The sequence below is a fragment of the Staurois parvus genome, unplaced genomic scaffold, assembly GCF_062004578.1.
Source record: "Staurois parvus isolate SC_StPar_1 unplaced genomic scaffold, SC_StPar_1.0 ptg000025l, whole genome shotgun sequence".
Classification (NCBI taxonomy): domain Eukaryota; kingdom Metazoa; phylum Chordata; class Amphibia; order Anura; family Ranidae; genus Staurois; species Staurois parvus.
This window is the reverse complement of record NW_028317821.1, coordinates 15,541,925-16,695,357: the sequence shown is the minus strand read 5'-3', so window position 1 is coordinate 16,695,357 and position 1,153,433 is coordinate 15,541,925. Positions and strand designations below refer to the sequence as shown.

Sequence of the window (1,153,433 nt, the reverse complement as noted above, 5' to 3'; positions counted from 1 at the left end):
CAGGCAGCAAGGAGGCGTTGTATCACCTGCTCACCACCTCTTTAAACCCCCTAAATGTCTCACTACTGCGACTGTGTGTTGTTGTTGGGCAGTTGCAGCATGGCAACATTCACTTGAATGCACCAGGGGATATACGGTAATTCCTGCCACAAAATGTCTACTCCCCTGGCCAATGCTTTCCAGCTAAAGGGGTGTAGTTGATGGATGGTAAAAATGTGGCTCAACCACATGGTTTTACTGCTTCCCAATTGCTAGTGTAAACAAGCCCATTTAACAACGACAGGGGTGCTTACAATTGTCAACTTTTATTCATTTATGAAAAACCTTTATCTCAAAAGAAAAAAAAACTGTTGCTGTTTCTGCTTATATAAGGTTAGCTGGAGTTCAGCTTAAATTTGTTACTCAAGTTAGGCCTGGTGGTCCAAATATCCTCTGCCTTTCTCTACTGTTACTTTGTTGTATTCTATATCTGTAATAATAATACTTTTCAATCCCTTGTTATGATTGGCTATTGCCTTTAAGTCCAATGATCAAAGCTGTATATCTCTTTCCTTACTAGATGCACCTAATTATCTCCTGAGGAAGTGACTTATTGTTTTGAAACATGTCGAGCAATCAATCTTCTGGAATCTGGTTATCCCACAACTGGACTAATATTCATCCTAAACTGGTAGCCCATGTGGCATATATAATCTAATTTATAATAACATATGGGGGTAACCTTTTTCATTGTTACTTTTTGATTGAATTATGATTTGGTGATTTGTAATGTGGAGCCATCTCATGTTTTTAACTATAAAGATTGTAAGAAAGTATTTGTAACAAATATTGGTCGTGAGGTTAAGTGCCTGTAAAGTCCATACTCTATATTTTTCTGTTACTCAAGTTCATCTAAATCTGCTAGTGCATCTAAGATTGCCTTCTTCGTAGATTGACATTGCTGCTGTCCAAAGGTGTCGCCTTTGCTAGTTAAATAAGCTGTTTGGTATAGCATTCCTTGACCACAGTGAGATTATCTACAAGGCAACCTAACTAGGAGTCTAGGGCTTGATGGATGCCAATGGGGTTTAGCTGCAACCTTCATGTTGCTGCAGAAAACCAGGAGGATAGTGCTACTGGTCATAGCTGTGCATCTTCCTTTCACTTGACAGGAGGCAATGCACTTGTAGGCAGTTGGTGTCCGACAGGAGGGGACCACACCAGTACAAGCATTGTATATGGTGAGGTTTCTTTTTCCTATTGCATTCCTTACCAATGTTCCAATGTCAGTCAACAGTGAAAGGGGGGGGGGGTTGTGGTAAAGCTACTATCTTGCTAATAACCCCATTTCACCTTAATACATCTCCGTCACTGACTAACCTATAGTGGTAACCACTGAACATTATTGGAAAGTATAGCTGTGATGAATATGAAATGTTTACCAATACATTTTGTTTACCAGGAAATTTGTCATAAGAATTTACCAGAATAAAATGATTTTCTGTAACAGATCTCAGCTGGAAACAATACTGAGTTACCAGAATCAAACATGGCATCCCTCTTGTTTGTATATTTACATTACTTTTTTGGACATATAACAGACTCATATTTTTTTCTTAATCACATCATTTGATATGTATGGGAGCCAAGAAACTGGCTTTATTTGATTCTAGTATAAACATGCTGTAAGTGACATAACACTGTCTAGTCAATAACTTTCAAATGACTGTAGAAATATGAAAATTTGAATATGCTAATCTTTGGCTTTATTACCTCTCCAGCCTGCTGTCTTGTTATGCGTTACTTGAATATTTGAGGAGAAAAATGAACAATTGTTTTGTTTTCCCAAATGATATAACCTTAATTGTTCCAAACTTGGACTATAGAGTAAGCACACATTACCTCCAATAGCCCCCAATACCTTAATCCATCAGCCAGTCAGGATTTATATTTACATGTCCCCTCTCTGCTGAGATCCTCACTGCGTGGCACTATACAACTTCTTATTTAACCCCTTGGCGTCGGAGCCTCCCGGCCCTTTAAGGGTTTCAGAAGCCAGGAGGCGGGTGGCGTTTTAGAGTCATGTGACCGCAGTGATTCACTGTCACGGCGGTCAGATGATCAGGAAAGGTCCCGATCACAAGAGGAGATTGGGACCTTTCCGTGAGTACCGGACATGTGTGCAGGGCGTGAGATCTCAGCACAAATGTTTTTTTTTAATTGCACGCAAATGTGCAGCTGCTCAGCGTCAAGGCCCAGACATCGAGAGGCCGCACATTTGATTGCGCTCAGCATAAAGAGGTTAAAATTCCTGCAGGTAGGCCCTGTCACAGTTAGGAATGGCGGCAAGGCAGGGTAATGTTATTATAATGGGGGGATTTTAACTACCCAGATATTGACTGGGCAGAAGGCACTACTCGCTCATTTCATAGATTTCTTGCAGGACAATTTTATGTGTCAATTGGTGAATGCCCCGACTAGAAAGAACACATTGCTATATCTACTTATTACAAATAACACAGATCTGGCTGCAGAGGTGGAAATGGGAGACAGCTTAGATAGCAGCAGGGTAATCACATTCAAAGTAAACCGTAGTAAAAGAAGCAAATGAGCGTAGTGCAAAAACACTGAATTTCAAGTGAGGCACCTTTTCTAAATTGCACTCAATATTACAAGACATTAACTGGGATTGAACCCTAGAGACAGTGAATACTTAGGAAAAATGGGAGTGCTTTAGGAACATATTAAATAAATGTATTATGCAGTGTATTCCAATGGGCAACAAATGTAAAAGAGTTAAGGTTAAGCCTGGATGGCTAAGCTCTACTTTAAAAAGGTTTGTAAAAGAAAAAAAAAGCCTTTAACCAGTTCAGGAATGCCCTATAGCAGATTTACTGTGACAGAGAGGCCATTTTGTGCAAAAACATGTATATAAACGTGATTTTGCACTTCTGGGTGTAGGGGGGAAACGGCTCTTATTGTTTGAACACTGTTTGTGTGCAGAAAATTATGGTGTTGAGTAAATTGATGTTTTGACTGACTTTCTGCGGTTTAGCCACAAGATGTCATTGTTTTTCTAACAGGGGCTCAGACTGCATAGATATTTGTATAATCATGAAGAGGTGGGGTTTTCACACAGAGTTGGGGTTTTTAGTGAACAGGAAGAGGAGACTGCAGCCATGTTTTGGACGATGCTGAATGCAGGAGCCATGTTTTGGACGATGCTGAATGCAGGGGCCGTGTGAGCTGAGAATCCGTTGACATCCAGGTGTGAAAGCGTCACTCACTAACCAGAGTTTGCTGTCAGGAAGGCTGATGAGAGCAGAGGAACTAAGCAACATTTGTTCTGTTCAGAGTCACCAGCGGATGCAAAGCAGACCCGGGTCGGTAAGACCGTGCACGCACCTCATTTCAGTGTTGGCGCCCAGAGACTGAGTTCAGGCCAATAGTTAGGGTCTCTGTTTGTGTCAGGCCGCAAGTGTTGTTACTGATTATTGGAAGGACTCCACCACTTAAAGTGACATTTCACATTGGAGAACTGATAAAATCCTACAAACTCAAGCCAGACTGGCATTTTGCTCAGAAGGAATACCCAGGCACGTGCTACAGGACCAGTTATGGGAGAGGGAATACTGTAGATGTGTGTAAGCTGTTGTGCTGCACCGCAGGCTAGCCCATACCATACACCCATACACTGATTCTTGCTCTTTTAGGGTAATAACAGGTAAGGTGTGGCAGCTTAGTTGTGCCCGCCAGTAGGTAAATTACTTCACTTTCTACCTTCATCCATCAGGAGGCGCTGTGCTGTGCAGCACAAGGGTCTCAACCTTTGGGCTGGGTGTATGTAAATTTATTGTATGTTCCCAGCATTTGTGGTTGTGTTTACTTGCCACATCTAAGTAAAATTCTGTTGTGGCAAAAGCTGGTGTTGGGGTTGCTTTCCTCGTTCGTGACTTCACTGTATCCTGGGGAGCCCACCTTGGTACACGGCTTACACACGCACCCTCGGTGTGCCGCTTCTGTTATGACTAGTCAAAGCAGGAGCCGATCAACAGGTGCCGGCCAAAGGATAAGCACCGGCACCGTGTATTGGCGAGGGTGACAGGACACAGCTCTGCAGAGAAGGCAGAGATTTGTCCTTTCAGTGGCCATATGCTGGATTATATTTCCCTGCAAAGCAGTGAATAAAATCAAGCAGATTGCCTAGTAAAAGCACCAGCTGTGTACACAAAACACATAGCTAGGCACACAATTGCCCTAGATGTTTAACCCCTAACCAGCCAGTGCCATTAACACAGTGAGAGTATATAATTTAGCACTGATCATGGTATTAGTGTTACTGGTTCCCACAAATTGTCAGTTAGTGTCAGATTGTCTGCTGCAATATCACAGTCCTGCTATATATCACTGATCCCTGCTATTACCAGTATTTAAGAATAAATAAATAAAAATTTCAGTATATATATTATAGTTTGTAGATGCTATAACTTTTGTGCAAACCAATCAATGTACAGTCTCCGAATCACCCGCCTACTGAACGACATATCAGATTGGATACAAATGAAAATAAATCTCCTGCGCCACTATATAGATACTTTAAGCAGCCAGTATTAGAGGTGCCACAGCCACAGCACCAAAGTAATCAACTAAAATATAGACCAATTAATACGGCGCTATAATAGAAAGCATGCGGCTCAATATTAGAGGTGCCACAGCCACAGCACCAAGGTAATCAACTAAAACATAAACCAATTAGTACGGCGCTATAATAGAAAGCAAGCGGTTCAATGATAATTAAACACATATGACTGACATCAGTGTGGGGTGAAGCAGACAACTATGAGAATAACATGCATTGAAGTGACAAGAATAAATGGTGAATAGTGTCCTTGTGTATCACACAAACTTCATGCAGGTGTGAACTGCAGTGTGCCAATCCTCTATAGCTGGGGTGCCCCCTCACCTTCCTGCCCAGGCCCCTAGGGACCAAAGAGCCTTGGGTAATAAATGGAATATTCCTCCAGATAGCAGGTGGATCCCTCTGGCAGTAATGGTGCAACTCCCTCCTCTTGGCTATAGCATTAGCAGTAGATGGTATCCGTGGTGTCCCTCCGGTAGTGGCTCTCCAATACGGTCACCAGTGAGGCAAGAAAGACTCATATAGTGTAAAACCTTTTATTTAATGTCAAAAGAAAACTAAAACCTACTTACACAGAATTTCAGACAAGCAAGCCTTTACACCACTCCAGGGGTGTACTGTATTCGGAAACCGGAGCACCAAGATGGCGCCCACGCCGGATATGACGTCAAGCCGTCGATCGTCAAAAGCTCCTCCCACTGGCGTATCTACGCGTTACGTCACTCAAGCACGTGACTTTGTCAGGATATACGCCTACTACTGGTGGAGCTTAATTTATTTAGTCAATTGGCCAATCAGCATTCCTGCTCGGCGGTACCCGCCGCCATTAAAGTGAAGTACAATCCCGAGGACGATCTTCTGTAAGTGCTTGCGGCGATCTGTACATACAGTGTCGGAATTCATACGAATTAAAATATTTAAAATGCATATTAATAGATGATCTACTAAAAGATGATAAAAATGAAAGTAAGTGGTCCTAATAGGTGAATGGAGTAAAGTGCAAACTCCTGTCACAGAGATGAGCACCCTATGGCGGCACTCTACACATGCAGACCGCAATACACTACCACAAAAAGGATAATACCAAGTGGATGTGTGGGATCTATTATATTATATAGAAGGTGAAATAAACACTGTTGTACAATGGTACACAACAGGTTTATATACATAAAAATAAATAAATATAAATGTTGTATAAAGTATATTAAAACCGAAAAATGCCACAAAGGCCCATTTATACAGTACACCATAGAGATGGTTACTATAGATGACATGTTGATATGTGTACATACAAACAATAAAAAAGGCCTAATAAAGGATGTAAAACAGTAGGATATACCTAATAAAGGATATTAAGATAATAGAGACCTGATTAAAAATTGCTAATGAAGCAATTCAGGTCGAATTCAACATTAAGGCCCCTAGGGGCTTGAGACCTCAAAAGAAAAATCCATTTGGATTCCATTTGACTAATTGATCTAACTTTATTACTCCCCCTCCAGTGCCTTTTGTACTTCTCTATGCCCCAGAATTTGAGTTTAGAAGGATCGCTATGATGGTGGGTAGCAAAGTGTCTGGGAACACTATGTTTGGAATGGCCCTTTTTAATATTTTGTATATGTTCCCTGATCCTCTTCCACATGGGCCTCTTTGTTCTTCCTATATACTGCAACCCACACTCACACTGTAGGCAGTACACTACTCCCTCAGTATGACATGTTATAAAATTCTTAATAGTATGTGTCATTCCTGTGGTGGTTGCTTGGAATTGTTTCGTTCTCCTATTGACCCCCTTTGTAGCCTTACACGCATAGCATGTATTGCACGGGTAGAAGCCCTTTAGATCAAAAAGTGTAGTACTACGATTAATCTGAGGGGGGTCGATCACATTTTTAACTATACTGGTTCTAATACTAGGAGCCTTCCTGTATATAAATTGTGGTTTAGCGGGTATGACCTTTTCTAAGTGAGGATCCGATTGGAGGATGGGCCAGTACTTCTTAAATAGTTTCTCAATTTTCTTATAATGCATATTGTAATCCAGAATAATAGATACGTGGTCATCTAGATGTACCTCCCTATTCTTATCTATCAGTAATTGGGTTCTATCCATTTTCTCCACTTCTTCAATCTTTTTAGAGATAAAGTGTTTACTGTAGCCTTTTTGTTCGAATCTATCTCCTAACTTTTGTGTTAGGAATGGACTGGCCAGCAATGGTGGGACTCACCTGCCTTTTGATCTGCAGTACCAGGGCTGGCCAGCGGGTGCTCCCAGCAATCAGAGACTCAACCTTTCAGCCAGCTAACACCTGGAACAGATGATACTGGTGTATTTAAGGGATGGCCAGACTTGCAGACTCTGCCTTGGTGTTGTGTTTGTCCTGGGCCCTGTATCTGTCCTGCATCCTGTTTCTGTTCCTTTGCTGACTTCTCCTGCTCTGATCCTGGCTTGTGACCCTGACCATCCCTCTGTCTGACCCTCTGTACTACGCTGCTTGCTACCTGTTCTGATCCCTGGCTTGTGACCCGGACCATCCCTCTGCCTGACCCTCTGTACTATGCTGCTTGCTACCTGCTGAACCTGGCCTGTGACCCCGACCATTCTCCGCTTGCTCCCCCTGTACCTACCTGCCCAATTGATATTGACCCGGCCTGCCTGACGACGCTTGCTTGTATATACTGTTATCTGTGGGTGGTTTGGTTTGGTTTGTTTGCACCGTATTATGTTTTAGTATTGCACTGCGTTTATGTTTGTACTGTTAGTGTTAATAAATTATATTGTTTATAACATATCTGAGGTCTGCGTTTCCCTGCTTCAGTCACACACCTCTGGTCATACCTCGGAGCCCTGACATTACACCAAGGCCAATCCTGACCAGAAGTGGCTGCACAGGGAAGCCATCTTGGCTTGTTGATGGGAAGGATGGATCTTGATGAGGTTGAATATTTATATCTGCTAGTGTTTGATGACAGGGAGTATGCTTATCAAACTCTGAAGGAGTATACCCGGGATGAATTGCTAGAATGTATACGGCTCGCTCATGTTCTAGTAGATCAGGGCACAGTATTCTCTGAGGTGCAGCCATTGATTGAGGTTTGTGCAGAGTTGGTTTCATCTGGTTCCCCCGAATGCAGGGATGAATTTTTGCCACCATTTAGTGCAGACCAGGTAGAGTCCCTGGTGTGGTTATTAGAGGATGATGTGGGTTACTTTCTGGAGCGTTATTCCACATGTTCACCACAGACACTGAGAGATTGTATAAACGCAGTGCAGTCATTGACCAGACAGACTTTGTGTAAGCTCAGCTTTGTTCAACCCCTACTGCAGACATGGACAGATTTGTTGCACCCAGCCTCAGTCAGCTTACAAAAACCCAGTCCTGCTTCTAACTCTACTCCTGTATTCCCACCAGCTCCTCCAGTTACAGCCCAGTATACTTGGCTATCTACCGCATGTCAGTACCCTGTTCCCACTCGCTGCACCTATCCTGCCTTTAACCCTGTAAAAAAGCCCTCTGTAGCAACTGCTCCCTCTCCTGTTCCATCCTCCAGTTCTTCTCTGTCTCCAGCTGCTCCATTCGTTTGCAGACCTGCGTTTACTTGCAGTGCTCCAGTAGTTAAAACCAGAAAAAAGCGAAAATTCTTTCCAACCAATACCATCCTGCCAGTATCCAAACCGGTGAGCCTGCCTTCCGTGGTTCAGACTGATGCCTGTACGCAGCCTGAAGCCTCTACTCGGCCTGAAGCCTCTACGCGGCCTGAAGCCTCTACGCGGCCTGAAGCCTCTACGCGGCCTGAAGCCTCTACTCGGCCTGATGCCTCTACTCGGCCTGATGCCTCTACTCGGCCTGAAGCCTCTACGCGGCCTGAAGCCTCTCCTCAGCCTGAAGCCTCTACTCGGCCTGAAGCCTCTACTCGGCCTGATGCCTGTACTCGGCCTGAAGCCTCTACTCGGCCTGAAGCCTCTACTCGGCCTGATGCCTCTCCTCGGCCTGAAGCCTCTCCTCGGCCTGAAGCCTCTCCTCGGCCTGAAGCCTCTACTCGGCCTGAAGCCTCTACTCGGCCTGATGCCTGTACTCGGCCTGATGCCTCTCTTCAGCCTGAAGCCTCTACTCGGCCTGATGCCTCTACTCGGCCTGATGCCTCTACTCGGCCTGATGCCTCTACTCGGCCTGAAGCCTCTACTCGGCCTAATGCCTCTACCCAGCATGATGAACTGATCCAGCCTGACGATCCTATTAGGCCAGTTGACTCGATGCCCGCTGTTGATCCAGATGATCCGGTACCTGATCCGGTGCCCGCTGTCGTGCCAATTGACTCAGAGCCCGCTGTCGTACCTGGTGACTCGGTGCCCACTGCCTTGCCAGATGACGCGGTGCCCGCTGGCAAGCCAAATGACCTGATGCCTGGTGACCTAGTGTCCGCTGTCATACCTGATGACCCGATGCCCGCTGTCGAGCCAGACAATCCGGTACCTGATGACCCGGTGCCCACTGTCGTGCCTGTTGACTCGGAGCCCACTGCCTTGCCAGATGACGCGGTGCCCGCGGTCGAGCCAAATGACCTGATGCCTGGTGACCCGATGCCCGCTGTCCAGCCAGACGATTCAATGTCTGCCCCGGTGCCCGCGGTCATGCCAGTTGACTCGGAGCCCACTGCCTTGCCAGATGACGCGGTGCCCGCTGTCGAGCCAAATGACCTGATGCCTGGTGACCCGATGCCCGCTGTCCAGCCAGACCATCCAATGCCTGACCCAGTGCCTGCGGTCATACCAGTTGACTCGGAGCCCACTGTCGTGCCTGGTGTCTCGGTGCCCGCCGCTCCGCCTGGGGGCCCGAGACCTGTTGCTCCGCTTGGGGGTCCAGCGCCCGCCGCTCTGCCTGGGGATCCGGCGCCCGCCGCTCCGCCTGAGGGCCCGAGACCTGTCGCTCCTCCTGGGGGTCCGGCGCCCGCCGCTCCGCCTGAGGGCCCGAGACCTGTCGCTCCACCTGGGGGTCCGGCGCCCGCCGCTCCGCCTGAGGGTCCGAGACCTGTCGCTCCATCTGGGGGTCCGGCGCCCGCCGCTCCGCCTGAGGGCCCGAGACCTGTCGCTCCTCCTGGGGGTCCGGCGCCCGCCGCTCCGCCTGAGGGCCCGAGACCTGTCGCTCCGCCTGGGGGTCCGGCGCCCGCCGCTCCGCCTGAGGGCCCGAGACCTGTCGCTCCGCCTGGGGGTCCGGCGCCCGCCGCTCCGCCTGAGGGCCCGAGACCTGTCGCTCCATCTGGGGGTCCGGCGCCCGCCGCTCCGCCTGAGGGCCCGAGACCTGTCGCTCCTCCTGGGGGTCCGGCGCCCGCCGCTCCGCCTGAGGGCCCGAGACCTGTCGCTCCGCCTGGGGGTCCGGCGCCCGCCGCTCCGCCTGAGGGCCCGAGACCTGTCGCTCCATCTGGGGGTCCGGCGCCCGCCGCTACGCCTGGGGGCCCGAGACCTGTCGCTCCATCTGGGGGTCCGGCGCCCGCCGCTCCGCCTGGGGGCACGATGCCTGTCGCCCCGCCTGGGGGCACGATGCCTGTCGCCCCGCCTGGGGGCCCGGTGCCTGTCGCCCCGCCTGGGGGCCCGGTGCCTGTCGCCCCACCTGGGGGCCCGGTGCCTGTCGCCCCGCCCGGGGGCCCGGTGCCTGCTGCTCCGCCCGGGGACCCGGTGCCTGCTGCTCCGCCCGGGGGCCCGGTGCCTGCTGCTCCGCCCGGGGGCCCGGTGCCTGCTGCTCCGCCCGGGGGCCCGGTGCCTGCTGCCCCGCCCAGGGGCCCGGAGCCTGTAGCCCCGCCCGGGGGCCCAGTGCCTGTAGCCCCGCCCGGGGGCCCGGTGCCTGCTGCTCCGCCCGGGGGCCCGGTGCCTGCTGCTCCGCCCGGGGGCCCGGTGCCTGCTGCTCCGCCTGGTGGCCCGCTGCCTGCTGCTTCGCCTGGTAATCCGATGTGCCTCTGCCCGGAGTCCTGCCCGATGTGCCTCTGCCCGGAATCCTGCCCGATGTGCCTCTGCCCGGAATCCTGCCCGATGTGCCTCTGCCCGGAGTCCTGCCCGATGTGCCTCTGCCCGGAGTCCTGCCCGATGTGCCTCTGCCCGGAGTCCTGCCCGATGTGCCTCTGCCCGGAGTCCTGCCCGATGTGCCTCTGCCCGGAGTCCTGCCCGATGTGCCTCTGCCCGGAGTCCTGCCCGATGTGCCTCTGCCCGGAGTCCTGCCCGATGTGCCTCTGCCCGGTGTGCCTCTGCCCGGAGTCCTGCCTGATGTGCCTCTGCCCGGTGTGCCTCTGCCCGGAGTCCTGCCCGATGTGCCTCTGCCCGGAGTCCTGCCCGATGTGCCTCTGCTCGATGTGCCTCTGCCCGGAGTCCAGCCCGGTGTGCCGCTGCCCGGAGTCCTGCCCGGTGTGCCAGTCTTTGATATCCCGCCAGTTGCCAGACCCGGGCGGTGGAACATTTTGCCCAGCTAGGACTGTTTGGAGCGTCCTGAGGCCGCTCCTTGAGGGGGGGGGTACTGTTAGGAATGGACTGGCCAGCAATGGTGGGACTCACCTGCCTTTTGATCTGCAGTACCAGGGCTGGCCAGCGGGTGCTCCCAGCAATCAGAGACTCAACCTTTCAGCCAGCTAACACCTGGAACAGATGATACTGGTGTATTTAAGGGATGGCCAGACTTGCAGACTCTGCCTTGGTGTTGTGTTTGTCCTGGGCCCTGTATCTGTCCTGCATCCTGTTTCTGTTCCTTTGCTGACTTCTCCTGCTCTGATCCTGGCTTGTGACCCTGACCATCCCTCTGTCTGACCCTCTGTACTACGCTGCTTGCTACCTGTTCTGATCCCTGGCTTGTGACCCGGACCATCCCTCTGCCTGACCCTCTGTACTATGCTGCTTGCTACCTGCTGAACCTGGCCTGTGACCCCGACCATTCTCCGCTTGCTCCCCCTGTACCTACCTGCCCAATTGATATTGACCCGGCCTGCCTGACGACGCTTGCTTGTATATACTGTTATCTGTGGGTGGTTTGGTTTGGTTTGTTTGCACCGTATTATGTTTTAGTATTGCACTGCGTTTATGTTTGTACTGTTAGTGTTAATAAATTATATTGTTTATAACATATCTGAGGTCTGCGTTTCCCTGCTTCAGTCACACACCTCTGGTCATACCTCGGAGCCCTGACATTTTGGACCTGGTTGTTGTAATCCTCTATAGTAGTACAATTTCTCCTTAAACGGATAAATTGTCCCTTGGGAATATTCAAGAGCCACTTAGGATAGTGGCAACTGTCCAGCGCAATGTAGCCATTACGGTCTACGCTTTTAAAATAAGTTGTAGTAATCAATCTGTTTCTTTTAATTGAAATATTCAGATCTAAGAAATGAATGGACTCTTCACTAGTTTCCCATGAAAGCGAAATGCTTTTGTCATTAGAGTTAAGTGATTGTAAGAATGACTGTAGGGAGATCTCATCACCCCGCCAGAGTATTATCACGTCATCGATATAACGTTTATATAACGCTAATTCCTTAGGTGTTTGGAGATAGATGGAATATTGTTCCCAGTGGGCCATAAACAGGTTGGCCACACTTGGGGCGAAACGAGCGCCCATGGCAACTCCTTTTATTTGTTTAAAGTATTGATGTCCATGCCAGAAGTAATTGTGAGTGAGGCAAAAATCTAGACAATCGATAATGTACTTTTGTTGTTTCGTTAGCAGGTTGCTATATTTACTCAGGCCCCAACTTGTAGACGCAATTGCATTTTCATGGTCAATTATAGTATACAAAGAGGAGACATCCGCAGTGGCTATTCTTAAGTTGTCCGTATTCTGGATAGTATCAAGTAATTGAATCAAATGCTTAGTATCCCTGAGATAAGCTTGTGTCTCTTTAACTAGAGGTTGTAGAAAGATGTCTACATATTGTCCCAATCTGGATAGGATGGAATCAATGCCGTTCACTATAGGCCTCCCTGGGGGATTGTGGAGATCCTTATGGATTTTAGGGACTAAGTAGATGACCGGTATCCTACATGTATCAGGTATCAAAAATCTTGCTTCTTTTTTATTTAGGATCTTATCCTGTATTCCCTTATTTACCAGGGTCTCCAATTCTTGTTTATATTTAGTAGTTGGATCCTTTTGTAAAATTTTATATGTGGTGGTATCCGCCAATTGTGAGTTCAGTTCCTTCAAATACTGGTCTTTTGATAGAACTACTATCCCACCTCCTTTGTCAGCTGGTCTGACCACTATGTCTTCCCGCTGAGATAGTTTCTTTGTACCCATTTGGATCATGTTATTACCAGGTATACGTGGCAATTTGAGTTTCTCTATGTCTTGTTGTATCATCTTTTTAAAAACTTCAATTTGATTATTTCTACCAATCTGAGGATTAAACAATGATCTATTCCTCAGGTCGGTATGTGTAAATTGGCTAACCCCTCTATTAGTGCTGTGTGTATTAACTGATGTGCCTGAGAAGTATTTTTTAATGTTGAGTTTCCTAGCAAACTTCAACATATCTACATAAATATTACATTTATTGGCAGGTTTAGGTGGAGCAAACTTCAGACCTTTGTCCAATACCTCTAGTTCTTCTCTAGAGAGGTTTGCCCCACTGAGATTGAAGACTGCAACCCCTAATGGTCTCTTTTTCTTTTTTTCTTTTGCTCCTGCTCTGCAGCCTCTGTATTTCTTGGGGGGCTCCTCCTTCTCTCCCTTTCTGGGCTTCCTGCTACTCTGCTTCTCTCTAAAAAATTGTTATTGTCTTGGGGGTAATCATATCTGATTGGTTCATAGCGATTATACATCGGAAGTGGACTCCTTACATTATAAGACTGATAAAAATTCCTATCATTATTATAGTAACCTAGGTCTCTATTGGGTGGTCTGTATTGGCGATCATTTGGATATTGGTTATGTCTCGGAGGGTATTGAGGTCTGTATTGTACCCACAATACCCACAATACAGACCTCAATACCCTCCGAGACATAACCAATATCCAAATGATCGCCAATACAGACCACCCAATAGAGACCTAGGTTACTATAATAATGATAGGAATTTTTATCAGTCTTATAATGTAAGGAGTCCACTTCCGATGTATAATCGCTATGAACCAATCAGATATGATTACCCCCAAGACAATAACAATTTTTTAGAGAGAAGCAGAGTAGCAGGAAGCCCAGAAAGGGAGAGAAGGAGGAGCCCCCCAAGAAATACAGAGGCTGCAGAGCAGGAGCAAAAGAAAAAAAGAAAAAGAGACCATTAGGGGTTGCAGTCTTCAATCTCAGTGGGGCAAACCTCTCTAGAGAAGAACTAGAGGTATTGGACAAAGGTCTGAAGTTTGCTCCACCTAAACCTGCCAATAAATGTAATATTTATGTAGATATGTTGAAGTTTGCTAGGAAACTCAACATTAAAAAATACTTCTCAGGCACATCAGTTAATACACACAGCACTAATAGAGGGGTTAGCCAATTTACACATACCGACCTGAGGAATAGATCATTGTTTAATCCTCAGATTGGTAGAAATAATCAAATTGAAGTTTTTAAAAAGATGATACAACAAGACATAGAGAAACTCAAATTGCCACGTATACCTGGTAATAACATGATCCAAATGGGTACAAAGAAACTATCTCAGCGGGAAGACATAGTGGTCAGACCAGCTGACAAAGGAGGTGGGATAGTAGTTCTATCAAAAGACCAGTATTTGAAGGAACTGAACTCACAATTGGCGGATACCACCACATATAAAATTTTACAAAAGGATCCAACTACTAAATATAAACAAGAATTGGAGACCCTGGTAAATAAGGGAATACAGGATAAGATCCTAAATAAAAAAGAAGCAAGATTTTTGATACCTGATACATGTAGGATACCGGTCATCTACTTAGTCTCTAAAATCCATAAGGATCTCCACAATCCCCCAGGGAGGCCTATAGTGAACGGCATTGATTCCATCCTATCCAGATTGGGACAATATGTAGACATCTTTCTACAACCTCTAGTTAAAGAGACACAAGCTTATCTCAGGGATACTAAGCATTTGATTCAATTACTTGATACTATCCAGAATACGGACAACTTAAGAATAGCCCCTGCGGATGTCTCCTCTTTGTATACTATAATTGACCATGAAAATGCAATTGCGTCTACAAGTTGGGGCCTGAGTAAATATAGCAACCTGCTAGCGAAACAACAAAAGTACATTATCGATTGTCTAGATTTTTGCCTCACTCACAATTACTTCTGGCATGGACATCAATACTTTAAACAAATAAAAGGAGTTGCCATGGGCGCTCGTTTCGCCCCAAGTGTGGCCAACCTGTTTATGGCCCACTGGGAACAATATTCCATCTATCTCCAAACACCTAAGGAATTAGCGTTATATAAACGTTATATCGATGACGTGATAATACTCTGGCGGGGTGATGAGATCTCCCTACAGTCATTCTTACAATCACTTAACTCTAATGACAAAAGCATTTCGCTTTCATGGGAAACTAGTGAAGAGTCCATTCATTTCTTAGATCTGAATATTTCAATTAAAAGACAGATTGATTACTACAACTTATTTTAAAAACGTAGACCGTAATGGCTACATTGCGCTGGACAGTTGCCACTATCCTAAGTGGCTCTTGAATATTCCCAAGGGACAATTTATCCGTTTAAGGAGAAATTGTACTACTATAGAGGATTACAACAACCAGGTCCAAAAGTTAGGAGATAGATTCGAACAAAAAGGCTACAGTAAACACTTTATCTCTAAAAAGATTGAAGAAGTGGAGAAAATGGATAGAACCCAATTACTGATAGATAAGAATAGGGAGGTACATCTAGATGACCACGTATCTATTATTCTGGATTACAATATGCATTATAAGAAAATTGAGAAACTATTTAAGAAGTACTGGCCCATCCTCCAATCGGATCCTCACTTAGAAAAGGTCATACCCGCTAAACCACAATTTATATACAGGAAGGCTCCTAGTATTAGAACCAGTATAGTTAAAAATGTGATCGACCCCCCTCAGATTAATCGTAGTACTACACTTTTTGATCTAAAGGGCTTCTACCCGTGCAATACATGCTATGCGTGTAAGGCTACAAAGGGGGTCAATAGGAGAACGAAACAATTCCAAGCAACCACCACAGGAATGACACATACTATTAAGAATTTTATAACATGTCATACTGAGGGAGTAGTGTACTGCCTACAGTGTGAGTGTGGGTTGCAGTATATAGGAAGAACAAAGAGGCCCATGTGGAAGAGGATCAGGGAACATATACAAAATATTAAAAAGGGCCATTCCAAACATAGTGTTCCCAGACACTTTGCTACCCACCATCATAGCGATCCTTCTAAACTCAAATTCTGGGGCATAGAGAAGTACAAAAGGCACTGGAGGGGGAGTAATAAAGTTAGATCAATTAGTCAAATGGAATCCAAATGGATTTTTCTTTTGAGGTCTCAAGCCCCTAGGGGCCTTAATGTTGAATTCGACCTGAATTGCTTCATTAGCAATTTTTAATCAGGTCTCTATTATCTTAATATCCTTTATTAGGTATATCCTACTGTTTTACATCCTTTATTAGGCCTTTTTTATTGTTTGTATGTACATATATCAACATGTCATCTATAGTAACCATCTCTATGGTGTACTGTATAAATGGGCCTTTGTGGCATTTTTCGGTTTTAATATACTTTATACAACATTTATATTTATTTATTTTTATGTATATAAACCTGTTGTGTACCATTGTACAACAGTGTTTATTTCACCTTCTATATAATATAATAGATCCCACACATCCACTTGGTATTATCCTTTTTGTGGTAGTGTATTGCGGTCTGCATGTGTAGAGTGCCGCCATAGGGTGCTCATCTCTGTGACCGGAGTTTGCACTTTACTCCATTCACCTATTAGGACCACTTACTTTCATTTTTATCATCTTTTAGTAGATCATCTATTAATATGCATTTTAAATATTTTAATTCGTATGAATTCCGGCACTGTATGTACAGATCGCCGCAAGCACTTACAGAAGATCGTCCTCGGGATTGTACTTCACTTTAATGGCGGCGGGTACCGCCTAGCAGGAATGCTGATTGGCCAATTGACTAAATAAATTAAGCTCCACCAGTAGTAGGCGTATATCCTGACGAAGTCTTGTGCTTGAGTGACGTAACGCGTAGATACGCCAGTGGGAGGAGCTTTTGACGATCGACGGCTTGACGTCATATCCGGCGTGGGCGCCATATTGGTGCTCCGGTAATACAGTACACCCCTGGAGTGGTGTAAAGGCTTGCTTGTCTGAAATTCTGTGTAAGTAGGTTTTAGTTTTCTCTTGACATTAAATAAAAGGTTTTACACTATATGAGTCTCTCTTGCCTCACTGGTGACCGTATTGGAGAGCCACTACCGGAGGGACACCACGGATACCATCTACTGCTAATGCTATAGCCAAGAGGAGGGAGTTGCACCATTACTGCCAGAGGGATCCACCTGCTATCTGGAGGAATATTCCATTTATTACCCAAGGCTCTTTGGTCCCTAGGGGCCTGGGAAGCTGGGGTGAGATTGCACCCCAGCTATAGAGGATTGGCACACTGCAGTTCACACCTGCATGAAGTTTGTGTGATACACAAGGACACTATTCACCATTTATTCTTGTCACTTCAATGCATCATAGTTGTCTGCTTCACCCCACACTGATGTCAGTCATATGTGTTTAATTATCATTGAACCGCTTGCTTTCTATTATAGCGCCGTACTAATTGGTTTATATTTTAGTTGATTACCTTGGTACTGTGGCTGTGGCACCTCTAATATTGAACCGCATGCTTTCTATTATAGCGCCGTATTAATTGGTCTATATTTTAGTTGATATCAGATTGGATGTCACTCCACTTCCTCAAACTAAACCTTTCCAAAACCGAGCTCCTAGTTTTCCCCCCAGCCCGCGACCCCCCCCCATCCTCTCCATCACGACCAATATTGCCACCATCAGTCTCACCCCGCAAGCCAAAGTTCTAGTTGTCACTCTAGACTTCAATCTGTCCTTCCAGCCCCATGTCCAATCACTGGCAAATTCATGCAGACTCCACCTCCGCAACATCTCCAAATTACGTTCGTTCCTAACCCCAGCCACTACTAAACAACTCATTCACTCCCTTATTATCTCCCGACTCGACTACTGCAACTCCATCCTCACCAGCCTACCTCATCACAGACTCTCCCCGCTTCAGTCTATCCTGAACTCTGCGGCCAGACTCATCCACCTTACCAACCGCTCCGTTTCCGCCACCCCTCTCTGTCATTCCCTCCATTGGCTTCCGATTGCAAAACGCATAAAATTCAAACTTCTAACATTATAAACCAGCGCGAAACACAAATATTACAATAATGAGTGAATATAAAATTATATAAATTTTTTTTTAAAAATTGATGTCTATAAATAAATGCTGGTTTTTATCCTATGAAATGTGAGTGGCTTGGCTTAAATTAAATAATAAGGGGTATAACAGTATTACACTATTAGTCTTTTTCTCCCTTTTGGAACTTGGTGATTTGGCGAGGGGATGAGTGGAGAAATACCCATAGATCTGAGGTGGAGTCCTCAAAGGGGGTCTAGGAGCCCTAAATAATCCTGAACGGTGTTTTACTCACCAATATCTGGTGAGTGCGGTTTATGTTGGTTTTGGCACTGGTGGATGGTGGAAGAATTATTTGAAGCGCTGAAGATTAATTTTTAGAAAGTTTTTTTTGGGGATCACTGGACTTTTGATTTATGAAATAATTTTTATATTTTTTTTATTTTTATATGTCACGGGTTTGTGGTCACTTATATTTATCACTGGACTTTAAAGATTATTTAAAAAAAATTTTTATATAATTTTATATTCACTCATTATTGTAATATTTGTGTTTTGCGCTGGTTTATATTGAGAAAATTTGTTTCGGTTTATATACCTATGCACAGCAGCATTTCACTTAAAATTGGTTGTTAGTAGATTGGTCCTGGGCGCTGTGTTTTTTCTATTTAAACTTCTAACATTGACGTACAAAACTATTCATAATACTGCCCCAAACTACCTCACTGATCTGATATGCAAATACCACCCTACACGTACTCTTCGCTCCTCACAAGACCTCCTACTCTCTAGCTCCCTGGTCTCTTCCACCCATGCCCGACTCCAGGACTTCTCCAGGTCTTCCCCCATCCTCTGGAACTCACTACCCCAATCCATCAGACTGTCACCTACCCTCCTCACCTTTAGGCGCACCCTGAAAACCCATCTCTTCAGGGAAGCCTACCCCGCCCTCACCTAACTGCCAATCTCCTCCACTCCTCCTACCACTCCATCCCCCGTAGCCATTTCCTCCTGTACCACTATCCCCTCTCTCCTAGATTGTAAGCTTCAAGAAGCAGGGCCCTCGAACCCCTTGTGTATTGTATTGTTACTGTAATGTCTTATGTACTGTCTCCCACTATAATGTACAGCACTGAGCAAACTTTTTGGCGCTATATAAACAATGTATAATAATAATACGCTTATTGGTATTTTTTTTACCAACAATATGTAGCAGAATACATATTTGCCTAAATTTTTATATAGAAATTAGATTTTTTTTTTTAACTTTTATTAATTTGCTATGTTTTATAGCAGAAATTAATAAAAATATATTTTAATTGTCTTTCTTTTTTTCGTTTATAGCGCAAAAAATTAAAAACACAGTGGTGATCAAATATTACCAAAAGTAAGCTCTATTTGTGACAAATTACATAAATTTATTTGGGTACTGCATTTCATGACCACGCAAATGTCAGCTAAAGTAACACAGTGCCATATCGCAAAAAATGGCCCGGTCATGATGGAGGGTTAATCTTCCGGAAGGCAAGTGGTTGAGAAATGTAAGGCTAAGGGGTCATTGTCGGCATTCCAGCACTACAAGGAATGCAATAAGAGGTGTAAGAATGCAATCAGGGTGGCTAAACATAGACACAGACACATAGCTGAGTAGAGAAAAAGAAATCCCAAGAAATGTTTTAAATATATTACCATTCAGAAAGTGAAGTCAGAGTATATTGGCCCCATAAAAGATGAACAAGGGAAGCTGGTTATAAATGACAAAGAAAAGGCAACTGTACTTAATGCTTTCTGCTCCTCAAGGCTAGTTGGTAACAAATCACAGAATATGCCCTTGTGGCTAACAGAAGCCATTGTCCGTAATAGACTTGAAAAACGTAATATAAATAAATCACCAGGACCAGATGGCTTACACCTAAGAGTCCTTAGAGAACTCAACCAGGTTATTGTCAGACCTTTATTCCTAATTTTTACAGACAGCTTAAGGACTGGGATGGTACCAGATGACTGAAGAAAGGCAAATGCGATACCAATATTTAAAAAAGGGCAAAGATGTATTCCTGGAAACTACAGGCCATTCTAACATCAATAATATGTAAACTATTGGAGGGGATGATAAGGGACTATATTCAAGAGATTGCACATGACAATAGTGGCATTAGTGGTAATCAATTCGGATTTATGAAGGACCGTTCCTGCCAGACAAATCTGCTAACATTTTATGAGGAAGTGAGATGTCATCATGAAAAATGAAGGCCTGTGGACGTGGTATATCTTTTTTTTTTTATCGATATCTTATCAATTTTGGAAAAGCATTTGATATAGCGCCTTATAAATGCTTAATTTACAAATTGAGGTCTGTTGACTTAGACCATTGTATATGTACCTGGATAGAAAACTGGTTACAGGGGTGCATAAAAAGGGTAGTTATAAATAGTGAGTATCCAGACTAGAATGGTATGGTAAGTGGGGTGCCCAAGGTATCTTTCCTGGGACCTATTCTGTTTAATGCATTCATAAATGATATTGAGATTGGTATAAACAGCTCAAACTCTGTGTTTGCTGATGATACAGAGCTAAGTAGGGCAATAACTTCACAGCAGGATATAGAAACCTTACAGGCAGACCACAATAAAATCAAGGTGTGGGCAAATACATGGCAAATGAGGTTTAATGTTGAAAAATGTAAAGTAATGCATTTCGGGGACAAATATATGAAATCACTCGTTAGGAGGAGAGCCATTGGGGGATTCAGACAAAAAGATCTGTTGGTCTTAGTAGATCACAGGCTCAGCAATGGCATGCAAAGCCCAGCTGCAGCAAGCAAAGCCAGCAGAATATTTGCATGCATAAAAAAGGGAATTTACTCCAGAGATAAATATATAATCCTGCCACTTTACAAAACTATGGTTTCGACTACATCTGGAGTATGCCGACCAGTTCTGGTCACCAATCCTTAGATAGGGATGTGCTGGAACTGAGGTGAGTCCAGAGAAGGGCAACAAAGCTAATAAATGGGACTGGAGGACTTTGGTTACGAGGAAATACTACAAACATCAAACATATTCACCCTGGAGAAGAGATACTTGAGAGGAGATATGATAGTGACATACAAGTATCCCAATGGTGATCCCAGCGTAGGAAGGAAACTATTCAGCTTTATGGAGCCTAAGATGATGTGTGGCCACTCCAAGAAGTGGTTTACCCTCAAACTGTGCAGGGGATTCTTTACTATTAGAGCAACAAGGATGTGGAACACCCTACCACAAGCAGTGGTGTCTGCGCGAAGTATCAATAGTTTGAAAAGACTCTTAGATGGGCATCTTAGTGAATGCAACATACAGGGATATGAGAAATTATATTGACTAAACACACACAAGCACACACACACTCTCACACACACACACACAGGTTGAACTGGATGGAGTGGTGTCTTTATTCAACCTTACCAACTATGTATATGGAGGATTATCAGGTGAAAATCATGCAAAAGAAGCTTAATAAAAAAGAATATGAATACAGTCACTACACCAAGAGCTAGTAACCCATAATATTTTAAATTTTTGGGTTTAGTTACACTTTAATACAGGGGAAGGCAATATTAGATTGGTGAGGTCTAACCAAACATCATGGGAGAAATCAAAGATCACCAGGCAGAGTTCAGAGATCAGTAGTAAGTAATGAAGAGAGGTCCATAGTAAGTAATATAGAGTTGATGGGTCAGTAGTAAGTAGGGTTGCACTGATACCATTTTTTTTTTATCGCCGAGTATGAATACCAATACTTTCAGGAGAGTATGAGTACCAATACTTTCGGTCAAGTACTCGCTGATACTGTGTACCAATACCTTTGCAGTGCTATTTAATGTGCTACAAAATAAATAGGCTCAAATGGCACTGCAAAGAATCAAATGTGATTTGAACAGGAATGCAGTGCAATTCCTGTCCAATTTGCATGCAATTTCCATCAGCGCTCCTGTGTGATCCCACTATAGAAAGACAGGGAAGCAACATGAAGTTCAGCAATGGGCAAATGTTATCACAACTCGTATGTTAAAAGTGCTTGATATCTTGCATATCAAATCCAAAACCGCCCACTTGCAGTGCTCACAGGGATAAAGGAGATGTAGGAAGTTCGGGAACCCCTGTGGGTATAGGGCGGAAGTGATGTCAGCATGGCGGTGGACTGCTTATACCTTTCCTCCAGCCCTGTAAGCACCGCAAGATATGCAAGATATTAAGCAATTTTACCATGTGAGCTGTGATAACATTTTTAACCTGTTTGTTTGCCCATTACTGCACTTCATGTCACTTCCCTGTCTTTCTATAGTGGGATGGATCACACAGGAGCTGTGGGGGAAATCACATGCAATTTGGACAGCAATTGCACCACATTTGCATTGCAATTCTTTGCAGTCTGATTTGAACCCATCCATTTTGTATGGGCTCAAATCACATCACAAAGGTATCGGTTTCAGGTATTGGGAGCATTTACACAAGTACGAGTACTCATGCAACTACTCGGTATTGGCACCGATACCGGTGCAACCCTAGCAGTAAGTAATGTAGAGTTCACGGGTCAGTAGTACGTAAAGCACATTTCACAGGTCAGGAGTGCAGAGTTTGGAGGTCAAGAGTAACTCAGAGTTTAGGAGTATGTTACAGAGTTCAAAGGGCAGGTGTAAGTAATGGAGAGTCCAGAAGTAAGATATGCAGGGATCAGAGCTCAGACATAAGTAACACAGAGTTCACAAGTCAGAAGTAAGTAATGCAGAGTTCACAGTGTAGCAATCGTGCGCACAAATATGGATGCGGACATCCATGTTGCTAAAGATCCTCCATCTTGTGTCATTCTCACTCCAAAATCAGCCCCCTCCCTTTCTGTTGAGTGGCAGGTGGTCTGGTGTGGCTGAGTTTAGGAGTGCACAGGGCACAGCTGGATACCCTTCATGGTTGTAAACCTAATTAGCTGATGCCATAGTGTCTGTCCCACTCTTGATCTGAGCTGCTCGTAAAGCTATAAACCCACCAGTCACTGGACTTGAAAGCATTCCGAAATAGCAGTAAAACATATTTCTCATTTGGGAAACCACTTTTTTTATACATTTTTATAACTTCTCGTAAGAAATACGTACAATAAACCGAGACATATATTCAGAGAGGTAATTTTAATACAAGTCACCTGATACCTTACACCCCTAGATTACGTCTACCCAAGAACAGAAAGCGATATCTCTTTAACTGTCACAGCTAGATATGTCATATGTGATGTCTGGGTGTTCAGAATATCATTCTGCATACTATCCTACCAGTGGATAGGATGCTACATGTACCTATGAAAGGTTAGTGACCATGGTATAACTTGTGAGGGATTTTGGTCCTAGCTTTGGTCTCTGACTAAAACCCCCTCCCCAAATGAGGCAATTGGCCCTTGGCTTCACAGACACCCCCTGCTGGGGAACTACAAAATAGGCTGTCAGGCCTGGAGAAGTAAGATGAAGAGGCTCTCCCTTTTAACATCAGGAACCAACTTTGGGAGAAAAGCACCCTTTTGTTCAGGACCCTTGAATCTGCTTAAACCAAGGCTGACAGCAAGTATTCTACCTCCCTAAACTTCTTTGTGTTATCTCTCTGCTGTGCTATTGCTCTCTGTATATATATGTATATATATATATATATATATATATATATATATATATTGGCTACATCTTTTTCTGTAAATATTTTATTTGCACCATTTTGACCTTTTTAGTAATAAATCCTATAATTTGAAAAGTGTTGAACTGTTTCTAAAGCTCTTTAATGCAAACTAAGAATCCCTGTCTCTGAAGAGCGCTACTGTGTGTTTTTAAACTTCTGCATACATCTGCCTGCGGTGAGAGTGTGTATACAGACGCTTGTTCAAACATCATAGTGTTACTGCTAAGATTGGCGAGTTTCCTCCTACTCTGTACAAAAAGGTGGTGGTGGCAGTGTGAAGGGTTAATTGCATAATTAACCTGACCCAGTAACAATCGCTCTCAGGCTGCGGCACATAGCTTGTTTTCCAGTGAGCTGGAAAATTTTCGTGCGGGGTGCAGCTGAGCGTGGCATTGTTATGCACGTGACAGCGTGGTTTTAGATTGGCTAGTCCTTCGGGGGGTCTGACGCCACGTCCGTCACACACAGGTCAGGCATAAGTAATGTAGAGTTCAGAGGTCAGTAGTAAAACAGAATTCAGGAGTAAGTATAGCAGAGTTCACAAGTCAGGAGAAAGTAACGCAGAGTTCACAGGCCAGGAGTAAGTAACGCAGAGTTCAGAGGTCTGAAGCAATGCAGAACCCCAGGTCAGGAGTAAGTAGCAGAGAGTTTAGAGGTCAGGTGTAAGTATGGTAATTCAAAGTTCAAGAGTAAATTATCTGGGGTTCAGAGGTCAGTCGTTAGAAATGCAGAGTTCACAGTAGGGATGCACCGGTATTTTTTTTTGATCGGCGAGTACGAATACTGATGCTTTCAGTCAAGTGCTCATGGATACCGTGTACCGATTCTTTGCGGTGCAATTTGCGCCAATACAAAATGTATGGATGCAAATTGCATCACAAAAATAGCATGCAATTTGAACAGTAATGTGATTCCTGTCCAAATCGCATGCGGTTTCTTCTGTTCCTGTGTGAACCCAGGCTTGTTAACACAGGAGTGGTGCGGGAAACTTCCCTGCACCAAACCCATGCTGTCACAGAAGGAAAAGCTGGGGATCTGAAATCCCTGAGGCTTTCAGTGCAGGGATGACAGCACAGGCTAGACGGCTTTTGATTGGTAAGCACCATCATGGTGCTGACCAATAAGAAGCCATCTAGCCCATACTGTCATCCCTGCAAGGAGAGGAGAGAAAGCAGCTTTATGGGTTTGGGGATTTTAAATCCCCGTGGCTTTCTCTCCACAGGTCAGGTGTAAATAATGCAGAGTTCAGAGGTCAAGAAGTAAGGAAGAGTTCAGAAGTCAGGAGTAAGTAATGCAGATTTCAGGTGTAAATAATAGAGACTTCAAAGATCGTGGGAAAGTAACACAGAATTCAAAGGTCACGAGTAAGTAACACAGATTTTAGAAGTCAAGTGTAAGCAACGCAGAGTTCACAAGTCTAGAAGAAGTAATGCAGAGTTCACAGGTCAGTAGAAGGTAACGCAGAGTTCACAGGTCAGGTATAAGTAATCCAAAGTTCAGAGGTCAGGAGTAAGAAATGCAAAGTTCACAGATCAGGAGTAACATAGAGGTCAGCAGTAGGTAATGCAGACTTCACAGGTCAGGTGTAAGTCATGCAGAGTTTAAAGTTCTGAAGGAACACAGAGTTAACAGGTCAGGTGTAAGTAGCACAGAGGTCAGGAGTAAGAAACAGAGCTTAGGAGTAAGCAATGCAGAGTTCAAGAGTAGGTTTTGCAGGGTTAAGAGTCAGGCCTAAGTAATACAGAGTTCAGAGGTCAGGACTAAGCAATGCAAAATTCACAGGTCAGGAGTAAGTAATGAAGAGTTTAGAGGTGAGGTGTAAGTAAAACAGTGTTCAGAAGTCTGGAGTCAGTAACCCAGAGTTCACAAGTCAGGAGCAATAAAGCAGAGATCAGGTGTAAACAATGCATTTCAAAGGTCAGGAGTAATAGAGTTCACAGGTCAGGAGTAATAAAGCAGAGATCAGGTGTAAACAATGCATTTTAAAGATATATAAAAAACAAACATGCAGCGCTCCCAAACGTGATATTAAGCAAATATAAATGCAGAAATATGTATAGTACTCCAAAAATTATATTACGCATATATAAATGCAAGATTGTGTATAGTACACACAATTATGAGTCACTGTACATAGATAAGTTCATAAATTCAATTCCAAATGAAAACGTGATGATAGGTGACAGTCTATATATAGCGAACGGACGATATTCGTGACATCAGTGGTGAAAAATGAGAGTAGGTTGCACTAACCAGATAGCGCTTTATTAAGCGCATATAGATGATGAGGTCATCTGGATATGCACATCTGGACCCGGGTGTTCTGACTAGCAGCAGCATATATCACAGCATGTCAGCAAGGCAGAGTTCTGATTGGGGACCACCAGAGGGAGCCAGCAACCAGGATCTCTTCAGACCAAGTATCCCGAAATGTATGATGTGTTCACAGACCACCAGAGGGAGATAGGGCTCTGGAGAGTGTTCAACGATTCCCTTGGGGAAAATTGGCTCAAAAGAAAAAGAGCCAAAAAACAAAAATATCTAAGTGCAACATTGCTTTATTTAGGTGCAGAGAAATGATAAAAATGCAACTCACATGATATGCAAAAAGATTTATGTCCAGACAGGAAAAGTCCACGTGGATAGAAAGTCACTGAGGGCAGCTTTCTGACATGTTTCGTGCAACGCACGTTCTCAAAGAAATGCATTTCAAAGGTCAGGAGTAATAGAGTTCACAGGTCAGGAGTAAGTAACACACAATTAACAAGTCAGGCAGAAGTAATACAGAGATTCGCAGGTCAGTAGTAACATAGAGTTCACAGGTCAGGTATAAGTAGCCCAGAGTTTAGAGGTCAGGAGTAAGAAATGCAAAGTTCACAGGTCAGGAGTAAGTAGTGCAGTGTTCAAAAGTCTGAAGTGACAGAGTTCACAGGTCAGGTGTAAGTAGCACAGAGTTCAAGAGTAAGTAACGTAGAGTTTAGAGGTCAGGAATAAACAATGTCAAGTCGGCATGGATGTCACTCCACTTCCTCAAACTCAATCTTTCCAAAACTGAGCTCTTAGTATTCCCCCCAGCCCGTGCCCCCTCCCCTGACTTCTCCATTAAGATCAATAACACAATCATCAGTCCCCCCCCTTATGCCAGGGTACTAGGTGTAATCCTAGACTCCCACCTGTCCTTTCAGCCCCAAATCCATTCACTGTCCAAATCTTGTAGACTTCACCTCTGTAACATCTCCAAGATACGACAGTGCCTAACCTCGGAAACCGCTAAGCAACTTATCCACTCATTTGTTATATCTCGCCTTGACTATTGTAACTCCCTCCTCATTGGCCTACCTAATCGCAGGCTATCCCCTCTTCAGTCTATCATGAATGCTGCTGCCAGACTCATCCACCTTACTAACCTTTCTGTATCAGCCACCCCTCTCTGCCAATCCCTCCACTGGCTTCCCATTGCCCAACGGATAAAATTCAAAACATTAACAATAACGTATAAAGCCAATTATAACTCTGCCCCAAATTACATCACTGATCTTGTCTCTAAATATCACCCAAAACGTACTCTCCGCTCCTCGCAAGACCTCCTACTCTCTAGCTCCCTTGTCTCCTCCTCCCATGCTCATCTCCAGGACTTCTCCAGAGCTTCCCCCATTCTCTGGAACTCTCTACCCCAATTTATCAGACCATCGCCTACTCTGCTCACTTTTAGGCGAACTCTGAAAACCTATCTCTTCAGGGAAGCCTATCCTGCCCTCAGCTAATACTGGAATCTTCTACTCTTCCAACCAGTCCATCCCCCACAGTTACTACCTTTTGTACCACTAGCCCCTCCCTCCTAGATTGTAAGCTCCAAGGAGCAGGGCCCTCAAATCCCTCTTGTATTGAACTGTATTGTTGCTGTATTGTCTCCCGTTATATTGTAAAGCGCTGAGCAAACTGTTGGCGCTATATAAATACTGTAGTTGAGGAGTATGTTAAGCAGAGTTTGGAGGACAGGTGTAAGTAATGCAGAGTTCAGAAGTATGTTAAGCAGAGTTCATAGTCAGGCATAAGTGATGCAGAGTTCAAAGGTCAGGACTAAGCAACACAAAGTTCACAGGTCAGGAGTAAGTACTGCAGAGTTTTGAGGTGAGGCGTAGGTAATGCAGAGTTCAGAGGGCAGCAGTAATGCAGAGTTCATAAGTCAGGGGTAACTAATGCAAAGTTCACAGGTCAGGAGTAACTCAGAGTTCAGAAGTCCGGAGTAAGTAATTCAGGGTTCACGGGCCAGGAGTAACTCACAGTTCAGAAGTCGGGTAACTAACGCAGAGTTCACAGGTTAGGAATAACTCACAGTTCAGAAGTCGGGTAACTAACGCAGAGTTCACAGGCCAGGAGTAACTCACAGTTCAGAAGTCAGGGGTAACTAACGCAGAGTTCACAGGCCAGGAATAACTCACAATTCAGAAGCCGGGTAACTAACGCAGAGTTCACAGGCCAGGAATAACTCACAGTTCAGAAGTCGGATAACTAACGCAGAGTTCACAGGCCAGGAATAACTCACAGTTCAGAAGTCAGGGGTAACTAACGCAGAGTTCACAGGCCAAGAGTAACTCACAGTTCAGAAGCCGGATAACTAACGCAGAGTTCACAGGCCAGGAATAACTCACAGTTCAGAAGTCAGGGGTAACTAACGCAGAGTTCACAGGCCAGGAGTAACTCACAGTTCAGAAGTCAGGGGTAACTAACGCAGAGTTCACAGGCCAGGAGTAACTCACAGTTCAGAAGTCAGGGGTAACTAACGCAGAGTTCACAGGCCAGGAGTAACTCACAGTTCAGAAGTCAGGGGTAACTAACGCAGAGTTCACACGCCAGGAGTAACTCACAGTTCAGAAGTCGGATAACTAACGCAGAGTTCACAGGCCAGGAGTAACTCACAGTTCAGAAGCCGGATAACTAACGCAGAGTTCACAGGCCAGGAATAACTCACAGTTCAGAAGTCAGGGGTAACTAACGCAGAGTTCACAGGCCAGGAGTAACTCACAGTTCAGAAGTCAGGGGTAACTAACGCAGAGTTCACAGGCCAGGAGTAACTCACAGTTCAGAAGTCAGGGGTAACTAATGCAGAGTTCACAGGTCAGGAATAACTCACAGTTCAGAAGTCAGGGGTAACTAACGCAGAGTTCACAGGCCAGGAGTAACTCACAGTTCAGAAGTCAGGGGTAACTAACGCAGAGTTCACACGCCAGGAGTAACTCACAGTTCAGAAGTCAGGGGTAACTAACGCAGAGTTCACACGCCAGGAGTAACTCAGAGTTCAGAAGTCAGGGGTAACTAACGCAGAGTTCACAGGTCAGGAATAACTCACAGTTCAGAAGTCAGGGGTAACTAACGCAGAGTTCACAGGCCAGGAGTAACTCACAGTTCAGAAGTCAGGGGTAACTAACGCAGAGTTCACAGGCCAGGAGTAACTCACAGTTCAGAAGTCAGGGGTAACTAACGCAGAGTTCACAGGCCAGGAGTAACTCACAGTTCAGAAGTCAGGGGTAACTAACGCAGAGTTCACACGCCAGGAGTAACTCAGAGTTCAGAAGTCAGGGGTAACTAACGCAGAGTTCACAGGCCAGGAATAACTCACAGTTCAAAAGTAAGTGGTAACTAACGCAGAGTTCACAGACCAGGAGTAAGTTCCACAGAGTTTAGAGGACAGTAGCAAGTAACACAAGGTTAGGAGGTCACGTGGAAGCAACACAGAGTTCACAGGTCAGGCATAGGTAATACAGATTTCACAGGTCAGGCATAAGTAAAGCAGAATTCACAGGTCAAGAGTAAGTGACAAAGAGTACACAGGACAGGCATAAGAGTTCAGTGGCTGTTAATGTATATGACCCTGTGAAGAACTTGACATGTCCCCTGTGCCCAGCTGTCAGTGTTCCCCTTTAAACAGAATGCTTCATCTGCTGCTACAGTATAATGCATCTTTTAACTCCTTGGGCCAGCTGCAGGCATATATGTGGTCTCTCGGTGGGTGGGCCTTAACACCAAGAGGCTGCATATATGCGTATCTAAAGGTAAACAGACCTGTGTTGAGAGCACGAGCCATGTGCGCTCCCGACACAGTTACCGGTGACTAACGGAAAGCTCCCAATCTCTACTTGTGATTGGGAGCTTTCTGATCATTATTTATTTATTTCAGGTGCTTATATAGCGTTGGCAATTTACGCAGCACTTTACATATATATTGTACATTCACATCAGTCCCTAATCCTCAAGGGGTGTACAATCTAAGGTCCCTAACTTACATTCATACATACACATACTAGGGCCAATTTAGACAGGAACCAATTAACCTACCAGCATGTCTTTGGAGTGTGGGAGGAAACCCAAGCAGGCACAGGGAGAACATGCAAGCTCCATGCAGGAGGTGCCATGGCTGGGATTTGAACCAATGATCCCAGTACTGCCAGGTGGAAGTGCTAGCCATTTAGCCACTGTGCTGCCCCGTCATGTAACTGCTGTGACAGCCATGATCAGAATCCCCACCTGCCGGCATTTAAAACCCCTTAAAGGGCTGGGAGGCTCTGGCGCCAATTGATTAAATGTTTTTATCTTGGCCCTTGCAGTAACTACCTGTCTGTTCCTGCATGTTGCTTTCCTACTAATCTATCCTGAGCACCTGTATGTGACATACAAAATGGGCAGGATGGATGTGAAGGGTGGATTGCAGGAGCCAATGTAGCTAGTATAGCCGATACTTCTACATACGGGAAAGTTATTTTGACAGTGGGTCAACACATGATCTACCTGTCACTTGGGCACAATCAATGAGTAGATCTGATCAACAGGTTGCCGCCAACATTTACTTTAATATATGAAATGCTGTGTATGATTTTGATGCTTCCACAAGGATAAACGTTTTATTGACCTGCACATAGCCCACAGGACTTAAAGGCGTGGAGCCGCATATATCTGTCAGTATAGGTAATAAATTCTTAGTGTCACCAGGAATTTGGATGTAGTCATTTAAAAAATGGTCTTATCTAGACAAACCACCCTGAGTGTGATTGATGGAATATAACAGTCAATCAAACGGAATTCTCTTTAGAGTATACTCAAACAGTGTTTTTGTGAATCTGACAGGTAAACACAGTTATAGAAAGCTGACTACCAATCGTGGACCTAGCGAATACTGAACAATAATATAAGGGTATCCATGTTAGTATGCAGTGCAACACACTATAAAGGATCATGTATAAAGTCCACACTTCCTCATGGATCTGTATAAATATGCCCACTCTGGATGATTAATACTAAGCAAAATCTTGAACCAAGATGGCCGGGAAGGCCATCAAGTGTCCTCCCGCTCTAAAAGTGTGGGCACCCCCTCATTGCAAGAAAGGCTTGTTTCCTCACTTGGTGGGCTTAGATGTCCAAGTCTTGCAGTTGAACGGTGAGTTGGCCTAGGGCTGTTTGTGAAAGAGAAACAAAGGAGCTCTTCATCACAGGAGCTGAAGACTTTCCTCTAGCTGGGGGCTTTTGACCTCTAACCCTCCCCCTCAATAATTTATTGTTGCACTAAGAATTTGACAGGCACAAAGATTTTCTCTGGATAAGGCCAGTCATTGTACAAGACAGTCTCCAAGAGTAAGTGTACAGGGAATGTTTTGGCTGGCTGAGGCATTTTTAAGTACCTGAGACCAGTGACTGGGTTAACATTGGCTGCTCTAGGGCAAGGCAGGAGTGTACTGTGTCAGTAATGACAGAGATTGTAGTCTTTCTCTTGGTTGAGATAATAAAGATTGTTTCCTTTAAGCCTCCTACACACGATGAGAATATTGGACAAATGATTGTCCGTTTTTTGGGGGTTTTTTTGTTTTTGGTTTTTTTGCATGCTACTCTCCATATCGAGGTTACTCACTGATTGGTTGCTAGAGGTTATAGCACATCATTACCACTCAATGATTGGTTGCTAGAGGTTACAGCACATCATTACCACTCACTGATTGGTTGCTAGAGATTACTGCACATCATTACTACTCACTGATGGAGAAGTGATTTCATGTAATGAGAAACAAATACAGAAATAATAATAATAATAATAATAAAACATTGGGGGGTGCCAGTGTAAAGTTTTGGGAATCATAATTATACTTCTATATATACCCCACTGTAATGGGAGACCCCCAATACATGACCAGCCCTCATACTCCCATCTTGGACTACCAAGATGTCAGTTACATAGCAGTTATTGTCACTGATAGTTGTGAAGTAGGTCAGTATTGCTGTGTGTGATGCCGTAGGTACAGTTGATTGGATGTCAGGATGCAGTTTGGGGTGATGGTGGCAGCTTTGGGGTGAGAGGCTGAGATCATATCTCCCCTATAATGATAGGGGAGTAGGGTGACAGGATGCCGGCAGTGGGGTACAGGAGGGATGAGGATGATAATGACAGGAGATAGGGTGGTAGGATGCCACAGGTGGGGTACTGGAGGATAATGGAAATGCTGATGACAGGGGGGCAGGGTGGTAGGATGTCAGCAGTGGGGTACAGGGGGGATGATGATGAAAAGGGGTGTGGAGGTAGGAAGCTGGCATTGGGGAATCAGGAGTGGTGAAGATGAGGATGATGATGACAGGGGTAGGGTGGTAGGAAGCTGGCAGTGGGGTAAGGGGGATGAAGATGATGATGATGACAAGGGATAGGATGCCAGGTAGAGGGGGTGAAGATGAGGATGATGACGACAAGGGGTAGGATGCCAAGTACATGGGGATGAAGATACGAATGAGGATAAGAGGTAGGATGCCAGGTACAGGGGGATGAAGATGAGAATGATGGTAAGGGGTAGTATACCAGGTAGAGGAGGGATGAAAATGAGAATGATGATAAGGGGTAGGATTCCAGGTATAGGGGGATAAAGATGACAATGATGATAAAGGTTAGGATGCCACATACAAGGGGATGAAGATGAGAATGATGATAAGGGAAAGGATGCCAGGTACAGGGGGATAAAGATGAAAATGATGGTAAGGGGTAGAATGCGTAGAGGGGGGATGAAGATAAGGATGATGATAAGGGGTAGGATGCAGTGGGATTAGGATAATGATGATGACACAGGATCAGTAGGTGGCATCATCTGTTGGTGGAATGGCATACATATCTTTAGAGCTGTGTGTGTGACGTCACGAGTGGCCTGAAGCCGTGTTTTTTGGGGCGCCGTTGGTCAGGGGTTGACGTCACAGGGTGCTGTCAGTGTCAGGTGGATGATGCCATGCAATACCTTGAGGCTCTGGCAGACTGGCCTCTTGGTGATCACCAGCTCATGCAGGTTTTCCATGTATCTGAACAGACCGACCTGACTAAAGCCCATTCTGGAGAGCAGATCAGGGAGCCACAGCAGGTATCAGCCAGGTGGGCTCTTCACATGGCAGGCAGGAGATCTGAGGAGAGGGGGAGGAGCCAGGGAAGGGGAGGACATGGAGCCACCTACTGTTCAGGCACTTGGGCAGTGCCCAAGTGCCTGAACGGTCATTCTGCCCCTATATATTTTGTGGGCCAGACAGAGCGGGCTCAAGTGCCAGCTGCATGGGGCCCCCCCAACAATGACTGGGTCCGGGGCAGCTGTCCCTTTTTCTCCATGTTAAAGACCTGGTGCTATATAAGTACCTGTAATAAATAAATAAATAATCCCTAGGATTCTCCAGTGGTTGCTAGGCAGTGTCCTCATAGATAGTTTACCTACCTGACAATCCCTTTATAGTACCAGAGTTAATATCACTCAGCAGAGCCAGTGGTTTGGGGCCAATTTGGCTGCTTCTCTTGTTTATCAGGTAAGTAATCATGTCACCAATGATCTCCAATATACGGAGGCACTTCTACACTGACCATCAATAAAGGGGTGCACTTTTCACTGTCAAGCAATGTAAGGAAGCACATTTTGACTTACCACTAATGTCAGCATTATTACAATACACTGACCACAAATAAATAAGGGTATTCTTCTACTGACCACCAATGTAAGGGGAAACATTTCAACTGACCTCCAATATATGGGAAGTTGAGGACACATTTTAGCCTGTAAATATAATGTTTTAGCAAGGGATATCCGAGACCTAAACATCATTTCAAGGGGTTTCTCTGTGGTTAAGAAAAGCTGACCTACTCAGTACTTTTTTTTAATCAGCTTTTTCTCTGAAGGAGTTCTTTTGTGAATTATGGTAATCTTCCAGACCTGTATCTACACTTCCAGTGTGCAAGTGAAATGACAGGACAGTTACTTCCATCTTGTGGCCGTGATAAAAAGTGCATTTAATCCTGATTTTATTCTAGCATTTTTCTTACAAATTACAACAGTCTTTCAAATACATTAGCAGTGACTGTGAAATATATTGACACAGACAGTAATTGAATAGTATGGTTTGCATTTGACCTTTTCTGGCATTTTACTGTTGCTGTTATCCTGCAGCCTCTTTGCAGGCACGTCTATCTCCATGCATCAACCCCAGTGTCAATTGCATAGTATTTTTCAGGGTAGGCTTCCTAATCGTGATAACTATGGACCATTCCTGTCTAATGTAGATTAAAACAGTCACTTGCAGTCTTGATTGGAAGCCCAAATGACAGGCTGAAACAGCCAGAAGCACACATGGAAAACGGGGACAGAAATGTTATCATCCCGACATGAAAAAGCCTTTAACATGGACTTTCATGGCAGGATCCCCAAGTATTACTTTACTGAAAGTCGTAGATTTAAAAAATATTGGAAATGCTCCTGGAAATGACATTATGTTAAAGCTTATAAGACATTTAGTGACAGAAATTTTCAGTTCCAGTCTTAATACTGGCTGTTATTCCAAAAACTGGTGAACAAGGAGTCAATCAGGCTTTGCTACATACACATGTGCTGACAAGGACACTAGTGAGAGGAGGAAGTAGAGTTAATGACTAACAGGTATGTTGATGCTTCTTCCATGTTCAAGCCGTAGGCACCAGTAAACTCCTTGTTGCTCCTACTAAACAAGACTAGATCTCTGAATTTGGTAAATTACTAGTGTTTGAGCAAAAATCACATATAAACAGAGGAGTTCCCTTAAAAAATATGATCTAGATTGGAACCGCTGACATGAGGCTGGAGGTGGCCTAGGATAGTCATCTGTGGCCATGAATGTGTCTTGAGTTTTGGGGCTAGATGTGAAGGTATGCACTTTGGTAACCTCTAATATTTCACTACCAACGTATGATTGCATATACTGTCCACACCTGCTCTCTCTGAGTCATCCATCCATGAGTCATTCAAAGGTATCAATTCTTTCATCCTCCAGGAACTGCCTGCATACTCTCGCCACATGAGGCCAGGCATTGTCGTGCACCAGGAGGCACCCAGGACCTACTGCACCAGTGTAGGGTCTGACAATGGGTCCAATGATTTCATCAGAAATACCTAATGGCAGTCAGGGTGCCATTGTCTAGCCTGTAGAGGTCTGTGCGTCCCTCCATGAATATGCCTCACCAGACCATCACTGACCCATCACCAAAATGGTCAAGCTGAACGATGTTACAGGCAGCATAACATTCTCCATGGCTTCTCCAGACCCTTTCATGTCTCTCACATGTGCTCAGGGTGAACCTGCTGTCATGTGTGAAAAGCATAGGGTGCCAGTGGAGGACCTGCCATTTGAGCTCTATGGTGCTGGGCAGTGAGCACAGGGCCTACTAAAGGATGGTGAGCCCATAAGGATGTTTCTGATTGTTTGGTCATTGACATTCACAACAGTGGCCTGCTGGAGGTAATTTTGTAGGGCTCTTGCAGTGCTCATCCTGTTCCTCCTTGCACAAAGGAGCAGATACCAGTCTTGCTGATGGGGTAAGGACCTTCTAGGGCCCTGTCCAGCTCCCTTAGAGTAACTGCCTGTCTCCTAGAATCTCCTCCGTGTTTTTAAAACACAGCAAACTTTCTGGCAATGACTCATATTGATGTGCCATCCTGCAGGAGTTGGACTGCCTGTGCAACCTCTGTAGGGTCCAGGTATCGCCTCATGCTACCAGTAGTGACACTGACCCTAGCCAAATGCCAAAGTAGTGAAATACAGTCAGAAAAGATGAGTAGGGAAACAAATGCCAGTGACCTCCACCTATAAAACCATTCCTGTTTTGGGGGTCGTATCATTATTGCCCATCTAGTGCACCTGTTGTTAATTTCATTAACACCAAAGCAGCTGAAACTGATTAACAATCCCTTCTGCTACTTAACTGACCAAATCAATATCCCAGGAGCTTAATTGACTTGATGTTATACTCTGATTAAAAAGTATTCCTTTAATTTTTTTGAGCAGCGTATATTCCATATACAGAGGCAATCACTGCTCCTAGCCCAGGGCTAGAGACTCAATCTAAACCTCTCATGGTGGATGCACCCAGCAGGGCCTCAACTCCCCAAGACCTGTAAAGCACCCTGCTTGTGGTCACCTGTATACTACATACTCCGGGAATTGCTGCCTGCAAGATCCAGTGATGAACAGCAATCTTACAAGCCATCTCTGCTCTTGCATGTGGGGTCCACGTACCATTCCTTCTGACCCGAGGGCTGTAGGCAACTGATCCTGGTTAAGCCTTTCCCTTCCCCAGTGGGAGTGTGTAAAGGACATGAAAGCAGAGGACCAACACCCACTGAAAAGGCTCTTCAGACTCACATCCATCATCTAAGAACACTAGAGAAAAACCAGGCTTAGCTGAACAGGAAGGAGTTATGCCTAGGCAGAAATCCCTGTCTTATTTGGCCAGTGCTGAAGGTGGCAGCATAACCCAAGTAGTCATGAATATGAAGAGACCCTGTTTCCTGTGTTGTATATCTTTTCTGCTGGTGAGTTTAACATACCAATCAAAGGATAAGTGTTTCACCTGAGAAGATACACAAAAAGATTGCTTTGAAAGTCTTGTGCAGGCCATAGATGGGTCGAAAATCGGCCGATTTTTCGGCCGAAAATAAAATCGGCCGATTTTCGGATCGTTAGTGGGCGATTTGGTCGGCCGATTTTGCCGATCGGCCGATTTTCGCGGCAATTAGTGGGCAAATCGGCCGATTTTTTACCGATAAAAAATCTGCGCATGAGCAGTGACCTGCAAGAGGAAGACAAAAAGAAGAAAAAGAAGAAGAGGAAGACGATGAAGAAGAGGATGAAGAAGAAGAAGAGGAAGAAGAAGAGGATGAAGAAGAAGAGGATGAGGATGAAGAAGAAGAAGAGGATGAGGATGAAAAAGAAGAAGAGGATGATGATGATGAAGAAGAGGATGAGGATGATGAAGAAGAGGATGAGGATAAGGAAGAAGAAGAGGATGAGGAAGAAGAAGAGGATGAGGATGAAGAAGAAGAAGAAGATGAAGAAGAGGATGAGGATGAAGAAGAAGAAGAAGAAGAAGGAGAAGAAGAGGATGAGGATGATGATGATGAAGAAGAAGAGGATGAGGATGAAGAAGAGGATGAAGAAGAAGAAGAAGAAGAGGAGGATGAGGATGAAGAAGAAGAGGATGAGGATGATGATGAAGAAGAAGAGGATGAGGATGATGATGAAGAAGAAGAATAGGATGAGGATGCAGAAGAAGAAGAGGATGAGGATGATGAAGAAAAAGAGGATGAGGATGAAGAAGAAGAAGAAGAGGATGAGGATGATGAAGAAGAAGAGGGTGAGGATGAAGAAGAGGATGAGGATGAGGATGAAGAAGAGGATGAGGATGAAGAAGAGGATGAGGATGAAGAAGAAGAGGATGAGGATGAGGATGAAGAAGAAGAAGAAGAAGAAGAGGATGAGGATGAGGATGAAGAAGAAGTGGAAGAAGAAGAAGAAGAAGAAGTAGGATGAAAATAAGAAGAATTCCAGTCCAGCAAAAAGTGTCTCTGCAGAGAGCTCCGCTATTTCTGACAGTTCTCTGACAGTTCCTTGACATTTACAGCGGTTGAAACATTGTATCTATTTGCTTCCGAATAAAAACATCTGTATCCTAAATGGAAACAAATAGATACATTGTTGCAACTTCTATAAATGTCAAGGAACTGTCAGAGAACTGTCAAAGAAATAGCAGAGCTCTCTGCAGGGACACGTTTTGCCGGCTCTAGACGGGTAGAAAATCGGCCGATTTTTTTTACCATTGATGGTAACGTCGGCCACTTGAACAACCGATTTTTCGTTTTTTAAAAGAAAAATCTGCAGTTTTTCTCCCCATCTATGGCCTGCATTGCAGATGATAGAAGAAAACATTCTGAACGTTTTTGCCCTCACATCCATTTGTATGGGACTTTTGGTAGTCTTTTGCTGTTTTACACTTATTTATATACACTTATGCAGGCCATAGATGGATCGTAATTCGGCCGATTTTCGGTCGATTAACGAACTATCGGTCGGTCTAAAAAACCTACCTGACCACCAATTATTACGAAAATCGGCCGATTAATGAGTAACCTATAACGGGAAATGATGTCATTTTTATTTTTAATTTGTACCGGAAACGAAACTTCGTACGCTGCAAACTTCTCTTTCCAGGTCACTGCACATGCGCATAAAATTTTCGGAAAACGATCGTCCGTTTTTGACCATCAATGAGGATAAAGTCGGGCGTTTTCCAAAAATTTTCCAACATCACCGATAATTAGAGATGAGCGAAGTATTCAAAAATTCGATTCGACTGATTCGGCGAATTCGTAGAAAAATTTCGATTCGAGTCGAATATATTCGCTGTGAATTTAACTTAAAAAAGGGTGTTTCTAGGCTTCAGAGAGACTTAATATTAGTGCTGAACACTGTACCTTTAATTTAAATGCCCTTGGAGTCTGCTGGGGAAGAGAAATAATACTGTCAGGCAGTATGACATGCAGATGAGTGCCGTCGATCTTAGAATCACCGCACACTTCACTCATTTGGGCAGTCACGGGGCCAAAACCAGAGTGTGGAGCCACAGTGTGGCGGTGGAGGCAGCAGCAATGGGAGGCCATACAGCACCCTATGACAAAAATGGAAACCACCAGCAGTGTGAGGAGACCTGAAAGTGGCACATGGCAGAGTGTGGCGATAGAGACAGCAGCAATGGGAGGCCGTACAGGGACCCATGACACACTCTGGACCTGGCAGCAGCATGAGGAGGCGGTACAGGGGCCCATGGCAGATTACGGGCCTGGCAGCAGCATGAGGAGTCGGTACGGGGGCCCATGGCAGATTACAGGCCTGGCAGCAGCAAAGGGAGGCCGTACAGGGACCCATGACACAATCTGGACGTGGCAGCAGCATGGGGAGGCGGTACAGGGGCCCATGACAGATTACGGGCCTGGCAGCAGCATTTGGAGTCGGTACGGGGGCCCATGACACACTCTGGACCTGGCAGCAGCATGAGGAGGCGGTACAGGGGCGCATGACAGATTACGAGCCTGGCAGCAGCAACTTGGACAGGAGGACGTTCAGTTTCTGCACTGTCTGGTGCGTGCTCGCAAACTGTTGTCTCTTGGAAACGGATTCCAAGAAAGACTGCTGACGGAATCCGTGAAGAGGAGTAGCAGGAGAAGGAGCATCTGAACGAGCGGAATATGCCAACAAGCGACAACAGGGGCCCATGGCAGATTAGGGGCCTGGCAGCAGCTATAGGAGGCCCATAATCTGCCAGCACCCTATGTCAAAAAATTCAACACACCAGCAGTGTGAGGAGACCTGAAAGTGGCACATGGCATGAGACACTGTGGACCTGGCAGCAGCATGAGGAGGCGGTATATAGGGGCCCATGGCAGATTAGGGGCCTGGCAGCAGCTATGGGAGGCCCATAATCTGCCAGCACCCTATGTCAAAAAATTCTACACACCAGCAGTGTGTGAGGAGACCTGAAAGTGGCACATGGCAGAGTGTGGCGATGGAGACAGCAGCAATGGGAGGCCGTACAGGGACCCATGACAGACTCTGGACCTGGCAGCAGCATGAGGAAGCGGTATATAGGGGCCTATGGCAGATTAGGGGCCTGGCAGCAGCTATAGGAGGCCCATAATCTGCCAGCACCCTATGTCAAAAAATTCTACACACCAGCAGTGTGTGAGGAGACCTGAAAGTGGCACATGGCAGAGTGTGGCGATGGAGACAGCAGCAATGGGAGGCCGTACAGGGACCCATGAGAGACTCTGGACCTGGCAGCAGCATGAGGAAGCGGTATATAGGGGCCTATGGCAGATTAGGGGCCTGGCAGCAGCTATAGGAGGCCCATAATCTGCCAGCACCCTATGTCAAAAAATTCTACACACCAGCAGTGTGTGAGGAGACCTGAAAGTGGCACATGGCAGAGTGTGGCGATGGAGACAGCAGCAATGGGAGGCCGTACAGGGACCCATGAGAGACTCTGGACCTGGCAGCAGCATGAGGAAGCGGTATATAGGGGCCTATGGCAGATTAGGGGCCTGGCAGCAGCTATAGGAGGCCCATAATCTGCCAGCACCCTATGTCAAAAAATTCAACACACGAGCAGTGTGAGGAGACCTGAAAGTGGCACATGGCATGAGACACTGTGGACCTGGCAGCAGCATGAGGAGGCGGTATATAGGGGCCCATGGCAGATTAGGGGCCTGGCAGCAGCTATGGGAGGCCCATAATCTGCCAGCACCCTATGTCAAAAAATTCTACACACCAGCAGTGTGTGAGGAGACCTGAAAGTGGCACATGGCAGAGTGTGGCGATGGAGACAGCAGCAATGGGAGGCCGTACAGGGACCCATAAGAGACTCTGGACCTGGCAGCAGCATGAGGAAGCGGTATATAGGGGCCTATGGCAGATTAGGGGCCTGGCAGCAGCTATAGGAGGCCCATAATCTGCCAGCACCCTATGTCAAAAAATTCTACACACCAGCAGTGTGTGAGGAGACCTGAAAGTGGCACATGGCAGAGTGTGGCGATGGAGACAGCAGCAATGGGAGGCCGTACAGGGACCCATGAGAGACTCTGGACCTGGCAGCAGCATGAGGAAGCGGTATATAGGGGCCTATGGCAGATTAGGGGCCTGGCAGCAGCTATAGGAGGCCCATAATCTGCCAGCACCCTATGTCAAAAAATTCAACACACCAGCAGTGTGAGGAGACCTGAAAGTGGCACATGGCATGAGACACTGTGGACCTGGCAGCAGCATGAGGAGGCGGTATATAGGGGCCCATGGCAGATTAGGGGCCTGGCAGCAGCTATGGGAGGCCCATAATCTGCCAGCACCCTATGTCAAAAAATTCTACACACCAGCAGTGTGTGAGGAGACCTGAAAGTGGCACATGGCAGAGTGTGGCGATGGAGACAGCAGCAATGGGAGGCCGTACAGGGACCCATGAGAGACTCTGGACCTGGCAGCAGCATGAGGAAGCGGTATATAGGGGCCTATGGCAGATTAGGGGCCTGGCAGCAGCTATAGGAGGCCCATAATCTGCCAGCACCCTATGTCAAAAAATTCTACACACCAGCAGTGTGTGAGGAGACCTGAAAGTGGCACATGGCAGAGTGTGGCGATGGAGACAGCAGCAATGGGAGGCCGTACAGGGACCCATGAGAGACTCTGGACCTGGCAGCAGCATGAGGAAGCGGTATATAGGGGCCTATGGCAGATTAGGGGCCTGGCAGCAGCTATGGGAGGCCCATAATCTGCCAGCACCCTATGTCAAAAAATTCAACACACCAGCAGTGTGAGGAGACCTGAAAGTGGCACATGGCATGAGACACTGTGGACCTGGCAGCAGCATGAGGAGGCGGTATATAGGGGCCCATGGCAGATTAGGAGCCTGGCAGCAGCTATGGGAGGCCCATAATCTGCCAGCACCCTATGTCAAAAAATTCTACACACCAGCAGTGTGTGAGGAGACCTGAAAGTGGCACATGGCAGAGTGTGGCGATGGAGACAGCAGCAATGGGAGGCCGTACAGGGACCCATGAGAGACTCTGGACCTGGCAGCAGCATGAGGAAGCGGTATATAGGGGCCTATGGCAGATTAGGGGCCTGGCAGCAGCAATGGGAGGCCCGTAATCTGCCAACACCCTATGTCAAAAAATTCTACACACCAGCAGTGTGTGAGGAGACCTGAAAGTGGCACATGGCAGAGTGTGGCTATGGAGACAGCAGCAATAGGAGGCCGTACAGGGACCCATGACACACTCTGGACTTGGCAGCAGCATGAGGAGGCGGTATAGGGGCCCATGGCAGATTAGGGGCCTGGCAGCAGCAATGGGAGGCCCGTAATCTGCCAGCACCCTATGTCAAAAAATTCTACACACCAGCAGTGTGAGGAGACCTGAAAGTGGCACATGGCAGAGTGTGGCGATGGAGACAGCAGCAATGGGAGGCCGTACAGGGACCCATGAGAGACTCTGGACCTGGCAGCAGCATGAGGAAGCGGTATATAGGGGCCTATGGCAGATTAGGGGCCTGGCAGCAGCTATAGGAGGCCCATAATCTGCCAGCACCCTATGTCAAAAAATTCTACACACCAGCAGTGTGTGAGGAGACCTGAAAGTGGCACATGGCAGAGTGTGGCGATGGAGACAGCAGCAATGGGAGGCCGTACAGGGACCCATGAGAGACTCTGGACCTGGCAGCAGCATGAGGAAGCGGTATATAGGGGCCTATGGCAGATTAGGGGCCTGGCAGCAGCTATGGGAGGCCCATAATCTGCCAGCACCCTATGTCAAAAAATTCAACACACCAGCAGTGTGAGGAGACCTGAAAGTGGCACATGGCATGAGACACTGTGGACCTGGCAGCAGCATGAGGAGGCGGTATATAGGGGCCCATGGCAGATTAGGGGCCTGGCAGCAGCTATGGGAGGCCCATAATCTGCCAGCACCCTATGTCAAAAAATTCTACACACCAGCAGTGTGTGAGGAGACCTGAAAGTGGCACATGGCAGAGTGTGGCGATGGAGACAGCAGCAATGGGAGGCCGTACAGGGACCCATGAGAGACTCTGGACCTGGCAGCAGCATGAGGAAGCGGTATATAGGGGCCTATGGCAGATTAGGGGCCTGGCAGCAGCTATGGGAGGCCCATAATCTGCCAGCACCCTATGTCAAAAAATTCAACACACCAGCAGTGTGAGGAGACCTGAAAGTGGCACATGGCATGAGACACTGTGGACCTGGCAGCAGCATGAGGAGGCGGTATATAGGGGCCCATGGCAGATTAGGGGCCTGGCAGCAGCTATGGGAGGCCCATAATCTGCCAGCACCCTATGTCAAAAAATTCTACACACCAGCAGTGTGTGAGGAGACCTGAAAGTGGCACATGGCAGAGTGTGGCGATGGAGACAGCAGCAATGGGAGGCCGTACAGGGACCCATGAGAGACTCTGGACCTGGCAGCAGCATGAGGAAGCGGTATATAGGGGCCTATGGCAGATTAGGGGCCTGGCAGCAGCAATGGGAGGCCCGTAATCTGCCAACACCCTATGTCAAAAAATTCTACACACCAGCAGTGTGTGAGGAGACCTGAAAGTGGCACATGGCAGAGTGTGGCTATGGAGACAGCAGCAATAGGAGGCCGTACAGGGACCCATGACACACTCTGGACTTGGCAGCAGCATGAGGAGGCGGTATAGGGGCCCATGGCAGATTAGGGGCCTGGCAGCAGCAATGGGAGGCCCGTAATCTGCCAGCACCCTATGTCAAAAAATTCTACACACCAGCAGTGTGAGGAGACCTGAAAGTGGCACATGGCAGAGTGTGGCGATGGAGACAGCAGCAATGGGAGGCCGTACAGGGACCCATGAGAGACTCTGGACCTGGCAGCAGCATGAGGAAGCGGTATATAGGGGCCTATGGCAGATTAGGGGCCTGGCAGCAACTATAGGAGGCCCATAATCTGCCAGCACCCTATGTCAAAAAATTCTACACACCAGCAGTGTGTGAGGAGACCTGAAAGTGGCACATGGCAGAGTGTGGCGATGGAGACAGCAGCAATGGGAGGCCGTACAGGGACCCATGAGAGACTCTGGACCTGGCAGCAGCATGAGGAAGCGGTATATAGGGGCTTATGGCAGATTAGGGGCCTGGCAGCAGCTATGGGAGGCCCATAATCTGCCAGCACCCTATGTCAAAAAATTCAACACACCAGCAGTGTGAGGAGACCTGAAAGTGGCACATGGCATGAGACACTGTGGACCTGGCAGCAGCATGAGGAGGCGGTATATAGGGGCCCATGGCAGATTAGGGGCCTGGCAGCAGCTATGGGAGGCCCATAATCTGCCAGCACCCTATGTCAAAAAATTCTACACACCAGCAGTGTGTGAGGAGACCTGAAAGTGGCACATGGCAGAGTGTGGCGATGGAGACAGCAGCAATGGGAGGCCGTACAGGGACCCATGAGAGACTCTGGACCTGGCAGCAGCATGAGGAAGCGGTATATAGGGGCCTATGGCAGATTAGGGGCCTGGCAGCAGCTATGGGAGGCCCATAATCTGCCAGCACCCTATGTCAAAAAATTCAACACACCAGCAGTGTGAGGAGACCTGAAAGTGGCACATGGCATGAGACACTGTGGACCTGGCAGCAGCATGAGGAGGCGGTATATAGGGGCCCATGGCAGATTAGGGGCCTGGCAGCAGCTATGGGAGGCCCATAATCTGCCAGCACCCTATGTCAAAAAATTCTACACACCAGCAGTGTGTGAGGAGACCTGAAAGTGGCACATGGCAGAGTGTGGTGATGGAGACAGCAGCAATGGGAGGCCGTACAGGGACCCATGAGAGACTCTGGACCTGGCAGCAGCATGAGGAAGCGGTATATAGGGGCCTATGGCAGATTAGGGGCCTGGCAGCAGCAATGGGAGGCCCGTAATCTGCCAACACCCTATGTCAAAAAATTCTACACACCAGCAGTGTGTGAGGAGACCTGAAAGTGGCACATGGCAGAGTGTGGCTATGGAGACAGCAGCAATAGGAGGCCGTACAGGGACCCATGACACACTCTGGACTTGGCAGCAGCATGAGGAGGCGGTATAGGGGTCCATGGCAGATTAGGGGCCTGGCAGCAGCTATGGGAGGCCCGTAATCTGCCAGCACCCTATGTCAAAAAATTCTACACACCAGCAGTGTGAGGAGACCTGAAAGTGGCACATGGCAGAGTGTGGCGATGGAGACAGCAGCAATGGGAGGCCGTACAGGGACCCATGAGAGACTCTGGACCTGGCAGCAGCATGAGGAAGCGGTATATAGGGGCCTATGGCAGATTAGGGGCCTGGCAGCAGCTATAGGAGGCCCATAATCTGCCAGCACCCTATGTCAAAAAATTCTACACACCAGCAGTGTGTGAGGAGACCTGAAAGTGGCACATGGCAGAGTGTGGCGATGGAGACAGCAGCAATGGGAGGCCGTACAGGGACCCATGAGAGACTCTGGACCTGGCAGCAGCATGAGGAAGCGGTATATAGGGGCCTATGGCAGATTAGGGGCATGGCAGCAGCTATGGGAGGCCCATAATCTGCCAGCACCCTATGTCAAAAAATTCAACACACCAGCAGTGTGAGGAGACCTGAAAGTGGCACATGGCATGAGACACTGTGGACCTGGCAGCAGCATGAGGAGGCGGTATATAGGGGCCCATGGCAGATTAGGGGCCTGGCAGCAGCTATGGGAGGCCCATAATCTGCCAGCACCCTATGTCAAAAAATTCTACACACCAGCAGTGTGTGAGGAGACCTGAAAGTGGCACATGGCAGAGTGTGGCGATGGAGACAGCAGCAATGGGAGGCCGTACAGGGACCCATGAGAGACTCTGGACCTGGCAGCAGCATGAGGAAGCGGTATATAGGGGCCTATGGCAGATTAGGGGCCTGGCAGCAGCAATGGGAGGCCCGTAATCTGCCAACACCCTATGTCAAAAAATTCTACACACCAGCAGTGTGTGAGGAGACCTGAAAGTGGCACATGGCAGAGTGTGGCTATGGAGACAGCAGCAATAGGAGGCCGTACAGGGACCCATGACACACTCTGGACTTGGCAGCAGCATGAGGAGGCGGTATAGGGGCCCATGGCAGATTAGGGGCCTGGCAGCAGCAATGGGAGGCCCGTAATCTGCCAGCACCCTATGTCAAAAAATTCTACACACCAGCAGTGTGAGGAGACCTGAAAGTGGCACATGGCAGAGTGTGGCGATGGAGACAGCAGCAATGGGAGGCCGTACAGGGACCCATGAGAGACTCTGGACCTGGCAGCAGCATGATGAAGCGGTATATAGGGGCCTATGGCAGATTAGGGGCCTGGCAGCAGCTATAGGAGGCCCATAATCTGCCAGCACCCTATGTCAAAAAATTCTACACACCAGCAGTGTGTGAGGAGACCTGAAAGTGGCACATGGCAGAGTGTGGCGATGGAGACAGCAGCAATGGGAGGCCGTACAGGGACCCATGAGAGACTCTGGACCTGGCAGCAGCATGAGGAAGCGGTATATAGGGGCCTATGGCAGATTAGGGGCCTGGCAGCAGCTATGGGAGGCCCATAATCTGCCAGCACCCTATGTCAAAAAATTCAACACACCAGCAGTGTGAGGAGACCTGAAAGTGGCACATGGCATGAGACACTGTGGACCTGGCAGCAGCATGAGGAGGCGGTATATAGGGGCCCATGGCAGATTAGGGGCCTGGCAGCAGCTATGGGAGGCCCATAATCTGCCAGCACCCTATGTCAAAAAATTTTACACACCAGCAGTGTGTGAGGAGACCTGAAAGTGGCACATGGCAGAGTGTGGCGATGGAGACAGCAGCAATGGGAGGCCGTACAGGGACCCATGAGAGACTCTGGACCTGGCAGCAGCATGAGGAAGCGGTATATAGGGGCCTATGGCAGATTAGGGGCCTGGCAGCAGCAATGGGAGGCCCGTAATCTGCCAACACCCTATGTCAAAAAATTCTACACACCAGCAGTGTGTGAGGAGACCTGAAAGTGGCACATGGCAGAGTGTGGCTATGGAGACAGCAGCAATAGGAGGCCGTACAGGGACCCATGACACACTCTGGACTTGGCAGCAGCATGAGGAGGCGGTATAGGGGCCCATGGCAGATTAGGGGCCTGGCAGCAGCAATGGGAGGCCCGTAATCTGCCAGCACCCTATGTCAAAAAATTCTACACACCAGCAGTGTGAGGAGACCTGAAAGTGGCACATGGCAGAGTGTGGCGATGGAGACAGCAGCAATGGGAGGCCGTACAGGGACCCATGACAGACTCTGGACCTGGCAGCAGCATGAGGAGGCGGTATATAGGGGCCTATGGCAGATTAGGGGCCTGGCAGCAGCAATGGGAGGCCCGTAATCTGCCAACACCCTATGTCAAAAAATTCTACACACCAGCAGTGTGTGAGGAGACCTGAAAGTGGCACATGGCAGAGTGTGGCGATGGAGACAGCAGCAATGGGAGGCCGTACAGGGACCCATGACAGACTCTGGACCTGGCAGCAGCATGAGGAAGCGGTATATAGGGGCCTATGGCAGATTAGGGGCCTGGCAGCAGCTATAGGAGGCCCATAATCTGCCAGCACCCTATGTCAAAAAATTCAACACACCAGCAGTGTGAGGAGACCTGAAAGTGGCACATGGCAGAGTGTGGCTATGGAGACAGCAGCAATAGGAGGCCGTACAGGGACCCATGACACACTCTGGACTTGGCAGCAGCATGAGGAGGCGGTATAGGGGCCCATGGCAGATTAGGGGCCTGGCAGCAGCAATGGGAGGCCCGTAATCTGCCAGCACCCTATGTCAAAAAATTCTACACACCAGCAGTGTGAGGAGACCTGAAAGTGGCACATGGCAGAGTGTGGCGATGGAGACAGCAGCAATGGGAGGCCGTACAGGGACCCATGAGAGACTCTGGACCTGGCAGCAGCATGAGGAGGCGGTATATAGGGGCCTATGGCAGATTAGGGGCCTGGCAGCAGCTATGGGAGGCCCATAATCTGCCAGCACCCTATGTCAAAAAATTCTACACACCAGCAGTGTGTGAGGAGACCTGAAAGTGGCACATGGCAGAGTGTGGCGATGGAGACAGCAGCAATGGGAGGCCGTACAGGGACCCATGAGAGACTCTGGACCTGGCAGCAGCATGAGGAAGCGGTATATAGGGGCCTATGGCAGATTAGGGGCCTGGCAGCAGCTATAGGAGGCCCATAATCTGCCAGCACCCTATGTCAAAAAATTCTACACACCAGCAGTGTGTGAGGAGACCTCAAAGTGGCACATGTTTGAGGCATGATTCATGGCGGATTTAGTCAGTTGTGTCAGGAACTGGTGGTTTGAAATCCAGACTAATCCACGCCTGATTCATTTTCACAAACGTGAGTCTCTCCACACTTTGGGTGGACAGTCGTGTCCTCCGCGGAGTTACAATACCTCCTGCCGCACTAAACACGCGCTCCGATGCCACGCTACTGGCCGGGCATGACAGCCTTTCAAGGGCAAATTCAGCTAGTTGGGGCCAAAGGTCAAGTTTCGTTGCCCAGTAGTCAAGGGGATTGTCTACCTCGGTTGGCAGGGTGCTGTCCAAGTAGGCCCAAGCCTGTTGTTTGAGGTCCTGCTCCAGGTCCACCTGATGCTGCTGCTGCGGCTGGTTAGTAGTTTCCTCACTGCGCTGGTGAAGAAAGCTACTCATCATCGACTGCAGACTGAGGCAGCTGCTGCTGGTGGAGCTGCCACTGCTCCTACCACCCCACCCCTCCCCTGCTGCCATGGCAGCGGAACGCGAGCGCACAGGGCCCACAGTGTCTGAGGATGGACGTTGGCGCACAAAGGCAGAGACCAACTGACTACATAGGTGGTTTTTATAGTACGTTATTTTGGCCTCCCTCTCAGCAGGTGTGAAAAAGGCCACCATTTTGGAACGGTAGCGAGGGTCCAACAAGGTGGACAGCCAAAAGTCATCCCTCTGTCTGATGGTTATTATTCGGCTGTCGCTACGCAAGCAACCGAGCATGCTATGGGCCATTTGTGCCAAGGAATGCGAGGGACTCCCTGCCTCCATCTCCACAGCATACTGCCACGGTGCGTCTGGGTCCTCTGTCTCCTCCTCCTCCTCCTCTACCAGATGCTCCTGCTCCTCCACTCCTGTCCGCTGAGTGGAAAAACCACCCATTTCACTCAATAATTCCTGAGCACAAATGTCCTCCTCTACCTCCTCCTCTTCTTCCTGTCCTGCCCCCACAGGGGTCATGTGGCGTTGAGATCTGTGCGCCACGTCTACCGCACCCTGACCAGCCATTGTTAACAGCATTTGTTCAAGGACGTGCAACAGAGGAATGACGTCGTTCATCCCATAGTCCTGCCGACTCACGAATAGCGTGGCCTCCTCAAAGGGCCTGAGCAAGCGGCAGGTGTCACGCATGAGCTGCCAATGGCTGACATCGAAGTTACACAGGGGAGTACCTTTATCCGCTTGTAACATCAGGAAATCGGTGATGGCCTTTCGCTGTTCGTAAAGGCGGTCTAACATGTGTAGGGTTGAATTCCACCTTGTTGCAACGTCGCAGATCAGGCGATGCTGTGGAATTCCGTTCTGCCGCTGCAGCTCAAGGAGGGTGTGCTTTGCGGTGTAGGAATGGCTGAAATGCATGCAAAGTTTACGTGACATTTTAAGGATGTCTTGCAGTGGGATGGTGGATTTTAAGAACCGCTTGACAACCAGATTGAACACGTGAGCCATGCATGGCGCATGGCACAACCTTCCTTGACGCAGAGCAGACACCATGTTCTTTCCGTTGTCGGTCAACATGGTTCCGATTTTCAGTTTGCGCGGAGACAGCCATCTGTCGATTTCTCTGTTCATTACACTCAGAAGTTCCTCCCCTGTGTGACTACGTTCGCCAAGGCATACCAGGTGCAGAACAGCGTGACACCGTTGCGCCCTGCACATGTGATATGCCGGTCGGGTAATGGGACTTGGCACGGGGGTGGCGGCTGAGGACACGGCGGAAGAAGAGGTGGTAGAGGCGGACATCTTTGCCGGACCAAGGACGTGCAAACGTGGAGGCAAAAGCGGCGTGACCTGTCCAAGTTGCTGGTGCGGCTGTGACGGCACCACGTTCACCCAGTGGGCCGTAAATGACATGTACTGTCCCTGACCATAGTTACAGCTCCACACGTCGGCGCTGCCGTGCACTTTGGCAGAGACCGACATGCTCAAAGACTGGCCCACCATGTCTTCTACATGTGAATGCAGGGCTGGCACTGCCTTTTTGGCGAAGAAATGACGGCTTGGCACTCTCCACCGCGGCGCGGCACAAGCCATCATTTCTCTGAAAGGTGCTGAGTCCACCACTTGGAAAGGGAGGGACTGCAGCACCAGCAACTTGGACAGGAGGACGTTCAGCTTTTGCACCGTCGGGTGCGTGCTCGCAAACTGTTGTCTCTTGGAAACGGATTCCAAGAAAGACTGCTGACGGAATCCGTGAAGAGGAGTAGCAGGAGAAGGAGCATCTGAACGAGCGGAAGATGCCAACGAGCGACAACTCCCCTCAGCAGAGGTGTTGGAGCCTTGACTGGCTGATGGAGGGCGATTGACGTCGGGTGACGGAGCAAGTAACGGAGCGGGTGATGGAGCGGGGGCTGGGGCGGGCAGAACCGCCGTATCTTTATCACGGTTTTCCCAGGCCACCAAATGGCGACGCTGCATATGCTGCCGCAACGCTGTAGTCCCAACATGGGCCCCCTGGCCACGCTTGACTTTCTGGCCACATAGTCGACATACGGCTACGTTTACTTCCTCGGGCGGCTTGACGAATAATTGCCACACCGCCGAGTAGGAAACTTTGCCCCCGATACTCCTCACTGGCTGACTGCTGCTTCCTCCGTGCACACCGGCACCACTACTGGCCGTGGTGGTAGGCTGCAGTGGAGCTGGTGCTCTACTCCGTGGACGTTTGGCTCCACTGACACTGCTGCGACCCTGCTGCTGTCTCCTGGGCAACCCACCGACTGTTTTGCTCGCTGCCAAGCTGCCACCCTCTTCTCCTGATGATGCGGAAGAAATTGCCTGATGACGACAAGGCTGCCAAGTGCAATCAACCTCCTCATCATCAAGTAGGGTCTCCGCCTCACTACTAGCCCCCTCGGCTGCGTCTGGGTCAGGAGACAGACCTGTCTCTAGACCAGCTACCGAGCCACTCTCCTCGCCACTACTTCTTCGCCTGGCTGCTGAAAAGGCGGATGTCTCCCCCCGTTCCTGACCGCCCTCTGTTAGCTCTTCCTCACTGTACAGTGGGGCTGAGCCCACAGCATGCGATACTTCGCTTGGTGAGGGAACACCAAAGGACAGGGGCAGGTAGAGGACACGTGATTTCAGTGGGCTTGGTCCCGGGCCATGCCAACTAACGGTTGTGTCTGACGTACCCACCGACCGTTGGCTGTAGGTGTCAGAGGTGACCTGGGAAGAGGAAGACGACCGAGCCAACCAATCGACGACGGCAGGGTTGTCGGTGGAGACACGACCGCTGGATGACACCGGGAGCACTGGCCTCTGGCTGCGAATAGTGCTGCCTCGACCCCTTCCTCTGCTGCCACGTCTGCTCGCTCCTAAAACATTGCCTCCTCTGCCACTCCTCTGCATGTTGTCTGACATACTCTTTAATTAAACGATTATGTGTCCCTGAGTAACAATTCTGTGTCCCTGAGTAACAATTCTGTGTCTGTGCGAGTAACAATTCTGTGGCCCTAAGTAACAGTTCTGTGGCCCTCAGTAACAATTCTGTGTCCCTGATTAACGTTTCTGTGGCCCCAAGTAACAGTTCTGTGGCCCTCAGTAACAATTCTGTGTCTGTGCGAGTAACAATTCTGTGTCTGTGCGAGTAACAATTCTGTGGCCCTAAGTAAAGTTTCTGTGGCCCTAAGTAACAATTCTCTGGCACTCAGTAACAATTCTGTCTGTCCCTGAGTAACAATTCTCTGGCACTCAGTAACAATTCTGTCTGTCCCTGAGTAAAAATTCTGTGGCCCTAAGTAAAGTTTCTGGGGCCCTGAGTAACAATTATCTGGCACTCAGTAACAATTCTGTCTGTCCCTGAGTAACAATTCTCTGGCACTCAGTAACAATTCTGTCTGTCCCTGAGTAAAAATTCTCTGGCCCTAAGTAAAGTTTCTGTGGCCCTGAGTAACAATTCTCTGGCACTCCGTAACAATTCTGTCTGTCCCTGAGTAACAATTCTCTGGCACTCAGTAACAATTCTGTCTGTCCCTGAGTAAAAATTCTGTGGCCCTAATTAAAGTTTCTGTGGCCCTAAGTAACAATTCTCTGGCACTCAGTAACAATTCTGTCTGTCCCTGAGTAACAATTCTCTGGCACTCGGTAACAATTCTGTCTGTCCCTGAGTAACAATTCTCTGGCACTCAGTAACAATTCTGTCTGTCCCTGAGTAAAAATTCTGTGGCCCTAATTAAAGTTTCTGTGGCCCTAAGTAACAATTCTCTGGCACTCAGTAACAATTCTGTCTGTCCCTGAGTAACAATTCTCTGGCACTCCGTAACAATTCTGTCTGTCCCTGAGTAACAATTCTCTGGCACTCAGTAACAATTCTGTCTGTCCCTGAGTAAAAATTCTGTGGCCCTAAGTAAAGTTTCTGGGGCCCTGAGTAACAATTATCTGGCACTCAGTAACAATTCTGTCTGTCCCTGAGTAACAATTCTCTGGCACTCAGTAACAATTCTGTCTGTCCCTGAGTAAAAATTCTGTGGCCCTAATTAAAGTTTCTGTGGCCCTAAGTAACAATTCTCTGGCACTCAGTAACAATTCTGTCTGTCCCTGAGTAACAATTCTCTGGCACTCGGTAACAATTCTGTCTGTCCCTGAGTAACAATTCTCTGGCACTCAGTAACAATTCTGTCTGTCCCTGAGTAAAAATTCTGTGGCCCTAATTAAAGTTTCTGTGGCCCTAAGTAACAATTCTCTGGCACTCCGTAACAATTCTGTCTGTCCCTGAGTAACAATTCTCTGGCACTCCGTAACAATTCTGTCTGTCCCTGAGTAACAATTCTCTGGCACTCAGTAACAATTCTGTCTGTCCCTGAGTAAAAATTCTGTGGCCCTAAGTAAAGTTTCTGGGGCCCTGAGTAACAATTCTCTGGCACTCCGTAACAATTCTGTCTGTCCCTGAGTAACAATTCTCTGGCACTCAGTAACAATTCTGTCTGTCCCTGAGTAAAAATTCTGTGGCCCTAATTAAAGTTTCTGTGGCCCTAAGTAACAATTCTCTGGCACTCAGTAACAATTCTGTCTGTCCCTGAGTAACAATTCTCTGGCACTCGGTAACAATTCTGTCTGTCCCTGAGTAACAATTCTCTGGCACTCAGTAACAATTCTGTCTGTCCCTGAGTAAAAATTCTGTGGCCCTAATTAAAGTTTCTGTGGCCCTAAGTAACAATTCTCTGGCACTCAGTAACAATTCTGTCTGTCCCTGAGTAACAATTCTCTGGCACTCCGTAACAATTCTGTCTGTCCCTGAGTAACAATTCTCTGGCACTCAGTAACAATTCTGTCTGTCCCTGAGTAAAAATTCTGTGGCCCTAAGTAAAGTTTCTGTGGCCCTGAGTAACAATTCTCTGGCACTCCGTAACAATTCTGTCTGTCCCTGAGTATGAATTCCGTGGCCCTAACTAGCGTTTCTTTGTCCCTAAGTAAAGTTTCTGTGGCCCTCAGTAACAGTTCTGTGTCTGTGCGAGTAACAATTCTGTGTCTGTGCGAGTAACAATTCTGTGGCCCTAAGTAAAGTTTCTGTGGCCCTAAGTAACAATTCTCTGGCACTCCGTAACAATTCTGTCTGTCCCTGAGTAACAATTCTCTGGCACTCAGTAACAATTCTGTCTGTCCCTGAGTAAAAATTCTGTGGCCCTAAGTAAAGTTTCTGTGGCCCTGAGTAACAATTCTCTGGCACTCCGTAACAATTCTGTCTGTCCCTGAGTAACAATTCTCTGGCACTCAGTAACAATTCTGTCTGTCCCTGAGTAAAAATTCTGTGGCCCTAAGTAAAGTTTCTGTGGCCCAGAGTAACAATTCTCTGGCACTCCGTAACAATTCTGTCTGTCCCTGAGTATGAATTCTGTGGCCCTAACTAGCGTTTCTTTGTCCCTAAGTAACAGTTCTGTGGCCCTGAGTAACAATTCTGTGTCTGTGCGAGTAACAATTCTGTGGCCCTAAGTAACAGTTCTGTGGCCCTCAGTAACAGTTCTGTGTCTGTGCGAGTAACAATTCTGTGTCTGTGCGAGTAACAATTCTGTGGCCCTAAGTAACAGTTCTGTGGCCTTCAGTAACAATTCTGTGTCTGTGCGAGTAACAATTCTGTGTCTGTGCGAGTAACAATTCTGTGGCCCTAAGTAAAGTTTCTGTGGCCCTAAGTAACAATTCTCTGGCACTCAGTAACAATTCTGTCTGTCCCTGAGTAACAATTCTCTGGCACTCAGTAACAATTCTGTCTGTCCCTGAGTAAAAATTCTGTGGCCCTAAGTAAAGTTTCTGTGGCCCTGAGTAACAATTCTCTGGCACTCCGTAACAATTCTGTCTGTCCCTGAGTATGAATTCCGTGGCCCTAACTAGCGTTTCTTTGTCCCTAAGTAAAGTTTCTGTGGCCCTCAGTAACAGTTCTGTGTCTGTGCGAGTAACAATTCTGTGTCTGTGCGAGTAACAATTCTGTGGCCCTAAGTAAAGTTTCTGTGGCCCTAAGTAACAATTCTCTGGCACTCCGTAACAATTCTGTCTGTCCCTGAGTAACAATTCTCTGGCACTCAGTAACAATTCTGTCTGTCCCTGAGTAAAAATTCTGTGGCCCTAAGTAAAGTTTCTGTGGCCCTGAGTAACAATTCTCTGGCACTCCGTAACAATTCTGTCTGTCCCTGAGTAACAATTCTCTGGCACTCAGTAACAATTCTGTCTGTCCCTGAGTAAAAATTCTGTGGCCCTAAGTAAAGTTTCTGTGGCCCAGAGTAACAATTCTCTGGCACTCCGTAACAATTCTGTCTGTCCCTGAGTATGAATTCTGTGGCCCTAACTAGCGTTTCTTTGTCCCTAAGTAACAGTTCTGTGGCCCTGAGTAACAATTCTGTGTCTGTGCGAGTAACAATTCTGTGGCCCTAAGTAACAGTTCTGTGGCCCTCAGTAACAGTTCTGTGTCTGTGCGAGTAACAATTCTGTGTCTGTGCGAGTAACAATTCTGTGGCCCTAAGTAACAGTTCTGTGGCCTTCAGTAACAATTCTGTGTCTGTGCGAGTAACAATTCTGTGTCTGTGCGAGTAACAATTCTGTGGCCCTAAGTAAAGTTTCTGTGGCCCTAAGTAACAATTCTCTGGCACTCAGTAACAATTCTGTCTGTCCCTGAGTAACAATTCTCTGGCACTCAGTAACAATTCTGTCTGTCCCTGAGTAAAAATTCTGTGGCCCTAAGTAAAGTTTCTGTGGCCCTGAGTAACAATTCTCTGGCACTCAGTAACAATTCTGTCTGTCCCTGAGTAACAATTCTCTGGCACTGAGTAACAATTCTGTCTGTCCCTGAGTAAAAATTCTGTGGCCCTAATTAAAGTTTCTGTGGCCCTAAGTAACAATTCTCTGGCACTCAGTAACAATTCTGTCTGTCCCTGAGTAACAATTCTCTGGCACTCAGTAACAATTCTGTCTGTCCCTGAGTAACAATTCTGTGGCCCTAATAACGTTTCTGTGGCCCTAAGTAACAATTCTCTGGCACTGAGTAACAATTCTGTCTGTCCCTGATTATGAATTCTGTGGCCCTAACTAGCGTTTCTTTGTCCCTAAATAACGATTCTGTGGCCCTCATTAACAAGTCTGTGTCCCTGAGTAATGGTTCTCTGTCCCTAAGTAACTTTTCTCTGTCCCCAATTATCGTTTCTGTGGCCCTAACTCTGTCCCTGTCCCTAGTACAGAGCGGTCTGCCTCTGTTCAATAACTGCAGGCAAATGAAGAATTCCAAAATCGCCGCTATTTATAGCTCGACCATTACACAGTGCTGGCTGGCTGGCTGCTGATAGGCTGATGCGATCACATGTAGTTGAGGAATGCATTATGGGTCAGCGAGCCTTGTCTGCGCGCCTTCCCAGACATCCCCGCTCCGTCGCCGCACATGTCAGCCGCCATTTTCTGAAAAATTTCGATTCGCGCGTCCGAATTAGGCTATTTTTCGGATTCGGCACGAATCGAAATTTTTCCGATATTCGACTCGAATTCCACTTCGGATACTTCGATTCGCTCATCTCTACCGATAATCTGAAAGTCCAAAATACACGAAAAACGGCCGACGAAATCGTCCACTAACGATAAGATAATTGGTAGATTTATCTTCCGGACGAAAAATCGGCCGAATTACGATCCATCTATGGCCTGCATAATGTACAAGGTAGTAAACATTGTTTTAAAGTCAAATTCTTATCTTAATAAGCTGGCATTACAGCAAAGACATAAAAAAAAGTCATGAAGGATAGCAGGCGGAAAACAGATGCATGTTTGTGTACCCACATATCATGGAAGAGTGCTTCAATAGTTTCACAGACTTTATTGTATCCCCCACTCCATGCCAATAGTTGTCTCCTCATAAAAGAATATATATGTAAAATAACACAAAAATGTAATAATTATGCTTAATAAATATGAACCAGCAGCCGCATTAGAGATGATTCACATATGTGTGGTGCGGATTGACGCACAGGTGTCGCAGCTAATTGATACAGTAGTTGTTCAGCGGTCCATGTCAGGTTTACACCAGCTTCAGGACAGGATTAGCTCAGGATGTTATCCTGTTCACACATATGCAATTTAGAAACGGTTCTCATAGAAGTCAATAATCTGTAATTCACACCTGAACCAGACCACACTGCTCAGAAATTGGACATGACTCGTTCAAACCACACTGAATCCGAACCGCCATTGCAGCGGACATACACTATATTGTCAAAAGTATTGGGGCTCCTGCCTTTACACATACATGAACTTTAATAGCATCCCAGTCTTAGTATGTAGGGTTCAATATTGAGTTGGCCCACCCTTTGCAGCTAAAACAGCTTCAACTCCTCTGGGAAGGCTGTCCACAATGCTTAGGAGTGTGTCTATAGGAATGTTTGACCATTCTTCTAGAAGCACATTTGTGAGGTCAGGCACTGATGTTGAACGAGAAGGCCTGGCTCGCAGTCTCCACTCGAATTCATCCCAAAGGTGTTCTGTCGGGTTTAAGTCAGGACTCTGTGTAGGCCAGTCAAGTTCCTCCACCACAAACCATGTCTTTATGGACCTTGCTTTGTGCATTGGTATGCAGTCATGTTGAAACAGGAAGGGGCCATCCCCAAACTGTTCCCACAAAGTTGGGAGCATGTAATTGTCCAAAATGTCTTGGTATGCTGACGCCTTAAGAGTTCCCTTCACTATACCTAAGGGGCCAAGCCCAACCCCTGAAAAACAACCCCACACCATAATCCCCCTTCCACCAAACATTACACTTGGCACAATACAGTCAGGCAGGTGCTGTTCTCCTGGCAACCGCCAAACCTAGACACATCCATTGGATTACCAGACAGGGAAGCGTGAGTGGTCACTCCAGAGAAAAAGTCTCCACTACGCTACAGTCCAGTGGCGGCGTGCTTTACACCACTGCATCCAACACTTTCCATTGCACTTGGGGAAGTAAGGCTTGGATGCAGCTGCTCAGCCATGAAAACCCATTACATGAAGCTCTCTACACACTGTTGTGCTAATCTGAAGGCTACACAGAGTTTGGAGATCTTTAGCTATTGACTCTGCAGACAGTTGGTGACTTCTGCGCACTGTGTGCTTCAGCATGCGATGACTCCGTTGTTGTTGCTGTTGTTCCTAGTTGCTTCCACTTTGTTATAATACCACTAACAGTTGACTGTGGAATATTTAGTGGCAAGGAAATTTCATGGATGGGCTTATTGCACAGGTGGCAACCTATCACGGTACCACGCTTGAATTCACTGATCTCCTGAGAGCGACCCATTCTTTCACAAATGTTTGTAGAAGCAGTCTGCATGCCTAGGTGCTTTATTTTATACACCTGTGGTCATGGAGGTGATTGGAACACCTGAATCCAATGATTTGGAGGGATGTCCCAATACTTTTGACAATATAGTGTATGTGAACAGGCACAATAGGAAGCAATGTTCTGTGATATACCGGCCTCCTGGATCCATACCCCGCTTCCTGGAAGACTTCTCCTCCTGGCTACCCTTCTTCCTCTCCTCTGAGCTACCCACTATCATCCTTGGGGATTTCAACATCCCTGTCAACCTCGACAACCCGGACACAGCCCGTCTCCTCCACTTAACCTCCTCCTTTGCACTTGCACAGTGCATACAATCCACCACCCACTCCGACGGTAATATCCTTGATCTTGTCTTCTCCAACCGCTGCGCTCCCCACAACCTCACTAACACCCCCTTCCCTCTCTCTGACCACAACCTGATCACCTTCTCTATCTCCTCATCCTCCAACGCCTACCCCTCCAAATGTCACACTACTACCAGCCGTAACCTCCGCAACCTTAACCCTGCCTCCCTCCACTCCGCAGTTGATCAACTCCATGACAGCATCCTCCCCCTGTCCTGCCCCGACTTGGCTATGACCGCCTACAACAATGCGCTGTCAACAGCCCTTGACTCACTAGCGCCTTTAACCACACGCAACATCAGACCCCGACCGCTCCAGCCCTGGCAGACTGATCACACCAAAACCCTCAAACGACACAGTCGTGCCCTGGAGCGACTATGGCGCAAAACCAAATCCCAACAAGCCTTCACCCGATACAAATCTGCCTTCCACACCTACACCTCCTTCCTCCATACTGCCAAACAAGCCTACTTCCTGACCCTCATCAAGGCCCTCTCCTCCAATCCTCGCCGACTCTTCTCCACCTTCAACTCTCTACTCTCGCCACCCCCACCTCCACCCAGCACCTCACTCACTGCCCTTGAGATTGCCAATCACTTCAAAAACAAGATTGACACAATTCGCAAGGACATTGCCGCAACTCACACGCCTTCTCAACCCGTCCCCTCTCACACAGCTACCCCCTCATCCCCCCTCCCCCTCGACATAACCCACAGGGACTTCGTCGCTGCTCAAACTCCCTCCAACCCCCTTCCCCCTCACTCAGCTACCCCCTCTACACCCCTCTCCCACGGCCCCACCACTGCTCTGACCTCCTCTCCCACCCCACCCTACATTCCTCATACTGAAGCTCCCCCAACACTCCGCACCTTTGACCTTACTACCATCGAAGAAGTCTCCAAGATCCTCTCTGATGCCCGCCTCACCACCTGCCCCCTTGACCCTATCCCCACACAACTCCTACAACCTCCCTCCCCCTCCATCCTACGCTCCCTCACCCACATCTTCAATCTCTCCCTCTCCTCCGGCACTTTCCCTTCCCCTCTGAAACATGCACACATCACCCCCATACTTAAAAAGCCCTCCCTGGACCCCAATGACCCCAACAACCTCAGACCCATCTCCCTGCTCCCATTTACATCTAAACTCCTCGAGCGCCTAGTCTACGCCCGCCTATGCTCTCACCTCAACGACAACAACCTCCTCGATCCCCTACAGTCCGGCTTCCGTCCCCTACACTCCACCGAAACTGCCTTACTCAAACTCTCCAACGACCTGCTAACCGCCAAAGCTAATGGCCACTATTCAGTGCTCCTACTCCTTGACCTCTCTGCGGCCTTTGACACAGTCGACCACCCCCTCCTCCTCAAAAAACTACACTCCCTCGGCCTCAGAGATTCTGCTCTCTCCTGGCTCTCATCCTACCTGTCACAACGCTCTTTCAGCGTTACCTATAATGCCACCACCTCCCTCTCACTCCCCCTCTCTGTTGGGGTCCCCCAAGGCTCTGTCCTCGGGCCCCTTCTCTTCTCCATCTACACCTCCTCCCTTGGCCAACTCATACACTCTCACGGCTTCAACTACCACCTCTATGCCGACGACACACAAATCTATCTCTCAACCCCCCACCTCACCCCCTCGGTCTCCGCCCGAATCACACACCTGTTGAGCGACATATCAGACTGGATGTCGCTCCACTTCCTTAAACTGAACCTCTCCAAAACCGAGTTTCTTGTCTTCCCTCCAGCCCGGACACCACCCCCCATTGACTTCTCCATCATGTCCAACAACGCCACCATCAAACCCGCCCCGCAGGCCAGAGTACTTGGTGTCATTTTGGACTCCAACCTATCCTTCCAGCCCCAAGTCCACTCTTTAACAAACTCATGCAGACTCCACCTCCGCAACATCGCCAAAATCCGCACGTTCCTAACTCCAGAAACCACTAAACAGCTCATCCACTCCCTCATCATATCGCGACTCGACTACTGCAACTCCCTCCTCACTGGCCTGCCTCGCCGCTGGCTATCCCCGCTTCAGTCCATCCTGAATACGGCTGCCAGACTCATTCACCTTTCCAACCGCTCCGTTTCCGCCACCCCCCTCTGCCAATCCCTCCACTGGCTTCCGATTGCGCAACGGATCAAATTCAAAATCCTAACACTGACGTACAAAGCTGTCCACCATACTGCCCCGAACTACATCACTGACCTAATATCCAAGTACCGCCCAGCACGCACACTCCGCTCCTCACAAGACCTCCTTCTCTCTAGTTCCCTGGTCTCCTCCTCCCATGCCCGCCTCCAGGACTTCTCCAGGGTGTCACCCATCCTCTGGAACTCCCTGCCCCAACCCATCAGATTATCACCTACTCTCCTCTCCTTTAGGCGCACCCTGAAAACCCATCTCTTCAGGGAAGCCTACCCCGCCCCCTGCTAACTTGCCGACCTCCTCCACTCTTCCTACCACTCCATCCCCCACAGCTATCTCCTCCTGTGCCACCATCCCCTCCCTCCTAGATTGTAAGCTTGAAAGAGCAGGGCCCTCGATCCCCTCATGTTTTGCATTGTATTGGTATTGTTCTGTCACATGTTCTGTCCCCCTTTGTAATGTACAGCGCTGAGCGAACTATTGGCGCTTTATAAATACTGAATAATAAATAATGTCAGCAGATTAGATGCGGTTCAAACCGCATCCAATCTGCATATATGTGAACCAGTCCTTAAAATTCCCTAAAAATCAATAATATCACTTAAGCTAATCCTAGTTATATAGGGGTGTATTTACTAAAGCTTGAGAGTGCAAAATCAGGCTCACTTCTGCATAGAGACCAATCAGCTTCTAACCTCAGCTTGTTCAATTAAGCTTTGGCAATAAACACTGGAAGCCGATTGGTTTCTATGCAGAAGTGAGCCTGATTTTGCACTCTGTAGCTTTAGTAAATACACCCCAGTGCTAGTAAAAAGTGTACAAAGTAACCAATTTAAGCATCCACACTCAGCCCAAACTGTATATGCATTACATCAAAACAAACTCCAAAAAGATCTAAAAAAATCTACTTAGTTCACTCATGCTGAAGCCGTGTTTACACACCCTCTGGAAGTATTAGGAATAAAGTATGACACAGGCAGCAGCACTGTGTGTATCCTCTGCCACCGGCTCCCCGCTACCAGAACTTGTTACACATGCCGTTTGTGCATGAAAATAAAAAGCCTTGTGTGTGCAGCTCCCCACACGCTTACCTGAGCCCCCTCTCAATCCAGTGATGTACATGGGAGCTTCAGGATTCCCTCTCCTCATTGACTGAGGCACAGCAGCAGGAGCCATTAGCTTCCACTGCTGTCAATCACAGTCAGTGAGGAGAGAGTGGCTGGTGGGGCCCAGTCAAGGTTCTGTGCCTTATGGATGCACAGAGCAGTGCTCGGGAATGAGCATGTAGCAATGCCCCCATAGCATGCATGTCTTGCTTTTGGGGGAACCAGCAGTAGACCTGAGAGGAGGAGAAGAGGAGGATCGGGGCTGCTCTGTGCAAAACCATTAAAGAGCAGTTAAGTATAACATGTTTTTGATTTAACCACTTCCTGTCCACATGCAATGTACTGCGGCCGGGTGGCAGCTACAGGCAAAGCGACGTACCCGTACATCGCTCTGGCTGTGCTAACACAAGGGGGCGCTATGTACCTCCCCCCATGACTGAATGAAGATCCCAGTGAATGGGACCCGGTGATCATGTGATCGCTATATGATCATATGATCACTATGTAAGCAAAGCTGTTATGAATCAATGTCATTCATAATAGCTCTGCTTCTCTTCCTAGTGAGCTGTGATTGGCATACAGCTGTCACATGATACATGGGGCCAATCACAGATCACTATCTTGAGCTGTCAAAACTTAACTCATTCATGACAGTTCATGAATGAGTTTGGTTCTGACAGCAAGCTTTGCATTTCAGGAGAAAATGATCTTTATTTCTCCTGCAAAGCAAAGTGTAAAAAAACAAAACAAAAAAAAACCCTGATCACCCCCTACACACAGTAGTACAATATTACTATGGTAATGTTGTACTATTCTGATAAAAGTATTTTAAAAAATAGTAATAATAAAAATGCAAAAAAAAAAATAATTTTTTAAAAGCATTTTTAAGTTTTTTTTAACTAATAACATCTTGCGGGTGAGCAGAAGCTCTTGGCAAAGCGACGTAATCATGCGTCACTTCCTATTTTGGAGTATGAACGCACCTACACCCCCCACTGCCCCCCACCCTTTTGGCCCAGGGAGTGAAGAGAGAACACGGCACTGAATAAAAGCACCACTACATTTTACACACGTGTTAGATTAGCACATTTAACCCTTTGGTCACCCAGCCAGTGCCATTAGTACATTGTCAGTATATAGAATTTTTCACTGATCACTGCATTCCTGCCACTAGCGACATCAGATAGCGACAGAGTCAGTAAGCGTCCCTCCCAGCCAGAGTCAGCTAGCATTGCCCGCACACTATTGCACTCACGCTATAGGTCGCTGATCATCGCCATTACTAGTTTAGTGTTTGTACGAATCAATATATTGATCATGAACAGAACTATACTAGTTCCTCCTTTGTATAATGTCCACAAAAACACAGAGTTAGCAGGATCAGCCCCGTTTGCTGCCAGCACTAGCGTTTAGCCCCTCCGCTATTTTATACGCACAATACATGGCCGCCCACCCAAATTCAGCTCTTGCCAGACAATTTGCATGGAAACCTATCATGGTTTCTGAATTTAAAACTCTTTTGGGTCTAACCCTCAACATGGGCATTACAGAAAATAATGAATTGCGGTCATGTTGATCCACAGAGCCAATTCATCGTATGCCTGTGTTCTCTGCTGTTACATATATGCCCAACATGGACCAGCAATGTACTGGAACGACTTTGAGTGGTTATACCAGGACGATGCCTGCAGCTACAGGCATCATCCTGGTATAGTTTTTCTCAGTAGCCAATTAGCTGCTGAACTGTTTTTACGAGTAGTGGGAAGGGGCATGTTCTCCCCCCTCCTGCTGCCTTCTAGTTTCAGGGCTCTCCTTTCCCACAGTGGAATCCGAGAATGCAGCCGGCAGTTCCACTGGCTGACCATAGAGCTGCTCAGAGACCAGAATGGCTCCAATCATCGCTATACACCCTGTTCCAAATTACAATGCAAATTCTATTTAAGTGTCACAAAGATTAAATATTTTGTTTTTCAGTTTAACTCATAGATGGCATTGTGTGTCAGGGCTCTTTTGATCACTGAAAACAATCTCGGACACCTGTGATAATTAGATTGGCCGGTGAGCCCAATTTAAGGAAAAACTACTAAAGGAGGGTGTTCCACATTATTAAGCAGAGCACCATTTTCAAGCAATATGGGGAAGAAAAAGGATCTCTCTGCTGCCGAAAAGAGTGAAATAGTTCAATGCCTTGGACGAGGTATGAAAACATTAGATATTTCACGAAAACTTAAGCGTGATCATCGCACTATTAAGAGATTTGTGGCTGATTCAGAGCACAGACGGGTTTGTGCAGATAAAGGCACATTGAGGAAGATTTCTGCCAGATCCATGCATCGGATCAAGAGAGCAGCTGCTAAAATACCATTACATAGCAGCAAACAGATATTTGAAGCTGCTGGTGCCTCTGGAGTCCCACGGACATCAAGATGTAGAGTCCTCCATAGTCTTGCAACTGTGCATAAACCTTCTATTCGGCCACCACTAACCAATGCTCACAAGCAGAAACGGCTGCATTGGGCAGAAAAATACATGAAGACTAATTTTCAAACAGTCCTGTTCACTGATGAGTGCCATGCAACCCTGGATGGTCCAGATGGATAGAGTAGTGGATGGTTGGTGGACGGTCACCCTGTTCCAACAAGGCTGCGACGTCTGCAAAGCGGTGATGGAGTCATGTTTTGGGCCGGAATCATGGGAACAGAGCTGGTCAGCCCCTTTAGGGTCCCCGAAAGTGTAAAGATGACCTCTGCAAAGTATGTGGAGTTTATGACTGACCAATTTCTTCCCTGGTACAGAAGGAAGAACTATGCTTTCCGTAAAAAAATCATCTTCATGCATGACAATGCACCATCTCATGCTGCAAAGAATACCTCTGCATCCATGGCTGCTATGGGGATAAAAGGAGAGAAAGTCATGGTGTGGCCTCCATCCTCCCCTGACCTCAATCCTATTGAGAATCTTTGGAGCATCCTCAAGCAAAAGATCTATGAGGGTGGGAAGCAGTTTACATGGAAACAGCAGCTATGGGAGGCTATTCTGACATCTTGCAAACAAATTCAAGCAGAAAATGTCCAAAAACTCACAAGTTCAATGGATGCAAGACTTGTGAAGCTGCTATCAAATAAGGGGTCCTGTGTTAAAATGTAACGTGACTTGGTAAAATGTTTAAAAAGTTAAAATGTTGTTAAAAGTTTGATGGAAATAGCTTTTGATTTCAATACAAGAGGGATTTGAGGGCCCTGCTCCTTGGAGCTTACAATCTAGTAGAAGCAACCCCTCCAAATGACCCCTTTTTGGAAAGTAGACACTCCAAGGTATTTGCTAAGAGGCATGGTGAGTGTTTTGCAGATCCAATTTGTTGCCACGTTTTTGGAAAATGAAGAAAATAAAACCCCGTGACAAAAAATGTTATCTGTAAAATACTCACCATACCTCTTATCAAATTCCTTGGGGTGTCTACTTTCCAAAAAGGGGTCATTTGGGGGGGGGAGGTGTTTGTACTATCCTGGCCTCCAAAACTGTGATAGGAAGTGATGAAGTGATATGAGGAAATCTGCCCTTTGAAAGCCTGGAGGTGGTCACTGGATTTGGGGGCTTGTATGTAGCTAGGCTGCCAAAGTCTCTCACATGTGGTATCCCCATACTCGGGAGAAGTAGGATAAAGTGTTTTGGGGTGTTATTCCACATATACCCATGGCATGCATGAGCAATATATCATTAAAGTGGCAACTTTGTGTAAAAAAAAACAAAATAAATAAAAAATTGTCATGGCAGTAGTTGAAGAGAGGCACATTCCCTTTGATACTTGCCCACAAGTCTCATCATGCGTACCTCCATGTATCAAAGGGTCTGTGCCTCTCTTCAACTGATGCCATTTCTTTAATTGAGAAGTTATTGCATACTCTAAGTGTCTACTAGCTATACTAATTACCTTCAATTTGAGGCAAATCCCGATGCTAGTTCATCTATGGCCGCTACATATTACATCCCCTCAAGGGAGTGCACTTTCCGTCTAAAACCACCTCTAGAGCATACCTACTCTTGACCTGATCATGTATGAGGGAGGTTACAGTGGCCTGTTAGGATCTTCCCAGGATGGTGGCCAACAGCTTGGCACCTGAGGGGGTCACAGGCTATTCATATACCATTATTCACATCCTCCTCTGGACTACATGTGGTCTTACGTTTAGGATCAGTTGCTGGTGTGATCTTTTGTTTAGTGTATGAGGGGGGTTTTGCTACCTTTACTGCATCCCTCCCTGTATTACACTAATATTTACACCAGTCTTACTGTATGATTGGTCTGGTGCTGTGTTTATCCTGGCGCTTATGGCTGGTCAATGCCGAGTATAGTTTTTTTGTTATTATGCATTTGCACTTTTTCCTGCATGGAACATGTTATAGCTTACAAATGAGTTATCCATACAATTATCTTTCTACTACTGAGTTTTCCCGACTGGGATTTACCTACTTGGGACCTGTGAAGTGTGGTACGAATTTTTGTTTTATACTTTTGATTTTGCCTGTAATAAAGAAGTTTTCGTGTGCCACTGATCACCTTCTCCTTTGTTTGAATTATTTTTCTTGAGTATTTACAAATTCCCTATTCCGGTTGAGTCAATAACTAGTTCTTTTTATGTTAGATTCTCAAAATAGTGAGTGTACAGCTTGTATAAGTGTAAATTTGCTGTCCCCTCAAAATAACTCAACACACAGCCATTAATGTTTAACCCGCTGGCAACAAAAGTGAGTGCGCTCCTAAGTGACAATGTCCAAATTGGGCCCAATTAGCCATTTTCCCTCCCCAGTGTCATGTGACTCCTTAGTGTTACAAGGTCTCAGGTGTGAATGGGGAGCAGATGTGTTAAATTTGGTGTAATCGCTCTCACTCTCTCATACTGGTCACTGGAAGTTCAACATGGCACCTCATGGCAAAGAAGTCTCTGAGGATTTGAAAAAAAATAGTTGCTCTACATCAGGGGTGTCAAACTGGCGGCCCTACAGCTGTTGCGAAACTACAAGTCCCATCATGCCTCTGCCTTTGGGAGTCATGCTTTTAACTGTCAATCTTGCAATGCCTCATGGGACTTGTAGTTTGGCAACAGCTGGAGGGCCACCAGTTTGACACCTGTGCTCTACATAATGATGGCCTAGGCTATAAGAAGATTGACAAGACCTGAAAATGAGCTGCAGCACAATGGCCAAGACCATACAGCGGTTTAACAGGACAGGTTCCACTCAGAACAGGCCTCGCCATGGTTGACCAAAGGTGAGTGCACATGCTCAGCATCATTTCCAGATGTTGTCTTTGGGAAATAGATGTATGATTGCTGCAGGGGTTGAAGGTGTGAGGGGTCAGCCTGTCAGTGCTCAGACCATACACCGCATCAAATTGGTCTGCATGGCTGTTGTCCCAGAAGGCAGCCTCTTCTAAAGATGATGCACAAGAAAGCCCCCACTTTGCTGAAGACAAGTAGAGCAAGGACATGGATTACTGGAACCATGTCCTGTGGTCTGATGAGACTAAGATACATTTATTTGGTTCAGATGGTGTTAAGTGTGTGGCCGCAACCAGGTGACAAATACAAAGACAAGTGTGTCTTGCGTAGTCGAGCATGGTGGTGGGAGTGTCATGGTCTGGAGCTGCATGAGTGATGCCGGCACTGGGGAGCTACAGTTCATTGAGGGAACCATGAATGTCAACATGTACTGTGACATACTGAGGCAGAGCATGATCCCCTGCCTTTGGAGACTGGGCTGCAGGGCAGTATTCCAACATAACGACCCCAAACACACCTACAAGACAACCATTGACTTGCTAAAAAAAAAAAAGCAAGGGGAAAGGTGATGGACTGACCAAGCATGTCTCCAGACCTAAACCCTATTGAGCATCTGTGGGGCATCCTCAAACAGAAGGTGGAGAAGCGCAAGGTCTCTAACATCCACCAGCTCCATGATGTCGTTATGGAGGAGTGGAAAAGGACTCCAGTGGAAACCTGTGAAGCTCTGGTGAACTCCATGCCCAAGAGGGTTAAGGCAGTTCTGGAAAATAATGTTGACCACACAAAATATTAATACTTTGGGCCCAATTTGGACATTTTCACTTAGGGGTGTACTCACTTTTGTTACCAGCAGTTTAGACATTAATGGCTGTGTGTTGAGTTATTTTGAGGGGGCAGCAAATTTATATTGTTCTACAAACTGTGCACTCACTACTTTACATTGTAGCAAAGTGTCATTTCTTCAGTGTTGTCACATAAAAAGATATAAAACATTTACAAAAATGTGAGGGATGTACTGGACTTCTGTGAGATACTAGTACGTAAATTCCAATATATACCATAGTTTGTAGATGCTATAAGTTTCACACAAACCAATTAATATACACCTATTGATTTGATTTTTTTTTTTTTTTTTTTACCAAAGACATGTAGCAGAATACATTTTAGGCTAAATTTATCATTAACTTTGTTTATTGGACATATTTTATAGCCAAAAGTTAAAACTCTTTTTTCAAAATTAGTTTTTTTTTTTTTTTTGTTTATAGCGCAAAAAATAAAAACCGCAGGAGGTGATCAAATACCACCATAAGAAATCTTTGTGTGGGGGGAAAAAAAAAAAAAAAAAAGTCTGGGTACAGAATTGCACAACTACCAGTTGAAATAGTGCAGTGCCGAACAGCAAAACATGATGGCCTGGTCAGTAAAGGGGCGGGGGGAAATGTGTAATATACACATTAAAAAAAAAAAAAAAAAACATCACTAGTAAATGTGCAAAATGGTTTATGGGATTGCACTATGTGGCACTCTCTTTTATTGACTGTCAATTGTCTGGCACCAACAGGGCAGTCATGGAGAGGAACGAGCAGGCAAGTAGCTGCAATCTACTTGTGAAACAAGGTATACCCAATTGCCTTGCTTGAGAGAGTTTGGCAAATTTAGTCAATCATAGAGTAAGTCCATTCAGCACCAGTGGCCTAAACAAGGTGCTTTAAAAGTCTGTTCAAGAACACTCTTTTTGGAACAGATCAGCACGAGTGAATTATGAAGATTTTTTTTAGGTTCTTCTGGACTTTGTTTTGATGTAATTGATACAGTTTGGGCTGGATGTGGATACGTTTGGCTACTTTGTACACTTTTTACTAGCGCTGTATAACTAGGATTAACCTAAGTAATATTAATTTCAAGGACTAGGTGATCTGATTGGACAAACTGAGACCTTTGGTCTTAGCCCTGGTACACAGAAGTGCAACTTGTCATGCAATTTGGACAGTTTCAAATCGTATGAAAAGTTGCACCCTATTGTCAGCAACCGTTAAAATCGGTCCGGTTCCAACCACACGGATTTTGAACGTAGCTCCTGCAATATTTTTGTAATTTCAGGTGAGCCTTGCATTGACATCTGTGCAAGAAGTCGCACAGATATCCAAGTCACACCTGAAATCACACTGATATGCAGCTTTGAAATTGTGACTTCACTTGAAGTCACATGGTTTCAAAGTAAGATCCAGTGTGAACAAGGGCTTAGAGATAAAAACTGTAAGTTTTTAAAGTTATTACATATTAAAAATTGCCAAGTTTTGGGGCACCTGGAAGAGCAAAATATATGCCAGCACATATCCAGGCACTTCTAGGTACCTGCTATCACTGATGTAATAAAATATATATTGGCAGAGGGGGGTGGCAGATGTGGAGCGGTTGGTGAGGTAGACTCATCCACCTCTCCAACCGCTCCACATCTGCCACCCCCCTCTGCCAACTCCTTCACTGGCTCCCAATTGCCCAGCGCATCAAATTCAAACTAACTCTGACCTACAAAGCCATTCACAACGCTGCCCCAAACTACCTAACTGACCTGATACCCAAATACCACCCTACCCGTGCCCTTCGCTCCTCACAGGACCTCCTACTCTCTAGCTCCCTGGTCTCCTCTTCCCACGCCAGACTCCAGGACTTCCCCCATCCTCTGGAACTCCCTGCCCCAATCCATCAGACTGTCACCTACCCTCCTCACCTTCAGGCGCACCCTGAAAACACATCTCTTCAGGGAAGCCTACCCCACCCTCACCTAACAACTGATCTCCACTCCTCCCACCACTCCATCCCCCACAGCCACTTCCTCCTGTACTACTATCCCCTCCCTCCTAGATTGTAAGCTCGAAAGAGCAGGGCCCTCAAACCCCTCGTGTATTGTTACTGTATTGTCTCATGTTCTGTCCCCCTCGCTATTGTACAGCACTGAGCAAACCCTTTGGCGCTATATAAAATAATGTATAATAAAATTATATATATATATATATATATATATATATATATATATATATATATATATATATATATATATATATATATATATATATATTTAAAAAAAAAAGTAGGTTCACACCCCTTTGCATGTTGCGATTGATGTGTTTTTCCAGCACGTTGCAAATAGGAGAGTATTGACTTTCTGCTCTCTGGCACTCAAATAGTATCCAAGTAGCATCAAAGTCACTCGACATGAACTTTCATACGTTCCTATTACCAAAAAAATAAAAAAGTCACATCTATCCAAAGTCACATCAAAATTGCATCAGTCAATACTATTTGCATATTAAAAAAGGAAAAAAAAAAACACAAAAAACGCACGTGTTTCTGCCACATGAGCATTGAAGTGTATTGAACCAAATACAAACTGTTAAGTAAAAAAAGCCTGCCCCTTTCCAAAAACAGTGGCTGTTAAATGGACATTTCTGCAAAATGCACTAAAAATGAATGTGTGAACCAGGACTAAGGAGTTGATTTACTAAAACCGGAACGTGCAAAAACTGGTGCAGGTTTGCACAGAAACCAATCAGCTTCCAGGTTTTTTTTTTGTCAAAGCTTAATTGAACAAGCTGAAGTCAAAAGCTGAATGGCCACCATGCACAGCTGTACAAGTTTAAGTAAATCTACCCCCCGCAAACACTTTAATGAAGGGAGGTCACCATCATTAAATAACATATATGCTTGTAATTAGAATTGTATTTTTTGCTAGTGTGCAGGTTGTCTTGTGGATCATATTAAAAGTGTAATATTAAAGTTTTCTGTTATCGTTATTAATGAGACTTGACTACACCTGCAGCTAGTGGGGAATACAAAAAAAGGCAAGATAGATACTGCAAAGTGGAATGGAAATGGTTTCAGATCACCTGCAGCAGTGGAAGTTGAACAAGGAACACTCACCTAATTATCTCAAAACCAAACCACCTGTAGCTACCCTTCCAAAATTTGTTAATGAAATACGAATCCCAGTAGAACAAAGAATTAGCATTTTGTGTAGAGTTCATTTTCAGAGATCAGCAGCACCAATTATGTGTATTGGGATCATTTGTAAACACCTCGGCACTCAACATGTTTCGCTGTAAGGCTTGGCTAGAAAGGGAAGGGGGGTGGGGTGTCACACGTACATCACAGATCTTCTGATTCTACGCTGGAAGTTTGCTATGTATGTGGGATGTTGCCATTATTGGTACGAAAAGTCTCAAATGACAGGACATTTCAACATGAAACAAATAAAAATGATATCTAGTGCTTTAACTCTAGTACAAATGTAGACACGTGATAAACAAAACTTTTTAAAAAAGGTACAAGGCTTCACTTATGTCACCTTTGTTCCAATAAGTGTCTGACTCGAGACATGAACATAGGTAGAGAGTTCTTCACCCACAACACATTTGTTTTAGCTCAGTGAACCATTAAATAGTGAAGCCAGGATAAGAATGACAGTCCTAATATTGCACTCTAGAAAATTCCACTGAGACAGTCCCCCATAGCTACTCTCAGTTTTGCATCATTATTTTAGTTAGTCAAGACTTCAGTATTCTCTAATCCTTCACTCTTTTTCTTCAAATATTTTTCTTTCCTTCAAATATGAAAGTAGGGAAAAGAAACAAAAAAAAAAAAAACGGACATATCTGTCTAGGAAATGTGACAAAATCCTCAATATTTCATCCGCCTGGGTCCTCTGTTTATTTACACAGACAGGTACAGTGGTAAAACCAAGTTACAGTTGTGGGTTACCAGAGTGAATACAACACATCGGAGATAATGGCAAGTCCTAAATGATTGCATTTATAAAAACTTCTCAGTTTGAAGTGTCATTGGAACTTTCAGTATTTAAGTCCATGTGTTTACTGGGTCAAGCCAAGCTTCTTCTTCAGAGACTCTGGCATCTCAGGGGGAGGAGGACGAGGAAGTCTAAAGTAGACCTTCACAGAGTCATAGATAAACCACTGCAGTGCGGTCAAGGTACCAATCATGATGATACGGGCAGTCAGCCCCTTCCAGACACCTATGCATGGACAAAAAAAAAATATATTTATATATTAGAGTATATATATGACAAATGTAAAATGTATTTAGTGAAGAGAACAAAAAAAAAACATTTATTACGTACACACTTATGCGTCACACATACCTTTTGGTCCAAGCCTTTTAAGGACTTCCAGAGCAGTGCTTCCCTTTTCTTTGTTCAACACAGACACCACTGAATCAGCAGGATGGGAGACGATGGCGCAGAACACACCAGCTATAAAAGAAATGTTATGTTTACAACCTTTGTAAAACACATCAATCGTCAAAAAGCACAAGTAACAAACATTCATTACTACAACAAACTGCAGCTACTCAACAGCAGGAAATTCTGAATAAAAAAAGGTTACTGTTCTTTGTCTTATATAGTCTTTATGGTTCAAAATGAGCTGTCCTCATACTAGCCAAGTCCTGTTGGTGAGAAATGGTACAGCACAACACTGCAACCACTGCCAATAGAACATAATGACCAACATGAAGGTATATTACTCTCACATGCCAATGACTCAAGCACCTTTGACGGTACAACAACAAGTTGTTGGGTGTTACCGAACTGGAACTGCTGGATAGATCCAGCTGAACTCAGAACAAGTTAAAACACCCACAAAGGTGGATCTAAGGGAGCATGTTTAAGGATAAACTATGAAGATTGCCTAAACATCCACCTTTCCTGAAGGCACATAAATGTTGTCAAATCAAAATGTTTAAAACTGGAAATTGAAAAACCCTACACCACAATTCTGGACTGTACCTACCGTATTTTTCGCTCCATAAGACATACTCTCCCCCCCCCCCCCCCCCCAAAAAGGGAAAATGTCTGAGTATTATGGAGCGGCCAGCCTGGTATTCTCCCAGTTGTCCTGTTAGAATACCGGGCCGGCCACTTGGCTATTCTGTGCAGCAGAACCAGCTCCTCGATCCTACCTGTTCCTCAGTCTAGCGATGTCCTCATCACCGCTGGTTTCACCAGCCGTCTTCTATCCCTGGCGCCGGCATCTTTAGTGTGGGCACCCAGCTGTGACAGAGCATGAGATGCTCTGCGCTTTGTGAATGGCCCCGTAGTCTTCTGGGACCGGTCACGAGGACAACTTCCACTTCCGATCGCCTAGGCGATCGCAGTGGAAGTGGGAGCAGGTACCTGTCAAATTCGGGTACCCACTCCCCAAAAGGTCCGCAGTCTCTGGTCATCTCCTGCACTACGTCCACAATCTCTGGTCATCTCCTGCACTACGTCCACAATCTCTGGTCATCTCCTGCACTACGTCCACAATCTCTGGTCATCTCCTGCACTACGTCCACAATCTCTGGTCATCTCCTGCACTACGTCCACAATCTCTGGTCATCTCCTGCACTACGTCCACAATCTCTGGTCATCTCCTGCACTACGTCCACAATCTCTGGTCATCTCCTGCACTACGTCCACAATCTCTGGTCATCTCCTGCACTACGTCCACAATCTCTGGTCATCTCCTGCACTACGTCCACAATCTCTGGTCATCTCCTGCACTACGTCCACAATCTCTGGTCATCTCCTACACTACGTCCACAATCTCTGGTCATCTCCTACACTACGTCCACAATCTCTGGTCATCTCCTGCACTACGTCCACAATCTCTGGTCATCTCCTGCACTACGTCCACAATCTCTGGTCATCTCCTGCACTACGTCCACAATCTCTGGTCATCTCCTGCACTACGTCCACAATCTCTGGTCATCTCCTGCACTACGTCCACAATCTCTGGTCATCTCCTGCACTACGTCCACAATCTCTGGTCATCTCCTGCACTACGTCCACAATCTCTGGTCATCTCCTACACTACGTCCACAATCTCTGGTCATCTCCTACACTACGTCCACAATCTCTGGTCATCTCCTACACTACGTCCACAATCTCTGGTCATCTCCTACACTACGTCCACAATCTCTGGTCATCTCCTGCACTACGTCCACAATCTCTGGTCATCTCCTGCACTACGTCCACAATCTCTGGTCATCTCCTGCACTACGTCCACAATCTCTGGTCATCTCCTGCACTACGTCCACAATCTCTGGTCATCTCCTGTAGTACGTCCAGTCTCTGGTCATCTCCTGTAGTACGTCCACAGTCTCTGGTCATCTCCTGTACTACGTCCACAGTCTCTGGTCATCTCCTGTACTACGTCCACAGTCTCTGGTCATCTCCTGTACTACGTCTGCAGTCCATTGGTTCAGAATATTTTTTTTTCTTGTTTTTCTCCTCTAAAACCTAGGTGCGTCTTATGGAGTGGAAAATACTTATGGTACTACTGGTCAACAGCTTTTAGTGTACTTTTTATGTAGAGGGCAAACAGCTTCTTAAAATTCATGAATTTCTCAACCACCTGGAGTGATCTAAAGCAGACAGAGTAAATTTTGTGCACGGGTGGTGAAGTAGTAACACATAGCAAAACTTGTGGACTTACCAATATAGCCAGCAACAAATGTCACAACCAACTGTTCGGACTTTGAACATTCACTTCTTGGCTTGGGTACAACATATTTGTACAGTGCTTCAACTGTACGTTCAAAGCAAGCAAACTTCATCATGGTGTATGGAATCTGCCTCATCCAGAGAGGAGCAACTCCTTTGTAGAACCTACAAATACAGCACATTTACATAAGCTTAAAAAAGGTACAGGTGGAGTAGAAAATTAAGGGAAATAAATGACACTCCCTGTCGTACAATCACAATACATGTGTGCATGAAGTTTTCTAACACTGGTAGTTTTAAGAACAGGATTTAAAAAAACAAAAAGAACAAAAACAACACAGTAAGTCACATCACTGGTGGTGATGGGTTGCTTTTTTCCTTCTGGAATAAGCTTTATGGTAATACAGCATAAAAGGACAATATATTCTTCTAATTATTTGTCCGCATATTAGCCAAGTCCTATTGGTGATAAACGGCACAGCATTAATGTTGCAACCGCTGTCAACAGAACATCAATAGCCAATATGCAGGTATATTATTCTTACATGCCAATGACTCAAGCACCTTCGACTGTACAACCAAATAAGTTGATGGGTGCACCTGAACTGGATCCAGCTGAACTCAGAACAAGGTAACACCCACAAAGGTGGATCTAAGGGAGCATGTTTCATTTAGGAAGCCAAAACGTCGGAGGGGGGGGGGGGGGTATGTACTCACGCCCAGATTCCTTCTTCAGCATACATCTTGGGTGCCGCTTGTCGCAAGGTATTTGCATATCCCGGCTGTGTTTGAATACGGACTTTTGCAGCTTCCATTGGAGCCAGTGCAATATCTGCAAAGAACTCAGCACTAGCAGAAGCAGCTAGGTACACAGATGTACGCCACATATAGGAATTTTCCTAAAATATATAAAAAATAAAATACATTTCAAAACAAACCCTCAATTTTTTTTTTTTTTTTTTTTTAAGAAACAGATGAATTACGTATTGTTCCTTAAAAAAAGCAAAGAAAACGTCAATTACTTCTCAAGAGGGTCCTATTCGGCAATGGTTTTCATTCCTGAATTAGGAAACTGCACTCTAGGCAGATCCGAATAGAAATATGGGACTGCAGAGAGTATTATGAAAAATAAACAAACACGCATGAATTTGATAATTGGCCGTAGCTTTTACTATTGGTTTTTAAAAACATACTTTTAATAATTAAATCCATTTACACACTTAATACCAACTTAAGTCAGTAGGACTCAAGTTGCAACTATGTCAAAATTTCCAATAATTTATAACTGTCCCCCTTTTTTGTAACATAAAAAAGGTGACCTCACCACATAACTAGGCAACAACAACTGGGAAGTGTGCGTGTGTCCATTGATGGTTCCTTCTTCAAAGGCTGGCAAAGGACTCTCTGACTGCCATGACCCTTTTATATAGGGGCCCCAGCACCTTCTAGAATGTTCCGAGGTCACCTGACCTGTCACTGACCTATCCTAGTACGACCTCAAAAAACCTCTACAAAAAGGTTCTTAGGCACATGGCCTTGACTGACCTATCAAGGATACCCTATTCAATTAAGACCGGGGAGCCTTGAAACTTCTACTGTCGCAGTCCCATGTGAAAAATGGGGGTCTTAAAACCAGCTAAACCCCCTTTTCCCTTTATTCTGGAAATATTGCAAATAAAAAGGAGGAGATGTATTAAATTGTGACTCCAGGTCACCAATGGAAACAACTACATATTGAACCAGCCAGTAGAACAAAGTTATGAGCTACCTCCCTATATATGTAAAAAAATTAAACTACACTCAATACAAAGAAACTGTTAGGGGGCGCTATACCACGAATAACAAAACGGAACAAGTGTTCAAATTACTATACATACACATCAATAAATAAACACTTATGACAAAATACAAGCGATTCAAAATGTTTGTAAATTACATCCAAAAACCTTTCCACGTGTAAAAGGTCTGATAATCATTTTATATTCCACCTCCACCAGATGTGAGGAAAAATAGACCACCAAACTGTGCTCATGAGAATAAATCACTCACCAGACCAACATGACCCCTTTAATCTAAAAGAAGGTCATCATGTGCTTTAAGATACTACACTGCTCACACCAAGGTAGGGAATCCGGATCCTATTAAGGCTCCGCCACTTGTAGGCGTATAGGAATTGGCACATTTTGGATTTTTGTTGCCAGTCTCCATTTCCATCCCAGTTTGCATTTTTCACATAACACATGAGTAACACCTTAGGGTGTCACTGTGGGTATGGTGTTCTTTTGGTGATGTGCAGTGTTTCTGCACCAAACATATCTTCTGGAATTATGTCCAAAGAGTTTAACCTTGGTTTCATCAGACCATAACACATTTTCCCACATGCTTTTGGGAGACTTCAGATGTGTTTTTGCTACATTTTGCTGGGCTTGGATGTTTTTTTCATAAGAAAAGGCTTCTGTCTTGCCACTCGACCCCATAGCCCGGACATATGAAGAATACGGGAGATTGTTGTCACATGTACCACACAGCCAGTACTTGCCAGATATTCCTGCAGCTCCTTTAATGTTGCTGTAGGCCTCTTGGCAGCCTCCTAGACCATTTTCTTCTCGTCTTTTCATCAATTTTGGAGGGACATAAAGTTCTTGGTAATGTCACTGTTGCGCCATATTTCCTCCACTTGATGATGACTGTCTTCACGGTGTCCCATGGTATATCTAATGCCTTGGAAATTCTTTTGTACCCTTCTCCTGACTGATACCTTTTAGCAATGAGATCCCACTGATGCTTTGGAATTTCTCTGCGGACCATGGCTTTTGCTGTAGGATGCAACTAAGACAAATGTCAGGAAAGACCTACTAGAACAGCTAAACTGTATTTGGGGTTAACCAGAAGCACTTTATATTAAAAAAAAAAAAAAAAAAAATATGACAGGTGTGTATTGACTCCTATTTAACATAATTTTGAATGTGATTGCCTAATTCTGAACACAGCTACATCCCCAGTTATAAGAGGGTGTGCACACTTATGCAACCACATTTTAGTTTATGTTTACCTCCCCCCTAAAAGATTGCAGTTTGTTTTTCCATTGAGTTGTACAGTTTATAGGTCACATTAAAAAAGGTGAAAAAAAGTTCTGAAATGATTCATCTTTGTCTAATTTTTTTACATCGCAAAAACCTGACATTTTAACAGGGATGTGTAGACTTTTTATATCCACTGTACGTCACACATATAGTACAATCACCATTTGCATGAAGGACGTGCACGTTTGCATTTGTGTGCAAGCCTGGGGAGGGGTGGCGGTGAGATTGACTGTGCTTTAAGTTTATTATTTATAAAACACTTTTAAATGTTTTAATTGAACTTAAATACTATCACAAGGGGTGAACATCACCTCCTGTGATTGGGCAGCAATAGGTATTTTTGGAGAGATAAGGGATCGCTTAGACTCCTGATCCCTCTTCTGCCCTCCAAGGGCAGCTGCTTCCCTGGCTGTAAAAGGCAGAGATACAGCACTGAAACTGAAGTGCTGAAATCCTCATCGCTTCCAGCTTCATTGGTCACAGAGAACGGGGAACAGATTTCTGCATCTCCTCTGTTGGCAGCCAACCTGACCACATACAGCAATCCAGGACTCCCCAGTGGAATAGGAGAGCCCAGAAACCGCAGCCCCTTCAAAGCCCTGTGAAAATTATTGGGTGGCTGAAATGCCACTTGGATCACTTTTGTATAAAAGCTGCATCGACCACTGTAAAAATAATTTCGGGATTATGGCTGCAGCCATTATCCTGACACACACGTAAATGCTATACACATTTGAAAATTGGAAACCTACAAAAGGCTTACCTCTCCTAGAAGGTTAGAATACAAGATCTTGAAGACTTCATAAAATCCAAATTTACACAAGCCTTGCATGGAATACCCAATAAATGTTGGGGCCCATCCCTTTGCAAGTCCACGGACACCATCTTCCTTAAGAGTTACAGAAAACCCATTGAAAATGCTCTTGTACTTTTGGGGATCCACCTAGGAGAGGAAAATAAAAGATCTTCAATTGTGGAACTATAAACATTTGCATACCATCTCCTAACAGTAGGGAACTGGCTTGTAACTATATTCAGTATTAAAAGCCACTACCACATTAACCATTCTTCTTAGCAACCAAGTTTAGTATAATCAAAGTATTTACAGCATGCTGAGTGGTTATCTCAAGGACTCTCTTTCCTGTCAATTGCTGAGATCTTCTCTTTATTCAAGCCATTCCCATTTTGAAATAGCTTACTATGGCTTCATTATAGTTACGTTATTTATCAAAACGGGGGGGGGGGGTATAAATGCCTTGTAATGAAATAATTCTATTTGCTATTTACTATAAAAGAACATCGATAAAATGCAGTCATTTCAGAGGCTAAAAACCCCAGAAGAAATTAAATAAGAAGCTTTGCTACCCTAAGGTTAGCCTTGTACATGGGGTTGGGTTAGGAAGGAGGACTTCTGAATTTCTTGAGTTACATCAACAACTTTCAAAACAGTAAAGAAGCGGAGATAGGAAGTTTGTCATTATTGCCCATTTAAGTATAGTACATCAGGTGAACATTTTAGACTTCTCTTGAAGCAGATACCCAAAACACTGCAAAAGTCCTGTATTTATGTGCTATCTTGATATGGGATTTCAAGCCCATATACACGTTACTGGAACTGGAGGGGAAAAAAAAAAAAAAAAAAAAAATTTGACCCTGATCTTACACTGCATATCAATTTCCCCGATCTCCTAATGTCAGCTTATATAGGCCTAATAAAGAAGGAATTGATCAAACCTGGAGCAAATGGAATCTGGATACGTTTTCTAGCTACATCTAGATAATTTGAGCTTTGAATCAGAAAGATAGAGATTGACTAGTTGCCAAGCATAGTTGCTCCAGTTTTGACAACTTCCCCTCTCTTAACACTATTAACCACTTCCAGTCCAGACACTTTCACCCCTTTCCTGTCCAGGCCAATTTTCAGCTTTCAGTGCTATCACACTTTGAATGACAATTGTGCGGACATGCAACACTGTACCCATATGAATTTTTTAGTATTTTTTGAGACAGATAAAGCTTTAAATTTTGGTGGTATTTATTCACCACTGGGATTTTTATTTTTTTTGCTATGTAAATAAAGTCTAAAAATTTTGGGGAAAAAGAAAAAAAAAAAAAAAAAAGTGTTTTTCTTATAACATTTTGCAAATAAATATTTTATCATAAATCTTGGCCAAAATTTATTCCGTTATCTTTAGTATAAAAAAAAAAAAAAAAAAAAAAAAAAAAAAATTTAACCCAAATATTTTCATTTTTAAACCTTTTATTTTACATTAATGGGTTTTTTTTTTTTTTTACATACTGTCACCCTAGCAGTACAGTGCCACTACTACTTGTGGGGGGGGGGGGGGGGTATTTTTTTTTTTTTTTTACACTAATTGCTTTTACACCCATAGAGGCTGTAAAAGCAATCATTTCTCCTCTCTGGCTGCATTCTTGCAGCCATTGAGAACTATTGTGTGAGCTGTGATTGATCACAGCTTGTCACATGGTACAAGGCTGTTGTGAATAGCCTTGTACCATGTGACCTCTGATCATTCACAGATGTCACACGTGGTAAGCAATGATGTTAGAAGTGACATCTTGCTTACTACTCTGCATGTGATCACTGATTGGCCAATCAGTGATCACATGATCAGGACCTCGCACAGAGGTCCCATACGACGATCGATGTTCCGAGGACATAGCGGGCACCGGATTGCGGTGCTGCGCACTCCCAGGGAGTGCACACAAGCAGGGGGCGGGGGAAGGCCATTTATACACGGCCACCCGACCCTGCACTGCCACCGTCCGGCCATTTGTATACACAACGGCCAGACGGGAGGTGGTTAAACATTATAAACAGTATGCAAACTGGAAACACACATATCATGTACAATGCATATAAACAAAACTTGTCATGTTTAGCATGCTTGGTAAATTGTGCTTCTGACAAATATCAACTGGAAACATTGTTAGCATACCCACCTGAATACGACATTTCACCAAATCCAAAGGTACAACTGCAGTGTGAGTTAGACCACAACTGAGGATGCCACCAAAGCCACAAAAAGCATAGAACTTTGCAGAGCCATATTCGCAACTGTAATCGCCTATATGAACCGAAAAAAAACCATGCTTTTTTAAAAAACACACACATGCATGAGTAGTATAATATTTAGTACCCAGACAAGTTAATTTAGTCACCAGTTAGTTTGCACTCAAACTTCACTCTAACATGCATGTAGACACAAACCTGAATTCTGCATTTAACCAGATCTAATGGGACCACAGCAGTATGAGTTGTACCACAGCTTATGATTCCACCAAAGCCACAAAGAGCAAAGAATTTTGCAGATCCATAAGCACAGCTATATTCCTCTGTTTAATTAAAAGTGACACATTGTTTTACTCAGACTTTGATAGAATATAAACTGTAAAATGTGTTACATGCAGACCGTTTTACGAATAAAGTGTACTTTAAAACAAAGTGCATTTATCCTTTTTGCCTCCTCCTGACCTAAACCTCCCCACTACCCTCCTACAGATGCACATTTGCGGCTCTGGATGCAGTTGTCAGATCAAGGCAAGTCTCATCCTTGTTCTGCCTGCACATTACATCCCCAGACTTCCACGGGGCTGTGTCCCAAGGCCAAAAACAGCCCATGGATGTCTAGGGGGATGAGCACTTATCCTTTAAGATAAGATGGGACATGTATTTTTTTTCTGTATTGGAGTTACTAATTATATATTTCCAAGTACATGTCTATTATAAGCTAGAAATTAAAGAAGGAAAGGGACATAATGAATACTTCACAGCAGCATCCCCTTAAGCCGAGTACACACTAGACTTTTTTTTTTTTTTTTTTAACCAGTTTAGCCCAGTGGGCTGAACGAAAAAAAAAAAATTGAGAGATTGCCATAATTATACAAGCCCTGTTAGTGTGGCCATCTTTCCCACTGTGCCTTTGTGTTCTGACAACAGGACATGCCACCCCCACACCAGCTATTGGCACACTGTTGAACAGTTCCTGCCAAAACAACGGTTTTTGGCCCCTGTGTAACCAGCTATATTGTCATTGCTCCTACTGAATGTACTGCAGATAGGAACCCCATTTATGATTTACTGAAACTGGTGAGTGCAAAATCTGGAGCAGCGGTCCATGGCAGCCAATCAGCTTCTAACTTTAGCTTGTTCAAATACGCTTTGACAAAAAAAAAAAAAAAGGAAGAGGCTATATAAAAACCTGAAAGCGGATTACAAAATCTGGTGCAGCTCTGCATAGAAACCACTCTCCAGTTTCAGTGAATCAACCCCAGTGTGGATACAGAAATTTCCTCAACAATGGCAACCATGATTAACTTTTCAGGTTGCAGTACAAATGGCATTTATAATTGTTAAAAGTGGACCCAAATACACAGTTCACAAAAGTAGTATTTTACTGCCCATTTATTGTATTCTGAGCCTACAAACCATCAACAAGATATCATACTAAAGAGTTCAATAAGTGAAAGCGGAATATTAAAAATGTTAATTAGAGCATAACCAATTTTATTCTTTAGGTAGCATCATTTAAAAGTTAACATACTGCTAGGGCATTTTAGTAACTACAGCATGAATCAAGAAGTAAAATATTCCTTGCAACAAAATCAATATTCAGATATCCAAAAAGGTTCTAGACCAGGTGTCTCCAAACTATGTCCCTCCAGGTGTTGAGAAACCATGAGGCCTTGCAAGCCTCTGACAGCCACAGGCAAGATTCCCAGAGACAGAGGCATGATGGGACTTTTAGTACTTCAACAGCTGGGAGGGCCACAGCTTGGAGACCCCTGTTCTAGACCACACAACATGTATCATGTGATTTTTTTGCAATCTTTGGGAAAATTCCATTCACTTCCATTATGATGAGACCTCAAAATGTTTGATTTTTTTTTTTCTTTACTTTCAGTCCTGGCAACAGGGGTCACTAGGATAAAAAGGGTGAATCTTCCTAGTGGGGACACAGACAGTAACAAAAACATGACACCAACACTTCACACTACTGTATTAAAAAATAATACAAAAGGATTTTGGTTTTTAATACACTTTAAATGTAGCTATAAAAAGTGCACTCTCAAGTAGAAGATTTGAGGCTTTAGCCAAAGTCAGATAAATTGTATAGAATGGTGCTTTTCCAGATAGCTGCAATACTGTGCATTTCTAATGCTTCAGCACAGACAGGTTAAAGATAGCTAGAAACTGCCAAGCACCTTTATCTGAACCTTATTGAATGGCAATGACAGGTGACAGCATGTCACCAGCACACCAACCTAGATGCTTCTAAGTTTAGTAAAACACTACATCGTATTAAAGTGGAATGAACCGCACTGCAACAACTTTTTATTTCATCCCTCCCCTTCTTACATAATTCTATCTTTAACCATTTAGTTCTGCAAAGCAGCACTTCCAGGTTTCCGGCCTAGGCCAGGCCCAGTTCGCTTCTGGGATTGCTACATCACAGCTATCCAAAGAGGCAACATGTTACTAAGCAGCAACTATGCACACAAATATACACACAAAGGGTGGTATAACTGCAATCTGCTAGAAGCTAGAGTTACTGTACTAGTGCAGAAATCCTGCCATGTCTGTGCATATGCACCGCAGGTCTCTACCAGGTCCTAGATACCGTACATGCCAGAGTTCTTGAAATGGCAACATGGAAGAGGGGCAGGGGAGGCCATTTATTCAATGGTTTAGTTCCACTTTAGGTTTTATATTTAACCAGAAAAGTATTTTTGCGCAGAGTGAATCCCTGGATGCTGCACACTGACAGTTGGAATATGCAACCGTAAAGCAATACCTACATATACACAGGTGCACTTCCTTCAAATTTCATAAATTACTGTGTACAGTGACCTCACATGCATCTCTTTCATGCATTGTGTGACATGCATTTGTTTGCACATATGTATGATATTATGGCTGGAGTATTTTAATTGCTTTACATTTTTTTCTTTTTTTTTTTAAAGTTCATTCAAAAATCAGTGTATTGTGGTCACTATACAGTTATTTATTTATATGACATTTGAAGGAAGCACATCTGTGTTTATATTTCCTTCTAAGAACACTAAGGTAAAGTGCGCACACATACAAATACCTTATTTATCTAAACACATACAAATAATAAGACAGTAGACTAGTGTCCTAAAGTACACATTAAATGTGCAGATAACAGAAAGTAAAATCTCCTAACATTTAATACTGCTCATTAACAAAAGGCAGCTATGTACCACACAGTTTATCCCAATCCAGACGATTGCTAAAGCTCACCATCAACAGTAGCTGCAGCAGCAAGGTGTCGGACAGGTTGGATCTCTGGAGTGTTTTTCTTCCTTAAAGTCACACATTCCTGTCCCAACTGGAAATGTGGTGCATTGAACGGGTTCGTCCGGGCTAGCTGTGCAACGGTGGAGTACATTTTGGCAGCTGTGGGTTTAACAGAAAACAAAAAGAACACTTTACAAAGGTGAAGCACAAAAATCGAAATTGAACTGCTGCAAAATAAAAGGTTCAATTAAAGTATGGCTTTGATAAGTTTACCTTAAAACTTCTTCCATACACATGGAAACATAGCCATCGTAAGAATCCCAAAACCATGGATAATATAAAACTCAATCACAAAATTTCACAAGCAAAATGTTTGGGGGGGGAGTAAGAGACCTTGCAGTGTAATGGGCTGCTCGTCCGGAAAGGGGAGTGTCAGGCTTATCCTTTAGCCCAGCGTTTTTCAACCACTGTGCCGCGGCACACTAGTGTGCCGTGAGATATTGTCTGGTGTGCCGTGGGAAAAATTCCAATTTCATCTGTAACATGTGGCTTCGGCTCACAAATAGACCAATCATTAGAATCTAATGATTCAGTGGTCGGCAAGCCGCGGCTCGCGAGCCACATGCGGCTCTTTACCCAGTCTAATGCGGCTCTTCTGTGTGCCGGGCGCCTGCTCCCCTCCCTCCTCTCGGTTGGCAGCCCCAAAAGTCCGCGCGGACCTTTTAATCCGGCTTGCGGATGTGGCTGTCAGGATGTGTGTAGGCGGGGCAGCGTGCCGAACGTGAGGGGAGGGGAGCTAGGCTCCTCTCACAGTCCGCCCTGAAGACCCGAACGGCGCGGGAAGACAGCGAGAGGAACGCAAAAGGTAAGTGAATTGACACGGGGGACTTGGCTTACTAGAAGGGGGGGGGGGGAATAGTACTGTGGGGGATGAAATACTATATGAGGGATGAATTACTTTATGAGGGATGAAATACTATATGGGGGGATGAAATACTATATGGGGGATGAATTACTATATGAGGGATGAAATACTATATGGGGGGATGAAATACTATATGGGGGGATGAAATACTATATGGGGGGATGAATTACTATATGAGGGATGAAATACTATATGGGGGGATGAAATACTATATGAGGGATGAAATACTATATGGGGGATGAATTACTATATGAGGGATGAATTACTGTATGAGGGATGAAATACTATATGGGGGGATGAAATAATTATAAAATAATTTCTTTGTGTTTGATTACTATTCAAGAGAATTACTTTATATATAGTCAATATAGGCACAGAGGTAATTTTTTTTAACATTTTCTAATGGTGGTGTGCCTCGTGATTTTTTTCATGAAAAAAGTGTGCCTTTGCACAAAAAAGGTTGAAAAACACTGCTTTAGCCCTTTCACTGCCAGAGCTGTTTTTGCACAAGATTAAAAAAATAATTTTAGGCCAGAAGATTACATAAAACCCCCAAACATGATATATTTTCTGAAATCAGAGACCCTAGAGAATATATTAGTGGTCATGATTTTACCGCAAAATTTCAGTAAAAATACAAGTTGGTTAATTTTAGGGCACAAAAAAAAGCAATAGATTAGTCTATTTTTTGTAAAATATAAGAGGAGGTTGCAGCGAGTAAATAGATATCCAACATGTCAAACCTTAAATTTGCATGTGCTTGTGAAATGGTGACGAATTTCAGTACCCTGTATTTTCTATAGGTGACACTTTTAAAGCCCCTTATAGGTCATCAGTATAGTGTTACAGAGGAGGTCTGGTGCTAGAACTACTGCTCTCATCCTAGCATGAGCGATATGTAACATGTATAGCAATCAACGTTTACATGCTTAGGCGCACCAGCGTGTGCTTTTACGTTTGTACGTGCACACATGCAAGGGTGGGGAGATGTTATGTGCTTGGGTGTAACTTTAATTTATTACAATGAAAAAAAATGTTTTTTTTTAACTTTTTCTTTCATCACATAGGGGACAATGTCCCCTGTGACGATTTTTGGTGACAGGTTCTCTTTATGGAGACATCCAAAGTCTAGAAGACCCTCCCCTGTACTACATTGAATGTAATGTAGTGCACATCGGGGAGAGGCTGACACCATGTTATTATTATTATGATACAGGATTTATATAGTGCCAACAGTTGCTCAGCGCTATACACTATAGTGGGAGACAATACAGTTCAATACAAGAGGGATTTGCGGGCCCTGTTCCTTGGAGCTTACAATCTAGGAGGCATGTGAAAGCAAATCGGCGCCAGCACTGCCGCCTGAATGCTTCCACCTGACAGGTGAGCAGGGCTGAAGGTTTAAGAAAAATACCTGCCCGGAATTACATGTCCCGGGCATCGGGTGATATAAATTCAACATCCCTGCTATCTCACATATACATGCACACACATACTAGGGCCAGTTTGGAAAGGAACCTTTGAAGTGTGGTAGGAGAACTCCATGGTGATAGTGTACGGCTGGGTCACCAAGGATTTTTTTAAATAAAAAGTTTGGCCCAAACATTTTATTTCTATATACAAGTTACTTGGATATTCCTTAAGGAGAAGTTCATCTTTGGGAACAAGTTACATGGTCCTCCCATTTTTAGGGTAGAACATGCAACATGTTTCCAATGCTGCAGCTGCTGCCTGAACCCCCCCCCCCCCCACCCCTCCTTGTGACAACAGTACAGGGAGAGGTTCCCCATACAAACTGTCACTTTTTAAAACAGCGTGGCCATGTGGGGCTCTGCCCACATGGACGCGTCATTCATTAATAGAGTTCTGTGAATGAACTACAAGTCCCGACAGCCTTGATTCTGTCAGTATATCTGCTTGCCTATACATCCTGTATGGGCAAGCAGATATACTGAGGCAAACTGCTGATCACTGGTGCAATGCTTTTTCCAGGCTCCAGTAACAAAAAATAATAAATGCATTTTTTTTACCTGCAAAAAAAGTGCATTATTTTTTGTCAAACGGTGAACTTATTCTTTAAACCAAGATTTGAGCTCTTACTGCACAAAGTAAGAGAAGGTTTGAGTTGTTCATACTCCGTATGGAGGTCATTAATGCATCTTAGTAATATGTCAAGCTAACAACTTTGTGGTAGTGGTCTAAAGAAATTACACACCTGTTGTCTGGCTGGATTTGCAGATGCTGCAAAATTTCTGCTGAAGCAGATTACACTACTTCTTTATGAGTGGAGCTATAAACTGCTGGTTTTCAGAGCTTATCAGAGGCTGTTTTTGGATGATAGAAGTAGCTATGCCACTGGCAAATTATGGCTAGATTTAAATGCTACAAAGAAGTCAAATCATTCAGGAAATGAGCTACAAATTTCCACAACCAGTCTATAGTAAATCAATAGCCAAAACCAATTTTTCTTCACGATTTGGATAGAAGAGGGAATAGTTAGAAATCCTGGCAGTTTTTGTGCATGTTCAGTAGGGAGAGTCAACCTCTCTTTAAACTGCTTACCCTTGTTCATGATCACTGGTCACCTCTGGGAAGTGTAACCTTTTTGTCCTTGTGGAAAAAGGCCTAATTCACATAGGCGGTTTGGCCTGCACAGTGTAAAAGACAAGCAAGGAGCAATATTGGCAGCAAGGAAAAACCAGAAAAAGAGCAGGGAAATTTTTAGATGGGGACACTTGTGCTGGTAGCAGTTTAGAGAGGACAGCCCTACTTGAGAGATTTCCTCTCACTTCCTCCTGTGTCTATGGAAATGGAAGTAAAGGCAATTCTACTAATGGGGGCAAAAAAAATTGCTCCTTTTTCTGCTGCAAGCATTACATCGGTGGCAACATTGGCATTTAAAGAGGCTCAATTACTACTGCTGCAGGAACTCTCTACTCTCAGCTACGTGACAGAATTGATTTCGGCAGCTTTAAAGCCATCCAATAACTTCTATATGCTGTGAAAGATGGTTCTGACAATAAAAGGGTGTCTATTTTTTTCAACCTTCAAAAACACTGTTGCTACTACAAAATCATTTGTGTGACAAGGAATCAGCACACGGTTTTGCCTTTACATAATATTGCATCTTAGAATAACCAGGGACCACATCCCACCCTCCAATAATCAGGGACAAATATTGCATGGATTTGGCCAAAAACTTCAGTGGACTGACTCCCAGGTTCTAACAAAGAAGATCAGATAGGCCAAGGTTTAATGTGTAACTAAACCCAAGTACAAACCATATTAAATTACAACTTACTAGTCCTTAGATATGAGGCTGCATTCGTTTTTCCCTTTATCAGATGGTAATCTTCCCAGTAACACTTCCTGTCCTAGGGTGACAACATGCATCTATGGAGGCAGCCTTGACACCTTAGGACAGAGCTAAAGAATGCTTCCCCTTTCCTTAAGGGCCGACTCACACCACAATCTCTGCATTCCGGATGAGTTTCTGCATGCGCATTTTTTTGAGCCGGCCCTAACATAACAGTTCTGTAGACTGCAGGCAGAACTGGAAATAGTATTAAGTGACAACAGACTATACTTTCTGCTGACTTATGACAAGGATCTGGAAAGACCAACAACTATTTTCTGCACTCATTGACCAGATATACAACACTTTTGGTTATAGATTTACCAGACCAAAGGAAGAAAAATGAGAAAAGTCCATTGCCAGGATGTGCATACACTTGAGAGCCAGTCCACACCACATGCAGTCCAGTGTGTTTTTCTCTGCATGTGGTTCCATTGGCATACTTTCTCACCGGAGCAGTCAGTTCCAGTGCGGTCCATTTCCAGGAAAAAAAAAAAAGTAGAACATGCTGCATTTTTTCTGCACTGAACCATACAGGAACGTGGTAAAATGCATCAAAACAGGTGTCCTTATTTAAAGCGGAAGTCCACCCAAAGTTAAAAGCATATAAAAATCAGCAGCTCCAAAAAAAACTGTGGTTGTTGACTTAAATAGACACTCAGCTGTCTCTCTGTCCCGTGGTGCCCTCACACTGGCTGTCCTGCAGCAGCTACAAAAATTGTATCTGCTGACTTTTAAAATACAGACACTTACCTGTCCCTCGGTCCAGAGGTGTCCTCACCACCGCTGGTTTCACGGGCCATCTTCTCTCCCTGGTGCTGGCATCCTCAGTGTGGGCACCCAGCTGTGACAGCTTGCTGCTTCACATCCGGGTGCTCACTGCGCTTTGTGAATGATCCCGTAGTCTTCTGGAACCTGTCACTTGTCCCAGAAGACTACGGGGAGGGAGGACAACTTCCAATTGCCAAAGTGATTGCAGCAGAAGTGGGAACAGATAACGGTCAAATTCGGGTACCCACACCCCGTTCCCCAAAGGTGCCTATCCTTAACTGGGAACAGGGGACTAAGCCTTACAGAGAAACTTGCCCTTTTGGGTGGTGCTCTGCATTAAGGTGAAGAAAAAAAGAGAGGAAATGCACTGGAACATACATTTGGGAAAGCATCTGGACTGTGTTTCTATGGCGTGAACTGGTCCTAAAGCTAAAACAACACCAACCTTATCCCCCCGTTTTGGACGGAGCAAAGAAGGTTTAAGACCTCTGTCTACTTTTGGGATCCCACTGGGGGGGGGGGGGGGGGGGGCGCCTTCACTTCCTGTCTCATAGCCACAACAGTAAGTGAGAGAAAATCCCTCTGTAAGAGAATCCCTCACCGTCACCAGAAATAGTGTCCCTTTTGGAATATTTACCCTCTAGGCCTGTTCTGGTGATAATTCAGATTTTTGAATTTCTATTTCATCTCTCTAGGTGATGAGATAAACAGAGTGGGTGAATCTCCCTAATGGGGGCCCAGGCACCAATAAAAGCTGACAGGCGTTCTAACCCCTTCTCTGTCCAAAACAAAAACACTGTTTGCCCTCAGTTATACTTTAACTACTTCCCCTCCACCCTATAGCAGAAATAATGCTACAGGGCAGCAGGGGTGCGCTACTTCCCCTCACCCCATAACAGAAATACTGCTACAGGGTGGCAGAGGTGTGCAACATCACATATATATATTATACACATGTGATTTTGCAGTTCCGGGTAGGGGGCGCATGTGAGCCACGCATGCCACCTACCTGTGCCACCATTTGCGGCCTTGGCTGTCAATCACCGGGTCCCAGCTGGTGATTACTCGCCGACACCTGGTAATCGCCAAGTTCACCAACGGGGGAGAGACCTGTATGCAAACGATGCAAATCTGTCCGTCAGCTCCTGCACACTGCTTTGTACGGCTCTGCATAGCAGAGCCGTATAAAGCCGTGTGCTTGCAGTGAATCACACACAGCCCAGGTAGTAAAACAGCACACAGTTAACCCTTTGATCACCCCACAAGTTAACCCCTTCCTGTCCAGTGTCAGTGCTTTTTGTTAGCACTGATCACTGTATTGGTGTCACTGACACCAAATCAGCTCCCCCCCAGTGTCAGAATGCCCACCGCAGTTCTACTATAAGTCGCTGATCACCACCATTGTAAAAAAAATTTTTAATTTTTAAATTCCAGTTTATATACCGCCATTTGTAAATGCCATAACTTTCACGTAAACCAATTTACACGTATTTGGATTTTTTTTTTTTTTTAAGCAAAGACATGTAGCAGAATACATTTTAACCTAAATATGGCAAAACTTGTTTTAAATTTTTATACTGGACATGCTTAATAGCAAAAAGTAAAAAATATTTTCTCAAAATACTTTTTTTTTGGTTTTTAGCACAAATACACAGGCGATCAAATACCACTGAAAGCTCTATTCGTGGGGAAAAAAAAAAAAAAAAGGACGTAAATTTAATTTGGCTTCAGCGTTGCATGACCACACAATTGTCAGTTAAAGTAATGCAGCACCGTATCGCAAACAAATGGCCTGGTTAGGTGGGGAGGGGGGGTTTAAATCCTCTGGAGGACAAGTGGTTAACTTGATTAGGATAGGGATTAGGTGTGTCCATTGGGATTTTCCCCCATCCTGTGGCAACCTTGTACACATCAGACTCCCATAGGCTGATATCCCGGACATAAGAGTGGCGATCAGATGGGTGCAGATATGAGAACACAAAGCCTGGAGTAGGGAGGCTGAGCACAGACCGCACTAGTTTGACACGAAGCCGGCTCTATGACATACTGCAGTGCTGGCAATCCGATGAGGAGCCGTGCAGGGAGTAGAGTCCTCAACACTCCCTTCTATGGCCAGTCTAATGGGTGACCCTGAACACAGCCCACGGCCGCTCCTCCTGTAACCCTCCACCCGCCTCTCAAGGACACAGCACTCGAATGAGAAAAGCCGGCAACGCTCATAGGAGGCCCCGTCTACCGATGACACGCATTGTCCGGTTACCCCTAAACACGTGAAGGGCGTCCCGGCATTGAGCAACACTACCACAAGCATACAAAGCCCGGAGCCAATCGGCTACCGCCATAACCCACCACAGCGCTGCGCGGCCTACTCACATTCGCCTAGAAGATGGCGCTCACTCGGCCCTCGCCGGTTAACAGAGACCGAACGTCCTCCAGACCTAATGAATTTGTCCTTCCGTGACGTAACGGCAACACCCCCTCCACCTCTTCGTCGACATCATTGGCTCTGGTAGGTAGAGCCGCTAATAGTCCGGCGTTCCCATTGGCCCTTACGTAGGAAGGGCGGCTTTGGCCGTGTGACGCACGGCAGCACGACGTTTACGTACATTACGTGCGGGTCAGCTGGTCTCCCTGACTTGGTGTTTAGTGTATACATAGCTGTGGTTGTCTCCAATGTCACAGAGCGAGGTCATCTCTGCTGGGTGACCTTTATCCGTAGTGAGTGCATTGTTCCAGATATTTCAAGTTTTCCCTGATGAATGGTTTAGAGAGACCTCGTATAGCCAGGGGCAGACTGACCATTTGGAAACTCAGTGCCGGGATCAGTAAGGGGCCCCATGAGATGCCCCTGGTACCTTTTTCATAGGCTTTTTTGAGTTTGGGCAAGGACACAGGGGCCCCATGATCCCCTATTGCCCGGGGGCCCCATGAGTTGTCAGTCCGCCCCTGTGTATAGCAGTAATTATTATTATTCAAGACAAAAAACGCTAAGGGAAAATTCACAGCAGCTCCGCCGAGCAACACTGTCCCAGCATGTAGACAAGGCAATTTGACTTAGGTTGCTTTCACACTGATCCATTTTTCTCACTTTTTTTTTTTTTTTAATGCAAAAGCAGAAGAAAAATGGATCAGTGTGAAAGCAACCTAAGTCAAATTGCCTTGTCTACACGCTGGGACTGTGTTGCTCGGCGGAGCTGCTGTGAATTTGCCCTTATTTTTTTTTTCCCCAAGACAAAAAACACTGAGACAATATATTCATATGGAACTCTTCACACTGGTCCATTGCAGGTCAGATGCATTTGTAAAAATGTGGCTTGCATTTTTTGGTGCAGGTTTAGTGTACAAAAAAAAAAAAAAAAGCACAAAAAATGCATCTCATTGAAATCAAAAGAAACCGTGGCAAATACTTTTAGGTGATCCCTGAAAACCTATCTCTTCAGGGAAGCCTATCCCGCCTTCAGCTCATAACTGAATCTTCTATTTCTCCTATCGGTCCATCCCCCACAGTGATTACCTTTTGTACCACTAGCCCCTCCCTCTTAGATTGTAAGCTCCAAGGAGCAGGGCCCTCAAATCCCTCTTGTACTGTTGCTGTGTTGTCTCCCTTTATATTGTAAAGCTCTGAGCAGGGCTGCTGTTAGAAACCACGGGGCCCCATACAGCAAATCTGACAGCCCTCCCCCCCAAAAAAACTGTTTAAAATGCTTCAGTTATGAACACAGTGATCGGTACTGATCACTCATTGTGTTTGTTCAGAAAAGAAAGGGTCTGGACATATTTATCGATCCCTTCCCTTACTTTCCATTCTGAAGGATTCTATTGTGTGCTTGCTGCTGCTGGTGGAAAGGAAAGGAGGGAAGCCAGCAGCACGGTGGGGGCACACTGGGGGCCTGGGCAGCAGAGGGAAATGTATGGTTCACAGGGAGGGAGGGTGATGGGTGTGGCGGGGGGGCAATTACTGGAACCGATCCCCTGTATAGTTCTCTCTGTAGCAGCTAAAAACCAGCTAGAGGAAGAGGAGAAGAAGCCAGCTTGCAGATGCTGCAGAGAGAGCCATACAGGGCATCCGTTCCAGTAATTCCCCCCCGTTGGACCAATCACCCTTGCTGTCCACTTCCACTTCACCCAGCATCCTGGTCCCCCCTGCTGGCCTGGGCCCCATACAGGGGGACTGGTGGTACCCCCTTATCCACAACCCTGGTGCTGAGGAAACTGTTGGCGCTATATGAATCCTGTGCAATAATAAAAATACGTATCCAAAATGCACCCGTGTTGTGTTTTTCGTGCAGTTTTTGAGTCACATGTCCCGTAAAAGATGCAAGCAAATGCAGCAAAAACACATGAGTTTTTGCAGCTTTCTGCGATGATCAGTGTGAAAGTACCCTAAGTCACAGTTCACATTTGTACGTCATAGCGATGGGTGTTTTTATTGTACGTGCGCAGCCATTCATTCTTAAAGCGGAACTAAACTCATCAATTTAACAGTTTAAAAAAAAATTGATTTCTGGAATGCTGTCACATTTGCTTGTGTACTCAACCAAACTGTCAAACCAAAAATGTCTGTCAAAACTGATCACATGCAGCACCATGGCAGTTGCTGATCAAATAGAAGCTAAGATGGCATCTTTCTTGGCTGAAAACTATAGAAGGGTTTAATTTCGCTTTAGGGACCCAGTCACACTATCAGCAGCATTGTGCTTTAACAAGTACTTTTCTCCTCACTTCCTGGAACACTCAAAGGTATGAAAGGGAGGATTCCTCTCTGAGATCCTGAAAGACTTGAGATTAGGACCTACATATAACTGAGAGTTTTGTAACACCTCAAGCCTTCCAAGAGTTACATAGTTGGTAGGGTTGAATAAAAACACTGGTCCATCCAGTTCAACCTGAGTGTGTTTTCTTGTCACTACTGTTCTCAATATAGGGTTTTTTTTGTAATTTATGCAAACTACTCGCTGAAACCACCAACTGTGCAAGAGAGTTCCACAGCCTTACCACTCTAACAGTAAAGAACCCCTTACAAAGTTTAAAGTGGAATTTCAGTCTCTCAGACAACATTGACTATTTTCAATCCTTAGGCTGCTAGCATTGGGAAATATATAGGAACGTAGATCATATTTACTTGTTTCATCTTTTTTTTTTTTTTTTTTTACATTTCTTCAGTTACTTCCTCATCTCCATGCCTAGGCAAGTGATGCCATACATCCAAGGAGTCTTCAGGAGGGGAGGGAGGGTTCTCAGCTCAGACTATGCCTGAGCTAATGGCAGATGGATTCCAGGAAATAAATGATATATGAATCATCTGCCCTTACTCAAGATGGTCACAGCCAGAAATGCAGGGGGGGGGGTGGGTTTCAAAGTGATTTCTCAGCAAAATAAAGCATGGAGACATGGATGGATGGGGGAGTCTGCTTTGAATATTATGAATGAACTAAATAGCATTCTTGGTTTGTGGTGCTCCGATGCAATGCAGTTGCACTTTAAGATTGAAACATTTCTCATCCAACTTCATTGTGAGTTTGCCTGTCCTCTGTAGAGACCTAAGATTAAATAGTTTTCCCCCCACTGATAAAGTCATCATTTAAAGATTTGTATATTGCAATCATAAATAAAGAATAAATCCTCTTGCGTTGCCAAGCCAAATATGATAAACTAATGGCTGCAAACACCAAATTGGGTTACCACAACACTTAAAAATAAATGAATAAATAATAAGTGCAGCGCTACTCACTAAACCTAACCATAAAGCAAAAAAAAAACAGAGACCCTATCTAAGGTAATATAAGGTAATAAGTGCATACCTTGAAAATAATAGTGAATGAAAATATCCAAAAAGAATAGTTGCTCTGCTAGGCAATGCCAAATATGAAAAAATCAATATAAATCAAATATGAGTAATATTATCAAGGCATAAATTATAATAATAATATATACAGGTGTATCTCGGTTTACAAATGCCTCTCAACATAATTTTCAGTTGAATGAAAATAAAGCCTCAGTTTACAAATTTTTTTCGTAATACGAAGTGTATGTCGGTGCCGATTTTTAAATGCAATTGCTGGATTTTTATTTTCTTCACTATAGCTCACAGGGCTGTCACCAGAGTTAAAGGAAGCTTTGTTTCTTTTAACTTGGGGAAATAAATTAAAAAGAAAGGTTCTCTTTTAGCTGGGGGGAAAGTGACAGCTGAATCTCTGAGCTATAGTGAAGAAAAAAAAGAGGTAATTACATTTAACCATTTGCCGCCCGGCCTATGGCCGAATGGTGGCCGGCAAATGTCATCAGCGTTCCGGGTGGACGCCATATGGCGTCCTCCTGCACATGCGCAGATTGCGCTCCTGCTGTGCCGCGCAGCTGCGCGATCTGTCACCGGCCGTGTACCTCGGACACGGCCAATGACAGATCTGAGTATCGGCCCCCGTTGCCGGTACCATGTGACCTGCTGTGACCAATCACAGCAGGTCACATGACAGTTGTATACAATGGATGGCTTCATTCATGCCATCCATTGTATACTAGTGTCTACCTGTGAATGGTCACAGTTAATCACATGCACATGTCATGTGATTAGCTGTGGCCAAATCACAGCTAAGCACAAAAAAAAAAAAAAAAAACCCTAAATGAATCGATGTCATTCAAGTAAATGCTTGCTTATAGCAAAGTAATTCTTTGCTATAAGCAAATTGTGTAAAAAAAAAAAAATACTGATCACTTCCCCCAAAGTAGTACAATGTTACTATGGTAACATTGTACTACTTTGGTCATAGTGAAATATGAAAAAAAATCTTAAAAAAAAGAAAAAAATGTAATAAAAAAGAATTAAAAAAATATATATATATATATTTTTTTTTTTCATACTGTCACGAGTCAGTGTCCCTGATCACTGCCATGCCAGGTATATGATGACTCTGTACTGCACTGGTGACAATATGTAAAAAAAAAATAGTGAAACTAATTTTTTCAATTTTCCAAAAAATTATGACAAAAAAAATACAACTTCAAAAAACTCGCCACGCCTCTTATGAAGTACGTCGAACTGTCTACTTTGCAAAAAGGGGTAATTTGGGAGATATCTGTACTGTTCTGACATTCTTGGACCTCAAGAAATTAGATTGGCTGTCAGTACTTCAGGATTGATCAATATTCAGATATATACCATAGTTTGTGAACTCTATAACTTTCCTACAATCTAAAAAATACATCGTAATATGGGTTATTTTCGCCAAAGACATGTAGCAGAATACATTTTGGCCTAAATTTATGAAGAACAATTATTTATTTGCAAACTTTTATAACAGAAACAAAGAAAAACGTGTGTTTTTTTTCAAAATTTTTGGTCTTTTTTTGTTAATTTAGCAAAAAATAAAAACCCCAGCGGTGATTAAATACCACCAAAAGAAAGCTCTAGTTGGTGTAAAGGTGTAAGGTGTAAAATTGCCCGGTATTGAATTGGTTAACCACCGGCACCATAATAAATAAAAAAAACGGTGTGTGGTCCCCCCTCCCATCCATACCAAGCCCTTTGGGTCTGGTATGGATTTTGACAGGGAACTCCTATGCCAAAATTTAAAAAAAAATGGCGTGGGGGTCCCCCCAAAATCCATACCAGACCCTTATCCAAGCATGCAGCCCAGCAGGTCAGGAAAGGGGGGGGGAACAAGCGAGCACCCTCAACATGGGGGCTTGCTTTGGGGCAGGGGGGGCTCCCCCTACAGCACCTTGTCCCCATGTTGATGGGGACAAGGGCCTCTTCCCCACAACCCCCCATTGGATCTACTACGGGGGACATTCTTTTAGTTTTTTCTTTTAATAAAGGACTTATCAAAGACCGTGTCCTGTCTTTTTTCACACTACTCTTTTTGCGAATGAGTATCGGGACCATGTACCCCATACTTATTCACATGGGGGGCCGGGATCCCCCTTGTTAAAGGGGGCTTCCAGATTCCGATAAGCCCCCTACCCGCAGACCCCCACAACCACTGGCCAGGGTTGTGGGGAAGAGGTCCTTGTCCCCAACAACATGGGGAGAAGGTGCTTTGGAGTTGGAGCCCCCCCCGCCCCAAAGCGCCCTCCATGTTGAGGGCATGTGGCCTGGTATGGTTCAGGAGGTTCAGCTGATCACGTGATGTGTCGCGTGTGGCCTTTTACCACATGATCAGCTGTGTCCAATGACACAGAAGATCACCGGGTAAATGCAATTGCAGGTTATCACAAAGAGCCACTCGTTTTAGTGTGCATTAAAAGCCTTAGAGACAATTTCAACACTTTTCAAAATAGGGTTTAATAATGGAAAAGGTCAAAATGGTACAAATAAAATATTTACAGAAAAAACAGGAACAAAGAGACAATAAGGCAACAGAGAAATAAAAAGGAGTTGAAAATGAAGAATATTTAACAATGTCCTAGATTGCAGAGTCCAATGAATAAGCAAAAACGGTACAGTGGCTCTCTCAAGTCCAGTAATGTGTTCCTTGGTTTGATGTTAAAACGAGACCTGTCAACTTTTGGAGCAGTCTCTTCTCTGATATCGAGGGGGTATTTTCGGAGACCATCTGACCAATTAAAAGTCTGAGGGGTGGCCATGGAAAGTTCACTGTGTTTATGACAGTATCATGGCCCTCCCTTACAGTTTTATTTTAATATTACCGGATACCTTCTGGAAACTGGTAGATTATTGTTAAGCATTATATTTTGTGTCCAAGGATACTAAACAGAGAGTATATAGGATGGGCCTGTCACCCAGGAGGTATCTAACTGCTATCTAACCTGTATACTATAGCTTAGCCATGTATGATCTCAATTTGTTCGGTATGATATTCCCCATTCAGATATATACTTAATATTGTTGTATATTGGTCCCGTCTGATTTTATGAAATGTGTGTAATTTTTTAAATTTTGGGCAGGGCAGGGGGTTTCCGAAAGGTCACTGCAAGCCTGAGAGCTTTACAACCACCATTTTATGGCACGATATGTGCTCCTAGTGCTTTAATTGCCTTACAAACCATGGGTGAGAGAACTGAAGTATTTTTTCATAGTTTTATGATAGGTCAGAGGGAAGTGTTAATCTGTACATTTGTTTTGGTCAGATGAAATTAACAGACATCCTGCCCAAACTCAGTTAGCTATTTACAGCTCTGGCAAAGGCTTGTGTATTGGTGTCTGATGTCCCTAGGTTGAGATAACAGGCTCTTTGAAGTGTGTTAAAAGTTAAGGCTATGGATTCCATGAATTAAAGGAGTAGGGAGGGGGCGAATTCACTGTGCTATGCGTCTTCTCATAACAAAATTGCTGAGATGTGAACAAAATGATGTGGCTTACGGCTTTCATGTGCCTAATGCACACAACCATTACACCATTAATTTAACAGTTACATTCCCAGCATGACAGGAATTCTAACTGTCACATTTGCTTTTATTCTCAACCAAACTGTCAAACCATCAAATGAATGGTGTTTTAACTGATCATATGTGCAGCACCATGGTAGTTGCAGATCAAACAGAGGGCAGCTTGCTTGGCTGAAAAGGATGGGAGGGTTCAGTTCTGCTTTAACTGCTGTTCAGGGCTCTGGGCTTCAACAAAATGGCAGCCTCCAGCAAGAAGAAACATGAACAATGCTGGAAGCAATTTATAGCACACATTAATTCTGATAGCATAATTATTAATGCGGAATGTATGTTCCTTGCTAAAGAACATTATTTTTTTCACATTGTTATGAGTAAAGTTCCATTTTAACTGAGGTCTTCCAGACCCCTTATTAGCTTTGTTGCCCTTCTCCAGACTCTCTGGACTGTCTCCAGTTCCAGCACATCCTTTGTAAAGTGGTAGAAATAGACCTTATGCACACCAGACATTATAAAAACATTAGCATTAGCTGAGTTTTGTTACGGTTTTTAGAATTTTTGCATTTGCAAGCGTTTTTCAGCTGTTTTTAGCATTTTTCAGCATTTGCGTTTCTTAGCATTTTTTAGCAAACCTATACTCCCACAAAAGGTTGAGGCTCAAAAACATTCAAACGCTGGATAGCGGCGTTTTTTAGCGTGTTTCAGCTTTTATCAGTGAGCATTTTTACAGCTAAAAAACTCCTCTTGAAACCCACTTGTTCAGGTTTTTTTTTGTTTGTTTTCAAGCCAGAAAACTCCCCTGCCAAAAAATGATGATTAAAGCCTATGTGTGCATGGACACATACAGTAGATAGCATGCTGGGGAGTTTGCGGGCTGTAGAAAAAAACGCCAGAAGCCAAAAACAGCAGCTGTAAAAAATCTCAGTGTGCGTGAGGCCTTAAAGTTTTGCCTTGAATAAATTCTCAAGGCCTGCTAATTCAACCAAAAATTTGTAAAAATCAGCCCTCAAGTTAAAAAAATAAGAGGAAAACTGCCTGCACAGTACTCTGATGCTGAATACTTCAAAGCATAACAAAATAGTGCAGCGCTAATCACTTAGAAAAAGACCCTAATAAAGAAATGTGCAAATATAAACTTGAATATGTATTGATTGCATATACAATTAGTGAAGTGTATACACTCAGAGCCAAAATGGAACTTCTAAATTGAACGCGTGATCCCGCTATTAAAACATAGATAATCTTTGACATTCAAAAGAGTCCATCCAAATATCTTCAGAGTGCTGCTGCAATAAAACGAAGAGAATGTGGGTGCAGCTAACACCATACACAAAGGGTCTAATTTACTAAAACTGGAGAGTGCAAAATCTAGTGCAGCTCTGCAGAGAAACCAATCAGCTTCCAAGGTTTTTTTTTTCTTCTTTTTTTGTCAAAGCTTAATTAAACAAGCTGAAGTTAGAGGCTTATTGGCTACCATGCACAGCTGCACCAGATTTTGTACATTCCAGTTAAAGTAAATCAACCCCAAAGAGTCTGCTTGCCAAATTTTAATGACCCTCATACTCTGAGCAGTCAGATGCAGTCAGATGGACAGCTTAGGACATGGCTAAGTTCTTTGAGGACTCTTGAGTGTAAGCCATTTGGTCCTGGTGATTTAATCACATTAGGTTTATCCAGTCTTTTTTTCAACACTGGTTTCTGTAAGCCACAACGGTACATTCAATATAATGGCATTACTGTCTTGTTTATTATATCCCTCCTTTTCATTTGTATAAACTGAGGAGAAGAATGTATTTAATACAGTTGCCTTCTCCCTGTCAACTTTGCCCGATCATCTTTTATGGGACCAATATGTTCTAAAGTTAGATTTTTTTATTATTAATATATTTTTTAAAATATGTTTTTTTCTCTCCTCAGCAATGTGTCTCTCCTAATCTATTTTATCTTCCCTAATTGCCCTCTTGCATTAAAACGTGTTAAGCTTTGGCAAGTTATATTTGTTTCAAATTGGAGTAAAAAATAGAGAGCACAATGTTGTCCAAAGTTTGGACACAAGGAGTAGAGTTGGACATCTAGGGTTAGATAACAAATACTTTGCCTATAGACCCTAAATTAGAGTAGCATGGAGGTCAACAGAATGAACTTAATGTGGCACAACTTATTAGATGTTGCATCTTTGCAAACCACATGTGTCTATGGGGAGTTATAATGTTTTGAGACAGATCCTGTCCTGGCCCTTCTTCCAAATCAGGTCCCTATAAAAGGGGTCTTTTCTTTGAAACCACGAACCACATATGGGGATTATGGAGTATACATAAAAGCTTTGGCATATAGACTATTTTAATTAGGTTGTAGTGGCTAAAAACACAGAGAGGAAATTGACAGCATACTTTACAGTTTTTAATTTTTCTTTGAATTTGGAATATATGACTAAATGAGGAGTGATATACCGCGAGTGCCCAAGGCTTTTTTTCTTTGGATTGCTGAATTTGGCTACTTACTTACTAGGAGCACAGAGACCTGATGCTGTGATTTCACAAAGATTACACGTGTGCGATCTCCAATTTATTCAATTTGCACTAGTCTAAGTTCCCTACAGAATTCCTAATGACAAATGTCTGGTTGAGTGTACAAATGATGACTTGTCTAATCCACCTAGCAACAGTGGGATAAGTAGGGAGCCCCTGTGGGAACCTTCAGGAAGCACAGGTAGGGAATCAAATTGCCAAAGAGACTGTGGAGTTTATTTACTAAAGCTGGAGACTGCAAAATCAGGCTCACCTCTGCATAGAAACCAACCAGCTTCCAGGTATTCTTGCCAAAGCTTAACTGAACAAGGTGAACTTAAATGCTGATTGGCTACCATGCACAGCTGCACCAGATTCTGAGTGCATCAGTTTTAGTAAATCAACACCTATAGTCAAGAGGTAAACTTTCACAGTGCATACCTCGTAAAGACAATGGAGAGAAATTTCTTTAAGATGTGTTTGAGCAGGACCCAAAAAGGGAAAAACAATGTGCTGGTTTGGGAGAAAAGAGGCTACAGGCCTTGGGACAGCCCTGTCTTTGTGTAATGCTAAGAAAGGCTCTTTACAGGTTAAGACTGGTATGTCAGAGACCCTTCAAGTAGAGGTGATAGCAACTAGAAAAACCACTTGCAAGTGAAACTATATAAGGGAATATTCCTAGGTAAAAAGATGGGGGGGGGGGATGTGTGCAAACGCCTGCTGTCCAACAGTCTCTGGAACAAAATATCCAGGCCAAAATGTGTCCCTTGATGGTTCCTAAGGCCAGATGCTAATCCAGACTGGACTGGAGGTAGGACACGATTTGTTCCATGGAGAAAATTCTAGTTTTGAAATTCCTGATCCCGCACCATGCAAAATAGACTTTTAGAGTGCGACGGTAGACTTTACAATAAGTTTACTCTCTAGTCTTCAAGAAGGTAGGGATTACCAAATCCAACAGGCTCCTATCCCTTAGATCATGGCTTTTAAAAGCATGCCATTAAAGCCAGCAACCGAGAAGTAGGCTGGTGTACTGGCCCCTGGGACAGAAGGTCTAGATGATTCAGCTGGGCCAATGGAGAGTCTGGCAGGAGTCTACGTATATCAGAATACCACATCTTCCTGGGTCAAGTGGGATAAGAATCACTGGAATGCTCCTATTTTAATCTCATGGAGGAAACAGAGAAGCAGAAAGGTGTAGATCTGGTGGAACTGATTCAACAGAGTCACAGGGTGTCCAATGTGAAGGGCCAAGGGTCCCTGACAGATAAACCTGTCTAGTTTGTTTTGAATGTGGATGTCAGATAATCCACGTTTGATGTTCTCTCATATGTGGCAAAGGGCTTGGAACGCCTCCAGATAGGGATTCCATTCCCTCCACATCCAGATACTGTCAATTGTGAAAGTCCACCTGCCAATTTGGAACATGCAGTTTACTTCCCTTTGAGCAAGTGTGACTTCTGGTGTCTCTTTGATGGTTGATGTAGAGAATGGCCATAGCATTGTTCACCTGAATCTTGATTGGAAGTCCTTCTAGTTTAGAGTCCAGCGTTGGAGAAAAACCATGTTACTCAATGCTACAGAATGATGATCAGGAGTCAGGATGACTCCGCAATTGAGGGGTCCATAAGTGAAGAAATAATTGAATTGCCCTGAGTACCAGTATGTTGATGGGAAGAAAGGCTTTCTTTGATGATCAAGTCCCCTGCACTGCAAGGCCATCCAGAAAGTTGGAGATCTGCCACCCCAGGGAAATTCTGGCTTTTTGAGGTCAGATGCATGGAGCAGTCCATGAACTGGATCTGTTGTCCCACACTGCCAGACTATTGAGTTGCAAAAGTCTGGAGCACTGCCTCCTAAGAGGATACTATTAGACCAAAGACCCTCATGCAGGCGCAAATCGAGGGTCGACCCTGAGATCGAAGGGCCTGGGCCCAAGTGTCTTTCTTGAGGCAGGAAGATTCTGGACAGGGCCATAGTTAATGTCAGGTCTAGGTACTCAAACTGGTGAGTTGGATCCAGCAATGCCTTTCAAAGATCCAGTTGAACCTCAGTATAAACTGTACTGTCTGCTGGCCATTGGCTGACAGGGAGAAAGGGACAGGAAGTACTGATTCTTTAGCAAGAGGTCATCCAGTTAACCCACAACATGTATCCCCTAAGGACACAGCAGATCTAGGACCAAGGCAGACACTTTGGTGAAAAGCCAGGGGTCTTTTCAAAGGCTCAGGGTAAGGATGACAAACTGGTAATGCTGATCGCCCACTGTAAAATACAAGGAGCATTGATGAGGAGGAAAGATGGAAATGTGCAAGTAGGCATCTCATAGAATTGAAACCAGAAAATCACCCAGAAGAAGGGAGGAAATGACTGACCTGACAGTTTTTATGCTGAGAATTTAAACCCATTAGAACAAGTTGAGAGTTTTTAGATCCAGAATGGGCCAGATTTCAGTTTGGGAGCCATAAAATGTTTACAGTAGAAATCTTAAAATTATTCTTTCTTTGGTATCGGAACAATGAACTCTTAAGACAAGAACTGCAGGACAGCAGGAAGGAGGTTAGTCTGCTAAAACATGCAGAAGGGCAAGTTTGAAAGCTTGAAGCAGGGAGGAAGCAGAGTGCGAAACTCCAGTTTGTAACCATTGGAAAGACTTTCTGGACCCAGATGCCTGAAATTTTGTGGGCACAGAAGGCCAACAGACATCCCCTCATTCTGGCAAGTATGGTGGTCCATCACTGGGAAAAGGTCATGGAACCAGCCTTGGATGGATGGGATGGCCATGTCTACTTACATAAGTATGTTCCTTACTTAGGAAGCCTTCACAGGAGTTGTAGAGGTCCTACTGGTGGAGGTGCAAATCTCCTTTCTCTGGGGGAGGAGAGTACTCTTTCCCCTGTGATATCCTTGATTTACTTATCCAAGGAGGTACCAAACAGACATTCACCTTAAAATATTTCTTGCATGGAAGTTCAGCTGATCACATTTTAGCCAAAGGATCTTGCCCATATTCAGTATATTTGAAATTAGTGAACCCGAATGTTCTGATTGCCTTCTCATTTTATGAGGCCCTAAAATGCAGAACTGTACCCCCAAACTGATCCCTTTTTGGAAAGTAGATATTCCAAGGTATTTAATAAGAGAAATGGTGAGGAGCTTCCCCCCCTAATGACATCCTTTAGTGATAAAACACGTAGGGAATAGCTTAGCAGGCTGACAGCATTCTGCAGGACAGCGTGTGACTTTCTCGGAGTCCTGTATACTGTTTTTACTTTTCTTATTGTGAATACCTATTGTTTTATGTTCAGTAAATTGTATTTATGAGGGTTACACCATGGGGTTTATTTACTAAAGATGGAGAGTGAAAAATCACTTCTGCATAGAAACCAATCAGCTTCTAACCTCAGCTTGTTCAATTAAGCTTTGGCAATAAAACCTGGACGCTGATTGGTTTCTGTGCAGAAGTGAGCCTGATTTTACACTCTCCAACTTCAGTAAATAAACCCATATGAGTCTCGTCCTCTCCTTCTTTATGGTTTGTACACCACACTATTGAAGAGACATCATCTGCAATGCATGGTGGTTTTGGCCCCAGTGATTATCCTTATGGTGGCTGTCACATTTGATCCTTAGGATGCCGTGTGCACTTTTGGTCTTAGCTTATGAGATCTTAAAGTGGTTGTAAAGGCTGAAGGTTTTTCATCTTCATGCATTCTATACATGAAGGTAAAAAACCTTCTGTGTGCAGTAGTGCCCCCAGCCCCCTCAATACTTACCTGAGCCTCATCGAGATCCAGTGATGTGAATGTCCCGGGTCTCTGCCTCCTCATTAGCTGAGACAGCAAGCGGGAGCCATTGTCTCCCACTGTTGTCAATCACAGCCAGTCAGCCAATGAGGAGGGGGGGCAAGACACGGCTCCGTGTGTAAATGGATACATGGAGCAGCAGGTGCCCCCATAGCAAGTTGTTTGTCGTGAGGACACCCGACAGACAGGAGAAGCCAGGAGAGACTGCGGGGGACCTGAGAAAAGGAGGATCCAGGCTGCTCTGTGCCTATCCACTGCACACAGCAGGTAAGTATAACATGTTTGTTATTTTACAAAAAAAAACCAAAAAAAAAACCTATAGAATCGCTTTAAGCTTCCGATAAGAGGCTTGTATTTTTGTGGTGGTGGAAACACTGAAATGACCATGTGTGATCATACTCTTCACTTAGCACTTTTATAGTGGACTTTTTCATGCCATATAATATTTTCACGTATTGTGTAATATTTTGAGCTTGTTTTTTTATGTTATTTCTTTTCACTGTGTTATGTTTATTGTTTTTTCACTGGTTTTGGACTGCTAGCACTTTTTGGTGATGATGATGATAAATATGTTAACAGGAAGTTCAACACTACTAGTTAGATGGTGAGTTCTTTTAAATTGTAATTTTTGCCAAAATTATTTGGAAAATTAAGAGAGTAAATAAAAAATGTGAATAAAAAATTTTGTTTTTTTTACAAAGTTGTCATTAAAACATTTTATTTCTCACACAAGGAGGCAATGCAAAGAGAACAGGATAATTTTTACATAAACGTACATGGTAAAAGTACACCTGTGAACACTTCAACCACTGCCCGCCCAGATTATTGTAATATGATGAGGACTTTCCTTGTTTCAAGTGGATGTCATATGACGTTCTCCCAAAACATGCCTTGCAAGCGATTGTGTGGCCGCACTTTGGGCACAATCTGTCACCCGCTGTGACCACTGGACACAGCCGATGACAGATCACTGTACCGACCTGCTGTTGGTACCATGTGATTGCTGTGACCAATCACAGCAGATCCCATGACAATTCTGGGGTGTGGGTGTAGAGAACTCCACACCCCAGAATGAATCCTCTGTTCTCTCTCCTTAGGTCACTTTCATATTGAAGAGTTTTTGGAGCGTTTTTGCGTTAAAAAAAGTGCCTGAAAAGCTCAAGAAAACTACATCCCTGTTACTGGAGGGAGGAGACAAGGAAGGAGTAGACCCCTGGAGAAGAAAGGGAGAAATCCATCCACATCCAACATAGGGATCACCTTACCTGAGAAACCCCATGTGGAATAATAATAATATTACAACGTTCAACCCATAATCTGGGAAGGATATCTGCCACAGGAAAATGTCTCATCTGTCCTTGTAGGACAATAAGCTGTTTTAGCCTAATAACTAGTTAGGCTAAAATTAAGGTGAGCGCATAGGAAAATTATATCCAATCCATTTATTGATACTGGATTTTCAGAAAAATAACACAGAGTGGACACTTTATATATATATATATATACACTTTCAGTTTTATTTTTATTTTATGCGGATTTCTTAAATTATTTCATATATCATTTGGACTATTTTTGAAGATATATCACATATTTATTCACGTTTATATATATATTTTTTTATATTCATTTAATGTTGGATCACATGGTTAGTTTCTGAATAGTAACCATTGGAGTGCGGCACATTTTTTGTATTTTAAGTTCAGAAATTAAGTTAAGTTTAATACCATGGAATGAAACAGGAAAAAAGTATTGAACACACTAACTGAAATGTATTTAATACTTTGCACAAAATCCTTTGTTGGTAATGACAGCTTCAAGACGCCTCCAGTATGGAGATGCTAGTCGCATGCATTTATCAGGTGTGATTTTGGCCCATTCTTCCACACAAACCATCTTCAAATCTTGAAGGTTCCATGGGCCTCTTCTCGGAATTATGATCTTTCTTGCCACGGATTTTTTATTGGATTCAAGTCAGGTGATTGGCTGGGCCATTCTAGCAGCTTTACTTTCTTTCTTTGAAACCAGTTGAGAGTTTCCTTGGCTTTTTATTTGGGATCATTGTCCTGCTGAAATGTCCACCCTCGTTTCATCTTCATCATCCTGGTAGATGGCAGCAGATTTTTATCAAGAATGTCTTGGTACATATTTCCATTCATCCTTCCTTCAAAGCCATGACGTTTGCCATTATCCTATGCTGAAAAACAGCCCACACCATGATGTTTCCACCTCCAAACGTCACTGTTGCTATGGTGTTTTTGGAGTGATGTGCAGTGTAATTTGACCTCCAAACATGGTTTGTATTAGGGCATCCAAAGAGTTCAATTCTGGTCTCATCTGACTCCACTATATTCTCCCAGAATTTCACAGGCTTGTCTAAATCTTGTGCAGCAAACTTTAAATGAGCTTCAACATGCTTTTTCTTCAGCAATGAAGTCTTGCGTGGCGAGCATGCATACAGGCCATGGCGGTTGAGTGCATTACTTATTGTTTTCTTTTAAACAATTGTACCTGCTAATTCCAGGTCTTTCTGAAGCTCTCCACAAGTGGTCCTTGGTTCTTGAACAACTCTTCTGATAATTTGTTTCACTCTTCTGTCAGAAATCTTGCAAGGAGCACCTGGCCGTGGCCAATTTATGGTGAAATGATGGTCTTTCCACTTTGGGAATATGGCCCCAACAGTGCTCACTGGAACATTCAGAAGTTTAAAAATCCTTCTGTAACCAATGCCATCAGTATGTTTTGCAACAAAAAGGTTGTGAATGTCTTGGGAGAGTTCTTTGCTTTTACCCATCATGAGATGTTTCTTGTGACACCTTGGTAATGAGACACCTTTTTATAGGTCATCAGCTGAAACTAAACCAGCTATTAATTTGCACTGACAAAGGGCAGGATTGCTTTCTAACTACTGATAGATTTCAGCTGGTGTCTTGGCTTTTCATGCCTTTTTCCACCTCCCTTGCTTCATGTGTTCAATACTTTTTCCCTGTGTAATTCCATTGTATTACACATAACATAATTTCTGAACTTATTTGTTTTGGTTTCTTTGTATGTATGGATTGCATGGGTTGTTGCTGACATGTGGTGAAAATGTCATGTCAATAGCACCTTTGGAAATATATTTACCGACAAAAATGGTAATCTTGTCAATAATTATTTTACCTGCTGTATACCATAGATGGTGGACGCTATAACCTTAATAATAAACACTGGTTGGGTTATTTGTACCAAAGAAATGTAGCAGAATACACTTAAAATTCTATTAAAATACACCTAAATTCATGAAGAACATTTATTTATTTGCAAAACTGTATAACAGAAACGAAGAAAAACATTTTTCTTCAAAATTTTCAGTCTTTTTTTGTGTAACAAAAAATCGAAAAACCCACTGGTGATTAAATACCACCAAAAGAAAGCTCTATTTGTATGAAAAAAATTAAATTTGGGTACATTGTTACATAACCGCACAATTGAAAATTGGCCTGGACAGGAAGGGGTGAAAGTGCTCAGTATTGAACTGGTAATAGACACTAGCAAAAGACTTAGGCTAGCTGGGAGTGAGAGGAGTTATATAAGGAGATGTGCTTGCAGCCTTCTCTTTTTGCCAGTCTCCAACCACACAGCTAATTTTATTGCCTGGTACACACAGGCCAAATATCAGTCAGTATTGGCCAGTTCAATAGAAACCTGCCAGCATTCGGTCCGTGTGTACAGCAGCCTGTCCAACCTCTATTGAATGTGCATGCTAGAAAAACAGCAGATGGATGTGAGCACTCACAAGTGTGTTCTGGCGGGGGGCAGTCCCCGTTAGAACACAAAAGCTCAGTGGGAAGTTTGCTGTACTAACATGGAATAGATGGAAAAGATCCTGCCAGAACATAGAAGCATATAGTATGCACATACAGTATATAACTTATTCACCATCCTCCCCAGGTCATGGGTACAGTATCATATGTTACATATAGGAACTGTAAAGGATATAGAGTCAGGCAAATATGAAAACATTGAGGTCCATCACTCAAATGAAGCTCACAAGATCCATCAACCTCAGGGGATACAAAGAAGAGGGTATACACAGAGACACCCCATATCAAGGCTGAAAAATAATGTAAAAATCTATAAAGATGCTAAATAGTTACCTAATGAATATGTATAACCATGTGGAATCAATATTTAAAGAAATCATCTAAGGGAAAAGCATAGATCTACCTCTATGAATCAGGGTGTCTGCTAATGAAACTGCACAGGGGGTCCATAGTCCTACCGGTAACCATCCCACCAAGAGAGCATGATATTGGATTAGGTATAATTACCCAATAGTAGGAGGGTTTAAAAATCTATGTGACTCTAATGGACCACTATCATAGTGAAAAATAAAGTGTCTACCCTCACCTTGTGGTGCCAAAATAGCCCTAAGGGAGCACACACAAGCTCCCCTCCCCCCATCATTTGCAGTACTGTGCAGATGGAGAGATCAAAGATATGGCCAGAGTGAAGGAAGAGGGAGATGCCGCCCCATCAAACACCTCCTCCCCAGAATGGCAAAAAAGGCCATGTTATTAGGGAAAAGTAAGGCCCTACCATAGTGACAATGTCACTGAGGCGGGGCTGTGCATACCAGGTGTAGCCCTCTAGTGCACCCACCAAGCATAACTTGACCAGGAGTGATGGATGGACCTTGACAAACTTGCCCAGATACAGTAAATATCACAATGTGCAATGAATCAATACTATCAATAATATTGCAAAATAATAGCCAATTACAAACAATAATACAAAAAAATAATAGTAGAGATCATAACAATATATCAAGAAAAAGCACAACATAATATAAATCTAAAAAAAAAAAAAAAAAAACCAGCTCATGGGAATCCTGAATTAAGAGGGTAAACATGAAAAGAGAGCAAGGGAATACATATGTTGTTAAGGACTAGAAATTTGCATGTGAAGCATTCTGGAAATGTTGAGAGCTTTGTTAATGCCCGGGGCAGTGGGGGTTGGTTTGGAGGGCAAATATCCATTTGAGCTCAGACTCATGTTGCAACAAGATTTTATTTCAATTGCCTCCCCATGGATTTTGGTGAACTCTGTCAAGAGCCACAAATGTATCAATATGATCTTTGCAATTATGAACCTTTGCAAAACGTTTATCAGTGAGTATAAGTTCTCTACCTTCATGGCATGGGTGTGATCATATACGGTATATATTTTCATAACTATCTCTTGGTTTTTCCTACAAAGTAGGCCACACAGTGGAAGGTAAACACCTAGGAATGTTGCAATTAACAAAAGTCTAGGGCTGTAATGTTCTCCTTTAGATAAAACAAGAGCCATACCAGTAAAGATATATTTACAATAGGTGCAATAACCTCATCTATAAGTGCCCTTGCTTTTACATGGGTCCCCTCTCTGTTCACCCTTGTAAGTGATTTGTACCAATTTGTCCTGTAATGATGGGGCACACCTATATGTGATTTATGGTGTATCTGCCACTAACCTGGACACTTGTGGGTCTGAGGTAAGTAGGTGCCAATATTACTAATGATATTCTCCACCTTAATATGCTGATTAGTGTACCTATTGATGATTCATTTAGTGACCTCCTTAGTTTTATACAAGAGATCAAGGAGTGGTTATTGAAAGATCCTTTGGTAAGTTTTTTTAAACAGATTCTGCCATAACCTCAATCCAAGAGTTGTAACTTTAAGGCTTACTCTTCTCCTTTAAAGTCATCCTCACTGGAACGATTCCATTTTAAACACAAATGTTGACTTTACGGTATAGATGCAATGAGCAGCCTAAAGTGAAAACTGTTTACGTGTAAAATTGTGTTCCCAGCAGTAGCTTTCCGAAATAGGCCACTGTGGAGACATCCGGAGGGCAAAACTTTTATTTCAACATCTAGAAACATGATTTTCTTTGGATGGTATGAAATCATGAAACTTAGAAGAGTTAAAATTCCTTGTAGGAGCATCTTGGAACCAATTCCAAAATGATGTGGCATGTATACATTGAAATATCATCACACGTGTCCTTCTTTTTCTAACATCCCACCTTATATCTACCCCTAACCTCCTTTGGACTCTAGACAAGTTTGGCCAAACTTCAGGTTTGATAGTCAATCTCCAAAAATCCATGGCCCTTAATACTTCCTTATCAGATGATCATTGTACGCAACTACACAAGGTTCTGTCATTTTCCTGGTCCCCACATCATGTCTCCTATCTAGGTATCAAACTCGCAGCAAATTCATCAAACCTCTTTATTGCTAATTACCCCCTCATACTCTTCCACCTCACAGCATTAATATCCTCCTGGTCCTCCTTACCCCTATCCTGGTTAGGACAAATCACAGCAATTAAAATGTCAGTACTTTCAACGTTGTATCAGTGCTTTCATCTGGGACAAACGCATACCTTGTCTACCTAAATCAACGCTCTACGCCCCAAAACTTAGGGATGGCTTGGGCTTATCCAACATCTCCAAATACTACCAAGCAACACAGCTCGCCCACCTCCTCAAATACCATTCCACCAGAAGTACCTCTCTGGGTCGCCCTGGAATCGGTCAACTGCGACCCCCTATTGGTGGCTAATCTTTTGTGGCTTACCCACTGCCGCCATCTCACTAACCCTATCACACGTCATGGCCTTGCTCTTTGGGACAGCAAGAGACGGCACATTTCTGGAGCGAGTGTGGAATAACAGCACAGTATTGAACAGATCACGGGAGCGCAAGCTGTCATAACATTTCTGGATCGGATGCGGGAAGCACAACACAGCATTGAAAAAAGCGCGGGAGCTACTGGGGTTAACTTTGTAAGTTAACCAGTGGCTGATTGGAAGCAGTCCTAGCAGCCAATCACCTGCTGAGTAATACATAAAATTAACCCCTACAGCTCCCGTGCTTTATTCAATGCTGTGCTGTGTGCATGTGGTGGTGGTGGTGTGGGGGTAGCGGTGATGTAAAGGTTGGAGGGTGATGTAAAGGGGGCAGTGCTGTGAAGGGGTGATGTAAAGAAAAAATTCCACTACATGTATATTAATTGGTTTGTGTAAAAGTTATAGCATCTACAAACTATGGTATATATATTGGAATTTACGAAGCGTTTACTTTCTGACTGCCTATCACATTTCTTGAGGTGCTAAAATACCAGGGCAGTAAACCCCCCCAAATGACCCCTTTTTGGAAAGTAGACACCTCAAGGATTTTGCAGAGAGGCCTGTTGAGTTCCTGGAACATTTTATTTTTCTACACAAATTTTTCAAAAATTAAATTTTTTTTTTCTTACACAAAGTTGTTACTTTAATGATATATTGCTCATGCATGCCATGGGTATATGTGGAATAACACCCAAAAACACATTCTCCTGCTTCTCCCAAGTATGGAATACCACATGTGAGAGGCTTTTTAGCAGCCTAGCTACATACAGGCCCCCAAAATCCAATGACCACCTCCAGGCTTTCAAAGGGCATATTTCCTCATATCACTTCACCACTACCTATCACAGTTTCGGAGGCCCGAAATGCCAGAATAGTACAAACACCCCCCCCCCATTACCCCTTTTTGAAAAGTAGATACCCCAATGAATTTGATAAGAGGTATGGGGAGTATTTTACAGATAACATTTTTTGTCACAGGGTTTTGAACAAGAAAATACACTTTTTAGAACTGTAATGCACAAAAACACAATATATTGCCCAATTGTTTGATAAAATATAAAAGATGATGTTACACCAAGTAAATAGATACCAAACATGACATGCTTTAAAATTGTGCATGCCCCGTTGCAATGGCGACAAAGTACATACAATTTTAATGTTAATTTAGGCGATGTTTTAAAAGCCTTTACAGGTCACCAATTTATATTTACACAGGAGGTGTAGTGCTAGAATTACTGCCCTCGATCTGATGTTCGCAGCAATACCTCACATGCATGGTGCAACCACTGTTTACATACTGGCACAAGGTCAATGCTTGCGCACGCAGGTGCGCGCAAAGGTCCTTTTTTTATTTTGATTTTTTTTTCTTATTTTTTACTGTCCCTTTCATTTTTTTTTTTATCACTTTTATTGCCATCACAGGGAATGTAACTATCCCGTGACTGCAATAGGCATTGACAGGTATTTTTTGAGAAATCTGGGTTCTACTAGACTCTAGATATCTCCTCTGCCCTTACATCATCTAATCTCACCAAGATCAGTGTGATCAGATGCTTTCCCTATTTACAAATGGCAATGTTAAAGTCTGGCGAAATGGAAATGATGAAATGCTCGTAGCTTCCGGTCTCTTAGACCATAGAGATGTTTGGAGTCATTCTGGTCTCTGATCAGCTCTATAATCAGCCAGAACTGCCAGCTGCATTCTCGGATTCCCCTGTGGGACAGGAGAGCCCAAGAAACCTGTGGAAGGTGGCAGGAGGGGGATGTCCCTTCCCGCTGCTTGTAAAAATGATTCAGCAGCTAATTGGCCACTAGGATTCCTTTTACATGAAAGCCGACCGCCAGCTGAAAAAAATTATACCAGGATACCTGTAGCTGCAGGCATCATCTCGGTATGATTGCTCAAAGTGCAGCAATGTACTAAGTACATTGCTGACCCATGTTGGGCATATGCGTAAGAGCAGAGAACATGGGCATATGATGAATCGGGTCTAAGGACCAATATGACTGCAATTTTTTCTTTTTTGTAATGCCCATGCTTAGACCCAAAAATGTTTTACATTCAGAAACCGTGATAAGTTTCCATGTGAATTGTCTGGCAAAAGCTGCATTTGGATGGGCGCCATGTATTGTGCGTATAAATTGCTTTGGCACACAATCAATTGGTACAAATCTTCCATGAAAAACAGCGGAGGGGCTAAACTCTAGTGCTAGCAGCGAACGGGGCTGATTCTGCTAACACTGCGTTTTTGAGCACATTGTACAAAGCAGACACTAGTATAGTTCTGTTCATGATCAATATATTGATCTGTACAAACACTATACTAGTAATGGCGGTGATCAGACCTATAGCGTGAGTGCGATAGTGTGCAGGCAATGCTAGCTGACCCTGGCTGGGAGGGGTGCTAACTGACCCTGACACTATCTGATGTCACTAGTGGCAGGAATATAGTGATCAGTGAAAAATTCTATATACTGACACTGTACTAATGGCACTGGCTGGGTGACAGGATAATTAAAGGGTTAATAGGGGTGATCAGAGTATTAAATGTGCTAATCTAACGTGTGCGTGTAAAATGTAGTGCTTTTACTCAGTGCCGTGTTCTCTCTTCTCTCCCTGGACCGATTACCGTTTTGCCCAGAGTATATGTTCGCCAGCAAAGGGCAGGTAAGCAGTCGGCAAGTAGTTAAAAAAGAACTCTTTTTTAAATCTCAGTATGGTATTTTTTAACGGTTTAATATTTTTATCAGAATAGTACAATGTTACCATAGTAACATTGTACTACTCTGGTACTCTGGGGGGTGATTTAGGGATTTTTTTTTTTCACTTTGCTTGGCAGGAGAAATAAAGATCATTTCTCCTGCTATGCAAAGCTTGCTGTCATGAACCTAACTCATTCATGAACTGTTTTTGACATCTCAAGATAGTGATCTGTGATTGGCTGGAGTTGGTCACATGGCACAGGTTGCTGTGATTGGCCCCATGTATCATGTGACAGCTGTGGGCCAATCACAACTCACTAGGAAGAGAAGCAGAAGCTGTAATGAATGAAATTAATTCATAACAGCTTTGCTTTCATTCTGATCATGTGATGGCATAGCGATCACAAGATCTCCGGGATCTTCATTCAACTGTTGGGGGGGGGGGGGGGGAAGCATCCCCCTGTGCTAGTACAGGCAGAGAGATGTATGGGTACGTCGCTTTTCCTGTAGCTGCTGCCTGGCCGCAATACATTGCGTGTGGGAAGTGGTTAATCACTTACTTGCATACATTTTAAGCAAATGCACCAAAAATGCATGAACGCCAAAACACACATGCACCTTTTCAAAAATCGCACTACACCATGTTGCATTGTTGTGAATGGGCACCATAGAGAACAACGTAGTTTCTATTGTTGTGCATTTTAGAACTCTGGCAGATGCAAGACAAATCATACTAGTGCAAACAGGGGTTAAGAGAAAAAATTTCTAGCGACAAACATTGCAGCCCACACTATGTAACTTTATTGATACAATTACTTTGATACATTGATATAAATGGTACACAAAAGATGAAGTCAAACAATTATGTTAAGACTGTAAATTAAGAAAAAAAAAAAAAATACAAATTACAAAAATATTTCTGGAACAAAAATATATATTACTAATATGATGCATGTTCTCTAGGGTTACAATATCCTGGGCTTTACAAAGAATAAATACATAAAAAGCAATAGTATGTTTACATTTATGTAAAACCTATGTCACATTATTGTATACATTCCAAATACATTATTTTAATACTTGTGAATTGTAAGAAGCTTGTCTGACAAATACAGCTCTTTATGAATGTGTTGTGATTTTGTAAAAACAATGTATACAATTTGTATTTTAGTCACTTTTTCAGGTGTCAAAATGTTTAGTAATTTGTTGCATATTACTTCAACTACTACATGTAAGCTGAATTTTTTATAACTTTTTAAGAAATTCTTGTATGAAGTATGGTTCACGTCATATGAACCCCGTTTCATGCAGTAAAAAACACAAACTTGAGTCTATCATAAATAGAAAAATATTATAATTCAAATAATAGGTAATGACTGCACAAATACTATATAAAAAACAATGCACATTTCTGCACAAAATCATGTTGAACTGTTGTTGTTGCTCCAATTGACCCTGTGTGCACACCACCACCAAACCTACTGACCTTCATTAAATTTAATTTTAGTAGACAGGATGAACTGAATCATTTACTAGCTCCTTATACCTCTTGCTTGTGAGTAAACAGACTGGGACTCACTGCTGCTTAATTTCCTCAGCTGTTCGTGCAGGCATGGTGCCCACTAGTGGCTTCTGCACATCATCCACCAGATATGGATGAATATTCGTGGCAGACTTTTTCAGAGTAATAGATAACCTTTGTCTCACTTAAAAAACTCCATAGTTAGGCCCAACGCTTACGCATTTCTGCCTAGTATGGGCCTTACTCATAGCATTTGCTATGACTAAGGCCCATTACTGGGCAGCAATGTGTAAGCCTTGGAACCAATTATGAAATTTACAAATTGTGACAAATAAAGGTCATCTTTTATCCTGAAGACATGTGCCAAAAATATACTTCAGTTCCCTACGCTACTCTTTCTTTGGGTTGAGAGGTATCCAGTCATTAGCTGATTATCACTCAGTCGCACAGATTTTGGCCCAACTTGTTAACTCTCCTATGGATGCCAGAAGATTATCACAAACATCCGTGTCTGTCTAGTTTTTGGAGTAATAGCACTGTCACACTGAATTTATGGAACATATTGCTTTCTTCGTCACAGGTAAAGCTGGAACTGGGAATATCTTCATATTCTCTACCCTCTCCATCCTCCAAATCCACAACTATGCATAACCAGGCAAACACTTTTTTTTGGGTGGTTGGACCATATCCACAAATCCAACCATCTTTGATGTAGATGACTTTATTGTTCAAAGGACAGTCACACCTCCTGATGCTACAGTCTCTGTAAAACACAGGGAGAGTGGCACAACCCTATAATGGCTGCAAGAGGTGGGTGGAGAAGCAATTAAAATAGAAGGAACTTTTCACTGGTGTCTCTTCTAAATGATGTTGTAACAAAGGCAGGGGCAGACTTACAACTCATGGGGCCCACGGGCAATATGAGGATCATGGGCCCCTGTGTCCTTGCCCAAACGCAAAATATGAAAAAAATCTCATGGGGCCCCCTACTGACCCCGGGCCCTCGGGCAGTGCCCGAGTTTCCAAACGGTCAGTCCGCCCCTGAAGGTCTGATGGATCATTGCACACTAACATTTATTTAACTAACATGAACACACTACCAAATTGTAATTTAACCTTAGACTTCATTAAAAAGACATATGTAAACATTTAACCTCTTGCTAACCACGTAATGCATTTATGCTGTGCCAGGAAAAGTGAGTTTTAGGTCCCAGCCACCACACACATGCGTCTATGCTGATCTGAGGTTGTGAGTAGAGAGTGAGTTCACAGCACAGACCAGTCACAGCTTCCAATTGGGAGCCAGTAGGGCAGTGATGTGAAAGCCAAGCACTGCCATTATGTGAAAGAGCCCAGGCCGCCTCCTGCCATTAAAGTCCACTTTAAAAGGGTCATTGGGAGGCAGCATGAAGGAATAAAATATAAAAACCCTGTTAAATATTAGTATTCCTTGATGGCATGATTGTTTATGCACTTGATGGCACAATTTCTTGGAGAATAACATCTTAACATAAAATCTGAAGGAAAAGTATAGGCAGGGACAGAAATGCTTGTGACAGCTTATGGCTGAACTCTGGGCATTATCTTTTTTTTTTTGTAATGTACATTTGTCAATTTTGGTTATACCAACATCTGCTATATAGCCTTCATCCAATGGGGATGCAGAAATTCACTGGTAGCCTGTGCTACATACAGTCAGCATTGGCCTTTTCTGGGTGCTACTTGTGCTCCTTACCCTTTGTATATTAAACAGAGTTACTCACTTGGCACCTCCACCACTGAGTGCATATTTGTGTTCACACAAGCACTGGCATACACCCAAGTACAGCCATTCAGATGTGTACATAGCACTTGGGCTTTCGGGGCAGTGTAAATACACAGGAATTAAAATTGCATGGGCTAAGGTGCCCATGTGCCTAACATTTTCAATTTACAATGTATTCAAGTACAAAATTGCTTACCCTAGTGGTCCTAATTTTAAAAAATAATGCCCTTCAAAATCTGAGGTTAAAAACACATTTGATTAAAAAAGAAAACACAGCTGAAATTGGGAAAAAATAGCCTCCCATTCCCAGTTTATCCATCATGTCCCAGGCACTAATGGGCACAAGTATTTCAAGATAACTTCATCCAAAACCTGTATTTCAGTTTTATTTGTGCAAATACCTCACTGGTTCAGTACCCAAAACTTATAAAAAAAACAAGCAGAGGATTCACCTTGCCAGCACTTGCACAAAACTGGAAAATGAGTTTGGGTGGAAGTGATCTTCAACATAATGTAAGTTATTACTTTAATACAGTATTTATAATGCATTAAAAAGTGTATTTTGATACAATATATACAGACATAGCAAAGTTAAAATGTGCAGCTTATGAACTCTATTCACATTTTTGACAAATATGTAAGGTGACACAGTGAGTGTATCAACTTTAAAAAGATGATTTGATGTGTGCCTTTATGTACAGGCAAGTATTTGAAGTGTATAAAATATTTAGCTTTGATGTGTTGTCCAATACATTACAAATAGACAATTGGACTGATGATTTTCACTGCTATGAAATTGTTACACCGACAAATTCTTTCCGGTTGGAACTTTCTTTTCAGCTGTACCTGGCACCTAAGAGGTGATACATCAATCTGTTTCCTAATATACATGAATGTGAAATATTTATAGCCCCATAACCTGATAGGACACTTGAGGCACAACTCACTAAGCCAGACCCATCAAACAGCCATATTAATCTTCAAGGGTCACATTATGTAAAGTGAGATCCATATTTTACTCCAAATTATGGCAATTTGATACTGAACATTTTTGTAAAAAGTGCAACTTAGTTTTTGTTCCCAAGAAAATGGGCAATAAAACAATTTCTGAAGACCTAAAAATGATGTATGACTGCAATTAAAATAAAAAAACTCCCTATAGAAAAGCACTAAGCTACAGCAAGTGTCATTTATTTAGACACGCTAATATACTGAATTCAAACTCCAGCTCACACCGCAGTTAGAGTTTTTTTTTCTTTTGGGATAGAAGTTTTACATGAATAAAAACCTGATCGCTGTAAGCGCAGTCAGTGGTAAACGGTTTTTTTCTACCACTCTAAGGCCCCTTGCAGATGGGTATCATAATTACTGATGTTTACTCAGGAGCTTGTTGACAGACAGTCCCTGAGTAAAAAAAAAAAAAAAAAAATTAAACTGTGTAAAGACCTGAGTAATGTTGAGTATAAGCGAGTACAGGTGCATACGCATACAGATGAGTAAAATTCTTCATTGCTAGTGTTGTATTATACTCACGTAAACATGCTTATAGACAAACATGCATATGAGAGTAAATGACTGCACTCAAATGAAACATTTTTATTTTTTGGCTCTGAAGTCAACATTCTATTAACAATAAATCTCATTTCAGATCAGTAAAAAAAAAAAAACTTCCTGCCTGATACATTTGCAGGAGAGCTTGCTCTTTTGAAAAATAACAGACTTACTTGCAAGACTACCAGATGAAAATAAAAGGCAAGAGACTAAAAAACAAATAAAAAAACGAATCCAGCCACCACATCTAAGAATTGGGAAGCTGCAATATAATAAAATATTTGCTTTTGGGTTTAATACTGCTTTTAATTCAACACTTTATCCTAAATAGGCAAAACCATGGTTGCTTTAACCATTTCAATACCGTGCAATTTTACACCTTCCTGCCCAGGCCAGTTTTCGGGTTTCAGCGCTCTCACACTTTGAATGACAATTGCGCGGTCATACAACATTGTACCCAAACTAAAATTTGATCATTTTCTTCACACAACTAGAGCTTTCTTTTGGTGGTATTTAATCACCGCTGGGGTTTTTATTTTTTGCTAAATTAACAAAAAAAACCAAAAATTTTGAAAAAAAAACACATTTTTCTTTGTTTCTGTTATAAAAGTTTACAACTAAATAATTGTTCTTCATAAATTTAGGCCGAGATGTGTTCTGCTACATGTCTTTGGTGAAAATAACCCAAATTAGGATGTATTATTTAGTTTGTAGGAAAGTTATAGAGTTCACAAACTATGGTATAGATCTGAATATTGATCAATCCTGAAGTACTGACAGCCAATCTAATATCTTGAGGTCCAAGAATGTCAGAACAGTACAGATATCCCCCAAATGACCCCTTTTTGCAGAGTAGACAGTCCGACGTACTTCATAAGAGGCATGGCGAGTTTTTTGAAGTTGTATTTTTTTGTCATAATTTTTCGGAAAATGAAAAAATTAAAAAAATTATTTTCACTATTTTTTTTTTACATACTGTCACCAGTGCAGTACAGCGTCATCATATAACTGGCATGGCGGTGAACAGCGACACTGACTGGTGACAGTATGAAAAAAATATATATATATATTTTTTTATTATATTTAATTTTTTATTACATTTTTTTATTTTTTTTAAGATTTTTTTTCATATTTTACTATGACCAAAATAGTACAATGTTACCATAGTAACACTGTACTACTTTGAGGAAGTGATCAGTATTTTTTTTTTTTTTTTTTTACACAATTTGCTTATAGCAAAGAATTACTTTGCTATAAGCAAGCATTTACCTGAATGAAATCGATTCATTCAGTTTTTTTTTTTTTTTTTTTGTGCTTAGCTGTGATTTGGTCACAGCTAATCACATGACATGTGCATGTGATTAGCTGTGACCATTCACAGCTAGGCACTAGTATACCATGGATGGCATCATGAATGAAGCCATCCATTGTATACAACTGTCATGTGACCTGCTGTGATTGGTCACAGCAGGTCACATGGTACCGGCAACGGGAGCCGGTACTCGGATCTGTCATCGGCCGTGTCCGAGGTGCACGGGCGGTGACAGATCGCACTGCTGCGTCGCTCTGCAACCGCGCATGTGCGGGAGCACGCCAAATGGCGTGCACCCGGAAAGCTGCAGCGCTTTTCAAGCTGCCGGGCGGCTAATGGTTAAAGTGGATGAAGAGCCTAAATAGATCTAATCTTCAAAATGTTGCCCTTTCCCCTCCTCCTACCTATCCTGCATTTAAAAAGGGACCTTTATATTTAGATGTTTTTAATCCACGCCTGTGATCCTGCAACACCTTTCTGCCTAGCCTATAGCAGATTGACGGCCGGGTGGGACACTCTGCCTTCTGAGTAATATGATGTCCTGTCAGAAGGTGCTGCTCACGCAGCCCTCGAGCTCTGTCTCCTGCTGTGTCCACGGGACACCGCCAATGAGAGATCACGTCTCTGGCCCGCTGTCAGTGTCATGTGACCAATTACAGATCACTTGACAATTGTATACAATGGATAGCTTCCTTTCATGCCATCTATTGTATACAATTGTGTTATTAGCTGTGATTGGTCAAAGCAGTCACATGGTACAGACAGGGCCACTCATAGCCCATCTGTATCATGTGATGAGCTTTGCCCAATCACAACAAAAGACTGAATTAATCAGTTTTATTCAGTAACAATGGCTGCTAATATCAATTAAATACATTGGTATTAGCAATCATAATGTGTACACAAAAAAAAAAAATAAATATATACCCTGATCACTTGCCCAGAGTAGTACAACGTTACTATGGTAACATTGTAGTGCGCTGGTCACAGTGTGTTGAAAAAAAAAAAATAGTAAAAAAGAAAAAAAAATTGAAAAACAAGTTTTTGTTTTTTTACATACTGTCACCAGTGTCCCTGATCACTGCCACACCAGTTGTATAAGAATGCTGTATTGGACTGGTGACAATGTGATAAGTTTTTTTTTTTGTTAATTTTGTTTTCCAAACATTTGTAACTAAAAATTACAACTTCAAAAAAAATCACCATGTCTCTTACAAAATACCTTGGGCTGTCTATTTTCCAAAAATGGGTAATTTCAGGGGTATTTGTACTATGCTGGAGTTTTCAGGCCACAGTTAGATTGGCCGATAGTACATCAGGATTGATCGATTGTCAGATATATATCTCATAGTTTGTAGACTCTAACTTTCCTATAGACTAAGTATTATACACTAATTTGGGGTATTTTCACCAAAGAAATGTAGAATACATTTTGACCTAAATTTATGAAGAAAGGTTATTTGTTTGCAAAATTTTATAACAAACGAAGAAAAACTTTTTTTCAAAAGTTTTTTTTTTTTTTTTTTAATTTAGCAAAAAATAAAATACTCAGTGGTGATTACATACCACCGAAAGAAAGTTCTATTTGTGTAAAAAAAAAAAAAAGATAAAAATGTTTTATGGGTACAGTGTTGCATGACTGCGCAATTGTCATTTAAAATGCGACAACACTGAAAACTGAAAATTGGCCTGGGCAGGAAGGGGGTAAAAGTGCCCGCTATTGAAATAGTTAAGGGAACACTGGGGAGAGCTGCAGAATCGATAACTGAACCAGATTAAAAATAGGTACTTATACAAATCTCTTTAATACATGTTAACCACTTGCCCTCCAGAGGATTTACCTGACCAGGCCTTTTTTTGCGATACGGCACTGCATTACTTTAACTGACAATTGTGCGGTCATGCAACGCTATAAATAAATGAAATTTGTAATTTTTTCCAACCAATACAGCTTTCTTTCGGTGGTATTTGATCTCTGCATTTTTTTATTTTTTGAAAAGAATCCCAAAACAATATTTTGACTGTTTGCTATAAAACTTATCCAATTAAAAAAAGTTAATTTCTTTATAAATTTAGGCTAAAATTTATTCTGCTACATCTTTGCTAAAAATAAAAAAGAAATCCCAATATGCGTAAATTAATTGGAACGTTATAGCGACTACAAATGGCCATATATATATATACTGGAATTTTTATTTATTTTTTTATACTAGTAACGGTGGTGATCAGCAACTTACAGCGGGACTTCAGCAGGCATTCTGACACTTGGTGGGAACTGACTAATGGCCGCTGACCTCTCCAATGACACGAATAGTGATCAGCGTGAATAAAAAGCCCTGACACTGTACTAATCATACACACACAGTATATATATATATATATATATATATATATATATATATATATATATATATATACACACACACACACACATATATACATACATACATACGATTTTGCGTAGTTCTGCTATAGGGTGGCAGGGAACCGATTAAGCAACAAAGGGCAGATGAGGAGGGAGGGAACATTTTTAAGGATATACTTTGGCTTTTCCTGCAAATGCACATCTGTCAGTTATTTTCCTTGTCAAAACACAACACTAAAAGTACATTAAAACACTTAAGACCAATTCTATTTTGTGTATGCATGTTTAATTATGACCCTTGTGCACTTATGCCCAGTTCATCAGGAGGAAGGCTTTCTCCCCGGTAAGGGTTGTTTCATTGACAACCAGCTCAACTGCAGAAGGCATAATTGTAAATGTTAGACACGGGTGGGGAATTGCTATAGAATCTGTTATCTGGCTTACTCCGATAATATGACCGATAATACATGCATAGACAATGCTAGAAAAAGTGAACACTTCTAGAGCTAGTTGGGGAAATTGGCTTTTTTTTGCGCTCAACCCACTGGCCAGCTTTTTTTTTGTGTGTGAATGGAAGCTCAAACAATGGAATTTTCCTAAATTTGAGCACAAAAGCAATCACATTTAAAAGTTTTTGTGGTATTTTACATGTCACAATACAAAAAGCAAAATATAAAACATTGTTTGCAAACATTTTTGAAAAGAACTCTAGAAAGAATTTAAGGGAGAGTTGTGAGTAGTGATTTAGGTCTATACAATTACTTTGGTTTTGAGGGTCACCATTTGCTGGTGACACTGGGCATCATAACATATTATTATTATTATACAGTATTTATAAAGCGCCAATAGTTCGCTCAGCGCTGTACATTACAAAGGGAGACAGAACATGTGACAGAACAATACCAATACAATGCAAAACATGAGGGGATCGAGGGCCCTGCTCTTTCGAGCTTACAATCTAGGAGGGAGGGGGTGGTGGCACAGGAGGAGATAGCTGTGGGGGATGGAGTGGTAGGAAGAGTGGAGGAGGTCGGCAAGTTAGCAGGGGGTGGGGTAGGCTTCCCTGAAGAGATGGGTTTTCAGGGTGCGCCTAAAGGAGAGGAGAGTAGGTGATAATCTGATGGGTTGGGGCAGGGAGTTCCAGAGGATGGGTGACACCCTGGAGAAGTCCTGGAGGCGGGCATGGGAGGAGGAGACCAGGGAACTAGAGAGAAGGAGGTCTTGTGAGGAGCGGAGTGTGCGTGTTGGGCGGTACTTGGATATTAGGTCAGAGATGTAGTACGGGGCAGTATGGTGGACAGCTTTGTACGTCAGCGTTAGGATTTTGAATTGGACATAAGGACAACATATGGACCGGACAGCACAGGCTTTTATACACAATCCAGTGACTGCAGTCACTGGGATTGTGTATAAAATTGAAAGGGAGCAGTCAGGCAGCAATAGCTTCCACATCCCCCGGCAATGGTGCCCTCCGCAGGTACGCTCCTGCCATGTAACTGGGCTCCACTTGCCCATCTGCAGGCCCGAGGAGAGGGCCGCTCCCCTCGCCTTCTCTGTGTGACCTGGAAGGCGATGTCCACGACATCATGGCTGTCACTTTCCCAGATAAAAAAGGTAGGAAAAGATGTATTGCAATGCAGTTCGCATTGCAGTACATCTAATGGATCACAGATAGTCTTTTAGACCCTGCATGTCTCAAACAGAACCTGTTGGCAAAAAAAAATCTACACATAGGGCTTTGTGTCCCCTATGTGATGAAAAACAATATATGCATGTAAAAAACACACACATCAGGGTATCTACGGAGTGAGACCATAGTTTACGTTATACATTACATATCGCCACGCATGCCGGAGTGAGAACAATAATTTTAGCACCAGACCTCCTCTGTAACACTAAACTGATGACCTAATAGGGGCTTTTGAAGCATCATCTGTAGAAAATATAGGGTACTGAAGTTTGACACAATTTCATAGGCGCACAAATTTAAGGTTTGGCAATTCACTTTAGTGTGATTTTTACTGAAATTTTGGATCCTGGGTTAAGGCACTTTGGGGAAAAAAAAATTGCAGTGAGGGTGCTTTCAAAAACTCACATTAGCACAAGAAATGCTAAAACACTTACCTTAATGCAAGGAATGGATTAAGGTAAAACAAATTTAACTTTAGACCCACTTTAAATGTGGTGGCTGTGTTTGCTTTTTAGGTTCTTTTCCTGGTAATCCAGCCAGTAATACTGTTTGTGTTTGGGTGGCTCCACACTTTGGAGGAGCAACAGAGCACCCACTGGACAGCAGCATTGTCAATTTTTGGATGGAAGTAGTGTTGGATGTGTTAGCAAATTCAGATGGACTTGACTAAACACATTCAAGCCAAAATCCAGCACCACTTTTAATTTTGGGATAAAGGTTTTGCGTTTGGTTTTAGTAATGGAAAAATAAAAATTTATATAGAGATAGATAGCAATTAACATTTAAATCCAATGCGGACATAAAAAAAAGAAACCTCTCTGTCAATGCTGGCTTCACTTCTCAATATGGCTGTTCCCGTGGGGGAGTGGAGTTACAGGTAGCACAGAGCCCTGCTCCCTGTCCATTCTGCAGTTGCTATCCCTGCTTTAGTTTACATATAGTCTGGAACTGCAGCCTGCTCTCCAGGCACAGGGTGAAAACTGTGAGCTTAATTGTAGCTCAAGAAGAGCACTTTCATTTATAAAAACACAACCTGATCTAGTACCTGGCTTGTACTGTTGTTAGCTTATGTTAACCACTGTACAGTGACATGTCACTTTTGTGGTCTTTGAATTAAATTGGTACACAAAAAAAAAAAAAAAAAGGGGTGAAGCACTAAAATGCACATCACACCTCCACATATTGCCAGAATGTACTGCTGCAGTTGTTCAGGACAGTGGGAAGGGGGCCAAAGAGAAAGATGCAACCCAAATAGCCACAGAACTGTGAAATCACACACCTGTCAAGTTACTTAAAACTGTGTGCAGTACACTTAGGAGAACTGATGTTTTAAAAGGCAAATGGTAAACACACCAATTAATGATTTGGTCCCTCCTGTTAACCGATACATAAAAACAGTGAGCAGGCAGCGTTTTTTTGCAGAAGAGACATGCAATGTCACTCCTGCAACACTTACCTGCCCTGTGAACACACATACGCAGCTAATTGTGCATTTCCAGCTATCCTGTGCCAGAATGAGCGACTCTTGCATGCATGCAAGTGATGACGTTATTTCACCACCAGCCAATCAAGCGGCCAAAAAACCCACTACCCGGAAGTAGCCGGGAAGAAGAAGAGAAAAGGCAGCAAGAGACACAACTGTACATCCCTGGAAGACAGAGGTAAAGTATTTCTGGGGATTTAGTTTTGCTCTAAATTGCATTAATTGTTTAAAGAATCCTCACTTTGCAGCATTTTTTGACAAGTGTCACAGTGCAGGCTTACCAGTCCTTTGATGTGGGGGCTGTATGAATCCCCCCCAACTATTTTCCTTTAATTTACCCGGTAACCTTGCAAACAAAACAATTCCTTAGATGACTATGCATTCTCCTCCACTGGATTTATGAGGCAGCCATGGTTGCCACACAGGTTAGACTGCAAACATGCCTACCTTGATCATCATCATTACACAGGACTGTCCAGCTCACAGAAAGTGATAAGCTCTCAAAAGGTATTTCTCTGTACTTTAAAATACCAATCACTAAACTACAGCAAAGGACTGTAAACCTACAATTATATTTCTGTACTTCGGTTTAATTATACTCTAAAAGCAGTATTAAACCCAAAAGCAAGCCTTAATTATATTTCAGCTTAACAATTCTTAGATGTGATCTGAATTAGTCTTTGTTTTAGGCTTGCTTTATCGATTTCCATCTGGTGATCCAGCTAGTAGGCACTTTTCAGAAGAACAAGCTCTCTTGCAGATTGCAGCTGTTTCAAGAGAGGAGACAAAACCATTTACACCTGACAGGGATGATTACAAATGATTGACCTTTATCCCAGAAGGAAAAACCTGTTGCTTTACAGCAGTTGTAAAGGCTCAAGGTTTTTTACCTTCATACATTCTATGCATGAATATAAAAAAAAAAAAAACCTTGAGTGCAGCAGTGCCCCCTCAATACTTTCCTGAGCCCCATCACGGTCCAGCAATATGCACAACATCCTCGGCTGTCCCGGGTCTCTGCCCCTCATTGGCTGAGACAGTGAGTGGGAGTAATTGGCTCCCACTGCTGTCAGTCACAGCCAGTCAATGAGGAGAGAGAGAGAGGTATCGGGGCCAAGCCACAGCTCCATGTGTGAATGGACACACAGCACAGCGGGTGCACCCATAGCAAGCTGCTTACTATGGAGGCACCCGACAGAAAGGAAGAGCCAGGAGTGCCGGCAGGGGTCTCAAGAAGAGGATCTGGGCTGCTCAGTGCAAAACCACTGCAGGTAAGCATAGGCATGTTTGTTATTTTACAAGAAAAAAAAAATTTTGTATAGCTTTAACTGCTTCTAATGTATTGACCTAAAACCTAAAAAGAAAAAAAAAAAACAGCCACCACATCTAATGATTTGTAAGTTGCAATATAATTACACTTTTGGTTTTGGGTTAAAATATCACTTTAAAGCCTCATGCACACAGCCACACAACATTAAAGTTTGTCTTTCCTCTGTAACCGGGAGCCCAGAGGCTGAATAAAACCATCAATCTACACAGATAGCTGTGCATAGTTATACACCAATACACATGCACACCTGCATAAAGTTTACAAACCTTATGTTTGAGGAATATGTCCATATAATATAGGCAGTTTTACACAAGTACTGGTGTGTAACCCACAAGTACAGCCTATCATGTTTATGGCTAGCTGTATGAAGCATCAGGGTTTACTGGGCACAGAAATAAGTCAGAAATTTTACACTATACACCCCCAATGCGCCCATGTGCATGAAGCCTACATGACCAATGCTTTGTAACACATACGGAAAGGGGTGGGACAGGGAGAACCGGAGGAAGAAAATTGAAATAGTCTGATGATTTGTTTTGGCAGCATATACAATAGTCCACAGAACAAAAATTGTTAAGCTAATGCTTTTTATCACATTGTCTTTAAAACAAAATCACAAATAGAAAAATCAGCATATTAGGGACATACGTACAGTAAGTAGGACGTGTCCCTTGTGCTGATTCCTCTTCTATTCATTAAAATCTTAGTCTACCGGCACTGTGGGGGTTAATACAACAAAGGGGGCTGTCACAAGCTCCAATCAAGGAGAACTCAGCTGTTCCATTCCTAGAAGCCATACTACTGAGATTCTATGAATGGAACACAAGGCAAATGGGAGAACAACAGTTACATGATTGATAGCTCTGCCCCCCCAATACTTTCTGCCTTTCATCCTTGGGCTCTCTTGATGAGACGATTACAACAGCAGGGGTGCATGTTGGGGGGGTGGCCGGTGGGTGGAATGAAGCAGGTCGGAGATTTTCAACTAACAGAAAAGGAAACACAAGAGAGAAGTCTCAATGTTTTGTCCCTTGTGCTAACTTTTTGGGGGATTGTAGCTGCACTTAAGCTTTAAAATCAGGGATGGCATGTTAAAAGTACTAAATTACCCCCTGTGAAGATGCTTATTTAACATTTACATCATGGCAATGTCACAGTTAAACAGTTGGTTATCGAAAACAAAAAAACAAAAAAAACAAAAACAAAAAAAAAGTCAGCTATATTTGCTCACATCATGATTTAATAACCTGCATGATTTCTAAAGTACATTATAAGTAGGATTTCTTGAAAATATTTTGCTTTAGTGTACAGCTGCCTTCAGGTTATGAAACAAAGTGATTCACCTTCCACATTTTAGAAACTTTAGATCTACAGTGCCACTACACTAAGCGTGGCCTGCAACACTCCCCCCTGATAAATTTTCCATAATATAAAAATGTGTTACAGGAAAGCAAGTCCAGTCCTTTAAATGCTTCAGCTGATGTGTTAGAGAACTATTTGCTCATCACTACTGTCCTTCAGAGATCTGAGAAAATCATTTATGCTTTCATCAAAACAGGACCCAATATAGCATTACATGTATGTGAAGTTAGACATTTTCAAAGTCAATGGTAGGTGCTAGAGGCAAAAACAGTAATCCACATTTGCAAGCTGCAGGTTTTTACCTTTTGAAATGTTGGCTACCCAATATGGTTGAATATCTGTAACAAAGCATTTTACATAATAACATATCACCTTTTTTCCAGGGATAATTTACAAATAATCAGACAGATGCGATGTACCAAGTTACAGATAAAACTACAGGTAGTCTAGAAGCATCTTTAGACAAGCTATGCTACACAAGTATAGCAAAAATATTCCCCTTTATAGGTTTATAATACATTAGACAAATGTCTACCGTCTCACAAAAACTGTCCAAAAAGCATGATCGCATTGTACGTTCAGTCATCCAGTATATGTATGGAAATATTTCACATTGAATTACAATTTCTGCATCCAGATTCAAAAATGTATTCCATCAAAACTAACTAAAGCATTACTGTTAAAAAATAACTGCTACAAAATGCTCCGGAGATCTAATAAAATAATGTCATTTGTTATGGCACAGTCCTCCTGGTGGTGTCCACAGTAAATAATGAATTGCGCATGTCCATATGTACCATCTTTATTATTGTACAGAAGAGTCTGAAGTGCAGTCATAATCTGAAGGTTGAGACAAAAAAAAAAAAAACCACGCCAGTTTCTGTAATCCTAGGACCGCTATTTAAAAAAAAAAAAAATCCCTGAAAATCAGTTTTCAACTTTATTCGAACTCTGACTGACCTGTAGGAAAACAGAAAAAGGATTCCCTTCATTTGTTTCCATAACTTGGTAAACCAAGAACAAGAACACAGCCAAAACAACAAAGATAAGGATCTTTATCCACATGGGGATCGATCGTCCAGTTTTCGGTTTTGTGACCTTCTGTTCAAGCATTGGTTGGTACTTTGAGACATACTTGGAAGTGTAACCCTCTTCAATTTTATAATCTTTCACACTGAAAGGACGCCCAGCAGCTCCTTTTATTGGCCTGCGGCATGTGGCGCTGTAAGTAAAAACAAACAAGCCGTGAGAATACAGTTATTGCAGTGTAAAACTGTGCATAGGGAGGATTTCCTTGTGCCTTGTAGCTTTACCCTGGCACAAGTCTGATGAAAAGGAAAAAAAAAAAAAAAAAACAAAACACACAGGCAAAAAGTTCTATTAACTGCTTCCCATCTGCCCTATAGCAGAAAATACTGCTACAGGGCAGCACAGGTACACAAAATCACATACACACACATATATATATATATATATATATATATATATATATATATATATATATATATATATAAATACATATACACACACACACACACACACACACACATATACACACACACACACACACACACACGATTTTGCAATCCTGGGTAGGAGGCGCAAGTGCCCTACCCGCACAGCCAATCACCGGGTCCCGCCCGGTGATTTCTGGTGATGTCAGACAGGGAGGAGAACGTTTTGATTACTAACACAGGGGTTGGAAATTTTTGAAAAAACTACTTGTCTAGGGACTAAATTGGGGCCCCAATCTACTTGTACCTCATGACAATCTACTTGTCCAGATGAAAAAACAAAATCGTATTTAAAAATCGGAGGTGATTTTAGGAAAGTCTGGGGCTTTTAAAAACAAGAGGCTTTATGGCGACTGAAACATTTTATATTTTTAACATTGCGCTGTTTATCCTCCTCCCCACCCTGCTTGTCTGTGTCCAGCACCGCACCTACAGACTAGCAGAATCAAATACCACCAAAAGAAAGCTCAATTCGTGGGGGGGGGGAGGAAAACCAAAAAAACATAAATTTCATTTGGGTGCAGCATTGCATGACTGTGCAACGGTCATTTAAAGTAACAGCGCCGTAACGCAAAAAATGGCCTGGTCAGGTAGGGGGAGAAATCCTCAGGAGGGCAAGTGGTTAAAAAAAAAAAAAAAAAAAAACTGTAGGATCAGACAAAGTCTTTACAGTAACTGCTGTATGTAGTGTTACAAGTTGCTTGAGAAAATGCAAATGAAAAAGGACAAAATGGAATGACGACCGCAGTATATGGAAAATGCAGTAAAACATGGTAGCCAGGTTTAACTTTTGGCATCTAAATATCTGAAGACTGGCTGCTATGGGTCACTACATTTTGTACAGGCATCTTTTCTTGCAAGGTATTACATGAGCTCTGTATGCAATATATGTACCAAGTATGCAGCAACATCTTCATAGGGGGATCTCAAAAGCATGCAGCAAAACCATGTCAGTCATGTTTTTAAACCCACAATTTAAATTTCAATAAAATGTAATCAACACTCCATAGGAGAATGAAACTCTTATGTAAAGATTTTTTCATTTAATTTTAGGGTATTACTGGGAGGATAACTGGTAAAATACATTGGATCAGAGTTATTCTTGCTTAAAGAACCAAAATCACAATTTAGCTTATTCAACAATCTGAACTTACTCCTATATTATAATTTTTCAAGCTTCGATATGAACTGTTAATATTTATCCTTTTCTAACTTTGTCATGTGGATGACCCTTGTATCTTAGTCAGATAGCACGCAGCATCTTCCAGATCCTAAGCTCAAACACTGGGCCCTGAAGTAGTTTACGCTTCTCTTAGGCTCTGGTATGCACACTTGAGACAGGGACTTGGTATCAGCATGAAACCAGGCACTTGGCAGAGAAAGAGGATGCAGTAGAAACTGTTCCAACAGACTAACTTAGAAAGTCCCAGTCTGGGAAGTTGAGGATAAGCTTTATCAGAGTACACAGAATTTCCCTGAGAAGGATAGGGCATACCCTTGTAAGAAATAACTCCCAAGGGCAAGTTCTTGCACCCTGGGATAGGTCATCTCAAAATACTGGGAATGCAGGGAAGTACAAGTAAAGGAACAGTAGTGGCAAAGAAAATATGCAATAAGGCAACCAAAATACCTTTCTGGTAGAAACTTTAATGTGTTTTGCTGGAGTATCCCCACTGGGCATGGACCACCTATTAATGAATCTTTTCTCAAAAAGAGAAATGCTCTGGCACAGTATGAGGTGGGACCCAGGACCTTCAGGTGTTTCCAGCTCACAAAGAGGAAGCCCCCAAACAGCATGTGTGTGGAAAGGTCTTTGCAGCACAGGCGCTCTAGTAGACCCAAGACCCAACAGCAGGTCGATCCTTCCAAATGAAAAGTGATATTCACGGCATCAATATGGTTGAAACAACCCCTTGTATTTCAAGAGACCAATGATAGAGACTGGTGAGCCAAAACAACATCTCCCTACTGTTGGAATTCTGAACCAGGAATTAAAACAGGAGCTGCAGACCCAGTTAATAAAGGGTCAGAGACAGACTAGCAGGGATAGCACTGAAGCCCACTTGGAATCCCTATAAAAACAGAATGATTCAAGCTATACAAACACTGAGCACAAATGTTGCGCCTTGGAAGGCGACCCACTTTAGTGATGCTGTAAATGGGTTAACGAAGTGTAAACAGGTTAATAGAAGCCTAATAGGTTAATACAGAACAGGTTGCTAGAGAATGGGTATGGGGGCCACAAAATGTTTGGAGTTTTCCAGTAAGATAACATCTGCATATGGTGTGTACATGACAAAAGTTTTAGTTATATGGCTTATCAGGGATCCTAGACTGGTGGCAACACTAGTATAGAGTCTACAGACTGCACCTCCATTTTTAGGTTGGCATACACATCAAGAAGGCCTGCAATAGTCCAAGCCTGGGAGTTATGGCGACTGCCTGCGACACCTCAAAAACAACCTCAACTAGTAAGGATTTTTGAGATTCTTCATCAGATAGAGCCCCTGCAACCAATGGCTAAGAGTCCACTAAGGCTGCTGGCAGATCAAATATGGATTCTGAATGGGAAGGCATTGGGCCACACTTATGCCATCTGCAGTCAAATCAAAACCACAATTGGGCACATGAAACCCTGATTACATGCAGAGAAACCCTCCCAGGTTAAAAATGAGGAGGCAGCCACACATAAGGACTCGGAAAAATATAGACTCAAGCAGGGGACAACGCTCCTTGCTGTCCGTATCAGGCACTTGAGGTGCAACACTGAAGGCTGCCTAGGAACCGAAAACAGATCATGAACCAGAGAGAGACTTCATTCAACAGAAGTGTTTGAAGTTTTTCCAACTTGAGATGCAATATGTCGGATCCCAAAGTAAAAACATATAGCTCTTATAAACAGACTGCTGGAAGCAGGAGAGGTTCCAAACAAAATAGAAAAACAACTTTCCTGATTTTACAGTACAGGACAGGTTTTTTAAAAGCTTTTTGGAAAAAACAGTCCAATTGAAGGGTGGGCAAGACTGAAAACAATGCCAACAGGCCCACAAATGGGCGATGAAGCATTAAGGCGGTAGCAAATTGCAAAAAAAAAAAAAAAAAAAAATTGGACCCCTGTAGGATGTCATAATGTGCATAATGCATTGCATACTAGCACATTATGAAAAACTTACTTTAAAACAAAGCCCTCCAGCGGCTGACAGTGCTTCTATCTTCACTTTGTCTTCCTCCTGGGTTCGTGGGCTCTGGCAGCGATTCCTGCATGCATGCAGGAGTCACGGCCATGGCACAGCTCTCTCAATGGACGACATGCCTTTCACTAAGAGCACAGGACGCATGCGCAGGTGATATCACTGGCTGCTTCTAAAATAAATACAGTCAGGTCCATAAATATTGGGACATCAACACAATTCTAACATTTTTGTCTCTATACACCACCACAATGGATTTGAAATGAAACGAACAAGATGTGCTTTAACTGCAGCCTTTCAGCTTTAATTTGAGGGTATTTACATCCAAATCAGGTGAACGGTGTAGGAATTACAACAGTTTGCATATGTGCCTCCCACTTGTTAAGGGACCAAAAGTAATGGGACAGAATAATAATCATAAATCAAACTTTCACTTTTTAATACTTGGTTGCAAATCCTTTGCAGTCAATTACAGCCTAAAGTCTGGAACGCATAGACATCACCAGACGCTGGGTTGCATCCCTGGTGATGCTCTGCCAGGCCTCTACTGCAACTGTCTTCAGTTCCTGCTTGTTCTTGGGGCATTTTCCCTTCTGTTTTGTCTTCAGCAAGTGAAATGCATGCTCAATCGGATTCAGGTCAGGTGATTGACTTGGCCATTGCATAACATTCCACTTCTTTCCCTTAAACTCTTTGGTTGCTTTTGCAGTATGCTTTGGGTCATTGTCCATCTGCACTGTGAAGCGGCGTCCAATGAGTTCTGAAGCATTTGGCTGAATATGAGCAGATAATATTGCCTGAAACACTTCAGAATTCATCCTGCTGCTTTTGTCAGCAGTCACATCATCAATAAATACAAGAGAACCAGTTCCATTGGCAGCCATACATGCCCACGCCATGACACTACCACCACCATGCTTCACTGATGAGGTGGTATGCTTAGGATCATGAGCAGTTCCTTTCCTTCTCCATACTCTTCTCTTCCCATCACTCTGGTACAAGTTGATCTTGGTCTCATTTGTCCATAGGATGTTGTTCCAGAACTGTGAAGGCTTTTTTAGATGTGAAGGCTTTTTTAGATGTCGTTTGGCAAACTCTAATCTGGCTTTCCTGTTTTTGAGGCTCACCAATGGTTTACATCTTGTGGTGAACCCTCTGTATTCACTCTGGTGAAGTCGTCTCTTGATTGTTGACTTTGACACACATACACCTACCTCCTGGAGAGTGTTCTTGATCTGGCCAACTGTTGTGAAGGTTGTTTTCTTCACCAGGGAAAGAATTCTTCGGTCATCCACCACAGTTGTTTTCCGTGGTCTTCCGGGTCTTTTGGTGTTGCTGAGCTCACCGATGCGTTCCTTCTTTTTAAGAATGTTCTTGCTATCTCTCTGATGGGTTTGTTTTGTTTTTGCAGCCTAATGATGGCTTGCTTCACTGATAGCAACAGCTCTTTGGATCTCATCTTGAGAGTTGACAGCAACAGATTCCAAATTCAAATAGCACACTTGAAATGAACTCTGGACCTTTTATCTGCTCATTGTAATTTGGATAATGAGAGAATAACACACACCTGGCTATAGAACAGCTGAGAAGCCAATTGTCCCATTACTTTTGGTCCCTTAACAAGTGGGAGGCACATATGCAAACTGTTGCAATTCCTACACCGCTCACCTGATTTGGATGTAAATACCCTCAAATTAAAGCTGACAGTCTGCAGTTAAAACACATCTTGTTCGTTTCATTTCAAATCCATTGTGGTGGTGTATAGAGACAAAAATGTTAGAATTTTGTCGATGTCCCAATATTTATGGACCTGACTATCTCCTAAATGGTGCCTGCTTAGGAAATATTTACTGTACTTGCAGGTAAGCTTTATTATAGGCTTCCCTGTATGTATAAATAAACAAATAAACTACTAAAATTATGCTTTAACAGCTCTGGTAGAGTTTACCTCATCAAGGAACTGAGTAACCCAAATCTTTATTGACTGTAGGGTCCAACAATAACTTGTCTAATCCACCTAGAAATGGCAGAGCGAAAAGGCTAGGAAACAGTTGTGGGTACCTTCAGGAAGCACAAAGTAGTACATTGATTTACTAAAAGCTGCATTTTCTGACAGGTATACTCTCACTGCCTGCACCATGTGCAGACAGCAGAGACGAATTTACTTAGGAAGGATGTTTTAGAGCAGGACATTAGTAAGGAAGAACAAACACCTTGTTTAACTGGAAGGCAATGAACACCTTCATTAGGAAAGACACCTTTGTCTTTGTACAACACTAAGAAAGGCTCCTTACAAGATTAGGCCTCCAACTCAAAGACTGTCCTTACAGAGGTAATAGCCACACAAGAAAGGCCTCCTTATGAGTAAGATCAGACAAGGGAAATTTCCCTTATAGCTTTAATAGCGGCTTCTGGATAACCAGACTAAGATTGCAAAAGCCACATTGGAATGAACAGGGGGAGAGAGGTGAACTACTCTCCCTGATCTCTGAAACACAATGGCCATGTTCGAGATTTGTTGATTGATACTTGAGGCCAAACACTGACCCAGATCAGACTAAAAGGAAGGACAGGGCATGTCTTATTAATCACAGCTTCAAAAAGGAGGACACCATGGGAACTAACACCCTCATGTAAGCATGAATTAAGGGCTTACTCTTGGAATGGAGGGCAGTGATGTGAGAATGAGGGGACAAAAGTTTGGCCTGAGGCAAAAAGGATCTGGATAAGGATGTGTCAGACCTAGATATGCATCTTTAACCACTTGCTCTCCAGAGGATTTTACCCCCCTTCCTTTTGCAATACGGTGCTGCATTAGTTTGACAATTGCACGGTCATGAATGAAATATGTCTATTTTTTCTCCACAAATAGGGCTCTCTTTTGGTGGTATTTGATTACCTCTGCGTTTTTTATTTCTTGTGCTATAAACAAAAAAAGACTGACAATTTTGAAAAACGCAATGACAGCAGAGTTAAAGATATAAAAACATAAAAACCTTATTCCTGTGGGAGTTAAAGTTTCATAAGGGAACATCTCCTTCAGAACATCCCTGTCTTCTCTTTTTTCGTCAGTAAATGTCTTTTCTACAATCTACAGGAAAAAAAACACAAGTATTTTACATACAAAAAAAAAAAAAAAAAAACACACATAAAAAAAAAAAAAGTCTAGAACCACCAATAAACCCAGATAAGAGTGTGACAGAAGAAATGCATTACAAGTATCACCCAGTGCTTTAAAGAAAATATCTTCCCTGTCTCTTGGGAGTTACAAACTTTGTTATTTTCAACTGTTTTGTCTTTTTTGGAGTCTCAAGATGTTGTTGACCAAAGTCACCGGTTTCCTTCAAAATGAACAATAATTGTTTATTTGTATGGCAAGGATCCGGACGAAAACAAACGCTAAGAGTATTTTAATATCACCTCTATCAGAGCTGTGTTTAGAAGATCACTGGAATCTGCACGACCAATATTATTAATGCCATCGACCTTATTAATAAGGGATTCTGCATCCGTTTGCTGTAGCAAATTCAAATGCTGCGAATAGCACAATAAAACCAAAATGTTACTGTGATCTATAAAATTATTAAAAAATAATATATAAACCAGCACACAACACATGGTCTGTGTAGGCATGTCACAATAGAAACCCAGTGCTCTGACAAAAATATGTAGTATTTGTGCCAAGAAGAAAACTAGCAAGCTCATATTTTCTGAGCTCTTAAGACTGCAATGAAGGTTAGGAAATACCCTAAACAGTGAACGTTCTGCACAAGATCTGTAAAAGTAAGAAGTGTGAAAAAGATCTGGTCTGGTAAAGTTTGTAGCAGACAAATTTCCCATCACTTAGAAATATTTACTTTTTCACTGATCAGCTGTTTCTTTGGAGTCCTCCTTGACAACTCTGATAACTCACTGAATGATCGTAAAGCGTTTGTGTGCTTGAAAGTCTCAGTCACCTGATTATCAACCTGATGAAATTCAAAATAAGAATATACTGCATTAGCCTAGAAAAGTAGGGAACATAATTATGTGTCCAATTTAACTAACATCAAAAACCCATAGGGTATTTTAAATCTATTTAAAAAGACAAAAATTAAAAATGTATATGGATATTTACTGGAGCCTGGTTGCTTGAAGGCAATATAGTTTCTGTTACTGGAGAGGTCTCTGATACATCTGCATCATCATCTGGCAGTGGGTCTGCAGCTACCACCTATTATTTGGGAAAAAAGGTAACAAAAAAATAAATAAAAACATGAAGTACTGGGAATAGCTATTACCCTTCCCCAAGGCACGGAAGTAAAATAACGCTGCCATCACCCTTTTCCTTGGTGTTCTTCTCACTACTCTTGAGGACTCTCTAGAAATAGCCTGTACACGTCCAGCCTTTTCAGACTCCACTGTCTTCTCAGTTTCAGAATTTCCATCTCCAGAAATGCTCTATTTAAGTGTCAAATATATGTGAAATGAGTTGCTTTCCTATGCAAAATTAACCATGACCACACACTTGTTGCATATACAAAGTAACTGAGGACAGGACATCAGTTATGTGTAGAATATAAACCAGAAACAGCAAGTCAGTGAAATTGTCAGAGGATAGCTTTAAAAGCAAGCAAGGTGTGAAAACATAGCAACCCCTTGGTTATAATGAAAGAAATACCATTTCCAACGTGAATACTAAAAAGGATTAAAATAATTTTGTTTTACGCATAAAACGGTGGTTAATTCTTCAATCTCAGTAACAAAATCCTCTGGAGGGAGCCTGGTTTTTCTTTTAACATTTATTTGTGACACCACTTCAGTATCTTCCGCTGTCTGAATGCAAGACAACAAAGCTGACCAATAAAATTGAGGAAAATGTATATTTTTACATAACTATAAGCCATTAAAATACTTCAAGGGTGCAATAGACTAGCACACAACCTGACTAGCTGTCAATAGGCACAAACATGCCTGCACTGATTGTGACCATATAGGTGGTGCCCTTGGGATGTGTTTGCCAAGTAAATAGCCTTCTTTTTGCACCACCACACACAAAATAGTAAAACTGCTGCTACAGGGCTGCGCAAAATCACGTATATATAAGTTATTTGCATTTCCGGGTAGGGGGCGTGAACGCCCCCATTGGTAGCTACAGATGCCAATCACCGGGTTCTGGGCGGTGATTCGCCGCCTGCACCCGGTGATTGCCGAGTAACATTGACAGGAGAGAGACCTGTGTGTAAAACACAGGTGTCTCTCCTGCCAGCAAGAACATAATTGCTGTGTATTTCTCTGGACAGCAGAGAAATACACATCAGCAGGTTTCCCTAGTAAAAAAAACACAGCACATTATGATAAACAGCACACAGTGAATCCTTTGATTGCCCCAGATGTTAACCCCTTCCTGTCCAGTGTCAGTGCTTTTTATTAGCACTGACCACTGTATTAGTGTCATTGGGACGTCAGTGGCAGTTCCCACCCAGTGTCAGAATGCCCACCGCAGTCCCACTGTAAGTCGCTGATCGCCGCCATTACTAGTATAAAAAAAAAAAAATAAAATTCCAGTATATATAGGCCATTTGTAGAAGCGTTAACTTTCATGTAAACCAATTAATTTACATGTATTGGGATACTTTTTTTTTTTTTTTTTTTTTTTTTAGCAAAGACATGTAGCAGAATGTATTTTGGCCTACATTTATGACAAAATTGGTTTTAAATTTTTTTTACTGGATAGATTTATAGCAAAAAAAAGTAAAAAATAGTTTTCAAAATTGTCTTTGTTTATAGTGAAAAAAAAAAAAAAAAGTACAGGTGATCAAATACCACCGAAACAAAGCTCTATTTGTGGGACAAAAATTTCATTTACGTACAGCATTGCATGACTGCAATTGTCAGTTAAAGTAACGCAGCGCCGTACCGCAAAAAATCAAGCCGTGTGCTTTTCAGCCAGAAGACTTATATTTTTTATTACAGAAATACTGCTACAGGGCGGCAGGGGTTCGCACAATCACATATATACATATTATATACACACACGATTTTGAATTTCCGGGTGCAACCCATCACCAGTTCCTGGCCGGTGATTACTTGCCGGCACCTGGTGATCGCCGAGTATTACCGAAGGGGAAAGAACTGTATGTAAACAATACAGTTCTCTCCCCTGTCAGCTCCTGCACATAGAGCCATACAAAGCAGTGTGCTTACAGTTGAAAGCACAAACACAGCTGTTAACCCCTTCCTGCCCAGCGCCATTAGTACAGTGTAAGTACTTAGTTATTGTGTGTCAGTTCCCCCCAGTGTCCGAATGCCCGCCGCAGTCCCGCTTTAAGTCGCTGATTGCCGCCATTACTAGTAAAATAAAAAAATTCCAGTATATATACACACCAGGACATAAATTTAAATTGGGTGCAGAGCTGCATGACCGCGCAATTGTCAGTTAAAGTAACGCAGCGCAAAATATGGCATGGGAAAAGGGGGGCAAATCCTCTGGAGAGCAAGTGGTTAATGAATACAAGGCTTCCACTGATTGGCTGAGGTGGAGAGGCAAGTGGTGGATGACCTCATAATCTCCACCTCAGCCAATCAGTGGAAGCCTTGTATTTACTGATAAAAATGCAAAGCTTCCTCTGGATGGCTGAGAAGACACTCAGCCCATCTTGATTTTGTTTTGGCTCAGTCTCGGGGAGAACTTCCGTCTGCTGTCCAAAGTGCTGTAAGCAGTCAATGCTACATACAGTATGAAGCAGCACTCACAGCAGCCAAATCACTTAAGGAAAGGGTTGGTTTGGGCCAGAAAACTTAGGCTTTAGGATTAGACCATTAGAATATTTATCTAGTACAAACTATTACTACTATTTAGATATTGTGATGGAATATGTGATTTGCTGCAAATTTATTGGTATATAGGACTAGTTTCCACAACCAATGTTAGGCTCAGGTTAATTTCCCCTGAAATAAGTGGGGAAATCTATAGCTATACAATATATCTATAAACAAATATAATGCCAGAAGCCTCATCTATGCTACAGGAAAAATATTTTGAATACAGTAGTTCAGGGCTTGACAAATTCCAGGTGCCAGGTCGCCATGACGACTAGAAATTGCATCCTGGCGCTTGGGCTTTTGTCAGCCCATTCACGGTTCCTTCCCAAGTGTAGAAAAAGATCCTTGACACAGTCCTGCTTCTCCTACACCGATTGTGTTCCCTGGTGACCCCTGGGTAGTGTGCCGCGCCACGTCACCAGCAGGTGTTGCACTGTCCAATGTCAGCTCCCATGTGCCAGTCTGCACGTTATTCAGGGAAGCAGGGAGCCATGTGACGGGGCATTTAGTTTACAGTATGCTGGGAGATGGAGCAGGGGGGAGACAAATCCTCCCAGCCAGGTCTGAGCTCTTCTGGCTTCATGTGTGTTACTACTTGAACACCAGACTCCCCCCCCGGTGGCACCCATATGGAGAAATCATTATGGAACAAAGTCCTAAGTCCCCTGCTAAAGCCCTCTGTACCATCAACAATTCCCGCTCTTTATTTAGAGCTGGGCTCCAGCATTTCATGGTGACCGGAAATCCACCAGAGGAATGAGTGGAGTCACCATGGGGGACACACATGTAGACAGGAAGTGGCTGCAAAGAGGCAGCAGAAGATCAGTAGCACTGGGATACTTCTATCTTCCTTTTTTGTATGGGAGGTGGTGGTAAAAATGTGCAGAAGAGCCACGTTTTTGCCACCCACCACCCAATAGGCAGCAGATGAGGGCGTTTTACATGCCACCGTTGCGATTCAATCGGCTTAATAAGGAGTTTCTCTTATAACAGAATTTTATTGTCATTCTTTGTAGCCAGTCTATAACCCTGACTTAACAGCATTACATCAGGGTTATTGGCTGGCCGCTCTGCTGTAAGTTAGGGTTAAGGGCGCAAATTACCTGCCTTGCCCTGTTGCTGACAACCCATGAAAATAAATGTCTTAACTTTTTTTAGCTGGCTCCTAGATTCAAAAGCAAAATCAAAGTCAAGCCCTGCAGTAGGTGCACTAATAATAGTAGCATACAAGCCTGCGATCTTGTGTGTATTCTATCACTTTTGTTATCAAGGAGTTGCACCTTACTGTTTAAGTCAGCCCTCTTTTTGCTCACTATGTTAGCTGCATCAATCTGTGTGTCAACAATACAGCTATATTATTTAAATTAACTGCTTGAAAATCTGGAAAAACGCATGGAAGGATTTGTATAATAAAAAAAAAAAAAAAAAACCCAAAAAAACAAAAACCACACATTTAGACCAAGGAGCACACAGACCATGGTAACAGCACAGAAAACATGCATCTGCTACCACATAAAATCTTAATATTTCAGATTGTGTAGTAGCCAGAGACTTTGAGAAATAGTGAGAAAGCGTAAACAAAATACAATAGTATGGACAAATAAAGTTATCTTAATGTTATTGGCATCTTAAAAAGTACTAACGTTCATTTAAGTAATCTGGATCCCAGGCAAGCATGCTTTATACTACAAGCAAAGAAACAAAAATCCAAAAAAAGTACCCAAAAGCATTTCAAGGCTGCCAGACCAGCTGCTGACAAGGCCTGGGCTTGTAAAAACACAAGAAACACCATTAAAAAGTATAAAAAATACATCATGAGTGCAAAGGCCAAACAGTTTTGGACCACTGTATTAAACTGAAAGACAATATAGGAAAAGCAGTGGTCCATAGCAACCAGATTCCCCATTTGAGCCATTTTGCACGTGGATGAGTAACTTCTTAGTCAGTTGGACAGATTAGACAAAAACTTCCCTCATCCGCCGACACTCTGATAAAATTAGTGAAAGAGAGAATTCACTAATCCTTTTCTATCCATCCAAGCTTCAACAATTATATTCCTATTTACAATACTGTCGGCAGATTTGTTTAGCGTGAGTAGCTCAGCACAATCTGACTGAATTTTGCAAACCTCCCTCAAGCTCTACTGGCATATGTAAACTCATAACTTCACTTCAATGGAAAGTTGGTCAACAGTGTGAAAGCCTGACAGTCAAACTTCCAAATGAAAAGGGAGGTTGCAGCATGCATGTTCTAGTACAGCACAGAGAATTTCTGAAGACAGTGCTGTAGGTAAGCATTTGCTATGCACATTGTTCCTGTGGATCAGAGAAAGATAAAAGCACTAAAAATGCAAATATTCTTTAACGGCTAAGTTTACCTTTTACAGAAAATCACCTATGCAGTTAAGGAACCCCAGTAGATATTAAAAATCTGGGCAGCTTCAATAATTTAATTGTTTTACTTGGAGACCATTTGTGTCTGCTCAGAAGCTTGGCTAAACAACTCCTAGTTAGCAACTCTCATGTCCTGGACTTGCTGCTATGAATATGAAAACTGTTGGTTTTTAATCCAGCAAAGATAAGCATCCAGCAGTTTTCATGTTCTAGCAACAAATCAGGACATGGGGATTGCCAACTAGGAGTTTCTGAAGGTAATATAGTTAGTTAGTCTGGCTGAAAGAATAAAAATCCATCCAGTTAAAAAAAAAACAAAAAAAAAAACACACAACACAAACACCAAAAAAAAAACATACAAGTTATACTCCTATACCCACAGTTGATCCAGAGGAAGGCAAACACAAAACAGCAAAGCATGATCCAATTTGCTCCTGCAGGGGAAAAAAGTCCTTCCTGATCTCCTGAAAGGCAATCGGATATTCCCAGAATCAACTTTACCTATAAATGTTAGTAACCAATTATATTCTGTGTATCTAGGAAAGAATACAGGCATTTTTTAAAGCAATCCACTGAGCTGGCCAGAACCAAACTCTTGAGGGAGTCTATTCCACATTTTCACAGCTGTTACTGTGAAGAAACCGTTCTGTATTTGGTGATTAAATCTCTTTTCCTCCAGACGTAAAGAGTGTCCCCTTGTCCTCTGTGATGACCTCAGAGTGAATAGATCTACACCGAGTTCACTATATGAACCACTGATGTATTTATACATGTTGATCGTACCCCCCCTTAATCTCCTCTTCTCAAAAGGGAATTCAGTTCCTCTAATCTTTCCTCATAGCTGAGCTCCTCCATGCCTCTTATTACTTTGGTTGCCCTTCTCTGCACTTTCTCCAGTTCTCCAAATGTTTTTTGTGAATTGATGCCCTGGCGGTAATCCCGAGTGTGGCTTGTCGGTTAATTTTAAGTACCAAACGCGGTAACCCCGAGCCACACTTGGGATTACACTGTAGTTAGGGGTGGACTGACAACCCATGGGGCCCCTGGGGATTAAGGGATCATGGGGCCCGTGTCCTTGCCAACACTCAAACTGCACCAAAAAAGCCTATAAAAAGATACCAGGGGCATCTCATGGGGCCCCCTACTGACCCCGGGCCCTCGGGCAGTGCCAGAGTGCTCGAATGGTCAGTCCGCCCCTGACTGTAGTATAACTTACCTTGTCCCTGCAATCCCCCCGATGTCCTCACACGGTGTCCTCCGGTCGATGGCGGCATCAGTCTTCCCTTCCCTACGAGAGCTGCGATGCAGGGGGGGTGGAACCGGCGGAAGATTAAAAAAAAAACATGACATACACACAATACATTGTAATCTGTTAGGATTACATTACTGTATGAAACCATTTCACTTCAGTTTTGTCCCTAGTGCTTTGTCCAGTGCCCTGCCTGCATTTTTATAGTTTTCTGCCTGAAAACTTGAGAACGTCCATGGCATCCAGACCAGCTAGAAAACAGCAATAGTGAATTTGAATCACTTGCAGAATTGAGCGATAAGTGATTCGTGGGGAAATTCGTCAGACACTGAAAGTGACGACAGCAACGATTCTGCGACTGAGCTCCGTGATGTGCGAACTTTGTGCTCTATTTCAAATTTCAGTGTTTTTGGTTTGATTACATTGAATTAAATATTTTTTATAATTATATTATAATTTATGATTGTGTTTCAAACGTTATCATACCCGGGATGTTTACTAGACTCTTATTTGGTCAGATTTAAGGGAGTTATTCCTAAGAATTACAGGCCTACAATATAAAAACAACAAAATTTCCATGCAAAACAATGTACCGCTTTTACATTCAAAAATATTGACATAATCAGACTGCCAGGGAGGTTAATAGAGAAGAGGATTTTGCTTGCTTTAGAAACCACAGCTTGGCATTGCATGCCATTATTAATCTTATGATCTACCAGAACCCCCAGATCCTTAATCATTGATTCCCCCAGTTGTACCCCCCCTAGTATGTATGATACATACATAGTCCTAGCTCCCAAGTGCATAACCTTACATTTATCAACATTAAACCTCATTTGCCACATAGTTGCACAATTAACCGTTTCAATACCGTGCAATTTTACACCTTCCTGCCCAGGCCAGTTTTCACGTTTCAGCGCTCTCACACTTTGAATGACAATTGCGCGGTCATACAACACTGTACCCAAACTAAAATTTGATCATTTTCTTCACACAACTAGAGCTTTCTTTTGGTGGTATTTAATCACCGCTGGGGTTTTTATTTTTTGCTAAATTAACAAAAAAAGACCAAAAATTTCGAAAAAAAACCACATTTTTCTTTGTTTGTTATAAAACTTAACAAATAAATAATTGTTCTTCATAAATTTAGGCCGAGATGTATTCTGCTACATGTCTTTGGGGAAAATAACCCAAATTAGGATGTATTTTTTAGTTTGTAGGAAAGTTATAGAGTTCACAAACTATGGTATAGATCTGAATATTGATCAATCCTGAAGTACTGACAGCCAATTTAATATCTTGAGGTCCAAGAATGTCAGAACAGTACAGATATCCCCCAAATGACCCCTTTTTGCAGAGTAGACAGTCCGACGTACTTCATAAGAGGCATGGCGAGTTTTTTGAAGTTGTATTTTTTTGTCATAATTTTTCGGAAAATGAAAAAATTAAAAAAATTATTTTCACTATTTTTTTTTTTTACATACTGTCACCAGTGCAGTACAGCGTCATCATATAACTGGCATGGCGGTGAACAGCGACACTGACTGGTGACAGTATGAAAAAAAAAAATATATATATATATTTTTTTATTATATTTAATTTTTTATTACTTTTTTTTAAGATTTTTTTTCATATTTTACTATGACCAAAATAGTACAATGTTACCATAGTAACATTGTACTACTTTGGGGAAGTGATCAGTATTTTTTTTTTTTTTTTTTTTTTTTTTTTACACAATTTGCTTATAGCAAAGAATTACTTTGCTATAAGCAAGCATTTACCTGAATGAAATCGATTCATTCAGCTTTTCTTTTTTGTGCTTAACTGTGATTTGGTCACAGCTAATCACATGACATGTGCATGTGATTAGCTGTGACCATTCACAGCTAGGCACTAGTATACAATGGATGGCATCATGAATGAAGCCATCCATTGTATACAACTGTCATGTGACCTGCTGTGATTGGTCAGGGCAGGTCACATGGTACCGGCAACGGGAGCCGGTACTCGGATCTGTCATCGGCCGTGTCCGAGGTGCACGGGCGGTGACAGATCGCACTGCTGCGTCGCTCTGCAACCGCACATGTGCGGGAGCACGCCAAATGGCGTGCACCCGGAAAGCTGCAGCGCTTTTCAAGCCGCCAAACGGCCATTGGCCGGGCGGCTAATGGTTAAACAGTGCATGGAGGATGGCCTGTAAGTTGCAGACATCCTGCAAGGACGTTATTCCACTGCACAGCTTGGTGTCATCTGCAAAGACAAATGGTTTTTAATCCCAGACCCTATATCGTTTATAAATATACAAAAAAGTAAGGGTCCCAACACTGAACCTTGGGGTACACCACTGACAACCCTAGACCATTCAGAGTATGAATCATTAACCACTACTCTCTGAACACTAGATTTTAGCCAGTTTTCTATCCATTATACATACAGATTTTTCCAAGCCTGTAGACTATCTTACACATTAGCCGTGTAAGGGGAATTGTGTCAAACACTTTTGCAAAATCCAAATATACACCGCCACCCCTCTGTCCAAGGTTTTGCTCACCTCCTTAAAAAGAAATCAGATTTGTTTGACAACTTCTGTCTTTTCATGAATCCATGCGGTCTGTTGCTTAACCTCTTGCCGTCCGCCTGTTTATAAACGGCAGGGCGGTAGCAGTCCAGGGGCGGGTTGCCGTTCCTAAACGGCACCCGCCTTTTCTAGCTGTGCGCGCTCCCTGGGAGCGCGCACCACCACGATGCGGTGCCCGCTGTGTCCTCCGGACACAGTGAAACACAGATCGTCGGACGAGACCTCTGTACGAGGTCCCGATCATGTGATCACCGATTGGCGAATCAGTGATCACATGCAAAGTAGTAAGCAAGATGTCACTTGTGACATCATTGCTTACTATGTGTGAAATCTGTGAATGATCACAGAGGTCACATGGTACAAGGCTATTCACAACAGCCTTGTACCATGTGACAAGCTGTGACCAATCACAGCTCACTCAGTATTTCTCAATGACTGCAAGAATGCAGACAGAGAGAAAGAGAAATGATTGCTTTTACATCCTATATGGGTGTAAAAGCAATCAGTGTAAAAAAAAAAAAATCTTCATCACCCCCCACAAGTAGTACAGTGTCACCATGGTGACACTGTACTGCTAGGGTGACAGTACGTAAAAAAAATAAATAAATAAAAAATAATATAAAAAAAATAAAATAAAAAAATAAATAAATAAATGGAATACATTTTGGCCAAGATTTATGATGAAATATTATTTATTTGCAAAATTTTATTAAAAAAAAACTTTTTTTCAAAATTTTTAGACTTTTTCATTTACATTGTAAAAAAAATAAATATCCCAGCGGTGAATAAATACCACCAAAATAAGGCTTTATCGGTCTCAAAAAAATGGTAAAAAATTCATATGGGTACAGTATTGCATGACCGCGCAATTGTCATTCAAAGTGTGATAGCGCTGAAAGCTGAAAATTGCCCTGGACAGGAAGGGGGTAAAATATTTTTCTTTTCCCCAGCAAGAACTCATCTATGTTGTCTTTTATTAAACTCTCCAGTATCTTCCCAACTATAGAAGTTAAATAGGTCTATAATTACTTGGTAAAGATTGTGACCCCCTTTTTAAATATAGACATCACATTGGCATTTATGCCAGTCCAGTGGTACTATGCCAGTCATTAAAAAGTCCCTAAAAATTAGAAACAAATGACCGAGGTGAATTCTTTCAGGACTCGTGGGTGTATGCAATCCGGTCCAAGTGCTTTATTTTAAATATTTCTGGATCATATCAGTTTTGAGCCAATGTGAATCATCTGGGGCTGTGTCAATACATGCCCATTATGGCCAAGAGCTCCCCCATGCTCCTTTGTATACACAGTGCTGAAGAAGCGAATACAATTGCCTTCTCTTTGTCCCCAGTCACCCACTCTAGAGTATTTTGTAAAGGGCCTACATGCTCGGACCGAACCTTTTTACTATTAATGAAGAATTTTTGGGGGTTTGCCCTGCTATCTTTTGCAATCTATCGTTAACTTTTGGGGCCTTGATTTCCTTTTTACATATTCTGTTATATTCTCTGTAATATTTAAATGATGATAGCATTCCTTCATTTTTATATTTAATAAAGGCTCTTATTATTTATAGCTTTTTTTTAAACTTTGGCCATAAGCCACACAAGTTTGATTTTTAGCCTTTTAAAACTTGTTGCCCATGGGAATATATTTTTCAGTGTGTTCACAGTTTTTTTTTTTTTTTTTTTTAAGAACTCCCATTTCTGTGCTGTGTTCATTGAGGTCAATATTCCCTCCCAGTCTATCTTGGAGAGCAGCTCTCAGCCTTGGAAAATTAGCTCTCTTAGAGTTGAGAATTTTTATTTTTCCCGTATGTGCTTGTTTACAGCTAACAAATGAAATGTTATGGTCACTTTTCTTGTTCTTTTATATGAGCATTAGTAATAAGCTCTGCATGGTTTGAGATTACCAGGTTCAGCAGAGCATCATTTCTAGTTGGGGCCTCTTTGAATTTTACCTATAAAATTGTCCTGTAGTAGGTTTATAACATTTTGCCCTTTAACTGGCCCTGCAGTGCCATTACTCCAGTCAATTTCAGGGTAGTTAAAAACCCCAATTCCTATTACTGTTCCAGCCCTTGTAGCCCTTTTGATCTGTGCAAGGAGCTGAGTTGCCACTTCCTCATTAACACTGGGTGGCCTATAACAAACTCCAATGATTACCTTTGTAGTACACACCCCCATGTGCACTAATGCTTCAGCCTCATCACAATCTCCATCAACTAGGTCCTCTTTCACACTCGCTCTGAGATCACTTCTCACATAGACACCACCACCTTTCCTTTTTACCTTGTCTCTCTGAAAGAGTACATAGCCAGGAATATTAATGGGCCAGTCATGTGAAGATTGAAGCCAAGATTCAACAATACCAATTAAATCATAGTTTTCTTCATGCACCAAAGCTTCCACCTCACCTATTTTGCTTGGCAGACTTCTGGAATTGGTGAACAAACATTTTAATTCATTAAGGTGCCCTAATGGCCTACAGGTAAAACAATAAAATTAATGATCATTATACAAAGCTGCATATATTTTTAATATCTTCTGTGGGCCCCTTGACTGCATAGGCTATTTTCTGTAAAAGGTGAACTTAGCCTTTAAAGAGCACCACTGACTAGAAGGAATGTTATGCCCCACAAACTTGCCATAAATGACCAGCCACAGGTGTGTGGCACTTACTAAAGCCCAAAATAAAGACAAATGTGATGTAAAAGGATTCTGTGAGGTGCCAATCTACATGTGATTTTTTTTTTTTTTTAAATAGATAGGGTAATTACTTTAAAAAGGCCACAGGCAATTATATTTTGGGTATCATGTACAATTACCATCCTGAAAAATCACTGGTGCTACAAAAAGGTTACATTTTCATATTACCAAATCCTATTCACAAGACAGTTTTCTAGTACTCCTAAGTTCATTGTGAACATACCTCATTTTGCTCCAACCTTCTGGACCGGGATGTGATCTGAGCCTTTGATTTTCCTCTTATTGGTTCTCTTGTCTCAAAACTAAAGTCAATCTTGGGTTCTGCAATGAAAATATAACAATCTTTGTAGTTTGAATAGAACTATACTGCAGATATTGCTGTGCATAAATACTGCATTCTTACAACAAAAACTAGCCAAAAAGTTTTAATGTGAAATCTAGTGAATCTCAGAGTCTATAAACTAGTTCCTAAAAAAAGACTGTTACATGTTTCAGCTTTATCTACAATTTATATTTACATTTTTTTTTTTTTAAAGTGACACATTATAGCCTTAATCTCCCAAAAATCCACACACATCCACTAACATTATCCTGTAATGTTTTTCATGAAATCGTTTACCATTTATATGGTTCCTTGTAAGGTCCTTAAAGGCGAAGATCACGTTTAGGAGCAGGCTACATATTAAATCCATATTTATGGTGCAATATGTTCCGATGCAGCTACCTCCAGCCACCAGCTCTCCCCACTTTGTAACCGCAGGTCAGGGGATCTTCTCCCTGTACATGCTGTCACAATTTGAAAACAGCATGCCTATGCAGGGCTCTACCAACTTTGCATGTCAATCATTCATAGTCTCCTGTGAATGAAGACTACAAGTATCGTCAACCATTGTGCCTGAAGGCTTGCAGTTCTCAATGAACTGTGAAGGTGTTGGTAGGAAGAATCAATGAACTACGAGAGCGCTCACCATTCATTAACTGCCTGCCCATATTGGAAGTATGGGCAGACAGCTTACGGAGTCTTCAGATCTTGGCATTGCACCTGCGATCTGCTGATCATGGGTGCAATGCTTTAAAAGCTGCAATGTAAAAATAATAAAAATAAATGCACATATTTTTGCAGAAAAAAAATTCATTTTTTACAAAAAGGTGAACATCCTTTAATTTGCTTCTAAACCTCTCCTTTCCCCTGGCTTTCATTTGTCTGGAAGAAGCAGTGCATGTTTGCTTCAGTCATGGACACGGTTCCATGCACTCTGCAAATCTTCAGTGGCGGTTCACATATATGCAGTTTTCAGTCTGAACCGCTTCAAATTCACATGACATGTGAAAAAACATTGCCTCCTTTGGTGCCTGTTCACATATGTCTGCTGCACTGGCGGTGTGGATTGAAAGAGTCAGATATGATTTATAAGCAGTGCGGTCCAATTCAGGTGCGGATTACAGGCTACTAACTCCTATGGTTCTGAACCTGACAGGAACCGGTGAACAAATACGGTATCAATTAGCTGTGAAACCAAAGCTTCAATCCACACCGCATATGTATGAATCAACTCTTTGTTTATCTTGGGTGCAAGCAAGAGGGTGGCTGCATTCCTTCTCTATAGCCCCATTGTATAGGAATGTAGCTATCTTTTAACATGAATGTAAAACAAAATTCCAAAAGTGAATTTAAAAAAAAATAATTGAAAAATGAATGTACTTTCAGATATACCAAAAACATCAAAAATGTAAAAAGGAAATATTTTATTACAGCCACTACTCAGCTACCTCTAACAGTTTATGAAACCAGCACTTAAAGTCACCATGTGAAGACAATAAAGTGAATTTAAAAAACAACCAAGGCTCAGTCACAGTTCACACTGCTGCGACATGGGATCTGACATGTGAGACCCCAAGTCAAGTGATGTGAAATTAAATGTTTCCCTAAGAAAGCCATCTTATCTGATACTACACAAGTCGCTCCGACTTTTGAAAAGATTCCTGCACTACTGTGGTCCAGCTTGGGTACAATTTCAGCCAGTAGACTTGAATGTCTAAAGTCGCAACAAAGTCTGATCAAAGTTGGAAAGAAGTCGCAGGCAAAGTCGTATGACTTGACCATTGCAGTTGTGTGAACCGAGCCTTAGGCAGTGGGTAGGATATGGTTATCACATAATTATCAAAATCTGCCTTGAGATAAAACCCAATTAACTGGGGATTCTTTAGCCCCACATCAATCTCATGCTAGCAGATTTGAAGAAACTATAGCCCCCAGATAAGGTAGGTTCAACCCCTTAGATTGGGGAAAATAAAAAAAACTGCTCTGATGCAGTTTCCCAAAACCCATCCTGCATTACAATGTAGGGAAAACACATTCCCAAGGACATTACTATTTTTAAAGCTCCCCTAATACCCATGGAGAAAGGGATTACTGATATAACACGAATGTAAAAACCTCATGCAGTTTTCTTAAATTGAATTGGTCTGCACTGATCAATTACGAACTGATCCATCCAACTTCATCAGCAAATTATATTGTTTATCCACTTGCCTAACGGGCACTTATACCCCCTTCCTGCCCAGGCCAATTTGCAGCTTTCAGCGCTGTCGCACTTTGAATGACAATTGCGCAGTCATGCAACGCTGTACCCATATGAAATTTTTATCATTTTCTTCACACAAAATAGAGCTTTCTTTTGGTGGTATTTACTTGCTGTGTTTTATTTTTTGCGCTATAAACAAAAAAAAAAATTTTTTTTAAAGTTTCTTTGTTACCATTATAAAATTTTGCAAATGGGTAATTTTTCCCCTTCACTGATGTGCGTTGATGAGGCTACACTGATAGGAGGCACAGATATGCAGCACTGACAGGCGGTACTGCTGGGCACTGATGGGCAGCACTGACTGGCGACACTACTAGGCACTGATGAGTGCCCCGATGACCAGTGCCAATCCCTCCTCTGACAATTGCCAGTTATCGGCAGTACTATCCTTATGCTGTGGCAGCATGAGGAAAGTGCAGCCAATAACCGGAAACCGCATTTACCGGTGATCGGCTGTGTCATTGGACACAGCTGATCACGTGGTAAAACACCATTGTGATCCGCAGAACACAACGATCACAGAGATCGCCGGGGGCGCGCGGTTGGACGTCATATGATGCCCTCCCAGAACTGGACATTCAGCTATAGCGAGGTTGGCAAGTGGTTAACAAGCATCTAACCTGAATATACAGTATAGGGTATTCTGGTCTACAATCATGCAAGACCTATTAAACTGTTCAGGCAATAGTCAAAAGATGTAAAAACAGGTATGTCATGTGTCCAAACCAAATGATCTCTACATGAATTAGAGATAGCTGCCCATACAAAAATGCACGAGGAATGATCCATTTGTCCATAAATCAGCTCCACCTGAAATTGGTTTGAGTCATCCCCTTGCGCATCCATTCAACTCAATATCCATTGTCAATCTATTCTTAAGTTCCCATCTTTCCAACTTCATACCATCTGCATAAACACACCCTTGATGGCTCCATCGCAAGTTGAAAAATTGCCAATATCAGTTTGTGGAGATCCAGACCATCAAGAGTGAAGTGCCCTAACTGCCAACTTGCACAAGTCACTTTAATCCCTATAACTGCCTAGCATGTACAGTATGTAAACCTGGTTAATGGCACAGTCCCAGATAGAAGTTATATCATATAATCCTTCCAGAAATGAACTTGCACGATTTACAGGATTTTAAAATGCCTTTTACATGACATTGGATTGGTTATCTGCATAGGAAAGAATAAGGTTCGGCCATATTTAGCACATTCTGTTTTAGGTGAGGGCTAACGAAAGCATACCTTCATTGTCACTGTACTGTTCAGGATCAGTGTTTCCATTTTGCTTGTTACTGTCTGTGTTTGAGGTATCTGCTACAGATGTTATGGATGTGACCTGTTGCTCCTTTGCCTTTATCATCTTTTTTTCATAAACCTTCCTAGTATTGGCTAAAATGAAAGAAAGAAAAAAAAAAAAACAACATGTTAAAATCAGTATAATGAAAAAAAGGCATAACCAGTTTGTTAAACAAAAAAAAAAAAAAAAAAAAAAAATACATCCTTTCTTCTTTGCAATAAAAAAAAAAAAAAAATTATATATAGGATATATTCTTAGTCAGTGCATAACACCTTGTGGATCCAGCTGCCTCATGACATGGAACATACTTCATTACAGTAAATTAGCCCACTAAAGCGAAATTGTCGTGGCTAAACTTTATCTTTAATAAAATTTTAAACACTAGTATGTCCAGGAATAGCAATTTTAGCAACTCAATGGCAGTACTCTGTATCCAACTTAATATCAATTTCTAGTACTGGGGACACATTACATTATTATTTTAAAACAGAGGAAAGCTACCACAGAAAATGTCAAATGAAACTAGCAAATCATACCCAAAATAGGACCAGGTGTTATTCCATATTTCAATAGCTCCTCTCTCAAAGCCTCATTGCTGAGTTCGGTTACATTTTGTTCGGTTTTCTCTTCTACGTTAGGCTTATCAGTTTTCTTTGTCGCTTTCTTTAAGAAAATAAACACATAGCATGTTAAATAAATAATACACTGATGCATGTCTCACCTTGAACACTGCAGACTTTTTTTTCAATTTCTTCCGTGTTTTCTAGCTAAACCCCCAATATCAAGACAATACACACAGTTTAAAGAGTAGGAGGGGACTTAGCACTTTGTGTATTTCAACTATTCAGATCAATACCTGCACTATAGGATATTTCAGTCTATGTACATTATAAAGGGAACACACAGTAAACAAGCTTTCCAATGGCAGAAATACAGGTTTGTGAAGAGATGAACCTATCAAATATTTAAACACTACACAGTGTTAGGACCATTTACCTTTTTCCCCCAGTCGGAATACAGCTTGGAAAAATTATTGAAAGAAGCAGTGTTGTCCAAGGCTGTATTTAATTCTCTATACATGTAAAATGTTTGAATTAAAGTAGCCTATTGGCTGCCGTTTGACATGTGAAGCCAGCCATAGATGGTTCAAATCTTGGCTGGTTCAGCAGGAATCGGTCGAGATTTGAACTATGTATGGGAAGGCCAAATGTACCCAAGTCGATCAATTCTACATGCCGTTATAGCCGCTAGCAATAATCTCTGTTCTCCCAGCGGGGACAGCTCCCCCTGGCCCTCCGCTGGAAGAACACAATGGCTCAGAGGGAGGGATTCCCGTCAACACGGTCTGTGTTGATTGGGGAATCAAGAAAATGTATTTCCTGCAACCATAAAATTCGCTCCAACTATGGTCAGCCTTAATCTTAAAAGAAAAAAATATATATAAATATTGTAGGCAGTGTCTGTGCTGATAACACATTTCATGTTTACATTTCAGCTCCTAAAACAAAAACTACCTATTATTTACAGCCACCGTAGAGGCTGTCTGAAAGCGGTAGTAAACCATGGTATTAAAAAAGAAAAATCCCCTGTAAGGCAATGGCATAATGTACTAGCATGCATCGCATACTAGTAGATTGCGGAGACGCAGTTGAACACAGCAGTTTAACTAAAGCAGGATAACTCAAGCAGCAGGAAGATACAACAAAGAACTCTAATGCGTGCTGGATAGACTGCAAGCAAACACCCTGGGAAACATCTCCTACAAGTCTGAGTCCCACTCTGTGTACCTTGGTAATATGTCCCCTCTACTCCTCCTTTTCATATTACTATCCTGCGTTCCCAAAATCTCACTTTTTTACCCCTCTGCTCCACCTCAAAGTTTATACATCTCAGCCTCACTGCTACCATCTCTCTACTATGGCTCTCATCACCTCCTGCTGATACTTCACTCTCCTGCTGACCCAAACACCAGGACTGGAAGGCATGTGCACTCGTATACATCCCACTCCCACCTTACTTTCCTCACCCTTCTTCTAACCTCTGGGGATATCTCCCCAAACCCTGGTCCTCCACTATTTCACCCCCACACCAGGCACCCTCCTTCCTCCAGGAATAGCCGCAATCCCCTCAATTTATTATCAGTCCCCGTGCTCCCAAAAACCACCCTCCCTTTTTCATGTGCACTCTGGAATGCCCGCTCTGTCTGTAATAAGCTCACCTCTGTCCATGACCTTTTTGTCTCTGCTTCCCCTGCAACGCTTTCCTATGGAGGCCTCCTCTGGACCCACTCACCCAGACCCAGTGGTCGGAAAGGAGGTGGAGTCGGTTTGCTTCTATCCCCACTGAGAACCTTTCAAGTCCTTCCTAACCCTCCCTCTCTATGCTTCTCTTCTTTCGAGACTCACTGCATTTGGCTGTTTTCTCCCATTTCTCTGAGGATTGCAGTGATCTATCAGCCTCCTGGACCGGTGTCACGCTTTGATGATTTTTCTACCTGGCTACCCTACTTTCTCTCATCTGAACTACCCACTATGATTCTCGAAGATTTTAACATCCCCATTAATGTCAACAACCCGGCTACATCCCAACTCTTAAACATACCCTCATCTTTTGCATTAGCACAATGTATACAGTCCTCCACTCACTCTGATGGGAATACATTAGACCTTGTTTTCTCCCATCTTTGCACTTCCTACAACCTCACAAACACCACCTTTCCTCTCTCTGATCACAATCTCATCACATTCACAGTGTCCTCGTCTTCAAACACCTATCCCTCCAAGCAGCAAACAATTACCCACAGAAACCTTCACAACTTGAACCCTTTCAACTCTGCAGATGACCAACTCTATGACAGAATCTCTCCCTTGTCCTGCCCTGGCCACTGCTGTCTACAACAGTTCACTTTCATCCGCATTAGACTCGCTTGCTCCTCTAACACAAAGCATCAGGCCCCGACCATTACAACCGTGGCAGACTGACGACACCAGAAATCTTAAGTGACATAGTCGTGCGCTGGAGCGATTGTGGCGTAAAACCAAATCTCACCAAGCATTCACCTTATATAAATCTACTTTCTTAACATACAATTCCTCCCTCCATGCTGCCAAACAAGCCTACTTTGTCACTCTTATTAATACCTTGTCTTCCAGTCCTTGTCTCTTTTCTACTTTTAACACTCTACTTTCTCCACCTCCACCCAGTACCTCACTCACTGCTTATGAGATTGCAAATCATTTCAAAAACAAGATTGATGCAATTCGTAGGGGCATAACCACTGCACAGACATCCATCCCTCTTAGCATACCTTATACTAAACCTCCCTCAACACTTTCCTCTTTTGACCTTGCTACTACCGTCACTAAGGTTTTCTCAGAAGCCCGTCTCATTACTTGCCCCCTAGATCCTGTCCTCTCACAACTACTTCGGTCATCCTCTTCTTCCATCCTATGCTCCCTCACATCTTCAATCTCTCCCTCTCTAACAGTGCCTTCCCCTCCCCTCTAAAGCATGCACACATCACTCCCATACTTAAAACACAAGCCAGCCTGTTGCACAACAAAGGTTAACAATTGTAAATGTAGCTCTTAATTAGTAGGAAATGCAACAAAGCGGTTCAACTTGCAAGGCAGAGTGTGGAATTGACAAAATAAATTTTAAATTGGACATAACCATGCTCATTTATGTTTTTATTGGCCCCGTAGAGGTTAAGGACAGACAACAGATAACGAGTGATTAGACCATCAAATATGACCTGACAGGCATGCACTAACATTGTTGCAGACTCATTCATAAAGTCTGAGCATGGGGCAAACCCACTTGGTCTTCTTCATCCACAACGCTACATTTCTACAGGTTTCTATTCTGATATATGAAGAATGATGCTGAACTAAGCTCCTTCCAAGCTAAGGGTTCAATCAAGTCTTCCTGTCAGTTTCTCAGGTGGACCTGACTGGTCCCTCCATTCTCCTCATGGGACGAAAAAAAAAAAAAAAAAAAATACCCGACGGGGATCCATGCCCTGCGTCTAGGCATATTGGATCCAGGACAGTGGAGTCCGTTTACACATGACCACCCGTATAGCAAAGTGGACTCTGTCCGTGTCCGCTCTGCAAAAACTGAGGGGAAACAGACCTGTTATCCACTTACTTAGCGCTGATCAGCAGACAGCTCCCTTGTGGATCTAATCTCAGTCTGCCCCGTGAGAGCTTTCACCTCAATTAATTGTATTTTCATGCAGCAGATAATCTACAGGATTGTCGTCATTTGTACCTCTTACACTGCATAAATATTACTTTATGCATCAGATTGTGGCCTAGCATTTGTAAACATTTTACTGTATGTACATAGAAGCAATCATTAACCGCTTCCCCGCCGCCCTATAGTAGAACTACTGCTACGGGGCGGCAGGGCTGTGCAAAATCACACGCTAATATATATTTTATATATATATATATTTTTTAATATCTCTGGGTAGGGGGCGCATGCCACCCCACCCACACTGCCATTGGCAGCTACAGATGTCAATCACCGGGTCCCAGCCAAAGATTCCCCGGTGATCACCAAGTAACACAGATAGGGGAGAGACCAGTGTATAAATAGTCTCTCTCCTGCCAGAAAGAACATGCTAGTAAAATAGACAGCACATGAAGTAAAATAGCACACAGTTAACTCTGATTGTCCCAAATGTTAACCCCTTCCTGCCCAGTGTCATTGTTTTATTAGCACTGATCACTGTATTAGACTCCATGTACACGAGACTACCCTGACCGCCGGCCGTGTGGAAACGCAAATTACGGCAAAAGCGGTACCGCAGTTTTGCATTTCCCCTCGGTCGGCGGTCAAAAGATTCCTTTCCTGAACGCAATTCTTCCATGTTCAAGAGAGAGAGGTTTAACTTCACCTAAACACAGCAGCTCCTAAACTCTGCTAAAAGCCTATATGTACATGGACACATAAGCCTTTAGGGAGTTGAGTTTAGGAGCTTTGGCAAAAAAAAATGCCAAAAGCTCCTAAACTCGAGTTTAGCTGCTGCTCATGTACATGAAGCCATAGTGTCATTGGAATGTCAGTGGCAGTTTAATCAGTTCTCACCCAGTGTCAGAAGAAAAAAAAAAAAAAAAAGTAAAACCACAAGTCATTTTAAATTTTTTGTTTTCAGTAGTAAACACTAGAACATTTTTCTTCAAGCCTAAGGGTAGAGAAAAAAATTCTATATTATACACACACACACACACACACACACACACACACAAAGATCAGCTAGGGACAGGACTATTAATGTGCTCTCACTTGCGCTTCTGGTTTCTTTGAAATTTTCCTACCTTTTCACAAATGAAATATGGGGCAGCCATTGCTTAGCATCTAAAAATGCTAGCTGTCTGGCTGCCATGCCAATCCATAGCTCTTGAACAAGTTTGCAGATCAAGAAAGTAAAAACTCCAAAAGCTTGTATACTTGTTCATTATTAAGCTGGATGGACACACATTCCTGAATTCACACAAGCAATGTGGATGCAGGGATCTCCCCCATCTGCGCTATTCTATTCTGACAGCAGAGAGCCCCCCCGAATACACTGATGGAATCCTATTTCAAAAGACTGAAAGCAGTCATAAAACCAAAAGGTGCTTCAACAAATTATTAGTTTAAAGTGTTAGTAAATCTAGGGCCCCGCATCCACTATATCTGGTCTCCCGCAGTACACAGAACATGGAAATGCAATTATTTTAGTAAATATAAACTGCTAAAAACCTTTTCTCAGCAGCAGTTAGAGCAGTCTTGTGACTTCAGCAGAGCACTGGTTAAAGCTTGTAGGAGGAGTTTTCTTTCCGCTCTAGGAGGATGTGAAATCCTGATCCTCTGTCTGGACAGTGCTGATTGCCCTGTGCTGATTACATGCACTCTCCGAACAAGAAAAACAAACAAACCCCTCTCTAGCAATACACAAACTGAGTATATGACTACAGATCCAGTCTGTCAGGTGGCCATTTCAACAAGAGGAGGGGCAGAGATGACAGGATCAAACAGCCTTTTTACACAATGCAGAGGATTAACCCCTTAGGTTCCACAGTGAGTATAACAAGCATGCTATACTGCATATACAGGCTGATTTTACGGTTGGGGGTTTAGTAACACTTTAAGGGTATGTATTACTGTGTTTATTTTTCCTTCTATAAAGATTTTAGTTTCTTTTTCATTGAATTGTACACATTAAGCCCTGGTTCACACTGATGTGGTGCGGAATTCACAGCGTTTTCAGTGTGAATTCCACACCACATCATAATCGCATCCCGTTCGCACGGACCGATGTGGGTGTGTGTGTTAACGACACCCCCACATCGGTCTGCAAAATGCAGTGCGATGTGCAGAATCGGATCACATAGGTGTGAATACCTATGTGATCTGATTCTAGCGCAGACCAAAAAAGGGTCCTGCGCATTTTTGGTGCAGGTGCGGTGTGAATAGAGCCATACAAAATGTATGGCTCCAATCGCACCGCATACAAATCGCATGCGATTTGCACAGGAATGCGGTGCAGTTCCTGTGCGAATCACATGGGATTTACCGCTCTGGACTGATGTGAACCCTGGCTAAAGGTGGAAAAAATTCAAAAATTATTAATCTTGGTCTGATTATTTTTACATCTCAAAAACCCAGCATTTTTACAGGAGTGTGTAGACTTTTAATATCCACTGAAATACCTTCAGTGTACAGCTCACCCCAATACTTACCTGAGCATCTCTATCCAGCGATGTGCATGAAAGCAGCAGCTCTCATACGTCTCTCCCTCCTCACTGGCTCAGGTACAGCAACAGGAGCCAAGATTGCTGGTGTGGGACCAGGGAAGAGGATGATCAGTGCTGCTTTTAGAAAAATCATTGCACAGGGCAGGTGAGCATATGTATCTTATTTTTAAAAAATAAAATCTGAGTCTTTAATATCACTTTAAAGGACAACTGTACTTTTTAAAAAAAAAACTTCACTAATTCACTTCCCACACCTCATGAACTTACCTGCACTAAACTAAACAGAACCACATCCTGTGCAAATTTTACAAACATTCTCTCTGGTGATGGCTGCATCTGCACAGAGCCCTCATGAGACCATGCTGACAGCAGTTCCAATGTCAGAATAGTCCATACAAGTCTATCAAGTCTTCGGCATCAACCAGTGCCAAATAGATTTCTGATGGAGAGGTGGTGTTCATATTGCGCAGGATGCAGCACTGGGGTAAGGGTGTTCCATCTGCAAGTTAGTTCTGGAGGGGTGGATTCAAGGAATTTAAAAAAAAAAAAAAAAAAAAAAAAAAAAAAAAGGTACAGTTGCCCTTCAAAGTTAACTAGAGGCAAAGCTTTTTTTAGATTTAAGGTTGAATAGTTAAAGTGGTTGTAAAGACTCAAGGTTTTTTTCTCATCAAGCATGAGGGTAAAAAACCTCTGTGCAGCATCCCGCCCCCCCACCCAAATACTCCCTTAAGCTCCCTCTTGATCCAGCGATGTGCACTGGAGTCTCTGCTATACTGGGACTCCCCATACTCATTGGCTGAGACAGCAGCAGGAGCCATTAGCTCTCACTGCTGTCAATCATAGCCTGTGAGCCAAGGAGACATAGGGGATGGGGCCCAGCCGCTTCTCAGTGTGTGAATAGACACACGAAGCAGCGGGTGCCCCCATAGCAAGCTGCATGCTGTGGGGGCACCAGACAGAAGGGAGGGGCCAAAGGCGCTGACAGGAGACCCAAGAAGAGGAGGATCTGGGCTGCTCTGTGCAAAACCCCTACACACACCAGGTAAGTAGAACACATTTGGTATTTTTAGGGGAAAAAAAAAATTGTAAGCCTTTAGTATAACTTTGAAACCTCTGTCAAGTTTTTCTAGCTGTCTGTTTCCCCATTACAGAGACTCACTGTCTGTAATTACCCTACATGTTTAGATTTAATTAAACTCTGGGGACTAAACAAGAGAAATGGATTCTTCCATGCTAAACAACCTGGATGACGGAAAATCTTATCCCAGCTATTGTATTCAGATATCAGCAGCACCCATGGCTGTCTAAACACCCCAACAGTGACTGCAACTGATTAGAAGCAGTCATTTTCCTGTTTGGACAACAATTTTTCAATAGACTTTTGGAGGAGCCCATAAGGCCACCCGCAATTCTAATTTCAGAGTCAGCAGGAAATGACTGAAATTAAAGTATCATATGGCTACCTTAATTGTCCTGATCTCCAATGTCAGTGTCAAAGAAAGTGAAGTTGCGTATGAAATTTGCCACTAGAACAGAAAAGGGTTATTCTCCCAATGGGTAACAGTCCATATTCCCATCGCACACGTTCCTGGAATGGGCTCTGCAGCAACCACCAGCTGCATACTAGAGGCTGAGGCAGCAGGATATAGGCAGTGATTGGATGACATGATTGGGGGGGTAGCAAATATTACAAGCTCAGTTTTGGAAAGATTGAGTTTAAGGTAGTGGTGTGACATCCATGCCGATATGTCGCTTAGTAGATTTGTGATACGCAAGGAGATTGAGGGGGTGTGCTGGGGAGTGGAGAGATGGATCTGGGTGTCATCAGCATAGAGGTGGTATTGGAAGCCATGGGAGGTTATCAATTGGCCCAGGGAGGAGGTGTAGAGAGAAAATAAGAGGCCCAAGGACAGAACCTTGGGGTACCCCAATGGAAAGAGGGAGAGAAGTGGAGGAGTTGTATGTGACACTGAATGTGTGCACTGAGAAAAGGTAAGAAGAACCAGGAGAGAGCAGAGTCACAGAGGCCGATGGAGTCGAGTTTACTAAGGAGGAGCGGGTGGTCGACTGTGTCAAAGGCAGAGGAAAGGTCAAGGAGTATGAGTATACAGTAAAGGCTATTGGTGTTAGTAGGACAGTTTCTGCGGAATGTAGTGGGCGGAAGCCAGACTGTCGGGGATCAAGAAGGTTGGTGTCGGTGAGGTAGCATTTGATACGGTTGTGAACAAGGCGCTCGAGAAGTTTGGAGTCAAACGGGAGCAGGAAGAAGAGTGTTAGGTTATTCAAACAGGTGGGGTTCATCGAGGGTTTTTGAGTATGGGGGTAACCAGTGCATGTTTGAGCGGGGAGGGAAAGGTGCCCATGGAGAGAGGTTGAAGATGTGGGCTAGAGACTATAGGATAAAGGAAGGAAGGAAGGAGGCTGCAACAGTCATGAGGGGACAGGTGGTGAAGTGGGCCTTGGAAAGGAGTTAATTATCTTCCTTGGTGGTAGGAGGGTCAAAGGAGGAGAGTGTTAAGTGTGGTGTTGGGCCTGGTATGTTGGTTGGAGAAGGAAGCTTGACACTGGAGATCTCATCAAGAATTGTGTCGATCTTTTTCTTGAAATGACTGGCAAACTCCTGTGCAGTAAGTAAGTTGGTGGGTGGAGGCAGTGGGGGGTGGAGTAAGGAATTAAAAGGTAAAAAAGAGTTGACAAGGATTGGATGAGAGGGTCTTGATGAGAGTGTTGTAGTAGGTTTGCTTAGCAGCGTGGAGGCTGGAGTTGTATTTGAGAAATGCAGATTTGTAGAGGGTAAAGTCTTTCAGGGATTTTGTGTCAACTGTTCTCTATCTGCCCAGGCATTCAGCAGTGACCTATGCAGGCCACAGCATTTCAATTTACAGCATATCAACAAGCCCTTTTGAAGTCTATTCACACCAGGTGTGGTAGGGCTTAGGGTTTTTGAGCACAGTCCAAACACAAGACCAGTCAAAAGGCCTCCTCTCACACCTGGTTGGTTCACACCAACACACTGCAGTGGTGTGTGCCATAAAAAAAAAAAAAAAAAAAAAAAAAAAAAAAAGAGAAGAGTATGGTAGGCTGGATCTTTTTTTTTCAGAAAAGGTGAACAGTACGATGTGCTGCAATTTGAGCGTCAGCAATGTAGTGATCTTACAGCATAGCACACCAGCGGCTTTGTAATACAGCAGCTGATGTGGATAGACCCGAATGATATGTTCACACTAGACCAGTTTCCCTGCAGGCACTTTTGCATGGGCAAAGCAGCTAATTCATTTCAGTTTTCCAAGATTGCAGCTGCAATGAAACCGCACAGCGATACATGGTTCCCATCATGCCAAAATGTGCTGTGGTTTCTAGTTCTCCTCCCCTATTTTCTGTGACCCAGAAGGCGACATGTATGATGTCACTTGTGGGTCACGGCTGTCACTTTCCCCAGCTAGAATAGTCAGGGATACTTGTATTGCAATGCGATCTGCATTGCAATACATCTAGTGGAGCCCAGAGGAGACATGCAGGGTCTTTAAGACTAGGATCACATATGTGCAGGTGGTGCCACTGCAGATCTGCCCAAAAATCTGTGCAGCCGCACCACCCACACAAGAAAGTGGACACGCATGCGGGTGCCATTAATTCTAATAGCACGCCGCCCACACTGGAAATCGCAACCGTACTGGGAACCGAGGTTCCCGTGCGGGCTGCGTTTTTAGAAGACGTGCAGGGACTTCTTCCCTGCGTGTCCTGGGCCATGGAAGGCCATTCAAATGAATGGGCTCTCGTCGTGCCCATGCAAAATGTGGACAGCAGGAACACAGCTATGTGAACTAGGGGTTAGACCCTGCATGTCTCAATAAAGAGAGCCCGTCACCTAAAAATTGTTACTCAGGGGACTTTGTGTACCCTATGCGATTGTAAAAAAAAAAAAAAAAAAAAAAAACCCAAAACTTTCTTTTTTGCTTGCAAAAAAATAAAGTCACACCCAAACACATAACATGCCCCCCCCCCAAAAAAAAAAGTGGAATCCCCCCCCAAACGCACGAACATAAACGCGCATGAAGGGGCACCTACAAGCGAAACCGTCAATTGTGATACACCTTACATATCGCCATGCACGCTGGAGAGCAATAATTCTAGCACAAGACCTCCTCCGTAACACTAAACTGGTGAGCTATAGGGGCTTTTTAAGCATCGCCTATAGAAAATATAGGGTACCCAAGTTTGTCACTATTTCATAGGAGCACACAAATTTAAGGTTTGGAATCTATTTACTCGGAGCAACAGCATTATTTTATTTTACCGAAAATGTAGGTAATTTATTGCTTTTGATTGCCCTAAAATTCACTTTAGTGTGTTTTTTACTGAAATTTTGCATTCCCTAGACATTTGTGGTAATATCCGGTGAAATAAAAATTTGGAACTACCATTATTTACTTCTCTAGGGTGTCTACTTTCAGAAAATATGTTGTTTGGGGAGTTTGTGTAATCGCCAGGCCTGAAATAATTTTTAAAATGTGTGCAAAAAAGGCTCTGGCGGCGAAAGGGATAAAAGTCCAATAAAACACTGTCTCATCCAGATCTGAACATGCTCAGTTGCTCTCTATTTTTCAGCAAAGTGCTGAAAATTTAGACACCGATCTGCTGACAGTCTAAAGATTTACTTCTGCTCAGGGATTCTGGGCTTCAGCAAAATGGCAGCTTCCAACAAGAAGAAACAGCAACAATACTGGAGGCAATTTAGAGAGTACACAATTTTGGTAGCACAATTATCCATGTGAAAGGTATGTTCCTTCCTAAAGAGTATTATTTTTTGTCAAGTTGTTTAGGGTAACGCTCCGCTTTAAGGTCTGATCACATTACTTCACATGTGCGACAAAGGCAAATGTGTACAATAGTAACTGTGTAAACAGCTTCCAGTAAACTGCAATCCATGCAAATGACTTGTTATATTTTCACACTGTCATCTAGCAAACAAAATGACAAAAAAAAAAAAAAATAATAATGTGCCTGGCTTTGACACTAGCACCAAAACACACACACACTGATATTGAGATATATATATCTCAATCAAGTCGGGTAAGAACAGAGCATAGCAGCGTTTGGTGCACATAACTGCTGGTCTCCTAAAGACAGGCATACAGTCACAGTACAAGTTATCAGACTAGAGCATCCGAAGGAAAAAAAAAAAAAAAAAAAAAGGCGGGAACTTTCTGACCAATTCCTACAGATGGAGCTCTATTAAAGTAGCAGACGTACAGTGCCAGATGATACAGACGCAGCCCTGGGGCGTACAGCTGGGGTCTGTAATAGTGGCAAACAAGCATAACATCCTCTACTCCTACCTGGCCCTTTACCTGACTCACAGCGAGCTGCTCTTCATTTCTATACAATTGTCCTTGTAGAATACTGTACATCCTTTTCTCAACCTTTTCAACACAGAGGAACCCTTGAAATAAATTTCCACTCAGGGAACCCCTGCTAAAGATTACTATATATGTACACAACTCATGATCAGTGGGAAGAATGCCTCTTACACTTTTGGTCAGTAGGAAGAATCCCCCCACCTTATAGACAGCTAAAAAGATCATAGGTGTCAGTGAGAACTTATCTAAAAGGCTGAAATTGCTCAAGGAACCCTTAGCAACACCTGGTGAAATCCCAGGACTCCATGGAACCCTGAGGGAGAATCCCTGCTGTAAACGCTAGTACTTTAGGATCTTCCGACAGCAGGATCTGACAGTCATGTCAGTAAATTCCATGAACAAGGCCTAAAGTTTAGCACAAGTGACAGCAAGACTTGTTTTGGTGGCTATTACGGAGAATTACATAAGTTCCCCATACAGCATTTCTGATCCCACTTTTAGTACAACTACATGAATACAGGAGGACAATAGATGAGTGATCAGACAATAAGGATTCGATTTCTCTGCTCCTTACTCTTGATCAGGCATGGGCTGATAAGGGGGAAGCACTGGAGGCCTGGACTGATAGAAGGAAGCGTCCTTAGGAGTAGTCAGGCGCTAACGCCACAGTCTCATTCATTTATTCATTCATTCCCCCCCGCCAAGGACTGCGATCAGTAGGGAGCTTAGAGCACGCACGGGGTTGGTAAACAAAGCGATGCAATAGACAGCCGGCGGTAACCAATAGCAGCCCGAGTTCAGCCTCCAGTAGGTCGGGTGGCAGTGTCCTAGCCTGGTTGCTATAAGTAACCGCGCGCTGCGTTATGGACGGCTAGGAGGTGGCGTAGGTCAGTGTGAAGCCTTCTTCCCCCCATGTCACTCACCCGTCCAGGCGGGCGCCCTCTGCCCCGCACCGGGGTGGCCTCCCTCTCTTCGTCGCTGGAGAAGTCGGGGGTGCCACGGTTGCGGGCGGTCAGGTGCTGTAGATAGAGCTGCACGTAGACATCTTTTTTCTGCTCCCCGGCCGGCAGAGTCACGTTGTTGGCCACCAGCTCAGTTTTCAGCTTGTCTTTGGTGAGAACGGTCGGGTCTTGCAGAAACTCCGGCATGGCGCTGACATACAGGAGACACAGACACGGGGCGCCCGGGGATGCTCACTGCGCGGCGAACAGAGCCAGGAAGGAAGGCGCCAATTGTTCTTTGAGAGGAAAGGAAGCAAGCTGAGTGCTAATAACGGCCGTCCTGTGTTCGACGGAGGAGCGGGACGCCGAACAATAACACGCGCGCCGATTGGCTGCTCAGGAAAGCAAGGCGCCCGCTCATTGGCTGCTGGCTGCCTTCAAAAAATAAAGCGACATCACATAGAACGCGGCCTTTCCAGAAGAGACGCCGGCTGAGAGCGCGTGGAGGGGGCACGCCTTTGTGTGAGGGGATGTGCCTGTCCTGGCGTGTGTATGTCCCGTATAACACTGTATTAACATCAGGCAATGAGGGAGGAAAATATTGTAGCACGTGTGTGCTATTCACATCACCTCCTCTTATCCAAGCTTCTGCTAATGTTACAAGACTGCTACTTTACTGTGGAACTAAAGGCAAAATGTATCCGTTTACCACTAGGCAGTTCTAACAGCATACCTGCTATGAGGTTGACTTGCTAAAGGCAAATAGACTTTGCACTCCGCAAATGCAGCTGCATTCATTTTCCTCAGAGTGCAGTCAATGTGGGAAGCTTCACTTTGTAAAGAATACCCAATCAAGTGCAAGGAGAAAAAAAAACAAAGTCTCTGCTTGCAGACGATTGGATGATGGAAATCAGCAGCTTTGTTGCATTTACACAGATCTGGGGAAAACAAACGTGACTCCACTTGTAAAATGTAAAGGTTACTTGCCTTTAGTAAATCCACTGTCAGTCCTCATGCACACTTCATGTTTTTGGCTTTTGAAATTTTTTTCTACAGCTAGTAAACTCCCCAGCATGTTGTCGTATGTGTCCATGTACACAGACTGTAATCAATGTTTTGTGGCTGGAAAAAAACCCAGGACTAGTGGGTTTCTAGAGGCGTTTTTTAGCTGTAAAAGCGCTCTAACGCGTTAAAACGCTGCAAACTGGCATTTTTGGATTTTTTTCCAATAAAAAAGTTTTTGGTTAAAAACAAAAACGCTAAAAAACGCAAACGTGGGAAACCACTGCTAAAAGCCAATGCAAAAACTGAAAAACTTGTGTTTTAAACATTTTACACAGCTAATGTTATCAGAATGTCCAGTGTGCACAAAGACTCATGTCTCTTCCGCATTAAAATACACCAACCTGCCTGACTCCAGCGTACCGTAAAATGTACATTAATCAGTTCCCGCTCAGCCAATAGCACAAAGACAGCCGGCAAAACACCTCGTCCCTCCGGGTGGATGCCATATGGCGTCCTTTCAAGCATGCGCACAGCCACTCTGCGGCGCAGTCTGTTACCAGCCATGTACTTTGGACATGGCCGATGACAGATCTGTGTACCGACCCGGTTTTCAGTACCATGTGACCTGCTGTGACCAATCACAGCAGGTCACATGACAGTTGCATGCAATGGATGGCTTCCTTTCATGCCATCCATTGTATACTAGTGTGTCTAGCTGTGAATGGTCACAGCAATCACATGCCAAAGCTGGGCCAATCACAGCCCAGCTGTGTCAGGTGATTAGCCGTGGCCAAATCACAGCTAAGCACAAAAAAAAAACCCTGAATGAATCGATGTCATTCAGGTAAATGCTTGCTTATAGCAAAGTAATTCTTTGCTATGAGCAAATTGTGTAAAAAAAAAAAAAATAAATACTGATCACTTCCCCAAAGTAGTACAATGTTACTATGGTAACATTATACTACTTTGGTCATGGTGAAATATGAAAAAAAATCTTAAAAGAGAAAAAAAAGTAATAATTTTTTTTTTCGTGTGTCACCAGTCAGTGTCCATGATCAGCGCCATGCCAGTTATATGATGACGCTGTACTGCACTGGTGACAGTATGTGGAAAAAATAAATAGTGAAAATCTTTTGAATTTTTTCATTTTCTGAAAAATTATGACAAAAGAATTACAACTTCAAAAAAAACTCGCTATGCATCTTATGAAATACGTCGGACTGTCTACTTTGCAAAAAGGGGTCATTTGGGGGATATCTGTACTTATCTGACATTCTTGGACCTCAAGAAATTAGATTGGCCCTCAGTACTTCAGGATTGATCAATTTTCAGATATATACCATAGTTTGTGAACTCTATAACTTTCCTACAGACTAAATAATAAATACTGATTTGGGTTATTTCTACCAAAGACATGTAGTAGAATACATCTTGGTCTAAATTTATGAAGAACAATTATTTATTTGCAAACTTTTATAACAGAAACAAAGAAAAACGTGGATTTTTTTTTTCAAAATTTTTGGGCTTCTTTTGTTAATTTAGTAAAAAATAAAAACCCCAGTGTTGATTAAATGCCACCAAAAGAAAGCTCTAGTTGTGTGAAGAAAATGATAAAATTTTAGTTTGTGTACAGTGTTGTATGACTGCGCAATTGTTATTCAAAGTGTGAGAGCGCTGAAACCTGAAAAATGGCCTGGGCAGGAAGGGGGTAAAAGTGCCCAGTATGGAAGCGGTTAATCACTTGTCATCCTGAGGATTTACCCTCCTTCCTGACCAGGTCATTTTTTGCGATACAGCGCTGCGTTACTTTAATTGACAATTGCACAGTCATGCAACACTGCACCCAAATGAAAATTTTCTTTCCCCCACAAATAGAGCTTTCTCTCAATGGTATTTGATTGCCTGTGCAATTTTAAATTTTTTGCGCTATAAACAAAAAAAGACAGACAATTTTGAGAATTTTTTTGATTTTTGCTATTAAACATGTCCAATAAAAAAATCAAATTGCGTCAAATTTAGGCTGAAATGTATTCTGCTACATGTCTTTGCTAAAAAAAAAAAATCGCAATACGTTTAAATTAATTGGTTTGTGTGAAAGTTATAGCGTTTACAGATGGCGGTATATATACTAGAATTTTTTTTTTACTAGTAATGTCGGTGATCAGTGATTTGTAGCTGGGCTGCAGCGGGCATTCTGACACTGGGGTGAACTGACTTGGTGTCACTGACATCCCCAGTGACACCAATACAATGATCAGTGCTAATAAAAAGCACTGACGCTGTACTAATGGCACTGGGCAGGAAGGGGTTAGCATGTGGGGTGATCAAAGGGTTAATTGTGTGCTGTTTCACTCCGTGGGCTGTGTGTGCTTCACTGTATGCACACTGCTTTGTATATCTCTGGTATGCAGAAGCTGACGGGAGAGATCTGTGCTGTTTATACACAGGTCTCTACCCTGTCAGAGATACTGTAATCGCCGCCTGGTGATTGACAGCCAAGACCGCAAATGGCGATGCTGGTAGGGCGCGCACATGCCAGCCCCCTACCCGGAACTGCAAAATCACACATATATATGTGATTTTGTGCACCCATGCCGCCCTGTAGCAGTATTCCTGCTATAGGGTGGTGTGGAAGTGGTTAAAGCAGAGCTGTATTTACCTTTTACTTTAGCGATGCAGCATCCTGGAGCTCCCAGGTGACCGCTGATATCTTAAGGCATCTGGCTTCCAGATACTGGTTGTTGTCTGCTTTTATCGGCCAGGCTGAGAAGATGTTACTTCTAGACATGGGTGATTAGTCTCATGGGTGATTTGGTCCCAGCAGGCGGACTCTGGTTCCTCAAGCTATAGCTCCTCTCAGGTAAGCTTGGGTACATTGTGTTTTCCCTCTGGCTGGTCCTGGGAGTGTTTTTTTCCCAGTCTGAGAGTTTTTTTAGGTGAGACTCAGGTGGCGGTGAGAATATTATATATTATTTTTATTTTTTTTTTCTCCCCCACCACAGTGGTATCTGGAGTGTAGAAGTCTGAGCTTATTATGTTCTGTATTGTGTTTTGATTGTAGGTTAAAGCCCAAGACAAGACACAGAATCGGGCCCCCAAAAGGAAGTGTGCAGTTTGCGCTTCCAAGTTGTGTTCAACCTGGGAAAAGCCCTTATGCCGAAGATGTGTGAATAGCCTAATTGATGAGTCATTTATTGCCTGTCATAGGGTCCTCACTTCTATTGAGGATGATATAGCAATTACGTTTCAGTTGTTTATATCCTTACTGGACAAGACGCAGACTCCTATGGGGCCCCTGAGTACAACTCCTGTATTGGAGTCATTTAGCCGGGGGGAGGAAGACCCAGAAGAGGATCCCATGTTTCCTTACAGGCAGGGTCAGGCACAGAGGAGGATGATAGAGAAGGTTGCAGCTCCAGGGGTTCTAGATACAAATTGACCCTTGATGTAGATGACCTCCTTAAAGCTATCTATGAAATTTTAGAAATTGAGGAGGAGGATGTACATTTATCTATTATGATCTCATGTACCAAAGCCTACATGATAAAAAGGCTAGGGTTTTTCCAGTTCATAGTTCTCTGGTTGATACAATCAAGCTGGAGTGGGAGAACCCTGAAAGAAAGCCCTTTTTTCAGGTAGTCTTGCAAGGAAATTTATTTTTAAAGAAGATGTGTCCCAACCATGGAACAAGATTCCAAAGCTGGACACCCCTTATCTAAGATCTGAAGATGGACCTACCCTTTGAGGATATGGGGGCTCTTAAGGATCCCATGGATAAGAGGGAGGAAATTTTGCTCCGAATAGCCTGGGATTCTACTTCCATCAGCTTAAAACCAGCTTTGTCGGCCACCTGTGTCTCCAGAAATCTTGAATGCTGGCTTACTTGGTTACCAATGCATCTCTTGGCAGGGATTCCAGGCAACGGATATTAAGATCTTTTCCTCTACTGTTCAAAGCAGGAGGTTTTTTTTGCAGATACTTCGGCCAAATCGGTCAAACTATCCGCAAGAACTTCTACCCTGGTAAATTCGGCAAGAAGGGCATTGTGGTTGAAAACCTGGTCAGATGATTCACCGTCAAAGCTGCACCTCTATGCCTTACCCTTTTCATACGATAACCTTTTTGGTCCAGGCCTCCAGGAGGAAGTCTAACCCCAGGAGGTTAGACCCCTGGTCGTGGCCAGAAAACACAGGGTCAGCAAAACAAGGATGTTCTACCTAAGAAACACTGGGCAGGGCACAAAAACAAGGGTAGTTGGGGGATCCTATTCAGTCCTCCTCATGGCCCCACCAAGTCGCAATGACTCGAGCGTCCCAGTGGGAGGAAGACTTGGGGACTTTTCTCCCTCAGTGGGCTTCAATTTCCTCACCTGTACATTTTAGGCTTAGTGGAAAAGAGGTACAGGGTGGAGTTCAACTCCAGTCCTCCCTCCAGGTATCTGGTAACCAAACTTCCCAGGGATCAGGAGAAGGCACAAGTCTCTGTGTTGCCTAATCGTAGACCTTGTGGATCATCAAGTCCTTACTCGGGTTCCCTAGGGATGGGATTTTATTCCCATGTGTTTGTGGTATAAAAACCGTCAGGCATATTTCGCCTGATCGTAAACTTGTGCCCTCTCAATCGGTCTCTAAGATACAAGTATTTCATGATGGAATAGATCTTCTCTGTAAGGAACATCCTTTATCCAGGTTGTTTCATGGCCACACTAGACCTGAGGGATACGTATCTTTACTTCCCCATACACCATGCGTTTCAGAAATACCTAAGGATAGCAGTAAGAATCTGTTCAGAGATCCACCACTTGCAGTGTCGGGCTCTACCTCTCGGTCTAACCTCAGCACCAAGATTTTCTATGAAAGTGCTAGAAGAGGTTTTGGCCCCTCTAAAAATTAGGTCTATTACAGTCGTTTTCTATCTGGACAATCTGCTATTCTTGGCCAGTTGTTATCAACAGCTGGTAGAGGCTTTGTGTGTTGCTCAGGACTTCCTATAGAGTCTCCTTAACAGAGACAAGTCTTGCTTGACTTCTCTCCCAGAGGGCTGCCTATCTGGCATACGAGATTTCCTCGGTGGAAAGGAAGATCTTCCTTCTGTAAGGAGATATATCTTTAAACTGGCATCCATTTTGTATAGTGCCTCCATTCGGATCCCTTGTGAAAAAGTCGGAAGTGACGAAACGCGTCAGGGTCGTGACGTCAGACGCTAAGCCGGAAGGAGCAGCGCGGCCATTTTGAGGTGGTCTCAGCATAGAACGGACTAAATCGAGGATGGACGGTATTTTTTTTATAATGTAAGCTGCTAAATAAAATGGTGTTTATTATATATATTACTCCACTGAGTCTGCTCCTATCTGTCCTGTGAGGAACGGGGATCCCGATGCACATTGCTGCAGGAGGAGGGGATTCCATTGTGTACTCCTAGTAAAGGAAAGCATACTCCCAGTGAAGGCAATTTTATCTGGCATATGGGGATTTCAGAATGCTTTGAAAGCAGAAAGAGGGTAATTGTATATTATCCTAAATGTAGAGTGGTGATACTTATCTGATTTGGCACTATTTTACACTGATCACTAAGTGTGTATTTGTGGTATTTCACGTATTGCAGTGGTTGGTTCACAGGACCACTAGTGAAGCAGTGTGTGGATTTTCACTTCACGTGTGTGATGTTTATTTATTTGTGTATTTACATCACCAGTGTATTTGCATGATTTCACTGATAATTTTTGTTAAAGATAATGCACTATATTTAGTTTATTTTTTGAGGTGCTTTGGATTGAAGGGAAGATTTGGACATTTTCACAGTTGGAAGATTGAAGAGTGAGGACTATAATTTTTTCATTTTTATTTTTGGATCTTCAATTTTGAATTTGGGAATTTATTATGGACATTATGGTAGTAGTATGAGATTGTGGGAGAGGGTGTGTGTTTACGTAGATTATTGAAAAGGTTTATGACATTTGTAGTTTCTGTTCTTCACGTATCTATATTGATAAGAGTATAATGTTTCATTAGTTATCCTGACTTAGAAACGCCTGTTGAGTTTCTGTATAACATCTCTTGTGTATTAAACTTTTAGAAATACTGCTTTTACACTTCGGTAAAGAACTGGAAAACTTTCATACTCCTGTGCTTGGAGAGTAGGCCCAAAAAGGTTAGTAGAGTGCAGCCATGTCTTCGTTGTCATGGGATGCACTCGCCTTGCTGCCCTCAGAAGACTGGGGGAGTCTAGAGGCACTGCAATAAGAAACAGAGGGCGCACTGGCCTAGTGCATTATCCTTAAATTATTGCTTTAATGTATGAAAAGGTAAGTATTATACTCACAAAATGGACTAAAGTACAAGTTCATCTCATGATAGCAGAACAATACAAGCCGCAAAACATCATGGCATGACAGAATGATGGAATATCAACAGGCTTGCACATTTTGAGGACTTCTCCTCTTCCTCAGAGACCACCATTACACTTCGGTGTCTGGAGCTTAATTTCTCCCAGATCCGGTGGTGGGATAAGTGAGGACAGGACAGGCTACAGCCAGACAGAAATTGATCCTATCACCTTCCGCAGGAAAAATTTCTCAAAATGGACCAGGTGCTGGCAAGGCTGCAGAGCAATCTGGTTGTTTCATTAAGGGACATAATGAAGGTAGTAGGTCTTATGACATCTTGTTTCCCAGCCATTCCCTGGGCGAGATTCCACCAGCGCCCACTGTAGTTTTTTCTTCTGAGGATTTGGAATGGGACAAGACGTCTCTAGATCTGCCAGTCCAGCTCCCTTTCAGCATCAAGAGATCCCTTTGGTGATCGTGAGTTCAGTACAATCTTGGCAGAATGGAGTGGACCAGGCCGAATCCAGTAATCGTCCCTACCGATGCCAGCAGCTTTGGGTGGGGAGCCCATCTAGGCAGCAGGGTGACTCAGGGGTCGTGGCCTTTTTAGGGAAGCTCGGAGGTCCTCAAACCAGAGGGAACTTCTGGCAGTCCAGTGAGTGCTGGATACCTTTCAGGCACACCTAATAAGCTGTCACCTGCAGATTCGTTCAATGTGACCACGGTGGCGTACATCTTCATACAAGGATGTACAAGAAGCCCACCTCTCCAAGCAATTGTGGGCAACATACTGTCCTGGGCAGAGCAAAATCTGTATTCAATATCAGCCATCCATCTGAAGAGAACACAGAATTCCCTAGTGGACTTCCAAGTCCGTCTAAGTATAGCATGACGAATGGTTTCTCAACCATCACTACGAAATGTGGCATGCCAGAGGCAGATCTCTTTGCTTCCCAAGAGAACAAGAAGGTCAGCCAGTTACTCTCCCTAATTCCCCGAGATTGGGCCTTGGGTATACAGGTGAAACTCAAAAAATTAGAATATCGTGCAAAAGTTCTTTTATTTCAGTAATGCAACTTAAAAGGTGAAACTAATATATAAAATAGACTCATTACATTCAAAACAAGATAGTTCAAGCCGTGATTTGTCATAATTGTGATGACAAATCACGACTTACAGCTCATGAAAACCCCAAATCCAGAATCTCATAAAATTAGAATATTGTGAAAAGGTGCAATATTCTAGGCTCAAAGTGTCCCGCTCTAATCAGCTAATTAAGCCATAACACCTGCAAAGGGTTCCTGAACCTTTAAATGGTCTCTCAGTCTGGTTCAGTAGGAATCACAATCATGGGAAAGACTGCTGACCTAACAGTTGTGCAGAAAACCATCATTGACACCCTCCATAAGGAGGGAAAGTCTCAAAAGGTAATTGCAAAATAAGTTGGATGTTCCCAAAGTGCTGTATCAAAGCACATTAATAGAAAGTTATGTGGAAGGGAAAAGTGTGGAAGAAAAAGGTGCACAAGCAGCACGGATGACTGCAGCCTGGAGAGGATTGTCAGGAAAAGGCCATTCAAAAGTGTTGGGGACTTTCACAAGGAGTGGACTGAAGCTGAAGTCAGTGCATCAAGAGCTACCACACACAGACGGATCCTGGACATGGGCTTCAAATGTATTCCTCTTGTCAAGCCTCTCCTGAACAACAAACAACGTCAGAAGCGTCTTACCTGGGCTAAAGAAAAACAGACCTAGTCTGTTGCTCAGTGGTCCAAAGTCCTCTTTTTTGATGAGAGCAACTTTTGCATCTCATTTGTAAACCAAGGACCCAGAGTATGGAGGAAGACTGTAGAGGCACACACTGCAAGATGCTTGAAGTCCAGTGTGAAGTTTTCACAGTCTCTTTTGATTTGGGGAGCCATGTCATTTACTGGTGTTGGTCCACTGTGCTTCATTAAGTCCAGGGTCAATGCAGCCGTCTACCAGGAGATTTTGGAGCACTTCATGCTTCCTTCCGCAGATGAGCTTTATGGGGATGCTGACTTAATTTTCCAGCAGGACTTGGCACCTGCCCACACTGCCAAAAGCACCAAAATCTGGTTCAATGACCGTGGGATTACTATGCTTGATTGGCCAGCAAACTCGCCTGACCTGAAACCCATAGGGAATCTATGGGGCATTGCCAAGAGAAAGATGAGAGACATGAGACCAGACAATGCAGAAGAACTGAAGGCCGCTATTGAAGCATCCTGGTCTGCCATAACACCTCAGCAGTGCCACAGGCTGATAGCTTCCATGCCACACTGCATTGAGGCAGTAATTGCTGCAAAAGGGGCCCAAACCAAGTAGAGAACATATGCATGCTTCTACTTTTCAGAGGTCCGATGTTGTTCTATGTACAATCCTTGTTTTATTGATTGCATGTAATATTCTAATTTTCTGAGATTGTGGATTTGGGTTTTTCATGAGCTGTAAGCCATAATCATCACAATTATGACAAATCACAGCTTGAACTATCTTGCTTTGCATGTAATGAGTCTATCTCATATATTAGTTTCACCTTTTAAGTTGCATTACTAAAATAAATGAACTTTTGCATGATATTCTAATTTTTCGAGTTTCACCTGCATATGCCCTCGCGAATGTGTGGGAGTTCAATCTCTGCTATATGTTTCCTCCAGTAAGTCTGATCCCGGCAGTCCTTTTGAAGTTTCTGTCAGAAAAGACCAACCTCATTCTAGTGGCCCTGTTTTGGCCAAAGAGGCCATGGTCCTCTCCTGTGGAGCCTTTCGTCAGTTCCTTCTTCCAGAGAGAGAGGACCTGATCTTGCAAGGACCAGTACTTTACCCTCAGGTGAAGACTTTCAGATTGGCAACATGGTTACTGAGGAACAGCTTCTGAGAGCTCAGGGGTTTTCGGAGAAGGTAGTGAAACATTGGTGAATTGCCGCAAGCTAGAAACCAGAGCTATTTATAATAAGGTATGGAAAAGATTCAACTCCTGGTTGTCCGATCAGGATCGGAGTCCTCCAGATATCCTCCAGATATCCCGGCAGTCTTGGATTTTTTCCAGGATGGGGCAGACCAGGGTCTTTTGCTTAGTACATTAAAAGTGCAAGCCTCTGTTCTTAGTGTTTTCTTTCAGGTCTCTCTCCAGCAAAATCTTTTTGTAGCAGTTTTTTTCAGGGCCCATTCCAAGTCCAAGCTTGCGATGGTCAAAGCCTGTCCAGCTTGGGATCTGTTTTTAGTCTTAAAAGCTTTGGTCCTTTTTGAACCTCTGGAGATAAAGTTTTTAATTTTAAAATCTGTTTTTGGTAGCAATCACATCAGCCCTTAGGGTTAGTGAATTGCATGCGCTTTCCAGTAGGGAACACTTTTTGTCAGGTTTTGAAAATAGGATTGTTCTCTACACGGATCCTGGGTTTCTTCTCAAGGTTTCCTCCTCCTTTCATAGGTCCCATGATATAATTTTGCTGATCTTCTGTTCTTCTGAAAACGAGGAGGAAAGATTACATTTTTTTGGATGTTAGAAGAAGCCTTTTGACCTACCTTTGTATTTTCAGGGTATTCAGGAAATCCAATTTCTCTTTATATTTCTTCCGGGAGTGCGGAAGGGTTGCAGTGCGTCTAGGTCCACCATAGCAAGATTGATTAAGATGGCTATCTCAGAAGCCTATAATTTGTTAAAGATTCTGCCCCTGTTTGTTTATTCACACTCAACGAGATCCTTGTAAGCGTCTTGGGCAGAGAGAGCCTGGTACCTCGCCAGAACAGATTTGTAAAGCGGCCACTTGGTCCAGCTACTCTACTCTACCTATGTGAAACATTGTTGCCTGGATCTGCTTTCTAGGCCTTCCAGGCAGTAGCCCCACCCTAATGGGAAGTTCTTGATTATCGTCTCAAGGGCTGTCCTGGAAGACATTTTTGAGAAAACCAGAGTTAGACTTACCGGTAACTCATTTTCTATAAGTCTTCCAGGACCACCTGGATCTCCCACCCTGATTCTTTCCCTATTATGGTAATGTAGGTTTATGCATAAATGGTTACAGTGTACATAGAAAGTCTGCACACCACTGTTAAATGTCAGGTTTCTGTGAAGTAAAAAAGAGACAAAGATGAATAATTTCAGAACTTTCTCCTTCTTTAATGTGACCTATAAACTGTATGACTCAATTGAAAAACAGAGGTTTTTCAATTGAGGTTTTTAATTTTTTGGATAACAGAAGGATCAATTGAAAAACAAACTTGAATCTTTTAGGGGGGGGAAGTAAACAGAAAAAACTAAAATAATGTGGTTGCATAAGTGTGCACGCCCTCTTATAACTGGGGATGTAGCTGTGTTCAGAATTAAGCAATCACATTCAAAATCATGTTCAATATGAGTCAGCACACACCTGGCATCATTTACAGTGCCTCTGATTATTGCTAAAGTTCAGCTGTTCTAGTAGGTCTTTCCTGACATTTTCTTAGTCGCATCCTACAGCAAAAGCCATGGTCCACAGCTTCAAAAGTATCAGAGGGATCTGTCAGGAAAAGGGTACAAAATAATTTCCAAGGCGTTAGTTATACCATGAAACACAGTGAAGACATTCATCAAGTGGAGAAAATATGGCGCAACAGTGACATTACTAAGAACTGGATGTCCCTCCAAAATTGATGAAAAGATGAGAAGAAAACTCAACTGGTTTGGGAGGCTGTCAAGAGGCCTACAGCAACATTAAAGGAGCTGTAGGAATATCTGCCAAGTACTGGCTGTGTGGTACATCTGACAACAATCTCCCTTATTCTTTATATGTCTGGGCTATGGGGTAGAGTGGCAGGATGGAAGCCTTTTCTTACGAAGAAAAACATCCAAGGCCAGCTAAATTTTTGCAAAAACACATCTGAAGTCTCTCAAAAGCATGTGGGAAAATGTGTTATGATCTGATGAAACCAAGGTTGAACTTTTTGGCCAGAATTCCAAAAGATATGTTTTTCACACAACCACCGCACATCACCAAAAGAACATCATACCCACAGTGAAGCATGGCGATAGCAGCATCATGCTTTGGGGCTGTTTTCCTTCAGATGGAACTGGGGCCTTAGTCAAGGTAGAGGGAATTATGAACAGTTCCAAATACCAGTCAATATTGGCACAAACCCTTCAGGCTTCATCTAGAAAGCTAAACATAAAGAGGAGCTTCATCTTTCAGCATGACAACAACCCAAAGCATACATCCAAATCAACAAAGGAATGGCTTCACCATAAGAATAGTTACTTCGCCCTAAACTTCTACCACCCGGACCGACAACTGAGGTATGGAGATCTGTTAGATCAACAGGTTCTCATGCAGGTACCCCGAGGCGAGCAGGGTGAAGGGTTTTATTCCCACATTTTTGTGGTGAGGAAACCATCAGGCAAATTTTGCCTGATCTTAAACCTTCATCCACTCAACAGGTCTCTGAGGTACAAACATTTCATGATGGAGTCTATCTTTTCAGTGACAAGAATCCTCTTTTCAGGCTGTTTTCAAAAATACCTCAGGCTGGCGGTCGGGATTGGTTTGGAAGTTCTCCACTTCCAGTGTTGGGCTTTCCTGTTCACCCTAGCCTTGTCACCAAGGATGTTCACAAGTTCTGGCAGAGGCCCTAGCTCCACTAAGATTGAGGGCCATCGCTGTCGTCCCCATATTTGGATGATCTTCTGTTCATCACCAGGACTTACCAGCAGTTGGTAGAAGATCTTTAGTTTGCGCAGGACTTCCTATGCTCTCTCGGATGGCTTATCAACAGAGACAAGTCTTATCTATTCCACGCACAAGAGTTGGTTTATCTGGACTATATGATTTCCTAAGTAGAAAGAAAGATATTTCTTCTGGAGGAAAAGTGTCAGAAGATGGATCGGTTGGTGGCACATTTACAGACCAACCTGAGTGTCTGTCAGGGAGGTCATGAAGGTGGTTGGCATTATGACATTTTGTTTCCCATCAGTTGCAGATTTTTCTTCTATGGTGCTGGGACGGAAGCCAGGAGACGTTGGCTCTCCCGATCCACTTCCAGGGTCAAAAGGTTGTTTTTGGTGGTGGTGGGTCCACCAAAATCTTTGCAAGGGTCTGTTCTGGGCCACGCCAAGCCCACTGGCATGATGACCGATGCCAGTTCTTTCAGCTGGGGGACTCACCTGGGCAGCAATCTGGGGGTCCTGGTCTCCAAGAGAAGCCAGATTGGCTTTGAATTAGGAGTTGTTGGCAATTCAAGGTTGGGGACCTTCCAAGCACTTTTGGTGGGCACCCACTTGCTGGTTCGCTTGGACAATGTGACGGCCGTGGCTTACGTCAACAAGCAGGGAGGGACAAGGAGCTCATCTCTCCAGTTGATTGCAGATGGTATCTTTGGGTGGGCCTAACAAACAAAATCTGGCCTCGTTATCGGCTATCCACTTAACCCCTTGGTGCCAACGCCTCCTGGCCCTTTAAGGGTTTCAGAAGCCAGGAGGTGGGGTTTTAGGGTCATGTGACCGCCATGATTCGCTGTCACGGCAGTCACATGATCGGGAAAGGTCCCGATCAAAAGAGGAGATTGGGACCTTTCTGTGAGTACCGGATGTGTGCTGGAAGCGCAGGGTGCGCGCTCTCAGCACATGTTTTTCTTAATTGCACGCAAATTTGTGGCCGCTCGGCGTCAAGGCCCAGACGCCAAAAGGCCGTACATTTGCGTGTGGCCAATACGAAGAGGTTAAAGAAGGCACAAAATTCTCTGGTGGATTTTCTCAGCCAGTTTCAGGTCCAGCAAAATGAGTGGTTGCTCAATCATAAGGTTTTTGAGAGCATCACCCAGGAACGATGTGTGCTGGAAGTGGATATTTTTGCTGCAGAGGGCAACAACAAGGTCGCCCAGTTCTTTTCCCTGCATTTCCAGGATCAGGCCTTAGAAATAGATGCCTTTGTTAATGCCTGGGAGTTAAGACTCAGTTATGCCCCAGTAAAGCTGCTGCCAGCAGTCCTTCAGAAGTTTCTGGTGCAGAAGACAGATCACATTCTAGTGGCTCCATTCTGGCTGAGGAGGCCATGGTTTTCTTTACTGAACAGACTTGTCTCGACCCCTCTGATTCTTCTCCCACAGAGGGAGGTTCTGATTTTGCAGGGGCCAATTGTTCATGCTCAGATAGCAACCCTGATGTCGGCTGCGTGGCTTCTGAGGAACAACTCTTGAGAACCCAGGGGTTCTCGGAGAAGGTCATAAAAGCTTTGGTTAGCTGCTGCAAGCCGGTTGCTAGAGCCATATATGCTAAGGTGTGGAAAAGGTTCTCCTGGATGGAGGCTCAAAGCTGAGGACCCTCGGATCCCAGTCTTGAATTTCTTTCAGGCTGGGGCAGATAAGGAGCTCTCAATAAGTACCCACTTTTTTTTTTTTTTTTTTAAAGGTGCAAGCTCTGGCTCTTGGTGTTTTTCTTTTAGGTCTCCCTCCAGCAAGACTCATTTGTAGCAAGTTTTTTCAGGGCCTTCTCCAGGTTTGATCCAGCAAGAGTACAGGCCTGTCCATCCTGGGACCTGGTTTTTTTTTTTTTGGTTGCAATCACTTCTGTGCGGGGGGTAAGCGAATTGCAAGCACTCTCTATCTTTTTTGTTTTTGAATTCAGGGTTGTGCTTAAAACAGACCCAGGTTTTCTTTCCAAAGTGTCCTAATTCTTTCATAGGGCACAGGATTTTGTCCTACCGACTTTTTGTTCCTCCCTGATTAATGAGGGGGAAAAGAAATTTAGTTTTGATGTTAGGAGCCTTTTGGCTTACCTTAGACTTGCCAAGGATTTTAGGAAGCCTGATTCCTTGTTTAAGTTCTCGGGTGCACGTAAGGGAGCATCCAAGTCTTCTGTTGCTAGGTGGATCAGATTGGCAATTACAGAGGCATATAGTTTAGCTAAGATTCCACCGCCCTTTGTGAATGCGCACTGGACCAGAGCCTTGTCAGCGTCTTGAGCAGAGAGCCAGTAACAGGCCAGAGGATATTTCAAGGCGGCTACGTGGTCCAGGTATTCCACGTTTGTGAAGCATTATTGCCTGGACCTGCTGTCAAGTAAAGAGCAGGCGTTTGGACGAAAGGTCCTCCAAGCAGTGGTCCCACCCTAGGAGGGTAGGTTTTTGCTCATTTCACAGGCTTCCTGGAAGATAAGGGGACAAATCCAGAGTTAGGCTTACTGGTAACTCCTTTTCTAGGAGTCCTCCACGACAGCCGGATTTACCATCCTGGTTTTTTTTTTTTTCCTTCCAATTGTTGTGTTGTTATGCTTTTGTGTTTTTGTCTTGCAGCATCTTCCGATGGTTCTTGTGAGTACTGAAGGGGAGACCTGGAGAACCGCCTCTTAAAGAGTATTGGCTAATGTATTTCCTGTCCTAGAGGGAGGAGCTCAATGTCTCACAGGCTGCCCTGGAAGACTCCTAGAAAATAAGTTACCAGTAAGCAGTGGTGCATTTAGGTTTTGTACTGCCCTAGGCACAAAAATTGGTGCCCCCCCACCTCTTACCGCAGAAAGAACCTGACATAGACAAAGAACACCCCTGCCCTTCACCCGAGCCTTCTACTACTACTGCCCCCGTCATACATCAGCCACCATCCCCCATGGTGAGAGAGACACTCACCTTCACAGCTCTGGACATCCCCAGGAATGAGAATCGGGCTGTGCATACACCATCATGAAACCCACAGCATCTCTCGGAACCCACCAGGTCCCCATGCCATGTGTGTCTCTTCTTCCAAGGGGCAGTGCTGCCCCCCCCCCCGAAAAATGCTGCCCTTATACAGGATTTATATAGCGCCAACAGTTTGCTCGGCGCTTTACAATATAACGGGAGACAATACAGTAACAATACAGTTCAATACAAGAGGGATTTGAGGGCCCTGCTCCTTGGAAATTACAATCTAGGAGGGAGTGGCTAGTGGTACAAAGGTAGCAACTGTGGGGGATGGACTGGTTGGAAGAGTAGAAGATTCCAGTATTAGCTGAGGGCAGGATAGGCTTCCCTGGAGAGAGAGGTTTTCAGAGATTGCCTAAAAGTGAGCGTAGGCGATAGTCTGATAAATTGGGGTAGAGAGTTCCAGAGGATGGGGAAAGCTCTGGAGAAGTCCTGGAGATGAGCATGGGAGGAGGGGACAAGGGAGCTAGAGAGTAGGAGGTCTTGCGAGATACCCTTCATATGTAAAACAATCTAAATCATAAGCCGTGATAATAAAGTGATCAGAATAAATAAAAGTCCAACATAAACTCAAGTCCTCGTAACAAAAAATGTATGCACCACTGTTTAGTCCTTTCCAGAAGATGATGCTGTTCAACACATGTAAAATACCCAAGTGCTCCTTCTACAAAGGCACATGTATGCACTTAACGCAATGAGTGTGACTCTCAGCCTTAGAGAAGTCAACACGCTCTACTGAAGATGCTATGTTCCAAAGCCTCAAATGTATGGACACTCAGCGCTCCTCAGACAGCTTCCCAAACAGGGGCGGACTGACAACTCATGGGGCCCCTGGGCAATAGGGGATCATGGGGCCCCTGTGTTCTTGCCCAAACTCAAAAAAGCCTATGAAAAAGGTACCAGGGGCATCTCGTGGGGCCCCCTACTGACCCCAGGCCCTCGGGCAGTGCCTGAGTTTCCAAATGGTCAGTCCGCCCCTGTTCCCAAATAAACAGTAAGTGCTCAGAAATAAATATAGAAAGGGAGAAAGAAACTCTCGGGATTATTTACTAAAGCTGGTTCACTCAGAATCTAGTGCACTTCTGCATAGAATTCAGGTTTTATTGCTAAAGCTTAACCTCCTTGGCGGTATTCCCGAGTGTAGCTCGGGGTAAATTTCAGCACTACAATCGTTAACCCTGAGGTACACTCGGGAATACCCTGCAGCGCTGCTCCGGGATCTCTTCACTTACCTTGTCCTGCACGCCCGCGATGTCCCTCCTGCAGTGTCCCCTCCGGCGGATGCCGGCATCTGTCTTCTGGGTTCTGTTCCCTGCGATGTCGGGACGTACGGGGGACGGAACTGGCGGGAAATTTGAAAGTTGTAAAAGTGACATTCATTAAAATCACATAGTAAAACATTACTGTATCAAACTATTTCAGATACATTTTGTCCTGTGCCCTGCCTGCATTTTTACTGTTCTTTCTGCCTGGAAACTGAGAAAAGTCCATGGCGTCCAAAAAGCATCCCTTTAGATCAAAAGCGGTTTTAGACCAGCTAGAGAACAGCGATAGTAAATTAGAATCACTTGCAGAATTGAGTGATAGATTTGTGGGGAAATTCGTCATCAGACACTGAAAACGATTTTGCGACTTTGCTCAGTGATGTGCGAACTTAGCGCTATATTTCAAATTTCAGTGTTTTTGGTTTGATTATATTATTTAATTAAGTTTATTATATTATTTTTTATGATTATTTATTAAATTATCATTTATAAATATGGGTTTAAAATTCTAACATACCCGTGATATTTTCTAGACTCTTGTTCGGACACATTTCAGTGAGTTATTCCTAAAAATTACAGGCCTACAATAAAAAAATACATATTTCCATGCAAAAAAATGTACCGCTTTGAGCACAGAAATATGGACATAATCAGACCGCTAGGGAGGTTAATGGAACAAGTCGAGGTTAGAAGCTGATTGGCTACCATGCACAGCTGCACCAGATTATGAGTGAACCAGCTTTAGCAAATAAACCCCATAGTGTGAATCCTAATGGGAGAGTTTTATGTAAAATGGTTAAAAACACTCACATTCCCCTACGACAAAAAAGTCATTCAATAATACAGACATACTAAGAATTACACCCCAAAACACATTCTGCTGAGCAAAGGATAAACTGCTGGAAATTGTGATGTCACCATTCATGCGCAGCCACCCTTGAGATTCCGGGACTGTATTATTGAATGGTGTTTTTTTCTCCTAGGAAAATGTGAGTGTTTTTAACCATTTTAAATCTATCCAAAACTGACCTCATAATACTTCCTCCCTCATGTCCCTTCCCCTGACTTCTCTGTCTAGATTGAAGGCACAACCATGAACCCGTCCTACATACCAAGGTGCTAGGTGTTATCCTGGACTCTGGATTATCCTTTTGGCCCCACATCCAATCACTGTCCAAAGCTTGACACCTCAACCTATGCAACATCTCCTAAATACACCCCTTCCTAACCAATGACACCACAAAGCTCATAGTCCACTCCCTGGTCATCTCTCGCCTTGACTACTGTAGCTCCCTTCTCATTTGTTTACCTTTGCATAGGCTATGCCCTCTTCAGTTCATCATGAATGTTGCTACCAGACTCATGAACCTTACCAACCATTCAGCATCTGCTACTCCTCTCTGCCAATCCCTACACTGGCTTCTGCTCTCCCTACAAATTCAATTCAAAATGCTAACAACAACTTGCAAAGCCATCTGCAACTCGGCCCTCACCTACATCACTACCCTAGTCTCAAAATACCAACCAAATTGTTCTCTTCGTTACTCCTAAGACCTCCTTCTCTCTAGTTCCCTTGTCCCCTCCTCCCATGCTCACCTCCAGGACTTCACCCTAGTCCCTCTTCCCATCCTATGGAATTTCCTACCTTAATCTGTCCGACTGTCCCCTTCTCTGTTTACATTTTAGATGATCCCTGAAAAACACATCTCTTCAGACAAGCCTTTCTTGCCCCCAGCTAATATCTATACTTTATTTTCTCCATCAGCTTACCCCCCCCCCCCCCCAGTTATTACCTTTTTGTATCAACCCTCCCTTTTTAGATTGTAAACTCTAACAAGCATGGTCCTCTTTCCTACTGTATTAAATTGTATTGTAATTTACTGTCTGCCCTCATGTTGTAAAATTGTTGGCACTATATAAGTCCTATATCATAATAATAAATCTCGCTTTTCATACGGATTCAAATTATAAGAATTTGTTGCTACATTTCTTTATATCTTCCTGAGTACTTACTGATTATTTGGGAAGTTGTCTAAGGGGCGCTGAGTGTCCATCCATGTGAGTCTCTGGAACATATCTTCAAATAGAGCATGTTTTGACTCACAATGGTGTTATTCATGTGTTGAAGAGCAATATCTTTTGGAAAGGACTACACAGTGGTGCAGAAATTTTTTCTTGAGTTTATGTTGAACATTTATACTGACAACTTTATTAGCGCAGCATATGTTTTTAGATTGATCTAGAGACCCTTCAGAGGTTTGTTTGGAAGACCAAGAGAAATTGAATCTGATACCCTCTCAAACTCTTGACCTTCCTGGATTATCAGGCACAATACTTTAAAAGATTTTTTTTACAGAGGAGAAAGTAAGGAAACTAAGTTCCTCAGTCCAGACATTCACGCTACTTCTCTTAGCATCATTTCATCGAATTATGCATTTTTTTGGGATCTGATGACGGCACTGATCCTAGAAGTGCCTTGGGCTCAACTGCACTCGAAGCCCCTTCAGATGTTTCTTCTCAGGTCTTGGAACCGCAAGAAGTGCACCCTGGATCATATGATTCCAATACCAGGTGTAGATTCTCTGGGGCTATCCCAGTGGGAACATCCTCAGTATTTAGTCAGGGAGGCCTTTTAAAGGTGACTATTGATGCAAGTCTTTGGGGTTGGGGAGCCCACTCAGAAGACTGACATGCTCAGGATACTTGGCAAAAGGTAGAGGCAATTTAGGCTTCAAATTTCAGAGAGCTCTTAGCAGTGGCAGTCTGGGGTTGATAAGGGATTATCTATAGGTACCCTTAAAGTGTAGGTAGCTGCCTTGGCGGTTTACTTGGATGCTAGACTGGCAGAAAATCCTTTGATCAAAAGGTTCTTTTGGCCAGAGTCAGCTGGGTCAAAATAGAAAATACAACAACACCAACTTAAGTAGAATCATATGGTTACCTCCACAATACCGAGGATTAGTAGATAGCACAAATTTGTTCACATTAAATGTTTTAAGAGTGTGGGATGGTTACACAAACAGATGGGATGGGAATTTAATTCATTGTTAATGCCCTTAGGGTCCACAGAGTTTTTTCCCCCCGATTAAAGAAGGTATCACAGGGAAGTGGATAAAGAAGGAAGATGCACAATTAAGGGATATAATGGTGGGGGAGGAAATGGGGTCACTTAAGGAATTGGAAAAAAAGGGAGAGGTTTTCACAAGAATGGATGAGTGGCGTTATCTTCAATTGAAACACTTTATAGGGAAGCTTCCAAAGCCTTTAAGAATAAGAGAGGATTGGAACCCTTTTGAGCATTTATTAGATACACGGGGAGATGGGAAACATGGAACTTCTAAAATACATAAGATTCTCACTGAAATAAACACAGATATAAGGCCTCCATTTATAGAAAAATGGGAAAGGGATATAGGAGTAACAATGGACACGGAAAATGTATAGAATAATTCATGGAAATGTAAATATGCAGGAGGTAGCTTGGCAAGATGGTATATCACAACGAGTGTGGCACATAGATTAAGTGGAGATAATTCACCATTATGTTGGCGTGGATGTGGAGGTAGAGACATAATGTATCACATATGGTGGGAGTGTCCTAAAATCCAAGAGTATTGGGGGAAAATAGTAAGTTTGATTCAAAAAATTTCAGAGGTTGATATATTAAAAGACCCAGAGATTTGCCTTTTTCATAGTACCAAGCTTTCAGTAAAAAAATATAAAAAATCTGGTTTATTGTATTATTTGAATGCATCAAAGGGATTGGTACCTAAGTTTTGTAGGAGACAGGAGGTGCCGAAAATAAAATATTGGGTTGATAGGGTTGATCAAATTTGCAGATTGGAGGAACTGTACCATATGAATGAAGACAAGATGGAGAGTCACCATATAGGATGGAACAAATGGGAAGAATTTAAAAACTCAAAGTTAACTTTAGAGTCTATGGGGAACTAACATAGATTAATATGGTTTTTACTTGCCTCTTCCTTTGTTGTGATTAGGATCTCCAGAAAGGAATTGGAAATTGCAGAGCAGGGGGGGGGAAGAGGGGTGGTACATAGGTAGGAGGGGGGTATGGGGGGGATAAGATTAAAAGATTATTGTTTTGATACTGTGTTAATGTTTTTATAAAGAGTATGCTTGTATAACCTGTTATTGAAAAATCAATAAATATTTAAATGAAAAAAGAATCACATCTACTACACAGCTGGGGAAGGGGGGGGATGTAAACAGACTCCCAACTTCTATAGTGTTGTGAGTATGTTTGCATGCCAGACCTGCTGCTGAAATAATTCAGCAGGAGAGAAAATGGTAAAGGTACGCATGAGTGATTTAGAAAATTAGTTATGACTGTGTGCATAAGGAAAATCGTTAGGTTATTGCTTTTGAGAAGTTTTGTACAAGGCCCAAAAATAGTCAATTCAATTTAACCAATTATCGGATAAAAGGGAGATTTAAAATTTTTCAACAGTAAAATGTGTGTAAAAATTCTGTAGGTGACACACAAACCAGCCAGGTAAATGTTCAAAACCTAAATGGTACTTTTACAGTATATGTAAATCCTAACAATGCACTTCTCTTATTTGGTCCCTTTTTTGTATGATAAATATACCATTAAAAGCATTTTAACGAGGGAGGAGCCTAGCCATGATGCCGACAGGGTGCTCGTGGTTAGAGCATCGGAACACCTGAGCCCCTGCGACCCGCCAATGACTGCTATGCCTGGGGATGATGTGGGCTTCCGGGTGCCTAGATCACCTGACCATCCTATTCTGGAGTGGCCAACTTGCTGGAAGCACAGGCCGTTGGTGGGGCAGAGGAGAGAGGACTGAGTGCTGGGTAATGGTCTGTTGGGAGGCGGACCTCGCTGACCTTGCAGAGGCAGCGAGGTCCGAGAAGAGAAAGGGATGTTGGGAGGTCGTGCGGCGGCTGCTGCTTGCAACTTCAAGGATTGGATGCCACGAGTGATGGAGAGCATACTCCCCCATCCCTGGAGATAACCTGTAACTGGAAACCCACAGAGGCTAATCCCCTAAGCAGTGACAACCAGTTTCGTACTGTTTTTGGATATCCTTGAGTACTTCAGGGGAGGAGAAAAGGAGGAATTATAGCAATAATCAGAGGACGGAGGAGGATGAAAACAGAGGAGACACATGACGGGTTACTGTGGATGGTGAGTCACAAAGCTGCATGGACTAAATATGTCTTAGGGGGGCTTCTGAGCACCTGGGGGGCTCAGAAGGAGTCAATACGGAGATAGTGGGAAAGAAGAGAAAGAAATTGATGATTATATAGGACTATCTCTGGGACATTGGGACATTCGCTTAGGTGGGACATAACCTCAATACATTGTGTAGAAGTAATCATCTTATTTTTGAAACTCACAAGGACAGTGAAAGTACATTATTACCATGATGGGTAAAGCCAGGAAAGGAGGGGGCCCTAAAACATCTCAAGCTAGTACAATCAAAAAATACATGCCCTTACAAGAAAAAAATGCAGAGCGGCAAACCCTTGAGAGATAATGTGGTAAAAGGAAGAGGGGAGATGGAAATCAGTATCAGGAGTTGCTCCAGGCTGTCTGTGGAACTATCTATCATGCATCAAAGTGAAGAAACTGAAGACATAGAAAGAGAGTTGGTTATTGAAAAAGTCACAGAACACGCAAAGGAAGCACAAATGCTTACCAAAAATGAGATGGTGGAAATGTTTTTGAAATTAGAACTGTCTATAAAACAAGAGCTGTTTGGTAATACATAAAGACCTGGGGCAAATGTTGACATGGGTAGAAGAAACTGAGGAAAAACTAAATGCTCAGGTAATAACCAACTTGGAAAAACAGCTGGAGGAGACGTGAAAGGAACAAAGGAGATTGCTATATAAATTAGAAGATCAAGAGAATAGAGATAGAAGGAGCAATCTGAGGATATGTGATTTACCAAAGACACCGCAAGGAGAAGATCTGGTGGAAACAACGAGGAAAATGTTTAATATAATTCTGGATAGACCTGTTACAGAGTACCTGAAGACAGAGTACATAGAATAGGAATATCTCAGGGAACTGTGAGCAGAAAGCCCATAGATGTAATTGTATGATTTCACTATTACAAAGATAGTGGACTTGTGGAAGAAGATAAGAGGTTGCCCAGCAATAAAATATGAAGACACAAGCTTACAGATTATTGCAGATATATCTCCAGAAACATTGGCCAGAAGTAGACTGTTGAAACCATTATTAGAACAATAAATCTATAACTATGGTATCAAACCAAAAATAAATAAATATAACTATGCCCTCTCACATATAAGATCAAACTTTCACCCTTGAAAGTGCCAAACTCAATATAACTCCAATATGTTGATAAATATCCCTCAAAATGTGAAACAAATTTTCATAACATAAAAATTACATGAATCCCAAAATTTTTTTTCAAATAAAATAAAAAAATTAAAAAATTGTGATAAAAATTATATATAAAAGTCACTCCAGTCCTTGATTCAAATAATGCAAATATTCAGATCCTTTAATATCGAGCCCTCCCAATGGCTCCCAAAGGAAAAAATGTATCTCAAAAAAAAGAAAAAACTCATATAGTGCATTAACTTTATAAAGATATCAATTACATACCCATATACCATATGCACTTGTGTAACTCAAAAAACGTGATATTTAAAGTGAAAAAGTACACAGTGTAATAACCGTGAAAAATCTGTTCAAAATCTCACAGAAACTGGATGAGCCAGACTAACTATGCAACTATGTAACATTGGAAGAAGTGGAATTGTCTTGGGCCTCACATAAAATACACTAACAATAAGGATCGCTGATGAGCAGAAAAAGTTGGGCATATCACAAGATGGTGGCTGGAGATCCGGAGCTGTGGGGAGGAGAGCTATAAATTGCGGTTGGTCAGTCCGACGAATACACCCCTTATGACTAAGTCTCGGATGTGAGGAAACGTGTCAAGGGAAGTGACGTCGGACGCACAGGAGAGGAACCGGAAGTGGCGTATCGGCCATTGGAATTCCACATGTAAAACATTCTTGGAGGCTGCTCGGCGACCCTAGAGGTTTGAGGGCATAGAAATAAGCGTGTTTTATGTTTTTAACAATGTAAGCAGCAAATAAAGTTTAAGTTTATTAATCCCATAACGGAATTACACTATATCCTGTTTATATATTACACGTATGGAGCATGGGTACTAAAAGTACTGTGGAGTACTTCCCTAAAAGCCATGATGACATTTAGGAGAAGTTGATTGATGACATTGTGAGGAGTATTATTCTGAGCTTGGAAGAAATTTGTGGGAGCATGATACTTTTTTCCACAGTATTGATAAGGCGTTTTTGATTGTTTTTGGTAAGGGTATTTATGCTTTACACTTTAGAAGTGTACACTGAATGGTCACTTGGATATTTAATTCACAGAGTGGCGCACTATCACGGTTATTACACCGTGTGTACTTTTTCACTTTATCACATGTTTTTTGAGTTACACAAGTGCATATGGGTATGTAATTGATTTCTTTATAAAGTTAATGCACTATGAGTTTTTTCTTTTTTTTGAGGTACATTTTTTCCTTTGGGAGGGCTCGATATTAAAGGATCTGAATATTTGCACTATTGGAATCAAGGATTGGAGTGACTTTGATTTTGGACACAAATGCCTTTTATATATAATTTTTATTATCACAATTTTTTATTTTTTATATTTTTCATTTTATTTTGCATTATTAGAACAAATGAGAAAACAAAATATACATTACAGCTGGGGATTCCCTGCATGTTTAATAGGATGGAAAGAGGGCAGCTCTGCAAGACTGAGGTTCCCAGAAGATTTAATGGACTTCTGTGAGAAACTGAAAATACCAAAAATAGACATTCCGGGGTGGAAGGTAGGGGTAGAGGAGAACAAGGGAATAGAAAATCAGAAATGGCAGCCAGTCACTAGAAGGAGAGAACATTGAGATTGGGGTGGGCCAAGGGGAGAGGGGGATACAGGTGGGTCGTGAGATGATCTACCACGATGCATCCCCTTTTTCTTTCTCTCTCTCTCTCTCCTCTCCTTTTCCTCCCTTTCCTTTTTTTATAGTTAGATAATTTATTGGAAGAGAGGTGGGAAACAGGAGGCCATATTTACACCTAGACACACTCGCCAGGGTCTTGGAGTGTGGCTTAGGTGGGCGGATGTGGTCAGAGTTCAGCCGCAACCCAGAATCAAGGATGGATCAAGGATCACAAATGATTCAAAGGCAAGTTAGGAGCCTAAGGTGCTTGGACGGGGGACATGGGAGGGGAAGGGGAACTGTGTAGGAACTAATTCTGTGTTCCTTTGGAGGGATGACGATACTTCCGTAGGAAACTAACATATATACAGGAAATAGAGGAGGTTAGTGTTATGACCTATAATGTTAAAGGGCTAAATAGTCCTGGGAAAAGGCATAAGATTCTTAATGAATTGCAACAACGATCGATTGCAGTGGCATTCTTACAGGAAACCCATTTTATTACAGTAAACAAATGTAAGGCTGTACTTTTAAGTATCATCCAATCTGGTATTATGCAGATTCACCAACTAAACATGCTAAGGGTGTGGCTATAGGTATAAGAAAACATGTAATATTTAACCTGGAAGGTAGGGTGGTTGATTCCTGTTTTTGAAGGGGAAATTACAAGGAATAGAGTGTACATTGGTAAATATTTATTGGCCGAATAGAAACCCAGTGACCTACTTGAAAAAAAAATATTGAGAAGGGTGATGGATTTCAAAACGAGCAAATTAATTGTGGCAGGAGATTTTAATTTTTGCGTGGATACTCAGATTCGTCGCATGGGCAGAGAGAGGAAGGAAGCTGTTTGAAATTTATATGAAAAGTGCTATATCAAGGTCAATTATTGGATGCTTGTAGGGTGAAGCACCCCAGAGATAGACTATACGTTCTACTCTCCAGCACATGTGACATACTCTAGATTGGACTATATATTGGTAGAGCATAGACTTATGGAGTCGGTGGTTAAAACAAGTATAGAAGTTACAACTATATCGGATCATGCTCCTGTCACAATGAAATTATCATGGGGAAGAGAGCGGGACAAGGGAAATATGTGGAAACTAAATGAGGCACTCCTTCAGGCTCAATGGACAGAATTAAGAATAAAAAAAGAGATTGAACAATAGGTCTTTGAAGAGTACAGTGACGGGAAAGAGCTCCAGGCCAGATGGGAAAACAGTGAGGTACTATAAAAAATGTAAAGAACAATTAGTCCCTAAGTTGAGTTCATACATGAATGCATTAGGAGAGGGGATGGAAATGAGGGAGGAGTTATTGCAAGCTTATATTACAATTATTCAGAAAGAGGGAAAAGATGGAACTCCAGTGTGCTAGCTATAGGCCTATCTCATTGTTAAGTACAGATACCAAAATATATGCAAAAGTCCTGGGAAATAGGTGGAAAAACCTAATGCCGGACTGGATCCACCTAGATCAGGTGGGCTTTGTCCCCAGGAGGGAGGGAAGAGATAATGGGCTGAGAGCATTACTCCTTATACAAAAAAGTAGAAAGGGAAAAATCCCCCATCCTGATCAGTAGATGTAGAGAAAGCTTTTGTAAGGTGGATTGGGACTTTGATAGACACGTTGGAAGTCTTGGGAATTGGTCCCAAGATGAGTGAGTGGATAGGAAATCTATATAGTTGCCCCTCAGCAGCAGTGAAGGTCAACGGTTCGGTGTCAGGATTTTTCAGGATGTATAATGGGACAAGACAAGGGTGCCCACTCTTGCCATTGTTGTTTGTTCTGTCTCTGGAGCCTCTCCTAGCAACAATCAGGAATAGTATTGACGTGAGGGGGATACGGGTAGGGGAAATAGAACATAAAGTGGCAGCATATGCTGATGATATGCTGTTCTATGTGGTTAATCCTAGGTTGACGTTACCCAATTTGATGAAAATAATGAAATACTATGGGGAGCTGTCAAATTTAAAAATGAAACCAGTAAAATCTGAGATTTTAAATATCAGTGTTTTGATAACCGACAAGAAGGCCCTGGCTGGAGAATTTCCGTTTCTATGAAGAGAAAAAGAACTAAAATAGGGAGAAAATTGACCTCCTCCCCAAAATATCTATATAAAATAAATTATATCCCACTAATAAACGAGATTAGGGAGGAATTGAGAAGATTAGCAGCTGGACCCAGATCTTGGATAGGACGAATAAATTTGTTAAAAATGGTAATTGTCCCGAAAATACTATATAAATTCCATATGCTACCTATACAGCTCCCGGGAGCCTATTTTAATATAATTAAAAAACTGATACTGAGGTTTACTGAGAAAAATAAAAGGCCGAGAATAAGTTATGATGTATTATGTGGAGATAAAGATAATAGGGGGTTAAGTGTACCTGACTTTAGGAGATCTTATTATTCGGTATTATTGTCATGTATTTTTGATTGGACACATAATGCACCAAGGAAAAGCTGGGTGAATATAAAAAGTACTTTAAGTGGGACACAGTTGAATAGGATAGTGTGGTTGCCGCACCAGCACCATAATTTAGCAGAAAGCACGAGCACATATACACGAAATGTAATTAGGGTTTGGGATATAATTCACAAGCAGAAGAGATGGGAGTTTAATTCTATGTTAATACAGTTGACGGCATCAGACCTCCTCCCGCCAGGGAAGGAAAATATCTCAGGGAAATGGATAAAAAAAGAAGATGTTCAGTTAAGAGATATAATGAAGGGAGAAGAAATATGCTCCTTTTTAAGAGCTAAAAAATAAGTTGTTTTCTAGATTAGATGAGTGGAGATATTTTCAACTAAGACACTTTGTTGCAACGCTGCCTAGGCCTCTAAGGACAGTAACAGATATTAATCCATTAGAACAATTGCTTAGTAGAAGTGGGTTACAGAAACATGGTAGTTCTCGAACCTATAAAATTCTTACCATAAGTGTAGAAATTACTCCTCCCCCCCGTATATGGTGAAATGGGAAAAAGAATTGGGAATAGCACTGGATGAGCTGCAGAGAAAGAACATATATAGACTGGCACAGGGGGCTGTAGATATGAAAGTAGTGGAAATGAATTATAAATGTTCTTATAATAATACACAGTAATAACCTAGCAACCTCTTAACAACCCTTACAGCTGCCATATGTCCGGAGTCCTATTTACCTACGTAAGCCAAACTAAATGGAATAGGCTTTCTATGTACAACATATCGAACGGCTGTCCTTAACTAAGACATTAACTGGAAATCCACATGGCCAAATGGCAGCCATTTTCTTGAAGTTCACATAATACATGGTTATCATACAGACATGAATATATACAGACTATTTATGGCTCTTCTTTGTAAAATATATAAAGATGAAACCTGTAAAATAACCCCTTTCTTAATGCATATTAATAATTAGAAATGAAACAATTTAAATATGCCTATGTTCAAACCTTTTAGAGACATAGATTCCAAAGTGGATATCCATTCAGTTTCATTATGAGAAACCTGTATTTTCATATTATTGCCCCTCCAATGTGGATTAATCCTATCTATGCCATAGAAGATTAGCCCACTTGGATCTCGCAGATGTACCTCCCTAAAATGTCTAGAGAGGCTGTTTCTTGAAATCCTTTTTAATATTGGTAAGGTGTTCCCTAATCCTAGTGTAAGGTTTCCTAGTGGTTCTACCTACATATTGGAGCCGGCGTGGACATTTTATGACATATGTCACATGTGTGCTAGAACAGATGATGAATTTTTCGATTTTATACTCCTTTTTTGTTACTGTAGATTGAAACTACTATTTTTGTCCTTTTGTCTATGGCTAGTTTTTGCATGGTAAACATTTGTTGCATTTTCAAAATAGATAGTGCCGCGCTCCCATGTACCAATATGTATATCTTATACTTTCAAAGTGCTAATGAATAGCTTTCAAGATACTGCATGTATCAAACAATTATTACTAGTGACTCAAAACATCATTGTGAATATTAATCTTCATGCAAGTGACATTAATAACTGATAATCCTAAGGTGATAGTGCCTATTAAAGTACAGTGATATACAAATCAGAAATACTCCTCTATTCTACTGTGATCCTTATATTTATATTGTGCAAACACATATATATTATGTGCACGTGCTTATGATATATTCAATAAAAAAAAAAAAAAAAAAAAAAAAAAAAAAAAAAAAAAAAAAGTCTTTCAAAATAAATGTGCAGGTGGATTCTTGGTTCCCTCTCGCCGAGTGCTTAATGGTCTCCCTATGTGCTCACCTCTATATTTGCCTGAATAAATCCAGGCAAATACACTTTTTATCCTTCCAGGATAGATGGGATGGAATGATGCTCCTTATATCAGCTCAAAGGGTGTTGTTCAATTGAGAAAGGAAGACAAACAGACCATAGTGTCTTATCCTTGTGCAAAAAGGGGGTTTATTGCTGCCAGTTGCACAGTAGTATACAATTGTAGTCCAGCATAAATGTGCTCTGCCTCTGTTCCTGCAGTGCTGTCTACCTGTGTCTGTATTCAGATCACCGAGCCTCTCCAGTGCAATGTCGTGACGTCAGAGCCCCTCCCCTACGCGTATCGTCACAGGGTCACGTGACTTCATCAGGGGGAATGATTAGATCTAATCATTCCCCCTGATGAAGTCACGTGACCCTGTGGTCTGTTTGTCTTCCTTTCTCAATTGAACAACACCCTTTGAGCTGATATAAGGAGGACTGGAAAAGGAAACAGCCCCAGGAGGGGAATTGGGAGATCCTCAGAGAGATGGTCAGTATACCCACTCATGAGCAGCTACAGGAGAACAAATATAAATCCACATCCACCTTCTGAGATAATTCAAGAGCATCATTCCATCCCATCTATCCTGGAAGGATAAAAAGTGTATTTGCCTGGATTTATTCAGGCAAATATAGAGGTGAGCACATAGGGAGACCATTAAGCACTCGGCGAGAGGGAACCAAGAATCCACCTGCACATTTATTTTGAAAGACTTTTTTTTTTTTTTTTTTTTTTTTTTTTTTTTTTTTATTGAATATATCATAAGCACGTGCACATAATATATATGTGTTTGCACAATATAAATATAAGGATCACAGTAGAATAGAGGAGTATTTCTGATTTGTATATCACTGTACTTTAATAGGCACTATCACCTTAGGATTATCAGTTATTAATGTCACTTGCATGAAGATTAATATTCACAATGATGTTTTGAGTCACTAGTAATAATTGTTTGATACATGCAGTATCTTGAAAGCTATTCATTAGCACTTTGAAAGTATAAGATATACATATTGGTACATGGGAGCGCGGCACTATCTATTTTGAAAATATTATATACACACTAGCATATGAGTCAGTGCAAGTGCCAGCGAACCTCACGTGAGAAATAAGGACATCTAAAGTCACATATTGAACACCTCATTTCATAATAGCTCACAAGCATTCACCATTTATATTTAAACATTTGTTGCACCTGTAAAATCCCTTCAGATCTTTAAACATTCCGCTTTGGGGGGGGGGGGGTCGATTTACATTCTGCACCAACCGATTCGTAAGATTTGGTGCTTTTTTGTATATGAATTTAGCTTGATTAGATATATTTGCCAGAGTACTATCTTGCTTCAAAATGGGCCAATGTCATGATTTTATTCAAATGATTTGTAAAATATATCTTCTTATCCAGCCTTGTTTCCTTCTCCTCCAATAGCTGTTCTCTCTTCATATCCCTTACTTAGTCATAAATTCCAAGTTTTTTTTATACCGTTTTTCTTTAAATGTTTTGACTAAGATCTCCGCTTGTTCATCATAATCTTCAAACTGTCTACAATTTCTCCTTATTCTCATGAGTTGTCCTTTGGGTATATTGCTTATCCATCTTGGGTGATGGCAACTAGCTGTTATGTAGCCATTCCTGTCAGTTTTAAAAAAAAAAATGTTTTTGTACTCAATGAATGATGTGTCTTTAAAAATTTCCAAGTCTAGATAATTTATGTTTTGATTGCTCCAACTTCCTGAGAAAGAGATATTGTATTTATTTTGATTTATTTCTCAAAAAAATTGTGCTAGTGATTTTTCATCACCCTTCCATATAATTACAATGTCACCAGTGTACCATTTGTAAAATTTTAATTCCTGTTGTTCTTTGGCATATATCTCTTCTTCCTCCCACTTGTTCATAAAGAGATTCGCAATACTGGGTGCATATTTGGCTCCCATGGCCACTGCTTTAGTTTGTACATTAGTATTCACCCTTGTAGCAAAAGTAATTACGGTACTCTCCATAGCAAGCTCCAGACTCTTCAGGATGAAATCTATTTGTTCCTGTTTTAAACTGGTCTGTCCGTGTAGGGCCCATTTGACTCCATTAAGTCCATCCCTCTGAACAATGTTAGTATAGAGTGAATTTACATCTATGGTAACTAGAAGACCATCCTCCGTATCCTCTAAATTTTTTCAGCATCGTAATCAGTTATTTGCTATCCCTTGAATACAATTTTCCATTGCTCACCAGAGGTAAACATAATTGGTCAACATATTGCAGAGAACAGGAATCCACTCCACTTATAATGGGTCTTCCTGGGTTTTTTTTCTGTTTTTTGTGTATCTTGGGAACATAATAGATTACCGGGGTTGCATCTTTATCATTTAGAATACCCCTATTCCTAGATTTCTTTGTGACGGTATGCGGCATCAGATCCCAGCCCTTCTCACTAACTTGTGACCGAAGGATCAGCCGATCTCACACCACGCTGTCACTTGCGTAACAATGCCACTCTCAGCTGCTCCCCAAACACAAAGATTTTCCAGCTGCGGGACCACAATCTATGTGCCAGCAGCCTGAAAACGATTGTTACTGGGTCAGGTTAATTACGCAATTAACCCTTCACACTGCCACCACCACCTTTTTACAGAGGAGGAGGAAACTCACAAATCTTAGCAGTAACACTTTGATATTAGTATAAGCGTCTGTAATACACACTGTCTCCACAGACAGATGTATTCAGAGGATTATTACATACAGTAGCACTCTTCAGAGACTGGGATTCTTTAGTATGCATTAAAAGCTTTAGAGAAGGTTCAACACTTTCCAGAAAATAGGATTTATTACTAAAAAGGTCAAAATGTTGCAATTAAAATATTTACATAAAAAGATGTAACAAATATATAAAGAGAGCAATAAAACAACAGAGAAAAGAAAGAAGTTTCAGAAGGCAGAATACTTGCAAAAGTCCTTGGTTTGAGCAGAGTCCAATCGTCCGAACAAAAGGCTGTTTTGGCTCTCAAGTCTTAGGTGGCTCCTGATCGATGTTAAAAAGAGAGCTCTCTTTCTCCAGGCTGTCAGTCTTTTTCTATCATCTCAAAGGGGTGTTTCCTGAGAACAAATGGCCAATCATCCCATTTGGTGATGGGTGTTAGGCTGTAACCAAGGTTATGACCAAATACCTTACAAGTTCATACTAAGGTCAATAACCTTCAATAGGTACAGGTAGCATCCTAGCAACTGGCAGATCAATATTTAGAATTATGTTCCGAAGGAATTTCAACCCCAGATCTAGTATTCTCATTTACTCATCAGTGAATACTTCATGGCTGAGATTAAAGATTCCTGCGCCTAATATTCTCTCCCTTTTTTTTTCTTCCCTCCTCTGCATCCTCTGGTCCGTTTCTTCTTTCCCCTTGTGGCTCTTTGATTGTTCCTTCCTGTCTCTGATATCCGATTCCTCCCCTCTGGACATCATTTCCCTGTCATGTCCATTGTCTCAATGGTGAAAATCTATTATAAGTCGCAATCGGCCTCCCTTGGGGAGTGTAGGGCTGATTCCTTTTGGGTGTGATGAGGGCCACCCTTCTTGGGACTATGGCCTCTTCCTCCTTTTTAGTAGGTGGTCCTCTCTTTTTTGAGCTAACTGTTCCATTTGGATCCCTGTCTATTATTCATGGAACATCCCTAGGGCCTACTTCCTCCCTAATATGTATCGTTCAACTCACCTATATCCTCCAATGATTCCCTTGAGTTGGGGGCATGCAATATATCATTTTGTGGTACGTTGTTCTCCTCTATATCATCTTTTTGTTTTTTTCCATAATGATTTTTATTGGAAAAGAACAATTATAAAACTGCAGTATAACACAAGATTACAGGATCGTAAGAGTAAAATACAATAACAGAGGTACAGGTGTTTGCCAGGTATAGTGTCGAGGTGGCCCTCTATGATTAGGTTTTACTGAGGAGCAAACATGAAAATCTTCATGGTATATCCATAATGAGTGGAAAATGCTTGTTGGACTGGTCTAAAGCTTGACAAGCTGCTTCAGGGATCTCAGAGATATATAGAGGTCAATGGGAGTAACCAGGAGACTCAGTCATACTCCTCAGTAGCCACCACAGATGGCAAAAATTAGTCCATGGAGTGTGCAACATCTGACGGTAAAGTCTTGTGGCTCTTCTCAAACAGAACATATGTGCATTGCAGCAGGTGTTGTATGAGGATCCAGGAAAGGTACATTTTAGGATAAATAGTAATGTATGCCTAGTATATTCAAGATGGTGCAGAGGAAGAAGGAGACAAGGGTAGCAACTACAATCAGTAGAAAGAAGCCACCTGTCCCCAATCCATGGGTGGAATGTCAAGGAGGGCTAGACAACATCATTCACTTGAATTAAGATGCTACAAATAGCTCAAAAGCTAATCTAGGCAAAAAAAAAGGAAAAAGAGAGAAAAAGGAAAGAGGAATAAGGCAGAGAGGGGAAGAAGAGGAAAAAGAAAAGTGAGGGGGGGGGGGGGAAAGGAGGGAAAGGTAGTGGTTGGAAGGTGGGTACAAGGTGGGTACAATGAGGTAGATCACAAGCTCTCTCCATATCTGGTCACCCCAGGATGTGTACTGAAGTCATTCAGATAATAGAAGTGCACTCATTCAGTGGGTTTTGGTGTAAAGGAGTAAACATTAAGGAGAAGGAATATAAGCAGTGTTTGATTTTGCAATCACTGTAGTATATTCTGTTGAGGACTGGAAATATATCCAGCAGGCCCCAAATTTGGCAAAATGTATAATATTTGTCCTGGATAATGTGGATTAGCTCTTCCAATTGTGCAAGTCTGTGAAGCTTCATAAACCACTCTTAGTGTAGGGATCTGTTGTCTATTCCAATAGCGTGGAATGCACGTATATGTGGCTGTGACCATATGTATTGCCAGAAATTTGTGAAAATTGGGCACAGGAGATGTGGAATGAAAAAGTAGATATTGGGCCTGTAGCAATTGTGCACACGGAGATGGACGCGGTCATCCATCTTGCTAAGGATTCTTCATCTTGTATCTCTCCCCCTGCAATTCCCCCCTCCCTCTCTGTTGAGTGACACGTGATCCCTGTGCTCTAGGGTTCAGAAGTGCACAGGCAATCAGGCACAGCGGGACAGCTCATGGTTAAAAACCCACTTTTCCATATAATTTTATATCTGGAGCTGGGAAATAATTACATAAAAACCAAGCATATATTCGGTTAGCTCAGTTTAAGGCAAGTTGTCTGATATTTTTCATCCCCAGTTGAAATCTACAGGAGAGCAGAAAACGATATCTCCTTAACTGTCCCAAGCAGGTATGTCATATTTAATATCTAGACGTTCAGCAGATGATTCTTGCTTATTATTCTACAAGTGGCTAGGCTGCTACATGCACCTAGGGTAGGTTATTGATCATGATATAAACTGGGAGGGATTTTGGTTCTAGCTTGGGTCTCCGCCTAAACACCCCTCCCCAAATGAGGCGATTGGTTGTCTGCTTTAATGAGACACCCTGCTGAGTTCCTAGAAAAAGGCTGTTATGCTTGGGGGAGTTGAAGTTGAAGAAATCTCCTTTTTAACATCGGAACCAGCTTGGGAGATAACACCCCTTTCGCTCTTAAACTTGATCTGCTTAACCCTGGACTTTTGGCAAGTACCCTACCTCTCTAAAACTTCTTTCTGTTATCTCTTTGCTGTGTTATTGCTCTCTGTATATATATATGATAAATAGTTGTGTTCAAAATAATAGCAGTGTGTTGAAAAAAGTGAATAAAGCTCAAAATCCTTCTAATAGCTTTTATTTCCATACACACAAATGCATTGGGAACACTACATATTCTATTCCAAATCAAAACATGAAGAAAAATATATCAAATTTGTGTTGTTCCTCTAAAAAAAATTGAAGAAAAGTGAATATTAGTGTTTGTATTCTTCTTTACAAACTCAAACATTCACTATATAAACTGAAAAATGTTTGAAGATTTTGCTTTCCTTTGAATCACTTAGTTAATATTTTGTTGTATAAGCACTGTTTCTGAGAACTGCTGTACATCTGTGTTGCATGGAGTCAACCAACTTCTGGCACCTGTGAAGAGGTATTCCAGCCCAGGATGATTGGACTACATTCTACAGTTCTTCTCTATTTCTTGGTTTTGCCTCAGAAACTGCATTTTTTATGTCACCCCACAAGTTTTCTATTGGATTAAGATCCGGGGATTGGGCTGGCCACTCCATAACGTCAATCTTGTTGGTCTGGAACCAAGATGTTGCACGTTTACTGGTGTGTTTGGGGTCGTTATCTTGTTGGAACACCCATTTCAAGGGCATTTCCTCTTCAGCATAAGGCAGCATGACCTCTTCAAGTATTCTGATGTATTCAAACTGATCCATGATCCCTGGTATGCGATAAATACGCCCAACACCGTAGTATGAGAAACATCCCCATATCATGATGCTTGCGCAACCATGCTTCACTGTCTTCACAGTGTACTGTGGCTTGAATTCAGTGTTTGGGGGTCGTCGGACAAACTGTCTCCGGGCACTAGACCCAAAAAGAACAATCTTACTTTCATCAGTCCACCAAATTGTAACCTCTTCAGCACATGTCTTTTTTTTCAACAGTGGGACTTTGCGGGGGCTTCTTGCAGATAGCTTGGCTTCACATAGGCGTCTTCTAATTGTAACAGTACTCACAGGTAACTTTAGACCTCCTTTGATCTTCCTGGAGCTGATTGTTGGCTGAGTCCTTGCCATTTTGGCTATTCTTCTATCCATTCGAATGGTAGTTTTTCGCTTTCTTCCACGTCTTTCAGGTTTTGGTTGCCATTTTAAAGCATTTGCGATCATTTTAGCTGAGCACCCTATCATTTTCTGCACTTCTTTATATGTTTTACCCTCTCCAATCAACTTTTTAATCAAGGTACGATGTTCTTCTGAACAATGTCCGGAACGACCCATTTTCCTTAGAATTTTAGAGAGAAATGCACTGTAACCAGCATGTACAACATTTGCTGCGTTCCTTCCTTAAATAAGGGCAATAATTGCCACCTGTTTTTCAAAGAATGAATGACCTCACTAATAGAACTCCACACTGCTATTATTTTGAACATGCCCCTTTCAATTAGTGATTCAATTACACAGAATCAGCAGCATGCATGTCATGACTGTTGGGTCTGTTGGATTTCTATTACTCTACTACACCTGCTAGTAAATTATTTGCCATGTAGAATTATAATTTCTACTAAAAACAGTGATTGATCAGGTTAGTGATGTCTGACTGCTATTATTTTGAACACAACTGTATATTGGCTACATCTTTTTCTGTAAATATTGTTATTGAACCCTTTTGACCTTTTTAGTAATAAATCCTATTATCTGAAAAGTGTTGAACTGTTTCTAAAGCTCTTCAATGAAAACTAAGGATCCCTGTCTCTGAAGAATGCTACTGTGTGTTTTAAAACCTCTATATATCTCTGCCTGCGGTGACAGTGGTATACAGATGATTATTCAAACATCATAGTGTTATTGCTAATATTGGTGAGTTTCCTCCTCCTCTGTACAAAAAGGTGGTGGTGGCAGTGTGAAGGGTTAATTGCGTAATTAATCTGACCCAGTAACAATAGCTCTCAGGCTGCGGCACATAGGTTGTGGTCCATTAGCTGGAAAATCTTTGTGCAGGGTGCAGCTGAGCGTGGTATTGTTATGCACATGACAGCGTGGTTTTAGATTGGCTAGTCCTTCAGTAACGAGTTGGTGAGAAGGGCTGTGGGTCTGACGCCGCGATCGTCACAGGGCCAATGTAAAATCTAATAACTGAGGCCACTTGCATAATATTAGCATGTACTAATTCCCAGTGAGGCTTCAGTAGTGCGCAATCCCACCACAGATACAGTAGAGTGCCTTCAGCTTGGAGGCATCTCCAACATGTATTGGAAGCCATTGGGTATATTTTTGCAAAAGATGAGGGGTTCTGTACCATCTAGAGTAAACCTTAAAGTTGTGTTCCTGTGTAGATATACTTATGGAGCCCTTATGGATCGATGTGTGCATTTGGTTACACTGCTCCTCTGGTAAAAGGATTCCCATTAGAGATGAGCGAATTATTAAAAAAATCGGTTCGGCTGATTCGCCGAATTCGCCGATTCAATTCGCTTTGTGCCGAATATATTCGCTGCGAATTTAACTTATAAAAAGGGTGTTTCTAGGCTTCAGAGAGCCTTTATATTAGTGCAGAACACTGTACCTTTAATTTAAATGCCCTTGGAGTCTGCTGGGGAAGAGAAATAATACTGTCAGTCAGTATGACATGCAGATGAGTGCCGTCGATCTTAGAATCACCGCACACTTCACTCATTTGGGCAGTCACGGGGCCAAAACCAGAGTGTGGAGCCACAGTGTGGCGGTGGAGGCAGCAGCAATGGGAGGCCATACAGCAGCCTATGACAAAATGGAACCCACCAGCAGTGTGAGGAGACCTGAAAGTGGCACATGGCAGAGTGTGGCGATGGAGACAGCAGCAATGGGAGGCCGTACAGGGACCCATGACACACTCTGGACCTGGCAGCAGCATGAGGAGGCGGTACAGGGGCCCATGACAGATTACGGGCCTGGCAGCAGCATGAGGAGTCGGTACGGGGGCCCATGGCAGATTACGGGCCTGGCAGCAGCATGAGGAGGCGGTACAGGGGCCCATGGCAGAGTGGCGGAGTGTAAGCAGCTAAAATTGAAGGCCATACAGAGGCCTATGTTAAAAAGTCCCCCCAGCAGCAGCGTGGGGAGACGACTATCAAGAGTCCAATGGCAGAGTGGCGGAGCAGAAGCAGCTTCAATTGAAGGCCATACACAGGCCTAGGTTAAAAAGCGGAAGCCGTCAGCAGCGTGAGCAGACGACAGAGACACATGGCGCAGGGTGGCGGTGGATGCAGCAGTATTTGGAAGCCAAACACAGGCCTCGGTTAAAAAGCGGAAGCCGTCAGCAGCGTGAGCAGACGACAGAGGCACATGGCGCAGGGTGGCGGTGGAGGCAGCAGCAATGGAAGGCCATACAGCACCCTATCACAAAATGGAACCCACCAACAGTGTAAGGAGACCTGAAAGTGGCACATGGCGCAGGGTGGCGGTGGAGGCAGCAGTATTCGGAAGACATACACAGGACTAGTTTAAAAAGCGGAAGCCGTCAGCAGCGTGAGCAGACGACAGAGGCACATGGCGCAGGGTGGCGGTGGAGGCAGCAGTATTCGGAAGCCATACACAGGCCTAGGTTAAAAAGCGGAAGCCGTCAGCAGCGTGAGCAGACGACAGAGACACATGGCGCAGGGTGGCGGTGGATGCAGCAGTATTCGGAAGCCAAACACAGGCCTCGGTTAAAAAGCGGAAGCCGTCAGCAGCGTGAGCAGACGACAGAGGCACATGGCGCAGGGTGGCGATGGAGGCAGCAGCAATGGAAGGCCATACAGCACCCTATCACAAAATGGAACCCACCAACAGTGTAAGGAGACCTGAAAGTGGCACATGGCGCAGGGTGGCGGTGGAGGCAGCAGTATTCGGAAGACATACACAGGACTAGTTTAAAAAGCGGAAGCCGTCAGCAGCATGAGCAGACGACAGAGGCACATGGCGCAGGGTGGCGGTGGAGGCAGCAGTATTCGGAAGCCATACACAGGCCTAGGTTAAAAAGCGGAAGCCGTCAGCAGCGTGAGCAGACGACAGAGGCACATGGTGCAGGGTGGCGGTGGAGGCAGCAGTATTCGGAAGCCATACACAGGCCTAGGTTTAAAACTGGAACCCAGCAGCGTGAGCAGGCGACAAAGACGCACATGGCAGAGGATGGATCTGGCAGCAGTATGAGAAGGCGGTACAGGGGCCCGTGGCACAGTGTGGTGATGGGGGCTACAGCAACTGGATGCCAGAAAGTGGCCGATAGGGCTATATACTGCATGACTACATAGGTGGTTTTTATAGTACTTTATTTTGGCCTCCCTCTCAGCAGGTGTGAAAAAGGCCACCATTTTTGAACGGTAGCGAGGGTCCAACAAGGTGGACAGCCAAAAGTCATCCCTCTGTTTGATGGTTATTATTCAGCTGTCGCTACGCAAGCAACCGAGCATGCTATGGGCCATTTGTGCCAAGGAATGCGAGGGACTCCCTGCCTCCATCTCCACAGCATACTGCCACGGTGCGTCTGGGTCCTCTGTCTCCTCCTCCTCCTCTACCAGATGCTCCTGCTCCTCCACTCCTGTCCGCTGAGTGGAAAAACCACCCATTTCACTCAATAATTCCTGAGCACCAATGTCCTCCTCTACCTCCTCCTCTTCTTCCTGTCCTGCCCCCACAGGGGTCATGTGGCGTTGAGATCTGTACGCCACGTCTACCGCACCCTGACCAGCCATTGTTAACAGCATTTGTTCCAGGACGTGCAACAGAGGAATGACGTCGTTCATCCCATAGTCCTGCCAACTCACGAATAGCGTGGCCTCCTCAAAGGGCCTGAGCAAGCGGCAGGTGTCACGCATGAGCTGCCAATGGCTGATATCTAAGTTACACAGGGGAGTACCTTTATCCGCTTGTAACATCAGGAAATCGGTGATTGCCTTTCGCTGTTCGTAAAGGCGGTCTAACATATGTAGGGTTGAATTCCACCTTGTTGCAACATCGCAGATCAGGCGATGCTGTGGAATTCCGTTCTGCCGCTGCAGCTCAAGGAGGGTGTGCTTTGCGGTGTAGGAATGGCTGAAATGCATGCAAAGTTTACGTGACATTTTAAGGATGTCTTGCAGTGGGATGGTGGATTTTAGGAACCGCTTGACAACCAGATTGAACACGTGAGCCATGCATGGCGCATGGCACAACCTTCCTTGACGCAGAGCAGACACCATGTTCTTTCCGTTGTCGGTCAACATGGTTCCGATTTTCAGTTTGCGCGGAGACAGCCATCTGTCGATTTCTCTGTTCATTACACTCAGAAGTTCCTCCCCTGTGTGACTACGTTCGCCAAGGCATACCAGGTGCAGCACAGCGTGACACCGTTGCGCCCTGCACATGTGATATGCCGGTCGGGTAATCACTTGGCACGGGGGTGGCGGCTGAGGACACGGCGGAAGAAGAGGTGGTAGAGGCGGACATCTTTGCTGGACCAAGGACGTGCAAATGTGGAGGCAAAAGCGGCGTGACCTGTCCAAGTTGCTGGTGCGGCTGTGCCGGCACCACGTTCACCCAGTGGGCCGTAAATGACATGTACTGTCCCTGACCGTAGTTACAGCTCCACACGTCGGCGCTGCCGTGCACTTTGGCAGAGACCGACATGCTCAAAGACTGGCCCACCATCTCTTCTACATGTGAATGCAGGGCTGGCACTGCCTTTTTGGCGAAGAAATGCCGGCTTGGCACTCTCCACCGCGGCTCGGCACAAGCCATCATTTCTCGGAAAGGTGCTGAGTCCACCACTTGGAAAGGGAGGGACTGCAGCACCAGCAACTTGGACAGGAGGACGTTCAGCTTCTGCACCGTCGGGTGCGTGCTCGCAAACTGTTGTCTCTTGGAAACGGATTCCAAGAAAGACTGCTGACGGAATCCGTGAAGAGGAGTAGCAGGAGAAGGAGCATCTGAACGAGCGGAAGATGCCAACGAGCGACAACTCCCCTCAGCAGAGGTGTTGGAGCCTTGACTGGCTGATAGAGGGCGATTGACGTCGGGTGACGGAGCAAGTAACGGAGCGGGTGATGGAGCGGGGGCTGGGGCAGGCAGAACCGCCGTATCTTTATCACGGTTTTCCCAGGCCACCGAATGGCGACGCTGCATATGCTGACGCAACGCTGTAGTCCCAACATTGGCCCCCTGGCCACGCTTGACATTCTGGCCACATAGTCGACATACGGCTACGTTTACTTCCTCGGGCGGCGTGACGAAAAATTGCCACACCGCCGAGTAGGAAACTTTGCCCCCGCTACTCCTCACTGGCTGACTGCTACTTCCTCCGTGCACACCGGCACCACTACTGGCCGTGGTGGTAGGCTGCAGTGGAGCTGGTGCTCTACTCCGTGGCTGTTTGGCTCCACTGACACTGCTGCGACCCTGCTGCCTCCTGGGCAACCCACCGACTGTTTTGCTTGCTGGCAAGCTGGCACCCTCTTCTCCTGATGATGCGGAAGCAATAGCCTGATGACGACGAGGCTGCCAAGTGCGATCAGCCTCATCATCATCAATTAGGGTCTCCGCGTCACTACTAGCCCCCTCGGCTGCGTGTGGGTCAGGAGACAGACCTGTCTCTAGACCGGCTACCGAGCCACTCTCCTCGCCAGTACTTCTTCGCCTGGCTGCTGAAGAGGCGGATGTCTCCCCCCGTTCCTGACCGCCCTCTGTTAGCTCTTCCTCACTGTACAGTGGGGCTGAGCCCACAGCATGCGATACTTCGCTTGGTGAGGGAACACCAAAGGACAGGGGCAGGTCGAGGACACGTGATTTCAGTGGGCTTGCTCCCGGGCCGTGCCAACTAACGGTTGTGTCTGACGTACCCACCGACCGTTGGCTGTAGGTGTCAGAGGTGACCTGGGAAGAGGAAGACGACCGAGTCAACCAATCGATGACGGCAGGGTTGTCGGTGGAGACACGACCGCTGGATGACACCGGGAGCACTGGCCTCTGGCTGCGACTAGTGCTGCCTCGACCCCTTCCTCTGCTGCCACGTCTGCTCGCTCCTGAAACATTGCCTCCTCTGCCACTCCTCTGCGTGTTGTCTGACATACTCTTTAATTCAATAAGCACCCCAAAAATAAAACCGGATTTAACTCTTTGAACGTACAATAGTGGTTGTGAAGCAGAAAGTCAGTTTATTTAGCACAATCGGTCAATTGCAGCTTGCCGTTGGCTGGAAACTGTACGTTTATGTCACTGGAATGCACTAATTACCCAAAAAATATTACCGCCACCCGGCGTGTAAATGGATCTAACTCTTTGAATGTACAATGGTGGTTGTGAAGCAGAAAGTAAGTTTATTGTACACAATCGGTCAATTGCAGCTTGCCGTTGGCTGGAAACTGTACGTTTCTGTCACTGGAATGCACTAATCACCCAAAAAATATTACCGCCAGCCGGCGTGTAAATGGATTTAACTCTTTGAACGTAGAATAGTGGTTGTGAAGCAGAAAGTCAGTTTATTTAGCACAATCGGTCAATTGCAGCTTGCCGTTGGCTGGAAACTGTACGTTTATGTCACTGGAATGCACTAATCACCCAAAAAATATTACCGCCACCCAGCGTGTAAATGGATCTAACTCTTTGAACGTACAATGGTGGTTGTGAAGCAGAAAGTCAGTTTATTGTACACAATCGGTCAATTGCAGCTTGCCGTTGGCTGGAAACTGTACGTTTATGTCACTGGAATGCACTAATCACCCAAAAAATATTACCGGCAGCCGGCGTGTAAATGGATTTAACTCTTTGAACGTACAATAGTGGTTGTGAAGCAGAAAGTCAGTTTATTTAGCACAATCGGTCAATTGCAGCTTGCCGTTGGCTGGAAACTGTACGTTTATGTCACTGGAATGCACTAATCACCCAAAAAATATTACCGCCACCCGGCGTGTAAATGGATCTAACTCTTTGAACGTACAATGGTGGTTGTGAAGCAGAAAGTCAGTTTATTTAGCACAATCGGTCAATTGCAGCTTGCCGTTGGCTGGAAACTGTACGTTTCTGTCACTGGAATGCACTAATCACCCAAAAAATATTACCGCCAGCCGGCGTGTAAATGGATTTAACTCTTTGAATGTACAATAGTGGTTGTGAAGCAGAAAGTCAGTTTATTTAGCACAATCGGTCAATTGTAGCTTGCCGTTGGCTGGAAACTGTACGTTTATGTCACTGGAATGCACTAATCACCCAAAAAATATTACCGCCACCCGGCGTGTAAATGGATCTAACTCTTTGAACGTACAATAGTGGTTGTGAAGCAGAAAGTCAGTTTATTGTACACAATCGGTCAATTGCAGCTTGCCGTTGGCTGGAAACTGTACGTTTCTGTCACTGGAATGCACTAATCACCCAAAAAATATTACCGCCAGCCGGCGTGTAAATGGATTTAACTCTTTGAACATACAATAGTGGTTGTGAAGCAGAAAGTCAGTTTATTTAGCACAATCGGTCAATTGCAGCTTGCCGTTGGCTGGAAACTGTACGTTTATGTCACTGGAATGCACTAATCACCCAAAAAATATTACCGCCACCCGGCGTGTAAATAGATCTAACTCTTTGAACGTACAATAGTGGTTGTGAAGCAGAAAGTCAGTTTATTTAGCACAATCGGTCAATTGCAGCTTGCCGCTGGCTGGAAACTGTACGTTTATGTCACTGGAATGCACTAATCACCCAAAAAATATTACAGCCACCCGGCGTGTAAATGGATCTAACTCTTTGAACGTACAATAGTGGTTGTGAAGCAGAAAGTCAGTTTATTGTACACAATCGGTCAATTGCAGCTTGCCGTTGGCTGGAAACTGTACGTTTATGTCACTGGAATGCACTAATCACCCAAAAAATATTACCGCCACCCGGCGTGTATATGGAATTAACTCTTTGAACGTACAATAGTGGTTGTGAAGCAGAAAGTCAGTTTATTTAGCACAATCGGTCAATTGCAGCTTGCCGTTGGCTGGAAACTGTACGTTTATGTCACTGGAATGCACTAATCACCCAAAAAATATTACCACCACCCGGCGTGTAAATGGATCTAACTCTTTGAACGTACAATAGTGGTTGTGAAGCAGAAAGTCAGTTTATTGTACACAATCGGTCAATTGCAGCTTGCCGTTAGCTGGAAACTGTACGTTTATGTCACTGGAATGCACTAATCACCCAAAAAATATTACCGCCAGCCGGCGTGTAAATGGATTTAACTCTTTGAACGTACAATAGTGCTTGTGAAGCAGAAAGTCAGTTTATTTAGCACAATCGGTCAATTGCAGCTTGCCGTTGGCTGGAAACTGTACGTTTCTGTCACTGGAATGCACTAATCACCCAAAAAATATTACCGCCAGCCGGCTTGTAAATGGATCTAACTCTTTGAACGTACAATAGTGGTTGTGAAGCAGAAAGTCAGTTTATTTAGCACAATCGGTCAATTGCAGCTTGCCGTTGGCTGGAAACTGTACGTTTATGTCACTGGAATGCACTAATCACCCAAAAAATATTACCGCCACCCGGCGTGTAAATGGATCTAACTCTTTGAACGTACAATAGTGGTTGTGAAGCAGAAAGTCAGTTTATTTAGCACAATCGGTCAATTGCAGCTTGCCGCTGGCTGGAAACTGTACGTTTATGTCACTGGAATGCACTAATCACCCAAAAAATATTACCGCCACCCGGCGTGTAAATGGATCTAACTCTTTGAACGTACAATAGTGGTTGTGAAGCAGAAAGTCAGTTTATTTAGCACAATCGGTCAATTGCAGCTTGCCGTTGGCTGGAAACTGTACGTTTATGTCACTGGAATGCACTAATCACCCAAAAAATATTACCGCCACCCGGCGTGTATATGGATTTAACTCTTTGAACGTACAATAGTGGTTGTGAAGCAGAAAGTCAGTTTATTTAGCACAATCGGTCAATTGCAGCTTGCCGTTGGCTGGAAACTGTACGTTTATGTCACTGGAATGCACTAATCACCCAAAAAATATTACCGCCACCCGGCGTGTAAATGGATCTAACTCTTTGAACGTACAATAGTGGTTGTGAAGCAGAAAGTCAGTTTATTGTACACAATCGGTCAATTGCAGCTTGCCGTTGGCTGGAAACTGTACGTTTGTGTCACTGGAATGCACTAATCACCCAAAAAATATTACCGCCAGCCGGCGTGTAAATGGATTTAACTCTTTGAACGTACAATAGTGGTTGTGAAGCAGAAAGTCAGTTTATTTTGCACAATCGGCAAACTGCAGCACCAACTGTGCACGACAGCCACCAAAAAAAAAAAGGTGTATGTCACTTTAAATTTTCGATTCTTTGATAGCTGTGGCCCTGAGTAACGATTCTGTGTCCCTGAGTAACGATTCTGTGTCCCTGAGTAATGATTCTGTGTCCCTGAGTAACGATTCTGTGGCCCTAAAGTCTCTGTGGCCCTAACTCTGTCCCTTAATACAGACAGGTCTGTCTCTCTTGAATGACCGGAGGCTAATGGAGAATTCTAAGATGGCCGCGATTTATAGCTCCACCATTACACAGTGCTGGCTGGCTGCTGATTGGCTAATGCGATCACATGTCATGATTCATGACTCATGAATGCATTATGGGTCAGCGCGCCTTGTCTGCGCGCCTTCCCAGAGATCCCCGCCCTATCTTCTCTGTCCATTTTCTCCTGTCGCCACACATGTCGCCGCCATTTTTGGGAAAATTCGATTCGTGCATCCGAAGTTTGCTAATCTTCGGATTCGTCGCGAATCGAATTTTTCCAAATCTTCGGAACGAATTCCACTTCGTCATGTTCGATTCGCTCATCTCTAATTCCCATATCCGCTTCCCATAACCGAACAAATTGACGTGGATCGAGAGGGGAGTCATCAAGTAGAATAGATGGAGGAAATCAGGTGTCTCCGTGGGGTTCAAGAATGGCATAGCAATTCGAAAGGTGTAGGATAGACTATAGGCCGAGCCCTCATCCTTATGTAGTAGGAAGTGTTTTTTTGATGGTAGGACCACCAGGGAAACTAAACTGTTGACTCTGGGCCCATCAAGGAATCACGGGTTCATAAGAGGCTCTTCTGGAAGAAGTCTCTGCCTCTTCGGAAATTTAGTTTGTGACACAATGTATGAAATTGTGTTTCTAAACTTGGGGGAAAGGCTGGGTTGACGAGGACCGAGGTAATTGGGCCTGGGATCGAAGAAAGTTTACCTTTCTTACACGAAACAATGTATCAGGTGAGTGGTGGACCAAGAAGAGGATTTGTAATGGTCCTGGTGCCTTTGTTATCACTAGGGGTCCAAGGGGCCAGTGTAAGAGGGATTTCTCCCAGGTCCTGTTCCAGCTTTACCCAAGCTTTGGTTGAAACATGTATATGCCAGTCTACAAATTTGGTTAATAAGCAGGCTTTATGATAGGCCTTCATATCTGGAAGGCCAATACCACCTGATAGTTGGGCCACACTCAGTCTAGGGGTTGTCCTTTCCAAATGAATGCTGAAAAAAGTCTTCTAAGAACCGTGAAGAAAGTATTCGGCAAGGATAGGGGGATGGTTTGCATTAGGTATAGGCATTGGGGCAAGGCTGTCATTTTCCGCGCAGCTGCTCGGCCAAACCATGAAAGATGTAGGGAATTCCAGTTTTCTAGTTCTAATCTGAGTTTACATAAAAGCGATAAGAAATTCAGGCTATAGAGATTCGAGAGAGAGAGAGGGTAGCTGAATACCTAAGTTCGTAATACTCTCGGGTTTCCATTCAAAAGGATAATTACTCTTACACAGATCTACTTCTGCCGAGGAAAGGGAGATGTTTAATGCATGGGATTTGGCAAAATTTAATTTGAAATCAGAGAGAGATTGATATGTACGTATTTCCTTTAGGAGGGCCGGGATGGAGAGTAAGGGGTGGGAGAGAAATAATAAAATGTCATCTACAAAAGGCAGCTATCTTTAATATCTTGCTGGGAGTGGATATACCCGTGATAGCTGGATTCGACCTAAGGTGTCTGAGGAAAGGCTCTAATGTGAGGATGAAGATAATGGCCGCCAATGGGGCAGCTTTGCCTCGTTCTATTGGAGATGGAAAAGGGGCTCGACAGGTGGCTGTTAATCTGCACTGCAGTGGTGGGGTTGGAATACAATGCACCTATATAGGCTTGCATTAAAGGCCCCAGCCCTATCCTGTGGAGTACTACTGACATAAAGTCCTTGGTCACTCTGTCAAATGCCTTCTCTGTGTCCATCAATAGGAAAAAGCCAGGTGTTGAGGAAGATTTAAGCCAATGAATAAGATTCAGCGCCTTGATTTATTTATTTATTTATCAAGTTTATATAGCGCCAAAGGGTTTGCTCAGCGCTGTACAATAGAGGGGGGGGACAATACATGAAACAGTACAGTAACATCAAACAGTACACAAGGGGTAAGAGGGCCCTACTCTTTCGAGCTTACAATCTAGGAGATAGTGTTGTCCCTGCCTTCTCTTCCAGGGACAAATCCCACTTGAGCTGGAGAAATCCAGTGTGGTAGGTGGGGCAGTAGGCAATTGGCAAGGACTTTCGTGAAAATGTTGAGATCCACATTTAAAAGAGATATGGGGCGATAGCTTTGAACGTAACTTGGGAAGGGTCTTTTGCCTTGTTTGTGAATCACCATGATGTGCACTTCCAAGAGCTGAGAGGGTGGGAGAGGAATGTCAGACAGAGAGTTAAAGGCCCTCAAAAAATGGGGCAGAAGGATATCGGTACAGCTTTTGTAGTATTGATTGGTTAGGCTATCAGGACTGGGGCTCTTCCCAGGTTTCATAGATTTGAGGGTAGTTAGAACTTCTTTGGCTGTCAGAAGGGTGTCTAGGGACTACCTGATTGTCTGCGAAATTGTGGGTAAGCCAGAGTATATTAAGTAGTCTCCTATATCCGTCACTCTATCTACCCTGGGTAGGTTAGAGCCGACATGTGATAAGTTATACAGGTTGTCATAATACCAAACAAAATGAGTTGCTATTTCCTCCGTCCGACTTATGACAGGCCTTATCAATTCAGCGTCCTAATCATGTGAATCATAGATTTCGCCTTTCCCTTACATAATACGATCGCAAGCACACGTCCGCTTTTGTTAGAGTGTTCGTAGAATAGCTTTGACTGTAGGGTATATTGCCTTCCTATACGGCAACCTAATTTGTCTCTAAGAAGTTTGCGAGCTTGGGTTAATGCCTTCAGAGTGGCAAGAGCGCCACATCTTTTGTTGGATATTTCCAGTGAGCGGATAAGAGCTGACAGTCTGTCTAAAGAGGCTTGTTTCTTTTTTGATTTTAGTAGCCAGAACTATACAATGGCCTCTAAGCACACACTTGTAAACAAGCCATTGTGATAGTGGGGAGGAATCCGGAGTCACATTCAGAAAAAAGTAATGTGTAAAAGAGATGCAAGGTGGGTTGGGTCACCTAGGGGTGTGGCATTTAATCGCCACAATTTGGTTTTGTTGTCCCTCTCTAGGAATTGCAATGTTATTGTGATAGGATGGTGGACAGATATAGTTGCAAGAAAAAGTATGTGAACCCCTTGGGATTACGTGGAGTTTTGCATGAATTGGGCCTAAAATTTGCTCTGAACGTCATCTAAGTCACAACAATAGAAGAACACAGTCTGCTGAACATAATACTACACAAACATTAGATGTTGCCATGGTTTAATTGCACATAACATGTAAACATTCACAGTGCAGGGAGGAAAAAGTATGTGAGGCTCTAGCTTAATGACTTCTCCCAGAGCTAATTGGAGCCAGGAGTGAGCCTACCTTGACTCCAATCAGTGTGATGATATTGGATGTGTTGCTGACAGCTGTCCTGCCCTTAAAAAACACACACCTGTTTTGGGTTTACTGGTTTCAAGAAGCACTGTCTGATGTGAACCATGCCTCGCAGAAAAGAGCTCTCAGAAGACCGACAATCAAGAATTGTTGACTTGCATGAAGCTGGAAAGGGTTACAAAAGTATCTCCAAAAGCCTTGATGTTCATGTGTCCACGGTAAGACAGACTGTCTACAAATGGAGAAAATTTAGCACTGTTGCTACTCTCCCTAGGCGTGGTCGTCCTGTAAAAATGACTGCAAGAGGTAAAGAAGAATCCCAGAGTGTCAGCTAAAGACCTACAGAAATCTCTGGCACATGCTAACATTTTTGTTGACACATCTACAATAAGGAAAACATTAAACAAGAATGGAGTACATGGGAGGACACCACAGAGGAAGCCATTGCTGTCCAAAAAGAATATTTCAGCACGTTTGAAGTTTGCAAAAGAGCACCTGGATGTCCCACAGCACTACTGGCAAAATATACTGTGGACAGATGAAACCAAGATTGAGTTGTTTGGGAAGAACACACAACACTATGCGTGGAGAAAAAAAGGCACAGCACACCAACATCAAAACCTCATCCCCACTGTAAAACTTGGCGGAGGGAGCATCATGGTTTGTGGCTGCTTTGCTGCCTCAGGGCCTGGACGGATTGTTGTCATTGATGGGAAAATGAATTCCAGAGTTTATCAAGACATTTTGCAGGAAAACGTACGACCATCTGTCCGCCAACTGAAGCTCCGCAGAGGATGGGTGATGCAACAGGACAATGACCCAAATCATACAAGTAATTCAACAAAACAATGGCTGCAACAGCACAGAATACGCCTTCTGGAGTGGCCCAGTCAGAGTCCTGACCTCAACCCGATTGAAATGCTGTGGCATGACCTTAAGAGAGCGATTCACACCAGACATCCCAAGAATATTGCTACACTGAAACAGTTTTGTGAAGAGGAGTGGTCCAAAATTACTCCAGATGGTTGTGCAGGTCTGATCTGCAACTACAGGAAACGTTTGGTTGAGGTTATTGCTGCCAAAGGAGGGTCAACCAGTTATTGAGTCCAAAGGTTCACATACTTTTTCCTCCCAGCACTGTGAATGTTTACATGTTATGTGCAATTAAACCATGGCAACATCTAATGTTTCTGTAGTATTATGTTCAGCAGACTGTGTTCTTCTATTATTGTGACTTAGATGACGTTCAGAGCACATTTTAGGCCCAATTCATGCAAAACTCCACGTAATCCCAAGGGGTATGTACATTTGGCTCAATAGTGGCCTGCGTAACGAATTTGAGGTCAGTCTGAGGAGAAGAAATAGACGATACGTGAATATTTACAGTGCAGGTGAGAGTAGAAGGTGTAGTCTTTCGCCAAAGGGTTGAGTACAAGCCAAGTATCATGTAACGCGAGGGAAGATAAAGAGAGTTTAATCTATTTTAGGGCTCTGAACGGGACAATTGCTGTGCCAGATGAGGAGTATAGTAAGGGATTTAAGAGTACTCTTAGGTCCCCTCCCAGAATTAAGATGCCCGAGGAAAAAGAGGTCAGATCCTCTGTAACTTTACATAGGAAGGGAAACTGCTTGGCATTTGGAATGTATGTTAGCCAATGTGATTGGACGATTATACAGAGTACCCTTGACAAATATGTATCGACCTTCCAGGTTGATCAGCTTATCCGATAAAATAAAGGGGAGAGATTTGGCAATTAATATCAAAACACCTCTTATCTTTGCTTCCGAGGTTGAGGCATGAAACGTGGATATCTATGATTGAAAAATGTGGGTATCGTTGAAGAGTTGAAATGTGTTTCCTGAATGAAGGCTATGTGCGCCTTATTTTTCGCCAGAGCATTCAGCACCATACTCTTGTTTTCAGGGATATTCAGTCCTTTGACATTCAGGGATAGGAGCTTAAGAGACTGCCTTGAAGGACCTATGGTATCTGGGAAGGGAAGAGCATAAAAAAAAGTGGATGGGGAACATGAAGGGGGGGGGGGGGAGGGGGGAGTGTAGGATGTCAAGGAGAAAGACAGAAATGTGGTGAGAGAAAGACAAGAAAAAAAAAAAAACGTTTGGATGAGGCGATTAGCACTGAACCTAAAAACAGAAGGACATGTCCCTGTCTCACTATTGGGTCTGAAAGGGTCAGCAAGGCTGGAGTCAAGCTGTGTGTGGTGAGGTACTGGTCGCGCGATGTTGGAGGAAATCCGGCTGCAGGGAAGAAAATTGAAAGTGGGGTAGATAGAAAGGAAGGTTGGTTTCTCTGCAGATCGTGGTTCATATCAGTGGCTGGGATGGGATGGATGTGATGATACCATGCTGCATGCACCTATGTTAAGCAAATAGCAAACTTTAAACCACCATAATGTAAATTTATAGGTGTACAGAGACGTTGCACAATATACCAACATTTAGACAAGTAATTCGTTGAGAAGTAAGAGCTATAATAAACATTGGCTGTGAAGAGGCATTTTTAAGAGGGGCAAATACCGAATCATACCGGCACAGTGACTGATCTTACAGTAATAATGCATTAATACAATGGCCCAACTCAGAGGGACAAGAGAAGGGGGCGTTTATTGGTAGGTTATAGCTCATCCTGGTGTCTATTCCACTGCCGGAAGGCAGGTAAGAACATGTCTCTGGCTAGAGCACAAGAAGACCGGTAACAATGTTACAATAGGTAAGGAATATCAGTCACTCTGCCAGATAGTAGACTAGGGTTTCCATCCGGTATGGACAGGTGCCTCCTGCACCGATCAAAATAAAAATTCTAGGAACCTCAGTGGCAACTATTAATATTAATCACACCATTAACAAAAACATAAGTCTACTCTCTCACCTGAGACATACATGCCAAGAATAATGAACTATATCATCTGGAAATCCTGAGAGACATAGTAGGTAGGTGCTGCCACCTGAACCAAGCCCATGGGGTCATGTGGCATGTCCATGTGATGAGTAAGTGGTAGTGGCACATATCAAACCTAACCTCACCCATAGGCAACATATTTAAACCTACAAACGTGTGGTAAGTAGTCTCCACTGGGCCGTTTGCTGACAGGTAAGGTGTGGGTAAAATACAACTCCCAAAAATAGGCCTCGTACGGGGAAACTTCGGTAATCTTTAGGCTTAGACTAGTAAAGAGCTTCCTATATTATAGTACAGATAACATATTCAGTGTTTAAGCACAGTCTGTAAAGGCATATATTTGCATCACGCTCCCAGTTCGAGGATTGGTAGATGGCTTGATGAACTTGGCATCAGTCTCGGGTCATCTGACATACTGTAGAGGGAAGGAGACAAGAAAGTTGAGCACTCAGTAAAAAGGTGTGATAAACAAAAAGCGAAAAATGAGAAATGGAAGCATCAGTCAGCTTCTGCCTCTGGAGGTTCAGCCGGATGTCTCCTGTGGTACAGAGTAAAGGGGCCTATGCAACGTGGTGTGCGGTGGCCTGTCTGGTGTTAGAGGGATTCCTTCCACAGTTCCGGAATGCAGTATTCCTGATACCAATCAAGCAGGGGAACAGGAGCCATATTTAATGATTCAAAAAACTGAGTTAAGTCCTCTGGGGTAGAAATGCTATAAGACAGGGGTGGGCAACTATGGCCCTCCAGCTGTTAGTGAACTACAAGTCCCATCATGCCTCTGCCTTTGGGAGTCATGCTTGTAACTGTCAGTTTTGCAATGCCTCATGGGAGTTGTAGTTCTACAACAGCTGGAGGGCCGCAGTTGCCTACCCCTACTATAGGACCTGCCTTGTGATGTAGCTGTGAGCCCAAAAGGGATTCACCATTTGTGTGCTATGTGTCAATCTCTTAAAGCTTGGAGTAGCTGGCGGAGCGCTTGTCTATGTTGCAGCGTGATGGGAGAGAGGTCTTGGAAGATTTTCACCTCAGAGCCATTAAAAGTGAACTCCTCTTGTTCCCTGGCCCTATGCAACATCTCCTCCTTCAGCAAAATGACAGATAATGTCCCTAGGCGGCTCTCCCTCTCATCCCCTGGGACGTAGAGCTCTGTGGGCTTGTTCTAAAAGGACTGGGGAATCCTGAGCTCTCTCTAGCAGTGTTGCACATGGATTGCAGGGCAGCAGGTATTTGGTCATGCTCCACCACTCCTGGAATGCTGCGAATCCATAGATTGTTCCAATGCCCTCTGATGTCAAATTCCTCTAGTTATGGTGCATCTAAATAAGGTGGACGCTGTAGCCGGCCGTATGACGTTGGAGGTCTTGTATATCCACACCGTGGCAGCTGGCTGCTTGTTCCACCTCCCAACAGTCAGGTCCTACCGCTATTTTCTTGCTGGGTCTGGCAGCTGAATATGTAAGTGTGGCTGTGAAGTTTTAAATTAAACTGCTAGACTATAAGACTTTTTCTATTGTCTTCTGTGATTTCCATGGGTTAAGAGTGTTTTTAAGAGCTGTTGGTTTACCTGGAGTACTTTTTGTCTTGGGGAAGAGCTTCATTGTCTAAAAAAGCGCATTTGCTGTTCTATTCATTTAGACAGCAATTGGATGTGGTGAGTGTGCATTTAAATTAAGGTGGAGGTCAAACATCACTAATGCCAACATATGAAGATAAATCACAGAGAAGATTGTCCTTGCAATAACATTTGGACTGTTCACTCCTTTTGATTCACTTAATTGTCATGGGTGTTGTGGTTTATTTTCATCTATGTTTTTATTTTTATATATATATATATATATATATATATATATATATATATATCTTGTAAGACTCACCTGACCATAAGACACACCTAGGTTTTAGAGGTGAAAAACAAGAAAAAAAAATTCTGAACCAATGGACTGCAGACAGTACAGGAGATGACCAGAGACCGCGGACATAGTACAGGGGATGACCAGAGACTGCGGACACAGTACAGGAGATGACCAGAGACTGCAGACACAGTACAGGAGATGACCAGAGACTGCGGACACAGTACAGAGATGACCAGAGACTGCGGACACAGTACAGGAGATGACCAGAGACTGCGGACACAGTACAGGAGATGACCAGAGACTGCGGACACAGTACAGGGGATGACCAGAGACTGCGGACACAGTACAGGAGATGACCAGAGACTGCGGACACAGTATAGGAGATGATCAGAGACTGCGGACACAGTACAGGGGATGACCAGAGACTGCGGACACAGTACAGGGGATGACCAGAGACTGCGGACACAGTACAGGGGATGACCAGAGACTGCGGACACACTACAGGAGATGACCAGAGACTGCGGACACAGTACATGAGATGACCAGAGACTGCGGACACAGTACAGGAGATGACCAGAGACTGCGGACACAGTACAGGAGATGACCAGAGACTGCGGACACAGTACAGGGGATGACCAAGAGACTGCAGACAGTAAAGGAGATGACCAGAGACTGTGGACCTTTTGGGAGGGAGGGGGAGCGGGTACTTGAATTTGACAGGTACCCGCTCCCACTTCCGTGGAGTTGTCCTCCCCTTAGTATGGGCACCCGGCTGACACGGCTGTGTATATACACTTTTTGCTAGCAGCTAATTATTATCTCTGAGCGCTGACTTTTTTTTCTATTCCATTACCTCCATCAGTCTGTAACTCCTCTTTCAAATCGTAAAACCATGTCAGTCAGGACGTTTTTGATATCCGCTGTGATGGTCTGCATATTGGAAATTTTGGGGACCTGCTGGATTAGAGACCATATCCTCCGTGTCCATTGTCGGTCGTGCGGAAGCACTGCCATTACAGTGTGGGGTGGGTTCACTCGTTTGGCCAGGTGAAGAGATGCCTACTGTCTCCGGTGGTTGCATGCAGAAAATGTCCAGAAGATTTCTCCCCAGTTGGGAGTGGGGGTGTTTTAGTAAAGGGAAGGGATCGACCTACTTTGCCCATCTTGCCTTCCAGTGCTGTAGGATGCTGCTTTTTCTCCCCGGTGGACACGGAGCTCTCTTGTTATGAGGCCATCTTTCCCATGTGCCAAACCGCTCCCCCTCCTCTATATCATCTTGCCATTTATAGACTTGCTGGTCCTAGTAGTCCACTACATCCCTCCTGAATTTGTTCTGGTGTTTGTCAAATTTCTTAATCCATTCCTGTAATCCTTTAGATCTTTCCTTGTACTCAGGGTGTGTAACAAAAGGGCTGTATGTTATTCTTCAACTCAATAATAACATTTTCCACTTTCTTCAGCTTATTAAGCCTCCTCTTAATTATAGTTTTCATAAGTTCCTGTTCACTATAATTAAAAAACTTGAACCATTCCTCCATTAGTGTCTTGTCATCCAATCCATCATTAGAGTGTATATCCCATCTGAGTCTTCTGGGGGTGATTTGCTCTGCCAGGTACATTTCCAATGTGGCTATATCTCACCACACTCTCAATTGTTTCTCTATAGCATGTTTTAAGCTTCTGAATAGACCTTTCAAACCGTGTTCCTTATTTACAGCATTTTGATTAAGCACCTCTTCCACATTGATGTTTCTATGTGTCATGTATTCAAAAATGTCCATTGCTGCAGACCCTAATATCTATATAAAAATGAGGATGTAGTGCTGCTCCAACCAATTGAAGTATAATAAGAGTATCAGAAGGCTGGTGAGTGTCTCCTCCACTAATAAATGGTATTCCTAAGTGCTTCTGTGGTGAGAAATTCCTATCTCCATAGGGAAAAATCAATGCCTACTACAGGACCAGTCCCCCCTTTTGTATAAGCAAAGGGTGGCGTGTACAGGAAATATTGGTAGTGCAACCACCAAATTATAAAGTGAAAAGTGCTGGGCTGTGAAACTCCTTCATCTATATGAAAAATTCAATCCTGTACTGGTGCTACATTACACATTCCCCTTCAATAGTATATGTAACAATTGAAACCCAACAATAGGTATAAATGGTGAAAAACATACAAATGTATAATATATAGCACATGAATAAAAATTACCAAAAAAGCAGGACTTCTTGTCCTCAAATAAAGTCCAACAGATTCTGGTGCTCAAATGAATGATGAAAATAAACTGGTGCCTCCACATGTGCTCCCCTTTATTAACTGCACTCACTGCAGTGTTTGCCCCATTTCCAGTGAGTCCAGCGCACTTTATAATGCTCTCCATTTGCACTGTATATGGAACTGTGTAAGGGACTCTGTGTAGCCGTATTCCACCAATCCTGGATATACCTTTACTTCTGCATACAGGCCATAATTGGATATGTCAAAGAGAAGGAAGCTCCCATAGTGTAAAAGCTTTTTTATTTAAAAAAAATAAAAACCAAATGCACACTTAAACATAAGTAGATATGGCGCTCTAAAATGGAAGCCAGAACGCCTGTGCATTCCCCAGCTGAGAAACGGAAACCGGTAGTGACATAATTAGATTATGTTCCCAAGATACACAAAAACCATAAAAAAAACCTCAGGAAGTGGAGTGGATTCCCTGTTCTCTCCAATGGGAGAATATTTGGCCATTTTTTATAACCTCTGGTGAGCAATGGAAGACTGTATTTAACGGATTGTAAACAATTGATAACCATGCTGGAAAATTTAGAGGATACAGAGGATTGTCTTCTAGTTACCATAGATGTAAATTCACTCTATACTAACATAGTACAGAGGGATGGACTTAATGGAGTCAAATGGGCCGTACATGGAACAAATAGATTTCATCCTGAAGAGTCTGTTGATGGTTATGGAGAGTAATTACTTTTGGTACAAGGGTGAATACTATGCACAAACTAAAGGAGTGGCCATGGGAGCCAAATATGCACCCAGTGTTGCAAATCTCTGTATGAACAAGTGGGAGGAAGAAGAGATCTATGCCAAAGAACGACAGGAACTAAAATTTTACAAACAGTACTTTGATAACATCGTTATTATATGGAAGGGTGATACTTTGATAACATCGTTATTATATGGAAGGGTGATGATGAATTGCTAGCACAATTTTTTGGAGAAATAAATCAAAATAAATACAATATCTCATTCTCAGGAAGTTGGAGCAATCAAAACATCATTCATTGAGTACAAAAACATTTTTAAAAAACTGACAGGAATGGCTGCATAACAGCTAGTTGCCATCACCCAAGATGGATAAGCAATATACCCAAAGGACCACTCATGAGAATAAGAAATTGTAGACAGATTAAAGATTATGGCGAACAAGCAGAGATCTTAATCAACAGATTTAAAAAACAAGGGTATAAAGAAAAAAAACTTGGAATTTATGACTAACCAAGTAAGGAATATGAAGAGAAAACAACTATTGGAGGAGAAGAAAAGAAGGCTGGATAAGAAGATATTTTTTGTTGATGAGCCATTCATCACTGGGTTTAATAGGCAATACAAATCATTTTAAAAAAGACATTGGCCAATTTTGAAGAAAGATTGTACTCTGGCAAATATCATACCTAATCAACCTAAATTCATATACAAAAAAGCACCCAATCTTAGGAATTGGCTGGTGCAGAATGTAATTGACCCCGCTCCCCCTCCCCCTCCCCCAAATGGAATAAGATGTTTAAAGATCTGAAGGGATTTTACAGGTGCAACAAATGTTTACCATGTAAAACTAGCCATAAACAAAGGACAAAAATAGAACAGTTTCAATCTTCAGTAACAAAAAAAGAGTATAAAATCGAAATGTAATCACCTGTTCTAGCACACATGTGACTTATGTCATAGAATGTCCACGCCGGCTCCAATATGTAGGTAGAACCACTAGGAAACTATACACTAGGATTAGCAAACACATCATCAATATAAAAAAGGGTTTCAAGAAACATAGCCTCTCTAGACATTTTAGGGAGGTACATCTGCGAGATCCAAGTGGGCTAATCTATGGCATACAGTTGCAAGAAAAAGTATGTGAACCCCTTGGGATTACGTGGAGTTTTGCATGAATTGGGCATAAATGTGCTCTGAACATCATCTAAGTCACAACAATAGAAGAACACAGTCTGCTGAACATAATACTACACAAACATTAGATGTTGCCATGGTTTAATTGCACATAACATGTAAACATTCTCAGTGCAGGGAGGAAAAAGTATGTGAACCTTTGGACTTAATAACTGGTTGACCCTCCTTTGGCAGCAATAACCTCAACCAAACGTTTCCTGTAGTTGCAGATCAGACCTGCACAACGATCTGGAGTAATTTTGGACCACTCCTCTTCACAAAACTGTTTCAGTGTAGCAATATTCTTGGGATGTCTGGTGTGAATCGCTCTCTTAAGATCATGCCACAGCATTTCAATCGGGTTGAGGTCAGGATTCTGACTGGGCCACTCCAGAAGGCGTATTCTGTGCTGTTGCAGCCATTGTTTTGTTGAATTACTTGTATGCTTTGGGTCATTGTCCTGTTGCATCACCCATCCTCTGCGGAGCTTCAGTTGGCGGACAGATGGTCGTACGTTTTCCTGCAAAATGTCTTGATAAACTCTGGAATTCATTTTCCCATCAATGAGAACAATCCGTCCAGGCCCTGAGGCAGCAAAGCAGCCCCAAACCATGATGCTCCCTCTGCCATGTTTTACAGTGGGGATGAGGTTTTGATGTTGGTGTGCTGTGCCTTTTTTTCTCCACACATAGTGTTGTGTGTTCTTCCCAAACAACTCAATCTTGGTTTCATCTGTCCACAGTATATTTTGCCAGTAGTGCTGTGGAACATCCAGGTGCTCTTTTGCAAACTTCAAATGTGCTGCAATATTCTTTTTGGACAGCAATGGCTTCCTCCGTGGTGTCCTCCCATGTACTCCATTCTTGTTTAATGTTTTCCTTATTGTAGATGTGTCAACAAAAATGTTAGCATGTGCCAGAGATTTCTGTAGGTCTTTAGCTGACACTCTGGGATTCTTCTTTACCTCATGCAGCATTCTGCGCTGTGCTCTTGCAGTCATTTTTACAGGACGACCACGCCTAGGGAGAGTAGCAACAGTGCTAAACTTTCTCCATTTGTAGACAGTCTGTCTTACCGTGGACACATGAACATCAAGGCTTTTGGTGATACTTTTGTAACCCTTTCCAGCTTCATGCAAGTCAACAATTCTTGATCGTAGGTCTTCTGAGAGCTTTTTTCTGCGAGGCATGGTTCACATCAGACAATGCTTCCTAAAACCAGTAAACCCAAAACAGGTGTGTGTTTTTTAAGGGCAGGACAGCTGTCAGGAACACATCCAATATCATTACACTGATTGGAGTCAAGGTTGGCTCACTCCTGGCTCCAATTAGCTCTGGGAGAAGTCATTAAGCTAGGGCCTCACATACTTTTTCCTCCCTGCACTGTGAATGTTTACATGTTATGTGTAATTAAACCATGGCAACATCTAATGTTTGTGTAGTATTGTGTTCAGCAGACTGTGTTCTTCTATTGTTGTGACTTAGATGACGTTCAGAGCACATTTTATGCCCAATTCATGCAAAACTCCACGTAATCCCAAGGGGTTCACATACTTTTTCTTGCAACTGTAGATAGTATTGACCTGCATTAGAGGGGCAATAATATGGAAATACAGGTTTCTAAAAAAGATTTTAATGGTTTCATTTCTAATTATTAATATGCATTTAAAAAAGGTGGTTATTTTACAGGTTTCATCTTTTATATAATTTACTAAGGGGAGCCATAAATATCAGTCTGTATATATTCATGTATGTAGGATAACCATGTATTATGTGAACTTCAAGAAAATGGTTGCCATTTGGCCATGTGGATTTCCAGTTAATGTCTTAGTTAAGGACTGCCGTTCGATATGTTGTACATAGAAGCCTATTCCATTTAGTTTGGCTTACATAGGTAAATAGGACTCCGGATATATGGTAGCTGTAAGGGTTGTTAAGAGGTTGCTAGGTTATTACTGTGTATTATAAGGAAGGTAGTTAGGTAAGATGTGTTGGGAAGAGTTAACTACATCACTACCTGTTTCCATTTCTTAGCTGTGGAACGCACAGGTGTTCTGGCTTCCATTTTAGAGCACCATATCTAAATATGTTTGTAAGTGTGCATTTGGTTTTTAGTTTTTTAAAATAAGAAAGCTTTTTATACTATGGAAGCTTCCCTCTCTGACATATCCAATTATGGCCTGTATGAAGAAGTAAAGGTATATCCAGGATTTCTGGAATATGGCTACGCAGTGTCCCTTACACAGTGCCCTATACAGTGGAGTGGAGAGCATTCTAAAGCACGCTGGACCCACTGGAAATGGGTCAAACATTGCAGTGAGTGCGGTGAATAAGGGGGAGCACGTGTGGAGGCACCGGTTATTTTCATCGTTCACTTGAGCACCAGAATCTGTTGGACTTTGAGGACAATAATTCCTGTTTTTGTGGCATTTTTATTCATTTTCTATATATTAAACATTTTTATATGTTTTTTTCACCATTTATACCTATTGTTGGTTTTCAATTGTTATATATGTTATTGAAGGGGAGGTGTATTGTAGTACCAGTACAGGATTGTATTTTTCATATACATGGAGGGGCTTCACAGCCCAGCACTTTTCACTTTATAATTTGGTGATTGCACTACTAATATTTCTTGTACACGCCACCCTTTTCTTATACAAAGGGGGAGGTGTCCTGTAATATGCATTCATTTTTCCTATGGAGATAGGAATTTCTCACCACAGAAACACTTGTTAGTACTTAGGAATACCATTTATTAGTAGGGGAATCACTCACCAGCCTTCTGATACTCTTATTATACTTCAATTGGTAGGAGCAGTGCTACATCCTCATTTCAACCTTTTTCACATTAGAAAATTGATCAATTCTGATACTCCAGGACAGTACAATTACCACACAAATGACCCCTTTGTGGAAAGTAGACAGTTTGAGTTACAGTTGTGCTCAAAGGTTTACACTTTTTGGGGTTATTTATTTTTAACCAAGGACATGTAGCAGAATACATTTTGGCCTAAATGTATGAAGAAATTTGATTTTATTGGATATGTTTTATAACAGAAAGTAGAAAATATTGTAGCACAGTGCTAAATAACAAAAAATGGCCTGGTCATGAATGGAGCAAAACCTCCCTGAGAGCGAGTAGTTAATAGTATTGCCAAGTTAAATTTACATGAAAAGGCCACGTTGTACTAAATTAACAGGAGATCATTAGACATTCCTTGATATTAAAAACAATACACTTTAAAAAGGGAAATATTTTTTTTAGGAGGTAAAACATTCTTCATTAAAGAGTACCTGTGTAATTAAAATTAAGGCATGAAATAGAAATTGTCACTTCTGTGTTAGTTTCAGACATAGTGCCGAAATGTTTTTTTAGAGACCGTTATATTACAAATGAAAAAGTGTTGCTCTGTCAACCAAAATCACGTGAAGTGAGTAATCTCAAAGTAGAATAAATCAAAGAATAATAATAATAGTGTTTAAATCAATTTATAAAGTCCACCGTGAGTGAAAAATAATCTTCAAATATCCAGTGTGCACCAGCCACCATGTGAGCTACTTAACAGATATTTAAACCCCACATCATAAGAGGTCTAAACTAGCATTTAGAAAAGATATCCCACATGAATGGATGGCTCCAGCTCACTTTTCCTCACAGCAAACTATGCCTCAAGCTGATCATACATACTGTATATGCAAGTGTAAAACCAAAAGAGATGTGGAAAGGATTACAAAAGGTGCATGAAAGAGATAATCTAAGCATTACACTGTATTTGATTAGAAAGCTATACGAAACCAAGCTGATGAACGGCCAGGATATGCAGGATTACATAAGACACACATTGAGAGTGCCTGGGAGAGATAGGAATAGAAATAAAAGATTTTTATGTTCTGGCACTATTACTTAGTGGTTTACCAGAAAGTTATGAAATGCTTGTCACAGCACTTGATGCACATCCAAATGATGAACTGACATTGGAATAAGGGCAAGCTTATGGATGAATATAAGTGTAAAACAGAAAGCATTAATAGTGACAGTGCCTCTGTCGCAGAGTCTGCTTTAAAGACAAAGAATATGAAGAAAAAACGTGACATGTAACAAGAAAGGTGAATGCTTTGTGTGCAAGAAACAAAGTAATTTAAAAGCAGATTACAGAATTTTAAATGCTGGGATGCAAAAACAAACAAAAATAAAAAAGACTAAAAGTATGAAGGAAGACCTTGATTTTTCTTCAGATAATGAATATGTTTTTCAGTTCTAAAGTTGCACCTCATCTTTGCAGGCTTTGGTGTGTTGATTCAGGAGCTACGAGCCAGATGACAAATTACATAAATTTCTTTATTCACCTTGACCAGAGTAAAACAGAAGAAATCACCACAGCTAATGGGAAAATAATGGAATCAGAAGGAATAGGAGACTGTTTTCTTTACTGTCCTATTTTTCAGTGTCACCAGAAATATGTCTGTGAAAAAATGTCCTGTATGTCCCTGCTCTTGAAACAAATCTTTTTTTCAGTGAAGAATCTCGCAAAACAAAGCTATGTAGTGACTTTCCAAGATGACAGTTGTGTCTTCACAAAATTGGATATCTTACTTGCAAAGGCAAAAATTACAGATGAACTGTATCAGCTGAACTGCAATGAGATGGTTGATACTGCCAAGGAGGAAAAACATTCACACTGCTTTCACACATGCCACAGACGACTTGGGCACAGAAGTCCTGACATAATAAAGAAATGAACAGAATGACTATGTACTGTAAGTGGAATAAAAATTAATCCATGTAAGCAAACAATGAAATGCAGCAGCTGTATAAAAGGACAAATGACAAGAAAAGCCTTTCCAAAGCAGAGTAGCAGCAGAACTAAAAAAACTCAGGACTTAATTCATTCAGATCTTTGTGGTGTAATTGAAAAATGTTTTTTCACTTGATTACTCCAGGTATACTATACTATATCTGTTACACAACAAAAGTGAAGTGCCAGAGAAACTTGAACAATATTTGGCTCAAGTAAGCAACAAATTTGGCAAAATGCAGAGTGTATTGCGCACAATCAAACTGAATATATAGGTGATAATACACAGGCGATTCTCAGAAAGCATGGCATAACTACTGTACCATACAACCCAGAACAAAACGAGGGGTGCAGAAAGAATGAACCATACTCTGTGAGAGTGGAAAAACCATGCAGTTCGATGCAGATATGCCAGCCACATACTGGAGGGAGACAATTATTACCACATGCTATCTCCAAAATTGACTACCAGCAAAATCAACTGGGAAAACTCCATATGAATTTTGGAATGGAAAGACCCCAAATTTGAACCATGTAAACATTTTGGAAGCAAAGCCTATGTGCACATCCAACAAGAAAAACATACGAAATGGGATGTTTGCGCAAAGGAAGGTGTACTTGTGGGAAACTGAATCTCAAAAGGGATTCTACACCAAGACACAAAAAGGGTAATCATCAGTAGAAGCTAATTGTTGATGAAACTTTAGTGTGTTCAAAAATTCATGAACACAAACTTCAAACTGAGTGAAATTCCACATCAGTGTCGCATGAAGATAAGCAACAAAGTGACACAGAAATAGAAATTAATGCAAACACTGTAAAAGAAGAAACCAGGCCACGAGAGGCTTCAATCAGGAAATCCATCAAAAGTGATAAAGGCATACCAGCCAAACGTGTGTCCTATGTTGCTCACGTAGCATTAAAACCAGAGCCAGAGGGGCGTGGTTTGGTGAATGGAGCTGTAGGACGTGCATCCCTGCAGCTCCTGGCCTGGAATCCTCCTGCAGGGCTTTACACCCTCTCCTCGGCACCAACAGAGCCCGCTATGGGAAGGAACCAGCTTCGGACCCCCAAAAGAGTAGTCGGGGGCCGGTCCGACAATGATCTGGGCCGTTTTTTTAAACGGTCCGGGACCGCGGCCCTGCATGCTCCGGCTGACAAGATGGCGCCGGTCTCTCCTTCCCCTTCTCCTCCGGACACGGGACCACCACAGGATGTGCAGGTGAGCTCTTATAGCCGCTCCTCCTCTCCTGGGGACCCTGACAGGCTCTCCCAAAGGTCCCGCAGCCGCTCTCAGGCATCCATCTGCTCCGGGGATGGCTGGGACTTGTAGTCCCACATCAGGTCTCTCCATACCTATATTAGATCCCTACCTACTAAGGCTGATTTTGAACTTTGTGTGTAGTGTATTGAAAATACATACAAACAGATTTCTGACCTTAAACAAGCTATTTGTGTATGTATGGAAGATATTGAAAAGACCGCTGATGGCCTATGCAATGCCTTACAGTCCCATGAAGAGACCCTTAATTCTCATAGGGTCCTACTACAACAATTTATGTATCAGCAGGATGATATCGAGAATAGGAACTGCCATAACAATATGTGGATCAGTGGCGTTCCGGAGTCCATAGAATCTAAGGACTTAGTCGCAGTGGTTACAGCCATCTTCAATCAGTTACTGCAACAGCCTAAAGATACTTATATTGAGCTGGACCACGTACATCGTACTCTGGGCCCCAGGAATCCTGACACCTCTTTTGTTTATGATATCCTATGCCTCAGAAAGTATCTACTATCCTGGATTGGCCTGCACCTTCAGACAGGAAGGGGGGTCCAAAGATTCGTGGGTTTCACCAACTTTTATCGGAAATTTATTAAGGACTTTTCCACAATCATTGCCCCTATTACTAAACTCACCTGCTAGCATACATGTTTTTACTGGAGCCAGGAAGCTCAAAAAGCGTTTGAGCAATTAAAAGATCAGTTCACCTTCGCTCCTGTGTTACAGCATCTAGAGCCAACACTCCCCTTCATCCTGGAGGTGGACGCATCAGAAGTTGCTACAGGAGCCGTACTCTCCCAGTGTCAGGGCCCAAAGGCTCTGCTTCACCCAATAGCCTTTTGTTCTAGAAAACTGAGCCAAGCCGAAAGCAACTACGATGTGGGTGATAGGGAACGTTTAGCGATTAAGATAGCCTTTCCAAGAATGGAGGTATCTCTTTGAAGGAGCCAGCCACCCAGTTATGATTTTCACAGATCATAAAAATCTGGAGTATCTAAGGTCTGCCAAGCGCCTAAGACCTCGACAGGCTAGATGGGCTTTATATTTCTCCAGGTTTAACTTCCACATAACCTACCGCCCAGGATCCAAGAACGGGAAGGCAGATGCCCTTTCCCGCATGTTCCCAGACCCAGAGGAGCCTTCTCCCCCCAACACCATTTTGTCGGCCCAAAATGTTTTGCTGGTCCAACCCAGCCTAAAGTCTTTGATCAAACAAGCCTCTGCACTATGTCCTGAACCCGAACAAGATTCGCTTAGAAGGCAGGATGGTCTTCTTTGGCACAAGGATAAAATCTTTGTACCCCAAGAAGTGAGGTCTCAAGTTTTCAGGGCTTTCCATGACCATCAATTGGCTAGACAATTTGGAGTCCGTAAGACAATGGAACTAATCCAGCGATCCTTCTGGTGGCCCAACTGGAATCATGACTGTAGAGCCTATGTGAAGTCGTGCACAGTGTGTCTGCGGAACAAGGGAGACAAAGCCAAGGCCTGGGGGTTGCTGAGGCCCCTGCCCATTCCTGATCCTCCCTGGGAGATGGTCGCAATGGACTTCATTGTGGATTTGCCGCCCTCGGAAGGGTTTACTACCATTCTGGTAGTAGATTGGCTATCCAAGGTGACCCACTTTTTACCAATGGTGGGTACTCCATCCGCGCCAGAGACTGCACTAACCTTCATCAAAGAGATTGTCAGATTACATGGTCTGCCCAGTAATATCGTCTCAGACCGAGGGGTGCAGTTTACGTCCAGGTTCTGGAGAGCCCTCTGCAAGGCCCTGAAAGTGGAACTCTGCTTATCGTCCACCTACCATCCCCAGAGTAACGGGCAAATGGAGCGAACGAACCAGACTTTGGAGCATCATTTACAGTGCTTTTCTGCTTTTTCTCAGGGTGACTGGGCATCCCTACTCCCATTGGCAGAATTTGCCTACAACAATTCAGTCCATTCTGCTACAAATCAGTCGCCATTTTGGGCCAATTATGGATTCCAGCCTTCCTTCATACTTGACACCATTTCTGAAGCTTCGGTACCCGCAGTACAGGACAGACTCTCCATGCTACAGAACAACTGTAAAGTCCTCCGAGAGTCTATACTAAAATCCTAGGTTGATTATAAGAAATACTACAACAGGAAATGGAGAGAAAACCCTCCTCTGAAGATTGGAGACAAAGTTTGGCTATCAACTGCCAATCTAAAACTCCTGTGCCTGTCACATAAGTTGGGTCCAAGGTACATTGGCCCTTTCCGGATCAAGAGGGAAATCAATCCAGTGGCGTTTGAGCTGTTCCTTCCGGAATCATACAAGATCCACCCAGTTTTCCATGTCTCCCTACTCAAGCCAGCTGTTCCTGATCCTTTTCCAGGGAGAGTAAAACCACCTCCTCTACCGATAACAGTTGGGGAGGAGACGGAATACAAGGTTGAAGCAATTCTGGACTGCAGAAGGTGGGGAAGACAAATCCAGTACCTGGTCAGATGGAAGGGGTACCTACGTGAAGAAAGTTCCTGGGAACCAAAGGGCAATGTACATGCCCCCAGGCTTCTCCAAGAATTTCATCCAGGTATCCTGAAAAGATGGCCCAGATGGGCATCTGGAGGCTGCTCTTTAGGGGGGGGGGCACTGTCAGAGTCCTGTCCACGGCTGAAATTCTGGAAGATATGGCATTTCTGCTAGTACCCTGCATGGGGCCACAGAAGCATGCATCAGCCTCAGTTTGGTGCCAGACGGCCTTTATAAGGAGGCTCATCACTTCCTCAAGTTGCTGGATGATCTCTAGCTCCCCGTGCCCTGTTCCTGTTTCCTGTGATTGTGACCTGTGATTTCCTGATACCGACTCAACTTGCCCCTGGACCTGTCTACTCTGATTTATCCCTGATCTGACCTTGGCTTGGCTTATGGATACTCTCTCTCTCTCGCTCCTCTGTGTATGACTTCGGCTATCCCATCTGACTACGTCTGCTCTGATTCCCACCTGGTACCTGACCTTGGCTTGAACCGACTACCCAGTAAACATCTAAATCCCTGAAGGGCTTGCATACCACACACAGGTGCCTCCTGTCTGCAGACCTATCTCCGTGCACCAGCTGTGCTTCTGAGTGGACCACCAACCAGCACTCCTACAGGCGACTTGTGCAACTTTGGGCCTGACTCCCGCTGTCCCACTCTCAGGGGAGTCCGGAACTTAGTCGCAAGGGAAGCCCTCTCTCCATTGGCCTCCATGACCAGGTACGTGATAGATTGCTTTTACATGAAAACTGATTGCCGGCTGAAAAAAAAAAAAATCATCCTAGTATAACCACTCAAAGTCCATTGATTTACCAGTACATCGCTGGTCCTTGTTGGGTATATATGTGATGTTTTTTTTTTATGCAGCCTGTGGGCTGAATGAAAAAAAGAGAAGAAATTTCTGCCAGAAAAAGTGTGTGTTATGCCCACCATTAGAATATACTGCCCTGCATCCACCTATTTCCAATGTTAGAAAATACTGACGTATATTCTGAGAGCAAGACCCTGTTGCTGTCAGAATAAACAGATCGGTGCTGCAGCTAAATGGCATTCCTGCAAAGAAAGCCGTGATGGTTAACAATAAATCAGTAACTCAATAAAACGACAACTATTTAATGTTTTAATTTTTATGTTTTTTTTTTTTACTTTTTTTACTTTTTTATTTTTTTTTAAACTGTAACCTCCAGTGGTTGGGGTCTCTCAAAATGCGATTGCCAGTTTCCTGACTACCTAACATCTTTTGAGACCCTGTCTGTATATGTACCCTAGACTGTGCCGTGCTGTACCCTATACTAATACTCTGTGTGGTAGCAACAGAAGCAGTCCTTGAGGCAGAGACTAGTTTAAGACAGGAGGGACAAAAAAAGCAGGTGTCACGCCTCATTCTGTGTCTCCTACAGACATCTTTTTTGGGGTTACTTTTGGGCTGGGGTACCAGGAATGGCATCAGGAAAATGCCTCTCATGCAGCTGGTTAACTGCATCTGGGATGAGGGTTTGGGCCACAGCACCTTCAGGATACAAAATGGCTATGATGATCTCTTCCTGGAATTTTAGGAAGGATCCGCTACGTCCAGTTGCTTTGTAAAGCACAAAAGCATTGTACAGAGCCAATTGAAATAAATATACAGACATTTTTTTGTACCAGTGTCTGGCTTTACAGGAAACTAAGTACGGCTTCATCATCTGGTCATTGAAGTCCACCCCTCCCATGTTAAGGTTATAGTCATGGACAAGGAGGGGCTTTTCAACAACACCAGCTGCCGTGGAAATTTGGATGGTCATGTCTGTGTGAATGGAAGACAGCATGAAAACATCCCGTTTGTCCTTCCACTTCACTCCGAGCAATTCATAATTTTTCAAGCAGGCTTTCTCCCCTTTTCTAAGATGGGTATTTACAGGCTGTTGGGGGAAGCCCCGATGATTAGGTCACACGGTGACAATTCCAAGATTATACAAATGTCTAAATAGTGGCACGCTAGTATAAAAATTGTCCATGTATAAGTGTAATAGAAAAATCCTTTTGCGCTCTTATGTGGGCAAACACCAATTCTAACTGGCATGCACCAAATATTCTGCAGCTGCTAACATCCAATCTTATACCAAGCAGAAAATGATCACATACATGTAAAAAATGATGTAGCGCTAAAGCATATATACAATATAATCAAACGATCACCAGGTGGGATAATTTAATTCTCATTATTGTCAGCGGCCTAAAATAGTGAGGAAATCAGCATGTGCACAGCAAGATATGTGAAGTCCTTAGTGCACACAAAACACTGCAACCGATCCACACATGAAAGTCCAGTGATCCTGTGTCACATTCCTCTTAGGCATGCAAAATAGGGGAATGTGTATAAGCCCTCACACCCTCGAATCTGATCCTAGAATGGCTAGAATGGCCTCTCACCTCCAGCCTGCGACCCTGCAGGGCCACAGCGCTTTGTATAGAATAACACACAAAAGACTAGGGTGAGCTCCTCTTAATGCTGGATATTGAAGATGTATCTACAGCTTCCACCTCTCCTCTGATGTCCTTGCGGGCCAGTAAGCCGGATGAATCCCAGCTCAGATCCCCATAAGATAAAAAGACATATCCTCCATAGTGTAAAACCATTTATTAAAGTATTAAAAAAACGAAGAACACACTCACATGGGCCAAGTAACATCTAGCGTTTTCCCCATATGCTGGGTGCAAGCATAGACCTCAAAAGGTGTTCCAAGATGGCGCCACGCCGGAAGTGCGTCACCACGTCAAGACGTCGACGCGTTGCGTCACGTGACCTCGTGACTTCATCAGGACTAAGTGGTACCCCATATGGAAAAAGGATGACATCAAGTCTTAAACTATTTTGCCACTGCTCCCCATGTAATCTGGGCATCTGTGGGTGCTCCAAGTGACTATATTTTCCCTCTTAAATCTGAAAATTACATGTATAGCCTGTTGCCCCCATATCTGGCATGCTTGCTGGGGAGAAATTGTTTGAATGTGAGGCGGCCATAAAAATTAATGAGGGACTCATCAATACAGATGTTTTGCTGGGGAGTATACACATCTGCGAATTTCTGGTTAAGGTGATTTACGAGGGGCCAAATTTTGTGGAGCTGGTCATATTCAGGGTCATCCCGAGGAAGACAGTGTGTTATCACTAAAATGCATAAATTGCAATATATTCTCATATCTATGCCTGGCCATGGCAGCAGAGAATAAGGGCATATGATGAATCTGGTCTGTGGACCAATACAACTGTAATTCATTTAGTAATGCCCATGTTGAGGGTTAGGCCCAAAAAACCTTTAAATTCAGAGACCATAATAAGTTTTCATTCAAATGGTCTGTCAAGGTTTGAATTTGGGTTGGCGGATATAAATTGTTGTGCATATAAATTGCTTTGATCCACAATCAACCCATACAGATCTACCATGAAAAACAGCTCCAAAAAATCAATAGGAGTAGTTAAATTTGCTGTTTCCACCTGAATTCCAGGTTGAGCGGTGAATGCTGCAGAATTTGTGGGCTGCCGATCAAGGTTTGCAAGCTTCATTTTTGGGGACACTATACTATTGTGAATGCTGGTATAGTTCTGATCTTATCAAAGACTTTGATCAGTTCAGACACTATACTAGTAATGTTGTTTATTGTGTATGTGAGCATGTTCCTGGCATTTAAATGGTTAAATGTGATGACTGATGTAGTGGCGGGCTATCTGGGAGGGACGCTAACTGACGCTAACGCTATATGAAGTCACCTGTGACACTAATACAGTGAACATTAAAAAAAATCTTTGCACTGTACTAATGACACTGGTGACAGGGCAGTGAAGAGGTTAACTGGGGGGGGGGGGGGCGATCCAGGGGTTAAATGTGACATAGCTGTGCTTTTACTGTGTGTGTGTAGTGCTTTGACTCATGTGGATCTGCTTTCTTCTCTCTCTGGAATGCAATGTGCTCCAGGGAGAGAAAATTGCATAATTTCCTGTGCCTGTGTAATGTAAACACAGGCACAGGCTGAGCTCTGATTGGGTAGATTGGCCTGAATCTGCGGAGTTATCGGTGCTGTACTGAATCACAGCACTGCCAGGCCGTCGGGCTGGTGTACATGCTCCCTCTGCCTGTAAACAGGGCGGGAGCGTGGATCACGTTTATATACATGGTTTTGTGCAGGGAGTCCACCCTGTAGCAGTAACACTGCTATAGGATGAATGGTAACTGGTTAATAAAAATTGACTAGTGGAAGGACAGTGAGAATAAGTACAGCCACAGCAAATTACTGTCCAATTTCTGCTGTATCATCTGTAATAGTTTATATCTTATTAAGAATTTGATTTGAATTGGCCATCGTGAAAAAGCAAGTGTCATTGATAAACTATCTAAATTTTTTTTTTCACCTCAAAATGAATCAGATTAGCGTGTTGCTGCTGTATGTATGCCAATGATTGAGACTGAGAAAATCATACCATTATGTGACATCACAGCTATAAGGCATTCCCAAAGTATGTGGATTGACTAAACCTTGCAGCTTGGTAATAAAAAATTGCCCTGGTCTCAGCCAAAGGCCTTGCCCATGAGGAAAAAAGCAAAGGTTTTGTGCCTTAGTGCAGTTTGACACATTGGGGTCCCAAACTGATAGTGCTACTGTGGCACCCTTGGGGTGCCACTATGAGGGGGCACTTGACACTGCATGCTTTTATGTCTTCCCGGCCAATCATTAGACCAGGTAGAACCTTTCAAATCAGGAGGTACTGGACCCCTCAAAACCCTCCATGCCAGGGAAATACTCCCGGTCCACACCTTACGTGGTGCACACTCTTTTTGGTTTCTTTCACTCTCAGGGTCCTCAGGATCCCCATCATACCAACTAAGGTACTATACAGCCAGCCATAAGGCTAGAATGATCACAAAGCAACCCAACTGGACACTGATAAAAACAGATACTACTTGATCTTAGCAAACTCATACATGAAGCATGAAAAACAATCTTATGATTTCTAAATTCATAACCCCAGATTACAATAAATATTATAGCTGGAAATTATTTGAAAATAACTAACTTTGAGGTTCCTTCCAAGAAATATGCCATTCTGAAACACATCAATGTCCTGACTAAAATGCACCAACACCAACTGATTATAAGGCAGTAGTAAATATACAATGTTCATAAACTTCAACAAATTCTTCTTGTCAAATTAAAGAGCCATTATTTAGAAACAAAATTCCCCCAAACATGTAAATTATCCTTAAAGTGATTGTAAATACTTTTTTTTTTAAATAACAGGTTTATACCTTAGATTGTACGCTCCTTGTGGGTTAGGGACTGATGTGAATGTAATATATGTGTAAAGTGCTACGTAAACTGATGGCGCTATATAAGTACCCGAAATAAAATAAATAAAATATTTACCTTCTCAATGGAAATGAACAGAGAGGCCCCTGAACTCTGACACTATCGTGAACCAATGGGCCTATAGTGTTAACGCACATTTGTTGGCGTGTTTAAGGCTCATTCAAAAAATGTACTTCAAACACCCTCCAAGTGATTTTTTTTTAATTAAGGGAAATGTGTTATTTTTACCAACATACTGATATTTGATAATTGCTTTTCAAACTATAAATACTACATGTGTGTTTATGGTGCATTACCATAAACTTCATTTTTGCCATGCAGAGACACAAATCAATGAAAATGCTTCATGTTTTTCAAATGTGAACAGCTCTGTCCACTGCCCTTATTATCTATGCTAGACTGCTTTTCTAGGCATTTAGGGAGCTGCAAAAACAAGCCCCAACTGGCTATTCCTAATGCCAGTGTGAACAAGGTCTTAAAGGCTTTGGTGGTTGATAGCCAATAAATAAAATGAAATACACAGATGATATGGCACAAAACAGGTTGGGTCTAGAATAGGAAATATTCTATGGTAAAGAGACTATGAAAAAGTATGTAGTAAAAAGTCCTTAATGCAAGTCCTTGGGCTTTGTTTTTTCATTGTAAACTTCAATCCAGAACACTATACACAGTACTTCTGGGAGACTGAAGACATCTCTCAATTGACCAGGGCACTAGATGTGGCAGAGGGCACCAGGACACTCACAGGGTGGACACAATGAATTATGCAGAGGTGACACCTGTAATGGCTGAGAAGATACCTGTGGGATTTTCTAGGTCATTACAGCTGTCTCCTTTGCATTTTCCAGTGTATCCACCCTGAGAGTATCCTGGTGCCCTCTGCCACATCCAGTGTGCCCACCCTGAAAACTACCCTAGTGCTCTGTTTGGTAGAGAACTCCACCTAGGAGTGATGATAAACAATTTTTTAATTTATTCCATGTGAGTTGCCAATTGTTTTTTTATTAAACGGTTTTATATCCACTACCCTTTGTCTGTGCACTGTCAATAAACAAAATGAAGAACTAAGATCTGCCTTACCTTAAAAGGCTGACCAACCCGAAGCTCCGGTAAAAGCAATGCTTAATTGAATGACGCATAGTAAACTGATGACTCTTCCTTATCTAAACTGTCATTCAAGGAAGAGCCAGTAGGTGAATACAGGTGGTGTACTAAAGAATGTAAATGTATTAAACAAAAAAATCCTTCTTTTAAGTGAATCTGAAAAAGGCAAAAGAGGTCAGATAGCCTACCTTCAGATTATTCTTTACAAATCTTTCCCTGACAATAATTAGAGTAATACTAAAGGTCAACTATTCACACATACACAACCCTTACCAGTGGAAAAAAATAATAATTTGAAAACCAGATAGAAACCCATCACGCAGAAGTTTGGATACCACTCTAGCCAGGGCAGCATTTCTAATAAAATCACAAGAATACAAGCTTTTTGGAACCACATCTCTGGAGGGAAGATGGGAATTTCTTAATGCAGCAAACTACTGGATTGCATCCTTTGCAGAAGGAGCACTCATGTTTATACTTCCAATTTGTAAATTTTTTGTATTATGCCTCATTAAAATGCAATGCATAATACTTTGAGAAAGGAAAGTTGTGTTTCATTATTAGGTATCAGCTGTGTCTGAAACCTTTGAGGCAGCTTTGGAATTCAGACATAGGTCAACGTCTTTAACACCCCAAAGTGAAGAGGGATGAACAGACAATTTCTCTTGAAAAGCTTAATAATAAAGTAAACCATGTTGTTCTGCCAAAATGGCAAAATTATTTGTCTACAATATCCAAATTTTGAAATAAACCCAAACATTTGTCTGAGTAATGCTCTCCCATTACAGCAGCAAAAAAGAAAAAAAAAAAGGCCTGAAGCTTTGAAAAGGGTACTTAGGACCGCTCTTCTACGGTTCTTAAAGTCAGATTTTGAAAAACATTCTTGTGGAGAGAAGTAATCATAAAATGTCTTCAAATTCTCATAATTATTATCCCAAAGGAGACAATTCACATGGAAATGCTTCTATTAAGCATAATTCTGAAGCACTAGGAGAACTAATATATTTAACAACTTAAGGAGCTTATAAATCTGTGGCTTGTGCTGTCTCTTTGGGTTTTTGGAGATTGTATTCTTTCTTGGATTCAAGCCTTGTATTCTTCCCCTTCGGCTTCCATTAAGTACGCTGGGTATTTCTCAGATTCCTTTCCTATTTGGTGAGGGATGAGACAGGGCTGCCCCCTGACAATGGCGCTCTTTGTCCTGGCGCTTGAGCCGCTGGCTTTGGCGCTCTGGACCAATTGTAATGTATCGGGGGTTCCATACGTGGGACAGGAGTTCAAGTTGAACCTTTTTGCGGACGATGCCCTCTTGACTCTCACTAATCCCCTGACGATGCTTCCAAATTTGCAACAGGTTCTTGAGCACTTCTTGATTTTGGGTCTCCGTATTAATTTGGATAAGACTGTCGCTCTCAATATTACTTTGGCCTCAGATTTGGTTTCGCGCCTATAGTCCCACTTCCCTTACAAATGGGCTTCCTCTTCTCTTGAATACCTAGGCATTCGCTTGAACCCTACCTATGACTCATTGTTTGCTGCAAATTATTTTCCATTGCTTCGCTCTGTGTCCTCTCTTAAGCATTCTTGCCAATTTGCGCACCTGTCTTGGATAGGACGGGTTAATTCAGTGAAAATGACCATCTCGCCGAAATAGTTATACTATTTTATCTGGGCCGATAAGAGCCATAGAGTCTCCAGAACTATGCTTTTTGTTTATAGACTCCAGGGTGGTCTTGGGGTGCCTAATGTAACTAAGTATTGCCCCGTAGTCTATGTTGCACACTTCCTCAGACATTCCTCTGTGAGTCCTGCTGGAACTACCGAATTGTGCCTCTATTGCGACATCGATGCTTCTATGGCTTCCCTCTCTCTCTCAGTAGTGGGGAGGGGGGCTTCCAGCACCCTATCTTCCCCATGGAAACTGCTCTCTGGTGCTGGGCCGGGTGGTTTTCTGACTGTGAATCTGCTATATTGGGGGATGCAACTTCCCAGCCTGAGCACCGGTCGCAAGCCTTTGAAGTTTGATTAAGCAGTTGAGCTTGGGTTGCCGGCTTTTTGACTGAGTTTAAGGTCTTGTTTCATTTGCAGAGAAATCAGTTCACATCAGTTTTCATGTGCTCTTCAATGACTTTTATACACATTGCAGATTACTGCATAGAAAAAATCTGCACGTGATGCTAGTGTTGTGGTGTGAACAGGGCACTTAGAAAATAATTGATTTTGTTATGTCCTTGCAGAACACGTGCAGAAAAACTGATGGCTCTGCACCATGGTGTGAACGAGCCCTTAAAGATCTGGTTTCCACTTCAGCTTTACCCAGCCATAATTTGACAGTTGAAGTAGCTGGTACCACAGCCATTTCTTCCTCCTCCAACTGTTATTTTGGAACATTTTAAAATAGGTTCCAGGGCATCAGGGTAGATTCAGTTCTAACTTGATCCTTAGGGCCCTTTTGCAAAGGAAAACCACAGACTACAGAGATGGTGAATTGCAGTATAGTACAGTACAGTATACAATGTGTAAATCAATCAATAATCATATAGCAAAATGGCTAAGAAAAACAGGAATAATATTACAGTTTTTTTTTAATATTCCTTAGAGTGACAATACTTTTTATATAAATATTTGTGATACACCTTTAAAACCACCATACTCCAATAATCAGGGCCTTCTTCTATTGCAGCTTTAAATACAATAGAAACAGCCAAAGCAAGGGGGTCATAATACAATATTTTTCAGCAGTTTTAAAAGGAAAACATTCTGGGAGACATCTATAAATTGTAGATATTTAAACAAGTGTAAAAAAATGTATAGCTATATGAAAAGATATGCTTTGTCTCTGGCTGGTAGTTTTCTATAATACAAACAGAAAAGCAAAGGATTTGGGATAAGGAAATAGTAAAAAAAATCTAAATAACATAATAATGCTAAGTAATAAAAAATAGAAAGTAATAAAACAAAAAAATAAAATGTTCTGTATTCCTTTTGACCACTTGAGGTCACTATCTCACCATGTAATGATGCCCGCATGTTGCTTTACTCTTTGCCTTGCCTCTTTGTGAAATAAAGATCATTGCTGTTTCAGAATATCACAATAGTTACTTCCCCATGCATAGCTAAATTATTATACATATCTGTTAATTTTGCATTCATCCTTTATCCTGTTTAACTTCAAAGCATTGGTCCCCATAGTTACATTTGATACCTTTGCTTAATTGTGTACATTTAAAAGATCAAAAGCTTGCCATGATAATAATGCTAACCCAATGTCCTTTGATTTAATTATAATTAAGTAATTAAAGGAATTGCAATTATAATTCAACATTTGCAACTTAAGAAGCCTATTATATGTAAATAATAGATAATTGAAATTTGTGTGGCTTTATTAAGAAAAACTTTATCTTATTTGCTCTTCTGTTTAATGACTGCAACAATAAAGTCACCTTTGGGAACACACTTTTATAATTTCTCAATCACCGAAAAAGAAGATTGTGGATACTTGGGCTTGACATTATTTGGTGTGTTTTTTCAGCCTTTTTAGTAATTAAATAATTTTTATGCAGTAAAATACTAAAGGTTAAAGAGGCTTTCCACTTTGAAGCAGAAAGTGGATAACTTGTTCAGATGCACTACCAAATGTTATAAAAGAACTGCTAAGCACATTTAAAGTGTATTTAAACCCTAAACATAACTTTTATTATTTCTCTTTTAATGTGTTAAATGCATCATTAAATGTTTATTATTTTACCTGTTTGAGAAGTGCAAACAGTCCCATTTAAGCTCACATTGGTTGACTCTGTGAATTACAGAACACCTGCCTTTTCCTGTTATGAAGATGGGGGAGGGGGGTATCTGTAATTCCTGTTTTAGGGTGGTAATGCTACTCCTCCACAGTAGGGGCATATTTATAGAGCAGTGAATGTGATATCCACCAAACATTCACTTCAGATGACTCTTCATGGTGCTGTGCTTTACTAATATACATTATTGTGCAAAATGTTTAGGCAGATGTGAAAAAATGCTATAAAGTCAGAATGCTTTCAAAAATATATATTTTAATTGTTTATTTTTATTAATTTAGAAAATGTAAAAGTGAGCAAACAGAAGACAAATCTAAATCAAATCAATATTTGGTGTGACTACCCTTTGGCTTCAAATCAGCATTGATTTTTACACTTGCACACTTTGCACACTTGCACAAAGTCAGGGATTTTGTAGGATTACAGTCAGGTGTATGATTAACCAATTAAACCAAGCAGGTGCTAATGCTCATCCATTTCATATGTAGGTTGGAACAGCTTCAGTCAGTAACTGAAACAGACACAGCTGTGGTAGGAGGCTTAGAATTGAGTTAGGAAAAGTCAAATTCTGCTACTAAGGTGAGGTTGTGGAAGATAGTTTCATGTCACAGGTCATACATCACGGCAAGACGGCGCACAGCAACAAGACAAAAGATAGTTATACTGCAATTTCAAGGTCTCTCCCAGGTAAAGATTTCAAAGCAGAACTGGGGTTTTAGCATATGCTGTTCAAGCTCTTCTGAGGAAGCTCAAAGAAATGGACCATGTTGAGGACCGTAGATGCAGTGGTTGGCCAAGGAAACTTAATGTTTCAAATGTAAGACACATCATGCTAGTTTCCCTTCAACATTGGAAGGTGTCCAGCACTGTCATCAGCACAGAACTGGTGAAAACCACTGGGATCCAGGTACACCCATCTACTGTCCGGAGAAGTCTGATCAGAAGTGGTCTTCATGGAAGAACTGCAGTCAAAAAGCCATATCACTGATGTGGAAACAAGGCTAAGCAACTCAACTATGCATGAAAACATAGGAACTGGAGTGGCAAAAAATGCCAGCAGGTGCTCTGGACTGATGAATCAAAATTTGAAACATTTGGCTGTAGCAGGAGGCAGTTTGTTTGCAAAGAGCTAGAGAGCGATACAATAATCAGTGTCTGCAGCCAACAGTGAAGCATGGTGGAGGTTCCCTGCAAGTGTGAGGCTGCATTTTTTCAAATGGAATTGGAGATTTTGTCAGGACCAATGATGTTCTCGATGCTGAGAAATACAGACAGATATTTATCCATCATGCCATACCATCAGGGAGGCGTATGACTGGCCCCCCAAATTTATTCTGCAATAGGAGAACAGCCCCAATCATACAGCCAGTGTCATTTAAAACTATCTTCAGCATAAAGAAGAACAAGGAGTCCTGTAAGTGGTGGTTTGGCCCCCACAGAGCCCTGATCTCAACATAACTGCACCTGTCTGGGATTACATAAAGAGACAGAAGGATTTGAGGCAGCCTTCATCCACAAAAGATCTGTGGTTAGTTCTCCAAGATGTCTGGGACAACCTACCAACCGAGTTCCTTCAAAAACTTTTTATAACTTCAAAACTGATGCTGTTTTGAAGTCAAAGAGTGGTCACATCAAATAGTGATTTGATTTGGATTTCTGTTCTGTTCATTTACTTTCCTTTTTGTTAATTGATAGAAAACTGTTGCACATACAGTAAGTGTATATTATTATTATGGCCAGGAATTAAAAAAATATCTTTTTTTTATAAGGAAACTATACAAAATTCTAAATGAATATTAAATAGTCTCTTGTCTGGCCAAAATGTAAAGATTGGGTTTCCACTTTGCAATGTTTTTTTTTCTGTTCTCCCTATGTCTGCTGCAAGCAGCCTGTTTACAGAGCACAATAGCTCAAGATGAAATTTACATATACAAGTGACAGAAGTGACTCACTCATTGGATAGCTTTGTCTGAAGTTCTGTCAGAAAAAGTACATCTGAAGGCAGGGATCTTCCACTGTGCTGTCTGATTAAATAACCCATAGTGCTCTAAGAAATTATTTTGCTGTATCAAATGTTTATTTGTAAAACAAAGATTGTACACATGGTATTAATAAACAGAAATGAATCCTCAGTGTAATATCTTATAAACTTAAGAAAATCAGATTGGCACAGAACCATTGCAATTTTTCTTTGAATTGACAAACTCAGTTCTCTCATAAAAAATGTGCATATTTATTACAAAGTGCAGAGGACGCTTGCTCTCCTTCTTTCCCACCTCCCCTTGGAAAGAAAACAGTAATATAATAATATCAGTACATCTGCTGCTCTTTTCACTCCAGAAATTAATCACTTGGTATTCTCTGAAATGTTTGTACAACAGTAATTTTTCTGGCAAGTTTTATAAAAATCAAACAGAATTTTAAACTTATGCTGCACTTCAACGATCCATCATCTACATATGGCATACTAAAAAGGAAAAGGACAACCCTTATTTCATAACTGGATGATACATAGAACATACGAACAAGTGAAAGCATTCTATCAATATTACAATGACATTACTTATGCATGGCTAGTGTGATTTGCAGTAATAGGAGGCTAAAAAGATGGATAGATAAAAATTCTCAAAGAGAAAATGTGATGGAAAAATATCATAAGCAACTGTTACCTTCAGTAAAAACAGAATGTTAAGATGATCCAGAAAAAGAGGCAACTGAAATTATTTACAATTCTTCACTTTTCTTGTTAAAGACTTATTAAAGTGTACCTAAAACAAAAAATAAAATTTGCATAAGGGACATTGCATACCTTCAGTCAGATGTCTACCGTGTGCTGTTGTGCCCCTTTCACCAATGTTATCCTCCCCCAATACCCCTCCACTCCACCTCACTGCTGTAAACATCTGATGCAGAAGGTGGGGGGGTTTAATAGAACTAAGGGGCTGTGACAGCCACCCATCAAGAGTGTCCCTTTGCACCTTGTACCCTTTCTGCCAAGCTCCTCCATTCATAAAAGCCATTACTACAGTGTCTATGAATGAAACAGGATCTGTGAATAGAGGATGGACCTATGATTGATAGGTCTTCCCCCTCCATTCATAAATCATTTTTCATTCATAGAAGCTGTAGTAACAATTTCTATAAATGAAGCAGCTTGGCAGAAAGGCGAGCATAGTTGGGCACTCTTGATGAGTGGCTGAAAGGAGGACACAGCAGCAAAAAGGGACACATCCCACTGAAAGCAGTAATGTCACTTGTGCTAATGATTTTTGTGTTTTAGGTGAAGCATTAAAGTATAACCTTACCTGACTCCTTTCTCAAATCACACACCTCAGCTTAAACATTTAATCAAATGCTTTATTTGATTTGCTCACATTTGAGTCCTTTTATTGTATGCCGTTCTGCTTAGTGTAAGCTTGGTGTTGGTCAGTATGATGTAGGTTCAAACACCATGATGGTGTCTCACCCTGACGATATAATACCTACTCCCCCATCAAGTTTAGTATGCAATAGTAACAGGTGGGCAAAATTGGTTTCAATAGCTTGAAAAATTAAACAAAAAAGTGCCAGAAAAAAGACCAAAGGTTTTCCTTAATTGGAGGTTGCAATTTATTATGGAGGTAGTTATAATTGTAAATATTTTATGTGTATTTAGTTATAATTATAAATACAAAATTTTGCCAGCTGTGTTATCCTATAGCATACTTTATCATATCTGCAATAGGCTATAGATACCCCAAATATTGTTCCTCTGAGATCTTCGTTACAAAGTGTTCACTGCCCCAGTGGAACATGCATGGTCTAAACTCCAGTGACTAATGAAATGCCCCTCAGTAGGTTCACAGATTACTAAAGCCTTCTTTTAAAGTCATTGAAATATGGGTGTGGTGGAGAACTGTCAAGATTTTGATTTTAAGCTTTGTGCTGGCATGCAGGCTTTACACAAAGAACTTGAAGGTGCAGCATCTTGGGTAAGAATAAACTAATGAAAACTTGATCCCATATCATGAACAGGGTGGGGGGTAGCCAATAATGGATAGTGCACATTAGTGCTGTTATCCTTCAATTCTTGAACATACAAGTACAGTACTAATTACATAACTCCCAATTGTTCCTTATTTGGAAGCACTGTCCCTCTTTTTGAGTTCAAATCCCTTTGTCCCTCATGCAACCTTAGTTGTCCCTCTTTTCGGTCTGATGTGTATATCACTATACAAAATGTACTATTTTACTACCAAAAGTGTTATGCTGCACTAAACTTTTTATCCAACCTATATATTACTGCATTTATTATTTAGAAAAGCCAATATAAAACTAGAGGTCAAAAAGCACTGGATCGGTTTAGCTAATAATTTTTTACATATTAGAACTTTGGGATCCATTTAACCGGGGCAGTGGCAAGGATACAGTCATGGCCAAAAATATTGGCACCCCTGCATTTCTGTCAGATAATGCCCAATTTCACCCAGAAAATTGTTGCAATTGCAAATGTTTAGGCATTCTTATGTAAATGTATTTTGTTTGTATTGGTATGACACATAAAAGAGGAGAAACAAAAAGCCAAATCCACAAAAACCCTCCAAAATGGACTGGACAAAAGTATTGGCACCTTCTCAAAATTGTATAAATAACTGCATTCCAAGTTTGTGATGCTCTTGTAATTTGCAATTAAACTCACCTGTATCAATTAACAGATCTTAATGTTCTTGTGTCCACTGTGCACAACATTGTCAAGAAGTTTATAGTCCATGGCTCTGTAGCTAATCTCCCTGGATGTGGATGAAAGAGAAAAACTTGATCAAAGATTGCAACAAAGGATTGTTTGAATTGTATAAAGAACCTTGATCAACTTCCAGACAAGTTTAAGCTGACCTTCAGGCACAGAGTATAATTGTGTCAGCTCGCACTATATGTCACAGTCTGAATGAAAAGAGACGCTATGGTAGGAGATCCAGGAGGACCCCATTGCTGACACCAAAACATAAATAAACCAGATTGGAGCTTGCCAAAACTTACCTGAAGAAGCCATAGTCCTTTTGGGAGAATGTGCTGTGGACAGACAAAACAAAATTACATCTTTTTGGTAAAGCTCATCATTTTACTGTTTTCAGAAAAAGAAATTAGGCCTTTAAAGTAAAGAATACAGTTCCTACAGTCAAACATGGCGGAGGTTCACTGATGTTTTGGCGTTGCTTTGCTGCTTCAGGCACTGGATGTTTTGACCGTGTGCATGGCATTATGAAATCTGAAGACTACCAAAGAATTCTGGGGTGCAAAGTAAGGGCCAGTGGGGGCCCAAAAGTTGGGTCTCCGACAAAAGGTCGTGGGTCTTACAGCACGACAATGACCTAAAGCACTTGTCAAAAAGCACCCAGAAATGGTTTAAGACAAAGGGGTGGAGAGTACTGAACTGGCCAGCAATGAGTCCAATTCTCAGTCCCATAGAGCACCTGTGGAGAGATCTCAAAACAGCAGTTGGAAAAAGGAACCCTTCTAATCTGAGAGACATGGAGATGTTGGCGAAAAAAGAGTGTTCCAAAATTCCAGTAGAGAGGTGTAAGAAACTCATTGATGGTTACAGGAAGTGATTGATTTCAGTTATTTTTTCCAAGGGGTGTGTTACCAAATACTAAATTGAGGGTGCCAGTAATTTTGTCCAGTCCATTTTTGGGGTTTTGTGTGGCATCTGTCAGATTTGGCTTTTTGTCATACCAATACATACAAAATAAATAAACATGAGAGTGCCTAAACATTTGGAATTGCAACAATTTTCTGGGTGTCTGGGTGAAGCAGTGCATTATCTGACAGAAATGCAGGAGTGCCAATATTTTTGTCTATGACTGTATGTCCTTTACCTAAATACTGTGTGCAAAAAGTTGTCCATCTTTTACTTTTCATAAACTTGAGAGTTATTTCAGATAGCTGAGTTCTTGTGCACAGCAAATGAACAGGCTCTGAAAGCAAAAAATGAATACAAAATTTTATACCTGACTCCTTTAAATTAAATTAAAATAATTCTTATCAGCTCATTTATGACTTTTAGAACAAAGTGGTGCTCACATAAAATAAGTGCACTGTAGCCAGAAGGGTGCAGACCAAATTTTCTCATTTATTCTGCTGAGTTGTAAAGAAAAAAAAGGATAAATCCATGGTTTCTTAGAAACAAGTACACCAGCCAATGAATATGCAGTATGCTCCTTTATGCATATCACTGCTTCGTCTATGTTTCTTGGGAAAAAATGCATGAAAGCCATAAAGTTATGTTACATCCCACAACTTCTGGTTGTTGTGATCCCCCCTGGAAATTCCTTCAAATATACTTGAAAGATTGCCATGCAGCCTTTTCAGTTTGGTTCAACTGGTCATCACATTTCATATCTTAAATGAATTCCATAACTTGAGCTGCCAGCAAAAATTCCCTCTTTGATGATAGCATCACTAATCCTAGTAAATGTATTTCTTACATAAGTGAATTTGAGTTTATATTTATAATGATTCACACAAGGGTTGATTTACTAAAGGTAAATTCAAGTTGCAAATGATTCATGTTGCAAGGGAAGTCAGGTTATTCACGTTGCAAGGGAAGTTGCACTTTGCAAGGGGAATTCAGAAATGAGTTATTGTGGTGAAGTTTTTCTTTGCAAAGAGTACCCAATCAGGTGCATAGAATATAAAAACAGCATTTTTGCTTGCAGATGATTGGATGATGGAAGTCAGCTGAGATTCACCTTATTCACTAAACTATGGGGAAAATTACCTTGCAAAGTGGAACCTCTTTTGCAAAATAAACAGCCTATTTTCTTTTAAAAAAATCAACCCCTCGGTGTCAAGGCATTATGCCCCTAGTTGGTCAAAAGAACTAAAAAGAAACACTAAAATAAAAAAAATGCAGATTTAGGAAACAAAATACTGCACATAGATGTTTACACCTTGATATCTAAATACCAACGTAAAGTGACTTAAAGTGTTACTAAACGTGCAACAGTAAAATCAGTCTGTATATGCAGTAAAGCATGTTTGTTATGCTCACTGTGAAACCTAAGGGGTTAATTTTCCACATTATATAAAAAGGATGTTTAGGAGACACTATACACATGCTCAGTTTGGTGTGTATTGCTAGAGTGTTTTTTTTTTGGGAGGGTGCATGTGATCAGCTCAGGGCAAATCAGCACTGTCCAGACAGTAGCTCAGAGGTCATGCAGCCCCAGTCAGAGGAGAATGAAAATTCCTCCTACAAGATGAACTAGTGCTTGGCCTGACACCGATAGAAGTCACAAGACTGCTATATACTGCTGATGAGAAAAGGTATTTAGCAGTTTATATTTACTAAAAATAATTGCATTTCCATGTTCTGTGTACTGCGGGAGACCATATATACTGTAGTAGATGCAGAATCCTGGGTTTAGTAACACTTTAAAATGTATACAAATAGAAATAAAAATGTTCCTTAAATTTTAATATTGTTCCTAATATTAAACTTTAATATACTAATACAGTCCTAATAAGGAGTTATATACTATCGATATAATAAGGCATCGTTCACACAGGTAAACCTATAGTGGTTGTAAACCCTAGACATAAAATATGAACATGGCACATCCTTCTATGCTGTGTACTTGCCTCAATCTAAAGTATGAGTATGAGTATGATTTCTTTCTGTTGTCTTGTTCCTCCGTTATCTGCATGAGTGACATCTGACAGCTTCTCCCGGCTCCAAGAGGTAATTGGTGACAGAGGAGTAAACAGTACTCCAGTACACAGTCTGTGATTGACAGTCACAGATGTGTCTGTACCCTGTGTACTGTGAGAAGAGTGTGCCCCTTCCCTCCAATCAGGGCTCAGAGCTCTCCTCACTAAGCTCTGCAGAGAGATAAGTGAAAATGTTGGGTGTCTATTTACTTGGCACAACCTCATCTTTTATATTTTACAAAAAAAAAATGGATAACATATTGTGTTTTTGTGCCTAAAATTAACTTTATTGTATTTTTACAGAAAGTTTCCACTTGACAAACGACTTTGCAAATATTGTGTGGCATAAAAAATTGAAATTACCATTATTTTATTCTCCAGGGACTCTGATTTGAGATTGCAAAGTCATTTTTTTTCTAAATGAAAAAAGATATACTCACCTGCTGTGTGCAAGGGTATTTCCACTTTCCTCCTACTGGGATTCCCCACCAGCGCTTTCCGTTCTGCCCCTTCGTGTGCCATCATATGAAGCTGTTTTCTATGGGGGTACAGATAACCATAGACACAAACATCATGCCCCCGCTCCCTCCTCACTCCCTCCTCCTCAGCAGGAACTCTCAGCCAAGCTTGTGAGAGCAGGGAGAGAGTACAGAAGACCTGCAGACAGGCACAGCACTGGGTCAATGTAGACTTAGGTTAGTATTTAGGGAAGGGGGGGATGAAAAGCAACTGTAAGGTTTTTTTTACTTTATGCACAGAATGCACTAAGGTAAAAAAAAAAAAAGTTTGACTTTAGAACCATGTTAACTAAAATTTTTTTTAAAGGTATGCAAAATACACAAAAACGTATCTGACAGCGAAGGCTTTAAGTATGAACTATACAATATCATCATATGTGTTAAGATTCTTCAGATTAGGACTTCAGAAAAGGTGCAGAGGTTGGCTACAAATGTGTAAGGTTTTGTTTTTGGATGCACCAATTGGAAGGAAAATGTTCCATATGGAAGCATCATTAATGCACATCTCAGTCATTTTCTGGCATTTGTGGGTTTCAGACAACAAACTAGGTCCTGTATATACAGTAATTCAGCTTTTGCCTGAAATAGTCTGTTTGTATGGAGGCTCAATACTATACACATGACATACTGTATAGAAATAAAATCTCCCAGATGTCCTGGGAACATCTAAACCATAAGGAAATAGAGAATTAGGCTAAGGAAAAAGATAAGATGGGGTATTTATTCTGTGAAATACTTATATTATTTTTATTATATTATTATACAGTATTTATATAGCGCCAACAGTTTGCTCAGCGCTTTACAATAAAACGGGAGACAATACAGCAACAATACAGTTCAATACAAGAGGGTTAGAATGGCCCTGCTCCTTGGAGCTTACAATCTAAGAGGGAGGGGTTAGTGGTACAAATGGTAACTGTGGGGGATGGACTGGTAGGAGGAATAGAAGATTCCATTATTAGCTGAGGGCAGTATAGGCTTCCCTGAAGAGATAGGTTTTCAGAGACCGCCTAAAAGTGAGCAAAGTAGGCGATAGTCTGATAAATTGGGGTAGTGAGTTCCAGAGGATGGGTGAAGCTCTGGAGAAGTCCTGGAGACAAGCATGGGAGGAGGAGACAAGGGAGCTAGAGAGCAGGAGGTCGTGGAAGGAGCGGAGAAGGTTTGGGTGATATTTGGAGACAACATTGGTGCTGTAATTTGGTGCAGAGTTATAAATGGCTTTATATGTTATTGTTAATGTATTGAATTTTATCCGTTGGGCAATGGGAAGCCAGTGGAGGGATTGGCAGAGAGGGATGACAGATACGGAACGGTTAGTAAGGTGGATGAGTCTATAAGTATATAACAAGGTCAATGGACATTCTTAGATGTATACATGATATATTGCAAGTGCACATTAGCTCAGCTCAGTTGCATAGTACTGAAGTCCACAGCACAGAGGTTGGGTATATATGTGATGTAATGGTGTTATAGCTATGAGAAGGTACCAAAAATTAGATCCTGATGATTGTTGTCTTGTACAATACAACACTGGCATAGTGTATAATCTACTGTTATATGTTTATTATAGTGAAAGCTGTTGATGTTCACATTAGAGAAGGTTGCTTCCCACTTTTCAAACAAAGTAAATTGTAGAGCTACCTTAATTGCATAACATATATATTTATAGCACTCAACTATAAGCAGATGTATAACCATAATATAGTTATGCAGTATAACTGGATAATTTAAACTCAATTTTTCTTGATTAATGAAAACTGAAATGTTCTTATAATCACAAGATTCATTAGTAACAGTGAAAAAACTGTAATTATAATGCCTAGACTAATTGCATCAAGGCAAGAATTAAGAATTCATTTCCTTTTTTATTATATCTTGCCTAAACTCATCAAAAAGCTATCATGTTCATCCAACAATGCTCCATTTCAAACACCGAAAAGCTCTTATGCGTGAATATATGGTTAAGAATGAGGTACAAACATTAAAAGGATTTTTCTTTTTTTCTCTGCTTAATTTGTTGGAGAAAATAATTCAGCAAACAAAGCCTTCAATGCACTGACTTTTCCTGTTTAATTACAACAGTAGCATATTAGCACAAGCAAACTATAGATAGACTGAAGGGTCAAAATGATCATATACATAAAGAAATTCTTCAACATAATTTTTGCTTTTAATGACTTAATATATCCAATTAATAATATAGCTTCCCAATGTTTGTCTAAAATGATCAGCCATGGGGTGGCATTTGATTCTTTTCATAAGTAACATCATTATATGGTGTTGCTCTTTTAAACTCTTGCTTTGTATTTTTTAATTGCTATTAATCAGCTTAGATTAGTTTATTCCTTAAAGTTTAGAATACATTACTTGTTAGTAGTATTTGAAAACTTGTTTCAGTAATGTGTGGACTCTGACCACTGCCCTGCACCTGTTTAGCACCCTACTGGTCCACAAAGGCAATAAATCAGTGCACAAGGCTACATTGTGCAGGATTCAGTGTGTACCGGTTGTCCCTATGTATCCAATGTGGGGTTCAGGTACCATTCCACTAAGCATAGCAGAAGCCATAAGACATGGGTCTTGATAACACCAGTTATGCAGAGAGCTGCATACACATGACCATTACCTTGGACCCTAGCAAAAAACTGGAGCCTGGCCTAATGTAGAGAGGTTATATCAAGGAGGGACTTCCTGTTTTTTTTTTTGTGTCCAATCACCTGAAGGTGCCATCAAGACTCTATTGTTATGAATTTATAGATTCTCTGTGTCCCAGGATGTACAAAGAGACAAAAAAAGCTTTCCCTGTGTCAGTTTGGAAATATGTGGGCCATTCCAACTTGTTCCCATTTCAAAGGAAATACTGGTGCTTAAATAAAAACCATTAAGGTGTATGTTGGGTACCTGTTTTGTTTGTCTTTATCAGCAACAGGCAAATGGCTATCTAAAAACTTATTCCAATGAAGAGATAAAAGCCTTTTTTACTCTACTTGTATCTCAAATCTGTGGGACATTCTGTTTAAACATGGGATAAAAGGTTTACAGTGTATAATGCAAGAAGAAAATCAGGAACTAGCTAAAAAAAAAACTACTTAGAAAACCTCAAAATAGGGGCAATGTGGATTTTAAAAGGATAGCAACCATTAGATATCAGATTTAAGTCAATCTAAGCAAAGAAACCAAGACAAATAGACTAATAATTTACAGACATAATTAAACAATATACTAATGATTAGATTGTAAACTCTTATGGGCAGGCCCCTCCTAATCCTCTTGTCCTGAATTGCATTGCATCTGTGTTGTTTACCTTTATTATGTAAAATGATGTGTAAACTGTTGGCACTACTTAAATCCTGCATAATAGTACAGTATATTAATAATCAATAACACAGTTAGAAAACACAAAATACAAAACCCAAATCTTGCCACCCTAGAAATGGAAATAATCCCCCCTTTAAGAGTTAGATCTGGGTTTATATATAGTTAACCGAAAGTACTGTATAATACCAAAATTATTAATAAGGTTTATGGATTATTATTTAAATAATTAATATATTTATATATATTTTATAAATAATCATGTAATCAGTGGAAAGATTTCCCATACATTCATGTCCCAACAGCAAATGAGAGAAAAATTCCATAGGGTCACAGACTGAAGTAAAAACCCAACATGGGTTCTAACCCTACCCCAATCTGTCCACAAGGAAAAAAATAAACATTTGGGCTGGAGGCAGTCTCTAGGTATCAACCAATTTAATACTAAGAAAGATATAAAAAGTAAGAATAATAAGAATAAAGCAATTGTCTAGTGTGCTTTGTTTTACATTGACGTAGATTTTGTATAACTGGAGAGTACAAAATCAGGTGTAGCTCTGCATAGAAACGAATCAGCTTCCATTATTTTTTTTTGGTCAAAGGTTAATTGAACAAGCTGACTTTAGAAGCCGATTGGCTACCATGCACAGCTGCACTAGATTTTGCACTCTCCCGTTTTAGTAAGTCAACCCCATTGTGTCTCTGTGTGGAGCAAATCATTTTGGTAAAAGAGCAGGGCTTTGCTTCCCAATGTCACAGCTGTCCCACTGATAACTGGTAAGGTAATGATCAGGAAATAGCAGGAGAGGCAGAGGAAGAATGGATCCATAGAATATATGAAGAAAACGCTGTGTGAAGTCCATGCACTGCAGATCCTCAGGTACAGCTTTCTGTCCAGCAAGAACAGTGAGCAGCACAGAAATGGCATCAATAAATCTTACGCCAAATCTTATGAGACTAGAAGTCGGAGGCAACAGTGCTTTAGTTGATTTTGCACTGCAGATATACAGTATATGGTAGCTATTGAACCAGGTACAGTCACATTGAAGGAAGAACACTGTTATTTTTAGAACGGAGGGTACATTTCTCTGGGTACGGCTTATGCACAATTAATATTTCCAGGTGTTCCCTTTAAGATTAACAATCCTAACTTCATAAATTTAAGGTGCACTTTAAACTTTGTATAAGTAGTTTACTGGAAAAATTGGGAGTTGGTACACCAATAGTACAGGGAGACTATGGAGGGGTATCAAAGCCATGCTCACAAAGGAAGTGCAAGACACAGATGTTTGAAATAAGTATATCTACATATGGGAACAGTCATGGGTTAACATACGTACTCTACATACAGTATGTGAGCAGGATAAGGCGCTACAAATTAAATATAGTTCTATTTATGGGTTTAGCTATATCTAAGTATTAGAAAATACAGAACACAGGTATGGTAACTATTCAAAGAGTAATATGGAAGGGTAAGCATTTAATGGATTCTGGTAAACATGTGTTTTTCTACAGTTAACCATTAACCAGCAGCTACAGGTTATGTCGCCCAGCACGCTTACATTGTAGACTACAATAACACATTATATCACACTGCAAGAACATAGACTGAAATAACACATATTATAGACTAACCATACTGTGCTGCAAAAGCAATTTATATTACCTAAATAATGCTAATACACCCCAAGCTCAGGAGGAAACAATATTGTTATTGTGTGAAAAGTGTATCCATGTCACTGCTGCCACCTTAAAAGACTAAATCAGGCAATAAAAAAACACAATGGAATAAAAAATTCTAAAATTTAAGGCTGCACAGTACTCACACCCCTCCAAATATCTTCATACAATACTTTGTGAGCAGTTACATAAAATACACCACGTGTAAAGCACTGTTCAGTGTTCCCAATATCCAAAATCCATCACTGACATAATTAAATTCTCTGTGTTTCAAAGAATCTTCATACTATTACCACCTAAATCTGTGAAACACCACTCCCCATACAGTAAAGGAAGTATTTGATCCAATACCGATTTTGAATGTTTGCCCACTCACAAAGAAATGATCAGTCTAAAAATCAAATGATAGGTGTATTGTAACACTGAGAGACAGAATAGCGACAAAAAATTCAAAAGAAATGCAAATCTAACAAATTATGCACTGATTTGCATGTTCAGGAGGGAAATAAGTATTTGATCCCCTTCACAAAACATGACTTAGTACTTGGTGGCAAATCCCTTGTTGGCAAACACAGAGGTCAGACGTTTCCTGTAGTTGGCCACCAGGTTTACACACATCTCAGGAGGGATTGTGGCCCACTCCTCTTGGCAGATCCTCTCCAAGTCATTAAGGTTTGGTGGCTGATGTTTGGCAACTCAAACTTTCAGTTCCCTCCACAGATTTTCAATCGGATTAAGGTCTGGAGACTGGCTCGGCCACTCCAGGACCTTAATGTGCTTCTTCTTGAGCTACTCGTTTGTTGCCTTGGCCATGTGTTTTGGGTCATTGTCATGCTGGAACACCCATCCACGACCCATTTTCAATGCCCTGGCTGAGGGAAGAAGGTTCTCACCCACGATTTGAAGGTACATTGCCCCGTCCATCGTCCCTTTGATGTGGTGCAGTTGTCTTGTCCCCTTAGCAGAAAAACACCCCCAAGCAGAATGTTTCCACCACCATGTTTGATAGTTGGGATGGTGTTCTTGGGGTCATAGGCAGCATTCCTCCTCCTCCAAACATGGCGAGTTGCGTTGATGCCAAAGAGCTTGATTTTGGTCTCATCTGACCACAACACTTTCAACAAGTCCTCCTCTGCATCATTCAGATGTTCAGTGGCAAACTTCAAATGGGCCATGTGCTTTCTTGAGCAGAGGGACCTTGCGGGCACTGCAGGATTTCAATCCTTGTTGGCATAGTGTGTTACCAATTGTTTTCTTGGTGACTGTGGTCCCAGCTGCTTGGAGATCATTGACAAGATCCTAAAGTGTTGTTCAGGGATGATTCCTCACTGTTCTCATGATCATTGACACTCCACGAGGTGATATCTTGCATGGTACACCAGACCTAGGGAGACTGACAGTTGTTTTGTTTTTCTTCCATTTGAGAATGATTGCACCAACTGTTATCACCTTCTCACCAAGCTGCTTGCCGATAGTTTGGTAGCCCAGTCCAGCCTTGTGTAGGTCTACAATCTTGTCCCTGACATCCTTGGACAGCTCTTTGGTCTTTGCCATGGTGGAGAGTTTGGAATCTGATTGTTTGATTTCTCCTGTGGGTAGGTGTCTTTTATACAGGTAACAAAATGAGATTAGCAGCAGTTCCTTTAAGAGACTGCTTCTAATCTCAGCTTGTTACCTGTATGAAAGACACCTGTTAGCCAGAAATCCTGCTGAACAATATGTTATCACCTTCTCACCAAGCTGCTTGCCGATAGTTTGGTAGCCCAGTCCAGCCTTGTGTAGGTCTACAATCTTGTCCCTGACATCCTTGGACAGCTCTTTGGTCTTTGCCATGGTGGAGAGTTTGGAATCTGATTGTTTGATTGCTCCTGTGGGTAGGTGTCTTTTATACAGGTAACAAAATGAGATTAGCAGCAGTTCCTTTAAGAGACTGCTTCTAATCTCAGCTTGTTACCTGTATGAAAGACACCTGTTAGCCAGAAATCCTGCTGAACAATATGTGATCAAATTCTTATTTCTCTCATGTACATGCAAATCAGTGCATAATTTGTTAGACATGCATTTCCTTTGACTTTTTTGTTGCTATTCTGTCTCTCAGTGTTACAATACACCTACCATTCGATTTTTAGACTGATCATTTCTTTGTGAGTGGGAAAACATTCAAAATCAACAGGGGATCAAATACTTATTTCCTTCACTGTAGGTCACAAACTCACCAAAGAACAATACTCTTCATAGTTATGATCCACATGGTTTCAGATGTAATTACTCTGCTGTTCGCCGATCATAATTATTAGAGATGAGCGAATCGAACATGGCGAAATGGAATTCGTTTCGAATATTGGGAAATATTCGATTCGCGCCAAATCCGAAAATTAGCCAACTTCGGATGCACGAATCGAATTTTCCCAAAAATGGCGGCGACATGTGTGGCGACGGAGCGGGGATCTCTGGGAAGGCACGCAGACAAGGCGCGCTGACCCATAATGCATTCATTCATGACATGTGATCGCATTAGCCAATCAGCAGCCAGCCAGCACTGTGTAATGGTGGAGCTATAAATTGCGGCCATCTTACAATTCTCCATTAGCCTGCGGTCATTCAAGAGACACAGACCTGTCTGTATTAGGGAGGGAGTTAGGGCCAGAGAGACTTTAGGGCCACAGAATCGTTACTTAGGGCCACAGAATCGTTACTTAGGGACACAGAATCGTTACTTAGGGAAACAGAATCGTTACTCAGGGACACAGAATTGTTAATCAGGGACACAGAATTGTTACTCAGGGACAGACACAGAATTGTTACTGAGGGACACAGAATTGTTACTGAGGGACACAGAATTGTTACTGAGGGACACAGAATTGTTACTCAGGGACACAGAATTGTTACTCAGGGACAGACACAGAATTGTTACTGAGGGACACAGAATTGTTACTGAGGGACACAGAATTGTTACTCAGGGACACAGAATTGTTACTCAGGGACAGACACAGAATTGTTACTGAGGGACACAGAATTGTTACTGAGGGACACAGAATTGTTACTGAGGGACACAGAATTGTTACTCAGGGACACAGAATTGTTACTCAGGGAAACAGAATTGTTACTCAGGGACAGACACAGAATTGTTACTGAGGGACACAGAATTGTTAGTGAGGGACACAGAATTGTTACTGAGGGACACAGAATTGTTACTGAGGGACACAGAATTGTTACTCAGGGACAGACACAGAATTGTTACTGAGGGACACAGAATTGTTACTGAGGGACACAGAATTGTTACTGAGGGACACAGAATTGTTACTCAGGGACACAGAATTGTTACTCAGGGACAGACACAGAATTGTTACTCAGGGACACAGAATTGTTACTCAGGGACACAGAATTGTTACTGAGGGACACAGAATTGTTACTCAGGGACAGACACAGAATTGTTACTCAGGGACACAGAATTGTTACTCAGGGACACAGAATTGTTACTGAGGGACACAGAATTGTTACTCAGGGACACAGAATTGTTACTCAGGGACAGACACAGAATTGTTACTCAGGGACACAGAATTGTTACTCAGGGACACAGAATTGTTACTGAGGGACACAGAATTGTTACTCAGGGACAGACACAGAATTGTTACTCAGGGACACAGAATTGTTACTCAGGGACACAGAATTGTTACTCAGGGACACAGAATTGTTACTGAGGGACACAGAATCGTTACTGAGGGACACAGAATTGTTACTCAGGGACACAGAATTGTTACTGAGGGACACAGAATCGTTACTGAGGGACACATAATTGTTACTGAGGGACACAGAATTGTTACTCAGGGACACAGAATTGTTACTCAGGGACAGACACAGAATTGTTACTCGGGGACACAGAATTGTTACTCAGGGACACAGAATTGTTACCGAGGGACACAGAATTGTTACTCAGGGACAGACACAGAATTGTTACTCAGGGACACAGAATTGTTACTCAGGGACAGACACAGAATTGTTACTCAGGAACACAGAATTGTTACTCAGGGACACAGAATTGTTACTGAGGGACACAGAATTGTTACTCAGGGACAGACACAGAATTGTTACTCAGGGACACAGAATTGTTACTCAGGGACACAAAATTGTTACTCAGGGACACAGCATTGTTACTGAGGGACACAGAATCGTTACTGAGGGACACAGAATTGTTACTCAGGGACACAGAATTGTTACTCAGGGACACAGAATTGTTACTGAGGGACACAGAATCGTTACTGAGGGACACAGAATTGTTACTCAGGGACACAGAATTGTTACTCAGGGACACAGAATCGTTGAATTAAAGAGTATGTCAGACAACACGCAGAGGAGTGGCAGAGGAGGCAATGTTTCAGGAGCGAGCAGACGTGGCAGCAGAGGAAGGGGTCGAGGCAGCACTAGTCGCAGCCAGAGGCCAGTGCTCCCGGTGTCATCCAGTGGTCGTGTCTCCACCGACAACCCTGCCGTCATCGATTGGTTGGCTCGGTCGTCTTCCTCTTCTCAGGTCACCTCTGACACCTACAGCCAACGGTCGGTGGGTACGTCAGACACAACCGTTAGTTGGCATGGCCCGGGAGCAAGCCCACTGAAATCACGTGTCCTCTACCTGCCCCTGTCCTTTGGTGTTCCCTCACCAAGCGAAGTATCGCATGCTGTGGGCTCAGCCCCACTGTACAGTGAGGAAGAGCTAACAGAGGGCGGTCAGGAACGGGGGGAGACATCCGCCTCTTCAGCAGCCAGGCGAAGAAGTACTGGTGAGGAGAGTGGCTCGGTAGCCGGTCTAGAGACAGGTCTGTCTCCTGACCCACACGCAGCCGAGGGGGCTAGTAGTGAGGCGGAGACCCTAATTGATGATGATGAGGCTGATCGCACTTGGCAGCCTCGTCGTCATCTGCCAGGCCCGTAACCTGCCATGGGCCCCGGTACCGCCTCCTCATGCTGCTGCCAGGTCCATAATCTGTCAAGGGCCCCTGTACCGCCTCCTCATGCTGCTGCCAGGTCCAGAGTGTCTCATGGGTCCCTGTACAGCCTCCCATTGCTGCTGTCTCCATCGCCACACTCTGCCATGTGCCACTTTCAGGTCTCCTCACACTGCTGGTGGGTTCCATTTTGTCATAGGGTGCTGGCAGATTACGGGCCTCCCATTGCTGCTGCCAAGCCCGTAATCTGTCATGGGCCCCTGTACCGCCTCCTCATGCTGCTGCCAGGTCCAGAGTGTCTCATGGGTCCCTGTACGGCCTCCCATTGCTGCTGTCTCCATCGCCTCACTCTGCCATGTGCCACTTTCAGGTCTCCTCACACTGCTGGTGGGTTCCATTTTGTCATAGGGTACTGGCAGATTACGGGCCTCCCATTGCTGCTGCCAGGCCCGTAATCTGCCATAGGCCCCTGTACCGCCTCCTCATGCTGCTGCCAGGCCCGTAATCTGTCATGGGTCCCTGTACGGCCTCCCATTGCTGCTGTCTCCATCGCCACACTCTGCCATGTGCCACTTTCAGGTCTCCTCACACTGCTGGTGGGTTCCATTTTGTCATAGGGTGCTGGCAGATTACGGGCCTCCCATTGCTGCTGCCAGGCCCGTAATCTGCCATGGGCCCCCGTACCGACTCCTCATGCTGCTGCCAGGCCCGTAATCTGTCATGGGCCCCTGTACCGCCTCCTCATGCTGCTGCCAGGTCCAGAGTGTGTCATGGGTCCCTGTACGGCCTCCCATTGCTGCTGTCTCCATCGCCACACTGTGCCATGTGCCACTTTCAGGTCTCCTCACACTGCTGGTGGGTTCCATTTTGTCATAGGGTGCTGGCAGATTACGGGCCTCCCATTGCTGCTGCCAGGCCCGTAATCTGCCATGGGCCCCCGTACCGCCTCCTCATGCTGCTGCCAGGTCCAGAGTGTCTCATGGGTCCCTGTACGGCCTCCCATTGCTGCTGTCTCCATCGCCACACTCTGCCATGTGCCACTTTCAGGTCTCCTCACACTGCTGGTGGGTTCCATTTTGTCATAGGGTGCTGGCAGATTACGGGCCTCCCATTGCTGCTGCCAGGCCCGTAATCTGCCATGGGCCCCCGTACCGCCTCCTCATGCTGCTGCCAGGTCCAGAGTGTCTCATGGGTCCCTGTACGGCCTCCCATTGCTGCTGTCTCCATCGCCACACTCTGCCATGTGCCACTTTCAGGTCTCCTCACACTGCTGGTGGGTTCCATTTTGTCATAGGGTGCTGGCAGATTACGGGCCTCCCATTGCTGCTGCCAGGCCCGTAATCTGCCATGGGCCCCCGTACCGCCTCCTCATGCTGCTGCCAGGTCCAGAGTGTCTCATGGGTCCCTGTACAGCCTCCCATTGCTGCTGTCTCCATCGCCACACTCTGCCATGTGCCACTTTCAGGTCTCCTCACACTGCTGGTGGGTTCCATTTTGTCATAGGGTGCTGGCAGATTACGGGCCTCCCATTGCTGCTGCCAGGCCCGTAATCTGCCATGGACCCCCGTACCGCCTCCTCATGCTGCTGCCAGGTCCAGAGTGTCTCATGGATCCCTGTACGGCCTCCCATTGCTGCTGTCTCCATCGCCACACTCTGCCATGTGCCACTTTCAGGTCTCCTCACACTGCTGGTGGGTTCCATTTTGTCATAGGGTGCTGGCAGATTACGGGCCTCCCATTGCTGCTGCCAGGCCCGTAATCTGCCATGGGCCCCCGTACCGCCTCCTCATGCTGCTGCCAGGTCCAGAGTGTCTCATGGGTCCCTGTACGGCCTCCCATTGCTTCTGTCTCCATCGCCTCACTCTGCCATGTGCCACTTTCAGGTCTCCTCACACTGCTGGTGGGTTCCATTTTGTCATAGGGTGCTGGCAGATTACGGGCCTCCCATTGCTGCTGCCAGGCCCGTAATCTGCCATGGGCCCCCGTACCGCCTCCTCATGCTGCTGCCAGGTCCAGAGTGTCTCATGGGTCCCTGTACGGCCTCCCATTGCTGCTGTCTCCATCGCCACACTGTGCCATGTGCCACTTTCAGGTCTCCTCACACTGCTGGTGGGTTCCATTTTGTCATAGGGTGCTGGCAGATTACAGGCCTCCCATTGCTGCTGCCAGGCCCGTAATCTGCCATGGGCCCCCGTACCGCCTCCTCATGCTGCTGCCAGGTCCAGAGTGTCTCATGGGTCCCTGTACGGCCTCCCATTGCTGCTGTCTCCATCGCCACACTGTGCCATGTGCCACTTTCAGGTCTCCTCACACTGCTGGTGGGTTCCATTTTGTCATAGGGTGCTGGCAGATTACGGGCCTCCCATTGCTGCTGCCAGGCCCGTAATCTGCCATGGGCCCCTGTACCGCCTCCTCATGCTGCTGCCAGGTCCAGAGTGTCTCATGGGTCCCTGTACGGCCTCCCATTGCTGCTGTCTCCATCGCCACACTGTGCCATGTGCCACTTTCAGGTCTCCTCACACTGCTGGTGGGTTCCATTTTGTCATAGTGTGCTGGCAGATTACGGGCCTCCCATTGCTGCTGCCAGGCCCGTAATCTGCCATGGGCCCCCGTACCGCCTCCTCATGCTGCTGCCAGGTCCAGAGTGTCTCATGGGTCCCTGTACGGCCTCCCATTGCTGCTGTCTCCATCGCCACACTCTGCCACGTGCCACTTTCAGGTCTCCTCACACTGCTGGTGGGTTCCATTTTGTCATAGGGTGCTGGCAGATTACGGGCCTCCCATTGCTGCTGCCAGGCCCGTAATCTGCCATGGGCCCCCGTACCGCCTCCTCATGCTGCTGCCAGGTCCAGAGTGTCTCATGGGTCCCTGTACGGCCTCCCATTGCTGCTGTCTCCATCGCCACACTGTGCCATGTGCCTCTTTCAGGTCTCCTCACACTGCTGGTGGGTTCCATTTTGTCATAGGGTGCTGGCAGATTACGGGCCTCCCATTGCTGCTGCCAGGCCCGTAATCTGCCATGGGCCCCCGTACCGCCTCCTCATGCTGCTGCCAGGTCCAGAGTGTCTCATGGGCCCTGTACGGCCTCCCATTGCTGCTGTCTCCATCGCCACACTGTGCCATGTGCCACTTTCAGGTCTCCTCACACTGCTGGTGGGTTCCATTTTGTCATAGGGTGCTGGCAGATTACGGGCCTCCCATTGCTTCTTCCAGGCCCGTAATCTGCCATGGGCCCCCGTACCGCCTCCTCATGCTGCTGCCAGGTCCAGAGTGTCTCATGGGTCCGTGTACGGCCTCCCATTGCTGCTGTCTCCATCGCCTCACTCTGCCATGTGCCACTTTCAGGTCTCCTCACACTGCTGGTGGGTTCCATTTTGTCATAGTGTGCTGGCAGATTACGGGCCTCCCATTGCTGCTGCCAGGCCCGTAATCTGCCATGGGCCCCCGTACCGCCTCCTCATGCTGCTGCCAGGTCCAGAGTGTCTCATGGGTCCCTGTACGGCCTCCCATTGCTTCTGTCTCCATCGCCTCACTCTGCCATGTGCCACTTTCAGGTCTCCTCACACTGCTGGTGGGTTCCATTTTGTCATAGGGTGCTGGCAGATTACGGGCCTCCCATTGCTGCTGCCAGGCCCGTAATCTGCCATGGGCCCCCGTACCGCCTCCTCATGCTGCTGCCAGGTCCAGAGTGTCTCATGGGTCCCTGTACGGCCTCCCATTGCTGCTGTCTCCATCGCCACACTGTGCCATGTGCCACTTTCAGGTCTCCTCACACTGCTGGTGGGTTCCATTTTGTCATAGGGTGCTGGCAGATTACAGGCCTCCCATTGCTGCTGCCAGGCCCGTAATCTGCCATGGGCCCCCGTACCGCCTCCTCATGCTGCTGCCAGGTCCAGAGTGTCTCATGGGTCCCTGTACGGCCTCCCATTGCTGCTGTCTCCATCGCCACACTGTGCCATGTGCCACTTTCAGGTCTCCTCACACTGCTGGTGGGTTCCATTTTGTCATAGGGTGCTGGCAGATTACGGGCCTCCCATTGCTGCTGCCAGGCCCGTAATCTGCCATGGGCCCCTGTACCGCCTCCTCATGCTGCTGCCAGGTCCAGAGTGTCTCATGGGTCCCTGTACGGCCTCCCATTGCTGCTGTCTCCATCGCCACACTGTGCCATGTGCCACTTTCAGGTCTCCTCACACTGCTGGTGGGTTCCATTTTGTCATAGTGTGCTGGCAGATTACGGGCCTCCCATTGCTGCTGCCAGGCCCGTAATCTGCCATGGGCCCCCGTACCGCCTCCTCATGCTGCTGCCAGGTCCAGAGTGTCTCATGGGTCCCTGTACGGCCTCCCATTGCTGCTGTCTCCATCGCCACACTCTGCCACGTGCCACTTTCAGGTCTCCTCACACTGCTGGTGGGTTCCATTTTGTCATAGGGTGCTGGCAGATTACGGGCCTCCCATTGCTGCTGCCAGGCCCGTAATCTGCCATGGGCCCCCGTACCGCCTCCTCATGCTGCTGCCAGGTCCAGAGTGTCTCATGGGTCCCTGTACGGCCTCCCATTGCTGCTGTCTCCATCGCCACACTGTGCCATGTGCCTCTTTCAGGTCTCCTCACACTGCTGGTGGGTTCCATTTTGTCATAGGGTGCTGGCAGATTACGGGCCTCCCATTGCTGCTGCCAGGCCCGTAATCTGCCATGGGCCCCCGTACCGCCTCCTCATGCTGCTGCCAGGTCCAGAGTGTCTCATGGGCCCTGTACGGCCTCCCATTGCTGCTGTCTCCATCGCCACACTCTGCCATGTGCCACTTTCAGGTCTCCTCACACTGCTGGTGGGTTCCATTTTGTCATAGGGTGCTGGCAGATTACGGGCCTCCCATTGCTTCTTCCAGGCCCGTAATCTGCCATGGGCCCCTGTACCGCCTCCTCATGCTGCTGCCAGGTCCAGAGTGTCTCATGGGTCCGTGTACGGCCTCCCATTGCTGCTGTCTCCATCGCCTCACTCTGCCATGTGCCACTTTCAGGTCTCCTCACACTGCTGGTGGGTTCCATTTTGTCATAGTGTGCTGGCAGATTACGGGCCTCCCATTGCTGCTGCCAGGCCCGTAATCTGCCATGGGCCCCCGTACCGCCTCCTCATGCTGCTGCCAGGTCCAGAGTGTCTCATGGGTCCCTGTACGGCCTCCCATTGCTGCTGTCTCCATCGCCACACTCTGCCACGTGCCACTTTCAGGTCTCCTCACACTGCTGGTGGGTTCCATTTTGTCATAGGGTGCTGGCAGATTACGGGCCTCCCATTGCTGCTGCCAGGCCCGTAATCTGCCATGGGCCCCCGTACCGCCTCCTCATGCTGCTGCCAGGTCCAGAGTGTCTCATGGGTCCCTGTACGGCCTCCCATTGCTGCTGTCTCCATCGCCACACTGTGCCATGTGCCTCTTTCAGGTCTCCTCACACTGCTGGTGGGTTCCATTTTGTCATAGGGTGCTGGCAGATTACGGGCCTCCCATTGCTGCTGCCAGGCCCGTAATCTGCCATGGGCCCCCGTACCGCCTCCTCATGCTGCTGCCAGGTCCAGAGTGTCTCATGGGCCCTGTACGGCCTCCCATTGCTGCTGTCTCCATCGCCACACTGTGCCATGTGCCACTTTCAGGTCTCCTCACACTGCTGGTGGGTTCCATTTTGTCATAGGGTGCTGGCAGATTACGGGCCTCCCATTGCTTTTTCCAGGCCCGTAATCTGCCATGGGCCCCCGTACCGCCTCCTCATGCTGCTGCCAGGTCCAGAGTGTCTCATGGGTCCCTGTACGGCCTCCCATTGCTGCTGTCTCCATCGCCACACTCTGCCACGTGCCACTTTCAGGTCTCCTCACACTGCTGGTGGGTTCCATTTTGTCATAGGGTGCTGGCAGATTACGGGCCTCCCATTGCTGCTGCTAGGCCCGTAATCTGCCATGGACCCCCGTACCGCCTCCTCATGCTGCTGCCAGGTCCAGAGTGTCTCATGGGTCCCTGTACGGCCTCCCATTGCTGCTGTCTCCATCGCCACACTGTGCCATGTGCCACTTTCAGGTCTCCTCACACTGCTGGTGGGTTCCATTTTGTCATAGTGTGCTGGCAGATTACGGGCCTCCCATTGCTGCTGCCAGGCCCGTAATCTGCCATGGGCCCCCGTACCGCCTCCTCATGCTGCTGCCAGGTCCAGAGTGTCTCATGGGTCCCTGTACGGCCTCCCATTGCTGCTGTCTCCATCGCCACACTCTGCCACGTGCCACTTTCAGGTCTCCTCACACTGCTGGTGGGTTCCATTTTGTCATAGGGTGCTGGCAGATTACGGGCCTCCCATTGCTGCTGCCAGGCCCGTAATCTGCCATGGGCCCCCGTACCGCCTCCTCATGCTGCTGCCAGGTCCAGAGTGTCTCATGGGTCCCTGTACGGCCTCCCATTGCTGCTGTCTCCATCGCCACACTGTGCCATGTGCCTCTTTCAGGTCTCCTCACACTGCTGGTGGGTTCCATTTTGTCATAGGGTGCTGGCAGATTACGGGCCTCCCATTGCTTCTTCCAGGCCCGTAATCTGCCATGGGCCCCCGTACCGCCTCCTCATGCTGCTGCCAGGTCCAGAGTGTCTCATGGGTCCCTGTACAGCCTCCCATTGCTGCTGTCTCCATCGCCACACTCTGCCACGTGCCACTTTCAGGTCTCCTCACACTGCTGGTGGGTTCCATTTTGTCATAGGGTGCTGGCAGATTACGGGCCTCCCATTGCTGCTGCTAGGCCCGTAATCTGCCATGGACCCCCGTACCGCCTCCTCATGCTGCTGCCAGGTCCAGAGTGTCTCATGGGTCCCTGTACGGCCTCCCATTGCTGCTGTCTCCATCGCCACACTGTGCCATGTGCCACTTTCAGGTCTCCTCACACTGCTGGTGGGTTCCATTTTGTCATAGGGTGCTGGCAGATTACGGGCCTCCCATTGCTGCTGCCAGGCCGTAATCTGCCATGGGCCCCCGTACCGCCTCCTCATGCTGCTGCCAGGTCCAGAGTGTCTCATGGGTCCCTGTACGGCCTCCCATTGCTGCTGTCTCCATCGCCACACTCTGCCATGTGCCACTTTCAGGTCTCCTCACACTGCTGGTGGGTTCCATTTTGTCATAGGGTGCTGGCAGATTACGGGCCTCCCATTGCTGCTGCCAGGCCCGTAATCTGCCATGGGCCCCCGTACCGCCTCCTCATGCTGCTGCCAGGTCCAGAGTGTCTCATGGGTCCCTGTACAGCCTCCCATTGCTGCTGTCTCCATCGCCACACTCTGCCATGTGCCACTTTCAGGTCTCCTCACACTGCTGGTGGGTTCCATTTTGTCATAAGGTGCTGGCAGATTACGGGCCTCCCATTGCTGCTGCCAGGCCCGTAATCTGCCATGGGCCCCCGTACCGCCTCCTCATGCTGCTGCCAGGTCCAGAGTGTCTCATGGGTCCCTGTACGGCCTCCCATTGCTGCTGTCTCCATCGCCACACTCTGCCATGTGCCACTTTCAGGTCTCCTCACACTGCTGGTGGGTTCCATTTTGTCATAGGGTGTTGTATGGCCTCCCATTGCTGCTGCCTCCACCACCACACTGTGGCTCCACACTCTGGTTTTGGCCCCGTGACTGCCCAAATGAGTGAAGTATGCGGTGATTCTAAGATCGACGGCACTCATCTGCATGTCATACTGACTGATAGTATTATTTCTCTTCCCCAGCAGACTCCAAGGGCATTTAAATTAAAGGTACAGTGTTCTGCACTAATATAAAGGCTCTCTGAATCCTAGAAACACCCTTTTTATAAGTTAAATTCGCAGCGAATATATTCGCCTCGAATCGAATTTATTCCGCGAATTCGCCGAATCAGCCGAATCAAATTTTTGAATACTTCGCTCATCTCTAATAATTATGAAAGGCATTGTGCTTTGGTGAGTTTGTGGCCTTTGGGGAGTGATGTTTCACAGATTCACGTGGTGATAATATTCTTTGACTCACAGAGAATTGAATGATTTCAGTGAAGAACTTTGGACATTGGGAGCACTAAATGTGAACTTTATTATTACAAGGGCTTTACACAATGTGTTTTATGCTAACTGTTCACACAGTATTGTATGCAGATATTTGGAGGGGTGTGAGTACTGCAATTGTTTTAAATTCTATTTTGTTAGCTATTGCCATATTTATATTACTTAACTACACTATTCAGCTATCACCAGTCCCCAAACATAAACCTTCTAATTTTCATCCATCATTAGTCCTCATAATGTGAAACAGTCTCACATGCAACCATCACCACCTCCCATAATGTGGCGTCCCTGTAATCCAGCTACCACCAGCCTTTATAATATGCGGCCCCCTCATATTCATGCTGCACCAGCTTCTGTAATATGAAATCCATTTGGTTTTCACCAACTTCTGTAATGTGGGGCCCCCTCATGTTCAATCACCACCAGCCCAAGTAACATGAGATCCCCTCGTATTTAGTCATAGCTAGCCCCCTCATATTCGGTGACCATCATTCCTCCCCAGAGAATCTCCCCTCAAATTCACCAAGCAAATTTAGATTTTTCCCCCCAATAAAGCTTAGTATATTTTAGTATAGAGTTCCCTATAACAGCATTTTAAAATGAATATTGATGTGCAGGTGTGTTTTTGATCTGACCACCAGATCCCTGCCTGGGATCCCTCCCAATATTAAGCAACTTCGTCTTTAGGGGCTCTATTGCAGGGATCTCCAAACATTCTAAGCAAAGAGCCAGTTTACTGTCCTTCAGACTTTGAGGGGGCTGGACTGTGGTCAGTGAGAGTAGAAAATGTTCTGGCATCAACGGGAGTAACAATGCCTCATGATTGGTACTAGTGGAGGAATATTGCCCCATTGTTAGTATCAGTGGGAAGAATAGTGCCCTGCTGTTTATGTCAGGAATAGTGAGGCTGAAAGGGCCAGATAAAGGCAAGCTAAGGGCCACATCCGGCCCCCAGGCCGCAGTTTGGAGACCCCTGCTCTAGGGCATACCCTGGACTCCCAGGACCTATCAAAACTACCCTCAGGGTCTGGGCCATGGTCTGACGTAGATTGATTAGACCTAACAACTAGTCTCAGTCCCATTCATTATACAGTAACTCCTCATTACCCCATCTGCAAGTTTGAGTGCATTTTGGTATAAAAGAGCCTTTCAGGATATTATGATTAATGCATACAACTTTGCAGATGACCTCTATGGCTTTAATGATAAAAGTGTTTTCCAGGCAATATATCAAGTGTATTAAATATGTTCTTAAGCTGCTATGATGAACCGTTTACATTTTTTTTTTTGCAAAAATATACAAGACCAAATTCATCTGACAATGTACTAATTCCTAAATATTTATTCTGTATAGGTTGCTCAGAATAGCTGTGACCTGGTTATTTGGGTTATAAGGTCATATGGTCATTGGCTTTGTTTGTATTTTTTTTTTAATGTTGCATGCGTGTTGGGCGGGGGTGTCAAATGTTTTTCTAGGGGGCATTTTCACTGTGTATATATATATATATATATACCTATATATATCTATATATATATATATAAATATAAATATATATATATATTTATATGTACATGCACTGTATATATTCAGCTTGTTTGGATGTTTTTATGTTTTGATGTATTATTGGAGAAACACCTGAAACGTATTTTTTTTGTGTGCAGTATTTATTATTAATGCTTTTGGAGTCAGGGTGTTGTTTCTCCCCTTTTTAATTTTGTTTCTTTTGTTTTTTTGATTTGCAATTTTTAAATTCTTTAGCGTTTTTGTAGTGTTTCTGCCTCCCTTTAGTTCTCCAAATCATTTTGACATTGCTGCATTGTATGTGCCCAAGAGGGAGCCAGAGTCAAATGAGAGGAAGGGAGTTAAGCTCTGTACGCAGGGGCTGAATATCGGCGGGTACAATAGAAACCGGCCGACATTTGGCCTGTGTGTACACTAGCCTCTCCTACAGAAGCCGGCCGAACGTCCGGCTTCTGTCAAACGAGTGTAGCACTCTCCTAGGTAGGTGCTAAGATCTGTATATTATTATTATTATACAGTATTTATATAGCGCCAAAAGGTTTGCTCTGTGCTGTACATTATAGTGGGGGACAGTACATGAGACAATACAGTAACAAGACAAAACACGAGAGGGGTTCGAGGGCCCTACTCTTTCGAGCTTACAATCTAGGAATATAGTTAGGTTAAGCATAGCTGTGTTTCTCTGCTTAAGAGAAAGACTGTTAAGAAAATCTAGTTGGGACTTTAAAGTTTTCATAAGTCTATTAGTCATGACATGCTTAGGTAGCCAGATTAGTCAGGATGTCTACCTCTGTTTTCTTTCAGGGCTCGGAGAGACGGCGTGTCAAGAGTTGCGCTCGGTTGATGACGGCGTGTCAAGGGGTCATCATTGGACCTGTCTGCTACGAGAATGTTAGAGCAGATTTGATAGTTGTCTATTTTATGAGAGGATCGACTCGCCGTGAAGAGAATTTTCCCACACCTAGCCTGTAGATAGAATGTGTAATGTGTATATATGTAAAGTGTTTTTTTCTCTTTCCCTGCAGGACTGCAAGGAACTACCCTGCCTCAACTAAGACTATTGTAATACACTGTACATTGCTGTTACTGTCAAATAATTATTAGATAGTTTAGGGTATAGTTAGGTATGTGTTTACTTTACCCCACCAATTACTTAAATTTTTGGCAGGGGGTGCACCTAACGTTTCACTTGGTAGGGATTTATCTAAGACTTGTGTATATACTTGTACAGCAGATACTTTAGTTTTGCACTGCTAATTTATTTGCCTTTATTGGGTCTGTACATATGTTACTTCCCTTTTCCCCCCTCCAAGTTTGTGGAATACTTCATCTAGATTTTTGTGCAAAGTTTTTGGAGGGGCTGCTGCCCAGGCCAATAAGGACATGGCCTATTTTTGGTGGGGGGTGTGTGTTGCATCCTCCTTAGTAGGTGCTAGGATTTGTATAGTCAGGTTAAGCATAGCTGTGTTTCTCTGCTTAACAGAGAGACTTAGGAAAATGTAATTGGTCTCTCTGTTTAACAAAGTGCCGTGATGGATTAGTTAGGTCTGCTGATGATGCTCTGGTGCTGTTTGAGTTTGTCTGAGTTCTGCACGCCTTCAGAAAACTATGAGAGCCTTCCAAAACCTGGCAGGGAACTAAGCAAATGAGCAGCATGCATATGGATACAGCCTTAGCCAATTGCAGGGGAGGGCAGTCCTGTTGCAGGCTGGGAGTAGTATTTATGTTTTGTGAGTACATGGGTTCAGCGTCTTTCCTGGAGGATTGAACCAGGCCAGGCTGGAGGCAGGCTTGCCTTGCCTGGCACTGGCTGCCATGCGGGCCTCAGGTGGTCGACCTGAGGACCTGAAGGTAGAGAGAGTGACCCTTGTTCTACAATATGCTGACTGAGGGGGGGTGTCTGCCAAAGCTCTGTCTGCTATCACTAGGGGGTTTTGCTTGGAAGATTGGAAAATATAAGCAGTCTTATAAGGGTGTCACTACATGGGCATGCTGGAAAACCAGCATCTGATCAGTGCTGGCAGTCAATAGCTGCAAGCACTGACTAGTATGTTATGGTCGTGGGGCAATCCCCCTGTCAGAACACAATAGCTCAGAGGGGAGATTGCTGTACTAACATTGGACAGTTAGTACAGCTAGCTCCTCCTAAGCTCTTCATTTTTTTTTTGTTGAGACTGATGGGTTGAGCAAAAAAAAAAAAACTGATAGTGTGTATCCTGCATTAGAAGACATTTTTCCAGGATAAGAGGAGAACTAATAACCTGGGTGGTGTTCTGTGTTTCCTGTATGCTCTCTGCAGAATGCATGCTATTAGATCCTTTTGTCCCAGCTCCCTTGTGATCTGCCATTGCTAGTAGGGGAATCCCAATGGGGTACATTTGCATTTCTGTTGAAGGAGCTGCTATAATCCAATTGCTGTCCGAGTTCCTTTGGCTGTCTCTCTGTACAACGTAGAAGATAGTTGAGGGAATGCAGCATCCACAGAGGAGGGAAAAACATTAACTGAAACATTAGACAAAAAATAGCAAAGGTGACACAATAAAGTGTAAAACAACCAATCCTCGGCCAAATAAACCAAATAGTGTTCTGGGACCTGTGGAAAGTGTTGTTAAAGCCAGGAATAGGGTCTACATACCAGGAAATCCTGTCTTACCTAATCCATGATGCTGGGTCATAATAAGAACCAGTCATTGCCTATCACGGTAACCATACCCCCAAAAGGAATCCTCAGGGTTTGGAAACCATAGAAATAGACCAACAAAAATGAGCTGAGTTGCCAGAAAGAAGCCTTTACTGCACCAACTACACAAAAACGCCATGCTACAATATGCTCAACAACACCTTGACATGCCTTACTGGGATTTTTGTGGCATTGGCGCAGTAAAAGCTTCTTTATAGCAACTCAACCATGCAGCTCATTTTTGTTTAAGTATTTTTGTATTGTACTCCTTCAAAACAACCACACCGTCATTTTTCAGACCAGCCTGTACTTCTCCTGAGGTTACCTGTGGTTTTTTCATTGTATATTGAACAATTCTTTTGCCAGTTGTGGCTGTAGCAATTGTACGTAAAGAGATGGATGCGGTCATCCATCTTGCTAAGGGACCTACATCTTCTATCATTCTCTCTCTCCCTCCAATCCCCCTCCCTCAGGAATGTGGTCTATATGTATGTTGAGATTACAGGCATCATGCCCAGCGGGATTGCTTCATGGTTATAAACCCCAATTAGCCTGGGCCCAGTATGTCTTAGACTCTTGCTTGGAGGTGATTGTAAAGCTATAAACCAGTCCTTCACTGAACATGAAAGACATTCCAGATAGCGGTAAAACAGACATCACATTTAAAACCCACTTTTCCATATAATTTCATATCTTAAGCTAGGAAAAATTTACAATGAAGCAAAGCATATATTCGGATAGCTCAGTTTAATGCGAGTTGCCTGATATCTTACATCCCTAGTTGAAGACTACAGGAGAGCAGAGAGCCATATAGTTCTAGCTGAAATAGTGAGATATGGCATATTTGATGTCGGAACGTTCAGGATATCAGGATATAAACTGGGAGGGATTTGGTCATAGCCTGAGTTCCCCGCCTAAAACACCCCTCCCCAAATGAGGCGATTGGTTCTCTGCTTTAAGGAGACACCCTGCTGGGTTCCTAGAAAAAGGCTGTTATGCTTGGAGCAGTAAGATGAAGAGATCTCCCTTTTAACATCAGGAACCAACTTGGGAGACGGTACCCTTTTGTTCAGGAAACTTGACTGGCATATTCAAGGCTTTGGACATCTTTTGATATCCTTTTCCATCTTTATAAAGTTCCATTCCCTTTTTACGCAGGTCTTTTGACCGTTCTTTTCTGATCCCCATGGCTCAGTATCTAGCCTGCTCAATGCTTCCACATGAGGGCTAACAAACTGATTGACTGATTATACACAGACACCAATAGCAATTCAAAAAGCCCAGAGATGTAAATTAACCTTTAATTGTCATTTAACCTGTGTATGTCGCCTTGTGTGTCTGTACCAAGGCCAAACAATTCAGGGTATGTAAACTTTTGATCAGGGCCATTAGGATGATTTCTGTTATCATTATGATTTAAAAAGGAGCCAAAAAAACTATGTGATAATAAATAGCTTCATATGATCACTATCCTTAAATAAAATACATTTTTTTTCACATGATTAGACATATTTTCAATATTTATGCCAAAATGTCAAGATTTCTGCAAGGGTATGAAAATTTTTGAGTACAACTTTCTATATATATATATATATATATATATATATATATATATATACAGTGGGGATCGAAAGTTTGGGCACCCCAGCTAAAAATTTGTATTAATGTGCATAAAGAAGCCAAGGAAAGATGGAAAAATCTCCAAAAGGCATCAAATTACAGATTAGACATTCTTATAATATGTCAACAAAAGTTAGATTTTATTTCCATCATTTACACTTTCAAAATAACAGAAAACAAAAAAATGGCGTCTGCAAAAGTTTGGGCACCCTGCAGAGTTAATATCTTGTACTGCCCCCTTTGGCAAGTATCACAGCTTGTAAACGCTTTTTTTAGCCAGCCAAGAGTCTTTCAATTCTTGTTTGAGGTATCATTGCCCATTCTTCCTTACAAAAGTCTTTCAGTTCTTTGAGATTTCTGGGCTGTCTGTCACGCACTGCTCTTTTAAGGTCTATCCATAGATTTTCAATTATGTTGAGGTCAGGAGATTGTGAAGGCCATGGCAAAATCTTCAGTTTACGCCTCTTGATGTAATCCCCCGTGGATTTCGAGGTGTGTTTAGGATCATTATCCATTTGTAGAAGCCATCCTCTCTTTAACTTCAGCTTTTTTCACAGATGGCATCAAGTTACCATCCAAAATTTGCTGAAATTTTATTGAATCCATTTTTCCTTCTACTCGTGAGATGTTCCCTGTGCCACTGGCTGCAACACAACCCCAAAGCATGATTGATCCAACCCCATGCTTAACAGTTGGACAGAGGTTCTTTTCATTAAATTCTGTGCCCCTTCTTCTCCAAATTTACCTTTGCTCATTCCGGCCAAAAAGTTCAATTTTAACCTCATTGGTCCACAGAACTTGTTTCCAAAATACATCAGGCTTGTCTATATGTTCATTTGCAAAGTTCAAACAATGATTTTTGTGGTGAGGACGTAGAAGAGGTTTTCTTCTGATGACTCTTCCATGAAGACCATATTTGTACAAGTATCTCTTTATAGTGGAATAGTGTACTACAACTCCAGTGTCTGCCAGATCTTTCTGGAGGGATCGTGCAGTCAAATGTGGGTTTTGAATTGTTTTTCTCACAATCCTGCGAGCTGTTCTGTCTGATATTTTTCTTGGTCTTCCAGATCTTGCTTTAACTTCCACTGTTCCTGATGACTGCCATTTCTTAATTACATTCCGAACAGAGGATATTGACATCTGAAAACGCTTTTCTATCTTCTTATAGCCTTCTCCAGCTTTGTGAATGTCAACTATTTTCAGTTTCAGTTTTCTAGACAACTGCTTAGAAGAACCCATGGTGCTGATTGTTGGGGCAAGGTCAGATGAGTCTGGGCATTTAAAACCTTTGAGATTGACATCACCTGGTCTTCCTAGACAATGATTGAGAACAATCCATGACACTGGCAGGTCTCAGCTTGGCAAAGGGGGCAGTGCATGCTATAAATTCTGCAGGGCGCCCAAACTTTTGCAGATGCCATTTTTTTGTTTTCTGTTATTTTGAAAGTGTAAATGATGGAAATAAAATCTAACTTTTGTTGACATATTATAAGAATGTCTAATCTGTAATTGGATGCCTTTTGGAGATATTTCCATCTTTCCTTTGCTTCTTTATGCACATTAATACAAATTTTTAGCTGGGGTGCCCAAACTTTCAATCCCCACTGTATATATATATATATATACACACACACACACACACACGAGAGGCATAAAACGTATGGATATCTACAGAAGACTTCAAACACAGTACTGTGATGAGACACTCAGTAAGGCATTTAAATTGTGTTAACATTTCAAAGATGGTGTACATCTGTCAGTGATAATCTTGGCTGTGGTTCCCAGCCCACAACAGTCATTCCCATCAACATTTAGCATGTGGAATACCTGATCCTGGATAGTCAACGCATAACCTGTTGTGAAATTGCAACAAGACAAACCTTTCTGTGGGAACGGTGAACACAATGATGGTGAAATGAAGAAGGCTGTCCTCGGATGGTTCAGGCTTACTGACAAATCTTTCTATGCCGAAGCTTTCCAGGCATTAGTTAGACACTGGGATACATGTGTAAATGTAGCAGGGGAGTATGTGAAAAAAAATAAATTCAGCTTGCACTCCTTGAAATTTGTTCTTTTATTATATAAGCTCAAAAGTCAATGCATGGGTCTGTCCTCAATTTTCAATGAGACAGCCCAACTGTAACCATTTAATGATGTAAGGTGCGTGTAGTAACTTCTGATAATATACCCTCCAGAGGTAAAAAAGCAAGAATATGTGTTTAACCAATAGAGTGATCTTTTGGGCTGCACTTAATTGCCACTAGCTGGTGCACCAAACACCTACACTTCCACCCATTGTGAGCATGTGACTAGAAAGGGGAACTATACCAGGCACATCCATATCCTAAGCCTACAGGAGCATTAAGCAAACAGTGCCACTGCACTGCAGGCATAGTTCCTGAAGAGCCATATTTCAGAAAAGACAGCACGGAGGTAAGTGCTATTAAAACCTCACACTTACTGTACTTCCTTTTGTCTTTTCTAATTATATCTTGTGGCTCTCTGTTTTTAAGTTTTAACTTGAAATATAATCACTATAAATCAAGAAAGGATATTGTCATGATCCTGTAGAAGGAAGAAACCACTGAATCGTGGCTAGGCGGAAACTCAGTACTGGACTCAAAAAAATGCAACCAATTCAGTTTTTTTTTTGTGGATGGATGACAAAACACAACATCCATTCCTCACATTATCAAAATAAAAAAAAACAACACAGAGATATTGAAAATGGGTCTAATTTATTGATTGCTTTAACTGTATTGTCAAACTATATAATAGAAATAAAGTAAGGTTTATTTCAATAATGACTAATAAGAATGTCTTAGTTTAAAAAAAACACAATAGTAAATATTGGTAATTCTGTGATCGTAAATTAATATCTAAGAAAACAAATCTATTTAAATTTGACTATGAACTGGAAAATAATTATGCAGAAGACATATTATTGAGGTCATAGATTCAGAAAATCACATATTCATGACATAGAAACATGAATAAACAACAGATTCTAATGCAAAATACTATATTGGGAAAATGACTGAATATTCTACTGATTTTAGCTTCACTGCTCTAACTGTTGTTTCAAAAGAATGGTCTGTGATCACTGTGCGCCATAAGAATAAGGTTTGGTGCTTCCAACAGTTAAGACCATCTGCCAGTTTACAACCACCAATGTCAGCAGTCTACCTTCAACATCACACCATATTATCACCATCTTTTCCTTACTTTGACCACTATCAGAATTTTAGGCAACATGCTTCAAGGAAGGTCTGAACTACTAATAACACAGAAAGTGCAAGAAATCAAAAGGCTTTTTTTTTCCTTACAAAGTAATGTATACTAACAATATGAAAAAGAAATAACAGGCATAAACTGTAATTAAGGATCCTCACTTTCTTGGTCTACCACTGATTATAAAAACAATTCTTGAAATCCTACATTTGATCATTATAAATAAGTCTGATTTTGTTTTTAGTTCTACGACTGAAGGAAATGTATGAGCTGCAACTTCACATGATACTGATGTGGTACTGAAACCCAACATAAAATTTGACTGTATCTAGCATGCATATCTGTGTGATGTTTGCGCAGAAAACTAAAGTAAGCCTTAGATAATGCAATTTTGTGATGATGGGCGAATCCCTCCCGTGTTCTGCCTGCAGGAGGGCAGAACACAATGATCACTGCTGGCAGCTGTAGCTGCTGGCAATAATTGCATACAAAAAATCCAACAGGCTGGTTATACTGAAGTCGATCGATGGATAAACCTCAGTGCAAAGAGCCAGCCTATAGCTGGATCAAATCTTGGCTAGTCCCTGCTAAACTAGCTGAGCTTCAGTTCATCAGTGGCCGGCTTTAGCATACTATATTGACTTTTAATTGCATCAGTTTCTTTGGCAGCAGATTAGGGTTGAGGATCAGGCTTCAGGAGAATCCTGTGTGTTTGAGATTAGCAGTCCTGGGTGATTTTGTGTAGTTTCACCTGGAATAATTTTTTAAAAACTACCATGCACTGCAATATGGGCATCAGGTTTAGAGGAGCCAATAAAGGAGTTTTTGGATAAGCTAGCCCCTTCTTCTAGTGCCTCTCTCTTATTTCCTTATAAGACATATAGTTTGGAGTCACTCTCCACGTGCTCGGTTTGGTGTGTATTGCTAGCGAGGTTTTCTTTTCTTTGGGGAGGGTGCATGTGATCAGCACAGGGCCAATCAGCACAGTCTAGACAGAAGTCAGGTTTTCTGCATCCTCCTAGTGCAGAATGAAAACTCCTCCTACAAGCTTTAACTAATGCTCTGCTGGACGCTGATAGAAGTCACAAGACTGCTCAACTGCTGATAGGAAAAGGTATTTAGCAGTTTATATTTACTAAAATAATTGCATTTCCATGTTGTGTGTACTGTGGGAAACTAGATATAGTGAATGCAGAGTCCTGGGTTTAGTAACACTTTAATTCTGATTGCTAGTTTTTTGGGAATTCAGCACCTTGGCTACTTTATTTGTTTTTATTATTGGGGATTTTTTTAAATTGGATGTTGCTAGGGCCTTTTTAAATTTAAAGGTGCTTTAAGTGAAGCATTTGCTTGCTACTGTGCATCTGTTTGCTTTTTTTTTTTACAACAGGCAGCAGTGTTTCAAAGGAAAAAGTGCAAGAACAGTGTGTACCTGTGACCAGGTGCTGCCTGTCAGCTGGAAGAGTGGGCTGTACACTCTGTATCTGATATTCTTCTCTCCCTTTACCTTATCTCTCATTTCTCCTGCTGCTGCACTCTGACTGAGTGGCACTGTGATGCCCCCACTTGCTCCCCCTCCCTCCTGGCAGCAACAGTGAGCCTGTAAAGAGAGGAAGAGTGCAGGTAGGAAGATCAAAGAGTCCTGGTAGAGCATTGTAAAATGCAAATGGATTGGGTTGTGAACAGCATTACCCAGGATTCCCTGCAAAAAGAGAAGGAGAGCACAGGACTTTTCACGAGGAGTCTTTTGCCAAGGGGGAGCAGAGCAGTGTGGATCTGCTGTTTTTACAGCAGCAACATTATTCAAAGCATCAGTCCTCCTCATCCACTACACATCTGTACTAGTCTAAGAGGCTGGTCAGCAGCTCTGAGGAAAGGGACTCGTCCCCGAAACGCATCAGCCATTTGACCGCACTGATAGTTGGAACACCGTGCTTGCTGTTGTGGCCATCTTCTTAATGCAAAAGCTTTTTATACATGCTTTGTCTGTGAGTATGTTTTTTTTCTTTTATACCTTTGAATAAACCTTGGATAAAGCACTAGGTGTGTGCGCCACCTGTTTACTCTTTATCTAGTGGCTGATCTTCACGTCTGAGGAGGGCTGCACCCCTGAAGCATCTTCTTTTGGTTATCTCTGTCCTGGTCCCCTTGGCTTCCCTTTGGCTGTCCATTTCCTGAAGTGCTGGAGAGTACATACGATATCCCATTCGTGTGTTTGGGACTTGGTCATAGACATAGTGACCTCCCAGCACCCAGCCCTTAAACCAGATGATTGGTCAGATGGTCTCTGTCAACACCCACCTTGAAGTCAGATAAAAAAAGAGATTGCCAGCAGATTTGACAGCTCTCATTTTAACATCAACCAAGGAAAACGTAACCGGACTTGAGATAGCCAGTGCATTATTTTTACTTGGACAATTGGACTCTGTTAAAACCAAGGACTTTGCAAGTATTCTTCATTTTCAACTCCTTCTTAATTCTCTGTTGCTTTATTGTTCTCTTAATATTTCTGTAACATCTTTGTAAAAACCTTATTTTGAAAAACGTGTTAAACTGTCCCTAAAGCTTTTAATGTAAACTAGAAGAATCACTGTCTATTGAAGAGTGCTACTGTATATGACAAATCTCTAAATATTCCTGTCTGTGGTGACAGTGTGTGTTCAGACGTTTATTGTTCACATTTGTTCTTGCTAATATTGTGGAGGGTTGATAGGCCCAAAGCTATCTGGTGGCAGTATGGAATTTAAAGGGTTACTTGCTTAACTAACCTAACCCAGTGACAATCGCTCTCAGGCTGTTGGCACCAAGATTGTGGTCTCGCAAGCTCGTATAACTTTGTGCAAGGTGCAGCTGAGAGCTGCATTGTTATGCAAGTGACAACGCAGTGTCAGATTGGCTGGTCATTTGTCACATGTTGATAAGAAGGGCAGGGGTCAGGCACCGTGTTCATCACAACTGGAACCAACACTTCTTGCTGCGGATAAGTGAAGTCATGTTAAGACCATATTTGGTTAATGACATCACCCAGGATCCCCAGTTTCTGTTATAGGGTGATAACTGTCTCCCAGTCCCATTGTCGCACTTTCAAAGGAATCTCTAATGGAGACTACAGACGGCCATGCTGACAAGCATTGTGAAATCATGGTTTACTTTAAGCAATGAAATGGAATAAAAAAGGTGAACAGTATTTAATTAAAAAACAGATTGTTTATGACAATTGTTTATGACAAATGCTGCTATAGCAAATTTCTAACTCTGGGATAAGCATACATTATCTAAAGACAAGATGCATGTATACAGTATTCATACTTGGATCTTGGTATGCTTTGTGTATTTCTGTTAGATATATAAAGTAATCCAGCATAAAACATTGCTTTTGTGCAGGAGCTTCCTGTAATAAGGAGAAAACACTGCTTGTGTCTCTCTCTTTGTGTGGGGTGACTGGTCATGTATCTGCCCCCTCCTGTAGTTCTCTACAGGCAGTATGTGTTGGGCGGCCTGCTGAGTTCCTCCCACAGCTTTTCTCTCTGTGCAGGTTATATCTAGCACATTGATGAAAGTCACAGCTAATTTTACACGGCAATAACTGGATTAGAAAAGTCATTTTGTACACAGAATGTGGATTTACATTCTTTGTGTCTATTGAGGATAATATTTAAAGTTCACCTTTAAATGATACAGCTTATTCAGCAGCAGCAACTATGGGAGGCAGACATAAATAGACAAGTAATATATATGGTGCAATGAAAGGCAGGTGTGAAAGTAGCAGTGGGTCTGATATTATTCACTGCCTGCAGATGTATTAATTTCACCTACAGTTTGCCAAGAATTATTGAGTATTCTGGATTCATTTTGACAGGGGTTAGTATTTTGAATGTCTTGGGGTGCCTCAGCCATCTGGTTTTATAGCTTGCTTATATCCTAATTTAGATTCCACAGCATTAAAAAAATTACTATTTTCATAGTGAGCATCAAAACGTGTGTCAGCCCAGTAGTCATCTCTCTTTTCCATCAACAGAAGAATAATATTTATTTATTTTTTTCTTTTACTAGTATTTGAGAAATGAACATCAGATACAAGAATGGCCAGCAAGGTGAAGTCTGAGAATGTTGATGGTTATGGTCAAGCAATATTTCCAGGTGAGAAGGCTGTTTGCAAGCAGGAATCTGTTTAGCATTTTAGCAGGCAGTACTGAAAGCCAAGTACAGCTGCAATGATTTTATGAATCATAAGGTACAACCAGGTCTGGTCGTAGGACAATTTGACAAAGGTACTGTGATAGAGTGCCATTGGGAAGCACATCAGATATCACCACAAGATGTCTTGAAGTTTTGAAGAAAAAAATAATTTTCAGGTCTCCAAGGTTTCACAAATCTCCAACTTGGTAAAATCAGTCCGTTATAAGTTAAATCTTGATTTTGAAAGAATAATTTGGTCTTTCTATCTATAGTCAGACACCTATTGTGTAAATAATGCTATCCTGTTATCTCTCATCTTTATCAGGCACAAGTATTGTGTGTGACAGATTAAAACATATCATGATGAAAAGGTATATTTAAAGTACAGCAATCTAATAGTCCAGTTGGCAGAGGCAAGCTACCCCTCTATTGACCCAGTGATTTGGAGGTTTGTCTGTTGCCAAGTTGATACTAAGAACATAGTTTGTAGAGTGTCCAGTTGTTGAAAGCTCTCCACGTCGAGCACTGGTCTTGTAAACTGTAGTGAAGGAAATATAATTGAAATGACTTTAGCATGACTGGTGAGGTTATAGGTGTGCCATGAATTTTAAAGTTTAAACACAAGTAAAAAAACAAAAAAAACATTAATAATGTAAAAGTAGCATGAAACCAATACTGAAACTGCTTTTGTTTACTTTTCTTTTTTATAACACTAAGGGGTCCATTTATAAAAAATAAATTGTTTTGTGAATGTCTGAAAATTTCTGCAAACACAACTAATAAAACCTGTAGTGTTTGCAATTTGTGTATAATAGGTTCCTTGCAGGAGCTGTCCAATCAGAATCTCAGGTACAATTATTTGTCATCCAATCAGGAGCTAGGTATTCCTATATAGTATACCCGGATATGGCGATCGTCTCTTCCTGAAGGCGCCACTGGGCGAAACGTACGTCGAAGCATCAATACGTCACTTCCGGGTCCAGGAAAGTTCAGCCATAGTGAAAGTGAGGCCTGGAGCGCATGTCAGCCATCTTTGACATTCACAAGCTGCAGATACTGGTGCTGGTTTACAGGCACCACTCTATGTGAGTACAAAATCATTTTTCTTAAGCTTTTAATGTATAGTTAATAAATACTACACTTTTTTATCTGTCTGGGTTATCTGAGCGGTCTGGCACCAAATCTCCTTAAGGATTAGACTGCATTGAACACCATACATGAATCAGAGGTTATGCTGATTTCGCTTATGGCCATACTAACGGAGAGTTGCTGGAGAGGAGTAACATTCTAGGAGAACCTGAGAGAATGGTCCCCATATGACCAAAAAGTGCATCTGACCACCTTAATTGGGGTCAAAAGGTCTGGTGAGTGAGCAATTATACCTTGTTGGCACGTGGTGAAGATATAAAGTTACTCTCCTTTTTGGGTCACAATGTAGAGGAATAGAAAGGACTGTCACCTTTTTCTAAAATCTAAATTCACCTTTGGACTTCGATTGGTTTTGTGTTTTTCTTATGTTTCTTGCAAAGTTAGTGGAAAATATAGCACCCACTATAGGTGCAATACAAATCTAATGGTTTGGTTTAGGGGCATGTTGTGAAACAAGCTTCTTATATGTGTATGCACATTCTATATGTAGCACATCTCTATTTATAATTATTAATTTCCTTGCAGGGTTACCAACCTCCTAAACATTTACTGACAAAACATGGAAAATTTACTATCGGAGCACTTTTTTACTGACAACCTGAAAAATGACATTGACAACTAATACAATCAATATTTAAATAGCATAAACACAATATGGAAACACTGACAATACCCATAACAAGTCAATTGACTGGTTTACACTTACAAAAGTCAACACAGCATGACACATGATCAGCCCCTGATATTTACAGATAGTTGTAAAAATTACTGATTTTTACAAAATGGCCATAAATTTACTGACCTTTGGCAACTCTGGTTCCTTGTTGCCTATATGAACATTTGACCATGAGAGTTACCAAATACCAACAGAGAAAATAGCCTAACACTATAGGTTAAGAACATTGTAAGTCTCCCTCATAATATTTTTCCTACTGGTTCACACTGTGTACACTATGGAGAATCTTGTGTGAATGGAACAACAAATGGGTGTTTGGCCAAACAAAGCTCCAGCTGCAGTGTGAATTAATACCTTTGCTAAATGTGACAGCTCCCTCTTGGTTGTTAGGGAGTTGGCACCTGCCAGTGCTCTAACAACCAGTTACTCATGCCCGCCTGGTACAATCAGGTATCAGGCGGGGATATCCAGATTCCATGACAGATGAATGTAAACAAACATTGGGGATAGTGTTAGAAAATGACAAAAAAAAAAACAGAGTGAGGTCCCCTCCAAAATTCATACCATGCCTTTTAGGTCTAGTATGGATTTTAAAGGGAACCCCAAGAAAAAAAATGTCATGAGGTCCCCCACAAATTCTATACCAGACCTTCAAGTCTTGTATGGATTTTAAAGGGGACCTCACATAAAAAAACAATGTGAGGCCCCCCTCATACCCCCTATACCAAGGATCTGGTATAGATTTTGGTGGGCACCTCACTTTTTTTTTCTTGTTTCTTGTGTAAGGTTAGCACTTAAAATACAAACCAAACTGGAAGGCTCTGGTATGAAATTTGAGGGAATCAGGAACACCGGCTCAAGAAACCCCTAGCTGCAATGTAAAGGAAAACATTTTGCAGTTTTATTATTACCATTGCTAAATGTGACAGCTTGCTCCTGGCTGTTAGGGAGTCAGCACTTGCCTCATCCCCGGCCAATTCCTAACTTCACGCTTTGTTTGGCTGTTCACACAGGATTCTCCATGCATTGTATACAGTGCAGAAGTCTCCCTCATATTATTTCTCCTGCTGGTTCAATGTTCTTAGTTCATAGTCTAAGGCTGTTTTCTCTATTGGTGAGTTTTAACTCTCAATGTTTTTACTGCTGTTTTTCTTTTCGAACTGAATGTTAGGGAATGTCACACTCAGCTGGCGACAAGAAAACTATTACACACATATTACAAACACTGTGTTATTTTAACATTTGCATGAATGCTCAGACATTCATAAAGCTATTTTTTTCTATAACTAGACCCCAAAGCTTAAAACAATTTATTATTTTGATCCTTTTTTTTATTTTTGAGAATTTCTGAAAAAGTTAGAACCTCTTTCTGGACTGTCTCATACTTTATAAATTACTCACGGTGCCACTCTGAGCACCTATGTATCTGTTGGGAAGTTTCCCTTACTTCCTGGTCACAAGGATAGGAAATGAAAAACACTTAGGGGTACAGTCTCAAGTAAAAAATGTGACAGATGTTATAACCCTTTCCTATAATTTCTAAAATTAAAAAAAGAGAGTTTAGAATATAGTTCCACCTAATTAACTGTTAACAATCTGGTTTAAATGTATTTGAAATAAATCTGTATATACTTATATGTTGTACATTTTTAAAACTCTTAGTGTACCTGGACATCGATAAAAGGAATCCATTTCATCCATCTTTTCTCTGGGAATAAGCCATATCTTTTGCAGCTTGTAAAGGAAAGTTCTCAGCAGGCTGATGTGAATGTTGATATACACTATAATAAACTGTGCAGGTTAAATGTGCACCATAACAGCGATAATATGAGTCAGAGTGTATGAATGTGGTCAATTATGTACTAAATCAGCTACAACACAATGAACTCATGACAATAAATCTGTTAATCTGTATTAAACTGAAAGCTCTGTATGCTATAGCAAACAATAAAATATACACTACACACATTAAATTATAACATTTATTAACTCTTTATATTTGGTAACATAAAACATTCAATGAAAGGTTTTCTTTCATTTTAAATCAGAAATCCAGCCAAAAATAACAAGATAAAACTGAATACGACATTAAAAAAATAACCGGCTTTTGGTGCAAAATTTACCTTCAATCCAGACTATCCCACAGTACTTTTTTTTCTGCCACTAGATATCCATTGGTTTGATGTCCAGTGCCTTCCACCCCCTTCCTTCTGTTGCTACTTCCTTTTACACTCCAGCTCTGCTATACAGGGACTCTTAGGCAAGCCATAAATTATGTGATTTGATTTCCTGCAATCATGGGTTGCAGGAAAGAAAATCGCTTGATTCCCCTATCAACACAGTTAGTGTTGATGGGAGAATGCCTTCCACAGAGCTATTGTGCTCTGCCACTTAAAAAAAAATTGCATAAAAAGAAAAAAAAATCTGACAGGCCGGTTGTACTGAAGTTGATCAATGGATCCGTTAGCATTTTAATCCATCTGTCACATAACCTCCCTGGCGGTATGATTATTTCAGATTTTTGGTGCTGAAAGCGGTACCATTATTTTGCATGAAAATATGTAGTTTTTTATTGTAGGCTGTAATATTTAGGAATAGCTCACTGAAATCTGCCCGAACAAGAGTCTATTAAACATCCCGGGTATGATAAAATTTGAAACACAAAATCATAAATTATAATTTAATAAATAATCATAAAAAATAATAATATAATAATAATACATTTAATTCAATAATATAATCAAACCAAAAACACTGAAATTTGAAATATAGCGCCAAGTTCGCATATCACTGAGGAAAGTCGCAAAATTGTTTTCAGTGTCTGATGACGAATTTCTCCACGAATCATTATCACTCAATTCTGCAAGTGGTTCTGATTTACTATCGCTGTTCTCTAGCTGATCTAAACCCGCTTTTGACCTAAAGGGACGCTTTTTGGACGCCATGGACTTTTCTAAGTTTCCAGGCAGAAAGAACAGTCAAAATGCAGGCAGGGCACAGGACAAAGCACTAGGGACAAAATGTATGTGAAATGGTTTGTAACAGCAATGTTTTACTATGTAAAATTGTTTTGAAAAAAATGACTTTTTTTTAAATTTTCAAATTTCCCGCCGCCGGCAGCGGCGCCCGTACGTCCTGACGTCACAAGGACCAGAACACAGAAGCCAGATGCCAGCATCGGCCGGAGGAGATGGCCGGGGACGCTGCAGGGGACACATCGCGGGAGTGAAGGACAAGGTAAGCTCTGCAGGGACTCCCTATGCAGCGCCGCATGGTAAGCCCGAGTGTAGCTCGGGGTTACCGCTTTTGGTACAGAAACTTTCCCCCGAGCTACACTCGGGAATACCGCTAGGGAGGTTAACTTGTTGCCTCTGCTAGTAGATATGTTATTTTCCTCTTCCTTTAACCACTTGCCCTTCAGAGGATTTACCCCCCTTCCTGACCAGGCAATTTTTTGCGATACAACACTGCGTTGCTTTAACTGACAATAGCGCGGTCATGCAACCCAAATTAAATTTACGTCCTTTTTTTCCCCCACATTTAGAGTTTTCTTTTGGTGGTATTTGATCACCTGTGTGGTTTTTCTTTGCGCTATAAACAAAAAAAGACTGGCAATTTTGAGAAAAAAAACAATATATTTGACTTTTTGCTATTAAACATTTCCAGTAAAAAATGTAAAAAAATCTAATTTCACCATAAATTTAGGCCAAAATGTATTCTGCTACATGTCTTTGTTAAAAAAAAAGTCCCAATACGTGTAAATTAATTGGTTTACGTGAAAGTTATAGCATTTACAAATGGCGGTATAGATACTGGAATTTGTTTTTTTTTACTAGTAATGGCAGCGATCAGCGACTTCTAGTGGGACTGTGGAACTGCAGCGGTCATGCTGACACTGGGGGGAACTGACTTGGTGTCACTGACATCCCTAGTAACACATATACAGTGATCAGTGCTAATAAAAAGCACTGAAATTGTACTAATGGCACTGGGCAGGAAGGGGTTAACATGTGGGGTGATCAAAGGGTTAACTGTGTGCTGTTTTACTATGAGGCTGTGTTTCACTGTAAGCACACTGCTTTTTATGGCACTGCATTGCAGAGTTACAAAGCAATGTGCAGGAGCTAACAGGGGAGAGATCTCTGTTGTTTATACAAAGGTCTCTCCCCCATCGGAGATACTCAACGATCATTGGGTGCCGGCAAGAAATCACCGACTGGGACCCGGAGATTGACAGCTGAGGCCACGAATGTCCACAAATGTCACGCACCCCCTACTCAGAACTGCAAAATCACACATACATACATATATATATATATATATATATATACACACACACATACACATATACTACATATACACACATACACGTGATTTTGTGCACCTAGTCCGCCCTGTATTTCTGCTACAGGGCGGCATGGAAGGGGTTAATAGGATGACAATGCTGTTTGTTCTGCAGTAAAATTCTACTGTGGCTCTATCAACTGAGCATTCTTAGGCTCCATGTACACGGGACGTTTGGAAAACACTTCTGAATGATGGAAACTGACTGCTGGAAAACATAGGTTAAAAAACATCTGTTTTGCCGAGTTTGCATACCACATTTATGAGCGTTTGCGTTTAGAAGCGTTTTTTAAAGATAACCTCAGGAAACCTTCCAAAATGCCCAGAATGCACTGAAAAACAGTAAAAAATTAACTATTTCAGACATTTTGAAAGAAATAGAGAGAGCAGAAGCAGAGAGCAGTACTTGTTGAGAATAGCTGTCTTTTTTTTTGTGGTGTTTGGATGTGTTCCAGCTCATTTCTGTGCAGAAATTTTCGCAGCAGTGTCTAACATATTTTTTTTCATGCGAAAGCTCAAAGTATGGTGTACCAGGTCAATTTGAGTACCGGGAAAACGCTTTGCATGCATTTTTCATGATGAAAAAAAGTTCTGGACAGCATCTGGAAATGGAAGAGTTAAAAACATTTTCCAAATGCAGTTAGCCACGTTTACAAGCGTTTGAAACGCTGATAACATCTACTCCTGAATGCAAGTTTCTTGCATTAAAAAAAAATGACTGTAAACTCAACTGCCTGTAAACGACTGTAAAAGACGATGTGTACGTGGACACATAGGAAAACATTAGGGAGAGTTCAGGGGCTGCTGAAAAAAAAAAAATGCAGAAAAGCTCCTAAATGTGAGTTTATCAGCTGCAGTGTACATGGAGCCTTAGGTGTACATACAGTTTCAAAGAGATTTTAATTGAGACTTAAACTCCATTCAAACTTGTGCAACTTGTCCTGCGACTGTCAAAGTCGCATGACAAGTTGTACCTCATGTTTTTCAATGATAAGCATTCATATATATGCAACTTAAAGTAACAGTGACTTCAATGTAGTTCACTACTTTGGCATGAATTTCATGCAACTTGAGATTCATAGACTTCTATGTTATCCTTCAAAAGATGCATGAAAGTCATACCTGAATGTTTGACATGTAACAGTGGTACAACAGTAGGTCCAACTTTGCAACTGGACAAAAAGTTACATCCAAGTTGCACCCATCCAAAGTTGCACCAAAGTTTCACTCCAAAGTCTTGCGACTTTGGAGTCTTACAAGTGTGAATGGGGCTTTAAATTGGAACTAAACCCATCGATTTAACAGTTACTCAAAACAGTTACATTCAAGGCATGCATTTAATTATAACTGTTACAGTAAATAGTGTGCTTATGTTTGCTCTCAAGCAGAGGCTAAGATGGCAGCTTCCTTGGCTGTAAAAGATAGGAGGGCCAAATTCTGGTTTAAAGAAAGTAAAGTCTATCACTTTTTTTAATAGTTGCTGTGTTAATGCTATTGACAGACTGCATTATACTGTATATGTCATTTTTGATATTGCCCATTTTTACTTCAATAGTTTTGCCCTGGCAGGAAATTCATGATTGGCATCTATATGTGTAAATAAAATAAATACCCATATATATTAAAAGGATACAATAGGCATGCTATCATACAAAATTTGAGGAAAAGATTCACTAATCACATGTTTTTCACGGTCCCACCTTGCTCCTTCCATGTAGAAGCCATTAATATATGTGCCATCAGACTGCAATAAAAAGAAGCATGAAAATATAGTAAAACACTACAATAAAACTAGCAGATAGGATAATTAACATTTTTTTAAATTGGGAAAATATTACCGGTGATGAGTCAATTTCATTCGCATGATCATAATCTGTTATCTGAAACTGAAGGCCTAGTAAGTCTATAGGAATCTTGTATTTTCTGGCATGGTTTTGCAGTGCGCCAGTCAGAAAAGACTGTGTAAAGTAAAAGCCAGAGATCCAGAAAACGTTTGGTGTTCCTCTCTCAATCCATTCCTAAGAAGACAAAATAAATAGAATCTCACAATTTGACAATAATAAACTTCAAGGGCTGAGTCCTACATAGCCGTTCTCAGTCTGGATTTGCCTTGGGAGTTACCATTTATCTTTAATCTGTGAGTTCAGAGGACCTTAGCTTGACAAATAAAACACCCAACCAAGATAATCAAGGTTGTGTCAGAATGCATCCATGAACTTAGAAAGGGTAAGTATCTGCCAGGATATAAGCCAATGGTAAGAACCTTTACCCTAGGTTCACATCTATGCGTTTTCTGCAGCGTTTTGCAGAAACCCAGTACAGTCCACTTAACATGATTTCCTATGGGACAGGTTCACATCTGCATGTTTTCGCCTGGTGCACTTTTTGGAAAGGGTAAGGGACTTTTTTGAATGCCAAACGTTGCATTTTTGGTTCTATAGACTTCAATGGGAACGCTGCAGAAAAGCATGTATTGTGTTTTTGCTGCGTTTTGCATTTAAAATTTAAACTCCTCCCCCGCAAAACATATCAAAAACACGTCAAAAACACAATGCAAAATGCAATGCAGTAACACCTCAAACGCAACCTGCATAGGTGTGAACCTGGACTTAGGGAGTGCCAAGTGTCTACCCAAACCAAAGAAATTTGTCAAAGGGAAAACAATGGTTTTGGTCATTTTTTTGAAAGTTTAAAAGTTATTAAAATACTTTTTGTAATTGAATTTGTATAACATTCCTTTTCAACAAATTACTATTTAATAGAGGGTGCTACCTTGCTTAATACAAGGTGCTATTTGTGTAGTACATGCTGGGCTGTATAGCAAGAAAGCCTAGCACTAACACTGCACCTGCAAACTGATGACATAGACTTCACTAATTTTATTTTAAGATGAGAAGGAGGACAAGTCATGCAGTTCACTCATTCAGATGTGCGTGTAACCTTTGATTCAGTTTTTCAATACAAATTTTAAATAAATAGGGATACCAGTATGTTTAGTAATAATCTGTACAAATTAAGCTAGTTAATGGGTACCTAAAGAAGACAAAACTTTTTTGTTTTCGAGAAAGGGAGAAGAGTTCTCAATCTTGTCAAGTTTTATTGCTGTCTGTGGCCCATTCTAGAAAAAGTCACTCTCTCTATGTGTACACGTGAGAAAAGAGAAAAAAAGCAGCACATACAGCACGCTGCAAAAAATGATGGGTGTGACCAGAGTTCCAGTGGGAGGGTCCTAAAGAGGCATAGTTACAAAAATCTGAGCCTGCTCACTGTATAGACAGCACCCTTATACCACAATCCTTGTAACGCAAACAGAATCTGGAGCAGCGGTGCATAGTAACCAATCAGCTTGTTCAATTAAGCTTTGACAATAAAATGTAGAAACTGATTGGTTACTTTGCACAGCTGCACCAGATTATGTGTGCTCCAGATTTAGTACATCTACCCCAAAATATTCTTTAGTTAATTTGCCACAAATGAGAATCTAATAGACATATACAGAGCATAGCACAAATATGTTAAAAAGCATTATATATGCTTTTGCACACACAGCATATTTTAAACAGAACTTTATTAGTATATAATACACTTACAGGGCAGTTGTCAAGAGAATGTCATATAAAATCCAGTGTACAGAGTTCAGGAATATGAAATGTACAATATTGGGCTCAATTCTGCTTTAAGATCAGAAATAAAATAGCTCATGAAGTTCAAACATTTTTTTGCAATTCACAAAAAAAAAACTACTAAAATAAGGCATGTGTTATTTCATCAAAATGTGTGGTATTTATCTCATGCAATGTCATTCAGTGGGATGGATACAGTGGAGAAGGATTAGAACACCTGTCAGCTTTTATTGCTGTTTGTGCCCCCATTAGGGAGATTTACAGTGCATCCAGAAAGTATTCACAGCGCTTAACTTTTGAAACATTATGTTACTTTATTCCAAAATGGATTAAATTCATTTTTTTCCTCAATATTCTACAAACAATACCCCATATGAGGTTAGGCACTTATGTCGGACAAAAAGGCCTGGCTCGCAGTCTCCACTCTAATTCATCCCAAAGGTGTTCTGTCGGGTTGAGGTCAGGACTCTGTGCAGGCCAGTCAAGTTCCTCCACCCCAAACTCGCTCATCCACGTCTTTATGGACCTTGCTTTGTGCACTGGTGTGCATTCATGTTGGAATAGGAAGGGGCCATCCCCAAACTGTTCCCACAAAGTTGGGAGCATGAAAGTATCCAAAATGTCTTGGTATGCTGACACCTTAAGAGTTCCCTTCACTGGAACTAAGGGGCCAAGCCCAACCCCTGAAAAACAACCCCACACCGTAATCCCCCCTCCACCAAACTTTACACTTGGCACAATGCAGTCTGGCAAGTACCATTCTCCTGGCAACCGCTAAACCCAGATACGTTCATCAGATTGGCAGACAGAGAAGCATGATTCGTCACTCCAGACAACATGTCTCCACTGCTCTAGAGTCCAGTGGTGGTGTGCTTTACACCACTGAATCCGACGCTTTGCATTGCACTTGATGATATATGGCTTGGATGCAGCTGCTCGGCCATGGATACCCATTCCATTAGGCTCTCTACTCACTGTTGTTCTAATCTGAAGGCAGCACAATGTTTGGATTTCTTTAGCTATTGAATGTGCAGACAGTTGGCAACTTCTGCGCACTGTGCGCTTCAGCATGCGTTGACCCTACTTTGTCATTTTATGTGGCCTACCACTTTGTGGCTGAGTTGCTGTTGTTCCCAGTTGTTTCCACTTTGTTATAATACCACTAACAGTTGACTGTGGAATATTTAGCAGCAAGGAAATTTCATGGATGGACTTATTGCACAGGTGGCAACCTATCATGGTACCATGCTTGAATTCACTGAGCTCCTGAGAGCGACCCATTCTTTCACAAATGTTTGTAGAAGCAGTCTGCATGCCTAAGTGCTTGCTTTTATACACCTATGACCATGGAGTTGATTTGAACACCTGAATCCAATGATTTGGAGGGGTGTCCCAATACTTTTAGCAATATAGTGTATAATATACGGTGAAAGAAATACGTATTTGTTCCCCTGCTGATTTTGAATGTTTTCCCACCCACAAAGAAATGATCAGTCTAAAAATCAAATGGTAGGTGTATTGTGACACTGAGAGACAGAATAGCAACAAAAAAATTCAAAAGAAATGCATGTCTAACAAATTATGCACTGCATGTTCAGGAGGGAAATACTGTTCAAAAAATTCAAAGAACACTTTTTAATCAGAGTATAGCTTCAAGTCAATTAAACTCCTGGAATATTGATCTGGTCAGCTAAGTAGCAGAGGGGATTGTTAGTCAGTTTCAGCTGATTTGGTGATAATGAAAATAACAACAGGTGCACTAGATGGGTAACAATGAGACAACTCCCAAAACAGGAATGGTTTTACAGGTGGAGGCCACTGACATTTTTTCCCTAGTCATCTTTTCTGACTGTTTTTCACTATTTATGCATTTGGCTATGGTCAGTGTCACTACTGGTAGCAAGAGGCAATACCTGGACCCTACAGAGGTTGCACAGGCATGCAACTCATCCAGGATGGCACATCAATACATGCAATTGCCAGAAGGTTTGCTGTGTCTCCCAGCACAGTCTCAAAAGCATAGAGGAGATTCCAGGAGACAGGCAGTTACTCTAAGAGAGCTTGATAGGGCCGTAGAAGGTCCTTAACCCATCAGCAGGACCGGTATCTGCTCCTTTGTGCAAGGAAGAACAGGATGAGCACTGCCAGAGTCCTGGCTCACTGCCCGGCACCATAGAGCTTGATTGGCATTTGGCATTGAACACCAGAATTGTCAGGTCCGCCACTGGCGCCTTGTGGTTTTCACAGATGATAGCAGGTTCTCCCTGAGCTCATGTGACAGACGTGAAAGGGTCTGGAGAAGCCATGGAGAACGTTATGCTGCCTGTAACATCGCTCGGCATGACCGTTTTGGTGGTGGGTCAGTGATGGTCTGGGAAAGCATATCCATGGAGGGATACACAGACAATGGTACCCTGACTGCCATTAGGTATCGGGATGAAATCCTTGGACCCATTGTCAGACCCTATGCTGGTGCAGTGGGTCCTGGGTTCCTCCTAGTGCACGACAATGCTCGGCCTCATGTGGCAAAAGTATGGAGGCAGTTTTTGGAGAATAAAGGAATTGATACCATTGAATGGCCCCCAGATGCGCCTGACTTAAATCCAATAGAACACCTCTGGGATATCATGTCTCGGTCCATCCGACACCACCAAATTACACCTCAGACTGTCCAGGAGCTCAGTGATGCCCTGGTCTAGATCTGGGAGGGAATACCCCAGAACACCATCCGTCGTCTCATTAGGAGCATGCCCTGATATTGTCAGACATGCATACAGGCACTTGAGGGGCCATACAAACTACTGAGTACCATTTTCAGCTGCTGCAATGAAGTTTCAGCATTTCACTGTGATTTTTGGGGTGTGTTTGAATTCAGTCCTCTGTAGTTTGATAATTTTAATTTCCTTCAAAACGATGGGGCATCCTTAAGTTCCTAACACATTACTCAGTCCATATCAGTATAGATATCCAGCATGATATTTTTCCCCATTGAGATTTTATTTGTTTTCATAGTGTACCTTTAATTAAATATATATATATAAAACCTACAATCATATAATCTTACAATAAAATTAGGAACAAATAATAAGGCAAAATAACCAAAATAACAAATAATAATAATAATCTGTTTTCCCTAACAAACTGCAAATTATATGTAATGCAAATTTTACAGCTTTTGTAACTTGTATATTTTTCTTCTTGATTTAGCTTGGTTTCAGGAACAAAACTATTGGAATGATTAAAATTAAATCTCAGTCCAAAAGATTACAGATATTAATTGTTAATTATACTGAGGTCAGTCACACCAGAAAAAAAAAAAAAACCCTGTGAGCACCCTGAGCAAATTCTATGCCAGGATAGCATCAGTTAACACTGAATTTCCAGGCAGCATCTGGCTCCACAAAGCTCATGGAAGGTAGGCATAGCACAGTTTGAAGAAGGATTTAGATGACTCACACCACAGTAAACTTGTAATTTACTTCTGCTCCTGAGAAGATTGTAGCTTTCTGTCACCCACCATCCCTTGGCAGCGTTCTATAGAAGGGCTTGATGTGTAAACACTGTATTAAATTATTGCCCAGACAACTCAGATATCCTAAACCAAATAATGTCTCACTACCGTAAAGCTAAGAGCAAACATTTCCCATTGCAGGAATATTATGAAGCATACATCTTCCAAAATGAGGGTGTTTTCAGCTGTTGCTACAGAGATTTTTAATTCACAAGGAAAGGTTTATACGCTAGAGATTACAAAGCTGCTTCACTTTTCATAAAATTTAGATCTTTTTAAGAGTTTCTATCAGAACGTTTTTTTGTTTATGTACATATAAGTACTTCTGCAGCAAAGACACTTTACTTTTCATTTCAAAAAATATTTTTTTGTGGTTCAGATGACATTCTTTGGCCTTGCAGTTTCTGCTAAGATCTCACCTTAAAAAAGCTCAGTCTTTGTAAAAGATCTGCTATGTAGCCACCTAAAGGCTTCAAGGAAGGATATGATCTAGCTGACCACACAGTAGGAACCTACAAGCAAAAGAAAAAAAAATTAGATTTTTTGAAATGACCATAACACACATTTCACAGCACTGGAAATCTTTGAACTATAGAAAGACTATTTTTCGAATTCAAAAGGTAAATCATCTTGAAATGTCTTCTATCTGGGACTAAATGAATCCCCAAATGTCCCTTGCACTTTGTAAAGAATATAGCAATTAAGGTAGAGCTCAGCTCAAAAAGTAAAGATTTATAATGTTATAGGGAACATCTAGAAATATTAATTATGCCTAATCCTTGCCCTGGAAATGTATATTTTGTCTTGAGTTATTCAAGAAGTGAGGTCACTCCTGTGCTGCTCACATTTATCCTTGCTGGTATATGAAATCCTGCAGAGCCAAGATCTTCATGCTTCTGATCCATTCATTCTGTAAATGTGGGATTCATCCACCTCTTTTACTGTTTCTTGAGTATTTACCCACCAATCATCAGCTCACCTGTCATCAATGCACCAGTTACTCAGTTGGGATGACCACCCGTTGAATAAAGACACAGTGGGGGTTATATACTAAAACTAGAACGTGCAAAATATGGTGCATAAAAATCAATCAGCTTCCAGGTTTTATTGCTTAAGCTTAATTGAACAAGCTGAATTTAGAAGCTGATTGGCCACCATGAACAGCTGCAGCAGATTCTAAGTGCCCCAGTTTTAGTAAATTCACCCCAGTGTGGAACAAGGAATGGCAAGTCAGCAATGGGGAAAAGACTGGCTACAGAAAACCTACAGGCAGTACTTTTTACTAGTCCCGTCCCTTGCCCTCCACGTGCCTTTTGAAGCACAGTTCAGGACCTTGTTAGGGGCCCATTTACACCAATATATGCATATTTACCCATGTTTTTCATGCATTTGATGCACATTTTATGCTCATTTACATGCAGTTGATGCATGTTTTTCCAACCGCATTTGTCCAATGAGCTGACTCCCTTCTTCTTTCTTTCGGCAAGTGGACTGTAATGCATTGTTGCACGTTTGCGGTGTGGAAAATGAAGAATACTGTACTTTTTTCACTGCATTGCACTGTAATGGTGTGAACTATACCCATAGGATAACCTGGATTTTGGACTGTCTATGCAGTTGGTATTCAGTAAAAAAAATGCATCCAATTGCATCTGGTATGAATGGCCCCAAATAATTTTGGGCCGGTTCACGCCATGCCCACACATGAATCACATAGGAATGTGCTGTGCATTCCTGTGTGATTCAAACAGTATGCAAAACGCACTCCCACTGTGATCTGCAATGGGTGTGAATACAAACGTAATAATGTCTCAAATACAGGTCGCAAACGAAGTGCGTTTACCTGCATTTGCCCACACCAGATGGCATGGTACTTTTGTACCAAGCAATCTGGTTGCAGTGTGTTTTAAAAAGTAGTGAATGCACTACTTTTGGCGTGGTGCAATTTCAAAATGAATGGGCTGAAATCGCACCACACAGAACCGCATATGAATTGCACAGGAATGCGCAGAGCGTTCCAGTGCAATTCATGTGCAGTATGATGTAATACGGCCCTTAATACTGAATTGGAACCATGCAGTGCATTCACATGTCTGCAAAAACATCTTATAGATTATTATAGGATACCTTATATATGATATTATAAGCTAACAGAATGTAAAAATCTAGGAGTAATGGGGTTAATGTATATAGGGAGCATATTATTCACTTACCTAAGTGAAGTTGTGTTCAGTCATCCAATCCTGTTCAAAGGAAATCCTTATTTTGTTGTTCATTTCTCTTACATGGTCGGTTGTTCAAAGAGAACAAAGGTTCACTTACTTAAGCAAAAATTATACTCTGAGAGAAAATCACCCTCAATGACTATGCAGCTACTGGTTAAGTTTCTAGATAAATCATATATATAAAGTGCAGCGCTGTGATATATATCAACGAATAAAAGTTCATGTAATCTTCATAAACAAATGAGGAATATGGAGTGAAAATCTTCCTTATGCAAAATAGGTGACTGGAACCATATAGAAGAAATGCGCACTCACTGACCGTGCATTAAAAATGCGCATGTATATATACAAAATAGGTGACTGGAACCCTATAGAAGAAACCAGCAATCCAGGTAACACTGTTCAACAGGTAAAAAGTTTTGGGCATAAAATTAGCTAATCTTACATAATTTTGGGGTGCTGAAAACGAAAATGACCCTAAAAAATGTTGATTGGCTCTAGTTTCCGTGATATATTCACCCATCTAATGACGTAAGCCATTCAAAATTATGATGCAACTTCAGCTGCATATTGCGCAATTGATACTGGTGACCAATAGAAAATTGTATGTATACTGAGATGATGCAATATTAGCCTTTAATTGCATCACTTCACTGCATAAAAGCTGCAGTATCTGTAGCTGATTGTAGTTCGACAGCGTCTTTACATTTCGTTTTATGCTTATATAGGCTACTCAGTAATGCCTCGAACTTGTGTGAATAAAGCAGATAATTTCTGCTATATCTGCGGTGAAATAACTTTTATCTCACAAAAAAGGAGGATAACAGGAATGATTAAGAAAGCCTACAACTTGTATTTTGGCTGCAAGATAGGAGACCAGGACAAGAGCTGGGCACCACATATATGCTCCAATTCTTGTGGGACGGCACTGGAGCAATGGTTGAATGGAAAAAAGGCATCTATGCCTTTCGCTGTGCCAATGATTTGGAGAGAGCCAACAGATCATGTTAGTAATTGTTACTTTTGTATGGTGCCTCCAATTGTAAAAGGGCTAAATAAGAAGAAAAAGTTATCTGTGCACTATCCAAATATTCCATCGGCAATACGTCCAGTTCCTCATGGAGAGGGGCTACCAATTCCTAAAGCACCAGAATCCTTCGTGGTTGAGTCAAGTGACGAAGAACCTGAAGCGTGTAGTCACGTGCAGTTGTAAGAGATAGCCCTTTCCTCGAATACAAGAGAAAAGCCAAGAGAAGCAAAACCGACACAAACTGAAGACAAAACTAGTGAGAATCCTAAGTATTAAAATGATTCAACTTAGCTTATGGCTATAATTTTTCTTGGTAATCCTATGCAATATATTATGCCATTTAGGCTTTGTTATGTAGTCAATATCACTTGCTTTATATTTGTGGAAAGACATCTATCTATATAATTATTGTGCATTATGTAGTCATTACGCCTATAGTAGAAAACTTTCCGTTTACAGAAAAACTAGAGCCAATTGACAAATTTCATTGTTATATTTGAACTCAGAATGTGAAATTCATTAAGAAATGGATTTTTTTGTTTCCAAAACTGGCAAAAAATAAAAATTTGTTGAACAGTGTAATCAGCCATGCACACGGTACATCCCTCATAGGTGGATCATCAGCCTTGGGTGCAGTGGTATGCAGCAGGATTAAAAACAGTAAATGGGCAGCTTAGGTGAATGAGCTCCCTCTTCTGGATGCAAAATACACTGTGGACCAGCTGCTGTGGATCTGAAACCCTCAGAAAGGGGGTCAAAAACAAAAGAGGGGGTGCCAATAGTGTAGTAGGTAAAAGCTGATTTATTGGTCATAAAAAGTAAAATCATGGGTACAAGTACAACAATGAATTGCCAGCATTATGTGGAAAATAGAAAAAATTGCACTGACCCAGCCAGAAAAATGGCCGCCGGACCTCCTCGTGGTCACGGCGGTGTAAATGTCACACGTGCTGTCGGCTCCTCCTGAGGCCTTTCGTGCTACGGCACTTCATCAGAGGGGAGCACTGCATCCAAAAGAGGGAGCTCATTCACCTAAGCTGCCCATTTACTGGTTTTAATCCTGCTGCATACCACTGCACCCAAGGCTTATGATCCACCTATGAGGGATGTACCGTGTGCATGGCTGATTACCTGGATTGCTGGTTTCTTCTATACGGTTCCAGTCACCTATTTTGCATAAGGAAGATTTTCACTCCATATTCCTCATTTGTTTATGAAGATTACATGAACTTTTATTCATTGATATATATCACAGCGCTGCACTTTATATATATGATTTATGATACAAGGTTTTGGTGATTCCTTTGAGTGTTCTAGCAGCTGATTACATGAGCGCTCGCTTTATATCTATATATTTCTGTAAGTTTCTAGATAGCTAATGACATTGAGGATTTATACAAGCTTACAATGCATAAAAGCATTCTATTCTATTCTATTCATATTTGTAATGTGTTAAGTTTGAAACGTAATGAATTTCATTATGAAACACATCTGATGCGATTGTTTCCTATACCTGAGCTTTTACACTGCAGTTCTCTAAATGGGTACTACTGTTACTTAAAGTCAGGGAAGAAAAGCTCCTTTTCACTATCCTGGGAATGTTCTTGTGACAAAAAAACAGCCCCTTGCTACCTGGAAACATGATATTAGATGTTGAGGAATGAAGATACCCACAGTCTTTCATACGAATAGACAAAAAACGCGATTTTTTTTATTTTTTACTTTTTTATTTTTTAACTGTATGCTGTCTTCTTTTGGAAAAGTAATTCTTTCTTGGTTTACATTTCCAAGTAAATTAGCCTAAACAATAAAATTAAGGTGATATTTGATGCTACATTTGACAAATGGTAGTTGAAGACAAAATACTCTTTTGAATGAATGACATCTATTTTGGAGAAATTACTCCACTCATCCCTAAAAAAGTTGTGTGCAAACACTGAAGTGTATTTTGCATTTGAAACTTCTCTGTTTTCCATTGTTTTAAAAAACATCCATCTGTCTACAGCGAATCCCATTCTACTATCCATTATTAATACCCCTTATTCAATTAACCCACACTCATTAAATTCTGTCTAGTGTCATCTTTCCAAGCTGTATTTACAGTCAAATGACATGGAGTTGAGAGAGCAGTAGAAATCATATATGTGAAAATAATCCAGCTAGAAGAAGCATACTGTAAATAAATGACAAACACATTTTGGACAAAACCTTTTTAGCACCCAAGAGAGATCTGCCAAGAGTTTCTGATGAAGTATGTAGTACTTTACAGATATCTCAATCACCAATCATTCGAATTTAACTACAAAATAAAATAGGTTATCTAAAAGCTACAAATACTTTTGGACAAGGCATGTGGTTACTCTGGGTCTGTTTATACAATTTTCATAGGTGGAGCTCAGTATTTACAAGCACAACAAAATGCAAGGATAGATTTACAAATAGGTAAAGTTGAGAGGTGTATATAGACAGCAGAGGCAAATAGGCATTTTTCTCCCTGAATAGTTTTCAGCCACATGTTTTTTCCCATTGCTAGTAAAAATATAGTCATCTCATTTACACATCTGGGGTGGATTTACTAAATGCAAATTTTACCCCAAGGATTAGTGATCGTGATGAAATTTCACTTTTAAAAGGAATGCAAGGAAAACTGAAAAACAGCATTTTTGCTTGCACCTAATTGGATAATGGAAGTCAGCAGAGCTTCACTATGTTCACTAAACTCTGGGAAAATTCCTGTATGACAGCTGTCACACATGCAGCCTTTCTAAAAGCAGATTTCTCTACCACTTTGTCTGAACTCCTTAGAAAACTTTCAACAGTCTTGGAAATCCAGGAATCGAAAAAAATATGCTCCCTCTTTTCATGAAACAGAGTTGGAACCTCCTAACCTGTTTGAGGATGAAATGGAGGAAATGATGAGGATGCAGATATTGTAGTAGAAGCTGCAGAGGATTCTCCAAGCCCTGGATTTTTTAAGCCACAAGCTATGGCTTCTTGACAAATGCTCTCCACTGTGACACATTAATTGATGTGGTGCAAACTAGTCTTTGCTTACCAGAACCTGATTCTCCACAGCTAAAACAATACTTATGGACACTAAGTTGCTGGCAAAAATAAGACTTTTTATCCTACAGAAAAGGATTTAAAAAATGGTCTGTTTCATCAGGAGATACTGCCATTTCAGTCCTCAATAAACACTCTACAGTTCCTTTTTTAGAATGTCGCCTCTTTTAAGGATTCTGCTGATAGGCTTCCTTTGCCCTTGTAGGCTCAGTTGTGCATCTGGAAATTGCTGCTATATCTATTTACCAGACTATTTCTAACTGGGCAAGACAAATGAATAGAGAACAAACACCTGTCTTTGATTACCCTATATTTTTTAGAACAATTGCAGATAATGTCCTTAGCCCTATTGGTTTGAAAGAAAATTGCTTGATCTCTCCATCAACATAGACAGTGTTGATGGTGGAATCCCCTCTGCAGAGCCATTGTATTCTCCCTGCAGGGAGGAGAGGGGGTTAAGTGGCAAGAGCGGGAACCATCCCCGCTGGGAGAACACAGTGATTATTGCTAGTGGCTATAGCCACTGGCAGTAATCGCATGAAAAATCTAACAGACTGGTTGTACCCAAGTTGTACAACATTGATTTGGGTACAATCAGCCTGCCCATATATGATTTGATTTTGAACAATTTATTGCTGGCTTAAAAGGTGTCTTATCTGTGAATGTGTATTTGGGGAATGGTTTGATAAAATCATCAAGGAAGTCGCTGAGTTAAAAGATGCCTTGTCACACAAGAAAAAGCCTAAGGTAGGTCATACATTTAAAATTTTTTTAATCTTTGTTCAACCAGCAGGTTTGAGGAGAATGGGAGAATTCTTTCCACTGTAGTATTGTATTCTGACATCAGGGAGCCTTCCAGGCCATCAGAATACAATGATCAGTGTTTCTGGGCAAAATCTGACAGGCTGGTTGTACACAAGTCGATCGATACTTGTGTACAACCAACCTGCGCACACATGGATAGAAATTCATCTGGTCTCTGCTTAACTGTCTGAATTTTGATCTGTGTATGGCTGCACTTAAGTCTCTTACTCTTAAGGCTACTACCTCTACTCAGCCAAAGGGATCTTTTTGTTCCATGTGTCAATCTTGAAACCAAGGCTTAATATTTTCATTTGTTGCAAGCCTTGGACCCTTAAATCCACCAAGCCTGCTCAGAATCCCCCTTACAATGAAGGTGCACCCTGGCTCCCTGGAGTAGGGACATCTATTGCCATTTGCACTAATCTGGAACTGAGATGTCCTGGACCTCTGGGTCCAAGCTGTCATTTCAAATGGGTTCAGAATAGAATTTCTAACTCTGCCCTCTTCAAATTTCCAGTGTCAGCTCAAAAACAAGTAGATTTACTGGCAGCTTTTTGCCAACTTCAGTGACAGGGAGAAGTTGAATCAGTTTCTTCAGTAAACAGGTTCTGAGTTTTTTTATTCAATTCTAGTCACGGTCCCTAAAAAAAGAGGGGCATCCACCCCCCAATGGACCTAAAATCTCTAAATAGATTTCTTTGTGTACCTTTATGTGCTTCTCCCAGACAAGAGAATTTTGGTATCAGTAGACATACAGAACGTCTATTATACATTCCCATCTTCCTTTTACATCAACACATACTGTCCTTTGCTGTGGGAGACCAACACTTCCAATTTGTAGCACTAGCATTTAGGCTCTTCTCTGCACTTCAAGTGTTTAACAAAAGTGCTTGCTCCACTTTTGCTCTTCTGTGGACTCAGGGCATTCATGTAACAGGATGTTTGTAATACCTTCTGCTGAAACTGCCCAGTTTCACTTGAGGTCAAATCAACTCAACATTCTCACCATTCACTCTCTGAATTACCCAATGCGTTTATCCAGCCAAACACAAATCTACCAAGTATGACAGATCTCCAGTTCTGCCCTGGAGTCCAGAAAGTCATTCCTTCACATACCCTGGAAGGTGGTAACAATGGAAGCCAGCCTTACAGGCTGGAGGGGGAAGTTTACAATTACCTAACTGTCTAGGGCAGTGGTGGGCAACCTTTTTTTTCAACTGAGCCAAATCTCGCCAAAACCACGATTGAAATTTATTTTGAGAGCCACATTTTTAAAACTGAAAATACATAGGATGGTACACTGTTTTTAGTTTCAATAAGTTTTTATAGTAATTCATCCCCCATATAGTAATTCATCCCCCATAGTAATTCATCCCCCATATAGTAATTCATCCCCCATAGTAATTCATCCCCCATATAGTAATTCATCCCCCATAGTAATTCATCCCCCATAGTAATTCATCCCCCATATAGTAATTCATCCCCCATAGTAATTCATCCCCCATATAGTAATTCATCCCCCATAGTAATTCATCCCCCATATAGTAATTAATCCCCCATATAGTAATTCATCCCCCATAGTAATTCATCCCCCATATAGTAATTCATCCCCCATATAGTAATTCATCCCCCATAGTAATTCATCCCCCCTATAGTAATTCATCCCCCATAGTAATTCATCCCCCATATAGTAATTCATCCCTCATAGTAATTCATCCCCCCTATAGTAATTCATCCCCCATATTAATTCATCCCTCATATAGTAGTAGTAAGTAAGTAGCAAGTAGTAAGCCAAGTCCCCCCTGTGTCAATTCACTTACCTTTGCTCCGCGCGTTCCTCTCGCCGTGTTCCTGCGCCGTTCCGGTCTTCAGGGCGGACTGTGAGAGGAGCCTAGCTCCTCTCACGTTCGTCACGCTGCCCCGCCTACACACATCCTGACAGCCAATCACTGGCTATCAGGATGTGAGTGGTAGCGAGACTGGCCAATCATTGCATTTGAGCGCGCTTCCCTGGCTGTTTTTTTTTGGATCACGCTGCAGAGTCCCTGCCACCCGAGAGGAGGGAGGGGAGCGGGCGCGCGGCACACAAGAGCCGCATTAAAGCGTGTAAAGAGCCGCATGTGGCTCGCAAGCCGCGGCTTGCCGACCACTGGTCTAGGGGACCTGGTCCTCAGAGAAGTCAAGAATCCTCATCAAAATTCTGGAATAAAATTAATCAAATTAACTCTACAACACTGAACCTCCCTTATGCAAGGTCACTCACTCAGGGTGAAATTGGACAATGCCACAGCAGTGGCCTACATAAACCATCAGGGGGATATCAGAAGTAAAGCTGCCCAGAGGCCGCGTTTACACTTGAGGTTGAAGGGTGGTATAAACGCCACATTGAGCCACATTTTTACCACCCCTCCTGGCCGTAAGCTTCAAAGCAGTGGACACAATGCTTTGCATTGCAGCAAAAAATATCCTCCCTAGGCACTTACTATTGCTTGTATCCTGTCCACAGTCTCTGGCCATCTTTTGTATCATGTATACTGTCACTGACCATCTCTTGTATCATGTCGGCAAACTCTGACCATCTCTTGTATCATATATGCAGTCTCTGACCATCTCTTGTATTTTTTCTAGAGTCTCTGACCAGCCCTTGTATTAAATCCACAATCTCTGACCATCCCTGTATCTTGTCAGCACTCTCTGAAAATGTTCTGTGACATTCCATTAGTCTTTTACTATATCCTTTTGTGTGACACTGAATATTCATTGAATTTTTTGTGCAGCACTTTGGTGATGCCTGGGGGCCGAACTTGAGGCCCACCATATCCAAAAAGTTGACCAGCACTGATCTACTCTAAAAATCAACAGGTAAACAAAAAAAACTGTTTTGTTAATGCGAGTGACAGACTGAAACATATACTGTATGTCATTTTGTATTTTACCCATAGTTCTATGCTATGTTTTAAGAATTATGGAAAGAATACAAACTATGATAAAAATTGATAAAAATAGGCATGAATAGGACATAGCCTTTTAGCGTGAATTTATTTATAGTGTTTCCTAAAAACAAATTGATAACATTAACCCTGTGGTTTCCATTTAAATTACATGTCAAATTTTCCTTGACGTTGAATTATGGATTGTTTTTTTATTTCTTTATGGTTAACAGACCTCACTGTATATTTCTGTGCATGTAATGGAGAAGATACGAATCTGGAGGGCCTTTGATACAGAAAAAGGTAACAATATGTGTTTAAAACATAATTACCAAGTAGACATGACTGTCTCAGGGGAATGTGAAATGAGGAAGCCGGAGTGTGAAAAAGATTCTTTGCAATGTGCAGACAGAAAGATGAGTAATGAGAATCCTAATGCACTATGACAGCACTTGCATATTAATCCCAATGGGTGAGCCATATTTTAAGATACTCTTACTATAACACACAAATGACTTACTTTACCCACAGTCATGCTATTGAGCAAATCATCAAGTTCATTTGACATCGCAGATAGACCAGAAATGGCTTTGTTTAAATCTTGCAGGCTCATGCGAATGGTAGAGGTCAAGCGGTTAAATCTCAATAACTCGTGAACCAGCACTGTGTTCATAGATTCTGTGTACTGAGTGGGATAAAGTCTCTGGAAGAAAGAAAAAGCCAATTGTACTTTAGAAAGGTGCAGCAAAGGTCTTACAGATGCTCAAAACTTTTCATTTACAAAGCAGAAACAGCAATTTGTATTGCTAATCAATATAGTCTAGCTGATGTGAGATACTGCTTTGTTTTATTTTTTCTGTTAATAAAAATACATAAATCCCACAACTTAAATTTTTTCATGTGATATTTTATTTATTTAAATTGTACCTATAAGCAAAATAAAACAATGATATACAGTAAATTGCCCCATTTACACGGGCCAGGTCCATTTTTCTGTTTACTGATCCCCTGCTGAGCTGAATGGAGCGGGTGGATAACAAGTCTGTGCCTGCTCCGCTTTACACCCAACCGCTCTCTAACTCCACCCAGACGGAGGGGAACAGATCCCCTTCTGTTAGTTTTAAGCAGATTAGATTAGAGGTAGACGGGCATAAACAGACACAAGTCCATTTACATTTGCCACTCCATAAAGGAGAGTGGAGGGTCCGATCGGGTCTGACTGAAAAACAGACAGGCGGACCCGATCAAACCCCTTGTGTGAAAGGGACCTATGATGCAGTTCATCAATGGCATTAACACAAGGTTTGAAAGGGAAACCCTAACTCATGGGGTTTCAGTAAAATTTTGACTGCTGAAGATGAATTGAAAGTAGAGGTATATATTATACAATCATGTAGGAAGAGCTGCATGCAGGGAGAGCAACACAATACACAATAAACAGCCTGTGTGAACAACTATTGTCACCTCAACAATGTCCTTCAAAGACATGAATGACACTTCAAAAGTATAATGTACAGTTAGGTTTCCACCCATCCTAGGACATATAAATTGTATTAGAGGCCCCAGCTATTCAGAACAAATTCAAATCCAATACCCTGTATTGAGCTGCTCTCCTTGCATGTTATATAATAAACACTACTTTTCACCTGGGCTTCGTGGTCAAAATGTTATAGAGCCCCCATGAGTTTGCGGTTTTCCATCATTTTAATACTTGTTCATCCTGCTAGTAGATGCATTTTTTTTCTCTTTTTGTAATAAGCCATACTGTTCAGCAAAATTAGCAGTTACAATTACAAAAAGTTCCAGTCTCAGGTTCAAAATTGTCTGAGCAGCAACCAAACAACCAGCAGGGGTAACTGACTGCAATGATATTTATGAAAGCAAAGGATGGCCACCGTCTGGCAGCTTTGGAAGTGGGTGGTCACCCTAGTAAGGAAGATAAATCAGAAACAGAACCAATAGGTATTTATAAAAAAGTTACTTACTGTACATCAATTTATAAGGTATGCAAAACATACACAATCTTAGTATTTGGTTTTACACAAAAATAAGCTAATATGTGTTTTCATCATGTAGGCATTTTAATATATACCTATATTGCCAAACAAGTATTGGGATATCCCTCCAAATCATTGGATTCAGGTGTTCACATCACCTCCATGACCACAGGTGTATAAAATCAAGCACCTAGGTGACTCGACAAGGTTGCCCGGTCCCCATTACTGTATGCACTCGCGGCAGAATCCTTAGTCATTTCGCTCAGACTGCATCCCGATACTAGGGGCATCTGGATGGGCTCCCTAGTGGAAGCCATAGGAATGTACGCTGATAATATGATACTCTACCTGGAGGATACATGCCCCTCTTTATAGGCCGCTTTACTTTTAATGTTAATGCCTGACCTCACAAATGCGCTCCTGGAGAAATGGTCAAAAATTCCCATAGACACACTCCTAAACCTTATGGACAGCCTTCCCAGAAGAGTTGAAGCTGTTATAGCTGCAAAGGGTGGGCCTACTCAATATTGAACCCTACGGACTAAGACTGGAATGTCATTAAAGTTCACGTGCGTGTAAAGGCAGGCGTCCCAATACTTTTGGCAATATAGTGTGTGTATATGTATATAAATATTGTGATGATATTACAGTTATTTCATAGAGACTGGGCAATCATTGCACCCAATATTCCTTCTACAAATTGCTGTAGTAAAAATCCAGGCTGCATGATGGGTGTTTGCCAGAAGAAAAGTGAGTGGAAAACTTTGTTATAGCGATGCAACATCATTTTACATGCTACCAGCTACCATCCGGAAAGTTTAAAACAGGGTATACCCATCGGCCAATTTCAGAGAATTAAAAGGAATTGTACTGATGACGCCCAATATAGAGCTGAATCTATTCAGCTTTATAAAAGGTTTAGGGAAAAGGGGTATTCACATAGAACTTTGAGAAGAGCCAAACGAAGAGCCTCTTATAAACCAAGAGATGAATTAATTAATAAATCCAAATCCAAATCTGGGAAGGAATCTTCAAATCAACCAGTAAGGTTTATAACTAAATTTGGACAACAATGGAGGGAAGTTAAGAGGGCTCTGGATTCACATTGGCATTTATTAACTAAAAACTCAGGAATAGCACAAATTGTAGGTGAAAGTCCACATATGGTAGCAAAAAGAGCCCAGAATCTGAATGATTTTCTAGTACAGTCAGAATTTCAAAGAGTCCCCCAAACAAATTGGTTAACTAGGCAAACTCGTATAACTGGCATGTTTCCGTGTGGCCATTGCCAAATTTGTCCATATGTACATAAGACCAATCAGTTTTTTAATACAGATGAATCCCAGGTATTTCAAATAATAAACTTTATTAACTGTTCTAGTAATAAAGTAATATATATGATAGAATGTCCATGTAAAAAAAAAAAAAAATATATATATATATAGGGAAAACCAAAAGAACCCTTAGAACTATGATTGGTGAACATCTGAGAGATATTAAAAATAAGAACAGGAATAGGAATGAAAGAGAGAAGGAAAACCCGCTAGCCCAACATTTTAAGGAGGTACATGGAGGAAGGATTGTTAGTCTGAAAGTTAAGGGAATTTTCCTGTTAAATATTTCAGCTAGATGGGGCGACTTTGATAAAGTTCTCCTCCAAAAAGACAAATTTTGGATATATACTCTTAACTTTAAGATTTTCTTGAATTAAATAAAAGAATTAAACTTCTTTGGTGAGGCTATGTCCACACTGCCATCTGAGTCTAAAGAATCATATTCCTCTCTTTTTTAAGATGAATTCTTTTTTTGAATAAGACTTTTCTTGTAATGTCACCATTTAGTATATGTTTTTCTATGTGATTTTGGATTTTAATGTAGTAATAGTTTTTCAACACAATAGGGCGACATAAACAACTTTGTATGCAATTAGGGCAATTAGGGCAATATAAGGCAATGGAAGAGAAGTCCCCTCCCAGTTCTGACGAAGTCTGCGGTGATTGGCGGACGAAACGCGTCAACGTGATGACATCATTACGCTAGGCGTCTTCATAGGGTGCGGTGCCCACAAGGAGAGAAGAAGCAGTTTGTTTCAGCTCCATATTGGAAAGGCATGAGGCATTAAAGATCATGATGAGGCTATCATCCTAAGCAGCCCGCACATGGCGACTTAGAGCCACAGCTCACTTCCACCGGAGGTAAGTTATTAGCTTGTTTGGCTTAGATAGCCTCTATTGCTATTTATTTACGGGGAGCATACTTCACATATTGGGAACTATGTGCCCATTAGCCCTGTTTTTCATTATTGGAAACACAAAGACCTGATCTAATTTCAAGTGAGGTGAAGTCTCCTTGATCCTACTTATGGTAATATATTTTTAACCTTATATTTATTCTATTCAGGTATTTTGCTTGATATTCACGATCTATGTTTATACATTCTCAGAATCACTTGCTATTGTGGATTCATTTCCACTTGGGGTGGTCACCCAGGAAGGCCCTGCATTCATCATTTTTTCATGATGGTCAAGCTCATAAGAAGGTAATGGAACTATTAGCTTACTATTTTGTTTGGCTGCCTTGTTCTAGTACATGACTTGTGCATACATTACTCTTTTTATGTTTCCACTACTATGATCCTTCTTTGGTTTCCATTATAGGAAGTTATTCTGCTTATTGTGGTGCTTAACAAAGAATATCTTAGAAGAATGCTCTCCCTATCCAGATACAATGTGGAAACATATGGAAATTTATGATCACGTAACTAGGAAACTTCATTGCCTTATGTGGATTCCTGCTTGCCGATAATTATCCAGATTTGAAGACGCCGAATGCTTTTAATTTTGTAATTTTATCATGATTTGTTCACCCTGTCCATGTCCAACCTCTTTATGATCCATGGGATCAAATAAAATATTTTTGTAGCTGTTGAATGCAGTTATATTACTCCGCTTGGATTTTCAATTAACCACTTCTTGTAGGCAGTGTTGCCCTTGTCATACTGCCATTTTTTCTATTATGTACTTTGGGTTTATAAATCCACATTTATACTATAAGTGAGACGGACATATTACTTTGACACGGATATACGTGTCATATCAGGTGGCTCTTTTCTTTTTGTTTGGAACATCAATTAAAACAATTAAATTGACCCTTGCTATTCCTTATGCTATCCCATTCTTCAAAACCTTCCTTACCTGTTACTTTAGACCAGTGTTTCTCAACTCCAGTCCTCATGGACCCCCAACAGGTCATGTTTTCAGGATTTCCCTCAGATGAAACAGCTGTGGTAATTACTAAGGCAGTGAAACTGATCAAATCACCTGTGCAAAATAATGGAAATCCTGAAAACATGACCCGTTGGGGGTCCATGAGGACTGGAGTTGAGAAACACTGCTTTAGACCATTGTTAGCTCTTTTTTTTGTTCCCTGTATCATGCTATAGCTCTCCTAAAATCCCTAGATAGCAGCTGTTAAAACTCTGCGTTATTATTTACTTGACTTCTGAAGTCAGATCTGCAGTCGCTATTCTATATTTAGCATGCCTGGATACAGTGACATTATCCATCTTTTCTTGATTGACTAGATTATTTTTTAATAAAGAGTTAAAACTTAAATAATTACAGGTAATATTTGATAGGATAACACAAGGGATAGCATGGGTCAATGTAAAGTGGGGAGAAGTTTTAAAGATTGTTTTTACTACATTTAACAGAGTGACAATGCTGTTCATGCTGCAGTGAAATCACACAGCAACACTGTCACACTGTGGACAGTGTAATTTTAGTAGAACATGTAATTTTAAAATGGACTTCAAGCAAACAAAAAACAAAGCTGCCTCTTGATCCAGCGATGTGCACTGGAGTGTTGGCTATCCTGGGACTCCCTCTTCTCAATCACAGCCAGTGAACCAATCAGAAGAGAGAGGGGGTGGGCCAAGCCATGTTTCCATGTGTAAATGGACACACGGAGCAGTGGGTGCCCCCCTATAGCAAGCTGCTTGCTGTGGGGGCACCCACAGGGGGGATTTGTCAGGAGAACCTGCGGGGGACCAAAGAAGAGGAGGATCAGGGCTGTTCTGTGCAAAACCACTGCAGAGAGCAGGTAAGAAGAAACATGTTTGTTATTTTTTTTGTTCAGCTTTTAGAAACACTTAAAGTATCTGCTCCAATTAGATGCCATATCAGTATTAAATAATGAGACCTGAATGCATGATGTTATTTCTTAGGTTTACAGTTTTACAATTTTTATGCCAACTGGCTGATCCTAGAGATTAAAATTGTATGGACAGTGCATTGGCATGTAGAGGATGAAACATTGTTTTCTATATAACATTAAAATCCCATAAAATCTATATTTAGGCCACATTCCAAAGCAGCCTTGATGCATCCTGTGTACCACTATTTCTTTCTGTGGTGCCCATGAAAGCCCTGGCTGAATTGAGACCTTAACAATGTCCCTGTACATAGCATCAGTTAAATTTTAGAGAACACACACAGAAACCTTTAAATATATCATATTAATGACTGAAAATCTGACAAGTCACTGAAAATAATATTTCTATATAACAATGTTTCATACACATATTCCAAGAAACACATAATGGGTACCTTGACTTCCTCTACATTAAAATCCTCTGGTATTTTTGACAGAATGTCATCTATAAGTTCGTGGACGACTTCAGATGTTGATTTTCCTCCTCCACTTGTCTAGACAGTAGACAGATGACATTACAAAGTTATATAAAGATAGCACTTTGTAATAGACTCAGTCAAAATAAAGTGGTTAAGAATCACATATTTTACAGTTCCTCAATTCCAAGGATTTGACTTTCTACAGTTAAAAATAAAGTAAGATTTTTAAGGAACAGTTCTGTCTCCTTTATTTGCAATAACAGCAGTGGAACCCCCACTATCTTTAAAATACATTCTTCCTTGGGTTGTGAAAAAAATTTAACAGGGGCATAACTGTGCAATGAAAGCAAAGACGCAAGTTTACTTAACTGGAGCTTTTGCAGCTGCATTGAAATTTGTTCTTTGGTGTAATTCAAAATAATGCTCAAGAGTATCACGATGTTATCATTTGAACATTCAATTCAGAGATAGCACGGATAGAGACAAACGTGTTTAAATTTAGCACGTTTTTAAGGGTGACTTAAAAATGATGCATACATACATTAAAATGAGTTCAACATTCAGTCAAAGGCTATTACATTTTAACATTTAAAAGGAACATTTTTTGCTATCAGGCATTTTTTTCCATTTAAAATGTGTGACATGGGTCACCATCAGATGCTGCAGATGCAATGATAAGTCTGGAAGAATAGCCTTATCTAAGCCTTACAATATAACATCTTGTAGTATGCTTTATACTTGAGTAAAGGTTTGTGCCCCCTTTTTTTCACATTTTACCTATCACTTAGATTAGCCAAATTTGTATGATTTTATGCCCACCATACCTACTGTAAATGTGGCATAGAAAGAGACACTCATAGGGTTGCAGTAACTAAATATGTTAGCATCCAGAGATAGCAGGTAAGTTGCTATTGGTCACTATAGAGTAGGAACTTAGATTAAATATAATAATATTTATTCTACACCTTTGCACCCATTAGTTACAGGTCTACAAAGTACAGGTCAATATTGTCTGGAGGTCTGCTATAAAAAATCCTATAAAGGCTGCAGATTTTTTGTATACTAACTACTGCAGACTCGGATCTGTTATCAAAATACTGGAGACATAGTTACATAGTTAGTCTGCCTGAAAAAAGACAAAAGTCCATCCAGTTCAATCGTTAAAAAAAAAAGAAGAAGTTATAATCCTATACCCACAGTTGATCCAGAGGAAGGCAAAAAACCCAGCAAAGCATGATCCAATTTGCTCCTGCAGGGGAAAAAAATTCCTTCTTGATCCCCCGAGAGGAAATCGAATATTCCCTGGATCAGTTTTACCTATAAATGTTAGTATCCAGTTATATTCTGTGTATCTATGAAAGAAACCAGGCCAGAACCAACTCTTGAGGGAGTCTATTCCACATTTTCACAGCTCTCACTGTGAAGAAACCTTTCCGTGTTTGGAGATTAAATTTCTTTTAGAGCTAGTTAAGTATTTAAAAGCTAGTTATTCAATCAAAGCTATATAGTACAAGCTTTGAATAAACAAGGCAATGAGTTATTCAATTCCAGCATTCAGTTCCCAGTCTGGTCTCACAATTGTGTTATCCATGAGGGTCCTTGGTTGTTTATGGTTAAGCCTGGTACACACTAGAAGTTTTCTTTCGTTCAACTCAGTGGGCTGAATGGAAAAAAAACAAAAACTGACAGAACGCCTTACTAACATAAGCAATGTTAGTGTGGCATTCTCTCTGCCATTGTGTTCTTTCAGGGGGACTCTCCCTTCCAAAAAACACTGATCAGCACTGGCAGCCATTGGTTTTCCAGTATGCCCGTTCAACAGGAGTTGGTTGTGAGAACGGCTTCTATAGAACAGACAGCTGTACACACAGGACAAACCTCTGCTGGTTCCTGCTAAACAGGACTATTTCAGGCAGTTTGTAGCCTGTGTGTACAAAACCTAAGGTTTGAAACAACCATAGGCTGTTTTGGAAAGGTCACCTGGAAGACCTGTTCTTCAGACTCAAGTTTTACGGAAAACAGATATTTTACAAAACAAAACATTGTTTTTGAGTAGGAATCATTAATAATTAGGAATGCTACTATTTTACCACACATTTAGGAGCATTGTTTTTACTGAATTAATAGAGCATGTTCACTTTGCAAATTTAATTTTCATCTAGCTTAGTGAATGAGGTGAAGCAGAAGAAAACTCACTTGCAAAGAATACCCTGTCATACTCAAGGAAAATAAATGTCAGCAGGGTTTCACCTTATTCACTAAGCTTAGTAAAAAGTTCACTTTTCAAAGTACAAATTTACTTTACAAAATGAAAAGTCACTAGTCACAAACTAAATTTGCACTTAACCTCCTTGGCGGTATTCCCGAGTGTAGCTCGGGGTAACATTTCAGTACCAAAAGCGGTAACCCCGAGCTACACTCGGGAATACCATGCGGCACTGCTCCGGCATGTGTTCTTCACTTACCTTACCCTGCGCTCCCACGATGTGTCCCCTGCAGCGTCCCCGGCTTCTGTGTCCTGTCCCTGTGACGTCGGGACGTACGGGCGCCGCCGGCGGCGGCGGCGGGAAATTTAAAAATTTTAAAAAATGTCATTTTTTTTTTTTTTTCATTTTACACAGTAAAACATTGCTGTTTCAACCTATTTCACATACATATTGTCCCTAGTGCTTTGTCCTGCGCCCTGCCTGCATTTTTACTGTTCTTTCTGCCTGGAAACTGAGAAATGTCCATGGCGTCCAAAAAGTGTCCCTTTAGGTCAAAAGCGGTTTAGATCAGCTAGAGAACAGCGATAGTAAATCAGAACCACTTGCAGAATTGAGTGATAATGATTCGTGGGGGAAATTCGTCATCAGAAACTGAAAACGATTTTGCGACTGAGCTCAGCAATGTGCGAACTTGGCGCTCTATTTCACATTTCAGTGTTTTTGGTTTGATTATATTATTGAATTAAATTTTTTATTATTTTTATATTATTTTTATGATTATTTATTAAATTATAATTTATGATTTTGTGTTTCAAATTTTATCCTACCCGGGATGTTTACTAGACTCTTGTTCGGACAGATTTCAGTGAGTTTTTCCTAAAAATTACAGCCTACAATAAAAAAAATACATATTTCCATGCAAAAAAAAGGTACCGCTTTCAGCACCAAAAATCTGAAATAATCATACCGCCAGGGAGGTTAACTTAGTCGATGATGTAAAGCTAGGCTGCCTTCAATCATGTTCAAGCAAAGATCCATTTGTTTAAGTCTTTGCAAAACAAATTATACTTTGCAAAGTTAATTTTTTCCTCAGCCACACCTAATTCACTAAGCTTGGAGAAAATTCACTTTGCAAAGTGAACATGCTCCATTTTTTTAGTAAAGCAAATCCATTGTAAAATACTAACATATTGCAGTAGTATAAACACAAGGGTAGCAGGGAAAGAAATATAAAAACACATTTTATATATATATATATATATATATATATACACACAGTGAAGGAAATAAGTATTTGATCCCCTGCTGATTTTGAATGTTTGCTCACTCACAAAGAAAATTGAATGGTAGGTGTATTGTAACACTGAGAGACAGAATAGCAACAAAAAATTCAAAAGAAATGCATGTCTAACAAATTATGCACTGATTTGCATGTTCATGAGGGAAATAAGTATTTGATCCCCTTCACAAAACATGACTTAGTACTTGGTGGCAAATCCCTTGTTGGCAATCACAGAGGTCAGACATTTCTTGTAGTTGGCCACCAGGTTTGCACACATCTCAGGAGGGATTTTGGCCCAATCCTCTTGGCAGATCCTCTCCAAGTCATTAATGTTTGATGGCTGACGTTTGGCAACTCGAACTTTCAGCTCCCTCTACAGATTTCTATTTCCTTCACTATATATATATATATATATATATATATATATATATAGAGAGAGAGAGAGAGAGAGAGAGAGAGACCTCACACACATTTTTAAGTCGTGTGTGTGTGTGTGTGTGTCTGATGTGCAATAATAATAATAATGATTAGGTGCCACAAGCTTTATACATTTCATCAGCGCCCAAAGGAAGTAAGTACACTACTGGTGTAAAGAATCAAATACTAACTGTTCTTTCTCTTCTGCTTATTTACATATCTGCCAGTAGGTCATTGAAAAATCCAGCTTTATTTATAATCATGCATGTCTTAAGGAAAAACTTAGAATAATAAAACACAATTTTACCTGTTTAGGTAAAGTTGTTAGAATCCAGTCAAATAGTTCAGCCGTCTCCTTCTGATCTCTAGTAATATTTCCATTTACATGAAGCCCAAACACCTGCAAGATAATCATTTTTGGGATATCTCAAAAAAGTAGTAATGGACACTGCTTTCAATATTATTGATCTGATTCCGTTTTTAGGCGATTTTTATTTTACCCTGCTGATACGCAGGAAAGGATTTCCATTCGATACTCATGATTTCCACAAACATATGTGACAACCTCAATTTAAATATATTTCCCCAAGAACTTTTCATAACAGTGATACAACAATATTTTTTCTGGTGTAGATTTTCTTGTCCATGACATTCTGAGTAGGATGAGCTAAGATTACAGTAAAACCAGTTTCTGTGTCATAGACAAGGAAACCATAAAATGAAGTCAAAAGGGTTGTAGTATTAAAAATTAGCCATGGATTTACAGTATGTTATGTGGCCATGTAAAATACAAAAAAACACATTTATTGTGGAGTATTTCTGTATAAGTAATTAAATATTGACTCTTAGGGGCCAATTTATTAAAGATATGCAAAAATGTACTTCCTCAAACTGCAGAGGACTGACATTTTGCTCAAGCCTGTCACCTGTGAAATGCTAATTTTAAGAACCAGAAGGGAATGTACATGAGGCATTTGAAGGTCCACCAGCTATTTAGCGGTGAACAACATTCAAATATTGGCATAGCAAAGAAAAGCAGAAATTAATTAGGATAAACTTGATAGCTGTGTAATGTCCAAGCTAGTCTAATTTGCAGAAGTATGAATTACAATAACAAAAGTTATGGAAACCTTCAAAATTTACTCAGACATAAAAGTTCACCTTTTGTAAAAATAAAATAAGTGCACATGATTTTGCAGGTAAAAATCTGCATTTATTATTTTTTTTACAGTGCATTGCGTTACACTGCGCTGCAATGCATTGCACCTGTGATCAGTGGATGGCGGATGCAGTGGCAGGCTCCTGGCAGTTACTGAAATCCAGGCAGATCAATAAACTACAAGAGTGCTCACCAACACCCACAGAGTGTTTTTTAAAAGGTGTTTATTTATTTTGCATTTATAAAACACAAACAATAACAGAAAAAAGAGACAAATGATAAATGATAACCGGAACCCAAAACTAAAACCTAAAAGCAAGGGATCAGAAACAATTAACAAATTATTGCCAGGCCATGAGCCCTTTACAGAGAACAGTAAGAGTTACAAAAAAAAACCAGCATAACAGATCAACAATCAAAAACAGTCCAACACACAGTCAAAACACAAACACAAGACACAGCACCCACACAGTTAATTGAGAACTACAAGCCATCTGCCACAGTGGCAAACAGAATTGTACTTCATTTTTTAATTCACAGAACTCTACAAAATGAATGATGTGGCTGTATGGGGGGAGCCCTGCTCAGCCGCTCTCTTTAAAATGTGACAGCAGGTGCAGGGAGAAGATCTCAGTTTGGGGGCAATATCTATTTTTTTTATTTTGATGATTTTATTAAATTTCTGTGAATAGACAGATTTGTTTTTCCATTCCACAATTTAGGATCTGTTTCTCGTTATTTCTTGGAAATCACAACCTGATACTTGAAAGCAACAGACATGTACTGTATGTATGTTTTAATTCCAGAGATTCCTTAGCCACTTGGGGCTAAGAATATTCATGCTTCATACAAACTAGGAGGAGTACAACTGGGGAAGTCAATGGTGGAGAATAATCTGGGGGTTCTGGTAGATCACAAGCTTAATAATGGCATGCAATGCCAAGCTGCGGTTTCTAAAGCGAGCAAAATCCTCTCTTGTATGAAAAGAGGTATAGACTCCAGAGAGAGAGATATCATATTATAAATGTAAAAATCACTAGTAATACCTCATCTGGAATATGCAGTTCAATTTTAGGCAGCAATTCACAAAAAGAACATTGGGGAACTAGAGAAAGTACAGAGAAGGGCAACCAAACTGATAAGAGGCATGGAGGAGCTCAGCTATGAGGAAAGATTACAGGAACTGAATTTATTCTCTCTTGAGAAGAGGAGATTAAGAGGGGGTATGATCAACATGTATAAATACATCAGTGGTTTCTTCACAGTGAGAGCTGTGAAAACGTGGAATAAACTCCCTCAAGAATTGGTTTTGGCCAGCTCAGTGGATTCCTCTAAAAAAGGCCTGGTTTCTTTCTTGGATAGACAGAATATAACTGATTACTAACTTTTATAGTTACAGTTGATCCAGGGAATATCCAATTGCCTTTCAGGGGATCAGGAAGGAATTTTTTCCCTTACAGGAGCAAATTGGATCATGCTTTGCTGGGTTTTTTGCCTTCCTCTGCATCAACTGAATGGGAGGGTCTGGTTCATTAAATTTAGCTGATGCACTCTCTGTGGTCTGTTTCAGTGTCTGCATCCTTTTAGATGTAATTAACCCTTAGGAAGTATCTTGTCTAAAATGACATTTTTTCTGCAGGGAGGGCTTGTATCTTAGTGCAGACTTCTGGGAAAACTTCAGTGAGCCAATCACACAAGCAGGAAATTCAATTTTTGGAGGCATTCTTTACATATCACCTCCAGGTTGCCATATTGCATTGAGGTTTACAGAAAATTACAGCACTGCAGATCGAAATGGAAAGACAATATTTAATAGCATTAAATTACAATTTGGCTTTTATAGCAATTGTATATGTATTTTTGCTTTATTTTTCCATGAAAGCTGAGTTATCCTATAAGCAGTTTTCACTGAGGGTATATTCTTCCGATGTATTTTTCAAAATATACTTAGTCTGAACTGCCTATTTTAGTTTACTTACATAAATCCTTTTTGTGCTACTTGACTTTTATTCTAGCTTTATTGGCTCTTGATTTTTGTCCTCCTCTGTGACTGCAAGATTATAAATGTTATGTCATAAATCAATGTATATATGTATTCATCATGTAACCTTTTGTACTGGACTCTATTATCGTTTAAAGTTCAATTGCAGTGCAGATAAAGCCGGTAATTAAATGCAAAAAATTGTAGCATGAACATATATTTAAAAATACAGTGTGTCTACTTGCCTTTGATTAATTAGAAAAGTGAAGTAACCTTTTGACAACCCAATTCAATATTAATCTTAATTAGTGTATATAAGCGTATCACTTTTACAGCACTATTTCTATTAATAAGCTGTAATTTTCCTTGGCATCTATTAAGGCTTGTTGTGAGAGTGCATACCTCTGGATCAGCGTTGAGAGGAAGACTTTTTATATATTCCATATAGGTGTCATGGGTACCATTCTTTGGAGCAAAGTATTTTCCGCCGGGAGAAAATGTGTAATTGTCTTCAGTAATTACAGCTTCACAAAGAAATGTGTCTAGCAAGCTTAGCAGAAGCCGCCTGTCGTGCTCATCTGTGACTCTTCCTCCATAGTTGCATTCCCCAGTAAGATAAATGACAGCATCTAGAGGGGTCTGTTCATAATCATTGATGAACCTCTGCAACACATAGAAAATAGATTAGCTTTAATTAAGTAAGTCATTTTACTGTACCATCACTAGCGCCAAAATGTACTGTTTTAATTAACGTCTTCATGGCCATTTCCTAAGCTTAGTATAAATGTTTATCATCTCTTTTGCAATAAAAATGTGACTGGGGTTATGCATCATGCACATATATGTAATTGTGCAGCACAATACAGCAATAAATGTTTTGACTTAGATGTACAAAAAACTTTCCCAACTGCTTTAGACCCCACTCTTCCACTCCACCATATAATATCATATAAAATCCTGACTACCAAAGTCTGGTACTCTAGTATTGTATATGTGTGTGTATAAAAAAAGTAAAACTTTTAGTAAAAAAAAAAGCATTAATATGGGTGAAGTGCAAAACGGCGATCAATCACAGTGCATAGCAATCAGGTCCTCCCAAAAGCCATATATAGAAAAAAGAATTGCTGCACACAAAAAACTTTTGTTCTTGAAAAAATAACCAAACACAAAAAAAATGGACAAAAACATACAGCATAGTATTCAACAAACAGTTTCGGGCTATTATGTTAATGCCCTTCTTCAGATCAGAACACATATTGAAATACAAAATGCTAGTTAGATCAATATATACATACATCATAATTGGAATCAATTATATAATTAACCACAAATTGAATGCACATCAGATGAACATCTGCTAATAAAGGTGGTGGTTTAAGAATGAAAATTCTGTCAGGAAGAAATGTCCCCATATTAAAGATGTGGAATGTAGACATAAATACCTATTATAAAAAGCACATATATATAGTAATGAAAAAATATATACTGCTCAAAAAAATTATAGGAACACTTTTTAACCAGAGTATAGGATTAAGTCACTTAAACTCCTGAGATATTGATCTGGTCAATTAGGTAGCAGAGGGGGTTGTTAATTAGTTTCAGCTGCTTTGGTGTTAGTTAAATTAACAACAGGTGCACTAGATGGGCAACAATGAGACAACCCCTAAAACAGGAATGGTTTTACAGGTGGAGGCCACTGACATTTTTTCCCTACTCATCTTTTCTGACTGTTTTTCATTAGTTTTGCATTTGGCTAGGCCCAGTGTCGCTATTGGTAGCATGAGGCGATACCTGGACCCTACAGAGGTTACACAGGCAGTCCAACTCCTCCAGGATGGCACAGCAATATGTGCCATTGCCAAAAGGTTTGCTGTGTCTCCCAGCACAGTCTCTAGAGCATGGAGGAGATTCTAGGAGACAGGCAGTTACTCTAAGAGAGCTAGACTGGGTCATAGAAAGTCCTTAACCCATCAGCAGGACCAGTATCTGCTCCTTTGTGCAAGGATGAACAGGATGAGTATGCAAGCAATTCATGGAGGATGAAGGAATTGATACCACTGAATTGCCCCCATGCACGCCTGACCTAAATCCAATAGAACACCTCTGGGATATCATGTTTTGGTCCATCCAACACCATCATGTTGCACCTCAGACTGTCCAGGAGCTTAGTGTTTGCCCTGGTCCAGATCTGGGAGGAAATACCCCAGGACACCATCCGTCATCTCATTAGGAGCATGACCCGACATTGTCAGCCATGCATACAAACACATGGGGGCCATACAAACTACTGAGTACCATTCTGTGTTGCTGCAATGAAATTTCAGCAAAATGGATTAGCCTGCTGCATAATTTTTTCACTTTGATTTTCGGGGTGTGTTTGAATTCAATCCTCTGTAGGTTGATAAATTTCATTTCCATCAAATGATGGGGCATCCTTACATTCCTAACACATTACCCAGTCCATATCATTATAGAATATATATATATATATACAGGGGCGGGCTGGCCATTCAAGCACTCGGGCACTGCCCGAGGGCCTGGGGTCAGTAGGGGGCCCCATGAGATGCCCGTGGTACCTTTCATTGGCTTTTTCATAGGCTTTTTTGAGTATAGACGAGGACACAGGGTCCCCATGATCCCCTATTACCCAGGGGCCCCATGAGTTGTCAGTCCGCCCCTGTATATATATACAGTATATATATATGTATATATATATATATATATATATATATACACACAATTAGGTCCATATACATTTGGACACAGAAAAAATTTCCATTTTTGGCTCTGTATGCCACCAGAATAAATTAAAACGAAACAATCCAAATGAATTTGAAGTGCAGACTTTAAGCTTTAATTCGAGGGGTTGAATGTGAATATCAAGTGCAAATTTTAGGAACTGCAATCATTTTTATACAAAGTTCCTCCATTTACAGGGGCTCAAATATAATTGGACAAATTAATTTAATCATAAATAAAATGTTCATTTTTAATATTTTGTTGAGAATCCTTTACTGACAATGACTGCCTGAAGTCTGGAACCCATGGACATTACCAGAGACTGGGTTTCCTCCTTTTTGATGCTTTGCCAGGCTCTAACTGCAGCTGTCTTCAGTTGTTCTTAATTTGTGGGTCTTTCTGCCTTTAGTTTTGCCTTCAGAAAGTGAAATGCATGTTAAGTTGGGATGAGATCAGGTGATTGACTCAGCAATTGCAGAATATTCCACTTCTTTTCCTTCGAAAGCTCCTTGGTTGCTTTTGCACCGTGTTTTGGATTATTGTCCATCTGTACAGTGAAGTGCCGTCCAATCAACTTTGCTGCATTTGGCTGAATCTGGGCTGACAGTATATCTGTAAACACTGCAGGATTCATGTGGCTGCTTCTGTCTTCTGTCTCATCATCAATAAACCCCAATGACCCAGTGCCACTGGAAGCCATGCATGCCCATGCCATCACACTGCCTCCACCATGTTGTACAGATGACGTTGTGTGCTTTGGATCATGAGCTGTTCCAAGCCTTCTCCACACTTTTTTCTTCCTATTATTCTGGTACAGATTTATCTTAGTTTTATCTGTCCAAAGAATGCTTTTCTAGTACTGGTCTGGCTTTTTTAGATGTTTTTTGGCAAAGTCTAATCGTGCTTTTCTATTTTTCGGGCTTATGAATGGTTTGCACCTTGTGGTGAACCCTCTGTATTTGCTCTCGTGAAGTCTTCTCTTGATTGTAGACTTTGACAATAATACCCCCACCTCCTGGAGAGTGTCCTTCACTTGTCTGGATGTTGTGAATGGGTTTATCTTTACCATAGAGAGGATCCTGCGATCGTCCACCACTGTTGTCTTCAGTGGACATCCATGCCTTTTTATGTTGCTGAGCTCACCAATGCGTGCTTCTTTCCTCAGAATGTACCAAATTGTTGATTTGGCCACTCCTAATGTTGCTGCTATCTCTCTGATGGATTTGTTTTGTTTTTGAACCCTTACAATGGCTTGTTTCACTTGCATGGACAGCTTCTTTGAACGCATGATGTAGGTTCACAGCAATAGATTCCAAATGCAAATACCCCACTTATACCCCAGTCGCACTGGGTGTGCCTTGGCATGTGATTTGCATGCCATGTGACTTGCAAATTGTATGCCAAGTCGCACCCTATTGTCCGCAATTACACTGGTCAAATCAGTGCAGTTCCGACTTGGTAGGAGCTGCACGGCTTTCTAAAGTAGTACATGCACTACTTTTCGTGTGATTTGCATATACATCTGTGTCAGATGTCTTGCAAATCACACCTGAAATCGGCATGTCCCCCGACTTTGAAATTGTGCTACTTCACTGTAAGTCGCTCAATTTCAAATTCGGGCTTGATGTGACCGGGGTGTTAGAATCAACTCCAGATCTTTTACCTGCTTAATTTATGAAGAAATAACAAAGGAGTAGCCCACACCTGGCCATGAAACAGCTTTTGATTCAATTGTCCAATTACTTTTGGTCTGTTGAAAAATGGGGGATGGCTGCTCTTAAGAACTGTAATTCCTAAACCCTTCCTCCAATTTGGATGTACATATATATACACAAACACACTGTAATGCCAAAAGTATTGGGACACCTGCCTTTACATGCACATGAATTTTAATGGCGAGCCAGGCCTTCTCGTCTGACATCAGTGCCTGACCTCACAAATGCATTTCTGGAAGAATGGTCAAACATTCCCATAGACACACACCGAAACCTTGTAGACAACTTTCCCAGAAGAGTTGAAGCTGTTATAGCTGCAAAGGGTGCGCCAACTCAATATTGAACCCTATGGACTAAGACTGGGATGCCAGTTCATGTGCGTGTAAAGACAGGCGTCCCAGTACTTTTGGCAATATAGTGTATATATTGTATATATATAGTGTGTGTGTCAGTGGTGTATTTAGGTTTTGTGCTGCCCTAGGCTACACAAAAGTCGTCTGCCCCCACGGACATTGACCAACACCCCCCCTTCCCCCTCCCGCGATGAAAGCCTAACATTGACCAACAACACCCCTGCCCCCCACCTGGGAGAGCCTTCCAGTACTCCCCCCCGCGATAGAGAAAAAGACACTCATCTTCACAGCTCTGGACATCCTTGGGAATGAGAGTCTGGCTCTACATACTCCATCAAACAGCCTGCAGCCTCTCTCGGATCTCACCTGGTTCCCATGGTGCACGTATCCCTTCTTTCATTCCTTCTTCTGGGGGGAGGTGCTGCTTCCCTGAAAAATGCTGCCCTAGGCAAGTGCCTTGTGGTAACTATGTCTCTGGTGTGTGTGTGTTTGAGAATGACTAAGAATGTGAAAGCTGAGTAATAATATTAGCAAAGAAGTAAAGATGTATTACTTGCAAGCTCTTCAACTGATCACCAGGTATGATGTTAATAGATATGATTTATATATATGTGTAGTAGCCGGTCAGGTCAGTGGCTCATGTGCACTGTGCTATCAATGGATGGCCTGCCATCCAATGAGAGAGCTGTGCAGCAGCCATGAATCCCGTGCATGTGCGTGGAAGTGACGTCATTGTGGCTCACTCATTCAGATGGCCAGAGTCTTCAAATTCAGGAAGACCGCAATAAGACAAATCCCTCTCAGAGGGAGTGACGGCACTCTGCTGAAAGGATCAATTTTTTTAGGTAAGTCTGTTTCATAATGTGCTGGTATGCAGTGCATACCAGCACATTATGACATGAGCCTGCAGAGGGACCAGTTTTTTTTTCTTGCAAGATTTACTGCCGTTTTAACCTGTTGCTGCCCATGTAACACATGGGCGGTGGCAAAAAAGGTGTTCTTTAACTTCCACATGCTGCACATGTATGTCACTGGGCAGCCAATGTTTCTTTGCTGAGAGCATACTTACTGTACTCTCCAAATTGTCAAAAACAACTTTTGGTCCCCACTAACGATCATTAGATGGTGGCACTGGCTCCTGATTATGTAACCATGGTGACATCCAATCACAGTGCTCATATGATCATCTATCCTTCCTGCCTCCCCGGGTGTACAGACCCTATTAAAGGGACATCAGGGCTAGCCGAAGGGAAGGATTAAAAGCTATCTAAAGCCAAAAAGAGCAGTTGGGTTCCTTCTCAAGGTTTTTATTCTTGTAAAGGAGTTCCATTCTACTTGTGAAAATATGTATAAAAGACATTTTATTGTAGTCAGAAAGATAAGCCAACAGGGCTGAATAGAACAGAACTAGATTAGAACAGAAGTTTGGAGTCTGGACTGGAGACAAAAGTTAATCACTTCAGAATTTGGGGAGTATCACATACATCCTTACTTGAAAAGTATAATGTTGTGTTTCTGAGCACTAAAATTCATAATAATGTATTCTGTATTGAAAACATAGACTTGATAAACAGTTGCACAAATATAGGAAATACAAAAAAAAAAGGCAACCACAGTGCCTCTGCTGTCGGAAAAAATATATTTTAACATATATTCAGAAACATGATAAAAATAGCTTGAAGTGGTTAAAAGAGAAGTAGCATATGTCTCCTGCCAGCTCTAAGGGTGAGAACTCAGCAATAACATGACCTTTGATCCTTGAGTTCTCACAGCCGCTCTGAGCAGACTGAAGTTGACTGTCAATCACCGCTGTCTGCTCTGCCCCCCCCAGCACTCACTGAAGTGCTGGGCTGTGGAGGGGGAGGGATTGGCTGTCTTAAGCTCTCAGCGGCTCACTGAGAGGCTGAAGCAGGTACCGATCCAGACTCTGGGGTGGATCCCGACTTTAAAGTCGGGATCTTTCCCCAGCCTGTAATGGCTGGGTGATGTCAGCTGACAGCACACTTCAGTCTGCTATCAGCTGAAAATGGGTGACAGGAGTGCAGAACAAACTGCATTCCTGTGATCTACAGGAGAAGTACAACCAAAAGAGCTTTGGCTGTACTTCTCCTTTAAGAAGGCAAATACATGAGTGTAGAGTGTCTTTGCAATGGCTACTCCAGCTTGAGTCTGGGGTGGAATCAAGCTCTTTACCCTATATCTATCCTTTTATATGAACCACAAGAGGATATAAGGGTTCTAGGACTAGTAGAGCTACCTACCAACTTCTGGTTATCATAATACTTATGATAAAAAACAGGATATGAAGTAATCCAACACTCCACAACCTGACAACTATATAAGGTTTCTCTACCTGTCTATTACTCCTCCTAATTCTCCTAGCAAATATTGAAACTGAAAGAAAATTAAAAATTTTGCCTTGTCATTAGGACAGAAATAGGAAGAGGATACTTGTTTCAGTTACAACTGGGCATTCTGACACTGGGTGGGAACTGACTAATTGCCACTGACATCTCCACTGACACTAATACAGTGATCAGTGCTAATAAAAAGCACTGACACTGTATTAATGACCCTGGGCAGGAAGGGGTTAACATCTGGGAGATCAAAGGGTTAACTGTGTGTTAGGGAGTGATAGAGAAATGGAAAGCAGCACGTTCATGCTGACAGGAGAGATCTGTGTCATTTACACACAGATCTCTCCCCTCTCAACTTTGCTGATGATCATCGTCTGGGACCCGGTGATTGACATCCTCAGTAGCAAGTAGCAGTGCGGGTAGGGTGTGCACCCCCTACCCAGAAATGCCAAATCATATATATATACATGATTTCACCCAGCGAAGCCGCCCTGTTGCAGTACATCTGCTATGGTCAGCAGGCAAAAGGTTCACATTGCCCACACACTAAACTGCAGGGGTTTATTGTGTGAGCAGCTGTCTGTTCTGCCTCCGTTCTGGCCGTGGATAGTTATGGAGCTGTACAATGACATGCTTGACCTTCCTGTGTGATAAAATGCAGCGTCAACATTTTATCACATCTCACAGTGCTGCAACTCCAGGCTGAATTGCAGTGCGAACAAGGCACATAGAAAACAATTTGCCCTTTGTGTGTCCTATTGGTGACTGATGTTCTTCCAGTGCTGAACAACACTGGCCACCACCACATTATATGTGAACAGGCATGCGTATTCATGAAGACTGGCAACTGTTACCTAGTCCCCTAGCTGCTTGCCCTTTAAATAAATGACCTGGCATTACTAAAGCCTTACTGGCCAGTGGCCAACTAGAGGAATTTTCATTGACCATTCTACAGAAATTTGTTTTATAGGGGTACATTGATAAAGTACAAATTTTAGATGAAAGATTATAGTGTTAGCAAACCCTAACTATTAACATCACTTATTTGCTCCCTTTCAGTCCATAAAATATACCATTAAAAGTATTTTGTTATATCTGTTCAATAAGTAAAACAAAAAAAAAATCCTGCAGTTCACTCTGCTAGAAATCTTGTGAGTTCATAACTTCTGTTTTGTACTGAAAATGCTGCACTGAGATCTGAAACAATGTTATTAGCCCTAACTAATGTATCTTGGTGGAATACAGACCACTTTCCCTTATGTCATGGAGATGAGGAGAGGAGGACTTTTTTGGTAGTCCTAACACACTTTCTGTTCTAGGGTGAAAATTTTACTTCTCCTTAGATACAGTACAGTAAATGAGTGTTATCACTCTAAGATAGGAAGTGTGTTACTGGCAGGATCACCAGGTGAAAGTAAAGGAAACAAAGCTTAAATAAAGAAAACTAATGCAGCCACTATATGACTGGTAAGCTGTCATACATAACATCATTTTTCTTGGTTTAGATATGCTTGAAGCACATAAAGGATCTTCTCACTCATATTCACCCATGTGTTTGCTGAGCTGAGGCATACTCATTCTCATTAAGGCTAGGTTCAACTGGGGGAATCAATGGTGGAGAAGGATCTGGGAGTTCTGGTAGATCACAAGCTTAATAATGGCATGCAATGCCAAGCTGCGGTTTCTAAAGCAAGCAAAATCCTCTCTTGTATAAAAAGAGGTATAGACTCCAGAGAGAGAGATATCATATTATCCCTGCACAAATCATTAGTAAGACCTCATCTGGAATATGCAGTTCAGTTTTGGGCACCAATTCACAAAAAGAATATTGGAGAACTGGAGAAAGTACAGAGAAGGGAAACCAAACTGATATGAGGCATGGAGGAGATCAGCTATGAGGAAAGATTAGAGGAACTGAATTTATTCTCTCTTGAGAAGAGGAGATTAAGGGGGGATATGATCAACATGTATAAATACATCAGTGGTTCATATAGTGAACTCGGTGTAGAGCTATTCACCCTGAGGTCATCACAGAGGACAAGGGGGCATTCCTTACATCTGGAGGAAAAGAAATTTATTCTCCAAATACAGAAAGGTTTCTTCACTGTGAGAGCTGTGAAAATGTGGAATAGACTCCCTCAAGAGTTGGTTCTGGCCAGCTCAGTGGATTGCTTTAAAATAGACCTGGATTCTTTCTTAGATACACAGAATATAACCAGACACTAACATTTATAGGTAAATTTGATCCAGGGAATATCCGATTGCCTCTCAGGGGATCAGGAAGGAAGTTATTTCCCTGCAAGAGCAAATTGGATCATGCTTTGCTGGTTTTTTTTTTTTGCTGATCTTTTTTTGCCTTCCTCTGGATCAACTGTGGGTATAGGATTATAACTTTTTTTTTTTGGTTGAACAGGATAGACTTTTGTAATTTTTCAGCCAGACTAACTATGTAACTCGGTTCACAACTATGTAGTTTGCGTTTGATCTGATTCTGCAGTGCGTTTTGTGTTTTTGCACATGCCTTTTTTTCTTGTTGCTAGGCAGATTTAAAATGCAAAACGTATAAAAAAAACCCATAAATAATGCACTACATGCTTTTCTGCAGCATTTCCATTGAAGTCTATAGAAACAAAAACGTAAATTTTTTATTTGAAAAAAGTCCTTGACCCTTTCCAGAAAACACATCGGGTGAAAACGCAGAGATATAAACCTGTCCCATAGGAAATCATGTTAGATGGACTGTACTACGTTTCTGCAAAACAAAAACACTGCGGAAAATGCTAGGGTAAGCCAACAACTAGTACCTATTCTTCAGTGGGGAATTAGAATATGTTCATACCAGGTGTGCAGTGCAGTCCAGCCGAGATCAGAGCAGTGATGATTTCCTTCTTTTGAAACAGACTTTATTGAGATGTCATGCAGACATCTCATAAAATGTAATTGCTGCCTGCGGGGTGTGAGGCAGTGGATTTCTTTGCAATGTGCTGCTCTGAAAAAAATAGTGCATGCAGTTTTGTTTTTCACTGCACACCATCACAATGCAGTGATGTGAACTGGGCAGTGGTGGAATAGCCGCCAAACGCAGTCCCACCACATGTGGTGACCTCATGGTCTCAGCAAAATCTGCTCTATTTATATTACACCCAATATTACATTCATGACATTTTCAATGGGTGATCAATTAATTTTAATAGTGATTCATGATTGGTTCTTTTGTAGTCTCACTGCATATGTTCTCACTTGCTTGCTGTCACATACACTTATGTATAACACTTTATGAAACCTCTTGGAAATGAGAATATATGCCTCAAATCTATACTGGCATATGCTTCCACATGCTAGTGAATGGCTGCTGAATCAGACACATACAGTATGAATATGGCCCTCTAAACCCCTATTTTTTATATACCTATACAGTACATACACAGCTTATCATAAGTGATACATTTGACTACATTTCAATAAAGTGATATTTTATTTACAAAATTTAGTTTTTTTATGAACCTGATACTTTAACTACAAAACCAACTGCAAAGTAATTTAAGGATTTCAGATTTCAGGTTACCAATTGAATTATCATTGACAAGCAGTAAAATAAAATCTGCTTTTCAGCACTGCTATTATACTGTAATGGTGATCTATACAAAAAAGAAAAAACAGCTTCTCCTTTACCGAGATCATTTAGTATCTTGCAATGAACTGTGAGCATGATATGTATAGTAGGGACATTTCTTGCAGAGTGTAGGTAATTATAATGGAATATACAGTAAACCTTTACATGTGGACTTAAGCCCTGGATATCCAATGACATTTTTCAAGGAGCATTGAATTATGGTGCTCATTATAATTTCCCATATGTTCATTTGTTATAATTGTCACACGAGAGTCTTAAAGCCACACTGTGAAGTAAACGGTTTTTGCTTTCTGTGTGCGGCCTGTCAGCAAATTACAAGCAGCTATTCCCTTTGTCACTAGGTGGCAATGTTTAACAATAGATTTGTATTAATATTTATAGCAGGGATTGAAATAAATAGGACTGACAAAGATAGATGGACAGACCTACCTGTGTCTAAAATTAATAATTGCATATCCAATCACATTATTTACATGCTACAAGCATAACATATTTAATGATTTTGCTTGATAACAATTATATTTTTACTAGTTACTAACATATTTGTATTTTATGACACTGATATATTTTTTGTTTGTAGGTTTTTTTTTCGTGTTTTCAATCAGTTTTAATACTTTAAAGTGATTGTAAAGGTGTTTTTTTTTTTAAATAATATTAAAGATATATAAAAAATATCCCTACACTGCTCACAATATGCTAAACACTCTAAGGCTAGGTTCACATATATGCGGGTGGCATGGCTGCAGACTTGCACGAAAATCCATGCAGCCGCACCACCAGCACAGAGGAATACGGACCCGTGGGTGGATGCCATTACTTCTAATGGCACACCGCCAGCACTGGAAAAGGCACTGAGAACTGAGGTTCCCATGCGGGATGTGTTTTCAGAAGAAGTGCAGGGACTTCTTCCCTGAGTGTCACGGGGCACGGGAATCCATTAAAATTAATGGTCTCTCGTGCCCGCGCAAAACGTGGCCCGCATATATGTGAACCGGGGGTAAAAATAACAAAAAGCTTTTTAAGGGAAAAAAGAGCAGCAAGCACTCATTGAGTGAGATTTAATAAAACTGGTACACATAGAATCAGGTGCAGCTCTGCATGGCAGTCAATCAGCTTCTAAATTCAGTTAGCTCAATTGAGCTTTGGCAATAAACCCTGGAAGCTGATTGGTTACTATGCAGAGCTGCACCAGATTTTGCACTCTCCGGTTTTAGTACATAACCCCCAATGCATAGTTACAACATATCAAAATAATACTTTAGGGTTGATTTACTAAAACTGGAGGGTGCAAAATGTGGTGCAGCTCTGCAGAGAAACCAATCAGCTTCCATTTTTTTTTATGTCAAAGCTTAAAGTGTTACTAAACCCACAGCAGTAAAATCAGTCTGTATATGCAGTAAAGCATGCTTGTTATACTCACTGTGGAACCTAAGGGGTTAATCATCTGCATTTTGTAAAAAGGCTGTTTGATCCTTTCTTCTCTGCCCCTCCTCTTGTTAAAATGTCCACCTTATACAGACTGAATCAGCAGTCATGTGCACATGCTCAGTTTGGTGTGTATTGCTAGAGAAGTTTTTTTTTCTTGGAAGGCTGCATGTGATCAGCACAAGACCGATCAGCACTGTCCAGACAGATGTCAGAGGTTTCAAATCCTCCTAGAGCAGAAAGAAAACTCCTCCTACAAGCTTTAATCAGTGCTGTGCTGAAGTCACAAGACTGCTCTAACTGCTGATGAGAAAAGGTATTTAGCAGTTTATTTTTACTAAAATAATTGCATATCCATGTTCTGTGTACTGTGGGAGATCAGATATAGTGAATGCAGGGTTCTGGGTTTAGTAACAGTTTAACTGAACAAGCTGAAGTTAGAAACTGGTTGGCTACCATGCACAGCTGCACCAGCTTGTGCACTCTGCAGCTTTAGTAAATCAATCCTTATACATACAATTAGAGTGCGGTGCTTTGCTTTAAAGCACATACTATAACAATCACCAGTAAACTGTCTTGTTAACAAGGTAATGCTGTATATCTCATAAAAATAATAAAGTGCATAAAACCTTAGTACACAATATTACATTTTTCTTCCAATCTTCATGAAAGTGCACTAAACCCCACAGTGCAAACCTTTAAACAGTATCAAACATGTTACACTTACCTGCTCTGGGCAATGGTTTTGCACAGAGCAGCCCCTATCCTCCTCTTCTGGGGTCACCACTGACGCTCTGGGCTCTTCCTCTTCTCTGTGTGCCACCATAGGAAGCTGCTCCTATGGTGGCACATGTGTGGGCTTGGTCCTGAGTCACACTCTGTGTGTCTATTGACACACACAGTGCGTTTAGGCTCCTTCCCTTGTCATTCAGTTTGACTGACAGTGGCAGGAGCTAATGGCTCCCACTGCTCTCACTGAGTCCAGTGAGCAGGGATAGAGAGAGCAACACCACTGCTTTTGGGCACAGCGCTGGATCAAGATTGGGCTCTGGTCAGTATTTGGGAGAGCTGGGGGAGCTGACAATAGAAGGTTTTAACCCTTAATGCAGAGAATACATTATGATTAAAAAAAACCCTTCTGCCATTAAAACCACTTTAAGAAAAGTTCCACTGGCACATAACTACGATATATACACAGAGACGTTTTGTTCCTACCTGTGATAGAGTAACAAGGAGTTGTGTTCACCAGTTGGGGATTCCATTCCACCCACACAATATGCAAATCCACATAAAGGGTCTATCACCTATCTTTAGAAGTACTTGCAGCTAACAAAGTCATTGCTCTGTTGGACTTTGCTTTGTGGCAATAAACTCAGAGCTCAGTTGTTTTATATTCTGCATTCTAGGGAATACGATCTTGCTGTGGGTTCTTTATTGCTCATTGCATCTTATTTAATGTGTCCTTTATGCTCTCATTTACTTCCATCTACTTTTGTTCTAAAGTACAGATTGAAACAAAATCTTAAAGCAAAATAAACTGCAGAGCAGTCTAAAGCCCAACACCAAAAGAGATGAAGATTAAACTACTATGCTTTCTTGATGTTAAACACTGAATAATTAATTTCAAGTCATTTCCTCACCTTTTCTAAACCCACGAGTTAATAAATAAGTGGTTTAAATGTTGGAAATCACCTTTATCGTAAACAATTCCGTCGCCTTTTTAGGTTTTATTAAACAATCGTTAAATCGCACAGGTATTTTGGAAATTTATTGGGTTAAAAGGAAACGAACTGGAAGGAACTTGTAAAGCAACTGGCAGTCAGAATCCTTGCCCAGGGTGGACAACGGCTTGTTTTTTTAATTATCAAATGATCCGCAACATTTTTCTAGGATATGTGCTGTTGCATAGCTGTCCATTTATGACACACAGAATAGCTGCGATTCAGAGGATCACAGCTATTCTCTGGTCATTCACAGTTTATGACACTCAGGAGAATATGTTCAGCCCTTCTCTGGAGATCTGTGTTCTCCCTCCAGATTCTCCAGCCCAGAGCTGGAGAATCGGAGGGACCGAAAACTAAGCAGAGATAATTTACCTCTGTTTAGTAAACTGATCTTTTACTGTAATCTCGCGAGATTATAGTAAAATCAGCCTTTTTTCCAGCGTTTGTAGACCATTCTCCCTTCGTTTGGAGAACTGATCTACATATGCTTCATAAACGGCATTCACAGGAGAACTGTGTTCTCCGAGAATGCCGGAGAACTGAGCAGCGATCTATTACTGCTGGTTCATAAACGGACACCATAGTCAGAAGACATTTAGCCAAACAACTGCATCCATTTAAGTCAAACTACCTTCAACTTTGTACATATTAAAAAACCCATTTGATACAGTGAAGACAAGAAACATCTAAAACATAGCCCTGATTTAAGATGTATTTTTTGTTTCCAAATTAGATGTGCTATTGGTCATGTTTTAAACCAACTTATTATCTCAGGCTATTACAGATGAAGAATTCACAAAAAATGGTGAAAAGATGGATTTGGCTTTTAAGGTAAAAATCACACATTGCTTCTGTTTCTCATCATCCAAGAAACTGTACAAAAATCTCTTTTTTAGGAGTTACAGAACAGCTCAGGCAAAAAGATATTAGTTTACCACTCCATTCTCAACTCGGTGATTGCATGACAGTTATGGGAAGATATTATCAATGACGGGACTTCAGCATGTCAAGAAAACTGGTTGAGTTAATAGACTTACCTGTTGTTGCCTAGCAGCCAGCACCTTGATTATAAATAACCCTTGCTACCATGGATTATTAAGACTTTCTTCTACTATTAAATAGAAAGTATGCTATTTTAGTAGACTGGCTCTATATAGTACCTGAAGCTGCTTGGCGCTAATTTTCAGGTCAGAGTCATTGAATTCATAGGATACATTCCAGCCAAGAGATCCATATGTTCGCCTCTCTTGAACAAGTGCATGGAAAAAGCACAAACCAAATAACAGTTTCTTCCAAACCTACAATGAGAAATAAAATGGGACATGTTTAAATATTTATGTGGCAGTGAAAAAAATTACAATAAGCAAGTACTAATATGCACATGTAAATAAAGCTATTGAGTGTATATGAGAGTATTTCTAAAAACAATTTCATGGCTGTTCACCGAATGAAACGGCATGTAAATTTGTTCTGTGTGAATGGGGCAAAACTGAATGTTCTCTAGGCGGAGCTGGTTATTATAGGAAATAAGTAGGTTTCTCAGGTCAGGCAAGTGGTTATAATGCTGAATTTTCTGCATACACACATTTGATCTGCAGAGAATATATTGAACATTTGGTTTTGCACGTTTGAGCAGAAAAAAATTTACATTCAATTAACATACAGCTACGTGATTCTTTTTTTTTTAAATACCCCCTGAGAGTTTTCAACACTGGTAACATAACAGTGTGCTTAGGAGGTTCAGTGCCTTATTGAGGAAGACATTAACTTCCCTAGCGGTCTGATTATGTCCATACTTCTGTGCTCAATGTGGTACATTTTTTTGCATGGAAATATGTATTTTTTTTATTGTAGGCCTGCATTTTTTAGGAATAACTCACTGAAATCTGTCCGAACAAGAGTCTAGTAAACATCCCGGGTATGTTCAAATTTGAAACACGAAATCATAAATTATAAAATGTAATAAATAATCATAAAAAATAATAATATAATAATAATAAATGTAACACAATAATATAATCAAACCAAAAACACTGAAATTTGAAATATAGCGCCAAGTTTGCACATCACTGAGCAAAGTCACAAAATCGTTTTCAGTGTCTGATGACGAATTTCCCCACAAATCATTATCACTCAATTCTGCAAGTAGTTCTAATTTACTATCGCTGTTCTCTAGCTGGTCTAAAACCACTTTTGACCTAAAGCGACGCTTTTTGGACGCCATGGACTTTTCTCAGTTTCCAGGCAGAAAGAACTGTAAAAACGCAGGCAGGGCACAGGACAAAGCACTAGGGACAAAATGTATGTGACATGGTTTGATACAGTAATGTTTTACTATGTGATTTTAGTGTATTTATCGAATGTCACTTTTTGTCATTTTCAAATTTCCCACCGTTCTGTCCCCGTACGTCCCGACGTCGCAGGGGACAGAACCCAGAAGACAGATGCCGGCATCCACCGGAGGACATTACAGGGGACACTGCAGGAGGGACATCGCGGGAGCGCAGGACAAGGTTGGTGATCGAGGGATCCCGGAGCAGCGCTGCAGGGTATTCCTGTGTGTAGCTCGGGGTTACCGCTTGTGGTACTGAAACTTTACCCCGAGCTACACTCGGGAATACCGCCAGGGAGGCTGCAGTTTACTGTAAGACCAACACTTAATGAGCTTGAAATGCAAAATATAAAAAAGGAAAAGCAACACCTTTAAAGGCAGTTAGGTGACCTTTAACGACTTGGGCAGGGTTGAAGACGACTTCACCTTTTAATTGTACTAATAGTATCTAAAGTTAGGGTCACATCTGAGTGGGTGCGGGAAGGCAGAGAAAAACATGCTGCTGCTTAGGATATGTGTGGGGTTACCATTAATCCTAATGATATACCCACGCACTGGAAACTGCAGATCACCTTTTCTGAAAAGATGCAGAGACCTTTTCCTTGCATTTTCAGGAGGTAGCAGGAAAGCACATTCCCACCTTCCTAAAAGACTTACAGTCTTAATAAACCCACAACAGTAAAATCAGTCTGTATATGCAGTAAAGCATGCTTGTTATACTCACTGTGGAACCTTCTCTGATCCTCCCCTTCTTCCACAGTCCCCAATCCATTTCCTGATAGAATAGAGCCTTGGGGCAAACTGCACATGCTTAATTTGGTGTGTATTGCTATAGAGTTTTTTTTTTTTGGGAGAGTGCATGTGATCAGCACACGGTTAATCAGCACTGTACTGATTGAAGGTCAGGGGTTATGCAGCCTCATAGGTCAATCAAGGGAAAATAAAAACTCCCCCTAAAAGCTTTAACCAGTGATCTGCTGGACACTGATAGAAGTCACAAGAAAGCTAATGCGAAAAGGTATTTAGCAGTTTATATTTACCAAAATAATTGCATTTCCATGTTCTGTGTACCGTGGGAGACCTGATATATTGAATGCAGGGTCCTGGGTTTAGTAACACTTTAAATCCCAACCCCCCGCAGCTTTGTCTCAAGTGCAGTGGATCCAGATACCAGGTTTACTAAATGTAACAGAAACTATGGCAAGTGGGAAGGACAAAAAGGAGGTACTATGGTGCAAAAAAAGAGTATTTGGAGATGTACTGCACACAAGGGGATTTAGACACAAATAGATTTGACTGTGTTAGTAACAAGTGTGAAACCAAACCCATTTTGTGGGAAGGTGGCCAGGCTATGGTTCTCCCTGCAGCTGTAACTACAGTGTGGGAGATCTGTATACATCAGGAAATGTGTAAACAAATTTCCTTGTATCACTTCTTCAGAGTGGGTAACTTTTGGCCCACTTTTGGATGGTGGTAGTAGATTCCCCAAAAGATTTTTCCCTTATATCAGGAATAGTTGAAATATCCCATTTGAAGCCTTCCCCAAAATTTCCACCTTCTCACTGCCAGGACCCCACCACTCCTCCTATCCATGAGTACCCCAACACTCCTCCTCATCCTCATATTCCTCCTGTGCCTTTTGCTGCCTCATGGCATTTCATTCACACATTGAGAGCAGAGATAACCTTTTGTGCAAAATAATGATTCTCTGGACCTTCAGGACCAAATAATGGAGGATGGGTACCTGGCACTGTGCTGTATCCCAGGTCACCACAGGCTTTGTGCCCCACAGTAGGAGGAAGAAAATGACACATTAGGAGTTCATATATAGTAAATGGCTAATATACTATGTGCACGTGGGAGAAAAAGGGAAAGGGTGCATTAGCAGCACTTGCAGAAAAGTGGCTACTCTACAAATGGGAAGATTAAAAAGAGATATGGTTTCACTGGTGGGGTGGAAAAAAACCCAGTTCTTCAGAGCTTCTCTGTGCATTGATTTGATGTATGTGACCAAAAAGGAAGATTTTGTGAAGGGCGGGCACAACATGGCCATAGGATTCAATGGCTACCTTTACCTGCCTACTTCCCCCTGGTCATACGACTTCTCCCCTCTATTTGCTGCTGCCTGCCCTTTCCCCTGTGTTGTGGGAATTTATTGCTTTAATGTTTTCTCCTGAAGATATTCCTCCAGTGTGGGGTATCCAGCAACCATCAGGAAATGCATTTATTTTAGCTGCTTCCTCAAGGCAATGGGGTTGGTTTACTAAAGGCAAATAGTCTGTGCAGTGCAAGTGCAGTTGCTCTAGATCTGAGGATAAGCTCTGAAATTAAGGGACACTCTACTGATTTCTATCATCCAACCACGTGCAAGCAAAAATGTGTTTTTTTTATTTTCCTTTCATGTGATTGGGTATTCTTTGCAAAGTAAAGCTTGACCTCATCTATTAAGCATTGGAGCAACAGCACTTGTAGTGCACAGAATATTTGCCTTTATTAAATCAACCCCAATGCATTTTGATGCTTTCTCTGGAATGGCTGCAGTAGGTCACCTGATTTTACCTTTGTATCAGGGAGAGTTGTTCAAATAAAAATGACATCATATTATCTTACATAGTACATGCAGTTTAAATTTTGGACCTAAAATACATTTACAATTATGTTGCAGGTTTTCCGGCTTGTGAACCCAAACTCAACACCTAATGTCCCAGGGCATAACAAATCATGCAAACTGGTTTATTTCTTTTCAAACTAGTTTATTCCTCAGACTTCTAAAAAGCAAAATAGCATTTTTGAGTGGACTGATCATTTACAGTACATTTAATAAAACTAATGACAGAATCTATGTGCTTTAAATACACGTGCACTACACTCAATCTCCATTCATGGTTGTAAGCTATAAGGTACTGGTCACTAATATTATATCCCACATTGTCCTTCCTCTGTTGATGTACATGGCTACTGTAATGCTGTAATGAAAACATTTTGCTGTTATTCCTATTCAGACTGGAAAAAGCGAACCCTGCTAATCATGTTTTCAACCAAGGTCTGGCACTGAGGCAGGAGATTGACAGCTTATCCAACTGCTTTAAGCCATTATTATGGACAGAATGGAGTTTTCATGAACAGTGACCCCAAAGGTTAGGTGACTGAGGTTCATAGTGCTGTTTCCATGTAGAAAAGATCAGCATATAGAAACTCCAGCACAACATACTCTTCATCTAAAAGAACTGATGTACTCAGCATTGACTATCCATTTTTTACACGGGTAATGTAACCAACATGAAATGGTTAGAGTACAGGTTAAGAAACAAGTGATAAAGCATGCGAATAAAGTCTGCAATAATTTGTTTACATTCCCCCAAATTCTGACATATCCCCCCCCTCAAAAAAATAAGAACTATTCTGTTTTCCTCAAAGAAAAGTAGAATGAGCCCATCACCATACATTACTTTAATTACATTGCAAATAAGTGAGAAAATATTTCGGTGCTCGTTTTTAATTTTGAGATGCACACTTTTATAAAAATGTACATCTCTCTGTGTATAGGCAATTCAGGAGTAGTTTTTGTTAAAAATAAAATGAAGTTGTCAAGTAAACACAGTTTACATAGACTACCTATTAGTGGTTTATGTATATCCAGGAACAACTAAAATTCTTTCAGGCCCTCAAGGAAAGAGCAACAATTTTACTTGTATATGAATGTGTGGCAAAGCGTTCCTGACCTGCCAGCCTTTATATTTGTTCTAACGTTTTAGAGATGCCTGTACACCACTATTGCACCTTCTTGGAGCCAACCTCCAATTTCTGTAAATGAAAACACATAGATATCTTGCTACAAGGATCCAACTCACAGTGCTTTCTTCTGATACAGGGCAGCTGTTAAAGTAAAATCTATGAACTTCCTATCTTAACCCCTTCATGCCTAAGGGTAAAACAAATCTAAATGCCTAAGCACAATTTTGCAACGTTGACATGTGTTAGTAAAACCGTACATATCGCCACAACTACTTTGTACGTCCAGGTGAATTATACCTTGTTTTTTTCAGGACAAAGTGGGCTTTCATTTGGCTGTAAATGGTAATGGATATCTCCTGATTTTTTTTTTATTATCAAAGAAAAACTGGCCCAAAGTAGTAAAAAAATATAATTTTTTCAAAATTTAGCTGTGTGTTTCTTGTTACTACCATAACCTACCACCAAAGAAAAACCCAAAATAAATTCTCCAGCTCTTGATGATCGCAGCGATACCATATATGTGTATGTTATTTGTTGTTTGTACCTGTAGCACAGCTCAGAAACAATAGTGCAGTTTGTTTTGGGGCTTTATTTTACCTAAAACACACTGACACTGATACCAATTAAAAAAAGAAATTAAAAATCCTGACCTTTTGAGCTTGACCCAAACACTAACCCTGGCACTGAACTTGATCAAACCTTGATCTAGGTATTTTTTCTTTATTTTTTATTTTAGTTTTTAATATTTGTTTATTATTCTTTTTTTTTTAACAAACATTTTTATAAAAACATTAATACAATTTTGATCCGTAAAGGTGTCTGAAGTTGCTCTTTATAAAAAAAAACAAAAATGGTATTTGGAAAAAAAATAGAAGTAAACTAGAAGTGGTTGGTTGTGTATAGTATACACAATACTATACAATATACAAAATCAAGTGACAAAACATACCTAATACATCACTATGAACCTTTTCTAAACACTGCTTCTAGCATTTTGTGCCTTAGCATCCTATAGCCAGGCATGAGTGCTGTTAAGAAGGGGAGTATAAGTTCTCATACACACTGGACGTTTTTACAGCTGCTGTTTTTGTTTTTTTTCTACAGCCAGTAAACTCCCCAGCATGTTATCCTATGTGTTCATGCACACATAGGCTTTAATCAGCGTTTTTTGGCAGAAGCATTTTCTGGCTGAAAAAGAAAACAGAACTAGTGGGTTTCTAGATGAGTTTTTTTTAGCTGTTATGCACACTGGGCATTTTAATAATGCTGATAGCATTAGCTGCGTAAAGTCACGTTAAAAATGTGAGGTTTTCAGTGTGTTTGCATTAGCGTTTAGCAGACTTTTGCCGCATTTTTTCGTGTTTTGCTGTGTTTTACCATGTTTTGTTGTGTTTTACCGTGTTTTTCAGCATTAGTGCATTTTTACAGCTAAAAAACTCCTCTAGAAACCCTCTAGTTCTGGGTTTTTTCCCAGCCAAAAAATGCTTGTGCAAAAAAACGATGATTACAGTCTATGTGTGCATGGACACATAGGATAACATGCTGGGGAATTTACTGGCTGTAGAAAAAAAACACCAAAAGCCAAAAACAGCAGCTGTAAAAACGTCCAGTGTGTATGAGGACTAAGACATGCCTAAACCTCTGCTGATACCAACCTTCAGCAAGTCACTATTTACATAGGATATTTAGGTATCCAATGCAGCACTTTGAAAAGCTTTGCAATAATATTGCTCTTGCACTGAATGTGCACATAATGGTGCATAATATCACATTTAGTTAACATTTTTCTTAAACACACCATACTTTCCCTAGACAGTCACTGTTTATTTGGTAGGATAAATGTGATATTATTTTAACACTGTCTAGACACTGTTTACTTTAAAATTTTCAGTTTCTAAAAAACACAGCAAAAGGTAAGAAATGTATGCTCCTATGTATTTCAGTTATTTAATATATCTGCCAATACATTCATATAATGTAACTAAGCAGTTTATGTCTCCTAGTTACTTCCTCCTCTCAAGTGATTTCTCCAGGCAGGAAAGCTAAGAATTCTCGCACACTGAGTGACCTTTGCAATAGCATTAAGATCTCCCAGAATAATAAAAGAACAGTAGGTTCTGGAGAAGTTAAGCTCTATGTGAGATTTTCCAAAAATGCTCTCTACTCCCTATTCTAACAGCTTTTATTCTTTGCTAAGGTCACGTCACACTGTATGTTTCCTTTTGAACATCGTCTTCAAGAAAGCTGTCTTGTAATGAATAGAATATGCATGAATGTAATGTAGGCTATATGAGGTTCTAGGTATTATGCTACATATATTTTCATAGGCACGATTGTTTAAAAAAAAATATATGACTATCTGTATCTGTTGGAAATATCATCTTAATTAATAAAGTGTATCTCTAGCCAAAACTTTTTTTTTTAAGCTTAAGATAGTCTCGCACTGATGACAGCTGTCTAAGAGGGGATTTCCCTTCACTTTGGAGCGTGAAAGTATATGAAATAAAATCTCTCGAACAGGACTCAAAAAAAAAAAAAAAAAACTGACAGGGACTTTAATCACTCAATTGAATAATGAATTTGGCTATACATTATTATTATTATTATTCTTCAGTATTTATATAGCGCTAAAAGGTTTGCTCAGCGCTGTACATTATAGTGGGGGACAGTACATGAGACAATACAGTAACAAAACAATACACGAGGGGTTCGAGGGCCCTGCTCTTTCAAGCTTACAATCTAGGAGGGAGGGGATAGTGGTACAGGAGGAAGTGGCTGTGGGGGATGGAGTGGTGGGAGGAGAGGAAGAGATTGGCTGTTAGGTGAGGGCGGGGTAGGCTTCCCTGAAAAGATGGGTTTTCAGGGTGTGCCTAAAGGTGAGGAGGGTAGGTGACAGTCTGATGGATTGGGGTAGTGAGTTCCAGAGGATGGGGGAAGTCCTGGAAAGGTCCTGCAGTAGGGCGTGGGAGCTGGAGACCAGGGAGCTAGAAAGTAGGAGGTCTTGTGAGGAGCGAAGATTACGGGTAGGGTGGTATTTGGGTATCAGGTCGGTGAGGTAGTTTGGGGTAGCATTATGAATGGCTTTGTACGTCAATGTTAATAGTTTGAAATTAATGCATTGGGCAATCGGGAGCCAGTGGAGGGAATGACAGAGGGGGGTGGCAGAAGTGGAGCGGTTGGTGAGGTGGATGAGTCTGTCTGCTGAGTTCAGGATAGATTGAAGAGGGGATAGTCTGCGATGAGGTAGGCTGGTGAGAAGGGAGTTGCAGTAGTCCAGACGTGAGATAATAAGGGAGTGAACGAGTAGTTTAGTAGTGTCTGGGTTAGGAACTAACGTATTTTGGAGATGTTGCGGAGGTGGAGCCTGCATGAGTTTGCCAATGATTGGACATGGGGTTGGAAGGACAGGTTTGAGTCTAGAGTGACACCTAGGACTTTGGCTTGTGGGGTGGGACTGATGGTGGCGTTGTTGGTCAAGATGGAGAGGGTGGGGGCGCACGGGCTGGGGGGAAAATCAGGAGCTCGGTTTTGGAAAGGTTCAGTTTGAGGAAATGGAGCGACATCCAGTCTGATATGTCGTTCAGTAGGTGGGTGATACGGGCGGAGACTGAAGGGGTGAGTTGAGGGGTGGAGAGGTAAATTTGCGTGTCATCGGCATAGAGGTGATAGTTGAAGCCCTGGGAGTGTATCAGTTTGCCAAGGGAGGAGGTGTAGATGGAGAAGAGAAGGGGCCCTAGAACCGAGCCTTGGGGGACCCCAACAGAGAGGGGGAGAGAGGGGGAGGTGGCAGCGTTATAGGCAACGCTGAAGGAGCACTGGGATAGATAGGAGGAGAGCCAGGAGAGAGCGGAGTCTCTGATGCCAAGGGAGTGTAGTTTATTAAGAAGGAGGGGGTGGTCGACTGTGTCGAAGGCCGCGGAGAGGTCAAGGAGTAGGAGGACTGAGTAGTGGCCATTAGCTTTGGCGGTTAGCAGGTCATTAGTGATTTTGAGTAGGGCGGTTTCGGTGGAGTGTAGGGGACGGAAGCCAGACTGTAGTGGATCGAGGAGGTTGTTGTCAGTGAGGTGGGCGCTTAGGCGATTGTAGACTAAGCGCTCAAGGAGTTTGGAAGTAAATGGCAGCAGGGAGATGGGTCTAAGGTTGTTCAGGTCGGCGGGGTCCAGGGAGGGTTTTTTGAGTATGGGGGTGATGTGCGCATCCTTTAGGGGGGAGGGGAATGCGCCAGTAGAGAGGGAGAGATTGAAGATGTGGGTGAGGGAGCATAGGATGGAGGAGGAGGGTGACCAGAGGAGTTGTGTGGGGACAGGGTCAAGGGGGCAAGTGGTGAGGTGGGCTTCTGAGAAGACCTTAGTAACCTCCTCAGTGGTAGCAAGGCTGAAGGAGCAGAGTGTTGGGGAGGTTATAGTGTCCAGGATGTTAGGTGTGGTGGGGGGTAGGGTGGTTGTGAGGTCAGAGGAGGGGAGAGTTGATGGGGTTATAGTGGGAGGGAGGCTAGGTGGGGAGGTAGGTTGAGCATTGGCGATGTCCTTACGGATTGCGTCGATCTTATTTTGGAAGTGATTGGCAATCTCGTGGGCGGTAAGTGAGGTACTGGGTGGGGAGAGAGTAGGGAGTTGAAAGTGGAGAAGAGCCAGCGGGGACAGGTGGAGAGGGTGTTGATACAAAAGTCCAAAACTACCCTAAAGAATAACAAAAAGCATGTTGCATATGATTTTATTATGTTAGTACAACAATCAGTACAAGCTGAAAAAAAACTTTATGGGAGTATTTTGGCAAGCTGGAAATTTTCATTCACTTGCAGATTCCAATTTCAGTTGAAAGTAGGATTTTGTTTGTTTAAAGTGATTGTAATGTCAAAAATGATTTTTAATTAACAAACACAATATACTTACTCTTGGCAAATCTTCCTATTCTTGGTGTTGCGCTAAAGGAAGTCACTACCTAGGGTGGAACACCTGTGAGCTTGATCCCGAGCTGCACTGCCTGCATCCATAGACACCAACAGCCCTTTGCTCCTGCTGCCTCAGCAAAGCCTGTGAAAACGGGGAAATAGGGAGAGAGCTGCTACAGATGGCACAGCACTGGACTCAGGTAAATTTGAGGGGGGGGGGAGATACTGTTACAGGGACTCTTTTTTATCTTAATGCAGGGAATGCAGTGACCCGCTGTGTATATACTGTATATAGGAACATACAATATAAGGGATTTAGAGTGCGCAAAGAGTATTGCACAAGGCCATAACCAACATGCACTGCTTGCTCCAGGAAGTGAAAGGGAAAAGGAGAGGTTCAGGAGTGTATGTATGGAAGATGTTACAAGGAGGCAGAAAAACACAGTATGAAAAGGTTTTATGAAAATCTGGTCCTGATAACAGGGCCATAAAGTGGTGGAAGTATAAGAATTTTCATAAATTTAGAGCAAGGCTTCCGACTACAAAAACACTATCAGAAATGTGTCCCCTATGTATAGAAGGCCATAGCATGTAACCCATACAATGATATTCAAAATGTCCCTGTGACTTTGCCCTTATTATATCGCTGTAAAAGCACCGGGCTTCTGAGTATTGAGGAGCATGTGACCTCATCCAGGTGAAAGTATTCAAACATAAGCAGCCAATCACAATGGAGGGACAGTGATGCAATCCTTCTGGGTGAGTTCTGACACCTTCCAATACTGGAATCTAACCAAGGTGGACTCCTGCAATGGTTAGGCAGTGTGGGTGTGTGATTTGCTAAGAATACCATGCAGAGGGGTATGCCATCAAGAGGCATTCTTACATGGCCCAAACTGGCCAGGTGACAGTGTCTCTTTAACACTGAAATAAGCAATGATAAAGTAACACAGAAGGGTTGATTTACTAAAACTGGGGAGTGCAAAATCTGGTTCAGCTCTGCATAGAAACCAATCAGCTTTCAGTTTTTTTTTTTGGCAAAGCTTGATTGAACAAACTGAAGTTAGAATTTGATTGGCTATCATGCACAGCTGCCCCAGATTTTGCACTCTCCAGTTATAGTAAATCAACCCCAGTGTGTCAATCAGAAATTGGCTGATTTAAATGGTGGCTCTTTGTTGCTGAATGCAATTGCTATATTCGTTAAAGTGGACTTTGACCCATGCATATGACTTACTTTCCTCTGCCCCCCCCCCACCGCTCCCCAACAGATTGAGATTTTTTTTGCAATAAATACCTTTTTTAAAATGTTTACACTTTTCACTTTTCTCTCATCTTCTCCTAGGTTGCATGACTTCTCCTATGCAGCATGACACCTCGCACATGAGTAGACATGCCATGGGTCTATAGCATCTTACAGAGACCCACAGCATGTCTGCACATGCACAAAGTCATGCAAAGCCCCCATGCATGTGCAGAAATGAGCAGGTTACCGCCAGTCTATGAGACCCAACAGATGTGTGATGTGTCTGCAGATGTGCAGGGGTTTTGCATATGAGCAGACTCGGGTTATACCTGCATATGCACAGGATATCATTCCATGATGGTGGAGTGGCAAATGATGAAGAAGACCTTCGGTCTGGAAGGAGGAACATGCTCACCTTAATGGACTAGTATGTATTTTTTTTTGTTTACATATCGAAACAACCACCAGGGGATGAATATAAAATTTTAGCTCGGTAGGCTGAAGTTCCACTTTCAGCAAAACCGTCTATGCACCTCCATTTGGCTTCATCCATGTGCTGAATGATAAAACCCTAACAGATACAACTTATTAACTAAGCCTTGAATGATGTTTCGGTATGCATTCCTTATTATATACATGGGCAGAGAAAGTAAATCCAAGAGGTTTCATAGATTTGTACTATGTAAATAGTATCAGGATTAAATGTAAATAGTTCTGTGCACAAGCCATAGATCAAAATGCACATCAATAAAAAAAAGAATAGCTGGAAGATGTTGCACTGGTTCCTATAAAGATAGATTGATGTCTGTAGGATGTGACATCTACTAGCTTGAATTTGTGTATCTTGACCTTCACATTATACATGAGAGGTTACATCAGCAAACAGGGACATGACCTGGAAGTTGTAAATGAGTTTATATTGTTATTAAGAAAGCCTGTTACTGAATGAAGGGAAATATAATAGCTTTGATATAAAATTCATTCAGATATGACACTTTTCAAGTGGTTTGCAGCTGCAAATAGAAAAGTTCTTACGAAAAAAAAAAAAACTTAAGTTGCCATGGCAACCTGTCTTGTAAGTTGCGTGCTCAACTTTTCCATTTTATTTTTCCTATCCTGGGGTAATGCATGATAGATATCTTTCCAAGGTTAGAAGAGAGGTTTGCGGCAGAACAATAATCCTCCCATGAACTACCCAAACACAAGAAAATATTTCTTAATTAAGCAAAAAGTCAAAGCAGCATGCTCATTACTGTGAAATATCCGTCTATATCAGCTGGGAAGCACAAAGCTGTGTGATGAGAGCTTAATGAGCACCAGAATAACGCGCAATTTATACACTTTACTTTCATGTTATTGTCAAAACAAACATGCGTGGGATGGCCAGGAATCATCTCGAATGAAGTACCAGGGTAACCTTACTAATCCAAAAATGTTCTGTTTGTGTGCCCTCATATGCTTGTATACAGCTTAGGACAGGAACAGAAATGACGTGCTATTTTGCTATACATCTAATGCAGTAACACACAATACACAACAAGCTCTGTGTTATGTGGCAGTGCCTTTTGTTTAGAATGGCAACTCAATGCACAAGTACAAGAGGCACCAATGGACTTGCACTTGCTGTTTGATGTGGTGCACTGCATTAAAAGAATGCAGGTTGGGTTTTCTTTCTTTTGTTGTGTGTTAACAGCCCATTCTAAGGGCCCATTCACACTAGTGTGTTGGCATACCATATTGTAAAAAGTCACATTTTACTGCATGATACCCCAGTGCATAAAAATTGGAGTTGAAAAGCTATCTTTCATTGCATTGCAACACACCTAGGCAGTGAACAGCAACACACTTGCCCTGTGTTTATTGGCTGTTTTATGTGTGTTGTGGTACATTGGCAGCCCATTGAAATTGAATGGGTAGCTTAACTCAGGGCATGTTAGCGTGCGAATACCACACATTGAACACAAATACAAATGTTAACATGCATGTTTACAGCAACATACTAGTGCGAATGGGCCCTAAATAAATGGGTTGCCTTAATGCAATGCATTAAGTAATGTGCTTGCAGTAACTCAACATCATGGCATAGGGGACCTTGAGGTACTCATCAAACATAGCTTTGTTCTACATACAATCTAAAGGACTCTTGCAAATTAATCCAGAAGGTTGACAAATTATAAGGTGAAAACAATTGTCTCTATGATTAAAGTGACTCGCTTTTAAAAATAAAGAAAGGAAACCATGCAAAAAAAGAACATTTACACATACAGTACCTGTGCTAATAAAAAAAGATTAGATAACCATCACCAAAATTATATAAGTGAGTTCACAAAATCAAATGAATTATTGCAAAATCCCAAAATATAAAAGGTGAGTGTCTTCATCCAGGTATTGCAGTTCTTTCTCTTTCAATTATAAAAATAATAAAAAAAAGATTAGATAACCATCACCAAAAGTATATGTGAGTCCACAAAATCAAATGAATCATTGCAAAATCCCAAAATATGAAAGGTGAGTGTCTTCATCCAGGTATCGTAGTTCTTTCTCTTTCAACTAACCACTTCAGTGTGCCACCACCACGTGCTCTGCCATACACAGTTACCAGAATGTGTTGACTCTAAGGTGTCCGTTTATGAACCAGCGGTAATAGATCGCTGCTCAGTTCTCCGGCATTCTCGGAGAACACAGTTCTCCTGTGAATGCAGTTTATGAAGCAGTTCTCCGAACGAAGGGAGAACGGTCTCCAAACGCTGGAGAACGGTCTACAAACTCTGGAAAACGGCTGATTTTACTATAATCTCGTGAGATTACAGTAAAAGATCAGTTTACTAAGCAGAGGTAAATTATCTCTGCTTAGTTTGTGGTCCCTCTGATTCTCCAGCTCTGGGCTGGAGAATCTGGAGGGAGAACACAGATCTCCAGTGAAGGGCTGACATGATCTCCTGAGTGTTATAAACTGTGAATGACCAGAGAATAGCTGAGATCCGTTGAATCGCAGCTATTCTCTGTGTCATAAACGGACACCTAAATTAGAGAAGTCAAACTGCTCCTGTAAATGTAGTATCCCACAAGAGATAGCGTGACCCTCCTCTTGTATCATTATTCAATCAGCAATCATCATCCAAATTCCAAAGCTCCACTGTATTACAGAGAAAGAACCAAAGGAACCACATAGTTTAAAACCACTGACTGAAAATGTATAAAAATATACCATATACTCACAAGGTTAAAAACATAAGTGCTTGTATAAGTGCTTGTAATGTAATGCAGCTGGTCCCGGGCTCAAGTGGGCCTCTTCTGGTTATTGAGATGTATGATGACGTCGGCTCCGCACCATACATTTTATCACATCTGATGTCTTCTGAAGCGTGATGGTTATCTTATCTTTTTTTATTAGTACTGCACTTTTTAGTAAATTCTATAATTGTCATTTTGCATCACTTGATGAGCTAGCAGCTGTGTTATTCCTCTTAGCTTGATTTCCTTTACCATTTCAGTACCTGTGTTAATGCCTGTTCAAAGAATCTTCACATACAGACACTTCTGGTGGTTCATGGCAGCTTGGCACATGACTGCCACACTGCAGGACGCAAAAGAAGGTCCCATGGTCTACCATTTGGACAGCCCAGATATACAGTATAAATAAAAAATGATTTAGAAAGCTACTTTGTATTCCCTTATACAACAATAACAGCTTGTGTTTATCTGCAATGTTGACAAGCTGCTAATGTTTGTCATCAGCTTGAAAACTGCTGCAGTCAGTCCACAATGGATAATGGTAAAACCAAGATAGCAATGCACCTTGCTACCATTCAATTAACTCTGATGGGTAGCAGGCTGAATGCCAGGCAGGCACCCCCAAGTCCTTGCACATAGTTTGGCCCAGTTTCTTTAATATCTAAATCTGAAAGGGATGAGTGTTAAAAATCAAATATTGATTATTGCTAAAGCTGGATGCTAGTCTACCTTTCCTGCATCTCTCTATTGGATACTGAGCCTACCCATCTCTTGAACCTCCAAACTAACAGCAGACTGAAAAAGGCTGGTAAACTCTCAAATGTCTTTTTAAAACTTGAGATTTGCAAATAAGTGTCCTGGTTTAATTACCTTGGGGCAATGAATGCTGGTCAAAAGTATATATAGGTAAGTGATGGTGTTTCATTGCAGTCAGGCTACTACTTCCTTTTTTTAAACCTTGTAATGCAGGGAAGGGTTAGTGGTATGGCAATTTTAGGGGCTCAGCTGGACAAGTTTATAATCCTTTTAACGTTGAAGGACTGATTGGAATTAATGAGTGAATATCAGCAAATGACTTTATTTTCTACTCATCCCAGAGTAATTCATTTTTGTCAGAAAACCAATGGAATGCAAGCAGAATCCTGATTTTACTGAACTGGTGCAATGCATTGTTCAGTGTTATGTCACTGTCTTAATACATAACAAGTATACTTTCCTATTCTTCACTATCCACTATAATGTTTGCCAATCAATAAAAGTGGTTTTATCATCGTATCCCATTCACAGACTAAGGCTGGCCATACATTATACAATTATCTGCAGATTTTCTGCCCAATTTCCTTTAGATTTACCTTCAACTATGTAGTGCAAGGGCCTGCCTAATTGGATACAACTGAAAGTGTTGTTTAGGTTTGTCCTCCTATTATATGGTTTTTGGTAAATCTAAACCAAAAATCTGCAGATAATTGTATAATGTATGGCCAGCCTTAAAGCACAGGCTTCCTGTGTGAACTGAAAAAGGGTAAGGAACATTTGTACCAGATTATAAAATGGAACTTTACCTAAAAAAAAAAGGATATTTAATACAGAAGAGACATGATATGTCTCTTTTACATTAAAGTTACTTACCTGCCTGTCTGCACTATACACTAGGCTACGTATGCACAGTTCAGTGTAAGAATTTCAGCAATGCTGGGATCACTGAACTTCTGCGCATACAAGGGAGTGAAGTCATCTCAGCCAGGGCAATGGAAACGGCCGGGCAACAGTACCCGGAAGGTCAGCAACCAGCATGAAGCTTTGGAATATGGAAGTGCTGGAGAACAAGGGAGTATAGTTCCTCTTTTAGGTATATTTAAAAGCAAAACTATTTTTTAGTTTTGAGAGTGAAAATGTTACAAAATTCTGTAAGGTTTTTATTGTTGGCTGTGTCCTTAATATGTAGATTTACTACCTATATTAATCACATTGTCACCTGGACAGAAAATTATGGGACACACATTTGTGAACAGAACAAGAATAGAGAGGAAATCTTCCAGTGACCACCTGGTTGTGACAATTTATTTAGATCTTCACTTTGGATTGATTTTCTTTCATGTTTTTTCATGGCTCCGGGAAACAAAGTGAAAAGAAATCTTCCCAGTGGAACACAGACCAAAATGGGGTTTACTAAAAGTAAAAAATAAAACAATTTTGGGGTTCAGGTGAACTTTAAGACAGACTGCAGTGACCCTCATTCCCAAGTGGATTATCAATCAGGCCAAAAATGTACAAATCATGTGAATTGGCTTGTCTGGTTCATGTGAATCAATCTGTTCATCACCATTGGTTTAATTGGTCTGGATGTACAGATGTAAAATTCTTCAGACTGACTCCTCAGACTTATATTCTGTGGTCAGCACAGAGAAGTCTTTGCTATGCATATTAGCCCACTGCCCTCCAAGGCCCCATGAGGATAAATGATTGAATGATGAAGATTTATCAAACTGTTTACTGCCCCAATCTCTATAGATTATTATTTTCAAAACATTTCTATCTTATTTTTCTTATTTATAAAATTATATTTAAAATGATTGTTATAAATATCCATTTTTAATAAGCTTGTTTTAAAAAAGCCAAACCCCACCTGTTTTGACAAGTAATGACTGCACAAATATTGTTTACATTTCTGGGTAGAAATAGGATCATTAATTTCTATAGCCAACATCTCTCATAATTCACATTGCAACATGCTAAGGAGGCTTGATGGATGTGGGATTTAATGACAAGATTCCAACTGTTGCATCTGTGCATTTGCTATGCGCTACATGTACTTTCTGCCAGCCATGCCTGTTCAGCATTATGCAAACAACCCTGTTAAGATTCTAGGCATAAAGACTAAAGAGTCAAATCCTGGAACAATAAGTGGTCCAGGCACAGCTAGATGCATGATGATAGCCAAAGGCAGCATGTGCATAAAACACCTCTTGATCCAACGAGATATTGCTCATTTACAGCCATGGTGCCAAACTATATTTAGAAAATGTATCACACAACTCACATTTCTGGAACAAATGAATTTTGGCAGAAAGACATTTGAATCAAGGGGATTATTTAGTTATGTAAAAGTGATTTTAATTCCCACACCACAATTTTAATAGATAATATTTTAAACATCTCCCTTTTGGCACAAATCTTCATTTAAAAGCAATTCCTTAAAAATGAATTAATTTGTCCAATAAATAAATCCATTGGTTTTTTCCCTGTTTTGACAAATTTAGATGGACACCTCCCTAAATGTGTAGGTTATCCTGTCTTGCTCTGGACATAATGTAATCTCTTTCAGTCCTTCCTATTTCTGAGCCTTAATTCTTCTAATGCAGTTCCTGCTGTTTTGTTCAGCTGCAGGGAGAATTGACTGTGGCCGTTTGACAATGACAAGAATCCCTCTTGTCAAATTAAATCACATTTATTGATGTGAAGGTGGAAAGGTAAACTACTGCCAGCTGTGACAACAGAACTTAACTCTTTCACTCCCAGGAGAACAATAAAATAAATATATTCCTTAAAACATTGCCTTCAACATTTTGTTTTCAATGATTTTAGGGAATATATTTTAAACTGACTATGGACAAAATAAAAAATGAAATCTAAGATGCAGTCTCTCAATAGCATAGCAGTTTTTATCTTTCTGACCCCTTCCCATAACATAGTTTTATTACCTGTTGATCATGCCTATAGATCTATCCAATTCCTGTAATAGAGTGACAACACTATTCATTTTGCTGTGATATTGAGCAGCAGCACTGTTATCCTGTGTACAGGATAGTCTTAGATGGTACATGTACTTTAACCACTTGCCGTCCAGAGGTTTTACCGCCCTTCCTGACCAGGCCATTTTTTGCGATAGGGTGCTGCATTACATTAACTGACAATTGCGTGGTCATGCAACACTACACCCAAATGAAATTTATGTCCTTTTTTTCCCCACAAATAGAGCTTTCTTTCGGTGGTATTTGATCACCTGTGTGTTTTTTATTGTTTGCGGTATAAACAAAAAAATACCCACAATTTTGAGAAAGAAAACAATATTTTTTGACTTTTTGCTATTAAACATGTCTAAAAAAATGTAAAAAATCAAATTTCATCATAAATGTAGGCCAACATGTATTTGCTACAAAAATCCCAATACATATAAATTAATTGGTTTATGTGAAAGTTATAGCGTTTACAAATGACGGTATAGATACTGGAGTTGTTTTTTTTTTACTAGTAATGGCGGTGATCAGCAACTTATAGCAGGACTGTGGGACTGCGGCGGGCATTCTGACACGGGGGGAACTGACTTGGTGTCACTGACATTCCCAGTAACACTAATACAGTGATCAGTGCTAATAAAAAGCACTGACACTGTACTAATGGCACTGGGCATGGTTAACATCTGGGGCGATCAAAGGGTTAACTATGTGCTGTGTGCTTTTTAAACAATGTGAGCTGTGTGTGTGCTTCACCGTATGCACACTGACCTACAAAGCAGTGTGCAGGAGCTGACAGGGGAGAGATCTGTCTCTCCCCATCACAGGTCTCTCCCCATCGGAGATACTCGGCGATCACCGGGTGCCGGTGAGTAATCACCAGTTGGGATCCGATGATTGACAGTCGAGGCCGCAAATGGCAGCGTGGGTAGGGTGCGTGCAGCCCCTTACCTAGAATGGCAAAATAATATATATATACGTGATTTTGCACACCCATTCCACCCTGTAGCAGTATTTCTGCTATAGGGCGGCACGGAACCTGTTAAATGGACTTTAAAAAAGACAAACAAATTAAAGCTTCACAGCATCAAGAAAACAGAACTTCTGCATTAATGATAGTGACACACTACATCAAATATGCCATTTTTGATTTTGCACATAGTTAAGCCTGCCATAGATGGATTGATCTTCTTTCCTGCAACCCCCATAAGGAAAATCACTTAATTCCCACATCAGCACAGTCAGTGCTGATGGGGGAATCCCTCCCACGGAGCTCTTGTGTTCCCTTAGTGGGGGGGAGCCGTCCCCACTAGGAGAACACAGTGATTACTGCTAATGGCTATAATAGCCGCTAGCAATATTCACATGTAAAATCTGACAGGCTGGTTGTACCCAAGTTGATCAATTGATCAACTTGGTACATTAAATCTGCCCATACATGGTTTGAATCTTGTTCAGTCCCTGCTGAACCAGCCAAGATTTGAACCGTCTCTGCTGTAAGCTTTTAATACCAAAATCATACACAGAAACATCAGCATAGTTCAAATGCAGCAGACCGCAAATTGTTGGAGGGAAGATCATTGATTAATTGAATGTGACTCCGGCACTCTACAAGTTGTTTCTTCAGAGGATCACAATAACAAAAAACAGGTGCAGCCATCTGCATCTTGAATCACTTGCTTTGTGTATAGCACCTCTCACTTTTCTTTATGATTATGTGAGAACATGTTTTAGAATAGCCATATATGTACTTTTCCGTCATCAAATGGCTTGGCATACCATACTACCAAGCCAATTCATTTTTATAGGAAGCACCTGTATGATTTATTTACTCTATAGACATTATGGTCAGATTATGCCACTGTTCACTTGAATATATAACTACACATAAACAAGATTCTGCTCAGTGAGAAATACTTTTAAAGAAGAGTCGACAATGGTAGCCTATGAGTACAGGTTTCCTTTAAGTAATTTTGCTCATTAGGTGGCTTGAGGGTATTTGTTTGTACAAGAATAGACCATTTCTCTAGGGACAACATCATTTATATTGATGGTAAAGAAATAAAACAGCTTAACCACCTCCCGTGTGAGCCAAGTACATAAACGGCCAGACGGGAGCAGTGCAGGAGCGGGTTGCCCTTCATAAATGGCGCCTGCATTTTCAAGCTGTGTGCTCTCCCTGGGAGTGTGCGGCACCGCGATCCGGTGCACACTGTGTCCTCCAGACACATCAGAACACCGATCGCTGTACGGGACCTCTGTGTGAGGACCCGATCATGTGATCACTGGTTGGCCAATCAGTGATCACATGAATAGTAGTAAGCAAGATGTCACTTCTGACATCATTGCTTACTACTAGTGAAATCTGTGAATGATCACAGAGGTCACATGGCACAAGGCTATTCACAACAGCCTTTTACCATGTGACAAGCTGTGACCAATCACAGCTCACACAGTATTTCTCAATGGCTGCAAGAATGCAGCCAGAGAGAAGGAGAAATGATTGCTTTTACAGCATTTATGGGTGTAAAAGCGATCAGTGTAAAAAAAAAAAAATCTTCATCACCCCCCACAAGTAGTACAGTGTCACTATGGTGACACTGTACTGCTAGGGTGACAGTATGTTAAAAAAAACATAATTAATAATATAAAAAAAATGTAAAGTACATTTTGAAAAATTATAATTTTTGGTTATAAACTAATTTGGGTTATTTTTTTTTTACTAAAAAGATAGATGAATAAATTTTGGCCAAGATTTATGAAGAAAGATTCTTTTTTTCAAAATGTTTGGACTTTTTCATTTATATAGCAAAAAAAATAAAAATCCCTGTGGTGAATAAATATCACCAAAATAAAGTTTTATCTGTCTCAAAAAAATGCAAAATGATTCATATGGGTACACTGTTGCATGACCGCGCAATTGTCATTCAAAGTGTGATAGCACTGAAAGCTGAAAATTGGCCTGGACACTAAGGGGGTAAAACTAAAGCATCCATGTCACCAAGAGCTGATATGAAATGCATGAGGAACCCACCCACAGATCTACTTTCTGCACTGGTTATGTGCAGCCCAGTCATGACATCAACTCTAATTTTAAAAGGTAACAAATGTGCCTTTTTCAAAAGTATTAATTGAACACAAAATGGACTTGTTGCATCTGTAGCTAATGAGGTATGTTTGTTTTTTTAATTCTATTTATTAAATTTCCAATAAAGTACAAAAGGTGCCCATGCAGGAGCAACAAACAACACAACTATAGTTTTTTGTGTGTGTGTGGCTCACAAGACAGGCATAAAAGTGGCAATAAGAATGCTGCCCCTCGGCCAGAGGCCAATTTAGCCTTGAACCTTCCCCCACCCCCATCACCAGACTCAAAAGTGTATAACAATGAGATATGTATTTAGCCTAAAATAAGGGTGCCAAAAATAGCTTTAAAGTGGTTATTAAGGCTCAAGTCTTCTGTGTGCAGCAGCCCCCCCCCCAACCCCCCAATACTTACCTGAGTCCCATTGTAATCCAGCGATGTGCATAAGAACCTTGGCTCTCCTGGGTCTCTGCCTCATTGGCTGTCATTCACAGTCAGTGAGCCAATGAGTAGACAGATGGGATGGGGCCGAGTCGCGGCTTCGTATGTGAATGGATACACGGGACAGTGGCTAAGGAGCATGGTTGTGCGGGTGCCCCCATAGCAAGATTCTTGCTATGGCGCACCCGACAGGAAGGAGGAGCCAGGAGAGCCATCTGGGAACCTGAGAATATGAGGATCGGGGCTGCTCTGTGCAAAACCACTGCACAGAACAGGTAAGTATGACATATAAGTTGGGTTTTGCTATGCTAGAAGAAATAAGGGCTTGATCTGGAAGTTCCTTCAAATACTATCTTACCAGCTGATTCAGCTAAGTACTGAAAAAATACTTTTTCAGTTTGCTGGAAGAGTGTTAAACTTTCAGCTAACAACTCATTTTCTTTCATGTAATCCAATCAATGAGTTATAACTCTTCCATGAAACAGGGAGATTTCAAGAGTGAAGATTTCAATTATTACTAATGACCATCTGTGACTGGTTCTCTTAGAAAAAAAGTGGAAAATGGCCCATTTGTAAAGGCTGAACTTCAGGCAAACAGCTAAATACACAGATAAATTACTTATAAGAAGGTAATTTGTGTATTTTTATTTGCCTTAAGTTCAGCTTTAGAATGAATATTCATCAGGGCTGGAACTTTTCCAAGTGCAGTTAGGCATTAAATAGCCAAAGTATTAAGAGAGCTCAAATGCTTGTGCACATTCTTCTAAGAACTAGTTTGGTGAAAATGCGTCAGTTAAAACATTTAGACAAAATAGAGGTGAATAAAGCACCTGAACCACAAGGCTTACATCCAAGGGTCCTCAGAGAGCTGAGTTCTGTTATAGCTAAGCCATTGTTTTTAATTTTAAGAGAGTCTTGAATGACTGGCTCGATACCCTGGATTGGCATAAGGCCTATATTTCAAAAGGGATCAAAGTCTTTACCAAGTAACTACAGACCAGTTAGTTTAATTTCTATAGCTGCGAAGATACTTGAGAGTTTATTAAAAGAAGACATAAAAGAATTTTTGCTAGAAAATAATATATTAAGCAATATATTATTCACGAAAGACCGAAGTTACCAAACAAATCCAATTTCTTTTTATGAGATAGTAAGTAAAAATTTAGACAAAGGAGTGACTCTGGACATAATATACTTGGATTTTGCCAAAGCGTCTGACACAGTTCCCCACACCCGACTAATGAGTAAATTAAAGTCTACAGATTTAGAAAATTAATTTTGTAAATGGATAGAAAACTGGCTAAAAGATCATATTCAGATTATTGATTTAAACTCTGAATGGTCTAAGGTTATTAGTAGTGTACCCAGGGGCAGACTGAACATTTGAGCACTTGGGCATTGTCCGCTGTCCCTGTGTCAGTAGGGGGCCCCATGAAATGCCCCTGGTACCTTTTGTAGGCTTTTTTGGGTGTGCTTTGAGTGTGGGCAAGGACACAGGGGCCCCATGATTCCCTATTGCCCGGGGGTCCCATGAGTTGTCAGTCCACCTCTGGGTGTACCCCAAAAGTCATAAACATTTATCATTTATCAATGATATGTTTTAAGTTATAAATTATAGAGAGTCTGGGATTAAAAGTACCATTTCAGTGTTTGCAGATGACACCAAGCTATGTAGTAGAATTATGCCCTTACAGGATGTCTCCAGCTTACTATACAAGGCGACCTCAATGCTCTATTTAATTGGGCAACTATGTGGCAAATGAGATTTATTGTTGATAAATGTAAAGTTATGCACTTGGGGGCTGAAAACATAGATGCATCATTCATACCAGGAGGAGAATAGTTGGGGGAGTCTAAAGCTAGCAAAATACTTTCCTATATTTACAGAAGTATAGAATTGAGAGAGAGAGCCAAGGCAAAGGGTCAGGAAAAGTTTGGAGTATTTAAATTGCATTTCTATTTCTATTTGTTAGGGGTATTTCAAATACATATCAAATGCAGGAAAACAATGCCTGTCAACATGAGCCATAAAAAGTTAATGGTGACATAGTGTACACTGCTTATAAACAAGTGCCATAAGTTGTTTAACATGTCCTCCAGGCTTCCATGAGAACGCCTTGTCTCCTAAACTGTGCCCAAAACGTCCCTGGGATCCCCTCCCATTGCCCAGAATAGAGGAGGCTTGCACAGTAATGCTGGGAGCCTCAAGGACTCTTGGAGGGATGCAGTCCCCAGGAAAGTGGCCCAAATTGGAGAAAGTCCGTGTGGGACTACAAGTCCCAGGAAGACTGTGTCTAGAAAGGAGAGGTCTGGAAATTCCAGGGCTGCAAGGATCAATCTCAAATGGAGAGTAAATGGAGAATGGTGTGCTGGCTGAAGCTCCTATGATTGCCAAGAGGGTGCTCAGCTTCCTGCAAGTGTTTACTGCAGAGATGGAGGCAAAAGGATAATCTGCTGCTGGGAGACTGCCGGGTGAAAACTGCATTGCCAGAGGAGAGGTGTCCAGTGTACTGTGCTGTGTGTATAACAGGCTTGGCTGCTGTACAGCCTACAGGACTGCTGTGTTTTGAGACCACTCCTGTATGCTCCAAATACTGCTTTTGTCACCCTGATTGCGCAAAATGACTACCGCTGCACTTCAGTTCTGCTGAGAGCTCACCTGTCCACCAATCCATGGAAGGGCTGCCTCTGGGCATTAACCCATTGAGCAGGGTGGTGATTGACATGGATCACTAACCGTAATTGATGATAGATGTACATTGTAGGACATTTGTGGGGTTTTAAAAATGTTTTTTATAAAAAATTTGTCAAACACTGTGTCAGTGTCTTTACACTTTTTTTTGTAAAAGACTATGGGGTACTATGTACTAAGAGACCCCCACAACCACTGATCAAGTTTGTGGGGAAGAGGACTTGTCCTCATTCTTGTTTTTTGCATTGTGTTCAGTCTTAAATTTTGCGGAGCCAACACCATTTTTTCTTTGGTTCCCCTTGACATTTACACCAGACCTTCATCAGAATTAAGGAACTGGTATGTATTTTTAGGAGTAACCCCTTTCATTTTTTATTACATCTATAACATACTCTCATCTAATGATGGGCTGCATGTTCGAGTCAAACATAACTTCGACTCAAACATGGGTCGTTCGTGTGTTCTTTGAACATACAAATGGTATGGGCATTCGGTGGGCTGTTCACAATGCACGTGCTCCATGACAGTGCATTGCGATTGGTCAAAGCATTGCACCTGACCACAGGTGATCCCGCCCCTTTGTGACATCATCACCCTATTTTAAAACTGTCATTGCGGTGCAGCTGTCAGATGGCTGGAGCCAGCATTGAGGGCAGAGGGGATTTTTTTGTTCTTTTTTCAGGTCGGCGGTCGTTATTGACGTTGGATCTACTTCGGGTGACCTTTTTTTATTTCTAATAAAGAATTTGTTAAAGACTGTCTCCTGTCTTTTTTTACGCTACATTTTTATTTTTGTGAATGGGTAGTGGTACCATGTACCACATACTCATTCACATGGGAAGGGGGGGTGGCTGGGATCTAGGGGCCCCTTGTTAAAGGGAGCTTCCAGATTCGGATAAACCCCCCACCCGCAGACCCCCATAACCATCAGCCAGGGTTGTGGGGAAGAGACCCTTGTCCCTATCAATATGGAGACAAGGTGCTGCCCCCAAACCCCCTCATGTTGAGAGCGTGTGGCCTGGTATAGTTCAGGAGAGGGAGCACTTGTTCATTCCCCCCCTTTCCTGTCCTGCCGGGCTGCATGCTCAGATAAGGGTCTGGTATGGATTTTGGGGGAGACCCCCATGCCATTTATTTTTATTTTTATTTTGGCGTGGGTGGTTCCCCTCAAAATCCATACCAGACCTGAAGGGCTTGGTATGGATGGGAGGGGGGCCCCATGCCATTTTTCTAATTTTATTAATTGTCGGGCAATGCGGACAATTCTTTTGACATTCAGCTGTCAGAGGGAAACCCCGCTAACAGCTGAAACATAAAAGAATGTTTTTACTACTAAGATACCACATGACCTAATAATATAACTCATGCAGTATTTTAGTAACTGAGTGGTATCCTACCACATGCTCAGATGCTGTAAGATACTGCTCAGTAAATTGTCCCTGTTTGAAGTTTGCGGTCGAACTTTGGGTAGGTTCGAAAGTATTCTCATCTCGGTAGGTTTCGGTACTCTCATCTAGAAAAAGGGTCTTTATAGATAAAAGGAATGGAATTTGTAAAACAGCTAAAGCTGCCATATAGTTTAAAGGCATCCCTGAGAACCTGAGAATTAAATGAATTCTGCATTTTTATTTTGCCTTCAAAGAATTAGTAAAATAACTGCTTCTCACCAAACTGAATTTTTTTTATTTATCTCTGCTTTGGTAAAGATTATCAAGGCAGTGTCCACCCCTCCCCATCATATGCTTGCCATTCTATTGCCTATTAGCATGGAAAAAAAAACATTACTCATTTTAAATATTTGCCTCACATTGATTTCAATGTGGATTTCGACATGTTCACTGAAACCATCCCAAACCGAACTCAGGTACATTCGACTCATCTCTGCTGATTTAACATGGTTTCCTTTGGAACATGTTCACATCTATGCTTCTTTGAGCTGCCACGTTTTTGGAAAAGGTCAGGCACTTTTTTAGCCACTTGCCAACCGCACTATAGCCGAATGATGTCCAATGACACAGCAGATCAAAGGTAAATGTAGTTGCCAGTTATCTGCTGTGACAGTGTGAGGAAATTGTCAGAGGACGGATTGGCACAGATCATCAGGGCATGATCAGTGCCCAGCAGTGCCACCCACCTGTGCCCATCAGTGCTCTGCAGTGCCACCCACCTGTGCCCATCAGTGCCTAGTAGTGCCACCCACCTGTGCCCACCAGTGCCACCCACCAGTGCCCAACAGTGCCCCCCATCAGTACCACCCATCAGTGCTGCCCATCAGTGCCCAACAGTGCTGGCAGTCAGTGCCACTTATCAGTGCCCATCAGTGCCACCTATCAGTGTCCATCATTGTTGCATATCAGTGCAGCATCACCAGTGCCACCTTATCAGTGCCAGCTCATCAGTGCCGCCTATCAGTGCTGCCTATCCTCACCACCTCATCAGTGCCACCTATCAGTGCCCATCAGTGCAGCCTCATCAATGCACATAAGTGAAGGAGAAAAATTACCTGTAAGCAAATTTTTTATTAGAAGCAAAGAAAAACTTTTTTCTTCCTAATTCTTTGCTCTTTTTTTGTTTATAGTTCAAAAAATAAAACACCCAGTAGCAATTAAATTCCCCCAAAAGAAAGCTCTATTTGCGAGAAAAAAAAATGCTAAAAAGTTCATATGGGTACAGTGTTGCATGACCGCGCAATTGTCATTCAAAGTGCGACAGAGCTGAAAGCTGAAAATTGGCCTGGGCAGGAAGGGGGTGTAAGTGCCCAATAGGCAAGTGGTTAAAAGCAAAAAGCAGTGTTTTTGCTACAATAGAGTTCAATGGAGAATCTGCTGAAATGCATGGTAGTGCGTTTTGGCCACGTTTTGCATTTTTATTCTGCCCAGCAAAAATAAAAAATTCTACTTTAAAAAAAAAAAAGAAGCTGAACAAAATACAAAATGCTGTATTAACGCGTCAAAAATACATTAAAAACATGTGAAAAATGCGTGTAGCAAAACACAAAATGAACTGGCGAAAAGCACCGCAAAATGGACAAAAAGCAAACTGCATAGGTGTGAACGGTGCCTAATGCAGGTAACTGCAATGACATACAAAAACTAGTAGTTTTATGTGTTATGTTCATGTCAGAATGTAGTGTTTCACTGAGTTCCAGAGCTGTGTATTATTATGCAACATGTTTGCATAATATCACACCTCCCTTAATAGTCCTGCATTTCACCACACAGCAAGTGCAGCGCACCATGCTGCTGTGCAGTGACATGAATGAAAGATAATTTTGTACACTGCACATAAGGTTGAAACAAACATATAAAAAGTATGTTGTGTGATGCGATAAAATATGCATCACATTGCCCGCTGCTGCACTGTACGAACTGCTGCCTGAATGCTAAACTGCTATGGTTTAGCATGCGGGCAACTGTGAACGGGCCTTAAAATGTCTTTTTCATTGTTCTTTCCTGTGAGGTCTCCCAGTTCTTTTAATGAGTTTGGTATCCTGGTAGGTGGATAGCTGGACTGGGGTGCCAGGCTTTGGTCCTACCCAATCTCTTCCACAGCCCAAATGCCAGATTCAAGAGAGGAATTGTATGATTTTATATATATATATATATATATATATATATACACACCCTGTTCCAAATTATTATGTAAATTCTATTTAAGTGTGACAAAAATTAAATATTTTGTTTTTCAGTTTAATTCATGGATGGCATTGTGTCTCAGGGCTCTTTTGATCACTGAAAACAATCTCGGACACCTGTGATAATTAGATTGGCCGGAGAGCCCAATTTAAGGAAAAACTACTAAAGGAGGGTGTTCCACATTATTAAGCAGAGCACCATTTTCAAGCAATATGGGGAAGAAAAAGGATCTCTCTGGTGCTGAAAAGGGTGAAATAGTTCAATGCCTTGGAGGAGGTATGAAAACATTAGATATTTCACTAAAACGTAAGCGTGATCATCGCACTATTAAGAGATTTGTGGCTGATTCAGAGCACAGACGGGTTCGTGCAGCTAAAGGCACATTGAGGAAGATTTCTGCCAGATCCATGCATCAGATCAAGAGAGCAGCTGCTAAAATACCATTACATAGCAGCAAACAGATATTTGAGGCTGCTGGTGCCCACAGACATCAAGGTGTAGAGTTCTCCAGATTCTTGCAACTGTGCATAAACCTTCTATTCGGCCACCACTAACCAATGCTCACAAGCAGAAATTGCTGTATTGGGCAGAAAAATACATGAAGACTAATTTTCAAACAGTCCTATTCACTGATGAGTGCCCTGCAACCCTGGATGGTCCAGATGGATGGAGTAGTGGATGGTTGGTGGACAGCCACCCTGTTCCAACAAGGCTGCGACGTCAGCAAGGCGGTGGTGGAGTCATGTTTTGGGCCGGAATCATGGGAACAGAGCTGGTTGGCCCCTCTAGGGTCCCCGAAGGTGTAAAGATGACCTCTGCAAAGTATGTGGAGTTTATGACTGACCACTTTCTTCCCTGGTACAGAAGGAAGAATTATGCTTTCCGTAATAAAATCATCTTCATGCATAACAATGCACCATCTCATGCTGCAAAGAATACCTCTGCATCAATGGCTGCTATGGGGATAAAAGGAGAGAAAGTCATGGTGTGGCCTCCATCCTCCCCTGACCTCAATCCTATTGAGAACCTTTGGAGCATCCTCAAGCAAAAGATCTTTGAGGGTGGGAGGTAGTTTACATCCAAACAGCAGCTCTGGAAGGCTATTCTGACATCTTGCAAACAAATTCAAGCAGAAACTGTCCAAAAACTCACAAGTTCAATGGATGCAAGACTTGTGAAGCTGCTATCAAATAAGGGGTCCTATGTTACAATGTAACCTGACCTGTTAAAATGTTTAAAAAGTTAAAAATGTTGTTAAAAGTTTGATTAAAAATAGCTTTTGATTTCAGTAAATATGCTGCAAACACAACAAATGACAATTTTCAGTTCTTTACAACCTATAAAGTGTTTTGAAACTTACTGTGCGTAATAATAAGGAACAGTGCATTGTAAGTTTTGTTATGTTTAAAAAAAATCCTGTTATCATTAGGAGGTTTGTTCAATAAAATATGAATTGTACTCTTAATAGTTGATAACATGAGAATTTTGCTGGCTGTTATTTACATCAATTATTTAGGTAAATGAAAAAAATATAATTTGCATAATAATTTGGAACAGGGTATATATATATATATATAGCCCGCTGTTTGGGTCCCAAGGTTCTTTCCCAATGGGTGTTCTAGCAGTCACTCTTCTGGCTCAATCTAGGGCTCTTTTTTTGATGCTGTGTTGCAGACTTGAATTTGGATGGGTGCATGATATTCCAGCAACGTTAAGTGATAGCTTGAGGACACAAATTTTCCTGCTAGAAATCAGAGCACAGTCTTTGTGGCTGTGCTACACTGGGACACCATGAACAATGTCCTATTTGAGTAATTTTGACTCTAATATAAGAGGGATAGCAGCTATACACAGTCACTGGGATCTCTCACACGGGTCTGTACTCACTAATTTTCTTGGGTAATTGGATGCCTCCTTTCAATACCTTCCAAACATTTTTACTTTGAAGATTTAAGACCAGATCCCCCAAAAGAAGTCCCATGGTAAGCTCAAGCAAAAATTCAACAGAATAGGCCCCCCAGTTAGCATAGCTGGGACCTTGATGAGCAGTAGAAGCACAGCTGGACAGCCCAGAGGGGTAGCAGCCCTTCAGGCTGTAATCTCTTCCTTCTGGACAAGGAGCCCACTAATCCAGAACCCAGACTTTTTATGTTCCTTCTCAGCCACCATCTGAGCATCCCCCCCAGGGAATGGCTCGCTTTGTATAAATATTCAGCTGCTGATTTGACTCTTCCAGCCCACTACTTTCCAAAATCCTCCAGAAAGCAAAGGCGAGCAGCCAAGCCTGCAACCAGTGAGACACAGATCAGCCCAAAATCCTGTATTTTTTGCTCCATAGGATGCACCTGACCATAAGACACACCTACGTTTTAGAGGAGGAAAACAAGAAAAAAAATATTTTGAACCATTGGACTGCAGACATAGTACAGGAAATGACCAGAGACTGCAGACATAGTACAGGAGATGACCAGAGACTGCAGACGTGGTACAGGAGATGACCAGAGACTGCGGACACAGTACAGGAGATGACCAGAGACTGCGGACACGGTACAGAAGATGACCAGAGACTGCGGACATAGTACAGGAGATGACCAGAGATTGAGGACATAGTACAGGAGATGACCAGAGACTGCGGACATAGTTCAGGAGATGACCAGAGACTGCAGACACAGTACAGGAGATGACCAGAGACTACAGACATAATACAGGAGATGACCAGAGACTGCGTACATAGTACAGGAGATGACCAGAGACTACAAACATAGTACAGGAGATGACCAGAGACTGCGGACATAGTACAGAAGACCAGAGACTGCGGACATACTACAGGAGATGACCAGAGACTGTGGACATACTACAGGAGATGACCGGAGACTGCGAACATAGTACAGGAGATGACCAGAGACTGCGGACATAGTACAGGAGATGACCAGAGACTGCGGACATACTACAGGAGATGACCAGGGACTGCAGACATAGTACAAAAGATGACCAGAGACTGCAGACATGCTACAGGAGATGACCAGAGACTACAAACATAGTACAGGAGATGACCAGAGACTGCGGACATAGTACAGAAGACCAGAGACTGTGGACATACTACAGGAGATGACCAGAGACTGCGGACATACTACAGGAGATGACCAGAGACTGTGGACATACTACAGGAGATGACCGGAGACTGCGAACATAGTACAGGTGATGACCAGAGACTGCAGACATACTACAGGAGATGACCAGGGACTGCAGACATAGTACAAAAGATGACCAGAGACTGCAGACATGCTACAGGAGATGACCAGAGACTGCGGACATAGTACAGGAGATGACCAGAGACTGCGGACACGGTACTGGAGATGACCAGAGACTGCGGACATGGTACAGGAGATGACCAGAGACTGCGAACATAGTACAGGAGATGACCAGAGACTGCGGACATAGTACAGGAGATGACCAGAGACTGCGGACATAGTACAGGAGATGACCAGAGACTGCGGACACAGTACAGGAGATGACCAGAGACTGCAGACACAGTACAGGAGATGACCAGAGACTACAGACATAATACAGGAGATGACCAGAGACTGCGTACATAGTACAGGAGATGACCAGAGACTACAAACATAGTACAGGAGATGACCAGAGACTGCGGACATAGTACAGAAGACCAGAGACTGCGGACATACTACAGGAGATGACCAGAGACTGTGGACATACTACAGGAGATGACCGGAGACTGCGAACATAGTACAGGAGATGACCAGAGACTGCGGACATAGTACAGGAGATGACCAGAGACTGCGGACATACTACAGGAGATGACCAGGGACTGCAGACATAGTACAAAAGATGACCAGAGACTGCAGACATGCTACAGGAGATGACCAGAGACTACAAACATAGTACAGGAGATGACCAGAGACTGCGGACATAGTACAGAAGACCAGAGACTGTGGACATACTACAGGAGATGACCAGAGACTGCGGACATACTACAGGAGATGACCAGAGACTGTGGACATACTACAGGAGATGACCGGAGACTGCGAACATAGTACAGGTGATGACCAGAGACTGCAGACATACTACAGGAGATGACCAGGGACTGCAGACATAGTACAAAAGATGACCAGAGACTGCAGACATGCTACAGGAGATGACCAGAGACTGCGGACATAGTACAGGAGATGACCAGAGACTGCGGACACGGTACTGGAGATGACCAGAGACTGCGGACATGGTACAGGAGATGACCAGAGACTGCGAACATAGTACAGGAGATGACCAGAGACTGCGGACATAGTACAGGAGATGACCAGAGACTGCGGACATAGTACAGGAGATGACCAGAGACTGCGGACACAGTACAGGAGATGACCAGAGACTGCGGATATAGTACAGGAGATGTCCAGAGACTGCGGACATAGTACAGGAGATGACCAGAGACTGCAGACATAGTACAGGGGATGACCAGAGACTGCGGACATAGTACAGGAGATGACCAGAGACTGCGGACACAGTACAGGAGATGACCAGAGACTGCGGACATAGTACAGGAGACTGTGGAACTTTGGGGAGTGGGTACCCGAATTTGACAGGTACCCGCTCCCACTTCCGTGGAGTTGTCCTCCCTCCCCGTCTTCTGGGACACATGACAGGTCCCAGAAAACTGCCGGACCATTCACAAAGCGCAGTACTTCTCGCACATGCGCAGTGGGCACCCGGCTGTGAGGCCGCAAGCTGTCACAGCCGGGTGCCCACACTAAAGATGCCAGTGCCGGGGAGAGAAGACGGTGAGGACACCGCTGGACCGAGGAACAGGTAAGACAGGAGCAGGTTCTGCTGCACAGAAGAGCTGAGTGGTTGGCCCGGTATTCTAACACAGCGGCAGCGGGAATACCAGGCCAGCCGCTCCATATTCGCTCCATAAGACGCACAGACATTTTTTTTGGGGGGGAAAAAGTACATCTTATGGAACAAAAAATACGGTACAAGCAGCTGAGCTGATTACAGTGGCGCTAAGACCTAATTTACCTAACCTAGCATCTATCTAGGAGCGTGTTACATCTACAGTATATATTTTTAAACACACTATTGTTCTGTGTTCATTGTGGAAGAAAAATAGCAACATAGAAAGGAAAATCCAATTTATTTCTATAACATTTCAACTAAAGAATAAGCTGTCAGGATAGAAATTTAGGAGTTGCAACTGCTGAAGTAATCACAAGGTCAAAGGTCACTTGAAATCTCCCATTTGCTGCTTGTCAAATACATGACCTCACAACCTGCCTCCCACCTTCTGAGTGTGCAGTGGGGGATTTCAGGCAGTTCATGTGTAGCAACTGTGCCTGGAACATGAGCCAAAGTGTCAAGCTTATCAAAAAAACTAGGTAAAGTGAAATGTAATAACCTTGTGCAGTATATTAATAAAGAATGAATATATTCTGTTTTCTTCACACAATTAAATACAAATGGTTGACTTTAGGTCTACATGATGCAGGTTTCTTTTTTTTTTTTGGCTGCGATTCGCTGGATTCCTTTATCAAATATTAGTTGAATTTTGGTTGTATGAGGCATAATAAAATATATATGGTAATCTGCAGTTTGTGTCTGTTTCTCTGTACTTGCAAGCATGCCAGAAGACACGTCACAGACAATGTGCTGTACATTTATGAAACTAGAACAATGACATATTGAACAAGTCATTACATGGCGCAGAATATTCTTGCAATAGTTCAGCTATCTTTCAATCACGACAAGGTTACTCTGCAGCAGACATACAACAAAATAAACTGGAAGATGAAAAATCTGAGTGATGTGACTGGATTTTTGTTGGCATACATGTCAAGAGACCTCTCAGCACAGCTGCAAAGAGAATTTCCCCTATCCTAGGAACTATCATTTCTGTTGACATTTTGATGATGGAGCATGAAAACAAGGGATCCCATTCCTTGGATTAGCATTCTCTTCTTTGTATTCAATATGAACCCTGCCAAATGCAGTGGACAAGATGTACAGATTAAAAGGTCAGATTTCATTATTTATTGCCCCAATTTCACAGTATTGTCACTGCTGTTGTTGGGATGTGTATGAATATATCGCTCAAACACTTTGCTTCGTAATTAAATGGTTTGTTTATAAAAAGGCATGCACTCATATAATATTTATAAAACAATTAATTTTTGCTCATAAAGTTGCTGGCATATTTCCAGAATTAGTCCGTGTTGTGATTTAAAAACAGAATGTTAAAATGATCATAATTTCAGTTTTATGACCAATTTTATACTTTTAGGCAAAGCAAAAAAAAACGATCAACACTGTATAAACATTTGTCTAATTAGACCTGAATAGGCGTCTGAAAAATAAAAGAAAGAAAAAGGTTTGGAGGAAAAAAAAATTCTCCATGTTTACCCAAGGAAATATGCTTGAAAATCCGACCAAAATATTTGTTTTGGGATATACCAATATAGCAGGAGCAACTGTTTGTAGGATGGGCAGCCGAGCAGTAGATTTTTAATGGCCAGGCTGCAGAAATCACAAAAAACAGCAGCAATTGGAGGAGGCAAAAATGGGTCTGCTAGAGGGACTGCCAGATCTGTGTACAGAAGGGATAGGGAAGGCAGCTTCTGGAAGTGTTGAATGCTTGCTGTGAGCTGTGGTTCCATCTTCTGGCTCCTGTGTCACTACAGGACTCAGCAGTGATGTAGAAGTTAGGAGATGGAACCATAGCACACAGCGGGGAACACAGGCATGTACACACAAAGAATGTAAGAGCAGATATCTTGTTGTGTCTGCTCTTAGCCATTAAAAAGTTTACAATGGCTAAAAAGTTGACTTTGTATACAATTTCTTTACTGAATGCTTCAACTGTGTTCTTCTGTAACTGAGTTATATTGCTAAAGCAACTTTTATTAGTTTACTTTACTTTTTACTAAACTGGGTAAAGGTCATTGTTATCTTATTATTTAGTGGAAGTCATGAAGCTATGTTTGCAAAGGAACAAAATTAAATAGAGGAGGGAGTGTGTGCTATTACATGTATAAATCTATATGACAAATGCCAGGGCTGTGGATAAGGGGGTACCACCAGTCCTCCTGTAGAGGGCCCAGGCCAGCAGGGGGGTCTAGACAGCTGGGTGAATCAGATGTGAGCAGAGAGGGTGACTGGCACAGCAGGAGGGAAATTACTGGCAATCAATGGATCCCCTGTATGGCTCTGTCTGCAGCATCTGAAAGCTGGCTTCCTCTCCTCTCCCTCCTGCTAGATTTCAGCTACTTCAGAGAGAGCCATACAGGGGATGGGTTCCAGTAATTGCTCCCCGTCTCACCCATCACCCTTCCTGTGCACCAAATGTTTTCCCCTGCTGCCCAGGCCCCCCTATGTGCCCCCACGGTGCTGCCAGATTCCCTCCTCTGGCAGCTGCAAGCACACAATAGTATCCTTCAGGATGGAGAACGGGGGAAGGGTGCGGTAAATATGTCACATTTATCAGCCCCTTCCTTTCCTGAATGAATACAATGATTGATAGGTACCAATCACTCACAGTCATCATAACTGAAGCATAGTAAACTGTTTATTTCTTTAGGGGTGACCCTTTCAGGTTGACTGTATGGGGCCCCGTGGTTTCTAATAGCAGCCCTGACAAGTGCATATCTTTATTAAAATGCACGAGCATGTTAAAGCTGAACTCTGGGCTTGAAAACTTTCATCAATAGCCACAAAGGATATGAATACACTTTGCATGCAACAAATGTGTTTTCAAACCCAAATATTACCTGGCAAAGGTAGTAGTAATATTACCACTGTGCTGTACATGGCCTGTGTAGAGAACAGAACTGAGGGAGGGGCCCAGTAGCTCCACCGACTACAGGCTGCCTGCAGAAAACTGCAGGGGGCGGAGACAAGACCAGTCACTCTGCATAAAGAAAAGGAGCAGTGACCGGTCTTTATTACAGGAAGTGCTTGCACAGAGGCAAAGATTCTCACTATTGTAGAATCTTGCACAGATCTGGAAGAAATGCACAGAGACATCAAGATTCAAGCAATAATCCACATGCCTCTTGTATTTGTTTTGCCTGGAGTTCAGCTTTAAAGTGATCACCATATTTGTTATAAATTTGAACAAAGACACACATAGCCAAATCAGAAAGATTTTAGTCATTATGGCTTTTATCTGCTGCTTTTATCTGCTTATTTATGTACATTGCCAAATAGTGTTGATCTGCAGCAGGTTTGAACTACAGCTGTGGACCTCTTTTGTACAGATAATTATTAAACTAAACCTTTCTAGAAAGGAAATTGCTATTATAAATTCATGCATTTCTTTGACACAGGAGCTCCTCCTCTTCTCACCACAGAGCATCTATTGAAAGCATTTTAACTAAGCACTGAATGCCAGCAACAAAGGTATTTACTAGTTAACCAACCACATATTATTTGGAACTGAAAAGCATAACTATTGAAGTCATTAATGAATACCGCATTGATACCAGTTTTAACATCAATTGTCCTCCTATCCAGTTAAGCTTTGTGAATGTTCGCCCTAGACACTAATGAGCTTGTTGAATGCACTGACACAGTAAAAGCAGCCTACCTTTGGTTTGTTACAGCCATTAAAGAAAGCCTGATTGCAAATTGGATCACTGAGGTATGACTTGAGCAGGTTTGCCCTTAGTCCCTTTGGGGGTTCATTGGTCATCTTTATTCCATTTTGTAGGACTGATACAGGAAAATCTTTGGATGGGTAACTAGTCAGCCATAAGCGAAAGCTAGACTTGGTCTTTTCAGGATCTGTGATCACTTCTTCACAGATGTGTTCAAGCTCTGTGAGCCAACTTGTTGCCAAGTGGCAGTTCTGAAGTACGACCCAAGTTCCTTCTTCTGCTGCCTGCAATAATCCACCAATATTTTGAATAATTAGTTAACAAGCAAATTATTCACCTGTCAACAGATAAAATTAACAGTGAATCCCAAACAATCTGCAGAAAACCCAAACACAATTATTATCCGAGAAATTAAGTTATACAGACTCCGTGACCTTTAATCAATCATCCAACTGTTAATGTTAATTCCCTGATTTAAAAATCATAGACATATTTGCATTTTAATGGCTATTAAATGAGTGTCATTGTGAAGAAATAATAGATGCTTGGCCTTTTGGTACATATTCTGTGTAATATATTTATGAGATATGAAAAAGTAAAAAGTGCAAAAGTTACCTGCTAAAATATTTCATATATTATTACAGAGCTGCAATTAAAAGTTACTTGATGTGTGCATTGTGAGATTTATATACTCTTTAAAAGGGAATATCTCACAAAAAGTAGGACTTTTACATACTGCAGCACAGTGGCTGAGTGGTTTGCCCTTTTGCCTAGAAGCAGGGTTGTCGGTTCAAATCTCAACCGTGGCACTCTCTGCTTGGAGCAGGGGCGGACTGACCATTTGGAAACTCGGGCACTGCCCGAGGGCCCGGGGTCAGTAGGGGGCCCCATGAGATGCCCCTGGTATCTTTTTCATAGGCTTTTTGGAGTTTGGGCAAGGACACAGTAGCCCCATGATCCTACCGTACTCCAAACAAATGTTGGTAGGTAAATTGGCACTAGTATATGTATGAATGTGAGGTAGAGACATTAGATTTGAAGATCTCCAAGGGCAGGGACTGATGTGAAAGTGCAATATATTTATGTAAAGCGCTGTGTAAATTGATGATATATAAGTACTTGTAATAAATAAAAATAATTAGAAAAAGTATTTTGTTTCCTCCAAGTCTGTCAGTACAAAATTCACTTTGGGCACATCTGTGTTACATAATTATCTTCCATGTCCATGCATAGTAGTATTGAGAGCTTCAACTCCAAGTTGTTTTCATGAAACTTTCAAACAAATTGTCGGAAAGGGTACCACAAAATCATATACCAAAATGATAAATTTACTCTAGAGAACTAAATTTTAAAGAGGTTACCAGCAGAATTTGACTGGCATCTTCATGTTTCTGTTTTCTAGTTCGTTGATATTTAACTGACTAGTTATAAGGTTTAAAGCCATATGATGATCACATTAATTCTTTTAAAAATGCCTAAAGGAAGCAGAATGTTTTATAAGATCTAAAAAGAACTGATATGGTATTTTGGTAAAATGCTGCAAAGTGGATTTGTACTAATAGTAGTAATGTACAGATATACAGTACTGCAATAAATTTCAGTTTCCCCTCTTTGTACAGCTAGTCAAAAAGAGCCATGTCCATGTTTACAAGAAAGCGAGAGGAAATCTCAGCACCCATGTGGCCCACATCTAGTATAAATGGGCCTTTACATCCCAGAGAACCCTTTGCATTGAGTCCTTCCACGCATTTCAACTTAATATGTAAAAAATTAAAAAACATAAAAAGAAACACTGAACATGGCTCTCAAACATGCTTTTATAAATTGACTCTTTGGAGAAATAGGAACATCCAAATGAACCATGCAACAGTTATAATGTGAAAGATATTTTATTAACACTATAAAGTTCATCTTATTGACGTGACATTATTTTGAATAATAGCATTTTCCCTAGACCTGTAGATGAATTGTAAAAGCAACGTTAGTTTTAAGCAGGATTTTTAATGTAAGAATAATTGAGGTTTAGTAGTTGTTAATTTTGGAATACATTGTTATCTCCAACCATCTTCCTATCCTGGGTAATCCTCAGTTTCCTCTGGGTATGGCCCACGAGGCCTTCGCCACGTGGGCGACTAAGGGGCTACATGCTGTTTCCTCCCTCTGGAACTCCAGATCAGGTACTGTTCGTCCTTTTATGGAAAATCTCAATGGTTCCACCTACCCCAAAAAAACCTGTTTTACTACATGCAGTTGGCCAATTTTCTACGGACACAGTTGCAGGGAGGTAGGAAGGATCTCTCCCGCCCACTGATAGATAGTGCACTCAAACGCAACCAATACTCTATATCTTCTCTATACTCACAGCTCTTAGATTGCCGCTTACCCTCATTCTGTGACTCGCTATTTCAAGGCTGGTCCAAGGACATTCCACAGTTGGATGATCTCTCCAGGCTTATGGAGGGCAAATACTCTGATTCGCAAAATCATTATCAATGAACAATGGCAGGAAACTCAATTCAAACTTATTCACAGGGATTTCATTCCAGCATTGATGAATGGATCCTCCCCGACGTTAGCAGTGTGTTCTTGGTGTGGAGCCACTAGGCCCACCCTTTTCCAGAGATTCTGGCTTTGTTCACCTATTTAAACCTACTGGATCACTATTGTCAACTATATCTATGGCATCACCCGCATACATATTCCACATGACCCACTATTATATCTCTTTAGTGCCCCGACGCTAACACCTACCGCCTCACATAGCACAGACTGGCCCAAACCTTTACCCCCCTGGGTCCATTTATGTCTTCTATCTGCTCGGAGAGTGTTACTGAGGGCCTGGAAATCTCCCCACACCCCACCCTGTCCTCTGTCAAGCAAGATCTGAAATCACTTTTATACCTGGAAAAATTGGATACGTTGGTTCAAAATTTTTGCCCCACCAAGTGGTTTTCACATGTTGGATGGCCTTTATTGAACATACATTTTCCCAACCAAAAATGACTCAACTTATGGTTACATTTTAATACACCGCCTGGTATGTTAAATCCAACCTGGCTAATACCCTAGGCTGCCTGGAGACCCTGGACCATAGTATGGGAAATACCCCCCCCCACCCTGGGGGACTCTCTCCTACACATATAGGACAAGCGGAGTAGGAGCTGTTGGCCCATGACTCTATCCTTATCCCTCAGGGATTCTTACTCAGAATTTTCCTTCTTACCCTTGGGAATCTGTTTACTGTAAATGTATTCCTATTCCTACCCATGTGCAGTCTCCCTTCTGTGAATATGAGCTGATATGTGCTACTGTGGGACGGAGCCAAGCTCTCCAGTTCGGAACTTGACTCTCTCCCATATATATATATATATATATATATATATATATATATATATATATATATATATATATATATATATATCTATCTGAACATTATATATGTATGAACATAATGTGTCTCACTTGTAATTGACAAGCTCTTCTCTGCATATGTGCCTTGCTGAGAACATTCCCTTTCGTTATTTGATTCATCTGCCATTCATTTGTTGTTTTTTGTCTTTTGCCTGGTTCCTATGTATCGAGATCTTGTATTTTGTATTCGTTTGTTTTATTGTGAAAAGAAAATACTGAAAATTGGAATAAAAAAAAAGAATACACACTGATAGCTCACGGTGTCCTATCATATACAGTATATTCAATTCTGACAAGGCCATAATACATATATATAGTGCCTTGGTAACAGTTCATGCTGGTACAAAAATTTTAAATACCCCATTTACCCTGCTGGACTTTCAACTCCTACACGATTGTTTGACTTTTTTTTTTACTGACATATAATGTGGTTTTGTTTTTTTTTACCTATAATAGTTTTCTGCCAATACTTAACGGTGTTGTGATAGTTTACTGCAATTTATGCTCACGTTGCTGTATTTAAGTAGCCAACGTGATTGCAGCATGTTGAGGTGACCTATATACTTTGCTAAACCAATTCTTTAAAATAGAAAGGCGATAAATAAAATGAAAGCATGTGTTATGCGTGTATAACAGTCTTACCTAGATTGTTTTATAAACAAAACCAACTTTATATTATCAAAAATATTAAAGGAATGTGTTCACTATTGCATAGAAAACATTTATTTCTGTACAAATCTCTGTGTAAGTGCCAGTCTCTCTTTTATTTCTCCCAAGCCTCTCCTTTAGCACTTTAAAGCACTTTACCTTTTCAATCATTCTTCGAGCAATAGGACCTTGGCCTTGGCCCAGAGAAATAGTCTGAAGATTAATACCACCCATTTCTGAAAGAAAAATGTGTAAGTGGTTACATTTATGGCTAGTACTTAGATATTGAAGCAATGAAGTTCAGAATAAAAAAAAACATTGTAACTGTACACTTAAAATATAATAGGCATACATAAACGTACAACCCCATGTTGGTTTTTTTAGCTGCTGGTTTGCTTAAATCAAAACTCCAAGCATATACATAGCCCCCGTATTGGGACACCCCTCCAAATCATTGGATTCAGGTGTTCCAATTACCCATATGCCCTCAGGTGTATAAAATCAAGCCCCTAGGCATGCAGACTGCTTCTACAAACATTTGTGAAAGAATGGGTTGCTCTCAGGAGCTCAGTGAATTCAAGTGTGGTACCGTGATAGGTTGCCATCCGTGAAATTTATTTGCTACTAAATATCCATGGTCAACTGTTAGTAGTATTATAACAAAGTGGAAGCAACTGTGAAGAACAGCAACTCAGCCACTAAGTGGTAGGCCACGTAAAATGACAGAGCAGGGTCAGCGCATGCTGAATTGCACAGTGCGCAGAAGTCAGCAACTGTCTACAGAGTCAACAGCTAAAGATCTCAAAACTTCATGCAGCCTTCATATTAGCACAACAGTGCATAGAAAGCTTCACGGAATGGGTTTGGGAGCATCTGAATCCAAACCTTACATCATCAAGTGCAATGCAAAGCATTGGATGCAGTGATGTAAAGCACACCGCCACTAGACTCTAGAGCAGTGGAGATGTGTTCTCTGGAGTGACGAATCACGCTTCTCTGTCTGACAACCCGATGGACATGTCAGGGGTTGGGCTTGGCCCCTTAGTTACAGTGAATGGATCTCTTAAGGCGTCAGCATACCAAGACATTTTGGACAATTTCATGCTCCCAACTTTGTGGGAACAGTTTGGGGATGGCCCCTTGCTGTTCCAACATGACTGACTAGTGCACAAAGCAAGGTCCAGAGTCCAGAGTCCTGACCTCAACCCTATAGAACACCTTTGGGATGAATTAGAGCGGAGACTGTGAGCCAGGCCTTCTTTTCCGACATTAGTGCCTGACCTCACAAATGCGCTTCTGGAAGAATGGTCAAAGATTCCCATAGACACACTACTAAACCTTGTGGACAGCCTTCTCTGCAGAGTTGAAGCTGTTATAGCTGCAAAAAGTGGGCCAACTCAGTATTGAACCCTATGGACTAAGACTGGGATGCATGGTAGCCAATCACCTTCTAACTTCAACTTGTTCAATTAAGCTTTGGCAATAAAACCCTGGAAGCTGATTGGCTTCTATGCAGAGCTGCACCAGATTATGCACTTATCAGTTTTAGTAAAACTCCAAGGAGTGGATAAAGGAGTTTGTGGATACTGCCTACTGCCTAGCAGTGGTATGACATTGTATATGTTTTAAAGATTACTTTAACCACTTCCCCTCTAGAGTATTTATCCCCCCTTAATGATCAGGCCTCTTTTTGCTACTCGACGCTGCACTAATTCAACTGACAATTGCGCGGTCATGCATTGCTGTACCCAAACGAAATTTACATCCTTTTTTTCACACAAATAGAGCTTTCTTTTGGTGGTATTTGATCACCTGTGCACTTTTTATTTTTCGCGCTATAAACAAAAAAAGACTTACATTTAAAAAAAAAAAAGATATAGTTTACTTTCGGCTATAAAAAAATAGATAGTAAACTTAAAGTTAGTTATAAATTTAGACCAAAATGTATTCTGCTACATGTTTTTAGTAAAAAAAATCCCAATAAGTGTATATTGATTGCTTTGTGCGAAAATTATAGCGTCTACAAACTATGGTATAGATACTGCAATTTACACCATTTTTTTTGCTATACAGTGCTGCACTAGTTTAACTGACAATTGCGCGGTCATGCAACAAGGTACGTAAATGAAATTTATGTCCTTTTTTTCACACAATAGAGCTTTATTTTGGTGGTGTTTGATCACCTGTGCGCTTTTTATTTTGGGTGGTATGAACAAAAAAAGTTTTGAAAAAAAAAAAAAAAAAAAAACCCAATATTTTCTCATTTCTGTCATAAAAAATATCCAAGAAACACTAAAATTTCATCATAAATTTATGCCAAAATGTATTCTGCTACATGTTTTTGGTTAAAAAAATCCCAATAAATGTATATTGATTGCTTTGTGTTATAGCATCTACAAACTATGGTATAGATAATGGAATTTACACAGCTTTTACTTTCTGACTGCTCATCACATTTCTTGAGGTGCTAAAATACCAGGATAGTACAAATACACCCAAATGACCCTAAGCTGTCTGCTGATAGGCATATTGAGTTCATGGAAGATTTATTTTTTTTCCACAAGTTTCTGGAAATGACAAAAACTTTTTTTTTTACACAAAGTTGTCATTTAAATTATATATTTCTCGCACAAGCCATGGGGATATGTTGAATTACACCCTAAAATACATTCTGCTACTTCTACCGAGTATGGGGACACCATGTGTGTGAGACTTTTTGGGAGCCTAGCCACATACAGGAGCCTGAAATCCAATGACCACTATGAAAGCCTAAAGGTGCTTAACTTCCTCATTTCACTTCTTCACTACCTATCACAGTTTCGAAGGCTCTGAAATGGCATGGTGAGTATTTTGCAGATCTAATTTTTTCTCACTCCTTGGGGTGTTTACTTTACAAAAAGGGGTCATTTGGGGGGGGGGTAGGTGCTATCCTGGCATTTCAGGGCCTACGAAACTGTGATAGGTAGTCAGGAAGTGTAATGAGGAACTAAAGCCCTTTAAAAGCCAGAAGGTGCTTATTGGATTTTAGGGTCCTGTACTTGGCTAGACTGCCAAAACGTCTCTCACATGTGGTACCCCCATACTCGGAAGAAGTAGCAGAATGTATTTGGGGGAGTAATTCCACATATACCCATGGCATGTGTGAGCAATAAATCATTTAAGTGACAATTTTGTGTAAAAAAAAGAAAACTTTTTTTGTTTGTCATTTTCCAAAACCTTGTGATAAAAAAATAAATTCTTCTGTTGATTCAACATGACTCTCAGCAAATAGCTTGGGGTGTCTACTTTCCAAAAAGGGGTCGTTTTGGGTGGTGGGGGCATTTTATACCCAGCATTAGAAGTTTATGCCACACATCATTCACTCTTCTAACCACCTGAAGACCAAGCTTTTTCTGACACTTTTTGTTCACATGAAAAAAATCTGTATTTTTTGCTAGGAATTTAATTTAAACCCCAAATATTATATATTTTTTAAAAAAGCTTTAAAACTGCACATGCCCCGTGCAATGGTGACAAACTGCATACGTTTTTAATATCCATAGGCAACGTTTTAAAAGCCTTTACAAGCTACCATTTTAGATTTACAGAGGAGGTCTAGTGTTAGAATTACTGCCCTTGATCTGACGTTCATGGTGATACCTCACATGCATGGTGCAACTGCTGTTTCCATACTGGCACAGGGTCAATGCTCACGAAAGCAGGTGCGCACATGCGCGGGGGGGGGGGGGCGAGGGTACTTTTTTTTAAAGTTATTTTGATTTTTTTAATTATTTTTACACTGTCCCTTTATTTTGTTTTTGATCACTTTTAATGCTATCACAGGGAATGCAAATACCCCCTATAACTTCAATGGGCATTGTCATATATTCTTTTTTGAGAAATCTGGGGTCTATCTCCTCTGCCCTTACATTATCTTATCAAACCAAGATCGGTGTGATCAGATGCTTTCAAAATTTACAAATGGTGCTGTTTATATCCTGCAAAACTGAAGTGATGAAATGCTCGTAGCTTCTGATTTCTTAGGCTATAGAGATGATTGGCACAATCTGGTCTCCAATCAGCTCTATGGTCAGCTGGCAGAAACACTGGCTGCATTCTCAGGTTCCCCTGATGTCACGGGAAAGGCCGTGGAAGGCAGGGGGGGGGTCATTGCCTCCCGCTGCTTGTAAAAGCAATCCTGCAGCTAATTAGCCACTAGGATTGCTTTTACATGAAACCCAATTGCCAGCTGAATGAAATGATACCAGAATGATGCCTGCAGCTGTAGGCATCATCGTGGTATAACCATTCAAATCCAGTGATGTACCAGTACGTCGCTGGTCCTTGTTGGGTATATATGCTATTTTCTTTTTTTTATTATTCAGCCTGTGGACTGAATGAAAAAAGAGAAGAAATCTCTGCCAAAAATAAAAATGTGTGGTATGCCCACCATTAAAATATACTGCCCTGCATCCATCCACTTCTAATGGTGGGCACACATTAGGTCACACGGTGCCACATGCACCAGTTCCAAGATTGTACAAATGTCTAAATAGTGACATGCTTGAATAAAAATTGTCCACGTAAAAGTGGTACCCCATATGGAAAAAGGATGACACCAAGTCCCAAACTATCTTGCCACTACTCCCCATGTAGTCTGGGCACCTGGGGGGCTCCACATGACTATCTTTTCCCTCGTAAATCTTAAATTTGTAAGTATAGCCTGTTGTCCTCTCACAGGTCTTCTACATCTTGACCCCATATCTGGCACGCTTGCTGGGGAGAAATTGTTTGAATGCAAGGCGGCCAGAAAAATGAATGAGGGACTCATCCACGCAGATGTTTTGCTGGGTAGTATAGACATCTGCAAATTTTTGGTGATTTGCGAGGGGCTGAATTTTTTGGAGCCGGTCAAATTCAGGGTCACCTTGAGGACGGCAGAGTGTATTGTCGTAGAAATGCATAAAACAATTTATACTCTCATATCTATGCCTGGCCATGGCAGCAGAGAACACGGGCATATGATGAATCAGGTCTGTGGACCAATACAACCGCAATTAATTTTTTTTAGTAATGCCCATGTTGAGGGTTAAGCCCCAAAAAAATATAAATTCGGAAACTGTAATAAGTTTCTATGCGAATGGTCTGGCAAGGTTTGAATTTGGGTTGGTGGCGATACATTGTTGTGCATATAAAATGCTTTGATCCACAATCAATGCATACAGATCTTCCATGAAAAACAGCTCCAAAGAATCAAGGGGAGTAGTTAAATTTGCTATTTCCACCTGAATTCCAGGTTGGGCGGTGAACGGGGGAAGTACAGGTGCTGCAGAATTTGTGGGCTGCCAATCGGGATTTGCAAGCACATCCGGAAGGATACTAGGGGCTCTAGTGTGCGAATTCTTGGTGGTTCTGGGAGAATACTTGTACTCGCCACCACACCAGCTTGTACTGCACTTATGGGACTCGCCACGTCACCAAGTGATACTGCAGTGCTGGTATTATTATTATTATACAGGATTTATAAAGCGCCAACAGTTTGCTCAACGCTTTACAATATAACGGGAGACAATACAAGAGGGTTAGGAGGGCCTGATCCTGGGAGCTTACAATCTAAGAGGTATGTGAAAGACCAGGATGTACTAGACAACTGGTGCTCGCCAGTTCACCAAAAGGTAGCGCGGCACTAGTACTGGCATTCTGCTGCATATGAGAGTCATCAAAATTTACCGACAAGTGCTAACAGAGATCAGGCCTGATTCTGCGAACACTGCGGTTTTGTGTGCAATGTATCAAGTGACAGTGACCTACTGACACTGTACTTGCTGGGGGAGAGGGGGGGTAAGAGTAGGGGCTAAACGTAGGTGCTGACAGGTGCCGGGGCTGATCCCGCTAACACTGCATTTTTGGGGACGCTATACTAATGTGAACGTTGGTATAGTGCTGATCTGATCAAAGATTCTGATCCGTTCAGACACTATACTAGCAATGGAGGTTTATTGTGTATGAGCGTCAAATGTGATTACTGGTGTACTGACGGCAATCTGACGCTATCTGGGAGGGGCGTGAAAACCACGGGAGCGCGAATCACGTATATATATTTGATTTTGTGCACCTGTGCCGCCCTGTAGCAGTATTTCTGTTATAGGGCAGTCAGGAAGCAGTTACATAAGCGATTTGTGTTATGGCGTTGCGTTACTTTAACTGACAATTGTGCACCAAAATGAAATTTACATCCTTTTTTCCCCACGAATTGAGCTTTCTTTTGGTGGTATTTGATCGCCTGTGCATTTTTTATTTTTTGTGCTATAAAAAAAAAGCCGACAATTTTGAGAAAAAAACAATATTTTGGACATTTTGCTATAAATCATGTCTAGTAAAAAAATTTAAAAATTAAATTTCGTCATAAATTTCGGCCAAAATGTATTCTGCGACATGTCTTTGCGAAAAAAAAAATCCCAATACGTGTAAATTAATTGGTTTACGTGAAAGTTATAGCGTCTACAAATGGCGGTATAGATACTGGATTTTTGTTTATACTAATAATAATGGTGATCAGTGACTTATGGCAGCAATCAGCGACTGATGGTGGCAATCAGCGACTTATGGCGGGACTGCGGCGGACATTCTGACACTGGGGGGTAACTGACTTGGGGTCACTGACATCCCCAGTGACACCAATCAGTGCAAAAATAAAACACTGACACTGTACTAATGACACTGGGGAGGAAGGGGTTAACTTTTGGAGACAAAAGGGGAGTGTAACACTAGGGGGCGGGGGTGTGTACCTCTCTATTACACACTGTCCCAGAAGGCTGTGTCCAGCGATCCCAGAACAGTGTGTTGAAACTGACAGGGAGGAAGAGCTCCATTGAAAACAATGCAGCCTTCCTCCCCGTCTGTGTTTGCCGGCAATCGCCAGGCTCCGGCGGGTAATCACCGGCCGGGACCCGGTGTTTGACACCCGTGGCCACGATCGGTGCTGCGGGTATGGCGGTCACACTCCTCGCGCACGCCCCCTACCCCAGAATGCAGGATCACATTTATATACGTAATCCTGAGCACAGGGGCCGCCTTGTAGCAGTATATGTACTGCGAGCAACCCCCTAGTGGTTAAATCATTACCCATAACAACTTGATAAAAAAATAATGTTCTTTAGCAAGGAACATACATTCCACATTAATAATTATGCTACCAAAGTTACTGTAAAGTTAAATGTGCTGTAAATTGCCTCCAGCATTACTCCTGTTTATTCTTGCTGGAGGCTGCCACATCAGATGTGAGAGGCGGGTTGTCAGTTGCATTCCAGAAACTGGTACATTATTGTTCAGCATTATATTTCGTGTCCAGGGATACCAAACACAGAATATTTCGGATGGGTCTGTCACCCAGGAGTGAAATGTTTATTAGGGACTCATACTGAGCCATATAAGAAATGTACAGTAGAATACACAAGTCAAATACAAGGGAGAAGTGTCAGTGGAACTGATTGCAGGATACATGGACAGCAATAACCACAGCAGGAACTGGATTGGCAGTTAGAATTGTGAATGCTGAAGACATTGTCTGGGATATGCAACATCGGCTATAATGCATGCTATTGTATTGTAGCCCTCTGGTGAGTAGATAAGGGTGTAAGGGTGTAGGATCGCACATTGTTGTTGACAAAGTGGAGAGGTCTTTTCCTACACTTGAGGACTTTTTGTACTTCTCAACTGGAGAGATTTGATGTACCTTTCATCTGGATAATTATATTATTAATTGGACACTTATATATACACAGCACTTTTTGATTGATTTGTTTATGTGGTTACTGCATTATATGGTATATTAACCTTTTATACACTGATTTATGCTGGGGTATTTACTGTTATAATACTGATTGGATATATTTTTAATATTGATACACTATTTAGTTTTTTATATATTGGCACAGTTTACATTTTTATTACAGTGACTAGTGATTTGAAGTGCTGCACTATGTTTTGTCTATTAACGTTCCACTTTAACTAAGCTGCTCGGCATCATGGATATATTTTTTCAGCTTTTAGTAAACTTGACTTTATCTAAACATATGATATTAGCAATCTGAAATATCCACAGGTTATCCACATTTATGCATTTGTAGTTATTGAAGTCACATTTCAAATAATTAATGATTCACAGAACAATGATGTACTGTTAGTCTTTACAACCAATGGGACATACACAATGTAGCGGTTCACTGTTGTGATAATAGTGAAAACTGAGCACTAATGGGTTGTAAGCAATAGTAGAGGAAATGATTTCAAAACTGGAGACATTAAAATCACCAAATAAAAACAATAAACCCTTTAGTGTTCTACCTATAGTGTTACAGATTAGGCACAGTTCCTACTGAATTATAGGAATTGAGGACTTTTACCTAGTTTTGACCTGTTCACTTTAGCATTCTCAGACAACACATAGGTCCAAATTATTTTATTTTTTAACAAAAAAAAAGCCTAGAAAAAGCTAGAAACTGGAAACCTCATAAATGCTAAGGATTTTTGTAATTTATTTTCCCAATACAAATAGAAATGTAATGCAAACAGTTATTGGTCTTGGTTCTTCTTTAAATAATGACCCATGTGTCTGCATTGTGTTCTTCAGTAATAGATGCTCTCAGTAGCACAAGGTACCTGGAGCAAAACAAATTATTTTAAAATGGTCTGTCTTTACTGTATTTGTACTTTTAGAAAATGTGCTGAATAAGGTCTTCATTTTTATTTTTTCGTTTTCTGGTGGATAAAACCCTATTAGCAACATAAGAAAATGGACATTGTATATAGGCCAAAAGGCAATTAACTGTCATCAAATCGTTCTGTACTAGTTACAGCTACCACTTAAAAATATCACATAAACAAGCATCCCAATAAACTGGCAACAAACCAAGTAATAGCTGTCAGTGCTCTTCCTTACAATACTGTATGTGCAGCATCTTTGGCATAGCATTAGGAAAAAATGTTGACTGTTAATGAGTAGTAAAATGTTACACCCCTTAACAAATCCAGGACATAGCCAAGAGTAACAATGCAAAAGCATACTAAAAAGATCAAATTGGGGAGACTGAGATTCTGAAATGATAGTTTGTGCCGACTAAATTGAAATGTGATTATTTGGCTTGTTTTCATATCCTTTCACTAATAGCTAGCAGAAACTTGGCAGCTTGTCAGAAATAATGGTGTTTCCATCACACAAATATGTAATTGACTAGCACTCTTGCTTCCCATTCTATCCTTAATTCTGTAATACTGACAATGATGTGCTAGCCGCTTTTTTTTTACATTCTGCATCTTCTTTTGTTTACCTTGAAGGTTAAATCCAGCAAAATAACATTCATTTGCACCTATTTTTTGATTGTTGGAAACAGTCATCTGATGAGGCTCCAAGTGGATAACTAACGTTGCTTATTTGTAAAGGAAGGGGGAGCAGTTACTTATGCCTAGTTCACTATAGATGAATAGGAAATACATAAATAAATACATACACACTTGCCTATAAAGTCTGGCATATTTATAGCTTCAAAAGTGATAGAAAGCTGAACACAGCTGAAAGAGCTTGTAGGAAGCACTTCATATAAGACTCATGCTGCAAGGGAACACCCTTTAAAAAACTTGATTTCCCATGCAACTTTAATCCCCCATCCTCAGCAATCTTGCCTTTCTTTCACTACTCTACTGTTCAATTTATTCCCTAAAGCCAAATAAAATACCATGTACCTCTGGCTATGGCATATGACTCCTCCATTAAACAGTGTTGGGCCAATCAGTGCTGCCATAGGAGAGTCCATAGCTTCAAGCTACAACTCATTGTTTACACCAAGACTTACTTTTACGCCCAGGGGTTGAAAAGAGCAGTGAGGGGGTAAAAGAAAGGTATGCATATGCCACTGTGCATATCTAAATTCATGCTTATCTGAACCAAAAAACAAAGACATATTACAAGTGAGCATAGCTATCCTAGGAAAGGAAATATGCTATTTGCAGGATTATCCAGTGAAAATAAATTTAAAAAGCCTAAAGAAAAGAAAACGAATACAGCCACCACATCAAAGGAATGGCTCCAATGGATTTCTTTTTTCACAAGGTTTCATGGGGTTGTCATGCTCACTCGCACCAATGAATCTATGAAGGGAGCCATGAATGTCACCCAGGTAGGACTTCAAACATGTCCCTTTATCTCCACTATAGGGGCAGTTGGAATCAGATCAACTGAAAGGCTCAAAGGAAGTGACAAGGAGGCTGCATTTCTGGCAAGATAAATAGATATTTTCTGTACTTGCTGAGAATGTTCTTGGTTTAAAGAAAAAAAAAACTATTTCTATATATACTGATGTATAAACTGCAACATATTTAGATTTTAATATATATCTATTTAAGTTTAAAGCATGTCAATATAAGACAAAGGCAATAATAAAACGTAAAACTGCAATATATTTAATTTTTGTTCTTTTTCATTTTAAATAACAGAGGAATCCTGTTTATGGTGGTGGACAGAACTTATTTCGGTATGATTTGTCAGGCAGACAGCAGTCAGACACTGCTAACATCACATGAGGTGACCAAAGCCAGCTTATGACTATAGGCACTTTGTCTTTATTAACTATCAGATTTTTTGAATGTATGGCTCTCAAAATGTGAATTGATCTTAATAAAAATAATTGATAGGGACAGTCTTTACCAATGACAACCAACACCATTTTATATTGCCAGAACCAGAAGCAGAAGCAGAGAGTGTGCTACCACACTTATCACAGGAGCTGTGTGACCATGGAAAATCTGTGAGAATCAGGTGTCTGAGGATTCCTGGAGTAGACCCTTCCACCGGGGTTGGCTGGCTGCTGGGATCAAGAAGCCCCAGAAGAGTCTCAGGAGAGTGGTGAGTGGTGGGCCTGAGATAAGAGGGTCCTCCCCTGCCTTGAGATTACCATGAGTAGGCATAAGGAAACATATACAGTAGGTGTGGAATTAGTGGAGGAAATGAGGTAATCCCAGGTGGCAGAAAGGGTTCACATGCACCAAGGGAAGTTTGGTGCTTGGATTTGAATGTACAGGAGTGGAAGAGGAGAGGGAAAGTAGAGAGAAGCATAGCAAGGGATATATCTGCTTGTGATCTGCTTGATTGCTGTGGTATTACTTGGTAGTGTGATAGAACCAGTGTCTGCTAGGTGAAAAGGTTGGTAAAACCTGTGGTAAACAGGGCTACTATGAGGGAGCTGCTGTGAAAAAAAATTCTTCTAAGGGTCAAGGGCAGATGAATGGGAGGTGCAGCAAGAAGGCAGGTGTCTACTGTGGTGACTATTGAGAGCAGACTGACATCCAGGGTTAGTTAGCAAATATCCAAGGTACTCTATTTTGGATGCACTGGGTTAGTAGAAGCCCACTAGCATAAAGGATGAAAAAGAGACTCAGCTGCTTTCACAAATTGCAAAGACCAGGAAACACGGTAATGTTAATTTTAATATGGGTGACTTCAATTATCCTGATATTGATTGGGCAAATTGAGCTGCTCACTCAAGTAAGGATTGTCAGTTCCTGATCCTATTGCAGGACAATTTCATGCATCAAATAGTAGAAGCCCCTAATTATATAAATTATGTGTTGGATCTATTAAAATTGCCAAGCTAATTACAGATGTGTATATAAGAGACAACCTAGGTAATAGTAATCACAGTGTATTTATGTTGGTTTTAAGTTTAAGGAAGGAGAGGAAAGTTGGTGCCACAAGAACTCTAAATATCTAAAAGGCTAATTTCAACAAGTTGAGCTTTTTACTGTATGATATTATTTATGTTGATATTATTAATGTTGATGAAGAAGAACATGGAAGAAAAGTGTTAATGTTTTAAGCAAGTCATTAAACAATGACATCCACCAATGAATTCCACTCGTGAAGAAAATATAGAAGAACAAAAGTTAAACCTATGTGACTAAATGCTAGTGTAAACAATGAATAATTGAGAAAATGGCCTTTAAGAAATACAAAACAAAAGGATCATCCAAAGAATTTCAGAGTAAAAAGGAATACAATAAGAGTTTAATCAGGGAAGCTAAAATGGAAAAATACATTGCCACAGAAAGCAAAAAACCCCCAAAAAACTAAAAACATATTAATAGTAAAAAGGTAAGGACTATACCCATAGGCCCCATAAAACATGAACAAATGAAATAGGTCATAAATGACAGGGAGAAAACAAATATATTGTTATTTTTATAAGACTGTTTAAAAAAAATAACAATAATGTTAAAATGAAGCTCATAATCTCTTAGATGTGGTGGTTGCATTTGTTTTCTTTTTTATGCCTTGAGTCTGTAATTTTAAGCCAGTAAGTCTGTTATTTTTCAACTAACTATAGCTTCAATTAGTTATTTAAGTGCATCTAAATCTCTTCTAAGTCTAACACTGCTGTCTCACCAGACTGACAATATGGTCCAAAGGTGTCTGCTTTCATACTTCATCTAGAATGCAGACACCATAAGACAAGGAGTATGGGTGGTAAAATAAAGGAAAGAAACCTAAAAAAAAAGAAAGCAAATGCAGCAACCATATCATTGTATTTGTATGCTGCATTATTTGTTTTTGGATTTAATACCGCTTTAATACCAATGTACTGAATGCACCTCGAGTGACAGAAATCAGGGGTTCAAAACAGACTGGAAAAAGTAAATGAGAATAAATCATCAGGTCCTATTGGCTTACACCTGCGGGTCCTCAGGTAGCTTAGTTTTCAAAGACACCTTACTGACTGGAATGGTACTAATTGATTGGTATAAAGCAACAATGGTACCAATAATCAAAAATGGGTCAAGATCAGGGGCGGACTGACCATTTGGAAACTCGGGCACTGCCCAAGGGCCTGGGGTCAGTAGGGGGCCCTGTGAGATACCCCTGGTACCTTTTTCATAGGATTTTTTGAGTTTGGGCAAGGACACAGAGGCCCCATGATCCCCTACTGCCCGGGGGCCACGAGTTGTCAGTCCACCCCTGGTCAAGATGTCCACTAGTGTTGATAAATGGTTCTTGTCATATGGTCTAAAGTTCTGAATGGTGTGCCTCACGGTTCTGTCTTAAAGCCTATACTGTTTTAACATGTTTTTTAACCTCTTCCTGTCCAGCCCATTTCGATAAACGGCCGGACAGGAGTGCTGCCGATGCGGGTGGACGTCTCTAAATTTTGCCCCGCATCCATTGCCTGTGTGGGCTCCCTGGGAAACAGCGGAACTCATATCGCTGTACGGGACCTCTCTGTGAGGTCTCTATTCATGTGAACACTGATTGGCCAATCAGTGATCACATGAATAGTAGTAAATAATCATTGCTTACTACTTGTGAAATCTGTGAATTATCACAGAGGCAACATGGTACAAGGCTATTCACAACAGCCTTGTACCATGTGACAAGCTGTGACCATTCACAGCTCGCTCAGTATTGCTTAATGGCTGCAGGAATGCAGCCAGAGAAGGAGCAATTATTGCTTTTACAGTCTTTATGGGTGTAAAAGCAATCAGTGTAAAAAAAGAAAAAAAATATTCATCACCCCCTACAAGTAGTAGAGTGTCAATATGGTGACACTGTACTGCTAGGGTGACAGTATGTTAAAAAAAAACCCACATAAATAATAATATAAAAAAATTAAATAAAAATGTAAAAACACATTTTGAAAAATTATAATTTTTGGTTATAAACTAATTTGGGTTTTAATTTTTTTTTAAAAAGATAGATGAATAAATTTTGGCCAAGATTTATGAAGAAAGATTATTTATTTGCAAAATGTCATAAGAAAAACACTTTTTAAAAAAAATTTTTGAACTTTTTCATTTATATAGAAAAACAAATTAAAATCCCAGTGGTGAATAAATACCACCAAAATAAAGTTTTATCTGTCTCAAAAAAAAATTCATTTGGGTGCAGTGTTGCATGACCGTGCAATTGTCATTCAAAGTGAAAGCTGAAAATTGGCCTGGACTGGAAGGGGGTGAAAGTGTCCGGACTTGAAGTGGTTAATTATATTGAGTTTGGTGAATTAACCTCCCTAGCAGTCTGATTATATCAGTATTTCTGTGCTCAAAACGGTACATTTTTTTGCATGGAAATATGTTGTTTTTTTTATTGTAGGCCTGTAATTCTTAGGAATAACTCCGAACAAGAGTCTTATAAACATCCCGGTATGATAACATTTGAAACACGAAATCATAAATTATAATATAATAAATAATCATAAAAAATAACAATATAATAATAAATTTAATTCAATAATGTAATCAAACTAAATTGCAAGCAGGGCACAGGACAAAGCACTAGGGACAAAATGTATGTGAAATGGTTGGATACAGTAATGTTTTACTATGTGATTTTAGTGTATTTTGAATTTCCCGCCGTTCCGTCCCCGACGCTCGCAGGGAACGGAACCTGGAATCGGCCGGAGGAGATGGCTGGGGACACCTCAGGGGGACATTGCGGGAGCACAGGACAAGGTAAGTGATGGAGGGTATCCCTGAGCAATGCTGCAGGGTAATCCCTAGTGTAGCTCGGGGTTACCGCTTGTGGTACTGAAACTTTACCCCAAGCTACACTCGGGAATACCGCCAGGGAGGTTAAGAGTTCAATTTTGTTGTTTGCTGATGATGCCATGCTATGCAAGGCAATATATTCGGCAAAGGGTATAGCAACATTACAGGAGGACCATCATAGAACTAAGGGATAGGCAGCCGCATAGCAGATAAGGTTCATTATAGAAAAATCTAAAGGGGCTTCTTCGGGCAATCAGAGATGGAAAAGATTTTGGGATCCTTGAGAATCACAGGCTCAGCAGTAGCATGCAATGCCAAGCTGAAGCTAGCAAAGCGAGCTGAATGCTGTCATGCAATAAAATATACAAGGGATAAATCAATAGTTCTACCCTTTTACAAGACACTGGTCCCTATTGCTGGGTATGATGCCACTTGCAGAGAAGGGTGTGGAAATGCATTTAATTTGCATGCTTTACCACATCCACTGGCACCTGCAGGCAAACCACGCTGCTATTTGGCAGACACACGAGGCTACCATTAATTCTTAATGGCACTTCACACATCTGAAAATGCAACACATTTTCTGATGCATGGTACTCAGGCCTCTAGCAATTTCTGTGCAACTATGATTTTAAAAAGATGTAGGGACCTTTTTCCAGCATTTCCTGAAGGTACAGCAGTCCATTCAAATCAATGGGGTGTTGTGCCCACGCAAATATGAGCCACAGCAATTGCATAGGTGTGGACCTAGCCTAAGTCATGCGCATAGTGTCTGCAAGTATGAGGCTTAATCAATCAACTAATGACTAACAATACAATTGCGGTACAATTCTAATGACTGACAGTCTAGTCCAATTGGTGGTGAAAATTAGTCCTATGCAGTAAATTATACCTTTTGTTATAGTATATTATAAGTAAGCTCTTATGGGTCGCTCTTAGGTTGCACACTTGATTGATTGCACTGTATGACCGCTATTTGCAGTGTGGCATGGCACATATTCACAGTGTTTAGGATTGTGGAACATAAAGCAATTGTTCAGGAATTTGGGCAAGGGAAGGAATCTTATCACTGGATGTATAGATGATCACGGTGATACTGATTGTGATACACATGCACTAATATCATTTGCATCTAAGGATAATGCACTATGTTTAGTTTATTTGCTTCGAAGTACTATGAATAGAAGAGGACGTATTGGTTTGATGAACACAAAGAATTGATGGAGCACTAAGTACTGGTGGACTATGTGAAGATTTATTAGGGTGCATGGATTTCTATTGAAAAAGCAACATTATATTGAACATTGGGGTATTTGGTTTATATCCACGGTGACCGACACTGTTTATATTCAGGGTGACCGGAAAAGGTTTATATTTATTGTCTACTTCCAGGGTGGAAGGATATACTGTACGGTCAAAGGGACTTTATCTTTCGTAGGTGGGTGTGGTTTATTCTATATTGAAACAAGTTTGCACACAATAATAGACCAGAATAAGTCATCATGCCTCACAGTCTGATGAGAAGTTGAAGAAAGTGTATGCTTAAGGTCATTCATTGCCAGTAAAGGAGGTTCCACATTTAACAAATACAAGGTTTTGCATGGTTTTTCTGTTAATTACCTAGACTGTTCAAAAACGACATGGCAATGTAAAATGTGTTTGCTGCTTGAAAAATAAGTATATCTTTATTTAATAGTATGAACTCTATGACGATTTGACCACACTGAGAGCAATTAATGCAGAACTTCAAATGATTTCTAAAATGTGAAATCTTTCTACAAGGTATATATCAAAATGTGAACATTCTTCCTGCTTATTGATTATATATTTCAGATAATTTGCCAGGAATCCAATATGTTGTAGTTTATGATGTTTACATATTTAATTTGTCTGTAATGTTTATTCACAAATACACAGAGGTAATGAAGTTATTGTCTTAAAGAAAACCCATGCAGGCAAAGTAACAGATTCACTTTACTGCTTCCATTCCCAAGAAAGTGCTTGAGCCTAGCTACTGCCAACTTTTGTTTTTATGAGGCTGCAGCAGCAGACTGGGGTTGCAGTATAGCTGGCAAGGTGGTCACAGTCATCTAATAGTGTACGCTGTACAGCAGTTAAATTGCTTAAAGATGATGACGGAATTCCTTGTATATAAAAGATTCATGAAAGTCATGTTTTACTACACATTTTGATACTTTTGAATAATAATTCGACACTGTATGAAAAAAAATAACATCTCAGAGCCACAGTCATGTGAAGGTTATATTGAATGGGTTAAACATATTTATCCCTGAATGCTAATGTAGCAATAAGGTTCACATTTGAGATGTGCTCTGAACATTTTATATTGATATATGAAATCTTTTGGTTGCCAAATTGCTCATCATCACCTATTAGGCACTAAATGATATGTTCTAGATTTCTCTATTTTGCCCATATCTAGAGTATAGGTAACTACTTTATAGTACAAAATAGAATTTAATCATCACCTTTTTCGTCTGCAAATTTCATTAATAATTCTAAAGGATCGGCACCAGAAGACAGCACAAATATCAATGGTGTATTAAAGGTAGAGCCCTTGTAACTATGCTGCAGGTCAAAGGTTGGAGGATCTATATAAGTGGGACCCATCTTATCAGTCACAAATTGCTGGACCGCAGAAATAATCTATAAAGAACAGAAAAAATGCATTATTTATTATGTATAACAAACACATGCATCATTTACTTAAAGCAGGCATTTGCATGAAAGAAACAATATTCTAACAGCATTAACTAACATGCTTCATCAATTTGTAAAGTAGATGACATGAGAAAAAACAAACACATAACCCATCTTTACTTTGCTGAGTTGTGACCCTTACTGTATGTTCCTGAGTAGAAATCAGTTGACCTGTTGAAAATACAGCCATCAATTCCTAGTCTCAATTCCCAGTCTTTAAGTAGTTTCACATTATTTATGAAATGTGAAACTACTTAAATATGACAGCTCCAGAATACACAGTGGTACCAGCAATTGTAATGCATAATGGTATTGGAATGAAACTTGATACTATTAGCGGTAAGTGTGATAATGCAAAGATAATGCAAAGACCCCCCCCCCCAAAAAAAAAATCTCTCCATGCAAAAAGATATAGTAAGTACTCAAACAACCTGCTTCTCACACCAGCTGATGCTACTCTGAGAAATCTCTGCTGAAGTCTCTTCAGAAACTTACACATCTAGCAGTGTCAATCTACTGGTCCCCTGCTGTGTTGACTTCTACATCATTTCTGGATACAGTGTTTGCAGAAGGAGAAGAGGCAAGTCCTTGAAACGCGTTAGCCTGCTGGATGTCCATTTATCCTGTGATGGGATATGATTTTTTGTGGATTTGATGGTGCTGTTGTTAATGATGAGCCTTTCTCTCACTCATCTTTTGTGAGTACATTACTTACCACTTTTATACAATAGGCCAGTGCACCCTCTTTTTTGCTTTTTTCAGTTACAGTGTTTTTGGACATCCCCAGTCCGTTGAGGGGAGCAAGGCGAGTGTCATCTATGATAGCCAGTCGGAAGCCATAATCCATTCTGACCCTCAAGCCCACTCCCTAGTGCAGGAGATTTAGCATTTTGACTTTGTGGAAGGAAACATTGAGTCACTTTCATGTTTAACCGCTTGCCGCCCTGCCACTGTGTATTTACGTGTGCAGGGCGGCAGTGGAGCGCAAAACCACGTTTAAAAACGGGTTCCGCGCTCCCGACACTTTCGCCGGCAGGGGGCGCGCGCGCGCGCTCCCACCGACCCGCGGGTGACACTATTTGATCCAGGAGGGATCAATCATTAGATTTCAGCCAGTGATTTCTGGCTGAAATCACACGATCGGTCCCTGTCCTATCCTGTCCTGTGTTGACATACACAGGGCAGGATATGTTGTCATTCTTCTCTGCCTGGACACATTCCGTTCCAGACAGAGAAGAAGACATCCAAAAAGTGAGTACACAAGCACTACACTACAGTTAGAACACTCTAGGACACATTTAACCCCCTGATCTCCCCCCCTCCAGTTAACCCTTCACTGCCCTGTCACCAGTGTTACTGATCAGTGAAGCGATTTTTACTGATCAGTGTCGCTGGCGACTTCCGATAGAGTTAGCGCCCCTCCCAGATAGCGCCAGATTGCCCGCCAGTACACCAGTAATCCCGTTTAACCCCTTGATTGCCCCCCCCCCTCCAGTTAACCCCTTCACTGCCCTGTCACCCAGTGTCACTGATCTGTGAACCAATTTTTACTGATCACTGTATCAGTGTCGCTGGCGACTTCCGATAGAGTTAGCGCCCCTCCCAGATAGCGCCAGTTTGCCCGCCAGTACACCAGTAATCCCGTTTAATCCCTTGATCGCCCCCCTTCCCTCCAGTTAACCCCTTCACTGCCCTGTCACCCAGTGTCACGGATCAGTGAACCAATTTTTACAGATCACTGTATCAGTGTCGCTGGCGACTTCCGATAGAGTTAGCGCCCCTCCCAGATAGCGCCAGATTGCCCGCCAGTACACCAGTAATCCCGTTTAACCCCTTGATCGCCCCCCCCCTCCAGTTAAACCCTTCACTGCCTGTCACCCAGTGTCACTGATCAGTGAACCAATTTTTACTGATCACTGTATCAGTATATCTGGCTGAAATCACATGATCGGTCCCTGTCCTATCCTGTCCTGTGTTGACATACACAGGGCAGGATATGATGTCATTCTTCTCTGCCTGGACACATTCCGTTCCAGACAGAGAAGAAGACATCCAAAAAGTGAGTACACAAGCACTACACTACAGTTAGAACACTCTAGGACACATTTAACCCCCTGATCCCCCCCCCCCCTCCAGTTAACCCTTCACTGCCCTGTCACCAGTGTTACTGATCAGTGAAGCGATTTTTACTGATCAGTGTCGCTGGCGACTTCCGATAGAGTTAGCGCCCCTCCCAGATAGCGCCAGATTGCCCGCCAGTACACCAGTAATCCCGTTTAACCCCTTGATCGCCCCCCCCCTCCAGTTAACCCCTTCACTGCTCTGTCACCCAGTGTCACTGATCTGTGAACCAATTTTTACTGATCACTGTATCAGTGTCGCTGGCGACTTCCGATAGAGTTAGCGCCCCTCCCAGATAGCGCCCGTTTGCCCGCCAGTACACCAGTAATCCCGTTTAACCCCTTGATCGCCCCCCTTCCCTCCAGTTAACCCCTTCACTGCCCTGTCACCCAGTGTCACGGATCAGTGAACCAATTTTTACAGATCACTGTATCAGTGTCGCTGGCGACTTCTGATAGAGTTAGCGCCCCTCCCAGATAGCGCCAGATTGCCCGCCAGTACACCAGTAATCCCGTTTAACCCCTTGATCGCCCCCCCCCTCCAGTTAAACCCTTCACTGCCTGTCACCCAGTGTCACTGATCAGTGAACCAATTTTTACTGATCACTGTATCAGTGTCGCTGGCGACTTCCGATAGAGTTAGCGCCCCTCCCAGATAGCGCCAGTTTGCCCGCCAGTACACCAGTAATCCCGTTTAACCCCTTGATCGCCCCCCCCCTCCAGTTGACCCCTTCACTGCCCTGTCACCCAGTGTCACTGATCAGTGAACCAATTTTTACTGATCACTGTATCAGTGTCGCTGGCGACTTCCGATAGAGTTAGCGCCCCTCCCAGATAGCGCCAGTTTGCCCGCCAGTACACCAGTAATCCCGTTTAACCCCTTGATCGCCCCCCCCCAGTTAACCCCTGCACTGCCCTGTCACCAGTGTCACTGATCAGTGAACCAATTTTTACTGATCACTGTATCAGTGTCGCTGGCGACTTCCGATAGAGTTAGCGCCCCTCCCAGATAGCGCCAGTTTGCCCGCCAGTACACCAGTAATCCCGTTTAATCCCTTGATCGCCCCCCCCCAGTTAACCCCTGCACTGCCCTGTCACCAGTGTCACTGATCAGTGAACCAATTTTTACTGATCACTGTATCAGTGTCGCTGGCGACTTCCGATAGTATTAGCGCCCCTCCCAGATAGCGCCAGATTGCCCGCTAGTACACCAGTAATCCCATTTAACCCCTTAATCTCCCCCCCCCCAGTTAACCCATTCACTGCCCTGTCACCAGTGTCACTGATCAGTGAACCGATTTTTACTGATCACTGTATCAGTGTCGCTGGCGACTTCCGATAGAGTTAGCGCCCCTCCCAGATAGCGCCAGATTTCCCGCCAGTACACCAGTAATCCCGTTTAACCCCTTGATCACCCCCCCCCTCCAGTTAACCCCTTCACTGCCCTGTCACCAGTGTCACTGATCAGTGAACCAATTTTTACTGATCACTGTATCAGTGTCGCTGGCGACTTCCGATAGTGTTAGCGCCCCTCCCAGATAGCGCCAGTTTGCCCGCTAGTGCACCAGAAATCCCATTTAACCCCTTGATCGCCCCCCCCCCCCAGTTAACCCCTTCACTGCCCTGTCACCAGTGTCATTGATTACAGTGAACAGATTTTTACTGATCACTGTATTAGTGTCACTGGTGATTTCCGATAGTGTTAGCGCCCCTCCTAGATAGCGCCAGTTTGCCCGCTAATGCACGGGATTTTTTTTACCAAAAACATGTAGCAGAATACATTTTGGCTTAAATTTATGACTAACTTTGAGTTTACGATATATTTTTTATAGCTGAAAGTAGAAAATATTGTTTTTTTTCAAAATTTTTGTGGTTTTTTTGTTTATAGCGCAAAAAATAAAAAGCGCACAGGTGATCAAATACCACCAAAAGAAAGCTCTATTTGTGTGAAAAAAAGGACGTAATTTTCGTTTGGGTACAGCATTGCATGACTGCGCAATTATCATTTGAGTTAGTGCAGCGCTGTATAGCAAAAAAAGGCATAAATTACAGTATCTATACCATAGTTTGTAGACGCTATAACTTTCACACAAAGCAATCAATATACACTTATTGGGATTTTTTTACCAAAAACATGTAGCAGAATACATTTTGGCTTAAATTTATGACTAACTTTGAGTTTACGATATATTTTTTATAGCTGAAAGTAGAAAATATTGTTTTTTTAAAAAATTTTTGTGGTTTTTTTGTTTATAGCGCAAAAAATAAAAAGCGCACAGGTGAACAAATACCACCAAAAGAAAGCTCTATTTGTGTGAAAAAAAGGACGTAATTTTCGTTTGGGTGCAGCATTGCATGACCGCGCAATTATCATTTGAGTTAGTGCAGCGCTGTATAGCAAAAAAAGGCATAAATTACAGTATCTATACCATAGTTTGTAGACGCTATAACTTTCACACAAAGCAATCAATATACACTTATTGGGATTTTTTTTACCAAAAACATGTAGCAGAATACATTTTGGCTTAAATTTATGACTAACTTTGAGTTTACGATATATTTTTTATAGCTGAAAGTAGAAAATATTGTTTTTTTTCAAAATTTTCGTGGTTTTTTTGTTTATAGCGCAAAAAATAAAAAGCGCACAGGTGATCAAATACCACCAAAAGAAAGCTCTATTTGTGTGAAAAAAAGGACGTAAATTTTGTTTGGGTATAGCATTGCATGACCGCGCAATTATCATTTGAATTAGTGCAGCGCCAAACAGCAAAAAAAGGCCTGGTCATTAAGGGGGGTAAATCCTCTGGGGCTCAAGTGGTTAAAGTGAAATTCACCTGGCCTAAAAATTCCTTAGGCAAAAACAGTGCTAAAATATGGCATTATTATATGGCTACGACCATTTCAATCATTTTTATGCTAACTATGGAATATAATTTTTAGCCACCATCTAAACAACATAGTTTCTTAGTTGTTAGCTGCCCTTCTTATATTTAAATGCTAATGAACTTGCCTTGCTGGTCTCAAAAAGCTGGTAAACCAGGAAGTGATATCAGGAAATGGATAGAGGCAGGAAGGGATATGACCCATGTTTTTGTGAAGAACACACAGAGCTGCAAACAATGGAATGAGATTGTTATCTGATCAAGTGAGAACTCCATCTTGACTGTAATAGAATCCTACATCAACCTTCAGAACTGATTGAAGACCCTGAGTCAATGCTAAGTAATAATTAGGTATATGATTTATTACTTTGTGTATATTATTTTTATATGTTTCACCTAGGAATAATAGATAGTTTAGGGTTGATTGATTATGTATGGCTAGATTTAATATTTTCTCTGTACTTATTATTCTTATTTTTAATTCTATGTACACATTTTTACATCTGTAATTGAGTAGACATATTCTTTTTACCTCCTATTTGTGTAAAAGCCTGTACTTCCTTGATCGGTACTATAGTACCTTAAAACCAATACAAGACAGTTCAAAACAACTATGTGGTGCTTTAGGTATCTGTGTTGGCCTTTTGATTAATCCCTATGTCCCTGTGCAAACTTTTGGATCCTAGGCCTAGGCTGTACACAGGACTCTCACTTCCTTTCAAATTGAGAGTAAGTCTTTGTCCTAGCACTTTCCCTGTCTCCTAGTGGGTTTGAGTGGGATTTAATGAGGAAAGTTTGAATTTAATCTGTAATGTAATTTAAAGACCAAAAGTCTCTCAGAATATATCAAATCTTAAGAAAAAGGAATAAGGAATTGTCACAGTTGTTTAGGAAAAAATATGATCCTATTAACCCTTAGCATTGGCTCAAAAAAAAAAGATGTATAAATGATGGAGAGAGACACTACTTACTACCTCCTTCAAAGTAGTAAATGAGATAATGTGTACACAACCTAAAAAATAGTGTATTAAATACACATCAGCAAGGGTGGGCCTGTGTCACTGTAATTATAGCGGACAACATAGGCCTCCTTGCAGTTGCTAGACATGTCAGTGGTTGTCAACACTTAGCTGACATTAAACATAGTATAATTGGTAGTATAATTTGAGGCTATCGGTAACATTGATAGCAGTAACCAAGTATTTCTGGATAATTAGATATGCTCATATATTCCAAGGATAAATGTCACCTCTGTGTATAAATTTTAAAACTAAGCTGTATAATGCATAATGTTGTTATGACCTCCATGCAGAAGAGGCAATAAAAGCTCCCATCTATCAGAAATGTTCTATGGTTTGGTCAAAGTATCTTATTTGCCATACTGGCTCTGACATTTTTTAATTTTCTGAATTTAAAACTTCATTCATATATGCAAAATAATAAACCATAGCGTTCTAGTAACTAAAAGACAACAGTGGGTTTATTACTGAATGCTGTCTCCTCATCCAAGGAAAAAATTTAATATTTATAACCCCCTTTTTCCTATAGGACTGAAAATGCAGTTACTGGGGTTGATTTACTAAAGGCTAATAGACTGTGCACTTGGCAAATGCAGTTCCACTAAATAGAATACCCAATCAGGTGCAGGGAAAATAAAAAACAGCATTTGCTTGAACATGATTGGATGATGGAAATCACCCCATTTCACCCCATTCACTAAACTCTGTAGAAAATCTATCCTAAAATAGAAAAAAATGTTGGCTAGATTTGAGTTTAACTTAATGTAATTTGAGTGTGACTGCACTTGTTCTTTCTGTCCAGTCGAATGTTGTCAACAAGTAGCGAGGGCAAATCTCTCTAATAGCCCCAGATAGCAGAAAAAAACCTTACCGGGATTCTAACCCTTACCCACTCTATTCAAAACTAAAAAAAGTCTGGATATACATTATAAAGGGGATATGTATTGTCTTTTGTATATTTGTTTTATATATAATTTTCTAGACTAAAAAAAACCCCACATTTTTATAATGAAGACTTTTCTCTTCATTTACTCTTTAGTTTTTGGCATAGATAATCAGTACTGTACACATAGCAGGATACCAGCTGAAACCATTTATCTCACTTTCCAATAAATAACTCATAGTTGGACACGGGTATGAGGTTTTGAACAGTATTATTACAAAATCTTTCTTGTATTAAGCTGGCCATAGATGGCATTTTGAGCAAAGATTGTTAGGAAAAGAATATTCAAAGAAAGTTTGTTTTCCTAATTGTTAGTGAGTGAAATTGATGTTCATTTTTTACCGCAGTGACAAGAAAATTGAAGGAGCAGGATGGATATTATTTCTTAAACGAACACATTTCTAACAGCGTATGTGGCTTTTGTTTGGTAAGGTCCATTCATTCCAAAATCAAATGTTAAAAGCAAACAAAATCTTTAAAAAAAATTCAAATGTTCTAAGAATTCTCATATGACTTTCTTTTGAAATTCTATCCCTCTATGGTCAAGACCCATCCATCCTCAGAGTGGGTAGGAACTTTTGATCTTTATGGTATAGCAGTGGAGATCTGAAACCAAATTTCACCATACCTAGGGGGGTCTTTAATGTGGTGGGAATTTATGTAGTACATGTACTTATAAAGCGTTGTCAATATACTCAGCGCTTTACGTATACAGTATATAGTACATTCACATCATTTTCTAATCCTCAAGGAGCGTACAATCTAAGGCCCCTAACTCACATTCATACATACACATAGTAGGGCCAATTTGGACAGGATCCAATTAACCTTAGTTAATTAACCTATCAGTATGTCTTTGGAGTGTGGGAGGAAACTGGAGTACCCAGAGGAAACTCACGCATGCACAAGGGGAACTTGCAAACTCCAAGCAGATAGTGTCGTGGTTGGGGTTCAGACCAACAACCTTAGTTAACCACTTAGCCACTGTGAAGTTCCACATTTTGTATTTAACTCTTTATTAATTTCTGTAAGTTTACCCCTTTTATTCTAATCTTGTTTGATAGTACAGTATGTATGCCTAACTCCTTAATATTCTTTTTGTAGTTTTTTTTGTAATCATCTTTGCGCTGCATGCCTAGGGATATTAAATATAAAAAAATTATAAACTGTTTTTTAATTGCTATAGAGAATGCACAAATCTGTAGAGACTGTTGCATGTAATTGTATTGTATTATCAATGCTAATTCGTGTGAGATTGCCTAGTATAACTGTGGCCTCAAGTTTTCTGCAATTGCAGAGGTTGGCAGACAGGGAACAAGATGTCCAATCGGAATGCTTATTCATATGTAGAAGATAGTATGGCCAATGGGTGTGTCTAATGCATGTGTGCGGGCAGTGGGAAAGGTTACTGCTTGAGGATCTCTGCTCACAGAATAGCCTGAAAATCTCAGAAGCACATGGCAATCACTTGACTACCACCCAACCATTAGAGTGCACCAGATTTTACATAGGATATGCATCTGTACATGTGTATCCAGCCAGCTAGATTTTGGGTGGTCACACCCTAGTGGCAGCTGGTGGTAGTGGCATGTGTTTGGCTTAGCTAACACATCTCTGCTAGTGAGAGCACTGCGCCTGGTCTGCAAAGTCTTGTGTGCTAGTCTGCTAGAATACAGAGTGTTTAGACTAAAAGTATCAAAAACACAGTTCATCTCTGGTCTGTAATTTATGAGTGGTAGCAGTTCAGGTATTGGCGTGCACATGTATTATATTGTTTTTTTTTGGCTGCTTCTTGTGTCCAAAATGTGGGGCTTTGGAGTTCTCACTATAACTGGCCAGTGTGGTGGTTGATATCTGGGGACAAGTGATGGACGGCTATACCTGGGGCATCAGCTGGCCTCTCTCATCTATGTGCTCCCTCGGTAACCCTTGATCTGTGATCCTTGAAACCTTCATACAAAATTAATTTGATCCTGGGGATTAATTTTATAATTTTTTGCAGGGTCCATAGACAAGAGATTGTGGCCTGATCTATTCAAAGACAGCAAGATTAGGAAACTGTCATCTAATGCCCATGGGCAGCTTAAGGTTAATAGATCTCATATATTTGTATGTACTCTCAGCACAACACTCTTTATCACTTTATTTCAGCAAAACAATCCCAGTTAAGCTTGCATAGAAACAGAACAAATAGAAAGGTGAAATAGCTTGTAATCCTCCCTGAAGGAAATGCATCACAGTGCTTCTTCATTTCTGCGGCTTAGTAAATGTCCTATGGAGTTAATTTATTGATATTAGTCACATATTGGACACAGCAAAGACACACAGTCTGAGGTCCCTTCAAATTAGTTGAAGTTCTGTTCCTATTTAATAGATCTGACCTAATTATTTACTCTTCAAAAGTACCCCCCCCCAGAAAGTTTGGCTGCATCGAAGAGAGGTACCACTGAGCTGCTATAAAATATTGGGAATCAACATCTGCTGTTTCTTCCCTGCTGTAATATTTTTTGGAAAGTACAATAAAAGCAATGAGGGTTCCTGAGTGTCAGTCTTCACCATTAAAAAGAGCTGGCATGATTTGAGAAGGACCTGCTGCTTTCTCTTGTCAAAAATATATTTCACTTAAATTTTCCATTCCTTGCACATGAAATTTTCATTATGTCCTTTGCTGCTCCTTAAAAGAAAGGATCAGCTGTTGTACTTTTCTATTTATTGTAGAAGCTGTGTCCACTTCCAAACAAAATATTTTTTAAAAGGGGACCTATAACAGCGCAAGCAGCCTTTTCTTTATTTTTTGTCTGTAATATGTGTTAAGCTTTCATTTTCATACCCATGGATTGAGACCCATTTTCTACAACGTGTAAGTGTTTAGGCTACATAATATCAATGAAATATTGTGGAATTCAGAAACATTGGTTGATAACTGGCATAGCTGTTGTAATCAACAACAATTTTGGTATTTGTTTTATTTTATAGCTTGAATAAGATACAAAAGCCTGAATGGTTGTTGTACACTGCAGAAATCTATTTATACTGTTCTCCTATGTAAGGCTGAACTGCAGTCAGATACAATAGGCTCTGCAATCATTAATATGTCATTAAATAACCAATCAGTTTATGTGCTGACAAGGAGCATGCTGATATGAAGACAAACAGTGACAGAGAGATGAGCTTTACACTGTACTGCTTTTGCTTTCATCGTTCATTCACAGACTGGGGCAGGTCCAGGACTGTCTGGATTTACAGCAGGGGTCTATGGCCACACACTGCCTACTACAAAATTTTATTTGGCCCACAGCCAATGTAATGGGGACTCTGACGGGGATCCAGATGGAAGGTGGGACTCTGACGTGGACTCTGATAAAAGAAGCATCCTGATGTAAGGGGGAACTCTGATGTGGACTCTGACCTAAAGATGACTCTGATGTAAGGGGGCATGTTGTTGTGAATCATATCATGCTGAAATGATACAGAAGCCTCAATCTCAAAGCAAAATTTATCCATTAACCCCTGGTTTAGGAAATGTGGGTTGAATTTTGCTGGCCATCAGAGGGCATTTTTTGGTGGAAGTACTGCTGTACTGAATGTGAATATTGCAACAAAAGCATAGTTAAATATCAACTGTCCCGAATTTGCCAGGACATTCCCATTTTTTAGTAAGCTGTCCTGCCATGGCTGTCTTGAATTGGGTCCCAGAATCCCTTCCACAGGCTCATCCTCTCTGCAGCACACAGCAGAATGTTCTGATCTCCACACCCTTGCTTCATGCCCCATGACATAGACAGCACATAGAAACGTGAGGGGAGTCACCTTGCAAAGCAGTGTGCTGGATGGTGCATTCAGGGGGCAACTCCCAGCAGTGTGGAGGTCTCACAAGTGTAATGTGAGCAGCCTAATATGGCAGACCTCTGGTAGTTTGTTATCAGTAGTGCATTGGGCCAATGCTACACATTCAGACTCACACAATACCAAGATATTTCATAGGCAGACAGATTTGTCTAGGAAATAGCAATCTTTATTGTAGCCTGCACATTTAAATATATCATTACAGTTTCTGCAGGCTGGAGTTGTTAAAGAGAATTCAGATTTCAGCATCAGAGTTAATCAACATGGCAGCCAATGCTCATTTTAGTATTTTCAAACAATGCTACCACTGCCAATCCTGAAGTTGGCCACAGCACACTAGTGCTCATTAACAGCTCCTTAATATCGTGCTTCATTGAGGATTGCTTTGGCAGCTTTGGTGTTTAATGTATCATTATTCTTTAAACCTTTATTTCAGATGGAGATACGGACACATATTGTTTGCATTCCTTATCTCACTCATGGAATCTAGCAGTGAGTCTTCTGAGCGCTTGGATTTGCTCAAGCTGCATTCCCAATTATTGGAGATCTTACAAGCTTAGTAAGATTTCCTCTAAATGTTTCAAATCAGCGGGCAAACAGTCATGGCAAGTAGTCAAAATGTTATTTCATTATCATATTAAGCCATGTAAATGATTATGTCTTTTCACAATAGGTTACTCCTTATTTTGTTCTTGGAGTGTCAACCCACAACCCATTGATCTTCATTGTAAGTGTAGACACCATACTGGATGTCAAGTAACCTCCTGCCTGAGGACCAGATGAGGCAACTTATCTAAGTCAATAGTGCTAGGGAATATTTGCCTTACGATCTTTATTTCATAACCTAGTGTACAAGAACAGCAGAAGGAGGGCCAAGATATTGCATGCAACCGATGTATAAATACTGCAGCAAAGGACAGCAGTTATCCAGGATCTCAAACAGAGGGGTACAGGTAGTACTTCTGCACCAGGCCTGGGCATCATCGCTTCCCTTTTGGATATATACATGCAAAAGATTTTCACCTTTGCTCTACAATATTCAGAATTCACCAAAGTATAATCCTTCCTAACTAGTTTTAATACACTAGATTTTTGCCACCTACAAAAGCCTTCAACCCATCAGCAGTCCCAACAGGCATTGCAGTACTCAGCAGGAAGGTCCATGTCAAATTTATGCCAAATGTGTTTGCAGTGAAATTTGTATTTATTACTATATTCCCTTCAAGAGCTGTTGGGTTGCAACACTTTAAATAGACTGTTGGTTGTAGCTAGCAAAATAGAGTTATATAACACAGGGGCGGACTGACAACTCATGGGGCTCCCGGGCAATAGGGGATCATGGGGCCCCTGTGTCCTTGCCCAAACTCAAAAAAGCCTATGAAAAAGGTACCAGGGGCATCTCATGGGGCCCCCTACTGACCCCGGGCCCTCGGGCAGTGCCCGAGTTTCCAAATGGTCAGTCCGCCCCTGATTTTTTTTACTAATGAGCAATACCGACTTGGCTGTGTTTCTGTCCCTATTATAATAAATCTTCCCATGTCAATACATTCTTGGCTGTGTTTCAGTCCCTTTTATGACTGTACAATAGAATAAAAATATGCCATTTGTAGACCATGCCCATTTAAATGAATGCCCCACCCCTGATTAAAATGCATTGTCTGCCTGCATTGGTTTGCTGGATGCACAGCAACTATGCAAAAGCTTCATTTTATTTAATTTTTTATTGGAAGATTAATTTTTAATGTTCTGCTTTAATTGCTCCTGTTCTTTATTTAAAGGGAAATTATAGTATATTTCTAGTGAGATTGTATTTTGAGTTGTATTTTCACATTATTGCCTTGTTTACATGGGCGGTTGAGTGAGGGTAAAAACAGGTGATTGAGCCATGGTTTTACTGCTTCCTGCTCACCAAGCCGCAAGTTAACATAGCCAGTAGCCATGGTAGTACAAATTACAATGCTTTCAGTGTGGCAAAATGATACATAATATTTTGTTTGGCAGATGGAACCTAATGCGACCACATGCAACACATTCAAGTACACAGGACCACACTACAACCTCGTGTAATGGAGTTGCATGCAGCACGATGCTCTGGGTTTTCTTTGGTCAAAACAGACATCCAGGAGGTGGCATATCATCTCTGAGCCACCTATCAACTGCCTCTGAAAAGTGAAAAAATACCCCCTAATTCAAAAACAATTTTGCCACACAGTAAATCACCAACTTATAGCATTGCAGGTAAATAACATGCACAAAATATGTTAAATAAACATAAACTTGAAATAATGGCCTGGTGACAGGGTGTCTTTATGGCTAAATCTATTTACAGTATATTATCCCTATCTTGTATTTTAAGTGCAAAGCATTATTAGAGTTTCCTTAGACGTGTTTTTGAAAAACAAAATCGTAAAACACATATACATTTACCTTGTCAGGTCTTACACAGCGAAGTACCAGTAATTTCTGAAAATCAGTCAAAAGATCCTCCCATGGGTCTGGTAGTTCCATCTCATTAGGGTGAGAAGAATCATATATGCTCTTCCACTCGCTTATCTGAAAGAGTGAAAGAAATCACTATGTAATTACTGATTAGGAAATGCTACATAGTAAGAAGCCCACTCAATAAACATTCCTGTTTAGATTCATTGCGAAGAGTAATTTGCATCAATGATGTTACAGCTACACGCTAAATTTCTACATTCCCTTGACACCTGTAAAGGAAATGAATTTGTAGTGTCCAAGATCTAAGGGTAAACAAACTTCATATAAGCACAGGAAAATGCAGTACTAAATCAATGAGAAATGTATTTTGTGCTGTCAAGGGTAATTACAATCCCAAATTCTATTGTATGTGTAACCTGGGATACAAATTTAAGTTAAGTGGTACATTCAAGCAGCCTTAGGTAAATAATTATTTTACACAATTGAAGGAATACAGTATATACATTTAACATTTCAGGCTACCAGGACAGAACAACTTTCACTTTGCCTAATTCAAAATAATAGACATGTTATTATACACTACCATCTTAATTGAAAGTCTAATAATAGAACAGAAAGTTACAATAAAGTTCTACTAGTAACTACCCATGCGGTGTTTCTGATTGCATGTGAATGACTGCCAAACCATTCCTCCACCTTCTTGGCTGGTTTTGGATCTCTATGTTTAAGAACAAGGTAAAAATGCAGAAAAAAGTGAAGACAAGTATATCATTTCAGCCTACTTTTCATCTTCACATAAAGGATATGTACTTAATACAGTATGTGGAGATTAGACATATCTATATTTTATTGTACTTTTTTGTCAAGCAGAAGAATTGAGGTTGGAAAAAGTTGGAGGGGAAATTGTTTTGCTATGAAGTTTAGAAACTCCTGGTAGAGTACATGAGACATGCAATACTGAATTGTCTTCTCACAATTTATTCAGAAGTAAACAGGGTTGTGGTGGGCAGGGGTAAGAATAATCTATGAATTAGCAATGAAAGAATAGGTCTGTGAAGTTTCTCATATATTCAGGTCATGATATAGGTAGCATCAGTCAGTCACAGTTCATTGGACCATTGGGGGGCACAGGAATCATATACATTTGGGTTACACTGATACCTACAGGAGGATTGGACAAACTACGGCCCAGGCGCAGAATGTGGCCCTTTGCATACCTTTACCCAGCCCTTGGGGTACTATTCCTCCAACTGACAACAACAATGGGCAATAATTCCTGCACCAGTGTGAACAGTGTGGCACTATTCCTCCCACTGACACTAACGGTGGGGCACTATGCCCCCCCTCTGATACCAACAATAGGGACTAATATTTCCCCTAATACTAGAGATGTGACATTTTTTTACTCCCATTGGCCACATTATGTCCCCTCTAAAGTCTGAAGCACAGTAAACCAGCCCTTTGTTTAGAAAGTTTGGAGACCCCTGTTCTAGGAGTATATACATCTTTTTTCAGTTCTACTGAGCAAAACCTACATTTTTTTCTATCCTGTTGTTGATTGTTTCTTCAATTTATTGCTCAAACTGACTTCAATCAAGATTCCTTGCCACATCACTGGTTGGCATACTCTCTTCATGCCAGTTCTTCAGATCAGCTTTATTTATATATTACAGGTACTTATATAGTGCCGACAATTTACACAGTGCTTTACCCTTATATTGTACATTCACATTAATCTCTGCTCTCAAGGAGCTTACAATCTAAAGGTCACTAATATACATTCATACATATATTTGAGCCAATTTAGACAAGAGCCAATTAATTTACCAGCATGTCTTTGAGTGGGGGAGTAAACTAGAGTATCTGAACTAGAGTACCCACGCAGGCACAGGGAGGACATATAAACTCCATGCAGGTGCAGGCTCGTCAGACTGAAGCACTGGGAGTCACCTCGTTATTTGCACCATTGTGTGACTTTTGAATTTTCCGCTATTGCTTGTTTTACCATGGAAGGGGTTAATGATGAGGGACTGAGAGTTGGCATCTCTTTTTCCTGATATTCAGCTTAAAGACAACATTGACCCACTGCCACTTCTGCTTTGCAAAAAACAATAAGGAGCTCTGATCTCTGATCTATTCCTACTGTCCATCAACCTTCTGACCTTCATCAGCCACAAGCTGCCTGAGTTTTTAAGTATCAGCCTTGTACCTTGAACCTAGCTATATAACTGTTATGTGGTCACAATCTGTCTGTATTTAGACATGATTGGCACAGTTCCACTGCTATGGGTGACCCCAGCTTACACTCTTTTAGTGATTCTAGGGATGATTTTTCTGTATACTTCAAAGGTCTTTCTCTGTGAATGCCGCTGCTTTGTTGGATCTGGATAATCAGGAGCATTTCTAGTCTAGTGGCTTTTGAGGTCAAGGATAGGAAGGATTGCCTGTTTAGCAGGTTTCCTCTTAAGTGCCTCTTACATTCTTAGTGGTGGGGAGCATCTAGTTTCATCTTCAGCGCCATCTGGGTTGATTTATGCCGTAACAATTATAGTTAGTATCTAACCCCTTTTCCTGCCTACCTTGATTATGTTGCACCCCATGATCCTACCACTTCAGTCATGCTGACTTCTTGGAACTTAATCCTAGACTTTTGGTGAATTCAGGAGTCACTTCACAGCTTTCATAGGTGATGGTTCTAACCAAATTCAGGGTTCTTCCCAGAAAAGTCTCTTTTAGCAAGGTAGCTGTCTATCCCAATATTACACATGTAGTTCTTGCTCTTTGACCCCTTGTGTTCAGATGTATAGATGCTTAAGGCTGTCCTCCTAGACTGGCTTGTTTTCCTTTTTATCACCAGGACCTGTTTTTTTAGGTTCCTTTTCTAGACTTGTTTCCACTGCAAACTGGGGTTTGACCCAATTCCTTGTCAACCTCCTCAGTCCTCAGTTCTCCTCTTCATGAAAATGTGAGTGTTGCACCTGTTTAGGTGGGTCCTGGTTGACCAGCTTCACACTGGGTCCATGGTTCAGGGCCTCCTTCCACAGTACATGATTTCTGTGTTTCTTAATGGACGCTAACAAATGGTTTTAACTGTAGATACAACAATCCTGTTTTATCTACTCATCCAACACTCTTTCTCAGTTCTTATAAATGTCAAAAACATTTCCCAACCTTTATATCAACACAGGTAACTCATCAAGGTCACCATGGAATATGTCAAGCTCGATTTTGATTGTTCAAGAACAGAATGGAAGGTGTAAAGATTGTGAAACCACCCCATTCTAAGTTGAAGCAGAACATATGGAATAATATAATATAGTCATCATGTATGTGGCTGAAGTGTCAGAAAATCTCTGCAGGACTTTTAACAAACATTGCAGCCCTGTGTTTTATCAAGCCCAGAAATCCAAGCTGGTACATCCAAAAGACGCAACACTCAAACACAAGCAAATCAACTAGGTAAATGCAGTGTAGTAAAGAATGCAAAGAATATTCAACAACCAAATGCCTGTTTATTAATATAAACACTACAGGGGCAAATAAATGATAAACTGTACAAGACTGTATGTCCCTACGCACCAAAGCCCTCTAATATGTACTATAAACTTTATTTCGGATTTTATAAAATTAGTATGTTTAAAACTGTCATTAATAAATACCCATAAGGCAAGGGGAGCACCTACTGAATCACAGCATATGCAATCCCTATTTTACAAAAATTATACTGGTTTAGATCAATACACTCATTTGATAGCACAGAAATAGTATGTGGTATACATACAGATACAATGTCCATTGGGCATTTTATCTCAGAGGGAAAGGATCTGTTGGTGTCATAAAAGGAAACACATCCCATCCATCCTATCATGTTACCGCTCTCCTAAATAGCCTCAATACATCTATTTCTCTACAGATATGTTGTATGGGTACACCCATCCATGTAGTAATAACTTACCCCACTATTGGACAAGCCCCACACATCACCATATCCACCAAAAATTCCTGGCTGGCTAGTGGGGTCACCATATATTGCGAAAAAAATGCAATCCTCCTTGCCAACAAAAATTATCCAGGGAAGAAGTGACCATGTGCTCCCAAAAGCAGTGCTTTAAAGAAAGAAACCATAAAGAATGCCCTACATGTTTTGCTCAAAAGCCATAAAATGAAAACATCATCAATGAAGCATACCCATAGCAAAATATGTAAAGTATAACATTCTAATTATTCCACATATACAAAGGTATGCACCCATCATCCGAAGAATAAGTTTGCATAGGTTGGTGCCAACCCTGTTGATGAACCCATTGTGGTACCCTTGCTTTGCCTATAATTCTTTCCAATGCATAGAAAGAAAATAAGTACTAATATAAATCTTAGCAATTGCAGAAGGAATTCTGAGTGTTTTTTAAAGATATTACCTCTTGCTTCTGAAAATAATTTACATGCATTAAGCCCCTACTCAAGTCCCATATTGCTATAAAGAGGTTCTACATCAAGGCTAGCCAGCCATATATCATTCTCGATTGTTATGTCCATAAGTCTATTCACAAAATCTCTCATATCCTCAACATATGAGGAGAGGCTATAGACATATGGATGAAGAATATAGTCTACAGGATGTATTTGCTGGCCCTTCAGTTAAGTTATGGTTGCCCAATATTATTGAGCATCCTTGAGGTTTTTGCTGATGTTTATGAACCTTTGGTGATGCATAAAAGATGGCAATTGTTGGATGAATAATATGGAAAGTCTTAAGCACTGCTAAGAATGTATTACCTAACCTAAAAAAGCTGTGAGGTCCAAAAAGTGGCCCATCACTCAATTGACCAATTGTGGAAATGTAGAGGGCTGCACTATAAACTAACAAATTCAAATAGTTGCACCAGTCTAGTACCAACAAGTGAAAAAGTTAACACATTAATGGGTGTAACAAATTATATAAAAATTATATATATAAAAAAAAAATATTTTATGAATAAGCACCCAACAGAGCCTAACACCAAAGGCTACAAGCAAAAAACTCCAGTTTAAGTGCACTAAACTGTGTTCAAACTAGAAAATTGTTAAAAAGAGATCATGTAAATAAATAAATGCAGTAAACAACAGGCTGACCTGCTAATGAATAATCAACAAGTGTAAATAAATGTGCAATCAATAAATTGCGATCAAAATAGAATATGCATTCATAAGGATAAACCAATATAGTAAACACTCGGCTGAGCTACTAGTCTCAGCCATGTGATCAAGTAAATAAAGTGCTTATCATAAACAAAATGAAATATGACAAAGTAGTAAACATATAATGGCAGTCCCCAGTGAAAAGTCCCACTTAGCAATAGATAAAAGCGATAGAAGATCCTTCACTTGGTTTCCACTGTGTCACCACCACCAGGCGTGCACCCTCACCTCCACAGATTGAACAATTGGTGAAACAGGTGCTCAATCACAATCCACACTCCTCAGTATAGTAAGATGGCTGGCATCACCTCATCACATATCACGTGACTTCTTCAGGGATAGGAAGCTGGTGAGTAATTGTTGGATGATCATTAAGAATAAAAGCACAGTCTTCCTTAGTATTCAATCTTCATAGTTATTCTCATTTCTGAGAATATCATATCACATTTTCAAATATTACGCTCTGTCCATAAGGACAGTGTTCCCTCCTTTGTCTGCTGCCTTTATCATCACCTCGTTGTTCTTACGCAATTCCTCCAAAGCCATCCACTCAGCATATGTCATATTAAATGACTTTCCTCTTTTGTGTCTTTTCTCCCATAAAATATTGAGGTCTCTTTCTACTAGCTTAACAAAAATTTGAATACTACTGAGGGAATGGTAGAGTATAATCACTCCTAGGTTTAAATGTTGAAAAAGGTTCCTACACCTCATGGTTTTAACCTCTTCCCTCAGCTTCAAGTGATTCCAGTAGTCTCAGAGCTCAATATCTCTAGATGTAGTTATCTCTGAATTTTGAGTGGGCGTATCTTTATATACCTTCTTCAATGCCAGTTTTCTGGAAAAAAGATTAATGTCCGTGACCCATTCAAAAAGTGTTGGTACAAAGGAAAATCCCCTTTTCAACACCATCAAGTGGTCATGTGTCAAGGTCATTTTGGAAAGATTGAAGATCTGTAAAGCATTTTCTTGGGTGGTAGGTTGTATAGAACAGTTTATCAATAGGTTCAGTAGGTGCTCCCTTGTCTTATGGGTATTTATTAATGACAAATTTAAACATACTAATTTTATAAAATCCTAAATAAAGATTATAATACATATTCAATGGCTTTTTGGTGAGTAGGGACACACACCCTTGTACAGTTTATCAAAGAATGCAAAGACCCGTATGATGGGAAGACAAAACTATTTCTCAACAAACAGATGCCCCAGCATAGGAAGGTGAAGTCTTCAAGCCAGGAGAGAGTTTTCCTACACAAGGAGAGAAATAGACATCTTTTGAGGACAATAATTTGCATATTTTAGACAAAATACACAAAGTTCACAAGTGGCATAAAAGAGACCAGCTATGTTGAACTGGAACAACCACTGCTAAACATTGGTGGGACCTTTATCATCATCTGCCTTTCACATTTAATTATTATATTATTATTATACAGGATTTATATAGTGCCAACATTTAATGCCATTTTACTATCTCTACCCCAGTGATTTTACAACTTCAGATATCTAATTCAAACAAGTAATACTTGCCTCAGACTTCATAGCACCATGGTTATATAATTATATAATTAGAACAGGGTGGTTTCACAAACTTTCATACCTCCTATCAAGTTCTTGGCTGATAAAAATTAGCTTTGACACACTCCATGGTGAATGGATTAAAATGACTGAGTTACCCATGTGAATATACAGTAAATTATGGGATATGTTCCTGACATTCTCAAGAATGCTACTTGGATTAGAGGTGAAACATCTTCAAGATTACATTATAGAACTAATCCAGTTCAATGTGACTACTTACTAATGAAGGAATAGCTTTAGAAGCACCTCCTTGAACAGCCTCAGGCTTATAGTAAATAAACACCAAAAATAAACACCAAGTGCATGTCACACATAAAACCAGTCATTTTCTTCTGCCTTTTCATCTACTTTCTCCATAAAAGAATAATTTAAGAAAACAATTTGCTGTATTTTAAACTAATTGAATTTATGCAGGTTATAGCTTGTAATGTAAAAATGATAATATACATTCATTCTTTACATTCATATTGGTGATCCTTTCTTTCATTGTTTGCATATCATTCATGCATTCATCCCCACTGTCAGCTGTCTCCTGTGATTTCTGCTAAAATGCCTCTGTTAATTTGCAATTTAAGCAGCTCTGCAGGCCACTAAATGCCAATTGATTTTGCAATTAATATGATGAACTCTGTTCACTGCAACAATTCTCCCCTAAAGTCCAGAACTGTAGATTAACATAGCTTACATATTTATTTTATATGACACCCTTGTATAATTAGAGAAATACAATAGCACACCATGTTCCTTTATAGTCGCCTGGATGACACTTTTTAATAGTATTTTTCTTACACAAAATGCACATAAATATTAGGTGTACCATAGTTTCTTGTAGTTAGGTTACACTGGGTGAAAAATCTGTTTATGTTGTACAGTTAATATTTTAGATATAAAATAGGCTTTTCACCACTAAACTTTTTTTAAAATGGGTTGTAAACCTCAGACATGAAATATGACCAAAGCATAATCCTCTATAGTGCGTACGTGTCTCAATCCAGAGCACTAAGTGTCATTCTATTTGCTGCTTCACTCCTTTATTATTAGTTCTGACAAGTTTTTCCAAAGCCAAGAGAAAGAAGGTTACAGGGGAGGGAGTTCTAGCACACAGCCTGTGATTGACAGACTCAGCTCTGTTCCTGTGTGCTGTGTGAAGGGGTGTGTGTCTCTTCTCTCCAATCAGCTCTCCCTGAGCTCTGCATAGTGTAACTTCAGCCCCCCCTGCTTTCTGAAAGCTCAGACAAACTGTATACATTCTGCACTTTGAATGGATGTAGAAGACAGATGGCTGAAGATAAACAGGTACAAAGTACAACTTATGTAGGAGGATTTGTTCCATTTCTATATATCACCTGAGGCTAGTCTATATATATATATATATATATATACAGTATATATATATGTAATATATATAGACTAGTATATGTATAGGTTTACAACCACTTTATGACCTAATGGAATCCGATCTATACTCTTTTAGTTAGCTTTCCAATAGAAACTATCAGAGCATTGCAATACATGATTTCATGACATAGACAGATATGTCACATCCTGATCTTATATCTGATTAAAGTGTATCTAAACCCGAAAAAAAGTATTTTATTGCAGATTACCGGTCATTAGCTGTAGTGGCTGCATTAGTTTTCTTTTTCATTTATTTTCACCTGGTGATTCTTCCAGTAACTCAATTCTAATCTGTGACAGACCTAACCAGGACAGGGGCTTTTGGAGGGGACTAGGAGTTAGCCTTCTACCCACTGATTATAGCCTATGGAGGAGACCGGGTATTTTGTCTGCTTCTCCCAGTCAGGGCATGGAAAAGAGCTCTGTTGAGCTTCTGATCTCATTAAGAGAGCAGATCATTCTCTATTGATGAACAACAACATAATGAATGCTGAGATAAAGCTTGGATTAATCCTCTGAATAAAGACAATAAAACTTCCCTTCTAGAGTGGATGGAAAGGTGTAATAGTAATCTTGTACAGGTTAATGGCCAGAGGAAATATAGTGGCCCTCCTGCAGACTGGGTTGGAGAAGCTCCTCCACTTGGGACAGAAATATTTATCAACAATCTCCCCCAAGAAATCTATAGTATGAGTTTTTTCTTATGATGACTTTTCTAGTGGACAGATTACACAAGTGAAAGCCAAATGCCTGAATGACAGCATGTGTAATATACTTTGTGTATCCAGGGTTGTGGACTTGTTGCCAGACTGTCTTGGGTGGGCTCCCTAACTTATGAAAGCTGGCCTGGGTGCCTGGCTGTTGATTAGCTTACTGTTAAATCACTGTTAGATTACTGTTGAATTAGGTTACTGTTAGCTGCTGGCTGTTCATTAGATGTACTGTTAGATATACTGATGATATTACTGTTTAAAGTTTGCATTTTTTACGATCATGTGATCAAGCTGTTATCTGATTTTGTTTACCTAAGCTAGTGTCTTCTAGTTCTTGGGTGCAATTCCCAGCTACAATACCTTGTTCCTGTGTTCCAGCGGCAAGGAAACAGCTCTCTGATAGAGGCACCCAGGCAGGGTGCCAGGCGGTCCATCACACTATCCTGGGGTGGGGGGGGAAATGCTCACTCACTGAACTGCATCTATGGAGGAGCAGTGTTTCCCCCTAGGCTGCTCTCCCTACCTGCAGTGCAAACACTTCGTGAGTGCAGGAGTTTTGGTGTGCTTTCAGAAAATGCACCACACCCTCCAAGATATATTAGAAGTCTATGGCAAAGTGCAGCTAACCCGCAGGACAGCTGCAGATGCACTGCATCACACCTGCGGTGCAGGTAAACCACAGTTCATCAGTGTGAAAGCAGCTTTATTGGGGGGCTCAGGACAATAAGAGTTAATTTACATTTGCGGTTTGGGGATAATAAAACCCCATAGTTGAGATGTGTTTCTCTACCCCAAACCACTGGTGTAGTGTCAGGGGTCACACTGGTGACCCAGCCTCATGCTCCAGGGGGCCCGTGTGGCCTCCCTGTCACATTCTGTTTTACACTTGGACAGGAGGGGTTGCGAGGGTGGCATATATAGGAACCGATCCTTTTCATTTTCTTTCTGCAACCACTGAAAGCTGGGTTCTCCCCCTCCGCATTCAGCGGTTGCAAGAGGAAAATGTTCTTTATGCTTTTCAAAAAAAATGTGAAATTATGAACCATTCCATTGTGGCCTGGGACTGGTTACCAAATCACTTAAGTGGCACTTGCTCTTCAAAAAGTTGAGCACCCCTGATGTAGGGTAACTGAACTGCCTGCTTCCTTAGCTGTACATGGTCACCTTTCCTTTGCATCCCTTCAGCTGCATTTGATTGTGAAGAATGCAGAGAAATACTGGGTATTGGGGTACTGGGAGTATGGGGACAAGTGACATACTCCCCTTCCACATGACAGTGCTTTTGCTTAGCTATTGGTCACTCAGGCACCCAACACTGTCACATGGGGCAGGAAGAGAGAGAGAGAGAGAGAGAGAAAGAAAGAAAGAAAGAAAGAAAGAAAGAAAGAAAGAAAGAAAGAAAGAAAGGTGAGTTTGTGCAGCCGGTAAAGGGCAGGTAATTGAACCTGTTTTTAGCCAGGTTCACTTTAAGTCCTTGAAGGTATGTGAAGAAATATTGGCAGATAAAGGCTGTCAATAGATGTTTAACATAAAATGTAGGTGTGGGCAAATATAAAAAACCCACTTGGGTATTCATTAAAAAAAAATACATGAATGTATTTTAAGTAGTGTCTCAGTTGGTCTTTGTGCTAGCCTCCAGCATTCCCTTGCACATTAGCTTTCAAAGAGAACAGGCAGCACTGTAAATCATTTAGTTTACCATCCATGGGCTAACTATTGAAGCATAAAACCAGCAGGTAGCTTTTTCTTTAGTTATATTAATGTCACTTTAGGTTTAAAATATATTTCTACTTTTGCAGTCAAATTTGAGAAGACCCCACTATATGCTTGTTCTGTGTTCCCATTCACACAGCATGTCTCAAGTTTAACAAAAAAAATATTTCTTATCTTTTAGATGCTTCTTAGGAGGACGTGTCATAGCTGACTGCAAGGTTTTATGAACAATGTTAAGATGAGCCTGTCCTAAAATTTGTCCCCATTACCATACAATGCAACAAGCCTAGTCGTAAACCTTTATACATTTGTTAGAACAGACTGAGGGTTATTTACTAAAACTGGAGAATACAAAATATGATCCAGCTCTGCATAGGAACCAATCCGCTTCCAAACTTTATTGCCAGAGCTTGACTGAACAAGCTAAAGTTAGAAGCTGATTGGCTACCATGCACAGCTTCACCAGATTCTGAGTGCATCAGTTTTAGTAAATCTCTCCCACAGTGTTCAAATCTTTTTACAGATGCAGCTCTGCCTGCACAATACAAACAGGATTAATTATAGCAACCAGAGCTACCAAGCCTCCACATAAACAAAGAGAACTACCTGGGATTTTTTCCTGGTTGGAGGGCCCAGAATGGAGCATCTAAAAAGGTAAGCTGCAATTTTTAAAGGTTTTTTTTTGGTTATGCTATGTGCATGGTGGTATATAACAAATCCAAAGAAGGTGTTGTCCAAATTTTGCTTTAAAAGTAGAAATACACTTTAGCCTTAATGTGGGTTTGCATTGAACATCTGATTTTTGCATGAAAAGGCTTTCCTCTGATGGTCTAAATGGTTAATACAGTCAGACTCCTCCCAATATGTTCTTTACACTTTAACTGTTCAGGTGGAGAAAATGTGGAGGCTGGGTTAAATTTTGCATACTTTATTGCTACTTGATCCTCATTATGGGAAAGAGCAATAATACGTTTTTGCAGCTTTCCTACATACTGTATAACCAGTGTAACTCAGTTAAGTCCAGCAAACAAAGAAGTTTACCTGTTAATAAATACTCCAAATTTAAATAAAATACAAATAAATTAGTGTTTTATTAGACAATATAGTGACTTTTGGTAAGGGTTCCTTATTTTTTAATGTATTAAACACAAGTTTTATTATTTCTAACATTCTCTACACCAACAGAGGGCAACATTTAGCTATGAAACAAGCACTGCATAGTAAACTTTATGATAAGATTGGATCTTGTTCAGCTAGCATAAAACTTTGATTCATAATTATAGCAACTTTCTATGTAAAACTTCAAACTTGAAATAGCTACTGTGTAGAGTCCCCCTTAACCAACTCTGTGTAAGTCATTCTGCTTGTTTCAGTAGCCTTTTAAAGCTTTTCATTGATTTGTTACGGGTTATTTTATTTTGCCAGAAGCAGAGTGCAAGCTTTCCAGACACAAAGGACTTTGAATGTTCTTAAATGTACCTTTAGTCACAATCAGACTCTTGATTTTTTTTTCCCCACCTAACATGCACATATGCTATACAGTGCCTGTGTGACAATCCCTCCATAGGTGGTGAAAACAAGGTGCAGGCATCTTGCAGCAGAGGAAAATGACACACTGGCTTACCAATTCTAGCCTGTTCTACTGACAAGATCCTCAGTACCCCCTGAGATCATGTCTTTTAATTACACATCTCCCATTCACTGCCCACGGTAATATGAAAATGACAAAATTGTTAACATTGTGAATCAGTTGTGCGTAGAAGAAAATTCATATAAAGCCAAAACTTTTTTTTTTTACATTTTGGATAGAGTAGGAAAGGTTTAGAACCCTTGTCAGTTTTTTTTATTGTTGTCTCTGTCCCTGGGGAAATCCAATGATTTTGAGTTGTCATTTTGCTGAAGGGACACAGACAGCAAAAAAAAAGAAAGAAACCACAACCAGTCTGAGGAAAGCAAGTGCCTACTCTATCTAAACCCCTGGTGCCAAACCTGTGGCCCAAGGGCTACATGCAGAACTTTGGTATATGATGTGTAGCACTTGGTCTTCAACAGTTTATACTGGAAACATTGACTAGAGCAGGGGTGGGCAAACATTTTGACTTGAGGGCCGCAATGGGTTCATATATTGGACCCGGGGGCCGGACCAAGAGTAGATGAATGATGTGTATGTGTGAATTAATATAAATTAAATTAAAATTTGTAACATTAAATATGGTAGAAAAGCATAAAAAGAGTTATTTTACAAAACTTTTATGCCCCCCACTAGCTGCTGGCCGGCCCAGCCACTACCATGCCATCCATAGTAAGTATAGTAATATTCCTCCATAGTAAGCATAGTAAATAATCCCCCATATAGTAATTCATCCCCCATAGTAATTCATCCCACATAGTAATTCATCCCCCATATAGTAATTCATCCCCCCTATAGTAATTCATTCCCCATATTAATTCATCCCCCATATTAATTCATCCCTCATATAGTATTTCATCCCCCATAGTACTATTCCCCCCCAAGTAGTAAGCCAAGTCCCCCCTGTGTCAATTTACTTACCTTTGCTCCGCGCTTTCCTCTCGCCGTGTTCCCGCGCCGTTCCGGTCTTCAGGGCGGACTGTGAGAGGAGCCTAGCTCCCCTCACGTTTGTCACGCTGCCCCGCCTACACACATCCTGACAGCCAATGTTTGCCTGCCCTGGCTGTTTTTTTTTTTTATCACGCTCCGCGTGCCGGATTAAAAGGTCCACCGGCTGTATACGGCCCGCGGGCCATAGTTTGCCCATTGCTGGACTAGAGTAATAGCAGGGATCTCTACTAGCTTCATGTAACATGTTCCCAATTTCATATTTTCCTTTGCAGCATATCTCCAGCCAAAAATGTACCATGTCCAGTCTCTGACCATCATTTCCTCTAATAGGTCTGCAGGTTCTGACAGTCCTCTCATACATTATATACACTATATTGCCAAAAGTATTGGGACACCTGCCTTTACACGCACTTGAACTTTAATGGTATCCCAGTCTTAGTCCATAGGGTTCAATATTGTGTTGGTCCACCCTTTGCAGCTATAACAGCTTCAACTCTTCTGGGAAGGCTGTCCACGAGGTTTAGGAGTATATCTATGGAATGTTTGACCATTCTTCCAAGAGCGCATTTGTGAGGTCAGGCACTGATGTCGGATGAGAAGGCCTGGCTCTCAGTCTCTGGTCTAATTCATTCCAAAGCTGTTCTATCAAGTTGAGGTCAGGACTCTGTGCAGGCCAGTCAAGTTCCTCCACCCCAAACTCGCTCATCCATTGTACTAATCTGAAGGGCACATGAAGTTTGGAGAGGTGTCCCAATACTTTTGGCAATATAGTGTATATTGAACATTATGTGCAGCCGTTTGGTGATGTCAGGGGCCGCAGTTGAGGAAGCTGACAACCACTGATCTAAATCAAGACAAAAAAGTTTTGGTTTCATATACACATTAAAATCGTTGTCCTCACACAAGGACCTTATGTGCTCCCTGCCACTCAGACTGGTTGTTAGGGAGAGTAAAAGTGGAGTTCCACCCAAAAGTGGAAGCTCCGCTTGTTTGCCCCGCCCTCCACTGCCATATTTGGCACCTTTTGGGGGGGAGTGGGTACCTGGTTTTGACAGGTACCTGCTCCCACTACCTACTCAGTTCAGTGATTTGGATGTTCGGCCCCTCCTACCTCCTGCAGTCTCCTAGGAACCATCACAGGTCCCAGAAGACTGCTGGACCAGTCAGAAATTGCAGTGCGACTTGCGCATGCGCAGTGGGCACCCAGCTGTGAATCTGCAAGCTGTCACAGCCTAGTGCCCACAATTGAGATGCTGGCGCCGTGGAGAGAAGAAGGAGAGAAGGGATGGCATGGGTGAGTACATTGCTGGACCATGGGATAGGTAAGTGTGTGTTTATTAAAAGTCAGCAGCTACAGTTTTTGTAGTTGCTGACTTTTAACAAACACAGAAATGGCTGGAACTATGCTTTAACAAAATTAACTGACAGAGATACTAATTGAACTATAGAGTATCTTTGATATAGGACATTTGTTTCAGTCAGTCCTGACCTCGCACTGCCCTTGGCTTATGTAGAAGTTACAAGAAACCTATCCTAAATGTAACAGATTGACTGTCATTGCTTACTTGATCTCTCTCTCTGAAAGTGCTAGTTGCCTAGCTGTCAGGCTGATATAACAGCTCTAGTACTTTTAATCAATTAACCAAAAAGTATGCAGATCAGGAAATTTTACCTAACATGCTACATATTTGCTCTGGTCAGTAACTCAAAAAGTAATGAAAGCAAAAACAGACAGGAGACTTAGGGAAGAGAAATACAATTGCAACCCCATGTTTCTCTCAGTATAGGTTTCCTACCACTTCAACTTCCTCTTTTTTGTGACATAAATGAAAAAAGACCAACAGTTTTGAAAAAAAAATATTTTTTTTACTTTCTGCTATAAAACATATTTAATAAAAAAATAAAAATAAAAAATCAAATGTCTTTATAAATTTTGGACAAAATGTATTCTGCTATGTGGCTTTAATAAAAAATCCCAATAAGTGTAATCCCAATAAGTAATAACGTCTACAAACCATATACAGTATACTGGAATTTTACATTTATTTTATACTACTAATGGCAGCGGTCAGCGACTTATAATGAGGCTGTGCGGTGGCCAACCTGACATTGACTAACTGACATTAATACAGTAATAATACTATACACTGTCACTGTACTAATTACACTGGCTGGGAAGGGGTTAACATCTAGGGCGATCAGGGGTTAAATGAGTGCCTAACTGTGTAATGTGTGTAAAGTGTGCTGCTTTTACTGAGAGATCTAGCAGTTTCTCATCCATTATATTCTAAAAGCAGCAATCAGATCTTCATACAGAATAGGATCATGGATACCATCACTCGCTAGGTGCAGCCCTCAAAAGATAGGGGAGTCTTGGTACTAGCAAAAAAGAATAAAAGCGAGCTCACTCTCCTCGTGCATTACTGTGGTACAAAGAAATTTATTGTGATAAAAAATGGATACTCACAAACCAATAGGTCATAAAAACAGAGAGAGCCTCAATTGACGGTCCCAAGTAGCGGGAATCCTGTAGTGGAAAGTGCTAACACGTTTTTGGAGTCGAGCTCCCTTCCTCAGAACTAAGATATAGCATTATTATTATACATTATAATTATAATGCTTGATTGCTATTCACAGAAGTTCACATACGTTCTGACACATGAAACAATAATGTCATGTCATTGAAATATACATTTTGACCAATGTACAGACTGAAGTCAGAAGACACCCTGGGAAATTTGATAAGTTATGATATAAATGGAGTTTGTTGATTCATTCGTTACCCATCACACTCCAGGTTGTGAAGTTCCCAAATAACCTGTGGGTTTGTATGAATTCCTGTGTAAAACACAGTGATAGTTTTGCTGTATTCAGTTGTAGATGGCTAACCCTATATCAATATTAAGCATCTTAAAAAAAAAAGATTATACATTCTGATTGTCTGTGCTAAGGATAAACATCAAGTGGCCCTAAAAGTGTACTGTTTTTTTTCCTATTTACACACAATTTTATTTTCTTGGAGGGATTTTTTTCTAGTATTCTTAAAGAAAAAAGCATAACAAATCTTGTCTACTATTGAATGAGTAGAGGACCCTAGGAACCTTTTTATAAGTGCACTAGGGCACTAAGCTCCTTGCTGCTGGAGAGGCTTTGAACATTTCTACTGTGGGCTACCTTTTAGGAAGAGTGGAGTAATACCCTGGCCATAACTTTAAAACCAGTAACTTAATATTGAATAGTTCCCTTTCATTACTTTTGCTGCAGAAACAGCCCTGACCCATTGAGGCATGGACTCCATTAGACCTCTGAAGGAATGCTGTGGTATCTCGCAGATCCTTTAAGTCCTGTAAGTAGCAAGGTGGGGCCTCGATGAATTGGACTTGCTTTTCCAGAACATTTCCCAGATGTTTGAGTAGATTGAGATCTGGAGAATTTGGAGGCCAAGTCATTTTTGCAGTATGGCATTATCCTGCTGAAAGGAGCCACTGCCATTAGGGAATACCATATTAATTAAGGGTGTACTTGGTAACCAACAATGTTTAGGAAGGTGGTACATGTCAAGTAACATCCACATCAATAGCAGAACCCAAAGTTTCCCAACAGAATATTGCCTAAAGCCTCACATTGCCTCCACCGGCTTGCCTTCTTCCCATACTGCATCCTGTCATCTCTTTCCCAGGTAAGTGACACACAGGCACCCAGCCATCAACATAATTTACAAGAAAAGGTGATTCATCAGACCAGGCCAACTTCTTACATTGCTCCATGGTCCAGTTCTGGTGCACATGTGTCCATTGTGGATGCTTTTGACTGTGGACATGGTTTAACATGGGCACCCTGACTGGTCTATTGTAACATTGCCCCCTACACAGTAACCTGTGATGCCCATAGAGCAACTTCATGGACAACATGTTTAGTTGCTGCCTAATATATCCCATCGCCTTTTGGATGTAAGATAAAAAATGGTATTCACTTAACCTGTCAGTGGTCATAAAGTTTGGGCTGATCTGTGTATGTGGCAGTGGAGAGAGGTAGTAGGGCATGCTCACTACCATCTTGCTTTAGGAACACCAGCCTGTATACCTAGCCTGATGAACTAGGGTTTTTGAATATTAATGCTGCCTATGAACAGTTAACAACGTCATTAAAGTACGTATTATACATTTCAAATATATTTAACAGATTTGGATACATTAGATTAAGTAGAATTTTTCTTATTTATACCATCTCAGATTTTTCTGATACAACATATGGCCAAACCATAATACACATCTTCACTGCCAGTATTTCAGACCGATAAGCCATGCCATGTCAGATGTTGCCATCTCACTTATTTTATTTTCCTTGTCAGATGGTGGGATTTTCTATGTCTCAAAGGGTGAAAGCAGATGTTGTATGCTAGGTTGTCAATTATTTACTAGGGTTTAATAAAACCATTCTTAATTTATATACCATATGCATACCTGTTCATCAACAAGAACAGAAATCATGAAAGTGGTCAGACCAATGTCTCTGGAAACACTGCCAAAAAGACATCAAAGCATTATTCAGATTTACTAGTCCCTGCGCTGATAACTAATATTTCAGACTTTTATAACTTACTTCAGTTATCAAAATTAGAAACATAAAATAATATATACATAGTCAGGTTCATACCGTTTCTAGAGACATCAGTATACTTTGCTAGAACACTTTTTCATCTGCTAAAAGGGTCTCCAGAAACAGCAACTGTATAGCAATAAACCACAAACAGAAAAGAGAGCTCCAAAAGACTGCTCCCCAGTTATATAATTTTATAGACATTACAGGTCCTGTACAATTTGTTCAACAGTTGAACTTCTATTTAAATAGATGAGGACTGACTTTACCCCAGAAGTACCATGCACATTCATAATACTCAGTTTGCAAAGCATGCCAGGCTTTCCAACAAGAGAGCCCAGAACAACAAAACTGATGAGCGCTTCAGTAAAGCAGTCAGGTCTACCTGCTATACCATCTGGGGACAGTCAACAAAAGAAAATAGAGAGCCACGGATGGTCATGTTCTTTTAATGCCATGGTATTCAACATTCTCACTGATGTCCGTATAGCCATTATTGCTGTTCAGCAACCAACACTATCTTATTATTACAAATGTATTAGCAGCCTCTTGCTTTAAAGGTGTTGATAAAGCAAAGCTCCAGACAAACAGCTAAATGCACAACTGAAATAGACAACTGTGAACTGTGTTATCTGGCAAAGGATTTGTAATTCTACCCAACCAGGAGAGTGACATCACATTCTCTGTTAGATTTAAGAACTACAGCGGTGTCACCTTCCTGTCTGTAGCTAAAGGCTAACATTTTTTAAAATAATTTTGGATAGTATAGGAGGATTATAACCACTGTTAGTTTTTTGCCATCTGTGTCCCATAGAAGATATTTCCCTTCACTTCCTGCTCCATAGCCGACACAGGAAGTGACAGGAAATCTCTCCAAAGTGAAGGAATCCTGGGGTGTCTCCACAACTAGTGCCCCATTGGAAAATTTTCCCTCAAATACTGTTCTGGGGGACAACTCAAACTATAATATACCACACTTCACTACTCCAGTCATTTCTTTTTTCCTACATTTTTCTTGCACGCAATTGAAAACTCAAAGTAATCTTCACCTTAAAGTGATATTAAAGGCAATTTAAAAAAAAACAAAAAAACAAAAACCCCCAAATATATCATACTTACCTGCCCTGTGCAGTGGTTTTGCACAGAACAGCCCCGACCTTGTTCTTCTTATGTCCCCTGCCAGTGCTCCAGGCCCCTCCCTCCTGCCAAGTGCCTCCAGAGCAAGCAGCTTGCGATGGAGACACCCAAGCTGGCTTGCTCCTGAGCCACTGCCCTGCGTGTCCATTCACACACAGAGCATGGCTCTGCCCAACCCCCTCACTCTCCTCATTCTGTCGCTGGCTGTGATTGACAGCAGTAGGAGCCAATGGCTCCTGCTGCTGTCTCAGCCAATAAGGAGGGAAAGGCCCCAGAGTGCAATCACTGGATTGCGATGGGACTCAGGTAAGTATTGGGGGGGGGGCTGCTGCACATAGGTTTTTTACCTTTATGCATAGAAGGCATGAAGGTAAAAAAGCTTAAGCCTTTACAACCACTGTAATTTATCTTCACCATATTTGATAAGCTTTTCTATTTCATTAGTAAATCAACCTAATTGAGTGATATTGGGCTTCATTCACAAAAGCAGATTGCACACGGTATTTAGGTAGCCAGACACATTTTCCCTAAATATGGCACGTGATCCTGAAGCTGTCAATTCACTATACCGTTTTTCAGCATTTACCACAAAACGCTCAGTAAATACCGCATGAAAAGGCATTAAACTCAATTCACAGATGGAAATAATTATATAAATGCTTGCAGTAATTAAGTAGTGGTCTGCGCAGGTGATAATGATGGAAGTGATGACTTTGCTCATCACACCTGAATGGGCAGGCCATGGAAATGTTTAAAAAAGGGTGCCAATTCAAAATTTAACGAGCATTTGGCTAGTCTACGGTCATTTGCCAGCTGTACATTGCATTGCTCTCCAGTACATCCTAACAGAGCTTTTTGAGGCAAATTTGTTGGAGTTTCAGGTCATTCTAAGGAGGGTGAGGAAAAGTGCTCTCTACATTTTTTCTATCTAAGGATCTGATTATGTTTCTTTTTGGGGAATTGAGACCTTTTCTGGAGTCCACCACACTGTGTAGTCATGCCATACCACCCATGACCAAGTTTCTGGCTGTCCAGCACTTTCTGGGCAAGGCATGATATAAGTTGGTAGTGGTAGAGGTGGCAGGAGTATCACAGCCATCTTTCTCACATTTGCTTGCTAAGACCCTGCAGGGTTTCAGGCAAAGTGTCCAAAATATATCTACCTGCCTACCAAATATCAAGCGTGGGGTCAGATCAAAAATGATTTCTATGCAGTAGCTGGGATTTCCAATGTCATGGATGTCATAGACTGTACCCATGTGCCTTTTTGCCCCCTCTGTTAAAGAACACATCTACCGTAATAGAGAGGGTGCCACTCACTAAACATACAGGTTGTCTGTGATGCAAATATGTTCATCACAAATGTGGTCACCAGCTTCCCAGGATCTGTTCATGATGCACGTATATTAGGGCAATCACAGCTCTACCACTATTTTGACACTAACAAAATTACCGTAGGCAGGCTTCTTGGTAAGACACTTTTTATTATCAAATATGTCTCAATACATGCCACATACATCATACATGGAAGTATATTTTCATATGTTACACTCCTGTGTTCATTCCTCACACCTTGCACACAAAATATACACAGCAGATTGTTAGCCTTGGCTGTTAAAGAAATGACTAAACCAGATCCTCACCTCGGTGTAACCATTTGCAACTAAGCCACTTTACATATGGCCTAAGGCCTTCACATTACAATCATGTTCAGCAATGACAATAAAAATGTAGGGAAGAAATGTTCCTGCTATAACTCACTCATCTTGATATACTGTTGTTGTTCTAAAAATTACATTTTTGGCTCAACACCTGCAGAATCTGGCTACAATGCAGCAATTACTAAGACAAGACATGTTACTGAGCCTGACCTTTGGGGTACCTAAAAGCAGGTTCTGGTGTATTTCACTATCTGGTAGTTTTCTGTGCTATAGCCCTGAAATAGTTGGCTACATGTTTTTGGCCTGCTGCATCCTTTATAACTTAGCCCATTGTGCAAACAACTATTGTATTACTGTAGAACTGTGCAAATCCACTGTATTTACAAATCTTGAGGTATATGCCAAAGAAAATTAGGTGTCCCATCCCACTTTGATACACACCCCTAAACATCTTAATGATGAGGAGATGTTTAGACTCAAAGAACTAAGCTCAACATTGCCTAGAATGGCAATGGTGGAGATACACTAAACTGGAGCACATACAATCTGAAGCAACTGTGCCTAGTAACAATCAGCTCCTAGCTTTTATTGTCAAAGCTTCATAGAACAAGCTGAATTTGGAAGCTGATTGGTTAGTATGACCAGCTGCACCTGATTCTCTGGGTTCTAGTTTTAGTAACTAGCTTTGAATGCCTATTCTCCATATTTAAAAAGCACACATGTGCCAGGATATAGCAATTACTTTGCCAAACAGAACATCCAAAAGCACTTGAAAGTGTAACTAAGAGCAAAACATTTTTTCTTTCATTTTGGATACATTAATTAAATGTTAGAACCCCTGCTAGTCCGTTTTCGCCATCTTTCTCTCATTGGTGAGATTCACCCTCTATTGTTTGGATGACAAGACTGTTACATACGCCTTTTCAATGAAGGACATCAATACCAATTCTGTTGCATTTGTCTGATAAAAGTTTACTGAAGAAATACAATGTACATTGGATCACAGAGCATACAGAGTCAATGTGATACAAATAGATACATAGGTGGATGTTTTATAGGAAACCTTCACAATGGTTTTCAATCATGGGCATAAGTCCAAATCACGAGAAATTCCTAACTGATTGGCTCAATACCAGATGTGGTCACACTGACCTCTTGGACACAAGTAAAGGTTACTTGTCATAATAACTCAAACTATGATTACGCAAAAAGGGACTAAGGGACTTTTTAGCAAAATAGTGATTTCTGAGAAATGGTCTTGACTGTTCAGCCAACCATTCTGGAAAAAAGAAACCACAGATGTCCCAACAACAACAAGATTCATAAGGTTACAAAGGTTATAAAACACCAGAATAATTCAAGAACAGAAAAACAAGTACGGAAAAACAGTTATAGAGGAACTCTTGATATAAGAATGATATGATGATCTGACTCCATATTGTTCACATCTTTCAAGACAAAATGTTGGTTTTTATAGTTATTTGGAAAACTCATACAAATGAGCGCAGAGAGGCCACTCCAGGTGGAAACATGTGAACAGTTAATCATGAGCTCACCACTGCTGCCTTGTTAATCATATGCATGATGAAGAGAACTGGAAAAAAAGGCGCTGTGGAAAATGCTCTCAGACAAGCACCTTAGTGGAGGTGCATCTTTATTGGGTGAGATAAAGTAGCATAAAAGGTGTATACTTGTGAGCTACTATGATTTAAAAAAGGTGTTTACAATTAATTATTTAAATAAAATGGTGCATCAACACATAAACCACATACTCAAATCATTATGTGAAAAATAGACAAAAAATAAAATAATATATGTGTTGCGCTCCTCAAAATATTATTACATAATATATATAATAATGTGTATTTGAAATAAATTAAATAAATAAATAAAATAAATGTAATCTCATAATAATATAATGTGAGTAAAGTGAAAAACGTGCCCAGTGCTGTGATTAATATAAAGATAACTAAAAAATGATGTGTATAATATTAAAAAAATATAATCTATTGTGCCACAAATCAAATAAATAAAGAAAAACCTCTTTGATTAATAATAAATGAGTGCAAAAAATTATGCATGTGCAAAAATTGCAAATATTGCCCTAAACACTGAGAAATATATATATATATATATGATAAAAATCACATATATATAACACCCAATTAATTATATGAAAAATGATAAATAATAATAAATAATAATAAAAATTATGCAGATCATATATAGTTATCACTCCACTTGTACCGCTTGAGACGGTAATTAGGATTACATGCTCTTAATGCTTATTTAGGCTGAAATGTGAACGTCCCAATCTATGTGGATATATGGAAAGTCTAAAGATGTGGTAGACTGTAATGTTGCTTTCCTTCCACTAGATGGCCTCCCAGTTTCTTCCAAGTATGAGGGATGAGTGGATAGATATAGGTATCTCCCCTCGTGTGATTTTGGGTCTGTCTCCTCTTCCTCCCCTTTGCTCCTCCGAATTAGGCCATGAAAAAGAAGAGAAATCCCCACATGGTGCTTATATCTTTTAAAAAGATTTTAATGTGTCTCCTGACAATTGCACACTCACATTGCCAAAAATCAATACAAAGCGTTTTTTAAAATTTTGTGCCCACGCACAAGGACAGTACTCGCCGTTCCTACGATGTTGGCGTCGTGACGTCAGAGCCCCTCCCCATGTTTCGCGCAGTTGCGCTTTGTCAAGTCAAGAGACTTGACAAAGCGCAACTGCGCGAAACATGTCGTCTTGGTAACCCCACATATGCTCCCAGCTGAAGCCAACGCCGGACACTGCCTTCGTTTGCCATGGTGACACCACCCAGGACGCTGGTACGCTGACACCACGTGATTTGAAGCCGACAGGAGCATTCTTTGATCTCAGCTCCCCTCAGAGCGGACGGGCCGTCCATTGGAATCACACTGTCCACTTCAGGCTGGTTAATTTTATTATACTTGCTACTTTATCTCACCCAATAAAGATGCACCTCCACTAAGGTGCTTGTCTGAGAGCATTTTCCACAGCGCCTTTTTTTCCAGTTCTCTTTTATAGTTATTTCCCTTTCACTGATAAGGAGAAACAGTAGAAATAGAGAGAGTGAATCTCCCTAATAGGGCATAGACAGGAAGAAGAACTGACAGATGTTCTAATCCCTCTCTGCTGTATCAAAAAAAAAAAGAAAAAAAAAAAAAACTTGTCACCTTCAGTTACACTTTCTTGCAGTGCAATACAAAAGTTACATATAAAAAAGACACATTAGGCAAAAAACTGGTGACTAGAGTTAAACTTAATGAAAAGATAGCAGCAGAGGGAGAGGCGAAATCAGGCCTTGGATTAACACCAGAAGATTTGTTAAGCCACTGTCTGAGTAATTCATATTTATTTTATCGATTGTTGTCCTTCTAAAGAATTCCTGCCTTCATGCCCTAAAACAACCCTGTAAGATTTCACAATGTTCTAGATTAACCTCTCACTCTGCCGTTGCTCAAAAACAAGTTGTTCTCGGTCAAGATTACGTATGCATCATATAGTACGCCCGCGTCGTATGTCGATTGGTGGAGTGGGCGAACCTAAATTGGCATTAACATCTCCTGAACATTTGCCTAAATTGTTATCTTTGGTTTGGGAACTTGAAGACAGTGGCAGAAGGTTGACTACCTCAACACTGACATTAGGCAGCTGTTGTTGAGACTGGCTGATGTCAACATTCTTGCAGAGAAGCCTGGATCTTTGAGCATCTGCTGGCTCAGTAAAAGATTAGGTGGGTTCCTACCTCTGTGAGGTCATCTGCAAGAGAATAAATTTTGATTAAGTCAAAGTTGGCCCATGTCCTCCCCTTCTTGAAAATTTGCCAACTCAAGAACAAATCCAATGCTGAGCAAACATGCTTCATGGTCACCTCTAGGTTTGTTTGCCAAAAGAGCATTGTATTCTGAAGTTGGGGGGAGTTCCTCCTAAGAGCATCCAATAGGGCTGCAAGGGAGATTCCAGCATCAACATTGAGCATGCATAGCTTACATCTAGAATATTCGTTAACACAATGTACTCTCTCTCTTGTTCAGCAAGGTATCAAAACCTCTGGGCAAAATTTACTTGAGAAAAAGTCAAGACATTTGTAGTTATGCTTTCTAATGTCAGTACACACAATCAGACTAACCTTTGCTTCCTGATCAATGCCATTTTCTTCTTGATGTTGCACTTGATGGCTTGGTATCTCTTTTCCACATTTTCTTCAGTACGGGGTGCTACTCCCATTTAATTGGCAGCTCTTGTAGTTTGTTTCCACTGTTTTCTTTTCCAAGCTTGATCACTATTAAGCATGTGGGGACCCAGAAACTTGTCGTACACAGGAGTCAAATTCTCAACCAACACCACATTCTCTGCATTTGTGAACTTAAGATCCTGTTGTCGACCATCTTAACGTTTCTTCTTCTTGTTAGGGGTAATGGATATTTGCTTGACACTGCTGTCACTGGAACAATCCTGATGTCTGCTTTTCTTGCATCTTGAGAGAGTGGTCTTCATGCAAGCATCACTGCTTTCACCTGAGGATTCCCCCACACAGGGCATGTAAGTTGGGTCTTCTGCCTCATCATCCACTTCTGCACATCTGTACTGCTAGCTATGTAGATGACTTAATAAGGAGTTAAAGGAGAAGTACAGCCAAAGCTCTTTTGTCTGTACCTCTCCTGTGAATTACAGGAGTGCAGTTTGTTCTGCACTCCTGTGACCCATTTTCAGCTGACAGCAGGCTGAAGTCTACTGTAGGCTGACGTCATTCCACCGGTCCAGGCTGGGAAAGATCCAGACTTTAAAGTCGGGATCCACCCCAGAGTCTGGAGCGGCACCTGGCTCAGCCTCTCAGTGAAGCACTGAGAGCCTGAGCCAGTCGCTCCCTCTCCCTCCACAGCCCAGCACTCCAGTGAGCATTGGGGGGGCTGAGCAGATAGTGGTGTCTGACAGTCCCACTCTCTACTCAGAATGGCTGTGAGAAGTCATGTGATCGCTGAGTAATGGGCCTTTGGGTCTCTTCTTCTTCATCACTTTCCAAGATAGTAAAAATTTGTGAAAGACAGATCTGCTGAGAGATTGATAGGACATTAATAACATGGTTTGCTTGTTTGACTTAAGCATTTGCAGAGGTTTAGACTAACCTTGTTTTTGTTTCTTCCAGATGAGTGAGACTTGATGGGTGGCCTATGGATTCCAGGATTGCTTGCTTGTGGGACAGCGTTGTCTTGGGGGCACTATGACAAACACAGATACATTTGCTGAGTATTTCACTTTACATTGGAGATGTAAAAATACCACCTATTCCTTACCATAAATGTGGCTGATTTTAACAACCCCATCCTTCCTGCAAGTTTTTTGGGGAATGCATGCTTCCGCTATAATAGAATCACAAAGTTATGCACAGTTAGATGGACAAATGTGAAGTATATGTGGTTGGACAGGAGTAAATACCGTCACAAGAATGCAGTATGGCACTTACTTTGGAAATTTGCCATTCTGAGGTGTTTTTCCCCTTTGTATTTTGTGGGATTACTATTTTGGGTGCCTAAAATACATAAGCATGTACTGTATATATGTACCTCTGCTGTTGGTAAGTCAGCCTCAAAGTTGGATGTTTGGAGCTGTGAATAAAGAAAAAATATTGTTAAGATTACATGTAGTTTGTGGTTTTATCTGTTTCCTATTCTAAACCATATCAAACAACTGCACAGCAAACATGAGGGGTCTAAACATGAATAAATGAGCCATATAATACAGAACAAACGTGTTGCAAACAAACCATGAAGCTGAAATGGTGCCATGTGCCCCAGATTACAGAACAAGCATATGCCACAAGCAAGGTATGCACTAGAAATAAGCCAGAAAATACAGAAAAATAACATGCCACAAGCTGAACAGGAAACTACCATACATAACTGTGAACACAAATGAGGCTGTTGAAAGGATTAAAAATGCTTTACCTTGTGCTCCTCCAGATCCAGGATGTTTGGCGTGTCTTCTGCTGAGCTCTCCTCTGCCATCGCTCACTTCTGCCAATACCCTGAGAAGTATGCACTGGAAAAGAAGTCCCATCCGCTAGATATGATGACACCTGTGGTAAATTACCTCACACCTGTGGTAAATTACCACACTGTTTCACGTGTTAAATATTGCAAAACACAACAAAATACTGTGTGCATTATTTTAGTAGCTTTTTTTGTGAATGCCCAAAATTTATTTGAAAGACCCTGAGCGATATTTTACCATATTTCTTACAGCTGTAAATACCACTTTGTGAATGGCACTCATTGTGTTCTAATAATGGGTAGAGAAAGAAAGTGACATTTATATTTTAGGTAGATCTTGAATTAACATTACATACAAGGTGTATATTTTGAAGAACAGATCCAAAAAGCTGTTTATCTACTATACTGTAACACTATATAAAGTGTGCAATGTACTACAATTGCATATAGTCTTCAAATATATTAAAGTTTTTAAAAGGAGTTAGTCAGTTCTCGATGACCAGATTATTTATTTCTTGCTGTGTATATTCAAAAACGACATAATTTTTTATTCCAAAAATTCAAATGGAGCAGCTGCAATCTGGGATATTCTGCTTGGCTTGAAACCACTGATGTCAGTATGATATCACAGTACATGCTGTTTGTTGAAAAACAAGGCATGCCTCCTGTCTGGTCTCTTGGGAGTGAGACAGAAGCATTCCAGTATGGAACAGAGATGTTACTACTCTTTTAAGTGAAACTCCATACTCATAATCTAAAAAATAAAATCCCAATGCGCTCTTAGTGTGTATATATATATATATATACATATATATATATATATATATATACATTATATGTGTATCTATATATATATATATATATATATATATATATACATATTGTCAAAAGTATTGGGACGTCTGCCTTTACACGCACATTAAGTTTAATGTCATCCCGGTCTTAATCCGTAGGGTTCAATATTGAGTTGGCCCACCCTTTGTAGCTATAACAGCTTCAACTCTTGTGAGAAGTCTGTCCACAAGGTTTGGGAGTGTGTCTATGGGAATGTTTGGCAATTCTTCCAGAAGAGGATTTCTGAGGTCAGGCACTGGAGGCCTGACTCGCAGTCTCCACTCTAATTCATCCTAAAGGTGTTCTATCAGGTTGAGGTCAGGACTGTGTGCAGGCCAGTCCAGTTTCTTCACTGGTAAAGGGAAGACATGTCTCATAAACGACTTTTACTATTGTTTTTCTGACCATGTGGTTTACTGTTTCACATGCCTGTGTGGTCTCTTCTACATCAGTAGAACCATATGAACCCTTCGAAAAAGATTTGTGGAGCACCAACGTCTTGTCGAAGAAAGGACTGACAAACAGTGTCCCCAGACATTTTCTGGACTTTCATGATAGTCCTCTGGACTCAAATATGGGCGATAGAGTCCATTCGCAGAACTTTCCCTTGTAGGGAAGGGAGGATTTTAAATGCCTCTGCCAATCTGGATTTATACCCTAGATACCCTGGCCCCCAGCTGCCTTAACGAGGAAATAGAAGTCAGTACTCTTCTAAAGTTTGTTCACTACATGTTTCTTTCCCTTTGTCTCCCTATTTCTACTGGTTCTTTTCCCTTTTTTCCCACCCCCTCCTACAAATTTCCCCAGTCACATTAAAAGTTCCCCAGGTATGATGTCTAGATATGAACATATAACATAAGGTGATCACAATCACAATCTCATCACCTTCACAGTGTCCTCATCTTCAAACACTTGACTCACTTGCTCCTCTAACAACATGAAGCATCAGGCCCCGACCATTACAACCTTGGCAGACTGATGACACCAGAAAACTTAAACAACATAGTCGTGCGCTGGAGCGAATGTGGTGTAAAACCAAATCTCACCAACTATTAACCCTATATAAATCTGCTTTCTTAACATACAGTTCCTCTCTCCAAGCTGCCAAACAAGCCTACTTTGTCACTCTCATCAATAGCTTATCATCCAGTCCTCGTCGTCTCTTCTCTACTTTTAACTCTCTACTTTCTCCACCTCCACCTCCACTCAGTACCTCACTCACTGCTCACGAGATTGCAAATCATTTCAAAAACAAGATTGATGCAATTCGTAGGGTCATCTCTATTGCACAGACATCTATCCAACTTATCATACTTTATACTAAACCTCCCTCAACACTTTCTTCTTTTGACCTTGCTAGTACCAAAGAGATCACTAAGGTTATCTCAGAAGCCCGTCTCACTACTTGCCCCCTGGATCCTGCCCCCTCACAACTACTGCGGTCACCCTTTTCTTCCATCCTATGCTCCCTCACTCACATCTTCAATCTCTCTCTCTCTAACGGCGCCTTCCCCTCCCCTCTAAAGCATGCGCACATCACTACCATACTTAAAAAGCCGTCCCTGGACCCCATTAACCTGAACAACCTAAGACCAATCTCCCTGCTCCCGTTAACTCTAAACTCTTAGAACGTTTAGTCTGAAATCGCCTGAGCTCCTACCTCACTGACAACAGCCTTCTTGACCCTTTACAGTCTGGCTTTTGCTAACTACAATCCACTGAAACTGCCTTACTAAAACTCACTAATCTACTAACTGCTAAAACTAATGGTCACTACTCTGTACTCTTACTACTTGACCTCTCTGCGGCTTTTGATACGTTTGAACATCCCCTCCTCCTCAAAAAACTCCACTCTCTTGGCCTCTGAGACTCTGCTCTCTCCTGGTTCTCTTCCTACCAATCTCAGCTCTCCTTCAGCATTACCTATGACTCTGGCTCCTCCTCTTCACTCCCTATTTCTGTAGGGATCCCTCAAGGTTTCCGTCCTTGGACCCCTACTCTTCTCCATCTACACCTCCTCCCTTGGTCACTTGATAAACTCCCATGGCTTTAAGTACCATCTCTATGCTGATGACACACAAATCTATCTTTCTACCCCTCACCTCACCCCTTCAGTCTCCTCTTGCATTACTAACCTACTAAGCGACATATCGGCATGGATGTCACTCCATTTCCTCAAACTCAATCTTTCCAAAACTGAGCTCTTAGTATTCCCTCCAGCCCGTGCCCCCTCCCCTAACTTCTTCATCACGATCAATAACACAATCATCAGTCCCTCCCCTCATGCCAGGGTGCTAGGTTTAATCCTAGACTCTCATCTGTCCTTTCAGCCCAAAATCCAATCGCTGTCCAAATCTTGTAGACTTTACCTACTCAACATCTCCAAGATATGCCCGTTCGTAACCTCGGAAACTACAAAGAAACTTATTCACTCCCTGGTTATCTCTTGCATGGACTATTGTAACTCTCTCCACATTGGCCTACCTCATCGCAGGCTATCCCCTCTTCAGTCTATCATAAATGCTGCTGCCAGACTCATCCACCTTACTAACCGTTCTGTATCAGCCACCCCTCTCTGCCAATCCCTCCACTGGCTTCCCATTGCCCAACGAATAAAATTCAAAACATTAACAATAACATATAAAGCCATTTATAACTCCGCCCCAAATTACATCACCAATCTTGTCTCCAAATATCACCCAAACCGTACTCTCTGCTCCTCGCTCGACCTCCTGCTCTCTAGCTCCCTCGTCTCCTCCTCCCATGCTTGTCTCCAGGACTTCTCCAGAGCTTCCCCCATCCTCTGGAACTCTCTACCCCAATTTATCAGACTATCGCCTACTCTGCTCACTTTTAGGCGATCTCTGAAAACCTATCTCTTCAGGGAAGCTTATCCTGCCCTCAGCTAATAATGGAATCTTCTCTTCTTCCTACCAGTCCATCCCCCACAGTTACTACCTTTTGTACCACTAGCCCCTCCCTCCTAGATTGTAATCTCCAAGGAGCAGGGCCCTCCTAACCCTCTTGTATTGAACTGTTATGTTGCTGTATTGTCTCCCGTTATATTGTAAAGTGCTGGGCAAACTCTTGGTGCTATATAAATCCTGTATAATAATATAATAATAATAATAATAATAATAATAATTGTCTCTTCCCATAAGTAAGCATGTTTGCATTTGGATTTTCCATCCAGGTTGCCTTCTATATCTTATGGGACCCTTATGGTCTTTCCTTAACAACAATGTAAAGTTTAAAATAAGAAACCATATTGCTTTATGATCCAGTCATATGATTCCACAGACTAGGATATATCCAATAGGGTCATGTTTTTCCATTATCATTACCATGTATACATGCTTGTTTATCACGCCCAGTCGTGACATCACTTGCGCCCGTTGCTGCATTCCACACTGGTGAGGAAGCCCTGGGAGTCTCCAGAGCAGCCCGTCAGCAGGACCACAGCCTTTTTCCATCTGGCCAACTGGGACCAGTATCGAGGACAACAATACACACAGTGCTACATGCTTGTATTTTTTTCTTTTAAACTTCTTTTTTTTGTGTTTCCAAGAAAGGTTCATACTTGTTTTTACCTTCCTTTGTGAGTGCATCAATTTTCTTTTATTAAATGCATCATTTTTAATACTACACTCAGATGGCACTTGTCTCCTCTCTCCTAATTCCTTTTCCAGAGTTGTCTCCTGCTCTAAAGATTGAGCTGCCACAGAGTGGACTGTTTTACCACTGACCTATATGGTCTTTTTGGACTTTATTACTTTTTAGAGTGCAGTCCAGCAAACAGAGTGCAGGGCTTAGGAATATGTAACATAAGCCCCCTTGTTCAGAGTGCAGCATTCAAGAGTATCATCCAGGAGCCATTAATATGTAATATACTAGTGTAAGAGGTATGTAATGTATAGTAGAGCATACAGAGTATTGTGGTTATGAGCATGTAGTGTACAAGGTATATTACAAAATCTTCACTGTTGCACTCTGCATGCTGTGCCATACATTACATACTCTTGGTCACTGGACTCTGTATGCTTTGCTGCCTCCCAAAGTACCCTTGTCCTCTTCAATCAAAATCCTTGTTCCTTCAAGTATCCCCTCAAAAGTAGCCTCCTAGATTGTAAGCTCCAAGGAGTAGGGCCCTCCTTTCCCTCTTGTATTGAACTGTATTGTTGCTGTATTATCTCCCCTTATATTGTAAAGCGCTGAGCTATACAGGTGAAACTCACAAAATTAGAATATCGTGCAGAAGTTCATTTATTTCAGTAATGCAACTTAAAAGGTGAAACTAATATATGAGATAGACTCATTACATGCAAAGCAAGATAGTTCAAGCCGTGATTTGTCATAATTGTGATGATTATGGCTTACAGATCATGAAAACCCCAAATCCATGATCTCAGAAAATTAGAATATTGTGAAAAGGTGCAATATTCGCGACTCAAAGTGTCCCTCTCTAATCAGCTAATTAAGCCATAACACCTGCAAAGGGTTCCTGAGCCTTTAAATGGTCTCTCAGTCTGGTTCAGTAGGAATCACAATCATGGGAAGACTGCTGACCTGACAGTTGTGCAGAAAACCATCATTGACACCCTCCATAAGGAGGGAAAGCCTCAAAAGGTAATTGCAAAAGAAGTTGGATGTTCCCAAAGTGCTGTATCAAAGCACATTAATAGAAAGTTATGTGGAAGGGAAAAGTGTGGAAGAAAAAGGTGCACAAGCAGCAGGGATGACCGCAGCCTGGATAGGATTGTCAGGAAAAGGCCATTCAAAAGTGTTGGGGACTTTCACAAGGAGTGGACTGAGGCTGGAGTCAGTGCATCAAGAGCCACCACACACAGACGGATCCTGGACATGGGCTTCAAATGTCGTTTTCCTCTTGTCAAGCCGCTCCTGAATAACAAACAACGTCAGAAGCGTCTTACCTTGGCTAAAGAAAAACAGACCTGCTCTGTTGCTCAGTGCTCCAAAGTCCTCTTTTCTGATGAGAGCAACTTTTGCACCTCATCTGGAAACCAAGGACCCAGAGTATGGAGGAAGAATGGAGAGGCACACACTGCAAGATGCTTGAAGTCCAGTGTGAAGTTTCCACAGTCTGTGTTGATTTGGGGAGCCATGTCATCTGCTGGTGTTGGTCCACTGTGCTTCATTAAGTACAGGGTCAATGCAGCCGTCTACTTTTGCACGATATTCTAATTTTTCGAGTTTCACCTGTATATAAATCCTGTATAATAATAGTAATAATAATTGCCCACCTCTGCACACTTCTTTGCTTACCTCTGTGCTCCCCATCCACATTTTAACTCTGCGTCCCCCATCCACAGCTCAACTCCGCGTCCCCCATCCACAGCTCAACTCTGCGTCCCCCATCCACAGTTCAACTCTGCATCCCCCATCCACAGCTTAACTCTGCTCCCCCCTCCACAGTTCAACTCTGCATCCCCCATCCACAGCTCATTTCTGCATCCCCCATCCACAGTTCAACTCTGTATCCCCCATGCACAGTTCAGCTCTGCATCCCTCATCCGCAGCTCAGTTCTGAGTCTTCCTTCCACAACTAAACTCTGCGTCCACCATCCACAGCTCAGTTCTGCAACCCCATCCACAGCTCAGTTCTGCGACCCCATTCACAGCTTAACTCTGTGCCCCCCATCCACAGTTCAACTCTGCATCCACCATCCACAGCTTAGTTTTGCATCCCCCATCCACAGTTCAGTTCTGAGTCCCCATCCACAGCTCAGTTCTGCATTCCCCATCCACAGCTTAACTCTGCTTTTTCCATCCACAGTTCAACTCTGCATCCCCCATCCACAGCTCAACTCTATGCCCCCCATCCATAGCTCAAATCTGCATCCGCCATCCGCAGCTTATTTCTGTGGTCCCCCATCCACAGCTCAATTCTGCATCTCCCATTCACAGTTCAACTCTGTATCCCCCAATCCAAAGCTCAGTTCTATATCCCCAATTTACAACTCAACTCTGGATCCCCCATCCACAGCTCAGTTCTGCATCCCCATCCACAGCTCAACTCTGCTCCTATCCACAGATCATCCCTGCATGCCCTGTCCACAGCTTCCCAATTCACCCTGCCATTCACAGCTCACCTCTTCTTCCCCTCCTCCATAACTCAACTCTAAACCCTTGTCCACAACTCACCTCTGCACCCCCATCCACAGCTTATCCCAATGGCTTTCACTTCTGCACAACCTCCCCTTCTCAGCTCCCGACTCTACACCAAACCCTCAAACCATCACCTTTCCTATAGCTGCCTTTCCTTACAACCCTCCCCTTTCCCTCCACAGCTCTCTCACATTTCATAAATGCACCCTCAACACAAAATCCCTGAGTGTCTCCTCAGGTAAAAACTGACAGAAAAACAAAAACTGCAAAAAAACAAAAAGCTATAGTTTAAAGATGTTTGTGTCGTGGTTTTCTAATAGCTATGTTCAGGATTACTAACAATTATGTCATAGTATAAAAAATGAGGATTAAAATTGCTAATACTATTTTTACTTACTACTAGAGTACCTCTATTATCAATTGCTTGCTCTGGAAGTGGTAGGAGGGCTTAGAATTATCAGTGAGGTCTCAGATGCTGAAAAAGACGGGTGAGCTGATGAGTACAGAGCTGGTAGCTGGAAAATTAAGTTTAAACGTTTTTATGAATTGATGCCCCCCTTCCCCTTCAATGACAACTTCTGTCCACAGCGCTGTTCCCTAGTAAAGTATGGACTATGCTGACAGTCCTCCTGTTACCTCTCCCCAATGTAGACATACTTTATGTTAAGACCAATAACAGAATAAAGGTTGCTGGGGGGCCCCCATCAAGATTTAGCTATGGGACCCCTTAATCTACAGTTAAGCACCTGTACATACACATAAACACCTTATTTTACCATTTCATTTGCTCTTAGCCAAAGCTAAAAAAGGCTATTATTTCAGTAGTTAACCTAATTTATTTTTCTTTCTTATAGTACTGTTATTCTGTCTGAATTACAGGACCCTACAAAATGATCTTATTCAGCAGCTTCATTTCTTTCCAAGTTTTTCCATGCTTATTGCTTTATCCAATGCCATCTCCTTCTATGTTATTCTAAGTAGAGATGAGCGAAGTATTCAAAAATTCGATTCGACTGATTTGGCGAATTCGTGGACAATATTCGATTCGAGTCGAATATATTCGCTGTGAATTTAACTTAAAAAAGGGTGTTTCTAGGCTTCAGAGAGACTTAATATTAGTGCAGAACACTGTACCTTTAATTTAAATGCCCTTGGAGTCTGCTGGGGAAGAGAAATAATACTGTCAGTCAGTATGACATGCAGATGAGTGCCGTCGATCTTAGAATCACCGCACACTTCACTCATTTGGCCAGTCACGGGGCCAAAACCAGTGTTTGGAGCCACAGTGTGGCGGTGGAGGCAGCAGCAATGGGAGGCCATACAGCAACCTATGACAAAATGGAAACCAGCAGGAGTGTGAGGAGACCTGAAAGTGGCACATGGCAGAGTGTGGCGATGGAGACAGCAGCAATGGGAGGCCGTACAGGGACCCATGAGAGGCTCTGGACCTGGCAGCAGCATGAGGAGGCGGTATATAGGGGCCTATGGCAGATTAGGGGCCTGGCAGCAGCTATGGGAGGCCCGTAATCTGCCAGCACCCTATGTCAAAAAATTCAACACACCAGCAGTGTGAGGAGACCTGAAAGTTGCACATGGCATGAGAGACTGTGGACCTGGCAGCAGCATGAGGAGGCGGTATAGGGGCCCATGGCAGATTAGGGGCCTGGCAGCAGCTATGGGAGGCCCGTAATCTGCCAGCACCCTATGTCAAAAAATTCAACACACCAGCAGTGTGTGAGGAGACCTGAAAGTGGCACATGGCAGAGTGTGGCGATGGAGACAGCAGCAATGGGAGGCCGTACAGGGACCCATGACACACTCTGGACCTGGCAGCAGCATGAGGAGGCGGTACAGGGGCCCATGGCAGATTAAGGCCTGGCAGCAGCAATGGGATGCCCGTAATCTGCCAGCACCCTATGACAAAATGGAACCCTGGGCTGGGGCAGGCAGAACCGCCGTATCTTTATCACGGTTTTCCCAGGCCACCGAATGGCGACGCTGCATATGCTGACGCAACGCTGTAGTCCCAACATGGGCCCCCTGGCCACGCTTGACTTTCTGGCCACATAGTCGACATACGGCTACGTTTACTTCCTCGGGCGGCTTGACGAAAAATTGCCACACCGCCGAGTAGGAAACTTTGCCCCCACTACTCCTCACTGGCTGACTGCTACTTCCTCCGTGCACACCGGCACCACTACTGGCCGTGGTGGTAGGCTGCAGTAGAGCAGGTGCTCTACTCCGTGGCCATTTGCCTCCACTGACACTGCTGCGACCCTGCTGCCTCCTGGCAGCAGCAATGGGAGGCCGTACAGGGACCCATGACACACTCTGGACCTGGCAGCAACATGAAGAGGCGGTACAGGGGCCCATGGCAGATTACGGGCCTGGCAGCAGCAATGGGATGCCCGTAATCTGCCAGCACCCTATGACAAAATGGAACCCTGGGCTGGGGCAGGCAGAACCGCCGTATCTTTATCACGGTTTTCCCAGGCCACCGAATGGAGACGCTGCATATGCTGACGCAACGCTGTAGTCCCAACATGGGCCCCCTGGCCACGCTTGACTTTCTGGCCACATAGTCGACATACGGCTACGTTTACTTCCTCGGGCGGCTTGACGAAAAATTGCCACACCGCCGAGTAGGAAACTTTGCCCCCGCTACTCCTCACTGGCTGACTGCTACTTCCTCCGTGCACACCGGCACCACTACTGGCCGTGGTGGTAGGCTGCAGTGGAGCTGGTGCTCTACTCCGTGGCCGTTTGCCTCCACTGACACTGCTGCGACCCTGCTGCCTCCTGGCAGCAGCAATGGGAGGCCGTACAGGGACCCATGACACACTCTGGACCTGGCAGCAGCATGAAGAGGCGGTACAGGGGCCCATGGCAGATTACAGGCCTGGCAGCAGCAATGGGAGGCCCGTAATCTGCCAGCACCCTATGACAAAAAATGGAACACACCAGCAGTGTGAGGAGACCTGAAAGTGGCACATGGCAGAGTGTGGCGATGGAGACAGCAGCAATGGGAGGCCGTACAGGCACCCATGAGAGACTCTGGACCTGGCAGCAGCATGAGGAGGCGGTATATAGGGGCCTATGGCAGATTAGGGGCCTGGCAGCAGCTATAGGAGGCCCGTAACCTGCCAGCACCCTATGTCAAAAAATTCAACACACCAGCAGTGTGAGGAGACCTGAAAGTGGCACATGGCAGAGTGTGGCGATGGAGACAGCAGCAATGGGAGGCCGTACAGGCACCCATGAGAGACTCTGGACCTGGCAGCAGCATGAGGAGGCGGTATATAGGGGCCTATGGCAGATTAGGGGCCTGGCAGCAGCTATAGGAGGCCCGTAATCTGCCAGCACCCTATGTCAAAAAATTCAACACACCAGCAGTGTGAGGAGACCTGAAAGTGGCACATGGCAGAGTGTGGCGATGGAGACAGCAGCAATGGGAGGCCGTACAGGGACCCATGACAGACTCTGGACTTGGCAGCAGCATGAGGAGGCGGTATATAGGGGCCCATGGCAGATTAGGGGCCTGGCAGCAGCTATGGGAGGCCCGTAATCTGCCAGCACCCTATGTCAAAAAATTCAACACACCAGCAGTGTGTGAGGAGACCTGAAAGTGGCACATGGCAGAGTGTGGCGATGGAGACAGCAGCAATGGGAGGCCGTACAGGGACCCATGACAGACTCTGGACCTGGCAGCAGCATGAGGAGGCGGTATATAGGGGCCTATGACAGATTAGGGGCCTGGCAGCAGCTATAGGAGGCCCGTAATCTGCCAGCACCCTATGTCAAAAAATTCAACACACCAGCAGTGTGAGGAGACCTGAAAGTGGCACATGGCAGAGTGTGGCGATGGAGACAGCAGCAATGGGAGGCCGTACAGGGACCCATGACAGACTCTGGACTTGGCAGCAGCATGAGGAGGCGGTATATAGGGGCCCATGGCAGATTAGGGGCCTGGCAGCAGCTATGGGAGGCCCGTAATCTGCCAGCACCCTATGTCAAAAAATTCAACACACCAGCAGTGTGTGAGGAGACCTGAAAGTGGCACATGGCAGAGTGTGGCGATGGAGACAGCAGCAATGGGAGGCCGTAAAGGGACCCATGAGAGACTCTGGACCTGGCAGCAGCATGAGGAGGCGGTATATAGGGGCCTATGGCAGATTAGGGGCCTGGCAGCAGCTATAGGAGGCCCGTAATCTGCCAGCACCCTATGTCAAAAAATTCAACACACCAGCAGTGTGAGGAGACCTGAAAGTGGCACATGGCAGAGTGTGGCGATGGAGACAGCAGCAATGGGAGGCCGTACAGGGACCCATGACAGACTCTGGACCTGGCAGCAGCATGAGGAGGCGGTATATAGGGGCCTATGGCAGATTAGGGGCCTGGCAGCAGCTATAGGAGGCCCGTAATCTGCCAGCACCCTATGTCAAAAAATTCAACACACCAGCAGTGTGAGGAGACCTGAAAGTGGCACATGGCAGAGTGTGGCGATGGAGACAGCAGCAATGGGAGGCCGTACAGGGACCCATGACAGACTCTGGACTTGGCAGCAGCATGAGGAGGCGGTATATAGGGGCCCATGGCAGATTAGGGGCCTGGCAGCAGCTATGGGAGGCCCGTAATCTGCCAGCACCCTATGTCAAAAAATTCAACACACCAGCAGTGTGAGGAGACCTGAAAGTGGCACATGGCAGAGTGTGGCGATGGAGACAGCAGCAATGGGAGGCCGTACAGGGACCCATGACAGACTCTGGACCTGGCAGCAGTATGAGGAGGTGGTATATAGGGGCCTATGGCAGATTAGGGGCCTGGCAGCAGCTATAGGAGGCCCGTAATCTGCCAGCACCCTATGTCAAAAAATTCAACACACCAGCAGTGTGAGGAGACCTGAAAGTGGCACATGGCAGAGTGTGGCGATGGAGACAGCAGCAATGGGAGGCCGTACAGGGACCCATGACAGACTCTGGACTTGGCAGCAGCATGAGGAGGCGGTATATAGGGGCCCATGGCAGATTAGGGGCCTGGCAGCAGCTATGGGAGGCCCGTAATCTGCCAGCACCCTATGTCAAAAAATTCAACACACCAGCAGTGTGAGGAGACCTGAAAGTGGCACATGTTTGGGGCATGATTCATGGCGGATTTAGTCAGTTGTGTCAGGAACTGGTGGTTTGAAATCCAGACTAATCCACGCCTGATTCATTTTCACAAACGTGAGTCTCTCCACACTTTGGGTGGACAGTCGTGTCCTCCGCGGAGTTACAATACCTCCTGCCGCACTAAACACGCGCTCCGATGCCACGCTACTGGCCGGGCATGACAGCCTTTCAAGGGCAAATTCAGCTAGTTGGGGCCAAAGGTCAAGTTTCGTTGCCCAGTAGTCAAGGGGATTGTCTACCTCGGTTGGCAGGGTGCTGTCCAAGTAGGCCCAAGCCTGTTGTTTGAGCTCCTGCTCCAGGTCCACCTGATGCTGCTGCTGCTGCGGCTGGTTAGTAGTTTCCTCACTGCGCTGGTGAAGAAAGCTACTCATCATCGACTGCAGACTGAGGCAGCCGCTGCTGGTGGAGCTGCCACTGCTCCTACCACCCCACCCCTCCCCTGCTGCCATGGCAGCGGAACGCGAGCGCACAGAGCCCACAGTGTCTGAGGATGGACATTGGCGCAGAAAGGCAGAGACCAACTGACTACATAGGTGGTTTTTATAGTACGTTATTTTGGCCTCCCTCTCAGCAGGTGTGAAAAAGACCACCATTTTTGAACGGTAGCGAGGGTCCAACAAGGTGGACAGCCAAAAGTCATCCCTCTGTCTGATGGTTATTATTCGGCTGTCGCTACGCAAGCAACCGAGCATGCTATGGGCCATTTGTGCCAAGGAATGCGAGGGACTCCCTGCCTCCATCTCCACAGCATACTGCCACGGTGCGTCTGGGTCCTCTGTCTCCTCCTCCTCTACCAGATGCTCCTGCTCCTCCACTCCTGTCCGCTGAGTGGAAAAACCACCCATTTCACTCAATAATTCCTGAGCACCAATGTCCTCCTCTACCTCCTCCTCTTCTTCCTGTCCTGCCCCCACAGGGGTCATGTGGCGTTGAGATCTGTGCGCCACGTCTACCGCACCCTGACCAGCCATTGTTAACAGCATTTGTTCCAGGACGTGCAACAGAGGAATGACGTCGTTCATCCCATAGTCCTGCCGACTCACGAATAGCGTGGCCTCCTCAAAGGGCCTGAGCAAGCGGCAGGTGTCACGCATGAGCTGCCAATGGCTGACATCGAAGTTACACAGGGGAGTACCTTTATCCGCTTGTAACATCATGAAATCGGTGATGGCCTTTCGCTGTTCGTAAAGGCGGTCTAACATGTGTAGGGTTGAATTCCACCTTGTTGCAACGTCGCAGATCAGGCGATGCTGTGCAATTCCGTTCTGCCGCTGCAGCTCAAGGAGGGTGTGCTTTGCGGTGTAGGAATGGCTGAAATGCATGCAAAGTTTACGTGACATTTTAAGGATGTCTTGCAGTGCGATGGTGGATTTTAGGAACCGCTTGACAACCAGATTGAACACGTGAGCCATGCATGGCGCATGGCACAACCTTACTTGACGCAGAGCAGACACCATGTTCTTTCCGTTGTCGGTCAACATGGTTCCGATTTTCAGTTTGCGCGGAGACAGCCATCTGTCGATTTCTCTGTTCACTACACTGAGAAGTTCCTCCCCTGTGTGACTACGTTCGCCTGGACCTGGCAGCAGCATGAGGAGGTGGTATATAGGGGTCCATGGCAGATTAGGGGCCTGGCAGCAGCTATGGGAGGCCCGTAATCTGCCAGCACCCTATGTCAAAAAATTCAACACACCAGCAGTGTGTGAGGAGACCTGAAAGTGGCACATGGCAGAGTGTGGCGATGGAGACAGCAGCAATGGGAGGCCGTACAGGGACCCATGACAGACTCTGGACTTGGCAGCAGCATGAGGAGGCGGTATATAGGGGCCCATGGCAGATTAGGGGCCTGGCAGCAGCTATGGGAGGCCCGTAATCTGCCAGCACCCTATGTCAAAAAATTGAACACAACAGCAGTGTGTGAGGAGACCTGAAAGTGGCACATGGCAGAGTGTGGCGATGGAGACAGCAGCAATGGGAGGCCGTACAGGGACCCATGAGAGACTCTGGACTTGGCAGCAGCATGAGGAGGCGGTATATAGGGGCCTATGGCAGATTAGGGGCCTGGCAGCAGCTATAGGAGGCCCGTAATCTGCCAGCACCCTATGTCAAAAAATTCAACACACCAGCAGTGTGTGAGGAGACCTGAAAGTGGCACATGGCAGAGTGTAGCGATGGAGACAGCAGCAATGGGAGGCCGTAAAGGGACCCATGAGAGACTCTGGACTTGGCAGCAGCATGAGGAGGCGGTATATAGGGGCCTATGGCAGATTAGGGGCCTGGCAGCAGCTATAGGAGGCCCGTAATCTGCCAGCACCCTATGTCAAAAAATTCAACACACCAGCAGTGTGTGAGGAGACCTGAAAGTGGCACATGGCAGAGTGTGGCGATGGAGACAGCAGCAATGGGAGGCCGTACAGGGACCCATGACAGACTCTGGACTTGGCAGCAGCATGAGGAGGCGGTATATAGGGGCCCATGGCAGATTAGGGGCCTGGCAGCAGCTATGGGAGGCCTGTAATCTGCCAGCACCCTATGTCAAAAAATTCAACACACCAGCAGTGTGTGAGGAGACCTGAAAGTGGCACATGGCAGAGTGTGGCGATGGAGACAGCAGCAATGGGAGGCCGTACAGGGACCCATGACAGACTCTGGACTTGGCAGCAGCATGAGGAGGTGGTATATAGAGGCCCATGGCAGATTAGGGGCCTGGCAGCAGCTATGGGAGGCCCGTAATCTGCCAGCACCCTATGTCAAAAAATTGAACACAACAGCAGTGTGTGAGGAGACCTGAAAGTGGCACATGGCAGAGTGTGGCGATGGAGACAGCAGCAATGGGAGGCCGTACAGGGACCCATGACAGACTCTGGACTTGGCAGCAGCATGAGCAGGCGGTATATAGGGGCCCATGGCAGATTAGGGGCCTGGCAGCAGCTATGGGAGGCCCGTAATCTACCAGCACCCTATGTCAAAAAATTGAACACAACAGCAGTGTGTGAGGAGACCTGAAAGTGGCACATGGCAGAGTGTGGCGATGGAGACAGCAGCAATGGGAGGCCGTACAGGGACCCATGACAGACTCTGGACTTGGCAGCAGCATGAGGAGGCGGTATATAGGGGCCCATGGCAGATTAGGGGCCTGGCAGCAGCTATGGGAGGCCCGTAATCTACCAGCACCCTATGTCAAAAAATTGAACACACCAGCAGTGTGAGGAGACCTGAAAGTGGCACATGGCATGAGAGACTGTGGACCTGGCAGCAGCATGAGGAGGCGGTATATAGGGGCCCATGGCAGATTAGGGGCCTGGCAGCAGCTATAGGAGGCCCGTAATCTGCCAGCACCCTGTGTCAAAAAATTCAACACACCAGCAGTGTGTGAGGAGACCTGAAAGTGGCACATGGCAGAGTGTGGCGATGGAGACAGCAGCAATGGGAGGCCGTACAGGGACCCATGACAAACTCTGGACCTGGCAGCAGCATGAGGAGGCGGTATATAGGGGCCCATGGCAGATTAGGGGCCTGGCAGCAGCTATGGGAGGCCCGTAATCTGCCAGCACCCTATGTCAAAAAATTGAACACACCAGCAGTGTGAGGAGACCTGAAAGTGGCACATGGCATGAGAGACTGTGGACCTGGCAGCAGCATGAGGAGGCGGTATAGGGGCCCATGGCAGATTAGGGGCCTGGCAGCAGCTATGGGAGGCCCGTAATCTGCCAGCACGCTATGTCAAAAAATTCAACACACCAGCAGTGTGTGAGGAGATCTGAAAGTGGCATATGGCAGAGTGTGGCGATGGAGACAACCCACCGACTGTTTTGCTCGCTGCCAAGCTGCCACCCTCTTCTCCTGATGATGCGGAAGCAATAGCCTGATGACGACGAGGCTACCAAGTGCGATCAGCCTCATCATCATCAATTAGGGTCTCCGCCTCACTACTAGCCCCCTCGGCTGCGTGTGGGTCAGGAGACAGACCTGTCTCTACACCGGCTACCGAGCCACTCTCCTCGCCACTACTTCTTCGCCTGGCTGCTGAAGAGGCGGATGTCTCCCCCCGTTCCTGACCGCCCTCTGTTAGCTCTTCCTCACTGTACTGGATGACACCGGGAGCACTAGCCTCTGGCTGCGAATAGTGCTGCCTCGACCCCTTCCTCTGCTGCCACGTCTGCTCGCTCCTAAAACATTGCCTCCTCTGCCACTCCTCTGCATGTTGTCTGACATACTCTTTAATTAAACGATTCTGTGTCCCTGAGTAACAATTCTGTGTCCCTGAGTAACGTTTCTGTGGCCCTAAGTAACAGTTCTGTGGCCCTAAGTAACAGTTCTGTGGCCCTCAGTAACAATTCTGTGTCTGTCCCTGAGTAACAATTCTGTGTCCCTCAGTAACAATTCTGTGTCCCTCAGTAACAATTCTGTTCCCTGAGTAACAATTCTGTGTCCCTGAATAACGTTTCTGTGGCCCTAAGTAACAGTTCTGTGGCCCTAAGTAACAGTTCTGTGGCCCTCAGTAACAATTCTGTGTCTGTCCCTGAGTAACAATTCTGTGTCCCTCAGTAACAATTCTGTGTCCCTCAGTAACAATTCTGTGTCCCTGAGTAACGTTTCTGTGGCCCTAAGTAACAGTTCTGTGGCCCTAAGTAACACTTCTGTGGCCCTCAGTAACAATTCTGTGTCTGTCCCTGAGTAACAATTCTGTGTCTGTCCCTGAGTAACGTTTCTGTGGCCCTAAGTAACGGTTCTGTGGCCCTCAGTAACAATTCTGTGTCCCTCAGTAACAATTCTGTGTCTGTCCCTGAGTATCAATTCTGTGTCTGTCCCTGAGTAACAATTCTGTGTCCCTGAGTAACGTTTCTGTGGCCCTAAGTAACATTTCTGTGGCCCTCAGTAACAATTCTGTCTGTCCCTGAGTAACAATTCAGTGTCTGTCCCTGAGTAACAATTCTGTGTCTGTCCCTGAGTAACAATTCTGTGTCCCTCAGTAACAATTCTGTGTCCCTCAGTAACAATTCTGTGTCCCTGAGTAACAATTCTGTGTCCCTCAGTAACAATTCTGTGTCCCTCAGTAACAATTCTGTGTCTGTCCCTGAGTAAGAATTCTGTGTCTGTCCCTGAGTAACGTTTCTGTGGCCCTAAGTAACGGTTCTGTGGCCCTCAGTAACAATTCTGTGTCCCTGAGTAACAATTCTGTGTCTGTCCCTGAGTAACAATTCTGTGGCCCTAAGTAACGGTTCTGTGTCCCTCAGTAACAGTTCTGTGTCCCTGAGTAACAATTCTGTGGCCCTAAGTAACGGTTCTGTGGCCCTCAGTAACAATTCTGTGTCCCTGAGTAACAATTATGTGTCTGTCCCTGAGTAACAATTCTGTGGCCCTAAGTAACGGTTCTGTGGCCCTAAGTAACAATTCTGTGTCCCTCAGTAACAATTCTGTGTCTGTCCCTGAGTAACAATTCTGTGGCCCTAAGTAACGGTTCTGTGGCCTTCAGTAACAATTCTGTGTCCCTGAGTAACTTTTCTGTGGCCCTAAGTAACGGTTCTGTGGCCCTCAGTAACAATTCTGTGTCCCTCAGTAACAATTCTGTGTCTGTCCCTGAGTAACAATTCTGTGGCCCTAAGTAACGGTTCTGTGGCCCTCAGTAACAATTCTGTGTCCCTGAGTAACGTTTCTGTGGCCCTAAGTAACAGTTCTGTGGCCCTAAGTAACAGTTCTGTGGCCCTCAGTAACAATTCTGTGTCTGTCCCTGAGTAACAATTCTGTGTCCCTCAGTAACAATTCTGTGTCCCTCAGTAACAATTCTGTGTCCCTGAGTAACGTTTCTGTGGCCCTAAGTAACAGTTCTGTGGCCCTAAGTAACAGTTCTGTGGCCCTCAGTAACAATTCTGTGTCTGTCCCTGAGTAACAATTCTGTGTCTGTCCCTGAGTAACGTTTCTGTGGCCCTAAGTAACGGTTCTGTTGCCCTCAGTAACAATTCTGTGTCCCTCAGTAACAATTCTGTGTCTGTCCCTGAGTAACAATTCTGTGTCTGTCCCTGAGTAACAATTCTGTGTCCCTGAGTAACGTTTCTGTGGCCCTAAGTAACATTTCTGTGGCCCTCAGTAACAATTCTGTCTGTCCCAGAGTAACAATTCAGTGTCTGTCCCTGAGTAACAATTCTGTGTCTGTCCCTGAGTAACAATTCTGTGTCCCTCAGTAACAATTCTGTGTCCCTCAGTAACAATTCTGTGTCCCTGAGTAACAATTCTGTGTCCCTCAGTAACAATTCTGTGTCCCTCAGTAACAATTCTGTGTCCCTGAGTAACAATTCTGTGTCTGTCCCTGAGTAAGAATTCTGTGTCTGTCCCTGAGTAACGTTTCTGTGGCCCTAAGTAACGGTTCTGTGGCCCTCAGTAACAATTCTGTGTCCCTGAGTAACAATTCTGTTTCTGTCCCTGAGTAACAATTCTGTGGCCCTAAGTAATGGTTCTGTGTCCCTCAGTAACAGTTCTGTGTCCCTGAGTAACAATTCTGTGGCCCTAAGTAACGGTTCTGTGGCCCTCAGTAACAATTCTGTGTCTCTGAGTAACAATTATGTGTCTGTCCCTGAGTAACAATTCTGTGGCCCTAAGTAACGGTTCTGTGTCCCTCAGTAACAATTCTGTGTCCCTCAGTAACAATTCTGTGTCTGTCCCTGAGTAACAATTCTGTGGCCCTAAGTAACGGTTCTGTGGCCCTCAGTAACAATTCTGTGTCCCTGAGTAACTTTTCTGTGGCCCTAAGTAACGGTTCTGTGGCCCTCAGTAACAATTCTGTGTCCCTCAGTAACAATTCTGTGTCTGTCCCTGAGTAACAATTCTGTGGCCCTAAGTAACGGTTCTGTGGCCCTCAGTAACAATTCTGTGTCCCTGAGTAACGTTTCTGTGGCCCTAAGTAACAGTTCTGTGGCCCTAAGTAACAGTTCTGTGGCCCTCAGTAACAATTCTGTGTCTGTCCCTGAGTAACAATTCTGTGTCCCTCAGTAACAATTCTGTGTCCCTGAGTAACGTTTCTGTGGCCCTAAGTAACAGTTCTGTGGCCCTAAGTAACAGTTCTGTGGCCCTCAGTAACAATTCTGTGTCTGTCCCTGAGTAACAATTCTGTGTCTGTCCCTGAGTAACATTTCTGTGGCCCTAAGTAACGGTTCTGTGGCCCTCAGTAACAATTCTGTGTCCCTGAGTAACAATTCTGTGTCTGTCCCTGAGTAACAATTCTGTGTCTGTCCCTGAGTAACAATTCTGTGTCCCTGAGTAACGTTTCTGTGGCCCTAAGTAACATTTCTGTGGCCCTCAGTAACAATTCTGTCTGTCCCTGAGTAACAATTCAGTGTCTGTCCCTGAGTAACAATTCTGTGTCTGTCCCTGAGTAACAATTCTGTGTCCCTCAGTAACAATTCTGTGTCCCTCAGTAACAATTCTGTGTCCCTGAGTAACAATTCTGTGTCCCTCAGTAACAATTCTGTGTCCCTGAGTAACAATTCTGTGTCTGTCCCTGAGTAACAATTCTGTGTCTGTCCCTGAGTAACGTTTCTGTGGCCCTAAGTAACGGTTCTGTGGCCCTCAGTAACAATTCTGTGTCCCTGAGTAACAATTCTGTGTCTGTCCCTGAGTAACAATTCTGTGGCCCTAAGTAACGGTTCTGTGTCCCTCAGTAACAGTTCTGTGTCCCTGAGTAACAATTCTGTGGCCCTAAGTAACGGTTCTGTGGCCCTCAGTAACAATTCTGTGTCCCTGAGTAACAATTATGTGTCTGTCCCTGAGTAACAATTCTGTGGCCCTAAGTAACGGTTCTGTGGCCCTCAGTAACAATTCTGTGTCCCTCAGTAACAATTCTGTGTCTGTCCCTGAGTAACAATTCTGTGGCCCTAAGTAACGGTTCTGTGGCCCTCAGTAACAATTCTGTGTCCCTGAGTAACTTTTCTGTGGCCCTAAGTAACGGTTCTGTGGCCCTCAGTAACAATTCTGTGTCCCTCAGTAACAATTCTGTGTCTGTCCCTGAGTAACAATTCTGTGGCCCTACGTAACGGTTCTGTGGCCCTCAGTAACAATTCTGTGTCCCTGAGTAACGTTTCTGTGGCCCTAAGTAACAATTCTGTGGCCCTCAGTAACAATTCTGTGTCTGTCCCTGAGTAACAATTCTGTGTCCCTAACTAACGTTTCTGTGGCCCTAAGTAACAGTTCTGTGGCCCTCAGTAACAATTCTGTGTCCCTGAGTAACGTTTCTGTGGCCCTAAGTAACAATTCTGTGTCCCTGAGTAACAATTCTGTGGCCCTAAGTAACGGTTCTGTGGCCCTCAGTAACAATTCTGTGTCCCTGAGTAACAATTCTGTGGCCCTAAGTAACGGTTCTGTGGCCCTCAGTAACAATTCTGTGTCCCTGAGTAACAATTCTGTGTCTGTCCCTGAGTAACAATTCTGTGGCCCTAAGTAACGGTTCTGTGGCCCTCAGTAACAATTCTGTGTCCCTGAGTAACAATTCTGTGGCCCTAAGTAACGGTTCTATGGCCCTCAGTAACAATTCTGTGGCCCTCAGTAACAATTCTGTGTCTGTCCGAGTAACAATTCTGTGGCCCTAACTAACGTTTCTGTGGCCCTAAGTAACAGTTCTGTGGCCCTCAGTAACAATTCTGTCTGTCCCTGAGTAACAATTCTGTGGCCCTAACTAACGTTTCTGTGGCCCTAAGTAACAGTTCTGTGGCCCTCAGTAACAATTCTGTGTCTGTCCCTGAGTAACAATTCTGTGGCCCTATCTAACGTTTCTGTGGCCCTAAGTAACAATTCTCTGGCACTCAGTAACAATTCTGTCTGTCCCTGAGTAACAATTCTGTGGCCCTAACTAACGTTTCTGTGGCCCTAAGTAACAGTTCTGTGGCCCTCAGTAACAATTCTGTGTCTGTCCCTGAGTAACAATTCTGTGGCCCTAACTAACGTTTCTGTGGCCCTAAGTAACAATTCTCTGGCACTCAGTAACAATTCTGTCTGTCCCTGAGTAACAATTCTGTGGCCCTAATAACGTTTCTGTGGCCCTAAGTAACAGTTCTGTGGCCCTCAGTAACAATTCTGTGTCTGTCCCTGAGTAACAATTCTGTGGCCCTAACTAACGTTTCTGTGGCCCTAAGTAACAATTCTCTGGCACTCAGTAACAATTGTCTGCGCGCCTTCCCAGACATCCCCGCTCCGTCGCCGCACATGTCTGCCGCCATTTTAGGAAAAATTTCGAAAAAGTCGAATATTGGAAAATTTTCGATTCGCGCGTCCGAATATTCCGAATATTCCGTTTCCAATATTCGACTCGAATTCCACTTCGCCTACTTCGATTCGCTCATCTCTAATTCTAAGCATGCCTTTGCTTTGACTGTCCTATTTACACTACTTGTGTGTGCCAATATATCTGCATTATTTGCCACAAGCAGAAGTCTTTTTACACTTTTTTAATAGAATCTTTGTTCAATAAACAAAATTGCAACGTAACACTTAAATATCATAGTACAGTTTACATTTGGTAAATAAAGCCCTACTGCACATCTTACAGGTTTCTGCAGTATTTATTTTTTCCATGTTGGTTTTTGGAATAAAACAAACCTATCAAAAATAACCGGGAGGGATGTGGGAGGGGGACATACAAAAAGGGAGGTTTTAAGGGCAAGGTAGAAAAGGAAATTTAGGGTAGCTTGTGGATCAGGTTAAATATTACATTGTCAGTAGGCAATACATAGGGAAATGTCTACCAAGATATGTATTTGAATTACCACCCAGCTGGAGGCATCACACTACCTGAAGAGATAGAGTGCAACCATGTGACCCTACTATTATAAATATATTGTATTGGTCTTTACAAAGATGGACCATCTGCTACCATTTTGCCAATTAGTCATTCAGGGATCAAAGGTGATCAATCCTGTCATCAGTGAAGGGGAGGAGGCAAGCCCTCGCTGCATTTAAAAAAAGAGAAGTAATGCTGCATTTACATTGTTTCCGATGAAAATTAATAGGTAGGGGGTCCTTTGATGTGTGGACACCCATGATATATGCTGTAAGTAGACTTATGGAATCCCAACAAGAGATAATTGGAGAAATTCAGCCAATTTAATTGGGTGATGCTATCTGAGCAAGTTATAAGACTCCTCTACATAGGTGGTAAGGGATGAAGCATGCATTTTAGCATCAGATTTTAGCCTTCCAAGATTCTGTGAGGCCCAGTTCTGACTTCCATTCTCTGAAAATGTACAGTATATGCCCTCCTTTTCCCATGTAGGACCAGTTTAAATGAGAACAGGAGACCCTTAAGTATAGTTTCCCCTGCAATAATTGAAAAGACATCAGATTATCATTAGTCTAATACTTTGCATAGTGGAAATAAAATTGCTTAGTTGTGTATAATCCCATTCATCCAACAGGAACCTGACATATTGTCATAGGTGAGCCAAAGGAAGTAACTGAACATTCAGGATGCATTTTCCAAATCATGTATTACTGTCTCTGGCCTAGGGAAAGCCTTCTAACAGGGTCAACATGTATATAGGGGGAAGGGGCACAGGAACCTCTGATATTTAGGACATCTCAAAGTATTAGACTGTGTTTACTATGCTTCAGTTTGTGAATGAACAGGAAGCCGCTCAGCACAGAGCACTTCCCATTGTTCACTGTCCAGTGCTACTGAGGCTGCAGAAAAAGGGACTGGGGAATCTAGGTCCTCAATCCCTTTCTCTGTCTCAAAAGGGAGACTGACACCATCCATTACCCTCCTAGCACCAATCTCTGCCCTACTGACACTGTCCACTGCTCTACTGACACTGTCCTCTGCTCTACTAACAAAGTCCACTGCCCTTCTGACACCTTTCACTGCTCTAATGAATGACACCATCCACTGTCCTACTGACACCAACCTCTGCCCCACTAACATGTCCATTGCTGTACTGACACTGTCCACTGCTCTACTAATACCTTCTGCTGCTCTGCTGACAACAGCCACTGCCCTACTTACACCGTCCATGTTTTAATACATTTTGAAATGTTTGTTTACATTTATTTATAAGTGTGTGTGTGTATATATATACACACACTAGTGTGTGTTAAAGCTTTGGGGTGTGCACCCTAATGTAATAGGTTGCACACACCTATGCTGGTTAAATTTGCTGGTTAGGGTGATGTCTAATAGGGCATTATGTTAGGAAGACCTATACCACCTTCATCTACAGGTCTAGTCAAGATCCTGTACAGTAATCTAGACTGTTTCCCCTGCCAAAATATAAAAGACAATTGTGTGTCTGATCTGAAAAAACAATGTTTTGGTTGGGGAGATGGTACCCATCCATAGCAGGAACAAAATGTTGGGTAAAACATTAATACATTAATACTACCGAGCCACATGAATGAGACTTTATTCCAGCCTTTTATTGCAACAATAGAGTATAGTTATTTGTATAGAGTAGTTAGAGTAAGCAAGCTGAGTGTCTAAAACTGTAAGAATGGCAAGCATCTGTTTCAGTAGCTGTCAGTTTCTAAGGCAGTATCTCTGAGTTATTCATGTTAACATTAAAGATGGAAAGGGCTCCAAAGTCCTTCAACTCCTGCAGAAGGTTAAGCAGGAGAGTAATTGGTTTTATATAAAATAAAATGTTGTCTTTGTATACAGAAAGCATACAGTATGTTCTATGGACCATATGAGGACTTCCTGAATGCTCTGGTTAAGATTGATTTTACAAAGTAATGCTTCTATTACAAAGGCAAACAACACGAGTGGCAAGGGAATCCCTGCCTGGGTTCATGAATAACAAAAAAGAGGAAAGTGCACCTTTAACCTTAACCTTGACCAAGCGTTCTCTGTAAAGAGCTATTATCCAACCCAACAATTTAGACCTAGGCCAAGACGTTAAGGGTTTCCTCCATGACCAGCCAATCCATGCTATCAAATGCCTTTTTGGCATCTGTAGAAAGAAAGAAACAAGAGCTTGGATACATTTGGGTACAGACCAGTGAGCAATCTGTAAAGCTCCAAGAAAATTGTCTCTTGCGTCCCTGCCTGGTTTGAATCCAGTCTGGTCAGGGTGGATTAGGTTGATTAAGTTGGTTCACCAAGATCTTAGAAATAATATCGGTATGTCTGTGTTTAGTTAGGTGATCAGATAAAAGTTTGAGCAGTGAGTGAGCTTCCCTTCTTTTGGAAGAACTCTAATGTAGGTCAATAGCACTTCTTTTGGAAGGGTCCCTTGTCCGTTGCAGCAGGTTTTATTGCTGAGCATTACCACTTAAATTTTTGCAGTTCTTGAAATGTCAAACATGAAAATTATGGTGGAAAGTGACGCAGAAAATGACCACAAGGTTACTGGGGAGTTTTGGGGGTTCAGATGTTGAGTTATTCATCTTCAAACAATTCTCCCAAACAAAGTCACCAATATAAATGTGGGGAAATATGTGGTTTAGCAAATCACAAAACAATACAGAGTTGTAAGACTGGTTCACTGGTGATGGTAAATCTCTCTATATTATTATAGTATGAGTATGGAATATATAGTATGAGTATGAGAGAGGAATATTAGCATTAAAGCATTATTTACATAGGATACAAATGTAGATGGAAAAAAAAGACCATTCATTTTGAAGTGTGTGGAGCTTATTTTAAACAATAACTACTTCTAGTTTGATGGTAAGTTTTACATACAGAAGAGAGGGTCAGTGATGGGCTGTGCATTGGCACCTGGGTATGCAATTGTATTTATTGGTCTGTAGAAAAATCAGATTATATGATCATTATTAGGAAAACAGTTGATTTTCTGGTAATATTCGGTAAATGATTGTATAGAGCAGTGGAGAGGTCCAGCTGAGGATTTAAAGCAGTGTTTGAGACAGATACCAGGACCAGATTGGTATTTGGAGTTTAGCGGTACTTATAGAATGGAGGTAGAAACTTTAAAAACTTGAGAGTTGAAGTAAAATTAACCAGTCATACAACTAGGACCTACCATAAACCAACCCACAGTAATGGTCTGTCGAGGACTCAGAGCTTCCATCATAAGAGATCTATAATATGTCAATGGCACAATTCTATAGACTTGGTCAGAATTGTAGTGAATTGGAGGTCTTTTAGGAACAGGGGAGAGAAATGAGAGAAATGAACAGAAATGAAATTACCGGGACATTTTATGAGAGGAATTATAAGAAGAAAATGGTCCAGAAGAGACATAAGAAGCTAAAAAAAAGAGAGACATCAAATATTGGAGGTGAAGGAGGTCAACAAAGAAGAGTCTGAGGACACTATTCCCTTTAATAAGGGTTTGGGGAAACTGATTAACTGAGATTAAAAATCTTGCAAAAAATTGTATTTTTAAGGTTTCTTATATTGTAAAAGGTATGAAGCATGTAAAAGTAGCAATACATATACAGTGAGGCAAAAAAGTATTTAGTCCGCCACCAATTGTGCAAGTTCTCCCACTTAAAAAGATGAGAGAGGCCTGTAATTGGCATCATAGGTAGACCACAACTATGAGAGACAAAATGAGAAAAAAAATCCAGTACATGTCCAGGCCCGTCTGAAGTTTGCTAGAGAGCATTTGGATAATCCAGAAGAGGATTGGGAGAATGTCATATGGTCAGGTGAAACCAAAATAGAACTGTTTGGTAGAAACACAACTCGTCGTGTTTGGAGGAGAGAGAATGCTGAGTTGCATCCAAAGAACACCATACCTACTGTGAAGCATGGGGGTGGCAACATCATGCTTTGGGACTGTTTCTCCGCAAAGGGACCAGGACGACTGATCCATGTACAGGACAGAATGAATGGGGCCATGTATCGTGAGATTTTGAGTGCAAACCTCCTTCCATCAGCAAGGGCATTGAAGATGAAACGTGGCTGGGTCTTCCAACATGACAATGATTCCAAACATACCGCCTAGGCAACGAAGGAGTGGATTCGTAAGAAGCATTTCAAGGTCCTGGAGTGGCCTAGCCAGTCTCCAGATCTCAACCCCATAGAAAACCTTTGTAGGGAGTTGAAAGTCCGTGTTGCCCAGCGACAGCCCCAAAACATCACTGCTCTAGAGGAGACCTGCATGGAGGAATGGGCCAACATACCAGCAACAGTGTGTACCAACCTTGTGAAGACTTACAGGAAACGTCGGACCTCTGTCATTGCCAACAAAGGATATATAACAAAGTATTGAGGTGAACTTATGATATTGACCAAATACTTATTTTCCACCATAATTTGCAAATAAATTCTTTCCAAATCAGCCAATGTGATTGTCTGGATTTTTTTTCTCATTTTGTCTCTCATAGTTGAGGTCTACCTATGAGGCCAATTACAGGCCTCTCTCATCTTTTTAAGTGGGAGAACTTGCACAATTGGTGGCTGACTAAATACTTTTTTGCCCCACTGTACAATATCTGTAAAATTTCCATTAAAGTGTAACACAAAAAAGTATAATATTACCCATGCATAACTTGTAATACAGCTAAAAGGTATGTATTTGTTTGAATGTGCTCATTCTCTTCAGTAAGTTGGGAGGACAAAGAGATTTTGCAAAGGGTTACAGGAGCAAAATCTGGGGCAGCTCTGCATAGAAACCAATCAGCTTCCAGGTTTTTTTTTTGTCAAAGCTTAATTGAACAAGCTGAAGTTAGAAGCTGATTGGCTACCATGCACAGATGCACCAAATTTTACACTCTCCAGTCTTAGTAAATCAACCCTATAATGTTCCTAAACACTCTATAGAGAAACAGGCAAGCAGTCCGGTTCATTTAAAATGCATTGGTTTAACAGGTGCAAGATTTATTTACTGACATTTTGGTACTTCAATCAACTTACAATTAATTTTTTAGAGGTTAGTATGGACTGCAGTGAGCGTTGTGTTGGAGTTGTATTTTTGTGGGCTGTTAAACATTTGATTTGTAGTTTTTTCCATGACTCAGCACAAGCACATCCACAGAAAAATATTCTGGGTATTTCAATAATGACATTGGCAGAAAAATTGCTGTCAAACGGTTTATCTGTACTGAACAGTAAAGCAAAGGCAATATGTGGGGCCAAGTATAGGACACGTAGCCAGAGGTAGAGACATAGCCATAGAAGGATCAGTAATATTTCGAAGCTTCACAAAATAGTCCTCAAAATAAGACATAAGAAGGCAATCTTCAAACCAGGTCTGCCAGCTGCAGCAGGGTGTTATTTAAACAATGTCAGCCAACCAAAGAAATGCCAGCCCTGGTTTCTAAAGTCCTTGTAATATCCACAGTCCTCAGCAGAGGCTGGCTGGATTTCAGTCCATGTATGGCCACTGTGGTTGAACAGAAGTTTATCAACAGTTCCACCTCTGTTCAACCACCTAGTTGGCATATTTCCACAAGCAATTTGCGGTAGCGCTGATCTGTGTATTCTGATGGTGGAAGTGTCTCCCCACTGTCAGAATACCATGACAAAGTAGGGAGGAATCTCACATCAATATCGAATGTGTGAAGAGATTTAGTCCATGTGACATGGGAACAAAATCCCACAACTAGTCCAAATCAGAGGCATTCCCTTTCTTTTACCCCACAGAAAGCACAATCAACACACCATACACATAGGGGTTGATTTACTACAACTGGAAAGTGCAAAATATGGTGCATCTGTGCATGGTAGCTAATGAGCTTCTAACATCAGTTTGTTCAATTAGATTTTGACTGAAAAACCTGGAAGCTGATTGGTTTCTATGCAGAGCTTCACCTGATTGTGTTTCAGTAAATCAACACCATAGTCAGATTACTAAATCTTAAAAAGATAATGTAGACTGCATCTCAGAGTGATACAATCCAAGATGTCTAACTCTGTAATTAAACGGAATTCTACATTTTGTTGAACTACTTGGCAAGCTATCTGCTAAACTGATACATCAGTAAAGTAATTCTGTTATTTTAGTTGGAAGATGCAGTAACAGCAAAACAAAATGTCAGAACTTGGAAAAGAAAAAATAAATTGGCAAGAGATAAGCAATATTACTGTGATATATATGGGCTGTTACCATACTATTTGCTTGTATTTTCTTTTATATTATGCACTAGGACTCACAACTTACTCAAGTCATTAGATCAACAAAAAAGCAAGGCAGACTGGAATAGCTAGCAATGGAAGCCCTATAATTTTAGCAGCACAATTTCCTTTTTATTTATTAAATACCTTGTTTCTATGTATAGTTTGTAATGATAAATCTACATTGAGACAGTCATATTTGTTCATTATATATGCAGCCTCTGCTTCCCACTTAGTAGTGTTGCAGAGTGACTGTGTCTCACTGGTTACTTTATCTCATTGTAAGTCTATCAAACATCTGTACACAAAAAAACATTCTCTAATGATGTCAAACACACATAATGTTCCTAATATCCAGAGACGATGTGATTTAGGTTGCCTAGAATCTAGGTCAAATGAAGGATCTCAAAGGCAGCAGTGTTCTATTTAAGGCAAGAAACAGGCATTCAAGATAATAATGTGATTTGGCAAGGCTGAAAAGTACCCTATTGATTTAACTGAAATGTGAATTTTAATGATTGATCTATCTTAATGTTCCAAATAATATTTTTTTGCATATTTATTTTTCCTTAGAAAACAAATAAGATAAAAACTCCAGGGCAAGAAGCTGCCAAAAGAAGAGCAAAAGAAATGAAAATGACTGCCAAGAAACTTGTGTTCTCCTTTTATGTTTGTGCCAAAAATATATGATGAACTTCAAAAGGCTTCATCGCTAATGAAAAACTGACATCAGACAAAGACAGGGGCTGCTATCACCTGATCCAAAAGTAAAACACCTTATTACATATATATTTTGTATTTCTGAAAAACAGTGTTGTGAAATAGGCATTCTTTTCCCATATTCACTTCACTTGGTGTGAAATCCTCTTTGATTGACCACTGTCTAATGTGTAACTGTTAAAATTTGTGAACAAATCAGAATGTTAAATGTGATATTGTGTAGGTTAGCCTAAGGCTACAATGACACTTCTGCACTCTTTACACTATGGGGTTGATTTACTAAAATTGAAGAATGCAAAATCTTTTGCAGCTGTGCATGGTAGCCAATCAGCTTCTAACTTCAATGTGTTCAGTTAAGCTTTGACAAAAAACCTGAAAGCTGATTGGTTTCTGTGCACAGCTGAACCAGATTTTGCACTCTCCAGTTTGATTAAATCAACCTCAGTGTGCTTTATATACATATTACAAACAGTTTACTATTCAGGGTGCTTTGATGGAAACTGCACCAAAGATGCCACAATCAGGATTTTTTACAATATGCACCAAAATGGCTAAGTGTGAATGCAGCTCCATTCTCCAGCATTGGCTGTTGTGAGCTGCACTGTACATTACTGGATGTTGTGGTCAGGTTAACTTGAATTGAGCAGTCATTTTGACCCAAACATATATGCAAATATCCCATTGTGAAACTAGAAAAAGTAGCTTGCTCCAAAAGGACTCAGGAAGTTTAAAATGTTTTATAGATAACAAATAAATAATTTTCAGACAACATGACCTTATCCTTTTTGCCCCACCGCATTGAAAAAAACTATTCTGTCACCCAGCTCCCTGGATGTATGATTACTTCACCCTTTGCACCTCTGTGTTTCTTTACAAACTTTGCAAATTGCTGTTTTGCACTGGCTATATCTGCACAATAGTACCCGTTAGACTTCTATGGAGAGATCTAGGAGCTGGCCCCAAATATGAAAAGGTGATATTAAAGGCTTAATTAAAAACAAACAAACAAAAAACAAACACATCATACTTACCTGCTCTCTGCAGTGATTTGCACAGAGAAGCCCAGATCCTCCTCTTCTCAGATCCCCAGCTGGTGCTCCTGGCCCCACCCTCCTGTGGGGTGCCCCCACAGGAAGTAGCATGCTATGGGGGCTTCCGCAGGTCCGTGTGTCCATTCACACGCGGAGCTGCGGCTTGGTCCCATCATCTCTCTCTTCTCATTGGCCCACTGGCTGTGATTGACACTGTCTCAGCCAATTAGAAGAGAGAGTCCCGGGATTGCTGAGACTCCAGTGCACATACCTGGATTGAGAGGAGGCTTAGGTGAATATTAGGGGGTGGGGGGGGGCTGGGGGAGATGCTGAAGAGAGAAAGTTTGCATAGAATGCATGAAGGTAAAAAACCTTAAGCCTTTACAACCACTTTAAGCTCAGCATGGGAGGGGCAAAAAAAGGACAAGTGCACTTTGTTTGATGAAGCTCTTATCCTTTAAAGTTAAAGCCTTTTTAGTTCTGGATAGAGTAGAGCAGTAAAGCCCCTATCAGTTTATTTTTACCTGCCCTGTCTTGAAGAGGCAACATAAAGTAAGAAGATAATTATCTTAGACTATTGGCATCAGAACATTTGCCCCATTGGAAGATTTCCCCTTACTACTTGCTCTCATGATGACTCTAAAATGAAAAATTTCCCAACACCTTCTGTTTTTGTGACATTGTTAACAGAACAGATAGGGAAGTGAACCTCCCCAGAGGGGCACATACAGCAGTTAAACTTGGCAGAGGATCTAATGCTTCCCTGTTCTATCGAAATTATAAAAAAAAGTTTTGCATTTGCATTCACTTTAAAGACAATGAGAAAAATAAAGAATGCATTGCAACTATGTTATTGGAAGGAAATATAAAAAGAAAGCAAGTATACTGTAGGATCCATTAATTCTTACAAGCCTGATAGCTAAATTCTAAGTAAAATGAAGTCTGCATTGCAGTGGAACCTTACTATAACAGAACCATTATAATAAGCAATGTGTTTGTTATGATAGAAATGCAGTGAAGCCACATAAACAAATGTCTTCAGTCTATTTCTACATTTTAGGCATTAAGTATATTTCAGGCTGTTAAAACTGCATGCATCTAATAACTTCAAATGTGAATATTAAAAACCAATATGATGCAGGAAGCTAATAGTGTAGGAGATGTCTGCCTTTCTGAATACTACTGCTGTGCTGACTTAGAAGAGGAGAAAAAAATAACTCAGGCACCAACATTAAATATTGTGCTGCCACAGCAGCAGTGAATGGCATTTTGATAAGCACATATCTGTGAACTAAAATCAATTATATCAGCAGAAAAAAATACTTCTGTTTAACCACATTAGGTATGTGAGGAAGCTGAACTGAGATATCTTATTTATGCATTGCAAGAGAGCAAGCACAAAATAACAGGCGCTGTACCCAGGCAGACAGGAAGAACATCTCAAAAAGCACAATCAAAATAAAAACAATACTAAATAAAATTACTAACATTATATGTAGCATAATTATCTCTAAATATAAATGAGGAAGGGTGATGATCTATGTCCATTTAACCTGTTCATTACAAGAGCTCTGTACTTGCTTTACTCGTGAATATACCCAGAGATCTCCAGCTGTTTCTGATGATCTCAACAGGAGACGTTAAAGTCTAAGTTTAGTAAATTATTCTTTTTAGAAGCACTAAAATGATCGGTTCCTCAGTCAAATCCAACTACAGCCAAATCTTTAAACATTTATTTTTTTTCTATGTTTTGAATAGTTGTGAATCGTTGTGTAACATCCTACTATAATGCAAGTTGCAGGATGTTAAGAAAAACACAAGATGGCTGTTTCCTGCAATTTAGTGGCACTCACACTCTGCAAACCAGCCCCATGGACCTGGTATGCTGATCCGCAGGACTTTGCTGAGGAGCAGTGTACCAGAGAACTACATTTCCCAAAGGAGTTGCCATGTGGGCGGGGGGCATTTATATACAGAAGCCCAGGAGACTGGACAGGAAGTAAGAGGGGAGAGATCTGGAGAGTTGAAATAGAAAGAGTAGTGCTCACTGACGGAGAACCAGACTAAGCCGCAGAGCTATAGAGAAGGATGAGTTACTGACAGCTAACCTAGCCACCCTGTTCGGCTAGACAGTCTGCCAGCAGGTGACCCAGAGCGCAGTGACTGGCTGGTACATTGCAAGTGAAACTGGAGAACATGTGGAGGCCCCCATCCGCTGAGAGAGACACTGCCGGGATTTGCTGGAAGTCTCATATACCAGCCGAACAAGTGAATACTGACATTCTTCTCATATCTGCCACTTTCCTGCACACAGTTGCGAACATTGCATACAGTTAATATGTTTTTGGGGCCAGTTCCCCTGGTCGTTACTTTTGAACACATTAGCAGCACAGTCCAATCATCCAAGCTGATTGCAATGCACACATTCTGCAGGCCAAATCACATCACTGCTCCCTTAACCATTGGCCTACCCTCTTAAAGGAACCTCTACCACCATTGCCATTGGTTACTGCAGTCCAGAGTGGGGTTGCCCTTTGCTAGCAAGGGCTTCTGCCAACTTTTGACACCTTTCTGCCCAAAATTTGTAACCCGCTTAATGCATTAAAGGGACACTACCCAAGTCAAATGCCACTTAAAGGGATAGTACTTGTCCTTCCTTCTTCCTTTCCTTGTATTACTCCTTTGAGGGACTGTCACCTTCATCTCTTCCTACTTGTACACCAACTGGGCCCCAACAAGCACGCATAAGATTCCTCACTGCACCTAAAGAGACATTGGCTACCCTAGTTAAATAGCTCTTTCCTTTCTCAGATTTAAACTTTGCCATCAGATTCTGGGGACCCAAAGTGAGCTAGTTCAACCTTTGATAGTTTTCCTTGCTCACTGGGAAGTAGAGCTAACACCTCAGTTTGGACGTATTGGGTTAACTCCTGAAAATCAGGCCTGCTAACTCTGCTTGAGAGTCTGCTGTATGTGTTGTTTCTTTGCTTAGAGTTGCTAAGACTGAAAATGCCATTACACACACCTATACCACTTTGTACTGTTTAACCAAGCTTACACTGAAGTTTAATATAAACATCATATCAGTTTATTCCAATCTGTTTGCGAGTCTACTTTCTGGTGGTAATTTACTCTGGTCAAAAGAGTACTGTGGTGTCAGCAGGGATTGGGTTATCAGAGAGGGATCCAGAATGACAGGGAGCCTGAAAATAACTCCTAAGGGGGTAGTGCTACAGTTAGAAATTTTGTTAGGCTTTATAGCTGTAGTAAACTCCACATTGTTGTCTTGTACCTACAGGTAAGGTTATAATAAAGCTTACGTGTTGGTATAGTAAATATCTCCTAACCATGCACTGTTTAGGAGATATTTACATGTGTAGCATGTGTGCACTGTGCTCTCAATGAACAGCATGCAGTCCATTGAAAAATATGTGCCATGGCCATGATTCCCATGTGTATGCACAGCAGTGACGTAATCGGGGCTTGTAAAGATGGATTCCTCGTCAGCAGTGACAGCGCGCTGTTGGAGGGATCAGTTTTTTAGGTAAGTCTGTCATAATGTGCTAGTATGCCGTGTAGTATGGTATAGTATGCTAGTATACCCTGCAAGGGTAACAGTTTATTTGTTTATGCTGTTTACTACTGCTTTAACTGCTATTTGTGTCTTCACTTTCTGTCCCAGAGATGGGGTTTAAAGAAATCTTCTAAACAGGGATACGGCAATAAAAACATTAAAGAGAAAAAAGGTTAGAATTCCTGTTCGTTTTTTGTTCTGTGTATATCTGCACTGTGTCTTCAATGTGATGGGTACAATGGACAGGGAATATAAGTTATGCAGACAACAAAAAACTTTTGTATGGAGCTATTCACACCTGTGGAGCAGTGAATAGGATGGAATTCTGGAGTAGTGAGGATTCTGGAAAGTAGAGCGTTAGATCACCACTGGGGTTAGGCCCACAGATACTCTGGTGAACCACGATGTGACACCTAATGCCTCCAAAAGAAAAAAAAAATGCCACTTCAACCCTTGTGACATCACCTGCATTTTGTTTGCTAAACTCCAATCTTTGTCAAGGAAGGCCATTGGATGGAGGAACACTCCTTAAAAGTGCTTTCATTTCTATCTCTCAGATTCCTTAAGACATGATCACCTAAAACAATTTAAATGCCTTATCATGTCATTCAAACATTAAATTCATAATAAACTTTATTATCTAAGTACAAAATATATACAGTATATATAAAATAAAAACAATATAGAGAAAAAAAGAATTTTGGGGACGTTAATGAAATGCAAAAAGCTCAATGCCGATGTTTAATTCAGCTGGAGCAATAGTATTCAGCTCAAAGATCCATTTGGACAACCTCTTCAATCTGCTTTAACTGATTCTATCCCCCAGAAACTAGATACTTTCAAACTCCTATTATGGAGTTTATAGTGTCTGAAGAGGGTAATACCTTGTAAGATGTTACAAAATTTCCCAAAACTCAAATTCTCATTTCTCATTTTGTGCTGGTTCTGGTTGTTAGCTTGGTCCTTCAAACTATAATATAATCTTATTGGACCAAAGTTCACTGCTTAAGGGTAGTCAGAGCATTATTGTGTCTCTTCCATGTTTGTAATTTGGCCCTTTGGTAATCTAACATCTGTTATCAGTATAAGACATGTGTATGGTTTTATGAGCTCCATTCAAAAAACAACTTACTGGATTTTAGAGGAGGACTCCAATTTGAGGAAAGTTTTAATTATTAACAACTCACAGATGTATTATTTGTAGGCAAAACCACTTAGTAATTATGCAAGTAACAGCTTACCGCATTTCCTAAGTCCTGGTTGGACAGAATAATCTGTTATTAGCTTAGGATGCTAAGTTGTTACTGCAATGTCAAATTCACAATAGGCATAAATAAAGGGGAACACATTTTACCAGGTTGCTGAATGCTAAGAAAGAGTTAACAATCTATAAAAACAGCATTGCTGCTTTCACCACATTCCTGTTTGTTTGTGCTATTTTCTTTAATAGGGTAGCATACTGCAATCAGAACATCAAGGCACACAGTTTAGGCAGGGTATTATTTGTAAGTTATCTAAATACAGAGATGCACACTTGTCATTATTAACTTAGCTTACCATAGGAATAAAGATTGCATATTACCAGGTGGCTTTCTATTGGTTACTCACTACCTATGCAGACATCTGGTCCTTTAAAATTCAGTTCATGTGATTTGGTTAAGCAGAGCATGAGCAGTGAGCCTCAGCTACCTATGGGAGCATAGGCTTAGTATCTGGGAAACTGCAGGTGGCTGTAATATTGTTCTATCTCCCTGAGCCAGATGTCACTTTAATCAAGGAAAACCACTGGTGCTACATGGTTCTATAGAAGTTGCCAGGACATAAACTACTTATATATTGAATTCTGCCTTAATAGTGATTGAGTGTAAACAATGCATTTCTGTATCAGTATGTTTTACCTGTTTTTAATCATTCCCTATCTACTGTTCCCTGGAAAAGCTATGTCACGGTCGACCGCCAAGGCTTTGGTAAAGTTATTTAGTTCACAAAGAATGTGTATACTTATGTCTACCGGAACTGGAGAGCCAAGAGAGAGTTAAAGATGAAGTCTATGATGACTGTAGAGCTATTAAATGGGTTGAAGTCAGTGATCTTACATGTTCTTCCCCTTGCACCACTGGTAGTATACCCTCATTTTGTTAGCGATCCAATCAATCTAACCATCACAAGAAAGGCTCAAATAGCATAGAGGTAGAAAAAGGAAGTATAATGAGAGCTCTGCAATATCAAAAGTCAGCAGTGTTGGCTGAAATACTATAACACCATGCTTAATTTTTTTCCCTGTTGACACTATATTAATAAGAGAGCCTACAATCTAAATGGAATAAATGTTAACAGACAGATATGCTAGGAAGATAAATACACATAACTAAAGATTTAAATGATCAGAGATTTAAGTGGCTCTTTGACTTTTCGCTTTATGTTTTAGAATCACAGAGCCCTGTTACATAGTTAGCAATGTTCTTCAACCCTGTTAAAGATAATTATTGTAAGGTCATCGTTATCCAGATAATGATACACTTGTGCAAGTCACAGCCATTATCAGAATTATAGTGGATAGTGGCCATTACAGAAAAATGGTGCACTGGGGCTAGTCTTAGTGTTTGTAAGAATTTTTGTAATGAGCTTTTAGGTCCATTAAAAGTTAGGGGAACATATTACACATCAGACTGGTTATCTTAAAAAGAGCTTTACTACTTAGACATTACTGAATACTCTTTTCCCTTTGTTCAGCTGTTTGTAACCAGAATTGCCTTAAAACTTATTTCTATACAGTATGTGTCACGGTTATGTTCTAATCACAGAGTCAATTTGCTCTATTTTTTTGTCAAGTTCTTGCATTATCTTTAGTTCCATCCATTTTCACTCTTATCTCTTAGATCTTTGGCTAATGATGCTAGTCAAATTAACATCATCAAGACTTTGTGGCTCTAAGAAATTGTTGTGCCTAGTATTCAGCAGACAAAATGTTTTCTGAGTTCCACAAAAAGTTGACAATGTTAATTTAATGTTAATTTTGATCTATGTATATATATATATATATATATATATATATATATGTAATTGGTGGACATACAGTATTGAATCTTTCTTTAAATGGGACTATTAAACCACCCTAAACTGAAATCCTATAACTATTCAATAAGGTCTAAAAACAACAAACTCCTACGCACCTTCCGCTTTAGTTGTACTATACCTGTAAAGCATTTGTGTACTTCAAATGCAAATTAAAGCCATACGATTTTAACATCAGCTTTGAAGAATGTGTTAATGTTGGTACATTGATTTATCAAGGCATTTAATTTCTTCTTAGTTTGTCAGACAAGGTCCTCAGATTTCTTTATAGCTTTTCTTAAATACAATTAACTCCTCCATGTAAAGCAATATGGTAATGCTGGGTTTATAGAAATGTCTGTGTCTTTTCAGGCTTCAGATTCAGAAATAAAAAATCAAGTAGGTGCTTAAACGTGCAATTATTGCAGTGTTTCATCTGTCACTTTGCTGAGTTCAATGAAAATTACAGAGATTGTGTTGTGTTTGCTTTTCTTCTGTGAAATTTTGAAATGTGTAATACAGTTGCATATCTTCTAGTGTCAGCCTTCTTTGTGTTTAAGTCAGTAAAATCACTTTATTGGTAAATACAACTCAGTATTTCTGAAAATTAATTTTATGCTAGAGGAAAATAGTTTGTTATTACAATAAGACTGGGTGACATGTTGATTGACAACATAGCTCATGCAGGAGCAGAACAAATAAAGCACCCATTGCACAATGGAAGCAAACATTTTTTTCTGGTTAAAGACAGCCATAGACAGATCGAAACTTGGCCAGTTTGATCTATCATTTGTGTTCAGTACAACCAGCCTGTCATTTTTTTTGTTACGATCACTACCGCAAGCTATAGCCACCAGCAGTGATAATTGTATTTTGATGGCGGGGAAAACTCCTACTTTCAGAATACAATAGCACAGAGTGAAGGGATTCCCCCAGCAACACTGACTGTGTTGTTGGGGGAATAGTGCAATTTTCTTTTCTTCATTCCATGGTTGAAGTAAAGACAATTGCATTATCCTAGCCCAGCCTAAGACTAACTTATTTACATATAACATGCAGGAAAAGGTGTCTGAAACCAAAAGAACCAATATAACTGATGTACGTTGGCTTGGTAGGTTGAAGGATGAAAAGTGAAAAAAATGTTGGCTGCTTTAATACAGAAGTAGGACTTTTCCCCCCCTAGTTATACTTACTAGATGGATGCAGCATTGGTCAGATTCTGCATCTGTCCCCTGGCCAGCTCTAAGGGTGAGATTGCTGAGTTCTCAAAGCCGCTCTGAGCAGAGAGCAAGACTGTCAGTCACTGCTCTCTGCTCAGCCCCCCCCTCTCCCCAACACTCACTGGATCACTGGGCTGTGGGAACTCAATATGATTTCCTAGAAAAGTCCCAGTAGCAAGCTAATGTCCTAAAGGCCTCAGTAGCATATATTTACAAATATTTGTGGCTATATATATATATATATATATATATATATGACTGATCATGCCAAAAATTGCTCTTTTATTGAAGGATGATGATCATATGAAGCCATTTATTATCAAATAGTTGTTTGGCTCCTTTTTAAATCATAATGATAACAGAAATCACCCAAATGGCCATGATCAAAAGTTTACATACCCTGGAATGTTTGGCCCTGGTAAAGACACACAAGGTGACACACATGGGTTAAAATGCCAATTAGAGGTTAATGTCCAGGAGTGGATTGACAACTCATGGGGCCCCCGGGCAATAAGGGATCATGGGGCCCCTGTGTCCTTGCCCATACTCAAATAAGCCTATGAAAAAGGTACCAGGGGCATCTCATGGGGCCCCCTACTGACCCCAGGCCCTCGGGCAGTGACCGAGTTTACAAATGGTCAGTCCGCCCCTGTTAATGTCCCACATCTGTGGCTTTTTAAATTGCAATTAGTGTCAGTGTATAAATAGTCAATGTGTTTGTTAGCTCTTATGGGGAAGCACTGACTAGGCTAGATACTGAGCCATGGGGATCAAAAAACAACTGTCAAAAGTCCTGCGTAACAAGGTAATGGAACTTTATAAAGATGTAAAAGGACATAAAAAGATGTCCAAAGCCTTGAATATGCCAATCAGTACTGTTAAATCACTTATTAAAAAGTGGAAGTTCAAGGATCTCTTGAAACCAAGCCACGGTCAGGTAGACCAAGAAAGATTGCAGCCATAACTGACAGAAGAATTGTTCGGGATTAAAAAAAAAACCCATAGGCAACCTCAAAAGAAATACAGGCTGCACTGGAAAAAGATGGTGTGGTTGTTTTTAAGGAGTACAATACAATGATACTTGAACAAAAATTAGCTGTTTGGTCGAAGTGCCAGAAAGAAGCTTTTACTGCACCAATGCCATAAAAAAGCCCTTTACAATATGCCTGACAACATCTTGACATGCCTAACCAGGCCTTTTTGTGTCATTAATGCAGTAAAGGCTTTTTTCTGGCACCTCGACTATGCAGCTCATTTTTGTTCAAGTGTCATCATACTGTGCTCCTTCAAAACAACCACACTGTCTTTTTCCAGAACAGCTTGTATTTTTCTTATGGTTACCTATGGGTTTCCCTTTGTATCTTGAACAATTCTTCTGGCAGTTGTGGCTGCAATCTTTCTTGGACTACCTGACCTTGGCTTGATATCAAGAGATTCCCGAGCTTTCCACTTCTTAATAGGCAAGTTAACAGTACTGATTGGCTTTGGACATCTTTTTATGTCCTTTTACATCTTTATAAAGTTCCATTACCTTGTTACGCAGGACTTTTGACAGTTCTTTTCTGTTTCCCATGGCTCAGTATTTAGCGTAGTCAGTGCTTCCACGTAAGAGCTAACAAACTCATTGACTATTTATACACTGACACTAATTGCAATTTAAAAAGCCACAGATGTGGGACATTAACCTCTAATTGACATTTTAACCCGTATGTGTCACCTTGTGTGTCTGTACCAAGGCCAAACATTCCAGGGTATGTAAACTTTTGATCATGGCCATTTGGGTGATTTCTGATATCATGATCATTTAAAAAGGAGCCAAACAACTATTTGATAATAAATGGCTTCATATGATCACCATCCTTCAATAAAAGAGCAATTTTTGGCATGATCAGTCATACTTTCAATATCAATGCCAAAAATTTCACAATTTCTGCCAGGGTATCCAACTTTTGAGCACAACTGTATATATATATATATATATATATATATATATATGTGTGTGCTATACCACAAACATTGAAATGCAAATGCATATAAAGTCCTCTTCCAACACCACGTGTAATAGTAAACCTAATACAGGGTATGATAAAGTCCAAAAACTTAAAGGTGAATGAAGTCCCATAGGAGGGTGTCACATAGATCCAATAAATTCTTCTCCACCACTCGTGAGTAATAAATGAATTTCCCACTCACTAGAAGGTGTTGACCTCTGTTTTGGGAGGTCAACTCACGCTATGGTAATAAAATGGTGTATGGATTTCCAACTGCAGACTCTCATGAGATGAATCTCCAAGCTCCCTTGGAGCCTTGGAAGACAGTACAAGGTTGTCAGTATTCTTCCCAGAAAACAGGTGCTGGGTGTGTTCCTAGAACTACGGCCTTTCCTTTCTTCTGACAAGTAGAACCATTGCGGCTCTGATCACAGCGGGCATGGCTGGATAGACACCGGCACCCCCAGAACACACAGTGACCACATTGCCCGACACAGGCCGCCTCCTCCAGGCTTGGAGAGCAGGCAACACCATTACATGCCAACGAAGATGCACTTTCTTGATTATGGAGGTTACAATATCCCTATTCTATATTTGCTGAGTTTTCTGGCAAGAATACTGACAACCTTGTAGTATCTTCCATGAGAGCTACTATAAGAAGGGGAGTCTGGAGATTCATCTCATAAGTCTTCAGTTGGGAATCCACACACCATTTGATTACCATAGCGTGATTTGACCTCCCAAAACAGAGGCCAACATCTTCTGGAGAGTGGGAAATTCATGTATTACTCACAAATGGTGGAGAAAAATTTATTGGATATATGTGACACCCTCCTACGGGACTCTCATTCAAAGGCTGCTTTCACATTGGTTCGCCTCAAAAATGCTTGAAAAATGGACTAGCGTTTTTGGAGCATTTTTGAATTGTTTTTGAAGCGTTTTTCAAGCAGAACATCCTGGACATGTGACTTACTTTTGTAGCTCAATTGGGAAGATTTGCATGTTTGAATTCACTAAAAAACGCTGCTAAAATACCGCATGAGTTATTTTATCAAGTCAAGCTGTATTTTAGTAGTGCAAACCATGCGTTAATGTTTCAGCTGTCAGCAGGGTTCCCATTGACAGCTGAATGTAAACGAAAGAATTGCCGGCAATTAAAAAATAATTTAAAAAAATGGTGTGGGGTCCCCCCTCCATCCATACCAAGCCATTCGGGTCTGGTATGGATTTTGAGGGAACCCCCATGTCCCCCCCAAAAATGGCATGGGGTCCCCCCAAAATCCATACCAGACCCTTATCTGAGCATGTAGCCTGGAAGGTCAGGAAAGGGGGGGGGGAACGAGCGAGCGCCCCCCCTAAACCATACCAGGCCACTAGCCCCCAACATGAAGGGGGTGCTTTGGGGTGGGGGGCTCCCCCCCAAAGCACCTTGTCCCCATGTTGAGGACAAGGGCCTCTTCCTCACAACCCTGGACTGTGGTTTTAGGGGTCTGTGGGTGGAGGGCTTATTGGAATCTGTAAGCCCCCAGATCCCGCCCCTCCCATGTGCATGAGTATGGGGTACATGCTACCGCTACCCATTCACAAAAAAAAAAAATTGTAGTGTGAAAAAAGACAGGAGACAGGCTTTGACAAGTCCTTTATTAAAAGAAGGAAAATAAAGTAATGTCCCCCGAAGTAGATCCAACATCAATCACAATGCCCGCCGCCGACCGGAAAAAAAAAAAAAAAAAGAAGGCTCTGCTCCCGCCGCTTGCTCCTGCCGTCTGACTACTCCGCTGGCTTGACAGTTCTTAAATATGTAAAGGTGGGGCCATCACGTATGTGAGCCCGCCCCCATGTGACATCATTGACCCAGCATGCCTCGGTCGATGATGTCACCTGGTGGCCCTGCCCCTTACATATTTAAGAGGGCCGGGAGCCAGCGTCGGGAGTGGAGCCGCCTTTTTTTTTTCTTTTTTTGGGTCTGCAGTGGCAGCGGGCATCGTGATTGATGTTGGATCTACTTGGGGGGGCTTTCTTTTATTTTCCTTCTTTTAATAAAGGACTTGTCAAAGACTGTCTCCTGTATTTTTTCACACTACAGGTTTTTTTTGTGAATGGGTAGCAGTACCATGTACCCCATACTCATTCACATGGGGGGGCTGGCATCTGGAGGCCCCCTTGCTAAAGGGTGCTTCCAGATTCCGATAGGCCCCCCACCCGCAGACCCCCACAACCACAGCCTAGGGTTGTGGGGAAGAGGCACTTGTTACCATCAACATGGGGACACCGGAAGTGGTGATCTGTGATTGGCTGTGTCCTGTGGACACAGCCAGTGACAGATCGTGCCAATGTGCGACCGCGTGATTGGCACCTTCTAACAGGTCATATAACGCCCACTCAGAAGGAGAAGTGTCCCGCCTGGCCCTCAGTCTGCTATAGGCCTGGCGGGAAGGTGTTAATCAGGTGTTAATCAGGTGTTAATTCATTTAATCAATTTAATGCTAGCACTTGAAGTGGTGTAATTCAGTAAATGTATGTAGATGAAAGTTTTCACCTGACTTTGTGTGAGTCTGAGCTTTTCAAAGGTACACACCAGGGAGGAATAATTACATACAACTCAACCTCTCAGTTTATTTATAGGATATGAGAAGGCAAAAAATCCCAAAAAATCATCTCTGCAATACATAGACTTTTTTCCATGTCTATTCCATTAAAACACTTTAATTTTTGAAAAATAAATGTTGCTGTGCCAGAAATACAGGTGATATGGCTTAATTAGCTGATTAGAGTGAGACACTTTGAGCCTAGAATATTGCGCCTTTTTACAATATTCTAATTTTCTGAGATTGTGGATTTGGGGTTTTCATGAGCTGTAAGCCATAATCATCACAATTATGACAAATCACGGCTTGAACTATCTTGCTTTGCATGTAATGAGTCTATCTCATACATTAGTTTCATGTTTTAAATTGCATTACTGAAATAAATGAATTTTTGCACAATATTCTAATTTTTTGTTTCACCTGTATATTGAGTTTCTATTTTTCTCTTTGACATGACAGCACAGTGTATTTTTGGCTTTGAATTTCAAAGGATGTGGTATTAACCTCGCCTACTTCATTTGTAATACATTAAAATAAAAACACAGACCTCTCCTCTTTTCCTCTCCCATCCTCATCTTCATAATCCCTCTTAATCCCTTATCAGATCATAATTTACTCTGGTAAAATCAACAGATAATTTTTGCATTTATCAAACCGATATATAAATATTTTCAGTGGTATATTTAGCAGACAAAAAGGAAGCAAATAAGTTAAGCTAAGTATTAGTGTTTACATACACTTTAATGCTCCAATACAAGAGCATACTCACATAAATAGGATTGCACTTTATAAAAGCACTATTATGCAATATGATACTATATGTATTTTTAGTGGGACAGAGTGTTGCAGGTTTCTACATCTAATCATAATAAAGCATACATGCAAAAGGTATTAATAAAGTGTAAAAGAAGAAATGCATTTTTATTAAAATATAAAGCTATATTATTGAACCCAAATTTTACATGGTCATTTGGTCATGATCATCAGCAGTAATTGTAAACCCTCACTTTGTAAAACAACCCATTCAGTTTAAAATAGCAATGAAAGGCAAACCATTTGTGTATAGGTATTAAGTGAATACATTCCCTCTGTTCTCAGCTGCATTAGAGCTAGGGGAGAAGAAACATCAGAACATTGGTTTTCCTAGTGAAAGGCTGTGCAGATGAGGTATGTCAGCACAGGCCTGATCATTGGAGGAGAGCAGGATGAGTTCCCAGCACAGCTGGGCAGGAGTGTGTTCTCCAGTATAGTGTGGTCAGTTTTAACAGGAAAGCAGGGGGACTGGCAGGAACCAGGGGCGGACTGACAACTCATGGGGCCCCTGGGCAATAGGGGATCATGGGGCCTCTGTGTCCTTGCCCAAATTCAAAAAAGCCTATGAAAAAGGTACCAGGGGCATCTCATGGGGCCCCCTACTGACCCCGGGCCCTCGGGCAGTGCCCGAGTTTCCAAATGGTCATTCTTCCCCTGGCAGGAACACCAAGGATTTCACACAATGGAAGCAATATAAAGAGAAGTGGATACTTTTTCATACAAGTACATGGTACAGCAGGGACATATTTTAAATATATGGCACGCTCTAATATATATACTTGCATTGCTAAGTAAGCAGCTGCATTTTTGATGGTCCTTGACTGTACAGCTCTTTTTGTGGGCTGTTTTTAAGGTATTAGAGAAAAGGATGGGGAGAAAGGCACCAAGCCACCAATATTGTAGCAAATTTTATTGAATTAAAAAAAAAAAGAATATAAAATACAATAATTATGCACTCATAGACATCGCTGGTAATGAGCATTGAATCAAGTTCCAAATGGAGACATCAGTCTAGAGTTCAGTTCACATCAGTTCCACTGTCAGGAGCACTGTGAAACTAAAGCAGGGATCCAAGCAAGCTGCCTGGGGAGCCCCAGCTGGAGACCAGTTCTGTCCAAGGAGCTGTCAAACATCCAGGGTGCTAAGACCAATTAGAACACGTTTTGGAGGCCAAGTCACATCTCCTTCATTAGCTTGACATTTACCCTAACCTCCAGGGATTATATACTCATTGCCATTAACCCTATAGTGTCCAAAGCAATTATTGGCATAGGCACATTGAGGGAGCAGAGCAGTAAAATAATAACATAAAAAGAATTATACACAATAATTGAGGTTAAATAGTTAAATATTATTTGATATAAATAATGTTAAATATGCATTTTGTTGGAGTCTCATCACTTACGTGGATAAACATTATAAAATTAAGAAATTAATAAAATTAAACAAATATTAAATTCTATATCGATGCATGCGTACATACACATGCATGCATGCATACACACATGTAGGTGCACACATACATGCATACACATACTTCCATACAAACACGCATAAATATACTCATACATATTTTTTCTCCCTTATGAAAATCAACCTCATGAACAGTATTTGACAACAATGCTGCAATCAGGAAAATATTGATATATAAAGATACAAACAAATTTGATTATTTTTGTTATTAATATTGTAAAGATTAACCTAATATAATATCAAATGATAAAAACCAAAATAGATATTAAATCGTATGTGAGTTAGCGTCATGTAAATACACGATGCAACAATAAAGAAGGGAAATTCTATATATCTATATATGTATTTTATGAAACATGATGGTAAAAAGAAACTAGTGAATGATTAAGGGCTCGTTCACACTTGACTTATTTCTAACTCCTATTGAACGCCCCTATAGCGTTTGACAGGCGTTAGATAGGCGTTTGGGAAGCGTATTTAACGCTCCTCAAATGCTCCCCAAACACCCCCAAACGCCCTATGCACGTTTTTGAGGCGTTTGATAGGCGTTTGCCAAGCGTTAAAACCGCACCACAAATGCCTATAATGAAGTTAAATGGTATTAACGCTCCACAAACACCTGCCAGGCGTTTGAGGAGAGGCACCATAGACTTGAATGGGAGGCTTCAACTCCTCCTGACTCAACATGAAGCATCAATTTTGCTAATGCTTCAGTGCGAACAATACTGTGTGCTGCCATGCGCAGAAGTTTCATAGGCGTTTGAGAAGCGTTAAAAACGCTTCCCAAATGCCTGTCTGAAACCTGCTGACAAAGCTAGTGTGAATGTAACCTTAGAAGGGAAGTGGGGAATAAAAACTAGGAATAAACCAAACTCCTGAATTACAAAAAATTTATCAATTAAAGAAAATACAGCTTAAGGCAACAAAAGAGGGATATTCGATGAGAGATAGGTACAAACAAACGAAAATTGTATTAATAATAATGTAATGGAAGAAGAGAAATTATATAATGAAGATCATGAAAATGAGAAACAATATAAGAAAAAATGCGTGCATTGGGTGAGATAAACGCACCTAACATCTAACAAACAGACCTGTGCAACTAAATATACGCATGTCCAATCAGGTGTGTGTGTGTGTATATATATATATATATACCCACGCATATACACACCTCAGATACTGAACATAACAGGAATTCATGATCCTATATGAGTGAGCAATAAGAAAATGGTAAAGAAAGGGGAAAGCACAATGAGGGGAAGGAGGAGGAAGGAGCAAGAGAGGCAATGACTGGTATGCCAGAGGTGGTGTATAATCCTTTTCTATGTTATAATACTGTGTTACTGCGATGTTCCCTCAATGTGCCTATGCCAACAATTGCTTTGGGCACTATAGGGTTAATGGCAGTGAGTATATAATTCCTGGAGGTTAGAGTAAATGTCTGGCTGATGAAGGAGGTGTGATTTAGACTCCAAAATGTGTTCTGATTGGTCACAGCACCCTGAATGTTTGACAGCTCCTTGGACAGCTCTCCAACAGATCTGGTCTCCAGCTGGGGCTCCCCGGGCGGCTCACTTGGATCCCTGCTTTGGCTTCACAGTGGAACTGGTGTGGACTGGGCTCTGGACTGATGTCTCCATTTGGAACTAGATTCAATGCTCATTACCAGCGATGTTTGTGAGTGCATAATTATTGCATTGTATACTCTTTTTTTATTCAATAAAATTTGCTACACTATTGGCAGCTTGGCGCCTCTCTCCCCATCCCTTTTTTCTTTTGCAGCACTTCCCAGACCACTCAGAAGACAGCCTTCCCCAGCCAGCGGTATTAGCAACAATATAATTAATTATAACCTTACCTCCAGGATTATATATATATATATATTTATTTATTTATTTTTTATATATATTTTTCATGTGTATGTTTTAAATGTATATACCATTACATACAAATTGTTGATGGTTTTATTACTTATATACTTATATGCAGTTTTGTAGATCCACATGCTGATGATGATGATTTCCAGTTATTGTAAGTCCCCCATACACTATCCAAGTGTGTGGGGGACTTACAATAATAACTACTTAACTTCAAGATTGCATAAGATTGCATGAGATCTAGCAAGTGCAGCGCAGAGTGTTGGTGTTTTCTCTTTTATTTCTTTTAAAATATTATACAGAAAGCATCCACATTATTAGCTCTGCCATGCTTTTTCCTGCTAGTACGTACAGGTAACTGTTTTAAAATAAATGACTTGGAGATTGATTTAAGTTCAGTCCAAAAACAACAGATTCTAGCGATGAGCTATGTTAGTTAATGATTAAGAGCAGCGATGAGCATGTAAAATGGCTGCATTTCTAGTAAGATGTGTGAAAAAGCTCTGATAATAATGTCCTATAAATAGGGGCATAATTGGGTCAGGGCATTGTAATGGTTATGTTTTGGTCTTCTTCCTTGTATTCCTCTAATACCTTGTCTTTGCTAGCATCACCAGTATAAATTAACTATCATCCTGGCACCTTTATTATGTGTAGGTGGCAAGCAATCAATTAGTTTACTCATGCTTCCTAGGATAAACTTCACAGGATGGGAAATGTATTTTTGACTTGTCTGGCTACAATTAGCTGTCCAAATAAAACATGTTTTGTTCTGGCTGTGGAAAGAGCAAGAGTAGAAAGAATGATTGCTTGCTAAAGTAAGGTTTTAGAGTAAAGAGTGGATTTTACCATTTTATTTTACTATAGTTCTCTAAAAAGTGGAAGAGAGGTTCTAAGACAAAGAATACAGGGCTTAGAAAATTAGACACAGTGGCATCTTTTATTCAAGGTGGTCAATATTTAGGTTTTATATGTTCATATATTTCATAACATCAATTTTCAAGTTACTAATACAGGAGTCCCTCCACCAGCCTGAATAAGGAGTCATTCGGACTGAAGCACATCACAAATGGAGGCAGTGGACCTTTCAGTCATTCACTCCTCCTTCCATTTATTTTCCTTGTGGGCACCAGTAGCATGGCTTCTAGGAATGGAGTACAGGGGCAGAAAGTGCAGGCATAGTTAGCATTTGTTGAGTGCCTGTCACAGCTGCAGCCACTCTTGATTCATGGTAACTCTTGATTCATGGTAATTACTGTCCCCGCTGTTTTTTGTTTTTTCAGAATGTTTTTTCACTAAACTTCAACTTTAATTCTCTCATGGATAGGCCACAATTTCTGAGGGAGAGAACATGCACACTGCATGTAGAATTATAAAATGAGTTTCTTTGTTGAGACTAAAGAGGAAAAAGGTTTTAGGCTTGCACCACAGATAATGTATGCCTGTATGGTGAAAGTTCTGAGTCATTGAGTGGCATGTTGCATCTGTAAATTAAATAAATAGATATTTTAGATGTAATTATTCTATTTATGTATTTTTTTGCTATTGGTTGAACTGGTTAGATGGTATTTTTTTATCCTGACTAGCTAGGTTACTATGTAACGAATCCTAGGGTTTTTTTGCAGGGTTTGGAGCATGAACAAGCCCATCCGCCCACAAGTTAATGGAACTCCAGTTACTCCAGTGAGTGCTGTCAGGGTAGAGCAAACAGCAGTGACTAACAGTCAGAAAAGCATCAGAAAAAAACTGAGTGACCAGCAGTGTCTGATCGCTCAGTTCTCAGCCTTAGAGCAGCATCGGATCAATGCTGCATCCACCAGGGGGACAGATGACAGATGCAGCATCGGATCAATGCTGCATCCACCAGGGGGACAGATGACAGATGCAGCATCGGATCAATGCTGCATCCACCTAGGTAAGTATGATTAAAAACAACAAATCCCATACTTCACTTTTAAGAAATAATGCAGAAAAATATGCTAAATATAAATGAAGAAAAAAAATGCCCCCCCCCAAAAAAAGGAACAGCAGTTTCATAGCAATAGAAATTGTTGCTAACGCAGCCAAAATTCAATCCAAATTTAAACCCTCAGCTCATTTTTAGCAGGTAGCTTAGACACACAGTGGTGAAGGAGACTGTTGCTCTCTTAGATTAAATCTGGGTATGCACTAGGAAAAAAAATCAGGCAAAAATGTTTATTTTCAGAACGTCTGATTTTCTAAACATTAATAAATGTTAGTTAAAAGTAGTACACATGAATGTTGGAATGAATAGAGTGTCTTGGGATAAACAAAGGAAAAGACTAGAAGCACAAAGGAGGCCAGAAGAAACCCTGGAAATGGTAATGTTGGTAAATACAGTGAGTCACAGGACTCCTCAGAAAGGTGGACACAAGCTTCCAACAGCTAGTGTTCAGACACGTTCCTTAAAAGCAGCAGACCTTTAGAACCAGTCACACTGGATGCGAATTGGCATACGATTTGCATGTCATGCGACTTGCAAATCGCATGCCAAATCTCAGCCTATTGTCCGCAATTACAGCAGTTATATTGGTGCGGTTCTGACTTGGTCGGAACCACATCGAATTCTAAAGTAGTACATGCACCACGTTTGGTTTGATTTGCATAGACATCTGTATAAGATGTCTTGCAAATTGCACCTGAAATCTGTGGGTCCCCTGACTTTGAAATCGTGCAACTTCACTGTAAGTCGCATGATTTCAAAGTAGGGTTTGATGTGACCGGGGTGTTAAGATAGAGCTTAAGGCTGCTTTCACACCGATGAGCTTTTGAAGCATTTTTGCATTAAAAAAAACCCTGAAAATCTCAAGAAAACTGCTCCCCTGTGTATGTGAATGTATATCTATGTATGTTTTCACACTGAGGCATTGTGCTTGCGGTGCGGTGTAAAAACTTCTGCTTGCAGCATCTTTGAGGCATATTTGGGGAGTTAAAAAAAACGCCTCTTCCAGTTGAAATGAATGGTAACCACCTCAAAAATGATCCAAAAGCTCTTAAAACTGCTCCAAAAATGTACTGCACATGTGGGAAGGTTTCGCTGTTTGGGGTTCCCCACTGACAGCTGAATGTAAAAGATAAAATTGCCAGCAATTAAAAAATAATATAAAAACTCTGTGGGGCCCCCCCTCCATCCATACCAAGCCCTTTGGGTCTGATATGGATTTTGAAGGAAACCCCCATGCCAAAAAAAAAAAAAAAATATTGTGTGGGGTCCCCCCCTAAAATCCATGCCAGACCGTTATCTGAGCATGCAGCTCGGAAGGTCAGGAAAGAGGAGGGGGATGAGCGAGTTCCCCCCTCCTGAACCATACCAGCCCACTAACCCTCAACATGAAGGGGGTGCATTGGGGGGACTCCCCCTCAAAGCATCTTGTCCCCATGTTGATGGGGTCATGGGCCTCTTCCCCACAACCCTGGGCTGTGGTTGTGGGGGTCTATGGCGGGGGCTTATTGGAATCTGGAAGCCCCCCATGTGAATGAGTATGGGGTACATGGTACCGCTACCCATTCACAAAAAAAAAATTGTAGTGTGAAAAAAGGCAAGAGACAGTCTTTGACAAGTCCTTTATTAAAATAAGAAAAAAAAAAGAATGTCCCCTGAAGTATATCCAATGTCAATCACAATGCCCGACGATGAAAAAAAAAAAGAAGGCTCCGCTCCTGACTCTGGCTTCCGGTGACATCAGCGGAGCAGTCAGATGCAGCCTTCTTCTGTTTTTTTTTCTCGGTCGGTGGCAATGGCGGGCATCGTGATTGACGTTGGATCTTCTTCAGGGGGCATTCTTTTATTTTCCTTCTTTTAATAAAGGACTTGTCAAAGACTGTCTCCTGTATTTTTTCACAATACAGTTTTTTTTGTGAATGGGTAGCGGTACCATGTACCCCATACTCATTCACATGGAGGGGGCGGGATCTGGGGGCCCCCTTGTTAAAGGGGGGCTTCCAGATTCCGATAAGCCCCCCACCCGCAGACCCCCACAACCACAGCCCAGGGTTGTGGGGAAGAGGCTCTTGTACCCATCAACATGAGGACAAGGTGCTTCGGGAAGGAGCCCCCCACTGCCCCAAAGCACCCCCCATGTTAAGGGCATGTGGCCTGGTATGGTTCAGGAGGGGGTGGAGCTCGCTCATCCCCACCCTTTACTGACCTGCTGGGCTTCATGCTTGGATAAGGGTCTGGTATGGATTTTGGGGGGGGACCCCCACTTGATTTCTTTTTTTTTTTGACATGGGGGTTCCCCTCAAAATCCATACCAGGCCCAAAGGTATGGATGGAGGGGGGGACCCCACGCCGTTTTTAAAATATTTTTTAATTGCCGGAAATCCTTTCTTTTACATTCAGCTATCAGTGGGGAACCCCGTTGACAGCTGAAACGTCAGTGCATGGCTTTCACTACTAAAATACTGCATGACTTGATAAAATAACGCATGCAGTATTTTTGTAGCATTTTTTTGTGAATTCAAATGTGCAAATCTGCTCAATTTGAGCTACAACAGTAAGCCACATGTCCAGGATGTTCCACTTGAAAAACACTTAGAACGCCTTAAAAACGGTAAAAAAATGCTAGTCATTTTTCAAGCGTTTTTGAGGTGAACTAGTGTGAAAGCAGTATAAGGCTACTTTCACACTGAGGACTTTTTAAAGCGTTTTTGCGTTACAATAAGTGCCTGAAAAGCTGAAGAAAAATGCTTCCCTATGTACAGTATGTGAGTGTATATCTATGTATGTTTTCACGCTGAGGTGTTACACTTGGGGTGCAGTGTAAAAACTCCTACTTGCAGCATCTTTGGAGCATGTTTGGTGAGTTAAAAAAACCACCCCAGAAACGCCTCTTCCTATTGAAATCAATTGAAACCGCCTGAAAAACCCGGAAAAGCACCTCAAAAACACCTAAAAATGCCTCAAAAATGCCTCTGAGAAGCGTTTTTGGAGCAGTTTTTAAGTCATGTGTCCTTTAAAAACGCTCCGAAAGTGCTGCAAAAGCATGGTAAAAATGCCTATGCATTTTTTGCTGTGTTTTTGCGGTGGATCAGTGTGAAAGTAGTATGTAAGCATGAATTGGCTACAAGGTTAGATAATGTTGGGCAGAAAGCATAACAGCTCCCCTTTATTGTAGTGTTAGCTGTTACAAATCACATTTCTTGACTTGATTTTGTGTTGTCAGATGAATTGGCCATCATCATACACAGATGCAGCAGGATTAAGGCCTCATGCACACCACTTTTACAGGCATTTGGTGCTTATTTGTTCAGCCTGTAGACGCAGTGCAGTGAAGGAAATAAACATTTAATCTCCTGCTGATTTTGAACGTTTGCCCACTCACAAAAAAAATGATCAGTCTAAAAATCAAATAGTAGGTGTATTGTAACACGGAGAGACAGAATAGCAACAAAAAATTCAACAGAAATGCATGTCTAACAACTTATGCACTGATTTGCATGTTCATGTGGGAAATAAGTAATTGATCCCCTATCATTCAGCAGGATTTCTGGCTACCAGGTGTCTTTCATACAGGTAACAAGCTGAGATTAGAAGAAGTCTCTTAAAGGGAGTGCTGCTAATCTCATTTTGTTACCTGTATAAAAGACACCTGTCCGCAGGAGCAATCAAACGATCAGATTCCAAACTCTCCACCATGGCAAAGACCAAAGAGCTGTCCAAGGATGTCAGGGACAAGATTGTAGACCTACACAAGGCTAGACTGGGCTACCAAACTATTGCCAAGCAGCTTGGTGAGGAGATAACAACAGTTGGTGCAATCATTCGCAAATGGAAGAAACACAAAACAACTGTCAGTCTCCCTAGGTCTAGTGCACCATGCAAGATCTCACCTCGTGGAGTGTCAATGATCATCCCAGAACTACACGTGAGGATCTTGTCAATGATCTCCAGGCAGCTGGGACCACAGCCACCAAGAAACAATTGGTAACACACTACGCCAACAAGGATTGAAATCCTGCAGTGCCCACAAGGTCCCTCTGCTCAAGAAAGTACATGTCCAGGCCCATCTAAAGTTTGCCACTGAACATCTGAATGATGCAGAGGAGGACTGGTTGAAAGCGTTGTGGTCAGATGAGACCAAAATCAAGATCTTTTTTTGGCATCAACTTAACTCACCGTGTTTGGAGGAGGAATGCTGCCTATGACCTCCAAGAACACCATCCCAACTGTCAAACATGGTGGTGGAAACATTCTGCTTTGGGGGTGTTTTTCTGCTAAGGTGACAGGACAACTGCACCGCATGAAAGGGACTATGGACCGGACAATGTATCTTCAAATCTTGGGTGAGAACCTTCTTCCCTCAGCCAGGGCATTGAAAATGGGTTGTGGATGGGTGTTCCAGCATGACAATGACCCAAAACACATGGCCAAAGCAACAAAGGAGTGGCTCAAGAAGAAGCACATTAAGGTCCTGGAGTGGCCTAGCCAGTCTCCAGACCTTAATCTGATTGAAAATCTGTGGAGGGAGCTGAAAGTTCGAGTTGCCAAACGTCAGCCACCAAACCTTAATGACTTGGAGAGGATCTGCCAAGAGGAGTGGGCCAAAATCCCTCCTAAGATGTGTACAAACCTGGTGGCCAACTACAGGAAACGTCTGACCTCTGTGATTGCCAACAAGGGATTTGCCACCAAGTACTAAGTCATGTTTTGTGAAGGAGATCAAATACTTATTTCTCTCATGAACATGCAAATCAGTGCATCATTTGTTAGACATGCATTTCTTTTGAATGTTATGTTGCTATTCTGTCTCTCAATGTTACAATAGACCTACCATTCGATTTTTAGACTGATCATTTCTATGAAAGTGGGCAAACATTTAAAATCAGCAGGGGATCAAATACTTATTTCCTTCACTGTATGTTAGCCTATGTATCCATGCACACATAGACATTTACAGGCATTTTGGAAGAGAAGAATTTACAGGCTGAAAAAAACATCATTCAGTGTATTCAGGAGAGGAGAGTTTAGGCAGAAAACACATGCAAACGTGCATAAACATACATAAACATATAAGCATGTGTTAATGCTAGAAGCGTTTAGGTAATATTCACACTTTAATGAATTCTAAGGGATAGAATAAATTAATATTCTCGCCAACAGAATACATTAACACTAAACACACGAATATGCATAAATGCAAAGTGCAACACGTGGCTTTTACCATGTTTTTTTAACCACTTTCCAGCCGCCCTATAGCAGATATACTGCTACAGGGCGACAGGGGTGTGCAAAATCACGTATATATATGTGATTTTACATTTCCGGGTAGGTGGCGCTCGCAAGCCCTACCCGCGACGCCATTCGCGGCCACTGCTGTCAATCACCGGGTCCCGGTTGGTGATTACCGAGCATCTCCGACAGGGAGGAGGACTATTTTGTTTACTAACAGTTCTCCTCCCTGTTAGCTCAGGCACACTGTTCTGGATGGCTGTGCACAGCACCGCCATCCAGAGCAGTGTGATTACAGTGAAGCACACAGACACCGCCCCCCAGTAAAACACTCCCAGCACACAGTTAACCCTTTGATCACCCCTCATGTTAACCCCTTCCTGCCCAGTGCCATTAGTACAGGGTCAGTGCTTTTTTTTTAGCATTGATCACTGTATTGGTGTAACTGGGGATGTGAATGACACCAAGTCAGTTCCTCACAGTATCAGAATGTCCACCGCAGTCCCGCAGTCCCGCAATAAGTTGCCATTAAATCGCCGCCATTAGTAGTGAAAAATAAAATTTCCAGTATCTATACTTTGTAAACACTATAACTTTCACGTAAACCAATTAATTTACACGTATTAGGATTTCCTTTAGCAAAGACATGTAGCAGAATACATTTTGGCCTAAATTTATGATGAAATTTGATTTTTACATTTTTTGTACTGGACATGTTTAGCAAAAAGTTAAACATATTGGTTTTTTTTCTCAAAATTGTTGCTTTTTTTTATAGCTCAAAAAAATAAAAACTGCACAGGCGATCAAATACCACAAAAACAAAGGTCAATTCGTGGGGAAAAAAAGGATGGAATTTTTATTTGGGTACAACGTTGCATGACCGCACAATTGTCAGTTAAAGTAATGCAGCACCGTAACGCAAAATATGGCCTGGTCAGGAAGGGGGGTAAATCCTCAGGAGGGCAAGTGGTTAAGCAGTTTTTCTCCCACCAAGAGCAAAGGTGTTTAGAGGAGATGAGCAAATGCTTAGTGTACCTGTACAATGAGGCCTTATTGGGATGAGATTAAGGGTCTGTTTTTACCTGAGTTCAAAGTAGAGAGGAGTCAAAGTAAAAGTAATAGGGACCGTACTAGAAAAATAGAGTTAGCTTTTCCGTCTTGTTCCATGTTACATGAATACTTAAAACAACTGACTGTTAGCTGCCAAATATCTACTTTGTTGTATCTTTGTTTTCACACATGCCTGGCCCCAGTTAAAAAAAAAATCTTGTATTATTCAAAGAAGGATTTCAGATGGCAAAAAACAAATAGCCAGAATTGTTTTTTTTTTTTTTAGAAAAAAGTATTTTATGTTCCAATTAATGCCTTTTTTTGCCTCACAAATGTTGGCTCCACAGCATATTCTGTTTTGTTGCAGTGTTTTATAAAAGTTCAAATGCAAGCAAGCATATTCACTTCTAATTCAACAAACATAACAAAGAAAGAAATGTGCTATTGGTATTGTTACTGCAAGAAAAAAAAGATGTTCATGTTTACTGTACTATTGGTAAAAACAACTGCAGTGCTATGCAACATACTCACCATGCTTCTTATCAAATTCCTTGAGGTGTCTACTTTCCAAAGGTCATTTGGTGGGGGGGGGGGGAGTTGGTGCTATCCTGGCATTTCAGGGCCTCCAAAACTGTGATAGGTAGTGAGGAAGTGAATGCGGATTTTACACTGCGCACCTTCAGGCTTTCAAATTGGTCATTGGGTTTCAGGGTCCTGTATATGGCTAGCCTCCCAAAAAGTCTCACACATGTGGTATCCCCATACTCAGGAGAAGTAGCATAATGTATTTTGGGGAGTAATTCCACATATACACATGGCATGTGTGAGCAACAAATTATTAAACTTACAATTATGTTTAAAAAAAATTATTTTTTTTTGTCATTTTCCAAAAACTTGTGGTATAGAAATAAATTCTTCTATTGATTCAACATGCCTCTCAGCAAATAGTTTGGGGTGTCTACTTTCTAAAAAGGGGTCGTTTTGGGGGGTGGGGGCATTTTATGCCCAGCATTAGAAGTTTATGCCACACATCACTCACTCTTCTAACCACTTGAAGACCAAGCCTTTTCTGACACTTTTTGTTCACATGAAAAAAATCTGTATCTTTTGCTAGGAAATTACTTTGAACCCTCAAACATTATATATAGACACCCTAGTGAATAAAATGGTGGGTGATGCAATTTTTTATGTCACTTAGTACTCGCGCAGTGATTTTTCAAATGCACATTTTTTTTAAAAAAATAAAAAACACTTTTTTTAATTTTAATGCACAAAAACAATATATTGGCCAATTATTTGGTAAACTAAAAAAGATGATGGTATGCTGAGTAAATATATACCAAACATGACATGCTTTAAAACTGTGCATGCCCCATGCAATGGCATTCTCAAGTTCCCCCAATGGCCCGAGACTGCCCGAGAAGGCCGTGAAAGGCAGCGGGGGAGGGGGGGGGGGCATCTTTTCCTGCTGTTTGTAAAAGCAACCCTGCAGCTAATTAGCCACTAGGATTGCTTTTATATAAAAGCTGCTCACAGGCTAAATAAAAAGATACCAGGATGAAGTCTGCAGCTGTAGGCATCATCCTGGTATAACAACTCAAAGTCCAGTGATGAACCAGTACATCACTGATCCTTGTTGGGCATATATGCTATGTTCTTCTTTTTTATGCAGCCTGTGGGCTGAATGAAAAAAAGAGATGAAAAAAATCTCTGCCAGAAAAAGTGTGTGGTATGCCCACCATTAGAATATACCGCCCTGCATCCACCCACTTCTAATGGTGGGCACACATGAAATGTGCCAAAAAGTATTATAAAATATAAATGCCGAAGCATAGGGGCCATCTGCTCACTGGCCACCCTAGGCCCCCATGCTTTGGCATATATTCTCTTTTTTAACTGCAGATTACAAAACTCATCCAACAGCACTGCACACACCTACTTATGTATATTTTGAGATCAAGACCCTGTTGCTGTCAGAATAAAGAAGTCGGTGCTGCAGTTGAATGACATTCCTGCAAAGAAAACAGCAATGGTTAACAATAAAACAGTAACTCAATAAATCAACTTTTTTATTGAAATATGTGCCAAAAAAGATTATAAAATATATATGCCGAAGCATAGGGGCCATATGATATGTTCTAATTTTTATGCAGCATGTGGGCTGAATGAAAAAAAGAGAAGAAATCTCTACCAGAAAAAGTGTGTGGTATGCCCACCATTAGAATATACCGCCCTGCATCCACCTACTTCTAATGGTGGGCACACATGAAATGTGCAAAAAAATATTATAAGCATAGGGGCCATCCACCAACTGGCCACCCCAGGCCCCCATGCTTCGGCATATATGCTCTTTTTTTAACTACGGATGAAAAATCTCATCCAATAGCACTGCACACACCTACTTATGTATATTCTGAGACCAAGACCCTGTTGCTGTCAGAATAAACAAGCCAGTGCTGCAGCTGAATGACATTCCTGCAAAGAAAATAGCAATAGTTAACAATAAAGCAGTAACAATAAAACAGTACAATTGTAACAGTAGAACAGCAACAATGACAACAACAAAAAAAAACTATAACCATTTTTGTCTTTTAAATGTTTTAATTTTTTTTGGACTTGTACTTTTTATGGGTTTTTTTACTTTTTTTTTTTTAAAACTTTAACTTTTTAAAACAGATTGTAGGTGTCTCTCAAAATGCGGTAGCCAGTTTCCTGACTACCTAACATCTTTCGAGACCCTGTGTAAATATGTGCCCTGAACTGTGCCATACTGTACCCTATACTAATACTCCACTAGTGTGTGGTAGTGATTGAAGCAGTCCTTGAGGCAGAGACCAGGTTGGCCAGGACAGGAGGGACAAAAAAAGCGGGTGTCACACCTAATTCCATGTCTGCTACAGACACATCTTTTTGTGGTGTCCTTTGGGTTGGAGTACCAGGAATGACATTGGAAATATGTCTCTCATGCAGCCAGCTAACTGCATCTATGTTGAGGATTTGGGCTACAGCACATTCTGGGTACAAAAGGGTTGTGATGATCTTTTCCTGGAATTTTAGGAAGGATCCACTTCATCCAGTTGCTTTGTAAAGCACAAAAGCATCATATAAAGCCAATTGAAATAAATAAACAGACACTTTTTTTTACCAGTGTCTGGCTTTTTGGGAAACTAAGTACGGCTTCATCATCATTGAAGTCCACCCCTCCCATGCTAAGGTTATAGTCGTGGACACAGAGGAGCTTCTCAACAACACCAGCTGCCATGGCAATTTGGATGGTCGTGTCTGCGTGAATGGAAGACAGTACGAAAACATCCCCTTTGTCTTTCCACTTCACTGCGAGTAATTCCTCTTTTCTCAAGCAGGCATTTTCCCCCTTTCTAAAATGGGTATTTACAAGCCCTAGGGGGAACCCGTGGTGATTAGGTCACATTGTGATACATGTGCCAATTCTAAGATTGTACAAATGTCTAAATAGTGGCTAATAATGGCACGCTTGAATAAAAATTGTCCACATATAAGTGGTACCCCATATGGAAAAAGGATGACACCAAGTACCAAACTATCTTGGCACTGCTCCCCATGTAGTCTGGGCATCCGGGGGGCTCCACGTGACAATCTTTTCCCTCGCAAATCTGAAAGGTCTTATACATCTTGACCCCATATCTGGCATGCTTGCTGGGAAAAAAATGTTTGAATGCAAGGTGGCCAGAAAAATTAATGAGGGACTCATCAACACAGATTTTTTTCTGGGGAGTATAGATATCTGCAAATTTTTGGTTAAGGTAATTTATGAGGGGATGAGTTTTGTGGAGCCCGTCAAATTCAGGGTCACGCCAAGGATGACAGTGTGTTGCCACTGAAATGCATAAAACGCATTATATTCTCATATCTATGTCTGGCCATGGCAGCAGAGAACACGGGCATATGATGAATCGGGTCTGTGAACCAATACAACCACAATAAATTTTTTTAGTAATGCCCATGTTGAGGATTAGGCCCCCCAAAAATTTAAATTCGGAAACCATAATGGGTTTCCATGCAAATGGTCTGGCAAGGTTTGAATTTGGGTTGGTGGCGTTAAACTGTTGTACATATATATTGCTTTGATGCACAATCAGAGCACACAAATCTTCCATGAAAATCAGCTTCAAAAAATCAAGGAGAGTATTTAAATTTACTGTTTCCATCTGAATTCCGGGTTGGGCAGTGAATGGGAGAAGTATGGGTGCTTCAGAATTTGTGGGCTGCCAATTGGCATTTGCAAGCACAGCCGGAGGAATACTAGGGGCTCTATGGGCCTGTGTGCAAATTCTTGGTGGCTGCGGGACACTACTTGTGCTCACCATCACACCAGCTTGTACTGCACTTATGGAACTCGCAACTTCACCAAGTGATACTGCAGTGCTGGTATAAAAAAGACGAGGATGTACTAGGCCGCTGGTGCCCGTGGGTTCACCAAGAGGTAGAGCAGCACTAGTACTGGCACTCTGCTGCATATGAGAATCATCATATGATCGTAACATCTCAGCAACCTGGGAAGGGGGTCAGGTATGCCTGATCTGAGCAGGGACCTCTTCTCCATCGTCTGAGCTATCTGTCAGCATGCCACTGCTATCTACAGGTTTGTATTCTAAGGCTAATTGTGTCAGTGAGTCTTCCACTTTGCTCTCACCTGACATGCTCAGAATCCTGCAGGTCTCTTCACTAGAGTACCTTTCCATTGACATTCTGGCCACTAAATTTATAGGTACCTAGTGAGACTCATGGGAAAAAGAGCACCTGACTGTCAGGGACTGCTTGAACCACTACAAAAATTTTTTCTGGCAAGTACTAACAGAGATCAGGCCTGATTCTGCAAACATTGCGGTTTTGTGTGCAATGTATCAAGTGACAGTGATCTACTGACACTGCGCTTGCTGGGGGAGGGGGCGGTAAGCATAGGGGCTAAACGCAGGTGCTGGCATGTTCCGGGGCTGATCCCACTAATGCTGTGTTTTTGTGGACACTATACTAGTGTGAACGCTGGTCTAGTGTGGATCTGAGCAAAGATATTGATCCGTTCAGACACTACACTAGCAATGGAGGTTTATTGTGTATGTGAGCGTGTTCCTGGCAATCAAGGGGTTAAATGTGATTACTGGTGTACTGACAAGCAATCTAATGCTATCTGGGAGGGACACTAACGCTATCTAATACAGTGATCAGGTGATCAGCAAAAAAATCTGTACACTGTACTTATGACACTGGTGACAGGGCAGTAAAGGGGTTAACTGGGGGGGGGGTGATCAAGGGGTTAAATGTGTCCTAAAGTGTTCTAACTGTAAAAGTGTTGTGCTTTTACTCACTGTGTCTTGTTTCTTCTCTTTCTGGGACAGAATGTGCACAGAGAGAGAAGATTGCATCATTTCCTGTACCTGTGTAAGTGTAAACACAGGTACAGGAAGATCCCTGATAGGACAGGGATCAATCATTCAATTTAGGCTGACCATCACTGGCCTAAATCGGATGATTGATCCCTTGGGGATAGAATCACGGCACCTGCAGGTCGATAGGGGCGTGTGCATGCATGCACGCACGCACCCTGGCCCGCGAAAACTGCAGGAGCGTAAATCACGTATATATATACATGTGATTTTGTGCACCTGTGCCGCCTTGTAGCAGTAAAGCGTTCGGAAAGAAGTTAATAGAAATCACCTCCTAGTCGGATCCTCATCTATATTTATGTGATTTGGATCCGACATTACAGGAAGATTATCCAGGCATTCCCTGAAAGTTGCTTCAAAGTTGCTTCAGAGTTGCTTCAAAGCCTATTCAAAGTCATACTCAAGTTGCCTGGCAAAGTCGCACTGCAAGTCGAGTGACTTTCAGGTAGCAGAAGTGTGAACCGAGACTTAGAGTATTTATAAGTATTTGGGTTGTAGAGAATAATATTTTCTTGTATTGTTTATATTTTAAGTGAATATTTTAACTGCCTAAATCTGGAAAACTAACCTTTCTTTGGATACTATGCATCTCAAGATTCTAGATACCCTAAGGTAAAAGTTATGCCATATAAAGAAAACACTATTGATCCTTTTGCAAAAAAAAAGTAAAAAAAGAAGATCCACCTCTGTTAACATTACAGCATCAAGACTAATCACTATTGGTTCTGTTCCTAAACCTATACAAAACCTGACGTTCAAAAATTCCAGTTTTTGCATGGTAATACTTCATGCACCAGATAAAAAAGTATGTATGAAAAAAATGATGTATAATCTCATCAAAAAATACTGGGAAAGCATAAAAGGTAATATTGTGGAAACAAAACCAGATAATTAGAGGCCTTTAAATCTGATGTGCTTTTGCTGTGCTGTTAATACGTTTCCATTGACTTATAATGGAAGATGCCTTTTTGGTGGACTTTTGAACTTTAAAAAAACTGCACCAAATATGCAGCATGCAGGACTTTTCATAGCACACCACACCTGTAGTATGAAAGGTTACATAGGATTTAATGGGGAATAGTCTTCATGCACTTTTGTTGCCCTGGAAATGCATGGGAAAGTGCACCAGTGGGAAAGGGACCTTAATGTTTCAAATGAGAAAAAGTGCACTACCAGAAAAATTTCTGACATAGCATATTGAACTTTTGGGAGTGTGGTTAGGAGTACATAGTACAAAAGTTCATCTTTTAATTCTTAGGGTAGTAGTTTATGCGTTAAACCAGGCCATCTTCATGTTAGTTTTATCATAAACTGATCTCCTGCAAGGAGAAATCATATTATTCATTATTCATCAGAACCATCTCTATCTCACACGTATCAGAGCAGATATAAGGATTTTTTTAAGCAAAACTGGAAAACAATTGAAAATATTATCTAGAGGAGAGGTCCTTCTCTAACTAAGAGCAAATGATTATGCCTGGCTCAAGCAGGTGAAAGATAGCAGGGCAATTTTAAGGTATAAATAAGGTGAAAAAAGGATTTCACTGGACTGTGTAAAATATTGGTGAGCAGCTTTACAAACAGTTTGAATTATAAATTGATGGTAAAGGTGTATGAACAAAGGGGGAAAATGGGCATTATATGAACCAATTTGTAAAGATTTATAAAACCCTTTAATTTAATCTGTCCTGTAACTGCCAATGTTCTAGCTTTGTTGAAATACGTTTGTGATGTGTTATTATCCTCCTTAGTTTCAGTCTTTATATACTGTATACTTTTTGTATACACAAAAATATCACTAAGTAATTTTGTCTCAATTTTTGAGAGCAGGGTGGCTGCTGATATGCAAATTTGATAATCTTCTGAATCAGTGGAAGGTGTGCCATCTCTTTCCCTGACCCCCACTGCTGATAGGTATGACATACAGAGTTCACCAAAAAAAAGAGAAGTTAATGGTGTAGTGAATTTCTGTTTATGCAAACATAATGTCCTTTATTGCAGCAATTGATTTTACAACATGACTGAACATTCCCCATACAATTATATCCTGTTGTGGATAAATATAAAATAAAGCGACAACATTGTCACATACCATGTTCCATACACTCTTGTGCACTTCAAAACACTGAGACATGTTCCCTTACTAAGTGTGACAATAAAGTTCAGAATGAGATATGTGCATACTCTTTGTGTCGCCCAATGTGCAAATAGTAAGGTATGCTATAATGATATCCACAAAACTGGACGCTCATGTGCTAGACAGAAAAAATAGGCCCAAGTTTTTACTTTACTATTGTGTCCAGAATATAAAATCATAAGGCATATGTCCTCAGCTGTCATATATTAAAACCCACAGGTGATCGTCATCCATGACCATGGCATATAACTAACAAGTCTACAATAGCTGATGAATGCTGAAACCAGTGCAAGCAAAGCACAGACAAATGGACCTACATATTTTCTGGCAAGGAAGGCTATGGTGGGCAAAGCATTATCAAATAATTCAAGCATCTGGCAGGGACAAGCATGCAAAGCAGCAAAACATAAAACTAATGTGGACAAGTGGCTTGCATGCTTCACAAAATATCAAACATCATTCAAATTACAGTCAGCACAGGTCATTGGTAGCAATAGGACACTCTCTTCCATGTCCAGGTAAAAGCTTCTACTTATTGTTGTGTACTGGAGTTTCCAGAATTTAAAATCGTGAAGCATATGAACAAACGGTTTAAGAAATGATTCTCATGGTTCTACAAGATAACATTTTTTTTTATCAAAAAAGTGCATGACCCATCAGAACCATAAAAAGTGTTCAGCTTAGTATATGCATACCTGAAAAAGCATTTTTTGTTACCCACATTTCCTTTCTCAGAATGTATTCTGTTTTTACCAAATGGTCCTTTGAATTCTTCAGTATTTAGCTCAGTCCTACAATATCAGCTACATGTGATTTGGACAATAAAATATGCCATTGTTTCAGAAGCAACATGTGCTATGCATCCGTTGTGAACCAGAGTAATTATCTGAGTAAAAGCTGTGGTACCCTCAGACCTCTCTGATTGTGCTTCTCTATGTGTACAAGATCTCCTCTATTTTCACAGAGAGCTTTAGCTCTACTAACTTTCAGTAGTCTGTTGGGGTTTGTTAACTATCTGTTAACTAGTTAACCAATCTCTTAACTAGTTTGCATAATGCTCAGAAATTGACCTTGCGGGATTCCCTGTATGGTTACTAAGAAATGGCTGGTGGCAAGGATGAGTGTATTTCTCACAGTGGGCTTCCCAAATTTATGAGTTTGAATGTATCCATCACACACCTCAATTTTAAGATTAAGAAATCAGTTTTTATGGTGATCAGAACAGAGGGTGAGGTGCATATTCCTGGAGTTAGAATTTAATAAGTGCATTAAATCATCCAACTGCTCTCAGGAGCATCTACATACCACCGACACATCATCAATGTACCACAACCAAAGGGAGACATGCACCCAGAAACCTCACATACCATACACCTCCTGCTGCTCTCACAATCTGAGGTGCAATCAGGTGTAGGACAGGGTGCTTTCTTGTCCCCTTGATGTATCACAGGCTTGGTAGTAATATTTTTGGATATATACAAAGATATTTTGAGTTAGGATTCCTTCTAATACCTCTAAGATGTGATATACATCACTTCTAGAACTATATTAGATCAGCATGTGTACCACAGCCTCCAATTCTACCTGGAGTGGGATGAACATGTACAAAGAATCCTTATCAATCCCAACCAGCAATGATCTCTTAACTACTGAAAATCCATCCAACCTCCTGAGCACATCTCTTGTCTCAAAGCACAAAAGAAGCTTACACACTAGTGTCTTAAGAGTGAGGTCAACAAACTTGCCAATGTGTTCTGTAGGACTGCCTATAGCAGAAAAGGATCTTCTGGGCATACATTCATGCATTAAACATTAAAACAAAAATATAATTATAATGATACATTTATTCCCATTACAAACTTGTAGAACTACAAGAGTAATTTACCAAACTGTGTGTAAAAAATATGTCTGGGAAAAATCAAGCTTGAATTATGCGTCAGTATTGTAGAATATACAGTATATAGTGATATGGAGATAAAAAATATTTACGTTCATTAGTGAAACATTTGAAGGCATTTCATTGTTCGACTCTTTTGGATTTAACTCTCAAATGCATCTATCATTTGCAGTGGATGCTACTAAAAAAGGATTTTGATAAAGGGATTCTTAGAAAAGAAGGTATGTGAATTTACCTCCTGGGGACGTTTGTGGCCATGGGCTTTGCATACTTTTTTCTAATATCGGAGTGCAACACAACACCTTTTTTATGGTAACCGTTTAAACCAAAAAACTGTGCTTAGTGTAAAAACAATAAACAAATAAATGTGAGTATAGCAGCACTCAAAAACACCCAAATAAATGTGCAATAAATCCGATATAAAGATTATTGCGCTGTACCTTTAAATCAAAATCATTAGATCAATATAAATACAAAGCATGTGCAATCAAGCAAACATGCAAAATAAAAATACCAGAAAATGATGTATGTCAAAATACCAGAAAATTATGTATGTCACCAGAAAATTATGTATTTATACAATATTTAATCAGACACTTGAAATCTTCTGTGAATTCCCTCATGAATTCCACCACCACTGCTAAATCTGCCTCTTACCAAAAAGAAAAACACCAGATCATAGGAGGTCTTTTAATGCTTTTTGATGTTGGAGGACCTTTGCAGCAATCTTACACAGAGATCAGGAACCACAGGGTTCACCAGCAGGGGTTAGTTATAACTAGCAACTCTTTTTAGCATGATTTCCTTAATAAACAAATAACAGATGGGAAACTATTCTAGGTATTTTTTCTGCCCATTTTCAAGGCTATATTGCCAACTATTGATAAAAAAGAGCATGGGTACTTGGACACTGACATGAATTACATGTACCAAGCCAAAAAGATATTTGTATAAATAACCATAGATTTAAAAAAATACAGTCATAGCCATATTTTGTATATGATGCCACCCAGGCCCTCCAAACTATAGGTAGGCCCATCCCCATTTCCTATTTCCCTTTTTGAAGGGAAGTTTACCTCATGGTGCCCTTAAAAAACATTCTCACATAAATGACAAATATGATTTTTGCCTGCCATTAAACCTATTAGACTTTTTAACATACCGGTATGTTGGTCTTGCAAAAAAACAAACAGACAGATCCTGTTACATGTTATATATTGATGCAAATACATTTTAACTGTTATGCATATATGTTATTTTGCATATTTTTTGACCTAATGGTAAGCTATAATGATGTGTTTGATTGGTGGGCTTTGCTTGTGATTAAATAAATGGCTATTCATAGTTTGGCTAGTCATTGAACGCTTAATAGCTATAAGTAAAACAATTGATTCAAACACTATTGACAGTAATCAGTAACTATCAGAAAATACAGTATTTTGGGGTTAATAAGAAGAAAAATTAGCCCGCACAAATATCAGAACTGTTATTGTCAGACACAGGGTATATATGACAAAGAGCATGTTGGAAAAACTCTGTGTGACTAGATACTGATATCCATGTGTCAATCAAGGCAGATTCCCGCATACCTGTTTTGCAAGCAAGGCATGGCATACAGTTGTGTCCAAAATTATTCAACCCCCAATGCTGTAAAGGGGTTTAGGGACTATAGTGTACATTTGGAATTGTATTCAGAATCAAATCCTACAAGGACGTTGTAACTACCCAAATGCAACTAAAATGACATCAATTGTTTATGTAATACAGTAGTAAATGGTTCTTATGTGGTTTCTTCATTGCCACAATTATTCAACCCCTTAAAGACTACCACTCTGAAGAACAGAGGTTCATACAGGTGCTTTCCATCAGGTATTGAAAACACCTGTGGATGTCACCGAGCAGCAATCAAGCATAATAAGCACCAATTAGGCAGCTTTAAAATGACTGTGATACTCAGCTCCTTCTAGACATTTACTGGTGTGGTTACAAACATGGTGAAGGCAAGAGAATGGTCCAGGAAGACAAGAGAAGAGGTGATTTCTCTTCACAGGAAGGGCAATGGCTATAAGAAGATTGCAAAGATGTTAAACATACCAAGAGACACCTTAGGAAGCATCATTCGCAAATTCAAGGCAAAGGGCACTGTTGAAACGCTACCTGGTCGTGGCAGAAAGAAGATGCTGACTTCGACTGCTGTGCGCTACCTGAAGCGTAGAGTGGAGAGAAGTCCCCGTGTGACTGCTGAGGAACTGAGAAAAGATTTGTCAGATGTGGGTACAGAAGTTTCAGCCCAGACAATAAGACGCACACTGCGTAATGAAGGCCTCCGTGCCAGAACTCCCAGGCGTACCCCCTTGCTGTCTCCAAAGAATAAGAAGAGTCGACTGCAGTATGCCAAAAGCCATGTGGACAAACCACAAAAGTTGTGGGATAGTGTTCTGTGGACTGATGAAACAAAATTAGAACTGTTTGGGCCCATGGATCAACGCTATGTTTGGAGGAGGAAGAACAAGGCCTATGATGAAAAGAACACCTTGCCTACTGTGAAGCATGGTGGAGGGTCAATCATGCTTTGGGGCTGTTTTGCTTCTGCAGGTACAGGGAAGCTTCAGCGTGTGCAAGGTACCATGAATTCTCTTCAGTACCAGGAGATATTGGATGGAAACGTGATGCAGTCCGTCACACACCTGAGGCTTGGGAGACGTTGGACCTTTCAACAGGACAATGATCCCAAGCATACCTCCAAGTCCACTAGAGCATGGTTGCAGAGGAAAGGCTGGAACATTTTGGAGTGGCCATCGCAGTCACCAGACTTAAATCCGATTGAGAACCTCTGGTGGGACTTAAAGAAAGCAGTTGCAGTGCGCAAGCCTAAGAATGTGACTGAACTGGAGGCCTTTGCCCATGAAGAATGGGCGAAGATACCCGTAGATCGCTGCAAGACACTTGTGTCAAGCTATGCTTCACGTTTAAAAGCTGTTATAACTGTAAAAGGATGCTGTACTAAGTACTAAGATTGAATGTCACTTGGGGGTTGAATAAAACTGATAATGCTGTGAGCACAGAAAAGACATTTGTGGTTATTTCATTATAACTGTTATGTTATATTTGTCTGACCTACAAGTGCCTCTTTAATGTAAATGTAAGCAAGATGACTGAATGATCAAAAGCAATGTCAAACTGGCCAAAACACTCAATTTCAGTGGGGGTTGAATAATTTTGGACACAACTGTATCTCTCAATATTTGTCCTCAACTGATTTCTACCTATTTAAAGCCAGCTTTAGGCAAATCCTTAGCTTTTATTAAAACAGGAATCTTTTCTGTTGGCGATTAGCATATACAGTACTCTTTGATAAGTATTGCTGTTCACAGACACTCTCCATCCAATCTGACAGAGCTTGAGCTATTTTGCAAAGAAGAATGGGCAAAAATTTCACTCTCTATAACTGCAAAACTGGTAGAGACATCCTCAAAAAGACTTGTAGCTGTAATTGCAGTGAAAGGTGGTTCTACAAAGTATTGACTCGGGGGGCTGAATACAAATGCATGCCACACTTTTCACAGATTTATTTGTAAAAAATGTTTAAAACCATTTATCATTTTCCTTCCACTTCACAATTATGTGTCACTTTGTGTTGGACTATCACATAAAATCCCAATAAAATACATATACGTTTTTGGTTGTAACATGACAAAATGTAGAAAATGTCAAGGGGTATGAATACTTTTTCAAGACAGTGTAAATGGAGGTGTCCGCTATGTGCTGCCAGTGCTGGGTTAGGTATAGCATTTGACTATACATAAAATAACTTTTTTTTGCATAAGGACTAGAGATGAGTGTGGGTGTCCTTTTTTTATGCCAATGAGCTGCTGGCCAGGTCAATCCTGCCCCACAGCTAATGTCTTTAAAAAAAAGTAGAATTGAGTTTGTTCAATAGTTCTGTAGATGTGTTTGCTTATTCACAAACCTTTAAAACAAATGTATTAGCTTTAAAATGATATACATTTAAACAGACACATGTATTAGACTATCAAGGGATAATCTTTTACTTATCTGCCACTGTTTCTTTTCCTTTTATCTGTAAAGTGTTCTAATATATACCTAAAGCAAAGGACCAAGCTGTGGCTCTTGTAACATGATGGTGAAAAGTTAGCCTTGATGTTTAGAGATATTTCTGATGTTTCATTCATGATCATTTGCAGCCGCCCTAGGTTTTTTTTTTGAGTATTGTTAAATATTCTTGGATTTAAGACATGAAAAGCAATATTCATGGATTAACCATGATCTCAGAAATGGAAGTAATACCTACTTAGATATTCATTTTATAAATCAAACTCAGTTAACTGTATTTGCATACCAATCACATGCACATGCAGGACCCCATCAGTAGATACAAAATCTTGAAAAAATAAAAATAAAATCCCTGTGTGAGGATATGGTTAGGAGGAAAATCTGTAACAAATTAACATAAATAACATAAATAGATTTGGCACTGCTAGACCTCATGGTTTCTAACTATAACTTAATCTATGCATGAAAGAAGTACCATTGCTTCATAAACAACAGGGCAGATGGAGCCTTTTTCAAAATATGAAAATCAGCCTCTCTGTTGAATAACCAAGGGTGACACAAAGGGCTAGCAAGTAAAGCACATGTATGGTGACCTCCACCCCTTGGCCTAGTCTTGACACCCAAAAATTAATAATTATGATTGGTAAAAAAAGTGTGCACCCAAATGCTTGTGAATCCTCACCCAAGGTTATTAAAATGCAGCTTCCCAGTCACAAATTCAGCTTGCTGCATCAAGGTCTTCTTTGAGATGACACATGCAGCAGTGGAAGGGAAGGCTAGTACCAAAAATGTATGTTGGAACTTAGTTAATGTGATCGGTAAAACAGCGTGCACCCAAAAATATGCACTCTCTCACCCCACAAATTTCCCTTACTGTGCTGAAGGCCCCCTCTGATATGACAAGTGTAGCAGAACAGGCTAGTACCTAAGGTGCATGTAAGGTGACCGCCAACCAGTTATTCAACATGAACACCCAGTAGCTAATAAACATGATTGGTAAAATAGCATGCACCCAAAAAACATGCACCCTCACCCCAGGTAAATGCATATTTCCAGTCACAAATTCACTCCACTGTGTTGAAGGCTCTCTCTGACATGATATGCTGCACAGCAGGCTAACATCTCAAGCACATGCTGGGCCACCTTCAGTTGGTAGTCCAGCCTAGACATCTAGGAATTTATGATAAAAGGCACAAAAGTGAGCGCTATTGGTGAGCTGCTGTAACACCAAAAAGGCACCAAAAACCTTCTGAGACCAAAGACAAAGTAAGGTGCAGCGCTAAATTCTGTAAAATCTCTGAATACAATATAGTGCAATGAAATCAGTAATAATGTCAAGAATCAGCGATAAAAATAGTCATCAATTATAAAGTGAAAATAGTTCCAATAAAAGGGATGAACTAATCAGCTCAAGCAAATGTATAAAGTGATATAGTGTAAGTATTCATCCATTAAAGTGATCGAACATGCTAATAAAGTGCCAAAGTCCGTATATATATCAATAAACGTGAAGTCTTAGATGAAGGTGATCCTCTATATGTCTTTTGGTGATATATAAATAATAGAATTACGCACTCACCAGATGCGCAAAAGTCACACATTTGAGAACATATATATCTAAAAAGGCCAGCTGGATCATCTCATGGACATCTATACCCTGGTAAAGACTCCCTTCTGGGTCATCAGTGGAATGCAGCACCTCTCATCTCTTCTTGTGATAGGCTCTGTGGGTGGTAAGGCTCAACAAGAGCCCCAAGAAAGAATGCCAGAATAGTGTGATATTGCTTCAGGGTATTTATTAATCCAAACACAGGTAAGTAACAGAGTAAAATCACAGAACTGACCATATAATGGAGTTAAAGATGGCTGCCGGACCAGCAGGGCCCTCAGCGTCGTGACGTCAGGACGCTGCAGCTCCTTACTGATGCATTTCGTGCTCTAGCACATAGTCATAGCATACTGTCTGTTCTAAAAAAGGGTCGAAGGTATAGAGACTGGGCTTCTTGCATTCTACCTTAATGTGGACAGACTTGGGACAGGTTCACTCTCACAATGTTCAAAAAACCTTGCAGTCAGCCATGAAATATGTAAAAGGTAAGAAATATTTGAAAATATTTTTTTAAGTATTTGTGTAAGCAAACATATACTGTTGTTTTTTGCAAATTTGAGTGCAAAACTGGAAATACAAGTTAAAGACCCCTCCTGAGCATGTAATTGAAAGGAAAGGTGTTTCTCTAATGTTGCCCTTGAAGTCACATGAAAAGGAGGTCTCTCCACTGAACAGTTCTTTTACATTCTTTTTCTCCATTGCTATATGTTCCCCAGAGCAGTGACCAGTACCTCATGGCCTTTGGCTGTAAATCCATTGCCTTTGAGCCTTGACATGGCCATTATTGATTTTCAAGATTCACCGATCTTTTCAGTAGAGTTCCGATTAAAGTTCTCAACTTTTGGAATTTACGATGAGTTCAACAAATGGCCCACAAATAGAATCCAGGCTATTTTGCTCATCCCTATCTAGAAAAAGGAGACACTGATGCACAATGTTTTCCTAACCAATACTTTTAGCTGCAATAATGACAGCAATGATAGTTTAGGAAAATGAGCTTTGTAAATATATGGCAAATCCTTTGGATTTATAACTGTAACACAAATGTAATTCTTAATATCTGAAACGCGAATAAAGAAAAAATGTATTGACTTCCCGCTAGGTATAAACTTTATTTAATAAAAAACTATAATCGTGCATTATCTTCTTTACCATCAACATTGAGCAAAACTGATTATTTCAGTATTTTACCATCAAAATCAAGAAGTGTTTGGTGATTTTTTTTTATACTGAATGTTTAATAGTAAAGGGAGAGCTTTTATTAACTGTTAAATTATATAGTGACAAACTAGATCTTTATTTAATGAAGGCAGATTATGTGACAAACAAAAATGTCTCAGGTTAAGTGTTGTGTTCATTTCTTCTTAAATTAGACCAAGACTACAGGAACACTTGTAGAAAATTACAGTCTAGCTAAACATGACGCTCGGTAGGTGTAAACAACTGGGAACTGTCCTGCCAAAAACTGGCCAACTCTAAACTTCTACTCTATTATTAAAAATAAAATCAACACCATGCTAAATGTTTCCTCCTTCATTAAACAGTCACTCACAACACATAATTCAGCTTAACATTAGGCAATTTCCATCTATTGCCAAGTAATTTTGGAAACCGAATTGCGAATCCAACAGAGCATTTTTCTGTTAATAGAAATCATTGTCCCTGTATGGAAGTTGTTTCAATAGAAATACAAAGGCAAGCAAATGTGTGTTAAATAAAAATAATGTAAGGTAATTAATTACTCAATGCACTATTTAGGTGAAAATGAATATTAATGGTATGCTTATTCGATAATTTAATATTTGGATTCAAAGGACTTCTTACATTTTTGACATGAGCCTCGTGAATTGAAAGTTTAATGTTATGAAAAGCAGCAAGCAGCTAGCAATAAAGGGTCAGCCTACCCAAAACTAATATTGATGCTGGCTGGTTAAATCAGTAAATTGCCCAGGGAAGACAGCAGGAAGATTTCATCACTTGAGTTGCCGGGTTTACAAAAGTACCAAGGATGTTATAAATTTATGTCCCTTTCTTTTCTGCATTTTAAATTAAATGTAACATCATGAATAATCTAACAAAGGCAAGAGACTCCTCCTACTATGAAAACAATAGTTGGACTCCTTGTCAGAGTCGAGATGGAAATTCAAGAGAAGGCAGGAAGTGATTTAGCGCACCAATTTTTATGTATAGTTTATTATCATCTATTGTTAGAATACAATATTTAAAGTGTTAGCTCACCTTTTCAAAAATACTGAAAAAGGTGAACTAACATCATACACCCTCCCCCACCCCCTGATCCCTGATGTACACACCTCCATGCATGCTGAAGAAAGCAGCTGTCAGGGAAATCGTATGCAGTGTCGTGCGTGAAGATATGTGCGTACGCATAATACTACTGAAGGGACAACTAGATGTGCTTTAACCCATGCGCATGTGCACAAGCATTAGTGTGAGCAATAGTGAATGCTTGAAACCCTCTTGCCTATATAAAGCAGCTTCAGAGACCAGAAGGTTTCTGAGTGGTTGTCAGAAGCTTACCATCTGTGAACTGATCCTGTGCTCGCTTTTGTGTTTCCCTGGCCTATTTTGGACTCTGTTTGTTCCTGATATCCCGCTGATGACTCCGACTAGTGATCTGACTCTGCCTTCTGCCTGCTGTTTTGGTACCTTCTCTGCTCACCCAATATTGACCCTGGCCTGGCTCTGACTCTGCTTTGGTTCCTGATTCTGCATCTCTGCTGCCTGGCTGATACTGACTCTTGTCTGCCTGATCACCCGAGATCCCGCATCTGCCTGCTTGTCAGCCTCCTTCTGCCTGCTGTGCTGCACCTCCTACTGTGTGTTCTCAACAGCCAGCTCACCAGTCTGCCTGCTGTTCAGCACCTGCTGCAAGAATATTCTAGCCAGGATCTCCTACAAGGCTCTTTGCAACTCTGTGCCCTGTTATAGCCTTTCATCACCTCCAGCAGAAACAGGGCAGGAGGTGTAAAAGCCCCCTCGTCACCTACACCTCGACCAGGTACATGACAGCAGCTTATAATCAATTATACACTGCTCAAAAAAATTAAAGGAGCACTTTGAAAACACGTCAGATCTCAATGGGGGAAGATATCTTGCTGGATATCTATACTGATATGGACTGGGTAATGTGTTGGAACATAAGGATGCCCCATTGTTTGATGGAAATGAAAATTATCAACCTACAGAGGACTGAATTCAAAGAGACCCTGAAAATCAAAGTGAAAAAATGATCCAGCAGGCTAGTCCATTTTGCTGAAATTTCATTGCAGCAACTCAAAATGGTACTCAGTAGTTTGTATGGCTCCCACGTGCTTGTATGCATGCCTGACAATGTTGGGGCATGCTCCTAATGATATGACGGATGGTGTCCTGGGGTATTTCCTCCCAGATCTGGACCAGGGCATCACTGAGCTCCTGGACAGTCTGAGGTGCAACCTGGTGGTGTCAAATGGACCGAAACATGATATCCCAGAGGTGTTCTATTGGATTTAGGTCAGGAGAGCGTGGGGAACTGCCTGCGTGCTCTCGCCGCATGAGGCTGGGCATTGTCATGCACCAGGAGGAACCCAGGACCCACTGCATCAGCGTAGGGTCTGACAATGGGTCCAAGGATTTCATCCCGATACCTAATGGCTGTCAGGGTGCCATTGTCTAGCCTGTAGAGGTCTGTGCATCCCTCCATGGATATGCCTCCCCAGACCATCACTGACCCACCACAAAAACAGTCATGCTGAACGATGTTACAGGCAGCATAATGTTCTTCATGGCTTCTCCAGACCCTTTCAGGTTTGTCACATGAACTCAGAGTAAACCTGCTCTCATCTGTGAAAAGCACAGGATGCCAGTGGCGGACCTGCCAATTCTGGTGTTCAATGGCAAATGCCAATCGAGCTCTATGGTGCTGGGCAGTGAGCACAGGGTCCACTAGAGGATGTCGAGCCCTCAGGCCACCCTCATGAAGTCTGTTTCTGATTGTTTGGTCAGAGACATTCACACCAGTGGCCTGCTGGAGGTCATTTTGTAGGGCTCTGGCAGTACTCATCCTGTTCCTTCTTGCAGAAAGGAGCAGATTCTAGTCCTGCTGATTGGTTAAGGACCTTTTATGGCCCTGTCCAGTTCTCCTAAAGTAACTGCCTGTCTCCTGGCATCTTCTCCATGCTCTTGAAACCTTCTGGCAATGGCACATATTGATGTGCCATCCTGGAGGAGTTGGACTGCCTGTGCAACCTCTGTAGGGTCCAAGTATCTCCTCATGCTACCAGTAGTGACAATGACCCTAGCCAAGTGCAAAACTAGTGAAAAACAGTAGCCAAACACAACAATAAAAGTCAGAAAATATGAGTAGGGAAAAAATGTCAGTGGCCTCCACCTGTAAAACCGTTCCTGTTTTCGTGGTCGACTCTTTGTTGCCCATCGAGTGCACCTGTTTTTAATTTCATTAACACCAAAGCAGCTGAAACTGATTAACAACCCCCTCTGCTATTTAACTGACAATATCAATATCCCAGGAATTTAATTGACTTGATGTTATACTCTGATTAAAAAGTGTTCCTTTTTTGAGCAGTGTACTGTATATACTGTAGAAAGCATTAGTCAGAAAGGACAGGTGAGAAAGGTCAGATGCTTAGATCTCCTGATCCCCAAAAGTAGTGGCTAAACATAGAAGTTATAAAACTCATCCCCCACTTTGCTTTCTAGGTTGTAGTCAGAAGGTAGATTTTCAATATGGTCTTCTTACACGTCAGCTATTTGTTATATTGAATCTGGATTGGGTCTCCCTAACATTTGTTGTCCCAGGGTAAGTATCCTGGGGTTGTGGATGTTCTTCAAACTCACCCCTAGTCAAGGAAATTACTACAAGCATTGCAATTGTAATGCCAAAATGGTCCATTCTTCTCATATGGAAATGACCCATTCCCCTCTCACTATATAACTTTCCCTGCCTTTATATCCTTGGGCTAAATCACCTCTTATGACTACATCCTGGATAGTCAGCAACTCAGAAGAGTATTTTATCACTCTCATGTGCTACAGGCATTCCTTATTTGTATTGGACAACCATGCTTGTTCTAGAAAGCTCTGTGTATCTAATAACGAAAGACACGAGGCTGTACTCCACTGTTATAATCTTTATTGTGTAGTTTCAGTATGTCACAAAGTTGTATTGTTTTATATGTCATCCTTACAAAAATTAAATCAAAAGAAAAAGTATCTTTAAAAAAATCCCAGGGCAATGAAGCAGAACCAATTCAGTTTCAGTTCAGTTTCACTGTCCCAGTACATAGGTACATAGTCTGGCTGAAAAAATACAAAAGTCCATCCAGTTCAACCAAAAAAAAAGTTATAATTCTATACCCACAGTTGATCCAGAGGTAGGCAAAAACCCAGCAAAGCACGATCCAATTTGCTCCTGCAGGGGAAAAAATTTCTTCCTGATCTCCCGAGAGGCAATCAGTTATACTAGTATGTGGTGTCAAAGAATAAGGCCTCATGCACACTGGATGTTTTTAATACTGCTGTTAGGGGCATCTGGATTCTTCTTTTTCTCTCCCTCTAAACGCCACTGCATGTTAGCCTATAGGGTTGGTTTATTAAAGGTAAATAGGCTGTGCACAGCAAGTGCACCACAAGTGCAGTTGCTTTAGATTGGAGGAGAAGATTGAAATGAGGTGAAGCTCTGCAGATTTCTTTCATCCAATCAAGCATAAATGCAGTTTTTTTATTGTCTTTGCATGTTCCCCTCAGATGTAGAGCAACTGCACTTACAGTGCACAGCCTATTTACCTTTAGTAGATCAACCTGTAAGTGTCCATGCACATATAGGCATTTAGAGTATAAAAAACCCCACTGCCGGAGCATTCGGGAGCAGCAGCGTTTTGGCAGAAAAATTCTTGATAGTGTATAGGAGTCTAAACGCTTGTTAACACTATGTGCGTCAAATGCTTGCTCATTAAGTCATTTCAACGACCAGAATAAATTATTGATCTGGCCAATGAAGCAAATTAACGTTCAAGTGCTATCTTGTGCCTAAACATGTTTACATGTGTTTACAAGTGGCAGCTGTTTTTTACTGCCAAAACACTGCTGCCAGGTGGAAAGGCATCTAGGAGAGACGAGCCTTGTGTGCATGAGGTCTAATTGCTTCTTTCAGCACTTTATAAAACAAAATGTTGTCTTTGAAACAGATTCCTTTTTTGGGAATAAATACTATAGACAAATAAACAAAGGTTAACAGGTCTGATCATAAAATAATGTACAAAATGAAATACAAGTGCATAGTTATGTCTAGGTGGCAATGCTTAACCCCTTCATGCCTAAGGGTAAAATAAATCTAAATGCCTAAGCACAATTCTGCAACGTTGACATGTGATAGTAAAACCGTACATATCACCACAACTACTTTGTACATCCAGGTGGATTATACCTTGATTTTTTCAGGACAAATTGGGCTTTCATTTGGTGGTAAATGGTAATGGATATCTCCTGATTTGTTTTTATTATCAAAGGAAAACTGGCACAAAATAGTAAAAAAAAATCATTTTTTTGTAATTTTGCTGTGTGTTTCTTGTTATGACCATAACCTATCACCAAAGAACAACCCAAAATAAATTCTCCAGCTCTTGACGATCGCAGCGAGACCATATATGTGTACATTATTTGTTGTTTGTACCCATAGTACAGCCCAGAAACAATAGTGTGCATTTTGTTTTTGTCTTTATTTTTTTTTTACCTAAAACACACTGACACTGACATTAACACTAACTGACACTGATACCAATTTTTGTTAATCCTGACCTTTGACCCTGACCTTTGACCTTGACCTTTGACCCAAACACTAACCCTGGCACTGAACTAGATCATACCTTGATCTAGGTATTTTCCTTTATTTTTTCTTTTATTGTTTAATATTTATTTATTTATCTTTTTGTTTTTGTTTTTTTACAAACATTTTTTTTTCTCTTTATTCCAGGAGTTAGAGAGATACAATGTATGAGAGAGAAAAAAGCAAGGGGGCTGGACTATATAGTGACTGATCACTGTGATAGCCAATCAGAGGCTATCACAGCGATCATGTGACCCGGAATCGAGAGGCCCGGTTCCGATCGTTAGAACAGGACTCGGGGCTCTCAGTGACACCGCGGTCTCTGTGCTGGGAGCAGGCCGAGCGCCGTGCTCCCAGCACAAAGACAGGTACGCAAATATGCGGCCCCACGGAAAAAAACCCAGTGATATTTGTGTGACATCGGCGTCAAGAGGTTAAAGATAAACTTCACTAAAAATCAATGTATACATTTTTGGCCAGATAGCACTTAATATGTTACATACATACACTTCATGAAACAATGTTATAAATACTTGGGGAAGATAATATTTTTTTTGTATTTCAGTGATAGTATTTTTCCACTTATGTGCAGGCAAACCAGCAAACTAAAATATGTCTAAAATAATTGTAATTAGATCTTATCTACAGGCAGATAATATAAAAAATAAACCAGTTACATATTCATTAAAAAAATCATAACTTAGATTTAAATTCTTTATGTTAGTCTCCTCTAATTCACAGTCCAGCAGCATTAAAGCGGTAGTAAACTTGACTTTAAAAAAAAAAATTCTCCCTGCAAGGTAATCTGATAATGTGCTAGTATTCATTGAAGCCCTCCAGCAATGCGCTGTCACCGCTGACAGGGCTTCTATCTTCACCTGTCTTCCTTCCGGTTTCTTTGGTTCTGGCCGCTTGATTGGCCGATCCGTGATGATGTCCCTCCCATGCATGCATACATAGTCTTGGCCATGGCACAGAGTTCTGAAGGAACGGAGAGACACAAACACACAGCAAAGCCACTCCAGGTGAGTAGTATGATCCATCCACTGACCATTAGAATGAAGGTACATGCACAGCTCATTGTGAAACTGCAAGATAAAGAATATCCGGAATCCGCCGCACTCTTCAATGTTTATTCGTTATCGATAAAATCCATATCACAGACATTGTCAGGAACAAAAAGGTTAACGCGTTTCACTCTGAAAATTAGCGCTTATTCATAGCCCATAAATAACACAAACAACTACACTACATAAATATCCTGTGTGTGATTAAGGTGGCGCCCTCACCTGCAACCAAGAAAACTTCTCCCAACCAAAATATCAGTAAGGAAGGAAATCAGATTACATTGGGTTGCATCCCAATCACACACACAACACAAACATCAGAATCAAAACTGAGTATGTTAAAACCAACAACTATGTGACAATGCATCTAAAAATTGAATATTTAATTGCCAAGAAACTCTGATCCTCTCATGTAGGTCCTAATGTTTATCTATACATTTATTAATATACAAATATATGTAACTGTAGGAATATGGACACCCCCACTTATAAAGGTAACTAGTGTATCACACCAAAAATCAATACTGTACCCTCCAAGATGGATATTATCAACTCACAAGTACATACAGTATATAGGTGAAATATTGTAATCTGCACACGTTCTCTGAACAGCCATCAAGAAATCCCAATCCTGGAGATGTAATGCCAATATAAAGATAACTCACTGGGGGGGGTGTACAAAATTCCTATTTAGGGCCAACTATTACCCCCTATTTACTAATTGCTTATAGCCATCTCTACCATTCATTCATAAAAATGGGTAAGATGCCACTCAAAATTCATACCTTCTTCTTTCTTAAATGAAAAATCCAATGTACCTCATGTTTGCACATAAGTCCCCCCCCCTCTCTTGGAAGCTATTACCTTCTCAATGGCCTGTATACAAATCACCATAGTGTTATCACCATGTTTCTCATTGAAATGTTTTACTACGCTTGTGTCATGTTTTTTGATCGTATCATATATATGATCCCTTAGCCGATCTCGTAGTCGCCTAGTAGTACATCCCACATATTGCACATTCAGCACATGTAATTAAGTAGACCACATTACATGTATTATAATTTAAAAAAAGATTTTATATTATACTCCTTATCACTACTAGTGGACTTAAATTGCCGTTCCTTCAGAGCATGTGTCGGTGATGTCACTGCAGGGACACTGTTTAAGGGATATTCCTTGCACCTTCAGGTAAGCTTTATTATAAGCTTACCTGTCGGTACAAGTGTTAAGTGGGAATTTACTCCCACTTTAAGAATGGGAGAGGCAAGGTCAATGCTCTGTTTGCTTTGTCGGTGCGATCACATTGGGGAGAATCACCGCATCAGAATGCCACCTTTGCTTCACTTTCAAGTTGGAAGGCTGATGATGGATCCTTTTTTAAATGGTATGGCTTAACTACACTGAATATTAGGGATATGATTATGCTGTCTTGCTTGGATCAAGATCAAAATCAAGATTGTCTAAACAGAATTACACTTTTTGTAGGGTTTGACATGTATAGTAAGTGTTTTAACTGTGTATTTTGCAGTTTGCTTTAAGAAAATTGTTCCGCTTCTTCAAATCATGATAGTTTAAAACAGACATTTTATGATCTCATATCATCAAATAAAAAAATGAGCTAGAAACCTAAATCTAGTGGATTGTTCTGTTCTTGGTTACATTTCCTAAATTTAAGAAGCTACAGTACATGCTTGAGATATTTAAATATAAGTATATTAACATGTATTTTCTATAACTTAAATTAAGGCAGTTACTTACATTTGAGCAAAAGTGATCATCCAACTGACTGAAAATTGCTAATGTAGATAGTCGAAGAATTTCACCCCAAGATTTGTCCTTCAGCCATGTGGGATCTGGGTTGGCTTGAGGGATCTCTAGTGCAACTCCACCAGTGAGCAGAAAATGCCATTCTTCATTATTGACTAGACCTCTGTTCTTCTGTATGCCCACACACAACAGGAAAGAAAATAGCAGCTTGTGCTTCTCAAAGAGGGAACGGCAGACTTGTTCATATATGCTAAAAATGAAAACAAAAATGATATTAACATTTCTAATATAAAATGATGATACTGGATGCACAAACACTGAGCATCACATCCTTTGATGATATAGTGAAGAGATACATTTTTTCCCTCTGGCGATTTGAAAATGAATGGCTGCTGAGACCTGAAGATTCAGCAGCTGGTGGTTGTCTTTCAGTAACATTTCATCTTTTAACAAGCAATATGTGTTGAAAGTGGCCCTTTTTTGTCAATATCCATAGGAGTATATGTTATGGTTATGTTAAAGTGTATGCTTGAATTGTGGGACTTGTATACACTATGCTCTGTGACTAGGCACTGCTGTGGCAAACATTTCACAGAGCCTGCCTTCTGAACTACAGAATTGCTGGGAGGGGGAGTTTCAGGAGACGGAGTCAGTACAGGAATTGCAGCTTGCAGGCAGCAAGGTATGCTGGGATATATGATGTTTAGAAATTGAAAGTAAACAGCAGAGGAGAACCTGCAAAGCATGCAGGGAATCCAGGAAGCTGTGGAAAGAGATGGTCGGCATAATTTACAACATGAAGGGAGATTTTCAAATAAAATTATATTCGATTGTCAAAAATAAATATAGTTTGTAGAGCTTTAATAAAATGAAAGTGTATCCTGTGACCATAGATCTAATTAAAGTGTTAGTGTTAAGTGTTAGGCTAAGGGTTGGTGGTAAATACTAAGGGTTAGGATAAGTACTAAGTTTTAGGATAGATTCAATGTAAAGTTTGGGGTTAAGTTTCAGTGTTCAGTGTTAAGCAATAATGTTAGTGGGGAGGTTAATTACCAAAGTAAACCTCTCATGAGAGAAGTATGGACCTGCTGGAAGACAGTCAGCACATTTGTTCCAGGTCATCCACAAAACTGTTAAAGTAAGATGATTAGCGTGACAGCCAGTCAAATAACAAATGCGTTTCTCTCATGGCAAACGTCCCTTAAAGGATAAGTTCACCTTTTTGACAGAAATAACAAATGCACATTTTTTGCAGGTAAAAAAATGTGCATTTATTATTTTTGTCTGCAGGAGCCTGGAAAGCATGGCACCAGCGATCAGTAGATCTCTGATGCCATGCAGGTCTCCTGTAGACCTATCAGAATGTCTACTTGCTTACGGGATGTGCAAGCAAGCAGATATTTTGAAAGGAAGCTTCAATGAACTACCATGGTGCTCCGCAGCGAAAGGCTGTCGGGACTTTTAGGCACTCATTCACAGAACTCTTTGAATGAGTGACGCGGCTGTGCAGGGCTCTGCCCACACTGTTTTCAATTCTGACAGATAGCACAAGGAAACTTCTCCTTGTAACATCTGTCAGAGGGAGGGGGGTGCTGTTGAGGCTATGGTAACATGTTACATGTTCCATCCTAAAAACGAGTGAAGCATGTAACATGTTCTCAAAGGTGAACTTATCCTTTAAGGGTATTAAGAGATAAAGATTAAAAATGTCAGTCCACCTAAAAGTGATAATTTAGTTATAGGCAGATTTTGTTGGGTTGAGACCCCCCCTGGTTTTTTCTGTTTTCGGTAATTCATTGACAAGATCTCCCTATCATGATTTCCAATTCTCTTTCCATCAAGCTCAGAATTTTTTGTGTTTATACCTAATTTGCATGTTCCAACTCCTTATGGTTCAGGATAAGTGACTCGACCTAGGTTTCGTTCGCGGATTGTTTACCATCAGACAGTTCAAAAATAGCGAACTTTAATCTGAACCCTATTGCAGTCTATGGTAGGTGAATTTTGAAAATCAATTCTGTCAATTTTCAGGTCTATTAGGCAAGGGATTGTTAAGCAAAGGGAATGGGAACTTGGGTACTGCATTTGGATGCATGTTGCAAACAACTATTTAATACTGTACAGTGGAGAGAGGGTCCTCCTTTTTATGCAACAATCCTCATGGCCAGCACCACAACTTGATATAGATGTTTTTTTAGATTGCTTTGCCTGTGACACCTCATCTTTTGGTCCAGCGGTAATAGGCCTGAATTGACAGGTGAAATTATCAGCCACAACAAATCTAAAAGCTATAGGGAAATTTACACTTAAAAAATACTACCAAATGCCTCAACTTCATGCCAATTGGTCAGTGATAAAACAGTTTCTTAGTATAGATTATGATCTTCTTTTTTTATACAATCACATTGCATAGTCCTAAATGTTTAATAAAATGACAAGCAGAGTCTGCAAAAACACTTTGAAACCACAAGCCCACATTCGATTGGTGAGGCAGTTTTTATCCTGAGTTGTTATTTCTGAGACAATAGCCAAACATATAGTGACAGAAGAGTAAGCAAAAAGATTGATTAGGGTGCAAAAGGGAGAGATGAGGCAATTTTTATAATGAAACAAAATCAGTGTATTATGTCAGACACAAAATCCAGAAATATTGTACAAACTCGTTACACATGTAAGCTGTTTTACTTGAATGCCATTCAAGAAGGAGAGCAGAATTTTATTAGAGACAAAAGCCAGAAATATTGTACAGATCCATGCACACTATGTTAGCCTTTTATTACTAAGCCACAATTTCAGAGAGAGAGACCAGGAAGGTTTTATTAGGAATAAAACTGAAAGCATAATATTTCTAAGACAAAGAAGCTACAAATATTGTACAGACTCTATACACATTATGTCAGACTTTTTACTAGGCCACAGTTTCATAGACAGAAACTAGGCAGGTTTTATCATAAAGTAAAGACTAGAGAGTATTATCTGAGACAAAATCCAGAAACAAAATCCAAAAACTTTGTCAGAAATATTGTACAGACTCAATATGCACTAGTTTTAAAAAGCATGTAAATAGCTTTAGTAGGCCATTGTTTAAGAGGAAGAAGCCAGACAAGGTTTAATTAAGAAATCACAAATTATAATGTATTTCACAGTAAAAACTATATTGTACAGACTCTATGCATACTATATCAACCTCTTTACTAGGCCTCAACTTTGGAGGCACAAACTGACAGGTTTTATCAGGAAATAAAAATTATTTCAGAGACAAAAGCCAGAAACATTGTACAATTATATGCACACATGTAAGTGCTTTTGTTAAGCTGACATTTCAGAGGGAGATACCAGGCAAAACTTACCCAAGACCTTTAGCAATATTCTGGAAACCTGCCTTAAACCAAAGCTAGGTACATTTGGCTCATCCCTAGTAATAAAGCCTATAAAAAGAATGGTAACCAATCATCATGTCCACACCAAGTGTACAGACGCAGGTACATGAGCACAGGTATCTCACCAATGGAGTCCCTTTAAAGGTATAAACAATCCTCAGCTGGTTTTGACCCTCAAGTGTCTTCCAACAAGTTGAACTATCACTTTTGGGCAGACTGCCCCTTTAACTGTAAGAATCAGAATGCATACTAGTGATAAATAAAAGCTGGGCTCATCAGCAATGACAGTAACATTTCTTGTTCTCTATGCCCAAACTCTCAAATGTACTGCATCATGTTTTGGAAGCTAAGCACAAATACTGTATATTGCTTAGTATTGCTTAGTGCTTAAAGTGTTACTAAACCCAGGACCCTGCATTCACTATATCTGGCCTTCCACAGTACACATAACATAGAAATTCAATATTTTAGTGAATATAAACTGCTAAATACCTTTTCTCATCAGCAGTTAGATCAGTCTTCTGACTTTTATCAGTGTCCAGCACTGGTTAAAGCTTGTAGGAGGAGTTTTCATTCTTCTCTCACTGTCCTATGAGATTGCATAACCCTTGACCCTCTGTCTGGACAGTGCTGACTGGCCCTGTGCTGATCATATGCTCCCTTCCAAGAAAGAGAAAAACCTCTCTAGAAGTACACACCAAACTGAGCATGTGCAGTGTGCCCCCAAGGCTCTGTTCTATCAGGAGATGAAATGGGGAACGTGGAAGAAGGGGAGGATCAGATAAAACAGGATCACACATCCTTTTTACATAATGCAGATGATTAACCCCTTAAGTCCCACAGTGAGTATAACAAGCATGCATTACTGCATATACAGACTGATTTTACTGTTGCAGCTTTAGTAACACAGCATCAGTGAAACATTCTAATACAAAATTTGGTTACAAACTCAAATGTGTTCAATAGAATAGATAATATTACTAGGCTTTAAAGAGTGTTTGCTTAATCTACTACTGGTCAAGCATTACATTTTGACCAAAATATAATGTCTACTCAAAGCTCCTTTTTGCTTTGTTAAAATAGCCCTGCAGCACAAAACAGATATCTTTCCTATTTTGCCTTCACTAGCATTTCTCCAACGTTAAATCAATATATTACTTTTTTCCTCAAACATCCTCAGCTCTCCAGCCTCAGGCTATGTTCACAACTGGGACTAGTGTTAGTGTCAAGAACCTTTGTCAGCAAAGGAAATAGATGGTACAAATTTGGTATAAAAATGTATGATCTTTTAGTCAAGAACATATTTTATTAGAATGATTAAAACGGTGATGAAATTTAAATTATATATATAATATATGCATGTGTTTATGTATATTTATATAGTTAAGAGTGGTTTGTGAATAATACATGCATATAGTATTCAGAATATGAATTCCTTTGCAGCAAAAAAAGCAAAGAAGATTTAAGGTATGTAAATAATAGGTAACTACTAAAGCACACCTAACAATATTATAGTTTACCCCAGCTCCTGTCACTGTCACTTTTGTTAGGCAGCTTGATCTGCATGTAAACCCAGGGCAAAATATAACTAATAACTTGTTAAATAAAAAATCGTAAATGCTATCTTTACATTAATTAACTTTAAACACTTGGTAGATTGTGATATGTTTTGCAATAGCGCTTATAATGGGACACGTGCCATTAGCACTTCAAACCCTGGGGCACCCACATCTACAATGCAAAAATCCAATAGACCTATCTTTGATTTAATAAGGCAAGTCTATCTCCTTCCATTCATTCAATTAACTTCACCTCTAATTAGACTATTTTAGAACAATAAACATATCTCCAGTGTTTAACTACACTGATATTTTCGTTAACTTAATGTCGTATAAGTGATCGTCACTCTGTCATAAAGTCTCCTACAGGTCTTCCCTATATATTGTACATTGTAGATATTACGTCAAAACATAAATTACATATAGGGCATTGTAATTCATTAGCTGTGCTATTATTGTATTGTATTCTTAGGGGTGCACAATGTAACTATCTAACTATCTCCTAAATAATTACACAACTGGCTCATTTAGAGTTTCAACGCGTATAAAGTCCAATGGTACATAACATTGTAGTCTTCCTACCTTTATTTCTGTTAATGGTTAAACTGGATGGACTTTTGTCTTTTTTCAGCCAGACTAACTATGTAACATACAGGGAACAACGTTTGTGACAAAATGGATGCTTTTCTAGCCACAAAATGTACACCATCATTCAAAGCTCAACAGTATGCTTCATCAAAGCTCAACAGTATACTTCATCACTGTACAAAATACCTCTTCATTATTTTGTTACTGCATTTACTGGAAAAAACAAACAAACAATGTAATTCTCACATTTCCACCCTCACCACCATTTGCACACCCCATAATAAAACCTTCCCCTACTCCTACTCCTTGCATATTCAAAAACGATTTCAGTGCCTTATAAAAAAAAAAAACTCTCAATAAAATTTGTTGTTTCAATTGTCTTTTTTCTAAACTTTCCCAGTATTAGAACAATTTCACTACATGTGAATGGGATGACTGTTGGCATTGCTCTCTTTTAGCATGTAGTATAGAAATCTTTTCAATGGGTTTTCTATGAGACTAAATGACTACTCTCTACCCATCAATAGGTCAATTTAAAGTCAAGTCAAAAAAAATATCTTTCACAAATTTCCTCATATGAAAATCCTAAGTGATAAGAATTGTCATTCATACATTCATCAAATTTGGATGTATCTAATTCTCAGTCCCCCCCAAAAAACAATTCATATACAGTATACAATGAGCAAAAAGTGTATATTGTTTCTATATGGGTTGCTATCTCCAAAGATGTGGCGCTTCTCCTACCAACCCTTTGCATTCATAGAAACGCCACATCAAACATTGGACATTTATAAAAAATTGTATCCTTTCCATCAAAAATACATGAAAATCCTCAGGACAATTGTTATCTCCCAGAATGGTACTTTACCACCATAGTTCCATAGACATTCGATATTGAAGAATACAAAGACATTGGCCACGTCTAACCCTGTTGCCATATCAGTCTTTCCATCATATCAGTATTTTCATCTCAACCTGAATTATTTTACTTAGAAGATAAGGTTAGAAAAAGCAACGGGTCCATCCAGTCCAACCTATGTGTGTTAGTATATGTATGTCAGTTTTTTATTTCCAAGAGTATACATATCCCTCTATGTGTCTGGTGTTCTTTAAGTGTAAGGTCAACCTAGTGAAAAGTGGCTGTAAATACTGGTCAATCAAATCTCCAAAACCTTCATTAAGGGAACCAATTTTAGCAACTATTGGTCTTCCAGTTATTCTTCTAGCTCCATTGTTGTTGATGAAAAATTAATGTGATGGGAAAAGAAGAGACTAACTTCTAACCCACTGATAGGGAAACTGCATATTTCATATTACTTCATGTTGGCCTCACAAATATCTAAGAAAGCCTCTAATATCCTGGTTATTCTGGTTACCTTAGCTGACTTTTGGAATTTAATTGTAAGCTGACTATATAGACAAGTAGGCACACTAATCTCCATTCAGGAATGTGTGATTGCAACTGGACAAAGTCCTTAAAAGGTCATATTGTGTGCAAGGGGAGTTGACCATTTCCTTACATTCAAGTCTTATATTACCACAGCCATAATTTGTAAGTCTCAGTCTCAACTCAGAGCTTGCAATCATGCATGCGTCTGTGATTACCTGTGCCATGCTGTGCATGCAGATGGGACTCCATGGCGGAAACAACATCTTTAGTTAAGTATTTTTGTTATATTTTCTTTATCTGTATTTGTCATTGGTTTTTATTACATGTTATACTTATAAGTATTTGTGTGATCTCTCTTTGCACATATCGAACACAACCCACAAAACCATGACCGAACACCCACTTCACTATCTAGCTCTCCCAAAGACACTACCTAGATATTACATGTATTTATTTCAGGCATTTGTATAGCATCGACAAGCTATTGGACATTCCCAGGAGTGCTGCTCACAATCAAAAGTTCCTGTCTCACATACATACATGCATACATACAGATTGAATAATCTACCAGCATGTCTTTGGAGTGTGGGAGGAAACCAGAGTTCCCAGAGGAAACCCACACAAACACAGGGAGAACATGCAAACGCCAGGAAAATTGTGTCCTGGCTAGGATTTGAACCCCAATACTGCTGCAAGGCAGAAGTGCTAATCACTATGCAATTGTGATGAACAGTACTCAGTTCTTTTTTTACACCCAACAGTGCAATCAGCTCTCTAGGGTATCATATCTTACTCAACCAATTTCTAGAAAAATACCAAAACCCCACCCTGTTTTGTACAGGATGAAACTCTGATTGTCTTCAAATATCAAGTTCTATATATGCTGGAGGTTTTATCCTATCCCTCAGAGTAGATATAGAGTACATTATCTAAAAAGAATGATTCCAAATGCATTTTTGCTAGTGTCTGAATACATATCATTTTTTTCAAGCTCTACTGCTTGAGTAGTGCTATCCAAACCACCACTATTCCCATATGCCTGTGTGTCACTTGTCCCATCAATCAAATCATGATGTTTTTGCCATGTTAATTTCCATGAAAAATGATTTATAATATCAGCAATGTGAAATATGTAAGGAAGACCTTTTAGGAGACTTTGTGACAGTGTGAGGGATCACCGAGGAGAGAGATGAGGAGGTAGACTTGCCTTTTAAAAGCAAAGATAGTAATATTTGATATTTACATTACACATGAAGGTGCCTCAGGGTTTGAACATGTGTTACTAAGAAATACAGAAACTTCAAAATAAACATGTTACTGGACTAAACAGATACTTCAAAAACCTATGCAAGCATCCAGAGGTTCTGAAAACATTTGTACTATTTAAAAGGTTATCTGTTTCCTTCTGTACTAAAGATACCCTTTAGCCCCATATGTCCTGAGGACAGTCCTTATTTTCAGTGGCCTGTCTCCGACAAACAAACATACCCAGCGATGTCCCCATTGGGTGGCCCATGGAGGGACCCTGGGATTATATGTATAGACCACGCCCTAAAAAGCCACTGATGGATTTGTCCTATGTCCCCATTAGAGCACACATAGCCAGGCACATGGCATTTTTTTCACAGTACCCACAGTCTAGGTGTTCTTTTTAGGATTTTATTGGGAACAATGAACTTTGATAGGGGTAGGGAGCATGGGATACCTAATAAACTGCAACTGAACAATTAGATGACTCCTCAACTTCTAGCAGTGCTTCACAAAATGCTGGCTACACTTTTACAAACAAAATATCCCAAGATTCCTAATGTTGCTGGTGACTTGTACTTTTTTGGGAGTTAAAAGCTACCCACTGTCACTTTCCTTCAGCATACGGAGATGTAGGCTCACACCACCATAGGACAGTTGGACTTCTTCCCCACCAACTTCCTCCTGGCTCTCTCCAGTGAGCTTCCTCTTGACCCAGCTTGATCCTAGCTGGGACCTTGGTATCTTCCACAAAGCTCTTATAGGAATCATGCACCAGGGCAGAGCCCCATGTACAGGGGTCTCTTCCTGCAGCACTGGACCCAGGACCACTCCACTTCATTGCCTATGCCTCAGATTATTTATAGGCTCTCCCTCCACCTTCTGGGCACACCTCCCCAGGAAATGGCTAGAGTCTTGTAAATAATCAGGCTGCCCACTCTTTCCTTCCTCCTACTATGTTTCTAGAATCCTCTAGAAAACAGGGGGGGAAGTAACAGAGCAGCAGCCTGTGAAACACTTAGCAGCCCTAACCAATCAATTCCCCAATCAGATTCCTCTGATTACAGAGGAATAAAGCTACATTTTCTTAGCAGCCTACTCTAAACTAGGAGGGTGCTGCATCTGGGAAACTCTCTGTCACCAAACTAGAAATTAGATAAAGTAACTCTGGTTCCCACCCACTGGCTGCTAGTCAGAGGAGGGGACTGGGGACAGGACCTCCAATTCAACTTTTGCCAGCAAAATGCAGCAGAGAGGTATCATGCAAATGTGTCCTTGGAAGCCAAGAACACCCATGTCTGGATTGGAACCCCCCCTGCTTAATCCAAGAATCCCTGGTACCTGCTGCAGGCCTTCATCTGTTGGGGCTCACCTGCTGGGCCCTGAAAGATATTTTATCACACTGCTCCTTTGTCCTGGCTGTGATAGTAATCTGTATTCTCAGTATGTGTTGGGTGTGTAGAGTGTAACAAATGGCTGTGTACAGAGAGCAATATAAAGATATATATATATATATATTATTTTTAATGGTAGCCCTGGCTCAAGGTCTGTGTTTTTCCTTTTTAATATGACTGTTGCTGTCATCTGTCCCTGCCTGCTCGCCCACCTGTTGCCTATCAGAACTGTAGCACAGTGCTGAAGAAGAATTCTAGGTCACTCTTCTCAGCTTTGTACTACATGTTGGTTTGACAGACAATGGATGGACTGAAAGGTAGAGAGAGAAGCTAGCAGCTGTATACTTCACACTTAAAAGAAAAATAAATTAGGCGATTACAGCGTCAGTACACCAGGGTTCTCCCCAGCAGAATATATAATTCTGGGAGTAAGAGGGGGATTTGTGCTGGAGGTAGGTTTTCACGGGGGGGATAGGGGGATGGTATTGGGAAGAAGGGTTTTTTTTTTTTTGCTTAGGAAGCTTTTTTTTACTCTTGATCTCTGACCCCTATATGTTTGTTGTCATCACCCCTGCACTATGTGCATTACTTACTCCTGACAGCTGCATTCTGTGCCCTCTGCACTCCTGGCCCATGCACTCTTTGCATTAAGCATTCTTGACTCGTCCACTCTGTGTGTTTCACACTCTTGACCCAGAGCAGAGGAGGCTCAGATTGAATTAACCAACCCTCTTTAACGTGGTTGTAAACCTCTGAAGTGAAACTGAAGAAAGCATATCCTTCTATAGTGTGTACTGTCTGCTTTCACATTCCTCTGCTGTGTGCAGGAGTTATTTCTATCAGTCTATGCTGACATCAGACAGACAGCCCCGCCTCCACTCCAGCACACAGCAGGTGATTGACAGTCTCAGCTATGCATGTTTCTCTCTGAGACTGTGTAGAGGGGAGTGTGTTCATTCCCACACTCAAATTACACTCAGTTCCCTGCTCTATGCTGTGCAGTGTGTGACATCAGATCCTGCCCCCTGGCTTCTGGAGCAAGAAATGATGTGGAAAATGTGTGCTTTAGGAGGCTGTAGAGAAAAGAGGTCTGCAGATAAACAGGTCAAACAAATACAACTTACATAGGATGATGTGTTTTATCTCTGTGCCTCACCTGAGGCTAGTCACTTCATTGAGTTATATGTAAGGGTTTACAACTACTTTAAACCTTTTCCGTTAGCACAATTTGGTCACACCCACCATTCACCTTGGCACACTATGCACAACTGTGTAATTTCTCTCCTCAGAGTGCTTAAATCAGGCCATACATGGGTCGAATTCCGAATTATTTTTCGATGGAAAATCACCATCTGTAATCCGATAGTGCCACCAATGATTTTGAAAATTGATCGATTTTACAGCATGCCCAATAAATGAAATGGGGAGGAACCACGAAAATCAGCCAGTGCAGTTGCCCCACTAACAGAGGAAAAGTCGGCCGATTATTCTTAGGTCTGATTTTCTAATGAAAAATCGTTTGAAAATTGACACATGTATGGCCGGCCTTAGGGCTTGTTCACACTTGATTCAATTTCTAACTCTTACCAATTGGTCCTATAGCCGTAGTATATACATTAGACAGGCGTTAATGAACTTTAGTATGGGAATTAGACTGACTTTTAACAAGCGTTAAAAACGCTCCCCAGCTGCGCAGCTTTGAAGCGTTATAAAAATGTTAAAACCACACCACAAATTCCTATATTAAACTGTAATGTCATTAGAGGCCCCGCAACCGTACCACAAATGTCCCACTAATGCATGCCAGCACATTTGTGGAGCATCACCATAGACTTGAATGGGAGGCGTTGAAAGGCTTGAAACTTCTCCTGACTCGACATGAGGCTTCAGTTTTGAAGCAACGCAACGCTACCCCTTCATGTTTTGATAATGTGAACAGCAGTGTGTGCTGTCCATAGTATCATTTGCATAGGCATTTGAGGAGGGTTAAAAACGCTCCTCAAATGCCTGCTTTCAATGCCAGTGTGAACTTAGCCTTAAGGAGCTAACATTTTCTAAATTCTTACTGTAACAGATTCTCTTTTCAGTGTTTACATTTTAACTCTCAATGAGTGGGCGATCAACTCAACCCCATTAGTAGCCTTCCTGAATTAATTTATGGTTTAGACCACTAAGCACCCCTTGATCACCATAGTATGTCTCATCATGTAGCATATATAAGTCATTTCTGGTGAGTGACTTTTGTTGCTTTGGGAGGACTCATAACAGAGGATGGAAAAATGAATAATAAACAACAAATCAAAATAACTGCATATCTTCCTACAGCTTTTGTCACTTAGCAATATTTACTGTATTTGGTAAAGGTGTAGTCATGGTGTTGAACTGTTTAAATAAAAATAGTATAAAATATGGTACAGGCTTCTCCTTTAAATGAACACTGCTTTTTATATGCTTAATAATAATCTGGAAAAATATAGCATTTTTTATTGAAAGTGAAGCGGAATCAATATTTGTTACATTCTTATATAGCATTTCCCTTTAGATACAGCAAAGACAGGCAGTGAAGAGACAGTGTCCATGGGAACAGTTTCTCTCATTAGACTTTTTTTACGCCTGAAAACACAAGAAAATTTGTTCAACCTTTCCAGTAGCTATTGGTACGTAAAGCAGGAAGATAATACTGAGAATACTTTCTTGTCCTTGTAAACATCATCCTAGCAATAGTGAAGAAGGAAAGTAAAAATGCAAACAGTCGGAAATGCTAGGTTACCAGGAGCTTTTGGTGTTCATACTTTTGTTTTATTTTTGATATCCAGGATTTAATTTTTGTTCTGATTTCTGTCACTTTTTTTTCGACAAATGTGGAATTTGAAGGCTTAGTTAGGACAGTTCATATGATAACATTGTGCAATGGTTTCATTCGACACTGGCAGTGGTTTCACTAGGCACTGGGTCTCCTGCAATGGTTCCCACACATTGGTCCAGTGACTATCTATAAGAACACTTGTCTTTAGTGTGTGCCAACATGTTGTAAGAACTAATATTGTGAGACAATTAAAAAAAGAAAAAAACTACAGAAAAATCGAATAGATTCCTGCTTCCACACAAGTGAAGTGGAGGAGATGAAGGAATCCTCCCCGCTGTGCTGTTGCATTCTGACTCCTCCACTGTCAGAATACATTGACCAGTGGCTGCAGACTGCTGAAGGATAAAGGTTTTCCAGCAAGACTGTTTGACAGAAGCTGGTCCGATAATCAGCTTCTGTTAAACAGGGAGGACTACACAGATCAATATTTGTCTTGTTCCTGCTGAACCTGCTGAATTTTGATCCATGTGTACCCGGCTTTATTGTGCACTATGGGGCCTCTGGTGATGGCCAGGAAATGCATCAGAAGCTGCATGATCTTAGAAATTAATCAGCATCCTTTAGTATACTTCTGTAGAGATAACCATTGCACAAAGTACAGAGTGTTAAGCTACCATATATGGGTTGAAATACAGCCGTTCCCTGCTGAACTAGCCAAATTTCAATCCATGTATGGACATCCTGGTTGTACACAAGTTGAAATATCAATCCACTTGTGTGCAAGCAGCCTGATGTTTTTTTTTTCTGAATGATTACTGCTGCTGGCTATAGCCAGCAACACTAATCATTGTGTTCTGTTAGCAGGGAAGGATTTCTGCTGGCAGAACACAATAGTGTAGGAATTCCCCCCACTGAAACTGACTGTGTTGATAAGGGAATCAAGCAATTTTCTTTCCCTCCACCAATAGCATAATCTATGGCCTCCTTTATAAGAGTAATGAGAATGGAGGAGGAAGAGAGGGAAGGCAAGCAGGGAGGGGGAAAGCAAATAGATCATAAGGTAAGAAAAAGGATATAGGAAAAAATATAAAGATAAGAAGGACAAGCAGCAGTCTGTGTCTACTGATTACAGGAGGAGTGTGCAGATTTTCATTTTAGATGGTGTGGTATGGGTCTTTCAGAACTCTAATAGTACTGATCATTCAAATAATAAACTCAGTTAAAGCTGGGTATACACTTTCAGTTTTTTTTTTGTTGACAGACTGACAGATTACTGTATTATCAAAAGTGATGATGATGCATTGATCTCTCCAGCAGAGACATTGTAGTCAGACAGGGGGACTCCCTCCGCCAGAATACACTGATCAGTGCTTGCAGCTATTAGCTGTGAGCACTGATTAAATGCTGGTTTTCCACAAAGCCCTAGTGACTCATTTCTGTAGAACAGATATAGAGATATATGGACTGAAAGTGTGCCAGTTGCAGCTGAATCGGCCAATTTTTGGCCCGTGAGTAACGGGGTTATGTCAGAACAGTATTTTTTTTACTGATATAGTTTATTAACTGTATTTGCTTATTGGATTATTAAATAAATTCAGTGGTACTATAAATAAATATAAATATAATCCTACCTGTTTGTGAAATATTCATTGAGGTAAGTTATTCTTTCTTGAAGCTTCTGAGAGGGTTGACTTTTCCTAATAGCATTTATGTACAAATTAATATACCAAGCCAAAGAAAACTGGTACATAGAGTCAATGTACGCAAGGTCTGAGATGACAAAGAATATGACACTGGAATGGTTGGCAACCTGTTAAAAGATGAAGACACAATCCTGCTTACTCAATACATAGTGCACGGAGAAAAGTGCAACTTAAAAATTGCAGTAACCTATAACAAACAATAAAAGTAATAAAGACAGAGTAAGATATATTCTCAGAACATGCATTGGGTACAGCACATTGCTCCCTATACTGGTTTTTGAATAATTGTATATGCACAATTAGTACTCCCTTCAGCCATGACTTAGGAGAGTATTCAAAGGTATTTTTTTTTTATTAAATAATGTGAATGAGTGAGATGGGGTAGGATGGAAGGATGGGAAGGGGTATTGTCATGACTGTCTCTAATTTTTATATTAATTTTATCACTTTGTGTAATATTTTGATTTAATAAGCAATTTATTACAGGATGCACAATGACACTTAATTTGCAAAGCATGCTGAACACTCTAACAGGAAATCCCAGCACTGTTGTCCTTGTGAGGGACAAGAAGAGAAGAGAAGAGAGGGCAATACTCACCTCTTATTCAGGTCTATTTTCAGTCCAACAACTGTAAGCAAAGCAAAAGAAACATACATACAGCACTCCTCTCCTGTAAGCAATGTGAGCTAGTCCATACTGGAGCAGTGTCCAAAATAAATAATGTAATGATAAGATGGTGGATGCAGTTCCTGTGGTGGACCTGGATCTGGAAAGAATCCCCTCATTTGGCAGAAAAGAAAGATAGAAACAGGCAACTGGGGTTAGTACCAAATAGACACACTGTTATTAAAAAGCAGCCTGTTTTTGCAGACAACCCTCTTCTTTTGAGGATCTATGTCTAGGACATGAACCCTTAAGAAAATCTCTCTCCATATCCTATGGTATTCTGCTTGCAACTATATCTCAACATGATCCCCCAGATTGGGATGAGATCTTAAAACCACGTTTTCGGAAGACCAAAAGACCCAGATACTTCTCTTTGCTCACAAGTCCTCCCTCTGCAGTACATACCAGGAAAACAACTATAAAATCTTGACGCGTTGGTACCGGACTCTGACAGTACTGGCGGCAATATTCCCTTGACACAGCCCGTTATGCTGGCATATCATTTCCCAAGATGGCACTCTACTTCATGTCTTCTGGGAATGTCAAAAGCTCCACCTTTTCTGGCAACAGGTCCTGCAGATTGTTGCTAAACTTACAGATATCCCTCTTTTTTGACAACCCAGCTGCAGTGGTCCTTAACCACTTGAGCACCTGAGGATTTACCCCCCTTAATGACCAGGCCTCTTTTTGCTACTCGGCGCTGCACTAATTCAACTCATAATTGCGCGGTCATGCAATGCTGCACCCAAATTAAATTTATGTCCTTTTTTTCCACACAAATAGAGCTTTCTTTTGGTGTAATTTGATCACCTGTGCGCTTTATATTTTTTACTTTCAGCTATAAAAACATATATAGTAAACTCAAAGTTGGTTATAAATTTAGGCCAAAATGTATTCTGCTCCATGTTTTTGGTAAAAAAAATTCCAATAAGTGTATATTTATTGCTTTGTGTGGAAGTTATAGCGTCTACAAACTATGGTATAAATACTGCAATTTACGTCATTTTTCTGCTATACAGCGCTGCGCTAGTTTAACGGACAATTGCACGGTCATGCAATAAGGTACATAAATTAAATTTACATCCTTTTTTTCCCCCACAAATTGAGCTTTCTTTTGGTGGTATTTGATCGCCTGTGCGGTTTTTATTTTTTGCGCTATAAAAAAAAGGCTGACAATTTTGAGGAAAAAAAAACAATATTTTGGACTTTTTGCTATAAAACATGTCCAGTAAAAAAAAATGTAAAAATCAAATTTAGTCATAAATTTCTGCCAAAATGCATTCTGCGACATGTCTTTGCTAAAAAAAATCCCAATACGTGTAAATTAATTGGTTTACGTGAAAGTTATAGTGTTTACAAATGGCGGGAAAGATACTGGAATTTTTAATTTTTATTTATACTAATAATGGCGCCGATCAGAGACTTTTGGCGGCAATCAGCGACATATGGCGGCGACCAGCGACTTATGGCAGGACTGCGGGACAGCGGCAGACATTTTGACACTGGGGGGGGGAACTGACTTGGGGTCACTGACATCCCCAGTGACACCAATACAGTGATCAGTGAAAAAAAAACCACTGAAACTGTACTAATGTCACTGGGGAGGAAGGGGTTAACATTTTTAGAATTTGCAGTGTAAGGGGAGTGTTTTACTAGGGGGCGGGGGTGTGTACTGGACGGGGGGAGGGAGGGGGGAGCTGATCGAGGGAGAGAAACTCTGCAGCTTCTCACAAGCTGTCAGAGAACTGATACAGAACAGGGCTGTGTGTAAACAATGCAGCCCTGCTCTGTTAGCGATCACCGGCAATCACGGGAAAACGGCTGGTAAAAACCCATCGGCTGACACCCGCTGCTGACTCCCACGGGACAGGTAGGGCGGGCGCGCGCCTTGCGCGCGCCCCCTACCTGTTTTGAAGGCAGCCGTTTTAAAACGTGCTTTTGCCTACGAGCACAGCCCTGCCACCGTTTATATGCGGTGGCTGGGCGGCCAGTGGTTAACTTGACTGATATGTCCAGTAAGAAATACTGTAAGTCCCTGTTGAAACATCTCCTGAATGCAGATAGGGCATGCATACCCTGTATGTGGAAACAATAAACCCCACTCACTATATCACAATGGTTTGCCAGGGTGAATGATATTCCAAAGATGGAACAACTGACTGCTGCCCTCCGAGACAGAACAGAGGAACACAACTCATGCTGGCGATATTGGGATATGTTCTATATCTCAAATGATTATTTGACCTACTTCTAAATCAAGGTTATTTCTCTGGGAGAGATTGGCTTCTTGCACCATCGACTCTGCCGAAGCTCCCCTTCTTTCCATTCCTTTCCTTCCCCCCTTTTTTAAGGCAAAAATCCTTAACCCATAACACTAATAACACTATTATTGTCCCGAAGCCTTGTCTACTTTTGTTTAGACTTTCTGTGCTATTGTTTGTTTGGGATTCACACATTGATGTTATCAGATGTTGTTGTGCATGGTCTGTCATGTAATGCTGCTATGTTTTGTTGCATATCTTAACCACTAGGGGACTGCCTGCAGTACATATACTGCTACAAGATGGCCCCTGTGTGCAGGATCACATATATAACCGTGATCCTGCATTCTGGGGTAGGGGGCGCGCGCGATGCGCTTGTCCGCCCTGCCCGCGGCACCAATCGCAGCTGCGGGTGTCAATCACCGGGTCCTGGCCGGTGATTGCCTGCCGGAGCCCGACGATTGCCGGCAATCCCTGACAGAGAGGAAGGCTGCACTGGTTTCAATGGAGCTTTCCTCCCTGTCAGCTTTCAGCACACTGTTCCAGGATTGCTGGACACAGCCTTCCGGAACAGTGTGTAAAAAAAATTCAGCCCCTCATAAATCACCTTAACCAAAAATGTGCAGATATCTATACTCCCCAGCAAAAAGTCTGTGTTGATGAGTCCCTCATTAATTTTTCTGGCCGCCTTGCATTCAAACAATATCTCCCCAGCAAACGTGCCAGATAGGGGGTCAAGATATATAAGACCTGTGAGAGGGCAACAGGCTATACTTATAAGTTTCGGATTTACGAGGGAAAAGATAGTCACGTGGAGCCCCCCTGGATGCCCAGACTACATGGGGAGTAGTAGCAAGATAGTTTGGGACTTGGTGTCATCCTTTTTCCATATGGGTTACCACTTATACGTGGACAATTTTTATTCATGTGTGCCACTATTTAGACATTTGTACAATCTTGGAACCGGCACGTGTGGCACCGTGTGACCTAATGTGTGCCCACCATTAGAAGTGGGTGGATGCAGGGCGGTATATTTTAATGGTGGGCATACCACACATATAAAAGCAATCCTAGTGGCTAATTAGCTGCAGGATTGCTTTTACAAGCAGCGGGAGACAATGCCTCCCCTCCCCCGCTGCCTTCCACGGCCTTCTCGGGCAGTCCCAAGCCATCGGGGGAATCTAAGAATCCAGCCGGTGTTTCTGCCAGCTGGCCATAGAGCTGATTGGAGACCAGAATGGTGCCACTCATCTCTATAGCCTAATAAATCAGAAGCTACGAGCATTTCATCACTTCAGTTTTGCAGGATATAAACAGCACCATTTGTAAATTGGGAAAGCATCTGATCACACCGATCTTGGTTTGATTAGATAATGTAAGGGCAGAGGAGATATCTAGAATCTGATAGAACCCAGATTTCTGAAAAAAGAATATATGACAATGCCCATTGAAGTTATATGGGGTATTTGCATTCCCAGTGATATCATTAAAAGTGATCAAAAAAGAATTAAAGGGACAGAGTAAAAATTATTTAAAAAATCCAAATAACTTGAAAAAAAAAAGTTTTTTTTCTTTTCTTTTTTTATATTTCAAAACCGTGTGAGAAAAAATGAGATCTGCAGAATACTCACCATGCCTTTTTCTAAATTCCTTGGGGTGTCTACTTTCCAAAAAGGCATCATTTGGGGGGGGTTTGGTGCTATCCCGGCATCTCAGGGCCTTCAAAACTGTGATAGGTAGTCAGGAAGTGTAATGAGGAAGTTACGCACCTTCAGGCTTTCAAAGTGGTCATTGGATTTCAGGCTCCTGTATATGGCTAGACTCCCATAAAGTCTCACACATGTGGAAGCCCCATACTCGGTAGAAGTAGCAGAATGTATTTTAGGGTGAAATTCCACATATACCCATGGCTTGTGTGAAAAATATATCATTTAAAAGACAACTTTGTGTAAAAAAAAAAAAAAATGTTTTTGCCATTTTCCAGAAACTTGTGGAAAAAATAAATCTTCCATGGACTCAATATGCCTCTCAGCAGATAGCTTAGGGTGTCTACTTTCCAAAAAGGGGTCATTTGTGGGTGTTTGTACTGTCCTGGTATTTTAGCACCTCAAGAAATGTGATGAGCAGTCAGAAAGGAAAAGCTGTGTAAATTCCATTATCTATACCATAGTTTGTAGACGCTATAACTTTCACACAAAGCAATAAATACACACTTATCGGGATTTTTTAACCAAAAACATGTAACAGAATACATTTTGGCCTAAATTTATGACGAAACTTTAGTTTTTTTGGATATTTTTTATGACAGAAATGAGAAAACTTTTTTGTTTATAGCGCCAAAAATAAAAAGCACACAGGTGATCAAATACCACCAAAAGAAAGCTCTATTTGTGTAAAAAAAGGACATAAATTTCATTTATGTACCGTATTGCATGACTGCGCAACTGTCAGTTAAACTAGCGCAGCGCTGTATACCAAAAAAATTGCATAAATTGCAGTATCTATACCATAGTTTGTAGACGCTATAACTTTCACACAAAGCAATCAATATACACTTATTAGGATTTTTTACCAAAAAATGTAGCAGAATACATTTGCCCTAAATTTATAACTAACTTTGAGTTTACTATATATTTTTTATAGCCGAAAGTAAAAAATATCATTTTTCTTCCAAATTTCCGGTCTTTTTTTGTTTATAGCACGAAAAATAAAAAGTGCACAGGTGATCAAATACCACCGAAAGAAAGCTCTATTTGTGTGAAAAAAAGGACATAAATTTTGTTTGGGTACAGCATTGCATGACAGTGCAATTATCAGTTGAATTAGTGCAGCGCCAAGTAGCAAAAACAGACCTGGTCAGGAAGGGGGGTAAATCCTCTGGAGGGCAAGTGGTTAAATAAAGTATTTAAAAGCAACACACTTACATGTAAGAGGAGATCGGCAGCTTTTATAGCAACACACAGGGTTTGACAGCTGTCAAATGGCCAGGTTGATGTCAGGTGTGGTTGGGCATAACGCGTTCCAGGGGCCCTGCCCCCTTTGTCAAATGTCAACTGTGTTTGGCCATAGATGCTGCTGCTCTCCTACACACAGACTGTTTTTGCGCCTTGTATCCTTTTGCTGTTACACTGCTGGCTGCTAGCCATTAACCCCTGGTCTTCTGCTTTCTTCCTGCTGATGATACTTTGTGCCATTGATGACTTCTGAAGTGTTGCCTTCAGCCACAGCTAGGCAGATTGCTGAGTTTTTTTTAAGTGTGCTGCTTTAATAAAGGTGTGTGTATTTGGTACTAACCCCAGGGCCCTGTTTCTATCTTCAGTAACTATAAGCAAAAGCCTTCAGAAAATAGAAATTGTACAAAACTCTCCACCTGTACAGCGCAAGCGAGAAATATAACAACATGTATAAATAAAATTTCATTCTGACCCATGTTAAAAAAGAAGAAATATATTTAACTTTTAATTTTTAGTTGAAAATATATGAATTATATCTCTGTGCTTTGCACCATAGAATGAAAATAGTCATTTACAATAAGGCATTGTTTTCCTGCTATCCGTGAAAATGCAAACACACGGAAATACAAATGTCTACTTGTACCAGAATACCTGCCATGTAATTCAGGAAATGAGAGAAAATCTTGTTACACAAAATACAAAAATAAAATCAGACATGATTTTAAACAGAAGATCTTTTGCAACTGGCAATGCTAAACAGTGTCTTTCATGTGAGATATAAAGTATAAACTGTCCTCTTTGAAAGATGTTTATGTCTTTAGATCTAAATGTGCTTATCCAAAATACAATTTGGGAAAAAATTGCTTTGAATAACATCACTTACATTATGAAAAATGACATTTTAAAATAGAAGCTGCAAAAATAGCAAAATCTCACATAAAAGCTTCTTTATTTGTTTTGAATAAGATCGTAGAATACATTAATATTTTAAACTGAAATAATAATATGATAAATGAAACACTTGCATGGTTTGTTATATTTATAATTTTGATGTAGGAGATTCTCAAATACTAAGAAAATTATAAAGAGAAAGTTTGGTTTAACACTATATTGAAATGTTGCTTAGAACTAGCTTGTAGAGGAGTATTAAAAAAAAGTAATGTTCACCCTGTCTACACTTAAGGAAGGGGTCAGTCTTCCTGACCTGTACAAATATTACAATGCGTGCTTACTCACAAGAATAATGGATTGGAATATTCATTCTGACAGGAAAGCTTGTGTGCAACTGGAAAAGTCGTACAGTAACCTCTCTCTACATTTATTGCCCTGGCTTCCCCCTAGTTGCAACCCCCCCCCCCCCTGTTCTTTCCAACAATCCCCTTATAGGCCCCACCCTTACCAGTTTTAGATGGGCTTAAAAATCTTTTACATTTTCATCGAGACCAGACCCTTTGAAGCTGGTTGGGGGAAATACAAACTTCCCTCCGGGCATGTCCGATCATTTTTTTGGCTACCGATTGGCCGCATAAAGATGCCCTAGCTCACCATTTTTTCTCTTTCAATTTCTCGTTTTTGATAATTTTCCACCCTTTCCCAGTCAGGCTACTTCCCGTACTGGACATACTTACAACTGAATCTTTTTTTATTGCAACCAGCCCTTGTTATACTCTGGGCTAGGCCCCTTATGCAACAGAGAATTTATGCCTTAAACAAACTCCCCAACGACACCTCGTGTCTACGCTTTATTCTTTGCTGCTTCAAACTACCCCCCCCCCCCCCCCGCCACTGGACCATGCAAGACAAGCATGGGAAAAAGACCTGCAACATACCTTCACTGATGTTATACATTAATAAACTCACAAAGGCTCCCTGAATGTGGCAGTCCAGGAGAACTGGTACAAAATTCTAGCTTGTTGGTACAGGACTCCCTCTCTCCTGCACAAATTTTTAAATCACCTGCAATACCAAATACATGCTGGAGATGCAGTTTAGAACTGGGTACGATGTTACGTATCTGGTGAGCGTGTGAAGAATTTTGTCTCTTTTGGCATATGGTTCATGGTACTATTGTGCAGGTCACAACCTATACTCTAGATTTTATACCACATCCAAATGGGGGCCCCCAGTCTCCTCTCCCCTAACCAACCCCCCCCCCCTTTTTCTCCTCTCCTCTCCCTCCCCGGACCAAAGCACTTTTTACAATTCTGCTATAGACCTGTTTTTCAGCAATACCTTTGTGATTACTTTGATAACAAGTCTTAATTTTGTGATATTGTCTTGCAAAAATTACATTTTTAATTGCAATCCCTAGATAAAAAAAAAGCCAAAACTTTTCGACCAATGTTTGTTTAATGACCATTTCAAACCAAAAATGTGGTGGAGGAAACCTGTGTATCTGTGCACAATTCCCACATGCACTACAGTTGTAAAATAATGTCACCCTAAATGCAGATTTCAAACGCAGTGAGTTTGTCTGCACCGGATTGCTGTTCTATTTTTAAAGTAGTGCATACACTACAAGTGAAGGGATGGACACTGCTCAACCGACCCCAGGAGTCCAATGTTGGGGAATGGCCTAAGTTCTGGCCACGCCCCCTGATGAGTTTTGCCCTGGCCATCACAGAAGTACACACATTACTTTTGGTGCACTATGTCACGATTTCAGCCCATTCAAATGAACCCGGATCACATGTGAATCACACAGGAATGCACAGTGGCATACCTGTGCGATCCATGGTGTGAACTGGCTCTCAAAGTAGTGTTAATGTAGATGAAAAGTAAAAGATTTTTTCAGGAATTTATCATGTTTAAAATTATGCTAAAGTAAAAATGACGTATGAAAAGTATGATTCTGCTGCAAAACATTGCAAAGTTTTTTTCATACATGAAATAAATTTTTTTCTTTTTTTTGATTTTTCATTTTTTTTAAATGTGACATAAACAAAATGTAAAAATAAAAACAAAAAAATAGCAAAAAAAAGTTTATATATTGATGGTTAATAAAATAGAAATAAACCAAAAAATAAACCCAGCCTAAATAGTTGAAAGGATAAGGGGTTAGAAGGAGTTAATTTGGGCTGATTTGGGTAAACTAAGGGTTAATAAGGGATTAAATAGAAACAAAAAAACCCCCCACCTTTTTACCTTCAGTTACTTAAACTAACATAATCTGCAAATTAATGCTCATCCCTTTAATCTGCAGATGAACAAAACAGATTTGATACAAAAAGTAATCATATTAGTTTGCTTCTTGCTGTTTACCTTCTAAAACAACTTCTATTGACTCCACTTGTCAGCACAGTTTGTCCGCATTGCCATTGGTGCTTCCTTGATTGTGATGTATGGTAAAATGGTGAAATTGTATTGCTGGAGAATCAAATGCCAATGGATTGCGCCCCCTCCCCTTGCACTGCAAGGGTTAATGCTCATTATGTCCAAATGTTTAAGTACAGGCTGTAGTATTTACCTTACATCTGGCTGGTTCTAGTACTCTCCTATGCCCAAGGCTCCACTGTGTGTATTGTACACTGAGAAGGCTGAAGTGCAACTAGAGCTACTGTAGTTGCAGCTTACAGTCACAGGCTGTGTGGGATCTGTTCCAGTACTGGAGGGATCTTGCTCAGCTAGAGGATGAGATGTTCCTGTCCTGATTGATCCACCTGACTTAGGACTGCACCTAAGTCATAAGCAGGTGGCTCCTGGCTTGTTATGGCCTTCATCTTGCTGTAGTCCACACAGAACCTGGTCTTCTAATCCTTTTCTAGGGACCATGACTACTGTGTCATTCTTGGTTTCCCTGTGAAATGGACATGGTGTGCCACAAGCACTTCCAGCAGCTGAATTTCCTGTGTCAACTAGATATGTGAATTGATCTTGAGGTCTATGACCACTTCATGAGTGTCAGCTGACAAGTCTAACAGTGGATCTGTCTCTTTCTGTTTAGGCCAGCTGCAATTCTTCTAGATCTTTTAGGGTGTGTTTTAAGCATATTCACAAAGAAAGCATTCTTTCTTCAACTACCTTTCCCAAAGTTACTACATACATAATGTCACGTAGGTGCTTAACCTTTGAATATGGCCTCTCCCATGCTGCTTGCAGGTTGTTCTGTCCCATAGGGATTAGAACATACACCTTCGGACCCACATTGTACATCCACTCTTTGTTGTTACAGCCATACCATTGTTTTTGTTTGGCCTGAACCTTTTTCAAGTTTTTCTGTACCATCCCAATGTCTCCATTTTGACCCAGAACCTTAGGACATAATCTACCACAAAGACCTGAGGGTGCCTCTCTGTAGGCAAAACAGCAAGTGAGGCAAATATCCCAATTCCTTTCTTGTGTCTCCACAAACCTCTTCAGAATCTGTTTCAAGGTCCCACTGAAACACTCACAAAGGCTTTTTGTTTGTCAGTGGTAAGGTATAGCAATGAAATATGTAAACTGTTTCTTTCTGGCACAGAGTCTGCATCAGTCCACACACAAATCGTGGGCCTTGATTACCGACGAACTGTGCAAGAAATCCGACTTTTGTAAAGATTCACATAAAGACTCAGCCACCTTCTCCACCCTCAGGGAGGATAATGCCACAACCTCTGAGTACCAGGTGAATCTCTATCAGTATGTAACATTTGATTTAACTGTTGGGGATGGCTAGTAGCCCAAATATATCCACTGCCACCCTCTTAAAAATGCAGGCAAAGGTTGTAGTGAATCACTTTGAACATCTCCTGCATTGCCAACCAGCAGGAGAGCTGGAGGCTAGAATTTTGAACTTCCCCAGATTTGGGTCAGTGTGCAGTGCTTGCTAGAAGACATACTATAAGTTCCAGCCAACTACTGTATCTTGTGGCAAACAAGGATGCCAGCACCTGAGGCTTGGCAGAAGCTGAGTCCTCTAGGTAAAAGAAAGGAAAAGGGCCATGGGTACCATTCCCCTGCTCTGCAAACAGAGACTGCACAAGGGCAGCCTGTGCAGCACTATGAATGAACACTAGAACTGGCAATACATTGTCATCAGATTCATCAATTACATTTTCCAACATCAGACATACATGTATTAGGTAGCTTTGTATGTAAGATGGCCATCTCTTCTCTAGAAGAAGGAGAACTGCACATTTTCACCCCACTTTCGTCCAATGCCCATCCCCAAGTTTCCTAGATATCACACCCACATCTTTACACAGTACCTTGGTATGTCCAGAGGGTCCAGTTGGTAAATCCTGGGTGTCATCAGAAGGTGCATAGCACAACATCAGAGTCCCCATATCAGCATCTAACAGAATCAGTATGGGAATCTCATCTGAGACTCCAACTTCTCTCATACTGCTTCCTGCCCCACAATCAATGTAAACTCATGCATAGGGTACATGTGAGTGGGGTTCCCTGACTTCAGTGAGTCAAAGAAAAATCTTCAGTACAATGTCTTTAACATCTGCCAGCTTGGGAGAATGAGTGTGACTTCTGTGCTGGTCCCTGTGAAGCCACTAAAAATGGGTATTGTTGTCTCTTTGCTTTTCCACTGACAAAAAGCACTAAGAAATGCTGGCTGGCTGGCCGGCCAGGTAATAATTATTTTTTCTCCTGAGGTATCTGGACTTGCTACAAGTTTAGCATTTGTGGGTTGCCTGTTACCAGAAGCTCCAGGTGCTGGTCTCTGGAAGGTATGGCTCACAGGTGTAGCATGGGTTGTTGTTGGGGATTTTCAGTCCTTTAAATTCAGTGCTGGAATATGGTGTGTGGGTGACTTCACCTTGGTGAAGTGGGAGTGACTCCAGCTGGGGGACCTGCTAACTATTCAGAAAGGCTTGTCTCCATGCAGTGCCCAGTGTAGTAGAAATGCAATGGTTAAAACTGAAGATGAATTTGTGTTGCTTAGTGCCTCTGTGGATATAGCTGTGGTGTGTAAGCAAAATATTAAATTAACTGTGGCAGGCCCGAGCAACAGAGTCTAAGGCAGTAGAGGAGATAGTTGTGCCAGAGCTAGAGGCTGTACAATATTAGAAGGTACACACATGATAGAGGTCTGGCAAATAAAGTGGAAGAATGGCTGATACTTGAGGAGGACTTTGACTTTGTGGAAACATCAGAAACCTGGCAGCTTACATGCCAGGCTTGTGAGTATGCAAGGGTAGGTAGGAGAGGGAGAGGGGTGTGCCTGTATGCCAAGAGCAATTTGATAGTGAATATAAGGGATGACATTGCTGATGGAGCTAGTGACAAGGTGGAGTCTTTGCGGCTGGGACTTCAAAGAGTAACCTAAATGGTAAATTAATCATGGTAATATGCTATAGCCTCCCTTACCTTAAGGATGAAGAGGAGACAGATCTGCTTTCACAGTTAGAAATGGCGGAAGGCAGGGCAATGTTATGATTATGTTGTCTTCAACTATCCTGTGGTGGATTCCAGGCCTCAGGGGGTAGCACAGACGTGCAGGGAGGCTCTGGGCTGTGACGTCACCAGGAACCAGAACTCTGTGTGTGGCAATGCAGAGTTCCAGTTCCAGGTGATGTCACAGCCTAGAGCCTCCCTGCGCCTCTGTGCTACCCCCCAATTTCTGGAATCCACCAGAGTGGTGGGGACGAAGAAGAGGACTACGCTGGACTTTACTGCCGGACCACATGAACCCACTGCACTGACACATGCTCTTTTTAACTCTATACTTGTGAGTGTTTTACTTATTAAACTGCCTGATTTTAACACATCTACACTTAGAGTTGTGCCGCTGTGTTCTCTCTCTCCATATTCCAGACCTTATAACATGTTGCAGAGAGGAAACACTAGATGAGTGTACATGAAACTTTTCATGTTTTACATACAACTATACACTGTATACTACTAAAGAAATAACTCATCTGAGAGAGAGCTACAATGTGCTCAAAAAAATGTTCCAAGGCAATGTTTCTCAAACAGATCAATTTGATTCTATTTAAAATTCCTTGGGGGTTCAATTGTAGATGTGTGTAAAGAGCATATAACCAGGGATGAGGTAAAGAGAAAGGGAAGCGGGGGGGGGGGGGGGGTTAGCCAATCAGCTTCTAACTTCAGTTTTGCAATTAAGCTTTGGCAATGAAACCTGGAAACTGATTGATTTATATGCAGAGCTGCACCGGATTTTGCACTTTCCAGTTTTAGTAAATCAACCCCATGCATAGCATTCATTCCTTCACAGTGGGAATTGTGAGTAGTCTCCAGTATCTTGGTATCAAAGTGCTTGCATCATTAATGAGATGTCTTAGTAAGTGTTTAGGTGATGGATTGTAAAACCCATTTACAACATGTAACAAGAAGGTCTCTGGGGAGTAGAAGAAATGTAGGTTTGTGATTTGTTAGATTAGAGTGTATAGATTTGTTTCTAAATGTGTTGTAATGGTTGACAATACCAGAGAGCATGGCTTAAATTGGACGTTTCTTTCTGATATCTCCAACATATCATTGATATAAGGGGGTCTATTTTATGTAATCTTGTGGTGGTATTGTACCAGAAGGAAAGAAATTGATAGTTGGTCTCCTGGGCACGAGCACTAATGAGCTTGCGTGACCAAGTTGACATGTAGTGGATCGTTGTTCATCAGAGAGATTTGCAGTTAATAGGAGTCATCCTTATATTCAGAAAGAGAAATATACCAAGACTGGTAAATTGCCTGGTTGTAAAATGGATAATGGTACCCTGAGATAAATAAGCAGGTGGCACTTCTGAAAGCACACCCAGAAAAAGATGGGGGAATATCTTTCTGGAGCCCACAAGAGTGTAGAAATGGGAAAAAGAGAAAGGACATTTTTGAGGCAGGATGCAGACGTTCCCTTTAATGCAGTGTTTCTCAACTCCAGTCCTCATGGACCCCCAACAGGTCATGTTTTCAGGATTTCCCTCAGATGAAACAGCTGTGGTAATTACTAAGGCAGTGAAACTGATCAAATCACCTGTGCAAAATAATGGAAATCCTGAAAACATGACCTGTTGGGGTCCATGAGGACTGGAATTGAGAAACACTGCTTTAATGGTATTGGGAAGAGTAATGATAGGCACAAATGTTCCCATGTAGAAGATATCTGACAAAGATATGCTATTGCCAGAGGATCAGGCTACCTGAGTCAAAACAGATGGGGGGGGGATAAATGACAGGACAGTCCCCTATCACCATGTGAGAATGGTTAGGTGGCACAGATGGTTTTCACTCATACAGGCTGAGAGAATCTGTTTGTATGAAAGGGCTGTTTCATGCCAACTAATGCCAGACTTAAAGCGTTACTAAACCCACAACAGTAAAATCAGTCTGTATATGCTATAGAGCATGCTATTTATACTCATTGTGGAATGTAAGGGGTTAATCCTCCGCACTGTGTAAAAAAGATGTTTGATCCTGTCTTCTCTGATCCTCCCCTTCTTATACTGTCCGCAATCCATCTGCTGATAGTGCAGAGCCTTGGGAGCAAGCTACACATGCTCAGTTTGGTGTGTATTGCTAGAGATTTTTTTTCCTTTCTTGGGAGAGTGCATATGATCAGCAGAGGACCAATCAGAGCTATCCAGACAGAGGGTCAGGGGTCCTGCAGCCTCATAGGGGAGGATGAAAACTGCTGCAAGCTTTACCCAGTGCTCTGCCTGACACTGATAGCAGTCACAAGACTTGTCTAACTACTGATCAGAAAAGATATTTAGCAGTTTATATTTGCTAAAAGAATTGCATTTTCATGTTCTGTGTTCTGTGGGAGACTAGATATAGTGAATGCAGGGTCGTGGGTTTACTAACACTTTAACTGTGTGTATTGCTGCTAGACTATTATACCACTTTTTAGTACAGGGTTGTATTCAAAGTCTCTTGCTTTCAAAACCCTGCTAAGTATTTTTTACAGCCAACTAGTCATCTACACCCAAGCTCGTTATTAGGCTGTGCAGATCCTTAAACATGTTTTATGATGCTTTGTTTGTTTTTAAAGTGTCTTTAGGATGATCTGTGTCCTGGTTTGGGGGTATCTATTCAAATTAGTCTGTGATTTTTACAAGTTGTTGTCCCTCCCTAATCAACAGACATCTGATCTAAATATAAGTGTCTTGGGGGCATGGCCTGGTGATGATCCAGAGTGGCATCTAGACAACAAAGCTCTGTTAGACTGAGGGCTCTCAGAAAACTAGTTGGAACTGTACACATCACCTACCCCAGGGGAAGAAAGTGCTCAGGTATGGGTCACACACTTGAAAACGTAGGTGTTCACCAATATCTTACTGCCTCAGGGTCTTTAAACTCTCCCTGCTCACCTGCCAGAATGGCGCCCAGCCACATGCCAGCTGCATCTAATGGCATGGGAGATGAGTTGGTGGACTTGCAGCCGGATTCCCCTTTGCTAAAGGAGCAGCTAACAGTGTCCCAGAGTCCTGGCTCTCTGCGTCCAGCTCTATATCCTGAGGTCACTGGTGCTACTGCACTTTTCATAACAGCTCCCAACAGCAGGGAAGGTGAGCCGACAGCTCTGCAATCAGACTCTCCACTGAACCTCGGAAATCTGCATTATTAGCTTTGTGCCCTGTCCTCATTGAAGGTGGATTCCCTGCTATATCTGCCTCTTCATGTGCCTATGGAAAACACTTGTGGTAAGAGATCTCAGAATTAAAAGACATTTTGCACTCTCTTCCTACCAGGAGAACGGGTAGATGACCATAGCTTACTGCTGGAGAACTTATAGACAATGGCCCATGATTTATAGGTAAAGTTGATCCAGGGAATATCCGATTGCCTCTCGGGGGATCAGGAAGGAATTTTTTTCCCAGCAGGAGCAAATTGGATCGTGCTTTGCTGGCTTTTTTGCCTTCCTCTGGATCAACTGTGGGTATAGGATTTTATCTTTTTTTTTTTTTAATGGTTGAACTGGATGGACTTTTGTATTTTTTTCAGCCAGAATAACTATATACTATATACTATGATTGTCTTACTTCACTGTAGCTCTGCACGGAGGATGCTGAAAATCGCAGCCTAAGAAACATTGTGTCCTAAAGACACATTCTTGTGCACAGATCTGATAGAGGTCCCAGACTTGCTGGACTTCCCAGATGATCATCCCTAGATACAGGTTTAACCTCCAGTCAAAGAGAAAAAGATGTCTGAGATTTCACTAACATGACATACCCCCAATTATTTCAATAGTAGGTGTGCAGACCTGTTAACTCAGGTGCATAGACCTTCCAACTGAAATCCCAGAAATACTGTACATACAAAAACATTAGGTGATATGTAAGCTCTAATGAACAGGGCCCTCTGTTTCCTCTTGTAACAAATTGTATTGTAACTGTAATGTCTACCTTCATTTTGTAAAGCACTGTGCAACTGTTGTCACTATATAGATCCTGTGTAATAATAATTTATCATTTTGTGGTGGGTTGACACCACTTTCATAACATACTATTTAACCAGTTTACCTCCACCTTATAGCAATTTTACTGCTACAGGGCGCTCCATATATGTGTGATTTTGCACTTCCACCTCCTGGCATGCAGCTGGAGGAGCACTTCTGCTATGAACTGTCATAGCAGTAACTGATCTGCGAGATCAAGCGAACAAATGTTCACCGGTACCCGCAGATCGTTGGGTAGGGAGAAAGAACACAGCTGTGCCTATGTTTACATAGGCACAGCTGTGTTGTGACAGGAGAAAAGTGATCCATCATGTGTCCCCTCAGAGTTGGGAACACCATAGGTCACTTCCTCTTGTACCAGTGCCATCTAGTGTACACCAAGCACATAGCTAGGCAGAAAGTTAACCCTTTGGTCACCCTAGATGTTAACTCCTTTCCAAGTGTCATTAGTATAGTGATCAGTGTATAATTTTAGCACTGATCACTGTATTAGTGTCACTGGTTCCCACAAAGTGTCAGTTAGTGTAAAAATGTCTGCCACAATAAGTTGCTGATCGCTGTCATTACTAGTACAAAAGTAAAAAAAAAAAAATTCCAGTATATGTCCCATAGTTTGTAGATGCTATAACCTTTGCGCAAACTAATCAAGATACGCTTAGTGGGATTTTTTTTTACCAAAAATATGTAGCAGAATACATTTTGGCCTAAATTTATGAAGACATTTGATTTTTCCATTTTTTATTGGATGTGTTTTATAGTAGAAAATACAAAATATATGATTTTTGTTTTCCAAATTGTCAGTCTTTTTTTTATTTATAAAGCAAAAAGTAAAAAACGCAGACATGAAAAGAAAGCTCTATTTGTGGCAAAAAAAGGACATAAATTTTTGTTACAGTGTTGCATGACTGCGCAATTGTCAATTAAAGTAATGCAGCACAGTATGGCAAAAAATGGCCTGACCAGCCCCGGGGGGGGGGGGGGGGGGGTAAATCTTCTGGAGGGCAAGTGGTAAAAAACAACTTACATCACATATGTAATAGACAATGCATTCCTAACCAATAGAGAGATATAAATTATGAGGGGGAGGTTGCATGAATTTTAACTAGAACATGTAATTACCTTGACTCTGGGGAACTTGGAGTCTTCAAGACCTTAAGTGAAACCAAAGCTTGCTACCTCCTTTTTTATCCTTATGTCAGCTTTAGGACATTATGGAAGTGGCATCCCACTTCAAAGTAGTACAAACAGAATATGAGATATACAAGGTACAATAATTCAAGAAGAAACCTAAAATCAACTAATTAAACTTTAAATGTTGGTACTTATGAGTTATTGTGCTTTACATATTCCTCTTTGCCTTCTTCATTAGGCCAATTGTTCATGTATGCACATGTGTCTATATTTATGTTTCTGTTTATTTGTTTTAAAATTTTTTAAAACATATACCATATTTTCTTTTCACACCTTATGGTAATATTTAAACCAATTTTATTCAATCATTTTTGTGGTTACCGCATAATGACAAGATTGCATATAGGCATGAAAAAGCATACATACCGGTCTGTAGCCATCTCTGGTTTCATCAATTTGTTTCTCTGTCTTAGTTGTTATTTCTTGTTTCTCCTGGATCTCCTGGGACAATTTCTTGCTTGAGGAAAGAATGTCAATAGCTCGCTCGTCCTCCAAGATGTTTCCTTGTGACAGAGATAGCACTTCCAAAATCTGATCTTCTATCTCTTTCAACTGTTTTCTGTTATAAAAATGTTATTTATTTTAAGAATCACAATAATAGCACATGGAGGATTCCAGCACTGTCTAGACCTTTATTTCTATCCATTTGCAGTATGACATTTTCTCCCACGTAGGCCCTTGCAGTAATTTAATTGTCATAGATTCCTAAGCATGTCAAATTCTGGCACTACTGCTTACAAATTTTGCCTCAAGTGAATTATTTTATAATAGGCTCGAGAAGGAAATCATCAGTGTTTGACTGACTTGATACTTATATACCTTAGGACTGGTAGGCAAAATAAAACCAGTATAGACTTAAAGTGTGTAATCATTTTTTTTAACATTCATTTTGTTGGGGCTAGAATTGCATTTAACCTTCTATTTCAATTAAAAAGGAATTATACAATTACAATCTGCATTTTGCTGGAAAGAAATATTCAGTGGCAAAAAAAATTATATGGTATGTCTTACATGGCCAAATACTTTAAACAGCAACATCTGAAATATGTAGTTATTGGGTATATTCAGTATTGGGTGAAATTATTTTTACAGATTGGTATACCATAAGTTTTAGGTAAACCTTTAGTTTGTTTCCTTGTCTATGATTCCAAATGAGATGAGGAAATGAAAAAAGACTTTCACACAAAGATGGCATGTTAGAAAATAGTGTCAGAAGTTACTGTGACACACTATGGGGTTGATTTACTAAAGGCAAATAGTCTATGCACTGCAAGTGCACCTCAAGTGCAGTTGCTCTAGATCTGAGGGGAAGCTCTGAAATGAAGGGAAGCGCTGCTGATCCAATCATGTGCAAGTAAAAAATGCAGTTTTTAGTTTCCTTGTATGTGATTGGGTAGCCTTTGCAAAGTGAAGTGTTACCTCATTTGTTAGGTTCTGGAGCAGCAGCACAGTGGCTAAATGGTTAGCACTTGTTCCTGGCAGTACTAGGGTCACTGGTGTGAATCCCAACCCCGGCACCATCTGCCTGGAGTTTGCATGTTCTCCCTGTGACTGCGTGGGTTTCCTCCAGGTTCTCTGGTTTCCTCCCACACTACAAAGACATGCTGGTAAGTTAATTGGCTCCTGTCTAAATTGGCCCTAGTATGTGTATGCATGAATGCGAGTTAGGGACTTTAGATTGTATGCTCCTTGAGGGTTAGGTACTGATGTGAATGTACAATATATGTATGTAAAGTGCTGCGTAAATTGATGGCACTATATAAGTACTTGAAATAAATAACTGCAATTGCAGTGCACACTATATTTGCCTTTAGTAAATTAACCTCAATGTGCTCTTTTTTATTGGGGGTTTGATAGTTGATATATTTTTATAAAAAATGACATCCCACCCCAGGGATTTTTCATCTCTTTTATGTTGTCTAGGTAGTTCTCCACCTCTCAAAGGGTGCCTACCCCTTATCAAATTGAATGCTTTGCTGCTGATGGGCTGGCTTAAGTTGCATTGTCTTTTGAATTTCCCTAACTGAACTGTTTGCACTATTCTCGTACCTACTGTAAGTGCTAGTTCATAGATCACAATATCGGCAAGATCTAGCTACCAATGAAATGAGATAAAGGTGCAATCATGCGTTCCCTTGCAACATTTGCCCGGAGATAGCCTTTAAACTAGTACAAGTTGACCACAATAGAGAAAATCAGGTTATACCTCAATATTATATTTTTACATATATCTCCATAAGGAATGCCTGAAAACATATATCATATCTACTCTTAGGAACAATAGGCTTGTAATTATAGGTGGTAAGGACAAGGGGTGTCTTTGACATGTATGCTTATCTCAAGACACATTTCTTCCTCATTGCCAGTAAAAACCTATAACTCTGCAATCAGCAAATCCCATGCTACCTGTTGATTCAAAAGCTCTAGCTCTGATCAGCAGGGGGTGGTCAGACCTCTGCAAAAAGACTACTGGCTCTACACAAAAAGCAATTGCCCTGATGGAGTATGATGGTAGGAGATGGGCTTTCCTATTTAGACTGTAGCTACTTCCTAAAGAAAAAAACTGCAAAGTTAGAGTATGTATGTGCAAAATGCTGAAAATATGGAGCTTCTTGGTAGATGAATATCCCAGTAGCAGTGTAAATGCACCAGCAGTTGTCCATGGTAAAGCTGGACATGCATGGATCAAATTTGACCAGTTCAGCAGGGACAAGCCACATTTCAATCCATCTATGCCCGTCCCTGTGTGAAAATAGTTGATCTAGCGATCAAATCCTCCCAAACGGGGCGCATGTATATTTAAACTCAATCAGCACTTGCAGCCAATCGGCTGATCACTGTATTTTGGCAGATGAGTCCCATAGCCAGGAATACAAGAGCACATGTATAGATGGGGGAATTGTGTTTTTTTTTTTTGTCTTTTTTTTGTTTTATCAGCTTTATAGTAACAGGATAACAGCCTGTCTACCATAGTATTCTAATGTAGTTTAAATGCAGGTGCAAAGAAAAGGTAAAAACAAGGTTTAGAAAAGCACTGTTAAATTTGATAATCAAGGGACATAGACCAATTTTGTGATGGGAGATAGTTTTTTTTTTTCTTTTTGATGTATGTTCCAAGAGATTAGAGAGTCTGCTATCTAGACTAAATTGCCTTGAGAAAAAAAAATAAAAGTAAGAAAAAAGCTATTACCACATGTGAGCAAACAAATTTGCAATGTCCTGCTGTGTACCTGCTCGCTTAATTTTCTGGTTTAGGAAATCACAAACACCAATCGAATATGATAGCACCATACCAACAACTTCCAGGGTAATGCTGATTAATGAACTGAATTATTTTCCAGGTGTCTAAACTGAGATTTCTTACAGATTAGATGAGAATGTAATGTCTGATAAAATTATTTTAGCTGAACGTTCTTTTTGCACCTTCAATATTAGGCCAAGTAAATAATGTCTGCTCGCAAGATTGGCAATAGATTTCAAATCAAACTACATGTTCAGGTGCTGTGTTAAAATATAAAATGCACAGTCAAAGTATTTATATGCAGTTATATTAAATCCTCAGGAAACATTGCCATAAATTGGGCTTCCCTGCCTGGTACAAATGTCCTACCCACCCCCTTTTCAATGTGTTCTCTTTTTTCTAATGAATAAATAGTTAAACTGCATACAGTAGGTTTATTGAATACGTGTGCATACTGCATTCAGAACATAACCAGAGGGCAAAAACCCAGCATGCAACTAAATGTAGTAGAAGGTTTTGAACATTTCTGCAAAATGCTAGCTTTTTAAAAGTCAAAAATGGAATTTTTTTACATATTCTGGAAATTATATTTTCAGTCACTACACTTTAAAAGATAATGCTTATTTGACAAGTTTAAGTGAAATGCCACAATAGAGGTAAGTCTACTTGTTGATTTTGGGACTCATGGCCTTCATAATCACAAGTTTAAGTTCAGAAAGTCTCCCTGAATACCAGGAGCCCATCAATCATAGAGATTTGTAGAGTAGAGCTGCAGTATATAGTATATATGACCAATGCAAGGATGGTATTTAGAGGTACAAACAATGTTTCTATCGCTGTAAATATCCATGTTTAATGTTTTTTGCTCACCTTTCACAAAAAAACTTTTTTTCATATATGAAACAATAAATATTTTCTTCAAGCCCACAAACAAATTTTTTCAATGAACTTGCTTATTTGAAAACTTTGAACCTACTTTCTAGGTGGTTTTATACATGGTAAGGTACAACATGGTTCATTATCTGACATCCTAAAGTACTAACAAGTGATAGCTACACATTTGATATTTAATATATATTATTCCAAGTATGTGAGTATTTTCATTGTTTCATTTTGTACACCTTGTAATTTATTAATGAAATAAATATATTAATTAGCCAAACTACCAATTTAACACTTTAACCTCCTTGGAATTAATTTCCTTTCCTGAACATTCCATCTTGCATTTGCCCTTCTAGCTCCAGGACCACATGACAAGGTTTTTCTGATGGTCCTCTTGGCATCCAGTCATTACGGACTCCTTTCTCCTAACAGTAGCACTCAAGGGCAGGCAGGCTCAGCTGAGTCACCACAATTATGTTGTTGCTTACACCTCACCTTGTTAGGTAGATCGACTGCTCTTGAACAGGATCGGCCATAGATGGATCAAAATTAAGCTGGTCCCTGCTGAACCAGCTGAATTTTGATCCATCTATGGCCAGCTTAACATCCCTCATGCTCAGGCTTTCAGTATCCGGTTGTCTCTCAATAGTGCAGAGGCTTAGTTGTCAAGATGCAATAAAAAAAAACCTTTAACAAAACTCTTGAAATTCAAGAACATGGCATCTTTGTAGATGAGGATCACAGACACTGCAGTTACAACAGATTCTCTTTCATGTCAGAAGCACACTAATATTTATTCAGTCTTTGCTAAGGGGTTAGGTACTTAGGTCCTCTAACTCCTGTTTACTAGAAGTCTCTCACTTGTTTACTAGACATCTCTTACTTGCCCTGTAGAGAAACAGTCCTTGACTTTGTGTTATCCCAGGCGAGCAACACCACCAAATGCTCAAATGACTGGCCTTGTTTGCTCTACACCCTAGAAGAACATATTTCTTACTTGACTATTGCCTTTTCTCCTGATTAGAGAGAACATCAAAGAATCAGAGAACAGAACTTTTGCCTTTTTACTGCAGTAAACAAAACTGTCAGGGTCAGATCTCTTAAAAACCCTATATACATACACTCACCAGCCACTTTATTAGGTACACCTTGCTACTGCCAAGAAAATTCCCCCACGCCATTACACCACCACAGCCCGAACCATTGATCCAAGGCAGGATGGATCCATGCTTTCATGTTGTTTATGACAAATTCTGAGTCTACCATCTGAATGTTGCAGCAACCAGTCTGCCCATTCTCCTCTGACCTCTGACATCAACAAGGCATTTTTGTACACACAACTGCCGCTCACTGGATATTTTCTCTTTTTCAGACTATTCTCTGTAAACCCTAGAGATGGTTTTGTGTGAAAATCCCAGTAGGTCAGCAGTTTTTGAAGTACTTAGACCAGCCTGTCTGGCACCAACAACCATGCCACGCTCAAAGTCCCTTAAATCCCCTTACTTCCCCATTCTGATGCTCAGTTTGAACTTCAGCAACTCATCTTCACCACGTCTAGATGCATCAATGCATTGTGTTGCTGCTATGTTATTGGCTGATTAGCAATTTGTGTTACCAAGCAATTGAACAGGTGTACCTAATAATGTGGCCAGAGAGAGTATATGGGTGAGCATAAAGGGGAGTAAATAGGGTCAAGTGAAAGGTTTGAACTGTGTGTCTTTTTTATGTAAAATGTCTGACATATTTAACATAGTGAGACACAGAAAAGACAACAGTGACATGGCATAAATTAGTGTTAGCATCCTAAATAATGTTTTTTGAACAAATGTGACACATATCAACTTAATAACTAAAGCAGTTCAAATAGTGTTAATGCAAGATAAATAGTCTATGTTACTGTAGCCAGATTACTGAAAGAATAATTCAGACTGGTTTCTGTGGGTTGCTGAACTTTAGACATCATTGGTACTATTTGCACTACCTTACTGAATGTGCCCAATTATCTTTCCTCACTCTTTCTCGAATGGATTCTTATGACAAGTCTTGATCCACCTGTCTTTGTAAATTAGCTTGATACTTTACTGTGTTTGCCTGTAAATCAGAAAATGTCTGACCTCGTTCACTGCTCTTAGTGTTTCACTCAGTGTCATGCTGGAGTCCAGAAGTGAAACTTGAATTTGATGGCATTTATACAGTGCTGGGAAAACATGTGCTGTCTTGCTGTCTAGTCTTACTTTCCTGGACTGAAATTAGGCTGATTTGGAAGGTGCTTCCTACTAATGGAAATGTTTGCAGTTAGCATTATTATAAACCTGTTTAAAATTCGGTGTTACAGGCTCTTTGTTCCATGGGATAATACACATATATATAATGTTATCCACAGTGTAATCCATTCCTGAATGGATAATGGTGCCAAGAAGCATATCTCCAGACATTTTTGTATCTTGGATAGAGTAGGGAAGAGTGTCAGGTTTTCATTCCCAAAATTTGAGTGCTCTGCTGAAGCCAGTTTTTGTTAATGAAGAAATTCTACTGCAACATTTCTGTAACTTTTTAAAGTTTCATCCTGATCTGCATTTTAGGTTGTGATAAAGGAGCTTTGTGACTCATGAAACGTTAGCTTGTTGTCCTAGCATGTTATAATGAAATATTACAGTACTCATAAACTATAGGTGTAACACTCATGTATTTCTTAGGCTCCATGTACACTGCAGCTGATAAACTGACATTCAGGAGCTTTTCTGCCTTGTTTTCAGCAGCCCCTGAACTTTCCCTAATGTTTTCCTATGTGTCCATGTACACATTGTCGTTTACAGTCATTTACAGGCAGTTGAGTTTACAGTAATTTTTTTAACGCACCAAACGTGCGTTCAGGAGTAGATTTTATCAGCATTTCATATGCCAAATGCTTGAAAATGCGTGGCTAGCCATGTTTATAAGATTTTGAGTTTGGAAATTTTTTTTAACTCTTCTTTCATCATGAAAAATGCACTCAAAGCGTTTTCCCGGTATTCAAATGGACCTGGTACACCATACTTTGAGGTTTCGATGAAAGAAAATATGTTAGACACTGCTGCAACAATTTCTGCACAGAAATGAGCTGGAACACATCCAAACACCACAAAAAAAAGACAGCTAATCTCAACAAATACTGATCTCTCTGCATCTGCTCTCTCTCTCTCAAAATGTCTGAAATAGTTCATTTTTTACTGTTTTTCAGTGCATTCTGGGCATTTTGGAAGGTCTCCTGAGGTCATCTTTAAAAAATGCTTCTAAACGCAAACGCTCATAAACACGGTATGCAAACGCGGCTAAACAGATGTTTTCCAGCAGTTTCCATCATTCAGAAGTGTCCCGTGTACATGGAGCCTTAAAGTAGAACTATAGGCAAAACGTTTTTTTTTTTTTTTCATTTCATTTTGGATGGAGTAAAGGAGGGTTATAATCCTGCCAGTGTTTTTTTTTGTCATCTGTGTTCCATAGGGGAGATTTGCCTTCACTTCCTGTCTCACAGCCAAAACAGGTAGTGAAAAGAAATCCCTGCAAATTAAGGAAATTTATTGGGGACTCCCAGATCACCGGAACTAGTGTCTTCATTGGAAGAATTCTCCTCTATTACTTTTCTGTGGACAAGCCAAAATGTGGGATTTTCTTTTACTTTCACTTCCAATGATAATGGTAAACAGGACAAATAGAAAGGGTGAATCACCCTATCTGAAGAACAGATAGCAAAAAAACTGATAGGTGTTTTAACCCTCTCCATTCTATCCAAAACTAAAAAAAAAGTTTTGCCTTTAGTTGTACTTTAACTTTCTGAATTCACTCCATTTCTAAAGCCTTTTGTGTTTGAGAGCTGCCTAGTCATTCTGCTCTATAGAATTTTGTAAGAGCAAAAAATCATCAGATCGAGCTCTTTAATTCCACACCTCTTTAGGTTTTTATTCTTGTCTGTGAGATTCCCCTCACATCCTATCCTTGTGATATCTAGGGGAGCAATGGGGGAGAGGCTGTCTGTGGGTCAGGAAGGCAAAAGTAGAAAATAAAAAATCCTTACAGTTTCAATTATGCTAAATATTTTGTAACTGAGGTCTCTTCGATGGTGCATTAAAGTACAACTAAAGGCAAAACTTTTTTTTTTTGGATAGAGTGGAGAGGGATTAGAACACCTGTCAGTTTTTTTATTGCTGTCTGTACCCCCATTAGAAAGATTTACCCTCAGTATTTGCCCTGTTTACCATTATTATTGAAAGTGAAAGTAAAAGAAAATACCAAATTTTGGGTTGTCCCCAGAAAAGTAATAGAGAGAACTCTTCCAATAGGAGCTGGTGGTCCCTAAGGATTCCCTTTATTTGCAGGGAAACCTTTATTTGCTGTTTTGGCTATGGGATGGGAAGTGAAAGACATTCTCCCCAATGGGACAAAAATGACAAAAAATAAACTGACAGTGGTTTTGACCTTCCCTTACTCTATCCAAAATAAAAAAAATTTATTCCTATAGTTCTACTTTTATTCAAATATGCATAACAGTTTTCTAAACTGAAAAATCTTTAAAATAAATAATGAAAAATGGTGGTAAAATGCAGTAAAAAAGGTAATATATATATATTTTTAATATTTATTCTTAGTCAATCATTTTGGTTTGTTACATTGCAGAAATCAAACTATAAATACCTTGTTTTTGCTCCTTCGAGATACAGCTGATGCTTCCTTTCTTCTAGGTCAGGCTTTTCTTCTGCAGCAAGTATATTTAATAATTGATCCTCTAAACCTATTGGTGTGATCATGAAATTGATGAGAGTGACCTAAAATATGAAGAAAACAGAGATCTTAGTGCATTCATGAATCTCCCACATAATTTCAATTGTATAGATTTTATAAATCATATAGTAGTAAAAATAAGGAGGTTAATATATGAAAAATGAAGCAATTGAAAGTGACACAATATTTTCTGTCAAATAAAACAATGAATTTGATATCAATAGTCAACACTTTCAATGCTTGCTTGATTTTCATAAACCTGCCTCATTGTGCCAGATCATTTTTATCTTTGTTTATCTCTTGTATTTGTGTTTATCCAGTTCTGTGACATACACTGTTCCGTCCCATAGCACAGCCCTATGCAGCAGGGTAAGAGACCAGATCTTTCTATGCTGTACTTTTACTTTCAGGATTCCTCCTCAAGTCTACCATGTGACTGGATAATAAAAGGAAAAGCAGAACCCTGATACGTTCATTTATCTGTTAGCCTGTTATGTTGTCCTACTAGTTTGCTCCTTGTATTGCCCCCCTCTCCCCATTCTGCTTCTTCCACACCCCTCTCTTTAAGCTATGCTGTCCAAGCTGCACAAGAGGCTGATAGCAAGTCAAATTCAGATGCTTATATTTAAAAGATCATTACTGAGCTAAATTAAAGTGCATTAAGGTTAAACTTGCATTAAGGCAAAACATATTTAGGCATCACTTTTGGCTCCCCACCCTCCTTTTACTTACGTGAGCCCTCATTCATTCAATCCAGCATTCTGAACGTCTGCAGCTCTTCTCATCCCTCAATTCCATGTCTCACTGGCTTTGCTTGGGCACCAGGAGCCATTTGCTCTTGGTACTGTCAATCAAAGCCAAATCAAAGTGATGAGGGAGAGGAGTGTGGGATAGAGTCCTGCTGTCTGTGTTAATGCTCAGGAGGAGCGTGCTCACACAAGTGCCCCCATGGAAAGCAGTTTCCAACGGGGGCACTGGACAGAAAGGAGAATTCCATTGCACAAAGCAGGTAAGTATAGAGATGTTTGTTATCTGAAAAAAAAATTCCTTTACAATCACTTTAAATTGTGCCTTTTATATATGCCTAGAGTTAATCGTTAACATAAGCTTCAACCTATATCTCATATTTTTACATTCTTATTCTTTTATATATTTCTTCCTGTTTAGTGTAAAGATTTGTTTTGCTATGCGAAGGAGATTGTAATCCACTGCAGTAAAGCTGGCCACTGGACTAGACTGGACACTGTTAGACTATATCAGTGGTGGAATTACCAGGGTTGCAAAGGTTGTAGTTGCGACCGGGCCCTGGCGTTCTGCCACCGTGGGGTGGGGGGGGGAACAGGATGGCATCTCCGCCTGCAACTCCATCCAAAAGGTCATTTTGAAGTGGAGGGGGCGATTGGCAGCTCCGTGGTGCCCACGGCATATTTCTTTGCTCTCCGGTCATCAATTTAGCTAGAGGGGCAGGGCCTTTGACCTGAAAACTCACCACCGGTAAGTGGCTCACTTGTGTACCGAAGTTGGTGCTTGCCTGGGTCAAAGGCCCCTCCCCTCTCCGCTGTATAGCTAAACTGCTGGCCAGAGAGCAGAGGGAGATGCCTTGGGCACAATGGAGCTGCCGATCGCACCCTCCCCTCCTCCACTGCATAACGAACTGCTGTCCAGGGAGCAGAGGGAGATACTGTGGGGCACCACGAAGCAGAGGATCACCCCCCCCTCCACTGCATAATGAACTGCTGGAAGTAGAGTAGAGGGAGCTGCTGGGCACTACAGAGCTGCCGATCAATATGTGCAGCAGAGGTGAACGGGGATGGGGTGACCAGGGTACTGAAAGTACACTGTTGTATGTGTTGGGAAGGAAGGGGGGGTACAGAGATGTGCTGTGGGTCGAAGGTGTGCTGGGGGGAGGGGGTTGGAGGTGCAGAGATGTGCAAGTTAGTACAGTTGTGGTGGGTGCAAAGGTATGCAGTGGAATACAAAAATGTGCTGGGGGGTACAAAAGTGTGCTGGTGGTTATAAAGGCTTGCTGAGGTGTACAAAGGTGTACTTCAGGTATACAGAGGATGCTGGGCGGTGCAGAGATGTGTGTGTGTGTGTGTGTGTGTGTGTGTGTGTGTGTGTGTGTACAGAGGTGTGGCGGATGCAGAGATGTATGGCGGAGTACATAGATGTGCAGGGGGATGTTGAGGGGTGCAGAGGCATGTCAGGAGTTATGAAGACATGTTATGGGATATTAAGCTGTGCTGAGGAATACAGAGGATGCTGTGAGGTGCAGAGGTGTGTGTGTGGGGGGGGGGGTGTGGAGGTGTTCTGGGGGTACAAAGGCTTGCTGGGTGTATGAAGGCATTCTGGGGAATAAAGAGATTTCAAGGAGGTACACAGGTGTGTGGGGGATGCAGTGCTGGGGGGGATGAAGGATGCTGGGAGGTGTGTGTAGGGCATGAAATGATGTGCAAGGGGGTATGGAGGTGTACTAGGGGTACAGGGGTTTTCTGTGAGGTACAGAGATGTGTGAGGGTTATAGAGATGGCATGCAGATGGCAGAGGCATTCCAGGGGGTGTAGAGATGTGCAAAGGGGTACGGCATTAGGTGGCTCTTGTATAACCACACTCATTTTAAATGCCTAATTTAGATACATTATCCACCTACAATGGCTGAAAGAACTCATAGCAAAAAAAGGTGTCCCTGAACATCTTTTGGAAAGGTTGGCAGCTATGCAGGAAAGGGGCCCGCTGCAGACACGTGAAAAGGGTTCCACTGCGGGACCATAATAAAGGTCCCCTGCAATGGGAGTAAAGGGCCCTGGAATCAATGAGAAGGGCCAGTGGCATGGGGCCCAGGACAGATGAAAAGGGCCGGGGGACATTAACAGGGGGGTTCTTCATGGTTTCTTGAACTGAAGGTTCTAGTTATGCCTCTTGATCATACTATCGATTCCCCCATATGCTCTAAACAGTGTGCATGAGGGAATCTCCCCTGACAGCTATTGTGTTCTTACAGCTGGCAGCCGCAGCTGTCAGAATACCCAAACAGTGGCTGCATCTGGTTGGATGCAGCCGCTGTTCAGCTGACAATTTTCCACTCAGCTCCCTTGATTTTCAAATTGAAGGATGTCAGGCAGGAGTGTGTTGATAGGGCCACCCATGGCTTATATTTCACTTGGTTTATCAGGAACAGGCTGAAATTTGCTCTGTGTATGGCCAGCTTTTTGCCTCCCTGCTTAAGAACTGTTGAGATAAGGGGGTTGGTTTACAAGAGGAAAATAAGCTGTTCACTTTGCAGGGGAATATTTCTAATTACTATTATCTTCAGTACTTTTAAGCTTTTTATTTTGGTGGTAACAGATACAATTTGCCATCAATAGCAACAGTTTCCTTGTCATGTTCCCACTACAGAACAGGGCCATAAAGCCAAGACTGGTTCTTATAGTCTGCAGTCAGTGCAGTTTTTGTTCAGTGTAGGGCAAGAATTACAATTTTGCCCCAGCTGGTTATGCGACCAGCACCCTATTACCCCACTGCACTGGGTAGCCTTACTATCACACTAATAAGATCGAAGGTTATTGCCACACAAAGTATGCTGAGGTTAGGGCCAGAGAGATGGTAAAAGACAATTTACCCTCACTGTATCAGAGCAACCGGAGTCATCAAATAGAAGCGCGTGGAACTCTGTCTTGTTACCAGTTTGGTTTTAGATGTGCAGACTCAGATTAGGTGAATTGTAGGTACACAGTATTCCCCAACAAACTATACAAGCTGCAAAAAGCAACAACAATGAAGACTCAGCCCAATTGTACTGGTGGGCAGGTCTGCAATTCAGATCCATGAGAATGTATTATTAAGAATTAGCAACAAAATGTGTAGCTGGCCATGTGCCGCCCCAACAGCTCTCTCAACCTACGCCAATGATGGCAATGCAGAAATCTGCAACGCTTTTCATAGTTATTTGAATGAACAAATTTGCATAATATGCATGGGGAGGTTTATTGAAAGTGGTGCACACAGTCTGGTGCAGCTGTGCATAGTAACCAGTCAGATTCTAGTTTTTATTGTCAAAGCTTAACTGCTTGCCTGCCACCCTATAGTAGAACTACTGCTACAGGGCGGCAGGGCGCCCAAAAATCACGTATATATAGGTGATTAACAAAACTGGGTAGGCGGCGTGCGTGCACGCACCGCCTTACCTGTGCCACCATTGGCGGCTAGGCATGTCAATCACCGGGTCCCAGCTGAATATTTCACAACCGGCATCCGGCGATCGCATGTAGAACTGACAGGGGAGAGATCTGTGTGTAAACAACACAGGTCTCTCTCCTGCCAGCAAGGACATGCTGCTGCACAGCAGAGAAATACACAGCAGCGTGTCTCTCTAGTAAAACACACACAGCACATTATGTAAAGCAGCACACTGTTAACCCTTTGATCACCCCAGACATTATCCCCTTCCTGCCCAGTGTTATTAGTACAGTGTCACTGCTTTTTATTAGCACTGATCACTGTATTAGTGTCTTTGGGATGTCAGTGGCAGTTAGTTCCCACTTCCCACCCAGTATCAGAATTCCCTCCGCAGTCCCGCTATAGGTTGCTGATCTAGTATTAGAAAAAATGTCAGTATATATACCGCCATTTGTAGATGCTATAACGTTCATGTAAACCAATTAATTTACATGTATTGGGATTTTTTTAGGAAAAACATGTAGCAGAATACATTCTGGCCTAAATTTATGCAGAAATTAAATTTTTTTTAATTTTTTTACTGGATATGTTTTATAGCAAAAAGTAAAAAATACAGTTTTTTTTTTTCAAAATTGTTGGTCTTTTTTTTGTTTATAGCGCAAAAAATAAAAACCGCACGGGTGATCAAATACTTCCGAAAGAAAGCTCTATTTTGGGGGAAAAAGGACACGAATTTAATTTATGTACAGCGTTGCATGACCGCGCAATTATCAATTAAAGTAATACAGCGCCGTATCGCAAAAAATGGTCTGGTCTGGTCACGAAGGGGGGTAAATCCTCTGGAGGGCAAGTGGTTAATTGAACAAGCTGAAGTCAGAAGCTGATTGGTTACTGTGCAGACCTGCACCAGATTCTGTGTGCACCCGTTTTAGTAAATCTCACCCAATGTCCCCTAAATTAATGGGAATGAACAAATGTTGTTCCTCTTTACAATGACAGTTTACCAAACATTAGTATTGTTTGCTCCAGTGTGGCCGTGGATTAGTAAATCTGGTGAACAGGGCATTTTACTGTGGAGGTTAATTCAGTTTACATTTTAAAATCTAGAATGCAATGAATGTAATACTTTCAGCAGTTTTTGTTCTCTTTATTCTAATAATTTCTGTTGCACTCTCTGACATCCTATATCATTTTGTTAGGATTACTATTCAGCCATTTGTGTAATTTCAGTATTTATTTTCATAATATTGTGAATTTCCTTTTATTTCAATAGCAGCTTTAAAAGACTTTCTGTAAAGGACAAAAAATATGTAGTTTTTGGTAAATGATCATGATTCACTGTATTATCTGCTAAAATAAAGAGCTAGCTGTGAAAAAGCAATACTTAGTGCAACAAGCTCTGAAATCTAATTAGAAAAAAACTCCAGTCACATCCTGTCTTTACAATTGCACAGCTGTATTATTTTGACATCTACATAAATATGAGAATAATACCATTAGAAATTGGAAAACAATTCCACAGTCCAATTATAACTTCACAGCACTTCATTCATTATCTCCAATGTATTTGCATTTCTACCAATTGTACTAATTCCTATAATTTCCTTGTTCAGTGGATATCAGTAGGAAAACATACTTTGACAGACACTTCAGGAAGGTAATGAGGATTTCGAAGGCGGGTGGTCATATAGAGTTTAAAATCCCTGCTGTAATGAATAACAGCTTCCCCAAGTCGGATGTATTCCACTCCATTCTGTTTAAACGTCTGTCTCAGTAGCACGGGCTCCAAGATTGGATCAAGCTCTTCGGTGAGATTTTCTATCAGGACGGGTGTCCCGAACTAAGAAAATAAAAAAAGACATTTTAAAGGTGAGAGGAAAACAAAATGCAATCAGCCCGGGTAAATAAACAAAGAATGGCTGAATTAGTTCAGGGAAATGCTGTCAACCATAATGTGATGCGGTTTCGAAGATACAGCCAAGACACCTTGGGAATCTGAGTGACAGATCTGTTAACCTAATAAGAAATTGCAGGGCTTTACATTATGTATTCACTTTATTCGGGTCCTGTAACTTTTCTGTTTGGTATTCCAGCTGAATCTTGGGCAGAAAAACAAAAAAACAGAAAATTCTCTATATTAAAATAGGTTATATAACCATGACTTGAATATCTGCAGAGAGCTGCTAGCTGTCAAAGTGCTTAATATGAGAGATTTGTCAGCTGTTTGCTTTATCGATTCCCCTTGAACAGAGCATTGCTGGTGGCCTTTGCTTTATTCCTGTAGAGGTCGTTTGGTTTTAAAGTACCAATATAGACTCTTGCTGTGGGAGTAATGTTAATGAGCGGAAGGTCAGCACAATCCGATGAAAGAGCTGCAATAATGCAATGACAACAGTTGGAATAAAATAGATAAATACAATTAGAATTTACCAAGGTTTTTTTTCTAACAGAAAATAACAGAGATGAACCTATTACCCTTTCTAAAATGGTAAAAGTTGTGGAGGCAAAGCAGAAAAATATGTTTATATTTGAACTTATTTTGCTCTAGGAAACAATAAACAGCAGAATGGCTAAGAAATGCGAAGAGGAGAAAGCTCATACCACACAGATAGAAATGATCACCATTAAATATGGTGTCCCCCATAGGTGGGCTTGGAAATTTGATGTCACTTTTCAACTGGCTTGCAATGCGGACCACAGCAGATTCTCCGGTATACGTGTATTTTAAAACTGCCCTTTAGCCTGCTATGATCTAATGATCATTTACTATATTTAGAGTGGAACTCCAACCATTTTTTTCTTTATATCTGGATAGAGCAGAGAAGTTTTAGATACTCAGTCAGTCTGATTGCTGTCTTCATATTTGTTTATCCTACCATTTGTTTGATCAGTGAAGGAATGAAAGAATCTTGTCAGTGGTGAAACAAAAATACATTCCATTCTTTTTATTAGTAGAATAGAGAAGTGTTAAAATCTCTCTGTGTACCTGTTAGGAAGTATAGCTAACAAACGTTCTACTCCCCCCCCCCAGCCATTTAAAACTGAATGAACGATTTTGACTAAAGTGACAAAATGTAGCACCCTGATTCCCCTGAAGATAGGATAGTACCTCCAAAGGACAGGGAGAGAGCTAGCATTTACCCCAGGTCTAGAAAGGGGAGATTAGAACTGAAATTGAGCACCAGTCACTTTAGGTCATTTTCAAAGCTTTAATGTTAAACTTGAAAGGAGTGGGAGTGGAAGGTTAGGGGTTTTCAATGTCACGCAGATCACTTACAGACTCCTTGGATTCCAGAATATAGTCCAACTTCACAGTGTCAGAAAGTTTAAGCCAATCCAGCAACACTGCAAGCATGTTTTCAGAGACTAGTGCATTATCTAAGTGAGTCACCAGGCCCTTCTGAGAGACAAGCCTTCATCCTGGCTCTTTCCTGCAAGTAGCTTACCCTGGATCTTCCCACCTTGGGTCTGCTTCCTCCAAGCCGGGCAGGACAGCCACAGGATTATTTCAAAGCAGGTAGACAGGCTTCTGGGCCTAGCATGGAGCTCTGTCCATCAGTGCCTACTCAGGCCTTGGCCTGATGCAAGAAAGCTAGCACATGGCCCGCCCCAAATATATATATCCTCTCCCAGAATGCACCAGTGGCCATAGAACCTTCTACTGGGCTGTCTGGAAGAAATGTAAATATTCATAACTCAGGCTAGTTGTGCAATCTCAAACTATGACCTGGGAAATGACAGTGAAAAATGTACAACCCTGCTGAGATTAGGGGAAAGCCAGATAAAGAACAATTTCATCAGTCTGAACTTCAGCCAGCAAAAAACTAGATTTGCATAGTAGCCCCAGTTTAGGAGAGAGGGGCTACACACATATCCTACATTACCTATGATATTATGACTATGATTATGTTTTCTTCAGGCTGTAATGTCATTATCTTAATATGGTTTAGCGTAGTCATTAGGGTAGTCAGCATTGTTTTTTTTTCCCCATTTGGTCTGTAACCCACCTGAAGCAATTCTATGGAGCTATGAAGCTATGGAACATCTACCATACTTCTAAATTTCTGGTGAGAAACCAACAGGAGAACCCCATTGCATCTGTATATTTGAAAAAGTGTGTTACTTGTGTAAATGTTTAAATCAATTAGTTATTTTAATGAATGCCTCTAATGTTTCTGATTTGATCTAAAAAATGCACTATTTTGCCACAGAATGTACAATACACACAATTCAAAAAAATATCTTTTGTGATGTCAGAAAAACGTGTCTGCTGTGTGACTGGTTGATGAAGTTATCGCATCCTGGGGGGAAAACATTTCCCAAAGGATTACATGCTGCTTGAGAATCTACTGTTGAAAAGGACTGTTAGATAGCACAATATGCATAAGTCATTGCATAACATTGAAGTTGTTACAATGAGCTTTTGATCTGATGGAAAATATATTATGATCTGCATTTCATAATTCTTAATGTATTTGCATATTACAGATATTTACAAGGCTTCAGTCAATGTTTCTCAGCAGATAGGGCAGGGAGCATCTTATCTCAGGGGTTTTTGTTGGGTCCTACCTTAGAAGCTGTACTAGATACAAGGATCACATGCCTGACGAAGGGGTGCTGTGCGGCCCCGTAACGTTGCACCCTTCTACTGTGATGTGATCCCTTTGAATAAATCTTTTGGACTTTATTTAAAGATCAATGGTGTGCTTAGATGCAAGGGTCATGTACTGTATATATTTTGACCCCATGTTATATTTTTTGTTTTTTTTGTGCAGGGTTTCTCTTTAAAATCCTCACTAGCTTCTAAGGATCTAGTATTGATTTTGGGGGAACCCTATGTCTTTTTTATACATGTATAGCAAAATTGACATGGAAAAAAAGCTGATTCACTTTTTCCTGCAATCTTCCTATGTTTTGAAAAAAATGCAATGGTGACCCCACAAAATACATACCAGATCCTCCTTGATAAGGGTCTGGTATGTGCAGTTAGGTCCATATATATTTGGACACAGGCACAATTTTAGTTTTAGTTAGCTATAGTTATATAATGGATATGGGCTGAAAGTGCACACTCTCAGGTTTAATTTGAGGGTATGTACATCCAAAATGGAGAAAAGGTTTAGGAAATACAGCTCTTAAGAGTAGCCATCCCCCCTTTTTCAAGGGACTAAAAGTAATTGGACAATTGAATCAAAAGCTGTTTCATGGCCAGGTGTGGGCTACTCCTTCACTATTTCTTCATCAATTAAGCAGGTAAAAGGTCTGGAGTTGTTTCTAAGTGTGGTATTTGCATTTGGAATCTATTGCTGTGAACCTACATCATGCATTCAAAGGATCTGTCCATGCAAGTGAAACAGGCCATTGTAAGGCTTCAAAAATGAAACAAATCCATCAGAGAGATAGCAGCAACATTAGGAGTGGCCAAATCAACAGTTTGGTACATTCTGAGGAAAGAATAATGCACTGGTGAGCTCCGCAACATAAAAAGGTATGGATGTTCATGGAAGACAACAGTGGTGGATGATCGCAGGATCTTCTCTATGGTAAAGAAAAACCCATTCACAACATCCAGACAAGTGAAGGACACTCTCCATGAGGTGGGATTATCATTGTCAAAGTCTACAATCAAGAGAAGATTGCACAAAGCAAATACAGAGGGTTCACCACAAGTTGCAAACCGCTGAGCGAACTATTGGTGCTTTATAAATACTGTATAATAATAATAAGAATTCATAAGCCTGAAGAATAGAAAAGCCAGATTAGACTTTGCTAAAAAAATCTAAAAAAGTCAGACCAGTTCTGGAAAAGCATTCTTTGGACGGATGAAACTAAGATTAATCTGTACCAGAATGACAGGAAGAAAAAAGTGTGGAGAAAGCTTGGAACAGCTCATGATCCAAAGCACACAACGTCATCTGTAAAACATGGTGGAATCAGTGTGATGGCATGGTAACGCATGGCTTCCAGTGGCACTGGGTCATTGGTGTTTACTGATGATGTGACAGAAGCAGTCGGATGAATTCTGCAGTGTTTAGAGATATACAGTCAGCCCAGATTCAGTCAAATGCAGCAAACTTGATTGGACAGCGCTTCACAGTACAGATTGACAATGATCCAAAACACACTGCAAAAGCAACCCAGGACATTTTGAAGGAAAAAAGTGGCATATTCTGCAATGGCCAAGTCAGTCACCTGATCTCAACCCAATTGAGCATGCATTTCACTTGCTGAGGGCAAAACTAAAGGCAGAAAGACCCACAAACAAAGAACAACTGAAGACAGCTGCAGTTAGAGCCTGGCAAAGCATCAGAAAGGAGGAATCCCAGTTTTTGGCAATGTCCATGGGTTCCAGACCTCAGGCAGTCATTGCCAATAAAGGAGTCTCAACAAAATATAAAAAATTAACATTTTATTTATGATTATATTAATTTGTCCAATTACATTTGAGCCCCTGAAAATGGAGGGACTGTGTATACAAATTATTGCAGTTCCTAAGATTTGTACTTGATATTTCTGTTCAACCCCTTGAATTAAAGCTGAAAGTCTGCACTTCAAATTCATTTGGATTGTTTTGTTTAAATTTATTCTGGTGGCATACAGAGCCAAAAGTATGAAAATTGTTCCTGTGACCAAATATATATATGGACCTAACTGTATTTTGTGGGCTCACCATTGCATTATTTACACAACAAAATAAAGGAATCTTGCAATGAGATTTGAATTAACAGCATTTAAATAGGTTTTTTTCCTTTCTAAATGACTCATTTGCTATACTTCGTTTTTTGTCTATGCTAGAGATGTATATGTATCTAAATAAGTTTGGCGCTCCGTTCACTCCAACATAAAAAAAAATTATAAATACATAAAATCCCTAAATATTTCTAGAAATCATGCCACATGTGCAAAAACATGTATACATACTGTATAATCCCTACTTTTCTATCAACAATATGTGAAAAGTAAATAGAATAACCAATATATTGAAAATTATACTAGCAATTAGTAATTTTTTCAGACAAATTGAAAGGTCACATAAAGAAACCCAGAAAACTGTGTGCAATATAATCCAAAAGTTGGTGCTCCCCTACCAATCCAGTACATGTTAATCCTCTTCTGTAGATACAAAACACTTTTCCTCCATAGGTGCCCTTCACTCCATACCACGTGCCTTTTGGAAGTCCTCTCACTTCAGACAATAGACCTCTAAATCATAGGAGGTCATCAGCACATAAACATCCTTTGTAACCACTTTGCTTCAATATTCCACAGAGTATTTTTTACAGTGCCATTCATGTAAAAAGAATAAAGCAATCCATAGTGCTCTCTCTATATGTTTATTTAAGGTCAAAATAAAATAAAAACCACTCACAAGTGCAGCCGAAGCATATAACCTTCAGTTTACATGTATCTTGGAACAGCTGTTAGATACCACAGCCTGCAATGCACATGTGGTATGATTCCTATGACTTTTTAGGGATTATATGTATTCATCGCTTTTTTATGTTGGAGTAGAGGTAGTACTGCACTTATTTAGATAATCATTTATCTGTATTGTGTGAAGCACAACATAGTGTTAGCAGCTCTCAAAGCAGTGAAGATAACAGCACAGGGGTTTGTACAGTATTTTATATGCTAGAGATGTGCTACTTCACGGGCAGGTTTAGGACCTGCCAAACTGTTTTTTTTTATCTTTTTAGAATAATATATTTTTAACATTGCACATTAAGCACTATTAAATTCACTGCTCCCTGCAAAATTACATTTTAACATTTGTTTTTGCATTGCCAAATGTACCTTGGAGCAGTGCCCAGCCTCCTTGCACTTATTTTGCCAATCCTTTGGCTATTAGTCTTAAAGATGGAGAAAATTGATTTGACAGATTCAGCTCCCTTTGATCTCAACATGGTTACCATTCAGCATCCCAAACTTTTTATAACTTTGGCCAAACCTCCTCAAACCATAGCCAGGTGTGTTTAGCTCAACCCTATTGCACATGGGAAGCATTAGAATGCAGTGGACTTCAGAAGGATGGTGTATGAAATCCCCTGAGATGATCAATGAGACCAATATGTGAATGCTGGTCTGTGTTTGCTGAGGATAAGATTGCGTCTCTGGCACTCCTGCTAAGAGAGACTGCTGAGTGCTTCAGTATGTAGTCTAGGGGTAATTGTGTGGCCTGGAAATATCCCAATGTAAGAAATAGTCTTGGCTAAGGTGATGTTGCAAATGTATAACATTCATTCCTACACTTAACATATGGTCCTCTAGGCTTTGACACAGAGGTCTCCCACTCTATAGGAAAGTCTCTTACAAGTGTGTTGTTGAGCTGTTTGTTGAGGGTTACTTGAGGGTTGGTTGTTGAGGGTTACTTTTATCTCTCAGTAGACAGTTACACGGGTAACAGAACTTGTTATTCATGGAATTGTCTTTGAGCAGACCAACAAAATTGACAGTTGTTGTGGCTAGTCCACAGGAGTTTGTACCATCACCACTTGATTTTCTCTGACACCTTACAATATCGCTGCAATATCTGCAGGTATCAGGAATAGCATATCTTTGGAGCAACAGATCACTGGAGAGCAGATCAGCAAAGTGTGGTACTTTCAACCAGTAATACAATGTTAAAAAAAATTAAAGGAACACTGAAAACACATCAGATCTCAATGGGGAAAAATATTATGCTGGATATGTATACTAATATGGATTGGGTAATGTGTTAGGAACGGAAATCAAAGTGAAAAAATGATGCAGCAGGCTAGTCCATTTTGCTGAAATTTCATTGCAGCAACTCAAAATGGTATTCAGTAGTTTGTATGGCCCCCACATGCTTGTATTCATGCCTGACAATGTTGGGGCATCCTCCTAATGAGAAGACAAATGGTGTTCTGGGGTGTTTCCTCCCAGATCTGGAGCAGGGCATCATGGAGCTGCTGGACAGTCTGAGGTGCAACCTGCCAGCGTAGGTTGGGCCAAAACATGATATCCCAGAGGTGTTCTATTGGATTTTGGTCAGGCGAGTGTGGGCCATTCAATGGTATCAATTCCTTCATCCCCCAGGAACTCCCTGCATACTCTCGCCACATGAGGCCAGGCATTGTCATGCACCACGAGGAACCCAGGACCCACTGCACCAGTGCAAGGTCTGACAATGGGTCCAAGGATTTCATCCGATACTTAATGGCAGTCAGGGTGCCATTGTCTAGCCTGTAAAGGTCTGTGCATCCCTCCATGGATATGCCTCCCCAGACCATCACTGACTCACCACCAAAACAATCATACTGAATGATGTTACAGGCAGCATAACATTCTCCATGGCTTCTACAGACCCTTTCACGTTTGTCACATGTGCTCAGGGTGAACCTGCTCTCATCTGTGAAAAGCACAGGGCACCAGGACTGCCAATTCTGGTGTTCAATGGCAAATACCAATTGATGTCTATGGTGCCATGCAGTGAGCACAGGGCCCACTAGGGGATGTCGGGCCCTCAAGCCACCCTCATGAAGTCTGTTTCTGATTGTTTGGTCAGAGACATTCACACCAGTGGCCTGCTGGGAGTCATTTTGTAGGGCTCTGGCAGTGCTCATCCTGTTCCCCCTTGCACAAAGGAGCAGATACCGGTTCTACTGATGGGTTAAGGACCTTCTACGGCCCTATCCAGCTCTCCTAGAGTAACTGCCTGTCTCCTGGAAGCTCCTCCATGCTCTTGAGACTGTGGTGGGAGACACAACAAACCTTCTGGCAATGGCACGTATTGATGGGCCATCCTGGAGGAGTTGGACTGCCTGTGCAACCTCTGTTGGGTCCAGGTATTGCCTCATGCTACCAGTAGTAACACTGACCCTAGCCAAACACACAAAATAATAATAATCCCTGTCCGCTTTAGCTCTGCCAGCTGTTTCCTTGAGTCCTCTAAGTCTCCTAATGGATTCCACTAAGATTACTCTTTGGTTTTATCCTCTTTTAAATGAGCATAATGCTGGATGCTCTTGGAACACTATATGTCATAACTCATTCTTACAGGACAGTTCCAATCTTTACCTCTTCAGAAGAGGTAAAGTTTGGAACCTATCTTATCTGTTCAAGTGAGATTGCAGTATTCATTGGGTAGAACTACTCTTCTGGAAACACACCTTTTGGCTACCCCCACCAAAACAGATGGTGAGATAGGGGTGGCTATATTCACCTGCCCTAGCAGCATTTGGATCTGTAACATCTTAGAGGGGTCAGTGGGATCTTCCCTCAGGCCTATCACAATGTTTCCATCAGACTAATTTGATAATCAGCTTTATTTTTACTCCTTCTTGCCCTACAGATCAGTTACAAGTATGTCAGGGCCCAACTCTGCTCTAAAACCAAGTGTTAGTACACCAACTGCAGCATGGGCTTCACATTCTCCAATGCAGAGTCACTCTCTGGGATGAGGGGGGTTAGGAGTCACCTTTCCAGGTCTGTATTCACCCCCTTAAAAAATAACTCTCGATAGACCCAAGGGGTTCAAGGACACATCATGGCAATTGTGTTGAAGGTTCCTGAAGGGGGTAAAACACAAGCTTTAATGGGTGACACCATCATATAGGAATTTCTCAGGTCTGATACCCTAGTTTTCTAGATTTTCCAGCTGAAGATGTTTGTCATAAAAGTCAAAGAGAATCTTTGTACAGATGCCTTCAACTGGGACAGGTAGTATAGGAAAATGACCTACCAGCTTATGCAGAAATTTGCTTGAAGAATCTGGGTTTGCTGACTAAGTGGTGTGAGGCTGAACCCTCACCTTACTTTGATGGTACTTTCCATGACGTGTCAGGAACATGTTGCCAGCCATCAGGCTAAGACATGCTGTATGGCCAATGTGCGTGCACATAAGCATAGGTGTGCACATTACTATGAGCATAGAAGACAAAAGTTACATAAATTATTGCTCACACATATGAGCATGCACACACGCACATGTCCACTGCTGCCAAGAGGCCTATTTAAAAATTAATTTTGCACTAGTCCTTTGCTGAATGGTCTTCCATCTTGTTCCTGTTACTGAGTTCCTGATATGCATCGTAATCCTGTTACTAACCTAGCTTCCTCTCTGTCCTTGCTCTCAGATTATCCTCGTCTGTTCATTCATGTTTGCTGTGCAACTCTGCTACCGATCTCAGCTTGAGCTACTGTCTACACTTTTGCCTAATGAGTCTGTACCTTGCTGCCCGATTGTTACTGACTTCTGCATGTTCTTAACTCTTATTCTGCTCAAGACCTGATGTTCTTCCACTTGGCCATCACCTGACCAGGTTTGACACCTGACTCCACCTTCAACTGAACTTAGCATTTCCATAGTGCACCAACAGCTGTACATCTGCTTGTCAGATACCAGTGCTCCCAAGTTCCTAATCATAGTTTCTACACATTGTCTCTGCTTTCAGGGGTGTTTGAAGGGAAAATGTGCAAGAGGTCACCCTTGTCATCCCTCTGCATACAGGTATGTGATACAATGTCTCAGCTGGTGTTTAGATGGTTGGTAAGCATTGCTTTCCCATGATGGAACAACCAAGGTAGAGGAAGGCAATTTTGGCAATCTTTTTAATACACCAGGTGAGGCCCTAATTCATTATTTAGGCCTCCACTGTTTCTTAGTTTTATTTTAGAAATAGGAGCAGGCTGAGATAATTGAGCATCCGGTTAGCTGCTTTACCTGGGCTTTTTGAATTTTCTGGCTGGATTTTAATGTTGGCTCTCTTACTTTAGTGGACTGGGATATCTGCATAAGAAATTACCAACACCTCCCCAGTTATAGCAGATTATGGGACCTATCAACCTCTGAACAGAAGCAGCATGATGTTGCTGTTTCAAAGACCTTCTCAAGGTGTTGAACTGGTACACAAAGCACACATTGTCAGAAGACTTTTCTGTCTGCCCAAAGAAGTCCTGTGAGATTGTGGTTGTCATAGACAGTGCAATCTTGCAAGCTGAGCTTCTGTATAAGAGTCGTCAACCCCCCCAACCCCCATCCCTTAAAGCCCAAGTCTAGGCAAAAATGAAATTTTAAAATAAAAATAGAAAGCCCCCTGCACTATTGGTACTCACAGCTAAAAATAAATAAATAAAAAATTGTGCAATCACTCCACTGTGTTAATCAAAATCAAATACTGTTGAAGCACATTTAATATGTCATAGCAAACCAAATATATAACCTCATACCATAATCCTTTTTATAAGAAAAAGATCCCCCACGTATTCAGTATCCTTTGGTGAATGTGCAAAAATAAAAATAAATAAACAATTGGTAGATTAATTCTTGTCAGAACAACATGACTTTTGAAAATTGAAAACGAATGACAGATTGTAAAAGATAGCAGGAAGAACCCCCAAAAATTCATCAAATATATTAATAGTAAAAAGTCAGGTCTGAGCATGCAGGCCCTTTACAAAATAATCTAGTGAGTGACTAGAGATGAAGAGAAGGCGTTTTATTTTATTTATTTTATTAAATACCTTCTTCAGCTCTGTGTATACAAAGGAGTATGGGGGAGCTCTTGTCCATAATGGGCATGGTATTGACACAGTCCACATTGGCTCACAACTGATATGATCCAGACATATTTAGACAATAAAGGTGAATAAAGCAGCTGGCTCAAATGGCATACACCCCCTGGGCCTTAAAGAATTGAGATTTGTCATTTCAAAGCCATGGTTTCTAATTTTTAGGGACTATTCAATGATTGGCATAGGACCACTGGATTGGCGTGAGGCCAATGTGGTGCTGTAATGCTTATGAAATGTGTTGACCTTGGACCCTTTGTTTCTTGGGTAATTTTTACAATAAAGCATTGTTGCCCAAATGCCAGGGGCATGAGAGGTGACTGATGTGTCATTTCTCTAGGCCAAAGGAACAGAGTCACAAGATAATCTGCTGAGAGCAAGATAAAAACTTGTTTATGGAAATTGAACGTGTTTATGACATCTAGTATGTCACATTAGAAGATAAAAACCTGTTTAAAGTTGTCTACTTGCTTGAGAAGTTAGAAATCCTTAAGTTTAGCTGGGTTGAAGTTTAGGGTAGAAAAGAAGCAAAAGTGTGACTTTTAAGATAACGAATATGGTTGAATGTGACTCTGTTATCCTCAAGGAACCCTCCTGCTAGCTCCTCCTATGGTGGGTGTGGTGCCTGCCCACTATTGGACAGCTTCCAGAAAATTGGTTTAAAAGGCAGAGGTCCATGCAAGACCAGGAGGAAGCCCCCCTTAGTGGCCAGAGGACGCTCTGACGCTGGGATTTTTGCCAAGCCTATGTGGGCTCATTAACTGGTCGTGCCTACGGCTTCCCTGTAACCCCCTGGGCAGTATGGTTCTGATGGGATTTGTTCCTTCCAGCTTCTAACATTCTTCTTTGGTAATGTATTAATTCTATGCTGTGACGCTGTCAAATGATGTGCCCTTTTCATGCTGTAATGCTCACATTATTATTGGTGTGTGTTATTATGCAGATTGTGATGACTATAAGATATATCCTCCTGTGTATCATTTGATAATAAAAGTGGAGGTTTTGACAGTGCAATAATATTGCAGTTGGATTCTGTTATTTCTTGGAGTGCCGGGTGAATGCTATGATGTGCCAGGGCAGGTGTTCATTTGGTAGATGGTCTTTCACATGCGTATAATTTGTAATGGTTCAAATGCTAAATAAAAGGTACCTGCATGACTACATGTTGCCTGTGTGAGTGTATATGACTTGCTTTTAGTTATTGTACCCAGCATTTTTATTACAGGTGCCTATATTTAAAAAGGGATCAAAACCTTTACCATGTAATTTATAGACTTGTTAGTTTAACATCTATAGTTGGGAAGATACTGGAGAGTTTAATAAAAGACCACATAGATTAGTTGAAAAAATATTTTAAGCAACAAACAGCATGGATTCATGAAAGACAGAAGTTGTCAAACACATCTGATTTCCTTTTAAGAAGAGGTAAGCAAAACCTTGGACAGAGGGATGGTGGTGGACGTGGTATGCTTGGATTTTGCAAAAGCGTTTGAAACATATCCCCGCACACGGCTAGTGTACGGTAAAGTCTACAGGTTTGGAAAAATCAGTATATAAATGGATAGAAAACTGGCTAAAAGATCGTATTCAAAGAGTAGTGGTTAATAATTCATACTCTGAATGGTCTAGGGTTGTTAGTGGTGTACCTCAAGGTTCAGTGTTGGGACCCTTACTTTTTAATATATTTATAAACGGTATAGGGTCTGGGATTAAAAATACCATTTCAGTCTTTGCAGATGACACCAAGCTTTGCAGTGGAATAACATCCTTACAGGATGTCTCCAGCTTACAAGCCAACCTCAATGCACTGTTTAACTGGGCAACTATGTGGCAAATGATGTTTAATATTGACAAATGTAAGGTTATGCACTTGGGGGCTAAGAATATTCATGCATCATACATACTAGGGGGAGTACAACTGGGGGAATCAATGGTGGAGAAGGATCTGGGAGTTCTGGTAGATCACAAGCTTAATAATGGCATGTAATGCCAAGCTGCAGTTTCTAAAGCAAGCAAAATCCTCTCTTGTATTAAAAGAGGTATAGACTCCAGAGAGAGAGATATCATATTACCCCTGCACAAATCTATAGTAAGACCTCACCTGGAATATGCAGTTCAGTTTTGGGCATCAATTCATGAAAAGAACATTGGGGAACTGGAGAAAGTGCAGAGAAGGGCAACCAAACTGATAAGAGGGATGGAGGAGCTCAGCTATGAGGAAAGATTAGAGGAACTGAATTTATTCTCTCTTGAGAAGAGGAGATTAAAGGGGGATATGATCAACATGTATAAATACATCAGTGGTTCAGATAGTGAACTCGGTGTAGAGTTATTCACCCTGAGGTCATCACAGAGGGCAAGGAGGCACTCTTTGTGTCTGGAGGAAAAGAGATTTAATCTCCAAATATGGAAAGGTTTCTTCACAGTGAGAGCTGTGAAAATGTGTAATAGACTCCCTCAAGAGTTGGTTCTTGCCAGCTCAGTGGATTGGTTTAAAAAAGGCCTGGATTCTTTCTTAGATACACAGAATATAACTGGATACTAACATTTATAGGTAAAGTTGATCCAGGGAATATCGGATTGCCTCCCAGTGGATCAGGAAGGAATTTTTTGTCCCCTGCAGGAGCAAATTGGATCATGCTTTCCTTTTTTTTTTTTTCTTCCTCTGAATATAACGGTGGGTATAGGATTATACTTTTTTTTTGTTTTTGGTTCAGCTGGATGGACTTTTGTCTTTTTTCAGCCAGACTAACTATGTAACTTTCTTCAGCGTTAGCAAACAACAACGTGCCGTTCACCACACCTCATTGATACCTCCTCAGCCTATATCATGGACCCCACTGCAAGAGGAGGTTCAGTTGTGCTTTTATATTAGATACTACGATCTTCTTCAGCATTTACCTGGTCCAAACCGATCTCCCAAGAATAGATATATTAAAAGGAAGCAAAGAAACATCCAATAGTGCATGTCAAAGGCTATTAGCATACTCTACTTTCCAAAATGGTATCTAGGCTTCTCCCAGCGTGATAAGGTCACTGCCCGTTTGATGCATTGTGCCCCAGACGGCTTTCTCAAAGGCTCAGGCTTGTCAACAACACCATGCTCTTATATACTGTATATCTACCGCATCCTAATTGACATAGCATCCTTTTACCATACCCCCGCCACCATCTTTGTGGAGACCACATGCTGCTCACAAACTAACATCTAACCAAAGATAGTCATTAGGCAAGAAATAAGGGTGGTCCTAATCAGAATGTCAGACATTTCCTAGTTATGGCAAATGAACACAGATGAAATCTCATCTGAATAAGAGCCAAATAAGCAATGCTTTAGAACTTTAGTCTTATGAATCCACCAGGATTCCCTTTGGCTCAATTTTCTAAAAAAATAACTCCTCTCCAGTGTCTATTCACTTTCTCCAGTACCCAAAATACCATTTGGCTAGGGTCGCAGTTGTGCATCAATTTAAAGTGCTTTGAAACACTGTTTCTCTTAACCTTTTTTAATGTTCTGTATATGTTCCCGAATTCTTGTAGTAAGATTTCTCGATGTTCGACCTACGTATTGAAGTCCACAGTTACATTCGATCATATACACTACCCTTTCAAAGCACAGCATATAAAATCTTTAATTCTAATTTCTTCACCCGTGGCCATCACTTTGAAACTCTTCCTTCTCCTTGGATTTACCTTTTGATGCCTTACACGCATAACATTTTTTGAATCCTTCGACCACCAGACTGGTGGTTGCTAATATACTGGAGCTGGGCTTTAAGTTTTCTGTAAGCTTTTGCTTCTTCTGGGTCTCAGGAATGTCCCACTCATTCAATGCCTCCATAAGCTGCACCATTAATTTTCCAAAGCCTTCTTCATATAAAGACAATAGCTGACTTCCTGAGAAGAGTCTCCATTTCTGGTAACCAAACCCAGTGTAGGAAGGGCTGCTCATGGCCCAGCCCCACAATGAATTTAGGCCCTATTTTGGCTATGGGTGTTGATGCAGGGATCCCTTCTGTCAATGATGCCTGACATGTACTCTCAAAATGTTTAGTTGGCATTCTGGGTTGAACTAAACAGGCTTCATCATTGCTGATCAGCTGTAGACTGATCAGCAATGTTTTCAGGGCACTGGTAATCCCCAAGATTAACAGTGTAAACAGGCACAAATGGTTAAAGGCCACTCCAGCTGACACAGTAGTGTCCCCAGCAACAGTTCTTTTCTTGATGGAGTCTCCTTTGCAGTCACATCACACTACTTCCACAATCCCTAATCGCTACAACAGTAATTAAGCTCTTAGCCAGTACAAATAGTAGCCTCTTTAAAAGCATAACTAAACCCACACACAGTCTCAGATGGATATAGCCCATTAACTCACGTAATCGCATTTATCAACAGCACAGCCTTGCAATAGCATTCCTGGAAAAAACAGATATCTGAAACAGCCTATCCCTGTAACAGCTAATCTCTGGAACAGAAGAGCTCTTGAAAAGTAGATTTCTAGAACAGCAGAGTACAGTCCTTTCAGGCAGGACTGTACAGTAGCACCTCTCAGTCTCTGAGGCAGTCCTGCACACTTTTTCTCTCTGCACTGCTTAGGTAGCTCCGTCCATCCATATGCTCTCCCTTCAGCTCAGGTTCTCTTTCCCCTCTCTCCTCTCTTCTCCATCCAGTGAGCGGGGCCAAGTCCAAGGTTTTCAGCTAGCGGTGACCTCTTCCATACTCCGTCTATTCCAAAATGGCCGCCACTCCTCATGTACCGGGGACACATTACAGTTCAACACTGTCTACACTGCGGTAGGGGAGCAATACATTTTGACAAAGAGAAAACATTCTGCAGATAAGCTGAAGAAACCACAGGCTACAATACTAATACTCTAACTGTTATACTGTTGTTATTATTATAATGCTATTATACACCCAACTAGAAAACTATAATGTTTCACAAGCAAACACATTTAGTGAGACTTTCAATATCTTTTCATCCCTAAATCCAAAGCACAAACTATATTTACTTTCAGTCGTGTATTACTCTAGTTGGCAAACATCTTGACATACAGCTGGGATCTTAGCGAAAACATCCAACTGTTAAAATTAAGCCACTAATCTACAATGGATGGTTTGCATTTTTAGTGTAAAACTGTTAACAAAACCCCCACAAGGCTGAGAGTCGCCTGTTTTGCTTCTTGGTGAAGTGAAACGGACTTGAAAGGAAAATAAAAACTGTGTCAGTCTCACTCTGTGCCAACTGACCCCATGGGATGAAACAGACAGATTTCCTGCTCTGGAGGGTCTTTCTTGAGATTTTTTTTTATTTCTAAAAACCTCAAGGCAGTCTTGCTCAACCATGTAGAAATAACAATTCTACCTACATAAAGGAGACTTCACAATGAGCAGGCTTTCACTTTAGCCCAGTCTATGTGAACTCTCCTCAGATTCTTTTTTAACTTTAGACTGCATTGTACTTCAAAATACAATACAACATGGTCATGATGATGATAAAAAAATGGAACATAAATATAACTGACTTTATTTATTAGGCCTCAAAAACAGAACAGTTTTCTCATAGTGACTCTTGTTAATGGTTAATTGTTTATACAAATAACCTGATCCTATAAAATCTATAAGAAAAATACTGTACATAACTTTACATGTGAATTACTTTACATTTGGCAGATATGTCCTTTTTAAATCTAACTATGAGATGGAAGTAAACACAGGTTTGCATTGCTCCTGTCCTTGCTGTCATTTTCAGACCTATATCCAGTCAAAAATTAGGGTGCACACCAAAAGTTATTCAATGACTTTTTTTTTTAGCAGAACTACAACCTTGGCACTTCCTATTCTATAATAGGACCTCACACTCCAGAAAGGGTTGCCTTACAGAGGCACACATCCACATATAACATGTTGATATTTTAAATCTCAATGGGCCATTGTCAAGCCTGCAGTACATTGTCAAGCCTGTAAGCCCATTGTCAAGCCTGCTAAGAAAATAAAAGAGCTATTGGCTGAACTATATGGTCCTCTGCACAGGGCTCCTTACTGAAGTAAGACATATAATTTTCTACAGGAGTACACAGGTTATCTATGGAATTTGATACACACTGGTGTGTACATCAGTGTGGGACCAATCCATTGCTCAGAACACAGACAGGCTGCTGATGCAGACAGCATGGATGTACATTTAGGGATGCACATGAAAGTCCATGAAGCCATCAGCCTGTCATTGGTTTAAACAGGTTGGCTGCGTGGACCACCTATGCCTTCTGGGTGGGAAGTATAGGTGGAGTTATGAGTGCACCCATGTGAATGAGGCCAATTACATAATTGTCATAATTGTTATAATGCCAATACAAACTTAAATTTTTTTTTTTTTTTTTGCTTGCAGTACTGCAAAATTCAGCTGTCATATCCGAAGAGAAGACAACAGAGAACAGAGAAGAGAACAGCCTGAAGAAGATCACATTAGGCAGGCAGGGTTAATCTCAGAGAGTTGGTTAGTTTCTGCAGCAAAAGTTCTAAGTGCAATAACTCTACTTGGGTTACTGTAAAGACAGCTAATTATAATGACTCCTCCTGTGTTTCTGATGTCAGCTCTTCTAGATTTGACTTTGCAGTCAGTTTCAGTGTCAACAGCTACCTCTACAACCCTTAATGATACCGTACTAAATCTATAGAGTTGATTTACTAAAACTGTATAGTGCAAAATCTGGTGCAACTGTGTATGGTAGCCAATTAGCTTCCAATTTTTTTATCGAAGCTTAATTGATCGAGCTGAAATTAGAATCTGATTGGCTACCATGCACAGCTGCACCAGATTTTGCATTCTCCAGCTTTAGTAAATCAACCCCTATGTTTAACTATTCTCAGCAACCTTCCTAATAGTGCCCTTTATTTCCTCCAGGCCCAATTGCAGCCTTGTGAGTTGCTATAGCTATAGTTATAACACTGCAAGCTGCTTTTATTCCTTGATTAGTGGCTGTTGCTTATACTGTGGATACAAGCAGGTGTTTTCTTCTTTGACATTTTTCTTTTTATTGTTTTTGCAAATAACTAATTTTTAATTCAGGATATAGGTATTTATAATACTTTGGCACTAAAGTGAGCTCTCTCTGAATGGATATATTTGGCTAGAGCTATAGCACACTAAAAATGATAAGAAACTCTGAGGACGTGTTAGTACAAGACTGTAAAATTAAAAAGCAACATGTTACTCCCACCATTTCACATTTCTGTAGTTGACCAAACCTAGTGGAATGAGACTGTTTAGTGATTCATTCCATGGAAAACTTAACTAGTACACAGCAAAAATGTAACATGGCTACAGAAAAACCTTAGGTTTAGATAAAACGGCGTCAGCTGAGGTTGAGCAACCTGCAGGGGCTAGTAATTGCTGTTGTCGCTAGCCACATACCAAATACTAAAATACTGAAAACCACACAACAAATACTAAAACAAATTAAAATAACTGAAAATGTAAATCAGCAGAAAAACATAGTTGTATATCTAGCACAGTTTAAAATGTACCATATACTTGAGGGTTTAAAACGAACCGTCATGTCTATACAGTACATTACCAGTGCTTAGCAAAAAAAAAAGGTTTGGCACTTTAGCATATATATATATATATATATATATATATATATATATATATATATAGGTTTCAGACACACTTAAGTTTAACACATATACTAATGTTTGATGCAGAAACATTTTTAAAATGCAAAAGACACACCTGTACATTTTCCATAATATTATTTATAGGGAGAAAATCAAAAATCACTCCCATTAAAATTAGATGATAAAAACAATTACATTGGTTGTATGCCATTTTGTTGTGCCCTGTATTACATTTTCATTATAAGGGTAATAAAATAGAAAATATGATTAATTAAAATAGATATTCAAAGAATACCTAATATACGACAGTGCAAAGCAGCATGGCAGAAACTATATTTCATTTCCAAACACGACAAACAGGCCAGTGCTGTACTATTCGTACAGCCAATTGTTCATAAAATTTTCAGAATTATCTGAATAGGCAGAAAGCCATGCAATGAGTGGTGAACAGGTGCCTTGGGGTCATAAATCATAATAAAGAGCTCGACAAGATGACAGAGACTAACAAGGTAATTATAACTTAAACACTGTAACGTGTAAAGAATTAACTACACTTTCTGTATGCACTTCAGCTTTCAGTCCTTTCATTTCCTTACAGATATTCAGGCTTTAAGCAAGAAAAAATCATTTACATACTCAGTACCTGTATACTGTTACCAACAGTTCGAAGGTAGTCTGTGTCTGTTGCTTTACAAGTTTGAATTTTATTGATTTTTTCCATGTTTTTAATCCATTTGTTTGCTTGGCCTTGAGGGTCAATTATAAGAGGCCATCGCTGAGCTGATGTCACAATAATGGCATTTTCTATGGAAAAACTGAGAGAGATGTTAATTTGTACACATTCCTTTTTTCATATTTATCCCATCTTTACCCAAAATTTGTTGTACAGTAGAATAGCTGTCATACTTGTCTTTTGGCAGCCCAAGAAATTGCCATTCCATTATTTTCACAGGATCTCCTAAGGTGCTTGAGAGTGCAAATTCATCAGAGACAGGAATGTGTTTGTCTCTACACATTTTGAACCATTTTTTTAATATTTCCTTAAGGCAAAAAAAAATGAATATTATTTAGTGACAGGAAAACATGATTTTGATGAATATTGATTTGACTGAGATTTTCTAGTATGTTTTTCCTGCATGTGTATATTTTTATACTTCCTTCTTTTTTAGACTTGACAGTTTAGACCAGAAGTAGATTAACTTTTTTTTTTTTACTTAGCTTTTATCACCTCCTAATTTTCATTCTCCCCCTCCACTGATGCCACCTTCCTTTTCCTGTTTTCTACTGTGAAGTCACAGATTGCTTTGTATGATTAATGAACAGACATAAATGAACTGCCTCCCAATACTTCATTATTCCTTGTTGCTTTAGTTAAATATGTTCTTGGTCTGTCTACATTTGTCCATTTGGTCTTTTTGGTCCATTTATATTCTCTCACCTTGAGGAATAATTTTGCATCTTCTCTTACTACACAATACCTAAAGTTTAAACTTGCAGTACTCCTGCAAGTATTCTCAACTTAAAATATATCAACTTCATAAATCTATATATGTAGCAAATATTTGTTGTAATACATCACTAGTACATGCTCCCTCAGAAAAAAATGGCACTTCAGAATTAAACAAAGTAAATAAAAAGAGATACAACAGGGGTTTTGATGTAAAGATTAAGGCCTAGCTACGTTTCTCTACAGTTCAATGTTGAAGTTGACCTGACAAAAGGATTCTGGAATCTTAAAGCTTGAAAGCTAATATGTGGCAGTAGCAAGGATTTTAGACATATACAATGTACTCATTTGAGCTGCTGGGTTTTGTAACTGTTAAGAGTTTATTAGTGATTAGCAACTTGAGGGGCCAGATTTGGGATACAGCTTAGTTGGGCCTCCTGAATATTTGATTTCCCAAAAGTTACATGGTGTCATTTTATTATCTGTAAGTCATTCAGCTTTCTAACCAGTCCCACAACCAGTTAGAAGGGAATATGTCATAACACACAACCTTTCATATTATTACTTTGTAACGGCACCTGATCATCTATGTCCCCAAAACTTTCTTATCTGGATGAATGGCTTTCTTCTCTTATGCATGTACATTGTCAGAACATGCAGCAACTAAGCTACTTGAGAGAAGCTTCTCCATGAAGCTTGCTCCTCTTCATCTTCTCATTCAGTACCCAAATGATCTGCAGTGTTTTAAGATGGTTTATTGTACAGGTAATGTGCAAATGACTCTATGGGGGAACCATGGCTGTTACTCAGGTTGTGCCCCTGATCTGGACTACAAACATGTCTTCCTCTAACCATCGTCATTACACGGGAGGGGGAGAATTAGTTTACAGCAGATAAAAATAATTTGTTTTGTGCTTTCAATTAAAGTGTCATGGATCCATTTCTGGCAGGATCTGCATGTATATACAACACTACGCTGCAACATATTACATTTTCTTGGGTTTAGATATTCTTTTAGAGATGTTTTTATATATATAGGGGTTATGAAAAAAAACATTGAGGGACTTATGTAAGGTAACAGCAGGCATCACTGCTGTAGATTATTCAACACACGGTGGTTATAGTTAAGTGAACACTGCCATCAAGTTATATAAGCATACTATATAAGCTTACTTATAAAGAAAAGTTTATCTGAAGATAACAGCTGTGATGTTAAAGAGCTCTTGAACTGTGGAAGCTATGCAAGGCAAGCAGAGGGCAATTACCAGTCACTAGTATTACCTTTATATTCCTCGCAGATGGTCTTTTCCCAATGACTGAGGTGGCCTTCATTGCTAAAGGCAGGGATTTGCGTCCTTATATTAAATCCCCTCTCCCCCCAATAACTGGATATCTGATGATTAGTGGGCGGATATTCACAGTAGGAGAAGTGCAAAATGCACAGATTCACAGGATAAACAAAGTGGGAGCACAAAGTTCTTTGTGATGCAGATAATTTTAATTTTCTCTCCAGTAAGTAATCTGAGTTTTTTTTCTAGTAAGAAGTGCAGTGGGTAGCATAGTATTTACATGATTACATCTCACTCCATAACCTTATTGTCAGGAGCGTGTAGCGATCCTGCTCCATCACAGCTGATGGTCTCATTCAAGCATCCTGGTTTTGGTTGTGACACATTCTCCCTGTCTGTCTGTCGACTTGAACGGTGATTGATGTGTACAGATTTTGGGTGAAGACCAAACCTGATTTATTCCAGCCAAGCCTGCAGTCTCATGCTTGTGATATTGTGGACACGTGCTTCAAGCTCCCTGTTTGTCTGCCTTGCTGCTTGGATTTCCCTGTGTATGATTTCAGATTGGAACTCGGACTGCTTTTTGACTACGGATTTGATCCTGACTATTCTGAACCTTCCCTGCCATTTACCTGGACTGTCATTGAACCCCTCTGCCTGTCTGTCAACCACAAGTACCTGTTTGTTGCGCTCAGGTCGTGCCTGCCCCAGCATGGTGGCCAGGCAATATAGCATTTTGTATAAGTCCTGGGGCAACCGAGTAATGGTAGGCCTGTTTGCCTTAAGGGAAAGAGGGATGCTATAGGTGAAGAAAACATAAGCCAACTATAATGTCTGACCACCTGTGTTAGGGGTAAGCATGAAACTCATGAGACTAGCAGTCAGAGGCCCTGTGTGTTAGACAGTAATCTCACACTACAGATATATAGCCAATGACTCTAAGCACAAGAATGGCTAGGCACAGAAAGCAATCTGCCATTTTTTTTCCATAAATTTGCTTATTTAAATCACAGCAAGAAAAGTACAGAAATATATACAGGGCATAATAAAGTGATCAAATCGAAGGTTACATACAGAACATATAGCAAACTTGTACTGTACAAGAAAAACACAGTGAGACCTCCCAAAGTCCTACGTTGTTCAATATCCTAAAGCACAGACCACTATCAGCCCTGAGGTGGTAGATCAATATATTAAAGAATCCTAGGTAGGACTGAATGAAGGTGGGAGGTTACTTAAAGTACAGTGTAAGAAAAAGAAGTAGAAACAAAGGGAGAATGAGGGGGTAGCAGGTATACAAGTTAAAGGGAGGGAAGAAAGAAGGAAGGAAAGGGCAGGGACCAACTCCAGTCTCCTCACCTTTTCCCCCCCACCAAGCATGGAAAAATGGGATAAACCTGGTCATTCCATTCTGCCTGCAGGAGGAAGAGCCGTGAGACATGCCAGAACGCATTGACATTGCAATATCTGCTACATGTACTAAATTAAAGGTAGGCTTTGTCTTGCACGATAGTTTTGAAGTGGGTCTAACTGACCCATGTGTTAAAAAATTTTGTAAGATGGTCCCGTGAGATATGAATCTTCCATCTCTTCAGTTGTAGTCAGTCTTTTAAACCATTCTTTGATCACTGGAGCCCATGTGGAATGCCAGTGTTCAAGTATGCAAAGCCTGATCATGGCTAAAAAAATATATTGGACTGGTGTATAGTCCAAGGCAAGAGTGGAAACCTCAATGGTAATCTGGTGAACTTCTTTCCAAAAAGGCTGAAGCAGTTAACATGACCACCAAATGTGCAGCATTGTGTCTTCCTACCGACCGCATCTCCAACACATGTCTGGTATGGAAAGGGCAGATTTGTGAAACAGGGATGGAGTATGATACCACCAGGTTCTAATTTTATAACAGTTTTCTTCAACTGCTGCATTTAGCAAGCCCTTATGGACATACGTATTGATGTTGGTCCAATTATCATTAGATGGGTCTACCTGAAACTTTCTTTCCCTTGCCAGTTGTGATGAATCTGTGGTGGATTGGGTGTCATGAAGCAAAAGAAAATAGATAGTAGAAACGATATGGTTTTGGTGGTTTCACTTTTCTGCATAGAGACTTGAAAGGTGTGAGGGGTCTCGACCACATACTTTCCACAGGGTAAGACAAAAAAAAGTTTGAGTTGAACCTCTAAGTCCACATGGGGAAGGAACCAGATGTCGAGAGGGGGATTAAGGCCTCAAAACTTAACAACTGACCTTTAGAGAAAAACGGAGACTCGCACACCTCTGCATGAGGCCATATGGTTGCTAAAAGTGAGCTTGACATTCCTGAAGTAAAGTCTAGGTTTAACCAGATGGAAGTTAAAGGGCCAGGTGACAAGGAAACTTTGCAGGGTAGACCCTAGAAAGGGATGAGTTAGAACTGATTTATCCAGCTGACGAACAGGGAGACAGGGTAGATCCGCCAGTGGTAAAGTAGAGAAAGAGCATTCTAGGGAAACCCATGCTTTCAGCCCGCCATGTACAATCCAATCTATGATCCTGGTTAACTGGCACACTAGACAATATTTCCAGAGGTCAGGAAGACCAATCCTATCATTTAGTTTAGCTAACATAAGACGTGAGTATTTAATGCATGGATATGAATTTCTCCAGACAAAGGCCAAACTGCTAAGCATATATGTGGCAATGAAGGATGGGGGAAGGTGAACTGGGATGTCTGCAGCAGGTATAACAGGTATATATCGCCAAAATACGCACCTTCCTTACCCCAGACACCGCTAAACTACTTGTGCACTCCCTGATTATCTCACGCCTTGACTACTGCAACTCCCTCCTCACCGGCCTACCCCAGTGCAAACTCTCCCCGCTTCAGACCATCCTGAACTCAGCTGCCAGACTCATCCACCTCACCAGCCGCTCCACCTCTGCCACCCCCCTCTGCCTCTCCCTCCACTGGCTCCCTATCGCCCAACGCATCAAATTCAAACTACTCACTCTGACCTACAAAGCCATTCACAACACTGCCCCTAACTACCTCACCGACCTGATTCCCAAGTACCACCCTACCCGTACCCTTCGCTCTTCACAGGACCTCCTTCTATCTTGCTCCCTGGTCTCCTCCTCACACGCACGTCTGCAAGACTTCTCCAGGTCCTCCCCCATCCTCTGGAACTCACTACCCCAATCCATCAGACTGTCACCTTCCCTCCTCACCTTCAGGCGCTCCCTGAAAACCCACCTCTTCAGGGAAGCCTACCCCACCCTCACCTAACTGCTGCTCTCCTTCATTCCTCCTACCACTCCATCCCCCACAGCCACTTCCTCCTGTACCACTACCCCCTCCCTCCCAGATTGTAAGCTCGAAAGAGTAGGGCCCTCTTACCCCTCGTGTGCTGTTCGTAGCTGCTGTAATGTTTCATGTATTGTCCCCCCCTCTATTGTACAGCGCTGAGCAAACCCTTTGGCGCTATATAAACTCAATGTAATGTAATGTAATGTAATATATTAATTTTTACAAGAGCCACATGACCAATCCAGTAATTATTGAGTGAGACCTAGGTCCTTAGAACTTTCTGGATTGATTCCAGCGTTGTATGGAATTTTCTAGCGTAACTTTCAGAGAAGCAGACCGGAATCTGTATCCCCAAATAGGTAATGGCTTTATCTTTCCACCAAAAAGTAAAATTGCTCTTCCACTGGGAAACTACCAGAGGAGGCAAAGAGACATTCACAGCGTAAGTCCTAGAGGGATTTATTTTGACATTTCATAAGGTTTGGAACGTGGCTAAATCTTTATTGCACATGTGAGAACGTATGCCTACCATTTGTAGCACCACCATCTTATAGTCCCAAGCCACTCCCTAATTTCCAACCTGTGTTTCATCATTACCTTCCTTGGGTAAAACTGTGATGCGCCTTTCATGAATGACTCGCATTGTTGGCAAAGACAGAGTGTTGTAGGCAGACAAGAATTTAGGTGCGAGAATGTAAAAAAAAAGGTCTTATAATATTGAACTGTCAGACCATCTGGGCCCAGGCTTTTCCCTGGTTTAGTTTGCTTTGGTGCTTTGTTGAGCTCCTCATAGGAGAGGAGCAGTTCCAATCGTCTTGCATCTGCCAGGGATATGGTGTTTGGGCCATGTTTGGATAGAAAGTCTGCAATAAACTGGTGTTCTTTTCTGTTTGAGAAGGGCTAGAGAATTCAGGTTGCAAGTTGTAAAGTGTACGATAATAAGACTTATATTGTTCACCGATATCGTCACTCCAAGACCAAACTTTGTTGTGTTGATCGCGAATATGGTGAATCTGCATTGGAGAACCAGATGGGTGAAAAGCCCCTGCTAGCAGGCATCCACTTTTGTTGCCCTGTTTGTTGAATGCCTTTTGGCGTACCAAATAGCTTGGAGTACCCTTTTTACCTTGGCTGCTAATGACAGATGTTTCCCTCATATGAAGCCCTTATGAGCCTCCCAGAGCACGAGTAGGGGGATTTCCGGTTTTGCGGTTTCCAAGAAGTAGTCTCGTAGATGACTGGAGAGCAAGCAAATATGATCGGCTTCTTTCAAAATGGAAGAATTCAGTTTTCATATTTTTGCTCTGAGAGACTTATCGGTAAAAACCAGGGACACTGTAATGGGGTGGTGGTTAGATAACAACATGGGTTCTATGGTAGCTCGGTGGAGAAAGAGAGAGAGAAAATCAGCCTGAGATATGAAGAAATAATCTATTCTGGAGTATTTCTGGTGTGGCGCAAAATAGAATGTACAGTCTTTGACATGAGGAAAGAGAGTGGACCAGGTATCATGGAGAGCCAAATTATGAAGTTGAGTTTTAATTTAGCACAATGCATTGTATGAGACCACCGACGCTCCAGTCAAGGAACTACAAAAGGATTCAGGGGGGCATTGAACTCATATCCTACTGGAAGGAGGGGAGCAGCTCCCCAATGTTATGAAAAAGAGACCTGATGTTCGTTACGGGAACAAATATTTGCCAAAGCAATAAGTTGGGAGCTGATTTGGCCTTTAAAAAACAGGTAGCTGCCTTCTGGGTCCGCCATTATATCCAAGAGTTGAAACAGAGAGCGTTTGGAAAGGAAGATTGATATTCCTTTAATTTTGGAGTGAGCTGTTGTGTCATGATAAGACACAGTAAGGAGTTTGTCATAATGTTTTTGGATGTGGTCCATCTTGAATGGAGATTCCTGGAGGAAGACTATTTGAGGCTTTTATTCATGAAGTGTGGACAGAACCTGTGACCTTTTCTTCCATAAGGATAAGGCCCTTAACATAGGGATAGAGATACATCTCAATGAGCAGGGAAGGTTAGAAATGATTTTCGAGGACATGATGAGCTGGAGAAATACCTTGTTGCCTGGCTGGTGAGCATGTAAAGTGGGAAATGAGAGATGGTGCCTCTGATTGCATTCCCTGCCCTGTGAGGGAGATTGGCAGGGAGACTTAAATGGGAATTGGAAGAAAGAAAAAAAAAAGAAGAGAAAAAAGGAGGGGAAGTAGTTGTGTGCGTGTAGTAGTTTGGTAGGTCCAAGTAGTAGGAAATCTTCACTTTTTGAGTTCAGGTCCTCTTTATTTAGTGAAATATGTCATATGCATATTCTTAATTCATATTTACAGTATTACAGTACCATCCAATGAAGAAACAATGCCTCTTTTGCATATGCTGAGAAAAAGTATTTTGTATTTAGCAGATTTAAAGTTATACAAAAGTGGAGCCTAAAAAAAAATAAGGTACAATTCACTTAAACTACAACAACCACATAAAATGTTCTTAAACCCATGTCCATATACAATCACATTGTAATTCTTTTTCTATCTTTAAACTGTGTGCCTAGTGTTTACTGCCAGCTCATTTCCTGCTTGATAAAGCGTGATGATTTTGTTTTTTTTATCAAAGCCTTCCAGATAGAACAGCTACTGCTACAATATGAAAAATGAATCAAATGTACTGATGTAAATTAAACAAACTAACATCCTTAAAACATAGTATAATATTATTTACCATGAAAATGAGAAAATGCTATCTCTAATCAAAGTGGATATATTGACAGGGGTAATGATCTTTGCAGTGAATGAGATCTGTTTTTTTTATTTGTTTTGTTTTATTTTTTTAACCATTCATGTAAAATGACTAGTAGTGGCTAAGTGGTTGATGCAAATGAAACAAATCCCAAATAATCTACAATAGTTTTCTAATATGGGCCATAGATAAATAAATAGATGGTTTGAGGTAACATGTTCATACTATTTATCATAAAATCAATAAACATGTCAAAACAACATATCACACTTGATGTTTTTTCAATGCTTTATAAAGCTATCTAGCTGATGTTTGGCAACTGAGAATCGACAATGGGGGTTCAGTATAACAGGGCTCATTAAGGGAAAACTGTTTGAAAGAATGAGAACTATGTTACTCAAAGCAGTCACTGTTATTTGATTGGAACTTTAAAAGCAACTACACAGCAATGAGTTGCTATGGACAACACCTCTACTTTTCTAAATAAATTGTCCACATTGTGTGAAACACCAGCCATTAGTTGTTAAATATTTTTTGGGAAAAGATAGACCACCCAATATGGATGAGCAGCTCCTAAATATCACATACCTGTCTAAATTCTGAAGTAAATGACCCTAAATAGGCCACAATACCAGCACTTAACAACATGTCTCCAACAATGTTCTGATATGTATCTCCCAGTTGTGTAGCTATGCTCCTCCACCGCTGTTTTTCTCCACCAAGTCCATTAATTAGCTTTTCTGCTCGGTCCAGCTTCAACCTTAAATAATTAACAAATACATTGTGAAAATGACTCTTACTGCATTATGAACACTTCTGTAACAGCATGGGTATTTTCTTCTTAATCGCGTTGCCGTACAAAGGTTTCTATCCAGCTGGTATTTTTGTACAAGAGCCAGTTGACAGGATAATTTACTGGAAATGATTAGGTTAGTATTTTCAGATTCAGCAAGTACTGTACATGTAGCTTAATTTATAGCCCGGATCTGGCTCTTTGGTTTTGTGCAATGAAATTTTCATAGTTACTGTGAAACAGTCTACAAAAATGTAACATTATAGTTTAAGTTTGATTTAAAAAAGAAAAAAAATCATATCTATCTATCTATCTATCTATCTATCTATCTATCTATCTATCTATCGATCTATGTAAATACACAATAATATCAAAAGTATTGGGATGCCTAGCTTTACAAGCACATGAACTTTAATGGCATCCCAGTCTTAGTCCACAGGGTTCAATATTTAGTTGGCCAACCTTTTGCAGTTATAACAGTTTCAACTCTTCTGGAAAAGCTGTCCACAAGGTTTAGGAGTGTGTCTATGGGAATGTTTGACCATTCTTCCAGAAGCGCATTTGTGAGGTCAGGCACTGATTTCGGACACGAAGGCCTAGCTGGCAGTCTGCTCTAATTCATCCCAAAGGTGTTCTGTCAGGTTGAGGTCAGGACTAAACTGTGCAGGCCAGTCAAGTTCCTCCACCCCAAATTCACTCATCCATGTCTTTATGGACCTTGCTTTGTGCACTGGTATGCAGTCCTGTTGGAATAGGAAAGGGATATCCCCAAACTGCTGCCACAAAGTTGGGAGCATTAAATTGTCCAAAATGTCTTGGTGTGCTGACACCTTCACTGGAACTAAGGGGCCAAGCCCAACCCCTGAGAAACATCTCCACACCATAACCCCGCCTCCACCAAACTTTCCACTTGGCACAATGCAGTCAGGCAAGTACCGTTCTCCTGGCAATCGTCAAATCCAGACACATCCATCAGGTTGCTAGACAGAGAAGTGTGATTCTTCACTCCAGAGAACACGTCTCCACTGCTCTAGAGTCCAGTGGTGGGATGCTTTACATCTCTGCATCTGACACTTTGCATTGCACGTGGTGATATAAGGCCATTCCATGAAGCTTTCTATGCACTGTTGTGCTAATCTGAAGGTTACACAAAGTTTGGAGGTCTTTAGCTATTGACTCTGCAGACAGTTGGCAAATTCTGCACACTGTGTGCCCTGTCATTTTATGTGACCTACCACTTCATGGTTAAGTTGCTGTTGTTCCTAGTTGCTTCCACTAACAGTTGACTGTAGAATATTTAGTAGCAAGGAAATTTCACAGACAGACTTATTGCACAGGTGGCAACCTATCACAGTACCAAGCTGGAATTCACTGAGCTAATTTCACAAATGTTTGTAGAAGCAGTCTGCATGCCTAGGTGCTTGATTTTATACGTTCCAATACATTTGGCAATATAGTGTGTGTTTATTTATTTATATATATATATATATATATATATATATCCCAGATATATGCCTGATGCCATCACAACAAAAGCTCATTGACACAGGCCCTTAAAAGTGTAAAAGCATGCAGGTGCCTCAGCCATGTTGATAACATTTTGTATGACCTTTGGGATTAAGCAGGTGCTTTAGGGGCAGGCCCAAGAACTTAAACAGATCCTGTAAAGCACCAGAATAGAGAAGAGGATAGTAACATTTCTGCACACGCTAGGGGGGCATAAAAATTCAAAAATTAAACCTCCCTCAAAAACCTGTTTCCATACTATACTCAAAACATTGTTCTTAAAGCTTGTGATCAATATTCATGGTTATACAGACTGATACCAAAATACAAAGAGACTTCCAAGCTTTTTTTACTAAAATCTACAAAAAAAACCAAAAACATTTTGGATTGGCAGATTTGAATCCTGCATGCAAAATTGCAGGAAAGGTATTTTAATAATTTGCATAATTTGAAATATTTAGCTGGGAGTAAAAATGGTAACTTCCAACACTTGGACATTCTTTGAACTGTTCACAAGAATACCCTTATATTGACAGATTACTGCAAGTGATCCTAATTCTGTACCACTTTTTCAAATAATATAAGAACTTGTTTATGCCTTTTGTCGAGGATGGCCATAGACAGGACACTATCTCATGGAGAGTGGTGAGAAATCTGCCCATTGTTTAATAACTTGGATGGATGCAAATAAAAAGGTATTGAAAGTGATGCAAACAGTGTTTGAGTTAGCTGATTTGCATGTTTTTATTGGGTAATATATGGACCAATGCTCATGAATTTAAGACTGGCCAATATTTGCTCATTTCTAAATGTTAGTAAGTCTCACATTACACTTTAAGAGTGTGGAAATATATACATTATATCCAGGCCTGTGTTTAGATGCTGTTGGCTATCTCATTAACTTAGAAACATTTTGTTTTAGGCCTGTTGCACACTGGAGTTATTTACTGATCTGAAATGAGATGCATTGTTGTCTATGGGACATCGCACACAACTGAGTAAAGATCAGTAATACAGTATTGAGTACAGAGCAGTAAAACAAAAATAGAAAATGTTTCTTTTTAATGCAGTAATTTACTTGTGTGTTTACTTGCTTAGGCCCTTTGCACACGGGCATCATATTTAATGATGTTTACTCAGGAACTTGTGACTCCCTTGTGCAAGGGGCCACAATACTGGCAATGAAGAAGAATTTTACTCATCTATACTCTTACACACCTGTACTCGTCTATACTCAGCATTACTCAGGTCTTAAACACAGTTTCTGGCCCCTTGCTCATGGGCATCACAAGTTCCTGAGTAAACATCAGTAAATTATGTCGCCCATGTGCAAGGGGCCTTAATGATGAAACCACTCAGATAAAAAGAATTCCTTTCTTGCATAAGAATCAAAAAGGTGTTTTATAACAGATAACACAGATTACAGATAAAAAAAAATTATACAGATTAAAAAAAGTATAGTAATGTTCTTGTAAAAAAATGTATTTGTGAGCAGCCCATATTAAATGGGGAAAAAAATGCGAACAGTGACCAGCAAAATGAAGAACAAAGCTGCATGTGGAAAAATTATATATCAATATGACATGCAAATATGTAGCAGAAAAACATAAATAACCTCATAAATATGTTGCAGAAAGTAAGGAACTCATAATCACCTACCAGAAGAACATAAAGTAAATAAATGGCAAGGGAACCCCACCAAAACATATACCAGACCCTTAGGTCTGCTATGGATTTTAAGGGGAACATCAAAATAAAAAAAAAAAGGCATGTGGTCCCCCCAAAATCTATACTAGACCCTTATCTAAGCTTGCAGACTAGCAGGCCAGGAAAGAGGGGAATGAGGAGCACCCCCCTCCTGAACCATACAAGGCCACATAACCTCAGCAAAGGGGACTCCCCCAAAAAGCACCTTGTTCCCATGTTGATGGGGACAAGGGCTTCTTCCCCACAACTATGGGCAGTGGTTGTGGGGGTCTGTGGGTGGGTAGGCTTATCGGAATCTGGAATTCTCTTTAACAAGGGGATTCCGCCCCCCCATAGTATTGGGTGCATACAGCGAGTCATTCGGCGAATGTCCTGTCACTTGGGACAGGTAAACATGGGGAAGGGTCACCCAGTGATGTCACTTGGTAACCCCACCCCCCATTTTTAACTGTCATTCGGCGAACAACAGAACATGGGACCAGTCGCGTTCGACGGACAGCTTTTTTTTTCATGCAAGTTGGCGTTCAGCGTGATTGATGTTGGATCTACTTTGGGGGACATTTTTTTTAAAGAGGGCTTTAAATAAAGGACTATCTTTGTTTTTTTTTACTTTGGACACATTTTTTTGGTGAATTATTAGGGGTATTATGTACCTCACACTCATAGGGTGGAGGCCGGTATCTGGGTCCTCTTTGTTAAAGGGGGCTTCCAGATTCTGATAAGTCCCTTGCTTGAAGACCCTATAAACCCTTTGGGGGGAGCCCCCATCCCCCAAGCACCCCCTCAAGTTGAGGGCATGTAGTCTAATATGGTTCAGGAGGGGGTCACTCCCTCACCCTCCCCTTTTCTGGCCTGCTGGGCTCTGTGCTCAGAAAAGGGTCTGGTATCGATTTTGGGTGGGTCCCCACACCATTTTTTTTTAAATCTTGGCATGGGATCCCCTCAAGATCCTTACCAGATCCGAAGGGGCACTTCTTTTGTTTACATTCTGCTGATAGTGGGAAATCCTGCTGACAGCAGATAAGTAATGGTTGTGAAGGATGCGGCTGCTGCCAGCTTCTTAACATCCAAGCTATTCCGAAACAAATTAACCAATTGCCAAAGATACAAAACAAATTAAGAAAACAAATAGAGTCCATTAACCACTTCACTTCCAGAAGGTTTTCTTCCCTTCCTGACCAGGTCATTTTTTGCTATTCAGCATTGCGCTATTTCAACTGGTAATTGCGTGGTCACGCAACGTTGTACCCAAACAAAATTTGTGTTATTTTTGCACACTAATAGAGCTTTCTTTTGGTTTTATTTGATTACTACTGGGTTTTGAATTTTTTTTGTGATATAAATGATAACCAAAAATCTTGAAAAAAATCTATATTTTCTACTTTCAGTGAAAAAAAATATCCAATAAACTCAGTTAGTCATAAATTCAGGCCAAAATGTATTCTTCTACATGTCTTTGGTGAAAAAAAATCTCAATATGTGTATATTAATTGTTTTGTGTGAAAGTTACAGTATATGTTTACCAACTATGGTTTATATATTGGAATTTTCGCAGCTTTTGCTTTATGACTGCCTATCACAGTACATAAAACCCCAAATTACCCCTTTTTTGAAAGTAGACACCCCAAGGAATTTTCTAAGAGGCATGTTGAGTCTATGGAAGATTTTATTTTTTACCACAAATTTTTGGAAAATGGCAATTTTTTTTTTACACAAAGTTGTCACCTAAATGATATATTGCTTAACCATGCCATGAGTATACGTGGCATAACACCCCAAAATACATTCTGCAACTTCTCCCGAGTATAGTGATATCACATATGAGAGACTTTTTGGCAGCCTAGCCACATACAGGCCTCCAAAATCTAATTGCCACCTCCAGGCTTTCAATGGGCATATTTCCTCATGTCATTTCCTCACTACCTATCACAGTTTTGGAGGCCCTAAAATGCCAGGATAGTACAAATCCCCCCCCTCCCAAATGACCACTTTTTCTTGTTCAAACATTTTATTAACAATAAACCATAAAGTTACAAACATTACATACAGGGAGACTTTGTTAGTGTACATTGGACAATGAGGTGGCAGTAGGACATAGAAAAAATGAATGAGGATCACATTACAGATGTCTATATAATTCTAGCTGAAACAGGTATATAAAAGTCGACTACAGATAACATCATTGTCCCAGCCAATGAGAGTATTGTCTCCCAGGTGCAAAAAAGAAATAGGGTGAAGTTTGGAGGGGGGTCAGACAGGGGTGAAAGATAGGGGAGGGAAAGGGAAACAGCAACGGTGACTTCATGAGCACTCAGCAAGTCTGCAGCAGACCTCAGGTGCTGCCTACAAAGGGCTACTGACAGCGTCCTTGGCTCGCGGTATACAAATCAAGGAAGAAGGAGTGATTCATCGAAGTTAGGCGGGAGGAAGTGCTCTACCCAGGGGCTCCATATGCGTAAAAATTTAGGAATCTTGTCTAGAATTGTGGCTTCCACCTTTGCATGTATCATGGCTTGTGTTATTCTGGTTTTGACGGCCGCAACACTTAGGGTGGGGGATTTCCAGGATTTCGCTATAACTTGTTTAGTTGCCGTCGTAACTTGCATGAGGAGCTTGAATTGTGAATTGGAAACTCCAGGGGGCACCGATTGAGTAAGGCTGTTGTTGGGTCAGGATGTAGAGTGATAGTGCTAAGTGTAGATATCATGGTGAAAATTTCATCCCAAAAGACTTGGGCCACTGGGCAGTTCCACCACATATGGTAGTGTGTTCCTAGGTCTGCGCAGCCTCTGAAACAGTTGGGAGAGTAATTAGGGGTAAATTTTGCGATTCTCGCTGGGACCAAGTACCAGCGGGTTAAAACTTTATAATTTGTTTCCAGTGCTACAATGTTCTGTGATGAAGATTTTGTGTTGGCCCAAATGTGATCCCAATCAGATAGGTCAAGTTTCTTGCCCAGATCCACTTCCCACTTATGGGTATACAAAGGGGGGGACGCGGTAATCGAAGTTGTGAAGAGTGAATATAAGCAAGAGATAAGCCCACGTCTGTGAGGGTCTTTGTAGCATGCTCGTTCGAAGAGAGACATGGCATCTGGCCGATTAGTTGTGGTAGCGTAGGGGGCGTAAAAGTGTTGTAGCTGCAAGTATCTGAATATCTCGGAAGCTGGGAGGTTATGCGTTTCCCGCAGCGAGGCAAAGGATTTAAACTTATTACTCTGTAGGAAATGATGCGTGCGGAGCAAATTAGCAGAGGACCAGGCTTTGAATAAAAGGGGTGTCTGCCAGGCTGGGGGAAAAGCTGGGTTTCGCAGGAACGAAAGCAAGGGATTATGTAGTGATTGAAGGGGATATCGGGTTTTCAGCCTGTCCCACATGGATAAAAAATGAGAAGTGATGGGGTTGGTTATAGAGCAGCGGTCTATTGGCCTCAACCAGAGTAAGTTAGCTGTAGATAAGGGGTCACATTCTATCGACTCTAGTGCCACCCATTCAAAGGTTGCATGATATTTAGGTAATTGGGCTAAATGCGCTGCTTGATAATATTTGCTGATGTCGGGTAAACCTAGACCACCATTGAGCTTAGAACGGTATAGGGTGGAGCGTGGTATACGAGGACGAGTTTTGCCCCATACATAGGAAAAAATGCAACACTGCAGTGTGCGGATGTAGTGAGGGGGGACTGGGACTGGGAGGACTCTAAATAGATATAGGATTTTTGGGAGGATTGACATTTTGATAACTGCTATTCTGCCTAGCCATGCGAGGGGTAGGGAAGACCATTTGGTCAAAAGGGCCGAAAGGTGGTTTAGCATCGGAAGATAGTTAGCTGCGTAAAGGTCTGATAACTTAGGGGTCAGTTTGATTCCCAAAAAAGGGATATGACACTGTGACCAAGGAAATGGTAAAATCTGCTTTAGATGTGTCAACTCTACCTGGGGGAGAGAGATGTTGAGTGCTGTTGATTTATGGGGGTTTATTACTAGTCCAGGCATCGAACCAAACGCTTCGAGAATCCGGAGTAGGGATGGGGAGGAGGTCAATGGAGATGTAAGAAAGAGCAAGACGTCATCCGCGAAGAGACATAGTTTATGATGCATGCCTCCTATCTCTAGTCCTCTGATATCCGGATTAGCTCTGATTAAGAGGGCAAGAGGCTCTATAGCCAGAGCAAAGAGCAAAGGGGACAGAGGGCAGCCCTGTCTCGTGCCCCTGGAGATTGGGAACTGAGCTGACCTATGCCCCAGATATCTAATTCTGGCCGAAGGCTCTCGATACAGCGAGAAGACCCAGGTTAAAAAATGTGGGCTGAAACCCCAACGGTGTAATATATATCTGAGGTAAGGCCATGAGACTGTATCGAACGCTTTCCAGATATCCAGGGACAGGAAGCAGGCTGGGATATTACGAGACCTGGCTAAATTAGCCAATAGAGATGCACGCCTAATATTATCCCCCACTTGCCTAGTTGGGATAAAGCCCACTTGGTCGTTATGTATTAGAGAGCCAATACACAGGTTAAGACGGGAAGAGAGGATTTTGGCTAACAGTTTGATGTCAATGTTGAGAAGAGAAATTGGCCTATAATTGGACCACTGCGTGTCATCAGAATTCGGCTTTGGGATCATTGATATGTTCGCTTGTACTGTTTCATGGTTGAAGGTTTGGCCAGACAGTAAGGCATTAAAAGCATTAGTGAGGATGGGTGTAAGGAGATGAGCAAATTTTTTATAATAAGTGGCTGAGAAGCCATCTGGTCCTGGGCGTTTACGTAGTTTCAGATTTTTAATAGCGTCTAAGGTTTCGGCTGGGGAGATGGGTCGCTCAAGTGCCACTAACTGGCACTCCGAAAGTTTCGGGAAGGAAATGGAAGTTAAAAGGGCCTCTGCTTGTGCGGGGTCAAAAGGTGTGGAAGAGGAGTAAAGCTGTGACAGGTGTTTATGGAAAGTCTGTAGAATGAGTTCTGGGTTGCTAGTGAGGTTGCCAGAAGAGGTGCGTATCCGGATAGGTTTAGTAAGTTGGTCAAGCCTGCGGAGTGAGAGGGCCAGGAATGTATTAGGTTTATTTGCCCTAGTGTAATATTTGTGCCTAGATCTGCGGAGTGAGAGTTCCGCTTGATCTGTGAGGATGAGATCTAGAGCCAATCTAGATCGCTCCAGGGCCTCACGGTTGGCAGGCGTGGGAGCCGCCTGGAAAGCTTGATGGGAGCAATTGTAGGCCTGTTCCAGGGAGAGACGTTGTTGTCTTTTGGATTTATTTAAGAAGGATGCTTTGCTAATGCAAAACCCTCGCAGTACCGGTTTATGTGCTTCCCATAACAGGAGAGGAGAAATATCAGGCGATTGGTTGAGAGAAAAATAGTCTTTAAGGGCTGCTTCAATTTCTAGACAGTGAGCTGGGTTTGCAAGCAAGTTATCATTAATAATCCAAGAGGGTTCAGCAGGAGATGGGGCTAGCGAGGTCATGGCCGTGAGTACGGCGCAATGGTCAGACCAGGGGATTGGAATTATTTCAGAAGTCAGGAGCCGGGAGGTAGAGGCGGTGGTAATGAAAATATGATCTATCCTGGAGAATGACTGGTGGGGATGAGAATAAAAGGTGTATTGGCGTTTAGCCGCAAATGACCACTTTTTGGAAAGTAGACACCCTAAGGAATTTGGTAAGAGGCATAGTGAGCATTTTTTACTTGTTTATTTTTTTTTTTTTTTCCAAAAAAAACGTTTATTGAAAAAGTGCATAATAATACAAAAGAAAAGCAAATGATGGTCATATACAACATTTGGCAGTGCATGTCAAGAGAAAGTAGGAATATTCTTACAAAGAACCACATAAGGAGCATGGATGTGCCAATCCACGACGGGGTAAGTCTGTAATACTCAGGCAGTCTAGTAGTGCGCATGGGAATGTTATCGCATCGGACCTTCTTAGTATGTAATTATCATTATAGCGCCGCAGAAGGAGGCAGGGTAGATGCAGCACAACCGTTGAGGATGAAGCTAGTGTTTTACTGGAGTGATGGTACCTGTAAGTAAGCTTAGATTGTCGTGAGGGTCGCTAATGTAAGCAAGGTAAATATGACAATGGCATGCCTAATGTTCTCTAAAGAAGAACCCAGTGGTTAACTGGGCGAGTAACAAGAAGGTAAGAAGAAAGAAAAGGAGAACAAGAAAAGATAGAAGATAAAAAAAAAAAAAAAAAAACCAACAAAAAAAACAAAAAAAACAAAACGGGGGGGGGGGGGGGGAAGGGGGGGGGAGCTGGGTTTGTATTGTCGTCAACACCAAGGGTCTTTTATGGGTGGATTTGAGCAAAAGTCTATTAACCGGGGCCGGTAGGTGGAGATGGAGCCCTGAAAGTGGGGAAGTCGCCTACCGTATGATCTAGAGTGTGGAGTAACATACAATGGAGATTAGTAATCAATCAGGCGTGTTGGTTGGACGGTTCATAAAGGACCGGTACGTAGAAGTAGTTTTAAAGTGATTCCAGCAGGCCCAAACATGGGAGAATTTAGTGGGGGAATCGAGTGCGGTCGCAATCAGTTCTTCCATTTCCGCAATTTTACCCACACGGATCAGCCAATCGCGTATGGAGGGAGGGCGGGTGGAGCCCCAAAGAGTGGGAAGACAGAGTCTGGCTGCGTTGACCATATGCATTGCTAAAGATTTGAGGTATTGTCCCCTGGGCAGAGAGGAGTGATGGAGAAGAAACTGCTCTGGAGAGAAAGCTAGGGACAAGGTGGTCACAGACACTACAAGCCGGTGGACCTCCTGCCAAAATGGTTGGATATTGGGACAAGACCACCAAATGTGGAGAAAGGATCCATCCGAGGTTCCACATCTCCAACAGCTGTTGGGGACGGAAGGATTAAAACGAGAGATTCTCGACGGAGTTCGGTACCATCTCGAAGCAATTTTATATCCATTTTCCTGCGTCGAGACATTGAGGGAGCATTTATGAGTATGCATAAATATTAGGTCCCAATCGGCGTCCAAAAAGCTGTTTCCCAAGTCTCTGTTCCAAGCACGGCAGGAGGGTAAAGAGTTATAATCCCTACTCTCAACAAGGAGAGGGTAAATCGCCGAAATCAAATGTTTGCGCGGTTCAGCTCTAGAGCATAGGGATTCAAAAGGAGTGAGGGGACGAGTCCAGTTATGGAACAGTTTGTGTGAGAGCAGGAAGTGTCTTATCTGCAGAAAGGCCCAAAAAGGAAAATCTCGACTATCTATGCTATCAAGCAGTTCGCGGAACGATATTACTTTTCCACCGCGGATAAAGTGTTTAACCAAGATCTGGTCATGTGGCCAATGCTCAGATAGGAATGACTTGTGCATGCCTGGGGGGAAGTCAGGATTGAGACGAATGGAGGTTAAGGAATTCGGTGACTCAGAGATAGATACCGTTTTACAGTTCAGGCGGAGAATATTTAAGCTGGGCCCCACTAAAGGGTGGGTGAGGAGCTCTTGAGGTGTATGCTTTGGCAGTAACCATGGAATCGATGTCAGGGGTGAGGGTGAGAAGGCATTTTCTAGGCAGACCCAGTCTTTAGAGGTAGAATGAACATGCCAGTCCACTATGCGTGTAAGGTGGCATGCCCAGTAGTACCGGTGAAGGTCAGGGAGCCCAATTCCACCTCTAAGTTTGGGGAGAGTCAGTTGAGAAAAAGCAATACGTGGACGCTTATGATTCCACAGGAATTGTGTGCAGAATTTTTTACAAGATGTAAAAAAAGCAGCAGGTATGTGGATTGGCAGCGTTTGAAAAAGATAGAGAAGGCGTGGGAGTATGTTCATTTTGATTATAGCTGCCCTTCCAAACCAAGAGAAACAAGGACGATGCCATTTGTGGAGGTCCTCTTGGAGAGAACGTAGAGCGGGAAGGAAGTTTTTTGCATAGAGGTCATCGAGGTTGCGGGTAAGTCGGACGCCGAGATATGGAAGGGAATCCTTTTCCCAACGAAACGGGAAATGAGCTTCACAGAAAGAGACGAGTTCTGGAGGCAGGGATATGTTAAGGGCAAAAGATTTGGAGAAGTTGATTTTAAAGTTTGACAAGAATCGAAAGAGGGCAAATTCCTTTAACAGATTAGGCAAAGTGGTGTGTGGATCAGCAAGGAAGAGAAGGATGTCGTCTGCGTAAGCAGCGAGCTTGTATTCCTTGTCCAATACCCTGATCCCTTTGATGTCAGAGTTCGAGCGGATTTTGCGCAATAGGGGCTCGAGGGATAGGACAAACAAGAGTGGGGAAAGGGGGCAACCCTGACGTGTTCCGTTTCCTAAGTTAAACGAGTCGGACAGATGTCCATTGACCCGGACTCGAGCGGTGGGGCCTGTGTACAGGGTCATGATGAAGTTGAGCATCTTCTCACCCAAACCCAGTGACACCAGAGACGCTTGCAGATAGTCCCATGCAATTCTATCAAAGGCCTTCCCTGCATCCAGGGAAAGGAAAAAACCAGAAGTGTTAGATTTGCACAACCAATGGTGAAGGTTAAGGGCCTTAATGGTATTGTCCCTTGCTTCCCTTCCCGGTATGAATCCAACCTGATCTAAATTGATCAAGGAGGGAAGCAGGGGGAGAAGTCTATTAGCCAGGATCTTCGCAAATAACTTAATGTCTACATTCAGCAGGGAGATGGGTCTGTAGTTGGATACCTGTGTGTTATCTTTATCACCCTTGGGGATAACCGTTATGTGGGCTTCCAAAAGACGATGTTGAGGCAGGGGGGATTTGGAGAAAGTATTAAACGCCAAAAGAAGGGGGGTACCTAAGATATCCAAGAAGGATTTATAATAGGCTGCGGAGAAGCCGTCGGGACCCGGACTCTTACCAGGTTTTGTCTGTTTCAAAGCACACTGCAGCTCATTCAGGGTCAGATCCGCTTCCAGAGAGTTGACCAAGTCTTCCGAGAGAGCCGACGGACCGTGGAGCTGGAGAAATTCAGAAATCAAAGAGGCCCTGGATTCGACAGTAAGCGGCGGTGGGCGTTCAGGAGGAAGGTTATATAAGGATCTATAAAAATGTTCAAAATGGGCAGCAATATCAGGATTAGATGTGGCCATGGTGCCATCGGGACCTCTAATTTTATGTACCGTCATACTGGATCGTTTTTCGCGGAGAGCTCTAGCTAGGAACTTTCCGCTCTTGTTAGCAAATTCATAGTATAGTTTTTGAGAGAGAATGAACCGTTTCTTAACCACCTTCCCCAATTCTGTAAGAAGCTGTGAACGTGTACACGTAAGTTCGGATAGGGTCGACGCAGCCAGAGACCGCTTATGTGCTCTCTCTAATGAATGGATCTTAGCTGTGAGGCGTCTCAAACGCTCTTGTCTATCTTTTTTACGCTTCGAAGCAGCTGCTATGAGGACGCCCCGAATGACACACTTATGAGCCTCCCACTGCGTGAGTGGGGAGGTATCAGGGGAGCAATTGAAGGAAAAGTATTCAACCAGATTGGTGCGGATCTCTTGTTCGATAGCAGTGTCAGCAAGAAGGGAGGCGTCTAGGCGCCAATATTTCGAGCGTGTGTAGGTATCTGGGAACCGTAAAGTCATGGTAATGGGATGGTGGTCGGAAAGAACCATCGGTTCTATAGAAGCGGCATGGAGTAGCGGGAGATCTGATTGTGACAGAAAAAGATAGTCTATCCTGGAGTACTTATTATGTGGTGCGGAATAAAATGTGTAATCTTTTACCGTGGGGTAGAGAGTTCTCCATGAATCGTGCAGTTGTAAGTGTTGTAATTGTATGTTTATTTGTTTGAGGGCCTTAAACGGTAAAAAGGAGCTTCCGGAGGAGGAGTCTAGCAGAGGATATAGTGGGACATTCAAATCACCCCCTAAGATCAGAACACCTGAATGGAAAGCAGATAGGGTGGTAGTTATTGAGCGTGTGAAAGAGACCTGCTTGGTATTAGGGGCGTATACATTAGCAAATGTGACGGGTCTATTGGCGAATGAACCCTTTATGAATAAGTATCTGCCTTCAGGATCAGCAAGGGAGTCTGACATAGTAAAGGGAAGATGTCTAGCGAGTAAAATAGCTACCCCTTTCGACTTGGCCAGAGGGTTAGTGGCATGGTGGACTATGGGAAAGTGAAAATTAAAAAGCTTGGGAATAGAGTCCTGACGAAAGTGCGTCTCTTGAAGGAAGACAACATCCGCCTTTTGTTTATGCAGATAGGAGAGCAACATGGAGCGCTTTTCGGGTGTGTTCAGACCCCTGGTGTTGAGTGAGAGGATTTTCAGGGACCTTGGTCTCGAAACAGAGGTGAGGGACGGCATGTTTACCAATCAGTGTTTCGAGTGTCCAAAGATGCAGCGCCCCGGGGGGGCAGGGTTGAAGGGAAAGAGAGAGAGAGAGAAAAAAAAAAAAAAAAAGACCTGCTATTCCACGTGAGAGAGGACAAAACACCTGAAAGGAAATAGACAGAAAGAGAGAAAGAGAAAAGAGGAGGAGTACGTATAAGAGAAGGAGACGAACAGTATGAGGCAAGTAAAGAGAAAAAAGGGGAAAATCGAGATAGTGAAGATAGCCGTAAAAATATTCAGTAATAGCTCGCAGAGCCTACTGTGTTGGGAACGAGGTAGACGACGAAACGAGAGTAGAACCACCGCCGGTCGGAAACCACCATGAAATGTGTAAAAATTTGTTTAAAGGAGTGGGATTTGAAGAAGGAGGAGTCTACAAAGACCCATATTGCAGAAGAAGCCTGAGGTACGATATGCAGCGCAGGGTCCCAGCCCTCACTGTAAAGTAGCAGGGCACATATCAGGGTTTAGAGGCCATAACCATTTGTGAGCCAACAGGTAATTGTGAGACATTTGGCAGGCAAACAAGGGGGAAAAGGCAATATGCGGAATTGTAGGAGGCCAAATGAGTAATACAAGCATCCCCTTACATAAAACATAATATCAACAGGACAACATATGCAATAACAGTTGAAGCAATGCAAAAACAGAAAAAACAGTGTTGAGTCCCAAGCATCGCGCAAAAATGTCTGGGCTACCCCAGGGTCAACGCCAATCATGTCCCATAGAGTAGAAAGGCTAAGTGTCAAAAATCAAAGCAAGGATAAACCATCTACAGCCTCTACGGTGACAACAAGAACGAGCATCACCTCTCACGCACTAGGGAAATCGGGGGAAGTCGCAGTGGTATGGGGGAAGCAGGTCCCGTGGAAGCATTGACAGTGCGGGCAACCCCTGAATCGTACCCTCTTCCGGATCAAGAGACGGGGACCGGCCAGTAAGCAGAGGCACGTCCAGATGGGACAGATGGGACAGCTTAGTAGGAGGCGAGGAGAGGTGATGTTCGCTCGCGAAGACAAAAAAACAAAAGAAAAAAAAACAAAACAAAAAACAACACAAAAAAAAAAAAAAAAAACAACATCTGTGGAAACCCCTATAAGTCCCACCCTCCTCCCCGCAACCAGCCCCCCCTCCCTCCCATGCCCCCAACACACCCCCAATTGAATCATATACTGTACTAAGTCTGTCAGGGTCTTCTTTGAGGACACCGATTAAGCAGAGTGTGACGGGACGGGCAGCAGAGAAGCAGAGGTCATCTGGATACTTCCACGGAGAAATAGATCTTCTTCCAGTATAGCAAGAGGAGGCTCTGGGGGAACAAAAAGGGCAGGGACAAAGGAATACAGACGACTCAGAGGTCCACATGAGATCGGAGTACGTGTGGGTCTAGCTCAGAGGGCAAGTCAGCGCGAGGTCTGTTGACTGAAACCGGGATGCTGAATGTCGAAAGAGAGGAGAGAGCTGAAGAATAGGTCATCTGTCCAGGAGGAGGAGCCATTCGTATCATGTATAGATCTCTTCTGACCATGGCGTAGAGATGATCAATAGGGGGCTCACAGAAGTCCACCATTCGTTAGTTGCGGAGCAGACCTCTGGGGCATTGCGTTCCCTTTAGGATGTCAGATATTGAAATGGAAGTAATGAAGGTCCACTAATCAGTGCGTGAGAGATCGAAGAATCGCCGGGACTCGTGAAGAAATGGTATAGAAACATGAGGATAACAGTAAAACTGCAGGCACCTGTGAGAAAATGCGCTTGAGTGGCAGGAGTAGATGAGGATTAGGTAGGATTAAGTCTCGTGCCGTGACTTTCTATGCGCAGGCGAAGCCGTAGGGCTAGGGGCCGCAGCAGTGCCCCCTGTGGGGTGTCTTGGAGGAGTCGACGGGACTGTCCGACGTCTCCGATGGGAATGTCCTTGCCAATCCATTGCGTTTTCTGTAGATCCTGCATCCAGGACCGGCTGCAGTCCCAAGAGTCCGCACCATTCTGGCAGGGCTATCGGTGGGATGTTCAAGGAGGAACAGAAAGACGGTAGATCTTCGGGGTTTCTCAAGTTAAAGGTGTGACCACCATCCTGTACTGAAAGGCAGAAGGGAAATCTCCACCTATAGGACAGATTTCGGGAGCGAAGCGCGTCTAGTAATGGACGTAAGGCTCGTCTTTGGCGTAAGGTCATGCTGGATAGGTCCTGGTACAATTGTATTTCCGCCCCTTTGTACATTAGCTGTCTTCTGTCCCTAGCACATCTGAGAACATCCTCCTTGAGCGGGAAGCTGACAATGCAGCATACCACATCCCTGGGTGGGTCTGTGTCACCCCCCCTAGGCCGGATGGCCCTATGTACACGCTCAATGTCAATTGGGGTGGCTGGCGGGCGGCCTAAGAGGTCATTAAAGATGGTAGTTACTGCCTTAGGAATGTCAGTGGCTTCCACGGATTCCGGCATGCCACGGATTCTGATATTGTGTCTACGGCCACGGTTGTCTAAATCCTCAATATGCTTGTAAAAATCCCGGATAGTCGAGGTGTGCGACTCTGACTGTCGCTGTAAATATACTATGGCAGTCATATTTTGTCTAGCGGCCATCTCTACTTGATCCACTCTGGACCCCATAGCGCGGATATCCTCGCGCAGGTCGTTAAGGGCAGTGGTTAGTGTAGTGGTTAGTGTGACCTTAATGTCAGCAGCCACAGCTTGCAAGTCCCTTAATGAGAGGGACTGTGTGGCAGAGGAGATATCATGATGTGGCACTGTGTCCTGGCCAGCGTGTGTCTCAGTGCAGGGAGAGCAGCCTGTGTCCTCGGCTGCAGAGGGAGGGGGAGAGGGGGACTGAGAGAGAGAGGGAGAAGGCTGCAGCCCTGCTCTCTGCTGGTGGGAGCTGAACAGCTCCTTTATGTGCCTCCCAGTGGTGCTAGGGCCCCTCGGGGACCGGGACCGCGCGCCGGAGGACACCCTGTCGGGTTTCCCCATAGTGAAGGGGCACTGTCTCACCCGACTCCTCTGTGCGGCGTGGTGGATCGATCCGGCCGGCGGGAGCTCCGGATTCAAGCGGCCATGCTCGTCGGCGTCAAGCCACGCCCCCCCATAGTGAGCATTTTTAATATCATCTTTGTCACATGGTTTTGAAAAACAAAGAGAAGCAAAAATACATTTTCGTTTTCTTTCTTCATTTTCCAAAAACTTGTGGCAACAAATGAGATTTGCAAAATACTCACCATGCCACTTAGCAAATACTTTGGAGTGTCTACTTTCCAAAAAAGGGGCATGGGGGGGGGGGGTTCTTCTGCTATCCTGGCATTTCAGGGCCAACATTAGATGCCCTAGAGGCCCTAGAGAATAAATTGGTGGGTGTTGCAATTTTTTATGTTACACAATATTTTTGCAGCGATATTTCAAATGCAAATTTTTGGGGAAGAAATGCACTTTTTAAAATGTTAATGCACAAAAACTAAATATAAAAGATGATGTTATTGTGAGTAAATAGATACCAGACATAACATGCTTTAAAACTGTGCACGCCCGTGCAAAAGCAACAAACTACGTACATTTTTTAATATCCATAGGTGATGCTTTAAAAGTCTTTACAGGTTACCACACATAAGATCTAATGCTAGAATTACTTCCCTCGATCTGACGTTCACAGTGATACCTTACATGCATGGTCTCTGTTTACATACCAACATGTGGCTGATACTTGCGTTTGCCTTTGTGCGCAAGCACAGGGATGGGATGAATTATTATTTGTAATTATTTATCTTGTTTTTTTATTTTTACACTTTCCCTTTCATTTTTTTGTAATCACTTTTATTTTATCACAGGGAATATAAATATCCCCTGCGATAGCAATAGGCAGTGACAGGTACTCTTTTATGAGAAATCTGGGGTTTATTAGACTCTAGATCTCGCCTCTGCCCTTAAAGCATCTGTTTAAAATGGCACTGTTTATAGCCATCAAAACCAAAATGATGAAATGCTCCTTGCTTCTGGTTTTGTAGACCATAGAGACGATTGGAGCCATTCTGGTCTCCGATCAGCTCTATGGTCAGATGGTGGAAGCGCCATCTGCATTCTCGGGTTCCCCAGTGGTATGGAAGCACCCGAAAAGCCGTGGAAGGTGGCTGGAGGGGGAATGTCCCTTCCTGCTGCTTGTAAAAGCAATCCAGCAGCTAATTAGCTGCTATCATTTATTTTACATGAAGCCGCCTGCCAGTTGAAAAAAAACAATACCAGGATGATGCCTGTAGCTGAAGGCATCATCCTGGTATAACCACTGAAAGTCCAGGGAAGTACCAGTACATTGCTGGTCCTTGTTGGGCATATATGTAACAGCAGATAACCTGGATATTTGTTGAATCATGTCTTTGGACCAATATGACTGCAAATCTTTATAATGCCCATGTTGAGGGTTGGCTCAAAAAAGTTTTAAATTTGGATACCGTGATAAGTTTCCATGCAAATTGTCTGGCAAAAGCTGAATTTGGGTAGGCAGCGATTGTATTGTTGTGCTTTGGCCCACAATCAATTGATACAAATCTTCCATGAAAAAACATCAGTGGGGCTAAACACTAGTGCTGGCGACGATCCTGCTAACACTGCGTATTTAGTGACACTATACTAAGGGGGCACTAGTATAGTTCTGTTCATGATCATTATATTGATCCGTACAAACACTATAGTAGTGATCAGCGAGCTATAGCTTGAGTATGATAGTGTGCGCTAATGCTAGCAAACCCTGAATGTAAGGGGCGATAACTGACCCTGATGCTATCTGATGTCACTAGTGGCAGTAATACAGTGATCAGTGAAAAACTCTATATACTGTACTAATGGCACTGGCTGGGTGACAGGGTGATCAAAGGGTTAATAGGGGCAAACAAAGTGTTAAATGTGCTACTCTAATGTTGTGCATAAAATGTAGTGCTTTTACTTAGTGTGGTGTTCTTTCTTCTCTCCTTGGACCAACGGGGGGCAGCGTGGGAGGGGGCACATGCCAGAAATAGAAAGCGACGTAAGGATACGTCATTGTGACCAGACCTGCTGTGCACTCGCACATTGCGGGTGGGAAGTCAGCAAGTAGTTAAAAAACATTCTCAATATTTCAATTTTTTTTTTTTACTATTTAAAAAAAACCTACCTTCATCAGAGTAGTTGAATGTTAATATAGTAACATTGTACTACTCTAGGTGGGATGATCAGGGATTTTTTTTTTATTTTACACTTCGCGAAAAGATTATTGCTCCAGCAATACAATGCTTGCTTTGAACTGTAATGAATGGGCTAAGTTCATGACAGGTAAAACTAATAGTGATCTGCGAGTGGCTATAGGTAATCACATGGTACAGGGTGCTGTGACTGGCCCATGAACCATGTGAGAGCTGTAGGCCAATCACAGTTCACCAGGAAGAGAAGCAAAGCCGTTATGAATCAGATTGACTCATAACAGCTTTGCTAACATTATGATCATGCGATCGCATAGCAATCACATGGTCATTGAGTCCCAATTACTGGGATCCGCATTCTGTGTCTGGTGGATACAGCGGTCATGGGGGAGTACAGCCAGTACAGCCACAGCGATGTAACCAGTATGGCACTGTACCTGTAGCTGCCTCCAGTCCGCAGCTACAGGTACGGATGAAAAGTGGTCATTGAATGCATCTGAAACAAATTCTTCAATTAACAAATGCATCCAAAAATGAAACAAAATTATTTGGCGCGCACATGTCTAGTATGTGATTGATGTGTTTCTGTCAGTTTGTTTTGTGTATAGGGAGGCGTGAAGTTAGTCATTCTTAGCCAACACCATAAAATCCAAGAATTGTATGGCACTACAAGATGTCTCAATATTGAACCTGATGCTGTCAACAATAGAGTTTAGAAAAGTGACAAAGTCTTGTATTCCCTCTCTGGAGCCTGTCCAGATTACAAATATGTCATCTATATACCTAGTCTATAGTTTCACATTGATAAAGTACCAAAGGGGAAGATTTGTATTTCCTTCAGATAAACCACAAAGAGGTTGGCATAAGAGGGGGCAGCAGAACTATTCATTGTAGTCTTTGTGGTCTATAGAAAATTCTAAAGTAATTGTTGATTAAAACCAAAGTTAAACCTTTCAGAAAATTGGGAAGGTAGATGTGTGTCCTCTCACCTGCACAGAAAATGTTCAACTTCTTGGAGTCTCATGTCAGTGGGTATTGGGTATGCTGATATATAGGGAGGAAATGGTTAATTAGGTCAAAGTGGCTTCCAATGTTTCAATGTTGGTCGGTTTCTAAAAAAAATATATATTCTGTGTATATGATGGTAAATTTCTAGCCAATGTTTATAATTTGACATTAGTTTAGCAGCCCTGGGTTCAATATAGCTGGGGTTCACTGAACATCAAAAAATGCCATGATGACATCAGACCACAATCATGAGGGGGGAGGGGACGGGAGCAGAAGCAGCATGGACTGGTCTTGTTCTTGGAGGATCGGTGCATTAAGTAAGTATATCTCCGCTCTCCTCACCCCTACAGAAAAACAAATTCTTCTTTAATAGTCTTCCATGCATTTTGAGGTAGTACTCTATTCTGATACTCTATTTAACAACATTATCATTTTCAGTGTCATTTTCTTTAAAATAAAGTACTACCTTGACAGTAGTTCACATCCATATCTTTTGTGATTATAGTATACTTAACTTTTAAAAAGAGTAGAAAGTTGCTCTTGAATAGATACTGCTGGTGCCATGAACAGAACATTGTTCCTAACGAATCAGCATTCACATTAAAACATATTTTTAACAGACCATACATTTATATTAGACACAATATTATCAGCTACCTAAGCAAGAGTTGCAGACAAGATGAAAGACTATAAAACCCTAGATCTAAAGTTCTAAATCAAAGAAGGAGTTCTTTGATTGAGAAAGCATTTCTGTTATCATTTTCTGCTCAATCCAGTATTAGCAACCTGAATATATTTCCATGTTCTACTGTATATCAACGAAATCAGTTAACTTTGCACCCTACTGCTTTCTTTGTGAAAGGCAGTGTGTTCCTTCTCTGACCTACATTTTTATAATTGTATAATTACCAAACTTCTGTGTTCTGTGCCGCAATTAGTGGCAATGTGAAGCAGTTATTTTGTTATATATAAAATACATAAAGTAGTTATCATATTTAGGTGAATAAGTTTCAATCTGTTGACTGGTTTTTCAAACATGAAAAGGCCTTATCTATCAAAATATCTGTACTGCAGCAACCAAGCTGAATCAAACCTGAATAAATGACAACTGAAGAATATGAGTGAAATCTATATGTTTGTTAAAGGGCAATATTGACAATTATCATTTCACACACTCTGATCTATAGAGCCCATTACATTCAGTTTTCCCAGTTCACTGTACAGAGGGCCATTTATTTCAAAGCTCCTTATAATGTCTTGCCACCATCCCCATCAGCATCGTCTGTCAGCAGCATAGTCTCATATGTAAACACATACAGACTTCTTGGTAGGCTATGTCAAAATGTTTTGTCCACTTTACCAGTGGGCTTCATCGGTAGAGAAGAGTTTAAATACAAGCAGAAATACCCAGTCCATACAGATTTGATTTCCTGACCACCTTTCACATTTTTGGAGGTCCTGGAGTACAAGAACAATGGAAACACCCACCAAATGAACACATTTTGGAGCATAAACACCCCAACGTATTTTGTAAGAGGCATGATGAGTCTTTTAGAGACTTAATTTTTTTTTGCCACAAGTTTTTGGAAAATAGGAAATGAAACTGAGAATTATTTTTTACACAAAGTTGTCAATTTAATAAGGTATTTTTTCACACAAAGCACGGGCATACTTAGAATTTTACCCCAAACATATTCTGCTACTGCTATGGGAATACCACATGTGTGAGACTTTTTCAATGTTTGGACTGATTTTGTACTAAACATGGTATTTTGTGTATCACAAAAAAACAATCAGTTGTATCAAAAACAGTGTACTGTAATGGACACTGCTGTATGAGTGGTCAGGGAATATAGCTTAGTGTAGCACCACCTACAGTAGTCACTGTTCCTAGAGGCCAGACTATCATTTCCCTCAGCATGTAACCTTCCTCCTCCACTCAGTTGCCCTGTCCTGCCTGGCACCTGTGTGGAAGAGAGAGGCATGATCTGTCCAAGCACATTCCTTACATACAAGCTTCTCAGGTGACCCCAGCATTCACACACAGGCACGCTTTGCTCTATGGTGGGCACCTCTGGAGTACGTACAGGGTTCGCAATTGCGACACTTACGACCCCTGATGCTACGTCTATGTCCAGATAGCAGGCAGAAACGTAGACAATAAACAGCAGCAGTGGTTAGCACTTCCACCTAGCAGCACTAGAGTCATTGGTTTGGTTCCAAAACAGGACACAACCTGCCTGGAGTTTGCATGTGTTCTCTGTGCCTGTGTGGGTTTCTTCCCACAATCCAAGGACATGTTGGTAGGTTAACTGGATCCTGTCTAAATTGGCCCTAGTATATATTAATGAAAGTTAGGAACCTTTGATTGTAAGCTCCTTCAGGGCAGGGACTGATGTGAATGTACAAATAATATGTTAAGCACTGCATAAATTAACGGCGCTATATAAGAAGCTGTAATAAATAAATAACTGGGCAGGGTTAATATAGGCTGCAGAGGGAGGCAGCACTGCACTGGCATGGTGGGTAGCAGGAACACTGTTGATGGCTGCACTGGCACTGATGACACTGTACTAATGTGGTGGTGATTGGGAACACTGTTGAAGGCTGCACTGGCTCTGATGACACTGTACTAATGTGGTGGCGATCGGGAACACTATTGATGGCTGCACTGGCTCTGATGACACTGTACTAATGTGGTGGTGATTGGGAACACTGTTGAAGGCTGCACTGGCTCTGATGACACTGTACTAATGCGGTGGCGATCGGGAACACTGTTGATGGCTGCACTGGCACTGATGACACTGTACTAATGCGGTGGCGATCGGGAACACTGTTGATGGCTGCACTGGCACTGATGACACTGTACTAATGCGGTGGTGATCGGGAACACTGTTGAAGGCTGCACTGGCTTTGATGACACTGTACTAATGTGGTGGCGATCGGGAACACTGTTGAAGGCTGCACTGGCTCTGATGACACTGTACTAATGTGGTGGTGATCGGGAACACTGCTGAAGGCTGCACTGGCTTTGATTACACTGTACTAATGGGGTGGCGATCGGGAACACTGTTGAAGGCTGCACTGGCTCTGATGACACTGTACTAATGCGGTGGCGATCGGGAACACTGTTGAAGGCTGCACTGGCTCTGATGACACTGTACTAATGCGGTGGCGATCGGGAACTCTGTTGATGGCTGCACTGGCTCTGATGACACTGTACTAATGCGGTGGCGATCGGGAACACTGTTGAAGGCTGCACTGGCTTTGATGACACTGTACTAATGTGGTGGCGATCGGGAACACTGTTGAAGGCTGCACTGGCTCTGATGACACTGTTCTAATGTGGCGGTGATCGGGAACACTGTTGAAGGCTGCACTGGCTTTGATGACACTGTACTAATGTGGTGGCGATCGGGAACACTGTTGAAGGCTGCACTGGCTCTGGAGACACTGGGGCCAGAGCAGCTAGAAATCAGAAACATTGTTCCTGCCTGCACTGGTCTATGAAATTGTAACTGGTGTGGCAGTGATTGGGAATACTGTTGGTGCAACTTGGACTGGTGTGGTGGTGAACAGGGACATTTCTTCTTGCTTACATTGCAACAAGTGAATAGGGGTGATTGTGTAGGGACCAAGAGGTTAAACCAGACAGTAAAGAGGAAATACAATGCCTCCTCTCTGCCTGTCAAATGCTCTAGGAAGAGTGATCTGGACATGGATCACTCTTCAAAGAGCACTGTACCTGTGAACAAGGCATTATGGTGACATGGGACTGGTGTGGTGGTGACTGGGAACACTTTGACTGGTTACACTGGTCTGGTGACATTGTACTGCTGTGGTGGTGATCAGGGACATTGTCTTGATGCAAGGACATACAGTGATATCAGAGCAGCCAGCCATTGTATGTGATTACTGCCACACCAGTACAACCTTACCATAATGACACTGCACTTGCTTTGGGGACAGAATGTAAAAAATATATGTACTGTATATATTTTTTTACATACTGTCTCCAGAGTAGTGTAATGTCATTATGATGATGTACTGCTGTGAATGTCTTTTGCACTGGCATACAGTCTCATGCAGCAGCCAATGTCTTTGATCAATAGACAGAGAAGAACAGGGTGATCATTATACCAATGTACTGCTTTGAGGTATTTATTTTTTGTACACTCTGACTACTACAGTCCCAATGATTGTGAGGGGAAATTACTCAAAGGATACAGGCATGCAGCCTTTGTTTACATCTGTGAATGCTGTGGTTGGTCACAGCAACTACAGGGTACATGGCCAATTTCATTGGCCCTGTACCCTGCTCTGTGATCTGAAGGGCACAGCATTTACAGCAGCATGCTGCTGCAGGCCCTAGATGATGGGCATGTTCATGAGGATAAAGGCCTCTTCCCCACAATACTGGCCCAGTGGTCGAAAAAGGTCTGTGGATAGGGGACTTCTCTGGAAGCCCTTAAAAACTAAGAGAGCCCCCAGATGCCACCCCATCATGTGAATGAGTAAGAAGTACACAGTACCTCTATTCATTCACACAGAATCAAAAAATATATAAACACACTGACACAGTTTTTGACAAATCCTTTTTTGTATTTTGCCCTTAAAATCCATACCAGACCATCAGGAATATTGGAGGAAGGACCACAAACTTTCTGTTTTGCATGGAGTCCACCTCAAAATCAGAATACTGTGAGGGACCCCAGGCCATTTTGTTGTTTACACAAGCCTTGCCCCTTTGTTTACATTCTGCTGCCAGACTTAGATGTAATAGTGCTGTATAATGTGAAGGAAAGAGTTGAAGGTGCATGTTCAGACTTCATGATTTTTGATGATAAAAATGTCAGTGTGAAGTTTACTGCTGCTGGGAATGCACCTGTGTCATGCACACCAAAAAAGCGTTGTGGGGTGACTACTGAGTAAGATGTGTTTTCTCCCCTAGCAAGGGTGCCTAAGGCAGCAGAGGTGTCTCTGGAAACCTCCAAGGAGGTGTGCTGGAGCCAGAGGTTAACAAGTGAAAATATGGTGTGAGCTAGAGTATGTGTGTGTGCAGTGAGTAATGACAATGCGTTAAAGCAGTGTGCCAAAATTGAAACTGAGAATGTGTTAGACTGACATCTTTGATAATGTTCCTGTTGTGGAAGTGTGTTGCCCTGCCAGGATTGGGAAAGAGGTTATGAGTCAGGATTCTCAACTAGGCTGGTAGAGGGGCTCCTTGGAGATTTTGTTGTGCAAGGGAAACTGACTTTTCAGTTACCTCACTATTTAGTAAAATCAGTTCTGGGACCTGGAGCCCAGAGATTTTGAAGTGATCTGGGAGGGATGAAACCTCTAATCCTGGGTCCATGTTTTCAGAACCACCAGCACATTCTTTATTGAATTCACTTTTTTTATGGTTTGCAACTTAAAACAATTTAATGTATTAAAATTTGATCTGACATCTAAAGGTAACTATGGAATCACTTCTTATTTAATGTATATTAATTACCTACTTTGTCATATTAATATTTTCTTCCAGGACTCTCTTCTCAGCCAGTTTCTGAGACAATTGATCCTGCAGGCCTTTCAGTTTGGCAGTCACTTCTTTGAGTTCCTTTCTTTTAATTTTCAGATTCTGCATGTGAATTTTCAGATCTGCCTCTGCAGCTTCCAGTCTTTGACGCTTTGGAGCCACAATCTATAGTGAAAGAAATGTAAATAAAGTTTGCATAATTTCTAATATATGTATATTTGCAATTATAATGAATGAATTATGATTATTGTTAGCAATAACAGTCAAAGGTGAAACATAAGCATAAAAATAAATGCATACAACCTCCTTGCTTAGTATTTTTATGATTCCACCAGGTGTTGCTATAGTTCAGCAGTCCAATTCACTATATTTGGTTAGGAGTCCAGTGAATGCAATTACTTTTCTTTGTGGTTTTTTTTGTTTTGTGTTTTTTTTTAATGCAAGCAAGAAATCCCTAAAACACCCAATTTGCTACCTTTCTAGCTCTTAAATACAGTCTCTTGTCACCTGCCTATTTCTTATTATAAATACAGAAGACAGAGGACCAGTAAATAACACAACACAAGCATCAGAAAACAAATCCTCCAACACCACATATGATAGGCTGTCTAGAATCTAGCTCCAGTAAATTGTGTATGATTATTTTTGCCCTTGGAAATAGTTGTTTAGCATAGGGCTTTTGGTGCTGAAAGCAAGTCAAAATGAAAATGTGTGCATCCAAATCCTTGACATGTAACTTATCCCAAACCCTCTACTCAACTGTAACACAAAAATCCAACCCCCACACAAATCCCCAAAAATTAACCTAGCCCTCTTCTGCTCAAATCTCTTACCCTAACCATTAACCACCTTATTATCTCAGTAACATAACAAAGTTGGAGTAGTGGATATCTGTTTCTGGTGTATAGTATATAAACATCACTCCAGAAATAGCCCTTGAGTGGCAAGTGTACCAGTTAATGTCTGTGAGGTGAGCCATCCTTAGACAGCTCCATTCAGAGGCTCTGGATACAGAGCTGATCTGAGTGGATCTGTACCACATGATCATTATGATACCCATAAACAGTGATCACATAATGTAAACAGTGTAGTGTTTACATCTCTGAGCCGTCCCCTTACAGATTCATTCATTAGTTTCAGATCTGCGGCTTCAGCTGTAGGGAACAGATTTTTATCCTTTCTCCTTCCCTTTCCATCCTATACATCTGATCTCCTGGGTCTTTGCTGTGATCTATTATTATTATACAGGATTTATATAGCGCCAACGGTTTGCTCAGCGCTTTACATTATAGTGGGAGACAATACAGTAACAATACAGCTCGATACAAGAAGGATTTCAGGGCCCTGCTCCTTGGAGCTTACAATCTAGGAGGGCGGGGTGAATGGTACAGTAGGTAGTCACTGTGGGGGATGGAGTGGTTGGAAGAGTAGAGGATTCCAGAATTAGCAGAGGGCAGGATAGGCCCCTGAAGAGAAAGGTTTTCAGTGTTTGCCGAAAGTCTCTGCCTAAAGCATATCAAGATTGGCAATACCATTTGCTATTTTGGTACCACATGTATGAAGAGACACATGACCTCTTATCACGCAGCTCATTGGGAGCAGCACCTGAATGATAGTCATCGGTGCAAAAAGGACCACACTCCTTCTTCTACCATCCCCCTTTTCACTTTTCTCTCCCACTACACAGGATTGTCCATCAGCAGACTACAGTGAAAGGGATGGCAGTATGTCAAGGGGTATCAGGGGTCTATCTTATGCCTCCCATAGTGGGAAAAAGGTCAGCATGGGGCCATGCAGAGTAGGGGCAAACATAGAGTACAATCTTGCTTTGATTCTGACAAACCCCATGAGCTGCATCATTGATCAGGCAAATTGCTCTGCCTCAACTACTGAAGCATAAAGGAGTACACCCCCAATCACTCCCATGCCCAGCGGCTAAATGACAGCTTGACCATATTGTTGGATTTATCACCGCTGCTTTCCAGCTGGTGGATCCTGCTTCCTTTTAGGAATTTGCAGCCTGATCTGTACCACGGTGGAAGGTTTCCAGCCACCATGTCTTCACCCATAAGATGATCCCTGCCCTCCACCATCATGGGAAAAGCAATGGTTCCATAGTATGAGCAGGAGTGCCACATATCATACATAACCCACCGAGTGTCGCTGCTTGCAGCTCTGCATGGGCAGGCACAGAGGTGGTTAACCCCATGTCATGTTGTGGTGTGCAACAATGACACCAACCAGTTGTCTGCACTTCTGCAGGGAATATTAACACATGTACCTTGCCTGGCACACATTTTCAACCTGGTGGTACAGGAGTTCATATATAGGTACCCTGGTTTACAGGATCTTCTGAGGCAGACCAGAAGAGTTTGCAGCCATTTCAGGTGGTCCTACCAACCCAGTGCATCACCTGGACACTGATGCTATATTGATGTTCTTCATCTTCAGTCTTCAAAAGAAAACACAAATTTTGTATTTGAAGATGCAATCTGTTTTCTTTCTCTCTTAAAAAAAGTATCTAATAAAGTCTTACAAATTGTTCGTCAAATCTGTACAATTTTTCAATCTTCAGCAGAGTAGTCAATATTTCTTATACATGAATCTGCCTGCTTTATCCCTCTGTAATAGTGGAAATCAAAAAGATCTTCAAAAACTCTGTTGCAATTGGTCAACTATATTATAGCAATAAAGATAACTGAAAAAAAATGTAAACTATTAAAGGCAGACACAAGCACTTAAATCCCCCTCCAAAAATCTGAGCTCCTCTTGACTCTTGACATACACACACACATACAAAAATAAACTCACATGTTGGGGTTGCCTACACTTGAAAAACATTGATTGTGCTAAAAATGTCACATATAGCTGTGGACACCAGAGTAAGAAAAACAACTCTAGGGCCATTATTCATGTTTATCTCTAAACTGATGACTTGTAGGAACTTTTAAAACATTGCCTATGGACAATTGTGTGTACCAAAGCTTTTTGCAATTATACTGGCGTGCACAACTTTTATAACACCTAACATGCTGGGAACCTGTTTAGTCAGCACAACCTCATCTTTTATACTTTATTAACAAAGTGGGTAATATATTGCATTTGTGTGCACTAAAATTAACTGTTTTTTTTCACTGAAAATTTGTAGTTATTAAACCTCTTTGCTAATATAATGTGACAAAAATTGGAACTATAAATATATCATATTTGGGGGTTTTAGCTAATCTTCAGGCCAAAAATGATATATTTAACGTGTGCAAAAAAACAGCAAAAGTTGTAATTCCTTTACTTCATCCTCCTTCTGTATATAATCTGAACAGTTAATATATATAGTGCACAAATACAAACGCTCAATGGTTTTATTCCCTCAGTACCAGCATTTTTCTTGATTTCCAAAAAAGCGTAGGTCACCTTGGAGTGTCCACTTTCCATAAAGAGGTCATGTTGATGGTTTTCATACTGTCCTGGCATTTTATGGTTTATAATAGAAAGTATGGGAAACAGTTTATTAAATTTTTCTTCTCTTTTTGACAAAAACTGAAAAAGACCTGGCAATGAAAGGGTATTGCAGACTGGTACTGACATGGTTAAAATGAATCCTCAACCCTTAACCTGTGCCTGACACCTAATCCCAACACTCAACTGTATCAATAAAATTACAATCTAACACTTATGAACAAATATGAAACTCAAATGAAAACATAAAACTTAACACTTAGAATTAAAATACTCCCTAATAAACCTGAACCCTATACTTTTTCTTCCCACGTTAATGTAAACCTTAACCACTTGCCCTCCAGAAGATTTACCCCCCTTCCTGACCAGGCCTTTTTTTGAGATACGGCACTGTGCTACTTTAACTGACAAATACGCGGTCATGCAACGCTGCACCCAAATGAAATTTATGTCCTTTTTTTCCCACAAATGGAGCTTTCTTTTGGTGGTATTTTATTGCCTCTGTGTTTTTTATTTTTTGTGCTATAACCAAAAAAATCTGACAATTTAAAAAAAACAAACTATTTTTTAACTTTTTGCTACAAAACATATCCAGTAAAAAATTAAAAAAATCTAATTTTGTCATAAATTTACGCCAAAATGTATTATGTTATGTCTTTGCTAAAAAAAAATCCCAATACGTGTAAATTATCTGGTTTATGTGAAAGTTATAGCGTCTACAAATGGCGGTATATATACTAGAATTGACATTTTTTTATACTAGTAATGGCGGTAATCAGTGACTTATAATGGGACTGAGGGACTGCGGCAGGCATTCTGACACTGGGGGTGAACTGACTAACTGCCACTGACATCCACAGTGACAATAATACAGTGATCAGTGCTAATAAAAAGCACTGACACTACACTAATGACACTGGGCAGAAAGGGGTTAACATCTGGGGTGATCAAAGGGTTAACTGTGTGCTGTGTGCTGTTTTACTTTGTTGTCTGTGTGTGCTTTACTATGTAAGCACGCTGCTTTGTGTTGCTCTGTTATGAAGAGCAATACAAAGCAGCATGTTGGTGGTGACCCGGTGATCAATAGCTGTAGCCGCCAATGGCGGAGCAGGTAGGCGCATGCCCCCTACCCGGAAATACAAAATCACATATATATATATATACACACATATGTGATTTTGCTGTAACCTGCTGCCATGTAGCAGTAGTTTTGGTTCTTAGGGAGGTTGGGGAGCGGTTAACTAGTACTGTCACATGGTAGTAAGAGAAGTGAGCCACATGCTCCCCATATCCAAAAATACTGGCAACATATCATTATTCTCCATAGCGGAATGGAGTGGTGGGGAGGGGAGGAAAGTGTATATGTGTTTCTGGAGGTGCTGCTATTGCAGTGAATCTTCCCCACATGAACAAAGCACATGTTCATGTTAAGCTGAGTCTAAATGGACTTGTTTTTTGTCAGTTGATTGCAAAAGATCTGAGGCCTGCTCTGCTTCAGTAACCAAGTTCAGATATTTTATTTGATTTCCCCTTCTCTTTTTTTAATGGTGAAAAAAAAACATACTGTGAAATGATCACAGTACCTTTTAAACAAACAACTGTATGCTGAAATAAGAGCCGTTTATTTTAATATTTGTGGCTTTCTGTGGCTTTTGTCAATCATATTACTTGTGCATTATATGTACAATGCATTGCAAGTCTTACCAAACCACAAACACTTTCTCATATTAAGAACCTTTAATTGCATGGTGGTTTTCTCCACTGTTCCCTCCTTATTGTGGTTACTTTGTTTTATTATGCAAAATATGATCTCCATGAGTCTGGTTTGCATTTTTAATTAAATTCTTTTAGTTTGCCTTCTTTTCTTGTGAATGAGTCTGTGACATGGGTTTCTTAGTATATAATAAATTAAACATAAAAATACTGTAAAGTGGTTACAAAGCCTAAACATTTTTTACCTTAATGCATTCCTGGCATTAAGGTAAAAAGTGGATAGGTATCAGTATCCCCCTTCACCTTCTCTTTTACTTACCTGTGCCCTCATTCAATCCAGCACTATGCCCATCTTTGGCTTTTCTCTCTCCCTAATTCTGATCTCATTGGCATTGGTAAAGCAGTGGGAGACATTGGCTCCTACTTCTGTCAATCAAAGCCAATGACGAGGGAGTGGGGTCGAGTCCCACTGTCTGTGTCAAGGGGGGAAAGCGGCTTTTGAGTGTCGGCAGGGGATCAAAGAATTCTACTGCACAGAGAAGGTAAGTCCAAACCTGTCTGTTATATTTTTTAAAGAGCATTTACAATCACTTTAAGATGACCACAGACATTAGATGTAAGAGTGATTCACCCTTCTATCCAAATAGTGCATAGCTGTAGCTGTACACTTTCACATGAGAGTAAAAAGCTTTCATGTAACTAGTACCAGCATTATTTCAGAATAACTACATGTGGTCAGGAAAGTCCATTGACAGATACCTGTAGATTTTGTATCCCTAAAGAATGACTGGCAGGAATAAAGATACTGTCTATTGTATCCAGAAATACTGTGTATTCTGTACAGTCTTGCAGAAATCAAATAGGTACATTCAGAGTAGGAATTCTATTTTTTTTACCTTGACAACAATGCAGTAAATCATAATGAGTATGTGATATTCTGTATGCAGTTATACCTGTAACCCCAGTAATATAAACACATACCTCACCAAAGGTGATAAGGTCTGCTTGGCAAAACAATTCACCACTCCACTTAAAATATTTAGCACCTTTCTGCACATAGACCCTGTGCTTTACCTTTAGGCACATTACATGCATAAAACAGGAGCTGACCAAAATGGATTCTTCTTGATATGGTCAAGTGTCTAATCATTTCTGACAAGGTGATGAGACAAATGGCCTTTAACAGAAAAAGAATTGGATGGTGCAAAGGTCTACCAACTGAATTATGTTTCAGAAATGAAATGCGCATATGTCATTCCAAATGATATATTTTTATGGTTGAGTAAGCAATTCTTTACAAATATGTGTTTTTAAAATCACAGACTAAAGGTCCAAAACACGTGCGGAGGGCAGCATGTTTTGAATTGTATTACTTTTTCAAATTAATAGAGATACAACAGCACATGCATTGAGAGGATAAAAGTTTTGTGATTTATGATGCTTAGGTGACCTGGAATAATCTCTTATCATGTTCTCTTTGATGGACTGCTCAGTGCTAATCTTTATATATATATATATATATATATACATACATACAGTATATGTATAATTGTAACCTGGACTATAGCTGACAACTGCTGTAGAACGTTCCCTTTTGTTGCTGCCATATTATCCTTCTGCATTGTGGACAGGATTAAACTAAATATTCATTGATGCAGAAGTGCAGCAGCTATCTTTAAAGTGACCATTTTGTAATGTTCATCTATGGAGTGTATCCACTGCAGGTAGCAGCCAACTTGAATGGGTCTGGTAAAGTGATTGACTGGTGCAACAGAGCAAGGAGAAATGTGGTCTGTAGACTAGAGAGTGTAGGGGAAAAGACAGTCTGGAAACAAGCAGGTTTGTTGGAAAGTGACTGAGCTGCTACTGCTACTGGATGAACAGATCCCTGCTGTAGCTGACCACATCAGGGGCATACTGACAATTCATTGGGCCCCCGGGCAATAGGGGATCATGGGGCCCCTGTGTCCTTGCCCAAACTCAAAAAAACCTATGAAAAAGGTACTAGGGGCATCTCATGGGGCCCCCTACTGACCCCGGCCCTAGGGCAGTGCCCGAGTTTCCAAATGGTCAGTCCGCCCCTGGACCACATGCATGTTACTGCATATACATAAGTGTGAAGGGTCGTTACCAGCCTAAATGTGCTTCAGCTCTCTATACAAAGTTACACATTTACAACTCTCTATACAAAGTTACACATTTGCAGAAAACATGTCACCCTTACTAAGCATTTTTCCGAGCAAAAGTACTTTAGAAACATTCTGCTATGCCTGATTACACTGTGTACTGTAAGAGCAAGGGTCCTATAAAAAGTACTGAGGTTTTAACTTTATAATGCAGTGTTAAGAGTATCTCTTTGTACACATCTATTGTTTACATTAAATCTTTTTAAGATAGAGGTCCATCTTATCTCTTGAACATAGAAACCATAGCAAATGATGCCTTAATCCCTTTATAGCAGGATAAATGACAGGAGCCTGTAGCCATATGGCAATATGTTTTGATCTGGGACCAATGCTCTCATAAAAACTAATATCATGATGTGTTAAGTTTAATTTTGTAATGTTCACTCTCACAGTAATGTACATCATCACAGCATGTAACAATTTAGTACATTTTCTCCATACGAGTGCTTCAATTGAAAATGATTGGAACCATACTTATATGAAAAAAGCTAGTGTGTTCTGTTACAGGCAGTTTGTCTGCTGCAGACCTCCTGCCTGAATGATGACTTTGCAAGAATAACCATGTATTTGTCTGACACAAATACATTTAAATAGTTCATCTCAAAACAGCCATTTTACAACCCAGACCATGAAGGGCACTAAAACAAACAGATCATTAAAAGAGACAGATACATAAAAATGTAAATGTGCTATGCTATTTAGTTCCAGAAGAAAAATACAGTTTAAAAAGATTCTAGTTTTTTATTTGTTTTTTTATTTTTATTTTTTTATAGAAGAGCTTGGTATACATAATAATCAAGCTAAGTAGGCTGAGTATTGGAGCCTTCAAGGGAAATAATAATATTTTAACCATTTTCTGGTAAGGTTCTCTATTGAGAGGTTATTTGAAGAGCTTGTGTGGCTTTCTTATTAGAAAGCCCAGCACTACCTGCTCATTTGTTTAGAAGAATAAAAGAGTCATGAATCAGCATGAACTAGCAGGTAGGGAGGGGTGTGCAACTCCTCTTATGCAGGCAGCAGTGTGTGCTGTGAATAGAACTGAATAAATGACTCAGGCTAATTAGGCTATTTACAGCATATTAGTAAATCAACTTGGTGAAATATCTGCTCATTGTAACTATGCTATATTCATATGCATTATACTATATTTGCCTGGTTAAAAAGAAATGACGGATTTTATTTTCTAGTGTTTCTATACCAAATAATTAAACCATATACAAACTATGGTTGCCTTTAAATTGACCAATAGTGTCCTTATAGGGTGGGAATGTGATCATCAGCTGAAAAAAACATTTTGCTGATCAGATTCTTACCTAATGTACAACTACCGTTTAATGTTTATGGATAGCTGTACAGTACCTTTTATATAGTATTTGCTAAGAACTTATTTTGACCTTAAGGTTTAGAAAATTCTGGCCTATTCTAAAGCATTTTAGATGCAATGAATGAAAATAATGAAAGACAGGCGTGCGACATCTCTGATGAAGTTATTAAAACAGCCCCTGGATTATATGGACAGTGCTGAAATGAAGGCTGATATTCTGTGACGGATAATCAACAAAGAGTGACACACCAATGAGAGATCTGCTTTCAGCCAGGGATCATAGTAATCAAACTGTCATGCCTCAGGCAGCAAACAAAAGATGTTTGCCAGGGAGATAACATATAAAAGATCCCCTGAGAATATAACCATGCCTTATATTGGCACCAGCACACAACACTGCTCATATTTTTATTAAAACCAATGTATCTGTAAAAAAAAAAAATGTGTGTGTGTAGCAAGTTATGCAAGAATGGAAAGTATCCCAATTTATAACTAGCTTTTGAAGTAAGTAAGGTGCACATGGAAGGGCATTGAACAGCACAAACAAACAGAAGGTTTCCATGAACACTTTCCAGCTAGAAAATAAAAACCCAAATTGAAACCATCTAACAATGTGTGTTAAAAACTGAGGTTTTAGTTGCACAATTTCACAAATATATGGGGAAGCCACTCTGACTTGCTAGAAGTGCAGTTCTAACTCTTAAAATTCTAAGTTGAAGCATATATAGCAGTGAATAAATTAAGGACAAGCATACCTGGAGGGATCCCACTCCTCAAAGACACAGTGACACATTAGAAGCCCAGAAAGAGCACAATGGCAGGTGAAGGGGTTCAATGTGTCCCCACACCAAATGCAGCAGGCAAGCTATACAAAAATGGCAATAATCCCAGTTTGAAACTAGATTTTGAAGTAAGGTGTATACATATATATATATATATATATACACACATTCACTGGCCATTTTATTAGGTACACAGTTCCAGCTGCTGGTAGCATTAGGTGATACATGGACCTTACAGAGTTTGCACGGACAGTCCAATTCCTCCAGGATGGCACATCAATATGTGCCATTGCCAGAAGGTTTTCTGTGTCTCCCAGCACAGTCTCAAGAGCATGGAGGAGATTCCAGAAGACAGGTAGTTACTCTACGAGAGCTGGACAGGGCCATAGAAGGTCCTTAATTCATCAACAGGATCGGTATCTGCTCCTTTGTGCAAGAAGGAACAGGATAAGCACTGCCAGAACCCTACAAAATTACTTCCAGCAGGCCACTGGTTTGAACGTCTCTGACAAAACAATCAGAAACAGATTTCAGGAGGGTGGCCTGAGGGCCCAACTTCCTCTAGTGGGCCCTGTGCTCACTGCCCGGCACTATAGAGCTCGATTGGCATTTGCCATTGAACACCAGAATTGGCAGGTCTGACACTGGCACCCTGTGCTTTTCATAGATGAGAGCAGGTTCACCCTGAGCACACGTGACAGACGTGAAAGGGTCTGGAGAAACCATAGAGAACATTATGCTGCCTGTAACATCATTTAGCATGACCATTTTGGTGGTGGGTCAGTGACAGACTTCTACAGGCTAGACAATGGCACTCTGACTGTTATTAGGTATCAGGATGAAATCCATGGACCCATTGTCAGAGCCTATGCTGGTGCAGTGGGTCCTGGGCTCCTCCTGGTGCATGACAATGCCCGGCCTCATGTAGCGAGAGTATGCAGGGAGTTCCTGGAGGATGAAGGAATTGATACCATTGAATGGCCCCCACGCTCACCTGACCAAAATCCAATAGAACACCACTGGGATATCATGTTTTAGTCTATCCATGCTGCCAAGTTGCACCTCAGACTGTCCAGGAGCTCAGTCATGCCCCGGTCCAGATCTGGGAGGAAATACCCCAGGACACCATCCATCATCTTATTAGGAGAATGCCCCAATGTTGGCAGGCTTGCATACAAACACTTGGGGCCATACAATCTTCTGATTACCAATTTCAGTTGCTGCAATGAAATTTCAGCAAAATGGACTAGCCTGTGGCATAATTTTTGCACTTTGATTTTCGGAGTGTCTTTGAATTCAGTCCTCTGTAGGTCTGATAATTTTCATTTCCAACAAACGATGTGGCATCCTTATGTTCCTAACACATTACCCAGTCCATATCAGTATAGATATCCAGCATATTTTTCCCCATTGAGATATGATGCGTTTTCAAAGTGTTCCTATATACACACACACATACAGTTGCAAGAAAAAGTATGTGAACCCCTTGGGATTACGTGGAGGTTTGCATGAATTGGGCATAAAATGTGCTCTGAACGTCATCTAAGTCACAACAATAGGAGAACACAGTCTGCTGAACATAATACTGCACAAACATTAGATGTTGCCATGGTTTAATTGCACATAACATGTAAACATTCACAGTGCAGGGAGGAAAAAGTATGTGAGGCCCTAGCTTAATGACTTCTCCCAGAGCTAATTGGAGCCAGGAGTGAGCCAACCTTGACTCCAATCAGTGTGATGATATTGGATGTGTTGCTGACAGCTGTCCTGCCCTTAAAAAACACACACCTGTTTTGAGTTTACTGCTTTCAAGAAGCACTGTCTGATGTGAACCATGCCTCGCAGAAAAGAGCTCTCAGAAGACCTACGATCAAGAATTGTTGACTTGCATGAAGCTGGAAAGGGTTACAAAAGTATCTCCAAAAGCCTTGATGTTCATGTGTCCACGGTAAGACAGACTGTCTACAAATGGAGAAAGTTTAGCACTGTTGCTATTCTCCCTAGGCGTGGTCGTCCTGTAAAAATGACTGCAAGAGCACAGCGCAGAATGCTGCATGAGGTAAAGAAGAATCCCAGAGTGCCAGCTAAAGACCTACAGAAATCTCTGGCACATGCTAACATTTTTGTTGACACATCTACAATAAGGAAAACATTAAACAAGAATGGAGTACATGGGAGGACACCACGGAGGAAGCCATTGCTGTCCAAAAAGAATATTGCAGCACGTTTGAAGTTTGCAAAAGAGCACCTGGATGTTCCACAGCCCTACTGGCAAAATAAACTGTGGACAGATGAAACCAAGATTGAGTTGTTTGGGAAGAACACACAACACTATGTGTGGAGAAAAAAAAGCACAGCACACCAACATCAAAACCTCATCCCCACTGTAAAACATGGCGGAGGGAGCATCATGGTTTGGGGCTACTTTGCTGCCTCAGGGCCTGGAGGGATTGTTGTCATTGATGGGAAAATGAATTCCAGAGTTTATCAAGACATTTTGCAGGAAAACGTACGACTGTCTGTCCGCAGAGGATGGGAGATGCAACAGGACAATGACCCAAAGCTTACAAGTAATTCAACAAAACAATGGCTGCAACAGCACAGAATACACCTTCTGGAGTGGCCCAGTCAGAGTCCTGACCTCAACCCGATTGAAATGCTGTGGCATGACCTTAAGAGAGCGATTCACACCAGACATCCCAAGAATATTGCTACACTGAAACAGTTTTGTGAAGAGGAGTGGTCCAAAATGACTCCAGATCATTTTGCAGGTCTGATCTGCAACTACACGAAACGTTTGGTTGAGGTTATTGCTGCCAAAGGAGGGTCAACCAGTTATTAAGTCCAAAGGTTCACATACTTTTTCCTCCCTGCACTGTGAATGTTTACATGTTATGTGCAATTAAACCATGGCAACATCTAATGTTTGTGTAGTATTATGTTCAGCAGACTGTGTTCTTCTATTGTTGTGACTTAGATGACGTTCAGAGCACATTTTATGCCCAATTCATGCAAAACTCCACGTAATCCCAAGGGGTTCACAAATTTTTTCTTGCAAATGTAAGCAGGGGTAAGGCTGATTGACAAGTGTTTGTTATCCACAAAAGAAAATTTGTCTATCTATATTGTGCTCCTCCTACCCCAGAAGAGTCATGCTGTGGTGAGCAGTGTGTGTGGATGCAGGGAGCATATGTCCTGGCCTTACAGTCAGGCACATTGACCAGACCATTGTCTGATGAAAAGTGAGTTGGTCACTGTCAAGAACAGAGAGAAAAATGGTGTTTGAACAGGCTGAGAGCCTGTACAGCCCAAACTGATCAACTCAATAGCCAGCAGGATTATTGTCAGTGCAGGGACAAGCTGTGGATCTGAGTGAACCTAAAAAAAGGCAAGGGGCAGAAAGCATTACATGTTGTGCTCTACATGATGGCACGAATCCCTGTGGGGGAACCCCCCCATAAATAAATAAATAAAAATGTTTAAAAACAGTAGAAAATTTTAAATCAACAAAACATAACATTGCTACATTTCTTATAGTTCAAAAAGGACATTGCTAAAATTATGGTGAGAATTCTGTTGCTGGAGGGGATTCCTCTACCTGTGCAATCCCTATATGTGCCGAAAAAGAATCTGGCAGTTTTGGAGTCTGCTGTGGATGGGTGTAAAAAGGCAGTGGTGACCCCAGCTACAAATAGTATCCAGAAGCATGAGGCAAGTGTTATTTCTTGTTGCAATTCAGGTGAAATAAAATGAGCTGAGTTTTTACGAAGGATGCTACCTGATGATGACTTGATGATGAAGAATTTTGAGCAGGTTGGTTTGGAAAAGTAGTGTACCTGATGCGCCTCTTAGTGGGAGAACCACAAACAAACTATATACTGATGGAAAAAGTTAGTGATTATTATGTCAAATTAAAAGTCAAACTTTTACTGTCTTGAAAGTTGCTTCAATCACCCAACAGGTGTGCATTTGTCCCCAGGAGAGAAAAGGTATGAGTCAGCAAACTCAAAGAGACATTACAGTACTTTACAGTGCAGGGAGATACCACACAGACAGCCCTGACAATTAGTGCAATGTTTACAGTGCAGTAAATAAGGGAAAGTGCCCCTCCCCCTTCCCTCTGTACACAGCACAAGGTAATCTGACCAGGTAGAGGTGTGTGACTGCAAAAAAACTTTGTATGGATAAAGTGTCTACAGTTGCCAAGGGCAACATGCTCACATAGGCCTGCTGGGGGCTACACGGCACGTATTGTGCTTACTGTTGTTTCATTCTATGGTCTTATTGTCTGAATTGAAAGCTCATGGAAGAGTAAACAGAGTCATCATAAGTCCAGTGCTCCCAAATACAGAAGGTTAAACATCTGGTAATGAGTGGTAAGACTTTCTTAAGTGAGAAGAGTGCTTGCAATGATTTGTCACTTATTAGAGAGATTGACTATAAACTGTCTGGTGTGAAGTGAGGGTGACACCAGAGGGGGGGGGGGGGCATTATAAAATAATAAATAAAAACAGTGTGGGGTCCCCCACGTCATGATTGGCGGGCAGCTTTTTTTTTTTGTGCGTGTCACCGTTCATCGTGATTGATGGATCTACTTCAGGGAACATTCTCTCTTTTTTTTTAAATAAAGGACTTTTTAAAAACTGTGTTTGTGTTTTTACTTGCTTTTGAAACTTTTTTTTTGGGAGGGGCGTAGATCTAGGGGCCACCTTGTTAAAGGGGGCTTCCAGATTCTGATAACCCTCCCACCCGCAGCCCCCCACAACCACCACCCAGGGTTGGGTTGAAGAGGTCCTTGTCCCAATTTATGGGGACAAGGTGCTTTGGGGGGAATCCTCCTCCCTTCAAGCACCCCTCATGCTGCGAGCATGTGGCCTAGTATGGCTCAGCGGGGTGTTTACATGTCCTTTCTTTCCTAGCCGGAGAGGTTGCATGCTTGGATAAGGGTCTGGAATGGATTTTTTGTTGGGGGGGGGCACAACTTTGGGTTTTTTCAGTATATGGTTCCCCTAAAAATCCATACCTGACCCAAAGGACCTAGTATGAATTGGGGGGGCCCCCCGCACTTTTTTTTGTAAACTACACTTCTTTTGTTTATATCCTACTGACAGCAGATGTGTCATGGTTGTTAAACACACAGCAGCCACCCACTCAATTACAACTGGCTCTTCTCAAAAAATCCGAATGCTGAATGAATCCAAAATTTTCATTATAACTATTTTCAAATTCATTCAGATTCTGTATGTCCATTCGGAAATTTGGATATATCGAAATCTCCAAAAATGAATCTAAACGAATTGAATCTCACACATCTACTACTCTGTTTATTCATCTGTAGATCAAAGGAATACAAGGTCTGCAGATAATGTTAGTTAAAGTAATCTGGGGAACTGGAGAAAGTACAGAGAAGGGCAACTAAACTGATAAGAGGCATGGAGGAGCTCCGCTTTGAGGAAAGATTAGAGGAACTGAATTTATTATCTCTTGAGGCGATTAAGGGGGGATATGATCAACATGTATAAATACATCAGTGGTTCATATAGTGAACTCGGTGTAGAGCTATTCACCCTGAGGTCATCACAAAGGACAAGGGGGCACTCTACGTCTGGAGGAAAAGAAGTTTAATCCTCAAATACGGAAAGCTTTCTTCACAGTAAGAGCTGTGAAAATGTGGACTAGACTCACTCAAGAGTCAGTTCCGGTCAGCTCAGTGGATTGCTTCAACCTCCCTGGCGGTATTCCCGAGTGTAGCTCGGGGTAAAGTTTCAGTACCACAAGCGGTAACCCCGAGCTACACTCGGGAATACCCTGCAGCGCTGCTCCGGGATCCCTCGATCACTTACCTTGTCCTGCACTCCCGCGATGTCCCTCCTGCAGTCCCCCTGGCAATGTAATCCGGCGGATGCCAGCAACTGTCATCTGGGTTCCGTCCCCTGCGAGCGTTGGGACGTACGGGGGACGGAACGGCGGGAAATTTAAAGATGACAAAAAGTGACATTCACTAAAATCACTAAAATCACAAAGCATAACATTACTGTATCAAAGCATTTCACATACATTTTGTCCCGAGTGCTTTGTCCTGTGCCCTGCCTGCATTTTTACTGTTCTTTCTGCCTGGAAACTGAGAAACGTCCATGGCATCCAAAAAGCGTCCCTTTAGGTCAAAAGCGGTTTTAGACCAGCTAGAGATCAGCGATAGTAAATCAGAACCACTTGCAGAATTGAGTGATAATGATTCGTGGGGAAATTCGTCATCAGACACTGAAAACGATTTTGCGACTTTGCTCAGTGATGTGCGAACTTGGCGCTATATTTCAAATTTCAGTGTTTTTGGTTTGATTATATTATTGAATAAAATGTATTATTATTATTTTTTATGATTATTTATTAAATTATAATTTATGATTTCGTGTTTAAAGTTTTATCCTACTTGGCATGTTTACTAGACTCTTGTTCAGACAGATTTCAGTGAGTTATTCCTAAAAATTACAGGCCTACAATAAAAAAATACATATTTCCATGCAAAAAAAGTACCGCTTTGAGCACAGAAATATGGACATAATCAGACCGCTAGGGAGGTTAAAAAGGCCTGCATTCTTTCTTGGATACACAGAATATAACTGGTTATTAACATTTATAGGTAAAGTTGATCCAGGGAAAATCGGATTGCCTTTCGGAGGATCAGGAAATAATTTTTTCCCCTGCAGGAGCAAATTGGATCATGTTTTGCTGGGTTTTTCGCATTCCTCTAAATCAACTGTGGGTGTAGGATTATAATTTTTTTTTTTTATGGTTGAACTGGATGGACTTTTGTCTTTTTTTCAGCCAGACTAATTATGTAACTATGTAACCTGGCAAGTAAAAACAAGTTTTTTTTTTTTACTAATCAGTCCTAATTAACTCCATATTCTACTTATCTATGCAACTATATTTTTCCTTCTGATTTTTTTGTTTGTTTATATTTTTTTAACCAGTAACATTTTAACGATTATTTGTTTTTTATTGTTTTGTTTATTAATACATAAGTTATATATATAGTTATTAATAAAACACACTATTTCATTTGCAAATTACTTTGCAATGCTTTGTACCATAATAAAATATATTTGTACCATTTTAAACAGGACAAATTACAAAATTAAATGCTCACTTTTATTTATTTATTTTTAAACTAACACTGGTCAAAAAAGAAAAAGTGTGTTTTGTTTAATTTTGTTGCATTTATTTGTCTGAGGATTGAAAAAAAAAAGATTGTTGCAAGGCAATAATTATGAAAAAAAGCCTGGTTTGTCCTTCAAAAACAATATGGGTATAACCTTGTCATGTTAAGTAATGGCACAGTTATCACAGAATAAACAGATCCATTGCGGAATTGTAAAAACTTCTTTGGTCCATAGGGGTTGAATAGGTGTGAGAGGTGAAGTGCTTAAAGTGGAATTTTACTCATAACAACTTTAAAAAAATGATGATCTTTAGCAAGAAACATATATTCCACATTAATCATTATGCTACCAAAATAAGTGTGTGCTGTAAATTGCCTCTGGCATTTTTCCTGCATCTTCTTGCTGGAGGCTGCCATTTTGCTAAAGCCCAGAGCCCCTAGGCTGTCAGCAAGCCTCTAAATTTTTTGGCACAGTTTAAACAGTATAAACACTTGTTTTTAATGTTTACATAGCTATACCCGCAAAAGTGGCCAGCCTGAAGAGATCTAGCGGGTTTTCATTTTCTGACTAAAGTTCCACTTTAAGGTAATAGGAGAACTTGCAGAACTCTGGAAAATAGATGTCAACTTAACTGGTTACAGCTCAGCCACTACAATACTATATGTAACTACTGTCTAAGTTACACTACACTAATAAAACTCATTGCATTGTTACAGGTATTTTGCTGAGTTGTTAGGCCTAGTTAAGGACAAGTCACCACTGGGAAGGGATTGAGAACCCAAGAAACCAGCAGTTCCACAGGTAGTCAGAGCTATATACTGTGTAGGAACAGATGAGACATCATATAATCATACTTGTTCTTTTTCTTTAATAATTAGATAAATCATTTTCCTATTTATCTTACACAGTAAGGCTTTCTAGATATTGTGTGGCAAGCAGTAAGGACTTACAGTATCAAATTTTGATGGAATTCTAGTTATCTACCATAAGCATCCTTTCATTTCTGTGCATTGTATTTATAGTGCATTGCATTAATGTTAGAAAAAGTAGTCTTAACATTTCCTATTCCTACCCTAGTTTGTGATAACCTCTTCAACTTCTCAACCCAATGATTGATCCATTACCAAGGCAACCAGATGGTCAGAGGGGCAATTAACAGCAATTAACTGATTAACTGACGCTTAATTAACTGGCTCAATGATTTTAGCTGTAAGCATGCGATAACAACATTAGAAAAATGTAATATTACACCTATTTTTAGTTATCTATATTGTTTTTATGCTGATCTCTATCCTATGAAGTAAATTAAATAACAAATACATTTATAGCATCCAAAGTGGAATAATAAGTAACTGTAAAATTGTGGAACATATAATAACATATACGTACAACATGTATCTGTTGGTTATATTATACATTTCTGTATATTCAATATTTATGACAGCAATAAAACGATCATCCTATGTATACATAAATATGAGGATAAGCTGTTCCTATACTGTGTTAAGATTCATCTCAACAATTCATTGCCTATACAAATTTAACAAGATGAAACTTTGATGCTTACGAAGAATCTTAGGACACAGTCGTTACCTTGGCAACCTTGTCATAGACTTCAATGGCCCTGACCCAGCTACAAAGCCCTTCACAGGCTGAAGAGACATTCTTAATGACAGCTGGCTGGAACTCTGGATTGCTGATAAAATCTCTTCTTATCTGGGCAATAACCTTTGGTGGAATATTGTCTTTATCAAATTCCTAGGAAACAGAAGAGTAGTAATTAATGACAAATTCAGAATGCTTTCTAATAAAAAAATAAAAATAAAATACAGATAGAATGTTCTCTTAATTAGAAAAATGGTTAATACACAGAGGTCATTGATGTTTAATGTTACTGTAAAGGTCAAACAACAATGTTATACAACATAAAATAAATGGCAGCTTTAGATCTAGCACTAAGATGTGTAAATTATATCTATTTAGTAATGTGAAAAATTAGGTAAATTCTATGAAAACTTACTTTTTAAAATATTTGAACATGCAAACATTGGATCTTTATTCAGTGTCTACATATAAAGGTGACACACTTGAATAAGAGAAAATTGGCTTTTCAATAATTTATTAAAAAATATCAACAAATGTAATAGTGTACTGCAGAAAAAGTAAGTTATTGCTCCCTGTAGCAGAAATCAGTACTTGTAAGCATTTTTTATAACTGCCTACTAGTCTCTGACATAAACTTTAATTTTTCCCACTTCTCTTTGGAAAATGCCTTCAGTTGCATGATGTTTGTCGGTCTCCCTATAAAGTTCTATGGAAATGGTAGAGAAGACCTGCAGACGAGCACGGTACTTGAACGATACAGGACTCAGGTAAGTGTTTAGGTATCGGGGGAGGGGAAACAGCTAATGAAAGGCTTTTTGCCTTGATTAAAGCCATTAATAACCCAACTGAAAACTAGAAATGTACAATACAGGTGGGAGTTCCTAGCATATTTGATATTACAAAATCAGGGTCATAAAAATGGCCCTGATTTTTTATATCAGGGCAGGGCATATCAGGGCAGTCCTGAGATTCTCTGAGGACTGAGATTCCCTGAGATTTCTGTTGAAAGTTCGAAGTCCCTGTGTTAGAAAATTAGGAAAGAAGCTATCCCAGAGTGGAGTGCCTTGAAGGAGCATTCATGGAAGAGAGTATGAGGCTTCAAGACAAAATAAACTACAGTTGAAGGTCATATGAGAGAGACTGAAAGTGGCTAAGCATAAAAATGTTTTATTGGGGAAGTGAGTGTAGTGGATATGCACATAGGGCAGCCATTTTCAACCCTAGAGTGCCATGAGGTTTCTTCAGGGGGCCTTGGCAAAATGTGTAAAAATTGCCCAAAAATTGTGTACAAGCCAGAGGCGGATCTAACCTGCCTTTTAGTTACACAAAGCCACGGGTTTTCATTGTGCATCATTATGACCTTCTAGTTGCCGGCATCCAACAACCAATTTTATAATCAGTTGATAAGGAGGATGCATAGAATCCTTGTTTGACCCACCCCTTCTCCTCTCTGTCAGCGCTGGGTTCACATTATTTGTCTGTGACTTGGAAAAATAAATCACCTCTAATATTGGGTGTCCTACTTGTGTGGATGTTGACGGGTAATGTAAAACTATTAGAATAGTTTTTTACATTTTAGAATGGGGCGCCTTGAGACTGTACATAATTTTAAAGGGTGCCCTGAAATTGTCCATGATTTTAAAGGGTGCCTTGACTGAAAAAACAGTTGAGAAACACTGACATAGAAGAGCTCAGAACAATCTCTCAAACAGGGGAGGATCCTCATGGGGACCCCGCCCCCATGTTTACCTGTCATTTGGAGAGTGTCCTTGCAATCATTCATCATGCTTGATGTTGGATCTACTTTGGAGGACTTTTTTGTCTTTTTTATTAAAGAACTTTTAAAAATTGTATTTGTGTCTTTATTTACTTTTAAGATTTTTTATTTCCGGCGAATGAGTAGGGCTATGTATACCGTACTCATTCACATGATGGACCTGGGATCTAGGCCCCCCCCCCTTGTTAAAGGGCTTCCAGATTCTGATAATCACCCCGCCTGCAGATACCCACAATCACCACCTAGGGTTGTGGGGAAGAGACCCTTGTTCCCATCAGCCCCCTTGCCCAAAGCACCCCCCCATGTAAAGGGCATGTGGTCTGGTGTGGTTCGGGGGGTGCTCGCTCGTCCCCCCCTTTTCCTGGCCTGCCAAACTGCAACCTTGGATAAGGGTTTGATATGGACTTGGAGGGGACTCTACACCATTTTTTCTTTAATTTGGTGTGGGGTTCCCCTTAAAATCAAAACCAGACTTAAGGGTCTGGTAAGGGTTTAGAGGGGGGGGCTCCACATTGTTTTAAAAAACTTTTGGCAGGGGGTTCCACCAAAAAATCCATACCAGACCCAAAGGGCCTTGTATAGAATAGGGTGTCCCCCAATGTATTTTTTTTTTTATGCCGACAACCAGCTATTCACAATTAATTCAGATTGGATTAAAAAATGTCAAATCGTTCTGATACAATCAAATATACAAAATGAATGCCAATGATATAAAACAAATCCCAAAAATGAATCTGTTCATTATAACAAATATGATGAAATGAAATTCTTCAATTAACAAATGAATCAAAAGAAACTAAAATGTACACCATGCACACGTCTAATAAGTTATAGTTCAAAAGATTACTCTATTTGGTGTTATGGATGTTTCCCTAACAAAAGGGTCAAGGGAATTGCTTATTTTATATTGAAAGCAGTAATGTCAGATCCAGGAGGAAGATATTTGTTTATGAAGTGCATGTTAAACACTGTAACTTTGTGTGCATATTGGTCGAAGTATATTGCCCCAATATACAACCAATTTTTATTTCTGAAGCAGGTGTTCAGTATGTTTGAGGACCTTTAAAGAAAGTAAAGTAATAATGGCAGGCGATTTTAATTTTGTAATTGATCCAGTCTTGGATATTCATCCACTTTCTAAGCAGGGGCTATGCCACCAGCAGCTAGTGGATGCTTGGAAAATTTTACATCCAAAAGAAAAAAGATTTTTAATATGAAGTCCATGTTTCATGTTCAAGGATTGATTATATTTTTTCAGAACATCAGTTATTGAAATCCTTGATGTCCTTGGAAATACAACAATTGTCTTATCACACCAAGCCCCAATAAATCTGTCAGGTCTCCCAATGAGACAATTTACTGGGAAGCTAGATGAGTCACTCTTATAGGATCCCAAGGTAGTTAAAGATTTACATGTCTTATCTTCATGTGTTATCGAATACTTAGCTGTAGCTCTCAGGGCCAATGATTCCATCAAAGGGGTTCCAATAGGAGAGGGGTCTCATAAATTTGCACTCTTTGCTGACGACCTTCTCCTGTTCTTGAAGCAACCATCACTTTCCAATGTCATGTTAGAATTCACAAGATTTGGCAATCTTAGCAACTTAAAATCAATCCTTCCAAATCGGAAATTTTTAATGTTTCCCTCCCCAACCATGTCCTAACTCAGCTTCAGAGGAAGTTCCCTTTCCAATTCAAACGAGACTTGGTTTCCCTGCATTAATGCCCTAAAAATGGACATCCTACTTCGATTTCTTTATATTTTTACTGTAATTCCTATTGTTCCACCTAAACATTTCTTCACTCATCTTCGATCTCGTGCCATAGACTTTATTTGAAGATCTCATCGACCCTTCCTGAAACTGGCAGTCCTTATGAAATCTAAAGAGGCAGGGGACTCGGGTCTTCCCAATTTCTCCCTTTACCAGCGGGCCGCAGTTTTAAATAGATTACTTGATTGGTTCTACCGTTTATCCAATAAATGCATAGTTCAGTTAGAACAGGCCCTCTTCCCCCTTGATTTAAGGGCACTACCCTGGATTTCTCCCGCACAATGCTCCCCTCCCTCCACCCTACCAATCTTGGTTCACCATCTCCTCTTAGGATGGGACAGATTTGTCATCCCTCATAAACTTTCCCATCGTAAAGGTCCCTTGACTCCCATTTTTGATAACCCATCTTTTTGTCCTGTTCTACGATCCCACTCTGTTTCTCTGTTGCGCTCACACTGGCCACAGCTCCAACACTTTTATCCAGACTATACCATTGATAGAGCACAGGACCATTTTCCGGCGGATACTTTGTCACACTATAATTGGCTTTCTATAATACAATTAACTGGTTCAGCTTAAAATTGATCCTCACTATCATTCTGCTTCTTTTTTTTTTTTAATTAAAAAGTTTCTCTGTTCAACCCCTTAGTAACCCTTAGTTTACTAGTCATCTCTAATTTACTCAATATTCTATTTATCGATTCAATTATACTGTGTGAAGCTGGCCATAGATGGATAGAATTTCAAAAGGAAATTATTAGGAAATGTCTTAGGAAAATATATATAAAAATTCTCATAATGTTGTCAGAACATTCAAATGCAGCTTGAAAGATTTAATTTTCTTTTTAGAATGATTGGACTTCATCAGATTTGAACCACATACGCTGTTAGAAATTTGTTCGATAAAGAAACATTTCCCATTCTGCTCCTTAAAATTTTCATCACTATAGTTGCAAATGAATGTAATTTTGACCCACTAATGATTAGAAAAACTGTCTTAGAACATTCTTTTCCTAAGAATTTTCATTCTAAATTCTATTTTATCTACTATCTATGGCAAGTTTAAGAATATTTCGGAACAAGTGATCCCTTTTTTCCAGATTTACGATTTTGAGAGATTAGATCATAGGCCCTATTAGCTTATATGACAATCCTCCATTCCAGTTTCAGACCAATCTCTTTCTAAATGAAGATATTAAATTATACTTAAGGATTCTGGCTGAGAGGTTAAAACATCACATGCCATACTTGATAGATAAAGATCGAGCCGCATTTGAACCCGGGAGAGAGACCAGAGACAATGGGGGGGGGGGGGTTGGGGATTTACTAAAACTAGAATCTAATGCAGCTGTGCATATGAACCAATCAGCTTATAATTTCAGCTTGTTCAATTAAGCTTTGACAATAAAACCTAGAAGCTGATTGGTTACTATGCACAGCTGCACCAGTTTCTGTGTGCACCAGTTTTTGTATATTTACCCCAATGTTTTACAAACTATACTCCTGATTCACAAAGTAAAAAAAGTAAGAAACCAGCTTTGTTCTTGTCAATGGGTTCTGAAAAAGCATTTGACAGAGTAAATTGGGAATAAACTGTATGTTAATAACATAACAACACTTAGAACTAGGTCTGCAAATGCATAATTGGATAAAGATATTAATGGCATTCAAAACCTTCTTCCCAATTACAAGTGAATGGGACACTATCACAACCATTCCCCTAAATAATGGAACTCAAAGAGGGTGCCCACTCTCTCTATTGCATTTTGTATTGTCTCTGCAACCTCTCCAGAAACCTGAAAGAATTTAAAGATATGCAGCGATATCTAACTTGAAGAAATACATAGAAAAATCAGAAATATAGAAATATTAAACATCTCAATTCTCCAGGTGGAATGCAAGGCTCTCAAACCAAAATTCCCATTTGAAGATAAATAATTATATTATTAATTATAGAAATAATTAATAATAATGAAAGGATTAAAATATCTGGGGATTATTCTAACCCCTTCTATTGCAGAATTGTAGCAACATAATTATATTACCCTTCGTAATAATATTAAGCAGGATTTGAAAAGCTATCCAATTTATACTTTATCCTGCATAGGAAGAATTAATGTGATCAAGATGGTTACCCTTCCAACAGTTTTATATATATTTCAAGTACTTCCTATAAATTTGCCATTGGCATACTTCAAAACACTCAGGGTATTGCTGAGGAGATTTGTCTGGAAACATCATGGCCCCTGCATTTCATATAGAGTTCTTATCAAACCAAAATCGGAGGTGGGTGTGGCACTGTTAGATTTTAGGACTTATCATATAAAAGTGATATTGTGAAAAAATATTAGACTGGACAATACAATGATTTTTCCAAAAGCTCGGTATTGCTGGCAGAAAATATAGGAGGAGTTAACTTGGGACAGGCTGATTGAGTGCCAAACCAATATAGAGCTCTATCAAAAGATAAAACATTATGGGTGTGGCAAAATATATGTAAATGTTTGAGAACTCAGTCCATCACTTCCCATAGTAAAAGCACTATCTAGTGTACACCAAGCACATAGCTAGGTACACACTTAACCCTTTGATCACCCTAGATGTTAACCCCTTTTCAACTAGTGTCGTTAGTACGATTAGTGTATATTTGTAGCATTAATCACTGTATTAGTGTCACTGGTTCCCACAAAGTGTTAGTTAGTGTAAAAATGTCTGCTGCAATATCGCAGTCCTGCTATAAGTCGCTGCTCGCTGCCATTACTAGTATAACATTTTTTGTTCTAAATTCCAGTTAATGTACCATAGTTTGTAGACGCTATAACTTTTGCGCAAACTAATCAATATACAATTATTGGGATTTTTTTAAACCAAAAATATGTAGCAGAATACATTTTGGCCTAAAATTATGAAATTTGATTTTTAAAATTTTTTTATTGGGTATGTTTTATAGCAGAAAATAGAAAATATTGTTTTGGTTTTTTTTATTGTTTGTTTTTGTTCATAGCTCAAAAAGTAAAAACCACAAAGGTAATCAAATACCACCAAAAACAAGCTCTATTTGTGAGGGAAAAAAGGACATAAATTTCATTTAAGTACAGCGTTGCATGGCCGCACAGTTGTAAGTAATGCAGTGCCGTATACTAAAAATGGCCTGGGTAGGAAGGGGGTAAATTGTCTGGGGGGGCAAGTGGTTAAAGAAGACACCAAAGCATTTTATTACTAACATTAGAGATGAGCGAATTTCTCAAAAATTCGATTCGGCTGATTCGGCGAATTCCAGTGTGAAATTCGATTCGATGCGAATTTCTTCGCTACGAAGATGACTTATAAAAAGGGTTTCTAGGCTTCAGAGAGCCTTTAAATTAGTGCAGAACACTGTACCTTTAATTTAAATGCCCTTGGAGATGAGGAAAGAGAAGGAGAAGGAGAAGGAGAAGGATGAGAAGAAGGAGAAGGAGAAGGATGAGAAGAAGGAGAAGGAGAAGGATGAGAAGAAGGAGAAGGAGAAGGATGAGAAGAAGGAGAAGGAGAAGGATGAGAAGAAGGAGAAGGAGAAGGATGAGGAGAAGGAGAAGGATGAGAAGAAGGAGAAGGATGAGAAGAAGGAGAAGGAGAAGGATGAGAAGAAGGAGAAGGATGAGAAGAAGGAGAAGGAGAAGGATGAGAAGATGGAGAAGGAGAAGGATGAGAAGATGGAGAAGGAGAAGGATGAGAAGAAGAAGGAGAAGGATGAGAAGATGGAGAAGGAGAAGGATGAGAAGAAGGAGAAGGAGAAGGATGAGAAGAAGGAGAAGGAGAAGGATGAGAAGAAGAAGGAGAAGGATGAGAAGAAGGAGAAGGAGAAGGATGAGAAGAAGGAGAAGGATGAGAAGAAGGAGAAGGAGAAGGATGAGAAGAAGGAGAAGGAGAAGGATGAGAAGAAGGAGAAGGAGAAGGATGAGAAGAAGGAGAAGGATGAGAAGAAGGAGAAGGAGAAGGATGAGAAGAAGGAGAAGGATGAGAAGAAGAAGGAGAAGGATGAGAAGAAGGATGAGAAGAAGGATGAGAAGAAGGATGAGAAGAAGGAGAAGGATGAGAAGAAGGACAGTTCTGTGACAGTTTCTGTCTATTTCTGACAGTTCTGGGACATTCACTCCATACAGCTGTTTCAACCGCTGTATGGAGGGAATGTCATGGAACTGTCAGAGTCCCAGAACTGTCATTAATAGTCTATTTCTGACAGTTCCATGACATTCCCTCCATACAGCGGTTGAAACAGCTGTATGGAGTGATTGTCCCAGAACTGTCAGAAATAGTCTATTTCTGACAGTTCTGGGACATTCACTCCATACAGCTGTTTCAACCGCTGTATGGAGGGAATGTCATGGAAATGTCAGAGTCCCAGAACTGTCATTAATAGTCTATTTCTGACAGTTCCATGACATTCCCTCCATACAGCGGTTGAAACAGCTGTATGGAGTGAATGTCCCAGAACTGTCAGAAATAGACTATTTATGACAGTTCTGGGACATTCACTCCATACAGCGGTTGAAACATTGTATCTATTTTTTTCCATAAATGACATTCTGCGGATACACTTAGAGGAGCGCTGCAGATACACTTTTTGCCGGCTTGGAATTATTCTTATTTTCATCCTACTTCTTCTTTTTCTTCTTATGAGGATGAGGATGAAGAAGAAGAAGTAGGATGAAAATAAGATTAATTCCAAGCCGGCAAAAAGTGTATCTGCAGCGCTCCTCTAAGTGTATTTGCAGAATGTCATTTATGGAAAAAAATAGATACAATGTTTCAACCGCTGTATGGAAGGACAGTCCCAGAACTGTCAGAAATAGTCTATTTCTGACAGTTCTGGGACATTCACTCCATACAGCTGTTTCAACCGCTGTATGGAGGGAATGTCATGGAACTGTCAGAAATAGACTATTAATGACAGTTCTGGGACTGTCCTTCCATACAGCGGTTGAAACATTGTATGTATTTGTTTCCATAAATGGATCCATTTATGGAAACAAATACATACAATGTTTCAACCACTGTATGGAAGGACAGTCCCAGAACTGTCATAAATAGTCTATTTCTGACAGTTCTGGGACATTCACTCCATACAGCTGTTTCAACCGCTGTATGGAGGGAATGTCATAGAACTGTCAGAAATAGACTATTAATGACAGTTCTGGGACTGTCCTTCCATACAGCGGTTGAAACATTGTATCTATTTGTTTCCATAAATGGATCCATTTATGGAAACAAATAGATACAATGTTTCAACCGCTGTATGGAAGGACAGTCCCAGAACTGTCATTAATAGTCTATTTCTGAAACAGCTGTATGGAGTGAATGTCCCAGAACTGTCAGAAATAGACTATTTCTGACAGTTCTGGGACTGTCCTTCCATACAGCGGTTGAAACATTGTATCTATTTTTTTCCATAAATGACATTCTGCAAATACACTTAGAGGAGCGCTGCAGATACACTTTTTGCCGGCTTGGAATTAATCTTATTTTCATCCTACTTCTTCTTCTTCATCCTCATCCTCATAAGAAGAAAAAGAAGAAGTAGGATGAAAATAAGAATAATTCCAAGCCGGCAAAAAGTGTATCTGCAGCGCTCCTCTAAGTGTATCTGCAGAATGTCATTTATGGAAAAAAATAGATACAATGTTTCAACCGCTGTATGGAGTGAATGTCCCAGAACTGTCAGAAATAGTCTATTTCTGACAGTTCTGGGACATTCACTCCATACAGCTGTTTCAACCGCTGTATGGAGGGAATGTCATAGAACTGTCAGAAATAGACTATTAATGACAGTTCTGGGACTGTCCTTCCATACAGCGGTTGAAACATTGTATCTATTTGTTTCCATAAATGGATCCATTTATGGAAACAAATAGATACAATGTTTCAACCGCTGTATGGAAGGACATCCTACTTCTTCTTCTTCTTCTTCTTCTTCTTCTTCTTCATCCTCATCCTCATCCTCTTCTTCTTCTTCTGAGGATGAGGATGAGGATGAAGAAGAAGAAGAAGAAGAAGAAGTAGGATGAAAATAAGATTAATTCCAAGCCGGCAAAAAGTGTATGTGCAGAGCTCCTCTAAGTGTATCTGCAGAATAGAGGAACTCTGCACATACACTTTTTGCCGGCTTGCAATTATTCTTATTTTCATCCTACTTCTTCTTCTTCTTCTTCTTCTTCTTCTTCTTCTTCATCCTCTTCTTCTTCTTCTGAGGATGAGGATAAAGAAGAAGAAGAAGAAGAAGTAGGATGAAAATAAGATTAATTCCAAACAGGCAAAAAGTGTATGTGCAGAGCTCCTCTAAGTGTATCTGCAGAATAGAGGAACTCTGCACATACACTTTTTGCCGGCTTGGAATTATTCTTATTTTCATCCTACTGCTTCTTCTTCTTCTTCATCCTCATCCTCATCCTCAGAAGAAGAGGATGAGGATGAGGATGAAGAAGAAGAAGAAGAAGAAGAAGTAGGATGAAAAGAAGAATAATTCCAAGCCGGCAAAAAGTGTATGTGCAGAGTTCCTCTATTTCTGACAGTTCTCTCACAGCTTCTTCACATGAACAGTGGTTGAAACATCTGTATCCTAAATATAAACTAATAGATACAATGTTTCAACCGCTAAACATGTGTTCCTTCTGTCAGAGAACTGTCAGAAATAGCGGAGCTCACTGCAGGGACACTTTTGCCGGCTCATCGGGAAATGTTCGATTCGCGCACCCGAAGTAGGCAAAATTTCGGTTTCGCCGCGAATCGAATATTTCCTGAAATTCGACTCGAATTCCGGTTCGCCTGGTTCGATTCGCTCATCTCTAACTAACATCTACAGAATGCTGTTATCCCTTATGGATCCAGGGTACCCAAACTTCTTAAATAAATGGAGCAAGAGCTAGATCAACCTATATCAGAGGATCAAAAACAAAACTATAGATATCTTATTCTCATCCTCAGTGGGTACAAAGCTAAATAAAATTAATTATAAGCTCTTTGCCAGGTGATCCTATGTTCAATCAAAACTCCATCAAATTAGTCCATATTTATCACCAAAATGCTGGAGAGGATGCAATGGGGAAGATACACATGTTCATATATGGTGGCACTGCCCAAATATACAGGCTTATTGTAAAAGATATATGCTTGGCTGAGAAGATTAGCAAATTTGAGATAAGGAAAGGTCCTTAGCAGTGCCCCTTCCATGTGACCAAAGTGTCCAGAGAAAAAATATAGGAAATCTATAATACCATATTTATTAAATGCATGCAGCAAAAACAATGATCCATAAATATTGGAAATCAAAGAAGGGACCAACTATAGTAAAATGGCTTACAAAATTGGATCGAATCTGGCTAATCAATGAGTTGTGCATTTACATAGGGACACATATAAGACATTTAATGAAGTTTGGTTTGAATAGATGGAGTTTAAACAGACACCTGTACATGTAAGATATTTGAGTAAGGAGAATAGGATGGAAAATATGATAAATGGAGAGCTGTAGTAATCCTTAGTTTAATAGGGTGAAAATAGCAATTTATATTCTAAAAGAATGGGTAAGAAATACAGTAGGTGGCCAAGTGAGAAAATGTGAATAGGGGCTAATAACACTAGCTAGCTGCTTGGGTTCCAGCACTTGGTCCCTGAACATTTTGCAAAACACACAATGGGGAAGATTTACTATAGCTGGTGCACAGAGAATCTGCTGCAGACTTGCATAGTAAGCAGTCAGGTTCTAACTTCAGCTTGTTTAGTTAAGCTTTGACAATAAAACCTAGAGGTTGATTGGTGACTATGCACAGCTGCACTAGATTTTGTGTGCACCAGTTTTAGTAAATCTCCCCCAATACATAATAATAATCACTACTTGCATGACACCATCAGCCTAAAAAATACCACTATGTAGTTAAAATTCTGACAATGCTGTCAACACCACTTGTAAGTTCCAATGAAGCCCAAGATGTCTGGAAACACAAAAACATGGTCAAAATGCAAAAATAAAAATCAATTTCAAGTATGATCACAAAACTTCAAGCCCCCAAAGGTAACTTGCTGCCAAATGAACAAAGACACTAAGCAGAATGATATCAGATAAATGAACATCCATACATGTGACAAATCCAGTACGCTGGGAAGATCTGAATATGTTCTGTCACAACCAAAAATGTGGTTCGGTAAAAGTAGGTTTCATGCCATGCATAGGTGAGGCAATTGTCCATATGTTGACAAAACAAAAAACTTTCACAAGCAAGACAATTCTCTGTTTGAAATTAAATATTTTTGGAAAACCACGTTATCTCTCAGCTATGATGCTCCTGTGGAAAAGAATATATTGGGGAAACAAAGCATGAATTGAGGATTCGAACTGGGGGAACATCTGAGATATATAGTAAATAAAAAACCTAGCAGGCCTTGGGTTCAACATTTATCTTTTCAAACTTTTATTAAAGTGGAGTTCCAGCCAAAAGTGGAAGCACCCCCCACACTTCCAAAGTCCCAGAAGACTGCATTCACAAAGCACATAGCGTTTCACGTATCTGCAGTCGGAAACTGGCAGTGTAGCCACAGGGCTTCACCACTGGTTTCCCTCAGTCAAGATGGTGGTGCCAGCACCCAGCAGGCGATTGAAGAGTCGGCTCAGGATGGGGACACCGCTGGATGCATGGACAGGTACGTGCCCTACTATTAAAAGTCAACAGCCACAGGATTTGTAGCTGCTGACTTTAATTTTTTTGGGGGGATGTGGCAGGGTCAGGACTCTGCTTTAAGTAGGTTCAAAAAGGACATATCAAAAAAATGAAAGCAGATATCATATGCACACAGAATGAAGAAGTATAAATACACAGAACATCAATATATATCTGCCATATCTTAAAAGAAAGACTTTCACAATATCAGTAAAAAAATTGGTTCAACATTTTTAAAAATTTCATGGGTCAAACCCTTGGGGGCTGACAGCGAAAGGGATTTATCATTTGCAGTGGTCCTAATGCAAAGATGACTTTATAGCAGAGATGAATTTTCAAGTTATTTTTGTAGAGATTTAGTGTATTTTTTACCTGTTGCTGTGTATAGGCTTGATTTGGGTACATACAGTTTCTGTTAATTTGTGAACAGTTTCTGGATGTTTGCCTTTAAATCCTCTTGAGGGAGCATAATGTGTACTGTTTATGGCATTTGGCTACTTCCACTCCGCTGATAACTGGGAAGGACAATGGTTCAGTGAGTGTGCTATCTCTGTATGCCTATATTGTAACAGCATGTTCTGGCAATTCAGCATTGCCTGGACAGTAGGAAAGACTCATGATAGTTACTGTCATGATCTTAGTCATCCGACCCAGCAGACACTCATTTAGGATACACAGTGCAGCCAAATACTAGAGGGAATGGAGATGATATGCTGTTTCAAGGCTTTAATTTCAGGTCACTGATAACCAGTAAAGACATTGTGCTGGTGAGTTTGCTGTAAACACATGTCCCATATCGGTAAAGCATGTTCTGGCAATCTGGCACTGTGTTGCTAGCAAGCAGAGTGGAAATCAGTTGAAGTCTGTTGTAGGGTTGCCATCTCATCCCTTTAAAACTGAACACATAATACAGACTTAATTAACCACACATCCTATCCCACAATCTCAATACTAACATAATGTCCATAATAAAGTCCCAAATATAAAATTGAAAAAATCCAAAATTATAATCCACACTCTCCAATCTTCCAACTGTGAAAATGTCCAATTCTTCACTTCAATCCAAAGTACCTCAAAAAAAATAAACTAAATATAGTGCATTATCTTTTACATTATAATATAAGTGATATCATGCAACCACACTAGTGATGTAAATATAATATAATAAATGAGCATCAACACGTGAAGTGAAAATCCACACACAAATTCACGAGTGATCATGTGAAACAACCACTTCAATACGTGAAATGCCACAAATACACAATTAGTGATCAGTGAAAAAATTGTGCAGGATCTGATCAGTGCCACCACTCTGCATTTAGGATAATATACAATTACCCTCTTTCAGCTTTCACAAGCGTTATACAACCCCATATGCCAGATGGTTTTTCCTTCAATGGGAGTATGCTTTCCTTTAACTAGTAGCCGACCGCAGATAGCCGAATGACGGCTGCACTGCGGCCGGCCAGTTCTGGGTGGACGTCATATGACGTCCTCCCAGAACGCGCTCTCCTGCGCGCCCCAGGGGGCGCACACCCGGCGATCTCAGTGATCGCTGTGTCCTACGGACACAGCTGATCACGTGATGTGGTAAAAGGCCAATCACAGCGGCCTTTTACCACCTGATCAGCGGTGTCCAATGACACGCTGATCAGAGGGAAATGCAAGTGCCGGTTCTCGGCTGCACTTTCCTCACACTGTCAGATCGTGAGGAAAGTACTGCCGAGAACCGTGGGGATCGGCACCGATCATCAGGGCATTGATGATCAGTGCCCTGATGATCGGTGCCCAGCAGTGACACCCGCAAGTTCCGCCCACCTGTGCCCAGCAGTGCGCCCACTAGCTCCGCCCACCCGTGCCCAGCAGTGCACCCACCTGTGCCCAGCAGTGCCCCCACCTGTGCCCAGCAGTGCACCCACCTGTGCCACTCTGCAGTGCCACCTACCTGTGCCCAGAAGTGCCACCTACCTGTGCCCAGCAGTGCCACCCACTTGTGCCCACCCACCTGTGCCCACCAGTGCCACCCACCTGTACCCACCCATCAGTGCCACCCACCAGTGCAGCGCAGCAGTGCTGCCAGTCAGTGCCACCAGTCAGTGCCCAGGGGTTGTGCCAGTCAGTGCCGCCAGTCAGTGCCCATCAGTGATGCCAGTCAGTGCCGTCTATCAGCACCCATAATCAGTGTCACCTATCAGTGCCGCCTATCAGTGCTGCATATTAGTGCCGCCTATCCATGACACCTCATTAGGGCTGTCTATCAGTGCCGCCTATCCGTGCCACCTCATTAGTACTGCCTATCAGTACCCTTTAGTGCTGCCTATCAGTGCCCATCAGTGCCGCCTATCAGTGCCCATCAGTGCTGCCTCATCAACGCACATCAGTGAAGGAGAAAAAATACCTGTTTGAAAAATTTTATTAAAGAAACAAAGAAACTTTTTTTTTTTTCAAATTTTTTGCACTTTTTTTATTTATAGCGCAAAAAGTAAAGCGCCCAGTGGCGATTAAATACCACCAAAAGAAAGCTCTATTTTTGAGAAAAAAATGATCAAAATTTCATATGGGTACAATGTTGTATGACCGCGCAATTGTCAATCAAAGTGTGGCAGCGCTGAAAGCTGAAAATTGGCCTGGTAAATAAGGGGGTATAAGTGCCTGGTAGGCAAGTGGTTAATGGGAGTACACAGTGGAATCCCCGTTCCTCATGCAGCAATGGGCATCGAGATCCCCGTTCCTCACAGAGCAGAGAAGAGCAGACTCAGTGGAGTAATGTAAATAACACCCAGATTTATTTGCAGCTTACATTTCAAAAAGTACCGTCCATCCTAAATTCAGTCCGTCCTATGCTGAGACCATATCCAAAATGGCCGCGCTGCTCCTTCCGGTTTTGCGTCTGAAGTCACGACGTCCCTTCCTGCCCAGTGTCATTAGTACACTGTCAGTGCTTTTTATTAGCACTGATCACTGTATTAGTGTCACTGGAGATGTCAGTTGCAGCTAATCAGTTCCCACCCAGTGTCAGCATGCCTGCCGCAGCCCTGCTACAGCTCGCTGATCGCCGCCATTACTAGTATATAAAAAAAAAATTCCAGTATATATACCGCCATTTGTAGACACTATAACTTTAACTTAAACCAATTAATATACAATTATTGGGATTTTTTTTAGCAAAGATATGTAGCAGAATACATTTTGGCTTACATTTAAGAAGAAATAAAATTTTTTCAAAATTGTTGATATGAAATCAATAACTTTTATCAAAGTATATTAACACAATTCTATAGTTTCATGTCCATTATTTGGGATAATAGATAAGGGGCTGCCAAACAAAGGTTTCGGGAGCTGAGCAGTGGCCTGAGGGACCATGTACCAAAAAATAACTTATACATCTATTGTTCAGCTGACAGAGGGTCTTTTCAGGAGGCTTAAAGCGGAGTTCCACTCACAGTATGAAAAAATAAAAGTCAGCAGCTTCAAAAACTGCTGACTTTTAACAAACAGCCACTCATCTGACCCACAATCCCATGGGGCCCCCGCCACAGCCTGTTTTATCGGCCGTCCTCTATTCCAGGCTCCGGCATCTTCAGTGTGGGCTCCTGGCTGTGACAGCTTGCAGCTTCACAGCCGGGTACCCACTGCGCATGAGCGAGTAGCGCTGCGCTTCCTGAATGGCCCTGTAGTCTTCTGGGACCAGTCACATGACCAACAAGACTATGGGGCTGGAGTGAGGTAGGACAACTTCTGCTTCCGATTGCCTAGGCGATCACTGCGAAAGTGGGAGCGGGTACTTGTCAATTTCGGGTAACCGCTCCCTCCCCACTCCCCAAAGGTGCCAATCCTTAATGGGGAGCGGGGGACCAATCTTTAAAGCGGAACTTCCCCTCTTGGGTGGAACTCTGCTTTAAGGGGTAACATTTAAAATACAAAAATCATTCAATCCAAAAAGGTAGGTTATTAGGTATTAGGTATATTTTTCAAAGACAATGATTGTTTAGTGCAACACTGACAGACCATATTTGAGCACGGGAAGTAGCAGGGACAACATAAAAAAATCTATCTCAAAGTACTAAAAAAAACGTTATGCTATCGACTTCACACAAATTGTCCAACAGTGTCATAACAAGTCTCACAACATAGCTTGTTATCTTTTTTTCAGTAACACACTGCATTGTGTACAAAGTTTAACAAAATGTCAATCCAAGGTGGACCAAAACACCTCAAAACTACAATCCCACAAATCAGAGATGAGGCAGTTGTTAGGGCAAACTAAAAAAAACTAAAGGTGCCATGTTTCAGGTCGGTCGGAGAATATGTAAGCACTTTGATTGGAGCATGGGGCAGCATTGTAAGAAGAATAGGTTGGCAATGTTTTAGGAAACAATAGAGTATGACAATTCAAAGACAGCAGCCATAAATACTGTATAGAATCACTGCACGTTATGCAAGCATGTTGTTTTTGTCCTTGGCCACTATGGTATAGGGATGAAAAATATGTTAGACTGAAAAGAGAAATTGTTTATTGTGTTATACATTGTAGATCACCTTCATCCATATTCTCCTGTGGAAGTGAATGAACTTTCATGAAACGTAGAACATGGCATACTTAAGCCTATACGGTTAAGAACGATTATAGGAGGGACTCTGGGTTGAATAAGTTTGTTCACTCCTATGTACATAATGCAATATATGGCCTATATCATTTTACCCATGGATGTGTATTAAATGTTTTATACTTTTCATAAAAAAACCTGTGTTTCTAAAGGAATGATATTGTAAACTTTCATTCTTGGTTCCAGAGTAGTCCTAGTTTTTTGTATCTGAACAAATAAGTGCAGTATAGTAGGAATAACGGCCCTCTCTTATTAATTTTTCAGTAACCACCTAGGCAAGCAAGTACTTGGAATAAAAAAAATTGTCTATTTCCTAGGATTGAAGACTGAAAAATTGTAAAGATTTGCAGCACATCATTTAAACCTTTCTTGGATAGGCAGCTTTTTCTGAGGTACAGAGCAAGCACATAGGTACTGAAAATTAGAAAACAAAATGTATTTTTTAGCAAATTGAAAGGATGTCACAGATTTATACCACAGATATTAAGCTTGTATGCACGGACTTCAATTTCAGAGAGCTTTAGTGAACATGTTACATCTGGTAATAAAAATTAGCGCTTGATTCAGAGACTGAAAAGAGAAATTTTTACAGTTTAGCATTGCAGCTATTTAGTCTTTTTGGACAGCTCACAATTTCTTAGGGATTGAGCAGGCACGTTGCATCTGGAAGGAAAAAATGGTATCTATTTGTTTCTAACTTAAAAGAAGAAAAACTGCACAGATTTGTAGCACACTGTTTAATCATTTTTGGACATGCCACAATTTCTGAAGAAGAGAGCAAGCACATCTATATCTTGAAATAATAAGTAATGATTTTTTTAGGAGACTGAAGATGAAAACGTGTAACAGACTTGCTCCACAGATCTTAAGCCTGTATGTGTGTCTCGCTTCAGTGACTGAAGAGGGAAAATGTTACAGTTTAGTATTACAGCTTTTAATACTTTTTGGACAGGCTGCAATTTCTTAAAAATTGAGCAGGGAAATTAAAAAGTATAAGTATTTGTTTCAAATTTAAAAGAAAAAAAGCTCAAATTTGCAGACCACATACATTGCATGCAGAATTCAAAAATGTATATCTACACTAAAATGGAAAAAGGTTACAGATTTTCTTTTACAAAGAGCTTTATTGAATAGTAAGCAAAAAATAAACAGACATTCGGAGCATAAATTCAAGGACCAACAATTATGGATCATATGAAATGACGAGGAACTTGTTCAAGGCATGCATCAATAAAGGCATAAGCTGAAGAGTTAACATAGAAGCCTTGTAGGAATAGGTGGAGGAAGGGGTTATAAGGGAATGATTAACAAACCTTTGTGGGTCAATGATAATGTAAACTCCAGAGAGAGTTTTAGCTACATCAACATTATAAAAAACAGGAGAGGCCCAAGAAGAGGCTTCTCCAAAAAATTGTTCATGCTCATAAGCTAGAGAGTGTATTGCGGATGTAGCGCAGAAAACAACAAGCACAATCCGTGAAATATATTTAAGGACAAATTGAACAGCAGGAAAGGAAAAGACATACAGTAGAGAGACACGGACATCACAAACAACAACGACAAAAAAAAAAAAAAAAAAAAAGGAAAGGGGGGGAAGTTGGGGCTCCAAGGGGATCACGGCAAAATCCAACCTCATATCGACAGGAGGGATTGGTCGAATCTCGAGGGTTGAGCTACATCCAACCAGGGGCGCCATATCTGCAAAAATTTTGTATGGGTATCTAACAATATGGCCGTCAATTTTTCATTAACCATGATGAAATTCATCCGGTTTTTGACAGCCTCAAAACTAAGGACAGGAGTCTTCCAAGCCCTTGCAATTGTCAATTTAGTTGCCATAAATAAGTGTGATGCCAGCTGCCGTTCAGAACGGAGAAGACCCTCCAATGGTTTAAATAGAAGCGCTTCATACGGATTACGCTTGATGTCTGTGTGAAGGATAGTGCGGAGAAGGGCGTACACCCTAATCCATAATCTACTTACTTTAGGGCAAGTCCACCATATGTGGGCCATGGTGCCCAATTGTTGGCAACCCCGAAAACAGACTGGGGAATATGTAGGGATAAAGGTTACAGATTTTCAACACAGATCAGACACTTGTATAGTTTGGCTGCAATTTATGAGCAATTCGGTGGGCGCATTGCATATAAAAAAAAAAATGGTATTTTTTGCGTGAAATAGAAAATAAAAGCCAATTTACACCACACCTTTGAGGCTTATAATGGATGGGCCACAACTTCTGAGGCAGAGAACAAGCACATTACATTTGGACGTAAAAAAAAAAATGTGTCTTGTTTAGAGAATGAAAGTGGGAAAATGTTGGATATTTGAAATACAGACATCAAACCTAGAGGGGCAGGCTTCAATTCCTGAACATTCAGGGATGAGCATTGCAGCTGGAAAAAAAGAGTAGGTTTGTTCTGTGTACAACTGAAAACATCAATATTGAACAGAATTGCACTTTTCAAGCCTTCAGTGGAATATGCCATGCTTTCTGAGAGAGAAAGTAAGCAGATCACATCTGCAAACAAAAAATTGGATTTTTACAGACTGAATATATATTTTTTTTTTCAAAGACTGAATTTTTACTAAGTTTTTAAATATACATGGATATACAGAGATGTAAAGGCAAAAGACAAAAGGCAATTTTGAAAGAACAACAAGATAATGCAATATGAAGTATTGCATAACATTTTCGTGAAACTCTCATGCTAGCATAACATAAAAAAACGTAGAAAATTATGCTTAGCGGCATAGACAAATCAGTGGTACCTGTGCAGTTATAATTATACAGTGTTTTCATTCATTCATGTAATCACATCTTTTTGTAACCCAGGAAAAGTTTAGAAGCAGAGAGAAGTCATATTTCAATCAGAAATAAGCAATGAGACTGTTATTATATTGGCACTGGTGTGTTGCACTGAATCTCTTCTTTTTTTATTCGTTTCATTTTTTTATAAAAGATTTTTCTCAGATCAACAAAATGACCATCAGAGAAAAAAACGGAAAAAAAAGAGAGTATTACTTTAAAGGTGAAACATATTCTTAATATAGCCATAAATAATAACAATACAATTACACAGTAATACTCTGTATTTAAAAATAAAAGATTTCATGCACAGAATTTCATCCTTTTGAAAATGACTAAATTTTGGAAGTAGAAAAAAGTCTTATCTCATCTTAAAATATTTGATTCTACTGTTTTTAAGTAATTTATGAATTATACAGATCAGCTGAACAAAATCTAATCATTTTCTAGAGGAGGAGATTAAAGAGGGAGAGAACAAGCAGACTTCATAATTTTTTTAATGTAAATATTTTATTCCTCAAAAGAAGAAATATGGTGTACACATTAGCTTCTGAAATGTAAGATATATTTTTTTGCCACAAAATTCAGATTTAGAGAATAAGAACAAGTTTGTGGTTTCTATTTAAAAATTCCCTGCTGAGCCACTCTATTTTAAAGGATAAGTTCAGCTTTTGACAAAAAATAATAAATGCACATTTTTTGCAGGTAAAAAAATGTGCATATATTATTTTTTGTTGCAGGAAAGTATTGCACCAGCGATCAACAGATCGCTAATGACATGCAGGTCTCCTGCAGACCTGTCAGTGTATCTGCTTCCTTGTACCTAGTACGGGGAAGCCAATACTTACTGACAGGAAGACTGAATGAACTACCACAGCACTCACAGCGCCATGGTAGTTCATTGAGAACTACAAGCCCACAGCCGCTAAGGTTGTCGGGACTTGTAGAATTAATTCCCAAGGGACTGTGAATGAGTGACACTGCTGGGCGTATAAATCTCAGCACAGCCGTGTTTTTAAAAAAGTTTGACAGCTAGAGAGGGGAGAAGATTCTCTCGCTAGCTGTCAAAGTGGTGGAGTGGGGGTCAGTGGGTCAGTCCTTTCATAACATGCCCATACATCCTGAATATGGGCAAACTTATCTTTTAAAGGGCATGTATCCATAATAATTCTGAATCTTCGCAGTGTATAAGTAAGGTTTAAAGATCAATACAAACAGCATGATATAGCCTGCATGAAAGCCAAAAAAAGGTCCAAGCTGAAGAGGATGATGTGGAAAATGTTTTTATTAACACTGCACCATAATGAAGTGCAAACATTATTAGCCAATGCAGTAGTTACCCAACAAAATGTACATACCGTATTTTCCGGCGTATAAGACGACTGGGCGTATAAGACGACCCCCCTACTTTTCCTGTTAAAATATAGGCTTTGGGCTATACTCGCCGTATAAGACTACCCCCCTCTACCAACCAATCACGGCAAGCGATGTACCAGTATTTTCTGTGCACACTGCATACAAAGCCTGCTTGGATTGGGTGGGTCAGCTCTCCCTGCCTGCCCAGCCCTCCCTGTCTCCAAGATGATCTGAGAACTGCCACAGTTATTAATATATAATAATTAATGTTAATTACCGTATTTCCTGCAAGGTACTGCCTAGCTGACGCTTCTGCACATGTCTTCGGCAGCAGTAGACGATCGCTGATCACCATTCCTCACAGAACTGCATGAGACGTCGGATGCAGCCGTTCAGTGCTCGATTGAGCTTGACTGAAACTGTGATATGCAGAGAAGGGATACACATCGGGTAGCGGCAAGAAGACGCTTCTGCACATGTCACAGTTTCAGTCAAGCTCAATCGAGCACTGAACGGCTGCATCCGACGTCTCATGCAGTTCTGCGAGGAATGGTGATCAGCGATCGTCTACTGCTGCCGAAGACATGCGCAGAAGCGTCAGCTCGGAAGTACAGGTAAGGTTTCAGCACAACACCCGGCGTATAAGACGACCCCCGACTTTGTAGAAGATTTCCAGGGGTTAAAAAGTCGTCTTATACGCCGGAAAATACGGTAAGTATTTTTAGCTTTGGGGAAACAGCTGTCTAAGAATTAAGTTTTACATATTATTGCTACCAGCACATCCTAAGGCAACAAAAATGTTCTTGCACAGGATGATAGCTGCCCACAAGATTTTAATTCTTTGGAATAGTGAAACAGATGTGGAAATTTGGGTTTGGGGTGTTAGTGGTTAAACACTACCATAACCCCTATAAACATACTGTATATATCCCTGCAGAGCAGACAATGTTACCTGGCCCAAAAAATTAAGAATGTGAAACAGCCGCTGAAAAATTGGGTTTGATTGTTAGTGGTACAAAAGCTAACCTCAAAGGAATTTTATTATGCACCATAGACAGATTTAAGCCATAGGAGATATGACAATCCTGCATGACAGGGGACCCTACCCCCCGGAGATAACCTTTATTGGTGTGCAGCCTTTTTTCTTCCCCCTTCTTTTGTTTTGATGTTTGACTAGGTAGCACCCTTCCAGACATTCTGGTGGCACCTCCACTTTCAGATATCATGTATGGATTCCCCAGCGTTTCCTATTTCCTGTTTCCCTGATTTTTGGCAAAAACACTGAGACCCTATATAAAAACTGATGCAGAGCACAGACTTAAATTTTTTGCAACTGTGAAACAACTGCTAAAAATTTGGGAAGCCTATAGAAATATTAATGCAGAGCACATGATGTTATCTGGCCCCAAAAAATTTAAGTCTTTTCAACTTAGAAACAGCAGAGAAAAAAATGGGAATACCGAATTAAAAATGCCAGGGCAAGAACAACAACAATGGGACTAGTATGAGATAGCAATGGTGACAAGCTTACAGCGGTGACAGTACATATTTACTGTGGCAAGCCAGCAGTAGTAGAAGAAGGTATTATTGGTGGCTGGGTGTGCTCATGGGGGCAGGAGATGACAAAGGTAGCAGGAGGTGGGATTTATTTCATGTCTGTAGAAATTAAAGTGAAGGCTTAGGCTGTAAAGAAAATACATATTTTAAGTGGTGGAATCCTCAAAAATGCACCTGCTTTAAAGGCTTCTTAGTCTTATTCTTATTTTTCTTATCACTGATCGACTGATCCAGATCAATTATCACTGGTTAATTTAAACAAATGTCAACTGGTCAACTATTTCTGGGGACAGATTATTTTGTCTGTCATAAAGCCCTTCCCACAGCATTAAATGTATGTTCAGAGAGGATTTTGGATTCAGAGCAGCCTTGCAGCTTGATTACATACTATGCAAGCTCAGGCCAGTGGTCCACTCAGTAGGAAGGTCCATTGGAAGGGTGTCATCATCTGCTCTTGACCCCGAGTACTCCCTCACTATATCATGCAGCCACTGTCAATAGCTACAAGCAGCAGACAGCCCTGGGTGCTGGGTAAAGTAAAATGTTTTGAATACTTTGCTTAGGCATTTACCACCACTGCTGCTCCTCTTTTAATGACAACAGGCTCTAAATCATGCTGTTCATGAAACAGTATACTTTCAGGTTCCTCTGCACATTTTTCAAGGTATTTCATTCTTAATGCCCCCTACAGAGGTGGGATGAACTCTTCAACTTTTTTTTGTAACGTGGACCCTGAAGGGTTCACAACCAGCAATAGTTCCTCTCCCTGAAGCCACAAATTTTGGAGTCCTTTAGCATGGTTCTCTTTTCCATGCTTGAGATCACAAACATTTGCAGGATAATAATAAGGGTATAATTTTGCTTGACATTGTTAGAATACTCTGACAGGTTGTAACATACAAAGTGCCATACATACCCACTTTGTTTGAAGTGCTCTTCTGGGTGTTTATCTTTGGGGTTGTGTTCTCCTGTGGTCCCTGGCAGAGCCTCCTCCCTTTTCCTGCCTTGTAAATGCTGATATTCTCATGATTGCATATGGATGGTTTTTATCTTGTCTATTCTTTGCCCACACTGACTCGTGAAAAAATTTTAAATATTTTAAAAACATGTTGAGTCTATTTTTCATCTTTCTCTGTTGAGTTTATACTAAAAATGTACATTTAGAAGATGGTATTCTCATTTTTCAGAATAATAGACAGTCAATATGGTGAATGTGAGCATGGTGGTGTGGTTCTTAAAATGTTTTTATTATGCATGAGTCTTGTTGTATCAGGCTTGATTATAGAAAATGTTATTATTGTTTAAATAAAAACGATAATTTTTTATTATACTGTATGTACTTTAGGACTTTTCTCCAGTACCTTGAAGGTCCTTTACTCTCTTTCCTATATATGGCTTTGGAATCTATCTTTCCCCAGCCACTTATGTCTCCTAGGGTTTATGCAGGATGAAACCCACCCCTGGAAGTCTCTTTCCCACTGGAAAAGCAATAAGGTAAATCTCTGGTATCCCTTGAAAGACTTTCATCCCTATTGCTGGAGGCTGCTATTGGGAAATATTGTATAATTGGGTTAGAGGTGAAAAGGGAAAGTGGATGGAGTAGTATGTGTCTCTTCCTGCTGACAGCTAGCATTCAAGAGCTATTTCCAATGAGCTGTCTAGTGAGTTTCTACACATGGTACCCAAATAGCTTATGCTATTGTCACATGTTATATGCTTTAGGCAGAGACTGCAAATTACTATAGTGCGATTTTCATCACATGTGTTGAAAAAGGCTCACACAGCTGAGCTTTGGAGATTAGAATGGGGGATAACAGTGTCCTGCACCATATGGAGCTTTGACATGCATTGGAATAAGATGGCTGCTTTGTCCACTTCTCTGCAAGCTTCACCTGGATGACATTTGTCTCACTGTTAAGCCATTCCCTCAATTTCTTTCTCTGCTATACCTAACATTCAGGTACAGTCAGAGACCTTATCTTCCTCCTCCTTGTCACTGGAACTAACTGATCAGCTGTAGGAACATCTTTGCCAATTGGTTTTCCATGCCTGTTATCACTCCCATTGCTCTCCACTTCAACCACAGATAAAAATAATTGCTGTGCATCCTCTTGCAACAAGTGACTGATGCTGTGCTGAAATAACTCAGCCAACTCCTCTGTGCCAGCTGGTAGAGCAAGGACAGGAGGAGCTGTGAAAGGCACGCATGACCTGCCTCCAGACTCTGCACACCAATAAATGCTTTTCACCGTGAATAATTAGGTATAAAGTCCCACATTAACAACTATGCTGAGAACTGCATGTGGGGGATGTGGTGTGGTGCACTGGAAATTGTGGTGCTTTTGTGAACTAAACTGCACCACAATAAAATGCAGTGCTATACTGCAAACAAAGGTCAGCTTCTGAGGTGTTATATTCACAATGCTATTGCTGCTCCTGACCCCATATAAAAAATAATAAAAGACCCCAACACAATTAAACACAATTAACATAGAGCATAGAGCAAGAGCACAAAAAAGGTAAAATAACCCAAAGAGCAACCCTAAAATGTTACCATTTTTTCAAATGCAGAAAACAGTAAATGCTAAAGATAAAGTTGTTGCAGATCCACAAAAATTTAAAAAGTAGTCCTAAAAATAATTGTTCGGTCTTCTGAAAGCATATTGGAAGTAGGTTAGCCTATACTCCACTCTTCCTAGCCACACAAGCTGCAAGGTATCACTTGCAATATACAGCACTGAACATAGTGTAAGTGTGAACACTTTGCTGGTGTGGTAGCACACTACACTGCCATGTTTCTCTCCCTGCAATGCTATCAGCTGTCCCTCACTTAAAACTCCCACACACTGAGAAAGGGCAATTGGGACAGAAGCCTATTATAGTGTTTGGGCTTAGCTATGTTAAAAACCACCATTGGCCAAAGGCCTGCACCTGACCAAAAGTCCAAAAGTTAAGTGCAAGACTTTGGCCAATGACAGTTTGTGCAATGGGATGTTCATTGGAGCATTTTCTTCTGAATATCCCTAAAGTTCAGATTTAATTGGCGCATCCAAACAGCGGAAGTTGAGTTCAACCTTAGGCTCATATAGAACTCTCAGCTCATCCCTAGTCCTGACCCAACAAATTAAAAAAATAATTACTTTCAAACTGTATAAAAAGAGTTCCATGCTCTCTCTACAGTCCCTACCAGTACATTTTTAGAAAAAAATCCTGCTTGCTGCATCTCAGATGTAAATATGTTTTTTACAGGGATCAACAATATTATAAATAAAATAGATTATGCTTTTATACTGCATACATTTAACATATTGAGACTCCACAAAAAGCAGGAAATACCCTTTCCCTGTAAAATGCTAAAATAGGTACAACAATGAAAACCATATTACATTAAAATTCATTTCAACAGAAGTACATGTGCCTAAAAGTGCATATTCTTGATTTTATTTTTGAAGTGTAAGAGCATAAATCAGCCCATACAGGCAAAAAGAAAGCAACAAACTCTCTCGATTTTAAAAAGCAATGACTAAAACTCAGGATAACAATATAATAACTCAGTACACTTCTAAACAGAAGTAGAAGGAAAAGCTACCTTGATCAGAGCTAATATACAAGATCAAGCATCAAATATTTGGCTCGTTAACTAAACTGTGATATGAGGAAAAAACTGCACTACATAAGTAAACATGTTAAAATATTAACAAGCCTCTGGAACGGGTTGACATTATTCCACCTGTCATATCCTCCCAAAGCTTAAAAAATTCAGGTTTGAAGCAAAGTGTTGCAGTGAAAAGAGTTAGAGAGCATTGATGTTTAAGTTAAAAAAAAGACAAGATGTCACCTAAAAGATAAGAAAAAGACATAGCAAACTCCTACACTCTTTCATCTTCAACTCCACTGACTGAAAGAGAAACCATAGAATTTATTCTACAAATTCAACGCTTGAGAGAAAACACAATCCATCTTCTTACACTTGGTGAAAGATTTGTTGGGTAAAATGCAAAGAAACAGTGGCCTGCAGACAGATAAAGCAGAGTGTTTTATGTGGCTGTGGAAAGATAATAAAAAAGAATCCACCTATACATTTAGAATAAGAAGTGCTGAAAATAGCTTAGCTCAAGACATACTCTATGCCATGATACAACACATGTCAAGTCTAGATACAGCCAATCGATTGTTTTACACTGCAAATCCCCTTTTGGGATGAATATGACATTGTAAAGCAGCACAGTGAAATGATAAACTAACCTAGTAGCATGTACCAAAGCATGTGTGTTATTACTGGTTTTAGCCACAAAACCTTCCTTTGTGTGCCTGTTTGATTTTTTTTTCTTGTTATTCAGGATCTGTCTTAAACATCTGAACTATGCCCCACCCAAATGTCATTGCCCAGTTTAAGGAAGGCACTTCATGAAATTCAGTTTTACTGGGAGGGTGCAGAAATGTAGGTGTTAGCCCTAAAGTCAGGGAAGTTAAAGAATATCATTATAATTTTAATTTTACAGTTGTGTTCCCCATGGGACAAAGTATATAGTAAGTAGTACTTTGTGTCATATTTTTAAGTGCGTTCTAATTCAGTTATGAGTACCAGCCTGCTGTCTCCCCTCCTGCTATAGCTGATCCGACAACAGCTTTTAAGAAGACTGTTGTTTCATAGCTGCAGCGTATCTTGACTGTAAGCACTTTCCTGAGACAAGCAATGGCAGGAGGAATGCAGAGGTTGACATGTCACCCTCTCTCCATTCCTTTTGCTGTTTCTTGCTTTGAAAGTGTTCACATGAATCCATCATCTCCTTAATAGTTGTCATCAGATTGGCTACAACAGGAGAGGAGGGGGGCAGGTTGGTACTCATAACTAGGGTTGGAAAGCACTTAGGATAATGTACTATATGCACTTTGTCTCAGAGGGGACAGCACAGTAAACTATAAATTAAAAAGTCACTAAAGTTAAAATAATCACACAAATAGGAACGTTCTTGTTAAAGTTGAACTTAATATAATAAATAAAAAAGGGTGGACAGGCAGGATTTTTGAAGCAGAAGAGACATGCATTGTCTCTTCTGCATTAAAGTTACCTACCTGTCTGCCCATCCCTGTACAGTGAGCCATGCAGGCGCAGCTCATTGAACAAATTTGGTAATGCCAAATTTGATGGAACTCCCCTGCATGCGTTAGAGTGATGTCATCCCCACCAGGTCAATGACAGTGGCCGGGGTTCGAGACTCGGAAGCCGACCACCCGAAGATGTCAGCGGTCAGGCAGGGATCTTGAGACAGAGAATCCTGGGATTGGAGGTGAGTATAGTTCCACTTTAATATTGGTTATAGCAGATGCCTTGAGGTATCTTGTGTATGAGACAACTTTTACTTTTAAATGCTGAAAGTGGAACTATACTTTAAAAAAATGTGACTGCCTCATTAGTACAGACTTAATGTAACAAATTATTGGTAAATAAATATGCACTTCTGCATACATAACAGTGTCTAGGTGGCATTAGATGGATATCCTACCACCTCTTTGTTCTGACCTCTGCATTACATTGATGGTATCCTTGGTTATCAAGAATTTATCCTTGCAATGCAGGTAGTGGTAATTCCTGGAGTTGGGCTTAAAAACATGCTTAATGCCATAGGAGTATCCACAGGGGGGTCTCCAATTTGCAGTCAACAACTACTGTATGTAATGTAGACACAGAATTACATTATTTCTACAGTTCCCACATGGCAGTCAGAAAAATATGGAACATACTAGACAACACAGAAAAAAGTTTGGGATCCGGTACAATCATAATGGTACAAAATGGGTTGCCATCATACTGGTTCCCTGGCTTAGATAAACATTGTCTAAGGCAGGCCATAGACAGAGCAATTTTCTTTGTGGTTGAAGGAAAGAAATTCACTTGATTCCCCCATCAACACAGACAGCTTTTACAGGGCAATCCCTCCCTCTGAGTCATTGTGTTCTCCTGGTGGGGTGGAAAACACAGTGATTATCCTTAGCTGCTATAACAGTTGCTAGCAATAATCGCATGTAAAATCCAACATCTTGGTTGTGCCCATGCATGGTTTGAATCTTGACCAGTTCCTGCTGAACCAGCCGAGATTTGAAGTCTATGTCTGGCCTAAGAAAGTGTGTCTTATTCATGCAACCAATTACGATTTTCCTAATTTTCTACCAGTGCAATAAGGAATAATAAAATGGGACCTTTAAAGTACACAAATCGCCGTAGTTAATTCTCTTGTCAGACATACTGATAAAAAGGCAGATTATCACTTGAACATTTTAGATCTTTTCTTCATAATTTCTTTTCAATCATTCTACACTTAATTTAATCTAAGACTGTAATTATCTTTAAAATCCTCTGACCTTTTCTCATATTTTGTTTCACAGGCCATGCTACCTCTACATGTAAAATGACTGTCAAGTGAACAAGCTTAGTGGCAGGATATAAACCTTTATATATGAAAAAAGGACAGATGGGTGAAGTGAAGTGTGATGATATGGTTTAAGGTCTGCAGTTAATTTTGAAGACTCCCTGAAAATCCATATATGAGGATTTATCAATAAACGCTAAGAACAATCTACAACTTCTGATACCAAAATGGATACAATACTACACCTTCAATATCACTGCTTGCCAGAAGGGGGATAAGAACAGTAAACTGCTGGCAATGCTGGTCGCTGATCCGCATTCTCCAGTTAGTGTTTCCTGCCTTTGTTCACCAACAGGGGAGCTGGTCATAGACCCCGAGACCATCATGTCCATATTCACTGACTACTATTCCTCTCTTTAACTCCCTATACCTACATATGATATGACGGAGATACAGCCCTTCTGTTGACTATTTCCATGCCCTCCGTAAAGGTGGAGGAGAGTATCTGGCTTGAGAGTGACATTACTCTTACCAAAATTAAGGCGACCATCAATTCATTTTCTCCGCATAAATCACCAACTGTAATCCCTGTATTCTTATTGTTTTGAGCATAATACCCTGCCCCCCTCTAAACTGGAGGCTTATGTGGTCCTTCTTCCTAAGCCCAGCAAGGATAACACACATTGCTCTTGCTATAGACCCATAGCATTGCTCAAGGTGGATCTTAAGATCCTAACAAAATTTTGGCCACCAGATAGTCCGTGGTTATCTCCTCTCTGGTAGATATTGACCAGACTGGTTTCATGCTGGGAAAATCCACCGACACTAACCTTTGCCGATTTTTCACACATTTGCAAATCTTTTATGCGATGACCAGGGAGGTGGCATGTCTGGATATAGCCAAAACGCTTGACTCAGTAGATTGCGACTATATGCGCTTAGTCTTGGAACGAATGGGATTTGGGCCCAATTACTGTAAATGGGTCTACTTACTATACAGTACACCTAGGATGGCTCTTAACCACTTGCCCTTCGGAAGATTTACCCCCCCCTTTCTTACCAGGCCATTTTTTGTGATTAAGCGCTGTGTTAGTTTAATTGACAATTGCACGGTCATGCAACAATGTACCAAAATGTAATTTATGTCCTTATTTTTCCACAAATAGAACTTTCTTTTGGTGGTATTTAATCACCTCTGCGGTTTTTACTTTTGCATTTATAAACAAAAAATTTTTGTATTTTCTGCTATAAAACATATCCAATAAAAACATTTTTTTAAATCAAATGTCTTCATAAATTTAGGCCAAAATGTAATTTGCTATACATATATACATACATATTTCAAGTAAAAACAATCCCAATAAGCATATATTGATTAGTTTGCTCAAAAGCTATAGCATCTACAAACTTTGAGACATATACTGGAATTTAAAAAAAAAATGTTATACTAGTAATGGCAGCAATCAGCGACTTATATCGGGACTGTGATATTGCGACTGACATTTTTACGCTAACTGACACTAACTGACATTTTGTGGGAACCAGTGACACTAATACAGTGATCAGTGCTAAAAAATATGCACTGTACTAATGAGACTGGTTGAGAAGGGGTTAACATCTAGATTGATCAAAGGGTTAACTATGTGCCTAGGTATGTGCTTGGTGTACACTAGATGGCGCTGGTACAAGAGGAAGTGATGGATCCTGTTCCCGCTCTGCAGGGACATATGATGGATCACTTTATCCTGTCATGGCACAGCTGTGCCTATGTAAACATAGGCACAGCTGTGTTTTTCCTTCCTGCCAGAAGATCTGCTGGTACCTGTGAAGAATCATTCACCTGAACTTGCAGATCGGCTTTTGCTGTGACAGTTCACAGAAGAAGCGATCCCCCGACAGCACGCACTTGCCCACATGAGGCAGAAGTGCAATCACGTAAATATACATGATTTTGCACAGGAGCCGCCTTGTAGCAATAAAACTGCTGTAGGGCAGAGAGAAACTGGTTAAAATAGGGTCCTCTATCTCCCCTTCTTTGATATTGGCAAGGGCACCAGGCAAGGGTGTCCTCTTTCACCCATTCTGTTTTTCCTCAATGATAGCACCATTAACCATGGCGTTGCATTCTTCCCCTGGGATCGGGACATTGAAGGTAGGTTCCATTAAAGAATGTTTGCCGTTGTACACAGATGACCTACTACTATTTTTGAAAGATCTTAGCCCTTCTCTTCAAGTGTTTTTCTGTATCCTGGACAAATTTGCTGTTTTCTCTGGCCTTCGGGTGCATTGGGACAAAGCAACCATTTTCCCTCTAGACCCAGGAACCCGAGTGGGCAGTAATCTGCAGCTCCAGTGGGTCTCTAAATTTAATAAGTAAAGTGCAGCGCTAAAATGACAATTGGAAAAGTTCAATCTCCAAAGTTCGATAGAAAAGCGATCTAGACACACACATAAATGTTCATAGGATCAAGCAAAATAGTAAGTGAACACAGCTGAAATCGGGTCCGGGAAATGGCCAGAATGCACACTCACCAACCGCACATAGGGAATGCGCGTTTTGTTTTATATCCCATCAAACGAGTACCAATATCCCACAGGGAGAGATGTCCTCAAACGGTCTGCTGGGCTAATATGGTCTCCTCAGTTTGAAATGGATCACTCACGGCACACGTCCCTACCAGGTACAGGTATCCCTCCTCTGGGTGATGTGTAGCTGTGTCTGCCGACCCCTCAGTGGGGGGTAAAAAATGGAGAAGTACCCATAGTGTAGTATATCCAAATTTATTGGTGAAGAAAGGGTTAACAACCCAGGTCAGTAATATTACTGGCAAGAAGCCAGAAAACACAGAAATAAAATTGATTAAAAAAAGTAAGTTACTGACCCTTTAAAAGCAAACACCCAGACCTCCACGTGGTCTGGGTGGTAGAGAGGCGTCACAGGCTGTCAGTTCCTCCTGAGGCCTTTCGTGCTAAGGCACATCTTCAGAGGGGATGCTGACAGCTCTGTGACAGACGCCAAATGAATATATGGAGAAAACGCGGGGTTCGCGCATGCGCAATGGATCGCCGCCATTTTCCAGAAGACCATACAACTGCGCATGCGCGCACATCGAAGCGCCATTTTACCACGGATATACAGAGCTGTCAGCAGTGATATCTCCAGCCAAGCTAACTAGACGTATATACAGCGCAATTAAGCCTGAAACATGGCTCCACGTTCCCAGGGTGGTGGGGTGGTAATTTATTACAGATACTATCCTACCAAAGAGGTAGGACAGCGAATTTCTTTCTGCAATAATATCTCATTGGTAGATTCACCACAGTGGGGGTGACATAATAAGGGGATGTTAAAGATAAACCCATATCATGAAAAAAGCGCTCCGAGTGCCCAGATAACAAACATTAACAGTCTACAAAGTGTCATTATATCCAAGTGATTGACGGTCTGTCAAAGAGCCAAATAAGCAAAGATAAAAACAATATATATCATATGTCAAAAATCATATATGAAAATGCATATATTAAATTGCATAACATATCATGTGAGTACCATATATATTAAATAAATGGATAAATAAAAGGCTTGTGGTCGTGAAACAATAAGCCGAATAGGATAGCTTACAATAAAATAAATTAAATGGGCAAAGTAGGATAGCTATAAATAAATCGATTCAACTAGGACTACTGTGTTAAGTATTGCGTACCCCACCCAATACTTACTTCTGTTTTTAGGGACACCAAATTGATGCCATGGGGTTTAGGTTGTGCATGTGACGCACCACCTATAAGATAATTTTTTATATATACTGCTAAAAGGTGATTTCGACCACACATGTTGAATATTGTAAAAAGGTAACATTAATTCATCCTTGGCATATCTTAGGTGCTCCGGGAACAATGATCACCACCACGTGTAATATATGTATTTCGGTGCAAATTCTTATGTACTGATCCTTAGGTTTACACCAGAAGTACTCAGGGTAATGCTGGTATGGTAATAAATTGAGTTTTTAGAAATGCTATAGAATAGAATAGCATAAATAGAATAGAACAACCTAGACGAACACATAATTCAAACTTGAAATGCAGGGCTAGTATTGGTCAGTCATGAAATATACTCTGTGCAGGTCATAATTCAATAGACAACAGGGCGAGAAGTGACTAGACCAAACAAAAAGAGTGAAGTGACACAATAGTAGAAAAAGGATACTAACTATTTGCTATATAGCAATTAATATCAATTTCGATATTGTGCCCTTTAGGGTGTAAGGTATCAAGTTCATACACCCATTTTGTTTCAGCCTGTGATACGGCCCTGGTTTTATTCTGACCCCTCCAATGTGGTGGTATTGTCTCAATTCCTGCAAATTTGAGGGAAGAGGGGTCACAATTATGGAATAGCCTATAATGGTTCGAGAGTGAATGCTCTCTATAGCCCTTCCTGATATTAGCTACATGCTCTCGCAGCCGGTCACGGAGGCGTCTGGTCGTGCGCCCCACGTATTGTTTATGACACGGGCATTGGAGAAGGTATACCACAAACCTACTATTACAGGAGATGAATTGGTTGATGGTGTATGTTTTATTGGTAGTAGAAGAGCCAAAGTTGTTAATCCTGTTCTTCCTTGTACCGTTGCACTTACAGATAATACATTTATTACAGGGATAAAACCCTTTAAGTTCTCCAAAAAATGTAGCACCTGTCGGAGGGTTTATTGCATTAGGGGCTATCCGATGCCTAATTGCTGGCGCTTTTCGATAAATAATCTCTGGTTTATCAGGTAGGAATTTGGATAATATGGGATCCAATTTCAGTAGTTCCCAATTCTTTTTTATAATCCCTCCAATTTGTCTAAATTGTGTGGAAAATGTTGTTATGAAAGGACAGACCCTTGCTTCTGTGCGTTTTGGTCTGTTAGATAACATGGTGTTCCATGAGCACACCCAGCCACCAATAATACCTTCTTCTACTACTGCTGGCTTGCCACAGTAAATATGTACTGTCACCGCTGTAAGCTTGTCACCATTGCTATCTCATACTAGTCCCATTGTTGTTGTTCTTGCCCTGGCATTTTTAATTCGGTATTCCCATTTTTTTCTCTGCTGTTTCTGAGTTGAAAAGACTTAAATTTTTTGGGGCCAGATAACATCATGTGCTCTGCATTAATATTTCTATAGGCTTCCCAAATTTTTAGCAGTTGTTTCACAGTTGCAAAAAATTTAAGTCTGTGCTCTGCATCAGTTTTTATATAGGGTCTCAGTGTTTTTGCCAAAAATCAGGGAAACAGGAAATGGGAAACGCTGGGGAATCCATACATGATATCTGAAAGTGGAGGTGCCACCAGAATGTCTGGAAGGGTGCTACCTAGTCAAACATCAAAACAAAAGAAGGGGGAAGAAAAAAGGCTGCACACCAATAAAGGTTATCTCCGGGGGGTAGGGTCCCCTGTCATGCAGGATTGTCATATCTCCTATGGCTTAAATCTGTCTATGGTGCATAATAAAATTCCTTATCTAATTCCTTATAAAATGTTATCTAACAGACCAAAACGCACAGAAGCAAGGGTCTGTCCTTTCATAACAACATTTTCCACACAATTTAGGCAAATTGGAGGGATTATAAAAAAGAATTGGGAACTACTGAAATTGGATCCCATATTATCCAAATTCCTACCTGATAAACCAGAGATTATTTATCGAAAAGCGCCAGCAATTAGGCATCGGATAGCCCCTAATGCAATAAACCCTCCGACAGGTGCTACATTTTTTGGAGAACTTAAAGGGTTTTATCCCTGTAATAAATGTATTATCTGTAAGTGCAACGGTACAAGGAAGAACAGGATTAACAACTTTGGCTCTTCTACTACCAATAAAACATACACCATCAACCAATTCATCTCCTGTAATAGTAGGTTTGTGGTATACCTTCTCCAATGCCCGTGTCATAAACAATACGTGGGGCGCACGACCAGACGCCTCCGTGACCGGCTGCGAGAGCATGTAGCTAATATCAGGAAGGGCTATAGAGAGCATTCACTCTCGAACCATTATAGGCTATTCCATAATTGTGACCCCTCTTCCCTCAAATTTGCAGGAATTGAGACAATACCACCACATTGGAGGGGTCAGAATAAAACCAGGGCCGTATCACAGGCTGAAACAAAATGGGTGTATGAACTTGATACCTTACACCCTAAAGGGCACAATATCGAAATTGATATTAATTGCTATATAGCAAATAGTTAGTATCCTTTTTCTACTATTGTGTCACTTCACTCTTTTTGTTTGGTCTAGTCACTTCTCGCCCTGTTGTCTATTGAATTATGACCTGCACAGAGTATATTTCATGACTGACCAATACTAGCCCTGCATTTCAAGTTTGAATTATGTGTTCGTCTAGGTTGTTCTATTCTATTTATGCTATTCTATAGCATTTCTAAAAACTCAATTTATTACCATACCAGCATTACCCTGAGTACTTCTGGTGTAAACCTAAGGATCAGTACATAAGAATTTGCACCGAAATACATATATTACACGTGGTGGTGATCATTGTTCCCGGAGCACCTAAGATATGCCAAGGATGAATTAATGTTACCTTTTTACAATATTCAACATGTGTGGTCGAAATCACCTTTTAGCAGTATATATAAAAAATTATCTTATAGGTGGTGCGTCACATGCACAACCTAAACCCCATGGCATCAATTTGGTGTCCCTAAAAACAGAAGTAAGTATTGGGTGGGGTACGCAATACTTAACACAGTAGTCCTAGTTGAATCGATTTATTTATAGCTATCCTACTTTGCCCATTTAATTTATTTTATTGTAAGCTATTCTATTCGGCTTATTGTTTCACGACCACAAGCCTTTTATTTATCCATTTATTTAATATATATGGTACTCACATGATATGTTATGCAATTTAATATATGCATTTTCATATATGATTTTTGACATATGATATATATTGTTTTTATCTTTGCTTATTTGGCTCTTTGACAGACCGTCAATCACTTGGATATAATGACACTTTGTAGACTGTTAATGTTTGTTATCTGGGCACTCGGAGCGCTTTTTTCATGATATGGGTTTATCTTTAACATCCCCTTATTATGTCACCCCCACTGTGGTGAATCTACCAATGAGATATTATTGCAGAAAGAAATTCGCTGTCCTACCTCTTTGGTAGGATAGTATCTGTAATAAATTACCACCCCACCTCCCTGGGAACGTGGAGCCATGTTTCAGGCTTAATTGCGCTGTATATACGTCTAGTTAGCTTGGCTGGAGATATCACTGCTGACAGCTCTGTATATCCGTGGTAAAATGGCGCTTCGATGTGCGCGCATGCGCAGTTGTATGGTCTTCTGGAAAATGGCGGCGATCCATTGCGCATGCGCGAACCCCGCGTTTTCTCCATATATTCATTTGGCGTCTGTCACAGAGCTGTCAGCATCCCCTCTGAAGATGTGCCTTAGCACGAAAGGCCTCAGGAGGAACTGACAGCCTGTGACGCCTCTCTACCACCCAGACCACGTGGAGGTCTGGGTGTTTGCTTTTAAAGGGTCAGTAACTTACTTTTTTTAATCAATTTTATTTCTGTGTTTTCTGGCTTCTTGCCAGTAATATTACTGACCTGGGTTGTTAACCCTTTCTTCACCAATAAATTTGGATATACTACACTATGGGTACTTCTCCATTTTTTACCCCCCACTGAGGGGTCGGCAGACACAGCTACACATCACCCAGAGGAGGGATACCTGTACCTGGTAGGGACGTGTGCCGTGAGTGATCCATTTCAAACTGAGGAGACCATATTAGCCCAGCAGACCGTTTGAGGACATCTCTCCCTGTGGGATATCGGTACTCGTTTGATGGGATATAAAACAAAACGCGCATTCCCTATGTGCGGTTGGTGAGTGTGCATTCTGGCCATTTCCCGGACCCGATTTCAGCTGTGTTCACTTACTATTTTGCTTGATCCTATGAACATTTATGTGTGTGTCTAGATCGCTTTTCTATCGAACTTTGGAGATTGAACTTTTCCAATTGTCATTTTAGCGCTGCACTTTACTTATTTTATTTATACCAAAGGTGGTTGTGATCATCTTTAGTGCTATTAGCTGCTTACTTGTTTTTTATTAGTAGCGCTCACTTTTTTCTGTATATTATCTGGGTCTCTAAATTTACTTACCTAGGAGTTCGCATTTTGGCAAGGGTCACGGATTACTTTTCATTACATTTGCAGCTGGTGTTAGACTTTTTAAAGAAGACAATTGAGACGTGGCAGAGTCTCCCTTTGTCAGTGATGGGGCGCATTAACCTCCTCAAGATGAAGGTCCTCCCAGTCTTTTTTCATTTTCTTCGCAACTCACCTATATGGGTCCCGCATTCCTTTTTTCATCGTGTCCATGGCCTATTTGGTCCTTCATTTGGGGCCTCTCTGCTCCATGGATTGATACTCAGGGCTCTTCAGGAGCCATGGGGCAGGGGGGTTTGGCTCTCCCAGACCTTTATAAAGATATTTTGGCAGGGTAGGGTGTCTTTGCTTCTGGAAGATGAAAGGGATTCGGCCATGGTTTTGGAGGTGATACTACAGGGCTCCTATGAGTTTGAGACTCCTTTTGTAAAGGGGCTCTGGGGCAAAATTTCCCCTTACTACTTGTGACAGACATAACCGGCAGGGGCTTTTGGTATTAAGGGATAGCCTTCTACCCACTGATTATGACCCATTGAGGAGACCGGGGATTTTCTCTGCTTCTCCTGGTCAGAGCATGGAAAAGTGCTCAGTTCAGCCTCTGACCATAAGGAGAGATCCGATCAGTCTGTGATGATAGATAATAGCATGATGAATGCTGATAGCAAGGCTTTGATTATTTCTCTGAATAAAGACAATACAACTTCCCTTCTGGATTTGATGGAAAGGTGTAATATTAACTTTGTACAAGGTAATGGTCAGAGGAAATATGGGGCCCTCTTGAAGACTGGGTTGTAGAAGCTCTTCAGCTTGGGACAGAAATATTTATCAACAATCTCTCTCAAGAAATCTATGAAGATAAATGAATTCCACTTTTTCAGACTGCTGGAATATTGTATGAGTTTTGTCTTATGATGGACAGATTATACACGTGAAAGCAAACACCTGAAAGATAACATATGTAATGTACTTTGTGTACTCAGGGTTGGAGGTGCTGGACTGTCTGGGTTGGGCTCCCCGGCTTGCCTAGGTGTTGATTAGCTTACTGTTAAATAGGTCACTGTTAGCTGTTAGCTCTACTGTTTACCATTTGCACTGTTTAGGATAATGTGTTCAAGCTCTTACCTAATCAGTGTGGAATGTTTATCCCAATGTGTTGTTTTTCCTGTTCATGTGGGGACTGCCCCTATTTCTGAAGTGTATAAAACCTGTATTTCAGTTCAATAAACAGTTCCAGTTTTGTACCTAAGTTAGTGTCACCTAGTCTTTGGTGTGATGCCCTGCTGTGATAACGTGTTCCTGTGTTCCAGCGGTGAGGAAGCAATTCTCTGGTGAAATCACCCAACCAGGGTGACAGGCGGTCCATCACACCACTACAATGCAAGACACAATAAAAGCTTGGGACTGTACTCCCTACTTAGGAGTCTCCATTGTGGATGAATCCCTGGCTTCCCCAGTTACTTATCATACCTGACCCCATCATCTGAGCTATGAAAGGGATTAAAACTTTAGGGGATGTTTCTAGAAGGGGCACATTTCTACCCTTTGATAATCTGAAGTAGAATTTTGGCTTACCTAATCATTTTTTTAGGCACCTCCAGCTGCGTCGTGTTTTTATCTCCCAATTCGGCTTCATGTGAAAATTCGGCTCTCCTGTCCCTCCCCCTCCAGTGACCAAATGCAGGGAGAAATTCTGCATTGCATTACCCGGGTTACCTTTCTGCCTTTGCCTATGATGGTGTCAGTTTGCCTTTTGAGCCTAGTGGAGGGCCTGGCATCTACTACAGACCAACGTACCCTGCTCAGTCACTTATTATCCTATGCTTCCCAATTTGGCCTTGTAAACAATTTTAAAAAAGGGCATTTGAGGAGTTTTGCCTCATGCAACATAAATGCCTATGCAACACATCCAAAATGCTCATTAACAGTATAAGCATGTTAACACACTTTAAGGCTGCTTTAGAATTCAACACCTATGTGAAAGAGCCAAAAGAGACATGCTACTTAATTTGTAACACATCACAACAAGACACAATGGTACTACTCCTGTGTGGTGCCATTGTAGTAATCATGGCAGGCACTGAATGGCAGTTATGAGGCTTCAAAATTGGAGCATAAATGCCACATAAGCACATGGTATTGACACATGTTTGAATGAGCCCTACCAGTTATTTGTCTATACTTTCAGTGTGTTTAAAGGGATAAAACATGGAGAAATGTGCATGTATTCCAGAGACAAATGGGAGATTTACTAAAACTGCAGCATTCAGAATCTGGTGCAGCTATGCATGGTGGCCAATCAGCTTCTAATTAAACGTTGACAATAAAACTTTGAAGCTGATTGGTTTCTATGCTGAGCTGTACCAGATTTTGCATGCTCCAACTTACTGTATATAATTGAACTCCTTTAAAAAACATAATTTGAGAAAATATAAATCTCAGCCAAAAACATTTGTTTTAACACAATAATATATTATAAAAGATTCAGTATAAAAAAGAACTAAGTCATTTGTGTAGATTAATTGTAAACATTTTGATTAAAAAAAAAACTCAAGTTACCATACAGTACAAAGCTACTAATCCTTGCTTTCATTAAAGCTATTAAAATCAACTTGTGAAGTTTTTTTTCTTTTATATTTCCAACATTAGACCTCATGGAGAAATGTAAGATATCATAACCACAAAGGCACAACAAAGACAATAAAAGAGGCAAAGGAGCAAAACATGAAAGAGAAAATATTAAAGCAATCAGTACAAAGCTAACATGCTTAAAAGGGTTTTCATATATAATAAACTTGAGGTAATATAGCTCTGAAAAATAAAATGTACTTAACAAATATCAATGGACAGAAATTAACTTTATAGGAAAAAAAAGATGAATTATCTGTTTTACCAATATCACTTCTCTGTGTCAGAAAACAGTGCATGTCTGAAGAAAGACGATGTAACTTGTCACAAGATGACAATGAATGATTAAGTCAAGAGACCCTGTTAATGCAGTTAAACGGAATTCCATATGTTGATAGCATGTCCCTTGCAGTGTCCACCATGTAATTTCTATAGTGGGGTCTCCCATGCAGTGATCATGTTTCTTACTGGGAACCTATTGCAGCTGCCAATTTCCTGGCAGAGTACCCAACATGATTACCATGCCCCTGGCAAACTTCCTTTAGCAGTTGATATGGCCATAGTGTGCCCCATACAGTAGCCCCATGTTGAAATCTTCATGCTGGTGTGCCCCATGTTGACTTCGTATCCTAAGTAGGATGACACATGCAACTGAAAAGTTCCTAGTGGGATGGGTGGTTAACATGTTCCTGACAAGGTACTTCTTTCCCTCCCTATTACCCTTATGTGGTTGTCATCTGTTTGATAAAGTGTCCATATTGTTGCTATAATCAGTATGACTACAGCACCGGGACAAGGGTTGAAAAGAAAAATCGAATAGTTTCCATAGCTGACAGGCACAATGACCTGGAGCTGGACAGGACAAAGTGGAAGACTAACCTCTTCTGGTTGAGGAAGTAATAATAGTGAAACAGCTACAAAATCCTTTTCACTATAGTAGAACTTATAGTAGGGAAATAGTACATGACATTTCAGGATATTTATCCTCCTTGTAGAGAAACTGTTATCTCCCCTAACTGCGTAGAGAATTTCATTAAATACGTTTTTGTTTGGGCCAGTGACATGTTTTAGTGAAAAATGTGTGACACCAACAGATGTGAAGAAGGAGACGAAGGGGTATTTCTTCCCTTGCAATGCTCCCCTAGGAAGGGTAGCATATTTATAATGCCTTACAGCATAACTGCTAGCAAAATAGATGTACTGTGCCTCTACCCACCAATAGTTAGGGAGTGCGAAGGCTGAAAAACTTACATATTAATGAATTATGTATTTTGTTGTGTATCTGTTTATTTCTTTTTATTATATGCTACTGCAATTTCATCAGTGCAGTATTAGCATGGTTGAAGAAGAATGATCCTTTTTTCCACTTTTTCTAGTTCCTCATGGGATAGTACTTTATCCCAACTTCCTAGGTGTTCTGTAGCACTCGCTGCCATATCTGATGTGGCGTCCCCCTTAGAGCACGGCCACTGACAGCAAAGCTAGCTGGGAGATGACTGTTTTGAAATTGATTTCCTGTTTCTGACTCCAAGCATTTGCTAAGGGCAAAGTACTGGCAAGAAGAATGCAGAGGGAGATGAGGCATGTCAGCCTCAATTTCTCTCCTTGCTAAATGTGGGGGATACCCTATTGGACATTGCAGCTGGTGTTGCAGGACACATGGATTTTACAGGACTTCATGTATTTTATCCCATCAGCAAGCAAAAGTGTTAATTCTTCTTTAAGTGTATATGTATGTTTTAAGAGATATTTAAAGTGTAAATGAAGGTAAAACTTTTCTTTTCCTTTGTTTTTTGTTAGTATGGTCAGGGGGTTACAACCAAATTTTTCCATTGATGTCTGTGTTTTCATTAGGGAGGTTTACACTTTCTAGTTGTCCTTATCATATAATCAAAGTCACTGGGGATCAGGGCTGGCCCCAGCATAAGACCTCTAAGACATCATGACACACAGGAGCTGTGCTGGATTATAAATTGAGCTGTGTTTGCTCAGCTCAGTCTACATTCCAAGGCATACTGCAAGTAGGTTTCTTTTTTGCAAAAGAGATATTGCATGTATCCTATGCAATAAAAAGCCTGCCTGTGGGAACAGTAGCTGATATGGTGGACATGCCACTCCGGAGTTCTGCCATGGGTCTGCTTCCTTTACTTCTCATTTAACTACTAATAGGTACCTTTAGCACATGGGGAATTGAATCAGTACTTGTACTGTGGTTATCCCAATGGGTAAGGTTGGCAGGCATAAATCCTGTGCCTCAGCAGAGGCCTTCTCGGAATCCCATGATGGATCAGCATCTCATGTAGTTGGTGATTCCCCTCCCCTCATACAGTACACTGCTTCTGACCCTCCCAATCTACTCAAAGCTGGGAGAGGGTACTGCTGGTAATGTTCCTTCCTTCAGTTATTCCAAGCCGGCAAAAAGTGTATCTGCAGAGCTCCTCTATTCTGCAGATACACTTAGAGGAGCTCTGCAGATACACTTTTTGCCGGCTTGGAATTCTTCTTATTTTCATCCTATTTCTTCTTCTTCTTCTTCTTCATCCTCATCCTCAGAAGAAGAAGAAGAGGATGAGGATGAGGATGAAGAAGAAGAAGAAGTAGGATGAAAATAAGAAGAATTCCAAGCCGGCAAAAAGTGTATCTGCAGAGCTCCTCTATTTCTGACAGTTCTATGTCAGAGAACTGTCAGAAATAGAGGAGCTCTGCAGATACACTTTTTGCCGGCTTGGAATTCTTCTTATTTTCATCCTACTTCTTCTTCTTCTTCATCCTCATCCTCTTCTTCTTCTTCCAAGGATGAGGATGAGGATGAAGAAGAAGTAGGATGAAAATAAGAAGAATTCCAAACCGGCAAAAAGTGTATCTGCAGAGCTCCTCTAAGTGTATCTGCAGAATAGAGGAGCTCTGCAGATACACTTTTTGCCGGCTTGGAATTCTTCTTATTTTCATCCTACTTCTTCTTCTTCATCCTCATCCTCAGAAGAAGAAGAAGAGGATGAGGATGAGGATGAAGAAGAAGAAGAAGTAGGATGAAAATAAGAAGAATTCCAAGCCGGCAAAAAGTGTATCTGCAGAGCTCCTCTATTCTGTAGATACACTTAGAGGAGCTCTGCAGATACACTTTTTGCCGGCTTGGAATTCTTCTTATTTTCATCCTACTTCTTCTTCTTCTTCTTCTTCATCCTCATCCTCAGAAGAAGAAGAAGAGGATGAGGATGAGGATGAAGAAGAAGAAGAAGTAGGATGAAAATAAGAAGAATTCCAAGCCGGCAAAAAGTGTATCTGCAGAGCTCCTCTATTCTGCAGATACACTTAGAGGAGCTCTGCAGATACACTTTTTGCCGGCTTGGAATTCTTCTTATTTTCATCCTATTTCTTCTTCTTCTTCTTCTTCATCCTCATCCTCAGAAGAAGAAGAAGAGGATGAGGATGAGGATGAAGAAGAAGAAGAAGTAGGATGAAAATAAGAAGAATTCCAAGCCGGCAAAAAGTGTATCTGCAGAGCTCCTCTATTTCTGACAGTTCTATGTCAGAGAACTGTCAGAAATAGAGGAGCTCTGCAGATACACTTTTTGCCGGCTTGGAATTCTTCTTATTTTCATCCTACTTCTTCTTCTTCTTCATCCTCATCCTCTTCTTCTTCTTCCGAGGATGAGGATGAGGATGAAGAAGAAGAAGAAGAAGAAGTAGGATGAAAATAAGAAGAATTCCAAACCGGCAAAAAGTGTATCTGCAGAGCTCCTCTAAGTGTATCTGCAGAATAGAGGAGCTCTGCAGATACACTTTTTGCCGGCTTGGAATTCTTCTTATTTTCATCCTACTTCTTCTTCTTCTTCTTCATCCTCATCCTCATCCTCAGAAGAAGAAGAGGATGAGGATGAGGATGAAGAAGAAGAAGAAGTAGGATGAAAAGAAGAATGAAAAGAAGAAGAAGAATGAAAAGAAGAAGAAGAAGAATGAAAAGAAGAATGAGAAGAATGAAAAGATTCTTCTTCTTCTTCTTTTCATTCTTCTTTTCATTCTTCTTCTTCTTTTCATTCTTCTTCTTTTCATTCTTCTTTTCATTCTTCTCATTCTTCTTTTCATTCTTCTCATTCTTCTTCTCATTCTTCTTTTCATTTTTCTTCTCATTCTTCTTTTCATTCTTCTTCTTCTTTTCATTCTTCTTTTCATTCTTCTCATTCTTCTTTTCATTCTTCTTTTCATTCATCTTCTCATTCTTCTTTTCATTCATTCTTCTTCTTCTTTTCATTCCTCTTCTTCTTCTTTTCATTCTTCTTTTCATTCTTCTCATTCTTCTTTTCATTCTTCTCATTCTTCTTCTCATTCTTCTTTTCATTCTTCTTCTCGTTCTTCTTTTCATTCTTCTTCTTCTTTTCATTCTTCTTTTCATTCTTCTCATTCTTCTTTTCATTCTTCTTTTCATTCTTCTTCTGATTCTTCTTCTTCTTTTCATTCTTCTTTTCATTCTTCTTTTCATTCTTCTTCTCATTCTTCTTTTCATGAAGAAGAAAAGAAGAATGAGAAGAATGAAAAGAAGAATGAAAAGAAGAATAAGAAGAATGAAAAGAAGAATGAGAAGAAGAATGAAAAGAAGAATGAAAAGAAGAATGAGAAGAATGAAAAGAAGAATGAGAAGAATGAAAAGAAGAAGAAGAAGAATGAAAAGAAGAAGAAGAATGAAAAGAAGAAGAATGAAAAGAAGAAGAAGAAGAATGAAAAGAAGAATGAAAAGAAGAAGAAGAAGAATGAAAAGAAGAATGAAAAGAAGAAGAAGAATGAAAAGAAGAAGAAGAAGAATGAAAAGAAGAATGAAAAGAAGAATGAGAAGAATTTTCTTTTCATTCTTCTTCTTTTCATTCTTCTTCTTCTTTTCATTCTTCTTTTCATTCTTCTTCTTCTTTTCATTCTTCTTCTTCTTTTTCATTCTTCTTCTTTTCATTCTTCTTTTCATTCTTCTCATTCTTCTTTTCATTCTTCTCATTCTTCTTCTCATTCTTCTTTTCATTCTTCTTCTCATTCTTCTTTTCATTCTTCTTTTCATTCTTCTCATTCTTCTTTTCATTCTTCTTTTCATTCTTCTTCTCATTCTTCTTTTCATTCTTCTTCTTCTTTTCATTCTTCTTTTCATTCTTCTTCTCATTCTTCTTTTCATGAAGAAGAAAAGAAGAATGAAAAGAATGAAAAGAAGAATGAAAAGAAGAAGAATGAAAAGAAGAATGAGAAGAAGAATGAAAAGAAGAATGAGAAGAATGAAAAGAAGAAGAAGAAGAATGAAAAGAAGAAGAAGAATGAAATGAAGAATGAAAAGAAGAAGAAGAATGAAAAGAAGAAGAAGAATGAAAAGAAGAATGAAAAGAAGAAGAAGAATGAAAAGAAGAAGAATGAAAAGAAGAATGAGAAGAATGAAAAGAAGAAGAAGAAGAATGAAAAGAAGAATGAAAAGAAGAAGAAGAATGAAAAGAAGAAGAAGAAGAATGAAAAGAAGAATGAAAAGAAGAAGAAGAATGAAAAGAAGAAGAAGAAGAATGAAAAGAAGAATGAAAAGAAGAATGAGAAGAATGAAAAGATTCTTCTTCTTCTTCTTTTCATTCTTCTTTTCATTCTTCTTTTCATTCTTCTTCTTCTTTTCATTCTTCTTCTTTTCATTCTTCTTTTCATTCTTCTCATTCTTCTTTTCATTCTTCTTCTCATTCTTCTTTTCATTCTTCTTCTCATTCTTCTTTTCATTCTTCTTCTTCTTTTCATTCTTCTTTTCATTCTTCTCATTCTTCTTTTCATTCTTCTTTTCATTCTTCTTCTCATTCTTCTTTTCATGAAGAAGAAAAGAAGAATGAGAAGAATGAAAAGAATAATGAGAAGAAGAATGAAAAGAAGAATGAAAAGAAGAATGAGAAGAATGAAAAGAAGAATGAAAAGAAGAAGTATTCCAGTACAGCAAAAAGTGTATCTGCAGAGAGCTCCGCTATTTCTGACAGTTCTCTGACAGTTCCTTCACATGTACAGCGGTTGAAACATTGTATCTATTTATTTCCGAATAAAAACATCTGTATCCTAAATGGAAACAAATAGATACAATGTTTCAACCGCTGTACATGTGAAGGAACTGTCAGAGAACTGTCAGAAATAGCGGAGCTCTCTGCAGGGACACTTTTGCCGGCTGATTGGGAAAAATCCGATTCGCGCACCCGAATTATGCAAATATTCGGATTCGACGCGAATCTAATTTTTCCTGAAATTCGAAACGAATTCCACTTCGCCTGGTTCGATTCGCTCATCTCTAGTAATGTTCTTCTGATGTACGAATTTCAAAGGCATTTAATGAGTTTAGATATATTGAACCCTTTTGTCAATTAGTATTGTTTCTATTAAATAAATGTTAAAAAGGTCAGCTGCAATGGTAAAGAAATGTCTTGAATATGGACCTTCTTATGATCTTTAGCTTGTTTACATGAGAAATGTTTGCTCTAAAAATTGTTGTACATGACAACTGGTTCCTAAAGATAATTATTCCCATCTGATAAGTATTATTCAGCAAGTGAAGATGTTCTTTAAGTAGTTCCTTTGTCAATGAGCATTTTAAAACATAAACTTTAAGTGGTAAAACAAAAATGTAATATATTGCAACTTACCAATCGTTAAATGTGGTGTCTACATAGTTTTCCTTTTTTCACCTAGTGACTTGGCCAATAACAAACTTCCTATCTTAGAGTGGCTTCTCTATCTACGTAGGAGCAACAAAGTCTCCCTGGAACAGCAGCACTGTTTGAGCTGGGTAGTGTTAAATACGTAGATTGGTAGATTTAGATGGACTTTACAGCTAACACTTTTCTAAGCAGTTAGAGAAACAGTTTTTTTCTTATGGGATAAAGGAATGTGATGATCAATTCAATTAATTACATAGTTACATAGTTGGTAAAGTTGAATAAAGACACCAGTCCATCCAGTTCATCCTGTGTGGGTGTATGTGTGTGTTTATGTCAATAATAATTCCCATATCCCTTTATATTGCATTTGCTAAGATGCCCATCTAATAGTTTTTTAAACTATCAACACTCCCTATTGACACCACCAATAGTGGAAGGGAGTTCCACATCCTTACTGCTCTGACAGTAAAGAACCCTCTAAGAATTTTAAGGTTAAACTGTTTCTCTTTTAACTTCCATGAGTGGCTGTGTGTCTTTTTAAGCTCCTTAAAGCTGAATAGTTTTTTCCTTATGGTAGAATCACCCCTGATGTATTTGTATATCGCTTTCATATCTTCTATCAAGTGTCTCTTATCCAGACAGAAAAAGATTAATGCTTGTAGTTGATCCTCATAACTGAGGCCCTCTAGTCCCTTTATTAGCTTTGTCGCCTTTCTATGGACTCTCTCCAGTTCCAGCACTTCCTTCCTGAGGACTGGTGACCAGAAATGGACAGCATACTCAATAAGTGGCCGAACCAGAGTTTTGTAAAGTCGTATAATTATAGTTTTATCTCTTGAGGAAATTCCCTTTTTAATGCATGCTAATATGTGGCTTGCTTTGCTTGGTACAACTTGATATTGCATGCAATAATTGAGCCTGGGATCTACTAGGACCCCCCAACCTTTTTTCATCCAGAGTTCTCCTCCTAGCAAGTAACTTGCATTCTTATTTTAAGCTGTTAGATGGAAATGTGCAGTATTTAAACCATTGAGTGTGTTTCAGCATCACACTATTTCTAGCTTCCATATTGGTGTTACTGTAATAGTTTTCCACTTTAAAGGTCTGGTATTTTGTTTTCCCTTATCACATCTCACATGAGTTGTAAACAGCAACCTTCTTTGAATCCTCCAATCAGGCTTTGCCCAATATACATTTTCTAGGTACAATGACCAGTTAGGAAGCATTATATTAGCCATAGTACAGAAAGTAGGGGGAAATATAATGCTTTGTCACCAAGCTGTGCTCTCTCTTTGTTCTGGGACACCATGACTAGACCTGAAGTTGAGAGGTAAACTAACTTCATACTTACATCATACATTGTATTGTAAATATGGTTTTGTTGGTAATTTGAAAATATCATATAAGCCAGGGGATTTATACTCTACATTATGTTGTAAATACTGTTCAGTGTGCAATTTGTATAATTATGTAACCCTATCAATAAGGTGTATTTCGGATGGAGCTACCTTTTTTGTGTAAAAACTTTCAGATCTAGTTGTGTATATATATAAATACTACACAGTGATTGAGGTGTATTCACATATACCTGTAACCTAGATAACAAAGCCCCCAAATGCATTACTTTACATTTATCAACATTACACCTCATTTGTCATGTAGTTGTCCACCCCTTTATTTTATTGAGGTCTGTTTGAAAGGTTTCTATATCTTGCTGTGAAGTTATTGCCCTACTTCACTCTGTATCATCAGAAAACACTGAGATTAAACTATTCATGCCAATCTTTGCATCGTTTATGAATAAATGTAATAGAATTGGTTCCAGGTCAGAGCCTTAGGGTACCCCATATACAACTCCAGACAATTCAGAGTACTCACTATTTATCGCTCCCCTTTGAACTCGCCCCTGTAGCCATTTTTCTGTCCAGGTACATACCCTATGGTCTATGCCAACAGACATCAATTTGTAAATTAAGCGTTTATGGGGAACTGTATCAAATGTTTTTTTCAAAATCCAGATACAACACATCCACAGGCCTTCCTTTATCTAGATGGCAACTTACTTCCTCATAAAATGTTAACAGATTCGTCTGGAAAGGATGAGCTTTTATAAATCCATGCTGATTACTACTAATGATATGGTTTTCATCACCAAATTCGGGAATATAGCTCCTTATCATCCCTTCTAATAGTTTATCAATACTATCAATATTTGACTTTCTGGCCTGTAGTTTCCAGGTATATGTCTGTGCCCTTTTTAAAATATTGGTATATATTCTGTCCTGCATAGGTAAACAGTGATCACACCATACATTTGAGGTATTACTGCGAGGGAGCAAAAATTCTAATGCAATAATTCTAGTGATAGATAACAAACTGATAAGAAAACTGGTGTAGCGCTGTGTGCATTCACATGTTATCTCTATTAGTTTGAATCATGGTACACTCCATATATATTTGAATTAAGTTGCTTTTATTCACATCTTTTTTATTGATCATACACAGTGTCACACCAATAATTGAACCAAGTTACCTTTATTCACATCTTTTATTGATTTTCACCATTTATGTTAAGTATAGCACAGTATACACAGCGCTACACCATTTTTCTTATCAGTTTGTTATACATCATAGTAAAGCTGGGTGTTAGCAGCTACTTCAATTTATGAGACCATTGTTGGCAGCGCATGAGTCTACCCCCCCCCCCCCATTCAATTCTATTGATAGACCAACTGTTTAATTCTAAAATTGTAAAGGCTTTTAAATTATTGCCTATGGATAATTTCATGTACTGTAGTTTGTTGCCATTGTTAGGCATCAATTTATTTGGTGTAACATAATTTTTTATATTCTACCAAAAATTGGGTATTATATTGTGCTTGTGAGCACTAAAATTCATTAAAATGTATTATTTCCGGAAAATAAGTGTTTGATAAACCACTGTTCAAATATTGTCTGACATACAAAATTGTAACATCCAGCATTTTATTCTCCAGGGCTTTTGCCTTCATAAAATATATAACATTTGAGGATTTTAAGTTATACTCTAGTAAGAAAATGCAGATTTGTACATGCATGCGAGAGTCAGAATTGGCCCATTAGGGAAGTGGTTAAAGGAAGTTGAAAAATAGCAGCAGGATCATTACATTAAAAAACAAAGTTACAGGGGGACATTAAGAAAGAAAAAGACTGCTTTTGTTTATGCTAGTGTCAGACTGCATCATATTTGTCTTTTTTGATTTTGACTTTAGTACTGCTTTAAACAATAATATGTCTAGCAGTGAACTCATAAATAACCATCTGGACTGCTACACTAGACTTACACAATTCCAGTGGGAGCCTGGTCTCTGTGCTGGGGGCATGCGGTGCATGCTCCCAGCATAAAGGGTGACAAATTATTTATTAAACACCAAGAAAATGGTAGGTTAATACCAGCTTTGAAAGCTTCTTGGCATCCTGGAAAGATGTTAAGATAAGTTAATTGAACTATGAACTCTATATTAGATGTAGCAATATTTATAGGTAATATATTACAATTATAAATAGTTTTTGATTTAGAAGTTTTAATATAGACTGTTATTGTTGAAAAATAAAAATAAATTGGGTTGTGTATGGGAAATTTTGCTTTGTGAAATGGCAAGTACACAGAAAATGGCAGTTTTCCAAGCACCATACCTTCAGCGCTTGCTGCAGGATAACTACCTTGGCAGAACCCAGCCATAGGTGAACAATAGTTAAATATCTGCAGTGTGAACAGCCTAAACCTAACCTAAAATAGAAAATGATAGTCAGACATGAACATACAATCCAAGTACCATTTTAGTGTTCAAACATTCAGTGCACAACATGTTCTGATGAGCAGATATATCACAATGGCATACCTCCCAAGTGTCCTGAAAATGGCAGGACTGTTCCAAGCTTTTATTGAAATCCCAGCATCCTGCAGATCCTGGCTAAACCTCAAAACCCAATTTTGGAATGGGTTCCAGCACTAGGTTCCACTAATTCTCCTGCTCCAAACCCCCTGCAGTGCATCTGACTTCTCCTCCTCTTCCTCCCACTTGCTGCACTGCAGGGGGATTGGTTACATGTCTGCATCCAGCATTCCCCTCCCTCTGGTTTCCACTTCCTGTGTGGTCCTTGCCGCTCCATTCCCTCTGTGTCCCCCCCCACATCATTGCCAGTTCTCCTCCTCTCCCTCCTACTGGCTGCACTGCAGGGGAATCACAGGGGGTGTCTTCACTGAGAAATATTCATATTATATAAATATTCATAATATTGTCTGCTTTAACGCCTTGAACCCTGTCCTAGCATGCTACAACCATGCGCATTGCATGCAGTTGCGGGTGCTTTCAGAGCAGCCCCATTTACTTGAATAAGTCATGTTCAACAGGGGGTATAATTCATGCTGGGGTTGTGAAGCAAAGCATCGTGGCTGTGGCATGTGTACACCCCCAGGCACTGCCTCAGCAGCTAAAGGGGTTAGCAGTGTGTGGGGGGTGGTCAGTAAAGTGTTGCCCTAAGGACTCATTCACACAGGTTCTCTGATCATGTGAACATTGGTTTGTTCACACTACTGGAGCTACTTTAGTATTAACTCAAAACAGCTTTATCTTTTAGATTTAGCAGGAATTTTGTATTCTGATTTTTTTGTAGGTTATGTTGTGTTTGTGTCCTCTAATATGACTTTAGTGTATTTTTAGCTAATATATTGTTTTGATATTTTTTGGGGGGATTATTCATTATGGTAGGCTTGGGAAAACATGCCATCCCTCTGTTTATTTTCCCTCTGTTATCTATTCTCCCTATTATCTCTCTTTAACCCCTTCATGACTGAGGGTAAAACAAATCCTAATGCCTGAACACTATTTTGCAACTTTAACTTGTGTTATTAAAACTGCTCATATAATCACAACTACTTAATGTATTCAGGTGGATTATATCTTGGTTTTTTTCAGGACAAATAGGGGGCTCTTCTAGTGGTAAATGATCATGGATGTCTCCTGATTTTTTTTTTCTATTTTTATCAAAAGCAACTGTTCCAAAATAGTAAAAAATATGTTTTTTTTTTGCTTGAGCTGCATATTTCTTGCTATTACCATAATTTACCACAAAAAAATAACCCAAAATAAATTCTCCTGCTCCTGGAGATTGCAGTAATACCACATACACTCACTGGCTACTTTATTAGGTACACCTGTTCAATTGCTTGGTAACACAAATTGCTAATCAGCCAATCACATGGCAACAACTCAATGCATTTAGGCATCTAGACGTGGTGAAGAGGACTTGTTCAACCCAAGCAGCAGAATGGGGCAGAAAGGGGATTTAAGGGACTGTGAATGTTGCATGGTTGTTCGTGCAAGACGGGCTGGTCTGCGTATTTTCAAAAACTGCTTACTGGAATGTCCATGCACAACTATCTCTAGGGTTTACAGAGAATGGTCCGAAAAAGAGAAAACGTCCAGTGAGAGGCAGTTTTGTGGACGAAAATACCTTGTTGATCTCAGAGGTCAGAGGAGAATGGGCAGACCGCTTGCTGTGACATTCAGATGGTAGGGTTAGAATTTGGCATTAACAACATGAAAGCATGGATCCATCCTGCCTTGTATCAACGGTTCAAGCTAGTGGTGGTGGTGTAATGGTGTGTTGGATATTTTCTTGGCACTAGCAAGGTGTACCTAATAAAGTGGCCGGTGAGTGTATGTATATGTTATTTGTTGTCTGTATCCGTAGAAGGGCCCAGAAACAATAGCGCACATTTTGCTTTTTTATCCTATCTAAAGCACACTGACACTATCACTGACACGGATCCAAATTTCACCACTAGCCTACAGGGCACTTATACCCCTTTCCTGCCCAGGCCAATTTCCAGCTTTCAGCGCTGTCGCACTTTGAATGACAATTGAGCGGTCAAACAACGCTGTACCCATATGAAATTTTTATCATTTTTGTGCGACAGATAGAGCTTTATTTTGGTGGTATTTAATCACCTTTGGGTTTTTATTTTTTCCTAAACAAACCAAAAACCACTGAACATTTTGAAATAAAATGTTTTTTCTTAGTTTTTGTTATAAAATTTTGTAAATAAGTGATTTTTCTCCTTCACTGATGTGCGCTAATGAGGCTGCACTGATGGGCACTGATAGGCTGCACTGATGGACACTGATAGGTGGCACTGATGGGCACTGATGAGGAGGCACTGGTAGGTGGCACTGATGGGCACTGATGAGGAGGCACTGGTAGGTGGCACTGATGGGCATTGACAGGCATCACTGATGGGCACTGAAAGGCAGCACTGATACATGGCACTGATAGGCAGCACTGATAGGTGGCACTGACTGACACTAATAGGCGGCAGTGACTGGCACTGTTAGGCGGCACTGACATGGCACTGATAGGCGGCACTGATGCACACTGATAGGCAGCACTGACTGGCACTGATAGGTGGCACTGACTGGCACTGATGGGTAACACTGAAAGGCAGCTCAGATGGGCACTGATATGTGGCATTGATGTGCACTGGTAGGCAGTGATATGTGGCATTGATGTGGCACTGATGGGCACTGGCACAAGGCACTGATGGGCACTGGCACAAGGCACTGATGAGCACTGACGTAAGGCACTGATAGACACTGACAGGTGGCACTGCTAGGGCTACACTGATCATCAGGGCACACTGATCATCAGTGCCCTGATGATCAGTGTACATGTCCCCTCTGCGGAAAGCCGATTACCGGCTCTCCTCTCCTCTCGAGCTGTCAGCATGACAGCTCGAGTGGAGAGAAATGCCGATAACCGGCATTTCCCTGTTTACATGTGATCAGTTGTGATTGGACACAGCTGATCACATGACCGAGCCGACATCTTCGGCTCTTTACGTGATCGGTGATCCGCTGTGGCTGCGCACTCCCTGAGCTGCGCATGCGCAGTGAGAATGGGAGGACGTCATTTGACGTCCTCTCAGAATGAGAGAACCACCTTGCGCCCATCTTATTACTATTTGGCGGGCGGGAGGTGGTTAAACAATGCTTTTTTTTTTAATCCTACCCAAAATATACTGACCCTTACCTTTGACCCCAATCTTTGACACTGATCTTTGACCCTTACATTGACCTTTGACCCTAACACTAACCCTGGCACTGACCTAGATCAAACATTGATGTAGTTATTTTTTTCTTATTTTTAAAATTCTTTGTACATTTTGGACACACTTTTGTTTGTTTACATCTTTCTCTCCTGCAAGGAGAGAAAGATACAATGTATCTTGGTGAGAGCCTAGTTTCTGTGCTGGAAGCATGCTGTGCTGTGTGCTCCCAGCACAAAGACAATACACATATATGAGACCTCGTGTATAAAGACCCAGTTCCGTGAGGACGCATATATGTGTACAGGCGGTGTCAAGGGTTTAAAAGTCTCATTGAAAAAAACATTTTTTTTCTCCTGAGCTGTTGAGGATTTTATTTTCCCACCTCTGAAGCAAAACTAATGCAAAAATCATAGTTAAAGCAGAATTTGAATGAAAAAAACAAGGTCCATTCATCTTTCAGCACCCCCCCCCCCCCCCCAAGTAAAAACCTTAGGTAAAATCAATGAATTACACAAAAAAAAATAGAGGAAAAACATGTTAAATACTTTCTTTACACTCTGCCTCCTGTTCACTTGCCTAAGGAAGGGTGACATCACTGAACTGTCTATGAGGATCCTTGGAAAGCTGAGTATCCAAAATTCTATGAGAATGCACTCCTGCATAATACTAAATCTTTTTCTTGTGAGCTTTGGTATGCTTAGGAAGTTGTCAAAATTTAGGTGTAAGGTGAGTTTTTTTTTTCTTCCAATATTTTTTCTTTATTGTGTTCACTTAGTATTTTTACATTGTGGGGGGGGGGGGGGAGTTGCAGTATAAGAGGACAGCGCATTTTCACACGAGGTTTGCTTTACTACTAAACTGCAATCAATGTGAATGTTCCCTGCACATGATAAAATGATGCAGATTTTAAATGTTGCTGTGTCTATAAGTTTTTCACTAAGTGTAAAATTAGATTGACACTGGTATACCTTCATGCCATCATAAAACATTGCCCAGCTAATGGGCATGTATTTCATATAGGGCACATCTTTGGGAATCATTTTCTCTTTGCTACTTTATCTGCCTTACTTTTCATAGGCTTTTAAATTGTGCTAGAGTCTCTAACCCCATGAGCACAGCGATCCAACTTATCTATCAAAGGCCAGTGACATGTCAGGGTTTTTTGCATATCTCCAATTAATTCTTAATTAACTTTTGGGTTTTATCAAACCTCTCAAGTCGAGAATGATCCCGGTTCATTCTTCCAGCATAGTCCCAGAACCATAGCTTAATTAATCATACGACTTGATACCTTTCAAACATTTTTTTCAATAAACGTCGTTGGAAATTTTAAAAATAGCATAGCAAGAATGTAATAATACCATCAAGATTCTACACATCATTTATGAACATTTGGAAATTTCACAAATATACTCAATTTCAACTTTATTCAGAACAAATATTTCAGTTTTCAGTGGTTGCAGGTAAGATGAATCATAAGTTGTCATCTTATATGCTTCAGAGACTACAGTAAAAAGCCATCTCTACCAGTATTCCAAGCCGTACTTGTAGCCCAAAGAAGACACAGGCAGCAATAAAAAACATTCTAATCTTTCCCCATCCTACTTAAAAAATGTTATTACATCATTGTTGGAGATGACAGCAACCATTTAGAGCTTGTAGCCCTTTCCCACTATATTCATAGCTAAAACAGTTGTGTAAAAGTAGAGCTGCTCTAAAGACTTTAAATACCCAAATAAAGCAGCTTGCTCAACATGTGATACACAGTGTAAAACTAAAAACAAAATATGCAGCGCTATTTCTGTGAAATAAATAAACTATATATGATCATATTAAAAATGAAATTAGTGCCCAGAAGTGTTCCACTCGATGCATATAACATAGAAAAATACATGATTATATCATAATAACATACAGTAAATCACAAACCACAAATCAAATTTCCATAAAGTGCCAGTGAAACTTCTTTGTTCACCTTTGTAAGCAAAATCACTCAATGAATACACACCAGCACAGTGTCACTAAAGAACATTTAACAAAGTTAAATGGCCCCCAAAATATTGAGTGGTCATATGCAACTTAGTAACAGAGGTATGTCCTCCTCCAGGTTCGGTCACAGACTCCTTCACCTTTCACATGTAATCATCTCTCCCAAGGATTGATATAATATATATGAAAGAGGAGCCAAAATACTCCAATAGTATATACCAGTTAAAACTAATTTATTAAAAAGAAGGATTAAAAGTGCTCACATGTGCCAATGAATCATAGCTCTAATCAGCACTACCAATCAGTAGTAAGTGTAATGCACCATGACCTCGGCCCATCTGGTTCTGTGCAATTCTTCAAGTGGTGACGTCTTCAGGGGTTCCAGACTGTGCCAGTCACCATACTGTATATATGTATGTATATATATATATATATTGTGGCAGGGCGTTATCCTGCCATGGTCTAAATCAAGGTTATAACCCAGGATTCTCATCTATACAAGTTGAGGGGCTCCAGGCAGTTTGCTTAATGCAGAGGAAACTGGTTTGTCAATTTCCTCATTGGTTCGTGAAGCCCTTTTTGGGACCTAGAGCCTGGAGATTTCTAAGTGATTTGGGAGGGATGAAATCTCCAATCCTGGGTCCATGTTTTGTGAACATCCAGCACACTAATTACACAGGTGTGTGCAGGCCTTTTTGTAAAAGCCTAACCAGGGTTCTAGGCTCCACCCCAGCAGACAGGAGGCCATTTCCCAGGAGTCAGGAGGGCTCCACCTGGAGGTGGGAGCCAGAGCAGCAAGGGGCTGTATACCTGAGAGAGCCAGGAGGCTGAATATTTGTTTAATTTGTATTGATGGTGGATACCTCTGCTTGGGAAACATATTGTATGGAACATTCCTTTAAATAAATAAAAGTCCCTTAAAAAAGAAGAAAGTGAGTGGCTGTGTGCTGTAAAAGCTCTACCCTTTACGCTAGTTCTCACAATATATACAGTGGGGATCGAAAGTTTGGGCACCCCAGCTAAAAATTTGTATTAATGTGCATAAAGAAGCCAAGGAAAGATGGAAAAATCTCCAAAAGGCATCAAATTACAGATTAGACATTCTTATAATATGTCAACAAAAGTTAGATTTTATTTCCATCATTTACACTTTCAAAATAACAGAAAACAAAAAAATGGCGTCTGCAAAGGTTTGGGCACCCTGCAGAGTTAATATCTTGTACTGCCCCCTTTGGCAAGTATCACAGCTTGTAAACGCTTTTTGTAGCCAGCCAAGAGTCTTTCAATTCTTGTTTGAGGTATCTTTGCCCATTCTTCCTTACAAAAGTCTTCCAGTTCTTTGAGATTTCTGGGCTGTCTGTCACGCACTGCTCTTTTAAGGTCTATCCATAGATTTTCAATTATGTTGAGGTCAGGAGATTGTGAAGGCCATGGCAAAACCTTCAGTTTACGCCTCTTGATGTAATCCCTCGTGGATTTCGAGGTGTGTTTAGGATCATTATCCATTTGTAGAAGCCATCCTCTCTTTAACTTCAGCTTTTTCACTGATGGCATCAAGTTACCATCCAAAATTTGCTGAAATTTTATTGAATCCATTTTTCCTTCTACTCATGAGATGTTCCCTGTGCCACTGGCTGCAACACAACCTTAAAGCATGATTGATCCAACCCCATGCTTAACAGCTGGACAGAGGTTCTTTTCATTAAATTCTGTGCCCCTTCTTCTCCAAACGTACCTTTGCTCATTCCGGCCAAAAAGTTCAATTTTAACCTCATCGGTCCACAGAACTTGTTTCCAAAATGCATCAGGCTTGTCTATATGTTCATTTGCAAAGTTCAAACGATGATTTTTGTGGTGAGGACGTAGAATAGGTTTTCTTCTGATGACTCTTCCATGAAGACCATATTTGTACAAGTATCTCTTTATAGTGGAATAGTGTACCACAACTCCAGTGTCTGCCAGATCTTTCTGGAGGGATCATGCAGTCAAACGTGGGTTTTGAATTGTTTTTCTCACAATCCTGCGAGCTGTTCTGTCTGATATTTTTCTTGGTCTTCCAGATCTCGCTTTAACTTCCACTGTTCCTGATGACTGCCATTTCTTAATTACATTCCGAACAGAGGATATTGACATCTGAAAACGCTTTGCTATCTTCTTATAGCCTTCTCCAGTTTTGTGAGCGTCAACTATTTTCAGTTTAAGTTTTCTAGACAACTGCTTAGAAGAACCCATGGTGCTGATTGTTGGGGCAAGGTCAGATGAGTCTGGGCATTTAAAACCTTTGAGATTGACATCACTTGGTCTTCCCAGACGATGATTGAGAACAATCCATGGTACTGGCAGGTCTCAGCTTGGCAAAGGGGGCAGTGCATGCTATAAATTCTGCAGGGTGCCCAAACTTTTGCAGACGCCATTTTTTTGTATTCTGTTATTTTGAAAGTGTAAATGATGGAAATAAAATCTAACTTTTGTTGACATATTATAAGAATGTCTAATCTGTAATTTGATGCCTTTTGGAGATTTTTCCATCTTTCCTTGGCTTCTTTATGCACATTAATACAAATTTTTAGCTGGGGTGCCCACACTTTTGATCCCCACCGTATATATATATATATATATATATATATATATATATATATACACTATATTGCCAAAAGTATTAGGACAACCCTCCCAATCATTGAATTCAGGTGTTCCAATCACCTCCATGGCCACAGGTATATAAAACCAAGCAGCTAGGCATGCAGACTCCCTTTACAAACATCTGTGAAAGAATGAGTCGCTTTCAGGAGCTCAGTGGATTCAAGCATGGCACCATCAACTGTTAGTGGTATTTTAACCAAGTAGAAGCAACTGGGAAGAACAGCAACTCAGCCATGAACTGGAAGGCCACGTAAAATGTCTGCAGAGTCAATAGCTAAAGAACGCCAAACTTCGTGTGGCCTTCAGATTAGCACAACAACAGTGCAAAGAGAGTTTCATGGAATGGGTTTCCATGCTGAGCAGCTGCATTCAAGCCTTACATCACCAAGTGCAAATGTAAAGCATTTGATGCAGTGGTGTAAAGCACACCACCACTGGACTCTAGAGCAGGGGAGATGTGTTCTCTGAAGTGATGAATCAGGCTTCTCTGTCTGGCAATCTGATGGACATGTCTAGGGTTTGGTGGTTGCCAGGAGAACGGTACTTGCCTGACTGCATTTTGACATGTGTAAAGTTTGGTGGAGGAGGGATTATGATTTTTCAGAGGTTGCACTTGACCCCTTAGCTCCAGTGAAGGGAACTCTTAAGGTGCCAGCATACCAAGACATTTTGGACAATTTAATGCTCCAAACTTTGTGGGGATAGTTTGGGGATGGCCTCTTCCTGTTCCAACATGATTGCACTTCAGTGCACAAAGCAAGGTCCATAAAGACATGGATGTGTGAGTTTGGGATGGAGGAACTTGACTGGCCTGCACAGAGTCCTGACCTCAACATGAAAGAACACTTTTGGGATGAATTAGAGCTGAGACTGCAAGCTAGGCCTTCTCGTCCGACATCAATGCCTGACCTCACAAATGTGTTTCTAAAAGAATGGTCAAACATTCCCATAGACACACTCCTAAACCTTGTGGACAGCCTTCCCAGAAGTGTTGAAGCTGGTATAGCTCCAAGGGGTGGGCCAACTCAGTTTTGAACCCTACAGACTAAGATTGGGATGCCATTAAAGTTCATGTGCGTGTAAAGGTAGCATCCCAATACTTTTGGCAATATAGTGTATATATATATATATACATTTTATATATATATATATATATATTTTTTTTTTTTATTTATTTATTGTTTACAAAAAGGATGATGGAGATGCCTCTCATTTCTGGGAATTGTCTCTGGTAAGCACTCTTTGAAGATTCTGTGATGATCACTAGGAGGATTGTGCTTGCACGGGAGAGAACGTTTCACTGGCACTTCATAGGAATTTGATCTGTGTTTTGTGATTTTTGATTCACTGTTTGTTAGTGTGATGGAAACTTATTTTTTTATATACTGTATGATACATAAATAAAACTGGTTTGGCTAGAGGTACACCTTAAAAGAAAATGTAAAGCAGTACCAAACAACAGTCTAAGATTAACAGTACCTTTAGGGAGTCCAAAAACTTCATGTCTCCCAAAATCTTTTTAGAAGCAGGCCAGTAGTCATCTGCAGACTTTCCACTCGGATCTCCTTTTTTTTCGGGTTTAATCCCCTTGGAATAGACAAAATTTCAACTGTCACTCTTCTTTACAATCAGCAACAAAGCAAAAATAAATAAGAATAATTTAAATCACACTGGAAGTCTTTATGTAAAAAAGGCTCAGTCCTATGGTCTGCAGTCACTTGGCAAACTCCATAAATGCAAAATAATAATAGGGACACCCTCGCTAAACTGGAATCAAACTGGGCTAGCTTTCACCGTCAGTCGAGGGGGAGGAGCCTGCTTATGGAGCTGAGCGGGAGGTCATGGTGAGATCTCCCGCACCCATGCTCCCCCAAAGACTTGCCAACAGGTCGTATGACCTACCTTCATCAGGGAGGAGAAGTGGGCTGGACGGCTGTGGAATCCCGCGGATGAGACCCTCTAGCGGTGTTGTCAGCCGGGCGTCCTCGGTGTGCTGTGAGGAGGAGACTGGAGGGCGAAAAGCCCTAGGAACGGAGGCACGGAGGACTTCGGTTGGACACGTGACCGGCTGCAGGGAAGTCCTGAGAGGAGAGAGATGCCGGCTGGCATAGCAGCGTATATGTGAACTTGATATCTCCCCTTTCTCTTGGTCTCCCCAGCTCTCCCTGTCTCCCTTACCCTCCCTCTCTTTGTGAAGGAGTACAAATCGAGCCTGCAGTGGACTGGAGCTGGAAAGGAGATAAAGGGGCAAAAGTTTGATATATGATTGGGAACCCCTCACCAGAGAGACCCTTGAACTAAAGGGGCTCTCTTTTGCAACCCCCCCAAGAAGATTGACAGAAGCCACCCCCCCATATGTGGAAAAGAGAAAGTCTAATGGTGAGTGAGAGTGGCAGAAGAAATGACACACCTGATATATGTCAAAACGAAAAATGAAGTAAACATGGACTGTTAAAGGAGGGGGGGTTGTATATAGGGGGCACTACGGAGACTACAGACGGTCCCATATTTTCAAATTAAAACAAATAAAGAACGTTTGTTCTTGCAGGGGGCCCAAAAGGGAGATGGGGGAAAGAAGAAGGTGAAAATTTAAAAGGGAGGAGGAGATTATTGATTCCATTAGATATCCGAGATATAGCAAAATGAAGAACAAAACAACAAAAGGAAGCGGATCAAAAGCCCCTATTTCATGTTCAATTAAGAAATATATTCCCGGGCAGGACAAACAGACCCCAGAGAGGCAAAGTGGAATTAATGAAAAAAGTGTGACAGAGAACAGTAGTGGTAGGAGCCCCAGAAGATCCCTGGGAATGTCCAATTTTAGGCAAAATTTGGAAGAAGCAGACATAGAAAAGATAAATGGTATGGATAAATCAGAAGTTCAAGATTTACATTTACCAACTAAAACAGAAATAGCAGAAATGTTTAAAGGCCTGGAATTATCTATAAAAATTGAGATGGGAAATTTACTTAAAGATCTGGGATATGTTCTTTCTAGAGCGGAGAAGATGGAAGAAAAAACAAATAAACTGGCTCAAGAGATACAGGTCTTAGAAAATAAACTGGTGGAAATGAAAAAGGAACAAAGAAATCTGCTTTATAAATTGGAAGATCGGGAAAATAGGAATAGAAGATGCAACCTAAGGATACGTGGTTTACCAGAGATTCCCTAAGGAGAAGATCTGAGGGAAACGGTAGAGAAAATGTTAGATGCAATAATGGACAGAGCCACAGTAGAACCCTATAAAATTGATGGTGCGTAAAGAATTGGAAGAATATACCAAGAAGGAGGAAAGGAAAGGCCGAGAGATATCATTGCTCAATTTCGATGTTATAGGGATAAAGAGGAGATCTGGAAGAAGATGAAAGGAAGAGTTATTATAAAGTATGGGGAAATAAATTTACAGATATTCTCAGATCTTGTCACAGAGACTTTGTCAAGAAGGAAAACATTAAAACCATTAGTAGACCAAATGAAAAAGCAGAACGTCCGATATAGCTGGGGGTCCCCAGGATGTTTGATTTGCTGGAAAAATGGACAATTGGCAAGATTAAAGTTTCCCAAAGAGCTGAGAGACTTCTGCGAGAGACTTGAGTTGCAGAAAATAGATATTCCTGGGTGGGGTGGGGGGGGGGAGAGTGAGAGGGGGATGGGCAGTTTGGGGGGGAGGGGGAGAAGGGGAGGTGGGTTTTTTTTTAATTCTTTCTCCCGATCCTCTTTTACCCCTCCCACCCTCCTCCTGGATTCTTTTTTTTTTCTCTTCTGGCAGGACAAATGGGAAGAGGTGTCCATAAACAGAGCTCCACCCTATAGTGGAATCAAAAGTGGAAGTAGGCCCACAAATGATTCAGAGGCAAAAGAATAGCCTAAAAGGGAAGGGGACAGGTTGGGGGAAGGGTATGGGGGGGTTGGTAACCTGAGATTATGCAGGAAAGTGGGACACAGTATTTATAAAGTGCCTATAGTTCGCTCAGCGCTGTACGTTGCAAAGGGAGACAGAACATGCGACAGTACAATAACAATACAATGTGATACACGAGGGGTTTGAGGGCCCTACTCTAGATTGTAAGCTCGAAAGAGTAGGGACCTCGAATCCCTCGTGTATCACATTGTATTGTTATTGTATGGTCGCATGTTCTGTCTCCCTTTGTAATGTACAGCACTGAGCGAGCTATTGGCACTTTATAAATACTGTATAATAATAATAATATATTAATCTGGAGAAATCCTGGAGGACGAAGGTGAAGGTATAGGGAAGAGAGGGAGAGAAAGGAGATGGGAGAAGAGGGATGAGAGGAGGTGAGAAAAAGAGAAGAACGGAAGAGATCCACTTTGTGACTTATAATGTTAAAGGTTTAAATAGCCCAGGGAAGCGATTTAAGATATTTAAAGAACTTCAGCATAGATCTTCTTCAGTGGTATTTCTACAAGAGACGCATTTAGTACAAGAAACAAATGTGAAGATACAATCTAGATATTATCCTGAGTGGTATTATGCAGATTCCCCAATTAAGTGTGCAAAGGAAATGGCAATAGGATTTGTGAAAAATATAAGGTTTAAGTTGGAGGAGATATTGGTAGATCCGAAAGGGAGATTCCTCTTTTTGAAAGGAAAACTACAGGAAATAGAATGTACATTAGCAAATATTTATTGCCCGAATAAGAACCCTGAGGTATTCTTAAAAAATATTCTGAGGAAATTAATGGATTTCAAAAAAGGAGAATTGATTGTGGCTGGAGATTTTAATTTTTGTATGGATCCACAAATAGATGTGGCCTCTCCTGTGCTGAGAGATAGTGGTAGATCTCTGAAAAATTTTGAAAAAAATGTAGTGTCAGCTTGTTGACATTTAGATAATTAAGCATATAAAGGAAAGAGACTACACTTTTTACTCTCATGCACATGAGATGTATTCAAGATTGGATTACATACTGTTGGACCATAGGCTTTTTGAGTCTCTGGTCAAAGTAAATATAGAAGTTATGTCGATTTCTGACCATGCTCCTGTTACAATGCAATTGCTATGGGGTAATGAACAGAGGGGAGGAAAGTTTTGGAAGCTGAATGAGTCACTTCTCCAGGATCAAGAGACGGATTGGAAAGTTAAGAAGGAAATAGAGCAATTTTTTGAAGAAAACGACTCTGAGGAAGTGTCGGTAGCCACGGTGTGGGAAGCATACAAGGTTTACATTAGAAGAATTTTAATAGTGATAGGAGCAAAAAAAGAAGAGGGAAAGAAGAGAAAAAGTAAACACACTTTTAAGGGAACTTTGTGACTTAGAGCTGACTAATGAAAACAGAGTAACCAAAGAGATCACGCAGAAGATAATAAATAAAAGAGAATATCTAAATAATATCCTGGGAGAAGAGGAGAGTGTTTAATAAAATGATAATGTGAGGGACCGCCGAGCGGCACCACTAGCACTCCACTGGTCAGGCGTGCCCAGAGCGCGGAGTCTAAGCCCCAGGGTACTTGTTCACCAGGGCCCCTGATGGTGGGGATGGACTTGTAGTACCCCGAGACCAGGTCGCCTCTGCTGAGCACACCTGTCAGTGGTAGTGGTGTTCGCCAGGGGCTCCAACCAGGGAGAGCCAGATGTGAGGAGGTCGGGTGACCCCGATGGGATGGATGGATGGCTGAGCAAGTGCGTAGTCAGACAGGCCGAGTCGGTATTGTAGAGGACGGTAAGGTACAAGGGAGCAGGCAGAGAATCGTCGGGTCACACGCCAGGTCAGCAGCAGGAGGTCAGATCTAATAAGGGGCATCCAGGGAGAGAGGTCAGGCAAGCAAGGGTCTGGGCAGGAGAAATCAGCAAGGTCAAAGGCAATCCGGGTCAATAACTTACTAGGCACAGGTACAGGAACACAGGAAGCAGGTAAGACCAGAAGGCAACGAAATGACAGCTCAGGGACCTTTAAATATCCCGCCCTGCGCTGCCATTGGTGCCCAGCGGGCGGCCGCAGCTTCTACTGCGCATGCGCGAGCTCGAACGCCGCGGCCGGCCCGGACCTAGTGCCCGTGTACTAGGTGGAGCAGTGCGCCTGCGCCGGGACCATCGCGGCAGGGATCGAGGAGATCCCTGGCAGATAAGTGAGAGGTATAGATGGGGGGATAAACCAGGAAAGTATTTAATGAGGGCTCAGAGGAAAAAAAAAATCTAGGAATTATATAGAGAAAATAAGAGATAATAAAGAAGAATTGGTTCATTCAACTAAAAATATACTAAAAGTGTTTAAAGAATATTACAGTAAGTTATATAATATTAAGCCTCCTGGTACCAAAGGGGAAGATGAAGTAAGAAATAAAGAGAGAAGATAGGCATATTTAAAAAAGGCGGGGATACCTTAATTAACTGAAGAACAATTAGAATCCCTAGAAACTGCTATAACGCAGGAAGAAATACACCTTGCATTAAAAAGCACAGAACCTGATGGGAATACAGTGAGATATTATACAGTGAGATATTATAAAAAATATGAAGAAATTCTACTACCTAAATTGAGAATATATATGAATGCTTTGGGTGGAGAGATGGAGTTGAGGAGGGAATCCCTGCAAGCTCATGTGGTTCTCATACAAAAGGAAGGTAAAGATAATACTCATTGTTCAAGCAATAGACCGATTTCCTTATTAAATATAGATACTAAACGATATGCAAAAGTACTGGCAAGTAGATTGAAGGACCGAATGCCGAGATGGATACATATAGATCAAGTGGGGTTTGTCCCAGGGAGAGAGGGTAGAGACAACGGTTTAAGATCTCTGTTCCTTATACAAAAAAGTAGGAAAGAAAGAATTCCGGCGTTGGTACTTTTGATTGATGCTGAAAAAGCATTTGATAGAGTAAATTGGGGATATATGTTAGATACCTTAGAAGTAATAGGCATGGGACCTAGAATGAGAGAATGGATTAGGAAATTATATAGCCAACCCTCGGCAGCAATAATGGTAAATGGGGAAATATCCGAGTATACTGGAATGCAGAATGGAACAAGATAGGGATGCCCTTTGTCCCATCGTTATATATACTGACTTTAGAATCTCTTTTGGCTACCATTAGGAATAATATAGATATAAAAGCAATTTGGGTAGGAGAAATTGAGCATAAGGTGGCATCTTATGCAGATGAGATGTTGTTCTATGTAGAAAATCCGAAGATAACATTACCAAACTTAATGAAATCTTTAAAAGAATACGGAGAGATGTCAAACTTAAAAATGAATCCAACTAAAACAGAGATCTTAAATATAAACCTTATAAATAGAGAGAAAAAAAATTTACAGGAGGAATTCCCTTTCATCTGGAAGGAAAGAGATCTAAAATATCTAGGTATAAAGCTGACTGTATCTTTAAAGAATCTATATAGATTAAATTATATTCCACTATTAAATGAGATTAAGGACAAAATAAAGAAATTAGGAAGAGGATTTCAGTCATGGATTGGTCAGATAAACTTAATAAAAATGGTAATGGTTCCTAAAATTCTATGTAAATTTCAAATGATACCAATTAAGCTCCCAGAGGCATATTTCAGAATAATTAAAACATTTTTAAAATCAAATATCTGGAGAAATAAGAAGCCTAGAATAAATTACGAAATCTTAAGTAGAGATAAAGGAAAAGGCGGACTGGGGGTACTGGACCTGAAGACATGCTATAACTCAGTAATATTGGCAAGAATTTTTGATTGGACACATAATGCATAGGGAAAAAGTTGGGTAAATATAGAAAATACACTAAGTCACACAAATTTATGTAGAATCATATGGGTACCACCTCAATTTCGAGGATTAAAAGATAGCACAAGTTTGTTTACATGTAATGTTTTCAGAGTTTGGGATACTTTACACAAACAAAGGGGGTGGGAATTTAATTCAATGCTAATGCCCCTAGGATCCACAGAGTTTTTTCTTCCAGGTAAAGAGAGTATTACAGGGAAGTGGATAAAGAAGAAAGATGTTCAATTAGGAGATATAATGGCGGGAGAAGAATTATGTTCACTTAGCAAAATGGAAAGTAAGAGGGATATATTTGCGAGAATGGATGAATGGCGTTATTGTCAACTAAAACATTTTGTAGGGAGGCTCCCAATGCCATTAAGAAAAAAAGAAGATTGGAACCCCTTTGAGCACTTACAGTTGTGTTCAAAATAATAGCAGTGTGTTGAAAAAAGTGAATAAAGCTCAAAATTCTTCTAATAGCTTTTATTTCCATACACACAAATGCATTGGGAATACTACATATTCTATTAAAAATCAAAACATGAAGAGAAATATATCAAATTTGTGTTGTTCCTCTAAAAAATTGAAGAAAAGTGAATATTAGACTGTTCCAAAAAATAGCAGTGTTTGTATTCTTCTTTACAAACGCAAACATTCACTATATAAACTGAAAAATGTTTGAAGATTTTGCTTTCCTTTGAATCACTTAATTAATATTTAGTTGTATAAGCACTGTTTGTGAGAACTGCTGTACATCTGTGTTGCATGGAGTCAACCAACTTCTGGCACCTGTGAACAGGTATTCTAGCCCAGGATGATTGGACTACATTCCACAGTTCTTCTCTATTTCTTGGTTTTGCCTCAGAAACTGCATTTTTGATGTCACCCCACAAGTTTTCTATTGGATTAAGATCCGGGGATTGGGCTGGCCACTCCATAACGTCAATCTTGTCTGTCTGGAACCAAGATGTTGCACATTTACTGGTGTGTTTGGGGTCATTGTGTTGTTGGAACACCCATTTCAAGGGTATTTCCTCTTCAGCATAAGGCAGCATGACCTCTTCAAGTATTCTGATGTATTCAAACTGATCCATGATCCCTGGTATGCAATAAATAGGCCCAACACCGTAGTATGAGAAACATCCCCATATCATGATGCTTGCGCAACCATGCTTCACTGTCTTCACAGTGTACTGTGGCTTGAATTCAGTGTTTGGGGGTCGTCTGACAAACTATCGCTGGCCACTAGATCCAAAAAGAACAATCTCACTTTCATCAGTCCACAAAATGTTGCGCCATTTCTCTTTAGGCCAGTTAATGTGCTCTTTGGTAAATTGTAACCTCTTCGGCACATGTCTTTTTTTCAACAATGGGACTTTGCAAGGGCTTCTTGCAGATAGCTTATCTTCACATAGGCGTCTTCTAATTGTAACAGTACTCACAGGTAACTTTAGACCTCCTTTGATCTTCCTGGAGCTGATTGTTGGCTGAGTCCTTGCCATTTTGGCTATTCTTCTATCCATTCGAATGATAGTTTTTCGCTTTCTTCCACGTCTTTCAGGTTTTGATTGCCATTTTAAACCATTTGCGATCATTTTAGTTGAGCAGCCTATCATTTTCTGCACTTCTTTATATGCTTTCCCCTCTCCAATCAACTTTTTAATCAAGGTGCGCTGTTCTTCTGAACAATGTCTGAAACGACCCATTTTCCTTAGAATTTCAGAGAGAAATGCACTGTAACCAGCATGTACAACATTTGCTGCCTTCCTTCCTTAAATAAGGGCAATAATTGCCACCTGTTTTTCAAAGAATGAATGATCTCACTAATAGAACTCCACACTGCTATTATTTTGAACATGCCCCTTTCAATTAGGGATTCAATTACACAGAATCAGCAGCATGCATGTCATGACTGTTGGGTATGTTGGATTTCTATTACAATACTTCACCTGCTAGTAAATTATTTGCCATGTAGAAATATCATTTCTACCAAAAACAGTGATTGATCAGGTTAGTGATCTGACTGCTATTATTTTAAACACAACTGTATTAGATACGCGAGGAGATGGGAAGCATGGGATTACTAAAATATATAAGATTCTCACAGGATTAACCACGGCTATAAGGCCATAATTTATAGAGAAATGGGAAAGGGATTTAGAAGTAATAATTGATGAGGGAAAACAAAAGAAAATATATAGTTTAATTCATGGGAATGTAAACATGAAGGAAGTGGAAATGAATTACAAGTGTTTAGTAAGATGGTATATTACACCGAATGTAGAACATAGAATAAGTGGAGATAACTCACCTTTATGTTGGCGGAGATGTGGAGAGAGAGGTACAATGTTTCACCTATGGTGGGAGTATCAAAAAATTAAAAAATACTGGGAGGGTATAGTGAGTATAATTCAGGAAATAACAGAGGTAAATATTCCTAAGGACCCCGAGACTTGTCTTCTTTATGGTACCGAATTCTCAGTTAAAAAATATTAAAAAACTGGATTATTGTATTATCTGAATGCAGCGAAGGGACTGGTACCCAAGTTTTGGAGGAAACAACAGGCTCTGAGAATAAAGGATTGGGTAGAAAGAGTGGAGAATATATATAGAGTGGAGGAACTTTGCCATATGGAGGAAGATAAAATGGAGGTCTTCCATACAAGATGGGAAAAGTGGGTGCAATTTAAAAAGTCAGACTTATACTTAAAACATGTGAAATAGGGAAAAGACGTTAAAGGGGATAAATATAGTGTAATATCAGTATTACTCAAGGAATAGAATTTTAAGTGTGAAATTAAAAGCGCATAATCAAAGGGGGGTTGGGGGGGATAGAAAAGGGGTAAAAGGTCACCAAGACTAAGGTTATATGTGGGGAATGTTTGACAGATATATGTAATGTATTCTGGGTTTTTTTTGTATATTTAAAATGGTGATTTGAAAAACAATAATAAAATATTTAAATTTAAAAAAAAATCTAGCTTTGAATTTAGCATTGACGACTAGGGCCAAGACGGATTTGAGGTGGACCAACGCATGGTTTTACTGCCGATGGGATAGAATTGGCTCGATGTTGGCTCATAAGCTGACACCCAAAACTCGATCTCATATACTGCCAATAAATTTAATCTGCTCTAGGGGGATATACCCAAAGTCCACAAAAAATAATGGAGGAGTTTCATGCTTTCTACTCCTAGTTTTATCAGCTGGGATCCTTAGTCTCCAGGGAGGTGGTTAATGCCTCTTTGCAGGACTTACCTTTACCCCATTTAACAATGGCCCAAAGGGCTAAGCTGGAGGCCCCTATTTCCAGTTTGGAGGTTATTGGGGCAATTAAATCTGCCAAGAGGAGCTCTGCCCTAGGCCCAGGTGGCTTTTCTTTGCTATATTGTAAAACATTTGCTCCCACCCTATCATGTACCTGGTGATGGAGGCCAATGGAGAGAGGGCTTCTCTTGCGGCTAAGTTCCAGACTCCCCTGAGAGTGGGACAGCGGGAGTCTGGCCCAAAGTTGCACAGGTCGCCTGTAGGACTGCTGGTTGGTAGTCCACTCAGAAGCACAGCTGGTGCATGGAGATAGGTCTGTAGACAGGAGGCGCCTGTGCGTGGTATGCAAGCCCTTCCGGGATTTGCATGTTTACTGGGTAGTCGGTTCAAGCCAAGGTCAGGTACCAGGTGGGAATCAGAGCGGACGTAATCAGATGGGAAAGCCGAGGTCATTCACATAGGAGCAAGAGAGAGAGAGTATCTGTAAGCCAAGCCGAGGTCAGATCAGGGGTAAATCAGAGTAGACAGGTCCAGGAGCAAGCCGAGTCAGTAACAGGAAATCACAAGTCAGAAACACAGGAAACAGGAACAAGGAACAGGGCACGGGAGCTAGAGATCATCCAGCAACCAGAGGAAGTGATGAACCTCCTTATAAAAGCCATCTGGCACCAGACTGAGGCTGATGTGTACTTCTGTGGCCATGTAGAGTATTGGCAGAAATGCTTCCAGAACTCCTGCCGTGGACAGGACCCTGACACACCCTCTCCCTGTATTTAGCTAATTTTTTAAAACTCTCTACAGTGTGGGGAATCTCTAGACCCCTCACTGAACACAGCCTATATTCATTCATAGGCGCATATATACACAATGATCACGTTGGGTTTATAACAAGTAGACAGGGACCAGACCAGATCCATAGAGCCATTGACGTGGTATCCCTGCTGTGATCCCAATGGGATGGTGGACCCCCAGGAAAGATTTATGTTATCCATAGATTTACAGAAGACCTTTGACACAGTGTCCTGAACCTTTTTTTTCAGAAGCTTGGAAGTTTGAGAGTTCGGCCCACATTTTTTAGACATGCTACAGGCTCTTTATTCTTTCCCGTTAACACAGGTTTGCTTACAGGGTCAGTTTTCTCAGTCGATTAGGATTGCTCGGGGTACACGGCAAGGGTGCCCCTTATCTCCCTTAATTTTTGCTATGACTATTGAAACCCTCAGAGTGGCAATTCGGTCGGATCCCGATAGTCGAGGTGTACGCTATGGCCCGCAGGAACACAAGTGTGCACTGTTTGCGGATGACTTTCTGATGTTTTTGACTTCTCCACTGACTTCCACCCCAAAGGTAATACGCTTATTATGAGAGTTTGGCAGGGTGCCGGGTTTAGAGGTTAATATTACCAAGTCATTGACTCTGAATGTCTCTGTCCCACCAGGATTGCTTGCCCTACTTCAGGAGTCCTTTCTCTTTGATTGGAGTGACTCTCATATCCCATATCTGGGTGTACAGCTGATGGCCAATATGGAATTTCTGTATGGATCCAGTTATCTGCCACTTTTTCATAAGCTTGAGGCAGATCTCCAGAAGTGGTAGGCTCATTCTCTCTCCTGGCTGGGCAGACTGCATTTCATTAAAATGACCTTGCTCCCACAACTTCTATATTACTTCCGGTCTTTCCCCATTCCTATTCCATGCGCAGTATTGGAGAAATTCCAATCTTCAGTAATTAGATTTATTTGGGGCAATAAGGGCCGTCGCTTTGCTAAAAAGATCCTTTTCTGTCCTAAGACCAGGGGTGGGCAGGGACTCCTGGAACTTTATAGGTATTATCAGGCAGCTCAATTGGCCCAACTTTCAGTGGTCTACAAGAGAAGGGATAAACCAGAATCATCCGTCAATATTGACTCTGACCCTATCATAGTCGGTTTCACTTTAGGACAGGCTCAAGGCTCTCCCCACTTTCTCTGCTAGCCCATATTTTCAATAATCCAAACTTTCTGCCAGGTCGGGATATTAAGGCATTTAAATGGTGGCTTGACAAAGGGCTATATCGAATTGGACAGTTTTTTACCCATAGAAGGCCCTTTACTTTATGCTATTGTATCAAGGTTTTATAAATTTCCCAAACCGAACGGCTTCGTTTTCTTCAAATCTCGCATTCTTTGCGATCCCTCGTACCCAATCAATCGGGACAATACAAGATCTCTCCATGTGAAAAATAGTGCACACAGGACACTGGCCAGAGAGGAGGTATTTCTCTCATATATGGACTGCTACTGACTTCTCCTTCCAAATTTTCTTATATGTTTGCCTGAGAAAAAGATCTTGAGGTGGAGGTCAAGATTGAGGTTTGGCACACACGTTTTTTAAAATCATACTCTGGTATTATGAATGTATCTTTGATAGAAGCTAATGTTAAACTAATTGCCCTTTGGTACTTGGTTCCCATATGGCTAGCTAAAATGTATCCCTCGGCTTCTCCTCTCTGTTTTAGAGGATGTAGCATGATTGGATCCATGCTTCATGTATGGTGGGAATGTCCACAGTTAAGAAGCTTTTGGAATGGCGTATTCAATATTTTACATAGAGTTACGGGGCTATCTATTCCTCAGACCCATCAGTGGCCTTGCTTAATGCAGTAGTAAAGGATGCCCTTCGACACCTACAACGCTTGATTTTGTTTGTTCTACTGGGAGCAAAGATGACTATTGCTAGGGCAATGGAAGCAACCCTCTGTCTCGGCTGCCCAGACGACGAAGAAGATCACTTGTATTATGGTTCAAGAGAACGCTGTTAGTATACTTCATGATACCGTTGCTAGATTTGAAAGTACATGGGAACCTTGGGCTGATTTTATGAAAATCACTTTATAATTGATTGGTGGGTACAGGGTATGTATGCAATTTGATCATCATGCTCTGGGCATTTCTTTCTATCTATATAACTCTTTTTCTTCTCTTTTCTTCTTTTTCTCCCTTCTTTCTGGTAGTCTTTTACCAGTTACAAGGAGTGTTTGAAGCAGCCACCTGAGGTGTCTGGTACCAACAGTTCCCTTTTAGGGAGATTATTAAGTGATGCTTAGGGGATGTTGACCATTGCTTGCTTTAGCTTTTATTTTGAATTTAGATGTTATAACCAGACATTTGCGGATTGTATGTACCCCTTTGCATTCATTATGGACTCCTTGTCTTTTGTTATCCTATGCTACTTATTACTGCAATTGTTGATGGTTATTCACTGTATTCTGTTAAAACCTTAATAAAAATCTATTGAAAGTAAACCCAAAGTATCAACATGGCAATCAGGGAACTAGCATTCTTAAAAGTTGAGTTCATCTGCTGTAACCTCTTATAATATACAGTATTTTCTGTAAGGGAAACAAAAACATCCCATAATGGGGTAGTCAACTACGGTATATATTAGAAATTCTATATCTTGTATTTACATGTAGGGATAACACGTTTACTTTGCAAAATTTTCTTTGTCCTGCTAATAAATGTCACAACTTAGAAGAGGTTATCTTTCATTTTGTTTCAACAAAACTGGAGCTTTGTATTATAACAGCTGGAGATTGACTATTTCCTGTTTAGACATGGATGTAAAGTATCTAATGTACTAAACCCAAGCGCTACCTTTCATACTTCATACATGGAGAAGATAATTAAAGAAATTTTAATAACGCCATAACTGCACATTTTGCACAAAATGTAAGGATACAGCTTGGTTAATACATTTGTTCCCAATGTTAGAAACCAAAAGTGAAATTAATAAAGTAAATTTCACATAATTACTGTACACCTAAAGTATCATTTGACATGAAAATGTGTTTTTGTATGTGAATAGTAAAAAAAATAGCACTTTTTTTTTAAATATACTGATCTTCACTGAAAATAATGCACTTAATTTCTGAAAAAGCAAGGGGTGTCTGTCTAAGAGTGTTGTTAGGTCCAGTATCTGCATCAAGGTTCAACTCCAGAATAGAAATCTGGTTTGCTGAAGAGCACAGGTTTCCTTAGCTGGGATGAATAAGGGTATAAATACATTCTGCCCAAGATAGCCACCTAATGTTCACTTCTACTATATCATTAATATGCTGGCTCTTTATTCTGTATGGTACTCTATAGTTTTCCAACAAAAGAAGCCATTAACAGTCAACAGTATAAATTATTTTAAATGTGAACTGAATGTCATTTTCATGGACGGAATGACCTAGGGAATTAATCAGGCTGACAGTGGCAGGGCTAAGAACATTTTTTCCCCCACATATGGGAATAAATTGGCAAATAACTTGCTGGGATATTACTCAGCCTTCATCCTAATTAAGAGTATTAAATTGGTTAGTTACATATAGCAACCAATAAGCATAATTACATAGTTGGTCAGGTTAAAAAAAATGTACTAATCCACAGTGTTCACCCAGCAGGTGAAAATAAATGTAAAAGCTTGCATCTTCAGCCAGTAGTAGAGGGGAATGTAGCTATGGAAGTCTTCACTCAGTGAGATCAAATGGTATTGTTTTGAGAGTCAGGAACTTTGTTCCATTGTTGTGAAAATGTCCCGCTGCAGGTTTCTGGTTGTGCATAGGTAACTGCTTGCAAGGAGGTGACCATGAGCCCCAGAACCATCATACAACAGTGGATGGACAATGTCCAATTGGAGGAGAGGTGAAAGATGTGAAGTTGCTGTTTTAGAAGCTTCTCTGAAGGAAGGAAAACTTTGGTCTCCTTTAATCCAGAAAAGGTCCCATTTATTCCTAGCAAGGGGAGCCAAACTTGTGGACACTCATGATTCAACTAAAATCCAACAGTATCTGAATTGTGCCAGAGTTGGTGGCAGAAGTTGGGGGAATAAACCTGAGGAGCAGACGCCAGGTCAAAAGGAAGGGCCTCAAACTGGTAGTAGGGTTCCCCTACCACAAACCAAAGGAAATGTTGATGGTTGTGGGAAATAGGAACATGGAGGAAGGCGCCTGTGATGTTTATTGAGGCTAAGATTTCTCCCTGATGCATATTATTTTTTTGCATATGAGCCTGCAAAGCATTGCAACTAGTGGATCTCAGGTGCAATGCAGAGCTACAGATTTTCATTTCCTGATCTGGAGGAAATGTCAAAGAACTACAACTGCAGCAATCACTGCATTTCCATTCGACTGATATCTATCAGTCCTTTTGCCATGATGGCAGTTATTTTTTATTCACAAATTTCTGTGAATCAATGACACAGCTGTGGAGACAAAGCTACTCACAACTGTGATAAATTCAAAAAGTGACAGGAGCTACTGTTGTCTAAAATGACAATATAAATGTATGAATACCTTTAAAATGCAAATTGCTGACAGAGTAAGTCGAACTCCAGAAGGTGGGTTTTGCATTGTTTTCAACAGGGTGATATCACTGGCTTTCAGTGTGTCCAGTGCCACAATTGCAGCATTAAGTGCTGGTATTGCAACACTTAGTTTCTGCTCACATTCATCCTGCAAAGACATTAAAAAAAATGTGGTTTATGGACATGTGCTCATTTTTCATCACATACAAAAATGATGTTAAAATCTCTCGTGCCATACTTCAATAACTGGTCTAGAAAAAAAAAATGCTCATCATATTATGCATATAATAAGATGAAGACCCAGCTATAACTTTAAACACTATTCACTAGATAATCTATATAATGAGTACACATATTTTTTAGACATCAAACACTTTTCATGCTTAATTTAGAAAACAGTTTTAAAATGCAATCATCTTTTCTTTTTATGCTAAAATTGTGCAATTTTTAACCCAATCAATTTAGTCCAATGATTTTAAAGTAAATTAGCTTGAGTAAATTGACTGTGAAAAGTTGTACATTTTCTCCAAGGCTGAAAATACTGTGGAGGAGACATTTACAGATTCAACTGTGACAGCATAAGTAATTGACCAAATGATCAAACAGAGAGTAATTGTAATCTGCAGTTTATAGAACAGGTGCAAAGTTGGAATCAATAATGCAAAATAGGGTCAGAATGGCAAAGAGCATACATACACTGCAGAATAATACAAAAGTATTACAAAGTATGAAAGCTGTGCAGATATGAACTCTTCACAGCAATGTCTCTATGTGTCAATCAGGGTAACATGTTGCATAGCATAGTCTCTATAAGACTTTAGAGCAACAAAGAATCTAGTCGAGCTAGCTGAGGATCACTACTTCAGTAAAACAACTCTTAACATAAACAACTACTTGCATGCATCCTCATCCTCCAACAGCATCATTTCCCTTGGTGAGGTTCTGGCAACACAGGTGAACAGCTGGAGGGATTCCAGGCCAAAGGACAAGTGGTGGGGAGGGGGGGGGGGTGGCAAGTAGAGTAATCTGGTATCAATTGGGGGCTGCAGTACCCCTACTGTAGTTGGGTCTTCCAGAGAAGCTGTGATTTATTAGGCTCCTGTCTGACTGCCAACAAACTGGTTTGTGCATTGAAGGGCCTCCCACTTGGCTGCAGACCATTTGCCTAGATTCCTTTGCCTCTTCAGGTGTGGCCTTTCTGAGTATCCACATAACCTCAACCTATTGAAGGGGAATGAAAAAAACAGCAGAGACTCTTGCAATATTCTGACAGTCCAGAGGAGGGTATCAACCCCATATATGTTAAAAAAAGAGAAAATATTGCTCCCATAGTGTGATATGTTTAATGGAATCAATCTGAATACATAGAAATATTGCACTAAATGGTATTTTGCCTCCCAAGCACCAAAATAAAACACAGGTTGAACCAAAAGTGCTGCGCCACGCCGTTCGCTGTATTTTAGCCAGCGTGCGTTCCACGAGTCAGGAACCAATCACCGGAAGTGATGTGTAGAAGGGACCAGAAATGACGACAGCGGCCATGCTGTCAGTTGACAACCCCCTCTGGACAGTCATAATATTGCAAGATTGTCTGCTGTTTTCTTTCATTCTCCTTCAATATAATGAGGTTATGTGGATACTGAACACACTGGTTATGATGGGCATCTGGTAAGTTGCCAATCTTAGTACACGTGGTGAAGGAATATTGGATCACTTGCATTGCATGTGTTTCATGGGCACATGGAAAAGAAGTTCTCTATCAGTATATCATAGTACTGATTATTTATGTTATGGACACTTCACTTATTTATTCCATGTAATTATATGAATTAATATTTTTTTCACTAATCTATTTGGTCTACTCATGAGTAGTTGATACATACAATGTTTATGCGTGTGTTTTGTATTATTTAGAGATCATGGCATATATTAATTATTTTATTGTTTTATCCACACTCTATTGCATTTTATGAGGGCACATTTATTGGAGGTAAATGCTTTTCTTGTTTTTGAGAAAGCAGGCTGTGTTCACAACCTCCAGACACAGAGCCAAGCAATTGATACATTTCTCAGAGACTGCCAGTTAAAACTTTCATTGTCAGAACAATGTCTCCACAAAACATTACATTTTCTGTGGAAGCAGAAACACAGGTAGAACCAGAATTCTTTCCAGATCAGGAACTAAGCAGACAAGGTTAATGCTTGGTTAAACCAGGTTGGTAGGTTCAACAGAATTATGATACTGATAAAGAAGAACTGTTAATCACTTGTGGTCTAAAATAGTAGATCACATGTCATCCCTTTCTCAGCCTTTTCACGAGGTACTACATCTAGATTGTGCTCGCAAACAAGTCAATGCTATCTATAAGAGTTATCAAAGACTATGCTTTAAAGTGATTCTAAACCTTTAATTTTTTAAAATAACAAACATGTTATACTTACCTGCTCTGGCCTATAATTTTGCACAGAGCAGCCCTATTTGTCCTCTTCTGGAGTCCCCCGCCAATGCTCCTGGCTTCTCCTACCTCCCAAGTACCCCACCAGCAAGCCGGTTGCTGGGGGGGTACTTGTGCAGGCTTGCTCCTGAGCCCAGCTGCCTGAATCCATTGGCTCCCACTGCAATCAATCTTCCCTGTGAGGAGGTAGAGAATGGAGAGAGCCGTTGCTCTTGTGCACAGCCCAGAGAATACGTTAAAGTAAAAAAAAACTTTAAGGCTTTAGAACCACTTTAAATCTACTACTCTCTTTAACAATGCTGAAGAGTCACAGGAAGAATTAAGACAAAGGCAGAGGTGAGAATCACACAACATCATGAATCTAAATCCCATTGCTCTGCATCTATGAGACACTCCTCAAGATCTGCCAAGTCTCTACAATCAAGATCTTCCACTCTCAGCAAACAACTTAATAAAGCTTAATCTTTGAAATTTCAGGCAGCCTGTGCCCAAAAGAAAGCAGAGATGCAAGCAGAAGCCTAAGAAGCTGTTTGCAAGAAAGCAGAGAAGAAAGACGAAACTGCTTGCAAGAATGCACAGATGGAAACAGAAACTGCATGCAAGAAAGCAGAGATAGAATCAGAAACTGGATAAAAAACAGCAGAGATGGAAGCTTTGCAGAAACAATGTAAGCATGATACCATGGCAAGGTTAAAGGTTTTAGAGCAAGCTGCTAGCGAAAGTGAAGGAGGTAACAGCATTAGACACTCAGTTGCATCATATTCATCATATTCTTAATACACTCTCCCAAAACTTCCACTCTTAGCCACAGCAGCTGTAGCCCTCAACCAAGGTAAGCACACCTCCCCTACCACTTCTCAATATGATCTTCCTTCTCATTCCCCAGCACACCAGGCTTTTGAGCCTCAGCAAATTGTAGACACCACTATGCAGATAATAGACAATGCATCTTACCATGAGACCCAACACAGCAATCAACTCTGGCAAGTGTCAGGTATGTACATCTTTGCACAACCATTGCTTCAAAAGTTGCTCAATGTTAGCACACTAGCCAATGTAACTTACTTTGTTCCACATGCAGCTATGCATCCAAAGTCTGAAAACACAGATTTGTCACAGTTCGCTAAATACATGCTTCATGAAGAGCTCACTAAGACAGGTCTCACTATGTTTGATGATAAACCTGAAAGCTACAGAGGCTGGAAATCCACCTTCAAACTTTGCATCATGAGCCCCTGAGCAAAGCAATTCTCTGGGGCTCCTACCAGGGAGATGATGACCTATAGCATGCTATGCACACCATGGCAGTGGGTGTGGCTACATTATGCTCAATATTGTGCATAGATTTTTAGTTTGAGTAGAAAAAAAAATTAACACAACCAGGGAATTATCCCAAATAAATTTACCCCTGTACACATTGTCCTGCCCTCTGTATATACTGACCCACTGTATACACTGATCCTCTTTTCCCCTGTACACACCCCACACTTTTGAGGTTGGTTTCCAAAGCTGTGCCTCCACAGAACACAAAACTAAAGACTGTAAGGCTACTATTAGGTGAATAGAATGTGACAGTGATGATTATGTGCCAGGATCTCAGGCAAGGCATGGCAGGGAGAGCACAGACCAAACAGTGCTTTATACTACAGTTTTTTCTACATGTACAGATGTTTGTGGAGAAGGACTCTGTGACAAACCCTGTGCCAAACTATGCTTAGTTTGTGTATACCCCAACCGGTCAACCTTAAATAGCTGTAAGATTGTATGGTATTCTAGATGATCAGAATAACCAATCTCTTGCAAGATCAAAACTGTTTGACTTGGTAAGTGTAAAAATTGTGCGCAATAGGGACATGGAACCTCTACGCGACAGCCATCTTGTGCAGGTCTCATGAGCAGTGTTCCTACTCCCCCCCCTTTGCAAACTAAGGAATTTGTAGCTGTAACTTTTAATGGACTTCAAAAGAACCTCTTATCTTAATTAAAACACAAATAGATGCAGTGTCCAGACCTGGCCAGAGCTGTAAACAACTAATTAGTCTTGGCAGGATGTTTGTTTCCATGAACCATGAAAAACACTTTCCTCTGCCCTATCATAAAACAATAATAACTCAGTCAAGCCGTCACATGACCTGTAAGGCCATTAAGGCTCTAGGAATGCAGAGCGTGCCATAAAACATCTATTCCACAATGCAACAATTCCACATACAATACATAGAATTCAACTGGAACAGGACACATTAATATTAGGTATATATTTGAATAGGGAATATCATACCAAACAAATCAAGGTCATACGTGACTATGTATGACATAAGAAAAGGGAGAAAGCAGTCTCCTGCCTCCTGGGTGACAAGGTACACTGTGTTTGGTATCCCTGGGTTCGAAATATAATTCTTAATAATATCATGCCATTTTCTAGAATGCCACCTGCACGTATTGGAAGTTATGAATATTAGTGTAAAACTGTATTTGGGAATTGGTTGTAAACATGGTGGCCTCCCAGCACCTATCCCTTAAACTGGATTATTGGTCAGTTGATCTCTGGCGACACCCCTTTGATATCACAGAAAAGGGACTGACCGGATCTAGTAAGCAAGCTCTCCTTTACCATCAACCAAGGAACACCCAAGAGAGCCATGGCAATGTTTTTGTCTGGACAATTGGACTCTACTAAAACCAAAGACTTTGCAAGTATTCTTCCTTTTTAACTCCTTTCTTTTATTTCTCTGCTGCTTTATTGTTCTTGTCATTTCTTTGTGACATCCCTTTCTGTAAATATTTTAATTGCACCATTTGACCTTTTCATTAATAAACCTCTTTTTGAAAATTGTTAAAATTGTCTCCAGTGGTTTTAATGCAAACTAAAGAATCCCTGTCTCTTGAAGAGTGCCACTGTATATAATAATCCTCTGAATATACCTGTCTGTGGTGACAGTGTGTGTTACAGATGTTTATTGTTCATATTTATTCTTGCTAACATTGTGAAGGGTTGATAGTCCCAAAGCTATCTGGTGGCAGATTGGAGTTTGAAGGGTTAATTGCATTGTTAATTAACCCAGTGGCAATCGTTCTCAGACTGCTGGCACATATATTGTGGTCCCGAGATTTGGAAAATCTCATGATGCAACTGAGAGTGGCATTGTTATGCAAGTGACAGTGTAGTGTGAAACTGGCTGGTCCTTTATCACAAGTTGGTGAGAAGGTCAGGGGTCAGGCACCATGTTCCTCACAGTAAGCATAACATAAACATACACCCTGGGCACCAGAAGAGAGATCCATGTTTTCTCATTGTAACAATAGCTACAGTAGCCTACCTCAAAGTTATAGATCCAAGAGACAAAGTAAGTGTGGGGTTTTTCCTTGGTAAGGGCAAGCTGACCCCAAAACCAGCACACACAGTACCATTATAAGGCTTAAACTTTGTGCAGCTCTGTTAGCCACTGAAATTGCTGAGCTTATAAAAAGCGAAATGAACTTTGAAATAGACTCTTTTCACTTTTACACAGACAGCAAGGTAGTGCTGGGATACATTCCCAACTAAACAAAGCCATTCTATGTGTATGTCAGTAACAGAATAGAAAACATCAGAAGGTTCTCCAATCCCGATCAATAGCAATATGTGCCTACAGACCTCAACTCTGCTGATCAAGGCCCTCATGCAGTACCAGCCGCTACATTTCTTAATACTTCATGGTCATCCTCTTCTGACTTCTTGAATGGTGACACAATTCATACTGATTCTACATTTGAACAAGTACTTCTTTTGAGGAGGATTCATCTTCTAAATTAACAACTCGAATCAAAGGGAGGTAAGAAAGACTAAGGCATGTTGCTGCCTTCCCCTCTGCAGAATATGATTCAAAGGAAGGTAAGAAGGACTGGTGTGTGTTGCTGCTATCCTCTCCCAAGATACATTCAAAATCTTCTGTGCCATCTTAAAAACACCAACCATGACTTAACAAGTTTTACACTATGTTAATGTTTGCTTGTTCTCCTCCTTTCTTCTTTTTGAGGTGTTCAAGGAATATTCTTCACTTAGGGCTGGTTCACATAACAATTTCTGAGTTCCAAATGTGTTTTTGCATATGCATTTTTGAAACAATGCGGTCCGGTGCTTTTTTCTCAGTTTTTAATTTGGCACTTAAAAATTCCCAGGACAATGTGCATTCCGGTGCTTTTTTGGTGTGTTCACATGCATTTTGCTGAGTTCCAGATATGTTCCATACAGAAAAAAGTGCAGCAGGTTCTACTTTTGTTGACTGCACTAGAGCTGACTGCACATGTATGAACTACGGACATTGAAATACATGGAAACATTATGCATGCATTTTTGATGCAGATTGATAAATGCACTGGACTGAATCTGGCATGAACCAGCCATGAATGTTTGGACTTGATTCCCAACTGTTTAACATTTGAAATGATAGATTTAGATGGGAAGGTTGTCCCTTCCTCACCCCATATCTAGGAAATGCTTTCTTATTAGTTTATGTTATGACCACATGTAATTGCTGGAGCTAGGCATACTATGATTTTTTGACCTGATGTTAATCTGTCAAGATCGGCACAAGTTTTTGATTAACGTTTTCTATGATCTGCAAGACGTCTTTTGGAGAGATTCACTGCCTGCCAATGCTGCTGACATTGTAAGGTATAGCTATCTCACCACAACTGGATCAGTTATAGAGATCACACACAATGTCTAGATTGGGAAAGCAGAACAGGGCAACAGGGTGAACACAACATCTAAGCATGAAAAATGGTACTCAAATGTGGTGAAAATAGCACCACTATATCATCTAGAAAAATCAGTATACTATCCACATTCATATCCCCAAGGTAGTGTTCTATTATCCTCTGGAATGTGGCAGGTGCTTTGTTCAGTCTAATGGGCATACTTTTGAACTGGCAAGACCCCATGAAAGCAATCTTCAGCCAGACCACCATGACAACAGGGACCTGCCAAAAAAATTTGTCCTGTACTAGGTTTGAAAAGATTTATCAATTCATGGAGAACAGGAGTTCCTTGTGATAACAGCTTTCAAATGCCTATAGTCCACACAAAAGCAGAGGTTGTTATCCTTCTTTCTCACCAAGATTATTGTATCCACCCATGGTTACTTACAATGTTCAATAACCCCATATTGCCTCATCTGTTCTAGCAGTAGAAGTATGCTTTATAATCTCTAGTAAATTGCAGGGCTCTCTCCTGTAGGTATCTTATCTTCAGTCATATTGCTACAGCACAGGTCTCGAACCCCGGTGAGAACACCTCTGATCATATATTCAATAGTCACCTTACTGTTTCACTCCTGCTGCCCACTGAGTGATATTCACTCTTGCCATGTAGTGATGACCATGAAACTCTCAGTGCTTTGTGTACCGCATTTTGGAAGCAATCAAATCCATGAATAGGGCTAGTTCCATCATTGCAGTCTGGGGGAACAGATGGAGTGGAACTAGTACTGTCCCTTGCCAAGCCACTGTGAGGGTCCTGGCAACAATTGAAGCCACTTCAGGGGGCAATGGTTTCACCAGGATGGTAAATCCTTGCAATTCATGGAGATAAATGACATTCATGGGGTGTAGGGATGAGCCAACAGTTCGTACAGAATTTTGGTTGTCCAAGCATTGAAACAACATGGCCATATTTGGTCAATGGTTTTACCATCATTCCAGCCCCTCCCTTTTATAGCTGATGACAACTAGGGGTGCTGTCATTCGGCTATGAGTAAGCTCCATGAGCAGGGCCCTCCTATTCCTTCTGTACTGAAATGTATTGTAATTTTACTGTCACCCTTAAATTGTAAAGCGCTGCGCAAACTGTTGGCGCTATATAAATCCTGTATAATAATAATAATAATGAGTACCCTCAGGATCACTAATGCGAGTGAGTACACGGGTATCTCAATTGACAATGGATTTACAATAAGATCCTTTTTTTTAGTATTTTTATTGTTTTAACAATGGACTTGTCACATGTTTGAGTGTTTTTATTTTTAGGTTACAATATTTTTTTAAATGAGTAAGGGCACGATACTCATTCATGTGGTGAGGGTATCTGGGAGTCCTCTTTTTATTAAAGGGAGCTTCCAGATTTCAATAAGCCCTCCACCCGCAGACCACCTACAACCACAAGCTGGGGTTGTGGGGACGAGACCCTTGTCCTTGTCACCACCCCATGTTGCATGCATGTGGCCTGGTATAATTCAAGATTATTATTATTATCATACAGGATTTATATAGCGCCAACAGTTTGCGCAGCGCTTTACAAAATGAAGGTAGACATTAATGTTACAATACAATTTGGTACAAGAGGAAACAGAGGGCCCTGCTCATTGGAGCTTACAATCTAGGAGGGGGTGAGAGTGCCATTGTCCAGCTTCCCCTGCTATATTTGAGATTTTCAATTTGATAGATCCAGCTCCCATTTATTTCAAAGGGGTTTGAGTTTGGCATCCTTACCTTTTTGATGTTCACTGAACCCTGCTTGAATCAAACCTAGAGCTGTTAATGGGGATTATGAGCTCTTGATTAGGTGGTACTACAATCTCTGTCCCAGAAGGAACTCTGTCAGCCTGCCACAGCTCCACTATCATGCAGGTGATGCTGACTATTAGAGATGAGCGAATCGAACCAGGCGAACCGGAATTCAATACGAATTTCAGGAAAAATTCGATTCGCGTCGAATCCGAATATTTGCCTACTTCGGGTGCGCGAATCGGATTTTTCCCGATCAGCCGGCAAAAGTGTCCCTGCAGAGAGCTCCGCTATTTCTGACATTTCTCTGACAGTTCCTTCACATGTACAGCGGTTGAAACATTGTATCTATTAGTTTCCATTTAGGATACAGATGTTTCAACCTCTGTACATGTGAAGAAGCTGTCAGAGAACTGTCAGAAATAGAGGAACTCTGCACATACACTTTTTGCCGGTTTGGAATTCTTATTTTCATCCTACTTCTTCTTCTTCTTCTTCATCCTCATCCTCAGAAGAAGAAGAAGAGGATGAGGATGAGGATGAAGAAGAAGAAGAAGTAGGATGAAAATAAGAAGAATTCCAAGCCGGCAAAAAGTGTATCTGCAGAGCTCCTCTATTCTGCAGATACACTTAGAGGAGCTCTGCAGATACACTTAGAGGAGCTCTGCATCCTCTTCTTCTTCTTCTGAGGATGAGGATGAGGATGAAGAAGAAGAAGAAGAAGAAGAAGAAGAAGAAGTAGGATGAAAATAAGAATAATTCCAAGCCGGCAAAAAGTGTATCTGCAGAGCTCCTCTATTCTGCAGATACACTTAGAGGAGCTCTGCAGATACACTTAGAGGAGCTCTGCAGATACACTTTTTGCCGGCTTGGAATTAATCTTATTTTCATCCTACTTCTTCTTCTTCTTCATCCTCATCCTCAGAAGAAGAAGAGGATGAGGATGATGAAGAAGAAGAAGAAGAAGTAGGATGAAAATAAGAATAATTCCAAGCCGGCAAAAAGTGTATCTGCAGAGCTCCGCTATTTCTGACAGTTCTGTGACATTCACTCCATACAGCGGTTGAAACATTGTATCTATTTGTTTCCATAAATGGATCCATTTATGGAAACAAATAGATACAATGTTTCAACCGCTGTATGGAGTGAATGTCCCAGAACTGTCAGAAATAGGCTATTTCTGACAGTTCTGTGACATTCACTCCATACAGCGGTTGAAACCGCTGTATGGAGTGAATGTCACAGAACTGTCAGAAATAGCCTATTTCTGACAGTTCTGGGACATTCACTCCATACAGCGGTTGAAACATTGTATCTATTTGTTTCCATAAATGGATCCATTTATGGAAACAAATAGATACAATGTTTCAACCGCTGTATGGAGTGAATGTCCCAGAACTGTCAGAAATAGCCTATTTCTGACAGTTCTGTGACATTCACTCCATACAGCGGTTGAAACCGCTGTATGGAGTGAATGTCACAGAACTGTCAGAAATAGACAGAAACTGTCACAGAACTGTCCTTCTTCTCATCCTTCTCCTTCTTCTCATCCTTCTTCTCATCCTTCTCCTTCTTCTCATCCTTCTCCTTCTTCTCATCCTTCTCCTTCTCCTTCTTCTCATCCTTCTCCTTCTTCTCATCCTTCTTCTTCTCATCCTTCTCCTTCTTCTCATCCTTCTTCTCATCCTTCTCCTTCTCCTTCTCGTTCTTCTCATCCTTCTCCTTCTTCTCATCCTTCTCCTTCTCCTTCTTCTCATCCTTCTCCTTCTTCTCATCCTTCTCCTTCTCCTTCTTCTCATCCTTCTCCTTCTTCTCATCCTTCTCCTTCTCCTTCTTCTCATCCTTCTCCTTCTTCTCATCCTTCTTCTCATCCTTCTCCTTCTTCTCATCTTTCTCCTTCTCCTTCTTCTCATCCTTCTCCTTCTTCTCATCCTTCTTCTCATCCTTCTCCTTCTTCTCATCCTTCTTCTCATCCTTCTCCTTCTTCTCATCCTTCTCCTTCTTCTCATCCTTCTCCTTCTCCATCTTCTCATCCTTCTCCTTCTCCTTCTTCTCATCCTTCTCCTTCTCCTTCTTCTCATCCTTCTCCTTCTTCTCATCCTTCTCCTTCTTCTCATCCTTCTCCTTCTCCTTCTTCTCATCCTTCTCCTTCTTCTCATCCTTCTCCTTCTCCTTCTTCTCGTCCTTCTCCTTCTCCTTCTCCTTCCTCATCTCCAAGGGCATTTAAATTAAAGGTACAGTGTTCTGCACTAATTTAAAGGCTCTCTGAAGCCTAGAAACCCTTTTTATAAGTTAACTTCGTAGCGAATTAATTCGCATCGAATCGAATTTCTTCCTGAAATTCGGCGAATCAGCCGAATCGAATTTTTGAATAATTCGCTCATCTCTACTGACTATCTCTATGGGGAGCTCATCGGCAGTTGTTAATGAGTTCATGAACTAATTTTTCTCTTTGGGAATTATTGCTAAAGCAATGATTCTGGTAGGGTAAGGACCTATTAGCTGGTATCAAAAAGGCACTCAGCTTCTTGTCTGTCCAAGCATCCAAGAACAGCAGAACAGTTAACCACCAGATCTTCAGTTTTTAAATGGGGTCATTCCACTGCTGGCAGAAAGGAATTGTTACAGGACCTCTAAGATCTATGTATTCATAGCTAGGGGCATGGTCTGTCTTGTCCACCTGCAATTTGTCATATGCATGAGCATGTGCCAGCTTAAGGCCCTGTGGCTAAGGCTAGACATGTACATAGCCATGAGCATGCATGGATTGGTGTGCATGGATTACCTGTGTTAGGATGCATGGACTTGCCTCCTTGACACTGGGTATGCTCATTGACTTGCAGCATATTTTAACCTTTCTTTAAACCTTTCTGGTGGTTGGTGCTGTTTCTCTTTAACAGGTACCCTGTGAACATGGTTGTTGTTATCCATAGCCATTGCTTACATGCATCACTTGACTCTACTCTCATCTCCAGCTCTTTTTGCCAATTTGGCCCATACCTGTTATTGACTTTACCAATAACCTGTCTTGACCTGTGCTTGGGCCCTGACTACTCTTTTGCCTGCCACCTGTTTCTACCTCTGCTTGGGCCCTGACTACTCTTAAGCCTACTGCATACCCTGATCTCTGCCCAAACTGATGCTTCATTCCACCCTGTCTCACAAACTTAGCTGCCCTACTCTAGTGACTCATTGGTTGGGCAAACCAGAGGGCCATCACCTGGTGACAACTAGCAACAAAGTAGCCCAAGAGCCACTAGGGTCCCTCTAGGTGCCCATGACTCTTTGACTCTGGTGAATACCAAGCTGTCACTAAGGCACCGTGGCTTGGGGGAGCCCACATCGCCTTCCAGGGGTGGTACACATAACAGGCATTCTAGTTTTATTCCTTTCTCTGTGTACAGTTAAGGAGGTTTCTCTAACAGCCCCAAAACAAGGATTGTAATCTTGCTTCCTTGACTGACTCTAAGGCTGTGTTGCTTTCTTCACAAGGGCCCAACCCTTCCTTGCTTCTTGGAGGAATATTCCAGTTTGTTCTTCAATAATTCTGTATATGGAGGAGCCACACTTTCTGTTTCCTGCCTACAACAGTCATGGGTGTGTTTGAGTCTCTATTTCTCTGCTTCGGACACTCGATAGCCTTATCTAACAGTTTCTGCAACTCCAGAATGGGATTTCAGTGTTAAATGCCAACACATACACTCCACCACTTGTCATCCTGCTGTATCTGCTGAGGTCTGAGATCACAAACAGTCATTTCCATACAACAATCATCTATTAACTATGTATGTTCATGGGGAGCTGATTATGGGAGCTGATTTGAAATTATGATGCTATCTTTAATGAACATTGAATATTTGTGTTAGGTTAAGAGGGATTTTACAAGGGTATATTCCAGAACAACCCATTGCCTCCTTTGCAAGAGCCTCCTCTCCTTTGTTTTTCACTTAATCAAGACAGGCAGAAATCCATAGGCAAGAACCCTCTACTGCCTGATATTCAGAATTCTGTGCATGCAATCTCTCAACATGTCTATTACATCAAAGGTTACATACTTTAAATGTAGCTCAGTGCACTGCATCAGTGCATAAACAAAGGTCATTGATTGCTTTTTTTATGGTCTGTATTTGGCAATGCTTTATGTCTTTCTGTTGCCTGAGCTGGTCTTTTTCTTACTTCCTGACCATGCCTGGCTGCTCCCTGCACTAATGGTACCCTCTGCTATGTTCTAAACTATGTTGACCTCTGGCCTGTTCTCAACAACATGTTTGTGCTTTTTGGTCTGTCTCTCAGGTTTTGCCAGTTGGGAATCACAAGGACTTCAAGCTCAGAACTGCCACAAAGTCAAGATTCAAAACTCTCCTTGGAACCACTGGTGAAAAGTTAGTGCTCCCTGCATTCTGCACCTTGGTGAGAATTCATATTTACTGCTGGTGAGACTGAGGATCCACTGCTGTCAGTGACAAAAATATGCATTTGTAAACTGATTTGCTATTTAAATATTTGAGTAATAATTTTTGTTTCAGTTGCAGCAAGGTCCATTTTTCTAGGTATAGGAATATTATCCACAAAATCTTTGTATTTTTGTATGCTCATTTTTAAAGTCATTGTAACAGTATTAGTGCATTTGAAACAACACAACTGAATACAGTACTAAAGTGTTATGGACAGAACCAAACTGTGTTGTATATTCATTTGAATCTGTGTACTGTTCTCAGAACCACAGAAAAGGTGTCAAGTAATATCCTTATAATACTGATGGACACATGGTGCCCTGTTGATAATGCATTTGACTTTAACAGCTCTTCACTTAAATATTCCAATTTTATTGGAACTCATTCGCAACAAAATTTCTGCACATTTGAAAAGTCTGTCTTTACTGATAACAGTCACTTTGTACAGTAAAATGGCTCCTTTGGGCTACATCCCCTTGCTTGCTCGGTGATTTACAGGTTGCTTGTTTGGCAAATCTTCTCATTTCTCAAAGCCTGAGGTGAATGTCCCATTTATAGTGAGCAGCTACTGAGAGAATGAAAAGTGACTCCACTATAAATACTGTATAGCAGAGGGAAAACATGGAGGATGAAACAAGTAGCGTGATAGAGACCCATTCATGACAGAATTCATATTGCAAACAATAAAACGTGTCTCTGGTGTGCTGTGCCACTGAAGGAAATTATAAGGCTTTCTGTTCAACTAGAGACAAAGAGAAACATAAGAAATTTTCATATAGACTCTTATAATTCACTGGATTTTATATTTTCAAGCTGAATATTGCTTTGAGCACTGCCAAGACCCAAATGGGACTAAATTCAGCCCTGATAGTTACCCAGAAGCATAACTTTATTTACAAAACCAAATAAACAATGATTTTAAATATAATGTTTATATGAGCCTGTTACAATCTGAACATATAATGGAAAATGCATTAGCAGAGGTTTCCAATAATAAAAAATACATGACAAATAGATCAGTGGATCTAGATATACTGTATAGGCAAGTAAGATTATATGCAAATTTCAAGTTTTACTGTAATATGCATGCATAACCCTGCTCTCGTTTGCCTGCAGGATCTCCCTATTAGTCCTTTCATGTGATGGGCCACCTTAGTGACCGATGTGGAAAATCAAGTGATGGGGAGGGCAAGCTTGCTTGAATAGGGTAATATTTGCATATAACTTAATTCATATTTTGCAAGATTTATTGATTCATTCAATGTACACAGCTCACTTACTATTTTAAAATGCATTTATTACTGACAGGTTTACTTTAAAATAGAGATTTATAGGCTGTGTTTTCTAGTTTATGTGCATTAAAGAATTACTATAAATCCCTGATTATTGTGTGACCATTTTGCCTATGCTAGGCTTGATTAGCAGGATATTTGTGACAGAGAAGTGGATGGAACAGAGCACATGCAGAGATAAAGAGTAATTTTAGGCCTTTTAGCCAGAAGGGAAATTTATTTTGCTAGCAATGAAAAGAAAAAGCATTTTTTGCAATAGAATATTTTCCGCAAGGCAGTATGTAACCTCTCAGGTTTGCAATTTTTTTGACAACCCTTTGCCTATTAACCCAGAAAATTAGCATTTTTTCTTTGACAGATTCACCTTCCATTGATTTTAGTGGGTTTCAGAAATGGCATCCAGACTTCTTTGAAGTTTGCCAAACCCAGCTCAAACCGAACCCAGGGCAGTTCAGCTCATCTAGTCATAGAGCCCACCTACATTTTCTAAGTTTAGCAAAGTCCCTCCACTAGATTCTTCTGTGTAGTTATGGATGGCAATGTTATCTGTTATCACATGATTATGAGTGGAGCACCCTCCCTGAAATTCAAAATTTCATTCTAAGGTTCGGGTGATTCAGGAAGCAAGTATTCTAAAACTTTAGGGATAAAACTAATGCTGCAGAAGATATATGCCAGAGTGTAATTTCAAGATAATTAGAAACTAGGCTGTACCCTCAATGTCTGACAAAGTATACATTTAAGATGCAGACAAGGTCAGATACAGTTGTGCTCAAAAGTTTGCATACCCTGGCAGAAATTGTGAAATTTTGGCATTGATATTGAAAATATGACTGATCATGCCAAGAAATGCTCTTTTATTGAAGGATGATGATCATATGAAGCCAATTATCATCAAATAGTTGTTTTGCTCCTTTTTAAATTATAATGATAACAGAAATCACCCAAATGGCCTGGATCAAAAGTTTACATACCCTGAGAATGTTTGGCCTTGGCAGAGACACACAAGGTGACACACACGGGTTAAAATGCCAATTAGAGGTTAATGTCCCACATCTGTGGATTTTTAAATTGCAATTAGTGTCAGTGTATAAATAGTCAATAAGTTTGTTAGCTCTTATGTGGAAGCACTGACTAGGCTAGATACTGAGCCATGGGGATCAGAAAAAAGCTGTCAAAAGTCCTGCGTAACAAGGTAATGGAGCTTTATAAAGATGGAAAAGGGCATAAAAAGATATCCAAAGCCTTGAAAATGTCAATCAGTACTGTTCAATCACCTATTAAGAAGTGGAAAGTTTGGGAATCTCTTGATACCAAGCCAAGGTCAGGTAGACCAAGAAATATTGCAGCCACAACTACCAGAAGAATTGCTCGGGATACAAAGGGAAACCCATAGGTAACCACAAGAATAATACAGGCTGCTCTGGAAAAAGACAGTGTGGTTGTTTTGAAGGAGCACAATATGATGACGCTTCAACAAAAATGAGGTGCATGGTCGAGGTGCCAGCAAGAAGCCTTTACTGCATCAATGACACAAAAAGGCCTAGTTAGGCATGTCAAGGTGTTGTCAGGCATATTGTAACCAGGATTTTTTGTGGCATTGGTGCAGTAAAAGCTTCTTTCTGGCATCTCAACCAAACAGCTAATTTTTGTTCAAGTATCACCGTATTGTACTCCTTAAAAACAACCACACCATCTTTTTCCAGAGCAGCCTGTATTTCTTTTGAGGTTGCCTGTGGGTTTTTCTTTGAATCCCAAACAATTCTTCTGTCAGTTATGGCTGCAATCGTTCTTGGTCTACCTGACCTTGGCTTGGTTTCAAGAGATTCCTGAACTTTCCACTTCTTAATAGGTGATTTAACAGTACTGATTGGCATATTCAAGGCTTTGGACATCTTTTTCACCTTTTTCCACCTTTATAAAGTTCCATAACCTTGTTACGCAGGACTTTTGACAGCTCTTTTCTGATCCCCATGGCTCAGTATCTAGCCTAGTCAGTGCTTCCATGTAAGAGCTAACAAACTCATTGACTATTTATACATTGACACTAATTGCAATTTAAAAATCCACAGATGTGGGACATTAACCTCTAACTGGCATTTTAACCCGTGTGTGTCACCTTGTGTGTCTGTACTAAGGCCAAACATTCCAGGGTATGTAAACTTTTTATCATGGCCATTTGGGTGATTTCTCTTATCATTATGATTTAAAAAGGAGCCAAACAACTATTTGATAATAAATGGCTTCATATGATCATTATATTTCAATAAAAAAGCGTTTTGTGGCATGATCAGTTATATTTTCAATATCAATGCCAAAATTTCACAATTTCTGCCAGGGTATGTACACTTTTGAGCACAACTGTATGTACCTCCTGTCTTCTAGGCCTGTCCCCTTGGGCAACTGCCATGTGGTGCCCCAGTTCCTACATTAGGCAGTTGGCTAGTCACAGTAGTAAGAACAGATGTCATAGCCACACAAGACAAACTGGGGCTGGGGGTAAAGAGGCTGAAACAAATAATGTGTTCACTTTATGTCAGTACTCCTTGAACTAACAAATAAAAGAGTAGGGAAAACTGTTGGTTTAGTTCTAGGCATATGGAGAACAAAGTGATAGAACTATGTACATGAACAGAATGTAACTGTGCAGAGAGAGAAACAATATAGACCCAGCTGAGTTGCCCCAACATGTATGCATCTGTCTACAACCCTTTTTTAAACACAGGAATGTGTTCCTGATGTGTACTACTCATGGAAGACCACAATCTATGTTGCCAATGTAGACATCAGGTCCTGAATGTATATTGGGTATGCCTGCACAATTTGACTACACACAGTATTTTCCTGTTTGCATAGATAATGAATATTTTATTAGTTTGGTCCTAAGTATACATTAAATGTATGTGTGTGATTATATCTCTATTAATTCTTTCAGCAATCTACATTATACATATTGTGCTTCTATAAATAAGTTGTTCTTGAGGTAATTTGATTGCAAATTATGTTACTTCCCTGAAAAATGTGGAGCAAATGCGCACAGTATTTTAACAATTAGTGATACTTTCTGTTTAATAGCCAACATAAACTAGCGGTGATATTTGCATTATTTATGAAACCTGCCTATTTGACAGCCTCACTGTTTTTATATGCATTTATGAGAACAGCAATTTATTTTAATCATTTAGTGATCAAAGGAAAAAGCGATAAAAAAAATGCACGGTGTATAAATAATAACTCCTTCTTGCTAAGTGTTCCCATATTCCCAGTGACAAATATATGGACAGCCTCTATTACATGACTCTTATCAAGGCATTGCATTTCCTGAAAGTTATTTAAAGGTCATTATATGTGACAATAAAATGTGATTTAATGTGGTAGATTTCTATGGGTTGGCTTGAATGCAATCCACTCACAATGATGCTTACAAAGCCAGAAATCCTTGTCAATTAGTGTCAAAATGTTCAGAATTTATGTTCTTGTTTTCTCATCTAAAATGAAAATGTTGCTTTCCAAGGCAACATTTTATTAACTGGATAAAATATTTTGACACTTACCATTGTATTGCATTAAGGCTGCCTGGTTAATGTGATGAAGTAGGTAAATGGGGGTAAAATTAATTACGGAAAATTAAGAAAGTAGATTATGTCATAAGCAGTGGTGACATGTAAAACCTTTATTATCATCAGTGAATGTAAAATTATTTATTTGTTCCATCATTCTTTACTTTTCAGTGGTAAAGTTTGATACCTCAACATGCCAAAGAAAAGAAAATCTCTGCATGCCTAAAATATACGATTTAAACTTACTTGGAGCCCGCATCTGTTGTTTTATTTTGCTCCCTGCTGGCTTGTTGCTTTTAGGCATCATTGTTCCCTGGTAAAATAGAAGCAATGATGGTGCAAAACATCTAGCTTTAGATATATTTTATGCTTATCTCAATAGGTGTTGAAGGCAGTCTATGAGATATTACAAGATTTAATGTCTTTGTAGTAGAGAAGTACAAAGAGAGAATTTTATTAGTGCAAAGTAAGCAAAAATGTTAAACAGAAAAAAAAGTTGCAACTTTTAAAGTTGAACTTCAGGCAGATATTAAAGACACAAAAGCTCAGTATCCATTATTACACAATTACATTTAGGCCCCTTTCACCCTGGTTCACTTTTGCTGCTCTGTTTCAGGGCAAAAAAAAGCACATGAAAACTATTTTATTTTGTAAAGCGATGAGCAAACTGTTGGCGCTATATAAAATATTATTTATATATATAAAATATATATAATATAATAATAATAATATTCCCCATTAAATCCTATGTAACTGTTCACACTTGAAAAGTCCAGCATTCTGCATCTTTGGTGCAGTTTTTTAAAAGTGCATCAAAAAAGCACCGTCCTTTTCAAATTAATAGCAACGCATCAAAAGCACATCAAAAGTGTATTAGTGTGAAAGGGCTATTAAGTCGCAGAAAAGCACCTAAATTGGACTTGGTCTGAGCCTCTTGCAGTCCCATGTACAGCAGTGTTCAAACTGAGAGAGTGGGAAGGAGCAAATCAGTTCATATGCCTGTAGCTTGCATGTTCTCCCTTTGCCTGCGTGGGTTTCCTCAAGGTACTTCGGTTTCCTCCCACATTCCAAAGACATGCTGGTAGGTTAATTGGCTCCTGTCTAAATTGACCCTAGTGTGTGTATGTATGAATATGAGTTAGTGACCTTAGATTGTAAGCTCCTTAAGGGTTAATATATATGTAAAGCGCAATGTAAATTGATGGCACTGTATAAGTACCTGTAGTAGATAAATATGCAAACATAGGAACATGATGATGTGAGGCGAAAGCACCCTGACAGAAAGATGAGCTCATCAGCCTGTCGCTTCTCTTTTCACTGTCTACTTACAGACCTGGGGAGGAACCTGTACGTTTTCTGTAGGTGATGAAGACTGGCGTGACGTAACGCGGCAGTACGCGGGGAGGAACTTCCGGTGCGCGGTGTCGTCATTTCCAGCGTGGGTGCCATATTGGAACACCTTTTTACTACCCATGCAGTACCCATAGCATGAATGAGGTAGAAAACTGTTATTTGCTGGATGAAATGTGAGTGGGCATTTTCTCTATGTGTATTTTATACAGTAATTAAAACATGATTACACTATGGAGGATCTGTTTTGTCTTATTATGATCCTTTATGTGTGAGCGGTTTTGCCGATATCTATCTGGAGGAGACCTTGAAAGATCCTTTATGTGAGAGTGGTTTTGCTGATGGTTATCTAGAGGAGACCTTGAAAGGAGAGGAGCATATACTACCATTGAGAGGGATCCTGTGAGGAATTATTACCTGTAAGGATCGGTGTGATCCTAAAAGTGAGCTGGCCCTTGTGGTCAATACAAGGAGGTGAGGAGGCATTTTGGCCACTGAAGGATTGACACTATTGCTGTGACCACCTACACATATCATAACTTGCACTAAATTGCAGTTGGAGCACGTGTTTAAATATTTTGGACTATATTATATTTCTATTTGGGGGTTTATTATTATATATATTTATTTGTATTGTGTCAAGGGTGGTGTGTGACACTTATCACTGTGTGCATCATTTCTATCCCCATGCAGGGGGTTCACGTTTTGCACTAAGGTATATAAATAACCCTCAATTGTGGATAAAGGGAGATTAAGGGGGATTGAGTGTGTTTTCAGCATATACTGTATGGTATCTATTTTTTATATATATATTTTTTTTCACTATTATCATTTTTTGTTCACTGGTTGATTTTGTGAAGATTATATCACGCTATATTATCACTTTGATTTATGTGAATTTATGTGTGTATTATTAGCGCTACCCTGTGTTTATATAATTTAATGTAATGTAACGCCTTGTTGTTTTACCAACTATTTAATGTAATGTAACACCTTGTTGTCTTAGCAACTATTTAATGTAATGTAACACCTTGTTGTCTTACCAACTATTTAATGTAATTTAACACCTTGTTGTCTTACCAACTATTTAATGTAATTTAACACCTTGTTGTCATACCAACTATTTAATGTAATGTAACGCCTTGTTGTCATACCAACTATTTAATGTAATGTAACGCCTTGTTGTCATACCAGCTATTTAATGTAATGTAACGCCTTGTTGTCATACCAACTATTTAATGTAACGCCTTGTTGTCATACCAACTATTTAATATAATGTAACGCCTTGTTGTCTTACCAACTATTTAATATAATGTAACGCCTTGTTGTCATACCACCTATTTAATGTAATGTAACGCCTTGTTGTCTTACCAACTATTTAATATAATGTAACGCCTTGTTGTCATACCACCTATTTAATGTAATGTAACGCCTTGTTGTCATACCAGCTATTTAATGTAATGTAACGCCTTGTTGTCTTACCAACTATTTAATGTAATGTAACGCCTTGTTGTCTTACCAACTATTTAATGTAATGTAACGCCTTGTTGTCTTACCAACTATTTAATGTAATGTAACGCCTTGTTGTCTTACCAACTATTTAATGTACTGTAACGCCTTGTTGTCTTACCAACTATTTAGTGTAATGTAACACCTTGTTGTCATACCAACTATGTACTGTAATGTAACACCTTGTTGTCTTACCAACTATTTAATGTAATGTAAAGCCTTGTTGTCTTAAAACTATTTAATGTAATGTAACGCCTTGTTGTCATACCAACTATTTAATGTAATGTAACGCCTTGTTGTCATACCAACTATTTAATGTAATGTAACGCCTTGTTGTCATACCAACTATTTAATGTAATGTAACGCCTTGTTGTCATACCAACTATTTAATGTAATGTAACGCCTTGTTGTCATACCAACTATTTAATGTAATGTAACTCCTTGTTGTCATACCAGCTATTTAATGTAATGTAACGCCTTGTTGTCATACCAACTATTTAATGTAATGTAACGCCTTGTTGTCTTACCAACTATTTAATGTAATGTAACGCCTTGTTGTCTTACCAACTATTTAATGTAATGTAACGCCTTGTTGTCTTACCAACTATTTAATGTACTGTAACGCCTTGTTGGCTTACCAACTATGTACTGTAATGTAACACCTTGTTGTCTTACCAACTATTTAATGTAATGTAACGCCTTGTTGTCTTAAAACTATTTAATGTAATGTAACGCCTTGTTGTCATACCAACTATTTAATGTACTGTAACGCCTTGTTGTCATACCAACTATTTAATGTAATGTAACGCCTTGTTGTCATACCAACTATTTAATGTAATGTAACGCCTTGTTGTCATACCAGCTATTTAATGTAATGTAACGCCTTGTTGTCATACCAACTATTTAATGTAATGTTAGGCCTTGTTGTCTTACCAACTATTTAATGTAATGTAACGCCTTGTTGTCTTACCAACTATTTAATGTAATGTAACGCCTTGTTGTCTTACCAACTATTTAATGTAATGTAATGCCTTCTTGTCATGACAACTATTTAAGTACTTCATGTAATCTCATCATGGTTTTATTAATGCAATTGCACAGAGCCTGAGAAAGTGGAATATGGGGAATCCACAAAACACACCATGACATTCTTAGAGTAGGGTGGGAAGCCAACTTTATACTGTGAAACAAGTGTTTTTTTATTGTCTATACATTGTAGATCTGTAAATAGGCCATGTGTGACACTAATGTACTGTACTTTTCATACTTTGTAAATAAATGTGTATCATCTTAATAGATTGATTTACTAAAACTGGAGAGTGCAAAATCTGGTGCAGCTGCACATGGCAGCCAATCAGCTTCTAACTTCACCTTTGCAGAGCTGCACCAGATTTTGCACTCTCCAGTTTTAGTAAACCATCCCCAATATATGTCATTAAGCCTCGATGATTGGTAAGCATTGTTTATTGTGAAATACCTTTTCACTTCCACAAGCATCATTCTCTTTGGGGCTTTTGGCATTTGGACACATTACATGCTAAAGTTGTAATGGAAATTAATGCAGGAAAACTCATCTCTGTCAAAACTCTTATTGCAGATCTGAACAAGGAGAAGGAAGCTATATAAAACCCAACATTTGTCACTGACTGCAGGTCTCACTCTGATCAATATCTGAATAGTGAAGTATCTCCACTCAGCATTTCCATTCTGGGTCAAAAGCCCAACATACAGGGATCCATTCACTAAAGCAGATTTATGTGTCCAGACACAATTTTCCCTAAATATCACATGCAATTCTGAAATTATCATTTCACTATGCCGTTTTGTGGTATTTACCACATAACCCTCAAAATGCTCAGTAGATAACGTATGAAAAGGCATTAAACTCAATTCACAGGTGGAAACAATTAAATAAATGCATGAGGTAATTAGGTAGTGGTCCAGGCATGCAGTAATGATGGAAGTGATGACTTTGGTCACCACACCTAAATGGGCTGGTGCATGAAAGTTTTTATAAAAGGCCACCTGTTCACAATCTAATAAGCATTTGGTTAGTCTACTACATATGGCAGCTGGACATAGCATTGCTCTTCCTACATTCCTAATGGAGCTTTTAAAGGGTAAATTGTTGAAATTTTAGGTCATTCTAAGGAGGGTGAATTGAAGAAGATGGTTGTGATGTGTCCACATTCCTTTAAGCAGCGCATCTTGCTTGATGATTTCACCCAAGCAGAAGTACTCACTAAATTTAGTCTATCTAAGGATCTGATTATGCTACTGTTTGTGGAAATGTGACCTTTTCTGAATCTCACCATACTGCACAGCTCGTGATGGCTGTAAAAAAAATAACTAAACCAGATCCTGGTCCTGGTCTAATCATTTCTACTTGACCCAGTTTACATATGGCCTAAGGCCTTCACATTACAATTATGTTTAGCCATTAAATACAAAATGTATAGAAGAAATCTTACTGTTATTACCCACTCATCATGATATACTAATGTTCAAAAAATAGCATTTTCAAACTTTATTTTAGGTGACTCTGGTTATCCTTGTTTGACCTGGTTGCTAACATCACACTTGAGGTGCTCAATACCTACAGGATCTTGCTACAATGCAGCAATTATTAAGACAAGATGTGTCATTGAGCGGGGTCCTTAAAAGCAGGTTCCATTGTATCTATCTGGTGGTTTTCTGTGCTATAGACCAGAATAATTTGGCAACGTATTTTTGGCCTGCTGCATCCTTTATATATTAGCCCATCATGCAGAATTGCTTCTGATATTAAGATTCAAGACACTGATGAGGACCCTATTCCACCAATCCCTGAATTCTGTCATGATGAGCATGGCCATGAAGTCCGATAGTGCTTCATCCAAAGTTACTTTTCAATGTATGAAAAAGAGAGGAAGGCACCTCTAAGTGCAGTATAGACAATTTATTAGTGAACAATAGATGAATTGCATTTACAAGATAAATAGTTAAAAAGGCTCATCATGATGAGTCTTTTTAACTCATCATGATGAGTCTTTTTACCTATTTATCTTGTAAGTGCAATTCATCAATTGTTCACTAATAAATTGTCTATACTGCACTTAGAGGTGCCTTCCTCTATTTTTCATGTTTACTGCATTAGAGCTTTGCTTCCACTCTAAGAAGAGCTGCCTCTGTGTTATTGCTCCCATCCATCCCTGATATCCATCTGGCACCTTTATTCTACAGCTCTAACAAGCATGCCCTATATAAGATACATTTTTCAAGGTATGCATCAACTCTTACTCTGTAAATCTAACCATGATGTATACTTTGTTTTTGGAGAAAGAGCTGTGGTTGTTAGAAAGGAAAACAGGAGGTGGCACCATTTCAAGCTGTTTGTAATCCTCTCATTTCAACACAAGCTGATCGTTTCAGCAGCTTCTGTTGAAACTCAGAGCCTTGGTTTAACATATGTCACATGTAGTGGCAATACGTTTATTTTACTCAAAGATCTTTGGAGATCTCTTATGCAAAAATTTACGTCACACAAAAGCGATCTTTTATGTTTTCTTACAAAACCTTCATTAAAAGAAAAAAAAAAAACATAAAACCAATATGTTCTCTAGTAATACGGTTGAACTGGATGTTCAAGTCGAACTTAAGTTTAACTTGAACATTGGCCGTTCGTGTGTTTGGCAAACACACAAACAGTAAAGGCATTCAGTGGGCTGTTCGTTCACCATGCCCCACAATGTGCTGCACCCTGACAGTGTATTGTGATTGATCAAAGCAATGCACCTGACCACAGGTCAAGTGCAATGCTTTGGCCAATCATAATGCATGATGATGTCACAAGGGGGGCCATGACACTGTCCCCTTGTGATGTCATCACAGTATTTAAGAACTGCCAGGCCGGAGAAGCTGTCAGATTTTTTTTGTTGTCTTTTGGGTCTGTGGTGGCAGCAGGCATCGTGATTGACGTTGGATCTACTTCAGAGGACATTTTTAAAATTTCTGTTTTTAAAAGGACTTATCAAAGACTGTCTACTGTCATTTTGTACACTACACTTTTTTTTTGTGAATGAGTAGTGATACCATGTACCCCATACTCATTCACAGGGGAGCAGGATCTAGGCACCCCCTTGTTAAAGGAGGTTTCCAGATCTGCTAAGCCTCCTGTCCGACAGTCCCCCCTGCCCCAATTTTTTTTTCTTAATTTAATTGCTGGGCAATGCCCGCAATCCTTTTTACATTCAGCTGTCAGGGGGGAACCCCACTGACAGTTGAGACAGTAAAGAATGACTTAATAATATAATTCATGCAATATTTTAGTAGCTGTGCGTTATCTTGCCGCATATTCAGATGTGATAAGATACCGTTTGTGAATTGTCCTTGTTCTAAGTTCACGGTCGAACTTTCGTTGATTTGAATGTTCGACCATTAACCAAACAGGGGGGTGTTCGGCCCAACACTATCTAGCAATATTACTATTAGGTGAAACAACCATTGTTAGAGCAGAACTGTGCAAATCTACCGTATTTACAAGTCTTGAGGTATATGCCAAAGGAAACTAGGTGTCCCACTCCACTTTGATACACACTGCTAAACATCTCCTTATCTTAATGACGTTTAGGCTCAAAGAACTAGGGTCACCATTCTCTAGAATGACAATGGTGGAGATGTACTAAAACTGAAGCACATACAAACTGAAGCAACTGTGCTTAGTAACCAATGAGCTACTAGGTGTTATTGTCCATACACCATAGAACAAGCTGAATTTAGAAGCTGATTGTTTAGTATGAACAGCTGTGCCTGATCCTCTGTGCTCCAGTGTTAGTAAATAGACCCCAATGTCTGTTCTCCATCATGAAAAAGCACAAATGTGCAAGATATAGCAATGACTTTGCCAACTAGAACATCCAAATAGACTTGAAAGTGTAACTAAGGAAAATAACTTCTTTTTTTTTCATTTTGGAGACAGTAAGGGAGTGTTACCATCTGTGTCCCATTGGTGAGATTCACACTCTATTATTGTATGGATGACAAGACAAAATGTGGGCTTTTCTAGTTCTTTCACTTTCACCGATAAGGAGAAACAAAAGAAATAGAGAGAACGAGTCTCTATAAAAGGGCACAGACAGCAAGAAAAACTGACAGATGTTCTAACCCCTTTTGCTGTATCCAAAACAAAAATAAAATGTTGCCTTCAGTTACACTTTCTTGCAGTGGAATACAAGAGTCACATTAAAAAAAAACAGACATTAGACAAAAAAACTGGTGGCTATAATTTAATGTAATGAAAAGGCGACAGCAAAGGAAGAAGCCAATTCAGGAGGTGCATTAACGCCAGAAGACTTGTTAAACCACTGACTGATTAAGTCACGTTTCCAGGGGTGTTACTCCCATTGAATTGACAGCTCGTGTCATTTTGATTGATCTGTCCTAAGCATATAGGACCCACCAACTTGTTGTAACCATATTCTCTACCAACGCCACATTTTCTGCCTGTGTGAACTTCATGTTGTACTGTCGACCATCTGTTTGTTTCCTCTTCTTGTTAGGGGTGGTGGATATTTGCTTGACACTGCTGTCACTCAAACTTTCCTGCTGTTTGCTTTTCTTGGGTCTTGTTCTTCCTGCAATCGGCACTGCTGTCACTTGAGTGTTCTTCACCACAGGGCATGTAAGTTTGGTTTGCAGCCTCATCATCCACTTCTGTACTGCTATCTATATAATTGACTTAATTAGGAGTTAATTGCTGTTTTTTTCTCTGAGTAGTGGTCCTTTGCGACAGATCTGCTGAGAGATTTACATGATATTAATAACATGTTTACTTGTTTGACTTTAGCATTCCCAGAGGTTTAGACTAACCTTGCTTTTGTTTCTTCCAGATGAGCGAGACTTTGTGGGCAGCCTACTGATTCCATGATTGGTTTCTCCTGTGACAGCATTGTCTTTGGGGAACTTTGAAAAACAGAAAGATACTTTTAAGTTGCTAAGTATTTTATTTATGTTGGAGATGTAAACTTACCATCTATTGCTTACCATAAACTTGGCTGGTTTAAACAATCCCATCCTTCCTGCGCGTTTTGTTGGGAATGCATCCTTTAACTACAATAGAATCATCAGGTTGTGCACAGTTAGATGGAGAAATGTGAAGTATATTTGCTTGGACAGGAGTACATACCTTAACTATAATGCAGTGTGACACTACTATGCAAATTTTCCATTTTGAGGCATGATTCCCCTTTGTATTTTCTGGGATGATTATTTTGGGTGCCTACAAAGGGAAGAATTTAAAGACGCTTATTTCAACATGAAACATGAAAAACATTAGATGAGTATTTGAAGCAAACTGTTCATATTGTACCTGTGAGAGCATTTAAAAACATGTGGTTTAGGATTTGAAGGAAGCTATCATGACTTACCTCCAGAACATTCTTTCTTGTTCGCCTCTCATGTCTCGATTTGGGATGTACCATCTATTGGACACAAAAAAACATGTTAGTAACAAAATTTGAACATATGCATATGTAGGTAAGATTATTAAATACAGTACATACATTTGACCATGGATGCTTTAAGGATGCTGCAGGTGACTTCTGTTCCCTGTTTTCGTACTTTTAAAAAGGAAATAATACAATGCTTTGAGCCTGGGTTCACACTGAAGCAGTGCTTAATTTGCAGTGGTTTCTGTGCGTAATCTGCACTGCATCACAATCGCACCCCGTTCATGCAGTTGTGTATGTTAAGTTAACAACACTCCGAAATCGGTCCACAAAACACGGTGAAATGTGCAGAATTGGATCACATTGGTATGTGTACCCATGCGATCTGATTCTATGCGGACCAAAAAAAGAGTCCTGCACCTTTTTGGTGCGGATGCGATGTGAGCCTTACAAAATGTGTGGCTCAAATCGCACCACACAGAATTTTCATGTGATTTGTACAGAAATGTGGTGTGGTTCCTGTGCGAATCACATGCGATATGCCACACCGTACAAGTGTGAACCCAGGCTTAAAGAGCAGATAAACCATCTCAAGCACATCTAAGAACAAGATAAAAAACATTTTACAAAGGATAAATTGAAATGTACGTTGACAGTACAGAGAAGAAAAAACAAATGCAATTCATAAGCATGTACAGTATATATCTACCTGTGCTGTTGAAAAGTCTGCCTCAAAGTTGGATGTTTGGAGCTGTAAAAATCTTGACAAGATTAAATGTAGTTTGTGCTTATTTTGTTTTCCTATTCTAAACCATATCAAACAATTGCACAGTATACATGTTGGGGCATGTATCACAAGTCCAAACAAACGGGAAAGAAAGGCTGAACATTTTGCAATGGGTATTTTTGGACAAACAAGCATGAGCCATGTGTGCAACAAGCAGAGGACACTACAAAAGTGTACAGCTAAAAACGGGTATAAACATGCAGAAATGTGCCATAAATGTTCTGCAATAGGAAAAACATATGCCACACACAAAACATGAACCAGAAATGATGCCCTGTGTTCCAGGAGTAAGGGGAAACGTGCCAGAAGCAAAACATGAAACTGCATAACTACTAAGACAAATAAGGCTGTTCAAAGGATTAAAAGTGCTTTACCATGTGCTCTACCAGATCCAGGATGTTTGGCTTCTCTTCTGCTGATCTCTCCTCCACTATCGCTCCCTTGTAGCAAGGCCCTGAGAAGGGTGCACCGGAAGTATCATCCGCTGGATATGATGTAATGTGGTAAAATACTGCATGGTTTCATGAGTTAAATACCACATATCTTGAAAAAATTACGCATGCAGTATTTTAGAAGCCTTTTATTAGTGAATTTAAAAAAAGTTTGAAAAATGATAAGCGGTATTTTACAGCGTTTCTTAAAGTGGTAGATGTGCTTTGTGAATGGAGTCCCCAGTATCTTATTAATGTGGGCCTGGGGGACAATGCCTTATTCCCGTGAGCCCAGTTTCCTGCTGGGTTTTAAGGAAAACAAAATTTTTTGAGTGACATATAAAGATTTATATAAGATTTTGTGTACAGGTAGCCAATTATTTATGTATGATCCCTGACAAGGCTATTTAAAGGATAAGTACAGTCCAACCTTTTTGGACTGTACTTCTCCTGTGGATCACAGGAGCGCAGTTCATTCTGCACTCCTGGGACCCATTTTCAGCTGAAGCCCGCTGTCGGCTGACATCCCCAGTCAGTCCAGGCTGGGGAAAGATCCCAACTTTAAAATTGAGATCCACCTCAGAGTCTGGAGCAGCACCTGTCTCAGCCTCTCAGCAATCTGCTTAGAGCCTGAGCCAGCCACTCCCTCCCTCTCCACAGCCCAGCACTACATTGAGTGCTGGTGGAGGCATAGCAGAGAGTGGTGAGTGACAGTGTCACTCTCTGCTCAGAGCAGCTGTGAGATGCTGCATCCACCTAGGTAAGTATAACAGGGCAATAAAAAAGCCCTACTTCTATTTTAATCAGAGAGCACAATCTCTTTCCACAATTCCCAAGCAAGATCCATCCCACTATCCATCCAACATCACTTCTCAGCAAAAAGATCAAAAAGTGAAAAGGAGGGAATATGCCTTCATCTTGAATAGCTACACTAGCACTGACATGTTTTGTAATTTTTAAAGTGATAATGTGGAACTAACCTTAAATGATTTCCTCTGCCAAGAGTTGTGAGATTACAAATTTTGCTCAAATAAGCCAGTGTTTCTTAATGTTGTCTGTTTTGGTCTTTTAGGAAGCAAGAGAAAAGATGAGTTGAAAATGCATACTAGTTAATCTTTTAATAAATAGAATCCAGTAGGTGATATAAAGGGCAGGTATACAAGCATTGTGCATCTATAAATAAATTCCATGTTTTTTGTATTTTAGTTTGTTACTGTTAGCAATCGAAGGGTTACCTGGGTGTGAACCAGACACAATTGTTTGTACTCTGTATAAGACTAAAGTTTCGTTATAAGAAGCAAATGTTTATTTATCTTTAAAAATAAACGTACAGTATTTCATTACACATTTCCCACATAAAGTTGTAGTAAACATAACAAATTACAGTACTGCCAGTATATTGCAGGCCACACGGGTACTGGAGGAGGCACACAACATTCTTTGTGGAACAAGTAATGAATGTTTTAATTTTTTAACTGCAATTGGTAGTGCTAGATGCACAATACTTTGTGTGTACAATGTTTTGGCCTCTGCATTTACAAACTGCACATCTCCTGCATGGAAAAAAACCAGAAAGTCCACCAAAAAGGGACTCCCCTAGGCTGTTAAAACAGGTTGGGAGAAATCTTATCTCTCAAACACTGAGTTTTCCTAAAAATAACTTTAGGGTCACCAGGAAGGAGAATTCCAATCACCCTGCCATTCCTAAAGATCCCCAAATTTTTTAAATAATTTCTGACACCATGATGCTGATCTGAATAAGTAGTAATTAGGGACCATTCAAAACCATTGATGTTAAACCTTGTTGTTTTTGTTCCAAAAGAGATCCCCTATCCATGCTAGAAATTAGTGACATATCATGATCCAGATGACTGACATAATAATAAATATTGTTTAAGAAACTCAGTCTGTTTAGTATAGTCAACCTGAGCAGTTACTTCTCATTAAGAGAAATTGTCCCCTCAGAATGGCCATCAACAATGAGGCGTGATGATAACTCCCCTATGGAATATAACACCCCTTATCAATCTTTTTTTAAATGTATAGATGTAAAATTGATCTCTTTTCCTATAAATTGTTAAATCTAAAAAAAATAATCTCAGTAGTGCTACACGTGTAGGGAAATTTGATCCCCCAGCTATTGTTGTTCAAATATGCCATAAAACTATGTAGAGACTCAACACAACCCTTCCAGACGATAAGGGCTTCATCTAAGTACCTCCTCCAGAGCAAAATTAGATCTGTTTTTGTTTTGTATTCTATTTAGTGTGCAACTTCCCTTATTATTTATTCACTACGTGCATTTTTTATGCAACAAAAGCATAAGAACACCAACATAATAATAAACATTTAAATGGGATTTAAATGGGAGTGCCTCAGGGCTGTTTCCTCTCACCCCTCATTTTTAATTTGGCTATTGTGTATTTTTCCCAGATTTTAAGAATCATTAATCCTGGTTTGTTGGTGGATGCAAGAATCTTGAATCTAGAAATTATTATATGCAGATGACAGTCTTTTGGATATCCCTGACCGAGAAATAGACATAACAAAAAATGATTTATTTAATTGAGGAGTTTGGATTGCTTACTAGCTACCATGAAGTAATAAGATTTATGTTACCAAAGAACAACATTTTACAAAAAGTAATATTTTTAATTCAGTTCTTCAGTTCAGGTCAGCTGGCCTTACATTATCCACTTGAGCGATGAAAGATTTTACCCACTTCATGACTAGGGCATTTTTTGCTAGTCAGCACTGCGCTACTTTAACTGGCAATTGCGTGGCCATGTAATATTGTAAACAAATTAATTTTTTATCATTTTTTTCACACAAATAAAGCTTTGTTTGTGGTGGTATTTATGAAAAACTGAAAAATAGCGATATTTTATACTTTGTATTATAAAATATATCCAATAAAATCAAACTTTGGCATAAATTTATGCCAAAATGTATTGTGCTACGTGTCTTTGGTAAAAAAAAATCCCAATAAGTGTATATGAATTGGTTTCCGTGAACGTTATAGTGTCTACAAACTATGGTATATATTTGAAAATTGATCAATTCTAATGCATTGATGCCCTAAAATGCCAGGACAGTACAGGTTCCCCCCCAAAATTACCTTCTTTTGGAAAATAGACTGAGGAGAGTCTCAGGCAATTAGTAGGAGGCATGGCAAGTTTTTTTAAGTTGTAATTTTTTGTCGCATTTTTTTGAAAATTAGGACATTAAATAAAATTAGAATTTTTTTTTCACAATTCCATACTGTCACTAGTGCAGTACAGTGTCATGATATAACTGATGTGGTGGTGATCAGGGGCACTGATTGGTTACAGTATGTTAAAAATAATGAAATACATAAATAATTTTTATTAAATTGTTTTAATTTTTAACATTTTGTTTTATTCTTTAGTATTTTTTTTTACATACTTTCATCAGAGTATTTCAGTTTCACTATAGTAACACTGTACTACTCTGAGAGGGTGATCAGTGATTTCTTTTTTTTACTTTTTAAGCTTTGCTGTTACAGTGAAGATCATTGCAACAGCAAAGTTTTCAACTGTCATGAATGGGTTACATTCATGACATCTGTGATCACTAGTGATCTGTGATTTGTACAGGGTGCTGTGATTGGCTCAGGTACCATGGGATAGCTATGGGCCAATCACAGCATAGGAAACAGCTGTTATGAATGAATTAATTCAGAACAGCTTTGTTAACACATGATAACAGGGTCGAGTACTGGGATCTGAATCCACTGTGTCCCCCAACATGCACGTGATCCAGCTTGCCTGTGCTGCCCACCCGCAGTAAAAGTAATGTGGAGGTTTGGGAAGTGGTTATATAATTTTCTTACTCAATTTCTTTTAGATTTGCCTTCAACTACAGTTGCAAGAAAAAGTATGTGAACCCCTTGGGATTACGTGGAGGTTTGCATGAATTGGGCATAAAATGTGCTCTGAACGTCATCTAAGTCACAACAATAGAAGAACACAGCCTGCTGAACATAATACTACACAAACATTAGATGTTGCCATGGTTTAATTGCACATAACATGTAAACATTCACAGTGCAGGGAGGAAAACGTATGTGAGGCCCTAGCTTAATGACTTCTCCCAGAGCTAATTGGAGCCAGGAGTGAGCCAACCTTGACTCCAATCAGTGTGATAATATTGGAGGTGTTGCTGACAGCTGTCCTGCCCTTAAAAAACACACACTTGTTTTGGGTTTACTGGTTTCAAGAAGCACTGTCTGATGTGAACCATGAATCGCAGAAAAGAGCTCTCAGAAGACCTACGATCAAGAATCGTTGACTTGCATGAAGCTGGAAAGGGTTACAAAAGTATCTCCAAAAGCCTTGATGTTCATGTGTCCACGGTAAGACAGACTGTCTACAAATGGAGAAAGTTTAGCACTGTTGCTACTCTTCCTAGGCGTGGTCATCCTGTAAAAATGACTGCAAGAGCACAGCACAGAATGCTGCATGAGGTAAAGAAGAATCCCAGAGTGTCAGCTAAAGACCTACAGAAATCTCTGGCCCATGCTAACATTTTTGTTGACACATCTACAACAAGGAAAACATTAAACAAGAATGGAGTACATGGGAGGACACCACGGAGGAAGCCATTGCTGTCCAAAAAGAATATTGCAGCACGTTTAAAGTTTGCAAAAGAGCACCTGGATGTTCCACAGCACTACTGGCAAAATATACTGTGGACAGATGAAACCAAGATTGAGTTGTTTGGGAAGAACACACAACACTATGTTCCCTGTGTTCAAAAGGGAAGTACGAGATGCCATAAAAAAAAAATCTTTTATTCTGCGATACATTGAAGGTTTGGGAATATTTTTGGAGAAAATGAATTTGTGCTTTTAAGCATTCTGATTATCTCACTTCAACTGGAAACCCCGGTTTGAGCTGGATTTAATTTACATGGTGTACCAAGATTGAAAGGATAGGGGCTTCTCCAAGACTGAATCTTTTTATGAGAAAAATGAAAAGTTGATCTCCTAGTAAATTGAAAGAGAAGTTTCTTCTGCAAGATGAACCTTGCTTTTTCTTATAAGTAGATTCAGAATTACATCAGGAAGAACAGGCAACTGGAAAGAAACTGGCCATTATTAATCCAATTCTGAAAAAACAGAATGAGTAAATTCCCACTAAAGGATAAGTTCACATCCCATTAATGGATAAGTCAAAATATATGCATATTTTTCTGCAGGTAAAAAAATGTGCATTTATTATTTGGCTGTAGGAGCCTGGAGAGCATTGCAGGTCTCCTGCAGGCCTATCAGTATATCTGCTTGCCAGTATAGGATGTACGGCAAGTAGGTATACTGACAGGAAGATTCAATGAACTACCACGGCACTCTGCAGTGCCATGGTAGTTAAATGAGAATTACAAGCCAATGGCCGCTAAGGTCCATTCATTCATAGAACACTGTGAATGAATGACGCAGCCATGTGGGCAGAGCCCTGTATGATCACACTATTTTAAAATAGTGACAGCTAGTACAGGGAACTTCCTCCCATACTGCTGTCACAAGGAGGGGGGGGGGTTGGGCAGTGGTGGGAACATGTTACATGTTCCACCCTAAAATTGGGTGGAACATGAAACATGTTCCCAAAGGTTATCTTATCCTTTAAGCTGTATCTATGCAATTTGTGGGATTCAGAATTTAAGAGGGTGGGTGATTGCTATGAAGCTAAATGGAGTTTTTCCACACGTAAAGGAACTAGGAGATTTAGTGTGTAAGGGTCGACAAGGGTAGATTAATGAAACAACAGGTTGTATTCCACAGAAAAAAATGTTCTGGGGTCTAATTCAAGGTCTTCATAAAGATTTAATGAAAAATTAATTTGTGATGGCTCTGAAAATGACATAAAGTAGGTGGTGGAAAACTGCACCGTATGTTTAGCTAATGTTTTTAAACTACATTCAAATTTATATTTCAGGATAAAAACTTCCTCATCTATGGATAGTGGAGGAGTGGTTTTGCAGTTTTTTGAGCACTTTCTTTTGACATTTTAGAAAACTTTTTTTTTTTTAAGTAAGGTTCTGTAATAAAGAACCTCACAATTAATACTGCAAAACTGTTTTTCCACTGACCAATTGGTATGACGTTGTGGGCTTTTTTCTTTTTACAATTTTCACTTCTTTTAAATAATTGCAACGCTTTGCATAGCAATGAACACTTGAAACACAAAATGCTACTTAGATACTTATGGCAGCAATTCAAGCAGAGCGGTGACAGTATCGCAAAATAAGGCGGCAAATAATAGATACATGGTTGGCAGCAAAATATACTTAAGTGTGATAATCCTGACAGTAAATGTCTACATAGCCCAAAGAACAAAGCTAGCACACAGCTTCAGGGGATAGCCAGTAGATATATGAAAAACACCATCTTCCCATGCACATGGCAAACACCTTACAGAGTGTTAATCACAAAGCCGGGAAAACAAAACCAAGGAAAAAGAAAGACTACATGGTACAGAATAAAGGAAAGTTCTGACCAGTAGATTATTCAGCAACTGAAACACCAATTGGACAGCCAAAGGATGCAGAGGGTACAGGAGTGCAAATTATACTTCTTCCAGGGTAGGATTTATTTTTTTAACAGTAACATTTCCTACATATTTTAGATCAGTTCTGATTACTACTTATACTGGTAAATTCAAACTATTATTGTTGGATATAAAATCAGGTTATTTTAAATAGACCAAATTGGGGTGCTGTAGCTACTGTATTAAAGCCAAGCAATAAGGTAAAAATAAAAAATCTATTATACTTGCAAAATACGTGATGCTAAAATAAAGTGTTGCTGATGCTGTCTGTGAGAATTGTACTGGACTGTGACAATACTTACAACTTACCTTACAACAGACAACAGTTTTAACGCAGCTTCTATTGCTTTTTTATCACGCTTTCTCTGCTTCTTCACAGGCAATTGAAAGTTTGGAAAATCCATTTGTACAATCCACATATCATGTATGACTGACAATTTTACACTTCTATCGCTTTATAGTAAATGTTCTCATATCTTTTAAACTTGTATATACCTATATTTAGGGTGATTGATTCATACCTTCTTTAGTGATCAAAGAAACAATTAACTTTAATGACTGTGGCCTGTGTCTGTGGCTGATCTGTTTTTTTTTTTTACAATTTCCCCTTTCAATCAAGTGTCTTATCAGTTCCTAATTGATCAATTCACAAATGCTTCCCTGCCCTATCTCTCTATAAATTTAAATCAGCTTATGGGGAAGTTTCAGAAAGGGGTCAGTCGCTGACATCATGTTTTTTTGTCTGAGTGTTTTTTAATGAGTGTTAAAGCAGTTTTAACACAGCAGTTTAACTAAAGGAGGATAACAAAAGTAGTATGAAGACACAACAAGAAGAACTTTTCTCCAGTCTGCAAGCAAACCAACATTAAATCATTTCTTATGAAGTCCAACTCTCAAACTGTCCCTACTTTACTCCTCCTCTCCACCCAGATACTCCTCTCCACCCAAATTCTCCTCTCCTGCAAATACTGAACTCACATGCTGATGTAAACACCAGGACAGTGTGGTATGTGTGTTCACATACATCATACTCCCATCTTACTTTCTCCACCTTCCTTCTTCTCCTAATCAATGGGGACATTTCCCCCAAACTTGCCCTTCATTTTCTAACTGCAGCCCCCATATCCAGCACCCTTCCTCCTATGGGAACAGCCACAATCCCCTTAGTTTATTTTTTATCCTCCTGCTGCCAACCCCCACCACCACCACCACATGTGCCCTGTGGAATGCCTGTTCTGTCCATGACAAGCTCACATCTCTGCATGACCTTTATATCTCCCATTGCTTTAACATACTTGCCTACCTGGCTTCAAGATTCTGACTCGGATTCGCATGCAGCCATCTTCCATGGTGGCCTCCCCTAGACTCACTTGCCCACTCCCAGTGGATAGAAAGGAGGCGGAGTTTGATTCCTTCGATCCACACTGAGCACCTTTCAAGTCCTTTCTACCCCTCCCTTTCTCTCACTCTCTTCTTTTGAGACCCACCCACTGTATTTGTCTGTTTTTTCCAATTTCTCTGAGGATTGCAGTTGATTTGTCTGTCTCCTTGAACAGCATCACGCTTTTTTGATGATTTCTCTTCCTGGTTACTTTCTCTCTAGTTACCCAATATAATTCTTGGTGACATTAACATCTGTTAATGTTAACAGCCCAGCTATGTCTCAGCTACTCAAATTAACCTCATCTTTTGACCTAACACAATGGACACACACTTCTACTCACTCCAATAGTAACACCCTTGACCTTGTATTCTCCCATCTCTGTAAAAATGAACAATTATATCAAGCACTTTTCAATAATTCACTTTGCTGCAAATCAGGGTTCACCTGAATCAACTGCAGCAATAAACTGGATTATTTGCAAGTAGCACTGTGCCAGCCAGTTTCCAAAATAGAACTTACTGGTAAGCAGGTACTAACCTCTGTGGTACAAAAATAGTTGGCATCTTTTTTATATGTATTTTTTTAGATATGTTTGTTTTTTTTAAACAGCATATTACTTACCAGCAACAATTCTCCTGAGAAAGCCATTGTCAAGGAAACATGTTGAGAGAACCATCCTTATAATTGTAGCTGAAGAGGTATATTATACTCTATATTGCATCCATGTTATAATGCTTTTCTATGTTTTTATGTGGAAACATTATTAAAATTGTAAGATGTTTAAAGAAAAACCTGTCCACTAGTATGCGCACGTGAAAAAAATTTTTCTTCCTTAATTGTTTTTTATTGAAAACTCATCTCTTCAAGGAAGCCTATCATGCCTCCAACTAACAAATGAACTTTTAACTCTTCCATCAGCTCATTCTCCACAGTCATAACCTTTTGTACCACTTACTCCACCCTATTAGATTGGAAGCTCTTATGAGCAGGGTCCTCTTACCCCTTTTTGTATTTAATTGTATTGGAACTGTACTGTCTCGCTTTAGATTGTAAAGCACTGTGAAAACTGTTGGCACTATGTAAATCCTGAAGAATAATATTAATTTCCCAAGCATGTAATTCAAAGGCTTGATATTTTTCCCATGTTATCCCTAAGTCATGTAAAAAGGAGGACCCTCTCCCTAGTGAGATGTATTTATATATTTATTTATTGCATTGGTACATGTCCCCAATGCCACCGTTCAGTTCCTCCTGCCTTTTGTCTGACAATCCCTTGCCTATTAGCCTTAAAAATGACCAGAATTAATTTGCAAGATTCACCTCCTATAATTCAATGGGTTTTGGATTTAAGTTTGCAATTTTCAGACTTTATAATAGGTTTGACGAACGCCCTAAGAATAAGACCCAGACACATTAGCTCATCCTTAGTCAACAGTATAATTCATATTATTGTAAATATAGGTATCATACTTCTAATTTGGCTCTGCTAACAATAACAAAATGTCATGATTGTATTTGAATGACTGCACAGCTCAAACAGGTCAGCTACATTCATTTTATGTTAGATAATAAAATGACAATAAGTAAGCCAAAGCACCCTTTTAAATGCTTTTATACATTCCTATAACCCAAGAGTTCAAAATAATATAAACTGTTTACTCATTCTTATTCCACTTACATAAATGCCCCACTTCTTTCTTGCTATGGAGAAATAAGTACACATTTTTGTTTGACATATTGTAGTGGTTTATTTTGTCTGGTCGATAGTGGGATCATTACCAAAGTACCAAGTAGTACCACTTTAATACCGGCACTTTCACCCTTTTACTGCCTAGGGCAATTTTCAGCTTTCAGCGCTGTCGCACTTTGAATGCTAATTGCGCTGTCATGCAACACTGTACTCATATGACATTGATATAATTTTTTTTAGACAGATAGAGCTTTCTTTTGGCGGTATTTAATCACCACTGGGTTTTTTTGATGAGGCTGCACTGATGTGCACTGATGTGGCTGCACTAATGGGCACTGATAAGCTGCACTGATGGGCACTGATGAAAAGCATTCGATGAGGCTGCATTGATGGGCACTGCTAAGCTGCACTGATCTGTTAATTCTTATTTGTGGGGTTAAACTTTTGCATATCACAAATCTTATACAAATTACACAATCAATTTTTTCACAGTTCATGGAGTTAAAAAAGTATCTGAAAAAACTGAATTATCAACAGGCTATTTGAGGTCACCCCTCATGACCCCAACACATACTGGGTGAAAAAGAGATCTCTTCTCTTGAATTTGTAAATTTATGTTCCAGATTCTGATGCTTCACAATAGTAGTCCAATTTTATAAATTATTCACATAGTCCTTTATATTTTACATTTAAAGTGATACTAAACACACACACACACACTTAATTTACATTATCCCTTTTATTTCTGCATGTGGATGATGGCTCTGTAATTATTTAAAAAAAACATCTAGGTATCTTTTTCCTCTCTCTTTCCAAGCCTGTCTGCAGGGAAACATAAGCAGGAGGAGCTTTTAGTCCTCTGCTGCTGGTCACATGTTCAAAATTAAAAAAAAAAATCAGCCTTTGGAATATAGAGTAAAAATGAATAAGTATCAATACATTGTTTTAAGTTGTCATACTAATACATATAAAATCAAATCTTTATTATTTTTTGTCAATAACATGGTGTGGGCAAATTTCTGCAAGTCACAAACTGTGCCACGCCCCTCCAGCCTGTGTCTTTGAATAACTGGGAGGTGAAGCCTCCATCAATCTACATGTAATATTCCTCCCTGATTGTGTTTAGCTGGTTAGTGGACATGGAGGAGGGGAGTGGGCTGTCATTTACCACTGTAACAGAATAAGAGGTGGAAACGAGCGCTTGGACTGTTGAGTGAGCAGCTAGCATAAAGGTACAACCTAAAAACCTTCTCAAAGATATCATATAAAAAATGCAGCACTAAGTGAAATAAATTGTTGACTAGTATAAATAAACATAGTCCTTAAAACATGATAGATATAAATAAAGTCCAGTAATATAACAGCAATAAGTGCATATAGTGAATGATAATCAATATTGATGCATCCCTCGTTGTGATAGTGGTCCCCGTGCTCATAGGTGTGTATATAATATGCACTAACCAGATAGCGCACAAATCTGTGCGTTTGAGTAATCAGACCACTCCTGGTACTCTGGAACTGGGAAGAGAAAGACCTGAAGATCATCTGGCAAACGAACAGCTCGGCAGGTGATCAGCATTACATCTTAACCATCTGTAGTGCCTTATCCATCCAGCAGGGGGTCATCACCCAAATATAATAGGCTCTCTGATAGCAATCATGGAATCACCCAGATAGCAAGTACCTTGGATTATGCGGATCCACCTTAAGAGAAGGGGCTCGTAATACACCGAGCCCCAACAGAAACTCTGATAGTGTAGTAATTTGTGATTCTTTATTGATAATTTTGAAAGCAGATAAGCACTCACATTCAGTAGGTGAAACAGATTCAAAGATGGCCGCCGGCCTCCACGCGGCTCAGACAGCGTGACGTCACCGGATAGGCTCCACCCTCATTTACCACTGTATAATGGCCCACATGTGTCACTCTATAGTCACATGGGCTGCTCAGATGTGATAAGGAGGAAATTCTCAGCATAGAAACTCACTGAAAGCTGGTTAGTGGGCATGGAGAAGGAGGGAGGAAGTGAGCTGTCATTTACCACTGTGTATATGCCCACATGTGTGACTCTATAGTTGAGTCATGGGCTGCCCAGTGATAGGGAGGAAATGCTCAGCGTAGAAACTCACTGAAAACTGAGCATATGCAACATTGCCATCACTGCTCTGCAAAATCCCCAGCTGCACTGGGGACTTCGGCAAAAGGGGGAAATATAGAATTGCAGGATCAATCAGGTTTTTTGCAGAATAGACAAAACCAATCTCATAGTGACTGAGTGAGCATAAACAACATGTAATATAGCGTTTATTGATAGTTTTTTAATATGTGAGTTTATTAACACTTTAAAGTGGTAGTAACTCTTACATATAACCAGTGAAGTGACTAGTCTCAGGTGATATACAGAGATTAAATAAATCATCCTAAATAAGTTGTAGCTGGTTATCTACAGTTATCTTTCCCCTACATTTATTCGAAGTTCAGAATTTGCACAGGGTCTCTCAACTCTGAGAAGCTCGGGGCAGGGAGCTGAAGTTACATTAGTGAGGAGATCTGATAAGAGGAAAGGGAGACACACACCCTTCACACAGCACACAGGAACAGAGATGAGTCTGTCAGTCACAGGCTGTGCCATCCCTTGTAACCACTTTTCTCTTGGTGTCAGGAAAACTTGCCAGATGTGACTCATGCTAAGAGCAGAGGAATGAGGCAGCAGACAGAAATAACACTTAGTGCTCTGGATTGAGACAAGCACACACTATACAGGGATATGCTTTGTTCATATTTCATGTCTGAGGTTTACAACCACTTTAAAGGGAGCCTTTTTAAAGCAGAATTATTGAAGCTAATTGTTTTATAAAGAGCAGTCTCAGACTGTCTCTGGAAATCTTTTTTCATTGATTGGTGATTTAACTACTTGCTGACCGCAGATAGCCGAATGACGGCTTCACTGCTGCCGCCAGTTCTGGGAGGGTGTCATATGACGTCCTCCCAGAATGCGCTCCTGCGCGCCCCCGGGGGGCATGCACCCGGCGATCTCCGAGATTGCTGTGTCCTACAGACACAGCTGATCACGTGATGTGGTAAAAGGCCAACCACAGCGGCCTTTTACCATGTGATCAGCCGTGTCCAATGACACGCTGATCACTGGGAAATACAATTGCTGTTTCTCAGCTGAACTTTCCTCACGCTGTCAGAGCGTGAGGAAAGTACTACCGAGAACCGGCAGTTGTCAGAGCAGGGATCGGCACCAATCATCAGGGCACTGATCATCAGTGCCCTGATGATTGGTGCCCAGCAGTGCCACCCACCAGTTCCACCCACCTGTGCCCAGCAGTGCACCCACCTGTGCCCAGCAGTGCACCTACCTGTGCCCAGCAGTGCACCTTCCTGCGCCCAGCAGTGCCACACACCTGTGCCACCCAGCAGTGCCACACACCTGTGCCCAGAAGTGCCACCTACCTGTGCCCAGCAGTGCTACCAACCTGTGCCCACCCACCAGTGCCACCCACCTGTGCCCACCAGTGCCACGAACCAGTGCCCATCGGTGCTGCCAGTCAGTGCCACTAGTCAGTGCCCAGCGTTTGTGCCAGTCAGTGCCCAGCAGTTGCGCCAGTCAGTGCCCAGGAGTGATGCCAGTCAGTGCCACCTATCAGTGCTGTCTATCAGTGCCACCTATCCGTGACACCTCATTAGTGCTGCCTATCAATGCTGCCTATCCGTGCCACCTCATTAGTGCTGCCTATCAGTGCCGCCTATCAGTGCTGCCTATCAGTGCCCATCAGTGCTGCCTATCAGTGCCCATCAGTGCTGCCTATTAGTGCCCAGAAGTGCTGCCTCATCAACGCACATCAGTGAAGGAGAAAAATTACCTGTTTGAAAAATTTTATAATAGAAAGAAAGAAACTTTTTTTTTTCAATTTTTTTGCAATTTTTTTGTTAATAGCGCAAAATGTAAAGTGCCCAGAGGTGATTAAATACCATCAAAAGAAAGCTCTATTTGTGAGAAAAAAATTATAAAAATTTCATATGGGTACAATATTGCATGACTGCGCAATTGTCAATCAAAGTGCGACAGTGCTGAAAGCTGAAAATTGGCCTGGTAAAGAAGGGGGTATAAGTGCCCGGTAGGCAAGTGGTTAAAGACCCAATATAAGATTTTGTATATAAGGCAAGGTGTACTTTGAGTTGTCACTATGGTGTGCAATGCTAGCAGACCATGCAAAGAACGCATAATCAAAGGTTAACATCAATTTAAACTGTATTAAAACATTTAATAAAAATTGAGCATGGATCTACCAGCTGCATTCAACTGATGTATTATATGTATCAGTCATCCTGGATTAGAAAAAAAAAACAACAACCTGTGATTACCCCAAATCATAGTTTTTAAATATTTCTTTAACCACTTGCCTCCCAACATACATATATAAACGCCCTGGTCAGAAAGTGGTTATACCAGGAACATGGCTGCAGTTGCAACCATGATCCTGGGTTCTGTTTTACAGTTGGCGATTGGCTTTCATGTAAAAGTCCTTCAGGTGGATTTACAGTCACCTGATCACTTTTGCAGCACTTAAAGGGTCCCATCCCCCTCCCGTGTTGGTTCCTCGGGCTCTCCTGCTCCTCTGGGAAGCCCAGGACCCTAGTAAGTGGTTGGGACAGCTGTCCACAGAGGAGATGGAGGGACATCCATTCCCTGTTTTCCTCTTTGACAAATGACGTCAGAAATGAGGAGGATTTGTCATGTCCAGTTTCAGAGTCTCATTCCCTGGCTATTACAGCCAAGGAAGCATCTAACCAAGCATGATCTGTGCTCGGTTAGTTTCTTTGGATGGCAGGGGAGACACCAGGTGTCTAATAGACCCCTGATGTTACCATAAAGAGTAACTGTCACCTACCCAAAGCTATCAAAAGGGGGCTTGTTAACCCCTTTGTGATATCAATAAAGTTAAATGAAATAAGTGGAAAAAACTGTAAATAAAATAAATAAAAATAATCATAACAAAAAAATAAAAAGCATCCCCATCCCCAGCTCATACACGCAAATGCATACATGTGCACCACATGGTATTGCCACGAACATCAGAGCGAGAGCCTATGGATAATTTTAGGTATCGTAGTTTGCACAATTTTAAATCTTGACATTTGGTAGCTAGCTACTGTATTTACTGGACACAACAACATATTTTATATTTATAAAAAAATTGGGTATTATATTGTTTTTGTGTTCACTAAAATTAATTTAAGTGCATTCTTTCCTGAAAACTTGTGTTTGATAAACATCTGCGCAAATATTGTGTGATTTAAAAAAAGTGCAACAGTCATCATTTCTCCAGGGCCTCTGTTTTCAAAAAATATATCATGCTTGGAAGTTCTAATGATTTTTCTAGCAAAAAATGCAAAATGCAGAGCACTGATGATCAGAGTGCCCTGATGATCAGTGTAGCCCCAGCAGTGCCAGATGTCAGTGTCCATCAGTGCCAGCTGTCAGTGCTCATCAGTGCCACGTGCCAGTGCCCATCAGTGCCACATTAATGCCACATATCAGTGCCTACCAGTGTACATCAATGCCACATATCAGTGCCCATCTGAGCTGCCTTTCAGTGTCACCCATCAGTGCCAGTCAGTGCCATCTATCAATGCCAATTAGTGCCACCTATCAGTGCTGCCAATCAGTGCCACCTATCAGTGCCACCTATCAGTGCCAGTCAGTGCCGCGCTATCAGTGCTGCCTATCAGTGCCCGTCAGTGCCGCCTAACAGTGCCAGTCAGTGCCACCTAACATTACCAGTCAGTGCCGCATATCAGTGCCAGTCAGTGCCGCCTATCAGTGCCAGTCAGTGACGCATATCAGTGTATCAGTGCTGCCTTTCAGTGCCCATCAGTGATGCCTGTCAATGCCCATCAGTGCCACCTACCAGTGCCTCCTCATCAGTGCCCATCAGTGCCACCTAACAGTGTCCATCAGTGCAGCCTATCAGTGCCCATCACTGCAGCCTCATTAGCGCACATCAGTGAAGGAGAAAAATCACTTATTTACAAAATGTTATAACAAAAACTAAGAAAAAACTTTTTTTTTTTCAAGATTTTCAGTAGTTTTTTATTTAGTTTGTTCAAGAAAAAATAAAAATCCCAGAGTTGATTAAATACCACCAAAATAAATCTCTATCTGTCACAAAAAAATGATAAATATTTCATATGGGTACAGTGTTGCCTGACCACACAATTGTCATTCAAAGTGCAACAGCACTGAAAGCTGGAAATTGGCCCGGGCAGGAAGGGGGTATAAGTGCCCTGTAGGCTTGTGGTTAAAAATAATAACAAACATGCTATACTTACCTGCTCTGTGTAATGGTTTTGGACAGAGCAGCCCCAATCTTCTTCTTTTTAGGTCCCCTGCGGGCAGTCCTGGCTCCTTCCCTACCGAGTGCCTCAAATAGAAAGCCTCTTGGTACGGGGCACTCAAGTAGACTTCCTACCGAGCTGCTCTCCTGTGAATGGACATTGTCCTTTGCACACAGAGCATGGCTCAGCCCTGCTCTCTCCTTATTAGGTCATTGGCTGTGATTGCCAGCAGCAGGAGCCAATGTGAACCAAAAAAGAGAGAGAACCACTGCTCTCGTGTACACCGCTGGATCAAGATGGGGCTCAGGTAAGTATGAATGGGGTGGGGGGCAGCTGCAACCAGAAGTTTTTTTATCTTAATGCATATAATGCATTAAGGTAAAAAACCTCTGCCTTTAGAACCACTTTAGTGCTGAGCCTCACATTACATAGTTTGAGTTAATCTAAATAGTATTGTACAGTCAGATTGTGAGATTTATGAGTTAAGTGGCTTCAAATTTTGATCCCTTTACTGACACCCAAATGAATCTGGTTTTCATTTTTACACTGTTGTTATCTATTGCCTTGTATTCAAGAAACCTGTTAAAAAGGTGATGTAAATATGTTTCTTTTTTGTTATTTATTTTTTTTATTAAATACATAACACAGTTGAAATCACCGAACATTAGCTATCCAGTGCATGTTTTTGTTGTTATTTATATTACTATTAGAGATGCTGTTACAGTCATTGGTATACCTATGTCCTGGCTTGAAAGTACCTTTCACTTCCACCTATACAGCTTTTTCAGTCCCATGCCAGGTTAAGCTAGTTGTATATTTCAGCTTGAATATCCTTGTACACTATATTTGCATTCCCCTCTTGAAGTGAAGCTTAATATTCTTTGCAAACAAAATGATAAATTTTGTAACCCATCAGGGACCATAATGAGCAAACTTGCAGCCGTTTACTGTGCTTTTGATCAATAGCCCCCATCATGGCAGCAGCAGGCAAGCCTCTGTCTATCTGATATTCTGTTCTAATTTTAACACCCAATCCACTGCCACGATTTTACAGACATGTGTGTCCAATTTTCTTGATTTTGTATTGCCTGATCAATATTAAATCTAATTTACAATTCTGTCCCCTGTGAAGCTTGCATATGTTATGTCAACATACCTTAATGGCTTTGGCTTCCAGAGCAGCCTTGTTAGCTGTTGCCTCATCTGCTTCAACTAAACTTTTAACTGCTTCCACCTCCAATGTCTCATCTGCGATAATGTTTACCAGCTCCTCCGTCTCGCTGCTTCGTTCAATCAACATAGGCTTTAGCTCTGTCAGCTCTTGTTGCATGATTGCTATCTGATGGGCCAAAAAATAAAGACATGGAAAAGGTCTGCAAACAAATATTACGATGAAATATCACACTGGCACAATATTAATACTCTTTGAGGCTTTTATAGACTGAAATACAGGAGCAAAAACTGAGTTAATAGCCATTGCAATCAACGATCTTTCACACAACCACAAATCTAAATAATTTTTATGAGTGACCTCTACTCTACTAATTTTTATAAATGATTTTGATTTTTTCCTTGGATTTATAATGGTAAACATGGTATCACAAATTACTGTCTTTTGTGTTAAAAATCAGTTATATTAATGAATAAATTTTGTAGAATTCATGAAACATTTCACAAGTTTATTTATGTATAGAATATATGTGGCACTAAAACATTTCAGTTCTACTCAACTGCGATTTTTACATAGGTTATAAAAAGAAATATCAAGTTCAACCACTATTATCTGAGTTGCTTCTTGGATCAATTTCATGTCATCCCTTGGCAATCTTCATCATAGTCAAATGACAGAATTCCTTTATCTGTGAATGTGGACTCTGAGCTACCTGTGAAGTGAAACCTAATTAGAAAACTGTAGAGAGGAAATATTTACAATCTACTTTGAGAGTAGGATTAGGTGGGTGACCTATTTCAACAGAAAATTTAGATGAAATCCAGATGAAATTGCAGATGTGTTTAAATGGACCTTCACTCCCTTTTTCTATTATGAAGAATATTGCTCCTCCCTCCCACCTTTTGTGAAATCCTTTAAATGTTGTTTTGGAAAATACCTTTCTTAGTGGAGTGGGAATAATGTCCCCAGCTGCCCGAAGCTGGGATACTCACTTCAGGCAACTAAAGTGGCTTCAGAGCAATCTAGAAAATGCTGTGCATACACTGCTTTTTTAGCCCTAGATGTCCAGCCTTAATCCTGATGTCCAAACCTTGGGCATCACAATCTCCCAGAGCTTGAGCTTCTGAAATTAGTTGTCACAAGACTTAGTTGTAAATTCTAATCTTATTTCCTTTTAAAACCTTTTTAGAGGAATTTTTGCACTCACAACAGAGATTCTCTCAATACCTACAGCTACAGTTTGCTTTATCAGACCATTTTAGGCTCCCCAATTTGAAATTCACTACAGCAGATAAGATGGTCAATGATATTCTAATTTGAGAAACTGATAAATATATTGAGAGGTTGTCCAGATAAATTTTAAAAAAATAATTGTGTGGAGAATGGCTGAGTACCCCTGGCTCTTGGCTCATTTATAACAAACCCATTACTCTCGAAAAATGAATCAGTTTCTACTGACTTTCTAATCACCCTCTAAACCTCTCAAAGTGATCTGAACTAGATAGGTGCAGCTGACCCTCAACTCCCTTTGAGGCTACTGTTATCACATTGAGTCCTTAGAGTGCATGCCTGATTAATCCATTGCTTTTTCTCTGCTTCCATGGCTCATTGTAATTACAAGGTATATGCATCGTAATAATAATATGTAACTACCAGTATCCAACATGTTACTGATATCAGATGAAGACACGGGTGCTTTACCATACAGAAATTGTTCTTTTTACTGACAACATGTTTCTGTAGGTTTTTTCCTTTTTTTATTTGTTTTTATTTAGGAGGGAAGTGAGTAGATGACCTTAATTAATAAAAGCAGATTCTGGCTGGTTGCTTTAGGTTACTACATTATTAAATAAGTCTGTTTCATTTATTGTCACACTGAAAATCTTAAAATTATGGTGTGTTTCTGGTACAGGTAGAACCTACAAAAAATAATTCTTGGACCAATTTAAACTGACAGAAGCCGTCATCAATCCTCATGAGAAATAATAAGACTCAAAATTGAGTTTATCAAGTAATGTCAAGAGATGTAAACAGATTTGAATGTCATTGGCATTGAGGTGACACAGAAGTAAAAATCAGCTAATATTCTGAGATTGAATGATTGTGCACAACGGGAATAAAAGAACAGCAGTGTCTTTAGGCATTGTCACAAACAAGACGTGACAGGGTGTATGTAATGGTATAGGTATAGTATGTGTATGTATGTAATGGTTCTGTTAGGTCCACTGAATCTTTCATAAAGATGCTACATGATACTGATCAGAAACTGAGGCCAATATTAGTTATCTCTGTGAGAGGCACAGTAATCTGAAACATTTGAATCTGAACTACAACTACAGTAGACACATCTTTCTTAAAGATACCATGTCCCCATGATGTTCACATCTTTTTTTTAACATCCTTGGAATTGCTTTTCTTGCCTCATACTTCCAGTCTGTTGTTTGTTAAGAAAAACTAGAAAAATTCTATGTTCTTTTAAAAGTGAAACAGACAGAAGAAGACACAAGAGAAAAACAGTGCAAGTGAATATGCAATGATAGTGTGAGAAGTTACTGTTTTCTTGTTATGGTAAGTAATGCTATTGTTGGACAGTGAAAGAGTCCTCAACACAAGAGGAGCAGTGGCCATTTTGGTGTGGACCAAGTATGAAAAGAAGAACTATCATTGCCCACAACTGCAGCCATTGAGAAAACTTGCCTTGAGCAGAAGCAAAGTTGCATAGTTAAATTAAGTTACATAGTTGGTAAGGTTGAATAAATATAAGTCCATCCAGTTAAACCTGTGTGGGTGTGGGTGTTTATGTTAATACCATTTCCCATATCCCTGTATATTATATTTGCTAAGATGCCAATCTAAGAGTTTTGTGAAATCATCAACACGCCCCACAGACACCATCAACTGTGGAAGGAAACCCCACAGCCTTAGGTTAAACTGCTTCTCGTCCAACTTCATTGAGTTGCCACATGTCCTCTTAAGCAAGAACACTGATTTGTGGGTGAAAGACCTACAATAAGAAGTCCTTAAGAGAACAAATCTGCGGCTTGAAAATATTATTTAAACACTATCAAAATTGCGAGCAATTTAAATATCCCTCCACCCTACACAAGGATAAAACAGGATGACAATGTTGTCATATCATAACAACACCCGCCCGGGCACACAGACATACCCTCCACTCGCACTAGGACATGCATGACATAGAGATGGGGCCATGAAGGCTAAAGGCCCTATGGACAAGTTGCTGTGTAATGAATGCAATTTCATCTACAGAAAAAACTGCAAAATTGTAAAAATAAGGGCCCCTAGATCAACACAAGAATGAGTCACACATCAGCATATGCGATTTGAAAAATTATTATGGCAGTCCACCAATCTTGAGAAGATGTATATATACTCAATGCTAGCAGGTATAGTCCTGTGTGAATTATCTCCACTTGCAGCCAGAGCATAATGCATATGATAATGGTATCACTAAGAGCGGCTGACAACCATGTCACTGTGAACTTGACAGTAATTCCATCACATATAAGAAACAGCTACAGATTGCAATGACAAGTCTAAGGGTGAGAGTTATGGTAAAGCGCAGCCTCTCGCTGTATGCAAGTGAGAAGAGTTACCAGGTGTGCAACGCTCAACCGAGCAGTCACAATCCAGGGGATAGACCCCAATGCGGACACAACCTGGTCTAATTGTATAGGTTCACCACTCTGGGTATGGTCACTGACTCTGACGGATCCCAGCCTGCTGTATGATGTCGCTAAGCTTGCACTCCATGCAGGGATAAGTATGCATATGACTGCAGTAGCAAGTCCAGTGTTGCGCGGCTAGTAGGTAAAGCCACGTGAGGGTTTCTGAGTGTCCGGGATGCGAGCATCACAACTCTGACATCAATGCATTTTGCCCACCGAATCACGTGAGCTTCTAAATATTTTCAAGCCGCAGATTTGTTCTCTTTGGGACTTCTTATTGTGGGTCATTCACCCACAAATCAGTGTTTTTGCTACATATTCTATTGGTCCTGAGGACACCACCTTTAATTTTGGTGAGTCTGCTATATTATCTATAATATATTTCGGCAGTGGATACAGATTTTGTTTTAATTATTTTAGTATGTCCTCTTAAGCAACCTGAGACTGAATAGTTTCCTCCCTATGCTAGAATTACTATTGATAATATTTGTACATCAATATCATATCTCCTCCTAAGCATCTCTTCTCCAAGGAGAATAAGTTTAATGTTTATAGTCAATCCTTATAACTGAGGTCATTCAGCACCCTTATTGTCTTAGTTGTCCTTCTCTGGATTCTCTCAAGTTCTAGCACATCCTTCCTGAGGACTGGAGATCAGAACTAGATGACGTAGTCAAGGTGTGGCAGAATGAGAGTTTTGTAAAATGATAGAATTCTAGTCTTACCATCTTGTGTAGGTACTATTTTTAATGCATGCTAAATGTCTGCTGGCTTTGCTTGCTGCAGTTTGGCACTACATGCTTTTGCTGAGCCCGTGATCTACAAGGACCCCCAGATCTTTTTTCCATTCTGTATTCCTCCAAAGGTTCTCCCGCCAGTGAGTAACTTGTGTTTATATTTTTTTTTACCCCAAGTGTATTACAATACATTTTTCGACTTTAAACCTCATTTGCCATGTAGATGCCCATCTCTTTATTTTATTGAAGTCTTCTTGTAACGTTTCTATATCCTACTTAGCTTTATATCATCAGCAAACAGTGAGATTGAACTATTTATACCAACCTCTATATCATTTATAAATACATTAAACAGAATTGGTTGCAGGACAGAGCCTTGGAGTACCCCACTGGCAACTCCAGATCATTATGAAAATACACTACTTATCACCACCCTTTGGACATGCCCCTGTAACCAGTTTTCTATCCAGGTAGATACAATATTGTCCATGCCAACCGACCTCAGTTTGTAAATTAACCTCCCTAGCGGTCTGATTATGTCCATATTTCTGTGCTCAAAGCAGTACATTTTTTTGCATGGAAATATGTATTTTTTATATTGTAGGCCTGTAATTTTTAGGAATAACTCACTGAAATCTGTCCGAACAAGAGTCTAGTAAACATCCCGGGTATGTTAAAATTTGAAACACGAAATCATAAATTATAATTTAATAAATAATCATAAAAAATTATAATACAATAATAAATTGAATTCAATAATATAATCAAACCAAAAACACTGAAATTTGAAATATAGCGCCAAGTTCGCACATCACTGAGCAAAGTCGCAAAATCGTCTTCAGTGTCTGATGATGAATTTCCCTACGAATCATTATCACTCAATTCTGCAATTAGTTCTAATTTACTATCGCTGTTCTCTAGCTGGTCTAAAACCGATTTTGACCTAAAGGGACGCTTTTTGGATGCCATGGACATTTTTCCGGTTCCAGGCAGAAAGAACAGTAAAAATGTAGGCAGGGCACAGGACAAAATGTATGTGAAATGGTTTGATACAGTAATGTTTTACTATGTTATTTTAGTGAATTTAGTGACTGTCACTTTTTGTCATTTTAAAATTTCCCACCGTTCCGTCCCCTTACATCCCGACATCGCAGGGGATGGAACCCAGAAGACAGATGCCGGCATCCGTCGGAGGACATTACAGGGGACACTGCAGGAGGGACATCACAGGAGCGCAGGACAAGGTAAGAGAAGAATAGATCCCGGAGCAGCGCTGCATGGTAAGCCCGAGTGTTACCGCTTTTGTTACTGAAACTTTACCCCGAGCTACACTCGGGAATACCGCCAGGGAGGCTATGCATTTATGGAGAACTGCACTGAATGCTTTGGCAAAATCCAGATACACCATGTCAGCAGGTCTTCCTTTAGCTAGATGACAGCTCACTTCCTGATAGAATGTTACCAGATTGGTCTGACAACAATGATATTTCATAAATCAATACCGATTACTATTGATACTATTTTCATAAGCAAATTATTGGATATAGTCCCTTATGATCCCCTCCAAATGTTTACATACTACTGCTGTTAGACTGACTGTTCTGTAGTTCCCAGGTAGTAGTATAGTATATATTGGCCCTTTTTTAGAAATATTGGTAGCATTCCTGTCTCTAAGCTGTCCTAAAAAATTAGGAATAATGATTTGGCTATAACCTTAGTAAGTCTTCTGAGGACTCTTGGGTGTAAGCCATCTGGACCTGGTGATTTATTTGCGTTAAAATTTACTTTAAATATTTTTGGACACTGACTCCTATTAGCCAAAACGGCACTTTCCTTGTTGTGTTACTAACAATGCAGTCTTGAGGATTATACCCCTTCTTTTCCTTTGTAAAAACTGAGGAGAAGAATGCATTTAGTACAGTTGCCTTCTTGTCATTTGTAACCACCTTCCCCTGGTCATCCTTTATGTGGCCAGTATGGTTTGTCTTTGCTTCGTACTATTAAAATATTTATTTATTTTTATGTTCCTCCGTTATGTGTCTCTCGTGGTCTATTTTAGCTTCCCTGACTGTGCCCTTACAATTCTTATTCCCTTTCTTGCAGTGTTTGAATATTGATGATGACCCCTCAGCCTTATATTTTTTAAAGACCTTTTTTTTCTCTTTTATGTTTTTTTTTAATGCTAAAGTTTAGCCACCCAGACTTACCCTCAGCTCTTTTATATTTGTTGCCCATTTGTATGCACTGGCTAATGCCACTTTTTAATATGTTCCTAAAGCTTTCCCATTTTCCTCATTGTTCAATGATTCGAGAATTATATCCATTTAATATCTTAAAGTATTGAGTACAGCTTAGAAACCCTGGCTCTTTTGAAATTAAGTGTTCTTGCACTACCCTCATATCTTCTTTTCCAATGATTTACGCTGAATGTAATAACTTTGTGATCATTATTTTCCACGCTATCCCTTATTTCCACATCTGCAGCAGATGAAGGTCTTGGTTGACTGCTAACTGACTGGCACTGTAACACATCCTACAAGAGAGAAGATCCCACATTATTTACAGATTGTGGCGAACAATGTGGGAGATTTAGAACTGCTGTGATGCTGTATAATGCTAAGAGCCTAAAAGAGTTCCCTTCTGCCCACTTGTGCTGTGACCAGAGTGCAGAGCTGCTGTATGGAGCCTAACAGAGGCCTAGCTACTGAGAGCTGTGAGTACTAGACTGCTGTGTTCACTCCACCAGAGATTGTACTGCTGTTTCTGTACAGCTATCCACCAGAGACGGTGTTGCTTTTCCTGTGTTGTTGTGAAGAGAGCTGCTGATTTTCATCATCTAAACACTATATTGCTGTAAGGAGAGCTACCCTAGTACTCTGGCCAGAGTCTTTGTCATTGTGAGGAGAGTGCTGTGTTTACTAGAGACTAACCTACTATAGATATTATTTGGTGGGGCTGCTGAAGAGAGCAAGAGTGCCTCCAGGGTTTCCTAGGACCAATTGGAGTGGAGAAAGGCCTTCTGCACACTTTTTCCTATTACTGCTGTCTGACATTCTTGCTGTGGAGTCAGATTTGTACCCACTCCCTTAGAATTACCAATAATGCAGTTTGGAAGAGTGTGCATCAACAGGATATCCAGGACACCTATGCCAGTAAACTATGATCAAATTCCACTGGTCAGTAATTTGGATAGAGCCCTTTTGTTGTTGGTTAGGCCATACAGTTATTCTGCTGTCTTTAACCATTTTGGTACATACTTACAGTTTGTCGCATTTGTGTGCTGTTCAGTTACTTTGCTATAGGGCTTTTACACATTTCAAAAACGGGAATTTTAAAGCCACAGCTGTGAAATTGACCTCAGTCAGGTTGGTTCATCACCAGGAGGAAAAGAAGGCCCTAACCAGCCAGTGGCTCCTCTGTGGGTAGTGTTTCATAAGTATAATTCACTTTTCAGTGATGTTCTCAACTGATCACAAAACCACAGGTGATCTGGTCTCTTTAAAGGAAAGCCTTCCAAAATTTCAATTTACTATTCTGTGTTATTGGTCCAACGGTTTTGGCATCTTCTAAGGTACAGAACTGAAACAAGTATACAGGTCAGGAGTTATGCCTTTACTATGCGTTTCTAATCTGCATGCTTGTTTTGGATTAGTGATTCTAAACATATCGAAAGCAGAAACAGCCAGGGAACTAGTATTTATGGAGGAGGTCATTAATGGCAGGCCCCATATGTTTCTATAAAAATGAGTCATGGCTACATAATCCCCAGTTTCAATCAAATGCATAATATAAATTTGTTAAAAAACACAAAACTAAAGTGTTGGATAGAATAGAAGATCACTTCCACTAATGCTCTGCAGTTTACCCACACCACGGGTGCAGTGCAATGTACCTGCAGCTTTCCTGTGGGTTTGCTGCACTTAGCCATAGACTTCAATTATACCCTGCGGGTTTGGGGCACTTTCAGAAATTGCACCATACCTGCAGGATATAATAGAAGTCAATGGCAAAGAGCAGTTAACCAAGAAAAGTTGTAGATGCACTGCACTGCACCTGTAAGAAAAATCAAATCAGTGTGAAAGCAGCCTTATAAGGGGATCAGAACAGTAAGGGTTACTTTATATTTGCAGTTTAAGATGTATTTTTACTATACCAACTGCACACCCTTTAGCTGCAGTGGCCCATGGTGTACACATGTCACAGTTGAGTTATACTCTGCAAGTGCCCGGCAACCTTGTGCAGTACAGCAAACAAGGGGTTAAAGCAGGCAGTGTTATATTTCTTTCTCACCACCTGCTTTAACCCCTCAGACCCCGCAGAAGCATGCAGCTGGGGGGCGCTTGCAGAGTGGCTCCATTTACTTGAATACGCTGTGATTGGCAGGTCGGTAGCACCCATCAAAAGCAACAGGGGGTTAATTCCTGCTGCCCCATGTGTACACTTTTTAACTAGATATATGGTATGTTTCACAGACCAAAAGGAAGTAAATAAGAGAGGTTCATTATTAGGATTTGCATGTATATTAAATAAGATTTATCACCAGCAGACAAGATAGCTTGTTAAAACCCCCAGGGATTTCTGTGCATAAAGAACTTATCACCTTCAAAATCAATGCAAGGGTTGCTGACCTGCATTGTTGGATAGCTAACCCCACCCATTGCCTTGCTATACTAAACATTGGTCCCACATTGAAACAGTGATTCCAAAAAGCCCTTTCCTCCTAACTCTTCTCAAGCTGTAATCATTCACAATGCAAGCTAACAGTTTCCACTATCTGTGCCCTGTATATCTGGCTGCAGGTCTGAACCCATGGCACTGCAGGGGCTGGCTGTAACTCTGCCCATAAGAAAGCCCATATTTTTAGGCTTTGGGGGTGGAGCTATTGCCAGAAATGGCAATGACGAAAGATTTATTTTATTTTATCCACTACTTTGTTTTTAATAGCAGTAAGTGCTGTGTGCAAAAGGACCACTTGGAGATTGAACAGGCTTTTTTTCTTCTGGTAATAGATCTTCTATAAAAATTGTGTTTCCTTTTTCAGAGGGCACAGTCATATATTTAGTAATTCAGAAATCATTTACCTATCCCGGTGTACTGATTAAATCAGTATTCCTTAAAACATGTAGTACAACACACTTCCAACTCACTACCACATATATAGCAATGATGTTATGATTATATTGTATATTTGCTTATACATAAAGTCCAAAGAGGTCAGGTGAATACATAAAATGGTGACTATTTCATTTACTGTGCTTATATAAATGGTAATGCTTGTATGTATTTGGGTGTTTTGTCTGCTTATATGTATGGACAGACTATCATAGCATACTAATAAAGAAGCATGCTCTACGCAACTCAATGTCAGTATTCAAATCTGCAGTAGAAATGACAGAATTAGCAAATGTTTGTGTGATAGCAATGAATATGTCTACCAAGTGCAAATTGACATGGACACATTTCAAAATTCAAGGATAATTGAAATACCATGTCAAAAACTGAGGCTATTTCTTCAGAGTAAGATTGGTTTCAGCCATTTTGATGGACAGGTGGCTGGTTTTCCTTGACAGGAAAAACCCAGTCAATTTCAGAGAGCATTTTTCTATGAAGGGGCAGTGCATTTCTTTAAACATTAATGATTTACTACATTACTCATGATTCTAATATTTTGTTGTACGTTTCCCCGGCTTTATTTAAATAGATAATGCAATCCTGCCAACTGGCAAAAAATGCTGTGTGCATTATAGTTCTTTGCATTTAAATAAAAAAAGAAACAGCTAAAAATACTGTATATAGAGCCTGTGTTCTCAAACAAAAGTTGAACAAGCACAGCATTGGGTGTGACAAGTCCTACATCAGTTCCCTTTCCTGTCATGGAAAAAGTACTGGTTGGTGTCAATCAATGCTCCAGCACATGGGTGATACTGTTTAAGGATGCCTATCCTGATAGCTATGTTTGTGCTGCTTTTTCTCCTCTGTACACTATGCCTACTGTCACCGAGCTGGCTCTTCCCTCCCCATCCTCTGGGCTTGCTGCCTGCCACCCCCCACCCCTCAGAAGGGCCCTCACTCTTCTGTCCCATCCATGCTGGGACTTCTAGTCCTCTGTGTCCCTGACACAGGCAGCCCTCAGAAGCCCTCACCCCCCTGTCCCTGCAATCTGGCCCCCTGCTGAGGGAATCCACAAACAGGCCCCCAACCCCCTCCCTTCCCCCTCGTGCACATCTTCCCAGGCTCCGTGCCGGACAGGGACAAAGGCTTTGTTCCCTGGGTGGTCCGGAGACCTGGGGGACAGGGCCCATTGCCATAGTAATCTGACAGGAAGTCTTGGGTTACCACTGCATGCTGCACGGCGCCCAGCTCTGTACTTAAGAGAGAGCAGGGCAACCCCCCTTGTGTTCTCTTGGCTGCATGTGTGAGAGAAGTGCTGCAGTGCCAGTTTCTCTCATACAACCATCCCCCAGCCCCCTTCTCCTCTCCCTGCCTGACCTGACTGCCCGTCTGCTGCTGGATCCCTCTCCTATGTGGGGTGAACTCTCAGCTGCCTGGAATCCCTTCCCTGCCTGGATTTAACCTCTTGTTCCCTTGTGAGCCTGCGGGCTGGACACCTTCCCTGCCTGGATTTAACTCTTTGTTGCCCCTGAGCCAGACGGACTTAACCTTTTCCTGCCTGGAGCTGCCTGTGTGGATTAACCCTGTGCTGCTGGTGTGGACTGTAGCCCTCTGTGTCCGGCTCCCCGCATCCAGTAAGTGGACTAACCCCGTGCTGCCCAAAAGACTGAGCCTAATTCTCCCCAGGAACCCGAAGTCCCACAAAACCACCCCGCCCTTGCCTTACTGAACCCTGTGGATTACCATACCCCTGTTGTTCCATATTGCCTTCCAGAGAACTTTACTGTGTTGCTGTGTCTGGTGTGGATCTGTGGACTAAAGGAACTGATGTCTGTGCCCCAAAAACCTCCGCAATAAACACCCACACGTCGGGTTCCGTGCAATCCGTCTCCGTGTGCTCTCTGGTTCCCTTGACTCCTACCTAATGCTGTTCTTGTTCAACTCACAAACTTCACACAATTCTGTTTCCATTTCAATATATTTATTGGGGTTTTTTTTTTGAAAACTGTAAAAATTCAAAGAAGTACTATGAAAGCACATACAGTGAGGAACAGAAGTATTTGAACACCCTGCGATTTTGCAAGTTCGCCCACTTAGAAATCATGGAGGGGTCTGAAATTCACATTGTAGGTGCATTCCCACTCTGAGAGATAGAATTAAAAAAAAAATTCAGGAAATCACATTGTATGATTTTTAAAGAATTTATTTGTCTTGCACTACTGAACATAAGTATTTGAACACCTGAGAAAACCAGTGTTAATATTTGGTACAGAAGCCTTTGTTTGCAATTACAGAGGTCAAACATTTCCTGTAGTTCTTGATCAGGTTTGCACACACTGCAACAGGGATTTTGGGCCACTCCTCCACATAGATCTCCTATAGATCTGTCAGGTTTCGGTGCTGTCGCAGAGCAACACGGAGTTTCAGCTCCCTCCAAAGATGTTCTATTGGATTTAGGTCTGGAGACTGGCTAGGCCACTCCAGAACCTTGATATGCTTCTTACGGAGCCACTTCTTGGTTATCCTGGCTGTGTGCTTCGGTTCGTTGTCATGTTGGTAGACCCAGCCATGACCCATCTTCAATGCTCTGACTGAGGGAAGGAGGTTGTTGCTCAAAATCTCACAATAAATGGCCCCATTCATCCTCTCCTTAATGCAGTGCAGTCATTCTGTGCCCTTCGCAGAAAAGCACCCCCAAAGAATGATGTTACCACCCCCATGCTTCACAGTAGGGATGGTGTTCTTGGGATGCAACTCATCCTTCTTTTTCCTCCAAACATGACCAGTGAAGTTTAGACTAAAAGTTCTACTTTGGTCTCATCTGACCACATGACTTTCTCCCACGCCTCCTTTGGATCATCCAGATGGTCATGGGCAAACTTCAGATGGGCCTGGACATGTGATGACTTGAGCAGGGGAACCATCTGTGCAATGCATGATTTGAAACCATGACGGCGTAGTGTTCTACCGACAGTGACCTTTGAAACTGTGGTCCCAGCTCTCTTTATGTCATTGACCAGCTCCTCCCTTGTAGTTCTGGGCTCATTCCTCACCTTTCTTATCATCAGTGATATCCCACGAGGTGAGATCTTGCATGGAGCCCCAGTCCGAGGGAGACTGAGAGTCGTCTTTAGCCTCTTCCATTTTCTAACAATTGCTCCAAGAGTTGATCTATTTTCACCAAGCTGCTTGGCAATTGCCCTGTAGCCCTTTCCAGCCTTGTTGAGGTCCACAATTTTGTCTCTGGTGTCTTTTGACAGCTCTTTGGTCTTGCCCATGGTAGTATTTGGCATCCGACTGACTGTGGGGTGGACAGGTGTCTTTAAAGAGCTCAGGCAGGTGCTACTAAGTTAGAATAATGAGTGGAGTAGAGGTGAACTTTTTAAAGGCACAGTAACAGGTCTTTGAGAGACAGAATTCTTGCTGTTTCTTAGGTGTTCAAATACTTATGTTCAGCAGTACAAGACAAATAAATTCTTTAAAAATCATACAATGTGATTTCCTGAATTTTTTTTTAAATTCTGTCTCTCAGAGTGGGAATGCACCTATAATGTGAATTTCACCCTTCCATGATTTCTAAGTGGGAGAACTTGCAAAATCGCAGGGTGTTCAAATACTTCTGTTCCTCACTGTATAGAGACATTCAACCATAACATAATGTAATAAAGGCAATAATTCAATGGTTGACAAAGAACTGGGCACATTACAGCAATATAACAGGTTTGAAAATTTCCAGTACCATTCTTAAGCAGAAATGTAAAATTCTGGGTTGAGGGATGTGCACATGTCTCTGGAGGAATTAAATATAAGCAAGAGAAGATAAAGAAAAGAATAATACAAAGAAGGTGGAGGGGAGATGCTAATTTTAAGCAAAAAAGGGGAGTAAAACAGAAAAAAGTGTGAAGAGAAGGTAGGAGAAGGGGCTCAAAAGGATTGACAGCCCCTGGGAAGTGCAAAGTATAACCATGCACTCAAATCAATCATGGTATTCATCTTGTGAAAATGTGTGGCAAGCCTAGGAATCCATAATTGGTTAAGTTACACATAAGTTAAGGTATGTTATAAGAATCTTTAAGGATGTTAGAAAGTCATTCATTAATTAGAAATATGGATGGGCCGACAGTTTGGTCTGAACCTAGGTTTGGAAGAATGCATGTTCTTTAGCTTATTAAACCCCCTGTTTTTTTTTGTGAATGAGCAGGGGTACATATTCCTGTGGGATGCCAGTATTTTGGGCCCTTGTAAGGAGCCCCAAACACCAGATGTGCCCTTACCTAGAGTTTTTGACCTCACATAAAGTTCAGTCAAAAAACACACGTGTCCCTTGAATTGGACATGCAATGGGGGGGAGTATCTTGTATATAGATACACCCGGGAGATACAGCTTTTGTGTGAAGGTAATGGTGTGCTGCAGCCAGGAGGGGTGACCTACTCAGAACAGATGACCCCATGTTGGGGGGGGACTACTTGCCCATAGGACTGGGAGAGCCAGCAATGCGGGTCTGGAGAGACTAACAAATCTCCACATCTTCATTTTTAAAATGACCAATCTGGATCCCCCATACTGACTCTGCAGAAGGTATGCTGAGTGGAGGAGGAAGGATTAAAGGGACCGGTCAGTACTGGAGGAAGATTCTATATACAAGATACACCCGCCATTGTATGTTCACTTCAAGGGACACATGCGATTTTTGACCTAACTTTATCTGAGGTCAAAAACTCCAGGCGAGGGCACATCTGGTTTTTGTAGTGGTGGATTAAGTTTTAAGAAGATATAGAGCTATTAAGTTTTTTTGAAGTTGAAGAAGAAACACTATTTAAGAGACTTTACAATCAAAATTGTTCACTATATTTTTATATTTGTCTGCTTTCACATGTGTTTTGGGGCATTTAAAGGAAGCATGGCACTGTATGTTTATTTATTCAGTGTACCCGCTGAGCTGCCTCTTCTTCCAGTGTTCCTCTCAGACTCAGTCCCTTACTGCAAGCCGACTGGCGGCTGCTGATCACTGTGGAGTTCCAGTCCTTCTCTTTCCATTCATCAGCGGAGGTGGAGCTGGGCCTGTGGAGGAAGATAAAGTCTGACTCTGATGTCTCATGTCTGTGTGAGTGTGACCCAGCCGGTCATCCATCACATGTGCAATGTGTTAGTGAGTGGTGACATCATCACAATCCCAAAGCCTGCTCTTCTAGTGCCTGCTGGGCCTGCTGATCTGTGTCAATGTTGGTGGTGGTGGGTTGTGTCGGATCTGTCACTATGTAGGATAGCTCAGTTTAGGTGTTCTCTGTGTGTGTGTGTGAGCTGGGCTGCCTTCTGCCACAGCATTTTATCTCACCCCATTGCCTAGGGAATTCCAGTCTGGGATCTCTCAGAGTTTGGATCCATCATCCTCCACTCACTGCAACTGTCACCCTGCCACTTCCAGCCACAGATACACTCCATCCGTGACACTGATTTTATCTTTAATATTGATGCTGGTGGAATCTTATGGCACTTATTTTTGCAAATTAAAAGAAATTTAGCAGTTTCATGTTTTGTTGATTTAATATTTACTACTGTTTTTAAAATTATTTATTTATTTTTGTGCGGGGGGGGGGGGCGTACAAGTTGCTGTCTTGCCTAGGGCACAAAATAGTTTAGTGCTGGCCCTGCCACCCGCCGACCACCCCCATAAGCGGCAGAAGACAGTCTCTGCAACCTGGGCTGCACTGTAATGAATTGGGTATGAGCCTGTGTAGACACTCCATCATATTCATTCATAAACTGACACATAATAAACACAGTTTTCTATGGGCCAGGGATAAATGAAAGAAAAGGGGCTGGTAAACACATGTGGGGGGGGACTGCCGTAGATTGGTGAGTACAGGCACTGATGGACATTTCTGCTATAAGTTTATGGTCACTGAAGTGACCATGAGCATATAGCAGAGGAGGAATGCAGGTCAGTTTGGCATACGGACCTAGCCTGCCTGAAGCAGTGCTGTAGGTCTATACAGCTTACAGACCTGGCAGTGAAAGAGTTAATGGGATTTTACTTTTTTAATGTTATCTTCAAGCATATAAAATCACTGCTCAAATAGATTAAAAAACAAAAGTTTCATTATTACATGTTGCCCAGGGCAGTGACCCTTCCCCCTTGTCAGTTAGCCCAAAAGAGGAACATTTTCATTTGACAGAAGAGACTCCAATTGATTTCAATTATGTTTGGGTTAAGCTTCTGAACTTCTTTGAAGTTCACTGAACCCTACTCAAACCAAATCCAGGGCAGTTCGGCTCATCACTAATTAGGAACCCATTAATTGTCTGTTTCAATTCAGCATAAGGAATTGTTTTTTCCACGAATGAACAATGGCCTGTTTAGCAGCCAAGAGGACAAAGTCTGCCAGTTTTCTGTTGTAAACCATTTATTTGGGCCAATTTAGGGCAACAGTGCATGCCAAGAATCTCTCCTTACAAAATTATGCCTAGAATCTAATGACAAAGAGGCAAAACCAGCATACCTGCATGACATTTGTATTGCAGCCCTTTAAAATGTATTAGAATATGTGGGAGTGGGGTGAGAAATGGAAGGAACAAGCTCCAATCTAGTCAGTAGTGAAGACCCTGTAAGCAGATTCCTGTATTGTGATATTTAATGAGGAGAATAAATCCAAAGTTCAATTCTTCATATACTTGGTTTCATATATTCTCTGCCATGTTGCTATATAGTTATGTAACATAGAGGTGGAGAGCATGTTTAGTTAAGCATACAGGGCTGATATGAGTTTAGAGGATTGAGAACTATTGAAAAAGATATGTCACCTTGGAAAAGATTGTGTCATCTTGAGCATCTGAGATTATGGTCAACCACAAGGCAGGAAAAGATTGAGAAAAAGAGTGGAGGGGAGCAAGACAGCAGAGATGGTAGGGATGACAGGAACAGGCTGACAAAATTGTCAACAGGGAAAAAGTAGAGCTTACAAGGAATTCCTACTACAACCACTCCCTTAATGTCTGTATTGTCACAGATGAGCATAGCCTGTGTTTCAGTAGCTAGGATCAACAAAATATGTGACAGGGGGCACCTTTATCAGGCCCCCTTCTCAATGCAAACATCTTTGGAGGAATGACCTGCATTGGTTACCCTAGCAGTGGTTTTATTATAAAGGAAGGCTACCCAAGCACAAAAGTTAGATCAAAACTTCCCTTTAGAAATTATGTATTGTTAGTATTCCCAAAGATACCATATCTAATTCTTTATGTTTATTGACTGAAAGCAGAAATCCAGGAATAGAGAGATAACACAAAAGGTGAATGAGATGGACTATTTATAAATTATATTATGAATGGTCTGACACTTGCTTGCGGGTCAACAACAGGTAGCAACGGAGTGTCTCCAGAACCCACTTTATTGCTCCCTTTACACAATGGAATAGTCTCTCTCAGCCAGTGTGACCAAGTACACCACAGGGTGCTCATCTCCCCCAACCACCTGGGACAAGACTGCACCTAGACACAACTAGGTTTGTACCAGAAACTCTTTCTAAAAGCCTGGGGCTAAAAGTACTGGTTCCTGGCACAAAGCTTGCTTCAAACAGCAGAACGCTGCTTCTGCTTCAGTACTCCAGTGGACAACAGTAGAATTTCTTCCCTTTGTGAGCTATGTCAAAGGTCTTTCTAGGTTGGGAAACCTAAGGATAAATTTCCTATAATACCCCACAATACCAAGGAATGAATGCACCTGTTTTTTGTGAGTGAACAGGGTTGATCATATGTCTGCCTACAACATAATCCAAATAGCGGGCCTCCTCCAACCCAATCTTCTCTGTGAACCCTACCTTTCAGAGTGCATCCAACACTAACTGGACTTTCTTTAAAATGACTCTTCCAGTCATGACTAAAGATGATATCATCTAGGTAGGCTCATGAGAATTCCTTATGGGGTCTAAGGACGTAGTCCATGGATCTCTGGAAAGTAGTTGGGGCTACATGCAACCCAAAGGGCATTCTGCCATAACCCCTCTGGTGTGGCAAATGCAGTGTTCTCCTTAGCCTCTTGGGAGAGTGGAATCTGCCAGTATGCCTTTGTCAAATCAACAGTAGTAATGTATCGGGCTCATCCTAAATTTTCAAATAATTCATCGACCCGAGGCATTGGATACGTGTCTGGTTTGGAGACTTAATTTAACTTATGGAAATCATTACAGACCCACCAAGTTCCATTTGATTTGGGCACAAGCACTATGGGACTTGACCAACTACTTGAGGATTCCTCAATGATCATAAGATCCAACGTACTCTTAAGCTCGGCTGATACAATATTACGGCTAACCTTAGGTATGCAGTATGTTTTAAGGTTTACCCGATGGTATCATGTTCAATTACATTAGTTAGGCTCAGCAGATTGAAAAAATGTCTCAGTTTCTATATAAAAATTCCTATGACTCATGTTTTTGAGAACGGGAAAGGGCCTCTGCAATCCCTACTTTCCTATTCTGAGTGCCTGGATCTTCCTGGACTTTCTGACTGACTGTCAAAACCTCTCTTTCTTTCCATGGTTTGATCAGATTAGCATAATAAATCTAGCAGGATTTTCTTTTTGTGGGCTGAATAACCCTATAATTAACCTTTCCCACTTTCTTGACTATCTCAAAGGGTCCCTGTCATTCAGTGAGAAACTTGCTCTCCATTGCAAGCATTAATACAAGAACCCAATCCTCAGGTTTAAATTCTCTAACTTTGGTAGACCGGTTGTTCACACGAACAACCAGTGCAGCCTGAAAGTGACCCCTTACTATGGGCATACTTTTTGTCATTTGATCCTGCATTTGTGCAACGTATTCCACCACACTCTGATAAGGGGAAGCTTCTTTTTTCTGCGTCTCTTTCACTAAGTCCAGTAGCCCGCATTGGGGTGTCACCCAAAAACCAATTCAAAAGGTTGAAACCCTGTGGAGGGCTGGGGTACCTCCCATATGGCAAACAACATGAGAGGCAACAATCCCAATTATAGCCATCCTCTGCAACTACCTTTTTTAGAATACCGCAAGGTTTTATTGAATTGCTCCACTAACTTGTCAGTTTGTAGATGATACACTGAAGTCCACAAATGTTTAATCTTAAACAGTTTACAGAGCTCCTTCATTACTTTAGACATAAATGGGGTACCTTGATCTATCAGGATCTTGGATTGAAGTCCTTTGTGATGATCTTGGATGAGCAATTTCTTAAAGCAGGGGTGTCAAACTGGCGACCCTTCAGTTTCTTAAACTACAAGTCCCAAGAGGCATTGCAATACTGACAGTTACAAGCATGGCTCCCAAAGGCAGAGCATGATGGGACATGTAGTTCTGCAACAGCTGGAGAGCTGCCAGTCTGACATCCCTGTCTCAAAGGTACTGCCTCCGGTACCTGGTGGCATAGTCAAAAAAACTGAAAATGTATTAGTATCCCCTAGCTGATTTGGGTACGGGACCCACAAAATCCATGACTATTTGAGCAAAAGAGTCCTCAATAATTGGAAGTGATACTAGCAGATTGAGAAAATGGGGCGTTGGCACGGTTCTTGGGCAGATTGGGCAGTACTGACAGTAGTCCTTCATTTCTTGATATAAACCAGGAAAATAAAATCACTGTAAAACCCATTCCTCAGTTTTAGCTGCCCCGAGGTGACCCACAAGTACATGACCATGAGCCAAATATAATTCTTTGAACCTAATAGGTCGAGGTACCACCAGTTGTTCAATCACCTTATCATTTTCTTTAGTTATTCTGTACAACAAATCATGATTCGCAGAAAAATGGGGGAATCGTATATATCTGCTTCAGGTTGCTGAGGTTCACCATTCCCATTCAACACTGTGACCTGTTCTATGGTGGGGATCAAAGTGAAGTCCTTCATCTGAGCACTAAGAAAATCCTCCAGGGAGCCCCTGAGATCTGAGAAATCCAGCTCAGAGGAAGGACTCTCCATTTCCAATCTTAAAAACACCTCCACGGGACATGGGTCAGCTTTTGCAAGTTCACACATCACCTGGCACATAATATCACTATTTACCTTTGCAACACACTATTAATTACTTCATCTGAGGTTTCCTCCTTTTTCGGGGAAGCCCCTGAACCCTTGAGCTTTTGTTCCAAAATATTGGGGCAGTCTCACCCAATTAGCAAGCTATGAGGCAATCTAGGGATCACCACAACTTGTAATGTAGCAGTTCCTGCTGGTGTAGATAGGATTACACAGGCCTCTGGATAGTCTTTAACATCATCATGCACAGAGATGACCCTGACCTGTTCCCCTGGTAAACGCCTTTCTCTGCAACCTGTCTGATCAGAGCAGGGTCTCCACACTCCCTGAGTCAAGGAACGCTACCACCTCTTATCCATTGACCCGCACCACACACTCAAATGGATTCAGGCTGCTTGCAGAACATACTCAATAAGCATACATTGAGTGACGTCAACCGATGTTGCATTCCACTGGTTCCTTCCACCTTGGATACTGGGCCACCATATTACCCAGTTGGTGACAGGACCAACAGCGAACCTCACGGGGTTCCCTTTCCCCCTGCCAACTCTCAGGAGGGTTTGGTGCTGAGGTGCTCCTGGCAGTTGTGTTACGTACCCGAGCAGACACCATGCAATCAACAGGTGCCATTTTGGAGCTGAAGTGCACTTCCTTGGTCCAGCCCAGCTCTCTGGTGACAGAGGGACCCTCATGGAAACTTTCTCCACAGCTGCATCCTTTGACTGCAGCAGCCATCTCGTCCAGGGACGGAGGCTCAACCTGAGCCACCCATCAGTGCAGCTAACTGGGAAGACCATGCAGAAAGCAGTCCAGTGCAACTCGCTCCACAATCAGAGTGAATGTCTTCTCCTCTGCTTTCAGTCAATCCAGAAAGATGTGCATTAGGTGATACAGCTGTGCATGGGCAGGCTTAGCCTTGTCAAAGAGCCAGGCATGAACGTGAACCTCAAAGCAACAATCACTCCCAGCCTGGCTATTATTTCCACCTCGTGTTGACTCTGGGGCCAAGTCATACTACCTCTGTTGGGGATCTGCAGTCAGGAAAGGGGCCAGCACATCCACTGTGTTTTTCTCAGGCAGTTCTTCCCTTGTTGCTATTCGCTCAAACATCACCAAATAAGCTATAACTTACCCGTGGCTGTCATCTTCTTCAGGGTCTGCTGCACCACCTTCCGCATGTCATCCTTCAGAACGGGGTCAGCTTTCACAATTTCAGCCTGCTGGGTCCCTGCCTTTTGTAAACCCACTATCTGTTTCACCAGTAAGTGGTTTGTCTTTTGTTGAACAGTGACTGACTGTGCATTAGCCACTACTAATTGTTTAATCAGTTGCTCCGTTGCTTTTTCAGGCATTTTTATAGTCTGTGTTGCTTTAATCCAGGACATGAGATTGGCCTGCACCCCTCAAACTGCCCAATGCATTCTCCACAAATTGTCAGAATCAGAGGGGTAAACAGTCTTCTGGGAGGCAGTTTCTATAACTTAAAATTCACTTTATTTAGCACCAAACAGAAAAAATGACAGACTTTTCTTCAGATTCAGTTTACACACTACAGGTAAATTGTCCCATCGGTACAACTCAGGCTTACACAAATATCTTTCAGTGTCCACAGCCCAGGATACACAGTACCTGAGTCGCTGGTACAGGCAGGCTCACCCAGCAGGTCAAAGTCAGTGTATGGAGACTTCTCAGCAGCTTCCAGATCTCCTCACAATAGATAGCAAACCTGCCATCAACCAGCCTCTCTGACCAGCTGCTTAATAAACAGGACCGAAGGGGAAGTACCTGCCCTCTTCTCTCTTAATCCTGCTCTAGGCTGACTCTCTACACTATATACTCCATGAATCAAAAAGTGAATACTCCATGAATCAAATGTGAGAGAAAAGAATGCGCTACAATATCTAAATGGTACACAATCAAAAGTTTGTGAAATTTGAGAAAAGTTCAAAAGATCCAAGAAATATGTGTAATGGTACACTTCAAGTAAATAGCCATCACAGTCCCCATAAGGATAACGTTCACTTTAGGATTTGACCCTCATTGCAAAGGTCAAAATGAACATCTTTATCATACCAGGATCCAGCAAGGTGCTTAGTAATGGACACAGAAATGGCAACCCTCCAGTCCGCTTCAGCCAATATGTATTATTAGCATGATAGTAGGCTCACAAGAAACAGCTTAAGTAACTATGCAGCTGTGCAAACCATCCAGGGAGAGACTTCCAGTAATAATGCTCAAAGAAGCAGAACAAAGGAACATAGTGTTCACATCTTCAAAACTATTTCATTAAAAATTAATAAAATGCACTCATATTTAAAACAAAGAGAACCCGCTTTAATGAATTGTTGACACAAGGCAGAGGAACAGTGTTCTCCAGGAGAAGTACATAACCAAACCCCAATGCAGTGCTGTAGTGTTTCCAGCTCACATCCAGCTGATTTGCTCCAGGACCACTATGCTTTGCCCAATATGTTTTGCTGTGTATAACATCATCAAGTGCCCCTGAAGTGGTTTGAGCACAGTACTGATTCATACATATACTTAGGTAATTTTGGTCACATTGTGCATGCAATTTGTTAATTTTTTGGGCCGTTGTGCAAAATGATTTACTCACATTACCTAGATAAAATGTAGAACACTTCTTACTTTGTCAATGGTTTGTCTGCTGTGAACAAGGGCAGATCTGACCTTTGCCAGTAAAGTTTGGGAGCCCCTAATTCAGTCTGGCAACCAAGATTTTGGCTAAGCCTAGGTTCACACTACAGAGGTGCGGTAAATCCCATGTGATTTGCAAAGGAACCGCACCGCATTTCTGTACAAATCACATTTGATTTGTATGCAGTGCGATTAGAGCCATACATTTCGTATGGCTCTATTCGCACCACACCCGCACCAAAAATGTGCAGGACACTTTTTTGGTCCGCACTAGAATCAGATCGCATGGGTATTCACACCTATGAGATCTGATTCTGCACATTACACCATGTTTTGCGGACCAATGTCAGGGTGTTGTTAACTTAACATACACACCCGCATCGGTTCATATGAAAGGGGTGCGATTGTGATGCGGTGCGGAATTCGCACTGAAAATGCTGCGAATTCCACACCGCATCAGTGTGAACCAGGGCTAAAAGTTAATATCCAAATTTATTAGTAATATCGAATGTTAGTTTGCCCAAGAGGTTGAATCAAAGTTGGGTTTGGTGAGCATGTAAACTACTCTTTGAAGTCATTTGGTTTAATTTCTTGTAATTGGTTGAAGGCAGTTATTAAACATGGTGAAAATATATATTTAAATTTCTGATATTAATCGGCAGTAAAGCCACATGGGCCAGGGTTCTTCCTTGGTTTCAGGGTTTTTATGGTGAAATTCCATTATTGTGATTTCTTGGTTTAATAGAGATTTCAAATTCTGTGGTATGGTGGGAAGTCATGTGTTCAAGAAGAGTTTGCTGGAATTTCAATAAAGTGGTCTAAAGATGGGTATTAGAGATGAGCGAATCGAACATGGCGAAGTGGGATTCGTTTCGAAGATCAGGAAAAATTCGATTTGCGCCGAATCCGAAAATTAGCAAACTTCGGATGCACGAATCGAATTTTCCCAAAAATGGCGGCGACATGTGTGGCGACGGAGCGGGGATCTCTGGGAAGGCGCGCAGACAAGGCGCGCTGACCCATAATGCATTCATTCATGACATGTGATCGCATTAGCCAATCAGCAGCCAGCCAGCCAGCACTGTGTAATGGTGGAGCTATAAATTGCGGCCATCTTAGAATTCTCCATTAGCCTCCGGTCATTCAAGAGAGACAGACCTGTCTGTATTAGGGACAGAGTTAGGGCCACAGAGACTTTAGGGCCACAGAATCGTTACTCTGGGACACAGAATCGTTACTCAGGGACACAGAATTGTTACTCAGGGACACAGAATTGTTACTCAGGGACACAGAATCGTTACTCAGGGACAGACACAGAATTGTTACTCAGGGACACAGAATTGTTACTCAGGTACACAGAATCGTTACTCAGGGACACAGAATTGTTACTCAGGGACACTGAATTGTTACTCAGGGACACAGCATCGTTACTGAGGGACACAGAATCGTTACTGAGGGACACAGAATTGTTACTCAGGGACACAGAATCGTTACTCAGGGACACAGAATTGTTACTCAGGGACACAGAATTGTTACTCAGGGACACAGAATCGTTACTCAGGGACAGACACAGAATTTTTACTCAGGGACACAGAATTGTTACTCAGGGACACAGAATTGTTACTCAGGGACACAGAATCGTTACTCAGGGACACAGAATTGTTACTCAGGGACACAGAATCGTTACTCAGGGACACAGAATTGTTACTCAGGGACACAGAATTGTTACTCAGGACACAGAATCGTTACTCAGGGACACAGAATTGTTACTCAGGGACACAGAATTGTTACTGAGGGACACAGAATCGTTACTCAGGGACACAGAATTGTTACTCAGGGACACAGAATTGTTACTCAGGGACACAGACACAGAATTGTTACTCAGGGACACAGAATTTTTACTCAGGGACACAGAATTGTTACTGAGGGACACAGAATCGTTACTGAGGGACACAGAATTGTTACTCAGGGACACAGAATTGTTACTCAGGGACACAGAATCGTTACTGAGGGACACAGAATTGTTACTCAGGGACACAGAATCGTTACTCAGGGACACAGAATTGTTACTCAGGGACACAGAATTGTTACTCAGGGACACAGAATCGTTACTCAGGGACACAGACACAGAATTGTTACTCAGGGACACAGAATTGTTACTCAGGGACACAGAATTGTTACTGAGGGACACAGAATCGTTACTGAGGGACACAGAATTGTTACTCAGGGACACAGAATTGTTACTCAGGGACACAGAATCGTTACTGAGGGACACAGAATTGTTACTCAGGGACACAGAATCGTTACTCAGGGACAGACACAGAATTGTTACTCAGGGACACAGAATTGTTACTCAGGGACACAGAATCGTTACTCAGGGACACAGAATTGTTACTCAGGGACACAGAATTGTTACTCAGGGACACAGAATCGTTACTCAGGGACAGACACAGAATTTTTACTCAGGGACACAGAATTGTTACTCAGGGACACAGAATTGTTACTCAGGGACACAGAATCGTTACTCAGGGACACAGAATTGTTACTCAGGGACACAGAATCGTTACTCAGGGACACAGAATTGTTACTCAGGGACACAGAATTGTTACTCAGGACACAGAATCGTTACTCAGGGACACAGAATTGTTACTCAGGGACACAGAATTGTTACTGAGGGACACAGAATCGTTACTCAGGGACACAGAATTGTTACTCAGGGACACAGAATTGTTACTCAGGGACACAGAATTGTTACTCAGGGACACAGACACAGAATTGTTACTCAGGGACACAGAATTGTTACTCAGGGACACAGAATTGTTACTGAGGGACACAGAATCGTTACTGAGGGACACAGAATTGTTACTCAGGGACACAGAATTGTTACTCAGGGACACAGAATCGTTACTGAGGGACACAGAATTGTTACTCAGGGACACAGAATCGTTACTCAGGGACACAGAATTGTTACTCAGGGACACAGAATTGTTACTCAGGGACACAGAATCGTTACTCAGGGACACAGACACAGAATTGTTACTCAGGGACACAGAATTGTTACTCAGGGACACAGAATTGTTACTGAGGGACACAGAATCGTTACTGAGGGACACAGAATTGTTACTCAGGGACACAGAATTGTTACTCAGGGACACAGAATCGTTACTGAGGGACACAGAATTGTTACTCAGGGACACAGAATCGTTACTCAGGGACAGACACAGAATTGTTACTCAGGGACACAGAATTGTTACTCAGGGACACAGAATCGTTACTCAGGGACACAGAATTGTTACTCAGGGACACAGAATCGTTACTCAGGGACACAGAATTGTTACTCAGGGACACAGAATCGTTACTCAGGGACACAGAATCGTTACTCAGGGACACAGAATTGTTACTCAGGGACACAGAATCGTTACTGAGGGACACAGAATCGTTACTCAGGGACACAGAATCGTTACTGAGGGACACCGAATCGTTACTCAGGGACACAGAATCGTTACTCAGGGACACAGAATTGTTACTGAGGGACACCGAATCGTTACTCAGGGACACAGAATCGTTACTCAGGGACACAGAATTGTTACTGAGGGACACAGAATCGTTACTCAGGGACACAGAATTGTTACTCAGGGACACAGAATTGTTACTGAGGGACACAGAATCGTTACTCAGGGACACAGAATCGTTACTCAGGGACACAGAATCGTTACTGAGGGACACAGAATCGTTACTCAGGGACACAGAATTGTTACTCAGGGACACAGAATCGTTACTGAGAGACACAGAATCGTTACTCAGGGACACAGAATTGTTACTCAGGGACACAGAATCGTTACTGAGGGACACAGAATTGTTACTCAGGGACACAGAATTGTTACTCAGGGACACAGAATTCTTACTGAGGGACACAGAATCGTTACTCAGGGACACAGAATCGTTACTCAGGGACACAGAATCGTTACTCAGGGACACAGAATCGTTACTGAGGGACACAGAATCGTTACTCAGGGACACAGAATCGTTACTGAGGGACACAGAATCGTTACTCAGGGACACAGAATCGTTACTTTCTGCTTCACAACCACTATTGAATTAAAGAGTATGTCAGACAACACGCAGAGGAGTGGCAGAGGAGGCAATGTTTCAGGAGCGAGCAGACGTGGCAGCAGAGGAAGGGGTCGAGGCAGCACTAGTCGCAGCCAGAGGCCAGTGCTCCTGGTGTCATCCAGCGGTCGTGTCTCCACCGACAACCCTGCCGTCATCGATTGGTTGACTCGGTCGTCTTCCTCTTCCCAGGTCACCTCTGACACCTACAGCCAACGGTCGGTGGGTACGTCAGACACAACCGTTAGTTGGCATGGCCCGGGAGCAAGCCCACTGAAATCACGTGTCCTCTACCTGCCCCTGTCCTTTGGTGTTCCCTCACCAAGCGAAGTATCGCATGCTGTGGGCTCAGCACCACTGTACAGTGAGGAAGAGCTAACAGAGGGCGGTCAGGAACGGGGGGAGACATCCGCCTCTTCAGCAGCCAGGCGAAGAAGTACTGGCGAGGAGAGTGGCTCGGTAGCCGGTCTAGAGACAGGTCTGTCTCCTGACCCACACGCAGCCGAGGGGGCTAGTAGTGACGCGGAGACCCTAATTGATGATGATGAGGCTGATCGCACTTGGCAGCCTCGTCGTCATCAGGCTATTGCTTCCGCATCATCAGGAGAAGAGGGTGCCAGCTTGCCAGCGAGCAAAACAGTCGGTGGGTTGCCCAGGAGGCAGCAGGGTCGCAGCAGTGTCAGTGGAGGCAAACGGCCACGGAGTAGAGCACCAGCTCCACTGCAGCCTACCACCACGGCCAGTAGTGGTGCCGGTGTGCACGGAGGAAGTAGCAGTCAGCCAGTGAGGAGTAGCGGGGGCAAAGTTTCCTACTCGGCGGTGTGCCAATTTTTCGTCAAGCCGCCCGAGGAAGTAAACGTAGCCGTATGTCGACTATGTGGCCAGAAAGTCAAGCGTGGCCAGGGGGCCCATGTTGGGACTACAGCGTTGCGGCAGCATATGCAGCGTCGCCATTCGGTGGCCTGGGAAAACCGTGATAAAGATACGGCGATTCTGCCTGCCCCAGCCCCCGCTCCATCACCCGCTCCGTTACTTGCTCCGTCACCCGACGTCAATCGCCCTCTATCAGCCAGTCAAGGCTCCAACACCTCTGCTGAGGGGAGTTGTCGCTCGTTGGCATCTTCCGCTCGTTCAGATGCTCCTTCTCCTGCTACTCCTCTTCACGGATTCCGTCAGCAGTCTTTCTTGGAATCCGTTTCCAAGAGACAACAGTTTGCGAGCACGCACCCGACGGTGCAGAAGCTGAACGTCCTCCTGTCCAAGTTGCTGGTGCTGCAGTCCCTCCCTTTCCAAGTGGTGGACTCAGCACCTTTCCGAGAAATGATGGCTTGTGCCGAGCCGTGGTGGAGAGTGCCAAGCTGGCATTTCTTCGCCAAAAAGGCAGTGCCAGCCCTGCATTCACATGTAGAAGAGATGGTGGGCCAGTCTTTGAGCATGTCGGTCTCTGCCAAAGTGCACGGCAGCGCCGACGTGTGGAGCTGTAACTACGGTCAGGGACAGTACATGTAATTTACGGCCCACTGAGTGAACGTGGTGCCGGCACAGCCGCACCAGCAACTTGGACAGGTCACGCCGCTTTTGCCTCCACGTTTGCACGTCCTTGGTCCAGCAAAGATGTCCGCCTCTACCACCTATTCTTCCGCCGTGTCCTCAGCCGCCACCCCCGTGCCAAGTCCCATTACCCGACCGGCATATCACATGTGCAGGGCGCAACGGTGTCACGCTGTGCTGCACCTGGTATGCCTTGGCGAACGTAGTCACACAGGGGAGGAACTTCTCAGTGTAATGAACAGAGAAATCGACAGATGGCTGTCTCCGCGCAAACTGAAAATCGGAACCATGTTGACCGACAACGGAAAGAACATGGTGTCTGCTCTGCGTCAAGGAAGGTTGTGCCATGCGCCATGCATGGCTCACGTGTTCAATCTGGTTGTCAAGCGGTTCCTAAAATCCACCATCCCACTGCAAGACATCCTTAAAATGTCACGTAAACTTTGCATGCATTTCAGCCATTCCTACACCGCAAAGCACACCCTCCTTGAGCTGCAGCGGCAGAACGGAATTCCACAGCATCGCCTGATCTGCGACGTTGCAACAAGGTGGAATTCAACCCTACATATGTTAGACCGCCTTTACGAACAGCGAAAGGCCATCACCGATTTCCTGATGTTACAAGCGGATAAAGGTACTCCTCTGTGTAACTTAGATGTCAGCCATTGGCAGCTCATGCGTGACACCTGCCGCTTGCTCAGGCCCTTTGAGGAGGCCACGCTATTCGTGAGTCAGCAGGACTATGGGATGAACGACGTCATTCCTCTGTTGCACGTCCTGGAACAAATGCTGTTAACAATGGCTGGTCAGGGTGCGGTAGACGTGGCGCACAGATCTCAACACCACATGACCCCTGTGGGGGCAGGACAGGAAGAAGAGGAGGAGGTAGAGGAGGACATTGATGCTCAGGAATTATTGAGTGAAATGGGTGGTTTTTCCACTCAGCGGACAGGAGTGGAGGAGCAGGAGCATCTGGTAGAGGAGGAGGAGGAGACAGAGGACCCAGACGCACCGTGGCAGTATGCTGTGGAGATGGAGGCAGGGAGTCCCTCGCATTCCTTGGCACAAATGGCCCATAGCATGCTCGATTGCTTGCGTAGCGACAGCCGAATAATAACCATCAGACAGAGGGATGACTTTTGGCTGTCCACCTTGTTGGACCCTCGCTACCGTTCAAAAATGGTGGCCTTTTTCACACCTGCTGAGAGGGAGGCCAAAATAAAGTACTATAAAAACCACCTATGTAGTCAGTTGGTCTCTGCCTTTCTGCGCCAACGTCCATCCTCAGACACTGTGGGCCCTGTGCGCTCGCGTTCCGCTGCCATGGCAGCAGGGGAGGGGTGGGGTGGTAGGAGCAGCGGCTGCCTCAGTCTGCAGTCGATGATGAGTAGCTTTCTTCACCAGCGCAGTGAGGAAACTACTAACCAGCCGCAGCAGCAGCAGCATCAGGTGGACCTGGAGCAGGACCTCAAACAACAGGCTCGGGCCTACTTGGACAGCACCCTGCCAACCGAGGTAGACAATCCCCTTGACTACTGGGCAACGAAACTTGACCTTTGGCCCCAACTAGCTGAATTTGCCCTTGAAAGGCTGTCATGCCAGGCCAGTAGCATGGCATCGGAGCTCGTGTTTAGTGCGGCAGGAGGTATTGTAACTCCGCGGAGGACACGACTGTCCACCCAAAGTGTGGAGAGACTCACGTTTGTGAAAATGAATCAGGCGTGGATTAGTCTGGATTTCAAACCACCAGTTCCTGACACAATTGACTAAATCCGCCATGAATCATGCCCCAAACATGTTATTATTTTTAACATAGGCCTCTGTATGGCCTTCAATTTAAGCTGCTTACGCTTTGCCACTCTGCCATGGGCCCCTGTACCGCCTCCTCTTGCTGCTGCCAGGTCCAGAGTGTGTCATGGGTCCCTGTACGGCCTCCCATTGCTGCTGACTTCATCGCCAGACTCTGCCATGTGCCACTTTCAGGTCTCCTTACACTGTTGGTGGGTTCCATTTTGTGATAGGGTGCTGTATGGCCTTCCATTGCTGCTGCCTCCAACGCCACCCTGCGCCATGTGCCTCTGTCGTCTGCTCACGCTGCTGACGGCTTCCGCTTTTTAACCGAGGCCTGTGTTTGGCTTCCGAATACTGCTGCATCCACCGCCACCCTGCGCCATGTGTCTCTGTCGTCTGCTCACGCTGCTGACGGCTTCCGCTTTTTAACCTAGGCCTGTGTATGGCTTCAGAATAATGCTGCCTACACCGCCACCCTGCGCCATGTGCCTCTGTCGTCTGCTCACGCTGCTGCCAGGTCCATACTGATTCATGGCCCCCTGTACCGGCTCCTCATGAACGTGGTTCAGCGGGTTTGCATCACTTAACGGCAAATCGTTGACAAACGCTGGGACGTTCAGTGTTGTGCGCATTAAGCCAGACACCAAAGGGCAGCACAGACCTGTTATTACTCGCTCAAGCATGGCTGAACAAAACCAGTCTCTACCACAAATTGGACCCAGACCTGCCCAGGGTCTCGTAAGTAGATTGCACGGAGGAGTAGAGTTCGTTATTGGAATTAACTGTGAGGGACTTTTAAACCTAGGCCTGTGTATGGCCTTCAATTGAAGCTGCTTCTGCTCCGCCACTCTGCCATTGGACTCTTGATAGTCGACGACTATCAAGAGTCCAATGGCAGAGTGGCGGAGCAGAAGCAGCTTCAATTGAAGGCCATACACAGGCCTAGGTTTAAAAATCCCTCACAGTTAATTCCAATAACGAACTCTACTCCTCCGTGCAATCTACTTACGAGACCCTGGGCAGGTCTGGGTCCAATTTGTGGTAGAGACTGGTTTTGTTCAGCCATGCTTGAGCGAGTAATAACAGGTCTGTGCTGCCCTTTGGTGTCTGGCTTAATGCGCACAACACTGAACGTCCCAGCGTTTGTCAACGATTTGCCGTTAAGTGATGCAAACCCGATGAACCACGTTCATGAGGAGCCGGTACAGGGGGCCATGAATCAGTATGGACCTGGCAGCAGCGTGAGCAGACGACAGAGGCACATGGCGCAGGGTGGCGGTGTAGGCAGCATTATTCTGAAGCCATACACAGGCCTAGGTTAAAAAGCGGAAGCCGTCAGCAGCGTGAGCAGACGACAGAGACACATGGCGCAGGGTGGCGGTGGATGCAGCAGTATTCGGAAGCCAAACACAGGCCTCGGTTAAAAAGCGGAAGCCGTCAGCAGCATGAGCAGACGACAGAGGCACATGGCGCAGGGTGGCGGTGGAGGCAGCAGCAATGGAAGGCCATACAGAACCCTATCACAAAATGGAACCCACCAACAGTGTAAGGAGACCTGAAAGTGGCACATGGCAGAGTCTGGCGATGAAGTCAGCAGCAATGGGAGGCCGTACAGGGACCCATGACACACTCTGGACCTGGCAGCAGCAAGAGGAGGTGGTACAGGGGCCCATGGCAGAGTGGCGAAGCGTAAGCAGCTTAAATTGAAGGCCATACAGAGGCCTATGTTAAAAAGTCCCCCCAGCAGCAGCGTGGGGAGACGACTATTAGTCGTCTCCCCACGCTGCTGCTGGGGGGACTTTTTAACATAGGCCTCTGTATGGCCTTCAATTTTAGCTGCTTACGCTCCGCCACTCTGCCATGGGCCCCTGTACTGCCTCCTCATGCTGCTGCCAGTCCCGTAATCTGCCATGGGCCCCCGTACCGACTCCTCATGCTGCTGCCAGGCCCGTAATCTGTCATGGGCCCCTGTAACGCCTCCTCATGCTGCTGCCAGGTCCAGAGTGTGTCATGGGTCCCTGTATGGCCTCCCATTGCTGCTGTCTCCATCGCCACACTCTGCCATGTGCCACTTTCAGGTCTCCTCACACTGCTGGTGGGTTCCATTTTGTCATAGGGTGCTGTATGGCCTCCCATTGCTGCTGCCAGGCCCGTAATCTGCCATGGGCCCCCGTACCGACTCCTCATGCTGCTGCCAGGCCCGTAATCTGTCATGGGCCCCTGTACCGCCTCCTCATGCTGCTGCCAGGTCCAGAGTGTGTCATGGGTCCCTGTACGGCCTCCCATTGCTGCTGTCTCCATCGCCACACTCTGCCATGTGCCACTTTCAGGTCTCCTCACACTGCTGGTGGGTTCCATTTTGTCATAGGGTGCTGTATGGCCTCCCATTGCTGCTGCCAGGCCCGTAATCTGCCATGGGCCCCCGTACCGACTCCTCATGCTGCTGCCAGGACCGTAATCTGTCATGGGCCCCTGTACCGCCTCCTCATGCTGCTGCCAGGTCCAGAGTGTGTCATGGGTCCCTTTACGGCCTCCCATTGCTGCTGTCTCCATCGCCACACTCTGCCATGTGCCACTTTCAGGTCTCCTCACACTGCTGGTGGGTTCCAGTTTGTCATAGGGTGCTGTATGGCCTATCATTGCTGCTGCCAGGCCCGTAATCTGCCATGGGCCCCCGTACCGACTCCTCATGCTGCTGCCAGGCCCGTAATCTGTCATGGGCCCCTGTACCGCCTCCTCATGCTGCTGCCAGGTCCAGAGTGTGTCATGGGTCCCTGTACGGCCTCCCATTGCTGCTGTCTCCATCGCCACACTCTGCCATGTGCCACTTTCAGGTCTCCTCACACTGCTGGTGGGTTCCATTTTGTCATAGGGTGCTGTATGGCCTCCCATTGCTGCTGCCAGGCCCGTAATCTGCCATGGGCCCCCGTACCGACTCCTCATGCTGTTGCCAGGACCGTAATCTGTCATGGGCCCCTGTACTGCCTCCTCATGCTGCTGCCAGGTCCAGAGTGTGTCATGGGTCCCTGTACGGCCTCCCATTGCTGCTGTCTCCATCGCCACACTCTGCCATGTGCCACTTTCAGGTCTCCTCACACTGCTGGTGGGTTCCATTTTGTCATAGGGTGCTGTATGGCCTCCCATTGCTGCTGCCAGGCCCGTAATCTGCCATGGGCCCCCGTACCGACTCCTCATGCTGCTGCCAGGCCCGTAATCTGTCATGGGCCCCTGTACCGCCTCTTCATGCTGCTGCCAGGTCCAGAGTGTGTCATGGGTCCCTGTACGGCCTCCCATTGCTGCTGTCACCATCGCCACACTCTGCCATGTGCCACTTTCAGGTCTCCTCACACTGCTGGTGGGTTCCATTTTGTCATAGGGTGCTGTATGGCCTCCCATTGCTGCTGCCAGGCCCGTATTCTGCCATGGGCCCCCGTACCGACTCCTCATGCTGCTGCCAGGCCCGTAATCTGTCATGGGCCCCTGTACCGCCTCCTCATGCTGCTGCCAGGTCCAGAGTGTGTCATGGGTCCCTGTACGGCCTCCCATTGCTGCTGTCTCCATCGCCACACTCTGCCATGTGCCACTTTCAGGTCTCCTCACACTGCTGGTGGGTTCCATTTTGTCATAGGGTGCTGTATGGCCTCCCATTGCTGCTGCCAGGCCCGTAATCTGCCATGGGCCCCCGTACCGACTCCTCATGCTGCTGCCAGGACCGTAATCTGTCATGGGCCCCTGTACCGCCTCCTCATGCTGCTGCCAGGTCCAGAGTGTGTCATGGGTCCCTGTACGGCCTCCCATTGCTGCTGTCTCCATCGCCACACTCTGCCATGTGCCACTTTCAGGTCTCCTCACACTGCTGGTGGGTTCCATTTTGTCATAGGGTGCTGTATGGCCTCCCATTGCTGCTGCCTCCACCGCCACACTGTGGCTCCACACTCTGGTTTTGGCCCCGTGACTGCCCAAATGAGTGAAGTGTGCGGTGATTCTAAGATCGACGGCACTCATCTGCATGTCATACTGACTGACAGTATTATTTCTCTTCCCCAGCAGACTCCAAGGGCATTTAAATTAAAGGTACAGTGTTCTGCACTAATATAAAGGCTCTCTGAAGCCTATAAACACCCTTTTTACACGTTAAATTCGCAGCGAATATATTCGCCTCGAATCGAATTTATTCCGCGAATTCGGCGAATCAGCCGAATCGAATTTTTGAATAATTCACTCATCTCTAATGGGTATGTGTACTGTATATTGTAGTTCAATTACTATGCAATAAAAGTACCCTGTTTTTAGTCTTAAGCAGTGTTTATAAGCATGCCAACTCAACTAAAAGCTACATACACACAATATACATTACACAATCTCTAACTTGGCTAAGTTAGTAAACTAGTGTTTTGCTTGTGTGGCTAGAAAAATGAACATTCAAATGAATTTCTCAATGCATCCAACAATATTAGTATCAACTTTAATAGGCAGGTTTTATAAATATAAATCATACCAGGTCATTTTTGCTAGTGGATTATAGGAAACTGGTTGGCTATGTATTGCTTTAAAATGACAGCTAAAACATTATAATAATAATAATAATAATAAAAAAAAACTAAGCTCAGAAAATGTAGAACCAACCTGACACCTGCCTTTCATTAAAATAATCCTATATTATTAACCCTAGCAATGAACATCTTTATTATCTTCCTTTTGGTCTGTTAAATATTTTATTGAAAGTCTATTGTTAAATCTATTTGATAAAAGAAAAAAGAAATTATATTCTTGGGTTTAGCTATAATAACATGCTCCTTTAAGCATTCAAGGGTAGTATTTTTAACATGAAACCAAAATCAAGAACATGGGGACATGACCTTAAACTAACTGGAGGAAAGTTCAAAACTAATCTTGGAATAATCTTCCAGCAGAGGTAGTGAGCCAGTCAACAGTAAATAGCTTCAAACATGCTTGGGACAAGCATAGATCTATAATCAAACAAGAAAAAAATAAAACAAGACAAAAAAGCACACCCCCCCCCCCACAAAAAAAAAGGAACAAAAAAAGAAACAAAAAAAAAAAACAGGCAGACTCGATGGACCACTCGGTCTTTTTCTACAATCACCTTTTTATGTTTCTATGTTTCTATTCAGCCCTACCATGACTGACACATACACTTTATTAAAATAATTAATCCACAATCTACCATGGAGATCTTTTCAGCAGTATATATGCTGTAATAGGTCCATGTAAATTGTCTATTTTGTTAATATAGCAACATTCCGGAGTGTTGGGGTCAGAATAAAACTCCTTTATTATCACCCCCTGCCCTCAATATACTCCAAATGAAACTTTGTACTCCACAATATACTTACTTTTATTGCTCAATCTTCAAAGTCCCTGTATTCAGAGGTAAGCACTTTAAGAGCTTTTAATATATCAAAGATGCTGTGATATTTGCAGGGGGGAGGAGAAGCCTTGGTATTATCACAATGCTAGCATGAAACTGTAATTAATGGATGGGAACAGGAGGTTATAGCATAAGCCCACATGCTTCCTAGTCTCAACAGTAACCCTTTCTTGTGCTACCATGCGTGTGCTAGAATAAGTGGCATTAGAAACAATAGTAATTTATGAGCAAACATTATATCAACAGGTGAAATAGGATTTTATAATCTTCCTTTTTCATTTCAGGAAAATATTCACTTTTTCCCTGTTAATATGATGTTTGCTTCTACCAAATGATATGCACACAGATCTATTTTGGGACTGTGCCTTTTCTCTCCACTGTGTTAGCTGATGTGGTCTGAAAACTTTTATTCTGCATGGTAACCAAAAGTCGAAAAAGTCCCTGAGAATCCTGCTGCTTTCACAACAAGTGCTGCCATCACAGAAGTTTATTCCTCCCCTACATGGCAGAAGCTTTGCTCTTGTGATTTCAGTGCCAGCCTGGCTGCTTTGCTTACTAATGAGAGTACATTATAATCTAATTAAAAACAGGAGAAATTTGGCCCATCTGCTTTGAATTTTTTATAACCCTAGGCTACTGCTAATTTCAACCCCTGTTTACAAAGTGCTTTCTGGAAGCCGCAAATCTAATGTCTACTTGTGCAGGAGAAACAGTAGGAAGGGCATTACCTTGATCAGCTTCAGATGTATTTTTACTTACTTGGGAAGAAGCAAAATCCAGCTTCTCTAAACCGACGAGGTATCTGTTCTTGCTGGTTAACAGCTCAAGCCTTTTACGTTCTAAGAGATTCTTAAAGGTCTTGATTAATTCAAGGTAAGATGTTGATGTGACATATATCTGTCTCTGCAGCGTTTGGAAAAACCTGTCCATAATTAAAGATATAATCACCAAACAACATAGCCATGAATGGATGATGAACAGCTTAACACAGTTTGTTTTTTCCCACTTATGTGCTGCTTTGAGACATAAATACATATTTGTCCTAGTCAATCCCCCAAAATGAGTTTTGCAGCTATCACAGGAAACCAAAGCTGCACAAGCATTTTCAGGAAAAAAAAAACACATATCTCATTTCTACTAGAACAGCTCCAAGGTCAGGTCATTAAAAAGGCACTTGTTCGTGCTCATGAATATTGTATGAGACCCTGTAACAATGATTTTTAATTTTTATCTAATTTTTTTTTTAAGAGGAAAGATCAGGTATGTTGGTCATGAAAGCATCCTGCATAAGATTTTGTAGCTAAACATTATGTCAAGCTGCAAAAACAGCAATATTTGTTTTAGACAACATACAATGTTTAAGAAGCTTATAAAGACTGTGCTATATTGCACATTTTAACATTACATTTAAGTACAAAGATTTTCAAGACTGAGATTCACTCAAATTCTGCACAATATTTATAATAATCGTTATTTACTGAAACAGCAATATACTAATGAAAAAAGGAAGTGATACTTTTTTTTTTGTTTTTTTTACAAAAGATTAATGAACCATACAGATGGTTGGGATTAGGAACAGACATGCTTCCTTACAATCTGGGTTGCTGCAGAGCTACCTATCAAGCGTATGGGTGAGCCCTGCAAGGTTGTTGATGGCAAGCAGTGGACCAGATCAGGACTGGATTTACATTTTAGGACCCTGTAGGCAGAGAATTTTAAAATGCCCCCCTCCCCAAATTGGTGCCAGTTTATGCAACATTATTCCTGTGGATTGGTGTCAGTTTCTGCAACAATCTTCAGCATTGGCGCCAGTTTCTGCAGTAATAACCCCTAGCATTGGTGCAGGCTTACACAAAAATAACCCCTATTGTGCAGCATGAAGGGGTTAATTAACACTGCCAATGGCCAAGAATGCAGCATGAAGGGGTTAATAAACACTGCCAGTGGCCTCTAATACAGCATGAACGGGTTAAGGGGCTAATAAACACTCCAGTGGCCACTGATGCAGCACTGTCACTGTTCACTACTTTAGCAATGGCCAGTGGCAGTGTTAAATTTCCCTCGTCATGCTGCATTTGTTTTCACTGACAGTGTTTATTAACCCTTTGCAGTATTGGCTATTAGCAATGTTAATTAGCCCCTCACTTCCCAAGGAGTTAAACATTTCTCTGTGCAAGGATACATGTATCTGACTGCATGCTCTCCTTTGTCGGCTGCTTTCAAATCTGTCTGCTCCTACCTTATGCTCTCTGACACCCATGCAGTACCGCTCTCTTCCTGCCCTAGAAATGGCAACAGAAGAGGCGAGGAGGCTGCCTCCACCTGTCAGGCAGAGATAACACCGTAGTGCTGGGGTTCTTCTGATGCTGGATGTGGGATCTCTGAGTGCGTCCCAGTGTTTGGCACTCTAACGCTCAGCACTCCACTCCCACGTGCTGTGCTGCTAAAGTTTGGCCTGATGTATTGGACACTCTCTCTCCCCTCAGACAGATGGACTTGGGTACCCCTCTAGGAAGGGCACCAGTAGGCACATGCCTATACTGCCTATTGGGAAATCTTGCCCTGGACCAAATATTTACTAGTATTCACTAAGGATTATTAGCTTATGGTGTATCACCCTAAATGTATATGTCAGGGACCAGGTGTTCTGCCGCGATGCGCCGAGTGGTGCATGCGCAGAACACTGACACGCTCTAGCCAGCGGGCAGCGGGACCTGGGCGATCTCGACGGCCGCGCATGCGCACTCGCGGACATGCACCTGGCACCAATGACAGCGCAGGGCGCGCTATTTAAACGGGACAAGAGGTATGTCAATTGCTGTTTGGTCTTATTGTCCTGTTCCTGTAATCTGATCCTGGAAGCTTCCTGTTGCCGACCTCTGCATTGATCCTGACCCTGCTGATTGTCTCCTGCTTGACCCCTGGCTTGAACTGACCATTCTTCTGCCTGATCCTCTGTACCACGCTGCCCATTAGTTGCTGAACCCGGCTCGTGACCCTGACCATTCTCTGCCTGCTTCTCTGGTACCTTGCTGCCCGCTCTCTACCACGGACGGGGGTACTCAGGGGCCGCGACATGGTCTCAGTCTGCTCCAAGTCCATCCCCACCATCAGGGGCCCTGGTGAATAAGCAGATTGGGACTTAGACCCCGCGCCCTGAGGAATCCCGTGCTGTGGGTTGCTAGAGACTCCGTCAGGCAGCGCATGACAGTATAAGTGCTGATAGTGATAAAAGACATTAAATGCTGGTGTTGGTACGCTCAGTAATTGACCTGAAGAAATGTGTGATTTTTCAAATGTGAGGTATAGCAAGAAGAGGAGACATGATAGGCAAGGAAGATATTGCAGCAAAATACAGCTCCACTGTGAACAATTGGGATTAGGAATAGATATTTTACTAATTGGCAGTCTGGCATGCAGATTTGCTAATCAAAGCATTAATGTGGCATGTACATGTTGCACTTCATGCTAAGGTGGTGTTCTGTATGTGAGACCCAAACTATATGCCATCAAAGGGGTTACTTCTAGTCAACATCTACTGCTTGTTGAACTGATTTTTAAAACCTAGAAACATGTCAAATTGTAGCATGTTCATGCCAACCAGTGAAATGAAAGCAAACAACAAATTAGCCTCTATCAGGGGCGAACTGACCATTTGGAAACTCGGGCACTGCCCGAGGTCAGTAGGGGGCCCCATGAGATGCCCCTGGTACCTTTTTCATAGGCTTTTTTGAGTTTTGGCAAGGACACAGGGGCCCCATGATCCCCTATTGCTCAGGGGCCCCATGAGTTGTCAGTCTGCCCCTGGCCTCTATAGAAGACAGATTCATTTGTTGTTAAATATATACTTTTTTATCTACATGGTACTCACTTTGTTTTAATCTGCCCATCCTCCAAAGGAGGAGAATACATTTAAAGTTCTAGAAAAGATCTGTCTCTTTCCTCTTTCTGTTCTGAAGAATTTTCCTTAAACAAACTGGGGAAGATTTACTAAAGCTGGTGCATTCAGAATCTGGAGTAGCTGTGCATGGTAGCCAGTCAGCTTCTAACTTCAGCTTTTTCAATTAAGCTTTGGCATTAAAACCTGGATTTCTGTGCAGAGCTGCCCCAGATTTTGCACTCTCTAGTTTAGTAAATGACCTCCACTGTGGCAGGTTTATTCAATAAGGCACTGCAAATAATAAATATTAAGTGCAAATTATAGTAAGCTACTGCATAGCAATCAGAAGATTAAAAAAGAAAGAAAAAATCTAGGGGTAAAGGGTAATGGTTGGGGTAATTATTCTTCACTTTTACCTAAGTTAATAAAGTAATTTCCTTTAATCACACTGTGCCAGGTTTATTCAATAAAGCACTGCAAAGAACAAAGATAAAGTGCAAATGATAGTAAGCTATAGCAATCAGAAAATTAAAAAAAAGAAATAAAAACTCTAGGGGAAAAGTGTAATGGTTTGAGGTAATTATTGTTCTTTTTTACTTACGTTAATAAGATAATGTTTTATATAATTTGTAATTATTTATGTTATTATAATTTATATTTTTTCTATTAATAAGACCACCTCTGCTTGCATGCTTGTTATCAGTTTGTATATACCTAAGTAATCCATAAAAGTGCAGTTTGCGTTGACAAGGAGAAAGAAGGTTCAGTTTTCAATGTCTCTTAGCTGTGGGTGTAATCTGACCTTTATTTTTGTTCAGTTGTATTTCACAAACAGCAGCAGTTTCAACATGTAGGAGTAGATATTCTGCCTATAGCTTAGTATTTGTTGCCCGGAACTTCTAAATATCAAATATTCATGCACAATATTTCATACTTACTTGATTTAAAAAAATATTATGAAATATTAAGACTACAATAGAAAGTAGCCCAACTTCAATTGCCTGTGTTCTTGCACTATTTTTTCCTGCTTTCAGTGCAGGGAGTCAGAAGGACAGGAAGTTATGGGAAGTCTCTCCGACATAAAGACTGCAACAAAAACACTTTTTCAAGCTACTACAATGACCCAACTCCTGCTTGCCTAGCAACTGCTGAATTAAGCAATTGTGGCTGCTCTCATGTCCATATTTTATCATTATGATTTAAATAGTGCTTGCACAGTTCTTTGCAAAATAAAGAAAGTTATGAAGGGCCTTCTTGTAAGAGCTTACAATCTAAAAGGAGAGACAGCTGATACAAAAGGTAATAACTGTGGGGAATGAGTTTATGAAGAAAGTAAAATTCTAGTTATTAGGAGGAGAGGTAGGATAGGCTTCTCTGAAGAGATGAGTTTTCATGGGGCACCATATGGTGGAAAGAGTAGGAGATGGGGTAAGGAGTTCCAGAAAAGAGGAGGCTCTGGAGAAGTCCTGGTGACAAGAATAGGGAGAGGCGAAGAAGGAGTTAGAGAGCAGGAGATCTTGGAAGGAGTGAAGAAAATAGTTTGGGTGATATTTTCATATGACTGAAAGAGTCAGCGCAAAAAGGACCCTTAAACAGTTTCAATTGTCATCTAGGTGGATTACATGGGCTACATGTGATCCACCTATATGACATCACTGACTCAAACTCTACATTCCACCTAGTTGCCAATAAAGAAATTGACCCGAAGAAGTCTCAATTTAACCACCTGATTTATCACCCTTCCTGACTAGGCCATTTTTTGCGTTACGGTGCTGTGTTACTTTAACTGACAATTGTGCTGTCATGAAACACTGCACCCAAATGAAATGTGCATCCTTTTTTTCCCCACAAATTGAGCTTTCTTTCTGTGGTATTTGATTGCCTGTGCTTTTTTTAATTTTTTGTGCTATTAAAAAAAAGACTGAGAATTTGAAAAAAAAAACAATATTTTTTACTTTTTGCTGTTAAACATGTCCAGTAAAAAAATTTTAAAAATCAAATTTCATCATAAATATATGCCAAAATGTATTCTGCTACATGTCTTTGCTAAATAAAATTCCAATACGTGTAAATTAATTGGTTTATGTGAAAGTTATAGCATTTACAAATGGCGGTATATATACTGAGATTTTTTTTTTATCTTTTTTTTTACTAGTAATGGCGGCGATCAGCGACTTATAACAGGACATTCTGACACTGGGGGGAACTGACTTGGTGTCACTAACATCCCCAGTGACACCAATACAGTGATCAGTGCTAAAAAAAAAAGCACTGACACTGTACTAATGGCACTGGGCAGGAAGGGGTTAACATGAGGGGCGATCAAAGGGTTAACTGTGTGCAGGGAGTGTTTTACTAGGGGGTGGTGTCTGTATGCTTCACTGTAATCACACTGCTCTGGATGGCTGTCCTGTGCACAGCCACACAGATCAGTGTGCCCGAGCTGACAAGGAGGGGAACTGTTAGTAAACAAAACAGTTCTCCTCCCGTCGGAGATCTTCAGAAATCACCGGGTGCCAGCGAGTAATTACCGTCCGGGACCCGGTAATTGACAGCTGCGGCCTCGAATGGAAATGCCTACTCCAAAAAGAAAAATCACGTATATATAGTATTTCTGCTTTAGGGTGGTCGGGAAGCAGTTAAAGCCAGAAAATGCATTTTATCCAGTGAAATGAAGTAATTGTATGTTTTACTAAAGCAGACGACTCGTGCCTATCCTTTGAACAACCACATCGGGCTCTTCTATCAATGGAACTATTTAAGGGCCCTTTTTTTGCTGACTCTTTTTACCACTTCGTTCACTCACCTGAGAACCTCCTCAGAGCATCCAGGATGGGAATGCCCAAGGAATAGAGAGTGACAAATGGATCCTGCATGGAAACAGGTTTTCTCCACCTGCGCACTAGGAAAGCCCCCTAGCTGAGTGACCGCAGCCACAGCAGTTGTAAGTTCATTTTGACCTTTTTTCCTTTTATTGTGGAAGCACTGTATCCTTGTTTCTGAATTAACCTACTACACTATAAGAGCTCTCCAGCCTCCCTCTATTTTTTTCAGTGCAAAATCTGAGCTCTATCAGAAATGGATTGCTTTGTATGTTGTAATTAGTATTTTACATTTTACGAACTGGGTGAACAGAAACCAATGGAGGGGTTGGTGGACACTGTGCAGTTGGATAGCTGTATGGCCCCCTCACACGAGCAGACCGATCGGGTCCAGCTGTCTGTTTTCTAAATGGACTCGACCAGATGCTCCATTGCTCTTTGTGGAGCAGTGGGTGTAAATGGGCATGTGTCCTTTTACACCTGCCTGCATCCGATCCAATCCTGTCCTCTAAAAACAGATGGATGGGGATCTGTTCCCCATCCATCTGGCTGATCAGATCAGATGACAGTCAGATGGAAATGGAAAGATGGTCCGTTTCCCTCTGACAGCACATAGAGACCTGTTATCGTCTTTCTCAGCGGGGATCAACAGGCAGATCCCCCTCTAAGCAAGGATCCACTGATGGATCTGCTCTGTGCCTATAAGTCTAGCAACAGCTTTTATCATAGACTAAACGGGGATAATCTATGTGGAGGTAGACTAACAAGGAGATAGTTGCACTCTCCTCCGGCCGATGCCGGCATCCGGCTTCTGTGTCCTGTCCCTGTGAAGTCGGGATGTACGGGCGCCGCCGCCGCCGCGGGCGGCGGGAAATTTAAAAATTTTAAAAAATGTCATTTTTTTTTTTTTACATTTTACATAGTAAAACATTGCTGTCTCAACCAATTTCACATACATATTGTCCCTAGTGCTTTGTCCTGCGCCCTGCCTGCATTTTGTCTGTTCTTTCTGCCTGGAAACTGAGAAATGTCCATGGCGTCCAAAAAGTGTCCCTTTAGGTCAAAAGCGGTTTAGATCAGCTAGAGAACAGCGATAGTAAATCAGAACCACTTGCAGAATTGAGTGATAATGATTCGTGGGGGAAATTCGTCATCGGACACTGAAAACGATTTTGCGACTGAGCTCAGCAATGTGCGAACTTGGCGCTATATTTCACATTTCAGTGTTTTTGGTTTGATTATATTATTGAATTACATTTTTTATTATTTTTATATTATTTTTATGATTATTTATTAAATTATAATTTATGATTTTGTGTTTCAAATTTTATCATACCCGGGATGTTTACTAGACTCTTGTTCGGACAGATTTCAGTGAGTTTTTCCTAAAAATTACAGCCTACAATAAAAAAAATACATATTTCCATGCAAAAAATGGTTCCGCTTTCAGCACCAAAAATCTGAAATAATCATACCGCCAGGGAGGTTAAGAGTATGAAGTTAAAGTAATAAACTTAAGTGATTTGAGAAATTACAGTAACAGTCACTAATCTTTCTCAGTTAAAGCTATAAATAGTGCAATGATGCTTAAAATAAACTTTAATGACCCAGGCTGCCTTGCAGGTGCAGAACACTCTGATTGTTTCTCCAGCTGGTGAATGGGACTGCACAGGATAGGTTCTGAGCTATAAACAGAACCAGTTGCTTTGCCTTGGAAGGCATACTTTCTTTAAAGTAGAACTAAATGTACTTCAGGTCTCTGGAGCTTTGCCATAATGTAAAAATATGGACTTGCATACTTACACATTATGTCCTTACACTTAGCGTGCCCTTCTCCATTATTGTAAGGACCATGTACCATTGTCTATTTTCTCTATATTTGGATGCTGATATCTTCCCCTGGCCATTTTCAGGTCTGCTGAGGCAGTGTACACTAGTAAACAAAGGAGATCCCAAACTCACTGCAGTTCATCCCTCCCTCCTTGAGAGCAAGTAAAAAAAGGAACTTCAGTCAGTACAGATTTTTCTGGAGACTTGAAGAAACCAGGACTAGGGCTGGTTGCCTTTCGAGGGCAAAGCTGCAAAGACCTGGGAAGAGAGAAGGCAGTGCTGTGTTGCTGAGGCAAGGACCCATGTGGACATGAGATACTAGTACAAGCTTCAGAGGGGAGCCCAAGAAAATTGTTACTTCTTGTTTGACCTTAGTGGAAGATGTACCAGGGGTGTAGAAATGTCTAGAGTCAGAGTGATCTATTCTGCAGTCATCACCATCCAGCTTGGGGAATTTGTGGCCTTTGCTGAATTCTTTGGCATCTGTTCTGGGCGAAACAGTTATTAGGCTACCAATTGCTATCAGTCAGACATCCAAAGGGCATCTGTGTAGTTTGAGGCATTTGGCAATCCATATGTACTGATCTTGCTGGTTTCTACTAGATCTTGTTTGCTGCCAGTGGACATCTATTTTAAGGAGACTCCTTCATTCATCTTCATTACTCTTTTAATTTTCTGGTACATTATGGCAGAGCCATTCACAAATGACTTACAAGAGCAAACACAATCTCTGTTCACATCACAATGTCTCTGTATATTTTGTTGGTCCATAATGTGTTGACCCTGCAACTGTTAAATCTGTTCAACCAGTTCCTTTCACACAAGGCCTAATGCTATTTTATAAAAAGTATCACCATTGTTGTGTTGGTGTATTGTCATGTCCAGTTAAAGAGCAGGTTACCACAGGGAAGGGCAGGACAACCCAAACATCTCAGTAGCTCCCTAGAAAGTCATTATTACACCAAATTGTGTTTTTTTGCAGAAGACACTTTTCTCTACTAAAAACCTGTACCTGTTAACATTTCTATGTTAACTTGAGTTCTGCTTTAAGTATAACAAAATATGGCAATAATATCACTGAAGTTAGTTGAGGCAATAATTTCAAAATTGAAGATATTCAGAACAAAGATTGTCTCATATGTTGATGCTCAAAACAGAAAACTTGTTTAGCAATCCCATGAAAAGCTATATAATATTGCTAGTGGACCTTTTTTAGCATCTAAAAAGGGTGACAGAGAACCATTGGTTGTACAGCAAAATAAAGAACAAAGTTAGTTTTTGGATAGACGAGAGTACTTTTAAGCTTTCAGATATCTTTCACCACGTCCAAAAAAAAAGTCTGAGTTGTCTTGAAAGCTTGCAGTTTCAATCTACTCAGTCAGCCACTATATTAATAATACATTAGTGGCCAATTACATTAGTCTAAGTCTTAAAGGTCTATTTAATAAGAAGCAAAATTCTCCGTGAAAACAACAAAACTTTGCGCTCTTCTTTAGAGCATACACTTGCTTGGCAATAAGCATTGGTTTTGAATGTTCAGGTAAACAGTTATGCTGCAGATTTAATTAAATACCTTTCTGAGAGTGCAACAACACTCTGATGGAAGTGATGACACATGAACACAGCTTCATTTCTGATTTCCTGTGACATTTCCACATCGTCGAGAAAATGATTTGCCACCTTCTGAAGTGCATCTTCAGGCCATGCCTGGTAGATATTGCATCATAAAAAGAATTAAGTTAAATTCCAATAAACACAAAACAAAATAATTGCATTTATATAACAATTTATGGATTTATTTACATTAATAGGACGTAAAATGTCAACAGTGAGAATACATATAAAAATATGCAGAAATACCAATCTTTAGCAACTTGTGATGTGGTAATTATCTGTGAAGCAATACCACAGAGCACAGAGACCCCAATATGTTCAAAACCAAAAATGGAATCCTGTAAACTGGGAATGATATTAAATGGGCTTTGTACCTCTAAGTATGATAAGTCTGCCCTACTGATCAGCAATTATTACACAAAATGTGTTCCGAGCCTGTTGGAATGCTTAGAGATGCTCAGCCTTTTTCATCTGTTCTGGCACCAAAACGTTTTCTTTCAGTTGGTTTTTAGAGTTGTAATCATGTCAGGTGGTCAGACAAGGAAATTTGATACCCCAGATAATCCAGTGCTTACCACCAGAATACAAATACCTTTGATTTTGATCACCCTAGATTTCCATTACTGAGACCCGGAGACACACAACTTTTGGTACCCAAACCAACACTTTCTGCAAGGATCACCTCCGTTACATAGAACATTTTCTAGTTTTACTAGCCTTATCAGGCTTGCAATATTGGAAGAAAGTGCAGTTAATCTTATATGCGAAGACTGTATAGCTAATAATAAGGGGGGGGGGGAAACCCTGCCCAGTAGCTATGCAGGAAAAAACACCTCTTTGCCTCTGCGGCCTATAGGAAAGATCTACTCTTCCTAATAGTAACTCTGACACATACCCCAAATCTTGTATAGAGAATTAAAAACCTATCTATGACCCTGAATCCTCTCAACTTCTTGCTATTTTTGCCCCAAAAAGTTTGTCACAAAACACAAATAAGCATAAAAATGACATATTTTCTTTATTTTTTTTTTTAAAAAAAAGCAAAATAGGGTCATAGCGGACAAAAATTCTGAATATTTTGAGGAGATGGACAAAGTACTTGCAAATAAATAGGATACAACCAATGGAGAATGAAAGCGACCAAATGGAGACAAACAGCTACAAAAATGTTTAGATAGGGCAGAAACTGCACTAAGCAGTGAACAAAAAAGACCAGATTTTTGAACCCTTGACCCCCTAGCTACTGTGGAAGTCCAGACTCCCAGCTTGTTCATGCAGGGTCTGGAAATTCACAGGATACAAAAGTCGTACACAGAAAACTAGAACAATGAAAAAAACAGATATGCCTAGATAGACACAATTTAAAGAAAAAGCAGGACAAAAAGTAGAAAATCAATTTGTACATGAAGAGCAGAAGATATCATTATACACATAGATACCAAAAACAGGTCATCAAAATATCACTTTTGTGTTTAATTAAATTTATATAAGTTAGCTGCCAAGCATACAGTATATGCACATTTTACTTATGAATTATTCATACTGTATGTAGAGAGGATATATTACAAATGTAACACTATTTCCTGAATTCAAAGAAGTTTTCAAAATTGTTTTGAAGCTTTGAGTAGGGGTCTAGAACCCAGGTTTGGACCAAACTTTCTCTGTTTGGGGTGGTTTGGATTGAATCTGAACTTTCAGGATGTTCATGGGGAATTACTCATCTGCACATTCTGCAATGCTTTGCAAAAGGAGGTCCGATGCAAGACTTTGGCTAGTGATGGTATGTTGCAAAATCCCAGTCCACATAGGAAAGGTTGCTCTCCCAGCAGCTCTGTGCCAGTGACTTGATGTTTAGTGAGCAAGAGGGACAGCTGTATTGCAAGATGACAGAATGTGGGTTTTTTTTTATAGTGCAATGTACTAACCCAAAGCTATTTACTGTAGTGTGGTATATACAGTGCTGCTATAAATAAAGAAGGGTGACATATTTAATTTAATTTCAGGCTTTAAGGATTGACAATTTGGGTTTTTTTAGTCTTTTTTGCCTTTTTATTTGTTTTAGCTTTTATTTTTCTCCCTTTTTGTGGGGTCATCAGACACTGCAAATGCAGCCAATAATTTGCAGATGAACAATGTATACTATTAAGGTGAAATTTAGTTCTTTAAAGCACTGCATCCCCCATAGAGCTCCTGCAAAAGGTCTTAATAAGTAAGGTATAACCCCCACATAAATATCATGTATGGAAGGCAAAAAGGAAAATGTGGTTTTGTTCCTGTGCAGCTTTTAGGTGAGCAGCATGCATACAGTGAGGAACAGAAGTATTTGAAAACCCTGCGATTTTGCAAGTTCTCCCACTTCCCAAATCATGGAGGCGTCTGAAATTCACATTGTAGGTGCATTCTCACTCTGAGAGACAGAATTTAAAAAAAAATTCAGGAAATCACATTGTATGATTTTGAAAGAATTTGTTTGTCTTGCACTGCTGAACATAAGTATTCCCCCCTGATGAAGCCACGTGACCCTGTGGCGTAACGCGTAGGGGAGGGGCTCTGACGTCACGACGCTGATGTGAACAAGCGGCAAGTACAAACTGAGGATCTGGGCACAGTTTAATTGTCTGTAATAGCACTTTAATGTGTGAGTGCGCTATTCTTTCTTTAATAAAAGCACTTAAGTTTAAAAGGATAAGGCACTATTGTTACTTCCTTTTCTATGTTATCCCCCAATACCGGGAGGAGGAAGCAGTATACAGTCTTGCCTCATCTATCCACCAAGGCTCAGTGTGGATAGAAAAGAAGTGAGGGAGACCCCTGGTGGGAGAAAGTTGGTAGCACAAGCCTATCCATTCGAATGTGGAAATAAGCACCCAGCATGGAAAATACCATTTAGTCCTGATGGGACAAAAGCGATATTAGCCACTTAGTTTGGCTAATCAGTAAGGTGAGCTTACACCTACTCTTTAGCACTGGGAGTGTTGCACGGCACATTTATTGGCACTGGCAAGATTTGAAGCACAAAGTGGACTTTATAATAATTTATGATTGTATATACATTTTTATATTCATGTTTTGTTGCATAGGATATTGCATTGTTTGAAGCACGTGGTTTTTTCACGCTTATATTATTTTGAGTTATATGTTTATGATTGATTTAATACATATTGTGAAGCGCAACACATTTAGATATAAACCTGAGAAAATCAGTGTTAATATTTGGTACAGAGGCCTTTGTTTGCAATTACAGAGGTCAAACGTTTCCTGTAGTTCTTGACCAGGTTTGCACACACTGCAACAGGGATTTTGGCCACTCCTCCACACAGATCTCCTCTAGATCTGTCAGGTTTCAGGGCTGTCGCTGAACAAAACAGAGTTTCAGCTCCCTCCAAAGATGTTCTATTGGATTTAGGTCTGGAGACTGGCTAGGCCACTCCAAAACCTTGATATGCTTCTTACGGAGCCACTCCTTGGTTATCCTGGCTGTGTGCTTCGGGTCGTTGTCATGTTGGAAGACCCAACCACGACCCATCTTCAATGCTCTGACTGAGGGAAGGAGGTTGTTGCTCAAAATCTCACAATAAATGGCCCCATTCATCCTCTCCTTAATACAGTGCAGTCGTCCTGTCCCCTTCGCAGTAAGGCACCCCTAAAGCATGATGTTATCACCCCCATGCTTCACAGTAGGGATAGTGTTCTTGGGATGCAACTCCTTCTTTTTCCTCCAAACACGACGAGTGAAGTTTAGACCAAAACGTTCTACTTTGGTCTCAACTGACCACATGACTTTCTCCCATGCCTCCTCTGGATCATCCAGATGGTCATGGGCAAACTTCAGACGGGCCTGGACATGTGATGACTTGAGCAGGGGAACCTTCCGTGCAATGCATGATTTGAAACCATGACGGCACAGTGTTTTACCGACAGTGACCTTTGAAACTGTGGTCCCAGTTCTCTTCATGTCATTGACAAGCTCCTCCCTTGTAGTTCTGGGCTGATTCCTCACCTTTCTTATCATCAGTGATACCCCACAAGGTGAGATCTTGCATGGAGCCCCAGTCCAAGGGAGACTGAGAGTCGTCTTTAGCCTCTTCCATTTTCTAACAATTGCTCCAACAGTTGATCTATTTTCACCAAGCTGCTTGGCAATTGCCCCGTAGCCCTTTCCAGCCTTGTGGAGGTCCATAATTTTGTCTCTGGTGTCTTTTGACAGCTCTTTGGTCTTGCCCATGGTAGTAGTTGGCATCTGACTGACTGTGGGGTGGACAGGTTTCTTTAAAGGGCTCAGACAGGTGCTAATAAGTTGGATTAATGAGTGGAGTAGAGGTGGACTTTTTAAAGGCACAGTAACAGGTCTTTGAGAGCCAGAATTCTTGCTGTTTCTTAGGTGTTCAAATACTTATGTTCAGCAGTGCAAGACAAATAAATTCCTTAAGAATCATACAATGTGATTTCCTTAAATTTTTTTTAATTCTGTCTCTCAGAGTGGGAATACACCTACAATGTAAATTTCAGACCCCTCCATGATTTCTAAGTGGGAGAATTTGCAAAATATCTACAAGCTAAAACAGTGGTCAGGGTGTAGAATCAAGAGGCAGGGCATGTGTGCATAATATACCACTGTAGCAAGCAGAGGAAAGATGGAGTGATTAACCAAGCTGTTAACATCTTCCTACTATGTCTCTGAGGCCCAAAGTAGTAGTAGGCATAGTAGGCGTAAAGTCATTTTCAGCTGCAAAATCACTGTTCTTCCTCCTGTTCCAAGACAGGCAAGGAAAAGCACTTGACACTGATGTTCCCACATCATACTACTAGCTGGTTTCTGAGATGATGCGGGGAGGGAAGATGATAAGGTCTCTGAGCATGCCTGGGTACATGCAAAGAGTTTCCATCCTAGACATTTCATTCAAAGAACCGTATATAAACAGGACAGTGGCGTCCCTAGGCAGGTGCGGGGGTTGCGCCACACCGGGTGACACCTATCGCAAGGGGTGACACCAGACCCTCTCCATGAGCTCCACAAAAAGGAAAGTTTTAAAGCAAGCCAACGATCCCAGCAAGATGGATCGGATCTGTGGATTGAGCATAATGGATCTGAGTCCGATCCATTATACTCCCCAATCCGCAGATCCGATCCATCCTGCGGGGATCGTCGGCTTGCTTTAAAACTTTCCTTTTCGTGGAGCTCATGGAGAGATCAGTTAATCTCATATAGGTTGCAAGCCGACGATCCCCGCAGGATGGATCAGATCTGCAGATTGGGGAGCATAATGGATCGAACTCCGATCCATTATGCTCAATCCGCAGATCCGACCCATCCTACGGGAATCGTCGGAGGGGTGATACCAAGTGTTACCGCACTGGGTGACACCAACCCTAGGGATGCCCCTGCAACAGGACAATGCTCAAATCCTAAATGAAACTGTACAAGCATAGCTGACTTTGAATGTGAGGCAAAAAGATCTTCAAGAGCCTGAAATAAGCATGTAAAAAAGCAAAGGGCAGTCTAAGGGATTTATTTTCACATCAAAATCATGCCCCTAAAATGTTTGCTTAAATTCAAATTGTAACACAATTTAGTAACCATGCCCTTAAATTTAGAACATTTCTTACAGATGCACTGGCATATTCTCAAAAATGCCAGGGCAGTCTCTAAATTTGTGTATGGAACACCAGGCATTATACTGTATATAAGAAATGGTGATCATTATACAATATACTAGTATAAGACATGGAAAGGGAGATCTGTGTAGATTTCTACCAGAAGGATATTTAGATTTTTATCATGTCTTTATTGCCATACATCATAAATAACAAAAGAATGACCTATGCTTTAAGGTATTGGCCCACTATTCCGTTTTTTTAAAACTCTCTGTCGGTTAGAAACCTGTTCTCCCATTTGTTTCAGTGAGAAAGCTGAAGTGATGTTGGCACATAGGGAATGTGGCTCACATGCATGCACTCCATTTTGGAGTGCTATGTTACTTGGCAGTATGCCACCACCTTAACCTTGTCAGAAGTAATTCCAGGTGATGAAGCGGCTGGGGTATTTAAAGGGGGTGAAGACATGGAGAAGTGACAATCCCTGCTGGACTCCTTGCAGCATAGAGATGCCAGCAGTGGCCATATTCTTGCATTTACCATCTGGCAAGGTATTGAGATGGGTGATTGTTTCTCCCTCATTTGTATCCTAGGAGCAATTTTTTTTTTGTTATAGTCTCGTCATTATACCTTTTTTTTGCAATAAAAATGTTATGGTCCAACACACTTGAACCAGGGGACTAATACAGTAGAAACACATTGGGGGGATTTAGTAAAATTGGAGCATGCAAAATCTGGTGCAGTTCTGCATAGAAAATGATCAGCTTCCAGGTTTTATTGTCAAGGTTTAATTGAACAAGCTGAAATTAAAAACAAATTGACTAAAATTCACAGCTGCACCAGATTTTGAGTGCTCCAGTTTTAGAACATCTCCCCTTTTGGATGTGATTCATATAACTAATCATCCAGCAGACAGGTGTTGAGTATGTTTTTTTTAAATAATATTAATTGTAAATTAAGTATTCAGTTAAAATTACTGACATTATATGTGAAAACTGTAAATTATACAATATAATTATACTAACACTGGTGATATTCATACTGTACATATGCTTTTTTGCAGCTCATGTCCATTAAAAGATACATTATAATGTTCTGGTGCCCTTTTAGAACCAAAAAATTATGAGAAATGATTGATGTGAGAAATGATTTATATGGATGCCCTCTATATGTTGATATAACAATAATAAAATGTTATTCTAGAAAGTTCTTGTTCAAGATCTATACATATAGGACCAGGGGTGGACTGAGAACTCATGGGGCCCCCAGGCAATAGGGGATCATGCAGCCCCTGTATCCTTGCCCAAACTCAAAAAAACCTATGAAAAAGGTACTAGGGGCATCTCATGGGGCCCCCTACTGACCCCAGGCCCTCAGGCAGTGCCCGAGTGTCCAAATGGTCAGTGTGCCCCTGCATAGGACTGTGGTTGCCAGAAAAACATAGTCCCATTTTTTTGTAGGTATCAACACAGCTGGGTGCTAAATATAGTGGAGACCAAAAGGGAGGAAGAGGCACAACAGGCATCAGGCAACAGGCATCCAGGGCAGTTTGCAGAGGAGTGGAGTGAGCACTTGCTCTATTCCACCAGATAGCAGAGCTCCATGAGTACACACCACTGTCATTTCCTGGACTTATTCAGCTGTGTGGACCGTTTCAACAGACCGAACTAGTCTGCTTGCAAAATCTGTCACCAGCATCTCAAGTATGGTAATAAAATTGGTAATACAATTTTGGTTCCACATATATGTAAAGACATAAATATTCACCGCACAACTTGGTGAGAGCAGCATCTTCATGCAATTGACAACAGCCTCAAGTGATAGAGATGACAGTATTTCAAGGAGTGTCAGAATTTGCACTTTCAATGAGGAAGCGGGTCAGCATTGGGTCACATGTAGACTGCAACAATGCTCTGATTCTACCAAACCTCACCCTGACATCCCCAGCTTTATCACTGAGGAGGCAGCTTTCTGTGCACCAGCTACTGTAGCTACCCCCACACCCAGAGACCTAATTCCATCTTGGGAAAAAAGCTGGTTTTACAGCCACTGTCATTCCAGCTGGTGGAGTCTGTCCCCTGGCTGAATGTGTGACATGTGATGTACCACAGTGGCAGATTACCAGCTGCAATGTTTCTGCCTGTAAGGCCACCCCTACCCTCCATCATCATGTGGAAGGTATTGTTTCCACATTGCTGGACCACACAGTCAGCAGGAAGATCCATCTGACCAAGGGCACAAGTCCTCAATGTGGTTTCTGTGCATACTCTTTGTCTTTCCAGATGGTACAACCAAGTCCTGGCCAGCCAGTAAATCCATAGAAAGAGCTTATTCCCAGTCTATGACAGCTTTCTAGTTGGATACTCTGATTTACAGGATCTTCTTAGACAGGTCAGAAGATTATGTAGCCATTTCAGGTGGTCATAGCCAGATAGTGTTAGGCTGAGTGAAAAGCAGTGTGAACTCCATGTGCTCTCAAATTACCTGATATGTCCACCTGATTGAACTTTACCTTGGCCATCTCTCCCTCTCTAATTGCTGCCCTGGACTCAAATCAAATAACTTACATTCTCTCCAGCCACTGTGCCATATGCTTTTCTGTTGTCTCTGAAAAATGGAGCTGTAATTTTTTTGGGCTGCCTTAACAACTGCCTCATCTCTTGAACTTGGTTTTGAGGTATTTTGGTTCACTCTGGGTTGATATTTTGCTAGATTTTTTACACAATACAGTGTTGTGTGACACTATTTGGCAGTTTACATGAAGTTAATGGAGTTTTCTTTATTTTTTTCTTTATTCTTTCAAAATTAATACTTTGCAATATGTTTCAGCTTAATCATCTCTGCTACTTAATGTGCTAAATTATGGTATATACCACACACAAAAAAATTGTCTTTGAAAATCTACCTAATAAAGCTATTTTGGAGTGGACGTCAATCATATTGGATTGCTGATGCTGTATATAAATCATATTGGGTTGCTGATGCTGTATATAAGCCAATAAACAATGTAAATGTAAACTAAATTATTACATATGCAATTTATCTGATGCCACAATACGTTGTTGGTGATGCTGTTCTGGAGAATCATAATTTTCTTCAAAACTGCCTACAGTCTTTTATTTTATTTATTTATTTTCATTTTATATCCACCATCACTTCAGATCCCAGTCAGGATCTATTCACTTTTGTACCATACTTTTTAGTATTGGTTCACATATCTCTGCTATCACCTTCATTGTGGTGGTTTAGGATCCACTTTGTTCACTTCTGGATCCGTTGAGGATCAGGTCATGGTTAGATATCTGAAGATCCCGGGAGGATCAGGTCACATTTATGTTCTTTGCACATTGTGTCACTTTATATATTGCTTTCACATTTATTTATTTATAATATGTATATAATTAGGTTACAATATGTGTTTTATAGCTTTGGAGTAGCGCTGCATCATTTCCTTCTTATCTCACTTCATTTGATCATTTGGTAGATGATTGGATGTTAGCAGCTTCTCCCTGTTATTTGTATCTATCATAAGAAGAAGCGCAGGAGGTTTACCCCATTATTTCTCAGCTACCTACATGCCCTTTGTCTGACAGTCCCCTGTCTATTAGCCTAGAAAATGGCAGTTACTGATTCAGCTCTCAGTGACTTCAGTGGGGATTGGGTTTGGCATTCAGACTTTTGTTAAAGTGATTTTAAAGGCTTAATTTAAAAAAACAAAATAACAAACATCACAGTTACCTGCTCTAAATAATGATTTTACGCAGAGCAGCCCTGATACTCTTCTTCTCGACTCCCCCGCCTGCGCTCCTGGCTCCTCCCTCCTGTTGGGTGCCCCCCACAGCAAGCAGCTTGCTATGGGGGCACCAGATGCTCCATGTGTCCATTCACAGATGCTCCGTGTGTCCATTCCGTCCCGCCCTCTCTCTTCTCATTGGTTCACTGGCTGCTGTCTCAGATAATGAGGAAAGGGAGTCCCAGGATAGCCAAGACTCTAGTACACATTTCTGGATCAAGAGGGGGCTTAGGTGAGTATTACGGGGAGCTGGGGTAGGGGGCTGCTACACAAGAAGAATGCATGAAGGTGAAAAAACCTTGAACCTTTACAACCACTTTACATTTATGACTTTACTCTGAATCCAAAACTAGGCTTTTGGCTCATCACTAATCTTTAGTTTGTGAACACTGATATTGGTCACATTGCTGGATAATGAAATAATCTGCAAATATGGCATGTGCAGGCTGAGATAGGGCTCTTTCACACAAACTATCCGATCGGGTCTGCCTGCCCGTTTTTCAGGTGGACCCGATCGGAACCTCCTTTCTCCTTTATGGAGCGACAGGTGTAAACGGCATTTTCATCCGGCAGCCCATTGTGTCCGTGTCTGCTCTGCAGCAGTGGAGGGGAAACAGAGCTGTCATCCGCTTGCTCAGCGGGGATCCCATGTGAAAGACCCCATAGTCATTACTCCTACCTGACAAAAAAAAATCTGATGTTATGCAGGCATGGATGTTTAGAAAATGTTCAAAAAAAGTTACTTGTGTGTCAAGACATTTCTAGCTTACAAAATAACTTGATGTTTTATAGACATGGATCTTTAGTAAATGCTCAGAAAGTTAGTAATCTGTCAAGTCACTTTGTACACTTGGTCATGCTATTCCCTTAGTTGTCTATTTCAAACAAATCCTATTCTATTTATAGTTCCAGTAAATTCACCATCACCTGAAACCAGTTGATCGTACAGCAGTTCACTAGAGATGTGTAGTGACGAAGCTGATCACGGAAAGCTTTTCCTGTGGGACTGAAAGCCAGTACAATATGGAGATTTCTTCTGATGCGTTCCTTATATTTTCTGTACAAGTCATTATTTTCATTCTGAGTTTCAGTAGCTGGCAAAAGTTGACGCATCTGTTATAGGAAAAGAAAGGTTTAGCATCAATTGATATTTTTGGATAAACTGGTAAAGGCCACACACAGGTTTTAAAACGATCACTGTAGTATGTTTTACCAGCAATGTCAACATGATTGTAAATTAGATTCTGGCTTAGGAAATCATTTTATAGCAATATTATGGCCCATAATTATGATGCCAAAGGCAAGTTGATTTTACTACAAAGGCACCAATGCTAAATTTTTCTCTGAGTGATTGGAGCACCACTTGTGTAATTCCTTTTATTACATGCCTGCCTAAGCTGATAGGTTTAATTTTGTACTGTTAAACCTCTCACAGAAGTGATCTTTTAGCATCTCAGCTGATTTCCAGTTAGACATGTGGTATTAAAAAAAAGCTATGCTGTCTGTTTAATAAATCCAGACAGCTGGGACATTTTTTTGCCAGAAAAACATATTTTACTCCCCCTTGCCTCCTGAAACTTTGATGTTTAATCTGCACATAGTGAAACATGTGTGCCCTGATGTTTATATTTAGCAAAGCAGTTTCTACATCAGGGTTTTTCAACCAGGGTTCCTCCAGATGTTGCTAGGGGTTCTTTGAACAATAAGCAATCTGCCTCTCAGGTTCCCGCTGACACCATTGATATTTTTAGCTGTCTATAAGGGGGTCATTCTTCTCAATGACCACAAATGTAAGAAACATTCTTTCCACTGACCATCACACGAATGTATCATGAGCTGTAGATACAGAAATTTTTAGCAGGGGTTCCCCGAGACCAAAACGTCATTTCAAGGGTTCCTCTGTGTTGAAAAGGTTGAGAAAGGCTGCTATACATGATACCATGGGTCCATCTAGATCTTAAGCACACTTTCTTTCTTGAGTTCCCCTTTATGAAATTTAGGATTCTGAAAACGCCATGCCCTTTATGGTCTCCTCAGCTCCCTATTGTCAAAAAGTATGGGCTGTTTCACCGGCTACTAGAAAGCCAAGGAAAGTTAAAAGGGGCAAGCAGCAGTGCAAACCTAAAATATCTGGATGCTGTCTGCTGAATACAGAGATATTATTTTAGGTGTTTTAATTACCCACAGGCTTGTTACCACTTTGCAGAGATTTTGCTGCACACTAAAAATCCCTGGAATTAAAGCTGTTTGCTGTTTAAAAGTATTTAAAGTGATTCTAAAGGTTCACATTTGGGGGGAAAATAACAAACATGTTATACTTACCTATGTGTGCAATGAATTTGCACAGAGCAGCCTGCACCCCCCTCTTCTCGGATCCCCCATAGGCTCTCCTGGCTTCTCCTTTCTGTTGGGTGCCCCCACAGCAAGCAGCTTGCTATGGGGGCACCCGAGCAGGTGTGTTCCCAAGCCGCTGCTCCATGTGTCCATTCACATATGGAACAAACAAGTTATACCTGTGCTCAAATCCCAACAGCTAGTGCATGCATTTATCCATCAGGTGCTAAAGGGGTATAACCACATATTAACACTAGAAATTCTGAGGACCCTCTGCACACTGGTATATACCCTTTCAAGCACACTTTGCAATAAATAGGGATATTTAGTTCACACATATTGCAATACATGCTTAAGCTGGCCAACTGCGTCAAAGTAATCCCTCTATGGCCAGTCCCACTCTGCTCTGCCTACGCAAATGCTACTGTGGACACAATGCTAACATAGGGAAAAAGACAAAGTGGGGGAGAGCTACCAGGTTCAGGTCTGCACTAGCTGTTGGGATTTGAGCACAGGTATATCTTGTTTGTTGTATTGTTGGGTCAGTAGCCAGACCTGAATCTTGTAGCTCTCCCCCATTGTGTCTTTTCCCCTAAGCTAGCATTGTGTCCACAGTAGCATTTGCGTAGGCAGAGCAGAGTAGGACTGACCATAGAGGGATTACTTTGACGCAGTTGGCCAGCTTAAACATGTATTGCAATATGTGTGAACTAAATATCCCTATTTATTGCAAAGTCTGCTTGAAAAGGTATATACCAGTGTGCAGAGGGCCCTTCAGAATTTCTAGCATTCACACATGGAGCCACGGCTTGGCCCCACCCCCTCTCTCCACATTGGCTGACTGGCTGTGATTGACAGTAGCAGGAGCCAATAGCTTCCACTTGCTGTCTCAGCGAATGAGGAGGCAGAGACCTGGGAGAGCTCAGGCTGTTGTGCACATCGATGGATCATGATGAGGCTCAGGTAAATATTAGGGGGCACTGGGGGGCACTGCTGCACACAGAAGGTTTTTTACCTTTATACATAGAATGCATAAAGGTAAAAAACCTTAAGCCTTTACAACCGCTTTACATTTAATTTGAAACTGTAAATTAGTTATTTAAAAGCAGTGTTGTTTAAGTCAAGTCATATCAATACAAAAATCTAACTAACAATTTTATCTGAATTAGTCAAACAGCTGATCAGGCCATTAATAAGCTTTGCTGAGGTTACTGTGACAACTAAAAGGAAATATTCCTTACACGCTAAAGATAATCTCTCACTTCCTGTTGTGTCTACATGACAGAAGTGAAGGGAAATCTACCTAATGAGACAGAGATGGCAACAAATAAAGAAAAAAATCTTAAAAAAAAGTGTTTTAACCTGCTCTATTGAAAATGTAAAAAAAAAAAGTTTTGGCTTTGGATATAATTTACATCATTTATTTATTTATTTATTTATTTATCGAGTTTATATAGCACCAAAGGGTTTGCTCAGCGCTGTACAATAGGGGGGGACAATACATGAAACAGTACAGTAACATCAAACAGCACACAAGGGGTAAGAGGGCCCTACTCTTTTGAGCTTACAATCTAGGAGGGAGGGGGTAGAGGTACAGGAGGAAATGGCTGTGGGGGATGGAGTGGTAGGAGGAGGGAAGGGCAGCGGCTGTTAGGTGAGGGTGGGGTAGGCTTCCCTGAAGAGGTGGGTTTTCAGGGAGCGCCTGAAGGTGAGGAGGGAAGGTGACAGTCTGATGGATTGGGGTAGTGAGTTCCAGAGGATGGGGGAGGACCTGGAGAAGTCTTGCAGTCGTGCGTGGGAGGAGGAGACCAGGGAGCAAGATAGAAGGAGGTCCTGTGAAGAGCGAAGGGTACGGGTAGGGTGGTACTTGGGAATCAGGTCGGTGAGGTAGTTAGGGGCAGTGTTGTGAATGGCTTTATAGGTCAGAGTGAGCAGTTTGAATTTAATGCGTTGGGCAATGGGGAGCCAGTGGAGGGAGAGGCAGAGGGGGGTGGCAGAGGTGGAGCGGCTGGTGAGGTGGATGAGTCTGGCAGCTGAGTTCAGGATGGTCTGAAGCGGGGAGAGTTTGCACTGGGGTAGGCCGATGAGGAGGGAGTTGCAGTAGTCCAGGCGTGAGATAATCAGGGAGTGAACGAGTAGTTTAGTGGTGTCTGGGGTAAGGAAGGAGCGTATTTTGGCGATGTTGCGAAGGTGGAGCCTGCATGTATTTGTGAGTGATTTGACATGAGGTTGGAAGGAAAGGTTTGAGTCCAGAATGACGCCAAGGACCTTGGCTTGCTGGGCGGGATTGATGGTGGTGTTGTTGGTAGTGATGGAAAGGATGGGGGGGGGGCACGGGAAGGGGGAAAGACGAGAAGCTCGGTTTTGGAGAGGTTGAGTTTGAGGAAATGGAGCGACATCCAGTCAGAGATGTCGTTTAGGAGGTGAGTGATGCGGGCGGAGAATGTGGGGGTGAGGTGAGGGGTGGATAGGTAGATTTGAGTATCATCAGCATAGAGGTGGTAGTTGAAGCCGTGGGAGTGTATGAGTTTGCCAAGGGAGGAGGTGTAGATGGAGAAGAGAAGGGGTCCAAGGACAGAGCCCTGGGGGACCCCAACAGAGAGGGGGAGGGAAGAGGAGGTGGCGCCGTTGTAGGAAACGCTGAAGGAGCGTTGGGATAGATAGGACGAGAACCAAGAGAGAGCGGAGTCTCTGATGCCAAGAGAGAGTAGTTTATTAAGGAGGAGGGGGTGGTCGACTGTGTCAAAAGCCGCAGAGAGGTCTAGGAGGAGGAGGACAGAGTAGTCGCCTTTGGCTTTGGCGGTTAGTAGATCGTTGGTGATTTTGAGGAGGGCAGTTTCGGTGGAGTGTAGGGGACGGAAGCCGGACTGTAGTGGGTCAAGGAGGTTGTTGTCATTGTGTGGTAATGCTCCAGGGGACTGCTAGGGCAAGTCCAAGCATTATCTCCATCACCATCACCTTAAACAAGTATAAATCATTGCTTCTGTAGAAGGAACATACTGAGCAGCTTGAAGGGATATTATGTTATCTAGAAAGGGAAGGTGGGATGATAAGTTTGGTTCGGATCCGGGTGAAGAGAGCAATAAAGATGTGAACATTGTAGCAGGGGCGGACTGACAACTCATGGGGCCCTGTGTCCTTATAGGGGATCATGGGCCCCTGTGTCCTTGCCCAAACTCAAAAAAGGTACCAGGGGCATCTCATGGGGCCCCCTACTGACCCCGGGCCCTCGGGCAATGCCCGAGTTTCCAAATGGTCAGTCCGCCCCTGCATTGTAGTAACTCATAGCAAACTGGTTTCAACTGCTTGGTTGTTAGGAGTCACTGCACTCTGCATATTATCATGCTCTTTGCACCTTGATCCCCCTGCAAAATATAAGCCCAGCCCCTGAATTCCTTGTAGGTTTTTTTTAAGCAATACATACATGTTTATTATGGTTTACTTTACAGTGCGTACGTAAATAAGGTATAACATGAATTATCATGCCATTAAACATGATTACATGTTGGTACAAATGTGCAATGGCATATGTTTCAAAGTAAATTCCATTTATAAAGACCAATCCAATTTCATTTTCTTTAAAACCTTTAAAAGGCTTCAGTTCTGGATCACATAAGTCATCATTCTCAAATGATAAGAGGTTGTCGCACAAGACATTGCTGCAATAAACCTAATTTCAAGTAACTCAAATATGTATTTCCAAGTATACATGTTTCACTAAATTGGGCAAAATAAAGATTTGTTCTCATGTGTTCATATCTAGGAAATAAAGGTGGAATCCAGTCTGGGTTTTCATGGCCACTTTGGCAGTGTTACCGGATTTTGTGTTCCACTGGCGATCACCAGCAGGTGGTATAAATGAAGCAGGACTGAGGTTGCTTTTGGCCTGGGACTCAGGAAGACAACATGAGAGAGCTATGGATGTGGAGATTGCTTTGTAAGAGAAAGAAAAAGGTTTGCACAACATTTGTTTTGTTGGTGACTGGGAGAAGCTCTTCACCTGTGAGATAGGAGTTCCTTCTGTTTAGTTAGTGCCTGGATGGCAAGGATCTATTTTCTGTTTTGTTTTGTTTGTTTTCCATGCAACCTTTTTAATAAAACTGGCTGCAAGTCAGACTTTGTCTTGGACTGTCTGCACTGACTTTTGTCTGGACCACCTTTTCCCCAGGGAAGGTGATCTCAATGACTAATGTCACAACACTATCAGGGTCTAGTAAAGCAGTGGCAGGCTTTCCATCCACATTTGTTTCTCCATATGTCCCTGACATAATGTGGTACATGCCACCTGTCCAAAAAAAGACATGCGCTTTTCAAATAAGCATTATCACATTGCATTAGTTCATCATTTAGGGGACAGTTAGCAGCAATATGACCTAATGCATGCCAACAATAACACTTTATAGGTTCTGCTCCCCCCCTTCATTATCTGTAGCAACAGTCTTGTAATTTTTCCCTGAGGCCTTGAACCCCAGAACAGTCTTACCAAATCCCCCGGGCAGTTTTTTACCCTTAGAGACATTGGTGTGGAGCACTGATGAGTTCAATCCAACACAACAAACACTTTACTCCTGCGCTAGGAAAGGACTCAGTATACCCAATAGGAATGTTCTGGAATTTTCTGAAATATGCACTGCTTGCTGCCCTCAACAGACCGGGGTGGTCCGAATACACTGGATACAAATGGAGAAACAGAAAAAGGGCGCACCGACCTAGTGCATTATCGTTTAAAATAATTTATTAAAGAAACAAAAATAGGTATCATACTCACAATGGACATAATAACACAGGCATGTCAAACTGAACAAGGTGTATGATCCAAACAACATCTGAGTCCTCTGGCTCTGGCTCTGAGGTTGTGTCCTGGAAACGCGTTAGCCAGTTGGTCATCCAGGGTTCCATCGTATGGACTCAGATGTTGTTTGGATCATACACCTTGTTCAGTTTGACATGCCTGTGTTATTATGTCCATTGTGAGTATGATACCTATTTTTGTTTCTTTAATAAATTATTTTAAATGATAATGCACTAGGTCGGTGCACCCTTTTTCTGTTTCTCCATTTGTATCCACTGATGAGTTCAACCAGTTCTCAACTGCAGTATATCTCTGCAGCAGGTCCACCACTTAGTTTGCAGTCTTAGGGTCCCCATGGCTGACCCACTTTCTCAAAGTGGAATGAAGCATGCGTAGATAGTGGTCCATGACCACACATTCCACAATCTTAGGGACTGACAAAATCTCTGGCTGTAGCCATTTTCTGGTGAGGTGTATTAAGTCAAACACCTGGGAGCAGGGTGGTTTGTCAGTATTGTAAAACCACTGATGCACACGTTGAGCCCGGACCACAACAGTGATGCCCAGGTGTGCAAGGATTTCAGCCTTCAGCTTCTCATAATCATGGGCAGCATCTGATTCCAGGTCATAATAGGTCTTTTGGAGGTTCACCCATCAGAAAAGGTTCTAGCAGTAATGACCATTGCTCTTTTTGCTATTCTCCCAAAACAGCAACTCTCAACACTTGTGAGGTAGGCTTCAATATCATCTGCAGGCAACATCTTTTGTAGGTAACAGCTGGCTTGCACCATTTTCTGTTCCACTGGCAGTGGACCTGTGAACCCCTTCTTGAATTCCATCAGGTGTTGGGCCACCTCCTTCCTGCTGGGTTTCAGTGGCCAGCAGCAAGGCTTTTATCACATTCTCCATCTTCCCACTTACTCAGGAAGTTTCCACCAAATCCACCATACAGTATTTGGGGGTTAGCTCAAATGGGGATCACCTTCCCTGGGAAAAAGGCAGTCCAGACGGCAGGTCTTTCTTAAAAGTCTGACTTGTAGCCAGTTTTATTACAACGGTTTCATGGAAAACAAATCAAACTGAAAATAAATCCTTGCCATCCAGGCACTAACTAAATAGGAGAGACTCCTATCTCACAGGTGAAGGGCTTCTCCCAGTCACCAGCAAAACAAAGCGTTTTGCAAACCTTTCTTTCTTTTCTTTCTTTCTTTCTTTCTTTCTTTCTTTCTTTCTTTCTTTCTTTCTTTCTTTCTTTCTTTCTTTCTTTCCAATCTCCACATCCATACCTCTTTCAGGTTTATCTTCCTGAGTCCCAGGCCAAGAGCAACCTCTTGCTCCAGTTCTGCTTTATGTATACCACTGGTGGTCATCAGTGGAACTCAAAATCCTGTACAGAACCAACACTGTCAAGGTGGCCCAGAAAACCCGAACCAGATTCCACCTCAGTGGATAGATATATATATATATAGATATATATATATACACAGTACCATGCATAAGTCAGGTGTGAAAAAATGCTATAAATTAAAATGGTTTCAGAAATAGACATGTTAAAAGTTTTTTAATCATTTAATTAAACGGAAAGTAAATCAACAGAAGGGAAATCCAAATCCAATTCATATTTGGTGTGACCACCTTTTGCTTTCAAAACAGCATAAGTTCATGTAGGAACTGGGGTGTAGAAAAATGGCAGTAGGTTCTCTGAACTGATGAGTCAAAATCTGAAATATGTGGCTGTAGCAGGAAGCAGTTTGTTTGTGAAGGGCTGGAGAACAGTACAATAATGAGTGTCTGCAGGCAACAGTGAAGCATGGTGGAGGTTTCTTGCACGTTTGGGGCTGCATTTCTGCAAATAAATTTGGAGTTTTGGTCAGGGTCAATGGTCTCCTCAGTGTTGACAAATACAAGCAGGTACTTATCCATCATGCCATACCATCAGGGAGGTGTGTGATTGGCCCCACATTTTTTCTGCAGCAGGACAACAACCCCAAACATGCAGGCAATGTTATTAAGACCTGTCTTTAGAGTAAAGAAGAACAAGGAGTCCTGGTAATGATGGTTTGGACCCCATCTCAACATCATGAACTCTGTCTGGGATTACATGAAGAGACAAAAAGGATTTGAGGCAGTCTACATCCACAGAAGATCTGTGGTTAGTTCTCCAAGCTGTTTGGAAAACCTACCCGCTGAGTTCCTTCAAAAACTGCAGGCAAGTGTATTTAGAAGAACTGATGCTGTTTTGAAGGCAAAGGGTGATCACACCAAATATTGATTTGATTTGGACTTCTCTTCTGTTTATTTACCTTCCATTTTGTTCATTGATAAAAATAAACTATTAACACTTCTATTTCTTCCACGTGAACACAGATAAACATCCATCCCTTTCTTCAGTATACCAAAAAGATGTAACTGGACCAACAGATGTCAGAGAGTGGATAACACAGGTCTATTGTTATATTTGCTACCTAACAAGTAGCCCTCTGGTGAGTGCATAATGGTGGTGGACTGCACACTGGACTCTAGAGCACTGTGTGGAACTGAACACGATTTGCCGTGATTACTAGTATCACATCACTGATATACAGATTTATCCTGGAATTACTTTTTGTTTAATACCATATTAGTTGCACTGACATATACTGTATGTATATTTATACCTTTTTGTCACATTTTCCCTTTATATGCTTTATGCACTGCACCTTATATATATATATATATGTTGGTTTCATAAATGTTTGTAGAAGCAGTCTGCATGCCTAGGTGCTTGATTTTATACACCTGTGGCCATGGAGGTGATTGGAACACGTGAATCCAATGAATTGGCAGTATAGTGTGTGTGTGTGTATATATATACACACACTATACTGCCAATTTTATATATATATATATATATATATATATATACACACATTTGTAATTTTAAGTTTGCAGTTGAAGCCCATTGCCGTATTCCAGCTCTCTTTGCATTGGAAATTAACTTTAACAACATTTAGTGGTCTATTTGTAAAAAAAAAACTGTTAGATATATGTGACAAGCATTGACCTCATCCTTGATTAATTCTGACCATAGTTTGCGTCATACAGTAATTACCTATAATTGTCAGCTCCATATAGTAACCACGATGCAATAATTTTTTCTGGAAAAACACCAGATTATGGCCACTAGATGGATCTGACAATCATAGGAAATCACTGTATAAAGAAAATTTGGGTCAGAATTAATTAAGACTTTTTTTTTACAGAATTGGACCCTTAGTGTGATCTCTACTCGTGTACTCCTAAAAATCTAGCAGATGTATAAGATGTATTAATACTATAGCTGGAGATGCATTTAACTTAATTTCCAGCTCAAAGTAAAGCTCTCACCCTGCCATGAGAACAGTGGGAGTGCCTGCACTGGCTACTGAAGTACAAAAAAAAGAATCCATAATTATCTATGTGTAGTCTCATCTGCCATCAACGCTAACATGGTCTATTTTCCCTGAGGTAGATGGAAAAATATTTTTGCAATATATGAGTGCATCTTGCAGGGGTTAGAGAGAAGATACTACATGTAGGGCATAACAGTAACTGCAACACAGAAGGGATGAGCCCAAAGTTTGATCTGAACACAGATTCAGATCAAACTTTGCTGTTTGGGTGTTGGGACTTTTTGCTTTTTCAGCAGGAGCCAAATATCATATAATAGTAGTAGTAGTAGTGTTTTTTACCGCTACTATATATGACAGTTTCCTGTCAATGGTTATTTACCGCTTCCTGTCCTTAGGATTTACCTGTTCATAATTGGACAGGATTGGTAATATCAGGATCATAGCTGTAGCCATTTTTTTCAGACAACGATTCCCTAAAAAGTAAAAGTGATCTGAGCAGATACACAGCTATGCGATCACTTTTACAGGCAGTGACAGGGGGTCCCCCTCGTGCGGCTTCCCACCTTCTTTACTAGGCTTTCCTGTCCCACCAGGGCTCCTGGTACCAATGCACCCTGTAACATTGGTTGCACTAGACAAAGTTGGAGGAACTTTCATTGTTCCTCCCTTTTCGTGATGGCAGAAAATGGGAATAACAAGGATTTTGTCACTTCTAGTTTGGTTTGTTGTTTACAAGCTGACACCAGCTTATAAAGTAGCCAATTAAATCAATCTCAGTTTACTCAGCTGCTTTTGAGAGCAGAGTAAAGATCTGGGTTTAACTAATTGCCGACCGCAGATAGCCGAATGACGGCTGTACTGCAGCCGGCTAGTTCTGGGTGGACATCATATGACATCCTCCCAGAACACGCTCTCCTGCGCGCCCCCCGTGGCGCGCACCCAGCGATCTCCATGATCGCTGTGTCCTACAGACACAGCTGATCACGTGACGTGGTAAAAGGCCAATCACAGCAGCCTTTTACCACGTGATCAGCGTCAATGACACGCTGATCACCGGGAAAATGCAAATGCCGGTTCTCGGTTGCACTTTCCTCACGCTGTCAGATCGTGAGGAAAGTACTGCCGTAAACCGGCAGTTGTCAGAGCGGGGATCGGCACCGATCATCAGGGTCACTGATCACCAGTGCCCTGATGATCGGTGCCCAGCAGTGCCACACACAAGTTCCGCCCATCTGTGCCCAGCACTGCACCCACCTGTGCCCAGCAGTGCGCCCACCTGTGCCCAGCAATGCGCCCACCTGTGCCCATCAGTGCGCCCACCTGTGCCACCCAGCAGTGTCACCACCTGTGCCCAGAAGTGCCACATACCTGTGCCCAGTAGTGCCACCCACCTGTGCCCACCAGTGCCACCCACCAGTGCCCATCAGTGCAGCCCAGCAGTGCTGCCAGTCAGTGCCACCAGTCAGTGCCCAGCGGTTGTGCCAGTCAGTGCCCAGCAGTGCCCCCAGTCATTGCCCAGCAGTGATGTCAGTCAGTGCCACCTATCAGTGCTGTCTATCAGTACCCATTATCAGTGTCGCCTATCAGTGCCACCAATCAGTGCTGCATATCAGTGCCACCTATCCGTGACACCTCATTAGTGCTGCCTATCAGTGCCGACTATCCGTGCCATCTCATTAGTGCCGCATATCAGTGCCGCCTATCAGTGCCCTTCAGTGCTGCCTATCAGTGCCAATCAGTGCTGCCTTATCAACGCACATCAGTGAAGGAGAAAAATTACCTGTTTGAAAAATTGTATAATAGAAACAAAAAACTTTTTTTTTTTTCAAATTTTTTTGCACTTTTTTTGCTTATAGCACAAAAAGTAAAGTTCCCAGCAGTGATTAAATACCACCAAAAGAAATCTCTATTTGTGAGAAAAAAATAATAAAAATTTCATATGGGTACAATCTTGCATGACCGCGCAATTGTCAATCAAAGTGCGACAGCACTGAAAGCTGAAAATTGGCCTGGTAAATAAGGGGGTATAAGTGCCCGGTAGGCAAGTGGTTAATAAACCCCAGATCTCTCCATAAAGAGGACCTGTCACGGCCCATGCTGTTGCAAGGGATGTTGTTCATTCACTGTGATAGCAATACAGTTCAATTTAAAAATTATTAAAGGCAAGGTGTCAAAAAATAAATTTACATAAAATAAATAATACAATTTAAAAACATTTAAGTGCTCCCATCCCCCCATGCTCACCCACAATCGCAAACGCATATGTAGGTCCTGCATGCATATGTAAACAGTGATCGCATAAGACTTTTGATGTATTAACATCAGAGTGACAGCAAACATTTTAGAGCAGACTTCCTGTTTCATTCTTAACTGGTAACCTGTAAAGGCTTTTAGATTCTCAGATAATTTAATGTACTATAGTTTGTCACCATTCCAAGGGCGTGTGCAATTTTAAGTCCTCATGCACACTTGACTTTTTTACAGCTGCAGCTTTTGGCTTTTGACATTTTTTTCTACAGCTAGTAAACTCCCCAGCATGTTATCCTATGTATCTATGCACACATAGACTGTACTTTCTAGAGGAGTTTTTTAGCTATAAAAACGCTATAATAACGCTGAAAAATGCTGAAAACGTGGTAAAAAGCTGCGTTTTTTTGCACTTTTTTGACCAAAAAAGGCTAAAGAACGCAAAACGCCACTAAACGGTAATGCAAAAACACTAAAAAAAGCTGAAAAAATCATGTTTTTAACGTTGCTTTACACAGCTAACATTACCGGCAGCTATCAAAGTGTCCAGTGTGCATGAGGGCTAAAGCATGACATGTTAGGTATTTATATACTTGGCATAATATTCTCTTTTATAATTTACCAAAAATTTGTTATTATATTGAGTTTGTATGCAGGTATTTTATTGAGCGACATGAACAATTGCAGAAACCATTTTATTCCCCAAGGCCTCTGCTTAAAAATATTTAATGCTTGGGGTTTCTAAATAGTTTTCTAGCAAAAAAAGTCGGCTTTTACATGTATGAGAAAAATGTTAGAATTGACCCAGATTTAGGTAGTCAAGGAAGCAGACACCGTGACCAGTGACATCCCCTAGCCCCATTCATTTTTTGGCCAGGAATCTCCTGCCAAGTAAACAAAGGGGCAGGGATAGTATTGCTATCGCTGACCAAATATGGCCACATATCCATGTTTTTTTTTCTCATCGTGATTGACATAAATCCACATGGCTGGACGATGTGATTGACAATGGATGCACATCATTTTGTAAAGCGCTGTGCAAACTGTTGGCGCTATATAAATCCTGTATAATAATAATAATAATCATCATAGGACATTTTTCAGGGTTTTTCTTTTTCATTTTTAATAAAGAACTTGTCAAAGTGTGTGTGTAGGTTCACTTTTTTGTGTTGCATGGGGGTAGTTTCTGGGTCCCCCTTGTAGAGGGCATGTGGCCTGGTATAGTTTGGGGGAGGGGGCAATCTTGCCTCTCCCTCCTTTTTTTTGGTCTGCTAGGTTGCATGCTCAAAAAAGGGTCTAGTATGAATTTTGGGAGGACCTCACACATTTACTCTTATTTTTTGATTGAGGCTCCCCCTTAAAATTCATACCAGACCAATAAAAAAAAATAGAAATGGTACACCCCCCAAATTTCATATCAGACTCTACCAGATAGGGTCTTTTTGTTGGGCCCCCCATTAAAAATCAAAATCAGTGGCTCATCTAGGATAAGGGTCTGGTATAAATGAAAGGAATCCCCAATCACTTTGTTTACAAACAGAAGTAAATGGCCAAAGCTGTCATTTATCTGTCATCAGAAATTTCAACAGCATTTTTTTCTTTGTAAATGTCAATTTTGCTGTGCAAGCTTATATACACTATACAGATGTGCAACTTCACAAGCAGGTTAAGGGCACAAGCAGGTTCATGTTTTTTAAATTTAGCATTTTTTAGGTATCACTTTAAGCATTATTACAACTTTTGTACCTGCAAATTAAAAAATTTGATTTGTTTTTAAATTGGTACCTGTTCACTAGGGTATTGTTCAGTCCGCCATGCTATTTGTTTGACAATATCTTCTCTATTTGCCTAGAAAATGGGTATTACTGGTTTTTAGAATTTGGCTCCCAGTGACTTCAATAGATTTGGCACCCAAAGTTCAATAAAGTTTGACAAATCTAACTCAAACCAAACCCAGGGACATTCAACCTATCACTACGACACAGTGATTTTGGCAGATGGCAGTGGCGTATCATCCATGGGTGCAATGTGTGCATTGCACATGGCCCCCAAAGGGTATGGGGCCGACTGTGCTCTGATCCACAGTGCACCCATGGATGAGACAAGTCTGCAGATGCGTCTGCCACTGTCCTTTGTGTGGCCCCTGTCACACTTGTCATATTTCCTCCTAATGCCACTACTGATATACATCACGGCTAAATGTATACACTGCCAGCATGTGTCCTCCTCCCTCCATCTCTCTCTCTCTCTTTCCGATGCTCCCACTCACTGTGCTCCAGTGCTACAGGCAGAAAGCTTATGGGGTGAAGGTGGAATTGATGGCTTCTGTTGACAAGTGCTGGTGGTAAGAGCTCATTGCTGGAATTCAGAGATCCCACCGGGAGCAGTTCATTGTGAGGGATGTGTGGGGTGGGGGAGGTAAGTTGATGGAGTTTTGCAAGCTCTTGGGGGATTGTGGGCAGAGACTTGAAGAAAGGGGTTAAAAAGTCATGTGGGGGGGGGGGTAAGTGCAGTTTCTGCCAAAGGGTGGGAGGCCAGTACTGGTGCTGTGTGCTTGCAGCTAGCTTCAGTTGGTCTATGCATGCCACTGCCCTGTGATCTCTGCAGTGCTGAATGAACTGATGCAATGAATTAGGGCTTCAACTCATCTACACCCCTCTTCTGTACATACTAACTGCCTCCAGACCCCCCCCCATCCCTCTCCTGTACATAATACCTGCCACCATACACTCTGCACTCCTTTTTTGTACAAATTACCTGCCACCATACACTGAGCACCCCTTTCCTGTAAATACTACCCACTACTATACACTCTGCACTCCTTTCCTGTACATAACACCCACCGCCATACACTCTGCACTTCTCTTCTGTACATATTACTGCTGCTATAAACTCGGCACTCCTCTTCTGCACATACTACATTACACACTCCTGCACTATATACAATATATTGTGCATTACACACCGCTGAACTATATACTCTATATTGTACATTACATACTCTTGCACTATATGCACTATATTGTGCATTACAAACCACTGAAATATATACACTATATTGTGCATTACACACTCCTGAACTATATTGTACATTGCAGACTCCTGCACTTTAAACACTATATTGTGCATTGCAAACTCCTGCACTATATACACTATATTGTGCATTACACACTCCTGCACTATATACACTATATTGTGCATTACACACTCCTGCACTAAATACACTATATTGTGCATTACACACTCCTGCACTATATACACTATACTGTGCATTACACATTCCTGCACTATATACACTATATTGTGCATTACACACTCCTGCACTAAATACACTATATTGTGCATTACTCACTCCTGCACTATATACACTATATTGTGCATTACACACTCCTGCACTAAATACACTATATTGTGCATTACACACTCCTGCACTATATACACTATACTGTGCATTACACATTCCTGCACTATATACACTATATTGTGCTTTTTGTGCCGTACACACTCCTGCATTACACTATATTGTACATTACACACTCCTGCACTATATACATTATAGTATACACTGCACACGTCTGCAATATGTACACTATGTAGTACATTACACACTCCTGCACTATTTACATTATAGTATACACTGCACACGTCTGCAATATATACACTATGTTGTACATTACACACACCTGCACTATATACATTATAGTATACACTTCAGACGTCTGCAATATATACACTATATTGTACATTACACACTCCTGCAATATATACAATATAGTATACACTGCACACGTCTGCAATATATACACTATATTGTACATTACACACTCCTGCACTATATACACTATATTGTACAATACACACTCCTGCACTATATACATTATAGTATACACTGCACACGTCTGCAATATATACACTATGTTGTACATTACACACTCCTGCACTATGTACATTATAGTATACACTGCACATGTCTGCAATATATACACTATATTGTACATTACACACTCCTGTACTATATACATTATAGTATACACTGCACACGTCTGCAATATATACACTATATTGTACATTACACACTCCTGTACTATATACACTATATTGTACATTACACACTCCTGTACTATATACACTATATTGTACATTACACACTCCTGTACTATATACACTATATTGTACATTACACACTCCTGCACTATATACATTATAGTATACACTGCACACGTCTGCAATATATACACTATATTGTACATTATAGACTTCTTACCAAAGTGTTCCTTATCTCAGCAGTTGATGGTTGATAAGCAGTCCCTGACTTTTTTAATCATGTTCGGCTCAGGCAAAATGTTAGCTCTGTCTATTTTCAGTGTACACAAAATCAAAACTAATGGCAGTGTTTCATTTTTAAAATAATGATTGGGCTGAGGTTTGTATACAAAATATCTGTGAGACTCTGGCTTGCAGGACAGTTATTTCAGCATATTTTATGAGTACAAGAAGGCTTTTGTTTTTTTTTTAACCCATGTAAGCCCCTTCCACTTTTACCACATTGTGGCCCCACCTACAGCACGCCACATTACTGATCTACAAAGGTTGCTCAAACGTGCACCAGGTCTCTTGCAATCCTAGCAACACCCCTCACACAATGGAAAATCATTCCCCCTCTTCCCCACAGTGCACTAAGCACATCACATTTTTTTTTTTTTGTAAATCGAGCAAAGGGGCCCAACCTATTATCTTGCACACAGGCCCACTGTTCTCATAAAACACTCCTGGCAAATAGCATAGTATTTGACAATTTGCATGAAGTAAATGTATATACAATTTCAGAGCCTGTGCGTGCAGTTTGCTATGAAAACAATTCGTTTTCTTTTTCCCCCTTAGGGTCCTTTCATCAGTTCAGTCACGTTTTTTCAAATAAAAAAAGATCCATTTATATTAGTTTTTCATCAGTTTACATCCGTTTCTTCATCCGTTTACATCAGTTTTTCATCAGTTTATATCAGTTTTTTCATATTTCTTTCATCCATTTACATCCATTGTACATCCGTTTACATACATTTTTCATCCGTTTTTGTCTGTTCCATTTTTTTTATTGAAGAAAAATAGGGTTTTCTTCCGTTCAAAAAAAAAAGATGTTAACGGATACAGACATTAACGGATGTAATCAGATGATCATCCACTTACATCCACTAGCCCATAAATATACATGGGTGTCCAGTTTTCATCCGTAAATGGACAGATGAATGTGTGAAAGAGGTCTTATAGTTTTTCATATGGGTTTTCCTCATAAATTGTTAAAGCAGGGCACCACAGAGAAATAACTTTTCTCTTAAAAACAGTAACTTTGGTGTTAGAACAATGTTTTCTTTATTATTTTATGTGCAATTGATGGTCCCTGCGTGGGCATGTCTTGTTGCTCCTGTTTTTTTTAAATGTTTATAAATTAATAGAAATAATTAAATACGAAAAAAAACCCAGTAACTTTACTCTTCAGTGTAAAGCAGCTACAGTATAACACATCGTGAACACTAACTAAACCAAGGGCAGTCTGCACAGAAAAGGAAATGTTAGAGCAGATGGGTTGTGGTTTCACTGTAACTGAAAACAGATTTTTCTTATTTTTTCTTTTTTTCTTCTCTTTATATTAAAAAAAAAACATTCTGTGTACAATAATACAACTGAGAACATCATAATAAAAGTTAATGTCAGTTCGATAAACTTCACTCTCAATCTATTATTTGCAGCATTCAATCAATCTCTTGTATCATAAAATAATTCTAATCCCTCCTCCCTCCCTCTCAGTCTGCTAGCACCTCTGATGGGAGAACAATAAAAGAAAGATGACCTTTTCCATGACTTCCAGTTTTTCTTCATTATTAAACAGGGTAGGAACATCACCAGTGCTCAGGATCATGTTGATGTCTTCCAAAAATGACTCATCCTATTGCAAGTAAGAAAATTGCTCATTTACAATTCAAATAATAAAAGTATCTTTTACAAATCCTTTCACTATTAATTTATTTCTTTCATTTTTTTTGTACAGTCAAGTTATTTGCCAAACAGATTTATAGTTTGAATCCCCATCTTTCTTCATCTGCTTTAACGAGCATTCATGAAACTACTATCATCCTCATAATGTGCATTTTGAGAACTAAAACAGGCAATTTGCTCAGCAGCTTTGCATGGCATTAATATTACAGTTCTATAGCAAAAGAATCTCTCTGTTTCTAAGTGTCTATTATTACTTCCTGCATAACAAAGGATTTATTATCTTTATCTCTCTCATGCTCTGACTAGGAGCTGCATATAGTTCTAGAATATTTTCCCGATTTCTACTAACATTGTTTTGCTTTACCTTTATTTGATGCTCAGCAAACAGAAACACAGTTGGAGATCCATTTTGTCCAGCAGCTCGCAGCACCTTTTTCAGATCATCCCTCCATTCACTGACTGTATATGATTTCTGAATACTAACTTGATGGAGCTCAATATCTGCCATGAATGCAGCCAGCCTTGTGACTGACTGTCGTCCAGTACCCCCAATTCCTGTTCATATTAGAGAAAAAAGTGTTAAAGGGTTTGGTCTTTTTCACTTGGTATAAAATGTATTTAGGATTTATCGTCTTGTTATAGACTGGTATATAGATAGATAGATATAGATATAGATAGATATAGATAGATAGATATACATTCACACGTACATATGCCTACTATTTTTCATTATGCTCTTTAAGAAAATCAAGGCACACAGGTACTGAACATGTTAACCAATATTATCATGTTCAAAAGATTTAGCTAGGAAACATGTCACAATGCTATAATTTAGTGAAGCATACAGGTGTTTTGTTTTGTTTTTTAGTAATAACAAAAATATAAGAAACAAAGAACTTACACAGTTAACAGTTTTGAACAAAGTACTTGTACCTACAGTATATTAATGGTTGCTAATAAATAAAATTCTTTCTTTTAAAGGATAAGTTCAATTTTCAAAACATGTTACACACATATTCAAGGTGTAACATGTAACATGTTATGATCGAACCAGCCCCCGCTCCTCCTCACTCCCCATTGTGACAGCTAGCAGGGGATCTTCTTCTCCCTGCTAGCTGTCACAATTTAAAACAAATGCTGGGTTCCGGCCGCGTCATTCATTCACGGTGTTCTGTGAAATGAATGAACTACAAGTATCGACATCCTTTGCACTGTCAACTTGTAGTTGTCAATGAACTACCGTGGCGCTGAGGAGTGTCACGGTAGTGCATTGACTCTTCCTGTCAGTACATCCCGTACGGGCAAGCAGATATACTGACAGTTCTGCAGAAGAACTGCATGGCACCAGCAATCTGCAAAAAAAAATTCCATTTGTTATTTTTTGTAAAAGTAAACTTATTATTTAAGTCAATACAGAGTTCTAGAATTCACAAGTAATGGGATGGGAAACCTAGTCCCCTCAGATTTTGTTAAATTTAGCAGGACATCCTCTAGCCTCATAGGTAATTCTATGAAGAGGGAAAATTTACTAAGCATTTCCAGCCATTGACTTCCAGGATTTCAGTGAAAGTCCAATATAGGACAACAGCTTTCTTGGCATAAATATTTTTACATTGATGGACCAAGCGATACACTGAAGGGCTCACATAACCACAGACACATTGATCCAGAAAGTATATGTAGGATTCACTGCCTACTGGGTCACTTTGTTGGTGGCTAGGAAGGATGCAGGATGGGGATACAGCTGGAGCTGACTGTGACACCATTTGTCTTGACACCTATTGACGGTGATGGATCAGTCACCTCCACATCTTCCACTTCTTCTATCTTCTGGTAAGTTGTCATCAGAACTGCCAGTTTCCTCTCAGGCATTCAGGAGCCTATGCAACAGCTCAAACAAAATGCTACTCTGCAGTTTTGCAGCTGGTATGACTAGGGTTCATGAAATACACTGTAGTAAAGATTCTGCCAGAACTGTAGGGGAAGGCCCAGGGGTGGTTAATTCCATGCCATATTGTACCAGGAAAGGTCCTATATGCTGTACAGTGACATGCAATCCTGTATGATGCGCTGTAATAAATTGCATTGAAAAGTAGTGCTGCTGAACAGTGATTCCTTAATAAGAAACTTTCAGGTCTACCTTTGAAATGTGTGGCCTATAAAATATTTTTAACATGTGTGCTGATAATATTTACAACATTGTTCTCACAAGAAGAAAACAATCTTTTTGTATTTAAGGATAGAGTTTGCCTGCTTTCTCCCTCTTGAAATGTCTTCTATGAAAAATAATTAAATATTGTGCATCAAATCTGTATAATCCTTTGATTATGTGTCGGAAAAATAACAAATATATCAGCCCATCCAAATAGGTTTAAAACCTGGGGTTCAGTTTTGTAAAATTAGTTTGTCTAAAATTTAAAATAAGATATTGTTATGTCTAGATGCAATCTTCCTGCTCAGTCCCTCAGAAATTATGGACTATCCAGAAATGCTTAAAAGGTGTGCTTGAAATGTTCTGTTTTAAATTTAAAATAAATATCTATATATTTTTTTTAAATTCCAGATGCAGTCTGACTGCTCTCAAAGCTGTCAGCCTGTCCATAAGTTGAAAACAGCTGTGCTGCAAATCTGTATATTTTTTTCTGTTCTGTCTGGGAAAAAAAAACAATTTTTGTTAGATGCAATCTGCTTTCTCGCTGGCTCATTTATAGCAGTCTAACTAAACAGGCTTAAGGCCTGGTTCACACCAATGAATTTTTAGTGCTTTTTGCATTTTGCAGAAACAAACTACAGTCCATTTAACTTGGTTTCCTATGGGACACATTCACACTTATAAATTTTCAGCTGCTGTATTTTTGGTAAGGGTCAGGAACTTTTTTTTCCTGCAGAAGATTGCAACACGCATAGGTGTGAACCAGGCCTTAAAGCTGTACAAGTAGAGGATGCAGTAATTGTTGCAGCCTGAAACTCCCAGTTGCAAAGTCCACTATAGGATGGAAAACATCAATGACACTAGGCACTCCCTGTCCCTCCATGTGGGATGGCTGAATAATGGACTAACAGGGCTCTGGTATGTGGTATCTCCTTTCTCTCCCTACATAGAAACCTTGAATTTAAACGGACATAGTTTCGTATGGAAACAAAGGAGGAAATTGCTCCAAGTACAGTATGTACTGAATCAGTAAACCTGAAAGATGCATATCTACACGGCAGCAAAGTTGGATTTGCAATATAAATACTGTTCTTATAGGGAAAAGAAGAAAAACATCATTAGCCATTAGCTTCTAATGCTAATTCCAATTGCTATGCTTTATTGCAACCCTTGTTAACATTGGGCTTTGCTTCTCACTCAGGACAGCTTACTCTCATAATTTCTGGAAACTACTTGCACACAGTTGTATTTAGAATGGTTGATTGCAAATGATTGCTATCTTTTCCAGCTATGCATACCTCTGCTTTATACATTTGCATAGACCTGTATGACACTACTTGATTAGAACTCTTAAGATATGTGATATTAGCTGAATAGGAAGCTAGTTAGTCAGAACCAGGAATAGGAGGGGGTGTTCTTTTCAGGTGAAGGTGGTCATTGTTGGACGTGCCTCAGGTGGTCCAGCATGCTGTGGACATGATTCTGATAGTGGGTGATTTGAATTTCATCCCTGTCAGGATGCCTCTGACCTGCCTAAATGTACAGAAGCATACCAGTTGGTAAAACTGTAGAGATGGAAACACCCAGAATTTAAGCCAATACTTTTCACTCTACCTCATAGGGCTTTCTCCGCAACTGACCTAGCTTACACTACATACCCTCCTTTTTTCTACTTTTTTTTTTAGCTTCCATCAGGATCCTTGTGGCATCTTGGATGATGCTCCATATTTACTCAAATTTAAAAAATTATCTTCTGATCTGGGAGACAGTCTTTGGAGCTTCTCTAGGCTTTGGATTTTCACTTCAGCAATACTAGCCTACCAATACAGAAAATGTTGACCCACCTATGGTGTGGGATGTCTCAAAGCCTTACATAATGTATGTGGAGAGTATACTGATATTATATACAAAAGTCAGACATCAGTCTCAAGAGGACCTTGACCCAAGTGGAAGCTTTAGGTGCTAATCTAGAAACCACTTTTAGCAACACTGAAGATTCCATGACATACAATATAATGCTTTTCTGGCTTCCCACTGAGAAGTATCCCAACTTTGCATTGATCTTGCCAAAAAAAATTTCCTGCAATAAAACCCAGCAGATCTACATATGTGGAGGGTATGCTGATATTATATGCAAAGTCAGACATCAGTCTCAAAAGGATCTTTCCTGGGTGGAAGCTTTTGGGGTGCTAGCATAGAAACCACTTTTGCCAATGCTCAAGATTCCATATCATAGAAAACTCTCTAGCCTCCCACAGAGAAGTGTTCAAATTCCGCATTGATCATGCAAAAAAAAAAAAACCAAATCCTCCATCAATTCCAATGGTTCTATAAACAGGCTGAGAAAATGGCAGGCTTTTTGAATGGTTGGCCAAATAACACTCAGCTGTCAATGTATCACCAGGGTCTATGAAACTTGTGAACAGTCATTCATCCATCCATCCTAAAATTAGCAATTTTCTCACTTTTATCAGATGCTGTATTCATCTAATGTATCTCATACCCCAAATGAAATAGGGGCCAACCTAGATGAAATCATAATCCCTATTTTATTCAAGAACAGCAAGCCAGCTTACAGGTCAAAGTATCCACCAGGGCGTGGCTAGCCGCCGACGAGAATGGCTGCTTAAATCCGGAGCTCCCGCCGGCCGGACCGATCCACCACACCGCACAGAGGAGTCGGGTGAGACAGTGCCCCTTCGTTATGGGGAAACCCGACAGGATTCCCTCCGGCGCACGGTCCCGGTCCCCAAGGGGCTCTAGCTCCACTGGGAGGAACATAAGGGAGCTGTTCAGCTCCCACCAGCAGAGAGCAGGGCCGCAGCCTTCTCCCTCTCTCTCTCCGTCCCCCTCTCTCCCTCCCTCTGCAGCCGAGGACACAGGCTGCTCTCCCTGCTCTGAGACACACGCTGGCCAGGGTACAGTGCCACAACATGATGTCTCCTCTGCCACACAGTCCCTCTCATTAAGGGACTTACAGGCTGTGGCTGCAGACATTAAGGTCACACTAACCACTACACTGACCACTGCCCTTAACGACCTGCGCGAGGATATCCGGTCTATGGGGTCCAGAATGGAACAAGTAGAGCTGGGCGCTAGGCAAACTAAGACCGCCATAGTATATTTACAGCGACAGTCAGAGTCGCACACCTCGACTATCCGGGATTTTTACAAGCATATTGAGGATTTAGACAACCGTGGTCGTAGACACAATATCAGAATCCGTGCATGCCGGAATCCGTGGAAGCCACTGACATTCCTAAGGCCGTAAATACCATCTTTAATGACCTCCTAGGCCGCCCGCCAGCAACTCCAATTGACACCGAGCGCGTACATAGGGCCCTCCGGCCTAGGGGGGGTGACGCGGCCCCACCCAGGGATGTTGTATGCTGCATTGTCAGCTTCCCAATCAAGGAGGATATCCTCAGATGTGCAAGGGACAGAAGACATATAATTTACAAAGGGGCGGAAATACAACTGTACCAGGACTTATCCAGCATGACCTTACGCCAAAGGCGAGCTCTGCGTCCATTACTAGACACGCTTCGCTCCCGCAATCTGTCCTATAGGTGGAGATTTCCCTTTTGCCTCTCAGTACAGGCTGGTGCTCACACCTTTAATTTGAGAAACCCTGAAGATCTACCGTCTTTCTGTTCCTCTTTGAACATCCCATCGATAGACCTGCCAGATTGGTACGGTCTCTTGGGACTGCAGCCGGCCCTGGACACGGGATCTGCGGAAGACTCAATGGATTGGCAAGGCCATTCCCATCGTAGACGTCGGACAGTCCCGTCGACTCCTCCAAGACACCCCACAGGGGGTACTGCGGCTGCTCCTAGCCCTACGGCCTCGCCTGCGCATAGAAAGTCTCGGCACGAGACCTAATCCTACCTCATCCTCATCTACTTCTGCAACTCATGCGCATTTTTTTATCAGGTGCCTGCAGTTTTACTGTTCTCCTGTTTCTATACCATTTTTCCACATGAGTCCCGGCGATTCCTCGCTCTCCCACGCAATGATCAGTGGACCTTCATTATTTTCATTTCACTATCTGACCTCCCAAAAGGGAATCAATGCCCCTGAGGTCTGCTCCGCAACTAACGGATGGTGGATTTCTGTGAGCCCCCTATTGATCGTCTCTACGCCGTGGTCAGAGGAGATCTATACATCATACGAATGGCTCCTCCTCCTGGACAGATGACCTAATCTTCAGCTCTCTCTTCTCTGTCGACATTCAGCATCCCGGTTTACCCAACGGACCTCAAACCGACTTGCCCTATGAGCTAGACCCCCACGCACTCCAATCTGATATGGGCCTCTGAGTCGTCTGTCTTCCATTGTCCCTGTCCTTTTTGTTCCCCCAGAGCCTCCTCCCACTTTATTGGAAGAAGACCTGTTTCTCCGTGGAAGTATCCAGATGACCTCTGCTTCTCTGCTGCCCGTCCCGACACGCTCTGCTTAATCGGTGTCCTCGAAGGAGACCCTGACAGACTTAGTACAGTATATGATGCATTTGGGGGGGTGCTGGGGGCCTGGGAGGGAGGGGGGGTTGGGTGCGGGGAGGAAGCTGGGACTTATAGGGGGATGCCACAGATGGGGTTTTTTTTTTTTTCTCTTGTGTTTTTTGACACTTAGCCTTTCTACTCTATGTGATATACTGATTGGTGATGATCCTGGGGTAACCCAGATATTTTTGCAGGATGCTTGGGACTCAACGCTGTTTTTTCTGTTTTTGCATTGATTTAACTGTTATTGCACATGTTGTCCTGTTGATACTATGTTTCATGTGAGGGGATGCTTATACTACTCATACGGCCTCCTACATTTCCGCATATTGCCTTCTCCCCCTTACTTGCCTGCCAAATGTCTCAAAATTACCTGGTGGCTCACAAGTAGCTGTGGCCTCTAAACCCTGACGCTCTAGGTGCATTTATGATTAAGGTAGCCTCAGTTTGGCTTTAACCCACTCATACTGTACCCCCTGCTTTCCCTCTTATGTGCCCTGCTACTCTACAGCGAGGGCTGGGGCCCTGCGCTACATATCGTACCCCGAGCTTATTCTACAATATGGGTCTCTGTAGACTCCTCCCTCTTCAAATTCCGCTCTTATAAACAAATTTTTACACATCTCACGGTGGTTTCCGGCCGGCGGTGGTTCTATTCTCGTTTCGTCGTCTACCTCGTTCCCAACACAGTAGGCTCTGCGAGCTCTTACTGAATATTTTTACAGCCATCTTCACTATCTCGACTCTCCCTTTTCTCTTTACCTGCCTCATACTGTTCGTCTCCTTCTCTTCTACGTGCTCCTCCCCTCTTCTTTTCTCTTTCTGTCCTTTTCTTTTCTGGTTTCTCTTCCTCTCTTCCTCTCTCACGTGGAATAGCAGGTCCCTTCCTCTAGCCGTTTACTCTTACTATCTTCTCGGTCCTCCCCCTTTTTTTTTTTTTTCTTCTCTCCCTTCCCTCCCCCCCCCCGGGGTGCTGCATCTGCATCTTTGGTCACTCGCAATACTGATTGGTAAACATGCCATCCCCCACCTCAGTCTTGAGACCAAGGTCCCTGAAAATCCTCTCACTCAACACCAAGGGTCTGAACACACCCGAAAAGCGCTCCATGTTGCTCTCATATCTGCATAAACAAAAGGCAGATGTAGTCTTCCTTCAAGAGACGCACTTTCGTCAGGACTCTATTCCCAAGCTTTTTAATTTCCACTTTCCCATAGTCCACCATGCCATTAACCCTCTGGCCAAGTCGAAAGGGGTAGCTATTTTACTCGCTAGACATCTTCCTTTTACTATGTCAGACTCCCTTGCTGACCCTGAAGGCAGGTACTTATTCATAAAGGGTTCATTCGCCAATAGACCCGTCACATTTGCTAATGTGTACGCCCCTAATGCCAAGCAGGTCTCTTTCACGCGCTCAATAACTGACACCCTAGCTGCTTTCCATTCGGGTGTTCTGATCTTAGGGGGCGATTTGAATGTCCCACTAAATCCTCTGCTAGACTCCTCCTCCGGAAGTTCCTTTTTACCGTTTAAGGCCCTCAAACAAATAAACATACAATTACAACACTTACAACTGCACGACTCCTGGAGAACTCTCTACCCCACGGTGAAAGACTACACATTTTATTCCGCACCACATAATAAGTACTCCAGGATAGACTATCTTTTTCTGTCGCAATCAGATCTCCCGCTACTCCATGCCGCTTCTATTGAAACAATGGTTCTTTCCGACCACCATCCCATTACCATGACTTTACGGTTCCCAGATACCTACACACGCTCGAAATATTGGCGCCTAGACGCCTCCCTTCTTGCAGACTCTGCAATCGAACAAGAGATCCGCACCAATCTGGTTGAATACTTTTCCTTCAATTGCTCCCCTGATACCTCCCCACTCACGCAGTGGGAGGCTCATAAGTGTGTCCTTCGGGGAGTCCTCATAGCAGCTGCGTCGAAGCGTAAAAGAGATAGACAAGAGCGTTTGAGACGCCTCACAGATAAGATCCATTCATTAGAGAGGGCACATAAGCGTTCTCTGGCTGCGTCGACCCTATCCGAACTTACGTGTACACGTTCACAGCTTCTTACAGAATTGGGGAAGGTGGTTAAGAAACGGTTCATTCTCTCTCAAAAACTATACTATGAATTTGCTAACAAGAGCGGAAAGTTCCTTGCCAGAGCTCTCCGCGAGAAACGTTCCAGTATGACGGTCCATAAAATTAGAGGTCCCGATGGCACCATGGCCACATCTAATCCTGATATTGCTGCCCATTTTGAACACTTTTATAGATCCTTATACAACCTTCCTCCTGAACGCCCACCTCCGCACACTGACGAATCCAGGGCCTCTTTGATTTCTGAATTTCTCCAGCTCCACGGTCCGTCGGCTCTCTCGGAAGACCTGGCCAACTCTCTGGAAGCGGATCTGACCCTGAATGAGCTGCAGTGTGCTTTGAAGCAGACAAAACCTGGTAAGAGTCCGGGTCCCGACGGCTTCTCCGCAGCCTATTATAAATCCTTCTTGGATATCTTAGGCACCCCCTTTCTTTTGGCGTTTAATACTTTCTCCAAATCCCCCCTACCTCAACATCGTCTTTTGGAGGCCCACATAACGGTTATCCCCAAGGGTGATAAAGATAACACGCAGGTATCCAACTACAGACCCATCTCCCTGCTGAACGTGGACGTTAAGTTATTTGCGAAGATCCTGGCTAATAGACTTCTCCCCCTGCTTCCCTCCTTGATCAATTTGGATCAGGTTGGATTCATACCGGGAAGGGAAGCAAGGGACAATACCATTAAGGCCCTTAACCTTCACCATTGGATGTGCAAATCTAACACTTCTGGTTTTTTCCTTTCCCTGGATGCAGAGAAGGCCTTTGATAGAATTGCATGGGACTATTTGCAAGCGTCTCTGGTGTCCCTGGGTTTGGGGGAGAAGATGCTCAACTTCATCATGACCCTGTACACAGGCCCCACCGCTCGAGTCAGGGTCAATGGACATCTGTCAAACTCTTTTTCCTTAGGAAACGGAACACGTCAGGGTTGCCCCCTTTCCCCACTCTTGTTTGTCCTATCCCTTGAGCCCCTATTACGCAAAATCCACTCGAACTCCGACATCAAAGGGGTCAGGGTATTGGACAGGGAATACAAGCTCGCTGCTTACGCGGACGACATCCTTCTCTTCCTTGCTGATCCGCACACCACTTTGCCTAATTTGCTAAAAGATTTTGCCCTCTTTCGATTCTTGTCTAACTTTAAAATCAACTTCTCCAAATCTTTCGCCCTTAACATATCCCTGCCCCCAGAATTCGTCTCTTTCTGTGAATCTCGTTTCCCGTTTCGTTGGGAAAAGGATTCCCTTTCATATCTCGGTGTACAACTTACCCGCAACCTCGATGACCTCTATGCAAAAAACTTCCTTCCCGCTCTCCGTTCTCTCCAAGAGGACCTCCATAAATGGCATCGTCCTTGTTTCTCTTGGTTTGGAAGGGCAGCAATAATCAAAATGAACATACTCCCACGCCTCCTCTATCTTTTTCAAACGCTGCCAATCCACGTACCTGTTGCTTTTTTTACATCTTGTAAAACAATCTGCTCACAATTCCTATGGAACCATAAGCGTCCGCGTATTGCTTTTTCCCAACTGACTCTCCCTAAACTTAGAGGTGGGATTGGGCTCCCTGATCTTCACCGGTACTACTGGGCATGCCACCTTACACGCATAGTGGACTGGCATGTTCATTCTACCTCTAAGGATTGGGTCCGCCTAGAAAATGCCTTCTCACCCTCACCCCTGGCATCGATTCCATGGTTCCTGCCAAAGCATACACCTCAAGAGCTCCTCACCCACCCTTTAGTGGGGCCCAGTTTAAATATTCTCCGCCTGAACTGTAAAACGGCATCTATCTCTGAGTCACCGAACTCCTTAACCTCCATTCGTCTCAATCCTGACTTCCCCCCAGGCATGCACAAGTCATTCCTATCTGAGCATTGGCCTCATGACCAGATTTTGGTTAAACACTTTATCCGCGATGGCAAAGTAAAATCATTCCGCGAACTGCTTGATAGCCTAGATAGCCGAGATTTTCCTTTCTGGGCCTATCTGCAGATAAGACACTTCTTGCTCTCACACAAACTGTTCCATAACTGGACTCGTCCCCTCACTCCTTTTGAATCCCTATGCTCTAGAGCTGAACCGCGCAAACATTTGATCTCGGAGATTTACCCTCTCCTTGTTGAGAGTAGGGATTATGATTCTTTACCCGCCTGCCGTGCTTGGAACAGAGACCTGGGAAACAGCTTGGCGGACGCCGATTGGGACCTAATATTCATGCATACTCATAAATGCTCCCTCAATGTTTCGACTCAGGAAAACGGTTATAAACTGGCTTCAAGATGGTACCGAACCCCGTCGAGAATCTCTCGTTTCAACCCTTCCGTCCCCAACAGCTGTTGGAGATGTGGAACTTCGGATGGGTCCTTTCTCCACATTTGGTGGTCTTGTTCCAGTATCCAACCATTTTGGCAGGAGGTCCAAAGGCTTGTAGTGTCTGTGACCACCTTGTCCCTAGCTTTCTCTCCTGAGCAGTTTCTTCTCCATCACTCCTCCCTGCCCAGGGGACAATATCTCAAATCTTTAGCCATGCATATGGTCAACGCAGCCAGACTCTGTCTTCCCACTCTTTGGGGCTCCACCCGCCCTCCCTCCATACGCGATTGGCTGCTCCGTGTGGGTAAAATTGCGGAAATGGAAGAACTGATTGCGACTGCACTCGATTCCCCCACTAAATTCTCCCATACTTGGGCCTGCTGGACTCACTTTAAAACCACTCCTACGTACCGGTCCTTTATGGACCATCCAACCAACACGCCTGATTGAATACTAACCTCCATTGTATGTTACTCCACACTTTAGCTCATTCGGTAGGCGACTTCCCCACCTTCAGGGCTTTATCCCCACCTACCTGCTCCGGTTAATAGACTTATGCTCGAATCCACCCATAGAAGACCCTTGGTGTTGACGACAATACGAACCCAGTTCGCCCCCCCCCCCCTTCTCCCTCCCCCCCCCTTTTTTTTTTTTTTTTTCTCTTCTATCTCTCTCTTTTCTTGTTCTCCTTTTCTTTCGTCTTATCTTCCTGTTACACGCCCAGTCAACCACTGGGTTCCTCTTTAGAGAACTTTAGGCATGCCATTGTCATACTTATCCTATTTACATCAGCGACCCTCACGACGATCTAAGCTTACTTACAGGCACCTTCACTCTAGTAAAACAACTAGCTTCGTCCTTAACGGTTGTGCTGCATCTACACTGCCTCCTTCTGCGACGCTCCAATGAGAATTACATACTAAGGAGGTCCAACGCGATAACATTCCCATGCACACTACTATACTGCCTGAGTATTTCAGACTTCCCCGTCGTGGACTGGCACAACCATGTTTCATATGTGGTTCTTTGTAAGAATATTCCTACTATTTCCCGGTATGCACTGCCTAATGTTGTATATGACTATCATTCGCATTTCTTTTGTATTATTATGCACTTTCTCAATAAACGTTTTTTTTTTGGTAAAAAAAAAAAAAAAAAGTATCCACCAATAAATCACTTGATGCCATTTCCTAGCTACAAGCAGGAAAAATCCCAGGGGTGGATGTTTTCCGTGCTGAATATTCTAAGCATTATGCAGATCTCCTTGCACCTCAGGTATACAAGGTACTACATGCTCCCAGACATGAAGATATTACCACATGCTTTTTAAGTAAAGGCCCTCCCACACTCTATGTTTCAATGTATACCTAAACCCAGGAACAACCCTGAAAGGTTTTCCTTTCTTTTTTATAAATACTATATGTACAGACAATGGCAGGTCATACACCCTCACCCCCCCCCCCCCACACACACACACACACACACAATGAGTGCACCAGTTTAAGTACTTTTTAAGTATTTAGGAACTCACATCTCTCTATATCTCAGATGCTTTACAAATCCTAACATTAATCACAATAATAATCAGAATACCTGCAAATGTGAGGCTTGGTCCTCTTTATTGTTATCAGTAGTTGACAGAATAAACCTTGTCAAAATGGTTTTCCTACCCAAATTTACTTGTGTATTTAGACATTCTCTGGTCTGTATTTCTCAGCACATTTTTGGAAAAATAAATAACGATGATGATAAAACCTGCCTAGTCTACTTGTCTTCAATTGCTTACGTACTCCCCAGCCACAGCACCATATGTTTGGCTGTTGTTTCTAAAACATGGGACTGTGATTTGTTTAGTTCAAGGTAACAGTTGCCTCATCTCTGGAAGGTGAGCTTGTGGCTTTAAGGTGTTTTGGTGCACTTGGGGTGGGCATTTTGTAAAAACTTTGTACGTAATACAGTGTGGCACTCAAAAAAGAAATCACAAGCTATGCTATGTTTTTACACTGTTTGACAATTTGTATGAAGTTGATAGCTTAAGTTATATATATTTTTTATAATATATACTTTTGGATAAATTTTAGCTATATTTTCCTCTTCTACTTGCAGCACACATTATAGTTTATTACTGAATCACACAAAAAAATCAACTTTTTTTGCTAAAATTACCTAATAAAGACCTTTTTGAGTGGAAATGAATCATGTCAGGTTGCTGATGTTGCATGTAAGCAAATGAATAATGTAAAAGTGAACTAAACATATACCTGCATGCATACATGGAATTTATGTGATGGCTGATGCTGTGTAAAGTCACGTATTGCTTTAAGGGATCCCCTAGGCATGTTATTTAAAGTCATTATGTATCTTTACTGTTGCCCTTTTGGCCTTCTTAAAACATTCTGTTACCCAAAGAACAATCATTTTAATTTTTTTTTCTTTTGTACATATCCCCCAGGGTACTGCCTATCTCCATATGTGTTTTTTGATAACCAATGGCAAGGGCAAGGTATCTAAAATGCAGTTCCTGTTAATTTCCATGGGGTTTGGATTTGGCATTCAAACTTTGGTAATGTTCACTGAATCTATGATACAATCCAAGATACATTTGCCCATCACTAATTTTAATTAAAATATCCATTTACTGTAAATCTAATTTTCTTTACTGGCTGGCAGTAGACAACTATGAAAGACCTGGTGGCCCAGATCCTTGTTTTGACTGCCTCCTGAAAGTAGGTGCTGCTTAAAGCATGATTTCCATCATGCCTTACAGTAGTAATATAACAACTGTAGTAGATGCAGTATAGATAGAATTATGCCCAAGGAAAAAATGCAATACATTTTTCAAACATGTCCACATTTTTCTTTTCAATCAGTAATAGAAGTCCATAATAAGTGGAAAAACCTTGGCATCATTCAAAGATATAATAAACCTCACTGTGTTATCAAAAAGGAACAGTGAGAAGTAAATAAAATGAAAAACAATTCTAAGTCATTAAAAAAATAATGTCATTGTCAGTATATGCAGATATCCATTTTTAGACAAATATGTCACTTGAGCTAATATAATTCCATCCTTGACAATGATGAAAAATGAGCAAAGCAGTTCATGAATTGTGGAATTGTTTTAATTACTAAAATTTGGATTCATGCAAGCCATTACACAGAACTCCCATTTTTTCACCTATATATATATAAAAATCCAAGTTGGAGTCATTTGCTGTTATGTGCACTTCCTTCATTACATTCTCATGGTTTTCATATGTTTAGCTCCATGTTAATTGTATCCCTTTTTTCCAAACTGAATGAATATATAACTGCTTACTTTTATTCACATTTTTGCCATTGATTCAGTGCTTGCAAGTGCTGTAATTTACAGTACATATTTGTATAGATTTGTACATTAAATATTTGGATAAGAACATTTTTTTATAATTAACAAAAAAAATCCACCTTTAATTTATTTGAAGCATGGTAATTATCTGTCTTTGTAAACGGTTTTCTATAGAAAAAATAACCAGCAGAATATAGGATATAGCAATAAATATAAACAAATTTGCTGATAAAAATAACTTGGTTGAAATAGCCTAAAGTCTTCTGAGAGTTACAAAATAAATGTATAAGATTTCTTTTGGAAGAGAATCAGTAAATGTGTATAGCTACAGAAACCGTTGCACAGAGCATCTATTGCTGGACTGCAATATAAGTTACCTAAATTGACAATGGTACTATTTACCCTTGGGATTTCTTGTGTCTGCCAAGGTCAACTGAAAAACCGATAGTAAAGTCGCTGCATAAAACTGACTTAGAACTACTTTAGAGAATAAAGTATAAAAATGACTAGCTTGTAACTGTCATGACTACCACGTTATTTGTAAATACTGTTTCCCATTGGTCTCTTATTATTATTTACTCATGCCACAAATCTATACAAAGACTTTTTGGTTGGTCGAAATCATAGACATCAATAGATATGTGCATTAGTCTTTTCATAACATTCCCGTCTGATTTTATACTGGTACACTGTAATTTAAATTGTTAAGGTAATAAGCTCCAAAGAGACCACATAAAACCACCTGCTCCAAGAATTGCATTATGAAATGAATTGGAGAGACATTTAAAAATAGCAAACTGTTCAAGGGAATTTACATCCATCACATAAAGTGTCCAGCAGTTCTTAAATGCGTAAATCAAGTGTTTTATCTCACCATAAAAGCACATGAGAGCTAAAATAAGGCTGTTAGTACCCTAAGGGCATTGGACATGACTACAGAACTGCATTTCAACCAACATATGTCCGTACTTACATACAGATATTTCTATTGGCCCATCACTATGGTGGGCAGGCTTACTGACAAGCAGAAGTATACAGGAGATAGGGGAATGGGGGGCTGAAACAGCAACTGACACTACCAGGAAGTGTCAGACCTTAAAGATTACAGCAGCCTGGGATTTGAGGCACCGGTGCTAAAGAATATAGATCTAAAGGTATGCACTGGTATTGTTCTGTGTCCACACTGCAGTGCTGAAACCTGTTTAGTACTCTTAGGGATGTATCTATTTTAAAAAATGCATATCTATTCATCCAGCAAAACTGATGCAATTTAGTTCTGTGAGAATTAACCAGTAATTACTCATTAGTTTTAAGGATTTTTTGCACACTGTATGAAGCCATGGCTGTTATGTGAATGGGAAAAATCAAGTGTTCTTAAAGTATTTCCTCTTAATAGTGACATCACCACACTTATGCTCCACTGAGATCCAAGAGTCCATTTGCCAAAGTAGTCTTTTAATTTACAGTTCCTTGTGAATGGATCTGTGAATGGATAATGCAGTTGTTGGGGCACACCATGTACAGCCATGCACAGCCATGCTAAATTGGGAAAAAAAAAAGGAAGCATCCCATGATTCATGAAATGGAGGTGAGAGGGCAGTTTGAGTGTGGGTGGGGGGGCTAGAGAATGTAACTATGTTTTATGTTACTCCTTTAATATGGGGTTCTTAAGATATTTTATATTGTGATTAAATATTCTTGGGGTATGTTTTCTTCTAATTGAATGGTTCTAGGGTTAAATATACTTAGGGTATTTTCTTTTCTGTCGAATCTCAAAATCAATTGTTTTTGAGGGTAATTGTTTTTCTGATCAAAAATTCTTAGGGTATTTTTTTCTTAGGATTGTATGTTTCTATAACACAGTATGTTGCATCCACATCTGCTTTTTATGCACCAGAACGACATACAATAACATGTATAATAGTTAGCACATTCACTTTGATTTGACAACAGTGGTATAAACAGGATTCACCATATGAAAGTTAAGTTCCCCCTACAAAAGACAGGCTAAATATCAGAAGATAACATTTTGCACATAATAAAAACATTTACATGATATTATATATATGGACCTCCTAGTGTTCTGACCTGTTTACTGATCAAATACTGATTTTTGTGGAAAAAACATGACTGAGATTTGTGGGTATTGGATATCTTTAAGTTCAAGGATAAGTTCACCTTTCATAGCATGTTACATGTTACACCCATATTCAGGGTGTAAGATGTTACTGTAACACCGGCCCCTGCACCCCCACCCCCCCAAGCCCCTGTTGTGACAGCTAACAGGGGATCTTCCCTCCCTGATAGCTTCTATGCCCGCTTGGTCATGTCATTCATTCACAGAGTTCTGTAAATTGGAAATTACAAGTTCCGACAGCCTTTGCTGCTGTCTGCTTCAACTTTTCAATGAACTTCCACGGCACTATAAAACACTGTGGTAGTTCATTGATTTTTCCTGTCAGTGTGAAACTACCTGCATGTACGATGTACAGGCTGACAGTTCATACTGACAGGTCTGCAGGAGACCTGCATGGCACCAGCAATCTGCTGTATAATGTAGATTGAGGAATCTGTAGGCTGAACAAAAAAAATTTGTGGATGGCCAGCTTTAAAAACAGTTTCTTCTCCCAAGCTATCACACTCATGAATACTTAAATCCTCACACAATTGCCATTTTGCATTGTTTGTACTACTTCAGTTGTTAGATGTTTACAGATCTCACAGTGAAACATTGTTTGTGTAGTATTAAGCTGGACATACACAGATTTAAATTCTATGGGTTCAGCAGGGAGAAGTCAAATTTCAATTAGCACGTGGCTGTCCCTGCTTGACAGAAGTCGGGTATTTGATTAATAAATACAGAAACAAAAATGTGCAGCACTCTAAATAAAAAATATGTTTAAAAATATTTTTTTACTATCAATTAAATCACTTTGAATTGGTTGAAACTCATACGGCAAACCCAAAAAGCGCAAAATATGTTACAAATAAACATCAAAACAATGAATGTGTGTGTTACATATACAGTACTGTGCAAAAGTTTTAGGCAGGCGTGAAAAATTGCTGTAAAGTAAGAATGCTTTCAAAAATATGTATTTTAATTGTTTATTTTTTATCAATTTACCAAATGCAAAGTGATAAAACAGAAGAAAATCTAAATAAAATCAATATTTAGCGTGAATACCCTTTGGCTATAAACCAGCACCAATTCTTGCACACTTTGTATACTTGAATAAAAGTCAGGGATTTTGTAGGATTAGAGTCAGGTTAATGATTAACCAATTATACCAAGCAATTATTAATGATCATCAATTTCATACATAGGTTGAAACACAGTCATTAACTGAAACGGAAACAGCTGAGTAGGAGGCCTAAAACTTGGTGAGGAATAGTCAAACTCTGCTACTAAGGTAGGTAAGGCAGTTTCATGTCACAGACCATACACCATAGCAAGACTGAGATCAGCAACAAGACACAAGGTAATTAAACTACAACAGCAAGATCTCTCCCTGGCAAAGATTTCAAAGCATCAGGGGGTTTTAGGGTGTGCTGTTCAAGCTCTTATGAAGAAGCACAAAGAAAAGAGGCCAAAAACCATACCTCCAATGTGTAAACATGGCTAAGTGACTCAACTATGCATGAAAACATAGGAACTGGGGTGCAGACATATGGCAGCAGGTGCTCTGAACTGTCAAAATTTTAAATATGTTGCTGTACAAGGAGGCAGATCATTCACCAAAGGGCTAGAGAGTGGTACAAGATTGAGTTTCTGCAGGCAACTGAAGCATGGTGGGGGTATCTTGCACGTTTTGGACTGCATTTCTGCAAATGAGTTAGAGAATTGGTCAGGATCAATGGTGTCCTCAATGCTGACAAAAATAAGAAGATACATATCCATCATGCCATACCATCAGAGAGGCTTTGGATTTTACCCACATTTAATCTGCAGCAGGTCAACGACCCCAAACATACAGCCAATGTCATTAAGAACTATCTTCAGCATAAAGAAGAACAAGGAGTCATGGAAGTGATGGTTTGGCCCCCATAGAGCCCTGATTGCAACATCGCCAAGTCTGTATGGGATTACATGAAGAAACAGAAGGATTTGATATTGCCTAAATCCACAGAAGCTCTTTGGTTATTTATCCAAGATGGAACAACCTACCTGCTGAGTTCCTTCAAAAACTGTGTGCAGGTGTACTTAGAAGAATTGATGCTGTTTTGAAGACGGGGGTGGTCACACAAATATTGATTTGATTTGGATTTCCTTTCTGTCTATTTACTTTCCATTTTTGTTAATTGATAGACTATTATCACTTCTGTTATGGAAAGTATTCTTAATTTATGGCATTATTTTACACTTGCCTAACCTTTTTGCACAGTGGTGTATATGAACAACTGTCCAAAGAAATTTCTATAAAAACTAATTTTGTATGGCTGGAAGAACTTGTTAAACCTAGTACACGCTATTAGAAAATTGGACAAAAATATCCGTATTTGCAATAATCGTTCAATTTTCTGTTTGGTAGTATAATGTTTTTGAGATGCAAAATAAACTCTCCAGAAAAAAAAATCCTGAAAGGACATGCTGTAAAATTGTTAGATATCATAACATTCGATTTTGACCTAACTACTACAGTATTCATTCGATACAATTTGAGTGGCTAGACTAGACATAGACCGCAGCTACATAGGTGGGGAACTGTCCTCTGTTGTTTTCCTCTGTTGTTTTCGCACCATTAATGACATTCTCCTTTTCAACATGGGACGAGGAAATGGAAAAAATTTAACTAACGTCATCCGATTTGCTATAAGTGTGTACTAGACCACTAGCTGAATGAAAATAAACTAACAATGAATGGCCAGTCTAAGACTTTCATATAGTGTTGTGGTTTCAATGTGGGTGTGTGTATGTGCGCACATGTGTTTGTGTTTATTAGTAGATGCACACATACGCATAAATATTTATCATTTATTATATTTATGTGAAATGTACATTAAGATGTCATTTAAGCCATCCACAACTCTGCTCTGAGGTACATCACCAATCTTGTCTTCAAATATCACCAAAACCATCCTCTACGCTCCTCTCATGACCTCCAGCTCTCAAGCTCCCTTGTCTCCTCCTCCCATGCTCATCTCCAGGACTTTGCCAGAGCCTCTCCTATCTTCTGGAACTCTGCCTCAATCTGTCCGTCTATCCCCTACCTGCCTTTAGGTGACCCCTGAAAACTCATCTCTTCAGGGAAGTCTATATAAGTGAAGGAATGGACACTGCTGAACTGACCCCAGGAGTCCAATATTAAGGAATGGCCACAGCCTCTGATGCATTTTGCCCTGCCCACCAAGGCTTGGTCACAGAGGTCTTCAGGAAAGCCTATCATGCCTTCAAATAGACATTTATCACTTCCACCAGCTCATTCCCCACAGTTATAACCTTTTGTACAACTTGCCCCACCCTATTACATTGTATGCTCTTATGAGAACGGCCCTCTTAATCCTCTTGTTTTGGTTGTATTGTAGCAGAACTGTCTCCCTTTATATTGTAAAGCGCTGAGAAAACTGTTGGCGCTTTATAAGTCCTGTATAATAATAATAATAAAAAACCAAAGACAAATTCCTTGTATGTCTGTACATACTTTGCAAATAAATCTGATTCTGACTATGCACACCCCAAGGATTTAATACATAAAAATGATAAGTTAAATTGTGTGGCCCTTTTTTTTACTGCAACAGTTTCTTAAAATAATTACAGTATATGAAATTAATGTAATAGTCTGAAGTTTGGATGAAATGTTAAGCATAGTTTATAAACATTTGGTTGGACAGTATGGGAGGATTTACTAAAACTGGTGCATTGTGCATGGTAGCAAATCAGCTTCTAACTTCAGCTTGTACAATTAGGCTTTTACAATAAAACCTGGCAGCTGATCGGTTTCTACACAGAGCTGCACATTTTAGTCCAGTTTTAGTAAACCAACCCCTATATACATTCATACAGGTCTGTACACCAGATCTATAAAAGGGTCATTTAAGGGGGGAAGAGAAACATTCACAGAAAGAACTGTATACGGTATAAACAATATTAATAGCACAAATACAGCAATTAATAAAAATAATATTAAAGTAGTCTCTTACCAATAAGCAGAGCATGCCCACATGGAAGTTTTAAAACTCTATTTATTCTAGAAATGTGCTCTATTGCAAAATGAAACATTACTAGATTCATTGGGGTCTTGCTGCTTGCATTGTATTGCTGTAAGTATCGCTGCATGCACTAAGAATTAAAAAAAAAAGAAAATTAAAACATTATATATATATATATATATATATATATATATACAGTATATATTTTATAGCCAAAACTTGGAAAAAGAAACCATAATCCAAAAGTGTATAATGCTACACAGGGTATTTTTATAGAGAACAACAAGCTGTGAAAATTAAGTTACAATTTTGTTGTAAATAAATTTGCTTTATATGAGATAAATAAACTACAAGATTATTGCATCACAAACCACCAATCAATCCCTACACTGTAATAGAAAACGTAATTGTGTCTTTAGCGTGAAACAATCTTTGAAAGTGTCTCACTATGAAACAAATCTGCAATAATTACTGAATTGTGACCACATGCCCTGTGTAGTCTGGAGAAAAACATTGAGCCCCACAAAAGCAGGAAATAAGATTGCCACAGGAAATTCTACCACAGTTGGAGATTTAAATGATCATTTTAAAAACATCAAATGGCAAAATGGCTTATGTGGCCATTCAAACAGACACTATACCTCCTGCAGCAAACCCTTGCTAATACTTGGGACTGCAGTGAACAATGAAAGATGATGTGACATAACAAACAATTATTAAAACTAGTAATGTAAGGCAGGCAACTGTAGTGCTATCTTGGTCCTTTGTACACTGAATCTTTAATGCTTAGCTTGGACTGAATTTTGCCCCCTATGGTTAACCTTATGAAAATAAAACCGCACTGAGTATATATACCCATGGCTACATGAGATAAATGATGGACCTGCCATATACTGTATATGTCAGGTAAGTGAGATTGTAAAGGGCTAGGTTTTTCGTATAATCATGCAGGGCAGTAGAGTCGACCTTTCTGACTTGATTGCTCATTTGAAGGTTTCTGTACCTTAAACTTGTAAGCATATCAATTTAGAATGACTCCCGATCCCTTGCTAGCTATAACTGATCACTGCCATTTGCATTTTTTTTTTTAGATAAGGCTACTCTTGCTCTTATACATTGAGTACATAGTGTATACTGGCTGAATCCTGCTTTTGTTCACCCAACTTGAATAACATCTCTGGATTTAAGAACATTAAAAGCCATATAATTGTTTGCAAAATAATTGTAGTTTTATGCACTTAAAGCTGAACTCCAGGCAAATATCAAGCTAAATACCAGTGAATGCAGTGAAAAACAAAAATGCAGTTAGTTAAACATTCTAGTAATGTTCATAAATATTTTAATTTGCCTTGATTTCAATCTATTGTAATGGCCTGTACAGCAGCATTGGGACTGGGAAAGGGAGGGGCATTACTTGGGATAATTTACGTGTCCTGCCTTTACATGTGATGACAAGGAACATGCTGAAGTGATGAAGGAGCAGGAAGATAAAATCATCAATATATTGCTACTCTTTCACTGTCCAATGGGGACAGGGAGGTTTTCTAGTTGTATTAGTGAACTGCAGCAGGAAAAATCAGGTCACCAGTCTGGCTGTGTTGAATGATAGGTTGTGTATCTTGGGGATAGCTGGACCCAAATAACTTTTTTTGGCACATAAGATTATGTAAGACTTAATGAAACTGTAATTAACATTTTTTTTAATTATTTGATCCTTTAAAGATTGACATATAGCAGTAGACTGTGGGGCTGTCATCTTGGTGCTCGCAACACCACTCCACTCCAAGTAATGTGGAACAAGCATTAACCTATGAGGTCTGAAAAGTCTGAACTCCCATCCTGAATATTTGTTTTAGGCCAATCATTCACTTTGTAGATAATCCAGAATCAAATTGAGAGTCCCAGCATGTGAAATTCAACAAAGGAATTCTATTTTTCACAGGCTCCCTGTTCAATGAACAAGTGGCCATTAGTAATGTATTAATCTGCCCAGTTTTGATTTGTAGGAGCTCACTGAATCCTGCTTAAAATCTGCAATACCCAAACATAAAGTTTAACTCCAGGTTTGATTTATCTTTAAATAATTTGTTTGAGCCAGGCTAGTCCAAATGGAAGTCTCCATACTATTTCCAGAACACAGAGCTATATATTGTTTGTAGCTGATTTTACATACAGTTTGTACGGTGCTCTCAGTAAGCACATGTATTAATGTAGGAAATAATTTTTTGGACCAGCTTGGTCCAAACAAACTATTTAAACTGTATTTCCCCTTTGCAGTCAAATTTGAGAAAACTTCACTATATTTGTTATGTGTTCCGATTCCCACAGCATGCTTTTCTTTGTAATGTTTTTTTGGGATGTTTCCAAGGAGAAGGTGTCATGGCTGACTGCAAGGTTTTTTGAATCTTGTCAGTGCGAAATTGTTTTAAGTCTTTCCTTATTAGCATACAGCACAAGAAGCCTAGCCTCTAAACCTTTAATCCTTTGTATGCTCTGTGAATAGGAAAAGGTAACACATAAGAAGTAGGTGTTATCCCAATTGTGCTACAAAAGTGGAAATACACATTAGAGTTAAATTAAACCTGAAGTTCAGCTTTAACATTGAACCCTATTAAAGCCTATGGGAGACAAATCTTGATAAGTTCTGGCCATCTTCATAGCTTAATTTCAAGATATTGTCAAACACGTTCACAGAGAACTGGGCACTGTGGCGAGGGGTATCAGTACCTTAAATTATATGTTTGGAAAAAGCATTTAGGATTCTATGTGATGTTACAAAACACTACAATTTTCACAGACAGCAACACTGTATTTTGGCATCAAATATTTTGATATTTTATAATATTGTGTTTCGTTTAATTGATTTTAACCTTTACATTCAGCTTAGAATAAATACAGCAGCAGCTTCCCCCACCAAATATAATTAATTGAAAAGTAAAAAGGTTTTTTTTTAGGGTTTGGTAGTTTAGTTTAATTTAGTTCAGTACTGTTTATCCATTATTAACAGGACTGATCTGAATTTTGGAAGTAACAGCTTCAACAGTTCTGTAGAAAGCTTACTCAGATCTAGGAAAGTGTACAGCTCTCAGTTCATACAACTTGGCCAGTTGTACAACAGTTTAATAGCATAGTATATTTACTTATATTTTCACAGTACACCAATGCAATTGTCATAAAAACGTACTAAAATGTTATAACAGACTACACAAAAAACATCAAAACTTTGACCTCACATTTTCTGAACCTCTTCCTTCCCAATATCCCCAATTATTCCCAAGAAAATAAAAATGTAGATTTCAGGTATGTGTTTTGTAGAAATGGGCTAGCATTAGGATAGTACTTGAAGAGGTAGGAGACCATGCAGGTTTTATTTTGAAATAAACAGAGTGCATTATTTGAGAGGCAATAACCACAAATATTTTACAGTGGCTGGACAGTATGTAAGCAGCTTGGTAAACTAGCAGTATAAGAAGGAGAGATGAGACAGGTTTAATCTTGAAATAGTGTATTCATTTATTGTGCTCAGCGGCTGAAAAGTATTAAAGCAGTATGGTTAGGACACAAAATAACAGAGAAGAACGTGCCAGTTTTTATCTTGAAATGAGCATTAGAGTATATTATTTTAGAGGTAGCTGGGAGAGAATATGCTGGTCATGAGGATGTTTTTTTATGCTGCCATACATGGTGCCTTCAGCACAAAGAGCATCTAAGTGTACAATGTGTTTTTAATTTTTTTTTTATAAATATTGGTTTATATACAGTATATATATATATATATATATATTTCTAAATAATTAAATGCTCAGAGATATTTTTTTGAAGTAGTACAGTAAATCCTGATCTGCATGGGTAAGTGTAAGTTCAAATCAATAATAATAGAGGTTCAGCTATTCTCGTGTGTCCTTTGCATGTGTGTGGGTGTGACTTAGTGGGTGTGTTTTACATTAACACAGATTTTTGCATTTCACTTTGGAGAAATTTTCATTTTCATAGTATGGTCAACGTAAATAGCACTAGAATCGGTACAGATCAAGCTGTGAAAACATTTGGGGGGAATTTACTAAAACTGGATCTTAGAGAACCTGGAGTAGCTGTACATAGTAACCAATCAATCCGTTTATAACTTCAGCTTGTTCAGTTAGGCTTTGGAAATGAAAGTTAGAAGCTGATTGATTGCCATGCACAGCTGCACCAGATTCTTTCTGCTCCAGCCTTAGTAAACGTCCCTTGTTGTGTGTTGGGGCATTACAATAGGCCACAAACTTTAGAATTTAAGCAGGAGCAAACATCTGAAATTTGTGTAACGACGTATGTATGTTCTAGCTTCATGTTACATATTTCATCATATGTGACTGACTTCATCAGGAGGCATATGCAGTGCTGTTTCATGTTGGAGAGCATGTGATTACTTTACAATTTTATCTTAACAAAGTTTAAGAAAGGTGACGGTTAAGAAAGGATTTTTAAATAAATTCTTTAAAAATCATACAATGTGATTTCCTGAATTATTTTTTTAAATTCTGTTTCTCAGAGTGGGAATGCACCTACAATGTGAATTTCAGACCCCTGCATGATTTCTAAGTGGGCGAACTTGCAAAATCGCAGGGTGTTTAAATACTTCTGTTCCTCACTGTAGATCAGGATAAGGCCAGAATTACATCAGGATCAGGACAGATTTACATCAGGATCAGAAAAGAAACCCGCTTGAAATCATGTTCGCAAACTCACGACATCTTCTATTCAGAAGCTGTTCCCATAGAAGTCAATGAGACTGTAATTTGCACCTGAACTGGACCACACTGCTCAGAAATCGGACAGGATTCTTTTTCAGTCTGCACTGAGTTCACACTGCCAGTGCACTGGACATATGTAAACAGGCATAGGAAGCAATGTTATTTCACATGTCATGCGGATTGGATAAGGTTCAAACTGCATCAAATCCGCATATATGTGAACCGGCTCTCAGATAGGGGTTTCAGGGGACAGAATCAATACACAAATCACTGTTTGCAGGCAGCAAGGTACTTTGGGGTATGTAATCTTTTGAAATGTAAGTTAAATAGCAAAGAAGCTGCAAAGCACGCAGGGAATCAAGGAAGTTGTGGATAGAAATGGCCATCAATCAGGCAGAGATTTTTGAAGTAATCCTCTATTGGATTGGCAAAAATAACTATTATTTGGATTTCTATTACAATGCTGATGTTATGAAATTAAATTGAATGCTGTGACCATAGAGTTCCTTTAAGATTTTAGTCTGTATCATCTGCAGCTGGGATTTTATAGCCATTGGTAATCCAAGACTGATTCCTATTAATGAATTAACATGTCCAGGCAGATTTGTATTTCTGTACAAAACCTCTCAGAGAGCACATGGGCTGCAGGGCAAACCAGGAGTTATGGTGAACACTGTGAAAGCTATAACTAGTAGTTCAATTGGACACCCAGTGTTCCATAAGGTCCTCACTAAGAGTGTTCACAACAACCTTTACCCTATTTAGTCAGCAAATGTGGTTCAGGCAGTGTTTGCCTGCAGCTGGACCTGGACCAGGGCTGCCTGCAGCTGGACCTGGCCCCATAGTTAAAAAACTTTTAAAAGTGAGTTTCAATGAGATTGAAGCGATAGAGGAACATTGGTTATCAGAGGCGATTCTGCTACCATCAGGAAATGTGTCGAAGAGGTTCTTAAACAGCAGGTGTTACATTTTCACTAAGAAACCCAATAGCTGTTTCTCTGTTTGTTGGCTTGAATTCTGGGTTCCTTGTAGAGACATTTGAACACAAAATAGCTTGATCACCATAAGTTGCCTGCAGCAGAGGACTAGCACTTTCTTCAGCAATCTCACCCCACCCATATACAACTCCTCTACTTGAAGTTTGCCTTTTCCTCCTCCAACCAGCACCCCAACCAGCCTCCTCATTGTATTCCTCCTTTGTCTACTGCCTGATTCTTGAGACAGAGGGAGCAGGAGGTAAAGGAATGTGTGCTCCAAGGAGAACATAAGAGGGAATGTATTACTAATCCTTCCCTTTTCCTGACTCACCATTTTGGTTGCCTCTTCTGATATTGCCAAAATATTGCATACTGCCTGAATAATGAGCCATTGATGCAGTGAAAGTAACAGCAGCTCCCCAGTGTCTGTCCTCCTACTATAAGGCCCTCATCAATCATGTGCTGCTACTGCTGCCTCTACAGCATGGCCATCATTGAGTTCCAGCACAATTGGGTGTCACAAATGAGGAGGCTGGCAAACAGCTTGTGTTGGTGCTGCATTTCTGCTAGGTGAACACCACCTAAAGTGGCCACAAACCTGCTTGGCCATATCATGGACCTCTGGAAGTCAGGGTTTATGAGGAACAGCTGCTCCACAGGGATGAGGATTAGGGAAGAGAAAATGGTTTGATTTGAATCTAAGTTTTTGTTTGTCTAAATTTCCAAACTTTTGCTTGTTCAACCACCTGTTCGGTCGAAGCCAAACATTTTATATGGAAGCGTCATTTCTATTGCTTCTATATATGACAAATTCCAGCTGTCAATGGTTGCTAAGGAAAGGGTGGGTGCCAATATCCTTAGAAAATGCTGACATCACAGACACTATTGACTTACATGGCTGTAAATCCCTGGCCACATAAGCAAAGGGGCAATGACAATGATGCACTGTCCAAATATGGCCACTGTCCATGACCATATTTTGTGAATTAACTCAACATTATCCCTGTCCCTTCCCTTCAATAGCCTATTTTGGGAGCTGACATTCAGTGAGCAGTAATGGCAGGATTGGTCATGCCTACCAGGTCTGTCAGGTTTTTTTTTATTTTGCCGTGTTAGTGGTCCACGGGTGGCATGAATGACAATGGATTTGTAACAAATGGACTTTTTTGGTGATATATATTTTTTTAATAAAAGACTTATCAAATATTTGGGTGTCTTTATCTCTAGGATACTTTTTTTTGTAAATGAGCAGGCATACTATGTGTTTAAAAAATTCTGAGTACATTTTGATGTCTTGGAACCTTATATATACAGTATATATAAAAATTCTTTGGTAAAAAGTATTTTAATGACAATACAGTATTTAAAAAAAACAAACTTTTTTTGTCTTAACTTTGACACCTTGAGGCCTGGTTCACACTAGTGCAATTTAGGATGTGACTTGAGTCACACAGAATCGCATGACAATATTTCTGTTCATTGTTTTTAATGGTGACTGTTCACATCAATGCAACTTAGCACAGAGCGATGTTGGAAAAGGTTCCTGCACTACTTTGGTACAATTCTAGTGCACTTTTTGCCCCATGGAATATGCAGACCACTTCAAAGTAGCATCAAATTAGCATTCAACTAGCATTACATAATCACACTGTAAGTCAGATCATTATCGGACTGAAGCAGTGTGAAACAAACCTTTAAGTTTTACATATATTAGCTTGCATTGGTTTCAATCTCCTTTATTACAAATATCTGACAGTTTTAAAGGTACTGGCAGAGGTTCTGCACACAAAGGTTGTAGGGGTGATCAAGTCCTACAATACAAGGTGGCAGGGCAAATCTACCTTTTATATTAAAGAGCAACTGCTATACAGCCACAGTATGCCCAGGATGTAGTTAGGTGTCTGACACTACCTTCCTCTTCTTCTTCTTCACAGGAACAAAGCAGCTAGTATTTTGCAACTGTTTCTAATGTGTTACTTTTCTCCTTCTCCTCTTCTGCTAAATCCTTCACAGCCCTGCAAACATCACAAGTACCTGGGGATTTCAGCTGGCACTGATGTTTTTCTGTCCATTGTTCATAGAGATGTATGTCTATGTCTGGCCACCCTTTATTTTTATGTTTTTCAGCATCTACTAAACTTGGACTTCAGGCAAACAGCTAATTACGCACTTGAAATATATATATATACATAGTTAATTGTCTTATCTGACAAAATACAGTACATGTAATTCTTTTTGATCAGATTTGTGATGCCTCTCAAGATTTACATTTGTTGTAAAGAATAGCCAGGTCCCTGAGCTGCATTTAAGGACTTGGTTGAATGGCCCATGATGGACAGCATTGTACGTATAAGTTATCTTTGTGTTTGTCTCTACTGTAAGCATTTTTACAGTGTTAGACTGGCAGCATTGTGAAAAAGCAAAAGAGCCTGTATTGGGTTTTGCCTCTCCTTATCCTAGTCTCCATCCTGCTGTACAGGACATGTCAAGATGTACGGTACTTTTTCTAGCTGTATTTAAATTATCATTTAATTATATTATTAAATGCATATCTGAATTCAATCATTTTAATCTTTCTGGAGCTCAGCTTTACATGTTGTGTAACCATTTAAAAAGCCTACCTATTCAAATAAAGTGAGAGAAACATTGGTTTTTAAAATTAGATGGTGACATTTACAATTCAAAGGGATACACTTGGAGCTTAAAACTTTTCTCCAGTTCTTTGAACTATGAACAAATAAAGCATCCTCTATTCACTTGGCACTTTTGTACTAGTAACAATAAAATGTACATCATCTATCACTTGTAATGAACAAAAATCTGTCAGCCTTTATTGCTGTAGGGCAAGCAAGATCTGTTATTTATGGTGATGGCTACTTTTTTGTTTCTTTTTTTTAAGGAAATGAAAAGAACAAAATTATACACAGAAAACAATCTGTCATATTATATTAGTTGATGAAATTTTTTTTTAAAAAGTGACTCTCCAACAAAGACAGCAGCTCAAGATGATCACATTATGAGATATAAACTAAAAATAACTATATATTATTCTGTACCAGGTTGGCGGACTTTCACTTATATTTTTCCAAGTTAAATAGAAAAAATATACTGCTGTTCTCTAAATAAAAAGCACCTCATGCATCTAACTAACCTACATGATCATGAATAGAGATCTGTGTAAATTAAAATATGAAGAGTCAGCAGAAGTCCTTTTTCTATGTTGCAGTACTATTATCCTATTCCATTATATTTCATAGTTTGTAGTCTGGAATTTCTACACTGTATGTGCTCTCATTTAAATATCCAAAATGTATTAGTAACCTGCTCCCATTATGATTTTATAAAGACTTGAAAATGCACAACCCCAAATATCCAGACACTGTTTTTCCCTATAAGTCAAACTGGTGAAGAAGTGTATTCCTAAGAGGAAAAATAAAAGTAGTACTTGAATTTTAATGGGTTCATTCTGCATATAAAGATGTTGTAACCCCCAAAAAATGAAAAAAAAAAATCCCATTCCTTTAAAGCATGGTCTACAGCATAGTGCTTCCTCAGTGTCATTTGTGTGCGTCTATGTTGCAAAATACCTGGTTGATCCTGTCTGTTTCTGTGTCCCCCTATGTGTATTGACTATGTTAATAATGGCTGCTGATCCATGATACCATGGTCAGTTTACGTGCCTCCGTCATCCCGCTGTCTCTGTAGTCTCTCCCTCCCTCCCTGCCTGCCTGTCAGTTCCGTAATCTGTGAGTAAGAGTCAATCTCATCCCTGGCTCTCCCCTCCCCTCCTGCCTCTATCCCCTGTGGCTGGAGTAGTTCTAAAGTTAAATAACTGGTACCTCCTCTATTTTAAGAAGAATAAAAGTACTGTGTGTCAGTTGTTTGAAAATTAAAATTCTAAATATCTTCTTGCACAGCGCCACTGTGCAATCATTTGATCTCCCTCTGCTGGCCGGCTGATGTCAGAGGGGAATCTCAGCCCCTCCCACCACTCTCCATAGATCGGGGAAGGAGGGAGATCACATGACCGCACAGCAGCACTGTGTAAGAATATATTTAGGATTATAATTTTCAAAAAACTGACAAACAGTACTTTATATCTTCATACAACACTGGGGATATCAGTAATTTAAAAATGTGACTTTACAACCACTGTAAGGTCCATCTCCAGACATATACCTATCCATATTCATACCTTCCTCCCACTCCCCTCCAAATCATTAGTTGTTTTTTTTGTTTTTTTAGGAAGTCATCTGATTTTACTGTCACCTCTTCCAGGAGTGGGGAAAGAAGGTCCAGTATGTCAACCAGTCTACTTATTGTGTTCTCATCACATTGTGCAGTCTTCTGGAGCCTCAAGAAACTGAACAAAAAGATTCCACCCTACCCCAGCAGCCATGTGAGTATCCAAAGCAGGAGCACTGTGTAGCACAATTCGAAACTCGGGAGCTGATTGTTTCAGCTCCTGGGCATTTAGCTGGGTCCCACTATCACAGACACTAATATCCTAAAGCTCACATGATATTTTAGTGATTACGTTTAAATCTACTATGAAGACAAAATTTAAGAAATAGATAAAACTATATAAATATGCTTACAGTTTTAAGCTCCTCTATGTCTACAATTTCATTATAATTCTTTTCAGAATTCACTGATGTTTTCTGGAAAATATAATCTCCAAAGAAAAGATTGCGCATGTCCTCATCTTGTACCTCTCTCCCAATCACCAGATGAGTGAAGAGGTGGCTCATCTTCTCTTTAAACTGGGACTGTACAACATTCTAAAAGAAGAGCAGAGAAAACAGTATTCTGGTATTACAATATTATATACTAATACAGACCGAACATTACATTTACCCAACATTGATAATAGCAGTTGTGCTGTATTATAGCACAGGCAAATTACAGCAAAACAGTAATTCAGCTCTGTCCTATCATCATATTACCGGTGACCTTTATGTCATATGTTAATATTTTAATTTATGTGCATGACATTCAACAATTCCTTGGTGGATTCTTTTTCAGATGTGTAAAAACAATGCAAAATGCAAAACAAGTAAATATATCATACAAACTTCAGCATATATGCTAAGAGCTCATATCTGCAGTTTGAAATCACTAAAAATATACAGCATATTACTAGAAGGAAGTGTTCTGTATTCAAAGGAAATTGGCAGCTAAATAATTTTAAAAATGGTTATGACTGCAAAGCTAAAGTGCATAGATTTTATACAGTCACTTTCCAACGATACATACTGTATGTAGTAGCCAGTCATATATTTTACCTGCTTAGCTAGCCAATTTATGCTAAACCATGACATTCAGGGTTTGATTTACTAAAACTGGAGAATGCAAAATCTGGTGCAGCTGTACATGATAACCAATCAACTTCTAACTTCAGCTTGTATAATTACATTTTGACGAAAAACCTAGGAGCTGATAGGCTTCTATGCAGAGCTGAACCAGATTTATCACTCTTCAGTTTTAGTAAATCAATCCCTCAGTTACAGTTATGCTTTACAATGTTTTTTAAATATATGCAACTCATGAACAGCTCACAGATAAGGACAGAAAAAAATATAATTTTCTTAGCACATATCAGTATGCATATTGGAGTGTTTAGCTTTATACGAATATCGCCACTTACAAGTTTCAGAGTTAAAAAGGAACACATAGGCTCCATCCTGATGTGGCCAAACCCAAACCTCTATTTTTGCAAACAATAGATTTACTTTAAAGTAAATGTGTGCTCATTCAGGTTTGCTTTAGACCTACACCCTCCAAGCAGCACATACTCACCCTTCTTTTTCCCTGCTACTCTATTCATTAACTGGAACCAAAGAAAACATTCATTACTGAGTTTTGAGCATCATGTGATCCATGTGAGAGCTGGGCCAGTCATCACTAACACAGGAAGCTCCATAGCCCTGTGTGAGCTTTCACTCCCAGGAGCTAAGCAAAAAGTCAGGGGAGTAAATTTAAAGCAAGTATAGTGTTGCATGGACAAACACAGATTGACTTACAACTGAATAGCCCCCTTTTTCTTGTATCCAATCAAGGTATTGGGGGGGGGGGGTGAGCAAAGTGGAAATACGACATGTACAGTATGTAAGGAAATATTGCATGGCTTACAGTTTATTTTTCAATTGGCAAAATAAAGGTGTACATGCAATAAAAAGTGCAATTATTTGTATAGATAACAGCACAACTCCGTTTATTTCAGTCCTACTAAATATTAAATGTGGAGTTGATATTCCATAACTCTCAACTGTTTCTTATTTAGAGGAACTATCCTTCTTTTGAAGCCAAATCCCTTTGCCCCACTATTCTTCTCAGCTTTTCCTCTTTTTCATCTGATGTAGAGGCCTTCACAAATGAAATGTACTATAACTACCAAAATTGATATACTACACTATATATGTAATCTTACTTCTAAATGATTGGTTTTGTTATTTCGAAAAAAGCCTGTGTAAATGATATAGGGGCACAGAAGAGATGTATCCTTGTCCACATACTTTGATCTAAAAAAATTACCCTTTTTCCCATTCCAGAAAGTTGGATAATATAATGTGTTTATTCATTTTGAAATATCTCATGCAGACACACTTTAGTGGCACAAAAAGCTCCAAGCTGATATTAAGAAAAGAAAATCAAATTATACTTGGGTAAACCTTTATTTCTTTCATGATTTCTGAACTTTACATGTTTGCTGTGGAATTTCCACGAGTGCCAAGATGAACAATCCATAATGCTTTGCAGTACACTATGAATTCTAGTCGTGCAATACTTTGGCCAATAATGTGTTTTGGCCTAAATTCCAACCTCCTCACTGAATATAAAAGTCAGCTCTCCCATCAGCCTCTTGTCAGTGTGTTGGAGTTAGCAATGTGAAGAACAGTTGGCATTTTGTCTTGTTCCGCTTGTTATGATGTTAACAACAAGTTCTGGGTTTATTAACTACTTGACCTCTGGAAGATTTACCCCACTTCATGACCAGGCCATTTTTTGCTGTTCGGCACTGCGCTATTTCAACTGGTAATTGCGTGGTCGTGCAATGCTGTACCCAAACCAAATTTATGTCCTTTTTTCACACAAATAGAGCTTTCTTTTGGTGGTATTTGATCACCTCTGCAGTTTTTACTATTGCATTATAAACAAAAAAGACCAAAGTTAGTCATACATTTAGCCCAAAATTTATTCTACTACATGTCTTTGGTAGAAAAAAATCCCAATACATGTATGTTAATTGGTTTGTGTGAAAGTAATAGTGTCTACAAACAATGGTATATATATATTGGAATTTCCACAGCTTTTACTTTCTGACTGTCTGTCACATTTCTTGAGATACTAAAATGCCAGGGCAGCACAACCCCCCCCCCCAATGACCCCTTTTTGGAAAGTAGTTACCCCAAGGATTTTTCAGTGAGACATGTTGAGTCCATGGAACATTTTATTTTTTGCCACAAATTTTTTGAAAATTAAAATGTATTTTTTTCACACAAACTTGTTAATTAAATGATATATTGCTCATGCATGCCATGAGTATATGTGAAATAACACCCCAAAACACATTCTTCTACTTCTCCCGAGTATGGGGATACCACATGTGAGAGACTTTTTGGCAGCCTAGTTACATACAGGCCCCCAAAATCCAATGACCACCTCCAGGCTTTCAAAGGGTATATTTCCTTATATCACTTCCCCACTACCTATCACAGTTTCGGAGGCCCTAAAATGCCAGGATAATGCAAACACCCCAAACAAAATGACCCCTTTTTGGAAAGTAGACACCCCAAGGAATTTGATAAGAGGCATGGTGAGTATTTTATCATTTTTGTCACAGGATTTTGAAAAAGAAAAATGAAAAGAGAAAATACATTTTTGTTTTCTTTCTTCGTTTTCCAAAAACATGCGGCAACAAATAAGATCTGCAAAATACTCATCATATGTAATATAAAGTGATGTAGCGCTTACACAAAATAAATACTGTATAAACAATAAATATCGTGCATATACAGTGACCCCACACACTCAGGTGACTGGCAAGTGAAAAATAAATGAATATTAGTGCAGCCCATGGGCTGTGAAGCTACATGAATTTATAAATCACACAAGAAATTAAAGTGAAAAAAAGTGAACAACCAATTTAAATAAGGATGATAAATCAAAATCTAGTGATCACACTAATTCCCACCAATTGATCTGAATGAGATTAAAAAAAAACTATATTTGTGCTCTAAAAAAATCCAAGTGAAATACTATAATGAACGCATGTGTACATATACACTCAAATGATTGATAAAATAAAAACAAAAGTGAACAATACATAAACACATATACTGCTGCATGCGTATTGGTGAAAAGATGATATTCCAACGTGTATATATAATAAAACACTCCCTTCAAATCCCCACAAAATTCAAACCAATAAAAATATTATAAAGTCCAAAAAATGGTGTTATTTCAAAACACTTAATCTTCCAACAAAACACCCGTGTTCAAGTGAATGAAGCTTTTGATTTATCATTCTTATTTAAATTGGTTGTTCACTTTTTTCACTTAAATTTCTTGCATGATTTATATATTCATGTAGCTTCACAGCCCATGGGCTGCACTGATAATCATTTATTTTTCACTTGGCAGTCACCTGAGTGTGTGGGGTCACTGTATATGCACAATATTCATTGTTTATACAGTATTTATTTTGTGTAAGCGCTACATCACTTTATATTACATTTGCTGTACAAATGGGCAGCTGCACTTACCATAGTTTAGTTTGTTTTTTTATAGTTAGGAGGCAGAAGCGCAAGCGGTCTCACCTTTTATTCAAAATACTCATCATGCCTCTCAGCAAATACCTTAGAGTGTCTACTTTCCAAAAAGGGGTCATTTGGAGGGGTTGCTTCTACTATCCTGGCATTTCAGGGCCAACATTAGAAGCTTATATGGGATGTGGGCAGCTGCACTTACCATAGCTTAGTTTGTTTTTTTATAGTTAGGAGGCAGAAGAGCAAGCGGTCTCACCTTTTATTCAAAATACTCATCATGCCTCTCAGCAAATACCTTAGAGTGTCTACTTTCCAAAAAGGGGTCATTTGGAGGGGTTGCTTCTACTATCCTGGCATTTCAGGGCCAACATTAGAAGCTTATGCCACACATCACCCACTCTTGAAGTCCAAGCCTTTTCTGACACTTTTTGTTTACTTGATAAAACTTTTTTTTTGCTACAAAAATTACTTGGAACCCCCAAACATTATATATTTTTTTAAATCAGAGGCCCTAGAGAATAAAACAGTGGATGTTGAAATTTTTTACATCACACCGTATTTGCGCAGCAATTTTTCGAACATCTTTTGGGAAAAATACACTTTTTAGAATTTTAATGTACAAAAACACAATATATTGCCAAATTGTTTGATAGAATATAAAAGATGATGTTAGGTCGAGTAAATAGATACCCATACAATGGTGAGAAAGTACATACATTTTAACAGCGACGCTTTAAAAGCCTTTACAGGTCAACAATTTATATTTACATAGGAGGTTTAGTGCTAGAATTACTGCCCTTGATCTGACGTTCATGGCGATACCTCACATGCATGGTTCAACCGCTGTTTACATACCGGCACAAAGTTAATGCTTGCATATGCAGGTGCACACGCACGCAGAAGGGCAAGAGTTTTTTTTTTCTTTTTAGTTATTTTGATTTTTTTTACACTGTCCCTTTCATTTTTTTTTAATCACTTTTACTGCTAGCACAGGGAATGTAAATATCCCCTGTGACTGCAATAGGCATTGACAGGTATTCTTTTTTAAGAAATCTGGGGTCTATTTGACTCTAGATATCTCCTCTGCCCTTACATCATCTGATCTCACTTAGATCGGTGTGATCAGATGCTTTCCCAATTTATAAATGATGCTGTTTATAACCTGCAAAACTGAAGTGATGAAATGCTCGTAGGTTCCGATTTCTTAGACTATAGAGATGACTGGATACATTCCAGTCTCTGATCAACTCTATGTTCAGCCAGCAGAATTGCTGGCTGCATTCTTGGATTCCCCTGTGGGACAGGAGAGCCCGAGAAACTGAAGGCGGCAGGAGGTGGGGGGGGCTGTCCCTTCCCGCTGCTTGTAAAAATGATTCAACAGCTAACTGGCCACTAGGATTGCATTTACATGAAAGCTGACGACCAGCTGAAAAAAAAACAATACCAGGATGATGCCTGTAGCTGCTGTATAACCACTCAAAGTCCAGCGATGAACCAGTACATTGCTGGTCCATGTTGGGCATATATGTAACAGCAAAGAACATGGGCATATGATGAATCGGGTCTGTGGACCAATATGAACACAATTCATTATTTTTTGTAATGCCCATGTTGAGGGTTAGGCCCAAAAAAGTTTTAAACTCAGAAACTGTGATAGGTTTCCATGTGAATTGTCTGGCAAGAGCTGAAGTTGGGTGGGCAGCGATGTATGGTTGTGCATATAAATTGCTTTGGCTCACAATCAATTGGTACAAATCTTCTGTGAAAAACAGCGGAGGGGCTAAACGCCAGTGCTGGCAGCGAACGGGGCCGATCCTGCTAACTCTGCATTTTTGGGGACACTATACAAAGCAGGCACTAGTATAGTTCTGTTAATAGGGGAGATCAAAGGGTTAAATGTGCTAATGTGTGTGTGTGTAAAATGTAGTATGGTGCTCTCACTTCTCTCCCGGGACCGACTGGGAGCAGGTGCGTTCAAACCCCAAAATACGTTGCTTTGCCCACAGCTTCTGCTTGACCACAAAATGTGTGTAAGTGGTCGGCAAGTAGTAAAAAAAAACCCTTAAAAGTTTTCTTTTAGTTCTCAATATGGTATTTTTTTTTTGTTTTTAAACTTTTATCAGAATAGTACAGTGTTACCACTGGATGTTGCGCCCAAAGGACAGTTCAGAGTCTAGGATTACACCTAGCACCCTGGCATTCAAGGAGGAACCAATGGTTGTGCTATTGATCTTGATTGTAAAGTCAGGAGGGGAGGATCAGGGAGAAGTAAAAAAAATAGGAGCTCAATTTTGGACAGATTGAGCTTGAGAAAGTCATGTGACATCAATACTGACATGTCACTCAGTAAATTAGTGAGGGGATTTAGGGGGTGAACGGAAGATTAGAGTAAAAAATCTCTGTTTCGTCAGTGTAGAGTTGGTATTGGAAGCCATGGAAGGTTAACAACTGACCCAGGGAAGAGGTGTAGAAAGAGAATAATGGGGGCTCAAAGACAGAGCTTAGGGCTAGAAGGAGAGACAAAAATATAGAGTTGCAGGTGACACTGAAGGTGTGGTGAGATAGGTAGGAGGATAACCAGGAAAGAGCAAAGTGGAGGGAGTGGATTTTATTGAGGAGACGTTGGTGAATGACTGTGTCAAAGGCAGTCAAAAGGTCTAAGAGTATGGAGTAGTGGCCATTCGTTTTAGCAGTAAGTTATTAGTGATTTTTAGTAGTGCAGATTCACTAGAATGTTGTGGGCGGAAACCAGACTGTAGGGGGTTAAGAAGGTTGTGGCAATCGGTGAGACAGCAATTCATACAGTTATATATAGACAAGTAGGAGAGCAGCTAATTCCTTCAAAATAGGACTTTACAGGTGCAAAGTCATTCAAACACTACACAATTGTTGAGATGAAACCATTGAAGATTTTATTACAAATGTAGATTTAAAAATCCACATGAAAAATCAATAAAAACAATATAAGACATGATATTCTATAGATCTCACAGGTTAATGGTTCCAAACTGGTGGCAGTCTGTCTCTTCCCTAATTTCATCCAGGTGGTGTAAGACATATGTGTTTATATTATTACATCTATTTTACCTGCTTTCTTAATGCATAGCACTACGTGGCATTGGTTGTCACTTGTTTGTTTAATATATGTTATTAGATTGTGCTGGGGTGCTGTTTATATGTCTTTGGATGGATATAATTGGGGCTTGTAGTTTGCATGTGCGTGGTGTTGTTTGGTTGAGGAGCTTGATTGGCTTTAACGGCGGTGTCCCTGCCCTGCTTGGTTAGTGTTACCGTGGGCTGGTTGGAATAGTGCACTGTGCATGCGTGGCATTATGACATTGCATCATGACGCCATTGAGGCGTCATAACATCACCATGTCTAAGATGGTGGAAGGACACTCATGGTGCAGCTAAGGGAGTTGAATGGATTGGCACCAATATTTGTGTCTACATCCCGCTGTGACAGTGGACTGTTGGGCAGAGTGGGAAGAGCACACATACAGTATACTTGTATATAAGGCTGAGTTTTGGACTATGGCGTGGAGTGAGAGCCTGATGTGAGGGCTCTCAGCTCTCAATACCTCTGTGTGCCCTGCCCTTAGTGCAAGACTTACCGGTGGGACCGGTGGTCTCGGTGGAGAAGTGTGGGCCCTGTGGAGCAGTGGAGGGGATCCTCGGTCCTCGGTGTGGCCGGCGGTGAAGAGAGAGGGGACTGGGGATCTCCCAGAGAGGTGGCTGCTGCTGCGGGACTGCCGTTCTCCGGGTCTGGAGCCGTGCATGCCTCAGAGCATGGAGGATGGAGGGGCGGTCTTGTGACCCACCACAGTGAATCACTGGGAGGCGGGGAAGCCGGCCGGTGTTCTCTGAGGGAAGGAGACACTGGACCCCCCCCTTGCACATGAGACTGTGGCTGCCAGGACCCCACGGAAGTTGGGAGAACCCCCCCCCCTGCAAACTGCCCAAATAAGAAGGGTCTACTGGAAACCACAACCGAGGAGAATCGGCTCTGCTCACCCAGGAGAGAGTAAAGAAAATGACAGGAGGGTGAGTGAGAGCTGCAGAATCTTATGACGGACGAAATGTGGGGGAATGGAATTGAGATGTGAAATTAAGGGGGGGGTTCACCCAGCGGGTCTAAAAGAGGAGAGAGGAAGGAGAAGGAAATAAAAGAAGAGTGGAAGGAGCATAAGGAGAGAGAGAATGAAGAGAAAAGAAAAGAAAAATAATAATAAAATAAAGCCTTAGGAAAAGTGGAGGGGAAAAGAAGAAAGTAGAGGGAAATCCCCCTGGAAGAGAGACAATATTACGGACAATATGAAAAACAAAGTACCTAAAGGAGGCGGGACTAAGACTTCCCAAACAGCATCAATTAAAAAACATATACCCTCACAGGAGAAACAGATCCCAGAAAGACAACAGGAAATATCTGTAAGAAGCGATATGGAAAACAGTGTTGGAAAAAACTCCAGACTATCCCTAGGAATAACCAATAGTAGTCAAGTTGAAGAAGTGTGGAAGGAAAATGTAGAGGGACAAGATAAGAGCTCACAGATGCCCACCAAAATAGAAATAGCAGAAATGTTCAAAAGACTGGAGAAATCCATTACACAAGAAATGGTGAAAATACACAAAGATCTGGGGCAAATATTGTCCAAAGTGGAGGAGACGGAAGAAAAGGTGGACAAACATGCTCAAATTATCCAGAAGTTAGAAAAAAGGATGATAGAAATAAGAAAAGAACAAAGAAATCTGCTATATAAAATAGAAGTTCAGGAGAATAGGGATAGGAGAAGTAACCTAAGGATACAAGGTCTACCAGAGATCTCTCAAGAAGAAGATCTGATGGGAATAGTAAGGAAAATTCTGAACACTATAATGGGCAGATCTATATTAGAGACTCTTAAAATGGTCAGAGTATATAGAATAGGAAGACATCAACAAGAAGGTAGAAAAGAAAATATGAGAGATGTAATTGTGCAATTTCATAATTATCGAGATAAAGAAGAAATCTGGAAGAAGATAAAAGGAAGAACTGTGATAAAATATGGAAAAATAAATATACAGATCTTTGCTGACTTAGCAGCAGAAACATTGACAAGAAGGAGATCTCTGAAACCATTATTAGAACAGATGAGAAATCAGAATATTCGATACGGCTGGGGATTTCCGGCGTGTTTAAATGGATGGAAAAATGGTCGTTCAGCAAGATTGAGATATCAAGAAGACTTAAGTGACTTTTGTGAGAGACTTGATTTACAGAAAGTAGATATTCCTGGGTGGGAAAAAGAAGAAGGGGACATATGGGCTAAAGGAAAAGAGGGGTGGCAGGTGGTGTCAAGAAGGAATAAGGAACAGAGAGATGGTAAATAGGACCTAATTCTGCCTCCCTTTTAAGATTTTGGTGTTCCTTTTTTTTTTTCTTCTCCCCTTCTCTTCTCCTGCTTTTTTGAGTTAGGAGGGACACGGAGGTTTAGGTAGAATACTGGAGGGACGTACATGGTCAGAGCTTCACTTTAAAGTTGAATCAAAGGTGGGGTTAGGACCACAAATGATTTATAGGCAAGAAAGTAGCCTAAAAGGGGACAGGGGGGAGGGAGGAAGAGGTGAGGGGAAGGAGGGGGGGGAGGGAGGGCAGGGGATGGGTGGGTGGGGGGTTGGGACATAGGCTCACTAAAGGCCTAAATGGTTCTTTCAATAGACGCCGAAAAGACATTTGATAGAGTGAATTGGAAATTCATGTTAGATACTTTGGAAGTATTGGGAATGGGACCTGGAATGAGAGAATGGATAGAGAAATTATACAGTCAACCATCGGCAGCAATCATGGTTAATGGGGAGTTATCAGAATACATCGGGAAGCAGATTGGAACTAGACAGGGATGCCCGCTGTCTACATTGTTATATGTATTATCTCTGGAATCGCTTTTGGCTACCATCAGGAATAATATAGATATAAAAGGAATTTGGGTATGAGAGAGTCGGAGCATAAGGTGGCAGCTTATGCAGATGATATGTTGTTTTATGAAGGAAACCCAAGGATAACATTGCCAATTTTAATGAAATCTTTAAAAGAATATAGCGAGGTGTCAAATTTAAAAATAACCCAACTAAAACAGAGATTTTAAATATAAACCTTTTACAGACAGAGAAAAAAAAGTTACAGGAGGTATTCCCCTTTGTTTGGAGAGAAAGAGAATTAAAATAACTTGGTATAAAATTAACTGTATCTTTAAAAAACCTATACAGAATAAATTACATCCCATTATTAAACGAGATTAAGGACAAAATAAAGAAACTAGGATGGGGATTTTAGTCATGGGTGGGATGGATAAACCTGATAAAAATGATAATTGTTCCAAAAATTTTATACAAATTTCAAATGATACCAATCAAAATACCAGAGGAGTATTTTAGAATAATTAAAAAAAAATTAACAAGATTTATATGGAGGAGCAAGAAGCCTAGAATAAGTTATGAAATTTTGAGTAGAGATAAAGAGAAAGGAGGCTTGGGAGTACCAGACCTGAAAAAGATATTATAACGCAGTATTTTTGAAGAGAATCTATGACTGGACATTTAACGCACAGGAGAAAAGTTGGGTAAAAATAGAAAATACACTAAGTTATAGAAATTTAAGTAGAATTATTTGGATACCCCTTCAGTATTGCGGATTACCAGAAAACACAAGTTTGTTTACACGTAATGTTTTAAGAGTTTGGGATGCTTTACATAAACAAGTAGGATGGGAATATAATTCACTGTTAATGCCCCTAGGATCCACAGAGTTTTTTCGACCAGGTAAAGAAAGTATCACAGGGAAATGGATAAAGAAGAAAGATGTTCAATTAAGAGATATAATGAAGGGGGACGGAATAAGCACACTTAGTGAATTAGAAAGTAAGAGGGAAATATTCTCCAGAATGGATGAATGGCGATATGGTCAACTAAAACACTTTATAGGGAACCTCCCAAAGCCATTAATAAAATAAGATTGGAACCCCTTTGAGCACTTATTAGATTCACGGGGAGATGAGAAGCACGGGATTTCAAAAATATATAAGATTCTCACAGGATTAGTGTCGGTTAAAGACCCATCATTTATAGAGAAATGGGAAAGGGACAAAGGAGTAAAAATAGATGAGGGAAAGCAAAAGAAAATATACAATTTAATTCACGGAAATGTAAATATGAAAGAGGTTGAAATGAATTTTAAGTGTTTGGTACGATGGTATATAACACTGAGTGTAGCACACAGGATAAGTGGAGACAATTCACCTTTGTGTTGGTGTGGCTGTGGAGAGAGAGGTACAGTGTTTCACATATGTTGGGAGTGTCAAAAAATTCAAGAATACTGGGGGGTATTGTGCGTTTAATCCAAGAAATAATGGAGAATAATATCTCAAAAGACCCAGAGACCTGTCTCTTTCATGGTACCAAGCTTTCAGTAAAAAAATATGAAAAATCTGGGCTATTGTACTACTTGAACGCAGCAAAGGGCTTGATACCCAGGTTTTGGAGGGAACAACAAGTACCGAAAATAAAAGACTGGGTGGATAGGGTGGAGAAGACGTATAGAATAGAGGAGCTTTATCAGATGGAGGAAAATAAAATGGAGGGCTTTCGTATAAGGTGGGAAAATTGGGAAAAATTTTAAAAATCAAACCTATACCTAGAATATGTGCAATAACAGTATTATTGAAAGTAATATCAAGTTTGGAATAGGAATTATTAAAAGAGCAGGCAAATGCATAATAAGGGCCGAGAAGGATGGGGGGGGGGGGGTTTAGGGGAGGTTTGGGAAATAGGGTGGGAGGGGAGAGGGTGAAGGGTAAAAATAAAGGTTATTTATGGGGAGTGTTTTGACAGAAATGTGTAATCTATACTGTCTGTTTTATTAGCTTTTGTATATTTGATATGGAGATTTGAAAACAATAAAATTTAAAAAAAAAAAAGTAAGGCTGAGTTTTGTTGGGCCTGGTGATGAAATGCCTTGTTGTCACTCTAAGGCTGAATCCTTGAAAAGAAACCTTTATTGGTGAGTTCATTGAGGACCTTGTAGTTGGCAAAATTATATCTGGTGATATTCAGGTAAATATTTGATTTTAATATGGATTGATTTTCTTATCTCTAGATGAATGGCTTTCCGGCCCTTTGTTGGATGTTGTCTATTTACATGAGGCATACATTATCATCCTTTAAAAAATGGGAATTACACCTAGGATAATCACCACATCTACTGTATGTGGAGAATTATAAGGTCTACTTGCCATTTATTAATAGCACTTTTCACATTAATGCAAAGGATTTTAACATTATCCCCTTCACTTGGCAAACGATAGTGAAGGTAATTTTGAGTTCTGATACTGAATGACTTAATGATATACCACCTCTGTATTTATTTAAATGTTATATTCCTTATCTTTAGCCCACTATCCCTCTATTACTTTGGCACTCACCCCTCCTGTGGCTCACACCATGGAGTGGGCTTTTGATTGTACTTCAGTGGCATACACTACTTGCATAATAACTCATGTTCTGAGTAAGTTTGAATAAAAGGTTTAAAGCAACTGTATACAATTCAGTTGTCAATTTGTGCAAATTTTGCAATGTTTTGATGTAAAGCTTACAATAATACATTCCTTTCAAATATTCTATTTAACAGTACCTCTGAACTCCTGTTGAAGATTTCCATGAAACAAGTTGAAATTTGACTTTGCCATTATTCAGGTAACATGTGATCTTATATGTAGACGGACCATGTATAGAATTATATATGTAGACATTTTGTATTGAGTGACTTAGTAAATTAAGGGGCTATCCATCAGGTTGCTTGTGCATTATCGGACATACACTTTGAATTGTAAAAGCACAGCTATTACTAGATTTCCAAATGCCTTTTCTTTGCCCGTGAGGCCATCCCTGACATTCACCATCACATGGAAGGCAATGTGCTGCGAAGGATTTTGTCTGTAGGATTAAGGTGTTTGGGCGCCATCCACTCATAAATCCTAATTTTTTCGAAGCTGTGCAATAATTTCACATACGTGAATGTTTGTTAAAGCGAGGTCCATCCATTAAAGTTCATGTACGTGTAAAGGCTATGTACCGTATTCATTGTACAATGATAGATGTAGCCACTTCAAACAATTTAGGGGCTAGTCATCATAGGTTTTTTGTGCCTTATGGGACATACATTTTGAGTTGTTGAGCACAACTATCAGTAATTTATTTTAATTGGACGATTTTAAGGATTATTATTCAATAAATATGCATCTATTTAACCACTTTAAAACAGGGCCAATTCTACCACTTCTCCATCGCATTTTAAAATCTGCATCTTTTTGCTAGAAAATTACTTAGAACCCCCAAACATTATATGTTCTGTATTTTTTTTTAAAGCAGAGACTCTGTTGAATAAAATGGTGGTTGTTGCAATTTTTTCTGTTGCACGATATTTGCTCAGCCATTTTTAAAACTAAAATTTTTAGGAAAAAAGACACTTTAATGAGTGCACACAAATGCAATATAATGCCCAATTTTTGGGTAAAATATAAAAGACAGTGTTATGCCGAGTAAATAGATACCGAACATGTCACTCTTTAAAATTGCACTCACCTGTGAAATAGCAACAAACTGTGGTACATTAAATTATCTATAGGCAACACATTAAAAGCCTTTGCACATTACCAGTTTAGCATTACACAAGAGCTCTTGCTCTGATGTTAGCAGTGATGCCACATATGTGAGGTATGATCACTGTTTGCATATGCATACGGGACTTACATATGCATTCACATTTGCACATTTACTTTTTTACCCTAGATCTCTCCTCTGCCCTCAAAAGCATCTTATCAAACCAAGATTGGTTTGATCATATGCTTTACAAGATGATAACAGCTCGTAAACAATAAACTAAAACTGGAATTGACTAAATCCTAGTCACGTCTGGTGTTTTACATCATAGGGATGATTACAAATGTACCTTCCTCCCCTCTCTGTTTACTGACCCAACAGGTTGCAGCAGTCTGGGGCTCCCCGATTGCCAAGAGATTGGGAATGGCAGAGGGCAGCAATGCCCCCTTCCATGCCCTGCAGAAGTGATTGGATGGCTGTAGAGCATCTGTAGGAAAGTCCATTTCTGGCTGAAAATGTTTATACCATAATCCCGGTATAAACACTTCAATCTGAGCATGTACAGGTACATCCTAAGGGTGTGAAGTGGTTAAACACATCTGTATTGAGGTGGCATCCTATAAGTCACCTATATAAATTATTTTTTCATCCTTAAAACCACCAGTCTTCCCCAAGTGATCAAGAGATGTGACAGTGCAGGCAAAATACTAACATGCCATTTTGCAGCTGATGTGCCTAGGGGGTGGGAGCCAAACTGGGGCAGAGATTCTGTAATTTCTACAGGTACAGGCCCAGAGGTGCCATCTAGTGTCAAGAAAGATCATGTGTGACAATGACACCAACCTATTGTCTCCCCTTCAGCATAATAACAAGGTTAATTTGTACATGTGCTTTGTCTGGCACAAATCTTCATTCTGGTAGTACAGCAGTTCCAAGTCAGGTAGCTTCCAACTTTTGAGGGAGCCCAGAAGAGTGTGTAGCTATTTTAGGTCATCATACCCAGCCAATGTTTGATTTGGTGAAATTCAACAGTAAATCCACCTGGCCATAAACTGCCTAATATGCCCACCAGGTGGAACCTAACCTTAGCCAAGCTGCAGCTGCTATACATGCATCAGCAGGCTTTAAATAAGTAATTGTTTGAGTGTGGCATGAGCATGGAGTCAGGGGAGAGTTTTGTTTTCACTGCATCAGTGACTCCCCATTCAGGACTCATTTACTGTGTTTTCACCACTTGAGTAGACAACCATAATGGTGAGCCATGACAATGCGGACATCAGTGTAACAATCCCTGTAGTGTTCCTACTGAAGCACACACTGTGTGGTGTGATAATTCGGCATTGAGTCACAGCAGCAGGAGGGGACAGGCTTTCAGGGGCTGGTTTCAGCTCTCACAAACCCCAATTGTCGTATGTTTTTTGGGGGAGATAGCACAGGACAATGTTGTCCTTCGCAAAACAAAGGACATGGGTTCTTCTGCCTACAGTAATTTGTGATGGATGTTGTAATGATTGTGCTCAATAGAGACATGGAAGCTGTAGGCCAGAGCCATCTTGTTAAGGTCTCAGCCATTTTGTTTTCATAAGCAGTAACTTACTCCCTCCCTCCTCCTGCAAACTATGGAACTTGTAGCTGTAACTTTAAACACACTTCAAATGAGCCTCTTATCTCCACTCCAGGCCTGGATGCCAGCTGTGAACAGCTAATTAGTCTTGGCAAGATGTCTGTTTCCACAAACAATGAAAAACTCTTCCCTCTGCCCTATCGTAAAACCATAATAGCTCAGTCAAGCCTGTCACACATGATGTGTAAAGCCATTAAAGCTTTAGGAATGTGAGAGCATGCCATAAAACGTCTGTTCCACAACTTAACAATTCCACACACAATTTGAAAAATCCAAAAGGACACATTATTATTACGTATATATTTGAATAGGGAATATCATACCGAACAATTCAAGGTCATACATGGCTATGTTAGCACATGCAAAAGGGGAGAAAGCAGTCTCCTGTGACAGCTCCGTCCAAGGTACACTGTGTTTGGTATCACTGGATACTAAATATAATTCTGAATATTAATCTGCCAGTTTCTAGAATACCACCTACACATACTGGAAGTTATTAATATTAGTATAAAACTGTAGTTGGGACTTGATCATAAACCCATCCCTTAAACCGGATGATTGGTGAGAGGGTCTCTGTCCACACCCCTTTGATATCACAGAAAAGGGGATGACAGGACCTGTTAAAGAAGCTCTCATTTCAACATCAACAAAGGAACACCCAAGACAACCACGGCAATGTTTTTGCTTGGACAATTGGACTCTGCTAAAACCAGGACTTTGCAAATATTCTTCATTTTCACCTCCTTTTATTTCTCTGTTGCATTATTGTTCTCTTTGTAACACCCTTTTCTGTAAATACTTTAATTGCATCATTTGACCTTTTCATTAACTAAACCCTATTCTGAAAACTGTAAAATAATCTCTAAGACTTTTAATGCAAACTAAAGAATCCCTGCCTCTTGCAGAGTGCTATTGTATATAATAATCCTCTGAATACACCTGTCTGTGGTGACAGTGTGTCTTGTAAACGTTTATGCTAAAATTATAGTGTTATTGCTAAGATTTGTGAGTTTCTTTTTTCTTGGTAAAAAGGCAGTGGTGGCAGTTTAAAGGCTTAATTGCTAATTAACCTAAACCAGTAACAATCACTCTCAGGCTGCTGGCACATAGATTGTGGAAACTCTGTGTGCAGGGTGTAGCTGAGGGTGGCATTGTTACGCAAGTGATAGCGAGGTGTGAGATCAGCTGGTCCTTTGTCACGAGTTGGTGAGAAGGGCAGGGGTCAGGTACCGTGTTCATCACAGATGTGTTTGTTCATATTCTAGTGCCTGCAAATGGACCCTAGTATTCCTGGCACCAAGTAAATGGACCATTAATGGTTGGCCACCTTCTTGGATCCATGTTATAAGGAGACAGTTGCAGAGTAAATCCCACCCACACTAAGGAAGCATAAAATAAAACACCTGGAAGATGTGCTGCAGAGGAACCACTAAACCCCCTTTCAAGAGACTGAAAGGTTGGTGAAAGGAGTTAACAGCAGTGGTGGCAGCTGCCAAAGTAAGGCTTTCAGGTTATTTTTCAGTACACAGTGCCTTGGAATGTCTGCTGCTGGCAACAATAGGCAGTGCCTGAATTATATGATGACAGATTACATGAGGTCTACGGTATATTTTGATTCCCTTTAAAAAGGCAAGCCCCTTAATATCTGGTAAGGAGGATGAATCACTGGCCAGCTCTTTCCCAGTATACATTTGAGCTACTGAGCTTGGCTCAGACATAATCCACTTAATATGAATCAAAGAATTGCTTTGGGTTGTATTCGTCCCTGAAGTCCCTGATGTATGACACATTAGGTTGCAACAATTTGAATGTGTTCCAGAGGAGTGCCTAGATTAAGTTAATACACATCTGATATTTTAATTAAATCAATCAGATAAGGGGAAAATTACGGTGAACATGGATAATGCACAATATGAAAGCATGTGCCTAAAAATTTTGAACACTACTTTGGTTGATTTGATTGGTATCAGCCTATTTCGCCCCTTTTAATCAATGCCTATTATAAGAAATTATAAAATTTGGTTGATTTAGCTTTCAACCATGGTATAATTTCTAAATCTACATGGGAATTTTTTAGAGTGAAATTTCCTATAATACCTACCATGTACAGTCAGGTCCATAAATATTGGGACATCGACACAAGTCTAACATTTTTGGCTCTATACACCACCACAATGGATTTAAAATGAAACGAACAAGATGTGCTTTAACTGAAGACTGTCAGCTTTAATTTGAGGGTATTTACATCCAAATCAGGTGAACGGTGTAGGAATTACAACAGTTTGCATATGTGCCTCGCACTTGTTAAGAGACCAAAAGTAATTGACAGAATAATAATCATAAATCAAACTTTCACTTTTTAATACTTGGTTGCAAATCCTTTGCAGTCAATTACAGCCTGAAGTCTGGAATGCATAGACATCACCAGATGCTGGGTTTCATCCCTGGTGATGCTCTGCCAGGCCTCTACTGCAACTGTCTTCAGTTCCTGCTTGTTCTTGGGGCATTTTCCCTTCAGTTTTGTCTTCAGCAAGTGAAATGCATGCTCAATCGGATTCAGGTCAGGTGATTGACTTGGCCATTGCATAACATTCCACTTCTTTCCCTTAAAAAACTCTTTGGTTGCTTTGGGTAGTCTGCTTTGGGTCATTGTCCATCTGCACTGTGAAGCGGCGTCCAGAGAGTTCTGAAGCATTTGGCTGAATATGAGCAGATAATATTGCCCGAAACACTTCAGAATTCATCCTGCTGCTTTTGTCAGCAGTCACATCATCAATAAATACAAGAGAACCAGTTCCATTGGCAGCCATACATGCCCACGCCATGACACTACCACCAACTGCTTAGGATCATGAGCAGTTCATTTCCTTCTCCATACTCTTCTCTTCCCATCACTCTGGTACAAGTTGATCTTGATCTCATCTGTCCATAGGATGTTGTTCCAGAACTGTGAAGGCTTTTTTAGATGTCGTATGGCAAACTCTAATCTGGCCTTCCTGTTTTTGAGGCTCACCAATGGTTTACATCTTGTGGTGAACCCTCTGTATTCACTCTGGTGAAGTCTTCTCTTGATTGTTGACTTTGACACACATACACCTACCTCCTGGAGAGTGTTCTTGATCTGGCCAACTGTTGTGAAGGGTGTTTTCTTCACCAGGGAAAGAATTCTTCGGTCATCCACCACAGTTGTTTTCCGTGGTCTTCCGGGTCTTTTGGTGTTGCTGAGCTCACAGGTGCGTTCCTTCTTTTTTAGAATGTTCCAAACAGTTGTTTTGGCCACGCCTAATGTTTTTGCTATCTCTCTGATGGGTTTGTTTTGTTTTTTCAGCCTAATGATGGCTTGCTTCACTGATAGCGACAGCTCTTTGGATCTCATCTTGAGAGTTGACAGCAACAGATTCCAAATGCAAATAGCACACTTGAAATGAACTTTGGACCTTTTATCTGCTCATTGTAATTGGGATAATGAGGGAATAACACACACCTGGCCATGGAACAGCTGAGAAGCCAATTGTCCCATTACTTTTGGTCCCTTAACAAGTGGGAGGCACATATGCAAACTGTTGTAATTCCTACACCGTTCACCTGACTTGGATGTATATGCCCTCAAATTAAAGCTGACAGTCTGCAGTTAAAGCACATCTTGTTTGTTTCATTTCAAATCCACTGTGGTGGTGTATAGAGCCAAAAATGTTAGAATTGTGTCGATGTCCCAATATTTATGGACCTGACTGTATGCTCTTCCCAAAATACACAAAAAAGTAAATGACCCATCTGGTAGGCCTATCATATTAAGGCAAGGGTCTCTTTCTGACAAACTTAGTCAGCTGGTAGATTGTACATTGAGGCCTTATGTAACAAGTCTTCCTTCCTATCTCCAAGACAGGTTAAATTTTTTATGCGAATCATTGATGATTTAGTAGTTCCTGGGAACACTCTTCTAGTCATTCTCAATGTGGAGGCACTGTATAGCATCATTCCTCACCAACAAGGTATAAAAGTGATTAAAAAATGTTGTATTAGTCTAGTACCTCTAATCGTGACTATGTGGATTTTATTTTATGTGCTCTAGAATATATTTTGACTTACAACTAGAATATTTTGACTTACATTTTTTTCTTTGCTGGTTCCCACTACCTCCAGGTACAGAGCATGGCTATGGGCACTTGTCCAATGGCAACCTGTACCTGGGGGAGTGGGATCTTTACATTGATGATGTATTCTTGATATGGGAGGGGCCTGTTACATTGTTGGAACAATTATTGGAAATAATAAATTTGAATGTTTTAAATCTCCAGTTTACTATGTCCTATCATCCATCAAATATTACATTCTTGGATGTGGAGATGTCACTAGCATCTGGTTAGCAATTTATACCACAAGAAAACTGCAGGTAACAATGTACTACATGCTACCAGCTTTCATCAGCGTCCTCTAATTAGGTTTATCCCATATGGACAGTTTCTCAGACTGTGCTGGAATAGTTCCAGCGATAGAGATTTTTTAGAACAAGCTGACCTGTTGCGTAAACAATTTTTAGCCCAAGACTACAGTCAGAAATTTTTAAAACATGTGTTTAATAGAGCCAAAGCCCAATCACGTAATCAGCTCTTGTATAACAAGAAAGTTTCAAACTCATCATTAACTACCCATATGATTATGACATATTCTAAACAACATGCTCAAGTGAGACACATTATTTCAAACTGGTACCTTTTGAAAACTGATCCAGTTGTGGGTAAATTGGTTCCTTCCACGCCTCCCATTACATATTACCGTGCTTCCTCCTTACAGAACAAATTTGTACATAGCAACTACAGGGGTGCTGATGGACAAGATGCATGTAATATTTCAGGCACTTTCAGATGCAGCAATTGCAACTTTTGTAAATACTTTAGCACCAAGAATTATGTTATATTACCCAATGGTGAAAAAATACCAACCACAACATTTTGTGAATTGCCTCACTGAGGGAGTCATCTATCTTTTTCTTGTGAGTGCGAGTGTTTCTACATGGGCAAAACTAAATGTCCATGGTGGAAATGTATTCGCAATCATGTTTATGCCATGAGTATTAGCAGTTTTTACTTATTTCTGGGGAGACAAATTGCATTTACCCATCAATACCATCTTCCCCAATTTTCAGTTATTGCTTTGGACCATATCCACCCTGACCCTTGGGGAGGGGATTGGGACAAAACATTGCTACAATGGGAACTTAGATGGATCTATAATTTGAAGGCTACTGAGACCTTTAAACCTTTCCTCCCAGGCCATTCTCAAAAGTTAAGAAATACACCACCCTTAATTGAATTCCTTGCCTTGGGACTCCACCGTGTAGATTATATTTTACATTTTTGCCTATGGTATTGTTTCTTGTAGCTTTTGAATATTTTTGTTGTTCATTTTGAATACACAATTTGGATTTACATATTTGTTTTTGTAATAAATTATATATATTTTGTTATTCTTTGTTGTTTTTTTTATATGAAATTTTTGCTGTGAAGGTTTTGGGTGCTCAGCCTGTGGGGCTTGGGGTGTGTCCTTTTGGTTGGGCTTGATTGGTATCACTCAGCAGGTGTGGCCCCCTTCAGTGCTATTCTCTGTTGGGGGAGCACTTGTGGTGGATCTCCATGTGGTGTCACCGTGCTTACTGTCCCCTTTGTGGAGTCGGCTTGATTTTGCCACATTTTAGCCATTGGAGACTCTGGTCTCCAACATGGATGCCACATGCCGCCTCCACGATAAAAAAAGGTGATAAAAAAAGAAAAAAAGCCTAAAAAATATATAATGCAGCCACCACATCTCAGAATTGCTAAAACATTTAAATACATTATATATTAGTTTTTGGGCTTAATAGTGCTTTAAGCTGCCTGAAAAGACCCTCTTCCTGCTGAATTGTAATTTTTAAATTTGTTTTTGCAAGTGTCCGTTATATCCTGGCAAATTGTCAGGATTTATTTTAGGGTTAGGCTTCTATTGATTCAAGGATGGTTCAGATCGATGTTTGAACTTTCAAGCAGTTTGTTGAATGTTCCATGAACCAAAACTCAGGCAGGTTTGGCTCCTCCCTACATACAAGCTAGTGTTCTATTTTCCATCTAATCACTGGCCACATAGAACCCTACATCAATTGACTTATCTAGGAATAATTTTTACCTTAATGATCCTTAACTATGGAAAATTAGACATGCAATACAGCCTAGTAAATTGAGCATTGTTGTACGCTGCTGTTAATTTTATTATTCATTACATCACACTATTACTGTGTTCTTGTGATCTACTGTAGAAAGATATATAGGATATGACAATGATGATATGTTATTGGCTGCATAGTTGTTAGGTAAGTAGTTCACCAGGTAATGAACCTAACAATAACACTGTTCAACAAATTTTTATTTTTTTGCCAGTTTTGGAAACAAAAGGATCCATTTCTTAATGAATTTCACATTCTGAGTTCAAATATAACAATGAAATTTGTCAATTGGCTCTAGTTTTTCTGTAAACGGAAAGTTTTCTACTATAGGCGTAATGACTACATAATGCACAATAATTATATAGATAGATGTCTTTCCACAAATATAAAGCAAGTGATATTGACTACATAACAAAGCCTAAATGGCATAATATATTGCATAGGATTACCAAGAAAAATTATAGCCATAAGCTAAGTTGAATCATTTTAATACTTAGGATTCTCACTAGTTTTGTCTTCAGTTTGTGTCGGTTTTGATTCTCTTGGCTTTTCTCTTGTATTCGAGGAAAGGGCTATCTCTTACAACTGCACGTGACTACATGCTTCAGGTTCTTCCTCACTTGACTCAACCACGAAGGATTCTGGTGCTTTAGGAATTGGTAGCCCCTCTCCATGAGGAACTGGACGTATTGCCGATGGAATATTTGGATAGTGCACAGATAACTTTTTCTTCTTATTTAGCCCTTTTACAATTGGAGGCACCATACAAAAGTAACAATTACTAACATGATCTGTTGGCTCTCTCCAAATCATTGGCACAGCGAAAGGCATAGATGCCTTTTTTCCATTCAACCATTGCTCCAGTGCCGTCCCACAAGAATTGCAGCATATATGTGGTGCCCAGCTCTTGTCCTGGTCTCCTATCTTGCAGCCAAAATACAAGTTGTAGGCTTTCTTAATCATTCCTGTTATCCTCCTTTTTTGTGAGATAAAAGTTATTTCACCGCAGATATAGCAGAAATTATCTGCTTTATTCACACAAGTTCGAGGCATTACTAAGTAGCCTATATAAGCATAAAACGAAATGTAAAGACGCTGTCGAACTACAATCAGCTACAGATACTGCAGCTTTTATGCAGTGAAGTGATGCAATTAAAGGCTAATATTGCATCATCTCAGTATACATGCAATTTTCTATTGGTCACCAGTATCAATTGCGCAATATGCAGCTGAAGTTGCATCATAATTTTGAATGGCTTACGTCATTAGATGGGTGAATATATCATGTAACTAGAGCCAATCAACATTTTTTAGGGTCATTTTCATTTTCAGCACCCCAAAATTATGTAAGATTAGCTAATTTTATGCCCAAAACTTTTTACCTGTTGAACAGTGTAATATGACTGCCCCTTTTAAAAAAACTCTTTAACTTAAAACAACAATAGCAAATTCTATATCTCTATCCTCTCAAGTTCACTTAAAAAAGTGACAGTCTGTTTTAACTTAAACTTTAGTTTTAACAATTCTTCCTGAAGAAATATGGTGATTGATCCAGAAGGCATATTTTATCACTCACCAATTAAAGATATAGTCAAGTCTAACATGTACATTTTGAAGTAACCTATTACCTACCACCGTATAGCAGATATACTGCTACAGGGTGGCCAGTCTACGCAAAATCACGTAAATATACAAGATTTTTGCATTTCCAGGCAGGGGGCTCATGCGTGTGTACATGCTGCCCTACCCGCGCTGCAAGTGGTTGCAGCGGATGTCAATCACCAGGTCCCGGTTGGCGATTCTCGGTGCTTGCAGCTATAACTAAGAGGGGAGAGATCTGTGTGTAAACAACACAGATCTATCTCCTGTCAGCATCGGCATGCTGCTTTCTCTCTGCTTAGCAGAGAGAGAGAAAGCAGCATGTCTCCCTAGTAAAACAGCACACAGTGTAAGCACAACACACAGTTAACCCTTTGTTCGCCCCAGATGTTAACCCCTTCCTGGCAAGTGTCATTAGTACAATGTCCCTGCTTTTGTATTAGGGCTGATCACTGTATTAGTGTCACTGAAGATGTCAGTGGCCATAAGTCAGTTCCCACCCAGTGTCAGAATGCCTGCCACAGTCCCGCTGTAAGTCACTGATTGCTGCCATTACTAGCATAGAAAAAAAATTTCCAGTGTATATGTGGCCATTGGTAGTTGCTATAACTTTCATGTAAACCAATTAAGTTACATGTATTGAGTTTTGTTTTAGCAAAGACATGTATCAGAATACATTTTGGCCTAAAGAAATTTTATTTTTTAATTTTTTTTATTGGATATGTTTTATAGTAAAAAGTCAAAAATATAGTTTTTTTTCAAAATTGACGATTTTTTTTGTTTATAGTGCGAAAAATAAAAAAATACAGAGATGATCAAATACCACTGAAAGAAAGCTCTATTTGTGGGAAGAAAATGACATAAATTTCATTTATTTAAAGTGTTGCATGACCGCGCAATTGTCAGTTAAAGCAACGCAGCGCTGTATCACAGAAAATGGCCTAGTTAGGAAGGGGGATAAATCCTCTGGAGTGCAAGTGGTTAATATGAACAAAAGGGGTGCGTCATATACTAAGGCTTGCCAACAGTGCAGAAATTTATAGACTAAGATATGACAATCATTATTTGCCATAACATTCATCATGTTCAGGAATGAGGACCAATAGGAGCAGAAAATAACAACCACATGGCTGAGAATAATAATGGTTATTTTAAATAATACATGTGTTATAGCTTAGCAAGACTAACTGTGAAAAAATGACAGTTGATAAATTAAGTACATACATCTGTAAAAAAATGAAGTGTTCTTAAAAGGTATTGATTTTTTTCAGTGATAGACTAAAAGTCAACCATAAAGTTCTCATCATGTGCTAATCTTTTGCAGGCTTGAATAAACATGAGTTACCTTCTGAATGTTGGATATTATAACTGACCAAATCATTGCTCATGTCATGTCTAATGGTTAAGTATTCAAGGGAGTGTAATTTTATGCACACATTTCTTTATTAATCATGGCAGAACTTAAGAAAAAAGAAAAAAAAATATTTTTTCTTGTTTTCAATCAAACAAAATGAGCCTCAAATCTAGTTGTTACAGCTCTGCTGCCTCTTTAGGTAACACACTTTGCTCTGGGAATCCTTTGTCATATATAAAATGTTTATATGTTCAGCAAAAAATGTGTACATATAGTTATAAAAGTATATGTAAAACATATGAATATATAAAATAACAAGCTGAAAAGACATCATTAAACAAAATGGACCAAAAATAGGTATACATTATTGATCAAATCATGACATTTTACAGTAGGTATATATTACTGATAAGAACATGGAATTTTATTTATTCATTTATTTTTCATTTTTCATTTTCATTTAATTATGGTTTCTTTTACTTTACAATTATTGAGAATAATATGGCCAAAAGTAGGTATACTGTACTGACTGGGCCATGCAACAGCCATAGAAGCTGCCCAAGACTCCATTACACTGTTTAGTCTCTAAGGTACTTGAAAATATCCTTCATTCTTGTTGCAGCTTTCTGGATCCTGTCCCTGATACTGTGATACTCAGTAACACACAAATTACAGTTATCACCAATATCAATAAATGCTTCTGAGATGAAGTTGTTCAATTCATCCACTGGGAAGCCTCTCAAAAACCTTATACTTTACTATGCCCCAAAAAGAAGTCCATAGGTGTTGGTTGAATACAGAGGGCAGTAAATGCTGTGTTGTCAAGCTAATTCCATATTGACGAAGCAGAATGAGAAGGGGCCCTATTAAAATCTACAGTGCACAACAATGTATAATATAGAATTAATGTATATCTACTTTTGGCCCACCCTGTATCTTGCCTTTAACATATGTCATTTACAGAGAGTACTTAAATGGGAATGTTTGATCATTTTAGGTAGTGTGATATTGATGTTGCAAGGTGTCAAAATCTATTAGCTCTAATTTTCTGGAAAGTCCTAAAAAAAACCAAACACACACAACATACACTCACTGGTCACTTTATTAGGTAGACTTTGCTAGTGCCAAAAAAAAATCCCTTCACACCATTACACCACCACCACCAGCCTGAACTGTTGTTACAAGGCAGGATTGATCCATGCTTTCATGTTGGTTACACAAAATTCTGACCCTGCCATCTGAACGTCACAGCAGACAGTCTGCCTATTCTTCTGACCTCTGATATCAACAAGGCATTTTCGTCCACACAACTGCCTCTTACTGGATATTTTTTCTTTTTCTCAGACCATTCTGTGTAAACCCTAGAGATGGTTGTGCATGAAAATCCAAGTAAATCAGCAGTTTTTGAAATACTCAGACCAGCCCATCTGGCACCAACAACTATGCCACATCCAAAGTCACTTAAATCCCCTTTTGTCCCTATTCTGATGCTCGGTTTGAACTTCAGCAAGTTGTCTTCACCACGTCTAGATGCCTAACTGCATTGAGTTGCTGCCATGTGATTGGCCCTAGTGTGTGTATGTATGAATGTAAGTTAGGGACCTTAGACTGTAAGCCCCTTGAGGGTTAGGGACTGATGTGAATGTACAATATATATGTAAAATGCTGCATAAATTGATGGCACTATATAAGTACCTGTAATAATAATAATAATTGCTTAGTGACACAAATTGATAATCAGCCAATTTAGACAGGATCCAATTAACCTACCAGCATGTCTTTGGAGTGTGGGAGTAAACCAGAGTACCTGGAGGAAACCCATGCAGGCACAGGGAGAACATGCAAACTCCAGGCAGGTGGTGCTGTGGTTGGGATTCGAACCTATGACCCTAGTACTCCCAGGCAAAAGTGTTAACCATTTAGCCACTGTGTTGAACAGGTGCACCTAATAAAGTGGCCGGTAAGTGTATTTGACTTGGTAATCCTGACTCCACCTAACTTCTTCTTATAAGTGAAATAATATACTAAAGATGCTGGTATCTTTATCTTCTGGATTAATCTAAATGAGCCCACAAAATGCAGGTTTTTGATTTCCATGGATCCAGTACTATCCTAATTTGGAGGCTTTTTTATAGTTAGAAGTGAATTAAATATATTTAAGGTTTTAGGTGGGGAAATTTCCCTTCATCACTTTAATCAGTTGAAGGTCCTAAAGCTTCCCCACTGTACTTAAAAAGGGGAGATTTTATTGTTGTCTATGATCCCTGTTGAGACATTTTCCCTCCCTGTCACTCCCACTGACTGCTGACCATACGGAACACAGACAGCAAAAAAAAACTGATAGACGTTATAGCCACTTCCCCCTCTATGCAAAATGTTTAAACGTTTTTGGCTGGAGTTAAAAGGGAGATAAACTAGCACAGACTCTTATACAATAGGGTATAGTACCAACCACCAAAAGCATAGAGAAGATCTTGCACAGGATCATATAAAACATATTAAAATGAATGGAATTTCTGACTTTGGTGCCCTTGCGGAATTTTCTGATTAGTAATAACAGGACATTGTTAACATTTACATGAAGTTCCCATTAAAAGTATGCCATGTGATTAACTGCAACATTACAAAATTCTAAAACTTTAACAAATACTGTATATACCTTATATTTGCTAAAAGCGTTGGCTTAGTTTTTAACAAAGCAAAAGGTATAATGCATCAATATCCTAATTAACTGAGAAAATCAAGACAATTTGCTAACCCAGCACACCTTGAACTACTATTGTGTGCAACAGTACAAACTTATACTCTGGAAATATATAGAGGCTTTATTGCGCTGAAAAAGCAAAACACATTTGCCTTTATCACTGATAAGTTTCCCAGTTTTACAGTCTGTAAATAGGCTAATTGTTGCTCAGATTTATTCCACTCTCTTTGATTTAACTGTTATTAGCAGAGTGGATAAGGGAGTCATCTTATTTCAGTTATGTAGAGGGATGCTGTGTGCAGATTACACTCAGCAACACCCACTGACATCCCTACCTGCAGAAGCCTCTACTGGGACAATAATTATAAGACGCTGCCTTTTGTTTGGCATTATGATGTATAAAAATATGCTGTTAATTACTGTGACTGCAGTCAGTAGCCAGAAATGTCAGTGTTTGAAATTTAATTAGTGTCTTTAAAGATTTTTTAAAGCGACTCATTTAGTCAGTTCACTAGAATAGGACGCATTAAGTTAATTGTCTTCAACGTATTACTTTGTAAGTTATCAGGGAGAAGTATCCAGCTTCATAGCTGAGCTGTCTACTTGACACATAAGTAAGCACAGCTAACAAAGCCCCAAGATAAATTCTGGTTTATGCTTTCTCCTGAAATCTGTTGCACCCTAGGTAATTGAAACTTGGTGTTTTATAATGTTTCAGACTATGGAAGATTCATCCACAAGTTGGGAAATAGGTTTAAGGATTTAGAACAATGCTCTTCTCGAGGTCTATTTTTCTCCCAACAGTTGAAGCAAACTATAAAAACATGCCCTGGCTGTGCTCATCTATACAGTTGACCTAGATGCAAAGTCTCCTGATGCTTAGGCAACGGAGGTACATTTTTCTTTTTATGATCAATTCTCTTGCTCGTACAGAACATGAATAATTAGAGAGCAGATGCCATACCTTTCATTTTACAAAGCACTGCTGGCTGTGAGGACAATCTCTGTTAAATGGCTTGCCAGAACAGCATTGCCCCTGAAGTATAATTATGAAAGGATAGGGTATGAATATTGCACATGATGCTTGAATAAACAATGCTACCTATATCAATGGCACAACCTGCTCACCCAGTTGCCATAACATTAATATTAACTAGCAGCTGTGTCTTTGCTCATAAAGAGTTTAATATCTTTAAGTGGGCTACAGCAAATGCTGGTTGTCCTGTACGAAACGTAAGAAAAACAGTGAATTAGTAAGTGTAAAAGTATTTTAGATAAAATCTTAACATTCTATATAGTTACATAGTAACATAGTTAGTCTGGCTGAAAAAAGACAAAAGTCCATTCAGTTCAACCACAAAAAAAAAAAAAAGTTATAATCCTATACCCACAGTTGATCCAGAGGAAGGCAAAAAAAACACAGCAAAGCATAATCCAATTTGCTCCTGCTGGGAAAAAAATTCCTTCCTGATCCCCCAAGAGGCAATCGGATATTTCCTGGATCAACTTTACCTATAAATGTTAGTATCCAGTTATATTCTGTGTATCTAAGAAAAAATCCAGGCCTTTTTTGAAGCAATCCACTGAGCTGTTGAGGGAGTCTGTTCCACATTTTCACAGCTCTCACTGTGAAGAAACCTTTCCGTGTTTGGAGATTAAATTTCATTTCCTCCAGATGTAAAGAGTGCCCCTTGTCCTCTGTGATGACCTCAGGGTGAATAGCTCTACACCGAGTTCACTATATGAACCACTGATGTATTTATACATGTTGATCATATCCCCCCTTAATCTCCTCTTCTCAAGAGAGAATAAATTCAGTTCCTCTAATCTTTCCTCATAGCTGATCTCCTCCATGACTCGTATCAGTTTAGTTGCCCTTCTCTGCACTTTCTCCAGTTTCCCAATGTTCTTTTTGTGAATTGGTGCCCAAAACTGAACTGCATATTCCAGATGAGGTATTGCTAATGATGTGTACAGGGTTAATATGATACTTCTCTCTCTGGAGTCTATACCTCTTTTAATACAAGAGAGAATTTTGCTCGCTTTAGAAACCGCAGCTTGGCATTGCATGCCATTATTAAGCTTGCGATCTACCAGAACTCCCAGAACTCCATCATATATAATCCACATGTTAACTCAGGAGAATCAAGGCAGCTTTTTTGCTGCATCAAAGGCAATTCCTCTAAACTCTCCTGGCTAAAGAAATATAGTGGAGGGGAATATTTGCACCCACTTGCTCACTGACTCTGAACTGGCAGCAGTAATATTAAAACATCATACTGTACATTACCAAAAGTCAATCTAATCAACATAACTGGACATTAGAAATTTGAATGTAACATTGTTGTGAAAAGAACAGATACTCACATCATTGCTGATCTTCATGAAAAATGCTGGCTGGCTGGTTGTCTCTGACTCCCATACCCTCAGAGTCAATTACATGAAAAAAACAATCCTATCAGATCAGAACCCCTAACTTGCACTGATTTTAATGTATCAAAAACTAATCAAGACAATGAATTGTTTTCCAAAGTCCCTTGGGAAATTGCCACTTTTTGGAGTGTCAGTCAGCCAGCAATGGCAGCCTCTATACTACTACAGGACAGGTTTCCAATATAAATATCCATACACACATCAGAGCTAGTTAAATAAAATATTAGTCAAACATTAAAAAAAATAGCACAAGGGACAGTATGTATTATCAATGTGAAGTGTCCCTTGTAATGATGTTTGCTTCTTTAGTAAAAATCCAAAGTCCTCTGATCCTCTCACCCCTGCAGTGTTAATGTACGGGTGATGTGGAGGATAATAGAGCTGAGGGACCTGTGACAGGTATTCATCAAGTGTACTATGCCTGCCCTTTTTAGGTCCACTCTTCCATTCATAGAAGTTATAGGTTCCATAAATCAAAACCTATCTTTAAATGGAGGAGACACCCCCTTCATTCATCCACCCATGCTTCATTCATAGTTAGCCAAAGTTACTTAAAGTCAAAGTCCAACTACATTACACAAACCAGAAAAATCTCTACCAGGACTCAGCGTCATTCCCAGATTCAGCTTCATTACTTTAGGGGTCACTTCCCAGTCAACTATGTTGGAGATTATGATGCTGGTTCATTATCAAGTGAAATGGAGGTGACATTGGAAGCTGCATTGCTGAACCAGAAAATAAATATCCCTTACCTGGCTGTTCAGTGTGGCAGGTGTGTATACATTTCAACACTAATTGCATAGAATCGGCCTACATTGACTGCTAAAAAAGTTTGTATTTAATATAGCCCTTTTGCTATGCCAAAAATATGCAGCAAAGTTGATTTCACCACTACTGCTGTGCCCTGTACAAGGGCAGACTGACAACTCATGGGGCCCCGGGCAATAGGGGATCATGGGGCCCCTGTGTCCTTGCCCAAACTCAAAAAAGCCTATGAAAAAGGTACCAGGGGCATCTCATGGGGCCCCCTACTGACCCCGGGCACTCGGGCACTGCCCGAGTTTCCAAATGGTCAGTCCGCCCCTGGTCCTGTATGAGTAAAAGTCAAAGTGATAATCCAGTTAGAGCTGAGGGGGCTGCCTAGAGATCAACACTCCCACAAGTGTTGGGGTTACAGGCTTTGCTGGGTGTTTTAAATAATTGCTATTGTTTTCTATGAGTCAAACCAATTCAAGATGTATCTGACTGCACTACCACAATGACATTAACAGCTTCTGGTGACATTAGTATGTATTACTCGTCAGGATTTTCCTATTAAAAAAAATCTCCAGTTCATGCAACTCATCCAAATACCCTAAGTAGCATAAGTAGCACTTTTTTACTGCTATAAAAGTATTACTAATCTGCTTTTTAACACTTTGGTTAAAATTGAGTAATTTTTAAACAAGAAAATGAACGTTAAAGATCAAATAATATTTATAAATTCTAAAAACATATCACTTATATTCAGTAGACTCCTGCTTTCCAAAAAACAATGTGAAATGCTGTCAACATTTTAAATCCGTGGATGAGCAAATATGTTCAAAATTTCTCAATGCTAAATTTCTTCCTCAACTGAAGTATAAAGAATTCTGATTCGTTTTGTTGCAAGCACAATAAAAACAACACTGAGATTGAAGAGTAGCCTTTGAGAATACAAACACATTGCTGCACAGAAGCTGAGAAATAGTTCTTCACTAGAGAAATCATACATAGCTGGAGCTATGACTGAGCACTACATTGAAAGTATGAACAATGTGTTATAAACACAAAGGAAAAGAAAACAGCTGATAACTGTTACAATAGTTGAAGCTTTGCATAGCATCTTATTGTTTTAGGAATAATGTGTACAAGGATAATCATTTGAAACGCTTGCTAGAAGTCACAGCACTAAACAATCTCAATCTCCATTTTTTCCCAAAAACAGACAAGCTAGATGAAAATAAAAAAGGTTCTGGCAACTTCAAATGAGCGGTAGACTGGAAATTTTGTACAGCTTGATATTAGCATACACCTACTTATCTAGCAACTTTAGACAATAGAGAAGTAAAGTTTTAATTCAGTTATTTATTTTGCACCAACATAGTCCAGAATACTTTATGGAACAAATAGAACAATATACATGTTTTTTACAGCCTAAACCTGTGAAAACATAGTGGGAACAAATCAGCCTTTGAAAGCTCACCTATGTCTTTTGTTCATGGAGAAGTCTCTTATTTTCATCTCCTTTGAGAAAAAAATAAACATTCTTAAAAATGATTTACCTCCTCCAGTATTTTACTCCATTTCCTCCTCTGATTCCGGTGGCTGCTCTTCTTCCTGATCCAATGAGGTCTGATATGATTCAAACATTTCCTGTGCGCCCAGGCTGTCAATGACACACCTCTCGGGGTGCATTGCCATGAAGTCTGGGCTCACAGTAAAATGGAGCTCATATGTCATAACTAGAGATGAGCGAATCGAAGTATCCGAAGTGGAATTCGAGTCGAATATCGGAAAAATTTCGATTCGTGCCGAATCCGAAAAACAGCCTAATTCGGACGCGCGAATCGAAATTTTTCCGAAAATGGCGGCTGACATGTGCGGCGACGGAGCGGGGATGTCGGGGAAGGCGCGCAGACAAGGCGCGCTGCCCCATAATGCATTCCTCAACGACATGTGATCGCATCAGCCAATCAGCAGCCAGCCAGCCAGCACTGTGTAATGGTCGAGGTATATATAGCGGCCATTTTGGAAATCTTCATTTGCCTGCAGTCATTGAACAGAGGCAGACCGCTCTGTACTAGGGACAGGGACAGAGTTACGGCCACAGAAACGAGAATTGGGGACAGAGAGAAGTTACTTAGGGACAGAGAACCATTACTCAGGGACACAGACTTGTTAATGAGGGCCACAGAATCGTTATTTAGGGACAAAGAAACGCTAGTTAGGGCCACAGAATTCATACTCAGGGACAGACAGAATTGTTACTCAGTGCCAGAGAATTGTTACTTAGGGCCACAGAAACGTTATTAGGGCCACAGAATTTTTACTCAGGGACAGACAGAATTGTTACTGAGTGCCAGAGAATTGTTACTCAGGGACAGACAGAATTGTTACTGATGCCAGAGAATTCTTACTCAGGGCCACAGAATTCATTCTCAGGGACAGACAGAATTGTTACTCAGGGACAGACAGAATTGTTACTGAGTGCCAGAGAATTGTTACTCAGGGACAGACAGAATTGTTACTGAGTGCCAGAGAATTGTTACTCAGGGACAGACAGAATTGTTACTGAGTGCCAGAGAATTGTTACTCAGGGACAGACAGAATTGTTACTGAGTGCCAGAGAATTGTTACTCAGGGACAGACAGAATTGTTACTGAGTGCCAGAGAATTGTTACTCGCACAGACACAAAATTGTTACTTGCACAGACACAGAATTGTTACTCGCACAGACACAGAATTGTTACTCAGGGCCACAGAATTCATACTCAGGGACAGACAGAATTGTTACTGAGTGCCAGAGAATTGTTACTCAGGGACAGACAGAATTGTTACTGAGTGCCAGAGAATTGTTACTCAGGGACAGACAGAATTGTTACTGAGTGCCAGAGAATTGTTACTCGCACAGACACAAAATTGTTACTTGCACAGACACAGAATTGTTACTCGCACAGACACAGAATTGTTACTCAGGGCCACAGAATTCATACTCAGGGACAGACAGAATTGTTACTGAGTGCCAGAGAATTGTTACTCAGGGACAGACAGAATTGTTACTGAGTGCCAGAGAATTGTTACTCAGGGACAGACAGAATTGTTACTGAGTGCCAGAGAATTGTTACTCAGGGACAGACAGAATTGTTACTGAGTGCCAGAGAATTGTTACTCAGGGACAGACAGAATTGTTACTGAGTGCCAGAGAATTGTTACTCGCACAGACACAAAATTGTTACTTGCACAGACACAGAATTGTTACTCGCACAGACACAGAATTGTTACTCAGGGCCACAGAATTCATACTCAGGGATAGACAGAATTGTTACTGAGTGCCAGAGAATTGTTACTCAGGGACAGACAGAATTGTTACTGAGTGCCAGAGAATTGTTACTCAGGGACAGACAGAATTGTTACTGAGTGCCAGAGAATTGTTACTCGCACAGACACAAAATTGTTACTTGCACAGACACAGAATTGTTACTCACACAGACACAGAATTGTTACTCAGGGCCACAGAATTCATACTCAGGGACAGACAGAATTGTTACTGAGTGCCAGAGAATTGTTACTTAGGGACAGACAGAATTGTTACTGAGTGCCAGAGAATTGTTACTCAGGGACAGACAGAATTGTTACTGAGTGCCAGAGAATTGTTACTCGCACAGACACAAAATTGTTACTTGCACAGACACAGAATTGTTACTCGCACAGACACAGAATTGTTACTCAGGGCCACAGAATTCATACTCAGGGACAGACAGAATTGTTACTGAGTGCCAGAGAATTGTTACTCAGGGACAGACAGAATTGTTACTGAGTGCCAGAGAATTGTTACTCAGGGACAGACAGAATTGTTACTGAGTGCCAGAGAATTGTTACTCAGGGACAGACAGAATTGTTACTGAGTGCCAGAGAATTGTTACTCGCACAGACACAAAATTGTTACTTGCACAGACACAGAATTGTTACTCGCACAGACACAGAATTGTTACTCAGGGCCACAGAATTCATACTCAGGGACAGACAGAATTGTTACTGAGTGCCAGAGAATTGTTACTCAGGGACAGACAGAATTGTTACTGAGTGCCAGAGAATTGTTACTCAGGGACAGACAGAATTGTTACTGAGTGCCAGAGAATTGTTACTCAGGGACAGACAGAATTGTTACTGAGTGCCAGAGAATTGTTACTCAGGGACAGACAGAATTGTTACTGAGTGCCAGAGAATTGTTACTCGCACAGACACAAAATTGTTACTTGCACAGACACAGAATTGTTACTCGCACAGACACAGAATTGTTACTCAGGGCCACAGAATTCATACTCAGGGACAGACAGAATTGTTACTGAGTGCCAGAGAATTGTTACTCAGGGACAGACAGAATTGTTACTGAGTGCCAGAGAATTGTTACTCGCACAGACACAAAATTGTTACTTGCACAGACACAGAATTGTTACTCGCACAGACACAGAATTGTTACTCAGGGCCACAGAATTCATACTCAGGGATAGACAGAATTGTTACTGAGTGCCAGAGAATTGTTACTCAGGGACAGACAGAATTGTTACTGAGTGCCAGAGAATTGTTACTCAGGGACAGACAGAATTGTTACTGAGTGCCAGAGAATTGTTACTCGCACAGACACAAAATTGTTACTTGCACAGACACAGAATTGTTACTCGCACAGACACAGAATTGTTACTCGCACAGACACAGAATTGTTACTCAGGGCCACAGAATTCATACTCAGGGACAGACAGAATTGTTACTGAGTGCCAGAGAATTGTTACTCAGGGACACCTAATCGTTGAATTAAATAGTATGTCAGACAACATGCAGAGGAGTGGCAGAGGAGGCAATGTTTTAGGAGCGAGCAGACGTGGCAGCAGAGGAAGGGGTCGAGGCAGCAGTATTCGCAGCCAGAGGCCAGTGCTCCCGGTGTCATCCAGCGGTCGTGTCTCCACCGACAACCCTGCCGTCATTGATTGGTTGGCTCGGTCGTCTTCCTCTTCCCAGGTCACCTCTGACACCTACAGCCAACGGTCGGTGGGTACGTCAGACACAACCGTTAGTTGGCATGGCCCGGGACCAAGCCCACTGAAATCACGTGTCCTCTACCTGCCCCTGTCCTTTGCTGTTCCTTCACCAAGCGAAGTATCGCATGCTGTGGGCTCAGCCCCACTGTACAGTGAGGAAGAGCTAACAGAGGGCGGTCAGGAACGGGGGGAGACATCGGCCTTTTCAGCAGCCAAGCGAACAAGTACTGGCGAGGAGAGTGGCTCGGTAGCCGGTCTAGAGACAGGTCTGTCTCCTGACCCAGACGCAGCCGAGGGGGCTAGTAGTGAGGCGGAGACCCTACTTGATGATGAGGAGGTTGATCGCACTTGGCAGCCTCGTCGTCATCAGGCAATTTCTTCCGCATCATCAGGAGAAGAGGGTGGCAGCTTGGCAGCGAGCAAAACAGTCGGTGGGTTGCCCAGGAGACAGCAGCAGGGTCGCATCAGTGTCAGTGGAGCCAAACGTCCACGGAGTAGAGCACCAGCTCCACTGCAGCCTACCACCACGGCCAGTAGTGGTGCCGGTGCGCACGGAGGAAGTAGCAGTCAGCCAGTGAAGAGTAGCGGGGGCAAAGTTTCCTACTCGGTGGTGTGGCAATTTTTCCTCAAGCCGCCCGAGGAAGTAAACGTAGCCGTATGTCGACTATGTGGCCAGAAATGCAAGCGTGGCCAGGGGGCCCATGTTGGGACTACAGCGTTGCGTCAGCATATGCAGCGTCACCATTCGGTGGCCTGGGAAAACCGTGATAAACATACGGCGGTTCTGCCTGCCCCAGCCCCCGCTCCATCACCCGCTCCGTTACTTGCTCCGTCACCCGACGTCGTCAATCGCCCTCTATCAGCCAGTCAAGGCTCCAACACCTCTGCTGAGGGGAGTTGTCGCTCATTGGCATCTTCCGCTCGTTCAGATGCTCCTTCTCCTGCTACTCCTCTTCTCGGATTCCGTCAACAGTCTTTCTTGGAATCCGTATCCAAGAGACAACAGTTTGCGAGCACGCACCCGACGGTGCAAAAGCTGAACGTCCTCCTGTCCAAGTTGCTGGTGCTGCAGTCCCTCCCTTTCCAACTGGTGGACTCAGCACCTTTCCGAGAAATGATGGCTTGTGCCGCGCCGCGGTGGAGAGTGCCAAGCCGTCATTTCTTTGCCCAAAAGGCAGTGCCAGCCCTGCATTCACATGTAGAAGAGATGGTGGGCCAGTCTTTGAGCATGTCGGTCTCTGCCAAAGTGCACGGCAGCGCCGACGTGTGGAGCTGTAACTACGGTCAGGGACAGTACATGTCATTTACGGCCCACTGGGTGAACGTGGTGCCGGCACAGCCGCACCAGCAACTTGGACAGGTCACGACGCTTTTGCCTCCACGTTTGCACGTCCTTGGTCCAGCAACCATGTCCGCCTCTACCACCTCTTTTTCCGCCGTGTCCTCAGCCGCCACCCCCGTGCCAAGTCCCATTACCCGACCGGCATATCACATGTGCAGGGCGCAACGGTGTCACGCTGTGCTGCACCTGGTATGCCTTGGCGAACGTAGTCACACAGGGGAGGAACTGCTGAGTGTAATGAACAGAGAAATCGACAGATGGCTGTCTCCGCGCAAACTAAAAATCGGAACCATGTTGACTGACAACGGAAAGAACATGGTGTCTGCTCTGCGTCAAGGAAGGTTGTGCCATGCGCCATGCATGGCTCACGTGTTCAATCTGGTTGTCAAGCGGTTCCTAAAATCCACCATCCCACTGCAAGACATCCTTAAAATGTCACGTAAACTGTGCATGCATTTCAGCCATTCCTACACCGCAAAGAACACCCTCATTGAGCTGCAGCGGCAGAACGGAATTCCACAGCATCGCCTGATCTGCGACGTTGCAACAAGGTGGAATTCAACCCTACACATGTTAGACCGCCTTTACGAGCAGCGAAAGGCCATCACCGATTTCCTGATGTTACAAGCGGATAAAGGTACTCCCCTGTGTAACTTAGATGTCAGCCATTGGCAGCTCATGCGTGACACCTGCCGCTTGCTCAGGCCCTTTGAGGAGGCCACGCTATTCGTGAGTCGGCAGGACTATGGGATGAACGACGTCATTCCTCTGTTGCACGTCCTGGAACAAATGCTGTTAACAATGGCTGGTCAGGGTGCGGTAGACGTGGCGCACAGATCTCAACGCCACATGACCCCTGTGGGGGCAGGACAGGAAGAAGAGGAGGAGGTAGAGGAGGACATTTGTGCTCAGGAATTATTGAGTGAAATGGGTGGTTTTTCCACTCAGCGGACAGGAGTGGAGGAGCAGGAGCATCTGGTAGAGGAGGAGGAGGAGGAGACAGAGGACCCAGACGCACCGTGGCAGTATGCTGTGGAGATGGAGGCAGGGAGTCCCTCGCATTCCTTGGCACAAATGGCCCATAGCATGCTCGGTTGCTTGCGTAGCGACAGCCGAATAATAACCATCAGACAGAGGGATGACTTTTGGCTGTCCACCTTGTTGGACCCTCGCTACCGGTCCAAAATGGTGGCCTTTTTCACACCTGCTGAGAGGGAGGCCAAAATTACGTACTATAAAAACCACCTATGTAGTCAGTTGGTCTCTGCCTTTGTGCGCCAACGTCCATCCTCAGACACTGTGGGCCCTGTGCGCTCGCGTTCCGCTGGCATGGCAGCAGGGGAGGGGTGGGGTGGTAGGAGCAGTGGCAGCTCCACCAGCAGTGGCTGCCTCAGTCTGCAGTCGATGATGAGTAGCTTTCTTCACCAGCGCAGTGAGGAAACTACTAACCAGCCGCAGCAGCAGCAGCAGCATCAGGTGGACCTGGAGCAGGAGCTCAAACAACAGGCTTGGGCCTACTTGGACAGCACCCTGCCAACCGAGGTAGACAATCCCCTTGACTACTGGGCAACGAAACTTGACCTTTGGCCCCAACTAGCTGAATTTGCCCTTGAAAGGCTGTCATGCCCGGCCAGTAGCGTGGCATCGGAGCGCGTGTTTAGTGCGGCAGGAGGTATTGTAACTCCGCGGAGGACACGACTGTCCACCCAAAGTGTGGAGAGACTCACGTTTGTGAAAATGAATCAGGCGTGGATTAGTCTGGATTTCAAACCACCAGTTCCTGACACAACTGACTAAATCCGCCATGAATCATGCCTCAAACATGTGCCACTTTGAGGTCTCCTCACACACTGCTGGTGTGTTGAATTTTTTGACATAGGGTGCTGGCAGATTATGGGCCTCCTATAGCTGCTGCCAGGCCCCTAATCTGCCATAGGCCCCTATATACCGCTTCCTCATGCTGCTGCCAGGTCCAGAGTCTCTCATGGGTCCCTGTACGGCCTCCCATTGCTGCTGTCTCCATCGCCACACTCTGCCATGTGCCACTTTCAGGTCTCCTCACACACTGCTGGTGTGTAGAATTTTTTGACATAGGGTGCTGGCAGATTATGGGCCTCCCATAGCTGCTGCCAGGCCCCTAATCTGCCATGGGCCCCTATATACCGCCTCCTCATGCTGCTGCCAGGTCCACAGTGTCTCATGCCATGTGCCACTTTCAGGTCTCCTCACACTGCTGGTGTGTTGAATTTTTTGACATAGGGTGCTGGCAGATTATGGGCCTCCTATAGCTGCTGCCAGGCCCCTAATCTGCCATGGGCCCCTATATACCGCCTCCTCATGCTGCTGCCAAGTCCAGAGTCTCTCATGGGTCCCTGTACGGCCTCCCATTGCTGCTGTCTCCATCGCCACACTCTGCTGCCATGTGCCACTTTCAGGTCTCTTCACACTGCTGGTGTGTTAAATTTTTTGACATAGGGTGCAGGCAGATTACGGGCCTCACATAGCTGCTGCCAGGCCCCTAATCTGCCATGGGCCCCTATATACCGCCTCCTCATGCTGCTGCCAAGTCTAGAGTCTCTCATGGGTCCCTGTACGGCCTCCCATTGCTGCTGTCTCCATCGCCACACTCTGCCATGTGCCACTTTCAGGTCTCTTCACACTGCTGGTGTGTTTAATTTTTTGACATAGGGTGCAGGCAGATTACGGGCCTCACATAGCTGCTGCCAGGCCCCTAATCTGCCATGGGCCCCTATATACCGCCTCCTCATGCTGCTGCCAAGTCTAGAGTCTGTCATGGGTCCCTGTACGGCCTCCCATTGCTGCTGTCTCCATCGCCACACTCTGCTGCCATGTGCCACTTTCAGGTCTCTTCACACTGCTGGTGTGTTAAATTTTTTGACATAGGGTGCAGGCAGATTACGGGCCTCACATAGCTGCTGCCAGGCCCCTAATCTGCCATGGGCCCCTATATACCGCCTCCTCATGCTGCTGCCAAGTCCAGAGTCTCTCATGGGTCCCTGTACGGCCTCCCATTGCTGCTGTCTCCATCGCCACACTCTGCTGCCATGTGCCACTTTCAGGTCTCTTCACACTGCTGGTGTGTTAAATTTTTTGACATAGGGTGCAGGCAGATTACGGGCCTCACATAGCTGCTGCCAGGCCCCTAATCTGCCATGGGCCCCTATATACCGCCTCCTCATGCTGCTGCCAAGTCCAGAGTCTGTCATGGGTCCCTGTACGGCCTCCCATTGCTGCTGTCTCCATCGCCACACTCTGCTGCCATGTGCCACTTTCAGGTCTCTTCACACTGCTGGTGTGTTTAATTTTTTGACATAGGGTGCAGGCAGATTACGGGCCTCACATAGCTGCTGCCAGGCCCCTAATCTGCCATGGGCCCCTATATACCGCCTCCTCATGCTGCTGCCAAGTCTAGAGTCTGTCATGGGTCCCTGTACGGCCTCCCATTGCTGCTGTCTCCATCGCCACACTCTGCTGCCATGTGCCACTTTCAGGTCTCTTCACACTGCTGGTGTGTTAAATTTTTTGACATAGGGTGCAGGCAGATTACGGGCCTCACATAGCTGCTGCCAGGCCCCTAATCTGCCATGGGCCCCTATATACCGCCTCCTCATGCTGCTGCCAAGTCTAGAGTCTCTCATGGGTCCCTGTACGGCCTCCCATTGCTGCTGTCTCCATCGCCACACTCTGCCATGTGCCACTTTCAGGTCTCTTCACACTGCTGGTGTGTTTAATTTTTTGACATAGGGTGCAGGCAGATTACGGGCCTCACATAGCTGCTGCCAGGCCCCTAATCTGCCATGGGCCCCTATATACCGCCTCCTCATGCTGCTGCCAAGTCTAGAGTCTGTCATGGGTCCCTGTACGGCCTCCCATTGCTGCTGTCTCCATCGCCACACTCTGCTGCCATGTGCCACTTTCAGGTCTCTTCACACTGCTGGTGTGTTAAATTTTTTGACATAGGGTGCAGGCAGATTACGGGCCTCACATAGCTGCTGCCAGGCCCCTAATCTGCCATGGGCCCCTATATACCGCCTCCTCATGCTGCTGCCAAGTCCAGAGTCTCTCATGGGTCCCTGTACGGCCTCCCATTGCTGCTGTCTCCATCGCCACACTCTGCTGCCATGTGCCACTTTCAGGTCTCTTCACACTGCTGGTGTGTTAAATTTTTTGACATAGGGTGCAGGCAGATTACGGGCCTCACATAGCTGCTGCCAGGCCCCTAATCTGCCATGGGCCCCTATATACCGCCTCCTCATGCTGCTGCCAAGTCCAGAGTCTCTCATGGGTCCCTGTACGGCCTCCCATTGCTGCTGTCTCCATCGCCACACTCTGCTGCCATGTGCCACTTTCAGGTCTCTTCACACTGCTGGTGTGTTAAATTTTTTGACATAGGGTGCAGGCAGATTACGGGCCTCACATAGCTGCTGCCAGGCCCCTAATCTGCCATGGGCCCCTATATACCGCCTCCTCATGCTGCTGCCAAGTCTAGAGTCTGTCATGGGTCCCTGTACGGCCTCCCATTGCTGCTGTCTCCATCGCCACACTCTGCCATGTGCCACTTTCAGGTCTCTTCACACTGCTGGTGTGTTTAATTTTTTGACATAGGGTGCAGGCAGATTACGGGCCTCACATAGCTGCTGCCAGGCCCCTAATCTGCCATGGGCCCCTATATACCGCCTCCTCATGCTGCTGCCAAGTCCAGAGTCTCTCATGGGTCCCTGTACGGCCTCCCATTGCTGCTGTCTCCATCGCCACACTCTGCTGCCATGTGCCACTTTCAGGTCTCTTCACACTGCTGGTGTGTTAAATTTTTTGACATAGGGTGCAGGCAGATTACGGGCCTCACATAGCTGCTGCCAGGCCCCTAATCTGCCATGGGCCCCTATATACCGCCTCCTCATGCTGCTGCCAAGTCTAGAGTCTCTCATGGGTCCCTGTACGGCCTCCCATTGCTGCTGTCTCCATCGCCACACTCTGCTGCCATGTGCCACTTTCAGGTCTCTTCACACTGCTGGTGTGTTTAATTTTTTGACATAGGGTGCAGGCAGATTACGGGCCTCACATAGCTGCTGCCAGGCCCCTAATCTGCCATGGGCCCCTATATACCGCCTCCTCATGCTGCTGCCAAGTCCAGAGTCTCTCATGGGTCCCTGTACGGCCTCCCATTGCTGCTGTCTCCATCGCCACACTCTGCTGCCATGTGCCACATTCAGGTCTCTTCACACTGCTGGTGTGTTAAATTTTTTGACATAGGGTGCTGGCAGATTACGGGCCTCCCATTGCTGCTGCCAGACATGTAATCTGCCATGGGCCCCCGTACCGACTCCTCATGCTGTGACGTTGCAACAAGGTGTAATTCAACCCTACATATGTTAGACCGCCTTTACGAACAGCTAAAGGCCATCACAGATTTCCTGATGTTAAAAGCGGATAAAGGTACTCCCTGTGTAACTTAGATGTCAGCCATTGTCAGCTCATGTGTGACACCTGCGCTTGCTCAGGCCCTTTGAGGAGGCCACGCTATTCGTGAGTCGGCAGGACTATGGGATGAATGAGGTCAAATCGGCCATGGGCCCCCGTACCGCCTGTTCACGCTGATGCTGGTCCCACAGTGTGACCTGGGTCCCTGTACGGCCTCCCATTGCTTCCACTCTGCCATGTGCCACTTTGAAATCTCCTCACACTCCTGCGGTTGTCCATTTTGTCATAGGTTGCTGGCAGATTACAGGCCTTCCATAGGTGCCACCAAGCCCCATATCGGCCATGGGCCCCCGTACCGCCTGGTCACGCTGCTGCTGGGCCCACAGTGTGACCTGGGTCCCTGTACCGCCTCCCATTGCTCCCACTCTGCCATGTGCCACTTTCAGGTCTCCTCACGCTCCTGCTGGTTTCCATTTTGTCATAGGTTGCTGTATGGCCTCCCATTGCTGCTGCCTCCACCGCCACACTGTGGCTCCAAACACTGGTTTTGGCCCCGTGACTGGCCAAAGGAGTGAAGTGTGCAGTGATTCTAAGATCGACGGCACTCATCTGCATGTCATACTGACAGACAGTATTATTTCTCTTCCCCAGCAGACTCCAAGGGCATTTAAATTAAAGGTACAGTGTTCTGCACTAATATTAAGTCTCTCTGAAGCCTAGAAACACCCTTTTTTAAGTTAAATTCACAGCGAATTTATTCGACTCGAATCGAATATTGTCCACGAATTCGCCGAATCAGTCGAATCGAATTTTTCATTTCTTCGCTCATCTCTAGTCATAACATTAGCACCATACTATCAATGAAAACCATCCACCATTGATGCAGAAGAGCCCACTTGTCACACGACTGGCTGGAGTTAGGAGAATGTAGGCTGGAAATTGTTTAATGTGTGGGGTGGGAGGTAGGAGGCCAGGAAAGGGAACTTTGGAGGGGTTCCCTGAAAACTAGAACTGAGTTTTAAGCAACTCTAGCAGTGAAAAACATCCTCCATTTGTGCAGTAGAAAGTACAATGAGGAAACCACTTGTCACAAGATTGTCTGTAATGTTTCTGGAATAAAGGGATGTTTGACATTTTTTTAAAGCACGGGTCACACAAATCTTTGAGTTTTGATCGGAGGTGGAAGGTAAGATTTGTGTGTCAACAATACATTACATGGTTCATATTATGATTTACACTATTAAAAAGTTTTGTGGTGCAGCTTTTGTCCTCACCAAAGAGACCTCTCATTACTTCCTGTTCCTCTGACTGTTGTTTAAACTTTAAAGTAAGCACTATCTTTGACTGTCCAGAAAGCACCACCAGAGTCCAACAGTGGATTGCATACACTGACAAATGGGCTCAATGATAAAGGACATGCACAAAAGGCACTCAATTTTCTTAGCTGCTGTAACTTATGTAATATCCTGTTATGTTCTGAAGGTACAGTTGTGTCATTCTTCCAAATGTTTTCAGTGCAAATGCAATGGTGCTTAATGAAAACAGATAGCATGTCGAGAAAGGCTACTGTCATGTGTATCCAAGCACTGACAGTGATGCTGGTAATTCAAAATCAAATCAGCAGAAGTCCCAATATATATATATATATATATATATATATATATACACATACCTGTGAATGCATATATACGCCACACATAAAACCCAATACCCATGGTACATAATACATAATTTTCAGAACCATTACTTTACACTATACAGGAGGCAATAATGGCCACAGTAGATTAGAGAATCCTATTAAAAAAAACCATGCAGCCCACACCCTAACAAACTACTATCTACTTCTATTTTAATCCAAATGATGTTAATATTCTTAACCTGCTGGTACTGAGGCTGGGCCTTGACGCCGAGAGGCTGCATATTTGTGTTCCCCAAAAAACACACGTGTTGAGAGAGCGCCATGCACGCTCCTGGCACATTTACCGGTGCCTCGCGGAAAGGTCCAGATTGCTACTTGTGATTGGGATCTTTCCAATCATTTGACTACTGTGACAGCCAATCACAGTAGTCCCATGACCCTAAACCCTGCCCCGCCTCTTGGCATCACAAACTCCTTAAGGGGCCGGGAGACACCAAGGGGTTAAACAAAATCTATGGATATATATACATATACTGTATATTATATTGCCAAAAGTATTGAGACATCCCTCCAAATCATTGGATTCAGGCGTTCCAATCACCTCCATGGCCACAGGTATATAGAATCAAGCACCTAGGTATGCAGACTGCTACTATAGACATTTGTGAAAGAATGGGTCACTCTCAGGAGCTCAGCAAATCCAAGCGTGGTACCATGGTAGGTTGCCACCTGTGAAACAAGTCCATCTGTGACATTTACTTGCTACTAAAAAAATTCCATGGTCAACTGTTAGTAGTATTATAACAAAGTGGAATCAACTGCGAACAACAGCAACTCAGCTACGAAGTAGTAGGCCACATAAAATGACAGAGCGGGGTCAGCGCATGCTGAATCGCACAGTGCACAGAAGTCGCCAACTATCTGACAATTTCATGCTCCAAATGTTGTAGGAACACCAGTGCACAAAGCAAGGTCCATAAAGACATGGATGAGTGAGTTTGGGGTGGAGGAACTTGACTTGCCTGCACACTGATCCTGACCTCAACCCGATAGAAAACCTTTAGGATGAGTTAGAGAGGAGAGTGCGAGCCAGACCTTCTCGTCTGACGTCAATGCTTGACCTCGCAAATGCGCTTCTGGAAGAATGGTCAAATATGCCATTAGACACACTCCTAAACCTTGTGGACAGCCTTTCCAGAAGAGTTGCAGCTGTTATAGCTGCAAAGGGTGTTACAACTCAATATTGAACCCTATGGACTAACACTGAGATGCCATTAAAGTTCATGTGCATGTAGGCGTCCCAATACAATATAGTGTATGTATATATATATACAGTATATATATATTGTGGGAACTCGCTTCAAAGTGGTAGAGCTTTTGTATTGCACACAGCAACTCGCTTGCTTTTTAAGGCCTTTTTAGCCCACTTTTATTTAAATGAAAGTTCAAAACATCAGAAGTTTCCCACACAGGGGTATCGATCATCCATATACACAAAATTCAGCCTCCTGGCTCTCTCAGATATAAACACTCTTCCACTGGCCTTCCTCTTCAGGCTTACGTCTGTCTCCTGCAGACTCTTTCAAAACATGGCTCTTGCACACAGCTGGCCACTAGCACATAGCTAGTCTCTAACAGCTCCTTGCCGCTTTTGGCTTCCACCTCTCCTTGGTGGAGACCTCCTGACTCCTATCTGCCGGGGTGGAGCCCAGAACCCTGGTCCTGACTCTATGAAAAGGCCCGCACACACCTGTGCAATCAGTCTCCTGGCCATTCCCAAAACCTGGTCCCAGGATTGGAGATTTCATCCCTCCCAGATCTCTTTGAAATCTCCAGGCTCCAGATCCCAAACTGGACCTTAAAAACAAAGGAGGAAAGTGAAAAGCCACTTTCCTCCGTATCAAACACTTACCCTGGAGCCCCTCAACCTGCCTTGTTGAGAATCCTGGGTGACAGATTGCCACACTGTCACAATATATACAGTTGCAAGAAAAAGTATGTGAACCCCTTGGGATTCCGTGGAGTTTTGCATGAATTGGGCATAAAATGTGCTCTGAACGTCATCTAAGTCACAACAATAGAAGAACACAGTCTGCTGAACATAATACTACACAAACATTAGATGTTGCCATGGTTTAATTGCACATAACATGTAAACATTCACAGTGCAGGGAGGAAAAAGTATGTGAACCTTTGGACTTAATAACTGGTTGACCCTCCTTTGGCAGCAATAACCTCAACCAAACGTTTCCTGTAGTTGCAGATCAGACCTGCACAATGATCTGGAGTCATTTTGGACCACTTCTCTTCACAAAACTGTTTCAGTGTAGCAATATTCTTGGGATGTCTGGTGTGAATCGCTCTCTTAAGGTCATGCCACAGCATTTCAATCGGGTTGAGGTCAGGACTCTGACTGGGCCACTCCAGAAGGCGTATTCTGTGCTGTTGCAGCCATTGTTTTGTTAAATTACTTGTATGCTTTGGGTCATTGTCCTGTTGCATCACCCATCCTCTGCGGAGCTGCAGTTGGCGGACAGATGGTTGTACGTTTTCCTGCAAAATGTCTTGATAAACGCTGGAATTCATTTTCCCATCAATGACAACAATCCGTCCAGGCCCTGAGGCAGCAAAGCAGCCCCAAACCATGATGCTCCCTCCGCCATGTTTCACAGTGGAGATGAGGTTTTGATGTTGGTGTGCTGTGCCTTTTTTTCTCCACACATAGTGTTGTGTGTTCTTCCCAAACAACTCAATCTTGGTTTCATCTGTCCACAGTATATTTTGCCAGTAGTGCTGTGGAACATCCAGGTGCTCTTTTGCAAACTTCAAACGTGCTGCAATCTTCTTTTTGGACAGCAATGGCTTCCTCCGTGGTGTCCTCCCATGTACTCCATTCTTGTTTAATGTTTTCCTTATTGTAGATGTGTCAACACAAATGTTAGCATGTGCCAGAGATTTCTGTAGGTCTTTAGCTGACACTCTGGGATTCTTCTTTACCTCATGCAGCATTCTGCGCTGTACTCTTGCAGTCATTTTTACAGGACGACCACACCTAGGGAGAGTAGCAACAGTGCTAAAATTTCTCCATTTTAGACAGTCTGTCTTACCGTGGACACATGAACATCAAGGCTCAAGGAGATACTTTTGTAACCCTTTCCAGCTTCATGCAAGTCAACAATTCTTGATCGTAGGTCTTCTGAGAGCTCTTTTCTGCGAGGCATGGTTCACATCAGACAGTGCTTCTTGAAACCAGTAAACCCAAAACAGGTGTGTGTTTTTTAAGGGCAGGACAGCTGTCAGCAACACATCCAATATCATCCCACTGATTGGAGTCAAGGTTGGCTCACTCCTGGCTCCAATTAGCTCTGGGAGAAGTCATTAAGCTAGGGCCTCACATACTTTTTCCTCCCTGCACTGTGAATGTTTACATGTTATGTGCAATTAAACCATGGCAACATCTAATGTTTGTGTAGTATTATGTTCAGCAGACTGTGTTCTTCTATTGTTGTGACTTAGATGACGTTCAGAGCACATTTTATGCTCAATTCATACAAAACTCCACGTAATCCTAAGGGGTTCACATACTTTTTCTTGCAACTGTATATATATATATATATATATATATATATATATATATACACACACACACATACACACACAGTATAGATAATATAATTGAAAAAACCCTTCACTTCAAAAATATTTAAAGGTGTAACCCCCCCCCCCCCCAAAAAAAAAAATCTATCTATCTATCTATCTATCTATCTATCTATCTGTCTACTGTATCTATCTATCCAGTACTGTGCAAAAGGTTTAGGCAGGTGTGGCAAAATGCTGTAAAATAAGAATTCTTTATATATATTTTTTGTTTGTTTTTTATTTGTTTTTTTTTTTTTGTTTGTTTGTTTATTTTTAGCAATTCACAAATTGCAACGTGAGCAAACAGAAGAAAAATCTAAATCAAATTACTATTTGTGCATTAATGTTTTGACTACCCTTTGGCTTCAAACCAGAATCAATTCCTACATTTGCACACTTTTTACACTTGCACAAAGTCAGGGATTTTATAGAATTAGAGTTAGGTGTAAGATTAACTAATTATACCAGCCAGGTGCTAATGATCATCAAGTTCATATGTAGGTTGAAACACAGTCATAATTTGAATCAGAAATAGCTGTGTAAGATGCTGGGTGAGGAACAACCAAACTTTACTATTAAGATGAGGTTTCATGTCACAAGTCATATACTGTGCCAAGAAACAACACAGCACATAAGGTAGTTATACTGCATCAGCAAAAGTCTCTCCAAGGAAAATATTTCCAAGCAACCTGAGGTTTCAAGATGTGCTATTCAGGCTCTTTTGAAGAAGCACAAAGATATGAGCAATACTGAGGACTGTAAATGCAGTGGTCGACCAAGGAAACTTAGTGCAGCAGATGAAAGATACATCATGCATACTTCCCTTTCACATTAGAAGATGTCCAAAAATGCCATCAGTATAGAACTGGTGGAAGCCAGTGGGACCCAGGTACACCAATCTACTGTCTAGAGAAGTCTGGCCAGAAGTGGTCTTCATGGAAGAACTGAAGCCAAAATATCATCCTTCCAATGTGGAAACAAGGCTAAGTGAATCAACTATGCACAATAACATAGGAATTGGGGTGAAGAAAAATGGCAGCACGTGCTCTAGATTGATGAGTCAAAATTTGAGATATTTGGCTGTAGTAGGAGGCTGTTTGTGATTAGATTTTCAAGATGTTTGAAACAACATACCTGCCGAGTTTCTTCAAAAACCATGTGAAAGCGTACCTAGAAGAAATGATGCTGTTTTGAAGACAAAGGGTGGTCATACCAAATATTGATTTGATTTAAATTTTTCTTCTGTTCATTTGCTTTCAATTTTGTTAATTGATAAAAAAAAAACTATCAACACTTCTATTCCTGAAAGCATTTGTGTGTGAAAATATACATTCCCCATTTGATGCTTGCTTACTCTTCACATTATTTGCTAATGTCCCGTCTTTACACATAGGATAATTGTTTGTGGGTATTTTAATGCCATTTTGGACCCGGATCTTAATTCCTCTAATCCTACCACGGCATCAAGTGTAGGCCTCCAGGCCTGGGCTGATGCCCTGGGTCTCACTGATCTGTGGCAGTGGAAACACCCCAGTGAGAGGCAATTTTATTTTTTCTCCACTGCCCATAGCTCAGCCTCCCGTATAGACATTGCATTTGGCTGTCCCATTATCCTTTCATAATTGTTTGTGGGTATTTTAATGCCATTTTGGACCCGGATCTTAATTCCTCTAATCCTACCACGGCATCAAGTGTAGGCCTCCAGGCTTGAGCTGATGCCCTGGGTCTCACTGATCTGTGGCAGTGGAAACACCCCAGTGAGAGGCAATTTTATTTTTTCTCCACTGCCCATAGCTCAGCCTCCCGTATAGACATTGCATTTGGCTGTCCCATTATCCTTTCACAGCTCACAACTGCCACAATCCTCCCGAGCGAAACCTCAGACTATGCTCCCCTCTTCTTTTCTCTGGCTATAGATGACAATAAGCACATTCCTCTGTCACGACTTCAGTTGAGATGGCTAAAGGACACCAATGAGGAAGACTAGGTTAGGCAACACATGATAGGGTTTTGGGAGTTATATAGGGGGACTGCGAGTTCCCAAGTTGAATGGGATGCTTTTAAGGCCTCCGCGAAAGGTGAATATATTGCTCTAATCAAAGATACAAGGGTTAATGCTCAGGAGCTGGACTCTTCCATTCAATTAGCAGAGCAGGACTTTGTGTCTTACCCCTCCCCATCCTGTTTTCAGTTTCTAGAGCATGCCAGATGGGAACTCTTGACATTGGGCAAGTACATCACTCCTTTCATGGGTTGCAAGAATTATTGTATGCTGGGGAAGATAAATATGGCAAAATCTGGCCAATTTAGCGGCAGATTACCATTAATCTACTTACATATCCTGTATTAGGGATGAGGCTGGCGAGATCGGACTATTGCTGCTGATGTCTTACAAACCTTTTTGAGATATTACAAGAAGTTGTATGCACCTATTCCATCCTATAATACATCAGCCCTGATTGACAGATTGCAGTAGCTACCCTCTCTGTCTCAGATAGGGAGCTCTTGGATGCCCCACTCTCCCTAGATGAGATCAAGGCGGTCATTTTATCCTTCCCTCATGGTAAGTCCCCTGGACCTGATAGAATGCCAGTCGAATGGTATAAACTCTATGTTGATGAGCTTGCCCCAATTTTGTGTGACCTCTATGCTAAGTCTCATGAAGGTGGGCTGCTCCCTGACACCTTGTACCATGCATATGTGGTTCTGATCCATAAGCCAGTGAAGACCAACTTTGTTGTGGTTCTTATCGGACTATTTTCATCCTCATTATGGACCTATGAAGATACTATTGAGGATCTAGCTGACTATGACCAAACAGGTTTTATACCCCAAAAGTCCAGGGATATTAACCTTAGGCACCTCTTTACCTATCTACAGGCCACTCATGCCAGTAGATGTGGTGGTAGCACTCGATATCGAAAAAGCATTCGATTCCGTGGACTGGACCTACATGCACATGACGCTGGGACGTATGGGATTTGGACCCTCCTATTTTAAATGGATCTCACTTCAATACAAATAACCCCAGGCAGCCGCTAAGATAGGACACATAGGGGTTTATTTACTAAAGCTGGAGAGTGCGAAGTCAGACTCCCTTCTGCATAGAAACCAATCAGCTTCCAGGTTTCATTGCCAAAGCTTCATTGAACAAGCTGAGGTTAGAAGCTGATTGGTTTCTATGCAGAAGGGAGTCTGATTTTGCACTCTTCAGCTTTAGTAAATAAACCCCATGGTGTCTTCCCCATTTTTAGTAAAAAGAAGTATTCATCGGGGGTGTCCTCTGTCACCTTCCATTTTCACTCTCATGATGGAACCAATGATGGAACCAATAGCCATGGCGTTTCATAGTGACCCTGGCATTAGAGGTTTGGTGCTTCATAAATACATGTCAATAATTGTCTTGCATTGCATATACTTTACCAAAATGGTATTTTATTTTATACCTCCAACTTCGGCATGCTTGCCTCTCTCAGTTTAACCTCATTTCATTTAGTGTCCACTGGTCTAGAGACCATTTAAAATCTTCACCCTCCCATGGTATTATTAAAATGTAGAGAACCATGGACCAAGGATCTGCCTATCACAATGATGACTGGGATAATATATGGGAGTACCCATTTAGTCATTTAATCTCCACCAGGGATAGACTGGTACAGTTCAAAATTGTGCACAAAAATGACCTCACTCCTGCCACACTTAGTAAATACTCCGCCACTCAAAATGGTGTGTGTTGGAGATGCTCTTGCCCAAGTGCAGACTTTCTGCATGTGTTTTGGATGTGTCCTAAAATAGGACCTTATTGATCCCACGTCCTTCAGTTTATCTTTGCTGTAACAACTATTCAAGTGCCCTTAGATATGTTGTACTGTCTCTTGGGTCTTGTTGAACCCTTAGCCCTAAGAAAATTGTCCAGAACATTGCTTGGAGTGTTATTGTTTTATGCTAGTAAACTGATTGTACAGAAATGGTCTCCTAAGCCACCCACTCTAAACAATTGGATATCTTTGATGAATTCAGTTCTTCCATTGCATAAGGCCACCTACAACAGCAGGGGGTGCCCAACTAAATTTGATAAAGTCTGGTCACTGTGGGTGGAAAGTTCTGACACGTGTTTCTTCTAGGGGGATCACAATTAGTCCTGTTGTTAATTTCGGAACTACCATCTGCTGTTGTGTGACTTTGGATGTTTCTTGTAATTTTTAGTAAATTGATTGGGTTATCACCCTGAGATTCTACTTGTGTATTGGTTCCTTATTGCAGTCATATTCTGCTGCTGATTCTACTATCTCCATATGTAACTCTGCCTAATGGTTTGTTGGGCCTACTGAAGCACACTGGTTTTCTGCACTTTTTTGTTTTATTTTTTCCTTTTCTGTTTTGTTGTTTTTTGAGTGCTGCTGCACTGTCATGCTGTATAAGTGTTTAAAATCAATAAATAAAATTTATTTACAAAATTATTAAATTAGGCTGCATATTTTCTGAGATACAGTAGTTTATAAATACTGTACAGATTTCAGTCAGAGAATCTTATCCTTATTAATGGGAGGACAGTTTTCGGGACAGAGAGTATGTTTATTTTAGCCTGCAAATTTACATTCAATAATCTTATTAAGCTGTAGCAAAGGTGGGCATTGTAGATCAATTTAATATAGTAATTTTGCATACCAAAGGAAAAAGAACCCAATAATCAATGCACCTAATACACAAACGGTTGGGGGAGTGATTCATCACAAAGTATTGTGAAGTTCAGATGTGGTTACATAGTTACATAGTCTGGTTGAAAAACAACACAAGTCCATCTAGTTCAACCAATAAAAAGGAAAAAAATGATACAGTCTTACTGTATATACACAATCCTATACCTACAGTTGATCCAGAGAAAGGCAAAAAACCCCCCGGCAAAGCATGATCCAATTTGTTCCAGCAGGGGAAGAAATTCTGTCCTGCTCCCCCAAGAGGCAATCTGATATTTCCTGAATCAACTTTACCTATACATTTTAGTATCCAGTTTTATTTTGTGCATTTAGGAAAAAATACAGGCCTTTTTTAAACTCTTCAATACTGGGCACTTTTCCCTCCTTCCTGCACTGGCCAATTTTCAGCTTTCAGTACTCTCAAACCTTAATTGACATTGTCATGCAATGCTGTACCCAAACTAAGTTTTCATAATTTGTTCACACAACTAGAACTTTCTTTTGGTGGTATTTAACCACTTGCCAAGCAGTGATAGCCGTACGACGGCTTCACTTCGGCTGGCCAGTTCTGGGAGGGCGTCATATGACGTCCTCCCGTGATTGCGCTTCCCGAGACTCCCCGGCGGGGGAGTAAGTGATGGCTGAGTCCCTCGGACACATCGCATAATGAAGAGGAGGGTGATGGGCCAATTGCAACGGTTGTTTACATTTGTGATCGTTCGTCATTGGACAGAATGATCACAAATGTAAACACAGCAGGGTCATGGCTGGGTTTTCTCTCTCCTTTCCTCACACCAATACCGAGTGTGAGGAAAGGAGAGAGAATCGGTTTCTAAATTGTGAGTGTTCTCATCAGTGCACTATCTGTGCTCATCAGTGCCCTATCTGTGCTCATCTGTGCCCATCTGTGCTCATCAGTGCCCATCTGTGCTCATCAGTGCCCACCAGTGAGTGCATATCAGTGCCCATCTGTGATCATCAGTGCCCATCAGTGCTCATCAGTGCCTATCAGTGCCCATCTGTGCTCATCAATGCCCACCAGTGAGTGCCCATCTGTGCATATCAGTGCCCATCTGTGCTCATCAGTGCCCATCTGTTCACATCAGTGCCCATTAGTACTCATTGGTGCCCATTTGTGCATATCAGTGCTCATCAGTGCCCATCTGTGCAGATAAGTGCTCATCGGTGCCCATTTGTGCAGATCAGTGCTCATCGGTGCCCATCTGTGCATATCAGCGAGAAGAGTCGGTGAGTTTGTGGAACGAAGAGATGTTGGCTATGAAGTGGAGGGACAAACAAGACATCTACATGCTCCTATCAATTCATAATGAAAACCACGTGCAAATCACCAGAAGATGGCACAATCCAAAAACCAGAATGTGTCCACGATTATAATTTGTTCATTGGGCTGGGGGCAGTCGACTTCAATGACCAGATGATCCAGCCCTACCTTGCTGTAAGAAGAACCCACCATTGGTACAAAAAAGTCTCCATTTATTTTTTAAATTTGGCCATTTATAATACATATGTAATCTACCAGAAATCCACCGAGACGCTGTCCTTTCTTCGCTATCAGGAGGAAATTGTCATTGCTCTTTTGTACCCTGGAGGCCCACCAGAAAGTGTTTGCTCAGATGCAGTGAGTAGACTCCACGAACGCCATTTTCCTGAAAAAGAGTCCGTCCCGGAGAGAGGTCAAAAATGTTGGGTATGCTCCAGAAGAGGAGTTAGATGAGACGCCAGTTTTTATTGTCTTCAGTGTCCTTCCTAACCAGGCCTCTGCATAGGTAACTGTTTCTGCCATTACCATACTTCTCTACAATATTAGAGAAGTATGGTAAACCTAATTCTGAATTTCCTGCCATTCACTCCTCATGCCTCTGCCTCCTCCTGAAATGACCCTAGCCTGTTATTTGACAATGCCACTGCCTGCTGCCTAAACTGACCATACTTTTGCCTGTTCTGGAATTGACCCTGGCCTGTTATTCAACCATGCCTCTTCATGCCGCCTAAATTGACCTTATCTCTGCCTGCTCTGGAACTGACCCTGGCCTGTTTATTCACGATGCCTCTGCTTGACGTCTAAACTGTCAACCATGTTTCTGCCTGCCATTTGAACTGACCTCAGCTTGTTAATTGAACACGTTTTTGCCCACCGCTTGGACTGATCTTCTGTCCTGCTACTGTAGTAGTAGGATTCAAGATAACACAGTGGTCTCACATATGTGAGGGGCTTCAGAATAGTTTTTCAGAGTGGAGAAAACTACGTTTTTGGTTTTCTTCAGGTTTTATAATTCCCGGAAAAGGGTCTGTTAGTCCGGAGGCTTCGAAGAGATGGGTGAGACAAAGCCTCTACACCTGTGCCCAGGTTTTACCTGACTGAGGCCCTAAGCCTGATATTTCTGCCTACTGCCAATTTATTGCCAACATGCCTCTGCCTGCCACATGAACTGACCACTCCTCTGCCAGCTACCTGTACCATGGACCATGTTTCTGCCTTCTACCAGGACTGATATTTTGGCTGTGCTGACCATGTCTCTACCTTGACAATGCCTTTGGCTGCTGCTGACCACATCTCTGCCTGCTGCCTGGACCAATGGTTTGGCTGTGCTGACAATGTCTCTGCCTGCTTCCTGTACTGACTATGGATAATAATCCTGTCTGCTGCCTGGACAATTGCTTTTGATATCACTGACCACGTCCCTGCCTGCAGCTTGGTCCAATGCTTTCCTCTGTGGACAACTGCACTACTAAAACCACAGGTACTCTTTTGCTTACCATTTTCTCAACAGAATGTATTTTGGGGTGTAATTCTTGGTATGTACATGCTATGTGTTAGAAATATGAAGGGCCCTCAAAAATTATAGGTTGTCTGGAAATTAGATGTGTAATTTATGTCCCTAGAACACCTGACGATGCTACTTGGATGTTGGGCCTCTGTTTGTGGCCAGGCTGTTAAAAAGTCTCACACATGTGATATTGCCACACTCAGGACGAGTAGCAGAATGTATATTTGGGTGCAAATTTTGTTATTTACATGCTATGTGTTAGAAATATCTTATAAATGGACAACTTTGTGCAAAAAAAGAAAAGTTTTCATTTTCTTCCCACATATTCCGAAAATTTGTGGAAAAATGACTTTTCAAAAGACTCATTATGCCTTATAGAATATATGTTGGGGTGTGTGCTTCTCAAAATGGGGTCATCTCTATGTGGTCAGGCTGTGGAAAAGTCTCAAATGTGGTATTACCATACTCAGGAGGAGTAGCAGAATGTATTTTGGGGTGTATTTTGTGGTATTTACATGTTATATGTCAGAAATATAAACGGACAACTTTGTGTAAAAAAATTACGTTTTCATTTTTTTTTCCACATTTTCTAAAAACTTGTGGAAAAAAATAACATGTTCAAAAGACTCATTATGCCTCATAAAAAATACGTTGGAGTGTTTGCTTTCCAAAATTGGGTCATTTTGTGGGAGTTTCCTCTGTACTGATGTTACCCTAGAATGCCTAAAGGTGTTACTTGGATGTTGGGCCTCTGTATATGGCCAGGCTGTGGAAAAGTCTCACACATTTGGTATTGCCATACTCAGGAAAGGTAGCAGAATGTATTTTGGCATGTATTTTTTGGTATTTACATGCTATGTCTTAGAAATGTCTTATAAACAGACAACTTTGTGTAAAAAAAATACGTTTTCATTTTCTTCCTGCGTATTCCGAAAGCTTTGGGAAATAATTGAAATGTTGAAAGAACTCATTATGCCTCACAGAATATACGTTGGGGTGTTTTCTTCTAAAAATGGGGTCATTTTGTGGGTAATTCCATTGTCCTGGTGCATCAGGGCCTTCAAAAGTGTAATAGGTAGTCAAGAGATTAGATGTGTAATTTATGTCCCTAGAACACCTCATGGTGCTCCTTGCATGTTGGGCCTCTCTATGTGGTCAGGCTGTGGAAAAGTCTCACACATTTGATATCGTTATATTCAGTAGGAGTAGCAGAATGTATTTTGGGGTGTAGTTGCAAGTATGCCTGTGCTGTGTGTGAGAAATAACTTGTTAATAACAATTTTGAGGGGAAAAAAAAACCAAAATCTTAATTTTCCAAAGAATTGTGGAAAAAAATTACAACTTCAAAAAACTCACCATGCCTCTTACTAAATACTCTGGAATGTCTACTTTCCAAAAAGGGGTCATTTGGGGGGTATTTGTACTGTCCTGGCTTGTTAGGGCCTCAAGAAATGAAATAGGCCATCAGTACATCAGGTGTGATCAGGTGTCATCAATTTTCAATGATTGGTACCATAGCTTGTATACTCTATAGCTTTCACACAGACCAAATAATATGTACTGATTTGTGTTATTTTTACCAAAGAAATGTAGCAGTATAAATTTTGGTCAAAATGTATGAAGAAAAACTATTTATTTGCAAAATTTTAAAACAGAAACTAAGAAAAACGCATTTTTTTCAAAATTTGCGGTCTTTTTTCGTTTATAGTACAAAAAATAAAAAACCAAGTGGTGATTAAAAACCACCAAAAGACAGCTCTATTTGTGTGAAAAAAAGGACACAAATTTTATATGGGTACAGTATTGCATAAGTAATTGTCATTCAAAGTGTGAGTGCACTGAAAGCTGAAAATTGGCCTGGGCAGGAAGGGGGTATAAGTGCCTAGTAGGCAAGAGGTTATAACACTTAGGTTTTTATTTTTTGCTACATTAACAAAAAAGAACATACATTTTGAAAAAAAAAAACAAGTTTTTCTTTGTTTCTGTTATAAAATTTTGCAAATAAATATTTGTTCTTTATAAATTTAGGATAAGATGTATTTTGCTACATTGCTTTTGTGAAAATAACCCAAATCAGTATTTAATATTTAGGCTTGAGGAAGGAAAGCACCCAAAAGCGCTTTTCACCTACCTTTGCATAGGTGATCAATACATTGCGGTGAGTGAGGTTCTGAAGGGGGGGTATGAGTGATAGCACGTATCACAAATAATTTGCCAAGATCACCAGTTTATCACCAAGTCACTATTTCCTTAAAGATGTGGAAGGTGCTTTGTAGCATCGGGACTTTACAAAATGAACTGAAACAATCATTGTATGATATATATTGATACATTGATCTTTCCTAAGGACAATTTTTAGCACAATATTTTAGTGTGTTGCATTGGGGGAAGGTTTTGTAGTCCCTTCAATATTTCAGTGTATTGTATTGGGGGAAGGTATTTACATGTTGGTTTTATAGGGGCTTTCACTATATGGTTACGTTTTCTATCACAAGTTTATATTAACCATTATATATATTTATAAAGAGTGATGCACGGGTATCCTCATTGAGGAGGAAGGTGCGTTGTAGCACAGTGCATCACAGAGAGTTGTAGGAGTATTGTAGCACGATTCACATTATTGGTATTTATGTTCAATTTTAGAGTGGTAATTACACATTTACCCATTGAGGAAGGAGGTGTATTGTCCAAAATATACTTATTCAAGCACGCTTTGTTAAGTGGGATTCACATACACACTTATCACTTTAAATATTGTCTCACAGTTATAGGAGTGGCAGCGCAGCATCCCAATTGATTTCTTACCACACACACTTGTGTTAGTTGCTAGCAGCAGCCTACAGACCCTAATCACCCCGTTGCGCAGGGTTTCTCAGTTAAAATATTTTATGAAAATAATGTTTGTGAAATATTTTATTTATTTATTTCAGGTACTTATATAGCGCCATTAATTTACACAGTGCTTTACATATAAATTGTACATTCACATCAGTCCCTAACCCTCAAGGAACGTACAATCTAAGGTCCCTAACTCACATTCATACATACACATAGTAGGGCCAATTTAGACAGGAGCCAAATAACCTACCACCATGTCGTTGGAGTGTGGGAAGAAACGGGAGTATCCAGAGAAAACCCACACAGGCACAGGTAGAACATGCAAACTCCAGGCAGGTGGTGCCAAGGTTGGGATTATGAACCAATGACTCTAGTACTGCCAGGCAGAAGTGCTAACCATTTAGCCACTGTGCTGACCATACTAAACCCCGCCTCTGATGCAGCCAGCAGAGACCTGAAAACCTGGTCAGGTTTGGGCCTCTTCCCTATCCTGTTTACCTGCTCTCATTTGGGAATGGACACACGGTGGACCTCATCTATCCATTGTTGTCAGTGTTTGTATACATGTGGTGGTAGCCATTTTCTACACGTGCTATCGGCTTTTCATTAAGACCTGTTGCTTTTTCTGAGGACTTCTGAAATAATGACACTATTGTACTCCTTAAACATAATGAGATATCACATGGGTTACAGAGGCTAAGACGATTTAGTGCCTCTGATACATCATTTTGCAGTGATCCCTTTTGCCATATATTTTCCATGTCATCTTTTAGCCTTGACCATCACTAAGAGTTATATTATTGGGCCATTTGATCCTCAGGAACTGTATGCATCCTACATGCTCTTATTACAATTGGTGGCAGTGAGATGGAAGCCCCTTCTGTACAACTGCTGGCTGTGATAATGTACTATGGTGTTGTGCACTCAAATAGTAACCAGGAGTTACCACTAGGGTTGATTTCCTAAAGACAAATAGACTGTGCACTTTGCAAGTGCAGTTGCACTCTGCGATTTCAGTTGCACTTATTTTCCACAGAGCATAATAAATGTGGTAAATCGTTGCTGATTTCCATCATCCAATCATGTACAAGAAAAAAATGGGTTTTTTTTACATTTTACTTACACCTGTTTGGTGAAGCTTTACCATATTACATTAAAGAAGATGAATGCAACTGCACTTGCACCGTGCAACCACTCTTGCAAAGTGCACAGTCTATTTGCTTTTAGTAAATCAACCCCAATGTTGACAGATACTGAGTTTTTTTGAGCTGCTACCCTTTGAATGGAAATAGCTTATGCACTTTAAGATTTCCCAGGTATGTCTACCATGTCCCCAGACAACGGATTGTTAATCATGCTGGATACATTACTGGACTCTGAGGAATTAAATGTATCTTGCTTAGTACCTATAGGAGGCCAGGATAGGCTGGATTACAGCTAATATACTCCGGCCATGTGACATATGTTCACAGTGATATGCATTAGAAAATGAGACATTTGGGCAAATACTAGGTCTTTAAATTGTTACATCAGAAGTGCACTTTTGTAAGGTTGTTTTTCATTACCTTTGTGTGCAATACATTTGGTATTTTGTGTGAGAAGCAGTTTCATTTCCCAATTGGCTGCATTGCTGATCAGTGTATAATATATGTAGAACAACACTCCTATATCCAACACTGTGTGTGGTTTAAGAGTTTTAGGTCATATTCTCACAGAGAGTTAAAAAGGAATGGTTGGCAGATACCGTACCAGCCAAACACAACTCATTTGCATAGTATCTACCAAACGCAACCCAGACATGGCGTAGGAAAGGGTGTACCTCAATGTAGCATATTTGTTTTGAACTCTCTCTTATGTATTGATATTATCTTTTCTCCTTTAGTATGAGCAGAATATTCATGTTCTGAAAATGTAGGCAACTGCAAACTAGTGTGAATAAGTCATCAGTAAATCAAGGCTACCATATAATAACCTAGAAGATAGATAGATAGATAGATAGATAGATAGAGTATATTCATAGGATCAGTGGGATTACAAGGCACAGCAGGACAATAACAGTCTCAAACAGCAACCACACTAAAAAGCCCCTCTTCAGGATTAACAGAAATATGCTTACTTCAATGATGAATATTTCCATGTAACAACAGATCAGGCCACAGAGGCACAACAAAGCCAAGCCAGGAGCAGGGGTTTTTCACAACTCCACACAAACGCAGGTAAACAGCTACAGTTACATCCTCCTCCAACTTCCTCTTTATCATCCCTCCTGGGTTAATCCCTGCTACATTGTTAAAGGGTCCAGTGCCTGCCACACAAGGAGAGGTATACATACTTGCCATCCAGGGCAATATTTTTGGCCTGTACAATATACAGTTGCAAGAAAAAGTATGTGAACCCCTTGGGATTACGTGGAGTTTTGCATGAATTAGGCATAAAATGTGCTCTGAACGTCATCTAAGTCACAACAATAGAAGAACACAGTCTGCTGAACATAATACTACACAAACATTAGATGTTGCCATGGTTTAATTGCACATAACATGTAAACATTCACAGTGCAGGGAGGAAAAAAAGTATGTGAGGCCCTAGCTTAATGACTTCTCCCAGAGCTAATTGGAGCCAGGAGTGAGCCAACCTTGACTCCAATCAGTGTGATGATATTGGATGTGTTGCTGACAGCTGTCCTGCCCTTAAAAAACACACACCTGTTTTGGGTTTACTGGTTTCAAGAAGCACTGTCTGATGTGAACCATGCCTCGCAGAAAAGAGCTCTCAGAAGACCTACGATCAAGAAGTGTTGACTTGCATGAAGCTGGAAAGGGTTACAAAAGTATCTCCAAAAGCCTTGATGTTCATGTGTAAATGGTAAGACAGACTGTCTACAAATGGAGAAAGTTTAGCACTGCTGCTACTCTCCCTAGGCGTGGTAGTCCTGTAAAAATGACTGCAAGAGCACAGCGCAGAATGCTGCATGAGGTAAAGAAGAATCCCAGAGTGTCAGCTAAAGACCTACAGAAATCTCTGGCACATGCTAACATTTTTGTTGACACATCTACAATAAGGAAAACATTAAACAAGAATGGAGTACATGGGAGGACACCACAGAGGAAGCCATTGCTGTCCAAAAAGAATATTGCAGCACGTTTGAAGTTTGCAAAAGAGCACCTGGATGTTCCACAGCACTACTGGCAAAATATACTGTGGACAGATGAAACCAAGATTGAGTTGTTTAGGAAGAACACACAACGCTATGTGTGGAGAACAAAAGGCACAGCACACCAACATCAAAACCTCATCCCCACTGTAAAACATGGCGGAGGGAGCATCATGGTTTGGGGCTGCTTTGCTACCTCAGGGCCTGGACGGATTGTTTTCATTGATGGGAAAATGAATTCCAAAGTTTATCAAGACATTTTGCAGGAAAACGTACGACCATCTGTCCGCCAACTGAAGCTCCACAGAGGATGGGTGATGCAACAGGAAAATGACCCAAAGCATACAAGTAATTCAACAAAACAATGGCTGCAACAGCACAGAATACGCCTTCTGGAGTGGCCCAGTCAGAGTCCTGACCTCAACCCGATTGAAATGCTGTGGCATGACCTTAAGAGAGCGATTCACACCAGACATCCCAAGAATATTGCTACACTGAAACAGTTTTGTGAAGAGGAGTGGTCCACAATTACTCCAGATTGTTGTGCAGGTCTGATCTGCAACTACAGGAAACGTTTGGTTGAGGTTATTGCTGCCAAAGCAGGGAAACCAGTTATTAAGTCCAAAAGTTCACATACTTTTTCCTCCCTGCACTGTGAATGTTTACATGTTATGTGCAATTAAACCATGGCAACATCTAATGTTTGTGTAGTATTATGTTCATCAGACTGTGTTCTTCTATTGTTGTGACTTAGATGACGTTCAGAGCACATTTTATGCCCAATTCATGCAAAACTCCACGTACTCCCAAGGGGTTCACATACTTTTTCTTGCAACTGTATATATATATATATATATACAGGTGAAACTCAAAAAATTAGAATATCGTGCAAAAGTTCATTTATTTCAGTAATGCAACTTAAAAGGTGACACTAATATATGAGATAGACTCATTACATGCAAAGCAAGATAGTTCAAGTCATGATTTGTCATAATTGTGATTATTATGGCTTACAGCTCATGAAAACCCCAAATCCGCAATCATCAGAAAATTAGAATATTGTGAAAAGGTGCAATATTCTAGGCTCAAAGTGTCCCACTCTAATCAGCTAATTAAGCCATAACACCTGCAAAGGGTTCCTGAGCCTTTAAATGGTCTCTCAGTCTGGTTCAGTAGGAATCACAATCATGGGAAAGACTGCTGACCTGACAGTTGTGCATAAAACCATCATTGACACCCTCCATAAGGAGGGAAAGCCTCAAAAGGTAATTGCAAAAGAAGTTGGATGTTCCCAAAGTGCTGTATTAATAGAAAGTTATGTGGAAGGGAAAAGTGTGGAAGAAAAAGGTGCACAAGCAGCAGGGATGACCGCAACCTGGAGAGGATTGTCAGGAAAAGGCCATTCAAAAGTTTCATTTCACAAGGAGTGGACTGAGGCTGGAGTCAGTTCATCAAGAGCCACCACACACAGACGGATCCTGGACATGGGCATCAAATGTCATATTCCTCTTGTCAAGCCACTCCTGAACGACAAACAACGTCAGAAGCGTCTTACCTGGGCTAAAGAAAACCAGACCTGGTCTGTTGCTCAGTGGTCCAAAGTCTTCTTTTGCATCTCATTTGGAAACCAAGGACCCAGAGTATGGAGGAAGAATGGAGAGGCACACACTGCAAGATGCTTGAAGTCCAGTGTGATGTTTCCACAGTCTGTGTTGATTTGGGGAGCCATGTCATTTGCTGGTGTTGGTCCACTGTGCTTCATTAAGTCCAGGGTCAACGCAGCCGTCTACCGGGAGATTTTGGAGCACTTCATGCTTCCTTCCGCAGACGAGCTTTATGGGGATGCTGACTTAATTTTCCAGCAGGACTTGGCACCTGCCCACACTGCCAAAAGCACCAAAACCTGGTTCAATAACCGTGGGATTACTGTGCTTGATTGGCCAGAAAACTCGCCTGACCTGAACCCCATAGAGAATCTATGGGGCATTGCCAAGAGAAAGATGAGAAACTTGAGACCGAACAATGCAGAAGAGCTGAAGGCCGCTATTGAAGCATCCTGGTCTTCCATAACACCTCAGCAGTGCCACAGGCTGATAGCTTCCATGCCACGCCGCATTGAGGCAATAATTGCTGCAAAAGGGGCCCAAACCAAGAACTGAGTACATATGCATGCTTATACTTTTCAGAGGTCCGATATTGTTCTATGTACAATCCTTGTTTCATTGATTGAATGTAATATTCTAATTTTTTGAGATTGTGGATTTGGGGTTTTCATGAGCTGTAAGCCATAATCATCACAATTATGACAAATCACGGCTTGAACTATCTTGCTTTGCATGTAATGAGTCTCATATATTAGTTTCACATTTTAAGTTGCATTACTGAAATAAATGAACTTTTGCATGATATTCTAATTTTTCGAGTTTCACACACATATATATATATATAATGTTGTGTTTTGGATGGTACAGTTATGCACATATGTCTGTGAACTTATAAATTATATCATATAGATAGAATATAAAAGGGGTGGTTGGTGCTTCCAGAGATGTCATGTGTAGGAAAGACCCTACCTCCCACAACATCAATCACCCTAGATTACCAATATAATAAAACATAACCCAAAAAATAATATTTTGTGATAACAGTCCTAGTTTATCAAGTTTTCGTAAGGCTCACAAAATAGTAAACCAGTGGGGGGCTTTCATTTCAGCTTAAAGGTCACATGCCATGAGCAATAATAAATACATTTCTTCTGCATCTATTGTGTGCTTCAACCTTTTCATCCTGTCATTTAGACAGTAAAATACCTAACTCCTACACACAGATGATAAGGCCATTAAAATGTGTGTGATTGAAGCAGATATATTTCAAAAAGCAAAGTGAACAGACATTTTTTCTGGGACACATTGACTTAAAACAGACCAGTTTGCAGAGTAATAAAACCTGGCATATTTAAAAAGCCAGGGCAAAGCACAATGGTGATATGCAAAGCAAAGAAACCTGTAGCAGCCAGAGTTCATTTCATTCAATATATGAATAGTAAAGAACAATAAAAAAAATTTCTAGAAATACTCAGAACCTTTTAGAGATAAGCTAGTAATTTTACAGATCTGTTTTATATCCTCAAATATTACACAAGAGACAATCAGCTTTATTTAGTCCACTTACTTTTTAAAACTGTTTAATAAGAGAAAAATTGTTGGTCCATGAAAAAATTAGTCTGGCACATGAGGTTTAAGGGCTAGCTTTACCATATTTGGAGGACCTAGAGTATTCTGACCACTTTAGGCTGATATCTGCCCTTAGGCCTATCAATATAGCATGACAGCTTTAAGAGTATGATCCTGCCCAGAAAAATGGAGCCACCTTGACCAGATGCTAGCCTGGTAGTGACAGGTTTTGGCTCTTTATTACAACCAGAGCCCCAAAAATGCTGTGGGTAAGGTTTAAAGTAGTTGTGAACCCTATTTTATTTTCTTAACCTACAAAAGGTGTTATACGTACCTGTTCCATGCAAGGATATTGCACAGAGCAGCTCTTTACCTTCTCTTCTGGGGTCCCCTGCTGGTGTCCTCCGCTCCTCCTCTTCTCTGAGTGTGGGAACGCTCCCAAAGTGGGCTGTATGCATCCATAGACACATACAGTATGGCTTGGTCCTGCCTCCCCTCCCTACTCACAAAATGTGACTGACAGCAACAGTAGCCTATGGCTCCTGCTGCTCTCAGAGCCTCCTGTAAATACAGGAACAATGGAGAAGAGCAGCTGCACAGGAGCACATTGCTGGATTGAGAAAGAACTCAAGAAAGGTACGTGTTTAAGGGAGGGCTAGGTGGTAGGGGTAGCTGCTATTGAAAGGGTTTTTACCCTAATGCAGAGAATACATTAAGATTAAAAAAAAAAAGTTTTGCCTTTAGAATCACTTTATATCCGACTATAGATATCCTTACTTCCAGAGAACTAGTACTTTAGCTCTTTGGACCCTTTACATATTGAACCCTCAGAATACAAAGTTTTAAACCTGAATTTCAGGTACACAGGTAAAGAGTTACTAAACTCACAACAGTAAAATCAATCTGTATATGCAGTAAAGCATGCTTGTTATACTCACTGTTGAACCTAAGGGGTTAATCTTCCGCATTGTGTAAAAAAGCACATGACTTCTCTGATCCTCCCCTTCTTCCAGTGCCCCCCTCTTATTTCCTGATAAGACATATTGTGTGGAGTCACTCTGCACATACTCAGTTTGGTGTGTTTTGCTTGAGTTTTTTTTTTCTTGGGAGAGTGCATGTGATCAGCACACGGCCATTCAGCACTGTCCAGACAGAGGTCAGGGGTCCTGCATCCACCTAGAGCAGAATGAAAACTCCTACAAGCTTTAACCAGTGCAAGGTATTTAGCCGTTAATATTTACTAAAATAATTGAATTTCCATGTTCTGTGTACTGTGGAAGACCAAATATAGTGAATGCAGGATCCTGGGTTTAATAACACTTTAAATGTAAACTTCTAAAATGCATATACAGTACAGCATATGAATTTCTCAAGCCAAGAAATTGCTTGTGTCATAACTGATTACGTGCAGCACCATGGCAACTGCAGATCAAACTTGGCTGTAAAAGATATGAGGGTTTAGTTCAGCTTTAATGCCTCCAGTACATTGACAGCAGTGGTGTTCCCCTTTTAAATGATGTCAGGTAAAGGGTTGTTTTTAATCTGTTCCTTTTTGCTAAATATTTTATACTCCTAAAATAGAATAACAGTTTGTTATCACTTTTGCATGGTAATATCTCTGGATCTGCCAACACATAGATGTTTTCACAAGTATATCTGAAAACAGCATTTATAACTATAATTATAATATATAATTATATAATTAAAGTAGTTTGGTGTGGGGACACATTGGACACCTTCAGCTGCCATTGTGGGCTTCTACTGTATCCTTGCCCCTTCCAGTCACATATGCCCTTAATGTATCCACTGCTCCAACTTAGGGACTCTCAAATATACAGTAAGAGCATTTTACAGAGCAGGTTTGGCAAAGCAGTGCAGCTTCTATATTTGTAAGTGTGCAACTAAAACCTCTGTTTTTAACATAAATTGTTAGACAATGTCATTTTGTTACAGGCTATCCAGCAGTAAGTCTTCTGGGAAATCCTTTGTTTGTGCTGTGCAATGCCCTTCCATGTGCACCTTACTTACTGGGGTGGTTGCCATTCTAGTATAGCTTGTTCACTGGATTCTACGTGGAAACACAGGTTGGACACCTTCAGCTGCCATTGCACTATTGCTGGTCTTCTAATGTGTCTCTGTACATATAACTATGAATATGCCCTTAATTTATCTACTGCAGTACAGTATATTCTCCAACCTGGAAACTCTCAAATATAAGTTAGGACCTCTGTTTTTAATGTAAGTTGATAGTACCTTTTTTGCAGCCTAGCTGGTAAGTGCATTGGGAAATCTTTGTTTGTACTGTGCAATGCCCTTCCATGTGCACCTTACTTCAAAAGCTAGTTATAAATTGGGGTGGTTGCCATTTTTCTATATGATTAAAGTATGTCAGCTGTATAAAACAAAATATTATTTCAAAGAGCATGAGAGAAAGTACGTTTTCATTTTTTACCTTTACTATCTGGAAAAATTTCTTTCGGTCTTGACTGTTGACAAGCCTGTCACAGAACACTCTGTAGACCTCGTGAATCCAAAGTCTCATTAATTTCTGTGCTCCTGCAGAGCTCTGGTCTACTTGAGTGGGTTTCAAGAGCATAATTCCCTAGGAAGATTTTACGCATCTTTAGGATATTATCAAATTATTGATGGAAATTGTAAATAATCTAGTACAACTTTAAATAACCAAAGATAAAAATAGTTTGGGACATCTGTTACCTACTTGGTATCTTATTAACATGCATCTTAACAAGCTTCTGACAAGGACAAAAAACTAAATGGAGTGTTCTTCTGCCTGCCAAGCCAAACCCCTACTATAGCAGAAAGTGATACATTTTTAGAAGTACTACTACCACTACAGTATTAAATGTGGTGCTTAGGCTGCGTGTTAGGCAACTCTTTCAGCTGTCAGCCAGGAATTTCAGGCTGACAGGTAAATTTAAAGAGAGGGTGTGGTGGCTGACATATGTCACCTATTAGCCAACAATTTGTCATTCAGCAAAAAAAAGTGATGGGACGGGATTGTCTCAGTGATCGCAATGTTTTTTCTTCTAATGGATCATAGGTGTCGTTCATCATGATTGATGTGCATCTGCTTTGCTGGACATTGTGATTGACAGTGGATATAGATCATGGGACATTTTTTGTGTTTTTTAATAAAGGACTTGTTAATAAATATGTGGTTTTTTAATGTTTACATTTGTTGTGAATTAGTAGAGGTTCTATGTACCCATTACACAATTACATAGGGTGGCAGTATCTGTGGGCCCATTCATATTTTTTTGATAAGCCCCTCATTTAAGAACCCTACTGTCACTGGGCGATGGTTGTTAGGAAGAGGCATTTGCCCTCATTAACATGTGGACAAGTTGCTTTGCCAAGGATTTTGTACCCTGGTAAGCCACCCTCCCAATGTTGAAGGCTAGGGGCCTGAACTGGCTCAGGAGGGGGGCACAGTTGTCTCCTCTTTCCTAGCCATGAGGGTTTGGTTATGTATGTTATGTGGAATCTTTGTTTGTTTTTTGTGTGCAGGTACCCCTTAAAAACCATGCTTATCAGAAAATATCCAAAGGGTCAGGTATGAATTTTGGAGAGAACGTAACAGATTTTTTTTTCATGTTGGGTCACCCCCTTAAATCCATAGCAGACCAGGAACAAAGATAAGGGTTTGGTATGCATTTTGTAGGGGAAACCCCATGAATTTTGTTGCTATTTATGCTATAGGATGTACTACAGAGAAAGTTAAAATTTAGAAAAAAAAAACTACTTTTTTATACAGATTCACTACTTCACGAGCAGGTTTAGGGCATCCCCTAAGCATGTTATTTAAATGATTTGAGCATTCTAAATGTTTCACTTTAAGAATTATTAAAATTGCTGCTTCTTGACAAACTGTATTTAAAATGTTTTCATTACTACATGTCCTCCAGGGCAGTGTCAGGCACCCTATGCCATTTGTGTGCTATTTCCTTGCCAATTGCTCTTGAAAATGACCAGAACATAATTGAAGATTTTGTTTTCATTGACTTTAATAGGGTTTAGATTAACACTCACACAGATGAACCTCCCACAAACCAACCCAGGTATGTTCAGCTCATTCCTACATGCCACTCAGGTAGAATATATGGTCCATAACCCCTTTTTTAATGGGAAACTTTCTAAAAACCTTAATGCCATCACAAGCTCTTTATCTTGTGCCTTCTCCACCTCCCACCATAGTAGGTGAATTTTTGGGTGGCTTACTAGGGTTTGATTATGCTGCTATTTATCTATGTGCTTTTGATTTTGACCCTTTCATACTCAATTGGTCTTGAAAGGGAAGCAGTTAGTTAAGATTACTGTAATTAGAAATGAGCTTCGTGAATATTATGCTTGATATTGTCATACCATGACTGTCACTGTGCCTGTAAGCTCCTCTCAAAATGTATTGGCCTAGCCTTCCTTGGTTCTTTGTACAATTGTAACTTTTTTATTCCTGGAAGCTGTTGTTATATTTTCTTCTTTTTGTGGAATAAACGAATAAAAATGATTGAAATAGAAAATACAGTATGCGGTGTGGTACCTTGCTGTAGAAATCTGCATATGGAGCTGGCAGTCTTATTCGCTTCCTTCACTTCTCTCAACATTTTGCATATATTCAGTTTCATTTTTAAAAGTAGAATTAAACCTCCATATTTATTCACAAAAATCTAATCAGGACTGTTAAGGAAACTTAGACCATATTGATTTTGCTTCCAAATTATAGTCCCGATGACTTACATTTAAAAGGTGTAAAAGCCATTTGTTCTGTGTTCATCAGTGCAGCATTCCTGAACTTCCAGCTGAAAGCATAATCTGTATGCATCACAGTTTTGTCATATGACAAAATCTATATTATATGCCTCAGAAAATGTGGTCAATCAAACTGAGGAGGGGGGAGTTTTGGGCTGTATGTGTTGATACACAGAACCAGGAATTGGGAGTACACTTGTAAGGGTGGCTACAGCAGGACTCCTTAGGAGGCTGTTCATCTAGCAAAGTGAAGTTTCATTTTGTAAAGGAAATTCTACTTAGCTTAGTGAATGAGGTGGATAAATGTGGACTTCAGTCATCTGATCATGTGCACGTGATTGTGTTTCTTTGCAGAGTGAGTTTTCACCACATTCACTGAACTAATTGAAAGTTCCCTTGTAAAGTGAAAATTCATGTTGCAAAGTAAGAATGCTAAACTATGTTTTGCTTGTCAAGTGATCCTCTCTTGGCAACCCACAACAAAGGCCTAACTAACAAGTAAATGGTTAATGGACATCTGCAGTCTCGTGGGATGCCAGAAGAAGCTGATATTATCTTAATATTCAAGAGTAATCTGGAATAGTTACAATTATAACACCCTGGAAGTGACCACTCCTCCCCTCTCCCAGCTGTATATAGAGTGGAGTAGGCAAGGCAGTTTATCGCGAGCGTAGCATCTAGTGGCAGTGTTGGTATTACAACCTACTACTAGATAGACTCCTCTGAGAATCTCCTTAAGTTAACTCCAGTCTACAAAACACATATCGATATTATCCCCCCACCAGTTAAGGAAACAAAAAATATTAATTCATAGTGAAAGTCATGTGATTTGTGAATATATATCTTGGTGAAAGCTATGCATAATAAGGGATCAATGTGTGGGGCACCACAGAGATGGTGAATTTCTCTGCAAAAACACCATATTTCATTAATTTTAGATAACTGTCAAGAATAATAATTAGAGATGAGCGAATTATTCATAAATTCGATTCGACTGATTCGGCGAATTCGTGAAAAAATTTTGATTCGAGTCGAATATATTCGCTGTGAATTTAACTTATAAAAGGGTGTTTCTAGGCTTCAGAGAGCCTTTATATTAGTGCAGAACACTGTACCTTTAATTTAAATGCCCTTGGAGTCTGCTGGGGAAGAGAAATAATACTGTCAGTCAGTATGACATGCAGATGAGTGCCGTCGATCTTAGAATCACCGCACACTTCACTCATTTGGGCAGTCACGGGGCCAAAACCAGAGTGTGGAGCCACAGTGTGGCGGTGGAGGCAGCAGCAATGGGAGGCCATACAGCACCCTATGACAAAATGGAACCCACCAGCAGTGTGAGGAGACCTGAAAGTGGCACATGGCAGAGTGTGGCGATGGAGACAGCAGCAATGGGAGGCCGTACAGGGACCCATGAGAGACTCTGGACCTGGCAGCAGCATGAGGAGGCGGTACAGGGGCCCATGACAGATTACGGGCCTGGCAGCAGCATGAGGAGTTGGTACGGGGGCCCATGGCAGATTACGGGCCTGGCAGCAGCAATGGGAGGCCGTACAGGGACCCATGACACACTCTGGACCTGGCAGCAGCATGAGGAGGCGGTACAGGGGCCCATGACAGATTACGGGCCTGGCAGCAGCATGAGGAGTTGGTACGGGGGCCCATGGCAGATTACGGGCCTGGCAGCAGCAATGGGAGGCCGTACAGGGACCCATGACACACTCTGGACCTGGCAGCAGCATGAGGAGGCGGTACAGGGGCCCATGACAGATTACGGGCCTGGCAGCAGCATGAGGAGTCGGTACGGGGGCCCATGACACACTCTGGACCTGGCAGCAGCATGAGGAGGCGGTACAGGGGCGCATGACAGATTACGAGCCTGGCAGCAGCAACTTGGACAGGAGGACGTTCAGCTTCTGCACCGTCGGGTGCGTGCTCGCAAACTGTTGTCTCTTGGAAACGGATTCCAAGAAAGACTGCTGACGGAATCCGTGAAGAAGAGTAGCAGGAGAAGGAGCATCTGAACGAGCGGAATATGCCAACAAGCGACAACAGGGGCCCATGACAGATTACGGGCCTGGCAGCAGCATGAGGAGTCAGTACGGGGGCCCATGGCAGATTACGGGCCTGGCAGCAGCAATGGGAGGCCATACAGCACCCTATGACAAAATGGAAACCCACCAGCAGTGTGAGGAGACCTGAAAGTGGCACATGGCAGAGTGTGGCGATGGAGACAGCAGCAATGGGAGGCCGTACAGGGACCCATGAGACACTGTGGACCTGGCAGCAGCATGAGGAGGCGGTACAGGGGCCCATGGCAGATTAAGGCCTGGCAGCAGCAATGGGAGGCCCGTAATCTGCCAGCACCCTATGACAAAATGGAACCCTGGGCTGGGGCAGGCAGAACCGCCGTATCTTTATCACGGTTTTCCCAGGCCACCGAATGGCGACGCTGCATATGCTGACACAACGCTGTAGTCCCAACATGGGCCCCCTGGCCACGCTTGACTTTCTGGCCACATAGTCGACATACGGCTACGTTTACTTCCTCCGGCGGCTTGACGAAAAATTGCCACACCGCCGAGTAGGAAACTTTGCCCCCGCTACTCCTCACTGGCTGACTGCTACTTCCTCTGTGCACACCGGCACCACTACTGGCCGTGGTGGTAGGCTGCAGTGGAGCTGGTGCTCTACTCCGTGGCCGTTTGCCTCCACTGACACTGCTGCGACCCTGCTGCCTCCTGGCAGCAGCAATGGGGAGGAGGAGGCGGTACAGGGGCCCATGGCAGATTAGGGGCCTGGCAGCTGCAATGGGAGGCCCGTAATCTGCCAGCACCCTATGACAAAAAATGGAACACACCAGCAGTGTGAGGAGACCTGAAAGTGGCACATGGCAGAGTGTGGCAATGGAGACAGCAGCAATGGGAGGCCGTACAGGGACCCATGAGAGACTCTGGACCTGGCAGCAGCATGAGGAGGCGGTACGGGGCCCATGGCAGATTACGGGCCTGGCAGCAGCAATGGGAGGCCCGTAATCTGCCAGCACCCTATGACAAAAAATGGAACACACCAGCAGTGTGAGGAGACCTGAAAGTAGCACATGGCAGAGTGTGGCGATGGAGACAGCAGCAATGGGAGGCCGTACAGGGACCCATGAGACACTGTGGACCTGGCAGCAGCATGAGGAGGCGGTACAGGGGCCCATGGCAGATTACGGGCCTGGCAGCAGCAATGGGAGGCCCGTAAACTGCCAGCACCCTATGACAAAAAATGGAACACACCAGCAGTGTGAGGAGACCTGAAAGTGGCACATGGCAGAGTGTGGCGATGGAGACAGCAGCAATGGGAGGCCGTACAGGGACCCATGAGACACTGTGGACCTGGCAGCAGCATGAGGAGGCGGTACAGGGGCCCATGGCAGATTAGGGGCCTGGCAGCAGCAATGGGAGGCCCGTAATCTGCCAGCACTCTATGACAAAATGGAACACACCAGCAGTGTGAGGAGACCTGAAAGTGGCACATGGCATGACACACTGTGGACCTGGCAGCAGCATGAGGAGGCGGTACAGGGGCCCATGGCAGAAAAGGGGCCTGGCAGCAGCTATGGGAGGCCCGTAATCTGCCAGCACCCTATGACAAAAAATGGAACACACCAGCAGTGTGTGAGGAGACCTGAAAGTGGCACATGGCAGAGTGTGGCGATGGAGACAGCAGCAATGGGAGGCCGTACAGGGACCCATGAGACACTGTGGACCTGGCAGCAGCATGAGGAGGCGGTACAGGGGCCCATGGCAGATTACGGGCCTGGAAGCAGCAATGGGAGGCCCGTAATCTGCCAGCACCCTATGACAAAAAATGGAACACACCAGCAGTGTGAGGAGACCTGAAAGTGGCACATGGCAGAGTGTGGCGATGGAGACAGCAGCAATGGGAGGCCGTACAGGGACCCATGAGACACTGTGGACCTGGCAGTAGCATGAGGAGGCGGTACAGGGGCCCATGGCAGATTAGGGGCCTGGCAGCAGCAATGGGAGGCCCGTAATCTGCCAGCACCCTATGACAAAATGTAACACACCAGCAGTGTGAGGAGACCTGAAAGTGGCACATGGCATGACACACTGTGGACCTGGCAGCAGCATGAGGAGGCAGTACAGGGGCCCATGGCAGATTAGGGGCCTGGCAGCAGCTATGGGAGGCCCGTAATCTGCCAGCACCCTATGACAAAAAATGGAACACACCAGCAGTGTGTGAGGAGACCTGAAAGTGGCACATGGCAGAGTGTGGCGATGGAGACAGCAGCAATGGGAGGCCGTACAGGGACCCATGAGACACTGTGGACCTGGCAGCAGCATGAGGAGGAGGTACAGGGGCCCATGGCAGATTAGGGGCCTGGCAGCAGCAATGGGAGGACCGTAATCTGCCAGCACTCTATGACAAAATGGAACACACCAGCAGTGTGAGGAGACCTGAAAGTGGCACATGGCATGACACACTTTGGACCTGGCAGCAGCATGAGGAGGCGGTACAGGGGCCCATGGCAGATTAGGGGCCTGGCAGCAGCTATGGGAGGCCCATAATCTGCCAGAACTCTATGACAAAAAATGGAACACACCAGCAGTGTGTGAGGAGACCTGAAAGTGGCACATGGCAGAGTGTGGCGATGGAGACAGCAGCAATGGGAGGCCGTACAGGGACCCATGAGACACTGTGGACCTGGCAGCAGCATGAGGAGGCGGTACAGGGGCCCATGGCAGATTAGGGGCCTGGCAGCAGCAATGGGAGGCCCGTAATCTGCCAGCACTCTATGACAAAATGGAACACACCAGCAGTGTCAGGAGACCTGAAAGTGGCACATGGCATGACACACTGTGGACCTGGCAGCAGCATGAGGAGGCGGTACAGGGGCCCATGGCAGATTAGGGGCCTGGCAGCAGCTATGGGAGGCCCGTAATCTGCCAGCACCCTATGACAAAAAATGGAACACACCAGCAGTGTGTGAGGAGACCTGAAAGTGGCACATGGCAGAGTGTGGCGATGGAGACAGCAGCAATGGGAGGCCGTACAGGGACCCATGAGAGACTCTGGACCTGGCAGCAGCATAAGGAGGCGGTACAGGGGCCCACGGCAGATTACGGGCCTGGCAGCAGCAATGGGAGGCCCGTAATCTGCCAGCACCCTATGACAAAAAATGGAACACACCAGCAGTGTGAGGAGACCTGAAAGTGGCACATGGCAGAGTGTGGCGATGGAGACAGCAGCAATGGGAGGCCGTACAGGGACCCATGAGACACTGTGGACCTGGCAGCAGCATGAGGAGGCGGTACAGGGGCCCATGGCAGATTAGGGGCCTGGCAGCAGCTATGGGAGGCCCGTAATCTGCCAGCACCCTATGACAAAAAATGGAAAACACCAGCAGTGTGTGAGGAGACCTGAAAGTGGCACATGGCAGAGTGTGGCGATGGAGACAGCAGCAATGGGAGGCCGTACAGGGACCCATGAGAGACTATGGACCTGGCAGCAGCATGAGGAGGCGGTACAGGGGCCCACGACAGATTACGGGCCTGGCAGCTGCAATGGGAGGCCCGTAATCTGCCAGCACCCTATGACAAAAAATGGAAAACACCAGCAGTGTGAGGAGACCTGAAAGTGGCACATGGCAGAGTGTGGCGATGGAGACAGCAGCAATGGGAGGCCGTACAGGAACCCATGAGACACTGTGGACCTGGCAGCAGCATGAGGAGGCGGTACAGGGGCCCATGGCAGATTACGGGCCTGGCAGCAGCAATGGGAGGCCCGTAAACTGCCAGCACCCTATGACAAAAAATGGAACACACCAGCAGTGTGAGGAGACCTGAAAGTGGCACATGGCAGAGTGTGGCGATGGAGACAGCAGCAATGGGAGGCCGTACAGGGACCCATGAGACACTGTGGACCTGGCAGCAGCATGAGGAGGCGGTACAGGGGCCCATGGCAGATTAGGGGCCTGGCAGCAGCAATGGGAGGCCCGTAATCTGCCAGCACTCTATGACAAAATGGAACACACCAGCAGTGTGAGGAGACCTGAAAGTGGCACATGGCATGACACACTGTGGACCTGGCAGCAGCATGAGGAGGCGGTACAGGGGCCCATGGCAGAATAGGGGCCTGGCAGCAGCTATGGGAGGCCCGTAATCTGCCAGCACCCTATGACAAAAAATGGAACACACCAGCAGTGTGTGAGGAGACCTGAAAGTGGCACATGGCAGAGTGTGGCGATGGAGACAGCAGCAATGGGAGGCCGTACAGGGACCCATGAGACACTGTGGACCTGGCAGCAGCATGAGGAGGCGGTACAGGGGCCCATGGCAGATTACGGGCCTGGCAGCAGCAATTGGAGGCCCGTAATTTGCCAGCACCCTATGACAAAAAATGGAACACACCAGCAGTGTGAGGAGACCTGAAAGTGGCACATGGCAGAGTGTGGCGATGGAGACAGCAGCAATGGGAGGCCGTACAGGGACCCATGAGACACTGTGGACCTGGCAGCAGCATGAGGAGGCGGTACAGGGGCCCATGGCAGATTAGGGGCCTGGCAGCAGCAATGGGAGGCCCGTAATCTGCCAGCACCCTATGACAAAATGTAACACACCAGCAGTGTGAGGAGACCTGAAAGTGGCACATGGCAGAGTGTGGCGATGGAGACAGCAGCAATGGGAGGCCGTACAGGGACCCATGAGACACTGTGGACCTGGCAGCAGCATGAGGAGGCGGTACAGGGGCCCATGGCAGATTACGGGCCTGGCAGCAGCAATGGGAGTCCCGTAATCTGGCAGCACCCTATGACAAAAAATGGAACACACCAGCAGTGTGAGGAGACCTGAAAGTGGCACATGGCAGAGTGTGGCGATGGAGACAGCAGCAATGGGAGGCTGTACAGGGACCCATGAGACACTGTGGACCTGGCAGCAGCATGAGGAGGCGGTACAGGGGCCCATGGCAGATTAGGGGCCTGGCAGCAGCAATGGGAGGCCCGTAATCTGCCAGCACCCTATGACAAAATGGAACACACCAGCAGTGTGAGGAGACCTGAAAGTGGCACATGGCATGACACACTGTGGACCTGGCAGCAGCATGAGGAGGCGGTACAGGGGCCCATGGCAGATTAGGGGCCTGGCAGCAGCAATGGGAGGCCCGTAATCTGCCAGCACTCTATGACAAAATGGAACACTCCAGCAGTGTGAGGAGACCTGAAAGTGGCACATGGCATGACACACTGTGGACCTGACAGCAGCATGAGGAGGCGGTACAGGGGCCCATGGCAGATTAGGGCCCTGGCAGCAGCTATGGGAGGCCAGTAATCTGCCAGCACCCTATGACAAAAAATGGAACACACCAGCAGTGTGTGAGGAGACCTGAAAGTGGCACATGGCAGAGTGTGGCGATGGAGACAGCAGCAATGGGAGGCCGTACAGGGACCCATGAGAGACTCTGGACCTGGCAGCAGCATGATGAGGCGGTAAAGGGGCCCACGGCAGATTACGGGCCTGGCAGCAGCAATGGGAGGCCCGTAATCTGCCAGCACCCTATGACAAAAAATGGAACACACCAGCAGTGTGAGGAGACCTGAAAGTGGCACATGGCATGACACACTGTGGACCTGGCAGCAGCATGAGGAGGCAGTACAGGGGCCCATGGCAGATTAGGGGCCTGGCAGCAGCTATGGGAGGCCCGTAATCTGCCAGCACCCTATGACAAAAAATGGAACACACCAGCAGTGTGAGGAGACCTGAAAGTGGCACATGGCAGAGTGTGGCGATGGAGACAGCAGCAATGGGAGGCCGTACAGGGACCCATGAGAGACTCTGGACCTGGCAGCAGCATGAGGAGGCGGTACAGGGGCCCATGGCAGATTACGGGCCTGGCAGCAGCAATGGGAGGCCCGTAATCTGGCAGCACCCTATGACAAAAAATGGAACACACCAGCAGTGTGAGGAGACCTGAAAGTGGCACATGGCAGAGTGTGGCGATGGAGACAGCAGCAATGGGAGGCTGTACAGGGACCCATGAGACACTGTGGACCTGGCAGCAGCATGAGGAGGCGGTACAGGGGCCCATGGCAGATTAGGGGCCTGGCAGCAGCAATGGGAGGCCCGTAATCTGCCAGCACCCTATGACAAAATGGAACACACCAGCAGTGTGAGGAGACCTAAAAGTGGCACATGGCATGACACACTGTGGACCTGGCAGCAGCATGAGGAGGCGGTACAGGGGCCCATGGCAGATTAGGGGCCTGGCAGCAGCAATGGGAGGCCCGTAATCTGCCAGCACTCTATGACAAAATGGAACACACCAGCAGTGTGAGGAGACCTGAAAGTGGCACATGGCATGACTCACTGTGGACCTGACAGCAGCATGAGGAGGCGGTACAGGGGCCCATGGCAGATTAGGGCCCTGGCAGAAGCTATGGGAGGCCCGTAATCTGCCAGCACCCTATGACAAAAAATGGAACACATCAGCAGTGTGTGAGGAGACCTGAAAGTGGCACATGGCAGAGTGTGGCGATGGAGACAGCAGCAATGGGAGGCTGTACAGGGACCCATGAGAGACTCTGGACCTGGCAGCAGCATGATGAGGCGGTACAGGGGCCCACGGCAGATTACGGGCCTGGCAGCAGCAATGGGAGGCCCGTAATCTGCCAGCACTCTATGACAAAATGGAACACACCAGCAGTGTGAGGAGACCTGAAAGTGGCACATGGCATGACACACTGTGGACCTGGCAGCAGCATGAGGAGGCGGTACAGGGGCCCATGGCAGATTAGGGGCCTGGCAGCAGCTATGGGAGGCCCGTAATCTGCCAGCACCCTATGACAAAAAATGGAACACACCAGCAGTGTGTGAGGAGACCTGAAAGTGGCACATGGCAGAGTGTGGCGATGGAGACAGCAGCAATGGGAGGCCGTACAGGGACCCATGAGACACTGTGGACCTGGCAGCAGCATGAGGAGGCGGTACAGGGGCCCATGGCAGATTACGGGCCTGGCAGCAGCAATGGGAGGCCCGTAATCTGCCAGCACCCTATGACAAAAAATGGAACACACCAGCAGTGTGAGGAGACCTGAAAGTGGCACATGGCAGAGTGTGACGATGGAGACAGCAGCAATGGGAGGCCGTACAGGGACCCATGAGACACTGTGGACCTGGCAGCAGCATGAGGAGGCGGTACAGGGGCCCATGGCAGATTAGGGGCCTGGCAGCAGCAATGGGAGGCCCGTAATCTGCCAGCACTCTATGACAAAATGTAACACACCAGCAGTGTGAGGAGACCTGAAAGTGGAACATGGCATGACACACTGTGGACCTGGCAGCAGCATGAGGAGGAGGTACAGGGGCCCATGGCAGATTAGGGGCCTGGCAGCAGCAATGGGAGGCCCGTAATCTGCCAGCACTCTATGACAAAAAGGAACACACCAGCAGTGTGAGGAGACCTGAAAGTGGCACATGGCATGACACACTGTGGACCTGGGAGCAGGATGAGGAGGCGGTACAGGGGCGCATGGCAGATTAGGGGCCTGGCAGCAGCTATGGGAGGCCCGTAATCTGCCAGCACCCTATGACAAAAAATGGAACACACCAGCAGTGTGTGAGGAGACCTGAAAGTGGCACATGGCAGAGTGTGGCGATGGAGACAGCAGCAATGGGAGGCCGTACAGGGACCCATGAGACACTGTGGACCTGGCAGCAGCATGAGGAGGCGTACAGGGGCCCATGGCAGATTACGGGCCTGGCAGCAGCAATGGGAGGCCCGTAATCTGCCAGCACCATATGACAAAAAATGGAACACACCAGCAGTGTGAGGAGACCTGAAAGTGGCACATGGCAGAGTGTGGCGATGGAGACAGCAGCAATGGGAGGTCGTACAGGGACCCATGAGTCACTGTGGACCTGGCAGCAGCATGAGGAGGCGGTACAGGGGCCCATGGCAGATTAGGGGCCTGGCAGCAGCAATGGGAGGCCCGTAATCTGCCAGCACTCTATGACAAAATGGAACACACCAGCAGTGTGAGGAGACCTGAAAGTGGCACATGGCATGACACACTGTGGACCTGGCAGCAGCATGAGGAGGCGGTACAGGGGCCCATGGCAGATTAGGGGCCTGGCAGCAGCTATGGGAGGCCCGTAATCTGCCAGCACCCTATGACAAAAAATGGAACACACCAGCAGTGTGTGAGGAGACCTGAAAGTGGCACATGGCAGAGTGTGGCGATGGAGACAGCAGCAATGGGAGGCCGTACAGGGACCCATGAGACACTGTGGACCTGGCAGCAGCATTAGGAGGCGGTACAGGGGCCCATGGCAGATTAGGGGCCTGGCAGCAGCAATGGGAGGCCCGTAATCTGCCAGCACTCTATGACAAAATGGAACACACCAGCAGTGTGAGGAGACCTGAAAGTGGCACATGGCAGAGTGTGGCGATGGAGACAGCAGCAATGGGAGGCCGTACAGGGACCCATGAGAGACTCTGGACCTGGCAGCAGCATGAGGAGGCGGTAAAGGGGCCCACGGCAGATTACGGGCCTGGCAGCAGCAATGGGAAGCCCGTAATCTGCCAGCACCCTATGACAAAAAATGGAACACACCAGCAGTGTGAGGAGACCTGAAAGTGGCACATTGCAGAGTGTGGCGATGGAGACAGCAGCAATGGGAGGCCGTACAGGGACCCATGAGACACTGTGGACCTGGCAGCAGCATGAGGAGGCGGTACAGGGGCCCATGGCAGATTAGGGGCCTGGCAGCAGCTATGGGAGGCCCGTAATCTGCCAGCACCCTATGACAAAAAATGGAACACACCAGCAGTGTGTGAGGAGACCTGAAAGTGGCACATGGCAGAGTGTGGCGATGGAGACAGCAGCAATGGGAGGCCGTACAGGGACCCATGAGACACTGTGGACCTGGCAGCAGCATGAGGAGGCGGTACAGGGGCCCATGGCAGATTACGGGCCTGGCAGCAGCAATGGGAGGCCCGTAATCTGACAGCACCCTATGACAAAAAATGGAACACACCAGCAGTGTGAGGAGACCTGAAAGTGGCACATGGCAGAGTGTGGCGATGGAGACAGCAGCAATAAGAGGCCGTACAGGGACCCATGACACACTCTGGACCTGGCAGCAGCATGAGGAGGCGGTACAGGGGCCCATGGCAGATTAGGGGCCTGGCAGCAGCAATGGGAGGCCCGTAATCTGCCAGCACCCTATGACAAAATGGAACACACCAGCAGTGTGAGGAGATCTGAAAGTGGCACATGGCATGACACACTGTGGACCTGGCAGCAGCATGAGGAGGCGGTACAGGGGCCCATGGCAGATTAGGGGCCTGGCAGCAGCTATGGGAGGCCCGTAATCTGCCAGCACCCTATGACAAAAAATGGAACACACCAGCAGTGTGTGAGGAGACCTGAAAGTGGCACATGGCAGAGTGTGGCAATGGAGACAGCAGCAATAGGAGGCCGTACAGGGACCCATGAGACACTGTGGACCTGGCAGAAGCATGAGGAGGCGGTACAGGGGCCCATGGCAGATTAGGGGCCTGGCAGCAGCAATGGGAGGCCCGTAATCTGCCAGCACTCTATGACAAAATGGAACACACCAGCAGTGTGAGGAGACCTGAAAGTGGCACATGGCAGAATGTGGCAATGGAGACAGCAGCAATGGGAGGCCGTACAGGGACCCATGAGACACTGTGGACCTGGCAGCAGCATGAGGAGGCGGTACAGGGGCCCATGGCAGATTAGGGGCCTGGCAGCAGCAATGGGAGGCCCGTAATCTGCCAGCACTCTATGACAAAATGGAACACACCAGCAGTGTGAGGAGACCTGAAAGTGGCACATGGCAGAGTGTAGCGATGGAGACAGCAGCAATGGGAGGCTGTACAGGGACCCATGAGACACTGTGGACCTGGCAGCAGCATGAAGAGGTGGTACAGGGGCCCATGGCAGATTAGGGGCCTGGCAGCAGCAATGGGAGGACCATAATCTGCCAGCACTCTATGACAAAATGGAACACACCAGCAGTGTGAGGAGACCTGAAAGTGGCACATGGCATGACACACTGTGGACCTGGCAGCAGCATGAGGAGGCGGTACAGGGGCCCATGGCAGATTAGGGGCCTGGCAGCAGCTATGGGAGGCCCGTAATCTGCCAGCACCCTATGACAAAAAATGGAACACACCAGCAGTGTGTGAGGAGACCTGAAAGTGGCACATGGCAGAGTGTGGCGATGGAGACAGCAGCAATGGGAGGCCGTACAGGGACCCATGAGACACTGTGGACCTGGCAGCAGCATGAGGAGGCGGTACAGGGGCCCATGGCAGATTAGGGGCCTGGCAGCAGCAATGGGTGGCCCGTAATCTGCCAGCACCCTATGACAAAAAATGGAACACACCAGCAGTGTGAGGAGACCTGAAAGTGGCACATGGCAGAGTGTGGCGATGGAGACAGCAGCAATGGGAGGCCGTACAGGGACCCATGAGACACTGTGGACCTGGCAGCAGCATGAGGAGGCGGTACAGGGGCCCATGGCAGATTAGGGGCCTGGCAGCAGCAATGGGAGGCCCGTAATCTGCCAGCACCCTATGACAAAAAATGGAACACACCAGCAGTGTGAGGAGACCTGAAAGTGGCACATGGCAGAGTGTGGCGATGGAGACAGCAGCAATGGGAGGCCGTACAGGGACCCATGAGAGACTCTGGACCTGGCAGCAGCATGAGGAGGCGGTACAGGGGCCCATGGCAGATTAGGGGCCTGGCAGCAGCTATGGGAGGCCCGTAATCTGCCAGCACCCTATGACAAAAAATGGAACACACCAGCAGTGTGTGAGGAGACCTGAAAGTGGCACATGGCAGAGTGTGGCGATGGAGACAGCAGCAATGGGAGGCCGTACAGGGACCCATGAGACACTGTGGACCTGGCAGCAGCATGAGGAGGCGGTACAGGGGCCCATGGCAGATTACGGGCCTGGCAGCAGCAATGGGAGGCCCGTAATCTGACAGCACCCTATGACAAAAAATGGAACACACCAGCAGTGTGAGGAGACCTGAAAGTGGCACATGGCAGAGTGTGGCGATGGAGACAGCAGCAATGGGAGGCCGTACAGGGACCCATGACACACTCTGGACCTGGCAGCAGCATGAGGAGGCGGTACAGGGGCCCATGGCAGATTAGGGGCCTGGCAGCAGCAATGGGAGGCCCGTAATCTGCCAGCACCCTATGACAAAATGGAACACACCAGCAGTGTGAGGAGATCTGAAAGTGGCACATGGCATGACACACTGTGGACCTGGCAGCAGCATGAGGAGGCGGTACAGGGGCCCATGGCAGATTAGGGGCCTGGCAGCAGCTATGGGAGGCCCGTAATCTGCCAGCACCCTATGACAAAAAATGGAACACACCAGCAGTGTGTGAGGAGACCTGAAAGTGGCACATGGCAGAGTGTGGCAATGGAGACAGCAGCAATAGGAGGCCGTACAGGGACCCATGAGACACTGTGGACCTGGCAGAAGCATGAGGAGGCGGTACAGGGGCCCATGGCAGATTAGGGGCCTGGCAGCAGCAATGGGAGGCCCGTAATCTGCCAGCACTCTATGACAAAATGGAACACACCAGCAGTGTGAGGAGACCTGAAAGTGGCACATGGCAGAATGTGGCAATGGAGACAGCAGCAATGGGAGGCCGTACAGGGACCCATGAGACACTGTGGACCTGGCAGCAGCATGAGGAGGCGGTACAGGGGCCCATGGCAGATTAGGGGCCTGGCAGCAGCAATGGGAGGCCCGTAATCTGCCAGCACTCTATGACAAAATGGAACACACCAGCAGTGTGAGGAGACCTGAAAGTGGCACATGGCAGAGTGTAGCGATGGAGACAGCAGCAATGGGAGGCTGTACAGGGACCCATGAGACACTGTGGACCTGGCAGCAGCATGAAGAGGTGGTACAGGGGCCCATGGCAGATTAGGGGCCTGGCAGCAGCAATGGGAGGACCATAATCTGCCAGCACTCTATGACAAAATGGAACACACCAGCAGTGTGATGAGACCTGAAAGTGGCACATGGCATGACACACTGTGGACCTGGCAGCAGCATGAGGAGGCGGTACAGGGGCCCATGGCAGATTAGGGGCCTGGCAGCAGCTATGGGAGGCCCGTAATCTGCCAGCACCCTATGACAAAAAATGGAACACACCAGCAGTGTGTGAGGAGACCTGAAAGTGGCACATTGCAGAGTGTGGCGATGGAGACAGCAGCAATGGGAGGCCGTACAGGGACCCATGAGACACTGTGGACCTGGCAGCAGCATGAGGAGGCGGTACAGGGGCCCACGGCAGATTACGGGCCTGGCAGCAGCAATGGGAGGCCCGTAATCTGCCAGCACCCTATGACAAAAAATGGAACACACCAGCAGTGTGAGGAGACCTGAAAGTGGCACATGTTTGGGGCATGATTCATGGCGGATTTAGTCAGTTGTGTCAGGAACTGGTGGTTTGAAATCCAGACTAATCCACGCCTGATTCATTTTCACAAACGTGAGTCTCTCCACACTTTGGGTGGACAGTCGTGTCCTCCGCGGAGTTACAATACCTCCTGCCGCACTAAACACGCGCTCAGATGCCACGCTACTGGCCAGGCATTACAGCCTTTCAAGGGCAAATTCAGCTAGTTGGGGCCAAAGGTCAAGTTTCGTTGCCCAGTAGTCAAGGGGATTGTCTACCTCGGTTGGCAGGGTGCTGTCCAAGTAGGCCCAAGCCTGTTGTTTGAGGTCCTGCTCCAGGTCCACCTGATGCTGCTGCTGCTGCGGCTGGTTAGTAGTTTCCTCACTGCGCTGGTGAAGAAAGCTACTCATCATCGACTGCAGACTGAGGCAGCCGCTGCTGGTGGAGCTGCCACTGCTCCTACCACCCCACCCCTCCCCTGCTGCCATGGCAGCGGAACGCGAGCGCACAGGGCCCACAGTGTCTGAGGATGGACGTTGGCGCACAAAGGCAGAGACCAACTGACTACATAGGTGGTTTTTATAGTACGTTATTTTGGCCTCCCTCTCAGCAGGTGTGAAAAGGCCACCATTTTTGAACGGTAGCGAGGGTCCAACAAGGTGGACAGCCAAAAGTCATCCCTCTGTCTGATGGTTATTATTCGGCTGTCGCTACGCAAGCAACCGAGCATGCTATGGGCCATTTGTGCCAAGGAATGCGAGGGACTCCCTGCCTCCATCTCCACAGCATACTGCCACGGTGCGTCTGGGTCCTCTGTCTCCTCCTCCTCCTCCTCTACCAGATGCTCCTGCTCCTCCACTCCTGTCCGCTGAGTGGAAAAACCACCCATTTCACTCAATAATTCCTGAGCACAAATGTCCTCCTCTACCTCCTCCTCTTCTTCCTGTCCTGCCCCCACAGGGGTCATGTGGCGTTGAGATCTGTGCGCCACGTCTACCGCACCCTGACCAGCCATTGTTAACAGCATTTGTTTCAGGACGTGCAACAGAGGAATGACGTCGTTCATCCCATAGTCCTGCCGACTCACGAATAGCGTGGCCTCCTCAAAGGCCCTGAGCAAGCGGCAGGTGTCACGCATGAGCTGCCAATGGCTGACATCGAAGTTACACAGGGGAGTACCTTTATCCGCTTGTAACATCAGGAAATCGGTGATGGCCTTTCGCTGTTCGTAAAGGCGGTCTAACATGTGTAGGGTTGAATTCCACCTTGTTGCAACGTCGCAGATCAGGCGATGCTGTGGAATTCCGTTCTGCCGCTGCAGCTCAAGGAGGGTGTGCTTTGCGGTGTAGGAATGGCTGAAATGCATGCAAAGTTTACGTGACATTTTAAGGATGCCTTGCAGTGGGATGGTGGATTTTAGGAACCGCTTGACAACCAGATTGAACACGTGAGCCATGCATGGCGCATGGCACAACCTTCCTTGACGCAGAGCAGACACCATGTTCTTTCCGTTGTCGGTCAACATGGTTCCGATTTTCAGTTTGCGCGGAGACAGCCATCTGTCGATTTCTCTGTTCATTACACTCAGAAGTTCCTCCCCTGTGTGACTATGTTCGCCAAGGCATACCAGGTGCAGCACAGCGTGACACCGTTGCGCCCTGCACATGTGATATGCCGGTCGGGTAATGGGACTTGGCACGGGGGTGGCGGCTGAGGACACGGCGGAAGAAGAGGTGGTAGAGGCGGACATCTTTTGTGGACCAAGGACGTGCAAACGTGGAGGCAAAAGCTGCGTGACCTGTCCAAGTTGCTGGTGCAGCTGTGCCAGCACCACGTTCACCCAGTGGGCCGTAAATGACATGTACTGTCCCTGACCGTAGTTACAGCTCCACACATCGGCGCTGCCGTGCACTTTGGCAGAGACCGACATGCTCAAAGACTGGCAGCACCATCTCTTCTACATGTGAATGCAGGGCTGGCACTGCCTTTTTGGCGAAGAAATGACGGCTTGGCACTCTCCACCGCGGCGCGGCACAAGCCATCATCTCTCGGAAAGGTGCTGAGTCCACCACTTGGAAAGGGAGGGACTGCAGCACCAGCAACTTGGACAGGAGGACGTTCAGCTTTTGCACCGTCGGGTGCGTGCTCGCAAACTGTTGTCTCTTAGAAACGGATTCCAAGAAAGACTGCTGACGGAATCCGTGAAGAGGAGTAGCAGGAGAAGGAGCATCTGAACGAGCGGAAGATGCCAACGAGCGACAACTCCCCTCAGCAGAGGTGTTGGAGCCTTGACTGGCTGATAGAGGGCGATTGACGTCGGGTGACGGAGCAAGTAACGGAGCGGGTGATGGAGCGGGGGCTGGGACAGGCAGAACCGCCGTATCTTTATCACGGTTTTCCCAGGCCACCAAATGGCGACGCTGCATATGCTGACGCAACGCTGTAGTCCCAACATGGGCCCCCTGGCCACGCTTGACTTTCTGGCCACATAGTCGACTTACGGCTACGTTTACTTCCTCGGGCGGCTTGACGAAAAATTGCCACACCGCCGAGTAGGAAACTTTGCCCCCGATACTCCTCACTGGCTGACTGCTACTTTCTCCGTGCACACCGGCACCACTACTGGCCGTGGTGGTAGGCTGCAGTGGAGCTGGTGCTCTACTCCGTGGCCGTTTGCCTCCACTGACACTGCTGCGACCCTGCTGCCTCCTGGGCAACCCACCGACTGTTTTGCTCGCTGCCAAGCTGCCACCCTCTTCTCCTGATGATGCGGAAGCAATAGCCTGATGACGACGAGGCTGCCAAGTGCGATCAGCCTCATCATCATCAATTAGGGTCTTCGCCTCACTACTAGCCCCCTCGGCTGCGTGTGGGTCAGGAGACAGACCTGTCTCTAGACCGGCTACCGAGCCACTCTCCTCGCCACTACTTCTTCGCCTGGCTGCTGAAGAGGCGGATGTCTCCCCCCGTTCCTGACCGCCCTCTGTTAGCTCTTCCTCTCTGTACAGTGGGGCTGAGCTCACAGCATGCGATACTTTGCTTGGTGAGGGAACACCAAAGGACAGGGGCAGGTCGAGGACACGTGATTTCAGTGGGCTTGCTCCCGGGCCATGCCAACTAACGGTTGTGTCTGACGTACCCACCGACCGTTGGCTGTAGGTGTCAGAGGTGACCTGGGAAGAGGAAGACGACCGAGCCAACCAATCGATGACGGCAGGGTTGTCGGTGGAGACACAACCGCTGGATGACACCGGGAGCAATGGCCTCTGGCTGCGACTAGTGCTGCCTCGACCCCTTCCTCTGCTGCCACGTCTGCTCGCTCCTAAAACATTGCCTCCTCTGCCACTCCTCTGCATGTTGTCTGACATACTCTTTAATTCAACGATTCTGTGTCCCTGAGTAACAATTCTGTGTCCCTGAGTAACAATTCTGTGTCTGTCCCTGAGTAACAATTCTGTGTCCCTGAGTAACAATTCTGTGTCCCTGAGAAACAATTCTGTGTCCCTCAGTAACACTTCTGTGTCCCTCAGTAACAATTCTGTGTCCCTCAGTAACAATTCTGTGTCTGTCCCTGAGTAACAATTCTGTGTCCCTTAGTAACAATTCTGTGTCCCTCAGTAACAATTCTGTGTCTGTCCCTGAGTAACAATTGTGTGTCCCTCAGTAACAATTCTGTGTCCCTCAGTAACAATTCTGTGTCCCTCAGTAACAATTCTGTGTCTGTCCCTGAGTAACAATTCTGTGTCCCTCATTAACAATTCTGTGTCCCTCAGTAACAATTCTGTGTCCCTCAGTAACAATTCTGTGTCTGTCCCTGAGTAACATTTCTGTGTCTGTCCCTGAGTAACAATTCTGTGTCCCTCAGTAACAATTCTGTGTCCCTGAGTAACAATTCTGTGTCTGTCCCTGAGTAACAATTCTGTGTCCCTGAGTAACAATTCTGTGTCCCTCAGTAACAATTCTGTGTCCCTCAGTAACAATTCTGTGTCTGTCCCTGAGTAACAATTCTGTGTCCCTGAGTAACAATTCTGTGTCCCTCAGTAACAATTCTGTGTCCCTCAGTAACAATTCTGTGTCCCTCAGTAACAATTCTGTGTCTGTCCCTGAGTAACAATTCTGTGTCTGTCCCTGAGTAACAATTCTGTGTCCCTCAGTAACAATTCTGTGTCCCTCAGTAACAATTCTGTGTCCCTGAGTAACAATTCTGTGTCTGTCCCTGAGTAACAATTCTGTGTCCCTGAGTAACAATTCTGTGTCCCTCAGTAACAATTCTGAGTCCCTGAGTAACAATTCTGTGTCCCTCAGTAACAATTCTGTGTCTGTCCCTGAGTAACAATTCTGTGTCCCTGAGTAACAATTCTGTGTCCCTCAGTAACAATTCTGTGTCCCTCAGTAACAATTCTGTGTCCCTGAGTAACAATTCTGTGTCCCTCAGTAACAATTCTGTATCTGTCCCTGAGTAACAATTCTGTGTCCCTGAGTAACAATTCTGTGTCCCTCAGTAACAATTCTGTGTCCCTCAGTAACAATTCTGTGTCTGTCCCTCAGTAACAATTCTGTGTCTGTCCCTCAGTAACAATTCTGTGTCTGTCCCTGAGTAACAATTCTGTGTCCCTGGGTAACAATTCTGTGTCCCTCAGTAACAATTCTGTGTCCCTCAGTAACAATTCTGTGTCCCTCAGTAACAATTCTGTGTTGTCCCTGAGTAACAATTCTGTGTCCCTGAGTAACAATTCTGTGTCCCTCAGTAACAATTCTGTGTCCCTGAGTAACAATTCTGTGTCCCTCAGTAACAATTCTGTGTCCCTCAGTAACAATTCTGTGTCCCTCAGTAACAATTCTTTGTCTGTCCCTGAGTAACAATTCTGTGTCCCTGAGTAACAATTCTGTGTCCCTCAGTAACAATTCTGTGTCCCTCAGTAACAATTCTGTGTCCCTCAGTAACAATTCTGTGTCTGTCCCTGAGTAACAATTCTGTGTCCCTCAGTAACAATTCTGTGTCCCTCAGTAACAATTATGTGTCCCTCAGTAACAATTCTGTGTCTGTCCCTGAGTAACAATTCTGTGTCCCTCAGTAACAATTCTGTGTCCCTCAGTAACAATTCTGTGTCACTCAGTAACAATTCTGTGTCCCTCAGTAACAATTCTGTGTCTGTCCCTCAGTAACAATTCTGTGTCTGTCCCTGAGTAACAATTCTGTGTCTGTCCCTCAGTAACAATTCTGTGTCTGTCCCTGAGTAACAATTCTGTGTCCCTCAGTAACAATTCTGTGGCCCTAAGTAATTTTTCTGTGGCCCTAAGTAACGTTTCTGTGGCCCTAAGTAACGATTCTGTGGCCCTAAGTAAAGTTTCTGTGGCCCTAAGTAACGATTCTGTGGCCCTAAGTAACGTTTCTGTGTCCCTAAGTAACGTTTCTGTGGCCCTAAGTAACGATTCTGTGGCCCTAAGTAACGATTCTGTGGCCCTAAGTAACGTTTCTGTGGCCCTAAGTAACGTTTCTGTGGCCCTAAGTAACGATCCTGTGGCCCTAAGTAAAGTTTCTGTGGCCCTAAGTAACGTTTCTGTGGCCCTAAGTAACGATTCTGTGGCCCTAAGTAACGTTTCTGTGGCCCTAAGTAACTTTTCTGTGTCCCTAAGTAACGTTTCTGTGTCCCTAAGTAATGATTCTGTGTCCCTAAGTAACGTTTCTGTGGCCCTAAGTAACGTTTCTGTGGCCCTAAGTAACGTTTCTCTGGCCCTAAGTAACGTTTCTGTGTCCCTAAGTAACGTTTCTCTGGCCCTAAGTAACGTTTCTCTGGCCCTAACTCTCTCCCTCAATACAGACAGCTCTGCCTCTTTTGAATGACTGGAGGCAAATGGAGAATTCTAAAATGACCGCCATTTATAGCTCGACCATTACACAGTGCTGGCTGGCTGGCTGCTGATTGGCTAATGCGATCACATGTCATGAATGAATGCATTATGGGTCAGCGCGCCTTGTCTGCGCGCCTTCCCAGACATCCCCGCTCCGTCGCCGCACATGTCGCCGCCATTTTAGGAAAAATTTCGATTCGTGCATCCGAAGTATGCTAATTTTTTTAATTTTTTTTTTCGAATTCGAAATTTTCCTAATATTCGAAACGAATTCCACTTCGCCTAGTTCGATTCGCTCATCTCTAATAATAATAAAAAAGTACCCTATGTTTCAATGTCTGGTGACTCTGGCACCATTAAAGTCACAATTTCTGATGAGGTTTTTTTTCTGTAACAAATGCCTGGAATAGATACAATCTTCACACATGTAATACATGGGCTTCAGAAAATACAATAAATAACAAATGCAGTTATTTTAGATAAGAGAATGGATGTCTTTTGTTACCTGTATGACCCGAGAGAAATCCCTTAAACTGAATATATAGTGTGATTTTGAAGGCATGGGCAGAAATGAAGCCATTACTTGTCTGTAGAGATCCATTGTGGCCCACACAAATATCTGGCAAATAAATTAAAAGAACAAAACGATTATTAGCTTTGCCTTCAAAAGATGATGTACATCTGTCAATATAAATACAGTTGAAAATGTGCCATTTCACAGATGGGCAAGGAACAAAAGCAGAGGATCACAGTCGGTCAAACAAAATGAAACAACACAGATGTCATAGAATCAAGTGTTTCAACTTCCACTAAATCAGTTTAGGAGGTTAAGTGTACATGTTTATATTTTCTTAAGCAGGGAGCTTTAAAAATATGATTTCTATAGGCTAAATATGAACAAACTGCTTCCTTCATGTGTGGTGTCCTTGACTCGCCAAGGAGAGTGAGAGAAATTTCAAAAGGAAGTCTCCAGCAGCTTTTAATGTTTGCCCTTTGATCGTGAGCCTTTTATAGTCCCTGCAAAGTACCAATTTGACTAGCTTTCTTTTGATATTTGATGACCTGGATGCAAAAAGCATAATATGAAGCAAATGATAAAGAGAAACAACAATCTACCTACACAGTGATTTTCTTTAAGCACTAGGTTTTGTATGAACATTTTAGTCACTTGCATTTATTTTATTTTCAGCTGAAGTAACCTCAAGATAATTGTATTGTGCTGGATGCTAAAACGTGGAGGCATTTGATTGCCTCTGTCACCGATGCTGTATTGTAGTTCAGCTTAACTAAACAAAGCCAAACCTAGATTCATGCTTGAATTTTATAATAAGAATAGCTATAGTTTACAATATCTCAAAGAGGTATTGTAACAACCCCATTCTGTGTATATTCTGACTATACACAGAGCTACAAAACAAAATGCTTCTTACAAAATAGACAATAAAAAGCACTTAACTAAAAGGTACTATGTAGTTTTGGTGAAAATAAACATTTTGGTATGTTTAGAGGTATAAACGTAGCCTGTGGACTATGAACAATGGGCAACATAGCCACTTTCCAACACACTCAAGCGTACATAATAATAAGTTTTATGTGTTTGGTTAGTATAGGTTGGTGATCTTTATAAATCATCATTGCTATTTGCAGGTCTTTATTTAAAAAAATCGAAATGGAGGTTAAAATCACTGTTGTTAAGGTAATGTGATATAAAACATAAATAGATAAATAAATAAATAACCTTGCACATTTCATTTTTTCAAGCATATACTGTGGACATAATCTAGCAATCTGCACTGGATGCAATCAAATTGAAAGAAAAAACTTCACAACTCAATTTCATGGTTTTCATCCGCATTGGATTTATTCTGTCCTTTAATTACCACACCAGTTAGTGGGAAATCGGGATACCTTTCCATGTTCTGCTTCTTGCCTCCAACCCTTACTCGGCACCTTCCTGTGTCCTCCTTCCACCTCCTTTACCCACTTCAACCCCTTCAGGTCCTCCACATATGTCTCCAATCTTTCAGTAAGCCTATTGCAATAGTATTTATCCTCTCAACTGGCCCAGCAGTACAACATTGTTTCCAGTTACGTCAACACATTTCTCTCTTGCATTTATCCAGCCATTTGACACATAGGAGTTTATTATTAATTTACTAAAGACAAATATGCTTTGAAAATTCACAACACAAACAATACCCAATCACATGCAAGGAAAATAAAATATTTTTTTTTTTGCCTGCACATATTTTGGAGATGAGTCAGCTGGGCTTCATCTCATTCGTTAAGAAAACATTCTCCTGCAAAGTGAACACCATATTTGCCATTAGTAAATAAGCCTTTGTCTTTGAGCTATGGCTTCACACATACATGTGTAATTGCTAACCTAGGGTTTATAAGATCATAGTTACATTGTTAAACTAGGATCTTATGTTCACATTCAACACATAGGTTATTGTAGGGCATATGAATTTCACCTATAGGGACCATTCACACCAGAATATGTAGTGTACCGCACATCATAACCCATGTTAGAATCTGTGTTACCATAATGAATAGAAAAATACTGTAAATGTGTCTTGTGGTGCTTTACAATACAAAGTTAATTGCACCCTAATGCACAGTGTGATGCACCTAGTGCACAACAACAACCAAATACATGTGCTCTGTACGTTGTGTTGTATTATACTTTACAAAATTGCGCAGGACCAATTTTTAATGTTTTGAGGTATGTTGTAGCATGAAATAAGATGGGCTTACTGTATCTGAGTCCACTCATCCTGTAATAAATAAAGGTACCAGTACAGGAAAAAGGTAAATTTATATTTACTTTATCCATGTCTTCTACATAAACTCTCCATTTTCCAGGAAGATTTAAGGGGAAAGCAGAGCAGCCCAAAACACATGAGAAGACACTCCAGTCTATTGTAAGAGCAACTTATCACAAGTTTTTAGCTGCTCTGTATTTCCTAGGATCTTGCCAGAAGAAATATGATGCTAATATATACTTAATTATAACATAACTATAAAATCTAACTTTCTTTTCTTTACAGGTTCCATTTGTACATACTAAAAGCTATTGATCTTTATAGAAAGAGGGGGACCTGAATATTATAAGTGGACCTCTTACACTTGACATACATCTGGGAACAATAACTGTAATTTAATCTATAAGGTTTTCTTCCAACTGTGCCTGTCATTGCTGAAAATACAATAAATGCCAAAAATCCAAGTCCTATATGCTTTCTTATTTAATAGGACAGTGAGAACAGCAGTAACCCATGGCAGCCAGTCAGATTTTGTATTTATACTTGGGAAAAGTGAAGGCTGATTGTTGCGACTATGAGTTACTATACTTTATATAACAAGTGTTACTAAATGAGCCTGTTGATGTTTTTAGTTCCCTTAAAATAATTTTCTTTGCCAGCAAAATCTCTTTTGTCTCTCTTTCTTTTGTTTAAATTACTGTGAAATTTGCCAGATTGAGCAATGTATTTAGATAAAAGCACCAGCTAGAAGCTAGGCGTAGCCTTTTCATGGTAAAAGTCACATTGTGGAAATTAGACTTCTGGTTTGCTTGTCAGCTAATAAACAATACTCTAAATGCCTCTTTGAAAGGAACATTATATGTGACACTTAGATTTCAAACTGCATATTTTTTAAAGCTGGATTCATCACGCATTTACAATGCTATGCAGCATACAGTCACTCTGGATGCCTTTCAAATAATAAACACGGCAGCCAAGAAATTAACAATATTGTTAAAAACAATGCTATAAAAAAAACTAGTTAAATGACAATTAGATGTTGGCACTTAATTAATAAGCAATGCAAAATTTGCATAAATCATTGTTTATTGTACTTTCTTCCTTTTATTTGTGTGTGTAAATGTAATTGACAAACCATGACATTTTATAATCTATAAGCAGTCATGAAAAATAATATTTACTGTTTGGATACACAATGTGGACCTTTGGGTCAATTCCAACATTATGGTCAATGAGTTTGAAAAACTCAAGTAAATGTATGGACTGACCTTCCTTAATACAGGGAAGTTTAGTAAGGATAGATTTTATTTCACAGAATAACATATTTTATGTTCAATATTTTTATTGAAAAGATTTTGTCATAACAATGCACTTCAATACGGTTCATACAGATATAACATTTTAAATTATCGTGTTATAAGCCCCATCAGTTGGCTGGGGGTAGTGAATAATTATGTCACATAAACATGAGGTGTGAGATTTGTTTGGTCTGAACCGTGATGAGGTGGGTAGGGTATATTAAAGGAGTAAGATATAGGGATGTGAAAAGAAAGGAGGGGGGGAAGGGAAAAGGGGGGGGGGGGAGAAGCACCAGTCTAGGGGTGGAAGTCCAGGTAATTAGTAATTAAACTATCAGGATTTTACAGAACAATTTGGGTTTTTTAGCCAAAGAGACCATTGAAGTTTAAATGAGTTATAGGTGGAGTTATTCAGAGCTGATCATCTTTCCATGTCACATTGGAAGTTAATGTCAGTTATCAGTGAGTTGAGGGAGGGGATTTTAGAAGTATTCCACAATCTGGTAATATTGAGCTTAGCTGCCACCAATGTGTGGATAATAATGGTTCGGGATTCTTTCGGGAAATGATCAATTCCAATGTGGAGGAAGGCTAAGGCAGGGTTTGAGTTTATTGAGGTTAATGTTAGAGTTGAGAGCAAATGGAAGATTTTATTCCAGAAGGATCGAAGTGATGTACATGTCCATAATATATGGAGTGTAGAGCCTGTTTCCCCGCATTTTCTCCAGCAAAGGTGGGATTGTTGTGGGTAGTATAGCGATATTTTGACAGGTGTTAAGTACCATTGGTGTAAGGTTCCCAATGGGAACTACATTTGGAGGCTTTGTAGGTTATTTTAAAGGTTTTTTCCCATGTAAATGGTGTTATTGATTGTGCGAGAATTTACTCCCAGTTGATTAGAGAGGTAGTTTTTAGGTGGAATTGTGTATTTAGAATATGCGTGTAGAAAGTTGAGATACCTTTTCTTGGGTAGATTATTTTGTTGTAAAAAAGGTAAGCGGTGTTAGGAATGTTTGAGAAAGGTGGGATCTTTGTTGTTTGTAGGGAGTGAGCTATTCTCAAGTAGGTGAAATATTCAGTAGTGGGTAAATTGTATTTCTTTAGTAAAGTCGGGAAAGAATCTAAATTATGATCGGAGTAGAGGTCTTGTATATTAGATAATCCGCATTTATCCCACTGTCGCAGGTTTAAGGAGGGTGTAGTGATGTGTAATGTGTTGAGCGGGGTAGGCATCTGTTTATGATCTGCAGACTTAGACAAGTAGAGATCATACCAGGCTTGGAGGGATGCCTTAATACACAGATGTTTGAGTAAGAGTTTGGTTTGTGGCATTTGCGGTAAGAGAAGCACATTATGTAGGGCTAGTGGGGAGAGCGAGAGTGTTTCCATAATGGACCAAGATTTTTCTTCAGTTGGGTGCCACCAAAAATAAATTTGGTCGAGAAGAGTGGCGTTATAGTATGACTTTAGGTGTGGGAGGCCTGTTCCTCCCCTGGCTGTTGGACGTATTAAGAGATTTGTGGTACATCTGGGTTTTTTAGAATTCCATAAGAATTTGGAGAAGATTGCTTGTAGTTTAGAGAAAAAAGTATTGGGAATAAGGATGGGGAGTGTACGGAATATGTATAGAATTTTGGGTAGTATGTACATTTTTAGAGTTGCTACTCGTCCTACTTTAGATAGAGATGCTGTGCGTAGGTTGGTAAGTTCTTGTGGTGTGGTTTTACAGTTGTGGCCAAAATTATTCAACCCCCAATGCTGTAAAGGGGTTTAGGGACTATAGTGTACATTTGGAATTGTATTCAGAATCAAATCCTACAAGGACGTTGTAACTACCCAAATGCAACTAAAATGACATCAATTGTTTATGTAATACAGTAGTAAATGGTTCTTATGTGGTTTCTTCATTGCCACAATTATTCAACCCCTTAAAGACTACCACTCTGAAGAACAGAGGTTCATACAGGTGCTTTCCATCAGGTATTGAAAACACCTGTGGATGTCACCGAGCAGCAATCAAGCATAATAAGCACCAATTAGGCAGCTTTAAAATGACTGTGATACTCAGCTCCTTCTAGACATTTACTGGTGTGGTTACAAACATGGTGAAGGCAAGAGAATGGTCCAGGAAGACAAGAGAAGAGGTGATTTCTCTTCACAGGAAGGGCAATGGCTATAAGAAGATTGCAAAGATGTTAAACATACCAAGAGACACCTTAGGAAGCATCATTCGCAAATTCAAGGCAAAGGGCACTGTTGAAACGCTACCTGGTCGTGGCAGAAAGAAGATGCTGACTTCGACTGCTGTGCGCTACCTGAAGCGTAGAGTGGAGAGAAGTCCCCGTGTGACTGCTGAGGAACTGAGAAAAGATTTGTCAGATGTGGGTACAGAAGTTTCAGCCCAGACAATAAGACGCACACTGCGTAATGAAGGCCTCCGTGCCAGAACTCCCAGGCGTACCCCCTTGCTGTCTCCAAAGAATAAGAAGAGTCGACTGCAGTATGCCAAAAGCCATGTGGACAAACCACAAAAGTTGTGGGATAGTGTTCTGTGGACTGATGAAACAAAATTAGAACTGTTTGGGCCCATGGATCAACGCTATGTTTGGAGGAGGAAGAACAAGGCCTATGATGAAAAGAACACCTTGCCTACTGTGAAGCATGGTGGAGGGTCAATCATGCTTTGGGGCTGTTTTGCTTCTGCAGGTACAGGGAAGCTTCAGCGTGTGCAAGGTACCATGAATTCTCTTCAGTACCAGGAGATATTGGATGGAAACGTGATGCAGTCCGTCACACACCTGAGGCTTGGGAGACGTTGGACCTTTCAACAGGACAATGATCCCAAGCATACCTCCAAGTCCACTAGAGCATGGTTGCAGAGGAAAGGCTGGAACATTTTGGAGTGGCCATCGCAGTCACCAGACTTAAATCCGATTGAGAACCTCTGGTGGGACTTAAAGAAAGCAGTTGCAGTGCGCAAGCCTAAGAATGTGACTGAACTGGAGGCCTTTGCCCATGAAGAATGGGCGAAGATACCCGTAGATCGCTGCAAGACACTTGTGTCAAGCTATGCTTCACGTTTAAAAGCTGTTATAACTGTAAAAGGATGCTGTACTAAGTACTAAGATTGAATGTCACTTGGGGGTTGAATAAAACTGATAATGCTGTGAGCACAGAAAAGACATTTGTGGTTATTTCATTATAACTGTTATGTTATATTTGTCTGACCTACAAGTGCCTCTTTAATGTAAATGTAAGCAAGATGACTGAATGATCAAAAGCAATGTCAAACTGGCCAAAACACTCAATTTCAGTGGGGGTTGAATAATTTTGGCCACAACTGTAAGTAGGAGTTTGTGATTCGAGGAATATAGTTGTATCTGTCGTAGCAGTGAGCTTGATCCCTAAGTAAGGAATGTTATTTTGTTCCCAAGAAAAAGGGAATTGTTTAGCTAGTATCGTTTGAGTCTGGATAGGTGTATGGAGGTTTAGAATAGATGATTTGTTTTCATTGAGTTTATAATAGGAAATTTACGAATAGTTTTGGAGGTGTGAGCGGATTGTCAGTAGCGATTTGTGTGGGTTCGTGATCATTAGTATAATATCGTCTGCGAATAAGCTGATTTTATGTTCTGTTTTCATGTATGTGATTCCTGAAAATGCGGAGTCTGCTCTAAGTACGGAGGCTAAAGGTTCGATGAGAAGGGTAAATATGGGAGATAAAGGGCATCCTTTTCTAGTGCCGTTTGAGATGTCGAATGGGTCTGAAAGTGTACCGTCTGTCAGTACTCTAGCTGATGAGTCGGAGTACAGGGAAAAAATTGCTGATAGCATCCAGTCTGTGATGCCAAATTTTTGTACTGTTAGTTGCATGAAGTGCCAATGTTTGCAGTCGAAAGCTTTTTCTGTATCTAGGGATAGTAATAATGAGGGCTGTTTGGTGGATTCTAAATTATGGATAAGAGATATGAGTCTTCTAGTTGCATCTGGGGCTTGGCGACCAGGGATAAATCCAACTTGGTCAGGGTGTATTAGGGTAGGGAGATATTTTTGGAGTCTTTGGGCTATAATTTTGGCATAGATTTTTATATCTGTGGTAAGCAGAGAGATGGGTCTGTAGTTTTGGACATTTTGGGGGTCTTTACCTGGTTTGGGAATTGTGGTAATTATGGATTGTAACATTTCTTTGGGGATTTCCCCGTAGAGGCGGCATGGTTGTAGAGTGTGGACAAGTGTGGAGAGGGCATGGGCAAAAATTTTGTAAAATTTGTTGGTAAAACCATCATTTCCTGGTGATTTGTTGTGAGGTAAGGTTTTGACGACTTTTTCAATCACCATAAGACATATTGGGTTGGATATAGATGTGAGTTGTGTTAGAGTTAGTTGGGGTAGCTTCGTAGCGCTTAGGAATTTTTGTATGGATGTGGTTGTAGGTTGGGTTGTGTTTGGATCTGCTTTGAGATTATATAGTTTTTGATAGTAGGCCACAAAAGCATTAGCTATATCTTGTGGATTTGTGAAAGAGGTATGAGTAGTAGGTTGTTGAATTGATGAGATTTTAGGTGTCGTTGTTTGATTAGTTTCGTTAGGAAAGAATTTGCTTTGTTACCTAGGGAGTAGAATTGTGTTTTAGTTTTTTGTAGGTTAAGATCATACTTATATAGTAGGAGAGTATGGAGTTTGTTTTTTTCCGATGCTAGAGATGTAGAAATGGAGGGATTTGGATTTTTTTTGTTCATTTCTTCTTTTAGTTTTATGGAGGTCAAGAGGTGGTCAATTTGTTGGGTTCTCTGTTTGGTGATACATGAGTTTAGTTGTATGAGGATACCTCTCATGTATGGTTTGTAGGCCGGCCATAATGTGGTTATAGAAATATCAGGTGTGGTATTACATTCAAAAAACAAGTTATGCGCATTTAGCAAATGCTTTTTGTCATCTAGGCTTTTCAAAATTGATGAGTTCAGTCTCCATATGCAAGGGGTTGAGGAATGTTGATTGTTGTCCATTGTTATGTTGATTGGAGCGTGGTCAGACCAGGTTATGGTGCCAATTTTGGATGACGTTATATGTTGTAGAGTCCATTTGTCTGTAACGAAGAAGTCAATTCTGGAGTAGGATAAGTGGGAGGGGGAGTAGTATAGTTTTTTTCTGTACTGTGTTGGCATCGCCAGATATCATAGAGATCATGTTCGTGTAAGAAACAGTTAATGTTTTGCTTGGAGGATCTTTTGTTGGAGGAGGAATCTAGCAGGGGGTTGCTGATGACGTTGAAGTCTTCGCCGATGAGAAGTCTGCCTTGTTTTTGAGCAGATATGGTGGAGTGAAGTTTGTTGAAGAATTGCATCTGGTTGTTGTTGGGACCATAGACGTTCACCAGAGTGTAGGGGATATTGTTGAGTTTACAGATTAAAATATGGTAGCGCCCTAGAGGGTCTGCTATGTCTGAGATGTAGTGAAATTGAATCTTTTATGGCTGTGATGATTCCGTTTTTCTTCTTGGGATTCGATGCTAGGTATACGTGGGGGTATCGGTGAAGATGAAATTTGGGGGTCTTAGTTGTTGCATAGTGGGTTTCCTGTAAGAAGAGTAAGTCAGCATGAAGTGAGTGGGCTTCTTTTTGTAGCAAAGATCTTTTAAAGGGGGAGTTGAGACCGCGCACATTAAGCAAAGAAATATTAATCATTTTGAATATTAGTAGCTGGGTTAAGTGGGTAGGAGTGTTGTATCTGTAACAGATTAAGAACGTTGGTGGTACATGGTCATTGGAATTGTTTTTCCATGTATGGGGTAGTGTGGTTTTGGATCGAGTATTGAGATGGGAAAAGTTTTCCTTGTTGTAGTAGGAGTTCTAGTTGAGCGGAGGAGTTGGTTGAACGACTGGTGGTGCAGGAAAGGTTGGCAGTAAGAAAGGGTAAAAAAACTTGCTAAAAATGCAAGGTAAATGAGAAGCGAAACTTGCTACTTCATAACAGGGGGGTATGAACAGGTATTGATCATGAATGAGATCATACCTAAAAATATCTTGTAACATAAAGATATCTGGTAACGGGTCGTTCGCTAACGTTTAGTAAGGTTAATGTAACACCCAAGGCAGTATGATGTCGGAGGAATGAAGGTGTTGTAAGTCAGGACCATTCAGCATCCATTTGTAGCGTATTGGTTGGGGTAGATTGGTGTTGGTCTACAGGTATTATGTTCCAGGTCTTCAGGAGATCAATGCCTGTTTCTAAGTTTTTGATGGTGTAGATTGTGCCATGGTATTTGACGGTGATTTTTGTGGGGAAGCCCCATTGATAGCCTATTCCATGGTTCCTCAATGCTTTGGTGATGGTAATTAGCTTTTTGCGGTTTAGCCGTGTGGCTTTGGACAAATCAGCAAATAATTTGACATTTGCGTGTGATGGTGGTAGTGGTGGAGGATTTCTAGCTGCTGACATAAATTTTTCCTTTATGTGATAAAAATGGATGCGTGCCAATACATCCCTGGGGATTGAGGCAGGCTGAACACTGGTTTGGGTATCCTATGTGCTCGATCGATGGCTAGCTCTATGTCCGATAATGACGGAATAAGATGTTTCATATATTGGTGGATGTAGTGGAGCAAAGCATCGTTGGTAACAGTCTCCGGTATGCCTCTGAATTTAATATTATTGCGCCTGGATTGGTCTTCCAGATCCGCTAATTTAAGGTTTATTCTTTCAATATTAGCATCATGGTCTGCATGTGCGTCAATCAGGTCATTATGTGCTGTAACCATTTCTCCCATTTTACTTTCAACATGACGCAGTCCGTTGTCTTGTTGCTGCAGCACATTTGAGATTTCAGAGATTGATGCTGTCATATCGCTCTGTAATGTTTGGCGTAGAGAAAGAAGCATATTTTTCATGCTTATTTCCGTGATAGGTTGGTCAGCAGCAGGGAAAGAGTCTATCAATGATGGCGTTTCAGCATGAGGTAACATCTGTGTGAAGAGAGGCTGATCATCAGATAGGGGGTCCGTATCTAGTCTGGGCCTGGACGTTGCTGGGCTGCTTGTGGATGATAGGGGGGGAGAGGACTCACCCGGATCTCCTGGGTAGAGAGGATGTCTGAGCCTGGGATCTGTATGCTGGGCTTTGTGGTTCCCCTCATGGTGACTCTGGCCATTTAAGGAGCTGCCGGCGCCATCTTGGCTGGGAGCTGTGACAGGGAAGAAGCTGGTAAGCTTCCCTGGTTGTCCTGGGGTTTTCCTGTGGCGTGGCATTGCACAGGGGGGGTGCTGGCACCTTTATCCAGCAGTCTGACCAGTTATTGTGCGTCGGGGTTGGTGTGTGCCAATCGTTAGCGGGTGGACGGAGCTCCTGTCACATAGGTCCCGTAGCCGGCCGCGCATGCACCCCCAGAATAACATGTTTTGATGTGAACAATGTAGCATAGTTTAAAATGTTTTTTTTTTTTAATTTCTCTGGATCAACTGATGTTTTGGAAGTGGGTGCCAAAAAAGGTGTTTTCGACATTTTATAGATCCATGTCTTTTTAATCCTAAGTATGCATCTACCAAGAAGAAGTTGACCAGTACATACAAGAAATGAGCTTGGTTGTCCATATGAAAAGCCCATTGTAATGCTGGGAATGACATCTTGTGCATTCCTTCTTGCTGTCTTGCAGATTTACTGGTCTCCTTTATTTTTCATCTCCCATATTAAAGGCAATGCAGGGTCACAGTTTTGCCTACATTTGCTTCTTACAAAACTAAACAGATCACAGAGAAATTGAATCCATAAAGTACAATTGCACTGTATCTGAGCACCACAAAATGCTATTTCATTTATTTTACAATTTGTTTTCATTTTTATTTTATTTTTTTCTCATATTTATGATCATTTTCTCCCAGTAACCTCAGGGTTGTGCTCAAAGACATCAGTGTCTCCTGCTATGCTATATGTTTTTAACTCTTTTTATTTATTATCTTTTTTTAGTAAATACGTTTTTATTGAGCTTTCACATATGTGCAGTTTTACAAATGATAAATAGAACACCGTACTGAAGAAAAAGGAGTCCATCAGAATACCATAGCATAATGACATATTGCATGGTATCATACATAGTTGTTGCTTCTACAAAGCACAGTTAAAGAAAAAAGAGAGAAACCAAGTGATAGTTTCATCATGCACTGCCACAAATCTGAACAAACTATCAAAGTGTGCGTGAACACTGTTTTTTATTGATTATCTTTATTGTTATCCTATCCAATTTGTATATTGCGGTAATGGTGCTTAGAGATTCACTGCTACAAGTTAGTAGTTTAACCAGATTGTTACCATTCAGTGCTGTTACCAATCAGTCAGCAGTGCCAACTGAATGTATCACTTCTCTTCATTTGATCTGGTTCTGAGTGAGAAAATCCTTTTCTCACATACAAAAAGCACAATTTTAAAAAAGGTCATATTTTAGATTTGTCTGATCAGAGTTTGGTCAGAGTAAAGACATGAGTAAACATTTTAAATTATAGGGAAGGGATATGAAAACCAGGAATCTGTCCACATTTAAAAAAAACCCTGAATGTGGAAAATCACCTACCACATTGTTTTCTGTTAAGCAGCCTTAAAGCTCAATTGAGTCTTAAATTTAAATCAGCTAAATATATTCCCAGGTGTATTAAAACAAAAGATGCTCAATGTTTTACAGTTTAGTTTCTTTTTAAACTGGCTATAACATGAGTAGAAAAGCTTGTCCCCTGCAAGCATGCTGCAGAATGGGACTGATACTTTTTGTGGGGAGGCAGTGAGCTCTCCAGAGAGGTCCAACGTGTCCCCTGATGAATCAGAGCCAGACCTGAATCTACAACCAGCAGGGAGCAGGAGCTTTGCAAGTTGTAAAGGTACAGATCTGACGTAGTAGAGGGCTTTGTGACAAATGCCAGGTAAACGTACACTATGACAAGGTAATGCAGCTGCCACTCTCTCAGAGTTTTGTTTTTTAAATATATTAAACATATTCAGGTGCTTACAGGTCCCATTCTGGTATCTAGTATGTTTTTGTCCAGAACTGAATTACCCGTTGATACAAATATGACAAATGTCAGCTACGAAGGAGATGGAAAGTGCTCTGGTACCTTTCAATGTAGGTGTGTTTGGTCTTAAAAGGCTGGTAATTAGTTAGTACATGTGAATATGTTCTTATTCTTAATGTAATGTTATCAGAACAGATGTTATGAAACACCTTTAGAATTTGACTCTTTGGGGAGAAATATTCAGCAAAGGAAAGTGTATTCAGTTTTCTGCAGGCTATACTAATTTATGACGGGGCAATATACCTGGCCTAATAGGTTGTTAGCTTGGATTAGAAGATGTTAATTGATGTAATTACTTACAGATTTTACAGATCTCTTGTACAGTATTTTTCTAATTAGTGTTATTGTAGCATTGGCAATGGAAATTGCTGAGCTGAACTAAAAAGTCTTTTAAAGAGCAATGCTGAACCTCTGCTTTACCACAGAGAGCAACAGCCACAGGGTCCCACTCTGCAGCTTCTGGATTGGGACAGACTATTCTACTCAGGCTATAGCTGCTTTGGAAAGAAAAGTAAATTGTAAGGCCCCTTTCACATGGCATTCCATTTGTGCATTTTTCATCCATCCATTGACAGATGAAAAACAGAAAGCAATGCGTTCCTATGATCAAATAGATGTAATCAGGTGATCATCCTTTTACATCAGTTTATATGGACATCTGCTCATGTCCTTTTTTTTTTAAGCACACAAGTCTCTATTTTTGTTCCATTTAAAAAATAGAAGCAGACCTAAACGGATGTAAACAGACAACAGGCCATTTTTGCATCCATTTTTTGCATTGGTTGTTAGGAGCAGGCACCTGCCAGTGTCCTAACAACCAGTAAGTCATCACTGCTGTCAGCAGATATTTAGATAAACCAAAACACAATGTAATTTTCTCTACTGCTAGTTTTATAAATACAAAACTATAAATAAGTATTTGAAGGCCAACTGTAGCTTCCCCTAAAACACTATAGAAATCAAGTCATGCTTGATCAAACAATTGGCAATTGTCTAATTGTATTTTCTTTTTAATACCTTCCCACCTCCAGCAGAAAAGTCTTATGTCCATCGGGAAATTGCAGCTAAAGACCACTGCAGTGTACTGTATGTGTGAGTATTGCTCTCTTTTGTTAAAAATATTTTTAAAATACTTTAAGTATGTAAAAAAAAAAACTCCAGGTGGCAAGTAAATCAGTTCAAAATATTCTTAGAAATAGGAATATCCTGGTACATTGTAGCAATATCAGCATGCAGAATATAGGCCCGGGGTAAGCAGCAATTCAAGTTGTCACTGTCTATCTTTATATAAATTGCAATGACAATTGCCTCTATAACAATTTGTGGACAATACTATTGTTTAAATGTGCAGTTAAGTGGATATATAAAGAATTTAAACTGCACAGTAGTCTGTAGAGAATAAAAAGGATCCTCAAGCAACACAGGTGCAACACTGGCTATATACATTAGCTTAACCTTTTATATGAAAGCAAAATGCCCAGTAAAGTCTGAATTACAGCTGGGGGAAGTTACAGGGCAAGTTCCAACATTTTACAGCAAAGTCTTGAGCATATATATATATTTTATGTTTTGAACCAAGAGCTAAGAGGCATGCCTGAGGCCCAGCATTGCCGCAAGCTCATCTGTCTGTCCTAAGTCACTTCTGTCCCGTCTGTCATCATGAATTGTCAATACGGTCTACTGTTTGTAAAAAATAAAAATAAAAAGTACATATTAGTGTGATTACATAAATTATTGTAATTATTAAAAACATTATTAATTACATTGTTTTGCCTATACTACATATAGGATTGTTTATCAACATTGAAAGTTGTTTCCAAGGATATCCAAAATAATATAAATGTAATCTTTTTCAAATACATTTTAAATATTTAGTTTCACTCCCAAGCTTTGCATATACTGTATGTTTTAATCTGCAGTAAAATAGATTTATATACAGATATTGTAAAAAAAAGTATTTGTGCTATTTTTCTGTGTTTCATAAAAGGGACTTATGAAAACATTTTTTTGAATGATGACAAGAAAAAAACTTTTAAAGAAAAAAGTTGATTGAAAACTGATAGGCATGCATTCACAGGCATTAATGTTTTGTTTAGCTTCTTGACATAAAGGAGCAGCTTAGGCCTAAAGCTGGGCACACACTGATAGTTTTTTTTTTTTGTTCAACCTGGCTTTAAAGTGCAGATGGACCTCCAGCTGTGCCTGTTGTATTTTGACAGTTGGCTGACAAAATACCCAGGCAGCATCTGCATCTGATTGAATGAAGCTGCTTTTCTGCAGACAACTTTTCAATCAAAGGAAGATTTGAACTATCCCCAATGCATCATAGCATTCCTGAGTCTTCAAGAGGATTCCAAGTGACTCCAAGACGTTTAGTGTCCTTGATTTTCTGAGAAACGCCTAGTGACCTTGAGATTCTTAGTGATTCTGTAGTTTGACTCCCCTTTTGTTCCTAGTGATTTTGTACACCCAGTGTTCCAGTGTTGTCTAGCTGGTCCCCAATGACTTTCACTTGCACCCTTTGCATCAAGTGTACTTGTGCCTCTGGTTTCCCTTGTGTACCTTGGACAGTTTTCAGCATTCCTACACCTCTGCACTACTACCAGATCCCAGGGCTTCTGTGTGTTTCCATGCACACCTTTCAGCTTGGGCTGTACTACCTACTGCCCTGGGATCCCTACTCCTCAGCACTACAAGAGACTCTAACCTGCTTATCAGCCCTTAGTTCCCAGTAGCTGTCTGCTTGGGTGAGTCAGAGGGTCACAACATGGGGATTGTCTATAGTGCAATCTGTCTCCATCTTCAGGAGCTCTGGAGAGGACAGTTCTTTAGACTCAGCACATCAACCCTACCAAAGTTTCTCACCTATAATGTACATGTAGGCAGGTTGGGTACTCCCCCATCAGTACCAATAGCATTCCTACCTGTCCTAGACTCCTTCTGCACCCCAACTGCACCCTGTGAGTCTGCATTCCCTAGGTTCTCTGTGCCTTGTACATGTAGTTACCCCAGTGCACCTGTAAGCCAAAAAACCCACTGCTGTAAGATACCTCTCCTTTCTCACTGCAAGACCAGTACCCTAGTGCTACACTATACTCCTATCATTCCTGTGAATCCAGTTTCTTATGTGTTCCCAGATCCTTAGCTTTTGTGCTCCCCTGTAGAGGTCAGTTCTAGCCTGCATGAGTGTACTCTCAGAGTACACTACCATCCAGCATGCAGGCTGCATGAAGGGTCCCCATTCTTTAACAATTTATGGTTTTCGCGTTTGTGACACCATCAGCAATGACTCTTAGCATTTTGGCATGGTGTCACTGGAAAATGACAGTAGAAGCTGCTCCAGAGGGTGCCACTAAGCAAACCTCCACCCAATCAAAAGAGCTAAGGGGGTAAGATTTAGGACTGTTGAAGAGTTGTATAATTTTTTGAGCTGATACTTTTTTATTTACCAAATATTCAGTCTATATCTACATTTCCAGTTGGAATGATTTTATGATCTGACAACCAACATACTGTATTACTGAACTAAATAAAATTATGATGTAGTAAAGACCAAACATGACATTATTTAAATGTATATATCACATAGAACATTTAATGTGACCAATGCACCTTCTACATTATAGCACAGGCATGCTTGGTATTGGATTAATTGTATTTCTCTCAGACATTTGTGTAAAAGCTTGTTATAAATGTAGCATCATCATAGCCTTATTTATGGGAATTGTATGAAACTTAACTCTGGGAAGCTCATCTGTATGTTAGCGTAGGCATGACAGATGTGTATTTCTGATTAGTGATAAACTGAACTGCTTGGTTTAGTTTGGCTGAAAACAAAGGGAGCAGAATCTGTAAAATTACAAATGCCCATTTTCTGGGTTAATAAGCAAATGCGTGTAAAAAAATAGCATGAGGGTGGGAACTGCCCTGTGGAATATCCCTGAAGCACTCTCTGCCCTGATGGACAAATTTTAGGAAAGCCACAACTGCATATTTGATACTCTACTAAAAAATAAGTTTTAAAATTACCAGCAAATGACTTTGACAGCCTCTTAGCTTTTTTTTTCTTGTTAAAACAGCATACAGACCCTCCAAGGATCCGCTTTTTTATTTTGTGGAACTTTGGAAGAGTTTGTGTGCTGTTTTTTTTTTTTTTTTTAAAGAAAGAAGATGGCATTGAATTTGATTTGCTGGCAATTTAACCTGTAAATGTAAATTTTTGCTGTAGCACATCCTACAAGTATGAAAAGAAATTGTGTAGCATTCCCCAAAAAATGCATACTAGACTATTTGCATCTGGTACAGCTTTTAAGAAGGTCTTCAAGCAAAAAGAAATGTGCAAACCCTCCACCCCCACCACCCTGAAAAAAACATCCCAGACCCTTATTCCAAGCATGAAGGCTGACTAGCCAGAAAAAGGGGGTGCCCCTTCTCCATACTATGCCACATGTCCTCAAGGGAGGTGCTATTATGATGAGGCCATGTAAGTGAATGGGGCAACTGACAACATTGGTTGTTAGGGACTCAGCAGTGCCTGCAGCTGCCAGGATCCTTAACAACCAGCAGGAAGCTGCCATGTATAATAGTGGTAGTAATACTGCTATTATACATGATGCTCAACTCTAGCCGAATGGGTAAATGCCAAAGTGTTTATTCAAATGCCCAAACAGCCAAGGTTTTGTCCAAACTTGTGTTCAGACCGAACTTTGAACTCATCCTTTACATATTTTCAGTCTCTACAAAGTACTGTTTAAAATAGCCATTTAGTCATTTATAATGGGGTTCATTAACAGGCTGTGCAAATCCTGCAATATTTCATAGGATGTATGATGGCCTGCTTAGTGCCTTAAGCTGAGCTGTGTTCTGGTGAGGGGGTGTTCCTTCTGGTCTGTAACTTTTAAAAGTTGTTGTCCTTTTCTGCAGGATAGATATTAAACTGGAATCTAAACATTTTGTCACAGTGTTGCAAATTCTGGAGAAGTAAGGAAGACATTCCCTGGAATTCACAAAGACTGAAGTAGAGAGATTTTTACGAAAGTGTCTCTCATGCATTGTAAAAGTGGTGCTGAATGCATCAAATGTATGTACCTGTCTAGGACTTGCTGCGTCACTTTCAGCATGCACTCAAGACACTTTCACGAAATCTGTCTGAGACAATTTTTCTCTGTGTACCAAAACAGAATTGGTCTTAATTAGCTTCACTTTTACATTTGATACATTCAATGCCACACAATGTAAAAGTGGTGCATTCTAGAGCTACCTGAATTTGGCACATGAATCGCTGTCAGAAAGTGTTGCAAATGCTTAATGAATTTGCTGCAATACATTAATGTAATGGGGTAACGCCAGAAAAGTAATGCAGCAGCTTTATTGTTTTCTTCCCATTGTATGCAACACTCAGCTTGGGATCAGCAGACCAGTCAGGAAGGACATGCCATCAGGCAAATTGACTCCAATAAGTGGGTTTCTGTGTGTAATTACAGACCAGCCTGCAGTATTTCACATAGAAAATGCCATGCTTCTGTGTTTAGAAGTGACAGTAGTGAGCAACAAGCATGGGGCCAGTGCTGGATATGACAGAACAGAGTTTGGCCACATTCCGGCTGAACAAAGCTATATGTGTGTATGTATGTATATATATATATATATTGGTGTATATATAAGTATTGTGCCCCCAAGTATTGTGTACACACCGCATGGCCTTTATGGATGGCCGGCGGCCATCTTGGATTTTTATGTAAGCGTGATTCATCTTATATACTTTATTTTGACTAAGAAAAATATTACACCTTTGGAGGCTTTCTTCTTGGTCTCATTTTTTCTTGTGAGCCCCCCTCTTTGAAGGTGATTCCTGTTGACTTGACACATGCTAATGTACATGATCCCCCTGGTGGCTGATATCGGCATTTCTGGAGGCTGGTTACCTTACCCGGACGTATGACACCTGGTGGTTGCTGTCCTGATGACTACAACCGTCTGCAGTGTTCTAGATCAAGAGAGCAAGGAGTAGGTCTTATATACTCCATGTGCAAGCAACTGTGCTATCTGGTTAGTGCAATCGATATCCTTTCCCATTACCACAGGAGTCACGGATATTTTTCATCACAAGTTTTATTGACTTTATCACATATGTCACTTTATACATCTTAGCCCATTGGGGTTCAGCACCTTCTATGTCATTGAGACTCTGGTTTATGTGATTGCTAGTTACGGTTATTTTATGATTACTCATCTCCTTATAGCGCTGCATATTTTTATATATACACCAATTTGATTTTTAGGTCCTAGAGGTTTACCTTTGTATGACAGCAGCTATTTATACTTTGTTACTCACCCAGCGCTCGTATACTTCCATTTTACATATATATATATATATACAGTATGTGTGTGTGTGTATATATATATATATATATACACACACACTATATTGCTAAAACTATTGGGACGTCTGCCTTTACACACACATGAACCTTAATAGCATCCCAGTTTTAGTCCATAGTGTTCAATATTGAGTTGGCCTACCCTTTGCAGCTATAACAGCTTCAACTCTTCTGGGAAGGCTGTCCACAAGGTTTAGGAGTGTGTCTATGGGAATGTTTGACCATTCTTCCAGAACTGCATTTGTGAGGTCAGGCACTGATGTTGAATGAGAAGGCCTGGCTCTCAGTCTCCACTCTAATTCATCCCAAAGGTGTTCTATCGGATTGAGGTCAGGACTCTACTGTGCAGGTTAGTCAAGTTCCTACACCCCAAACTCACTCATCTATGTTTTTATGGACCTTGCTTTGTGCACTGATGTGCAGTCATGTTGGAACAGGAAGGGGCCATCCCCAAACTGTTCCCACAAAGTTGGGAGCATGAAATTGTCCAAAATGTCTTGGTATGCTGGTGCCTTAAGAGTTCCCCTCACTGGAACTAAGAGACCAAGCACAACTCCTGAATAACAACCCCACACCATAATCCCACCCCCACCAAACTTTATACTTGGCACAATGCAGTCAGGCAAGAACTGTTCTCCTGGCAACCGCCAAACCACAGACACATCTATCAAATTGCCAGACAGAGAAGCGTGATTCGTCACTCCAGAGATCACATCTCCACTGCTCTAGAGTCCAGTGGCAGCATGCTTTGCACCACTGAATCCAACGCTTTGAATTGTACTTGGTGATTTAAGGCTTGGATGCAGCTGCTTGGCCATGGAATCTCATTCCATGAAGCTCTCTGCACACTGTTGTTGTGCTAATCTGAAGGCCACCTGAACTTTGAATGTCTTTAGCTATTGACTCTGCAGACAGTTGGCTACTTCTGCACAATGTGCGCTTCAGCATGCGCTGACCCCGCTTTGTCATTTTACGTGGCCTACTACTTCATGGCTGAGTTGATGTTGTGCCCAGTTGCTTCCGCTTTGTTATAATACCACTAACAGTTGACCATGGAATATTTATTAGCAAGGACATTTAATGCATGTACTTATTGCACAGGTGGCAAACTATCACAGTACCATACTTGAATTCAATGAGCTCCTGAAAGCGACCCATTCTTTCACAAATGTTTTTAGAAGCAGTCTGCATGCCTAGAGTCCAGTGGCGGCATGCTTTACACCACTGCATCAGAAATTTTGCATTGCATTTAGCGATGAAAGGCTTGGATGCAGCTGCTTGGCCATGGAAACCCATTCCATGAAGCTTTCTACACACTACTGTAGTGTTAATCTGGAGGCCACACAAGGTTTGGAGGTCTTTAGCTATTGCCACTGCAGACAGTTGGCAACTTCTGTGCACTGAGTATCTCTGTGTTCCTGTGCTCCTCTCTCAGCCCAGCCTTCTTTGGCTCTATCAGTCTTTTAATCACAGCACCTTATTGCACAGGCCCATGCCCTGGCCTCTTGTTAGGGGATATCCTGGCACTCCAAGCTCTTTCAGTGCTCTGAGACCTTTGGGTCCCCTCAGTCCTCTGAACTCACTTAGTCATCTCGACTCTCTCAGTCCTCCAGACTCACTTAACCTTCCCAGCTCTCTCATCCCTCTGTTCAAGCAACCTCCTGTCTTCAGCATGGAGTACTGTTTTTTGAGCAGAGCACACCTGTCTCCTAAAGGAAGCTCTAAGCTATGCCCAAGCCTATCATTATAAAGGCTGTGTTCTCCTGTACACACATCCTACAGGTCTTTTGCAAATCCTGGACCCTGGGTTTGAGGAATCTTCCCTCCCAAAGCTCTTTTGTTGTCTTTAAAATCCAGAACACATCCAGGAATACAAAAACCTGGAGAAAGCTGAAAAACAGTTTTCTCCGCTCAAAATCAATAATCCAAAGCCCCACACTCTGCATTTGTGTGAACACTGTGTCCCTTTTGCATACTGTTACACAGTGGCAGGGCCTCGGACTGTCAATATAAATATAATATTTGTATTTTTTGTTTATTGTTTAATATCTAGTGGGGGGTGGGGGTAGGCTCAACTAGCAGTAACAATGGAAAACCAAGCATGAGACAGGGACACATAGGGGTTTATTTACTAAAGCTGGAGAGTCCAAAATCAGACTCCCTTCTGCATAGAAACCAATCAGCTTCCAGGTTTCATTGCCAAAGCTTCATTGAACAAGCTGAGGTTAGAAGCTGATTGGTTTCTATGCAGAAGGGAGTCTGATTTTGGACTCTCCAGCTTTAGTAAATAAACCCCATAGGGACAACCTAAGTAGGTTTTTTCTTACACTTGTATTCAGTAAGGTATCAAACAAACATGGGCACATCCTATGAAGAAATCATAATGATGAAAAGCGTCAGCAAGTGACATCAGATGCAAATCAGAAGTCTAGCGGCAGCCATATTGGATAAGGTTTTGTATGCTGACATTCAATTTTACACTGAAAGTGATTAATTTTAGCCAATAAAGTGTTTTGATTTTAGAGTGTGCTGCACTATGGTATATTATGTTTGATTCCGCATGGCTCTCGAACATATGGAGAAATTGCAGTTCTAGAAGAGACATTAATTGGACACAACAGTCCCTGGAGCATGGGCGGACTGACAACTCATGGGGCCCCCGGGCAAAAGGGGATCATGGGGCCCCTGTGTCCTTGCCCAAACTCAAAAAAGCCTATGAAAAAGGTACCAGGGGCATCTCATGGGGCCCCCTACTGACCCGGGCCCTCGGGCAGTGCCCGAGTTTCCAAATGGTCAGTCCGCCCCTGCACTGGAGTATATACATGTAGTGTTTTATGTGAATCTGGTAAGGTGGTCTGATGGTGAGGAGTTTGTAGTGCACAAGGTGGAAGGTACACGCAATTATGGCGATTACATTCACATATAGAGTGTGAGCATATATGCATAAGCACTGATTCAATTTACAGTATATAATGGTATCACACTTTTTGAGTGTTTTCTTTTTGAGGGAGCTTGTTTGAAAGGAAGATGTGAAGTGAATAGTGACGATACCATAATGTGTAGATGCAAGAAAAATTTGGATTAAGGGTAAGGGTAGAGGTGATGGACGTTGAAGTTTGTTCTCATGGTGGATTGGTTTGGCACATTATCCTAATTTTACTGTATGTGAGCATGATTAATTGATTTAATTTTCAACTTATTAAAAAGATATCACACTTTATGTAATTCATATATTTTTTACATGGTGAGAGAGAGACACACTGGAATTAAATTGGATATTTGGGAAGACATATATGCAAAATCTGAAGGGCCTGATCAGCTTCATCTTCTGGTGAGAACATAAGGCGAACATAATAATTTCTACATGGAATGTTTCCCATGATTGTGGAATTGAACTTTAAAATCTGTGGACATTAGTTTTGTTCTGGATATTCACATTATATAGACTTTATCTACCCAGGGGAGTAATTTTTATCTAGCAGCTCAAAAGAAATATATAATTCCTTTGGTGCTGGTTTATTATCTGATAGTCACATCCACCTATTCTAAGCTCCAGCATCAGGCCATCAGCTCTGTATCTGCTGGCTTCTTGTTGATGCCAAAGTCACTGCCAGTCCCAGATGTGGCACATTTAAAAAGGGACTAGCATACAGGTTGTTCAGTGTTTGAGCAACACATCCACAGGCTAGCAGCAAGACTCCCATGTTTCCAGGGATTTCTCACGTGTTTTCCAATGTTACATCTATGACCTCCAATGTTCAGCCAATTTCCTGTGTGCCTCCAGTGTTCTCACTGTGTCCTGGCAGCAATCTGCATCTTGGCAGTAGTGTGATTATCTATGTGTTTCAACCAGCCATTTGTTATTAGAAAATGTGCATTCCTTGACTGCTCCCTGCTTTTGAGGTTCTATGTACCCTTTCCTACAGACTGCTCCAGTGTGATCCTGTTCAATCCAGATTGTAACCTGCACCAGTGACCCCTTCTGAATCCATATACTTCTACCAGTTCCTAGTGCTGTGTATTTTACATGCACTTCTGCCTGTTCAAACTGTGCTACCTGCTGATCTGTGAATTCAGTGTCTCAGCACTGCAAGGGACTTTTTCCGGTATACCTGCTCTAAGTATTCAGTATCTGCCTGTTTGGGTAAGTCAGAGAACCATCTGGGAGTTGTCTTCAGCAAAATCCATGTGTTATTAGCGCTGGTGAAGACAAGTAGATGAGCGAATCGAACATGACGAAGTGGAATTCGTTCCGAAGATTTGGAAAAATTCTATTCGCGACGAATCCGAAGATTAGCAAACTTCGGATGCACGAATCGAATTTTCCCAAAAATGGCGGCGACATGTGTGGCCACGGAGAAAATGGACAGAGAAGATGGGGCGGGGATCTCTGGGAAGGCGCGCAGACAAGGCGCGCTGACCCATAATGCATTCATGACATGTGATCGCATTAGCCAATCAGCAGCCAGCCAGCACTATAAATCGCGGCCATCTTAGAATTCTCCATTAGCCTCCGGTCATTCAAGAGAGACAGAGCTGTCTGTATTAAGGGACAGAGTTAGGGCCACAGAGATTTTAGGGCCACAGAATCGTTACTCAGGGACACAGAATCGTTACTCAGGGACACAGAATCGTTACTTAGGGCCACAGCTATCAAAGAATCGAAAATTTAAAGTGACATACACCCTTTTTTTTTTTGGTGGCTGTCGTGCACAGTTGGTGCTGCAGTTTGCCGATTGTGCAAAATAAACTGACTTTCTGCTTCACAACCACTATTGTACGTTCAAAGAGTTAAATCCATTTACACGCCGGCTGGCGGTAATATTTTTTGGGTGATTAGTGCATTCCAGTGACACAAACGTACAGTTTCCAGCCAACGGCAAGCTGCAATTGACCGATTGTGCTAAATAAACTGACTTTCTGCTTCACAACCACTATTGTACGTTCAAAGAGTTAGATCCATTTACACGCCGGGTGGCGGTAATATTTTTTGGGTGATTAGTGCATTCCAGTGACATAAACGTACAGTTTCCAGCCAACGGCAAGCTGCAATTGACCGATTGTGCTAAATAAACTGACTTTCTGCTTCACAACCACTATTGTACGTTCAAAGAGTTAAATCCATTTACACGCCGGCTGGCGGTAATATTTTTTGGGTGATTAGTGCATTCCAGTGACAGAAACGTACAGTTTCCAGCCAACGGCAAGCTGCAATTGACCGATTGTGTACAATAAACTGACTTTCTGCTTCACAACCACTATTGTACGTTCAAAGAGTTAGATCCATTTACACGCCGGGTGGCGGTAATATTTTTTGGGTGATTAGTGCATTCCAGTGACATAAACGTACAGTTTCCAGCCAACGGCAAGCTGCAATTGACCGATTGTGCTAAATAAACTGACTTTCTGCTTCACAGCCACTATTGTACGTTCAAAGAGTTAGATCCATTTACACGCCGGGTGGCGGTAATATTTTTTGGGTGATTAGTGCATTCCAGTGACATAAACGTACAGTTTCCAGCCAACGGCAAGCTGCAATTGACCCATTGTGCTAAATAAACTGACTTTCTGCTTCACAACCACTATTGTACGTTCAAAGAGTTAAATCCATTTACACGCCGGCTGGTGGTAATATTTTTTGGGTGATTAGTGCATTCCAGTGACATAAACGTACAGTTTCCAGCCAACGGCAAGCTGCAATTGACCGATTGTGCTAAATAAACTGACTTTCTGCTTCACAACCACTATTGTACGTTCAAAGAGTTAAATCCATTTACACGCCGGCTGGCGGTAATATTTTTTGGGTGATTAGTGCATTCCAGTGACATAAACGTACAGTTTCCAGCCATCGGCAAGCTGCAATTGACCGATTGTGTACAATAAACTGACTTTCTGCTTCACAACCACTATTGTACGTTCAAAGAGTTAAATCCATTTACACGCCGGCTGGCGGTAATATTTTTTGGGTGATTAGTGCATTCCAGTGACATAAACGTACAGTTTCCAGCCAACGGCAAGCTGCAATTGACCGATTGTGCTAAATAAACTGACTTTCTGCTTCACAACCACTATTGTACGTTCAAAGAGTTAGATCCATATACACGCCGGGTGGCGGTAATATTTTTTGGGTGATTAGTGCATTCCAGTGACATAAACGTACAGTTTCCAGCCAACGGCAAGCAGCAATTGACCGATTGTGCTAAATAAACTGACTTTCTGCTTCACAACCACTATTGTACGTTCAAAGAGTTAGATCCATTTACACGCCGGGTGGCGGTAATATTTTTTGGGTGATTAGTGCATTCCAGTGACATAAACGTACAGTTTCCAGCCAACGGCAAGCTGCAATTGACCGATTGTGCTAAATAAACTGACTTTCTGCTTCACAACCACTATTGTACGTTCAAAGAGTTAAATCCATTTACACGCCGGCTGGCGGTAATATTTTTTGGGTGATTAGTGCATTCCAGTGACACAAACGTACAGTTTCCAGCCAACGGCAAGCTGCAATTGACCGATTGTGCTAAATAAACTGACTTTCTGCTTAACAACCACTATTGTACGTTCAAAGAGTTAAATCCATATACACGCCGGGTGGCGGTAATATTTTTTGGGTGATTAGTGCATTCCAGTGACATAAACGTACAGTTTACAGCCAACGGCAAGCTGCAATCGACCGATTGTGTACAATAAACTGACTTTCTGCTTCACAACCACTATTGTACGTTCAAAGAGTTAAATCCATTTACACGCCGGCTGGCGGTAATATTTTTTGGGTGATTAGTGCATTCCAGTGACATAAACGTACAGTTTCCAGCCAATGGCAAGCTGCAATTGACCGATTGTGCTAAATAAACTGACTTTCTGCTTCACAACCACTATTGTACGTTCAAAGAGTTAAATCCATATACACGCCGGGTGGCTGTAATATTTTTTGGGTGATTAGTGCATTCCAGTGACATAAACGTACAGTTTACAGCCAACGGCAAGCTGCAATTGACCGATTGTGCTAAATAAACTGACTTTCTGCTTCACAACCACTATTGTACGTTCAAAGAGTTAAATCCGTTTTTATTTTTGGGGTGCTTATTGAATTAAAGAGTATGTCAGACAACACGCAGAGGAGTGGCAGAGGAGGCAATGTTTCAGGAGTGAGCAGACGTGGCAGCAGAGGAAGGGGTCGAGGCAGCACTAGTCGCAGCCAGAGGCCAGTGCTCCCGGTGTCATCCAGCGGTCGTGTCTCCACCAACAACCCTGCCGTCATCGATTGATTGACTCGGTTGTCTTCCTCTTCCCAGGTCACCTCTGACACCTACAGCCAACGGTCGGTGGGTACGTCAGACACAACCGTTAGTTGGCATGGCCCGGGAGCAAGCCCACTGAAATCACATGTCCTCGACCTGCCCCTGTCCTTTGCTGTTCCCTCACCAAGCGAAGTATCGCATGCTGTGGGCTCAGCCCCACTGTACAGTGAGGAAGAGCTAACAGAGGGCGATTAGGAATGGGGGGAGACATCCGCCTCTTCAGCAGCCAGGCGAAGAAGTACTGGCGAGGAGAGTGGCTCGGTAGCCGGTCTAGAGACAGGTCTGTCTCCTGACCCACACGCAGCCGAGGGGGCTAGTAGTGAGGCGGAGACCCTAATTGATGATGATGAGGCTGATTGCACTTGGCAGCCTCGTCGTCATCAGGCTATTGCTTCCGCATCATCAGGAGAAGAGGGTGCCAGCTTGCCAGCGAGCAAAACAGTCGGTGGGTTGCCCAGGAGGCAGCAGGGTCGCAGCAGTGTCAGTGGAGCCAAACGGCCACGGAGTAGAGCACCAGCTCCACTGCAGCCTACCACCATGGCCAGTAGTGGTGCCGGTGTGCACGGAGGAAGTAGCAGTCAGCCAGTGAGGAGTAGCGGGGGCAAAGTTTCCTTCTCGGCGGTGTGGCAATTTTTTGTCAAGCCGCCCGAGGAAGTAAACGTAGCCGTATGTCGACTATGTGGCCAGAAAGTCAAGCGTGGCCAGGGGGCCAATGTTGGGACTACAGTGTTGCGTCAGCATATGCAGCGTCGCCATTCGGTGGCCTGGGAAAACCGTGATAAAGATACGGCGGTTCTGCCTGCCCCAGCCCCCGCTCCATCACCCGCTCCGTTACTTGCTCCGTCACCCGACGTCAATCGCCCTCTATCAGCCAGTCAAGGCTCCAACACCTCTGCTGAGGGGAGTTGTCGCTCGTTGGCATCTTCCACTCGTTCAGATGCTCCTTCTCCTGCTACTCCTCTTCACGGATTCCGTCAGCAGTCTTTCTTGGAATCCGTTTCCAAGAGACAACAGTTTGCGAGCACGCACCCGACGGTGCAGAAGCTGAACGTCCTCCCGTCCAAGTTGCTGGTGCTGCAGTCCCTCCCTTTCCAAGTGGTGGACTCAGCACCTTTCCGAGAAATGATGGCTTGTGCCGAGCCGCGGTGGAGAGTGCCAAGCCGGCATTTCTTCGCTAAAAAGGCAGTGCCAGCCCTGCATTCACATGTAGAAGAGATGGTGGGCCAGTCTTTGAGCATGTCGGTCTCTGCCAAAGTGCACGGCAGCGCCGACGTGTGGAGCTGTAACTACGGTCAGGGACAGTACATGTCATTTACGGCCCACTGGGTGAACGTGGTGCCGGCACAGCCGCACCAGCAACTTGGACAGGTCACGCCGCTTTTGCCTCCACATTTGCACATCCTTGGTCCAGCAAAGATGTCCGCCTCTACCACCTCTTCTTCCGCCGTGTCCTCAGCCGCCACCCCCGTGCCAAGTCCCATTACCCGACCGGCATATCACATGTGCAGGGCGCAACGGTGTCACGCTGTGCTGCACCTGGTATGCCTTGGCGAACGTAGTCACACAGGGGAGGAACTTCTCAGTGTAATGAACAGAGAAATCGACAGATGGCTGTCTCCGCGCAAACTGAAAATCGGAACCATGTTGACCGACAACGGAAAGAACATGGTGTCTGCTCTGCGTCAAGGAAGGTTGTGCCATGCGCCATGCATGGCTCACGTGTTCAATCTGGTTGTCAAGCGGTTCCTAAAATCCACCATCGCACTGCAAGACATCCTTAAAATGTCACGTAAACTTTGCATGCATTTCAGCCATTCCTACACCGCAAAGCACACCCTCCTTGAGCTGCAGCGGCAGAACGGAATTCCACAGCATCGCCTGATCTGCGACGTTGCAACAAGGTGGAATTCAACCCTACATATGTTAGACCGCCTTTACGAACAGCGAAAGGCCATCACCGATTTCCTGATGTTACAAGCGGATAAAGGTACTCCCCTGTGTAACTTAGATGTCAGCCATTGGCAGCTCATGCGTGACACCTGCCGCTTGCTCAGGCCCTTTGAGGAGGCCACGCTATTCGTGAGTTGGCAGGACTATGGGATGAACGACGTCATTCCTCTGTTGCACGTCCTGGAACAAATGCTGTTAACAATGGCTGGTCAGGGTGCGGTAGACGTGGCGCACAGATCTCAACGCCACATGACCCCTGTGGGGGCAGGACAGGAAAAAGAGGAGGAGGTAGAGGAGGACATTGGTGCTCAGGAATTATTGAGTGAAATGGGTGGTTTTTCCACTCAGCGGACAGGAGTGGAGGAGCAGGAGCATCTGGTAGAGGAGGAGGAGGAGGAGACAGAGGACCCAGACGCACCGTGGCAGTATGCTGTGGCGATGGAGGCAGGGAGTCCCTCGCATTCCTTGGCACAAATGGCCCATAGCATGCTCGGTTGCTTGCGTAGCGACAGCCGAATAATAACCATCAGACAGAGGGATGACTTTTGGCTGTCCACCTTGTTGGACCCTCGCTACCGTTCAAAAATGGTGGCCTTTTTCACACCTGCTGAGAGGGAGGCCAAAATAAAGTACTATAAAAACCACCTATGTAGTCAGTTGGTCTCTGCCTTTCTGCGCCAACGTCCATCTTCAGACACTGTGGGCCCTGTGCGCTCGCGGGAATTGCTTTGTATATCTGTCGCCTTAGGGGCCGCTGTCTGGCGACATAATTTTTTGTCACTGTGTAGACATCTATTTATAGGCCGATGTTTGGCCACAAAAATATATTTAGTAATAACCTAGCCGTTCAGGCCGCTCCCTGAACACCTCGGGAATTGCTTTGTATATCTGTCGCCTTAGAGGCCGCTGTCTGAACAGCTCATGAATTGCTTTCTATATGTGTCGCCTTTGAGGCCGCTGGCTGGACAGCTGATGAATTGATTTGTATATATGTACTTATTGTCCGCTGTCCGGACAGCTCATGAATTACTTTTTGTATATAGGCTTCCAAACCACTCTCAGAATAAGTCATGATATTCATGCTGTGTATAGCCTTATAGGCCAATGGTCAATCAAGTCATGATTGTTATAGTGTGTATAGCCTTATAGGCCGCTGTCTTTACAACTTTATAATTCCATGCAGTATATAGCCCTATCGGCCACTTTCTGGCATCCAGTTGCTGTAGCCCCCATCACCACACTGTGCCACGGGCCCCTGTACCGCCTTCTCATACTGCTGCCAGATCCATCCTCTGCCATGTGCGTCTTTGTCGTCTGCTCACGCTGCTGGGTTCCAGTTTTAAACCTAGGCCTGTGTATGGCTTCCGAATACTGCTGCCTCCACCGCCACCCTGCGCCATGTGCCTCTGTCGTCTGCTCACGCTGCTGACGGCTTCCGCTTTTTAACCTAGGCCTGTGTATGGCTTCCGAATACTGCTGCCTCCACCGCCACCCTGCGCCATGTGCCTCTGTCGTCTGCTCACGCTGCTGACGGCTTCCGCTTTTTAAACTAGTCCTGTGCATGTCTTCCGAATACTGCTGCCTCCACCGCCACCCTGCGCCATGTGCCACTTTCGGGTCTCCTCACACTGCTGCCAGGTTCATACTGATTCATGGCCCCCTGTACCGGCTCCTCATGAACGTGGTTCAGCGGGTTTGCATCACTTAACGGCAAATCGTTGACAAATGCTGGGACGTTCAGTGTTGTGCGCATTAAGCCAGACACCAAAGGGCAGCACAGACCTGTTATTACTCGCTCAAGCATGGCTGAACAAAACCAGTCTCTACCACAAATTGGACCCAGACCTGCCCAGGGTCTCGTAACTAGATTGCACGGAGGAGTAGAGTCCGTTATCGGAATTAAATAGACAAAACGCCACACCAAAAAGAGTGGCCATTTCCAACACTTATTCCAGAAAGAGGAACAACCCGTTTCATATACGGCCCGTAGACGTTTCACGTCTGCCACATTCAGTCGATTTAAGATGCAAGCTCCACTTCCTGTGGTCTCTGACCATCGATATACCTTTAAGTGTCAGCTTTGAAGCTATATTCCCTCCGGAGCACTGACACTGGTGCCCTTCCGTCAACATGCCTTTAAGTTTCAGTTTTCAACCATATTCCCCACAGAAGCCAAACTCTTGGGTATCCCAGAAGCTGCTCAGCGGGTCAGGGCAATAAAGCTCCCGGTTCGCAGGTTGTTCCGTCTTATGGATGGAAGTACGACGGTATATGATCTTCTTCGCACCCACGGCATCACCTCATAGAATCTCTGCATTGCATCTGCAATCACAACGCTGACTTCCTGGATCGCCACTCAGCCATTGGACTCTTGATAGTCGTCTCCCCACACTGCTGCTGGGGGGACTTTTTAACCTAGGCCTGTGTATGGCCTTCAATTGAAGCTGCTTCCGCTCCGCCACTCTGCCATTGGACTCTTGATAGTCGTCTCCCCACGCTGCTGCTGGGGGGACTTTTTAACCTAGGCCTGTGTATGGCCTTCAATTGAAGCTGCTTCCGCTCCGCCACTCTGCCATTGGACTCTTGATAGTCGTCACCCCACACTGCTGCTGGGGGGACTTTTTAACATAGGCCTCTGTATGGCCTTCAATTTAAGCTGCTTACGCTTCGCCACTCTGCCATGGGCCCCTGTACCGCCTCCTCTTGCTGCTGCCAGGTCCAGAGTGTGTCATGGGTCCCTGTACGGCCTCCCATTGCTGCTGACTTCATCGCCAGACTCTGCCATGTGCCACTTTCAGGTCTCCTTACACTGTTGGTGGGTTCCATTTTGTGATAGGGTGCTGTATGGCCTTCCATTGCTGCTGCCTCCACCGCCACCCTGCGCCATGTGCCTCTGTCGTCTGCTCACGCTGCTGACGGCTTCCGCTTTTTAACCGAGGCCTGTGTTTGGCTTCCGAATACTGCTGCATCCACCGCCACCCTGCGCCATGTGTCTCTGTCGTCTGCTCACGCTGCTGGCGGCTTCCGCTTTTTAACCTAGGCCTGTGTATGGCTTCAGAATAATGCTGCCTACACCGCCACCCTGCGCCATGTGCCTCTGTTGTCTGCTCACGCTGCTGCCAGGTCCATACTGATTCATGGCCCCCTGTACCGGCTCCTCATGAACGTGGTTCAGCGGGTTTGCATCACTTAACGGCAAATCGTTGACAAACGGTGGGACGTTCAGTGTTGTGCGCATTAAGCCAGACACCAAAGGGCAGCACAGACCTGTTATTACTCGCTCAAGCATGGCTGAACAAAACCAGTCTCTACCACAAATTGGACCCAGACCTGCCCAGGGTCTCGTAACTAGATTGCACGGAGGAGTAGAGTTCGTTATTGGAATTAACTGTGAGGTACTTTTAAACCTAGGCCTGTGTATGGCCTTCAATTAAAGCTGCTTCTGCTCCGCCACTCTGCCATTGGACTCTTGATAGTCGTCTCCCCACGCTGCTGCTGGGGGGACTTTTTAACATAGGCCTCTGTATGGCCTTCAATTTTAGCTGCTTACGCTCCGCCACTCTGCCATGGGCCCCTGTACCGCCTCCTCATGCTGCTGCCAGGCCTGTAATCTGCCATGGGCCCCCGTACCGACTCCTCATGCTGCTGCCAGGCCCGTAATCTGTCATGGGCCCCTGTACCGCCTCCTCATGCTGCTGCCAGGTCCAGAGTCTCTCATGGGTCCCTGTACGGCCTCCCATTGCTGCTGTCTCCATCGCCACACTCTGCCATGTGCCACTTTCAGGTCTCCTCACACTGCTGGTGGGTTCCATTTTGTCATAGGGTGCTGTATGGCCTCCCATTGCTGCTGCCTCCACCGCCACACTGTGGCTCCACACTCTGGTTTTGGCCCCGTGACTGCCCAAATGAGTGAAGTGTGCGGTGATTCTAAGATCGACGGCACTCATCTGCATGTCATACTGACTGACAGTATTATTTCTCTTCCCCAGCAGACTCCAAGGGCATTTAAATTAAAGGTACAGTGTTCTGCACTAATATAAAGGCTCTCTGAAGCCTAGAAACACCCTTTTTATAAGTTAAATTCGCAGCGAATATATTCGGCTCGAAGCGAATTTATTCGGCGAATTCGGCGAATCAGCCGAACCGAATTTTTGAATAATTCGCTCATCTCTAAAGACAAGGCAACTCTTTAAATTTTTCACTAAGGCACAGACTCTTGTCTGTCTTCACTAAGGCACATTCCACTGTTTGCCCACTTGTGCCAATAGGTATCCTGTTTTTCCAAGTGTTTTTGAAATTCTCTCTGTCTTTGTGATATCTACTCCTTGTTAGCCAGTCTGCCCCTGGGAACAGACTCCTGTCCATGACAAAGAAATAGAGACTGATCATCAGTCATTTCACATATATAAGCCCTGTGTACAGCTGAAACTAATTACAAGGTCTGGATAGTATCAGAAGCATACCCTTGTTTCCCCCCCCTCCTTACCATGTGTAGGTGAGAAACCTAGGTGACACATACACCATCCAAAATCTTGCCAACCAGTGCCTCAAAATATATATTGTGACAGTGCATGGCCACTCCACAGTGTAAAAGGAGGTAGAAGTGTCAGAGGGTTTGCACAAATGTAGAGTGCGGGGTTCCAGAACATTGATTTTGAGAGGTTTTTTGTGGGTTTTGGTATTCCTAAATTGAAATTGAGTTCTGGAATTTGGAGAATTAAAAGAGTTTGGGAGAGAAGAAGTCTCCAACTCACTATCCAGGTCTTGCTGAAAGGAGTGTTCACAGGTGTGCAAAGCCCTTATAATGACTGGCTTTGAGGATAGTTCCGGGCTACTGTTAAGATACAGGTGTGCTCTGCTAAGGAGACAGAACTTCATTCCAGGCACAGGAGTTTCCTTGTCCAGAGGCCTGAGAGAGTCAAGATGACTAAGGGAGTCCAGAGGACTGAGGGAACCTAGAGGTCTCATAAGACTGGGAGAGCCTGGGGTGTCAGCAGATCTTCTTACAAGAGGCCATGGCATAGGTCTGTGCAGCAGAGAGCTGCAACTAAAAAGATTTAGAGAGCCTGGACAGCTGAGAGAGCCAGAAAAGCTGGGTGAGCTGCGAGAGGGGCACAGGAACACAGAGGTACAGCGTTGTATTGTATATGGTGTTAAAATTTAAAAAAGCAATATGTCACTTTTGAAAAAAATATGGAATTATATTACATGGGCCTTCCTATTGAAGCTTTCACCTGGTAATGAAAAGCATACAAACCACCGTTTTTTAACCAGCATTTTTTTAGTGTTTTTTCAAGCCAGTATGAATGGAGCCTTAGGCTCTCTTCTGTAGGAGTTTTGCCTGTAGAAGCCGCTCAATGTTATCCTAGGTCTCCATGCACATTAGGACATTTAGAGATACATTTTAAGTTCAGTGCTTAGAGACAGGAGAAAAACTCTTCTGGTTTGCGTTTTTGATTGGAGTTGTCTGGCAGAAAAAACACTAAACACTCCTAAATGTGCCTAAACATTGTACAAAAAAAGCTCTATATGAGCTTTTTTTTTATTTGTCAAGGGCACTGGAATTTTTTTTAATTCCAGTGTGCATGGAGTCCTAAAGTTTTTTTTTTTTACTAAACCATTGCTCCTTCTTTTTCTCTTAGTGTTGAATTCAGCTCATACATTTACAGATGCACTGATTCTGAACATCAAAAGAGCGTAGATTTTTTGATTCAGGAAACTATTTAAAGAAAGATATAACACTGCACTAGAATATAAATTGTATTTTATATTTGGCTTATGGAACTGTTTAAGAATAACTAAAACAGAACCAGTCAATATTTGGCAAATAAATATTATGCAGTTGTCTGCTCATGACAAAAAATGCATATAGAATATGTCAAAGAAAGCAGTAAATAAAGTAACATACTCTGGAGATTAACACTCTTCTTTGCATTTACATGGAGAGCTGCGAGATATTATATCATACTAAATTGAAAGAAGACTAACCATACTTACACATTTTTTATATTGCTTATGAATATTTTACCCTTGTGTACACGTTCTTTATAGCATGAAAAATCTCATGAGACATTGCCTACAACCGAGTTCCATTTACCATATGGCACCCCTGAGTATGTGCCCAAAGCATCACAGTGAGATATAATGCATTACAAAAGCACATATTTTACAATCCTTACTTTAAATGATGTATTTTCCTTTTTGTTTTTTTTTTCTTTATGTCTAGGAGATTGATGCCTAAGAGAGTCAATTCGGAAAAATAACCAATGGGGTAGGGGTGCAGAGGCTACAGAATTAATTAAAAAATATTTGTCTATAGATAAATAAATATACAGCCATAGTGGACCGCAGATGTAGCATGCAAAAAAATGCAGACAAAATGCACAAAATGCAGACAGCAAACTGCATCCACGCTTTTGGTTTAAATATTCTTTCTTTGATTTGGTACATTTTTTAAATATATATGCTTTTTGCTCATGTGTGGGAGTGGTACTAGGTGTTGTGGGAATTTATAGTACAATTTTCTGTTTGCACTGCATCAAAACCTCAGTTAAAATAGAAGCCTACTTTCTGTTTTTAGAAAAAGATCTATAGCAAAGATATATATTTAAAAAAAAATTATGCTTATAAAGTTTTCAATGTTTGATAATTTCTACATTGGAGTTTTATAATTATTTTACTGTTTATTTAAAACCTTTATATTACAAGACAACATTTGATATAAAGTGAGCCTGTGGCACTGGTATCATAGATCAATATAGATTATCCAAGAGACAGTGGGACAGCACAGCAAATAGTGTTTGCCTTTAGACTGTTCCTCTGTAACTGAATCTCCATACAGCCCCCTATGAATAGAGCAGACAGAGAGGTTTTCCTTTCAGCAAAGCAGCTAAAGTTTGGTACAGCAGATTAGTAAATGCTGAAAGAAGCCTAGAGCTCCACCAGAGAACTTATAGGAGGAAATATAAATACTATTCATTAGCAATATTTCATATTAACCTGATATAACATGGCAGAACATAATTATTATATATTTTAGACCTTTATAGGACTAAATATATAGATATACATACTGTATACCCCATATTTCTGATTTACTCTTTGAATGCACATTTAAATTGAAGAACATCGCCAGTAACTAAATGTCCTCTGGCAAGTGATAGAAAAGGACACTGTTGAGAAGAGTATTAACCTCCCATGCTAGAATACCACGATTAAAACACATTTTCCATTGAGAGCTCTTCAAGGAGAAAAAAGATGTGGTGATGCATTCATTAGAATGTAGAGGTTATTATGATTTACTTAACTCAATTATCTAAAAATAATGAATTATACATTTTGAACTGCCTTGAAATATTTGATTTAATTTACCTCCCTCTCATTATATGTACGTATCAACTGCAAAATAAGTTAAAAACATAGAGCACTGCTTCAACATATTGCTTAATTTGAAAAAAAATACTACAAATAGAGCTGAAATATTTAATATACCTCAAATGCTCATGTTCCATGTTTCAGAACTTTGTGTTGTGGGTACAGGGTATATTAATTAAAATGTAGATTTGTACAAATTGTGCTGGCTACTAAGTGTATGTTGTTTGATTAAGAAGTGTTTTATCAGTAATTATTAATATCAGTTATACAATTTTCAGAGTAGTATTTTATAAGGCCAGGCATATCCTATTGGTCCCCAAGGCCCTTTTCCCGTTGATATTTTTCTTTATAAGAGACAAGATAGGTGTCTTTAGAAAGATAATTAACAAATGAAATTTGATTGGCGAATATTATAAAGCAGCCCTATGAACCCCTTATCATTCATAATTTCGGGCTAAATGTAACATTGTAATTGCAACACAGAAAATTGGACTAGCAGAGAGAAGCAGACAGATTGAGTGAAACAGAATTTAACCTGTATTTATACCAACATGCACAAACAAACAGCAGCTAACTCTGAGAATTCAAAAAGTTTGCAAACACATCCAGGAGAAAACATGTGCTTCCTCACTGAGTTTGTCATTTGCAGATCCTAAAAAATCAATCAACCACATAATAATAATAGTAATATATAAAGTACGCTGTAGGAAAGGATGTATGTATAGGTCTGAGAAGCAGGCACAGGCCACTGCCAACAGCTGGTACAACCTGTGCACTGTAATATCTCACAGAATGGTATGGCTTGTAAAGCCTCCCACTCTCCAGACCAAAAATGGCTTTAGTACATATAGGATAGTCCATATGTCACTGTAGATAATTCACAGGGTGGGTCTTAAGCCTAATGTAGTTTGAAGAAGTCGTAGCACAGGTGCAGAAAATATCCACTCAGATCTAACAATGCAGTAACCCCCAGCTCCTCTATACAGAGAATGTATTCACATCAAGTCCCAGCCTAAGTGCACACATGCAGAGGCAGACCACACAATACATATTAGTCTATAGTGAGTGTCATATACTGTAGAAGAGGCAGCAAACATGGTCCAGAAGATAGACCTGACTGGCTTCACCGGCAACAACTGGCTAAGTCAGAAGCAGCCTCTGAGTGTGTGTCTGAGCAGTGGTCTCCTCTGAGTCCACTATGGCTCCCTGTTTGCCCTAGTGTGTCCTTACAACCCATTTTTTTCTAGCCTGTTCCCTGTATTCCTTTACTGTTAACCCTCCACTCCAACCTTTTTTTTTCTCCCTTCTTTTTTCTTCTTTCATTATTTTACAGTTCTTTACTTATACAGTTACTGTTATCATGAGTACCTATCAATGAATTTTGGGGTACTTATAGTCACCATTAGTGTTGGACTTATGCTTGCATTACTATTTTTTGTACTTCTATACTCCTCTGTTTTGCTAAAATATTTCAACCAGACTATGTTCCAGAATGATTTTAGATGTAGCAGTCTATTTTCAATAAAGCTCGTTGAATGAGAAAACAATAATTTATTGAATAAAATACTCATTCAGCACACTTTATTATTAAAAAAGGTTTTATTCTTTCATCAAAAGAAATGATTTATCAAACGGTACATTGCTACATGTATTTCCAGCATTGGACATTGCCCACTTGTTGCCCTCAATAAAAAAAATCAAGGAAGTGTCTTACCCTAGAGTATCGTTTCAGCGATGTGTCAAAGCCACAGTCAAAATGCCAGTCAACAATTGGTTGAAAGATAATCTTCATGGTGCTGTCACTGAAGGCATCGATTGAGAGAACATTAAAATGGTGTAGAAGGCGAGGGGTTACTGCATTACCTCCACCAGCAGGAGGTGCCATGGCCAGCACAAGAGATGTGTCTTTGATTTTGATCATGCTTGTGTCTTTCCTGCCAATAAATACGTAAATTAAAGCTTTCAGTTCAACAATTTGCATTGCATGAATATTAGGAAACATTTTATTACTAAGGATTTCTAAAGTAAAATAAGTCATATAAGGCCAGGCTTTCAGGTCTTCAGGAGATGAACAGGGGATTAGATCTCACATGCTGTCAGATCAAGATGATGGACTGCCACCAGCTGTGGAGAATAGCTTATATTCTAAATAAAATACAGCTTTCTTTTAAAATTTGCTAGCAGAAGTAAATCGCTGTGATGGACATTCCCAGGAAAAGCAAACACAAACACATAACAAAGAAAGTTTTTATTCCTCTTTTCCCCACAAATACCTCCTTCTAACATCATCTTGGAGTGAGCAGAATCTAACAATAGCAGAAAATGGAACAAAAAATGAATTTGAATGATATAGGATTTCATATACCAAGCCTGTTGTAGGTTTTATGCTTCTGTCACACAGCAGGGGGTCAAACAAGACTGAACAGTTACAGAAAATTGTGAAATACAGAATATATGTGCATTCTTAAGTACAGCAGGAAGATTTGAGGCAGGATGTTCTCTATGAAATAATTTTATTTAAAGAAATCTATATTCTGCCAGCATCAAAATATTGTAAAAATGGAAAAGCAAAAGTGCAATTCTGTGTTTGTTAAAGCATTAAAGAACTGATTAAGCATACTATAGATTTTAGATAATTTTGACAGCAATTTACAAGCAGCAATATAATATATGCCTTTGATTATATACATGCATAAGATGATTCAATGAACCAAAGCTGTTTAAGTAGAAATGTATTCTATGGTTAAATTTATTTATTTATTTATTTATTTTTGGCTGTTCATTCTCTAAATAGTCATAACAGTGTCTATATCAATCATTGTAAGTATTCTTGCTTCAATAAAAGCAGAGCTGAAGCTGAATATTTTGTTACTTTAAGTAGAAAGGTTGTGTGCTCAAAAAAAAACCAGATAAAGTTGTTGTAGGAAAGTGTTAGATCTTCCAACCCGCACTACCATTAGCCCTCTGTGGCATTTATACATTTATGTTTGCCTGTAAACCTCTATTATGATAAGCCAGAACTCACTACAGAGGAGCTACCCTTCTCAGTACTCTTAAAATGCTGAACTCATGTGTCTTCATAATTGAGGTATGACAATTCTAATCACCTCCCCAGCTCAGTAAGCCCTGCCTTTTTACTACAGTGTTGCAACTAGCGCAACACACTGCACATAGGAATTGTAATTTTTACCACCATAAAGTAGATTGTATAGTTAGACAAGTACAAATAATCCATGTATTACCTTGCAATGAAAATTTCTTTCTTTTTTTTTTTTTTAATATTTATAGTTCATAAAATAGCTGTTCTTTGAAAACAGACATCCCTAATGTCTATACATACTCTGGATATTGTTGCATAAGCAAGAATATGTGCAATAATTTACTGGTCCATTTGTATTAAGTAGATTTTGCCCTTACAATAGAAAATACCTTAGATAGGTATGGTATGGTTTTAAACTGCACCTTTAGAACAAGTGAATTAACATCATATGATGACAGTTGACAGTATAAGCAATTAAGACAATTTATATACACTATACTGCCAAAAGTATTGTGACACCTGCCTTTACATGCACATGAACTTTAATGTCATCCCAGTCTTAGTCCACAGGGTTCAATATTGAGTTGGCCCACCCTTTGCAGCTATAACAGCTTCAACTCTTCTGGGAAGGCTGTCCACGAGGTTTAGGAATGTGTCTATGGGAATGTTTGACCATTCCTCCAGAAGCGCATTTGTGAGGTCAGGCACTGATGTTGGACGAGAAGGCTTGGCTCACAGTCTCTGCTCTAATTCATCCCAAAGGTGTTCTATTGGGTTGAGGTCAGGACTCTATTGTGCAGGCCAGTCAAGTTCCTCCACCCCAAACTTGCTCATCCATGTCTTTATGGACCTTACTTTGTGCAAGTCATGTTGGAACAGGAAGGGGCCATCACCAAACTGTTCCCACAAAGTTGGGAGCATGAAATTGTCCAAAATGTCTTGGTATGATGAAACCTTAAGAGTTCTCTTCACTAGAACTAAGGGGCCAAGCCCATTCTCTGGAAAACAACCACACACCATAATGCCCCCTCCAACAAACTTTACACTTGGCACAATGCAGGCAGGCAAGTACCGTTCTCCTGGGAAGTGCCAAACTTAGACACGTCCATCAGATTGCCAGACAGAGAAGTCTTATCATGTCTCCAATGCTCTAAAGTCCAGTGGCAGTGTGCTTTACATCACTGCATCCGACGCTTTGCATTGCACTTGGCAGTGTTAGGCTTAGATACAGCTGCTCGGCCATGGAAACCCATTCCATGAAGCTCTCTATGCACTGTTGTTGTGCTAATCTGAAGGCACATGAAGTTTGGAGGTGTTTAGCAATTGACTTTGCAGACAATTGGCAACTTCTGCGCACTGTGTGCTGCAGCATGCGCTGACCCTGCTCTGTCATTTTACATGGCCTACCATTTTGTGGCTGAGTTGCTGTTGTTCCCAGTTGCTTCTTCTTTGTTATAATACCACTAGAAGCAGTAGAAGTAGTCTGCATGCCTAGGTGCTTGATTTTATACACTTGTGGTCATGGAGGTGATTGGAACACTTGAATCCAATGATTTGGAAGGGTGTCCCAACACTTTTAGCAATATAATGTATCTTACTTCAGGACTATCCAGAGACCCTAATAAAGTAAATGTTTAACCAATGACTTTCTCAATGTCAAAGTAGGCATGGGCATATCCTGCAGCCTTCTCTAGAGTGCTCCTGGGTAGGTTGCTTCCTCAGACAACAAGCATTGTATTATGGGGTGTGAGCAATGGCTGTGCCTTTTTTGAGGAAGTAGAAGCACTCAAAATAATAAGGAACCTGTAGTACGGAGGTATGGAGGTTGTCATTGCTATCTTTTAATGCTGAAAATACTAGTTCTTTGCTATCAGAAGGTTACTACAGCCAATTAAAGGTGGGCAGGCACAAAACAGTTAATTGTTCACATGCTGCCTACAAGGGTGGATACAATATTTTTTTTAGGTAGTCTTTTCTCTATTTTGATGCTCTTCTTTGACAGGGAAAAGATTCAGGAAATAGTACTCTTAATTATAGTATTTCCTGACTTGGAGCAAGCTTTCTTTCCTCCACTACTCATCATACTTCAATGCTTAGAAAAGTAAAACGTTCTAAGAGCGCTAGAGGGTATCAGGGTTAAACTGCGTAAATGTGTTCTATTCAATGTGTTACTTATATGCTTCTCACCAGAATTACAGAGATATTGACTTACTAAAACTGGAGAGTGCTAAATCTGGTGCATCTCTGCATAGAAACAAGCTTCCAGTTTTTTTGTTTTTTTTTGTCAAAGCCTATTTGAACAAGCTGAAGTTTAAATCTGATTGGCTAACATGCACAGCTGAACCAATTTTGCGCTCTCCAGTTTTAGTATATTAACCCCATAGGCTTCTAAAAAGGAAACAGGTAGAGAGAAAAATATGGTGATCCCACTTTGAACCATTCCATCTAAAAATGCTAGTTAGCCGATGATCATGCAGCTCCAATGGCTTCATTATTTTCTGAGCTACTAACATTGAATGAGTAAGCAAATCAGTAGTTCTGAAATCACTTATTTGTTCTGAGTGATTGACCTCAAGTAAAGATAATGCATCGGTATGACAGCAAGTCAATAAGTCTACATATATTTCTCAGTACAGGTTTCCTATTAATAGAAGATGACAATGCAATAACTCTTAGGGGCCCAGCAGAGTTAGCCATTTTTTGAGCACTTTTTATTAATGGAAAGTGAAGCTTTTTAGGAAACTGACATAACATTAAGCAGGATTCTAGCCAGGGGCACAAAACACAGTGATACAAAAATGAAAAGCAAATACTCCAACAAACAATGCAACTCGCCTGAATCTCAGATATCTGCTATCAAATATATCTGAATTATCCACTTGCCCTCCAGAGGATTTACCCCCGTTCCTGACCAGGGCTTTTTGGCGTTGCAGCGCTGCGTTACTTTAACTGACAATTGTGCAGTCTTGCAATGTTGCACCCAAATGAAATTTACATCCTGTTTTTACCATGAATAGAGTTTTCTTTAGGTATTATTTGATTGCCTGTGCGGTTTTTATTTTTTGCGCGATAAAAAAAAAAATACTGACAATTTTGAGAAAAATTTTGCTATTAAACATGTCCAGTAAATTTAGGCCAAAATGTATTCTGCTGCATGTCTTTGCAAAAAAAAATCCCAATATGTGTAAATTAATTGGTTTACGTGAAAGTTTCAAATAGCGGTATAGATACTGGAATTTTTTTTTCTAGTAATGGCAGCAGTCAGCAACTTATAGTGGGACTGTGGGCATTCTGACACTGGGGGGGAACTGACTTGGTGTCACTGACATCCCAAGTGACACCAATACAGTGATCAGTGCTAATAAAAAGCACTAACACTGTACTAACGGCACTGGGCAGGAAGGGATTAACATCTGGTGTGATCAAAGGGTTAACTGTGTGCTGTGTGTGTTTACTATGGGGCTGTGTCTGTGCTTTCCACTGTAAGCACACTGCTTTGTATGGATGTGCTATGCACAGCCATACAAAGCAATGTGCTGGAGCTGACAGGGGAGAGAACTGTATTGTTTACATACAGTTCTCTCCTACGTTGGTAATACTCGTCGATCACCGGGTGCCAGCGAGTATTCGCCGGCCGAGACCCGGTGATTGACAGTCGAGGCCACAAATAGCCGCCAATGGCAGTGCGGGTCAGGCCCCCTACCCAGAAATGTGAAATCACGTGTATATATACGTGATTTTGCGCACCCCCGCCACCCTCTAGCAGTTTTCTGCTACAGGGCAGCGGGAAAGAGGTTATGTGAAAAAATCCTTTAAAAACATGCATTCAAAATAAAACTCCAACTGTGGATTGGGATTCCACTAATGAATTTAACCCCTTGGTGATGGCGCCTCCCGGCCCCTTAGGGGTTTCAGATGCAGGGAGGCGAGGAGGTGTTTGGCTTTAGGTACAAATACAGTATATGTGCCCCCTCGGCGTTAAGACCCACTCGCTGAGAGGCTGCATATGCATACAGCCAGCATCAAGGAGTTACCATTGACAAAAAACTAGAAAAAGGCACACAAAAATTTGATAAATTATGGGTCTCTCAATACCCTCCATCAAGAGGAGGAGAAACAGTTCTATGTTCCAGTCACAGAGGAAACTAGGCAAATGAACATCTCTATGTTTGCCTGTACTTCCAGCTCCCATGAGGTGCACACTCAACATTGCATTGCTTTTCAGCTTGCCAAGTAGAGATGAACAGGCCACACACTGATGCCATCATCAATGTAATCCCAGTTTTAATAAATAGAAGATTCATAATATCCAGTATAGTGTCGCCTGTCCACCTTTCTAATCATGGATGCTACATGTTTAAATCAACATTTAAAATAAGTTGTGAATCCTCTATTTGTTATATTAATGCTAGTTTCACACTGGTGACAGCATCAGTGTGTGGCCCATTCATTTCTAAATGATTAGATAATTTTGATTAGGATATTGAACTATATTTGTTTTGGTGGTGACTTACACAATATATGAACAATCAGTTTCTTAAGGTCTGTGAAGGCATTTTTTAGTCCTTTAAAAGACAATTAAAATGCAGAAATACTGAAAGTTGTATCTCAGTTGTATAGAAGGCCTTCCAAAGCTTAATGTTTGAGGATATACAAAACATTGAGATATAACGTTAGGAACATTTGAAACAAACAATAGAGGCTTAAAAACATTTATATGAGTGGAGATAGATTATCATTAGAGAAGCAGAGTACAATATTATTGACTACTTAATACAGTATGTATTGTGATGCAATTAAAAAAAACTAAACAGAGTGTACAGCTATCTTGTCATTATCCCAAATATCACCAACAAATGTCCACATGGCAATAGAGGAAGGACATGGAATTGATTTTTAGGCTATAGCTCTGTAGGTGAATCTATCAGTATACATTGGTTTAGTTAAGCTTTATTGACAACATTTTGTTTCTAAGGAATGGTAAGCTCCATGAGGAAGGCCCTCCTATTCCTTATGTATTGACCTGTATTGTAATTGTACTTTCTCCATTTACATTGCAAAGCACTGCACAAACTGCTGGCACTATATAAATCCTGTATAATAATAATAAAAGTGATCACTTTATACATAATGTTCACTTCTAGAAATATAGCTTTTTTGATGTACAGTTACATCTCACTTTAGAGGGTTGTGTTCTTATAAAATCATCATAGAAAGCAGCCTCCGTGAACAACTTACTTTATTATGCCTAAATGCATACTAAAATAGGATATTCCAGCTGGCAATATCCTTTGATTATGCAGGGATGGTTCAGAGCAGGAGGCTTTTTTCAGACTATAGGTTCAATTCTCAAAGCAACTCACCATAAAAATACTTATTTTCACTACAATTAGATTTGAAAATTACAGTCAATAGATAAAGATCCTTATCCTTCTGTTAACTTTGTGTATCAAGCCCCTTGTATGGACTTGAAAGACTGAGATTGCCCAAGACAATGTACATATCAGAAAGGTAAGAATAGATAAAGTATTGTTTGGCACCAAAAGATATGACCAATAAATAATACTGTTAGATTAAGTACATTTAGCAATTAATAGAAAGATGTTGTGATGATACTGTCTGATACAAATAGGTAATGTTTTTGGTTGATTTTGAATGTCTTTTTCTCCCCTGTTTTATATGATTATAATTTTGTGTTCTATTATTGATGTCATACTCACCTGTTTGATGCTCCAGTTCCACGCTCTCTTTGTCTATATCTCCCTGTTTCCTGCTTCCTCCAACACTGTAGCCAGTCCCAGCCCATTAAGGGCTCTCATCATTACTGTATGGGCAGGCATGTCCAAGACTCTTTGCAGATATTTGTGTCACCTCCATGGCCAAGGCCACTGCCTAGCTGCAGTTCCTATTACTATGCTTGGTTGCCTGTCTGTCTCCTAGTGGGAATTGACTCCTTGTAACAATTGAATATATTACTAATGTAAACTGGAGGTAATTAACTATGCTCTTCCTGGTGCAGTGAATACCTATATATGCCTAATGTGCACATATTTTTCTGCGGTAATGATGACCATTTTCAAATTGTCATAGTCACAGTTTTGCATATATATATATATATATATATATATATATATATGCACACAGTATATGTATATCCGGTATATATAATATGGCTTCTTACCAGGATAATTTCTCCCCACTCCCATTCGCAATCAAATCAAAGCTACCTATGCTTGCATAGCCACCCAACTTGCATGTAATAAGGAGGGCCACCCTAGTCTGCAACCAAAGGTATATACTGCACTTTCTTGTCGCCACTCTAGCATAAATTCCCAAGGGACATGTCAAGGTCTTTTCTATGAGTATGCTTCCAAGAGTGATGTCTGATTGATTTAATCTGGCTCATACCAACTATATTACTATCAGGGCCTTTACGAGGCCTGGTAGCTCTTGTGGTATGAGGGTAACTTTTAAGTTGTCAGATTGTCTTGTAAGCACTTTCAGCTATCTAGACTTTTTGGAGTCTCTGAGTAGCATTACTTTGCAAGGGTTGCCTAGGATTTCAGCATCTGAGACAAATAAATGTATAAAGCTCAGCTTTGGGTGTTTTCTCTGAATCAAAACTTTTGAATCTTATTTTTAGTCCATTTCCATTAGCAATGCTGATAAGGGTAGATGCTTAGCAATCTCCAACATTTTATTAAACAGAAATTGAAAAGGTTCACTACTTTTCTTTGGGCTAGGTTCACATTTGTTCAAAATCACTGAAACAGAAAAAAATGCATTCCTGTTGCAGGTGCATGGAGGTACTATTAATTGTTAACGGCACCACAGTGCACCTTGCTGAAGTACGTGAGAAATAGTGCAACAATGTGCATTATACCAAAGTACCATGCATTTTGCTGCATCACAATTTAAGAAAAAGAGTCATCCACTTCTTTGGTGCAATTTAGATGCTGTGGACAGATCATTCAGATTAATTGGTTGCCCTTCCGCAATGTGTGACAGCATGTGAAAAAGAACTCCCCTCTCCATCACACAACTGCCAACCTAACCTTAGAGCCACCATTCTGAGCACCAAGCTATCTTTCCCACATCAGTTGAAAACCCCCTTCATGGGATTTTAAAGGCAACCATAAACACTCAAAACATTATAAGTATAAAAACATTCTTTTATTATCCATATTATTGTAAAAAAGGTTGATCAACATTAAAACAATGTAATCAGAAACCAAATATCAGGTAGTATAGAGTATACATTATTTCACACATCCATATTCTCCACAAGAGTATTGCATTTGAATATGTGTTAGCTGGGGATACCACTGTGTATAGAATGTTGACAATTTGTATCATCTGGAAAATTAGCCCTTTAACCGCTTCCCGTCCGCCCTATAGCAGTAATACTGCTTCAGAGCAGCACAGGTGAGCAAAATCACATATATATATACGTGATTTTGCATTTCTGGGTAGGGGGCGTGCGCCCGATACCTGCACCACTGTGATCGAGGAGCATTACTGATGGAGAGAACTGTAAGTAAACAATACAGTTTTCTCCCCTGTCAGCTCCTGCACACTGCTATGCATGGCTTTGCATAGCAGAGCCATGCAAAGCAGTGTGCTTACAGTGAAGCATACACAACACACAGTAAAACAGCACACAGCACACAGTTAACTCTTTGATTGCCCCACATGTTAACCCCTTCTAGTGTTAGTGGTTTTTATTAGCATTGATCACTGTATTGGTGTCACTGGGGATGTCAGTGACACCAAGTCAGTTCCCCCCAGTGTCAGAATGCCTGCCACAATCCCGTAGTCCTGCTATAAATTACTGTTCGCTGCCATTACTAGTAAAAAATAAAGAAAAAAAATCCCAGTATATATACAGCCATTTGTAAACACTATACTTTTCACGTAATCCAATTAATTTACATGTACTGGGATTTTTGTTAGCAAAGACATGTAGCAGGATACATTTTGGTCTAAATTTATGACAAAATTTGATTTAAAAATTTTTTTTACTGGACATGTTTAATAGTAAAAAGTCAAAAATATAGTTTTTTTTCTCAAAATTATCGGACTTTTTTTTATAGCACAAAAAATAAAAACCATACAGATTATCAAATACCACTGAAAGAAAGCCCTATTCATGGGGGAAAAAAGATGTAAATTTAAATTTGGTGCAGCTTTGCATGACCGTGCAATTGTCAGTTAACGTAACGCAGCACCTTACCTCAAAAAATGGCCTGGTTAAGAAGGAGGGTAAATCCTCTGGAGGGCAAGTGGTTAATAAGAATGTTTTTATACTTATAATGTTTTGAGTGTGTATGGTTGCCTTTAAAATCCCATGAAGGGGGTTTTCATCTGATGTAATTAAATAGGGATGTTGGTAACCACAGTCACATAAACCTTTTTTGTTTCAGCTATCTTTCTCATTCTTTTGTCTACTGGGCTCAATCTCCTTCTCTGTGGGAAGTCCTTTACAAAACTAACATAACCACCCGGAGTCTCTATCTCCTCTTGTACTGAGGAGCAATCACCCAGCTCACTACAACTGTTAGCTCCATCTATCATTTCAGATTAACATTCAGGATAATAAGCACTTTTGTTTTCTCCCATGGTAATTGGACTATCTGAAATCATCAAAGCATTTCCATGTGTACCAGAAATTACCATTTGTTTGACTGTGAGCAGGTCCGTGATTGAAAAAGGAATAGACATTGAGGAGTGGTTATCTCCCATGGCAGGTCTAATAGCTGACATTTTACATAACCATCTATCATATACAGACCTTTACCTGACTAGATTTCTTGTCAGTCTCCACATTCAACACTAATCCTGTAACCATGTGCATCAGGGGCTTTATCAGGTTTACCGCAGAAACCTACTACTGGGTCAGGAACCGCAATTGTTTTATTTGTGCATTCTGGTACTTTTACCAATATCTCTTTATCTTGCAATACCATCTCTTTAACCCCTTCTTGGTTCAAGACGGGATATCTTCTACTTTGTTCATCATTTATAGGTCCCTCCATCTCACAAGAGTTTTCTCACAGTGAGGGCATGCTTATCTATCAGCTGGTCAGCAGCACCTCAGACATTAGGAGCAGAAATGCTTTCTGTCACACTGTTACACAGAGAGGACTCTGACATCTCTAATACCCTAGACCTGTCTAACAGTCCTCTGGGGTACCCTCCATACACATAATTACTGGGAAACAACAGCAGACATGAGATCTCTTTAAACAGCATTATTAAAAATTGTACCAAACAGTTCTAATATTGTCCATCTTTGTTCAGTACAGCTTGTAACACCTTTCTCCAATTACACTGTTCAACAGGTAAAAAGTTTTGGGCATAAAATTAGCTAATCTTACATAATTTTGGGGTGCTGAAAATGAAAATGACCCTAAAAAATGTTGATTGGCTCTAGTTGCCATGATATATTCACCCATCTAATGACGTAAGCCATTCAAAATTATGATGCAACTTCAGCTGCATATTGCGCAATTGATACTGGTGACCAATAGAAAATTGCATGTATACTGAGATGATGCAATATTAGCCTTTAATTGCATCACTTCACTGCATAAAAGCTGCAGTATCTGTAGCTGATTGTAGTTCGACAGCGTCTTTACATTTCGTTTTATGCTTATATAGGCTACTCAGTAATGCCTCGAACTTGTGTGAATAAAGCAGATAATTTCTGCTATATCTGCGGTGAAATAACTTTTATCTCACAAAAAAGGAGGATAACAGGAATGATTAAGAAAGCCTACAACTTGTATTTTGGCTGCAAGATAGGAGACCAGGACAAGAGCTGGGCACCACATATATGCTGCAATTCTTGTGGGACGGCACTGGAGCAATGGTTGAATGGAAAAAAGGCATCTATGCCTTTCGCTGTGCCAATGATTTGGAGAGAGCCAACAGATCATGTTAGTAATTGTTACTTTTGTATGGTGCCTCCAATTGTAAAAGGGCTAAATAAGAAGAAAAAGTTATCTGTGCACTATCCAAATATTCCATCGGCAATACGTCCAGTTCCTCATGGAGAGGGGCTACCAATTCCTAAAGCACCAGAATCCTTCGTGGTTGAGTCAAGTGAGGAAGAACCTGAAGCGTGTAGTCACGTGCAGTTGTAAGAGATAGCCCTTTCCTCGAATACAAGAGAAAAGCCAAGAGAAGCAAAACCGACACAAACTGAAGACAAAACTAGTGAGAATCCTAAGTATTAAAATGATTCAACTTAGCTTATGGCTATAATTTTTCTTGGTAATCCTATGCAATATATTATGCCATTTAGGCTTTGTTATGTAGTCAATATCACTTGCTTTATATTTGTGGAAAGACATCTATCTATATAATTATTGTGCATTATGTAGTCATTACGCCTATAGTAGAAAACTTTCCGTTTACAGAAAAACTAGAGCCAATTGACAAATTTCATTGTTATATTTGAACTCAGAATGTGAAATTCATTCATGGATCCTTTTGTTTCCAAAACTGGCAAAAAATAAAAATTTGTTGAACAGTGTTATTAGTACTCTGCTGTACCAGCTCATTTGAAAGAGGAGAGAGGTTTATAGCAGCTGAACATTCAAACATTTACACATTTCTTTCAACATGTCTATAATAAAGGGAAACCCCAAATCCACTCTTAAGACCCTCTTAGAGAGCCTCATGTGCATAAGAAGAGACTCATTAGTTGATACTCTAGAGGTTGTGTTTCTTTAAGGGACCTCCTCCCACCTGGATGAAGTCTTAGGCCAATCATAGATGGTTGAAGTCTCGGCCGGTTCAGCAGGAACTGGCTGAGATTGGAATCATGTATGGACAAGCTGAATGTACCCAAGTTAACCGATCGATCAACCTGATTACAACCAGCCTGCTGAATTTTACATGCAACTATTGTTAGCAGCTATTATAGCAGGAGGAAAGTTCAAAACTACCCTTAGAAAGTATTATTTTACAGAAAGAGTAGTTGATACTTTTAACAGATTTCCAGAAGAGGTAATGAGTCATCTAACAGTAATTGAATTTAAACATGCTTGGAACGAACATAGATCTATACTCAGGTAAAAAACATAAATAAAATATGTTTACAAAATGGGCAGACTCGATTGACTACTTGGTCTTTTTTTGCCATCAATCTTTGTTTCTTTAGCACAGTTTTGTTAACAGTGTCCTATCACATCAACAATTATTTTTTATTCAACACCTTATCTGCAATCCACAACCCTGAACATATGCCAAGCACTTTCACTGTCATTCATAAATGTCCTTAGCACAGAACAGATTTCCATTAAGAATCCAAGTCACCCAGGCTTTACAGTACACTTCAGATCTAGTTTATAACTCAAAGATTAATTAAAATTTGCAATAAATCCTGTCCAATTTAAAAATGAATGGCTATTTTAAACTGAATGTGAACCTTTTCTTTTAATCTTCAACAATGTTGATTCTTTTTATAACAAATAGCTGCTAATTTTTATACATTTAAATTATATCTTAACACATGCAATTTCAAATCACAAAAATGAGTGATGTGTAACAAGAAACTTTGGGGGGAATTCAGTAAATCCTTTATGATACATTTCTGGCAGCAATTTCCTTTACCACTACTCCAGCGTAATTCAGGAAAGCTTTTGCACCAGTTACAACAACAATATGTACACAAGTGACAAATTTAGGTAGTTCTCAGGGCTGTCTTCAATGAGGCAGCTGCCCTGTTCCCAGTGATTGTCATGGGGCCCAAAGCAGCTGCCCCATACTTGCCAACTGTCCTGGTTTACATTTCCTTGTTCCTTGAAGTCTTCATCCTGTGCTGTGTCCCAATATCTCTGTGTGAGCTGCTGTCACTTACGTATGCTGCCCTGCTCTGCAATATTGCCATGTACAGATGACTGGTGTGCAGACCTTTCAGCATTCACATGTAAATAACTGGCATTCATATGTAAATAGCGGCAGCATTTGCATGTACACTATATTGACAAAAGTATAGGGACTGGTCTGGCAATCCAATGGACTTGTTTGGGTTTGGCAGTTGCCAGGGGAACGGTACTTGCCTTACTGCATTGTGCCAAGTGTAGAGTTTGGTGGAGGGGGGAGATTATGGTATGGATTTCTTTTTCAGGGGTTGGGCTTGGCCCCTTAGTTCTAGTGAATGGAACTCTTAAGGTGTCAGAATACCAAGACATTTTGGAGCCTGACCTCAACCCGATAGAACAGCTTTGGAATGAATTAGACCAGGGACTGCGAGCCAGGCCTTCTCGTCCAACATCGGTACCTGACGTCACAAATGCGCTTCTGGAAAAATGGTCAAACATTCCCATAGACACACTTCTAAACCTTGTGGACAGCCTTCCCAGAAGATTTAAAGCTATTATAGCTGTAAAGGGTGGGCCAACTCAATATTGAACACTACGGACTAAGATTGGGATGCCATTAAAGTTTATGTGCGTATAAAAGCAGGCGTCCCAATATTTTTAGCAATATAGTGTATATTATGCCCCCTGATCTTCCAGCCACCATCACCTCTGTTGAATGCTTCCCACTGGAGAGGTAAACAGGAACATGCTTGAAAGTCCTGCCTGCAACTGTGGTCATTGAGCCTACCATCAGCATGTTCTGCAAATGTAAGCAAAGTGGGAGGTCAGCGTAAATCTCTCCTTACATTAGTGGTCACTGTGAATGCTCCTATTACATTAGCAGTCAGTGTAAATTCCCTTTACATTGGTGGACAGCATAGAAACTCCTCTTTATATTGGTAGTTGGTAAAGAATCTTAACTTGCATTTGTGGTTATTGTAGTATCCTCCCTTACATTGGTGGTCCATGTGGAAGTCCCCCTTAAATTGGTGGTCAGTGTAAATTCCCCCTTGCATTGGTGGCCAGTGTAGAAATGTATTTGTTGTTGGTGAAAATCCCTAAATACATTGGTTGTCATTGTAGATTCTTCCCCCATTAGTGGTCGGTGCAAATTCCCCATTACCTTGGTGGTCAGGGTAAATTTCCCTTTACATTGGTGGCAAGTGCAGAAGTTCCCTTACACTGGTGGTCAGTGTAAATCCCCCCTTACATTAGTCATCAGTGTTAATCCCCACTTTCATTGATGGTCAATGTAGAAATGTCACCTCCCATCTCCATCCAGCACTGCCACTGATCCCATTTACCCCATGCACTGCAACTGATCCCAACCTCCCCTCAAGCACTGCCACTGATCCCACCCTCCCAGCAGCACTGTCACTCATCCCATCCCCCCAGCACTGCCACTTATCGCACTCACCCATCACTGCCACTGATCCCTTCCCCCCCACCACTGCCACTAATCCCATCAACCCCCTCAGCACTCCCACTGATCCCAGGAGTCCTATGATCCCTAGGAGTTTTCTGTCTATTGGTGGGTCCCCTCACTTTCTCAGTCCATGGTGTGCAGGCAGTGAGGAGATGATATACTGTAACCTTCAACAACCAATCAGTGAGATATAATTAAGTTCTGTAACCTCTAGCAACCAATCAGTGAGCTGTAATGATGTTCTGTAACCTCTAGCAATCAATAAGTGGTAATGATGCACAGTAGCCAATAGCAACCACTCAGTGAGCAGTAATAATGTGCAGTAGCTTATAGCAACCAATCAGTGAGCAGTAATGATGTGCATTAACCTCTAGCAGGCAATCAGTGAGTGCTAATGATGTGCAGGAACCTCTAGTAACCAATCAGTGAGTGGTAAGGATGTGCAGCAATCTCTATCAACCAATCAGTGAGCAGTAAGAACCTAATGCTATGACATTTTCTTAATGGCATTACCCCCAGTTTGCAGATTAAGAAACTGTAGGTAATTAAGACCAGCTCTGAGCTGATGCATGGAGGTAAGCAAGTACTCGGAGCTGGGTATGGCGGTGCTGGGAAGCTGCCATGAATGTGACATCTTTCTACACAGTGCTCCATCCCCTGTCCCATTCAGCTGTCGACTGGGAGACTCCCCATCTGAAAGCTAAATGTAAGCAAAGGGGCCAGGAATAGTGGTGATTTCATTACTCAGATATTGAAACAGATGGAGGGACCCTGTGACAGGTATATAAATTGGTCACAAGCACCAACACTTTTGATGCAGTATCTGAAGGAATTCTAAAGGGTGTTCATAACATTTGTGTCTTTTTCTTTACTTGCCCTACACTTTCCACTTGTGTCTAAACAGTGACGAAACACACTTCCTGTTAGAATTATCTAAAAGAAGTACAATATAGAAAATTGATTTTTCAAGAGATTATTGAACTCTGTTTTGTCATAATGTATATTTTAAAGGTCAAATTACAGAGATATGATAGAAAATTGAACAATGTTTAATTTATTGTAATGAAAGCTGAAGATTTCAAAATATTTTAAATAACTAATAAAATGTAATTAGCAGAGGAAAGATTATACAATATTTTAGTGACTGGGACAGGTGAAACGCGAAAAATTAGAATATCATGCAAAAGTTCTTTTATTTCAGTAATGCAACTTAAAAGGTGAAACTAATATATGAGATAGACTCATTACATGCAAAGCAAGATAGTTCAAGCTGTGATTTGTCATAATTGTGATGATTATGGTTTACAGCTCATGAAAACCCCAAATCCACAATCTCAGAAAATTAGAAAATTGTGAAAAGGTGCAATATTCTAGGCTCAAAGTGCCCCACTCGAATCAGCTAATTAAGCCATAATACCTGCAAAGGGTTCCTGAGCATTTAAATGGTCTCTCAGTCTGGTTCAGTAGGAATCACAATCATGGGAAAGACTGCTGACCTGACAGTTGTACAGAAAACCATCATTGACACCCTCCACAAGGAGGGAAAGCCTCAAAAGGTAATTGCAAAAGAAGTTGGATGTTCCCAAAGTGCTGTATCAAATCACATTAATAGAAAGTTATGTGGAAGGGAAAAGTGTGGAAGGAAAAGGTGCACAAGCAGCAGGGATAACCGCAGCCTGGAGAGGATTGTCATGAAAAGGCCATTCAAAAGTGTTGGGGACTTTCAGAAGGAGTGGACTGAGGCTGGTGTCAGTGCATCAAGAGCCACCACACACAGACGGATCCTGGACATGGGCTTCAAATGTCGTATTCCTCTTGTCAAGCCACTCCTGAGCAACAAACAACGTCAGAAACGTCTTACCTGGGCTAAAGAAAAACAGACTTGGTCTGTTGCTCAGTGGTCCAAAGTCCTTTTTTCCGATGAGAGCAACTTTTGCATCTCATTTGGAAGCTAAGGACCCAGAGTATGGAGGAAGAATGGAGAGGCACACACTGCAAGATGCTTGAGGTCCAGTGTGAAGTTTCCACAGTCTGTGTTAATTTGGGGAGCCATGTCATTTGCTGGTGTTGGTCCACTGTGCTTCATTAAGTCCAGGGTCAACGCAGCTGTCTACCAGGAGATTTTGGTGCACTTCATGCTTCCTTCCGCAGATGGGCTTTATGGGGATGCTGACTTCATTTTCCAGCAGGACTTGGCACCTGCCCACACTGCCAAAAGCACCAAAACCTGGTTCAATGACCGTGGGATTACTGTGCTTGATTGGCCAGCAAACTTTCCTGACCTGAACCCCATAGAGAATCTATGGGGCATTGCCAAGAGAAAGATGAGAGACTTGAAACCGAACAATGCAGAAGAGCTGAAGGCCGCTATTGAAGCATCCTGGTCTTCCATAACACCTCAGCAGTGCCACAGGCTGATAGCTTCCATGCCACGCTGCATTGAGGCAATAATTGCTGCAAAAGGGGCCCAAACCAAGTACTGAGTACATATGCATGCTTATACTTTTCAGAGGTCCCATATTGTTCTATGTACAATCCTTGTTTTATTGATTGCATGTAATATTCTAATTTTCTGAGATTGTGGATTTGGGGTTTTCATGAGCTGTAAGCCATAATCATCACAGTTATGACAAATCACGGCTTGAACTATCTTGCTTTGCATGTAATGAGTCTATCTCATATCTTAGTTTCACCTTTTAAGTTGCATTACTGAAATAAATGAACTTTTGCACGATATTTTAATTTTTCGCGTTTCACCTGTATATACTTTAAACATGAATAATGTGTAATTTCTCTTTAAAATCCAATTACAGTTTGATAATAAGAAAAAACAAAACTAGTCCAGCTTTTGTTGAAAAAAAAATACAGTATTCACTACAGTACTAACTTTTTCTTATGTGCAGGCCCCAGCAAACTCACCACCCCAATGTCCAGCTTTTTTTTAACTCTGGGAAAAGCAAATATTGTCTAAATACAAAAGGCATGGGTATTCTTAGTTGAATCTCTATGTGCTTTCTCTGCAATAATCGACAGTGTGTCTTTGTGCAGGGGCTTTCTTTCCCTCTCTCTCCTTGTGCAAGATGACTGGTCTTGTATCCCCCCCCCCCCCCCGCTATCATTTTTTGCAGGCTGTAGTGGGTGTAGTGGAACCTGAGGAGTCCTTCCCACAGCTCTGCTCTCAGCACATGTGATATCAATGCTACTTTTTTAAGGCATTAACTGTATTTGCAAAGCTATTTGGAGTACACAAAGTGGCCCTTTATCCTGTGTAGCTATTGAGAAATATATTTAAATGACAGTTATTGTGCCCAGGGCTCAGCTTTATTCCACTTCTTGTGGGCCCAGTGCACCTTGTACACACCCTCTGGGACTGCATTGTAATGCCAGCCCAATCTCAAGGAGAATGTTACAGAGAACTACATAAGTGCCAATTTCAGCACTCACTTCCTTTGACGGAAGAGGAAGATGATCTCACATGGCTAGCCAGAGGAAGCTGAGAAAAAATGGCATGCAAGCTAATTTATATTATATATATATTTCAATTATATATTTTTACTTAAAAAATAAATGCTGGGGGTGAATCCTCCCAGCCCGAATTTGGGATTTAAAGTAAAGTAAATCAGCCATTAAAAAAAAAGGAAAGTGTGGAAGGTTTAGAACTTTTCTCGTTTTTTCGTGTTGTATGTAGTCCTGTTCAGGAGATTTTCCCTAAATGTGGAAACAGACAAAAATAAAAATAAAACTCCAACCCCCAAATCCTGCTTTTGGCACCCTGTCACTTTTTAAATAGGTAAAACAGGAAGTAACAGTGGTCTCTGAGGAAGTCCAACCAGAATGCAATGTATCAGATGGGAACGTCTGTTGATATCTTCATGAGGGGCGGGGACAATGAGCCCAATGGGAGCACAGTGCTGCTATACTGAGGATACTGGCACTGCACTGAGTTGTATTAAGTGCGAATTGTTGTACTTCTCAAATGTGAGCTTAGAAACTAATATTTTGAATAAACTCTCAAACAGAGAGCCCTATGAAGTATTTTTATTTCACTGTATTAGAGGCTCTGTGTCTATGGGAAACTCTGACAGGCTGATAAAAAGGGGAGTGTAAAATTGGAAGTTTTAACAGGCAGCTCATGAGGGTAAGTGTACCATACTTCAAATACTACTTATGCTGCCGCTGACCTTCTATGATATTCATTGGTTAAGGTAAGAGAACATCCATTGGGCATGTGTTATGTGTGGCAAAAGGACAGGGGTGCCTGTTTATACACTTGCACATTTTTGAAGGACTTATGCACTGGTGCACTAAACAAACTTTTTGTTTTGGACCTGGATGATAGACATGGGACTGACGTTTGCACTGTGGGGAGTGTGAAATAGTTATACAGTACTGTCTATATGCACATTGCATAGTTTCAGAGTTTATTGGCATTATGCAGATTTATTGTGGAAGTTTTTGTAATAAGGGAGCGCAACACAAATGTATTTATTTTTTTTAATCTGGCTGCTACACATACCAGCTGCTGAGGTGGACCAAGACATTTTAGTATTTAATTTTTCAGATGTATGCACAGTTTGAGCTCTGAGAGCAACTGTCATTTAAACTCTGATGAAGGCGACAGAGTGTGGCTTTGAACTGCGTTGGCTATTAGGCTTATTACGTATTTGGAATAAAATCTTTTTTTTTTTGGATTACAGGTTTTTGGTGTGGTGCTCCAACCTCCTGATCCAACTTTCAAGAATAAAAGATTAGCAGAGGTTCTAACCCTTTATCCACTTTTCTAAACATGGTATTTTGGCACTTCTACTGAGTGCTTGTTAGAGAACTTTTCACCTACTTCTGGTCTATGTGAAAAGATCTCTCTTTGGGCTTGAAAAAGAAATAAAAACCTGATATTACCCCACTATAGCCAAAAAGCAATAAACAAAATGAAAATGTCTGGCCTGGAACCCCTCTTTAGTGGTGCATATTTTGATTTTTTATTCATTTTAGTATGCTCTTTTAAACTAAAGCTTGAAATATGTGTTGAGCCGAGCTTGTTAGCAACACCAATACGAGTTCTGTAAAGCTGTCAGAAGAACAGTATATTCCATACTGAACTACATTTTGTTCTTTATGTCTTCTTTAACTACACATAAATATTGGAAGATCTAGAGTTCACATTTGCCTTTTTTCCCACAGAAAGTTGTAATCAATGTCTCTCTGCAGTCTATTGCATTGTTATTTGGAGTATTTCCAGTGTTTAACAGTTAATTGTAAATGGCTCAATGTCCTTTTCGGTCTAGACAGAGGCGGCTGTATTCAGTGACATTTCTCGCACTGTCTGCATTATAAAACGTGTGAGCATTATTCTGTAGGATTGCTGATCTGAGTGTATTACATTGGTGAAATAGCTTTGTCAGAACACATTACCAGGCAGGATTCTGCACGGGGAGATGCTACTAATCCTTGGTTTAGCATGTTAAAAATCAGTGTACTGAAGAATACCGCAGGTGTGCACTCACTGAACAGATGGAAAAAAAATGTTTTTGTCAGGCAGTCATTAGTACTGATGGTCACTTGGCCCGAATATTTTTATTCTTATGCATATTTCTACATCTGATGCATATTCATAAGCTAATGCGGCCTGTGGGATACATTTATGGCTCGTGAAATGTCATCTTCAGCTCTCTGGACAGAAAACAAGGTTGGTCTCTTGTTATCATACTACAGAATGTACAGTATTTTCCCCACTCATCATTTTTATAAAAAGAAAAGGATTATTTAGAACTTTTCAAGCCCACAAAACAATAAATGCATCCACACTTTAATTATATTCAGCCTTTCCACTGCCCCGTGACATATTAATTTTAAGAAAGAAGTTATCCCAAATGATTGTATGAATAATTTGAGCTAGAAAAATCTTTGGCTCAGATTAATTTGCTTAACTGCATACGCAAGGATAGCAACACGGACTTTGAATACAAAATAGCTTCATCCCAATGATCAGAGGAAGAGAACAAAGCTCTTTGGACCCCATTCTGAAAAGGGCCCTTCAGTATGTAAAGGGCCAGGTGATGTTTCCCTAAATGAGATCTCTATTGCTTACAAACTACAGTCCTGCTAATTTAAATCTGTTTTTCATGCATGTTAGTTGCTATAATAATTCATTACAGACATAATTTGTAATGAATTTTCATCATTAAAGTTTGCAGGCACAGAAAAAAATAAATCTGCCAGACTGGAAATATGGATGCTACCCATTGCTGACCATTCTTGAAAAGCTCAGCTCTTGGGCTGTTTTTGTCTTGCTTCAATGGCAAGTGAGATACTAATCCCAAATAAGCATTATAAAGTGTTAAGATTAAAAAAGGCAACAGATAATTACTTCTATTCAGTAATTAGATTGTATAGAACATAATGTTATATATTTGCAAGTCCGATTGCGCTAATATTAAGATGTTGGAGTATATAATGGATCCAGACAATCATATACATTTGTTATGGTCTGGGCTATACTGTACTGTAGCTGCTGACTTTTAATAAACAGACACTTACCAGGTATCTGGGGGGGGGGGGTGAATGAGGATAAGCAGAACTTTTCAGGTGAAGAATCCACTTAATCTTGTTTACTATAACATTAAGCTACATTCACGTAGGTGAGGGGGGCTGGTGGGGGGAGGCATCTGTGAGAATCAGTGGATTCTTGCCTATGGAGCATTCATGCATACAGTATGTGAGAACAGCAGGGGCTGTCAGGATTGTACTCTGTACAAATCAGTGGCCAGTGCAGCCACTGCTCACATATGAATATAGTCACTGACTGACCTGAGGTACAAATAGTGTGTGTCCACGGACAGATTTTGTGAGGAATTTCTGGTCATAAACTGGTCACAGCTAATTGGCCAGTTTGTATGTGGCCATAGTACAGAGTACAGCCTTATGCAGGCTTATGCAGACATAGTATTTCATGTTAGAGTAGAAAAATAAAGCAACTTATTAAACAATTGCTGTCAGGAAAGGCTTGCCCATAGTACAGGTGAAGACTCATGGTGCACAAATATGTGCATGCACAGAACAATGATGGGCCAGATAGATTTGCATGTACTTGGGCATAGGCATGTGCAGTTGCATGCGCGCTTGCGCACTCGCACATCCAGGCGCACGTCTGTCACTAATGCTGGTGATAAAAGGACTATTTAAAGGACTTTGGCTGCAGTAATGTCTCCTTGCTGTTTGGTCTTTAGCCCCTGCTTGTGTATCCTGATCCTTGTGCTTGACTCCTGATACTGAATCAGCTTGTTCCTGACCTCAACTTGTCTGCTACCTGCCCTGACATCTGGCTTGTCTTGGATTACTCTTCTGTCTCCTGCTCCTGTCTGATTGATCCTCTGCTGCTGACCTTTTCTGTAACCTGACTATTCTACCTCCTGCCGTCTATGCCTGATCTACCCCACTGCTACCAACCCGGCTTGTCTGACCTCTCATCTTACATCTTGCTCCCCTGCGATCCATCCATCCAGCACAGCTGCACCGGGTCCTGCTCTCTGCCATTGGTCTGCCCTGCTACTTTGTCTGCCTGCCGGCTACTGCTGGAACAGCAACTACTGGACTGATCGCAGTCACTCACATCTCGCCGTGCTCCGGTGGCCGCTGTCCCACTATCAGTAGCCCTCGAGCTGGAGCTGTAAGGGAGGCCTGCCTCTTCACGTCAGGCTCACTATCCAGGTACATGACAATTTCCAAAAAGGGTTTGATACAGCGCTATGATTATGGCCAAATATGTATAAATTGGATAAGCAAAAGGGAAAAAAAAACAAGAAACAAAATAATCCTTTATGTACTGTATCTACAGTAAATAATTGCACTTTAAAGAGTACATAAGTCAGTTCAAAATCTCAAAAAGGAGGTAACAGTCTAATGTCTCTACTACTCTTGTGCTCTCTAAGGACATTTTAGGATTGTGGGATGAAATTGGTGCCCATTAAAAAAAAGAAAACCTCACTGTCAGGGAACAAGAAGATCACCGCGGCGCACGAATCTGCACATGCGTAGGATCCCGACAAGACATACAGGCAGGCGAGCACTAGGACCCAAGCGCGCCTGTCACCAATGACAGCACCGGCAGGCACTACGACCCAGGCGCGCCTGTCGACGCCAGGCGGGCTATTTAAACCAGCTCTTGAATACTCACATTGCCGTATGGTCTTGTTCCTGTTGTTCCTGCTTGTTCTGTTCCTAAGATTGCCTTGTTGGCGACCTAGCCTGACCCTGATTGCCGTTGACCATCTCCTGCCCTGACCCCTGGCTCGTCTTGACTTCTCTTCTGCCTGTTCCTGATGATTTGACCTCCTGCTGCTGAACCTGGCCTGTGATCCGATTACTCTTTGCTTACTGCTCTGTACCGTTTACCTCCACTGTTACCGACCCGGCCTGCATGACTTCACTATCTCTCCATGGTGTCATCCATCCATCCATCCTGCACGGATCCACCCGCTACTGCCAGATCTGCTCCGCCTCTTCAGAGCAGGCTCTGATCCGCTTAATACCACTGGCATTTACCTCTACCACAGCTGGGTGTACTCAGGGGCCGCGACCTGGTCTCAGCCTGCTCCAAGTCCATCCCCACCATCAGGGGCTCTGGTGATTAAGAAGACTGGGGCTTAGACTCCGCGCCCTGGGGAACCCCGGCCTGTGGATCTCTAGAGTCACTGCCAGTCGGTACCTGACACTCACAGACATAGAGAACATACAAAACTAGATACCCTGTTTCCCCTAAAATAAGACCTACCCCAAAAATAAGACCTAGTGTTATTTTTGGGAATTGCTAAAGTATAAGACCTACCCTGAAAATAAGACCTAGTTGTGATCAGGGCTTTTTTTCAGCCAGAACATGGCAGAACGCCATTCCACCTCCTCTGCCACAGGCCTTGCGCACACCAATATCTACTGTCTCTTATAAACACAGAAGCGTGGCTGAAGTGACAGCACCATCCGCTCCCACAGAACCTTCCTACCTCTGTACTCACTGTGGGATAGGGAAGGAACAGATATCTGAGGGAGCAGTGTGTTTAAGGGTGGACCATCTCCTCCTGCAGCCTAATGCATGGAAGCCAATGCCCCAGGGGTGATCACCGGCCAGTGGGGAATAGGCAGAGCGGTGAGTGAGTGCGCTTGGTGCACTGTGTGGGAAGATAGGACCCGAAATGGGAGTTACTATATAGAGGGGCCAGCTGCTGGCAGCTGTGTTTTGCAAAACTAGCTAACCATATGAGGGCAGTGGAGGAGGGGATGTGCAAAGGTGAGCTGCAGTCAGGTGTTGCAGAGGTAAATTGAGTTAGGTGAGTTGCAGACAGGGTGCATAGGTGAGCTGCGGCTGGGGGGGGGTGCAGAGGTCAGCTGAGTTGCAACCCACCTTTGCACCCCCCAGCCACAGCTCAGCTCTGCACCCCCTGGCCACAGCTCAGCACTGCACCCCCTGGCCACAGCTCACCTTTGCATTCCCCATCTGCAACTCACCCCTTCACCCTGTCTGTGGCTCATATCTGCACCGTCTGTGGCTCATCTCTGCACCCTGTCTGAAACCCACCTGTGAAGTCACCCCTGCAACACCTGACTGCAGCTCACAACTGTCATCAACCGGCCCTCTCCATTGTAACCCTCATCCACAACTGCCTGCAGCTCACCTCTGCACCCCCTGTCCACACCTGGACATTTAAAAAATAAGACCTACCCCGAAAATAAGACCTAGTGTGTTTTTTTGAGCCCAAAAAAATATAAGACAGTGTCTTATTTTTGGGGAAACACGGTAGTGCTTTAGATGGAATTTAAACTCTCCAACAGATACCACTTGCCTCTTTCCTGCCTAATAATACTTCAAATGAAGCAGAGAAAACAAAGACAAGATGAAATTTAAGATTATTATGTGTAAATGTGAAAGCTGGAAATATTCAGAGTCAAAGACTGCATTGTCTACTGGGATTAAACGAAAGGTTGAATAAATTAAGGAGAAATCATTACTATCATTACTGTGAAAACATGCATTTGCAATATGTTTATTCCAGCTGCCTGTTTGTTTTCTCATTTGCACTCTTTTAAATATGCAGTACTGTGCATTTAGAAACATAGTGGCTTCTTTGATCATTTCTGCCCAGTTTTGTCGCATGCTTAAAGATAAACATACAACAAGATCCTAATTTTTCAAATGATTATAAATAGGTAAATTGCTTTTTTTCAGTTTTTTTAAACTATAATTTGCTAGTATGTTGCTGTTTATACATTGTTCAGTGTTTAAAAGTTAAACCTCCTAAGAAGAACGAAGGATCCTATATAATCTAATCATTGCCAAGAGGCTCAAGAAGCTATGGAAAGATGGAAGGAATACAAAGAAGACTGTCAAGTGACTCTGTTTTGCCATTATACCAATGTCTCTAGTATTCTCTTCAATCTCCTTATGTTCATATTATTGTATGTTATAGGTTTTCAATTCAATTTACGTTTAGGTGTAATCACAACTCATGAAACATGTACTGATTTTTCTTGTGTTGAAGTGCAAGGTCTTACCCATACCCAAAAAAATGAAAGCACAGTTGCACTTCTTTACATGACAGCTTTATGTAAATGCATATTGTTTACATTATCAATAGCTGCCAATATGGACCAACAAATGCTTGAAAAAATACCCATGCTTTTGAAGATTTATAACAAACACAACTCACTGACTCATTTTCTGAAATTAGAGATTCTCTGAGAGCTGCCTGAACATTATTTTAAAGCGACCTTATTGCAATCCAAATTTAAAAAAAATATTACCTCCAAAGAAGATAGTACTTCTGCTGCTATCATTACCATTTAACCATGTTAGAATGAAGAGAAATCAGGGACTGAAGTCTCTTCAGGTTCAGAAACTGGAACCGACAGGAGTATAGATCTCCTGTGCACCCCATTTTACTCAGTGGTTTCCACCACCAACCCCCAAAATCATTACCACAATAGTGCTGTGAGGGTCAGCAGGAGGAACCACAAAGTTGTGAAACCATGTTTACTTCAACCTAGATTTTAGGAAAATTGTAATATTTGTGTTAATTTATTTTGAAATTTATGGTTAAATATTTATATGTTTTAACCCCTTCACGCCTAAGGGTAAAACAAATGTTAATGCCTAAGCACAATCTTGCAACTTTGACATGTGTTAGTAAAACCACACATATCATCACAACTACTTTGTACATCCAGGTGGATTATACCTTTTTTTTGGGACAAATTGGGCTTTCATTTGGTGGTAAATGGTAATGGATATCTCCTGATTTTATTATCAAAGGAAAACTGGCCCAAAATAGTAATAGAAAATATATATTTTTTTAAATTTAGCTGTGATTACCATAACCTACCACCAAATAACAACCCAAAATAAATTTTCCAGCACTTGACGATCACAGCGATACTATATACAATGAAGGAAAAAAGTATTTGATCCCCTGCTGATTTTGAATGCTTGCCCACTCACAAAGAAATGATAAGTCTAAAAATCGAATGGTAGGTGTATTGTATCACTGAGAGACAGAACAGCAACAAAAAATTCAAAAGAAATGCATATCTAACAAATTATGCACTGATTTGTATGTTCATAAGGGAAATAAGTATTTGATCCCGTATCATTCAGCAGGATTTCTGGCTACCAGGTGTCTTTCATACAGGTAATAAGATGAGATTAGAGGCAGTCTCTTAAAGGGAGTGCTGCTAATCTAATTTTGTTACCTGTATAAAAGACACCTGTCCACAGGAGCAATCAAACAATCAGATTCCAAACTCTCCACCATGGCAAAGACCAAAGAGCTGTCCAAGGATGTCAGGGACAGGATTGTAGACCTACACAAGGCTTGACTGGGCTACCAAACTATCGCCAAGCAGCTTGGTGAAAAGGTGACAACAGTTGGTGCAATTATTAGCAAAAGGAAGAAACACAAAACAACTGTCAGTCTCCCTAGGTCTGGTGCACCATGCAAGATCTTACCTCGTGGAGTGTCAATGATCATAAGAGCAGTGAGGTATCATCCCAGAACTACACGTGAGGATCTTGTCAATGATCTCCAGGCAGCTGGGACCACAGTCACCAAGAAAACAATTGGTAACAAACTACGCCGACAAGGATTGAAATCCTGCAGTGCCCGCAAGGTCCCTCTGCTCAAGAAAGCACATGTCCAGGTCCATCTGAAGTTTGCCACTGAACATCTCAATGATGCAGAGGATGACTGGTTGAAAGTGTTGTGGTCAGATAAGACCAAAATCGAGCTCTTTGGCATCAACTCAACTCGCTGTGTTTGTAGGAGGAGGAACTCTGCCTATGACCACAAGAACACCATCCCAACTGTCAAACATGGTGGTGGAAACATTCTGCTTTGGGGGTGTTTTTCTGCTAAGGGGACAGGACAAATAAATAAATAATTTGCGCTAGTAAATGTGTATAAAAAGAAATCATCAAATCATAAGTCCAGAAAAAAATATATATATGCCAATACCACAAAAAAAATAAAAAAACTTTTAAGTGCAAAAAACTTTTGTGCAAAAAAAGTGTCTAAATATGAAAAATTTCACCAAAAAACCTTGATAATATAATGGCAGATCATCCATAAATATATCTTCAGAAACGGAAACTCTGCAACACACCGATCCTCATCGATCGAAATAACAGGATGAAAAACTTTGTAGTTAATCGAAAATCCACTTCTCCAATAGATAAAGGACCACCTTCAAACGTATCCATAGGGGGAAATGCCAAGCACTCGAGAGAAACAGAAAGACTTCATGGTGCAATATTATAAAAACCAATTCCTTTATTAGGTACTCATTGCACTTACTCAAGAGGTGTCCCAGCCAACACCAGCATCAACAGCATAACAGCAATCACATAAACGAGCCTGGCTACTCAGCACATGCGCAGTAGCTGGCAGCCAAAAACGTAATGACGTCACATCAATCAAGCTCCTTTGTGGACTCCTGTCATCTGTGGGGCGGCTTGCTTTGCTTGATTCCCCATTGATGTCAGCTGTTCGTTTCCTGTGAGTGAATATTTAAGGAGGTTGAGACGTCTCACATCTATCCGCTCCGTGAGGACGTCGATGACGAAACGCGCAAAGGGGCGGAGCTTGATTGATGTGACGTCATTACGTTTTTGGCTGCCAGCTACTGCGCATGTGCTGAGTAGCCAGGCTCGTTTATGTGATTGCTGTTATGCTGTTGATGCTAGTGTTGGCTGGGGCACCTCTTGAGTAAGTGCAATGAGTACCTAATAAAGGAATTGGTTTTTATAATATTGCACCATGAAGTCTTTCTGTTTCTCTCGAGTGCTTGGCATTTCCCCCTATGGATACGTTTGAAGGTGGTCCTTTATCTATTGGAGAAGTGGATTTTCGATTAACTACAAAGTTTTTCATCCTGTTATTTCGATCGATGAGGATCGGTGTGTTGCAGAGTTTCCGTTTCTGAAGATATATTTATGGATGATCTGCCATTATATTATCAAGGTTTTTTGGTGAAATTTTTCATATTTAGACACTTTTTTTGCACAAAAGTTTTTTGCACTTAAAAGTTTTTTTATTTTTTTTGTGGTATTGGCATATATATATTTTTTTCTGGACTTATGATTTGATGATTTCTTTTTATACACATTTACTAGCGCAAATTATTTATTTATTGGTACACTTTATATATGGTGATTTTTTGCAGCTGGTACACTATTAGTAAGTTATATAATTTTGACCATAGGCGCTATTATTAATTTTTCTTATTTTAAGGGGACAGGACAACTGCATCGCATCATAAGGATGATGGACGGGACAATGTACCTTCAAATCTTGGGTGAGAACCTTCTTCCTTCAGCCAGGGCATTGAAAATGGGTCGTGGATGGGTGTTTCAGCATGACAATGACCCAAAACACACGGCCAAAGCAACAAAGGAGTGGTTCAAGAAGAAGCACATTAAGGTCTTGGATTGGCCTAGCCAGTCTCCAAATCTTAATCCGATTGAAAATCTGTGGAGGGAGCTGAAAGTTTGAGTTGCCAAACGTCAGCCACCAAACCTTTATGACTTGGGAGAGGATCTGCCAAGAGGAATGGGCCAAAACCCTCCTGAGATGTATGCAAACCTGGTGGCCAACTACAGGAAACGTCTGACCTCTGTGATTGCCAGCAAGGGATTTTCCATCAAGTACTAAGTCATGTTTAGTCATGAACATAATAAACAAAATGTATACAGACAAATATACACTCTTGTTAAAGTGGTAGTAAACCGCATCCCAAAAAAAAAGAAGAAAAAAATCTCCTGCAATGGGATAATGTGCTAGTATGCATTGCATACAAGCACATTATGAAGGACTTACCTTAAAACGAAGCCCTCCAGTGGCGTGTTGTCACCGCTGACAGGGCTTCCATCTTCACCTGGTCTTCCTTCTGGGTTCCTGAGCAACGGCCATCTGACTGGCTAAGCCACAAGGATGTCACTCCTGTGCATGTGTGCGGGAGTCCCAGGCCATGGCACAGTGCTCTGGAGGAATGGCACAGGTATGCCGTTCCTTCAGAGCGCATACGCCAACTATCAATAAGAGCTAATATCTCCTAAAAGGCGCATGTGTAGGAGATATTCATTTTACCTACAGGTAAGCTTTATTATAAGCTAACCTGTAGGTTAAAGTATTAAAGAGGACTTTACTACCACTTTAACATTGGCATGCCCATTGGAATGCACTTTATAAAACACAGCTAAGAGATTAGCTTGTGTACCCTTAGTAGGCGCGCTAGAGATCACATTAATGCAAGGGCTGATTCCCAATATAGTTTTTATGACAATAAATGCAAAGAATTCCAATGGTGGTGACAGATTCTAAAATAAGTAAATTTAATAATGAGCTGGACCCAGTTAGATTTTATCTTTGAATAAGAATCTTAGGTATAAAAAGACTTCTATTTGTAGATTTCTTTAAAGTTGACTCTACTCCAGGCTCCTGAATACTCCTCTACCTTCACTTCAGGGAAAAACTTCTTGCAGCTCATCCATGCTTAGTAAATACAAACTTAGGAAGTAGATGCTGCATTCTGAGGTCTGGTCCAACAAGTACACCCCCCCGACATGTTTTACTATGAAAAGCTCAGTTGTCATCTTTACTACTAGGTTCTTTGGAGTGCAATTAATAAGAAAGGAGTTCATTCAGTCTTCCTAGAATGTTTGTGTCCTATCTATGGTTATGATATAGTGGGCATGACTGTACTTTCAATGAATTTTGAATGGACAGAATGGTACATGTGGCCATACTATGACTGCATTTATCTGTGCATCTGTTCACTTTAAGTCAACTTTTATTACTATTTGCCTTACCTTTTTCAGTTAAATATTTTAAAAGGAATCGAATATACTGTATGAATATAAATATTCACCACAAACCTCTTAAAAGTTATATCACCAGTGTAAATGTAATTACAGTTTTCTCATTATGAATTCCAAATCCACTCATTTATTATTATAATTACACAGGGACATACATATTCAATAACTGCAATCTGCATGGCTGGTTAATGTATGTACTAATAAGCCTACTGACTGCATTATAGAGGAGAAATGATAACTGACAAGTTAAACAAAAAGAAGATACCAACTAACAAACATGTAAATAATCAAAGATGCAGAAACTTGCCTGTGGGACTGCAATGTTGGACTAATTAATTGTTTTTTGTCTTCTGAAAATACACAAATAAACTAAAAATCTTTTTTTGTACAGCTGAAGCATACATTATTCAACACATAAGTAAGTGTTATAAAAATATCCAATAACAAATTATCTGTAAAGGGTCTCTCAGGCACCAGTGTAAACCATTTTAATTAAGGTTTCCGTAAATATCAGCACTTAATTAATATCGTGAGTCCTACTAATGTGCAGTTGTTTTGCTCTTACCTCAGGTGCAAACAATGAATTACTTTATTACATATGTAAAATGTACAGTATATGGGGGACTGGATTACACATACTTTGTTGCAAGTTATCATATGATAAAATACATGCTATATCATACTGTGATGTACTGTAGAGTACATGCATACATACACTATATTATGCATATCTGCACTTCAGCAACAGTCAACACACGCTAATAAAAGACAAGAGGTGCATGGAAATTATAAAGGAATTCAGGGTACTTCATCACCATGAACCTAAAGAAAAATACGTTTTTATTTACTGTAAATACCAAAGTATGATAAAATTGCTGGTCATAAAAAATAGCAATTAACTGGGGGCATGGCCGGAGCGGAAGCTGAATGGCTGCATAACCACACGGCTTTGCTGTACTCACAGTGCCAGCACACAGCAGCGGCAGACCTGACACTCCAAAAGCAACCAGAGGAGAGACAACAGCCCGGTGACCCTCAGGGACATGACAAAGAAGAGGAAAGCTGAGAGGAAACTCCTGAAATTAACAGAGTTTCCCCCTCGGCCGGATCACAGCAATCCCCAACATAGCAGCAGCAGCTCAGGATCCTCCTCCTTTCACTCAGCACACAGACAAGTCTCTGCAGCTTCTCCTGTGACACCTGTTAAGCAGAAAAGCAGCTCTATCCTAATGTAGCCCGTCTCCCCTGTTTCTCTACATCCTCTGTTGAGAGCCCAGCAAAATCTAAACCTAGAATGACAGATATTAACCCACAGCATGCTGTAACAGATTTTCACACTAATACTTCACATTTCTCAGATCCAATGGCTAACTTTCCTACTACCAGTCAGCTTATTTCTGATATATTAATGAAGGAGATGCTCCTTTCATTAAGATCATCCATACAGTCAGATATCATTAACTCTATGCAACAAATCAAATCAGAGATTAATGATCTTGGTCACAGAGTTGATCATGTTGAAACAAAAATGGGAGAATATGCAACAACCTTTAACACCCTAGTAGACGTCCTCAATGAAAGGGATGAAGAAATTCTAGAACGAAACGGATGAAGAAATTGAATGGCTCAAAAATAAAGTTGCAGATCTGGAGGATAGATCACGATGTAACAACATTAAAATAAGAGGCATTCCAGAATCGATACAACCTGACCAATTGAGAGCATATACCCAAGAGCTCTTTCGTGCCCTTCTACCTGAGGCTACAAACACAGATATGACCATCGATAGAATACATAGCCTTCCAAAACCCTCCTATCTCCCAGATGAAATACCTCGAGATGTCTTGATGAGAATTCATTTTTTCATGTCAAAGATGGAAATTGTCATGGAAATTGTGCGCAAATCCCAAAATTTGCTTGCACAATTCTCCTCTTTACAGCTCTTCACAGATTTATCTAAGCACACCATGCAACTTAGGAAAAATCTCCCCCCAATAACAAAAGCTCTACAAAAAAATTTATTGTTGAGGTCACCCTACTAAATTGATCGACACCAGAAATGTCTTAATTATCAAAATCAACAGCCTAGAGGAAGGTCTGCAATGTCTTAGAGAGTGGGACAATCTCCCAGAAAGCAACCCGCAACATTCTACTGCCACCAGAGCATCTCCAGAGTGGAACCTGGTCACTCACAAACACCAAACTAAACATTGACTGTATATGTGCAGTCTTATCTCATGGTCCTCGCTTAGATGTAATTTCACATGTTTAAGCAAGGCACTGAGGGTACTACCCTTACCAAACACACTAAGTAAGTATACTTACCAATGGCAAGATCACTTGTTTTTGTTTTTGCCCCAAAAGTACTACGCAATTTTCATTGCGTTTGGATCTTGGCTACGATCCTATTTTTTGTGATTTGTTATCTGTTCAGTTATCTGTATTTGTTTATTTTTTTTCCTTTTTGCTTCTACTATTGTGTAATTCCTGATAGTCTAAATCAGCAATGGGCAAACTACGGCCCGCGGGCCATATACGGCCCGGCGGACCTTTTAATCCGGCCCGCGGAGCGTGATACTGTCAGGATGGCTGTCAGGATGTGTGTAGGCGGGGCAGCGTGACGAACGCGAGGGGAGCTAGGCTCCTCTCACAGTCCGCCCTGAAGACCGGTGTAGCATGAAAATCTGTCTCCTATGAGGATCTGTCCCCCTCGACGTATCTGCGCATGTGCCGGAGATCGCCGATCGGCTGCTAATGCCTGAAACTGGCACATGCGCAGATACGTCGAGGGGGACAGATCCTCATAGGAGACAGATTTTCATGCTACACCGGAACGGCACGGGAACACGACGAGAGGAACGCGCGGAGCAAAGGTAAGTGAATTGACACAGGGGGGACTTGGGGACTTAATATGGGGGATGAATTAATATGGGGAATGAATTACTATAGGGGGAATGAATTACTATATGGGGGATGAATTACTATATGGGGGATGAATTACTATGGGGGATGAATTACTATGGGGGATGGGGGATGAATTACTATACGGGGGATGAATTACTATGGGGGATGAATTAATATGGGGAATGAATTACTATAGGGGGGATGAATTACTATATGGGGGATGAATTACTATGGGGGATGAATTACTATATGGGGGATGAATTACTATGGGGGATGAATTACTATGGGGGATGAATTACTATATGGGGGATGAATTACTATGGGGGATGAATTACTATATGGGGGATGAATTAATATGGGGAATGAATTACTATGGGGGATGAATTACTATGGGGGATGAATTACTATATGGGGGATGAATTACTATGGGGGATGAATTACTATATGGGGGATGAATTACTATATGGGGGATTAATTACTATATGGGGGATGAATTACTATGGGGGATGAATTATTATGGGGGATGAATTACTATATGGGGGATGAATTACTATGGGGGATGAATTACTATGGGGGATGAATTACTATGGGGGATTAATTACTATGCTTACTATGGGGGAATATTACTATACTTACTATGGATGACACATACACATCATTCATCTACTCTTGGTCCGGCCCCCGGGTCCAATATATGAACCCATTGTGGCCCTCAAGTCAAAAAGTTTGCCCACCCCTGGTCTAAATGGTTTATCTGACATGTACATAAAAATGTATTACCGCTTTAGGGGCCCCTTGGTTAATCCCCGATTAATATTGGTAAATATATCTATTCAATGGGTATAAAAATTATCTCTATTAACCCCCCTGGCGGTATTCCCAAGTGTAGCTCGGGATTAACTTTCAGTACCAGAAGCGGTAACCCCGAACTACACTCGGGATTACACTGCAGCATTGCTCTGGGATCCCTCGAACACTTACCTTGTTCTGCGGTCCCACAATGTCTCCCCTGCAGCATCCCTGGCCATGTCCTCCAGCCGATGCTGTCATCTGTCTTCTGGGTTCTGTTCCCTGCAAGCATCGGTACGTATGGGGGGCGGGACCGGGAATTTAAAAAATGTAAAAATTTGACATCCACTCAATACACTAAAATCTGATAGTTTTACATTACTGTATCAAACTGTTTCACATACATTTTGTCCCTAGTGCTTTGTCCTGTGCCCTGCCTGCATTTTTCCCGTTCTTTCTGCCTGGAAACTGACAAACACCCATGGCATCCAAAAAGCATCCCTTTAGGTCAAAAGCGGTTTTAGACCAGCTAGAGAACAGCAATAGTAAATTAGAACCACTTGCAGAATTGAGCGATAATGATTCATGGGGAAATTCATCATCAGACACTGAAAATGATTTTGTGACTGAGCTCATTGATGTGCGAACTTGGTGCTCTATTTCAAATTTCAGTGTTTTTGGTTTGATTACATTATTGAATTAAATTTATTATTATATTATTATTGATCATATTATAATTTATTATTTCGTGTTTCAAATTTTATTATACCCGGGATGTTTACTAGACTCTTGTTCAGTGAGTTATTCCTAAGAATTACAGGCCTACAATAAAAAAAAACAGCATATTTGCATTGAAAACAATGTACCACTTTGAGCACAGAAATACTGACATAATCAGACCACTAGGGAGGTTAATGTCAATGGCTTGAATCATCCGGTCAAACATACAAACATGTGGAAACAGGCATTTAAAGATAAATGTGATATACTCTGTGTTCAAGAGACTCATTTCATAGATTCGGCCCTTCCTAAATGCTCGCACAAAAAGTTTCCACATGTCTATACTGCCAATGCCTCTGAAAAAAAAAAGAGGAGTACTCACTGCTATTAGAGATACACTAAACTTTGTTCTTCATAAAAATATATCAGACCCCGAAGACCGGTGCCTGATTCTTATATGTACTATAGATAATACAGACTACACTATTGTAAATTCATACAAATTCACCTAATACTCATCAAAAAAGATACATTAATAAGCTCTTCAAACTAATCTCCAAAAATCGTTCTGGTTCCCTTATACTATGTGGGGACTTCAACCTCATAGTTGACAGTAACCTAGACCCCTTTCTAATAAATGAAGATGTCTATGAGGTTTGAAGGTGTCAACATGAAGGTGAAAGAGATTACACCTTTTTTTCGGCTTTGTTTCTAATCTTATTCAAGAATTGACCTTATATTGGTAGATAAATGCCTACTGCAGAATGTTACCACATCAACCATAGGGAATATAACGTGGTCAGACCATGCGCCGGTTTCAATTACTATTTTGGATAACCACTTATTGAAACCACACAACCTCTGGCACGTAAATTTGTCCATTATAAAAATCCCCAACAATAACTTGATACTTGAAAAACATCTTGAGGAGTTCTTCCATATAAATTTGCAATCTGTATCAAACTCTGGCACCCTCTGGTGCGCTCACAAAGCATATACAGTTGCAAGAAAAAGTATGTGAACCCCTTGGGATTACGTGGAGTTTTGCATGAATTGGGCATAAAATGTGCTTTGAACGTCATCTAAGTCACAACAATAGAAGAACACAGTCTGCTGAACATAATACTACACAAACATTAGATGTTGCCATGGTTTAATTGCACATAACATGTAAACATTCACAGTGCAGGGAGGAAAAAGTATGTGAACCTTTGGACTTAATAACTGGTTGACCCTCCTTTGGCAGCAATAACCTCAACCAAACGTTTCCTGTAGTTGCAGATCAGACCTGCACAACGATCTGGAGTCATTTTGGACCACTCCCCTTCACAAAACTGTTTCAGTGTAGCAATATTCTTGGGATGTCTGGTGTGCATCGCTCCCTTAAGGTCATGCCACAGCATTTCAATCAGGTTGAGGTCAGGACTCTGACTGGGCCTTTCCAGAAGGCGTATTCTGTGCTGTTGCAGCCATTGTTTTGTTGAATCACTTGTATGCTTTGGGTCATTGTCCTGTTGCATCACCCATCCTCTGCGGAGCTTCAGTTGGCAGACAGATGGCCGTTTGTTTTCCTGCAAAATGTCTTGATAAACTCTGGAATTCATTTTCCCATCAATGACAACAATCCGTCCAGGCCCTGAGGCAGCAAAGCAGCCCCAAACCATGATGCTCCCTCCGCCATGTTTTACAGTGGGGATGAGGTTTTGATGTTGGTGTGCTGTGCCTTTTTTTCTCCACACATAGTGTTGTGTGTTCTTCCCAAACAACTCAATCTTGGTTTCATCTGTCCACAGTATATTTTGCCAGTAGTGCTGTGGAACATCCAGGTGCTCTTTTGCAAACTTCAAACGTGCTGCAATCTTCTTTTTGGACAGCAATGGCTTCCTCCGTGGTGTTCTCCCATGTACTCCATTCTTGTTTAATGTTTTCCTTATTGTAGATGTGTCAACAAAAATGTTAGCATGTGCCAGAGATTTCTGTAGGTCTTTAGCTGACACTCTGGGATTCTTCTTTACCTCATGCAGCATTCTGCGCTGTGCTCTTGCAGTCATTTTTACAGGACGACCACGCCTAGAGAGAGTAGCAACAGTGCTAAACTTTCTCCATTTGTAGACAGTCTGTCTTACCATGGACACATGAACATCAAGGCTTTTGGAGATACTTTTGTAACCCTTTCCAGCTTCATGCAAGTCAACAATTCTTGATCGTAGGTCTTCTGAGAGCTCTTTTCTGCAAGGCATGGTTCACATCAGACAGTGCTTCTTGAAACCAGTAAACCCAAAACAGGTGTGTGTTTTTTAAGGGCAGGACAGCTGTCAGCAACACATCCAATATCATCACACTGATTGGAGTCAAGGTTGGCTCACTCCTGGCTCCAATTAGCTCTGGGAGAAGTCATTAAGCTAGGGCCTCACATACTTTTTCCTCCCTGCACTGTGAATGTTTACATGTTATGTGCAATTAAACCATGGCAACATCTAATGTTTGTGTAGTATTATGTTCAGCAGATTGTGTTCTTCTATTGCTGTGACTTAGATGACGTTCAGAGCACATTTTATGCCCAATTCATGCAAAACTCCACATAATCCCAAGGGGTTCACATACTTTTTCTTGCAACTGTATACGTGGAATAATTTTACAAATGTGCGCTAAAGCTAAAAAGCAAAGAAATAAACAGCTTAATGACTCACTACAGGATATTCGCAAACTAGAAACACAAAATAAAGCTCAAATTGATCAAATCACCTCAAATACACTGTCCAGACTAAGGGACGAATTACGCTCCATACTAATGCACCAATTTGATAGAAGTACGCAAAGATTAAAACTCAACTACTACTCTAATGGAAACAAAGCAGGGAAATTCCTGCATACTAGAACTAAAATACCATATCTTATCAACGCAATAGATACAACTAAAATCACTAATACACAAGAAATAGCAAATTAATTTGCTAGTTACTACGATTCGCTTTATAACTTAAATCAAGATAAATCCACTCTCCAACCTTCTATGGAAAACATACAAGCATTTTTATCACAAAATCCACTCTTTCAAAATCACAACTAAGTATCTTAAACTCCCCTATCACAATAAATGAAATAAACAGAACAATAGAAAAACTACCCAATGGCAAAAGTCCGGGACCAGATGAATTTTCCAGTGAATACTATAACATTTTCAAAAATACCCTGAGTCCTCATCTAAACCAACTATACGCTGATGCGTTTTCTTCTGCCTCATTACCTTCCAAAATGCTACAAGCATTAATTGTAACAATCCCCAAATCAGGTAAAGATCCACATAACCCACAAAATTTCAGGCCTATTTCTTTATTAAATACTGACATTAAGATCTACGCTAAAATGATAGCATGCAGGCTGGCCAATATACTCCCGGATTTGATGAAGCCTGATCAGTTAGGCTTTACTAAAGGTAGACAAACATCTGACACAACACGGAGACTAATCAACAGAATTAATTACTCAGGCTCACATCAAATTCCCTCCTTAGTACTTGCTCTGGACGCCAAAAAGGCTTTTGATAGGATACACTGAACATACATGCTCCAAGTACTGCATAAATTTGGATTTTCAGGAACAATCATTAATGCTATTACAGCACTTTACGCAAATCCTTCTGCCCAAGTCTATGTATCTAACATGCTATCCAAACCATTCTTAATTACGAATGGTACCAGACAAGGATGCCCATTGTCGCCACTAATTTTTAACCTATCACTTGAACCTCTTGCTGAATGTGACAGGAATCACTTTGGGTGGGGGGCCCATGGAACTCAGCTCACTTTGGAGAGGTGGGGAGACCCCTGTCTCAGCTCCCCATATCCCTCTTATGTGTAAGTCACCCTGTGCCGGTTAGGAGTACAGGGTGATCTGTCCTAATATTGTGTAGATATGTCTAGGACATAGGTGGGGTGGGGGGTTGTGGATTGTTTGGTGTTATGTGGTTACATCCCATTGTTCTATTGTTTGTCTTGCTTGGGAGCAAATTATTATGGGATGTATGTGTTTATGTGTATTAGCTTAGTGGGGGGTTGTCTCCAGCAGCCCTCCCTCCTGATGGGACTGTCTGCTGGAGTGAAGTTTGAATACCTGTGTGTCTCTTGTTACTAAATGTAGATTGCCCTACCCTGTGACATTATGCAGGGAGGGGGAATTTTTCTCCTTGAGTGTTTATATCTTGTATCTGTGTTCAAATAAACTAGTCTACTTTCTGACTTCAAATCTGTGGTGTCTGTTGTTGGTGTTCAGACGGGAAAGCAGTATTATCATGAAAGTACCCAAGTGCAGTCGGGGTTGGTTCCGTTACACTGAAACTATAAGAAACAATCCAGAAATACATGGCTTCTATATAGGTAAAAACCACCACAAAAAAACGCTTTTTGCGGATGACATCATTTTAATGCTAACTAACCCTCTATGTCTTTAACAGCAATTCAACAAACTCTCATACAATTCAGTAATATTTCATATTATAAAATAAGTGCATCCAAATCTAATATCCTAAATCTAGGTGTAGATCGCATTCTAAAAATGTACCTCCAAAACAAATTTCCCTACATCTGGGAAAATGAAGCCATTCCTTATCTTGGAATATTGTTGACAAACAAAACCTTTGACCTAGGAACTCTCAATTATTCTAAATTTAATTCCAAAAATTCAAACCCACCTGAATCAAATGGCTAAATATGAACTATCCTGGTCTGGCAAACCGGCCGCATTTAAAATGTTCATATTGCCACTGATTTTATATCTATTTAGATTAATTCTAATCCCAATTAAATCTTCTAACAAAAATACAATTTATGCTTAACCTCCCTAGCGGTCTGATTATGTCCATATTTCTGTACTCAAAGCGATAAATTTTTTTGCATGGAAATATGTATTTTTTTTATTGTAGGCCTGTAATTTTTAGGAATAACTCACTGAAATCTGTCCGAACAAGAGTCTAGTAAACATCCCGGGTATGTAACAATTTGAAACACAAAATCATAAATTATAATTTAATAAATAATCATAAAAAATAATAATAATAATACATTTAATTCAATAATATAATCAAACCAAAAACACTGAGATTTGAAATAGAGCGCCAAGTTCGCACATCACTGAGCAAAGTCGCAAAATCGTTTTCAGTGTCTGATGGTGAATTTCCCCACAAATCATTATCACTCAATTCTGCAAGTGGTTCTGATTTACTATCACTGTTCTCTAGCTAGTCTAAAACTGCTTTTGACCTAAAGGGACGCTTTTTGGATGACATGGATGTTTCTCAGTTTCCAGGCAGAAAGAATAGTAAAAATGTAGGCAGGGCACAGGACAAAGCACTAGGGACAAAATGTATGTGAAATGCTTTGATACAGTAATGTTTTACTATGTGATTTTAGTGATTTTAGTGAATGTCACTTTTTGTCATTTTCAAATTACCCGCCGTTCCGTCCCAGTACGTCCCGACACTCGCAGGGGACGGAACCCAGATGACAGATGCCGGCATCCGCCGGAAGATATTACAGCGGACACTGCAGGAGGGACATCGCGGGAGCGCAGGACAAGGCAAGTGATCGAGGGATCCCGGAGCATGGTAAGCCCGAGTGTAGCTCGGGTTACCGCTTTTGGTACTGAAACTTTATCCCAAGCTACACTCGGGAATACCGCCAAGGTGGGTTAAAAAATGCATCTGGGGAAATATGAGACCTACATGGTCACATAATATATTAATCAAACAGAAAAAAAAAGGAGGAATGGGATTTGTTGACATTAGGGACTATCACAAAGCATCACTATTAGACCAACTTAAACATTGGTTTATAGTGGAAGATGATACAAAATGGCATGACAATGAAAAAACTCTAGCCTCTACTACAGATTTAAGTGCCATACTACTAGCGAACTTGTGGCAAAGGCTTCCCACTAGTAAAACAACACCAACTATACGAGCCTCAGTTGAAGCCGGGAAATCCTTAAGCTCCATGCCTATAGATCCTCTCTGAATAAGTGCTCTTTTTATACCTATAACAACCTTACATGTAGTAATGCCTAGCATAGATAGCTCGAAATGGAAACACAATGGCATACGCACAATAGAAGATATTTGTGTTAAAAATGACATAAAAATTTTTTAAGTCCTTATGAAAGAATTAACCTTCTCCCTTCTGAAAAATCAACCTATACACACAACAGTCGTTGCCTATCGAAACATCCAGTAAAAACAATATATATACCCAAAGTATCTTTACAGTTCTATAGCTCCGCTACTCCTAAATCAGGTGGTATAACCCTATTTTATAACCTACAATGTAAATCAGAATTTAATAAGACTACTCCCTAAATCAAGTGGGAAAAAGACTTAGAGACTGAAATCTCTAATGAGCAGTGGGAATGTGCATTTGGGAATGTGTTTTCAGCTACTAGATGTGTTAACCCTTGGGAGCTAATGCATAAAATTTCCACAAGATGGTATCTAACTGTTTACCAAAAGGCCAAATTCTCAGAACAACATAGTCCTCAATGCTGGAGAAACTGCAGTCAGATTGGTACTCTATTACATATATAATGGACATGTAAAAATATTAGAAGCTATTGATATAAAGTCTTCCACATGATATCGGAAATTACTGGGATATTAAAACAACCAGATCCTACCGTAGCCATTTTGAATATAAATATAGATACATATCCAATCCATTATCAACTCTTAGTGACACATATTCTTCTAGCATCAAGACTTACCATTACTAGACACTGGAAAAAAGACTTAGCCCCTTCTCTAAAAGAAGTAATTGAGCTAGTTTAGACCCACTTTATCTATGAGAAATCTTTAGCTTGCCTAAATTATAGAATTACTAAATTTGACAATGCGTGGAAACCCTGGTCCGACTGGTTCAGAACTGTAACCCAAGATATTATTGTGTTTAACCTTTTTTTGGATACTCTAAAATTATTATTTTGTGCAACTAGTAGGACTGTTGGAAACTATTCAATATTTCCTTTTTTATCTTTGTTAAACTTTACCGCAACACCTATACTGTGACGTTGTGTAGCTTTTCACTGTCCTATTTTTACTTTTGTTTTGTTGTTGTAACTATATTTGTAAAACCAACTAAAATTGTATTATGGAAAAAAAAGTAATTCATTGTTAACATCCGCTTCGGGGATTAGTACTCATCGCTGATCAAAGACTGGTTCATTTCTATAAAGGCAAATCAGTCAACTGTGTCTGGAGATAGGCAGCTTCTATTTTTCTTTCACAAAACCACCAGCTGAACTAAATGCTTATTCTGAAAGAACACTGGCAACAGAACAGTTCAGGAGCTTGACTGCATGCTAGGCAAGCTCTGATCACTGTTCTAGCCTTCGCACCCAGTAGTCAAGTGTGTCATCAATGAACAGGGTGCCCTTGTCTGCTCTTGACCCTATGTATTCATATGGGTTATGCACTGCCTATGACTGCTTCAAGTAGTCGGGCCTGAGCAATGTATCATGAAGATAGACCTGAAAGCCTAGCTTAGGAAGCTACTCCATTAACCACCATGAGTATCTGAGGCACATTGGCTATGAAAAGGAATCCATTCACTCTAAAGATGTTTCTCTGCAGAAACTATTGCAGATAATAGTAGGGTAGACGGGTTAATCATGGACAACATATTTCTTTCCTGAGTGTTTCTTTTACGATCTTTTCCTATGTTTTCACAGTTTTACTGCCACTTCTATCACTTTCTCATCATCATGTCTTCTCTGCTCTTTCACAGGTATATGTCTGCATGCAAAATCCATCTGTACTTATCCATATGTACCATTTCCATGCCATGTATGACTGCTAATTGACACTGCTATGCTATATGGTAAATGTCTGCATGCAATATCCATCTGTACTTATCCATCTGTACCATCTCCATGCCATGTATGACTGCTAATTGACACCGCTATGCTATATGGTAAATGTCTGCATGCAATATCCATCTGTACTTATCCATCTGTACCATCTCCATGCCATGTATGACTGCTAATTGACACCGCTATGCTATATGGTAAATGTCTGCATGCAATATCCATCTGTACTTATCCATCTGTACCATCTCCATGCCATGTATGACTGCTAATTGACACCGCTATGCTATATGGTAAATGTCTGCATGCAATATCCATCTGTACTTATCCATCTGTACCATCTCCATGCCATGTATGACTGCTAATTGACACTGCTATGCTATATGGCAAGTGTCTGCATGCAATATCTATCTGTACAATCTCCATGCCATGTATGCCTGCTAATTGACACTGCTATGCTATATGGTAAATGTCTGTGTGCAATATCCTTTAAAGTTGTCTATATGCTTGGTGATTTGATTCTTACCATGCTGCCTTTCCCATGGTGGTCTTCACTGGACTCATTCACCCAGACCGAGTGGACAGAAAGGAGGTGGAGTTGGATTCATTCTATCCCCACAGAGCACCTTCCAAGTCCTTTCTACTACTCCCTCTCTATCCCTCCCTTTTTTCAAGATGCACTGCATTCGTCCATTTTCTCCAATTTCTCTGAGGATTGCAGTGATTTATCGGTCTCCTGGACCAGTATCACGCTTTTTTGATGACTTCTTTGCCTAGCGACCCTACTTTCTCTCCTCTGAAATACCCACTATTATTCTCAGTGACTTTAACATCCCTGTTAATGTTAACAACCTGGCTACTGCTCAACATTTCAACTTAACCTCATCTTTTCACCTAACACAAAGGACACACACTTCCTCTCACTCCAATGGTAATACCCTTTTCTCTCCCTGATCACAACCTCACCACTTTCACAGTATCCTTGTCTTCAACCACTTATCCCCCTGAGCAGCAAACAATTACTTGTAGAAACCTTCACCACTTTAACTCTTCACTTTTCTATTCGGGTACTGACCACCTCGATGACAGAGTATCTCCCCTTTCCTGTGCTAACATGGCCACCTCTGTCTACAACAATTCACTCTCATTCTCACTGTACACACTTGCTCCTCTAACTACATGAAGAATCAGGCCCCAACTGTTACAACCCTGGCAAACTGACAACACCAGAAATCTCAAGAGACATTGTCTCTGTCTCTCTACTGCTCACCTCCCTCCTTCAGTCTGCTCTTGCATTATTAACTTACTAACTGATATATCAGCATGGATGTTGCAACACTTCCTTAAACTAATCTCTCTAAACCTGAGCTGATAATATTCCCTCCCTCCCCTCCCTCAATTTGTATTTTTTTAAGGTTATTCCATGTATTAAATTTACACTATTATTCCGTATAAAATAATATGGTTTGATATATTATATACACAATTGCACTTTAGAATTTTTAAGAGACAGCTTGTCCACTTTTCTTGAAGTAGTTGTTCTACATCTAATATATACGTAGATTGTGTAGTGGATGCAGCAGTCTTTACTTATATTCTCTTTTTTTTGCTATCGCAATAAAACAATTTGATTTGTTTTTTACGATTACATTGCCTGCATAATGCACCTGGACAATTACAGGCTGCTAGGAGAAATGCAGGATGGGGCATATCAATGGACTTGGTGGTGCTGCCCTTTGTCTTGTAACTAGGTGATGTCACCTCTACTTCTTCCTCCTCATTGGACTTTCTAGTGAATCCTCAGGGCCATCACTCCCACCTAAGTGAAAACAAAATACAACATTATATTTCCCCCTATATGCCCTCCCCTAACTCGTTTCTCTGTAAGCAGCATCTACAGAGGCTCTATGGTGGCATGCCTCTATCCTCTAAAGAGGCTGTTTACAGTGAAACACATTAGGGTGGGGCCGAACAGGTGATGTTATCACACATGCTGGTAGGGATCCATTGGTGCTCATGCTTTGTTATATGCCTGTGATTGTCTTCTTATTGTAAGTACATTGGCATTTTAAAAGCCCTTGGTTTTAACCTACTGCACTATGGTGGTCCCTTGTTTTTAACTCCTCTGTGCTGAGCACATTTACACAGGACCATACTTCGATGGAGTGGTGTGTCTGAATATTTTGTGCTGTGGAACAACAAGGTGCTTTAACCTCCTTAGCGGTTTTCCCGAGTGTAGGTCGGGGTAAAATTTCAAAACCAAGAGTGGTAACCCCGAGCTACACTCGGGCTTACCATGCGGCGTTGCTCAGGGGGTCCCTGCAGCACTTACCTTGTCCTTCGCTCCCATGATGTGTCCCCTGCAGTGTCCCCGGCCATCTCCTCCAGCCGATGCTGGCATCCGACTTCCGCGTTCCGGTCCTTGTGACGTCGGGACGTACAGGCGCCGGAACCGGCGGGAAATTTGAAATTTTTTAAAAATTTCATTTTTGCTGTCATTGCTGTTTCAATGCATTTCACATACATTTTGTCCCTACTGCTTTGTCCTGTGCCCTGCCTGCATTTTGACTGTTCTTTCTGCCTGGAAACCTAGAAAAGTCCATGGCGTCCAAAAAGCGCCCCTTTACGTCAAAAGCGGTTTTAGAACAGCGATAGTAAATCAGAACCACTTGCAGAATTGAGTGATAATGATTCGTGGGGAAATTCATCATCAGACACTGAAAACGATTTTGCGACTTTGCTCAGCGATGTGCGAATTTGCCTCTGTATTTCAAATTTCAGTGTTTTTGGTTTGCTTATTTTATTGAATTAAATTTATTATTATTATATTATTATTTTTTATGATTATTTATTAAATTATAATTTATGATTTCGTGTTTCAAGTTTTATCATATCCGGAATGTTTACTAGACTCTTGTTCGTACAGATTTCGGTGAGTTATTCCTAAAAATTACAGCATACAATAAAAAACTAAATATTTCAATGCAAAAAAATGGTACCGCTTTCAGCACAAAAAATCGGAAAGAATCATACCGCCAAGGAGGTTAAGATCTCTATGTGGGATCACTGTCTTTGGTAAGGAGTTTACCTTACATGTGGGTGGTGTGATTTCCTGGCACCCTCTTTTTCTGCTGCACTGAATGCTCTCCGTCTCACACTTTGAAGTGTGTCTTCCTTTTCTTTTGGATTTTCCATCATGATTTTGGACTGTTCACTAGGATATTTATCCATCTGTATGGACATTTTGCACATTTGTTTGCTTTATTCATCTTTATTATTTTTGTTTCCAATATTGGCTTAACATATTTTTATGTATACTTGTTTATTTATATCGTCCATATGTACATTTGTCCATCTGCACATGGATATACACTTTTTTATGTTTATTTTTATTTTGACAGTGGAGTACTGGGTTATATTATATACACTGTAAAGTTTAAGTGATTTTGAGCTTATCATTGTCCATATACACATTTGTCCATCTGTACATATATACACTCTTCTATGTTTATCTTTATTTTGAAGGTAGATGGTATTACACATGCTTTCATGTTTGAATGCTTTTTAAGCATACGGCACAATTTTATTTATATTTGATTTTCAATTTTTATATTTTTTTAGGTTATTGCATGTATTGAGTTTACACTATTATTATTTCCTTATAAAATATTATGGTTTGATATAGTTATATTATATGCACAATTGCAGTTTGGAATTTTTAACAGACAGTGCACCCACTTTTCTTAAAGTAAATGTAATATTCATGCACATGTTTGCAAGACCATGTGCCTGTGGCCTTGTGGACTCTGCCACTGACCACATGCTCCAGATTCAAGGAGACATTACCTTCCACATGCTGGTGGAGGACAAGGATGGATTTCTGGGTGAAAAAAATCATGACTAGGGAGACAACTGGCTGGTCAATGATGTAACTGAAGACAAGTTGCGTTTAGGAAGTTTTAAGTGTAGTTGGAGCTTATGCTTGGGCCTACTAAAAATGGCCCCATGTTGACCCTCTTTACTACTTGATGGGCCATGCACTATGCTCTGTAGACCATTTTCACACTTCCATTCCTATCACTTAAGGCCACAGATTTAACAGCAGATACAGATGCAGGTGGCGTTTCCTGGAAAGTGGCTGTGGTGGAAAGGGAGTGGAGAGAAGGATGATGGTTTTGGTTGTTTTGCTGATGACCCATATCATTCATGTGCTGCTCCTACCAAGCTTTGTGGTGAACATTCATTTGTCTCCTTATGCATGTGGTACCTAAATGACTTGTACATTTACAACACTTGATATGCTGCAGGTAGAGTTTACAAACTACTATTGTGCTGTCTGCAGCAGGTGTATGTAAAGGCCTAAACTACTGAGCCATGTGTAGTGTATCTGGAGATTCCAGTGGCCTCCACCAGTAGAGCAGTGCCACCTGTTAGAATAAGGTGGCTGCTCCCTCTACTCCTCTGCAAGCTGCCCCTGGACAATATCCTTCTGTACATACTTGGGCACCCAGATAAGGTCTGCCACCTCATCTTCTCCACCTTTCTTATCGCTTGAGCCCACGTTGTAGTTGGCTACAGCTGCAGGAACAACACTGGCAATTGATTATGGCTATTATTTGTCCCCTCCCTCTATGCTAGGTGCAGTCTTCCCGCTTCCCGCTGACACTACCGATTCTGGAAGGGCAGCTCGACATCCTTATTGCCCTAACAGTGAAAAAAACTCTAAGCATCTAAGCAGCTTAAGGTTAAACTGCTTCTACTCCACTTTCAGTGAGTGGCCCCACTTGAGTGGCCCCATGTCTTTTTATACTCCCTGAAACGGAATAGTTTACTTCCTACTCACCATTTAGGTATTTGTTTATTGCTATCATATCTCCTCTCAAGCGTCTCTTCACCAGGGAGAATAAGTTTAGTGCTTGTAGTCTTTCCTCTTAACTGAGGTCTTCTAGCCCTCTTATTAACTTTGTTGCCCTTCTCTGGACTCTCTCAAGTTCCAGCACATCTTTGCTAAGGGTTGGTGAGCAGAACTGGATGGCATACTCCAGATATGGCCAAGCCAGAGTTTTATAAAGTGGCAGGATTATCACTTTTTTTCTGGAGTGAATTCCCTTTTTAATGCATGATAATATTCTGCTAGCTTTGCTTGCTGCTGCTTTGCATTGCATGCTATTGCTCAGTCTATCTTCTACTAGGACCCCCAAATTGTTCTCCATCCTGGATTCCCCAAGAGGATCTCCCCCTATCAAGTAACTTGCATTCATATTTTTAGCTCCCAAATGCATTACTTTACATTTTTCAACAATAAATCTCATTTGCCATGTAGTTGCCCATCCCATTACTTTATTCAGGTCTTCTTGTAAGGTTTCTGTATCCTGCTGTGTCATTATTGCTTTACTTAGCATTGTATCATCAGCAAACACTGAGATTAAACTATTTATAAGTTAGAAAAACATAATTGGTCCCAGGACAGAGACTTGTGGTACCCCACTCACCGCTCTAAACCACTCTGAGTACACACGGTTTTTCACCACCCTTTGGAGGTGCCCTTGTAACCAGTTTTTTATCCAAGAACAAACTCTATGGTCCATATCTACAAATCTCAGTTTGTAATTTGAGAGTCTATGGGGGACTGTATCAAATAATCAAATGCTTTTATAAAATCAAGAAACACCACATCCATCGACCTTCCTTTATCTAGATGGCAGCTCACTTCCACGTAGAATTGGTTTGGCAAGAACAACCTTTCATAAACCCATGCTGATTACTACTATTGATACTATTTTCTTCAGTAAATTCTTGGATATAGTCCCTTATCATCCCCTCCAATAGTTTACATATTATTGATGTTAGACTGACAGGCCAGTAATATATCTCTGCCCTTTTTTGAATATTGGCACCACGTGGGCTATTCACCAGTCATCTCATACCATTCCTGTCAGTATGCTGTCCATAAAAATTAGGAATAACAGCTTGGCTATAACCTGACTGAGTTCATTCAGTACTATTGGATGTAAGCCATCAGGTGCTGGTGATTTATTTGTATTGAGCTTTTCTAGTCTTTTTTAAACACTGCCATCTGTTAGCCACAAGGGTACATCATGTTGCGTGTTACTAACAATACAGTCATGCCTGTTATACCCCTCTTTTTCCTGTGTAAAGATAGAGGAGAAGAATGCATGTAGTATAGTTGCCTCCTCCTTGTCATTTGAAACAAACTTCCCTTCATCATCCTTTATGTGGCCAATATGTTCTGACCTCGCTTGTTTAATGTTAATATATATATTTTTTTACTCTTCTCTGCTATGTGTCTCTCATATTAATTTTTAGCTGTCCTGATTGAGCTCTTACATTTATTGTTGCATTTCCTATGGTGCTGGAATGCTGATGATGCCCCCTCAGCTTTATATTGTTTTCCTTGTTTAAATGAGAAAATGAGAACTATTCACAGGCAGAGTACAATAAAGTGAGAATAAAAATAACATTGTCCAGTACAGTGACATGATGTAAGGTGAACAGTTACGCTTAAAAAAAGAGATAAAGAAATGAGAGGTGGGGGTCAGGCTTTGGGGGAGGGGGTGGGTGGGCAAGGGGGAATACGACAAAATGGGGGGAGGGGGGTAAATCCTCTAGGAGGGACCAGAATCACCTATATGCTTAATGCACTCCCTGCCTTAAGGTAAAAAATATTATTATAGCTCTTCTTTCCCCCTATCCCTAAACACTTACCTTCTTCTTCTCACTGATCCTGCACTGTGCTATCTGCAGAACGGCTCCACTGTCTTTCTGGTCTCACAAGAGACACATGGAGCAGTGGGAGCCATAGGTTCCTGCTGCTGTCAGTCAAACTCCTGTAAGAAAGGGGCAGGGCTTGGCATGGCCTTGTGTGTCTAGGGAAGCACACAGCACAGCTCGGAAGCACTTCCACACAGGTGTCCCCATAGTGCATGGTTTGCTATGTGGCACCCACAGGAAGAAGTAGCAGGCAGCATCAGCAGTGGACCACCAAAGAATAGGTAAGGGACCGCTCTGGGCAATATAGCTGCACATGGCAAGTAATTATAACCTCTTTTAATGTAAAAAACATAGCCTTTAACATCACTTTAAGGGCTTTGAGAAAGCTGCTCAAAGCTTGCTTAAATCTTTGTAAATTATTTCAGTAACATTGTTCTTCTAACAAGATTTACGAAGTGAAACTTTTTCAAATTGGCCTTAGATGTTAAATTGTTGTGGTTAATTATAAATCCTCTTGTAATTGTGTTAAATATTTTGCCTTTGTACTTGTAAATTCTAAACTATACATTTACACTCCCCGGCCACTTTATTAGGTACACCTGTTCAATTGCTTGATAGCACCAATTGCTAATCAGTCAATCACATGGCACCATGGCACCAACTAAATGCATTTAGGCATCTAGACATGATGAAGACGACTTGCTAAAGTTCAAACTGAGCATCAGAATGGGGAAGAAAGGGGATTAAAGGGACTTTGAACATGGCATGGATGTTGCTGCCAGACAGAGTGTTTCAAAAACTGCTGATCTACTGGGATTTTCACACGCAATCATCTCTAGGGTGTACAGAGAATAGTCTGAAAAAGAGAAAATATCCACAGAGGGGAAATTGTATGGACGAATATGACTTGTTGATGTCAGAGGAGAATGGGCATTCAATTTCAGGTGCGACAATCTGATGGTCAGGGTTAGAATTTGGTGTAAACAATATGAAAGCATGGATCCATCCTCCCTTCTATCAATGGTTCAGGCTGCTGGTGTGGGGGATATTTCCTTGGCACTAGCAAGGTGTACCTAATAAAGTGGCCGTTGAATGCATATAGTTCTATTTTTTATATAGTTATAAATATATTTTTTTATTTTCTATAAAACCTATCCAATAAAAAAACCGATAAATCAAATTTCTTCATAAATGTAGGCCAAAATGTACTCTGAAACATACTTTTGGAAAAAAAAATCCCAATAATTGTATATTGATTAGTTCGTGCAAAAGTTACAGAGTCTACAACCTATGGTACATATACTGGAATTTTAAAAAAATGTATACTGGTAATGGTGGCGATCAGCGACTTATAATGGGACTGCGATATTGCATCAAACATTTTTACACTAACTGATACTTTGTGGTAACCAATGACACTTCTACAGTGATCAATGCTAAAAATATACACTAATCACTGTACTAATTAGACTGTTGGGAAGGGGTTAACATCTTGGGTGATCAAAGGGTTGAGTGTGCCTAACTATATGCTTGGTGTACACAAGATGGTGCTTTTACTAGTGATGGAAGTGATGGATCGTGTTCTCAGCTCTTCAGAGATACTATTCATGACTCCCCCCTGTCACAACAGAACTGTATTTATGTAAACATAGATACAGCTCTGTTCTTCCTCCATGACCGACAATCTGCAGCACCGCGGGGCTTGTAGATTGGTTTGTGTCTTCACATTTCACAGCAGAAAGGATCCTCTGGCGGCACAAGCGCATGCCTCTATGTGGCGGAAGTGCAAAATTACGTATATATATATATATATGTATATATATATATATATATATATATATATACATATATATATATATATATATATATATATATATATATATACACATGATTTTGCACAGGAATACTGCCCTGTAGCAGTAAAACTGAAGGCACTCTTGGTTTAAATGTTACCTCCAGATTATTATAAGCCCTCACCCACAGACCTCCACAACCACTTGGCAAGGTGCTGTCTCAGGGGGGATTCCCCTAACAAGGTACACACTCCATTTTGTGGGCATGTGACCTTGTTCAGGAGGGAATGTCTGACCCCCTGCCCTTTCCTAGCCAGGCAGCCTGCAGGGTCAGTGAATGGACTCTGGAGGAAACCACATGCTTTTTTTCGTGTTTTTTGGGAGTGGTTCCTATTAAAAACCTACCCCAGACTTGAAAGATCTGATACAGAATTTTGGAGGGGACTCAATGCTGTTTCTTTTTTTTTATTATTTAATACGGTTCCCCCTTGACATCCATAGAAGACTCTCACAAAGAATAAGGCTCTGGTATGTATTTATAGGGGAGACCCCTTGCTGTTTTTTTGTGGAACCCCCCCCCCCATTAACATTGTAAGGATCTGCTGCCCTCTATCTCTGTATTTGTAAATGCCTGGGCTGCTGATATATTATGTAGGCACTTCCCATCTCTGGGTTGTTGTGTTAAAAACCCCAAAAGGAGAAAACGGAGAGAGATTGAAAGTCTGAGAACATATGTCCTGTCCATGGAAAAGCTGCTGCTAAATCTAGACCAGAAGGGATGGAAGGCAAGTGCTCCTGTGTTCATTAGTTTACTTTTGTTGCCCATAGCTTCTGGGTGTATATACAAATATATACTGTATCTCTAAAGTCTGGTGACAGAAGTATCTCTGTCTCCTTGTTATTATCTTACATGCACTTTAATTAAAGGAGTATTAAACCCAAAAGCAAACATTTATTATATTGAAGCTTACCCATTCTTAGATGTGATGGCTGCATTCATTTTCTTTTGTTAGGCTTTCTTTGTTCTATTTTAATCTGGTGATCCTGCCAGCTAGTCTGTTGTTTTTCATGCACAAGCTCTCCAGCAGAATGTATTATTTTGCATGAATGAAACAAACCATTTACTATTGGCAAGGGCGCTTATAATGATCAGCTTTTATTTATCTATGTAAAACGTTTATCCCAAAAGGAAAACATCTGTTTGCTGTAATATGTTAGAAAGTCTTATCTGGCATTTGGCTTAATTTCATTAGTGTATCTAAATTGGCTAGTCCATCTAACACACCCCTCCCCCTAGACTGACAATGCTGCTGTCTAAAGGTATCCCTTGTGCTTCTTCATTCAGAGTGCAGGCACTCTAATACAGGAGGTATGTTACTGGACAGACCACAATGTGAAAAGGAAAAACGCCTAGAAAAAGAAAACTAATGCAGCAACCACATCTAGTGAATCCTAAGCTGCAGTATATTACATTTTTTATTTTGGGATTAATACCTCTGTAAGTCTGGGATATGGTGTGCGTCTGTAGTGGTCACCTTACTTTATGCTAGCAGGTGAACCCCCTTAATGATCAGTGACATACCCATGTGTCACTGGACTTCAAGTAGTTATACCGGAAAGATGCTCGCAGCTGCAGGCATCATCCTGACACAGTGTTTTAGAGTCAGTGGTTAGCTCTCTTGTAAAAGCAATATGAGTGGCTAACTAGGCATGGGATTGCTATAACAAGCAGAGGGAGGGGACTCCCCCCCTCCCATGACCTTCTGTGACTTTAAGGGGCTGTCCCGTCCCACTGGGACACCCAATCAGCCAGCCAACACTTCTGCTGGCTAATCATAGAGCTGAACTGCTCCGTTTGCCTCTATAATATAGGGAACCAAAAGTGAAGTAAGGTTTACCTGGATGTAAATAGCACCATTTTGTAAAAATCGAAAGCATTTGATCACACCAATCTTGGTGTGATCAAATGCTTTTAAGGACAGAGCAGGGACTTGGGGTTCCCCAGTTCACTCCATAAAGATTACTTGTCACATGGATGTTTACATAACTTGTGACAGCAATAAAAGTGATTAAAAAAATTAAAGCAACAGTGTATAAATAAAAAAGAAATAAATAGTACTAAAAAATTTTAAGTGCCCCTGTCCCCTTGTGCTTGCACAGCAAAGGCGAACTCATGCTTCAGTCACACATGTGGGCAAGCTGCGATAGTCCCACACATGTGAGGTATTATCACAAACGTCAGTTCATGAGCAGTAATTTCTAGCACCAGACCTCCTCCTTAAATCTGTAAGTGGTAAACTGTAAAGGCTTTTAACCTCCCTAGCGGTATGATTATTTCAGATTTTTGGTGCTGAAAGCGGTACCATTATTTTGCATGGAAATATGTAGTTTTTTTATTGTAGGCCTGTAATTTTTAGGAATAACTCACTGAAATCTGTCCGAACAAGAGTCTAGTAAACATCCCGGGTATGATAAAATTTGAAACACGAAATCATAAATTATAATTTAATAAATAATCATAAAAAAAAATAATATAATAATAATACATTTAATTCAATAATATAATCAAACCAAAAACACTGAAATTTGAAATATAGCGCCAAGTTCACAAATCGCTGAGCAAAGTCGCAAAATAGTTTTCAGTGTCTGATGACAAATTTCCCCACAAAATCATTATCACTCAATTCTGCAAGTGGTTCTGATTTACTATCGCTGTTCTCTAGCTGAACCCGCTTTTGACCTAAAGAGACGCTTTTTGGACGCCATGGACTTTTCTAAGATTCCAGGCAGAAAGAACAGTCAAAATGCAGACGGGACAGGACAAAGCACTAGGGACAAAATGTAAGTGAAATGGTTCGAAACTGCAATGTTTTACTATGTAAAATCTAGTGGATGATCTCTAGCTTCCCGTGGTTTGTTCCTGTTTCCTGTGGCTTGTGACTTCCTGATTTCGACCCGGCTTGTACTTGGACCTGTCTGCTCTACTGACCCCCTGATCTGACCTCGGCTTGGCTAAAGGATACTTTCTCTCTCAATCCTCCGTGTATGACCTTGGCTATCCCACTGACCACGTCTGTTCTGTTTCCCACCCGGTATCTGACCTTGGCTCGAACTGACTAACCCGCAAATATCCAAATCCCGGAAGGCTTGCATACCACGCACAGGCGCCTCCAGTCTTCAGACCTATCCCCGTGCACCAGTTGTGCTTCTGAGTGGACCATCAACCAGCACTCCTACAGGTGACCTGTGCAACTTTGGGCCTGACTCCCGCTGTCCCACTCTCAGGGGAATACGGAACTTAGCCGCAAGGGAAGCCCTCTCTCCATTGGCCTCCATCACCAGATAAAAGGTGGTCTACTTGGAAGAAGGGAACCTAATGTGACATCTTTTTTTATGGAAACTTTGGACTGCCTGGAAGGAGTTTTGCTTGGTCTGCATTGGAAGAGGGTATCCTGATTTGAGGTTCCTGGATTGAAATTCAGCAAAGTGGAGTAGTCCTCAACGTTTGAAAAAGCACTATTTATTGAAAAGCACTTTATTTTGGACTTATATGTGGACATTTGCTGTTTTATGTTTTGCACTGGTGGGGGTTGTAAAGTTCGTGTTTGAGGGAGTATCGAAAAGATATTATTTATATTTTGTTTACACTTTCAAGGGTGAGAGTGATACTTTTCGTAGGGATATTTAGAGTTTATATTATATCTAGTTTTAGCTTAGGGCTCAACAACTAGCATAAACTAGAGCAGGGTGACCAACCTTTTGACTTTCCTGAGCCACATTGGAAGAAGAGGAATTGTCTTGGGTCACACATAAAATACACTAAACAATAAGGATAGCTTATGAGCAGAAAAAGTCAGGTAGACTACAAGGTAATGATCGCTGACCTAGATAATGTACTTATCTGAGTAATGAAACTTCATTTTTTTGTAATATTTTTTATTATAATTAGAGATGAGCGAATTATTCAAAAATTCGATTCGGCTGATTCGCCGAATTTGCGGAATAAATTTGATTCGATGCAAATTTATTCGCTGCGAATTTAACTTATTAAAAGGGTTTCTAGGCTTCAGAGAGCCTTTATATTAGTGCAGAACACTGTACCTTTAATTTAAATGCCCTTGGAGTCTGCAGGGGAAGAGAAATAATACTGTCAGTCAGTATGACATGCAGATGAGTGCCGTCGATCTTAGAATCACCGCACACTTCACTCATTTGGGCAGTCACGGGGCACGACGAAGAAGATGAAGAAGAAGAAGAAGAAGAAGGAGAAGAATGAAAAGAAGAAGAAGAAGAATGAAAAGAAGAAGAAGAATGAAAAGAAGAATGAAAAGAAGAAGAAGAAGAATGAAAAGAAGAAGAATGAAAAGAAGAATGAAAAGAAGAAGAAGAAGAATGAAAAGAAGAAGAAGAAGAACGAAAAGAAGAAGAAGAAGAATGAAAAAAAGAAGAAGAAGAATGAAAAGAAGAATGAAAAGAAGAAGAAGAAGAATGAAAAGAAGAATGAAAAGAAGAAGAAGAAGAATGAAAAGAAGAAGAAGAATGAAAAGAAGAAGAAGAATGAAAAGAAGAAGAAGAAGAATGAAAAGAAGAAGAAGAAGAATGAACAGAAGAATGAAAAGAAGAAGAAGAAGAATGAAAAGAAGAAGGAGAAGAATGAAAAGAAGAAGGAGAAGAATGAAAAGAAGAATGAAAAGAAGAAGAAGAAGAATGAAAAGAAGAAGAAGAATGAAAAGAAGAAGAAGAAGAATGAAAAGAAGAATGAAAAGAAGAAGAAGAAGAATGAAAAGAAGAAGAAGAAGAATGAAAAGAAGAATGAAAAGAAGAAGAAGCATGAAAAGAAGAAGAAGAAGAATGAAAAGAAGAATGAAAAGAAGAAGAAGAAGAATGAAAAGAAGAATGAAAAGAAGAAGAAGAAGAATGAAAAGAAGAAGAAGAAGAATGAAAAGAAGAAGAAGAAGAAGTAGGATGAGGATGAAGAAGAAGAAGAAGTAGGATGAGGATGAAGAAGAAGAAGAAGAAGAAGAAGGATGAGGATGAAGAAGAAGAAGAAGAAGTAGGATGAGGATGAAGAAGAAGAAGAAGAAGTAGGATGAGGATGAAGAAGAATTCCATTCCAGCAAAAAGTGTATCTGCAGAGAGCTCCGCTATTTCTGACAGTTCTCTGACAGTTCCTTCACATTTACAGCGGTTGAAACATTGTATCTATTTGTTTCCGAATAAAAACATCTGTATCCTAAATAGAAACAAATAGATACAATGTTTCAACTGCTGTAAATGTGAAGGAACTGTCAGAGAACTGTCAGAAATAGCGGAGCTCTCTGCAGGGACACTTTTTGCCGGCTGTAGAAGGGATGAAAATCGGCGGATCGGGGAAAATTCGATTCGTGCATCCGAAGTTTGCTAATATTCGGATTCGACGCGAATCTAATTTTTCCTAATATTCGAAACGAATTCCACTTCGCCAGGTTCGATTCGCTCATCTCTAATTATAATGTAAAAAAGGGCAACATAAAGTTAGTGCAATATATGACACTGTTCTTGGTAAACTAACGCATCAATATCTAGTTCAGTGGATGTGGTAGCAATTCTCAATGGATTATCAAGGTGCTCATCAGATATTTTGGTTCTAATTTTGCCCTTCATGTGCTTCATCCTTGAAAATAGCTGCTTACAAATATAGGTGCTGCCAAAAACTGATGACATGAATAGGACATGACTTTGAAGAGTGGGATGATTTTCTTTGGAAAGATAAAACTTTTAAATGTCCAATAAAGAGGCACTGTCAAATTGTTAATTGGCCACATGAATTCATTAAGATTAAATTACTTTTTACAAAAAATTAACATTTTTAAGTAAGTTTACGTTCTTGTGTTGGGCAGTATTCATAGCTGTCTTGGGCCATATGTGGCCCAAGGGCTCCAGGTTGGACACCCTTGAGCTAAAGCCAGGTTAGTCATCTGATGTCCACTTCTGTTACTTAGAGTTCTGTTTGCATGGAAGATTAGAAATTACTAGGGATGAAGATGCAGAGTAGATAGGCAGAGAGTTCCAGTGACACATCATAGTTTCAGCAGATGGGGATATGTATTCCAGGCTGGTTGGACAATAGTTGGAGGATCTCCCCATCACTAATGATCTTGTTTTTAGGTTCCTGGCACAAAGACAGATGATGCATTGTGATCATCCTCACGGGGCCCTGCAACTTTTCTGCAACATTCATCTGGAGGTAACCTTATTAATACCTCTAAATACCTGGGTATATATGCACAATTGTCTTATTTACCTACAGGTTTAGTACATATCCTGTTTGGGGAGGGCCATTTCTCAAAACCCCAACCCCCAAAAAGAGGGCTACAACATCTATACTTGGCCCTTCACTTAAAGCGACATTAAAGCTTCAGTTTCTTTATTATTAAAATAACAAACATTATTAAAATCCCCAAATTGAATGTTTACACTTTTTGGGTACAGGTATCCATGTGCAGTGCCCAGCCCCATGTCCTCCTCTTGCAGACCCCTGCCTGTTAGTCTAGAAAATTGCCATTACTTATTTCTAAGATTTGGCTCCCATTGACTTCAATGTGTTCAGATTCAGGATTCAAACTTCAGTAAACTTCATCAAAATTAACCTGGGTATATTTGGCTTATCACTACCTACAGCAATCTAGATAGAACAAGCAATGCATCAAAATCTATGTAGATATTTTGATATGTACAATGCGTACGTGTCTTCATGCATATATATTACAGTTTATTGATGAAAACAGAAAATTATCGCAGCTGACTCTTCAAATATCAAAATCATTCAGTCCAATCTTGAGCACATTCCCCTAAAAGAGCCTTTTTTCTTTTAAATTATTAGTAATTGGTAGGCTGTCAAATTACATATTTTTGTAATTAATTTTTAACATGCATAAAAACAGGTAACAGTAAATCCTATCTTGAGGTACACGTAAACGCAACACAACCAAAATAAAACTTTTAAATTGGCTTTTTAAAAATACAAGGATTGACATACAAAGTAACTAAGATGCTTTTAGTAAGAAATAACAAACAGTTTTAAACTGTAATTTACTTCAATATGTGAAACCCTATTTCTTTAGGTTCCAGAGAATCTTGTAACTCCAAATGTTTTCCTGTTGTGTCTGAGCAGATGAGGAATTATAAAGACTAATACAACAATTTAACGCTTCAGAGAAACAGTGTATATCATTACTGCTCTGTAGCCAAGCACACTAATTAATATTTATTGCACCTGTCAAACCAGTAGCCATGGTCAATCCATTGCCTCAGCAGTTCAATGGGAGGCTGGGCACCATATTTCTCCTTGGCAGGCATGTTTAGGTCATCAACAAAGACAAAAGCTTGTTTCCCCAGTGGAGCACCATACACCCTCTTCTTTCGCCTGTAAAATTAAATCATTAATTTAGTTCATGTTAATTTCCAACTAACTTTTAAAACTGGATAAGTGAAAAAAATACACAACGACTTCAAGTGTTTCCTAAGTTACATCACTGTTAGCCACAATTTAAGCCTTAACAATCTATGACCTCTGGGTTTTATCAGATGCGCCTTAAAGGTCACCTAGCATTGTGAGACAGTGGTTATAAATCCACATGGAATTTAATCAAAGGTGGCAGGGCATTCTGAGGTAAATAAGCTTCCTGAACTATTGTAGCTGGAACCTTTGTTAAGCACTGACAAGAAAAGTGAATAGCAGGCAGTAGGATTAATCAAACGCTAAGAAATGCAACCAACAGACTTCAGTTTATCTGACAATGAAAGGAAAGGTTTTAATTTGTAAGACTTGTGGGTAATTGTTCTCAGGTACTTAAATGTTGTTTTTTTGCTGGTAGAAATAGACAAAAAAAGTGAAGCACAAGCATTTAAAGCAAAAGTATCATATACCATTTGAATGTGTTGTATAGAATTAGAAAATAAAAAGTAAGCAATAAGTAGATTGATAAGTGGCTATTACATTACTGTATATTTTAATTGCCATTTGTAAATTTCTAAAATCAAATGATAAAGCTTTATCACTTGAAAAACAAAACCTAAAGACCAATACATTTATGATATTCATTTTGAAAAGAAGTAGGCTTTAAACAAATTTGTCCTGTATATTATAAGGCTCTACTTTGTATAGCTGTGATATTAGCATTTAAACTCCACAAAGTCGATAGTCAATAGCACATTGCCCTGAGCAACCAGATTTCAGTTTCAGTTTTTGTAATGCTCTTGAACTAAGAATCTACTTAGTTTGCTTTGCTCTACTTTTTAGAGATTAACCCTACTCTGTTTACAGCAATAGTACATTCTGCATTGAGACCTACAAAGAATAATAAAATAGAATGACAAAGCATGGAAGCAACACCAATTAGAAATATCATCAATGCACTTTAGCCTATATGTCCCAGACATTGGTTCCAGTAGAATTGTGTTGTGGACACACAATAAAAGATGTGATTGCCTTCAGCTGCTCATGAATGAGCTCTTTCAGTGAAAATAGCAGCTGGTGAGAGTGCTGTCTTATCGCTTCATGAATGCTGACCTGTCAAGCCCATATTGACTTGTCTTGACAAGTTAAAGCCCCCTGACCCCAGTACTCCTTTCCTTTGAGGGCCACCACCCCACACTATATTTTTTTTAGATATACTGTATATTATATATGAAATAGTATATTGTTTTTAACTATGGTTCATGGTCTCCTGCATTCTTCTAGAATGTGTGATGCTGGTGTCATTATACCCAGAAGACCAAAGGCATCTTATACTGTAAAAAGTACTTTAGGGGATAGCTTCAAGTTGAAAGTAAATATTGCAGCCTAAGTTGCTTTTTTTTTACCTGCTGGAGTCTCTTTTAAATAAAATAATTTATCCAGAGTTGGGCTTTAAGTAAAATTTTTTTAATTATGTATCCCTCCACTGCTTGTTTTTGAAAGAGATATCTGATTTCCTCAACACAGTGGCTAAATGGTTAGCACTTCCTCCTGACAGTACTAGGGTCATCGGTTCAAATCCCAGCCAAGGCAACACCTGCCTGCAGTTTGCATGATTGTCCCTGTGCTTGCGTGGGTTTCCTCCATTTACTCTGGTTTTCTCCCACACTCCAAAGACATGCTGGTAGGTTAATTGGTTCCTGTCTAAATTTGACCCTAGTATGTATGACTGTGAGTTAGGGATCTTACAGTAGATTGCACTCTCCTTCAGGGTTTGGAACTGATGTGAATGTACAATCAATATATATATATATATATATATATATATATATACTATATATGTGCTGCATAAATTGGCAGTGCTAAATAAGTACCTATAATAAAAAAATAAACTATGTGAGAAAATAGAAGTGATCTCACCTTTAAATTAAATTTAAAAAAAAAGATGTTAACTGTCTTTGCAGGGGAGAAAGATTTTTATGTAAATGTTAAAGTACAATTACAAAACAGACATGAAAAGACCAAAAGCTCACATTCTTTAGCACAGTTCTCATTTTGTGATATATTCCAGTGCCTGTACGTGTGATAATGTCTTTGTGCAAATAAACTACAGGATCTCACAAGACGTGACTGACTGAACAAGCTGCAAGACAAAAGTCTCTAAGGATGGGATAAAGCTATATTATTTATGATCATACAAGCATTAACAACCCAGCAGTACAGTGTTGCCAAATTACTTAATAGTTTATGAGCTGAAGTGACTAGTTGTTTTTACGCTCCAGACCTTTCTTGAGGTTTTTGAATGTAACTTTTAGAAAATAATCTCAAACAGCTTTAATTCCTTCTACAGAAAATAAAATAATAATATACAAAATATAGAGAACCGTTGAAGGAAAAAAATAACTTTTGTGAATTATCATCAGCCTGTCCAGGCACCATGACAATTTATTTATTTTCTTTTACATTTTCAGTTACATTATAGTTAGAACTAATTTTTAGGAAAAGATAAAAAAAAAACAGCCAAGAGCAATCTTTGAAGCGAACTACTAATGAATATACATTATGCGAGTTGAATAACCAGTCCTATATTGATTTATATGAGCAGGCTTACTTATAAAAGTTTTCACACACCTCACTCTTACTTAGCTAGAACAATTCTGGATCTGAAAATCAAAAGGTGAGAATGCCTCCTGAGGTCAGACAGTTGCAGCCTTATCAATTTCCTAATTATATGCTGATAAAGCATGTTATCTTCTAGCTCTTAAAAAAAAACAGTCACAATTGGGATTACATAAGGATTTGAATATTTGGTGTGCAAACATTATGGCAATTCATGCTTATATATTAAAGATGTACACTCATTGGTCACTTTGCTAGTACCAGATTGGACCCTCTTTTGCCTTCAGAACTGCCTTAATTCTTCATGGCATAGATTAAAAAAGATGTTGGAAACATTTCTCAGGGATTTTTGTCCATACTGACATGAGTTACCTTTCTATTATTTTGAACCAGTCTGCCCATTCTCCTCTGACCTCTGAGATCAACAAAGCATTTTCATCCACACAATTGCCGCTCACTGGATATTTTCTCTTTTTCTGACCGTTCTCTGTAAATTCTAGAAATGGTTGCCCCAGCAGATCAGCAGTTTTTGAAATACTCAAACGAGCCTGTCTGGCACCAACAACCATGCCACGTTCAAAGTCACTTAAATCCCCTTTCTTCCCATTCTGATACTCGGTTTGAACTTCAGAAAGTCATCTTCACCACATCTAGATGCCTAAACGCATTTATTTGCGGCCATGTGATTGATAGATTAGCAATTTGTGTTACCAAGCAATTGAACAGGTGTAACTAATAAAGTGGCCAGTGAGTGTATATATGAAGCCTTGTTTTGTTTTACTTAATTTATCTAAATTTGACTCGTTGGAAAAATCAGGTCTCGAGTGCTGCATTGTAGGGAGGCAGGTGGAATCCTACATGTTTCTTCATACATGGAAATAACATGATTTTTCATAGAACAAAATTGAGGATCATTGTGAAGGTGTTGCTTTACTTTCTACACATCTTGAGTTTGACATCATATGACAGCATTGTTAATTTTTGATAAAAAATGGAAGTATCCTCCTGCGTTTAATATGAATTAAATCCCTATGCTAACAGCTGCTGTCACTCTGCCTTAACCATTAAGTCACATAATAACACACCTTTAAAATAGTGAAGCGCTAAAATTAATATCTCTATATATACACATTAAAGTACCATCAAAAAATAAAAAATCCAAAGCCTTAATCTATCGGTGAAATATCATAAATAATAAATATGATAAAAAAGTGACATTCATAACTCATAATAGTATAAACCCGTGATCAAAATTAATATGTGACAAACTTATATTCCCCTAATTATTTCATCCATCAAATTAATCCGTGATAATTAATCAAAATCAGTGATTATGATATTCAATAAAAACTATATATCCGTGATAAATATGTGACAAACGTATATAATCATAATTATTTCATTAAAAAATTAAAAAGAGTGATTATTGATCAAAATAAGTGATTATTAATTTCTGTGAGAAACCATATATCAAAATATTTCATAAAAATAATTAAGTCCACTGCTTCTTGTGATTTATACACATAAACCAACACTGTGCATCAAATAAGCAAAAAAAAAGTCCATGCAATAATGTGAAAAAAAACACTCAGTGATCTTCACTTCTACTTTTGCTTATTTGATGCACAGTGTTGGTTTATGTGTATACATCACAAGAAGCAGTGGACTTAATTATTTTTATGAAATATTTTGATATATGGTTTCTCACAGAAATTAATAATCACTTATTTTGATCAATAATCACTGTTTTTAATTTTTTTAATTAAATAATTATGATTATATAGGTTTGTCACATATTTATCACGGATATATAGTTTTTATTGAATATCATAATCACTGATTTTGATTAATTATCACGGATTAATTTGATGGATGAAATAATTAGGGGAATATAAGTTTGTCACATATTAATTTTGATCACGGGTTTATACTATTATGAGTTATGAATGTCACTTTTTTATCATATTTATTATTTATGATATTTCACCGATAGATTAAGGCTTTGGATTTTTTATTTTTTGATGGTACTTTAATGTGTATATATAGAGATATTAATTTTAGCGCTTCACTATTTTAAAGGTGTGTTATTGTTAATTTTTGACTACTTTCTAACAAAGCTTCTAAGGTTTAATTTCCTTCTTTTTTGTTGCCTCAAGCTGTAAGACTTTTCTGAACTCTCATCACTTCTTTTTAATTTTTCCTCTTTGAAGAATTCATTTTTACCTGTATTATTCATATGATTCTACTCATATTCAGAGAAAGGATCAGATCTCATATGGATTTATGCCATAGCAAGGTCCACTTAAAAGAGAACATCACTTTAATAGACCAATATGTTAATCTGTACTACTTGTTAATATATTTGGTGAAAGCCCAATGTTTCTGTTAAGAATATTGTGTTCTGACAGAGTGACCACCAGGAGAAATTTCTTGCAGCAGAGTTTTTTTGGATTGAAAAATATACATTTCTGTTCAGTAAATTTTCTTTTCAAGTGTTCATCTCGTACTAAATCCAGACTAACATACTGAATCCTCAAAATTATTGGTCATATTCCTACATAGTTACATAGTAGAAAAGTTTGAAAAAACACAGGTCTATCTGGTCCAATTTGTGTGAGTGTGTGTCATTTTAGTTTTACCAAGAATATACATACCCCTGTATATTTTGCCCACTGAGGAAGGCATCTAGTAGTTATTTGAAGTTGTCAACACTCCCAGCTGATACCGCTATCTGGCAAAAAGAGTTCCACATGTTTTCTGCTCTAACTGTAGTGAACCCCCTACACAATTTCAGATTCAACTTCTTTTCATCCAACCTCAAGTTAACACCACATGTCCTCATCAGGGCCATTAGATTAAACAGTGTGTTACCATTACTACAGTCACCATTGCTTAATTTGTAGATAGGGATCATGTCTCTTCTTAAACACCTCTTCTCTATGGGTGTAATTTACTTAATTTTTTTTCCTCATAGCTGAGATCCTCAGTCCCTTATCAGTCTCATTGACTTTTGCCGAGTTCTTTCTACATCAAGGACATTATTGTTGTTGATTGTAAGTAGAGATGAGCGAAGTATTCAAAAATTCGATTCGACTGATTCGGCGAATTCGTGGAAAAATTTCGATTCGAGTCGAATATATTCGCTGTGAATTTAACTTAAAAAAGGGTGTTTCTAGGCTTCAGAGAGACTTAATATTAGTGCTGAACACTGTACCTTTAATTTAAATGCCCTTGGAGTCTGCTGGGGAAGAGAAATAATACTGTCAGTCAGTATGACATGCAGATGAGTGCCGTCGATCTTAGAATCACCGCACACTTCACTCATTTGGGCAGTCACGGGGCCAAAACCAGAGTGTGGAGCCACAGTGTGGCGGTGGAGGCAGCAGCAATGGGAGGCCATACAGCACCCTATGACAAAAATGGAAACCACCAGCAGTGTGAGGAGACCTGAAAGTGGCACATGGCAGAGTGTGGCGATAGAGATAGCAGCAATGGGAGGCCGTACAGGGACCCATGACACACTCTGGACCTGGCAGCAGCATGAGGAGGCGGTACAGGGGCCCATGGCAGATTACGGGCCTGGCAGCAGCATGAGGAGTCGGTACGGGGGCCCATGGCAGATTACGGGCCTGGCAGCAGCAATGGGAGGCGGTACAGGGACCCATGACACACTCTGGACCTGGCAGCAGCATGGGGAGGCGGTACAGGGGCCCATGACAGATTACGGGCCTGGCAGCAGCATGAGGAGTCGGTACGGGGGCCCATGACACACTCTGGACCTGGCAGCAGCATGAGGAGGCGGTACAGGGGCGCATGACAGATTACGAGCCTGGCAGCAGCAACTTGGACAGGAGGACGTTCAGCTTCTGCACCGTCTGGTGCGTGCTCGCAAACTGTTGTCTCTTGGAAACGGATTCCAAGAAAGACTGCTGATGGAATCCGTGAAGAGGAGTAGCAGAAGGAGCATCTGAACGAGCGGAATATGCCAACAAGCGACAACAGGGGCCCATGACAGATTACGGGCCTGGCAGCAGCATGAGGAGTCGGTACGGGGGCCCATGGCAGATTAGGGGCCTGGCAGCAGCTATGGGAGGCCCGTAATCTGCCAGCACCCTATGACAAAAAATGGAACCCACCAGCAGTGTGAGGAGACCTGAAAGTGGCACATGGCAGAGTGTGGCGATGGAGACAGCAGCAATGGGAGGCCGTACAGGGACCCATGAGAGACTCTGGACCTGGCAGCAGCATGAGGAGGCGGTATAGGGGCCCATGGCAGATTAGGGGCCTGGCAGCAGCAATGGGAGGCCCGTAATCTGCCAGCACCCTATGACAAAAAATGGAATACACCAGCAGTGTGAGGAGACCTGAAAGTGGCACATGGCAGAGTGTGGCGATGGAGACAGCAGCAATGGGAGGCCGTACAGGGACCCATGAGAGACTCTGGACTTGGCAGCAGCATGAGGAGGCGGTATAGGGGCCCATGGCAGATTAGGGGCCTGGCAGCAGCTATGGGAGGCCCGTAATCTGCCAGCACCCTATGACAAAAAATGTAACACACCAGCAGTGTGAGGAGACCTGAAAGTGGCACATGTTTGGGGCATGATTCATTGCGGATTTAGTCAGTTGTGTCAGGAACTGGTGGTTTGAAATCCAGACTAATCCACGCCTGATTCATTTTCACAAACGTCAGTCTCTCCACACTTTGGGTGGACAGTCGTGTCCTCCGCGGAGTTGCAATACCTCCTGCCGCACTAAACACGCGCTCCGATGCCACGCTACTGGCCGGGCATGACAGCCTTTCAAGGGCAAATTCAGCTAGTTGGGGCCAAAGGTCAAGTTTTGTTGCCCAGTAGTCAAGGGGATTGTCTACCTCGGTTGGCAGGGTGCTGTCCAAGTAGGCCTAAACCTGTTGTTTGAGGTCCTGCTCCAGGTCCACCTGATGCTGCTGCTGCTGCTGCTGCTGGTTAGTAGTTTCCTCACTGCGCTGGTGAAGAAAGCTACTCATCATCGACTGCAGACTGAGGCAGCCGCTGCTGGTGGAGCTGCCATTGCTCCTACCACCCCACCCCTCCCCTGCTGCCATGGCAGCGGAACGCGAGCGCACAGGGCCCACAGTGTCTGAGGATGGACATTGGCGCAGACAGGCAGAGACCAGCTGACTACATAGGTGGTTTTTATAGTACGTTATTTTGGCCTCCCTCTCAGCAGGTGTGAAAAAGGCCACCATTTTTGAACGGTAGCGAGGGTCCAACAAGGTGGACAGCCAAAAGTCATCCCTCTGTCTGATGGTTATTATTCGGCTGTCGCTACGCAAGCAACCGAGCATGCTATGGGCCATTTGTGCCAAGGAATGCGAGGGACTCCCTGCCTCCATCTCCACAGCATACTGCCACGGTGCGTCTGGGTCCTCTGTCTCCTCCTCCTCCTCCTCCTCCTCTACCAGATGCTCCTGCTCCTCCACTCCTGTCCGCTGAGTGGAAAAACCACCCATTTCACTCAATAATTCCTGAGCACCAATGTCCTCCTCTACCTCCTCCTCTTCTTCCTGTCCTGCCCCCACAGGGGTCATGTGGCGTTGAGATCTGTGCGCCACGTCTACCGCACCCTGACCAGCCATTGTTAACAGCATTTGTTCCAGGACGTGCAACAGAGGAATGACGTCGTTCATCCCATAGTCCTGCCGACTCACGAATAGCGTGGCCTCCTCAAAGGGCCTGAGCAAGCGCAGGTGTCACGCATGAGCTGCCAATGGCTGACATCTAAGTTACACAGGGAGTACCTTTATCCGCTTTTAACATCAGGAAATCTGTGATGGCCTTTTGCTGTTCGTAAAGGCGGTCTAACATATGTAGGGTTGAATTCCACCTTGTTGCAACGTCACAGCATGAGGAGTCGGTATAGGGGCCCATGGCAGATTAGGGGCCTGGCAGCAGCTATGGGAGGCCCGTAATCTGCCAGCACCCTATGTCAAAAAATTCAACACACCAGCAGTGTGAGGAGACCTGAAAGTGGCACATGGCATGAGAGACTGTGGACCTGGCAGCAGCATGAGGAGGCGGTATAGGGGCCCATGACAGACTCAGGACTTGGCAGCAGCATGAGGAGGCGGTATATAGAGGCCTATGGCAGATTAGGGGCCTGGCAGCAGCTATAGGAGGCCCGTAATCTGCCAGCACCCTATGTCAAAAAATTCAACACACCAGCAGTGTGTGAGGAGACCTGAAAGTGGCACATGGCATGAGACACTGTGGACCTGGCAGCAGCATGAGGAGGCGGTATATAGGGGCCCATGGCAGATTAGGGGCCTGGCAGCAGCTATGGGAGGCCCGTAATCTGCCAGCACCCTATGTCAAAAAATTCTACACACCAGCAGTGTGTGAGGAGACCTGAAAGTGGCACATGGCAGAGTGTGGCGATGGAGACAGCAGCAATGGGAGGCCGTACAGGGACCCATGAGAGACTCTGGACTTGGCAGCAGCATGAGGAGGCGGTATAGGGGCCCATGGCAGATTAGGGGCCTGGCAGCAGCAATGGGAGGCCCGTAATCTGCCAGCACCCTATGTCAAAAAATTCTACACACCAGCAGTGTGTGAGGAGACCTGAAAGTGGCACATGGCAGAGTGTGGCGATGGAGACAGCAGCAATGGGAGGCCGTACAGGGACCCATGAGAGACTCTGGACTTGGCAGCAGCATGAGGAGGCGGTATAGGGGCCCATGGCAGATTAGGGGCCTGGCAGCAGCAATGGGAGGCCCGTAATCTGCCAGCACCCTATGTCAAAAAATTCTACACACCAGCAGTGTGTGAGGAGACCTGAAAGTGGCACATGGCAGAGTGTGGCGATGGAGACAGCAGCAATGGGAGGCCGTACAGGGACCCATGAGGGATTCTGTACCTGGCAGCAGCATGAGGAGGCGGTATATAGGGGCCTATGGCAGATTAGGGGCCTGGCAGCAGCTATAGGAGGCCCGTAATCTGCCAGCACCCTATGTCAAAAAATTCTACACACCAGCAGTGTGAGGAGACCTGAAAGTGGCACATGGCAGAGTGTGGCGATGGAGACAGCAGCATTGGGAGGCCGTACAGGGAACCATGAGAGACTCTGGACCTGGCAGCAGCATGAGGAGGTGGTATATAGGGGCCTATGGCAGATTAGGGGCCTGGCAGCAGCTATAGGAGGCCCATAATCTGCCAGCACCCTATGTCAAAAAATTCAACACACCAGCAGTGTGAGGAGACCTGAAAGTGGCACATGGCATGAGACACTGTGGACCTGGCAGCAGCATGAGGAGGCGGTATATAGGGGCCCATGGCAGATTAGGGGCCTGGCAGCAGCAATGGGAGGCTCGTAATCTGCCAGCACCCTATGTCAAAAAATTCTACACACCAGCAGTGTGTGAGGAGACCTGAAAGTGGCACATGGCAGAGTGTGGCGATGGAGACAGCAGCAATGGGAGGCCGTACAGGGACCCATGAGAGACTCTGGACTTGGCAGCAGCATGAGGAGGCGGTATAGGGGCCCATGGCAGATTAGGGGCCTGGCAGCAGCAATGGGAGGCCCGTAATCTGCCAGCACCCTATGTCAAAAAATTCTACACACCAGCAGTGTGTGAGGAGACCTGAAAGTGGCACATGGCAGAGTGTGGCGATGGAGACAGCAGCAATGGGAGGCCGTACAGGGACCCATGAGAGACTCTGGACTTGGCAGCAGCATGAGGAGGCGGTATAGGGGCCCATGGCAGATTAGGGGCCTGGCAGCAGCAATGGGAGGCCCGTAATCTGCCAGCACCCTATGTCAAAAAATTCTACACACCAGCAGTGTGAGGAGACCTGAAAGTGGCACATGGCAGAGTGTGGCGATGGAGACAGCAGCAATGGGAGGCCGTACAGGGAACCATGAGAGACTCTGGACCTGGCAGCAGCATGAGGAGGCGGTATATAGGGGCCTATGGCAGATTAGGGGCCTGGCAGCAGCTATAGGAGGCCCATAATCTGCCAGCACCCTATGTCAAAAAATTCAACACACCAGCAGTGTGAGGAGACCTGAAAGTGGCACATGGCATGAGACACTGTGGACCTGGCAGCAGCATGAGGAGGCGGTATATAGGGGCCCATGGCAGATTAGGGGCCTGGCAGCAGCAATGGGAGGCCCGTAATCTGCCAGCACCCTATGTCAAAAAATTCTACACACCAGCAGTGTGTGAGGAGACCTGAAAGTGGCACATGGCAGAGTGTGGCGATGGAGACAGCAGCAATGGGAGGCCGTACAGGGACCCATGAGAGACTCTGGACTTGGCAGCAGCATGAGGAGGCGGTATAGGGGCCCATGGCAGATTAGGGGCCTGGCAGCAGCAATGGGAGGCCCGTAATCTGCCAGCACCCTATGTCAAAAAATTCTACACACCAGCAGTGTGTGAGGAGACCTGAAAGTGGCACATGGCAGAGTGTGGCGATGGAGACAGCAGCAATGGGAGGCCGTACAGGGACCCATGAGAGACTCTGGACCTGGCAGCAGCATGAGGAGGCGGTATATAGGGGCCTATGGCAGATTAGGGGCCTGGCAGCAGCTATAGGAGGCCCGTAATCTGCCAGCACCCTATGTCAAAAAATTCTACACACCAGCAGTGTGAGGAGACCTGAAAGTGGCACATGGCATGAGACACTGTGGACCTGGCAGCAGCATGAGGAGGCGGTATATAGGGGCCCATGGCAGATTAGGGGCCTGGCAGCAGCAATGGGAGGCCCGTAATCTGCCAGCACCCTATGTCAAAAAATTCTACACACCAGCAGTGTGTGAGGAGACCTGAAAGTGGCACATGGCAGAGTGTGGCGATGGAGACAGCAGCAATGGGAGGCCGTACAGGGACCCATGAGAGACTCTGGACTTGGCAGCAGCATGAGGAGGCGGTATAGGGGCCCATGGCAGATTAGGGGCCTGGCAGCAGCAATGGGAGGCCCGTAATCTGCCAGCACCCTATGTCAAAAAATTCTACACACCAGCAGTGTGTGAGGAGACCTGAAAGTGGCACATGGCAGAGTGTGGCGATGGAGACAGCAGCAATGGGAGGCCGTACAGGGACCCATGAGAGACTCTGGACTTGGCAGCAGCATGAGGAGGCGGTATAGGGGCCCATGGCAGATTAGGGGCCTGGCAGCAGCAATGGGAGGCCCGTAATCTGCCAGCACCCTATGTCAAAAAATTCTACACACCAGCAGTGTGAGGAGACCTGAAAGTGGCACATGGCAGAGTGTGGCGATGGAGACAGCAGCAATGGGAGGCCGTACAGGGACCCATGAGAGACTCTGGACCTGGCAGCAGCATGAGGAGGCGGTATATAGGGGCCTATGGCAGATTAGGGGCCTGGCAGCAGCTATAGGAGGCCCGTAATCTGCCAGCACCCTATGTCAAAAAATTCTACACACCAGCAGTGTGAGGAGACCTGAAAGTGGCACATGGCAGAGTGTGGCGATGGAGACAGCAGCAATGGGAGGCCGTACAGGGAACCATGAGAGACTCTGAACCTGGCAGCAGCATGAGGAGGCGGTATATAGGGGCCTATGGCAGATTAGGGGCCTGGCAGCAGCTATAGGAGGCCCATAATCTGCCAGCACCCTATGTCAAAAAATTCAACACACCAGCAGTGTGAGGAGACCTGAAAGTGGCACATGGCATGAGACACTGTGGACCTGGCAGCAGCATGAGGAGGCGGTATATAGGGGCCCATGGCAGATTAGGGGCCTGGCAGCAGCAATGGGAGGCCCGTAATCTGCCAGCACCCTATGTCAAAAAATTCTACACACCAGCAGTGTGTGAGGAGACCTGAAAGTGGCACATGGCAGAGTGTGGCGATGGAGACAGCAGCAATGGGAGGCCGTACAGGGACCCATGAGAGACTCTGGACTTGGCAGCAGCATGAGGAGGCGGTATAGGGGCCCATGGCAGATTAGGGGCCTGGCAGCAGCAATGGGAGGCCCGTAATCTGCCAGCACCCTATGTCAAAAAATTCTACACACCAGCAGTGTGTGAGGAGACCTGAAAGTGGCACATGGCAGAGTGTGGCGATGGAGACAGCAGCAATGGGAGGCCGTACAGGGACCCATGAGAGACTCTGGACTTGGCAGCAGCATGAGGAGGCGGTATAGGGGCCCATGGCAGATTAGGGGCCTGGCAGCAGCAATGGGAGGCCCGTAATCTGCCAGCACCCTATGTCAAAAAATTCTACACACCAGCAGTGTGAGGAGACCTGAAAGTGGCACATGGCAAAGTGTGGCGATGGAGACAGCAGCAATGGGAGGCCGTACAGGGACCCATGAGAGACTCTGGACTTGGCAGCAGCATGAGGAGGCGGTATAGGGGCCCATGGCAGATTAGGGGCCTGGCAGCAGCAATGGGAGGCCCGTAATCTGCCAGCACCCTATGTCAAAAAATTCTACACACCAGCAGTGTGAGGAGACCTGAAAGTGGCACATGGCAGAGTGTGGCGATGGAGACAGCAGCAATGGGAGGCCGTACAGGGACCCATGAGAGACTCTGGACCTGGCAGCAGCATGAGGAGGCGGTATATAGGGGCCTATGGCAGATTAGGGGCCTGGAAGCAGCTATAGGAGGCCCGTAATCTGCCAGCACCCTATGTCAAAAAATTCTACACACCAGCAGTGTGAGGAGACCTGAAAGTAGCACATGGCAGAGTGTGGCGATGGAGACAGCAGCAATGGGAGGCCGTACAGGGAACCATGAGAGACTCTGGACCTGGCAGCAGCATGAGGAGGCGGTATATAGGGGCCTATGGCAGATTAGGGGCCTGGCAGCAGCTATAGGAGGCCCATAATCTGCCAGCACCCTATGTCAAAAAATTCAACACACCAGCAGTGTGAGGAGACCTGAAAGTGGCACATGGCATGAGACACTGTGGACCTGGCAGCAGCATGAGGAGGCGGTATATAGGGGCCCATGGCAGATTAGGGGCCTGGCAGCAGCAATGGGAGGCCCGTAATCTGCCAGCACCCTATGTCAAAAAATTCTACACACCAGCAGTGTGTGAGGAGACCTGAAAGTGGCACATGGCAGAGTGTGGCGATGGAGACAGCAGCAATGGGAGGCCGTACAGGGACCCATGAGAGACTCTGGACTTGGCAGCAGCATGAGGAGGCGGTATAGGGGCCCATGGCAGATTAGGGGCCTGGCAGCAGCAATGGGAGGCCCGTAATCTGCCAGCACCCTATGTCAAAAAATTCTACACACCAGCAGTGTGTGAGGAGACCTGAAAGTGGCACATGGCAGAGTGTGGCGATGGAGACAGCAGCAATGGGAGGCCGTACAGGGACCCATGAGAGACTCTGGACTTGGCAGCAGCATGAGGAGGCGGTATAGGGGCCCATGGCAGATTAGGGGCCTGGCAGCAGCAATGGGAGGCCCGTAATCTGCCAGCACCCTATGTCAAAAAATTCTACACACCAGCAGTGTGAGGAGACCTGAAAGTGGCACATGGCAAAGTGTGGCGATGGAGACAGCAGCAATGGGAGGCCGTACAGGGACCCATGAGAGACTCTGGACCTGGCAGCAGCATGAGGAGGCGGTATATAGGGGCCTATGGCAGATTAGGGGCCTGGCAGCAGCTATAGGAGGCCCATAATCTGCCAGCACCCTATGTCAAAAAATTCAACACACCAGCAGTGTGAGGAGACCTGAAAGTGGCACATGGCATGAGACACTGTGGACCTGGCAGCAGCATGAGGAGGCGGTATATAGGGGCCCATGGCAGATTAGGGGCCTGGCAGCAGCTATGGGAGGCCCGTAATCTGCCAGCACCCTATGTCAAAAAATTCTACACACCAGCAGTGTGTGAGGAGACCTGAAAGTGGCACATGGCAGAGTGTGGCGATGGAGACAGCAGCAATGGGAGGCCGTACAGGGACCCATGAGAGACTCTGGACTTGGCAGCAGCATGAGGAGGCGGTATAGGGGCCCATGGCAGATTAGGGGCCTGGCAGCAGCAATGGGAGGCCCATAATCTGCCAGCACCCTATGTCAAAAAATTCTACACACCAGCAGTGTGAGGAGACCTGAAAGTGGCACATGGCAGAGTGTGGCGATGGAGACAGCAGCAATGGGAGGCCGTACAGGGAACCATGAGAGACTCTGGACCTGGCAGCAGCATGAGGAGGCGGTATATAGGGGCCTATGGCAGATTAGGGGCCTGGCAGCAGCTATAGGAGGCCCATAATCTGCCAGCACCCTATGTCAAAAAATTCAACACACCAGCAGTGTGAGGAGACCTGAAAGTGGCACATGGCATGAGACACTGTGGACCTGGCAGCAGCATGAGGAGGCGGTATATAGGGGCCCATGGCAGATTAGGGGCCTGGCAGCAGCAATGGGAGGCCCGTAATCTGCCAGCACCCTATGTCAAAAAATTCTACACACCAGCAGTGTGTGAGGAGACCTGAAAGTGGCACATGGCAGAGTGTGGCGATGGAGACAGCAGCAATGGGAGGCCGTACAGGGACCCATGAGAGACTCTGGACTTGGCAGCAGCATGAGGAGGCGGTATAGGGGCCCATGGCAGATTAGGGGCCTGGCAGCAGCAATGGGAGGCCCGTAATCTGCCAGCACCCTATGTCAAAAAATTCTACACACCAGCAGTGTGTGAGGAGACCTGAAAGTGGCACATGGCAGAGTGTGGCGATGGAGACAGCAGCAATGGGAGGCCGTACAGGGACCCATGAGAGACTCTGGACTTGGCAGCAGCATGAGGAGGCGGTATAGGGGCCCATGGCAGATTAGGGGCCTGGCAGCAGCAATGGGAGGCCCGTAATCTGCCAGCACCCTATGTCAAAAAATTCTACACACCAGCAGTGTGAGGAGACCTGAAAGTGGCACATGGCAGAGTGTGGCGATGGAGACAGCAGCAATGGGAGGCCGTACAGGGAACCATGAGAGACTCTGGACCTGGCAGCAGCATGAGGAGGCGGTATATAGGGGCCTATGGCAGATTAGGGGCCTGGCAGCAGCTATAGGAGGCCCATAATCTGCCAGCACCCTATGTCAAAAAATTCAACACACCAGCAGTGTGAGGAGACCTGAAAGTGGCACATGGCATGAGACACTGTGGACCTGGCAGCAGCATGAGGAGGCGGTATATAGGGGCCCATGGCAGATTAGGGGCCTGGCAGCAGCTATGGGAGGCCCGTAATCTGCCAGCACCCTATGTCAAAAAATTCTACACACCAGCAGTGTGTGAGGAGACCTGAAAGTGGCACATGGCAGAGTGTGGCGATGGAGACAGCAGCAATGGGAGGCCGTACAGGGACCCATGAGAGACTCTGGACTTGGCAGCAGCATGAGGAGGCGGTATAGGGGCCCATGGCAGATTAGGGGCCTGGCAGCAGCAATGGGAGGCCCGTAATCTGCCAGCACCCTATGTCAAAAAATTCTACACACCAGCAGTGTGTGAGGAGACCTGAAAGTGGCACATGGCAGAGTGTGGCGATGGAGACAGCAGCAATGGGAGGCCGTACAGGGACCCATGAGAGACTCTGGACCTGGCAGCAGCATGAGGAGGCGGTATATAGGGGCCTATGGCAGATTAGGGGCCTGGCAGCAGCTATAGGAGGCCCGTAATCTGCCAGCACCCTATGTCAAAAAATTCTACACACCAGCAGTGTGAGGAGACCTGAAAGTGGCACATGGCAGAGTGTGGCGATGGAGACAGCAGCAATGGGAGGCCGTACAGGGACCCATGAGAGACTCTGGACCTGGCAGCAGCATGAGGAGGCGGTATATAGGGGCCTATGGCAGATTAGGGGCCTGGCAGCAGCTATAGGAGGCCCGTAATCTGCCAGCACCCTATGTCAAAAACTTCTACACACCAGCAGTGTGTGAGGAGACCTCAAAGTGGCACATGTTTGAGGCATGATTCATGGCGGATTTAGTCAGTTGTGTCAGGAACTGGTGGTTTGAAATCCAGACTAATCCACGCCTGATTCATTTTCACAAACGTGAGTCTCTCCACACTTTGGGTGGACAGTCGTGTCCTCCGCGGAGTTACAATACCTCCTGCCGCACTAAACACGCGCTCCGATGCCACGCTACTGGCCGGGCATGACAGCCTTTCAAGGGCAAATTCAGCTAGTTGGGGCCAAAGGTCAAGTTTCGTTGACCAGTAGTCAAGGGGATTGTCTACCTCGGTTGGCAGGGTGCTGTCCAAGTAGGCCCAAGCCTGTTGTTTGAGGTCCTGCTCCAGGTCCACCTGATGCTGCTGCTGCTGCTGCTGCGGCTGGTTAGTAGTTTCCTCACTGCGCTGGTGAAGAAAGCTACTCATCATCGACTGCAGACTGAGACAGCCGCTGCTGGTGGAGCTGCCACTGCTCCTACCACCCCACCCCTCCCCTGCTGCCATGGCAGCGGAACGCGAGCGCACAGGGCCCACAGTGTCTGAGGATGGACGTTGGCGCACAAAGGCAGAGACCAACTGACTACATAGGTGGTTTTTATAGTACGTTATTTTGGCCTCCCTCTCAGCAGGTGTGAAAAAGGCCACCATTTTTGAACGGTAGCGAGGGTCCAACAAGGTGGACAGCCAAAAGTCATCCCTCTGTCTGATGGTTATTATTCGGCTGTCGCTACGCAAGCAACCGAGCATGCTATGGGCCATTTGTGCCAAGGAATGCGAGGGACTCCCTGCCTCCATCTCCACAGCATACTGCCACGGTGCGTCTGGGTCCTCTGTCTCCTCCTCCTCCTCCTCTACCAGATGCTCCTGCTCCTCCACTCCTGTCCGCTGAGTAGAAAAACCACCCATTTCACTCAATAATTCCTGAGCACAAATGTCCTCCTCTACCTCCTCCTCTTCTTCCTGTCCTGCCCCCACAGGGGTCATGTGGCGTTGAGATCTGTGCGCCACGTCTACCGCACCCTGACCAGCCATTGTTAACAGCATTTGTTCAAGGACGTGCAACAGAGGAATGACGTCGTTCATCCCATAGTCCTGCCGACTCACGAATAGCGTGGCCTCCTCAAAGGGCCTGAGCAAGCGGCAGGTGTCACGCATGATCTGCCAATGGCTGACATCGAAGTTACACAGGGGAGTACCTTTATCCGCTTGTAACATCAGGAAATCGGTGATGGCCTTTCGCTGCTCGTAAAGGCGGTCTAACATGTGTAGGGTTGAATTCCACCTTGTTGCAACGTCGCAGATCAGGCGATGATGTGGAATTCCGTTCTGCCGCTGCAGCTCAAGGAGGGTGTGCTTTGCGGTGTAGGAATGGCTGAAATGCATGCAAAGTTTACGTGACATTTTAAGGATGTCTTGCAGTGGGATGGTGGATTTTAGGAACCGCTTGACAACCAGATTGAACACGTGAGCCATGCATGGCGCATGGCACAACCTTCCTTGACGCAGAGCAGACACCATGTTCTTTCCGTTGTCGGTCAACATGGTTCCGATTTTCAGTTTGCGCGGAGACAGCCATCTATCGATTTCTCTGTTCATTACACTCAGAAGTTCCTCCCCTGTGTGACTACGTTCGCCTGGACCTGGCAGCAGCATGAAGAGGCGGTATAGGGGCCCATGGCAGATTAGGGGCCTGGCAGCAGCTATGGGAGGCCCGTAATCTGCCAGCACCCTATGTCAAAAAATTCAACACACCAGCAGTGTGAGGAGACCTGAAAGTGGCACATGGCATGAGAGACTGTGGACCTGGCAGCAGCATGAGGAGGCGGTATAGGGGCCCATGGCAGATTAGGGGCCTGGCAGCAGCTATGGGAGGCCCGTAATCTGCCAGCACCCTATGTCAAAAAATTCAACACACCAGCAGTGTGTGAGGAGACCTGAAAGTGGCACATGGCAGAATGTGGCGATGGAGACAGCAGCAATGGGAGGCCGTACAGGGACCCATGAGAGACTTTGGACTTGGCAGCAGCATGAGGAGGCGGTATATAGGGGCCCATGGCAGATTAGGGGCCTGGCAGCAGCTATGGGAGGCCCGTAATCTGCCAGCACCCTATGTCAAAAAATTTAACACACCAGCAGTGTGAGGAGACCTGAAAGTGGCACATGGCATGAGAGACTGTGGACCTGGCAGCAGCATGAGGAGGCGGTATAGGGGCCCATGGCAGATTAGGGGCCTGGCAGCAGCTATGGGAGGCCCGTAATCTGCCAGCACCCTATGTCAAAAAATTCAACACACCAGCAGTGTGTGAGGAGACCTGAAAGTGGCACATGGCAGAGTGTGGCGATGGAGACAGCAGCAATGGGAGGCCGTACAGGGACCCATGAGAGACTTTGGACTTGGCAGCAGCATGAGGAGGCGGTATATAGGGGCCCATGGCAGATTAGGGGCCTGGCAGCAGCTATGGGAGGCCCGTAATCTGCCAGCACCCTATGTCAAAAAATTCAACACACCAGCAGTGTGAGGAGACCTGAAAGTGGCACATGGCATGAGAGACTGTGGACCTGGCAGCAGCATGAGGAGGCGGTATAGGGGCCCATGGCAGATTAGGGGCCTGGCAGCAGCTATGGGAGGCCCGTAATCTGCCAGCACCCTATGTCAAAAAATTCAACACACCAGCAGTGTGTGAGGAGACCTGAAAGTGGCACATGGCAGAATGTGGCGATGGAGACAGCAGCAATGGGAGGCCGTACAGGGACCCATGAGAGACTTTGGACTTGGCAGCAGCATGAGGAGGCGGTATATAGGGGCCCATGGCAGATTAGGGGCCTGGCAGCAGCTATGGGAGGCCCGTAATCTGCCAGCACCCTATGTCAAAAAATTTAACACACCAGCAGTGTGAGGAGACCTGAAAGTGGCACATGGCATGAGAGACTGTGGACCTGGCAGCAGCATGAGGAGGCGGTATAGGGGCCCATGGCAGATTAGGGGCCTGGCAGCAGCTATGGGAGGCCCGTAATCTGCCAGCACCCTATGTCAAAAAATTCAACACACCAGCAGTGTGTGAGGAGACCTGAAAGTGGCACATGGCAGAGTGTGGCGATGGAGACAGCAGCAATGGGAGGCCGTACAGGGACCCATGAGAGACTTTGGACTTGGCAGCAGCATGAGGAGGCGGTATATAGGGGCCCATGGCAGATTAGGGGCCTGGAAGCAGCTATGGGAGGCCCGTAATCTGCCAGCACCCTATGTCAAAAAATTCAACACACCAGCAGTGTGAGGAGACCTGAAAGTGGCACATGGCATGAGAGACTGTGGACCTGGCAGCAGCATGAGGAGGCGGTATAGGGGCCCATGGCAGATTAGGGGCCTGGCAGCAGCTATGGGAGGCCCGTAATCTGCCAGCACCCTATGTCAAAAAATTCAACACACCAGCAGTGTGTGAGGAGACCTGAAAGTGGCACATGGCAGAGTGTGGCGATGGAGACAACCCACCGACTGTTTTGCTCGCTGCCAAGCTGCCACCCTCTTCTCCTGATGATGCGGAAGCAATAGCCTGATGACGACGAGGCTGCCAAGTGCGATCAGCCTCATCATCATCAATTAGGGTCTCCGCCTCACTACTAGCCCCCTCGGCTGCGTGTGGGTCAGGAGACAGACCTGTCTCTACACCGGCTACCGAGCCACTCTCCTCGCCACTACTTCTTCGCCTGGCTGCTGAAGAGGCAGATGTCTCCCCCCGTTCCTGACCGCCCTCTGTTAGCTCTTCCTCACTGTACTGGATGACACCGGGAGCACTAGCCTCTGGCTGCGAATAGTGCTGCCTCGACCCCTTCCTCTGCTGCCACGTCTGCTCGCTCCTAAAACATTGCCTCCTCTGCCACTCCTCTGCATGTTGTCTGACATACTCTTTAATTAAACGATTCTGTGTCCCTGAGTAACAATTCTGTGGCCCTAAGTAACGGTTCTGTGGCCCTCAGTAACAGTTCTGTGTCCCTGAGTAACAATTCTGTGTCTGTGCGAGTAACAATTCTGTGGCCCTAAGCAACAGTTCTGTGGCCCTCAGTAACAATTATGTGTCCCTAAGTAACGGTTCTGTGGCCCTCAGTAACAATTCTGTGTCCCTGTGTAACAATTCTGTGTCTGTGCGAGTAACAATTCTGTGGCCCTAAGTAACAGTTCTGTGGCCCTCAGTAACAGTTCTGTGTCCCTGAGTAACAATTCTGTGTCTGTGCGAGTAACAATTCTGTGGCCCTAAGTAACAGTTCTGTGGCCCTCAGTAACAGTTCTGTGTCCCTGAGTAACAATTCTGTGTCTGTGCGAGTAACAATTCTGTGGCCCTAAGTAACAGTTCTGTGGCCCTCAGTAACAATTCTGTGTCCCTGAGTAACAATTCTGTGGCCCTAAGTAACGGTTCTGTGGCCCTCAGTAACAATTCTGTGTCCCTGTGTAACAATTCTATGTCTGTGCGAGTAACAATTCTGTGGCCCTAAGTAACAGTTCTGTGGCCCTCAGTAACAGTTCTGTGTCCCTGAGTAACAATTCTGCGTCTGTGCGAGTAACAATTCTGTGGCCCTAAGTAACAGTTCTGTGGCCCTCAGTAACAGTTCTGTGTCCCTGAGTAACAATTCTGTGTCTGTGCGAGTAACAATTCTGTGGCCCTAAGTAACAGTTCTGTTGCCCTCAGTAACAATTCTGTGGCCCTAAGTAACGGTTCTGTGGCCCTCAGTAACAATTCTGTGTCCCTGTGTAACAATTCTGTGTCTGTGCGAGTAACAATTCTGTGGCCCTAAGTAACAGTTCTGTGGCCCTCAGTAACAGTTCTGTGTCCCTGAGTAACAATTCTGTGTCTGTGCGAGTAAGAATTCTGTGTCTGTGCGAGTAACAATTCTGTGGCCCTAAGTAACGGTTCTGTGGCCCTCAGTAACAGTTCTGTGTCCCTGTGTAACAATTCTGTGTCTGTGCGAGTAACAATTCTGTGGCCCTAAGTAACAGTTCTGTGGCCCTCAGTAACAATTCTGTGTCCCTGATTAACGTTTCTGTGGCCCCAAGTAACAGTTCTGTGGCCCTCAGTAACAATTCTGTGTCTGTGCGAGTAACAATTCTGTGTCTGTGCGAGTAACAATTCTGTGGCCCTAACAGTTCTGTGGCCCTCAGTAACAATTCTGTGTCCCTGATTAACGTTTCTGTGGCCCCAAGTAACAGTTCTGTGGCCCTCAGTAACAATTCTGTGTCTGTGCGAGTAACAATTCTGTGTCTGTGCGAGTAACAATTCTGTGGCCCTAAGTAACAGTTCTGTGGCCCTCAGTAACAATTCTGTGTCCCTGATTAACGTTTCTGTGGCCCCAAGTAACAGTTCTGTGGCCCTCAGTAACAATTCTGTGTCTGTGCGAGTAACAATTCTGTGTCTGTGCGAGTAACAATTCTGTGTCTGTGCGAGTAACAATTCTGTGGCCCTAAGTAACAGTTCTGTGTCCCTCAGTAACAGTTCTGTGTCCCTGAGTAACAATTCTGTGTCTGTGCGAGTAACAATTCTGTGTCTGTGCGAGTAACAATTCTGTGGCCCTAAGTAACAGTTCTGTGGCCCTCAGTAACAGTTCTGTGTCCCTGAGTAACAATTCTGTGTCTGTGCGAGTAACAATTCTGTGGCCCTAAGTAACAGTTCTGTGGCCCTCAGTAACAGTTCTGTGTCCCTGAGTAACAATTCTGTGTCTGTGCGAATAACAATTCTGTGTCTGTGCGAGTAACAATTCTGTGTCTGTGCGAGTAACAATTCTGTGTCTGTGCGAGTAACAATTCTGTGGCCCTAAGTAACGGTTCTGTGGCCCTCAGTAACAGTTCTGTGTCCCTGATTAACGTTTCTGTGGCCCCAAGTAACAGTTCTGTGGCCCTCAGTAACAATTCTGTGTCTGTGCGAGTAACAATTCTGTGTCTGTGCGAGTAACAATTCTGTGGCCCTAAGTAACAGTTCTGTGGCCCTCAGTAACAATTCTGTGTCCCTGATTAACGTTTCTGTGGCCCCAAGTAACAGTTCTGTGGCCCTCAGTAACAATTCTGTGTCTGTGCGAGTAACAATTCTGTGGCCCTAAGTAACGGTTCTGTGGCCCTCAGTAACAGTTCTGTGTCCCTGTGTAACAATTCTGTGTCTGTGCGAGTAACAATTCTGTGGCCCTAAGTAACAGTTCTGTGGCCCTCAGTAAAAATTCTGTGTCTGTGCGAGTAACAATTCTGTGTCTGTGCGAGTAACAATTCTGTGGCCCTAAGTAACAGTTCTATGGCCCTCAGTAACAATTCTGTGTCTGTCCCTGAGTAACAATTCTGTGGCCCTAACTAAAGTTTCTGTGGCCCTAAGTAACAATTCTCTGGCACTCAGTAACAATTCTGTCTGTCCCTGAGTAACAATTCTGTGGCCCTAATAACGTTTCTGTGGCCCTAAGTAACAATTATCTGGCACTCAGTAACAATTCTGTCTGTCCCTGAGTAACAATTCTGTGGCCCTAATAACGTTTCTGTGGCCCTAAGTAACAATTCTCTGGCACTCAGTAACAATTCTGTCTGTCCCTGAGTAACAATTCTGTGGCCCTAATAACGTTTCTGTGGCCCTAAGTAACAATTCTCTGGCACTCAGTAACAATTCTGTCTGTCCCTGAGTATGAATTCTGTGTCCCTAACTAGCGTTTCTTTGTCCCTAAGTAACGATTCTGTGGCCCTAATTAACAAATCTGTGTCCCTGAGTAATAGTTCTCTGTCCCTAAGTATCGTTTCTCTGTCCCCAAGTATCGTTTCTGTGGCCCTAACTCTGTCCCTGTCCCTAATACAGAGCGGTCTGCCTCTGTTCAATGACTGCAGGCAAATGAAGAATTCCAAAATGGCCACTATTTATAGCTCGACCATTACACAGTGCTAGCTGGCTGGCTGCTGATTGGCTGATGCGATCACATGTCGTTGAGGAATGCATTATGGGTCAGCGCGCCTTGTCTGCGCGCCTTCCCAGACATCCCCGCTCCGTCGCCGCACATGTCAGCCGCCATTTTCGGAAAAATTTCGATTCGCGCGTCCGAATTAGGCTATTTTTCGGATTCGGCGCGAATCGAAATTTTTCCGATATTCGACTCGAATTCCACTTCGGCTACTTCGATTCGCTCATCTCTAATTGTAAGCTCCAAGGAGCAGGGCCTTCCTAACCCTCTTGTATTGAACTGTATTGTTGCTGTATTGTCTCCCATTATATTGTAAACTGTTGGAGCTATATAAATCCTGTATAATAATAATAATAATAATAATTGGTGACCAGAACTGTGTTGCATACTAATGAAAAGTCCAAACCAGTGTTTTGTAAAGAGGTAAACAAACTGATTTGTCCATCAGCTTAATACAACTTTTAATACATGAGAGTATTATGCTTGCATTGTAGACTGCAGACTGCATTGCAAGTTATTTCTAAGTCTTTGTTCTACAAGCTACCATCAGCAAATACTGAACCTGAATTCTTAATTCTGTTTTGAATGTCATTTAAAAACAGGTTAAACAGCATTTTTTGCATACAGAACCCTTTAACACAATACTAATTTATAATTAACTTTTTAAATCTGTTTTGGACCCCTATATCTGACAACCACAAGGGTGCTACCTTTAAATTGATATTAACCAAACCCTTCCGGTCTGGTATGGAGTTTGAGGCGAACCCCTACACCAAAATTTAAAAAAAATGGTGTATGGGTCCCTACCAAAATCCATACCAGACCCTTATCCGAGCATGCAGCCAGGAAAGAGGGGGAATGAGTGAGTGCCCCCCTCCTGAAACATACCAAGCTACATGCCCTCAACATGGGGGGGTGCTTTGAGGCAGGGGGAGCTCCCCCACCAAAGCACCTTGTCCCCATGTTGATGGGGACAAAGGCCTCTTCCTCACAACTGTGGCCAGTTGTCAGGGGCTGTGGATGAGGGGCTAATTGGAATCTGGAAGCCCCCTTTAACAAGGGGGCCCCCAGATCCTGGCCCCCATGTGAATGAGTATGGGGTACATAGTACCTCTAGCCATTCACAAAAAAAAGTGTAGTGTGAAAAATGACAGTAGACAGTCTTTGACAAGTCCTTTATTAAAACAAAAATAAAAAAAGTTTCCCGAAGTGGATGCAACATGACGAAGCCCGCCGCAACCGCCAATCCGAAAAAAGAAAAAACGCTCCCTTCTCAACTCTGGCTTCCACCATCTGACAGCTGTGCCAGCCTGACAGTTCTTAAATGTCTAAGGGGTGGGGGCCACCTGGTGATGTCAACTGGGTGACCCTGCCCCCTTGCGACATCATCATATACTGTGATTGGCCAAAGCATTGCATCTGACCTGTAGTTAGGTGTACTGCTTTGGCCAATCACAATGCACTGTCAGGGTGCAGTGCATTGTGGGGCGAAGTGCATGAATAGCCCGCTGAACACCCTTGCCGTTAGTGTGTTCAGCATCAACATCAAGCCCAACTCTAGTCCTCACCTTTTTACTATTAACATATTTGAAGAATTTTTATGGATGTTTCTTACTTTCTGCAGCAAGATGTGTTTCATATTTGGTTCTATTCAGTATCACACATTAAAGAGGTGCAACTTATTAAAGGTTTTTCTTTTTTTAGAGTTCTTCTGGTACCCATCTCTCTTTACTGTAGATTACTTCAAACATAATCACAGCATAATCTCTATTGCCTATGTTGTCTTTAATTTACACTGCTGCAATGATCTCTCTATTATTTGAAATGAAGAAATACAATGGAGCATTTTTTCAAATTGGGGCTTCTCCCATTTGATCCATGAAATTGTGCTGCAATATGTTAAAGTACTGGCAAGTCAAATTGGGTATGCAGCATCATTCATCCAATCAGCATCTGGGTAATTAGAATCCCCAATGATAATATTTCTATCTGAGAAAAAAAGATTCATATCTTTCTCTTCCTTAGTGTTGGACTGCCTATAAAATTCTCCTGTATTTAATTTACCATATGTTACTTTCGTGTGAAGCTCTAGCCATGGAGACGTGGCTTCATCAATATACTTGTTGCTGATCTTGTCTCATACTCATTTTCAGATTGCACTTGATATTAAACATAACCCTCCACCCCTTCTATCAACGTTCCTCCTCCATAACAGAGTGTGTCCACGGATAATCACAGCCCAACCATTTGACCAGCTCATTCAGGTTTCTGATGCTCTCAAGAATTCAGAATGATTCTCAAATAACAGAGGTTCTAGAGCAGCAATGGGCAAACTACGGCCCGCGGGCCGTATACGGCCCGGAGGACCTTTTAATCCGGCCCGCGGAGCGTGATACTGTCAGGATGTGTGTAGGCGGGGCAGCATGACGAACGCGAGGGGAGCTAGGCTCCTCTCACAGTCCGCCCTGAAGACCGGTGTAGCATGAAAATCTGTCTCCTATGAGGATCTGTCCCCCTCGACGTATCTGCACATATGCCGGAGATCGCCGATTGGCTGCTAATGCCTGAAACTGGCACATGCGCAGATACGTCGAGGGGGACAGATCCTCATAGGAGACAGATTTTCATGCTACACCGGAACGGCGCGGGAACACGGCGAGAGGAACGCGCGGGCAAAGGTAAGTGAATTGACACAGGGGGGACTTGGGGACTTAATATGGGGGATGAATTACTATAGGGGGGATGAATTACTATATGGGGGATGAATTACTATATGGGGGATGAATTACTATATGGGGGATGAATTACTATGGGGGATGAATTACTATATGGGGGATGAATTACTATATGGGGGATGAATTACTATGGGGGATTAATTACTATATTGGGGATGAATTACTATATAGGGGATGAATTACTATATGGGGGGATGAATTACTATGGGGGATGAATTACTATATGGGGGATGAATTACTATGGGGGGTGAATTACTATATGGGGGATGAATTACTATGGGGGATGAATTACTATATGGGGGATGAATTACTATATGGGAGATGAATTACTATGGGGGATTAAATACTATATGGGGGATGAATTACTATATGGGGGATGAATTACTATATGGGGGATGAATTACTATATGGGGGATGAATTACTATGGGGGGTGAATTACTATATGGGGGATGAATTACTATATGGGGGATGAATTACTATGGGGGATGAATTACTATGGGGGATGAATTACTATATGGGGGATGAATTACTATGGGGGATGAATTACTATATGGGGATGAATTACTATATGGGGGATGAATTACTATGGGGGATGAATTACTATATGGGGGATGAATTACTATGGGGGATGAATTACTATATGGGGGATGAATTACTATAGGGGGGACGAATTACTATAGGGGGGATGAATTACTATGGGGGATGAATTACTATATGGGGGATGAATTACTATGGGGGATGAATTACTATATGGGGGATGAATTACTATGGGGGATGAATTACTATATGGGGGATGAATTACTATATGGGGGATGAATTACTATATGGGGGATGAATTACTATGGGGGATGAATTACTATGGGGGATGAATTACTATATGGGGGATTAATTACTATGCTTACTATGGGGGAATATTACTATACTTACTATGGATGACACATACACCTCATTCATCTACTCTTGGTCCAGCCCCCGGATCCAATATATGAACCCATTGCGGCCCTCAAGTCAAAAAGTTTGCCCACCCCTGTTCTAGAGCATCAAATTGTTTGCTAGACCTTTAGCATTTGTGTACATGCCTTTTGATTTTGTACTAGAGTGTTATTTTATTATTGCTCACTCTTGTATCTTAATTTATTTTTGAGAGACTTGGAGCATTGGATTTAGGTAATATGATTTTCCTCCATTTAATATGTAGCCACCCCCATCCCATCCACTTCTATATCCTGAGCCTGCACTGGCCCTTGCTCACTATACACTAAATATTTTTGTAACTCTGACACCAAATATGTTTTTAGTAATGGTACATAAGGGGATTTATTTATTAAAGCTGGAAAATGTAAAATCAGGCTCACATCTGCATAGAAACCAATCAGCTTCTAACCTCAGCTTGTTCAATTAAGCTTTGGCAATAAAACCTGGAAGCTGATTGTTTTCTATGCCAAACTGAGCCTGATTTTGCACTCTCCAGCTTTAGTAAATAAACTCATCGGGGTCATGTCTCCACCAACTACTAATATAAAAAGGTTTGTCTCTACTGACCAACAATGTAAGGTAACACTACAATTTTCATTTTCAGCAGTTGTTTTCTGGTCATTATTGTTTACATTTCACAAGTATTTTTGGCTGTAAAATAAACACTGTCTGATGCTTAATAGATCCATAACCGAAAAAGAGTACTCCAGATTAAAGTAAATTGGTTTGATCATATTCACTGTTTTTACTACCTATGTTGTCTGCTGTAATTATTTGTAAATGAAATCCTTAAATGCAAAATGGACATAGTTCAAGGTGTTTGGATGAAATGGGATGCGTACATAATTGTACTTAATACAGATTACAATGCATGAAAGATGTTCTGCGCTTCCTACAGGTGTAATACAAGCTGTGTGCTGCTGATACTGATTGTGTATTCACCACAAACCAAACGAACCATTGACATAAAAAGTGCAGCAAAAACCAACAAAAAATTGACATACTGCAATGCATGTAATGTGACAATGAACACAATAAAACCTGTATCTCACTGTAATTAAACCAGTGTAATTATACCAACAGATACACTTACAGAATAAACCTTTTTCCTTCTGAAGCATCCCCGTAGGCGTGGCGAAATGCATCCAGGTGAAGCATAGTGACGTTATTATGACTGTCAGGAAGCCTGGCCGCTCAGCTGGAATATGGAGGTGGGAGTCTGTGGTTTTTAAAGTGACCTGTGATTGATTTTCATTAAGCGTCTGAAGTTGTGCACCGCTTCCTTGGTGCACTTTCCTTGTGAGTGGTTTTATCCTATAGTTTTAATGAAGTGTTAGCTTTTTGTGACTATATTAAACTGTGTGGAGTTTTCTCTTTGACTTGAGTGAATGTGCCTGGTTGTGCCTTTTACCATATGGGGGAAGCTGGAGGATTAATCCTGAGGTTTTTGCTCATCATGAGGCTGGTAGAAACTGATGTTTTTTACCTTTTGGTGAAAGGGAAAGGCACTGTTATATATTATTATATACCAAATAGGTCCACAGATCCAAGTGAGAGCAGAGAGTGAATGGTGGTGGGACCCTTTCTTATGATGACACTTTAATGGATCACTGAATATATGGTACAATATTTTATAATTTTTCCTAGTTCATTGGGTGTTTATATATTGACTTATTTCCATGGACATGCATTGATATATATTATGCCTTAAAAGTCTTTTGAGACACTATTTTTGACTTTGATTTATTCTGTGTATCTGCTGGTATAGTTACACTGGTTTAATTACAATGAGAAACAGTGAGGTTTTATTGATTTCATTGTCACATTACATGTGTTGCAATATGTCAATTGTTTGTTGGTTTGCGCTGCACTATTTATGTTAATGGTTCATTATACAGATTACCTATAATAAATCTTAAATAAAACTTGTTACTTAAAATTGAAAAGATAGTTACATCTTGCCCATTAAGGGAAAAGTGACAGTTTCTTTGTAAAGCCCCTCCCCCACCCTCCCTGAAGCAGCTATACTAAAAGTACCAGTGCTTTCCCATCACTCCTGCCTCCATCACAGCCCACATACCCGGTGCTTTCAAGTATATGACCTCCTCCTATGTGACAATGCTCAGTTTTAGTAGTTAATTGCTAGGCCCAAGCACTGTCTGGGGAAATTACCTCGCTAGTCCCCTTAGCATCTGACACTAGCCAACACATTGAATTTTAGTGCTGGCTACGGTAGAGACAGGGACTGTAAGGAAGTGTTTTTAAAGTACCGGTAAATATAATTGGGGTAGACGGGCCTCTGGCAAACATACATGCATGCGCAAGGTGAAAATGTCTCTTTAAGTATTTATGTGGCAAGCTTAAAGTGGTAGTAAACTTTTAAAAAATAGCTGCCCTCTCCTGCAGGTTAGTGCCACAATGTGCTACATTTTAAACAGAGCCTTCCAGGAGCTCACTGTCACCCCTTCATTTGCTTCCATCTTCCAGGTTTGCGTTCTTCGGCCACTTGAATGGCCAGGCAGAGATGCTGCCACTCCCATGTATGCACATGGAAGTCACAATCACGGCACAGCACTCTCTGCATTGACAGTATACTTGGTGTGCCGTGAATATAGAGTGCACTGTGTATCTGCAGTGATGTCATTGGCTTGAGCTGATATAAATATCTCCTAAAAAGGGCATGTTTAGGAAATATTCATTGTACCTACTGGTAAGCCTTATTATAAGCTTTTTTTTTTTTTTCAAAAAAGAGTTTACTTCCTCTTTAACCACTTGCCCTCCGGGCAGATTTACCCACCTTCCTGACCAGGCCATTTTTTGTGATATGGCACTGTGTTATTTTAACTGACAATTGTGTGGTCATACAATGCTGTACCCAAATTAAATTTATATAATTTTTTTCCTCACAAGAGGTTTCTTTTGGTGGCATTTGATCACCATTTAAAACATCAAGATTTTTGATTTTCTACTATAAAACCTATCCAATAAAAAAAATAAAATCTATTTTTTTCATAAATTTAGGCCAAAACGTATTCTGCTAAATATTTTTGGTAAAAAAATTCCAATAAGTGTATATTAATTAGTTTGTGTAAACGTTATATCATCTACAAACTATGATACATATACTGGAATCTAAAAAAAAGTTATACTAGCAATGGCGGTGATCAGTGACTTATAGCGGACTGCGATATTGCAGCAGACATTTTTACACTAACTGACACTTTGTGGGAGCCACCAACATTATTACAGTAATCAGGGCTAAAATATACACTAATCACTGCATTAATGACACTAGTTGGGAAAGAGTTAACATCTAGGGTGATCAAAGGGTTAAGTGTGTGCCTAGCTATGTGCTTGGTGTATACTAGGTGGTGCTTTTACTAGGGGAAGTGATAGATCGTGTTCTCAGCTCTGAAGAGACACACAATCCATAACTCCCCCATAACATAGAAACAGCTCTGTCCTTCCTCCCTCACCAGAACTTGTAAATCAGTTTGGGCTGTGACATTTCACAGCAAAAGCGATCCTCCAGCAGGGCATGCGAGCCCCAGTGTGGCAGAAGTGTAAAATCATGTATATATGCATGAATTTGCACAGGAATGCTGCCCTGTAGCAGTAAAACTGTTATAGGGCAGAAGTAAAGTAGCTAATAACTTATCAGGAAATATACAGTCATGGCCAAAAATATTCGCACCCCTGCTTTTCTTTCAGATAATGCACCACTTTGCCCCAAAAATTGCTGCAATTACAAATGTTTAGACATTTTCATGTTTATGTCTTTTGTTTTTACTGGTAAGACACAAAAGCAGAGAAACAAAAAACCAGATCTGACACATTCCATGTAAAACCCCAAAAATGGACTAGACAAAATTAATGGCAGCTTCTCAAACTTGTAAGAAATATTTGCATTCCAAGTTTGTGATGCTCCTATAATTTGTAATTAAATTCACCTCTATCAATTAACAAGTGCTGACAATATAGAAATCACTCCGGCAACCAGTTAAAATGGTGAAAAATTGACTCAATCTTTCTGTTGTGTGTCTCTGTGTGCCACATGGAGCATGGAGAAGAGAAAGAGCAGCAAAGAACTGTCTGAGGATTTGAGAACAAAAATTGTGGAAAAGCATGGACAATCTCCATGTTACAAGTCCACTTCCAGAGATCTTAATGTTCCTGTGTCCACTGTGCGCAACATTGTCAATACGTTTACAACCCATGGCACTGTAGCTAATCTCCCTGGATGTGGACAAAAGAGAAAAAAATGATCAAAGATTAACAAAGGATTGTTTGAATGGTGGCTAAAGAACCACAATCAACTTCCAGACAAATTCAAGCTGACCTTTTGGCACAGGACACAACTGTATCAGGCGCATTATTTGAATGAAAAGTGACGCTATGTTAGGAGACCCAGGAGGACCCCACTTCTGACACAGAAACATAAAAAGCCAGATTGGAGTTTGCCAAAACTTACCTGAGGAAGCCAAAATCCCTTTGGTAGAATGTGTTGTGGACAGATGAAATAAAATTACAGTTTTTTGGTAAAGCCCATCATTCTACTGTTTTCAGAAAAACCAATGAGGCTTTTAAAGAAAAGAATACAGTTTCTACAGTCAAACATGGTTGACTGAAGTTTTGGGATTGCTTTGCTACTTCAGGCACTGGATGTCTTGACCATGTTCATGGCATTATGAAATCTACTAAAGAATTCTGGGGTTCAATGTAGGGCCCAGTGTCAGAAAGTTGAGTCTCTGTCAGAGCTAATGGGTTTTAGAGCAGGACAATGACCCAAAGCTCACGTGAAAAAGCACCCAGAAATGGTTTCAGACAAAGCGCTGGAGAGTACTGAACTGACCAGCAATGAGTCCAATTCTTAATCCCATAGATGACCTTTTTGAGAGATCTCAGAACAGCAGTTGGAAATAGGAACCCTTCCAATCTGAGAAACCTGGAGCAGTTTGTGAAAGTTCAGAAAATTCCACTAGAGAGGTGTAAGAAACTCATTGATGGTTACAGGAAGCAATTGATTCCAGTTATTTTTTCCAAGGGGCTTGCTTCCAAATGTTAAATTGAAGGTGCCAATAATTTTGTCCAGTCCATTTTTGGGTTTTTTTGTGGAATGTGTCAGATTTGGCTTCTTGTTTCTCCACTTTTTGTTTCATACCAATAAAAACAAAAGAAATAAACATGAGAATGCCTAAACATTTGTAATTGCAACAATTTTCTGGGCAAAATGGTGCATTATCTGACAGAAATGCAGGGGTGCCAATATGTTTGGCCATGACTGTAGTTGTAACATACTTGTTTCACAATTATAAAAAAAAAGAATGTGCCTCTTCATTTTATCAAATGTCTTCTAGAAACAGAAGCCATTTTACTATCATTTTAGTCATGGCATTCAAAAAGGTATAAAACCGATTTTCAGCAAACATGAAGGATCAGATTTTGCACTGTTCTGAAGCAAGTATCTTGACAACTGGTTTGATGATGCAATACACACATTTCCCCGTCTTGCTTCTGTTATAATATGAACCATTGTGACTGAAGAGCAAGAATGATTGCTTGCAGTCAGTTAGGAGAGCCAATCAAAAGACAGAAGAGTTCTCACAAGTGCAAAGAATGGATAATCAAGTAAATATCTTTCCAAAGAAAATCTGGAAGTCAAAATAAGTCAGAAGCTGAGTGAAAGAAAATGCATTTTGTTTCTGTTTAAATAGGGTTACTAACTGACAAATGACTTAGCATACAAAATATAGACAACATATTTGAAAGGATTTTGTTCAAAGTTAGTACAAAATTCATACAAAATAATAGAAATATACACGTTCTTCGGCTTTTCTCATGAATGCAACACAATTACAATTGTTACATTATCTTTTGTAATAACACCAAAAATTATTTCAACAGTGGCTCTTGTTATTAATAACACTTCTCATTTTTAACTTCTCTTCCTTTGCTTGCCTTCTCTGATGAGGGGCTGAGTGGATAGGGATGATGCATATCAATGGAGATTAAAATATGAACGTGTGCTAAATAATTAGTGAGACTTTTAATTATTTTGCTAGCAAGCCTGCGGCAGAGATAATTTAGGAGGAAGCAAACACATCCTTTAACACTTAACATTTATTTTCCATACAGCTTGTAACAAGAGTTTTGTAACAAAGAAGGCAAATGTGACTGGAATACCACCTACAAAGGAAAGAACACATTTCATTCTCTTTATTAATTTGTCACTTAAACCTAGTAGAATGTGAAGCACAAAAAATATCTATTTTTTTTCATAGATGCATAGTCAGTTTGAGTTGGATCTCCTGTTGTTTGGTTGGCTAAATGCTTTATGTCACTTATTGTGAGTGTAGACTGACAGAATATGGTCATAAGGGAATATGGAAAATTCAGTAGTTGTCATTCTGCCACTTTCAAATAAGTATGTAGTGGAATGAAAGACCCTCAAGAAATAAAAAGTGAATGTGTCTGGTAAACATAACTTATCTGTCTAAGGTTCTGTCTGTTTTTGATTCATTCTCACTTTTAATTTAGGAAAACAGGAGTATTTAGTGTAATGGATCTTAAAAATTCAACAAAGCAAGCAAGACTCTCAGCTGTAATGCTAGGTTAATGCAGGCCATAGGTGGGGAGAAAAAACGGCAGATTTTTCTTTTAAAAAACGAAAATTCGGTCGTTCAAGCGGCCGACGTTACCATCAATGGTAAAAAAAATCGGCCGATTTTCATCCCTTCTACAGCTGGCAAAAAGTGTCCCTGCAGAGAGCTCCGCTATTTCTGACAGTTCTCTGACAGTTCCTTCACATTTACAGCGGTTGAAACATTGTATCTATTTGTTTCCATTTAGGATACAGATGTTTTTATTCGGAAACAAATAGATACAATGTTTCAACCGCTGTAAATGTCAAAGAACTGTCAGAGAACTGTCAGAAATAGCGGAGCTCTCTGCAGAGATACTTTTTGCTGGACTGGAATTCTTCTTATTTTCATCCTACTTCTGCTTCTTCTTCTTCATCCTCATCCTCATCCTCTTCTTCTTCATCATCCTCATCCTCTTCTTCTTCTTCTTCTTCATCCTCATCCTCTTCTTCTTCTTCTTCTTCTTGTTCATCCTCTTCTTCTTCTTGTTCTTCTTCTTCTTCTTCATCCTCATCCTCTTCTTCTTCTTCTTCATCTTCTTCTTCATCCTCATCCTCTTCTTCTTCTTCTTCTTCATCCTCATCCTCTTCTTCTTCTTCTTCTTCTTCATCTTCTTCTTCATCCTCATCCTCTTCTTCTTCTTCATCTTCTTCATCCTCATCTTCTTCTTCTTCTTCATCTGCTTCATCCTCATCATCTTCTTCTTCTTCTTCTTCTTCCTCTTCTTCCTCATCCTCTTCTTCATCCTCATCCTCATCTTCTTCTTCTTCATCCTCATCCTCTTCTTCTTCTTCTTCTTCTTCTTCTTCTTCTTCTTCTTCTTCTTCATCTTCTTCCTCTTCTTCTTCTTCTTCTTCATCTTCTTCTTCTTCATCTTCTTCTTCTTCCTCATCCTCTTCTTCTTCCTCATCCTCTTCTTCATCCTCATCCTCATCTTCTTCTTCTTCCTCATCCTCTTCTTCTTCTTCTTCTTCATCCTCATCCTCTTCTTCTTCATCATCCTCATCCTCTTCTTCTTCTTCTTCTTCTTCATCCTCATCCTCTTCTTCTTCTTCTTCATCCTCATCTTCTTCATCCTCATCCTCTTCTTCTTCTTCCTCATCCTCTTCTTCATCCTCATCTTCTTCTTCCTCCTCTTCATCCTCTTTTTCATCCTCTTCTTCATCCTCTTCCTCTTCTTCTTTTTCTTCTTTTTGTCTTCCTCTTGCAGGTCACTGCTCATGCGCAGATTTTTTATCGGTAAAAAATCGGCCGATTGGCCCATTAATGCCGCGAAAATTGGCCGATCGGCCGATTTTTTTCCAACTTTACCAAAAAAAAAAAACGGCCAAAATCCCGAAAAACGGCCGACCAAATCGCCCACTAACGATCCAAAAATCGGCCGATTTTATTTTCGGCCGACAAATCGGCCGATTTTCGACCCATCTATGGCCTGCATAAATCACAGCAAGAAGTAATAGGTTCTCATTTTTTCCAGTGTAATACAAAACACATTGATAGCTATTATTTAAGCATTTAAATAAGCTAGTCTTTAAAGAGGGAATGAGGCAAAAAACACTAAATTCAAAGTTGTTCCGTTCTAACATGCCCATGCCACATGTTTAAAAAAAATGCAAAATATAAAAATGAATGCATATTTATGCATGGGTGAACCAAGGAAACAAGGCAGAGCATTAAAAACTCTGGGTACACATGTAACAAAATTCAGCTCGTTCAGGAGGAATCATCCAAATTTTGATCTGTGTGTAACCCTCTCTGTTCAACAGAGAATGGTCCTGCTAGAAAACAAGCATTTGATCAGTCACTGCAGTCAATGTCTGCAGCTCTGATCGTGCATTCTGAGAGGGGTTCAGATCCGATCCATAGTGATCTGTTGAACACAGCGTTTGTTGTAGGTAAATTAATATCTATAACCACCATTATGACTAACAAAGAGAAACGGAAATCCTTGGGGGCAAAACTAACATTTACTAGCTCCTTTTTCATTAAATCAAATTGTTTTTAAGTTATATGATTGTGTAATGTTTAAAGTGTTACTAAACCCAGTACCCTGCATTCACTATATCTGGTCTCTCACAGTACCCAGAACATGGAAGTGCAATTATTTTAGTAAATATAAACTGCTAAATACCTTTTCTCATCAGTAGTTATAGCAGTCTTGCAACTTCTATCAGTGTCCAGCAAAGCACTGGTTACAGGCTGTAGGAGGAGTTTTCATTCTCCTGTAGGAGGATGCAGACCCCCTGACTTCTGTCTGGAGAGTGCTGATTGAGCCTATGCTGATCACATGCACTCTCCCAAGAAAAACAAAAACCTCTCTAGCAATACACAGTAAACAAAGCAGCTTGCCCCCGAGCCTCTGTTCTAGCAGGAGATATTTAGGAGACACTGGAAGAAGGGGAGGATCAAAGAAGAAAGGATCAAACGTCCTTTTTATACAGTGTGGAGGATTAACCCCTTAGGTTCCACAGTGAGTATAACAAGCATGCTTTACTGCATATACAGACTGACTTTATTGTTGTAGGTATAGTAACACTTTGAATAGGGCTTTCAGTAAATGAAAGCTCTGTTTTCAGCAGTAGGCTGTTTTTTTAGCATGAGAACCCATCTAGAAAGCAAGTGTAAACCTTAATGTCCCTGGCCCTAATCTGACCTTTGGAATGAACCTTACTTATTTATTGTAAAAAATAATAGAAATATTGTAAAAAAAAAATTAAGAGCCCATTCGCACATGATCTTAGACAGTGTGAAAAAGTGGTTTATTTGTTCAGCTGGAGCCACCTGTTACTCTAGGACACATGTGTCATGCACAAGGCCCATGGTCCAAATCCAGAACAGTAGTCCCTTTCATGTGGCCCTTGCACCTCTCCCGCAGCTGTGGCACCCCTTTGTTTCTGCCCCCACCTTGTCTCAGCAGTTGGCAGCAGAGAGAAGGACAGAACTCCTCCTACAGATCCTGCGTTTCTCTGTGCATCCACAGCACCCCTTCATCTCCGCCTTCCTTGATCTCAGCATTCAGTAGACTTCAGAAACTAACTCCAACCCTCCTCTGATCCTCCTTCGGACCCCGCACTTTCTGCTTCCCAGCTCCACCCCCAGCTTCTTCCCAGTAGCAGCACAAGGTAATGGGGGTGTACAGTGATGTAAGGGAGGATGGGGAACTCTTGACCGCTAATGGTGGGAGGAATCTTAACATCTGATGTAAGGGGGGGTGGCAGTGTTGCCAACCTACTGGATTGAAATTCACTGACATGACACCCAAAACTTGCTGGCACAGCCACGCTTTTACTGGAATTTCCAAAAGTTACAAAATTACAGTTTTAAGTGCAATTTTCAGTATTTAAGCTACAAACAAGTACAATATGCAAATAGCAGTGTAATTTAACCACTTGTCCTCCAGGGGATTTACCCCCCTTCCTGACCAGGCCATTTTTTGTGTTACAGCGCTGTGTTACTTTAACTGACAATTGCGCGGTTATGCAACACTGTACCCAAATTAAATGTACGTCCTCTTTCCCATGAATAGAGCTTTCTTTTGATGGTATTTGATTGCCTGTGCGGTTTTTATTTTTTGCGCTATAAAAAAAATGACCGACAATTTTGAGAAAAAAACAATATTTTTGACGTTTTGCTATTAAACATATCCAGTAAAAAATGTTTTAAATCAAATAACATCATAAATTTAGGCCAAAATGTATTTTGCTATATGTCTTTGCTAAAAAAAATCCCAATATATGTAAATTAATTGTTTTTCGTGAACGTTATAGCGTTTACAAATGGCGGTATATATACTGGGATTTTACATTTTTACTAGTAATGGAGGTGATCAGCGACTTATAGCAAGACTGCGGTGGGCATTCTGACACTGGGGGGAACTGACTTGGTGTCACTGACATCACCAGTGACACCAATACAGTGATCAGTGCTAATAAAAAGCACTGACACTGTTCTAATGGCACTGGACAGGAAGGGGTTAGCATGTGGGGCAAACAAAGAGTTAACTGTGTGCTGTTTTACTGTGTGTTGTGTGTGTGTGCTTCACTGTAAGCACACTGCTTTGCATGGCTCTGCTATGCAAAGCCATACAAAGCAGTGTACCAGCAAACACAAATGCTCCTGTGCTTGGGGATGGACTTGATGCAGGCTACAACCACATTAGGAATGTCCTGGAACATGCACCTTGCTGCCCTCAAATAGACTGGGGCAATCCAAATATACTGAATGAGGAAAGAAAAAACAGAAGGCGCACAGTCCTAGTGCATTACCATAAAAAATGTTTAATAAAAAATAAAGTAGGTGTTGTACTCACAAACGACAATATAGTCAAGGCACATCATGAAGAACAGCTGGGTCAACACCGCACTGACTAACAGTCTGCAATAGGGAGTGTAGAAATCCAATAGCCTGACGCGTTTCGAGGACTTGCCTCTTCCTCAGAGCCCCTATATTGTCGTTTGTGAATACAAAGCAGTGTGTAGGAGCTGACAGGGGAGAGAACTGTATTATTTACATACAGTTCTCTCCCTCCGTTGGTAAGGAGGGAGAGAAAAGTGATCCTACATGTTTCATGTTACAAACTGCCTTCAATATGAAAGGTTTCCCTGTCTGTGTAGCCCTTTACTGCAAATGCAGAGTATCTTTCCCTTTTCTTGAACTGAAAGAGCTCCCCCAACACCTAGAGGACCTTATGGTTTTTAAAGCTGTTAGGTTCACCTCATGTATACACTAGTATTTCACTTGAACCATAAATCTTAAACTAAGTCCTAGAAGTAGGGAATTAACCTTTAATCATATTATTTAACCCAACTCTTAAACCCAACCTAAATCCCAAAAACATAACTACCACTCAAAAACCCTAACTGTACCCATATGTTTAATTTATCCCAGTTCCAAAAGCTGGGTCCAATCAGTCCCCAGATCTCAGTGTTTTAAAGTAACCCTCTAAGTTATTTTCAATAATACCCAATATATACCAAAATGTAATTTACAGCCCAGGCATTTGATGTCAATTATATTAATATTAATATATCATTAGTCCATATAATAAAGAAACAGGTTAGTAAAATACTCTGAATAAAATAGTTAAATGGGTGGTATAAAAGGAAATAAGTGCTTGTATTCTATATGTTAGCCTGAAATTGATTTCATGAAGAAGATGAAAAAATATATATACAAATACTTTTCAGTTCAGATAAAATGTCACAGTGGAATTGTTTACAAGAAATATAAATGTCTCTTCTCTGCAAGCATGCTGTATTCACAATACAGAATTTGCAATGCTGAATGATTAGCTATTTTATTCAGCCAGCAAGAGTAATATAGCGTAATCAACTTCAATTATTGAAAAAAATATACTGATTTAACCAAGGTGGTATCTGATAACAGGCACATTTGTTTTAGCTCCATGCTCTGTATAACACGCTGTAGTGAACCAGATAACATTTTTTTCAATGATTATGATAAGATCTTGGTAAGCAGCAATTTAGTAACTAGCCAATTAGCAGGATATAATGCTAGCAATGGTTGGTAACTGCAGGTGATAACCTTTGATAAATGCTTCTCAATGTTCTGTCATTTATTACTGTCTACTTTGGTTGTTTGGTGTAAAGAGGGAAACCATCTTCCATAAAACAAAACAAAAAATGCAAACTGCTATAGAAGCCATGTGTGCAAAACCAAAAAATGATATTCAATTATGCAGTAGAAATTGTTTATACAGCTTACAAATGCAGCAAATTGCAGCCATTAATTTAGATTTTTATACATTTGCTCAAAAGATCATTATTATCTATCCCTTTTAATCAAATTCCTTGTGCAGAAATGATCAAGGAAACTGTTTAAAGGATAAGTTCACCTGTTTGACAAAAAAAATAAATTCACTTTTTTTGCAGGTAGCCTGGAAAGCATTGCACCAGTGATCAGTAGATTGCTGATGCCATGCAGATCTCCTGCAGACCTGTCAGAATATGTGCTTGCTATACGGGATGTACGAGGAAGCAGATATACTAACAGGAAGAATCAGTGAACTATCACTGTGCTCCAAAGCGCCATGGTAGTTAATTGAAAACTACAAGCCGACAGCCGCTAAGGCTGCTGGGACTTGCAGTTCATTAATTCACAGAAGTCCGTGAATGAATGACACGGCCGTGTTTGACAGGTAGTACGGGGAGAATTCTCCTAGACGATCGGCAGGTGTCAGCACTCATGCATTGACCAGCACCCACTGACTGGCTTCTGCTTTGACAAATCACAGCAGAAGTAACGCACCAGAGGCGCTCACATGAACCCGCAAACAGGAAGTGCAGAATCACATTTATATACGTGATTCTGCACAGCGTGGCTGCCCTGTAGCAGTATATCTGCTATGGGGCACCCAGCAAATGGTTAATACAAGTACATGATACAACACACATATCAGGAATATAAAATGCTGAGGTAACATATTCTTTATTGTATAGTCAAAATGTTAACCGATTCAATACCAAGCACTTTCACTCACTTCCTGCCCAGGCCAATTTTCATCTTTCTGCACTGTCACACTTTGAATGACAATTGTGCGGTCATGCAACACTGTACCCATAAACCAACATTTTTTAAACAAATGCATTTTTCTTTGTTTCTGTAATAAAATCTTTCTTCAAAAATTTAGGACAAAATGTATTCTGCTACATTTCTTTGCTGAAAATAACCAAAATCAGTGCTTTTTATTTAATCTGTAGGAAAGTTATAGAGTCCACAAACTATGGGATACATCTGAAAATCGATCCTGATGTACTGACAGTCAATCACATTTCTTGATGTCCAAAAATGTCTGGACAGTACAAATATCTCCCAAATGACTCCTTTTTGGAAAGTAGACAGTTCAAGGTATTTAGTAAGAGGCATAGCGAGTTTTTAAAGTTGTAATTTTTTGTCATAATTTTTTGGAAAATGAAGAAATAAAAAAAAAACCCTCAATTTTAAACATACTGTCACCAGTGCAGTACAGTGTCATCATACAACTGGTGTGGTGGGGATCAGGGACACTGACTGGAGACAGTATGTAAAAAAAGTAATAATCTTTTTTTTTTATTTCTTTTTATTTTTGTATTAATTTTTTTTTCTTTTTTTTTAGCAATTTTTTTTTAACACACTGTGACCAGAGCTATACAGTGTTACCATAGTAACATTGTATTACTCTGGGGAAGTGATCAAGAGTTTTGTTTCTTTACACATTATGATTGCTTATATCAGTGAATGTCACTGGTATAAGCAACCATTTTTATTGACTGAAATTGATTCATTCAGTGTGTATTGTTGTAATTAGCTGTGATATGACACAGATAATCACATGGTACATATAGACTTGGATTGGCTCTGTGGGTACCCTGTGATCACCGTGATCAATCACAGCTAGCAGCACACTTGTATACAATGAATGGCATGAATTGAATCCATTCATTGTTCACAATTCTCATGTGATCTGCTGTGATTGATCACAGCGATCACATGGTATTGGCAGCAGCCCTGTATAGTGATCTGTCATTGCCATTGCCCAGCCACAGCCGGTGACAGATTGCTCCACTGCATGACCTGCTTGTGATGCATGTTCCAGGAGTCATGTTACAATAGGCAGGGTGGGAAGTGGTTAATAATATGATTACATCACTATCAGTATATCCAAAGAAAAGAAAAACAGCACACCGAGGATTGGAAATGTCATAAATGATTGTATATAACTAGTGCCTAAGGAAAAAGTTCAGTCCATCAGCTAAAAGCTAAATCTCACCACAGTCATGGGAATATCTCCTGTTGAAATGTGGAGGTAGATGGTAAATGGTAGATGGTATACCATATATGAACCAAGCCAGTGGAAATATGTGTGGGTTCCAGGTGAAGAAGTCACCAGATCATCCTGGCAGTGAGGAGCTACGGTGTTCCATGACATCGCTCTGCCCGAGTGATGGTCAAAGAACAACTGGAAAGATGGCGATGGTTCGGACCGGAAATGACATCACCGCCATGACGTGACATCAGCAATTCTCCAATCCCAGGGACTATAGATGAAAGAGCCCAAGAGGCTACAGGTGATGGAAAACGAGTTTCAAGGCGAATGCTTCTTTATCAGTTCCAAAACACAATTGGAATGTGCATGAGTCCATATACATAGTGCAATTTAGCAGCTAGCCTTGTTGTTGGTTCTTCTTAATGACATCACAATCAGTGTCAGTGCAACATTTTGAGACCATGTTAGACCCCTTTGTCAGGCATGTAATTGCATGCGCTACAAAGGAGTCCTGCTTAGTCTAGAAACATTGCTTTGACACTAAGGCGGAGATTTACTAAGACTGGAGCACTCAGAATCTGGTGTATGTGGGCATGGTAGCCAATCAGCTTCTAACTTCAGCTTGTTCAGTTAAGCTTCGACAATATATCTAGAAGCTGATTGATTTCTATGGAGAGATGCGCCAGATTTTGCACACTTCAGTTTTAGTAAATCAACCCCTTATTGTAATTTGACAATAAATGTTTAGAATTTGCAAGGAATAATGTATTTCTCTTTGTTATTTTCCCCTAGATTAAGCAAGCATTAGACCCTTAGTAATCAGGGGAAGGTAAACCTAAATGCTATTTTTCTAACCTGACTAGAGTTCTGCTTTGACAGACGATTTGCTTAATTGCAAGGAAATAAAAAGCAAAGGGAAAGCATAAAACTAAGGCCATGGATTCAAAGGAAATAGCTATTTAGTATATTACGATGCAGATAGTCTACACACCGTATACTGTATTATACAGTATATAATATTCATATTATACCACATGTACCATAATTATATATCAAAGGTATATTACATACACAGATACTTTAGTTACAAAGAAACATGGAGTGTTTGTAAGGAAGAAAATGCATTTTACAATCTCAACCTCAAAGACATGCTTTCATTACACAATAACATGGTGTGTTTGTAAGGGGAAAAAAAAGCATTTTACAATCTCAGCCTCAAAGACGTTACCTTCACCCTCCTTTTGTTGGCAAGTATGCACCTGCTGCTTTGATCTTACATTGACAGATGGCCCTTATTTCCTATTAAGTCACAATTTAGTGATTCATTTTAATATACCATGGACTGCAGAATGCCCAGGACCAGATGTCTATTTATTCTCCCATGGAAGAGTTTTCATAAGAAAAATTTAAAACGACACATGCTCTCTTGCATTGGGTTCTATTTCCTGCTCCATATAAATCAGAATCTTTGTCAACAACAATTAAAATGTAGTTTTCGTGCCTGTAAACAGTGCAGAGTGAAACAAATCAGATTTCATTTGCACTGTCAGAGGCTGAAGCAGAGCGGTTAATATTATTTTGTGAGGTAGTCTCTGTGGAGCAGATTCAGCACTATTACACACTTGATTTTAATTAAAAGTCAGGGTACCTTTCGAGTTTTGTTAGGAAGATGTCCTGGGTCTGATTAGCTGAAGCTTGCACTGAGAAGTTAATTTGACATACAACATATTTTTCTTGGGGTAAGTGTCGCAGGAAGCTGTTTGTAATAGCTGTCTTTCCAGTGCCTGTGGGGCCGACAAAAAGTAATGGCTTGTCTTTGAGCAGCAATGTCTCCAGGAAGTACATCTGCATAGCGGTCCCAGGCGTGCTTACTATAATGTCATTAAGCTGCAAGAAGAAAGGAAAACAGGTCCCAACAATGTAAATAGAATGTTTTATTTATCACATTTTTCCCACAACCAACAACTAAATAGATAAACAGATAGATATCTTTCCTCATTTAAATTATATTTAATGTCAGTATACTTATTTCTCCTAAAAAATTGATATATATTAAAAAAAAGATCATTGAGCATGCGGAATGCTCTGCATGTGGGTGTCATAATGAGTACAGAACAGAAAATGGAAAAAGAGAGGGTCTTAAACTTCAACACTTTATACATGTTTTAAAGTATATGTCCAGACAAAAAAAATAAAAAAACATGCAGTATATCTCTGCAAAACATGGATATTTGCCATTGTTTTTTTCTTTAACCACCTCCCGTCCGGCCATTGTATATAAACGGCGGGACGGTGGCAGTGCAGGGTCGGGTGGCCGTTTATAAACGGCCTACCCGACCCCTGCGTGTGCGCGCTCCCTTGGAGCACGCAGCACCGCGATCCAGTGCCGCTGTGTCCTCCAGACACAGTGGAACACCGATCATCGGACGGAACCTATGTGCGAGGTCCCGATCATGTGATCACTGATTGGCCAATCAGTGATCACATGCAGAGTAGTAAGCAAGATGTCACTTGTGACTTCATTGCTTACAACGTGTGAAATCTGTGAATGATCACAAAGCTCACATGGTATAAGGCTATTCTCAACAGCCTTGTACCATGTGACAATCTGTGACCAATCAAAGCTCACAAAGTAGTTCTCAATGGCTGCAAGAATGCAGCTAGAGAGGAGAAATGATTGCTTTTACAGCCTTTATGGGTGTAAAAGCAATCAGTGTAAAAAAATAAAAATCTTCATCACCCCCCACAAGTAGTACAGTGTCACCATGGTGAAAAAAAACATAAATAATAATATAAAAAAATTAAAAAAATGTAAAAAAAATGTTTAAAAATTACAATTTTGGTTATAAACTTATTTGGGTTATTTTTTTTTTTTACTAAAAAGATAACGGAATAAATTTTGGCCAAGATTTATGATGAAATACTATTTATTTGCAAAATTGTATAAGAAAAACATTTTTTTTAATTTTTGGACTTTTTCATTTACATAGCAAAAAAAATAAAAATCCCAGTGGTGAATAAATACCACCAAAATAAAGCTTTATCTGTCTCAAAAAAATGCTAAAAAATTCATATGGGTACAGTGTTGCATGACCGCGTAATTGTCATTCAAAGTGTGATAGCACTGAAAGCTGAAAATTGGCCTGGACAAGAAGGGGGTAAAAGTGTCTGGACTGGAAGTGGTTAAAAATCCTGCAAGTACTGAAAATACCCATTGATCCGGATGATCTGCCAGAAATTAACTCCGCTCTTGATTTCTACTCATGAGTTAAAAACATATACCATTTTGGTGGACTGTATGGTGCTAGCCCTGCCCATTGTCTTTTGCTAAATCACTCCCACTGTCTTCTTATCCACAGCATGAGGGCTAATCAATGTGTAGTCCAAGATAAGAAATTGGGGGGCTAAATAGTCCTTTAAAAAATTAACAGGTATATTTTGCACTAATAAAACAGATAAAACAAAATGGTTTCATTGGTACCAATGGGCTGCCAAAAGGTAGCAGATCCGAGAAATTATTTGATGTAGTTTCCATGCACTTTAAGTCCTCATGCACACTTGACGTTTTTACAGCTGCTGTTTTTGGCTTTTGACATTTTTCCTACAGGTAGTAAACCCCCCAGCATGTTATCCTATGTGTCCATGCACACATAGACTGTAATCAACGTTTTTTGGCTGGGACTTTTTTGGCTCGAAAAAAAACTCAGGACTAGTGGGTTTCTAGAAGAGTTTTTTTAGCTGTAAAAACACTCTAAAGCTGAAAAACACGGCAAAATGTGGTAATCTGGCACAAACTGGCATTTTTGGACGTTTCTTGGACCCAAAAAAAAGAGGGGTTTTTGGTAAAAAAAAAACGCTAAAAAATGCAAACGTGAAAAAACGAGAAAACACTGCAAAACACCACTAAATGCTATGGAAAAATGCTAAAAAAAACCTCACATTTTTAATGTGACTTTATGCAGCTAACGTTACCAGTGTTATCAAAACACCCAGTGTCCATGAGGGCTAAATGTACTATATATAAAACTGTGTTTGCTTTCTATTTTATTTACAAGAGTGTCTGTCTATGGTGATACTACATTTGTTGTTTCGATCCTAGATATAATCAAATCATATAGGGTTTGATTTACTAAAACTGGAGAGTGCAAAATATGCTGCAACTCATAAAAACCAATCAGCTTCCAGGTTTTTTTTTGTCAAAGCTTAATTGAACAAGCTGAAGTTAGAAGCTGATTGGCTACCATGCACAACTGCATCAGATTTTGCACTCTCCAGTTTTAGTAAATTAGCCTCATACTGTGTACCTGGACACTAGATATTATACATTGTGGAGCCACAGACAGCAATAAAAACGGACAGGGGTTCAAAATCCTTGCCTATTCTATCCAAAACTAAAAATAGTTTTTAGGTTTAGATATACTTTTAGGATTTGTGCCCATGTTTATTTTTAAAGCAGGAAAATAGACAATTTGCCTTTGCAGAGGAACAAAGTATGAACATAGAACCTCATTGTCCAAGTTAGGAGCTCCATAGTAATTCCTGGCTCTTATACAGCCACAGAAGAGGATGCATACAGATAGAATATTCTCCTCTTTGAGTGGCACCCCACTCATCCTGAAGAGAAGTAGGGGTCTGGCAGCACCCCCCCCCCCCACACTCTTACCCTGGAAAAACATTACAGCCCCAGAAAAAAATTAGCTCTACCTAAACCTTATGCCTAGTACACAAGGCGATCGTTGGATAATCTGCTTGTTAGTACACAGCTTTTGAGAGTCAATCATGACAGTTCGTGCAAAATTATCCAAAGGGACGAGCACAAACGTTTTACTCATAAGGTAACAGAATGAACGATTTTCATTTATTCAGTACAGTACTCGATTCATAAAAAACGAGTGACCAAGACAGCGTATGATATAGGCGAACAACCCATAAGGAGAAAGAACAACAAAAACAATCTTTGTTTACAAGGAAAATGCTCTTAAATGCCAAAAAAATATTGTTTTCAGGATAGAAACAGATCCAGCATAATAGTAATAATAAAGTGATAATATTATTGCGACAATGTTGTAATTGTTTGCAGAGGGGGTTAAACGTACATGACATCACTTCCAATTGCAAAGTTGCTATGCACACAGGAGGTTGTACTGGATCGTATGAAAATTTTCATACTCTTAGTAGTATTCTTGTATTTGATATGAGAGTAGCATGCAAAAAAAAGGAACGATCATTTGTCTGATTTTCTCATCGTGTACTAGTTTTTAGTCTCCCTCTGGAGACTTTATCTAGCAAAAAAAAAAGAAAAAGACACCATAATCTGGCAATGCATAATATATCTCATTCCAGGCTACTCACTTATCACTGGGAGCCATTTGTCACAAGGCTTATGCCCAATTAGTAACTTTGCAGAAATAAAAACACAAAACATTGCCATCCTCTGGCTAAATTACTGAGAAAAATGCTGGATAATTATTAGTAATTAACGAGGAATAACTTTTCAACGAAGTCATATAGATCACTAAGGTTTTAGCGTAACATCTTTTTAAAGGAAATAATTATCATCTCTGTGTGAAATCATCATTGCACACAGTGTGAAATATGATAACTAAATAAAAAAGTAGGTACACTTAGTTGCTTTTATAAGTATTTGCAATACTAATTAGTGGCACTGTTGTGTCTTGTGCTCTGAGCTAATTTTCTTACCCGATATTTTGATGAAAGTTAGATCCAAAAATACATTACACCTTCTTTTTTGAACTTTATGTGCAATGTTTTCAGAATATTTGCACCCTGTTTTTTCTAGACAGAACACTACAAAAAGCATTACACATCGCTTTACAATGAGAAAATAAGCATATTAACCGTTTAAGGACTGCCCTGTAGCAGGATCACGTATATATACGTCATTCTGAATTGCGTGAAAGTCTCACGCTCGCCCTACTCGCGCCACCATTCATGGCCGTGGATGTCAATCATCGGGTCCCGGACGGTAATTACCCACCGGCGCTCTGTGATTACCGAGCATCTTCGACGGGGAGGAAGATTGTTTTGTTTACAGACAATCTTCCTCCCTGTCAGCTCGAGCACACTGCTTGGGATGACTGAGCACAGTACAGCCAATCCGATCAGTGTACTTACAGTGAAGAACACACCCCCTGCCCCCCCTAGTAAAACACTCCCAGCACACAGTTAACCCTTTGATCGCCCCTCACATTAACCCCTGCCTGACCAGTGTCATTAGTACAGTGTCAGTGCTTTTTTTTTGCACTAATCACTGTATTGGTGTCACTGGGGTGTCAGTGACACCAAGTTAGTTCCCCCCCAGTGTCAGCAGCCCCGCAGTCCTGATAAAAGTCGCTAATTGCTGCCATTACTGGTAGAAAAAAAAAATCCCATTATCTATACCGTCATTTGTAAACACTATAGGTTTCATGAAAATCAATTAGTTTACACGTATTGGGATTTTTTTTTAGCAAAGACATGTAGCAGAATACATTTTGGCCTACATTTATGACAAAATTAGATTTTTAAAATTTTTTTACTGGACATGTTTAATAGCAAAAAGTCCAAAATATTGTTATTTTCTCAAAATTGTCAGTCTTTTTTTGCTTATAGCGCAAAAATAAAAAACACACAGGCATACAAATACCACCAAAAGAAAGCTTAATTTGTGAGAAAAAAAGGACGCAAAATTTAATTTGGGTGCAGCGTTGCATGACCGCACAATTGTCAGTTAAAGTAACGCAGCGCAGTAACGCAAAAAAAGGCCTGGTCAGGAAGGGGGGTAAATCCTCAGGAGGGCAAGTGGTTAAAAATACACAAATATACAAGAAGTATACAGATATAATATTTGAGGATTACTGAGGGATACCCAGGAATTTTTAAATCAGCAGTCCTGGTCAGTACTCGATGTATTTCATATTAAGATAAATGTTTTTTTTTAACCTTTATTCTTTCTTTTGCATATCAGTGCTGCTGGTCCTCTCCAACCTCTCACTGTCTACATGAACTTCTTCCAATGTCAGCTGTACATTATTGCTCAGCATTGTTCAGGACGAGCTTCTTGGCAGTGGCAATGGTGGACCATGCCTGCTCAGTATGTGTAAGCACAGCCACCAGGGGCATGTTTGACAGTGTGACAAAAAAAATAAAAACTATTGGCAGCTGTCATCGCATAATAGAAAGTTCCTGAAAAAGTATCACTAGGTATAATTTTCTTGTACCAAATGTTTTATTAAACAAGGTGATAGAAACATACAAACCATAACAAATCGCATGAGATAAAGCAACTTTAGACAATGGAGGGCAGGGAAACATCATACAAAAACAGAAAAATACACATGTAAGGCCTGCACCGGGGTCCAAATAACACTGTATAAAACAGGGCCGCGAAGCCCACAGTCCCATCATATAAGATACATTAAAAAAGGTATTAAAAAAACCACAAAGAGAGCCACACCATGAAGCAGGCATGGACATCCCTAAGTATGGGTTCCAACACCAATACCCACATTTAAAACTCTAGAAAGCAGGTGAAAGTTGGGGCAGTAGTCTTTATAACTAATAAAGAAAACAAAGGCTACAGTAGCAGTGCTGATAGATGCTGCAGCTCTTATCCATTTTAATGCAGCAATAGGTTACAACTTCTCTGTGTGCTTATGCGCAGTCCTAAATTCCATATTAGGTGCAGTAGGAACATGCCTATAGGTGACAGTGGCAAAAAGGCCTCTGTATTTAACCACCTGACCTCCAGAAGATTTACCCCCTTCCTGACCAGGCCATATTTTGTGATACGGCCCTGATTTACTTTAACTGACAATTGCGCAGTCATGCAATGCTGTACATAATAGATATTATGTAATTTTTTTTACCATAAATGGAGCTTTATTTTAGTAGTATTTGATCATCTTTGGGTTATTTTTGCGCTATAAATGAAAATAAAAAACACAGTCTTTTTTACTTTCTGCTATAAAACATAGCCAAAAAAACTTTTAAAAAAATCAAAATTTCTTCATAAATGTAGGCCAAAATGTATTATGCTACAAATTTTTGGTAAAAAAATCCCAATAAGCGTATATTGAAAAAATTGCATAATATTTCCAACAGGAGCCTGCAAAGCATTGCACCTGTGATCAGTGACCAATCACAGCACTCATATTGTAAACACTAGAAAGTGAAAGTAAAGATGGCTTCTCAGTGCTCTCAGTGTGAGAGAAGAGAGAATCAATCCTGCAGCTTTTGAGTGTACAGCAGCCTATCAGGCTCACAAACTGCAGTGCCAGCCACCCCAGTGTCCCAGGTTAGTGCCCCTGTGTCTATCATTACTGCCCCAGTGTATGAATAATAAATAATGCAGCCAGCCCCTGTCACCTGTCCCATTTCACACAAAAGACCCCCGTATACCATACCAATGTCCTGTTCAATGCCATACCAGTGTCCTGGTCACCGCTATACCCCAAACCAACGCCTTGATCACAACCCTACCAACACTCTGATGACCACCAACTGCCATACCAGCATCCTGATCACCGCCATACCCCATACCAGCATCCTCATTACCCTCATACCCCATACCAGCATCCTCATTACCCTCATACCCCATACCAGCATCTTGACTATTGCCATACCAGCGTCCTGATCACCGCCATACCTCATGCTAATGTCCTGATCACTGCCATACCACATACCAGTGTCCTGACCACTGACATACCTCATGCCAGCATCTGGCATTTTAGGGTCTTACTGATCAATTTTCAAACATATATCCCATAGTTTGTAGACTCAACAGTTTTCACACAGATTAAAAAATATGCACAGTTGTTTGTTATTTTTACCCCCAAAAATATAGCAGAATACATTTTGGCCTAATTTTATGAAGAAAAATTATTTATTTGCAGACTTTTATAAGAAAACCTAAGCAAAAATTAATTTTTTTTTCAAATTTTTTGGTATTTTTTTATTTATATAGCAAAATATAAAAACCCAGTGGTGATCAAATACCAGCAAACAAAAGCTCTATCTGTCTCAAAATAGGAAAAAGAATTTCATACGGGTACAGTGTTGCATGTCTGAGTAATTGTCACTCAAAGTGCTGAAAGTGGAAAATTGGCCTGGACTAGAAGGAGGTGAAAGTGTCTGGACTTGAAGCGGTTAAGTAAATGAGGATTGCAGCACCAATTAATATGGATTTGTAATCTATACTAATTTTACCACAATGCACTATGATGTGAAACACATGCCTTTCTGAGTTTATACTAGAGTGCTGGAAATGTTTTCTTTTCATCTTTTTGTGCTTTTATATATGAGGCCTTACTATTGTTTTAGCAGTCAAAAGACAGGCATATTAGTCTTTGTTCCTATAAAAAAAAAAAACACAATTCACTGTACTGGAACATGTATAAATTAAAGTGATTCTAAGGGCAAGACATTTTTTACCTACATTCCCTGCATTAAGGTAAAATATGTATCAGTGGTAGGATCACCCCCTCACTGCTCAATGTACTTACCTGAGTCTTATCTTGATCCAGCATTGTGTCCATCTGCAATGATGTTGGTCTGTGCTCCTCTTCTCACAGGACACAGAGGGAACAGTGGGAGACATTGGCTCCTGCTGCTGTCAGTCAAATCCTGTGAGGAGGGAACAGAGTTGTGCTGTGTGTGTCTATGGACACATGCAGCCCAGCTTGGGAACAAGCCCACAGGCATGCCCCCATAGTAAGCAGGTTGCTATGGGGGCAGTATAAATATTCACACCAGGGATCTTCAAATAAGTCCCAATGTTTGAAAGATCACATTACAAAGTAAAGGGGCAATGTTTCAGATCCGCACAGGGCACCTTTGTCATGTATCACATGCTGTAGGGACTTATTTGAAGATCTGTGGTGTGCTGGTGAATATTTACATTGTATTGTGCATGCTCCAGTATCCAGCTGGTGGCTGTTGCAGCACTTGGTACTTTGATAGTTCATTTCAGGAACATATGCAATGGCAATATGGACTGTTTCTATGGTGGCACACAAAAAAGAGGAGGAGCCAAGAATGAACCAGAAGACAAGGTTCACTTTACGAATGCTTACAAGACAAAATAAGTTTTTCTTTAATCAAGTGACAGTTCATTTTCACATGTAATTATTGTATGATATCCTAATAAAGTAAGAAAGTATCAAAAGCACTCAAAGGGGATATGTACATATGAGCAAAATTGAGAGTTTTCATTTCTCAGAAATGTTGGCAAAATAAGAGGAATACAGCCAAATTATTTCATTTTGGTGAAATGCATTTGAGTTAAAAGGCAAAATAAAGGTCATTTTGGTAGTATTCAAGGTAGCACTGAGCTTTAAATGACTTTGGAGAGTCACAAAAGCTCCTTTCAAGTACCCTGGACCTGTTCTTCTTGCAAAAAATGGCTCCTGATTAGTCTTCTTTTTTCAGAAATTAAATAGTTATACATCACACAAACAATGAAAATAGAACACAATTTCAAAGAATTTCAAAGAACACTAATTACAGGTATAAAACAGTGAATATAATATTTATCAAAAATTCACATGTGGTGTAATCAGGGGCGGACTGACCATTTGGAAACTCGGGCACTACCCGAGGGCCCGGGGTCAGTAGGGGGCCCCATGAAATGCCACTGGTACCTTTTTCATAGGCTTTTTTGAGTTTGGGCAAGGACACAGGGGCCCCATGATTCCCTATTGCCCGGGGGCCCCATGAGTTGTCAGTCCGCTTCTGGGTGTAATGTAAAACATGCACCAGAAGGATTCCCCTTCTGTGACTATTCAGTATATTTCATATTGACTGCTTTATAATTATGCCCCTAAGTTAAATAAACTATAATATGTACAGTACACAACCCTTGAAACACATGCCCTCTACCAGTAGATACTTTTTTCATGCAAATTTCAGCTACTGTAAGTAAGTAGTTCAATTAGTAAAAATGAGAGTTTGTGTTTCACCAATATATTGCCTGTGGATTAATCTGTTTTGCTAAACTCATTTTTTATTGGGACAATTTTTGCTTATTTCCTGTGTTTGTGACATATTAACAAGTAGATGAACCTAAACAGACAGCAACAAAACATTAGAGAAGTTCTAGCCCTTCCCCATTTTACCAATACTGCTTTGTTGTTGTTTGTTTCTTCAAAAAAATAGATTATCCCCACTTCCTGAAGGATGTGAAGGGAAATTTCCAATGGAAAGACATAGACAAATATAACACCTACCCATTTCTAAGACTCCATAATTCTATTCAATGTCCAAAAAATCTACTTTAAGTCTGCACAAGCAGTTAAATCAGTATAAAGATATGTTGGCATGGGTTAGTTTATATCATGAGGGGAGATGAGAATTTTGTCTTAGACAGCTGTTAATTACTTAAAGGGGCAAACCTTTTTATGGTGTCTTAATACTGCTATAGGCACTAAGAAACAGTGCAGTGATGCAGCATAGGTAATACCTACACGTCTTTAGTGTTTGTTCTAATACTCATATCTACAATGGTAATTCAGGGTGCAGGCTTTCACGCTTACTACAGGGCAAAAATTGTTAAATTGGTTAAATGATTCTTCCTCTAAAAATAGTTGGCCAGCAGTGTTTTCTGGTACCCACACAGAAAATAATCATCACTCAGTAATGGTGAAATGGGTCAAATCTCTTCACAATCATTCAATTATATGGTTACCTTAAGTTCATTTTCCTTAAAAGTATAGATTACAATTTAACTGTAAATTTACAAGATTAGATAACCAATAATGCAATAAATATATCTTTAGAACATAATGTATACTAAATAATAAGCAGCCAAGAAACTTCATAATTTTTCAATCTATTTGTACTGTTCCAGGCAAATGTGAATTGGTCTTCTGACTTCTCTCAACCTCCCCTACAACCCCCCCTCCCTCACCTGTGATAGTTTATTTGCTAAATTTAGCCAGAAAAGTTTTCAGTTGGGCAGATGAAAATAAGAAGAGAAAAAAAGAATAAGAATACATAAAAATAGGAAGAAAATTATTACAGTTGGTAAATTTTGAAGCTTGGTTTTGCACCCTCTAAAACACAGGTGTCAAAAGCAAGGCCAATGGGCCAAATCCAGCCCTCCAGGCCATTTCATCTGGCCCTTGCACCTCTCCTGCAGGTACCCCCTTGTCTACGCCCCCACCTTGTCTCAGCAGTTGGCAGCAGAGAAGAGAATAGAACTCCTCTGCCAAACCCTGCACCTCTCAGTGCAGCTGCGGCACCCCTCATCTCTCTCTGCTCTGGTCTCAGCATTCAGTAGACTCTGCTAACTAACTCCACTCCTCCTCTGGTCCTCCTCCAGACTCTGCACTTTCTGCTTTCCAGCTCTGCCCTCAAAGGGGGTGCACGGTGATATTAGGGAGGGTGTGGGATTCTTGACATCTGATGTAATGGGGTGCTCTGGACATCTAGTCTTACGGATACAACTGGCCCTTTGAGGGCAACCATAATGCTTATATGGCCCACGATGAAATGGAGTTCAGCACCCCTGCTCTAAGACCTTTTATGGCCTGATGCTTACTGGACATTTAGACCTGATACATGAGGCTCCAGCATTTAGTAGTAGGTGGAAGGTACAGGTCAGCCCTATTCCAGTTCAGCCCTATTTCAGCATCCTTTAAAAATCTATGAGAGGCTGATAGCTGCAGCAGATGGATAGGGATGTAGGGTTCACTGAGCTGTGTAGGGTTCACTGTGCTTACAAATAGAGCATAATGTGCCCAGTGATGAATATCTGGAGTGCAAGAAGGGCTCTTATCCAATATTCAAGTATTTTCTGCAGCATTCTGCAGATGACATACCAAAGGGCTTACTAGGATCCTCGCCATGCTCCACACACCAGAAATACATGTGTGACTATAATGTGCACTTCTGATGTGAAGAGACCACTGGAGAGCACTATTTTCTTGAGTGGTACCTCAACCCACATTCACAATGCACCTGCACTGCCCTGCCCTGCAAAAACAACACAACCTACATTAAATTTGGGGGTATGTATGTGCATTGCAGCCCATTTGTATGGAATAGGCTAATTAACACAGCACATCGGAATGCACCTCATCATATCTTACTCTATTTCTTATCGGGCCCTAAGTAGTGTCTCATTATGATGATATATACTTCTTAAATAGATGACAACACATTGTGCAGAATATATGCTCTACATAGAATGTTGCAAAAACAATAATTTCATAAAATTTCAGTTATGACATATAACAGTCATTTTAACAGTGAGTCCCAAATGCTTAATGATACAAATTAAATACTTACAATGTTTTTTTAAAGTGTTTTGTTTTTAAGTATCAGAACTAAATTACCGCATCCTCCTAGTTATTCCTTACTTTGAAATGAACAATTAGTTTTATTGATTTTCTAGATGAATTAGATCGAAATCAAGGGATGATCAATTTAAAAAAAATCAAAGAAAGAAGCCAACCATCTGTCATCTGCTTGTATTCAACCTCATAAATATATCATTACAAGCCTGTGTCTGAAAGTGAAATAATAAATATTCTCGGAGCTTAAAATCTTTCTTAAACTGTGTGTTTGATGTTATTCAGACACTGTGAAACATCCTAATTAACCAATGGAACAGAAGATCACTTTTCAAAGAATTTTAATAGATGGAGAAGAACTTTACAATGAAATGCTGACCTTGAAAGACTGACAGAATATTGTAAAAGTAGAGGTAGTTAGATGTAGCATTTGTAGTTCTAATGTACCTTTTCTATTAAGCATGTATGATACTCACTGTAAATACGTTTTATGCAAATTAATGTCCAATAATTAGATATACTATACTGGATATACTCCTCCCCTTTTATATTTACCTGAGCCCGATCTTGATCTAGCGCTGTGCGCAAGAGTAGCAACTCTCTCAGCTCTCTCTCTCTCCTTACAGGGCACATTATTATCAGCAGGAGCCATTGGCTGCTGTCAATCAAATCCTATGACAAGGCTGTCAATCACAGGCCATGTGCTGGAGCTCTCCTCTTCCACCCCCCTTAATTATCAGTCATTTTACATGATTTCCTATGGGACAGGTTCACATCTCTGCGTTTTCATCCGGGGTGTTTTCTGGAAAGGGTCAGGGCCTTTTTTAAATGCAAATCATTGCGTTTTTGGTTCTATGGTCTTCAATGGGAATGCTGCAGAAAAGCATGTATTGTGTTTTTGCCACATTTTTGATGTATTTTTGCCTCGTTTTTGAGGCGTTTTGCGTTTAAAATCTGCCTAGTAACAAGAAAAATAAAAAAATTTAAATGCAAAACGCATTAAAAACACAAGTGCAAAAACAAAACGCAATGCAGAAATGCCTCAAACACAATCTCCATAGGTGGGATCCTAGACTAAATGAATGTTTTTGTGCCCAAAGTTCAGCTTTACTTATTTGATACCAACCCTCATTAACATAATGCAGCCAAAAGCAATAAGTGGCTGAAGGGAAGATTCGATATTTGCCTACAGCTAGAATTGTTGTTATTCTTTAGCAAATATGACAGAAAGAAATGTTTTCTTCCTGCTTCCCAAACTATAATCTAAAAAAGGGACCTAATTTCTGCACAGGAATTTTTGGAAACTAGATGGAGAGAAACTGAAAAATGCCTCAGGCAAGACACACAAATTGAGGTTACGTTGACAGAACTAATTTTGAAGTTTAAACATCACTGTATAAGTTGACATAAATCTATTTGTGAAAATTCACCTCCTAGGGTAAATCATGAATTCTTATTAACTTACACAACCCTCTTATAATTGTGGCAGAGAGACATTGCCTTAAAAATCCAGAGCATAATAAATGTATAAATAGCATAATATAGTAAAAAATAATCTCCTATTAGAGACCTAGGTATACAGTTAAGTGAAAATTCAAACCTTTCTTCTGGCTTTTCTCAAAGCCTGCACCATTAAAAAAATTTAGTTTTTCGAATGCTAAATATACTGTAAGTCAGCATAAGCTCCATTAACTTTTCTTCTCATCTCATTTATTCCAGTTTCACAAAATATGAACCTGGAAAAAGTGAAAACTATTTTATTCAAAATTCTATAAATCAGCAGAAGCATAAATAGAAGGGGCACAGATGTGATACAGAAAGTTTCCTCTGTAAAGCATGATAGCACCATCATTCATGATGCAGCGATGTAATTTTCAAAGAACACCAATGCCCATGAGACTACAGTTACCAGGAGCATTCTCTCCATCCAGTTTTGTAGGAAATGGAAAAAGTCACACACTTTATGATCCCAATAGACATTAACCATGGGAACCCATAAAGAACATTAAGATAGAAATGGTTATGGATCTCTTTGGAAGTAAAAAGCTTTCTTCATACTGTACCACTGTCATCAGGACAAATCTCCATAAGTCAAACTATGTATTTTGAAAACCTTTTGCTATATTTAGGAGTTGGTAAGTGTGATAATAACATGTGTTTATTTATCTTTCTAGATGTTTTAGCATTAAAATGTAGGCAGGTCATACATGATTCCTTTTGCTTTGTTCAACCAGTGCTTTAAACAAAAGAAAATGAATCGATTCCCCCATCCACACATGGAGACATTTACAATGGCTCAGTTATCTGGTGACATTACATACGTAAGTACATAACGGCTATGTTTATGTTTTGAAACCAATAAGCCCTAACAAAGTATTTTGCATAGACCACCACCATATGGTTGTGAACTGGTAACTATGGTTTTAACAGTAGTGATGAGAGTTAAGCCACTTGACATGGCTTACATCCAACTGTCCAATTATAGATAATGTTTTAAAATTAGACATGTGCACGCTAAAAAATTTTGAAGAATTTGTTTTCAGAAACATTCTGTCAGAGCCTGGGTCCGACCCTGGGCCTTCTGTGGTGAGTAGCAATGTTTCTTCTTGCTGAGCCATCTGGAATGCTGGACAGCTCCCTTGACAATTATTTGGATGATCCTACTTTGACCTTGTTCATCATGAACCTTGAACCCCTTGCTCCTCCCATGAACTTCCTGATATAAGCCATGTCTCTGCACTTCCTGTTTGCCAGATTATTGTGCTCTCCAGCCAGTATCGTGCTCCTTATCATCTCTGTTATTATCCATATTTTGCTACCACTCGTTATTGACCCTTGGCTTATTCTCGACTACGCTTCTGACTGATCCCAACCTGCTACTGCTCCTTACCGACCTTGGCTTGTTTACTGACCACGCTTCTGTTTGATCCTTACCTTACCGGCTTATACGCTACTGGACCTCCGCTTGCTCACCTCCTGGTGGGGTGATCCTGAGGACCGCGACCTGATGCTAACATGCAGCAAAATCCATCTCCACCATCAGGAGCTCTGGTGAACACCGGTTGGTACTTAGACTCCGTGCCTCGGGTGATCTCACTCCTACGCCACGGTGACCTGCCTGTGTACCTATCCTGCTGGTTTCTGGTGAGCTTTTCCACTGCTATAGCAACTGGTCTTTGAGCTTGACCCCTGATCGTGACACATTCATTAATGGACCTATTCGTTTTCGAAATTTGTTTTGTATCTTCGGCATTCATTTTGTTTCATTCAGAATAGTGCTGGTTGTTAAGGAGTAGGCAGCTGCCATGTTCTTAACAACCAATACTCATCTGCTGTCAGCAGGATTCCCCATTCTCAGCAGAATGCAAACAAAAGTACCGGTTAAGAGAAAAATAAAACTGCGCAGGGATCCCCCTCCCCCTCAAATTCCATACCAGGGGAACTCCATGCCAAAATGAAAAAAAAAATGGCCCCCGACCCTGCCCCCATGTGATTGAGTATAGAGTATATTGTACCCCTACTCATTCACCCAAAAAATTGTCAAGAGTAAAAAAAAAAAAAAAGCAAACAAAAGGGTTGATTCACCAAAACTAGAGAGTGCAAAATCTGGTGCAGCTCTGCATGGTAGCCAATCAGCTTCTAACTTCAGCTTGTTCAATTAAGCTTTGACAATCAGGAAGCTAATTAGTTTCTATGCAGAGCTGCACTAGATTTTGCACTCTCTGGTTTTAGTAAATCAACCCTACAGTTTTGACAACTGAGCTAAGCTTAACTAAGCTAAGGTAACCTTTTCTTTTTTTTATTTTGTATGTGCATTCAATATTACATTTATTTACAGCAGTTGCTATACTTGACCAAATATAGGGAATTGTGGAGAGAATAGGAAGGTTGGGCATTATGTCCCATTATCTTTCGATGGGGCAGCTCACATAGTGATCAAAAGCAAAGGAGCAATTTTAAATATTTTGAATACTGGAAAAACATGTAATGCAAATCAAGGGACTTTCTACAGTTTCAGTGATAACATAATAGCTATTGTATAGCTGTACTTGCTATGACTATCCTTCAGCAGATATTGGCACTAAAGAAAGTGTAAAATAAAAGTGTGAAGGGTAATACAAAGGCACTGTGTATAATACAATACAGTTCAGAAAATACAAGTCAAGCAGTTTTAAGTACAAAACGTATTAAACCTTCAGACACAAATGTGCCCTTCATGGAATAAAACTATTATATCCCCTAAACATTTCTATTTCTAGCCATTTTCTGAAAAATAGACACTCCTGAATTTTGTATTATATAGAAAAATAAAATCTGTTCTTCACAGAAAGATACATTTGCTTTTCATAATATCAATGCATTGCTGATTAAATTATCATGATGCTCTGTATTATAAAATGTAAAAGAGGTTATCAGTTTTGCACTTGCATGACTGTGGTTTAAATGCAACATTTTATCTACAGGAAAGGTTGTATAAGAGACTTCCATTATAACAGTGAAATCTGTACAAAATTCTGCTTTATTTTAATAGATCTGCCATGCAAAAGTACATTACAGATATATGAAAATTGTATGGATACTTTCAATATGTCTTTTTCTTTATCTTTTTTATATTGAGCTCCCTTTTTTCAGCAATGGATATCACTCTTTTTTCAATGAACTGATGAAATTGACTACTGCACAATGGGACTAAAATTTAACATTACATATTTAATTGTTCACAATATTAATAATTGTATTCTAGCAAACCATATAAAATATTCCTTCCACTACATTAAGAAGTTAAGATAACGTTTCTCTTTAAGAGTTATGATATGAAGTAGTGTATGCCGCAGAAAAGCAAATCTTTTAGAACTTTTAATCGTAACAGAGCATGAAATGGCTGTATTATCAGGTTTTGGTTACTAATCTGCTCAAGGTGTTTTTAAGTAGATAAATAACTAAACTGCTTAAGTTGTTAAGTCACATCTGCAAGTTTATTCTTTTTAGTTGGATCGTTTGCTAAAAGTATAGATTGTAGGTAGTCTGTAACTCTCATTCTTAGTAGTTTCTGTCCAAGTAATTCTAAAACTTGCACCAGCCACTGTATTGGGTGCTGCCACTCTCTATTCCAGGATATTAGATTTGGATGGAGAGGTGATAGATTCCCTAACAGGACAGCACATTCCAAAGTTATTTTCAGTTATAGATGGAGCAAGGTGGACTGATTTAGGTGTTGTCTATTTATACACAGCTCTTAGGGACCACCACATTAAAAAAATATTTTTAACTCTATAAAAGGATAACAAAAGGTAGGAAGAGTACCGCAGATATAGTGGTTCAATGGGATTTTTTCCACTCTCCAAGTAATTGGGCATTAAACCACCTCACAATTTAGTTATAAACCCACATCTCTTTGAAACGTTGGAGTCAAGATCTCTGCTCTGTAGTGGCTTGATGTGTAATTACAACATCTACTGTCTAGGGCACCCTATTCTCTCTATTAGTTTTTAAATTTTTTGTAAAGTAAATGAAACAAGAGTAGAAACACCCTATCATGGACAGAAATACTCAACATACCAGAGCGTGTGAGGACAGAAACAGAAGCATTGGGCATGGTAGTTTTCCTTCAGTTTCTACAAAGAAGGTACCAGGGTGCCCTGACATAGCAATCTACTATAAAGTAGAGACATGGATATTCTCTAAAAGCACGTTCAGTTCAGTGCCAATCAACAAATGTCAGGCCTCCTTACCACACTAACTAATTCACAATAAAGCAGGTTCTCTTAATTCTACCTTTCCCTTTTTCCCCACTCCAGAAATGTTAATTGTTAAAAGTATTTAAAACAATTAATACCCATATGTTTACCAAAATCTGACATAGCAAGAGTTCCTGAGATAGTCCTAGATTGGATGAGACACACAATATAGAGACAAAGGTGACTGGGGGAGCCTTGTTTGTGTAGTGACAAACCTAAGCTGTTTGAATTGTACTGGTTAACACCCAAAAAGTGTTGTTATTTTGTTGGTATATATTTTAAATAAATGGGTTTGGTACATTATTGGAGATTACAATTTGACAGCCATCTTGACTGGAAAATGGAGTGTCATGGTAACTGCCTAAAAAGAGCACAAATATTGCATTAGTAAGACTAGACCAGCCTGTGGTTTTGGTTCTTAGCACCTGGTGAGTTCTAATAAACATCATATCATAAAAATGAGTGGATATAAATATTAAGACAATTACAATAGGCCAGTTGATCAGACTTTGATATGCTTTTTTGTACTATTACTATTTTGTACCAAAATAGGGGAGAACAATTGAGACAATGCCAAGGAGACACATCTCTAAAATATTTAGAGAACTGTGCTAATTTTAAGTTCCTCATTCAATCTGCCAGAGGTAAAAGTGTCCAAGGTTTTTGTCAAAGATATAGACATTTTGGTCTATATCTTGGACATTTTGACCCCTGGTGGACTACTCTCTGGTTTTCCTTGCCTTTCTAGCGTCTCTTAAGTGGCCTGCCCTTGGCAAAGAAGCGCAAGACTAAAACCCCACACAAGACAACCAGAGTGAGGATACATTTCTTCCTGGGATCTCAGTAGCCTAGCCTCGGCGCCAACATGGCGGGGCCACACGGTACTGCCCCAGTAGCTCTCTTCCCATAGGCACCCCCTGCCTCTCTGGCACTTTATACAGCTTAGAATGTCTTCTCAGACATATCGGTGGTTCTGAACCCTGGCCTGCCTACCTCATCACATGGCTGTGGAATTACATCTGCTCTGCAAGATGACAAGGACAACAAAGCACTACTTTAGGCTCTCCCAATCAGAATGGATATTGAGGCACTCATCCTCCAGCAAGAGGACAACCACCGCCAAGAACTCCATGTCCAGTCCCTGGCTGATCACCTTACCACTGTACTGCCCTGCAGCAGGTGGCAGCTTTGGAGAAGACCCAAGAAGCTCAAGCTTACTCAGCTGTGGCTATACAACTGCATCTGGAGGACTTAGAAGGCTGGAATCTGCGGCTCCAATGCCTCCCTGAAGCCACCAGCCCAGAGAACCCACGGAACCCCATCACAGCCATCCTGCATAAGGTGTTGGATTCTACTCCTCCCTACTGATCTAGAGCAGGATAGGGTGCACAGATTGTTGGGTTCTAAGCCTACTGATCCTAATAGACTGTGGGATGTAATCTGCAGTCTCCATCACTACCAAAACAAAGAGGCCATTCTCCGCAAAGCTTGGGAGAAAGGCCCTGTGGACTTTGATGGAGCCTCTGTTAGAATACTCCGAGACCTGTCTAGGGCCACTCTACAACATTGAGCACTGCTTCCTCCTGTTTTGGATAAAGACCGACAACTTGGGTTCACCTACTGATGGGGCTTTCCACTCTCCATCACAGTACCCAAAGCAGGTAATGCCTTTACTCTCTGGATGCCAGTGGACCTGCCTGTTCTCTTTACCTTCATGGAGTCAGAGCCTTTCCCAGTCCCCAACTGGCTTTAACTGCTGCTGTGGCCGACGGGACAGACAGACCTCATTACCACCCATCAGGGCCTGTCTCCTCGCCCCCCTAGAACAAAATGATGTGCTCCGACTCTAAAACCAGATGGGACACATGAGTCTTAACCCCCTGCCTTGCTGAGCTTCTTCAGCATAGACCTACCTGTATTGTGTGTTCCATCCCAGGAAGACATCTTTCACATTCTGTAGAGCCTTCTCCATGGTTCCTGAACTACAGTATGTCTTGCCCAATACACCTGATACTGGAACTATATCTTCCCTCAGTGAATTGTAGTAGACCGGATGCATCTGCAGATGAAGGGCTTTGCTCCTCAATTTTTTATCTTCTCCTTTACATCTACATACATGCTTTTAGCCTATGTGCAGCCTATTTGTTTACATGAAATGGAGGGCTTAGTTCCTCAATGCTTGTGCCTGCTATATCAGCCATTGAAGCGCAGGCACCCTTGAATGCTTGCCATGCACCATGACCTTGAAGACCATCTTACATATGTATTTTATGTTTGTATGCTGTATATTTGTTTTGGGTCACCTCCATATTATGTATTATTAATCTGTGTGCTTCCCTCTGGGGTAGTGAGCCTCCCAAGGTGGCGATCACTTTATTGGGTGTGTTTTCAAGTTCCAATATAATTATGGTCCTGGGCTATAGTTAGATTTGCTCGCCTTGTGGATGTGCCTATAATATTTTCCTTTTTTATATCTCAGGAGGAAAATATGGTCTAGGGAGGCACACAGTCGGGGAGTGTTGGCACATCCTTACACAGTGAGTGACTTCATTCTCATGGGGGAACCCTCCCAGTTTTGCTCTCTTTAGCATTCTTGTCATGGTGACCTCTTTTTTGCAGCTTGAACACCCATATTTGGTCCTACTGATAATAGTGTAGACGCTGCTGAAGGACATGTTTATCTATATAACATAGCACTTGTAACTTATATAACCTAGCACTGTTAACTTTGTATTTTTTGATATGGCTCAGTTTTTGTGTCTTCTACTTCTCTTAATGGGTGGGCTGGATAGAGCAGGGAGTTCCCTCCTTGGCTGTTTCTAACCACTTCCCCCCTTAAGAATGTGTACACGCTGCTGGTTAGTGTTGTGTGTACACCTCTAGAATGTTTTCTTTAGAACTCTTTAGGGAGGTTGTATTTTCTGATTGTAACCTCTCCATACTACCCAATCCCCCTTCTTTTTCTGTCTCCTTCCTTACTCTGTGACTTTCCCCTCCTTTGGTGCTCTACTCATTATCCTCTTCTCCCCCCCCTTCCTTTTTTTTTCCTGGCTGGTGGGCAATGGACTGCATCACTTCCCCTAATGTTAAGTAACTTAATATTCTCAAAAAACAATGCATGCTTCTCCACAATGTGACACGTCTACTTGCTGATGTTACATTTGTACAAGAAACCCATTTTAGAAATGACAAACATCCTTTGCTCCAGAACAGGTTATATCCTTTGACTTACCATGCTTCTAATAAAATCTCTAAATCAAAGGGTGCCTCTATTCTGATCTCTGGCATGTAGTGTGCCATGAACGTGCTTAGACACATTCATTGATGTGGATGGCTGATTTTTTTTATTCCAGAAAGGCATGACTGGCAAGGTAAAGGTAACTTTGGCATTCTTTACACATCTAACTCTCGCCAGGATCTCTTTTTCAGCAATACCCTTGACAAACTTCTAGACTTCATTAAAGGGCAACTAAATTTAAGGTGGAGACTTCAATGTTCCCCTGATTCCAAATGTGGACACACTCATGGGCTCCTCCACTGTTACTCCTGGTTCTCGCAAGCACATTTCACAAGTCATTTACAGGGCACAGTTAATCAATGTCTGGCTATTACAACACTCCAGTAAAAGAGACTATACATTCTATGCCTCCCCCTATAAGTTGTACTCATGCATCGACTATTTTTTGATCCCTCATAGCCAACTCCACGTGGTAATCGAGACTTCTATTGGAAGTATCACATGATCGGATCATGCCCCCATTGTTTTGCACCATGCCCTGTCAGATGTTATGGTTTCCAGATCCCGGACATGGAAACTTAATGAGCGTCTTCTACAAGACCCAGAAGTTTTGGCTGAAGTGATCAAGGAACTGGGGTTCTATTTTCAAATGAACAATACCCCTGCCTGCAATCCAGGGATGATCTGGGAGGCCCACAAGGCAGTTATATGAAGTGTCCTGATTAGGAAAGGTGCACATATCAAACGTGAGTGGGAAGTGACCTTGGTGAAGCTTCTTGCTAATATTTACAAATTAGAATCTCATCATAAACATTCTCCATCTTTGCATACTGAAAGAGAACTTTTGATTCTTTGTAAACAGATCTCTTAACTGCTGCGATTCAGGGCCAAGGCAACACTTCAGTATGTAGCAGTATGGGAGCTGGATTTTAGAAAAAAAATGTTTTTTTAAAGAAGAATGATGGCTTGATGCTGCGTTGTTCCTGAATTGAGAGTAGAGTTGCCATTGTCAAGTAGGTTGTACCTGCTTGCATTACATGAAAAAAAGGGGGCATTGTTATCAGCAATGCTACTGCAAATTCACAAGCATGTAGCTTGTCAGTCAGAGCCAGGCCACATCTAGTCATGCCCACTACACTCTGGACAGTGACAGGACAAGGTCATCCAGTGGCCAGGGAAAAGATGCCCCTCACCTCCATGTGTACTCACAGTTCACACCTCAGCCTCAGTGTTGTGCCCACCAGGAATAAAAACAGCTTCTCCTTCTTCCCCCCTCTGTGATATGTCACATGATAATGAGAGACATGGCGCCTGTGCCATCAGCGCCGTACTGACACACAGATGTCCTTTCAGCGGGTGTCCACTCTTTCCTGCCTACAGCAGGCTGCTATTAGAAGGAGAGAGTAGAATCCTCCCTCCAGCAGCTATCAAGGCACCTGCTTCTTCTGACAGGAGTGGCACTGCAGCCCCTTCTCTCAGCCATGCGTGGCATAACGATGTGGTATGGTAGGTATGGCCAAATTGATGTAACAGTGGGAGGGGCTTAAAGGGACATGGGTCAATAAAATCTGAGTCTACTCTGCTTTTTGTCACGTGTGTATAATACACAGAATGTAGGGGTCAGAAGTAATGCAGAGAGTGCCCAAGGACTATATAAAAAAAAAAGTGCTGAAAAAATAAAATATTGATAACAATGTGCTTTATTATGTATAAAAATAACTGCAATAAAATGCAATACTTGCTTGTTCGTCTTGGAAGCAGCACACCAAACCACAGCTTCCATTACAGATATTTTTATGTCACTAATTTATTTAATTTTATTGTATAGTGATTTTGTATATGTTAAAGGACATTGTTATCACTAAAAGGTAACACCATACGTATAAAATATTGTCAAACACAACTAAACCAGAAAGAGAGGCTCATTTCCACTTACAGTAAAGACTGCCTCTCCTATGAAAAGCAATACGCATTAAATTCAAATCACCCTTGTGCTGCCCCATTGACTTGAATGGATCATGTTCAGTGGATGGTGGTGCACACCAAATGCAACAGAAGGTATAATTCCTGCTGAGGCCGAGAAGCAAATCATCATGGCTGCGGCATGTATACACCCTCGGCTGTCGCATTTGCAGCTTAAGGGAAAACAGTTGGGAGGCAGTAAAATCACAACTCAGCCACTTGTTTTTATTGCCCCCAACCACAAGCTTGAGGAAAAAGTATAAAGCACAGTACCTCCAACATAATCCATCAAATAGCACAAAGTCACTTTAAGAACTTTATTAAAACAGTCCACTGAATTAGCAATTACATCCACAGTGCTCAAATCTTCAGCCAAAAAAAGCACAATATAATTACTCTGTACCTGTAGCACTACCTCTGAAAGTGCTTCAGTGTTCTTAGCTCTGTCCTGGTCTAATATTGGTGTCTTCTGTTGGCTTCTGTCTCTGCCCGCTTGGTCACACATCGCCTTTTAGATTTAGACCCATAGCAGAGAGCCAAGCGAATGGGTGGGCCAACAGAAGCAAAATCAGCATCAGTGTGATGCCCATGCCTGTTAATGAGGCTCAGGAGAAGTGTAAATCTCCCAACATGCCCCACCCCAACACTGTGCATGGGGCAACCTAAAACCTGGAAAGGGAGCTAAGATAAAGAACATTTTTTGTTTATTTTATGAGGCTTGTGTAATTCATAATGACTAGATTTGGTACTGTTATGATCCGCCAGGCGGAGCCTTCCGGCTGCCAACTGATAGACCAACCCAGAGCGTGGGGTCTAAGCCCGGGCTGTGCCTTCACCAGGGCCCCTGATGGTGGGGATGGACTTGAAACAGTCCCGGGCCAGGTCACGACCTCCGGGCGGGCCCACCAGCGGCTGGGAAGGCCTCCGGGGATGCGTGTAGGTACCGGGAGAGCCAGATATGAGGCGGATGACGGCCCCAGCAGGGTGGCACGGATAGTGGTTCCGTGGGGGGTAAGCGGGGTACCAAATCAGCGGGCAAGGAGTAGTCAGGTCACATGCAGGGTCAGCCAGGTAAATCAGTCCGTAGAATAGTCAGGATATCCGAGTCAAAACGCAGGAGCAGGCAGAGTAGTCAGGACAAGCCGGGTCAAACACAGGGGCAGGCAGAGTAGTCAGGACAAGCCGGGTCAAACACAGGGGCAGGCAGAGTAGTCAGGACAAGCCGGGTCAAACACAGGGGCAGGCAGCGTAGTCAGGGTCGAAAACAGGGTCACAGAACAGGAGCAGGTATCCAGGATCACATAAGACCTTGCGGCAATGGGTGACAGTGCAGGGCATCTTTAAATAGTGCGCCCTGCACTGTCATTGGCTGGCTGGGACGCGCCCCCGGCTGTCATTGGACGCCTGAGGCGCGCCCTCGACTCTCTACTGCGCATGCGCGGCGTCCTGTCAGCCGCGGCTCGCCGCCAGTGCGCATGCGCGGGGGGACGGCGCCGTGATGCAGGATTCCGGCGCCGTGATCCCTGACAGGTACTTGTTTATTTTGTCATTCAAAAGCCTTTACTAGTAATATACAGTCATGTGCCCCTCAAAGAATGTTCAAGAAAATTCATTTTGAGCTTTTGAGCTCATATAATGAAACGTATCAGTAATTAAGCAATGTTGCTAATCATATTCTTTTAAGTACAGATGACCATGGGGATGAGACGAGCATACATGGGTTCAGTTCGAGGCATGGTCGGCAAAATTTTTAGCAGTTTGGATATGAAATCCAAAGCCCATTTAAGTAAATGGGTGCTGAATAGTCATTTATGACAGGGAGCAGCAATTTTATAAATGCCTAAAGTGAAACAATAAAAATGCACAGTTCTTTTAACCTCCCCAGCGGTCTGATTATGTCCATATTTCTGTGCTCAAGGCATTACTTTTTTTTGCATGGAAATATGTATTTTCTTTTATTGTAGGCCTGTAATTTTTAGGAATAACTCACTGAAATTTGTCCGAACAAGAGTCTAGTAAATATCCCGAATATGATAAAATTTGAAACACAAAATCATAAATTATAATTTAATAAATACTCATAAAAAATAATAATATAATAATAATAAATTTAATTCAATAATATAATCAAACCAAAAACACTGAAATTTGAAATATAGCGCCAAGTTCACAAGTGTAATAAAAGCGCCACACCCTTAATACTTTAAAGCAGCAATTCCACCTCAAAGAAACCAAATAAATTTCTTAGTGCTATAACTTAAATAAAGGAATGCGCTAAAACCACAAACTATTCCTAATTTAGTGTAGAAACATTAGTGCAAAAGATATATATATCTATTCTCAATTAATATAAAAAAATATCAAAAGTATGTGCAAAACTATTTTTTAGTGCATAAGTAATTTAAATAATTAAATTTGTGAATATAAAAATTGTCCAATTTTGAATTTCTTCAAATGTCCAAACAAATCCTTTTCAAATTCAAGTGCTCTCAAAGAAATTGTGCCAAAATCCACCACCAAAGTAAAGTTGGGTAACTCACCAGAGCTCCATGCTGATCCATCTCTAGATCAGCAAGAAACGCTTTTTGCTCTGGGAGCAGATGCAATAAATCAACTTCTCAGGTGTGATGATCAATAGCTACACAATCATTCATAAGGTAGGTATCCACCACTCAATATAATGGTTCCAGGAGCATTATATCACTCTCTCTTTTTATATCTCTCCACCGAGGTCATGTTTGGGAATGAAAGAAAAAATCATGGTGCAGCCAGTTTTTTTATAAAAGTATCCAACAATTTAATAAAGATTTACACTCACAAAAAAAGGGTGTCTTCACCGACACCAGTATAACAGCATAAAACAGCAAATGGTATAACAGTCTCCTGTTCCCCGCACACTCACTACAGCGCTCGTGACTCAATCCTCTCCACAGACGTCTGCATCCAGCAAGCCAAGCCCTACTATTTTATAAATATAAATTTTATAAATCTTGGCCAAAATGTATTCAGCTATCTTTTAAGTAAATAAAAATAACCCAAATTAGTTTATAACCAAAAATTATAATTTATTTTTTTTTTTTTACATTTTTATTTTATTTTTTTATACTATTATTTGTTTCTTTTAACATACCATCACCCTAGCAGTACAGTGTTACCATAGTGACACTGTACTACTTGTCGGGGGGGGATGAAGATTTTTTTTTTTACACTGATTGCTTTTACACCCATAAAGGCTGTAAAAGCAATTATTTCTCATTCTCTCTGACTGCATTCTTGTAGCCATTGAGAAATACTGTGAGAGCTGTGATTGATCACAGCTTTTCACATTATTCAAGACTGTTATGTATAACCTTGTACCATGTGACCTCTGTGATGATTCACAGATTTCACTAGTAGTAAGCAATGATGTCAGCAAGTGACATCTTGTTTACTACTGTTCATGCGATCACTGATTGGCCAATCAGTGATCATATGATCGGGACGTCACACAGAGGTCCCGTACAGCGATCAGTGTTCCGTTGTGTCTGGAGGAACGCGCACAGGCAGTGAATGCGGAGGCCATTTATAAACGACCACCTGCTCCTGCACTGCTCACTTCCAGCCGTTTATGTATATGGACCGGACGGGAAGTGGTTACAGAGCAAAAATAAATAAATAAACACCATACAGTGGGAAGAGGGTCCCTTTAATGTGATTATGTTGGCAGCATGGAAAAAACACCACTTCTTTTACCCTTTCTCTTTCACTGGGCTTATGTCGGCAGCAGGGGTATTTACATACACTCCTGACTGTCAGAAGTTCATATATACTTGTAAAGCCAATTTTTTACTTTTTGGTGGAAGTGATGTAAGCAGCTTTAAAGCAGTTCAGGCATGGCACTAAACCTCCCTCCGGTGAATGAACTCTGGGAGTAATATGTACCATGTCATTTTCTGGTTCATTGCCCAGCTTCTGTGGCCAGGGATGTAGCTGATCAAGCATGATCTGTGTTTGAGAAGATTATTTGGGGTCCATAGGTGACATTAAGGATCTAATGAATCCTTAAGTAGAACCTTTCACCTAGAACAGGAAGTCTGAGAATAACAAGGAAAAAAAAAAGCTTAGACTTGAGGGATGAAACAAAGGAAGAGTGAGATATAAGAGCTGTAGTGGAGGATAGTTCCATTCATGGGAAATGGGTGAAGATGGTCACTTCCCTTTGCTGAAAATGATGAAGATAGTCATGGTGAGGACATTTTCATTCTAGGCCTGTGGCACACTGGATCAAGTGGTCATTTTTACTAAGGGCAGATGAATCCATGTGACAGGAATTTCCCAGGGTGCATCTGTGAGGCTCTGGTTACATCACCAGTGCGTCACTCAACCAGGAAGTGGAAAACCATTAAATAGCCATCTAGTCCATGTTACCGGATTATGAGTGTGGTGATCCAAGAGAGGTGATTTACTTAAATTGTGATGCGCCCAGACAATTCATCAGTGCATTGGAGAAAGCTTTTAATATTTCTTTTTTACTAAATACTGTGTCTCACTAGGGCGGTTTGGCGCTCTCTCTTTGTTGTTTTTTGCTAGACTGATCCTGCCACCTGGTGGATGTTTTGAGAGCAGCAGCGACATTTGTTTCATTGCCAAAGCTTAAGCAAAACTCTAAACATCAGCCATTATTGGGCTGTGAAGACCAGCGTACATGCTAGTATATTAGTTTTGTGTGATGCTTTCACCAGCAATATGCTATGACATAGGGGGCCGTTGCCCCCCAGTGTGCTTTCTACAAAGTTATCTTAAAAAAAGTAAAACAAATTAAAGTAAGAAATAAAATAAAAAGTGTAACACCCCCCCATCCCCACCCTACATATATGCATTTATTAAAAAATGCATGGTTGGGTACTTCTAAGTATGAAAACAATGAATATGCTATACATGGTATATATCTTTACGCTTGCTGGAGTGAAAACAATAATTCTAGGATGTCAGCTATGAACACAATTTGGGGTACCAAATTTAGTCACTATTTCACAGGAACCCATAAGTTTAAGGCTTGACATGCTGAGTATTCATTGTGTTTATTGTGTTTGTGTGCCCTAAAATTAACTTTAGTGTATTTTTTACTGAATAGATGTATTTGATACATAGTTGTGCTAATATCACATTACATAAAAAAAATTGCAATTTTCATGATTGTTTTTTCAGGTTCTCTGCTTTCAGATAATATGTAATGTTTGGTGGTTTAAACTAATATTCGGGCCTAAAATGTGCATTTTAACACGTGTAGAAGCTGCAACGGTGCTTAAGTTACATGCTTGGGAAATGCTTTTAAACTACACATGGCATTAGTGGAAAAGTATCATTTTAAACGTACAGCAACAGCAACACTGTATTCTTGTATCACATGTTTTTGTACTTGTGATTCACTTTTAACTTTTAGCTTGGCTTCAATACAGCAGAAGACATTGAACAATTTGATTCATTTCAAGTGGAAAAAAGGATTTTTGTTGGTAGTTTTGGCTGTAAAATCTGTTTTTTTTTTTTGTTTTTTTATACAGCAGCAATAGGCCTGAATTGATTGGGGGAAGTAGCAGCCGTAACAGACCTAAAAAGCTTATAGGAAAGTTTACTTAAAAAATTCTACCTTAAAAAAAACAGCTTGTATTATATGTAGATGCTGATATTGTACATTTTCTTCAGCAGCAATAGGCCTAAATTGATTGGTGGAAGTAGCAGCCACAACAGATCTAAAAAAAACTATAGGAAAGTTTACTTTAAAATAGTCTACCTTAAAAAAGCTTGTATTATTTGTAGATGCACATATTGTACATTAGCTAAACAGTGGGCTGCTTTACTAAAATCAAATAGACTGTGCACTTTGCGAAGTGCAGTTGAACTCTGCAAGTGCAGTTGCTCCAGAGCTTAATAATTGAAGTAAAACTTCACTTTGCAAAGAATACCCAATCACATGCAAGGAAAATAAAAAAAAAACTGCATTTTTGCTTGCACATGATTGGAGGATAAAAGCCAGCAGAGCTTCTGCTCATTTACTAAGGTGTTTTGTGAATAGTGGGGGGTACTGAAAGAGTGACTCCCTGTGGTCACTGCACAGTAGGGAAGCTGCACAGAACCCAGAAGATTGTTACACTGAATGTCAGCTTCCACAGCGGTTCCTCATGTTAGCTATGCATACTTACATTGGTCTGAGGTGGACCAATGTAACTGTGCAATAAAAAAATACCCTCATAAATGATAAGGGTCTTAAATTGATTTTGTGGGGGACCTCATGATGTTTTTTTGTCTAGCATTCCCCTTAAAATCTATACCAAACCATTGACAAGGGTAAAGGTATTGATTTGGGGAATTCATATTGTTTTTTTTTTCTTGACATTTAGTGGCATTTTTTTTCTAAAAGTAAATTATGTGAGGTTTTCACCAAAGACCTTAAATCTCTCAGATTCTTATGTCCCCCTTTACAGAACTCCACAATCACCAAGCTAGGGTTTTGTGGAAGAGGCCCTTGTCCTCATCAACATCAATCCTCCGCATTTCCAGATCATGTGGCCAGGTATAGTACAGGAGGGGTAGGGGCACAAGTCGTTAAGGTTACAAATAGCCCCTAATGTCATCGAACCTCCTGGGAGACTAGCATTTTTTTGTGAGATGAAGGTATATTATCCAGGCAGGATATGCTACTTGTAAGGTTAATGGTGTGAAAGCCAGAAAATTACTTTCTTTCCCCTTTAACTGTACCTTAAGGAAATACAATATGAGCTCCTTAATTACATGCACCACTAAGAATGCTGTTTATTTGATGTAGTGCCCTTGCTGCCTGCAATATGTGGGCCGTACAGTCCATACACTACAGACTAGAATCAAAGAACATATTGCTAATATACGTAAGGGTTTTCCAAATCTTAGTGTTTATAAGCACTATGCCTCATGCCATGACAAAAAATCTAAAGGCACATTAATTATGGCCATAGATAGGTTTACTCCCACTTGGTGGGGCAGCTATATTAGGTGTGAAATCTTCAGGCTTGAAACCTGCTGGATTTACACCTTAAAACATATGTCCCTTTTGGCCTTAATATAGAATTGGATGTAAATTCCTTCATTAATAATACTTAGCTTCAAATGGGTCATATTTCTTCCAGTGATTAGTGTTCTTAATAAAAGTAAGCCTATCTTTTATGTATATTAGGTTCATGATTAAATGTTTTAAGCTGATTTTTTTTTATTTTTATTTTTGAACCATAAGATGGCGTTGATCAATCTATTATGGTTTTAATTAGCTTTGCTTTAGTATTTAAAAAAAAAATGGCATCCTATTGGACCATGTGATTTTATTTATTTAAGTTAACTGTTATTTGGCCACTTTAATCTGTTTTATAAGCTCCGTTATAGGCTCCGGTTACTATATTACATCACTTCCATTCCAGAGGGATTGACATGACTTCCGGTCCTGCAATGTTTGTTAGTTCCAGTGCTTGGAGAGCAGGTGGTTGAGTGTTGAGTCGCTCTTCAGCTTACCGGATATAATATGGGTGATGAACGTCGCTGGCCATGCCACTCTTCTTATGATGAAATGCGTTGAAGGAGCTATGGCATGTGACATCATCGTGCATCGGATTGCAGCCATTTTGCTGGTTGGGAACTCTGGGTACAGTTTGAAAGGGGTTCGTTGAACCTCAAAGAAGTTTGGATGCAGAACCCAATCCGTATTGAAATCAGTGAGAGTCGAATCTGTCAAATTAAAAATGCCAATTTTCTTGGCTAATAGGCAAAGGGATATCAAAAAGTTGCATGGGGGTGGGCACTATCCTAGGGAACATGTAGCAATCCACCACACCCCATACCTAGCCATGATCAATGATAGATAAATATCACTGGATGCCATGTTTGATGTCAATTGCATCATTGAACATTGTGATTGGTGTGGATTTAATTCAGGGGAGTAACTCTTAATTTTTTTTTGTAAGGTGTGTTCCGTGTTTCACCATAACTGCCCCCCCCCCCTTTAGTACCATCATCTCCTTCTTGGAGCACTGGAGGTAGGGATTAAACCCTTGTCTAATAACATTGGGACAAGGTCACCTTGCAATATTGAAAGGTTTGGTACAGGAAAGGTGGGCTGCATGCTTGCTACCCTCTATTTCTTGGGAGGGCAGTAAGCATGAAGAGGATTGTCCTCACAATTTATCCTGATTGCCATTGTCTCTGCAAGCCTGGATAAGGGTCTGCTTGGAATTTTAAGGGGAACCTAACACAATTTTTTTCTAATTTTTTAATGTGTACCATCATTTTTAAATCACTACATTGTAGTGTTCTGAAACACCACATTTAGTTTTAAGGCATCCACCAGGCATGTTATTTAAAAAGATTTTTGTGTTTTCAATGTTGTCCTTTAGCCTAGGTTCACATTGCGTACTGCATGTGAACCACACAGGAATTGCACCACATTCTTGTGCAATTCAGTTGAAATTCTGTGCAGTGCAATTTGAGTCTATTCATTTTAAATGGCTCAAATTGCACCATATCTGCATCAAAAAGCTGCAGCTAACTTTTTTCAGCCACAATGAAACCGGATTGCATGGTTGTTTACATACAATCTGGTTCAGACAAATGCACTGTATTTGCAACATGCTTTTAGGATGTTGTTAACTTTCAATTGACAACTGCAAAAGAACACGGTGTGATTACGATGCAGTGTAGGAAAAACACAGGGTTTGCTGTGTTTCCTACACCGCATATATGTAAACCTAGTCTTAAGCTTTGTTAAACAGTACCTCTGAAGGGTACATTTTTTTTCATTGGTACATGTCTCTCGTGACATTGCCCAGCTACACATGCTCTTTGCCTATTAGCCTGGAAAATGGCCAGAAACAAATAACAAGATTCAGCTCCCGTAGACTACTATGGGTTTCTATGCTAAGTTTGGGGAGTTTGTATTGTTGTCTATGTCCCTGCTGAAGAGGTTTGCCCTCACTATATGTCCTGGTTACCATTGTCTCAGGTACAGAAAGTAATGTGAAATGTAATGTTTTTGAGTTGTCAGGAGGCAAAAAAGAGAACCTTTAATTTTGCATACACTTTAAAATTGTTACTTTTTATTCATGTGGCCAAAAGAGAAACTATAATGGTGTTGGTTGATGATATATATTTTTTTAAGCTTATTAGTTAACTAACTTTAACTTTTGAATAATTAACTTAAATTTTTGAAGTCTATCTTCAACTTTTGAATAAAATTGACTATGCGGTCAAGGGACCCCAGTAGGTTAAACAACTGTACAGCTGAGGTTACTTAATGTTATTGCCATATCTGTAGGCAATCATAAGCATTCCTCCTTCATGCCTTTCTGCTTGGATATGTTATATGTCATTGAGTGCTCACCCCCCATATTATCGGAGTAAGTGCTCTTCCTCATTAAAACCACACATGGACAGTGTGCCCTTATCAAGGTATTTGCTTGTATTATACTACACCCTCATTGGAAATGTAGTCCATTGATTGTGCTTAATGAGCACTATCTCACTGTGTTAAACATCTGTCAATGACTGAGTACTGACAGTGAAATTGATTAATATAGACTGTTTCAAAGAGGCAAGTGGCTACCAGCCAGATATATCTCTGTTGTACATCAGCAAGGTCCTGATATCCAAAGGGTGTATGTAAATATGTGAAATAAATTTAAATGACTCACCAGGTGCAAATCCAGTTTGTCTGTCCGGGATTAGAACCAGACCCTGAAGTGTCACAGTAGGCAGTACTGTATTCTTGATATTAGGGAATTACTCAAAATAGAAGGGTTCCCCACAGTAGAGAAACCACATTCTCTGACATGTTTCCCCTTGCATGGCCTACTTAGAGTATGTGGTCTGCCTTAAGCTACTAAGAGAATAAAACTCTTTTCTGTAGTTTTCCCTCTGCTTGTTCTTAATAAAAATGACAAATATAGCATTCACTACAAACAGTAGATTATGCTTTCTAAAAAAAACCTATGTAGTGTGACGTACCATATACAGACATACATAGACATCTGTTTTGAAGAGGTTAGCTTCATGTTACCAAGAGTAAACAACTTGTTCTGTATATCATCATTGTGTTGAGTAGGGGGCCATCTATTGGGCATTCACTGTAATTGCACCCTTATCAATAAAGAACAGGAAGTATCTCATGTTTGTTAAAAATAAAATTTCCCATCCACTGCTGCACCCATTTTACCTTCCTGAAGAACACCAATGAAGGTCTCCTCTATTCTCCCTTTGATACACATATGCCTGTAAGTTTGTGTTTATATGTCAGTTTATTAAAGTACCCTTTTTTTATCTATAGCGGGATGTTGATTACAATTATTCTGTGAAACTGTATTAATCTTGAATATTGTTATTATTTTAGAATATCGGTGCATATATTGGCTCCTGAAGAAGTGGACTTTGTCCAGGAAACACCTTGCTCTTATTGAAAATGGCAAACATAACATTCAATGCAAACTGTAGAATGACTGAACAAAACATAAGACCAAGGTGTCCGTTTATGAACCAGCGGTAATAGATCGCTGCTCAGTTCTCCGGCATTCTCAGAGAACACAGTTCTCCTGTGAATGCAGTTTATGAAGCAGTTCTCCGAACGAAGGGAGAACGGTCTCCAAACGCTGGAGAACGGTCTACAAACTCTGGAAAATAGCTCATTTTACTATAATCTTGCGAGATTACAGTAAAAGATCAGTTTACTAAGCAGAGGTAAATTATCTCTGCTTAGTTTTCGGTCCCTCTGATTCTCCAGCTCTGAGCTGGAGAATCTGGAGGGAGAACACAGATCTCCAGAGAAGGGCTGACATGATCTCCTGAGTGTCATAAACTGTGAATGACCAGAGAATAGCTGAGATCTGTTGAATCGCAGCTATTCTCTCTGTCATAAACGGACACCCAAATTCACAAAGACGAGAAAGGAAAAAATGGTTCTTGTTGCCCATACCAACAAATCACATCTTTGCTTCTATTTTGTAAGGTCCTCTTAAAAAATGACACTTGGAATCTGATTGGTTGCTATGAGCAACAAGAGCAGTCTTTCCTTGCTCCAGTCTTTGTGAATCTGGCCCATAGTGTGATTCACCATATACACATATGAACAATATAACTATATAGAGAACCTTAGAAATATTTATAAATTAAATACTGTCCTACCTAAAATCTGCATTTCGGTTTGCACCTGTCAAGACAAATCTAATGTTAAAATTTAGTTTTAGAAAAAAAAAATCATCATTACCACCTAGAGTGTATATACAATAAACCCCAATAATTAACATATTTTAATTGCTCCATTTTGAGGATAGTTTTGTTATAGCTGTTCAATAAAAAAAATTGATCCTGCCAGAAATCTTGTATCTAATAATTTTCTGTGCTCTTTGCTTGTGCTGACTCTTATCAATTAGCAATGTTCTCAGTCATCTCTGTTGACTACAAAACACTTACCCCTCTTATGAAGAAGAGGAGGGAGAAGTATTTTGTAATCCTTCCTTAGGGTGACAATAGTACTCCCCCATAAATATGGCACAAGGAGTCACCTAGAACAGGAAATATATTAATGGCAGGATCATGTGTGTTTAATTTAAACTGTTATAGTCTGGGCTGAATGTGGAAACTTAATTAGAAATAGTACATTTACAATAGACCTACACTCACTTCACAAGCTGTGAAAAGTTTAAACTCTCATTTTAAATTTACAAAGCAAAGGGACTTAGCATATGCCATTATTTTTGACTCCTTATATGTATGGCAGTATGATTTTTTTTTTTGCAAAACTTTATCTATGATTACTCAATGTTCAGAGGTTTCTCTTTACAACATTTTGTCTTCTCCAAGGTGCAAATTGACTCTTCTCCTTTTTCGCTTCATTAAGAAAATTAGCAGGGAGTCAGATATTAATGCGGAAGCAGCATGGAGCTACCACTGCCTTTCCAAATGATCAGTATACAGTGAATCAAGATTCCATCTATCTGTTCTTAAAAAAATATTTGCCTGTTTTTGCAGCTTGTAGTTCTACATTAAAGTGGACTCAACAATGAAGGCTACAGCATTTACAATGGTGAGACACATATTTTATCGTTAACACATTCTTGGCCAAAATGTGTACACTATTATTTACAAGCACTGAGTAATTGTTTATCAACGTTCCATTGTAGAATTGGGAGTATGTACAGGTGCCACTGACAACGCTTGTCTAAACTTACAATCAGGAACTAATGAAAGTAGACATGTGGGGTTTGCTTCATTCCGAATTTAGACACATTTTTCATTGTTTGGACATTTGGATGTCTCCAAATTTCTGAATTGCAGTGGTAACGAATCCGGAATAATGAAACGAAATTTGGACAAAATTCGAATTTGAATTGAATTAGAATCAAATTTGATTCAAATTCAAATAGGAAAAGAATAGAAAAGAACATAAAAAAATAGATTAGAATAGAAAAGAATAGATTAGAATAAAATAGAAAAGAATAGAATAGACAATAAAATAATATAATAGAATACAATAGAAAAAAGAATAGAACAGAAAAGACTAAACTAGACTAGAACAGAATAGACTAAATGGTAAAATAGAATGACATAGACATAATATAATTATCTTCTGAAATTCAAATTTCAAATAGAATAAATTCAAATTCAAATAGAATAGATTAGAAAAGAATAGAATAGAAAAAACAATAGAATAGAATAAAATAGAATACAACTGTTTTTCAAAACTCAAATTTTGAATAGAATATATTCAAATTCAAGTAGAATACAACATAATAGAATAGAAAATAAAAGAATAGACAACAAAATAATAGAATAGAATAACAATAGAATATAATGCAATATAAAAAAAGAAAAAATACAATAAAAAAGAATAGAATAGATTAGAATAGAAAAGAATAGAATAGAAAAAAAACAATAGTGGGAATAAAATAGAAAGAATATAACTATCTTCCGGAATTCAAATTTCAAATAGAATTTATTAAAATTTGCATAGTGTAGAATAGAAAAGAATAGAATAAAATAGATTAGAATACAAATAGGAAAAAAAATCAATAAAATAAAATAGAAAGAATACAACTGTTTTCAGAAATTCGAATTTTGAACAGAATACATTCAAATTTGAATAGAATAGAATAGAAAATTATTTACTAGAAAAGAAAAAATAGAATGGAATAAAAGAGAAAGAGAATATAACTGTCTTTTGAAATTCAAATTTGTAATTGAATACATTTGAATTTAAATAGAATAGAAAAGAGAATAGTATATAATAAAATAGTAAATCACTGACTTCCATTATTCAAATTTTGAATAGAATAAATTTGAATAGAACAGAATAGAAAAACGGTAGCATATAATAGAAAGAATATAACTGTCTTCCTCAATTCTAATTTCGACTAGAATAAATTTGAATATGAATAGAATAGAAAATAAGAGAACAGAAAAGAATAGAAGAAAACAATAAAATGGAGTAGAATAAAATGAACTAGAAAGAATATAACCACCTTCCGAAATTCAAATTTCAAACAGAATAAATTTTAATTTGAATGTCAATTCAAATTCAGTTGAGTTGAATTGAATTCGAATAGAATTGAATTGGAAAAAAAAATGAGACAAAACAAATTCCAAAAATTAACTAAATTAATTTAAAGAAACAAAATGATTTAAATAACAAATCTAAATGTAATGAAACATTCTGTACATGTGTTAATGAGAGTAGCCAGTGCAAGTGGTAATCACTGTGACAACCAATCATAGTGAACAAATGAGGTTTGTTTACAAACAAACATGTTGGCTGCAGCTGCTTCTGTTACTGAGGCTCACAAAGAAAGAGACATAGTGACAAATAAATGTGGCAGGATGCAAATGCAATAAATGTAATACATGTTAAAAAAGTCTTTAATTTAAAAACAATATTGAAAACTGCATTATTTTTTTCCATCTGTCAGCTTACAAAAAACTGAGCAGGGTACTTAATAGAACAGTATGTCAAATGAAAGTCTTAACCTCCCTGGCAGTATTCCCGAGTGTAGCTCAGGATTAATTATCAGTGCCAAAATCGGTAACCCCAAGCTACACTCGGGATTACCCTGCAGCATTGCTCTGGGATTCCCTCGATCACTCACCTTGTCCTGCGCTCCCGCGATGTCCCTCCAGCAGTGTCCTCCGGACGATGCTGGAATCCGTCTTCTGGGTTCCGGTCCCTGCGAGCGTTGGGACATACAGGACGTACGGGGATGGAAATTTAAACATTTTAAAAAGTGATATTCACTCAATACACTAAAATCACATCATAAAACGTTACTGTACCAAACCCTTTCACATACATTTTGTCCCGATTGCTTTGTCCTGTGCCCTGCCTGCATTTTTACTGTTCTTTCTGCCTGGAAACTGAGAAACGTCCATGGCATCCAAAAAGCGTCCCTTTAGGTCAAAAGCAGTTTTAGACCAGCTAGAGAACAGTGATAGTAAATCAGAACTACTTGCAGAATTGAGTGATAATGATTCGTGGGGAAATTCGCCATCAGACACTGAAAACGATTTTGCGACTTTGCTCAGTGATGTGCGAACTTGGCACTATATTTCAAATTTCAGTGTTTTTGGTTTGATTATATTATTGAATTAAATGTATTATTATTATATTAGTATTTTTTATGATTATTTATTATATTATAATTTATGATTTCGTGTTTCAAATTTTGTCATACCCGGGATATTTACTAGACTCTTGTTCGGAGTTATTCCTAAGAATTACAGGCCTACAATAAAAAACTACATATTTCCATGAAAAAAAAGTACCGCTTTCAGCACAGAAATATGGACATAATCAGACCCCTAGGGAGGTTAATGTCCTTATAAATTTATGTAAAAATATTACAGTTTCAGAGCTATTATTGTTACTAAGTTTGTTCTTGGCATCTATTCCTCAATGCCAAGATAATGAAAGCATTAAAGTGATATTACAGCTTCATTTTTTAAATAGAATAATAAACATGTCATATGTACCTGCTCTGTGCAATGGTTTTGCACAGAGCAGTCCTGATCCTCCCCTTCTGGGGTTCCTTATCGGCGCTCTTGGCTCCTTCTCTTTACGGAGTGCCCCATAGTTGCTTTCTATGGGGCCACTTGTGAGGGTCTGTTGACACAGGCAGGGTGGCTCGGCCCTGCCCTCCCTCCCTCATCACATAATTTGATTGAGAGAAGAAGGAACCAATGGCTTCCACTGCTAGTAATCTTCCCAATGAGAAGGAGAGAGCTGCTGCTCTCATGCACAGCTCTGGATCAAGAATGGGCTCAGATAATTATAATGGGGGTGAGGCAGATTCTGTGACACAGAAGGTTTTTTTACCTTAAGGCATAGAATGCGTTAAGGTAAAAACCTCTATACTTTAGAACTACTTTAACTATTAGGAGCCATTCAAAATCAGCCCATTGAGCGTAGAATAACATGTACAAGCTCTGGTCTGACACCACAACTAGAAATAGAAGGTAAGGAAGCCACAGACATTGTGCAGTGCTTGGGCATGGAGGCACAATTTGATCCACCACTATGTTATCTTTCTGGCAGTATACATGTTCTGCTTCTTTAAGAATGCATGCTTATGTCATTGGAGAGGGTAGGGAAGCCACTAAAAGGTACTTTTACCTTCAGCCTATCAAGCAACCTTTTCCTGAATTCCCTTAGTCAGCAGTATGTGACAGCATTTCTAAAAGATTAGGCCGTTCCAAAATCCATTAAAAATTGTCTATGGGTACCTTCAATCTTTAGTTCATCTGATACAGGAAAAGAAACTGAGAAAGTCTGCTATACATATTCTCAGTATATTAATATGAAAAAGTCTGAGTTTCCGTTAGGAAAACTGTATGTCAGCATTAAGCCTTAAAGGAAACCTGTCAGGATAGAAATATAGGAGATGTTACTATTGACTTGTTTTTTTAAGGGTGTACACTCCATGTCTGTCCATCTTATCCCTCATTAAAGTGTTACTAAACCCAAGACCCTGCATTCACTATATCTGTTCTCCCACAGTACACACAACATGGAAGTGCAATTATTTTAGTAAATATAAACTGCTAAATACCTTTTCTCATGTCTATTGCCTTCTATCAGCATTCAGCAGAGCACTGGTTAAAGCTTGTGGGAGGAGTTTTCATTCTGCTCTAGGAGCATGCAAAACCCCTGACCTCTGTCTGGACAGTGCTGATTGGCCCTGTGCTGATCACATGCACTCTCCCAAGAAAAAAAAACCTCTCTAGCAATACACACTAAACTGAGCATGTGCAGAATGGCTACGGTTCAGTCTCTCTTATCAGGAGATAAGAAGTGGACATTTGAGCAAGAGGAGGAGCAGAGAAGTCAAGATCAAATGACCTTTTTACACAATGCAGACGATTAACCCCCTAGGTTCCACAGTGAGTATAACAAGCATGCTTTACTGCATATACAGACTGATTTTACTGTTGTGGGTTTAGGAACACTTGAACTACTTAGTGAAGTGTCAGGGCATCTAAATAGCGCATACTAGAAAAATTAATTGCTGTGTGCTAAAGTCAGGATCAGGATGACAGCCAGAGCTTGCTCTTGTAAAAAGGTCATCCAAGGCAGTTTTCACATTTCATTCTGACAGATCCCTTTACAGAGTTGATTCTGTCGCTTAACATAATATTTTATCTTTAAAATGATAGGCATGTTATAATTAATAAGTTATTCTTAATAGCAGTTTTCTGCTCTGAGCAATTCTGGATTTACAGATGTCAGATGGCAGCAGGCTGTGCCCATGTAAACAACACAACAAATAGCTTCTGTGCTCTATCTGTTAAGGCAAAATACAGGGGTCTAATAGACCCCTGATGTATCCATGTATCCTGTCACCTCTACAATTCTATCGCATAGGGAGCTCTTGTAAAAGCAATACAGTCTAGTGAAAATAAAAATATGTTTAAATATTATTTAAAAAAACAAACTTTAAAGCCCCCCCCCCTTCTTCCCCATACAAACACACACATACTTACATAAGAGGAATAATTCTATCCCCGTCAGTTAATGTTAACCCTAATTTGGTGAGCTATACAAGTTATTAAAGTGTTTCTAAACCCAGGACCCTGAATTCACTATATCTGGTGTCCCATAGCACACACAACATGGAAATGCAATTATTTTAGTAAATATAACATGCTAAATACCTTTTCTCATCAGCAGTTAGAGCAGTCTTGTTACTTCTATCAGTGTCCAGCTGAGCACTTGCTAAAGCTTGTAGGAGGAGTTTTCTCTAGGAGGATGCAGAACCCCTAACCTGTCCGGGCAATGCTGTTTGGCCCTGTACTGATCACATGCACTCTCCCAAGAAAACCTCTCTAGCAATACACACTAAACTGAAAATGTGCAGTGTCTCCACATTATATGTATTATCAGGAGATAAAAGAGGGGCACTGGAAGAAGGGGAGGATCAGAGAAGTCAGGATCAAACATCCTTTTTTATGCAGAGGATTAACCCCTTAGGTTCCACAGTGAGTATAACAAGCATGCTTTACTGCATATACAGACTGATTTTACTGTTGTGGGTTTAGTAACACTTTAAAGCTTTTTCTATATAGAATTTTGAGTATCGTAGTTTATCACTGTTTTACAGGTGCGAGCAAATTTGAGACATTTTTAATTTACTCTATACAATCAAATGTTTTACATTTTATAAACATTAGGGGATTATGCCGTATCTGTGTGCACTAAAATGAATTTTAATGTATTTTTTTGCTGAAAATACTGTATATGTCTGATAAACAATCATTCAAGTATTCTGCAACATAAAAGGCTACCATCTATTTATTCTACAGGTCCCCTGCTTTCCGAGAGAAAAAAACGTTTGTGGCGCTTAAGTATTCTCCAGGCAAAAACATGTGTGCAGCTGAATCAATTTTTAGTGACATCAGTGTTTTTTTGGCAACAAGGACAAAGTTCTGCTTAAAATGTTGGTTCTATATAAATCCTGTATAATAATAATAATAACAATAATAACCAAGTCCATGCTCCTTTAGGGACCAACCTCAGGTCCTTATCATAAAATGTTTGGTCTTATATAGCAGAGCTCCTGAATGATTTTTTTGGTTCTCAATTAATCCCCAACAAAAAGGTTGATTTTTGCTTAATCAATCAATATGTTCATAGGGAAACTGAACAAAAAAAGAATTATTAAGGCTTTAAAAGCATTTAAAATGAAAATGCTAAATAAGTGTTTGATATCTTCAGGGGATTTGTTTTTTAAAAGTATTTTAAATTATGTCTTTCTGCAAAAACAACATCAAAGACAAGCTAGCAATATGACCCTTATGGATTCAATATTTTGCTAGGAAAACATTGCTTTTTTTAATCAGCTTTGGTTTTGTTGAAAATATTTTTGTTCATTTTTAACTGTTGTGTTACCAGTCATTGATTTTTTTCTGTCATTTATGAGTGTTCATTAGCTAGTCAGTTTTCTTATTAAGCAGATACAATTTAATTACATATATTAGCTTATTAGGTTTAGGGTTGTATTAGGGTTAGCTCATGTGGGGATCACCTTCCCTGGAAAAAAGGCAGGTCTTTTCTTAAAATTCTGACTTGTAGTCAGTTTTATTTAAAAGGTTGCACAGAAAACAAACAAAACCATAAATAAAATAAACAAATCCTTGCCATCCAGGCAATAACTAAAGAGTACAGGTTACTACCTCACAGGTGAATGCCAGTCACCAACAAAAAAAAATGTTTTGCAAACCTTTTCCTTTTTGCAGAGCAATTTCCACACGTAGCTCTCTCAGGTATTAGCTTCCCCGAGGCCAGAGCGACCTCTTATTTCAGTCCTTCTTTATTTATACTACCTTTTGCTGGTCACAAGGGGAAAACAAAATTCGGTTCGGAACCCACACTGCCAAGATGGCCTGGAAAATCCAGACCGGATTCCACCTTAGTTTCCTACATGTGAAACATACGAGGTGATGTAAAGCATCCATCAATCACCTCTCCTTTCATTATGTCACAATCAGGGGCGGACTGACAACTCATGGGGCCCCCAGGCAATAGGGGATCATGGGGCCCCTGTGTCCTTGCCCAAACTCAAAAAAGCCTATGAAAAAGGTACCAGGGGCATCTCATGGGGTCCCCTACTGACCCCGGACCCTCGGGCAGTGCCCGAGTTTCCAAATGGTCAGTCCGTCCCTGGTCACAATATGTAGTTTTGCACAGATATGTAGAATATATTAAAACAGTAGTATTGTGATACTAGAAAGAAGCGGAATGATTATGGTGAAATTCCTAGGCAAATTTTGTGAAGATGAGCCTCGAGTTGCGCATAGTCAACATTTTTCTTAAAATGACCTACCTTTTAGAAATTGATCTCATGCAAGCACAGTGACACTGTAGGCAATTAAATCAGCTAAACTCTACCAACTGTGGTGAAAGACCAACAAGAAATTGACAAATTGTGTATAGCGCTGAACTCAGTTGCATAGTAGTATACATAGTATTTCAAATTCTCTCCTTTTATGACAGCGATCATAATCTATGCAATACGGATAATACACAGACCTATATTCTTAACCACTTCCCGACCGCACTATAGCAGAAGTACTGCTACAGGGCAGCAGGGATGCACAAAATCACATATATAGGTGATTTTGCATTTACAAGTAGAGAGCACGCGCGTGCGCTCCCTACCCACGTCGCTATTGGCTTCTCGACATGTCAATCACCAGGTCCCAGCCGCCGATTCAGTGGTTGGCGGCAGAGCTGACAGGGGGAGAGCTCTGTACGTAAACAACACAGATCTCTCCCCTGTCAGCATGAACAGGCTGCTTTGTTTTGCTCTGCACAGCAGAGAAAGACAAAGCAGCTTGTCTACACAGTAAAACACACACAGCACATTATGTAAACAACACACAGTTAACCCTTTTGATCACCCTACATGTTAACCCCTTCCTGCCCAGTGTCATTAATACAGTGTCAGTGCTTTTTATTAGCACTGATCACTGTATTAGTGTCACTGGGGATGTCAGTAGTTAGTCAGTTCCCCCCCAGTGTCAGAATGCCCATCGCAGTCCCGCAATAAGTCGCTGACCACCGCCATTTCTAGTAAAAAAAATAAATAAATAAAAATTCCAGTGTATATACCGCCATTTATAGACACTATAACTTTCACGTAAACTAATCAATTTACATGTATTGGGATTTTTGTTAGCAAAGACATGTAGCAGAATACATTTTGGCCTAAATTTATGATAAAATTTGATTTTTTTAATTTTTTTATTGGACCTGTTCAATAGCAAAATGTAAAAAAAATAAATTATTTTTTTAAATTGTTGGTCTTTTTTTTTGTTTATTGCGCAAAAAATTAAAAACACACGGGTGATAAAATACCACCGAGAGGAAGCTCTATTTGTTGGAAAAAAATTAATTTATGTACAACGTTGCATGACCGTGCAATTGTCAGTTAAAATAACGCAGTGCTGTTTTGCAAAAAATTGCCTGGTCAGGAAGGGGGTTAAATCCTCTGGAAGGCAAATGGTTAATTAAGATCAAGCAATTGACTAACTATAAAAAGCCCATTTTAGTAACTTCTATATACTTTTTCATGCTTGCTGTGTATTGCCTCAACCCCTAACAGAAACAGATGTGTAGTGATATTACAGCAATACTATGCAGAGATCTAAGATCCAAGCAGGGGCGGACTGACAACTTATGGGGCCCCCGGGCAATAGGGGATCATGGGGCCCCTGTGTCCTTGCCCAAACTCAAAAAAGCCTATGAAAAAGGTACCAGGGGCATCTCATGGGGCCCCCTACTGACCCCGGGCCCTCGGGCTGTGCCCGAGTTTCCAAATGGTCAGTCCTCCCCTGGATCCAAGAGATCTTTGGGGTGTACATTGCAGTATATATACTGTAAATGCAGACATAATGAAAATTGAGACAGTTAGGCTAACTCCCAACATTGTGGGTTCACCTTCCCCTTCCAGTGACAGATTCACTGTATGCACATAAAAACAAGACTAATATGTATGAAAGAGGCCTCAGAGAGGCCATTATTATCTAGAATCCTATAAAACATCACATCACTGAAGGTATAAAATAATGCAGTCACTTACCATCAGATGCACATTCTTTTCATTGTTCTTCACATTAAGCTGAAAAAAAACAGCAAAAAACAACAGGTTAAACACAAAAAAGTGAAGCATATTACAGGGTTTATTTAAAAATGATTCACCTAAGATTCTTTTTTCATTTGAATCATGTATGAAGTTTGGGTGAAAGCTGTGTGAATCTTAGATGAAAACATTGATAAATAGACTCCTATCTGTTGTGCTTCTTAGCAACACTCATTATAAGCTGTGATAAACTGAACTGAAATTTTAAAATTGGGTGGATGTCTGTAAATTAAATTACATGCAGGGTTCCTATATCCTAAATCTGTGAGAATTCTCAGTTCTTCCTAAGTACTGCAGCAATTACAAAGTCATTTGATAGTGTCACATTTCTGCAAGAGATTCTACATGGTGGTGAATAAATAAATTAGTCATGAGTAAATCATTTTTAAATTCAAGCAAATAGTCAAAATGAAATTTTAATTTAATACATGAATGCAGGTTTGTCTAGTCCATAGAAAATCATATAATCTTAGAGTTACTATTGCATAGATTTGAGAACAATTCATTACAAATGAGATATATTCGGATAAATAAAAAACTTGGATATCAAAAATAATTTGGAAATCCAATCCTTGGTGGAGTAGGAAACACAAAATACTGCAAAAAAAGTTGGAAGTTCAAAGATGCATATAAGTCAGCAGGTTATTTAACTGTCATTCGACACATACAAGATCATTACACATCTGCAGAAACATTGAAAATGCAATGTATCAAGTCATTCGAAATTTTTATCATTATGGAACCTTCCAAATGCAAAGGTTGAATTTAACAATCAGATACACTTTTTAGTATATTTAATTCAGATCTGTGTCCTAAACTTATTACTAAGAAAAACAAGTTTAGATGAGTTCCGGATTTTATCTCCATATTCCTTCTTTTGGATTTTCTCAGTCTGCAGAGCAAGATTTATTTCTCTTATTGCATAATAGCGGCCTATCATATACCTATCAATAGATCATAGATACAGTAGAACCAAACGTATTTTATACCACTGTCAGGATCTTTTAGATGTGAAACCTGATAGAAAGGATTTGGGACATAACACTTTTGGCAATATTAAAGTAAGCATCCATTGTAAGGGTGTTTTAAAGGATAAGATAATTCTATTTAGATAAATTTGAAGACTCATCTTACCTTATAAGGTGGTCTCAGGTCAGGGGCGGACTGACAACTCATGGGGCCTCCAGGCAATAGGGGATCATGGGGGGATCATGGGGCCCCTGTGTCCTTGCCCAAACTCAAAAAAGCCTATGAAAAAGGTACCAGGGGCATCTCATGGGGCCCCCTACTGACCCCGGGCCCTCGGGCAGTGCCTGAGTTTCCAAATGGTCAGTCCACCCCTTTCCCAGGTCCATAGAGCAGGTACCCTCCATGTGCTCTCTTTAACTTAACAGTGCACAGGATATCTCAAAGCCAATGTGCTCTATTATGTAAATAAAGATATCAATTTCAGTAGTCAATACTGGCGGGTTACCTCCTCCCACCCCCTTGTTCTTCCTATTACCTCTCATATGCATTAGACAGCATCACTGATCAATTGGAAGGTGAGCAATGCAAGCCAAATATTGACCACAGAACATTTTTTTTTTGCATAATATATATTCCAGATTTATGGGCTATCTGGGAATTCTGAGGGCAAAGCAAGCATGCAAGTTGATAAGTGAAGTGAACTTCTGTGCCTACCATACAATAAAAATAAACAAACGAATAGGTGCTGCTGTTGACATCAATTGTGTTCCCAAAATATCAACTAAATAAACAAATTAATTAAAGGTGATGTAGCGCTGCTAATGAACATAAATCAGTACTAATAAACAATACAGGTGATAAACTGTGCTCATAATCATAATATGATAAAATGACTAAAAACAGACCATAAATATAAATGAATAAATAATGTGAATAAAGATACTAAAGCGCTTTCAATAAATGAGTTCATAAATTTCCAAATATCACATGATCCGAAATATAAATTAATGAATAATGTAAATAAAGATACTAAAGTGTTTTCAATAAATGAATTCATGAATTTCCAAATATCACATGATCCAAAATATAAACTAATGAATAATATGACTAAAGATACTAAAGTGCTTTCAATAAATGAGCTCATAAGTTTCCAAATATAAGATGATCTGAAATATAAATTAATGAATAATATGAATAAAGATACTACAGTGCTTTCAATAAATGAGTTTCCAAATATCACATGATCCAACACCATAGCTACAATTCCATGGTGAATGTGAATTTTCATTCTAATAACAGTGCCACTCTGTGCTCACAGAACTCTCACCTCCAACGCATGTAAGAACTGCTTGTTAATAAGCATCACACATCCAGACCTTGCGATATCTCTTTAGTCTGTTCCTCCTCCCATTTAATGGATACTTTTAAGATGGTAATAAAATCCTCTATCTCAGCGGATACCAGTCAGCTCCAACGCATGTAACACTTGCATGTATTTAATAAGACATCGCCATAAATCCAGACCTCGCAATATCATATTTAGCCACTAGAGGGCTATCCACTCTTTCTCCCATATAATGGATAATATTAGGTAATAATGGAAATCCTCCATTCCTCCAGATGCAGTACCAATATAACAATATTTATTAAAATCACACTTACATTGTATATTAAAATGACAAGCGCTTGATGATGTCACATGACGGTGATGTTACTCACAGAGCGTGGGCTCAGGCAGTTTTGAGGAAGTGAGAGGATCCATGGTTTTTTTAAAGTGGTTGTCATTTTAATATACAATGTAAGTGTGATTTTAATAAATATTGTTCTTTTTATTGACTTACTACACTCCGGTCCGGATTTATGAAGATGTCTTATTAAATACATGCAAGTGTTACAAGTTACATAGTGTTACAAGCGTTGGAGCTGACTGGCATCCACTGAAACTGAGGATTTTATTACCATCTTAAAAGTATCCATTATATGAGAGAAGGAACAGACTAAGGAGATATCGTGGGGTCTGGATGTGTGGAGATGTCATATTATTAACACAGTTTTTGCATGCATTGGAGATGAGAGTTCTGTGCGCATGGAGTGGCACTGTTATTAGCATGAATATTCACATTCACCATGGAATTGTAGTTACGGTGTCGGATCATGTGATATTTGGAAACCTATGAACTCATTTATTGAAAGCACTTTAGTATCTTTATTCACATTATTCATTAATTTATATTTATGGTCTATGTTCTTGGTCATTTATTCACATTATTATTATGAGCACAGTTTAGCCACCTGTATTGTTTATTAGTATTGATTGATGTTAATTACCAGCGCTACAACACCTTTAATTAATTTATTTAATAAGCAGGCAAGTTGGCCCTAAAGGTGCCTGTTCACCTTACCAGTGAGCTCACAGGTTTATCAATTATTAAAATTGATAATTTAGTGTTGGGCTAAGAATTAAATTTATAGTTAAGAATTAATGTTAGGTTTCAAGGTTTACATAATTACTTATTACAGGTATAGTAAGTGTTACTGTACAGATTGATGATTGGTTAAATAACTAGATCTAGAGTAAATGGGCATTTCGAAAAGATCCACTACTGAAGCCATGAAACTTTTGCAAGAAAAAGGTTGCACTGAAGGTGGGTAAAATAAACTATGAAGTGTCAGGCTCTGTGAATTCATGGGAGTTTAATTATAAGCACATAACATCATTTTGCAGCTGCAGACTGAAACCTATTAAGTTTAGAAAATTCAATATCTCATCTGAATGGTTTTTAATTGATCTGTACACATATTGTGATTGCAGCCTAATATCTCAAATGTTTTCCTTACACTCTCCAACATTTCAGCTACTCTGATTTTTACATTAACGTGTTTATTTCTTTCTCTAAAGCATAACTAAACATATCAAACAACAAATGGTTGTGTTTAAGATAGCTTTTACCTTATGTCAAAAAGTGTTTATGACAAAATGAGTTTACAGTGTAGTTACATATAATAAAGTGAGAAAATTGGATGTACTTCTTATATACATTTTGAAAAACTGTTATGAACTGTTTTTCATCAGTGCCTTGGACAAATAATAAATTCTTTGGTCTAATATTAAATTTTTATACATCTCACTGGGCCAAAAGTATAGTGGTTATAAAATTTCACCATAGTTCACAGACTATAATCTTATAACATTTAAAAATAACAGGACTACGAGCAATTATGGTGTACAATCTGTATCATCCACAGCAACCATCATCACGCTTTTTATTATAATAAGCAACTGAAACTCTGTTGATCAGTTTGCACTTCAATTACAGATGTTTTTCTGACTGGCTGTTTATTAATCTTTGTCTGGTTCAATAAATTACAGGAAGTAGTGTTTTCTTTTTTTATCCATCAACAGCATGACCTTTACAGATGTACCTTGATTATGTCTTCAATTTCAGTAGGAGTAACAAGATCTTTCCACAGGCACCAAGAAGCGAACTTCTTCTTAACGTAGACGATATCATAGACATTTTCAGCCTTTGGTAACTGAACAGATCTTGGGATTTGAAGACCTTTTGGTTTTGAACTGGTGGGATCGTGGTCACAAAGGTTTTTTAAATATTCACTAAAGCTATGGAAAGAAAACATTTATATATATTATATCAATATTTTAGAAGAGAAGTAATATTTTTATAAAAAATATAAACTCAGGTGGAAGTAGCATTGGTCAGATGCTGCATCAGTCCCCCGCCTCCTCCTAGACCGAGAGCCTAGCAATCACATGATCCTTGATTGCTTGGTTCTCAGTCTTCTGTGAACAGAGGGAGGTGACTGTCAGTCAGCAGCTCTCTGCTCTGCTCCTTCAGCCCTCACTGGAGCACCAGACTGTGAAGGGTGTAGGATTGGCTTGCTCAGGCTCTTAGTGGCAGGCCAGTGGCCAGCTTCCAGTTAGGTATCTTGGTGGATCCTGACATTAAAGTCAAGATCCTTCCAGAGTCTGGACCCACTGAGTGACATCAGCTGGCAGCGGACATTAGACCACTGTTGACTGAATACAGATGTGCATTCCTTTGACCCACAGGAGAAGTAGGGCCAAAAGAGCATTGGATTGCCATATCTAACACCTACTAAATGAAAATTGGTGCTTAACAGTAACTAAGCACTATCTGATAATATTATCATACAAAACCCTGACTGAAATCTACAAATTTACAACCCTTTTTTTAAAATTCTTAATTTTGTGTTCAAAGGAAAGAGACATATTTATCATAGGTCATCATAGGTTAATATAATATTGCAATAAATGTACAAAGATGGAGCTTAAGTGACAGATATAAATTATCAATCTACATTAAGTTGTTACCTAGGTATGCATCTTCTACAATTGAAATGGTGATTTAGGGTGCTGAAGAAAATGTTTCCATTGTCAGTGAAGTTTTTTTTTTTGTCATATGAAAGGGAATCAAAGAGAAAGGAAACATACAAAGGATATATAGTGTTCAGACCTGATATAGTCTGTTATATTTATTTCAAAGAAGTGAAGGAAAGAGGAAAGGGCAATGTGAAGGGTAGTTTTTTCAGTTTTTCGAGATAACTATTCTGGCAGTTAAGAATGCATGTATGACACTAATTGTTTCAAGTGTTTTGGGATTTCCCTATCAAAATATGAGAAATAAGGCAGCTTCAGATGATGTATGTACTGTACATTAATTCCAGCAATAAAAAACAAAGAAAGAATCTGTACACTATGGATAATTGCTACCATGTATTGCCAAAGGACCTGTAACAGGTAGGTGAGGCTTAAGGTTGTAACTCGGCAATCACAATGGAAACTAGGTTTCACCACAATAATGTTTTGCAGTTGGATTCTACCGGGGTGGTCTTGATAGATATCTGAGATAAATTGGCAGCAAATTCCTGCTAGTCCAGAAGATCCAAAGTTTTATAAAGGTCCCATTTCCACTGGAGCATGTATTTGAGTACATACTGTAAGCAGAATATATATTTCCAAAATGCTCCCCTTTGATACCTTGTGGATCTACAGGACAGTTAAAATAGTGTCATAGTAATTGGCTGAGTAGAGAGTTTATGTTTAGACTTAATTGAGCATGCTATCTGAATGTAATGGTAGATCTCCAAAGGGGGCAATTTTAATTCTTTTTTTTTACAATTGTAGTTTTTATCACAATTTCAGAAAACATTTCAGTCACAAGTATATAGTTATACCACATGTCTTGGAGTACAATAACGCAAATGACTTAAATCCATTAGGATCTTTTCAGTCTATAATACTATCTCATAAAAAGCATAAGAACATGGCAAGAAGTCCTTCATGTTATCATATGTTCTAGACATCAGATAACACAGAAGTGTTTTTTAAGAAAGAAATAAAAAGAAAGTTAACAAGAAAGCATTTCAACTAATCATGACATCATTATAACAAGAGAAAGGAATTCCATGGAGTCCCAGATACGTCAATAATTTATGCAAAGATTATTTCACATAGAAAACCAAAGATTGACGAGGCTCACTCTGTTGCAATGTGTTTAGGCCCTGTCAGGGAAGACAAAGAATGCCCAGGCACACATTTATGCGCCAATGCCAATTGCCCAACAGCCGTGCTCGTGTCAGTGTGTGCGAGCATGTGTACATGCATGCGCGTCTACTGCAGGAGGTGGAAAAAGCCTTCATCTCCACGTCAGGCTCCTCCACCAGGTACATAACAGGCCCATAGCAGGGTCAGATCAAGAAGAGAGATCAGCAAGATATGGTGCTGCGGGAAAACAAACCAAAAAAAGAGTAATCCCACAGAGCCCATATTTTGTTAAAGGCTTCCGATGAGTCCCTAAATACCACAATAAGATTTTTTATCTGCAGTGGTAGAAAGGAGTTGGGATTACAATCGAGTCTCAGTAGATCTCCAGTGTTGAGGAATAATGCTCCTAAGTGCCGTTAAAAAGTACACAGAAAGCTTTTTGGAATGTTTAGAAATGCCTAAAAAAGGCAGTCCTAGGAGACAGTGGAGAGGATTCCGAGGCAATGAGATGTAACTAGAATATGTTCTAAGATTTGTTGAGTGGATACCCTAAAAAAGTTGTAGTGAAATGCATTTCCAGAATACATGAAACAGTGTGCCTCTTTCCTGCCTGCATCCCCAACAAACCTCTGGCACTAGTGAATTGTAGACATGGACAACATCAGTTTTTTACCAAAACATGAAAAATATATACATTTTCTCTGGGGCTTACATATTGTGAGGATTTGGATGCCAAATCTTGTTCTAGCATGCCAGACCCCATTTTTTCATATATAAATGAGATTCTTCTTTTAGAGGGTAACCTCTAGAAGTGTTTTGTACATAGAAGAAATTGAAAAGGGCTGGGAGGGACTTTGAGCGCAGATGGTTTCAAAGCTTGTGGGACGGTTGCAGGGCTGAGAAGAAATATCTAAATTGGAAAAAAAAATAATAGGCCTGTTTAGGAAAGCATTTCTTTCTAACTCAGAGTACCTCAAAAGAATAATGCTTACAGGATACTGCATTTATAAGATGTCGTAATTGGATGATGCCTGCCTGTGCCCCAGGGTAACACTTGTATATTATTATTCTTATAATATTCTTATAATTTATTTTTATATATATATGTGTATATATATATATATATATATATACACACACTGATCAAAAAATATTAAAGGAACACTTTGAAAAACATCAGATCTCAATGGGGAAAAATATCATGCTGGACATTTATACTGATAGAGACTGGGTAATGTGTTAGGAATGTCAGGATGCCCCATCTTTGATGAAAATTTAAATTATCAACCTACAGAGGACTGAATTCAAAGGCACCCCGAAAATCAAAGTGAAAAAATAATGCAGCAGGCTAGTCCATTTTGCTGAAATTTCATTGCAGCAACTCAAAATGGTACTCAGTATGATCCCCACGTGCTTGTATGCATGCCTGACAACTTCGGAGCATGCTCTTAATGAGACAATGGATGGTGTCTTGGGGTATTTCCTTCCAGATCTGGACCAGGGCATCGCTGAGCTCCTCTACAGTCTGTGGTGCAACCTGGTGGCGTCGGATGGACCGAAACATAATATCCCAGAGGTGTTTTATTGGATTTAGGTCAGGCATACTCTCGCCACATGAGGCCGGGCATTGTCATGCACCAGGAGGAACCCAGAACCCACTGCATCGGCATAGGGTCTGACAATGGGTCCAAGTATTTCATTCTGATACCTAATGGCAGTCAGGGTGCCATTGTCTAACCTGTAGAGGTCTGTGCGTCCCTCCATGGATATGCATCCCCAGACCATCACTGACCCACCACCAAAATGGTCATGCTGAACGATGTTACAGGCAGCATAATGTTGTCCATGGCTTCTCCAGACCCTTTCATGTCTGTCACATGTGCTCAGGGTGAACCTGCTCTCAACTGTGAAAAGCACAGGGTGCTCGTGGTGGACCTACTAATTTTGGTGTTCAGTGGCAAATGCCAATCAAGCTCTATGGTGCAGGGCAGTGGGAACAGGGCCCACTAGAGGATGTTGGGCCCTCAGGCCACTTTCATGAAGTCTGTTTCTGATTGTTTGGTAAGAGACATTCACACTAGTAGCCTGCTGGAGGTCTTTTTGTAGGGCTCCGGCAGTGCTCATCCTGTTCCTCCTTGCATAAAAGAGCAGATACCGGTCCTGCTGATGGGTTAAGGACCTTCTACAACCATGCCCAGCTCTCCTAGAGTAACTGCCTGTCTCCTGGAATCTCCTCCATGCTCTTGAGACCTGCTGGCAATGGCACATATTGATGTGTCATCCTGGAGGAGTTGGACTGTCTGTGCAACCTCTGTAGGATCCAGGTATCACCTCTAACAGTAGTGATGCTGACCCTAGACAAATACAGAACTGGTGAAAAACAGTCAGAAAAGAGAAGCAGGGAAAAAAATGTCAGTGATCTCCACCTGTAAAACCATTCCTGTTTTGGGTGTCGTCTCATCGATGCCTATTGAGTGCACCTGTTGGTAATTTCATTAACACCAAAGCAGCTGAAAATATCAATGTCAATATCCCAGGAGTTTAATTGACTCGATGCTATACTCTGATTAAAAAGTGCTCTTTTAATGTTTTTGAGCAGTGTATATATATATATATATATATATACTGTATATATATATATATATATATATATATATATATATAATAAAGAGAGAGAGAGTATTATTCATATGTATATGTGATAAACTTTCCATTATTCCAGGATTGGATATTACATTAGTCAATATAAAAACAAACAAAGTGGAACTAAAGTGTATCTTCTATGGCCCACAAAAAAAGTGTAAAATGTATCTCCATGGTGGACCACAAAAGTATTTGACATTGATTTAATCTGGTGCCCCTAGACCACCTTTAGACTTAGGGGAAAGGAGAACTGAGCTGGATATTCTATGGACTTTATTATACTAGACGAAATTAAGAATGAATTTTGTAGTGTGGGCCATTGGAACTGGGACAGGTAACATTTCGAACAGATATAACAGTTCCGATAGTATGAACATTTTTAGACTGGCAATTCTACCCAGGAAATAAATATCATAAGTATCCCATTTTTTTAGCAGTTTATGGATTTCTTGGACTAGGGGAGGGTTTGTAGAGGGTTGAATAAAAGGCTTTAAAATGTGTGCCTAAATATTTAATAGACTGTTGGCACCATTGATATTGGTAATTAGCTAGCAACTGGGATAGTTAGGCTGGCGGTATGAGGATTGGTAGGGCTTCAGTCTTTGTAGTGTTAATTTTGTAACAAGATAAGGTGCTAAAAGCATTTAAAGTATGATACAGGATTAGGAGAGTAGTGTGTGAGTGTTAACAAAATGTTGTCCACCAATAAGGACAAATATTATTCCTGCTTTGGACCTTAATACCATGGATGTTTGCCTCAAAGTGTATTGCTGCAGCTAGGGACTCTAGACACAGTACAAATACTAGAAGAGCTGCAAGGTTCCCTTGTCTGGTGTCATTATGCATTTGAATGTGCTCAACATTGCATGAGGAAGTTTAACCTGAGCCGTAGGTGCAAATCAGAGTGCTTTAATTGCTTGAAACAGGGCCACACATCCCCATGTGTCATAAATTAGCAAACACATATGGTCATCCTAATGTTTCAAAAGCCTTTTAAATGTCTAGACTCAGAAGCAAGGCAGGAGTTTTAGTCCTTATAGTCACATCTACCAAGTCTGTCTCATATTGTTCGCCACCTGCCTAGCCAACACAAACCCCACTTGATCTTTGTTTATAAGCTTAGGAAGTATCAAAGATAACCTGTTGGCCAGAATTTTTGTAAATATTTTGTATTCAGAATTAAGTAGTGCATCATTGGCTGGAGATATTGGGTTTTTCCCAGGTTTCAGTATTACCACGATATATGAATGCTGCAAGTAAGGGTGGGGAATTTTGCGCTTAAGCAGAGATTTATAGAGAGACAATAAAAGGGGGGTCAGAATGGAGAAGAATTGTTTATAATAGGAATAGGGGAGACCATCCAGGCTGGGGGATTTATCCAAGGGTAGGTCTTTAATGACTCCCATAAGTTCTTCTAAAGTAATATCAGCATTCAATGAAATCAGATCTCATAGGGTAGTTAGGGGAGTCTAAAATTAGACATAAATTTATCAAAAGCCTCCTTATTAAAAGTAGGATGGATCTCTGGCGACAAGCTTACAGCTTAACATAAAATTTCTCAAGGGTTTTTTATAATAGCATGAGGGCAATAAGTGGGAGTAGAATCCTATTGGTAGAAAAACTCAATGGCTGTTTGATTTGGTCTGGCTCATAGTTTATTCTCCAGCATTCTGTGGGGTTTGTTTGAGTATTCATAACATTTTTGTTTAGTCCATAAACACTTTTAAAAAAAAGGTTTTGCATCAAATGCTTTGAGCTGATTTCACAACAGGATGGCTTCTCTCAGTTGCAGTACTGTAGGTACTCAGCACTGTAGGTACTCGGCGCTGTAAGATAACAAATGAGATTCTGTCTTACGTAGTTGTTGCAATAGCTCAGTATTAGCAATGGCAGAGTCTCATTTTACCTACTGAGATGCACTGAACTCTAACGTAAGCTTTATGAGCTTCCAGTAGAGTAAAAGTATGTGAGACTGTGCTGGTGTTTAATTGAAAAATATTCATCCAGAGCCTTGGACAGTTGAACCTTAATATCCTTGTTATGGAAAAGTGTTTTGTTTAAATACCAGTTGCATGTTCTAGAGCTAGAATGTTCCATCTCAAGGTCCAAGGTTAAAAGGGAATGATCCAGCCAGGTAATTAATTCTATTTCAGAGGAGACCACTGGTTGGAGTAGCAGGGCTGAAACAAAAAAATGGTCCAACCTAGAGTACATATTATTTGGTGAGGAAAAAGTAAACTATTTTTGTAAGGGATGCTTTATCCGCCATGTATCAAGTAAGCGATGTTCCCTTTTTTTTTTTTCGTAATTAACTTTTTATTGATTTTCCAATATTTACAACAAACAAGGTTGCATAGAAAAATGGTATGGCAAACACAAAGCAGTAGAGGAGAAAAAACAGAAAAACAGGCTCATCGATGAGAGATACATAAATACATACAATGTCAATATTAAACAGTGAATTAGCAATCATTCACAGACAATTTGAGCAGACAAGTAAGAAGTAGAAGTATCCTAGGGGTCCCAAACTGCTTCAAATGTGGAAACAGAATTAGCATGTAAAGCAGTTAGGTGCTCCATTGTTCTAATCTCTGCTATAACCTTCATTAATTCCAATAGCATAGGAGGCATAGCCAATGCATAGGAATGGTTCTCCTGGCCGCCGGGAGAGGAAGGTTTCCTTGCACGTTTGGAGAGGCCTGGAAAAGGTAGGCCCAACAAAAAGTGAACGGGCTCAAATGGAATAGAAGCCCACAAAAGTAGCTGTAGTAGGGCAAGATGTTCCCTTAATAGCTTCTGGAATGAGGTAGACATTTTATGGAGCTGTTTAGAGGGCTTATTCCTATCTCTAAATCAGTGGTCTCCAAACTGCACCTCAGGGGCTGAATGTGGCCCTTTGCTTGCCATTGTCTATCCCTTGGGGCACTATTTCACCAACTGACACCAATGTTGGAACTCCATTGCCCCTACTGATCCCCATCAATGTGGTACTATTTTTCTCATTGATAGCAACAATGGGGCACTATTCCTCCAATTAAAACCAATGATGGGGCACTGATGCTGGGGTGTTTTTGACTCCCACTGGCCACAGTTTGGCCCCCCTAAAGCCTAAAGAACAGTAAACTGGCCCTTTGGTTAGATAGTTTGGAGACCCCTGCTCTAGATAGATCACCTCCAACTATAGTGTATGGATGAGCTGACTGAAATAGTACATCAAAGATTTAGCTAAGAAATGTTATTTAATCAGTATTAGAAGCATATACATTCACCAAAGTCATAGGTGTGCCCACAAGTCTACAGTTGAGTAGGATATATCAGTCTTGGAGATCTAAGTCAGAGGACAATATCTACAATGGACAGATGCATTTAAACAAGATAACTACAGAAGCAAAGACACAGCGCCTCTATGTGCAAAATAGACATCCTTCCAAGACTAATTAGCGGTTTACAGCTCTGGAGCTGGCCTCTGTTTGTGTTTTATTTAAGATAAGAGGCTCTTTTGAAGTTCGTTACAACTTACAGCCACAAATTCCGTTTTCAAGAGGAGGGAGGAGGGGAGAAAGATGATTGTTCATGAAAAACAAAATGGCTGAGACCTTAACAAGATGGCTGTTGCGTACAGCTTCCATGTCTCTATTGTGCATAATCATTACACTCGGTGCAGTTTCTTTTGTCTCATGAACTGTCCTTTTGGGATGTTCATCAACCATGTAATGTGGTGACAGCTATCCATCGAGATATATCTATTTTCTGTCAGTGGGTTTAAAGTAAGTGTGAGTGATGATCATTTGCCTTGTTGATATTACTAGGTCCAAAAAATGTAAGGATTCCCTACTAACTTCCCACGTTAGTGTGATTTTTTTTGGTTATTATTAATTTTCATCATGATGTTATTTAAAGAGCTATCATTGCCTTTCCATATGACCAAAATATCATCGATGAATCTGCAGTATAAGATGAGCTTTTGAGGTTTATGATTAAATACTACACTTCCTCCCATCTTGACATGAATAGATTTGCAAAGCTTGGTGAGAATTTGTCTCCCATCGATACTCCCATTCCCTCTTTATAGTATTTACCATCATACCAGAAGTATGCATGCTCTAGACAGACATATATTTCTTCTGTTTGTCTTCCATATTTTCAGTCTTATCAAGAGCCTATTTTACCGCTTCCATTGCATCTCTGTGGTTGATAATCATGTGCAGTGATCCTACATCAGCTATGGCGAAGATTATATCTTCTACAGCTTTAATTTCCTCCAATAACTGTAATACATGTTTTGTATCTTTCAAGAAGGCTTTAGTATTGTGTACTTCCGGTTGTAAAAAAAGTCTATATATTGTCCCAATCTTTCTGGTACTGAGCCAATCCCATTGACTATCAGTCTTCCTGGGGGGGTCTCCTTATTCTTATGTATCTTTGGAATGGAGTATATAATTGGGATTCTGCATGCTGTTGGTACCAGGTATTTTCTTTTTTCCCATCTAATATGCCCTTTTTCCTTCCTTTTTTGATTATTTTTGTAGGATGGGGTATGTATTTTCATCTTTCACCATCCTTTACATCTCTGCTTTGTATTTGTCTTTTGATAGAATCACTATCCCACCTCCTTTATCTGCTGGATGTATAACCACCTCTTTTCTATTTTCAATCTCTTTAATGCCCCTCCTTATATTATCTAGGTTGTTATAATTCTTAATATTTAAATTTTTTAGATCTTCTAATACCATCCGTTTGAATACATCCACATATTTATTGTTTACGATTTGAGGGTTGAAAGTGGATTTGTTCCTCAGCCCTGTGTGGATTATCTTATCCATTTGTGTTCTTCTATTCATCTGTGTTTGGGGGTTCATCAACATGTATTTTTTTATATTAATGTTTTGTATATACTTTTGAATGTTGATAAATGTTTAAAATTTATTAAGGTTTTTAACTAAGACATATTTTAAACATTTGTCTAAGACTTGTAGCTCTTCTTTTTTAAGTGGGATTTTGCTCAGGTTAAATATCCCTTTTCCTAGTACTCTCTTTTTTTTGTTACTTCTTTCCTCCTCTACATCCTCTCTTCTTTCTGGTGTGGTCCTTCTTTGGGGGTTTTGTTCTCTTCCCCTCTTTCCTCCATTTTGTTCCCGATGGTGTCCTTGATGATAGTATTCTTCCTCTCTTCTTTGATCTTACTGGTGTGGTTGTGGGGGTTTGCCTCCCTCTGGAAAGGTTTGTGTGGTGTATAACTGTATTCATTATAGTTCCTCAATGGTTCATATCTATTATTTGTGGTTACTGGGAAATAATATTCAGTTCTGTATGATTGTTGTTGGTTTCTTCATCCATTATGATAATATTCTGTTGGTTTCTCCTAGATGAATGGTATTTGTTTCTGATCAGTTGCTGATAGTTCTTCCCCCTCTGGGTGTGTTATAATCTCCTCATCTTGTAATGTCATATCCATAATTTTCTCTATATTGATTATTCCTTGAATGTTTATATCCAAATTGGTGGTGTTTGGGTGTTTTATATCCTGTATTCACTCTTTGTGGTGACCTTCTTATTTGTGGCGATCTTCTTATTTCATGCATTTCTCCTTGAATTTTTATCCTCTCCCTCATCATTATAGCTACTTTCTCTACTATATATTTTTCATTCCCTTCTTGACCTCTTTCTGGTACTTTTTGCTCCTTCAGTTTAGTCTACCATTTAAACACCTGTTAATTTTTGTAATCCATAAAATCCCTTTGATGTTTTTTGGTTTGTCTCATTTTGACGTCCATGTCTTTCTTTCTAAGATATTTATTCAATTCTGATAATTTCTTATATTCCGTTGTATCCTTGTTGGGGTCTAGTTTGTCTTTATAAATATTTTATTGTTCCTTGATTTTCTCTGCTTGTGTATTAGTAAAAAGTGCATAGCTTCTTGGCCTTTTTGGTTGAAGAAACTGTACCACTCGTCTATAGATTCTTGATCGATGAGTCCATCATTTATTGGTACGTCCCATCTTAATTTCCTGGGGATTATTTGATCTTTTATTTATCTGTCATGTGTGAGTAGGTCCCACCAAGTGTTGATTTTTTTCTCCATTATGTGTCCCATCTTCCTAAATTTGGTTTCCAGATCAGTGTTGTGTTTGTTATGTGTATTAAATACCTCCTCTACATTAATGACTCTGCTCTCTAAAAATGTAAAAACATCCATATTGCTGCTAAAGAAAAGTGAATAAAAATACCAATATATATAGAAAAAACTTCAGCGCAATAAATGCCTCCTAATAGTGCAGCTAGCATGTGATATGTTCCCACATATAACAAAGTAAATAGTGAAAAATGCAAGTCAACAATTAAACAGATGCAATGGTGCTATTGTGCCAACTGCAACCTCCTAGATGCATATTGATGACTAGTGACAGTAAATAATATATTTTTTGGACCTAGTAAAATCAACGAGGCAAAATATGATCATCACTCACACTTTAAACTCACTGACAGAAATAGCTATATCACGATGGATAGCTGTCACCAAATCACATGGTTGATGAACATCCCAAAAGGACAGTTCATGAGACTCAAAAGAAACTGCACTGAGAAAGAAGAATATACGAGGGAAGCAACGAAAATTGGAAAGATGTTCATATATTGAAAACCAGAAACAACAGGTAGATAATCGTGACAGAAAATACCTCATCAAAAATGTGGAAAAGAGAACGATTATACAGGAGCAATTGTAATGCATTACAATAAACAATACAAAAAAGTGGAAAAGATCATACACAAACACTGGGGAATATTGACAGCAGATAAATGGTTGATGAATATATTACCAAAACAACTGAAATTCATCTACAAGACGGTACCCTATCCGAGAAGTAGATTGGTTAAAAGTAACATAGACCCACCTAATGCCAATAAGACCTCCTTTTTCAATGAAAAGGGCTTCTTTGCCTGTGGAAGATGTTTTGGATGCAAAAATACCAACATACCCAGAAGAAAGAATACATTCACTGCACACACTATGGGGATACAATATGACATCAAAGATTGTACCACATTTGGGACAGAAGGAGTAGTGTACTGTATCCAATGTCTATGTGGATTACAGTATGTAGGTCACACTAAACACATGGTTGCTAAGAGAATACAGGAACACATCAGCAGTATTAAAAAAGGATGCAGTAAACACAACCTTTCCAAGCATTTTGCAATCTATCACAATAATAACCCTGTAGGATTACAATTCTGGGGGATTGAAAGATATAAACCCCATTGGAGGGGTAGTAATAAAATCAGAACTCTAAGCCAAAAAAAATCAAAGTGGATCTTCCAATTACAAATGATGGTACCTCAAGGGTTAAATGTGGACTTTGATCTTAACTGTTTTATAGAGGACTCCTAGTGGTCCCTAGGTAGTACTACATGGATGTCAGAAAAACATACATAACTCATTATCCGTTAGGTCATATAATTGTATATTATGTCATATTAGTGATGGCTTATTAGATAGTATCATCATATATATGACATGTTATATGTTTCAAGTTATGTAAAGTACATTAATATGTTTATATATTGTCTCATGGACATTTTATTCGCCTTACTAGATACATACAGTATGGCCCCTCCAGTATGATGAGGTATCACATATATAGTAACGCCAGTATCTTTGCACAAATGTATTCATTTTAGCAATGGTTCTCCATAATGTATATTTATTATAATGTACATTTATAATTACACCTATTATCCCCTATTGTATGAGGACAACATTCCCCTGTATAATATATATGGATCGTTCATAATAGTTTCATTGGTCCATGACCACTACTATGGATCATGGATATGTTTACCATTTACTAGGAGTTTTAGTTTTTTCTCTCCCGCTCATTTATTTGTATATACAGTTATTAGTATTGTGCTGGTATAATATTCCACGCTATATTAGGTTAATATATACTGATTGATCACATTACTCTGATATGTCCATAATCCCCACTATTATTATAGATATGTCATCATTTATTAATTTTGATATATTTTTAATGTTGTGGCAAATGTATTGTGTTAAGAAGGGTGATATACAGTATATCCTGTGGCGTAATATACATAGATCGTTATTGTATTTTAATGTGATTGAATACTATATGGCGCACAGTCAGTGGCAGTATAGCAATATCTCCATGTATAATGAGAGTGATTACATCCCCTTGCATAATATACAGTGATGGATTTTACAGCTCTATGTGTCTAAATATATCCCTATTATCATATTATACATATATCAATATCTACACTTTAATGAGTCCATATATATTCCTATTACTGGCCATAGATAAGTATAGTGTCTATTAAGTCCTTGATTGTTTTTTCCCCGGTATATTTATGTATATACACATAGCCACTGTCGTTATGGTAATCCCACCCTGCAAAGTGAGGCTAGTACACATTCATTATGAAAATATCTACAAGAAAATGGCGCCTGAGACCAAGTGGTGGTCTACAACAAAGTGGCGCCGGCACAGCTGTATTGTATTACAATCTATGAATGAGTATAAATGGAAGGCTTGACATCCAATGGGCTACTCCTGATGAAGTCACATGATGTGACGTAATGCATAGGGTATGCCGATGACGTCAAGCCGTAAACAGTCTATGTGCTGCCATTTTGAAAGAGGGATTACAGCATACCTTCCACTTGGAGCACTGTATAGTGAGTTTTTAACCCTGTGGTGTACAGTTTAATGTAAGTGGATATATATTATTCTAAATAAAGGCTATTTTGGTTATACATACTACACTATATTCAGCATTTTTTTTACATGAATGCGGAGTGGATTGGATCTACATTAAAGTGCTGGCAAAGAGTGGGAAGACCTATGCACCATTATACCTACCTGGGTTAAAAGGGAAAAAGTTCAGTTTGACCTGTCATTATGGGTCAAACTTTGAGGTGAGCGCATAAGTGTGTTGGAGGTGGAAGAGCACTAAGGCGTGATACAGGAGCACCGTACACTTGTATACAGTAGTGTGACAACACTGGTCTACTTGAAGTTACTGCGTATTTAAAGGGACAGTTCACATCTATTGATATTATATTAAGTTGCACAATCTATGTTGTATTTATATCACAAAGCACTGTGGATGTTACAGATTTTGTGTGGGTCTATATGTATCCATTGAAATATATAATCAGTAGCATATATTGATTATTAAGTGTTCACAAGCACGTAGGAGTATTATTTACTGTCACTATTGATCAATAGGCATCTAGGAGGTTGAAGTTGACACAATAGCACCATTGCATTTATTTAATTGTTGTGATGCATTTTTCACTATTTACTTTGTTATATGTGGGAACACATCACATGCTAGCTGCACATCTATTGGGAGGCATTTATTGCGCTGAAGGTTTTTCTATCTATAACTGTATGGATTATTCACTGTGGACCTGAGTGCTGATTGTGCTTGTTTAATCACAAGTTGTACTGGGGTTGAGTTCATAGACCATGGTTAGGCTCCCTTTGGTCCACACCCAGAGAGATTTTCATATAGGCTTGGAGTGGTGACATCTTTCTACATGTCTAATGAAATGTCACTTGTATTTATTAGGTCTTGAAATTAAAGCAGAACTTTAGGTTAAAACAGTGCTTTGTCTCTTTTGCATTAATGTTACTTACTTTTCTGTATGCCCCTGTACAGTGAATCGTGCATGCGCAGCTCACTGTACAAATTTGGCAATGCTAAATCTGACTGAACTCCCACGCATGTGTGGGAGTGACGTCATCCCTGCCCAGCCAATGACAGTGGCTGGTGATCAAAACCCAGAAGCCGGCCCCCCAAAGATGTCAGCGGCTGGATGAGGAGCAGTGGGACTCCACATCACTGGAGCTGAGGTGAGTATAGTTCTGCTTTAAAGTGGTTGTAAAGGCTCAAGGTTTTTTACCTTCATGCATCCTGTGCGTGAAGGTAAAAAACCTTCTCTGTGCAGCAGCTCCTCCAGCCCCCTCCCCCACAATACACAGCTAAGCCCCCTCTCTATCCAGCAATGTGCACTGGAGTTTCGGCAATCCTGAGTCTCTCTCTCCTCAATCACAGCCAGTGAGCCAATGAGAAGAGAGAGGGGTGGGGCCAATCCACACTCTGTGTGTAAATAGACACATGGAGCAGCGGGTGCCCCAATAGCAAGCTGCTTGCTGTGGGGGCACCCAACAGGAGGGAGGAGCCAGGAGTCCTGGCGGGGACCCGAGAAAAGGAGGATCGGGGATGATCTGTGCAAAACCACTGCAGAGAGCAGGTAAGTATGATGTGTTTGTTCTTTTATAAATAATATCACTTCAAGTATGGTGAATACATTGTTGGTAGTTACTGAGCGAATATTATTTCAGGAAACCTATATTGAAAACAAAACTGAAATTACTGTCAATGTCAACCTATCAGTTAATAATACGAAATAATAGAAAAGCTTTTCATGCACATCATTATTAAAGATAATGTAATCCATTTTTTAATCATGCATTATGTTCAAGAGTAAAAATAACATTCTTGAAATATTTAATCTCTTTTTAGTCAGGTAAATATGAAATATTGCATATACATTTTTTCATCATTACCCTTTTTCAGCCAGCAGATGGCAATTGTAAGCCCCATGCTTCAAAGTTTCAGACAGCTGTGTTGAAAATATAGACCTGAATAGCAGGATGTCAAATTAGACAAATATACTGCTCATTTCTCAATATGAAACAGTGAGGTTGATTTGCTAAAAAAGTTGAAAATCTTTGTTGAAAAAATTTTAAAATATTCAATTCATTTATCCAACCATGTGAAAAGCAAATTCCAGCTCACTTTGCATAGGCAATCATGTACAGATGTTTTTCACAGGATTGGATAATTGAAGTGAGCATTTTTTTTAGTGAGTCTCAACTTCTTTATGAAAACATCCGCAGAGTCTTTCAATTTACAAAAGCAGTCAAAAATTTCAGAGCTGAATCTAGACTTTCTTAATAGACATCAAGCAAAGATGGATCATACTACAGTATGGAAGCACCCGTTTTAATGACTGTTAGTAAAATAGGGATTTTATATGCATATATTTATATAAAATATAATTTTATAAATGTTCGGAAATATAATTGAACAAAACTAATCACAAGCTTCCCTCTAATATCAAATTAGACAAGCTACACAATCTTAAAAACACTCATATGCTTACAGAGCATGCTCAAAACAAGTAGTTGAAAACAATTTTTTGTGCATACCAGGCACGTTTTAATGTGCTAAGTTACTAAAACACTGTGTCTTTGCACTCTATGACCTACAACACCTCAATATTTTTAGGTTATAAATTGTGGAAGTGCTGGGCTAGCTGATGGGCACAATCTTTCAGATGTCATAACTTTCTACTTTGAACACTAAAATGAGCCATTATTTGAACTTGTAAAGGTTTTTGATGAAAGACTTGCCACAAAGTTTGGCCTCAATGGAGAGCAAGTAAAAGACTCCTGTGCTTGATTTATTGTTTAAAGCCATCTTGTCAGTCTCCTGACATCCTAGCCACTAGCAGCTTCAATAAAAATGATTTTTGTTCAAGTAAAAGGAGAAAACATATTAATGTTTTGTTCATAAACCAACATATTTGAATTTTATATACTTTGATGATTTTTCTAGTATTAAAAATATAGCAAAAAACATCCAGGTCAGTTTTTTAGTATAAAATATTTGCTAGTTGTAAGTTGATCTAGTTGAACCTTTACAAGTTTTAAACAGAGGCGTAGCAAAGAAAATCAAATTTATTTCAGAAAAAGGGGGAAGGATAAGCTGGATATTTTCTGGGGTCAGGTAAAATTTACCTCCTGAACAAGAACTATTAATTTTAGAATATAGACATGTATGTGAGGAAAATCCCTGTTGGTTAGGCGTCTTAAATGCTAGAAACTTTTTTTCTGAGTAGAATTAAAAATGGAATATTAGTGTAAAACACAAAACAATGAAATGAAACATTCAAGCGTGTTGCTAGGATCACAATCATCACTATCGGCACAAGTAGCTGTATGCTAAGTGCCTACAATGGATAAACTATAGATTTAGTTTTAGGAGCTTGATTTTAAAAAAATGTGCCAATGTTACGAGTCAAGTTAACACAATATCACCCAGGAACACAAAATTACTTTATGCCTTAGCATTAAAATTATATCATAAGGCAGCAATATTTATGAGGAAGCAATAGCAAATAATGTCACCAGGAAATGGTTTGCTAAAAAATACAACAGCAATATTTTATATTTGGTAATGATAGTTTATATTGCTATATTACACAGAAAAAACATATATAATACAAAAAGGATAATCTATCAACCAGCAACACTATTATCAAAATCGGAGAAAAGTATCTCTCTCAGCAGCAGAAAATGTCATCATTCAGCAGAAATTTATAACATTCAGAAGCATCATATTTCACCACCTAGAGAAAGTATATATAGTATAAGTGGTTGTTGAGTCACCTAAAGCTGAACTTAGACATCAGATGGTTGTTACTTTATCAGCTGATTGCAGTAGGATTAGAAGGTTATCCCATGTCTGTGGATATTCCGCAATTAATGAAAATACTCATTGGTCAAACAATTTCAGTAGAAATGATTGTTTGGGATGGATGAGGTACTGGTGGTGTCTATTGAGTGTATGAAACTATATTTGTAGCTGGTAAAAAAAGATACACTATGTTCATGCTTGTTTGAAGGTCAGATGCCCTCATTTTTATCTTTAGCAAAACATCTGTTCTGTCTCTGTTACTTCTAGAATCACTGGAGGTGACTCTTGATTAATTAGAAAGTTCCCAAAATGATATGTGATAAGAACATGCACTGGTATTGGTAAAGTTTTAGGACAGTGCTGCTGTAATACTCTGCCTAACTGCAATTGACAATGGTGAAGTTAGTATTGAGATCAGTAGTCAGGAGATCCCAAACAGTTATTAAAACAACTACTGTGCAGAATAAAATAAGGTTAGGAAGGAAGATTAACTCTAAATTGTATAAAATATCATTCCTAATCTTTCCTGGTTACGTTAGTAGGTAACATGTCCATCAGGAAAGGTAATGTGACTTGATGCACATCCTGCTGCATGTATACATTCCTTGAACAGCTGTTCATGGGTGAATACTGCTGCACAAAATGTGAGCAAGTTGTTTCTTAGGAAACCAGATCCTGTTTCTGCAGGCAACACTTTGAAGCATCACCAACCTGAAAGGGAGTTTGGACCATACATGTTAGGTGTTAGCGGGGGCCAGTATAAAGGAGGGTGGATAACTGGAGGCATAGGCACCAGAGGAGGTTAGTTGGGTGACAGATCGAAGAAGGAGTAGAGGAAAAGCATGAGAGGCTAGTCCTGACCTGAAACATTTTAATAAATATTCCCAACTTTGTTAGCCTCCAAGAGAAGTGGAGAAGATGGCCAAAAGATTAGAGGAACTTTTAAACTAGGTGGTGAGGGGGAGGGATCAGAAGAAGCTTTAGCCAGCAGTAAGCAAAAGTCACAGGGTGCCAGTGGGGGCAATATTGGTAGTATAACTAGAGCACCCATCAATGCTCGTAGGCTTGCATAATCATATAGGAGCCTCAGAACAAACAAGGAGAAAATAATTTGCTCTTGTACAAAATTAAAAGGCATGTTCACAAATGCTAGAAGATTAGTTAATAACATGGAAGAACTGGAACTGCTGATACGTGAGGAGGATTTTGGCTTTCTGGGAGTATCAGAAACTTGGATTGACAGATCACATGACTGATTTGCGACTGTTCAAGGGTACTCCTTGTATCGGAGGGACAGGGATGGTAGAAGAGGGGAAGGGGTGTGCCTGTATGTCAAGAATGATTTGCTTGTGAATATGAGGCATTACATTGCTAGAGGGCCACGGGTGGAGGTGGAATCCTTGTGGCTGGAGAAAGGGATGAAACAAATGGCAAATTAATAGTGATATGCTACAGGCCCCCCAACCTGAAGGATGAGGAGGAGACCTCTAACAGCTAGGAATGGCAGCGAGGCAGATCAATGTTATCATCATGGGGGAGTTTCATTATCCGTATATTAACTGAGCAGACAGAACTGCTCACTTATCTAAGGCATATCATTTCTTAAATGTCTTGCAGGACAATTTCATGTAGCAATTGATGGATGCAAACACTATAAATAATGCTCCGCTAGATCTACTAATTACAAATTACACAGATCGGATTGCAGATGTGGAAGTAAGGGATAACTCAGGAAATAGCGGTCATAGGGAAAATCATAGATAGAGGAAACACGAGGGTAGTATAAAAACATTAAATTTCAATTTTACTAAAGTGCACTCCATACTACATGACATTAAATGTGATCAAATTCTAGAAACAATGAACACTGAAGAAAAATAGAGGTGTTTTAATAACATTTTAAATAATTATATTAGCAATAAAATAACTAAAGGTAAACCTGAATGGCTAAATTCTAGCATAAAAAGGCATATTCATGAGAAAAAAAACTTCCTTCAAAAAATGTAAGGCCAAACAGCTATTACCAACATTTCAACACTACTAAGAATGCAATAAGAAATATAAGAGCATGATCAGGGCAGCTAAAATAGACCACAAGAGACACATAATTTTAAATATATTGTTAATGTATTGGCCCCATAAAAGATAATCAGAGGAAGTTTGTTACAAGAGACAAGGAGTAGGCAACTGTAATAAATACGTTCTTCTATTCAGTTTTTACAAAGGAAAAGGAGGGGTATATTTAACTAGACCATATTGTTAGTAACACTGCATGGAATGTACTAACAGAAGCCAGTGACCAACATGGATTTATGAGCAATCATTCTTTCCAGACAAAACTGTTAGCATTCTTTGAGGAAGTGATCTGTCATCTAGCTAGAGGAAGGCCTATGAATGTGGTGTATCTTCAAAGCATTTAATAAAGATCCCCATAAATGCCTAATTTACAAATTGAGATATGTTGGCATTAATACCAGTGTATGTACCTGGATAGAAAACTGGTTACAGGAGCGCATTTAGAGGGTAGTGATAAATACTGTATATTCTGAATGGGTTTGAGGTTGTAAGTGAATACCCCAATGTTCTGTCCTTGGACCAATTTTGTTTGATTTGTTCATAAATGTTACAGAGGTTGGTATAAATAGTTCAATCTCAGGGTTTGCTGATTATACAAAGCTAAGCGGGGCAATAACTTCACAACAGGATATAGAAACTTTACAAGAAGATCTCAATAAAATAAAATGGTGGACTTGTACTTGCTAAGGGGAGAGCCTCAGGGGGAATCAAGAATGGAAAAGATTTGGTTGTCCTAGTAGATCACAGGCTCAGCAATTGCATGCAATGCCAAGCTGCAGCAAGCAAAACTAGCAGACTATTAACATGCATTAAAAAGGGTATCTACTCTATAGATAAGACCATCATGCTACCATTTTACAAAACTCTGGGTGGCCACATCTTGAATATGTCATCCAGTTTTGATCAGCAGTCCTCAAGATGGATGTTTTGGTACTGGTGAGAGTCCAGAGAAGGGCAACAAAGATAATAAGGGGGCTGGAGGACCTCAATTATGAAGAACAACTACAATTTAAGAAGGGAGAAAACTTTTCAGTCTCAGGTTGTTTAAGAAGACACATGGCCACTCAATGAAGCTGGATGAGAAGCAGATTAACCTTTAATTGCATAAGGGATTCTTTACTGTCAGAGTGGTAAGGATGTGGAACTCTTTTCCACAGTTGGTGGTGTCAGTGGGGAGTGTGGATAATTTCCATAAACTTTTTAATGGGCATTTTAGCAAACTCAATATACAGAAATATTGGCAATGGCACTGACCTAAACACACGCAGACACCCACACAAGTTGAAAAGGATAGACTGTTGTTTTTATTCAACCTTACTAACTGTAACTATATAACTATGTATGAGATGATAGTGATGATGATGATGATGATTATGAAGATGATGATGATAGTGGTAAAATATATGCACTCTTATACATTCAGTACTGGATACAGTCAGACACCTGTGAACATGTACCTTCTAGTTTGTTATTATTGCATTCAATGTTAGCGTATCAACTGGCTCAAGGACAAGATGGCAAAGTACAGGGCAGGTTGAGAGGACTGCATTGCCTAATGAAGAAGCCCATTAATCATTTATATACCCAAAATATGGATCAATAGAAATTTGAAACCTTAACATCAAACCTACCAAAAAAAGTCAAATTGAATATTTCCAGAAATATAATATTTAAAATACCTTGTCGAATCATCGTTCAATAACTTAGTTTGGAGACTTACTTATTAATGGCAGGTAACAAATTCAAACATTAAATGTAACAAACATAGATGGTGTTATAGGTACCACTACAGGAAAATGTTAAAATACATTTGAAAGAATATATCAATAATCACCTTTGTTTTGAGTCTGGATGAAGAACACCTCCAAAAGACCAAATAACCGCAAAGAAACCATATGCTACTATTGCATTTCTGACCTCTTCATTCATGTGTATAGATTGAGATACACGAGAATTTATGTCTTCAGTATCAAGGACCTCTTCATCACTTTCTGTGCCAGATTTTGCAGACCTAAAAAAAGAGCATTATTAAACACTTTCTTTCAATTTTCATCTGCATACAGCCCTAATGTTCTAAAAACAAGGTTCAATGGGTTATAGGGTCCTTAGCACACTACTGTGATGCAGATACAAGCTTATGTTTAGGAATAATGGACAATTATTAACTGCATGCCAAAACCTACTATATTAAGAGATTTGCATTTTAGGGATAATGTATAATTATTTATACAAATACGTAACATGCAAAGTGTTTACAGTTAGTTAAAGTGGAATTTAACCCTACTGTCATTTACAGCCAAGGAAGCTGCCATCTTAGCCTCTGTTTCTATGGTGCTGCACACATAATCAGTTATGACACCAGATGGCTTGAAAGTTTGATTGAGAACAAAAGAGCTCGCCTTGCCTTGAATGTAAATACCTTAAATGCAACTGCTTTGGGAAACAGTGGTGAGTTTAGTTCCACTTTAAACTTGTGTTAATGCTTTTCTGATTTATGTCACATTAAAATTATTGGGTGGACTGTCTGCATTATACCACTAGTAATCATTACTATACCTCAAGCGATCACTACCGTCATACATTGTGCCTAGTTAAATATGCAGCTTTCTAGCAACAAGGGTTTATTGTTCTAAAAACCATCCTGTAACTAAGGCATCATCTTGAGGATGAATTTCCTAGAAGCTCTGGAAGTGGTGATTCCACTTAGAGAGGGAAACTCTTGAATGTGTGTCATCATTAGCAAGCAGTAGGAAAGCTAAACAGTTCAGGAGCTAAACAGAGGCGTGAGGCTGATAAAGATGTTCTGGATCACAGCATAACTGGGCCGCTGATTAACTATTAGACCCACAGCATACAGCAAGTGAGTCTCGTCTGAACTTGAAACCATAGTCACACTGAGTTCCACCATGACTTTCACCAAAAGGCAATATTCATTTTATGTCTACAGCTAACTTGACTACCGTTTGTTCCTTGCTTCAAAAACTGCCACTTTCTACACTTGTATTTTTATTAAACAACTCTGTAGACCTTGACTTCATTTTAAATTCAGTTCAGAAAATGCCATGGCTTTAGTTCATTTTTTTACCTTGATAACTGTAATTTTCTCTTTTGTTGATTTAAGTGATTATTGATAGAATGCTGCAAATTAGTTAAAACCTACAACAAAATTCCATGTTTGTACATTCAATCAGTTAAGACTTCAGCATCCATCTAATTAATTACACCACGACTTGTGTTAGAAAAAGTTGCTTGAGTAGTGTGGTTCATTAAACAAGAAACCTGAATACAAATGGCCTGCAAATTATTTAATAATAAAGAATCAGAAAAGCAAAGATGCAACTAACGCAACCATGTTTTATTGCCACTTTTATAGTTCTTTTTACTCCACATAATTCTGAAACTCAATTTTTTCTTTTGATATCACTATGACAATAGCCCAAACAATAACAGTAATAAAAATAATAAATTAAGTAAACTAGTTCTAAATATGAATATGTATATGAATAATGAAAATGTCTATAATAAATAAAAATAAAGCAAAATTACTAAATTGCATTTGCTCAGGACTGTCCTAATTTCTTTTTTTGGCTGTTCCCTTTGAAAAGTGAAAGTGAATTATTACCTTACAAGGGAATTTTAGATAGGTTAGTGAATTTTTCATAGGTTAGTCAATGCTGTGAAAATTAATTTTGCAAAATTACTCAGAAGTATTGTATATTATTTATATTGGTACATTAGGTGAAAGTTACCATAATAAAGAGTGTTTAACACTTCAAATGGTTCATGGAAATTTGACTTTTACTTTGGATGCTGCATAAGATGCAGACTGGTTTGTTTATCCTACTTGACGTTCATAATGTGTTTATTTTATGATAGCCAATTGGTTTGTTCAAAATAAAATAATAATAGTACGTCATTAACCTCCTTAATTTTTTCTGCTTTTTCATATGACAGAAGCCCTCATAAATATGACATAATTATTCATAAATAATGTTTCTCCATGTTGATTCTTTAAAGATAGTATGGTTTCATTTTGAATAAAACATGCATTTTAGTTTCTTACCTTATGTTTGCAAGTAAACTTTCATAAATCTTCAGCATTGACATAGTAAAATGCATAGGAGAAGTCTTTATTATAAATTTACACCTTGTTTCAACAAACTCTAAGCAAGCTGGAAGGAGCCATTTGCACATTGACTAAAAAGACAAGGCAAAAATGTTTTACCAAGAAGTTTAAAAAATAACTTACCTAATAACAAATATACAATATGGAATGCATACGTTTGATGTATATGTATGTCATTTCTTGAAAACTATGATGTCACAAGTTCTACAAAAATTATAATAAAGGAGAAGGTGCTAAAACAGAATGAAGTTAAGAACAAGAAGAAAAGGGAAATAATAAAGAGAATATTAAAGAGAAATAGAATGAGAGAGTAAGTCAGCAGATGA

General features: G+C 41.4%; 5 protein-coding genes, 2 non-coding genes and 1 pseudogene across 11 annotated transcripts; 1 reads left to right on the top strand and 7 right to left on the bottom strand.

Annotated features, from left to right (window-relative positions):
• Nucleotides 1-71,241: 71,241 nt before the first annotated feature.
• Nucleotides 71,242-90,996, bottom strand: SLC25A3 (solute carrier family 25 member 3). Of its 2 annotated transcripts, none has more exons than XM_089652059.1 (8): nucleotides 90,847-90,996; nucleotides 83,426-83,581; nucleotides 80,372-80,496; nucleotides 77,903-78,082; nucleotides 74,774-74,955; nucleotides 74,049-74,221; nucleotides 71,714-71,824; nucleotides 71,242-71,587 (listed from the first exon to the last, which is right to left on the bottom strand). In XM_089652059.1, the coding sequence occupies exons 2-8, from the start codon at nucleotides 83,571-83,573 to the stop codon at nucleotides 71,427-71,429; spliced, it is 1,080 nt and encodes a 359-aa protein (XP_089508185.1). In that variant the 5' UTR covers nucleotides 83,574-83,581; nucleotides 90,847-90,996; the 3' UTR covers nucleotides 71,242-71,426. The 2 variants fall into 2 exon arrangements, with proteins under 2 accessions (XP_089508185.1, XP_089508193.1); XM_089652067.1 differs by lacking the exon at nucleotides 80,372-80,496 and adding an exon at nucleotides 80,104-80,228.
• On the bottom strand, nucleotides 71,996-72,237 carry LOC149471963 (small nucleolar RNA SNORA53). The gene has a single exon (XR_016306240.1). It is a non-coding gene; the product is annotated as a small nucleolar RNA SNORA53 (small nucleolar RNA).
• On the bottom strand, nucleotides 74,493-74,723 carry LOC149471962 (small nucleolar RNA SNORA53). The gene has a single exon (XR_016306241.1). It is a non-coding gene; the product is annotated as a small nucleolar RNA SNORA53 (small nucleolar RNA).
• A 36,734-nt stretch (nucleotides 90,997-127,730) lies between the features above and the next one.
• TMPO (thymopoietin) lies at nucleotides 127,731-165,629 on the bottom strand. 3 transcript variants are annotated; one of them, XM_089652051.1, is made up of 12 exons: nucleotides 165,223-165,629; nucleotides 152,730-152,856; nucleotides 152,139-152,285; nucleotides 148,530-148,627; nucleotides 137,283-137,390; nucleotides 136,896-137,015; nucleotides 136,693-136,788; nucleotides 136,433-136,543; nucleotides 135,996-136,109; nucleotides 135,829-135,916; nucleotides 135,572-135,668; nucleotides 127,731-129,092 (listed from the first exon to the last, which is right to left on the bottom strand). In XM_089652051.1, the coding sequence occupies exons 1-12, from the start codon at nucleotides 165,445-165,447 to the stop codon at nucleotides 128,798-128,800; spliced, it is 1,626 nt and encodes a 541-aa protein (XP_089508177.1). In that variant the 5' UTR covers nucleotides 165,448-165,629; the 3' UTR covers nucleotides 127,731-128,797. The 3 variants fall into 3 exon arrangements, with proteins under 3 accessions (XP_089508177.1, XP_089508160.1, XP_089508168.1); XM_089652034.1 differs by lacking the exons at nucleotides 135,829-135,916; nucleotides 135,996-136,109; nucleotides 137,283-137,390 and having other exon boundaries at nucleotides 135,572-135,666; nucleotides 165,223-165,624; XM_089652042.1 differs by lacking the exons at nucleotides 135,829-135,916; nucleotides 135,996-136,109; nucleotides 136,433-136,543; ... (1 more) ...; nucleotides 136,896-137,015; nucleotides 137,283-137,390 and having other exon boundaries at nucleotides 135,572-135,666; nucleotides 165,223-165,624.
• Nucleotides 165,630-276,770: 111,141 nt separating this feature from the next.
• Nucleotides 276,771-987,236, bottom strand: LOC149471958 (dynein axonemal heavy chain 3-like). Its single transcript, XM_089652692.1, has 34 exons — nucleotides 987,151-987,236; nucleotides 980,105-980,324; nucleotides 942,769-942,882; nucleotides 919,631-919,780; nucleotides 852,976-853,158; nucleotides 842,659-842,797; nucleotides 822,470-822,660; nucleotides 821,960-822,055; nucleotides 804,298-804,483; nucleotides 793,942-794,075; nucleotides 784,592-784,758; nucleotides 748,778-748,956; nucleotides 702,878-703,036; nucleotides 688,049-688,156; nucleotides 628,422-628,586; nucleotides 610,182-610,366; nucleotides 584,789-584,960; nucleotides 576,341-576,474; nucleotides 576,078-576,249; nucleotides 556,916-557,119; nucleotides 404,594-404,719; nucleotides 391,125-391,302; nucleotides 374,284-374,360; nucleotides 370,056-370,349; nucleotides 333,598-333,735; nucleotides 318,893-319,153; nucleotides 315,658-315,750; nucleotides 311,421-311,519; nucleotides 305,337-305,519; nucleotides 295,184-295,276; nucleotides 289,469-289,648; nucleotides 289,264-289,374; nucleotides 284,954-285,011; nucleotides 276,771-281,999 (listed from the first exon to the last, which is right to left on the bottom strand). Exons 1-34 carry the CDS (start codon nucleotides 987,234-987,236, stop codon nucleotides 281,854-281,856), a joined length of 5,181 nt encoding a protein of 1,726 aa, XP_089508818.1. The 3' UTR covers nucleotides 276,771-281,853.
• Nucleotides 729,242-732,703, bottom strand: LOC149471959 (uncharacterized). 2 transcript variants are annotated; one of them, XM_089652002.1, is made up of 6 exons: nucleotides 732,616-732,703; nucleotides 730,397-731,658; nucleotides 730,156-730,248; nucleotides 730,014-730,079; nucleotides 729,840-729,932; nucleotides 729,242-729,767 (listed from the first exon to the last, which is right to left on the bottom strand). In XM_089652002.1, the coding sequence occupies exons 2-6, from the start codon at nucleotides 730,448-730,450 to the stop codon at nucleotides 729,720-729,722; spliced, it is 354 nt and encodes a 117-aa protein (XP_089508128.1). In that variant the 5' UTR covers nucleotides 730,451-731,658; nucleotides 732,616-732,703; the 3' UTR covers nucleotides 729,242-729,719. The 2 variants fall into 2 exon arrangements, with proteins under 2 accessions (XP_089508128.1, XP_089508136.1); XM_089652010.1 differs by having other exon boundaries at nucleotides 729,242-729,764.
• Nucleotides 987,237-1,038,091: 50,855 nt separating the features above from the next.
• LOC149471956 (dynein axonemal heavy chain 3-like) lies at nucleotides 1,038,092-1,153,088 on the bottom strand. Its single transcript, XM_089651990.1, has 6 exons — nucleotides 1,153,045-1,153,088; nucleotides 1,150,816-1,150,992; nucleotides 1,129,646-1,129,841; nucleotides 1,125,194-1,125,232; nucleotides 1,081,502-1,081,740; nucleotides 1,038,092-1,038,275 (listed from the first exon to the last, which is right to left on the bottom strand). The coding sequence occupies exons 1-6, from the start codon at nucleotides 1,153,086-1,153,088 to the stop codon at nucleotides 1,038,110-1,038,112; spliced, it is 861 nt and encodes a 286-aa protein (XP_089508116.1). The 3' UTR covers nucleotides 1,038,092-1,038,109.
• LOC149471957 (uncharacterized) lies at nucleotides 1,095,437-1,100,753 on the top strand (annotated as a pseudogene).
• Nucleotides 1,153,089-1,153,433: the final 345 nt, after the last annotated feature.

Bases quoted from the DNA above. Each gene is read 5' to 3' on its own strand.
- SLC25A3 (XM_089652059.1), bottom strand. From the start codon at position 83,573: ATGTACTCCACCGTTGCACAGCTAGCCCGGACGAACCCGTTCAATGCA. The intron at 78,083-80,371 runs GTTTGTGTCTAC...TTCCTCTCCTAG, and splicing joins TGGTTAAATGCAGAATTCAG to GTGGATCCCCAAAAGTACAA. The intron at 74,956-77,902 runs GTAAGCCTTTTG...TATATATTTTAG, and splicing joins ATTCTAACCTTCTAGGAGAG to GAAAATTCCTATATGTGGCG.
- TMPO (XM_089652051.1), bottom strand. From the start codon at position 165,447: ATGCCGGAGTTTCTGCAAGACCCGACCGTTCTCACCAAAGACAAGCTG. The intron at 152,857-165,222 runs GTGAGTGACATG...ATTTTCTTAAAG, and splicing joins GAGGGCGCCCGCCTGGACGG to AAAGCGACAAAGAAAACTGA. The intron at 148,628-152,138 runs GTATGCTTTCGT...TTTTCATTGCAG, and splicing joins ACAGTACAGTGACAATGAAG to AACCCAAGATTGACTTTAGT.
- LOC149471959 (XM_089652002.1), bottom strand. From the start codon at position 730,450: ATGGTACATCCCAAATCGAGACATGAGAGGCGAACAAGAAAGAATGTT. The intron at 730,080-730,155 runs GTATGTACTCCT...ATTCTATTGTAG, and splicing joins CACACTGCATTATAGTTAAG to TTAAAGGATGCATTCCCAAC. The intron at 729,768-729,839 runs GTTAGTCTAAAC...TAAATCTCTCAG, and splicing joins CTGGAAGAAACAAAAGCAAG to CAGATCTGTCGCAAAGGACC.
- LOC149471958 (XM_089652692.1), bottom strand. From the start codon at position 987,236: ATGGGCTGGGACTGGCTACAGTGTTGGAGGAAGCAGGAAACAGGGAGA. The intron at 853,159-919,630 runs GTAAAAAATGAA...CTCTTCTTTTAG, and splicing joins AATTTTTCCAGATAGTAAAG to AATGTTGTACAGTCCCAGTT. The intron at 748,957-784,591 runs GTAAAAATACAT...CCCATCAGATAG, and splicing joins TTTTGCTTCTTCCCAAGTAA to CAATCATGCAACAAGAGCTG.
- LOC149471956 (XM_089651990.1), bottom strand. From the start codon at position 1,153,088: ATGTCAATGCTGAAGATTTATGAAAGTTTACTTGCAAACATAAG. The intron at 1,129,842-1,150,815 runs GTGATTATTGAT...TTCTTTCCATAG, and splicing joins CATCCAGACTCAAAACAAAG to CTTTAGTGAATATTTAAAAA. The intron at 1,038,276-1,081,501 runs GTACCCTGACTT...TTAATTTTACAG, and splicing joins TTCCTAACAAAACTCGAAAG to GCGAAAGAAGAGGGTGTATG.